Source organism: Triturus cristatus, chromosome 2_1 (assembly GCF_964204655.1).
Source record: "Triturus cristatus chromosome 2_1, aTriCri1.1, whole genome shotgun sequence".
In the NCBI taxonomy this organism is placed as follows: Eukaryota; Metazoa; Chordata; class Amphibia; order Caudata; family Salamandridae; genus Triturus; species Triturus cristatus.
In genome coordinates this window covers 1,186,715,317-1,187,700,220 of record NC_140581.1, presented here as the reverse complement: position 1 = coordinate 1,187,700,220, position 984,904 = coordinate 1,186,715,317, and the positions used below count along the sequence as shown (strand labels likewise).

The 984,904-nt window shown below is 45.7% G+C and overlaps 1 protein-coding gene across 1 annotated transcript; it reads left to right on the top strand.

Moving 5' to 3' along the window:
* Positions 1 to 90,186: 90,186 nt before the first annotated feature.
* CHRNB3 (cholinergic receptor nicotinic beta 3 subunit) lies at positions 90,187 to 954,572 on the top strand. The gene is made up of 6 exons (XM_085636631.1): positions 90,187 to 90,351; positions 377,697 to 377,848; positions 474,485 to 474,529; positions 741,176 to 741,285; positions 767,889 to 768,771; positions 945,916 to 954,572. The coding sequence occupies exons 1-6, from the start codon at positions 90,294 to 90,296 to the stop codon at positions 946,051 to 946,053; spliced, it is 1,386 nt and encodes a 461-aa protein (XP_085492757.1). The 5' UTR covers positions 90,187 to 90,293; the 3' UTR covers positions 946,054 to 954,572.
* Positions 954,573 to 984,904: the final 30,332 nt, after the last annotated feature.

Here is a 984,904-nt window from a genome sequence, read left to right as displayed (position 1 = left end):
AAAGATTGTTTTATTTAAAAGTAATCAAAGACATGGTGGTTTGCTGACCCCAGCAGGCCACCGTCCTTGTGATGACAGAGACTTGTAGTAGGTTGGAACTTATGACCTACCTTAATGCATACTAATTAGGTAGGTCATATTGCGATCCCCTACGATTCGGAATTGTGCGCATCAATAGTTTGAACATATGTCATTTCGCAAAAACCCCAGTGCAAGTGATTAAAGTGTGTGTGCTAATGGCGACCACTTTAACCGAATGCATTGCCCGAACATAAGGCCTCTAAACGTTTGAAATGTACTATGTTTATTAAAAGTGCTGGAGGTGGCGTTGCCCTTTTGCGACTGCATCACATCAACAATATAAGAGGAATGCATGCTGTGTGTACTTGAGGCCCAGCATGACCTTGGACCCATGCACACGATACTATTATAAATAATGCACTGTAAGTTTGTCTACTGGCACCAACCTTCTCAAATAAATAATGAGACTGATGTAACCCAATATCTTGTTCAACTCCACCACGTGCTTAGTTGTAGTTCTGAGGTTTACGGGCATTCAAACGTTTAATTTCAGCCAAATTTAATGGCACAGTAAAGTGTTTGCACCACTTTCACTGCAGCCTTATTACAAACCGACTGAAAGCATTGCCACAGCCGAACCGGCAAGTAGGGATGATCTAAGAGACCCATTGTTAGCGAGGTCACCCCTTACATTTACAGAAGTGAATGACTCCCATACACAACAGAGATTTATGTATACAGAGGAACTTCAAATGGATGATCAGCAATGAGAGTAAAGTGCCAGCTGTCGGTGTTGAAATAGGAACCCCAACATAGAAAACAATTTAAAGTGATGGACCCAACTGTATGCTACATTTTTATTATAATATCCCCATTGCTTTTTTCCCTTCCCCTCTTTGAAACAACAACATTGAACTGCTGTAGAGTCAAGGAGTCCACATACAATATTGCAGGTGTTTCCTACGTCTGCTCCTCCTTCTCTTATTGCTACCTCTAACCTACAATGGCTCAGCATGTAGATATATATATATATATATATTATCTACTGGCGGTCGCCAGTAGATAGTTATAGTTACAACCTAGTTTCCATAGGAAATCTCAAAATTCTATTTTGAATAACTTTGGCGCCGGTTGACGAATCCTCGCGAAATTTTCAAAACTAATGGGGCGCTCCGTTCAGCTCCTACTCTGAAAGTCTTGGGGTGATTCGTCAAGCAGGGGCTGAGAAAAAAGGGGGGTCCCAAAACATGTTTTCCCCATGCATTTTTCCATAGGACCTTTAGACACAGCTACAGCCCGAACGGCTTAACAGAATTACTTGACATTTGGCAGAGAGGTAGCCATAAGGTCAAGGAAGTGCCTTTTGCAGGTCTGGTGTAAATCTGTTCAGTATTTCCTGAGAAAATAGCATTTAAAAGCATATATATATGTGGGCGGAGCCTAACCACACATCTCATCCTGAGATCTGATTGGCTGTCAGCACTTCATCCAAGAAGTGTTGGCAGCCATCTTGGGACCAATATACATGATAGCACCTCATTAAAAAGCATTGCAGTTAATAGAAGGTTGTAAGACTTTAGTTACATTATAAATCATTTGTTGATGGTACCATACTCATTTTAGGAATTGTGGTATGTTCTAAGGTGATTTCACCATGTGAAAAAGCCTTCTGCTGGGATATCATGATTGAGAGAAAAATATTTTCTCATGCTTTTACCACAGAGGTTTGGAAGGTGATCTATAAGCTAAACGGAGAGCTTATTTTCTGTAAATTCACATTATCTTTCTCAGTCATGTGAGAATGAAGTCTGACATTCTCAGTAAAACATGTACATCCAACAAGGGCAGAGACTGTCAGTTGATTCCTTTGTGTTCTACTGCAGCTTCCCAGAGTGTTCCAAAGAACTACTAGAGCGCTAACAGTCCTACTTATGATAAGCGTATGGCACACCTGAAGCCATCTTGCTTGGATTAAAGTGGTAACTCTTAAAACATTTAATTTAAAAAGGAACAAAATGAGGGGGTTCATTTTTCCATAAAAAGTATGATTAGTGCTGCAGAAAGAAAAATTAGGGCACATTTTGAGTGACTTCTCAAATCCTCTTCTATTTCATGAAAAAATTCTGACATGCAGACTTTCAATACCAGCAGCAGTTTTCCCTGGTGAGCAGTAGCTTTACTACAGTGATCTAATGAGCAAAAAGAGTGCTAACATTCTGAATTTATGGCAAATGTGTGACACATCTGAATGCCTTCTTGATGGAATCAAAGTAAAAAACTGAAAGTATTTCCTACTGAGGAGACTGCAGTAAATGAGGAAATTAGGAAACTTCATAACAAATAAGTCTCCCAAGATGGCCACCAGAGACAAAAGAGCCCAAATGTAGCCCAAATATTACCCAGATGTAGCCCAAGTATAGCCCAATGACAGAATGTCCCAGAATGTTCTTAAAAACAACTAGAGCGCTTACTGTCTTCATTATGACAAAAGTATGGCACACCTGAAGCCATCTTGATTGGAATAAACTGGTAACACTTAAAACATTTAATTTAAAAAGGAACACAATGAGGGGGTTCATTTTGCCATAGAAATTATGATTAATGCTGAAGAAAGAAAATGAGGGCACATTTTGAGTGACTTCTCAAATCCTCTTCTATTTCATTAAAATATTCTGACATGCAGACTGAAACATGCACTTTTAATACCAGGAGCAGACTTCCATGGTGAACAGTAGTTTTACTACAGTGATCTAATGAGCAACTAGAGTGCTAACATTCAGAATTTATGGCAAATGTGTCACATATCTGAATACCTTTATGATGGAATCAAAGTAAAAAACTGAAAGCATTTCCTACTGAGGAGACTGCAGTACATGAGGAAATTAGGAAACTTCATAACAAATAAATCTCCCAAGATGGCCACCGGAGACAAAAGAGCCCAAATGTAGCCCAAAATCACCCAGATGTAGCCCAAATATAGCCCAATGACAGAAGTGTGCAAAACACTTATTATTTTGTGTTTTTGCAGTGTTATATAGTGCAGACTTGTCAGGTATTGGAGTGCTTTACATGAGCATTGGTTACATCACACAAGAACAAATTCATTTTGGTTGTAGACATGGGGAGACTAAGTGATTTGACCAGAATCACAGAATGTCGAGCTGAAGCAGAAACTTCAACCTGGTTCCCCAGTTGCAAAGTCTGCAGTTCTGGAAGTAACACCACATCCTCTCCCCTAAGTGCAACATTTAATCAAGTGGTCAACTGGATAAAAAAACATAAAGATAACAAATAATTTAAAAGTGCTTTGTCGCTATTTGAAAACTCAGAAAATATGTCCTTATTTTAGTCTTTTAGAGCACTAACCATAATTTTGATGCCAATAAGACCCTCTCATATATGTAATTTCTAAAGGAAATGCTCTAGGTATTAGTTTTGATTACATCAAGATGATGTCAGGCGTTCCACACTTTTGTAATAAATATAGAATGTTAGCAAACTAGTTGTTCATTAGGATACTGTTGAGAGGCAGAGGCCAGGGGCACGGACTCTGAAAATTGAAGGCAGGTAGGAGGGTGCAAAGGCAACAATTTAACCACACTGAGCAGGCAGGAAGGGCCGTGGAAGCACAACAGACTATGGAGGGCAGTGGAAAGGGGGGCAGGGGCAACAAACCAACAATACAGGACTTGCAAGAGAGGCTGTGGCAATGTAATAGACCATTGTGGGCAGAGGGAAGAGGCAATGGTAGTACAACCATACATGCCAACAGACCCTATTCAGCCAGGAAACGTCCAATGTTTTTAAGCTCAAATGGGCTTTATTTAATCTGTCTCCTGTCTACAATCTCCTCTTTTCCAATGTAACTCAAAGGGGAAAATCAATACCTCAGTTTTTTTTTCAAAATCTCCCTCTTACCAAGTTCAAAATGTTCGCAAGTATGGTACATTGGATCATGGAAGGAAATGGGATAGGGACATGGACTTGGATAACAGAGGACAGGAGGGACATGAAGAGGTGCACCAAACTGACCCTGCAGGGCAGGCATCAGGGTTTGCAGCAGCACAATACACCACACAGGGCATGCAGGACGGGAGTGCAGCACAACAATCCATAGAAAGCAAGAGGGAGGGGACAGGACCATGCACATGGACAACAGAGAACAGAGGGGCAAGAGGCAATGGTAGCTAGCTGACCATAATGGAAAGACAGGGGAGAAAGCTGCAGCATAACAGACCATAAAGGGCAGGAGGGACGGATCAGGGGCATTACAATGGAACAGACAAGCCAGGAGGGAGGGAGTAGGGGTATGCACATGTAAACAGAGGGCTGGGGGCAAGGGGGCAGGGCAGGAGCAGCAAGATAGCCATGGAGGTCAGGCAGGATTGGCACTAGAAGCAAGACACACCATGAAGAGCAACAGTGAGACTGTGATGGCATACACACAGACCATGGAGGGAAGGTGGGAGGGGGTCAGGGGCAGCTAACTGACCACACAGGGAAGGTGGGAGGGGCCATGGCAGCACAGAAGACCATGCATGGCAAGTGGGAGGGTTAGTGGCAGCACAATGACTATGATGGGCAAGAAGGAGGGTGCAGGGGCATGCACAAAGGACGATGGAGGATAGAAGGGAGGGTCAGGACCTGTGCACAGACAAGAAAGTTCAGGGGAAGGGGCCTCACAACAGACCACACGGGGCAGGCAGGAGGAGCAGTTGCAGCACAACAGGCCAGGGAGGGCAGAAGGGTGTGGCAGTACAATGGACCATGTAGGATAGGAGGAAGAGGATAGGGGCATGGCATGTGGACAGGCAGGGTGGAGGTGGCAGGGACAGGTTACAGTCATCTGACAATGCTAGGCAGGTGGGAGGGGAGTGGCAGCTCAACAGAACACTCAGAGTAGATAGGAGTGGCAGGTCCATGGGACATGGTGGGCAAAAAGGATGGAGCAGGGGCATGCACAAAGACATCGGAGGGCAGGGGGAAGGAGAATAGGGGCAGCAAGCTAAGCACAGAGTTTAAGCAGGAGGTCAATGATGGGGCATAGAATTGGGCAATGGAGGGCAGGAGAAGTGGACTGGTACATCATACTAAATTGAGGGCAGTGGCAGCACATCAGACCATGCATGGCAGGAGGGAGGAGGCTAGTCCATGGATTCACACAACAGAGGATAGGGAGGAGGGGGATGGGACAGCAAGCTAACTGTTCAGAGAAGGCGGGTATTAGGAACTTTATTGTTTTTAAAACATTGTGTCTGTGCGAACTACTTAATATATGAACAAGTATGCAGCATAATCTCACTTTTATTCAGGAAGAAGAGGACGTTTGTGACTGTGACTCCGGGCTCACTTGGCAGAAACACCCCCTGACCCTCCACCCCCTATCGCAAAATGTAATGCCCATGAAAAGGGTAGGTGAACACAGTGTTATATAGAACATAGTCCTGAGAGCACGATTGAAAATGAAAACTAGATATAGTATATGGTATAAACTATGCACCAAAAAGTGTGATATAAGATGAACCGGGCGTGAAATATAATATGCAATACATTGTGCGCAATGACAGATTCATTGGAGAGCGCGAGATAGCACAGGCACTAGCGCGTGCTATGCGATATGCGCCTTGGAGTGTAATATGCACAGGGCAGTGTTGTGTAACCTAACTAGTCTCTAAAGTTGTAATATAAAATATGTGCTGGGGAGTGTAACGTTGCATATGCACTGTGACAAAGATATGGATCCCAGATTGTAATATGTATGGCATAGCACTGTGTGTTATAACATAGGCATCGAGGAAGGTACGTTAGATGGGGCAATATAACCCGTGCGAAGACAAGTGTGGCATGACATATTCACGGGGTGGTGTTACAGTGCACATGGGCTAGAGAGTGTCATAGCATATGCACTAGCTAGTGGAATACAACACAGAGGTGTGTGGCACTCGGCAGGCAATGGTGGGTGTAACACAGCATTGGGCTCTGTCAGGAGCGCGCTGTGACTCTCAAGTGATGTTCGTCCCCTTTCCAGAGAGTAAAATAAAAAGTATTACACATCCGGCAGTGGATGTGTGTTTTATTAATCGTGAGGGGGGTTTCTTGCATAGTTTTGGTCGAATTTTTGTCGAATCCCCTTTGAATGGCTTGGTGTGCATGTGTATTAAATGTGCCCGTCAATAGCTACCCATGTTTGTATAAATAAACGACAAGGGTGTCTACCGGGATTAGGCACGGTAGGGCATCAGACATGTCAGACCTTCACTAGTGGTGTAAATACATTCCACGTGGATTCATTGCATGCATAGTCGCCTTTTAATGAATATCACGCAAATCGTCATGGTGATAGGTGCGTACGGTTTGTCCAGCATGTCCTAGGTGTGTCTATAAATATATATTTTTTAAAAATAATAAAAAACAGTGGCCGGCCCTGGGGATTGGGGTAAAAAAAATATAATTAGGAGACAGGCCCTGGGGGATGGGGTCATCAGGGCCAATAAATTAGAATAAGAAGGGGAACCACACAGCCCCCCTTCTTAAAAAATTAAAATAAATAAAAGACTGGCATCGTGCCGGAGGCCATGCCCCCTCCGTGCAGCACTCTGCAAACGTGCCCCCAACAGGCATCTCCAGTATGCGCCAGGGAGCTGCGCTGCAGACAGGTGTTCTGAGGCCAAGCCCCTTTTTACACCTCTCTGCAACGCAGCTCTGTGGCGCTTACTGGAGGTACCTAGTGGTCTAGTTTGACCCTAGGGACCCTTAGGATTCAAGGGGACTTAATCTCTCAACTTAGAACAGCCACAGGGTGCGTTTACACAGTGGTGAAGGGAGGGGACGGGGCCTGAGGTGACGTGTGCAAACACGCACTATGGCACGTTTTAAATTGGGGATATCATTTCCCTTCAATACTGAGGGCCCCTGGGGGCTAACTAGCCCACCAAGTGCTTCCAGTAAGCGCCACTGAGCTGCATTGCAGAGAGGTGGTCCAGGCCGTGCCACTTTTTACACCTCTCTGCAACGCAGCTCTGTGGCACTTACTGGAGGTACCTAGTGGGCTAGTTGGACCCTAGGGACCCTCAGGATTCAAATGAACCTAATCTCCCAACTAAAAACGGACACAGGGCGTGTTTACACAGTGGTGAAGGGAGGGGACGGGGCCTGAGTTAACTTGTGCAAAAATGCCCTGTGGCCTGTTTTAAGAGGTAGTTTTAATCCCCATGCCCTATTATATACTAGGGGCTTACAGAGGAGATCATGCTAATCACAGGGGGACCCCAACGCATAATGTTCCCTAGTGTATGTAGGTGTTTTCACTGTATTCTAAGTGTCTTTTAACATAGCACTGGCTCTAGGACTGGTTAGTCAGACTCAGTTACCACCAGTATCCGTCTGAAAAAGTTGAGGGTACAGGATGATTTTGCAACAAGGCTTCTTTCTGCTCTTCTTTTTGTTCTTTCTGCACGTTATCCTTCTTCCTGCACTTATCTTCGTATTTGAGGACTTCTGTTGCTTCTTTCTGCACTTCTTTTGTTTCTTTCTGTGCATTTTTTCTTCTTTCTTCACATGTCCTATCTCTGTAGGCATAGTTAGAAATTAGCATTTAAAAAACCTTTGAAATTCACAGAAAAAACCATAGGTTTCAGGCACGTTATAGTTAGGAATTAGCATTTAAAAAACCTCAGAAATTCACTGAAAAAACCATAGGTTTCAGGGGTGTTATAGTTAGCTGGACTTTTCACTTGTACAAAACCATTGAAATTCCCCCGTTATAGTTAGTTCAGCTAACTATAACTCGCGCGCCCGCAATGCACTGCTGATGACGTCACATATTACATCACTCATGACATGGCCAGTGACATCACTCATGACATCACTGATGACATCTCAAATGACATCACTGATGACATCACTGATGACATCATCCTTGTGATAGAGTGGCAGACCTCCTCTCACCCTAATATAACCTTTGATACACACATTCAAAAATAGAGACTAAAATGTTCAAAACAATGGACATACCAATCCCAGTTACAACAACCTCTTCAGTAATTCTAAGATCCACATACACATCCACTCATTCACCAACAGTCCTATACAGTCACTCATACATGTACTCACTCATCATATGTGCTCATACACCTAGACATCCTGTTACACAATGCCACTCATCCATAGAGTTACTCACACACATAGTCACTTATGCTAATAAAGAATCAAACATACATTTACTTGCATATACAGTCATACACACACCACCGCACTTACTTCTACGGAAACTTACACATACTTAGTCTTTTAAACAATCACTTATAGAAACACATACTTATTCATACAGGAACTCTTTCAATCTCTCACTCTCACATATACTCACATATATACACCAACAGTCACATATACTAGTTTAAAACATATGTAGGTACTCATAAAGACACTATTGAGACAGTTATTCACTCACTAACACACCCATACCTACACTCATCCACCCATACACTCCTGCACACATGCTGTGTTCAACACATACAAACAGTGAGTCACTCATTCATGCACCTATGCACTACGTAATACCCCCCACCGAACCATGCAGACACTCAGACTGATACTCAAAAAAACAACTAATAACCTATATAGACACCCATGTAGCTACTCACCAACCCATGCAGCCACTTATACACAAAGTGAGAGACTGATACAGATATTTACATATTTAAACATTACTGACTAAGCCATGTATTCACTATGATACACTTAATCAGTCAGTTACACAATCAAATTTTCAAAAACAAATCATCCATATAGACACTTATATACCCATTTATTCTTCCATCGACCTTGAGATATACATATATAAAACATATTTAATTTTCAGAAAAACACACATTCACTGGATGATGTCATCAGTGATGTCATCAGTGATGTCATTTGAGATGTCATCAGTGATGTTATGAGTGATGTCACTGACCATGTCATGAGTGATGTAATATGTGACGTCATCAGCAGTGCATTGCTTGCGGGCGCGCGAGTTATAGTTAGCTGAACTAACTATAACGGGGGAATTTCAATGGTTTTGTACAAGTGAAAAGTCCAGCTAACTATAACACCCCTGAAACCTATGGTTTTTTCAGTGAATATATATATATATATATATATATATATATATATATATATATATATATATATATATATATATATATATATATATATATAACTGTTCTTACCCTTCTTGCTCCTCTTTCTTTCTCTTGACATTTTTTTTCTCCTACCTGATACCCTGTACCCTCAATTATTAATGGCAGTATAGAGGGCCGGCTTTAAGGCAGTGCAACCGGTGCGGCAGCACTGGGCACTGACTTGAAGGGGGGTACTGACCTCAGGGGGCCGCTGTGTTTAGCAATAACATACGATTTAAAAGCACCTGCTGCAGAATTCCTTGTGCGTTCAGCTTTCAGGCACCAATAAAAATGTCATGATAACTCTTGTGACTAATGTCCCCGATAGAGAGAGAGATTAGAGTTGTGTCTAGTGGCAGTTTTGACTTGTCATAAAGTAGCGCAGAGGGTTAATATGCTTGCTGCATAGAACAGATGTGTATTTTAAGTGGATAGCTGAGTGGTTTAATAAAACCAGCCTTTACCAGCGCTTTAAAACCAATGAAATGTATTTGAGAGAGGGGCTATGGAGAGATAAGGGGCACCTTTGCCAGGTGATAGTGAGGCAATACGTAGGAGAGGGTGCAAAAAAAGATTGTCGCACCAGGCACCACCAGCGCTAAGGCCGGCCCTGACAATATATCTTGTGCTTTGTCACTGTCAGGTTGGGCATACTTTGTCATACTTCCCTCCAAAGAAAAAACTAAAATACAGCTTTAGTTTACACTCTCTTTGAGAGAAATGGCTGTCTAATTGAGACAATTAAATGTGCAGCCAACTGAAGTGGGGCTGAGACCAAATGCAGCTCAGCTTCTGGGGCTGCTGCCTTCTGTGTTGCTCCTCATCTCATCTCCAAATAACAGAAAAACAGGAAGCAACAGGACTGAGCCAAACATAATATCAGCTCCACTGGACCGCTGCATGTTGTGCTTACCACTCTATTACAAGAGGGAGAGAGAGAAGAATACACATGGCAGCATCTCAGCCAAGCTTAACCACTACTTGCATGCACCTATCTGCTTACTCCCTCCACTGCACCCGATGGACCTTAAGAAACGAGAAGGGCAATGGTGGGCTGCAGGTACAAGCAGTGATGTCAATTGTCTCTGAAGGAGATGCTACTGGAAAGCCATTGCTTATTTCACCTCCTCTCCCAGCCCCTCCTCTACCTCCACTTCGTTCTGGATGAACCTCTAGGTCAACAATGTGGAGGGAGAGAGACTCAAAAGGCAAATCACGGGGTCCCACATATCTCTGATGGAGATTCAGAATGAGTCATGAAGACATGCAGCCATCTGAAAATCCTTCTTTTATCCAGAGATTTTGGATGCAGTTGGATTTTTTGGGGATAAGTGGCAAGGAATTTCAGTCACCAATGAAAGGGGCACGAGTGGTGGTCATTACAAAGGCTTGATGGGTCAAATTAACCATCACTAGCAATGGCATAGTAAAGTGTAAACGAACATAACTATGGTGCTCCATACTCTTTCATGAACACTAATTTTAATTTGCATGATCCTTATTATTTTCTACACGCGGAAGTCTGAATGGACTCTGTTTTAAAGATTGTCATTTCTATTGCACATATATTTTGGATATCATCACAATTTAAATAAAACTGTTAAAAATCTTTTTTTTTACCACCTATTGATTGGCTTTGTAATGGTTATTGCAACATTTCAAGAGGTTAAACCATTTGTGGGAGACATGCTAACAAAGTAGTTTAAATCTGGTCATCAGAAGGCCTGAAGATTTTATTGCAATGAATCTAGATATCAAAATTGTTAGAAGTGAGTTGTTAAACATTAAAGTCTGCCCTTATCCTTTTGTAGGTTATGGAATTTGTTAGTAAGTATAGTACTCTAGATGTTAACATGATTTCAAATCAAGTATTAAAATCAGAGTCCGGCCCCGTTCAATAATAGGGCCTATATTTTCTGCTGTCAGCATGTTCTAGGTCTCAACATATTTACTGAAAGACATGCTAAAAATAAGAGGCTGACAGTAATCCAAGTTGAGGCCTCCAACTTCCAAGGCCAGAGTCTGTTTAACCCTATCTGGGAATGTCCCTGTGGTTTTCTGCCATCAGGCATGGTTTCTTATGTGCTTCCTTCATTTGAAATGTTTAGGGATGTAGACGTCATCCCATATTATGACAGGAGTGAGGGGTTTGGGTGTTTAAGGATTTGCTTGGAAATAGTAGCATGCTAGTCTTCAGTACTTGATCCAAAGGCCCGGTTGTGCTGACACTGCTGCCGTGAGGGGAACGGCCAACTTTGCTCAAACACACGCTGTGAGGGGAACGGCCAACATCGTTAATTGCACACCGTGAGGGGAACGGCCAAACTACATCCCCTAGCAGCCTTGCGCCCCTGACGCTGCCCCTGACGCTGCACTGGTGCCCGAAGGTGCGATAAGAGCACCGTCGACCTCCCGCAGCGCGTGACGCCCAAAGGTCCGGTTGCGCTGACACTGCTGCCGTGAGGGGAACAGCCAACTTTGCTCAAACGCACGCCGTGAGGGGAACAGCCAACATCGTTAATTGCACCCCATGATGGGAATGGCCAAACTACATACCCCAGCAGCCCCACGCCCCTGACGCTGCCCCTGACGCTGCACTCACGCCCAGAGGCGCGATAAGAGCACCATCGACCTCCCGCAGCGTGGGATGCGCGGACATGCCCGGGCCAAGAGCGGGCCCGTCCGCGCCAGACCGTGGAAGGGCAGGGCCACCCCATTTGGCCTCTCTAAACCTTTGAGACTTGGCGGGTTTGGAACTGGATACCAGCGGGATAATCAACTGAAGAGTGAATTGAGCGGTGGTTGAGCTACTCCCTCGACAACTTTGAGGAGCAGAAAGGCGATGAGATACCTAAGGAAGTAAGACATCCCTCCCCAACTGGCAGCCTGATCCTTTTAATATAGACTGAGACATTTTTTGGATTTTCTATTTTTAATTCGGGATGATTCAGTAAGCTAGTCGATAAACAGACCTAGTTAGCCTTGTGTAGCGGATTGCATTTTATTGTTCATGTATTGTATTGTTTGTTAATGATATACATTTTTAGATATTTAGCATGAATTGTTAGGTCTTTTAATCGGTTTTTATGCTCATTGGTACTTAGCCCTTTTTATCATTCCTGATTTCGCGGACCCAGCATTTGTATTTGCACTTTGCACCTTTTTCTGGCACCCCATGCACTTTACATCGCTTGCACTCTGCGTTTTTGCACTTTGCAGTTTTGCACCTTGCAGTTTTGCATCTTGCAATTTTGCGCCTTGCGATTTTTGCACATTGCGGGCTGTGTATCGGGCCTCTGTTGCAATTTGTTTTGCATATGCTTTTGGTATCTCCTTGGCCCCTTCCTCTCTAAAGAAACGGTGATACCGCAGTAATTATCAGGATGTTGAAACGCAAACTACAAAAAACCCAAAAAGCTGCTGTTGACCCCTCATGTTCAACCATTGATTCCTACTTCGTACGGGCGGTTAGCGCTATTAATGATGAAACAGATAGGGCAGAACGCCGCCTTTCCCTGGGTACAGGTACGGTGATCAAAGAAATAACGAGGTTGGAAAGTGGGACCCAACAGAATGAAGTAGAGATTGCTCCAAGTAACGAGCAAGAAATTACCCCCGTAGAGAGTATTGGGAACCCTGATCCAGATGTACTTATACTGCCTGAAGCACCACAATTGCATTCACCTAGTGGCTCACCCACACCGAAAAGGAAAAGGGGTTGTAGAATGAGCCAAGTGAAAACAGGGACCATTAATAAAAGCAAAAAAAGCCCATTCCCAAGTACTACTGACAAGGCACCGGTAAAATCCCCATATCAAGGGCCTCTGCAGGATGTGCAGATTAATCATATTATAACTCAAAAACTGGAAACTACGATTAAGCCACTTTACGACAGATTAGACAAACTTAACGGAGAAGTTGTTAAACTTAGCAGTCCATTGAAACTCATCAGTGAAAACCAAAGAGTTAATGTGAATGGTACACAGGGGGGTCCACGTGAGCGACCAAAACAGGGTACAAATACCGTGAATGCACTCATTAGTACACTAAGCTCTACTGACAGGGCTAATAGGGACTGCGGGGCCCAAGGAAGTAATTCAGAAGCACCCAATAAAGGTGCTAACATGCCCCAATCTGGCTCCAAACAGAAAGTGATTTTTAGCACCCACCCTGCTCCAGTATAGAGGGCAGGAGTGAAAGGGCAGAGATGACCCAGGCCCCTTCGAAACCAAGGGAGAAAGGGGCATCAGAGGGAAGAATTGGTATGACAATAAACCTACCCCGAAAATGCGGCCCTTATGTGGCAGTCTTGGTAAATGTACCCCAACTTGAGCCCGTCTTAAAGGAAACATATTAAGCCCTAAAAAATAAAGTGGTGCATTGGTTAAATAGGAATTGTGGCTACCCAGTGGGCCATGTCGATCAGATACTCTTCACCTGAAGAGTAAACTGGATCGGTCCTTCCAGAAAGACCTCGCAAGGTGATTGCGTAGTTATCAACTTCAGGAATCCTAACTGGGCCCGGACTTCCCTGAAAAGAGCGCCTGCAATTCCACATAATGTTTATAATGTATCACTTTGACCTCTAGCCTTTTTTATAGACACCTAAGACCTACCCCGTACTAGGGAGGAGGCCAGGAGCTACGTAGAATTAAACGGACAGTGCCACCGCAACCACATTACGCATTACCTACATTTAATAGATTTCAATCACTCAGCACTCTCGAAGATAATGATTGACAGAGTACTGCCCGTCCACCCATAGAGGAACTGGGATCTGAGGGTACCGGGTCGACGGGGGTAGGGTCGACTGTGAAAAGTTCACTTAAAGCGGTTGAACCTAAACAAATCATGCCCCAACTTTTTCCTAAGGCTATAAAGCCGTCTGTTTCATACTCACCATGTAGGGAAAATGAGGTCACCTTAGGGACCCATAGTGAAGGAAATAAAGTGAAACCCTTGGAAAGAATTACAATCCTGCTCGTATTGTATTCCCTTATCAGTGAGGGAGAAGTCAGTATGTGCTTAAATGATCAAATCACTGATAATACAGGAAATACGATAGTTAATGGTTACACTATTGTTACCTGGAATATTGCCAGACTGGCAAGTAAAAAGGATACGTTGAGTTGGGCGGATTTTATAAATAAACATGACATTGTCTGTTTACAAGAAACTTGGAGTACTGACAATGTTCACCTTGAAGGGTTTACCTCTTATGACCTTTCAGCTACACACTCAATGGCTGGTAGAGCGAAGGGCGGCTGTTAATCCTTCTGGCAAATAAAGTAGGATGCCACTCACAGATCTTGTGGTTACACCAAAAAGACGGAAGGGATGTTTTATTGATCAATTTTTATAATAATATCTTTGATTCAACCTGTCACAATGTAGTGATTGAATTGGAGAAGGAAATAGATAATTTGGTAACAGCAGTTAATATAAACTTTGCTATTATATGGGTCAGAGATTTTAACATTTCAAATTCAGGATGGGATTGGATGGCTCTGTTTTAGAATGGTTTAGGTCCCTCCTCCATAACCGATCACAGAGATTCCTAATTAACGGCAACTTATCTGCTCCCTCCCCGGTCACGGTTGGAGTCCCTCAAAGATCAACCCTGTCCCCCACCCTCTTCAACCTCTACCTAGAGCCGCTTGCTGAGGTACTACGCACCGCTAATATCTCTTACCATATGTACGCTGATGACACTCAAATATACATCAAAACTTCATCTCTCGAGGAGATTCTCTCCCTGAATGAGGCCCTGAAACTGACTGTCTGTAGGAGAGTGGCATCGACTGCATAGTTGCCCCCAACTTTTTGCTGATGTTTTGACTGTTTTATGACTCTAGCCAGGCTGTCACCCTGCTATCCAGGACCCCAGCCTATCTGCTTCCTCTCTTAAACGATGTGAGTACCCTAGGTACAAACCAATTGGATACTGAGGATACCCTGGCAGTCCCTTGTAGATGGTACCCTAGGTACCCAGGGCATGGGTCCCTCAGAGGCCTACCAGGGCTGCAGCACTTATTGTGCCACCCTGGGACAGCCATACAAACTGACACCACCAGACCACTACTGTAGTCTGGGTAAGGTGGTGCTATATATCCCACCCTATTACAACACATATACTCTCATAGGTCACCCCTATAGCAGGCCTTGGTAATCCTACAAGGCAGGGTGCTGAGGTATGTGTAAGGGGGGACCCCTACCTGAGTAGGGCCCCTCTGCAACCTTCATAAAATCATTGCTGGGTTGTTTGTAGTGTAGCAATACCATATACTCTTAACCGCATTATAAGTCTATCGCGACAGCGTGATAACTTGAGAATGGCTACACAGAACCATATCGTGTTTGGTGTCAAACATGTAGGAATCATACCCCCAGTCCAGCCATGGGCATGAGGGCACGATTCCCCCCTGCTAGAGGGGCGATATGGGAAAAGCGGCAGAATTTAGACACCAATTTAAAAGTGCACACGTAGTACAAAATGGATGCTACCAGCCACCCACACGACTCTGGCTGCCTGTTGCTGGGGAAAATCCCAGCCTCGGCAGCTGGACAATAGGGATCCTGTTGCAGGGAGGTGCCAACACCTCCCCAGACAGACTATGTGGATTGGAACTGGGTGGGTGCACCTTAGGATGCCTTTCAGAGTTGCACGTAGGCTGCTACAGCGCCTACATTCTGCATACACCGCCTGGAACCGGTTCAGGGGCATCCTGCCCCTCGCCCAGGCGGGAAACACACAAAGGGGAGTGGGTGTAGCCACCCTTTCCCGCCTCAACGCTCATTGGTAGGCTCTGATCTGGACCCTCCCCTAATCTTCTGGATAAAGGTGAATAATGTGGCCCACGAGCCCCAGATTAATCTTGGACTTCACAGACTTGACCTTCGACGAGCTGTTGCCCAGCTGACTGAAGAAATCTCCCTTGGGGTAAAGGAGTTACCCCCATGCTTGGCAGGCACCTGAAACATTGCAAGTGACCCGGTTGGAACTTCGCTGCTACTATGGACTTCGTCGACTCCCAGCAACCTTGAGGTGGGTTTCCTAAGCATCCCAGAGGCCAGTGAGTGTGCACAGCGAGTCTGAGAACCGTGGACCGCATGGGTGCCGAGATCCCCAATACCCCAGGACACCAGCCACTTCTTGCATAGCATACAACCCTGACCAGTGGGGAAGTTGTGCTTTGGCCCAAAGTTGAGCCAACCTCTCTGCAGCAACTGTGCCAAAGATCAGCACCCTAGCTCACTCCGGTGGCCCGTGGGCCTCCTTTTACGCACGCCAAATGGCTGCCTTCTGCAGTCCCTTGTCTCTCAACTCGTGGGCCCTAGCAGAGGTCAATCTTTACTTTTAAGAGTTCCCCTGGTTGCTCCAGGCCTGCTCTACAGTCTCCTTGAAGGAGACCTCTCACAGACCTCGTGGGTCTGCACCAGTAGCTGATTTGTTTATCATGCGTGCATTGCGGTTGCCAAGGCTTAGTGGATCCAATCCGGACACTAACACCGCAGCGACCCTCATCCGACATGGGACACTTGCCCTCCAGAATCTGGCTTTCCTTGAAGCCTCCTGGAGCCCGTGGCTGCAGATCCAAGCTACACCTCTTTCCACTTGAAGCACCCAACATTGAAGGTCTCTTTCCTTTGAGCTCCCTGGTCACTGTGCCGTGACCCAGACTCTGTCCCCTCTGCTTTCAGGTTCTTCTCTACAAGATCTACCACTTCAATCTTCACGGCATCATCGACGCTTTTGGCTAGCAGCAGTTTTGTACATTTTCCCATTGAAAATCAGTCCGCGACCCGACATCGAAAACGACCTATGCACCCGGCTTCCCTGGTGCAGGTAACAGTGGTATCTCGGTACTCTCGTGGTGGTGGGCTCCTTAAAAGCTTAACTCTAAGTCCTTAACTTTGAACTCCTGCTAGAAGTGTCTTTAATGTTTTAAAATCAAACCATGGGCTATAATAGAGATCCCGATAGCAGCTACTTGCACTGCACGCGTCTCCCGTGGGTCCCCTTCCTCATAACCTGGGGTGGATTCTTAAGGGGCCAGCAATCCTAAATGCCCTAGGCATTGTCTGTAGAATTGTCGTGGTTCTTATACCACTTTTTTAATATATGGTTTGGTCCCCCCCGGGGCCCTGTGATTCCAGTGCTATTTATTGTATCTATCAATGCTTGTTTGAATTGTAACTTTGCCTCTAGCCTCATAAAGAGACTTGTGGGATTCTGTTTAGAATAAATACATATATTTTATACCTGTGTGGACTACTCTTTCATTTGGACATTCAAGAGGTTATCTATGGTAAAACAATAAGCTTAACACTCCTTCAAGACTGAGCCTGAAAGCTGCTCTCCACAGCTACCACTAGGATAGCTTTCTTTAAAGGTTGTCTTTACCTATCACCATAAGAGTCGAATTGGGCTGGTGCAAGGTGTCCCCTATAACTAGAGGACAGCATACTTCTCACACTGTCCAATGGCTCGCTTCCAACCAACTCAAACTCAACGCAAAGAAAACAGAATTTCTCCTAATTTCCCCTACAAAAACCAACCCAGAGATTCAGATATGGATCAATGCCATAACAGCCTTAAATTGCCCACCGACCATCGTGGATCTCTGGGAATAATCCTTGACTCAATGGACAAATCAGCCAGGTTCCACCTGAGCTACCTAATGAAGCTGAAACCCTTCATCGAAGCTCCCGACCTAAAAATGGCGGTCCAGGTATTGGTCATCTCTAGACTGGAATATGGCTGTTCCACCCTCTCGGGTCTACCCAAGATCTCCCTCCCACCTTTGAAAGCCTGCCTCAACGTGGCCGCCAGACTCACATCTCTCCACATCTGAAAGCTTTGAACTGGCTGCCCCTCGAGGCCAGAATACAGTTGAAACTGGCATGCATCACACACAAGACTTTATACGCAAACTTCCCTGCTTATCTGGCACAGAAACTAGTGGTATCTGGAGGAATCAGAAACTCCCGGTCCGCCAGAGACCTCTTGCTCCAACCTGCCGGTTTTTGGAAGAAACAAAACGTACAATCGGGCTTTCTCTGGGGCCGTACCAATAATATGGAACTCGCTCCCACCCGCAAGCAGAAGAACCCCTTCTCTGGCACGCTTCAAAAATGATGCCAAAACATTCCTCATGGGTAAATTCCTCACCTAATTTCTGCCTTCAACCACCACAGAGATCCTGATTAACTTACGACTATCGCCTTTCCCTCGGACTGCATATTCACTCCACCAAGAAATTGGGGGGCCTTGTCTTGAGTATCTGCAAATGTAAATTGTACATATGTGTCCCCGTATCCCCTATGTACCCTGCACCCCTGCCCCTCTCCAACAGTTTGTATACTCTGTGTCTCTAAGCCTATTTGTACAACTCTATGAACCTTGTAAAGCGCTCTGATACCCTAACGGGTCAAGTTTGCACTCTATAAAACACTTAATAAATAAATAAATAAATAAATTGCACTCAGTCTATGACTATAGTTTGTGGGTTTAGGAGTAATAAAGGGGATGATTATTTACACTTCCCGCACAACATCTATGGAGACACCTTAAACACAGTTTTGGCGAAATATGACCTTGACTTAATGCAATGTGTCCAGGATGTGCATGGGAGGGAGATACCAACCTTCACTGGAAGAAAGGCCAATACTACGATTGACCATATACTAGTATCCACAAACATTGCACTTCTATGTTCTACTCCATGGATTGTCGAGTTGTTACTTAGTGACAGTGGCGTAGCTAGAGCATGTGGCGCCCGGGGCTATCCCTCAGATTGCCGCCCCCCTTCAAAGAGGTCCGAGAGACCCGTAGTATCGCCGCTAATAGTTGCCTTGATCATGCAACTTACATGCACATACTTGACACGGTCCAAGGCTACACAGTTGAATACAGCGGTGACTGGCAGTACAAAAGAGAACACACAGACTGCATGATCTATCTGGGGGCTCAGAAAAACCGCATGTGACATCCATCAGAGAGCTGCGTGAACAATTACCTGGTAATCCCCTCAACACAATGCAAACATGCACATACATGACACTGTTCATGTAACCTTCATCTACAGCTGACATTAAATGACCATACATCATGGTCCCCCCCCATTAAAGCAGTGGGGACCTGCACAAACGTGATGTGCTCTGTGGACCCAAAACCAACTTAACAGTGTTGAAGCCTGTGATTCTTTATCTTTCAAAAACAGAATATTAATTATTCACAGGGAATGACTCACTGTGTGCCCTTAAAACTAAACGCAGCACAAAGGGGTCAGTCAGCTCCACCTTGCCAACACAGACCGGATACAAAGCCAACTCTGGTGGCCCAAAGGCAACAACCAGGGGTCGCTCCCTGTCATTACTTACAAGCAGCAGCACAACCAACTCCCTGGGAATGAAAAGACATGTGCTCTTGGTACCCAAAAACAACTTGTAATAGTGCATCTCTCCTTCACAGCAGCCTCAGCACACACATGGTGCACAGCCTGCCTGGGGGCCCAAAGCTAAAATACAGGGAGGGGCGACACATTATGATCACAATCCTTAAACACAGTTGTGGGGGCCATGGGAACTTGTTCAAATCTATCCAAGACCCGGGACAAACTGTTCCGGCCCCTGCGGCACTCCTTGAATATTCAGAAGAAACAAGAAAAATAGGACCAGTAAAACTCACTCTTTTCCAAATCTCTTTCTAAATATTATCACTTTCCATGTAATGTTCCTTTGATGGGAAGAGGAGGTTTCTGAGGTGGGAGTATCAGGCAAGGGATACAACTCAAGCTCCATCTGTTCGAGCCTTCATGGAGGAACCCTCTTCATTACTACCTCCACCTGACCCCGGACTCTGCAACGCACTCCCTTACAGGCTTCCTCTGTGCGAGCCTTCAGGGAGAATCCCTCTTCATTACTACCTCTACCTGACTCAGGACTCTGCAACGCACTCCCTTACAGGCTCCCTCTGTGCGAGCCTTCAGGGAGAATCCCTCTTCATTACTACCTCCACCTGACCCCGGACTCGGCAACGCTCTCCCTTACAGGCTTGATTATCCACTACTCCTCTCTCTCCAGTGCACCTTATCTCACAGCTGACCTTGGGCCCCAGCCCCATATCAGGCACCATCGGGCTCCACTTTGCTTTTTCCCGGTAAAAACATTAGTAAAATCACCTTCAAACCTAAAACATTGAATATAGCAGTAAATATAATTAGCATGCACTTTAAAGTATGTTCCACAGTAGCCCTTATGACCCGACTGCTAATTAAATAAACAAAAACAGAAAGGCCATGACGGGGTCGGCTTTAGCGCTGATGCGAAAGTCTTTTTTGGCGCCACACTAATAACCTCTTTCTCCGTAAATACCTTTACTACCACCTTCCAACAGTGCCCCTCATCCCTCCATGGCCCCCCTAGTGACCTCCTCCTCAGATTGCCTCACGCCACAAGTGCCCCTCATCTCCCCATAGCCCCTCCCCCTCATGACCTCCTCCTTGGACTCCCTCACTGCCACCATCCACCAGTGCCCCTTATCTCTCTGTAGCCTCTCCCCCTCATGACCTCCTCCTCAGACTCCCTCACTACCACCCTCCACCAGTGCTCCTCATCTCACCCTAGCTCCCCCTCCACACCATGACCTCTTCCTCGGATTCCCTCACTGTCACCCAGGGCACAAGTCCTAAAAAAAGAAGTGGGGGGACGCTGACGTCACAACAGCAAGTGATGTCACGAAAGGTGGCTTGCACCATCAGACTCATTGCCTCCCCTCGCTCACCCCTTAGATGCCATTGCATCAGAGAAGCCAGCGCGTGAGCAGCGTTCTGAATGAGTTCCGATCTCGCCCCAGAGAGGCCAAAAAGTAAATGTGTGGCTCCATTTGCTCCAGTAATCGAGCTCTCGTTAAAATAAGTGAGGGGACGCCATCCACCCGCCTGGTACCCCGACTCGAGCCCTGCAGTCACCCTCCACCAGTGCCCCTCATCGCTCCGTAGCCCCTCTCTCATATACATTTGTTGTTTAGCGCTACTCATATCAGTGTAGTGTGTCAGCACTTTACACCACGCACACATTATACAGAGACAATGAATCATACAAGTATGTAAATCAGTCTACAGGGAATGTCACATAAGCCAATGAGGATTACAAGGTGTAGGAATCACATGTCATCCATACTGGTGGGCAGTATATTTTGAGAGGGTTTGGTCTGGGGAAACACAACCTTAGGATTTAAAAGAGTATTCCATGGGGGTCAGCTTTACTGACAAAAATGTATCTCTGCCCAAACAAACACTCATTTTAGCAACATTAGAATGATGAAAGACTGAGGAAGTTCTAACTATATCACAAAACAAATCTATACCATTCAGGTTTGCATGCAGCTCTTTGGTGACAGTTCATTGGTCACTGTCCTATGTTAGGATTGTAACTTCTGAACTGCAAGTAACACAAGGATCTCTGTGGCAAAGGCAGTAACCCTCGGAGCTTCCACACAAAATACAGTTCATCTGCATTTAAAAACTACTAACAGACAAATAATTGCTCTCCAGCGGGATCATTAATCACCAGCGTTATTGGGGCATCTTTTATTGTCTTATTGTTGTCCTGCATCGGCCATGATAATGATAAAAACTATTTAAATGATGAAGCGCACACGAAGTACGTGTCCTGATGGACCTGCGCATATTTTTTTTAAAGAAAAGAAACACATTCTCTTACCTACCACTAACTGCACTAAAAAACGAATTATCCACGGACGCAGCAGAGCAGACTTCCCCAGGCCACAAGGTCCTCACGAGAGTGCGTAGTGGTGAAACGCGTGACGCGTCACCGCTACGTTCTCATCGCGAGGGCCGGGCAAAAATGTAGCCCAGGGCCGTCATTGGTAGCGCTGGCGCTCGCTATTCAAGATTGACGGCACTGGAGCAGGCGGCGCCGCGCGGGCAGATTAACGGTCATCATGGCAATTGCAGCAGCAGGCGCTGACGCACTGGCGCACTCAGCACTACAACCAAGTAGGTCAGTTAAAATACATGTCAGCAGCGTGGTCGCTGTCTCTTTAAGGAGAGAGCTCCAGAAGGAAGCACAAGGGAGAGGGGAAGCAGGGATCAGTGAGGGAATAAAAACAATGTCATGCTGCCTGCTGCCCACTCCCCTGATCCTCCCACTGCTAGAAGCCGCGCCGGGGCGGGCAAGGGGCGGCTCTTTGGGGACGAGCCCCTGAACACAGGGCAAGACAAGGGAAACACCCATTTGTGGGGTGGGGTTGAGGGTGTGCCCCTTTCTGAACCTGCCCTCAGACGGACGGCCCCTTTGCCAGATCACCGTCAGCTGAGTGGTGATTGTAAATGCTGACCCACAAAATGACCAAAATCCTCCCTCAGACTGGATGACAGCCAGTGCCTGTGACGTCAGACATGTATTTCTCCCTCAGCACCAGTATTCTTGTGTAATTAACTGGTGCTCATATAAAGTGCTCCAATACCTTCTTGTCGAGTACGCGGTATTAAAACTTCAAAGAAAAGAAACACGCTGCAAACCCTGGCAGACGCGTGACAGTTATTGTAATAGCAAAGGTGTGCATGTAAACTTCGTAGTGTTTTGTGCTGCCGATCCTCCTTCCTGTAGCATTTATTGATGGATCAATTACGACATAACTGTTGCTCTTCAGCAAAGTAACATAAGTATCATCTCCTTAACCCCCCCCCTTCACTGCAGACTCCGCTTCGATTTTATAAGGTGCCCAGGTTAGCCGAAGGGACATTAAAAGCTCTTTGACCGTGATAACATCCTGGAGTGACTTAATGATATCAAGGAAAGTAAGTGTTTTTGCCGATTTATACAGCGCAAATTCGACACGAAGGTATCAGAGTGCTTTACATGACCACCATTTCTGGGGGCACATTTATTTTTGGTTGGCGCGGAGAGATTAAGGGGTTTGCCCAGAATCACAGGATGATGAGCCGGACACGAACCCGGCTCATCAGCTCCAAAGTCGGTAGCTCTGGCCGTAAGGCTACATCCCCTCCTGTGTACTCTAACTGGAACGTGGTCTCTAACGCTGGCGTTATCGTGGAAGGTATTATTACTATAAACACTTCATGCAAAATTACGAAGATGAAAGCATGCCTTGCTGCCTCTATATCAATTAGGAAGCTCCCATTTTGTGCCAGGCCTCTCTGCCAACTGAGAGTGCACTGAAGGAAAAGCAGAACCAGCGCGGTGCTCATGAAAGGGCGCCGCGGTGATAACCAGCACTGTAAAATACAAGTAGGGGGTGGGGGTGGGGGGGGGGGGGGGGGAGTGCGGCTGAGAGCAGGCAGCGTTTTCCTTGCGGGAGCGAGCGCAATAATTGCTAACATATGGTACCGCTCGATCCCGCAAGGAAATCGCCAAAAGTGCATGCGTTGCATTGAAAGCAATGCAACACGTGCACGTTTTTGCCTGCACAGCTGAATCGATTTCAAGAGGTATCTTTCCTATGCAGCACATGCGTGCTGCGTAGGTGAGACCTAAAAAGGGTCTACCTTCAGTTCCTATTCCAGCTTCTGATAGTAGAATCTCATGGAACTGTCTCTGGTGTGCTTCCGGAGGTAGGAGACAGTAGAAGGAGAAATCGCCAAGCAGTTTAAAAGCATGCAAGTTCTTTTTGAAATGGGCTCTCCAAAGTAAGTGTCATTTTCAGCAGTGTGTGTGTATGTGTGTGTGTATGTAAATGCGTGTGTCTGCGTGTTGTGGACTGGGAAGTTGTTATAGCAGGGCCATGTATTTGCTCACATTAAGACCCATAAAAAGAGGCCACATGGCACACACTCTTACACAATCCTGAAGAAACTACTTTGTAAAACTAGGTACAGAAAAGCAGCAATTAGTAATGAGCAGATGCTTACTGAAAATGAACACGGGCGTATTTCTTTAGGGGTGTATTTTTACATCGCACCCACACTCGATTCACTCTTCTGAAATAATTTGTTACCACATTGACAAATAGCTCTAAATTATATTTTAATTTGTAGTAACCACATTGCTGATAGAAGCAAGGCATGCTAACTTTCAAAAGCTATCTGTGATCAGAAAACAAACATTTCTCAGGGGTCAATCCGGATTTATATAGTGTGGCAAATCACCCGGGAGGGTCTCAAGGCAGTGGAGTAGGTAGCTGCTTCACAGAGAAAGCAGTGAAAAACTAAGCAAAAGCAGGAGAAAGCACTCAGAAAAATGGGGTAAAATAAAGAAAAAAACAGTAAAAAAATGAGGCAAGAGCAGGAGAAAGCACTCCGAAAAACAAGCACTGGCATAGCCAATAGGTTTCGCCTTAGGGACCTTATGAGTGTCAGCTGCTGATCGTGCGCTTCCTCTAAAAAGCAATTATGTAACACAAACACTCGGGTGCACTGCAGCAGCGCAAGCACTAGTGCCCACAGAGAATGACACACACACACACAGTCTGTCACACACACACACAGTCCCTCTCTCTCACACACAACCTTTCTCTCTAACGGGCTGAGTGCCGACCCCTGGGGGACACCACACCAAAGGCGTTTTGGCTTAGAGGAGAAGGTGCCCAGTGCCACTTTCTGAGAGCGGTCTGTGAGATAAGAGTGAAGCCAGCTCAATGCCTTGTCTTCCAGACCCATGTCCTTCATCCTTCGCAGCAATCTGCTGTCATCCACTGTATCAAATGCGGCAGATAGATCCAGGAGCACCAGCATAGCTGATGCTCCTGAATCTAAGGACCACCTGATCGACTCAGCAACCTCGATTAGGGCCGTCTCGGTGCTGAAGCCGGACCTGAAACCTGACTGTGTTTCATGTAGAGTTCCTTTTTTTTTGATAAAGCTGTTCAGTTGACGTTGAATCAGCTTTTCGAGCATTTTTCCTGGGGCTGCTAGTAGGGAGATGGGACGGAGATTACTCAGGTCAACGGGAGCACCATTTGGCTTTTTTTTCAAAGGGAGAAGTGTAGCATGTTTCCAACAATCAGGAAACGTGCCGGTCTCGATGGACGTGTTCCAGATATGTAGGAGTGGTGCTGCAATTGCGTCTGACATCATTTTCCAGGTTTAGGTGGACATGGGTCATCAGGGGCCCCAGATTTGCATTTTTGTAGTTCTCTCAGTGCCTCAGCGAAAGTAATAGGGTGAAATTGAGTTAGGGAAGGGGGGGGCAGCTCAGTTTTAACAAAGTCCGCCATAACTGTAGGCTCAGGGCTCGTGAAGGAGTCATAAACCTTCATGATTTTTTTGTCAAAGAAATCAGAGATGTCTTCACAGAGTCTTGCGGACGGGATAATTTCCGTCTCGATAGCCCTCGGTTTAAAAAAGGATTGAACAATCTTAAAAACTTCTTTGCTAGATTGCTCCGCTTGGTGAATGGAGGACACAATGAATAATTTTTTGGCTTTTTTTATGGATCGATGTAGCCCGTGTAGGGCTTTTTTGTAGCAGATTTTTGCTGATTCAGAGTAGTTTACGTGCCAGAGGTGCTCTAGCCTTTTGCATTTGCTTTTTTCAGCCATCAGTTCTGTAGAGAACCAAGGGGCGGAGGGGGATTCTCTGCGTGACGTGGCGACTTTAGCAGGAGCAATAGATTCCACTGTGTTGCCTATCCAGTGATTCAGCAGCACTGCATCAGAATCCACGTCTAAAGTCAGTAGTGGGGGGGCAGCTGCGAGAGCGGGGCAAAGGGTCTCTGCTGATAGGTTATCCCATTTTCTCCGCACATAAGAACGTTTCCCTGTTGTCTGAGAGTGGGATGGGAATGAGATTAAAAATGGGATTAGGAAGTGATCCGTCCATAACAATGGTAACGGGAATTTAGCTGAAGTATCCAATATTTTGGAAAAAATGAAGTCTAGCATATGGCCTGCCTGATGAGTTGGTCCAGAAGTAATTTGAGTTAGATTAGCGGCTTGTAGCGTGGTGATGAGTTGGGTGTCCTGAGGGCAATCAGGCCTGTCTGCATGAACATTGAAATCACCAACTACAATGTAATGTGGATGGGCTAGAGAGCTTGAGCCATGTTTCTGTAAGAAATAATGCGTCCCACTCCGAATCCGCTATTAGCAGATAGATATCGTCAGCATGCTTAGGGAGGGATCTACAGTTCAGTAAACCAGCTCTAAAAAGAGTGGTAGAGGTGTTAGCTGTCAGACGGTTTGATCTTTTTGTATTTATTTGATGTGAAACATCACAAAGTGGTTTATTACACAGCGAGCAGGAGGGTGGTAGATCAAGATTAGTTAAATCGAGCCTGGACGCTAGACATGGTTTAGCTGTATTCAGCGCCAGTAGTTCAGCGCTGGTCCAAACTATCCTACTTATGTGCAGCTGCTCACTGGCAGCATGGCAGGCGCTGGGCGCGGTCCGGGAGCAGACAGGCTTGCCTTAGGCACGCCTTCGGCGCGCAAACGGCGCGCCCGCTGCGCTCGTCCGCTGCGCTTCCGGGGGATACACATTTTTATGGTGTGAAGGGGGCATGGCCAGAGGGGGATGGGCGTGGCCGCAGTGATTCCACTCTGCTGGCGGCAAATGTGGGTGGTTTCCCTAGTCAGCGCTGAGGTCCGCTGCGCAGGGAGTGCACGTAGGAGAAGTGGTAGGTAGTTTTAAAAACAATATATCACACAACAAAGTTTAAAATCCTTAGCGATTCCACCGGCTTCCGCCTCAGGAGCTTGCAGTTCTCTAGTCGCGCTAGCAGTTCAGCGCGCGTTAAGTACTGGATGCAAGGGGGCGTGGCCAGAGGGGGATGGGCGTGGCCGCAATGATTCCACTCTGCTGGCGGCAAATGTGGGTGGTTTCCCTCGTCAGCGCTGAGGTCCGCTGCACAGGGAGTGCACGTAGGGGAAGTGGTAGGTAGTTTTAAAAACAATATATCACACAACAAAGTTTAAAATCCTTAGCGATTCTCCCGGCTTCCGCCTCAGGAATTTGCAGTTCTCTAGTCGCGCTAGCAGTTCAGCGCGCGTTAAGTACTGGATGCAAGGGGGTGTGGCCAGAGGGGGATGGGCGTGGCCGCAATGATTCCACTCTGCTGGCGGCAAATGTGGGTGGTTTCCCTCGTCAGCGCTGAGGTCCGCTGCGCAGGGAGTGCACGTTGGAGCACCTCCTGAGACACAGAACGGACTACGTCAGCCAGGCCCTTACAGTAGTTGAGAATCAAATCATCAGTGATGTTAATCAAAGCAGTGGCAGGTATCGCTAGCATTCGCATCGCTCTCCCCATGAGTAACTCATGCGGCGACAACCCAGTCCTCCTATCGGGAACACTACGGAGGCTCATGAGATCTAAGGGTAGTGCGTCAGGCCATTTCAAGGAGGTCGAAGAACACACTTTTGCCATCCGTGCTTTCAAAGTCCCATTAACTTGTTCCACAATCCCAGAAGCCTCTGGTCGATAACTGCAATGCAACCTCTGATCCACATTTAAGGCAGAACAGAGCAATTTCATGATCTCACTATGGAAGTGTGTCCCTCTATCCGACTCCAAGGAGGTCGGGAAACCGAACCTCGGGATAAGCTCTCTCAGTAACAGTTTAGCTACAGTGAGTGTGTCACATCTACGTGTTGGGTAAGCCTCCACCCATCTTGAAAAGACACATACCACAACCAAAATGTACCTCAACCCATTGCACTTTGGCATCTCAATGAAATCCAACAGCATCCTATTGAAAGGCCCTCCTGACCTCCCGATGTGGCTCAAAGTCACAGCAGTTCTCTTCCCTGAACTCATCTGCTGACATGTAACACACCTCTGACACACAGCTTCGGCTACTGCACGAAACTTTGGATTGTACCATGTCTGTCGAAACACTCGCATCATCGCATCTCTACCAAGATGTACAGCACCATGTATTAATCTTGCCATTGGGCTCAACAGACATTCAGGCAGCACAGCTCGTCCATCACTCAAAATCCACACATCTACATCTCCCTTCTCACATCCAGCTCGTATCCAACTATCCCGTTCTTGATCAGAAACTTCATCCTGCAACCGTTTTAGTTCTTCCCATGTATCAGCCATGGCCAACATCATGCTGAGATCGGTTCTTTCTTGGCTTTCTCCAGTATGCCCTTCAGTAAATATGCATCACTGTTCTGCACAAAACCGGGCAACTTCATCCGCATAGCTGTTTCCCTGCAACACGAAATCATTCCCCTTGCTGTGCGCAGAACATTTGACAACTGCGATTTCCTCTGGACATTGCAATGCTTCCCACAACTGCCTCACATATTCCCCATTTCTGATGGGTGAACCAGAAGATGTCGTGAACCCTCTCTGTGACCATAACTGTCCAAAATCATGAACGACGCCAAACCCGTACTGACTATCGGTATAAATCGTTATCCGAATCTTGCCAGCAGCCAAACAGGCACGAGTCAAAGCAATGAGTTCAGCCACTTGTGCGGAGTATACTCCTTCTAAACAAGCAGCTTCAACCACTCCAGTGATGGTACATACAGCAAACGCTGCTCTCAGTCGACCAGCACTTTCTCTTAGAAATGAACCGTCCACAAAGAAAATTTCATCATGATCAAGGAGCGGCTCATCAACAATGTCTGGTCTCGGTTTGGTGCACAATTCAGTCACATCAAGACAGTCATGATCCTCACAATCTTCATCATCTACATTTGGAATAGGCAACAATGTGGCAGGATTTAAAACAGAACACCTCTTCAACGTCACATTCTCTGCAGCAAGAATGACTTGCTCATAACGTGTCAACCTGTTATTCGTGAGGTGCTGTGTTTTAGTCCTTGTCATCAACAATTCAACAGAATGCGGTGCATAGACCGTAAGCGGATGACCCATTACAATGCTCTCACATCTTTCAATACTCACACCTGTTGCAGCAACGGATTTGAGACATCCGGGCAGCGCAGAACCTACTGGATCTAAAGTAGCTGAAAAGTAAGCAACTGGTCTACTGACACCTCCATGATTCTGAGTCAGAACTGCCAATGCGCAACCGTGTCTTTCGCAGCAGAATAGTATGAATGCCTTGTTGTAATCAGGCATTTCCAAAGCTGGAGCACAACACAAAGCTTCTCTCAGCCTCAAAAATGACATTAAACAATCGTCGTCCCATGGTACCGGATCACTCACATCCTTCCGCGTCAGCCGCTGTAAAGGCTTCGCTTCAAAGGAGATGTTTGGGATCCATTGGCGACAATAGCCAACCATTCCCAAGAACATTCTAATTTCTCTCTGAGTGGTAGACACAGGCATATTCATAATAGCCTCAATGCGATCTGGTGACACCTTTCTCCTGCCCTTCTCAATTCTGTGACCCAAATACTGTACTTCGCTCAAACAATACTGCAGTTTGTTCGGAGACACCTTATGTCCATTCTCTGCCAGATAATTCAGCAAGGCGATGGTATCGATCCTGCAAGCGTCTTCACTTTCTGACGCTACAAGCAGATGGTCAATGTATTGCACCGGAACAGAGTTCTGTGGCAACACAAGACCTTCAAGATTCTTCTTCAAAATCTGATTAAAGATAGATGGGCTCTCCGTATACCCCTGTGGGATACGACACCACGTTAACACACGATTCTCCAGCCGAAATGCAAAAAGAAATTGGCTCTCCTCATGCAGAGGAATCGAGAAGAATGCTTGACACAAGTCAATCACTGTGAACCATTCAGCTTCACATTGTTACATGCTCCTCCACTTGCGCAGTATTCACACTTCCCTCCTTCACACTACAACTCCCATAATGCACCATTAGGGCTCCAGGTTGTGTACCTTCCCACTTCCTCAGCGAACGAGCTCATTGGTTGAGGAGGTGTTTAAATCCAAGCTCCTCCTTGTGTTCAGTGCTTGGCTTTCGAAGCTCTTGTGAACCGCGATGAAAACCTTGCCTCACCTGTAATTGGATGCCTTGGATTCCACGGACTTTGGACTCCGCCGCACTGAAGTAATTGCCTGCTTCCCTGCACGTCTCGTTTCCTTTGGAGTTAATCCTCAACCTTGTCTCAAGGATCGCGCCCGCAACTGTGGGTCCTCTTTCTTTTTTCACGTCCTCTGGAACTCTGCCGTGACGCCTGCTGGGACATCGTCAGTTTCATTTTCCTGTTTCACACCAGCTGGGAACATTGCCCGTTTCCTTCCTCTTCCCCGTTCTACCTAGGGGTTGTGAGGATTTCTCATCCGTCGCTGAACTCCAGCTGATTGAGAAGCCAGCTCCAGCCTCAGGAAGGCATGCCGACGCTTCGGTAAGCTGGCGTTTCTGATATTCTATACGCGCGGCGCGCGTGCAGTTGTAAGGAGTTGCTCGTTGCCCTGACTCTGTTCATGACCTGTATCTGCAGACATATTGGGATAGAGAGATTTCTTAAAACCCTGTCAGACGGCAGAGACCATTGTGGAGTGTACGTTTTTTGTTTATTTATTTTTTGCAACAAAACTATTGACTCTGCAAGTTTTGTGTTTTCAACAAAACTTTATTGACTCTGCCAGTACACACTGCCCTGCCACTGCTTCCTATTGGGAGTGAACAGCTCTGGATTGATCTACTCCACTTATTTGTTCAACCCTACGGAATACGAAGGTACACAACCACTCTCGCTCATCCCCAAACACAATACCTATAGGGGGTAGACGAAGGCGTCTTACTAGTACCTTCCCAGTCCTAACTCCTCCCTTCTCTTGTTTTTCTTGTTTCCCTGTTTATTGTTTTATCTGCTGCAGTTCTTCTGAAGCATTCACCGAGAGCTATCTACCTCCCTGTTGATCTACACTGCGATCCTTTTATGTTCCCTGCTCTTCCCTGAGGTGTCACTTCTTTCTCAGTTTATGTGATATTACTGAGGGTAGTGATACATTAGGGGAGAGTGGTAATTCTATTCTGCGCTCATCGCTCCCGTGGATGCTGGCTATCACACCTTAGGATTCTCCAAGTAAGTCAAGTAACAAGAGTGACAGAAAGCCAAGCCCACGATATATACATCCCCCGAGCGAAGATGGACGCTACCCAGTCCAGTACAAATTCTGAAATCACCATGCACGAATTAGCCTCAGCAGTAGTTAATCTCCAGACCGAACTAAGTCTATTACGCTCAGAGAATCACAGACTAGTTGCTGAATTAGAGCTTTGTAAAACCCAAGGAAAGGGGGGGGCGAGTGTAGAGGAAGTAGTTACCCGACCCAAGAAGCCTTACATCCGGCCTGCTACCTTCCCTGGTCCTTCGCATACCCCTGCCTCGTAGGGACAGAGCGAATGCACCCGTTAATGTTACCGTCCTAACTCCGTCACCTACCCCCTTAGCCATGCCTGAACGATTTAATGGAGACAGTAGCAAGTATGGGGTATTTATAAATCAATGCCATCTCCAGTTTTTCTGTCGAGCCTCCTCTTTCCCTAATGATGCCACCAAAGTGGCGTTTATTATCTCGTATTTATCAGGTAATGCAGCTTTATGGGCTGTGCCTCTGGTTGAAAATAACGATCCCATCTTATACGATTTAAACCTCTTCAAAGACAAGATGAAAAACCTTTTCGCTCGGCATTCATACATGCAAGCCAGCGATAATGAATTACTAGGATTGAAACAGGGTTCTAAAGATCTCTTAACCTACATCACTACATTCAATAGATTGGTCACTGAAACGAATTGGCCTGAGGACAAGAGGACTTCCTTGTTTTATAGAGGTCTTAGGGATGAATTGAAAGACATCCTCTCCCAGATTGTAAATCCCCCTGAGGACTGTTCCTCATTCATTGATCTAGTAGTGAAATTGGATCACCGACTAAGTGAAAGAAGAGGTGAAAAGATCAAACCCGAGGGTCCACGTCTTTTCTTAGGGAAAAGCGAGAAGAAAGATCTCGGTGAGCCAATGCAAATAGGAGGTATCAGAGGTCCGCTATCTAGTGCTGAGCGGGACAAAAGAAGAAAGCTCAATTTATGTTTATATTGCGGAAAAGGAGGTCACTATGCGAGAGAATGTCCTATAAAACCAAAGAACCCTGTGAAACCTCCTCCTGTTCTGAGCGGTATTGCTAATACCTCGGAAAACTGATGGACTTGGGGGATTCAGGGGTCGACCCTTCAAGTCTTTCGGTAATGCAGACCTCTCATGTATTGGCAAATTCAGTTCCCCTGGTACCCAAGCATTTCAACTTCACAGTGGTGTTAATTTTACCCTCTTGATATAAACAAAACATGCCTATACTTCTTGATTGTGGAGCTACCGGGAATTTTTTTGATATCACATTGGCCAAGTCCTTAGGGATAGAATTCGTGCCCAAGACTCACCCTGAGAAAATTAGCGCAGTGGATGGGACTGCCTTGTCTTCTGGGTTGCTTCCCTTTCAAACACCGAAAATGACTATGGTATGTGATAACGGTCACTCAGAAACAATCCAGTTCGATTTAATTGATACAACCAACTTTGGGGCAATCTTAGGGGTGCCCTGGTTACAGGTCCATAACCCTCATATAGATTGGGTAGCCCGCACGGTCACACTAAGGTCTCATTATTGTCTCATGCATTGTTATCAAGAGTCCCCCACTTGGCACACATCTTTATGTTGTGCTATGGAATCTTCTGTTACCCCTGAATTACCCTCTGAATATACGTCATATAAAGATGTCTTTGATGACGTTAAAGCTGTCGCTTTGCCCCCACATAGGGCTTATGATTGCCGTATTGATTTGATCCCAGGGGCTATCCTGCCTGTAAGCAGAATATACGCTCTCACAGAGCCAGAAAACAAGTATCTGTATGACTATTTACAGGACATGCTACAAAAGGGCTTTATCCGGCATGCTACCTCACCGGTCTCTTCTCCCATTTTTTTTATTCCCAAGCGGGAAGGGGGATTAAGAGCATGTCTGGATTATAGAGCTCTCAATAAAGTCACAGTCAAAAACAAATACCCTCTTCCTCTCATCTCCACTCTTCTTGATCAGGTTAGGAACGCTAAGATCTTCACCAAGCTAGACCTACGGGGTGCCTATCATTTAATTCGTGTAAGACAAGGAGATGAGTGGAAGACGGCTTTTCGCACAAAATTTGGACTGTTTGAATATTGCGTAATGCCGTTTGGCTTATGCAATGCCCCTGCTGCATTTCAGTTTTTTATTAATGAAATATTACGAGAATACTTAGACGTCTTTGTGATCGTCTATATTGATGACATCCTGGTGTTCTCGCAAACCAAAGAAGACCATGTACAACATGTACGCTTGATCCTGCAAAAGCTACAAGAGAACCATCTCTTTGCCAAACTCGACAAATGCCTGTTTCATACCACCAAGGTGGATTTTCTGGGATTCGTTATCTCTCCTGAAGGCATCCACATGGATTCCTCAAAGGTGGAAGCCATAATCAACTGGTCCAGTCCCAGTTCAGTAAAAGAGATACAGTCGTTTTTAGGATTCGCCAATTTTTACAGGCGATTTATCGAACATTTCTCAGACCTCATTGCTCCCATCACCAGACTTCTCAAGAAAGGAGTAGTATTTCACTGGGATGACAAGGCTGAACAAGCCTTTCAAGCACTCAAGCAAAAGTTCATAACAGCTCCTGTTATCAGACATCCTGACACTTCACAACCTTTTTACTTGGAAGCGGACGCTTCCCAATATGCGGTGGGTGGAGTTCTCTCACAGAGACACCCCCAACATGGCACGTTGCATCCGGTGGCCTATTTCTCCAAAACCCTCTCTAATGCCGAACAAAATTACACCATAGGTGAGAGAGAGTTATTGGCCATTAAATTGGCGTTTCAAGAATGTAGACATTATCTTTTAGGATCACCACATGTTATTACCATATACTCTGACCATCGTAATTTACAGTTTTTTAAATCAGCCAAAGCTCTAACGCCAAGGCAGATGAGGTGGGTGTCCTTTTTTAGTGAATAAGACTTTGTAATACATTTCCAACCTGGGTCAAAACACGGTAAAGCCGATGCGCTATCAAGAATTGGGAAAGAAAACAAACCCACTGAAGACAGTCCCCCTCTTATCATATCAGAACATAAGATTGTGGCGCTAGGAGAAACAGGAGTGGAATGTCCCTTTATGACTCAACTCGCCTCTGAGTATTCCACATTGACACCAGACGACTGGTTACGTAATCCCATGAATTCCATCAACAATGGATTATTTTATCACAAGGGACGTTTATTTGTTCCCTCTCACAAACTAAAAAGGTTGATTATCGACTGGTGTCATTCGTCCCCTTTGGCAGGTCATCCTGGGGGGGATAAGACAATACACGCCTGCCAACGTTGGTTTTGGTGGAAGGGAATGACACAGGACATACAGGATTATGTAAAGGCTTGTCCCACGTGTGCGAGACAAAAAGCCCTTCATTGTGCTCCCGCTGGGTTGTTACAACCCTTGCCTATCCCACACACTCCCTGGTCATCCATTAGTATGGATTTCATTACTGATTTACCTGTTAGCAAAGGCTATCATACCATCCTCGTTGTAGTGGATATGTTATCCAAGATGGCTCACTTTATACCTCTTAAGAAAATACCATCGTCTAAAGAACTTGTTCACATATTCATACAACATATTGTGCGATTACACGGATTGCCTTCTATCATAGTCTCAGACAGAGGCCCCCAATTTATTTCCAAGTTTTGGCAAGGACTGTGTGCAGCTCTACATATCGATCACCGGCTGTCCTCAGCCTATCATCCTCAAACAGATGGACAGACAGAAAGGACAAATCAAACCTTAGAACAGTATTTACGATGTTTGTTAGGGACAGTCACCAGTGATTGGGTACAAGCTCTACCACTAGCAGAGTTTGCTTACAACAACACTTGTCATGCGGCCACTCAGGTTTCCCCTTTTTATTTTGTAGCTGGTCACCATCCACATTGTTTACCTGTACACCTCCCTTCCTCCCTGACAGACATCCCTGCGGTAGATGAACATCATGCACATTTGTCGGCCATCTGGGACACAGCGAAACAAAGACTACAAGAAGCCAAACACCACATGAAAGAACAAGCAGACAAACATAGACGCCCTGCTCCCAGTTATCTAGTGGGGGATCAAGTGTGGTTGGCTACAAAAAATCTTAGATTAGCTGGTCCAAGGAAACTCCAACCTCGATATGTAGGACCCTTCACTGTCTCCCGCATCATCAACCCTGTAGCCCTCAAACATGACTTGCCACCTGAGTATCAAATACATCCTGTTTTTCATGTTTCCTTACTAAAGAAATATGAACCCCCTTCTTGCCCGGAACCCCCTCCTCCTCCCATTTCTGTGGAAGGACAACTGGAGTACGAAGTAAAACGGATACTCGATTCCCGAAGGGAACAAGGTCGACTCCAGTACTTGGTGGATTGGGTGGGATACACACCAGAAGATAGGTCATGGGAACCTGCAGAACATGTTCATGCCCCCCGTCTAGTAAGAAGATTTCATGCTTTATTTCCGGACAAACCTCGACCTATAAATAGGCCTTTGGCAGGGAGAACTGTTACACGCTCCTCCACTTGCGCAGTATTCACACTTCCCTCCTTCACACTACAACTCCCATAATGCACCATTAGGGCTCCAGGTTGTGTACCTTCCCACTTCCTCAGCGAACGAGCTCATTGGTTGAGGAGGTGTTTAAATCCAAGCTCCTCCGTGTGTTCAGTGCTTGGCTTTCGAAGCTCTTGTGAACCGCAATGAAAACCTTGCCTCACCTGTAATTGGATGCCTTGGATTCCACGGACTTCGGACTCCGCCGCACTGAAGTAATTGCCTGCTTCCCTGCACGTCTCGTTTCCTTTGGAGTTAATCCTCAACCTTGTCTCAAGGATCGCGCCCGCAACTGTGGGTCCTCTTTCTTTTTCCACGGCCTCCGGAACTCTGCCGTGACGCCTGCTGGGACATCGTCAGTTTCATTTTCCTGTTTCACACCAGCTGGGAACATTGCCCGTTTCCTTCCTCTTCCCCGTTCTACCTAGGGGTTGTGAGGATTTCTCATCCGTCGCTGAACTCCAGCTGATTGAGAAGCCAGCTCCAGCCTCAGGAAGGCATGCCGACGCTTCGGTAAGCTGGCGTTTCTGATATTCTATACGCGCGGCACGCGTGCAGTTGTAAGGAGTTGCTCGTTGCCCTGACTCTGTTCATGACCTGTATCTGCGGACATATTGGGATAGAGAGATTTCTTAAAACCCTGTCACAGACGGCAGAGACCATTGTGGAGTGTACGTTTTTTGTTTATTTATTTTTTGCAACAAAACTATTGACTCTGCAAGTTTTGTGTTTTCAACAAAACTTTATTGACTCTGCCAGTACACACTGCCCTGCCACTGCTTCATATTGGGAGTGAACAGCTCTGGATTGATCTACTCCGCTTATTTGTTCAACCCTACGGAATACGAAGGTACACAACCACTCTCGCTCATCCCCAAACACAATACCTATAGGGGGTAGACGAAGGTGTCTTACTAGTACCTTCCCAGCCCTAACTCCTCCCTTCTCTTGTTTTTCTTGTTTCCCTGTTTATTGTTTTAACTGCTGCAGTTCTTCTGAAGCATTCACCGAGAGCTATCTACCTCCCTGTTGATCTACACTGCGATCCTTTTATGTTCCCTGCTCTTCCCTGAGGTGTCACTTCTTTCTCAGTTTATGTGATATTACTGAGGGTAGTGATACATTAGGGGAGAGTGGTAATTCTATTCTGCGCTCTTCGCTCCCGTGGATGCTGGCTATCACACCTTAGGATTCTCCAAGTAAGTCAAGTAACAAGAGTGACACACATGGGATCTGAAACAGGATCACAGACGGATTCAGTACCACTGGACAACATGGAACAACTATCTCAATAATTTTTCGCAGATCTTGTACGATCCTGAACTTCCCACTTGGTTTCTGTAGTCCCATGATAGGTGAATTGCATGGGCTACCCATGATCTCCTTCAAAATTCCCTGCTTGATCATAGACTCGATTACAGGCTGGATCCCTACAATCGTTTCAGGTGACAAATTATACTGGGGCGTCCTAGGGAACTCCACATTTAGCTTAACCTGGATTTTCACTGGGTCTACACCTTTGACCAATCCGATCTCCTCTCCACTAAGGTCCCACACGTCAATTGACACGGAATCCCTCAGATCGAGTGGAAGTTCCTCCACCGTCAGCGCTGGATACATCTCTATGCACACACGCTGATTCACAACCTTAAAGGTCGCATCATCATCCCTCGTCTGTACTTCCATTCCCTTCGGGGTACAGTAAATGGTGCAATTCAGTTTGCACAACAGATCTCTACCTAACAGACAAACCGGACTTGAGTGGCACACCACAAACTGGTGTCGATCTCTGAAATTTCCTATCTTCACCGGAATTGGCTCTGTCAATGGGCTAGTCAGTTTCTTATTCGCTACACCAACAACTTGGATTGATTGTCCCGAGAGGGGTAGGTCAGGAAATACTGCAGATCGTACAGTAGACCGGGTAGCATCAATAACAACCAAAAAGGTTGTAGGGTGACCATCAATGTCTGCTTCCACAAATGGTCCCCTCTGATCTACCTCTAAGACTGCTCCAAGCGCGCAGTCCTCTTCCCCTCTCAAGCACGGTCGTGCCAACGGGTCTGGGCCGAATTCCTCACTCCCCTCAAACATGGGCATCTGCAGGTAAGTTCGGACTGCCTGTTGCATATTCTGTATCCTAGGTGGTTGAGGAACCTGCACCTGCAGAACACCAGGCCCCCCTTTGACCATCTTAGGTCGAGTCACTGTAGGAACCATTTCAGATACAGAAACCTAAACTATCTCTCCTTCCTGCTGTATCTGATTTAATGGGTTCAAAGAACACTCGCGTTTCCAGTGTCCAACCTGGTGACAAAGATGACATGCTGTGGTCTTTTTCAATGTCGCCACATCCACCCCTGTCTTCGGATCAATTGATTTTGGTCTTCCCTGACCTTGAGCATTCTGGTTTCCTCCTCGGTTGTTTCCCTGTTTTCTTCCTAACGTCCCTCCATTAGGCTGTCCCTGAGCTGTTTGCATCTGAACAAGCATCAATTTGTCTTTCAACTTCCTGTGCTTCGATTCTATCTCATCACTACAGTACCTAGCATACCGTAAAATCTCATCTACAGGCTTATTCTGCCAACAAATCAAATGCTGCTGTATCGTGAGACTAACCTCTGGTCTCAATCCCAACACAAACTTCAAAACAAACTGTCCCATGTCTTTTGTATCCAACACATCTAGTCCACTGTACTGCTTAAAAGCCTGCAAAATTCATGCACCGTCTCCTTTGGCTCTTGCACCGTCCTATCTGTCTTCACCCAATCAATGTCCTGAGGTGAAATTTTTGACTTCAACCATGTAATCACCTGTTCGAACTTTTTCATCACTATGGGCGACGGACCATTCGGGATTGGGTCCCTGTCAGGCTCTGAGGTTGGCCACTCTACAGCAATTTTACATGCCGACCACAAGTCACTCGGAACCACAATGTCAAACAATGTGTTCAAATCAACCCACAACACTTTCGAGATTTTGACAAAGCGATCAACTTGCTTGTACCATTCCACGGGCTTTTCCCTTAATAGGGGAAAATCATTGGTAAAGGCAGCCAAATCACCCCTACTCCAAGGCACATGCACGTATCCTCCATTCTGTACCTCTCGTAAAGGGTAATTCCCTACCTCTGTCATCCCCCCACCTAAAGGTGGCGTCTCTCCTATTGTTCTCTTAGAACTTTTCTTCTTGGACTATCTTTCTTCCCACTTATCAAGCATGATCCATGCACGCATGACTATGATCAGATCTTTGATATGGGCTCTCAATCCCTGACCACTATACTGCAATCTATGACTTCCTTGCAATGATTTCGTTTTGGACAAATCCACATCATACTTTTTGGCCAATTCTGACAACTTCTCATGTGTAGTTCGTGCTTTGCGAGTCACATCCTTCGCTACAAAGAGTAACTCATCTTGTTCATACATATAGGTCCTCTCAAGAGGCAAATTTCCACTTATTATCTCATCTACTTCTGCCTTTAACCTCACAACATCTAACATTTTCCCTTTCAGGTCTGCCTTCAGTACTTCCCGACAAGCTGCACCATCCCTTTCATCATAATCGCATTCCCGTTCCTGAGACCTACTCTCTTCTGACATACTCCTAGGAACTGAACGATTCACTATTGTGCCTCATTCGCTTTCTGCTGTTCTCACACTCTGATTCTGATTTCTCACCGGTGGTGCCCACATCCGCAAGTCTGATCTTGACTCGGCCAAAGACCTTGGTCTCACTGGTCTCGACTCTCCCTGTCCCCTAGAAGAGTCTGCTGTAGCTGGTAATGGCGTACTCCATTCTATAGGCTTTGGAGTTTGCTCCATTCCACTCACTGATCCATTTCCCTCTACCTCACTCCTCGCTCCCACAACTGACTGCACTGAACTCCCAACCTTCTCTTGGTCTGGATCATAAACAGAAACAATGGGTCCAATGGTAACTGGTACTTTTAAAGTATCCGGTAACCTCACTCCTCTTCCAACATCTGTGCTAGCTACAGGCTGATTCCTAGTACCCTCAGCTCCTGTCGAGATCTTCCCTTCTACTCTCACTTCTGACTAAGTTGGTACTCCACTAGTCCCTTCTGTTTGAGCTGACCTTCCTTCATAGGGATCTGGATTGTATGGAGGTGGTCTCTCAGACAACAACCTCTCTAATAGGCTATCGTCTGTATCACTGTCATCATCATCATCCATACTTTTTATCTTCGAGCCATCAGTCTTTACCAATAAGGGATATAACCTGTCTCCTTCTATTGTTTGTACTCTCCATCTTTTCTCTTCTGCATCCTATCTCTCATCCTGAAATGCCTTAATCGACTTTTTCACCCTTTCCTGATTTCTGTCATGCGCTGCTCTATTCCACGCATGCAACGCCTCGAACTGTGTTGGTCTCGGCAAAGGTCGCAAAGCCGCCATCACAGACTTCAACTGATACAACACTTCCAACCTGAATGAACCATATCGTGGGAAAGCTAATTCTCCTTCACTCTGGGTCATCTTATGCCAATTTTTAAGCCAAATTATGGAATGCAATCCCACATTTCTTGCCATGTAATGTGCCGGAGTATCCTCGGGAGGGGCCTCTTCTCCTCCATGAGTAACCACATGTCTGTCACCTCTACATAATTCTCGGAAAACTTTAAAACATTTCATGATGAACAAATTTCAATCGCACACAATGTTTTCGTCTACTTCCTGATGTCAAACCCACCAATAACAGGGTGACTCACACCAACCGGCCTATCGCAGCGTGGCACCTTCTGACGTCACTCCTACTCCACTCGCAGCAGTTCCCCTCCTTCACAACTCACGTCTCACCCTTACATTCGTCCCATTCATACGCTGAAATAACTGTTTATCCCAAACAAGTTACTTCTCTGACTGTCCGTCCACTGTCTCTTGAAGTTGTCGACCTCGGGTGGCAACTGTCTGTCCACGTCCGACCAGAAAAATCACCTCTGATAGGTAATAAATACTCAAATTCCACATACGACAACCCACGACCAGCGTCGGTTATTCACACACTCACTCACACATTCGCTCCCCCTATCTCGGTCCAGGTGATCAATGACGTCTCACGATCTCCTTTCGGTGGTCAACAAAATCTACCTTGGGTGTCTTCTACACCACAATCGCTTAAGCTACTCGTCGAGCCTAAGACTTTCCCGGGCTGCGCGCACTCACAGCCTGATCTCACAATCACTCAACACTCACACCAACTCCGCAAGACATCACACAACAAATCAACACCGCAATCTACAAACATCTCACCCTATTCACCTATTCATACTCACTCCTCCTCGAACTGCTGCTTTCCACCGCACCGCTACTCTCCCTCAATCTCCATCAGCCGCAGTCGTCCACTGCTCGCCATCCGATGAGTCACCATCACTTGACTTCTATGGGCCTCAAAATCTCTTATCCTAATCTAGATCTCCCCTCACTATTGGAGAAAACCATCCTACTCTGCTACCAACTGATAGGGCCGGATTCTTGCCTACCTGGTTATCTCCAAGAATCCTCACAGGTCGCCAAGATATTTTTATCTGCCAGATAGCGTAGAGGGGATGAACACAATTATCAAAATATATCTACCACAATTAGACTTCATTTGGAATGGACCACTGACTCCGAATCTAAAATTTGTAGGATTTTATTACAATCAAAAGTAACTGAACATACAAACACCTCAGTATAAGGTGCAAAAGGTAAATAGGCACTAGAACAAAAGCAAGTCTACGCAGGATTCTCATCCGACTCAAGACAAAAAGAATTACAGATTCCAAAAGCATCAGGAATATAATAGTCAGGCTGATATCTCATTTAGGAATCATTAGTCAAAGAAGAACATTTCTATCCCTACACTGTCTCTAAGGTGACATCCCTACTTAGCATTCCCATCCCAGGGAAGAGAATCAAGAAAAAGGTGTCAGAAGTGACGACTTCCTAAGAAGTACATTCACTTAGTCAGAGCTCGATCTAAGATGCTCCTTCTAGCATCCCGCCTAAACCTCATCTGCTCAAACCATGGGACACTGTCCCTAATACAAAACCCCAAAATCGTAGAACACGCCCTTCGGCACACCTCTTCAGCCAGGTCTTCTTTTGGTAGTTTTCCATCAGAAATTGTCTGCCGTCCAACGTCCGTTAGCTTGACTTTGGGTCCCAGGCACCTTCCTCGCTAGAAGTATCTTCTTCACATTCCAATGCACTCCCCTGTTGGCTTCTCACAGCATCCTAACTCCTTAAACAAAGACCTATTCTCACTAACGAGCTAAATGTCCTTGCACCTGCAACAGAAACATGGGAACGAGAAAAATATTTCACATCTTTAAGATTTAACATTTCCCTGCAACCCTAAGCCTTTACCAAGGGAACCATTTTCGGCCATATGACATTAGCTAACATAAGAAAATGAGCAGGCCCTTCTCTTCTAACATAAATGTAATCAGGCCTCTACAAGATTAAACACACTATTAAATCATACTCTAAGCATTAGTTCATTATTCTCATGTGCACAAATAAGCAACCTACACGTGTAACTTTAACATGGCATGCGTTTAACCTAATACATTACATTACACGAAAACTAATCATCATGAATTTTACTAAACACTTTCATAATAACTTGCAACATAAATCTTCATAAAGTATTATTAAGTTTCTATCACTTCTATGTTAAACGATTACAGCAAATACATTTCTATGACGCTTCTAAACATACATCGATTAATATGCGGGTGCTGACTAACGGTGAATATGATGCACCCCTACAAATTTCAGAATCTCATGACGCTCTATCAAATGCTTAATGAGTGCCTTTTCAGAGCGCAGGATGAGCAATGTGCCACTGTGAATTCAGTGAGCATGTATGAATGCAAGGTGAGCAGTGTAACTGTATGAGTTCCGGTTGTGCAGTGTGCCTGTGAGTGGAGGGTAAGTGTTGTGTCTGTGAGAGAGCAGAGTGAGCATTGTGCCTTTGTGAGTGCAGGGTGAGTGGTGCCGAAGTAAATGATGTGGCTTTGTAAATGCAAGGTAAGCTGTGTCAGTACAGGGTGAGCTGTGTGTCTGCGTGAGCGCAGTGTAAGCTAGGTAAGTGTGGAGAATGCAGTGTTGCTGTGTGAAATTACAGTGAGCTTTGCACCTGAATGAGGGCAGAGAGAGGTGTGTGTATGACTGAGGGCAGTGTGAGGTTTGGATCAGTGTGTGCTGAGTGGAGAAGTGTAAGCTTTTGTAAAAAAAATTTAGGTTTTCTTGAAATGTATTAGGAAAAATATACAATTTGTATCTAGGTGAGAAATAAAACACCTCTTTCACCTCCTCTTTCAACTCAGGCTTGCTTGCTGCATTAACTCGCACGTTAGACTAGGGTTAAACCATTTTGCCTCACAACTTTTGAAGTCTACTAGCCGCCACTGCATTTAGGTTTTGTTTTTGTGGCAAATGCTTGCAATAAAATGTAAAAAAGAGAGGTAACCATTGCACACTCATGCCGCCGACAGTCCTATTTAAACAATAACAATGGTTCTGTTGGGAATTACAAATAATTTGAAAACCTGTAATTAATACATATCAATGGACATATCCCTTTGAAGGATAACAGGAGACACACACTACCGTATATGGTTCTAAAAGGTCAATCTTTAGTATAAACCTTGTTATGAATCAATCGACAAATTATAAGAAGCCGTCAAAAACAATGAGACAGAAAGACTGTGTAGACATTTAGGGCCTCATGTAGGTAGCCAAATACCGGTCGGTAACGGCCGATTTTCGGTAAATATGCCGTTACCGACCGGTATTCAGACAAGTGAGATGTAGGAGTCCAAAAACCACTTTTCGGTAAATATGAGGCGGTAAATACCGATTCATATTTACCGAATTCCAAAATACCGAATCAGAGTTACCGAATACATAATTAACGAATCGGTAAATATGAAGTGGTAAATATGAAGTGGTAAAAATGAAAATGACATGTAGGAGCACTCGGTAATTAAGAAATCCAAGAAAATCGGTAAATAAGAGTCGGTAATTAACACGGATTGAAAGCAGGTGGTAACCATCAACAGTGCAGATAAGCAATCCCAAAATGCAACAGCGTGGACAACATGCCCGCTATGTACGTCATTGCAAGGCGCCTACATCTACAGGCAGCAGGACTGAGGGTTTGGCGACGGGAGGAACGCATCTACAGACAGCGCATCACACTATTCCAGCTGACTGATGCAGAGATACATGAGAGGTACAGGCTACACCCCGAAACCATCATGGCCTTAATCAGGGACCTGCACCCACTCCTGGACCAGGCAATAAGAAGGGCGCACGCCATACCCCCACATGTGCAGGTGCTCTGCAGCCCACATCTGTTGGCATCCGGCAGTTATCAGGTGGTGACAGCTGCGGTGGGTGGTGTATCCCAGAGTTGCCTGTCCCGTTCCTTCAGGAATTTCCTGGATGCCATGATGCAGAGAATGCACCACTACATCAGCTTCCACAACACACAGGCTGCACTGCAGTAAACAACAACAGACATTTCTCACATGGCACAGTTCCCCCATTCCATTGGCTGCATTGATGGTACACACATCCCAATCTGTCCACCAGCTGACACAGAGCACATCTACAGGATCAGGAAGTCCACCCACTCCATCAATGTGCATACCGAATTGAATGATTTTGTGAATGGTCCTGTGGGTGGCACAACCAAAAGGTGGGCGTATGCTATTTACAACGAAGTCTGCAAGTTGTCGCACAGTGAGGCGGCTTCCAGATTGAGAGCTATTGACCAAGCAAACATGGAGAAGGCTTTAGCCGTTATAGATAATAGCTTTAGCACTCTCTCTTCTAGGATTCATACATGTAACAATAGGCACATGCAAGTACACGGCGCATGCAATGTACAAGCCCCGAATTTGGCGTGCGTCCTACGAGGTATCCCAGTGCCTGTGATTACACCTCCTTTCACTCTGCTTGCAAACGGTATTTATATAATGTTGAATAATGGAGCTTGCTGCGGGATGTGAGTGGGAATCCCGTACATAACTGTCTCGCATAAAGTTGTCTGCTGCAATACTGTTCTTCTTCCACCCCCGCATGTGCGGCTGGATGTTTCCATCTGGCCTTCGATTCCAACCTTGAAAGCAGAGTTCAACAAGTTGAGCAGAATAGAGCGCTATTGTCCCACAAAGAGGTGCCTTTGACTTCCTCTCGTGAAACATTTGTCCTTCACGTTGCTAATACGCGCACTGAGGTACAGGCGCCTCTGAATACTGACCTCCCCCTGCATTTCGGCTCTTTGATCCAAACTATTTTCAATGCCTCGTCCACGACCGGCCTGGCTCTTTTTTTTACACATGTGGGCTCGGGTCTCGTGACCTCTTTCCAACCTATTTTTGGTGTAATTCCTGCATTTGTTCATTCACTGTTCTCGAGCATCTTTGGAGGTGTCCCGCTGCTCCTGGCGCTAGTGGCAGGTGTGCTGCTTTTCCTTTTCATACTCCGGAATGGCTGCTCCTTCTGTGCCACACGAGCACCTGTCCCGTCTGCATCTTCTTCGTGATCGGATGCTTGACTTTTATGGTACTCTGCCATTGGCGACTTTGAGCCTGGCTTATGGATTATCCTTCAGGTATTCCTACTTCACCTGCGTACAACCTGTATTACACTGCCTGGATTGTCCCTTTGAATGGCCTCTGGATTTGTGCTTGACCAACATGGTGTCTCCGGTGCCGGATTTCGATCGACTGATGAGGCCCTTAGTGTCTCACGAGTTGTCCTGTTCTGGTGTCCGGATCATGGCGTGTGGTGCGGCGCATGGTATCCTGGGTAATTGGGACATCTCAGCGGCAGCCTACGACTTCTTGTCCATGAGCTATTTGGAGGAACATTCCGGGTGCCCTCTGATTGTGCTAGAGGCTCCGTTGGTTGGAGAACACGTATGTTCCTTTTCTTTACTTAATTGGATGGCTGAGACTTTTGTTGGAAGCCGTGGCCACATATGCTGCCTATACATTCATGGATTAACTGGATTGTCGTCCATTGCGCCTGTGCTACTGGACAGCACCCTGGCGCAACATTTATTTCTTTTATTTCTCTTTTTTCTCTTCCTGATGGTCGGCTTGAGTTTTTTACTATACTTGCATTGTTTTTTTTGGAATTTTATGCTGCAATTAATTGGACTTTAGGACTTTGGCGCTGCATTGGTTACGCCTTGTTCTGCTCTGACGAAACTGAACTCTGCGTTCTCTCTTTTCTTGCCTATTAAATATTGCTTCGCTCAAGGGGGCGTGTAGTGAGTTCTCCCTGAATACGTACATACATTGTTCAGTTAGCATAACCACGTTGAATGTTATGTAGCCATCTTTTTGTCTTTGCACACGACACTGCGTTTACATGTTCTTTCTTGAATAAACTGCTGACTCGAGACTTCCTTCAGACGAGTGCATTCTGTTGTTCCCTTCCCAAGCTCTGCGCAGCGACCTTGGTCTGTACATGCTGTGACACACAGTCTGGAATTTTACACAATGCATGTTTTCCACTCTAGGTTGTTCGACCCACTATTTAGCCATGACACACGCGCAGCTGCAAATACCTGACAGTTGGTGCTTTTCATATCACAGACATCATGTTTATTATTCAGACCGAAGACGAGCCTTCCTGCGAGACGGCTCCTGATGCTCCTGTGATGTGATTTCACTGAGCTGATTTTTGAGGTATGGGGTCCCCTATTCAAGCCTAAGAGACCTTCTATTATAACATAATTATGATATTAGCTACTTAGTTAAGGGAAGGTGGTAGTATCCTCGGTATTTTCCGAATCGCTAAATACCACCTCGGTATTTTCCGATTCAGTAAATACCACCTCGGTATTTACCGATTCGGTAAATTCCACCTCGGTATTTACCGATTCGGTGAATTCCGATTCGTGATTACCGAATGTTACCGAATCGGTAACTGTTACCGAATTTTTACCTACATATAACTTACCGATTCTAATTTACCGATTCGGTACGGCTCGGTATTTAAGAACCGGTAAAATTTATTTACCTACATGAGGCCCTTAGTGATTTGTTGTGACTGGTGACATGGTGCTGTACAAAGATACAACAAATGACATATATTCATACATATAGACAAAACATTAGGTCATGGATGTCCACTTTTGAATACAATTGTCACAACAGGATGAAATATTCCCTTGTTTTTGTTGGGACTTTGTGTGGACGGATACACGTAAAGAACGTCGACATTTCGACCCTATATCTTAGTGCAGACTCATATGCATCTGTGTCGGGTCTTCATCAGGACTCAAGGAGGCGGTAGGACAGCCTGTGAATGTAAAACAGGGGGTGGGGTCAGAACTGTGTGTGTGTCAGGGATAGACTTTGTAGCGAAAGGGACCCAATGAGGCTCACCTGAATGAACGAAAGAAGCGTGTTTACTTTCTTCAGTGGGTCCTTTTGGGTGGGAGAATGTCAGCCGACAAACTCGGAAACCATTCTTGGAGTAGTGAATTCTAGAAAGCAAGTAAGGCATAAATAAGGACTCTACTAAGAATCTCTGGTATTGTTTTACCTAAATACATGCGCGGTTAGGGAGACTCATACCTTGTATGCTTATTTATGCCTTACTTGCTTTCTAGAATTCACTACTCCAAGAATGGTTACTGAGCCCAAAAGGACCCACTGAAGAAAGTAAACACGCTTCTTTCGTTCATTCAGGTGAGCCTCATTGGGTCCCTTTCACTACAAAGTCTATCCCTGACACACACACAGTTCTGACCCCCCTCCCCGTTTTACATTCACAGGCTGTCCTACCCCCTCCTTGAGTGCTGATGAAGACCCGACACAGATGCATATGAGTCTGCACTAAGATATAGGGTCGAAACATAGACGTTCTTTACGTGTATCCATCCACACAAAGTCCCAACAAAAACAAGGGAATACTTCATCCGATTGTGACAATTGTTTTCAAAAGTGGACATCCATGACCCAATGTTTTGTCTATATGTATGAATATATGTCATTTGTTTTATCTTTGTACAGCACCATGTCACCAGTCACGACCAATCACTAAATGTCTACACAGTCTTTGTGTCTCTTTGTTTTGGACAGCTACTTATATAATTTGTGATTGATTCATAACAAGGTTTATACTAAAGATTGATCTTTTAGAACCGTATACGGTAGTGTGTGTCTCCTTATATCCTTCAAAGGGATATGTCCATTGATATGTATTAATTACAGGTTTTCAAATTATTTGTAATTCCAGACAGAACCATTGTTATTCTTTAGCTTTCACACTCAGGTTCTGAGGGTTACTAGGTTACCACATTACTAATAATGGCTGACAGTCCTATTGGCTTTGCCAATATTTTTTTTATTGGGTGATTTATCTTGTGTGGCCCCAGCTCAGAAATAAATGAAGAACGTTACATAGAGCATGGTGTCAGGTACCATTATATGCTTTTCAGAGATGACTGGAAGATATTATTTATAATAGTTGACAAACACACCACCTTTATTTGACCTTTACAATAATCTTATATTGATAGAATCATCGAAGAATTAGAATATTGCAGTAGTTTATGGGGTCCTAAAATTCTGATGAGCCATTTGTCACATACTTCACCCAGATAGGTTATTTGCCTATGTGGGCAGTTCGGGATATAGGAAAAGAAGATTGTTCCAGAGGGTGGTTGCCAAGGAAGAAGTGGCTTGATTCCTCTTTTTTTTTAGGTTGAAGCCTACTAGACAGCGAAGATGTTTGGTTGTGAAAAGATGTCTTGTGGACATTCTGGAAACTGCTCTGGGAATGCCTTCCACCCATTGTTACCATTGGAATTGAAGTTTGTAAAATCACATTTTCTGTCTTTCTTTTTGCTGGCTTTATTTAGTTTAGACTGTCCAACATGTCTTTGTAGGTCTCGTGGAGCAAACCTTGTTCACTATTACTCCTTGTGTTCCTCCACGAGGCCTCGCCTTCTGTAAACATTTCTTGAAGTTTTGTTCTTGTCATATAAGCTGTGTATTCAAGACAGACGTCAAATGTCAGTCTCCGTCATCGGAGGGAGCTCAGTGTTTACTTTTCTTTCTCCGACTGCAAAGTAAGAGGATTTATATAACATTCTTGTGGTACTGGAAAAGAAAAAGGGTTTTTCTAACACACAGCAAAATTTAAATGTCTGTAAATTAACTGCAAATATTTCAGACTGTATCAGAATTATGAAAGCGCAAATGAAGCACTTTTTTTGGTAAATCGGATGTGTGGTGCGAAAAATATTTAAATTACTATCAAATCAGTCATTACACTAGGTAATGTCATTTCCACACATTATTGTGTGCGCTGATTAGTTTTATCAGTAGAACTTGTCAAATGTACTCTACTTTACGCTATTTTACAACACTCCACTCTACTCTTTGACATGTTATTCCACTGTACGCCCCTTCACTGAACGCCCCTCCACTCTACTCCACATTCCACTCCACCCTTCGCTACTCTACTCCACTCATCGCCACTCCACTCTATGCCACTCCGCTCTACACCACTAACTTTTAGTCATGGTAAATAGCACCCACGCTGGTGTATGTATACCATGGATAAACCACATTGGTAAAGCCAATACCTTTTGCATAGGAAAGACCCATTGGCTTTGACAAGGCTTGGTATTTCTTTGGCTTGTTGCAAATCGACACCTCCATAAGGGAGGGAGTCCTGCTGACCGGCAGGGATTAACGGTAATGAACTGTAAGAAACCATGAATAAACCCCGCAGGGTTGAGACCAGAAGCATTATTCAAGGGATGCTCATTCGACAGAAATAGCAAATGCACACAACAGATGAAATACAGCAAACAAGAGTGCTAAGTTAGCCTCAAATCGTGCCTTAGGCAGGTATCTTTCCACGCCTCGTCCGGGGTAGTAAGCGCTACATATATGAAATTAATATAAACACTTTAGGCAGAACAAGATAATTTAAAGTTAGAAAAAACCTTCTAAAATACAGGCAGCCATGGGACAATCTATTTCGTGAAAAAAGCACTTTGGAAACCAAAATAGATTATATTCTGCATGACTGAAAATAAATGTGCGTGTGTGTGTCTTTCTCGGAGGCCTGTTTAACAGCCCGGCATTAATTCGAAGTGACTAAGTGCTGTTCTAAAAGATGCTGCGTTTACGTGCTCACATACCCAGTTCTGCATGAGATGTCATTTCCGTCCAGCATTCAAAGCCGTAATTGACTAATGGGACATCAAAAGTCTCTATCCGCACCACAGTGCATTAGAACAAATCACTAATTGCAGACACACGATTCCTTTTGTTTGCTCCTAACCACTGAGCCGCAGCTCGATTTAACTAACATGATTACAAATGCATTTTTATATTAAATAATAACATTACCTTAATTCAAAAAATAAATACACAAAGTAAGTCGCCGAATAAAATCGTTGCTTTAGTTTTATAAAACTGACACACAAATTTCTCTTCTGGAAAACTGGTGTGCTGCCAGTGCTTATAAATTGAAGGGCAGGGTTGCAGCTTTTATAGCTATCAACATCTTATCTGAAGTCTTTATTTGCTGACCCCCTTTTATATATTTCACGCACATCCTTGCTAGTAGTATAAGAAATGGCGTGCAAAATGCTTTGCAACTTATTGGGCCCGATTTAGAGTTGAGTGGCGGGTGAAAAGCCTTCGGTTTGTGGAGGAAGTGCTAAAGCTAGAGAAGAATACACGAGCACAATTGTATTCACTTTGAAGATAGTACTGTGGAATCTGTTCACCATAGAATTCTACACCGTATTTTACTTTTCCTCCAGCAAACCAGAGAATATTCTCTTTACCGCCCAATTCTTAATCAGGCCCCTAGTCTCATAGGAAAGCTTAGAGGCGCGATGCAGTGGGTAAAGAACCATCCTGTCATCAGTTCAAATTCTCTGTTACTCTCCAGGAAGCCCTCTCTAGGCTATTTTGTTCCTGGGTGAGCAGAGATTGCCGAGCAAAGTAACTGGAAAAGATACAGGAGGTGCTTCAGCCTTTACGGAATGCACTCATTTATGAGAATGTATTTATTTATCCTCGCTGATGAAACATGGAGTATATTGTCTGGACCTAGAACTTTGAGGCTAGAGTCAACACCCTGTACCAGAGAAGGTAGGACTTGATTGCCTAAATGAAATCTGCAACTCGAGCATAGGGTCCAGAACCTCTGAGCTAGGGCCACACATAGCTCCTGGGGTCATACTACAGACATTTTGCAGGTGAGTAATACCAGCTCATATTCATTTGCACCCTTTTGCCTTAGTTTTGCTTTACATGGAATGGAGCAAACTTTATTTGCATCATGGCAAAAATAACACAATAAGGCTTTACTGTGTTTCTGTAGGGCTTACATAATACAACATGCAAAACATACGCTCCTCACATTTTGGAAGATGATATGTTTCAGGTAAATTAATTCTATTCGATATCTTGCATAAATAACAAAGTTCCTGCCAAATAACTTTGGTTTATATTTCTAAAAATGGCGATTCAATGATTAGTATTTCTTGGTTAAAATATGCTGCTACTCATTTTAAATTCTCCTAGAACGAGAAAAGTCTTTGTGCCATCGCGGTCATTTTGTCTTTGTCCCTGAAAGTTCCCACAAATTTGACTCCCATCCAGTAGTGATTAGGAGCTAACCACTCTTAACCCCCTCTACACTAACCTTCATTCTGCAATACTTACCTTGGTCATCATAAAATGCTTTGCAAACACAATTAGTTCACTTTTTATTAAGGTAATCTGTATCTGTTCATTTATTTTTGTGCAAATAATTACAAAATGGAGGATTGTAGATACGCAAACAGGACAAGCACACCCCACACTTCCTCCTCTCTGCTTTTGTTTGTTTGCTTGGCTTTCTGGAGGACTTACACGAAAGTTTGCTTCAGAGGAGTTCTGTGAAAGGTGTAACTTTCCATCTGAACATAGTCAGTGACCATTACTTTGAGTTGTGAGGAGAGGGCCTTCTAAAATTCCTCCCTGTGTTCTGTCCTGATTGGCTTTATCGTTTGAACACTTCTTGTGTATTCACGATCTGTTTGCTAGAAAACACAGTTTTGTCCTACCATAATAGTCTCTACCCTCAGAGCCCAAGTTTAGTGTGGCTAAAGAATTTCACCATCTTGAACAAGCCCAAAGTGGATAGAATTGGGCATCCCGTTGGTTAGGGAATGCCCAGGAGCCATTCCCACCCAGTAGCTCCTGCAAGGCATAAATGTAGCACCTCCAGCCACCCACTTCAGAACACCCTTGGACCTGAGGAAGAACAGAAGAGAACTGGACCTGCCGTCTGTGACTTGAGAAGAATCCTCCGGGACTGGACCTGCTCTCTCTCTTCTACCTAGGTAAAAAAATTGGACTGAAAGGGTCATACAGCAAGGCACATTCAAGTGGATTGCCTCCTTTCTTACAGGACAAACACAGAGCATCCAACTGACTCCATTCATTTCCGCATCCAAAGGCAACATATGCAGCCTAACACAAGGATCATCCTTCAGCCCCACCCTGTTCAATATCTACTTGATCCCCTTGCAGACGTCTTCAGATCCCATGGACTCAACATAATCTCTTACACAGATGACACTCAACTGATTCTCTCACTCACCGAGGACCCCTCCAATGCCAAAACCAACTTCCACGACGCCTTGACCATCATAGTCAAATGGATGAGAGACAACTGCCTCCAACTCACCTCTGACAAAACTGAAGTATTAATCTTCGGGAAGAGCACCTCCGCATGGGACCACAGCTGGTGACTTGCAGAACTCGGCCATACACCCACACCAACCGACCATGCACGTACATTCTGCATCATCCTCGCCATCCAACTAACCATGAAACGACAAGTCAACGCAGTCGCCTCCTCCTGCTTCCACACACTCTGCAGACTCTTCAGATGGATTCCAACCAACACCAGAAAGGCTGTCACTCAGGCCCTTGTCACCATCCCCCTCGACTACGGCAACACCTTCTATGCCAGCATCTTCACCCAGCTCCTCAGAAGACTCCAGACCATACAGAATGCTGCGGTCAGATTCATTCTGGACATCCCCAAACGGCCCCACATCAGGCCCCACATCACCCCCCACCTGAGAGACCTTCACTGGCTCCCCATCCAGAAAGAGATGCCAGTTCAACATGTTCACGCATGCCTACAAAGCCCTCCATGACCTAGGACCTTTCTACATCAACCATTGATTGAACTGCCACCATCTCTCTAGACACCTGCGCTCCTCTTCACCCGCCCTCGCACACACACCCCACATCTTTTGCAGCAATGGTCGCTCCATTTTCTACATCACTGCCAAGACCTGGAACTACCTTCCTCTCCAGCTCCGTTCAGCCCCCTCACTGGCAGTCTTTAGAAAGAGACTCAAGACCTGGCTCTTTGACTGAGACACAGTGCCCAGATACCCCTCGGAAGTGAAAGTGTTGCGGTTTAAAAATGCTGTTTGATTGATTGAATGGTCATAAGGCTGACCTCCTGTTCAAGCTACAGGGATACAACAAGCTGCAAGAGGCCTTTCCTTCAACTGCCCCACTCATCAGTAGCACTTTATGCTTCTTGGTGATATTTCCACTTAACACTTTACAATTTCACATCCCCGGTTCCCCTTATTTGATTTGTCATTTTTAATTTAGTTTTTTTTATTGTTTTACATTTTGACTTCATTACTGTTTTGGTACTGCATAAATACTTCACACATTTCCGTAAGTTAAAGCTTGTTTGCTCCATGCTGTAGCTACAAGGAAGTTGAGTTCAGGCTAATTTAGTGACTTTGAGGGTTTGATGGAGCGGATAGTACAACATTTTGTATACCCCCCCTATTCTGCATGAATATGCTAGTTGAATAATCTATTAATTATAATATTACTAAATGAGTTTGCATGTGTATTAATCAACCTTATTAATATACAAAATATACGTGGGATTTGAATTTTGCATGGCTAAATAATTTTATGACTAAAACCCATACGCATACTAACTGTAGTATATGTATTAAATAGAATAATTGCATGATATATGTGGCTTTTGTGATGTCTGTGTAATGTTGCCCGAGATGACAACAAATGGGTGAATATGTACGCTATAAGTGTCGCTATACGCTATATAAATACATACACATAGAGGGATTAGTAAAGGGGTTAACATTAGATTAATTATTTCAATGTATTAATTACTCTTTTGTGTTTGTTTCGCTTAAGTTATCCTTTGGGCCTAAAAATCAAAATGGACGCTGACGCGACACGACGTGATGGCCACTGTTCCACGAGGTTTCGGGTGAAGTGCACCTGTGCGACATTTTGTTCCTGTGGCCTCGTCATGACCTGTGCCTTAGTGTTCCCGAACAAGGTGACGGTGAGACAACAGCCAAGTGGCAGGACAATAGATTTCCTAAAATATTCCCCATGTCATTTCGCAAAGCCAGATCTGGCAGTGAAGCCCCATGACTGAGCGGTCTTGCTTTCATCCAGTTATTCGCAATACTTTTATTAGTCAGCATTGTGGATCGCTCTTTTGTTAGCAGCATCTTAGGCATCTTCGTTAATAGTGCCAAAAGGGGCGGGGCCACAGAACTGATGATCAGCTTATCCCAAAATTCAGCTGCTCCCAAAAAGGTACAATTTGGGCACTTTTGGACTATATTCAGGATGTTTCCGATGTAAGGAATTTATAATGAATTAACTGAAACCTGACATAAAGAGACATTCTGGGGCATATTTACAAGAAAGTGTAGGAGCGCTGGTTAGCTCCAATATTGCTAGCGCCGCGCTCCGTCACTTTAGAAATGCAGGGATGCGCCATATTTGCAATAATACGGCACACCCCTGCATTTCTCCCTGCGCTGGCGTTAGATTCACCTGCCTCGTGCCAACACAGGCACCCTTGCACTATAGTGCACGGGTGCCTGCGTTGAGGGAATGATTGTTAGTGTTCAGGAAGATGTCCCTTCCTGCACATAAAACAATCAATAATGGCAATATGTAACATCTATGTGTGCTGCATTGTGCAGTACACACAGAAGTAGCAAATCATAATTTTTTAATGATTGTTTATGTGCAGGGTTTATGTGCAGCAAGGGACACCTTCCTGCACATAAACAATCATTCATGGCAATTTGCTGAGTCTATGTGTGCTGCTAAATTCAGCACACATGGAAGCAGCAAAAACTAGGAGAAATAAAGCATTTCTCCTTGTTTCACCATGTTAAGACCAGGTTTTCCCTGATCTTTAATTTTGGCGCTGCCTCCTATGTACGTCATCCTTATAAATAGGGTGCAGTGTCATCAAAATCAATGGGTGTTGCGGCGGAACTCCCATCGCAACACTCATTGCCAACCCCTTTCACGCTAAGTGTAGCGATAGGGGCTTATAAATATGTCCCTCTGTCTCTTTTCACATTTTCCATTAACCCCTTCGCTGCTAGGCCTTTTATTTTTATTTTATATTTATTTTATAACACTTGTAAGGCGCGCAGCTACCCACAAAGGGTTTACCGGCGCCAGATCAGCGTAACGTACAAACATCCACTGGACAAGGAGCAAACTTGAAACACATTATTTATCAAACAACCAGGTCTTTATGCTTTTTCTAAAGCTCATGAAATTTTCCTCCTTACGTATATGGATGGGCAAGGTGTTCCACAGAGTTGGGCCCAAATAGGAAAACGATCTTCCGCCTATTCTAGCCCGCTTGAACCTAGGTACCACAAAATTCGCAGCAGTGCCTGAACGGAGGCTGCGATTGGGAAGATAGAGTTTAGCAAGGTCCTGTAGATAATTAGGGGCAATACCAGCTTTGATTTTAAATAGGTAAATCAGGGTTTTAAACCGAATCCGGTTTTTGACCCTGAGCCAGTGCAGGTCCCTAAAATGCTTGGTGATCCCAACGGATCTGGGGATTCTGCAAAGCAGTCTGGCAGCGGCGTTTTGCACCAGTTGCAGCCGTCTTATTACCACTTTGTTTGAACCCAGGTACAAGATGTTTCCGTAGTCAAGCCGAGATGTCACTAAGGCATTGACTACGATCTTCTGGGTGGAAGGGGGTAACATCCAGGCAATTTTTTCCCCCTGTGCTAAGCCTTTTTTCGGCTATTTGGGGTAGTTCACGTTAAGGCCCCTGTAATTGTTTGACCACATAGAGTATCCACGCCAAATTTGTGTCCTTTTCTTCCAACATCATGGGGATTCTGAAAGTACCCAGGGTTTGTGGATTCTCCTCAAGGGGGCCCAGAAATACTGCTAAATTTAGTTTTCAGGGGGAAAAATGGGAAAAAAGTGCTGCAGAACCTGGTGAGAGCCAGACAAGTCACCCCATCCTGGATTCCCCTGGGTGTCTAGTTTTCAAAAATGTATAGGTTTGCTAGGTTTACATAGGTGCCATCAGAGCTATGGTTCAAAATCTAAAGCTAGGCACTTTGTAAAAAAAGGGTCAGTTTTCACTGTAAAAATGTGGTGTGTCGACGTTGCGTTTTGGGCCGTTTCCTGTCCCGGGCACTATGCCTACCCACACAAGTGAGGTATCATTTTTATCGGAAGACTTTGGGGAATGCAGGGTGGGTGGAATTTTGTGGATCTGTGCAGATTCCAGAATTTTCCATCACAGAAATGTGAGTAAAATGTGTTTTTTTTTTTACAAAGTTTGAGGTTTGCAAGGGATTCCGGGTTACAGAACTGAGTGGGAGCCAAACAAGTCATCATATCCTGAATTCCCCTGGGCGTCTAGTTTTCAAAAATTGATAGGTTTGCTAGGTTTCCTTGGGTGCAAGCTGCGCTAGGACCCAAAATCCACAGGTAGGCACATTCCGAAAAAAGGTCTGTGCCTAGTGGGCTTTCTGCCGCCCTGGGAAGGGGGGAAATTGGGAGCTATTGCCCTGATATGCCCCCAAGGGTGGCAGAAAGACTGTGGCTATTTTTTGGGTGGATGGGGACATTGGGATGCCCATTGTGGGCAACCCCCACCCCTACGTATAAAAAAGTCAGCATAATCGCTGGTGCCTCGTGGGCTCTCTGCCTCCCCCGGGCGGCAGATCAGGGGCTACTGTCCCCATCTGCCTCCTGAGGGGACAGAAAGACTGTGGCATCTTTTTTTTTGGGGGGGCATTGGCATACCCATTCTGGGCAGGCCCCACTCCTGAAGTTTGTTCTACCCTTGGTGCCTAGTGGGCTTTCGGCTCCGATGGGGGCAGATAAGGGGCTATTGCCCCCATCTGCCTCCCGGGGGGGGCATAAAGACCGTGGGAATTGTTTGGGAGTGGGGGCATTAGCATGCCCATTCTGGGCAGTCCCCCCTATGTTTAAAAAAACAAATCCCTGGTGCCTAGTGGGCTTTCTGCCCCCCGAGAGGCAGATCAGGGGCTACTGCCCCAATCTGCCTCCTGGGGGGCATAAAGACTGTGGCATTTTTTTTTGGGGGGGGGGTGGGGGCATTGACGCCCATTCTGGGAAGCCCCCACCTGAACTTTTGGGGGAAAATCCCTGGTGCCTAGGGGACTTTCTGCCCCCCCGGGTGGGGCAGATAAGGGGCTATTGACCCCAACTGCCTCCTTGGGGGGGGCAGAAAGTCTCATGCCTTCTTTGGGGGGGGGGGGGTAGGGCCTATAAAAGAAATCCCTGGTGTCTAGGGTTCTTTCTGCCCCCCCTGGGGGGTCAGATTGGGGGTTACTGCCCCATCTGCCAACCCAGGGGTGCAGAAAGGCTGTCTGGCAAAATTTAATGGGGGAGCAAAGGCCCTTGCCCAAGGGTCTGCTCCCCCCTCCCTGGTGGCTAGTGGATGAATCCCTGCTTGGGGATTGCCCTCCTGGGGCGATACCCAAGCAGAGATCCACTAGTGAAGGGTACCATTGGAAAGGGGAGATTCTCCCCTTTCCAACGATACCTCTACCAAGTGTTTTGGTGCTCGGGCTGAGATTGCCCCACGAGCACCGAAACATTGAAACTGAAACTAAGTTTCAGTTTCGTTTTCCATGTAATGACGACAGCGTGCCATGCGCGTGATCGTCATTGCATTGAAAATCATCAAAGGGCCTCTGGAGGATGGGGAGCTCTTCACCACCTCCTAGGCCCCCCCCAAAAAATGGAAATCCTTCTGCTGTTTGCAGCAGAGGGATTTAGTGCCCCGTCCTCATGACTGAACCATTCCATCATGAGCGCCGAAAGGGTTATCTATTGACCTACTACTTCTTTGCCAATATCTGCATCCAATTTGGGCTTGGATGGAATGTGAGACATTTCCATGTTACATACACATTTTTATTGCCCAGATTCAAACATCATAGAGCATACTGAAGTTGCACCATCACAAAATAGCCAACCAAATCCAGGACTGTGAGTCCACATTTATCACAGTCTCTGGTAAAAGTCTCCATAATTACCCTTGGTGTAGCTGCATTGCAAATTACTTTGGGTCAAATGTACAAACATTTTTGAGGTCACACGAATCAGGCCATTTGTGACCTCAAAAATGTTGTTTTTAATGTACAAACCTCAAACTGTGATTCAGTAACAAGTTACTGAATTACTTTTTCGGTGTGCAACCCAATACCAATTCAATATTTAGAAGGGACCTGTATAGGATTTCTTCCAACTACTGATTGATAGTGCAATGTATTAATGTTTTGCAACCAAAATCCGGTTGCAAAACATAATTTTTTTACCACCTCTTCAAAGGAGGTGGAAACCCATTTACACAATGGGAAGAGGTCCCATGGGACCCCTTCCCCTTTGAGAATGTAAAAAATATTGTTTTTTAGGAGCAGGCAGTGCCCCAGAAACAGCTGCCTACTCTTAAAAAATGAAAGTTAAATGTTTAATTTTTTTGTTTTTGAAATGTATAAAAAAGTAAAATAAGATTGCTTTATTTAAAAGCAACCACAAACATGGCTGCTGACACCATCAACAAACAAAAAGAAGCAGCCCTGCCAAGTACCATGCATCAGGGGTTACACTAACGCATTTTTGGGCTGGTCTCTGCATCACCGCACTAAAATGCATTAGTCAAGCATTACTGGCCCTCTAAAAACGTGGGTTTAAATGCGCCGCAGAATTAATAATAAAACAGCGCAGGAGTGCTGTCTGGATGCTTACTGTGCTGCCTGCTCAATCAATGCATTTACTTGGCCGCTGTCCTACTCGTTTCCACCACATGAACTATAAAACTAATATGCTCTCTCGCTCTGTGACAGCAGTGGATTGGTTGAAGTCTTGCCATGGGGTTGTCTGAGAACTTCTCACAATTGGGTGCTGGAGTTCGGAGACTCTACAGTTGCTTGAGATTGGCCAAGGGAAAGCTGTACGGTTGTTTATTAGCTGCTCTGTGATGTCACTGGGAGTGCACATGCCACAGCACACAAAGAGTGTGCTATGCTGTTCGGAAATGGATGGAGCTCCGCGGCTCCTTTCTGAGTGATGGTGGCCGTCCCACTTAGTTGTGCCAATTCGAAGACTGTTGTGCTCCTCAGGATCGATGCGGGTGAAGCGATTCTTGTCAAGGCAATGTGCGTTTGTAATACTCTGACAACACCAGCACAATATTTTCTCAAGCTGAGGCCAAAACGAGGGCGGTGAGTTTGAAATCCTTTGCTGTTCCTCCGCACCTAGCGCTGCAAGATGGGGCTACCATCAAAGCTCATGGTTAAAACCCCTTCAGAAATCATTGCACAATCACATTTTATTCACTATAGTGCTCTTTGTGCATTCTCCCACCCATATCAGTTCAAATAACTTTAATCCGTATTTGACATCATGTTATAATTAGTTTGGTTTAGTTTTCTGACCTGTACGTATCTATTTTAAATGCCAATATCTGGGAAGTGTCTTAGGTTGTACCCGAGGCATGGCATTGACTTGTAACAGGCTCTGTGATTTTTAGGTAGGCAGTGAGGCCGTGCATTTTGTTGAAGTTCCTTTGTGGCACTGAGCTGCACACCCCGAATTGTGCACCTCCCTACTCAGCCCTCTTGCTTCCCTCGGGGCTGGTTTTCACAAACACATCGGCCCCACAGCACAGCAGACATTATTTTCCTTCCTTACATACTAGGACTTTTTCACTTTTTCCCATATTAAAAGTGACGCACCAGTGGCGCAAGGGCCTTGTAAATAACCCTCTGTATGTTTTATGATACAATAAAATTCCATATACATTCAGATATGGCATGCCGTCAGAGATATTTGAAAAATACAGCATGCATGTGTGTTGGTAGCTGCATTCGATTGCTGTGTTTTCACATTTTGAGTGATCAATTGTGACGAAGGACACGCTCAAGCTGCTCCGCTGCCTCACTCAGCTTGCAGCTGACACTCCCGGGAGGATGCACTTCTGGACACACAATCAAGTGAGTGAGTCCAGCTCTGATTTTGTTAATGACAATGTAATATGCTTCTTCTCGGTTTTCTTGACTCCTGGGAAAAGCACTGCTTCTTCTCTAAAACACGGGGCTGCTATTGCACTAATATGGTTCACATTTAAGGATTCTAAATATTATGGCTCACTCTTTGTAGCAATTTCCAGCTTTATGCATGTTGAAAAGACAAGCCTTTAGCTAGCTTGAAATATGAAATGGTGCTCCTCGGTTGTCCTTCCTATAACGATTATCTCCGAAAGGAGCAGTAGGTTAGTGACCTTACAATTCAGGGTTTTTTGCACCAGTTTCAAAGTCTTTTCAGAGCTTATTAATGGTTAAAATGGGTCAATTTCTGATATGTATCTCTTTCCATGGACTTAATTGCTGGGTTTCAGTCGGGGAAAAATGCCACTCTTTAATGTCACACATTTGGCAGAAAAATGCCACTTATTAGTACCCTGAAACCTTAAAAACTGTCATGCAATGTGAAAACTTGGCAGCTATATTTTAAGATCTTAGAGTTTCTAGTTGCTCAAACGGATATAATTTCTGATATCTATATGTTTTCCTCGTCTTCATTTCTTGATTTTGCTTGTGAGAAAGTGTCACTCATGGTTGTTGAATGTCACTCATAATTACACTGAAATTATGAAAATGTCACACGTAAGCAATCTGAAACCTTGGCAGCAATGCTGTATATGTATTAAGTACAGCAATGAAAGTTATTCCAAAGTTTCACAGACCCACACCTTGATTTTCTGCCTCCAAACATCGACACTGTGAAAAAATATGTTTTGAAAACCCAAACAACGGGGGCGTGGTCTCGGCGCCGATCAAGATGGCCGCCTGAGACGGGAGCTCTGCCGCAACGGGACGGCTTTTTCTTCGCCGCTCCTGGCCTGGGTCATTAAACTTCCCTAATTGGATTAGTTCCGCCAACCGGAACACAGCGCGACGCCGGTGAGAGCTTTTGCGGCATGAATTGAGCCGTTTTTGGTCCTTTTCTCGTCGAGGATACATTCTCCTCACGAAGCTTTTTTTCTTTAACATGGCGTGATACGCTGGTGCCATCTGCTGGCCTCTTCATGCAACTGCGCCCTTTGTGGAGAATGTTTTCCTTCATTAAGCCTTCTGCTTTAAGTTAATATGCCCACAATTAGCCTCTGTGATGTTCCTGGCTTCGGGTGGCATGCTCATTGGCTTCTTCCATCCTTTTACCTGTGAGACTGAAGGTTTTTTTTTTTTATATATATAACATTTCAATTGTCATGGTGCTTGGCATGTATTTATTTTGACAACTTCATCCAAATGTCAGTTTTTTGATGGCGCCGTTTTCCACCACTTTCAGTTTTTTAAAGGCCTGAAATATATCCTTCACTGGCGAGATACATATTGGGAGCTGTTTTTTTTTTTTTTTCTGTCAAGTCATCGTTGTCTACCTAGATACCACCCTTGAGGTTTCACTAGTCCCGGTATTGCCTTGGTTGGACCTCCATCTCTTCACGTCAAGCGGTTTGCGCATAGTTCATTTCTCTGGAAGAGAGTCTATGGGCAAACTGCGCAAACCCAAATTTATTTTTGTTCCGTCGAGGGGCACCTCTGTTACGATTCCACCAGCCTCTTCTCTACAATCTACTCCCTCTTCACCTGCAGGTCACATGGCTGGGGCTGCTCCTCATCGTCTCCCCTCTACACAGTCGTCTTCGACTAAACCTGCTTCTTCTTCTTCATCTACAAACCGACAAAAGCAAGACTCACCGCAGCCTTCTACCTCTCCGTCCTCTATTTCAATGGAGTTATTGTTAGAGGAGACTCGCGCTCTGCGTCCTTTTGTTGAAGAGACCAATACCAAGATGCAACAGTTTGAGGAGAAATGGCTGGCTTTGGATAGTAGATTGTCATCGGTTGAGCAGCAAATCTCCGAAACAAATACCCATTCTCAACGTATTTCCTGTTTGGAAAAATCTGTTCTTGCCCTTCAGCGGCACACTGAAGATTTGGAAAATAGAAATAGGAGGAATAACCTTCGTATTTATGGTCTGCCGGAGTCCCTTGAGGGAGATGACCCTGTGACTTTCTTTACTTCCTTCCTTCCGAAGCTTTTGGATATGTCACCTTCTACGTCCCTTACCATCCAAAGGGCTCATCGTTTGGGTCCCCGCCCTGATGCAGCGGTTAAGCCAAGAGGTGTCATTATTCTGTTTCTGAAGTTCACTGATCATTTATCTGTTCTTTCAGCAGCAAGATCTAAGCGTCAAATAACATGGCAGGGTCAGAGAGTATTTCTTTCACAGGATGTTTCCAATGCTACGGCCTCCAGACGGAAAGAATTCTTAAATCTTCGTGCGCCTCTTCGAGCTCTTGGGGCGAGATATGGCTTGTTTCACCCCTGCCTGTTTAAAGTTACTCATCAAAATCGCACCTGGTCCTTTCATGATCCTGCTGAACTTAAAAATTTTATTCATATCCAGAATAATAGCGGCATGGATACCTCAGCTACTCCTAATGGTTGACTGTTTACTGCTTTTTTGCCTAACTTTTTCTCCTCACAGGTTTTATGATAAGTGCGTCATAGTGTTTTTTCATCTCTTTTACTGCTTACTGCTTTATGCCTAACTTTTTCTCCTCACAGGTTTTATGATAAGTGCGTCATAGTATTTTTATCTCTTTTTGAAGCTTTTGTTTTTGTTGGTTCTCCATTTCTTGTTGTTAATTTCTTTCTGTACACTCTTTTCTCATTTATGTAGATCAATTCGTTGTATTTCCCTCCGTTATATTTGGCTCTATTCCCTTACTTCTCCCGTCCTGGGGTCGCTGGATTCCCCGGTCTTTGGCTGGCTCGTCTTGTTGCGTGTCGCCATTGCCCCACCGTTCTTCATTCTGTTCCCCTCAGATATGTTTCCCTCAGTCGTCCTGTTGGACATGTACTGTCTCTTCTTGTTTCTCTATCTTCTGTTTTTCCTCTTCCTTTTTTCCACTTTCCTTTCCTTCCCATTCTCTTCTAGTTCTCCCACCTTTCCGTATTGTTTTTATTTTTCTTCTATCATCCTCCTTATACGATCTTATTTATCTTCTTTCTCTTCATACTTTGTTGATTTTTGTTACTATGCTCTTTTTCTTTATTACCTGCCCTTATTTCTTATCCTTTGTACTTTTCATACGATTTTTGGTATATTTATATTTTTGAGTGTTAATGTGATCCTTGTTCTTATTGATTTATACTGTTTGCAATTTCAGAGTTATTTCCTGGAACGTAAAAGGTTTTGTTAGCCCAGTTAAACGACAGAGAGTCCTATCTCACTTAGCATCTTATAACCCTGATTTAGTTCTTTTGCAAGAAACTCACCTTACAGAAGCTGAGTCACTTGAACTTAAAAGGAACTGGGTGGGTACGGTCTTGTTTTCCCCTGCTGCTCACAAAAAAAACGGGGTTGCTATATTATGTCACAAACGCTTGAAATGTAAAATTCTGTCTCAAGAAAATGATACTGATGGTCGATGGATCCTTGCTAAGTTATTGATTAATTCTGTTTCTTTGACTGTTTTCAATGTTTATGGCCCCACGCAACCTGATTTCCTTTTTTGGCCCTCTATTACAGAAAAATGTATTCAATACCAAGATGAATTTTTTATTTTAGGTGGAGATTGTAATCAGATTGTTGTTCCGTTTCTTGACCGTAAATCTGCAGTACGCTTTCTTCCCCACAAATCTCATAAACAATTCCTTGACACTCTTTTCCAATCTCACTTTGTGGACTCTTGGCGGCTATCCCACCCTGACACTCTAGACTATTCCTTTTTCTCTCCGCCTCACTTTTCTTTCTCTCGTCTTGATTACATCTTTCTTTCTCAACCTTTATCTCAATCCTTACTATCTTCTTCTATTGAGCCCATAGTTATCTCGGATCATGCACCTGTTGTGACAGATCTTGAATTACTCTCTCCTTCTCCTAAATCTTCTAGGTGGCGTTTTAATGCTTCCCTTCTTACTGACCCTCTTTTTTCCTCCTCATTCCGTGCCTTTACTCGCGACTTCTTTTTAATTAACTGTGACCCTAGCATCTCCCCTCATATTTTATGGGATTCCTTTAAGGCTACTGCTAGAGGTTTTATAATTGATTTTGTCTCCAAGAAAAAGAAACAACGTCTCCAAATAAAAAAGTCTACATTAGTTGCTATCAAGGCATTAGAACATAAATTTTATACATCTTCGGACAAATTGATTCCTCCGGACCTTTTGCGTGCTAAATTGGAGTTCAATAAATGTACCACGGACAATGCCTCATCTATTCTTCTCCGTAGTAGTGCCCGTTTCTACGGTGGTCGCAATAAATCAGGGAAACTTTTAGCGAATTATCTTAAGGCGCGGAAGGATCGTACTACTATAGACTCTATTTTTTCTTCAGACAATACTCTTTTACATAAGGATGGTGAAATTCTCGACCAATTTCTTTCCTTTTATCAGCAACTCTATACTCCAGAATCCCCTCCTACCCCTACTCTTAACAAGACTTATTTGGAGGCAATCCCTAGACCCATTACTTCTCACCTCAATTTTCCAGATCTAGAAACTGATCTCTCATTGCATGAACTCTCCACCGCCTTGAATACTCTCACTAAGGGGAAAACTCCTGGTCCAGATGGTTTTTCGGTTGAGTTTTATTTGCATTTTTCTGACCTTTTGCTTCTTGTTCTTTTTCAATCCTTTTATGCTTCTGGTAAGTCAGATGGCACATTTCAGGACGCTACTATTTGCCTTATTCCTAAAGAGGGTCGGGATCCTCAATTTTGCAAAAATTACCGCCCGATCTCGCTAGTTAACGTGGATTATAAGTTACTGGCTAAAGTACTTGCTCTGCGTCTGGAATCCTTTATGCCGCACCTCATTGGCAAAGAGCAATGTGGCTTTGTCAAAGGTAGGCTTACTTCTGATAATTCCCGTATTTTTCTAAATGTTTTAAATAAAGCTTCCTCTCTTTCTATCCCCTTAGCAGCCATCTCTGTTGACGCAGAGAAGGCTTTCGATAGAGTTGACTGGTCTTTTCTGTTTGCTTCTTTACGTTGGCATGGTTTTGGACCCAATTTTATTTCTCTTATTTCCTTACTTTATTCTGCTCCCAAAGCTTCTGTTCTTGTCAATGGTCAGATCTCTTCTTCTTTTATGCTCCATCGAGGGGTTCGTCAGGGATGTCCTTTATCTCCGCTTCTTTTTGTTCTTGCTCTTGAGCCCTTTTTATCTTCTATTCGCAATAATGACTCTATATCCGGTTTCCCATATGGTGATAACCAGTTAAAGCTATCTGCTTATGCTGATGACATTCTCTTATTCATATCTGATCCAACTTCTTCTATTCCTTCTTTACTATCTGAATTCACCTCTTTTTCTTTAGTCTCGGGGTATAAAATCAATGCTGACAAAACTGAGATCCTCCCCCTTACGTCTGTTTGTCTTCCTCATCTCTTCTCTTCTACAGGTTTTGCATGGAATAAATCAAAAATTAAATATTTAGGAATTTGGTTCTCTTCTTCTATTGCCCCTTCCGTTAAATTAAATATGTCTGCCGTTCAATCTCGTATTGAAAAACTGTTTACTACTTGGAACCCTCTTTTTCTCTCCTGGTGGGGTCGATTGGATTCCATAAAAATGATGATAGCTCCTGTCTTGATTTACACTTTCTCTATGTTACCTGTTCACATTCCTCTTCTCTATTTTAAACGAATTGACTCATGTCTCTCAAAATTTCTCTGGAAGGGCAAAAAATCTAGAATCTCTTTACTTAACCTTCGAAAGCCTAAGTCTAATGGAGGAGTCAATTTTCCAGACTTCCGTCTATATCATAAATCTTTCTCTCTCCGCCAGGCATCCAGATGGCTTGCATCAGGCTCCTCTCCTTTTACTCCTCTTTGGCTCCTGATCGAACAATCGTTGTTGTTACCCTTCTCTTTTCCCGAAATCCTACGCTTTTCCGCCAACTCACCATATACTCTTCCACCCTTATTTAAACATACTTCTTCTCTTTTGCGTCCCCTATTTCTCCTTTCCAACATGACGCGTGAGTCTTTTTTAAATTCGCCTCTTTGGTATAATTCACTCATTCTTCTCAAAAACAGACCTATCTGTTGGAAGTCTTGGCGTTCAAAAGGTATGATATGGGTTAATCAGCTTTTTGATGGCTTAGTACCTTGCTCTTTCCCTAAATTTCAACTTCTGTTTCATTGTCCCCGTTCCTTTTTACAAAAGTTTTCTATCCTTATGACGATTGTTCTTGACCGTTTCTATTCTCTCCCCTCTTCCATATCCACTTCTACTCCTCCCCCTCTCCATCCAATTCTTCTTACTTTGCCCAAGGCTTCTCTTATCTATAAATTATTTTCTTCCCCCAATCCTGCACGTAATAAAACTAAATTAGAACTCTCTTGGGAATGGGATTTGGGTTCTTCCTGGTCTGTTGCTCTTTGGGATAAAATTTGGGCCAGATCTTTAAAAATTTCTCGTTCTGCTTCTCTTACTCAATCCCTATTTTATTTTTATCATCGCCTTTACCGTTCTCCTCTCTCTCTATCTCGTTTTTCTCCATCTATTCCTAATGCTAACTGCTGGACCTGTGCTTCGCCTATGGCTGATACTTTTCATCTCTTTTTTTTATGTCCTTCTGTTTTAAAATTTTGGGATAAAGTTTGGTCATATATCACCCATATTTTTGATCTTTCCTGTCCATATTCTATCCCCCTCCTTTTTCTTGGCAGCCTTTCTGACTTGCTTGATATTCCTCCACACTCTCATGGTCTCTACGACCTCATGATTGCTCTTGCCTTCCAACACATTTCCTCGAACTGGAAATCCCTCACCAGCATCTCTATTCAAGCTTGGTGGAACGCACTATGCCACACTCATAGACTTGATGTTTCTTTTGCCTCTTCCTGTAAGCCACCTCGTAATGTGGATCTTTTCTGGTTACCTCTCACTTCATATTTAGATCTTTTGGCCACGAAGAAGGTTTCACAAACTAATTCGGAGAACTTTAAACCACCTTGAAATATTTATTTATTTATTTATTTTTCTTTTCTTTTTTTGACTCTCTTCTTTTCTGCCGCCTTTTGCTTACTCCTCTGGTTTATTATTATCTATATTGTATTACATTTTATATTTTATGTACTGATCGTGGATCACTCCTGTTTTGCATTCCTTAATGATTATTGTTGACATGTTTTAGCATTAAGTATTATTTTCCCTTCTTCTTCTTCCCTTTTTTCCCACTTTCTTTCCCCTCCCTCCCTCTTCCCTCTTTTTCCCCTTAAAAGTTTATAAAAGAAGCTTTTTCGGTTTTTAAAATGATATCAGCTATGTTCATATCTTGTGCTACTTGTTCACTATTTTATGTTTTCTCTTGCTGATATTTTCCTGTATAATATTATTTCAATAAATCTTTTTCAAACATAAAAAAAAAGAAAACCCAAACAACAAAAAACAAACACCCACGAATCAATTTGCAATGAAAACTAGAGCTAGACAAAGCACGTAAGCAGTTTAAGTCATGAGTGAACATTAAAATGAGGTCACAAAGAATTCAGTAGAACATTGTGCTGAGACACTCTTTCGATCGATCACACACACACACACACACACACACACACACACACACACACACACACACCCACGCACGCACGCACGCACGCACGCACGCACCCCCCCCATTCCAAGGATTCATCACAAAAAACAAAATCACCGACTCCCACCCAAACACTCCTGCGTAGGGAAACACCATACATCAGGTTTATAAAGTACATTGTATCCCAAACAGGATTTCCCAGGGCAACATTCCAGTTCACAGGGAGCGTCTTCCACATACCAGATAAAACAGAGCTAAAGTAACCAAGTTTTCATTTGTTTCTGAAAATATATTTTGATGAGATGAGGCAGCAAACTGTTATGCAGTTTCAGAGCCAAGTATCTGAAAGATCGACCACCATTCCTGGTCTTCTCAGAACAGTAGCTAACTAACATTTGAAAAGCTGAAGAGATCTAAAGGGATTGTAGGGAGGAATTAGCTGCAGGATACAAAGAGCCTATGTTTCGAAATGGCGGATAGGTATAGGTAAAACAAAGGGTCTAGATTTGGATTCATTTGGCGACTGGTAGCTAGCACAGATTTTTGAGGTTCATACAGATGGGACAGTGCCTCAAATCAAATTGGAGCAGGCCAGCTGCCATGTTTTGAATAATTTGGAGATGCCTCACAAGAGTCTGAGAAATGCCCAGGTACAGGACAGTTCCATAATCCAGACAAGAACGGTTCAGCAGTTTTCTGTGCCAAAAGGGGGAGAGATGATAGTACACTTTTTAGGCACTTTAAAAGTCCAAAACAGTGGGCTGAGACATGGAAGAGGGGTAAGGTCCTAGGAAGTCCATCCACTAAATAGTGGTCCAGAAGTTAGAGTTGTTTCCAATCAGCATGACTTCATTTTTACTATTGAGCTTTACTGCGGAGCTGCAAAGGTTTAGTACTCGACTCTTGAGCTAGTGAGATGACAAGTTGTTTGTTGTCAGTATAAGTCATAAAATCAAAGCCAAATGACTCAATAATGTCATCTAGAGGATGCAAGTAAATGTTGAATAGTGTCAGACTCAAGGGCAAGTCCTGAGGTACGCTGCAGAAGATCTGGAAACTAGCATAGAATCACAGCTTAATTAAGACTTAATGAAAATTGAAGAGAGTGATCTGTGAGGAAAGAAATAAGCCATTTCAAAGCTTTCTTATACATCCGACAATTAAACAATCAAATAGCCTCGGCATTAAAGAGTTGTGGGAGACAGTATCGAAGACTTCACTGGGATCAAGCAAAATGAGCCCAGCACAGCCTCCTTGATCTAGGGTCTCATGTAAGATCTCAGTCGCTGCAAGGAGGGCAGATTCGGTTCAGCGTAGGAGGTCAAATCCATACAATGCAGAGGGAAGCAGTTTGTGGATTTCAAAGGAGCTAGCTCTTGATAGGCTTTTCCAGCCAACTACTTTGAAGTTAGAAATGTAAGGGCATAAGGCAATATGACTTCCAGTAAATTGGTGGAAAATGTATGCTTTGACCCTGGATGGCGATATAGGAGGGCACCTGAGAAGGAGAAGTTATTCGTTAATTTTAGCTTTCAGAAGCAATAGGTCAGCTCTTGCGCAATTAAGATGTGACTTAAACACGATGGCTAGGCCACCACCATTTTTCATGGGGTGTTTTTGCTCAAGAATGGTGTAACCATCAGGAAGGGCTTGCTCTACATCGAGCATAGAGGCTTTATGAATTCAGGTTTCAGTTGTGAACCATGTGTCAGGGCACCAACTCCAAATAAAGTTAAAATTAATGCTAAATAATAGATGATTACCTTCGGCAATTGCTTTGAGTACCTCATTCATAGGGGTAGCTGTGTTAATCTGATAAATGAAGTGAGGGCAGCTGACCAAACTGTTACAGAGTTTCAATTCATGATGATAAGCCAACTCGGAAGGTGGACAAAGGGCAATGAGTTCTGAGGTTGAACATTTATTAGAGGAGTTCATAAAAATACCACTGTTCCTAGCCCCGAGCTCCGTCTGGGTGCAGTTGGACAAAGATGGATCTGCCTTTGGCAATACCACTGTACGGACTGGCTATGCCCACTTGAAAAAAGCACGTCATATGAAAGTGGCATGGCTACGAGCAGGACGCAATCGTATTTAAACAAGTGGGTAAAATACAATTTACCTGGAGCTCAGCAATTCCTCAACCCAATGGAAGACGTCCCTTTCAGTGGGAAGTATTGGTAGCAGAAAGTTTAACCCAACTAAAGCGTGAGAAAACAATACATAAAATAATTCAAATAGGCAAAGTATGCCGCTAAAAGATAGCGACTGTGGTGTGAGATGGAGGCAAGCACCTCCAACCAGCCAAGCCAACAAAAGTAAATCAAAATGGGTCTATGAGCTGAGTTGACCAAGTTCCTACAGAAAACACACGTAAGTAAAATCCCCCTGCGGGAGCAGAATCCGGCACAGCAGCACTATGCCCGCTTGAAATAAACCAAGCATGTGAAAGCTTCATAGCTCCGAGCAGGATGCAATTGCATCAAAATTAATGGGTTACATACTATCCTCCAACTGTAGCCCAGAAATTTCCCAGCTTACTGGAAGACTTCCCTGTTAGTGGGAAGTGCTGGTAACAGAAAGTTGAAACATGAGAAACTAAAGCACGAGGAAGGAAAATATTAAATAATTAGAATGTCAAAGTATGCTGTTAAAAGATGGTGACCGTGGTGCGTATATGGAGCCAGGCACCTCCTGCTGAACAAGGCGGTAAACTGAAATCAAAAAGGGTCACTGAGCAGAGTTAAACAAGTTCCTATAGAAGCACAGGTAATTACAAGACCCCTGCAGTAGCAGAATCCAAGGTGGAAGTGCTATGCTTGCTATAAAAAAGCCAAATGTATGAAGTGGATGTGGCTTCACACAACGCGGTTGCGTCAAAACAAGTGGGTAAAACAAAAATCCAAATGAAGCCCAGAAACTCCCAACCCACTGGAAGGCTTCTCCAAAAAGGAGGGGGTTATAATCACTTTGTGATCAGGAAAAATTGATTATCTTTAATTCATTCAACTGAAAGACCAGAGAAATTCCACAACTCATCCAAACTCTCCATAAATATTCTATCATATATTACAATATTTATAATATACCATATAGACGATTTAAAAAATTGATTTGACACACCTGATTCTACATCAGGTTTAGGTATCCTACAAATGTTGCTGAAAATATGGTATAGCAGTTTAGATGGTTTCCTAGTTAATGTAAGAATCTTTTAAAAGGAAACAGGCAAAATTGCAGCTTTCTCTATTTAGATGCAAAGTGAACAAGTGCTATGGTCAAAATCCCTGAACCAAGATTGAGCTTAATTTAAGGAAAATGACAAGTGAGACAAATAAACATTTGGAAGGTGAACGTCACTGTGTTTGAGATTATACAATTCAATTGCAGGTTTTATTCCCTTTCGAAGAAATTTAGATGGACTTTAATTGTCAACATAGTCCTTGAATACAGTATAACTAGGAGACACATCATTTTAATAGTATTTAAAAGATCCGCCCATGGAAAAACAAAGGAGACCAACTTGAGATGCATAAATCTTTTTTTAGTAAAATTTACATTTAATGTAACTGTATTTTTAATATTAATGATAATAAACAGGAACATGAACCAAGATATTCCAAATTAACCTAAACCTAATAGGCATATCCTTAACACAATATTTACTTAAGGGATTGTTTTCCGATTTATCCTTATTAAGCTTATAAAGCCATACTTTAGAAAATAGATCTGTTTCTTGAGTAATGTGAAAAAAGGAATATTTCATATTATTTAAATAAGCACATCATCTGCATAAGCAGCATATTTAACTTGCTGCTTTCTGTACATAAAAGCTTCAGTAAAAGGATTCTGATTCAATTTGGTCAGAAAGGGCTCAAGGACTAAAATAAAAAGTAATGGAGAAAGAGGTTATCCTTGTCTGGTACCTTTGTCTGACTATGTCTGATGAGAAAAGGGGATAGATTCTTTATTAAGTCTTAGTTACAGGTTGGTATCCATGTAGAGCAGCCCCACCAGGAGCAGCCTGCCTGCTGCTCAGCCCATCTTCAACTATCACACTGCACCACACAGGCACCCAAAGATTCCAATCATCTCCATCACACCAACATTCCACTCAGAACACTCACACTGGCTGAACAGCTAGGAGCCAGATAACATAGGAGAAACATTAATACCTAAGCAGGATATAACATATCCTCCCCTTTGAAACGGAAACTAAAACTAAAAAATACAAAGTTGGAAAAACTATACACAAAAATGTACACACAAAGAAAATAGTTCAGAACCCAGGGATGCAAGGTAAAATACAACATCACAAGAGGAAATGAACACTTAAGAAACGACAGTGGATGAATAAATAGATATATAAGAAATATCACCCTTCCTCCTCCATTATAGAAACATATTAAAATGAAGAAACAAAGTCAGATAAAATGTCACAAGAAACTAGACAGCTGACTAGGAAAAACTCAAATGTAGTAAATGTGAAACCGATACACAACAAGACATGTAAAAACACAGAAGACATGGGTGTGAAGCACATGACCATACATCACACACAGGGCAAAGAAATGTAACGTGTAGCCACAGGTGACACGCACCCCAGAACTCTATCCCTAAAGTTAGAGAAATGAGAAAGAAGAACAAATAGACATGGGTGAACTGCACCCCCTGTAGAGATCCTTCGAGTAAGGAATGGATAAGTAAACTGTGAAATTGGGATTAAACCCATCTTGAAACCCCTCATGTAAAGGTCAATAAATTGCAGAAATGGGATTATAACCCATAAAGACATCACTTGTGTAAGGGTTTGAAGAGTAAACTGTGCAAATGGGACTAAAACCCATCATGATACCCTTCATGTAAGGGTCAATAAATTGAAGAAATGGGACTACAACACATAAAGACATCCCTTGTGTAAGGGCTTTTAATGTAAACTGTGTAAATGGGACTGACACCTATTTAGCCACCCCTCATGTAAGGGTCATGTGATGGACAGCATAGAAATGGAACTAAGACCCATTCGCGTCCCTCATGTAAGGGAGTGTAACGTGCAATGCAAATATTGGCAAATTCCACCCATAAAACGATCCCTCACGTAAGGGTGTGTAAAAACAAACCAAGACATGGGTGAACACCACCCACTAAAACATTAGGTCCTCCCTTATATAAGGGTACCTAAGCAAACAAATAAAATAGGCAAACCAAGCCCATAAAGCAATCCCAAATGTAAGGGATATGTATAGTACAATGCAGATGTGTAGCAATAGACGTAGTGCGATACGTCAAAACGAAAAAAAAAAATAGTGCAATTTGTGGGAATGTAACCATACCACAAACCAACCAGAGGTGAGCGACTAAACAACGCACATGAAAAAGAGGCTTGCAAACTAGGATAGCACACCATCTGTCTGTCACACTTAAAGCACAGCTAGAATGTAAAATACACAAAAGTAATGCACAACTAGAAAAAACACACACACAGAAGTTGCCTCACGTGACACTACCTGTAGAACATGGATTTGTCGGCTTGCTGTTCCTCCATAAACTTTGACGTAAAACAAATGTAGTTGATTGGCATCACAAAGTAAATCAACATGCAACTGTTGAACATTACTCCAACATGAACACTAAATCAGGCAAACTCTTTTTCTTTCTCTTGTTTTAAAAAAAAAAACTAACCAATCCAGACCCAGCAAGATCTGCTGTGAGCGAAATCTCACACAAATTGACAAACACTCTCTCTATGGTTCCCCCCAAAAAACTGGATGCATGCCAATCTGAATTCTGGGCATCCGTAGGAGATAAGAAAAAGCTAAACTTGTCATGTAGCACCCTCTCGCACTGGCAGCTGATAGATGGAGTCTGACACGGTAATATATTCGGGACTTGGCAACCACAGACAAGATGCTGATGCAGTACACTGTGAGCCTGCTACACAGAATGTACTCACGTAATTCACCGACACCTGCACCATGCGTCTGCTTTAGAAACTTGTTCTTGCCCCTCGAATGTGCCTGGGTTCTATCGTAAACATGCACACGACAAACTTGGAGGTGAATATCTGTAGTTTCCTTGCCCTCCACCTCATAGAACAAAGATGATGGCAAGTACATGATGCTGCACCGGATAGCTCCCAGAAGTTGCATGAACCAAGCGTAGCCACACAGCGTGCATTTACTAAACATCCTGAGGGGAGCAGTCCAGTTGCTTATTCTGGTGCCTTGGACATGGCAGAACTCCATCGTGAATGACAACATGCACGGGTTGAAAGGTAAGATACACTTGAGCATAGCTTGAGCCGCAGTAACAGTGAATTTTTTAAGTTGAAGACCAACGGCATACCCATTGAACAAAAGCAAAGCACTCACAGTATTTTCCACCATGCTTAAGATGTAATATGAACCTAATGACAACATTCACAGCAGTCACAACAAATTTGAACGCTGGTTTCAAAGCTAAGAAACACAGAGTTTTCTCATCCGTAAAACACGCTGCCTTTATAAGTTGCAGACGAATCATGGTCAAACATGGCACACTATAGCTGCAGCATGTACCAAGAGCTAGCCAGTGACCAATTGTTTGAATCCTATACCACCCTGTTGCAGACTGATGTAACTGCATGACTTCCATAAACTGTTGAAACACGCCTTGGTTGGGGCCGTCCGTTTGATCAGGACACTGGTGGGGCTGCAGGGCATTTTGTTGCTGTCTTGACTTGACTTGTTTCTTGAGTCCTTGGTGAATTACTCTTGTATCCTCATGTTACAAAGTTTATGTAAGTTTCTTCAGTGGCACAATCTTCTTTTCTGGGTCATCTTCATCTTCAGTAAGACTATTTGTCACGCATGGGTCTGTTTCCAGATTGTCACCAAAATTATGTTGTGATGTAAGACAGATAGCCGAGGAGTAACTTTGAATATTCTTTATTAAGTCTCAGTTACAGGTTAGTATTCATGTATAGTACCCCCACCAGGAGCAGCCTGCCTGCTGCTCAGCCCATCTTCAACTGTCAAACCTCACCACACAGGCACCCAAAGATTCCAATCATCTCCATCACACCAACATTCCACTCAGAACACTCACACTGGGTGAGCAGCTAGGAGTCAGGTAACATAGGAGAAACAATAATACCTAAGCAGGATATAACAGATCCACCAATCAAACTACGTGCATGTCAGATGAGGAAGATATGGCAAGCAAACTGACTAAGCCTATACCTGTACGTAGGAGAGTTTGACAAGCTCGTGCCCACACTATTTTTCCTTTATTTTAACAGGGTTGTTGGTTATCTCAACTCTGGGAGTATCGATGCCCCAAAGTTGAGTGGAAATAAGATCTCCACGCTCCTCTTCATGGATGACACCCTTCTACTCTCTAGAACCCCGTCTAGTCTACAAAATCTCCTGAACATTTTGAGGAACTCTGTCATGCCAGGGGCCTTGAAATCAACACACAGAAGACCAAATTTATGGAATTCAGAACTCATAAAATTACAAGAGCAAATTTACCTTAGGAAATATTGCTCTACAGTTGGTTAAATTCTTTGACTATCTTCGGGGTAAGGATCGCCAATTCACTCTCCTGGTCCTCCCAGATCCTCAAAAACAACTTGATTACTCTACACACTGCGGTCGGCGTTCTAAAAATGCATGGAACCTCCCAACTCCATTCGATTTCTCCAGCATTTAAAGTCTGTAGGGCCAAAACCCAGACAGCAGCGTGTTGTATTTTAACTTTCAGAACTGTTCACTCTATTTTGGTGGGATGCAGCACAACACTCTATGGCGCAGAGATATGGGGAACATCCAATCTCAGCCCATTGAGGGTTAAGGAACTTGTTTATTAAACCATTACCTATACTACCACTGAGCGCACTGTTCATACCTATAATCATCGATACTGTTCTCAAAGGAAATGAACATCTTGCTGCCCTCAAACCCTTTTTATGCTGGGCTAGGATTTGGTCTTACCATGAACTAGATCAGTACAGGAGGGATCTTTTGTAAGTCAAAAATCTTGATTTGGGCAACAAAATCAAGTAGCTCTTGCACTTAAATTAATGTTTATCAAAACTAGGACTCAGGACAATATACACACTGAGACCCTAAGACCCAACAGGGAAGCACTTATTATTAAAACGTATTGGGACTTATTTGGGGCCCAATAGCACCACTCCATCAACTTAGATCTCTATCTAATTATTTTTGACTCACAAACAGCTACCTATATTAGAAGCTTTTCTGGAAAAGATCTCCCCCACTCTTGAGGAAAGCCTCTTAATCAAATTTCGCTTTGGCATACTACCTCTAACTGCTTTTACTAACAAATGGTCTTCCGGCTCTTCCCCTTTGGCTGAGTCTAGCATGTGTGGGCATAAAATCGAGGACCCTGATCCTTTTCTATTCTTCGGCCCTTGTTACACTGAGCCCAGGCACAAATGGATTCACCCTTTGTGCGTTAACTTGGGCCTTAATAGTTTTCTGACTGCCCACAGGATTTTCATCTCTGCCTCTTTCAGTAGTGAAGTGTTCTCTTAGCAAATATTTGTTTGCCACATGGATCCTACCTTCCAGATCCCCCAAACTTAATTCTGGTGCACTTTATTTCTGTTTAATGAGATAGTATTGCTTTTAACTATATAGTTATGATTGTACATTATGGCTGCGAATTACACGAGAAAGATCTCCCTCTAGGAACTCAGATTTACTATTAGCTATTTGTAACTCCTACTAGGATGCACCATGTTACAGAATTCCCTACATCTATGATGTTTCTTTACTATGCAGTTTACTTGATTACTAAAAGCTGCTCTTCATGCACTTTATATGTATCTTTTGGGTCCTTGATTCCTGTTATTGCACTTTATGCCCATGTTTTGAAATATAGTATATCTATACCATGATGGCAAGGTTTTCCTTGGGAAAATAAGGCCCCTGAATAATAATCAAACGTTTTTAACACGTTTTTTCTTGACAGGAGCCTTAAAGTTCCCTGTGCCACACCATCTTGTTTTATACTTGTTTTTTTGCGGATTTACTTTGTTCTTTGTATAAGAAACTATAACTGCCTAAAAACCTGTTTTCTCTGTTTACTATTGGTCTCAATAACTCTTTTGCTGAACGTTGTTCATTTTTACCTGTTCACATGTTACCTTACATGCTCAGGCCATGTATTATACTCCCTGGGCGATGTTGAACAAGACCTTGTGTACCAGGAAAATGTACTGTCATTTAATAATAACAATATGGTTTCACTTATTGTACTGCTTTCTGCTCTTTAGATATGGCTGTCTTTTTTATTTGTTTCAAAGATTGTGGACTATGGATTTTTCAATTCACTTATATGGTCTTTTGGCCTAAATAAAGTTTATTATATATCTATCTACTATGAAATGACATACCTACATACACACTTCAAGCATTAAAAAACACAATCAAGCAGAGACTTTTTCTATTGTGAATGGGTTCTGGGTGGGCCCTGTGTTGTGCCTGTTCCTCCCGCCTCCTCCTTAGAACAGGTCTGCCCCGTAGAGGAGGAGGAGTACACATGGACATCTATCTACTACTTGCATATTTCTTCGTGTCTACCTGTGGGATTTTTGTAAGCCTCCACAACGTTACAAATCTACTTAATTCCTAAAGGTATCGATAAATTCCACTCCATAATGTGACTCACAAAACAGTGGACTAAAATGTTTGCGTTGTGAAGCTGGGCTAAATAAGCATTTTTTTTATTCTGCAAATCAGAATTAACATCATTCTTTGATTGATATGCACGTGAGGCAGAAACAGTTTGCAACAGTCTAACCAAAGCATGGTGCCTACACTGTAAAAGGCCTGGGCCAGGCATTTACACTTGAGTGGCAACCACATAACATGCAATGCCTTTCTCCAAAAATTAGTGCTCATGGGCCCCACTGCCAACCATTGGCTAAAATTAAGCACTGGGGCCCTACGACCAGCAGGCATCCTATATAACCCTGGGCGTAGGACTACGCTACGCTACTCTTGCGTAGTTTGCGCAACTACGCGAATTGCATGTAGCACAGTGCACAAATGACAATAGGGTGTTATCCAACCTCCAATACGGTTTTAGGTCAGGAAGAGGTACCATGGACCAGTGCCTCAACTTACATCTACTGGCTGGCAAATATACGATAGCTAAAAAAGATTCCCTGTTAATGACCTTTATGGACCTCAGCTCGGCATTTGATCTGGTCAACAGATCGAAGCTGTGGTCCATTTTACTTGATATGGGTATTGATTCGTGCCTGGTTCATTTTTTAGCAGATCTACATCAGGATCTCTCAGCGGTAGTTAGAGTTACCCGGGATGGCAAATGCTCCAGACCTTTTAAATCGGATAGAGGAGTCCGACAGGGGTGCATCATGGCGCCGTTACTTTTCACTCTTTATATTAATGCCCTAGATAAATCCCTGGACAAGGCTAGTTTGGACGTTCCTCATATGGGGAACAAGTCTGTCCCGGTCCTCCTCTATGCGGATGACGCTGTGCTATTATCACGGACCGTCATAGGGCTACAGAGACTTTTGGATGCATTTGGGGCCCATATAAAATCTTTGGACTTGGTGGTGAACATGTCCAAATCACACGTTATGATAATGGGTCAAAGACCCAGAAAAGCCAGAACCTTTTTTTGTAACGGGGCAGAGGTCTCCAAAGTGTCCTCTTTTACGTATCTGGGGGTTTTGTTCAATGAAAGATGCTCCTTGGTCCCCCAATTTAAAGCTAAGAAAAACGCAGTAGTTAGGTCAACCTCAGCATTATTGGGGTTTTCAAAGAGGTTGGGAGCCAGACCCTTTGAAGCCATTCTCGCTATTTATCGCTCTAAATGTCTGGCCATTGCCACATATGGTGCTGCTATCTGGGACAACAAACTTGCGATAGGGGTGCAGTCGGCGGAAAATAACTTTTTACGTACGCTTTTGTCTGTGCCCCAATCATCCCCTACATTCTCTATCCACCAGGAACTAGGGTTGTGGTATGTGACTGACCAACTGAGATTGGCCCCATTAGTTTGTTGGATGAAAACCTGGCTAAACCCAGAGTTGACCTTAAATCACGAGATCTTGCGGGATTGTGTTGCTCTGGATAATGCTAGTAGTATCCCATGGCTTTCCTATGTTAAGTGCATGTTTGATAAACTAGGGCGTCCTGATGTCTACAATACCCCAGCAGGGATAAAAAAAGAAGATGTAAACTGGGTGAAAACACATTTTTTAACCTCAGTAAGGTTGGCCCGGGAGCAATTAGAGTTACAAAAACCCATGGTCAAGGCCCATTATCTAACCATTTCCTCTCCATTGATTGAGCCCTATTTAAGTATTGTGACCAAACCTTACCATCGCTGGCTCCTGACTAGATTTAGTTTTAACTTAATTCACCCCGTGTTGGGTAATTATTCTGGTTGGTGTAAAATAGAGGAGATGGGCCCGTGCCAGTGCGACAACTTTTCATCACAGGACACCTTACACTTTATCATGTTTTGCGACTCTTATAACGACCTACGGAGGAGGTTTTTAGTCCCTCTTCTGGAGGAAAAGGGCTTTATTCAGGTTAGACCAGCCCTATTACATCTTCAACTGCTGGATGATGTTAGGACCATTTTTTGTGTGGCTAGTTTTCTTGTTGCTGCTGTCCGCCGCAGAAACAGAACATTGCCCTTGGTCAACTCTGATTGAACTCTAATTGGTTTTGTATTTTAACTAGGATTGTGACATCTTGCTGTAGACTGGATTATTTATGTTATTTTAACCTTCTATTTATGTATTGTACTTTTATGATTTTAATTAATCGAATAAAGTGGCTTTGTCTGTCTGTCTGTCTGCGTAGCGTAGCGGGCATTTTTTGCTTGCTCGCGGTCCTCAACGTCAAGTTGGCGACCGCGAGCGAGCAAAATAACATCCCGGTGAGACTTTTTCCTCGTTCGCGATCAGCAACTTCAAGTTGCCGATCGCGAGTGTGGAAAATAAACCTCCCGGCGAGATTCTCAACGCAGGGAGGTGAGGTTTCTCATTGCGAGTGGTCGCGAATGTTCGCAACCGCTCGCGATAAGAAACTACCAGTCCGCGTTGAGAAAGCTGCCGCTCGAGTACAAATCTACTCGAGCGGCAGAAAATGACCGCTTGCACTGTGCAAGATGCAGTTTGCAATGATTGCACAGTGCTGACATGCATCCGGCACTGTGCAATCATTGCGAACAGCATTTTGCACAGTGCACTACGCAGTTCGTGTAGCTACACGTAGCTTGCGAAGTGCACTTCACGTAGCTACGCGTAGCGCTACTATGCAAACTACGCCCATGGTTTTACCATATTCAATTTTTTTCTTTTTTGGAACAAATTTTATTGGGTTTTACAAACTATGTGATATTATGTAATTGATACATAGATCGCAGAGAGAATAACAGTATATGACGCTTGATATTGTCATGCAGTACAGTTGCAGTTATTACAGTATGCAGGTGTAAGTCCGTACTAAGTACGGCAGTAATATGACTCGTGCAATTAACGTCTGTCCATTTTCAATTGAATCTGAGTTTACAACCCTGTTTAATAAAGTAGCATATAACTATGAGTACCAACCCCCCCTGCCCTCAATTGACAGGCAAAGCAAACAGTCATCGACTCAATAAGGGACCTGTTATGGTTCTATAACACAATCACTTGTGTTTTGCATGGGCAACCACACTGTCGCTGCATAGGCGGGTTATCAGTATCCATCGCAGTTGGACTGTCACGTATATTGGTAGTAAGAGTGAAGGAGCATGTAGCTTAAGTACCCATGGTAAGCCTTGTCCCCGTCTATTGTAGTCATGGTCATTTGAGAGCTGGCAGTGGTGGACTATGGAGCTGTGAAAGTATCCTAAGCTTTGAATTACTCCAGTAGAAGGTACCAGCTCACTGATATGGGTCTTTTCCGCAATCCATGGTATTCTTTCCTACGTAGAGAGCCACTGTCCGATAGACCCCCATATACCATATTAGATTATGCCATATTAAAAGAGAGTCACCATTTTCAACCGATTTCCAGACTTTTTAATGTGTCCAGTGCATTCAGAGCCGGATGTAAAGCAGCATATTATCAGAGATGGGAGGCAGCATTTTGAGCAACCCTATTCACCAACACAAATAGATTACCAGCCTGTTCCCAATCATTAGCTAACTCCCAAAATACCAGTTAGACACCGCTTCCACCCTCCCCGTGATCCAATTCACTGACACAATATTGTTGATAAAAATATTGTTAGTACAAAAACTGTGTCAAAAATATTGTTTACCACAATATCGTGCTCTATACTTATAATGGTGAGTCCAAAAATATCAGGAAAAAATATAGTTGACACTAATATTGAACAAAAATAGACAAAAAATCGATTGTTTAATATAGAGTTTAAAGTAGTAAATGTTATTGATATTTTACATATATTACTATGAATGTAAATTGCATATAAATATAATATAATTAATAAAAATATTTACATTACCTTATAATTTTTTTATATTTTAAATTGATTAATATGACTACATCATGGAAAATGGATTGTCCGTATACCTACCATGACGGAGGAGGGAAAGGGCAACAAGAGAGGTCACAAACCTCTTCTTGGTAAGGACTGGACACTTTGCATGATTTTAGATGTTTCATGGCAACAAATATGTGACTTCACTAAGCGAATTATGGATTTTATGAATGCTTGAGACATGCCATATTCATGACCCAACTATTAACAAGTGGTACTGCGAGTACAGATGGCCATCAGGCATAATGGATATTATCTTGCAGCTCCAAGATTACTATGGGAAATGTAGTTTATATTGTGAGTGAAATGTTCAAGAGAGTATTTAAACACCTGCAGTTTGTGAAGCAATTCCTATGATTAAGGCATTTACACCAAAACGCGTCAAGAGCTTGCATGTTTGGAATCTGCAATCTTTCAATAAATGCTCTGTGAAGTCTGGAACTGGGCTGTGGCACTTCAGTTTGATATATATCTATATCCACCAAAGATGTTCCCCCCTTGACCGGGAGCAGACTTGGTGGAAAATTAAAATGCAGCACAGAAAGAATTACCGTTGAATGGCGATTCTTTCTGTGCTGTGTATATATATATATATATATATATATATATATATATATACACATACACGCATATAGATATATGTGTGTGTGTATAGAAAATACAGACAGAACAAAACCATAAAAAATATAAACAGTTGATAAAGAAAAAATATATTAATGTAGATAAGAAATAAAATATTGATTGAAAAATACAAAAAACAATTACTAAAAATACTACGAATATTAACCCCTTTGCTGCTAGGCCTCCCATGTGCTAAGCCTTTTTTTTTTAGCTTTTTGCCACATAGGGTATCCACGGTTTGTGGATTCCCCTAGAGGGAACCGAGAAATTGGCCAAAATACAGCTAATTTGGGGTTTTCCTTTAGGAAAAATGGGACAAAAGTGCTGCAGAAGAAAGTGTCAGGTTTTTTCCCTTCAAAAGGTATCAACAAAGGGTTTGTGGTGCTAAAATCACCATCTTCCCAGCTTTCAGGAACAGGCATACCTTTGTCAGAAAACCAACATTTCCTACACACTTTTGCCATTTTACTGTGCCTATTGCTTCACTTGTGTGGGTAGGCCCAGTACTCGGGACAGGAAAAGGCCGAAAACGCAATGTCGACATCAAATCTTTCCAATAAAAAAGGACCCTTTTCTCACAAAGTGCCTAGTTGTGGATTTTGGACCCTAGCTCTGCCGGCACTTCAGGAAACCTAGCAAACCTATACATTTTTTAAAACTATACACCCAGGGGAATCTAGGATGGGGTGACTTATGTGGCTCTCACCAGGTTCTGTTACCCAGAATCCCTTGCAAACCTCAAACATTTGTCAAGAAAATACATTGTTCTCACATTTCTGTGATGGAAAGTTCTGGAATCTTTATGGAGCCACAAACTTCCATACACCCAGCATTTCCCCAAGTTTCCTGATACAAAATGGTACCTCACTTGGGTAGGTAGTCCTAGTACCCACAATAAGAAACAGCCCAAAAAGCATCTTGGACACGTCACATTTTTCCAGTGAAAACTGCCCCTTTTTTCACAATGTGCCTAGCTGTGGATTTTGGACCCTAGCTCTGCCGGCACCTTAGGAAACCTAGCAAACCTATACATGTTTGGAAACTAGACATCCAGGAAAATCCAGGATGGGGTGACTTGTGTGGCCCTCACCAGGTTCTGTTACACAGAATCCCTTGCAAAGCCCAAACTTTGTAAAAAAAAAAACAACACATTTTCCTCACATTTCGTTGTGGGAAAGTTGTGCGATCACTGGGCTGACACAAAGTTCCTGCCACCCAGTGTTCCCCCAGGTCTCCCGATAAAAATGGTACCTCCCTTGTGTGGGTGGGCCAAATACCTGTGACAGGGAAGGGCCCAAAACGTATTGTGGAGACATAAAAATGATCGATCACAAAATGCCCTGGTTTGCAAGGGGGGCACCTGCGGTTTTTGTCCCGGCTCAGCGGCCATCTAGGGAATTCTACCAAACTCTCACATTTCTGAAAACTAGACACCAGGGGCATGGAGGTGTGACTTGCGTGGATCCCCCAACATTTTCTTACCCAGAATCCCCTGCAAACCTAAAATTTAGCTGAAAACAAATCACATTTTTCTCACATTTCTGTGTGGGAAAGTTGTGGGATCACTGGGCTGACACAAATTTCGTACCATCCAGCGTTCCCCCAGGTTTCCTGATAAAAATTATACCTCACTTGTGTGGGTGGGCCAAGTACCTGTGGCAGGGAAGGGCCCAAAACATATTGTGGAGACATCAAAATTATCTATCACAAAGAGACCTGGTTTTGCAAGGGGGCCACCTGTGTTTTTGGTCTTGTGCTCCACGCCCATCTAGGAAAACCTACTAAACCCAGACATTTCTGAAAACTAGACAGCCGGGGGAGTTCAGAGAAGTATGGCTCACGTGAATTCCCCAATGTTCTCCCCAGAATCCCCTGCAAACCTCAAATTTAGCTAAACAAATCACATTTTCCTCACATTTCTGTCTGAGAACACCGCGCCGGCACAATGATACCTCTCCCGTGTGTTTCGGTGCTCGGGGGCTGAGATAGCCCCACGAGCACCGAAACAGTGAAACTGAAACTAAGTTTCAGTTTCATTTTCAATGTAATGACGTCAGCGTACCATGAGTACGGTCGTCATTACATTGGAAATTTAAAAACAGCCTTGGGAGGTTGGGGAAGCTCTTCTCTGCCTCCCGAGGACAAAAAAAAGTAAATCCCTCTGCTGTTTGCAGTGGAGAGATTTAGTGCTCATGTGCACATGACGGAATGGTTCCGTCATGAGCACACGAGCACGGATGATCATGATGGTACCATTCCATCGTGAGCACCAAAGGGGTTATAATAAATGTAAAAATACATACAAATAATATAAAAAATTAAAAAATTAAATAATGAATGCTATCAAATCTATTTAACCAATATTATGACAACGTTAGGAGTCTAAGAATATTAAATATACTATTCACACTCTAGTTTATGCAACAGTAGGGGAAGTACTGGACTTTGGAGCAGTTGAATTTACTATTTCTACTCCAGTCACTGCAATATTAGGGAAAGATCTGGACTTCGGAGGAGTTAGATTGATCTTTCCCACTCCAATTTAAGCAACAGTAGGTAAAGCGTTGGACTTCGAAGGGTGAAGTTTACTATTTCCACTGCAGTCTAAACAACAGTATGGAAAGTGTTGGACTTCGGAGGGGTTATATTTTTCTATTCCAACTCCAAACACCTCAACAGTAGGGAAAGTGTTGGACAGCCACCGCGAGTACGGCGGTCATAGGACCGCCATACTCATAAAAAGGTCCTAAGTCACAATTTGAATATATTTAAACTTAGAAAGCACTCTTTTTGTTATAGTCTGTAGATATTTCCATGAATGGGTTCCAGTTCTCTGACTATCAGTGATGACAAAGGAGTCATGGCCAATGAAGGAGACAAATTTCATCCCACTTCACTACATTTTGTAGCAGAAAAACTCCAGAAAGTTATTTCCTACTCCCACAGAGTACTTTCTCATGTTCAATAAGATTGACAAGCTTCAGAACTAAAATACAGAACTATTATGCTGCCTCCTTTCTGTGGATTCCTTTGCTCATTCAAAGTGGTAAAGAGTAACGGAAGCCTGATTTTTCCTCATGGCCATTTTGAACTCCTCAGCCATGGTAAATCGGAGAAGGGCATTTCCATAGGTCAGGTGGGATTGGGTTAAGAAGTGGGAAGTGTCTTTTCAAGTAGTTGCAATATCCTCGGGTTCAATATTTATTTGGAAAGATGGAAGTATATTTTGTCCAATGCTGGTTCATATTGTCTGGCAAAATGATGGGCAATTTCTCCTAGAATTGCACAATTCATGGTGAATTAAGGTACAAAATGTATTGCCATTGAGGGCTCAATTCACCGTAGGTATTAAAATCTTCCATCGAGATTTGTTGGCAATTCCCGTTGCTGTTAATGATTAACGTGGTGCATGTCATAGGCAACTTCAAGTACACTAGGTGACTCTCTTCAGATATTTACCATACCAAAAGCTTTAAATCTGCAATGATGTGCTCTTTTGTGCAAAACATTTCATGCAGACCTCCAAACCCCCATAAATAACCCCCCTACCACTTAACATTTGACCAATATGCCATGAGAGAAGCAAATAACTTAACATGTTTATTTTTCCTTTCTTTTCAAAACTTGTTAAAATGTCTTTGAAGAGACCCCTCTCCTTGCCAAAATTGTATGATAGTTATTTCCCTAGCTTTCTGCAACAGGAAACCTAACTATCACGCACATCTTCACTGTTTAATAACTTCAACTCCTTCGCACTCTAGAACAATTACCTAGATTTCTACATCTGACATCCTTTGCTCTAACCTTTTACAACATTGACAAAACACCCCAAAAATCCTAGACTCTAAATTCTACATCACCGATTCTGGACTATGTTAGACCCTTAAATCTTTTCTAGTGATTGAGTGCCAACAGCGACTCCAACCCATGGACTCTTTCAGTCATTACTGACATAAACATATCCACTTTATTTATGATGGTAAAAATGGGTCCAGCACCATCAACCCAAAATTGCTTACCAAAAGTGAAAGTTAGCCATATGTTACAATTATATGGCAGTTCCTCTCTGTATTCTGGAGAAGTGTCATGAAGGCTTTTAGAAGCAATTTGTTCCATTGATAAATCCAAATGAGCCTGGAACCAAATTTTACCTGGCTCTTTGTACATAACCATACGGACATTAGACAGACCTTGTTCACATTCTAAAGGCTATTTTGGAACGCAGGTTTCAGTCTTTGCAGTGTACTCTGCTACATAATCACTTGCTTTTGGGGGAGAAGGGGTCTGTAGCGTAGTTCACTGACATAATAGCGATGTCAAAAATATAGAAGTAAAAAATATTGATGAAAAAATATAGAATGCAAAAATATTGACTCCCTATACTTAAACAGGTAAGTCCAAAAATATCGGAAAAAAATACTGATGTAAAAAATGTAGTTGTACAAAATATCGATTTATATATATATATAAAATGAAATAATAAATATTAAATATGTTACATAATAAAATTCATATAAAAAAGAAAGTAGATTTAATATCGATTTTAACAAAAACTTAATAAAAAAAGTTACACATATACATAATAATTAATATATATATATACTTTAAAACAATTAAGTATAATGTATTTTATAATTTTAAAATTATATAAACATTTACAAATATATATATATATATTTCCAATACGAGTGCTCAGCACTTGAGGGTGCACTCGAGAAACCGCAATCTATTATGTAGGGCAATGCCGGCACTTCAACCTCTCAGTTTATCCTGACGCGTTTCGTATGATTCCTTAATCATAGGCCCACTCCACAATTTGCATAGCAGCTGACACTTTATTTAAAATTTCTCCAACTTTTGCAGGCCTTACTATGTAATGTGATTCTAGAATATTTAGCCCGCAGTGTATGCTGCGCCGAGCCCTCTATGACCACTAACAAAATGTCTGGGATAGTATAACATACGTGTCTCTGACACTGTGTCTCTCTCCCTCTGGTGCTATATGTGATATGAAAAGAACAATGTGAATCATGAAGCTCAACAATATTGTTAACCCTGGTGTCTTTGGATTCTAGCTAAGGTGCTCTACAATTTATGTCTGTGATATAATCAACATGTTCATCAAGCTTCTCATCAAACATGCAAGGACTATATGAATCTAAGAAAAGCTTTTTTGCGTTACGTAGATACTTGCATTTTTGCCTTTTTTACATTTGTCTATGGCGATGAGAGTATTTTAATCTCAATGTTGCTTCCTCAGGGTAGGTCCTTTATAGCTGTTCTTGGCGTATCTCAGTCTGTGGAAGGGAGACCATCTTTGAGGTGCAGACTCCGATTTGTTCACTTCCAACTTATAACTCCTCCCACAGAATACTGAAGGATGTCATCGAGTTGCTTGTTTTACAGGAGTCTTTCACCCAGAATGCATGTGCTTTTCTCTCATCCTTTTCTTAAGGTTGTCTTCACATTCTGACAGAGATTAAAAATCATATATTTTTTGTACAAAGACCTTGTTCTTTAAGAAAGCACTTTTTTGAATATTTAATATACAGAAAATGTTCGCCAATAAAAATGTCATTACCTTTGCAGAGCCATCCATCAATTTTCCCAAAAGTCAGAAGACCTCTAAGAAATCTACAGGCTAGCAGTTTTATGATAAACGTCAGTGAGTGGGGATAATGAGGCCCATTCTGCATTGAACCTCGAGGGTCCAGAAATTAGGAATTACTGAGGGGAAAGGGTTGATTCCACCTCCAACACCCCAGTGAATTCCTTAGTTTGGGACGGAGTTTTCACCTGCTTTAAGGAGGGCCGGTAACTGCTGCTATCTGCTCCATCGGAATTAAGAGACTACGCCTAATGATGGCCAAGGTGTTCCAAGATTTCACTGCTTTACTATTCCTTTTCAAAACGTTTCAGAGGAATTTTCAAACTCCAAAAAATAACCTTTCTGCCTAAGATCTGACCTCTTAGACCCAATATGCATATTTATTTATTTCGCTTTTGTATAGTGTATTCGTGACTGTGAGCAAGTGTGCGTGATTGCTCCACATATTGGATAGACACATATAAAAATATACATAACATATTAGAAATAACAGGAGATATCTACAAAGGGCAAGTGGGGCTTCACTTCAACATGCTTTTTTTTCAACATTTCTCAAAATGTATTTTAATGGTGAGTTATCTTCCTTTGAATTTCAAATCTTATTGGTTTTTGCAAAATATATTTTGGGGTGTATGGCTCAAGCACGTTTCCTGAATCACTAAATATTAGTTATTCTTATTGTGTTTTTTACTAACAATTGGTGGAAAAGGTGGAATGGAGATTAAAGACATGAAATGTTTGTGTAGTCTATTTCCATTTTATTTCAATAATGTACAACCTTGATGCCTCTCTTGCTGGGTTAGAGACGCTAGACACTTGCAGTGTAACAGTATGCAAAGGATGTGACTGTAAACACCCAGCACATTATAAACTACAGTGTGAAAGAAACATTTTCTCAAGAATGAAAGCAACAGGCGTTGGCCTCCACATGTTCCCATTTATTAGCTTCAACCCTAAGTTCAAATCACCACCTTATTCTAAGGTAGTGCTTCTTTGAGCGCAGCCCTCATAAGTCCAAGAAGGAACCACCTAATATCTCTTATTATATATGCTTTTCTGGAGTCAAAATGTTTGACCAAAAAACAGGAATTGGTTGTTAAAGGTGAAGGGGGTATATTGAAGTAGTGATGAGCTGGGGGGATAAAGTGTGGCAAGAGAGTCAGGGCCATTGCTGCATTAAGGTCACGGTAGGCAGCTGCCTTATGGTGCTACCACAATAGGCCACAAAAGGGTGCCAGATTGCCATGTTCCCTATAGGAGAAATGGTGTGTAAATACTATACTACCATTCTGCCTATGGACCTTAAATCCTTCTATGTGGTGGTGCTTAAATCCTTATATCTGTGAATCGTTCTACCTTGTGCAAATGTTGTGCTCCATAAAGCGATATCTGATGATTCGAAATTCAGAACTGAGGCTCATCAACAAATGTATACACTCAAAAAAACATAAAGCACATTAGGCTCCACAATAAGGTTTCAAACCATAGAGGTGTAATAAAGGTTAAAAGTTGACAAACGACAAAATTAAATTAGTATTGATTAATCAAATATGAATGCATCAATTATTATGTCGTTCAAACCAAGATCATAAGAAAGAGGACTAACCAGCATGGAGTCTAGCAAAAGGGAAGGTTTGAGTAAAGTCAGTTTTTCCATAAATTCCCTAAATCTCCTACTCTGCTCTAAACTGCATCAAAACGCAGTCTGTCTCCAATCTACGTTACACTAGCTCATATCGCACAATTCTATGTAATCAGGTTAGAGTTACAATGATGTGCTTATTAGCTTAAATCACACATTTCTAACAGGCAATAAATACACTTACACATAGTTCTCATTAAACAATCTAATCAGGCTAGAGCGAAATATACCACTTGTGTGCTCAATAGCTTCTCAAGACCTTCCACAACACAGCTCTTATTTACATCCTTCAAACTTACATTATCTGCAACAAAATGAGATACAGGGACCAGCCTGTACTCTGCAGGTGACTTCGTGAATATGTTTATAACGTTCCATGATTATCACAAAGGAAAGAAAGCAAAAGAAGATTGCATTCAATAATTAGAACTCCAGCCTCACTTGGAAATGAAATGTTAAGAGTCACAAACTAAGATGGCAGTCAACGTTAGCCATTTTATAATGCAAGCCTACATTAGCTATGGTCAATCTCAATATGAATAAACATGCATTCTCTTCTACAATTTACGTTTGCTTCTTTGCACTAATGTCGATTTAATGTTGCAACATTTAATATAACAATCTAAATGTCAGGGTTATGTAGAGAAAAGTCCTATCTGTATCATTCCAGCAGTAAAACGAAGCTATATGATCTTGTGTGCGAATACATGAAATAAATAGAAAGAACCAAAATCAATAACCTGGCTAATAAATGGATTTTTGCATGATTTTGGCCAGACACACTGACATACGCAAGAAAGAGTACATATGGGCCCAATTATTTATTTTTAATATGAATGTTGGTCCCTCGAGAAGTACATCAAACGTTCTCAGGGTAAATGTGCAGTTCTTATGTAACTGATGCTTTCTTGCGTATGTGACGCGTATTTAACGGTCCCTGCTATGCGCATCGAACTCAGCTGAGTTTAGGACCCAGGGAAGCTGACCAGGCGTATGGGCTGCGATAGCCAACGGAGGCATTGTAAAGTACACTTCATTGATTTTCATACTGATGGAGGCGACGGCGTGATATCTGTTCCTCTTTCCAGCGTCTCTAATCCTGCTCTGAAGAGAGGCAGCTGTGGTAACCAAATGTACCGCTAACATACATAGAGCACGGGTGCAGCCACAGAAACAGCCAGGATGCCGCGGCGGTGGGGTTTTCGCACAACGTTCCTATGTGTGACCCTTATTAACTCAGGTAAATGACGTGAATTAACTCCGAAAAATCATGGCGCTTTACCAGTTACAAGTTATGTTTGCGTGGTTCCTGCTAAGTATAGAGCTTCATTTTACATGGCACGCGTAACTTCTAAAACAAATACTTTCTAACGGGGTCCTTCTTTTCACAGTTCTTCTTATGTTTAAAGTTGAATGTATAGCATATAAGGAAGGATTGGAAATGCAGTGCGCACAACAGAGCGATAGTGTTTTTGAAACAGAAATAACAGCATTGATGCTAACATTACCGATTCCTTTGCACTAAACAATGCTGTGTTCTCAGTAATTTTCTGCCTAACATTAGGTATGTTGTCAGTTGTTCTCCCCCGGGCGCCTCGTGCTTTCGTATCGCGTTTGTGCAAAGCATTTCCAAACAAGTTTTGGCACTTTCTGGAAAGCACTGTAACGAACCCAATGTTAAATTGTCAAATCCGAACTGACGTGTTGGCTCAGGTTCCCCACTACATTAAGAGGCGCGGTGAGTAAGCGCACCGCCCTAAACGCTAGTGATGAAGCGCGGAGAGCAACAGCACGGCGACCGCAGGGGTTAATTATTTTTTTACAGGTAAAGAGAAATAACATAGAATAAGGGGCGTTAATATGACTAAAAAATACGTCCTTTCAATAATGAAAGCATTCAAATATTCTTCAAAGAGGTGTCTCAGCACAGGAGATGAGTACTTAAAAAAGCCAGTAACTTGCTTGCCTACGTTGTCATGTATTCAGTTTTTTTGGGGTCAACTGTAATTTGAAACAAGCATTGACGAAGCAAAAACCATCAGCACTATGCGAATGTAACCGCTTTGCGTTGTTTGTTGAATATGTGTGACAGCGATGTTGTGTAAGTGCGTGATATTGATCTGCACGCCATACAGGGTTATTATGAGATATCGTGGAGGCAAGACATTGCTTATCTGTAATGTCCTGGTTGTAAACTGGTAATCCTCCTTATTCCGAGTTCCAGACTTCCTCATTCTCGCATCTAGCTGCCTCGGGAGGAGGGTAATTAACGTGAATGCATACATAAGTAATGGAGACCACAGGCCTGAAATGGAATCTAAAGCCGCCCTGGCAACAATATTTTAAAAGCTCCTCATTGCAATAAGCGAGATTGTGCAGCAAAAGCGTACCGCACAATCTCTCGATAATCCACTTTTTTTTTAAATTGCTCCACCTCTAAGGTGATTTTCAGTCACATCTTAACCATGGCAATTTATCTGGACAGTTTCGGATGAGAAAATTAAAGGTTATACAGATCCGACAACCCCAATCAGTGGTGCTATAGCTTATGGTAGAGATCTTTCAGGTTGAGACGCAAACAGTTACATCAATTTTACAGTTCAAGTCTCAGAAAGCAGTAGTGATTTTGGCACAATAGTTTTATCAATATGGATGATGAAATCACTTCATGAGTTAGGAAGCAGCAACTGTAACAGCAAACACTCTCTGGCATCAAGCAAACAACATTTGCCAACAGTTTTCTTGAACTCATTGTGAATTGTCTCTAAGTATCAACTTTTAATAGTTTAAAATAGAAAAATGATGTTTCAAAACATTAGCATGCCATTTTATGAAATAAATACACTTTTTTTTGTAAGTGTTTAATTAAGCAAAAATAAACGAAATTCACCAAAATAAATGCTTGCCCTGCTCATGAAATACAATGTTTGTCCCGGAATGGCAGTTTTTAATTCAACTGCTGTTAGGCCTGGACCTTTTTTGGCTATTTGGGGTAGTTCGCGCTTAGGCCCCTGTAACTTTTTGTCCACATAAGGCAGTGGTTCCCCAACTTTTTTGACCCGAGACTCCCTTGACCTAATTGGCAGTTGGCCGTGGCTCCCTACCATTTTTTTTACCGGGGTGCCGCGGCGCACACTTTGGGAACCACTGGTCGACATGAAGAATCAAGCCTAGACGTGATGAAGGATTCAGAGAGTAGCTATCACCATCATAAAACTTTATTTGCAATCACAAAGATCTTATAAAGTACATCTCAATGCATACAACACCATCATAGAGTAGCATAAAGCACTCCCACTAAAAGTAACCAGGCTAGAGAAAGGCTCCAGGAGCTCTGTGGCGTTACAAGACGTTTATGTGGTGTGGGCTCTGATGAACCCAAGATGGCTCACCAGATCCCATCTACCCAGTGTTTTAAGTGGGCTGGGTCCTGCCGGTGCAGTTCTAAAAAGCAGGTGTCAAGATGGGTCCCTATCAGGCTCTCCATTTTTGCCTTCAGCCTCAGGATGAAAAAAAAAAAATCTTAACTCTGTAGCAGTCACTTCACTGCCTTTGAGGTAACTCCAAAGAGACTCGTTTTAGTTCTTTCACAGTCTCATCATTTCAGAACTGAATCATTTTCAATATTATATACAACAAAGCCATAGTTGTTGCTTATTTGTGTTATGCCACTAAGAATCATTGGCACAGCCAATAGTCCTGGCTTGTTGTAGGTGTAAAGTTGCTTGCTGTGTTATATATCTGGATGCAATGACAGAAGCAGCAAATTACCAGTCAGGCAGCACACTATGCTAACCACAGATTAAGCCACGCCCTTTATTACATTGGCAACGCCATTTTTTCCATCCCACTTAAAGCCCTGCATTTACATAAATGTAGGAGTACTTCACCCGTCATACTAGCTGCATGAGTGTTGGCTCATTCGCTTCAAAGTCGTATTTTTCCTCCCACCCCACACCCCCCTTTTCGCCCTCAAATTCTTGGTGTAATGAATATTCACTAACAATTTGGCAAAATAACTTCCAAGTGTAATTGTGCTTGAACTGTAATGGGAAACCAGAGCTACAGGGTCCCTTTGAAACAGCAGCACGGCCTAAAACAGATTGATGTGGTGCAACGCGCACAACAGTCAGAATTAATTTAAAGACCCTCCCGCTGTTCTCCAAACATTGCAGCCTTTTATTGCATTTCTTAAACAAGAAAAACTGATTGGACGTATAGTTTACTACATTTCTTTAAAAAGACCCTTCTTTTGAATAAATAAGCAGGGCTTGGTGTTTTCATTTCACCTTTTTAACTTTTCACATAATTTTTTAACATACAAAAAGACATTAAATTCATGTCATATAGAAAGAACAGACATATCCATTCAACATTACATCAAAGAATAAACAAATAATTGACATTTAGAAGTTACATGACAAAAAACATTAATGATGACGAATAAACAGAAATGACCAGTCCTTGAGTTGGAAAAAGCAAGAATGTAACGGTGCAGACCAATTTACAATTTAAGTTGCTGACACCTGCTACACACAGCTAGTCGATAAACAGAATACAACTGGCATACTGCCTTGTTTGTTCACTGTATCAATCAGTGCCATACTAATTATTTTGTCCAGATGTGAGGGTCGACGCGTTTCGGAACCCTATTGTCATTGGAGGGTTCTCATCAGGACCAGGACTCGGTCGAACTCTAAAATGTAATGAGAACGATACACTAGTATGAATAGGGCTGTGCGACTTATTTACCTTATTTTTGGATGCGCCACTGTAGCACATAGTCTTACCTTTTATCTAAAAAGTTGAGGAATGCCCAAGCTGCTGGTAATTGGGTTCGGATTGTGTCAGACTATTCAGAGGATTTGTCTGAAAAAAGTGATGTAAATGGCTCTATGTTAGGGTGCACTCACATGAGACCAGCCACAAGATGACATTAATTGAGAAGAGTTCATGAAAAAGAGCCCATGACATTGTACTCTATGAATAAACTATGCACGGACTTGCCTGTGTTCTTTCGCAACTGTTGCCGGCGTGGCACCACTTTCTGCAATGTGCATGGTATTACAGGGACCAATTAAATCAGCGTGTGCGTTGTTGCACTGCCTGACAAAATGTAGAACAAGCATTTACAATGCAATGGTCTCGGCATTGGTAAAGTTAGAGCTATTGGCATTGCTCATGACATTATTTTTGTTTATGTTTTTGTTTTTAAAACATTTAACCCCTTCGGTGCTCATGATGGAACGGTTCCGTCATGAGCCACGGTTGAGCTGTGCTCATGACGGAACCGTTCCGTCATGACCACGCCCGCGCAAGAAACCGTCAGCACAGCGGCGGAATTTGCGCAGCATGGAAGGGGTTAAAGAAACGGCATTGTTATTTACAATGTCAATAGCTTAATCTGTGTGTGGGTGCAAATGCAATAGGTCTCGCATTTGAGAGTGATTAAGCTATTGACATTGTAAATAACAATGCCGTTTCTTTAAATGTTTTAAAAGCAAAAACATAAACAAAAATAATGTCATGAGCAACGCCAATAGCTCTAACTTTACCAATGCCGAGACCATTGCATTGTAAATGCTTGTTGAGCTGAGTAAGTGATGTCTATGTTTTAGGTTTAATATCCTGTATTTTTTCTTATTAAATTATTCTTCATATTGTGTCTTTCGTCTTTCGTGTTAGTTTATGATTTAAGCTATGGGTTATCTTCCACGTGTTGAAGTATGCGTTAGAGTACCTCCATTCACCAGTGCCGTTCTGTGTGAGAATAGCGCTTGTTGTAATCAGAGCCGTGGTGAAAGACGGGGAAACGAGTTTGCTGGTGCACAGGGCACTTTTTGCTCGTCCTTGTGCACAATGCACCGCTGACGCGGGCACCATTAAGTGGTGCCCCCTTGCTGCTCAAGTCAGATGCTGGCTCTGAGGAGGGCCCGAGTCCAGTAAGGGGCCAGCCTCGGGCAGACACTTCCTGATATTAGCAAGGCCTGAAATGATGGATTTGCCGCCTCTGCCTTTGAACGCAGCCCTGCTTGGACTGGTCTTTGATGGGAACTCATTTCTGTCTGTGATTGATGGCTGCGCCCTGGAGCTGTACTCTGAAGGCATTTCACTGGGTGTGGGGGGAGTGCTCCCCGGGAGGGCTTACTGCCTCCAAGTGGTAAATTGAGGGGAGGGGTTGGAGTGTGAGGAGGTGGGTGGGGTGAATAGGAGGGGGCTCGGGTTGGCTCAGCCCGTAAAGCGTTGCGCCAAATGATCACAAAGAGGAGGGGTCAGGCCCACGTGATCAACTGGTTGGGGTGCAAGGGGGTCTGTTTGCTGTTACTGCAACACAGACCACCCCACAGAACTGCAGCAGAGGGACACTGGCAGGCAGCGCTCGGGACGGGCCAGACCCTAATCTCATTACACTGTTTATCATCTGGAGCAGCGCGCGCTGGCTGTGTACTGTCCGACGGCTCGCAGCACAGGCCACATGAGAGAGTCTGAAGGGGCTCCCAGGCCGAAACACTCTAGTTTCAGCACGGGGGGGCCTGGCGCGACGTGATGCCATCATCATCATAATAATAATATACTTATAACAATAACATCAATAACGAAACAGTAATAATATCAATCACGAAACAGTAATAATATTAATCTCCAAACAAAAACAACAGTGACTATTATCGTTGTGAGTATGAATCATTTGCTCCGGGTACGCGTATGCACTAAAGCGCTAAAGATGTCAAAGTACACACCCACTTTGCACTCAGACTGGGTGGGAGCTGCTGCCTTTGGAGAGTGTTAGTGTTAAAGCACCTGGAAAGTGAGGGCGTGGAAGCGCTGCAGAAGATGAGTGGTTCAGGGCATGTCACCTCCCTACTGTTATCCGTCTGGACTCCTGACGCGATAACGTATCCTCTCCCACAGCAGTGATTAGTGTTAGACTATATATTTTATGAGGCGATGCATGTATTAAATAAGGAACCTCTCCCCCTCCTGCTGGAGCAGTGAGGGGGGCTTCTTGCGGCCTGCAGACGAGGGAGTGGCAATATTGCATTTACATAGCGCTTTCTAACCCTGGCGAGGCACATACAGATACCCCTGACACAAGGTGGGAGGAGACAGGGCGATGGCGGGGAGAAGAAAGGTGGGGGGCCTTGTGAAAGAAATAAACAATGGGAAGCCCTCTTGGTCTCTGTGCTGCGCGCTGCACGCCGAGAGCCCTGCTTGTCTGCCTCTGCCAGTCCCCGCTTTGACTTTGCTGCTGGGCAGGGTGAATTCTCACAGGTCATCTGTTCCTGTTGGATTAATTTGATTCAGCGTTTAGAAAACGAGGGCTGGGTGTCGAGCCTGCTAATAGCTCTCTGCTGATGACGTTGTGGTTGGTCAGTGGTTCGTTTCGTTCTCTCCTTAATAAATGAGACACAAGCCGGCGCCATCCTGCCACCAAAGTGCTATAATCTTAAAATATTTTTTAAATGACTTCATTTTCTCTAACTTAAAAAAACAAGCCGAGGGCACCGGAAGACACCACCGCCTTTCTCCGAGGCACAGCAGAAAATGCCTCGGAGAAACGCCACGTCCTTTTCGGATTTGGGGGCGCGTTTTGCTGTTGTCTCCTCCCTGAGACTTCTCGCAAAAAACACGCCCCCCGATCCGAAAAGGACGGGGCTTCAACGGAGTGACTGGACCTCTTCTCCAGTGGCTGGCCAGCATTTAAGAGGCCAGCCAATGGAGAACAGGAGAGAAGAGGGGCGGGTGCAAGCCCCTCTTCTCAAAGTCACTCAAACTCATTAAATCTCGGAGCGAGACTGCGCAAGCGCAGCCTTTCGCAGCCGAGACCTAAAAATGATACGGGTTACAATCGTACCCATTATTGTTTATTTAAACCCATTTGAAATTGCGCTAAACCGAAAAAGAAGAAGAGACGAAACCACTTACTTTGGCGGTTTTTTAATTTAAATCGCCGTCAGTCAAATAATCAAGGCATCTCACTCTCTGGTATGCCACGACTCCTATCGGGTCAAAATGATAATCGGGTGTGAGTCATTGTGAGCTAGATGTCAGTATTTTGTGAAGCTCGCGCTCGGCTGGAAAACTTGCCTGCATAAGTAGTTTACGGTTCACTTCTTCCCAGCAACGATCTTCAGCATCCACTGAATGCGGAAGTGAAAACCAGCCTGGTCCGAGCTTGGTTAGTAGAATCCCGTTCACAGTGCGGGTCACGTGATGTACATTAAGAATTCTGGTTACTGTAGTTCTGTGTATGTGATGATTCGTTGAATTAAATTTAAAAGTGAAAATAATGCGGAATGGACCCTCAGTGCATAACGTTTTAAAGAGTGATGATAAAAAATGTCATTTCACAATTTGGCTAATATTAGACAGAGCGAAATGAACTTGCAATTCAGACACTTTGACATGTAATAATCGTGTCAATTCACAGTCTATTTATTTCAGACATCTCATTCAGTCCACTGATAGCCGTGTTGAAGCGCATGATCAAATATGCCTCTCTTTGTAATAGTGTCCTTTCAAGGTCACCTCCTCTGGGATTCGGTTTGATAACACTTAGGACTGTCCATGTGACATCTTTTTCTGGATGTTTGAGTGCCGCGGGAGACCGCAACAAAGGCTTTTGCACATAGCACTTTACTCCGAGCCCCTGCCCAGACTCGAAAGCACCCTGCACTTTGTGGCTGGTCCCTGGATGGACAAATAAATCGACGGCGGCGGTCCCGCTTCGCGGGAGACCGCAACAAAGGCTTTTGCACATAGCACTTTACTCCGAGCCCCTGCCCAGACTCGAAAGCACCCTGCACTTTGTGGCTGGTCCCTGGAGGGACGAATAAATCGACGGCGACGGTCCCGCTTCGCGGGAGACCGCAACAAAGGCTTTTGCACATAGCACTTTACTCCGAGCCCCTGCCCAGACTCGAAAGCACCCTGCACTTTGTGGCTGGTCCCTGGAGGGACAAATAAATCGACGGCGGCGGTCCCGCTTCGCGGGAGACCGCAACAAAGGGTTTTGCACATAGTACTTTACTCCGAGCCCCTGCCCAGACTCGAAAGCACCCTGCACTTTGTGGCTGGTCCCTGGAGGGACAAATAAATCGACGGCGGCGGTCCCGCTTCGCGGGAGATTGCAACAAAGGCTTTTGCACATAGCACTTTACTCCGAGCCCCTGCCCAGACTCGAAAGCACCCTGCACTTTGTGGCTGGTCCCTGGAGGGACGAATAAATCGACGGCGGCGGTCCCGCTTTGCGGGAGACCGCAACAAAGGCTTTTGCACATAGCACTTTACTCCGAGCCCCTGCCCAGACTCGAAAGCACCCTGCACTTTGTGGCTGGTCCCTGGAGGGACGAATAAATCGACGGCGGCGTTCCCGCTTCGCCCGGGCGAAGACCGGGCCAAGATGGGCCCATCATAGCCCGAAGTAGACTGGACTGGGCCACGGCTGTTGAGCCTGTAAGGTACCGTGGTAGGGGGCTACAGCTGATATCGTCTACTGATGTTGAGCTCTTTATTCTTTACGATTTGATTGTAAACGGATCTTTAGTTGTACCAAATATCCACGGAAGTAGGCCCACACCACTCAGGTTAAATTGTGCTAATTATGGGCAAAAGAGAGGCACAAACCGCTCCTCTAAATAGCAATAGGCAGTCTAATACACAAATGCGCTCACACCAGACACTACTCACTTATCTAACAGGGGCTGTGGGAGTAATCGAGCAGCAGATTCTAACGGTAGAGGAGTCATTGGGCATGGCTAATTTAGAGTCTGCTACTAATCCAACAGCTGACAACATCATACAGGGGAGCCTTGATGTACCAATTGAAAGTTCTTTATTAAATACTAATGGGTGCAGTGTGGATATATCAGGCCATATTACAGGAAGTGATTATGATCAGGAAGGCCAACCACCCCCCAAGCGAGCTAGAAACCCTGTTAGCATTACCAAAACAACGGGGAACTTAGGTACATCACCGGCGATATCCCAATTGAAAACACGGAAAAAGGTATACAAAAAGGGTTCACTGCAAGTATCGCAGAAACCAGGGGACAGGGGAAAGCAAACAGGCACCCCGAACACTCATATTGAAAAGGTGGTGATCAAGACAAATGATAAACTGGATTCCCTGGATACTTACATTAGAGCAATACTAGATAACCTAACAAGCAGAATTGGGAAGCTGGAAGATTTAGTACTTACTAGTCTCAGTAAAACACAGCAACTCGTCCAGGATTTATTAGATGTGCATAAGTGTAAGAATGTATCAAGTGATAACAGAGAGAACTGTCAACCTACCGTTATAATACCTACCAGTAACAATGAACAGAGTAGAGGATTACTATGTAGACTAGAGAAAAATTCTATTTCCAATCAAGAGGCTCACCCTAATATCCACTCTTTAGCCCCTGCCATACCCATAAAGCCGCCTGGCCCTAATCTTAATACTATTAATAATGGGCAGGGTAATGAAGGTGAACAGCGTAACAACAACCCGGACCTACCGCCCGCAGCCACCCCCTATGTAGTTGTGTTAACAAACGTACCGAGCTTACAGAAGGGGAGTCCGGAATCATGGGAGAATCTAAGAAACAAATCACTAAACTGGCTAGGCTCTAGGATAGGACTTACAGAAAGGCTGTATGGTGAATTTAAGATGGCCAGAAGGGCATCGTGGATCGGCAAAGGCCGGAAGATCATGAGTGGGGACTGTGTGATACTGACATTTTTAAATCTCCAAAATTAGTCCGTGAAATACTGAACAGAGCTGGGTCTCGTACCATCATCAACCAGGGAATTAATTTGGTACCATTAGGCTTCTTCTACCACCCAGACAGTATCAACAAATTTACTCACTCTAGGGAAGTACCAACCCCGGGTCCTACGAGTCAGTTTAACGTCCCTGTTCACAATCGGTTTGAAACCTTCTCTAACCTTGATTTAGTTGATTGACAACAAATGGGGGAGTCTTGCTGTACAGCTACACTTAACATCATGGATCGGGCATCTAGTACAAGTCACCCTGACTTGCCATCTACTAGCATATTAGACGAGTTACCCGTCCCTAATGATTTGGAAAGTACTGGCCCAGAGCGTAATATAGTGGGCACTAGTATGCTGGAGGGAATCCCTTGCCCAACACAAAACATCTGTTATACTCAGCCTTACATTGAAAATACCGTGATAAACGACACTGGAAGAGTCTTAGAGGATAGGAGCCAAATACTATTCTGGAACATAGCAGGGTTAAAATCCAAGGAAGATAATACTCTGTGGATTGAGTTCATTAACAATTTTAACATTATCAATGTACAAGAGACATGGGTGAAAGATCCTGTACATATCAGTGGATATAAAACATTCCACACACCAGCTATTGCAACTACATCTGGCAGAGCTAAGGGGGGCCTGTGCACATATGTTTCAAATTATCTTATTGTAGGAAAAATTGAATTTATAACCACTGAACCCCATTACCACATAGTGATCCTTCATGTGGATAGAACTTTCTGCTTGACAATTGTGAACTTCTACAACAATTTGACACCCGCTTTAGTAATAGACACTCTGAGATTACTGAGTTGTTCTATACACACTTTAATTACCCGCCTAAAGAAGGAGGTCATTGTGATCTGGGGTGGGGATTTTAATTCCCCCGTCTGTAAACATACTGGTGAAGATGTTTGTGGGTTAACGTACGGAAATGGTGAAAGCTTTGTTCATTTCCCGCATACACTATATGGGGACTCTTTGAATGATATAATGTTTACTTTTGATTTAGGGTTTACTAATAGTCTATGTTCCCCTATGATTCCCTTTACCCCTACTTTTAACGCTCGAGGCTCAACATCCACAATAGATTTTATTTTATCTTCATGTAGATACTCCTCCTGTATTAATAATTTTATGACACATGAGATAGCCTTAAGTGATCACTTTCCCCTTAGCGTAGACGTGACTATGCTCAAACAGAGCTTAAATGCTAGAGTAATAGCCGCTGACAATGTCAAACATATTGCTGGGATTAGGCAAAATGGTTTTGCACTAAAATGGGCCAACGTAGATACTGATGAACTCATTTTACAAATTGTTCTTAACTGTAAAAGCATGCTTTTGACATGCTTAGACGATAACACACCTAGCAATGAGATCAGGGAAAACTTTTTGGCTATCTCAAAATACATAAAAGAGACACTAGGACCTCGACAAGAAATCAAGGCTGGTTTAATGCTGAATGCACAAAAGCATATACTAACCTTAAAAACTGTATTCATGCCCCCGCTAAAACGTTAAAAATATTGAACACATCAGGGAGGCAAGACGTAAGTATAAAATTGTTCTTAAAGATAGTAAGTCTACCTTTAGACAAAATATATGGCGGGCTCAACGCGATGCTGCAGACAGCCGCGATTTTCCTGCCTTTTGGAAGGCGGTAAATTCCCCTTTCATGTTAAATAAATGGAAACGGCAGTTATGGAGATTGCCATTCCGAACCTGAATGGGTAAAACATTATTCTAATTTATATAAAAATCCAATTCTAGAGGACCAAGACTGCACACTCAATACCTTGGGTGTAGTACATGATCTTAGAATGAACTTTACCCTAAACAAGATTACCGTAGCAATCAACTCTAGTCCTGCCGGTAAAGCCCCAGGTCCAGATGGTATTCCTGTGGATCTTTTCAAAGCAAATGTAGCATTATGGGGCCCACTCTTAACTCAGGCCACAAATGCATGCACCGATAGTGGCTTCCTACCATCATGGTACGAATCTGTGATCGTACCAATTTTTAAGAAGGGAGACAGGTTGAACCTAGCTTGTTACCACCCGATTTCGCTGCTGGATTCTACTGCTAAGATTATCGGGCGGGTTTTACTGAATAGATTGCAGACCTGGGCCGATGAACAAGATATCATTAGCGACCTTCAATACGGGTTCCGTGAGGGTCTGGGCACAGTTGAACAGGGTCTAAATCTGCATATTTTAATGGACAAGTACATCAGGGCAAAAAAGGGCAGACTTTTTATGACTTTTGTGGATTTGACGGCAGCCTTCGACTGTGTTATCCATGATAAGTTGTGGGTGATTTTAGAAGGGCTAGGTGTAGACCTATTAATTATTACGTTTTTAAGGGAACTTTATTCTGGAGCAAGGGCTAAGGTGCGATATGGGAGAGGTGGAGAATGCACGAGTCACTTTGGAATTGGGAGAGGTGTGCGGCAGGGCTGTGTCCTTGCCCCATTTCTCTTTACATTGTATATAAACGGTTTGGAATCTATTTTAATCAAAGAGTGCAGGGACCTACCCAAGGTGGGCAAGCGATTAATACCTGCACTCCTGTATGCAGATGATGCAGTTTTAATGGCCCGCACTACTTTTGCACTTCAAGGGGTCGTTAACTCATTTACTAGTTTTATGTCCAATTTGGGACTTTCAATAAACTGCTCTAAAACGTACAAAATGAACTGTGGGGCAGGGACAAACAAGAGTGTCAAAACCATACATATTAACGCCAGTCCAATAGAGCAGACTAAAACATTTTCTTATTTAGGGATTTTATGCGATAGGACAGGGAGATGGATTGAGGCGATTAAAACTAGGCGCCTGCTGTTTGCTAGGGCATTAGCGGCCCTGTCAAACTTCAGCCGCAAACTAGGTAAACGCCGACCGGCTGAACTTTTATACATCTATAAGGCCAAATGAGTGTCTATTGCTACATATGGAGCGGGTGTATGGGGCTATGCAGACTTAAAGGTCTTGCAGACCGCGGAAAATATGTTTCTCAAGTTTCTTTTGGCAGTGCCCCAAAGCAGTTCAAACTATATATGCCATATGGAACTGGGTATTCCATATTTAGAAGACATCATTAAGACTCAACCTGTTCTTCTTTGGCACAGAATCTGGCTGTCAGACGAAACTGGTTTTAACCGTTATTTATTGACTGACGCTCTGAAGTCTGATGGTGTTAAACTTATTAGGTGGCTGGAGTACGTGAAAAGGTTTTTGTCAGATATAGGTCATCTGGAATACTACACAAACCCCTGCTTGATGCATAGTATATCCAGGAAAGAACTCAAGGCTTGTTGTATGGACTATTTGGGCGAAAACAGAACAGCTATAGAGTTGAGAAGACCCACGGTCCAAGCCCATTATCTAACCCTGCCTTCACCTACTATCCAGCTATATTTATCTTTAACTGTGTATGACTTTGATCGTCTCTTGCTGACCCGTTTTAGACTTAATATTTTATTTAGATTCCTAAGTTTTCCAGTGATGAATGACTGGACTAGAGACCTGTGTAAATGCCCCTACGATGACGTTTCATTACAATCCACCATCCACATTATGTTTTTTTTGTAAATTTTACGATGTATCAAGAAAGAGATGGATTGTCCCAGTCTTAAAGAGCTTTGGTTTGAGACGTTGCCGCCCGGCTCTTCTAGCATTGCAATTTTTAGAGAATGAATTTGTTATTGCATCTGTCACTGCATTTCTTAAAAATGTTTTTAGATGTTGGAAATCAATGATAATGTGACTTGCAAATTAGTATTGTGCTGACTAGGAATTTACTGTTTTAAAAAACTTTTTAATATTGTGCTTTGATGGTTATTGTATACTATAACCGAATAAAGTTATTATGATGATGATGATGAGTGCCACGAAATGGGCAACCAAAGGTGCATGAAGCACATTGTTCTTGATTCTAGATCGATGTTGGCTTATTCTGGATCTGATCTCTTGTGTCGTCTTGCCTATGTAAATTAAAGGACAGGGGCAGCAGATGGCATACATTACATTCTTGGTTTTACAGTTCGAAAAATCATTGTGTATCCACTTATCATTCACATTGGTAAATTCTGTTCCTTCTATGGTGGAGCTACAGGCTTGACAATTTCCACATTTGTGGTGACCCAATACCGGTGGTAAGTTCAAAAGGGAACACAATGTGCCACGTTTTTTGGGGGGGGGGGGGTCATCTGATGATTTGCTGGCCAATACTTGCATTCTTTTTAAGTGCAAATAATGGAATCTGGAGGTCCTTATCCAAGTCTTTGATCAAATGCCAGTTCTGGCGTACAATTTTCTTGAATGAGTTTGTGTATGGGCCATATGTAGAGACACAAACCAAACGTTCCTTTGGTTTTTTGAGACGTCTGCAAGAGTGCTTGAGTAGTTTATGTGGATACCCTTTTTCTTTTAGTTTCGCTGTTAAGTTACTTGAATGAATTTTATAGTCTTCTTTTCGAGTGCAGTTCCTTCGGATTCGTAAATACTGGCCATATGGTAGATTCTCTTTAAGGCTTTTTGGGTGATGGCTCCTGAAGTTTAAGGCCGTATTCTTATCTTTTGGTTTCGTAAATAGTGTTGAAATCAATCCGGATTCTGTAGGTCGTATTTCCACATCTAAGAATGTGAGACTCATGGTGCTGTGGTTCATGCTGAATGGGATATCTGGATTTCTTTCATTCAACCACCTGTGAAATCGCAGAAGATCTTCCGCTGTACCTGTCCAAATACACCAGATATCATCTATGTATCGGTACCACTGGGCCACCCAATGGCCAAAGGGGTTGTTGTTATACACATGCCGTTCTTCATACCTGGCCATGTAAAGGACCGCCATTTCCGGCGCGAATGGACATCCCATGGCGGTACCTTTAACTTGAATAAAGAAATCAGATTCAAACTTGAAGTAATTTCTTTTAAGGGCCAATGAGGCAAGAAATATTATTAATTGCGTGGGGACACGATGTGGACGTTCCCTTCCTTCCAGGTACGATTCCAAAACATCCAATGCATCATCCTGGGGAATTTGCGTGTACAAAGACACAACATCCAAAGAAAGTAGTCTGTGCTGGTCCGGATTGAAATCAAAGCCTTCGACCTTATTGATAAAGTCGGTTGAATCTCTCAGGTATGATGTGACGTTGGGCAGAAATTCTTTCAAGAATACATCTATGTATTTGGAAATAGGTTCCAACACTGAGTCGCACCCTGAAACTATGGGGCGACCAGGTGGAACAGTGGCGTTCTTATGAACCTTCGGAAGGAAGTAGATGACCGGTGTCCTGGGATGTTTTTATGTGAGATATTCATGTTCTTTAGGACCCAGAATGCCCAACTCAAGACCTTCACTCACAATGTTCTGAATTTCAGTCTGAATCTGTTTGACAGGATCCAGTTGGATCTTTCTGTACCAAGTTGGATTATGCACATGTTTGTGCCCCTCCTCCAGATATAATTCTCTTGCCCAAACTACCGTGGCTCCGCCTTTATCGGCGGGTTTAATCACCACTTCTTTGTCCTCCTTGAGTTCTTTGCATTTCCAGCACACTCGCTGTCCAAGTTAATGCTTCAGGACGCACCGCTCTTTCTCCCAGCCAAATTCACTGTGATGCGATAGATAGAGAGCAGGAAGTTGACAGAAAACACTCTGCCCAATGTCTTAAAGCACGTACGACGCGTGTTGCGCTGCGGCTGCAATTTCCACGACCCACATCTTGCGCGGTGCCCCTGGCTTCTCATCACGGCGCACCGGGGAGCCGCGGCGCACACTTTGGGAACCACTGACATAAGGTATCCAAGTCAAATTTGCTTCCTTCTTTCCCAACACCATGAGGATTCTAAAGGTACCCAGGGTTTGTGGATTCCCCTGGAGGAGACCCAGAAATTAGCCAAAATACAGCCACATTTTGGTGATTATTTGGAAAACCGCAAAAAAGTGGTGCAGAAGAAAGTGTCAGTTTTTTTTCCCTGCAAATCGTATCAACAAAGGGTTTGTGGTGCTGAAATCACCCTCTTCTCAGCTTTCAGGAACAGGCAGACGTTTGCCAGAAACCCAACATTTCTACACAGTTTTGGCATTTTACTGGGACATGCTGCCTATTTTTGCAATTATTTTATGCTTCCAACATCCTTCCAGTTAGTAGTAGAAATGGGTGTGAAAAGTAGAAAAAAATTCATATTTTAGCAAGGGGTCATTTGTGTAGATACTTCAAGGTTTTTTTTTAATAGAAACTAACAGTTGAATATCTGCTGGACCCTTCTGGTTGCGGGGATATAGAAGAGTCACACCTCCCTGGGCTCCCCTGGGTGTCTAGTTTTCAGAAATATGTGGGTTAGGTAGGTTTCCCTAGATGGCCGCCAAGCTCGGGACCTAAAACGCAGCTTCCCCCCTTGCAAAACAAGGTCATTTTGTGGTCGATTATTTTTAAGTTTCCACAATACTTTTTGGCCCTTCCCACCACGGGTACTTGGCCCACCCGCAAAAGTGAGGTACCATTTTTATTGGGAGACCTATGGGAACACTGGGTGGTAGGAAATTTGTGTCAGCCCAGTGATATCACAACCTTCCCACACAGAAATGTGAGAAAAATGTGATTTTTTTTTCAGCTAAATTTGAGGTTTGCAGGGGATTTGGGGTAGGAAAACTTTGGGGGATCCACGCAAGTCACACCTCCCTTGACTACCCATAGTGTCTAGTTTTCAGAAATGTGTGAGTTTGGTAGGTTTCCCTAGATGGCAACCGAGCCCTGGACCAAAAACGCAGGTGCCCCCTTGCAAAACCAGGTTGTTTTATGATAGATCATTTTGATGTTTTCACAATAAGTTTTAGACCCTTCCCTGCCATGTGTAATTGGTCCACCGCACAGGTGAGGTACCATTTTTTATCGGGAGACCTGGGGAAACACTGGGTGGTAGGAAATTTGTGTTAGCCCGGTGATCCCACAACTTTCCCACACAGAAATGTGAGAAAAATGCGATTTTTTTTCAGTTAAATTTGAGGTTTGCAGGGGATACTGGGAAGAAAATTGTTGGGAGATCTACACTAGCCACACCTCCCTGGACTCCCCCAGGGGGCATAAAGACGATGGTAATTTTGTTTTGGGTGGGGGCAATGGCATGCCCATTCTGGGCAGACCCCACCCCCTATGTATAAAACAAAATAAATAATCCCTAGTGCCTACTAGTGGGCTTTCTGCGCCCCCCCCCCCCCCCCCCCCATAGGGTGCAGATCAGGGGCTGCTGCCCCCATCTGCCTCCTGGAGGTAGCAGGAAGACTGTGGCATTTTTTGGGGGGGGTGGGGCAGCAGCATGCCCTTTCTGGGCAGCCCCCCACACCTACGTATAAAATTAATATTAATAATCCCTGGTGCTTGGTGGCCTTTCTGCTCCCCTGGGGGAGATCAGGAACTATTGCCCCTGTCTGCCTCCTGGGGGGGGGGGGCAGAAAGACTGTGACATTTTTTGGAGGGTGGGGGCTTTGGCATGCCCATCTGTTCAGCCCCCACCCATGAACTATGAAAAATAGAATCCCTGGTGCCTAGTGGGCTTTCTGCCCCCCCCCCCCCAGGGGGGCAGATAAGGGGCTATTTCTCCTATTTGCCTCTCAGGGGGAAGAAAGACTGCCATTTGTTTGGGGTGGGTCATTGGCATATTGGCATTCCCATTCTGGGCAGCCCCCACCACTACATATACAAAAAAGCCTAATCCCTGGTGCCTAGTGGGCTTTCTGCCCCCATGGGGGAGATCAGGAGCTATTGCCCCATCTGCCTCCTGGGGGGGGGGCAGAAAGTCTTTGGCATTTGTTTTGGGGGGAGGGTGGGGGAATTGGCATGCCCATTCCGGACAGCCCTCAACCCTGATCTAAAAAAAGAATCCCTGGTGTCTAGGGGGCTTTCTGCCCCCCGGGGGAGGCAGAATGACTCAATGTGCCCATTTGGGATGGGGGACCAAAGGCCCATGGCCAAGGGGCCGCTGCACCCCTCCTTGGTGGCCAGTGGGTGGATCCCTGCTTTGGGATTGCCCTCCTGGTGTGATCTGCAAGCAGGGTTCCACTAGGTAGGGGTACCATTGGGAAGGGGAGATGCTCCCCTTTCCAATGATACCTCTCCCATGTGTTTTGGTGCTCGGGGGCTGAGATAGCCGTACGATCATCGAAACAGTGAAAATGTAATGACGTTATCACGCCATGCACGCAATCGTCATTACATTGAAGAAGAAAAATGCTTCAGGAGGTTGGGGAAGCTCTTCCCCACCTCCTGAGTCAAAAAAAAAGAATTCCTTCTGCTGTTTGCAGCAGAGGGATTCAGCGCGCTTGTGCAGAGGACGGTGTGGTTCCGTCATGAGCACAGGAGCACTGGTGCTCATAACAGAACCATTCCGTCATGAGCACAGAAAAGGTAAAAGTAAATAAATATATGGATTGCGCCTATTTAGTCCCCCTGGATTTTTAGCATTCGACTGCATGTTTTTTGGACTTTTACTGTGAGCAAGTCTCATCTCCTTAGTCTTACTCACTATAAATTCATGGTAAATGGACTGCGAGTGCTAACCGCTAGTGTCTTCCCTTTAAGATAAGGCTGCTGCTGCGCAGCTAGTGTAAGAGGCTGTGGGCTAGTTACATGTAAAAACATGAGCTCACGCATGTGTGCGGCTGCCATTTTGTGATGCCTGCTATATGCACACAGTTAGCTTTTTGCAGAAGGGACTCTTCAAGGACTGCTACTGACCTGGGGTAGGGCTTATAATGTGATTGGGCATTCATTGTGTAGGTCTGTAGTGCCTATTGAAGGTCGGTGGAGCTTACAGTGTATTACACATTGTTGGCGAAATCTGCACTAAGGTACAGTTTTGCCCCTCTTAGGCCTACAGGTTCCAGCGAGGTATCAATCTAGGATAAACATGCACCCCCAGTGTAGATTTACAGTCTCTAACATCATACCTACACTCCTTATGGCACTTGATCAATTGTCATATGCAGGGCTACAAGTGGGAGGAAAAACCTGGGGGGGTTTCTCAAAGGTGCGTGATCTATGTAATTAAGGGCAAAGCTTAAACAGAAAGTAAAAATCTGTGCTTAGCATAATGTGTCACCGCACTGATATTTTTTGCCTCATTCTGTTATAGCATCCAGATACAATAAAACAACTGACATTACACCTAAAAGAAGCAAGGATTATTGACTTTGGCAATAGTTGTTGGTTGTATAAGATAAATACGTAACAATGTGTTGTATACAATATTGAAAATGATTCAATTCTAAAATAAGACTGTAATAACTATATTGAATCTCTTTGAATTTATATCAATGGGCATTAAAGAGTGCTATTGCTGCTGAGTTAAGATATTTTTTTCGCTCGAAGGTTGAGGGCAAAAATGTAGAGCCCAATAGGGAGCGATCACAGCACCTGGTTTTTAGAACTGCTGGTGCTGAGCACCAACAGGACCCGGCCAACTTATAGCCTTGTTCAAATGTCCCTGGCTCAGGTCAAAACCAGATTCAAGGCCGTTGTCCCTTCTACTCCGCCAAGTTACTTTCCAGCAAAAGGATAAAAGTCCTCCCCAATCAATAGAGCCATTGTTTTTTTTTTCTTTGTCCCATTTCTATAGTGCTTACTACCCGTATATGGGGTGCTGAAAGCACTTCCCTACATGGTTTGCATGCTACACTGTGTAGTTTGTGTGGTTGGAAGGATGTTGTTCTTGCTTTGAACCTATGTGGGAAGTATTGCCATGTCATGCATGATAACAGCTGAAGTGCTAGTATCTTGTGATAGAACGCAATGTTTAGCCGTGTGATGGTTGAGATAGTGGTGCACAGATTATGGTATTCAGTAAGTTGGCTGCCCTACATGTCCCTTCATGGTATTTCTTATTTTCATCGTCCACTTAACTGGTTACTGCACTGTTTTGTCCATTCAGAGATATCTTGTTTAAAGTTCAAAGTTTATGGTCATGAGCAGCCATAGGTTGGAGAAAGACATGGATCAAAGATCTGCTGGGATGGAGTCTGTTACTACCATCTCATAACTAATTACCACTGTGAGATGTCAGAACCTGCCATGGTATGTAGCTAGTTGGGACCTACAGTGATGGAGTAAACTAAAGTACTCCATTGGCCAACAGCACATGGCAGATCTCTACATTTCCTCCATGCATCAACAGTTTATGATATGTGGTTTATTGCTGTGGACTTGCTCGGTACTGGGTGATGAACATGAACCATAGTGGTTTTGTGTCTTATGTGAGTGAAAGAATGTAAGCAATATAAGGAAATTATTCTGTATGAGCTGCAATTGACTGCCCAACCGCTGAGTGTTATGGAATTATTATTAGCATGAGGCAGGAGGGTTATATATTGTAATATAATTGCATTTTTATAGCCTTTATTACCCATGAACAGGTATTGCAGCATTTTACGCCGAGCAGCACACTGCCCCAGAACCAAGGGCTAGTATTATTATTATTATTACTACTACTGTTACTACTATTACTTTGGTTTTTTGTCACCAGTTCCTGAAAAGAAAGAGGTAGGGAGAAAATCTGCATCTGTTAATTAGCTGGTCATGCTGCACCTGGGCTGAAACAGCTCAAGCCTCCAGAAATAAAGAAGAAGAGCCTGACCTCTGGAGCCAAACGCAAATGGGACTCATCTTTGAAGGTTTGGTGGGAAGGGATCAGGAAGCTGTGTCCGCTCGGGTGGAACCGAGACTCTCAAGGATGCTCTTTCCACAGGCAACTTGAAATCGTCATATTGTATTGTTCCAAAATACTGTGCAGGCGGGTTGGGACAATGGTGGAGTGATGATTTGGCACCCTAGGACTGGCTTCTAGAAATGTACAGCACCACTTATGCTCTGTGTACAGCATACACAGAGTCTGGCAGTGAAGATGGCAACAGCAGTCCTTTGAGTACTCGGTGGAGGATTCCCTTCATTTATCATAAAGAACTTGGAACAAGAACAAAGTTGGGTGGTTTGGTTTCCATTTTTATACACATTTTCCAGACAGGGAATTTTGATCCACGGTGAAAGGTTTCAGAACAAATTTGGATTAGATTTCTTTACAATATCGTTGTAGTAACTTTATTTCGGTCGAACGACCATTAAAAGTACAGATACATACAAAAAGAGAATAAAAAAACATTTAAAACAATTAATTAAAACAATTCTGCCTAATACGCCACATATACAGCAAATAACGGGAAACAGCAAACACAATGGGAGGGTGGGTGTCATAGGTCAATATCCTACAAGCATGTGTGTAATGCAAAAACCCCAAAATCCTACAAATAGGAATCAACCAGCGTTTTCTAGGTACAGAATAAGCGGGACAAAAAAACAAAACGTGGGAAATATTCTCAGTATGGTAAGTACATACAGGGCAAGCTAAAATATTTGATTTAGTCCACTTAGAAGTGAAAGATCTAATAGGAAGAGTGCCATAACGCTGCTGAACATACAGCTTACGGGCAGCTGGGGGTTCAATTAAGTCCATAAAAACCTCGGCCCTAGGCTCTGTTTTTATTAGAAGGAACTCAGATGATAACCTCCCCACGGAGGGTGAACTCATCAGCGTCTGAAGATTTGACATGTAAATATGTAAATATCATTTCCTGGATGTTTCTCAGACACAATCTTTGTGCAAGGTAATGGCTGTCACACAAGATAGCAATGATGCTGACTCCAAGCAAGAGAATCCAAAACAACACTCCACAGAAGCAACCACGTTCAACAATCACACAAGATGACCTATGCCAAACCGCAAGTATTGAAGAACACGCACACACAAAAGCACACATACAACAGATACAATTCCACTATTATTTATAACCCTAGCACACCGATCCTCACTTTATTGGCATGTGCATACCAGAACCATGCAGCAACCTTCAGTCCAGGCAGCACAGAGTACTGCTGCAAAAACGTATTGCAGACAGCTTAGAGTCATGCCACACACACAGCTCAAAACCAAATGCGCAAATGGAATCCAATGCATTTCATTCTGAAGATGAAACCTCTCACCGTTCCCAGTGCCTGAATTGGAAATATAGAAGTGCAGGTACTCAATATTTAGAGTACCTGTTTGCTCCTGTGAAGGGCCAGTATGCTCCCATTAAATGTATTACAGCAGTACTAAGAAGTGACAGAACTCTTCCTTTCAAATTAAAGAAGTTCAGGTACTCCGTACCGGACAGTACCTGCACATTTAAAATACTGCCTTTTTCTGCCCCAATAAGCTCCTCTTTGCAGTTTCAAATGTTAGTATGTGTGTGGAACAACACCCAGTGGATCAACCGGAGTTGGTTTCAGCTGATAATAGGATGTAAGTCAAATTGCATCAAAATGTTGGATAAGGCTTTCCAGTGGAATTGCCAACAAGTATATTTAGACACTGTAAGCCAAGGTTTTGCTTTCTGTTTCACCAAAGCAAACCATACTTTAGATAACGCATCGGTAATGTTTTGGTTTCTCTTTGGCTCCTCCTTTGGGAGAGTAGATCAGCCACATTTAAATCTTCCATTAGCACTTGAGAACCGCTTCAGAGGACGGAAAATGTGATGGTGCAACAAATAGTAAAGTGATAGAGAAAAGAAGGTAGAAAAGAGACATCTGTAGATCGAGAGGCACTGAGTGGAGACAAAAGAGATACATTGAGAGAACAACAAATAGAGTGGAAGGCAGGCACAGAAATCGGGAAAGACCAATACAAAGAGATGTAAAAAAGAGAAACAGAGAGAGAAAGGCGTGTATAGAGCGATAGAGAGCTCATGATGAGTGTGTGGAAGACAAAGAAGGTGTAGAGAGAGAAATCATTCAAATCGAGAAAGAGATACCAAGATTAAGGGGGAGAAAAGTTAGGCACAGAGAGAGAGAGTGTGAAAGAGGGAGAGAGAGGGCTGCATCGAGGCAGAGAGAATTAGGATCATCAGGCACCCCTACACCCTCAAATACCAGTGGACACTACAAACCTGCTAACACACCAGATGCCATCTATGCCGCCTATGTTCACTCAGTGATGAGCTGAACTCATTTGATGGAAAATAACATGCGCTAGAAACCCCTATGCAGAATGGGTTTCCAGCTCATGTGATGAGGCTATGTTGGGTACAACTGATGACCATGGGGGTTTTGCAACCTCTCCAGGACATCACCAACAGTCTCAGAAGCATATTTTTGTATGGGTGGGGGTGCTTGGCAAAAAGCCCCATCACCTGATGCCTTATGAGAGTAATGGTTCTCTCACATGATAAGCTCTGGCCTAATATACTTAAAAGGCTCTAAAATGGTTCTCATTCGGGATGCCGTATCGCTGTTTTGTGTGTTTCTTTGCTGTGGGCACAGAAAAAGAGGATAGAGTCATGTGCCTGTCCAGAACCCGTTATGCTTTGCAATCGATGTAAATTACGTGCCCTCAAGCATGCATGTTATAGTGTTTAATGAACTAGAATTTCGCATCCCGAATGAGAGCCATTTTAGAGCCTTTTTGGAAAATAGATTCCAGACAGCAGGTATTGCCACAGCACATGGCTGCAGAACAAGTATATCGACCGTCCAATTTAACGGGCTGGGCAGGTACATGACACTATTCCTTCTTTATGTCCACAGTAAGAAAACAGATATAGCAGCGACATCGGTATCCAGATTGAGAGCTATTTCAGAGCCCAATCGAATACAGACCCTAAAATAACAGCAGTTAATGAGTAAGGCACATGGTTGTTGTTTAAAAGTTAGTGTTTAACAAAGAACACTAGTCTAACTGCTCTTTCACTATACCTCACTTGTAGTGTCCTACAAATAAAAAAATCCCAGCCCTGAGGAAGACCTTCTTTGAATTCTTCCGGCCCACACACGAATGTCGAAACGCGTCGCCACACCTTTCACTCACCCCCTTACTTCACAAGGTCAAGAGCACTGCTTCAGCCGAATTGAAAACAAACGTTAAGAATTGAACACGTTTAACCAATAAATAGTGGTGTAAACACTGACAAGACATCCAAAAGCGTTCTCTGACCTACATCACTTTTTCTTTGGACCATGATTCAGTATCGAGGACAAGTAGACAACATCCCGATAAATGGACACCTTGTAGTAGGACCCGTTGATTTTTCACACATCGTTAATGTATAAGTATTTTTGATCTATGCACTGTATATAGCTATTGCACCTCTTTTTTTATGTAAAAGAATATGTAAGGTATAAATTCATGTACTCCAATTGAGATACTTATGTACATAAAAAACAAAAAAATATTAAATATTCATGAAGTTTCAATGAATTGTTTAAATTGAATATTGATTATCTTTCAAATTGAGTGTATTTTTTATTTGCTTGTTGACCCACAAAATAGAGTGGTTATAAGGAGTCCAGTTCATTAGTTGAACAACAAAGTGGGTAAGAAGTTCTCCCTTCTTTTGGAAGAAACTTTTGAATTTATGGTCATAGAGGTACTCTGTCATATTTAATAGTAACTACCAACGGTTGCATTAAAACTAAGAAATTGTTTTAGTACAAAATCAAACAGCTATACCGTACAAAACATGAGGTTAACATCCCCTTAAAAGATTATCAGTACTTAAAACATGAGAAAATATAAAACGCTCCTTTCACTGGACGGCTCTCTAGAATGAATTTCCAGACTCCTCTAGCCCTTGCCACCAGTAGCCCAAGTTACGCATAAACAAGCGCCCTGCACCAAACATCGCTATTTAACAGCACCGATTGCTTTCTCGATTTTAGGCAGGTGTGGCCTGCCTTGAGCTGATGATGCAACCATTGGCCTGAAGGCAGCAGGACCTGTGGCGCAGAAGTCACACTCCACCTTTCATCCCGTACACCTAAAACACATTAGCCAACAACTGTTTCCATGGTGTAAATTTTTTATGAACACGTTAAATAATGGCCTTATGCGGAATGTGTACCGTCACTCAGCAGAGATAAATTCTGACTGGCTAAATTTATGTCACTTAAAGGGAGAGCAGGATATTGTCTGGATATCAGCTGGGAAGGAGGCCTTGGTTGAGGTAAAAATATATCAGCCATGTGGCTTTCTTTCATCAACACTTCATGAAACATAAAACACCCATGTCGTCGCTTTCCTTGTGCCACCAGCCCATGCCTTCTCTGCAGTTACCTGGGGTGAGGCGCTGCTCCCCTATGAAAGGCAGAGGTGGTGGTATTCCCTGAGGCTGCTCCTCGCTGTAGCAAGATGGAATGTAAACTAAGCAGCCATGCCCCTCCACCCCCCAGCGTCGGTAGGGAAAGAAGATGCCCTTTAGTGCAGCATCCCTGAAGCGGGTGCCCTGCTGATTAAATGAAAGCAGCGCAACATTCGCAATCATATAAATAAACAACGTTTGTGCAATTCAAACATACTACACACACTTCCTTCTTCTTATAAAAAAAAAAGTAATTTTAAAAAGGGCTCACAAACACACCCTCACATTAGAACTATGCCTGTAGGCTGCCAAAAGCACAAAACTAATAAAAAGAAAAATGAAAGCAGCGCAATGACAAGATTTACAGGCCTGTTTTAGGCAGCGGTGGCTCCTCCGCTATGGCAGAGGAGGGCCCCCCCCCTTTCTGCATCTAAAGAAAAAAAAATTAAACCATAATAAACTGTGGTTTATTATCTTTTCACTTTGTGTCCCAGAGTGTTCGGGGCAGGGCCAGGGGAATAACAGGCACCCACAGGGAATGGTTTGGACTGTTATCAGTGCCCATGACAGTTTTGCTGGCCGTCTCAGGCCGGCGAAACCGTCATGCGCACTTTGCATGTTCTCCACACAGGCTGCATTACAGCCTGGGTAGAGCACATGCCCAGGCTCATAGTCTCTGGCTGAGTGCCGCACCACAGCGCTCAGAACAATAACAATGATGCACTGCAGTGTTGTGATTGGCCTAAGGGAGCCTGGGTGCGTTGTGCTTCCGGCCGGAGCAGAGCGACAGCAAAAGGGACAAGGCAGCAGCGGTAAGGCGGTAAAAAATGTTTACTTTTTTTTACTATGTGCCTATTGCCCCACCCCCACCCTGATCCGTGCCAGCCGCCAATGGTTTTCAGTCACGCTGTAAATCAAAAGGCATGGGGAGCAGCTGTGCAACAGCAGGCCAACAAATAAAAGAGTGCTCTCAAAGTATCCTAGATAAACTGAAATGTAAGAGCACATATAACAGAGGCAGTCTTCATGGGAGGATACAATAGTCCAAAGGAGGGACTACTAAATATATTCACCAAACAAAAACCTGCATTTACAAAGGACAGTAAGAAGAACCAATGAAAAAGATGGGCGGTGCTTAAAGCCCATACTGTCGATACAGCATGTCTCGAAGAGACAGCGTGTCTGTGCTGCATATGCGAGAATAAAAAGGTATGGTCACATTACTGATTCACAATAATTCTGTACTCTGCCACCATCGTTTTATGTGAATTACCCAGGGCAAGGACATTAATCCTATGCCTGCATAGGGGCATGCTCTGCGCGCTTCTCCAGGTCACAGAATAGGTTTTGGACCTTGCATTACCAGGGACAGGACTAGATCTCTGTGCACACACTAGATTAGCAATATGCAGGGCCAATTAAAAAGTCAGGCTGTCAGTTTCACAAGCTGGTGGGGACTCAGGGCGGGAGTACAGACCCTTTCACCATACAGGGGAAATTGCTATCCTAAAAGGCATCATCATGTCAAAAATGGTCACAATATATCAAGAATACCAGGACAAGTATAATTCCAAGTATAGACTCTATGATGTCAATTATGTTTACAATATGCCCAGAATAGACCCCTTCATACCATTATACCACTCATGCAAAGATGGCCCTTTATCCAGTGAAGGGGGGCTGCATATCAGTTTGCCTCCAAGGAAGGTCACTGTCAGGGACACCACACCAGACATTAAGAATTCAAACTCACTAGCACAAATGCAAACACACATAGCCAAACATGAACCAGACCCCAATTTGCCTAAACCATTGTGACCTTTTTATTTTTATTTATCCATCTCCTCTGCTCCACAGTGGTACACTTATTTGTGCTTGAGTTTTTCTTCAGAGACTCCCGTAACCAGACACATGACTCCTTTGCTCATTGATCCTCCTGAAAATCAGGGTCTCCTTGATCCCAAACCTTATAGAACCCCAAGCCTTCATTACCCCCCATCCTCCAGTTTCCCCAAGGCTCCTTTTAGTGGCTGACTCTCTTGTGAGGAAACGCTTTCTGTGATCGCGAGCTTCCTGTGATCTTATAGTCCCTGTAAACCCAAGCATCCTTTCAGCCATTAAATCCCCAGGCCACAGACCTATCTGACATTAAGGATACTGTGACCTGATAGCTTTTTTCAGCCGTTGGACTTACTGTGATACTAATCCTTATTTGGTTCCAGTCCTTCTGTGGCCATGGGCTTCCTAAGGTACCTTTCAGCCTCTGAGTGCTGTGCAACACCAAGCATCTTGAAAAGGTCGCTTGAGACATGGTCTTCATTGATTCTCAAGGTTCCCTTGAACTTCTGACTTTTTGTTTAGGTATGCCTCTAATAAATGTATGGCTCCCTCATACTTCATGGAAAACACTTTGCCATCAATGACACTGTGTCCACCTGAACTGGTCTCTTACTTTTGGAAGAGGGTTGGACTAAACCAATGAATTAGCAAAACTGGAAGAAAATCATATTACTAAATGTATGCTTGAAGTCCTCGTGCCTCATTTTGTCCTCCTTATATGCATGAACAATAGCCTCTAATGGAGTATTTTAAACAAACTATAATCGGAACCAAATGGTACTTTAATATACAAATAAAAGGAAAAATGCAAAAAGCGAAAAAAAAGGTTATAAATGATGAAGTGGGTGCTAGTGACAAGCATGTTCTTTGAAGTGTGATACACATATGTCATCAATATACTCAAAATCATTATCAAAGCAGTAAAGAGAAGCACAGGGCATGAATTATAATATTTAATGGAATGGGCGTTCTTCATCTGTTTATTACATTTTTTGGTTTTTGATTTTTTTGCATTTTATTCATATATTAAATTACCATTTTGCTTTGAATATAGTTTGTTTGAATTACTCCATTAGGGACCTTTCATTCAATAATCCCTAGTGAGACTCTGGATTCTCCTGTATGCTTGTAACTACTCATTTCGTCTCATTTAAACTGCTGGTATTCTGCCCAGCCCTGGGCTGCATTGCTTTCAGTATATGCTTCCACATTTAAGGTATGCTCTTGTGCGACTTTTCCCATTTTATATGTGACACTTTGACTGCCACTTAATTGCTCATAGTAATCTTCCTAAAGTTTCTTGCATACATCCTATAAGCATCTTGATTCCAGTTTATCTCAGTTCGTGAATGTAATTCCCAGTACTCACTTGAATAGTCTTGAGCAATCAAGATTCAAGCACTTCAATGAGAAGCTTGGGTGCGGAGACCTGCAGCTCCCAAATAATCAGAACAACAGAGGCTTAACTGTAACCCAATTTATAGCCTCTGGTTTAATAAATTCAACAGAGGCAGGCTTTTCACACTCTGCAAAGCCTGTGTAAGCACATATACACTCAACTCTTTATCAGCAAACTGCCTTCTCGTACTCAAAATACTAACAGTGACAAAACTACTGCAGTTCTTCAAACAGTGCAAGGCAGGGTTGTCTTCCCCAAAACAAGCCTGTCACTTTTCACACCAGCTCCTTAAACATAGTATAAGCAGACTTTCAATTCCTATCTTTAATCTATGATTTATGAAACTTTCAACAAGCCTTAGCTTTTTAGTTAAACATACTTTATATTCCACACCGTGTAGATCTATACCTGTAATGAGAGAACCTATATTTCACATGCTAGAATATAACGTTTTGTTACCTTAACAGTTACACCAGATGGCATGTTTCAAAGATTATAGATTCATTAATCAATTAAATCAGGAGATCAGTGACAAACTCCTCCAAAAACGTTAATTCTTCATACATAGGGGATGATTACGATCCTGCCTGGAAAGCTTTCCGGACGACTCTGATCAGAGGTGTCCGACCGAGCGATTTGGATGCATCCGGATACGATTCGGTCGGACTCCCATTGACTTCAATGGTAGCCTGTGTTTTGAACGTGAACACAGGCTCCCTTTGAAGAAAGGAGTGGCTGGGGAAAATCGTGCACCCTGTGGCAGGCACCACATGTTGCCTGCCACACTGTGCATGGTCTGAAAGGGGGGACCCACGGGTACCCCTTCAGGCCCCATTTGGAAGACCCAGGGTGACGAGGGGCCTGCTACGGGCCCCCAAAGACCAATCCCGATAGCCATTTTGTTCTAGGCAAACCGAATCGGAACGACTGTCCGAATCTGTCATTGTAATTGCTCACTCGAAAACCGTGTCCATAGAGCCGTACGTATCGGCTCCGAAAGGCTCGACCTGTATGAATGCCTTTCGGAACAGATTCGGTCAGCCCTAACTGTTTCCAGGCATCGTAATGGTTTGTTTGGAACTGGGTATGATTTGGTCGGAAGCAAGGGCACCGTGTCGAATTCGGCGAACACGAATCTGATTCGGAACCCTTCCGAATGGGATCGTAATTGACCCCTCAGCATGTAACAGTTTGTCGCTAATCAGAATGAGTACACATCGGTAAACAATGCCTGATATGAATAGTGAAAGACAAAGAGTAAGCAAATACCTCTTTGAAAGGAAATAGTTTAGGAAGACTGTTATAAAGGTCACAATTAAAAATTTTGTTATCCTTTTAGCAAGTTGTCCATACCTTTTCCCCATTTCTTCTTTCACATGGTAGGCAAATGAACACACACTCACTGCCTTGGTCTTCAAGTTGCAACAGACCTGATAAAATCATGGCAATGATGCCTACTGTCTGAGTGGACCTTGCTGCTCTACACTCTGATAGACGGATGACATGATTACCATAGACCAGTCGGGCAGAAGGCTGCATACAATTCAGAATATTGAGCCTGAGAAACACTGAATGCTAAAAACAGAGAGACTCATCAGGGACTGGCTGCAGGCAGTAAAAATGAACTCTGTGGTGTTAAGCTGCCCAGATCATTGTCCATCATCATGATTAAAGTGATCAAGAACTAGTCTGTAGAGTTTATCAGTAGCTTCAGAGATCAAATGTATGCGCCTATTGTGATTTACGCTGATCGCATATACACAGAATTAACCTCTCTCCCTTAACCACTGAACGCCAGGCAATTCTGTTTACATACCAACCTGTGATTCAAAGGCCTCCGCTATTGATGGTCAGCCTCACCAAGCTCAGCTGTGAGCTGAGCAGCAATCTGGTACCTGTAGCTCATCTCATGGAGGACTTCGAGCCACAGTACAGCTCAGAAAATCAAATTAGAAGGTTATGTCTGTGCTTTAACTCTCTGGAGAGGACACATCCTAGGTTCTCAAAACTTCTGAATCATAATGACTCTCTGCAGTCAGTCTTTGTGGAAATGAGGGTTGAAAGCAGTAGGAGATTTAGCTGCCATCTCACCACAACTGTCATTTCCATATCATTGCTGAGTCACTTTCTCCTAATTTGTAGGGGCTGCCAGGGTGGAGTCAAACTGGTCTCTGACACTATTTAATCCATGGTTCCAAGCGTTCTGGTCCTTGGAGGCTTCTGGTTATTCTTGCATGAGAGACCCTCTCACATGTGTCGTACAAGTCCTTGGGATCTTGTAGAGCATCTCTTGCTAATATTCTTTCCACTAATGCAGGCTTTATAGGAATGCTCTTAGCACCTGCATGACTACAGGACACTCCGATTGTCATAGCCCCAGTGAGTAAGATGGGGGGAATGAAACTGGGAAACATCAAGCCTCCTTGCAAAATGGGGGAAGGAGTGTATTGGCATGGGACACACCAGATGGATGGATGCATAAGTGAGTGAGTGAAAAGATAAATGGATGAGTAAAAGGGTGGATGAATAAATGGCTGGGATGAAGGATGGATGGATAGCTGAGTGAAAGACTGGCTGTATGGATGAGTGAAAGGGTTAATGGATGGGTGAGTGAAAAGGTGTATGGGAATGGATGACTGAGAGGGTGGATGAGGAATGGATGACAGGAGGATTGAGGGATAGATGAATGGATGGACTGGTGAGAGGAAGAACAACAAGACCGTACCTTTTTAAGTTCACCCCACTTCCGCATTGACTGATACACCACCATTTAAAAAGAACTCACTGTAAAAATATCACAGTTGTGTGGGTGTATGAGAGCAGCTGAATTCCACCACTTCTGGTGTCATGGGTTCTACAATCAACTGACATCAAACAATCACATAATCTCAGTTCTGCCCACAATAACTGTTAGTCTGTCCCACAACTTTGCTTCTAGGAAAACGCTGCAACAGTAAAAGTGGTTTAGCAAGCGGTTTTTTCAACAAAAGTTGGCATAATATATGCAGTTCTACATTTCTCCAAAGGTTATCGGAATTTTGATAGAGTTGAGTAAAGATTTTCCTCCCACTCTGTATATGTCACTCTAAGAAACTGAGAGATTTGACTACAAGACAGTCGCTCAGCAAGGCTGGGGGGGGGCTAGAGGAAATTTAGTCATGCCACCCATAGGACTGTGAATATTGTACCCTTCGTGTCCTCTCAGGTTCCTATGCCTAAACCCAAGCCCTAACACCCATTCTAAAGCTAAGGCCTGGCATGCCCTGGCCCTAACGGCCTTTCAATAGTACACGTTTCTCGTAAAACCTCATGAAACATCTAAATGGAATGTATAAAGAATTAGCTAATACTCTGAGGACCGTCAAGACTGTAATGCAACATTTACAGTAGTTTGCCATTTTTCTGGAAATGCTTTTTATACCGCTATGTTTATGTAATGTGATGGAGGACTGTATTTCTCTTTTCCTATAACCTCACAGGATGTTGTCAACCTCACATAACATGTCATTGTGAGAACAGTGGAAATGCCACTGACGTGTATACTTCCATGTAACATACCAAAATATTGAGGGACACTGCATCTAAGCACGCCTAATCTCACTTACCCACCTTTAAGAATAGCTATGTAGGCATTGAAAGGGCCCGGCGCATATGTTTTAGGTGTGTTCTAGAGTCACAATCTGATTGGTTTTTTTTGCAGCATGTAAGTCTAGAGGGGAGAAAATCGTTAGCAAGTTAATCAAATCAATAAGAAATTCTCTGAACACATAGTAACCACAGACCACTATGTAAGGTTAGTTAATTTATTACAAAGCCAAAAATCACTGGACATAAAGACACCTCAAGATGAGAGTGTAGAAATACATTGGAATCAACATAAAGCAAAATCTGCAAATAAAGCTGAGTCAGTGCAACATGCACAAAACAATTCAAGAAATAGGATGCAGAGGATCAAAAAGCATGAGTACAAATTTCCCTGCCTCAAGGGTTGATGAATATAAAGCATCAATCTATCCCTACACTAATGCTAATGTGGCATCCCTACTTATGCATCCTTCAGTGAAAGAGATAGAAAGTGTCAGCATGTAGAGTCTTCCTAAGAAGTCTCTACCACCTGGAGGATACAGAAGTCGGAATAGCATACAACTATTGAGACAGAGCTCGTTCTGAGACGCTCTCTCTCTCTCAAGGCAGAGAAGTGGGGTGCTTTCCAATATTACAGATATCTTCCTAAGGTTCCTTGCTGGTCACGTCCTCCACACTGATCACGTTCTCATAGGTACTTTTCCACAGGACGGCAATATTCCTGTACAACAACATGGTGACCTTGATTCCCAGGGCTTTTCTGGTGTGAAAATACAACAGTTCTCCTTATCGGCCGCAGCTCATGATGTATCCTTTTCTCTCCTTGCCTAACTCCTAAAACAAAGACATTATTCTAACAAGGGCGCTTCCTCCATCTGCAACACAAACGTGAGCAAGAGCAAAATCCACAGCTCACGAGAAATTTAATCTGTTAATTCTAAAGCGAGAGCTCCCAGGGAAATTTCATTTCAGGCCTACAAGATTCAGCTAACATAACATAAATGGATTAGACAACCAGAGGAGGCAATCCCAGTACCCCTGGAGATGCTGGCCTCCTTTGGTGCTACCTCTGGTCTCTATATCAATCATCGTAAATCGATACTGTTCCTGCTGGCTGCTCTCGTGAGGGGAACACCCCTGGACCTTCCTGAGGTGGGACTGACTTGGGAGACGGATCATTTTAGATATCTGGGCATTCAGGTAGCACATCTGCTTGATACGAGCTAAATATGGGTAGGTTCCTTGTGGGACTTAAAAAGCCGATACAATTCTGGAACAAGCTCCCACTGTCTGTTATGGGAAGGGTGGCTGTATCAAAAACTGGTGATGCTACCTCCTTGTCTTTATGTCTTGCAGAATTCTTTCTGCAGTATCCCGAAGTCCACATTTGACTCGCTTAATAGACTAATGATTTCCCATGGTGTGGGCAGGGGGAAGAAGTAGAGTTAAGTTAGAAACGCTCAAGCTGGACATGGACTCCGGGGGCTTGGGTTGACCTGATTTTAGGTTATATTATATGGCAGGATTGTTACAGTATGCAGCGCAGTGGTGTATGGAAGGTCGCACAACGGACAAAGAGTTACTGAGGGACTGAGACTATGGGTGTAGGTTACATAGATTTTTAATGATGGGATCAAAGGTCCCCAGGGATTGCCCCCACATAGTGAGGCAAGTAGCTGTGGCCTGGGAACAAGCAGTCACTTTGGTACTTCACAAGGCACCTTACACTGTAGCGCTCCAATGGCCACGGGGATTCCAGAGTATCCAGGCATCTATGGATATTTCAAAGTGGTATGAGGGAGGATGCATATCAGCAGGGGATCTGTACCAAAATGGAAGCTTTCTGACCTTTGATGAGGCTCGGGATTGCTTCCAGGTACCAGCAGGGCAATTTTTACAGTATGTCAAAATTTCACGTATGGTCCGTGAGATATGGACCACCTTCCCGGAGGAACCACAGGAGTCGTGCATATGGCATCACTGTTAGACCCAGGTTCTAGTAGGGCCCTAATTTCGTGTTTATACAAAGCCCTGAAGGAAGACCGTACAGCCGATTTATCAGTAGTCAGGGGGAAATGGGATGAATACTTACCCCTGCCATTGACAGACGGGGAATGGAAAAGAGCTATGGCTCAGGTGGCTGAAGCAACAAGTAATGCCAGATTCAAGCTCATCCAGTTCCTTTATTTGCATCGCACGTACCTGACCCCGCCACGCGCGATTTACCCTAGGGCTGGTTCCATCCTGTCCTCGATGCGGCACAGAGCCTGCCACATTCCTCCAGAAGACATGGACTTGGATACGATTGCAGCAGTATTGGAATCAAGTGGTACAGACAGAACAACAGTTCGAATAGAAGTCGCTATAAAGAGCAGTGTCTGTTGGGTGTATTCCCAACCCCGAAGAAGGGGACACGTATAAGGCTTAAATTTGCATTGTTACGATTGGTTCTGGCAAAAAGACCAATTGCAATAAACTGGATCCGTTCAGCTCTCCCTACACTAGATAAATGGTGCCCAGATATGGGGTGTGGCGGAAGAATGTCACCTTAGGGCTGTGAGATTCGATGAGAATGAATGGGGACAGATGCTTATAGAAATGCCCAAGACGATAGCTCAGGGCCATGACACCACTGCACCTACACAATCGCTCACCCACGACACGCTAACATCTAGCGTAGACAATGCGAATGCCTCCTCCTCGCCTATACAATATTAATAATGCCAGTTCGCCTGTCAATCCAGATAAGTGTTATTACTGCTGTCCGGAAGGGGGGAGGTAGATAGGGTTTAATCTTGTTGTAGTTTTTATATTAGGTTTGATATGTATAAAGAACTAAAACACATTGCAATGTACAGTGCACCACGGGGTGAGTGGTGCTGATGTTGGTTAGCATGGACACAGCTATCACAGAAGTATGATGGTTATCCATGTAAAATGTATATGCTACATGTCTAAAATGTGATATGATGTAACGTGGCTAATAAAAAACAAGTTATAAAAAAATGGGAGAAATGGAGCATGAGCTTTACGAAATTGCATAGGAAGTAAAGCATGTTCAGTTAATAATCCTGCCTATGTATAAAATGACACGATTAATAAACACATTTAATAAAAAATGGTTGTCAGTTGCACCACACGAACTCTTCACGTTAATATTTTCTGCTCGTTACATTTGGTTTCCACATTAACTCTTAACGTTTACTATTCATAACCTAAATACTTCACGTTTTATGTTATTACATTTTAATTTCCTAACACTTTATGTTAACATGGCAAAGGATTCTATGCAGGTGCTCTCTACATGTGAGTATAATGCACCCCTACAATTGAAAATTAATTTTCCGCTACAACAGTCCCCCTCCGATGACCTGTGTCATCACAACTCTCTAATTCCCTGTAGAGTAAACCGATCTAAACCGATGTCGTAGCTGGTCTCCTCTGTCTGAACTTCTACAACTGATTAAGATTCTCATAGTGACTGCCCTGCAGTCTTTCCACCCTTCTTTCTGTCTCTCTAATGAAATTCTCCAATTGCCTCGACTTATGCTATTTGTAGGCCCTTACCATACCTAACAAGTTGATAACACAGACCACAACAATTACTATTGGCTTCAAGATATATCCAAGGATTCCCTTTCCAAAGTTAGCAAACCAACTTCGAACTGTTCCAAATCGTTTTCCAATCTTATTCCAAATTCCCTCAGTTGCCAAGTCATGTACCTCATGGTGTATCTCAGTGATGTTACTTATATATTTTCTCAGATCTTTACTGTTGTCAGGTAAGTGCAACACTGTTGGACCTTCAGCATCTTACAGACTCTGCCCTCTTTTGCTAGTAACACATCTAAAGCAAGACAGTTCTGCATCACCATAGCCCTTATCAAAACCTTCTCTCCATCTACGAGCAACAGTGACTGAGCTGTGTTAACCGACAACTTATCCTCAATGGTAGATAACCTTCTAATCTTGATGTCATTCAATACTAACCCCAAACTAGGTATCTTCGCTCCAAATATGTCTCTCACAATTTCACCAGCACTCAGTCCTCGTTTTTCTCTATAGTTTGACTTTCCCTCCAAGCTTTCCAAATCTTCCACTTGGTAGATCTTTGGAAACACAACAGCTACGTAGCAAGTACCTTACCATTTATTTAGAAGCGGAACATATGCATTCTTCCCACACGCAAGGTGTACTCCTGGTACCACTTTGAAGAAATATCAATTAAAAAGATATGATCGCACGCACTCTGTCCCACGAAAATAGTGTCATAATGTGTCTGTACTTGTCGAATGCAAAGCTTGCCTCGTTGTTCCCAGTCTAGAGCTAGAGGACCATAGCGTCTCTTAGCCTTGTGAGCCAATTCCTTCTTGGTCCATTCAAAGGTTTCTTTCCTACTATTAAGCTTAACAGTTAGGCCTCTATGTCTAGCTTATACTTGATCTACAAAGTTCTTCTTTATGTCTGTTAATGTGTAAGTTACATTGTGTCTATGCGCATAAGCAGTATATACTGTTACTGTGGCTACAAACGACTTTCCCATTCTCTCTTCCTGCTTGTAATAATCATATTTGTTCAGATTTTTGTAGACTGGAACTTCTGAAAGTATCAGGTCATAATTTGAGAAATAGTTCTCGTAGTGACCCTTTCCATAAAACATGCTAAGGAGGAAACTGCAACTGATACCATACTTCAAGGGGAGGTGGTTGTACCGGATACCCTCCTTGACCGAAGCAGGCAATTGCATACACAAGTAACAGTATCTCACATCCATAATATTCACGTATTCACACAGCAATTTTTCATAAGCATTCAGCGTGTAATCACCTTTAAACAAATCTATATGCAACAAGCGACTAGTTTGCGCTATTAAGTCTCTGTCAGATCCTAATGTACCCTCTTTTGAGGCACTAGAGTTAAGTGTGGATGTCCCAGGTACCCCCACTCCCTGTACCACAGTTTTGTGTGTGCTTAAAATGGACTGAGTAATGATCACAGCTGTCACTATGATTACTCCTACAATCAGTGTACCTAAATTACATTTGTGCCTACAATTCCAATTTCCAGACCCCATTTTCAAAGTGGCTCGGATTAAAGCTATAAGAGCATCAACACACGGTCTCTAAAGGGTAATCCCAAATGTAACTCTTCGTCTACTTGGGCCTAGACTATCTTCCTTTAAGAACGTTTTATTTACAGTTCAAAGATCAAAATACATCCCTAATGAGATCAGAGCCAATCTCATCGATGACTCGCTGTAACAATTCAGCTCTGCATGCTGCAATCTCCTGAGGAGGTGGTTGATTTCTAAAGCTCAGGAATTCGATGTCTTCCAAGATCAGAGTCAGTAAACCACTCAACCTAGGTGGATAAGGCACAGTCAATGACAAGATTGCATTAGCCACTATTCCAGGCACTCTCAGCAGGATCTCAAAAACCAGTATTGAAGTTCAGACCTCACTCTCCCAGGCATTTGTAGATGGATAAGTCTACTCGGGAGAGGAGTATCTCAGACATGGCACTCTTGCTCTCCTTGATCTCCTCACACTCCTTGGACTTGTTCATACTCACTCTGAAGAGATTCAGATAAGTCACTTATTGGTGCAAGTTCTTTCCCAGATGTGAGTCTCAAGTTTCTTCTTTTCTGTCTCACAGGCCACGACTCATTTGCAACCTCTTTGTTCCTCAACAGTACACAACCAGTGTCCACATCAGTCTCTGCTGCTGAGCCAGACTCTCTACCACTTGCAACGTTACCGGCTCGCTCAGAGTCTGTATCTTAGTTGTGTGTAGCTTGACCCCCCTCAGCTCAACCTGGTGAGTATCCAGCCTCTTCAGGAACCCCTACAACTTGGCTTGTCCTCTCCAGTGACCTCGCGATCACAGCTGGAATCCCTTCTGGGAGAGGAGCTGTTTCTTCAGAGTGCCCTGAGACTCGTCGGATATGTGAAGCGTGTATCAAGTTCGGCAGTCTTCCACACTTCACAGCAGTATTCGTCACTAATATCACCTGGTACAGTCCACGCCATCACGAGTCAAGACAGTTCTTTCTTATGTGCTTTCAAACAAGCACCCAGTCTCCATGGCTCAGGCCGTGACAGAGGTCTTTCGATGTCGGTGCAGTTGTGGCTTCAACCTGGTGAGACAAAGAACAAACCACATCAGCCAATCCTTTGCAGTAATCAAGGACCAAAACATCTGTGACGTTTATCAATGATGTAGACGGCACTGCAGGTGAGCGCATCACCCTACCCATGAGGATCTTGTGCGGAAATTGCCCAGTTCTCCTTTCAGAAATGCTGCACAAGCTCATTAGAACCAAAGGTAACGCATCAGGCCATTCCAAAGACTTTGAAGCACACGCTTTAGCCAGCCTCGCCTTTAGCGTCCCATTGATCTGCTCCACAATGCCGGATGCCTCTGGCCTGTAACTGCAATGCAGTCTCTGATCCACATTTAAGGTAGTACACAACAGCTTCATAATCTCGCTGTGAAAGTACATTCCTCTCTCCGACTTCAGTGTAGTTGGAAATCTGAAGCATGGTATAAGCTCCCTCAACAATAACTTTGCTACTGTGAGGCTTTCACACCTAGTTGGATAAGCTTCCACCTACCGTGAAAAGATGCACACAACAACAAAAATGTATCTCAATCCATCATATACAAGCCTTTTCAATAAAGTCCAGCTGAATCCAATTGAAAGGACCCCCCCGATCTCCCAATGTTATTTAAGACAACCACAGCTTTTTTTTCAGCATTCATTTGTTGACATGTAACACACCAATGGCACATTGCATGACCAATCACACAGAATCTCAGATTAAACCAGGTCTGTCTGAACAAATCACCATTGCATCGCTTCCTATATGAGCTGCTCCATGAATCTGTCTTGCCATTGGATTTCAGCAAACAATCTGTAATACTGCTCTTCCATCAGTTAAAACCCAAATGTTGTCTTCTCCCTTTTCACATCCTGCTCTGATCCAACCCACTTGTTCCTGATCTGTTGCTTCCAATTGTAGCCGCCTAACTTCGTCCCACGTGTCTGCAATAGCTAGCATCATGCTGAGTTCGGTCTTCTCTGTACTTTCGCCAACATACTCCCCATTAAAGATGCATGTGTGTGTGTGGCACAAAAATCAGCGCACTGGTTTCCTACAGTGACAAAATCATCTTCCTTCTCATAAGCATTGCACCTCACAACTGCCATTTGCTTTGGTAACTGCAAGGCTTCCAACAACTGTCTCACATATTCACTGATCCTGATGGGAGTTCCTGATGACGTTAGGAACCCTCTCTGTGACCATAGCTGTCTGAAGTCATGAACAACACTGAAACCGTACTGGCTATCGGTATAGATGGTGACTGCGATCTGCTCAGAGACAAGCCATGCACCGGTCAATGCAACGATCTGGGCCACTTGTGCGGAATGTACTCCCTGTAAACAAGCAGCTTCCACAACTCCAGAGAGGGTACAGACAGCATACGATGCTCTCAGATTACCTTCATTGTCCCTTAGACATGAACCATCAACAAAAAGGACTTGATCAGGATCAGACAATGGTTTATCGACAATGTCAGGTCTCGGTTTGGTGCAAAGCTCAGTAATATCCAGACAGTCATGGTCTTCACAATCTTCCCCATCAACATTTGGAACAGGTAACAAGATAGATGGGTTTAACACTGAACAGTGCTTTAAGGTCACATTTTCTGCTGCAAGCAGAATTTGACAGTATCTTGTCAATCTGCTATTAGTCAAATGCTGTGTTTTTGTCCTTGACATCAGGAATTCGACTGAGTGTGGTATGAATACAGTAAGTGGATGACCCATCACAATGCTTTCACACCTTTCAATACTGACACTGGTTGAAGAAACGGATTTGAGACATCCGGGCAACGCTGAAGCTACAGGATCTTATGTAGCCGAGAAATCGGCCACTGGTCTACTGGCACCTCCATGTGTCTGGGTGAGCACAGAGGGAGCACAGCGTTCCCTTTCATGAAAGAACAGCAAAAACGTTGGTGTGCATCTCACTACTTTATTGATGTTCACAAAATGACGCTGTCCGTTTTGTGAGTTTGCACCCTGGAATAAATCAGAAGAAATGAAGGAAAATGAAGTAATTATTGATGGGACTGAAAACAAGACATTGAACGTAGGAGCTGGCTTCCGGCCACTAAAGAAGTTGCATTTAGATCTCAAACGAAATTATTTTGGGTTTAGCGCATTAACAGCAAACATAATTCATATAATTGTGATATTGTTAGCATAATTTACTATTTGACACGTGTGACAAGCACTAATGATTTTCGCTGGCAAAACACAGGCTGGCAAAATGTAACTAAAGATCTTAGGTGGGAGGTTATGGGATGTGTAGTTTAATCTCACACCACTAGTGAGGGTCTGAAAAGCTAAATACCAGCAGTCTGTTTTCATTGTCGGGCCGTGTTTTAAATTGGTCTACACGTGACTATGCACCTGGGGAGAACAAGATAGGTGGGCTTAAGACTGCATGAGCCATTAGCAGTTTATTTTGGGCCAATGCTAAAGGAGATTGACGTTGTGGCGTCTCCTCGAGAGATTTCAGGAAGCATGGCTTGTTGGAGCGAGCATGCATTATTTTAAACATGGGATTTTCCTTGTGCCACGGTAAGCGTATGTTTACACGTTATAGAGAAAGGCCTATTAAAGTGTTTGTGTAAAAATAATTAACGCATAATATGGTTGATATTTCAAACTTTTCTAAGGAATGTCATGTTTAACAGAGAAATCATTTTAGTGTTGTGATGATTAAGTCAGATAGTTAGATGCAATGGGTAGCTGTAATGGGGGTGCAGATGATAATCTTGTTTTATTGACTAAATTAGTAATGATGGAGTTAATTTTCACTTATACACATAAATTTTGCATTTTAGATACCCCTGACGAAGGGATTTGGTTCCCGAAATGCATTGGGTGATTTTAATAAATAAGTGGCATGTGGAATCCAGTAGGCCTCGGAGTACTCCCCAGGTCTCGTCAGGTGCCTGGAGACTCACCCCCATACCTGCTCCTTGGAGAGTAACTCCTCCGGGATGGCTTGTGCCGGCTAGCCTATTCCCTTTCTGGATCAAGTCTCTACGGCCCGGTTGGCTGAGTTGGTTTCGAATTTTTCTGGGCTCTTAGTATTGTTTTCTTATGACTCTGTCCTTCTGTTTCCTTTCTCTTTCGGCCGGGAGAGTGGCACTTTGCGGCACTGGATCATGCCTATATGCGCTAGGATGGCTTCTCTCTTCATTCTCCTCCCCCACCTCCTGTTGCCTCTCCAGCTGCCACCTGCGCCTGACCTCACCTCTCACTGGTCATGACCAACACACCCTCCTTGAAATTTCTGTCCCTTAATGTGAAGGGGCTTAATTCCCCTAATAAGCGGCGTCAGGTTTGGCGCTATCTTCTACAGCAGAATCCTGATGTAATTTTTCTCCAAGAGACTCATCTTGTCAAGGCGGTTGTGGCCCACATGGCCCACCATCGCTTTCTACTCCAAATTTGGGCGTCTGCCCCTTCTAAAGTTGCTGGAGTGGCAATCCTGTGTCGAGCTGGCTTTCAACAGGGGGAACCCAAAGTACTTCGCACACCAGATGGCAGGATTCTCAAAGTGGCAGTCGGAATTGGTCGTAGGACCCTCACTCTTTGTAATGTTTACACTCCCAATCAGGCTCAAGGCCTTTACCTCTGGGAGACGCTGCGGGAACGAGTTTCGTGTACGGACTCCTCTCATCATAGGGGGTGATTTTAACTTGGTGTGGGACGCTAGCGTGGACCGTAGTGATAGCAGTTTTGGTGAGATGCTGAAAAAACGTGCATTCTCCAGCAGTAGGGCTGCGGTATCGCCAAATATCTGTCAGTTCCGCCTCCCCCAGCCTCTAGCATGGAATCTGAGAGGGAGCCTGTGTTGCCCACTCACGCTACTGACCTATCAATCTGTGAGGCCGGTGCTATGTTTAAGTTCCCCCTATCACCAAATCCTCATCCTGAGTGTCTATAATAACATTGAATGAGTCCCGAAGAAAGGCTCCCTGATGTTCGTTGGGGCTATACATAGAGGCTATGGTGTATATGTGGGATCCTATCCTAACACGTATTGCCAACACCCTGCCTAGTATTTCCACATGTATGCCTTTTACCTTCCCCGAAAGAATGTGAAGCTATTAATATGGCCACCCCAGCCTTCTTCCCGATGATTGAGGAAAAATATTGCCGATCATACCATTTTGAACGAAGGCTTTTCCAGTCTGCATGCAGCAAATGGGTCTCTTGCACTAAACCTATATCGCAGCGGACTTCTCTAAGCAGTGTGAGGAGTGCTCGACTCTTAACAGGAGTACTGAGTTCCCGTACGTTGAAGCTCATTAACTTGACCTCAATTGTGGACATATGGGTGATTAGAGAAATGCGTGGGAAGTCCCTCCGGAGTAGCATATTGTGAGATTTGCGTGCCTAGGCCCAAGCGTCCCCACCCCACCCTGATGCCGACAGCTCCCACCCGTGTCACCCCCCATTTTGTTACCTAGTACTAGGACTCCCCACCTGCAGCTTTGTCGAGTACGTGCCCCATGTCTCGTGGAATAATAAGAGGAAAAGAGAAGGACAGAAGAGTTGAACAGGAAAATGAAGAGTGCCGACCATTCGGCTTTAATCGCACTATCGTGCATGGGTCCATGTGTCCGGTGTTCAGTCATCTCATCGACTGGGTGGAGCCTGACCCAACGGGAGTGGTTTTCTTCATCACTGGACAGTTCTTGTGGGTTCTATTTCCAAGAGAAGAGTGTATCTGTAGATTCTGCTCTCAGGTGTCAGGGTTATCTCCAGCCCCTACACGGTTCTGGAGCTGTCGAAGTAGCGCCTCTCTTTCTTTCTGGCTTTCGGTGGCAGTGGGTTTAGAAGGTTTCCCACGTCTGTTCCCTCTTAGTTCTCCGGAGTATTTTGGAGTCTCGTATAGCAGTGTCCTCCACGGTGGATCCCTGAGTGTCACCTTCCTCCAGCTCCAGGCCAAGCACCTCCTGTGCCTCCTTCAGCGAACGTACAGAGCGTGTCTCTTTGTCCCAAAGGATAGTCGGAAGGGGTGCCTCCACCGATAGCAAATTCCCTCGTCCCGCAGAAAAGATGTAGCCGGCTTCAGAGCTTTAAATCTTTGGAGAGTGAGCGGGGACAGGTCCTTTTAAATTCCAACCTGGAGACCCTCGTAGGCAATAGTCGCTTTTTCCATGGTGGCCGCCATAATAGTCTCCTTCTGCTGAAATGAGTGGAGGCATGTGAGGATATCCTGTTGTTGTCCCGGGTCCCTGGCGGATGTTTGGCACGGTGTGTGCGGTCTAGGACAATTTCTTTGTCCCCCAGTGTCGGCACAACATGCCTGAAGAACCTGATCACCCAGTCTTCCAGCTTACCACTGCCTGCGAGAAGAGGTACTCTCTTAATGCAGATGTTGGAGCTCCAAGAGCGGTTTTCTAGGTCTTCGAGGCGAAGGTGCAACTTTTTGTGTCGGTCTTTGAGTTCCAACAACTCTTGGGTTTGCTCGGTGATCTCCTCCTCCCGTCGGTCTCCATTCCATTCCAGGGAGTCCACTCTGTCCCCAAGTTCCTGCATCTCAACTCTAATCTGCTTGATGTCCGAGGTGACATCCTGTCTCAGGCCTGCAAAATCCTCTCTGAGGGTCCCGAATAGCTGCTCCAAAAATCTGTGGGCAATTGGCTCTTCTGACTGCTCTCCCGGGGAGCCATATCTTTCTCCTGCAGCTGGGTCCCCTGCTGCTCTGCTTTTTTGGTGCCCGGTTTCTGTAGGAGGTCCTAAATTGTTGGATCCTTTTTCCCCCGGTGCGCGGTCATCTTTGGAGGAACTCGTCTCTTCTGTCTGCAGTATCGCACTCAAGACCGTCATCTGTAGTTCACTAGCTCACTGAGGGGTCCGCGGCCTTATGACCTTATGACCACTTGTCGAGGGCCCCCCACACACCTCCCTCATGAGTTGTCGCTCTGTAGCGCAGTGTCGCCATGGGCTCAGCCTATGGTATCCTGCTCTGGCTTGATTTACAGCGTTCCTTCCAAGGTGGGGCTAGTTTATGCTATTGTCCGATTTCCAGTTGCTATAGGGTGACACTGATCCCTCTTCTCTCAGTCAATGCCGGCCACCCTCTGTCATTCCAGGCCCAGTCACAACTCTCACCTGCTCAATGCCCCTTACTGTCTGGGAGCCCTCCGCTGCTCTGGTCCGCTACTGTGGATGTTGGATGGTGACCTCGGGATCCGTTGTCTGCCTGCCGGCCTGACTACAGCGTGTCCTTTCTGTCACGCACTGCCCGTGTAATCCATCGCGGTCCCGCTGCGAGGAGTAGACCGCTCTCTTTCCCGCCACACTCCGTGCTGACAGCCGGATCCGGAACCGCTATAGATGCACTGTTGTCCGATTCATTTAGGCTGTGGGGTGCTCCAGATCTCTCTCGTTCCGCTGCAGGGGAGTTTGGATGGTGATGCTGGGGCCCGGTATCTGCCTGCCGGCCCGGCAGCAATGCGGCTCTCCCTCTCGCCGCGGCCCAGTGGTGGAGAGTAGGCAGCTCCCTGACTCGCTACCCTCTACGGAGTCGTCTATCCCCTGGCTCCCACCTTATAGGCAAGATGCCTGGGCTCATGCTTGTTTTCTCTGTCGGCCGGGCTACTGTGCAGCTTCCCACAGGCGCGGCCCGCACAGCTCGTCTCACCTCTGCTCAACTAGGGGGCCGTTTCATCCCCGGCTCAGCCCGGATGTTGCAGAGTCCTCCTCTGCGGTCCCCAGTCTCTCCGGGTCTCTGAGTGAGACCACTTCCGAAGCGCTGCGTCGGGCGTTCCAGTGCCCTAGCTTGGCTCCCAGACAGGCTGTACCTCACTCTCCGCCTGCAGCCTGCTGGTCCAGTGCTTCTCCGGCACACTCCAGCTGTAGTTCATGGGTCGCAGTAGGTTCCCTGGATAGTATTTTCTACCTACTTCAAAGGAAATGTTTCCAGCTGCGTGGGTGGTCCAGGATCGAGATTGGATGCTGATTTACCAGTCACAGCGAGCGGAGCTCCAAAGGAATGCTGCTACTCTGCTGCCATCTTGGCCACGCCCCCCCAATTAGAAGCTTTTATACTTCAAATATGTGACTCTTTATTGTAGGGTGGCTAAATGAATTTGAGATATTCGTCATGATGGTCTGGTAGTAGCTTCGAGTTCAGAGGTTCAGACAGAAGTGAAGAAACTCAGGCTCAGACTTACTGAGGCTTTTCCATCGGCTCACTGAGATGGGAAGCAGCATATGCATATGCTATTTACTATTCAGCTCAAAAAGTGTTTTGTGCTGGAAAGGTTTCTATTTTTCTCAGTGCAAATACTGCTTTGCGCCGCTTTGTGTAAGGGGTTGCTACTGGGTAGATCAGCACAAACACCCATAGGTTTTGATGCAATGTCCAATCTACTAAGATGACAAGACCAGTACCAAAACCTACCAACTATTCGAAGCAGGTGCCAAGAAGGGGATATGTGTGCATGTCTCAAACACTGCTGCATTGCATGGCGCCTCATGAGGGGTAGTAAGCGCTATATAAATGCAATTACAATACAATACAGCCAATAGGTGGGAAAAACTCAGGGTTTTTCTATGTATAACAATTTGTACTGTAGGGTATGCTTAGAGTACAAAATCTATTCCTGAAAGTGCACTCTGACCTCTGCACCTTGGTGAGAGACTGTGTGCAAGGCCTGGCCGTACTGGTCAATGGGGATTTCCCCAGGCGAATAGAAGGGTTGAGAGCCGATTTGGTTACTGAGGGATGGTTTTTTAGGAGTGCAATAGTTTTCAAAGTACCCCCTGCAGAGTGCCGTTTATATCCAGTAGTTTTCAGGCAACAATAAAAGTGTCAAGATAATTCTGGGTATTGATGTATCTGCTGGGAGAGTTTTGTCTAGAGGCAGTTTTGACTCATCTAAGGTAGAACAGAGGGTTGCTATGCCTGCTGCAAAGGACGTGCATCATGCAGATCACAGAACAGTATTTTATGTGCATAGCTTAGTGGGTTACTGCTTTTGTCACAGAGACCCTTTTGTTACTGTGCAGTTCATAAGTTACAATTGTAATCTAACTCAGTGAGCTATGAAATATCATCAAATAGCTGCATGTAAATGACATGGTACAGGATGGAAAGTTATGTTTTTTTCTGATTCTTTCATTATCCTAATGTTGCTAAAAAGGGTTTGTTTGGGTAGAAATAAATTCTTATTAGTAAAGCCAACCCTAACCACTTGAGAAGTTCTGAATCATGGCTGTGTGCTTCCCCAGACCAAGCACTCTAAAAAAACATGCTTACCAGTATGAATGGCATGAATCCTACAGCTTGCAGTACCCTTTGTCTTGTGTAACCTTTCTATACACTGATTCACACAAGTATGATTCATTGTATCTGTATTTGTGTGTGATTTAAAGTGCTCCAACACCCTCCACTGGTATGATAGCCGATATAAAACAAATGAAATGCTGGTGAGAGAGGGGCCATGACAAGATGAGGGGCACTGTTGGAGGGTGAAAGTGAGGGAATCATTGCAGATCCCCAGCATAGATTATGGAATCCTGGTGTACTATCAGGTCATCATTTACTGTGATTTAAAAGCTAATACAATTGAATATATAATGAAAAATGTGTTGTAGAATGCACCATTTTTGCCCATATTTTCTTGGGGGGAGAACTCCACAAAACCCCATTGTAGTGGCCAGACTCACTCACTGTGCTCGCTGGCTATGCGCCACCAGGGGCTATCACGACAAAATTTGCTAGGGATGCTTTGGTTTGCCCGTCCGGCCATTACTGTGCGTCGCGCAAGGCAATTTTGTTTGAACACCAGCAGAGGTGAGGACACAAGCAACATGCCAATCTTGGTAAATCTGGATCCACACTGAGTTTTCTCCCTTGCGCAAATTTGCATGCTGCACTGTCTCACAAATGAGGAAATCTGGGCCTCAGTGTAAACCTTTGAATCCTTTCACTCCCTGGATCTGAACGAGCAATAATTGGAGTGCTTCCTCGCACTCTGTATGCAGCTTTGAGCCACCGTTACAATAAAGTTGTATCAATTACAAAGCACTTAATTAAACTCTTTCCTTTTGCCTCCTGAATAAGTCATAACAGTTATGAAAAAAGATAAAGCAACTGCGTTTTCATGATAAGCGCACACTCACCCCTTCCTATTCTCGTGAAGATCCTTTAAAATAATGTAAAGGGAGCTGCAGAGCAATGATAGCATTCAGGGCGCTGTTATCAGACAAGAGCAGAAACACCAAGAAAGAAATTACGATAAACAAGATAAAAACGATTTATTTCGATAGTTCACTGTCACATTTTAGAAAACCCGGCTTTGTAAAAGCTTAAGCTCTGATCAAAGTAAGGAATTTCTCCCCATGATATGTTCTGTTTTTATCTTCCCCTTGCACCTTCTTACGTTGCAAAATACTAAAATGTTTGAGACATTTTTCAAACGCTACGTGTATTTTTAAACCTACACAACTTTTTTTTAAAAAAAAGACACTACACTTGCTGATAAACCGGTCAGTTTCAAAAGCTAGTGTTGTTCAAATAGTTTAGACATATTATGAATTGGTGGTCTAATTTGTAGAATCTTCATAATTATGTGCTTCAATTAAATATTTACAAATATATTAATTTGTAAAAGTGCACGCAACCCTACAAAACTTTCATCGCCTGCTTGATAATGATTTTCATCAGTTTCTGATATAGCGCTCAAACCTATTAAGAACCTAGCGCTTGCAGAAGCTGGAAGAAAACGTCACACTAGGGAAATAATTAGTACTCAAGCATATCCAGAATGTGAGGAAGTATGTTGTTACCCGCAGATAGCCTGACATTTCAATCCACATCGACTGTGCCTGGCTTGATATGGAAAAGCCATCCAACCACCCCTTACCCGTAAATGTGAAAACAACAGCTCTTATCGATGGAACAAAGGTTTAGACCAGAATGTTGTAATGTAATGTTTTATTTTATATATGGTCTGAGGCATTGCCATGGAGTACTCCGCGCATCAAAGTCAATATCTTGAGCTTCATTCTGTACTCCACAGGCAGCCAGTGTGCACTGGTGGGTGGGGTAGTCTGTCAATATGGCACTGCCAGATGGTGCAGTTGAAAGCCCAAGTATGTGGGCTGTTGTTTTTGGTCTGGTCACGGCTCGCTGGGCCTAATATATCAAGCATTGACAAAGCCCATAGGTCTCGCCTATGGGTAAGCTGTTAATTCACCATTTGGATAGAGATGGTCGAATAGTCAACGGGACATTAACCAATGAAATAAAGCACTATAAAGCAGGCAGAACTTTTTTCCTTTGGCAGTTGGGTTGGTGGCAATGAGCAACATGGACAAGGAGTGGAAGAAGCAGCAACACAAACAGGGGTTTGGGTGGGAAAGAAGCCATGCGAACGGGGCTGGAGGGGAAGAAGCAACACAGACAGGGTAGGAGGGGGAAGAAAGAAAACGGAGAGGAGGGTAGGAGTGTAAGAAGCCACCTGGACGGGAGTTGGTGGAAAAGGCAAAACAGGGGAAGGGAGGAGAAGAAGCAACACAGACTGGGAAAGCGAAGGGAAGTAGCAAGAAACAAACAAAAAAAAATGCCTCAATCGCAGCAGCGGAAGGACCCTAATCTACACGAAGCAATCAGTACTTGAGTAAAAGAAGAGGAAGTGAAGCCAGCTTGTGTTGCCCAATTAGAACGCAGCTAACAAGAGTGACAATGAAGCACACAAATACAAGCCCCTTGAAGAACACAATATCTCTTGCAGACAAGAGTGAATGAGCTGGCACATGAGAGAACCCTAAAGACCCACAAACTGGGTGTTTCCAGCGGACCAACCTGGCAATGCCAGACTCTCTAAAAGCTCATCCCGAGACTGCCAGTGTAGAAACAGACTGACCGCCAAGACATGGCACCACTCACACCACTGCATTCCAAATCACCTGGACTTTTGTAATGTCCAAACATTGCAGGAGACCATGTTTGCTCCTTATTAACCCCTTCGCTACTAGGCCTCCCCCCCCCACGTGCTAAGCTTTTTTTTGGCTATTTGGGGTAGTTCGCACTTAGGCCCCTGTAACTTTTTGACCACATAAGGTATCCACGCCAAATTTGCGTCCTTTTTTTCCAACATTATGGGGATTCTCATGGTACCCAGGGTTTGTGGATTCTCCTGGAGGGGACCCAGAAATTAGACAAAATACCGCTACATTTTGTATTTTTGGGGGGAAAATGGGAGAAAAGTGCTACAGATGAAAGAGTCTGTTTGTTCCCTGCGAATGGTATCAAAAAAGAGGTTGTGGTGCTGAAATCACCATCTTCCCAGCTTTCAGGGACAAGCAGACTTTTGTCGGAAAACCAAAATATTTTACACAGTTTTGGCATTTTTCTGGGACATAGCCTATTTTTGCTATTTTTTTGTGCTTTCAACCTCTTTCCAGTTAATGGTAGAAATGGATATGGAAGCAATAATGGATTCTGGAAAGCTATACATTTGAGAAAAGTAGACAAATTTCTGAATTTAGCATGGGGTCATTTGTGTAGATCCTTCAAGGTTTCTTTATAGAAACTAACCGTTGAATATAGGAAAAATTGAAAATTAGTTGAAAAAACAGCCATTTGTGTCAACGTTTTAACCTGTAACTTCTTCCAATTATGACAGCTGTTTGACAGCAATATACCGTTACATCCGTTGGACCTTTCTGGTTGTGGGGATATATAGGACTTGTAGGTTCACCAAGAACCCGACGAACCCAGAGCCAATAACTGAGCAGCGACTTGCAATGTTTTTTTATTATGTACCGGGTATATAGCATTTATTCTGGGAAAATGTATACATGGAAAAATCGGTATGAAAGACACCTATGTATTTCTGAAATGGGAACAAAATATAGAGTTTAGAAACAGTAGATTTTTGCACATTTCCGAAATTGGGAATACCCATACTAGCATGAGAAATATAGGTCATTTTTCAAAATGACTTATTTTTTACACATTGTCTTTCATTTGGAAGGCAGAAATGCATTGAAAGTCAATTGGTGATAACAGTTGCTCTACAATTCTGTGTTACCCTAAGTCTCCCGATAAAAATGGTACCTCACTTGTGTAGGTAGGCCTAGTGCCCACAACAGGAAATGGCTCAAAACGCAACGTGGACACAACAAATTTTCTCATTAAAAAACTACCCTTTTTTTTGCAAAGTGCTTAGCTGTAGTTTTTGAACCCTAGCTCTGCCAGGACCTAGGGAAACCTAGCAAACCTATACATTTTTTAAAAATAGACCCCAGGGGAATCTAGGAGGGGGTGACTTGACTGGCTCTCACCAGGTTCTGTTACACAGAATCCATTGCAAACCTAAAACATTGTCCAAAAAAACACATTTTCCTCACATTTCTGTGGTGGAAAGCTCTGGAATCTGCGTTGATCCACAAAATTCCACACACCCTACGTTCCGAACGTCTTCCGAGAAAAATGATACCTCACTTGTGTGGGTAGGTCAAGTGCCCGCGACAGGAAACAGCGCAAAACGCAATGTGGACACACCACATTTTCACAGTGAAAAATGACCCTTTTTTTGGAAAGTGCCTAGCTGTAGTTTTTGAACCCTAGCTCTGCCAGCACCTAGGGAAACCTATCAAACCTATACATTTTTGAAAACTAGACACCCAGGGGGAATCCAAGATGGGGTGACTTGACTGGCTTTCACCAGGTTTTGTTACCCAGATTCCCTTTCAAACCTAAAGAGTTGTCAAAAAGAAACATTTTACTCACATTTCTGTGGTGGAAAGTTCTGGAATCTGCGTGGATCCACATAATTCCACGCACACCCCATTCCCCAAAGTGTTTCAAGAAAAATGGTATCTTACTTGCGTGGGTGGGTCAAGGACCCGCGACAGGCAAGTGCCCAAAACCTATTGAGGCGACATCAAAATTACCTATCACAAACCAACCTGGTTTTGCAAGTGGGGTCCCATGAGTTTTTGGCCCGGGCCTCGGCGGCCATCTAGGGAAACCTACCAAACCCACACATTGCTGGAAACTAGACACCCGGGGGAGTCTAGTGAGATATGGTTTGCGTGGGTCAGCCAACATTCTCCTGCCCAGAATCCCCTGCAAACCTCAAATTTTTGTGTGGGAAAGTTCTGGAATCTGGGTGGATCCACAAATTTCCTACTGCCCAGCGTTCCCCCAGGTCTCCCAATAAAAATGATACCTCACTCGAATGGGTGGGTGAAGTACCCGCGAAAGACAAGCGCCCAAAACATATTGAGGAGACATCCAAATGGCCTATCACAAAACAACCTGGTTTTGCAAGAGGGGTCACCTGGGTTTTTGGCCCCGGGCTCGGCGGTCATCTTGAAAAACTACCAAACCCACACATTTCTGAAAACTAGACACCCGGGGGTGTCCAGCGAGGTATGGCTTGCGTGGATCCCCCAAAGTTTTCCTACCTAGAATGCCCTGCCAACCTAACATTTAGCTGAAAAAACACATTTTCCGCATATTTTTAGGAGGAATCACTGTGCCAGCACAAATGTCCTACCGCACAGCATTCCCCCCCCCCAGTTTCCCGAGTAAAATGATACCTCACTTGTGTGGGTGGGGCAACGGCCTGTGACTGGGAAGAGCCCAAAACATAGGGAATAAGGGTATAGCACTGAGAATTGTAAGCGCTACATTTTTAAAAAAATACGTTTTTAGCCAATTCTGCATTTGACACCCACACAAGTGAGGTATCATTTTACTCGGGACACTAAGGAGAACACTGTGGGGTAGGACATTTGTGCCGCCCGCCATGGTGATTCCACACAACAATATGTGGAAAATGTGTTTTTTCAGCTAAATTTGAGGTTTGCAGGGGATTCTGGGTAGGGAAACGTTGGGGGATCCACGCAAGTCATACCTCATTGGACTCCCCAGGATATCTAGTTTTCAGAAATGTGTAGGCTTGGTAAGTTTCCCTAGATGACAGCGAACCCGGGCCCAAAACCCCAGGTGCCCCCCCCCCCCCCCCCCCCAAAACCAGGTAGTTTTGTTTTAGGTAATTTTGAAGTCTCCACAGTATGATTTGGGCCATTTCCTGTTGCAGCCACTATGCCTACCCACACAAGTGAGGTACCATTTTTAATCGGGAGACCTAGGGGGACGCTGGGTGGCTAGAAATTTGCGTCAGCCCGGTGAACCTACAACTTTCTCATACAGAAATGTGAGAATAAATTGATTTTTTCAAAAGAAATTAAGGTTTGCAGTGGATTCTGGGTAGGGAAATGTTGGGGGACCCATGCAAGCCATACCTTGCTAGACTCCCCCGGGTGTGTAGTTTTCAGAATGTGTGGGTTTGGTAGGTTTCCGTAGGTGGCCGCCGAGCCTGCGGCTCAAAACTCATGGGATCCCCCTTGCAAAACCAGGTTGTTTTGTGATACGTAATTTTAATGTCACCTCAATAGGTTTTGGGCCCTGCCTGGGATCACTTTTTAATGCTGTGGGCAATGTTAAATAACTACCCCTGAATGATGTGTACTACTCTATGTGCCAGATAGCATGATGTAGGAGCATGTTACTATATGTTCTAAGGAGGCCCACATATCCAATCCTCTAGTTTATTCAATTAAAACGCTATTAACTTCGCAAGCTGGCAGCTTTCAACTGTTCCTTTTTATCTGCATACCCCTGTAGTATATGGGGAAGTTCCTCATATCTTGACCTGCCAGGGATTGATGAAGCAGTAGTATATCCCAATTAGGGTGAGTCTCGTGCTCGTTCTGCAGTTTTTGGTTTTTAATACACAGATTTGGTCACTACACACGAGCAATAATGTGACCACTTCAATATTTGGCACCTGGTGTTTATATGCCTGTAAACCCTCACCACTGTGTGCTGTGATTTAGACACACAGGGAATAGGACAGCAGTGTTTCATACTTGTGATATTTGTTTGACATCATACATTAATATGTTATTTTCTCTCCATAATAGATAGAACAAGTACTACCAGCCATTAGACAGAGTAAGTCATGGTGGCTTAAATCCTAAGCATTAATTCATTGTTTTCCATTCCACCTTAGTGTAGATAGTTTTTTTAACTTTAGGTCCTGACGAATCGCCTCTAGACTTGTAGAATTGTGAAGAAACTTGTTGACTAACCACACGGAAGAGCGCCACACCTAAGACATTAGCTTAGCATTGCGCCTTTCCTCTTTATTTTAATCAGGGTAGGAGACCCCACAATTAAAGTTATTTTTGCTGGTACTCCCAACCCTGTTTTGACTCACATAAATCACACACCACTTATTCATCCTCACTCACTAAATCTCTCACCCCCACGGCACCAAACAGCTATTTGGAAAAAGTTCTCCGCCAAAGTGCCCCTCATCGGGAGCCCGTCGGGCATTGCAGCGCCGGCCAGACGAGGAACAGCCCGTTGATGAAGCATGACACCCAACTGGGTGTGTGAGGGCATTACATTCCAAAGAAATGGATTCCCATCTCTTTGACTCTGTAGCCTACTGTCCTTTGTATATTGCTGAATTTTAGATCATTCAGGAACAGCACAACTTTAATTTTCATATTGCATTTGGGCAACTGTGCTGGACCTCATGTATAAAAGCCCTTTTTCCCTCTATTTGTGAATAATTCTGGGTAACAGAACCTGGTGAGAGCCAGACAAGTCACCCCATCCTGGATTTCCCTGGGTGCTCAGTTTTCAAAAATTTATAGGTTTGCTAGGTTTCCCTAGGTGCCGGCAGAGCTAGGGTTCAAAATCTACAGCTAAGGACTTTGCAAACAAGCATTTGCAATGCAATAGGTCTCGTATTATTTAGGTTTGAGCTATTGGCATTGCTAAATATTGCAACACAAATAGCTCAAACTACCAATAGCTTAAACTCGGTTAAATGCGAGACCTATTGCATTGCAAATGCGTGTTTCAAATTGCTTGACGGCAGGCATCTTGGAGGGATTAAAACGTGTAGGGGTAGATGGCTTCTGCCTCGTCCCTCACCAACAATTTTTAACTAGGGAGTAAAGGCCTAGAAAACTAAACCCCTGTAGCAGACCTAGGGGCATATTTACGAGCACCTTTGTGTCACTATTCCATTATACAACGTGGTGCAAGAGGGACACAAATGAGATTTATGCAGCCACGTAAGGTCACCTTGCATGGTCCTGAGTGACTTCTTAAATCTCGAGTAAAGATTACTCTATGCCAGTGAGGCATTTTCATGGGTGTTTTGTGATTGTTCCCATGCAACATCCATGGATTTTGACACATTCCCAGATTTACCAGAAGTGGTAGACCTGGGATTGCGTCAAAAACCTTCATCTCCCCAGGTGAGGCGTAACAAGGAAAAATATCTTTATTTCTCCTCCTTTTTTCCTCTTTCTATATAGACTACATTCTGTGGCACATATAAAGAGGAAAACGCCTCAGGGGATTGTTTTTGCACAGGAAGATGACCTTTTCTGCAAAAAACAATCCTCCTTCCAATGCAGGCACCTTTGCACCATTGTCCAGGGGTGGCCTGCATTGGCTCTAGGCAGAGAAAAAGGTGCCAGTCCCTGGGAAAAGACAGGAAGGCACCGTATTGCCTTAAATCCACCACATTCCTACCCCTTCCCTGTTGCGCAGCGCAGAAAGGTGACTTTCTGCGCTGCATCACTTGGCCCCATCAGGGAGATTTGTTCTATAAACCAGTGATTTGTTTGCATTCCCAAAGTTTGAAAGGCTAGGAGCAGGGCCGCCTGTAGGGCGGAGCAATGGTTGTCACCACACCGGACGCTGACTTCAGAGGGTGCTGTGTTGTCAAATATATCGTGTATTTAAAAGCACCTGTTGCAGCATCCCTTGCCTCCAGCAGTTTTCAGGCAACAATAAAAATGTCAAGACAACAATGGTGATTAATGGACCTGCTGGAAAGAGATCAAGTTTTGTGTAGTGGAAGTTTTGACTCATCATAAAGTAGCACAGAGGGTTAATATGCCTGCTGCAAAGCATGGGTTCCATGCTGATCACAGAAGTGAGTATATTCTAAATAGCTCAGTGGGTTGCTGCTTTTGTCTGAGAGATTATTTTCTTACTTGCAATTTATAAATGAAATCCTAATATAGAACATTTGGGTAGAAATCAATTCTTATTAAAGAGAAACCACCAACCACGGTGGTACGTTTTAGATTCTGAGTTTGTGCTTCTCCAGATTAAGCACTGCTAAACTATACTGCCTACTAGTATGGATGATGTGACTCCTACACCTTAGTCTCCTTTCTGATGTAACATTTCCTATACACTGATTTACACATGTGTGATTCATTCTCTGTGTAGCTTGTGTGTTATGAAAAGTACTTTGACTCCCTATACAGGCGTGAGTAGTGCTATAAACCAAAAGAAGAGCAGGTGAGAGAGTGGTTATGGAGATATGTGAGGGTCACTGTTGAAGGGTGGTAGTGAGGGAACTCATGAAGAGGAGGTTTTTGGGGGGTGTCGACAAACATAGTCACACCGGGCGCCACCAGTGCTGAAGCAGGCCCTGGCAGGAGGGGCGCCCGCCCGCCCCGTCTCTCCTCTGGCAGCCATGCTGTAGAACGATCTGCCGAAGGAACTGAGAGACATTAAACCAGATGCCCTCTTTAAGAAAGGTCTGGAGACCTGCTGTTTAGGGAAGCTTAGTTTTCGCAATGGACGCCTCCTTGGCAGCAACTGTCACACTACAAATGGTAGTTAATTCATTCATTCATTCTCTGTGCTTCATTTTGGTGTTTTGTATAGTGCTTTTTTCTCTTCATCCTGCATCAGAGTGCTTCCTGGCAGGCAGTGAGAGGCAACTACGCTATGTAAAGCTGTGTTATGCGTATGCTATGCTGAGTGATAATATACTATGTTTTGTTATGTAATACTATGCCATTTCGTGTCATGCTATACCACTGTATGTTATGCTGTAATGCCTCTCATCTATATTATGTTATTCATTGGCATGTGACATATCCCCTGCTTTATTTTGTTATGCCAGGGTAGGCCGTGCTATAATATACTAGGCTGTTTTGTCATGCCTTAGCATGTCATGTTACGCTGTCCTATGTTATGCCATGTTGAGCTCTAAAAGACTATGATATATTGCTTTATCATTGCATGCTACGCAATTTTTTTTATTACTGACCTTTATATAGTTCGAACAAGCACCAGTTGTTACACAATGACACATTCATTTGTGTTAGGCACGGGGAGACTAAGTAATTTGTCCAGAATCACAGGATGTTGCGCGTCACTGCTGAGACTCTAACTCGGTTCCCCAGATTTTAGGCCGACCGCCCTAGCCGTTAGGCCACATCCTCTCCCCTATGCTACGTTATTTCATCACACACAGTCGATCGCTCACACACACATATGACACGTGCACACACCCAGACGAGAGAGCACACATACACCATACACACATGCAAACACAGACATGCACGCACACACACACACATATGTATATCCATCTATCCCCTGTAGTGGACATTCTCCAGACGCGAACAAGGGAGCAGGGGGAGGCGGGGTGAATGAGAAATGATGGGGTGCCCCTGATAGAGCTGCACAGTTCCCCTTGGCCTTACACACCCAGTTAGCTCAGTAGTACCTGCCTCTACCGGGGTGATTCTAAATACAGCAATAACGAGGCACCTGGAAACATTTGAGGAAAGAGAATATGGAGGCTCTTACTGAGCGATTCCATGGCCAAATAGCCGAAGAATGGAGCCCTGGCCGGGGCTTGTATTTGGCAGCAGTGCACGCCTCTCTTGCAAGGAGAGGAGGAGGTGGTTATCGTCCGACAGGCCTGAAAAGAGAGACGCCGGCCGCCTGGCAGGAGTCTCTCGATGGGGGTTCTCGCTCTTGGAAGCAACACGCGTCTCGTAAAAGATTCCCAGCTTGGCGGGAGCCGCCGTGCCCAGGGAGGGGGCATTGTGGAACACCAGCCTGCCGTTGGCATCACCCCGGGCACAGCTTAGAGCCCGCACAGCCACCGTGCGGCGTTTTGGAGCTAAGACAGCTGTAGCTTCATGTACATTAGTGCACGTGCAGAAATACAAGCTTGTCGAAATGTGGAGAAATATGTTTTTTTTCCTCTATGTAACTGCTTAAAAATAAAAGAAAAGGTGAATTTGTGGAGGGGGTGCACAGGAAAGAAGCAATATACGTTGGCTCCTTTTGTAGAAAAAAAACAGAACCATGATGCCAATATGTTTTGCTCTTGGTTCTATAAATGTAATATTATAGGCTAAAACATCTCTGTATACAAATACCTTACATGTTCCAATGCGGATGTTTCCATCACGTGTGACGAATATTCTCACTAGCCTTGGCAGGACTGTTTGTGTTCCTTTTATCCTTCGTATTTTTTTACTGCCCTTTTCTCCTCATTGTGAAATAAACTAAAAAAAACTAGACTCCTACTGAGAAACTGGGTTCATAATCCCGCATCCCCTGTGGTGTGGGTAGCGGGGTTGCAGTTATTTGGGGTGGAGAGGAAGTTCCTTCGTAAGCTCTGTCATGACCTGAATGACTGAAGGCTCATAGGTAGCAAACAGCAGTCAGACCAGACTGTGGCTCACATTTCAAAAGCCCCGCCCCAAATTCTGAAGGGGTGGGAGAGAGGGTACCCTACTACACCTACATGGCGCTATACTGCTTTCATGCGTCACAAAGGGTGATCTCTTGAAAGATGGGAGGGAGTCTGGAAAAACGAAGAGGTGTAGGGGTCGAGGGATGGGAGACAGTAGATGGGAGTGAAGACAGGACCATCTGTGAATCTTCCAGTGCCGGTGCCGTTTGCAGATCGGCCCGTGCCGCCCAACCCCTGGCACTATGGGGGATAGCGCTTTAGGGCCATTCACTCTACAGCAATCTTGGTCCGTGGGCAACCAACTAGAGGGGCTCTGTAATGCCTGGCCTTCGTTATGGGGGTACCATGGGGTGGGAAACATTAATCTGAAGAAAAATGATAAAAGGACCCATATACTGATGTGGGTGCAGAAAGCTGTTTCACGTGGGTTTCGTACACACTGGGACATTGCGTGTAAGTATGGATGAGACTCCAGTTCACTGGCATAAACATGAATATATTTAGAGCGAAAACAGAAAATTACGCATAAGCTATGGCCCCCTATGTTGCAAATTTGATTCTCAGTGTTGTTGAAGGCATAACTAGGAAGGCGAATTTCACAACAAACAAGCAATGGCCGCACGGCCGTGAAAGTGATACGGCCGCGCGGTGCGAAAGTGAAAGGAAACCAGTGGTGCGCGTGCACCACAGAGGAGCGGGGGGCGAGGGAGCGCGGCAGCGAGGCAAACGCGCATTGCTGCGCGTGCTAGACACGGATGGGAATGGGCGGAGCAAAGGCGGGACATGCGCCCGCCTTTGCCCAATTGCGTGCCTTTCTTTTAAAAAAAAAAAACCACGCAAAACCCAATGGCTGCCGGCAAAAGCAAAACAACACGCACGAGCATGTGGTCTGCTTCCAAAACCCCCTACATAAGGTCTCGCGCTGCGCGAGCAGTGCTACACACTGCAACGCTAGGCGCGAGACCTAAAAAAGGGTCAGGTTTCACTGTGAAAATGTGTTGTGTCCATGTTGCGTGAGGTACCATTTTTCTCGGGAGACTTTGGGGAATGCGGGGTGGGTGGAATTTTGTGGATCCACGCAGATTCCAGAACTTTACACCAGAGAAATGTGAGGAAAATTTGGTTTTTTTGGACAATTTTTGAGGTTTGAGCCAGACAAGTCACCCCATCCTGGATTCCCCTGGGTGTCTAGTTTTAAAAAATGTATAGGTTTGCTAAGTTTCCCTAGGTGCCGGCAGAGCTTGGGTTCAACATTGACAGCTAGGCACTTTGGAAAAAAAGGGTCAGTTTTCACTAAGAAAATGTGGTGTGTCCACGTTGCGTTTTGGGCCATTTCCTGTCACGGGCACAAGGCCTACCACACAAGTGAGGTACCATTTTTCTCGGAAGACTTTGGGTAATGCGGGGTGGGTGGAATTTTGTGGATCCACGTAGATTCCAAAACTTTCCATCACAGAATTGTGAGGAAAAAGAGCTTTTTTTTTAACTAAGTTTGAGGTTTGCAAGGGATTCTGGGTAACAGAACCTGGTGAGTGGCACACAAGTCACCCTATCCTGGATTCCCCTTCGTGTCTAGTTTTCAAAAATGTACAGGTTTGCTAGGTTTCCCTATGTGCCGGCTGCGCTAGGGCACAAAATCCACAGGTATGCACACTGTCATGCCCTTTTTGGGCAGCCCCCGCCCCCAACATCAATAAAAAATAATAATCCTGGTTTCTAGTGGGCTTTCTGCCCCCCCCCGGGGGGCAGATTGGGGCTACTGCCCTCGTCTGCCCACTGGGAGGGCAGAAAGACTGATATTTCTCCTTTGTAGGGGGCATTGGCATGCCTTTTTGGGCAGCCCCCACCCCAACGTCAATAAAATACCAGTTTTTTAGTGGGCTTTCTGCCTCCCTCCCCCACCCCCCCACCCCCCCCCCCCCCCCGGGATGGCAGATTGGGAGCTACTGGGGGCAGAAAGACTGACATTTATGTGGGGGGGCATTGCCAAGCTCTTTTTGGGCAGCCCCCACCCCAACAAAAAAATATCCCTGGTGTCTCATGGGCTTTCTGCCCCTCCGAGGGGGGGCAGAAAGACTGTTGTGCCCAAAAGAAAATGGTGGGAGAAAAGGACCTTGCCCAAGGGCCGCTCCCCCCCTCCCTGGTGCTAGTGGGTGGATCCCTGCTTGGGGATCACCCTCCTGGGGTGATCCCCAAGCAGGGATCCACTAGGGAAGGGTATCATTGGAAAGGGGAGATTCTCCCCTTTCCAACGATACCTATGCCATCTTTTTGGTGCTCGGGGGGCTGAAATAGCCCGACAAGCACCAAATCGGAGAAACTGAAACTAAGTTTCAGTTTCGATTTAATTGCAATGACGATCACGTGCCATGCACGCAATCATCATTTCAATGAAATACAAAAATCGGCCTGGGAAGGTTGGGGAAGCTCTTCCCCACCTCCCCAGGCAAAAAAAAAAGGCAATCCCTCTGCTGTCTGCAGCAGAGGGATTTCCTGAGCATGCGCTCATGACGGAATGGTTCCGTCATGAGCACACTAGAACTTGTGCTCATGACGGAACCATTCCGTCATGAGCACTGAAGGGGTTGAAAATGTTTTTTGTCACAATTGCCATTTCAGGCTGCTTGAAAAAAAGACACCTTCCACCAAGAAGCTTGATGCGGTTAGAGGAGGCTGCAACAATTGCTGCAATGTTACACTCCAAAGAAGTTTAACTGATTGATGCATTTCCTTTATCTTCTCCCTGAAAAAAGAAACTCATTTTTCACTATTATTTAAACTGATCCTGGTTTGCAGTATCCATTTATGCATGGTGTCAAGGATGGAACTCAGTAAGTGCTGACCCGCTTCCATGTCTGCGGACATAATAATCTAAATATTGTCCACTTAATTATGGAACAATACCTCAATATCCAGGACTGGCTTTAGCGCTGGTGGCGCCCAGTGCGACGATCTTCTTTGGTGCCATCCCACCTCCAATGGCCGCCTCCTCCATGGATTCCCTCACTACCACCCTCTAACAGTTTTTCTCATCTCTCCATAGCCCCTCTCTCACATAAATTTGATTTGTTTTATTGCGCTACTCATAACAGTTTAGGGTGTCAGAGCACATTACATCACACACACATATACATATATAACGAATCATGTTTGTGAATCAGCCAGTAGGAAATAGTACATAAGTCAATGAGGATTACTAGGTGTAGTAATGACGTGTCATCCATCCTAGAGTGTTTGTTCTGGGGAAGCACAAAATCAGGATTCAAATTGTACCACAGTGGTTGGGGTTGGCTTTACTAATAGGAATGTATTTCTACCCAAATGAACCCCTTTTAGCAAAATTAGGAAAATGGGAAAAAAAACGAACTTTCTAACCTATACCATACAGTTAGCAAGCAGCTCTTTGGTGACAGTTCATTGGTCACTGTGCTATATTAGGATTGTAATTTATGAATTGCAAGTAATAAAAGGACCTATGTGACTAAAGCAGTAACCCACTGAGCTGTCCACATAAAATACAGATCTGTGAGCTGCATGGTACACACTGTAGGCATATTTACCTTCTGCGCTACTTTACGATGAGTCGAAACTGCCACTAGAAAAAACTCCATTCACTCTGCAGCAGGACATTATTCACCAGAGTTATCTTGACATTTTGATTATTGCCTCCAAAACAGCTGTATTACTAGACACACAAGGAACTCTGCAGCAGGAGGCTGCGAGCCCATAAATTATTTCTAAACACGGGTCCCAACACTCATACTCTTCCCCCCCCCCCCCGGACTCAGCGCCAGGTGCAGCTGCATTGGTCAAAGTCGGCCCTCTCAATAACCTTCATTAATGCATGTAAAGGCAGAACATACAGATTAAATAGTAGGGGAGAGAGAAATAACTTTTATGGGTTATAACAGCCTTGATTTAGGACACTGGTTCTCTATATAGTGTGCTAAAATGAAGTACACTGTGCAGAGAGTCCTGCGCATCCCAGATTGGTATAAAGAGGCAAAAGTAGATAATACTAAAGCTCTATTTGTGGTAGTGTGGGCAGTTGATGATGCTGAAGTGTTCTTTGCATTGTTGGAGATTCTGTCTTGGATGGCCTTCTTCCTTGTTTTGATGAGGGGGTGTGCAGTGGTAGCTGCTTTAAAGGTGCTGTGGGCTTCTGCGGTATTGTTGTTCCTCCAGGTCTTCTCAAGCCGTCTACAGGTGTGTCTGGACTCTTGAAGCACGGGGTGACCCAGCTTGCTTTCTTGATGTATTTGTTTGCCAGTGGCTTTCTTGAGGGGGGGGGGCAAGAGTGTTGGTGCAGTTTGTGATCCATTGGTAGAGGTTGCTTGCTGTGGTGTTGATGTCTGAGGAGGTCAGTGGTGATGTGTTGTTGAGGAAGGTGGTGAGCTGATCTTCTGTTACTCTGTACCAGCTTCTGCGGGGTAACAGTGGGTGTGCTGGTGTGCGATGGGTTTGCTGAAAGAGAAGTGGATGCAATGGTGGTCGGTCCAAAGGAGTTCGCTGGTTTGGCTGTAGGAGATGCTGTTTACTGCGGAAAAGATGGGGTCGAGTGTGTGGCCTGTTGTGTGCGCATCAGAGGGGACTAGCTGTTTAAGTCCTACATTGGCGATGTTCTCAAGGAGGGAGGAGGGAGGAGGTGTTGGTTATCGAGGTGGAAGTTGAGGTCTCCTAGTAGGATGCAGACGGTGGATGCGAAGGCCTGGTGTGCGATGAAGTCGATGATGGCGCCTGTGAAAGAGGCATGGGGACAGGGTGGTCTGTAGAAGAGGGTGCCGCGGAGGGTTTTCGGGTTGGTCTGAATCTGGAAGTGGAAATGTTCCATGTGAGTCATTGATTTGTCTGAGTGGGTGGTCAGCTGGAGGGATCTTTTGTGGATGAGGGCATCTGGCCGGATGGGACAGTCCTTGCAGATTATCTTGTAGCCATCGTGGATGGCGGTGGCGATGTCTGGATCTGAGCTGGAGTTCGTCCAGGTTTCTGTCAGGAAGACGATGTCAGGCGAGGCGGCGTATCGGAGGTTCCAGATCTCTGTGGCATGTTTGTGGAGGGTTCATACATTAACGAGGATGCACTTGAGAGACTTGGGTGCGATGAGGGTCGGTAGGTTGGGGTACGGAGGTGGGTGAAGGTGAGACAGCAGTGAAAGTATGAGAGTGGGTCGTGGGTGTTGGTCAGCATCGAGAGCTGACAGTTGTTGCGTCCAGGGTTGAGATCATGGAGGATGCTGGCGTCGGAGGAACCTGGTCCCTGGCGCTGGGTGCGGTTGCGGACGGACACAGAAGGGCTTGCCGTTGGTGCACCTTTGGCTTGCCAGCAACACAGCCGCGCCTTTGCCGCCATTAAGTAGTGTGAGGGGGAGGGATGTCACCTGGGAGGCGTGAAGCAGGGAGAGGGAAAAACGGCATGCTGGAGGGAGGAAGGGCCATGGGAGTCAGCAGCAGCGGGAAAACGCTTGAGGCCAAGAAAAGGAGGCAACAAGAATAAAGAGGCAAAAAGAAAAAGGCAAGAAGAGGAAAAAAAGACACAAAGAGCAGGAGGAAAAGAGAGCAAAGAAAAGACAGAAGCAGTAGAGTGACAGAGGGCAGAACAGCAGAATGGTCTCCCACTGGACCACCAGGGAGGAGGTACGATTGGCAGAAGCCTGCGGGTGGAGGAGGGCCTCGAGCAGCCGACCAAGAGGGTCAGAGCGCTCTCAGGGGGCAGCTACTTAGTGGTGGAGCTGTGTGGGGGAGAGCAGCGACACTGACCAGGTCGATGGAGCAACAACTAACTTTATGGTGGCTCCCACTGACATCTGGGGGCACCGACTGGAGTCTGCACTTGCAATGGCCCAGTCGGTGCAGCAGTCACTTCCTCACACCTAGGGAAACACTCTTGGGATTCCACCACTGTACTTCGCTCCTTATAAGCGCTCTCTTTTTTCCCTCACAGGGCATACTGGTCTTGGGTAGTAGGCAGGCACTGGTTCTTCTTTTCACGTGGTGGGATCGTGATAAACTCCTGCATAATGGATTGGGAAGGGCTGTGTGGGTCTTCCTGTTGCTCCTCTTCATTGCCCAAATGGAGCTCTTGGTCTTCTCCTCCTGATGCTATTTTTTGGGGGGGTTGAAACCCTCCACAAATCAACCCCCCCACCCCCCAAAAAAAGGCAGCAGACACTGGACTGCATTTGTGTAGTGTAAACTGCATCGCCCTATTAATAGTAAGAGGATGGGAACGTCCTGCCTATACAGCAAACTAATGACATTGGCCAAAGAGATTGTATTTCTGTCACAGGTACAGCGGTACCATTTTCAAGTACAGCAGTACTATGACACCTAAAAATGCAGAAATATCACTAGAACCTTTGTTTCTTATTTGGGCATATGAGGAAACTTCTAACTTTAATAAAGCTACTTAATAGTGAACACAACTTTTTTATAAGTTCCAGATCCCGTGGTACTCCTGCGGAACCCGTAATAGGAAGTAAACCCATGTGGGATTCCTGTTGGACCCTCTCTTTGGTTCGTTGGGTCCCTTGGGAGCACTTCAGTACCTTATAGGAGGTCAAAAAAATATATTAAAAAATTAATGCAGGCATTAGATTGGCCCCTCAGAAAGACAATGTTAAAAAAAGCCCATTCTCTTTAGAAACAACCTCAAATTATTTTAAAAGAAACAGTATGCAGTAAATGTAATCTGAATAGATCATGGCCTTCGGCGAAATTGTAGACCAGCAAATACCAAGCGCATCAAACACCACTCCAATGTAATGTACACCATCTGAAGATGATACAAAGTCAGTGTTCTGCCAAGAACTTCCGCAGCACCACTACAAGCAAGGCCATCGAAAGAATCACTAGGGTGGCAGAAAAAAAAAATAAGTGCACAGGAGGTTACGTGCACTTTGTGCCAGAAGGTGCTGCATAGAGAGAAGAGTGGCCTGTATTCAATGGGAACCAGTGGAATGTGGAAACATCTGAGGGTTTATGCACTCAAACAGCATAGCATGTGCCGAAAAGCAGAAAAAACGAGTGGTAGAAAGAGAACCAACTGTTGTGCTGGAAAAAGAAGAGGCAAACATTTATGACAACGTAGTATTTCAGCATATATTGCCGGCACTGCCATAAAGTTGTGGCCTATGGTGAACTAAATAAAATAATATATAATAATAATATAATAATCCACATTTGAAAAGCGCGAACAATCACCCGTAAGGGTCTCTAGGCGCTGGGGGCCGTCGGGAAGATTAAGCAAGCTATTGCCCAGAGTCACACGGTGCTGGGTTAATCTGCCGCCGGCGATCGAACCGTGATCCCCAGGTTCTAGAGTCAGTCGCCCTGGCCGCGGCGCCACACCTCTTCTCTCCATTACTATTGAATAGCATCCGTAAACGGAGCACAAATATTTGTGTAAAAATGAAAGAAATAATAAAATATGTTAAAAAGATTAAAACGATATAAAAAAATCTACAAACAGTAGCTAAAACTGTAATAAAAATAAAAAAACAAAAATGGTTACAATGATATAAAAATTACAAAAGCAGTAGTTGAAAACTGTAAACAAATATGAAAAGCAAGGAAAATGTGAAAAACAACATCAAGTAAGCGCAAAAATAAAATAGCATTCACTCACTTGTACTCAAGGGGTTGGGTGCTCCTAGGGGGTAGCACATTGGGCCAGGGATAGGCCCTGTGCCCAACATTTCACTATGCATGACTAAAGGCTGTGCATGGAAGAGGGTTGACCAGCTGCAGGGGGTTAGATATAGCCAGGCCCTGTGACTAACCCCTTCCTGCGCACAGCCAAAAGCTGTTTTCAGTTGGGAAGTTGGGTGACTATGATCAAACCCCCCAGAAATGAAAATGATGTTATAGCTAGGTATAGTAATAAGATCTTATTGTACTGTAAAAAAAAAAAAAAAAAATTACTGGAAAACAAAAATGTTTGATGGTATAGTTAGGTATGGTAATAAGGTGGTAGCTTACGTTACAAAAAATTTAAATTCTCTAAGCCTAAGGTAAGTTACATATATTTTGTTTTACTATTCTACTAAGTGTTTTTCTAGAATTTGAGTTGTCAACAGTGCACCTTCCCCAAGATTTTTCGATTAATCTCTGTGATACAAATGGCTGTGTTGTGTTAAAACGTTGCCAGAGTTCACATTATGTATGATTGTGTAACTAATCACCCAGAGTTTCCCTTTCACTCTTTTTTCACTTCGGTAATAGCCACACCTTCTCTTCAGCTACCAGTTTCTGTGTACAGTGAACATTCTTATTCACCACGAGTGATGCCAAGTTCCAAATACTGAACATCAGAAAGACTCAGCCACATTTTTCTGTTCAAAGCACTTCACCGATCAGACTACAAACTCCAGACCCACACCAACTTCTTACTGCAACCAGCTTGGTTGGCTATCGCCTCAGTACAGCACATCCTAATAATTCGAGTCTGTATAGGGCGCTTCCCCACCCCTCACCTTCCCACCTCTCACAGAATCGCTCACGTTGTGTCAGTAAAGATCTAAATTCAACAAGCCCTATCTTTATTTTTGTCCTCAGACCCGTCATTTGCACTAAGTTTAAGTTCTGTGATCTGCTGGTATGCGTCCCCCCTATTACCTACCTTCTCTCTAGTATGCCTGGAGACCATTAGATAGGTTTATACAAATATATTGTTCTTTGTTTTGCACAGTCTCGTGCAATGCTTCAAGTCCATGATTCAAAAACACGATGTAGCCCCAAGAAGCTTTCTAATGACGGGGGATGTACCATGTACAGAGTAAAGAGGAAACGAGGCTTGAGTTGTGGTGTAATGTGCGCACATATATTATTCCAAAATAACAAGAAAAGGCCATTTGTAATGCCTATCTTATGTGTTGATTCTTTCTGATACGCCACTTACTTGCCAAGGTCATTACTCAGATTGTGACTATGGTGATAAAAAAAAGGAATCAGACACCCAGAAGTGAGTCTAAACACCCGAGTGCATTGAAGCATAATTTGTGACATCAGGTTTATCTTGTGTGGTGAAATGGTGATGGTGCCGAAATGTATGCGATATGTTCATACATGCCACGAAAACAACCTTGGGGGTCCCATAAGACGCGATTCTTCATTGTATCTGCCTTGTCGTCTTTGCAGAGCGGCGAACCCAACCAAACAGCAGGAGGGCTAATATATTAATGGGTTCACCGCCATAACACTGTTCTAGTTTCACAGCTGCTAGTGGGAAAAGAGCAACAGTATCTTCACTTCGGGTGAGCAACACAGTGGGTGACTTACCTGAGAATTGTGAGTTTTTGTGCGCATAACAATAATGTGTGATCCTTTACTTGCGGTGCTTTTTAGGTCTCGGCCTGACGCAAGCAGCGTATGCGCTTCTCTCGTTTTACGAGGCTTCTTGGAATCGATACGATTCCAGAAGCCTCGTCCCAGCTCCGCCTTCAGTTGTGATTCGTGCGCGTCGTTTGGCGTCACAAATTATGCCAAAGGCAGTGCAATGATTGCACTGAAGGTATGTCACTCACTGTTTGTTGCCACCCTGGCTCCTTAGATCCACGCCCAGCGCGATTGGAGCCCTTACCGGCGGCAGTACACACAGTCCTTAATTAGGTGGTGTGCACTTTTTTCTTCACTTTTTTGCGCTAACAAGCCGCGGAGCACTGAAGCAGCTTTGTCCCCAGGCATCGTGCCTTACTTTTTCCAAGTTCCAAGGCAGCGGAGGCAGCTGCGGTGGAACCCAGGCTCCTCGCCGTCTTCTGTTCCCGAGGAGTTCCACTTTTAAAACAACACCCGTGGTGGCTGCTGTGTGCGCCCGAGAACCCGGGGAACCCACCAACCACCCCCAAAAATGTAAACAGAGCAAAGATCGGCATGCTGATGTCTGCTTCTGTCGCCGGTGCCCCCACAGCACAACAGGTCAGGGTGCGTAGCAAGAATCGGAGGGCTCGACTCACCGCGCCGCGCAGAGGACCAGTTGCTCGGAGTGAGTCTGTTTCAGGTCTGTCCCCGGCCTTACGTGCCGCCTGCAGTATGTTCCAAACTCGCCCGGCAGTGAAAGCTTGACAAGCAGAGAAGCCTCTCTCTTTCAATGAGCCGGCTTACACTTTGCTAAAGTTGCCATAGAAATTTCCATAAGCTCCCTGCTGTTCGACTAGGCAATTTGTTCATTCAGGTCAACAGGCTGTGTGTGTTAGTGTACATAACGTTATAACCTCTGCTGTCTCTAGAGTTCACTGTGAACCAAGCATCCAGAATGAACTGCAGAAAGTGAAACTACGGTTGAATATAAATAGCAGAAGGCATAGGCTGGGTTCTAAATGTATTTAAAAGGCTGCTATGGAGTCGCCTAATATAACCTGCATTTGTAACGGGCGTAGCTACGGTTGGTGCAGCAGGTGCAGTGGTTACTGATTACCCAAGATTATTTTGACACTTTTATTGTTGCTGAAAACAGCTGGATGTCAGTCAACAAATCTTTATTCGATTGTTACATCATGAAAGATACAATACAATGAAAATAAAAAAAAGATGTACATAAAACAAATACAACAAAACCCTCCAAATGGGACCAGCCCAAGAGGTCATACTAAAAGCATGTAAAAAGTAGAGATCTTTCATTGTCTAATAAAAGAAATAAAAAGAACTAGGTATAACAGGACTAGGTGAATCTAGAATTCTAAAACTGAAAACGATAAGGGATCGTTCCTGTTAACCTGGACCCTACGTATGGCCCAAGACCAGCTGAGGAACTTGGCTAGAGCAACAACTATGTCCTCTCGAGTGTTAGTTCTCAGAAGACGCATAGCCATTTTATGTGATCTGGTGCCTAAGTTAGAACAGATCGGCTTTAGCCATATCTTCCTGGGGAGAGCAAAGGCTGGGCACACAAACAAGACATGGGCGATAGACTCAACCTGTGTTTTGCAGATAGGACAAAATCTATCTGTTCCGCCCTTCCACTTGTAGCTGAAAGAATTGAGTGGGAGAGACCCCACTCTAAACTGATGGTATAGTTTACGGTCCCCTACTTTGGAAATGAAGTTCCAGTAGGGTTCAAAGCTACCTAAAAGTTTATGATCCAGGAAGAGATTGGATAATGAGCTACTGTACGTATCAGACCACAGTTTTCTTATCCTAAATTCCCAATATAAAGTTTTGAACTCAAGCTTGCTGGGGAACTGATTACCCCTAGGATCCACCCACAAATGGCTCAACCCCATTTCAGTCAAGCCCTTTTTAATATTTTGGAGCCAGGCAATTCTCTTTTGTGTGTCGAGATTCTTAATATACCAAATTGCATTGGCATACGACAGCAACTCGGGGGTGGTCCACAGTCTTCTCCAGTAGGAGAGAGGTCTATACTCGGCTTCCTCATTAAATGCCCTACACCCCAAGTCTAACAATAAGGGCAGTATGGGGGTGGATTGTGGGAGGGACGTAAGTGAACGCAAGAACTTGTTTTGTGCTTTAACTAGAGGCAATAGGTTGTCAAAGCCCCAAATCTCCGCCCCGTATATGATTGATGCTCTAACTTTCCCCTTATGTAGAGCAATTGCAGGTCCCACTGATTTTGTATAGGAAGCTCAGAATTCTTTCAGAATGGCTCCAGCGAGCTGGTTGTGTTTCAGAACAAATAAATCTATCTGTGGCTTCCAGGATAACTTTCTATTCATTGTAATGCCCAAATATGGGAATGTATCGGTCTGTTCTAGAGGAGTGCCATCCAGTGACACTTGACTCTTGATTTTTTTATGTTTATGCATCACCATGTACTTAGTCTTTTCAACATTAATTACCAAGTCATGGTCATTGCAAAACACCATGAATCGATCCAGGGCCCTCTGCAGACCAGATTGAGTTTTTGATAAAATGAGCGTATCGTCTGCAAACATAAGAAGCGGAACCCTGGAACCATCTAAGGGAGGGGCGTCGGTTAGATGATTTGTATAGTAGGATATAACCCTATTTATATAAAGGGAAAACAGGGTTGGAGCTAAAACGCATCCCTGCCTGACGCCTCTATTTACAGGGAATTTATCAGTTGTTTCACCCTGTTGACCCCATCGAACTTGGGCAAAGTTCGAAGTATGGAGTCTAATTATAAAGAGTAAGAGAGGGGTCGGCATACCGGCTTCCTTAAGGGAATCCCAAAGTTTGTTGCGGGGGACTAAGTCGAAGGCAGATTTTAAGTCAACAAATGCTGCATACAGAGTCCCCCCTGATAAAATGACCGTACGCCAGTAAATCATAATGAATCTAAATACCTGATCGATGGTGCTTACATGTGACCTAAAGCCAGCTTGGTAGTCAGATAACGCCCTAGACTCATCTAACCATTCTTGAACCCTCACTAATATAGTCCTGGCCACTATTTTTTAGAGTGAGTCAATTAAACTAATGGGTCTGTAATTGCCGGGACAGGAACGATCTCCTTTTTTAAAAATTGGAACAATTTCTGCGCCTAGCCAGGAGGCAGGTAAAGGGGCGCCCCGAGCTATAGCATTAATGAGAATACAAATATACCTAGCCCAATTAATTCTATCACGTTTAAAAAGATCCGAAGGGATACAATCCGGACCAGGTGCCCTACCTACTGGTGCCGAATCTATTGAGGCCTCAATTTCCGATAGGCCAAAAGTTAAAACCTCCGAAGTTGCTAGTTCACTATAGCCAGATACAGAGCTTAGTGGGCAAGTAAACTGAGCTTGATAATGGGAAACCCATTTGTCAGGAGGGACATTATTATGTGGGGTGGCAACTTCCACTCCGCTGCTCCATTTAATTAAGTGCCAAAAATGTGTCCAATTCTTCTCATACGAGGCCTTCGTCAGGTCCTCCCATCTATCTTCATCAAAGCGTTTTTTGCTTTAAAAAGAGCCTTTTTATACTCAGTCCTTACAGTTTTTATTAGCTCAATATCTTTGGACTTAATGGCCATCGAAAGGCGGTTAAAGGCTGCAGAGCACTCTTTATCATACCATTTGGCAGCCTTCCGTACGAAAGATATATTTTTCTGTTTTTTCCCAGTTAATAAGAGCTTCACCTTGGCAAAAAGAGCCTCATGTTCACTCGTTAGACTTTGAGAGGATTCGTCTAGGGGGTTAAGGGCTGAAAGTTTGGATAGAGTTTCCTCAATTAGCATACAAAGTTTACTTAGGATACTATCATTGCCTGATATAAGAGCCCACTTCAAACGACGAGAATCGTTTGATACTACCAGATCACCAGTTAGCGTCTCACGCTCAGAATTGTTATACGCTAAGATTGTTAAGGCCAGCCTCACTGATAAGGGATCATGGTCACTTTCTGGTCTGGGAATGACCGTCATGTCCAATACAATGGGCCATAAGTCCAGGCTAACAAAGATGTAATCTATCCTGCTGCCACTCCTCCCATTTGAGAAAGTGTGACTACCATTCGAATCAGAAGAGGTTCTACCATTTAGAGCCCTCAAACCCCGCCCCAGGGAAAAACCTTTAAGTTGAAGGGCCGCCTCACTCCACTTATTAATGGGAGTAAGAGATAAAGATGGAACACCCCAAATTGAGTCCTCTTCTGCACTTAAGCTGCCATCTTCATAGCCCAAGGGCTCAAAGGTGCAATTAAAATCACCCATTATCACCATGGATTTGGGGCAAATTAAATCATCACAGTGGGAGTCCAAATACTGTATAGTAGGTGACTGTCTACCCCCCGGTTGACCTCGTGAATAAATGTTAATCAAGGTAAACAGCACCAAGCCATCCCTCAAGATTTTAAGAGCCAAGATGTCTCCGCTATTCGTTGGTATTTCTCTAATCTGAAAGGATGAGTGCTGCTTAACCCAAATCAATAACCCACCACTAGGACGTCCTAGCTTTTTAGTGTTTGCTGCTTTAGCAAAAGCCAGATAGCCCGGGCGGTGGATTATAGTCGTTGACCAAGTCTCTTGGAATGCAATGAAATCGTGGCTATCTACCAAATCCGACCATTCAATTGAACAAAGTTTAGAAGATAGCCCAGCAATGTTCCCAAGACATCAGGACAGGAGAGTTTGGGCCTGAGAACATCTCACAGGGAACCTGATGCTCTATAATGGGAAGGGTCGGTGACACGCACGGGGAATCCCGACCTTGGGCTATTGATTGAGCTGCTAAGAGGGGTGAGGAGTAATTAGGGCCTTTATCACACTCCTCTATATGGTCCCTACATGGCGATTTAATTATTGGCGGTCAATCGCAAGCTTCTAGGTCGGATAGTGGGGCAAACCTATTTTGTACAGGGATCTCTCCAAGTCTACGGTCACACCTCGGGGTTGCTCTAAGGAGCCCAGGTTCGTTAGTAGGGAACCATGGGAAAGATGGATGTGGACCCTGGTCATAAAAAAAACCCAGAGGTAAAACTAGTATTGAGTCAGTTTTAAGCCTAGAGGCTCCACCCAAGATGTTGAGTATCAGTCTGGGAGAATAAATATTATCAAAATTAATTGTCACACAGTCTCCTTTCGAATCCTTGTAGCGGGGACCAACCCATGAGCTGCGTCTAGCCATAATCATGTGGTTAAGAATGTCCTCATTCCAATAACCTGCTCCCTTAAGTTTAGTGCTAAGCCAGTGTCTTGTTTTGTACAGCAGTTGCCCCGTGGATTCGGGGCGTCTACTCTGACTTTGGGGCACATTACTCAAGATGACCACTAAGGGTGCAGCTTCCGGCGGTAAATGGAGAAAGTCCCTAGTCAGCCTAGATCCTTGCATGGACTTATCCAACTTCGTATCGAGGTGAAGTGAGGGACTTAACCTATATGGGTTTTTGCTGATAGTGTCACTGCTGCTAGCAAGAGGGGGACCATTTGGCTTGCTGAAATCAATGTGTGCTCTTGAGAGGAGGGCAGAGGTGTTTGAGCAAATTCTCTTGAAGTATTGCCCAAGTCGGCCAAAATCGCAAGCTGAGGCAGCAGCTTATGAGTTGGAGAGGAGGATTTAACAGCACCCGACCCAATAGCATTAGAAACCCCAGAAGGTTGACTTAGAAGATCGACTATAGGCTGGGGTGGAAGAAAGGTGTCAGGCCTAATATTTATTGGATTGAAAGGGGGCAGTACAGAAAGAGATTGACTTTCGGAGGCAGGGAGATCCTTATGTGTAAAATTACCTGGTATGAGGAGTTTAGATAAATTATCCTCAATTTTTTGTAGCCTATAGGTAATAGGAGTTATTAAAGTAGACATAAGGTTCTCTAACCTGCGCCACATGTCTTCACCACCTGGGAGGCTGAAATCAGCATTATCTATTAGGTTAGAAAAAATGGTTGAAGTAGTAGGGGGGCTGACTCAGTAACCTGGCCGGAGATCAACGACTTTGCTTGAGTGTTTAGTCTCGGCAATTTGGCGGAATGAGGTCTTTGTGGCTCACCCCCCCTTTTCCTTTTAGTGGAAGGATCAGTTGTAGCAATGGTAGATTTGAGCCTGTTTGCCACAGCAGCTCTAGTAGTAGCTCTTTTCTTTTTACTGCGAACAGCTACATGCACAGGAGAAAGAGCAATAACAGAATTGACAAGTTCACTGCCAGAGCTAAGAGGTTGAGGGGACAGGGGATCGATAACCCTCGTCTGCATGACCGTAGGAGCAGATTGAATGGGTGAGTGAGCTGTGGCTAGCGGGCCCAAGAAAGATCTTTTGTTCATCATAGGTTCTAGTGAGAGCCGACGCTCTGTATTGGCAATCTCTTTCTCCAAGACAGAAGCCGCTCTAGTGATGAATTGGTCCAGGGTGCCCATTACTCCACCCCAATAGCAGTTTTTTTTATTTTCCCTCCTACTCATTTTTTTTTAAGACAAAGACCACAACTGTATAACAAACAGAATACAAAACAAGCAAGATTAAAAATGAATAGCTTCCCAAAAAAGGAGAAGAGAAAAGGGAAGAAATCAACGACCTGTGTAAAAACAATGGGGGTAGTAGCCCAGACCGGTTTTCTGCAACCCACAGATGAATATCAACTCATATGCTGCGTGACCTGTGCCTCAGGACGAAAATGTATGGCCAAGTCCAAGAGAGTCAATTAGCACAAATCCCAAAAGAATGGCTTGAGCAGCTGATAGTCAAATGAGGCTAATTTAATAAATATACTCCAGTAACCAGCAAGGACAAGCAGGCAAATCCCAATTCCAAACATCCACACCACAACACTTACAGTTCGAAGATCCAGCAACAAATGTTAATGGGGTTGCCAGCCCAGCCTCCTCCGGACCCCGACGGGCAAGGACGGGCCCGCCCTTGGCCCGGGCGCTGCCCGCGCGCGTCCCGCGCCGCGGGGCACTCGAGAGGCTTAAATGCAGCCCGGGCGCTGCGATGACGTCAGCAGTGAGCGCCCGGGACCAGGGACACTGGGAATTGAAGTTTCCAAGAGCCGTTTCCCTCACGGCGATGATGACGGTATGTCAGCGAATGTAGATGGCAAACAGGTAAGCCCGTGAATCAAGCCGTTCCCCTCACGGCGAGCTTGGAGGTAGAGCTTTTGCACCAGGGCTGGAAGAGCGTCCCGCGCCGCGGGGCACTCGAGAGGCTTAAATGCAGCCCGGGCGCTGCGATGACGTCAGCAGTGAGCGCCCGGGACCAGGGACACTGGGAATTGAAGTTTCCAAGAGCCGTTTCCCTCACGGCGATGATGACGGTATGTCAGCGAATGTAGATGGCAAACAGGTAAGCCCGTGAATCAAGCCGTTCCCCTCACGGCGAGCTTGGAGGTAGAGCTTTTGCACCAGGGCTGGAAGAAGATTATTTTATCAATATTGTATTTTGAGTGATTAAAGTTCATTATGTATTGAGAATATTAACACTCCTAATCCACAATTTCGCTTTCAGAAGGTCTTTCTACATCAACACTCCTTGCGAATGACACAAGCTTGGTCAATGGGCAAAGGACTTGGAGCAGCCACTTAACATGTTTAGTGTTTTGGGGCACATAACTACATAAATACTATAGTCAGGACATTTGCCATTCAATTCTATTTAATGTTGCTTTGATTTGTGAAGTCACAACATAGTCAGAAGTTGTAAAAGGGCCATATACTTCAGGTTTTGAGTTTAGATAGAGCATTTGTTCTAGCTAAGTAACAAACTGCACACATTATGAAGATATTATGTAGACAACATTTGTCCCTATTTATATATTTCCTGTCCTCTTCTTTATCGTGCCAGATAGTTTGCAGAGCTTTTTACCGTAAAAAGGCATAGTGAACGGATTGGGATGTGTGAGTCCCAAACTTTGATGGCCTTAGATATCGAATTGCAAGTAACCCACAGAGGAACATCCACACTAGAAATCCATACAGGACAAGATTCATTTACAAACCATGAAGGTTTGTTTAAAATGTAGACATCATTACAGCAAGCAAAAAGGCAAATGGTTAGTCAATTCAATTTATCCTCAGTCAATAGTAAAATAATTATAAAATCATAAAGACTGCCTCTAACAATGCTCTGAAATTATTAGAACTATAAATCACTATAAAGATCGTTATGAAGCCTGCCTTCAATGAATATGGTAAGCATTCTCCTACAATATTAGTACGGAGAAAATACACAGATTAACGTGGTCTGCTCTCTAAGTACACCCAAGAAGGTCTTGGTTTCATCTCAAATACAGTGCATTATATATCTTTGCAAACACAGGAAGCATACTGTCAACGTGCTGTGATACACAATTCCAATGGTATAACAGAAAACACATCATGTGAAAAAGGACGTTTGCTCAATTACTAATGAATAATCCTGTATTATGTATGGAAGGGAAAAGAATGGCACATTTAAAATTATGTACACAAACTCAGGTAGGCAAGAGGAAATGGCTTTGTAAAGATACATTCGAGCTGTTTGTTCTCCAGGAACATCTCAATCACCAACAAGCATTGAAAATGCAATAGGTATCGCCTTTAATTAAGTTAATGCCATTTGCTTTGCTATACAATACCATTAGCAAAGCAAATGGCTTTAACTTAATCAAAGGCGAGACCAATTGCATTTTCAATGCTTGTTTGTTACTGCTGTGTGTAAAGAGCGCCATGCTCTTTCTGAGCCCTAATTACGCTGCGGGTGGGCACTGCGGCTGAGCGCAATAACGGAACACCACACACATGAACAGTTGGGCGCCGAGTGACCTCGTGTGGTCACTCCCCCCCCCTTTATTCAACGCGCTCCGCCTTCCCGGCGTGAGCGCCTGGGTTGTAACATTTCCGGGTGGGCCGGGGCAGTCAACTAGACCGCTGACTCATTACACTGTGTAGGGCCCCTGCTGGATACTGCATATTCTTTTTAGAGAGACCACTTGAATAGGTCACTGAACATATATCCTTATGTCAGTGCAATCAGTGTTCCAATTTCAATCCTAACTATGAAAGAAAAGAAAAAACAAGCCTCAGTACAAATCTGTGAATTCATTGTTTTATGAAAAGAATTCACAATCTGCTTATTAGCATTTTTGCTTCATAACTTTTTTTGTTTTATTAAGTTTTTGTAGTGTAATAGACAAATATTAGCATAACATTGAAAGAAAAAATAGCCACGTACATTGTAATTGACATATGTGCATTACTTCTAGATAGAATTTCGCAGGGCCGGACTAGCTGCAGCGGGCACCAGGCATTTCCCTGGTGGGCTTCCGTGGCTGGGGTCGGTTTTGGGCCCCTGGGGGGGGGCCGATTTTGTCACAGGGCCGTTTTTGCAGCACAGCTGCAATATCGTCCGCTGTAACAAAATCGTCCGAAACCGGCCCTGGCAAACTGCTTGGCCGCACCCCCCAACCCCACGAGGGTGGGCCGAGCACTTTGACAGGGCCAGTTTTGGTTCCCAGTCCGGCCCTGGTTATATGCATGTTTTAGTTCAACAGTTTGACCGGTCGGACCAACAAAACATACACCTCCATGTCTAATAACGACGTCCACTCTCCAGCAGGTCCTCCCAGTGCTGCCTGCAGTAATTTCGAAATGACTTCCAAATATCTTTGGACTTATTACAGTTGGTGTAGGAGGCTGGCTTAGTATATGGTGCTCACCTTCAGGAGTGATGCACCTTGCACTAATTCAGTCAAACATTACAGTGATTTTAGTGGTCTTAGACAACCATAGAAAGCTCACAAAGTAGTAGCTGTGGAGAGCAGCCTTCAGGCTTATCTTGAAGGAGTGTAAGGCAGCTTGTTTTACCACATTTAATGGACAGTGTAGATTAGATGAAAAAGAACCATACCGTGTTTATAAAAATAAGTCTGTTCATTACAGAACACAATCAGTAACACATTGGTATAGCTCCTACCCGGAGATATCAACAATACACACAAGAATACTTAACAATAATCAGATAAGTAGCACCAATATACACTGGTCTCTGGGGTAGACCAAACCATATACTAAGAAATTGGAATGCGAACTGCAAAGGAGAACATGACTTGGACCAGCAGACTCAGAGGAGCTGGGGAAACCAGGAACCGCCAAAGGTAAGTACCCCGAAACCCCATGGAGGCTGTGTGCAGAGTGAAAACACAGCCGCGTGCCCAATGGAAGTGTATGGAGAAGGGGGGCATGGCTACGCAGCAATGGAGACGGACATGCTCGGTTAGAGCTCCATCGGCGGTTCCCCTCTCCAGCTGCATATCTCCGTCTATGTGCATCCGCTGGGACCAGGTGCCTTTCTGTTATCGCCTGGAGTGCACCCGATGCCCTGGTGAAGGTTGAGGTGGCGGCGGATGAAAATTTCCGCGCAGCGCTCCATGAGCTCCGGGGATGCCCAGCAGATCACTGCCTCCTCGGGGAAGACCATCACGCGAGCCCGCAGGCAGGCCCCATCCACTAGGCCTCGCACAGTGGTGCAGATTGCAGCAGCGGCGCCGAAATTTTCTGCCGCCGCCGAACCTGGTCACACTTCATCTGCCACCGATCGGAGGGCTCCCCACGGTGCGGTGTTTCTGTGTTGCGGACCATTGCTTTAAATTATCTGCATGCCTGCACAGTCACACGCCAGCCGGCGTGTTACAGCTTCATCGCTCTTTCCTCACGCACCGCTTGGGCCGAGCGGCTCAGGAAAGTTGCCCTTCCCTGCAAGCAGGCGTTACCTTACCTGCCTGGCGACATGGGACGAGAGAAGTGACATCGCCCACGACTGGTCACGAGGTGTGGTGGCAATTCTACAAGAAGGGAGGGGGCGCCTGATGGTGGAAGGCATCGGCAATGGTGACAATGAAGTGACAGGAATAGAGCGCCCCGCAGGAGGGGCCACCCGTGGACTAGCACAGAACCATGTACTGCCACCCTGAGGCCATAGGGGCCTCACGTACACGCAGCAGGCCACAGTGGTAGGGAGGCCTAGGAATCACTGGAGCAGCGGCCTCCACCTACATGTCTGGTGTTCAACATGGACACAACAGTCTGCCCGCGACACTCACGGCGCTGCCCTGCCTGTTACTGGACCTCCTGCTAGGGCGTCCTGGAACTCATGTCGCGCGGAGGCCACTTGAAGTCTGGTACTGGGCGCACACCAGCCCCATCCCCATCCAGGCAGACTCGAGCCCAAGCAGACAAGATGGCGGAGGCGGGATCGCCTGACCCGATGTCCAGCTGGCGGCGGTGGAGAAACTGGGTGAAATGCTGAACCAAACCCGCACTTCTCTGGAAGACAAGGTTGACAAGGTGGCCACTGACCTAACCTTACTCCACGCAGATCATCAAAAGCTCACGGATCGAAGGCCGAAGACGCCGAAGGCCGGGCCCAGCGGAACAACGTTTGAGTGGTGGGCTTAACAGAGGGGACGGAATGTAGAGACCCAGTGGCCCATGTCGAGTCCTGGCTTTGCACGCTGCTGCCCGAGGAGGCACCTTCTCTGCATTTCATCGTCGAAAGAGCAAAAGAGCGCACAGAGTGCCGGCAAGGTCCCCGACTCTGGGCTCCAACCCAAGACCGCTCCTAATCCGCTTGCTGAACTATAGAGACAGGGATACTGTACTCCAGGAAAGAAGGACATTTCAAGACATATAGGTTGACAATAATAAAGTCATGTTTTTCCCAGATTACACGCTACAAGTACAGAAGCAACGGTACTAGTACATGGCGGTGAAGAGGCGGCTTCCACAGTACAATCTCAAGTATTCCTTGATGTTCCCTGTGAAATTGAGAGTCGTGGCGAGCGGAAAGGCTCACTTCTTTAATACTTCAGAGGAGTCGGAGGACTGGCTTGACACGTATGACTCCATCGGCACCAGAGCCAAGACTGCTGGCACAAGGGACGTTGCCCCCGGCGCCTCTTCGGGCCTCCGTCGCAGGGAGAAGAAATGGAAACACCTCCAAGCCTCTCAAGCACTCGGGCCAGATCCGGAGCAGATCCTAAGTGACCATCGCGAGCATCAGCAGGACACAAGAAGATGAAACCGCCTTGACTTCTTGCCACCATGGACAGGCCAGTGACGAAAAACTCTCAGTTGGTTTCCCGGCCTCCCAGGACTCATGCGAACTGCCTCAGGTCACCTCACAGACCTCTGATGACATTGTTTAGTCCTGCTTTCTTTCTCTCTCTTTCTTCTGGACTTCCCTGTCTGGCAATGTTAGAACTGAGATGTCACGCAAGTAAATATCACATGTTTGCTTTAGGCCACCTTGTATAATTATTTGCTCACAGTTGTAGACATGTTGTACCGCAGCTGAAGAGACCGACAGAGGCTGGAGGCGCAGCCAAAATGAATCTAAGTGTTAGCATATGGGGGGGACCTGCTTTCTTTTTCCCCCCAAAACAGAACATCATATTTGAATTTAGCAATGAGACCCTGATTCACACCTACCTAGCTGGATGTGGGACGCTGCTGAGGCACAATCCCTATAGCCCGATACTTACAGCTTGTTGCGTACAGTAACCCCCCTAGACATTGGTTAAATGTTGCTTCCACTAAATGTTTGGACGATTGCCTGTGGTACACTCACCCTTTTGGTATTCTTGTATACAGTTTGTTTGTTCTGCTATCACTCACAAGCTGGGATGTATTAGCTGGAGACTTAGCTCGATGGAGGTGCGGCGACCACAACCCTCTTCAGCCGCAACGCTCCAACTTTCCACGGCTGTTCGCTCGATACAGCCTTACACAATAATAGCAACCGAATACCATGGCCCCAATTAGAATAGGAACTTGGAATGTGTGAGGTATAATTAGCCCCTCGCGCAGGTATCTCATCTATTCCTACCTTAAAAGACATCACATACAAATAGCCCTCCTCCAAGAGACACACTTGCCTAAGTCAGAGGTGATGCAGCTGCAAAGGAGATGAAGAGGGCAGCTATATGCCACTGGCTACTCAGCGTTTGCTAGAGGAGTCTTGATATGGGTGCGGCCTGGGACTCCCTTTCGAATCTTGGACTCCTCAATAGATGCAGAGGGTCCATATATGGTAGTGAAAAGCATATTGGATGGCAGACCGGTGGTCATAGTGTCATTATATGCGCCAAATTCCGACCAGGCCTCCTTTGTCGAAATCATGTCCCACAAGCTAGCCGCATGGCACGAGACCCCCATGGTGCTGGGAGGCGACTACAATAGCGTCCTTGACCGTTCCTTCCCCCCACTACCAGGCACGTCCACACATGCAGCGATGAAATCGCAAAATAACTGGGCAACGCAAAGGCATTTGACAGATGCAGGGTGACATACAAATCCACAAGATAGAAGGTACTCCTACTATTCGGGAGCACACAGCCTGCATGTACGATCAGATTGATTCATGGTCTCTGATGACCTGTTAGCGAATGTCTCCGCGTCGCAATATTTGGGACGGACACAATCGGACCACAATCCGCACGTGCTGGAATCAGAATGGGTGGGCGGCACACCACCGATCCCCATCTGGCGCCTTCAACCTGACACCCTGCTTGACGCACCATTCCGTGACCTATTGGCGACTACAATAGCACAGTACTTTGAGGAAAACACAGACACGGCTTTGACGCCATTAGTAGAGTGGGACGCTTTCAAGGTGACACTGCTTGGGAGCACAGGCAGGAATGCGAGTACATCTAGCAAAAGATCTCACCACCCTAGAGAAGAAATTGGCGGCTAGTGAAAGGGAGGCGGTCGAGGGCTCCACTGAATTGCTTACACGGTATAGGGAGGAACATGCTCGATTATTAGAATGGCTCCGATGCCTCAACTATGCAGCACACTCAGCACAGACGCACCACATGGGAGACAAAGCAGGCATATTACTGACGTAGTTAATACGCCAGGATGAGGTGACATCGTCGGTGACATCGCTACACACTCCACAGGGTATTACAGTATACTCATAGCAGAACCTACACCGCAAGTTCACATTACATTACATGGCATTACACAAATCTCACATGCAGGCCCCTTCAACTGACGTGCAGGCCTATCTCGCAGAGATTGCCCTACCACACCCTACTCGTGAACAGAGAGCGGAATTAAATGATTCTATTCTTCTTGAGGAAGTTAGAGAGAGTATATTTTTGTTGTCGAACGGTAAGACGCCGGGACCTGACGGCCTACCGGCTGAGTTCTATAAGGCCTATGCACATGTACTAGCACCACAGTTGCTGAAGATATATGAGGCTGCTGTAGACGACTCCACTCTTACTGACGCACAAAACGCAGTGCTGCTGATCTCTCTCCCCAAACCTGGCAGAGATCCTATCGTCCACTCGCCCTCTTAAACACCGAATATAACGTTTTCGCGTCAATACTAGCCAAACTCCTATCCCCGTTGGTAAAAACGCTGGTTCACCCGGACCAGAATGGTTTCGTCCCCACTAGAACTACTTCCCTCAATATCCGCAGGTTTTTCAGGGCACAGAAATACGCACTGCATGGATGGCCGTGATCTGGCTGGCGAGTGCTAGATATGGAAAAGGCTTTTGATTCCCTGGAATGGCCTTACCTGGCAGCGGTGTTAAGTAAATACGAGTTAGGAGATCACTACATGAGTATGATTCAATTGCTCTATTGACGCCCCACTGTCAGAGTCCGGACAGGACAGCTTATTTCAGACACAGTTCAGGTGTGAAGGGGCACGCGTCAGGGTTGCCCCCTGTCCCCATTACTTTTCTCCCTAGCCATGGAGGCACTAGCGATGCTACTTCGACAGGCTGGTGAAGAATGGGGTATACGATTGGGAGACGGAAGACATGCTGTCTCTTTATATGCAGATGACTTACTGTTGCACATACAAGACCTACACGCCATCCCCACGTCCATAGCAGATACCCTCAGAGACTTTGAGAAAATGTCAGGGCTCCGGGTAAACTGGGCTAAATCGGGAGCTTGCACGTTTAGCGAAATTACGGTGGAAATAAAAGTGTGTATAAATAACTCCACCCTTGCCTGGTACCCAACCACATTCTGTTACCCGGGCATCTTCATGTATCGGTCCCCCACTGACATATTGGAAGGAAACCTAATTAGAGCAATCTCAGCGGTTAGAGCTCAGGTACACTTTTGGAACACTCTGCCGTTAAGTGTCATGGGCCGCTTAACACTGACAAAAATGATAATACTACCAAAACTGCTGTACTATTTTTCTAACCTCCTGGTCTATGTCCCGGCCAAAATATTTTGAGAATTGGAAAGCCTGTTTCGTGACCTAATCTGGAATATAAGGGCACAACCCGAGTTGCGTTGTGGATACTATATGCCCCCGCCAGCCATGGAGGGCTGGCAGTTCCAAATATGGAACTGTATTATCTAGCGGCCCAGCTACAGTGGGTAACGAGATGGTTAAACGGGACGGGGTTGGATGACACGGCTGGCACGCAGCAGATCTGGTCTAAATCTCAGGTCTACCACTTGTTTCACCCCACTGCTCGTCTCCCACGCCCACCCCAGATATACCTGGCACTGGCACACAGGTGTTATAGGAGAGGTCTATACCTTACCCGGAGCGTGACCCCCTGTGCCCCACTGATACCGCTCACGGGGACACCCAGGGGGAGGACGGGCACTTCAGACTGGGCACTCGAGCACTGGCACGGGGCAGTCCTAGAGATACTAGGTGACCTTTACGCTGACGGCTCCCTGCTCTCTTTCGAGGCGTTGACGGTGGACTATGAGTTACAGGCAGGACAATTTCTTCTACATAACTCTATTGTGAGGTCCTTGACAGCAGCGTGTGGAGACATAACGACGGAGCCAGAAACACACTTGCTGCTGCAGTACTTGCATATCATGGGCGCAGGCTCACATATAGTGCACTGGTTAGTAGAAGCTCTACTCACACATACACTCAAACCCATGTCGAGCCTCCAGGAGAGGTGGGAAACAGACAGAGGGCAACCATGGACAGAGAAGGAATGGGGCATAATACTCACCAGTCCCTCATACATACCAAGGAGCTCGAAATTTAAACTCATACAAACATACATAATACAGAGGGCGTATCTCTCGCCGGACAAAATAAATAGGTATTTTAATACTGCCATTTCTGCGTGCCTGAGGTGTCAACACATAAATGCAGATCACCTACATATGCTATGGTCCTGCACCTTTCTTAACGCCTACTGGTCTTCGGTAACGCAGCGCTAACGCAATGCACAGATGTACCACTGGCATACTCATTGGAGGTCTGTATATTGGCCCTGTATACTAGATCCAAGAAAAACAGGGTCACCACGAGATTCCGAGATTTGGGATTGATTGTGGCTAAGTGCCTCATTACAAAGAGATGGAACCATAGCGCCCCCCCCAGTAATAGACTGCTGGGTGAAATCCCTCACGGCATGGGCACAAGCAGAGAGCCCAAAACTGCATCGGGAAGAGACTGCAGGACTACGCAAGTACCCGATGTCGCAGTCCTGGGACACCATCCTCACAGCGTTTACACAAGGAGACAGAGTAGACAGCATTGCCTCTTCACAGGAAGCTAATGAGAATACTGCGGCCATAGACCCGTAGATGTATTGTATCTCATGCACCAGCTGTGACCTATATTTATACCAGGGCACAGCCTGCACTCACCGACACGAGAAACATCCATGGTAATAATTGCGCACCTGCTGATCTAGGTCTCTGGCTGCGCGCACAAGCAGACACGTCACCCCATCGAGCTACTGGATAGTAATGTGCATAAATCACACGTACCTCGACCCAGCTGTGATAAGTTCTTGATGGCAGTTTTAGTTGAGTTAATAGTTTGATAGATCAGAATACATATATCTTATTCCCACAATCCATAGACCCCTTGGTTGCAAATAGAGGTGACCCTTTACGAGCCGCCCCAATGTTATATACAACTGAGCATTGACCACTGTAACTGGCCACAGCCGTGCTTTTAACGACTGTGTGGCACATAGGCGACATTACCCATGGCTACAGAAGTGACATGTGTTGCAAAGGACGTGGAACGCAACTGTTCTCTTTATGATGTTATATGCAGAAAGAAAGAAATGTGCCTTGGATTTGTAATTGTTTTGCGAACCACAACTGTGTGTACCATTTAACACTGTGTGTCCATATATGACTAAATGCATTTCTGAATAACCTGTGCATGATTGTATAACCAAGTACAAAAAAAAGAAATACAATAAAGATATATATTTTTTTTAATGGAAGTCAATGGAGAAGTTGCAGTTTTAAAGAAGGACCCTCCCCAGAGGATCCCGAAGAAACCCTTTGGAGGACAGGATTTTGGAGAGCCACACCACCCGTGGATGCCCCAGAAACCAGGTTACCTGCACCAGAGAAGCCGGGTGCATAAAGGTGAAGTGATGTCCGAGCTTGCTGTAGACGACAATGGAAGACTTCGAAGAAGATGCCTCTGAAGAAGCCTCTGAAGGAGTCCGGGGGAAACCAAGAGTGGATTCTTGAAGAGAACAACCTGCAAGCAGAGTCTAAGCCACTCAGAGGTGACCAGGAGGTTCAGAAGTGAAGACGGTGACCTTGTCGCTCCAGCTGTGAGGCCCAGGCAAAGCTGAGGAAGACCAGGAGCTGTGCACGAGCTGTCCCATGTCAGATGTAGGTGTCTAGGCAGTTGGTGTCCAGCGGGAGCACCAACAAGTCTCGGGAGCTGCAAATGGCGGGGAAACCGAAAAAATGCAGATATTGGGACCAGCATGGTCCAAGGGGCTCACCAAGTGTAGGAGAGTCAGAGCAGGCCCCGAGGAAACAGGGGAGCTCACTGAAGCAAAGGAAGACCCTCAAGCGGACCCACAGGCTGGGGGCACAGGAGTCACAAGAGGACCTCAGGCAGCTCAACAAAGATGGAGGCCCACGGTGCAGAGGATGCAGTGAGGATGCTGATCTTCAAGGGGTGAGGTGCTGGAGCTTTTTTTAGCCCGAAGATCTCTTGAGTTGCAGAACCAACAAGCCTTGGTAAAGGCAAGTCGATGCATTCCACAGGGATTTGATCACAGTGGCTCCGACGGAAGATACTGTCTTCAAAATTCCTGAGAAGACAGGTCACACCTCTAGAGAGCTGCAGAACCACCACCTGTGATGCTTGGCCTCAAGAAGTCCGTAGGATGACAGGAGCAGCAGACCGGTCAGCTTCATTTTGGTACATGCAGATGCAAGGGAGTGACTCCTTCACTCCAAGAGAGATTTTGTTGGATGTCCTTAATGCCCACAGGCCTTCTAGAGAACCTGGATGAAGCAAAGACACAGACGACGCTGAAGACTTGAAGAACAGTGAGACCAGGAGCAGCAGGAGTCTTTGTTGATGCAGTCTCGGTTCCAGTCGAAGTCCAAGTGTCTAGACGGTCGAAGAATGTCTTAATTTTAGAGGCGAGTCTTGGATGTCAAATTCAAAAGACCTCTCTCCACACCATTTCACAAAAGTGGACCACCTAGAGGAATAAATAGACTTGGTGGAGTATCTCCTGGATGATAAAATAACATCCACCACATCCGGTGGGAGAGATAAAGAACTCAGATTGCCCCGTTCAATCTCCAAGCATGAAGGTGCAGGCTCTGGAGGTGGGGGTGTAGAACCTGCCCCTGCAAGAGGAGGTCTGCCCTGAGAGGGAGATGGAGCGGAGGGTGCGGAGAGAGGTATAGAAGATCTGTGTACCACACCCTTCATGGCCAATCGGAGCGATCAATATGACTTGGGCCCGGTCTTGGCGAACCTTTCTCAGAACCCGAAGAATCATGGAGATGGGAGGAAACGCGTAAAGGAGTTGTGAGCTCCAATTCACTTGAAACGGGTACCCCAATGCTCCCTGCATTGGATACTGCAGAACGACGGGCAGTGCACGTTCTCTCGAGTGGCAAACAGGTCCGCCGAGGAGACCCCCACAACCTGAAGATGCGGCAAAACACCTGTGGGTGAAGCCTCCACTCATGGTCGGCTGAGTATTGCAGTCAGACTGTCCTTACGCACATTTAGCACCCCGGACAGATGATTTGCAAACACACAAATCTGATGGCTCTGAGCCCAGGACCAGAGTCGCAGAGCCTCTCTTCAGAGACAAGACAATACGACCCTACTCCTCCCTTCTTGTTTATGTCGCAGTAGTGTTGTCCGTCAGGACTTGAATCGACTGACCACGAAGGGAGGGAAGAAAGGCCTCGAGAGCCAAACGTATTGCCCGCAATTCCAGAAGGTTGATTTGAAACGATCTTTCCTCCAGGGACCAAAGACCTTTGATCTCCAGACCCCCAAATGAGCACTCCACCCTAGAGTGGAGGCATCCGGGATTACTGTGACCACCAGTGGAGGATGTTGAAAAGGCCTTCCTTGAGAAAGGTTGCCTGAAATACTCCACCATAACAGATCCGCTGCAGTGCCTCTGGAGATTCTGACCACCTCCATGAGATCTCCGTTGTGCTGAAACCACTGCCTGCGGAGGCACCGCTGGAGTGCCCTCAGGTGCCAACATGCATGGTTGACCAACAATATGCAGTAGGTGAACAGACCGAGCAGGCGAAGGACCTTCAGGAATGGAACACCCGCTCCGTCGTAAAACATAGAAATCAGCTCCTGAATGTCGATAATCCTCTGCGAAGGCGGAAATGCTTGACATACAGTAGTATCCAGTACTGCCCCTATGAACAGGCTGCGCTGAGAGGGCACCACATGACATTTGGATAGATTTATCGAGAAGCCCAAGTTGAACAACAGTTGCGTTGTTACCTGCAAGTGATGCAGCACCATCTCTGTCGACCTTGCTTTGAGCAGTCAGTTTTCCAAATAAGGAAAAACCGGAATCCCTGACCTTCTGAGATGTGCTGTCAACACAGCCATCACCCTTGTAAAGACCTGAGGTGGGGAAGTGAGACCAAATGGAAGGATCGCGAACTAGTAGTGATGAGATTCTACCGTAACCTGGAGTTACTTCTGATGTGACTTGAAAATAGGGATGTGAAAATACGCATCGTGCAAGTTGATCAACACCATCCAGTCTTCCTGTTGTAGCGCTAGAAGAACCTGAGGTAGGGTCAGCATCTTGAATTTCTCCTGCTTGAGGTAAAAATTAAAAACCCAGAGGTCCAGGATCGGTCTCAACCGACCGTCCTTCTTGGGGATCAGGAAATACCGGGAGATGCATCCCTGACCCCTTTCCTGCTCCGGAACCACCTCTATCGCACCTTTCTGTAGTAATGCAAGAACCTCCTGCTGCAAGAGCAGCAGATGGTCCTCTGAACACCATCCCTAGTGAGGAGGGTAAGGAGGTGGAAACTCTTGAAAAGGTAGGGCATACCCATTTTGCACAAGATTCAAAGTAACCGATTTCCATTCTTGTAGAAAAAGGGACACCCAGCCCTCTACAGGACCAGCATGCTCCAAGATGGGGGATCTAGACCTGCTTTCCTGCGGTACCGGTGGTGGGGACAGGAGAGCAGGAGGAGGGGGAGGAAAACTGAAGTTGAGAAGCTCCTCACATGCGGCCTCTACCCTTCCCTCTGTATGACTTGTACAGAGGATTCTGCTGTTGTTGCTGCTGTGACTGTTGACGGCCTCGAAAGGAAGCCACCTTCCCAAAGCCTTGATAACTTATGTAACCATAGCCCCTAGGCTGGGAATGCAGGCCACAGGATCTTGCAGTAGCTCTACTGTCTTTAAAATGCTGCAGCGCAGAATCCGCCTTTGATCCAACGAAGGGTAGATCGAGCAAAGTAGCCTGTACATCAGGAGAGAAAGCTGAAGACCTAAGCCATGCATGTCTCCTGGTAGCCACCGAAGAGCCCATTACCCAGGCGACCAAATCCCCCGTGTCCCGACTGAATAACTTGACGGGCCGCCGCTTGGGTGTCTGATAGTGCCTCCAAAAAGTGAACACCATCATCATCAGACAACTTAGGAGCTACTTGCTTGACAGTATCCATCAGTGCATGAATGTACCTCCCTAGTAAACATGTGGCGTTCGCAGACTTAAGAGCCATACTTGCTGAGAACACCTTTTTGGTCGACTGTTCAAGTATCTTTGAGTCTCTATCCCCCGGGGTTGTAGGGGACGACCCAGCAGACTGTTTGGAACAGGAAGCCTGAACTACCAAGCTTTCTGGAGAAAGATGGGCAGAAAGAAAGGCTGGATCACCAGGAGCAGACTTGTAACGCCTTGCCACTGACCTCGAAACTGCAGGGGCAGACAAGGGCTTCTGCCACACCTCCATAATCGGCACTGTCAACGCCTCATTAACAGGCAGCAGAGGTTCAACAGTAGAGGAGGGAGAATGCAACACCTCAGTCAATATGTTCGACCTCACCTCAGCTGAGGGTAACTGAAAGTTCAACAGATCAGCAGCCTTCCTGATGACTGTGTGGTAAGGGGCAACATCTTGAGCAGGCAAGGACTTTGGAGAGGAAAGCTCCCATTCAGGGTAAGTATCCAAGCCACTGGCCTCCTGCAGACCTTCTAAGTCGTCTACGGAGACAAGGATCTCCCCTCCCTCATGCTCTTGCTGGTACTCCTCTTCCTCAAAGCAGTCTCTGCGCTTCCCTCCTAGAACTCTGCTTCGGGATCGGCGCTGGCCGTGGCGCCGGTGACAACATCACAGGTGTCGAAGAAGGCCCTTATGAAGCAGGCAACGGTGCCGATCAAATCCGGGATGACATCGATCCAACTCAGATGGCGCCGGTGACTGAGGTATTGGAGTGGAAAACCACAGCGCTCTGAAACTGCAGTGATGGAGCCGTTGGCATAAAAGGCACAAAAGGCCCCTGGGCATACTGCTTGGGGATGCCCAAATTAAAGGCAAGCGGACCCACGGGGCCAGACAGGTAAGATGCCGTGACAAACAGGCCAAACATCGCATTGAGGAAATGCAATGGATCCGCTCCAGGTCCTGGAAAAGAACGATAAGAATCCGGCGCCCCTTGGTCCTTTTACACATGAGACCTTACAGGAGGCTGAGGCTGCTGCGCCGGAGACACAAGAGCTGGCACAGGCGAAGCCGCAGGAACCAGAGAAGACTCTCTTGGAGCTGGAGAAACTCTGGGCGCCAGCGAATTCCCCGACGCCGGAGTATGGGCCGGAGTCGCCTGTGGAGAAGGTGACAGCGAGACGGCATCCTTCTCATGATGCCGCTTCACTGGCGAGGTCGATCTCGCTGACCTGCCCTTCGAAGACCGACGTCAAGATCTATGTCTTCTCTTTTTCTTTTGCTTCTTCGACTTCGAAGCATGCGAATTCAACGACTTCGGACTCTTGGGACCTCTCTTCTCTTTTTTCGCACGAGCCATGAAGAGTTTTGCCTCTCGCTTCTTCAACGCCTTCAAGTTCATCTTCCGACTGCACGAACACTCTTCGATGTCATGGTCCGAAGAGAGACACCGCAGACAGTCTTCATTGGGATCTGTGATAGACATATGACCCCCATACTCTCTGCAGGGCTTGAAACCTGATCTCTTGGAAGTAGACATTTTCAGTGCAACATGAAGAAAGCTATTAACAAAGTTAAACCAAGTAAAATGGAGAGTCCTTGAAATAAACGTTTCGTGTCAATGGCACGGAAAAAAGGGAACCGACATTAGCACGCTGACGAGGGTTTCTTATGGCTCTGGTGACGTCCTACGGAGTTGCGAGTGGAGCCCTGCTAATGTGGCGTCCTCATCAACGTGGGAGAGCTAAGAAAAGAATTTCCATGGAATGCTGGTGCTGGGGTAATTCAAAAGGTGAGGAATCCACAGGCAGATGTATCCATCAAAATAAATAAATCTACAGTATTGCATAGCAGTGCAAATTGCTGCCTTGCATTACCCTGCCCAAGGGAGGTGTTCCATGGGTGGAGTGTGGGTTTTACCATGCCTTTACCCATGGATTTTGGAGCATTTCCAGATTTACCATTAGTTGGAATGTGTCAAAATATTATGCCTCCCAAGTGAGGATTAACCAAGAGAAATATAATTTAGTCTAATTTTTTGCCTCCTATAATGCAGGCACCCTTGAACCATGACACAAGGGTGCTTACATTGGCGCTAGGCAGCTAAAAGTTTGCCAATGCTAGGAAAGGACAGATATGTGCTGTATAATAATAAATACTTCACGTTCCTGCCCTTCCAAGCAGCACAGTGCAGCAAGGTGGCTTGCTGCGTTGCACTGTGAGAATATATGATCAATAAGGGTCTAGATGTATAAAACCTGCTTGTGGCAGTCTGTATACTCTCTGAAGAAATGTATAATATATGAACCGATTCCTGTAATTGGACCACACCCAAGCGGTCTGCGCACATCAATATGTCCACTTATCCTTTGGCCATTGATCAACAACATCCAGTGCCAATTTCTCTATGGCCGATATTCTTCAAACTGCCCTGTTGTCCGCAAACCACTTCTACACTTTCATCACCCAGCCTTGCACTTCCTCTAATCTAGTAATATGTGTAAGCGGGGTAATTTCTACTGGTTCATAGGGAAAAGAAGGCTATTTAGCTTTAGCCACATTTCGTAGCCTATTATATATGAAACCATCTAATGGGCTTCTTGGACCAAGTTCAGTAAACTGCTCCTATGTAAATAATGGAGACTTTCAGAAAGAGTCACACAACCTGGTTAGACTGTGCTTTTTAGCCATGGCGGCTGGTTACATCCAAAAGTGGTGGGCACAAAAGTACTGAATGAGTGTTCCACAGCAAGTGAGCACATCGATTGTGGCCGACCATGACAAGAGCGGTCCAAGGCAGCTCTCCACCTGAGAAAATTCTGGGGGAAAAAAATGGCCAAATGGTGCATTCTCAAGCAGATCCAAGAAAGCAAGAACATCCATTAAGCAATCCCCAAATCAATAGGCCATCCAGCCATCCACCCACCTACATGAAAACCCAGAGACACTTCAAGGCAATTGGACTGTCACTCCACACAAGCCCATCCATGTACCCATAAGAGGAGAGTCCGCCACTCAACACAGCCACTCCACAAAAGTTCATTAATTCAGTTACTCGTCGACCCCTCCACAAGAGGACCAGGGACCATACCGACATGACTCTGCAACAGACCAATGCTCCATATTCCCACTCACAAGAGAGCCCCCGGGTACCCAAGGTGAACAGAGCCATCGGCCTATTCATCCATACAGAAGAGAGACAAAAGGCAGCTTGACGCCACTCAAAAAACAGGACCCCTCCCCACAAGTCTGTTCACCCAGCCATCTATCCACAAGTGAACCCGTAGGAGCCCTGGGGCAACCACTTTGGTAGAGTCAATGTCTGGAACCCTACCCATTCCCCAAGCTATTCATGAATTCACACACAACCAAACTGAGCCGGCCTCTCACGGACTCCTTTTGCACCCATGTCTGAACACCACTCTGCAGCCAAACCCCTTCTCTACAATCCTCCACACCCTGTGCATCCAGTGTTGCCATCACCTACCTCGGAATCAGAGCCTCATCAGGGTAGTAAATACAATTTAAATTTAAGTCATGGCTGCCCCACAACTGAGCAAAGCTGTGTGATCCTGTGAAGATCAATGTAAATCAGTGGGGAGGTGGGTGGTACCCAGAATACAACCATCACCACTAAGTGGCACCCCCATTCCAGTACCCTAGCAACACTAATTCAGAGTTCAGAGTTCGGAAACAGGCCAAATGCTGGTGCAAGGCACTATAAAAAGGACACCCGACCCGTTCCCAGCTACATCAGGGCATTGCAGACGCCCACCATCGGCACAGTCACAAGGCAAACCCAAGAAGTGCACACAAAGCATGCATAGAAATGAACAAGGAGACGAGAATCGCATACCAGACTTCCCTGTCCGAAGCCCGTCAATCCCAGGAAATTCAGGCCCTCCCTCTCTCAGACTGCGTTCCACACTGGAAGGACACAGGTATTCTGGAAGAGCCGGCGACAGGAGGCAAAACAGCAGCACCCGTAGCAGCACCCACTCATGCGAGTCCCCCCGAAGTCCTCACCACGATCCAGCCTGAAAGATGTGTCCCTCACCACGATCCACCCTAAAGGACGTGTCCCCACTGGCTCGGCCATGCCCACTCCGCTGATGCCACACTCAAACCCCCGGGCATGAAGAGTTCTTTTCTCCCCAAGTCAACAGACAGACATGGCACACCAAAAGAGAGAACACAGAGATGGTGGAGAGAGGAAGAGAAAAACGCAGAGAAACAGACGACTGCACTCCCGCCCCTGCCTTCCATCCACAAAGGACCCGCCCCAAAGCTGCACCCCCTCCATATCACCCCAAATCTGCACTCTCTCCGCACCACCCCAAACCTCCACTCTCTCCATAGACTCCCCAGGGCAGCAAGGCTCGAAAGTGTATCTGTCCTCCTGGAAAGTCGTGCTCCCGGGTGCGTCACATATGTAGGGAAAAACACAAAAGTGTCTGCCTGCCTGTAAATCAGGGATGCGTAATAATAATGTGCTTTTATGTCTTGAACTACAACATTGCAGCCTCTTGGGCCTCTCAGTCCTGCCTGCCAGTGAGACTCTCCAGAGCTCCGGGCCTCTCAGCTCTGCCTACGACCCTTCAGATCTCCGGGCCTCTCCATGCTGGCCACAACCGTCTGGAGTTCCAGGCCTCTTGCACCTCTCAGCGCCGCCTATGACCCTTCGGAGCTTCAGGCCTTTTGGATTTACAGTCTGTCAGTGTACCCTGTACCTTGCTAGAGGCAGGGGCTGGTGGATGGGGTTAGCCTCTGCAGGGTTCAGAAGCCGAAGCTCTCCTCCCTCGAGGAGCTCCAGTGGCAGGCAGCCCTGCAGCCCGCCTCACCCACACTCACTGCTCCCTGCTACCGAAGGCTCACCCAAGGGGGACTCCAAGCCGCGGGCCCGTGGCCCTAGCAAACACATGTTGTGCGGGCACAGCTCGTCACGAAGTACAGAGCTGTGACCCTGTGCACGACAAGGCCAAGCACACCTTCCTGGTAACTGGGAAATCATGCACGCCAAATAAACAACAAACAAAAGTATGGGGTTGTGGCCAGGCAAGATGGCTGGGTGGACGTGATCCACACCGGCTCCGCAGCCATGTAGCGGTCTTTAACAGAATTTGAGGGTGAATTTAGGTGCAATTAGCCACAATCTGGTCCTGACACCAGGGACAGCCGGCTGAGGTCAAGACTGGTGTCCGATTGCGGGGGATTCAGTGCAGGATAACAAGACCTGAGAGCAGCGGAGTTTCTCAAAATGGCTCTGCTGGCCCTCGAGACCGCCGGAAGATAGACCTGGACCGTGGCTCGCCTCTAGTGGAGCCCACAAAGAGTCTGCAGCGACTGTAGGCTCACTGTACCATCGGCAGGAGTGGTGGAGAGCCGGAGCAATCATCGGCTGGCAGTCACCCCGGGAGAACTTCAGAAACGGCTCCAGCGGCGAGGGAAGTACCGGCAGCACATCACAGTACACTGCGGGTGCCCAGAGGCGGTGAGTGAGAGGGCCGCTCGGGTTCCCTGCAGATCACACGGGAGGCCAGGGGCCCGGGGACGAACCAAAAGCAAAACAGAATAGCACATTAAAGGTCAGAAACTCAAAGCAGACCGCGCCTGACCTCAAAATGGCAGCCAAAATGCGACGTTCATTGGAGAGGGGAGGTACAGGCCCAGGGGCCAGACCAATCAAAGTGACCTGAGGCTCGACCTATGAAAGTTGCCTGACCCTAAGGTGATGGCCATCATCTAAGTCCCTTGTAAAAGAGTGGATGTGGGGAGTTTCTCCAGCAGAAGCCAACTAATCCTCGAGTGGAAACTGTGGACACACTTTCTCTGGCGAAGTTCAAGGTACTGTAGTGAGGGGACGGAGACCCCCAGAGGTCAGGGGGCGAGCCACGCCCACGAATGAGGGGAGACATTTGACCGCACATATGCCACCAAAAAAATCCTCAAGCAAAGTCTCTAGTTTTTTTTACTCTGATACAGGCATGGCACTCATCAAAGCCAATCTGATGCCCCCCCCCCCCCTTAGGAATTTAAGGCTGAACTGCGCACAGAACTTACGATGGGTATGAAGGCCTCAATGGAGCAACTCAAAGCTGGCCTAACGGAGCATATGACCTCCCTCCAACAAGATGTAGACTCCATCGGCACATGAGTATTAGAGGCGGAGGCTCAAACACAGGATCTTGACAAGCGAGTAACGGATACCCTCCACAAGGTGCAAGTCCCCACATTCAATTGCAACAGACCTTACTGAAAAATGAGGACTTGGAAAATAGACCGAGGAGAGAAAACATTAGAATTAGAGACTTGGAGGAAGGAGTGGAGGGGCCCGACTTGTAGGCCTTCATCGAGGGACTCTTCGCGAAGGTTCTGGGACCACACCAAAATAGAGAGGGTCCATTGAGTGGGTCGTCAAACGCCCGGAGAACAAAGACGTACCCATGACATTCTGGTCAAGCTACACTCATTTATGGTCAAGGAGGCCAAATTACAAGCGACCAGGAAGAAAGACTCAATATCATTTCAGGGCTTCACATGCACGTTGTTTCAAGACCTGGCACAGTCCACCCTGCAACAAAGACAACAATTCAGACCAATAACGGAAACGTTGCGAGTGGACCACATCAAATATCGCTGGACTTATTCATTTGGGTTGGCCTTTGAACTCAATAACAAAGCATGACACATCACAGAATTGGAGGAAGGCCTGGTGGTCTTGGGACTATCGAATCCGGAGGAGGCAACCACTCAAACTTCCACGAAAGGGAAAGTTACATTGCGTGGTAAACCTTTTCAGTGGTGTACTCTGCCCAAAGCATGACAGTCAAAGACCTAAAGTGGGAAGAAGACAACCTATCATCTATAGTCAAGGTTCAGAGGGAAGAGACTGGGGTGAAGCTGGCCATATGGACTTGGCGGAAAATAGAGGAACCAGAGGAAACAACAGGTAAAGTCATAGGGGAATGTCTGTGGTTCCATGGAATTAAACCGTTCCGACTGACCACAATCTAGAGGAAAAAGAGAGGACACAATACATTTCTTACTACAAAGTGACAGCTTGGGCGGGGGCCCTAGACCAAGACTCCTGCGACATACCCTTTTCCTCGTTTGATATCGTTTCTGGGGGTATGTGGTCTCCATAGCTAATGTTCAGTTATGATACCAGTTCCAAAGGTTTGAGGGGGTGTTAATTGATATGGGAGGGTGGTGGGGTTACAATGGGAGTAGACAGGCAATACGATACTTCAGCAATAGGTGGAGGCAGGTCACAGGGAGGGGGGCGGGGGGACTGACGTGTCGAGGGAGATGTGGTAGGGCAACAAATCAAGCAGGGCAGGGCCAATAGGGGGGCAAGATATGGGTTAGGATGATTACAGTAGCATCGTAGAACGTGAAAGGACAGAATTCTCCTCTCAAGCACCACAAAGTTTGGAAGTACATGGTTGATCACCAATTCGATATTGTAGCGCTCCAAGAGACATCTTAAGCAGTCTGAGGAGCTCAGGATACAACATAAAAGTTATCCCCTAATATATAGATCTTCTGCTGGAACAAAACAGAAAGGGGTAGCGTTACTGTTTCAAAGCGCCACAAAATTCTAACCAGAAGGAATAAAAACGGACAGAGAGGGAAGAGTGGTTATGGTGAAAGGGAGATTGAGGGGAAGACTCTGTACTTTTGTTTAAGCATATGCACCTAACACGGGTCACTTGGCCTTTATAACTACTCTACTAAATATGATGGGCAGATTCGCAGATGGCCAGATAGTTCTCATGGGGGATTTAAATCTCACATGGCGTTTGTAAGTAGCTAGTACACCCCCCCAAAGAGCCTCCATGGGAAGCTTCTCCAACGGCGCAAAACAGTCCATTCAGAATATGGGTCTCAGGGATGCATGGAGGACTCTAAACCCCACTGCAAGAGACTACACCTTCTTCTCAAATGTACATCAAACATATTCCCGCCTAGACTATGTATTCCTTCGTCAAGGACTCTTAGGGTTCCTACAAGCTGCAATGATCAGGTTCACACAGCGCTCCCCTTCAGACTAGGATCCCGTGCTTGCAGTCTGCCGGCCCTCACCCAGCTAATACATAGGTAAGGGCTGCAGTGCACATGTCGGGCCGGCCGTTGCAAGACCGCCGGACAATCTGACATACCCACATTAGGAAAATAATTCCTGCTGCCAATCAGCAGTAGGAATGGCCCCACCCCCAAGAGGAGACAGTGAGTGCGGGTCATCAAATCAAATTGCCGCAGCTACTGCACTCACAGCAGGCGGGGCGATGCTCCTCCACCCTGCATGAGGAACCGCTGCTGTCTGCTTCATTCCGTCTGACACCACAAAGGGTAAAAAGTTTATATCTGGACCTTGTACTGAAAAAAGCAACACAAGGAGCTACATCTTACAAGCTCAGACTTTTTTCCTAGAAGCTTTTGAGTAGTACCAGAGTGGCACCATTTAGATCTACGTAATGGGGACAGATTTTGCCACAGAATTCAAATAGTTGTATTTGGGTTACACTTTGTGTGCTTGTCATTATACTTTTGATTGCTCCTATTAAATTCAGAGTGGAGTACCCTTGATTTCCAAGGAGTAGCACAGAAAGTGGTGTTGGCGTATGCATTCAGCCCACGGGCTGCTCTGGGTTTGCCTTTATTATACTGTAATCACCAGTTGGCAATGGCAGTGCCCGCCCTGCTCTACACTAAGCCAGGTTGTGTCGCATTGTATGAGGCCAGGTAGTAACACAACTTTCCAGGTGTGTGAAACCCCGGGGAGTCATCCAAACGGGTTAGACTCCGGACAACACATCAGCACCCCTCACAGGGAAATCCGACTAAATCCGTCTACTCGAAAGTGAGCAAACATCACAAACACAATATCGTAGTTCAAACTGTAGGCCGCATGGAGACGGGGGAGAGGCATGGATAGCTCACTAATGTAAGAGAACGAGCACGAAAGAGCAAGAAATAGGGCAAAGAAGTGCCAACTAAAGGCACTCAACACTGGAATAACCTCCACCTTTGGGTACTTGGAGTAGTCATCAATTAATACGAAAGTGTGTCTTCCGTCTGGTAACCTCCCAAAGTCTAGGCTAATGCAGGCCCAAAGGTGCTGCGGTTCCTTCTCAGTGATTACAGGGGAGGGTCGACTGGCCTCACCAGCAGCCTGGCACCACTGACAGGCTCGGACCACCTCCTCCACCTTCATGTCCATGAGGAGGAAACGCACCTCGTTTCTCAGTCGATTTTTCATCTTCTCCATGCCTTGGTGTCCCGCATGGGCTAATTGGATCACTCGATCGGTAAGGGCAGTAGGCATGACCAGGCGATGTCCTCTCAACAAACATCCTGTCGAATCAGCACTCAGTTCCTAGCAGACATGATATAGGCTCTCCATGATCCTTCTCGCTTCAGGAGTGAGCAGACTCCATTCCTTCTTCATCCTCTGCCACTGGTTGCTCTTCGTGGCATAGAGTGCTCTCTGGAGACATTCATCGTAACAAGTCTCCTCATACAGCACCTCCATGGATAGGGGAAGGGGCACAATTGATCCGCCACATAGCGAACATACTCCTCCGTTTCATCTGCCTCGGCTTCCTCTTCCGGTGTCGCTTCACGAGGATGGCACGACAGGTAATCAGCCGGGTTCTGAGATCCTGGATGATATTCTGCTTGACAGTTATACTCCTGCAGTTGGACCATCCACTTCTCAATTCACGGAGGCAGCTTGGCAGTCGTGCCAGCAAACAGAGGAATGAGTGCCTTATGATTGGTTGCCACTATAAAGGGGTGTCCGTACACTTACAGATGAAAGTGACGGCATCCCCAATGTATTGCAATTGCTTCTCAATTTGGGAATATTTCTGTTAGTCAATCCTCCTGCGCGGCACATCGCTGCATCAAGACAGCACCCAATCCCTTTGGGCCAGCATCAACAGCTATCACAGGGTTCATCCGGGGATCAAAATATGCCAGTGTGGTCTTGGCTGAAAGAGCATCTTTGGTTGCTTGAAATGCAGCTTCTTGCTTAGGTCCCTGGACCAAGGAACTGACCCCCTTGGTGAGCTCATGCAGAGGTTGTGTGAGCGTGGTGAGGTCCCTGATAAAGGGACACAATAGTTAATAATTTCTAAAAAAAACTGTGACTGTGACCAGAGCTGGTGCTTCTTTGATGTCTTTAACCTTTTCGGGATCTGGCGTTACTCTTGCTGTTGAGAAGACATATCCGAAGAAGGCCAGTCTATGCGGCAAGAATTCACATTTGTTTTGGTGAAGTGTCAAGCCTGACGGGGGGCATGGCTTGCTTGACTCGAAGATGGCCATAGCCTGAGGGAGCTCCGGCAGCCGCCCAAAGGAGCCTACATTTATTCGTGCCATCTGGTCAGCTGATGGCATAACAAGTAGTAAATGACGTGACACAGGTGGTGGTGTGCGGTCCGTGGCAGTCCGGTGGTGCTCGGCATCAGTTGTGCCATGTGACGCAGCAGCGATATTGTGGAGGCCTGCAGTGTCCATTTGTACCATCGGCCACGTTGCGGGACCTCCTGCCCTGACCCTGGGCCCCACTGCTTGGAGACGTGCAGCAGCAGATCCTGGCTGGCCCCACTTGGCAGTGTGTGTCGCAGCGGACCACGGAGTGAAAGAGACATTGAAGGAGATAAGGCTCCCATAAGCCTGTGCGTGTGCTGCGGCATGTGCGGGCCGGCCTGCCAGAGTGTATTCAGCTGCCTCGCTTTGAGTGCACGGCGCACCCGACTCATCTCGCGCTGGTCCGGCATGCGGGGGGAGTTGCTTCTGTGTTCCTCCTTGATACAGAACTTTCCTGGAGCACATATGCACTTAACCTCCTCTGGGACTGCGGAGGACAGAGGTCTTCCCCTGCGCCTTCCCCACACGGCCCTAGACTTGTTGCGAACACTAGAGGCCTACTGCTGATCCACCTGGCGACCCGGGCAGCTGTGGATGGGGCGTGTGTCTTGGGGGTCCTGGCACATAGGATTTTACTAAGATACGTCCATTATCCCCTGTGGATCACACCTGACAAAACTGCTGCATCTGGTCTATCCTGTGTTACATGCAGGGAGGGTTTCCGCCCCTCTTCCTCCCGGCGCTGCGGGGGCCATGCACCGGCATGCACCCTCTCCTTTGCTGACTGGTGCTGCGCGACCGGGCCTGTGATTAGTGACAACTCCTCTATGCCTCAGGCACTGCTGGGGGGATAATCTTTAGGAGCTCCGACTGGGCCTCATAGAGTGGCCCATGCTGTGCACCTGATCGGACCTTGCCGCTACAAGGATCATTACCGTTGGGCCTGCTGTGCACTCCCACACTGTGGTGTAATAACTAGCTGTGGGCAAACAATCATACGGAACTTGCTAATTTATTGACAGCAGCTGGGGCATATAGACCTGATTCCCATTCAATTGGTGTCTACCTGAGGCGGGAGACATAAGTAAAAGCAATAAAACGCAGTGGAAACTAGTTTGAACAGCGCAAATCATCCAGGTACAGAGACGAGGATCCTAACCCCACAATGGCAGAGCAGGATGAGGACCCTGCAGCACCTGATGGGGACATACGGCAAATACTAGGGGCAATGCAGTGGAACCTGTCGTCCATAGATGGCAAGATAGACGCTTTGGCTTACCGCATGGATCGAATGTCTGAGAGGGTTCACAAACACGCCGGAAGGCTAGATATGAAAAAGCGCAGATCTCAGAAGCCGAAGACGCCCAAACTGAAATGGGGTCAAGACAAAAACAAATGGCGAAGTTACTGGCAGCAATGAAGGACCAGGCTGAAGATCTGGAAGCACGCTCCCGGTGCAACAACGTGTGCATACTAGGACTGGCAGAGACCACAGCTTCTGGTAACATGGAAACATTTGTGGAACAACAGCTGGTGCAACTACTGGGCCGTGAAACCTTCTCTGAGGTCTTAGTCGTCGAGCGGGCATACCGCACAATGGGCTCCAGACCTCCAGCGAGTGCGGCGCCTCGTCCCCGGATTGCCAGACAGGGATGCTGCACTGAGGCGTGCAAGAGATTTGAAAGTGTTCAAATATGAAGGTTTTTCCCAAACTTTAAACCACACGTTCAAGAGGCACGTAAGAAATTTGAGCCTGCAAAGCGCATATTAGGGCAACTTCAACTGGACTATGCAATGTTTTACCCAGTTCGGCTCCGGGTTAATTTCGAAGGCAAATCCAAAATCTATGCGGACCCCAGCCAGTTGTAGCAGGACCTCAAAAAGTATAGCGCAGAAAAAAGGAGTAAGTCTACATGGACAACGCTGGCGGTGATAGATGTTCCATCAGGGGAAGCTGCGCAAGAGAGCCTACCGGGGTCGAGTACACCGGCTTTGTAAGTGTATCGGGGACACTGGACTATGCTTAACGTATCTTTTTTTTTTTTTTAAACCTTTATTTCTTCAAGAATTGGACACAGCTATTCAGCCGACAACCCGGAGGTTCGGCAGCTTAATTAGGAGAGTATAGAGAATCGTCCACAGTACATTGAAGGAGCAGTGAGAAGGTTCCATTTTTAATAGTTACAAACACACAACAAACCCCAGCAAGGCAACAACACTGAATGCCCACGGTGGTAGCCCCCCAGGGGGAGCCGGACCCCAATCGTCTAACGGTCACAGTACTATAGTAAGAGGAAAAAGGGGGAAAAGCAGAGGCCCAAGAAGTCAATCAACCATCACATCTACATACGGAGCTGGAAAGAAGGTCAAGAAGAAAGCTGTTCCTCGGGGGGATCCAGATCAGGGGCAAGACATATTCCCCCCCTGTATTGGTTCCACCGCCCCCAGATGGCATGCCACCTCCGAGGGCGGCCTCTGGCGCAATATACTGTCTTCTCCCTTAGCATACTCCAGTCCATATTTTCTTTCCACGCAGTTAACGTGGGGGGCCCCCCGGAACCCCACAAGCGCGCGATGTCCCTCTTAGCAACCATGTTACCCAGGGTCACCCACTGGGTCTGTGCCTCATCATGGTCAGTGGGCCCCCAGACATTCAGGAGACAACACCGCGCCTCCGGCTGCATAGCAATGCCCGTCACCTCCCCCATCACCGCATGAACTCGCCTCCAAAATTCCGTGATGACACCACATTCCCAGATGATATGCAGGAAAGTACCCACCATACCGCATCCCCTCCTACATAGGCCTTCCTCAGAGAATCCCATATGAACCAGTCGCGGCCCCGTCACATACACTCGATGCAGGATCTTAAGCTGCACCAGCCTCAGACGCGACGGGATCGCAACCTCCTTAGGAGAGGAAACAGCAGACTGCCAGTCCTCATCGTCCAACTCGAGTCCGTCCCTAGTCCACTGGTCCCGCAGCCTCAGTAGCACATCAGCACGAACATTTATCAGTTTCTTGTAGATGAGCGAGATCGTGCTCTCCGGCATATGGCCATCAAGGATCCGGTCCTCCAAAGGAGAGGACTCAGGCACCTTCTCACCCTCCACAAGGACTGACCGCAGGGCATGACGCACCTGAACATATCGGAAAAACTCAGACGCCCCCAACTCATACTCCTTCTGCAACTCTTCAAAGGACTTCACCCTACCCTTAATCAGCATATCTCCAACCCTGGAAATGCCGATCAAATCCCATTTATCAAACCCTTTCGTATGCCAAAGCCTACCCAACCTTTCAGATTCAAACAACGGGGCAGCTAAGGTGAGCCTATCCTTCCAGCCCAGAGAGTCAGTCGCCATCTTCCATACACGCACCGCCACCCCAGTGGGCCCCGTGAGGGATGAGTCGAGGGACCGCGAATACAACGCCCTAAGATAGTTCCCACCGCGCAACAACCATCTGTCCATGGCATAACCAGGGCTGAGGGCCGGGCCATAGAAACCGTGGTTAATCGCGGACAACTGGGTGGCCCAGTAATAGCGTCGGATGTCTGGAAGCGCGATACCCCCGTCATACCATGGAAGCGTCAATTTAGCAATCGCTATCCGCGGCCTCCCATCCAACAACAGCGTCCGTTGGAGGCTTTCGACCTCCCGAAAGTACTTGGCCGGCACCCAATCTAGAGTGTTTTGCAATGCGTAGAGGAACCGAGGAAGGGACATCATTTTGAACAAGGCAGCGCGCCCGACGAGGGAGAGCGGCAGCCTCCGCCAGCCCTCAACATCCCGCCGCAGGCGCTCCAGGGGGGGAGCAGGTTTCTCTCATACCGCAAAGCGGGGTCCATGGAGATAAAGATCCCCAGATACACGAAGCCCTGCTGAGCAATCTGGATCGAGCAAGTTCGCGGGACAGGCGGAACCTCACCACTCAGGACGTATAAATACGATTTACTCCAGTTGATGACGAGACCCGAATTCCTACCGAAGGATGTAAGAACGTCACAGACCACTATGAGTGAGTTCTTGGGCGAGGCAAGATACAACAAGATGTCATCAGCGTATAGCGAAATGCGGTCCTCGTGTTCGGGCGACCACCGAAGGCCACGTATATCCGGGTGCCAGCGTATCCACGCCGCCAGAGGTTCAAGAGCAAGGGCGAACAACAGAGGCGACAGGGGGCAGCCCTGCCGAGTCCCCCTCCCAAGCCGGAACGGAGTCGATGCCCGACCATTTACCACCACGCTCGCAAGGGGTCCCTCATACAGCAACCTCACCCAGCTCACAAAACCAGGGCCAAAGCCGAACTTGGCTAGCACAGCCCACAAATACTTCCATTCCACCGTATCGAAGACCATCGTGGCATCAAGAGACGCCACAATAGCCGGTTATCGCAGCGTGCCAGCCCTGGCGATCACCCCATGAAGGCGCCGAAGGTTCAACGCGGTGTTGCGATGCGGAATAAAACCGGATTGATCCGGGTGAATCAAGTCTCCAAGTACCCTGACCAATCTGCCCGCCAGGATTTTAGCCAGGATCTTCGGCTCGGCGTTGAGGAGTGATATGGGCCTATATGAGGCACACTTATCTCGGGGTTTACCATCTTTATGTATCACAACAATTGCCGCCAGCCTCTGGTCCAACGGGAGGGTCCCACTCCCCCGCGCCTCCACAAACATGGCGCGCAGGTGAGGGGCCACCCTATCCGGGAACAATTTATACAGGTCAATCGGCAAGCCATTCGGGCCCGAGGCCTTGCCCGAGTTCAGCGCGCGAATAGCTCCCGCCACCTCATCGACCGTTAAGTCTCCATCAAGATCATCTCTATCTACATCAGAAAGACAGGGCAGAGCGATATCCCGCAAGAGGTCACACGAGTCCCCGGGCGGCCTATCCGACACTGAGGCATAAACCTTACGGAAATAGTCCGAGAAACACTGGACAATCCCCTCAGGTTCCACAATCGCCTCTCCCCCCTCTCCCGTCAGCTCCGGCACTACTCTATTAACCCGTTCTTTTTTATCCAGCCAAGCTAGGAGCTTCCCGGCCTTGTCACCAACATCATACAGGCGGCCCTGCTGCTCCCTACTGAGGGTCTCAGCGGCATTTGTCACAAGGTCCTTATACTCGGCTTGCTTCAAGCTCAGCTCATGCAGTGAGGCCGCTGTTACCTCCTCCTCTAGCGCTCCCTCCAAAGCCATGATCTCCTCCTCCACCTGCATAACCTCGCAATCTCTCCGCCGCTTGGCCGCCACTACAAGTGAGAGGGCCTCCCCTCGCAGAACAGTCTTAAATGCTTCCCAGAGCGACACTGCCGAGTCCACGGACCCCTGATTATCCTTGAAAAAATTATCAACTGTCTTCACTAGTGCGCTGCGCATCTTGGAATCTCGAAAGTACCAGGGGTTAATAGGAGCCACCCTGCCCCCTCCCTCTCGGCCGACATCTAGCCTGACCCACACTGGCGAATGGTCCGATATGCCACGCGCCATGTGCCTGGCCTCAGAAACCAAAGGGGCGTGCACAGCCAAAGTGAGCAGATAGTCAATCCTAGAAAGGCTACCATGCGCCCCGGAGTGGAAGGTGTATTGACGCTGTGTGGGGTGTCGGAGCCTCCAGCAGTCTATCAGGCCAAGTGTGTCTAGGAAGTCTGGAAGCCACTTCTGAGCCCCCCCTGTGTCTCTGGGCGGGTGCCTATCCAGCAGCCCAGAGCCGACAGCATTGAAGTCCCCCCCTACCACTAACATACCCCCCGGGAGATCCAGCAAGGCCCTACCCAGATCCACAAACGTGGAGGCCTGCAGGGCTGGAGGGACATAAACCGAAACTAAAACCAAAGTTCTACCTTCCCACCTCCCCGCCACCGCCACAAACCTCCCCCTATCGTCAACAACGGTGGAGTCCACCTCAAATGGCAGCGAGGCCCTGACAAGGATGCCCACACCCCTAGACCCGGAGGAGAATCCCGAATGAGCTATGAATTTATAACCCTTCCTATTAAGAGCATAGCACGTGTTACCTATAAGGTGTGTCTCCTGCAGTAGGGCAACATCTGGCATTGACCGTTTCAAGTGTTGCAAAACTATCCCGCGCTTAATGCGATCCCCCAAACCATTAACATTCCAGCTAATAACACTTAAACCTCTACCCCCATCCCCAAACACAAAGAGGCCCACCCCCCCCCGAAGAGCCACCATGGGACAATACAGAAGATGATCACTACGCCTTGCAGAAACAGACCCCCCAACAACAACCCCAAAATCCCAACCATCCCCCCCACCCTGCACCCCTGCTGCAGCTTACAAAGCCCCCCCAACTTGCAGTGTGCCTGTCGCCCTACAAAACCCAACATCTACAAAAAGCACCCTAAGGGAGGAAAGAGCTCCCCTCGTCCTCCCGCAACCCTCCGCATTTACTGCACTCTAATCAAGTCATCAAATAAAGTCAAATCGAGTCAGACCGGCTCCGAGAAATCAGCCCTGCCCATCCCGGCCACTGTCCCCATCCGCGGCAGTCTCCTCTCCCGTCCGCCGCCGGGGCAAAGCGTCCAGCCATTCATCGGCCATAACAGGAGACTCAAAGAAGAATGTCCGATCTTCGTACACCACACGTAGTCTGGCAGGGAAGAGCATGGCATACTTCAGATCCCTCTCCCGAAGTCGCCTCTTCACCCCCAGAAAGCCCTGTCTCTGCCTCTGCACCTGCTGGGTGAAGTCCGGATAGAAATTCACCGACGCGTTCTGGAAGGGGACCGGGCCCGTCACCCTCGATGCTTGCAGGATAGCGTCCCGATCTCGAAAATGAAAGAGCCGGGCGACAATCGGCCTCGGTGGGGCTCCCACCCTCGGCCTCCCACCCGGCACTCTATGGGCCCTTTCAACCGCAAAGAACTTCCCAAGACCCTTAGGCCGCAGATGGTTAAGCACCAAGTCCTCGACGAGCAGGTCAACCGAAGCCTCATCCGAGGACTCCGGGACCCCGATAACGCGCACGTTGTTGCGCCTGGCCCGGCTCTCAAAGTCCTCCAGCCTGCGGGCGGCGAGATCACTCTCGGTCCTCAGCTTACGAACCTCGGTCTGCAGTTCCGCGACATCATCGGCGAGGCCCGTGGTCTTGAGGTCCAGGGTTTTAACCCGTTCATTCGTTTTGCCCAAGTCCGCACGGATCAGGTTGACATCCACCAAGATGGCATCCACCTTATGCGCCAGGGCATCAAACTGCCTCCCAATCGAAGTCTGCATCCCTTCAAGCGCGCCCATGACATCCTGCAGCGAGAGCTCCGGGGCCAAGGGCGAGGCCTCCTTCTGGGTATCTGGCGACTGGCTCGACCCACTCGGTGATCCCTTCTGCAGAGCATAGCGGTCCATATTATTGACCTGAGTATAGGCACCCCGCCTGGTAGATTTAGGCTTCAGCCGATCCACCTCTGCTTTGCCCGACATGGTTGGCACCAAGCAGGTCGGTTCAGATAAGACGGCCCTCCCTCAAAGAGAGGAATCAGGAGTGATCAGTTCTGCAATGGGCCGCCAGAGTAGCAGGTAGAGCGTCCAAAGGATAATGAAGCCACCAAGAGCTCTCCAGGGGCAGGGCAGACAAAGGGAGAGAAAGCGAAAGTGAAAGGACGGGGACCTCCATCCGACAGTTCACACCTCGCCTGGCCGTTGTTGTTCAACTAGAAGTCGGGCGTCCTGCCAACTGTAGCCCCTGGCATTCCTCGGTGATAGGCCGCAATCTTCCGCCATGCATAACTCCGGTTCCCGGTGGGCGATCCGACCGCGGGTAGCATCAATCGCCTCCCTGGCAGGTCATCTACACGATGCCATGCATACAGACAGGATTAGAGACAGGATAGTCGACGGAGGGCGCGAGGGTCTCGGGAGCTCAGAGCTCACGCGGCCATCTTGGTCAAGCGCTAGGCTCCTCCCCCCTGCTTAACGTATCTTGGACACACAATACTCTGTATTTCCTGTGTCGTAGACGGCATGTTGTACTCACATTGTAATGTACAGTTTGTGGCACAACCACTACATAGTTATGCGGTATAGATATTCGGACGCCTAGATGGTAATATTGTGGGTGGGCAGCCGCTGGCTATCTAATAACACCACAGGTCTGGCTGCCACCGCCTTTGTGTGTATTACACCTGGGTAATCTTTGTAGGGGATTTGTTTTCCAGTGGGTGGGTAGACTTCAGGGTGGGTGGGTGGGTGTTTAGTTGGGGGGGAGTTCTACAACTGCCATGTCTTTTTCTTTTGATATGGTGTGGGTGGGATTTGGGGAGTTATTTCTATGCAGCACTCCGGTTATTCTGCTTGTGTCAGCAGGAAAAATACACTGTGAAACGCTATGTTGCATGTACATGGTATTCTATGTCAGTTTGGATAAGTAAGATGACATATGTCGCAGCCCCTTAAGAACCATGCTACTATGAGATTTCTGTCCTGGAACGTCAGAGGTCTCAATGACCAGAGAAAAATACGTAAAGTGGTGGCATATTTGTATAGACACAGTATAGATGTTGCTATTCTGCAAGAAACGCACCTTACCCCAAAAACTGGGTTGTTATCTCAAAGAAGAATGAAGGGAACGTGAGTTTCCTCTGGGTTTACTTCGCATGCTAGGGGGGTACTCATCTGGGTTCACAGAAACTCAGGCATACAGATACAGGCTGTGGAGGCTGATGCAGGCAGCAGGTATGATTTAGCCAAGTGTCGCAAAGAGAACTTCAGCTAGTGGGGGTCTATGGGCCAAACCATGACAACCTCTAATTTTATTACACTTTGCAATATAAGATGATGAGGTACTCCCATATGTCTATACTTTGGGGTGGCGACTTCAATTGTGTACAGAACCCTGAATTGGATGGGTGAAAAAGACACCCTAGACCTCCATTGTGAGCTGCTAGAGATATAGCCAGTATTGCTGAGACTGAGGGGCGGTGGGATGTCTGGCGTCATCAGGCCCCTCTAAGTAGGGAGTACACGTACTACTAGTCAGTTCATGATGTCCATACCAGGATAGACTGTTAGTACGCTTCCAGTGCGTTATTTTCCTCAATACAAGACTGCTTACACATGGCACGTACTCTGTTGGACCATTCCCCTGTACTCTTACAGATAGGACTGAATGACTCGCGCATCAAAAGGCAAGCTTGGCGTTTTCCTCAATACTCTTTATTAGACACAGTTTTCTGCACAGAGCTTGGCACTGCGATTGACGACTTCTTCATTACAAACCTGGGCAGCGTCTCGACTATAGGTTCCATATGGGAAGCTTTTAAACTCTATATAAGGGGAGTCACGATGATATCTAAACATGCAGGGGTTCTCAAATCCATACGCACCCAATTACGGATATACTGGAAGATAAACTCCAAGAAACAGGTAACCCGCTGACACTTGCACAAATTAGGGAAATATGCTGAGGCCTGGACATACTCGGAGGGTGACAGACCTAACGCTACCTTGGACGTGACAGTTAGATCTCCCAGAGGCGATAGCTACATCACAAATGTTTACAATGCTAAGAACGAGCTGGTGGACAGCACACCAAATATCTTGGAGTATTATACAAGTCTGTACGCCTCTAAGGGGGCTATTGCCTTGGAATCGGACGAGGAATAACTAGCTCATATAGCAGTGATATGGTTGGAAAATAGTGATAGGGAAAAACTTATAGGCCCCTTGAAACCTACAGAAATATTAGCCGCATTAAAAGAAATGCCTAACGAACAAGCCCCTGGCGCAGACGGTTTGACAGTCGCTTTCTACAAGGCATACCAAGATAAATTAATTCCCCACATTGTTAATTTATTTGAAGAGATGGCCAAAATGGGCAAAAAGCCACCATCTATGAGGGAAGCTACTCTGGTTACCCTACTCAAGCCCGGGAAGCCTCCAGAACATTGTTCTTCCAACAGACCTTTATCATTGCTCAACCCAGATACCAAATTGTTTGCAAAGGTGTTGGCAAACAGGTTAGCACCCCTGTTACCCAAGTTAGTGGGGCCAGAACAGACGGGGTTTGTCCCTGGACAGTCATTAACCAGTAATTTGCGCACCCTATTCGGAACCATTGCTCAAATCCACCCACAGGTTAAAGCAGCAGCCCTATTTATAGATATTGAGAATATTGAGAAAACGTTTGACTAGGTAGGTTTTATATGCACAACCGGTGGCGCAAGTCAGGATCAACGGGACACTATCTCGGCCAATAGTGATAACTAGGGGAACAAGGCAGGGGTGCCCTCTTCCTCCAGCTTCTGTATGCTTTGGGGGCGGAGCCACTAGTGGGCGCAATGCGTGAATATCATGCATACCGTGGTATCCGTTCCCTGAACTACAACCTCACTATTGCTGCATACGCGGACAATACTTTAATATATATGCTGCCTACCGTCCGTTGGGGGTAGCTTCGCGCAATATAAGCTCCAAAAATAAATAAATAAATATATTCGTAACTCGGAGCAAAACTTTGTTCCGATGCTGCAAGAAGTGGAGCGTTTTGAGGGCTATACATCAATTGGCATAAGTCAATTATGTTCCCGTTAACTGCCGTTACTACCCCAATGCAGACCACCTAGCCCTTAGAATGAACCACAGACCAGGTAAGGTGCTTGGGCATAAACATACACACTGATCCGGTAGTCGTACTGTCTGAGAATTACGGATATGCGTTACAAAGATTATCAGAGGTCATTGATAAATGGATCAAGCTCCCGTTGACGCTGGTAGGTTGTGTCGCCCTGGCGAAAAGGGTGGTGCTTCCTAGGTTTCTATTTCTCTTCGCAAATATTCCCATTAGTCTGCCCCAGGCCTTTTTCCACAGATTGCGTACACTGCAGACTCGCCTCGTTTGTGCTGGTAGGCAGCCTCGTGTGAAGTGGGATACCCTAATAAAGCCATACTCGGAAGGCGGGTTAAACACCCCCGATATGGAAAGATATTACAGAGCTGCTCAGACTCTGCATGCACATGGCTGGATACATGACCCTAATAATTTGCGGCATCACCTCATAGAGTATAATATGGTTTCCCCAGTCCCACTGCCATAACGGTTGACCGGTGATTCGTGAAAAACGTCGCACATGATAGACCCTGTTAATTACACTGGATACCAGTTATCTAAGATAGCTAGCAAGCATCAGCTAAGGCTAATATACTCTCCCAAGTTGCCTGTGCAATGGTGTGATTGAGTTCCACTCAGTGATGATGGAGCAACAATGCAAACTCTAGTTAAACTGGACATAACACACATGAGAGACATGTTTCACGAAGGAATTGTTAAAATATGGGATCAAGTAAACTCACAGGTAGGGGGGGTGGGGGTCACCGCGCTGGACGCGTTTCAGTATTACAGGGTCTGTAGGGCACTGCACGCGCTGTTGGGTCCAGCTAAGCAAGAACCGCAAGAACTTAAACCACTTACATACTTGCTGCAAGCTAACTCTCCACAACGTGGTATTACAATACTTTACACACTTTTCAAAGAGCAGGATGTGCGGGTTAAACTGAAATGGGAGGAAGAACGTGGGATAGAAATTACAATGGCGCAGTGGTCTTCGTGCTTCAGTAACGAATGGTCGGCACAGACTGCTTCATTTTAAATACCTTCATAAAACCCATTATATGCCAGCACGGCTATTTAGATACGGGCTGAGGGAGGACGATAGATGCGTGAGATGTGCTGCAATAGATGCTCACTTTAAACACTTAACGTGGGAGTGTACCGGAATACGTGCATTTTGGGGGTGAGGTATTCACCGTCCTGTCCAAAATGCTAGATCAGGTACTACCAGAACGCCACTGGTTGCTCTACTGGGGTTTGATAAAAATATACACAAAGACGTGCGTAGACTAGCTGCCCTTGGTTTTCTGCTGGCCAAACGCAGGGTTGCAATGAGATGGATGCAGGGTCCTTTGCCTATTATAAAGGAATGGCACACTGATTTAGCATACTGTTACACGCAATCTGAAAACCACAATGCGTTGATGCCTGTTTAATGTAAACCTAAAGATATTTGGGGACCATATCGGCAATACCTACTGGAAAAAGCTGTAGAGTATGAAGCCCAAGCAGAATATGCTTTTACTGTGGTGGGTTGAGCAATATACCGATGTGGGGAACACATGTGAAATTGGTTGTCTATACTACAACAGATTGTTTACGCATTTAGTAATATATTGATGTTTCAGGGAAGCATAGTAATTCCTTTTGTCGTTATGCTAATGGATTGCAGACTAGGTCCTAAATAGGTTGGCCTATTGATGTTGTTTAGTTGGTGGCCCTGCAATATACGGCCAGCTGGCAAAGGTTTTGCGGTTGCAGAAAGAGAATTTATTATTGGAAACTAAGATATCCAGGACAGCGATTGGTCTGAAGCATTTGGTATCCAAACTTGTCATATTTATGGAGCTGCATGGACAAAAAAAAAGGTAGCAAAAACCAATACTATGTAAATTGGCAGAAAACGTGATAATAAAGACTTTTAAAGTCAAAGATGCAAAGCTCTTCCAACATCCCTGCAGCTCCAACCTGTCAGATAAATTGCAGCAGCTGAAGGTAATAGTCTTAATCCACTAGAATGTTCTTAACCAAGGGGAATGTTGTGAGTGCCTGACATCAATATGAAGCATTCACTGAATCACTTTTTTTTTTAACTTACAATATGAACAACAACCCTATCTTTCCACACTGCAAGGCCCGTAAACTTTGCCTTAGCAAGCGTGACATTGCTGGACAGTAATAATGACCCATATTTGTAAAGCACGCACATATCATCACCCCATAAGTGTTCAAGGCACTGGGGGCCGTTGGGGAGATTAGGTGAACTATTGCCCAGCGTCACATGATGCTGAGCTGCCGCCGGCAAAGGGGGTTGAACTGTGAGTCCCATGCTCCAGAGTCAGCCGCTCTGGCCGCTGCGCCACACCGCTCACCATAAAGAACCTAAGCATGGATGTATCCGTGAATATCAGGTTTAATGCCACTGTAATGGAAATCACATCTCTAAGGGGACCACTTACCAAAGATAACACAGAACATAAACTTGTCCCAAGGGAAGCACCTATAAAGGATTTAGCAGTGAGAGGATGATTGCTGGAAGAGATTAGAAAAATGTGACATGGGATAACATGAGAAAAAGAAAAAGCAAACAGATGACGATTAGATGAGAATCTTATGAAATGATAAAGCACTCCTATCATAAAGTCATGACTTAAAGACATTCACCTTTAATTATTCCACTGAGTTTCTCTTTTTTTCACTGGGTGTCTCATTCAATCTTGTATGGCTCACCCTCCAAGGGAAATTAAAGGATATTATATGGTAAGGAGACCACAATGATCTGGAGTATGCCCCCATGGTTAACTTTTGCCCCACTAAAAGTATTTTAGGACACTATACTCCATGCACGTCATCGTGGAGGGCTTGAAACTTTTATATAAATCTACAGTCAGTGTACTCAAAATTCTGCCATATATTTTCACTTCTGTTCTCCTAATATCACCGGGCTTCTGTTTTTCACATGTGCTCTGCTTAAGAGAAAATGTTTTAAAATTCTGCATGGTAAGTTCTGGGTAACGGAATGCTAAGTAAAAATTGAAAAAGATACCTGCGTTGGAGCTGTAAGAAAGTTGGGTTCAGATGCCTTGCACCTTTATGGATTGAGCACTACCTAGTCAGCCACTGGTGGGTCTACACACTAGATAAAGAGTGCCTCAACCTAGGTACTAAGAGGTCAAGGAGTGAGTGGGAGTACCCTAGTGACAGTTGGGCCACTTGTCCTATTAGACCAACTACATAGGCTAAAAATCAATAAAGCAACTAACTCCAGCCGGATCTGCTATAGACATATTCTTGATGATGGCTGGATGAGTTGTACGGAATACCTGTACCTTTTTTACTGCTTCTAAAGCTGGGAGTTTTTCTTGGCACAGCTTTAGAATGAATGGATCACACCGCTCTTCAAGTAGCAACTCATTATATACACTTGAACTGATCATGGAATAGGGAGGGCACATAGATAACAAATGAAGATCTCCTTCCAGTGCCGAAAGGAAACAAAGAGTATAGGTGACATGGATGAGGAAGCTGAAGGTATGAAGGCAGGAATAATCTCTACTTATGCCCAAGCAGACATCAAGGCAATGCTCACTGAAGTGAAAGTGGGGATTGAGGGCATTAGTTTGAAGTCAGATGCCTCGAAATGTAAAGTGTATCACCTGCACCTGTAACTCAACAGCCATGGTGGCAGAATTGATCAAGCTTAGCAGAGAATATCCACACCTGAAGAGGAAGTGGATGGTTTGTGGAACATCTGCTCCTGTCTTTGTCTGAGGATTCTTTTTGTCCTGGGGAGAGTGTGTAGGTCAATGCATGTGCCAGGAAGACCTCTAAGATCAACAATAGCGTCCGAGACAGAGATGCAGTGCTCTGCCATGACTAGCAAATAGGTGGTATAATACATGAGGGTTCCAAAAGGAAGATAGGCCATATTTTACTACATTGGCACAGTCTGTTCACAAATCATGATGAACCACTGTTGTTTCAGGTCTGAACTGCACCACAGTTGCAATCAATGCATCCCAACACATATTAAATACAAGGCATTGGTGTACAGAACTAATCAAATGCTACAGCTAAAAAATATTTCCTGTAATGCTAGGGTGTCAATCAATTTACTAAGTTTAAGAAAGAAACCGCATGCTTGAGAAGTCATGGCAATGATATAGCCATGTTGCATGAAAGTCACCTATCGAGCTGGGGCCTAGCTGGGGTTGGTTAAAAATACATGAGGTACTACTCAACAATGAAACAATGCTCATAAAGACTCCGAGTTGTTATAATCATAGTAGGTGAAGAAGCGGTATCTAATAATGTATGGCACAATAATTTACATAGATATGGTTTAAACATTGATGACCTTTAGAACGTTCTGGGCCACTCTTTCCAAATTGATTCTGGATCGTTTCAGTAGCCTGAGAGGAAAAGGAGTTAACAACAATTTAAAGCTTAAGGTTCAGTGTAATCATTAAGACCACACAATAAAAGTCTGAGTCAGTAACATGAAGATTATCAAAGGAAGACCAAAGCGCCATACAATATTGGTCTTCAACAGCAAAAAGCATATAAGGGTCTCTGTTGCAGCTATGTAAAACATAAGAAAAAGGATTTGATGACCAGACAAATGGTTTTGATCCTTCTCCCCATATATGGAAAAGATTCACAGCATACACTAATCCCTACGCTAGACTAAAGATAGGAGAAACCCTACTGAATCGATGAAGTAAGAAAGGTGTCAGCATCAGAACATCTGTAAAAGTTAGATAGGTAAGGAGTCATGTATAGCATGAAGCCACACAATCAGAGATGACAAGAGAGGTCTGTACCTCTCCAAGTCTAAAGGGATTCTGACTAACCCCAAAGTGGGTTCACTAATAAAAATGCACAAAGAACATTAGAGAAATATGACCTCGTACATATCACAGTATGTTTCCAGTTCCTAGAAAAGAACTTGGCTCCTTGAACAGTACTCTCATATTCCAGTCTCTGGTTCCAAAGCATCCTTGTTTCCTCCCTTCGTCTGATAGTACCAACTGGAAACACACACTTTGTTTTTCATTAAAATGATTTGACCTTGCCAGTTCTTCCTCGCCTCACCATCTCTGAAATACAATGTGCTTTTCACTAACTAACGAATGCCTTTAGTCTGCAGCTGCAGAGGAGTAAACATGCAGAAAAACAACTTTCACATTAGTACTAAATGTCTCAACTGTAAGCTTAAGGCGTACAATCACACTAACTTAACAGTTCTCTCTAAATGCATGTTAGTTCTACAGCCTACATATAATCCCATAAATAATCTTAAAAAAAGGAGTCAAACTACTTTCTACTCTACTCCTTTAGGTGGCACAGTAAATTAATACATGTGTTATTAAGCAAAAACACCAACTTGTCAAATACATTGAACACACATGTGAGTCATTCTCGCTAATCCTTGGTGAATGGACAGTATTAAATGCATTTTAGGGCACCACCTTACAATCTAAACCTATAGAAAATTAGTATCAGCAATCCAGATGTTTCTGAAAAGGAAAAACATTAATATGCACACACACACATATATGTCAAAACACACAATAGATGCGCTTTCTATACCTCTGGTGCACCATATATCATTAGTATTACTGCATCACACCAGTAAATAAGGCCAAACATAAATATATATGGCCTAGCTAGACCAATCCCCCTCTGATGGCATCAAGCGATCACAGATTATAATTAGATAATCATATTAGGCCAATCAAAACCTAGTGGTCTTGAGCATTTTGTTTTGTTTTCTAGACTCCTCTAGATGCTTCAAATCTTCATAATATCTGCTCTGAACTTCTTCTAACTCTACATCTGCTCTCTTCTTCTTGACTCCCTACATGTCCCGTCTAACTAGTTCATGCTGATATCCCTTAACAATCAAGAATAGGAATATAGTACAAGGGAAGATTATCAAAAGAGGTTTTAAAGTGGCGCCCATAATTCTACTTCCCAAGCTTCCAAACCATCGACCTATCAAAGCAAACCCATTTCCAATAGCTTCCCAAGCACCTGTTACTTCCAGCTCTTTCAAATTCTTTGTCAAACTGGATATATTCTTAATGTATTACTTTTATCTGGAACATAAGTACAGTATTGCTGAACTCTCAACATCTGACAGACTCCGCCCTCTTTTGCGAGCAAAAGTTCTAACGCAAGTCTGTTCTGCAAGACCATAGACCTTGTTGCAATCATCTCAGTATTTAAAATTTAATATGGAATTTGCAGTACTCGTAGGCAACTTGTCCCCTATTGTAGACAGCTTTCAAATTTTCAAATCATTTAAAATTATTTCCACAGATTGGATTATAGCACCAACAATATCTCCTACTACTTCTGCTGCACAAACACCTCATTTAGTTCTGGATTTCTCTTCCCAGACAGGATCATTAAAATGCACCACATAATAAATCTTCGGGAAAACTATGCCAAGATAACAGGTACCATGCCATTCATGTGTCAATCTGAAATATGCATTTTGTTCATAAAATGAAATAGACTCCAGGAATCACAGGATCCTATCCTTCCAGGAAGCCAGAATGTTTCCCTTGTTTCAAACGTATGTTCACATTTGCTCCCCCTTCGAAATAATGGATCTATATAACTCTGATCAACATGTATACACAACTTTCCTTTGTGTTTCCAATCTCAAACTAAGTCGGGGAAATTTCATTTTTCCTGATGTTTAATTTCTTCATTACTCCACTTGTGATTTTTAAGATTCTGATCCATTTCAATTTGAGACTTTAAGTCTTGCCATCTATCCTCCACCAAATTCAAAAATGTATTTTCCACATCTTTCGTCAAACAAGTCAAAATATGATCCTGTGCGCAGTATCTAATGACTTGAGAGATACAAAATATTTGCCTGTAATCGATGCACCTTCAAAATATGGATTCTTATTTAAATGTTTGATAAGGGGAACTTTTGGGAGAACTACATCATAATTCGAAAATTAATACTGAAAACTAGATTCTCCATAAAATATACTTAATAGTAGACTACAAGAAATACCATATGTCAGAGGGGAATGATGATAGGTAATTCCCTCGTAAGCAGAATCAAGTAACTGAGACAAACATAGCAACTTCTAGCATTCATCTTGTCTACGTACTCATAAAGCAGTCTAAAATAAACATTCAAAGTATAATCTCCTCTTGATACATCTGTGTGTCATTTCTGAACCCCCCACAACTTCATGTTACTATGAGAAGAATGTGGCATGGTAGGGGCAATATTACTAGCACAGGAAACTCGTTTGCATCTAAAAAGAGAAATTCAGTTACATCTAAGTTAAGATGTCTCAAGGCACTTAGTCTGGTCAACAAAGCAAGTTCAAAGAAAGTTAGATCAAACTGCAGATCAAGTTCCCGAAATGTCAACTGAACTTTCACTGAATCCTCTATATCCTTTAGTATATCTGGGAGATCACTTTCTGAGTATGGGACCAATCTCCCTCTCACCTGCCTTCTCGGCCAACGTTCTTCTGCTGCCCCTTGCGGTTCTCTATCACTAGGCCCTTCATCAGAGTATGAGTTTATCTCTGTTACGACCACTGTTTTAGACTCTTCTTCACCAGTTTTGTCATTCAACTACCTAGAACCCTCCTCAGGCAGATCAAGTGCCCTTTCATTTTCTGACTGTCCCTCTACAGCGTGACTAACCTGCTCCCGTGATCTCTCGAACACCAATTGCTCTTCTGGGAGAAGTGCTGTTATTTTCTAAAGGGGACATTGAACTCTGCTAGTATGGGCAGCATTGATCCAATTGAAGAGACCTCCGCAGTTCACAGCAGTTGTAGTTACGAGTATGGCTTGGCATGGCCCTTGCCAATGAGGCCCCAAGCAGGTACTGCTCCTGGTGTGGCGGGGCTGTAGCAGCTTCAACCTAATGAAACACAGAATGAGCCTTGTCAGCCAATCCTTTGCAGTAGTCTAGCATCAGATCATCAGTAATGTTCACATGCGCATTTGCAGGGACAGTCGGCAATCACATGGCCCTTCCCATGATTATCTCATGAGGACAGAGTCCTGTCCTACGAGCAGGCATGCCGTGCAGACTCATCAACACCAATGGCAAAGCATCTGGACATTTCAAAGACGTAGAAGCACACACTTTGGCAAGTCTTGATTTCAGTGTCCCAGTGACTTACTTCACCAGACCTGAATCCTCAAGTAGGTAATTACAATTCAGTCTCTGTTCAACCTGCAAGGCAGCACACAGCATCCTCAGCACTTTGTTATTGAAGTGCGTGCCTCAGGGAATTGCAAAGAAGTCAGAAGCCGAAACGTGGTATCAACTCCCTCAAAAACAGCTTTGCTGTGGTGAGACTATCATTCCTTCTGATGGGGTATGCCTCAACCCATTGTGAAAAGACTCACTCAACAATCAGGCCAGATCTCAACCTGTTGCACACAGGCATCTCAGTGAAATCTATCTGCATCCTGTTGAAGGGACCACCTGACCTCCCTATGTGACTCAATGTCACTGCAGTTCTTTTCCGTACATTCTTCTGTTGGCACACAACACATCTTTGACATAACACTTCCCCCATCAACCTGAACCTGGGATTAAATCATGTTTGGTGAAACAATCTAACCATGGCATGCCTCCCCCCAAACTATTTGGCAACACATGTCTGCCATCTCCTGAAACCCATATTTCATCCTCATCTCTTTTAACACAACCTGCTTTTACTCAGCTCTGCTGTTTTGCTTCTGACACCTCTTCCTGTAACCTCTAAATTTTCTCCTGCGTATCAGCTGCTGTGAGCAAAAGGTTGTAATTTGTCTCCTCTGTTCCTTCATTTACATACTAACCATTAAATGTACAATCATTGTAAGCACAGTACCTTGTGACCTCGCCGGCATTTCTGTTGCTGACTGTCACAGTCATTTCCCTTGCAATGTTCAGAGCATTATACAGCTGCAACTTGCGCAGGCAATTGAAAAGCCTCTAACAGTTTCCTCACCTGCCCACCGTTATGGATAGAGGTTTCTGATGACATCATGAATCCCCTCTGGAATCATAACTGTATAAGGTCGTGCACCACACCATAGCTGTACCGACTATGTGCAGATATAGCCACCTGTAATCTATCTCAAACGTAGCATGCTCAGGTAAAAGCAATCAATTCAGCCACTTGTGTGGAGACTACTCCTTGAAGCCAAGCAGCTTCCACTACTCCTGAAATGGTACAGACTTCATAAGCAACTTAAAATGTCCTTTGTAATCTCGTGAACACGAGCCATCCACAAAAAATACGTAATCATATTGAGGTAGTGGTTCATCTATATCTGGTCTCGGTTTGGTGCATAGATCACAGACATCAAGACATTCATGCTCCACTTTACCATCATCATTCTTAGGAAGGAGCAGCAAAGGGTCAGGATTCAAAACAGAACACCTTTTTAGGGACACATTCTCAACCGTTAGTATGATTTGCTTATACTGGGCCAGGCGACTGTTCATGAGGTGCTGTGTCCTCGTTCTAGTTAAACTCTCAACCGAATGTGGAACATACACAGTCAAGGAATGACTTATTAATATACGTTCGCACCTTACGATGCTGACACAGTTTGCTGACACCCCTTTAAGGCAGCCAGGCAGCGCTGTAGTCACTGGATCTAACTTGGCTGAGAAATAGGCAAGTGGTCGTCGGGCACCTCCCTGATTCTGTGTTAACACATAAAAGAGCACAGCCCTCTCACTGCAGAAAAGAGAAAACCCTTTGTGTAATCAGGCATTCCTAGTGCTAGGGTGCGGCAGAGACTCTCTCAACTCTAGGAAAGCAACCAAACAATCATTATCCCAAGGCACAGGATCTGACAAATTTTTGTGTGTCAGCCTCGTTAAATATTGGCCACTAGGGAAAAGTTGGGTATCCACGGACGACAGTAGCACACCATTCCCCAACACATCCCGACTTCTTTTTGTGTTTTTGTCGGATTCACGTGCATGATCGCTGAAATTCTTTTTTATGACACTCTTCTTGCTCCTTTCTCAGTGTGTTGACCAAGATATAAGACTTCTTTCAAACAGTACTAAAACTTATTCTGGGACACGTTATGTCCCTTTTCAGCCAAGTGGTTGAGCAATGCAACAGGGTCCTTTTTGCATGATTCACGAGTATTTGACGCAACCAGCAGGTCGTCAATATATTGGACCGAAACAGAGTTACAAGGTAGACAAGAGTCTCCAAATTCTTCTTAAGGATCTGGTTAAAAAGGGAAAGGGCTCTACGTATACCATTGTGGGACTCAGCACCATGCTAAAACGCGGTTGGTGAGCCTCAATGCAAAGAGGAACTTACTGGCCTCATGCAAAGGTATGGAGAAGAAAGCCTGGCTCAAATGAATGACAGTAAACCACTCATCCTCACATGGAAGTTATCAGGTTATTACAGCAGGATTCTGTACCATGGGACAACAAAGGACCATGATATTAGTGATCCTCCGAAGGTCCTGCACTATGCAGTACTCATCGTCACATGGACCCCCTATAGTCTCCTTCAGTATACCTTGTTGAATCATTGTCTTGATCACTGGGGATATTCCAGCTCTCGTTTCAGGCCTCAAATTGTACTGTGGTGTTCTGAGATATTCTGCATTCAGGTTTATCTGTATACAGACAGGCTCAACTCCTTTAACAAGTCCAATGTTACGGACGCGCTGAACAGAGACCGAGCAGATTTATTTTGACACAGCGAGGAGCAGGAGCGCCTGGTAAAGGGCTCCCATTCTTTGCACCGCTTTTAAAAAAAAACATTTATGTACTGCTTTTAACTCTGCTTTTTAAAACAAATAAGAATTGTCACGCTTCACCATATTTTAACTTGTTGAGCTCACCTTCTTTCTGTGCCCATTCCCCTGTCCACCGCCGATTAGCGGATTGAGTAGAGGGAATTCGGATCCACAGAAAGACACTCCGGAAGTAATTACTACTTCCGGGTCACCGGGAGTGTCAGCTGACTAGCAGCTGAGCTCGCCCCTTTATAAACGGGATGCCTCTCTCCATGCGCAGCGGACGCGTGCAGCAGACGCGGCAAAGGCAAGCCCGTCTGCGCCCGTCCGCGGCCGGCCGGGGCCATGACCCCAGCTCGTTCTACCACCCATGTCAGGAGATGCAGCCCCAACTGTCTACATAAACTAAGAGGAAAGGTCTCACCCCTATGCCTCTCCACATGTAACCCAGCAGAACAAGGCTCAATCTGCCCACATTGCGGATTTCGACCTCTCCCCGACCTCCCATTGAAAAGCACCCAGCGAAGCATGTACCTCCTGAACTGCAGATCTCTCCCTAAACACACCACAGAGATATCCCTGCTTTTAGATGAATTAAACCCAGATGCCCTCTTTCTGACAGAAACCTGGCTCCAATCTGAATCAGAACCTGATATCATCCAGGCCCTACCTAGAGCATACCAAATTTTACGCGTAGACCGCTCAACAGGGAGAGGAGGTGGCTTAGCAATTATCTACAAAGATTGCTACGGCTGCCGCAGTTCCCCAAACCCAGTACCCAACTGCGAAAGTCTCGCCTTCTCTCTTGACTTCTCCCCCACTAGCACCTTCTTGGGGATGCTTGTATATCGTCCACCCGGGACCCTGGGACAATTTCTAAACTCCCTGCCTTCCTCTATAGCCAACCTAGCATGTAGCTCAGCAAACTACACACTCCTAGGGGATTTTAATTTTTTTATGACACCACGGACCACAATGCCCCAGACATGACTCGCCGCACTACAACTTCAACAACTAGTGCTGAAATCAACCCACTCCAAGGGTCATCTCTTTGATCCCATTTTTTGCGATTGTACATATCTCCTAGTGGGAAATCCCTCCCCCCTGCCATGGACGGACCACTTCCTGATCCCTGTCTTCTGGGTCACTCCATATACCCACCCTTCCTCCGCTATAGTTACTCGGAAGGAACGCAACTGGTCAAAACTCCCCCAGGCTGAATGGGCATCGACCCTCGAAACTTCTAGACCACCTTGTAACTCTGACCCCACCCTAGCCAACAAACACTATAATAGATGGATCTCAAACTCACTAGATTCTGTACTCCCCATAAAACACACTGAATCCAAGCGCAGCACTAAGAATGCCCCCTGGTATTCCCAAGATTTACGAGAAAGGAAACGTCAATGCAAAAAACTGGAGAGGAAGTGGCATCTGGACTACTCACACCCCAGAAAAATCGCATATAGAGCTGCGATAAAATCATATAAAAATGAAATTAAAATCTTGCAAGCGGCCTTTTACGAAAACAAGATCAATGCAGCTGCCCCCAGGCCTAAGGAAAGTTATCAAATTGCAAAAACCATTCTCAAACTCCCAGAAAAACCTAAAAATCCCCTTAATGCCCAATCTCGATGCAATGACCTGGTAGAGTTCTTTTACAATAAAATACAAACCATCTATACCTCCTTTCCCCACACTCAGATCCCTACATCGCCCGCCAAACCTCCTGAGATAGAGCTCCACTCCCCAGCAACACTCGATAACCTTCCCTTTCGTGACTCTTCCACGCTACAATCTATCATGCTTCAGGTTAAATCCGGCTCCCCTAATGACCCAGCACCCCCACACTCTCTGCTGACAGTCACCACACACATCCTACCCACCATTCTTGAATTGCTCAATGCCTCTCTAGCCACCGGGACCGTCCCGCTCCCCTGGAAATGGGCTATGGTCAAAGCCCTCCTTAAAAAACCCAACTTAGATCCAAACAACCCTGGGAACTACCGACCAATCTCCCTACTACCCTGGCTTAGCAAGATTATAGAGAAACACGTCAACAAGACACTAACAGAGTTCCTAGAGATCAACCACTTGCTCGACCCTTCCCAGACAGGATTCCGACCCATGCATGGGATTGAGACCGCCCTCGTCGCCGTGACAGATGAGGCAAGTAAGCTCATGGATCAAGGAGGCACCGCAGCCATTTTCCTCCTTGACCTAAGTGCCGCCTTTGACACTGTAAATCATAACATCTTACTGCAAAGACTTACTAATCTAGGAGTCTCAACGAAAGCACTCACATGGTTTGAGTCCTTCCTGTCTGATCGATCCTTCCAAGTCTTTGAGGGCGACGTCACCTCCCCAGCAAACCTCTCGGATGTGGTGTGCCGCAGGGCTCTTCTTTGAGCCCGACGCTCTTTAATATCTACATGAGCCCCCTTGCTGAGATTGTCCGCCCTTTCGGGATAAAAATTATTACCTATGCGAACGATACTCAGCTAGTGGTGGCCCTTAACCAACTTCACACCGGGCCCAACAACTTGAGGGATTGCTTAGAAGCGGTGACCTCATGGATGACATCATCTTGTCTCAAACTAAATGGAGACAAGACTGAGCTGATGCTCCTAGGCAATTCCCCTAACAACATCATTAACTCCCTCTGGCCGGCGTGTCTCGGACCCGCCCCCACTCCCAAGGACACAATTAAGAGCCTGGGCATCTGGCTAGATAAATCTTTTAATTGTAACCACCAAGCAGCCAAACTTTCAGCCACCTGCTTTGGTATACTTAGGCTCACCCGAAAAATTCTTCCCCTACTACCCTTTAAGGCCAGACAAATCATGATCCAGGGTCTCATTTTGTCTCGTATGGACTTCGGGAATGCCCTTTACCTAGGGGCCCCCCAGGCCACCCTAAACAAGCTCCAGGTCATCCAGAACTGTGCAGCACGAACCCTCATTCAGATCCCTCGTCGCCTCTCTGTCAAGTCCAAATTGAGGAAACTTCATTGGCTCCCAATCAGGGAAAGAATCCTATTCAAGAGCCTGTGTATTGCTCACCGAGTCTTTTGGAAAACGGGCGCCATCATTAACCATTCTCTGATCACCCCCTACCAACCCAATAGACAGCTCAGATCAGCCTCTACCTTTCTTGTCACAGTGTCCAAGATCAAGAGAGACAGATGTGGGGGCAGTTCGTTCTCCCACAACTCGGCTAAACTCTGGAACTCTCTTCCCCTCCACCTGCGCTCAGAGCCCAATCATCTGCCTTTTCGAAAAAAGCTAAAAACCCTGCTGTTCAACAAATCAGACTAGGTCCCCTCCGTTCCTTCACACGCGTTTGTCCGCAGCGCTAGGACGCCTCAGGGTAGCTATCGCGCTTTACAAATGATCTTTTCATTTCATTTCATTCATTTTCATTTCATTTCAATGTTGTTTCCTGAAAAGTCACAAACTTCTGGTCTCACTGAATCTCTGAGATCTAAATGCACATCATCTGTCATCATCATCGGATACATTCCAGAAATTAAATTCTGAGTTGCCAACTTAAAGGCAATGTCCTCATCATAAGTTTGTAGCTCTATTCCATTCAGGGTACAATATATGGTGCAGTTTAGTTTGCAAAACAAATCGCCTCCTAACAATCTCACAGGACTCGAATCACAAACCACAAATTGATGATTATCCTCAAAACTTTGGACAACCTCAGTAATAGGGTTTTTCCATTTGTTGATTAGCAACTCCAACAACTTGGGTAGTTCTTGCCGAGAGGGGTAGGTTTGGGACTTCCACTGATCTCACAGTAGAACAGGGAGAACCGGTATCAACCAAAAATGATACGTCTCAGCCATTTATCTTAGCATCTATAAATGGGCAAGTCTGGTCTACCTCCAAGACTGCGCTAACCACGCAATCTTCCTTTCTCCTCAGGCACCGGTCAGGAAGACCGATCGACCCCAAAATTTTCATCTGCATCACTGGGGCTTGTGGCAAATTAAAATTCTGAGAAGGTTTGGGTACATTCTGTTGCAGCATGGAATTACTATTCTGAGGTGGTATGAATCCTTTATTTTGACCCGGATTAGCGGGATTAAGACAACATTCTCACTTCCCCAGCCTATTGCAGTAATGGCATGAATTAGATTTCTTCGATGTAGCTACATCAATTCTAGGACTCGGATCAATAGGGACACCACAAACTCTAACTTGTGACTAAAATCCACCTCCATCCTACATTACTGGAGCTTCCTGTTGATATACTTCCTGCATTGGAGGGACATTCCTCTCTGAGCAGCCTTCATTTGTACCACCATCAATTTATCCTTGAACTTCTTTAGCCTCATTTCAATCTCCTCATTACAGTCTTTAGTATATAGCAAAATCTCATCAGGCAACTTATTCTGCCAACAAATCATATGGTGTTAAATAATCATACTAATCTTAGGTGCCAATCCTGTCACAAGCCTAGACTCAAAATGTCTCATACCCTTAGGCTCCAATGTTTCCATTCCACTATACTGTTTAAGTGCCTGTGATAATCTCTCATAGTATGCATGAATCGCCTCTTTTTCGGTTCCAGTGTCGTCCAATCAATTTTGACTCAGTCAATATCTTGGGGTGGCACCTTAGACTGCAACCACGTCATCATCTGATCATTCTTCCTCATCGCTATAACTGAAGGGCCATTAGTCACAGGATCTCTTGGTGGCTTTCACTCTGGCCACTCCACAGCTATTTTGCATGTCATCTGCAAATCACTTTGTACCACAATATCAAACAAGGTATTTAAATCAGTCCATAGAACATTAGAGATTTTCACAAACATGCTCAACTTGTGTGTATTACTCCACAGGCTTCTCTCTTCATTTAGGGAATTCATTTGTGAATGATGCAAGATCACTCCTACTCCAAGGTACATAGATGTAACCTCCACTAGGGATCTCCCATTAAGGAAAGCTTGTAGCACCCATCTCCCCCAGTCCGGGAGGAGGCAGCTTTCCCGTTGTTCTCTAGGGAGTTGTTCTGTTTGACCATTTAACTTCTCACTTCTCTATTCATTCCGAATTTGGATGCTATGGATTAATTCCTATCAACTTCCCTGTTATTTTCAAATGTTCTATGTCCTGATCACTAAAAAAAAGTAGGTGGCTTTTCTCTAAAGCTTTAGTCCGCTCTAACCCTACCTCATATTTCTGAGCTAATTCAAATAATTTCTCATGGGCTTGTCTTGCTCTCCTAGTAGCATCCTTACTCATGTACAAAAGTTCACTCTGCAGATACGTTTCTATTACATCCAATGCAAGACAACCACTTATCACTTCATCCAATTCCAACTTCAATCTTCCCACATTTACTTTTAAAGTTGATTGAAGAGTTCCCTGACTCACTTCTGTACTCCCACTCTCATTCGCTGTACCATTAAGGACTTTCAAGAAGTCTTCCAGTTCCTGGACATTAAGACCAGGATGTACCTTAGGAGCTTTAGATACTGCCTTTACTTCAGGTTTGCTTCTCTACACATTTAAAGATGGTTCCCAGGTAAGTAATCCCAGATTGGGAAACACAGAAATGATCTTAAAGGTCCAAATCCAGTCTGATGCACAGATGGGTCTGCACTTGCACCACAAGGAGAACTTGAAATAATCAGACTTAAAGGAACAAATTCTCCTACCCTCTGACTCATGCGTGAAATTTCTGATGCTTGTTATTGAGCAGGGACAGCTCAGTTTTGAATCCCATTCCTCCCAGAACCAGGTTGATATATAAAAAACACTGGTCCAATGGTAACAGGAACTGTAAGTGCATCTGAGACTGTACAAGCAGTGGAGGACCCGGTAACACAAGTCCCTGCATTTCCTCCTATCATGTTTTGATTCCCTGTCATAATCCCCAGCACACTCTGGTCCGTCTGCACAGGACAAATCTGTATCATACCAGGGCCCTTACTTACTGGTGTAGTAGGCAATCCAGTATTCTCACCTGCAGCCTCGCGCCCCCCTCCCTCTTTTCAAATTTTATTATACGGAGTTGGTAGCTCAGACATTAATACATGTAAAAGACTATCAGTAGTATCACTATCTTCATTTTTCTCTCCGGCCTTTCTTGTCTTATCCTTCTTTCTTTTTTCGGTCCCTCTTTCCACTTCTCTGCTTTGCAATAATGGGTATAATTTTGCTCCTTCTTTCATGTAAGTTCTCCACCTTTTCTGCTCTGCATACCACCTCGAATCTGCATAAGTACACACTGCCTTTTTCACTCGTCCCTGATATCTCTTTTTCTCTAGCATGAGGTACATGCTCCCAAGCATTAAGCACTTCAAATTGCGTGGGTCTAGGTTGTGGTTTCATCTCATGTAGAATTCTCCTCAAATTTCCAATTATTCTCAGATTAAGTGTACCTTAAAATGGAAACACCAGTACACCTTCTTTCTCAGTGATCTTTTGTCATTGTTTTAGCCAGATAAATGTGTGCAACCCTACATTTACCGCCAGATAAGGACCAGCGGTATCTTCGGGCAGGGCTTCTTCCCTCTTCTAAGAGGTATCTGAACATACCCTCTAAACAAATCTGGTACAACTTCAAAAATTTCATTTTCAATTAGAATTTGTTTGTTTCAACACAAAAATCAATATTTTACTGAAATATCTTATCCCAAATCATCAACCAATAACAGCGCAGCACCTCCTGACGTGGACAGCCAATAATGCAAAAAGAACAATTGATGGACAGGATGTTGATCAATGTCAAACATTCACCCCAGTACAGAGATCTGGGCCTAACCCCATTGGTTTTTGCTCTCCATGCCATTCCAGTTCAAACCCAGCCATATGCAAATCAGCCTTGACCCTGTTCCCCACAAGGAACAGTCTAGCCCGAACTGCCAGGCTGAAAACAAGCATCCCGGGACCGGTTTCGGGGCATCACCCCTCATCAGCCAGGCTAGCTTGACTCCAGTGGCATGGAGAGCATGGGGCCCACGTCTAGGCATACCCGTCCCACTAGGGGTGACAAATGCAAAAATAACAATTGATGGACAGAATGCTGATCAATGTCAAATATTCACCCCAGTACAGAGACCTGGGCCTAAATCCATCATTTCTTTGTTCCCCATGCCATTCCAGTTTAAACCTGTTCAAGGCAAGACCGATTTGCATATGGCTGGGTCTGAACTGGGGTGGCGAAGTGAGCTAAAGAACGATGATAGATTAATCACAGGTCTGTGACTGGGGGTGAGTGTCTGAAAAGGTTCAGTGCCCCATCTATCATCTCCTTGTATTTGCTTTGTTCGCCCTAAGTGGACAGGGTATGCCCAGACGTGGGTCCCTTGCTTGGATTCAAGCTAGCCTTGATGATGAGGGGTGAATCCCCGAAACCGGTCCCAGGAAGCTTGTTTCCGGTCCACGGAAGACCTGGCTTGGCAGTTCGGGCTGGACTGTTCCCATGAGGGACAGGGTCAAGACTGATTTGCATATGGCTGGGTCTGAACTGGGGTGGCGAAGTAAGCTAAAGAATGATGATGGATTAAACCCAGATCCATGACTGGGGCGAGTGTCTGAAAAGTTTCAGTGCTCCGTCCATCTCCTTGTGTTTGCTGTGGACAGCCAATTATACCACAGCTTCACACCAACTGACCTATCCCAGCAAGGCACGCTGTGACAACAATCTCACTCCTTGAGCTGCTCACCCTCCTTTACAGTTTTCACAAACTCACTGTTTTCAGCAAAACGTTTGCAACTAAATACAATGCAATAACAACAAAACAATTGTCTGCTTTACTAAAGAATCAACGGAAATCAATCATACAAAAACAACACAAACAAACATTCAAATGAAACCTCGACCTGCGGAGAATCACTCTGATCAGTGCTGGTCTCTTCTGACAAACAAGTCTGCCACACTAATCATACCTCACTATTACACAAAAGATAAACATCCCTATCTCGATTGAGCGGTCGACGAAGTCTCAAAACAAACCCCACAAAACCTCAGCAGAAAATTACAATACAGTGTTGTTGGAAACAGCCCACCCCCACTCCGCAGGGTGGTGGAGGGCCTTCCCGACACAATGGGGTAGCTTGGCTCGAGTGGTCAGGAAACAGGCGCAGTGCTAAGCATACAATATACCCATACAATAACCATGCGTGCATCCGTTCCAAAAACGACTCTACACCGTAAAAATTATGAAAATATTCTTCTTTATCTTTTTCTCTTAGTTGCTGATTGGGAAAATAAATAACAATCACAATATACAAATTCTTAAATAGAGCAGGTCAAATAAATATTGGCTGTTTGCTGAAATAAATAGGGGTGATCATAAATAACAGGACATAAATACAAGTGCAATATATACAGACAATTAAATACTTTGAGGTAATAAATACTGTACCAATAAATACTGTACCAATAAATACTGTACACCAACAAGTCCTGTGGACCTATAAATACAGTGCAGCAATAAATAGATAAGAACTTAATAAATACAGTATCCCCAATAAATAATTAGAAGTATACAGCAACACTCATGAATCAGATGACACTTCAATTCTGAAGGGCTGATTTGGCCCAGGCACAGCTTGTAGGGTTGTGGTAGGCTTGAGGGGTACTACTCCCTGGCTGAGGCAAAGGCTGAGGCCTAAACTGAGGTAGATCAAAAGGGGGGGAAATTCCAATGCCCTGGCTTCCCTCTCCACACAACCTCTCTAGGTTAGTCCCAGTTCACCCCAGGCACAGTCAGGTGGGATTCAGCACCTCCCTAGCCCCTTAGAGTAGTCTCTCAGGTCTCCACAGGGCCTTAGGCGCCCTCTACTCCACTTACTGCCCTTTTCTGATGTTCCGACGCCGCTGGAGTCGTGTCGACGCCGTGAGGCGGTTCCGGTTCGGTCTCGGCGGCCTCGGCACAATGTCAGTTCTTTGACGACGCCGGCAGGCGGTTCCGGTCCGATGTCGGTGGCCTCGGTTCGACCTCTACCTTCGATTCGACGGCGTCGGGCAGTCTCCACACGATGTCGACTTCGGGCGGCTCCGGTCCGATGGCGCTCTCGGCTCCGATGACGTCGGCCGGCCTGGCCTCGCTGTCGACTTCCGGCGACTCCGGGGTGCGATCCTCACCCCCGACCTCCGGTGCTCCTCCTCACAGGTTCCGGGCGACTCCGGAGTGCGATCCTCACTCCCGACCTCCGGTGCTCCTCTACCTCGGTCTCCGACGACTCCGGAGGGCGGACTTCACCCTTCCGATGACGCCGCTCACTCGACCTCGGTTCACTTCCTTCTCGACCCTTGGTATTCCTCTCGACCTCCGTCGGCGCCCTCTTACGACCTCAGGCGGCTCCGGGTACGACGTCTGCTACCTCAGTCAGCGCCGCTTCTCCACCTCGGGCTCCAGGTCTTCGGCTACTCGACGCCAGACTCCAGGGAAACCAGTTCTCAGGTCAGAATCTTGCTGCTTTCTTGGTTCTAAGGCCTGTTCCTGCTGTCCAGGTCCTTAGGATGGTTTTCTTCTGGCTTCTTCCCACACAGGGCTATAGGCTGGGATCCATCAGTAGGGACAAGTATCAAGGGTGGGTTTATGGACCCCACTCCAGGCACAAGTTTCCACCCCTGCTGCTTCACTCCTTCCTCCTTCACTGTTGTGCTCCTCTCTCTTCACCAGTCAGGTGCCAACTGCCAGCTCCAACTGCCAACTGCCTCTCTTATCCTCCCAACATTCTAAACGGTTTCCAACTGTCACACAGTTCTGGAATCTCCTGGAATGTTCTGGAAGGTGCTGGTAGGTTCCAGTGGATGCTGGTGATGTCACAGGAGGCCACCATTTTGTGCTTCAGGCCCTCAGACAGAAGTTTCAGGGGTAGCTAAAATGGTTCCCTGAATCTGTAGCAACACGAAAAAGTCTGGTGGTTCCCAAAAAGGAAAAATTCAAACAGGGTTTGAGGCAAAAGTGGGACAAAATAAATAATGATGAGGAGGGACCACCCAAAGGGCTGACAGGTCTAACACGCGTCCCCCCCAGCTGAAAGTGGGGAGAGCTACCCAACCCCTTGGGAGTTCTCATCACTAAGGCGGAAGTACCTTGAGAGACCGTCTGCATTGGCGTGGTCCACTCCAGGCCGATGTTCCACCTGAAAGTCCATCCCCTGTAGGGAAATAGACCACCTCAACAACTTGGGATTCTCCCCCTTCATTTGCATCAGCCAACGAAGGGGTCGGTGGTCGGTCTGAACCAGGAAGTGCGAGCCAAACAGGTATGGCCGCAACTTCTTCAGAGCCCATACCACTGCAAAGGCTTCACGCTCTATTGCACTCCACTTCTGTTCCCTGGGAAGTAGTCTCCTGGATAGGAAGACCACGGGTTGATCCAGACCCTCTTCGTTGAGTTGCGATAACACTGCCCCAATGCCATGTTCTGATGCATCTGTCTGGACAATGAACTCCTTGGAAAAGTCTGGGGCCCTTAAGACCGGGGCCTCGCACATGGCTTTCTTCAATCTCTCAAAGGCTTGCTGACAAGCCTCCGTCCAGACTACCCGTCGAGGTTGTTTCTTGGACGTGAGCTCCGTGAGAGGGGCTACGATGGTACCGTACCCCTTCACGAAGCGGCGATAGTATCCCGTGAGGCCCAAAAATGCTCGGACCTCAGTCTGTGTCTTGGGGGGTTCCCAGGCCATGATGGCCTCGATCTTCGCCTGGAGGGGTTGCACCGTTCCCCTACCCACCAAGTGTCCAAGGTACACTACCGACCCCTGCCCGATCTGGCACTTGCTGGCCTTGATCGTCAATCCAGCTTGTCTCAGGGCCTGGAGAACAGCTTGCAGGTGACGCAAGTGATCCTCCCAGCTGTTACTGAAGACGGCTATGTCATCCAGATAAGCAGCAGAGAAACTCTCCATTCCGGTGAGGATCTGGTTTACCAGGCGCTGAAACGTGGCAGGTGCGTTCTTGAGCCCAAAGGGCATCACACAGAACTGGTAGTGGCCATTGGGCGTGGAGAAGGCTGACCTTTCCCTTGCTCCATCAGTCAAAGAGATCTGCCAGTACCCAGAAGTAAGGTCAAAGGTACTTAGATATTGGGCAGCTCCCAGCCGGTCAATCAATTCATCCGCCCTAGGGATCGGATGAGCATCAGTCTTTGTCACTGAATTCAGTCCCCGGTAGTCCACACAGAACCTCAGTTCTGGTTGGGCACCCGGTGGTGCAGCTTTCGGTACTAACACCACCGGACTGGACCAGGGGCTGCTAGAAGGTTCAATCACTCCTAGCTCCAGCATCTTAGTGACTTCACTATGAATGCTGGCCTTCACCTTGTCTGACATCCGGTAGATCTTGGACTTCACAGGTGGGCTGTCTCCTGTGTCCACGTCATGGACGCACAGGTGAGTCCTACCCGGGACAAGGGAGAACAACGCAGAGTACTGCCCCAGGACCTGGCGACAGTCCTCCTGCTGTTCAGGAGTTAGAGATGGGGAGAGAATCACTCCCTCCTCCGACCCATCCTTTTCTTGAGACGCAAACAGATCAGGGAGAGGCTCGCTTTCCACGTCCTCTCCTCCGTCAGTCACCATCATCAAGATGACTTCGGGCCTCTCGTGGTGGGGTTTGAGGCGGTTGGCATGCAGCACCCGCAGGGGCTGACGAGGGGTCTTCAGGTCCACCAAGTAGGTAGCCTTACCCTTCTTCTCCAACACCTCAAAGGGTCCTGACCAGCGATCCTGGAGGGCACTAAGCTCTCCCGGTTCGATCACCCACACCTTCTGGCCAGGCTCCAACTCCACCGGGTGAGCGTTATGGTCATACCACGCCTTCATTACTGCTTGGCTGGCTTCCAAGTTGTCAGAAGCTTGCTTCCACAACTTAGCCATTTGGCTCCGGAAGGCCAGCATGTAGCTCACCACATCCTGGGGGAGCTTTCTGGGAGTTCTTTCCCATCCGTCTCTCACCAGGTTAAGAGGTCCACGTACAGGGTGCCCATACAGAAGCTCGAAGGGGCTGAAGCCCACTCCCTTCTGTGGCACTTCCCTGTAAGAAAAAAGTAAACAGGGTAGGAGGACGTCCCATTTCCTCCGCAGGCTTTCAGGCAGACTTCGGATCATGCCCTTCAAGGTTTTGTTAAACCTCTCCACCAGACCATTGGTCTGGGGGTGGTAAGGAGTTGTGAACCGGTAGGTCACTCCACACTCCTTCCACATTGCCCGCATATATGCCGACATGAAGTTGGTCCCCCTGTCGGACACAACTTCCTTGGGAAAACCCACTCGGGTAAAGATTCCCATCAGGGCCCTAGCCACAACAGGTGCTGTTATGGTCCTCAGAGGTATTGCCTCTGGGTACCGTGTGGCATGATCCACCAGAACCAGGATAAACCTGTGACCAGCTGATGTTGGCGGATCTAACGGACCCACAATGTCGATGCCCACCCTTTCAAAGGGGGTGCTAACGACAGGAAGTGGTTCCAGGGGAGCTTTCAGCTTCACCCCTGTTTTCCCACTGGCTTGGCAAGACACACATGTCCGGCAGTAGGTATCGGACGACACTTTCATCTGAGGCCAATAAAAGTGTGGGACAAGACGGGCGAAGGTCTTGTCTTGCCCCAGGTGTCCTGCCAATGGTATCTCGTGAGCCAACTCTAAAAGGAAGGCTCGATAACGTTGAGGGACTACCAAGGCTCGTGACGATCCATGTAGGGGTGCCTTGGGTTCACTGTAGAGGAGGCCATCCTCCCAGTAAACACTGTAGTTCCCTTCAACGTTCCCTGCTGCCTGGGCTTCGGCCTGTCGCCTCAGCCCCTCAAGGGTAGGGCACTCCCTCTGGCCCTGGCAGAATTCCTCCCTGGACGGGCCTCCCTCCACGTGCCACTCGGCCGGGATGGGTAGGTCCTCCAGGTTGGTAACGTCCCCCTCCGCAGACTCCTGGTCCACCACCTCCGGTGGCCTATCCGTCCTACGGGGTGGAGACGCCAAGGCAGGCTCCTCCTGTCCTCGGTTCTTCCCTTGACTGGCAGCTGGCTGGGCCTTTGTTCCAGGCTCCAGCCGGAATGAACTCCCTCTTCGGGTAGTCACGGACCTTGTGCTAACACAGGCCCAGTCAGGTGTACCCAGCATCTCGGTATGAGTCCGGTATTCCACCTCCTTCCAAGCGTTGTGCTCCATGTCATTGCCCAGCAGACAATCGACTGGCACGGCAGGGCTTACGGCAACTCGAAGTGAACCTGCAACCCCCCCCCATTCAAAGGGAACCTCAGCCACGGGATAGTGGCCGGTTCTGCCGTCAGCCATCGCGGCTGGGTGGAGTACATCGGGAATGACTTGCTCTGGAGACACCAGTTGGCTACGTACCATAGTCATACTGGCTCCTGTGTCTCTCAGAGCCTCCCCTCTTTGGCCGTTGATGGTGACCCACTGCCCATACTTTACGGTATTTGCGGGCACCTGGATCTTAGGAACCATCTCCCGTTCTCCCAGGGACACTAAAGTGACACCCGCCCACTCCCTTCCCTTAGTTAAGGGCATCTCCTCCCCGAGCACTACACTAGCTACTCCGGGGGGCTTTCCTCCAGTGGGAGGGGGTGAGCGTTTCTGACACTTCGGATCTCCTTTATAGTGTCCAACGCCACCGCACTCGTAGCAATGGACAACCCTTGGCTGCTGACTCTGGCCAGGATTAGGGTTTCTGGGAGGGTTAGCCTTAGAGGTGAATCCTGTTCCCTTCCCTTGGAAGTTATTTTGGGGGCCTTTGGAGAACTCCTTTTTCTTTTCCCCTCCTTCTTTCTTCTGGGGGGCGCCCTGTCCGGTCTTTTGAGTATCCCCTCCAGTCCCCCTGGTGGACACCCGGGTACTAGCCCAAATGTCCGCCTCCTCAGCAAGCTTCCGGGGACTGGTCAGCTTGCTATCCACCAGGTGTTGCCGCAGTTCAGGGAAACATTTCTCGAGTAGGTGTTCCTTCAACACTAGGTCAAACAGCTCCTCGTAGTTCCTTACTTCACTGCCCTGAATCCAACCTTCCAGTGCCTTCTTTGCATAGTCCAGGAAGTCCACCCAATTCTGTGTGCCCAGTTTGTGACTACCCCTGAACTTCTGTCTGTACTTTTCCGGAGTAAGTCCAAACTTCCTGATGAGCGCCAGTTTCATGGTGGGATAGTGGGTTTGCTCATCCTCTTCGAGGGCCAATAAAGCATCCCTACCAGCTGGAGGCATGTATTTATACAGTCCCCCTCCCCAATACTTCGCTGGAACCCCATGGGCCCTCAATGAGACCTCATAGGCTGCTAGCCACTTGGCGATGTCGTCACCCGCCCCATAGCTTGCTACAATGTCCTTTGGCAGGTAAGGTTTGGATTCCCTAGTGGACTCTTGGTTTTGGCTGCCACCATTAGGAACAGGTTGTGCCCCGATTCTCAAAATCTGAAGATCTATTTCTTTCAGTCGCAATTCATGGGCCATCCTCTGCTCCTCTTTCTCCTTTTCCAGCCTTGCTAAGTCCCATGTGAGCTGTCTCTTCTCTCTCCGATCTGCTAACTCCACTTCGGATAAGCCCCCACTAGAGACAGTGCTGCCCTTCCTAGAAAGTGTCCTGGGCCCTGCTGACAGGTTCCCCACCTCAGGTTGGTACATCTCAGCCCCCTCGGGGTCAGGCTCTCCATCCCTGTCTTCCTCCTCAGCCTTGCTTTCCCTGCGTGCCTCCCCCCAAGCCCTTAAGCTGGTTTGAAGTGCACCCTTCTTTGCTCCTGGGGGACAGTACACCCCCTCTCGCTGGCAAAACTCCCTGAGTTGGGCCACAGTGTACGTGTCTAGATTTTCAAGAACAAACTCCATCTTGCCCACTCAGGTTAGAGGACAGGTTTTGTGCAGTAACAATGCAGGGGGGTACCTTTAATAATACCTCCTCCCACCACCAGAGTAAATTTGGAAAAAAACAAAAACCCACAATTAGGAAGGCCGCTGTGAGAAAACTCCCGGTGTAGGCCTATGGACTACCCACAGTTATTGTTGAGTATATGTAGGCACAGCTCTATCCCACCGCTGAACACCAATTTATGTTGGAAACAGCCCACCCCCACTCCGCAGGGTGGTGGAGGGCCTTCCCGACACAATGGGGTAGCTTGGCTCGAGTGGTCAGGAAACAGGCGCAGTGCTAAGCATACAATATACCCATACAATAACCATGCGTGCATCCGTTCCAAAAACGACTCTACACCGTAAAAATTATGAAAATATTCTTCTTTATCTTTTTCTCTTAGTTGCTGATTGGGAAAATAAATAACAATCACAATATACAAATTCTTAAATAGAGCAGGTCAAATAAATATTGGCTGTTTGCTGAAATAAATAGGGGTGATCATAAATAACAGGACATAAATACAAGTGCAATATATACAGACAATTAAATACTTTGAGGTAATAAATACTGTACCAATAAATACTGTACCAATAAATACTGTACACCAACAAGTCCTGTGGACCTATAAATACAGTGCAGCAATAAATAGATAAGAACTTAATAAATACAGTATCCCCAATAAATAATTAGAAGTATACAGCAACACTCATGAATCAGATGACACTTCAATTCTGAAGGGCTGATTTGGCCCAGGCACAGCTTGTAGGGTTGTGGTAGGCTTGAGGGGTACTACTCCCTGGCTGAGGCAAAGGCTGAGGCCTAAACTGAGGTAGATCAAAAGGGGGGGAAATTCCAATGCCCTGGCTTCCCTCTCCACACAACCTCTCTAGGTTAGTCCCAGTTCACCCCAGGCACAGTCAGGTGGGATTCAGCACCTCCCTAGCCCCTTAGAGTAGTCTCTCAGGTCTCCACAGGGCCTTAGGCGCCCTCTACTCCACTTACTGCCCTTTTCTGATGTTCCGACGCCGCTGGAGTCGTGTCGACGCCGTGAGGCGGTTCCGGTTCGGTCTCGGCGGCCTCGGCACAATGTCAGTTCTTTGACGACGCCGGCAGGCGGTTCCGGTCCGATGTCGGTGGCCTCGGTTCGACCTCTACCTTCGATTCGACGGCGTCGGGCAGTCTCCACACGATGTCGACTTCGGGCGGCTCCGGTCCGATGGCGCTCTCGGCTCCGATGACGTCGGCCGGCCTGGCCTCGCTGTCGACTTCCGGCGACTCCGGGGTGCGATCCTCACCCCCGACCTCCGGTGCTCCTCCTCACAGGTTCCGGGCGACTCCGGAGTGCGATCCTCACTCCCGACCTCCGGTGCTCCTCTACCTCGGTCTCCGACGACTCCGGAGGGCGGACTTCACCCTTCCGATGACGCCGCTCACTCGACCTCGGTTCACTTCCTTCTCGACCCTTGGTATTCCTCTCGACCTCCGTCGGCGCCCTCTTACGACCTCAGGCGGCTCCGGGTACGACGTCTGCTACCTCAGTCAGCGCCGCTTCTCCACCTCGGGCTCCAGGTCTTCGGCTACTCGACGCCAGACTCCAGGGAAACCAGTTCTCAGGTCAGAATCTTGCTGCTTTCTTGGTTCTAAGGCCTGTTCCTGCTGTCCAGGTCCTTAGGATGGTTTTCTTCTGGCTTCTTCCCACACAGGGCTATAGGCTGGGATCCATCAGTAGGGACAAGTATCAAGGGTGGGTTTATGGACCCCACTCCAGGCACAAGTTTCCACCCCTGCTGCTTCACTCCTTCCTCCTTCACTGTTGTGCTCCTCTCTCTTCACCAGTCAGGTGCCAACTGCCAGCTCCAACTGCCAACTGCCTCTCTTATCCTCCCAACATTCTAAACGGTTTCCAACTGTCACACAGTTCTGGAATCTCCTGGAATGTTCTGGAAGGTGCTGGTAGGTTCCAGTGGATGCTGGTGATGTCACAGGAGGCCACCATTTTGTGCTTCAGGCCCTCAGACAGAAGTTTCAGGGGTAGCTAAAATGGTTCCCTGAATCTGTAGCAACACGAAAAAGTCTGGTGGTTCCCAAAAAGGAAAAATTCAAACAGGGTTTGAGGCAAAAGTGGGACAAAATAAATAATGATGAGGAGGGACCACCCAAAGGGCTGACAGGTCTAACAAGTGTCTTCTACAAATTTTGATATAATCGCAGGATCTTAGGCCACATCTGACCCGATATCAACTTCTACAAACTCGCTCTAGAACAACTGGAACATCACTGATTCTCCAAGTCGAAACATGGGCACTACGGAGTGATTATATCTGGTATAATCTAATATAGCAGTTTTCTAACCCCTCTACTTCAGGTACTAACCATCCTCAATATGCTACCATCTGAGAACGCTCTGGGCTGTCCCTTCCCATTTGATTCTGGTCAATAGACTTTTTTAGTAGCTGGGAGGAAAAGGGGTTAACAACAATTTAAATCTTATGGTACAGTATGATCGTGATCATTAAGATCACACAATAAAAGTCTAAGTTAGTAACTTGAAGTTAAAAAATGTATTACAAACTCAAAGCCAGACCCCTATAAATTAATCTCAAGAGAATACTATAAAAATATAAGATTATCAAAGGAAGACCAAAGCTGCATACAATATTGATCCTCAACAGCAAAGAGCATATAAGGATCTTTGTTGCAGCTATGCGAAAAATAGGAAAAATGATTCAATGACTAGACAAATGATTCCAATACTTATCCCCATACATGGAAAAGATTAGCAATAGCCACTAATCCCAACACTCGACTAAAGATAAGGGAAATCCTATTGAATCCAAGAAGCAAGATAGGTGTCCGCATCAGAACCTCTGTAGAATTTCTACAGGTCAGGAGTCATGCATAGCATGAAGACACACAATTAGAGATTACAAGAGGTCTGTGCCTCTCGAAGACTAAAGGAAATCTGACTAACCCCAAGGTGGGTTTACTAATTAAAATGCACAAAGCACATTTGAAAAATATGAACTCTCAATCACAGTATGTTTCCATTTCTCAGAAAACAACTTGGCGCCTTGAACTCTACTCCCATTTTCCAGTCTCTCCTCCCAAATTATCCTTGGTTCCTCCCTTCTTCTGATAGTACCAACTGGTAACACTCCCTTTGTTCTTCATTGAAATTATTTAACCTTGCCAATTCTTCCTTATCTCACTATCTCTGAAATGCAATGTGCTTTTCACTAAATAGCAAATGCCTTTGGTCTGCACCTGCAGAGGAGAAAACATGCAGAATAACAACTTTCACATTTGTATTAAATGTCTAGATTCTAAGCTTAAGGCCCACAATCACGCCAACTTAACAGTTTTCTTTAAATACATATTAGTTCTATAACCTACATATAATCCAATAAATGAAATCTTTAACAAAGGAGTCAAACTATATTATACTGTACTCTTATATGTGGCACAATAAACGAATACATGTATTATTAAGCAAAAACGACAACTGGTCACAATTTATAAAGAAAACATTGAGCACACATGATTCATCCTCACTAATCCCTGGCGAATGCACTACATTGGATGCACTTTAGGACACCACCTTACAATCTAAATCTATAGAAAATGTGTATCAGCAATCCAGATGTTTCTGAAAAGGAAAAAAGTTAATATGCACACACATATATGTCATAACACACTATAGATGGACTTTCTATGCCGTTGGTGCATCATATTTCATTAGTATTATTGCGTCACACAAGTACATAAGGCCAAAGGTAAATATACATATGGCTTAGTTAAACGTAGAAGGATGTAGCCAAAATGATGCTACTCCAACCGTAATCTTTACAAAAAAGTCACTGTGAAATGCATTAGTGCTAAAGACATACATTGTATCTATGCAGGTCACCTCAGCACTATTAAGGACCTAGAGTAGAGGTGGACATATCGACCATAAGAGTGAAATATGTTGCACATTCTGCCAAAATCCTGCTGTAGTTTTATGACCCGTTTTGGTGTGGAGATGTCTGACATCAGTTGCACCTAACAGTGCTGGACACATCCTCAAGAATGGACTGCATACTTTTGCATCCCATACTGATGCTGGATGTGTAGTAGGCTGCAGTGCTTAATACAACATTGTCAGATCACTCACCTATCCTCCTAAAAAAGTCTCTTATATTAAACTACAGTTGGGACCTTGGGACAGATTCTGTCAGCTTTAGCACGTAGCACAACATTCACTGAAATGAATACGATCCTTGTCTCAGCCTAATCTACGGTGATGGAGGTGTTTAATGCCTTCATCAGAGGGTTATGAATTGCTAAGAAAAGTCGAATACTGAAATCCATATAGGGTAGTTTAACAATTTAGAAACTCAATTGGAGAAACTGGACTCTCAATGGGAGCACTTGGAGAAAATTAAAACCTGTACTGTGTGTAATGTGTTGAAGAAGGAAAATGCAATGGCGAGAGGGAGAGGCCTACTGGTGCAGTTTTATGGCTATTAAAAAGTGAATAACACATGTGGCATATCAGGTGTTAGAGATGACAGAGAGTACCTGGTAATGAAGGAGTTGGGCATCGAGGGACAGATTCACAATCGTATTTATAAGTACCAGAGATAGTACTACAAGAGTATTCTTTAACAGACTCTTGCATGCCTTTGTGATTCTGCCCAAAATATCCAGCTCCCTATTAGTAAAAGTGCAAACAGAGCAGGGTCCTTTCAATTACAATCGTACATGAATGGTTTCTGGATATTCATATTTTATTTTCATTTTAGATGTTTTGAGGCCAAATCACAAGGGCATACAGGAGCATGTTAAAGAGTACTAAAGGAGTACTCCAAAATCCCCTTGTGAATAGGCCACTCACTCTTTCTCGAAGGATGCCATAGAAACATTTATTCATGACAACACAAGTGAACCTCCTTCAATCTAATGCTAAAATCAAGGCTGTACTAGCCAAGTTAGTGCCCTGATTATGACTTGGCAGGTCTTCGTTCAGAGATATTGATGGGCCAGAATTTAAATTACTGGTCAGTATCTCCGTACTGAAGTCCAACCATTATGAGTTTTAAAAATGGGGAATAAATGCTGGGAAACAAAGCTGTCATATTCCGTCTGTGTTGAGCGGACCTAAAGTGTCAGCAGGAGCAATGGAGTGAGGCTGGGGGACAAGGATCCATGGTATGCCGGCGCCTCTCTGGGGAGAGCACTATCTGCTTCCCCTACAACTATTGAAGGGGGTAGGAAGAGGCTGGGCAATGCAGCTGCCTGCATCCTCTGCCCTGCAGCATTTTTGGTAGGTCTGGTGTCACTGGGCCTGGAATTTTCCTAATAATTATGGGCTCAGAGACACTAAGAATTGCTACCTTTGTATTATACCTAGAGTCATCACACTAGGTGAAATAGCAGACGCGCAGGCAAGTAGTGGCACCTCTCCTGCCTCTTTTAACAAATTTTATACTCTTTCACTTTTGAACGTGCATTTTTAAATGTGTACAATGTACATTTTAGCCGGCACTCTATCAATCTGCCCTGAGACTCGCCCGCTCTAAGTTTCACCATGGTGGTTGCCGTTTGAGTGGAGAGAGCGAGAAAGCCTAGCATTTCCGGGTGGAGGAGTCAGCAGTCTAGCTGCTCTCTCGACCCTTATTTAAAGAGCATGTCACCGCTGACGCGCAGCACTCTATCAATCTGCCCTGACCGTACTCTTTGCACCCGGACCGTAAGCACCGCACCCGCAGCGTACTCTCCGGCTAGGGCCGTACTCTCAGGCTAGGGCCAGATAAAGTGTAATCAATGGGCTGGAATGCAATTTTTACAAAAAGGAACATTAGGAATGTGTGATAAATGGTAGAGGAGGTCATGGAAAATAGTCTGGGCAGGGAAAAGGGTATGGCCAGACACTACATCATAACCCCAAAAAGTTTGCTCCTTTGCATCATGGTACATGCAGTGCACAATTTGCGCTCCTCTCAGTGTTCACTGCGGTGTCAACACTACAGTCAACACTAATCCCCTTAGGCTCGCCTAGTCCAGAATATGCCAGCCAGAACTGCCTCTCTCCTCCTCATGCGCTCACTACATTGGATTCCTATACGCATGAGAATCATGTTCAAGATCTGTTGTATAGTACATAAGTCACTGAATCGCAGAGGACCAAGTTATCGGACAGGACAACTTATCCCGTACCGGCTGAGCAGATCTCTGCGATCTGGGGAGAAATCTCTCCTCATCATTCCTCATTTTAGGAAAACACGCTCCGGAGGCAAAGCCTTCTCCTACCTGGTCCCCCCTTTACTGGAACCACTTACCCTCCCACCTTCGGAAGTGCACAGATCATCTTCACTTTAGAAAGTTTCTCAAAATTGAGCTTTTCAGTAACTAACACTACCTGCCTGTGATTTCACAGTAGCGCGGAGATACCCCTTCGGGGGTGATTCAGGCGCTTTACAAATTATAGTAACATAACATAAATCCTAATAAGGGTCTAGAAGTGAAGAATGCCTTTGGCTTGCTCAAATGGGCATGTTTGCTAGAGGGTGAGAAGAATATGAGTGGGTGGGTGTTTAGATTTACGGTTCAGGTACTGTATAAGTAACCCCTATCTAAAGTACAAACCAAAGCAACCACATCTGAGTGTATTCTTCTCTCTTGTGGAACAAGGCAGGATGCCAGCTCTCTCCATTATTTGTGGTGGTGGTGAAACCAGCAGAATTTCTCTTAGGGGAAAATATCAACATAGAAGAATCACTGTTTACAGCTACCTTACCCTGTTGAATGTGTATGCAGATTATATCCATTTATGTGTTAAGAACCCAACAGTAACTCTACACCCCATTGTGGTGGGATGTAGTGGGAACTCAGTACTTAACAGAAAACTTGGCTAAATCTAAACTGCTACAGCTAACTGATTGCACCAGTATAGTGTGGCAAAATATATATTTCCAGTAGAAGAGTAATATAAACTAATACTTAGGAATCATTATTAGCAGGATTGAAGACAGTAAGGCAAAGAGCAATTTTGGAAAGACAATATATATATTTACAGCCTAGCTAAGGAAACAGTACAAAATCCCACTGTCAATAATGGGATGTCTTTCTCTCCTAATGCTGCTTTTTTAGGTCTCTGCTCTAGACAGCGCTCATGCACTGCCTCAAATAGAGACTTGTTGTATGTACTTTGAAGGCTTCAGCCAGCCCATAGGCTTCCAATTTGCTGGCTTCCTCGTCGCTCATTATTCGTTCTCCCTATTTGTCCACCTCATACATGCGCCATGCCTCTACTAGGGTTTAGCCCTCCCCGAGAACAGTGACCAATTATTATTAAACATATGCAGCAGCCATTTTAAGGCAATTTTTTCGGGACTACTTTTTTATTTCTTTATAAGGCATCCTCACGAGCGCTACTGTTTTTACTCACACCATGTGTAATGCTACTCACCATCCTTTGTTTCTTGCTCGTGCCACCATATGCCGCCTCGCCTCAGCTTGCCATGCGGGTTCAAGTCATGTTCTAGTGCTCAGGGTCCGCTACCCCGCTAATGTTTTATTTAATGCAGTTTTATATAGAGTCAACAACACCAAGTGTATTGTGAGAGCACTTTATGTGAACACCAGGTACTTTATACAAGGATACTTATTTTTGTATGAACAGTGAGATTAAGTGATTTGCCCAAGATGCTGTGCCGACGCCGAGAGAGTGCTTTACATGAGTGCCAGTTACTTTACACAAGGACACGTTTGGTTTTGCAGGACCATGTAGATTAAGTTATTTGCCCAAGATCACAGGATGTTGTGCCAATGCCAAAACTCGAACTCGGTTTCCCAGCTCCATAATCGGCAGCTCTGGCCATAAAGCCACAAATTCTTCTCCTGTCCTGAACCTCTGACTGCAAGGGCTGTTTGCACTTTAACAATGTTTTTTAAACCTATCACTTTGAACAAGTACCTCTCAGTGCCGTACCACAATGTGCCGTATTGATATCAAAGTTTCCACATGTTAAAGAAATACACTCTTTTAGTATTTTATAAACTCTATCACTAGCTCGGACTCCTGTTTTTTTTTTTAAAATGCAGTTTTATATAGCATGAACACCACCTAAATGTATTATTAGAGCACTTTACACGAGCACCAGTTACTTGATACAAGGACCCATTTGGTTTTGTAGGAACAGGCAGATTAAGTGACTCGCCCAAGATCACAGGATGTCGCGCAGACACCGACACTTGAACCCGGTTTCCCAACTCCATAGTCGACAGCTCTGGCCTAATGCCACATTCTCTCCTATCCTGAACCTCTGACTGCAAGGGCTATTCACACTTTTTAAAAAACATTTAAAAACTATCACTTTGAACAAGTACCTCTCAGTGCCATGCCATATTGTGCTGTATTAACATCAAAGTTTCCACATGTTAAAGAAATACACTCGGAGTATTTTATAAACCTTATCATATTTTGCATGATGTGTATTGCATGATCTACACTGCAAACACTTTCAGAGCTTTGCCCGGGCTGTTTGCTCGCCAATCTCTAACCACAGTAGTTACAGCTACAGCGGTTTAGAGCCCCTATCTTTGCAGTAACTGGTCTTAGCTAGGCCAATAGAAGGAGTGGTCAGCGGCATACCGGGCATCTGTTTCCCCACTGGGTAAGGCAGTGCAAGGGGATCAGGAGTGATCAGCCACTGATTATGAATTCAGGAGCTGGGAATTGGGTTTCGGCAAGCATCATTAACTGCGACAGAGAACATTATTATGCAAGAATTTGAGGAATTCTTTCCCCCTGGATATGTTTACCAGCAGCAGGCAGCGAAGGCACTGGCTGGCCTGCCTATTATATGGGCTGATGGCATTTGATACAAGCCTTATTTATTCATTTATTTGAAATTCCAAAATGAGCTGGATTATGCGAAGCATCAAGTGTTGACACTGAGCTGGTTAATCCAAGCCACTACCTTCCCTAGATGGGCTGCTCTAAGGGTTGCCAAGCAATGCTTGCGCCTGTCTTTGTGAAACTTGACAGTCTCTGAAGTTTTCGGCTTTGTTTGGGCTCTTGTAAAGAGCTTCAGTAACTGAAGAGCACTAAACTAAATGAGCCATTGCCGTGGCCTTGTTTAAACTTGCAATTAGCCATTTTTTCCCTAATTGTCTGATTGTCAGCCAACTGTGGTGAAGCAGTTCCCATTTTGTTTTAATAATGTTCCACATGAACTGCAGTCTGTGAAACACATTTCAACCTTCCCTCCATTCAAACACGTGCCTCTTCCCTGTTTTGCCATTTTTGCGACTGGCTGTAGGCGAGGGCATGTAATCAACAAAAGCAGGCCATAATTGTTGTTTAGCATTCCCTGTAAAGCCAATCTCACATTCACAACACTGGCCATAAGAGTTCTATGGCGCCAAGTGGCACTCAGCCTCCCCTCGGCCAGAAAGAAACCTCTAAACCTTTCACAACAAAGCATTACATCAATCTCGACTGGTACAGATCAGCATTTTTCCCCCTTTACAGAGTAGTTTCACTAGAGATTGAAAATGGCAGGTGCCGTTCTTGTGCAGCTCACCATTCTACAACTGGTCTCGCTATTCGGCAAAACATTATGAAACTGTGTATTGGAATTTTACAAAATGCTCTAGTAAAAAAAAAAAAGCAACAAATTCCAATAACAAGCTACAAGCTTTAGAATTTAAAGCCTTTTGAAATGTTTTTCAACTCCACATAATTACACTGTACTCAATACCACATAAATACACCCCACATAAATGCCACATAGCAACAATCAACATAAATACATTCCACACCATGCCACACAATTCCTTTCAACATAATTTCGCTCAATGCTGCAGTTCTCTGCCACACAATGCAACTCCACACATTTTCATTCCACACCACATAATTCCACAACAAATGACATAATTCCACTCCACAACACATTTCCCCTACACACCACATACATCCAATCCACAAAGCAGAATTCCTCATTATGCCACAAAATTCAACACCACACAATTCCACCCCACTACATGCCATTGTACAACACACAATACCAGTCCACATAATTACCCACCATGACACATAATACCACACCACATAATTCTAGTACACTCAGTACTACATAATTACTAGCCACATATTTTCATTGCACACCATGCCACATAATTCCACTACATACAGCTCCAGACAACACCACACAATTCCACAACAAACAAATCCAATCCACATAATTCCACTCCACACCACATACATCCACTCCATAACACATGGCTAAAATACATTGTCATTGACAACGCCAACAGCTCTCAGATTGCCAAGACCTATTAACTTTGCCAATGCTTGTTAAATGTCTTTGGCGAAGTTCAAATAAGCTCGCATTAGGCTTGTCTAGGTAGTCCCACAACCAGGGCTCAGCCGGGAGAAAACGGTGCACCCCCAAAAATGGTGAATCAAATTATCTTGCGGCTCAAAACCAATACCTTTCTTATTAAATCTTGGCATTGCGACCCCTGACCCTGCAAACATACAGAATGTGGCATGTTAGTCTCTGTAAGTATTGTAGGTGTTATAATAGGGAAAATGCTTATACGCCGGATGCATATTAACATGTGGTGCATGACTGGTTTTGCCATTGAAGCGTCTGGAAAAATAGAGCAGAACTAAAATAGCATATTCTTCACAGCTACTCTGTGATTGTATTCCTGGAATCCCAATTATGTTTGAGAGCAGATATAAGCTGCTCCGGTTTACGAACAATGGTTTGTAGCTAGGGGAGTTGTATCTGTTTGAGAACAATACTATTGAAACCAGAGGAGATCAAAGTTATGAATGCCCGGTCCTTTCTTTTCACTGAACCATTTTCTTTCGTTATGGTGCTTCCCAGAGCGATCACATTTTCTCACTTACAGCAAATGTGTTGTGATAACTGTGTGAATGGATGCCATGTAAGATGAGAGCAGACTCCTAGGTGGATTGAGTAAATGAGGAAAGCTTAGCTCTCAGGTTCACTTGTACCACTTGGTGCTTGTTGGATTCAGCAGGGATAACGCTCAATTGTCACCTTTTCTCGTCTGGTCACTCACTTGCGCCATCTCGGATGGGTCCTTTACCCTTTTGGGCCTTCTTGAGTGGCCATCTGGTTCCTTGGCACTCTAGTTGTGGCTGACGAATGGAAAAGTGCAGCTCCACCAATCCCTGTTTAGGGACAGTTGCTGCATGCCCGGGCTGCGGATGATTGCAGCTGTCACACCTCAGGAGTGCCTAGGCAAGCCTTTCTCCATGCATCTGCACCTGTATGGCTGTGAGAAGTTGGCCTGGCATATGCTGTTCCTAGTTATAGGGACACCTTGCACCAGTCCAATTCGACTCTTATTGATGATAGGTTTAAGACAACCTTTAAAGAAATCTATCCTAGTGGTAGCTGTGGAGAGCAGCCTTCAGGCTAAGTCTTGAAGGAGTGTTAAGCTTATTGTTTTACCATAATAACCTCTTGAATAACCAAATGAAAGAGTAGCCCACACAGGTATATATATAAAATATATGTATTTATTCTAGACAGAATCCCACAGTCGCTTTATGTGACTAGTGGCAAAGTTACACTTCAAACAAGCATTTATAAACACAATAAATAGCACAGAAATCAATGGGCCCAAGGGGGGGACCAAACCATATACTAAAATAGTGGTATAAGAACCACGACAATTCTACAGGCAATGCCTAGGGCATTCAGGATCGCTTGCCCCTTCAGAATCCACCCACAGTTATGAGGAAGGGGACCCACGGGAGACGCGTGCAGTGCAAAGAGCTGCTATCGGGATCTCAATGTTAGCCTACGGAGAATGTCGCGGTTTGAAATAAACAGATTAAAAATACTTCTAGCAGTAGTACAAAGTTAAAACTTTGGAGTTAAGCTTTTGAAGAGCCCACCACCTCGAGAGTACCGTAGTACCACTGTTACCTGCCCCAGGGAAGCCGGTTGCATAGGTCGATTCTGGTATCGGGTCGCGGGCTGATTTTCAATAGGAAAATAGTCAAAAGTTCTGCTAGCCAAAAGCGTTGATGATGCCGTGAAGATCAAAGATGTGAAGATTGTAGAGAAGAACCTGAAAGCAGAGGGGACAGAGTCTGGGTCACGGCACAGTGACCAGGAGGCTCAAAGCAAGGAGCCCTTCGATGTAGGGTGCTTCAGGTGAGAGGTGCTGTTGCTTGGATCTGCAGCCACGGGCTCCGGGAGGCTTCAAGGAAGGCCAGCTTCCGGAGGGGGACTGTCCCACGTCGGATGAGGGTTGCTGCGGTGTTAGTGTCCGGATTGGATCCACTAAGCCTTGGCAACCGCAACCCACGAAGAATAAACAAATCAGCTACCTACAGTGCAGACCCACGAGGTCTGGGAGAAGTCTCCTTTGGAGAGAATGTAGAGCAGGCCTGGAGCAACCAGGGGAACTCTTGTTTGTCGAGATAGATCTCCGCTAGGGCCCACAAGTCGAGAGACAAGGGACCGCGGGAGGCGGCAATTTGGCGTGCGTAAAAGGGCACCCACGGGCCACCGGAGGGGGCTAGGGCGCTGGTCTTTTGCACAATTGCTGTAGAGTGGTTGGCTCGTAAACGGGCCAAAGCACAACTTCCCCACTGGTCAGGGTCGTGTGCTATGCAAGAGGTGGCCGGTGTCCTGGGGTATTGGGGATCTTGGCACCCACCTGGTCCACGGTACCCAAACTCCTTGAGCACAATCACTAGCCTCTGGGATGCACTGGAAACCCACCTCAAGGTTGCTGGAAGTCGTCGAAGTCCGTTGGAGCAGCGAAGTTCCAACCGGGTCACTTGCAGTGTTTCAGGTGCCTGCCAAGCAGGGGGATAACTCCTTTATCCCAAGGGAGATTTCTTCAGTCAGCTGGGCAGCAGCTTGTCGAAGGTCGGTTCTGTGAAGTTCCAAATTAATCTGAGGCTCTGGGGCCACATTATTCACCTTTATCCCCAAGATTAGGGGAGTGTCCAGAGTAGTGTCCACCAATGAGTGGTGAGGCGGGAAAGGGTGGCTACACCCTCTCCCCTTTGTGTGTTTCCCACCTGGGCGAGGGGCAGGATGCCCCTGAACCGGTTCCAAGCGGTGTATGCAGAATTAGGTCTCTGCAGCTGCCTACGTGCAACTCTGAAAGGACATTTGGTGCACCCACCCTGTTCCAATCCACATTATCCTGTCTGGGGAGATGCTAGCACCTCCCTGCCACAGGAGCCCTATTGTCCAGCTGGCGAGGCTGGGGTTTTCCCCAGCAAAAGCCAGCCAGGGTCGTGTAGGTGGCGGGCAGTAGCCATTTTGTGAAACTTGTGCACATTTAAATTGGTGTCTAAATTCTACCGCTTTTCCCATATCGCCCTTCTAGCAAGGGGGAATCGTACCCTCATGCCCATGGCTGGGCTGGGGGTATGATTCCTACATGTTTGACACCAAACACGATATGGTTCTGTGTAGCCATTCTCAAGTTATCGCGGTGACGCGATAGACTTATAATGCGGTTAAGAGTATATGGTATGGCTACACTACAAACAACCCAGTAACGATTTTACGAAGGTTGCAGAGGGGCCCTACTCATGTAGGGGTCCCCCCTCACACATACCTCAGCACCCTGCCCTGTAGGATTAGCAAGGCCTGCTATAGGGGTGACCTATGAGAGTACATGTGTTGTACTGGGGTGGGATATAGGGCACCTATAGCCCTGTAAGGGGTGCTAGCACCAACGTACCCAGACTACAGTAGTGGTCTGGTGGTGTCAGTTTGTATGGCTGTTCCAGGGTGGCACAATAAGTGCTGCAGCCCTGGTAGGCCTACTGGGGGACCCATGCCCTGGGTACCTAGGGTACCATCTACAAGGGACTGGTAGGGCATGCCCAGCATCCAATTAGGTTTGTACCTAGAGTACTCACATCAGTTTTAGGGAGAAAGCAGATAGGCTGGGGTCCTGGATAGCAGGATCCCAGCCAGACTAGTCAAAAACCACTCAAATACCAGGCAAAAAGTTGGGGGCAACCATTAGTCAGATTCCACTCTCCTACATAACCCCCCCAAACGAAAGGAGATAAGGCTAACCTTGTCCAGATAAGCCTTTATTTCCTGAGTGGCCATATAAGGAAGAACCTGCACTAGCATGGTTGCTCCCTGTCTCATGGTCCACTTGGGAAATTCTACCCCAATGGGTTCTAGAGTTTCTCCAAAGTCTAGGGAAATTACCTGTATTGGTTTTTGGGTCAGAGGTGGGCTGGTGGGGTGTCTGAGTCTGGAAGTGAGGCCCTACTTGGGTTGGTCTCAACCTCCTCAGATCACTGGCCACTATGGAAGCCTTTCTGCCCATGACTGTGTCACATCCGGCCCTAAGGGTCAACCTCTGACTGCCTACAGCTGGGGGTTGGATCCCTTTGGCTGGAATAGTGGAGGGCACTGGAAGGTTTGGGGCAACTATGCCCCAGGTTTCCCTGTGCTCAACATCATCCATTTGAGGGGTACCTATACCTAGGGGTAAGGGGGATCCCTCAGTTTGTAGAGGAATATTCACCTGGCTGAAACTACTCTGCTGGGTGTCCCTAATCTGCTGATGAGGGGGTTCCTCTGGGCAGGGGCCCATTAAGGGTCCACTGACCTCCCTGACCTCTGCAGCCCTGGGCTGACTGAGGCAGGGTAGAGAGGGGCAGGATACCTGCTCCAGACTGGGTACCACCTTGGAAGGGTCCCCTGCCATCAGAGAGGTGGGCAGGCCAGGCCTGTCCACTTCTGGGGCAGTTACTTCACAAGGGGCAGGATCAGTTCCCTGAGAAACTTGACCCTTACCTGCAGTCTGGTGGGGGGAGGACTGTTCCTCTTCCCCTATGCTCTCTGTTTGGGTAGAGTGATCCATAGTTTCAGGCTTCACCCTTTCTACTTTCTCCTGGGGTGGAGGTGAGGCCCTCAGGGTCTCATCCACTCTCTCAGGGATTCCTACCATTTTCAAATGGGCCTTGTGGTCAACCTCAGCCCAGGCTGAGATTTCCAGATCATTCCCCAGTAGACAATCTACAGGCAAGTTTGGGGACACTGCCACTCTCTTTGGGCCAGTGACCCCTCCCCAGCTGAGATTTACCACTGCCATGGGATGGTCTGTTCTGATTCCATCTATGTTGGTCACCTGGTAGCTAAACCCAGGTAAAAGCTGTTCTAGGGGCACTAGCCTCTTGGTCACCATGGTGACACTGGCCCCTGTGTCCTTATAGGCCACAGCCTTCTGACCATTGATCATGGGCTCTTGTCTGTACCTGCCCAGGATACTGGGGCTCATGGTAAAGTTGGCAAACCCCATGCCACCATCACAGACTAGAGTTGCTTGTGCAGGGGACCTGGTTAGCCTAGGGTCCACCTGCGTTCCCCAAGAAAACCCAACTAAGTTTTTGGGTGCACTCCCACCACCTGGGGGATTACTACTAGTAGCAACAGGAGGTGTTGGAGCTGCAACTGGAGGAACATTTTCTTTATTGCCATACTTTGGACAACTGGAGTCAGTTTTCCAGTGGCCAGGTTTCTGACACACATGGCAATATGGTTTCTTTTTAGAAGAGGAAGGATTTTGGGACCCACCCCCAGCACTGGGTTTTTGTGGCTCTTCAGGGGACTTTTCTGCTTTGTTATCCCCACCTTTCTCTTTGGGCTTGGTAGAATCTTTCTTCTTGGGCCTGATCCTGGTTCTGACCCATTTGTCTGCCTTCTTTCCCAATTCTTGGGGAGAGGTCAGATCAGAGTCCACCAGGTGCTGGTGTAAGAGTTGGTTATGACAATTATTAAGAATCTGCTCCCTCATTATGAGATTATACAATCCTTTATAATCATTAACTTTACTGCCATTTAACCAACCTTCCAATGCCTTGGTAGCACAATCAACAAAGTCTACCCGATCCTGATCCTGTGCTTTTTGGGTGTCTCTGAACTTAAGTCTGTATTGATCAGTGGTTAAGCCAAACCCATCTATTAAAGCATCTCTCAGGATATAGTAATCATCAGCATCCTCTTCTCTTACAGAGAGGAGCTTGTCTTTTCCTTTGTCTGCAAAGGAGAGCCACAGGATTGCTGCGAACTGCTCTACTGGGACCCTCTGTACCTTACAGGCCCTCTCAAGAGCAGAGATCCATTTGTGGATGTCATCCCCTGTCTTATAGGGGGGCACAATCTTGTGGAGGTTCCTATTGTCAGGGACTTTCTCTCTAACTCTAGGGGTTTCATTACTGCCACCAGGGGTCTCTAGAACCCACTTTCTTGAAGCTTTCTGAAGCTCCAGGGCTTCCCTGTCCAATGCTAACTGTTCTCTCTTGAGCTGTAGCTTAGCCTGCTCAAATTTGATCAGTCTGCATTTCCTCTCATGAGAGGATTCTCTTCTCTGAGAAGAGGCAGAGGTCCCTTTGGATCTCCCAGAATGGTTGGATCCCACTGAGGGGGATCTGTTCCTTCTTGGATCCACCACTCTCCCTTTAGGGGTGGAGGGAGTGCCTCCTGGGCCATCACCTCCATGTTGTGAGTGGTTTGTTTCTCCCAGGTCAGGATCTTCATCCTCTTCCTGGTCCTCATCAAAGTCCACTATGGGAGTGTCCTCTTCTGATGGATGCCCACCCAACCTGTCTACCCCACCAGACCCTAAAGTCTGCATAAAGTCTGCTATGAGCAGGATTTCCCTGAGACGTTGGGTATTGGCAACTTTGTTTGTCTTCAGTTTCCTAAGGGTGCACATCTCCCTGAGATCAGCAAAGGAGAGATGATCATACTTGTCGACTGGGACCCTTTGGGGTCCTTCCAGAGCCTTAGGGGCACCTGTACCTGAAGACATTTCTAGTGTAGTGATAGTGGTCTATCTACCTACACTAAGTGTGGCCTACTGAACCCCCTCTTGAGTTGTAGTCAAGGTGTGCTAAACCCTCTACACACAACTCTAAGTTCAGTAGAACTTATTGTATTCTAGCTTGAATTTATATGTACCTTTGGTACCAAGTGGCTTTCACTTTAGAAATTCAATTTGTTATCTGGTAAAACAATGGCAAGCTTGAATCCAACCGCTGCACACCAATGTGAGAAGTTGTCCTGGCATATGCTATTCCTAGTTATAGGGACACCTTGCACCAGTCCAATTCGACTCTTATTGATGATAGGTTTAAGACAACCTTTAAAGAAAGCTATCCTAGTGGTAGCTGTGGAGAGCAGCCTTCAGGCTAAGTCTTGAAGGAGTGTTAAGCTTATTGTTTGACCATAATAACCTCTTGAATAACCAAATGAAAGAGTAGCCCACACAGGTATATATATAAAATATATGTATTTATTCTAGACAGAATCCCACAGTCGCTTTATGTGACTAGTGGCAAAGTTACACTTCAAACAAGCATTTATAAACACAATAAATAGCACAGAAATCAATGGGCCCAAGGGGGGGACCAAACCATATACTACAATAGTGGTATAAGAACCACGACAATTCTACAGGCAATGCCTAGGGCATTCAGGATCGCTTGCCCCTTCAGAATCCACCCACAGTTATGAGGAAGGGGACCCACGGGAGACGCGTGCAGTGCAAAGAGCTGCTATCGGGATCTCAATGTTAGCCTATGGAGAATGTCGCGGTTTGAAATAAACAGATTACAAATATTTCTAGCAGTAGTACAAAGTTAAAACTTTGGAGTTAAGCTTTTGAAGAGCCCACCACCTCGAGAGTACCGTAGTACCACTGTTACCTGCCCCAGGGAAGCCGGGTGCATAGGTCGATTCTGGTATCGGGTCGCGGGCTGATTTTCAATAGGAAAAAAGTTCTGCTAGCCAAAGCGTTGATGATGCCGTGAAGATCAAAGATGTGAAGATTGTAGAGAAGAACCTGAAAGCAGAGGGGACAGAGTCTGGGTCACGGCACAGTGACCAGGAGGCTCAAAGCAAGGAGCCCTTCGATGTCGGGTACTTCAGGTGAGAGGTGCTGTTGCTTGGATCTGCAGCCACGGGCTCCGGGAGGCTTCAAGGAAGGCCAGCTTCCGTAGGGCGACTGTCCCACGTCGGATGAGGGTCGCTGCAGTGTTAGTGTCCGGATTGGATCCACTAAGCCTTGGCAACCGCAACCCACAAAGAATAAACAAATCAGCTACAGTGCAGACCCACGAGGTCTGGGAGAGGTCTCCTTTGGAGAGACTGTAGAGCAGGCCTAGAGCAACCAGGGGAACTCTTGTTTGTTGAGATAGACCTCCGCTAGGGCCCACAAGTCGAGAGACAAGGGACCGCGGGAGGCGGCAATTTGGCATGCGTAAAAGGGCACCCACGGGCCACCGGAGGGGGCTAGGACGCTGGTCTTTGGCACAATTGCTGTAGAGTGGTTGGCTCGTAAACGGGCCAAAGCACAACTTCCCCACTGGTCAGGGTCGTGTGCTATGCAAGAGGTGGCCGGTGTCCTGGGGTATTGGGGATCTTGGCACCCACGCGGTCCACGGTGCCCAAACTCGTTGAGCACACTCACTGGCCTCTGGGATGCGCTGGAAACCCACCTCAAGGTTGCTGGAAGTCGTCGAAGTCCGTTGGAGCAGCAAAGTTCTAACCAGGTCACTTGCAGTGTTTCAGGTGCCTGCCAAGCAGGGGGATAACTCCTTTATCCCAAGGGAGATTTCTTCAGTCAGCTGGGCAGCAGCTCGTCGAAGGTCGGTTCTGTGAAGTTCCAAATTAATCTGAGGCTCTGGGGCCACATTATTCACCTTTATCCCCAAGATTAGGGGAGTGTCCAGATTAGTGTCCACCAATGAGTGGTGAGGCGGGAAAGGGTGGCTACACCCTCTCCCCTTTGTGTGTTTCCCGCCTGGGCGAGGGGCAGGATGCCCCTGAACCGGTTCCAAGCGGTGTATGCAGAATTAGGTCTCTGCAGCTGCCTACGTGCAACTCTGAAAGGACATTTGGTGCACCCACCCTGTTTCAATCCACATTATCCTGTCTGGGGAGATGCTAGCACCTCCCTGCCACAGGAGCCCTATTGTCCAGCTGGTGAGGCTGGGGTTTTCCCCAGGAACAGCCAGCCAGGGTCGTGTAGGTGGCGGGCAGTAGCCATTTTGTGAAACTTGTGCACTTTTAAATTGGTGTCTAAATTCTACCGCTTTTCCCATATCGCCCTTCTAGCAATGGGGAATCGTACCCTCATGCCCATGGCTAGGCTGGGGGTATGATTCCTACATGTTTGACACCAAACACGATATGGTTATGTGTAGCCATTCTCAAGTTATCGCGGTGACGCGATAGACTTATAATGCGGTTAAGAGTATATGGTATGGCTACACTACAAACAACCCAGTAACGATTTTACGAAGGTTGCAGAGGGGCCCTACTCATGTAGGGGTCCCCCCTCACACATACCTCAGCACCCTGCCCTGTAGTATTAGCAAGGCCTGCTATAGGGGTGATCTATGAGAGTACATGTGTTGTACTGGGGTGGGATATAGGGCACCTATATCCCTGTAAGGGGTGCTAGCACCACCTTACCCAGACTACAGTAGTGGTCTGGTGGTGTCAGTTTGTATGGCTGTTCCAGGGTGGCACAATAAGTGCTGCAGCCCTGGTAGGCCTACTGGGGGACCCATGCCCTGGGTACCTAGGGTACCATCTACAAGGGACTGGTAGGGCATGCCCAGCATCCAATTAGGTTTGTACCTAGAGTACTCACATCAGTTTTAGGGAGAAAGCAGATAGGCTGGGGTCCTGGATAGCAGGATCCCAGCCAGACTAGTCAAAAACCACTCAAATACCAGGCAAAAAGTTGGGGGCAACCATTAGTCAGATTCCACTCTCCTACAATGGCGTTTTTTGCTACTTGAGAGAAACTAGTGAAGCTAAACAAAGATGGCAAATATATTTTGTGACACGGCCTAAGGCAAGAGAACCCTGCGGCTGCAACAATATGTCTCCGCAGGATATGCTGCATTTTACCATGTTTTGTTTTTGCTATTTATAGCTGGCCGAGAATGTAATTTTTTATCCCTTTGCTGAAATCCCTGGATTTTAATCAAGTTAGGCCTGTCTTGATGTATCGACAGATGCTTCCAACAGATCTTGTTATCTTCACTGTCCTATCCTTTTAATAAGCAGCATCGGTGTCTAGAAGATCGAGATTTGATTAATTGCCCCATTACTCACTATTTATTATGTAATTTTATTTGTGTTTTTATTGTCTTTGGGCCCAATTCACAGAACTAACTTAAGACAAAATCCTAAACTTACTGCCATTTTGGTATTCACAGAAGGTACTTACTCATTGATGAGTAAGTGCCTTCTGTGAATACCAAAATGAGTAAATGGTAGTAAGTTTAGGATTTTGTCTTAAGTTAGTTCTGTAAATCGGGCCCTCAAAGTTTAGATAGTGAAGTTATGGTTTGCGCTCTTTCCCTTTATGGTGATTGCATCACTTAAATAAAGACTTTATAATGTCCTCAACGCCTCAAAATTAGGCACCTTATTAACCTGAATTCATCATAGAGTCATTAAAAGTTTGTTTACATAGAGTGGTCTTGTAATGTATATGCACTTTATGAAGGTTAGTTATTGCAGCTGGGTACAGTTTCTTATTGATTTTAATGGATTTTACTTGTATTTTTATTTCCTTGTCTTTATAGAGGATGTGATAGTATCATACTACAATGTAATGGATTATGTATTTTATATGATGTTTATGTGTGATGTTTTATGGCCAAAATTGACCGACTAAACATATTTATCTATCTTACTTGTTACTAGCTTCTCTTAGTGACCTGCCAAGTAAGACAATTTGGAATGAGACTGGAGAATCTACCAGCACAATTGCCCCCTCCACTCTTAGATTCGCCATCCTGAATACGAGATTGCTTTCAAAGTGCAGATGAGAAATATTTATGCTTGTTCATATGTTAAAAATGGTAATGTGCGATATTTAAGGTTGTCTAACTATCGCTATTTCAACAGGTTTAAAGATTTTAACCAGTGCCAGAATAGGGAAGTGTGTAGGATGGTGTGAAAATTATTTTCAGGGAACATTTGACGTTAACCAAACTGAACCCTAGGTTCCCTGCTCAGCTTAATAGACTCTCTGCACTAGACACAGCAAATTGATGTGTGGTAAAGGAAGGCTGGTTTTCCCCCTTTAGGAAGACGCCATAGCAGGATCATATCCACCGGACTTGAGTAGGTAATCATGGCAATAAACCTCTGTTACTATTTTGTTGGATGATCACAGGACTCGTATGTCACATCAGACCTACAGCATATCATACAATTAGAGGCACAAATAGCTGCAATTTAAATTCATACATCAGGTATACACCGTCCCCTCCCAAGAAAGTGATGCCAGTATTTCCCAACTCCTCAGGAAGGTGTGGAAAATATGGTGAGACTGAATACTACATCTTTTGTGTTGCTGTCCTGAAATACACAATGTTTGGCAAAGGATTGGTTACTTGATTAAATGATTCACAGGCTTTATCATTCCCCAAGAATCAGTGATTATGCTAGCCAGCATGACTAGGTCTATACCGAAGGCACCTAGGAAATTTGTTTGGGCTGCATTACTAGTAGCTAAGTAAAAAAATTGTGAGAGACGCTCAGAATTTCACTCCATCAGCTGAGCACTAGCAAATGAACTTGGCTAAGTGCTGTGATCCACACGACACATACTTAAACTATTACCCACAAGCCACTAGACAGTGTAATATATGGTCTTTAAACAGAGCAGTTCTGCTTGCACCTGAAACTACTGAGACGATAGATGATTAATAGCAAAAAATGTGTTGCCATATTGCTGAGTGAATTGGTAAGTAATTCTGATGCTGATTCGTTATATCGATGTGGGTAGTTTAGGTGTTAAGGGTTATGTTGATAAGGGAAAGGTCGGAGCTATGTTGCAAAGAAATGGAAAACATTTAAGAATATCTATTCTGTGGTAATTACATGCCATTAGAATATGTCAGATGAATATCCTGATCAGTGTGTATTTGCTGCAGCGTAGAAATTAAGTACAAAAATAAGATCTGCTCCCCCTTAACTCTATGTACATGTTTTTATTAAGTCCTTAGGGGGACCTCACCTAAATGATATTTGAAGATATTGGATTTGAAAATCTGTCTGTTTCATCATGTAAAACAATCAGTGGGGTAAATAGGCTGTGAGGATTTAATTACCGAAATGTGATGTTGCCCTTCAGTAGAATACAATTGCAGCTTATCATCCGACTGCTGCATAGGATAGGGAAATTATGGATTTGGAAATTCCACATTCAGGGTTCCTGATATCAAGACCTGTATAGAAATAGAACAATACTTAAGTGAGGTTTGTAATCTACTGAAAATAAATATTTTTGATTTGGACCATATAAATTGGGCTGTTTATGCCCCTGTAATTTGATTTCAAGTCAGTCAGTCAATTAACTTAATTCGACCTTGTATAAAAGGACCATAAAAGTGCAATAATTCATGAAAAACTAATTTTGTGACATAATACATTCCTATACAATTCAGTCGTTAGCCAAGAATATATATCTCTTCAAAACAAAATCAACGTTTAAAATAATGCAAAGCCTCTCCTTCTTCTCGATAATACAGCCCTCAGAAACCTTGCTAATGCCACACATGTAAACAGGTTAGGAAGTAATTGCAAATATAAAAATGCCGGTCAGCATTGCTTAAAATTTTAAGATTTCAAAATAGGAACGATAAAAGATCTCCTCAGATCAGTATATAGTTTAAAAAAGAACAAAATGTTGATTGTTGATTGTTTGGACATATTGTCACAAGGACATAGCATTAAGTCCTTTGACCAATTGTTAACACTTGGAAATGGCGTCAGGCGATAATAAATATCTAATCTAAAACGCGTTAAAACAAATCTGTCTTGTGCATTAAAAACATTAAAAAGATACGGGACTGGCTGTATACTTATCAGGTCGGTTAGATATTTAGTACCCAGTTCAGAGTGGCACACAAAATTTGAACAGCTAGACGGGAGTGCCAAGAGATGTTTTAAAAAAGCATTTTCAATCACCTGAAGTGGTTCCAAATTCGTATAACGCCACAACTCCGAGCCATACATGGCGCCAGTTCTACATTTTGCACTGTATATCTTTAACATTTCTCTTGGCTGTTTACAACCTATTTTCCTTGCAAAATTACACAAAGCCACAGTGGATCTGAAAAATTCAAATTTTTTGGCCTTAATGGCGCTTTTCCAATTCCCCTTGCAGTCAAATAAAATACCCTAATAGGTAAATGTAGGAGTTAGAGGGATTTTTTTTTGCCCTACATAGATATTGCGCATTTTGGGTAAGCTTCTTCCTACCTTTATGGCATAAGTTTTACTGATATTAAGTCTCAGCCCCAGATGATCCATAAAGTGTACAAAATTGTCAAGAAGTTGCTGTAGGGCCAGTGGGGTACGCGCCATAAGGACCGCGTCGTCTGCATAAAGCAGGATCCGGATTGGACGCTGTTTAATTTGTGGCAAATCCAAACGTAAGTTGGCAAGGGTTATTAATGTATGGATTAAACAAAAATGGTGCAAGAACGCACCCATGGCAAATTCCTTTTTCGATATTGAAACTACGGGTGCATTCGCCCTTAATACCAAAGCGGACCCTGGCACGGCTTGTGGATTATAGGTGTCTCAGAAAGCTAATGATTGCTTGGTCAAATCCCAAAAAGGTCCTAACAGACCAGAGTTTATTGTGAATTACTGCATCAAAAGCAGTCGAGAGATCTACAAAAATGAAAAACAAATTACCTCCTTTAATGTAGGCATATTTGCTAATGATCAGGTTTAAGTTGATGGCTTGGTCTATGGTCCCTGAACCTTTTCGAAAGCCATATTGTAAGTCAGAAAATAAGTTGTTAGCATCCCCCCAACTTTGGAGTCTACTTAAAATTATACGGCCCACCACCTTAACCAGAGAATCTAGCAAGGAGATGGGCCTGTAATTAGCAGGCGAATCACTGTCTCCTTTTTTATATATTGGTACTATATGGGACTCTGACCATGAGGAAGGAAACCCTATACTCTAACATGATTTAAAAACAATGGTCAAAGTAGGGCCCCAAAGCTCCAAATTAGCTTTAAACAAATTGATAGGAACCCCGTCAGGTCCCGGGGCTTTACCCCACTTACTCGAGCTCAAGGCCAGGGTAACTTCCTCCAAAGAGAAGTTGAAATCTGGCCAATCATGTTCCTTGCTGAGAGAAGTACTACCTGTCAATGGGGCCTCTTTTATCTTATTACCAGCACACTTGGTAGGGTCTGAGTATAGTTAAGAAAAATGTGATAACCAGTCCTCTTCTTTCACTGCCACCTCTGCTTTAGGCTTATTATTCTTACTAAGAAAAGGTGAGTTAACTACACGCCAGAATGCGATAGGGTCATTATTGCAACTGGCCTCATGTAATTTGTCACAAACCTCCGTTTTTAGGCTCCTGTTGCGATTTACTATTGCAAAGTTGTACAGCCGTCTCTTGCATTGGACCTCCAAGGGATTCCTGGTATACTCTTAAACTCCAGTTTTAAGTTTTTATGTGCCCCTGAACATGCATGATCAAACCAGAGTTTCCTGTTTACTTTACTACCCTTGTGGTGTACCAATAGGCCTGTCTTAATTGCTTTAGTAATTTTATCGAATGATTCCATAATGGCGACAGGCTCTGATGAATCATCCAGACACTCAAAGGTATTTTTTTGTTGGTAGATTAAATTCTTTAGATAACCATTGGGATTGACCATGGACCACCTTAATGCATAACCGTTTGTACGTGATAATTCTATATTCTCTACAGACATGGTAGGATGACATGCCCCTTGTTGTATTAAGCTACCAGAGTTTAACATGATGCTCTGAGGGAAATGATCACTGATTGCTAAGTCATGAATTTTTAAATCTATTACTAGACCCGTATAGCGATAGGGGAACAGAATAAAAATCGATAACACTTTGACCCATACCTCCATTGTAGGTACAATGTACCGTAGTTGGACTTGTCCCAAATTCGTTACTGAAACCATGGTTGTGTTTAAAAATGAGATCGTTGAGTTTTTTCTCCATAATCAGAGTGTGAGAAATGTGTGAGGTCATCGTTTATTGGAGAAATAAGGCCACATACTTTGCTCGATAACAATTTACACAATTTGATATTAAAATCCCCCTCCCACATCAACAATTTGTCCCCATTCCCCTTGTTTAGTATTACTTCAAGGTCAGCATTAAATAAATTTAAAATATACAATATATCGAATTCACAAGCATTATTGTAAAAGTTAATTATAATCAAAAAAGTAGAACCTGAGAGTTCGATGGAAACCATTTAATAGAAATTGTTTGGATTTTTTGCAATTACCGTTGAGGAGGTCAAATCTTTTGACACATATATGCATGTACCCCCTTTAGCTCTGCCATGACTCGAGGGAACTGCTGATAAACTAAACGTTTTGTACCCATTAAAATGGATTGGTTCCACGACCCAAGTTTCATGAAGGCAGAAAATATTAAAACCAGTTATAAATTCTAGCCAATCAGGTAAATTGGATTTACTGCGGAGCCCCGCAACATTCCAACTTAAAACACTAATCATATTTGGGTCCAGAATTAAACAGTCCAGACTGCTCTCATCCCTCCGCATGGGCTGAACTTCAGGTGGTAGAACCTCCAATACAACCCTCTCAGACGGTAGACAGTTAGCAGTCACCAGGGGGGGAAGGAGAATCCTTAACTACAGGTTCACCCACCACTACGTCCGTTTGAAGTCAATCTACTCCAGTAAGACTAGAAAGACAGTCATATCTAGTGGATGTAGGGATGGAATATATTGGGTGAATTAGATTATTCGAATTTGGACCTAGTAGTGGAAGACCTGGTTGTCGTAGGGAGGATCGTTGTGTCTTAAAAGACAGCTGATTTGACAATAGTGGCGGTGGCCTTGGCCTATAAAAGAATCCAAGTGTTAGAACTATTATCTGGTTAGAGGGTAGCGACTTTAGATTTTTATTTTCTAAAATCACTCTAACTAGTGCTGGGGTTTTAAAGGAGAGCACCACACAGTCACCATGGAACTTCTTGGGGGCCCTGCTAACCCACTGTACTCGTCTCACCATCTTAAAGTTGTCAAAAAGGGCCCCCCCCCCCATCCTGATCCTGGAGTTTAGCCAGTTAAGAGACTTGTTTCTTAGTGAGTCCCCTTTTTCTAGTATGCGAGTACCTATGGTCGGGACGCTGGCAAGCATTACCATATATGGAGTAGCAGTAGGGGAAGCTCTAAACAATCATTCATATGAAGGAGGTTGTTATTATGGGTAGAGTGAGTAGTGGAAGGCCCCATCAAGGGGATGTTAAACGTGGGGACTACTAGAGGTTCCTTATTAATGTGACTGTCAGCATTGACCCCTTGCGCTGTATAGGGCTGTTGTGGAATATTAGGCATTTGTTGAGTAGAAGTCTCAAGATTCTCTATACCAGATTGTTGTTGCAGGAGAGGTACATGAAAGTTGGAGATACTGCTCATAGTGTTTACCCTGGTAGAGGCATTTTGACCCGCTTTGGAAGTTAACTGCACCTAGTCGCTCAATGCAAGCTAACATAGCACTTTCAATAGCTTTCAGTCTGTCAGTGAGACTGCAAACTGCAGTTTAGATTAGGTCGGTTAAAGCTTGTACAGATGATACCAATAACGGGCAGTCCTGTGTTGCAGTGGGTGTTTGTTTTTTGGTCGCTCTCGATGGTTTGGAGATATCTACTGACTTTTGTACTAGAGGCTTCTTCTTAGTTAGAGTTGACCCGCCGGATAAGACCACTGCAGGGTTTGTGGAGCAGATCTTTGAAGACTTTTGACGTTTGGAAGGGGATGACCGTTCGAAAGGATCAAAGTACCCATTAAAGATGAATTATGTGCAAGCTAATTTCTGTCTTTAGATGAAATGCCAGGATCCTCAGGCAGAGATTCAATCATTTGAACAGCATTATTAGTAATTAACTAATGTTGCCAGTTCAGGGACACTCTCAGAACAACTTAAAGTTTCTTCTACAGTTAGGATTTGCTTTTCTATCGCCCCTATTGCCCGAGTTATGTAGTTGATAATAGACTGAATTGACTTAGATGGCGGCTTTGTAAAAGCTGTGCTCGGATGTTTTCTTTTCCCCATTATCTGGCTGTACTTGTGTCTCTATGTGGGGCCAAATTAAATCTTAAAGACCAGAAAATTGTGAGAATTTGCAAGAGAAAATAAAACAGACTCTGCTAATGAGTGAAAAGGTTACAGTACCATTGGTGGCTCCTCCGTAGAGACGTGATGGCTGGCGATGATAAGACCTCCCCGGGGCGTAGGACCAAGAGGGGGGGCCCATCCCTGCCTCCTCCTGGCTCTGACAGGTGCAAACAAGCCTGCCCGGGCACGGCCCAGGCACGCTTGTGCGTGTCCCACGCTGCGGGAGCCGCGATGCTGCTTTAAGCGCCTCCAGGTGCGAAGAGTGCAGCATTGGTGCCTCCTGGTGCGAAGAGATATGGCGCCTGTAGTCCCCCCCGAAAGGCTGTCTGGCAGTATGTGGCTATCAACTCACTTGTGTATGAACTTTTACCTTTTTTGTAAATATTATGAAAATCCAAAGTGGAAGTTCTTAAATTCATCACTGGTGTCAATTGGCTATCACATCCACAGATGGGCCCTCTTAAATCTTTTGATGATGAATTTTCAGTCAGTCATTCATCTTTATTTGATTATTAAAAATAATCATAAAAGAACAATTATCATAAAACTTAGACTAAAACATCAGATAAATTGTATGCATGGAATAACGTTTAAATATTCATAAAATTATGCCAACGTAATGCATGTTTTAAATGCTCCCACAGAAGAGCATACAACATGATTAGATAACGGACAAAGATAATAAAATGCGGGTCTACATTGCCAAAACCGCAGGGCTTTTAAAACGGGTAATACACATCTACGCCTAAAGGGTTCATAATATTTACAGAAAAGGTAAAGTGCATTAGTGGCTGAGGGGAGGTACCATCACAGGGGCACACAAGGATACATTTTGTATCATATTGTCCCGTAGGGAAACAGAGATTGTATCTGATAGTGTCAAGCCGGAACCTGGTCAAAGGTGATCTTTTCCATGCATTGATGACCTGTGAGAGATAAGGTCCAGTACACTGACATGTCTTATACATTATATAAACTCTCTGCCTGCAAAGATTGTGCACAAAAAAATTAACATAGGGTTTATTTCTGATTTTATAAGTACTTTCCCTGTAATGTTATGGTTATCTGCATGATTACAAAGTGAATTAAACCTAAGCAGAATGATCCTGAAGAATTATTTAGGACTAGATTACTCCTATCGAATTCCTTGGTTACATTACGAAAAAGGGTGTTAGACCGGAACGGTTTACTAACCCAGAACTAATTTATAAATAGGATGTTACATGGAATAAGTAAGCATTTAGTTTACCTGTGCAAGATAAAAGGGAGTTCCGTTTTAGACTGTAAATCTCGGAGCAGACACCATGTAATGGTCAAAACTCCAGGCCAAACGGAACTGTATCTAACTTTGAATACGCATATTTTGCACAGACGTCAGACTTCTTTTACCGTATTTCCATCTAAATCAGTTCCCACTATCTGGCACAAGTTGTCAGAACCTGCTATTTGCACATGTGATATGGTTGCAGCACTTCAATTTTTAGACAATTGTACTGTTTGTTTTTATGTATATAGAATTTTAGCTGGGGTGTTTCATTCTACTCCCTGAAAAACGGTTGTCCTATTCTTGCGACCTTTATGAATTTTGTATTTTACTTGCTTTTATGATTTACTGTGATAAATTAATCAAGTGACCTTGACTTGATATAAACTCTCAAAGATGTTTTCTAGAGTTCCTTTGCCTCTCTAGCAGCAGAAACAAGTTTCATAAACTCCTTCTTAGCCAAGCCGGCCTCCCTTTTATTCAGCAAGGGGGGTGATGAGAATATCTACGGCCTTCCCAGAATTATAGCACTGCTCCTGATATAGCTTAGTCAAGGGATTTTGTCAGTGGCGGCCAGCAGGGATTGGGGAGGGGGAGCGGAGGTAAAAATAAAACAAAAACATACCTGATTACCGGGTCTCTCCTCTGCCATCCCTCCGTTGTCTCTCCAGCTGGAACAGGGAAGCAGGAAGCACCCGGCTCGTAGGCTCCCCAGAGTCAATCACAACGTTGTTGCAGCGTTGTGATTGGTCTGAGCGCTGTGGATCAGTGCTCAGCCACGGAATGGGAATATGGGCATGTTCTCAATGCAGGCCGTAATGCAGCCTGCATTTAGAACAAGGAAAGAGCGCATGAAAGTTTGACTCGCACGAGAGGGCCGGCCAAAAATTCATGCGCAGGTTGGGAGTCCAAACCACTCATCCCCTCTCCTAAAAATGTAAACAGAGCAGCCCCACCCGCCCACAAATCTGCTGCAACAGGGAAACCTAAAATGATAATAACTCGTTGTTATTATCATTTTATGTTTTCTTCATTTCACTGCTACAAGTAGTTGGGCAATGCTCCTCCGCCTTAGTGGAGGAGCCGCCACTGGATTTTGTGCCCCAGATCACATGCCAAACAGTAAGAGATGAATCTTCATTTAATACGCATTGTTGAAATAAGATTCATTAGAATAGCTCTCGAAGTGAGGGCCAGTCTAGGAGAAAAACAGAAGGATAAAAGTTTCTCTTATAACCTGATAAATTGTTATAAAGGTAAGGGGTTTTCGTTATTATTGTGAAAACGAATGTTGTGTATGTTCTGTGAGTGTAAAAAACGGATGCTTTTTGTGTATTTGTGTTGTTATGGCGTTTTTGACCGAAATAAGGAATTTGAATGAAAAACAATTTTTGTTGGATTAAATATTACTTTAAATGCTTGCCAACTGTAACCTAGTCAAAGGCCATTTCACTCCTATAAAGTGAAACTGACTAGAGTCTTCATCTTTTAGCAACTCTTACCTTAACAAATAGACGTTGCTGCAGGTCCTGACAGAGGTATTGGGAAACGGCCTTAACAACGCGGGCTCAGCCACTCATGCGGTTTCTCCGTAAGCCGAACCGCGCTTGCCTTAACCACACATATGCCTTAACGCATATGCATGGTTGAGGCAATGCGAGGTCTTGATGCCGAGCGGATGTGCGGGAGAGGAAGGACGACTGCAAGAGGACACAGTAAGGTAAGTGGGGCTGGGGCCGGGTCTTGGGGAAGTAGTTTTAGGGGTGGGGAACGTTTTAGGACTCAGGAGAGGGTTGAGTTGTTTGTAGGGCAGGGATCACTTTTAGTGCTCAGGACATGTACTTAGCAGGCGTAGGGGGCAGTTTTTAGGGCTCAGGGCGTGGGGCTGGGGTCAGGGTAGTTTTATGGTGGGGGATAGTTGTTAGGACTAAGGGCTGGGCGGGGAAAAGGTACAGTTTACAGGGCAGGAGACAGTTTTAGGCCTCTGGGCGGGTGGGATGGGTCTGGGTACTTTAGGGATGTTGGAGATAGGGCTCAGGGCAGGAGGGGCTGGGTTTGGGGTAGCTTTTGGGCCGTGGGTCTAATTTTTAGGGCTCCGGGCAGTGGGAAAAGGGAGAGTTTACAGGGCAGAGGTATGATCTTTAGCATGCATGTCCCTTTACCGATCATGTCTTTACCACAAAATTGCATGACAAAGGCATGTGTGGTAAAGATGGGGTCGTGGTAGAGACCGTGTGGTACAGGCAGGCATTGTTCAGGCAGGCATTTTACCATCATACAACCTTTTGGGAATCAAAGGAAAAGCGTGCCATGTTCAGAACTAGCATACATAAAAACTATTTGCTTCGAGGAACTACCTCCAGGGCGATCGGTGAACCCCATTGCATTTATTTGTTCACTATACCACATTACAAAGCCTTTGATGTGACCAGAAGAAAATTGCACATCAAACAGTTCAGTCTTCAAAGTTGTGTCATTCGGCCAGGAATTTTGCTAACTTTAGATCCTTTCCTACAATGACTTGAAATAGTGAGTTAAAATGAAATATATTACATTATTATCCAGGATAGAGCACAGCTAAATTAAGAATGTTTCTGCATCTGTGGGCATAGACAGCTAGCTGATCTTCGTAATTGCTGGTGCTGGGGAAATAGTTTTGTTCATGCAACAGCTCTGCTAAGGGACAGTAGTAGGTCCTGGGACTGGTTTCGGAGTATCATCAACCTAGATCTGTGACTGGGGTGAATTTCTGATTTGTTCAACATTCCATCCATCAACTGTTATTTTTACAATTGTTGCCCTAAGCGGAAAGGGTATGCCCAGATGTGGGTCCTGTGCTTGCTATGCCACCATATTAAGGCTTGCCTGGCTGGTGAGGGGCGATACCCCGAAACCGGTCCCAGGATGCTTGCTTTCGGTCCAGGGAGGACCTGGCTTGGCAGTTCGGACTGGACTCCTCCCATGGGCAGCAGGGTCAAGACTGATTTGAATATGGCTGGGTCCAAACTGGACTGGCGTGGGGTGCAAAAAAAACAATAGATTTGACCCAGATCTGTGAATGGGGGTGAACATTTCATTTGTTCAGCATTCTGTCCATCGTCTGTTCTTTTTGCCTTTGTTGCCCTAAGTGGGAAAGCTATGCCCAGATGTAGGTCCTGTGCTCACTATGCCACTAGATTCAAGCTAGCCTAGCTGATGAGGGGTAATAACCCAAAACCGATCCCAGGATGCTTGTTTCGGTTCAGGGAATACCTGGCCCGGGAGTGCATGCTGGACTGTTCTCCTGGGGAGCAGGGTCAAGACTCATTTGCATATGGTTGGGTTCAAACTGGAATGTTGTGGCAAGCAAACAAATGATGGATTTAACCCAGATGTGTGACTGGGTGTGAATGTTTGATATGTTCAGCATTCTGGCCATCATCTGTTCTTTTTGTATCTGATATATCTACAGCATCTCTGAGGTAGGCCTCCTCAGCCCAGGAGGCATGATACAGTGGCGTCATTAGGGGGTTGCGGGGGGTGCGGACCGCACCTGGTGACACCATCACATGGGTTGACACTGTGACACCATCGGGGGACTGGGGGCGTGCTTCCTGGATGGTGCCCCAAGCTCGGAAGATGCGGATCATCTGGGGTGCGGAGACCGATGCAACCCCCGGGTCAGGTAAGAAAAGAACCTTAGGCAACCCCATGCCTCCGGTAACTCACCTGCCTTTAGCCATTCAAGCTTCTCTTGTGAGCCGTGCGGTGCACGCCAAGTCACCAAAGAGCGGGAGACGTCAAGTAGAAGAGAGGGCCTCGGGGAAGGAGAGGGGAGGGTAATTGAGGGGAGGAGGAGGAGGGGGAGGTGTGGCATGCCGGGAGTGATGGAGGGAGCAAGACTTCCCTTCACCTCTGACAGCCGCACCCTGGGCCGGGCCTTCATCTGTGAGACACGTCGCAGGGCCCTGGAGCCAGTCAGGAGAGCTGTCAGCCCCCTCCAGCCTCCCGCAGGCGCACAGACCCACTGTGCTACCGGCTGGCACTGCCTGTCCGAAGAGGCTGCCGAGGTGCGCCTTGAAGTCACCGAGACTCCATCCATTGCCCTAGAGCCCCGCCCCCATGCGCCTCGAAGATTGAAGCGCCTGCGCTGCGGAGAGGACGGGGCGCCATACGGTTCCCTTCAGCCTCCCGCAGCAGCAGGAGCATAGACCCATCGTGCTACGGTGCCTTTTCCAAAGAGGCTGACGAGGTGCGACATAAAGCCACCAAGACTCCATCCCGCCCCAGAGCCCCTAGCCCCGCCCCCATGCGCATCGAAGCAGCAGCGTCAATAGGGGGGTGCGGGGATGCGGACCGCACGGGTGACACCATGAGTTGCGCACTGGGTGACACTAACCCTAGTGATGCCACTGGCATGACGCATGGTGCATTATATTAAAGGGGTGGACCTATAAGTGCAAGCCTATACGTCTGTATAGTAGCATTACCCATTGGACACTACTATATGTGTTAGCAGTTCATGGGACACATTGGATGACAATCGGGCACTTTTCAGATTGGCAGCTCCATTATGGTACCACTAAAATATGTCATATTTGGTATCAAACAACATGCTTTCTCACCCCGACACAATTCCCATGCCCTGGGCGATGTGGTATGCACCCAGGTGGCACCTTAGAGGATGCCCACCTGGTTGCCCCAGCTTTACTGTGCTCTAGCTGACCAGACTGTGCTTTCCCGCACCTGCTGCTGCCAAGACAGGATTCTGAGCTCCTGCCAGGCAGGAACAAAGGCTAGACAGGAAGGAGGTTAACACCTCCCTCCTTCCCTAGCAGGCTAATGAATTGACATATCAGTGTGGTGAGCAGCCTGATGTGTACACCTAAAATCGAATTCTTCCACCATTGGGAGGGCAGAAAAAGTGTGTTGCCGACAACAGGACTTTGTTCACAGCATAAAGCAAAAGAGGGATTCCTTGTCTCTAAGGCCACAGATTTGGAACTGTGTGAACAAGTCTCGTCCTTGGCTAATATTCGACAATCCCGAAGAGAAGCACTCTGTGTCTCCTGGACTAGTGGCTCTAGTCCCCTGCAAACTGCAGGTAAAAACACTCACCTGATCCAAAGAATCTCTGGCCATCGGGCCCTCCAGGATATCACCCAAATCCATGTGGTCCAGTGCATTGTGGGAGTCTAGACTCACCTGCCCTGAAGTTTCAGATCGCTACGTTACTCCCCTGGGCCCAGTGAAGTTCCAGATGCTTTTTGCAGTGCTTACCGCTGCCAAGGCTTGTTGGTCATCAACCCGGTAACAGACCCCCACACTCAACGCTGTATCTAAAGAAAACACTATGCAAACATCACCCGACGTCAGCAGCGGTGTGACTGTTATGTTTTTGCATTTTGCTCCTTGCAGCACCAGGTAAGCGGTAAAAACAGCACCACGTGTGGCTCCTGTTTAGCATCAAGGACAGCCAGAACAACTCTGCACCCGGACTCCACGCGCTAGGTACAATTGATCTGACTGTTGTGGCCTGGTCCTGGGGCCCGCATGGCTTTACCCCTACAAGGGTTTCAAGTAATTCGACCTGCAGGTGACCGACTGTCTACGTGTTTTACTGCATTGATTTCATATTGCTTCAAAAATCTATAACTCCAGTTAAATATACTCTGTTCCGTTCATTTTGGTGTCTAAATTAAGATAAAAATACACTCAGTTTTTAAAAATTGATGTTGGACTTCTATTGAGTCGTGTCAAATACTTATCATCCATGTTGGTACTCTGAAATGCTTAACACGTGATCCTCTACTAAAGACTTACTGCTTTCTGCCACTCTACCAGGACTGATCTAAGGATTTATTAGCGTGAATCCAAGGATCATCTTTGGGGAATTGTGATAATATTGAATGGCAAGGCTTCCCAGCCATACCACATAATAATCCACTTTTCTACAGATTCAAAATCCAATTTAATGGTGGAATTTTGACTCACTATGTTGGAAAAGGAACTTCTAGAAACACTACCTCTCTTTGCCTAAACCCCCTTCGGCCTTTCTGCCACCATTCAACTGTCACCTGACTGTCAATAGCTTATCTGAAGTGAAATGTGTATTGCTTCCCGACATTGGACAAAAGGATTGGGTGTGGGGCGGTGTTAGTATTCCTTTGATAGGATGGCCTGGGGGCTGTGTTCAAGGACTAGTGACACTTCAAAGAGGCCTACCTTGTCACAAGCTGATTAATTTGCCACCAGGCCTGCCTACTTTCTATATCCCACAAGTTAGCTTGGCTCCAAACCCAGTGGGAGGGAAAGCTACCCCAGGACTGGTTTGGAGTGACCACAAGGGAGGGTTAGCCCATTATCATAGCAACGCCTATGGGTGTGCCCAGGGACCTCTGACCAAGGGAAGAAAGGCCCTGCCTCCTTTGATTTAGGAAGAGAGGGGAATTGTGAGATAGTTTGCTGTAAAACACATTGGAAGTACTGTAAAAATGGATAGTCACCTCTGGGAACTCATTGGCTAGGGTGTGACAGTGGTTGCACCCACACCCCACAGGCTGCCAATGAGCATACATGTACCCTCCTCAAAACATACCTGGGTCAGAGAAGAATCAGAAAAAGGACTGTCCTACTGTTTTCAGAGCCTGAAGGAAGACTGGACCTGCTTGCCTTGAACCCAGGACTACAGAAGTGACTGCAAGGGTCAGGTGACTGATCTCCCTTTGAGCACTAGGGTAAGAACTAGCTTCCATAGGCCTTTTTCTGATTTTTAGCTGACCATCCCAACTGGAACAGACCTTGTCTCTTCTGCTGGCCTTTGTGGGTGTCTCTGTCTCTTAAGGTCCTGAACCTCTGGCTGTGGTCGATGTACTCCTGCATGCCTTCACCAGACTAGACACCAAGAACTGATGCCAAAAGCCTTTGTCAACTGGTTCACTGGATTGGAGGCCAAGCAGCACCCGATCGATGGCTTCAGCAGACTTAACATCGAGCAACATTCAAGCAATGCTGGCAACCTTTGTTGACGACTTCACTAAGCCAGAAACTGAACCACCCCTGATCGACTTCATGACCTGGAGCAACGCTTCCCCGTTGTTGTCGAATCCTTCCTCGGATCAAGTTGGCTGCCTGGCTCCACAGAAGACTTTCGACTTACAAAAAAGTTTCTAAGTGAGGAGGTAACTTTGTGACCAGGGTAAACCTGGACCTTTTGTCCGACCCACGTTTCATTGCTGTTGGTCCCAAATCTTACCTTCGTCCTCGTCCAGTGCAATCAGTTGTAACTAGTTTTGATATTATTTTTAAATACAAACTTTTAAAATGTATAACTCCTGTTCTACTAATTAGATTTTTATAATTTTGGTGTCATTTTATTTATTAAAACGTACTCTATTGTTTTAATTTAATTTGCAATTTTTCTTTTGTTGTATTTTCACGTTATTACTGTTTGAGTACTATATGAATACTTTACATATTGACTATAAGTTAAGCCTAGATGCTTTGTGCCATAGCTACCAGAGGGTAGAGCACAGGTTTATTTTGTGACTTTTGTAATTCACTGTTGGACCTGGCCCCTTCTCCATGGTCACCCCCAAACCTTTTGCCTTCCTTCTCCCCTTTTTGCTGATTTCGTATTTGCTGGGCACTGTACTACTGCTAACCAGTACTAAAGTGCATGTGCTCATCCCCTATAACATGGTAACATTAGCATATCCACAACTGACATATTTATTGTATTTATAAGTCCCAAGTAAAGTGCACTACATGTGCCCAGGGCCTGTAAATTAAATGCTACTAGTGGCCCGCAGCACTCATTCTGTGCCACCCACTCAAGTAGGCCTGTAAACAATGTCTCAGGCCTGTCACTGCAGTGCCTGTGTGTGAAGTTTTAAACTGCCATTTCGACCTGGCAAGTTAACATTCTTGCTAAAACCACACCTTACTTTTTAATACATATAAGCCACCCCTAAGTTAGGCCCTGGACAGCCCCAAGGGCAGGGCGCAGTTTAATTAAAAAGTTGGACATGTACTATTATGTTTTTAAATGCCCGAGTAGTAAAAAACTCAAATTCGTTTTTTAACTAATGCAAGGCCCATCTCTCCCATAGGTTAACATAGGGACTACCTTATTACATTTTATAAGTGTAATTTCCAATTGGGAAAGAATAGATATTTTGAGTTTGTTGTCTCTGGACTCAAAATTTAAATCGCAACCTATAGTAAAGTTGTACTTTAAGTTGCAAGTCTGAAAATGCCACTTTTAGAAAGCTATGCACAAACATAATGGGTTGGGCCAATTGAAAAGTCAGCAAGGCTAGGCCATTGAAAACTCATAACAAACAGGTGCCAATACTGACTGCACTTTCGAACAAACTTAGTTACCTCCATGATCACACAATTCAACTATTGTGATCACCATTTACTATTGCTTTGTCAACAAACCACTCATTAATTTTTTGTTATGCAAATAGTAGTAAACAGAAGAAACATGACATATAATTAACATAATTTTTTCATATATATCACCCACAAAGCATCATGGCAGAACAAAATCAGATCAATTTCACAAATTTACAATCACATTTTATAAACATGAAACCTAAATGCATCCCAGTCCTGGAATCAACTGCCCTAAAGGAGCCTATATCTTTAACCACCCATCCAAGCTCCTACCTATTGGCCCAAAAATCAAACAGTGCCATGTTGGTTACTACCAGGGGTATATCTATGCCATCATATGTTCAATTCATTTCCTGAAAGCCAGAAATAAGTCTTTTGAATGCACTTGTTTGATATAAAATCAGTTGACGCGTTTCAGACCATCCATCATTTCCAGGTTCTCCTCAGAACTATTGCACAATACGATACAAACGCATTTACGTGTGACATAGAGTGGGCTTAAAATACATCCAACCATGCCATCCACTTGTTACGTCATTGTCCACTTCCAACTTGAAACTTCCAGCCTCAACGGGGAATTCAGTTTCACACTTTTAGATGCATCTAAAAGAACACATACATAGACTAATTACTGTCATGAATTCATATATCGGGGCAAACATCCTTTGTGTACTAATAAACACACTGATTTCAAAGTGAGTTTCTGTGGCTGATGAATTGAGATGTCTATCGCATTTTAAAATACTTAAAGAAAACTCAGAACTGCACTGAAAATCTTTTCTTTTGGTGTGTGTCTGCGATGCAGAAGCCAACCTGTTTAACAGGCTCACAACATTTTATCTTGTTGTGCGGCTTTGTTGTGTGCCCGACTAATCTAACCATTTCTATGAACAACACTTGCAGTTACAATATGTTCATATAAATATTATGTGTCCCACAGAGAAACACTTACTTAGATGCTTTGAAGCATATCCTTCGCAGGAACCATCACTTGATTTTGGAACGCCAACTAACTCTGCGGTTGATCCGATTGTTGATTTTTTTTTTTAAAGAGTGTCGAAGCCCGCCCCTCCTAGAACAATCCATAGCAATTGGTCAGAGACCAAAGAGAGTAATCTCAACTTGCAGCTTTCCTTTGCACAGCACTGGGTGTCCACTAAAAGCTTTCTGGGGCCTGTAGTTAACAGCAGAGGGTTCGTTCCAGGTTTCAGCATAATTATATTAGTCATATTCACAAGTTCTCTGAGCAGTTGAACAACACTTCTTTTAGCGAAATCTATAAGGGGCATAGCCCCACATTTACAGATTTTGAAGTTCTGTCATTTCATTTAACCCGTTTGTCACTATATTAAAGTGTAAAAGCCTCTTTTTTTTTTAATCAGCAGTCTCTCAAAATTCCCTCCTCTTTGATCTGGTTGCACCACTGCAAGCACTGTTCACCGGAAGTCAATTTCAGAATGATCTTTCTCTATACAATGGTTGACCAGCGGGCCGCAGTCACTTTGCATCATACCCAGGATTTGTGCTGGGTGATCCTTTGGCAAACCTTTAGGTTCGTCTTACCAATATAGAGTTTCTCCCAGGTACAGCTAATCGACCACATTTTTAGGTCTCGCCTGACCCAGCGCATGCGCTGGTCTGGCGAGACTTGTTGAGAGGGCTCCAAAAAGTGCTACCAGGACAGCCTAGAGCTACAGTGCATGTGCGCGGGCGTGCGCGCCGCGTTTGACCGCGATTACTTTCACTTTCGGCCGCTTTGATGTTTGATCGCGATTGCGATCACTTTCACCTTCGCGGCCGCATGGCCGCTTTGCATAGCCAGTAGGTCTCGCTTTTGGGACCTTACAAGTATTTAGTTACGCAACTGTTGCATGGCTAAACACTTATAAGGTCCCAAGGCGAGACCTATTGGCTATGCCAATGCTTGTTAGTTTTACAATTTGAAAAGGTTTTGTGTTTCCATTTAATATTTGTGTGTGCAAACTCTGATCCTTCAATTGTTTGATTGCAACATGTGCATGTACCACATTTATGAAGTCCTTCTACAGGTGTCAAATTCCATAATTGTCTCAAATTATTTTTCATTTCATTTAACTTCATTTCAGCCTCCAGGGCCATAAAAGTACTAATACAAACAGTCATAACTAAAATTCATAAATCTAACAAACCTACGCTAATTAGTTTATGGAGCTTGATCTCAAGAGTAATGATTAATAGCTGAAAGAAAGGAAAAATATCCATGTCTAACATGTACGTAAAACCATCATATGATAAGATCTTTCAAAATTAAGTAGACTAATAATTTCCTGCATTTAACCACATTGCCCCCCAAAATTTGGCAAGGGAAATAGCGTACAAGAGAGTGAAATCTGTCTTCAGTATTGCACAGGACGACTCGATTGCTGTGCGGAGATAGTTGTTTGCAAATTAGAACTAGGCAAAGCTTGCGTGGTCTAGCGCAAGCTGGGCAGGCAAAGAGAACATGCGCAAGACTCTCTACCTGAGTCTGGCTTGGAGGGCAGGTATCGATAGCCTCAGCTGCCCAGCTCTTCATGAAAGATCTCAGAAGGAGTGTGCCTACTCTAAATTGAAAGTACAGTTTCCTGTTGAAGGGAGCGGTAACCTGATCCCAATAGAGCTCATATCTGAATGTAGACCTAAAATCAAGAAATTGTAATGATCGTGCAGGAAGAACTACTCTTGCAGCTGCTTTACCATCTACCGCTGACTAGTACAACTTCTTGAGGACTTTTTTTGGAGGGAAGGTTATGGTAGCTGCTTTGGTCCACAATTTAGGAGAAACTCTAGCATCTCTTTGATGAACCTGAGCCAAGGAATTCTCACTGAGTGAGCTGCTCAGATAACGTCATGGAGAGCTGATGGATAGTATTTGAGTTCTGGAGTAGACCACAGAAGCCTTCAATATAACAATGGCCGTAATCTGGTTGTGTCCTGGAGGTTCCTTAGGCCCAGTTCCATACATAATGGGACCAAACGTGTGCCAACAGGAAGTGACACAAATTTGCGGAGAAATGTGTTCTTAGTCACTGCAAGAGTGTTTGTGTTAGTATGGGCGCAAAGCTCTTCCCCATACAGGACTGACCCTATGGTCCTGTATTAGAAATGGATGTCTCTAGTTGGCAATGGTTTGCACCTTTTCCAAGTAAAGACCCTTCCTTCTTGTAGCATCGCGCTACAAATAATCACAGACACTACTTGTAGTTACAACTGGAGCTTTATTCTCTGCATCCAGCCTCAGCCCTGTCCCTACTCTAACTGCCCTCATCCTGTCCTGACCCCTCCTCTTCCCCTCCACCCAACTCGCTCCGCCCCCCCCAACTACTAGACTGCTAACTTCATTACATCTCCCCTTTTCTTAATAAAACAAACAAACAGTGCTTCAGTCCATCTCTACAATGAGTCTCTTTGGTGGATGGATATCACGACGTGGCTGCAATGACATGTTCCCAGTGGACACACTCGGCACGGGCTCACTCTGCTGACCTCTGCCTTCTGTATCACCAAGGTCAGTTTCTTCAAGTGCGGGAGTGCCAGTCGGGCTCATCCCAGGTCCTTTTATGTCTCGCGGACACCTCTTGAAGTGGGAGATGTTCCTGGTGATTCTGCGTTGTTCAGATTCCGCCGTCAACATAGTGCCCTTCTGTTGGGTAACTAACAGTGGCTCGTCACGGAATCGGGAATCAGTCTTTCTCTGCTGCTCCTGTTTGATGAAGACATGATCCCCTTCATGCAAGGATGGAGACCTCGCTCTCCTTTTGGCATCGGCATACGATTTAATTCTGTCCTTGTTATGCTTGTCAGTCACAGCCTTTTCCTGGTGAATGTGATTTGGCGATACCGCTTGCAAGGCACCTTCCCATGTCGGGATGCGATTTCTCATTGGCCGCCCTAGCATGAGGGTTGCAGGGCATTGTCCGGTGGTTGAGTGGGTAGTTGTCCTGTAAGCTCTGAGAACTTCATTCAGAGCTGCCTGCAGTTCTCTCTTCTCAGCAGTGGCTTGCTGAAATGTCTTTTTGATCGTAGCCATAAATCTTTCAATGGTGCCATTTGCTTGTGGCCAGAGTGGTGTGACTTTTCTGTGCCTGAAGTCCATGTGTTTCGCAAAGGCACTGAATTCGTGTCCATTGAATGGGGGCCCATTGTCCGTTTTGACTTCTTTGGGGACACCCCATGTTGCAAATACCTCATCTAGCACCTTGAGAGTGCAGGAGGCGCTTGTAGACGATATTATTTGTGCGATGGGAAATCGTGAATATTCGTCAATTATGGCAACCACATATTTTCCAGACTGCAGCGGTCCATAAAAGTCCATGGCAATTTCTTGCCACACTCCACTGGGTAGGGTGGTCATTTGTAGTGGTGCCGGTGGATTGCTTTTGCTGGTCAACTGACAGAGGTGGCAATCCTTTAGTGTAGACTCCACCATTTGATCCAGAAAGGGGAACCAGACGCGTTCCCGTAGAGCTCGCTTCGCAGATACTACTCCTCTGTGGCCTTCATGGGCCAGATTGATAACTCCCTGCCGTAGTTGACTGGGGATGACAAGTCGTTGACCTCTTAGGATGACTCCATCGGTGGTGACCGACAGTTCATCGCAGACGTGCCGGAATGCTTGTATCTCTTTCCGGATTGTAGAGTCTGTGTCTTCTTCTTGCGGGTTATATCTCCATCTATTAGTTTGGATCCGGTGGAGTACCATTTGCAAGATAGTGTCTTGGGCGGTGACCTCCCGAATGACGTCCATGGGAATGGCAGGTGGCAATGCTTGGTCAGCCACGAAGTGGATATACTCCTCAGCAATCGATGGTTTGGATTCTGAAGATGGCTGAGGGTGGCGGACATGTAGTCAGCCGGGTTCTCCGCCTTCCCCGGTTTATGAACAATAGTGAAAGTGTACTCCTGAAGTCTGAGACCCCATCTCTCAATTCTCGGAGGCATGTTGGATTTCGGGTTGCCGTGGAGGGTGATCAACGCCTGATTATCAGTGATCAGGGTAAAGTGCTTGCCATATATGAAGACATGGAAGTGTTCGCATGCCCAGACTACAGCAAGACTTTCCTTCTCTGGCTGCGAGTACTTCTTCTCTGGATCAGACAGGCTGCGGCTGGCATAGGTAACGATCCGCCTCTGGTCAGAGTCATTATCATATTGAGCCAAGATGGCCCCCAATCCAACGGGGCTGGCGTAGACGGTGATCTCAGTCTTCCGTTGAGGGTTGAAGTATGAGAGGCTGTCGGCCGACTCTACAGCGCGCTTGATGTCCTTGAACGCCCGCTCACACTCAGGGGTCCAGTCAAACGGTTGACCAAGCTTGGTAAGAATCCGAAGGGGGAGACTGATGGTCGCCTAGTCACGGATGTAGCGGGCACAGTAGCTGGCCATCCCTAAGAAGGACCTCAAGTCATTGACATCCTGCGGGCTCTTGGTAGTATTCAAGGTCGTGATCTTGTCCGGGTCAGGCTTCATGCCCTCGTCTGAGAAAATGTGGCCAAAGATTTTCAAAGTGGCCTGGTGAAACTCACATTTCTCCTTGTTCAGCGTCAAATTCGCATCCAGCAGGGCATGGCAAACGCGATCAAGAGCGATGTCGTGCTCACGAACATCAGACCCATAGATCAGGATGTCGTCGCTGTAGTTTAAGGTGTTGGGGATGTGTTGAATGATTTGACGGATTGCCTCCTGAAAGATTTCCGCGGCAGACGAGACACCAAAGCTCAGCCGCTTGTACCTAAAAAGTCCTAGGTGAGTTGCAAACGTGGTGATGTAGCGAGATTTGGTGTCTAATTCTAGCTGGTGATAACCTTTGTTCAGGTCTAGCTTCGAGAAGACCCTTGCGCCATTCAGTACAGCAATCATATCGCTCAGATGCGGTCCAGGGTGTCGCTCCCTTTCAATTGCGGTGTTGGGTAGGCGAATGTCAACGCACAGTCTCACCTTGTTGGGAGTCCCTTTTTTAGGTACGATGACCACCGGCGACACCCAAGGGGTCGGGCCATCCGTGCGCTCAATGATGTCTGCGGATAGAAGTTCCTGAAGTTCGTCCTCGACGGCACTTTGAAGATGAAATGGAACACGTCGTGGGTGCTGCGCAAAGGGTTTGATCTGTTCGTTAATGTGCAGCCGAATTTGACAACCTTTCAGCTTGCCTAAGCCTCAAAATAATTTGGGAAACTTGCTGACACAGTTCTGATTGTCGTTGACTTTGAATAAGATTTCCACCAGACGAAGACGCTCTGCAGTGGGGAGGCTAAGTAGGCAGTCGGCTTCAGGCCCTTTGATGACATGTATGACCGCCTGTATGGTGATGTCGTCATGGGTGAGTGTTGTGTGGAATTTACCCAGGCAGGGGAGTGGTTTTTTGGCCATCCACGTGAAGACGCGGACCGGTGCAAAAGTTAGTGGGGGTTTCGGGACCATTTTCTCATGTTCCGTAACTGGAATATAGTTCAGCGAGGCTCCCCTGTCCATTACAAATTTGGTGTCGTGATTCCCCACTCTAATGTCTAGGCGTGGATGTCAAGATTCCGTTCCCCAGATCAACTCTCCTCAGGATTCTGGCGATGCAATAAGGGTTCCACCTCTCGACACCCCCAACTCCTGCACTGATGGCACGGAAGGTTAGGGTGATCAAGCGAGGGAAGGGAAGGAAGGGGACAGCAGGGAGTAGAACCTGTAAAGCAATAAACACATATACCTACAAAACAATAGCAAAACAATGTCAGAATAGACTACTCTCGTATATTCTCACTAATCGCACTACTCTTGCATATTCTCACTACAAAACAACTCCCTTCAAGGAATAAACCTCCTTCACATCACCTTAATAAAGTAATAACACTCACCAGTATTTTCTTTCCGATATACATATATACACAACACCGCACACACCCCGCTTCCTCACACTCATTCATTCATGGCATGACTATTTTGAAGGGAAAGACCAGAGCCCCTTTTCATGTGTGTACAGGTAGAAACAGAGCTGCCTGAAAGAACTTAGGAGAAATGGGTTGCTGTGTTCATTGGCCTCACACAGCGTATCCTGCAACGGTTCAGAGAAAACCCTATTCCCTAGAATTATGGTTTCCACACTATAAGTCTTCTAAACACGGTTACGTCACCGCGTGAGGAAAGCAATTCCAAAAGATACGAAAGAAAACGTAGCCCACACTCTTCCTGGATTAATGTCTCTGACCAGGCGTGACAGTATGTACAGTTCAACTACACACCATGGGACCAACGGGCCACCGGGATCCTCCAGAAATGAAAAGGAAATAAACGAGACACTCCCCCGCCTCATGCGAGGACCACACTTATCTGATAGTTCCCCTCGGAAGTCTCCTGGAACTCTAGAGACCTGACGTCGTCCGAAACAGGAACGTGGACCGACACCAGGACGTGCACCTGAAAAGCAGCCGAGACTGGAACCAGCGTAGTCTCTCCCCGCCTTGAAGAAACACAGACGAACTCTCCTCTCCACCGAAATCCGGAACGAACTCTCAAGCCGGAATTACGCACAACGTCCCGTGCGAACGTCGCTCCTTATGACTGCGCGACTCCTCCCCTTTTCAGTCCCTGAGCATTCTGGGGCTTGTAGGCCATGCAGGCGCGCACGACCCGATCCTTACAGTGGATACTTTTTCAGTAGATCAGGGTCCGCAATCATGTTCAAGTATTCCATGGTGTCGGTCGAGTCTTTGGAGGAAGATGATCTCGAGTCCCGAGATGGGCATCTGCGTTCCCATCGTGACCTGCGTGATTCCCGGCTGGAATGTGATGAGCCTGGGGACCGCATGAACTCTCCTTGAACAGCTCGTATGTGATGTTTCCTTGCGTCTGAGCGGGACGATCTCGTTGTTTCACCTCGCCTTTCCTTGTGATAGTCCCCGCACATTGCTTCGAAGTGGTTGGATCGCCCACATTTCCTGCATCGCTGACCCATGGCCGGACAGGTGTCTATATGAGGATAGTCATATCCACACCGATAACATCGTTTAGTCCTTTCTGGCTTTCGGTCCCTTCGCCCTGGTTCTCTTCTCCTGTACTCCGGGCGTCGTTGGCGAGACGACGGACTAGGTCTCCATTTATTCTCCTGCGAATACTTCCTTCTGCTACGAGGTTGTTCTTGAACGCGGTGTGCTTGCTCGTGACTGACGTTGTGTCCTGTTTCAATGGTGGCGGCGTGTTCCTCCGCTTGGTCGTATATACGAGTCATTTCTTCAATCTCTTCCAATTCGTGGGGTTTCCTCAGTAGCCGTCTCCTGAGTGTTTCTGAGTGACAGCCAGCTATGATTTGCGATTTGATGACAGCGTCAGGCGAGAAGGTTTCAAACTCACAGTGTCTCGACAGCCGTCGTAACCGGGTGATGAATGCACTCATTGCTTCCTCTTTCCCTTGATGTGCTTGGTGAAATGCGTGGCGCTCATAGTCCACGTTTCTTTTATGGAGAAACTTCTTGTTCAGTGCCTCACGCACTTTGTCATAGGTTCCAGTATCTGCAGGCGAAAGATCCTTGATGATTTTGCTTACTTCCCGGCCTGCTAGGTTGCGGAGGGCAATTAACTTCTCTTTGTCTTCCGTCACTTTGTATCCCTCGATATAATCTACGAAGTCTTCTAACCATTCTTGCCACTCGGGGCCCATACTCCCTCTCGTGGTCACGGTCAGAGGTTCCGGAGCTCGCAGGTGTGATCCTCCCGCAACAAGGGGCTTCCGCTGTGGTGAGGTGTTGGGGGTCACTATTGTGTCATTGTTTTCTTTACACCCTTTTGTTGGTGCCTGTTTCTTTATTTATTCTCGCCAATGCTTGTTTATTTACACTTGACAATGCTTGTTTACTTCTTCTCGCCAGTGCTTGTTTCTTTGCTCTTGTCAATGCTTGTTTATTTCTTCTCGCCAATGCTTGTTTCTGTTGCTGTATGCCTGACTTCAAAATGGCCACTCTACAACAATCAAGGGGTCTGTCTTGAAAAGTGCCTGACTCCAAGATGGCCGCTGTCACTGCATGCACACGAGGCTTTCTCTCATGGCTCACTCGGTCCTCTTTCACTCTGGACTCACCGGCGGGCAGCTTCAGAGGGTAGCACACATCAGGACCTGCTTCTCCCCAACGGCGGCTACTACCAGGTGAGGTTGGGGTGGGCTCCCGCCTTATTCTTCAGATTCCCGCGTTTCTTCTTGCGACAGCGTGCCAAGACTCACGCATCGGGCGTGAGATCTTCCGACATCGACGGGCACTCAAACCCGGACTTCAAGGCGCTCGGCGGCGCTCGCCAGCGGGCCTTCAGGGACGGCGTCCTCTACGCTGGGGCACTTCTCTTTCGCTCTCGGGTGCGAGGCAGGGTCGAGGTGGGCTCCTGACTTCTGCGCTTACCAGCCTCACCCAAGGCACACGTTTCTGGCGTGAGTCGCGCTTCGGCGCGATCGGCTTGATTCTTTTCGAGCGAGTCAGCGTTTGTTCTTGCGGCCGCTCTCGGCTCACTCACGGTCTCTGGGGGGGTCAAGGTCCCCTGCTGCTGGCCTCTTCTCCTCAGGCGGCAGCTCAACTTTACTTGGCAGCGTTCTCCTCGACAGGGTGTCTTCGTGGGGTTCTGTGAGCGGTGGGGCTTGGTCATCCCACCCTCGTCGCCAGTTGTAGCATTGCGCTACAAATAATCACAGACACTACTTGTAGTTACAACTGGAGCTTTATTCTCTGCATCCAGCCTCAGCCCTGTCCCTACTCTAACTGCCCTCATCCTGTCCTGACCCCTCCTCTTCCCCTCCACCCAACTCGCTCCGCCCCCCCAACTACTAGACTGCTAACTTTATTACACTTCTAGTCAGGATAAGGGAGTTACACTCCTAAAATAACCCCTGCTCACCCCCTTGTTAGCTTGGCATGAGCAGTCAGGCGTATCTTAGAGGCAGTGTGTAAAGCTTTTGCACATAACCGTAATACAGTGTAAGCACTATAAAAAAGCACTTGCACATAACCGTAATACAGTGTAAGCACTACAAAAGGACACCTCACCAGTATACAAAAATATACAATATTTTTATATACTCAAGACAAGACCAAAAACGATTAAAATCCATAATACAGTTCATAGAAATCTTCAGTTATCAAAATGAACTTGAAATAAAGTTCCTTGAAGTCGATAGCTGTGTCTGGGGCTATCACTGCATCGTGAACAACAAATTCCAAACAGTTCTGGCTGACCGTGGCGTCGCGGGCTTAGCTACGGTGTCGGAAAGACCCGCAAAACAGTACCTTTAGAAATGCAGGGTGTTGGCGACATCTTGTTGAGCTCCAAAGGCACGGCGCCTGGAGGTTGGTGCAGGAGTCGTTGGGCCCTTGAAGTCACACGTGTTGCAGATCGAACTCCTCGTGGTTGAAGTCGTGAGCGCTGGCATCGGCAGACATAGGGTGCTGTAGTGTGAAGTGCAGCGGTGCGGCGTGTGGTGCCCTCAGGTCGCGGTGCAGGCAGTGGCTCGGTGACGGTCATCCAGCGGCATCGGTGAGACCAGGGCTGCGGTGTGAAGTGATGCGGTGCTCGTCGCGGTGCTGGCAGGTCATGGTGCAAGCAGCGGTGTTGTCGTTGCTGAAGCGCTGTCGTCGGCTGACGAACTGGAGTCGATGGCGCCGGCGTCGGAATGCCAAGGCTGCAGTGCGGGATGAGGGCCATGCGTTGTGCAACTTATGAGTGGTGCCCTCGAACCAGAGTGCAAGCAGCGACGTCGATGTCGGCGTGAAGCGGCGTTATCGGGGATGCCAGGTCGACGGTGTGAAGTGAGGCGGTGCAGAATGCGGTGCCCACAGGTCATGGTGCAAGCAGCGTCTCGATAGCGGCATCAGTGAGACCATGGCAGCTAGCTGACCATAATGGACAGATAGCAGAGAAAGCTGCAGCATAACGGACCATAAAGGGCAGGAGGGAGGGATCAGGGGCATTACAATGGAACGGACAAGCCAGGAGGGGAGGAATAGGGGTCTGCACATGGAAAACAGAGGGAAGGGGGCATGGCCGGAGCAGCAAGCTGACCATGGAGGTCAGGTAGGATGGGCACTAGAAACAAGACACACCATGGAGAGCAACAGTGAGACTATAATGGCATACACACAGACCATGGAGGGACGTTGGAAAGGGTCATGAGCAGCTAGCTGACCACACAAGTAAGGTGGGAGGGGTCGGGGCAGCACAGAAGACCATGTATGGCAAGCGGGAGGGTTAGTGGCAGCACAATGGTCATGATAGGCAAGAAGGAGGGGGCAGGGGCATGCACAAATAACCATGGAGGATAGAACAGAGGGGTAGGAACTGGGCACAGACAAGAGAGTTCAGGGGAAAGGGCCTCACAACAGACCGCACAGGGCAGACAGGAGGAGCAGTTGCAGCACAACAGACCAGGGAGGGCAGAAGGTTGTGGCAGTAAAATGGACCATGGAGGACAGGAGTAAGGGGATAGGGGCATGAAATGTGGACAGGCAGGGTGGAGGTGGCAGGGACAGGTTACAGTCATCTGACAATGCTAGTCAGGTAGGAGAGGAGTGGCAGCTCAACAGAACACTCAGAGTATATAGGAGGGGCAGGTCCATGGAACATGGTGGGCAAAAAGGATGGAGCAGGGGCATGCAAACACACAGAGGGCAGGGGGAAGGACAATAGGGGTAGCAGGCTAAGCACAGAGGCTAAGCAGGAGGACAATGATGGGGCTTAGAATTGTGCAATGGAGGGCAGGAGGAGTGGACTGGGACATCATGCTAAATGGAGGGCAGTGGCAGCACATCAGACCATGCATGGCAGGAGGGAGGAGGCTAGTGCATGGATTCAGACAACCGAGGATAGGGAGGAGGTGGATGGGGCAGCAAGCTAACTGTTCAGAGAAGGCGGGAAGGCCAGTGGCAGAACAACGGCCACACAGGGCTGTAAAAAGGGGACATGGACTTGGACAATGGATGGCTAGGAGGAGGGGAGGCAGGAGCCGCAAGCTTGGGTGGGGGCAGCACAATTCCAGGCCATGCCCTGCTTCCAACCCCCCACCATCCATTGTGATAGGCATCTTTCTTAACGTTAAAAAAACCTAGAAATTTGCTGAAAAAAACAAAGATTACAGGGACGTTATACTCAGATTTCACTCATGCACAACAAGTGAAATTCAGCAGTTATAGTTACCTGAGATACCTATAACTTACGCCCCGCAATGTTCTGCTAATGACCTCAGACATTACATAATTCATGACATGGTCAGTTACATCACTCATGACATCACTCATGACATCTCAAATGAGCTGTGAATGGAATGGAACTATAATCGCTAGAACTTTATTTAGGGATAGTGTGTGTATATTAACACCCCTTTTTTTCTTTTCTTTCGTTAAGAACCATTATAATAGGCAACGTGCCCAGATTAATATGGCCGATAGTCTTTCACTTTAAAGTAATATGTAGTCTTTTGTTTATGTTAATGTTTGCAATTCTAAATATGTTTATTATGAATAGGCCACGTTGACGAACATACAGGTATGGCGGTCACAGGGCAAGATATGCTGAAATTACATTGTGTGCATATTAACACTTGTTTTCTTTTCTCTATTGTATCAATTCCTGAATTTTCACATCGTGACCAAGCCAATATGGCCGCCAGCTTTTTGGATTAAAGTAATATGTAGCCCTTTGTTAATGTTGGCAACTAGAGGCATTTGTACATTTCAATAAGGAAGCTACAATGACGTCTTGTATCATTATCAATGATCGGGCGAGCCGAAACACGTGGATTGCGTCCTTTGCAGATAAATACTCCCAAACTACAACCTGAGTGCCGATTCCTTCCTTGTAAGAGTGAGAGGAGATTAAATACATATATATATAAAATTCACTGAAAAAAACACAAGTTTCAGGGACGTTATAGTTAGAAATTAGCATTTAAAAAACCTTAGATATTCACTGAAAAACCACAAGTTTCACGGACGTTATAGTTAGTCTGACATTACACTCGTACAAAACCAGAGAAATTCAGCTGTTCTAGTTAGCGGAGCTAACTATAACTCACACCCCCCACAATGCACTGCTGATGACGTCACATATTACATCACTCACGACATGGCCAGTGACATCATTGATGACATCTCAAATGACAATGCTGATGATATCACTAATGACATCATCCAGTGACTGTAAGTGTTTCTAAAAAGTTTAAGAATGTAATATATATATATGATGATTCAGTCAGTGTGTGACTGACTGTATAAGTGAGGGATTATACGAGTCTGGGTAAATGTATGGGTGAGTGAATAAGCTGTGTGAATGTCTGTATCAGTCTGTCAGTTGGTGTGTAAGTCGCTGCATGGGTTGGTGAATAGGTACATGAGTGTCTATGGGTTATTGATTGATTGTCTGAATACCTGTATGGGTGCTGGAGTGTATATGTGTTGTGTGACTACCTGCATGGATGTGTGAGTGGGTGATTTACTGGCTGTATGGGTTCATGAGTGCATCTGCAAGGGGCTGTATGGGTGAGTGAGTGTGCATATAGCTGTGTTGGTGAGTGAATGGATGCCTCAGTGGTATATGTGTGAGTAACTGCATATGTGAATTGCAGTATATGTGAGTGTTGGAATATATAAGTGACTGTATGTGAAAGTGAGTGATTGTGAGAGTGGATGTATGGATGAGTGTGTGCTTGTGTCAGTGATTGTATAAGAGTAAGTATGTGTTCGTATCTGTGAATAAGTGAGGTGGTGTGTGTATAACTGAGTAAATGGCATTGTGATCGACTCTTTGGGTGACTGATTAGGTGTGTGCGTAACTCTATGGGTGAGTGGCGATGTGTGAGTGTCTGTATGGGTGCATATAATGGCTGTATTTATGAGTGACTGCATGTATGAGTGAGTGTATGGGTGAGTGAGTGGCTGTGTGTGTGTGTAGACCTATGAATCAGTGAGTGGGTATGTACTAATTGGTATTAGTGTGTCTATGGTTTCGAGAATGGTAGTCTGTATTTTAGAGTGAGTGTATAAAAGGTTATATTAGGGTGTGAGTAGGTGCATCAGAGATTAAGTGGATGAGGTCATCAGTGATGTCATCAGTGATGTCACTGACCAGGCCATGAGTGATGTAATATGTGAATATGTGATGTCATCAGCAGTGCATCGCTGGGGCGTGAGTTATATATTTATTTTGTTGGTGGGAACCAGATATGCTATTGGTAACATTATACATAACCAGTCTTTACACCAGTATCGAACATCAGAGGGAACTAGAAGCGACACAGTTCTTTCTGAAGAAAAGAAATTTGAGATATTGGGAACATAACAAGTTACTAATGGAACTAATTTCATTTTGTCTCAAAAATAAAAAAATTTGTTCGCAGGTGAATTATTCTTTCAAAAACAGGGGACTGCAGTTGGCATGTGCTTCACCCACAGTTATGCAAATTTATTCGTAGGCTGGTGGGAGAAGCACGTGGCCTGGGCAGGAAAAAATGAAGTGGCTGTACAGGATTGTCCTTTGGTCCCGTTATATTGACGACCTATTCATTATATGGAGGGGGTCAATAGATGAAGCAAAAGAATATGTAACAATCCTAAATGAAAACAATCTGAATTTGAGATTTACTGAATGTATGAGTAAAACAAATGTACCATACTTAGATCTAATGGTATACATCACAGACAACAAGATTGAAACAACGCTCTATAGAAAGCCCACAGCGGGGAACAACACATTACATGCTGCAAGTTTTCACCCGAGGAGTGTCATCAGTGGGGTTGCCTATGAGGAATTAATAAGATTAAGGCGTAACTGTTCAATAGATGGAGATTTCAAGAAGGAATGTCAGGAGGCAGTGGGCAGATTTGAGAAAAGAGTATACAGAAGGGAGACATTACAAAATGCTTTAAAAATGATAGAAAAAATACAGATAAAGGATCTCCTATTAACAACTGGGGAGGGACAAAGTTCAACTGTCAAAAAGAAAGGAACAGTTAGAATGATAACTGAGTACACTATAAGTTCCACTGAAGTGTTTCAGATTTTTCAGAAGAACTGGAGGTTACTTCGAACTGATACTATCATAGGGTCAACGATACTTCTGAGTCCTCTGATTACGTATAGAAGGGATCTGGCATTGAAAGATCAGTTAGTAAGAAGTCACCTTACTAAGGGACCAAGTAAAAAAGATCAAATCAGAGGGTTCCATCCATGCATGAACTGCAAAGCCTGCAAAAACAGCCTGAAAAGAAAAGAGTTTCAGGTACCGGGAAGACAAACTAAACGCAGAATAGGGACACTTATGAATTGTAACGCAGAATTTACCGTGTATTATCTAACCTGTCCCTGAACTTTAAATTATGTTGGAAGTACAATACATCCCGCAAAGAAAAGGATCCTCGAACATATGCAGGCCATAAAAAAAAATTCGGGATTTAACTTACCCCGTGGCACGTCATTTCAAGGCAGAACATAAGTCGAATCAAAATCTTTAAAAAACATTCTGTCTGGATCAGGTTTTAAAATCAGAAAGAGGTGGGGATAGAACTATGAAACTGAGGAAGTTAGAATGGAGGTATATTGCTGATCTGCAGACCGAGACACCTAGAGGGCTCAACAACGAGGAAGAACTTTGGGTTCATGTTTAAATTGCTAGACAGAGCCTTGACTCAGAATAAAAGATTGATTGTATAATAGATTATAGAGACATGAAAACCAGAATTGTTTTTTAGGTTATTTGGTTGTGTTTTTGGTTTTTAGTTCCATGGAGCAATGGTACTAGGTATGAGAACGGCCTAAGGTGCAAGTTGTCAGTAAAAATATCATGTGCTAACGTGATATATACATAGCCCATTCAGGGCACAAATGTGAAAACTAGGCGGAGTATGCTTTGTGAATGATGAACAAATCAGTATGCCTATTCAGGTGTGATGAGTATAAAATGATTATAATTTGATCTATACTAGAAAAGCCCCACTGTGTGTTACAATGAAAGAAACGTTTCAATATAAAATGAATTGATTACAAAATAACATGCCAATTTAAAAATTGTGTGTAGGGCAATGAATGAATTGTATCCGTTTACAAATGGCCGCTACAATTGTACCAACGTGGACTACAGCTGCATTTGTGGTCCCTTTTCTAAGGCAATGAATTGATTGGAATTTTTCCTCTCTCTATGTTTATGGTAAATATATTTTAAAAATGACGAGAGTTTTGGTGCCCACTGACATTGAGGAAGTCGTGCAAGCCGAAACGCGTCTGTCCGAGTAAGTCGTGTGGTGTAATAAATATTTAAAAAGTAATTTCTCTAGTGTGTGCCTCGATTTGTGACCAAGTGCAGTGGAGGTCACGTTTGGGAATATATATATATATATATATATATATATATATATATATATACACACACACTACTCTTCATCTCAAACTTGGGAACTAGCCCGGGTTGCCTCCTCTTTTCTTCTTTTTTTTAAAAATAATTTGTCATACACTAAGCCTTAAAGGGCATTTATTATATATAGAATGCCCCTTTTATGGCTCAATACATTAAACATGTAAATATTAAGTGAAGACAGCCCATGGTTTAGCTAATTGTGATATGCGACGATGAAGTCAACTCTACCCCATGTTTTGTGCAATAACTTATTGACATGTTAGGCACAAACTCCCTCTTTAACTAACGAAGCGACTATCCAATTTTTATTTCCCCCTGTATTTCCGACCCCTTGTACTACTCCGTGGATACTGCTTTCACTATTCTGTGGATGTTGTTCTTCATTTAAAGTGTTTACTTTATTTTACTTTATTTTCCCCCAAACTCGCGGTATTTTCGACCGCACCTAAACTCACGGATTTTCCCCGAGCTGCCCCCTTCGTTGGCACGAACCGTGTGATACGTATCACATGGCAATACACCTACATTATCGGCGCATCGTCTCACGCCGCACCCCAGAAGCTGCTCGGAGGGACGTTATATCTACTAGTATACCATTCAGTTCCATAGAACCCTTCGTATGCTAAGATTGTTAATCATTTCGAAGAAACCATGGCCTACATATATTTGTAACTATATAGCTATTATGCACAGTAATAACTGCTGCATTCTTTTCGTGGCTGAAGCAAAAAAATATCCCACAGTCAGCATGTGTGGGGAACAGAAAGCACACCATGCCTGCATCAAAGAAGCAGAAGGCGAAAGAAACACCCACACTTTTTGCCGTCGAATTTTTTTTTCAACAGGGGCTTTTAATTATTTTCGATAAAGTTTTGTATTCTACAGGGTGTGCATTTGGTGTTTTACACACAACTCGTTCATTCTTTGCAAAATATACATGTGTTTTTTCTAGCTTTCGGTTGTTTTTCTTTCTGCCTGTCTTTTTCTTTATTTCTAAGAGTGTTTTTTGTTATTCGCTTTCCACCGGTCTTTCTGTTATCATCTCAGTCTGGTTTCACTCCATTTCCCTTTTATGCTAGTATCTGTCCTTCTGCCATCCACTAGCTGCAAACGTTTTTCAATCTATGTATTTTTCTATATGCCCTCCCCTCTATCTAGAAGTATGTCTTCTGCTTTTTAAGTCTTTCAACCGATCTATCTTCCCCCTTTTATCATCCGCTGCACATCAGTAGCGCTTGTCTTTGACATTTTCTATCTGCTTTTCTTGTTTTCTCTCTGTCTGCCCGACTCTCCTATGTTCAAGCTGTGCATGGCTGCCCGAATGTGTGGTTGCCATTTTCTGTCTGAGTTTCCATCCGCTTGTCATTCCATTTGTCTTTTGCCAAATTTCTTTTTTACCCTTTTGCGTCTGTGTGCCATTTGCCTATTCTCTGTCCTACTGCTTAACGGTTATTTTACTTTTCAGTCTATCTTTCGTAAAAAATGTTATTTGTCTGCCTGGTTAAACCTATTTTATGGCTTTTTTTAACTGCTTGTTTTTTGAAAAATATTTTTGTATCTGTCCCTTATCCTGCCTTTCTTCATTTTCCCCTCTTGGTTTACTTGTGTGTATCCCTTCTTTAACTGTCTGCCTCCCTTGTTGTCATTCTCTGTTTGCTTTTACTTTTTCCATAGCTAGCTTCTCTCCACCTTTTATCTGCCTTCCTGTGTCTCTTTGCTGCGTGGCACCTGTCCGTCTGAATATTCGTTCATCCTTTTGCCTTTTTTTCTATCTGCCTGCCTCCGCTTTAGCTATAGCTCACTGTAACTGTTTCTTTGTTGTGATTTAAAAAATTTTATCTGCGTGTTTCCCTTGTTACCTTTGTTTCTGTCTGTCTTTTCTCATTTTCTATCAATCTTAATCTTTTCTGCCTGCCTTTTGTGACAGTTGACCACTCTGTCTCTTTTCCCCTCCTGCCCCTCTTTTCACATTTTCGATGTGTGCATCTTCTCTACTTTACTTGCCTTTTTTAAACACTCCGTCAGCCTCCTCACGCCCCTTGCCTTTTCTATATGTTCCTGTTTTATTCTCATTATATATATATTTTTTTTCTAATTCTCCCGCTTGTTTTGTACCTAACTCTAAACATTTGTGAAGTCATGCCATCTTGTCCCCGAGCTCTTTGGTACAATGCATTTAGATGCTTAGCAAGTCACAGTACCGCAGGACAGGCTTCTGCAATGGTTTACAAGGCTCACGTCATGGATCAGAGGGACCTGAACAGACCGGCATTTCACAGCGCATATGTGCCCACACAGCGTACCTCTCCACTCCCTGCAGCAAGCACGCCAGTGGTGAACCCTAAGATTCTAGAGAATCAAATGGCACTGCATGGATCAATATATCATAAGCCTCTTTTTGCACCTCTGTTGGTTCTTTCTGCCCCCCTCTTGCCTCTTTCAGCACCTCTGTCACTTCTTTCTGCACTTCTCTTGCTTCTTTCTGCACCCTTCTTGCCTCTTTCTGTATCCCTCTTGCCTCTTTTTGCACCGCTCCTATCTCTTTCTGCACCCCTCTTGACTCTTTTTGCACCTCTGTTGGTTCTTTCTGCACTGCTCTTGCTTCTTTCTGCACATCTCTTGCCTTTTTCTGCAGTTCTCTTGTCTCTTTCTGCACCTCTGTTGCTTCTTTCTGCACTTCTTGCCTCTTTCTGCACCCCTGTTGCTTCATTCTGCACTTCTCATGCTTCTTTCTGCACCCTTCTTGCCTCTTTCTGTATCCCTCTTGCCTCTTTTTGCACCGCTCCTATCCCTTTCTGCCCCCTCTTGCCTCTTTTTGCACCTCTGTCGGTTCTTTCTGCACTGCTCTTGCGTCTTTCTGCACCTCTCTTGCCTTTTTCTGCAGTTCTCTTGCCTCCTTCTGTGCCTCTGTTGCTTCTTTCTGCACTTCTTGCCTCTTTCTGCACCCCTGTTGCTTCATTCTGCACTTCTCATGCTTCTTTCTGCACCCCTGTTGTCTTTCTGCACTCGACTTCCCTCTTTCTGCACCTCTCTTGCATCTTTCTGCACCTCACTTGCCTCTTTCTGCACTTCTCTTGCTTCTTTCTACACCTCTGTTGCTTCTTTCAGCAATTCCCTTGCCTCTTTCTGCACTTCTCTTGACAGTTTTTGCACCTCTCTTGCCTCTTGCTGTACCTCTCCTACCTTTCTGCACCTCACGTGCTTCTTTCTGCACTGCTCTTGCCTTTTCTGCACCCCTCTTCCCTCTTTGTGCACCACTGTTGTCTCTTTCTGTACCTCTGTTGCTTCTTTCTGCACTTCTCTTGCCTCTTTCTACACCCTTCATGCCTCTTTCAGCACCTCTTTTGCTGCACTTTTCTTCCTTCATTCTGCACCCCTCCTGCCTCTTTCTGCACCCCTCTTGCCTCTTTTTGCACCTCTCCTATCCCTTTCTGAACCCCTCTTGCCTCTTTTTGCACCTCTGTTGGTTCTTTCTGCACTGCTCTTGCTTCTTTCTGCACCTCTGTTACAAATTTCTGCACCCCTCTGCCTTCGTTCTGCACCTCTCTTGCCTCAGTCTGCCCACTTGTTCCCAGTTTCTGTACCCCCTTTGCCTGTTTCTGCAACTCTCTTCCCTCTGTCTGCAGTTCTCTTGCATCCTTCCGCACCTCTGTTGCTTCTTTCTGCACCTCTTGCATATTTTGGCACACCTCTTTCTGCACCACACTTGCCTCCTTTTGCACCTCTGTTGGTTCTTTCTGCACTGCTCTTGCTTCTTTCTGCACCTCTTTTGCCTGTTTCTGTACTTCTCTTGCCTGTTTCTGTACTTCTCTTGCCTCCTTCTGTCCTCAGATGGGAAATGCAAGCTGTCAAGTTTAAAGGTCTGGTGCTCTCGTGACTGAGGTATATGTCTACTTGTATATGTATTCTTACATTTGTTATGCATCTGCAAGATTGCAGCTTAAACAGCGGGTAACTTCTCCAATAGGTGGTCAAATGTTCTCAGTTCTGCTTTGTCATTCGGTTTCACAGGCAGACATGTCTTATGCATATGTGTTATAGCCCCTCAAATAAACTATTGACTACCCATGTGCCCTGTATTGAGCAGAAAGAAATGCATACACCTTCTTTTACACAAATTTACAGAGTATGCTGGCTGAAACACAGGTATTCAAGTGTGTGTATGTTTATTTTAATTTAACATGTCACTAGGTAAAAGCATAGACACACATGCATACCTTCACAAACTTGGTCAGACTTACAACAGTGATATGCTTAGGATTGCTGTTTTATATTTGGTATGCCTAACATTCTGAGCAGTCAATTAATAGTGAACCTTGAAGAGAAAAGTGAGGTTTAAGACATCTTCAGAGAATGATTAGAGATTAGGGTACTTTGTATGAGTCCGTTGTAAGGTACAGTCAAAGTAGGCCTCTTTCTGCACCTCTGTTGGTACTTTCTGCGCCTTTCTTCATCTTTCTGCACATCCTACCTATGTAGGCATACTCAAAAATTAGCATTTAAAAAGCCTTACAAATTCATCAGTGATGTCACTGACCATGTCATGAGTGATGTAATATGTGACGTCATCAGCAGTGCATTGCGGGGGCGCGAGTTATAGTTATCCCAACTAACTATAACGGCTGTATTTCTCTGGTTTTGTATGAGTGAAATGTCCAACTAACTATAACGTCCCTGAAACCTGTGTTTTTTTCAGTATATATATATACAGAGAAAAGAAAGAAAAAGAGAAATATATTTTACAGTCACACACATATTTACAAGGCTCCGAAAAAAACGGGACAGGCCAGATATAAAAGTGAGACAAAGGGTTTTAGTCCTACTTTTATGTCTGACCTGTCCCGGTTTTTGCTTCTAAAAATCTGACCGCCCTAACCACAGAGCTACTGAAAAATCTTCACAATACAGAGAGTTGTTGTCTTTGATTGCAATATCTGTTTATGACCAATGGGTCGTTTAAAAAGGTGACCTGTACTAAATGGGCTGCTATTGTACATATATTTACCTTTTCGTTTTACGGGTATGTTGTCTTATGCAGCTATAAATAAAACAGAGGCTTTTGCACCAATGCCAGAGGCCCGTTGACCACAGTTTATAGTTCCACATTTAAATGGTGTAGTTTTCAAATAGGCTTTGCCAATTAAGTTCGAGTCTTGGCATGTCGTTTTCAAATAGGCTTTGTCAATTAAGTTCGAGTCTCGGCGTGAGTTCACAAGCATGCTTGAAATGGGTGCCCAAAAAGTTTAAATAAAATATGAGATAAAAGCATGCAGCTAGGATTATCAGTTATGAAAAGTAGAGGGCGTTAAGAAAAAAGTGTGCATTAAAAAAAATTCCCCAACAGCAGAAAGAAAAGACTTTTGTGCTGGGAAACTGATAAGAGAAGCACGCAAGGAAGGAACAAGCATTGGTAAATGCAGGGAACTATGCTACAGCCAATAGAAATAAGTAATAAGCACCGGAACCAAGGAAAAGCAATGGGGCGGGATGTTGCCCCCTTTTAAGATTATTTTGAATACAATAGATTTGTCAAGCACCCAGGCAAAACCTAAAAACAAGCTTACATACGCGTCTTTTACTAAAGACGTCATGCACTTCAAGCAAGAGAACAACTGCCGCTTCTCCTCTGTCCCTCCTGCAATTGTTTGTTGTCTTCCACAACCCGAAAGGAGAAACACGCAGACGTGACTGCCTCATCTCCTCACTGTGGCAGCGACTCATGAGGCTCACTGATGCACACCAGCCTATCCCTCAGACCCTTTGTTTACTCAGTATAAGGAATTTGCCGCTTCCGCCCAGCCATACATAGGCAAAACAATGTGGCATCAAGACTAAAGTATGGAACCATAATTTTAACAGGTTCAATGCCAAAGAGTAGTATTTTTATTTTTATTTGACAAACGGTGGTAACAGATTGGTAACAATTACAACCTAAAAAGGGAGGTAAAAACATAGTTATAATTAGAAATAAAATAAGAACAACAAACCTGAGCAAATGCCTTTCCGAGGACAGACAACTAAAATAAGATGTTCTCTGGGTGGGTATGACTTTTATCCACCAGGAGAACGTTGGGGTATTTTAAAGCTTTCTTCTATGTTTATTCACCAGACAAAGGACAACAGAATCTCTGTTAGAGAAGGTGGGCGCTCCTCAACTAAGTCATGACTGGAACAAGGAAGAGGACAAGAAGTCAATATATCTCGATTTTAATTATGTTTCCTGTGTTTAGGTAACCACGAGCAGAGCTCAACAAATCTTTCCCATCATTCTTAACTGGAATTCGCTTTCTGTTTGGTAATATTGCATTTTAATACACAACTTAGTGTGCCATTAGGGACCTAAAAGCGGTTTTTTTCCTCACATAGCCACAATGTTTAACTGTCTACCTGTGGATCTGTTCTGTTGTGCTTGTTTGTGTTGATGTAGTTCTAGTCATGCCTTCAGAGACTCACTCTGACCTGGCTGGAGGTTGATTCAGGTCCCTCCTTCCTGGGCCCTGGTGTCTGGTCCATGTGGAAGGACTGAAGATGGTCTGATACCAGGGCCTGGCCTACTAGCTCCTAATGGTGGGAGCAGTTCCACTACGCTGTTATTCGGGAGACTTAATCATGGCATCAGGTGTAGAAGGTTGAAGTTTGTACTGCAACATGATCTCAAATGGAATGACTATGGGATTAGTGACCAGCTTGGACTTGGAATGAGTTCTTTGTTGCTGTGTTATCTATGAGACCGTGGAGTTCTTTTAATATCCGTATGGTGAGCAGCTCACAGACTTTCATTTGTGGCTATGTCTCATGTACTGGATGAGACTGGTACTGGGGCAATGCAACTTGGCTCTCCGAACAGAGCTGTCTGGGGCTTCTGTTAATTTAACTAAGGAGTGCAGGCCCCTAGGGTAGGTCTCCTCTAGTGTTGTATGGTTGCCATTGGATTTCCTCCTGAACGTAATGTGTGCTGATTTTGATATTGCTGGGGAACTCCATACTGGTACTGGCCCTACTATTTCTACAGTTTGGGTTTGCCTGGAATCTTTTTTTACCACCAAATTTGAAGATCCTGTTGACAGCGGTCATGCCTTATTGTTATATAATTTTATATAGCGCAAACAAATGCACGGAGGCAGAGCATTTCGAAAAGACAGGAGGTCCGTGTGAGATTTACTATGCGGAGGCAGAGAGTTCCACAGTTTTGAGGCCCCCGTCACAAAGCTCCCACCGCCCCAGGAGGCATGCTTGAATTTTGGAATCACAATATATTTGGCCACACTTAAACGGAGATACCATTTAAACCTGTCTTTAAGGTAGTTTGGTTGTGCAGAGACCTGAAGGTGATACACAGTGCTTTAAAACTGACTCCGATAGGGAGTCAATGAAGCTTCCGTAGAGCTGGTTTGACAGACTGAAACTTGGGAATTCTGGACAGAAGCCTAGCGGCCACATTCTGGTCTGCAGCTTGTTTACAAACTGCGCTTGCATGTTAAGATAAGGCCTTTTGCAGTAATTCTGGTTTGATATTACCAATGCTGTCACCACTGTTTTCTGCAGAGACAGAGGGATGTAAGGAAGAATCTTTTTCACTCACTTAAGTGTGTAGGAGGTAGCAGAGATAGCAGCGTCAACCTAGTCTCCAAAGGCAATCTTGTTGTCCATGAGACACCCAAGGTTCCTAACCTTCTTAGCTGGTGATGGTAGCAGTCCTAGATTCTGTGGCCAGAAGGAGTTATCTTTGCCAAAAGGGAGGACCTCTGTTTTGTTGGAATTTAATTTAAGACCATTTTTGTCTATCCAATCGTCTATAGCAAGCATGCAGCCGTGAAATCTATGAACAGTGCTATCAGAGGAGTCAGAGATGGAAACCACAATCTGGGTATCATCGGCATATGATACCAGAAAGAAGGCAAATTATCTAATCAGAGCAGCGAGGGACGTAACATAGGCATTAAATAGTGTTGGGCTCAATGAGCACCCCTGCGGCACTCCGCAGGGTAGTGAAAAGGACTTGAATTTGAACTCTTAAGGACATGTCTGTTCACGTTCACTCAAAAAACAATTTTTAAAACCTAGGCAAGGATATGGTGGCTGTGGTGTCATTCAATTGTAGGATACACTGGAGGTTCTCTCTCAGGGCCGGACTGGCCGTACCGGGCACCTGGCGTTTTCCTTTGGGCCAGAAAGGGGGGTCTGGATTTTGAGTGATAGGGGCTGTTTTTGTTACTGGGGGCGGTTTTGCAGCAGTGCTGCTATATATTATACCCCCATAACGAAAGAAAAGGGAAATAAAGCAGCAGCAGTGTTTCTTAGCAGCAGACCCCACCCACCCCCCTTCCCTAGGCCAGTTCAACTGAATTGCCAGGGCAGGTTTGTGTTCCCAGTCCAGCCCTGTTCTCTCTGGTGGGTCTGGTGCTCTGTTGCACATTCCTGGGTTTGTCATTAGTCCTGCTTGCCCTACAATCTCCTCCTTTGAGCTTCTGGCAGAGGTCTTACTGTAGCTGGTGTCCATTTTGCTCATCTTTCTGTCACTCTCACCTTTGCAGGAGTTTGGGGTTTCTGATGTCCAAGGCCCCCAGCATAAGAGTTTTTCATGATCTTATGGAACTAAGGTAGGTCTTGGGTACCCTGTTTAGGAGGTTTTTTGGATTCCTCTAAATCTGGAATTGGATTACATTCTGGCAACTAGCTGCCTTGCATTTCCAGGATGGGTGCAGGGTTGTCAGCATATCTGGACAAAGGCTAGTTCTTCTGATGTTGTGCCGTTTTGTGCTACTCTTTCGTATTTTCAGGGCTTATTTTTACTATACTACTTTGGGGGGGGGGGGCATTATTAATTAGACAAAATCAGCGGCAATATACCTAGAGTCATATATATATACCAAATAAAGGGCCTAATTTAGAGTTTGGCAGATGGGTTCTCCACCTCAAACGTAACGGATAACCCATCTGCCTTCTTACAAGTGCATTAGGGTATGATGCACTTGTAACACGGTTTGTGGCCCGTTCACCGAACCCTAAATCATGTCCCTAGTGTTCACTTGATTTATTTTACATGTTTCTAAAACGTATGAATATTTAGATTAAATAGAGCTAGAGTCTGAAACAGTAGAATAATATGTATTCCTCCTATTATTATTTTTCCGTTTTAGTTGACACCAACATATTCTGCATAATTTATTATTTAGTCCCAGTCCTGGTTGCCCAAATAGGTCCTATACTAATTTATTTGTATTCTTTTTCTGTACATGGTTTATGCCATAGTATTTTTTGTAAAAAGAACAATTGATGGACAGAATGCAGAACAATGTCATACATTCACCCCACTGGAACGGCATGGTGAGAAAAACAAGCATTTACAATGCAACAGGTCTCGCATTTGTAAATTTTAGAGCTATCGTACACTAAAACTACGGACCCAAATCACTCCATTCCAATGCTCGCAAGACTCCAAGATTACATCAGGTGTGATAATGTAATGTTAGCACGTATTTGTTATCTTAGCTCATCCTGCTATCCTTACACACTTGGAATATATTATGACATTTATTCAGAATTAATAAGGGCAGAAGTTACAACTAAAAAAACTGCCTGCAGCACTGAGCCCATATACACTATAAGACGAGCATATTTTCAAATACAAATGCTGAGTTTTAAGCACGACGGCGTGCTTGTCTACAAAATCAGGAATTTTCACGCTCGCTGCTAACATTAGCTGCAATAGTAATTACGACCCAAATCACTCCATTCCAATGCTCGCAAAACTCGCAGATTACATCAGGTGTGATAGTATAATGTCAGCACGTAATTGTTATCTCAGCTCATCCTGCTATCCTTACACACTTGGAATATAATGTGACATTTATTGAGAATTAATAAGGGCACAAGTTACAACTAAAAAAACTGCCTGCAGCACTGAGCCCATATACACTATAAGACAAACATATTTTCAAATACAAATGCTGAGTTTTAAGCACGACGGCGTGCTTGTCTACAAAATCAGAAATTTTCACGCTCGCTGCTAACATCAGCTGCGATAGTAATTACGAGCCAAATCACTCCATTCCAATGCCGCAAAATAAAGACAGCTAAACCCTTCTAGTAAAATAAATACAACGACCTAAATAGCAGTACAACTCTTCCCGAAAAATAAATTAAAACAAAATAAATAGCAGAAATGGACCATCGTACACTAAAACTACGGACCCAAATAACTATATTCCAATGCTCGCAAAACTCGCAGATTACATCAGGTGTGATAGTATAATGTCAGCACGTAATTGTTATCTCAGCTCATCCTGCTATCCATACACACTTGGAATATAATGTGACATTTATTGAGAATTAATAAGGGCAGAAGTTACAACTAAAAAAACTGCCTGCAGCACTGAGCCCATATACACTATAAGACGAGCATATTTTCAAATACAAATGCTGAGTTTTAAGCACGACGGCGTGCTTGCCTACAAAATCATGAATTTTCACGCTCGCTGCTAACATCAGCTGCGATAGTAATTACGACCCAAATCACTCCATTCCAATGCTCGCAAAACTCGCAGATTACATCAGGTGTGATAGTATAATGTCAGCACGTAATTGTTATCTCAGCTCATCCTGCTATCCTTACACACTTGGAATATAATGTGACATTTATTGAGAATTAATAAGGGCAGAAGTTACAACTAAAAAAAATGCCTGCAGCACTGAGCCCATATACACTATAAGACAAGCATAGTTTCAAATACAAATGTTTAGTTTTATGCACGACGGCGTGCTTGTCTACAAAATGATGAATTTTCACGCTCACTGCTAACATCAGCTGCGATAGTATAGTTACAGCACGAAATTGTAACATGAAATCATCCTGCCGTCTTTACATACTTAGAACATGGGATGAGATTCGAGAGGGATTAATAAAGTTAGAGCTTGCAAGTATAAAACACCCGAAAACAGTGAGCCCATGTGGTTACAACAACAAAACAGCACCAAAGGCTAAAGTGATGTTCCTTATAACACAAGCACAGTTGTAAATAAGAAACGTTTGTTTTGGGCAAATGTATACCATTTTACACATCAACACGCTTCACGCTCGCTGCTGATATCAAGTATGATCGTATATTTACGGGACTTCATTCACACATCAAATCATCCTGCTATCCTTACGAAGTCAGTACATGGTGTGCCATTTGTTATATATTCATAAAGGCACAAGGGACAATTATAAAAGAGCCTGAAGCATTGCGCCCATGTACACTATTATTCAAGGGTTTCCTACCCGCATCCACGCTACGCGCACACAGCCACTTCGCAGTGCCCTTCAATTGGGAATAATGTGTGAAAAGGGTAAAAAAAATCGGAAGACAGAAAGTCTGGTATGGTGTGAAGTGTCAGCTTGTTTGTGGCAGCTAAAAAACGAAAGAAACCAGGCCAAGATAATTAAGTACATTGAGATGGGCAGTATAGATTGTAATCTCTTCGTTCCCAGCTTCAAAGACATGCAAATGAAGACACAGAGTGATGTGAAAGGTCTTTTCCATTCCAATGCCGCAAAGTGAAGACAGCCAAACTCCCGGGAAAATAAATAAAAATAAGCCCAAAAGCAGAAACGGACCATCGTACACTAAAATTACGACCCAAATCACTCCATTCCAATGCCGCAAAATAAAGACAGCTAAACCCTTCCAGTAAAATAAATACAACGACCTGAATAGCAGTACAACTCTTCCGGAAAAATAAATTAAAACAAAATAAATAGCAGAAACGGACCATCGCACACTAAAACTACGGACCCAAATCACTCCATTCCAATGCTCGCAAGACTCGCAGATTACAGCAGGTGTGATAGTGTAATGTCAGCACGTAATTGTGATCTCAGCTCATCCTGCTATCCTTACACACTTGGAATATAATGTGACATTTATTTCAAATTAATAAGAGCACAAGTTACAACTAAAAAAACTGCCTGCAGCACTGAGCCCATATACACTATAAGACGAGCATATTTTCAAATACAAATGCTGAGTTTTAAGCACGACGGCGTGCTTGCTTACAAAATCAGGAATTTTCACGCTCGCTGCTAACATCAGCTGCGATAGTAATTACGACCCAAATCACTCCATTCCAATGCTCGCAAAACTCCCAGATTACATCAGGTGTGATAGTATAATGTCAGCACGTAATTGTTATCTCAGCTCATCCTGCTATCCTTACACACTTGGAATATAATGTGACATTTATTGAGAATTAATAAGGGCAGAAGTTACAACTAAAAAAACTGCCTGCAGCACTGAGCACATATACACTATAAGACGAGCATATTTTCAAATACAAATGCTGAGTTTTAAGCACGACGGCGTGCTTGTCTACAAAATCACGAATTTTCACGCTCGCTGCTAACATCAGCTGCGATGGTAATTACGACCCAAATCACTCCATTCCAATGCTCGCAAAACTCGCAGATTACATCAGGTGTGATAGTATAATGTCAGCACGTAATTGTTATCTCAGCTCATCCTGCTATCCTTACACACTTGGAATATAATGTGAAATTTATTGAGAATTAATAAGGGCAGAAGTTACAACTAAAAAAAAATGCCTGCAGCACTGAGCCCATATACACTATAAGACAAGCATAGTTTCAAATACAAATGTTTAGTTTTATGCACGACGGCGTGCTTGTCTACAAAATGATGAATTTTCACGCTCACTGCTAACATCAGCTGCGATAGTATAGTTACAGCACGAAATTGTAACATGAAATCATCCTGCCGTCTTTACATACTTAGAACATGGGATGAGATTCGAGAGGGATTGATAAAGTTAGAGCTTGCAAGTATAAAACACCCGAAAACAGTGAGCCCATGTGGTTACAACAACAAAACAGCACCAAAGGCTAAAGTGATGTTCCTTATAACACAAGCACAGTTGTAAATAAGAAACGTTTGTTTTGGGCAAATGTATACCATTTTACACATCAACACGCTTCACGCTCGCTGCTGATATCAAGTATGATCGTATATTTACGGGACTTCATTCACACATCAAATCATCCTGCTATCCTTACGAAGTCAGTACATGGTGTGCCATTTGCTATATATTCATAAAGGCACAAGGGACAACTATAAAAGAGCCTGAAGCAGTGCGCCCATGTACACTATTATTCAAGGGTTTCCTACCCGCATCCACGCTACGCGCACACAGCCACTTCGCAGTCCCCTTCAATTGGGAATAATGTGTGAAAAGGGTAAAAAAATCGGAAGACAGAAAGTCTGGTATGGTGTGAAGTGTCAGCTTGTTTGTGACAGCTGAGAACCGAAACCAGGCCAAGATAATTAAGTACATTGAGATGGGCAGTATAGATTATAATCTCTTCGTTCCCAGCTTCAAAGACATGCAAATGAAGACACAGAGTGATGCGAAAGGTCTTTTCCATTCTAATGCCGCAAAGTAAAAACAGCCAAACTCCCGGGAAAATAAATAAAAATAAGCCCAAAAGCAGAAACGGACCATCGTACACTAAAATTACGACCCAAATCACTCCATTCCAATGCCGCAAAATAAAGACAGCTAAACCCTTCCAGTAAAATAAATACAACGACCTGAATAGCAGTACAACTCTTCCGGAAAAATAAATTAAAACAAAATAAATAGCAGAAACGGACCATCGCACACTAAAACTACGGACCCAAATGACTCCATTCCAATGCTCGCAAGACTCGCAGATTACAGCAGGTGTGATAGTGTAATGTCAGCACGTAATTGTGATCTCAGCTCATCCTGCTATCCTTACACGCTTGGAATATAATGTGTCATTTATTTCAAATTAATAAGAGCACAAGTTACAACTAAAGAAACTGCCTGCAGCATTGAGCCCATATACACTATAAGACGAGCATATTTTCAAATACAAATGCTGAGTTTTAAGCACGACGGCGTGCTTGTCTACAAAATCAGGAATTTTCACGCTCGCTGCTAACATCAGCTGCGATAGTAATTACTACCCAAATCACTCCATTCCAATGCTCGCAAAACTCGCAGATTACATCAGATGTGATAGTATAATGTCAGCACGTAATTGTTATCTCAGCTCATCCTGCTATCCTTACACACTTGGAATATAATGTGTCATTTATTTCAAATTAATAAGGGCAGAAGTTACAACTAAAAAAACTGCCTGCAGCACTGAGCCCATATACACTATAAGACGAGCATATTTTCAAATACAAATGCTGAGTTTTAAGTACGACGGCGTGCTTGTCTACAAAATCAGGAATTTTCACGCTCGCTGCTAACATCAGCTGCGATAGTAATTACGAGCCAAATCACTCCAATCCAATGCCGCAAAATAAAGACAGCTAAACCCTTCTAGTAAAATAAATACAACGACCTAAATAGCAGTACAACTCTTCCGGAAAAATAAATTAAAACAAAATAAATAGCAGAAATGGACCATCGTACACTAAAACTACGGACCCAAATCACTCCATTCCAATGCTCGCAAGACTCCAAGATTACATCAGGTGTGATAATGTAATGTCAGCACGTATTTGTTATCTTAGCTCATCCTGCTATCCTTACACACTTGGAATATAATGTGACATTTAATAAGGGCAGAAGTTACAACTAAAAACACTGCCTGCAGCACTGAGCACATATACACTATAAGATGAGCATATTTTCAAATACAAATGCTGAGTTTTAAGCATGACGGCGTGCTTGTCTACAAAATCAGGAAATTTCACGCTCGCTGCTAACATCAGCTGCAATAGTAATTACGACCCAAATCACTCCATTCCAATGCTCGCAAAACTCCCAGATTACATCAGGTGTGATAGTATAATGTCAGCACGTAATTGTTATCTCAGCTCATCCTGCTATCCTTACACACTTGGAATATAATGTGACATTTATTGAGAATTAATAAGGGCACAAGTTACAACTAAAAAAGCTGCCTGCAGCAGTGAGCCCATATACACTATAAGACGAGCATATTTTCAAATACAAATGCTGAGTTTTAAGCACGACGGCGTGCTTCTCTACAAAATCAGGAATTTTCACGCTCGCTGCTAACATCAGCTGCGATAGTAATTACGAGCCAAATCACTCCATTCCAATGCCGCAAAATGAAGACAGCTAAACCCTTCTAGTAAAATAAATACAACGACCTAAATAGCAGTACAACTCTTCCGAAAAAATAAATTAAAACAAAATAAATAGCAGAAATGGACCATCGTACACTAAAACTACGGACCCAAATCACTCCATTCCAATGCTCGCAAAACTCCAAGATTACATCAGGTGTGATAGTGTAATGTCAGCACGTATTTGTTATCTTAGCTCATCCTGCTATGCTTACACACTTGGAGTATAATGTGACATTTATTCAGAATTAATACGGGCAGAAGTTAGAACTAAAAAAACTGCCTGCAGCACTGAGCCCATATACACTATAAGACGAGCATATTCCCAAATACAAATGCTGAGTTTTAAGCACGACGCCGTGCTTGTCTACAAAATCAGGAATTTTCACGCTCGCCGCTAACATCAGCTGCGATAGTAATTCTGACCCAAATCACTCCATCCCAATGCTCGCAAAACTCGCAGATTACATCAGGTGTGATAGTATAATGTCAGCACGTAATTGTTATCTCAGCTCATCCTGCCATCCTTACACACTTGGAATATAATGTGACATTTATTGATAATTAATAAGGGCAGAAGTTACAACTAAAAAAAACTGCCTGCAGCACTGAGCCCATATACACTATAAGACAAGCATATTTTCAAATACAAATGCTGAGTTTTAAGCACGACGGCGTGCTTGTCTACAAAATCAGGAAATTTCACGCTCGCTGCTAACATCAGCTGCAATAGTAAATACGACCCAAATCACTCCATTCCAATGCTCGCAAAACTCCCAGATTACATCAGGTGTGATAGTATAATGTCAGCACGTAATTGTTATCTCAGCTCATCCTGCTATCCTTACACACTTGGAATATAATGTGACATTTATTGAGAATTAATAAGGGCACAAGTTACAACTAAAAAAACTGCCTGCAGCAGTGAGCCCATATACACTATAAGACGAGCATATTTTCAAATACAAATGCTGAGTTTTAAGCACGACGGCGTGCTTCTCTACAAAATCAGGAATTTTCACGCTCGCTGCTAACATCAGCTGCGATAGTAATTACGAGCCAAATCACTCCATTCCAATGCCGCAAAATGAAGACAGCTAAACCCTTCTAGTAAAATAAATACAACGACCTAAATAGCAGTACAACTCTTCCGGAAAAATAAATTAAAACAAAATAAATAGCAGAAATGGACCATCGTACACTAAAACTACGGACCCAAATCACTCCATTCCAATGCTCTCAAAACTCCAAGATTACATCAGGTGTGATAGTGTAATGTCAGCACGTACTTGTTATCTTAGCTCATCCTGCTATACTTACACACTTGGAATATAATGTGACATTTATTCAGAATTAATACGGGCAGAAGTTACAACTAAAAAAACTGCCTGCAGCACTGAGCCCATATACACTATAAGACGAGCATATTCCCAAATACAAATGCTGAGTTTTAAGCACGACGCCGTGCTTGTCTACAAAATCAGGAATTTTCACGCTCGCTGCTAACATCAGCTGCAATAGTAATTACGACCCAAATCACTCCATTCCAATGCTCGCAAAACTCCCAGATTACATCAGGTGTGATAGTATAATGTCAGCACGTAATTGTTATCTCAGCTCATCCTGCTATCCTTACACACTTGGAATATAATGTGACATTTATTGAGAATTAATAAGGGCACAAGTTACAACTAAAAAAACTGCCTGCAGCAGTGAGCCCATATACACTATAAGACGAGCATATTTTCAAATACAAATGCTGAGTTTTAAGCACGACGGCGTGCTTCTCTACAAAATCAGGAATTTTCACGCTCGCTGCTAACATCAGCTGCGATAGTAATTACGAGCCAAATCACTCCATTCCAATGCCGCAAAATGAAGACAGCTAAACCCTTCTAGTAAAATAAATACAACGACCTAAATAGCAGTACAACTCTTCCGGAAAAATAAATTAAAACAAAATAAATAGCAGAAATGGACCATCGTACACTAAAACTACGGACCCAAATCACTCCATTCCAATGCTCGCAAAACTCCAAGATTACATCAGGTGTGATAGTGTAATGTCAGCACGTACTTGTTATCTTAGCTCATCCTGCTATACTTACACACTTGGAATATAATGTGACATTTATTCAGAATTAATACGGGCAGAAGTTACAACTAAAAAAACTGCCTGCAGCACTGAGCCCATATACACTATAAGACGAGCATATTCCCAAATACAAATGCTGAGTTTTAAGCACGACGCCGTGCTTGTCTACAAAATCAGGAATTTTCACGCTCGCTGCTAACATCAGCTGCGATAGTAATTCTGACCCAAATCACTCCATTCCAATGCACGCAAAACTCGCAGATTACATCAGGTGTGATAGTATAATGTCAGCACGTAATTGTTATCTCAGCTCATCCTGCTATCCTTACACACTTGGAATATAATGTGACATTTATTGAGAATTAATAAGGGCAGAAGTTACAACTAAAAAAACTGCCTGCAGCACTGAGCCCATATACACTATAAGACGAGCATATTTGCAAATACAAATGCTGAGTTTTAAGCACGACGGCGTGCTTGTCTACAAAATCAGGAATTTTCACGCTCGCTGCTAACATCAGCTGCGATAGTAATTACGACCCAAATCACTCCATTCCAATGCTCGCAAAACTCGCAGATTACATCAGGTGTGATAGTATAATGTCAGCACGTAATTGTTATCTCAGCTCATCCTGCTATCCTTACACACTTGGAATATAATGTGACATTTATTGAGAATTAATAAGGGCACAAGTTACAACTAAAAAAACTGCCTGCAGCAGTGAGCACATATACACAATAAGACGAGCATATTTTCAAATACAAATGCTGAGTTTTAAGCACAACGGCGTGCTTGTCTACAAAATCAGGAATTTTCACGCTCGCTGCTAACATCAGCTGCGATAGTAATTACGAGCCAAATCACTCCATTCCAATGCTCGCAAAACTGGCAGATTACAGCAGGTGTGATAGTATAATGTCAGCACGTAATTGTTATCTCAGCTCATCCTGCTATCCTTACACACTCGGAATATAATGTGACATTTATTGTGAATTAATAAGGGCAGAAGTTACAACTAAAAAAAATGCCTGCAGCACTGAGCCCATATACACTATAAAACAAGCATAGTTTCAAATACAAATGTTTAGTTTTATGCACGACGGCGTGCTTGTCTACAAAATGATGAATTTTCACGCTCACTGCTAACATCAGCTGCGATAGTATAGTTACAGCACGAAATTGTAACATGAAATCATCCTGCCGTCTTTACACACTTAGAACATGGGATGAGATTCGAGAGGGATTAATAAAGTTAGAGCTTGCAAGTATAAAACACCCGAAAACAGTGAGCCCATGTGGTTACAACAACAAAATAGCACCAAAGGCTAAACTGATGTTCCTTATAACACGAGCACAGTTGTAAATAAGAAACGTTTGTTTTGGGCAAATGTATACCATTTTACACATCAACACGCTTCACGCTCGCTGCTGATATCAAGTATGATCGTATATTTACGGGACTTCATTCACACATCAAATCATCCTGCTATCCTTACGAAGTCAGTACATGGTGTGCCATTTGCTATATATTCATAAAGGCACAAGGGACAATTATAAAAGAGCCTGAAGCATTGCGCCCATGTACACTATTATTCAAGGGTTTCCTACCCGCATCCACGCTACGCGCACACAGCCACTTCGCAGTGCCCTTCAATTGGGAATAATGTGTGAAAAGGGTAAAAAAATCGGAAGACAGAAAGTCTGGTATGGTGTGAAGCGTCAACTTGTTTGTGACAGCTGAGAACCGAAACCAGGCCAAGATAATGAAGTACATTAAAATGGGCAGTATAGATTGTAATCTCTTCGTTCCCAGCCTCAAAGAGATGCAAATGAAGACACAGAGTGATGCGAAAGGTCTTTTCCATTCAAATGCCACAAAGTAAAGACAGCCAAACTCCCGGGAAAATAAATCAAAACGCGCTAAATAGCAATGCAACTCTCCCGGGAAAATAAATAAACATAAGCAAAAAAGCAGAAAAAGGAACATCGTACACTAAAATTACGAGCCAAATCACTCCATTCCAATGCAGCAAAATAACACAGCTAAACCCTTCTAGTTACATAAGTAAAACGCGCTAAATAACAGTGTAATTGTTCTGAAAAAAAAAATGAAAACAAAATAAATAGCAGAAACGGACCATCGTACACTAAAAGTACGGAACCAATTCACTCCATTCCAATGCCTCAAAGAAAACACAGCTAATAAAACACGCTATGGACCCAATTCAAAGTAAACACAGCTATAATAATAAAACACGCTACTGACCCAATTCACTTCATTCCAATGCCTCAAACTAAACACAGCTAAACTCTTTCAGCAATAGCCACGAAAAGAAACAAAAGAGTTCCAACTGAAACACTTCATGCCACATAAAGCATGTTTACTGTAGTTAGGCGGTGCTGCGTGGGCGTTCTTAAAAAAGTAAAGGCTGATCGACAAAGGGCATTAGCCTGTCAGAAACCAACACACTAAAACAGACAAGCTCAGGAACCAATTACTGACAAAGAGCTGCAGTAGGCGGAGATTCAACACATTTACAAATTACTTAATGCCTCGGAGAGGCAGCGCATGCGCTGCCCTATGCGAGACCTAAAAACGATGGATTTAGGCCCCGATCTCTGTACTGGGGTGAATGTATGACATTGTTCTGCATTCTGTCCATCAACTGTTGTTTTTGCATTTGTCACCCCGGGTGGGAAGGGTATGCCCAGACGTGGGTCCCTTGCTCTCCATGCCACTGGAATCAAGCTATCCTGGCTGAAGAGGGGTGAAACCCCGAAACCGGTCCTAGGATGCTTGTTTCCAGTCCAGGGAGGACCTAGCTTGGCAGTTCGGGCTGGACTGTTCCCATGAGGCACAGGGTCTAGACTGATTTGCATATGGCTGGGTTCAAACTGGAACGGCATGGTGAGCAAAAAAACAATGGATTTAGGCCCAGATCGTACTGGGGTGAATGTATGACATTGTTCTGCATTCTGTCCATTAACTGTTGTTTTTGCATACATTTACCCCAGTACAGAGATCTGGGCCTAAATCCTTCTTTTTTTTGCTCCTCATGCCATTCTAGTTTGGACTTAGCCATATGCAAATCAGTCTTGACCCTGTGCCCAATGGGAACAGTCTAGCCCAAACTGCATAATATCTTTTGCATAGTATTTTTTGTGGCATGGTAATTATAAAAATAATTGAAGAAAACCATTTCAATCGAGAAAATAAAATGCGTTTTTTCTTTTGATTGTGCATGAAAGCTTAGGATCCGATTTAGAGTTTGGTGGACGGGTTACTCTGTCACAAACTTAACAGGTTTCTAGTCCACCTTGTTGAAAGTGCATTATATCCTATGGCACTTGTATTAAGGCTGACCCTTTATCTTTCGCATTTGTGATAGAGTACTTGTATGCCAAACTCTAAATCAAGCACTTAGTCATTAGTCATTTTACCTTTGTTCAAATGGTTCTCTTTCCCTACACAGAGGCACGCACATTCGCTGTGAATCTAGTTGATCATCACATTAAAATGTGTATTGTCCAGATATTTTTAATTTCAGTACTTTTAGTTAGCGGTTGCATCTCAGTGTTATTTTTAGCATGCCTCTCACCCTGTTTCTCCTGCCTTACTCATTAATCAATTATGTTTTAACACTGATATTCAGGCGTAAATTGATGCCTGGTAAATCGAGTCTAATGACATAACAAGTCACCAGCCACTTCGCATAATAATGAGAGATGCTCGCCCTGATCAGGTTCCAGTGAAACAATGTATAATTAAACGTCCTCCTCATTTCTTATTCAAATTGCCTTGTGGGTAATTTTATATCATGCCTATCTTTCACAAGCTTTAGAAGTTTTAAAAGTGCAAACGATTCGTGGTCAATTCATACTTTAGAGAGACGAGCTACGGGGAAAGAATAATTGGGATTTGACCTAGAGACAGTTTTTAGCCGTTAGCCAAATTCGTATAAAAAGGAAAAAAAACATTCATACATAAAACATTACATAGAGGGGTTTTGTGTCAGCGCCCTTCAGTCATTGCTCTGTTGAAGTGTCATTCATATTTTGGATCAGCTGTACATAGTGTGAGGGCCTTCAGACATTATTTTTGGCAGTATGTTTTTGATCAGCACAATCAATAACTGTAGTGCCAGTCATGTTGAGTGACAGTATTTTTCCTGTTTATTGCAGTTTAATATTTGACTGGGCCTTAATCTAGGGAGTGGCGGACTCTTCCTCTAAATGTTTGGTTTTATCAAGGCTTGTTTTTAATGCATTTATTCTTCTTAAAATGAATGCGCGTTTCCTGAGCAGAAGAATGTTTTTTTTTTGTTTTGAATGTTTTTTTCAGTTTTGAATTGTCACAGCTAATAATGTAAAGTAAAAGTATAAAAGACACCTTGCTAAGTATTTGAAAGCCTCCACTGCACCAATAATTCCAAACATTAAGAAACAGTAGAGTTAAAAAAAATATATTTGCGGATTTGATTTGGGTAAAAATAGTATTGGAATAAGACATATATGCATATACTGTCACCCAAACCTTATTCGCGCACTTTTCTGTTGCAGTTGGCATACAGTTGTAACTCTCCCAGAGCATCCTTCTTTGCCTCAGTTTAACCTGGATGAAGCCACAATCCAATCCAGGAACCCCTGATACAGGAGATGGCTTGAATAGGGCAGACAAATGCTCATTTTCTGTCTTTGTGGGAGTGGCTTTTGAAGAACTAGGACCAGGGCCAAGCAATTTCCATTTTTGGCAGCGCCCACTCTAGTGAAGGTCGGGTCTGGAGTACACAACATTAAGTGATCCTGGGAAAAGGTGCTGGCACTGGGGTTGCTCTAGGCAACTATATGTGTAATGCCTAGAGAGGAAGCCACGTGGATATCGTTTATTCTGGGCAACAGAAATAAGCACTGGAAAAGCCAATAGGTTTGGGCTTTTTTTAAGTTAATGTGTTATATCTGTTGCGAGGTGGCAGAACAGCTGCAAATATCACGAGACTGGGAGGAAGGAGGCAGTGACGGGCCTAAAAGGATGGTGTCCACTAAAGAGTAAGTAGGCATTTTGATGTAATGCTCATAAAGTTTGTGATAAGTTGAGGGTATCAGATCGGCTTTACAGCCCCAGGCATCCAAAGCCAGTGATGAAAAGATGGACACCCTGCAGAAAAGTGCAAAAGGGCCATCTAACTGCTGTGCGCCAAATCACCACATGAAGTTTACTTACCTGCCAAGCCTGATGCAGTTTTAGCCACACTCAGGATAAACAACCTACTTCCTTACGAGGACGAACTTGGAACGTGAGGGAAGACTGAATCGATGGCAATAACATTTTGCCTTTCACACAGTGTAGGGAAAGGACGGGAGCATAAGCAATAGGAGGAGCTGGTGTGGGAAAAAGAACTGCCTCTTCCTACCTATGCCTCAGTCATAAGCAAGTATTGAGGGTCACAAAAAAGGGTGCCAACGCATGACAATCCTGCCCGGCAGCAACACTTACTAGGTCAGCACCAGAAACCTAAACACTGCTCTGTTCATGATTCTCACTGCTGCTACCAACCCCAATGCTATGTCAGTAGCAGAACATTCCCACATCATGGAATTCAGCTGTTCCAGTTGTACCTTGAAAGGTCAGATGGAGACATAGGGAGCCTTGTTTATACCTGTAATCGGACGCCATGAAAAGGTGCTCCAAGTAGGTCACTGCTCAACAGGAGTGTGTGCCCACCTTCTTTCTATGCGACCCGCCTCACTATCCAAAACAATCATATCCATCTCCTTTACACTTTCCTGGAACGTTAATTTCAAGTGAAAGCAACAGTGATGACAATCGCCCAACAATGGCTTTACTTCCACGTTGTCACAAAGAAAAGTCTCCACTTCAATGCAAATTAATGGAAAAATCAATTACCTGTCCCCTTTTTCCCTAACTTTCCCTTTTCTCTATTGCCAGTGGTTCGCATGTATGCCAACACACACACACGGCCTGGGAGAAAGGCGGCGACGTTATGCCCTGTGTGGAAGAAAGATGGCCAGAGCTGCAATAACAGAGCTTCCAAAGGCCCTGTCAGAGGCAAACCTAGTGAAAAGAATCGGTGCGAATAAGGCATCTCTTAAAGTAAAATAAATGAAGGTATTTCTGCTAGAATCGTGAAAAGCGTTACCAACCACTACCCTATATGGTTTTATGAGCAGGTAGCTCAATAAAGTACATATATTATTATTCGTTACAAGATTAGAAATAAATAAATTTTCATGCACTGCAAAAAGTCCAGAGTTGACGGACCTTGCTTACAAAACCTAACAAATGAATTAGACCCGGTTTCTGAATACATAAATATAAACAGTAACTGCATTTGACAATCTCCTATTCCAAGAGCAATTTTTTTATTAGTGACAAAAAGCCTTAAAAGGAGACGGAGAAAAGTATTTATATAACAACTATAAAGAAAAAACCGCATTTAAAGAAATTGCTGATCTCGCCTTTTTCGGCTGACCCTGATCTCCTAAAACAAAACCAATCAGATAAATCTGGATTTCAGATTTCAGTAAGCTGGTAGCTTTGAACAGCTTTGATCATAGTCCAGTTACAAAGTTATTGCACTGGGTTGGGTTGTCCATTCTGAGATATTTGTTTTTTTACGTTTATGGTCTTGAGTGGTCACAGTTTAGAGGGAGAAAGGGTGGAGGGATCTGCTAGGATAAACTTTGGTAATATCTTCCCATATCCGATTGTCATTCTGATCTGTCAAAAAGCAGTCACAGTATTTAGCTTGTTGGGACCGGCAGTGGTGGACCAAATTAAAGTCTTCCTTTATCCATTGGCTTGTGGCAGATTCCTTTAGTTACTCCATGCTTGTTCAGTTGGTGAAGGGTGCCTTATTGCTGCGGATTGGTACAGTACTGGGTGATGATTATGACCTGGTGCAGTTTTATCTTTGTGAGCCTAAGTCTCAATCAGTATAAGCAAATTATTATGCAGCCTGTATGATCTACAAACAACTGCCAGACCGCTGAGAATTATAGTATTATGTGTGCCAAGAGGTGTATATATTGTATTGTAATTGCATTTGTATAGTGCTTACTACCCCAGACGATCCATTGAAGCAGTTTATGCTATGTGGCACACAGGTTTTTTTTCCCAGTGGGTATTTTTAGTTAATGACTTCTAAAAGGTGTTTTTGATCTTTGACAAGTAGGTGTGGGCAGTTTGCAGAAATATAATAATAGGGAGTATGGCAAACATGCACATGACTTAGGGAATACTGCCCTCAGAGAGACGAGTCATGCCAAGGGTGGAAAATAAAGACATTTCCATTTGGAAGAAAAGGAGAGGCAAACATTCACATTTTTAAGTTAAGGTACATTTTGTGGGAATGCAGAAGAGGTTTTTCTGAGAATCTGTGCAACAATCTTAGGATACAAAACTGTAAGCAGTGGAATCGGGCAAACAGTCTATCCCCAAAAAATGCTATAATTTAGATGACCGCTTTAGCAAGAACAGCTGTTCAGGTCTAGGACTGGACACATCTTTTCAGTGCGCACCTGACTGGAGGGCATTACGTGAGGAGGATCGAGAAAGCAGCTGTCTGGCAACAGTGATGTGGGGAGCAATGTACAAGTAGCAGAACATTGATGTTATTTTAATGTTCGTATTAGAGGTCAATACTTTTTTCTGGCCTGTTCACAGTAAGGATGTGTCTAATGTAAAGCTGTATCTCTGTCAAGAGGGGAATCACAGCTGGCACAGAGAGAATACACTTCTTTGTTTTTCAGCTTAAAACTTCCCTCTTTACACACATAAGTACAAATTTAGAAAGAATGACAATGGAAAAAAAACACTGCCTGAGAGCGGTAAGACCCATTGCCCTCCTGGTGTATTGTAACTGTGGGCTGAACGAGAATGTGAAAGACACAGCAGAAGAACAATGGCTGCAGGGAGATAACCCGAAGCCCCATTCTACATGTTGCATCCTCCCCTACTCGAGAGCACATAAATGAAACCCGTCACACACGAAGCTCTGTAACAGACGGATTTATTCTTCAGCATACAATCGCACAATCCCTTAAACACCTCCTAGCAGCTTACATAATTCCTGTTTGGAGTCCTCGCAGAACCACAAGGGTCCTAATGCTCATAACATCAAGACTTTACATCTCCATCTTTCTTAAATAAAAAGTACAAATAAAAATCAACATCATATTTCCTCAGTGAGTCTACGAGGCACTTGCACTGGTCTGCCAGATCGAGTAGTATGAGGTAGTTGAGTGGTACATGGACTATTTGCTGATGATATAGGCTCAGATGTTTGATCTGGACGTTCAGGCGGATTTACCTCACTCACGCTCTAAGGAGCTAACAAAGTGTTACAAGTCCCTTGCAATGGACTTTCCGGGATGACGTGTAGTCACCATGTGTCATTTGGTCTTTACAACTCAGTGGGTCAACAGCAAACGGAATGTCCGTTTTAAGCTTCCTTTTCCATCTGATGAGTACCCAGCCCCCCCCTTGTTGAAGACTGTTTCCTGGGAGCGCCGATCAGCATAGGTTTTCATTTTGCACTTTCGTGAAGTGTCCGTGACACAAACCGTGTCAGCCTTTGTTGATCAATCTGAAGTCCACTGTGGTAGCTTGGTATCTATGGCTCTCCCAGATAGCAATGTGTCAGAACTCTTACCAGTGGTTGAGTGAGGAGATGTCTGATAGGCCCGGAGAACTTGACACATGGCTTGTTTTGGATCAATTTTCTCCAACAATGCTAGCTGAAATATTCTTTTGAGGGTGCCCATTTACAGTTCAACAACACTGCTGGCCTGGAGCCAGAGCACTGTGCTCTTTTGATACTTGATGTTGAGTTGACTCAGAAACTTTTCGAACTCCTTGCTGTAAAAAAACAGCCTTGTTGTGAGGATAGTCGGTATACCCTATGCTGCAAAGATGTTATCAAGGTGCTGGATGACTTTGTCATGGGTTGTTAATGAAAAGTGAGTATTCATCAATGATCACCATGAGATGATGTCCATTTACCAGGGGTCCAAATAAATCAACTGTCCCTCTCTCCCAGGCATGTGAAGGAAGGTCAGACATAGTCAATGGATGCTGTGTAACTTTAGGAGATAAGCAGTTACACAGATGGCACACTTTCAGTTCTTAGGCAACTCGTTCTTCGAGGCGAGGTAACCACATGCGATCCCTCAGGGCTCTTTTGGTGGCTGGAATGCCATGATGTCCTTTATGAGCGAGTTCAATAACTTGCTGTCTCAGGCTCTCAGGTATGACTATTATCGAGCCTCTCAATTCAATCCCTTCGCGAGTGATAGATAATTCATCTTGTACATGTTTAAATTTCTGAAATTCATCATCAGCAAATGGTCGAACACTTTTCTTCAGCGAGTGAGTTGTAATTATGTCTTGAGTATGAGCATGTTCTTATCTGTGTTGGTAACAGCCATAATCTGTTCAAGTGATAAAGCTGCTGGTGTACTAGACCTCACAATAAAGTTTGCATACCCCTCAGCCACTTTGGATGGCACGATAGAGGCACTCGTGAAAAGTAATCAACAGGGTTATGATCTCTGCCCGGCTTGTGTACAATTTTGTAATCATATTCTTGCAGTCGCAATTCCCATCTCTCAATGTGAGGAGGCATCTTTGCCTTTGGGTTTCCAAAGAAGGTGAGCAATGCCTGATGATCTCTGATAATGGTGAAATGATTTTCATACAGAAATACATGAAAATATTCGCAGGCCCACACCACAGCCAGACTCTTCTTCTCCGGCTGAGAATAGGCATGTTCAGTTTCAGATAGACTTCGACTAGCATAGGCCATGATGTGTCTCTGAGCATTCGGATGACCATTGTGTTGAGTAAGAATAGCTCCCAGCCCCGTCGGGCTCGTATCTACGGTGATCTCAGTATGTAATTTGGGGTCAAAGTTGGTCATTTCATTGCCATTTTCAATCGCATATTTTATTATTTTGAAACTTTGATCACATTCAGGGCTACATTGGAATGTGACACTTCACTTTGTCAAGTCTCTCAATGGGGCACTCACTGAAACAAAGTCACAAATATACCTTAAGCAATAACTGCCCATGCCTAAGAAGGATCGCAGTATGGTTACGTCTTGTGGGGGACAACTAGATGACAATGCTAGCACATTATCCAGGTCAGCAGTCATTCCCCCGACGAAAATATGTCCCTAAAGAAGTTAAGTTTGTTGTTATGAAACTCACACTTTGCTGCATTCAGAGTGAAACCTGCATCAGCAAGTAATTGGCACACTTGTGTAAGAGCTTTGTCGTGTTCCTTTTTTGTTTATCTGTAATTAAAGCATGTGTGACAGCTTGAATCATTCAGCATATAACATCTTGAAATATTACTGCAGCCGAAGATATACAAAATGTAGTCTTTTGTACCTTAACAAACCAATATGAGTTGAAAAAGTAGTAAATTTATCTACAATTCTCTTCAAGCTCGAGTTGATGGTATACCTTGTTCAAATCGCAATGGAGAAGACTTTGGCGCCATTCAGTTGCATGATCATGTCTGCTATGTGAGGACCAGAATGTTTTTCTTGCTCAATTGATTTATTGGCCTGGCGCATAACAACTCAAATGTGCACGGCACCTCCACTATCCTTTTTTGGCACTACCACTTTTGGCGAAACCCCTGGCGTATGATCGGTTGAGTGTTCAATGATGTCATGTTTCAACAGTGTCTCTAGTTCTTTCTCGACAACTTCTTGCAAATGAAAGATGATTCTGCGATGTGGTTGAGCAACAGGGTGAATGTTCTCATTGATATGAAGTTACACTTTCATTGTCTTGAGTCTTCCTAAACCATAAAACAACGATGGGAACTTGGGAAATTGCAATCTCAGACTGGATGTGAAGGTTGTAATTGAGTGAAATCAGTCCCATGTCAGTAGCAGTGGCAAAACTACTAAGCAGACAGGCACTGGATGAAGTACATGGATTGGCGCTTGTACCTACATCGTTTTATGTTGCATGGTTGCGATGAATAAGCCTTGGATTTGCAGTGGTTCAGAAGCAGCCCACGTGTACACCTTTGTGCCTGATGGAGTGATGCATGACAGAGGAGATAGGCTGTTAAACCTTTCCACAGGCATGATGGTAATTGAAGCATCACTCTCTGTGATGAAAATTACCAGTTGATAATTCACTTTCCGTGTGATTTTGTGACAGCACCCACATTGAGTGCGTCACTTCCTTTGGTGAGTTTCTTTTGAATTGTGGTCTTCTTTGAAAGCCGCTATTCCTACATGCACACGTCATTCCTTGGTAGTTACCATTAACACACACCCATCTTCTTCATTACCACTCGACAGTGATGTTGAAAAACCTCTGCATGATGGTCTTGTTTGCATTTGTCATAGCTAATGCTGCTTTTCGGTTTTGTGGGCATGGCGAGAATACTACTGGAACGTTCGGCAATCCATTTTGCCCTTCCCTTGTGACACATTTAACTTTTCTTTTGCTCTGCAGACCATTATGAAGCGATTTTCTTTCCTGCAAACTTTACGTGTCTGTCCCATGGATGGACGTCTACCCTTTGTAAGGGAATGAAAATCCACATCAAAAGCATAATTTTGACTGTTTTAAAGATGTTGAATTGCACCTTGTTGTCGCTGATTCTTGCTTTTCACTGTCAGGGCTGATTCATGTTGGGCTGCTCCCGCTTTCATTTCAGCAGCTTGTCAATCTGCTTGCTCTTCTGCTCTCACAGCCATTTTCTTGTCTTCTTCTAGCGCATCTAAGAAGTCATCAAATGTTTCGATCCATGCAGCCGATCTGGCACCAATGTTCTGTTTCTTAGCTGTGTTTAATGGCTCAGGTGGTTTCAGGAATGCAGCAGCTGTATATTTTGTGTTCCCTTTTGATGACATTGTGCTGGCATGTGCCATTCAGGCGATCATATTGAGGGTGCCACTTGCAGCTTCTGCATACATAACCCATGTGTTTGAGCATGGGTCTCCACACCCGATTGGAGGTCGTATGACCTTTCACTCGCTTGTGCTGGTGAGTAAATATGTACTTTTGTTCTTGGTTGTCACTGTCTTTGCAATGGCTTTGAATGGATGATTGTTTTGTCCAAAACTCATCGAGGATGCTCGTTTCCGGTCCAGGGAGGACCAGGCCTGGCAGTTTGGGCTGGACTGTTCCCATGAAGAACCGGGTCAAGACTCATTTGCATATGGCTGGGTCCAAACTGGGGTGGCATAGTGAGCAAAAGAACGATGGATTAAACCCAGATCTGTGACTGGGGTGAGTGGTTTCAACACTCCATCCATCATCTTGCTGTGATATGGTGCAGCGTAGTATCTTTTCTTTTGGCCTTACCAGCAGATTCTGGGGGCTTTTCTAATGTGCTCCTTTGTCAGGCCTTCAACTTCTCCAAGGGCTGTGCATAAGGTGGGGTAGTGCGTTGACTCCACACACACTGACTTCAGACTGCTGTGCATCAATCTGGGGTTGCACGTGGATTGCACAAGCCGTTTGCTATACTGTTGCAAACTCTCAAGGAGAGCGGTTCTGCTCCTTCAGGCATGTATCCCCTATTCGTTGCCAGTTGTCATGTCCTCCCCAGTCTCTGGAGCACGTAAATTAAACACACCACACACGTAGCTCTATAACTGACATCTTTATTCTTCAGCTTACAATCAAACACTCCCCTAATGGTACGCATTATGTCATGATTCTGATAACCACACGTTAACACCTCCCAGCAGAGTGCGTAATGTCTGGTTGAAGTCCTCTCAGGACTGCGAGGGTTCTAATGCGCATAACATCAAGACCCTACACTACGTATGTATTATTATTTGTGTTGCTTATTGATTGCATGGCTTATTAATTGCATGAGTCTAGAGAGACAGCTAAAGTGGTCTGTAGCTCAAACCTAAAAATTAAATCATTAGCAAAGTATTTCTTTGTTCATAAAAACGTTGAATGTCAAGACCTCATTGGTCAAGCTTTTTCAGATGCTTATGAACTGGCAGAAGAAAGGAGCCTCTCATACGATATTGATGACGTAGTTCTTCACTCTGGTCAGGCATAACAATTTAACTAAAACCATGTACAAAATGCATAAAAAACTCACACCTTTTAGATTCTGTTTATTTTTTTTAGAAGTATAGTATAAATCTCTAGTCATCTGTTTTGTTAATTTTTGCAGGTTATCAGACGTTTGTGAGTCAAGGTTAATAGTCATTACTTCCTTCTTCCTGCTAATTTCAACCCTTGTCTCTCTCTGTGTCTGTTCATTGTCTGTGCCCTGCACTTCTATGCACCATTCTCCCCATTTTCCTCTGTTCCTTGGCTATTACCGCCCACTCTCTTGGCCACCTCTTTCGTGTCTCTCCTTTCTCATTGTCTCCTTTTTCTGTCATCTTTCCTTGTCCTTTCACAATTCTACTCTGCTTGCCCATACTCTCTATTCATGCTCTAGGCCCCATCCTTCTTCCTTATCTCCTGAACACTTGTCCCCTTCTCGCCTCTCTTCTAGCCCCTTGCCCCTTTTATGCCTCATCCGTGGCTCCTCTATCTGCTCTACTTCTCCCATGCTACATCTCATTGTGCCTCATCTCTACCTTTATTCTTTTTACCAATTGTCCCATCTTTGGCTAATCTATGATTAGGTGTTCATCTCTTTGTCTGTTTTCTTCAGTCTTATCACCCCTTCAATGTATCTGTCTGTTTTACCATCACACAATATAAACCATGAATCATCAGACACTACAGGTAGGATTAAAGTGAGTTAAGTCTCACTGAATCTAGCTTACCTCGTTAGACTCACATTACACTCACAGCACCACACTATCACACTGACACCATCACAACCATTGCCGCTACATCGCTTTCACCACACCCCACTCATGATGACACATATCATCGCACTTACTACCATCACACGGACTCATCACACTCACTGCCATTACAATTATATCGTAACACTGATTGTTGTGCTCACTGCATTGCACTAGCTACATCACACTGACACCATATCACTGACAGCTATCACACTCACAGCATCACATTCATACCATCACAGTCACAAACCATTCTCCAACCCTTAGTGACTCAGGCTGCAGTGTATTTCTCTTTATCTGTGAGGGTTTGTGAGCGTGAAACAACTAGCACCAAGGCTAGACACCCTTCTGTACTGGCTGGTGCACCGCACACGAGTCACGTATTCTGTCCAGTAGGAAAATTATGAAGTCACATTTGGAATGAATGTAGTTCATTAGTTACAAAAATGATGAAATTTAAGAACTTATTGGTAAAGCAATGTAGTAAATGGTTTTCATATGCTTAAGAACTGACCAAAGGAAACTAGCAATGGGAGCTATTTGATGATGTAACATATGACTCTGTTTAAGAACGATATGTCAACTAAAACCGTTTAGGTCTCTCATGCCTTGCACATCTCCAGTGTGTAGGACATGGAATGTGGGGAGATGAGAGGAAGTTGGCGGGGTGGCAGTTTGCCATGGCCAGCTAAGGAAACAGGTCCGCTCCTACCTGTGTCCAAGAATACAAATTCTCTTTATTCTCAACCAACGTCTTTGTGGAGTTTATTACACAACAATTTTGGCGACGATCTTGGCCGGTGTTGCGAAAGGTTGAAGGAACGAGAGGTGTGCCACAGCGAGAGGCAGCAGCAGTATTATTTAGGAGCAGAGAAGCAGAACCCATGACGGTTGAGGAATCCCTGCGGTGTTTAGAATAAGCTACGTCACAGGAAGCGACGTACTTGGAGGGGCTGGAGCTGAGCTCTCCACCCGGTGACGTCAGCGCAATGAGGAAGAGGCTTAATGCTACATTAGCGGCAGTACGCACCCTAGTGGTAGCTGTTATTCGATGAACAACTTTTTTTTCTGTTTTTTTTTGTTCAAATTTTTTTTATTAATTTAAGAGAGAGAGAGAATATAAATAATTAAGGTACTACAACATGTAATACATACAAAAAAAACATCTTGAACAATAAATAATTTATAAAAAGAATAAATATGAGAAATAATATATATAATGGATAAACTCTAATAAAAACAGATAGATAAGAACCTAATAATGTCATTTCATTTGTATTACATTTAAGTAAGAATAATTGATCACAGAAAGGATAAATAAAAAGATCCACAAGAAAAAAGAAAAACGAATAGAGAAAGAAGAAGAGAAAAAGGAAAGAAAAGAATAAGAAGAAAGAGAGAGAAAGAAGAAGAGAAAAAGAGAAAGGTATTCCAGCCTTACTAAAAGAAAAGGGAAAATCAATCAGCAGTGATAAAAGGATATTGAGTCACCATACCCTGAGAGTCTAAATGGATATATTTATCAAGCGATCTCCAGACACCAGAAGAGATAAAAGGGGTATATTGTCCCTCCTCCACCGAAGTGTGAGCACCACGGAGAAACGATACCCATGCCCACCACGTGTGATACGATAAGGAATTAAAGGATTTCCATTCTGACAATATAATCTTAACAGCTATTGATAACAATAGATCTAGAAGTTTTAAATCTAACTCATCTAAAGGAAGTGGAGATGAAGCTGCCCAAGGACCCAACAAAACTAGAGGAAAGGAAAGCTCAAACTGGATATTAAAAATTTGTAATAAATGGTTGTGGGTTAACTCCCAAAACGTTTGGAGAAGGGAGCACTCAAAAAACATATGCTGAAAGGTACCAGCAGCACTTTTAAAGTTCCAGCAAAAATCATCATCTTTAAGTTTGAGTGTATACAGAAGAGCTGGGGTCCAATGTAGAAGATTGATGGTGAAAAACTTTGATTGAATCAGAGAAGGAGCAATTTTATTACCTAGGGAACATTTCCCAATGGTTTTCCAAGTGTCCAGTGTAATATGTTTGAATACATCAGAATCAAAGTGGTGTATCCATTTAAGCTGTGTAACCGTAGAAAGTGATGGCGGAGTGATAAACAAAAACTTATATATCCTAGAAGCACCATGTCCTGCCTTACCCCAAAGCTGTAGGAGAGAAACAGTATTTGAGTCCAGATGAAAAGTACTTTTGGACAAAGCTACATTAATTTTAAGGAATGAATAGAAATCAATATTATTGAGACTATATATTGAGGCCAACAAAGAGAAAGGTAAAGGATCATTGTTAACATCATAGAAGTGCTTGACCAATGTAATGCCTTTGTTGGCCCAGTGTAACCTTGTCTCCGCATCCACCTGAATCTTAATCCTGGGATTGTGCCACAAAGAGGACCATCTAGAGTTTTGAATGTGTAAGGACACTCTCCTATCAGTCTTTTTCAATGCCAAAACGGTGTCCGATATGATACGTCCAGAGAAGGGGAAAGTCAATGTAGACGCAGTCATCAAAGCAGGGGTAGGTAAGGGAGAACACAAATGTTGTTCAATATACAGCCATGGCGGAATATGCCTAGTATCAGAAGAAAACCATAGAGTCTCCTGAGAGGCTAAGAACGCCGACTGATATAAGTTCCAATCTGGGAAATTACAACCACCCATATTGTAAGATTTCCTCAATTGTTTGTACGCGATCCTAGCACGTTTGTCATTCCAGAGACAATTAGAGGTGATCACATCCATTTCATGAAAAAAAGAAGAGGAGAGATTGATAGGGAGCATCGATGACACAAAGTTGACAATGGAAGTTATCATCATTTTCAATGTCTGGAGACGTCCCCACCATGAGATGAACTTAGGCAACCAGGCCTCCAACAGCTTTTTCACTTTATCTAATACCAGAGATTCATTATAAGAGACGGTATCCGACAAAGTCGCACAAAACCAAATCCCTAAGTATTTAAGCCGCTCAGACTGCCACTTGTATCCCGCATCTCCCATGTGAGAAGAAAAGCATAATCGATTATGAGGAAACATTTCAGTTTTGTCTTTGTTTAGAGTATACCACGAAACGAGAAAATTATTTGATAATGCGAGAAATAGCAGAAATTGCTCTTTCTATATCTTATGAGAAGATAAGAACATTAAATGCGAAACGTTGTATGTGAAGGATTCACGGACATCTCTTCTGTGAGCGTTTTAGTTTGTGGAGTTATCACATCAGAAGGCACTTTCATTTTCCGGTGCATTTTGAGTTACACAACGGTTCCCCTGCTGCACCCTTTTGCCTGCCATTTCGCCGCCGCAGCCCTCACGCCACTCTGCCTGCCTGTAAGCCCGCAACGTGAGGGGGAAAAAGGGACTGGCCGGGCTTCGCTCGTCGGAGCCGGAGACTACAAGCCCCAGGATTCCCTGTGCTAGGGCGCCAGGTCGTGAGGTCCCCACACGCCAGGAGGCGCATAAACGGCAGCCCTGTGCGGAGCCACCTGTTCCCCTGCTGCACCCTTTTGCCTGCCATTTCGCCGCAGCAGCCCTCACGCCACTCTGCCTGCCTGTCAGCCCGCAACGCGAGGGGGAAGAAGGGACTGGCCGGGCTTCGCTCGTCGGAGCCGGAGACTACAAGCCCCAGGATTCCCTGTGCTAGGGCGCCATGTCGTGAGGTCACCACGCCCGGTCCCTCGCCCCGCGAGGACACGCGCGGGACGCGCCGGTAGAAGCCCGGGACAAGGGCGGGACCGTCTGTGGCCATCAGGGGCAGACAGAGGCTGGGCTGGGCCACCCCCTTATTGACCGAGGTAGGACACCTCTTGTCTGGTGCCACTGACTTTCTGCTGACTGGGGCGGTTTGTCCTGTCAAGGACCTATATGAGTTAGATAGTCGTGGAGAAGCGCATGTGGCGCCATGAAGGTGCTTATTGCCATGCCAGTATCTGCACGTGCTATTGAGGCGGCACTTGCCCTGGTTTTTCGCTACGTCAATTTAGGTTGTGGGTGATTGGGGGGTGTTGTTTACGCTGCGAGTTTTCATCGTTTTGCAAGGTGTTAAATCTTTAAGTTTTGAGTATTGTTTTTGTTCTTGTCACGGCTAAAAATAACAGTAAGTGTTCTGTAATGGGGGGTACTGGGACATTAGATGCTGTTTTGAAAAAGGCTGAAACTGTTGTTTCTAGAGAAATTGAAATGGTGGAAAGGAGGCTATCGTTGGAGCCATTATCCCAGCCTAATTTTGTGACACGACCATGTGACCCTATTTTAGGTTCAAGTATTTCACAGGCTGGTTGTCATTTTTCCGTGAGTCTGTGGCTGAGCCTAGCTCGGTTATTCCTCCAGGCTCCGTGAATATTTGTAGTCCTCTTCTCTCACCCCCAGCCACACGTACTAGGCAGTCACGTGCCCTCCCTGTTGCTTCTACTACTAAAATAGTTAAGGTCAAAAGAAAAGCGAATAAGGGCCCTAAAGGCATACGTCAACAAGTTAAACAACCCAGGATCCTAGATTCCGCTTATGGGTTGGTTTCTCAGGAAAGTTCTGCGGCCACTTTGTCCTCGGTTGACAAGAGTCATGGGATTAATGAGAATGTCGATCAGGGGGAAACAACTACTACGGGAGAGAAGATGGTTGATTTATTACAGATTGTGGACGAGCGATTGAGAGCTATTTTACTGCCAGTTATGGACAGACTTAATAAAATTGATGACAGACTCGCTCTCATCGAACGTCACATAGTGAACCAGGAGGTTTTACTGCCAAGGTTAAATCCATCTGAGAGGCTCCCCTTAAGTGGAGTAGCAAATAGAGTTTCTTAGCTTGTTGAGCCTATGACGACTATTGCTATAGCTCCCACTAATTCAATATCAGCCGCTTTGGGATCTGACGGTGGTGCCAATTTGAGGCATAGGGACATGATAGGGAGAACAAGCCCGCGTCCTGTGCAGCCATCTAGGGAACGATCTTTGCATTTGCCGCCGGAGGCCTGCCCGTATACTATTATTTTGGCAAATGTTCCGAAACCTAGCGATGGGAGGGAAGAGCATTGGTCGTCCTTAAAAAATAAAGCCCTCCATTTTTTGGCAGGCAAGATAGTTCTGGGGAGCCGTCTTTTTGATAGTTTTAAGATGGTTAGAAGGGTCCCATCGGTTGGAAAGTCTAATAAGTCATTGAGGGGTGACTGTGTTGTAGTGAGCTTTAGTTCTCCTGATTTAGTAGCAAACATCCTAAAACAGGCAGGGTCGTTTAGATTACATCAGGATTATGTTAATATTCTCCCGTTGTTTTTTTTTTACCCACCCCACACTCTGGGGACCATTGGAAATAGTGGACAGATCTCTCATTCAGTCCCTGCGAGTAGGACTTTGGCCCTTAGCAACAGATATGAGGTCCTCAACACTTTAGATGTCAATGATTGACTCAGTGTAGCTAACACTCAGGCCCTCCATAATGATCCTAGTCTGGCTTTTCTTGAAGAACCTGGGACAGTGCTGACTGTGGAATATAATACGGACCTTAATGGTCTTGGTGTTAGTATTTTACCCTTAAAAGCAGTCTATGGTGAAGGAACTAGTCAGAGAACCTCCGAGGTGGTTCAAGTAGACGTGAGTGAAATAGTTCCTCCTGTTACAATTGGTAATGCGACTGTCACGGTTCTCATAAATAATGAGGTTGGTGATTCTCAAACCCGTTTATTAAATCCAGTGAACTTTGAGCCACAAGAGAGGGGGTTGGGGGGGGGGAAACCTCATCAACAAATAAAATCATGACTTTGTCATGGAATATTGCCTGTCTGAGAACGAAAAGAGGTGATACAAATTGGGAGGCTTTTCTTTCTACCTATCATATAATTGCCCTGCAAGAGATGTGGGAGGCTAAAGATCCTTATTATTTGGATGGGTATCAGTCTTTCACTAAAAACGCTGTGCCCTCCTCGATGGGGAGACCTCGGGGGGGGTCTCCTGTTACTGTTCAGCCTCAAGTTATTGTATAGCACAGAACTATTAGTGACGAGTTCTCCAAACATACTGGCGGTTAAACTTGAAGGTGCCAATCTCCCGTCATTATTAGTGGTGAATTTTTATAACTCATTTACTAGGTCGGATGAATTGGAGCACCTAAAAGCATTGTTTACATTTTTGGATGAGTTTGATGCAAGTAATGTTACACCTTACTCCTTTTTACTTTTTGGCGATTTTAATATTCATGTATGTCATCTCAATTGTTTTGAAAATTTTAATTATGACTATTGCCCTCATGAGATAAATCACTTTGAACACTCTAAGGGTGGGATGTACCTAGAGCATATTGTATCTGCCCTTCATTTACTTGCTCCCGTACAAGATTCTTTATCTCCTGTCCCTACATTCACTGGACAGGGCCATCATAGTATTATTGATTACATTTTTATTTCTTGTCTTTTGAAGGACCTCATAGGTTCTTTTTGTGTCACTCAAAATGCCTTAAGTGATCATAATCCTCTGAGTACGGAAATTAATATAAATGCTGTGTCTAGGTCAAACCCTCTGCCTGTGATTGCTAATTTGAACTTAGTCCCCACTCATCAGGGTAGACGCTTGAGATGGGATGTTATTACCCCAACTGATTTCCTCGGGAATCTGTACAATAGTAACATGGTGGATCTGAGTATATGTTTATCAATAGAGTCACAACCAGTTGAAATCCTTGGTGCTTTCGAGAGAATAACTAAACAAGTAGCGGGTAACTTAACCTACCATGGGAGACCAAGGCCTAAGAAATTTAAAAACTGGTTTGATCAAGCATGTTCTAGTGCGCATTTTGTACTTCTAGCGGCATTAAAAGAGAGTGGGAAAGACACAAGGAAGATTGTGGAGGCAAGAAGGACCTACAAAAAAGCAATAAAGGCAAGGAAAATTCAGTTAAAGAATATGGCCTGGTAGGAATTGTCAGAAGCAAGTGTTTTAAAAAATAGTACTCAATTTTGGAAAGTAATTAATAGCCCACTTTTTAATGAGTCGGAGAACACAATCAAAGACTGTCTGATTCCACCAGATAAATGGGTGGCTCATTTTAGTGGGCTCTATTCTGAAATTCTTCAACTAAACCCAGTGAATTATGGGGACATAAACTTGACTTCGAAAATTCATTTCAATGAAGAAGAAGTCCAGGAGGCAATTGAGTCAATGGCAAAAAGTAAAGCCCCAGGTCCGGATGGTGTTCCCGTGGACCTCTATAGGGCAGATTCAAGGTATTAGGCGAAGCTTTTAACTTCTGTTTTTAATGCAGTTTCTAAGGCGGGTGCTCCGAGTTCTTGGGGTAAAGCAGTCATAGTACCTTTATTTAAAAAAGGTTCAAGAGAGGATCCGGCATGTTATCGGCCTATCTCTCTCTTGGACTCTGCTATGAAGATAATGGGTAAAGTAGTCCTCGCGAGATTAACAAATTGGCTGGAGGATAAATCCATTATCTCAGATTTACAATATGGATTTAGACAAGGAAAGGGCACGGTGGGTCAATGCCTCAATCTACATCTTATCATTGGGAAGTACACGGTCGCTAAGCAGGGGGATTTACATTTAGCGTTTATGGATTTGTCCACTGCTTTCAATCTTGTAAATCGCCAAAAATTGTGGGCCTCCCTAGTGGTATTGGGGCTGGACCCGGTGTTGATTGCCTTTCTGGCACTCATTCACGAGGACACCACCGCTGTCGTCCGCTACAGTGATGACGGGAGTCTGTCAGAAGCTTGGCAGGTGAAGCGAGGGGTAAGACAAGGGTGCATTCTTACTCCCTTGCTCTTCTCGCTCTACATTAACAATCTGGGTGATGCTTTAATTTCGACCACCAAGGATATCCCCAGAGCCGGCACTAAATTGATCCCCGCATTATTGTATGCGGACGACACTGTTCTGCTGGCAAGAACCGCGAGGGGCCTACAAGCCCTTTTAAATGGATTTAACGATTTTATGGTTTCTTTAGACCTATTAATACATTTTAAAAAATCTCATTCCATGTCAATCGGGTGTGGGGGGGCGAAAAGGGTCAAATTCTACTGTAATGGGCAAGAGCTCACAAAAGTGCAGACCTTCCCATATTTGGGGATCTTCTTTGATGATAGGAGAACTTGGGTCATGCAACGTGCCCAGAAAAAGAATATTCTTGCTAGGGCTACAGGAGCCCTGTTGGGCTTTGCAAAACGTTTGGGTTGTAAACCCCTGCCCGCGGTCATGAAGATATATAGCGCCAAGTGTGTTCCCATGGCCCTATATGGCAGCGAGGTATGGGGTTACAAGGCCTCGACAGAGATCCAATCAGTAGAAAGCGCCTTTTTTCGGAAGTGGCTGTCACTCCCCTCATCTGCCCCTATTTTTAATATTCATGAAGACCTGGGGGTAGGTTACCTCGCTGATCAAATTTCTGTGGCCCCATTATTAGGCTGGCTAAGAGTTTGGGCTCAGCAACCTCCGAACCTAAATCAACATATTATTCAAGATTGCTTGTCTCTTGATAAAGCCATGTGTATTCCTTGGTTGCGATATATCAAATCTAATTTGGAGTCACTTGGTTACCTCGACCTATTTGATAAACCAAGCGTGATGAGTAAAATAGAAATAAAGACCATCAAGACTCAGTTTATGAGTAGAGCAATGTCGCTGAGGGAAGGAGGGGAATTGGGTAAGGTGACAGTCAGGAGATTTGTCATGTTAAGTACAGGCAGTGAGATTCAGCCATACCTGACATATATAAGCAAACCATTCCATCTGTTTTTGTTAATAAGGTTCAAGCATGGCATGCTTCCCTGGCTGTTAGCTTACCCGAAGGGTTTTTTCAAAGAGGGTACCCTGGGGCCCTGTTCTTGTGATGGCACCTCAGAACAAAATACGCTGCACATGGTTTTCTTTTGTAAATTTTACACTTTGCAGCGCAAGAAATTTATCTGCCCCATTCTTAAGAACTGTAATTTTGAGCAAGTGAGGCCCGCATTGGTTTATTTGCAAATGTTAGGGTCACCACTGGTATGTTTCGGGGTAGCCAGTTACATCATAGGGGCCATTAGGTGTAGAAATCGGGTGTAGTCCTTTGGGCACCTCCCTCACTACTAGTTTTGTCTGATAATTGGAGAACGTGGATTAATTAATTAGATTTGGTTTTATGGAGATGCAAAAATTGTAGAATCACTGGGTTGACATACTTTTTAATGTGTTGTTTGCCAATTATACTGTATTATTCATTATTTATGAAACTTTGTTAATTGTGTTTATTTTGGTATTGTATTTATGGATTTATCAGATTACTGTAATTGTAACTATTTGCAATATGAAATATCGTCGTATGCTTTGATGGTTTTAAAATTTTTAACCGAATAAAGCTATTGTTGACTGACTGACTGAGTTACACAACGGTGATGAGCACACCTAGTAAGAGGACTCTTTGTGCACTCACATTAACAGGGGTGATTTGGACACCTTAAAAACAATTATAAGAGGGGTTTGACATTTATTTTTGAAATACGTTCTGGTGGTGACTCTGTAATATTCTTGTACCCATTTTAGTGTGTGAGGTGGGAATCTCCTGGCTTATCATTCAAAGTGTTTGAGTCCTAGTTTAGTGCCTGATAACTTTCCTCAAACTGCAAAGTTGTTATAGTCTTCCCACATACATTGTTCTGAATTTCCATTTGTTATATTCATCTACCTGTTTTAGTAGTACCTAACTCTTATTGACCATGGAGGCATCTGGGGATAGTCATTCTGTGATACTAGACACGAGAGCAGGGTCAGAGCTTAAAGAGGTCCAGCACCAAGCATTGCTAAATAATTGGCCTATCAAGTCAACATTAAGTCTTGGTGCAATAGGTTAAGGATGTGACCCACATACACCCTAAAAAGGTGATAGAAAACCACTGTTATCCAAAACCCTTCACCCAAGCGAAATATTTTCTTGTTGATATAGCTGTCATAATACAACTTGTTCTGGTGAATAAACACAATATATAAACAGATGAATAGCTTTCCCGAGCAAAAAGTCACACAGTCATTTATCTTGATTGTAGTTGTAGAAAATCTTTTATTATAAAGCTCATATTCCGTTATTTATTAAAATCACCACACAAATGCTTTGCCAACGCGATTCATCCTTTAAATATTCTTCGGAGCAATATATATATTTTCTACTTTTAATGCACATTTAAATATTCTTCAGAGCACATTATTATTGTATAGTCATATATTATTAATTATAACATCTAACGTAGTTCTCTTAGTTGTTTGTTCAATGATCCTACTTGATTAGATCTACAATTGAGACTCACTAAGTCTCGCAGGTAAGAAAATTATCCTAAAGTCACATACTGATTTAGTTAGTGATACATATTTTTTACTAAGTGGATTTGTGTTACCATAAACATATGTAACCCCTAGGGACAGTAAAAATCTGTTTAGATTTAGTCCTACTGTTTATTGTGGACGCAATGATATATATCAGCTTAACTCACTAGTAGCGATCTTTGAGTAGACGTTATTGGGTAACGATATTAATCTCAGAGGGCAAGGACAGTCGATCCTATATTAACATAGTTTCAGGAATACCCATACTATCATTAATACACTTGCTATAAAAGCCCAAAGGGACAGACTGAATTACACTGCCATCTATTGTGTGTGGATATATTAATCTCATTCAATCAATCCACAACAGATCAATAATCCATCAAATATTTGAGGATCTGAATTTACTTACTGGTGAGATATCAAGGTATGGACAAGAGGGCTAATATACTATTATTCCTCTTGATTACTATTTACTAATGATATATCTTATTAAATGATGCACTGATGCGTTCTGCTTCCTCCCATGTCAGTTAGAATACTAATATGTGAATATCGTGTACATTGTAGAATGGCTTCCCAATGTTTAAATTATGTAAAAAGATAATACATCATTCTGTGATACTACCTACGCCTGCCAAACCACATGTCTCTGTAATTCCACCACCTTGCTTTCTGATGCAGTCTGGCACCCCACCCATGCCTTGGATTGACTGGATTTTAATGTTTTACAATTACTTGGAAGCATTCGATGGCGAGGAGTTGAAGCCATCGCGTAAGAAAGACTTACTATTGTGTGCTTTGGGTAAAGAGGACTGTTGGAAATGGCCCTTTTTGAAGGGTTATCCCCAAAATGTTTGCTTCTTCCTCCTACATTTTCCTGACCTGTGTTTGTTGGCTATAGGACTCTTGGCACTTTAACACTGCTGATAAGTGCTAAAGTGCATATGCTCTCTGTGCAAATTGTTATTGTGATTGGTTATCCATGATTTGCATATTTGATTTACCAGTAGGTCCCTAGCAGAGTGTGCCAGGGCTGGTAAATCAAATGCTACTAGTGGGCTTGCAGCACGGATTGAGCCACCCACATGAGTAGCCCTGAAAAGATGTCTCAGGCCTGCCACCGCGGTGCATGTGCGCAGTTTGTTAACTGCCATGTCGGCTTGGCAAGTGCGCCCACTTGCCAGGACCTAGCCTTCCCTTTTCTTACATATAGGGCACCCCTATGGTGGGTCCATGGTACACCTCTAGGCAGGGTGCATTGTATGTGAAAGGTAGTGACAAGGGTTGGGGAGGTGCAGTGGCACCAGGAGTCTGGATGAGTCAGGACTAGGCTGAATAGGCCTGATCTGCATTTGGAGTGGTGGGAGGAGTAGCACCTGTACCTGAATAGGGCTGTGCCTACCTTCCACAATGCTGGCTCCGCCCCCTGTAGTGTGTCTGGAGCCCAGGCTCACACTGACATTCGATGTTGTTGTGCACTTGCAGAGTGCCCCCCCAGAACTGGTTTGAACTGGGCTCAGAGCCCCTTGCACAAAGAACAAAGACATTTTGAAATATAAGTATCAGACCCAAAACCCCAGACTTTAGATCATTCATGGAATTCAAGAGGAACCTGTGCCAAGGAGAAGAGCTGGAGAGACTGAGGAGAAGTACTGCCCTTGCTGTGTGTCTAGGGTTGGCCCGCAGTTGCTGTTTCTGCCAAGGAAAGGAGAAGGACTTTGCTGTGTTCTGTGTCCCCTGCTTGAAGGAGATCTCCAGGGGCCTTAAGTGTGCTGGTCTCCTGGGACACCCCAGCTCCCCTGAACTCTGCTACTGTGAGTTCTGACCTGCCAAGAGGTGCCAGTGCCAGTTTTGGACCTCTGGAGGTTGTTGCTGCTGTTTGGGAACTGGAAGAAAGAAGAAACTCAAATGACTACAGAAATTGACGCATCGCTCTTCTTGCAGCTGTTTTCTCAATGCATCTCCACGGCGCGAGAAGAATTTCCACGCATCACCGTGCCGCTGCATAAACCGTTGCAGCGCATGTCGCCGCAGCAAGACTCGAGTTATCGTGGTTGAAGAGGACCAACGCAGCACCGCTCGACGCCGCATCGATCACCGATGTATCCCGGATTTCCACGCATCATACCTGTGCTGCACGTTTTCCTGACGCATCCCCTGCAAACCGGAACCGTCACGAAGGACCGACGCATCACTCCCCATTCAGACCGGATTTGCCGCAACTCGTCCTCTGAATGTCGCAGAACTGTTGCATCGTCACCCCAAGGTCTCAAGAGTGTTGCATCTCTTTGTTTTACGACTCTGCGGCTGTTTGGCTTTTGGAACTTTGTCGCATCTACAGGTACTTTGGTGAAAAATCACGCATCCATAGTTTTTAAAGTTGTATATTTAACTGTGTATCTTTTTTTTTGTCATTTTGGTTTTGTTTAGTTTAAAGATATTTAATTTTTCGAAATTGGTGTGGTGTCCCTTTGTGGCGTTTTCACTGTGTTACTGTGATGGTTGGTCCAAATACTTTACACATTGCCTTTGGGATAAGCCTGTCTGCTCGTACCAATCTACCAAGGGGGTGAGCAGGAGTTATCTAAAGTGTGTTTCCCCTTACCCTGACTAGAAGCAAGGGCCCCTACTCGGACAAAGGTACCTACTTCTGCCAAATAGAGACCCCCTTTTCTAACAGGGGCAGAGAGAATTTAGGTATCTGCCACCAGCTGTAGGAGGTAATGGCTAAATTATTCAGGATGTGTATACTGAAGCCAGGTGCAGATTAGAGATTCACTATGCCAAAGAAGAAAATTTGGTTATGACCAGGTATAAGTTTTACACGCAACATCAAAGTTGAGGAGAGTATTGATGAATTTGTAGCTAGACTTCAAGAGCTATCCACCAAGTGTTCTTTTGGAGTAATAACAAAAAAATTCATTAGGGATCAACTTATTGTAGTGTTCTAACAACATATTTCAAGAGAGATTGTGGGCAGCCAAAATTCCCACCTTAAGTGAGGCTATAGGAATAGCCATGGTCTTAGAGCAGTCAGACTTTTGTATGGAGGAACTAGAGAAGAAAGAACAGAAAGCTGGTATTTCGGAAATTGGAGCTTTAAATAAGTTAGCTCATGTTACCTCCTCTTTGTAGGAAAGTAGTATCTGCTTCTTATGGTTACCCCCACTTTTTGCACACTGTTTTTGGACTAGTCTGACTGGGATCCTGCTATTCAGGACCCAGTCTATCTGCTTTCTCCCTTAAATTGATATGCATGTACATTAGGTACACTCCAGATTGGATTCTGGGGTACCCTTATCAGTCCCTAGTATATGGTACACCATGTACCCAGGGCATAGGTACCCCAGAGGCCTCCCATGGGCTGAAGCATGTATTATGCCACCCCTGAGAGGCCATCCAAATTGACACGACAAGCCTGCTACAGCAGACTGTGTAAGCTGGTGCTTGCACCACTTAAGATATAGGTTCACTATATATATCTAAATCACTGCACTTAAATACCTATCAGTCACCCCTATGGCAGGCCTTAACAATCCTGAAGGAAGGGTGCTGGGTTTTACATGAGAGGGTGCCCCTGCGTGAGCAGAGCCCCTCTGCAGCCTTTGGAGACCATTCTCCGGGGTTGTCTGTGATGCAGCCTGACATATATGTTTAAGTGTATTATAACCTCACGGTAAATGCTAACTTTAAAACGGCTGCTTAGAAACATGTTGTGTTTGGTGTCAAACACCTTTGAATCATACCTCCACATCAGTAACTGGTGTGGGAGGTACGATTCTACCCTTCCAAGAAGACATATGTGGGTCACCGGTCTACCCGGTACCAGCTTTCGCGACATGGGCAGCACAAAATGGATGCTGCCAGCCACATACACAATTCTACTCTCCTGCTTCTGAGCCAAGCTCGAGCAGAGGAAGGCATGACAATAGGCAACCTGACCACCTCCCAGACAGGGTTTAGAGTATTGGGGCTGGGTGGGTGCACTCTGAGAGTGCCAGTAAGTCTGCACTGGGGGCACATTTGGTCTCCATGTGCAAAACTGGACAAAGGACATGGGTGTAGCCATGGGTGTAGCCACCCCCTGTCCTGCCCCTCCCCTCGGAAGGTCCACAGAATCTTTCCAACCCCTTCCCATGGGGGTATAAAGTGGGTTACCTGACTGCAAGACTTTAGATTTTACCTGGACAAGATTCTGCTAAGAAGAAACCAAGTACTTTGACTGCCTGCACGATGCTGGACGACTGAAGAATCTCCCTTGGAGTAAAGGAGTTACTCCCCTGCAAAAGCAGGCACCTAAAAGCATCTGACCGGTTTGCTTCTCCCAAGCTCCTGAGGACTCTGAAGATTTTAGCAACACAGGAGGTGGGGTCCAGAAGGTCCCTGAGGTTGATCTGCCCTCTCAGCGATTCTGAGACCAATATCCTTCATAGGGACCGTGCAACCCGACACCCTGTGCACCGTGTACTTTTGCAGTTGCATATGCTTAGTGATGATTCCCGAGCTTGTGCATTGGACTCTGTGTAGTCCTGACCCCGAGCAGTATTTGCACCGAAGATTTCCGGTCTCCACTCCACGAGTGTTCTGTTGGCTGGTACTTTGCAAACTTGCTTGAGGTCTCCTCGCGATCCCTGGTCCATTGGCCTGTGGGTCCTGGCGAGGGTCACCTTGTTCGTTCTTGGCTTACCTGGTTGCTCCAGATTTGCCCTGATTCTCCATTGCTTGGACAGTCTCCTGGACCTTGCTGGTCGACACCGTAACCTGTTTCCGCTGACCACGTGGGTTGCATTTGCCAAGGCTTGTTAGTGCTCCAGCCGGACATCGACCCCTCAGCACACGACATCCTTTGTGGGACAGCTCACCTCCGGAGCTTGGTTCTCCTCGACATATCCTGATCCCCGTGGCTGCAGAGTCAAGCAACCCTTCTTCACTCCTGAAGCACTCTACATCGGTGAGCATTTGACTACCGAGCCCCTGGTCACCTGAAGTGACCCAGACTCTGTCTCCTCTGCTTTCAGTTTCTTCTCACCTCGAATCCAGGCTTGGATTCCAATGGACACTCTACGCCCTCCTGCCAGCAGTACTTCTTTGCAACTCTCCATTGAAAACGACGAAGGTTTCCGACACCAATTGACCTTGTGCACCTGGCTCCTCTGGGATAGGTAACACAGGTACTTCGGTACTCACTGGTGGGCTGGCCTTAGAACCTCCTAAGTTCCAAAGGCTTGCCTCGAAGTCCACTTAGAAGTGTCCTTAACTTGTAAATTTGCAATCACGAATTTCCCATAGAGTTGTACAGTTGTGCGGAGCACACGTCTGTTTCCTCACTGCACCCGTCCTCTGTGGGCTCCCTGTGTCACTCCTCTGGGTGGTTCCTTAGGGTCCCAGCGATTCTGCGTGTTCTAGGCACTGCGTCTAGTCAAGTCGTTGTTATACCATTTTGTTTAGTTATATGGTTTGGTCTCCCCTTGGAGCCCGCTGTGTATTTTGCTATTTTTGAATGCTCTATTGATTCAGTATTGTGTGCTTTGTGCCCTAGTCTCGTATAGAGACTAGTAGAGTGTTATATTATTAAATACATATTTTTATATAAACCCTGTGTGGTTCTACTTTTATTTAGTTATTTACAAGGTGATATTGTGGTAAAACAAGCTGCTTTACATTCCTTCAAGATTAAGCCTGAAGGCTGCTCTCCATAGCTACCACTAGGATAGCTTTCAATAAGGTTATCTTTGACCTCACACATCATAAGGGTCGTGTGGACTGGTACAGGGTGCCAACTTTAATTAGTGGACAGCATATACCAGGCCACCTTCTCACACTCTTCTTCTAAACAATTAGTTCAAAAGGGGAGAACATTTGCCTCTTCTGCACTAGTTAAGAGTTGCAATCATTGTGGCAGTACAAACCACAGTTCTGACTCTAAGTTCTGTTTTGCCCAAAACAGAGAATGCAAAAGATGTGGTCATCTAGGACATTTTATGAAGGTATGTAGATTATCACGGAAGGGGATGGTAGCTTGTGTCATTTAGGAGACGTCGCAGCAGATTGAATCCTCTGATAGGATTTTAAGCGTTGACGGTGGTGATGATATGGAAAACAAGGGATGCAGACTAAACAGACCAAAAGTGATGTTTAAGGTTAATGATTGTGGGGTGCTGCTTATGGTTGACACTGGTTCTAAATACACAATTGTGTCCAAATCTGTATTTATGCATTTGTGGGAGGAACAGTGTTAAAACCCAAGGACAATACACCTACAGGTTATCAAGGTAAGACAATGAAAATTGTTCCCAACTCTCGTGTAGGAAAGTTTCAATTCTATTAAGGACATGGCGGTGAGGATTATGCCCATCTTTCTTCGCTTTATTTAACAGCAGCCTTTTAAAAAAAAAAAAAACAATTCTTCAATCTTCGACTTAAAACGAAGAAAAATCTAACAGTCACAAGAGTCTCTGGGAATAACACAACAAAAGCAACCAATGGGAGTCCAACAGTAGTCCACATCCAAGACCAATCAGGGTCCAGATGAGGGTGTAATAGTCCTCTCTCCGCTCTGATCTCCCCCTTTTTTCGCACAAGTCATGCCACAGTGAGTTTGTTATTGGTCCGACTTGGCTCCATCCGAACCTGGGAACAAAAGAGACGGATCAGGGATAACCTATGTATGTAACATGCTGCACAGACAACAATCTACAGAATAGCATTAATGCAACTTCGTCAATTTGTAGGCCCAGTCATACTAAAAGCATTACTTCCGTCTTAGGGTAGGTCTTTTATTAAAGAGAAACTCACTTCTTGCCAAGTGGGATAATCCTCGCCTCTGTGTCCTTAATAGAAGTGAAACTTTCCTACACAAGAGTTAGGAATAATTTTCATTCTATGTCAGGACCATAGGCGAAGATTATGCCGGTTCAAAGCTTGCTCACTACCAAATGAGCCACATCCAGCACCAGCTTGAAGTAAAACCTCTTAAACTTGGAATCTGACGACCAATCTGTGGGATTCATGATGTCCTCCAACCTTGCCACCAGGGAGAACACCTTAGATGCCATTGCTCCCCTGGTAGAATGGGCTCCGAGCATGGTCAAGTCAATGCCTGCTTTCTGCATGATCCACCTAACCTATCTTGCAATCGTGGGTGAGGAGACTGCCAGGTGCGGTTTCTTCAAAGCAACTAGTAGTTGTTTTTCGCTCGGAGGGCGGTATTCCTCAGACATAAGCTCATGTCATGTCATATAGTACTGGACTACACAGAGTTTCGGGGAAATCCGGGAAAGATGGGTATTCTATAACCCTGGCATTAGACTTGGTTCTTCTCAACACCGTAAAAGACACTTGAGACAGTGAAAAAATCCTGCCCGTTATATCCAGGGCCCGTATGTCAGAAACCCTTCTATAGGAAATCAAGCTTAGTAACATTGCCAATTTGGCAGACAACGCTTTACGCGACAAGAATCGGTTTGGTTGTCAAGAAAGGAAGAGATTTAGTACTCTATTAACATCCCAAAGCTCTGAATACCTCGGTGACCGTGGCAGTGAAAGCCTGATTCCCCGAAGGTGCCTACAAACGAGGACATGCTCCCCACTGGAACCCGGTCCACTGGGTTATGTCTAGTGAATATCGCTGAGCCAAAAGTGTCTATGGGCCGGTATGTGAGGCCTTCTGTTGCCAGTTCTGCCAAGAAATTGAGCACCTGCTCTAATTCAACGACCAAGGGATCAAAACTCAGTCGCAGACACCATCGAGCCCACGCTGACCTGTACCTCTTGACTGTGCTGTCTGCCCAGGCCTGGTCAATGAGGTCCTGAGCCGGATGCGAAAGTCCAGGGACCGACCATCATCCCCTGTAATCCGCCATGCCATCAGAGTGAGTGCCCCGTCCAGGACTAACTGGTGGGAAATCCATCTGGATTGAGAAGGAGATGAGGAAACTGGGGAGTTGGATTGGAGAATCCCAGGAAAGTTCCAGTAGAACCGGAAACCACAGGAGACCTCCAAATTGGGGTGATCCAAACCACATCTGCCCGTTAGCGCCTGATCTGAGACTTTGTCCGGGTGATCATGGCGAACAGGGGAAAGGCATATCCCTGCTCCTGAGCTCAATCCTGTAGAAAAGCATCTGTCACGGTCGGCAGCGGGTTAGATCTTTAGCTGAAGAAACGGGGAAGCTGGTGATCCAAGCGTGATGCAGACAGGTCCACTGAGAAAGGACACCATCTCGCATGCAACTGCACAAAAACTCCTGGGTCCAGCTTCCACAAGCTTGAGTCTCAGGTGGCGGTGTGGAAATGTACCTTTTTAGGGGTACACTGGTGCAGGGTCACCCTTCTGTCCACAGGGTCAAAGACCAACAAAATAGAGATCAGCACTGGAGTTGGAAATAAATAACAAGTTTATGAATCACTCAAGAGTGGGACCACATCCACACAGCACTCTCGTGCTGCCTGAGGTATACACTGAATTCACAGAACACAGCACTTTTTATACAGGTTTTCTGCAGTGTAAGCATGTGAATAGAAATAGGAAGAACAAGTTTTAGAAATAGTTTTCAGCAAAAAAGGACAGATGAAAAACAACATGGTCAGCAAAGTGGGAGGGGGAGCAGGAGTGCTTATGGCAGCAGTAAATGGTTGACAGTTAACATCTGAGACCAGGTGTTCTGGCAGCTACATACTCTCAGCACGTACATTGCTTTTAGTCAACTAAAATAGATTGCACAGGCAGAAAAAGACGAGCAGCAGAGGACGGGAGAATTACAAAGGAAATGAAATGGACATCGCAGCCAAAATGGCTGTTGCTTATGCCAAGTAAAGTATTACACGTTTTCCACAGGCGGCCCTTTTGGCATAAGCTAAGACATTTTCTTATGCTTCTAAAGGGGTACAATAAATGTCATATCTCAATTAACATTATGTTACTGACTTCTTGATCTATTGCTAAACTAGCATTTACATTTTAGACATTTGTTTTAGATGGTAGACAAGTAGTACAAGTGGAAATACAGAGGTAACAAAGCATTGACACGCATTGGATACATAAACAACAAGAGAAGAGAATAGCTATAATTATGAACAAGGCCGATAGTATTTTCAATCCCCATACAGAAAATACGCTCCAGAACCATCCAGCCCAAGTCCATGTTCCTGAATCTTGATGCACCTCAGTGGCTATTTTATGCATTTTGGAAATAGTATCATAAACAGAAGGGGCGTGGTCAGGGATAAAGACACAACAACTACTACCGATAATGCGACATGCTCCACCACGATCAGCTGGAACCACGTCTAGCACCATTCGGTTTTGTAATGTTACAATTCTCGTAATTTGGAGTTCTTCAGTAATATTTCCAAGCGCCATTGCTGTTTGATTAGTCACAGCCTCTACTACACGGGTTAAGCGCCTGATTTTCCTGCTATTTAAAGCCACACCAACAAAGAAAGAGAGTCCCAAATTAAAGTCTACATATTGCTGTAAGGCAGTGTCCGTTTGATCCACTTCATCATTATTTATAGTTCTTTTGAATTGGTTCAAGGAAATCTAATTAAACCGTTTTTGATCTTTATGATAAGATGCAGGTGCTAGGAACACAGGAGGAAGCAAAAAGGACACGTAGCATGTTCCAGACCATCCGATTGGTAGATGATAGTAGCCTTTACTCCGACAAATGAAATAAGTGTTGTGTGAGGATAGAAAACTGCTATTGTTCGTTCCAGTAATGTTCAATACTGTGGTGCAGTCACTTTTTCCCACTGGGATACTACCAAAACTGCTCACACAAATATTTGCTCGGGCTCTAGTAACAGCGATGACAAAAGGCCTGTTATCCCTGGCCGTTCGAATGTTGGGGAAAACATAACGTGTGGAGGAATTTAGTTTGCGATACTCCTCCATTTCCCATACAGTTCCTTTGGCTTGTAGGTCCCCTTCCTCATCTGGGTAACAAACTTTAGTAAGCTTTGCATTAAGTCCTCCTACATCAGCTAGAGTGATATTAGCAATTTTAGAGGCCCACAACAGTGCAAGCCAGGTTCTTCAGGAGCCATTATGCGAGAATGGCAAAGGAATGTAAGGTGTTCCTCCCTTCTTCTAATGTGCTGGCATCATTCCACATACCCAGCAGTTGGTAGTGTTCGTAGCATTATGAGTATGATGCAACATTTGTATGAAAGTGTTATTGAGATACAACATTGTGTACTTTTATTCATGATAGGGAAGAGTAATATAATAATGTTCGGTGGGGACAGGAGTAGTAGCAGTCAGTAAGTTTCGAGCCAGAGCTACTTCCTCTACAACCCACATTATGACAGCAATGATGACGACAGTCAAAGTTAGTCCAATAGCGAACATCATATTTTTACTACAGACTTTTGCAACATTCGATTTCTTCTCCGGCATGTTCATTTCGTCGGTAAACAACAAAACAGATGGTGCTCTAAGGTCCTGGGCAGACGTTGGTTTCTTCACTAACATTGAGACGAGTAGTTACTAATAGGCTACTCCCCTTTGTAGTCAGTCTTTAACCACCCAGGACAGTCGCTCAAACAGTCTCTTTCTGTGCTGAAATGTCTTTCTTCCTGGATCGAAGAAGATATCTATTGACCGGGGATCGTATGGTCCGGGAAGACTTCCTCAGGTCTTTCAGGTGACATAGCTCGTCCTTTCTCGGTGACCAGGATGTCGCGGTGATCTGTCAATGCAGCTGGGCTCACGAGGGCATGCAGAATTTTACGACAGTGGGTAGCATGCACCCAATTCTTCCGGTTGGTCACTATTACCGCAGTTCTGGTAGCCAAGAGGACTTCCTCCGGTCCACGCCAAACAGGGTGCCTGGGAACTGGTTAATTGAAACGACTTTGTCAAGACAAAGTCGCCAGGCCACAGATCATGGCCATCACCCTGCGACCTGTCTGGAAGGGCTTCCCGTACCTGCTGATCAATAGAAGACAAGCCGTCTGTTAACTGAGACAAATAGTCACTCATCAACACATGGGGTACATCATGTATAGGGCGAGGTTTAGGGATTCCCCAAATATTCATGGGCCTGCCAAACGCAACCTCATATGGCGTAAGGCCAGAACGTGTATGTGGTATTGATCTGATAGAGAGTAGTGCTAGGGGCAGGGCATCAGGCCATTTCAAAGACGTGGAAGCCTGTATTTTAGCCAATTTCAATTTCAGGGTGGAGTTGTAACGCTCCACCAAGCCTGCTGATTGTGGGTGAAAAGCGGCTTGAAATTTCTGCTTAATCCCTAACCCCTTCATGACATATTCAACAACTTGCCCAATGAAATGAGGTCCGTTGTCATTCCATAAGACCCGACAAATGCCGAATCGAGGAAAGAACTCCTTCAGGAGGACTTTCTCTGTCGTGATAGCTGTATTATCCTTCGTAGCACACGCCTCCACCCATTTACTGAAGGCACAAACCACTACTAGGACATATTTTAAGTAATTACAACACTCAAACTGACTGTAGTCCATTTGCAGGACCTCAAAAGGTGCAGTTGGTGTTGCAAACCCTCCTGTTGGGTTCCAGGTTTATACTGGAGACAGACCAGACAAGACTGGACCATCTTTTTAGCAGTGCCGGCAATATCAGGATGATCCCAAACTTGCATAAGTTGTTTTGCCATTGAGGATGCACCAACATGTGCCGGCCCATGTGCCATGTGAAACAAGGGATATAAGTAAGCTGTGGGTAACTTCCATTTGGTCATATCTTTATTCCTCGAGCAGCCCTCATCATCCAGTGCTCCCTCCTTAGACCATTGGTCTAGTTCATCAGCGGAAGCAGATTGTTGCATGTCCACCACCTCTTGCCTGGCATCATGCCAACGTTCAGCTTGTGACTTCACTACATACATAGATGTGGTACCTCGCTGCATTGCGGTTTCACGTGCTGTGTGATCTGCAAAAGCATTACTTGCTCCTATTTTATCAGTCACTTTCTTGTGTGCACTACACTTAACAATTGCCACTTTCTTAGGATAGGTTAGGGCAGCAAGAAGATTATGTACTAATTCTCCATGCACTATCTGTGTCCCATATGAGGTGAGAAAGCCCCTTTCTTTCCATAAGTGGCCAAAACCGTGTGCCACCCGGTAAGCGTACTGGCTGTCGGTAAAAATATTAACAAGCAAATCTGTACTAAGCTCACACGCTCTCATTAGTGGAATCAATTCGGCCGCTTGGGCTGACTTCTGTGGGATGCGAGCTGTTTCCACTATTGTCTGAAGTGTTGTAATCGCATAGGCAGCAAATGTTGTGCCATCAGGCAATTTTAAACACGAGCCGTCAACCCATAACTCCCCATCAACACTGGAGAGAGGTGTATCTTGTAGGTCAACGCGGCCTTTTATTTGCTCTTCAGTAAGGAATATGCAATCATGCGACTCTTGAGACTGTGGCTGAGTAGATGGAAATGGCAACAATGTAGCAGGGTTTAGTGTCAAACATTTTTTCAGTGTAATATGAGGGGCCAAAAGTGTCAATTCATATCCTGTCAAGCAAGCACTGGTCAAATGCTGTGTTTTCGTTTGATTTAGCAAAGCATCAACAGAATGGGGTACTAACACAAGCAGTTTAAGTGACAAAACTATTCCTTCACTCTGATGTATTGATACAGCCATTACCGCCACCGCTCAGAAACATCCAGGCAGCGCACGGGCGACTGGGTCAAGGACAGCTGAGAAATATGCACAAGGACGTTGCTTATCACCGTGTGTCTGTGTTAAAACCGAGAGGGCACAACCTTCCCTCTCGTGGACATAGAGTGTGAAAGTCTTACCGTAGTCTGAAGTTCCGAATACTGGTGCAGAGCAAAGAGCTTGGCGTAACTGTTGGAAGGCATTCTGACATTCAGTAGTCCATGGGAAGGGCATCAGAGTGTCTTTAGTCAAAAGGGCCAACAAAGGTTTAATAATGTGTGAAAAACTAGGGATCCACTGCCTACAAAAAGAAGTGAGGCCAATCAGTGCACGGACATCCTCTGAGTACGGGGCACGGGAGTATCTAAAATGGTCAAAATGTGATCTGGTGTGAGTGCACGTCCCTCCTTAGACAGGAGGTGACCTAAATAGGTAACCTGCTGTCTACAAAATTGCAATTCCTTACGCGAGACTTTGTGATTGTGAGAGGCAAGAAATTATAACAATAACAGTGTTCCTTCTTCACACTGCTCAGGGGTATCTGCAGCTAACAAGATGTCATCAACGTATTGGATAAGAGCCACCCCTTTGGGTACAGGAAAATAATCAAGCTGCCTTTTCAATGCATGAATGTAAATGCTGGGACTCTGTATAGCCCTGTGGAGCTCTACAGAACCAATATGATCTATTTTTCAGGGTGAACCAGAACAAATAACGGCTGTCGGGGTGAATGGGTATTGAGAAGAAGGCATTCTTCAAATCGATCACCGAAAATGTAGTTGCAGTTGGAGGGACCATAGTGAGAAGTGTAGTGAAACTACTGGATATTGGGGCACTACAATTTGTTGAACTTCTTGCAAATCAATAATGAATCTGTAGATTTTAGTGTCAGTGTCATTTTTCAAAATAGGAAGGATAGGGCTATTGCAAGTGTTATAGGGAACTTCTTCCACTACCCCCCACTTTAATCAAATCCTGAACAATATGTGTTAATGTCTCATCACCTTCTCAGGATATTTTGTATTGGGGCAGTCGAGGCAATGAGACACCCTCCTTTACTTGAATATGTACAGGTGGAATAACTATTTGACCCACATCAGTATCTGATTTAGTCCACAAAGTACTGGGTAAGGATGCCAGAGTGACATCCTCATTGATAAGACAAGATCTCTCAACCATTGGATAAAGCAAAAATGGACATGCTGCAGGGAATTTATCAAGTCTGAATTTAAGTGGCTGTGAAAGTGGGCTAGGTGTAGGTGTCCCATCGAATCCTATTGATGTTATCATTGTGCCGGACAGGGGAGCCCTAGGAACCAGTTTTTTAGACAGAGCACTACAAGTAGCCCTTGTATCAACGAGAAACCGATCAGTATATCCCAAGACGTTGAAGTCAACATAAGGACCCATTTGATCTTCTGGCACCTCAACCGGTTCCTTACCCCGTCCTATGCGTAATCGGAATCAACAAGGGCATCAGCAGAATAATCAGACAGTTGATATTGATTTTGTCTATCAAAAGTAGTGGAGTAACTTGGTCCTTGTTCAACTGCCTCAAACCTGGAACGAGCTCCTGTATCTCCCCTGTTTCCTGAATTCCCTGGAAGTCCTCTCATACTTCCCCCTTCCCGGCTTATACTGCTGACCTCGCAAAAGAGGGCACTCAGAACGCCAATGCCCAGTCTCTTTACAATAAGCACAATAATAATAATAAGTTCCTGAGAAATTTGTCTATAATCAAATATTAGCTCCCAAACTAATTTTTCTACAAAATAAAATTGCTCTGCACTGTTCCACTGTTGAGCCATAGTTACAATGAGCGATGCCGCGTGAGACCGACGAGCCTCCTTCCTAGCAGCAGTTTTTAATGTATCTTTTTCTGCTTTAGTCAACGTAGAGCGAGTCTGTCGCCCATCTTGTTTATATTGTTCTTTATCGTCTGAGGACAAGTGCAGATCAGTTGACTGGGGGTGAGTGCTTGCAATGTTCAACACTCCGTCCATCATTTCCTTTGGTTTTTGCTGAGGACAAGTGCTTGTCATCAGAAGTCTCATTAGGGGCACTTGGAGTGGGAAATTTATACGGGGTGGGGGACTTTCTAATAGGATGCAATCATCCTTAGATGTATCAAGTAGAGAATAGAAAGGGCGCCTAATAGGATACTGGCCATTTATCTCTAATCAACGTTTTCTATCTTCTTTTTCTGTTCATTCCTTCTTTTCTTTATTTTTTTTAATTCTAGCGCTTTTTGATATATCGTTTTTCGTTGTTCTTTTTCTGCTATAGCTTCTGCTCTTTTCGCTCTCTCTCGCACTTTTTCTCCCACATACACAGACAATCAAACATATCCTGTCTACTTTTTCTTTTAAATAAACTCTGCTCTACATATTGAACCTTTTTTAAATGAAATGAACCATTCACTGGCCATTGTAGATCAGAATCTTTTTTTGTATATTTGTTCCACAGTGGACCGTACATTATGGAAGAAATACCATATTTGACATACATACCTCGATTAGGCGTCCCCTCTGGGGGAGCCGGCTGACTTCGTTCTAAACTAGTTTTGGTACCACAAGAGCAGCAACACCATTTACGGAGTGTGCTGAGAACAGGCATGTTTCATAAATATATGTAAAATATTACTACTCAAAATACTTCAAAAGGAGAAACACCTCCACATTACCTGCCTTCAATTTTTTCAAAAATTAAACAAATTCAAACAAAAAGCACAGGCTTAACAAGTCAAGAGTGCCACTTTAGTGACCTTACCAAACAGAACACTTCAACTCCCACCTGCTGATCTCCGGTCGACCTAATGGTCACTTCGAAATTGCGCTAAAGAAAACCCCGGTTGAGACCGGCCACCACATTGTGGGTCAAATCGGGAAAACAGGAAAAGTGACATTGGCCAGCAAAGACAAAGGTCTCCTCGTGCAGTGCCCTTCCTCAGCAATATTTTGCTCCACTGTCAAGACCACTCCTTTGGACGGCCTCGTCTCCAATGGGGCCCACACGTCGGGCGCTGTTAGAAATGGGATTTCTGGCTGGCTAAGGCGTGCGCCTAAGCCAGGCAGAAACCACCACTCTAGTCAGGGCAAGGAAATTACACGCCAAAGATTACCCCTGCTCACCCCCTTGGTAGCTTGGCACGAGCAGTCAGGCTTATCCCGGAGGCAATGTGTAAAGCATTTGCGCACGCACACAGCAACAACATCCCAGGCCCACCACAAAAGAAACTCCACACAAGGTTGTATATAAAAATAGCCTTTGTATTATCATAACACATTAGAATAGTAATCACACAATATACACTGTGCCAACTGGCACTGGGCAATATTTACAAGGGATTATGTACACATGACAGGGCCACATGGACCACTGTCAGAACCATCACAAAGTGAACTTAGTAAATGTAGCACTTATCATAAGCAGAGAACACAACCAGTAACTACTGGTAACCACTGTACTTAGCATCAGCCTGTAACATAAACCACATTATGCACAGTATCACATTAGGCGCCAAACGCATTGTACACCAACCTCATCAGCATAAACACATTATGCAATTCTCTCACAAGTCTAAACCCATTAGGCCCTAACCTCTTAAGCATGTCTTCATTAGGGAATAACTCTCACTAGCATCAACCATCATATGCGAACCAACCTCATAATCATAACGCACATTTAGAGGTATAACACAGGGTGCGTAAAACATACTACATGAATTACATTTCCTATCACCACACTCACATTAGCACATATCACATTAGGACCTGGCACCCTATAAATCTTAACAATCGCAACAGTCCTCCTGGCCAACTGGCCATCGCAACAAGGCTCAAATGCCCGGTGTCCCAAAAGTCAGGGCGTGCTGCTAGAGCAGAGAAAGTCAAGGGTGTGCACTTTAGCGCAGACCTAAACGTTGCAGCTGCCCGCTACTTGCTGGGCAGCTGAGAATATTAAATGAGGGCCTAAACGGTGTAGCTGGCAATAATTGCTGTGCAGCTGTAAATAATGTGAAAGGTCTGGCACCTCGGTGCCTTGAAGATAAATGCGCCCACACAAGAAAAGCATGGGCCCCACTGGGCCGGCCAAAGACAATTATGGCCTTCGATGGAGCCACGCACAGGCTCTAGAAATAAACATGCCCCCAAACGTTGGCGCCATCTGGCTCTGAAACCAACCATGCCCATGGGTGCAGCGGCCTGCAACGGCGGGGCCGCTGTGAAGCCACATAACGAACTGGCACCATTGTGCCTGGGGGACCCCGCCCGGGAGCCCCTTCAATCGAGTTAGCCCATCGCTAGAGCCACACGGGCTCTCAATACAAAGGAGTCTGCGCCGTCGGAGCGGCCTGCAACTGTGTTCCCACTCACCAAATCGGCCCTGTGCGACACGTGTGGCCTCCCCCCCAGCCGCCTCAACTTACCGGCTCTTGGTGGGGGGGAAGGCTCTTCAGAGTGGATGCGGCGGGGGCAGACACCGGCAATGTGCCTCGCGCCCCCTCCGCAGGTGACAGGCTGTGGCGCTTGCGGGGCTCTCTCTCCTCATGGTAACCCTGCCTTCCTCATACGCCATACTTCACCCGGTCCCCCGTCTCGGGACCGGGACTTCTTAGTGTGGAGCCAGCGAGGCTCCAGGCTGCTGCCTCCTTCTTCCGGCCGGATTTCAGGCCCCGCCCCAGTCCCGGGCAAAGGGCGCCTGACTTCCGGTTCGGCCCCTCGGCGGAAAATAAGGGGTAGGCTCCCTCGAGATTAAAAATATGCAGCGGGTGGGCACCCAGCGAAAGGCTCAAATAAGCGGGGTGGGCACCCGCATCGGTTATAAAAATAAAAACGAAGACGCAGGGTGGGCACCTGCGCAATGAAAGATAGCAATAAGCGGGGTGGGCTCCCGCCTCTCTCCCCTCCAGCAGGGGGGAATGCCACGTCGGGGTTCCCCCAGGAAAGGTTGCAGCGCCACGCTGCGGAGCCCTCGTGCTCCCTCTTAGCTGGGCAAATCACCAAATAGCAAGCGCTCCTCCTCAGGATCGCACAAGCTTCATCAAGTCTTGGCAAAGGAAAGGCAACTCTAAAAATGAAAGATCCAAAAAGTCCTGGGCATCAGGGATGGAGCGCAACAGCTCCCAGCAAAGGAAAGTCCTCCAGGCATGCAGGGCAGGGCCTAGGGAGGCAAGCCTTCCCCTGAGCCCCAGCAGCAGCACGCCCCTGGTAGATTCAAGTCCACAAACAAGAACATCTTCATGGGGTCACAGCCCCTTCTTTTATACTACATTTTCCTTTGTCTCAAAGTGTAGGCAATGGGAGAACCAGATACAACTGGTTCAGAAGCACTTTGTTTTGCTCAGCTCTCCTCTCTATTCACAGGACAGGCCAGGGACATCAGACGCACCACAGGAGGTGGATCCAGCATTGTGAAGGGAAGGCCCAGCCCCATTCAGGTCCCAGGTAAAACTCCTCCCTCCCATCTACATGCATATCTCTCCATTCACCACGGGCAGACTCACCCTGGCTCATAGAATTCCCCAGCCCCCTCAGCTCCTGTCAATCACAAGCCAGACAGGCAATTCACATCACACAGCACACAGACATGCCAACTTCTAGAAGTGGCACTTCCCCACCAGTCACCATAAATCTGCGCACATCATTGCGCAGCATTTATTCCCATGAGTTCGCACATACCAAACTCGCTCCTGCACTCCTCTCACCTCAGGAACTACCATGGACACACATATCCCCCATGCATTCCTATGGGAGGGCAGGCCAGTCTCACTACATGTAACACAGAGCGCGCGCACTTTACACTGGGACACAGTGCTAAAGTGCCTATAGGCCTAAAACTACTAACACTACATAGGGGAAAAGGCCAGGATAAATGCAAAAGGTTTGGGGGTGAACCTGCCAAAAGGGCCAGGTCCAACAGGCGCCAACTGTGGAAATGTACCTTTTTAGGGGTACACTGGTGCAGGGTCACCCTTTTATCCACAGGTTCAAAGACCAACAAAATAGCACTGGAGTTGGAAATAAATAAGTTTATTAATCACTCTTGAGTGGGACCACATCCACACAGCACTCTCAAGTGCTGCCTGAGGTAGTACACTGAATTCACAGAACACAGCTCTTTTTATACAGGTTTTCTGCAGTGTAAGCATGTGAACAGAAATAGGAAGAACAAGTTTTAGAAATAGTTTTCAGCAAACAAGGACAGTTGAAAAACAACATGGTTAGCAAAGTGGGAGGGGGAACAGGAGTACTTATGGCAGCAGTAAATGATTGACAGTTAACATCTGAGACCAGGTGTTCTGACAGCTACAAACTCTCAGCACGTACATTGCTTTTAGTCAACTAAAATAGATAGCACAGGCAGAAAAAGACGAGCAGCAGAGGACGGGAGGATTACAAAGGAAACAAGATGGACATCGCAGCCAAAATGGCTGTTGCTTATGCCAAGTAAAATATTACACGTTTTCCACAGCGGGAGTGCTAATCCGCTAATTGGTTCTTCTGACCCGTGAGGTATTCCACTGTCAGGGAAACCTGATGATCTAGGCAGTACGGCCAAAACCTGGTCACTAGATCCGATAGAACTTTGGAACGTGTACCCCCAAGGTGATTGATGTACCTGCCAGCAGATACATTGTCCATCTTGAGTAGCACAGCACGCAGGATTATGCTTTGTCTCTGGTCCAACATCGGACTACAAAGGAGCCTGCCAGATGCTCTAAGCAGTTAATGTGCAAAGTTTGTTCTTGAGGAGACCAAGATCCTCCAGTGGAGAATTCGCCACACCGAGTGCCCCATCCGGATCTCCTGGCGTCTGATTCTATGACCAGATCTGGTGCGGAACTTTAGATTGCTCTTCCATTCCAAACCTCCATGTGTGAGAGCCACCATGAGATTTCTTTCCTCACCTCGTCCATTAGGTCAAACATCTGGGAATAGGTGAGACCCTTCCAGAGATGGGTCGCCTTGAGTCGCTGCAGGCCCGGTAGTGTAAAGGCCTCGGAAAGATGGCCTGAATTGAGGAGGAGAGGAGGCCTATGAATCAGGCGATTTGCCGTAGCGAAGTGCAGGGCATGGCCAATGTACGGCATAGCTCGTGTCTTATTTTCGTCATCTTCCGAGAAGGCAGACTGAGGGTGGCAGTTACGGAGTTGATCATGAAACCCAAGAAGACCGCTGATTGGGACAGAACCAGGAGGAACTTCCATTGCTTATCACAAACCCCAAACTCTCCAAAAGATCTACTGCAGTCTGCAGGTGTAGTGACAGTTGAGATGGAGACTGTGCCATGATAAGCATGTCATCGAGATATACGATAAGACGTATTCCTTGTGCTCGAAGGTGTTCCACCACAGGTTGGAGAACCTTGGTGAAACACCAGGGAGCTGAGGACAGTCCGAAGGGAAGGCTTGAAAATTAGAACGCCTGCTGGCACCACAGAAACTGCAGAAAGCACCGATGTGGAGGAAAAATGGGTATCACCAGGTACGCATCCTTGAGATCGAGATGCGCCATTCAATTTGATGGACGCAGGCCATCCCGCAGGAGGTGAATCCCTTCCATTTTGAAATGCAGATATACCAACCACTCATTGAATTCCTTTAAATTTAATACGAGTGGTCGACCCCCCATCGGCCTTGTCCACTAGGAAAATATTGCTGACAAAACCCGTGGGTTAACGGTTGTGTGCTAAATTGCGTGTTTGGACAGCAAATCCTGAATCTCTACATCTATAAGAGTGATGTCCTCCACAGAGAAATGAATTAGCCTCGGCCTGGTCTTTTGATATGGGGCCCCATAAAATTCTATCTCAAATCCTTGCTTCGTTTGTAAGACCCAGGCGTCCGACGTTAAGCTGTGCCAGTGTCTGGTGAAGTAGGCTAGCCGACCACCCACTTGGACCCCCGTAGAAGGTTGTACTCTCACCGGCATTATGATTGGTTGATTTTCTCTTCTGACTTCTTCCTCGGCAGCGCTGACCTCTGGTGGGGTAGAAGTTTGCGATTCACGCTTGGGCTTGGTAACCCTTACCATGCCTGGAGCCTTGCCCTCTGGAGTAGGGTTGGGAGACCACACGGCCGGCCGAGCGGCACCTGCCACAGCTGGCCCCCTGGAAAACCAGTGGGGAGAAATCTTTTTTATTGAGGTCTGTGCCTTATCCAGTGAGGTAAAGGTATTAACAAACTTCCCAAGTTCCTTAATAAAAGGATCTCCAAACAGACCGCCCTGGACAACTGCCCCTGCCTCTGCCTCTGAGATGGCTAGGTCACCAAGTTTCGGGTCCACCTTGATGAGCAATGACCATCTGCGCTCCACGGACAGTGCGCAGTTGGCATTTCCCAAGAAAATAATTGCCCTCTGCGCCCATCCTGAGAGAGCTTCCGGGTAGATCATGGCGCCCGAGGCCTTGGCGTCCTCAGCCATATCGAGGATTTCGGTTGAGGAAATATGAATTTTCATGGTCAATTGTGTCCCCTATCTTAGACCCCAACGGCTCCATGTACATGCTATAAGTACATGTATGTTCCCTCCAGTTCTAGCTATGAAGACGCAAATACATGTGCGTCCAACGTCAACATGCCCTCTTTCAGATCCGCCATGAATGGGTCGAATATTCTATTCCTAAGTATGATTGGCCACCGACTTTATATGGTTCACTTTTCTAGTTTTACAGTTCAGGCGAGTAGGCCCTGAATTCTGCCATCAAGCCTTTTTCTGCTTCTGCCTCTGAAATGCTCCAGCTTGGACCTGCATCCGTGTCCATGAACTTTGTCTTACTCCCTGCGCGGCTAACGGTGCCTGACGCGGCCTGTTGCCTGCCAAAAACTGTATTCAGCCTTCAAGTTATCTGCTCCGCTCCTCATCCAATGCATTCCTGTCTAGTAGTTTAGGTAAACATCCTTCCAGCTACCGAGCAAAGGGCCCGGCCTCGCTGTCTTTTTGCAAGTAATTCATAGCCCCTGTTACTATGGAAGATTCCTGCCCCCTCGCATCGCATGTAGACACATAGACGCTTGTACACGCACTAACAGTCAGTATAGAATAGGATCTGTCCGAGAAGACCTTTCCTTCCAGATAATATAGTTCCTTAAACACAAGATATTAGATATGATTTAGGACCAGGTTGTCCTGACACCACAGACTTCTGTCTCCACATGTAGGGCTAAATGTCAAGTTCCCTTCACCCTCTAGTTGCTCGTCAATCACACGTCATGCGGCTGCGCGCGCATCTCTGCCAAATATTTCTGCTGACACTGCAGGATTCTCTTATGGATCCACCCACTTGTGACATCATTTTAAATGACGTTTCTAGTATACGCCTGTATTTACGCCTATTTTCATTACGTATGTGTATTCTTATCTGTATTATCAGCTGTTACGCCTCCTGCATCTGTCTTAATACAATGCTTCTCATATATATATGGTTACTTGTCAATAATGTATTGCCTATCCCTTCCTGAACCTTCGTGGTGATGGAATAAGATTGCCTAGTTCGAACTATAATTCCTTTGTAAGGAATAAAGTCCTTTTTAGAACCTCTAATACCACGGATTCTGCCTCTTATTTTGACTGAGTTATTCTTACTAGACTTTACCGCATAAAAAATAGTACAGGTAATTTAAATATTTACCACATAAATTGGCGCCCGAACAGGGACACTTTCTCATCTCACGCGCCGGAGGTGCGTTGCAGGCCCGGTCTCCTGCCACAGCTGGATGGACAAAAACGCGTACCCGCAGGATTTCCTGTATCTCCCTCCGGCCAAGCGGGGGTGACTGAGGCTGCGATCAACACCCAGACGAGGCGGTGAGAAGTGCGAAGTATCCCGACCAGAGCCTAGCTGAGAGAGCAAGATCCGAGGTATACAGAGGCCCACCAGGTTCCGAAGTTCCGAGTCGAGTCCAGTCCGGTCCAGTTCAGTTCAGTTCCGAGGCTTTCCGTTCCGTGCTACCCGGTGAGTACCGTTGCTGGGGAGGCAGTTAGACGTGCACATTAATTCGTGCCGGTCCTGACGGGTTTGGGTACACAGATCCGGTCTGCACTGTTTTAGCAGTGTATCTGTACTGTTTAGCAGTATATCCAGTATGTTCATGTATATAATTCAATATCATCTAGTATTAGTATTATGTCAGTAACTAGTTTTCTTCTAATTATCATTGTTCGTTAAAAGTTAAATGTTAAATGTTTTACTGTATTCAAAAATTGTGGTATGAATGAGTGTTCATTATTGTGTTTATCGTATTAATTGTGTTCAAGTCCAGTTCGAGTAAGAATCAAGTAGCAAGTTTTAAAGATGCCGTTCTTTTCAAAATTAAGACAGATCAAAACTAGAAAGGGAGTACTCGAAGAAGCTGTTCCCATTCCACCTAGGGACACTCCAGGGTATTTTATGTATCATAAACATGGCCTAGATGCCGTATTATATCTTGACTTATGGGTGGACTACACCAAGGATCTGGCAGAAAGTCAGAGGTGGCCCGCAGCTGGGACATGGGATGCAGATTGCATCATGAGAGTAGAAGAAGAATTATGGAAAAAGAAAGCCAGACAGTCACAGAAAGATGCTATTGAGTTATGGCGTAAAGAATCACATAGGCGCACAGAGAAAGCGCTCAGACTGGAAGAGAAAAGTAGGGAGAACTCAAACAGAGCCCGAGAAAACGTATTAGTTGAGGAAGGTATCCGAGTAAAAACAGAACAAGTAGACAGACAACGAAACACTCTTATGAATGGTATGTATCCTCTTTTAGCCGAAGGTTTACCTAAGGCCACCCCGGAAGTACCGAAAGATTTGCCAACCCCATTACTCCCGATTAAAGCACATCCCAAGACCGCAAAAGATATTTTCCTTTCCTCCTATTTAGACGATGTAGCTCCAGAATATGTTAATGATCCACCACACACGCCACCTGTCGATGGTGCTCAACGCCGAGATCCACCGCCCCCACATCCGCAACAACAAACTCCTCCGCACAATCCCACAGGTCCATCTGTTTCCACCGCTTTTCCTGCATCCACAGTCTCTACCTTACACCCCACAAATCCTTTTGTGCCTAGCACCTCAGAAGGTGCGACAGCAATTTTTGCCACGCCACCATCACGAAGTAAATCGTCTCTTAGAGATTTAGCAAACCAACGTACACCCCAAATAGCAACGTCCGACATGTTTAAAGAACATCTTGTAGATTGTAGATATGATCCAGTACCCGGTAAAAATGATAGAATGCTGCTATCATCACTACGAATACGACGGGCTTCACTATATTTAACGACGCTACCAGGAATGATTAAACATTTAGACAATATATATCGCTTTGTCCAAACAGGGCAAGGCCCTGAAAGTATTGACGAAGCCATGGAATACCAGAAAGCGGATATACAGAGACAACTGTTACGTTTCTTCATAAACTGCTTGATCAGAGACAGAGATAGGTCCGAGGTAGACCAGGATGAAATGCAAGTACTTACCCGATGGGGTCAGAATATATCCGAGGGAAAACATGATAAACAGACATGTATAGCAGCTATGTGCCGAAAGATCCGCAAAGAAGTGGAACGAACACATAAAGCCAGAATGGAGGCAGACAAAACTGAATCAGAGGGAGAGGAGGAGGAAGAATCAGAAATGCCCACAGGACAATTAGAAACGATAGCCTATGTAGGTAGGGGAAGACTTTGTAACAATACCAGATACTTTAATGACCCGACACGTCCGATACGTCCAGAATATAACAGACATTTTCAAGCCCCTATGTTAAATACTAAGTCCCCTGAACACTTATTCCAGGCTGCTGATAAATTACTCCGAGATCGAAGGGGGTATCATATGCTCGATTCTATGGATGAACAAGAATTAGCCAGGTCAGCGGTACAATGGGCTGACAGTTCTGAAAAATACAGTGATGATGCGTTGGCACACACGTTTTTGAATCTTACCCCAGACGAACAGCGTTTAGCTGGTATATACATGATACAACACCTCCTTATATTATATAGAAGCCAACACTCCGATCCTGGTCCCCTACCTGATATACTGATAGAATTACTCACGAATAAATGGAGAGGTTCAGGTACTGATTTAATTAAAGAAATTCTAGAATATCGACATCAGTACATTGTCTTCGTATGCCCAGAACATGTTTTAGTTTCCCCCAAGTTGGAAAGAAAAACGTATCACATAGACAGACAGAATCCCTTACGCGAAGTACACCCAATAAGAGGTGAGGACAATAATTTTAAACGCGTGTTTGTGTACGCACCCATAACTAAAATTGAATTATTAGAAATGAAGAAAGTAGTACCTAGCCATGACAAAGACCCAGCAGGTTTCCACCGTGAGATAAAAGACATGTTACTCATGGGAGAGTATACTTACCCTGACATTATGAAAATATTAAAAGTCCTATTACCCGCCGGTATTTACGAGAAACTCAAAGAAAAGGAATGGGAGGTGGGAGACCAAAAGATAGATTGGACAGCATTAGAAAACGAAGAAAAGGCCCGAGCTGCAGGTTCAGGGCTTGGGGAAAGGACTACAGCATTACCAGGATTATTAGTGCAGGTACTACCACGTTTATTAACTACGAAAAAGGAAGATTGGGGTGCAATCTCAGCCTGTAAACAAAAACAAGATGAAGATACTAGTGATTTCTATTCCCGATTTGAAAAATGTTTTGGTATTAATAGTGGCATAAAAGCAAGTAGTGAGTCGTATCCACATCTGTTTGTGACAAAATTAGTTGAAAATTCCCTGCCCCAAGTTAAGAGTAGAGTATTAAAATTCGAGAGTACTTGGCAAGGTAACACACCGTCACAGATGTTACAAATGTTACAATATCATCACAATAGAATTAGAGAAGAACAAGAACATGAACAAAAACGTATGAAAGACACGAAAATGAAAATGCTTGTTGCTCAGTCAGTTCCAGCTGACGGTCATAAAAAGGGTATGACACAGTCCAATGATTCAGTAGGTCCTGTTAGAGGGACATGCAACTATTGTAAACAGCCAGGTCATTATATACACGATTGCGCAGTTTTAAAACATAATATCTCTACGGGTATAACAAAAGCGAGACCACGTCCGCCTAGACAGGATCAGATCCAACAACAAGTACCTCAGAATATACAGCCTTTGCCAGCTGCACAACAGACCGAACCACAACAACAGCCACAGCCTATTGCTGCAATACAAAACACGACACAACAAATGTACCAGTATGCACAAAATGACTATCCAGAGTATCAACGCTACACATGAAATAGCCTAGAGAGGGAAGTTGGCCTACCCCTTATCGAGGTTCCCGTAGATCAAGAGGGTCCTTACGTACAGAGTCAAGTATTAGGGAAAGACAGAAAGTTTCTACTCGATACAGGGGCAAGCAGAACCACTATCAGTCACAGCGAAGTCCCAGGGGCACCCCTCTCAGGCTCACAAAATATTTCCCTTGGTTTTTCAGGAAAGCCTACTATTAACGAAGTATCGCAACCACTTGCATTTACAGTCGGTCCATTAACACGGACTACAGATCTATTGCTTACGAAATCATGTCCAGAAAACTTGTTAGGTATAAAAACATTGAAGGCTCTAGGAGCTGTAATATGTTGTTCTCCGGAAGGAGTGCGACTCTTTTTGCGTGACTTTAAGGGTCACTACGTGTCTAGAGACATGGATCACCGGTTACAGAATCTACCTGCACATTTATGGGCACAAGGCCCCACTGATGTAGGTTGTATGCACATTACACCATATCGAGTCACACTCAAAACAGGAGTGGTACTACCACGAATGCGACAATACAAATTACCGCCAGATGCTGTTGTGGCTTTACTGCAAATCATTGATGAGCTCATCGCACAAGGAGTGGTTGTAGAAACCGACTCCAATGTATGTAATTCCCCGATAATTCCGATTCTTAAACGAACTGATCCAAAAGCACCACCAGTATATCGATTAGTTATTGATCTGCGGGAATTAAATAAATGCATTGTACCACAATACCCCGTGGTCCCAGATATCTCTTCATTATTAACGGCCATAGATTCAGAAGCAACGTTCTTTACTGTAATTGATCTCAAGAACGCTTTCTTTAGCGTCCCAATCGATCCGGAAAGCCAATATTTGTTCGGATTCAGTTTAAATGGACGAAGTTTTAAATTCACACGCGCACCTCAAGGATTCACAGAAAGCCCCAGCATCTATAGCCAAGCACTGAAAAGAGAACTTGACAGTATTCACATGCCAGCTAACACTGCCCTGCTTCAATACGTCGATGATCTGCTGATCACCGCACGAAGCGAACCTGAATGTGAAAAAGCATCACTGACGGTTTTACATTTCTTAGCCGACAAGGGGCACAAAGTGTCCCCTTCGAAACTACAATTCTGTGTCCAGCAAGTTGTGTACCTAGGGCACTTGCTGTCCAAATGGGGGAGACAGCTCACACCTGATCGCATCCAGTTAATTGTAAACATGCCACCACCCAAGACACAAAAGGAGGTACGGGCCTTCATAGGCCTCACTTCGTACTGTAGGCAGTGGATCCCCCAATATGCATTTTTAGCTAAACCACTCATTCAGTTGACAACACAGGAGGCAGCGACACCGACTGTCCTCCCTTGGACCCAGGAACATACACAAGCTTTTGAAAACTTAAAGAAAGCTTTATGCCAAGCACCTGTTTTAGCAACGCCATGTTACAGCAAACGTTTTACACTTTTTGTTACAGAACGTGAAGGTACTGCTTTGTCAGTACTCACGCAGGAACAAGCAGGATCACACAAGCCATGTGCTTATTTTTCTAGTACATTAGATCCCGTAGCTCAGGCTCTTCCTGCGTGCCTGAAATCAGTCGCAGCAACAGCTTTAGCAATCAGACAAAGCGACGCCATAGTGTTAGGACATCAATTGACAGTACAAGTACCACACGCAGTAGAGGTTCTCCTGAACCGGACCCAAACACAACACTTGACTATAGCAAGACTGACGGGTTACGAATTAACATTATTCCAGCCACACATAGAAATCAGACGTTGTAGTACATTAAATCCTGCCACACTTTTGCCATTAAATGGAACAGACCCATTGGCACATGATTGCATTGAAGTTATTACTATTACGACGAAACCCAGACAAGACTTGACAGATATCCCATTATCAGATCCAGACCTGACATTATATGTAGATGGTTCATGCATGAGAACAAATACAGGAGAGTTAGTGGCCGCTTATGCAGTCACAACAGATACTGAAATTATTGAAACAAATTGTATCAATACCTTGTCAGCTCAAGCAGCAGAGCTCATCGCTCTGACACAAGCCTGTATTCAAGCCAAAAATAAGAAAGTCAATATATACACAGATTCACGTTATGCATTCGGAGTCGTCCATGACTTCGGCGTACTTTGGCGAGAAAGAGGTTATTTAACTTCTCACGGTGCCCACATCCAGCACGGTCCCCTTATTCAAGCTCTGTTAGATGCAATACATCTGCCTACTTCAATATCTATCATGAAGTGCAAAGCCCATACGAAAGTGACGGACATTATTTCTCAGGGTAACGACCTAGCTGACAGAACAGCTAAACAGACTGCTCAGAATCAGACTCATCCAACTGACACGACAAAGACAATAGTTCCGACACCAACACACTGCATGACAGTTAAGGATCCCACCCTTGATGTAATTGACATACAGACACATGCTACACCAGAAGAAATAAAGAGATGGACTGAATTAGGAGGGATCCAAACGGATCAAGGATGGATGATGAAGGGAAAATCTATATGGTTTCTCCCCGACTCAATGGTTCAGGTCATCATTAACACAATACATAGTCCAGCACACCTAGGAGAGAAAGCTATGCTAGACAGTATTCAACACATTTGGTTCAATAAACACTTGCGAGCAGCAGCTAAACAGAAAGTACGTACCTGTATGATTTGTTGTCAGTTCAATCCAGGAAAAGGCGTACCTGTAGACCAGGGTGGATTTCAACCCCCCGATCACCCTTTTGAAGTCCTCCAGATGGATTATATCCAGATGGAACGTTGTCGAGGATTCAAATATGTCCTCGTAGTTGTATGCGCTCTTTCCCGGTGGACAGAGGCGTATCCCGTCTCAGATTACACTGCCCCGACTACTGCCAAACAGTTAGTTCGAGAATTCTTCCCACGGTATGGTTTGCCCCGTATCGTGTACTCAGATAATGGCCAACCGTTCTCATCCGAGCTAATGAAACATGTTTCACTTCTGTTAGGCTACCAATGGAAATTCCACTGTGTCCGACATCCCGAGGCAGCAGGTCTAGTGGAACGACATAATCAAACTCTGAAAATTAGACTGTCCAAAGTATGTAGAGAAAAAGGTGTCGACTGGATAGTAGCCTTACCAGTTGCGCTCTTTTACATGAGAATGGTAGCACATTCTCGAACAGGGCTATCCCCGTATGAGGTGGTCTTCGGCAGACCACCAAATATGTGGGGGACGCCTATACCTCGTAAAATCACTGATGTTGACTGTAATATGCTGACAGATTACCTGGCTTCCTTGATGTCTGCACTACAATCTTGTCGTTCACAGGTAGCTGCAGCTTTTCCCGACAACACTGAGGTGAAGCCCCACGACGTGGTTCCGGGGGACCTCGTGTTTGTGAGGAATTTTGACAGGAGGAGCCAGCTGGAGCCTCGGTGGCAGTCGCCGAAGCTCGTCTTATTGACCACAAGGACAGCCGTGAAGATTGAGGGACGTAAAGGGTGGTTGCACTCGAGCCACATCAAAAAATTTTATGGACTACCGTCCGATGTGAACCCTCAGCCCTGCATTCCCTCACAGACTGATTCAAAACTACCCCTGGTTGAAAAAACCAAGAGTGAAAACTATAAACTGAAACTAAGGTCTAGCAAGTCAGACAATTTGATTGTTTAAGTCCTCTCCAAGGTGAATCGGTTGAATTTGTCTCTGACATGTATCCTCTAGACCGAAATAGAGAGAGAAATAGACAGAAACATGCGTACTGTAAATCACTTCGTAGTCACTGCATAGTGACATTGTTAATTATGTTTTTTCTAAGTCTTCTGATTATTATTTCTAGTATATTATTACACATGTATTACCCTATTTCCAAGCGTGCTTTCAATGCTACTGCCGAACATTCTTTTAGCGAATTACCCCCGCATGAGTTGTCCTATAGATTTGCGCTGCGCAACAACACCTTCATTAGTATGTTACATCATTCTCATCAGATCAGCAATGCTACAAATTGTTGGATATGTGGCCGACTTCCTCCCTATCAGAAATACAAGGGAGTTCTGCCCCTCTTTCCGTATCCATTCACACACAATGGCTCCTGTGGAGCATGGTTTAGTTTGATTAATTCCCTAGATTCAAATACAGTAGTTTATCAAGACAACTGGGTATGGGGAAACCTGAACCTAGTTTTACTTAAAGTCTGCTACCCTAACAAGGAGGGACTTCCCAAAAGAACAGGAACTGATCTAGAAAACGAAGTATATGGATTAGGTAACTTTACACTTAATCTCATGATCCTGAATGTTGAATCCGAAGCTACACCAATCTTGCCCGCTATGTCAGTATTTCCAGTTAGAGGCGAATTATGTGTAAGAAAGAATGGTTCAATACACATGGGCCATAGTAAATGTACCACTGTAATAGAATTCAGTGATAAAGGCAAATCTACATTTAGAGCTTCTCGTCACTCCTACTTCATCTGTGGTCACACCGCATACATACGCCTACCCCTAGATTGGGATGGTACCTGTTACATTGCATTCCTTCTGCCACCTGTTTTCCTAGCCCCGCCTGATTATCATAGGAACACCCATTTAGTACACAATGGACAGCAGAGAGATCTCCCGATTGTCGATTACACTGAAACAGCATGGGAGAAATACACAGATTTCAATAAAGGTTTCTTTCCCTACATAGGTACAGTCACTAATAGTAAGCTGATACGTAGATTAACTAGAACCCTTGAAGCAGTAGTAAATGAAACTACTTCCGCCTTAGGCAACTTAACAGAGGAGCAGTCTGCGATGCGGATTGTTGTTCTTCAAAATCGTCTTGTCCTTGACGTCATTCTGGCCGATAGGGGCGGAGCCTGTAGGGTCATCGGATCAAGTTGCTGTGTTTTCATACCAGAAAACGCACCGTCAGTGTATAAAGCCATAACTCGACTTCATAAGATCGTAAGCCAGATACACCAGAATCCAGGCACCTGGACTTGGTCCGGTTGGTTCTGGAGCGTGTTGTCAGCCTGGGGATGGAGGATCCTATCCTTCCTAGGTATTGGCTTTCCCATACTATTCAGTTGCTGCTTGTGTCTACAATGTGGGCCAGCGATTTGTGGTCTATGTGCCACATCGTGTATCCCACCTTCAAATTTTCATTCGAGATCCCGGAAGAAGAAAGAAGAACAAATGATGCTATACGAACAGATTGATGGATTGATGAAGATGGATATTTCATGAGGGTCCGTAGGGGACAAGGAGGGAATGAGGAAATATGAATTTTCATGGTCAATTGTGTCCCCTATCTTAGACCCCAACGGCTCCATGTACATGCTATAAGTACATGTATGTTCCCTCCAGTTCTAGCTATGAAGACGCAAATACATGTGCGTCCAACGTCAACATGCCCTCTTTCAGATCCGCCATGAATGGGTCGAATATTCTATTCCTAAGTATGATTGGCCACCGACTTTATATGGTTCACTTTTCTAGTTTTACAGTTCAGGCGAGTAGGCCCTGAATTCTGCCATCAAGCCTTTTTCTGCTTCTGCCTCTGAAATGCTCCAGCTTGGACCTGCATCCGTGTCCATGAACTTTGTCTTACTCCCTGCGCGGCTAACGGTGCCTGACGCGGCCTGTTGAATGCCAAAAACTGTATTCAGCCTTCAAGTTATCTGCTCCGCTCCTCATCCAATGCATTCCTGTCTAGTAGTTTAGGTAAACATCCTTCCAGCTACCGAGCAAAGGGCCCGGCCTCGCTGTCTTTTTGCAAGTAATTCATAGCCCCTGTTACTATGGAAGATTCCTGCCCCCTCGCATCGCATGTAGACACATAGACGCTTGTACACGCACTAACAGTCAGTATAGAATAGGATCTGTCCGAGAAGACCTTTCCTTCCAGATAATATAGTTCCTTAAACACAAGATATTAGATATGATTTAGGACCAGGTTGTCCTGACACCACAGACTTCTGTCTCCACATGTAGGGCTAAATGTCAAGTTCCCTTCACCCTCTAGTTGCACGTCAATCACACGTCATGCGGCTGCGCGCGCATCTCTGCCAAATATTTCTGCTGACACTGCAGGATTCTCTTATGGATCCACCCACTTGTGACATCATTTTAAATGACGTTTCTAGTATACGCCTGTATTTACGCCTATTTTCATTACGTATGTGTATTCTTATCTGTATTATCAGCTGTTACGCCTCCTGCATCTGTCTTAATACAATGCTTCTCATATATATATGGTTACTTGTCAATAATGTATTGCCTATCCCTTCCTGAACCTTCGTGGTGGTGGTGATGGAATGAGATTGCCTAGTTCGAACTATAATTCCTTTGTAAGGAATAAAGTCCTTTTTAGAACCTCTAATACCACGGATTCTGCCTCTTATTTTGACTGAGTTATTCTTACTAGACTTTACCGCATAAAAAATAGTACAGGTAATTTAAATATTTACCACATAGCACCTACCGTGTCCAGAAACTTATCCTGGCAAGCCCGCCAGGACTGATCCATTCCTTTTTTCAGATCCTTTATGAACTTTGCCAGTAAAGTGGCCATTTTTGGATCTATATTCGGTGTTTGCGCCACTTTCCCTTCCAAAGAAGGCCTTGGGCATTCCGCTCCTAGGCAGCTACGAGCTTTTTATAGTGGTATGCGCAGGCAGTTAGCCACATATTGCGCCACTTTATCACATGGGACCCATTCCGCCGAGCGTGGATGCAGGATCTGATCAGGGTCCGACATATCTGATTGCGCAGCCTCCACTGGTACCTCAGTATGGGAGGGGGAAGGTCACCATGGCCTAGATGAACCCGCTTCCTCATCCGAGGGATCCTCGTCCTGGAAGTCTGGGGAAGGCGGGGGAGGACCCTCTGCCTGGGGATCTGGATTTGGGGGTGGCCCGTAGGTATGCTCTTTGCCATAAAAGCTTGCCTTAAAAGCTCAAACAGGTCAACATCCACCCCATCTTCCCTAGGGCATTTTGCTGGGGTTGTCAGTAACTACTGGAGGTTAAGTGGCGAGGGGTGGGACAGGCGCAATAAGTGCTGCTTGGCATCTTTTGGCGCACTCACGGGCGATGAGTTGGGCAAGACGCTCCTCCATGGGGGCCATGGCTTCATCTACGGCGCGGTAAATGGAGCCATCCACTGCACCGTAGAAGTCGTCATCCCATACGAGACAATCCAAAGGATCCTCATAACCCCCTTCTGAGGCTTCCATACTTTAACGGTTCTGGGAAAACAAAAGCCAGAAACTGCCCAATTAATGCCTCAATAGCTACTCATGAAGAAAAAAATGACAGACGGAAGCTGCAATTTTTTAAAACTGGGTCTCAGTCAGGTTCAACACGTGGGCAGAGCCGCACAGAGGGGTAGCAACCCTAGGAACAAGTCTCCCCTGGTGCTAATTTATTATGGGGAAGCTTACCCGGGGACTTGTGTTCTTTCACGACCTTCGCAGTCATGCAGATCATGTAAATTGGCACATTCGGGCTTAGGTAAAATACAGACCCCCTTGGAGGGCGTTCAACTTTCAAATACAGGCCCCTGTCACCGGTGTCCACAGTTCAGAATACAGACCCCTTCACGGGGTGTCTGTCTCCCAGGCTCGCAGTGGTATCGGCTCCCAATGCGCACTCAGTCCTGTCAGTTGAAACTGACAGGAATCTCACATCAGGGGAACCGAGAACCGCTGGAGCACAGCGCCACCTAGCGGACGGAGGACCGTCACCGCGGCACAGCACCCAAGCAAAGGAGCGAGAAACGCTCCTGCGACAAAAAACAAAGGAAGCGGTATACGTTAAACAGTGAGATTTAACAAAATAAACAAGCAATCACAGGCTACATATAGAAAAAAAGAAGAAAACTTACACACTTGCAAGCCCAAGTAAGAAACAAAGAATTCAGGGCACTTAACTGGGATGCGAGCAGCGAAGAAAGAGGGGGATCAGAGCAGAGAGAGGACTGTTGCACCCTCTAGTGGACCCCGATTGGTCGTGGATGTGTACTACTGTTGGACTCCCATTGGTTGCTTTTGTTGTGTCATTCCCAGAGACTCCTGGTACTGTTACTTTTTGCTTTGCTTTAAGTTGAAGTTTGAAGAAATGTTTTGTGTTAAAATAAGGCTGCTGTTAAATAAAGCGAAGAGAGATAAGCATAATCCTCACCTCTGGTCTTGACATAGAATTAACTTTGTAGGGTTTATGAAATCTAAAAGAGAGTTCGGGATAAGGTCTGTGCCAGTGCTTAATTTGTAAAATATTAAGTGCCAGGGCTCTGACTAGGAGGCCACTGCTGCTTGCACCACACACTGCCCGTGTCATCTCTGCCAAAACAACTACTAACCATCTCTCTCGCATGTAAATGCGACAGTTCAGATTATTCCAGGTCCCTACAGCTAAAGGAATGGCTGGGGAGGCAGGTATTCACACTATTTTAATGTATACTACATTACTAAACAACTGTTGTTCTGGTCATCTCTAAATTAAAGGAGCAGCGCCATCATTTGGTAGACTGTCAACACCATACTTAGCACAGTTAGGTGCTGGTGCCGAGCATCGGAAACCAATTAAGTGGCAGTGCTGAGCTCCGGAAAGCACCGGTTCAAATTAAACACTGGTCTGTGCTAGAAAAGGATTAGGTGTCTGAAGATGGACCTGCTATTTTAGGTTGGGTTCAACAATACGATTTACACAATCATTGATCCCAGGGCACCAATGCAAGTAATGGCTGTAGAGGATGAATCTATTAATTATATTTTGGACTCTATGAAACATGTTTTTGATGGTAAATTAGGCATGCTCAAAGGTTATGTGCACAAGATTATGCTTTGAAAAGGAGCAATCCCAGTGCAACATAAACTCAGAAGAGTCCCTGTCATTGTCAGGGAGGGAGTGAAAGAATTGTTAAGAGGACATGTTACATTATTGGGATCATCGAACCGGTGGAGGCTTCTGATTTTGTTTCGCCAGTGGTCATCACATGGAAATCGGATGGCCACCTGAGATTCTGTGTGGACTTGGGGTCACTCAATCAGAACATTATAGCCGATACTTATCATTTACCGTAAATCAATGAACTAATACTGATGTTAAAAGGAGGAAAATTATTTTCCAAGTTAAATCTCAAGAACGCATACCACCAGATCAAGCTGCGCTCAGACTCTATGACTCTCACCGCCTTTATCGCTTTAGAGGGAACCTTTCAGTTTACACACATGCCATTTAGCCTCTCTTTTGCGGCGAGCGTATTCCAACATATTATGTCTGAAGTTTTTAGAGGAATGGATCATGTTCTCTACTTTCAGGACGATATATTGGTCTTTGGCGAGACAGTTCAAGAACACAACTCAGTGTTAAAGCAGACCCTACAAAAAGTTGCCAATGTGAGGATTACTTTGCGTAGAGAAAAGCATTCCTTTCACATAGAAAGTGTTGAATATTTTGGTTATACTCGGTCTGCCAATGGAGTCAAGCCCTAGGAAAGCTTACTTAAAGCTATTGAACAATACCAAGACCTGTGGATTAAGATCAATTAAGATCTTTCATGGGTCTCATAGAATGCTATGCTAAGTTTGTTCAGTGTTTTGCAGACAAAACAGAAGCACTCAATGCCTTGTTGAGGCAGAGACCGAGATTTGTCTGGTGGCCTTAACAACAGGAATGTTTCAATACCATTAGGAAGGAAATTTGCGGTGCAGGTATCTTACTTCCTTTTGATGTCAAGTTAAAGTCTGTAATAACTGTTGATGCGAGTGCAACAGGATTGGGTGCTGTTCTTGCAACAACAAAAAAAATGGTTATGCTGAAAAGACAGTAGCGTTTGCATCTTGAACTTTGACTTGCACTGAAAGTATCTACTTAGTCATCGAGAGAGAAGCCTTGGCCGCTGCATGGGGTGTGGAATACTACCGCACATATGTGTGGGGCACAGAATTCTTCTTACATTCAGACCTTAAACCACTGCTTAAGATTCACCTGGGGTAGCTGGCAAGAGAACTGTATGATTAGCCAGGTAGGCAGACAAAATGCAAGAATTTTGATATATTTTAGAATACATTCCAGGTTGGAAAAAATTGCAAGCGGACTGTTTATCCAGGTTAGCACTAGATTATCTACAAACAGATGATACTGTTATATCTGAGAGACAAGATGAACCAGTAGCATCAGTTGAAGATGTGGTGAGCCAGGGGGTGGGCGCATTTTCCTTGGAAGAGTGGTGCGTAGAAATAGCAAAAGACAATACCCTCCTTGAGGTGATGCGTATGGTGGCTACTGAAAGCAGGAGAGAGAGTTGTGCTGCTGTGTCTGTACAACCTTTTCTCAAGATTTTAGATGAGCTTTCTACATGTGGTGGAAAAGTGTTAATGAGAGGTGAAAGATTTGTACCTCCGTTAGGAGTAAGGGTGAGAATGATCATAATGGCATATGAAGGTCAACTTGGCCAGGGTTTGACTCAACGTCATGTCAAAACTCTATTTTGATGGCCAGGCATGGATAATCAGATTTTGGAGTGAATTGTTGAATATAAGATTTGTACAGAGGTAGAAAAGAGGCTCAAAGTGAGCAAGTAAGTGATCATGGGACACATCTACAATCCAGGTAAAGCTTGGCACAGTGTTTGCATCAACTTTATTGGTCCTATGTCGAAGTTGAATGATGAGTGCAAGTTTGCCTTGGTAGTGGTTGATGTGTTTTCCAGGTGGCTCTCTGCGTCATTCATGAATACAAATTACCACCATATCCACCATTGTAGCACTTCATACATTTTTATGGAAGGAGGGTCTCCCTCTATTCTAATCACTGATAATGGGACTCAATTAGTGTCTCAGGACATGGAATACTTTCTTACAAACAATGGCATTACTCATCATTGTACATCATTTTACAAACAACAAGGTAATGGCATAATTGAAAGGGCAAACAGGATGGTGAAGGGGGGGTGATCCAAATGGCTGTTGCTGCAGAGTTAGATGTCAAGAAGGCAGTGCAAGATTTGATTTGGGCCTTTCGCACTACGGAACAAGAAACCACATCAAAATCTCCTTTTGAAATCAGGAGAGGAAGACTTCCTGGTAGCAATATGGTACCCTTTTGGATGAGAGAGTGGGTGACTAGAGGGGGTGCCCGGGTTTCTGAGTTGACAGATGATTTGTTTTCCAATGGAAGGATCATTGAAGGTGACTGGGTCAAGATTAGGTCTGGCCGCACTGTGAAGGGGCTTTAAATTGAAAGGCCCTTATAAAGTTTTGCCCACATTTGATTTCTATGTCATTCTGTTTAATGGTGAACGTTGAAATCGATGCAGAGTGCTTTATATCAAAAGGGAGGAGAGTGTGTTGTGAAGAAGAAGGAGAGGTGTGATAGCTTCAAGTTAGAGAAAGCACTTTACCCATGGAGAGTGCTGCGGAGAGTGCCGCAGTCAGGGAACTCAATAGTGGTGTAAGTGCTAGAGTTGTCAGAGTTCGCAGACCACCTGTGTATTTAAAAGATGTTGTTTCTTAAACAAAGCTCCTTTTTACCATCTGGTTGTTTATCATCATTGAGCAGTGTTGTGGTTATTGTGATCAATGAAAATATGCATAACCTCATTTCTTTTTCAGTTTTTACCTGCAGTGGATACCTTGTTTTACTGTTCCCTTCACTCAATATTTACCAGAGACCCAATGCTCCTCGCCTTTGTCCCTGGAAATTGTCATGGTTTGTTTCCAAACTCTGTTTTGATGAACGAAAGGAGATGTGTTATATGTGGCTCATGCCTTGCACACCTCCACATGTAGGACACACGCCCTGCATGTCTCGTGCAGGTTAGAGCGCTTGGAATGTGGGGATATTCGAGACGAGAGGGCGGTTGGCGGAGTGGCAGTTTACGCTGTCCGCTCCTATCCGTGTCCAAGAATAAACTTTATCTTTATTCTCAACCAACCTATTCATGGAGTTTATTACACAACAAACTGAATAAAGGAAATTAACATTGTGAGCTATTTGATGACGTAACATTTGACTCTGTTTAAGCATGACATTTCAACTAAAACCTTTTACAATATACAAAATATGTAAAAATTGCCCACAACCTATATTGTGCATTTTCTTTAGAAATGGAAGTCCCTACTACTCAATTTTCTTCAATTTTCTTCAGATTTGCAGCTTTACAGAATTTTCTGAGTCTTGGCCTATGGTTATAATTTTTCTCCTGCTCACTCTCCTCAACCTGTGTTTCTTACGTTTCTACTCTGATCACCCTTGTCATCTTCGTCTGTACACTATCCCTCCCTATTTGCCACTCTTCCCTGTCTGCACTTGTCTCTTGCCAACCACACATGCCCCCTTCCTCTCCACTTCTCTGCTTACCCTCTTTATCCTACATACCCTCTTTCTGTCACCTCTCCTTGCTTTTTGTCCTTTCTCTGTTCTACTCTTCATGTCCAATCTTTCTGCTTGTGCTCCTCACCTTTTACCTCCTTCTCTCTGAACTTCTGGTGTTTTTCCCTCCATTCGCCTCACCACTTATTCACTCTGTGTCCCCTGTCTCTGCTATAAAACTCCACAGTCTATTCCATAAGCTCTCACCACACACTGTGCTTTTTACCCCTGTCCACTTTCTCTCAGCTTGGTACCTCTGGATACTACCTAATCTCCCTGTGCACTCCTGTGTCCTGTCACCGCCGTTTACTCTCCTTGCCCACTGTGTCTTACCACTGTACTCTATCCCTATCAGGCCTCTGCTCTCATAAGGTCTTGTACTGTCTCAGAGTCCTCTCTCCTCATACCCTGCCCTTTCCCTCTCCGATCTACCTTCACACATATTAGAAAACCAGACATCATCAGACAAAACACAGGTAAGTCTAAAGTGAGTGATGCCTTTTTACTCACAGAGTGTCATAGAACTCAATCTCCTTCTTACTGACAAGCCCTAAGCTGGTCGAAGTGGTCTGGATGTGCTTGTTTCCCATCTGGAAGGGGACCTGGCTTGTTTAAGGTGTGATCAGCAAACAGTTTTAATTTTGGGGCACCCGGAAATGGAGGCCAAATCTTTGGATCTTGTCTAAGGGCCATCGGCAGAGGTTCTACAAAAGGGAGAAACAGCAACGACAACATTAGACAGTCTTGTCTTGTACCTCTGTGTATAGGGATAAGTCCTGCGGCTTGGGAATTAATCATAATTTTGGCCTCTGCCTTAGCGTATAGGTCATTCAGCAGCACTACTAATTTAGAAGGGAATCTGTAGGAATCTGGCTCTGTATATACTCTACCATAGTAAGGTAGAGTGTGCATAGAGTCCTGGGGGCCCCAGAGGTATAGTAGAGGCTAAATTAAGTAAGTACTAGCAGCTCACTTTGTGGTAGTCTGAGCAAGCAGTTAGGCTTGTCCAGAGGGTGTGTTAAGCATTTATTGTATTCACTCAATCAAGACTGAAGGCACACACTCAGACTGATTCTAGACCAATTGGGTAAGTATAAAAAAGGTATACATATGTTTTATTTTTAGAACCAAGCAGGACTTCACACAGGTAAGTAAAACATACTCTCAAATGCAGGACTGCACAAGGAAACGCAGTTCTGGTTGAATTTGCAATGTTACAAGTTGGTATGGACTCAGAAAGCAGTTTACTGTATACAATAATTACTTTTAGAAAAGGTTGGCTCTCGAGTTACACCATCAGTGGCACTGGGGCAGCCTGGTGCAGAGTGCAGAGGCCCAATGTTAGCAAATGGGGCCTTCGGTCAGGGACTGCTTATGAGCAGTGGACCCAGGTGTGGGAGTAAAACTCCTGGGGTTAAGGTCAGCACTGCACGGGCCAAAAATTAGCACAGGAGCTGCACCTCCAGCGGCTCTTGGGCGCCAGGGTGCCAAGGAGACATTGGGGACCCTATGCTTCTCAATGGAGACCTTCGGGTCAGCAAAGTTGCTGCAGGCTCGGATAGGGAAACTTCCTGAAGGTGACCATTGGCTGGAGAAGTAAGTTAGACTCTTGGGGGATGCCTGGACTCCTTCGGTCGGGCCACCCAGGGCCATGGGGCATCTGGCGCAGGGGTGTCTTCCGGCGTCCAATTTTCTTACCAGCTCTGGTCGCAGTAAGGGGGGATCCTTCAGGTTGAGGCTCCAGGCTTCGTCTTGAGGCTTAAAGGAGTTCGGGGTCACCAGATCCCAGGTCAGGGTCACTGGGGAGACCTCCTCATGGTGTTGGGCCACTCAAACTCAGGGTGTGGGCTTTGGGTGCAGAGTGGTGCAGAACTGCAGTCTCCGGGATCCGGATTCTGGTCTTGGAGTCTTTGTGGAGCAAATTCGGTGCTCATGGGAGACACTCTGTAAGGTGAGTGTAAAGTCTGTAAGGTTATTGCAGGGCAGGTTGTCCGGGTTCTGGGGGGATGTTAGACACGCTGGGTTCTTCGCTGTAGACATGTCGGAGGCGGGTCTTGCCAGTAGGTCAATGGCGGGTCAGGCCGGTAGGGCTGGGGGCCAAAGAAGTAGGTGTCCTCTTCTTCCTGGCTCAGCATAGCTCATCATTTGTCCTTCTTTCTTTCTTTCTTGTATCTGCAGAGGTACGGTTCAGGGTGGGTCCTAAATACTAGATTTAGAGACGTTAAAAGGAGTGTGCAGGTCGGGAACAATGCGTCCCTTCCTTGGGATGGGTACATCCCCTGTTATGCCACCCTATAGTGGGAGGGGGGCCTGGCCTCTCCCTAATTGGACTGAGATGTGTGCTTCACCTCGCCTCCCCCACCTGATGTGTCATGTTGGCAAAGGTGGGCACATCTCTATTCCTAGCTTGGTTTTCCCGCCAATTCTCCTGCCCAATGTGGGTGGCAGAACCAGTTGGAGCCAGTTGCTGGGGGCAGCAAAAGGCAGGTACATCTTTCAAAGGCAGCAGGCCTTTGAAGCTTCTCCTTCGTGGACCCAGCCCATCTTGGGGATGGAGGCATGAAACCTCTGTCTAGGATTGGTTTTGTTTCTGGACCCAGAGAGCGGAGGCTTTCTACCCAGCGGTCCAGAAGCCTGTCTGGTGGTGGCAAATGGCAAGCAGCCATTCAGGAATCACACCAGGGATGATCGTTTTTCAGGGGGCATCTCGAAGATTCTCACGGAGTGCATTTTACATTAAATCCCACACTGACATCAGTTAGGGTTTAATGTGCTGAGAAGCTTGCTACCAAACTTCCCAGGTTTTAGTAAAGCCATTATGGGGCTGTGGAATTCATAATGAACAACTCCCAGGCTATATACTCTTTATGGCTTTACTACACTTACAATGTCTAAGAATGGACTTAAACACTGTAGGGGTACAGGTCTCATGGTACTGTACCCTCACATGAGGGCTAGTGCACCCTGATAGAGGGGTGGCTTACCTAGGCCCCAGGCAGTGGGTTGTAAGCATGCCACACAGGGATGTGTGCCATGCCGACTCTTCACTTTTCTCTGCACCAAAACACACAGCCTGCATTGGCAGGGTGTGGGTGTTAAGGTACAGGGCCTCCATGGATGGCACAGTAGGTGCTGCAGCCCTTAGAGGCATTCTCTGGTCACAGTCACCTTGGTACCCATGGTACCTTTTACAAGGGGCTTACCTGTGGTCAAAGATTGCCAATTCTGGGTACAAAGGTACAGTTTTGGGAAAGAACACAGGCTCTGTGAACCTGATTGGCAGGGACCCTCTGCACATCAAGTCAGGTTGCGTCAGATCTTAGGCAAAATGTGGGGGGTAACCATGCGAAAAGTGGCACTTTGCTACAGAATACAAAGCACAATAAGATTGTGAACAGGACCTTTCACTGTTCGCGAGCAAAAGCCTTCTCAGCCTTGAGCATAATTATTGCGACCTCTACCTTATTGGTTGAATAATAATAGATTGCTTGAAGATTAAAGTTTGTATTCAATGACATTCATTTCCCGGGCAAAAAGCCATTTGGGTTGCCATTTACTACAAATGATGGGATTTCACCTCCATCCAGGTTTTCATTAAATAGTAGAACTAGGAAATTCATCAGCTTTGCAAAGAATCCTTTATAATATTTGGATAATAGACTGTCATTGCCACATGGTTTAGCATTAGGCAGGAGCTTACTAGCATCTTTAATCTCGGTGTCAAATTAAAAGAACACGACGGCGGACCTTCCAATCTGCACCTCATGCTAATTTCATTTATCCAAGAGTCCTGCACACAATTAACTCCAGCACCTGCCATTGTGCGGTGGCCCTGTGATACAGATCCTTAGACAATAAAGCAAAAGGAGGTGCACCAGGTAAGGTAGTCCAGTCTCGTTTTAAAAAAAAAACTCTTTTCACTTTTTTCATCAGTTATAGTTCTTTATTAACACATACTGCTCAGCCAACGTGTTTCGTTCCATAAACATTAGCAACTTCGTCAGGGCTGAAAACCAATCAACACAGAAAAATAAATCAAACATAAAAAGGAGACACCAAAAATTTTACACAACACCAAAATTTGAAACAAACGGCACAGGACATGTATATAACAACCATATATGCAGTTCCCAATTCAGAACACATCTCCACCCTTGGCCGTTTAGATCCCCCGAGTGGTGATACAGAGAGCTGAAACTGAATCTGCTTAAAAAACTGGTCCACTCTATTTGGCCATATCTGGTTCAGCAAATGCACGTTAAAAATGCAAGAAAGACACAAATGTCAACATCAACAGAAATGCATGTGTGAATAAGTGAAAAAAGGGGATATACAGCATAATGATAAACACAAAATATGAATGTGCAACATACTAAACAATAAACAACTGTGGTTGCTAAGTCTTCATAGTAAAACACAGACACCCAATCTCATCCAACCAGTGGCACCCCGTGCATGGGCTAGTACAGAGCATGAGATAGCAAATCAATAGTTGTGTTGTGGGAAACCTCTGCAAAGAAAATGTGACATTAACCATAGCGCTAGGTGACTGACAGTAGATAGAGGGGGGTAAAAAGACAGGGGGGAGGATGAAGAGTACAGCGTGCGCATAGCGACAAGGAAACACAATCCGAAACCATGGTTTCGCAATAAATGCACACTCACGTTCTAATATCTCACCTTGGTCATCTATGATAATAAAAATAATCTCCACTGAGAGCTCAATATTCTTGTTCCAGCTCAGTGTGCTGGCAGATTTATGAGATATTTCCTAGGCATCACCGTGCTCATTAACGGCTACCTATTATATATATATTTATTTATTTATTTACAAAGCTTTATATAGCACTGGCTAGACCCGGAGGTATCAGAGTGCTTTACATGAGGATCAGTGATTTACATGTTGCATAATTACATCAATTACAGTAGCCAAGTATGGATATAGGAGAAAAACATGAGATTACACAATAATATGGGTAATTAGCGCGTATTATAGCCAAGACACGGGGAAGAGGTGGGGGAGGGAAGGAAACACAGCGGGGAGACGAGGAAAACAATGTCAGATGTCCGGCTGGGTAGGTGACGGCTAAGAGGGTGAACCAGAGCCAAACTCCTATATGGCTGCATAGGACAGCTCCACCGGGCATCGGCCAAGGTTGCTCGGGTTACGTGGTAAGTACGAACAGTTGAGGTATCCGCCCAGGGGGCATTGTCATAGTTCCATCAAAAGCACTGGTCCTGGTGTTACTGGGAAGCGCCGTCCGCTTCGTCCTCCAGCTCGCCCCCAGGTCAAGAGTGGGGAGAGAAAAGAGGTGCCAGGGACAGTTCCAAAGTCTGCAGAATTGTGGGGCAACCCATCGTTTTTGCCTTCAGTCCTCTTGGCGGGAGTGAAACTGAAGGGGAGTTGTGCATAGAAAGCTGATCCTCATCAGAATGAGTTCCCTAAAGGCCCCCTTATTGCCATTCCAGATATTGTTCTGGGTGCCATTTTAGAGTCAGGCAAGCCCGGGCCTGATCTTTCCTTGAATTAGCAGGTCTCACTATACCCCCGGTATAGAGCGCTGATTATAGGGATCTGTTGATCCCCGTGACTCTGCAGCTTGTCTTGCCTCTAGTTCTGTGATTCTTTTACTCTGCTATGCCTTTTATCCAGTTTATACATCAGGACCCAAATGATGGATCATCCTCCCTCTCTGGTGGTATTTCCCTGGCGGGCACCATTTTGGGGTCAGACGCAGTGTATCCCGCTTTAAAATATTAGCAACGTTTTTATGGGGGTTTAATTCAGGCACCCTCTGGTCCTCTAAACTCCCATTTGGATCCCCTGAGGCTTTCTCCGCTCCTCTACTCACTGCCTCTCAGCCCCTGCAGCGCGTCCGCTGCAAAGGCGGCGCTGAGTAGAAGCCAGTTTTGGAGAGAGTCTGTGTTAGGAATAGGGTTGGGATTAAAGTTATTGTGCACCCTCTAGTACAACTAGTATAAGTGCTCTAGTATAAGTGACACCAAATAAAAAATTGAAATGGTCAGTACCTAATGTATGTCTTAATTCTAAGAGAATTGCTAAAACGTTAGTCCCTTAATATAAGAAAGTCACGGGTCATCATCCATGTACGTTATCACTCAATCATTCATGATTAGAAGCTGTGAGAAATGTAGATATCCCAATAAGTCTCTCTGATATCTAAGTGTAGGTCATCAGAGCCCCTAGTGTAAGGTGAATAAAATTGAGTCTAAATAGTGCCCCCGATTGAGAGTGGCTCACGATTGGCAAACCAACAGTGTTAAACGGCACATGTGTGTGGATGTTAACACTATCCATATATCCCTTGCTGTAGATGCAACCCAGGGAAGCCCTGTGCTTACATGGATATAATTGAGCAAAGACAAATCAGAAAGTAAATAGAGTGAGGACACCCCCAGTCCATGTCTACCTAGCTATGTGTCCTTCTACTGTTATAGATGTCTTTAAAGTGTAATGGGCATGTGATGAAAATAAAGATTTGAAAAGGGCCAGATTAAAGAGACACCACTCATACGTGGAAATCCGTCAACCAATCAACGTTGAGGCGCACCCATGACGCTAATGCAGGTGTGAGAGATAGAGTGTGCCAGTTCCTCCGCAGCACTGGTGTTCGCTAATAAATTGCCATAACTAAATGAGCGTTCGTGCCCGAACAGAGCTAGTTTATAGTCTGTTGATGTGCTGTTGGGACCATATTGCTAACGCAGACCTCACCCACGCTTCCGGAATGTATATCCTTTCTTAAGTCAAGTATATCCCAAGCCCACAAATCAACCTGCCCAGGGGGGCATATATTAGCCTCACAAAGTCTCAAAAGTATAGAACGTGTGCCCGTAACGCATGACCCGAATTCGTAATTAACCCACCAAGGAGAGCCCGTTAAAAAAAAGCAGCACATGTAGTGTCAGCCACACGATTAAGTTTGATATTAATAATATCACTCAAGCAGCTTAGAGAAAACACAGGCTGTTCCGTGCCTGCACTCACCCTGATAAGTATCCCGCTCCTTCCTGAAGTTTGTCGGTGTATTGTAAGCGCATATTCAACCCTATTTTTTAAAGAGTCCCACTTCTCAATCTGGAGCTGACAATCCAATAAGTAAATCGGGGATTCCTATGATGCTCCTGTTAACGTCACCGCCCATATGTATTCGATCTACCAGTACTCTAGAAAAAACACATTGCCGCCATCTTAGAGTGTCCTTCGTGACTCGAGGGTGCCTCATGATTGGAACAGAGTGTGCGTGTTAGCACAAGAAGATTGAGTTGCTACAAAAGCGTATAAAGAAATGTCCCATGTAGAACCACCGGACACTTATCTCAAATAGCCCCTGATCAATCCATGCCTCAGATTTGACTCATGAATCAGTGAGACATCAAAAATAACCCATTCCCTTAATCATCACCAAGAGATAATACAGATATAAATATTTAAAAAACGCACATGTTTTCTCTGAAAAGAAGTAATCACGAACTAGAGGGAAGTAGAGAGTGATAACGTGGGGAGTCACCGCCCGGGAATATGCCAGCAACCGGACCCCTAAGGATTCCCAAGGGGCGGCCACTTTTAACTGTAACACAAGATCAAGAATGTGTTCATAATGAGGAGCACAAGGTGTGTAATCAACACCCTGTGTAAAAATATCTCACAAATTGTATCCCCTCAACTCAACCTTGCAAATGGCCGCGATTGCCAATATCACACAACAAAAATAAAATAAAATCCAAAGGCAACAGGAATACAGCAGAGAGTCACCACAAATTCAGTTCGCTCACAAGGTAAGCACTCCATCTCCCATATAGCAAGGAGATAGAGGCGTAGATGGAGCCCATCAGCATCATAAGTAAATGAGAGGGAAAAGGAGAGGGAAAAAAGGGGTGTATTAGGACGGAAACAGGTGCATGTGGGGGCCAAGGGTGGGAGGGGGAGTGGGGGAGAGAAAGAGTGGGGGATTTTCCGGGGAGAGGTTGTAAATAGAGAAGATTTCATTTAAACAAATTTAATCTGTAGAGAATTTGTATTCAACAAATTTACAAGAAGGGCTTATTGGAAAGAGGCATGTAAGCATATTCACTTACAAACTTTCCTTTACAACCCAAAGCAGTTTATCACGCAGGGGGTATAAACATGCAGTAATCATAGAGATATCCAATATTTCTTCGAGCAGAAAGCGGTACAAAGTGTTAGTCACCTAACGCCAGTTCAAGAGAGGCCAACTAACCTTGTAAGAAGGCATTTCTGGGGCGGGGCACCAGCCCACACAGTACAAATCAACTAAGAAAATAGTGCATTTCATTGTCTGTGTTATGACCTAGATCGATTGCATGTAGCTGAAATATCCATTTCGCCTCACATTGCCTCAAACGTAGTTCTCTATAGCCCTCCCCCCCCTTTGCACCAGCATCCACTCGATCTATCCTGTGGAACCAGAAACTTAAGTCCCCTGGATGCATTTTAATGTAATGTTCCGCCATTGGATATCTCAAATCACCATTAATAATGGCCCTCCGATGCTCCTGGATGCTCAATTTAAGACTTCCGTTGGTGCTGCCCACGTAGATCTTATTACAGCCACAACCCAATACATAACCAGCAAATGTGGTGTTGCAATTGATAAACTGATTAATCTTGTATTTGCATGGACTGTTGTACCCAAACTCCTGTGTCTTGTGAACCCTATTCGCACATATGTTGCAGCCACTGCAAGTATAAGCAGACTCAGGTTCAGCTCTCTGTATAACCACTCGGGGATCTAAATGGCCAAGGGTGGAGCTATGTTCTGACCACGCACCACTGCACCCGACAGATCCCCCGCCGCTGCTGGAGCAAAATAACAGAAGACCAGCTACACACCGCCCTCGCCCGAAGCCCACCCACAGACCCCACCGACCCCGACGCCGCCGCCAGCAACCTCAGACGCTGGATCAACGACTGCGCCAACATCCTCACCCGATCAAGAATCCCTCTAACACACGCACCAACAAGACTGCCAGCTGGTTCACGGCGGACCTCCGGACCTCCAAGCAAAACTGCTGAAAACTGGGAGAAGAAATGGCGCCACGAACATACACCGGAGAACCAAGCAGCCCACAAGCACGCCATGCGCCAACACCATCACCTCATTAGATCCGCCAAAAAGACCTCCTTCAAGGACCACCTCAACAACAACGCACACAAAAGCAAAGAGCTCTTCAACATTGTAAAGGAACTCTCCAACCCCAGCGCCAACACCAATGACATCCCACCATTGCAAGACCTGTGCAACTCCCTGGCCTCCTTCTTCTACCGTAAGATCGCAGACATCCACGACCGCTTCGACAACCAGTCCACCACGGCAGCCAACGACACCTCAGACCCCACGGCCACCACCAACGGCGACCCCCTACTCACCTGGACAAACATCAATGATGACGACACCATCACAGTCGTGAGCACCATCCACTCCAGCTCCCCGTCAGACCTGTGCCCTCACCACATCTTCAACAAAGCCAGCGCCACCATCGCACACCACCTCCGCAAGGCCATCAACATCTCCTTCGAGACTGCAACCTTCCCGGAGAGCTGAAAGCACGCCGAGATCAACGCACTGCTCAAGAAACCCAAGGCAGACCTGAGGGACGTCAAGAACTTCCAGCCCATCTCTCTGCTCCCGTTCCCGGCGAAGGTCATCGAGAAAACTGTCAACAAACAGCTGACCAGCTACCTCAAGGAAAACAACATCCTGGACCTGTCCCAGTCCGGGTTCCGCAGCAACCACAGTACCGAAACGGCCCTCATCGCCACCACCGATGACATCAGGGCCCTGCTGGACAACGGCAAGACTGCAGCCCTCATCCTTCTGGACCTATCAGCCGTGTTCAACACGGTCTGCCACCACATCCTACGCACTCACCTCCACGACGCAGGAATCCGAGGCAAAGCACTGGACTGGACCACCTCCTTCCTCTCCGGCAGAACCAGAGCGTCCACCTCCCTCCCTTCCGATCTGAAGCCTCCAAGATCATCTGCGGCGTACCCCAAGGATCCTCCCTCAGCCCAACGCTGTTCAACATCTACATGGCCCTGCTCGCCCAGGTCGCCAGACGACACAACCTCAACATCATCTCCTACGCTGACGACACACAACTGATCCTCTCCCTCAACAAGGACCCTCTCACCGCCAAAACCAACCTCCACGAAGGAATGAAAGCTGTCGTCGAATGGATGAAGAACAGCCGTCTGAAGCTGAACTCGGACAAGACGGAGGTCCTCATCCTCGGCTCCACCCAATCTGCCTTGGACGACTCCCGGTGGCCAATGGCCCTGGGAGCAGCACCGACACTCACCGACCACGCACGCAACCTGGGATTCATCCTCGATTCAACACTCTCCATGACCAAGCAAGTCAACGCCATCTCATCTTCCTGTTTCAACACCCTCCGCATGCTCCAAAAGATCTACAGATGGATCCCCAACGACACTAGAAGAACGATCACCCAGGTCCTCGTCAGCAGCAGACTGGACTACGGAAACGCCCTATACGCGGGAGCCCTGGCCTAACTACTGAAACGACTGCATCGCATACAGAACGCCTCTGCACGCCTGATCCTCGACATTCCTCGCCACAGCCAGATCTCACCCCACCTGAGAGACCTACACTGGCTTCCCGTCAACAAGAGGATCAACTTCAAGCTCCCCACCCACGCACACAAGGCACTTCACAACACCAAACCAGCATACATCAACAAATGATTCACCTTCTACACCCCGAACCGCTAGCTCCGCTCCACCGACCTCGCCCTCGCCACTGTCCCCTGCATTCGAAGAGCGCCCAACGGCGGCAGATTGTTCTCCCACCTCGCCGCCAAGACCTGAAACACCCTCCCCATCCTCCTACGGCAGACCGAAGACCTACTAACTTTCAGGAGGCTACTCAAGACCTGACTGTTCGAGCAGTAGCAGCACCCCAACCCCCCCCCCCCCAGCGCCTTGAGACCCTCATGGGTGAGTAGCACGCTTTACAAATGTCTTGATTGATTGATTGATTTGGGAACTGCATATATGGTTGTTATATACATGTCCTGTGCCATCTGTTTAAAATTTTGGTTTTGTCAAATTTTTGGTGTTGTCTCCTTTTTAGGTTTGATTTGGTTTTCTTCTGTATTGATTATTTTTCAGCCCAGACAAAGTTTCTAATGTTTATGGAACGAAACGCGTTGGCTGAGCAGTATGTGATAATAAAGAATTATAACCGCTGAAAAAATTGAAAATAAAGCTTTTTTGAAAAAACGAGATTGACTGACTACCTTAGCTGGCGCACCTCTTTTTGCTTTATTATCTTTAATCTCAGTGATCGTAATGGGAGCCCCCGCCATTTCTCGAAATTTGCTATTCAGTGAGGGAAGTTTCATCAGATGCAAGAAGGCTTCAATTGCCATAGGCAAGGGGTTGCTAGTAGAAGCATAAAGATCTGCATAATGATCTAAAAATACCCTGCCAATCTGATCGTTGTTCGTTACAGTGTGGTTCTGTTTTTCATCAAAAATTGCTTCAATGGCCCCAGGGTTACGTTTCTTTTTAATGTAGCATGCCAAAAAGCAGCCAGCATGCTCACTTTCTTCGTAGAGTTGCTGAAACCAGGAGTTCTGATTGACCAACTCTCTGGAAGTAAAAAAGTTTTTAAGTCTCTGACTTGCCAATGCCAGATTAGCATTGGATGCAGCAGTGTGTAAACGAAGGTCACCCCTATGAGCTTGCTCCAAGTCTTGTCTCAGGGCGGCAATTTCCTCCCGTCTTGCTTTATTGACTTGAATTGTATAGGAGATCGCTTAGCCCTGAATGAAGGCTTTACATGCCCCCCCCAAACAGAAAACCTGGAGGTCGTACCAATGTTTCTCTGAAAAAACTCCTCCAGCGCTACATGCATGGCTGTGATCTATCCCTCTTGCGTCAATAAAGATTTGTCCAATGACCACTGTGGTCGCTCTTTTGAAACTTTACTGATTTTGAGACTATAAAAGGGACAGAGTGGTCAGAGAATGGGTTTGAGAGTATATCTGATCTGCTTCGTGCCCAACCATGCAATACTAAGAAATAACTGATGCGAAACGCGGAATTGAAGCGTTTGGAAGAACAAGTATACTCTCATTCCATAGGGTGGTCAGCTCATCAGGGATCAACCAAAGCAAGATTGTGCCCCAGATGCGCCAAAAACTGAGCCGATTCTTGTTTTTTTTGGCAGGAGTGGTCACATTTTACAGCCTGGATGACACGGAAATCTTCCCTGATTAGCACTAGTCCTGTCAGTGGGGCTAGAACACTGTAGACTTCTTCTAACGGAGTCACGTCATCCTCTATAGGCCAATAAGAGCTAACTATGTTAATAATTTGGTTGTAAGCCTGCAGGTTGACCAAAATCCACCGGACGTTGGGATCCTGTACAACACCCATAACACTTCCCCAATAAAATTATGGGTTAGTGGAATGGCCACCCCCCTAACGGCAGCATTTACGGATGCATTAAATGCCTGATATATAGATTGACGTAGTTGGTTGCTTGGCAGAAGCTTTAAAATGTGTCTCTTGGAGCAGTATTATTTGGGTAGCGGCTGATTTAAGCCAAGATAAAATACATCTGAACTTGGTATGATTTTTAATTCCATTGGTGTTACAGTACACAACCCTAATGTTTTCTGTTTTAGACCCTAGGGTAAGCATAGTGATTTCTTCCATTTAGCTGCTCTAACGCCAGAGTCTAGTACTGAACCAATAACCCCAAATTTACAGCAGACCTGTCCCTGGTGTGCCTGTACCAGATGTGCTGTACTCCCAAAATTCCTAGATTCTTGTGATAGTGTAAACATCCATAGCACTACACCTACATGGAGTTTTTTGGCCTAATTATCGATTTGAAGCTAGACCACTACCCGAAACCACTCCCCCCAGTGTTCCACTCTCTCTCTTGAGCTCCCTCCATCTCTGGAGCCCACCCCACCTGGGGCTCACCTAGGAACTTCCCCATTCCCTCTGTGCAACCCCTCCCCCCTCATTTCCCCTAGCCTCCCCCGTCTCCCCTGGTGCCTTGACGTGGTGCCTAGAGGCTGCCTAAGGCTGCTGAGTGCATCGGGGAGAGGATCCAAAAATAAGCCAGATAACATTGCAGAAGATTCCAAAAACAACCAATAGGCGTGAAAAAGCCAAACATTTCACGCTGCTTCAGATTCAAAGTTACTTGTCCGATTCTGTTCTCTCTATCCCCCATCTGTATTGCTGGATAGAATACAATAAGTCTCGGGCTTGTTTTACTGACTGGAAGATGTGGGCCCACTGTTGAACTATGGAGAAGAAAAGAAAGTCCACCCTTCATTCACGAAAATAGGTGAACTTCCAGTGATTGCTTTTAGTATGTTAAAGAAAACAAAGAGTTTTCTCAAAATAACCCTCACCCACCAAAAGGTCCCATGGTGGCATGCTTCAGCATTGGGTTCTTCCCGTCCCGCTGCGGGATGGGGCGTGCTACGACCGACGGAGACGTGGGAGAGTGGAAGGGTCAGAAAAAATGTGAGTTAAAAAAATACCTGGCTACGTGGAAACTATACTTTAATAATTCCTGTGGCTGGTATTGTTAAAAAAGGAGGGGGGGAAATGTACACTATGAGTGGTTTTTTACTTGGTCTACATGTTTCAAGCCTTCCCCGAGGCTTTTCTTCAGGACCAAAGCGATTGATCCTGTCACCACTCTTTTGTTAAGAAACAATTAAATTCTCTTGAAACTACTGAAATAAACTCTATTCATTGAATAGAATCAACTCTGTATATCTCATGCATTCAGACTTCCACACAGCTCAAATGGAACACTAAAGATTTGAACCCAAAAACCAATTGTGATATACACAAGGATAAGGAGCTTTTACTCAATATTTCAAAAAAGACAAAATTATTCAAATATTTTGCTTCAATAAAATACAGTGTAAAAACATAACATTTATACAAATAAATAAAACGTAATTCAAAAAATATAAAAACAATCAAAGAGAGACAGACAAAAAGTGAACAGTTCAAATCATCATATTGAACATAAACACTGTGCCATTACCAAAACACGCTGCACAACCACCAGGTTACGATGGTCCGTCCCGCTGACCGACAATCTTGATCTGCGACTGCGGCTTGCGGCTTTACGACAGGGGACATGCCATCTGATCGTTTCAAAGTGGTCCGTTTGGCTTCTCGTGTTGCATCGCGTCTTGAGATTAGAGACCCTTCAAAGGATGAGGCACAACAAGTAAGGCAGCAGCAGGGCAAGTGAGGGAGCAGATTGTACAACGCTGGAGAAAATTCAGGCCTCAAAGGCTAGAGCAAGGTGCAGCACATTACACGCCCACCATCTTGGATGCCGTCGGCACACTGGAAACCGAGTCAACCACGGAGCATGGCGGGTACTCTATGTGGTAGTAAACAACACAATTCTTGGTCAAATTGACAATATTAAGAACATTTATAAGGTTATGGTTACATTTTTCCAGTTGATTGCAGGGTTGCAATGACAGAGCAAAGGAATTCCCAATATCTAACAGAAGCCTAGGACCTGTGGAGAATCACCCAGCCTCTCCCCTACATTGTGTCTGCAGACACCCCTCGTCACCGGACTCGGCTGAGGGTATAAATAAAAGGGCTAGGGTCGCACGTGACCACTAGCCGAGCAACCACCAAGTGTTGTGTGCGTTTGTGCTGCTCGCCGCCAGGTAGGCCTGTGATCACTGCAAGGCCTGGCCTCTCACACTGGCAACTAGGCAGACACGGACCCTCGCCCTCTCTCCTGCCTCCACACTCACCCGGAGCTGCTCCGCCCAGCTGTCAGGCTGCCGCCCCCACCATTGTGGCAGCTTCTGAGGCCCTCGCTCCGGCAGCCACATTGCTCTCCTGTCTGGGGGTGTGCGCCTGCTGTCTGTGGCCCGCCTCATCCCTGCACACCGCTGCTGGTGCCCCGCTGTGGCAGTGTGACGACAGCAGCGTCTGCGAGCCAGCCTCCAGCTGCGGCCTGTTCCTGGGCCTGCGTAGGCAACGCAGTGGAGGGGCATGGCTTCCTGCCACCATTGCGGTCGGCACACCGCCTGGGCGATCTGTGGCCTCGCAGGGCAGTGACCCCGCCTGGAGGCGAAAGAGAAAAAAAAACATTTAAACACACGCACATCATTGAAGAGAAGCCGACAATCAGCCCCTTGGGCCCTTTATCAGCTCTATCACGAGCATACAGAGCCCGCAGGATGAAGGGGGATCACGCTCTGGATTGCTTGTGGATGAAGGGAAGGAGAAATCTCCATCACATTCCAAGTCAGTCATTAGCTAAGCAAACAGCTGTGCAATAGCGGCATTTTACCTGCACTTGGGACCCCTTACACCACACTTTACCCACAGAGTACACGGATCCATAGTTCTGCTGGACATGGGAGACCCACCACCCCCACATCAACCAGTGCCCGTGCAGGGGCCACCGGAGCCTTTCTCACATGCCTCAGTCATGCCAATACCCCCCTTCAACCAGCTCGCTGACCCTGCCACAGCAGCGCCCAGGTGGGAGCTATGGTTGGGACCCCTCAACCCCTATTTCAGAGGCACAAGAGAGACCGATGAGGCGGTGAAGTGCTCTCTGCTGATGCACTTCGGGGTGATGAACTCTACAAACTTTTTGAGATGCTACAAGATACCAGGGATGAAAATGACTACGACGTGGCAGTCGTTGCCCTCAACAGGCATTTAGACCCCCAAATGAACCCAGACTATGAAAGGTTCAAGCTGCGGCAAGCCAGGCAAATTGAGGTAGAGACTGTGGACATGTTCGATGCCAGGCTAGGGAGGCTTGCACGCACATGCACGAATATCGACCTACTGGAGGAGATCCGCGTGCAAATAATACAGGGGTACAAGTCTGTCACAGTGACACAGCAGATACTCCGCCAACCAGGGATGTCCCTCAACAAGATCCTCGTCATGGCATGCTCCCATGAGCTGTCCGACAGCCGGGCAGAAGAAATGGAGTTTGAAGTAATTACGCTAACCCATAACCAAGTGCCATCCCCATCAAAGAAGAGAAAGTGGATGAGGTGCAACGGCTCTCCAGACCAGCACAAATGCAGACCCCGCCCAGCAGATTCGCGGGGAACTGCGGATACTGTGGTTTTGACCATAAGTCGCAGGCATGATGCCCGGCAATAGGGCAGACTTGCTCCAAGTGCGGCAAGATCAATCACTATGCTAGTGTCTGCAGCGGACAAGGAGGGCAGTCCAGAGGAGGCATATCAAGAGGTCGTACCACAACCTTACACCACCTGACTCTGGAGGACTCCACCCCCAGCGACAAATCCTAGGTGCGAGGAGCTGCTGTCCACATGAAGAGGATGACAACGTCTTTGTAATCTCATTTTCCGGACGGTCTGGTCGCAAGAAACGTCCTCCACCCATGTGCACCGTGCAGGTTAATGACGCCACAGTTCAAGCCCCGATAGACACAGGAGCGTCCGTGAATGTGATGGATTCAAGCCAGTACGAGAAACTGTCCCCTCAACCACCCCTCACTCCCTACTAGGCCAGGATATACACCTACAGCTATACCGTACCCCTACCGCTCATGGGAATGATCAAAGTCAACGTCACCAGTGCTGAACACTCCATCAAAACCAAGTTCCACATCACGGAAGGCCAGAAGGGGACGCTGCTCAGATGCCATACCTCTGAATATCATGAGTTGGTATTCTCCGTAAAGCAAGTCCACGACATGCACGCAGAAGACATACTAAATGAGTTTCCGCAACTATTCCAGGAGCTGAGAAATCTCAAGACCACAAGGTGACTCTCCACATCAACAAGTCCATCAAGCCAACGGCACTCAGGCACAGGCGCATCCCATTTCATTTTCACCCCCTCGTGGAGAAGGAGCTGCAGGACCTAGAAAACCAAGGCGTCATCGAGAAGGTGTCGGTCCCACCCCCTGGGTCTCCCCGCTGGTCATCGCACCGAAGCCCAAACAGCCGGGGCCATCAGGCTATGCGTCGATATGAGGCTCCCCAACCAGGCCATCCGGAGAGAGAGACACACGATCCAGACGATGGACGACATCGTAGCAGACTTAAATGGCACCCAGTGGTTTTCAAAACTATTCCTGAACTCAGGATACCACCAGCTGGAGTTGGCCCCGGAAAGTCGCTACAACCTTCTCCATGCACGTGGGTCTCAGGTGGTACACCCGGCTCAGCTTTGGCGTTTCCTCAGCGGCCTTGGTGTTCCAGAATGTGATCAAGGAGACTCTTTTGGGCCTGACATTCTCATATACTCCCAGAGCCTTGAGGAGAAACATGTCCAACTGCGAGCCACGCTCCAACGCCTTGCGGACAGCGGCCTTACCCTGCACTGAAAAAAATGCTTGGTCTACCAGAGGTCAATCGCTTTCTTTGGCTACGTTTTTTCACGAGAAGGACTCCAAGTCAATCCACGGAAGGCAGAAGCCATCCGCAATGCCCCGGTCCCCAGAACCTGACAGAGATACATAGCTTCCTTGGCATGGTAACATATTGCGAGAGATTCATCCCCGGTCTGGCCACGTTGTCAGAACCCCCGCGCCAGCTCACGAAAACCAGCGTACCATGGATATGGGGCCCTATGGAGGAAGTTTTGTTCAACAGCATGAAGAAAGCACTGCTGGACCAAACCACCATGGCTTACTTCCATCCCAGGAAGAGAATTGAACTGGTCCTGGATGCCAACCCTGTAGGACTGAGGGCAGTACAAGAATGCAAAAGTGGCCTGTGTTCCGGTCGCATTTGCCAGTCGGGCACTATATGCTACGAAAACCAGCTTCACACAGATAGAGCGGGAGGCCCTGGCCATCAGGTGGGCATGCCAACACTTCCACCTTTACCTCTGCCCATCAATTTCGAGTGGTGACCAACCACAAACCGCTGCCACCTCTGTTCAATGGGTCATCTCACCTGGCACCACCAAGTATAGAGAGATGGGCTGTACAGCTCCAGGTGTACTCTTTCCAGCTCATCTAGAGACCGGGGGCTGACAATCTTGCCGATTTCTTGTCAAAACAGCAGTCACTAGGCCACCCAGGAAGAAATACAATGGACGAAGAGCACACGGAATGCTTCATAAACATGGTGGAGGTCAACGCCTGCCCGGTAGCAGTCACAGAAGACATAGGAAGTGCCATGGATGTGGACGACACCTAGTAAAAGTGAAGGAGACTGACTCGAGGTCAATGGCACTGGTTCTTTGGTGGATCCAAATCATTAGTGTCCGATGAACAGAATGTGCGCCACCAGCTCTGGAGGGTGCTGCACAAATTGAGCACCAGTGGATCCAGCCTGGCTCTACGAGCTCAAAGGATAGCCGTCCAAAAAATCCTCCACAGTCGGATGGTCGCGCTCGCTCATTAGGGTCACCAAGGAGCTACGAAGACCAAGGCAAGACTCTGCGCAAAAGTGTGGTTTCCTGGCGTGGATGAACTGGTGGACAAAGAGACCAGACGCTATCATCCCTGTACAATCACCAGCAGCGATCCCGCTCTTGCGCCCGTGCTGACGGAAGAGCCGTGTTTGACTCCATGGACAATAGTCAGTATAGGTTTTGGGAGCTTCCCGGATGGGCAAAACCTATAGTAGATTTGGTGCCATCCACCGCTTTTGTCCACGTGCAGCCCATACTTGAAAAAACATTTGCACAGCTCGGACTCCCAGAAGAGATCAAGTCAGACAAAGGACTCCCATTCCCGGAGCAGGACTTTGATGATTTTTTTAGTGCAAGGGGCAATCAAAAACAGTTGAAACACCTCCCAATGGCCCCAAGCCAATGAGGAGGTGGAGCGATTCATGAGGACATTGAATCGAGCCCTCCAGATTGGAGTGGATCAACGACAAGACGCTGAAGAGTGCCTGCATCAATTCCTACTAGCATACAGACAAACCCTTCACTCCATGACCGGATGCGCCCCTGCCACTCTGCTGCTCAAATGGCCACCGATGGACATCATCCCAGAGAACATTGAGTGGGTGCCGCTCAGTCTAGATATAGAAAAGGCACAAAAGGAATGACAAGCAACAAATGAGAAAGCTACCAAAGATCAGCTAGCGAGGACTCAGACGCTTCATGCAGGGACTAACGTTTTGCTTGAAGATCGCCACCCAGGGTGGAAGTTTCACACTGCCTATAAGCCAGAGGTGTGGATGGTGACACAGGTGGATGGCACGATGATAAATGTCCAGCATGGTCGGCATACGGTGGTGAGGAATGTGTCCTGGTTCAAAGCCATACCTGTTAATGCTGCCCACGCAAGCACCCCACGACGAGAAGAAAGTGGGCTGAAAAGTGGCGATGAGTTTTGAACATGGTGGACAGCCAGGGCCGGACGCCTCCTCCACAGTCAACATGAGGAGTGACACCAGCATGCAGCAGGAAAGATGGAGTGTCCCCAGAGCTCCACGGTGGACACTTGGGAAGCACTCCAGATGCCAGTCTCCATGGTGAACGTGATCCAGTCGGAGAGCCTAGAAGTCAACATTACCTGTTGCGGCCAGAGATTGAGCGACTATGTGTTGACATTTTGATACCAGTTTTCTTTATTGTTGTTGTCTGTTTCTTTGATAACTAAAAGAAGGGAGGGATGTAGAGAGCCACCCAGCCTTTCCACTACTTTGTGTCAGCAGACACCTCACGGCTAGGCTCGGACCCAGGGTATAAATGAAAGGGCTATGGCCGCATGTGACCACTAGCCGAGCAGCCACCAAGTGTTGTGTGCATTTGTGCTGCTCGCCGCCAGGTAGGTCTGTGATCACCCCCAGGGCTGGCCTCTCACAGGACCCAGATAACACTGAAGGCAGTTATCTGATGACAGCCGCAGGTCATCAGAAAAGCAGGAAAGAACTGTGTAATGGTTCCCATTGAAAGAGGGGTCCCATCCAAAGCACTGATGTTTTCTGCGATTTCATTTGCTTCAAGTCTTGCAGTTTGTGGTTCTTTAGTAGATAGGTGACGTTCATGTAGTAACCAAACGTACCAGAATCTATCATGTCAGATGGGTCGTTGATGGGAAACATATGTTATTTCGACATTAATTCTGATGCCCTGAAGAGGTTTACTTGGAAGTGCGTTTGTTGCCTTTTTTTGTTATAAACCTGATAAAGATTTCAGTTCATAGTGAAGAAATCACGGCACTACTTGATTAATTTTCCAAGGCAATAATGACTCACTGTGCACTGTGCAAATACCAATTAATAATACCAGTTACAATAAAGACAACAGTGGCTGATGTTTCTGAAGGTGTCTTTCATTCGTTTTATTAAAGTCAGACTCTAGTTTTAGTGTTTCAATCACAAGGAATGCTGTCATTTGTCGTGAATTATTTCAATGAGCTGGAATCTTGCCTCACTCTCTCTGTTCTTTCCTCTCTAGCTTTCGCTGGATTCCGTTCGATTGCAGAAACAGAAGATGCCCTCCTAAGGAACTTGTTCAGAGGTTACCAGAAATGGGTCCGACCTGTGCCTAACTCCAACAACACAATCAAAGTACATTTTGGATTAAAAATAACCCAGCTTGTCGATGTGGTAAGACGATGTTAATATCATTTGCCAACAAGAAGTTACATTTATGTATCTATTTACTCATCTGCTGTTTTTGTAAAGTGCTACCAACCACCAATGATGGCCTCAAAGTGTAATGGAGAAGGGCACACATAAAAAGATGCTGGTTGCAGAATAATGATTCGCAGAAATCAGTGATGAGAACTGCAAAGTGCCAGGTATCCAGTAAGTGAGGGGTGCACTCTATGTGTAAACTTTCAAATACGTTCTCTAAAAATGACAAAGTCTTAAAAGAACAGAGGAGGCAATTGAGAGATTGGCAGGGCAGTGGTCCTTCTGTCTGACCATCAGAGTTGCCATATTGCATTGGCGGTAGCCCAGCCATAATACAGGTGAACCTACCACCACTGATAGTTCCTCGCCAGGAGTGTCATGTGAGGCCTGGAAGTTCCAGGAAGAAAAATATTAAAATGGGCCTTTTGTGATGCGAGAAAACTCATTGAAATTTTCGGTTTGCATTTCAGTCTTTTCAGTTTGTTGCTGATAAGCAAAAGAGGATGCTAAGTGGGACAAGGGAACATGGCATCAGCTGCACTGGCAAATGCACTTTCATTACAGACATCGCCAGCAAGTGGATGGGGATTTGTAAATACAAAGGGTGGCTCCCCTCTGGGAGGCTGATGGGAGGGCCTCCACCAACTGAGCAGGCCAGCTTTCAAACAGTAAATGAGGCCCAAAGTCATGAGAAACAATGGAAAAGGTTACAGGTTGGACTTCGTCATCTGACCACCATGCTCACAAAGTTCAACTGAGAGATCCTGAAGGGAAAATGACTGGATGAAACAGATGCTAGGGAGAATAGGCAAAGCCATTCTCGAGTCTCACGTAGTGGTGAGGAATTCCGAATGGATGATGAGCTCATACCGTGAAGTGTTCAACCACCAAATCTCTTGTATCTAGTCAAGAGACATCTGTTGGTGAACCAGAGCCTTCTGGTCAGTAGGCAAAGTATGAACAGCTTTGAAATGTACTTTGGTTATCAAACATGGTGTGTCTTCTGACCCAGCCCAGACTTTTGAAGGCCTTTCTATTTAACAATGCAGTGTCTTCTGACCCAGTCCGGACTTTTGAAGGCCACTCTGAAGTACTGGGTTATTTAGGAACCCAGCGGTGCCAGGGGTAGCACCATATGACTTCGAGTTCTTCCTGTCTTGGACCACAGAAACACAGAGTCTTGCGGTGGCATCAAAGATCGTTTTATTATTGACTGCAGCCAGTAACAGCAATCCTAGAAGTACACACAGGTATGTTCTCAGGAGACTGCTCCAACTTACAAAACCAGTCTTCTCCTTATATACAAAATATCATGCTTCAGGCACACATTCCTCGTTTTACGATATGGTCATTCATATGTATTCATTACAAACGAAAAGGCAGAGTCATGATGACCATCCCACATTTCTGTTCAGCCAGCCCACAATTATTTACCCAGCGAGGCTCAGATCCCTCATCAGATATCAGCAGACCCCAATAAACACGGGCACTTCCTGCTCGTAAAACAAGCCATAAAGCAGGAAGAGTCAGGTGTGAAAGAGATTAGCCGGAGGCTTGTGTGGGATGAAAAGGCTTTATGGTGTGTCAAACCCTGATGCTAATCACAGGTGGCCGTAGGAAGGGGAGCTCGTGGGACCGGACTGACCTCGGGCAGTGGAGCCGAATCGCACAGGTCACAGAGAAGTCAAATAGAAGGCACATGTGTTCTGAAGGCCTGTGCATGTCCTTATTGTGCAGCCTATGTGAGGGCAACCATAAGATGGCTACCGCTCTAAAATGGAACCCACGAAGTCAATGTGTAATATCGTATACAAAGTGAATTTATCGATGAAACGTTATGCAAAACACTTGTACATACTGCATTGGCCATTCACGGTTCGCTGATACTGAGATAGGCAAGGTAGGGCCCATGCCTCCTACGTGGTCCCAAAATTTAAAGTACCACAACTCTATTTCACAGAGAGCTAACTAACGGAGGTGAATTCCATTACTGGGCCAAAGGTATGTGGTTGTGTCATTTCAAGCAAAGGATTGAGCCATCTGCATAACTTTGTAGGCTGTGACCTTTGTGAGCGATACGTGGGGCAGGCCTTTGTATCAGCTGTTTCAGTAATCCAGATAGAACATAACCAGAGCAAGGTTTAGCAAGATTTTCTTGTAGTGGCGCAACTGCTGGACCCCCCCTTAGCGGACAAAGATGGGGGAATATACAGCTTCAATTGGGGAAGAGTGTGTTAATGATCAATCACGTTCGAAGAATGCTCCTAAATATACGTTTGCGCTGCGTGAAAGAGATGAGAGCCTATTTCTTCAGGTCAAGATAAAAGGAAGAGTAAGCAGATCCAGGAGTAAGACTTTAGTTGTAGCTTAGGTAGAGCCCGATATTCTTCAGTCAATAGTGAACTCAAGAAAGGCAGAATGACAGGTTGTTGAGGTTGCCAAACTCAACATCAGCTTGAGATGGAGCTATGTGGTATTGGAATACAAATGCTACCCTACCTTGTAGAAGTCTCAGGTGACAGCAAGGGGGCATGCAGACATTGAATACCACTAGAGAAAAAGCAGAGTGCTCAGAAGTGCCACGTTTGATGTTGACTATTCTTGAGAGGAGTTTGCTCAATTTAACTGTTAAGGAGCATTTTTCAAGGAATGACACAATCCATGACAGTGCAGGACTTCATACCTGCAGTAGACAGTCTTTGGAGTATCACCTGCAGGTCGATGGTGTTGCCAACAGGAGAGCCAACAGGAGATGTGTTGTAGTCTCTGTATCACGATATAATCAGAAACCCGATTAAAGGCCACTCAAGAGAGTGGACAAATGGTGGGTAAGGAGTGCTTCAAGTGCTGTTTTGAGTGCCTTTCTCACACAACGTGTATCAGAGAAAGGTCCAGTTATAAAGGTTAATTGGATCTGGGGTTGGTCTTGTTAGGATAGAGGTGATGATTGCAGGTTTAAGGCCCTGACCAATGGCTCTTCTGGAGGAGTGATTTACTAGACTGTCATCACCAAGAGTGTAGCACTCAATGTTCTCGCCCTGTCTCACTTATCAAAAGAAGATCTCATTCTGTCCATTCACCGGGAATGAGAGTAAGTCATTGTGTGCTACATTCCTGCGTTGCCTTTGGCTGGTTCTCCTACTGTTGTGCTGGAAGTGGAGTTGTGGACTTTGCTAGACTCTTTTGGACATTCCAGTACAGTCCCATTTTTTTCTAGAGGTTGAGTCTTCTCAAGAGACTACACACATTCTTCCTTGTTGTTGTTACAGGTGTTTGTGAGACTAAACAATTGTGGACTGAAACTCTATGTGTTTTTTGAGTGACTATAACACTCTCCACTCATCATTTTCTGTGACTACCACCTAAAAGACTATGAATGCATGTGTGACAATCCAGAAGGCAGAAGATGTTCCCATGGGGCTCAGTATGATTTTACTGAAATACCAATTCGTTCACAAAACCATTCAACACACTAGAAGTTGATACCTTACACATCTTGGTAAAACGTTAATCAATCAATCAGTATTTGTATAGCATGGCTTTTCACCCTAGAGGGTATCCAGGCGCTGAGCTGCCAGTATCAGTTGAAAAGCCAGGACTTGAGTCCCTTCCTGAAGTGGGTCAGCGAGGGTGCAATGTGGAGATGAAGGGGGAGGGTGTTCCAGGCTTTAACGGCGAGATGAGAGAAGGGTCATCCTCCGGAGTGGCAGATATGTGGTATCTGTGCTAAGGCGAGGTCTGCAGAGCGGAAATTCCTAGTAGGTTGGTGGAAAAGTAGGCGGCGGTTCATGTAGGCAAGTCCTTAGTCTTGGAGGGCTTTGTAGGCTTGGGTCAGAAGCTTGAAATGGCATCTCTTCAGGACAGGGAGCCAATGAAGGTCCTTCAGGTGCTGGGTGATGTGTGTCCTCTTGGGCAGGTTGAGGATCAGTCTGGCAGCTGCGTTCTGATTCATCTGGAGTATTTGCATGAGTTCTGTGGTGGTGCCATAGGCCCCTGTAATTTGTTTTATTAGTTATTGAATTTAAAGAAATAATTAAAAAAAGAAAACAATGCAACAATGAAGAACAGGAATAAAAACATAGTATTACAATAAAAAAAAGGCACAAGTTGCATACCTAATACCAAAATGTAAGACACCCACAGTGACATCACATTTTGGTGAGGCATCTAGTCACCCCAACTTTCCTCAGCGTCATCTTGATTATGTACTGAATACACATCCCAACGTTAAACCACACGAAAAAGTAAATGGTCAGGGTTATACATCAAGGGCCCATAATTTCTGGTATTCCCAAGCAGGGCTACGTAGTTGGAACGGTAGATATGGCAGCAGTAGCCCCCAAATGTCTTTAGGTGTGAATTGAATTGGCTGAAGGGCAGAATATGTTTTAAAGTGGTCACTACACAACATTATATCTTTGATCCAACCTGTGCATGATGTGGGCGCAGGACCTTTCAACCATGTCATTGCGACCTTCCTTTTTGCTATAAGCATGGTCAATGCCATGAGCGTTGTACAAGATTTTTTATAGGCTGTACATAGCCAAGCAAAGCCAATAGAGGTGGCCAGCAATACCCCAACCATTCATTACATAACATTGAAAACATCCATCTGGAATGTATACACGTGTGGGTATCTCCACACTAGGTACAGAATGTCAGCATGTGGTACTCTGCATCTCTCACACGTGGCTAAACTCATCTCATGGCCCCTCCTATGCTGCTTAGGAAAATAATACACTTGATGAAAATGTTAAAAATGGATGAGTCTGTGCCTGTACTTCACAGAAACTTTAGCATTTTGTTCACATCCATATAGCCAGCATTTCACATCAAGCACTGTATTCAGATCCCTTTCCGGAGTCACTCCGGCTACGCACAGTTGCATCCTGCCTCTCCTTACGCAGTATGTTATATAAACTGGATAACCAGCATTTCTACTCTGGTGACATGACGAAGGTTTAAATTCTTGGGGTTTAACTGTTGTTTGCATCAAATGACGGGACCAGTAATACGTAAAGACATTTGATGCAGTGGCTTGTGCATCATTTTTGTACTGTCCAAGGGATATAAATTGACCTTATTTGTATACTTGCCCAATTTGCTGTATACCCACTTTCTGCAGAGTGAATAACAAGTCTCCTCAGTGAGGGGTAAGAACGTATTATGTAACCCAGGAATGGCTGTGGAATAGACCATAGCTAAGCCTGTGTACTGACAGATCCATCTCCAAGGCAAACAGGTTACTGCCTCCGTCTGTACCTCCCATTGTGGTGCAGCAGGCACAGTGACAGCTGTGTAATAAATGCCTGTCTCAATATATTCACTCCAATAGCAGATGTGGCAAGGCCTGAGTGGAGGGAAAGAAGTATTGAAGTTAAAGGCCCTGTGTAGCGAAACCGTATGATTCCATGTCAAGGACATCGAAGCGACCTGTTCATAGTGCAAAATAAGTGCCTTCCTCTACACTCTGGGTTGCCGTACCAATCTAAGCAACCAGGATCTAAGGACCATATGTATCAACCAAATTTGTGATCACAAATGGCCCGTTTGCGAATGCCAAAAAGGCTTTTTACATGTATCAAAACCCATTTTGCTTTTCGATAACCTGGTACTGAATTGCAAAATGAGTTCCCATTTGATCCACCTACTTCAAGTAGGTGGTCACCTACTCGCAAATGGGAAGGGGTCCCCACAGACCCTTTTCCCTTTGGGAATGGTTGTGAAAACGTTTTCTAAGACCAGGAAGTGGTCCCACGGACCACTGCCTGCTCTTAAAAAATGAAAAGAAAACTTCTTTTTTTTGTTTTTACACAACCCGTTTTCCTTGAAGGAGAGCAAGCTGGATTTAAAAAAAAAGATTTCTAAATTTAAAAGCAATCACGGACATAGTGATCTGCTGACCCCAGTAGGCCACCATCCCCATGATTTTATTGATTCCTAGGGGCAAATTGCGATCTACCTCATTAATATTAATGAGGTAAGTCGATTTGTGACCCCCTAGGAATCGGTATATGAAACTCTTGGAGTTTCATACATTGAAATTGCGATTACCTCATTGCGATTCTCAGAAACTCGCAATTAGGTAATCCCAATTTCCAATTTTGATACATGTGGCAGTAAGAGTTTTACAAAATTGATTATTGAGGGGAACGGGTATGTTGACTAAGTGATACAATAACTGGGGAAAGGAATCACATGAGCGCACAAAACAAAAGGCCGCTGCTTGATCGATCTCTGAGAAGTCCCCTTTATCGAGGATATAAACGTTGCATCCTATTTGGCGAGTTTACCTGCTTGTTATTTCTCCTGACTGCCTTTCAGGGTGTTTCCCTGCTTCCTCCTTTCACCAGTCAGGTAAGGGAACTGCTGCTGAAGTTTTCTCTCAGAAGAGCGGAGTTACTTAAAGGAAAGGGCGCGGCTGAGGCCTAAACCACACACACACTTGGTTTTAGCTGCTGCACAGCATCTTTTTTCAGAGATTGTCATTTATTTCCTCGCATATCATCATTTTAAGCTGCTTTTATCATTATTGCAAACACAACAAGCTGATGGACGGAGTGCTGAAACCTTTCAACCACTCACCCCCAGTCAAGAGATCTGGGTTTAATCCATTGTTACTTTGCTCACCATGCCACCCCAGTTTGGAACCAGCCATATGCAAATCATTCTTGACCCTGCTCCTTAAGGGAACAGTGTAGCCCAAACTGCCAGACCAGGTCCATCCTGGACCAGAAACAAGCATCCTGGGACCTGTTTCGGGGTATCACCCCCTCATCAGCCAGGCTAGCTTGAATCCGGTGGCACAGCGAGCAAGGGGCCCACGTCTAGGCATACCCATCCCACTTAGGGCAAAAAGTGCAGCAGCAACAAATGACCGAATGATTTAACTCCAATCTCTTTACTGGGAGTGATTCATTCAGCATTCTGTCCATCATTTGTTGCTGCTGCACTTTATCATTATTGCAACAGAATTATGGAAATGGAACAGAAAATGTGCATGTTGTATCTAACAAATGTAAACAAAATATTTCTTCTCCTCCAGTCAAGTTAAAAATTGTGAAGTCTGAGGAACCTTCTTTATCCAGGTTATTAGAGGGATTACAAGCAGTTTGTTCGAATACAGAAAATACTGCGCCAGAAATTAAAAATATACACAAAGCTATGGCAGCTCTTTCCATGAAGGTTTCTGACAATGCAATTAAAATTTAGGATAACAAATCCCAAATTGATGATTTGATGCCTATTACAGCAAAAATACTGCAGATGAGTAGTTTATTGCTTGATATAGAAAATCGCAATAGACTGTGCAACCTGCAGATTTTTAATTTGCTAGTGGATGTTGAAGGGAGTAACTGCAGACAATGTTTAGAAAAATTGTTACTGGGTCTTTTACACCTCACATTTACAGAATAAAATTTAAATTGATTATTCCTTCACATTGTAATCCAAGTCATAACAAACCTCGTCAAATGATCTGCTAGGTTTTGTGTCATCAATCTGGTGATGATCCAAAAAGAAGCAAGAGAGATCCCATCTTTGATGGTCAGTGGTCATAACATTTTTGTTCACCAAGACATTGCTAAAGAAACTTTTAAAATATTCAAGGAGTTCTCGGACCTCAGACCATAAATAAGTAGCTATGGTTTCAAATACAGCCTTTTTGATCCATTTACTATGAGAATAAGGAACAATAGTTTTTCCAAGTCTTTTCCGCGCCCGAGGATCTTCGTCTCTTCCTGGATCAGCAGTTACCATTCTCAATGGAAAGAAATGTGTCTGACACTTTTTTCCGATGTTATACATTTTTCATGTTAACTCGCCTACTTTTCTAAGTTCTTCTACAAGGGCTTTATTTATACAGGTCTGTCTCGCATATGCATGTGTACAATTCTGGGCTAATTTTTATGTTTTTATGTTGTGTTTATGTTTGTCTATGTTGTCTTTTTAGTGTTTGCCTGCAAATTTCCTTTTCTTCCTTTCACTTCATGTTGGAGCTACTTTTTATTCTCTTAATCTACCTGTTTTTTCTGCTTTACTGACCTTGCTGTCCTTTAAAAATGGACAATATTAAAGGTATTAAAAATGGTTTTTTTAAAGTTAAAGTTTTATGACACCCTGTGTACAAACTAAGGTTCTAGAATCTTTAGCTCGACATAAAGCTGCTATTTGTTTACTTCAGGAGACACATATAGATGATACAGTTTTAGCGAATATGAACAAAAAATGTGTTAGTAATATTATTTGTTCTTTCTGAGCTTAACAAGAAAAATGGAGTTGCCATTCTATTTGCAAACAAATTTCTTCTTCAAATTATGAACAAATGTTCGGATTCAGAAGATCGTTGCATCATTGCTAAAATTAAATTTGATAATACCATTTTGCACCTAGTTAACATGTTTGTTCCAACATATGATGACCCTAATTTTGCGTCTCTTTTCTTGTCAAAAATACTAAAATTAGGTAATATCCCTCTTTTTATTAGAGGCAATTTCAATCTTATATGCGACTTCTTATTGGATAGAACATCTCAAACCAAATAACGTCCTTCCAAGGGTTTTTTTTCGCCAAAATCAATTTTCTGATCTACCAAATTAGTAGACATTTGGCGCCTACATCATCCACAGGGAAACAATTTACTTTTTTTTTCTAATCCTCATAATTCCTACTCTCTTATAGAATATATATTAATATCCTGTCAATTAATCCCTTCAGTTTTTGCATCCTACGGTTCATAATATTGATATTTCTGATCATGCACTAATTTCATGTGTTTTACGACCAAGCTCCGATCAGCAGTCTCACGGTCGATGGCTTATGAACACCAATGTCCTCTGAAAAAAATAAGACAAAGCTTTTGTCTGCACTAAGTGATAATTTTTCGTTTAACCCTTTAGGTTCTACTGCACTTTTATAGATGGGATGCATTTAAGGCGTATATTAGAGGGGCGTCAATTTCTATTATGGCTTATAACAGCAAATCTTTAAATTCCAAAGTTAAAGAATTAGATAAATTGATAGTAATGTATGACAGTCTCTTTATTACATCTAATGACATCAAATATAAATTGCTACTACAAAAGCTGCGTTATGAATAAAACTCAACATTAAGCAATAGAGCCGGAATACAAATTTCTAATAGCAAAGCTAGATTTTGTTTCAATGCTAATCAAATCTGGAAAACATTTGGCAAATTAGATCTGTATTAGGAGAGATAAAACTCAAATTAATGCAATTCATAATTCTTATGGTCAAATTGTTTAATCTCATAAAGAAATGGTACAAGTTATGAAATATTATTGAACTTTATATAATAAGCCTTCATCTGTGATATATTACATATTGATAACTTTTTAGATATTTGTGGTTTACCTAAGGTTACTCAGTCAGTTAAAAATAAATAGGATCTACCGATTACATTAGAAGAAGAGCAATCAGCCATTATATCCCTTAAATTGCTTAAATCTCCTAGTCCAGATGGTATTCCTGCTGAATTTCATAAAGAATTATCTCCTCACCTCTCACCTAATTTACTTAAATTGTTTACTCATTTCTGTAGTATAGGTTCAAACGCTGGGACCTTTACTGTGGCTTTAATCGTAGTTCTCCCAAAACAAGGATCCTACCATTGTCTCAAATTATCAACCTATTTCTTTAATTAATCAGGATTGTAAACTTTATTCAAAGATTTTAGCAACCAGATTAGTCTCTTGGCTTGATACCATTGTTTATATTGACCAATCCAGTTTCATGAGAAATAGAAATTCAGTAAATAATGTAAGATTACTATTGCATTCCATTGAAACTGGTCCATCTTTACAGATGCCATCTGGTGTTTTAGCATGAGATGCGGAAAAGGCATTTGATAAAGTCCATTTGCAATATCTTTTCCGTACCTTATCTGCTTTTAACTTTGGCAGCTAGTTTATTAATATGATCTGCGCTCTTTACTCTGGTCCTTCAGCCAAACCTTTCATTAATGGTCATATTTCTAATACGTTTTCCTTTTTAGGGGTACCAGACATGATTGCCCCCATCACCTTTGCTTTTTCTTCTTGCTATTGAACCTCTACATATTAACATCAGAAATTCTATGGAAATTGAAGGTCTCCTCATAAATAATGTTCCTATTGCTGATGATGTACTCATATATTGGTATTCCTGAATTTTCCATTCTAGCTCTATTAAATCTAATTCACGAGTACTCTCAGAGTTCTGGATACCATCTGAATACTAATAAAATAGATTTCTCTCCTTTGAATGTTTGTTGTGTCCCTGATATGCTTCCAAACCAAGAAATAATATGGCAAAAGGAAAAACTTAAATATCTAGCTATTTTATTTTCTCATACCATTAAACAATCAATTACATTAAATTGTGGTTACATTGTCAATTAAATAAAAGACACGTGTCATAAATGGTCCACCTTACATTTATCTCAGTGGGGAAAAGTTGATTCTATTAAAATGGTTATTGCTCCAATAATGTTTTATCTTCTTTCTATGATACCTATTCAATTTACTCTTCAGTTTTATAAAAATAAACTGATTTCTAGATATAAATCTCCTCTTATAAGTTATAATAAATAAAAAATGGCTAAGAACAATGGGGGCTTGGTTTACCAGACTTCCTTAATTATCATAAAGCGGTTATTTTAAAATAAAGTTACTTATGGTTCCAGTACCCACAGCTTTCTAATTTGCCTTCATGGCTTCTTGTAGAACAAAGTTTGATTTTATAATTTCTGTTGCCTCCTTTAATTACTATGGTTAACTCATCTGCCCTACTTATAAGATCAGTCATATTAAAGTCTACAAAGCTTGTATTACATGATTTGGATTTGATTTTCCAATCCTCATTTTCACATTCTTTAAATGTATCGTTATGGTATAATCCTCTGATAAAGCTAGCTAGACATCCTAAATTCTGGCAATTTTGGTTTAAGGCTGGTATTTTTTATTTAAAAGAAACTTATCATAGTAATGCTTTTTTGACTTTTGATGAATTACAGCAAAAATTTGCTTTGCAAACATCAGATATTTTTATGAGTTAATGTATAATTCAATCCTTGATTCATTTCCAAATAATTTTCCTCTAACGAATGCTTCAGATTTAGAAATGTTCATGCTTCATCATCAGATACAGTTTCTTTGTTTTGCAAAAAAATGTTTAATTCAAAAGGGGACAATATTTACATTTTTTCAGCATTTTGGAACAATGAATTACATTTATCAATATCTCACAACACATGGAAGAAAATGTGCATATATAGTATATCTAGATGGTTTTCGTCTCTCTATATCAAATGAATTCCTTTATACCATTTAATTTTTTTATAATCACCTTTAAGATTATTTAATGCAAAACTTACAGATTCTCCTAATTGGTGGAATTGTAATCAGAATGCAGGCTCCTTACGTTTTATGCTTTATGAATGTAATATTGTCCTTACATTTTGGAATGAGGTTTGGAAGATCATTAGAAAAATATTTTATATAAAGTCTCCTTGACTCCACTAAAAGGTGGCGGTAGCATAGGACTCCGCAAGCAGTCCTTTCTCCACTCTATGTGAGAGTGAATAAAGAATGGGCTACCTTAACAGAGTAAAACATGGCGCAGTGACAACACCAGCCAAATCGGAGATGGGATTTATCCCGATGAAACAGGTAGGACGGGACCTCCGAGAAAACTGTGATCAAAATTAAAGTTGTGTCAGTCAATATAACCTTGCTGTATTTACACATAGCCACAATACTCACAAAGCATACACAGCATAACTTCACTGTAATTTTACAAGGCGATATAATTCACGACGCCTATGCGGCATAGTTCATCCATACTGCTGCGCAATTGAATGAGGGAATATTGAATTCTAGGACTAAATACTGCCATGTGGGGCTAGGCTGATTAGATAATGGTACATGTTGGACAGCTGAGGCTCAAAGCCTAAACATGTAGGTATCACCCCGGCTCAATCATGGTGAGCAGGCATTGATGGGGAGGTCCGCATACACAAAGAGAACATATGCCTAGCCCGCCTAAATGGCCTTTAATGGAAAGCGCTTTGTAATTCATGTGGCTTATGCGCCACTAAATGTAATTACTCAAGCTACATCTTTACCGTCACGCTGACAAGCTGCATGAGCACGCCCTCTGCCCCTTAGGTCAATCAGGATAATGTGTATAATACTGAGATTGGAAAAACCTATGATTCACTTTACTGAAATAATGAATACAGCAAGAACATTGCATTCAATGACATGCATTTGTTTACAGATATATATATAACTGTGATACAACAATGACTCAAGGAATGAAGTGACTAATCTGTGTAAAATTGAAAGGTATGCCCGGCCAGAAATGCTTTGGTATATGTCTACTATCCTCTGTCTGACTGAATGATACACTAAGAGCACTTACCTAAGAAACTAAGAATGAATATTGCTGCCAAACGAAGCTTTAAAGTATGTAATGTACTAAGCACTGACACGAACTGAGCCCCTGACCAAACCTTTCTCACAACCCACTTGATTTAAGATACACATGGCATTGTTTAATGATCCAGTAAGAGACCCACCTTAAGTCACTCCTTTTAACCGTTAATCTCACTCTGACTTTCCCTCACTAAAATTACAATCACATCTTTGTGGAAGGCTTATAGCCATCCTTAGTGTATTCACAGCTAAGGCGTAATGTTAACTTTGCGCACAACACAAAATCTTCTTTTCTTACTTTCACTTTGGTGATGGTTCTGCACTAAAACAGAATCGAGAACTAACTTTTTTTTCTATTCATTTATTTTCTTCTACTGATACAGCCTTGAGAAAGCCCCAGGCTCAATAGCCCCATGAGGTGAAACACCTGTCGGCTGTCCCTGGAAATGGATCCAATATTTTGATAATAAAAGTGGAGATATGAACATACTGGCATGGATTTCTGATTTCTAATGGGAAAACACTCCTATGCTTTGTTGAATGGTCATTTGACTTAGTAATTTATAAATCATCTTTACTTAAAACAAAGATGTCAGTTATCAAGTAGCAAACTTCTGGATCTTTTAATTTCTGCAACTTTAAAATCAAATACTACCAATTGGAAAAATGCTTCATAGTTATCTGTACATGCATGGTGGTCCTGGATAATATTTGCCAGGAATGGAGCTTAATTGACTTTGTCAGGTGTCACTCATAATACTCCCAATTATCATTTGTTTTGGAAGCCTATTGATAATTATATGGATTAACATTTTTGATTAACTTTCAATGACATCATATAAAACTGTTTCACGATTAGATTAGTTGGTTCAATTTAGTAGCTCTATTAAGTTAGAATTTAATTTTTTCTTCAATGTATTCCTTTTTCAGTTACTTTTTCTTTTATTAATATTATCCCATTTGAGAATGTATGGGTACTTTATTGGCTTGCTTTTAAACTTACAATTGATATTGTTATTAGCGTAGTTATTATATTAATGTACAATTCTATGTACCTTTTTCCAGTGCTCTTTCTTCTATGGTCTTTTGATTCAACCTAAAATTCTTTAAAACATTTTTAACCAAAAAAAAAAAAAAAAAACACAGTAACTGGGGAAAGATTGTCATTTTAATCAGCAATATCCTCCGTGCTATGGACAGGTATAACTTGAGCCATCTATCAATTATGTTTATTCCACAGTGTAGCATTAGTTTAAACCAATCATTTCTTCACAATATATGTGTGTGTGTGTGTAATATATATATATATATAACGCAGCAAACGATTTCGAATATGAAATCACACGGACACCCAGGAGATTTGCAGTTCAGATTGATTTATTGACTGCAAACATATATATATTTATATTCACTGAAAAAACCATAGGTTTCAGGGGCATTATAGTTAGGAATTGGCATTTAAAAAACCTTTGAAATTCACTGAACAAACCATAGGTTTCAGGTATGTTATAGTTAGGAATTAGCATTTAAAAAAACCTTAAAAATTCACTGAAAAATACCATAGGTTTTAGGGGTGTTATAGTTAGTTGGACATTTTACTCGTACAAAACCATTGAAATTCCTCCGTTATAGTTAGTTCTGCTAACTATAACTCGCACGCCCGCAATCCACTGCTGATGATGTCACATATTACATCATTTATGACATGGTCAGTGACATCACTGATGACATCTCAAATGACATCACTGATAACATCACTGATGACATCATCCAGTGAATGTGGTTTGGTTCGTTATTTAAATATGTATTATATATATCGCAATCTGCATTGAAGAATGAGTGGATATATAAACATCTTGATGGAGGATTTAGTAGCAGTGTGATTGACTGTTTACTTGACTAATTTATAGTGTCTCACTAAATATATTGGATAGTGACTAAACTGTGTGAATATCTTTATCACTTTGTCAGTTGTTGTGTAAACTGCTGCATCAGTTGGTTACTAGCTACGTGAAAGTCTATATTAGTTATTGATTAGTTAACAGAGTATTTGTATGGGAGAGTGAATGTGTGTGTGGTTCGGTGGGGGGGGTGTGACTGCCCAAAGATGTGTGAATAGTTGATTCAGTAGGTATGTGAGGTTAAGACTACATGTTATAACAGTTGTTTGGGTGAGTGAATATCTTTATGGGTGTGGTGATGAGCAAATATATCTCTCAATGGTACATGTCCAACAAACTAGAAAAATAAAAGGCAGTGTATGTGACAGTTGTATATAAATAAGTATACATAAGACTCAGTGATTGTATGAGTGACTGTATGGATAACTGTATACTTGTAATAGTGATTTTATAACACACTAAGTATGAGTTACTATCTATATGAATAAATGAAGTGGTGTTTTTATAAGTGTGCAGCTGACTAAATGTAAGTATGATCCATTGTTTGCATAAGTGAATAGGTTGACTGTATAAGTGAATAGGATGTGTGCTGGTGTGTAATGTCAATATAGGTGTGTAAGTATATTTGATAGTGTTCTATTGATCATTGACAGCATGTATGAGTGAATCTATAGGTAAGTGATTAGATGTGTGTGTAGATCTAGGAATCACTGAGTGAAAACTTGTATTGGTGTGTCAATGGATTCAAATATGGTACTCTGTATTTTACAGTGAGTGATGAAAGGTTATACTAGTGTATGATGAGGTGTATGTGATGTCAATTGAGATGTCATGAGTGATGTCACTGACCATGTCATGAATGATGTAATATGTGACATCATCAGCAGTGGATTGCGGGCGCGCGAGTTATAGTTAGCAGAACTAACTATATCGGAGGAATTTCAATGGTTTTGTACGAGCGAAATGTCCAGCTAACTATAACACCCCTAAAACCTATGGTTTTTTCAGTGAATTTCAAAGGTTTTTTAAATGCTAATTCCTAACTATAAGAGACCTGAAACCTATGTTTTTTGCAGTGAATTTCAAAAGGTTTTTTAAATTCTAATTCCTAAATATAACGCCCCTGAAACCTATGGTTTTTTCAGTGAATTTCAAAGGTTTTTTAAATGCTAATTCCTAACTATAACATTTCTGTAACCTATGTTTTTTTCACTGAATTTCAAAGGTTTTTTAAATCATAATTTTTAAATATATTAATTGTTATATTTAGTTTTTTGATACTGTTTTTCTATATTTTTTAAACTTCTTTTACATATTTTTATTTTTTTAATTACATTACATATTTTTAATGTAAATAAAAAAAATGTTTTTAAAAATATTGAAACTAATATTTCTTATTTTATTTTATATTTTTTAAAGTATATGTATAATATTTTTTTTCCCCAAATTTTTTTTTAAGTCGCACACCCAGTGCGTACCATTCTCGATCACTGCGCGGAACCTAGCCGCCACTTTACGATTGTTGTGAAGGATCCGCGTAGGATGTGCGATGGGTGCGTATTTTCATGCGCGATCATTATGCGACCGGTACGCGACTCCAGGCGCATACGCGACACATACGCATTACTTCACGCAACGCTCGCGCGATTGCACGTGATGTCATATATGTGTTCGACGCGTTAGGAGTCGCGCACCCAGTGCGTGCACACCAGGGGGCAGCGCTGTGCGCCCCGCTTGGTGCACGACTCCTAATTTGCCCGTAAAAAAATAAATTAGCACCCATCACTAATTTCTATTCTCCCCGGGGACCTCATCACTCGGGGCTAAATACAACGTTGGGAACCATGGAGGGAGCCCCAATGCCCCCACGGTCCGAGCCGGCTCCCCACGTCCTTCGGGAGCCGGCATTGCTTTTCCACATGGGGAGCTGCTAACATGCAGCTCCATGGGGAGCTGCTAACATGCGGCTCCATGGGGAGCTGCTAACATGCAGCTCCCCATGTGAAAAAGCAATATGGTTTGGATTTTGAAAGAGAGAGCAGGTTTCCTGCTCTCTTTCAAAATCCAAACAAAGTTTGCTATGACAGGGTGGGAGCCTCGGCTCACGCCCTGCCATAGCAAACAGCAGTGTCCCGGGGGTGGGCACCCCGAGACACTGCAGCAGCCCGCCCTGGGGGGTGGCGGTCCCCAGGGCCATTGACTGCCACAGGAGGGGGGCCACGTGACCCCCCTCCCACAATATAAAAAGCCCCGGGGGTGGGGGTCCCCGGGGCTTGGGGGCCTTTGAGCTCCCCCCACACATTTATTTTTAAAGCCCCGGGGGTAGCGGTCCCCGGGGCTGGGGGGCCCCTTTGCTCCCCCCATTATTAAAGAAGCGTGGAACCCTGTGCTTCGTTTTATTTTTTTTTACGCCTGGATCCGCGCACCCAGCATTTTGCCGTTTTTTACTCTGTCCCCTTTATACGTTTTGCACACTTGATCCACTGATTTCTTGAGCCTCGCTTCTACCGAGGCACAAAATGGCTGCCAACACTTCCTGGTTTGGAGTGTTTACAGCCAGTTGAAAGCCAATTAGCATGCAGCTTGTGATAGGGAGGGTGTGCGCTAGGTGCGCATAGGGTGCGCGGATCCTCCAAGGCCGTAGAAATATCTATGATTTTAGTTTTGATTTTCTCAGCAACTACTGAACAGATTTACACCAAAAGGCACGAGTGTGAACCAAGAGCTACCTCTTTGCCAAATTGGGTTTAATTCCATTCAGCAGTTCGGGCTGCAGCTGTGATTAAAGGTTCCTAGAGAATATTGCATAGGGAAAACAGGTTTTGGGACCCCCTTTTTTCTCGGTCCCCGCTTGATGAATCACCCCGAGACTTTCAGGATAGGAGCGGACCGGAGCGCCCAGCCAGTTTTGAAAATTTCACTAAGATTCGTCGACCGGCGCCAAAGTTATTCCCAAATAGAATGCTGTGGATTTCCTATGGATAATAGGTCCTAACTATAACTACCTAGGTAATTATATATATTTATACAAAAGACCCATTTCAGATACAGAGACTCTGCTACTAAAAAGGGGGATACATTTCTGCCCTACAAGTAAAATGGACTTAGCACAAGTAAGAATCGATTTGTACCTATACATTCGTAAGATCAAACTAGCCAAATTCTTTGGAGAGAAAACATTATGGTAAAATTAAAACATCGTAAGAAAAAACAACTAGTGTACAAGTAAAGGATACAGAAGGTTTCTTGACACTATTACATTTGAATGTAATGGAGGGAGAGGAAATCCCATTAAGCATGGCAGTTACACAAGGAGGAGCAGGTCTAAGTGGGATGAAATCGAAGTCCAAATTTTATCCTCAATTAACACCAGGAAACAAAATAGATTTGTTTCAAGAAGCGGTTATCCAAGACCTATACAAAATAAAGAGACCAGCATTTACCGACAATTTAACCAAGATGGAACGGGAAGCCCTACGGAATTTGACAATGGATGATCAGATTGAAATCAAAATGGCAGATAAGGGGGGAAACATAGTAATAATGGACAAAACAGCATATGTAGCGGAAGCACACCGCCAGCTAAGAAACATAAATTACTATGAAAAATTGAAAAAGAATCCCACCCTAGAAATAAAAGAAAAAGTTGATAACAAGCTTCAAGAATGGGCGGGACGAGAATTAATAAATGAAGAAGAATGTAAATATCTAACAGTACCCCATCCAATCACAGCCACAATTTATTTCTTGCCAAAACTCCATAAGGATCACAAAAAACCACCGGGCAGACCTATCCTGTCAGCGAAAGGTTCATTGTTAGAACCAATGGCAAATTATATTGACTTCTTCTTAAACCCCTACGTAACCCAACTCAGCTCCTATATACAGGACACAACAGACCTGTTAAGGCTACTGCAAAACACTCCCTGGCAGGACACATACCAACTAGTCACAATGGATGTCATATCCTTATACACAAACATTGAAAATGAAATGGGCCTTGAGGCATGTGACTATTTTTTGAAGGAACGTAACATTGAATACAGTGAACACAACAAAATGCTCCTTGATATGTTATCAATATGCTTGAACAAAAATATCTTTGTTTTCGGAGATGAGGTGTATCGCCAGAGCAATGGGACTGCAATGGGATTTTCTTTTAGTCCCAGTTATGCCTGTTTAGCGATGGGATATTGGGAGAAAGAGGTTGCATGGTGCGAAAGTAATGACAGAATGGTGAATAAGGTCGTCAGTTGGAAACGGTTCATTGATGACCTATTCATCATCTGGGATGGCACGGAAATGGAATTCAAGGAATACTTCGAGATATTAAATAACAGCAAAACAAACATAAAATTTACATATGAGATCAGTAATGAAAGAGTGGTATTCCTTGACACGGAAATATACATCAAAAATGGCCACATACAAACAACTTTACACAGAAAAAGTACAGCAACCAATGCCACCCTGGAAGCGACAAGCTTCCACCAAAAAACCCTAATCTCAAGTATCCCTTATGGGGAGTTCTTGAGAATTCGGCGAATATGCAGTGAAGAAGATGAATGGCGGATACACGGTCAAAATACAATGGAAAGATTAAAAAAAAAGAAAATATAACACCAATATAGTAAAAAAATGTTGGGAAACAGCAAACAGCAAAACGAGAGAGGATTGTCTATCCAGAAAATCAAAGAAAACAGAATCTGAGACCATCCGGTTAATAATGGATTACTCATTGGAAAGTAAACAAATAGTGAGTATCTTGAGAAAAAACTGGAAGATACTACAGTTGGATCCGACTGTTAAGGAAATAGTGGGAAAGCATCCAACGGTAACATACAGGAGAGCGAAGAATTTGAAGGACCATCTAATTCATAGCCATTTCAAAGGAAAAGAAAAGGAATCCACATGGCTGAAGACAAAAGGTTTCATAAAATGTCACATGTGTAAAGCCTGTCAAATTGCCCAACAGACAAAAAATATAAAGATGGCAAACAATAAAATCTGGGAGATTCGCCAATTAATAACGTGCAAAACGCAATATGTGATTTATGTGTTGGAATGTCCCTGCCCATTGAAGTATGTGGGGAGTACCATCTTTGAATTGAAAAAAAGAATATTGGAAAACATAAGAGCCACAATACATAAGGATAAATCAAATGCGGTGGCAAAACATATGGAACAAGCCCATCAAGGAGACTGGAAAAAATTGAAATACTATGGAATTGAGACCATTCCAAGGAAAGAACGTGGGGGAGATCGAGAAAGGCAATTACGACAGAAGGAGTCACGGTACATTTTAAAATTACGAACATTATATCCGCACGGCCTTAATCAGTCAGAAGAGCTCTACATACATCTATAATAAAAGAAGAAATGAACATGAAAACTGTAAAATGTAAGAAAATGCAGTCAAGGGATGAAAACATCGAAGAGCAAATCGAAAAAATGGCAACTAATGATCCAAAAGGACTCATCACGCATAAGACTAAACTCCACCAGAGGAGACAAAGAGAAAAGATAAGCGTTCATGAACGATAATGTCGACTGAACTTTTCTTACCAAAAACAAAACATTATAGTGTAAATAAATAAGAAAGACAGACATAACACAAAGAAACAATGGGTTTCAAAACTACATTCTCCAGAATGCAAAGGGGTGTTTGAAAACCGCCAGGAAATGATGTAATTTCAATTGAACTTAAAGAGGGCGGGATCAAACAAACAGTTGATCGTGAGCAAGGTATCAGGAATACCGAAACGCGTAGATCAGCCATTGCCTGTACCCCATGCAGTGAATTTATAAAGAAAATAAAGCGCATAAAAGGTTGTAAAGAGTGCATCCCGTTTTCTTTCCGGCTGGAGGGATTTTGGTGGATATTTATACATATATATATATAAAGATCCATCATCAGGGTCCCGATGTATAAACTGGATAAAAGGTGTAGCAGAGTAAAAGAATCACAGAACTAGAGGCAAGACCAGCTGCAGAGTCACGGGGTCAACAGATCCCTATAGTCAGCGGTCTATACCGGGGGTATAGTGAGACCTGCTAATTCATGGAAAGGTCAGGCCGGGCTTGCTGGACTCTAAAATGGCGCCCAGAACAATATCTGCAATGGGGGCCTATAGTGGACTAATTCTGATGAGGATCAGGTTTCTATGCACAACTCCTCTTCAGTTTCACTCCCGCCAAGAGGACTGAAGGCAAAAGCAGGGGTTGTCCTACAATTCTGCAGACTTTTGAACTGTCCCTTGCACCTCTTCTCTCTCCACGCTTGACCTGGGGGCGAGCTGGAGGATGAGGCGGACGACGCTTACCAGTAACACCAGGACCTGTGCTTTTGATGAAACTATGATGATGGACCTGGGCGGACACTGTTCGTACTTACCTCGGAACCCGAGCAACCTTGGCTTATGCCCGGTGGAGCTGTACTATGCAGGTATAGAGGAGTTTGGCTCTGGTATGCTGCTATCATTGATTGTTTATTCAAACAAATGTAAAAAAACAATTTTCAGCTTTGCAGTAATTTGGAAGGGCTTGGATGTATATATATTTTTTTAGTGGTCATGATTTTACATTTATGTAATTATCAATGAGCATTTCGATATATTTAACATGGCAGTGTTTTCACTATGTCCATGATTATGCCATTGCACTTTAAAAAGCGTGGTAAATAGCCAAAGAGTTGTCATGTGATCAAGGTCGGGATCGCCCGAAACGCGTAATGTCGGAGTTGGCTGAATAAAATTTGCACAAGAACTTCTGGGTCCACGCTCGTTTGTTCTCAAGAAAGGAGGAGTGAAGGCGAGTTGTAGCAGAGTGTGCCGGATTGACTTCCTCCGGTTCGGTGTTTCCTGAACGGAAAGAAGCGAGGCCCCCTGCGAGCTATAATTGGGTGTGTATGTACACGAATTGACTGCGACTGACGGCGGTGGTTTCTTCCCTACTCCGGTGAGACTCTGTGATGTTACATCGGCGGGGGAGTGAGTGCAGCTAGTCGACGTTGGAAATTCAATCAAGGTACGACACGTAACGGCATCCGGCAGGTGGGAAGGTGTGCGTTACGGTGCTAGAGTCTCTAAGTATGCACTAATAGAGTTACCAGCACTGCAACAGAATAATAAAACATTTCGATAGCCACAAAAATATCCGCGAACACACTCAAGGATCGCGAATTGGCAGCTGAGGGGATGTTTTCTGATTCCCCGGAAGACAAACAGGGGGCCAGTAAGGTGACTAATGAAGAACCCAGCAAAGGCAAAGGGCTCAGGGACAGCTTCCGTGGGCTCGAGAAACTGAAGCGCCAGGAGCAAGCAAAGTGGTGGGAGGCGCAATCCCTTCAAAGATATTTGGATGTTGGGAGGATACTAAGGGGTCTCCGCATTATGATTGCCCCCAGTTATGAATCTCCAAATCCACTTTTGATGGCAGAATGGGGGGAAATGCAATTTAAAATCTTCAAGATGGCTTGTTCAAATATTAGTGAAATATGCTGATATTGATAGAGGTGCGCTTCAGGAGAAAATAGAGCTTTTGGAGAAAGAGATTGAGCCACAAGGAGATCCACAGTTCAAACAGAAAATGGTGGAGGAGATGAACGTTTGTCTCAAAAAAGAGGAGGAAAAAAAGAAAAAAAATCGCAAAACATATCAGTTCAGACGTGACCGTGATGACTATGTGAACGGACAGATATTCACGTTCGCGAGAAGGTATGATTCAATGCGGGTAGATACGGCCAACAAACGCATGGGTGATGTGGAGAACAGAAGAAATCACAAAGTGAATGCATCCCCCTCAGCCTCGGACTTGAGTTCAGCCGTGGAAAGCGCTCTGAATCAGACAATTTAGGAACAAGGTCAGAGGCTAGCAATATTAAACTAACGTTGGGGGAAGAGTTGGAGATTTTAAAACGCAGTCGGAGAGAGACATTAAGGCCGCGCATCAAAGTGCCCGCCAGAACTGGGCAATCCGGAGAAGAAGGGGGCGTAGGCAAGCAAGGAGAAGGCGCCAAGAAGCGCGGGAGGGGCAGAGCCCGCAGATAGGGGCTGGTATAGGTGATACAACATTGGGAGGCGAAAATGTTGATCCTGTTGCCTCAGACAATAATACCATCATTAACCTTGCGGGAATTGATCTCTCGGCAGCGGAAAAGCAGCTTTTCTCTTTGGGGTTATCTTATTGTCCGGAATCGAATTTTAATTATATCCAGACCCAGGCAGACATATACAGGTTCATTCGAAAATTAAAATTGAAAAAGTTTCATCACAAGCGTAGCGCTGGGGGGGGGGGGGGGGGGGGCAGAAGAGGCCGAAATGGCACCACAAACCTCTGGGATACAAGGACTGCTGGGATCAGATTATGAACTATTGTGTGACCTGCAGAGCCTAGAAAGAGGAGATACAGTGACAAATGGTATCCCTAATCAGCCCCATGAGATAACTGAAATAGTAGGCAGGGACATACAGCTGTCACAAATACCTGGGACTAATGTCAAGCCACGGACTCCATTCAAACAAAAATTTAAATTTGTACCTATCATGGCGAGAGACTCCATAGATGTTTTTAATGAACAAATAGTTGCACAAATAAAGAGACTCAACATTGCTACCAATAATGCCAATAAAAAAATTACCAACCATGAGAGGAGATATTGGCAACTCATAAAGAAGATGAAAGAAAATCATCAGATTTTTATTCGCAATTCAGATAAAGGAGGCAATTTGGTATAATGGCCCTTAAAGGAATATTTGGAGGAGGCGCATAGCCAACTTAATAACATGGAGTGCTATAGAAAGGTTTCGCCGACAAACTTTAAGGACATCCAGGAGGCATTGTTTTCACAATTACTAGCTTGGAGGAGTACAGGACTGTTAAGCTGGGATGAATTCAAATACCTCAACAAAAAAAAACAAACAAAAAAAAAAAAAAAACATGCTATCATCCCGGTGATTTATTTTATACCTAAAGTTCATAAAAATATGAATAAACCACCGGGGCGTCCTATAATTGCTGCTTGTGATGGGCTAGTAGAGAACCTTTCTAGATATATTTACTTTTTCCTGCAGGAGTTTGTAAAACATTTAAAATCATATGTGCAGGATACCTGTGTGACTTCCTGAGAAAGATACAAAGTTTAACATGGAAGCCCACATATTTAATGATAGCACTAGCTGTGTCCTCTCTGTATACCTGTATTAAGAGTAAGGATGGTATGAGGGCGGTTGAGTATTTTTTGATGAACAGACCAATTGGTTTCTCTCAGCATACCAATATGCTTCTCTAAATGCTATTATTCTGCCTGGAAAATAATCTGTTTCTGTTTGATGGAAGATGTACCAGCAGATACAGGGAGTTGCTATGGGGGCCAGCTTCTCTCCCAGTTACGCCTGTCTGTTTATGGGGTGGTGGGAGGAGCTGGTCCTCATGCAACAACATGAGCAGATTTTTAATATGAGAGTGGTAACCTGGCTCCGCTATATTGATGACTTGTTTATAGTGTGGGACGGTGATGTTGAGAGTGCGACAGCTTTTATTGAGTTATTGAATAACAACACGATTAATCTTCATTTTACATCTGATATTAGTAAGGAGATGGTCACATTCTTGGATGTGCGAGTCCAGATATTGAATAACAGGTTATCTACTACCCTCTATAGAAAACCTTTGGCAGGCAATACATTACTCCATGCCTCCAGTGCACATCCGCCTCATCTTATCAAAAGCATCCCATATGGGGAGATACTTCACATCAGACGGATATGCAGTGAGGAGGATGATTGCAATATAAAACAGAAGGAAAGCCGAGCCAGGTTTCTAGATAGGGGATATAGCTTTGATGTGATTGAGTCAGCAATTGCCAAGTCCAAGTCTTTGGCTAGACAGGATTTGTTAAAATACAAGAATATACAAGCTGGCCAAGATGGAGGAGAGGAAGCCATAAGGTTGATTCTTGGATTTTCACGCCAGGAAAAACAAATAAGGACAATAGTGAGGAAGAACTGGCCCATTTTCAAGGATGACCCGGTAATTGGGGGGCTATTACCCAATAATCCATCAGTCACCTTTAGGAAAACAAATAGTATGGGCATGTCCTTAGTTAACAACAACCTTGAGATGAAAGGAAAGGGTTCATGGCTCTCGGCAAGGAAGGGGTTCTTTAAATGCTCATCATGCAAGGCATGCCAGTATGGAATTAACACCAAGACCTACATAACAGCATTTGGCTCTAAAAGATGCGAAATAGGGCAACATCTTACATGCAAATCTGACTTTGCGGTGTATGTGCTTACCTGCAGTTGCAATTTGAAATATGTAGGAAGCACAAAATTGCCTGTGCGCAAAAGAATCCTTCAACATATCCGGGCTATTTGCAACAATGACGAGAATTACCCTGTTGCAAGACATTTTAAGATCAACCACAATAGTGACCCAAAGTTTTTAAAGTATTATGTTATAGATACTGTAACCCCCCAGAAAAGAGGTGGTGATAGGGAATCAAAATTGAGGAGGTTGGAAACAACCTATATCCTGCAATTTGATTCCAAATATCCCAGGGGTTTAAATAACAGTGAAGATTTATATACCTTCTTATGATGACAGTGATTTTCATGAACAATATAGATGGAGCCTTTTGCAATATGAGATAGTACAGTCAATTTACATTTATGTTTCCCGACTATTGACAAGATGTTCGTTACTAACCTCCACCGTACATGAATTTTTCGATGGCAAATTTTAGGATAGTATTTATATATTTATGATGTTTTAGGATTGATTTTAGGAATCAGTACTGGAAAGTATATTTTTATGCCTCCGTATATATCGTATGATTTCTTGTTGGATCTACCTATTATATTAATCATATTTATTGTTGTCCTGAAAACTTTTGCGCTTTAGTAATTCATGCTGTTTGCACAACCTTTAGACTCACAGTGGAGATGGAACTCACCACACATGCTGCTTTGATGTAATAATTGTAGCATTTTGAGATTAAACATGTGAGTTTTGAGTAGGAGTGTAGATTTCAGGGGGTCACCTTGCTGGAATCCGGAACTGGTATGTGTTTATACAATTCTTTTTCCATTGTATAAGGTTTATTAGAAACAATATTTTTTTAATTTTGTTAAGCACTTTATAAGGTTTCACTGTAGGAGCATAGTGAGGAACAAAATTGATTTATGCATTTATGCTGCTATCATTGATTGTTTATTCAAACGAATGTAAAAAAAACAATTTTCAGCCTTGCAGTAATTTGGAAGGGCTTGGATGTATATATATATTTTTTAGTGGTCATGATTTTACACTTATGTAATTATCAATGAGCATTTCGATATATTTAATATGGCAGTGTTTTCACTATGTCCATGATTATGCCATTGCACTTGCACTTTAAAAAGCGTGGTAAATAGCCAAAGAGTTGTCATGTGATCAAGGCCGGGATCGCCCGAAACACGCAATGGCGGAGTTGGCTGAATAAAATTTGCACAAGAACTTCTGGGTCCATGCTCGTTTGTTCTCAAGAAAGGAGGAGTGAAGGCGAGTTGTAGCAGCATATATATATATATATATATATATATATATATATATATATATATATATATATTTAGAGATCCATAATCGGGGTCCCGATGTATAAACTGGATAAAAGGTGTAGCAGAGTAAAAGAATCACAGAACTAGAGGCAAGACCAGCTGCAGAGTCACGGGGCTCAACAGATCCCTATAGTCAGCGGTCTATACCGGGGGCACTAGTGAGACCTGCTAATTCAAGGAAAGGTCAGACCCGGGCTTGCTGGACTCTAAAATGGCGCCCAGAACATTATCTGCAATGGGGGCCTATAGTGGACTCAATCTGATGAGGATCAGGTTTCTATGCACAACTCCTCTTCAGTTTCACTCCCGCCAAGAGGACTGAAGGCAAAAGAAGGGATTGTCCCACAATTCTGTAGACTTTGGAACTGTCCCTTGCACCTCTTCTCTCCCCACGCTGGACCTGGGGGCGAGCTGGAGGATGAGGCGGACGACGCTTACCAGTAACACCAGGACCTGTGCTTTTGATGGAACTATGATGATGGACCTGGGCGGACACTGTTCGTACTTACCTCGGAACCCGAGTAACCTTGGCTTATGCCCGGTGGAGCTGTCCTATACAGCTATAGAGGAGTTTGGCTCTGGTTCACCCCCTCAGCCGTCACCTACCCAGCCGGACATCTGACAATGTTTTCCTCGTCTCCATGCTGTACTTCCTTCCCTCCCCAGCCTCTTCCCTGTGTCTTGGCAATACTACGCACTAATTGTCTATGTCTCCTGTAATTGATGTAATTATGCAACATGTAAATCGCTGATCCTCATGTAAAGCACTCTGATACCTCCGTGTATAGCCAGCGTTATATAAAACTTTGCAAATAAATAATTAAAAATATATATATAAGCGAACAACATGGCAAAAACAAACAGCCTAGAAGAGAAGCTGGATTTTTTATCGTTTGATCGCCAACAGACCCTGAGACCCCGAAATCAAAAGAAACAAACAGGAAACGAAGGAATGCAAGGAGAAGAGCAAGGCGGAAAAAGAGGAATTCCAAAAACCAAAAAAGCACAATGGCGCAGGAAATAGAAATGCATGACAATACGATTATCAATCTGTCGACCAGGACATTAACTGAAGCAGAACAGCAATAATTAACGCTGGGACTTACTCTCAGCCCAGAAAGGTATTTCAATTACGGACATACCAGGGTGGATATCTTTTGTTTTATACGCAAATTAGAGCTGATTACATTTTTCACTATCAAGGAAGGAACAGAACAAGCAAAGGTGCCAAACAAACCATTAATACAGATAGAGAATCGCTTAGAGCATCGGATGTTCCAACCCTGCTAACCCTCCATGACTTAAGCAATGAAACCAACATGATCAGACTGGATACCATGAACACTGGGTCAACCCAAGAAATATTACAAGATATGAATATAGCTCAGCAAAGTGTAGGCAAAAGCCCTTTTAAGCCAAAATCAACATTCCTTCCAGTCATGTCAAAAGATGCTATTGACGTCTTCCATGAGAGGATAATGGAAGACATTAAAAAAACTATACTATGAAGTACAACACAAAAAACACATGAAACACTACAAAGAGATACAATATGCAAATCTGATCAAAAACCTAAGGAACAATCAAGAAGTGGTTATAAACAAGTCCGACAAGGGCAGAAATATAGTGATATGGCCCAAAACAGAACACCTACTAGAAGCCCATCGTCAATCAAATGATCTGGAATGCTATGAAAGAACTAATATAAAAGAATACAACAAAGCAAAAGAATCACTATAAAAAGACCTATATCATTGGAAAAGAGGGATTAACATCAAGTGAGGAATTCAAGTTCCTATACAACGATCATCCAGTAATCCCTACTATTTACTTTGTACCCAAAGTCCACAAAAACACCTATACCGGGTAGACCGATAATCTCAGCCATAAACAGTGTGGGCGAACACTGTTCGTACTTACCTTGGAACAGTTAATTACTGTACCTGAATGCAACTGAACAACTTTGAAAATGATGGAAGATACATTAATAGTCGCCATAATGAAAAGCGAGTTGTCATCTGTGTACATCGAGAATAATATACGACGCGTTTTGAAGTGCAAGCCAAGTGCCATATACTGTCTGTGGAGCCAGCAAGCAAGCATCTCCATCGCAATTCCAAAAAACAAACAAACATAGGCAACAGATGGCTCCTAAACGAGACCATTTACTCATATTCTTGCTAATGGGTGAGAACATAGCAGGGATGTCAATTTAAGCATCTCTGCACCCAGGTCTAATCTCTGCAGAGCTATATAAGGAAGTTCCACTCAACAGAGTCAAAGAATTTTTCAGCATCTAAAAATGTAGTAACTGCTTTAAGATCTAGGCTTAATTGGTGCTGAAATGCAAAGAGTGTTTGCAGATTGATCGATGAAGAGCAGCTAGGATGTAAGTTGCTGGATCTGGCTAAACAATGCCTGGCATCAGCGAGGCTCGTCTGATTGTTATTAGCCTGGCAAATATTGTATTGTCCATAATTATCAACAGTGACCGATATGACCGCATCAAGAGGGATCTCCGCCAGGTTTCAGAAGGACAAAAATGATATCCTCACGCATGGACGCCTTTTGTGAGAGCTTCTTTTTATGTTTTGAGTAGGTGCAGGCAAATAAATATTTGAACGTTTTATAAAATTCTGCAGTGAACCATCTGCTTCAGGAGCCTTGCAACCCACCATGGTTTTTATAGCCAGCATTATTTCAGCCACCATGAGTGGTTGTCCCAGTATTTGTCTACGAAGATTTTCAAGCCAAGGCATCGCAATGCCATTCACATATGTTGCTATTGTCCCATCATCCGTGTTTTTCTTTTTATAGGGAATAACTGGATATAGTAATTTTAAAAAATATTTTGCCATCTCAATGTTTGATGTAGCCATCCCGCCATCACCCATACCCTTTGTAACTTGTGAGATTGTGTCACATGATGTATACCTTCTCACCAACAAGGGATGTATTTAAACCAGCCTGTCCATTTGCCGTTTTCCCTTGCAAGGGCCAATTTTTCCTAAAACTGCACTGTATCTCTGAATTCTTTAAGCTTAATGTTTATTTCAGCTAAATTTGTACTAATATTAGTATTCAGGTATTGAGATTTTAACTTCTTCATGTCAAGCTCCAGTTTATGGGGTTGATGGCATCTATCTCTAATATAGGACTTAAAGGCCTGTCATAATGTGGCATAGCCAGTGTCTGCATATTAAGAAGGAACAATTATATAATTGCCACTAACATTTCACTCATAAATACTGCATAAAGCTCAGTTTCTGACTTTTATATATCAGGGCTCATTAGATGGAACAATTTGAGTTAGGAGGACCGGGAATGATCCAAAAGCGCACTATGTTGATATATCTGTTCAGAAGCCCACAGGATGATTTCCCTTGACACAAACCGATATTCTAACCACTAAGATATATCATGGACTATGCTGTTGAGTAATACGAATAAGCCTTTTGAGACTTTCTTTCATTGTCCAGATGGCCTCTGGTTGTAAAGTGGCCTTCAACGTTTACCTGGACTGAGTGGGATAGCCCAAGTCTGGTCTGGATCTGTGTAGTTGTGAATCCAGGGTGGTATTCCTATCCCCACCGCATATAATAATATTTGCGCCTTTTCTAGTAAATCTCCGATGTTCTTCATTGGCTGCTGTGCGTGTGCATTGTTTTGAAAATCTCTAGGAAGCTTTAGGATCTGAAAAAGATCGGTGCTCATTCTTGATCTCCATGCGTAGGCTCTCATGGTATTGCATGGAATATTTAAATCCCGAGTGCAGAAGTTTTTTAATGTCCAGAAATTTTCGTTGGGCATCATATACAGCTGCAGCAAAATCTAGGAAGAAAGCAATGTTGGATCCTTGATATTGCAGGGGGCTTTTCCAGCAGCGGCCCATGCAGGTCAGAGCAGTGGGGGAGGTGGGGCCGGGTGGGGGGGGGGGGGATTTCGACAGACCATGAGGGAAAATAAAATAAATAAAACATTTTCCCTTATGGTCTGTCGAAACCCAACCCGGTCCCACCACTCTTACCTGCACGGGCTGCTGCTGGGCTTTTCTCCCTGGTGATTAGCAGAAAAGTATCCCTATCACAATAGTTGAGCATACGGATAATGATAGGCCATTGCACAGCTCCGTGCACCCGTACTGGTGGCAGAGAGCGTTGTGCTCCTTCAGCAACAAATAAAATCAGAAAGCACGATCATGCTGCCAATGGCTTTTCTATTGCAAGAAAATGTACTGGTACTGGCAGTGCAGTTGTCTTTGAGATCTAAAAACATCGCACCATCCAGGCAAGTATTCTGTCTGTCCACCGTAGCTGTGGAAGTTTGACCTCCCTACCCTCCAGGAAAGTATCACCACGTTATAGGCATAGTGCAGTACCTCCTCGTCCCTCTCACTTAGATTCCTCACCTTATGAGGCCTCCGTGCCTCTTCTGACTCTTTCTCAAATCATAAAAGCCCCCCACCTTACTTCCTTTTTGTTTTTGTCATCTCCCTGTGCCATGTGGGCAGGTTTGGTGCGTTCGCTCCAGCGTGCGGTTCCATCGAGGATTCTGCACCCGCCAGGATGGGGGTGTGATCCCTTTGCAGGTGGTGTAAGACTCTGCGTTTGTGCCACCTGCTGTAGGTGGGGGCAGACATCTGGGTATTGGAGCAACTGTCTGGACTAAGGGAGTGCATGGATAGGTATGCCGGGCCTCTACTGTGTGCCTGCATGGGCAGTGCGAAGCCTCTCCCAGGGTTGTTTCTGCGGTGCACTTCTCTGCTAAGCGGTCCTGCAGGTAAGAAAGGGGACTTTTATAAATCTATAGCCGGACTCTAGTTTTAAGTGGTTGGTTTCCTTTTTTCTCCTACTCACATAGGGACAACTAAGTCATGCGGGGGGGGGTACCTAGGGTCCCAAACAGACCAAAACTTTATTGTCTTCCCGGGGAATCCAATAATATTGGAGTAGATGCCGCACTCACTTATGGCGACATGCTTCATCATCGGCACCTATCCACACCCTGGTAGGGTAGTACCACCAGGGAGGACTCAACAAGAAGACATTCATTAGGAGTTCTTAGATAAAATAAAACTGGATAATGCAGGAATCCAGAGGAAAGTGGTGAGCATTAAAAAATACCTCACAGTATATCCCAAGATCATTTCTTTGTTAGTAGGCTGGCTACCAGGGGTAGGGTTAAAAATATCTATGGAACAAGATTATAGTTGAGTGTTACTACTGACTGAGCCTTTATTAATAGGGTGCCAACATGTTTCGGCCCTCGCAATGAGTCCAAATGGATCTGGGGGCCCATTCAGGGCTAAACTTGTATCCCTGTGTAAAAGTTTCTACACATTCATTCTATGTGCGTGAAAGAGACCAATAGCTCTCACCTGGGATTATATTCCGTCAGTGAATGATACCTAAGGACAGAGAAAAAAACATATGGTCAGAGACTACTCAATTTCCCCTACTGCAGTGAGGGTCTTTCTCTACCAGCCCGACCGTCCCTAAAATGGCCGCCATGAGTGGGCCCCACGCAAAGCACTCCTTCTCCCCTTGTTGGGGAGAGATCTTGCATTTATGCCCTGGAGTTTCAGAGACCCCTCTGAGAGTGACCAAAGCGACAAGGGAGTCACACATAGTGGAGGATTGGGAATTATCCCATTACCACTCGGAGCACAGCACCATACACCGTGTCCGGCCCTCACGATTAAACATTTTGATGATGCCCTCCCTTGCGCAAACTAGAACATTCTATATGGACTGCTATGTCGGAGCAACCGACTGGTGGAGCTGTCCTATGCAGCTATTGGAGAGTCAGGCTCTGGTTCACCCCTCAGCCGTCACCTACCCAGCCGGACATCGGACACTGTTTTTACTCATCTACCCGTTGTGTTTCCTACCCCCTCCCACACCTCTTCTCTCCATTACTCTTTGTCTACCTCCCTTGTTTCCTTCACTTTCTCCCCCGAATTTCTCTCCTCTTGCCTGTTTCCCCCTTATATCTATGCTATGCTTTTGTAACTCATGTAACACTTGTAACTACGCTTTAGCAACTGATGTAACTTTGTAACTACGTTCTGAAACAATTTTCTTCCTCGTGTAAAGCGCTCTGATACCTCCGGGTCTAGCCAGCGCTATATAAAACTTTTCAAATAAACAAATAAAGAAAGAAAATACCTTGTGTACCTATACCTGTGGTGATTTTTTATATATTTCGCAAAAATGGTGGGCCTGTTACATCCTACTATAGGACATGTGACTCTTTAGTATGACAGTGACTACCTATACTGCTAGGTCATGTGATGTGAAAAAACATTCCTTATCCATAAGCCAACGCACACCGTCCAAAATTGACATGAAGAAAAAGGTGTTTTTTTAAAAAGGGATGTTGTTCATGCATTGATTGGTAGTCAATAAATCAATCAATTACCTGCTTTATTCGATAGTAATAGTCATGAAAGCGTTCAATAAAAACCAGAAAGTCATAAAATGCAATGTATATAAAACATAGTAATACAAATCGATAAAGATAAAAATGGCATATCACTATAAAAATGCCATTTAATTGAGAGACGAATAAAATAAATTGTGAGAAAATTGTTAAGAACACTACACCTGCGATTTGCTAGAAAATTCACAGTAAAGCACAAAGATCAACACTAAAAGGGCAAAATACAATTTTAGACCTAATAACAATGACCCATCCTTAAAAATCCAAATTACATTTATACAAGATTGACAATAATCACCACACATGAATTCATAATGAGTAAACATAGACAATAGGTGCAATAATTGCTTATACAGTCGGGGAGAAGTTAATAGAGTTAAGTGATAGCTGTCAATGCCTTTGCGCGTACAACCCACATTTTGACCAGAAACATAGCAACTGCCCATACATATGCCTGGTTTGGATCCAATCTAAGTATTCTGAGGGCTACCTGACTACAATGTGTCCCCATCAACCTACATATAGCTTTAATCCATGCACGGCGAATACCAGCATACCCATGGCAAGCGAATGAAACGTGTCCAACAGATTTGGATGCATCATTACATGCTGGGCACACTATCTTTATCAGGGACCCATCTAGCAGTAAAAAGTCTTGAGGGGCAATGTACCTATCCTAAATTGAAAATATAATTTTCTGTCTAAGGGTGCAGAGATTCTATCAACGTATGTTTCTAAAAAAGTGTAGATTTAAAATCATAAAAACTTCTGATCGGGGATGACCAATGCTCGCTATTACTGCGTTTTCATCAACCCACTGCCAGTAATGTTCCTTCACCAACCTAACAGCAATAGGAGGACTTAAGAAAGGGTTGATCCAATAATCCCCAAAGCCAATAGCTAAGAACTGCTTATAAAACTGTCTTAGCCATGGTATTTTATAAAATGTATCAACAGCCATCACGTCCCTTAGTGTATCACCATATTGTGCCAGTTCGGGCTTGAACCACAATCTCCTCCAGAACAGCAAGGGGCGTAATTAAACTCTATCTGCCAGAGTGCATTGACCCAAATCCATCATCAAGGGTTTCAAGGGGGTACTTTGTGGTAAATTGACCAAATTCCTCAAGAAACGCTTTTCTGATCTGGTCAGTGGAGAAATATTGAAAAAGCCCCATAGCTCTGAACCATAAAGAAAATCACTAATAGCTTTGAAAACATACATTTGTAAAGTTGGTCCAATGGGTTTCGTAAGGGAGTTGTTATGTTCTCTTGCTATAGCCCCTGTTATTTGCCTATGTATAAGGGTTAAAGGGTCGCTGATTGGTAATGAGGGAACACAAACCTACTTCTTATCCTGAGTCTGGGCTATTTTGAAATCATGCTGTTACAATCTGGTTTAAGGGGAGGGAATATCAATGGTAGAAAACAGTTTTTGCCAATCTCTGAAACCCCATAGTGGTCTTTATCATTGGTGAACTATTTTCTTGGAGTACCGGGTGTGAAACGTCTTTTGACTATTCCTGCCAAGATTAAAACCACAAACCAGCTGAGATGCATATAGAATATAACTAGAGTTATTTTCTCCATTATCTCCACAGCTTGGATCACATGGTTGTTAGGATGTTTTGACAGCTCCCATCAGGGTTAAAAACACGGGACTCGCTCCAGTGTTTCTGTGGTCTCAAAGTGGTTAATGGATCTTTCTCTCTCGACTGTTTGTATCGAGTACTCTTTGAATGTAGTGAAATGACCGCTCCCGCCAAGCCTCTGTGATCATACAAGGTCTTCCTCAACTGTCGAGAGGTATACAGTATAATCATTCTAGACGGCTGGGCTGCACCTGTACTGAAAGTATCTACTGGTGGTGCCTGTGGCCACTCGTACTTGGAAAAATCCATTTATGAGGTCCCCTGCCCCTCCGTGTCGGTGATTCTTTTGTTAGAGACTAACTCCTACTGCCATATTTAATGTTTAAAGGTATTTGAAATATCAACCCGGTGTGGCCGTCGTGTAGTGTTGGTTTGGGTGTGTATATGCGGGCGGGGATCAGCCCCATCAAGAAGAGGGATTTAAACTGAAATCACATATCCTGTACGTCACAGTCTCACGCATACTTGTGCGCTGGCAACGAAGTGCCATTACTTACTGCGTCAAGGTTCTAGCACCGCCCATATGCCTATATGGTTACCTCTGCTCAGATTGCAGCCAAACGCCCAACAAGTCATCGGCGTGGCCATCCTTCCGAGAGGCTGTGTCATGCTCGAGTTACGCGAGTTGTTGAGTGGCTCCTAGCGTGTTGGAATTCTGGGAACCGTAGTCCTTCCGCGTCTTTGTATGTTTTGATGTGGAACTTCTTTAGAGCAGAACTATTTGTGGTCAGATCAAGCGAAAAAAGTCTGAAATATAGTTTACAATGTATGAAACCGGTGTAATAATATAGTGTTAATTATTTTTTGAGTTTCACATAGCTGTGTATACTTTCTTGTGGGTAGTAATGGATGATGAGGGGAGCCGTTATGTAATAAAAAATAAAGAAAAGGCACATCTGATGGCAATACATTTATCATGGTGGATTTTCTACAGAAATGCCGCCGAGCGCGGGCCCCGCAGGGGGCCACTATAACGGTCGGCGCCCTAGTACCGTCGGGGCACCGGTCACGCCTCCCCACCCCCTCCCAAGGGGCGGGGACGCCGACCGATGTCCCCCCTCTCCTCGTGCTGGCCGGATGTGACGCCCAAGCGTCTGGCCCCTGTGGGGAAGGGGAGGCTATTTAGCCTTCCCCCACCCTCCTGGCGACCTCTTTGTCGCCCACCACGCTGCATAGGATGCAGCATCGCCGTCGTGTCGTCTATAGGACGGTGAGTCTTGCTGCACCCTACTCAGCCCCGGCCCTGTCCTGTCCCTGGACAGTACCAGGTCGACGGGGCCCTGTGGCACGGATTGCCACGGGCGGAGGGGGGCAAGATCAATAGCTGGCGGCGAACAGAGAGGGCTGCCATTCTCCGTGTACTGCGGTCCAATACCTCAATACCTTTGGGTGAGTCGCACTGTGACCCGGGGCAAATCTCTTAAATCTCGAGTTTGCTGTACTGCGGTCCAATACCTTCGGGTTGAGTCGCGCTGTGACCCTGGGCAAATCTCTTAATTCGAGTTCGCTATGTACTGTGGTCCAATACCTTCGGGTTGAATCGCGCTGTGACTCTGGGCAAATCACTTCATTTTGAGTTCGCGCTGGGAGTCTGGGCAAATTACTTGGTCTCCGCGTGCCCGAATGTGTATATAGATATGGTACTCAGGTACGGCGCTCCAATACCTTCCGGTCGAGTTGCGCTGTGACTCTGTGCAAATGACTTAATCTCCCTGTGCCCGGATATGTGTGTAAATACGGTGCTCATGTACTGCGCTCCAATGCCTTCGGGTCGAGTCGCGCGGTGAATATGGGCAAATGACTTAATGTCGCGTTCGCGCTGTGACTCTGGGCAAATCACTTGGTCTCCCCGTGCACGAACGCGTGGATAGATATGGTGCTCATGTACGGCACTCCAATACCTTTTGGGGCGAGTCACTCTGGGACTCGGGGCAAATCATTTAAGCTTGAGTTTGCGCTGTGACTCTCGGCAAATCACTAATCCGCCGTGCCCGAATATGTATGTAAATACGGGGCTCATGTACTGCGAATATGTATGTGAGCTGCTGGACCTGGTCTGCCTGGGTCCCCGAGGGTCGTGGACCTTGGCGGCTCATGATCTCACTTCCGTGCCCGAATATGTATGTAAATACGGGGCTCATGTACTGCACTCCAATACCTTCGGGCGAGTCGCGCTGTGACTCTGGGCAGGTCACTTAATCTCCCCGTGCCCGATTATGTATGTAAATACGGTGCTCATGAACTGCGCGCCAATACCTTCGGATCGAGTTCGCGCTGTGATTGTGACTCTGGGCAAATCACTGAATCTCCCCGTGCCCGAATATGTATGCGAGCTGCTGGACCTGGTCTGCCTGGGTCCCGAGGGTCGCGGACCTTGGCGGCTCATGATCTCACTTCCGTGCCCAAATATGTGTGTAAATACGGTGCTCATGCACAGCGCTGCAATACCATCGGGTCGAGTCCGCGCAATTTAAAAGAGCTATTTACAGCAGGGGTCGCGCAGTCCGATCCTGACTGCACGTGACGCTTTGTAACCTGCATCTCGATCCACCCTACCGCAGGAACTGCACGCGGTGAGTGTGTGCATGCATAGTTACTGCCTTTGCAGCTCATGCAACATACAACCATTGACAAGCCAATAGTGCTGACTTGCTGTAGGTCCGACGTTACGTTTATCATATATCTGGATGCAATGGCAAAAACAGCATAATACAAGTCGGTCTGCTCACTATGCTAGGCACATATCCGAGCTTTGGGCCAAATTGGGTATTTGAGGCACTACCGTTATCATTTTACATACAAGCCATATTTACTGCTTATTTAGCTTTGCAACGTACAACCATTTACAAGCCAATAGTGCTGACTTCTTGTAGGTACGATGTTACGTGTATCATATAGCTGGATGCAATGACAGAAACAGCATTATACAAGTCGGCCTGCTCCCTATGGTTTGGGCCTAATGGGGTAGTTGGAAAATCACGTAGGCATTTTACTGCTTCTATCCAGATGTCGGAAGGAACAGCGACATACAGGTCAGGAGGCCTACCACTCTAAACTAAGTAAGCCAGCACGTGTGTTAAGCCTCGTCCTTATTTATTTTGCCCACGCCCCCCCTCTCTCATCCGACTCGAGGCCCGGGGCGGCACATATACAGCTTTAACATCGCAAGCTTGTGGTTGCTGAGCTTGCAGAACGGACACTGCCGTCTGTGACCTCGAGCGGGCCTGTGCCGGGCCTGCACGTCTCCTCGAGTGGCAAGTGCAGGCAGAGCCCGATGATTGTTTGGCAGCCGGGAGATAAATATGTGTGAGTAACTGAACTGGTGCTTATGCGTGGCACCCAATATCTCCAGCCGATAGTGCGCCAAAGGAAAAAAAAATTATATATAGATTATATATTAGCGCCGATGCCACATCTTTGCCTAGCAAGCGCGACTTTGGTGCAGGAAACCAGGGTAGAGCCTCAGGGTTGCGTCCTGTGATTTTGAGAAAATCTCTTAATCTCCCCGTGCCTGAATATGTAATGAAAATACTGTCCTCATGTGCAGCCGCCGACTTTAGTGCAGGAAACCAGGGTTAGGGCCTCGAGGTCGCGTCCTGTGATCCCGGGGAAATCACTTATCTTCCCGTGCCTGCATATGTAATATAAATACGGTACTCATGTGCAGCCATCTACTCTGGTGCAGGAAACCAGGGTTCGAGCCTCGAGGTCGTGTCCTGTGATTTTGGGCAAATCACTTAATCTCCCCCTGTGCCTGAATATGTAATGTAAAGGCAGTACTCATGTACAGCGCTCCAATACCTTCGGGTCGAGTCCGCGCGCCTTGCTGACTGAATGTCTAATCTAGAATGTGTTGCTTCTAGTACATAAGACAGTCACCAGTTCTAGGCTTGCCCATGTGGCAAATGGTACGCCACCGGTTGGCACTGTGGCTATGTTGTACCATCAGTAACAACAGGACAACATCGGGGGAGGTCCAAGGGAAAGATTTTAAAGACCTGCAGGTTGTGTATCCCTTAATTATGAACACTATAAACACTAAATCAACCCGGGTCTAGTGCTGTATCAACAAAAAGAAGGAGAAAGTATACTTGACTGTTCCGACATCTCTTGTTAATAGAGAACCCTTCTAGGAACAGAACCCATCAATCACAGAGGAGTAGTGTATTTGTCATCATTTGGGTCTGTATATCTCGATACAACGTACCAAGTCCTGATGGAACGACCTGGTGACGTGTAAAGAGAGATGGCATACAAGGGTTGCTGTCAGATCTCCAGTGATAACAAGAATGTGATGAGTCCTCAAATATGTGAATGGGGTCCTAAAAGTGCAGCACTAAATCATAAAGGTGACAAATAAAAATGGCTAGTGGAACTCAAATGTGCTTTAATTAGTAGAGTGCCTCTGCCACTGTTAAAGAGCAATATGGCAATTTAGCATAAATAATTTGTCATTATGCTCAATATCCATAGTAATCCGGTCGACATGTTTCTGCCCATATAGATCTACACAGTATCAGGGGCATTCATCAGGACCTCAAAATGCTGCTACTATGTGAAAAAAGTGAATCAACTGAAAATGAAAAAATTCACAGACAATCCTACCGCACCGGTCAACTCTATACAGATATCGAAACCGGATACCCAAACATTTTGGGTGATACCCTCACCTCAACCTGGTCTGTGCTCAGGGAAAGGGGCCCCGCTCTATCCGTCGGTACCCCGAGGCGGTCTTTGAGTCAAGACCAGAGGTCTCAAAGACCGCCTCGGGGTACCGAAATATGTCGACCGGATTACTATGGATATTGAGCATAATGACAAATTATTTATGCTAAATTGCCATATTGCTTTTTAACAGTGGCAGAGGCACTCTACTAATTAAAGCACATTTGAGTTCCACTAGCCATTTTTATTTGTCACCTTTATGATTTAGTGCTGCACTTTTAGGACCCCATTCACATATTTGAGGACTCATCACAATCTTGTTATCACTGGAGATCTGACAGCAACCCTTGTATGCCATCTCTCTTTACACGTCACCAGGTCGTTCCATCAGGACTTGGTACGTTGTATCGAGATATACAGACCCAAATGATGACAAATACACTACTCCTCTGTGATTGATGGGTTCTGTTCCTAGAAGGGTTCTCTATTAACAAGAGATGTCGGAACAGTCAAGTATACTTTCTCCTTCTTTTTGTTGATACAGCACCAAACCCGGGTTGATTTAGTGTTTATTATGTTGTACCATCGCTAAGCCTGAAAGAAGTGGTATAAGGAGGAGATATGATGGAATTAATTTCCGTTGTCGTGTGCTGCACTGTTTGACTAATATTATCCATAGATGAGCATGTCTATTTAACAACAGTATCGATGTCAGCACAGTTTACTGCACGTGTTTGAGCAGCTACGACATGAACCATGCTTCGCAGACGCCCTCACACATGCACACAATTTGAAAGAATTCGTTATAGGACCACTCAATGCAAATACAGTTAGGGGTACAGACCAAGTGGGAGTTCTTTCCAAGTATGGGGTTGACTGTTGGAGCTACCGAAAGAATTCGACCTATACCGGCAGATTGCATCACAGGTCTGCTGCCCTAACCTTTTGCTGAAAGGTGCATGGGTAGGCTGTTATTGTTATTGTTTCTTGACATCCAAACTCCCATTGCTTAAGGCCTCACGCTCTCAATTGCTTTAGCCTTGGGCAGGGCGGACCATAGTGGGGATAGTCCTAACGGAGAACGGTCATTGGGCTATGTTAGGAAACAGTTAAAGATGGAACGCTGCCTACAGTCTAAAAGAGGTTTGCTATAAGTCCGCAACTCTGCCCCTCCAACGTGCTTATGTTGGCCTTTATCCGAGCTCGGTGTTAAGATGGGATGGACACGTAAATGAGCAATTTACAGCTGTGGGGCTAATGCTAGCCAGGCCTATCAGTAACGGTCACCATTGTCCAACTAGTCAGAGCTACGAATTGTATGGCCTAGAGACTACCGTACACGGGTATGTTTGTGTAATTACTGATATCAATAGGCCTGCTGCATCTGCATGGTTGGTTTTGCTTACAAGAAAGTGCCAGTCATAGGCCGTTAACTGTCACTCATAGTTGCACAGATATGGTATGAATCACACAGAGCAAACTGAAACCTAGCCACCCAGGTGGGTGGCTAGCTCTTGGAGGGCAACACAACCGAGATAGAATGGTGGTTTATTATCTAATGCGAATGGAAGCATTGATTAGGCCAAAAGATGGGTGTAGCTTAGTGCCCCAATCGTATTGAATACAGGGATGCATTGACATAGCGGCAAAAGACTAAGTGGTCACGACATAGCGCCCACTAGGGCCAAAATCACAGCACAAAGTTTACCAGTGGAATTTGAACAAGTGGTTGCTGGTGCGTCGCACGCGAGCGAATTGCAAACAGGCGCTGGGGACAGTCTGCCACAAGTTGGTGCTGTCTGCATATTGTAGAGACGACCCAAGAGGCATGAATCAATGCAGTTGGTATTAAAATCACTGGTGCCAGCTGAACAAGCCATTCGGATAGTTTTGGAGGGCTTGGAACAGGCGCAAGTATCATGCCTGCACGAGTATCAAGGTGGGTTGTGGTATTACTATGATGGACAGCACAGCAGGAGCAAGGTGGAGGCGATAGGAAGTGGCCGCCTGCCATGAGACCTGGCATGTAGTCGCACAATTGTCAGGAGTTCCGTAGAACTGTCTTGCGGCAGGAAGCGCGCGCGTATGCCAATTTCTAGTTTGCGCAATTAGGTTCTCTAGGTACAATTGCCGTGAATAGCCCTAGGTCGGAGATTGTGTGTCACTCTGCCTACAGTTGGCATTGTGGTACGTCTGCCTTGGTGGTAACTGGACAGGGTATTTGTCCCTTGACTTTGAGGAGCGATTCATTCAATGCTTTTCTTCAAAGAACTATTCTCACCGTTGTTATTTCAGTGTTTTGGAGGGTACCTCTGTATCCTACCCATCAATAGTTCATTGTTAATCCGATGACTTGCTGTCCACCGGTCCTTCTTCAAGACTGCCTCATTGCGCCCGAGTTAAATCATGGACCATTAGGTTTCAATTGCTCAGTTCTGTCTGGGCAATCAACCCGATCGGGTCGCAAGTGATCACTCAGCTGGTTCATTTTTACCAGAACCCCCACCCCAGCATCCGTGCAGGTCAGTGGGAACAAGAGGGGCTTCTAGAGAGGTACACTTCCTCTTCAGTTGTGTGGGTTTTCGGGGGTCGGCCGTGCAGACGGTCCATGCGCGGGCAACAAATTTGCCTACAGCCTCGTTATCATTAGAGGGCCCCCATTCCCACACTTGGTAGTGGAAGCGGAATCGACCGAACACCAGATTAACAGGGAATCCAAGTATCACTGCATGCGAAAAGGGGTCTTGCGGTGAGGAGCAGTGGGAACTGCGTGACTAACTTCTGTCTAGGATGCGGCCTGGAATTCTAGAAGGCACAACATTGCACAGTGTAGGCTGTAAGCACAGCGCCCTGTGGGGTGTCAGGCAGAGAACATTAGCATGGGACTACCTACATGCCACGTTATTTAGTATAACGTCGGTCGCATGGCGACGCAGTGCCCGCTGCATAAGCCATGGGCGAGCTTGCTATTCACTGAAGGGAGACACCTAAGGCTTATTCAACACAGAAAGGTGACAGTCCTGCCATGTCAGAATGGAAGCAATTTTGAAATGCTAAGCGGCGAAGCCAGAATTGTGGCTTCGGTCATCTCCTACAACTAACAAGCCTTGTTAAGCCATCGGCACTGGGGTGGTGTAGTTGTCATACAACAAGTGTGCGGTGGTTCAAAAGTTTGGTAAACACTACGTTAGGGCCTTATGGCGACAGGGCATTATTGAGCATTCAGCATTCTCAACATTCAGGATAGGGCCGGTAATTGCACTGAAGGTTCCTGCTGGTTCCCACAGACTTGTCTGCCCCCAGGGTTATCCATCTATGGGTCAGAACCTGAGACTTGAGGGGGCACCTCCTGCTCCGGCGTCCCAAATATGTCGATAGTCTACGCTGGGGTGGAGGTACCATGAAGGTCCTGACTACTACTGGGTTTCCCCTAAGCGATGGGATCAATCTAGGTGGGACCACAAAGTCTACAGTTCTTGGGAAGCATCCAGCAGTAGGGCAGTCAGCGACAGATAAAGTATCAGCGAGTGGGTAACAGACACCAGCTCTACAGCAACACCGTGCCCTGGGAGCACACGCGCAGCGCAAACACAGAGCTCCAGCCATAAGGGTGCCGAGTAGCAAAATACAAGTAAATAGGTTTAATAAGGCGGGCCTCTGGCCTTACAGCTGTGTGAAATCACTATCCTTCAGAGGTAGGCCCAGGTGAGAATGGGGCATTTCTTAATGTCCGGAGGACCATCGCGGTTGGTGGTATCTCCCAGCGGTGCCACTGGTCGTGTACGCAGCGGCAGGAAACTGGGACCCTGGGATACGGACACTTTTACCGCTTAGGGGATGCGGTCAGCCAACATATTGTGCTGCCGTCCCAATAACTAGGGTATCAGCGGGTCAAACACTAGGGGACATTATGTCAATACAACATTTGGCACTCCCAGGGTGTAACTAAAACTCAACGTCAACGGAGTAGGAATTTGGCACCGCTGTGGATGCTCCGGATTGGCGGTGGGCACCCCCCTGCCACCCTTCCACCTGGGAGCATGCTAGGAGGGGGGAAGTAGGACTTAGCAATCCTTAATGCTTGAACCATACCGCAGACAGTGCGCACTGTTTAAACCAGACAGATTCCCGAAGCTGGGATGCCTAGGGGGTTTCACCACAGAGAGATCTGAAGGGGCATAATTCCCATAAGGAATAAGGGATGCATGGCAAAGGCAAGAGGGCCCCTTGCCCATGATCACGCGCTGTCAGCTATGAACACTCCTGTGCGTCAGGATTTAGCAAATAAAGGGGGCTGTCCAAAGGTTAAGTAAAACCCTTCTCGCCACAATAGCCAAAGCAGGCAGGCGGGTGGGGGAGTGGTCACCTAGCAAGTGGGCTGCTGTCCCAGAGATGGGCACACAGGTTCAGGCACACTCGGTGCTAGGAGGACGGCAGCTAGGTGAGATCATCAAATTGATGGGGCTTTGTGAGCCTGGGTGCCAGCATCCACCCGCCCAGATTAGTGAAGCGGTGCAACTTTCCCGCATGGGGGTGAATAGTTCTTGGCACAACTTCACAGGCCTAACGGGTCCTTGGTTTCAGCAGACACTATCTGACCCAGGATAGCGTCTAGGGCTTTGGGATATAGATGGGGCCATCTATAACCAGCAGGGATGGTTCTATGCCATCTAGTTGCAGGAAGCTCTAGACAGGAGAGGTTGCAGGTAAGACTATAGCGGTTCTGGTGGGGGGCCCTGGCGACAACGGTGAGCCGCCTCCAGGGCTGTGGCGGAGTTACAGGGCGATCTGGAAGCAGGCCGGTACAAATGGTACCTCTGCGCAGCACCATAGGGGGTGCCTGAGCCAAAACCGAGGAGCCTCAGGGGAGGGTCCCGGAAGCCGTGTCGGCGCCCCACTAGTCCTGCGGGCGGTTGTGGGCCTGAACAACCGGGTTTGCTATGCGACTCTCCGCCCCGAGAGGGGGTCGTGAGTAGAAGTTACCAACGGCACGTGATCCTAGAAAAGAATCACCTGGATGGCAGCGAAGGCGGGGTTCGCTCCCACGCTGCCTGGCTCATCAGGCGGGCAGGCGGCCCTGTTGGTTGCCTGCCCTTGGATCGCCCGTAAGATAACCCACCCATTACATATTGTAATATGTAATAAACCTGCAGCAAATTTTACCCAACTCAACAGTCTGTGTGTGTTATTTGGGTATGCATTTTGGGGGAGCGGGGACAGAGGGGTGCCCCTGGCGGTGCTATGAGTATGTTTTGGTACTGCACTAACGAAATTATTTTGAAGCACATCCTCATGTAGCTTTGCTATGATTGTAACAAGATTGCTATCTCCTGTCATCAGTGTGGTGATAAAGTGCCGTTCTCTGCAGAGTTCTCAGTGATGTGTGTCTTTTAACTCGTGGTTCTTTACGTGGATGATAATTGGTTCCATGGGATGTCCTCATTAAACCCCGCGGATAAGCTATCTAACCGATAGACCCATCTCTGTTCGTATCTTAGTAGGGTTTGTTTGTTGGCAGTTGAGGATAGTTTTTCCAGGATATACCATTTAAAGTAATTTCCGGAGTGTCCAGAGAACTCAAAATTGCGCATCTGTTTGGTGATGGTTTTTCTCAACTACAAGGTACTGCAGTGCTCATTGATGTGTGTTTTTACTCTTCTGGTGGTCATGCCTACGTACTTCAAATCACATTTGCAAATCAAGATATATACCACATTGAAGCTATTGCAATTTGCGTGTTTCTTTAAAAGCCATGGTGTATGTAAGCCTAGGTCAAGTTCCTTTTTGACCTTGGTGAGAGGGTAGATGATGCACTGTCCGCAGGGTGATGACCCTGTATGCTGGGAAGATTCCACATAGTTGATAAAGTTTGAGCTGTAGTTTCTTTTCTCTTCGGTCTGGTATGTCGCAGAAGGTCTCTCAGGGATCTTCCCCTTTTGAAAGTGAACATTGATTGAGCGGAGTCCAAACAACCTGATGTTAATGTTCTCTGTTTCAGAACCAGTTTCTTCATTTGTTTCGAGTGGGTGCCATAAGTGGTGACACCAGTGGTCGAAGTGGGGGAAAAAAAGTAGGGGCACTGTGGGCGAAGAATCATAGGGCGGGAATAACCCAAGGATTGGATCAGTGGGCGGAGCAAACGTGTGGCCAGAATGCGCAGACATCCCAATTTTTAGTATTTGTTTGTCATTTCACTGCCCAGTTTAATCAGCCAATGGATACACATGGTTATTTAAGGTTATAATGAGTTATTGTGCAAGACACTGTGGGTGGACAGTTCCTCTGTTATGGCATTTGTGTGGAAGGTGTCACTGTATGCCAGAAATGTTTGTCGATTAGAGATCTGATTTTCAGATCATAATGCCCTTACACACCTGTTTAGGGTGTCATGCTTCATCATAGGGAGCTCCTCATCGGACCTGCGCTGCAATGTCCAACGGGCCTGGTGGCTGCTTTGGCGGAGTTCTTTTGATCTGCAATCGCCGTATGTGAAGGGTGTTTTTGGGCTACTCACTTCCTTTGAGCCCGAGCCTGCGCCGACCCTTTGACTCCATTAACGAACATCCGATCACTATTCTGTGACGAAAGGTGTTCCATTTACTAACGGGAACAGGCTTATGACCTAGTATGCTACTCACCTTCCGGAACCTTCTCTTGGGGCGTTAACACACACTGCTGTTCTATACAAACATGTATTACCCGCCTTTGCCTTTTTCTCTCCTTGTTATTTCAGTTGGCTATCTTTTAATGTTTTGGGCCGACTCCCTCCTTCCATGTAGTATCACTCTCCGCCGACTCAAGGTAAGACCTGGTATTACTATTACTTTTTCACATGTGTTCATGCCCCTTACGGCACTGGGACAGTATCTATGATTGGGCTGATTGAGGTGTTAGTCAATGCATATAAATTTTTAACGATTACTTTTAAAATGAACTCCTTTATTTTTTGTATCCCCTTACATGACTAACCTAGCCTGTGATGGGGATTAGATCATCTAACACTGTTTTAGACCAAAACCATCACGATTGTGGAGAGTTTCACACAACGAACTCCTTGGTTGAACTATATCATCTTATGTCGCCTCCTATATCCTCCCCCCCACCAATATTTCCCTTATGTCTCCCACTTTACTTAGGTGGAAAGGTTAGGTGAAGTCCCTATTGGGGATTCACTTGTGATCCAACTACATCCTCCGATTTAGGAGGTTCCTTTTGTTTGATGTTCTCCATTGGGGTTCATCATTACCTACCATAGGTCCTGAAGAAGTGTCGCTCGATTTCGGAGCTTCCATGACACGAAACATGTCGACCTTATAAACCCACATGCCACCTAGGTACCTTAAGTCCTGCTGTTGGCACCACTGTTTTTACTTAGACCCAGTTCTAGCATTGAATTAAAAATATTTTTAGACCTGGAGCCTATTTTAAAATCACCCACTCACGTTATTATACACATAGCACTGACTGCCCAAAAACACCATTCACATACGGCGATTGCAGATCAAAAGAACTCCACCAAAGCAGCCACCAGGCCCATTGGACATTGCAGCGCCGGTCCGACGAGGAGCGCCCTATGATGAAGCATGACACCCTAAACAGGTGTGTGAGGACATTATGATCTGAAAATCAGATCTCCCAGCGACAAATATTTCTGGCATACAGTGACACCTTCCACACAAATGCCATAACAGAGGAACTGTCCACCCTCTGTGTCTTGCTTATGCACATTGAGGAGCACGGGTACAGGACCTCTATAAATATTAGCTCTTTAATCCCCCCTATTGATTATAATATATAATGAGTTATTGACATTAAAACACATCCACAAAGTGGGATATGCTTCTAATCACAGAATGTCCCAAATACGATAAAATGTGGAAGCACAAGCCATTTGTCTCCGAGCCATTGAGTTTCTGTCATCAGCACTTCTCCCTTTTTTCATAACATCATTTCAAACATGAATGGCAAAATATCCTAGTTTGTAAATATTTTCTATATAATTATGGCTCTGCCATATTTGCCTCATAATGCAAGATCTGCTGCATGATCTGACCATTTAAACTAATAAATTGTTTATAGCTCAAACGTATCAAAAGTTAATAAAAAATGTGACTTGTGTTGCTGCGGAGTGGATGGCTTATTGCAAAGGTTGACTGATCACCTTTCTCACTGCTGCATTTGTATGTTAATACTGAAAACAATGTTGTCTGTGTGCACTCGTGACTCAATTGGTTGAACTTAGTTGTGCAGAAGTTGAACACAATATTGCATGCATCCACGCCTGGTGCCTGGTCCCCGTGCACCTATTGAATAACTATGTACAAGACTGTGGGAGGAGCACCTTCCCACTGGCTGGAGCACGGCTGCAAAAAGCAATAGTCAGTTGCTTTCCTCCGGCTAATCAACACTTATATGTTAAATAAATCCAATTCAATGAGAATGCATATTCATTGATCTCCAAGGATTTGTATTCTTATCCTTCTTTCCTTGTTCATAGAAAATGAAGCAATTTCCGTTCCATAAACATTCATTCATGTAATGGTCTACAACCCAATGCGTTTCGGGTCAATACAGCGACCCTTCATCAGGGATCCTGTGTGATTTCAAAAAAATCAAAAAGGAACAAGAGTTTGGACACTACATTGTATATCACAAACACAAAATCAACCATAAGAGTGCATATAACACCATGTTGTGCCCGCAATTGCATGCTTAAGTTGTGAGCGCCCCCCGTGGGCGCACGAGAAGACTGTTGCCATGCTGAAGAACTAACGGGAGAATTCACGGGGTGTACCTCTATGTCGCAAATAAAAATGAAAATGAATATAAACACAGCTTGTTTCAACAGCGCATCCGGTGATGCAGTGCCTAATACGGACTGTGCCAAACAAATAAAAACAAGCTCTCGTGCTATCGGGTGCAAGTGATGACGACTCAATAAAACCACAGTGGACCTGTATAGTGCAAAAAGACACCCTAGTGCTCACAAATTAAAATCACCGTGACACACACCAAGCGTTTATTCTTGGGTTTTTTAAAGTTTTGCAGAAGTAATTCTCTATAGTTATTTCTTGCTTGTTTCCTTGACTTTTGTATTAAATGTTGTGGCTAGAGCTTGGCTTGAAGTTTGCTTGAGTGGAGGTTCCACATGTTCATCATAAGTGGTTCTTTCTGTGCAATTTCTGCATAGTCTTATGAACTGTCCCACCGGTAAGTTATCACTTATTTATTTAGGGTGAAAGCTATCATATAGTAGGAAATTATTCACAGCGGTGGGTTTGTAGTGGACCTCTGATTTCAAAAGGTTTTTTTCTGACCGCATCCTTCGGTCCAGAAATGTGATGGATTCAGTACTTGTTGTGATGGTGAATCTGTGGAAATTATCCCTTGAGTTGAGCTAATCTGCAGATTCCATCACTTTTTGTTCTCCCCCTTGCCAGACGACTAATATGTCATCAATAAACCATTTCCACAGTTTGTTGTCTGGGAAAAGCAGATTCAAGTTACTGTAGATGTTTTTTTGCTCAAACTCATGGACATAAAGGAAATCAATACTTGTGGAAATGGTACTGCCCATTGATATCCTGTGTGTCTGTAAATAGAAGCTTTCCTCAAATTGGAAGAAATTCCACGTAAGTGCCATGTGTGCACAGTCCATAACGAAATCCTTGGGTGTAATGGAATTCCACGCTGTTTCACTCAGCAGGGCATCCAGGACCTCGAGGGAGGCTACTTGAGGTGTACTTGTATATAAAGCCTCCACAGCAAGTGTAATAAAAATATCTGTCTCTTGGTCAAATGCCAGGTCCAGTATTATTCTCAGTACGTCCGTGGTGTCCTTCACGTAGGAAGGCATCATACTCACCAAGGGTCTCAGGAAGTGATTTGTAAACTTAGATAGGGGTTCTAATAGTGAAACAATCCCTGAGAAGATAGGTCTTCCTGGGGGAGGGATTCTCCCCTTATGAATATTCAAGAGTATGTAGAAGTATGGTTCTCTTGGGTTCTTCTCTTGCCTGGCTTTATTAGAGACTTTTGTCTGGCTTGCCGATAGGGCTGTGTGGTGTTCTCCAAGAAGTATTTAAGGACTGCCTATTTCTTTTTTTTATTTTGACATAGAGGGAAAAAGGTGTGATTAGCGGCAGGGTTCTCCCTCTCCTTCTTCTGAGGGTGAATGTCAGGGTTGTCAGGTTGTTAGTAGCACAAGACAAAGAAGTACGCCACTAACCTATTCGTACCGGCCAGCAGGAACGATGTTCTGACGAGTATCCTCCCTCCTTCCCGGAATGCTATCCCCCACAATGTAAGTACACACACTATGGAGGCGAGCACCCCGGGGAAAAGGGAAGGGGATAAAATAAGAAAAGAAGCGCTGTGGGTTTTCCTGTGCTTCCAAGGTCTGGTCAGGGGCGTACTGCGCCTATCTCCCTCTAGCAGCGCTGCAGAAGAATAGAGAAGAAATGTGGGAAGGGTAGTACGAAACACACGACAATGTGCATATTACGATCAACAGCCTACACACCCACTTACAGAGAGCCCACAGCACTTGGCCTTCTATAGGGGGAGGGTCCAGACCTCCGAGATGCGTAGAAGAATCGCGGGTAACAAAAACAGTGAAAGTGTGGTTGGCAAACGGAGATATCTTGAAGCAACACCTTCATTAGTAGTGCATGCCTTCCCTGCTGTTGATCCTCACAGCACGGGTTCGGCATACGGGCGCCTAGGCAGGGACAAGTCTCTAAGGCGCTCTGTGGGAACAAGAACATGCCCTTAGGATGGAACGACACACACACACACACCCCAGATACGCGCTAAATTCGGTGTAGTCTGTGCGTGGTTATTCCTAGTCCAAGCGTGGCAGCTGGAGCGGAGAGGGCGTCAGCACGTCGCTCTCTGCTCGCAAATACCTGCAACTTCCGGGCCGAGAGTTGTGCTTCTTAATTCGAACAAGGTACGAGTCTGAGCACGCATGTGCTCCGCGGCTCCTACGGAAGGTCTCCAGTCAGACGGCAGTGTCTCCGTGTCGTCTCCGATGGTGGTGCTCCAGCGGGGAGTACCATTCGCTTTCTTTCCGATCAAAGATTGTCAAGCACCGATTTCCGGCAAGGGCGGTGTTTATAAAGGCAAGGGCTGCGATTGGACGCTCCTGGGCTGCGTCCCGTTACCGCGCCCCATAGCCTCTTGGGAGTTGTAGTGCGGTGGTTCTTGTAACCAGCAATGCTGCGTAGAACTGTATGCAGAGGGGGTGAGTGGTGCGCATTTACTCTCTCATCCCTCCTTTCTTGTCTGTGGCATGCGGTCATGACAGTGAAGATGGAGAGTTGCTTTGTGGCATTGGGGTATTTCTCCTGATGATTCTTAGAGGCTGATAGCTCGGCAGGTTTAGGCCATAGTTGATGATACCTTGTCAAAGGCCTTGCCTTCCAATTCTCCAACTCCGAAGACACTGGCATTGGCACAGATGTATGTGGACTCTGATACAGAGAGTGACTCATTGTCTGGGAGACCCGGTGTGTCTGGGGGCAAATTCAGTTCCAGATTGGATTTAGGCACTATTTTATTGCATATCTGGATCAACCTAAGTTTGGATCCACCACCTGCTGTTGATGAGGCTTGGGGACTATGTCCCCAGTATGCGAAGCTTCCTGTGATGTCTCTTCCTCTTCACCCCAAGATTAAAGACATTATTTTTCGGGCTTGGGAATAGCTGGATCAATTTCATATTCATAGATTACTGCAAAGGTTCTATGCTTAGGAGGTGGATGTTTTCCCTCTTGCCATTAGAGTGGATTTGATCTTGGCTCCTATGATTGGCAAGTCATTCTAGAACCGTGGATAAAAAAGGGGACTCTGACTTGAAGCAATGTTTTGAGGCTACACATCTGGTGTTGAGGGCAGAATCCTATGTGGGTCTTACTTCTCAGTCCTTGGTCATCGATTTCGACTCTCTTGCTGAAGTAATGCAGGGGGGGATTGATGAATCTGGCATTTTGGTTCTGATGGAGAAACAATCTAAGCTACTGAGTGACGTTTCTTCAGATATCATCAAAGTTGCTTCTGTGGCCTCCAGCTCTGTGGTGATGGCCCAGAGGAATTTATGGCTACGGGATTGGAAGGTTGACTTCTCAGAAAAAGCCTCCTTCCTGAAGCTCCCATTTAAGGGTCACAAACTCTACATGTATTTGTTGGATGACATAATGAGGAAATCTATCAAAGATAAGAAGCATTCCTGGTCCTATCAGTCGTCATCTTGCAAGAATTTCAGATCCTAGATTCAGGAGGATAGGGACTATCCCAAGACATACTTTAGGTCTTATTCTGACACCGTTGCAGGTACCTGCTGCGTAAACATGGGAAGGCACTAGACTGATCCAATGAGGCAGAACAATCCAATCGGCGATCCTGACTACTCCAGCCCTAGGACAAAGTGGGAAGAAGGCTCATGGATTTTGTCCACTTTGGGACCCTTTGGTCTCGGATCGATGGGTTCTGGACAGTGTTTAAAACAGGTACCCTATAAACTTTCTCTCTATGCCTCCAGACTTGGGGTGCATCTGTACTCCCGCCCCCAAGGACCCTGTGAAGAAGGAGGCCCTGTGGGATGGCGTCTCTGCCTTACTGTTAAAAAACATAGTGATACCCTTACCTCCAGATGAATCGGGGCAGGAGGTGTATTCCATCCTCTTTTTGGTCCGGAAAGTGTCAGGAGGCTATGGGCCGAGGCTCGATCTCAAGAGGCTCAATCGATGGATCAGAACGAATCTTTTTCACATGGTTACCCTGCAAAGCATCCTTTCACTAGTCTCTGTACAAGACTTTCTGGCAACCATCGATTTGCAGGACACATATTTGCATATGCTTATCTGGCAAGGCAATCAGTGGTTTCTTTGATTCCAGGTGGGAGGTTTCCAATTCCAGTCCTGTGTTCTCCCGTTCGGGTTGAAATCCGCCCCAGGGTTTCCATGAAGGTTCTGGCTCCATTGATGCCACATCTTCATCTCGATGATTGTCTTGTGTTGGCCAAGTCTGCCCCTCATGCAACGGCACATGTTCAGCTGGTGGTCCATACATTGACATCTCAGGAATTTCTCATAAACTCAGCGAAGTCTCAGTTGATCATGGCACATGATCTGTTCTTTATGGGGCCAGATTCTGCACAGACCAAGGGATGGTTAGCCTTCTGGACAGCAAGATTCAGTCTCATGTTCTGCATCTCCTGATGACTTACTCTGCTAGAGTATTGGATTGGATGAAAGGTCAAAGAGACTTTACAGCCACTGTGTATTTGGCTCTGTGGGCTCAGTTCCCCATCAAAAAGTTGAATCATTTCCTCCTTCAGCACTGGGATCCTGCCTGTCAAAGGTGGAGGTGTCCAGTGGTGGACCTTTTTGAGTCTTCCCTTAGCGCTCTTCTACCCCACTTTTGCCCCAGGATGAGGGAGGCTGCGGCTTGGGGGATAGATGCTATGTCCTGTCCTTGGCCGCAGGGGCTTCTGTTTGCTTTCCCTCCTTTTCATTTAATCCAGAGGTTTCTGATCAGGGTGAGATGGGAGGGAGCTCAAGTGATTCTGGTGGCTCTAGCATAGGCCAGCTCTTTCTGATTTCCTCTTCAAAGACAATGAATAGGGGCCAGGAGTGGCTGTTACACATGGTTCCTTCTCCTCTGGTGTACCCCGTTCTCCAGGAGGAGTCCCTGGTTCATCTCAAATTGGCTGTTTGGAGGCTGACCTGGCAGGTTTGTACTTCAGGGTTGCTCAGTTGCTGTCTCCTCATCTATTCAGGCTTCTCAGAGGCCGTCCACTAAGACTTCCCATGCCCGTCATTCGGTGTCCTCTGGGAAATGGTGTGAAAGACTGTAGTTATTGGCTCTTTTGGTTTTTCTTCCTCAGGGGTTGCAATTTCGTCCTTTGGCTTTGAAGTTGCAATGAGCAGCTATTTGGGTGTTTCAGGCTCTATTGGGCACTGTGGCAGACCCCCAGGAGCTGGTGCCTAAGTTACTGCCAGGGTTTTCTAATCTTTTCCCTAAAGTGTCTCCAGTTTGTCCGACCCGTGATTTGTCTTTGGTTTTGCGGGCCTTGTGTTATTCCCCATTTGAGCCTTTCCATTCCATTAATAGCCGAATTCTCACATTGAAAGTGGTCTTTCTGGTGACCATTACCTCGGCAAGGAGTTCGGGGGAGCTGGGTTCACTTTCTTATAGGACTACGTTTCTGAAAGTCTTTGAGGATCGGGTTGCCTTGCGCCCAGGGCCTGGTTTTATTCCCAAGGTGAACTCTTCCTTTCATGCCCGACAGGAGGTTATTTTGCCTGTTTTCTGTCCAGATCCTCAGACTGTTTTCCCTGGATGTCCAGAGAGCGGTTATGGTTTATCTGGAGAGGGTGGAGGCCTTCAGGCAGGACTGCTCTTATTTGCCAATTTTGGGCCTGCCCGGCGTGGCCGGAACCTGCCACCCAAACTTTGAGCAGATGGATTTGATCTCTGAGTTCCTTGGCCTAATCCCAGTTTGGTGTTCCCCTCTCTTTAGGGATACGGGGTCGGTCAACACGAGCATTATCAGCTTCCCTTTCCGAGTGTCAGGAAGCATCTTTTACTGACATTTGCAGGGCTGCCACTTGGGAGCTCCCCGCTACCTTTATCAAATATTACCGGATCGTTCAGCGTCCTGCTGTTGAGGATCTAGTTGGGTCCAGTGTTCTGTTTCCAGTGTTGTAACTAATGTTACTTTTTTGGTAATAAAGTGGGGTGCGTCTGCATTTTGCTCAGTTGTCCTGGCTTTTCTTTGGCTTGGATACATCTCTTAGGGGGAGGAATTTAATTGAGAGGGATGAGGAGGTAATGCTTCAATTACTTAATGTTAATTGCATTACTCCAAGTCCTTCTCTCGCTTAGATTCCTACCTTTCCCCTCTCAGCCCTGTTAGTCCAGTCCAACTTAGTTTTCAGGGGCTTGATGAATAAAGAAACCGGAAGTAAGGGTGGGGAGGGGCTTTTATGCTTTGGGAAAGGATCGGGAGAGGCGAGGCCGCATGGTGTGAGAAATCTATGTGAGAGAGCACTTGAAGCAATGCAATTACCGGTAAGTAGTCAAAGCATTTGACTGGTCTCTTGTAGTTTTGTGCTGCTCAACAGACAGCTTACTTTGCCATTGATAAGATTTCCCCATTCTTCACAGATCTATAGTAGTACATACAGATTTAACTGTGCACCATATAACGTAGTATGCCGACAAAATAAAAGGGCACCAGGTGTGCTTAAGAAAGATGGCCAATCCGCACAGCTTATTGTCTCGAATGCCCAACATTTATTCCATCTATGCGGGTGCTATGCGTGTGTCATGATTATTGTAGTGCTGCAATTTTGTTATTAATAAAAAGTTATTTAAAAAAAAAAAAAAAAGATGGCCAATATTAATGTCACCGTTCAAAGTGGAGCGGAACTGCACTCCAGATCCAGGTGCACAGCTGAATGTCACATGATGAATGACTTTTAACATTTCTTTACCGTTTAATCCAAAATTAATCCATGTACTCCAAAGTTTTTAATTTCATTTCATTTTATTTCCTTTGATCTTTCCACACGTGATTAGCATTTACGTTCTTTTTATATAAAAGCTTCTCATGCCGTGGATATGCACATCCATGCCTTTTTCCAGGCACGCCAAAAGACGTAAAACATCCTCAATTGCTAGTGAATATATTTCCCAATGCATTTCGGGCTTAGCAGATGCCCTTCCTCAGGGGTTCACTAAGAAATAAAAGAACGTGGCTGTTACAATTTAGTTTCAAACCTCTATACATAACATGCCTACACTGTGCTGTATATCAAATCAACCCATAAATGGCGCTTGCCCTCTAAAACAGTAGCTACGATACTGCCATGATTAAACATGAAGAACTCATTAAGCTACCCTTTTTACCGCACGTTTTAAACCCACCTTCACTTTACATAACTACCCCACTGCTTCATCGTTATTCTACTATTTTCTCTGCTTACACATTCCCTCTGGTCTCCCCCAAACAAGCCTACACTCAGTGTCATACCTTTGCAACTGCATTTTCGTTTTCTCACTCTTCACCACGTTTCCCTCTGAATGGCAGCGTTGTAATGCGCGCCATCTTTTTCACCTGATTTAACTATTCTCGAGTTGCCACACCTCCTGAGCTTAGCCTATTATTACCGCTCAATCAACCCTGATGTAATCCCTCCTACCTACAACCCCCATAATACATCTCTTCACAAATCGTCAATCCCGGTAATGGTGTTCGATCCCCATCTCATTAATCCAATCTGTTGTATCCCAATTGTATTCATGGTACCCCGGGGGGTTCAAAAATATGCCCCGTCCACCCTAAAGATGTTCTCTATTGCACCATAACATTGATGTCTCCATTCGTCTAGAATATTCATTATGGGTTTTGTGTTATACATTACAGCATCTAAACTCCTATAAACATGACGACGATAGTAATGTCAATAAACTCGTTGAAACCAAACAATATATACACAGAACTTTCTTTTTCTATTTTGGACGTGCTTTTCACGTGCGTTCTCAAATCCATTGAAGTCAATTGTTCGTAATATCCGTTGGGTGCTACTTGCAGTGGGCCAGTTCACGTGCACGAGTGCTTACTGCTAGTATTTAGAACAGGGACCTTGGGAATAAAACCAGGCCCTGGGCGCAAGGCAACCCGATCCTCAAAGACTTTCAGAAACGTAGTCCTATAAGAAAGTGAACCCAGCTCCCCCGACCTCCTTGCCGAGGTAATGGTCACCAGAAAGACCACTTTCAATGTGAGAATTCGGCTATTAATGGAATGGAAAGGCTCAAATGGGGAATAACACAAGGCCCGCAAAACCAAAGAAAAATCACGGGTCGGACAAACTGGAGACACTTTAGGGAAAAGATTAGAATAGCCTGGCAGTAACTTAGGCACCAGCTCCTGGGGGTCTGCCACAGTGCCCAATGGAGCCTGAAACACCCAAATAGGCAGAGTCTCTCACTGTATGTAGTGCAGCTAAATTCGCAGGCAGGACCAAGTCATTTAGGTGGCTCTTGGTACATCGCCATCGCTCACATCCTGGATGGCGAGATTCTTCCAGATCCCAGGAGCTGCCGACTGGGCTACAGTAGCAGTATATCCTCTGCAGCAGCACATCGTATAAGTGCCTATCTCAGCAGGAGCTTAGCAGGTGGGGCCTCAGGCTTTCTAAGGGCCCTGTCACTGCCGGGCCTCTGAGGCAGAAGTCCGGCTACAGACCGGAGAATCTTGACAGCCACTTACAATGATCACTGCATTCAGTGGTCAGCCACTCGCTGCCCACCACACTCTTGCATTTCAGGCGGCTCCAAGATAGAAAGTATTTGCCTTGGTTTACCTCCTCCTCAAAGGAGGCTCAATGTGGCTATACGGAATTGGGAGTTGTTTGGCGACTTGACTGCCTCCCCTCTGCGAAACTGAAGCATAAAAAAGCCCTCAAGAGTTGTAAGAGAATGATACTTTTAGCTAAAGACGATTTCTGTGCCCAAAAGTTGCCGGCCACTCAAAGTTCCTTGAAAGAAATGTTTACAGTAGTTCAGCCCCTATTTCTCAGAACTTGTCAAACCTTAGCTTGATGTTCTTTAATTACTGCTTGGGTTCCTGAGGATTGGAAAAAGGCATTGATTTCCCCATTTCCAAAGAGCACACTTATCGACCAAGCAGCCCTTTCCAACTTTCAGACGATGTCAGTGCTGACCTCTGCAGCAAAAATCCTTGAGAAGTATATGTTCGGTGGCTGATTTCAGATTTTTTGGAACGTCAGAGCCTGGAACCTGTACAGTCTGGTTTGGTCTGGCACTCAATACAGACACATAACTGTTGCCGCTCTTTCATGACCTCTTTGATGCATTAGGCAGCATTAATGCTACTCGATTCACTATTCAGCGTCACATAGCATCCTTTTATCTAAGCTGCTAGGGGTCGGGACCTGTGGGTCAGCACGCCACGTAAATCGTATCTGATGGGCAGATGACAGGCAGCTTTCCTGCCTCTTATTTTTCAGATTTCAAGGCACTGAACCAGGGAGTGCCTCAGGGGTCGGCATTCCGTCCGTTGGAGAAATTGGCAAAATCATTCCGTCTTAATTGCATGAATTATGTGGATGATACTCAACTATATTAGCCATGAGCAGACAGGGTTCGATCCCCTTCCCCCCAGACCCTTTCACCAGTGCATGTAATTTTCCACTTCCTGGTTGAAGCATAACATCCTGAAATTTGATTCTAACAAAACTGAGATTTTATGAGTAATCCTTACTCATCTATCCAACCTTTCCCTTCCTACTTTTGGCCTCCATCTGATCTGACCCTCCTGGGCCTACTAAAATGGTGAAAAATCTGGGCTTCAATTTGTACTCAGATCTGTGCCTTAAAAAACAGGTTAACCACATGTACTCCATGTAAGACCTGGGGTCTCCAGGCCCTAAGGGGGTAACGTGACACGAGCGGCTGGGCACCCAAAGGCTTGTGTGTAAAGCGACCATACAACACACGCATCCTCTGAAGCAAGAAACGCACACAATAAGGGACGCCACACTGTAGAGATTTATGCAAATAACTCAAGTTTATCCAAGCAGTTCGAGATAAATGCAGTTCATGAGATAACGAAGCAATTCATAAGATATACATGCACTTCCTGAGATATAGATGCAGTTAATGAGATGACAATGGCAAGCTTCACTTATATTAGCATTGGGTTCGCCAGCACCATATTCACCAGCATGATATTCACCAGTAGGATATTCACCAGTATGATGCCTGAAGGCTCTAGGCCACCCTCATGTTTCTCACTCCCCGTGGTAGGAATTGGGGAGCGCAGCGCCACTCCTGGGGGCGTGCAGGGACCCAGGGCAGACCTCGCGGGCCTACCGCTACCTGTAGCGCCTCAGTGGCGATTACCGCGTTATACGCGCTAAGCGGTGAATACCTCAGAACGAAGCATCTAGACTAAAGCGCTACTCGTAATCAATAGCACTGAACACTTCACAACGGAGCATTTGAAATAGAGCGCTACTCGTAATCAATAGCACTGAACACTTTACAACGGAACATTTGGAATAAAGCGCTACTCGTAATCATTAGCACTGAACACTTCACAACGGAGCAGTTGGAATAAAGCGCTACTCGTAAGCAATAGCACTGAGCACTTCACAACGGAGCATTTGGAATAAAGCGCTACTCGTAATCATTAGCACTGAGCACTTTACAACGGAGCATTTGGAATAAAGCGCTACTCGTAATCATTGGCAATGCACATTTCAGACCGGAGCAGTCCACGGAGCACATCGAGTCTTACGGAGCGAGTCTCTCGTACTCCGGTGCAGTTCGGGGGCACCACGCTCCTTAACAGTCACGGGGGAAAAAGGGGCGAATCCCTCGGCGGGGTCTCTCAGTCGAGGTGACCGGGGGACTCCCACGGAGAGGGAACCCGGGCTCAGGGTGCGGTGTGGCTCCCAGCCAACAGGGGGCGCACCGGGACCAGTCCCAAGCCTCCGGGCTTACCTTGCTCGATGTCGGGAGGCGTCCTCACCGGCTCCGCAGTCCGCAGGCGATCCTGTTGCGACGGAGGGGCCGGTCACAGCCTCGCACGCCTTCACCACAGCTGCGACGGCAGCGGCGGGGCCCCGGGCTTCTCTTCGGGCCTCGCGACGACGGGGGGCACTCTTCCGGCCTCCGGGCCGCAGTGGTGAGCGCGCTTCAGCCTCCACAACACAGGGGGGGCTCAAATTAAGCAGTAGGACTCCGCACTCAACGGAGCACGCTGCCGGGGATCCCAGGCCAGGTCGGGGAGCGCAGGGGTCACAGCGCTAAGACCTGGTTGATCCTCAGCGATTCCACCATCAGTTTGGCATTTAGGGTCAATGTTCAGTCTGGACACGCAGTCTCAGCATTCAGTTCCTGCAATAAGTTGCTCTAGCAAATCTTGATGGCGCAGATGTATCTGGCGCCCTTAAGGGGTTCTGTTACAGGGGGGTAGGGAGTGAGTTGGCGACTAGGTCCTTCCTAGTCAGGCTGGGCAGAGGTGTCCTGGGTCCTCCTACTGCTGGGCAAGATCAGTGGGTTTCACAGGGTCCCTCACTCACTTAAGAGGCAGCACCTAAATCCTGTCACTCTCAGAGGCATAAGTCCCTGGCTAGGCCCTACCGCCTACACTCCTGCGTGGATTCTCCAACTCTGCTTCACCCCACTGGCCAACTAACTAGAAAAAGTTCCGTCCCTCACTTAAGTAGCCCTAGGTCAGGTGACCTCTAGCCAAGGCGGCAAAAGTAAAACCACACCTCCCTTCTAGAAGGTTTCAGCACATTCCAGGAGCTTCCCCATTCTACCTATGGGACAAAAAAAGGCGGGCTGGTGTCGCAACATTGTTGTGGGGTTCCAGCCAGCTCCTGGCAGCTAGGGTGCTACTAATAAAGACCACTCTGCAGTAGCAGGGGCCTGTAGCAGCCATCTTGGAAGAAGTAAAAAAAACGAAAAAACTCAGGGAAAAGGGCCAAGTCCAACACAACCCCCTTCCAGCCACAAGCCAGGGTAGACCGATCAATGCCTTGATGGTCTTCCCTGCTTGGGGCGAGAAAAGGTGGACGCAGGCCCGCAACTGCAGGAGCACCCGCAGGTTCTCCTCCACTCTGGAACCCGATGGTTCCCTTTCAATCCTCCCTGGACCAACGAAACCACCCCACTGGGGCTCCCTAGCTGGTTGTGGCCAGGACCGGCCCCTGGGCCACCCAGATGTCTCTGGCCCGTGTGGTCTCGCATAGTGGGGGGCAGTAGCCCCAGGCCTGTAGTGCCCGTTGACCACTCCTCTCCTCCTCCTTGCAGTCCCAAACTGCCACTGGTCCTTCCACCTGGGGTCCGCACCCTCAGGCTGACCAGCCTTCAGGGGCGAGGCTCTCCTCCCTGTACCTCTCCTTCGGGGGTTCCTCACCCTCCTCCTATGCGAGGCACCCTCAGACCACCACACTCTACCCAGTCCAGGGCCTTTACCCTTCAACTGGTTCCCCAACCTAGGGTCTAAACCCTCAGGCTGTGCCGGTGCCCGAGGCGAGACCTTCCTCCCTCTGCACCCCCTTCCAGAGTTCCGCACCCCCCCACCTGGAAAGGTACCCCTAGAAGTCAATTCTGGGGGGACACTGTTAACAGACGTCCCACCCGCCAGGTCAGGCAACCCCTGAACCCGGCATCCCAGCCCAGGATCTAAACCCTGCGACTGGGCCAACCGCAGAACCTCAGGAGCTCTGCTGACAGATGCCCCGGGTCCTCCTGACACTAGGGGCTCCCCTTCCCTGGACGGCACATCAGGACAGCCTAGGCTCCCAACCTGGGGCTCACTTACGGAACTCTCCAGGCCCTGAGACTGCGGTTGGTGCACCTCGGGACACCTCCCCGTCTCACGCCTTCCTATAGATAGGTCGTGAGGCCCTACAACCCTCTCACTTTCCTGGGACCTAGCTGGGCTATCCACCACCTCTCCCACCTCACTGGGTTGGAAGGTCCCTGCACCACCTCCTTCAGGGTCACCGACCAATGCCTCCTCAGACACCCTGGCGATATCATCCTTGGGTAACTTTGGCTCCTGGGGATCTTTTGGTATGCTGCCACCATTGTCCTTATTGGACGCATTCATCTGGAGGGTACGCAGCTCCAACTCCTTCAGCCGAAGCTCGTGCGCCATCCTCTTTTCCTCCATTGCCCATCTCTGGTTTTCTCTTTCTCTCTCTCTCCTGTTCCAATTTCGCTAGCTCCCACTTTAATTGCCTCTCTTCCCTCCTGTCCTCGTACTCCTCTGGAGACGCGCTCCTCCTAGACCCTGTCCTACTACTGGCCCCAGAACGTCTTCCTGGGGGCACATTTTCAGACTCGTCTATATTTAGTACCTCTAGTACTTCCTGGGCGCTCTCCTCCTGAGGTGCATCTGGCGCTTCCTGTCCCTCATCCCCACTCCTTTCTGGGTGGGCCTCTACCCATGCCCTAATGGCGGTGCAGAGTTCCGGTCCTTTGGCCTTCCGCACCCCAGGCACCCCCATCCCCTGCCCGAACTCTCTCAGTTGCTTCAACGAGTACCCCTCGAGGTCAGCTAACCGGAATTCCATCTTGACAGGTGGGGACCTAGATACTAAGGAAGAAATTCCTAGGATATGTGTGACAGTTACCAGCTAACCAGGATTCTTTTACACTCTCAGCCTGGACAGTGGAATCAATAAATACAGAAAATAATAGTTGCAGAGCTTTGAAACAACAGGCGTTTAATTGTGGCGCCCTCCGCTTCACAGAAGGGTGCTGTATGGTCACAGGTCCTAATATCCCACCGCTGCCACCAATGTAAGACCTGGGGTCTCCAGGCCCTAAGGGGGTAACCTGACATGAGCGGCTGGGCACCCAAAGGCTTGTGTGTAAAGCGACCATACAACACACCCATCCTCTGAAGCAAAGAACGCACACAATAAGGGACGCCACACTGTAGAGATTTCTGCAAATAACTCAAGTTTATCCAAGCAGTTCGAGATAAATGTAGTTCATGAGATAACGAAGCAATTCATAAGATATACATGCACTTCCTGAGATATAGATGCAGTTAATGAGATGACAATGGCAAGCTTCACTTATATTAGCATTGGGTTCGCCAGCACCATATTCACCAGCATGATATTCACCAGTAGGATATTCACCAGTATGATGCCTGAAGGCTCTAGGCCACCCTCGTGTTTCTCACTCCCCGTGGTAGGGTTTGGGGAGCGCAGCGCCACTCCTGGGGGCGTGCAGGGAGCCAGGGCAGACCTCGCGGGCCTACCGCTACCTGTAGCGCCTCAGTGGCGATTACCGCGTTATATGCGCTAAGCGGTGAATACCTCAGAACGAAGCATCTAGACTAAAGCGCTACTCCTAATCAATAGCACTGAACACTTCACAACGGAACATTTGGAATAAAGCGCTACTCGTAATCATTAGCACTGAACACTTCACAACGGAGCAGTTGGAATAAAGCGCTACTCGTAAGCAATAGCACTGAGCACTTCACAACGGAGCATTTGGAATAAAGCGCTACTCGTAATCATTAGCACTGAGCACTTCACAACGGAGCATTTGGAATAAAGCGCTACTCGTAATCATTGGCAATGCACATTTCAGACCGGAGCAGTCCACGGAGCACATCGAGTCTTACGGAGCGAGTCTCTCGTACTCCGGTGCAGTTCGTGGGGCACCACGCTCCTTAACAGTCACGGGGGAAAAAGGGGCGAATCCCTTGGCGGGGTCTCTCAGTCGAGGTGACCGGGGGACTCCCACAGAGAGGGAACCCGGGCTCAGGGTGCGGTGTGGCTCCCAGCCAACAGGGGGTGCACCGGGACCAGTCCCAAGCCTCCGGGCTTACCTTGCTCGACGTCGGGAGGCGTCCTCACCGGCTCCGCAGTCCGCAGGCGATCCTGTTGCGACGGAGGGGCCGGTCACAGCCTCGCACGCCTTCACCACAGCTGCGACGGCAGCGGCGGGGCCCCGGGCTTCTCTTCGGGCCTCGCGACGACGGGGGGCACTCTTCCCGCCTCCGGGCCGCAGCGGTGAGCGCGCTTCAGCCTCCACAACACAGTGAGGGCTCAAATTAAGCAGTAGGACTCCGCACTCAACGGAGCACGCTGCCGGGGATCCCAGGCCAGGTCGGGGAGCGCAGGGGTCACAGCGCTAAGACCTGGTTGATCCTCAGCGATTCCACCATCAGCTTGGCATTTAGGGTCAATGTTCAGTCTGGACACGCAGTCTCAGCATTCAGTTCCTGCAATAAGTTGCTCTAGCAGATCTTGATGGCGCAGATGTATCTGGCGCCCTTAAGGGGTTCTGTTACGGGGGGGTAGGGAGTGAGTTGGCGACTAGGTCCTTCCTAGTCAGGCTGGGCAGAGGTGTCCTGGGTCCTCCTACTGCTGGGCAAGATCAGTGGGTTTCACAGGGTCCCTCACTCACTTAAGAGGCAGCACTTAAATCCTGTCACTCTCAGAGGCATAAGCCCCTGGCTAGGCCCTACCGCCTACACTCCTGCGTGGATTCTCCAACTCTGCTTCACGCCACTGGCCAACTAACTAGAAAAAGTACCCTCCCTCACTTAAGTAGCCCTAGGTCAGGTGACCTCTAGCCAAGGCGGCAAAAGTAAAACCACACCTCCCTTCTAGAAGGTTCCAGCACATTCCAGGAGCTTCCCCATTCTACCTATGGGACAAAAAAAGGCGGGCTGGTGTCGCAACATTGTTGTGGGGTTCCAGCCAGCTCCTGGCAGCTAGGGTGCTACTAATAAAGACCGCTCTGCAGTAGCAGGGGCCTGTAGCAGCCATCTTGGGAGAAGTAAAAAAAACGAAAAAACTCAGGGAAAAGGGCCAAGTCCAACACAACCCCCTTCCAGCCACAAGCCAGGGTAGACCGATCAATGCCTTGATGGTCTTCCCTGCTTGGGGCGAGAAAAGGTGGACGCAGGCCCGCAACTGCAGGAGCACCCGCAGGTTCTCCTCCACTCTGGAACCCGATGGTTCCCTTTCAATCCTCCCTGGACCAACGAAACCACCCCACTGGGGCTCCCTAGCTGGTTGTGGCCAGGACCGGCCCCTGGGCCACCCAGATGTCTCTGGCCCGTGTGGTCTCGCAGAGTGGGGGGCAGTAGTCCCAGGCCTGTAGTGCCCGTTGACCACTCCTCTCCTCCTCCTTGCAGTCCCAAACTGCCACTGGTCCTTCCACCTGGGGTCCGCACCCTCAGGCTGACCAGCCTTCAGGGGCGAGGCTCTCCTCCCTCTACCTCTCCTTCTGGGGTTCCTCACCCTCCTCCTATGCGAGGCACCCTCAGACCACCACACTCTACCCAGTCCAGGGCCTTTACCTTTTAACTGGTTCCCCAACCTAGGGTCTAAACCCTCAGGCTGTGCCGGTGCCCGAGGCGAGACCTTCCTCCCTCTGCACCCCCTTCCAGAGTTCCGCACCCCCCCACCTGAAAAGGTACCCCTGGAAGTCAATTCTGGGGGGACACTGTTAACAGACGTCCCACCCACCAGGTCAGGCAACCCCTGAACCCGGCATCCCAGCCCAGGATCTAAACCCTGCGACTGGGCCAACCGCAGAACCTCAGGAGCTCTGCTGACAGATGCCCCGGGTCCTCCTGACACTAGGGGCTCCCCTTCCCTGGACGGCACATCAGGACAGCCTAGGCTCCCAACCTGGGGCTCACTTACGGAACTCTCCAGGCCCTGAGACTGCGGTTGGGGCACCTCGGGACACCTCCCCGTCTCACGCCTTCCTATAGATAGGTCGTGAGGCCCTACAACCCTCTCACTTTCCTGGGACCTAGCTGGGCTATCCACCACCTCTCCCACCTCACTGGGTTGGAAGATCCCTGCACCACCTCCTTCAGGGTCACCCACCAATGCCTCCTCAGACACCCTGGCGATATCATCCTTGGGTAACTTTGGCTCCTGGGGATCTTTTGGTATGCTGCCACCATTGTCCTTATTGGACGCATTCATCTGGAGGGTACGCAGCTCCAACTCCTTCAGCCGAAGCTCGTGCGCCATCCTCTTTTCCTCCATTGCCCATCTCTGGTTTTCTCTTTCTCTCTCTCTCTCATGTTCCAATTTCGCTAGCTCCCACTTTAATTGCCTCTCTTCCATCCTGTCCTCGTACTCCTCTGGAGACGCGCTCCTCCTAGACCCTGTCCTACTACTGGCCCCAGAACATCTTCCTGGGGGCACATTTTCAGACTCGTCTATATTTAGTACCTCTAGTACTTCCTGGGCGCTCTCCTCCTGAGGTGCATCTGGCGCTTCCTGTCCCTCATCCCCTCTCCCTTCTGGGTGGGCCTCTACCCATGCCCTAATGGCGGTGCAGAGTTCCGGTCCTTTGGCCTTCCGCACCCCAGGCACCCCCATCCCCTGCCCGAACTCTCTCAGTTGCTTCACCGAGTACCCCTCGAGGTCAGCTAACCGGAATTCCATCTTGACAGGTGGGGACCTAGATACTAAGGAAGAAATTCCTAGGATATGTGTGACAGTTACCAGCTAACCAGGATTCTTTTACACTCTCAGCCTAAACAGTGGAATCAATAAATACAGCAAATAATAGTTGCAGAGCTTTGAAACAACAGGCGTTTAATTGTGGCGCCCTCCGCTTCACGGAAGGGTGCTGTATGGTCACAGGTCCTAATATCCCACCGCTGCCACCAATGTAAGACCTGGGGTCTCCAGGCCCTAAGGGGGTAACGTGACACGAGCGGCTGGGCACCCAAAGGCTTGTGTGTAAAGCGACCATACAACACACGCATCCTCTGAAGCAAAGAACGCACACAATAAGGGACGCCACACTGTAGAGATTTATGCAAATAACTCAAGTTTATCCAAGCAGTTCGAGATAAATGTAGTTCATGAGATAACGAAGCAATTCATAAGATATACATGCACTTCCTGAGATATAGATGCAGTTAATGAGATGACAATGGCAAGCTTCACTTATATTAGCATTGGGTTCGCCAGCACCATATTCACCAGCATGATATTCACCAGTAGGATATTCACCAGTATGATGCCTGAAGGCTCTAGGCCACCCTCGTGTTTCTCACTCCCCGTGGTAGGGTTTGGGGAGCGCAGCGCCACTCCTGGGGGCGTGCAGGGACCCAGGGCAGACTTCGCAGGCCTACCGCTACCTGTAGCGCCTCAGTGGCCATTACCGCGTTATACGCGCTAAGCGGTGAATACCTCAGAACGGAGCATCTAGACTAAAGTGCTACTCGTAATCAATAGCACTGAACACTTCACAACGGAGCATTTGAAATAGAGCGCTACTCGTAATCAATAGCACTGAACACTTTACAACGGAACATTTGGAATAAAGCGCTACTCGTAATCATTAGCACTGAACACTTCACAACGGAGCAGTTGGAATAAAGCGCTACTCGTAAGCAATAGCACTGAGCACTTCACAACGGAGCATTTGGAATAAAGCACTACTCGTAATCATTAGCACTGAGCACTTCACAACGGAGCATTTGGAATAAAGCGCTACTCGTAATCATTGGCAATGCACATTTCAGACCGGAGCAGTCCACGGAGCACATCGAGTCTTACAGAGCGAGTCTCTCGTACTCCGGTGCAGTTCGTGGGGCACCACGCTCCTTAACAGTCACGGGGGAAAAAGGGGCGAATCCCTCGGCGGGGTCTCTCAGTCGAGGTGACCGGGGGACTCCCACGGAGAGGGAACCCGGGCTCAGGGTGCGGTGTGGCTCCCAGCCAACAGGGGGCGCACCGGGACCAGTCCCAAGCCTCCGGGCTTACCTTGCTCGACGTCGGGAGGCGTCCTCACCGGCTCCGCAGTCCGCAGGCGATCCTGTTGCGACGGAGGGGCCGGTCACAGCCTCGCACGCCTTCACCACAGCTGCGACGGCAGCGGCGGGGCCCCGGGCTTCTCTTCGGGCCTCGCGACGACGGAGGGCACTCTTCCGGCCTCCGGGCCACAGCGGTGAGCGCGCTTCAGCCTCCACAACACAGGGGGGGCTCAAATTAAGCAGTGGGACTCCGCACTCAATGGAGCACGCTGCCGGGGATCCCAGGCCAGGTCGGGGAGCGCAGGGGTCACAGCACTAAGACCTGGTTGATCCTCAGCGATTCCACCATCAGCTTGGCATTTAGGGTCAATGTTCAGTCTGGACACGCAGTCTCAGCATTCAGTTCCTGCAATAAGTTGCTCTAGCAAATCAGGCTGGGCATAGGTGTCCTGGGTCCTCCTACTGCTGGGCAAGATCAGTGGGTTTCACAGGGTCCCTCACTCACTTAAGAGGCAGCACCTAAATCCTGTCACTCTCAGAGGCATAAGTCCCTGGCTAGGCCCTACCGCCTACACTCCTGCGTGGATTCTCCAACTCTGCTTCACCCCACTGGCCAACTAACTAGAAAAAGTTCCCTCCCTCACTTAAGTAGCCCTAGGTCAGGTGACCTCTAGCCAAGGCGGCAAAAGTAAAACCACACCTCCCTTCTAGAAGGTTCCAGCACATTCCAGGAGCTTCCCCATTCTACCTATGGGACAAAAAAAGGCTGGCTGGTGCCGCAACATTGTTGTGGGGTTCCAGCCAGCTCCTGGCAGCTAGGGTGCTACTAATAAAGACCACTCAGCAGTAGCAGGGGCCTGTAGCAGCCATCTTGGGAGAAGTAAAAAAAACGAAAAAACTCAGGGAAAATGCCAAGTCCAACACTCCACCTGTTACCTTTTGCTTCACGTTCTGGGTAAAATTGTGCCACTTCGTCCTCTCTTTGCACTATAGGTATGTCTGGTGGTTGTTAAGGCCTCCATTCTGAGTCACCTGAACAATTATAATTCTCTCTTTCTGGGAGCCTATAGCACATTCAAATTTCTGCAACTAAACTGGTCCTTGGCTTACCTTGATATGTGTCCACTTTGGATCCCCTTCATCGGCTCCCGTTGGCTAAGAGAACTACTTTTAAATTCCTTTGTCATGTTCACAGAGCTTTCAATTCTCAGGCCTTTCTACCTTAGGAGAAAGTTCACTTCATATGTTCCCTGCCATACTCTTTGCTCCATTGATGCCTCACTTCTTGTAACACCAAATTGAACCGGAGGTAGGTCCTTTTCACTATCAGCTGCCAAATTGTGGTATACCCTTCCGTTAACACTTCGCAGGATGCATGAACTATTGCACATTTGGAAGACCTTGAAGACCTGATTTTGTGGGCAGTAAAGTTCCCTCTGCTCCTTCTGATTTCAGTGCTGTGTTCCCCTCAGCGTTACGACACATTTATAGGCATTTGTGCACTGAGTACAACTATTAACATAACAAAACATAACATAGTGTAGGCCACCTATTGGGGCTCCACAGTTAAGCAGCCATCTTAGCGAGCAGCCAAACCACGCCCTATTCATTGCCCCCTGTAGATTTAGAGGAGCCACCCTAGAATTATGTCTTGCTTGCTTTATTCTTGGATTCAAAGCCTACAGATTCTGTTCTTCACATTCAGTGAGCTTGCAAATGTTATGTTGTGTTAAGATTATTTGCTATAGCGCGCGAATCACCCTGGGGCATCTCGACGCTGCTGCGGATCAGACCAGGAGAGACGTGCCTGATGGTTCAGAATAGATAGGCTTTGAGTTGTTTCCTTAATTTACAGTATTTGGGAATGGATCGCAAGGGCAAGGGAAGTTTGTTACAGTACCTTGGGGCAAGATAGGAGAAGGCTTTACCCCCGGTGCGCGTTTGGTGGATGCTGGGAACACACAGTAAGGCTTTATCACCGGATCTGAGATTGTGACTAGAAGAGTATGCTGGGTTTTTTTTTTCGGAGATATAAAGGACCTTTGCTTTTTAAGGCGTTGTACGTAAGGCAACAGATCTTGAGGTAGGAGCGCTTCTTCACTGGCAGTCAGTGCAGTTCCTTCAGCAAGGGAGCTGAGAAAGTTCCGGACGGGCGATTCAGAATAAGCCTGGCCGCAGTGTTTTGGACCACCTGGAGCTTGGAGAGTAGTGATTCACTAGCCTCTGCCAAAAGGGCATTACCATAGTCCAGTCTGCTTATCATCATGGCCTGGACCAACATTCTATGGGCCGTGGTAGGGAGGAAGGGAAATATTCGACGTAAAAGGCGCAGATTGTATTAGCATGCACACATAGTTGTCGCAATGTGATCTTTCATTGTTAAAGCTTGGTCCAGTTTTATCCCCAGATTTTTTACTGTATGTTTGGGCACTGGAGTAGCACCCATTTGGTTGGGCCACCAGTCATCTGACCAGATGGAGGGTGCTTTGCCGAGCAGCATGATCTCCGTCTTTTCTGCGTTTAGCTGGAGACAGTTCTCGGTCATCCAGTTGGAGATTGCTAGCATGCTTGATGCAAAACTTTGTTTTGTTGTGTTATCAGGTCTTGGTCTAGAGTAAACATCAGCTGGGTGTCTTCGGCGTATGATATTATCTCAAAGCCGAAATGCTCTGCAATCTTTGCTAGCGGGCCATATAGATATTGAACAAGTTGGGGCTCAGACGTGAGTCCTACGGGACACTCTTCTCTAAGGTCATTTTATCTGATGAGTGCGGGTCCAGGATGACAGTTTGCTGTCTGTCTATCAGGAAATGCTGTAGCCACTTGAGTGCCAGACCCTGTAAACCAATTTCTTGCAGCCTTTCCAATAGCCTTGGATGAGAGATGGTATCAAAGGCTGCAGAGAGATCTAATAATACCAGTATCACTGGCTTCCCTGCATCCACCCCCAGTCTCAATGAATTTGTCACAGCCAGAAGCGCCATCTCTGTGCTGTATCCTGGGCGAAAGCCAGATTATGAGGGATCAAGGATATGGTTGAGTTCAAGATAGGATCCCAGCTGTTTGTTTATTAGGCCTTCGAGCTGTTTGCCCAGTAGAGGTAGCAGGATACTGGGCGATAATTGCTGAGAGTTTTTTGGACCAGCGTTGCTTTTTTTAGTATGGGCCATACCCATGCTGCCTTCCACTCTGTCGGAATGATGCCTGTTTTTATTGAGCAATTAAAGATCTCGTGGATCATTGGAGCACAGCAGGTAGCTAGCAGGGACATTATTTTAGGTGGGCAGAGATCCCAGGGGGACCCAGACTTGGCTGCAATCAGGGAACTGTGTGATTCCTCTAGAATACTAGGCTGAGAACTGTCTAGAGCATGGAGGGTTGCTTTTGACTGCTCTTTTTGGACTTGTTTCCTGGGGTTCCAGGGACAAGAGTTAACAATTGCTACAAGAATTACCAAGTTTCCTTTAAGTTTTTGTGTTTACTAATCATCAAAGAACAGAACTGACCCAGTTACTTAGCCATTTGTCTTAACTCAATTTCTTTTTACTATAAACATGGCCTCCATGCAGGAGCGGCCCGTGCAGGTAAGAGCGGTGGGGGGATGGGACGGGGTGGAGGAGGGAGTCAACAGACTATAAATAAATTACATTTAAAAAAAGAAAACCCCTTAACTTGCACTCGCCGCATCGCCAAAGCAGTGAGCGCAAGGTATATGGTTTTCTTTTTCCTGTAAGTGGTTTTCTTTTTTAAATTTAATTTTGCCTCGTTGTCATCTGTTGACTCCACCCCCACCCCGCCCCACCGTTCTTACCTGCACGAACTGCTCTAGGCTCCGTGTACAGACTAGCTGCTGTATATCAGCTTTCTACTTTTCTGGGCAGTTGCTCCTGACATAAAATTATCCTTTGTCAGCAATTTAGCACAATAGTGTAGACTGCTTAACATTAATGTTTCTTGCTTTGGGGGACTGTCAGCAAGAGAGTAGCCAGAAAACTGAAATGCCCCTACTTTGAACCAAATCTCTGTTGCAACCAAGAAAGTGCGCGCTGCCCTCCTTATAAGAGCTTCCTTGTCTCTTCAATCAGACATCTATCCATGTATTAACCATTTCACCTTTACTTTCTGTCATCCATTCATTCTTTCATCCATCTGTCTTTCAGCATTCCATCCATCCACCCTTACACCCACCCATTCAGCCATCCATCCTTTTGCCCATCCTTTCATCCATCCACTCTTTCACCCATCTTTTCACCAATCCACTCACCCAATCATCCTTCCATCCACCCACGCATCTTTTCACCCAGCCACCCACTCACACATCCTTTCACCCATTCATCCTGTTACCTGTTCACCCACCCATCCCTTCACCCTTACTTTCACCCCTGTATCCTGTCACCCACCCACCCACCCTTTCACTCACTGATTAATCCCTTAACCCATCTACCCTTTCACCTATTCTTACACCTATCCAAGCATCCTTTCACTCATCCACCCATCTTTTCCATCACCCATGTATCCTTTCACCCATCTACCCTGTCACCCTTCCTTTTACCCATGCATCCTTTCACATATCCACGCGTTCACCTATCCTTTAACCATCTACCCATTCACCCACATTTTCACTCACCCAATGCATGCTTTCACCCATCTGCCGTTTCACCCATCCTTTCACCCACAGACGCATTCTTTCACCCATCCTTTCTCCCGCTCACAAATCCTTTCAGCCATCCACACTTTCACCCCTCCTTTCACTCAGCCACACATCCTTTCACCCACCCACTGTTTCACCAGTGCTTAGGCCACCACATATGAATCCTTACACCCATCCTTTCTCCCACCCATAAGTCTTTTCATCCACCACACTTTCACTCAGCATTGTACCCACCCATGCAGCCTTTCACTCATCCTTCTTTCCTTTCCTGTCCTTCCCTTTCCTTTCAACACATCTTTTTCTGGTTAATTAGGAGCTTTTGTCTGCCGAGTTGCTGTAGCTGGTAAAACGGGATGTTCAGGACTCCCCTGACTGTGAGGCTGAACTCTATTACTTCGAGATCTACTTCTCCATCACAGGATGAGTGCCTTGCAACAAGATGGCTATGATGGGTACTCACATGTTCTTCCTAGACACTAGACAGTTGCCTATTGCTTGGCCAAAGATCTCTGGCATAAACAGTTCACCTGAGTAGGTTTTCCCTTGGGTGAACATGTCACCAGCTGAAACATTCCTGTGCTGTGATGCTCTACAGTAAATCGCTGTACCTCACTTGATTTATTTTCTGCTGATATCTATATGACAGCATTGTAGCAGCGTGACATATGTAACACGTAATAAAAACTCCACTGAACATGCCACTTCATTTGTTAAGCTGTAAAATCGGGTTCCATTCTCTTCTTAGTACCACACTACCAGTTCTAATATAGCAGGTGAGCACCACGGTGGTTACGTGATGAATGTATTCGTTCAAATTAGGTAGCCAGCCTCAGAAAAAATGGACCTAGGCCATTACACATTGCAATTTTGACAAACTTTATTCATGTACATTATTCCTCTTAAACCCTTTTTGAGACGTAGTTGCTTTATGCAGGCATTTATTGGCAAAAGGCACCGGGTTGGCTATTGAGGACAAAAGAGAAAAGTGGTTGGTGATGGTATTTGGGACTGAGTGTTATGAATGGTTACCAAGTGTAAAACGGATTGTGTTTTTGCCTAGTCGGGGCACTGCCATCCTCACCCCTCCTTCTTCTTCCACTTAGTCTCCCTCTCTTCTGTTGTCTGTACCCTAAATAAATGTGTTGAGGGATCACTTGGAGTAAAGCAAGACTCCACTGTTCTCGGATCCGGAGTCCAAGAATGTCACCTTCTTCCGTGCATATGGAGTGATAGGCCCTGTTGTATAGTGATCAGCTTCTGAGGTCTGGGTATACCAGCTCGGCGATAACTTATACATTGTGCCAATGTGCCTACTAAGTGACTGATGTTGCATTACAGATGGATTGACGTCTTCGTCTGTGACAACTCTTATTTATTTATTTAAGCAACTTGTAGAGCGCGCAAATACCCTTGGGTGTCTCGGCGCTATGGACGATTGGGCAGGTGGAGGCTAAGAACGGGTGACTTATTGGTTGAAAAGCCAGGTCTTTAATTGTTTCCGGAAGGTAAGCAGGGTGGGGCTGGTCTTAATGTGAAGGGGGAGTGTGTTCCATAGTCTGGTAGTGGCGACAGTGAATCTTCTGTCGCCCCAAGAGGCTTTCTTGGTTCTGGGGACAATCAGCAGGTTTGCTGCTGATGAGCACAAGGGTCTACTGGGCATATAGGAACAGAGAGTCTTCTTCAGGAACTCAGGTCCTGTGTTGTGGATTGCCTTGTATGCAAAGCATAGAGCCTTGAACTTGGTTCTACTCCTGATGGGTAACCAATGAAACTGTCGCACCACCTTGGATATAGGTTTAAACTTGGGGGTGCCTGACAGAATCCTTGCCGCTGCATTTTGCACCAGTTGTAACTTATTTAGGACTCTTTCCTGGGCATTGATAAGTAGACCATTACAATAGTCTACCTTTGACATAACCAATATACTGATAAGAGTCCTGCCGGCGCTAGGTGGGAGAAAAGGTAGCAGTTTTTTTATCATCCTGATGACATGGAAGGATGAAGAGACAACTGCGTTGGCATGGTGTAAGAATGACAACTTGTCGTCGAACATAACACCCAAGTTTCTGACATTTGTGTCGGGGGACGGAGGTGAGCCTAACTTAGCTGGCCACCAAGTGGGGGACCAGCTAGGGGAGAGATTACCAAAGATCATCACCTCTGTCTTATCTGAATTTAGCTTGAGGCAGTTGTGTGCCATTCATGTGCTAATTGCTAGCATTCCCTCTTGAAAGTTTGCCGCAACTGCCCCTCCGTCATTATAAACCGCTAGCACCAGTTGTGTATCGTCGGCGTACGAGGTTAGTCGCATATCGCAGGATTTGATAATCCTCGCCAAGTCCGACACGTATATATTAAACAAGGTCGGACTCAGTGATGATCCCTGCGGCACACCACACAGGAGTGCATATGATGGGGAATTGAAGTCACCAAGAGTCACTGGTTGAGTGCGATTAGATAGAAAGGAGGCCAGGAGGGCCTTGGCTTTGTCTCGGATGCCGATGGCTGAGACACGGTCGATCAGGGTTGCGTGGTCGACCGTGTCGAATGCTGCTGAAAGATCCAGCAGCACCAGGACTGCGGCACCCCCACAATCAAGTATCATCCTGATTTCATCGGATGCCTTAATGAGGGCTGTTTCAGTGCCGTGGCCTTTTCTAAAGCCAAATTGAGGGTTATCTAGAAGGTTATTTTCATTGATGAAATTGGCCAGCTGAGTGTTCACCTTTTCAAAAACTTTTGCGGGGAATGGGAGACATGCAATTGGTCTATAGCTTTTGGTCTCTGTGGGGTCTAGGTTGTTCTTCTTTAGTTCTTAGAGCCGCTACATTACATTTGCCACCTATATTTGGAGTGTGCTCCAGTAGTAGATAACCTGTTACTGGAGTTGCTGTGTGAGAACGCGAATACCCAGGATATGCTCACTTTTCTCTTTTGACCCGGTTCTTTATCTAGGTAACTATTGTCCTGATGAGAGTCGATAATTGATTACAGGAAGAAACGTCAACACATTCTCTTTGAATTGTTTTTTGTGCAGGGACTGTATGTGGATTGGGAAAACCCCTCTAAAACAAGTGTATAATCATAAACTTTGTACTTTTTACAGTGTCTATTGTAGTTGTTGTTTGTATACTCGCTTTTGTCTAGGACTGCGTCATCTGCACATATTGCACCTTCATGGGATTTGAAAAGTAACTAAAAACTCGAACAAAATGAAAAAGTGACTTTAATTGATTTTTTATTTAATGTTTACTGGTATACAGTGCATTGAGACATGGGAGAAATACACACAGGCATAATCTTTTAATCATAAACAAGGTATTATGCTGAACGAGTCCCATGGGACACCTGTTTGGCTTACATAGTATTACCCTGATCCTTGTCGTCATTGTGGCCATACAGGGTTGTCCTTGTTGTATACTCGCTATTGTATGTACAAGGTCTTGTGAATACCAAAAAGGTTACTGCTTATGGGGTTGTTCACAGATAGCTCTCTTGTGGGACACTCACTTTTTACAATCATTTAGATATTTGTAATGTCACTCCAGTGACGTAACTGGAGTGCCGGACTGTAACACTATGTGTCAAGCAGAGGTCATCGGTAAGCACACCCCTCGATATCCACGGAGAGTGGAACATACCCCAGGGTCATATGAGAGAAGTAATAAAAGGCAGCGGGGCTCCTAGGCGTGGCTATTGTAGAAGTAGCAGAGGAAGCCAGCCGGAACAACCCTCCCTTTGTTTCCATTATATTGGATGTTACCATCATAATTTCTAGGCCTCAGGCAGCAGTGCTCAAATACCCAACACCTAATTGTTGTCACTCACGTCCAGCAACACTACACTGGCGATGAGGGAGGTTCGTGCACCGCACCTTGTCTTGCTGCGTCAGCGGCTTTGTGTTTTCACACGCAGCGCCCATGCTGCACACGCTGCACCTGGTGCACCGTTAAGCGAGATAGCAGTGACCTGAGCCCACCCGGACTGCTTCATAACTGGCACCCTGCTGTCCCTCCTCCCGCTGGCTCCAGAGCACGGACCGAGTCACCAGCCCTGTGCCTCACGGAAGCAGAACGCTGCATGCTGCTAGGCTCCCTCACAGGATGACGCTCCCAGTCCTTGTGCTACCCAAGCAACCCTTACCAGGTAGGAGCACACCGGCCCATTTCCCAGGTGCTGGACTGGTCTGCTTCCCATGTACTCAGCGGAACACGCACACATGCAGGCTGCCAACACCCTGCAAGGCCGCTCTCCCGCACAACGCACCTGAGGCGAGGACTTCTCCTGACTGCTTTCTCTCCTTTTGTGCGGCAATGTGCGCCACTTCCTGGTGACTGAAAAGAAACAACACAACACCAATAAAGCTACCAAAAATAAAAAACATTCAGGAAGAAAGTCCAACTTCAAAACTCAGGTGCAGGTGATTGTTCTGCCTTTAACACCATGGCTGGCATACCCACAATTTGAAGCTTTCACCATTGAAGGTGCACTCTCAGCTCAAGCACCCAGATGGAAAGACTAGGTTGAGCACCTATTATTATTATTATTCTTAAATTAAATTTATAAGGCGCACAGCTACCCGGAGGTTTCCCAGTGCACGGACGGTTTGCAGATAAGACGGAAGGGCTGTTTTACTGGCTGAAAAAACAGGTTTTCAGCATTTTACGGAAGCTTTTATGGCAGATTTCGTGGTGGAGTGGGGCAGGTAGTGAGTTCCACAGCACGGGGGCCAGGTACGAGAAAGAGCGTCCACCCATGCGAGAAAGCTTGAATCTAGGAACCGTGAAGTTTACTTGGGATGAGGAGCGAAGAAGGCGGGGCGGGAGATAAAGCTGGGCTAGGGAGCAAAGGTAATGGGGAGCTGTGCCCAGCTTGATCTTATGCATGTAACACAAGGCCTTAAATTGTGTACGTTGCTCAATCCTTAGCCAATGGAGATCACGCAAAGTGTCTGAAATGGAGGATGTTTTAGGTACTTGGCAGAGTATTAATTCCTTACTTGCCCTCGATAGAGGATGTTGCCGTAATCAAGCCCAGATGTAATTAGGGCCTGGATGACTGTTCTTTGGGTGGATTCAGGCAGCATCCATAATATCTTACGGAGCCATTTGAGAACAGTGAAGCAGATGGAGGTGGTCTTGGCTACTTGCTGTTTCATGGTCAGCTGATCGTCAATCACTATGCCTAAATTGCGAGCTGTTTGTACTGGTTTAGGGAGTTCACCCATTTCAGGAGGCCAGTGGCGTGGGCCCCAAAGGTCTTTAGCTTTCCCCATGATCAAAACTTCCGTCTTGCCACCGTTTAGCTTTAACCAGTTAGTGTGCATCCAGTTGGCGATTTTAAGCAACCCTAGCTGTAGGGATGAGACGCTGGATTTGTCATTGACGGATGAAGAAAAAAGAAGCTGGGTGTCATCAGCATAGGAGAAGATTGACAGCCCAGCCTCTTCTGCGATGGTAGCTAAGGGGCTGACGTAAAGATTAAAAAGCATAGGACTAAGTATCAATCCCTTGGACACTCCATAGGGAGAAGCATAGGTCTTTGAGCAAGCCGAAGGAGAGGAGACCTGAAAAGTCCTGTCGGTGAGGACATTTTTGATCCACTCTAATGCGGGTCCAACAATTCCCAGAGACTGGAGTGCTTTAAGGAGGGTAGGATGGGATACCCTATCAAAGGCGGCACTCAGATCAAGTAGAATGAGTGCCACCGTTCCCCCTTTATCCAGAAGCCTGCATATTGTTTCAGTGACTCCTAAGAGAGTGGACTCTGTGGAGTAGCCGGCTCTGAAGCCAGATTGGGACTCGTGTAAAATGTTATTGGATTCCACGAACCGTGCGAGCTGTTGATTCACGTGTTTTCAAAGACTTTAGAGAGAGCAGGGAGGAGGGAAATTGGGCGGAAGTTGGAGGGCTCCGCTGGATCTGCATTTGGTTTCTTCAAAATGGAAGAACCATTGCGTGCTTCCATTCTGCCGGTAGGATGGCTTCCCTCAGTGAGGACTTAAGTAGCTCCATGATGATTCTTAAAGAAGGGGAGTTGAGTTTTTGAAGGATATTGACTGGCAGTGGGTCATTAGAAGAGCCTGATTTAAGACTATTTAGGATAGAGCTGAAGGACAAGGGGTCTAAAGGTTGCCAATTAGTTATTTCCCTGGTAGACCATGGAGCTGCTAGCCCTGCTGAGCTGTTACATTTAGGCGTGTCCGATGTATTTATTAAGTGCTGTTCTGTTTTGGGAGTGGAAGACTCAAGTTCAGCGTAGATCTTTTCTACTTTTTCAATGAAGAATTTAACCACAATTTCACAATGTGCTTCATCAAGTGACGGGGTGCCGGTTGGCAGTTAGCTCCTGAGAGATTCCCAACTAGTTTGAACAGGACTTTATCATTATTTTGTGCTGATGTGATAGTTTTATTCACATATTCCGCACGCGCGATTTTGCACAGGGCATTATATTCTCTCTTTGCAGCTATATAGTAATGCTTGGATTCTAAGGCATAGTCCTTCCTCCAACGTCTTTCTAAAGCCTTGCATTTTGTTTTTTCGCTTTTTAATTTTTCAGTGAACCATGGGGCAGGTGGACGGTGATTGTTTGATTTCTTAAGTGATAAGGGAAGGCAGGTGTTCACAGATGCCGTTAACCAAGTGTGGATGGAGGCTGTGTCGGAGATTTGAATGGGTGATAAATCAGGGGCACTGTTCACTAGGTGTTGATTTAAAGCTTCAATATCAAGTTTCTTCCTACTTCTGCTCCTTATTTTGGGTAACGAGATAGCCGGTGACGGAGAGTCAAGTACTAACCTAAAATTGACTAAAAAGTGGTCAGACCAGAGAAGAGGCAACGCTTTTTGATTATGAAAGTTGGGTAAGTTTGAGAATATGGGGTCGAGCAGGTGGCCGTCCCTGTGCGTGGGACCTGAATTACTGAGTGGTATGTGCATGGCCTCAAGATCGGCGATCAAGCTGGAGCCTATCTTGCAAGTAGGATCATCGAAGTGAATATTTAGGTCGCCCACGATGCTATTTTTTGAGGCTACCAAATTCGACGGCGACAAGAAAAGAGCCATGCTCATTCATCTTGTGGGGAAAGAAATACACAGAATATCCAAGACCCTCACAGAAGCTGCTCCTAAAACACTCCTTCCTCTCATAGCAGGTTTAAATGTACATTTTGAGCTGATGGCTAAAAAAGCTTACAAGCGAATCATGTTTTACCAAGCCAGACAACACACGAAGAATCCATCGACACCTTCCACAGCCGACTAAAAGAACTGTCCAGCACATGCGGTTTTGCTAATGAGACAGAAGAAATACATGACCAAGTCAGCCAAGCTTCGCAAACGCATCCTGAAGGAGTCTGGAAGGTCGCTAGCAGACATCCTAACAATGGGCTGCATGAAAACTCTTGAAAGCACGTGCTTCCCACATGGAAGCTGTCCTTAACGCACCCCTGAAGGCTGAACCAGTTAATGCTATTGCCTCGTCACCCAGCACGAGCAGACCCAAGAAAGACTGTATGACTCCCAGAACCTGTGGCTTCTGTGTAGGCCCAGTATACAGACCATCCGAATGTCCGGCCTGAGGAAAGAAATGTTCCGGATGTGGAAATTTAGCGTGCAAACTGAACATTATCTGCGCCATCTTGCCTCTCCCCAGCGCCACGCACAACGAATGCACGGCCGCCATTTTAGGCACCCCGCTCTCTCCCCGCTCACTCTCGACCGCCAGCGTTTTCCCTTGGCGCTGCAAGCATCCCCCGCGCGCCGGCCACCCCCGCTCTCTCATACAGGCCATAAACCCTCTCCTTCTGCGCGACCCTGCTACGGAACCACTTCCAACCGACAACCCATACATGGTCATGCCTCTCCTTTGATAACCCCCTTCCTCTGCGCCCCATTGTCTGAACTGGTCCCAGGCCATCACCTAGCCCTGCGGATGCAGTTTACTGCCCCTACTGTAAGGGAAACACCCCACATCAAAGGGATTACAGTAGATCAAAGCCCCTACCCCCTGAGACCCGGCCAGTTGCACACACCCCCGGGAATTAGCGGAATTCCCTACTGCGCGATAGCCATCTCCCACTGCGGGTAGGGTGGGAACTTCTACTGTAGCTATGTGTGGGATCGGATCTGAGCCGGGGCTTCAGGGGATGTTCTTTCAGGCATCAAGGGAATCTCAAGAATGTACTATGTGTAATAAAGCAATAAACCAGTGTATAAGAGACCAGGTCTCAGAGATGCAGTTAGAGCACCTCGTGACGATACCTTGCTGTCTGATCTGATGTGTTCTGCTCCGACGGAATAAAACTTTGTTTCCTGCCTTCCAGTCTCCGGCGCCTGCCTCTTTTATTGGTAAATTATCGAGTGGTATGAGAGGCGATTACCGCCGGGCAAATACTTGAAAGATTATCAACTGAAACTGCCGCTACCATTTAACAATTGGCGTCCCAAACGTGGGGCCCATCAGCGACACGTGGATCCAGTGGGAGAGGTCCCGACGACAGAGTGAACGACTGCAACGATCGGGAGAGCTCCTGCCCAATAGACCCTCGTCTGGCAGCCGATCATCCGAACTTCACTGGTTCCGAGCAGACCTCTCTCGAGTGATCTACGGTCCTGACTGGGAACCATCAGGAGTGCCGCGGCAAATACGGAGAATAGAGGACGATCGGGCGCTGGAGGCGGAAGACGAGAAACTGTCCACGCGGTCCGGGTAAGGTCGTGAAATACGACAAAAGTGCGAAATAATTGATTGATTGTTTGAATACTAGTATTGCTCATTGATTGTTCTTTTTGAGATATTCGCTGTCTACAAACGGGGAGGAGTAGGAATACTCTCTCTCTCTCCCTTTGCAGATAGTGAAGGGTAGGTAACGCAGACTTTTGTCCCCGTTGAAACCCGTCGTGCCTATCTTTATCTCCCCATTGATTGATTGTCCGAACATTGATTGTTTTGAAGAATAGTACTTTTTGAGATATTCTCTGTTTGCAAATAACGTAGAATAGGAATATTCTGTCTAGTCTTTGCAAATAGTGAAGGGTAGGTAACGCAGACTTTTGTCCCCGTTGAAACCCGTCGTGCCTATCTTTATCTCCACATTGATTAATTGATTGATTGTCCGAACACTAGTTGTTCGATATTGGTTCTTTGGAGGTATTCTCTGCTTACAAATAACGAGGAATAGAGATATTCTGTCTAGTCTTTGCAAGCAGTGAAAAGATAGGTAGTGCTGACTTTTGTCCCCGTTGAAACCCGTCATGCCTATCTTCTCCCCACTGATTGGTAGTTGGTTCTGCCCGGACCGCTTATTAGAGGTGAACCACCCGGCTCCACTGGAAGGCACCCCTAATAAGGACATGTTCACTAAATATGGACTAGTCGCCGTAGCTTATAGCAAGCTGTGGCATAAATATACCAAGAAGGACCCCGAAAGTCAGTGGCCACTGATGGGATCCTTCGACGACCGCAAGATAGAAGCGCTAGAAGTAGCTCTGCGTAGCAATAAGACGACGCCTACTATGCTTGACAGTATTGGCATGTGGCGCAAAGAAGCGACGCAACGGAAAAAGAGGGAAGAAGTAAAAGCAGAAAAGGAATTACGAAAGGCAGCTCACCTAGCCGCTAAAAAGTTAGAAGAAGACATAAAGGAGAGAAGGGAAACTAAACTAAGACAGGAGCCCGAAACCTCAGGCCAGTACGCTGTTAGGACCCCTTCTTTGCTCTACCCTGTATTGTCCTCCAAGCAGCAAACGAATGACGAATTACTGTTAGGTCCCCCGACCATTTACATGCCCCCTCCGTATGCACCCTCCCAATCGGTAGTGCAACACCCACAACCCCCGAACACGAACGAAAGCAGTACAGGGGCCTCGGCCCTCACGGCCTCCGCGCCGGCTGAGCCTCTTGTACTGAACCTAACGTCGACTACAACGCTAGACGACCATGAGATAGGAAAGAAAGAGTCCACCAGAATGAATCGGTTAACTAAAGATGAACGAGCAGGAATTGACAAGATAGTAGGGACGCTGGTGGAGCGAAAAGAAAGTGAGGAGTATATAACGGACGTGTATAAATCGTATGCCGACGGCCGCAGACGACACTTCGTCGTACGGCTCTGTTATCACACCCTGAATACATATGAGGATAGGTACCACGATAAAGGTCCCGAAGGCCTAGCGGCCCTATATAGGAAGGTAGACATTGGGGAAGAAAGAGAGGGCGATGTAACGAACCTCTTCACTCGTACACTCGAGGTCTACCGACACCTTAAAGAACATGGACAGACAACCAAAACAGAAACCCCCATAGCAACTAAGCCTCAGGGAGGAAGGGCCGATGCCATGATGCCCATTAAAGAAGCTGCCCCCTATTGGGTCCCCCCACGGGGTCAGGGAACGCACGACGACATCAACCACCAAGATGCGAAGGGAAGGGTTGTATATAACTGGGTCTACCAGCCGTGGGACCGGCAAGATATTTTGACCTTTAGAAAGACCCTACCCGACTTGAGAAAGAACCCGACTGCCTTCTACACTGAATTAGGCACAGCCTTAGGCTCAACGATAATGACGTTAGCAGATATCGACTTGTTCTTTGGGCTATGTCTGCCGGCTGATGTGTGGAAACAAATCCGGAAAGTTGACCACGCTGAGCCGTTCGGATATACCTGGGTACAACTCGATACCATAGATAAACAGCGAGAACCTGGACAAAAACCCCCGAAAGCCATCTTAGAGCTCCCAGACAAGATTGTACAAAAGCTGAAGACTTTAATCCCAGAAAGAAAGGTAGACTGGTCGATAGTGACGGCTTGCCGCCAGAAACCCCAGGAGGATGTGTCTGAATACTTCTCCCGATTCGAGACTGTGTTTTCCGATTACAGTGGCCAAGACATGACCACCGCAACCGGACACCACCTCTTTGTCCAGAATTATGTAAAGGGTCTGTCTCAAGAAGTCTCCCAGAAGCTACAGACCAGCGAGAGTAGCTGGGCAGCCTCCAAACCCGCAGCAATTCTCCAGATGGCCCAATACTACGAAAATCAGAAGAACGAGAACGATAGGGCGTCAGAGAAGAAGAAAAAGGAATTAAAGGAGAGGGTGATGATAGCACAGTTGCAAGGGGTGACCATAGGAAGGGAACCCCCAAAAGAGAATTACCAACCAACCGCCCTTAGAAAGCTACCCCCTAGAGACCATACACCTACACCCTACAACGGACGGAGAGACTTAGATGGAAATCAATGTGCGTTCTGTAGAGGGTTCGGACACTGGAAATCCCAGTGCCCGGTCCTTCTGGAAATAAACAAGAATAGGGACCCCAGAGACGCAGCATACGACCACAGAAATAGAGGACAGGGACGAGGGCACACGAACAACACCATCAACGACAGGCCAGGCAGACCAAACACCTTTGATCGCCCCCGCCAAAACCAGTGTCAGCAGTCCGACTATGAGAGCACTCATGACTTCGCATAGGACCGCCAGGGGCAAGGGAGGGATCCAGTCGAACTCCGTGTTGACCAGCAAGGTCCTTACGTCACCGCTAAGGTCTTGGGCACAAAATCTCCATTCCTGGTAGATACTGGGGCGACACGTAGTGCGTTATCTAAACGACTGATTCCTAGGGCACCCTTGTCTGGCTCACACGTAACCTCAATAGGCTTTGACGGAACGCCCTCCACTAACCCCTTATCAGCACCAATCTCCTTTGACTTAGAAGATAACACCACTGACACGGCCTTTCTGCTCTCCTCCAACACCCCCGATGCTATTATGGGACTTGATTTGCTAAAACATTTTCGAGCCACTATCAGATGCTCCCCAGACGGAGTTCGAGTCATCCTACACGATAACCCAGATCTGTCCAGACCCTGTCACACTCGGCGTATGCTCTCTATAACCGATGCTGATATGTCCCTACTCGACACATTACCTTCACATCTATGGGCTAAAACCGACTCAGATGTAGGGCGCATGGTGATCGACCCGGTACACATAACCGTCCGACCGGACGCAGTGCTCCCAAAGCTTCCACAGTATCGGATATCACCCGAAGGCGAGAGGGCATTGGTGGAAATCATCGAGTCCCTGGTCGAGGCAGGAGTGGTAGAAGAAGTAGTGAGTAATGTTTGCAACAGCCCTATCCTACCCATTGTAAAGAAGCAAGGCGAGGGGGATGAGAAAGCCTACCGTTTCATTGTTGACTTGCGAGAGGTTAACAAAGTAGTCATACCCCAGTACCCCGTAGTCTCAGACATCACCACCATCCTCACCCTGATTCCATCCACCGCCACCATCTTTACTGTTATTGACCTCAAGAACGCATTCTTTTCCATCCCCATCCACCCAGACAGCCGCTACCTGTTCGGCTTCACTTTAAAAGCCCGTTCGTACAGATTCTGCAGGGCACCCCCGGGGCTACACTGAGAGTCCCAGTATTTACAGCCAAGCCCTCAAGAGGCAACTGGATGCAGTCCAACTGCCCGATGGAGTGGTATTGATACAGTACGTCGATGACATTCTTTTGGCGGCCGACACCACTCCTCTTGCCGTCACAGCCACCATTCACCTCCTCCGCTTCCTTGCGGAGAACGGTCACAAGGTCTCCAGAAAGAAATTGCAATTCTGCCAGCCCCAGGTAACTTATCTAGGCCACCTACTATCCAAAGACGGGAGGAAACTTACCCCTGACCGAATTCAAACCATCCTAGAAACCCCTGTTCCCAAAACTCAGAAGCAAGTACGATCCCTAGTGGGCCTCACTTCCTTTTGTCGACAGTGGTTGCCAAACTTCAGTCTCACCATAAAGCCTCTGCTTTCCCTGCTGGCTAAGGATGTCCCCTTCCCCCTCCCCTGGACACCCGAATGCCAATCCTCCTTCAAAGAATTACGAGACGCCCTCTGCTCGGCCCCAGTCCTAGGAACCCCAGACTACACTAAACCTTTCTCCCTCTACACCCACGAAAGGGAGGGATGTGCGTTGTCTGTCCTAACCCAGTCCATAGGCCCTAAGCAACGCCCTTGTGCCTACTTCTCTGCCACTCTCGACCCCGTAGCCAGAGCCTTGCCCGCCTGCCTTCGAGCAGTAGCCGCCGCTGCTGTCTCTATCCGACAAAGTGAGGGGATCGTGCTCTCGAACCCCCTCACAGTATTGGTACCCCATGCTGTTGATACCCTCCTGAACCAAACCAAGACTCAACACCTGACTAGCGCACGACTGACTGGGTATGAACTGACTCTGCTTGCACCCCATATCACATTGAAACGATGCACCACTCTGAATCCAGCTACTCTACTACCTCTCCCTGACGCTGACCCCAATGCATCCCCTATACATGACTGCGTGACCCTCACCGACGAACAAACCAAGAGTAGGGTTGACCTCCGGCATACTGCCTTCCCGGACCCTGACGGAGAACTGTGGGTGGATGGCTCATGCATCAAGCTCCCTGATGGCACCACCTCAGCTGCCTATGCAGTCACCACAGCTCGAACAGTTGTTGAGACAGCCCGCATCACACAGCGATCCGCACAGGCGGCTGAACTAATTGCCCTCACACGAGCCTGCATCCTGGCAGCAGGGACAACCGCAAACATTTACACAGACAGTCAGTATGCCTTTGGGGTAGTTCACCACTTCGGGCTCTTATGGAAAGAGAGGGGATTCTTGACTTCTCATGGCACACCCATCCTGCATGGAGACCTAGTCTCTGCCCTGACCGAAGCAGTCCTCCTCCCCACACGGTTAGCTGTGATCAAATGCCAGGCACACAAGAAGGTGACAGACATTATAGGTCAGGGAAATGCACTAGCTGACATTACTGCCCGAACCACAGCCGAGAATAGGTCCACGACCCATATGTACGTGACCAGGTCACAAACTGAGAAATGGAAGGATGCTAGGGAAACGATTAGGGATATCCAACTAGCCAGCACACCACACGAATTAACTGAATGGGCCCGGGTAGGATTGAAGGACGATGACGGTTGTTGGCGAACTAAAGACTCGAACAAATGGCTGCTACCCGACTCATACTTGATCCCCATGCTGACCATGGCACACTCCCCCGCACACATAGGGTCTGCCCCCATGATCGAACTCATCTCCAAAGTCTGGCACAACGACAGAATACCAGACTCAGCCAAACGTCTGGTCCAACAATGCCTAGTATGCCTCCAACACAACCCTGGGAAAGGAACTGCTGTACCCCGGGGAGGGTTTGGGGTCCCCAATCACCCCTTTGAAGTCCTACAAATGGACTACGTCCAGCTAGAAAGGTGCCAAGGTTTAAAGTATGTGCTTGTCGTTGTATGTGCCTTCAGCAAGTGGGTGGAAGCCTACCCGACCCATGATAACACCGCTATGACTACCGCAAAAGTACTACTGAAGGAATTCTTCCCCCGATACGGCCTTTGTCGAATTTTGTGGAGCGACAATGGCCCCCACTTCGTAGCCGAAGTTATCCAACTCATCTTAAAAGGGTTGGGTGTAAAACAGAAGTTCCATGCGGTCTTCCATCCCCAATCTGCAGGCCTGGTTGAGCGACACAATGCCACATTGAAGCTTAAGATAGCAAAAATAGTCGCCACCACAGGACTAAGATGGCCAGACGCTCTCCCACTAGCATTGCTATCAATGCGTTCCACCCCCACCAAACACCACTTAACCCCCTACGAGGTCGTCTTTGGGCGGCCCATGAACCTTTGGACTGCACCAAAACCATCATCCATCCACGACGTCCCGGACGTCCTCATGTCTGACTATTTGTATAACCTAACTAAGACGTTGTCTGTTATCCACCAGCAGGTGCTGCACGCCATTCCCGATGTTTCCAGGGGCCCGGGACACGACATCCAACCCGGTGACTTCGTCTTAGTGCGTAACTTCCAGCGCACCAAGAGTCTGGAGCCCCGGTGGACGGGCCCCCTGCAAGTCCTGATCACCACCCGAACAGCTCTTCGAGTGGAGGGGAAACGCAATTGGCTGCATGCACACCACTGCAAGAAGGTATCACCGACCCTGACAACCACGGACAACATCACCACCCAAGAGGAACTACTGGACAAAGACCGACCATCCCTGAACCGCTGCCCGGATACAGAGACACTTGAGTTGATTGAATATCCCGATCCCACTGTGCCATCCAAAGAAGGGTATAACTTGCGACGAAAGGAGAGAACTTCGGCTAAGCAGACCACAGGCTAAGTGGAAATCTCAGAACGGTAGCCTAGTCACCTAAAAGGCCACCAGGAGAGAAACTAAAACAAAGTCTGTGGTTCTGCCCGCTACCGAGTCTCTTGAAGGTGATGGAAGCGCCCGACATGAAGATGATGGAAGCAACCGGACGTCCGAAGATCCACTACAGAAACCCAAAGACTGACCGAATGCACAGCTTAAAGACTATTGCACTTTTCATTACCCTTCTCTTTTGCCTTCTCCTCGTGGTCACCTTCTGGATCATGGAGGAGAGCACACCCGCTCATAAGACATTACTGACCACCGTTCAACCTACCACCACGAAAGAACATTATCTGATCTCGCTTTCACCCCAACTCCGAGAAAGGCGTAAGGAGTTCTGGAATAACTCTTTTGTGCAGTTGCTCCACCAACACAATCTTGCTACCAACGCCACTAATTGCTGGATCTGTGGACTGCTACCACATGCCACTGGACACTCTATCCCTTTCATCCCTTCACCTTTTTCTGTCCATGGTTCCTGCCTCGCCTGGCTAATCCTCCTGCAAGAAAGCTACAAGGACAATGCCACTTCCGGCAGAACCATGTCACACTTTTACCATGGGTTCTGGCTGAACAAAACTGGAAGAACTTCTGCCCTCTTCTGCCCTCTGAGATCGAACACTTCCTTTCACATGGACATCCCTGCCAAAGAACGAGTTGAAATGCAAGTGTTCAACAATCCAGCCAGACCCACCTTCTCTTACCTCCGGAAACGGACGGCCGCCACCCTAACAGTGGCCCTGTCCGTCATCAACATCACTGGGTCTGTATGCCTCGAAGGCCTGGGGGCACAGCTGGTGGGCCACAGCTCCTGCCTCATCACCCGAACATTGGACTCAGTTGACCCACCCTCCTTTGTTGCCTCCCCGAATATGTACTTCGTCTGTGGTACTAAGGCCTACACCTGGCTTCCGAAAGGTTGGGGAGGCACCTGCTACATCGCCTTTGTCCTTCCTCCGACGTATGTGGCTCCAGCAAACCATCACCGACAGAAACGGGCCAAAGACATTGTGCAGGCCGACTCCACCGGAGCACAGTTCATGGACGCAGTCAAAGGCCTTGTTCCACTCTGGGGTCCGATGGCAAACAGCCGTGCCATCCGCCACTTAACCCAGGCAGTCGAAACGGCAATGAACATTACAGCTGGCGCCCTCGCCAACAACACCGCTGAGCTTCAGGCCGTCCGCCTGGTGGCTCTCCAGAACCGCCTTGTTCTAGACGTGGTTCTGGCAGATCGTGGAGGAGCATGCCGCATCATTGGGTCCAGCTGTTGTACCTACGTACCGGATAACTCACCCTCAGTCTACAAAGCAATTGAACATCTCCACAGACTGTCCGCAGAGGTTCATCAAGAACAAGAAGAATGGTCACTGGGGAGTTGGTTTTGGGACACTATTAAAGGTTGGGGATGGAGGCTGTTTTCATTTATCCTGATACCGATTGTGTTACTATGTGGATGTTGCTTGGGGATTCAGTGTCTGCCACCTTTATGTTCGCTTTTTATGAACTGCATCTGCCCTAAGACTTTGGACTTTGAAACTGAACGGATGAAAGCTCTGAACGAGGTGGAGGTACGGGGTATTATGGGGATAGATCCAAACTAGGCAAGCTGGCGAGACATGTTAAAAGGGAGGACTGTGGAAATTTAGCGTGCAAACTGAACATTATCTGCGCCATCTTGCCTCTCCCCAGCGCCACGCACAACGAATGCACGGCCGCCATTTTAGGCACCCCGCTCTCTCCCCGCTCACTCTCGACCGCCAGCGTTTTCCCTTGGCGCTGCAAGCATCCCCCGCGCGCCGGCCACCCCCGCTCTCTCATACAGGCCATAAACCCTCTCCTTCTGCGCGACCCTGCTACGGAACCACTTCCAACCGACAACCCATACATGGTCATGCCTCTCCTTTGATAACCCCCTTCCTCTGCGCCCCATTGTCTGAACTGGTCCCAGGCCATCACCTAGCCCTGCGGATGCAGTTTACTGCCCCTACTGTAAGGGAAACACCCCACATCAAAGGGATTACAGTAGATCAAAGCCCCTACCCCCTGAGACCCGGCCAGTTGCACACACCCCCGGGAATTAGCGGAATTCCCTACTGCGCGATAGCCATCTCCCACTGCGGGTAGGGTGGGAACTTCTACTGTAGCTATGTGTGGGATCGGATCTGAGCCGGGGCTTCAGGGGATGTTCTTTCAGGCATCAAGGGAATCTCAAGAATGTACTATGTGTAATAAAGCAATAAACCAGTGTATAAGAGACCAGGTCTCAGAGATGCAGTTAGAGCACCTCGTGACGATACCTTGCTGTCTGATCTGATGTGTTCTGCTCCGACGGAATAAAACTTTGTTTCCTGCCTTCCAGTCTCCGGCGCCTGCCTCTTTTATTGGTAAATTATCGAGTGGTATGAGAGGCGATTACCGCCGGGCAAATACTTGAAAGATTATCAACTGAAACTGCCGCTACCATTTAACACGGATACGGAAAGCTCAAGCACTTCATCAAAGTGTATCGATCTAGCAGAGGACGATCCCCGCTTACCACAATCAATGCCGTACCATATGACCAAGAAAGGAGCAGCGACATGGATGATGACGACAGTGAAGAACACACAATCCACTCCATCTTTGCTTTAGGCACGGCCTCTCATGGAGAGCGCCAGCTTCCCTGATGCCAAGTCCTCATCAGGAGCCACCCACTAACCTCAGTGGTAGAAATGGGTGCATCAATCAATATTATGTCCTCTAAAATGTACAACACAATGCGTCCACCTCCGCAACTATGTCAGACAACAATCAAAGTATTTGCTTACGGCCAAGGCATGCCACTAAACATAAGAGAAAAGTTCCAAACAACAGTAGCCTATGGATCGCAATGGATAAACGTGCCGATCTATGTTGCTTCTGAAGGCCATGGACTGCTACTGGGATGCCAGGCTCCAGAAGCGCAAGGAATTGTTCGTTTCGCATTTGGCATACACCAAGAATCAATCACTCACATCCTAAATGAATTCCCCACCGTGTTCAATGGGATCGGATGTTTGAGAGACATGGTCACATTACACATTGAGACTTCTGTGCAACCCATAGCACTCCACCACCAACGGGTTGCATTCCACCTACGACCATTGGTGGAAAAAGAACTGGAGAAACTGGAAAAGGCCGGCATAATCGAAAAAGTGATTGGGCCCACCCCGTGGGTATCTGTTGTGTCTTGAATAAGTTGATTCACACAGGAGTAAGGTCAATCAAATAGGTTTATTCTTCAAGGAAGAAAGACCGCACCAAGGACCCTCGCAAAGCAGCTCCCATCACCAGCCCACAGCAGTAACTGACTATCCTGGAGCTTCAAAGAAGCTGGCATTGTAATCACCTTGGTAACAAGTGAGGCTGTGATGCAACATGCACTAAGAGCAGGAAACATAACGTAGAAAACATAGGAACATAAGGATATAACAGTATCACCAAACGTTGTCACCATAAAACTTAAACAGCCCTGCGAGGTCAGGATATGTGTGGACATGTGCATACCCAATGTGGCAATCAAAAGAGAGCACCATCTTACCCCGACAATAGATGTCCTCTACTTGAGAACTCAGCGGAGCCTGCTGGGTCTCCAAACTGAACTTACAATCAGGATACCACCAGCTGGTCCTTGCTTAGGAATCCTGTTACATCACAACCTTTTCAACCCATGTAGGACTACTGCATTCTAGATGACTGAACTTCAGAATATCCAGCACTGCTGAGGTATTCCAGAATGTGATACAAGAACTCTTAGCTGATCTCCCCAGGGTTGTTAATGTCAGTGACGACATACTCATTTATGCGATGACCATACCCGAACCTAATCAGCAACTATAGCAGTTACTCCAACAGATACTAGAATCTGGGCTCAGTTTACACCGAAGCCAGTTTTAATTCCTAAGACAAAAACTGCAGTTCTTCGGATATGTATTTTCGGCTGAAGGAGTGGTACCTGACCCTGACAAGGTGCAAGATATTAAAGAGGCCCTACCGCCAACCAAAGTGACAGAACTGCGCAGTTTCCTAGGCATGGTAAATTACTGTGGCTGCTTCATCAAGAACCTCACTGAGCTCACCCGACCGCCCAGGGATCTTACAAAGGCCGCAAACCCCTGGTCGTAGAGCTGTGAACAGGAACACGCTTTTCAGGCTACTAAAGAAGCCCTGTCAGCAGACACAACCTTAATCTATTTTGACCCTTGGAAGAAAACAACCATAGCAGTAGACGCAGGGCTGAAAAGTATAGGAGCTTTATTGTTGCAACGAGAAGAAGGAGTGTGGACCCCAGTGGCTTTTGCCAGTTGATCCCTCACGGCAATGGAACAACGATATTCACAAATCAAGAAGGAGGCAATCACCATACACTGGGGTTACCGACATTTCTATCTATACATCTATGGCCATCCGTTCACCATGACAACAGACCACAAACCCCTCATACTGCTGTTCAAAGGCCCGGCCTCCAAACCGCTGCAAGAAATGAGAAGTGGATGCATAACCTCCAAGTTAACATCTGCAGAGTGGAATACCGCCCTGGTTCCCAAAATCCTGCTGACTATTTTTCGAGACATCCTCGAGCAGCTACGCTTCAAGAAGAAGACGAGGCAGATGAAACGGAGGAATATGTGCAATACGTGTCTGACCTGTCGCACCCCCTCCCACTCTCCCTTGAAACAATTCAGAGAGCAACACACAAGGATGAGTGTTTGCAAAAAACATTCAATGCTGTAAGAGCCGCCCAGTGGGCGACTTTCAAGAAACAATGGATGCACCTCATCCCGGAAGGCCGCCGCATCATGGAAAGTCTGTACCATGTGTGACTAGAGCTAAATGCTGACCCTGATGGATGCCTTCTGAGAGGACATCTGTTAGTCATCCCTGAAAGCCTCATGGACCAAGTAGTTCAATTAGCCCACGCTGGTTACCAAGCAATGATCAAAACCAAGAACTGCCCGCCATCCCCAGTCGTCACTGAAAAAGGACCGAAACAACCATGGGTGAGTGCGAGCCTTGATTTCGGGAGCCTACCCGATGGAAGACACACTAGTGTCATAATTGATGATTAGTCACACTATACCAAAGTAGAGATAATTTCTTCACTAAGTGCGAGTGAAATGATACCTAAACAGGAAAAGATCATGGCCACTCATTGACTTGTCAAAGTGCTCAGGACTGATAATGGACCGTCGTTACAAGTTCAAGAGATAGCGGCCTACCTCCAGTCACTAAACATATCCCACAGAAGAATCACACCCCACTGGCCTCAAGCAAACTGGGAAGTAGAGAGATTCATGCAGACCCTAAATAAGGTAATCCGAATTTCTCTGGCCAATTAGCAAATATCTGATCTTGCCATCTTCTCGTTCTTGTGAAACTACAGTCAAACCCCACACTCCACAACTGTATACCATGATTGTGATTAATCGTTTTTGCGAGTTGTCCGTTTGTTTTGTTTTGGAGAGGAATATAATGTCACTCCAGTGACGTTACTGTAGCGCCGGACTGTAACACTATGTGTCTAGCAGAGGTCATCAGTAAAAACACCCCTCAATATCCACGGAGACTGGAACATACCCCAGGGTCATGTGAGAGAAGTAATAAAAGACAGGGGGGCTGCTAGGCGTGACGATTGGAGAAGTAGCGGAGCAAGCCAGCCGAAACAGCCCTCCTTGTGTTTCCATTATATTGGCTGTTGCCGTCATCATTTCTTGGTCTTAAGTTGCAGTGCTCAAATACCCGACACCTAAGTGCTGCCACTCACGGCCAGCAACACTACAATATTGTGTGAAAAATGTACTTATATGTTGCATATATTCATAGCAAATAGAATCCATTAAAATGCACACATTGTCATTTCATTTATTTTTCTGGTTAATACACACTTTATGCATGCATGTATACATGGCAGATTCTTCAAAGCATGGGTCTAAGCTTCCAGTGTCACCATCCAGAATTGCCAGGACTGAACCTGTATAGACCAGTCCTATATTTGTATGCCATGAGTACAGTTTTCACACAGTGAAAGACAGCATCACACATTTCTACCTCTTGAAGGATGGCTTCAGTCCAGGGATTCTCACAAGCAGTAAATGCTCTATGGATGGGATGTATGTGCACCCTAAGGCTGCTGCTTTGAAAACTGGTTAGTAGTATGTATGTTATACCTGGAGATTAATAGACGAATGTCTGAATAAACATATTCATATCTCTGTATCTCTCTCTCTGATTAGTAGGTCTTGCCGAAAGCTTGCTAATTGTAGTGTAGGAAGTCAGGCTTGATAGAATGTATCTTTTCAAGCAAATTGGTTCTGTCGGGTAACAAAACAGTTATTTCATACGCGCAAACAATGTCGCAAAACCAAAATATTCATAAAACATTGATATCGCCAGAGCCTATACACATGTATACATTAATCATAAATGATCACAAGAAACAAATCAAATGTATATCTATTTTCCTTTTATCCAAATTAAATTCATTCAAATAAGTTTCTTTTCTGAGATACACATTTTTGCTGTAAATGGTGCTCAAGTGACATATGTGCTCAAGTGAAAGAACAATTTTGTGCCTTATATACAAAGTGGTACAGGGTTAATATACAGGGGGTAGGACACGGTTCTTTGATGGCCAGCCTTATAACCAAACACCCTGATTGCTGTCAATGCTCCTTTTATAGTACAGGGCTATGGTTGGTCTGGGCCTTGGTATATCGTCGACGTTTCAACCCTAGAGGTGCTCCTTTCGGTAGTCACTGCGTGTCTTCATCAGGACTGTGTGCGGGAGGGGGGGTTTGGAGTTGTGTATTTACAGCCTAGTCTGGAGAAAAGTTCATGCTGCAAGTGTCCCTAAGTGGCACATGTCATGAATTCAGCAGCATCCGAATGGCTGGAGTCAAAGGGGATAAGCTGGGTGAATCGGCATTTACAGCGCAGGCTTCCGTCCTGCTACTGCTCAGGAGCTTCCCCCTGCCACTGGCGAGTAAATCCCACTTGGTGAGGGCTGATAAGGCCCTGTAGATACTGTTCTAGTCGGTTAGCTAGTGTTTTAGTAAAGAGCTTGGCATCTGTGTTGAGTAAAGCTATTGGGCGGTAAGAGGAGCACTAGGCTGGGTCTTTGCCCGCTTTGAGTATGAGATATCTTGGCAGCAGCCATTGTGGGTGTAAGGCCCGTGTCCTGTGAGATGTTAAAAAGATGCAGGAGATTGTCTTGAAGTTGAGGTAAGAATATCTGGTAAAAAAGCACAGGTAGCCCATCCGGGCAAAGGTGTTTTACCCAAAGGGAGGGCCCAGACTGCAGTGCGCAGCTCTTCTGCCGTAACGGGGCTGCCCGAAAGGGTGGCATGGTGTGGGTGTAGGGGTTCCCAGTTACACTCGGTGAGATAGGAGTAAAGCCGCGAGGGGGAAGGGTCACCTGGGAGTACAACTGTTGGTAGTAGTCCCGGAAGGCCTCTAGTTTATCCCTCTCCGCAGTCGTCCATCCTAAACTACCAAGCTGGATTTTAGCGATATGGGTCCTGGCGCGCTTGTGTCACAGCATACGGGCCAAGAGTCTACCCACTTTAGCTCTGCCCTCGTAGTACCTCTGCTGAAAAGCCAGGAGTGCACGCTTTGCCTTGCCTGTTCAGTTGCTGCACAACTCTCCTCGTAAAATAGCTAGTTGTAGCTTGGTCCTTCGAGATGGAGCTGTTTTTTCCAAATGCTCCAGTTGGTTGATCTCTGCTTACAGTTTAGACTCTACCAATCTCGCCTCTCTACCCCACACAATAGCAGTGGTCGTTATTTTTCCCTTAATAGTAGCTAACAGGGTCCAACCAAGTGCTCTAAACCCTCTGGATGCGTCACTCTCTGCAAGAGACAGTCTGTGGGGGGCTGCCATCAGGAGCCCAACAGAGGTGTTGAAATCCAATCGTCATAGCTCCTCTCCATCCCAGCAGGTCTGGGAGAGGGGCATACAGCAGCAGTTCTGCCTTCTGGAAACGTGGTCATGCCTGACCTCCTTTGGAAACATAGGGAGTCAGCAGTTGAGTGAGCAGGAGAAGCTGCTCCACTGAGACTCAGAAGGTGCTGGATAATGTCTTGGTTTGTGTCTTGTGTGGACGACTCCACCTGCCGTTTATCTGGCCGTCGCTGAGGAACCGTGGTCCATTTGAGCCAGAGGTCTCATCCTGAGGGGCCTAGAGGCAGGGGGTCATCCTCTTTCTGAGAATCTATTGGGAGCCCCAACAGTGTTCTTGCTTCCGCCAGAGATCGCAGTGAGCAGCGCTTGTTTTCCCATTGAAACAAGAAGGCAAAGGGGTGACCCCACAGGTAGAGAATTCCCAGAGTGCATAGCTTACCACTGAAAGGTTTGAAGTTGCGGCGCTTTCTCAGGGTGATAGTCGAGAGATCTTGATAGAGTTGTATCATGTGGCCTTGAAACGTAAGCTCCATCTTGCCCCTAGCTGCTTGCATGATTTCTTCCTTCTCTGTGAAGAAATGGAGTCTGGTCAGGCTATCTGGGATGTTTTCCGTGCGACCATTTGCAGTGGCAACCCTATCTAAAGCAGGTGGTGAGGCATCCTCGTCATCATGAACTGCCTGTCGCAGCACCGCCATGAAGGACATGATCTCAGTGCCTTCTGAGCCCTGGGGCCCCCCGTATGCGGATGTTGTTCCAGCGGCTCCTATTTTCTAGGTCTTCTTGCTTGGTTTGGAAGTCGACGTGTTGATCTTCCAGCTCTGTTACCTGGCGTCACAGCATCTCCTGGTCCTCTTGTCTGGCATCAACAGTCCGTTGCAGGTCATCCGCCCTGTCCCCTATTTCGTAAGCATCCCTCTGAATTTCGTGCAAGCAGTATTTAAACTCTTCTTTGAGTGTGGAGATATCCATTCAAATTTCCTGTAAAAAACGGTCCATGTATCCCTGAGTGATCGGGGCAGAGGACTTGTTTGCCGTCGCCGCTGGACCGCAGCATCTGACTATGGGGCCTTATTCCAGAGAGACAGCACCGAATCGTCTTTGGCTGCTTTAGAACGCGGCATAGTGAGGTGCCTAGTTCGATAGAGCACAGGAGTTCACCTTCCTCCAGTCTAGCTGCTTTCGAGAAATCGTGTGCTGGTAGTGACTTTATCCGCAGCAGTAACCCACAGCGCCCATCCTCTCTAGGGGCACTGTTGCATGGCCCACCGCTTATAGTCCCTGCCTGTGTGGGATGCCTGAGGTCGCCGCAAGCAGTTTATTGAGTACAGTCCCCCCCACTCGTGGTGCTCAGCCCAAGGTCCCTACGTAGAGGTATGTGGGGATTGATTACTCTCCAGTTGCTACACCAGTTGCCAGCAAGCTGTCCACCATGTCAAACTGGATCACATGAGGTCAGCCTGGTTAGCCCAAAACTTTCCCCAGTTGAGCACAGGAGAGTGAGTGACCTCCCCAAGCGAAAGAACCTCTCTCTAGCCGGGTATCTCTGTTTTTAACTGTACTGGCTGATGAATTAGCCTTCAGACTGCACCTTAACTGGGTGAAGGGTTATTAGTTGTCGTAGGGTGTAGGGAGCGGGAACACTGTCACATTCTCTCTATAACCCAGAGAACACGCGCATGCAAACAATTAGGCGTGAAATGTAAATAATGTAGGGGTTACTCTCTTTCTTTTACATATTACTTTGTGTATTGCAGATTACATTTGCTGGTGTTTTCTGTTACATTCTTTCGCTGTATTGCTTCACTTTCTTGAAGCTTTTATTCTGCCCTTCCCACTGGCCTAGGAGTGAGCACAGACTGGATTTGGTCCCTTTCGTTGAGAACCATTGTTTCAGATATCTTGGTTTGGTAGGAACAAAACAAGTTTATTTTCACTGATTATTCCCACACTTTTCTCGTTGGTATCTGGTTGCTGGCATTATGGAGCCCATGCTGAGGACCCCGGAGTTTGGCTCCGTAACTCCTCCCCCGTAGTAAATGATACAGGGGACATTAGAATCCCCTTCAATGGATACTCTGAGTGGTCCCCGAGGGCACTCTTAGAAATGAGGAATTTACAGGGACTCTGTAATTCCAGATCTGATTCTTCAGTTGATTCCTCAGTTGGCCCTGTATTTCTCCCATGGAGTCTCCAGCTAAAAGATGCCAGATCTGTGGAGTTCTAAGTAGCGGTGGGCGGAATTCGTGTAATCGCGTTACGCAAATCTCAGCGAAACGGTAAAAAATCTCCGCGAACACGCAGAAATTCCGCGAACACGCGGAATTGCTTGTTCGCGATACTTTTTTCCTGTTCGCGATCGCTGTTTGCGTGCTCGGGGAGAAATATCTTGCGAACACGCTTATTGAGAACGCGAACAAGCAAAAAATTTCGCGAAGTCGCGGAACGCAGATTTTTGGGCAATTTCGCGTTCTCCGCGGAACGCGAAATTACCCAAATTCCGCAAATTCCGCGAACGGAACGGAATTTACCGCCCAGGCCTAGTTCTAAGAGAACTCTTAATTCCATCGGTGTCGGTAATTTTGCTACCGGTCCTATCGGAAATAAGAGGCACTCTTAAAATCGGGAAACAGTAAGTAGCATAAACTGTAGAGCTGGCCTCTAACTGATTACCAGCTTAATTCGAATTTAAAGTGTTTGTGGTATTTTGTGGAATAACAATACAGAGATGCAATTTTAGGGCTGCGACTGTATACACCATTAATTAATTTGCTTTTATATTTTCTAAGGATGAAAAAAAGCAATTAATGACGACCAACGTGTGGCTGAGACAGGTAAGATTTTGAAAACCAAGCCTTGAGTGTACCAAAACATGAAAATTAATTTAAAAATATGTTTTCATTTGTTACAGGCACAGCTTTATGGGTAATTTGTGGTTTGCACATGTTATTAACGTATTTTTTTCTGTGGAGTATTTTGAGTTGTATTTGTTCGTGTGTAACCAGTCACTTAACTAATGAAAATATTCAAACAGAAAACATTTCAAAGTATATGCCCGAGGTCCGTATTCTGACATACCACTGGTCACTCTGACATCTCAGTGGTACTGTATATAACCTTGAGAAACCTCTGTGTGGACACAGCAGCTTGATACAAACTGAGTGCCCCTCCCTGAAAATATAGTGGAGTTCCACAGGAGATGACAACGATGATTGGCCAGGGCTGTTTCATAGAACCATAAAACCTGTAACAGCCACAAGAACTGTTTTCACCCCACCACATAAAGTTAATTGGAAAACACCGGAAGGCACTATTTTGTTTAACATATTTTATTATTTTAATCTTAAAAAGAAACAATACTGATTGTGCAATACAGCGAAAACCTCATTGTTGCACAAGTACAAGTACAGACCTGCCTACTCACCCAGTGCCACCGTGTGTCATACTATATTTGCTCCCTTCGCACGGTCACACGGTGAGGAGTCGAAATCACACGTTAGCAGTCAACGTGAACTGGAAACCACTGCATACTATGGTTTTCCAGCTGGTCTTTAAAGGCTGTAAGCCATTAAGGAGTGTGAAAACACCCTAGGACATCGGCGACAGCCTCAGCAATGGTTTATTTCTGCTTTTGCCCCACCCCCTCCTCACACAGTGAAATTTATTTGCAAGTTGGCAGGCATGCAACTGAAGGCATGTAGATGTTAAACAATATATATAAAACAACAGGGGCCGTATTATACAATGTGGCACATGTTCCTTGTTTGCACCAGGCAAGGAGACTGTGCTGTGCCTCAAGGGCAGCCGCAAACTCACACTGCCCTGAGGCAGCTCATTCTAGTGAAATATGCAGCGGTTTTGAAGCAGCTGCTTCATGTTTTACTGTGTGGGCGGCAACCCGCCTGCACATTTAAGAGGGGTGAGAGATCCCCTTGCAGGCGGGTGCAGTGAGTGACTGCACCCGCCTTCAAGGGGATGTCTAGGACGCCCTTTACCCCCTGCAGAGGGCTGCCTTCTGGGGGGCACTGACAGTGTGCCACCTTTTAGGTGGTGCACTGTCAGTGTGCCTCCTGACAGCTGCTTTATTATGGCGCTGCACAGAGGCAAAGAAATTCCCATATGTGCATGGGGCCACGCCCCCATGAAAATGAGGGAATGCCCATGCGTATTAAAGAAGGGGGCCGCACAAGCGTCTGCGGCGCCTTCTGCAAAACCAAAGTGCCCCAGTGGCGCGCAAAGCGGGCTCAAACACACTTTGTGCCCCCAGGGTACTTGTATAATACGGACCCAGCGTGGTGAACATTGTGAGCTGCCAGTGCAAGGAAAAAAGCATCCGATCTACATATTGGATTGCCCCATGGAGTCTACACCATCACCCAACTTAGAGCATTAAGCCTCTGCCCCTTTACGTACTTTGCGTAAGCCGCTCCTAATGAGGCACAGGCCTTTGGAATGCAGCGTTTGTCCAACAGGATCAGCAAGTCTGCAAATCTGAGTCTGGGTTTCACTACCCAGGGCCTACGAAACATGCCCAACTGACCTCCATTCAAAAATGGGACACTTCAACCATCCACAAAATCCCATGGTCTTGATGGACTGTCCAGCCAATCAATGGCAAAGAAAGTAAATCCCATGAAAGCAAACAGCTGTTATTCTATGTATCAGTATATCCTTTTGGGTATCATCATCAAGAGGTAAATCCTACACATGTTTCATGACTTTCACTGTGGTACAGTTTCTTATTAGTCTGTGCTTTCGCTATGCATCGATGTATTCATTGTTTTGTTGGTGCTTAAATGTATGGCTGGTAATTATGTTTTTATATGTGTTGTAATGAATGTTATTTTATTAGATGTATAAAATCGCCCTCATTTAGAGTTCTAGACAAATCTTTTTCCTGTTAGTCTACTTCTGTCTGGGTTGTTTCATCATACAGATTAATGCTACAGAAAAACAGTCCATGTTGTCATAGAATTTTGTATTAAGAAGGCTGTTTGACGTTTAATGAATCAGTCCAGGAGAGGTATTTGATTATGGCGATCTAATCCTCTGATATGAGACTCTTTAAAATATTTTTGAAATTATAGAATTTTTACAGATAAGTTCACAAAATTTTACACGTTCTTAAGGGTTTTAATATGCATTTATTTTAGAGTTTTTTCCTCAGCGGAGTAAAATCCAACTGTCTATCTTAACAAGTTATTATTGTACTTTTTAAAGTATTCGTGGCATGAGGTTTTCCTCTGCAAAAGACATAATAACTCAAGATGACTGTGGGTTTAACCCAGTGTCAAATTTCAGATAATACTTTGGTTCGGCAGTGAGACACAGCCATAAAACTATATTTCAAACATAAATAGCATTGTTGAAAATACATCTCATGATCACCTCAATAAAACAAATCTAAAAGCAACACATAAAATAATTTAAAAAAACAAAGAGTCCCCCTCAAGCAAGTTAATCTTGGCATGGGCACAATGCCCCACGGTCATCATATGAACAGATCAAACTGGCAGGACCAGGCTGTCAAAATAACATTTGTTTTCTCCTGGCAATAGCACCCTTTAAAAAAGGAACAAATAGAGATGCAAAGTGTAGGAGAGTTTAACCCTTGCAAGTAGAGGAAGGGCTTGGCTCATCTTCTAATACCGTAAACTCGAATTAGAGGAATTAAAAACCTTTTGGAGAATACCAAGACTCGTCACAAGGACAGATTAAAACCATATTGGGGTCGAACTGGCGCACAATAAAACTAAAATGCCATCCTATAATACCGAATCTAACCTGGTTAAAAGAACTCTGTCCCAGGTGGCATCCACCTAAAACAGGAATGGCTTCATATTGGGGGTGATCTGCAGAGACCCATACTCCCTTACTGAGGTTTTGGCTAGTTCCTCCGCCTCTCTAAGCCTTATTTTCCTGGTTAGAAATGTGTTTTTTTAACCAGGTAATGTCAGCCTTGATAATAGCAGAGGGAGAAGAAATAGTTCTGGTCTCCCCAGGATGGACAATTCCTGCCTAATATAATGTGATCAGGGTATGGCCAGACAATTAGAACTCACCTTCCTATTAAAACCTGCATGCAAATTCGTCCATATAGTACACCATGACACAAGGGGGGAAGTTTAACACGGTCTTCAACATACTCAACCCCCAACTCCAGGTGTACAATGTAAGAGGCACAAGCTGGGGGTATGCCTAAGATACATCGCACGATCCTATTCTCTTCTGTCTGAAGGGCGGTAGTGTTAGAAAATCCACAGATACCAGCCCCATAGGTGAGAATGGGTAGACATTTGCTTGTAAAGACCTCCTGAAGGGGAGCCACAGGTCTTGTACCATTGTGTGAGGCTAAGTTGTAAATATAGCCAGCAGCGGTGGAAAATCTTAGTGAGGTTTTATATCTGCAGGGGCCCCAACTTCCCCTAGCATCAAAAACCATACCCAAATAGGAAACGTCCTGTATAGGAGCAACAGGGTGGCCCTGCAGAAACACACTGTTCATCTTCACGGATTTGGGGCTGCATAACATAGTGAACGTTTTAGAGCAATTTGTGGCTAACCCCAAAGATTCCATGAAGTTAACAAATGCCTGGAAAAGGGTATTGAGGCTCTTATGTGTTCTCTCAAGTAAAACGGCATCATCCGCATAGAGTAACGCCGGAGCTTTTTTCTTACCCAATTATGGTACATCTGCATTACAGGTAGATAACACACCCTCTAGGCCATTTATGTACAATAAAAATAGTATAGGGGCCAATACGCAGACACATCCTTGGTGTTCACCTTTCTCCAGCGGTAAGCTGCTAGTGCATTCCCCAGCAGGGTCAAAACTTACAGATGCTGTAAGATCGAACTGCAGGGCCCACAAGAACTGAACAAGCCGTGAATCCACCCCCATACCGTCCAGCAAGGTCTCCAGGTTAGATCTTACCACGCTGTTGAACGCGATCGACAGTTCCATGAAGGCTAGGCAGAGGGAGCCCTGCTTTGCGATGGTATATTTGCTAATAAGCAAATGATAATTTAAGCATTGCTCCATAGAGCTGAGCTCCTCCTGGATCCCTTATTGCTCCTCCGACAGCATGTTCATCTCCCTAACCCAGGACATCGAACGCTCCTACATCACACTCCCTGCAGTTTGTACAGCAGAGTCCAACAGGAAGATCGGGCAATAATAACTAGGAGACTGCAAATCACCCTTTTTAAAGTTAGGCATGATGGTAGCAGTGTGCCACGAGTCGGGGAGGCCAGTGATAGTAAAGGCATTGAAACAGTTACATAATAATGGGGCCCGTAATTCTGGGACTGATTTGTATATGTGGATAGGGACCCTGTCTGGCCCTGGAGCCTTACTAGATGGGGACTTCATGATGGCATCCCAGATCTCTTCCAGTGAGAAGCTAATAGTAGTTAGCAATTCTACGATTGCCTCCTGACCAATACGAGAAAAGCCAGAGCTATATATGGCACTAAAATGAGCCACCTAAGCCTCTGAGCTAATGTTGGTAATAACAGCATCAACACTTGAGCCCAGGGAGCCAATGTCCTTGACCACCTTCCAGAAACTTCTGGCATCCTTCAACCTACAAGACTGTTCCAGTATCCCCAATACTCAATTTTGATATCTTTTTCTCTCCTACTCAAGGACCATTTATACTCCGTTCTAAACTCTTGGATCTTATGGCTGTCTCTAGGAGACTCCTTCAAAGCCCTATACAGAGTGGAAGGGGCCTTCCTATAGAAGAGATCAAACCACCTGGCCCCTGGGATATCAGGTCTAATTGGCTTCATGAGAAGATTTTTATGGCCAGCCTTAAACGGGCAAACCAATCATTCTCATCTTGCAAATTAACCATGGGGTTTAGACAATGAAGGAGTGGATCAAGATGGTTAGCACACAAAATCAGCTTTCCTCCAGACCAAGCAAGCCCCCTCGGACCTAACTATTTGAGCTGAGGCAGGGCTGTCCTTGACCATACTTTAACCCCAACCACAAAGGATTTTGGCCGCTCAATACCGTTACAATGGTCCCACCCGCCCGAACCTTCACCATAAGGCTCCGGGATACAGAAATATAACCCCTTATTGACTCATAATCCCCCCTTACAAAAGTGGTATTCAACAAGTAAGCAGGATTAACCTTAGCACAGGCATTAAGGAGATCAAACGTGTTAACCATTTTTAATAGAGCCTTAGTTTTCGGGTCCTCCTAGAGGGGTACCCCCCTTTGACATACTTTTTTCAAAATTAAAGAATAATTAGATTGAGTCAAGTCAGCAAGCTTATCATTAAGTAACCACAATATGAAATCCTGAGGTCAAATAAACTAATTCAATATCCAGGCCCAAGGAAAAATCAACAATGTGTTTATATTAGCACATGTCTCCGAGCCAAAATACCCATTATAAAAATTAATATAAACAATGTTAAAGCCACTAAGCCACGTCAAAAGAAGGGGCTGCACAGTGGAACTTCCAGTACAGATCAAACTGATTTTGCACTCCAGGGTGACTCGAGTGTATGCAATTAGACCACCCTTGACTCTCCCAGAGGAAGAAGGAGTCGCCAGAACCACATAGGCAACAAACCCATTCAAGTTTATAGCTTCTATGGCCGAAGTCTCTTGCAGGAATATCAAATCATAGTTAAGGCAGCCCAATAGTCATCATCCATCGTATTGGATAACCCAGCAACGTTCCAGTAAAGTATTTTCAGCTAATGAATAGAATCCCCAGGATTCGTCATGTTAGAGGCATCATTAACAACATTATCAATGGGCGCAAAGCTGGAATAAGATGAAGTTGCAGGACCTCACCTCGTGCAAAGGGCATGGAGATGCGGGCAGTGGACTGGCCCGTCGAGTCTCAGACCCTGCTCTGCAAAATCCCTGGCCTTGCCATAATCACCACCCTCTGGGGGCACAAGCAGGCCTACAAGAGCCATTACTCATTCAATCCACATCTGTCATGCTTCCCAGTGCCTCAAACCGGTTCTGTACCTGAATATTAAAGGGATGTGGGTGGAGTTGTTTGGAACCCTGGGCATCCACCAAGCTAGCTGGTTTAAGATGTAAATTAACCATGAAACTGTTGAAATATCCAAGGAGTAAGAGCTTAACTTTGCTCTCCTTGTGCCGACCCTGTAAGAAGGCATCTAACAGATTCCCTGCAACTCTTGAATTATAAAACGTGATGATGACGGCCTTTTGGGAGTTCCTAAAGCTGCTTCCCTTCCCAGCCCACCATTCTGGCCATCAGAACTTCGTTAAAAAGCTTGTCTTGCACCCAGTATCGTCATGCAGCCAGTGTGTTGATTTCTGGATTGAATCCACTGTCGACTCTTCAACCCCTGATCGAAGAGTTGACACATCAACAAGCACGATGACGTAGGGGCAGGCTGCAGGTGGCAGGTCTCACCGTGAAGTAGAACTAGTGGCTAGCCCCAGGCGGCAGCTAAAAGTAACAGTATTACGACAGGCAGGGGGATGCTCCACTCGGGACACCTGCCCCATAAGGCTTGAAGCTGTACCAATAGCAGATAGTACCCCAACACCCCTGTTGGAGAGGTGTGGCTCACTGGTTAGAGGCGGCAGACCTGTAAGCAGAGAATTGGCCAGGGACCAGGGTTCAATTCCCGACGCGGCAGGGTCGTGGACCAGGGTCAAAACGGACTCGATAATTCTCGCCTCGGTACCCACTCTAACCAGGAACACACTCGGCAACTCTGGGCATTAAGCTTGCCTCATCTCTACAACGGCCCCCCACAGACGCCGGGGATGCCTGGTTTCACCTTGGAGATACCCAGAAAGGGACCATCTCACAGGGGTAGACAGGACAGGTTCCCCAGCGGTCTACAGCGCCGGGACGCTGTGCGTTCTACAAGTCTACAACATTAACAACATTAACCCCTACCATCACCAAGGCCAAGACGGGAACAATATTGCTGAAGATTAATTGTGGCAATATTAGCAGACATGGGAGTTAGTCTGCTACCCTCAGCTATCTGCTTGTAAGTGAGGCTAGAGAGTTTCACCTCCGTAGACTCCAGCCGGTCTAGCAGGACTTTCAATTTAATATCAAGGATAGATTTCATCATCTTATTCAGGGAATCAACCAGACCCTCGACGCTGAACACACAAGACCCAACACTGGTTGCAGGCTCGCTCCCCTTCACGACTTCCGAGTAATGCCCTTTTTGGACTTAAGGTTAGGCGGTTTTGCTGACTTATTTATTTATTTATTGATATATTGCATTTGAGGTGTTCACCATAGGTCTCAAAGGCACAGATGTCTGGGTGGCTGGAGGGAGTAGGTTGAAGGACACGTACATCATCAAAGTTGTCACCATGAGTTGTTGGGACAAGAGAGAGCCTTCTTCCAACATTCAAAATTTCACCCACAACCTTTTCGATATAACTATCAAGGGTGTTGGGCTTTCTCTTTGCCAATTTGTCCAAGGAGTCCCCCACTTTAGAATCAAGCTTCCGTTTGAACTTCATCCTTTAAACTAAGACACATCTTGTGTGGCTGAAAGTACTTAAAGAACTCCCTCCACCTTGGAATCCGCATTAGACTGACAAACTCCCAGTATGGCAATGGCAAAACAAGTTATGGGTATGTCATGACGAGGAGGAAGAATAAACTGAGAAGATGCTTACCCCCCCAAGCAGGCGATTTTAGAGGGGCGGCGCAGACCAGCCTTGCCAGGCCGCAAATAGACCAGTCATCTGCCACTTGTATGCTTTTCAAAAATTTATTTCTTTGATATCTTTTCAATTTTTTCAGCTTTAGCAGAAAACAGGTGCCTTGAGAGTGCAAGAGATCTGCACTAGCACAGATCTGTTGTGAGCTGGTCCTACAATGGATTTACACATTTCAGACAGTCATAGGTGCTCATTTCTTGAAGTATATTGATGCGTGCACTCACTTCTATATTTGAGACCGGTGGATGTGAGGAACTCCACTGACAACACAAACCTGGGGGAATATGTATAAGCAAGTAGTGGAGATCGGGTTAGCTCCAAAATTGCTAACGCCGTGCTCCGTCACTTTAGAAACGCAGGGATGCGCCACATTTATAATATTACGGTGCACCCCTGCATTTCTCCTTGCGCTGGCGCCAAATTCAGCTGCCTAGTGACAACGCAGGCACCCTTGCACCATAGTGCAAGGGTGCCTGCGTTGAGGGAATGATTGTTTATGTGCAGAAAGGTGCCCCTTCCTCAACATAAACAATCCAGTATGGCGATTTGTTTCTTCCATGTGTGCTGCATTGTGCAGCACACATAGAAGTTTAAAATCGTAATTTTTTAAATGATTGTTTGTGTGCAGGAAGGTACTCTTTCCTGCACATAAACATTAATTCATGGCAATTTGCTGTTTCTATGTGTGCTGTACAATGCAGCACACATAGAAACAGCAAAAGCATAGAGAAATAAAGCATTTGTCCTCATTTCGCGATGTTAAGACCAGGCTCCTATTTATGCCACCCTTGTAAATAGCAGACAGCATCAAAATCAATGGGTTTTGCAGCGTAACGCTCACCACAACACCCATTGCACGCCCCTTTCACGCTAAGTGTAATGTGAAAGGGGACCTTATTTACAAGGTGGCGTTACGTGGCTTAACGCCCCCTTGTAAATAAGGCGAAGGGTTTATCGCCATAGGAACGCCACTTAAAGTGACATTCCTGTGGTGAAAGGTGCTTGTAAATATGCCCCAAGTTTGTTTTTAAAAAAAAAAAAACATAACTGGTCAAACAGGGTTCACCATCCCATAAATCATAGAATATATATTTGTATCTCTTTGATAGGGTAAAAATATATTATCCCTTCATATAGTGAAGTACGGAGGATTTGCCATTCAAGGCCAACCCTCACAATATGGTTTGACCTCAGAGTTTCCACTCTGTACCACTAAAGTCTGAGAGTCTCTGTGTCTGAGGTGGAAGTCAATCAATAGTTATGCGGGCTTTGATCTGTGCCCAGGCATATTTATAGAGGTCTGGCTCCAAGGTCATGTCCCATTGCTAAATACAGAACAGGGTCATTCTACATCCAATACACAATCCGTCTTGTGGAAAAAAGTGAAATGGTTATATTTTCATTATAATTAAGAGTGAAATTATTTAGTCGTAGAATTACTATACTTATTTTCTATCGTTATTGTGGTTTTACAAAACCTCTTGTGTATTGTACTCAAACATCCATTACCATTCTCAATACGTGAAGTGCAAAAATAACTCTAATGTGCTACAAATACTCTTCTTGAAATCTTCTCATTTTTTTGTTAAAATACCAGCAGTAATGTCACACATTCCTGTAAAGCACGAGTTCACTTATAAACGTTCTTATCTTTCATACTTTCTTAAGAAAATCAATAACATGAAAGTCACCAACTAACTTCTTGCTCAGTTTATCAACAGTCTTTTATATTGATTGCCATACACAGTGATTTTAGAAAGCAGTGGAGTTCAATCATTACATATCGTGTCCTGTGGCCTTCCTAAGGACTATATCCAATTTATTGAAATCCTAATATGTTTGAGACCAACCTTCATTCCTCTCTATTTTTCACATGTTTATTCTGTTGATCAATGTTTCCTTTTGCATATCATCATCAAGTGGTAAAACCTTCATGTGCTCCATACCTTTAGCCGGCGGCTATTTCCAAATTGGTCTGTCCATTCACTATTCATTCCTGTATTCATCATGTTGTTAGTGCTCAAATGTATGTCAGACACTAATATGTTTTCTAATTTGTTATTAGCTATATTATTTTATTAATTTTACATAATCATTTTCCTTTAGAGTTCTACATTAATCTTCTCCCTGTTATTCTACTTCTCTCAGTTGTTGCTTCATCATACAGGGTGATGTTACAGGATAGCATCCATTATTTTCACAGAATTTTATTTCAGGAACGCTGTTTTACTTTTAGGAAAGCCATCTTGGAGTGATGTTTGATTAAGGTGATTAAATCCTTTGATACTGGACTTCCTAAAGTATTTATAGGTCGAGCATTCAAGACCTCTTGTATATACTTTAGTATACACTTATTATGCTTTCTACTGAGAGACTTTCTTTGTTTTCATTTTTCTGGCAACTGTCTCTATTTAACTTTCTTGATAGAAAACGACCAGCAGAGGTCCGTAAAATACCAAAATCACTTTAGCATTCTCTAGATTCCAGTCCATAGAAATTGTCTTCCACGAGCACCCGTAGACAATAATATGTTTTTCAAATCTTGTATTTTCAGTGGTATGACCACCGAAGGCTCTGATTTTATATTAAAAACAGAGCTTTGGACTATACTATTTCCCACTGGAAGGCAATATTTCTCTCCATGTGTTCCCATACCTGGCGTGTCACACAGTTTGTTGCTTACTTTCCCTCCATGTTAAAGAAAAGTAGATGTTTCAGCACCCAGGCTAATGTGCTGCATAGCTAAATACATATAAGGTCCTAAAGGCGAGACGGATTGCATTGCAAAAGCTTGTTGGGAATTACTTGACAGCACATAAGTTCAGACAACCGTACACATCCATGAAAGTTCTTCAGTATTTATTTCAATGTTTTCTTTTCTCAGCAGAGGGCAAGCCATGCCTGTGGTGGGCCTGAGTCACCTGTTGGTTACCGAGTTCAAAGATTTCCTCTGTGTTCATTTTATGCTGTTCAGGACCTTGTCTTTTTGGAAGGCTGGTAGTTCGAGTAAGCTTTGTTGTGGGTTGAAAAATGTACCTTGAGTTGTCAGGTTTTCATTTTGTTCTTGAACACAACCACATTGCAAAGGATACTGAGTTATTGAGTTCAAGGTACAATGCATTCAAGTGTTAAATTCCCAGCAAGCAGACTGATCTCCCTAAATGTTTTTGCAAATATATCTGGCTTGTACTGTCATATTTGCCTTAATAAATCTCAAGTTGTGGCAGGAAAAAGTTCTGTAAATATGTAGGGCTGTGACTTTTGCTTGGTTTGAAGATGGTGCATTAAAGTTTGAATTTTATTCTTTTTGCTACCAAAGGACAGTGATGTTTTTTAGGGCCAGTGATATTGTTAGAATAAAAATGTCTTAGCTGTGCTGCTTATGTATTGTAGGACTTAAGTTAGCATTCGCGGCACCATTTAATGTTTGGTGTCCATTTTGAGCCATGATCAAAACTAATTTCTCTCTGTCTCTGCTGAAAGCATCTGTGGTAGTTTTCGTTTCTCCAAGGTTGGGCCTTGCTGTATTAATGAATACACTATTCTTATTAGCGCATACCTTTCCCACTAGATAGAGGCCTGCTCCCACTAGTCCAGTGGTGGGCACAGGCAGGACGACCTTGGCATAGAGACAGCGTGTGGCCCGTCACAGGATCAAAACTAATTATTCTATACTTTCTTTGTCTAGCTGCCTCCAACTGGAAATTTCCAGTCTGGGCGTGCCTTCATTGGTTCTGAATCATACATAATGTATCACCATATCTGATAGAGACTACTAGCCACAGATTCCTTTACGTAGAATTATCCCCGGGCGTGAGATTGGATCCGGAAACTTTTTGCCACAGCATCCCTGCGTGCCGGGGTGACAGCACGCGACTCTACCCAGGCGACATCCGCGTACGTGACGTCAGCGAGGTCACATAATACCTGCCCTGGCGCGCCCACATCAGTTTTTTCCTTTTCCGCGTGCAACGCAGATCTGTTCCTTGCTACGGGCCTGTTTAGGGCCCCCTTTCTTCCATTCTTTTTGGTGGAACAGTGTGCGAATGTCTTCAGGCTTTAAAACGTGCACGTTTTGTGAGAGTCTTATGTCGGCGACGGACCCTCACCTCATTTGCATGTGGTGTTTGGGGGAGGATCACGGCACCACAGATTGTGTGGTGTGCCAAAAGTTGAAGCCGAAGTCGCGGCGGGAGTGCCGAATGAAACTTCTCTCGGTGTGTCTCTCCAGGTCGACGTCCTCCCCTCGGTCTGCTTCGGCAGACGGCTTCAGGTCCGGCTGTTCGTCGTCCTCGCCTTTCTCCGATGTCACGTGAGCGTCGCTCCCCGATGGGTAAGTGTCGCAGTTCGTCCCCGGGGGCTGATATCCTGCCTACCGGGGGCATGGACTCTCGGCAGGTGATGCGGCCCCGCATGTCGTCCTATCTACCGTTTCCCGATGTTGGAGCATTGAGAGTCCAGATGGAGACTTACGCAGAGGCTTTGCAGGCTTAGCTAGCGTCTCCTCCTCCTCCTTCCCCTCCTGGAGCGTCGGCTGATCCCTCGCCCTGCGCAGGGCCCTCCACGGCACCGCCGGTTGCTCCAGCGCCGACTGGGTCAGATCCAGGCTTGGAGGATGTGGTGCTGTTTGGGTGCGGCTCCTCTGGGGCACCTCCTTCAGGCCACGGCATCTCTGCCTCACCACAAACTCCTGCGGGGGTCGCGGGAGGTCGACGGGGCTCAGGTCGCATCCCCTAGCCCCTCTTGGTCCCTTGGCAGGGTGGTCCTGTCTAAGGCCGAGGTGACGCCGCTACGGTGCTGGCAGCAGCTGGACAGTGCGGAGCCACATGGTTCGGTGGACTCTCCTCGTCCCGCTCCGGGTTGAGCCCGAGGGCGGACCCCTCGTCCCTCTCCGGGCTCCTCTCGTACCTCCTCACAGGCGGCTGCCTCGTTGGAGGGCGAGTCGGAGGTTGTATCGTCCCTGGCGCCGCCACAGGGGTTGCCAGGTGACCTTTGCCTCCTTCTGGTCCGCGGCCGGCGGAGGGCTTTGGGCCCCTCCCCGGGCCCGTCCCGTTCCCCCACGCTGGTGGTTGCCTCGGCGGGGGTCGGGTCGGCACCATCCCAGGCGCCACTCCGGGGCCGGTGCGGCTCTAGTTCTACTCCGGTCCCCGCTCCGGTCTCCGGTGTGGGGTGACTTGGCGGTCCCTTGCCCGGTGACGATAGATGGTGCCGGTGTCCTGCCTCAAGCTGCGGACTCTACGGCTCCGTGCAGGGGTCGTACCACAGATTTGTCTTCGGACGCTCCTTCTCCCGAGGCAGGCTCCATATTGGTATCGTCCTCCCTGGAGACTGGTCGCCATGTGGTGTCCTTTTCACCGGCGTCGAAGGGCGCTCCCCGCCCTTCCTGAGGCAGAGGTGTTCGTTGGAAGAGCGGCAGGTCCCTCATTCTTCAGCTCGTCCTGACTTCCAGGTCTGGCCCTTGCCCGCCCCGCTTGGCCTCGGGGACGGCCGCCTTAGTTTACAGCCGTTGCCCACAGAGGAGCTGCTTTCTCCACCACGGGGCCCTACGGATGCGGGTGTGGCCTTCGCTCATGCAGTGTCCACGGCTGTGGGCATCCTATGCATGGGTGACCCGGTGGCTCACTTTCCGGCGGACCATCTGTTGGAGGTCCTCCACCAGGGCTCTGGTGGAAGGGAAATCTTGCTTCCCTTTGAAGGTTCGCTCCTTTCTGCCTTGACGGAAGCTTGGAGGCGTCCTGCCTCTGGGGACCCGGTGCTTCCGCTTCTTCTGCATCTGCATCTTCTGATGCCACGTGATCTGGTGTGCCTGTCCATTCACCCCTCAGCCACCAGCCCCCTTTTGTGGACTGCTTTTCCCTCCCTGCTGCCCCTTTTGGCTCCGCCGTCCAGAGAGGCCCGCTGGCTGGACACTTGGGGATGCAACATTTTCGCCTCGACCAGCGCGACCCTGCGGGCCCTTAACACCCTGTGTGTGCTGGCTCGGACCTCCTCCTGTTTGTGGGACTCAGCTGAGTCTCTGGGGTCTGCAGCGTCCCAGGAGTCTGCGCAGGTGGATTTGCGGCATCATGCCTTGGATGGCCGGGTGCTTGCGGCGTTTATTCTCTGCTCCGCTCTGGACGTCTCTGAGACGCTGGGCCCGGCCATTGCTTCCTCAGTCCCTCTCCGTCTACCCCGAAAATATTCGGGAGAGTCTCATTGATCTCCCATTTGATGGCAGTCTGTTGTTCCATGCCCCGGCCGACTCCGCCATCCAGAGGCTCTTTACAGGGCTCCGTCCTCCGCCTCCGCCTTGTCCTCCTCCGTCCCCTCCTCAGTGACTTCTGAGTTTGGGTTGCTTCTGGGCCTTCTTAGGCCGGCTGTTATGGTTGTGGAGTATGTTTTTCTGGCCGTTTGCGTCCTTCCTTGGGACTTTGGCATTGTTGGCTTCTGGACGGCCCTTTTGTTGTTGTGTGTGAGTTCTGCAGGAGTTGTTGCGCAGACTTGGCCCTGAGATTGGGCCTTCTGCTTTGCTTGGGCTGCTGTCAAGCCTGCAGCGGAGGTGCTTTTTTTCCCCGTGGTTCTTTTGGTTCTTCCTTTGCTGCGGAAGTTCTTCCAAAGAGGGTTCCCATATCTTGGGACTTCACGTGCCCTATGTGGGGCTATGGTGGCTGTCATATGGCTTGCGCTCTGCTGGAGGGTTCTGGTCGCCTTCGGGTACCAGTTCTCCATGGTGTTTACGTAGGTTGTTTTTGCTTCCTGAGGTTCTGTGCGCGGCCACTCATGGTAGTGGCCTGGGCTTCTCCTCCTCTCCCTGCTCCCGTTCTGCGGTCTGGGATGTCCCTGTGTTCTCCCTTACCAGGCGTCGCCTGCTCGGTCTCCCTGGGGCCTCGGGCTGTTCTTCTTGCTTCTGGCCTTGACTGGCGGCATGGTTCTGGCTGGCAGGCTGCTCTCCATCTGGAGTGGGCTCGCCTTCTTCTCCCTAGTCTCCTTGGGCTCTCTAGGCTTCTTCTTCTTCTTTCGTCTTCCTGTCTTGGCATTCGGCGGAAGCTATGTTGGCTTGTGGGGGAATGGGGTGCTTCGGCCTCTCCGTCCTTGCCCTTGGTTCCTCTGCTGTGAGTGTACGAGTCTCTTCAGCCTTTTTTCCCTCCTACATCTCCTTGGGGTCAGTGGGGTTCTGCTTGTGGGGTTCCCTTGGCCTAGCAGGGGCGAGGTTCTACGTGGTCCACAGATCTGGTCCTCTGTGGGGCCCTCTGTTCTGCATTGGCTGTTTGGGTCCTTTCGCAGACCCTCCTTCCCAGGGGGTATTGCTAGGGTATCTGTTCTACGTGAAGGAATCTGCGGCTAGTAGTCTCTATCAGATGTGCGAGTTACTTACCTTCGGTAACGATGTATCTGGTAGAGACGATTCTACCTGCAGATTCCTTCACAGCCCGCCCTTCCTCCCCTATCCTGCGAGGACCCTTGGGTTGGTCTTCAGTACTCGCCTCCCGGTGGGGGGCTGTGTCTCCTGTGAGTGCCTTCCTTGTTCTTGATGGATGGCTCCATCTGGAGGCGGTTCATTCCTCCCTTGTGTCTTTGGAGGATGGGGTTTCGGTGCACTGGTGCCCTGCTGCTCTGGCTACTTCAGGTTTGGGGGGGATTGCTTCTATCCTTGTCCTCCCTCCCCTCCCTTCCTTCCATTGCTATCCTCTGGTTTGAGGGTCCTGTGGCCATGTCTTGCCCTTGTCCTTGTGGGTGGTTGCCCTCTAGGTTGGGGTGACTTGGAAGTTTGTTGTCCCTGTCTGTCTTGGGACTGGTCCCATTCCTTGCTCAGGAGGGATGGGTGGGTTGCCTATGTGTGCCATGACTTTTACGTATGCGCTTGCCTCCGGGGCACAGGGTTGGGAGGTTGTCTGTGCTGGCAGGGTGGCTGTGCAGGTTCCTGCTTCTTCTTTCTTCTTTCCCTGCCCTTGGGTTCTGCGGTGTTGGCACTACTCTGGTGGTGTTGTTTTTTCACTGTTTCTTTTTTTTTGTGGATATGGTACCATTTTGTTTTGTATTTGACACGGTCTGAGGACCGATTTTGGTACAAAGTGTTTGTGAACACTTTGCCATGCAACATAACGAATTTGGTTTACTTTTGAAAATGCCTGGGTTTAGCAGATTCTTGTTGTCGTTGTTACTCTGCAGATGCTCGATTGAAAGAAAGTCAGCCAGTGCCTCCAGAAGGCATTCCGAACTTTGATATGTATGTGAAGCATGGCCATGGCCCTATTATGTTTAGTACGCAATGGCACAAATATACAAGGGACAATGCCGAGTTGCAGTGGACGTTGAAGGGCACTTTTGATGAACAAAACAAATGGGTTTTTACAGGAGAAGTTGTTTGCAAGAAGTAGTAGACAGTCTATTTTTGATTGAATATTGATAAATCTTATGTGGCCCGAGAAGAAAATTATACATTTGTGGAACAATTGCTAGATACTCGACCCCCACCCCCATATGCCCCGCAGAGGATATATCCCGCCCTTCCCTCACAGGCTCAGCTACCCGGTTCTTCTGTCTCTGCTGTCACTGCTTCTGTTACTGTTGATATGACTGCCTTGGCCAGTGCACCTCCTCTCCTCTCTTTGCCCTCGCCATCTGTGGCTGGCAACCATGACTATTAGTACTCCTGTAACACCTATTGCTTCGGTGTCTCTTCCGCCAGCTCTTACACCTGCGACTCAGCCGGCAGCAACATTAGTGCCTGCTACTTCTGTTGCTACTCCTACTGTGTTCTTCTATCCTCAGGCATTACTGTGTAGAGGGACACCAGTACGTGGATCAGAGTATAGAGACTGTATGAAATTTAAGGAACGTATGGGGCGGACGTTAGTCCGATCTGATATGGGAGATGAGAAGAAAAGGGTAGTAGCTAATCAGGCTGCCCAGTGGGCTCAGAATCCCATTTACGGTGTGGAAGATGTGTGGAGTGTGATGAAAGATTATGAGCCTTTTGTACAACAGCATGCCCTTAAGCATATGTCAGCTACTTTAATCGGTCTTTGGGAGCAGTGCTTCAATGATACAGCACCGCAAATCCTATATGACATTAAGGATCATGTATATGTTACTGATATGGTGCCTGGTCACGTTTTTAGTAATGTTGCGATGGTGGTTGCTTACAGTTTGCGGGAGGTTCCTCCTATCTATCATCCCGAAATACTAGAACTAAGGGATCAGCATGATATCGTTACTAGACCAGGGGTAGCTGCCCATTTCCATGAACAATGGGTTTATACTCCGTGGAAAAGGAGTGAAATCTTGTCTCTTAAGACTCAGTTACATGATCCTAGCAAGAATGCGAATGCTTATTATAAAGAATTGACTGAAGAAGCCTCTTTAACAGTAATGACGCTTGCTGATATTGAAATGTTTTTTGGTTTACTAGTTCCGGTTGATATTTGGCGACAAGTACACCCACAGGATCATGTTGCGGAATTGGGTGGTACATGGGACCAAATTAAGATATGGGATTAGGAATGGAAGCCAGGTGATAAGCCTAGAGCGGAGATACTTGCTTTGCCCGGCCGTATCATTACGTATATGCATTCCCTTATCCCACCAAGGAAGGTTGATTGGGAAGTTATCGGCTTGCTGTCAGAAGAAAGATGAGTGTGTCTGATTTTTTCACTCGGTTTGAGGGGGTGTTTCTAGATTATAGTGGACAGGATTTGTCAAATGAAGGCGGTGGGCGACTGTTTGTCAATAGATTTGTTTCCAATTTGCTTCCTGAGATTGCAACACGATTGCAGGCTTCCAAGAGCACCTGGTCCACCTCTACCCCTTCTGTTATTTTGAATATGGCGCAGTATTATGAGCACAAGGGAAACGAGGATAAGGAGAGGTCAGAGAAGAAGCACAAGGATTTAAATACAAAAGTGTTGTAGCAGCAGGCTTCGAAGGGGAATGGTAAAGGACGTGGTGGTTTGACGCGACAGCTTCCATGCACTAGCAGGCCTACAAATACCACGCCTTTAGGGCCGAATCAGTATGCATTTGGTAAAGAGGAGGGACACTGGTGTAGCGAGTGTCCGGTGCTTTTGCAGAAAGTGGCGGTCCTGAGAGGACTAGGTTCTCGTGGACGAGGTCGTGGAGCTGGTGGACAGGACAGGGCTCAGAATGCTGTGGCCCCTCAGGGTTTTTCTGATCAGAAGTATTTTGATGACCTCTGGGGAGGGCAGTATTACCATGATGATTATGATACAGATGAGGTAACAGGGATGTCTTACAGCTAGGACAGCCAGGGAGAGAGTGTGGGACCAGTTCCGATACCTGTAGATCAACGTGGTCCGCAAGTTAGTGCAGATGTGCATGGTTTGGCTAAGGAGTTTTTGATAGATACAGGTGCGACAAATAGTTCTATTTCTCGTTCCTTGGTCCCTGGGGTGGCTCTGTCTAGCCATAATAATGTTTCGGTAGGTTTTTCTGGAGTACCGGTTGTTAGCCCCATTTTAAAACCTCTTGCGTTGACTATTGGTCCTTTCACTGTAGATTCGCTGTTCTTGTTGACGTCTAATTGTGGAGAAAATTTGATGGGTTTGGACCTATTGAAAAAATTCCATGCCACGATTTATTGCTCCCCAGCAGGTTTTTACATGATGATGGGTCCGGGTGTAGTGCATCGTACGCAGTGTCTGTCCAAAGACGCACCTATTCCTGCAGAGTGTAAAGACGTGCAGCCAACTCTTTAGGCGACAGGTGACACAGATGTGGGATTGTTACCGATACCGCCATTTTCCATCCGAGTTAAAGACAATGCTTTTGTACCTCGCACCCCTCAATATAAAATACCTCAGGCAGGTGAGCGAGCTTTATTGCAAAGTGTGCAGGACTTGATTGAGAAAGGAGTGGTTGAGGAGACAACTGCTCATGTTTGTAGTAGCCCTATTCTTCCCATCCTCAAAAGGACACCTTCGGGCTCCTCTGATGATCATGCAGATGTTTATTGCTTTGTGATTGACTTGCAGGAAGTTAATAAAATAGTGATATCCCAGTTTCTGGTGGTCCCTGACATTACGACTCTTGACAATGATTCCTTCCTCTGCTACATACTTTTCTGTCATTGACTTGAAAACCGCATTCTTCAGTATTCCCATTCATCCTGAAAGCAGGTATCTGTTTGGGTTCACCCTAGCTGGTAGAAGCTTTAGATTCTGTTGCGCTCCTCAAGTCTATACAATGAGTCCGAGTATCTATAGTCAGGCATTGAAAGGTCAACTGGATTCCTTGTCGCTCCCTACAGGTAATGTATTGCTTCAGTATGTCAATGACTTGCTCATCACCTTGGATACAGAACAAGGTTGCAGAGACAGTATGGTTAAATGGTTGTTACATTTAGCTCAACATGGCCATAAAGTATCCCTATCCAAATTTCAGTATTGACGACCGAAGGTTACCTACTTAGGTCACCTACTGTTGAAGGAGGTTAGGAGATTGACCCCTGAATGCATCAGTACCATTGTTAAAATGCCCATTCCGCAAACTCAGAAAGATGTGCATGCTTTCATAGGAATCACTTCCTATTGTAGGCAGTGGATACCTGGGGTCAGCAGACCACCACGTCTGGGAAAAAAAAATGCAGCCTGTTTTCCTTAGAGGAAAACGGAATGCATTTAAAAAAGAAAAAATAAACTTTTCAGTGTCATTTTTTAAAGGGCACCAGGGACCACTGCCTGATCTTAAAAATATTTTCACACATTCTCACAAATGAGAAGGGGTCCTCTGGGAACCCTTCACGTTTGCAAGTGGTTTACCACCAACTTGAAGTAGGTGGTAAACTGTGAGTATTTTGAGGCCGCAAATGCGGTCGCAAAACAATTGTACATGGCATGGTGACTCGTTATTAGGAAGGGACGGCCCTTCCTAATAGCAGGAGTCGCAAATGCTATTTTGGAGTCAGTGACTCGCAAAATAGCATTTGTACAATCCATTACCCTTTTTTGCGGTTGCATACGGTAGGATCTCCCGTTGGCGGCTGCAAAAAAGTGTCGTACATCTGGCCCTTCGAGTGAAGTGAAACAAAAATGTAGAATTGATGTGAAGAAGTGGAGTTATAGAAAGTGAAAGATAGCTGTAGGGTAACCACGTTCTTCCAGGTCAATTCCGGCACTGTTTCCAGTCCTGGACTTTTGTGTGATAGCCTAATGCACTCCGGCTGTATTCTTGTTTTGCTTCCTTTGAAATCATTAACTATCACACCTGAAATCAGTTATTTATAGGTGAAACATTCAGGGCTACAGAGAGTGTTCATAATGTCTTGAAGAGAGGTAGTTACCTTACAAATAACTAGGGATAAAAGGAGACTCTGAAATAGGTTAATGATAGCACTGAAGAAAATAATTATTTGTAAGATAAAAGAGAAAAAATTATTTAAGTACTTTTCAAATAGGAGTATTTTCAGTTTTTTTCCTGAAGACCCACAAGGACTCAGCAAATATGATTTTGACTCGTAAGGTATTCCGTATAGCAGGTGCTGTCCTCAACAAGGTTTGAGTTGCAGCTTTCTGTGTTGTTGAATTGATATCAACTGCACACACGTAAAATGTAATATGGTGCTGACCTAATAGTAGGATCAGTGGACTCAAGTTAATATTGAACAGAAAGGATGCCATTGAGGATCCCTAATGCACTATGCATGACTTCTATAGTCGAGGAAGAGCCAATTACATTTAGTTAATGCCTATTTTACAAAAATGATCGTAATCTTTCAAGGAGTTTGCTGGTGATCCCGGGCAAATTTTCACAATGTTCCAGCATCACGGTATAATCCATCATCGCGTATGCTGCCAATAGGTTGAGATGGATCAGGTTTTCCACTTGTCTTACATCAAAGGAGGCGATCAGTTGTTCTCTATAGTCTGCAAATGCAGTCTCCATTCTTCTACTCAGCATACAAACTGACTGTTTTGGAGAATGTTATTTGTTTCAATAAAATCTTGCGATAGGTGGTATTAACACAGAATCAATCTCAGCCATTAGACACATTTAACTTAAATGAATTGTAAGATGATTTTGTTATATTACAAGGTGCTGTGCATATCTCATTTTTAACACAGGGCAAATAAATATTTTTTTTCCAGATATTTAAACAGTTGATTATCTTCAGTGAGTTTAGGACTTCATGTATTTATCTGGTATGCGTAATGTAGAGATGGCCTTGCATCAGGGGGAACAAAGCTTAAAGCAAAATGCACATGACACGCACACTTTAGTTTCTAGTTGGGCCGGAAGTCCTGTGTGACCTCCGCCCGTTTATTTAAGCTCTCTCTGGCCACGCCTGGCCAGAGAATGTTACAATGTGTAGTTGCCCTTCCGGGCTATGGTTCCCTTACACTAAAAGACTAGACCGTTACACGTAACATGATAGGTAGTTTGCTGTAAAGCATCTGGTTCAAGAATAATGGACTAACTGTTTATGACATTTCTAAGTTGTTAGTCTTGAGATGGAACACTTGCTTTTGGCAACACATTATTATTTTCTACTGACTTTATATGTATGCATATCATTTTTGAGGCGATAGACGCAAGATATATAAACAAGTGATTGATGGTCGTACGGCATATTTTAGAACCAGCTATATAGAGAATTAAAACTTGCACAGGAAAACAAACGCAGGAAGTCTCATCTTTTGCAATATATGCAGCACCGTCCTTGGTATCTGCTACCATAAAACTAACATGGGCTCGGAAAGCATGTTTTTTTTAATAGAACATTGGCAGAGAGGTCACCCAACGAGATGCCGACATTTAGTATTTTTAACAATAAATACTTGAATCAAAAGTCAATTCTGCACAAAAAAACATAATCCTTTGCACCTATTCATTTACTTTTACATTTTAACACACCTATGAATTTATAGAAAACACTTTTATTCAATGTGCTAGTAGAAAAATACATCATGATTCTGAGCTAGACACCAGGGACAACAAGGTAAGATAAACAATAATGCCAATGGAAGTAAATGTCTTATAAGAAGTTTTCTTTAAATATAAACAATGAAGTTGGTAATCGAATAACAGGTAGCTCATTTGAAAGCCAACGACCAAGTAAAGTAAAAGACCTAAACTGATGTTTACGGCCAGTGACCCATTCCACCGCAATTTATTTTTCTAATAACTAGGTGTTCATTATTTTAGTTTAATTTAAGTAAGCTATTCAGATATGAGACTGCAATAGGATACTGGGGATTCAGCAAGAATCTGATGCGTGTGAATGCATATATAAGAAAAGCAACTATAAGTTCTAGGATATTTTCTATAAAAATATGGAAGAAAAGGTCAGAATTAAGCTGCTGAAGAGTTAAACTGTATGCGGAGTAGATTTCTGACGTGGTCTGGATTCCAGAGGTGGCTCCTCCACAATGGCAGAGGAGCGCCAACCCACTGCCTGGCGCAGAGCCAGCAAACGAAAAATAAAACGATGCTCTAGCATCGTTTTAATTTTCCTTTGCCAGCTTGTGCTTGGAGATTGGCAGGGTGGAGGAGGAGTGATCATGAATGTTTGGCCGGCCATCTCAGGCCGACCAAAAAACACATGTGCCCTTAGGTTTGCCCAGCCAGGCTACATTTAGCAGCTGGGCTGGAGAAACCCCCACAGACTCTCTGGTCTAAACAAGGCATCTATTCAGTTTGCTCAGACCAGTTCCTACGCTGCAGTACAGGGATTGGCCAGGAGTCTGTCCCAGGGGCTGCTGGGACCCAGGAGGTGGCCAGCAGGAGCAGCGCGATGTGCGAGGCTGCCTGCGGCGTCAGGTAACGTTTTAAAATTATTATTACCCCCCTTGATCCCCCGTGCTCGCTCTCCATCGCACCGCGCTCCCCCCACCCTTTGTTAATGGGGGCCGCCACTGCTGGATTCATGCAGAGCCTTCGGATAACTGCCTGAAATATATGGCTGTCATTGTGTTTTGGTACTCACATGCAACATTTAGGCAAAAGAATTTTCACCAGTTACATTTGTTAATTTTTATTTACACAGGGAAAATACGTTCCTCAGTGGAGGAGAATCTTCTTCAGCCCCCAATTAAATATTGAGATGTTCCACTCCATCCTCCTATCCTCCGATAAAGCTATAAACACACTCTTACCTTTGAAAGGAGTGCATTTGTGGGTGTTTCTAGTATCAGAACCGTTCCTGCAAGTGGCATGCAATTACCCATAAACCTACACCTTTGAGGGTCTTTACCTACTTTTACAGGTAGAAGCACACTGAATTGCTTACATCTCCAACTCTAATCCTTTGTTTGCAATTGTGGAAATTCCACTCTGCAAGAGGGATTTCCTTATTCTCAAAAGCCCTTTGAAAAATTCTGCCAATATCAATTCTGTGAATCAGGATTTGGAAATGACCGTTGCAAATGGATTTGTATCCACTCCAGAACAGGTGCGCAAATATGTTTTATCATCTGGTTGATAGAAAACATGGACTACGGCAGACCCTAGACAATATAACAGTTAATATTATGCAAACTTATTTTGTGCGCTTAATTTGCAATTATTAGACACAGTACCAAACAATATTAAAGTGACACATTTCTAGGCACAGCACAAATGCAGTGAAATGGTATAAACCTGCGTTGTGTGCTGGCATTGAATATTAAAAAGCTTAAGTAGACTTTCACTTCAGTATTTAGGGGCAAATTTTCAAACCCCTGTTGCCTCAAAAACATTACTTTTAACGATGTTCCTGTGACGATAGGGGCTTTGCCTTATTTAGAAGAAGGTTTTAAGCCACTTAAGGTGGCTTAACGCTGCATTGTAAATAAGTCACCCTTTCACGCTTTACTTAGTGTTAAAGGGGTGGGCAATGGGTGTTGCGGTGGGCGTTCCACCACTACACCCTTTGATTTTGTCGATTCCCCCTATTTACAAGGGCGGCGTAAACAGGAGGCAGCACCAAAATTAAGATCAGGGAAAACCTGGTCTTAACATGGCGAAACGAGGAGACATGCTTTGTTTCTCCTCTGTTTTGCTGTTTCTTTGTGCGCTGTATTTTACAGCACACATAGACACAGCAAATTGCCATGAATTATTGTTTACGTGCAGGAATGTTTCCCTAGGATGTAACTTATTTCAAAATGATAATTAATAAGCATAGGCGCCTGTAGAGGTTATACAGGACAATCTATAAACATATCGTAGTGAAATGAAAAAGTATTCTCCGATAAGTACAGTGATGCATAATGTGGATAACAGATTAACAATCCAGTTTTTCATACAATATGTTCATAGATAAATCAAAATAGTTAAGCATCGGTTTATAGAATCTGAAATGTTAGTCATTGAATATTGACTTCTCTGTTTTTGGGTTGGGTCTTAGAAAAACAGTGTAACCAAACAAACTGACTATTTGCAATGTTTTAGTACATTAGTTTACATTTATTTTGACTTATTTTGTCGTATATTTTCGTATGAAAACGTTTTCAAACCCTTCTTCTGTTAGTATGGGAATTAGTCGTCACGCAGTTTTAAATACGTTTGTTTTTAATTCCACAATGTCTTCCCTATTCACGATGAATGTTGTGAAATTACATTTTTCCAGGTATCTTTAACATGTTGGTCAAAGTAACAGCATTTGTAGTAAAACCTCGCCCAGAAATCAGTACTTTCTGTATTATAGTCAGTATTTTGCCATGCTGATTTTGTAGGGTATGCTGAAACTCATTGCAATTCAGGCCAGAAGTCCTAAGAAAAATAGTAAGGGACAAAGTAGTACATGTAATATCACAATTACGTCACAGGAAGTGCCCTTACAATACGTTGTGTCATGCCCTTTTCATTTTCCCCACATATAAAGTGGAAAGGGCTTAGTTTACAACAACAACTCCTGAATAGAATCATGCAAAAACGAGAAAAAAGAAGATATTTTGGTTATTTTTGGTAGTTCTGCCTTTTATAAATGAAATTTATATTTTCCACATTTCAGAATGAAATTGAACTCAGAAATTGCTGATAGGGTCACTGTTTTTCAACAAACATTTGCATCTCGGGGTCATATTTTAAACTGCATTTAGAGAGTAAACAAAACGTGCTTAGTGTTGTTTTTTTAAAGTGTCAAACTTGATATTCATGCATGTTTACTTTCTGCTGGTTTTCTTTGTCCAGCTTCAGAGCACAAAAGCATTATACTTCCTTAGGCCAGTGTTTCATAAATTGTGGGTTGGGACCCACTAGTGGGTGATTTTTGGTGGGCTGTGAAAGTCCAGGAAATAAAAAAGGTGCCTTTAAATTCTGTATTTATCATGCCACATTTGCTGCACTTGAAAGACAGAGGTCAATTGTCAATGCCTTCTGATAAATTGCTGCTCATTTTTAGGTCGAACTTCCATTGACCTGTTATATCTCTTCTGTGGGGTTTGGCAAAACCACTGATTGCCATTGGTTACTACATGTGGCATTTACAAATGCTGGCTTGTTATTGGTGCATTTGTGTAAATGTCCCTCCTTTGTGTGCTTAGTTCAGTCCCTGGAGATTTCACTCAGAGAAAGTTTTGATTGGCCTTTACACTGTACAGCGTGTGATGGCCCCTCCTCCATGTTTTTGGTTTTCATTCCTCAGCTAGTTTCATTTTGCTGGTGGCTCCAGACGGTTTCACATCGCTTGATTGTACCTTGTTCTTATCGCAGCAAATCTTTCAAACATCCCGAGTAATGCTGCAGTAAAACAAAACATGGCCAGGTGATAGCTTAATATGCATTTTTTTCAGTGGTTATCTCCTTTGGGACAAACACAGGGGGCATAAGGATTGCGTCAGAGGCTCAGAGCAAAGATTGAGGGGAGAGCAGCCGAATATTGAGCAGGCCACTGGCAGAAGGATGCCGTCTGCTGTCCATGGATGAGTATTCTCAAGAAGACGAGTTGTGGACAGTATCAAGATGTTGTTCATTTGTGTAGCGCTTTATGCTACTCAGTGGGGGCCTAAAAGCACTCAGGGGGACAGGAGGAATGCAAAAAGAAATAAGATAGTGAGAGGGAAGTCAGTGGATGGAGATATGCCCCCAAAACACTACCATGTCACTGGACCCAGCAGTGCAAATCCCTCTTTCATTATGAAGTTCTTTTGAAACAGGACGGTCTTCATTACTTCAACAAAGGGATGGCACTACTTTAAGGCAGCTGTCATTTGCCCTGACTCCGAAAAGGGCCATAAAAGATTGCATATTATATTAAATTACTTAAAAATGGCCTCGTTTCTGGAGAATGGGAACGCGCAAAAGGCAAAATATAATTTTGCCAGTATCTCAGAACATCCCTGCAGCAGAGCCAATGGCCATTGTTTAGGTCGAGCCTAGCCAGCGCACAAGCGCTGCTTAAGAGATGACCTCTTGGAATTGGTCAGTACTTTTTTTGAAAACTCATGCATGTGCTGCACTGTTTCCAATGAGTACTCCTGCATGTACAGCATCCACCATGCGGGAGCGAGCAGCTGTGCCATCTGTTTCCAATTATCGTGCCCGCGCTTGTTTACATTTGCCTGTCTTGCGGTCGTATTAATTGGAAACAGATGGCGGTCGCGTTCACTTTTGCGGCTGCTTGTTCACCCTGGGAACCAAGCCTCTCCTGCCGTTGACAGGTGAACCACGCACTTGTGCATTTGTGGGTGCTGCGGTTGACTCACAAATAAAATAACATCACACTGGAGTGAAAATTTCCGTTTCTTCAATAGAAAACATGACTTTACATTCGTACAAAATGCCATTTGTTTCTCTAAATTCAACTAAGGCGTATTTCCCGCTTTGGAAAACGGGCTCAATACTCATTCTCATTCTGAAAGTTCAGTCGCCATAAATGTTTGTCTGCGCGGATGTGGAAGTCGCCACAATTGTTTGCTTTGAGGCTGTATAGCACGTCTCTGCTGCCTTCCTGCAGCACTGTCCTTCCCTGTGGGAGAAGCAACGGCGCACTGTCTGCAGCTCAAACCTGCTGGAAACACCTCGCCCCCCGGCATCACTGTGGAACAAGGGGCGGCACTTTCCACCAGCCGAAGGTTGCTGGGAGCTGTCGGGATCGACTCATTAACCCCTGCAGCGTCCATGGCTGCAAACATTTCAATGCATTTAAGACTCCTCGTGTGTTATAGATCTTATAGCACAGTGCTGGGAAGAGAAACATTTTAATTCGCTGATCCATAGGGATTGGAGCTCAAAAATGGATGCATTGGATTTGCGAATGGTTACGTTGTGACAGGCTTTCTTTTGAAAAACTTTGCATCCAAAGATATTGGAAGCATGGAAAAAATACGAGATAAAGGTATTCTGGTTTACTTAATTCATCAGACTGCATTTTACGAGAGTTAAGGGTGTAGGGATAACCTTTGTTCTAATAGCGCCCTAAGTAGACAAACAATTGGTGCCCTCTATGAGTCCCGCCCCCCCCCCCCCCCACCCCCCCTTCCTAAACTCAACTTCGTCCAAACCTGCTTTAATGTCTGGCTGGACAGAATATTTGTCGCCAGACATTATGCGATCAACCTAAAAAAAGGCTTCGACCAGTACTGCTCCGCCCACGTGTTGGTAGTAAGGAGTACAGGTTTTCATTGGGAAGAGTTGTGAGCTTCCACAAAAAAGTCCTTGCTGTCTATGAAGATGTGATCATTTTGTTTATTTAACCAGATGCTTGAGTTTTCATTGGCACACTTGACACTGTAATGCTATTAAAGTGTCTTGTACATCTTATGTAATTTATGGTGATTTCTCTGGCAGCAGCACAGATGGGATGAGAGCCGTTGTTACCTTTAGACTGTAGCAGGGACAGTTTCCTCATAGGAGCATAAGGGCGTTGACCCCCTGTCCCCACTGGGTGCCACTACATTCCTGATTCTTTGTTTAGAAAAAATAAAGTCCAAATTAAAATACTTTACCCTTACTGCACAACAATCATTGCTTTCTTAATGGAGAAAAGGCTACCACGGAGCTGTCTCTCCCGGCAGTAGGCATTGGACAGGTGACAGCTGAGACTGTGTATCTGAACTGAACATGTCAGAGTGGCCGATATTTTGCTGCGGCCAAACTGCCATGCACAGTTCAGGCCTCCACAGTCCGCACTGTAAGGGAGCTTGGGAAGCAGAGACACAGTCACATCGGTCTAGGATTGAGCACTGTGTTCGCCTTCCCAGCCAATCCTGGCACTGCTCTTATGCTGTTTACTATCACAGACAGCATGAGAGCAGTGCTTGGATTGGCTGGGAGGGTGTGTGGCACTTAGATTGGCCTTGCGTGCTCTCCATTACAGCCAGGCATCGAGGGGGGTGGGGGGGGGTGTATTTTCGTAGCTTCTGTCCTCGGGTGTATAATATTTCAAAGAAGATCATCGAGGTAAGATTATTTTTTAATTCCAAGCATTGGCATAGCTAATAGGTCTCACCTTTGGGACCTTATAAGTGTTTAGCCATGCAACAGTTGATGTTGTTGCACCAAGGATATTGTACTGCATAACTAAATACTTATAAGGTCCCAAAGGCGAGACCTATTGGCTATGCCAATGCTTGTTTCGTTTATTTATTAAACAAAACAGAGTTCAAGTCCTGGCCACGGCTGCACAAGCTGTGTATGGGCAATGTACTTGTACCTGCCTATAACTCAATTGTCATTTCAACAAATAAAGACATTTCGAGTTTCCAAAAGTTACAGACGAAAATGGTCTGACAATTTGGACAAAAGTGTGACAGTTTTTTTGTGCGGAACCATCTGGCTCTTCAGGCATTACTCAAGCTTTGGCCATCAGAAGCAGTCGGTAGCGGGAACGTAAACTTGCCCTACACATCTGACTGGAGCTGTGTACAGAAGGTTATCCAATAGAGATAGCTGAGTGGGTAAATACCAAGTGATGTGATGCCAGTTCTGACATTATATGAAGATAGATCATTTTTGCTGAGTCTCTAATTGCTGTCAGGACAGCTCGGTGGGTTAATCGCACTGCTGTATAGATCGGTACGAAACCCGAGGTCGGATATCCTATAGACACATGATTACCATTAAATATTTACTGTACATAAAAGCGCAGGACATGAGTATATTCCAGGTGGATGTCGCGCAAGACAAGACGTTGTCATAAAATGAGTTTTGCATGGGACCCTGTGAAACTGCCCCAGTGGACACTATGGATGGTACGATGACTCATGTTTGAAATGTTGATGCTACAATTGCAGTCTTCTCTGTTGAAAGCGCTCGACTGCTTCTCGGAGCTACGTCGTTATATCAATTGCAAAAAAAAAAAAAAACATTACCACGAAAGAGTCTGATAATTAACCCCAGGACAGTGGCCCTTTAGTAGGACTCGTTAAAGCGGCAAAATATTGTAAAGGCTCATGATGTCACTGATTGTGATTGCACAAGTCTCTCTTCTAGTCCAAATTGCCCCATTTGACCTAATTGTAGTATCAAGGGTAAATCACTTACCGTCATTGGCTCCTCAGATCCCATATCTGACAGTTTTTTAGCTACACCTTGTTTAAAGATGCTCATTTTGTCAACCTCTGGAAGATGATAGACCGAGCTGGTGCAGCTAGGATTTAAACATGTGAGCTCTGCAAACCCCCCCATAGGGATGAAACAAGGAGGCGAGCTCAGTCTGGGTTCAAGTTGGTGACCTGAATGTTACACACAAACGTCGTTTGCAGGTGTATTAAGCCACTGAGCTATCCCACCAGCTACTTTTGGTTTTTAAGACCAAGAACCAGTACTCACCATTTGTGGAGGAGGTTGGGCCAGTCTCCGATGATGGCCACCCAGATGAGCTTGATGCCCACCGCCTGGCAGAGGTGGTACCAGATGTGGAAGAAACTCTTGTAAATGCGAGACCGATTGCATTGCAAATGCTTGTTAACATATGGGGATTGGTGCCTCCAAACTCCTCTCACTTTGTGGTCAGACAAAGAAATATAGTGAATTATATGACAATATACCTGCGGTATAGGGAGTGTGAAACGAAAGGTTGTAGGATGTAATTTTGCTTATAACACAAATTGTATATACCAGTAAATAAATTGTACACATTCAGCAGTTGGGGAGGAAGAAATTAAGCACATTTTTTGTAATTCTGGTAATTCTGAAGTGTGATGGAAACACATCATGACTCTTACTTTGTGATGCACAAATGTTAAATATTCTAGCAAACCCGATTTCCACATATCATTTGTGTGCAGTATAGTTTTGATGCAGTGCTAAAATACACAAGGCGACATCTTTTGGTTTCCTTTGGCCTCAGGTATGAAGAATGGTCCCCTCTCTAAAAATAACACGGGGGACTCTTTAAAACCCGCTTCCACTCCCACCTTGTGTCCTGTAACAATTGTTGTAGATAATTGTTAGACCTGGCACCATTGGCGTGGGTCTCCCTTCCATTTTTTGCTGTTGCCTCCTGTGTTTTTGCTATGTTTCTGCTGGTCTAGATGCTTTGGGCACTTTGCCACTGCTGTTCAGTGCCAAGTGCAAGTGCTCCCTGTTGTAATTTGTTGTAATGGATTAATGACTCCATGATTGGCTTACTTGATTTACTTGTCAGACTGTAGTACAGTACACCATGTGTGCCCAGGGCCTGTAAATCAAATGCTGCAGGTGTGGTTGCAGCACTGATTGTGCCACCCAGAGAAGCAGCTTGTAAAGTGTGGCTCAGGCCTGCCATTGCATAACCTGTGTGCAGTCTGGGACTGCCATGTCAACTTGGCAATTGCACCCACTTGCCAGTCCCTAAACCTTCTCTTTTCTACATGTTAGTCACCCCTAAGGGTAGGGTGCATTGTATGTGAAAGGTAGGACATGTCCTGATAGTGAATTACAGCCAATTTTGTTTTTCACTATTGCAAGGCTACCTGTTCCCATAGGCCAGAATGGGCAGTTTGATTATAACATCTTATAATACTAACTGACCCAGGGAACAAGGAATTATAGCCAATTTTGTTTTTCACTATTGCAAGGCTACCTGTTCCCATAGGCCAGAATGGGCAGTTTGATTATAACATCTTATAATGCTAACTGACCCAGGGAACAAGGCAGAAAAACCAGTTTAGTATGCCTGAACTCGGAAAGGTAAAATACATCTTTTAGTGTGGGTGATTTTTACATTCGGTGTATGAAAATACCACTTTTAGAAAGTAGGTATTTTCTTGCCCCCAGTATGCCTCTGCTAGGGTTGTGTATTCCATGTCTGGTTTGTGAGTGACAGGGGGCTGAAGAGGGCTCTGGCTCCAATAGTCTGAGTCAGGACTGGGCTGAATAGGACCTGCATTGAATAGAGAGTAGGAAGAGGAGATTTCCTTTCACTTGTCTGAGCCTACATAGAATAGAGAGTAGGGGGAGGAGATTTCCTTTCAGATACCTGGGCCAGGTCTGCTTTCAACAATGCTGTCTCCACCTCCTGCCAGGAAGCTGAACCAGGGAGGACAGAACTGGTTTTGACTAGGTACAGACACTCTGGCTTCAGAGAACAAAGGATTTAGTAGAGTAAATAGTGGGGCCCAAAACTTTAGATCACTGCTGGGAATCAAAACGAACATTTGCCAAGGAGAGAAACCAAGGAAGCTGAAGGAGGAGACTGCCCCTGTGCTGTGTGCTCTTTGGGGTTGGCCTGCAGTGGTTACTTATTGCCAAGGAAAGGAGAAAAGGAACTTTGTGTGTACTTTGTCATCTTGAGGAAGATCTCCAAGGGCTTGAAGCTGAGCTTGCCTCCTGTTCTGATGTCTCAGGGACAAAAGACTTCACCACCAGCTCCCCTGAATTTCCTTGCTGGGAATTCTACCTGCAGAGAGGGGCCTGCTTCTTATTTTGGGACCTCTAGAGACTGCATGCCGCTGGGAGCTGGAAGCGTGACGCAACAAGGAAGAAGCATGTCGCCGCCCCAGCTGTTGCCATCACATCGCCGAAGAAGCATGCTGCCGCCGCAGCCATTTATTGACGCATCACTGAAGAAGCGTGTCGTATCACCGGAGAGATTTGTCGCCGCCGCAGAGGTTGCCATCGCATCACCTGAGAAGCGTGTCGCAGAGCCTGACGCAGCTCAAGAGTTCACTGACTTCGCCGCATGGCCGTCAGGTGTGCACGCATGGCATCCAAAGTTGTCGCATCGCATCAAAGACACAATTTTGTCGCATCGCACCGGATTATCGCATCGCATTGAGGCGCTATCTTGTCGCATCGCAACCGGAATGCAGTAAGAAACAGACGCATCGCCTCCTCTCCAGTAAGGAAAAGAAGCATCGCCTTCCCTGCGCCGCAGTAAGGAACAGGTGCGCCGCCTCCCCCGAAGCAAGGAATTGATGCATCGCCTTCCCTGCGACCCTTTTGTTTGTTTTGCATGACACATCGAAGGTACTTTGAGAGTAAACTGCCGCATTTACCATCTACATTGAACTAAGCTATTTCTACCATTTTAAAGTCATATTCTTGATATTGTATTCTGGATTTTTGTCGTTTGGTCTTGTGTTAAGTCTAGTAAAGATGACTTATTTTTCTAAACTGATGTGGTGTCCATTTGTAGTGTTTTCACTGTATTACTGTACGTGTTCACAAATGCTTTACACACTGCCTCTGAGATAAGCCTGTCTGCTCGTGCCAAGCTACTAAGGGGGTGAGCAGGGGTTATTTTAGGAGTGTATCCCCCTTTACTTGACTAGAAGCAAGGGTCCCTATTTGGACAAAGGTGCAAACCAATGCCATCTAGAGACCCCCATTTCTAACATTGGTGGTCAGCGGTGAGTATTTGGACTTGCATTTGTGATTCATATACAGTGATTGGTGTACACTACTAGTGAGTGCAGACCATAACGCGACCACATACATTTTTGGTAGAATTTTTTCCTTGGGACTTCTATTTTTGCTCAAAACTGCCAGTCCTTGTTACCATGAACAAAGCAGCATCCACCGCATCTTTGGATCTACAATTTGAAGAAGAGAGGATTGATACCTACACTGTGACACAGCTTAACACCCTCTGTAAAAGATTTAAAGTCTCTGTGAAAGGCCTCACCGAGAAGAAGGAGTTCCAAAAGGCGCTGAGGGTCTGGTTGGAAGCTAGAAATGCTCCTTGTAGGATCTGCTTCACATGGGTACCCCCACTTTTAGCTGGTGTTTCACTGTTTTTCGACCTTAGTCTGGCTGTGGCCCTGCTAATCAGGACCACAGCCTAGCTGCTTCCTCTCTAAAATGGTTTGCATGTACATTAGGTACATATCTAATTGGATTCTGGAGTGCCTTATAAGCCCCTAGTATATGGTATACTATGTACCCAGGGCATAGGTACCTCAGAGGCCTACCAGGGGCTGAAGCATGTATTATGCCACCCCTGGGAAGCACTCCAAAATGGCACCACAGGTCTGCTACTGCAGCCTGGGTAAGGGTGTGCTTGCACCCCTTACTGTGGCTGTGGTATAGGCTACCTATATCACTACCATTGCACACACATATAAAACCTGTAAGTCACTCCTATTGCAGGCCTTAACAATCGTGAAGGCAGAGTGCTTGGTTTTTATGTGAGAGGGTGCCCCTGCATGAGCAGAGCCCCTCTGCAGCATTCAGAGTACCTCCTCTGATGCTGTTTGTGATGCAGCCTGACCATATAGTGCATTATAACCTCATGGTAAATGCTAACTTTGGGATGGCTGCAAGGAAACATGTCGTGTTTGGTGTCAAACTCTTTGGAATACTACCCCCTCGCCAGTTCTGGCGGCGGGGGTAGCATTCCACCCTTCTAGCGGGAGAGACATGTTCACGCTGGTCTAACCCGGGAGGACTTTCTTGAGCCCTGGCATCACAAAATGGATGCCTCTGCCACAGACACAGGTCTGGCCTCCTGCTGCTGACCGAAACTCCGGCAGGGGAGGCCTGGACAATAGGTTTCCTGTCCCAGGGAGGTGTAACAACCTCCCCAGACAGGCAGATGTGTATTGGGGCTGGGCAGGAGCATCTCTGGTGCTTTGAAGTCCTGCACTGGGGGCACACTTGGTGTCCCTGTGCATAGTCCAGTTCAAACCGGTTGCAGAGGCTACCTGCCCCTGCTCTGGCGCGAAACTGGACAAAGGAAATGGGTGTAACCACCCCTCTTTCCAAACCCTCCCATAGGTGGGTCCCTAGAGTATGTCCAACCCCCAAACTTAGTATAAGTATGAGAACCCAGTCCTTGCGACTTTAGATTACCCTGGACGAAACTGTGCAACATATATCCTGGACCTTCGACGTTCTACTTTGACTAGAAGACTGAAGAAATCTCCCTTGGGGTCAAGGAGTGACTCCCCTGCTTGGCAGGCACCAAAGAAGCAACTGACTGGTTTGCATCGCTGAAGCTCCCGCCGGACGCTGAAGCCTTTGCACCACCAGAAGTGAATTTCCAGACTTCCCCGAGGCTACCCTGAGTCCACAGCAAAGCTGATGCCCGTGGCTGTCTTGGGTGACGTGGAACCATGACCCCTGGACCCCGTGAACTTTTGAAGCAACACTATCTTCCTTGTCTTCCTCGAAGTTGTGCTTTAGGCTCTGAGTAGCCCCAGCCTTGAGCACCTCCTGCACCGAAGATTGTTGGCCTCCACTCCACGAGTGACCCGTGGGCCAGTTTCAAGTGCAACCGCTTGAGGCTCCTTCGCGATAGCTAGCCCATTGGCTAGTAGGTCCCCATGAAGGCAACTCCTCTTCTACTTGGGCTTTCCTGGTTGCTCCAGACGTGCCCTGACTTAGCCTTTCTCTGATTTCCAGTGACTTGCTGTTGCCAAAGCTTGTTGGGTCCATTCTGGTCGCCGACACTGCAGCACTCGACAAACTTCTTGGGCCAGCTCGAATCCGGCTCGTGGACTCTGTCAACGCCTCCTGGACCTCGTGGCTGAAGAGTCAAGACACCCATCAACTCACCTGAAGCACCCGACATCTGTGGGCATTGGTCCATCCTGCCCTCGGTCACTGGCTAGTGACCCAGATTCTGTCCCCTCTGCTTTCAGGTTCCTTCCAGCCTAGATCCAGGCTTGGATCTCTTCGGACACTTCTCCTCTTCACGGCAGCAGCAGTTCTTTGCCAGCTTCCATTGCAATCGACAACGCGACCCGACATCAAAAGACACCTATGCACCCGGCTTCCCTGGGTAAGGTAACTCGAGTACTCCGGTGCTCCCGTGGGTGCTAGCCCTAGAACTTCTTAATTCCGAAAGGGTTTGGCCCTGACTCGATTCTACGTGTCCCTAATCTTTAAATTTCCAACCGCGACCTTGCCCATAGAAACTAACAGGAACCCGCGGTTGTGTTTACACACTGCACACGGCCCCCGTGGGTCCCCTGTGTCCCTACCTTGGGTGGTTACTTGGAGTCCCAGCGATTCTACAGACTCTAGGCCTTGTGTCTAGTTCAGTCGTTGTTCTTATACCACTTTTTTGGTATATGGTTTAGTACACCCCTAGGGCCCAAACGTGTATTTGTGCTATTACTGTTGATTGCTAACTTGTAAATTAAGTACTTCGAACTCCAGTCTCATAAAGAGACTAGAGGGGTGTGTTTTATCCTAAATACATATATTTTGAATATATACCTGGTGTGGTTGTCCTTTCATTTGATCATTCAAGAGATTATAGACTGGTAAAACAAGCTGCTTTAGATTCCTTCAAGAGTTAGCCTGAAGGCTGCACTCCATAGCTACCACTAGGATAGTTTCAATAAAGGTTGTCTTTAATCAATTCACCATAAGGGGTTGTTTGGACTGATACAAGGTGCCCACTAGAACTAGTGGATAGCATATATCAGGCCACCTTCTCACGCTCCTGAGCATCTTGAAGAACCTAGGGAGGAGGCAAAGACTACAGATGGGCAGCTAGATGGGCCATTGGGCCTGACCAGGGAGAAAGTACCAGGGCGGGCAGCAGTGTTTCTTCAAAGGGCCTGTCCCCAGGAGAGCTGGAGCACAGGGAGAGGGATAGAAAGCATAAGATGGAGATAGCCAAGCTCAAAATGGGTGGTCAGATGGAATTAGAAAGAAAGAAGTTAGCCTTGGAAGAAAAGCAAATGCATTTAGAGCATGAGAGAATGTTGAGGGAATTGGAGCTGAAAGCCAAGAGCTTAGAAATTACTCCCTCTAGTGGCAGCACACCATCCGTGCCTGTAGAAGCAAGAGCATTTATCCCCAAAGATGTAATTAAGGAGTTCCACAAACATGAAGATATTGGGCAATGGTTTAAGGCCTATGAAGTGGCCATGTCCTCCCACCGGGTACATGAGAAGGATTGGTGAGCGGGGTTGTGGGGGCGGTTTCTCAGTGATGGCCGGGACATCTTGTTAGACTTGCTACCTGAGGACCAAAATTCCTATGTCCACATGGAGGAAGCCTTAATGACCAGGTATGGGTTGACCCCAGAGCTTTATAGACAAAGGTTTAGAAATTATAAGAAGCTGGAGTCAAGTACTTGGGTGGAATATGTGTCTTTTTTTAACAGAGCATTGGATGGTTGGGTGAAGGGTAGCAAAGTGAATGATTTTGAAGCGCTCTATGATTTGATTGCATGGGAGCACCTGTCCAGTAATTGTTTTCCAGAGCTACACCAGCACCTGATTGAAAGTAAGCTGACTAACCCTAGGAAGCTTGCTGAGGAGGTTGACCGCTGGGTTAGTACCCGGGTCCACAAGGGTCATGTGGGAAGACTTTGCCAAAGGTGGGCAGGGTCCCCAGCAGAAGAGTAGGCGAGACAAGGGTAATCAGAGGGAGTTCCAGAAAGGGCCCCAAAGTAATCCCCAAGGGAACCAAGGGAAGGGTTCCCAGCCTTCCCCTGAGAATAAGTCAGGGGCCCGACAGATAAGTCTGTTCAGAAGGGGCCCAGGACATGTTATAATTGTGGTAAGCTAGTCCAATGCTCCTGGGATCCTAAGTGTCCCCTGAAAGCGAATGCAGCACTCACTGGTGCACCGCCCTGGCAGATGGCTAGTGTAGCCCTGGGGGAGGAGTTGGGTGCCCAAGGTGGGTGGGGTCCCGCAGAGATGTCCCTATTCTCTTTAGGAGACAGTTAGATGGTCCTTAGAAATATAGTCCGTGGGTGACCATCAATGGCCATAGGGTGGAGGCTCTGAGAGACACCGGAGCAAGTGTGAGAGCTGTCAGTTGTCGGCTGGTGTCTGAAGAGCAGGTGATCCCCCATGCATTTTACCCAATAGTTGATGCTGACAACTCAGAGAGCCACTGCAAGGTGAACCAGGTTCCCTTTGAGTGGGGGGGGGTCACAGGTACCTTTCAAGTAGCTGTGAGGCCAGCCATGCCTGTTGACTGTCTGCTAGGCAGTGATTTGGAAAGCTCCCCTTGGGTTAAGGTGGAGAGAAGGTCTCATTTGGAGATGTTGGGTCTGCCAGAGTGGGTGTGTGTGACCACTCGGTCAATGGCAGCCAGTAAGGGTATTCAAAAGGACCTGGGGCCTGAAATAGTGGCCCAGGTGCCTGGCTTAAAGAGAAGAGGCAGGGGGCGTGGGAAAGCGGCCCCCGAAGTTTCCACGGTCCAGGAGGAGGCAGACCTTGAGGGGATGCCCTGGAACTTACAGGGGAGCAAGTAACTGAACTGGGGGACCTACCTGAGCTGACACATTGGCAGCAGGAAGGAGGACCCTCCAGGGAAGAGTTCTGTGAGGAGCAGAAGAAGTACCCTTCTCGTGTGGGTTTGTGGCAACAGGCCACAAACCAGGTAGCAGGTGATCAGTCTGGATCACATTGGATTTACTGGGAGAATGGTCTCCTGTATAGTGAGCCCAAGGTTGCTGAGCCTGGGTCAGCCTGTGTGCTGGTGGTACCTCAGCGCTTCAGAGCCTTCCTACTGGGTCTGTCTCATGATGTGCCTTTAGCAGGACATTTGGGGCAAGACAAGACCTTTGAACGGCTTGTCACCCACTTTTATTGGCCCCAAATGCTCAAGAGTTCAGATACTTATTACAGGACCTGTCAGACTTGCCAGGCAAGTGGTAAGAGTGGGAGGAACCACAAGGCTCCTCTCCAGCCTTTACCTGTGGGTCAGCACCCCCTTTGAAAGGGTGGGCATTGACATTGTGGGGCCTTTGGATCCCAAGACAGCCATGGGCAACAGGTTCATCCTGGTCTTGGTGGACCATGCCACCTGGTACCCGTAAGCCATCCCTCTCCGGTCTGTGATGGTACTCCGTGGTGGGACGTGCATTGATGGGGATTTTCTCCCATTTGGGGTTCCCCAGAGAGGTGGTGTCAGACCGTGATACCAACTTCATATCCAAGTATATGAAGTCCCTGTGGCAGGAGTGTGGTGTAACCTACAAGTTCACCACTCCTTATCACCCCCAAGGTAATGGGCTGGTTGAGAGATTCAACCGGACCCTAAAAGGCATGATTATGGGTCTTGAGGAACCTATGAGATGTATGTGGGAGGCCCCCTTGCCATACCTTCTGTTTGCTTACAGAGAGGTTATGAAACAACAAAGTCAGTGTGATAAGAAACAGCACTGTGTATCAAGAGAGCACTAGTCCACAGGTTCAGAACAAACAAATATGTTGTTTAGAAAGACGTAGACCTACACAGGTAATACCCGTTATGTATAAAGCCCTCACTCGCCAACCTGGTTGGTGACATGCTTCATCATCGGGCTCCACTGGGTATGACCGAATGTCATCCCAGTGTGCTGCAACGCCAGGTTACTGCGGAGCGGGGTTCATGTGAAGTGACAGTGAATTTAAAATTTCCAATTGAGTCAAAAAATGAAATTTATTAGTTTTGCTAATTGGGAAAATTAAAAGGGAGTGAAGGTCAAAAAATAGAAGACCTGTTTCACTCCGTGGCGGTCAACATGTTTCTGCCTAAATGAATGTTCAGCAGGCATTCGTCAGGACCAGAGTGGAGGTGCAGAGTCCCGGAGGTATGAGCGCGCTAAGGTTCACCCTTCCGTGGACTACTGTGTGAAAAATAGCATGTCACCAACCAGGTTGGCGAGTGAGGGCTTTATACATAACGGGTATTACCTGTGTAGGTCTACGTCTTTCTAAACAACATATTTGTTTGTTCTGAACCTGTGGACTAGTGCTCTCTTGATACACAGTGCTGTTTCTTATCACACTGACTTTGTTGTTTCATAGTCTTTCCCTGAGGGGAGTAGCCTTGTTGTTCCCTTCCTCTCTTGTTGTTTATTTGTGCTTACAGAGAAGTGCCACAGAAGTCCTTAGGGTTCAGTCCCTTTGAACTGCTGTATGGTCACCCTGTAAGAGGACCTCTGAGTTTGGTAAAAGAAGGCTGGGAGAAAGCTCCCAGTAAACCTCCTCAGGATGTATAAAGCTACAGGCTGGCCTTCAGAAACCATAGTAGGTGTTTCAGACAACTCGCTCAGGCGAACCTGGAAGCCAGCCAGGAGGAGATGAAATGGTGGTATGATCAGAATGCCACTCTGATCGAGTTTCAGCCTGGACAGAAAGTGTGGGTCATGGCCCCGTGGAGCCTTGTGCGCTCCAGGATAAGTGGACCGGACCATTTGAGGTGGTGGAGCACAAGAGTAATGTCACCTACTTGGTGGACTTGCGGTCTCTTAGGAACCCTTTGCGGGTCCTGCATGTAAACCACCTCAAGCCCCACTTGGAGAGGTCCGAAGTGGGCATGATCCTAGCAGCAGATGATGGAATGGAGGAGGAGATTGAGCCTCTTCCTGACCTCCTGTCTGCAAAAGAGCAAGATGGGTCAGTGGACGGTGTGAACCTCTCGCCCGCTCTGACCCCTGAGCAGCAAGATGACTGTCGCCAACTGTTGGGACAGTTTCCTGATCTGTTCTCCCTGACTCCCGGTGTCACTGAGTGGTACGTCCATGATGTGGACACTGGGGACAGTCCTCCTGAAAAACACAAAACTTACAGAGTGACTGACAGGGTGAGATCTTGCATCAAGGAGGAGGTCTCCAAGATGTTTGCATTAGCAGTGATTGAGTCCTCAAACAAGAACTCCGGTTCTTTGTGGATGCCGAGGGCTCAATTCAGTCACCAGGACTGAGGCGCACCCCATCTCCAGAGCTGATGAGCTCATTGATCGGTTAGGGGCTGCGCGGTGCCTCAGTACGTTTGATTTAACGTCTGGGTACTGCCAGATCGCCTAAACTGATGGGGCAAAAGAGAGGTCAGCATTCTCCACCCCAGATGGGCACTACTAATTCCAGGTTATGCTGTTTGGGATGAAGAATGCCCCTGCCACCTTTCAGAGGTTAGTCAACCAGGTGTTGACTGGACTGGAGGATTTCAGTGCCGCCTACCTGGATGACATCAAAGTGTTTAGCCCCAGTTGGGGAGAACATCTGCACCATCTCTGAGAAGTGTTGATGGCGCTGCGGAGGGCGGGCCTCACGATCAAGGCGAGTAAATGCAGATCGGGAAGGGTTCCGTGGTGTACTTGGGACACCAGGTTGGGAGCGGCCAGGTGGCGCCCCTACAGCCCAAGATTGATACCATCCTGGCTTGGGAAACCCCCAAGACAGAGACGGGGATGAGAGCCTTTTTAGGGCTCACAGGGTACTACAGGAGGTTTGTCAAGGGGTATGGCAGCATTGTTGCACCCTTGACAGAGCTGACTTCTAGGAAGCAGCCCAAGAAAGTGAACTGGACTGACACCTGTCAAAAAGCTTTTGATGCCCTGAAGGCTGCCATGTGCACGGCGCCCGTGCTTCAGGTGCCCAACTTTTCAAAGGAATTCATTGTGCAGACATACACTTCAGAGCATGGTGTGGGGGCTGTACTTTCACAGATGAATGAGGAGGGCCTAGACAAACCTGTAGCCTTCATTAGTAGGAGGTTACTTCCACGGGAACAGATGTGGAGTACAATTGAGCGTGAGGCATTTGCTGTGGTCTGGGCCCTGAAGAAGTTGAGACCATACTTGTTTGGAACTCACTTCCGGGTTTAGACAGACCACAGGCCCCTCAGATGGTTGATGCAGATGAGGGGTGAGAATCCAAAGCTGTTGAGGTGGTCCATTTCCCTACAGGGGATGGCTTCACGGTGGAACACCGCCCGGGTACAGAACACACCAATGCTGATGGTCTGGCCAGATTTTTCCTCCTTAGTGAACAGAACTCCCAAGAGGGTAGGTAGTTCTCCCCACATTTCAGCTGGAGAGGACACGTGTTAGACCTGGCACCATTGGCGTGGGTCTCCCTTCCATTTCTTGCTGTTACCTCCTGTGTTTTTTGCTATGTTTTTGCTGGTCTAGATGCTTTGGGCACTTTGCCACTGCTGTTCAGTGCCATGTTCATGCTCAAACCATGTACTCCTCTCTGGCTGCTGCTGCAGCAGCCCCTGGAAATCATGGTTTCGCCAGTCCTTCAGGCCTCTGTTGCGGCTGGCACAGGCCGATGCACGAGCACTCTTGTCTCAGACACTCCTGTCCTCCAGCCCTTATGAAAGTTCAGCAGCCTCCGCACATCTAAGACAGACACAGTGACAGTCACTGACTGTCACTGAAAGGCTTTGGTGGTCGGTACAGGCTGCGGCAGCAGGATGTTTCCAGACCGAGCCACTAGGAATTGCTGCTGCCGCCGGAGGAATTACAGTAAGGAACAGCCATAACCTTCTTGACATGTGCTGCCCTGAGTGCCCTCCTGCTTTTGGAAGTTTGCTGGCGGATATGCCAGTCACTGTGAGAGCTGGCGTTGAGTGTCTAAAGACCGAGTCACAGCTCTGAAGACAGCGTACCACGCCATACCCTCTCACAGTACCTTAAATCTATAGCTGTATATTAGATGCCAAGCAGTACAGTACTATCTACAGAGAAGAGAGCCAGCATCATCTCTTTCACTGCGGCAGGCTGCCCTCTATGACCGGTAACTGACTCCTGTATCCAGTACATCATCATGGCATTCAGAGCAGCTGTCTGCAGTGAGGGACACCACAAACTACAGCTACATCGACCATCCCCAGGCAGCAGGCATTATTTACCCACCACTGTCAGTGGCTCCTCTGGGTAAGTCAAAGATAGCGTGGTGATTAATGTTCCTGCTGGAGAGGGATTAGAGTTTTGTGTAGTCCAAGTTTTAACTCACCAGTAGTACAGAGGGTTAACATGCCTGCTGCAAAGAATCTGTATTTTGCAAGTCACAGAACTGTATTTTATGTGGATAGTTCACTGGGTTTTCTGCTTTTTAACAGAGATCCTTTGGTTACTTATAATTAATAAATTACAGTCCTATTCCACACAGTGGCCTAAAAACTGTCATTAGTTAGTTTGGGTAAAAAATGCATTCTAATTAGTAAAGACAACCCCAATTACTGTGGTACATTTTAAACCCTGAGTTTGTGCTTTTCCAGACCACTCTTAAAATATAATGCCTACCTAATTATAGATGACGTGATCCTACACCTTGTAATCCTCATTTTTTTAAAACATTTCCTAGGATGATTCATTGTTTCTGTACAATGTGTCTATGGTATTAAATGCTCTAGCACCATGCACTGTTATGAACCGCGCTATAAAAACAAATGAAATGTTTGTGAGAGAAGAACTGAACTATGGAGAGATAAGGGGCACTAATGAAGAGTGGTAGTAAGGGAATCCATAAAGAAGGAGGTCATTGGACAGGGGCACCAAAAAAGTTTGTTGCACTGGGCACCACCAGTGCTAATGCCAGCTCTTAAAGAGTGAGTCAGTGATGTTTGTCTAATTGGGAATGTGTTGCACTTGGTCAGTCAAAGGAGGTAGTAGGTGGAACGGGCTGAGGGAGTGGGTGTGGCCTCCTAAAAAAATTGAGCACCTGCACTTAATATTTCACAAATTAAGCATTGGCTTCTCATCATTATGCAGGCCCCCCCCCCCATCATTTTGCATTACGAGGAAATAAACCACTTTTCATCAACAAGCGAAACCTCTATATAGGTGTGTAAATTGAGTGTAAGAAAGTTATTGACAGGATAGTGGGGGGGAATATATGACAAAAGCTCTCAAATTCCGTTATTTGGAAGATAATTGAGCCCAGAACCATATACACAGACGCACGAACCAACAAGCAGAATTCAAAATAGGTTACAGCAAAATACATTATTTCCAGACAGAGGTTCTTGAGAAAATATTGATACACGTTGGTGTTGAGAATAGTGCAAATCAGGTGCAAACCATGCTAAAATGTTTGTTTACGGATTCACAAACAACCAGGGCAGTTAAAAAATGTTCTGAAATTTCTAAGTGACTTTATTTACCTTTTTGGTGGGAATTAAATCTAGGACTGTGCCAGGAAGAACCAGCTGAAGAAAGGTTTTATGGGAATGTTTTCACTCACGCAGGGTTACATCTCAGGCGGATGTATGACGTTACAACGCACACTTTTACAACGCATGCACTTACAACGCATTTTTTACAACGCATAATCCATTACAACGCATGACATTACAACGCATGACACTACAACGCATTTTTAAAAAATACCTTTACAACGCATTACCATTACAACGCATACTACCTTTACAACGCATACCATTACAACGCATAATATTAAATTACATTTAAGGTAAGTATTAGATAGTATAGGGGTAAAAATTACTATTCTAACTCCAGGGGGTGCAACAGTAGGGTAAGTGTTGGATAGTGTAGGGGTAAAAATTACTATTCTAACTCCAGGGGGTGCAACAGTAGGGTAAGTGTTGGATAGTGTAGGGGTAAAAATTACTATTCTAACTCCAGGGGGTGCAACAGTAGGGTAAGTGTTGGATAGTATAGGGGTAAAAATTACTATTCTAACTCCAGGGGGTGCAACAGTAGGGTAAGTGTTGGATAGTATAGGGGTAAAAATTACTATTCTAACTCCAGGGGGTGCAACAGTAGGGTAAGTGTTGGATAGTATTGGGGTAAAAATTACTATTCTAACTCCAGGGGGTGCATCAGTAGGGTAAGTGTTGGATAGTATAGGGGTAAAAATTACTATTCTAACTCCAGGGGGTGCAACAGTAGGGTAAGTGTTGGATAGTATAGGGGTAAAAATTACTATTCTAACTCCAGGGGGTGCATCAGTAGGGTAAGTGTTGGATAGTATAGGGGTAAAAATTACTATTCTAACTCCAGGGGGTGCATCAGTAGGGTAAGTGTTGGATAGTATAGGGGTAAAAATTACTATTCTAACTCCAGGGGGTGCATCAGTAGGGTAAGTGTTGGATAGTATAGGGGTAAAAATTACTATTCTAACTCCAGGGGGTGCATCAGTAGGGTAAGTGTTGGATAGTATAGGGGTAAAAATTACTATTCTAACTCCAGGGGGTGCATCAGTAGGGTAAGTGTTGGATAGTATAGGGGTAAAAATTACTATACTAACTCCAGGGGGTGCATCAGTAGGGTAAGTGTTGGATAGTATAGTGTAATATTATGCGTTGTAATGGTATGCGTTGTAATGGTAGTATGCGTTGTAATGGAATGCGTTGTAAAGGTAGTTTTTAAAAATACGTTGTAGTGTCATGCGTTGTAATGTCATGCGTTGTAATGGATTATGCGTTGTAAAAAATGCGTTGTAATGGTAGTGCGTTGTAAAAGTTGCGTTGTAAAGGTTGTTCCCCATCTCAGGCAGTGTGTGAAGATGGTTCGGTTGCCTTACATCTTTCTTGCCCTAAAAAAAGTCTTGAAGTAATGAAAAAAAAAGCTTTAAACAGTAGATGATGGATTCAGAGGCCAAATCAGGATGCAAGTCTCTTTGGAAGCCCACTATGGTCAATCCCGTTTATTTTGCTTGATGACTGTCCATTTGAGGCAATGTTTTTTCACGGCATTGCTGAATGTCATTAAATTTTTGAACCATCATGATGATGACCTCAATAAAAACACGGATAAACTGATTACTCCATGCATAGCTTCTTTTGATCCACAGTTTATCACAGACTGAGCCAAACTGTGCTAATTGCTTCGATATCAGTACCACGGGTCTCCTGTGTTTTCTGGACAAACTGGCCAATTAGGGTTTGGGGGGCTGTATTCCTTTCTGCCTGGTCAGCGGAGACATACACTCCCCTGCTCTCATGGTCTACAAGGCACCATATTTAGAAGGTGAATGACATAAATATCGGATTAAAATGTGACATGAATATTGTGTTACAACAAACAAATGATGGACAGAATGCAAATCAGTCTTGACCCTGTGCCCCATGGGAACAGTCCAGACCGAACTGCCAGGCCAGATCCTCCCTGGACCGGCAACAAGCATCCTGGGACCGGTTTCAGGGTATGTCACCCTTCTTCAGCCAGGCAAGCTTGAATCCAGTGGCAAATTGAGCAAGGGACCCACGTCTGGGCATACCAATCCCACTTAGGGCGAAAAGTGTTACAACAAACAAATGATGGATGGAATGCTGACAATGCAAACATTCTCCCCCAGTCAAAACATCTGGGTTAAATCCATTGTTCTTTTGCCCACTACGCCTCCCCAGTTTGGACCCAGCCATATGCAAATCAGTCTTGACCCTGTGCCCCATGGGAACAGTCCAGACCGAACTGCCAGGTAGGTCCTCCCTGGACCGAAAACAAGCATCCTGGGACCGGTTTCAGGGTATGTCACCCTTCTTCAACCAGGCTAGCTTGAATCCAGTGGCACAGTGAGCAAGGGATCCACGTCTGGGCATACCCATCCCCCTTAGGGCGAAAAGTGTTACAACAAACAAATGATGGACGGCATGTTGACAATGCAAACATTCTCCCCCAGTCAAAAGATCTGGGTTAAATCCATTGTGTCAAAAATGTTGTGCCTACCAAGATATTGTGGAACCGATTATCTAAGGTAAGAATATTCGGGGGGTTTTGGTATCTACTATCGTTTTTAACACTATCTTATTTAATAATGTTTACATTATTTTGTTGTAATACATATTGTTTTTAATTAACTTAAATTATAGTATTTAATTTAAATGTGTATTTTTTATTATTTACTTTGTTATTTATAATGTGACAGGTTATTAGATGTGTTGGGGAATAGGGTGGGAAGCGAATTAAATTATATTTAATTTGTCTAATGGTATTTGTTTTCTCATGTTAATTAAATATTTATTTTAATATTAATTATGTAAATTATATATTATATTTATTGTGAATACTGAAAGCCTTAAAATTAGGATTTTTCTCAGTTTAGTAGTAGTATAGTTAGGACTCCTAACTTTAGGACTCCTAAATGCCTTCTGTGAATACCGAAACTGAGAAAAATCCTAATTTTAAGACTTTCGGTATTCACAGAAGGCATTTAGGAGTCCTAAAGTTAGGGGTCCTAAATTTAGGACTACTAAATTGAGAAAAATCCTAATTTTAAGACTTTCGGTATTCACAGAAGGCCTTTAGGAGTCCTAAAGTTAGGAGTCCTAACTATACTACTACTAAACTGAGAAAAATCCTAATTTTAAGACTTTCGGTATTCACAGAAGGCATTTAGGAGTCCTAAAGTTAGGACTCCTAACTTCTGTGAATACCAAAATGATTAAGTGCCTTCTGTGAATACCAAAATGAGTAAGTGCCTTCTGTGAATACCAAAATGGTAGTAAGTTTAGGATTTTGTCTTAAGTTAGTTCTGTGAATCGGGCCCTAGGGATCTAGTGTGCGACATCACTGGGTTAAGTTATGTGGCTACCCCCCTTTTTAACTATGTATTGTGATGGTGAAATAGTTGTCTATTTACGTTTTATTTTGTCTATTTACGTTGGTCCTTGCTATGTTAATGGCCTTTGTGTATATGAAGTATTGTCAATGGAGTATTGTCAATGTAAAGTGATCTCCTTGTGTTACTAAAATGCAATTATTTGTAATATTTTCTATATTCTATTCATTTCCTTGGCATCCATGCCTTCATTTAATTAGAGACACCGGGAGAGTCTTTCCTCCCTTTCTCTCCCCTCACACCGATCACGTACAACCTTACGTTGACGGTAACTTTTTAACGCGTCCACGCGTCGACCGTTTCTCGCTAGGTATTGCTTTCAAGCCTGGAGACGGCCGCGTACGGTTTGACGCGTCTGCTGCCAAATAACCCCCGGAGACCCTTGGAAATATTAATGCTGGTAAGTGGATCCAGCGAATTCCGAAAGCTTAGGGTTGCTATTCGATTATCTCATTTTACGGAATCTGACATCCAATAGAGTGAATTGCCCAACGCTCCGACATCATTGTACTCTGACACGACTGCATATTACCTACGGTCGTTTTATACCCTCTTTAGTAATATAAACAGTCTCTATGCTTGTAATTTTTGTGGTTAACTTAAGCCCTTTGTGAACCCGTTTCTGACCCGGTTATACCAGCAGTCCAACTCCCCTTTGAAGCAGCGTTTTTTTATGTTGTGAATTTATTCAATAATATGCAAAATCGTAATATATTTTTGATTAACTCAATCTAAATATAGGTCTAGGACCACTGTTTTTTGTATCATACATTACCCAGGTCCTTGATTACTTTGGGTTACCCCGTTCTTTGTAATGTAGGAAAGAATAGCTGGTAAATGACCCAACGTATTCAGCTTCGGATCAGCCATAACCGCCAGGTTAGAAATGCCACATAATTTGCCGAAGACAGATTGCCAATACAAGTGTAATGCAAAGCAAGATGCAAAAACATGAACCACATTTGCTCCTGCAAGCCCACAATGAAAATAATGATCATCCAACTGTAGCTTCAAAATGAAGAAACAATGTGGGATATAATACCAATCATTAATACATTTGAGATGATGTTCCTTAACACGAGATATATTCAGAGCTCAATGAAACTACACATTGCTACACCGGAAGTCAGCATCCATTACTTCTGTACCGAGCTGAACACTCAAATTACTAGCCCTCAGCTTGAACAGATCATCTACATGGTTATGAGATGACAAGTAGATTAACTTATAGACCAGGCCAATATTTCTCTTAAGTGGAATTTTCCTAATAAGGTCCCAGCAGGGGTTATCAGTACAGCTCAAGTCCTCTTCCTTAAGACTTGAGTTAAATGATGAATCTGCAAAGTGTAGACAGATGAGGAACCTGTTGCTGTAAATTGCAGAATGAGGACAAGATATCACCCTCGAAAAGTTGGTCTAAAGTCAGGAGATTAACCTTTCCCCAGATATCCTGGAAACCTTCATGGATACCATTAGGAACGTTGGGATTATAACCAGAATGTGTGAGCTCATTGAACAGGGTGATGCCAGGAAATATTCTCTTGAAGGAACCCCAGATATGGTGGAAAGCGTTTACCGTCTTGAAGGGAGTTCGCTTAAAATATATTGTGTCCGAATTAGGGACTATTGATTCGACCAGCGGAAAAAGTCTCTGTAAACATGCATCCCAGTGGCCATGGCCCCCACCCCAGTACCAGCCCGAATCATGAGAAGAATGAGGCCAGATAATAAAACTTGAGAATCAGAAGCAAGACCCCACTATCTTCCTTAAACTGCTGAAAAGACTGGATCTTACACCAAGGTTAACAGGACCAGACAAACTTCTGCTATCGTGCCTCAACTATAGAAAAAAAAAACACTGAAAGAAAATGTGGGATACAATGGAAAAAATAAAGATAAGGGAGAATAATCATCTTAGTAATATTGCAGTGACCAGTATGTCCCAGATGCAAATAGTTCAATTTAAGAAAAATTTCAGCTGAGTGTTGATACAACTTCCCATAGTTATTCTCCAGAATCACAGGAATATTGATTATTAAGAGGACCCTGAGATGAACCCAAGGACTGTACCCACCTCTGATCCTGGCCAGAAGGAGCCACATTGAATAGGATCTGGGTCTTGTCCGAGTTTAACTTGTAACTGGTGACTTCTCCAAATGATTGGGCTGCTACCACAACAGAACATAGACCCCTAATCGGAGCAGGGGACAGGACAATTATGTCATCTACATACGTGAGGATTTTTACTTCATTTTGGTTCAGTCTCAGAGATTGTATCTCATCAATCCATTTAAGAGATTGGATAAATGGTTCAATAGTGAGAGCTAAAATTCAGGAGAAAGATTGCACCGTGGAGAATAGAAATAGGATCAGATAATAGAACCGGGCAGTGTATCCTTGCCTTAAGGACATAGTAGAGGCGCCTGACCCTAGAGACGAAGACAGAACCTAAGCCAGCGGGTTCCATGACCCCCCAAAGGAAGAGCCAGGAGACCCTATCAAAAGTCTTCCTCGCATCCAAACAAATCATACCAACTGTACTCCCTCCAGTAGGAGGCCACCTCCAAGGCCGTGATTGACATATTGTCATGCAATGTTGTACCCTGGCCAGGTATGAAACCTTCTGGTTTGAGACCACCAATTCCAAAATAATTACAGACAGCGGATTAGCAAGAACGCATGAATAGGTCTTAGAATCTGCGTTAGTTAAGGAGATTGGGCGGGATGACCCACAGAGTGTAGGATACTTCCCCTTTTTTGGAAAGATAACAATGTTTGTCTCCCTCCAAGATTCAGGAACACTATCTGACAGATCAAAAGAATTAAACAGATCCCTTAATACCAGCACCAGAATCTGCGAGAAGGTGGCATAAAGCTCTAATTGTATCTGGTCTGGTCCCGAGGCCTTTCCACCGGTCAGGGAACTAATGGCATCTTTAACTTCGACGTAGACCACTGGCTTAAGGATGCCTTATGATCTAGGTGTTGCCACATAAATTGACAAATGTCCTCGGTGGAAGAAAAACAGTCCTTACTATAGATGTCTTGGTAGAACCAGTGAAAGACCTCACAGACTAAAGCTGGATTGGCAACTAGAGAACCGTTCTCATCCCTGATCTGCTGGATACTATTTAACTCCTTAACCACGGCGCCAATTTCGCCGCGGTGCGGGAGTTCTAAAGAGTGGGTGGGGCTGCATCGGCCAACGGTCGTGCGCAGCACTGGGTAGGTAGTGCTCACATCGGCCGTTGGTCGACGCGAGCACTGTATGGGTTAAGCTAGATTTGCCCTTACCCTAAATGATAACATTCACCCCATATCTTCACTGTTCACTAAGAGATGAGCCTTTGTGTTAGTTTGAATTATAGGGAGAAAAGTGAATTTAATTTAATTTTTATTTTTATTATTTCAATTTTGTAACTTTTTAAAAGTTTATATTGTTTGCATTATTGTATAAAATATGATTTTAAAATGTATTTTTATTTGGTATGTGAACGTTTTCTATAAAAATAATTATGAGTTCGAATGGTGTATGTAATTCTAATGAAGTTCAACACTTTCTCTACTGTTGCATTCATTTGCGTGGTAATAGTAAATAAAACTCCTCTTTAGTCCCATATTTTCCCTACTGTTGCTTAGAGGTGAGTGGGAATACCAAATGTAACCTCGCCGAAGTCCAGCGCTTTCACTACTGTTGCTTAGTCTAGAGTGGGAATAGTAAATCTAACCCTCCCACCCTTTCCTACTGGTGCTTAGACGGGAGCCGGAATAGTGAATTCAACCCCTGCGAAGTCCAACACTTTCACTACGGTTTGGTTAGACTGGAGTGGCAATAGAAAATCTAACCTTTCAGAAGTCAAGTGCTTTCCCTGCTGTTGTTTAGAAGAGAGAATAATAAATGTAACACTGCCAAAGTCCAACACTTTCTCAGCTGTTACTTAGACTGGAGTGGGAATAGTAGATCTGATCCCGCCGAAGTCCAATACCTAACCTACTGTTGAATAAACTAGAGTGGGAATAGTAAATCAAACACCTCCGAACTCCAACAGTTTCCCGAACGATGGGTAGAGTGAAATATAAGTTATTTTTATTATTGTTGTTTAATTGTATTTTTTTTTAAATATTTTGTCCTTTTAAATGTTTATATAATTAAATTAAATTACATATTTCTGTTTTTTTTAAATGTTTGCTAATTTTCAGTTTATTTAACTACTGATATTTTAAATTAAATGTATTCTAAAAAGTGTTTCTTGCTATATTTTCCCAAATATATATATATATATATATATATATATATATATATATATATATATATATATATATATATATATATGTTCCCACAACAAACCAATGATGCGCTCTCAGTAACCAAAGAAGGCAAAATCCGGGGTAGTGCAAAAAGAGGTGTTTATTCCTCACAACGCGTTTCAACTCGTTGCAGAGTCTTGTTCACGTGAACAACACTCTGCAACGAGTTGAAACGCGTTGTGAGGAATAAACACCTCTTTTTGCACTACCCCGGATTTTGCCTTCTTTGGTTACTGAGAGCGCATCATTGGTTTGTTGTGGGAACATTACGAGTCGGCGTGCTCCGCCGACATTTGCGCCACCTCTCATGGGTCAAGCGGTCCAGAAGGAGCGATTGTGGATTTATATATATATATATATATATATATATATATATATATTACCTACTGGCGGTCGCCAGTAGGTAGTTATAGTTAGGACCACGTTTCCATAGGAAAACCTCAACATTCTATTTTGAATAACTTTGGCGCCGGTCGACGAATCCTCGCGAATTTCTCAAAATAGGTGGGGCGCTACGCTCCGCTCCTACCCTGAAAGTCTCGGGGGGATCCGTCAAGCGGGGGCTGAGATAAAAGGGGGGTCCCAAAACGCGTTTTTCCCATGCATTTTTCCATAGGACCTTTAGAACGAGCTACAGCCCGAATGGCTGAACAGAATTACTCAAAATTTGGCAGAGAGGTAGTCCCTAGGTCAAGGAAGTGCCTTTTGTAGGTTTGGTGTAAATCTGTTCAGTAGATTCTGAGAAAATAGCCTTTGAATCAATATATATATCTGTAAGCGCGCAGAGTGTGCGCTGGGTGCGCGCACCTTGCCGTGCGCGAGCGCAATTCTGATTGGTTGTTAGATCTTAGTAAACATTCGAATCGGTGGAAGTCAGGAAGCGGCGGCCGCCATTTTGTCTATCGCATAAAGAGGGGGTGATAAACAAAGGGGGAGCACTTGAAAAGGGGGCAGAGTGGGTAGAAATAGACCCAGTAGGCATTGTAAGGGGGTCAAAGTAGGACCTTGTAGGGCAAAAAAAAGAATAATATTTTGTTAAAAAATATCGCCGAGTGCGCACACCCTGCGCGCACCCGGAAAAAAAAAAAAAAAAAAAAAAAATTAAAAAAAAATTGCATTTAAGTGTTTAGATATAAGGTGGCACTAAAAAGAGCCCTTGTGTTTATTGTTTGTTTTTCGGTACCTACAAGTAAGTACCGACGCAGAGTCTGAGGTTCAAGAGGAAGACTCTGTTCCCTTCATCATTGAAGTGCACACCATCTCCTCTATAAATGTCTTGCATGTCGTAACGCAAGTTGTTGTGGTAAATGGAACCCATACCATAGTCTCTGAGGAAAGCAGAAATAGATTTGTTGACGTGCTTCCTTGCTTTGTCAATCTGCGGTCAAAATTGTTTGGACCAGTTCCACTTTTGCCTTTGGCATATGTTAGAATATACAAAGGCAGTTTGTGGAAAAAGCGACATCAATTGCACAAAGGTGTCCTTAATAAGCATTTCCAAACCTACCCCAGTTAAAGTGCCTAGATCATTACCACCACAGTGCACAATAATAAGGTTAGGCTGTGGGAGATGTTGAAAGGTTTTCACCAAAGGCATTAATTGGTGCCACTTTAACCCTCTCTGACCAATCCACTTGATGTCTACATTTGGCAAAGCAAGGTCTCTCACCATACCTCTTTTCTCTGCAAATTTTTCACTCCAGAAGACATAGCTGTGTCCTACAATCCACACTGTGAACATCTTCAAAGGAGATCTGGATGCACTCAGGAGGTGTAATTCAGTAGAATGGTAAAAAGAAATGAAAGACAGTTTGGAAATGGAGGCATACATATTTTTTATTTAAAAAAAAAGAACTGATTGGCTGTTTCATACCATTCTACACTAAAAACTAGGCTGTATGTGTAAAATAATAGAAGCGTGTTTTGTATTGGTTCAGAAAAATGTGTTACCAAAGAACAGTACTATGGATTTGCTGTAAGGTTTGAAAAGTCAAGCACTCTTGCTCTGTGGAATTGAAACATTGTGTGGCGAACTTCTGACCTAACTCCACACAGCAGTGTTCCATGAGCTGTTGCTATGGTAGCAGGCAGAAGTCAAGTTGGGGGAAGGGAACTAGGCAGAAGTGAAGTAGGGGGAAGGGTACTTTTGGAAAAGGGTTGGTTTTCAAGCAATAGAAATGTGTGATTACATTTGAAAAAAAGGGGGAAGCAGTGAGATTTGAAATTAACATGTATATGTGTGGAAAAATAGAGGGAAAGATTGCCATTATCTGGTTCTGCTGAGTGGAGAGAGGTGTAGAGAACAGAGGTCCTGGCTCTGATAATGTGCTGTGGGGTTTTGAGGTTTCAGTCTGTAATGCAAATACATTCAGCATCACTAAGGCTGGTTGCCCTTGCTGGAGTGTAGGCAGTCACCCAGCATACACATGGTTTGTGGTCTGAAAAAGCAGTCTGGACATGTGCATTTAAAAAAATCTGAAAAGTGGATTCATAATGTGTCAGTCTGTAAAAGTGATTTTCACTTGCCAACAAAAAAGAGCAGTAAGTGTGCATTCAAATTGGCAAAGATTTTTCGTTTTGTGACTAATGTGAAAACATGACTCTGTGTGCAAATAGGAATTATAGGCAGAGATTTATTGCGTATTGCTCTGGTGATTTCACAGTTGCATAAGATGGAAAGGGGGAGTCTCTCAAAAAAAAAAACAAAAAAAAAAAACAAACCCTTGGGTGCGCGCAGGGTGCGCGCACCTCAAAAAATTTTCAAAAAAATTTTTCAAAAAAAAAATTTGTTTGGTTAAGTTTATAAGTGGCTCTTAAAAGAGCCCTTGAGTTAATGGAGGGAAACAGGAAGAGAAAAACGCAAAAAAAGAAAAAACATCTATGGCCTAGTGCATGAATGCGCATCAAATTTTCTCTGAAGGAGATCAAGACTGGTCTCCCCCACAGAAATAAGAGAACCGCAATCAGTGCACCGTGTAGACAACCTCGCCAAACAAGGTGGACCAACAAGAGGTAAAGAAACAGGTGAAGGCACCATCGCAGCTGAAGTGCTCCCCTGAGCTGCCGAAGATGTGCTCGGCTGAGCTGCTGCTGATGTCGTCGGCTGAGCAGGTGGAGGGTTTTCTCCAGAAGCTCGACGATAAGATGCTGGGTGCATTTTGTAAACATGTCTCAACATAGTGTGAATGCTAAAAGAATATTTCTTGTTAGGATTCCCACAAGATAAGACTTTTTTACAAAGTACACATGTAACTTTTGGTGCATTTACCTTTTTCTCATTCTCAGGAAAAGTAAAAAACTGCCATACAAAGCTGTCTTTCTGCTTCCTGTTCCTCTGCCTCTCAAGAGTGTCCTGGTCACTGTCTGAAGTAGGTTGCTGTTCAGCCATTGTCTCTCAACAACAGAATAGCTCCTTCTCCAAAGGAATCAGAACTAATAATGAGGGGAGTAGGTGTGGTTTGGGAAGAATCTGGAACAGAAAGTACTTCAAACCAATCATAAGTGATGATTCTTGATCACATGACTTGCCATGAGGGGATTGGGTGTGGTATTGAAACAATTAGAAACTGAAAGTAATGATAACCAATAAGAAATGTTGTTTTATTATGTATAAACCCGAGGTGCGCGCACTGCGCAAGCTCCGTGCGCGCACCCCGTGATGACGTATGCACGAACGCGTAAACGCGCAGGTGCATACGTCATATACGCGCACCTACCGCGCATACGTTTAACACGCGTATACGCGACCGTTATTGCGCGTAATTTTAGCGTATGCGGAAGTAAACCGCGTCGAGGGCGTAGGACGCATGCGTACGTACGTACGCATACGTACTGGGTGCGCGCTCCCAGCGCGCACCAATAAGTATATTTGCGTACGTAAATAACGTACGCCGGAATTCATAAAAAACATACGAAATAGTACTAGGTGCGCGCTCAGAGCGCGCACCCCAAGAATTTATAAATAAAAAAAAAATAAAAAAAAGAGGACATTAAATAATTAAAAAAATAATAAAAAAAAATATCCAAATTGAATTATTTAAAAAAATAATTTATAAAAAAATACAGATAATATATAAATGAATATAAAGTAATTTTATTTAAATAAAAAAAATATCTTTAATTAAAAATACATAACTTAGCATATAAAAAACCATACAAATTTTCAGAAAAAAACATAGGTTTCAAAAACGAAATATTTAGGGATTAGCATTTAAAAAACCTTGCAAATTCACTGAAAAAACCATAGGTTTCACACACGTTATAGTTAGGAATTAGCATTTAAAAAACCTTGCAAATTCACTGAAAAAACCATGGGTTTCACACACGTTATAGTTAGGAATTAGCATTTAAAAAACCTTAGAAATTCAGTGAAAAAACCATAGGTTTCACACATGTTATAGTTAGCTGGACATTTTACTCGTAAAAAACCAATGAAATTGCCCCGTTATAGTTAGTTCAGCTAACTATAACTCGCACGCGCCCGCAATGCACTGCTGATGACGTCACATATTACATCACTCATGACATGGTCAGTGACATCACTCATGACATCACTGATGACATCTCAAATGACATCACTGATGACATCATCCTTGTGATAGAGTGGCAGACCTCCTCTCACCCTAATATAACCTTTGATACACACATTCAATAATAGAGACTAAAATTTTTAAAACAATGGACATACCAATACCAGTTACAACAACCTCTTCAGTAATTCTAAGATTCACATACACATTCACTCATTCACCAACAGTCCTATACAGTCACTCATACATGTATTCACTCATCATATGTACTCATACATCCTGTTACACAACGCCACTCATCCATAGAGTTACTCACACACATAGTCACTCATGCTAATAAAGAAACAAACATACATTTATTTGCATATACAGTTATACACACACCACCACACTTACTTCTACGGAAACTTACACATACTTAGTCTTTTAAACAATCACTTATAGAAACACATACTTATTCATACAGGAACTCTTTCAATCTCTCACTCTCACATATACTCACTTATATACACCAATAGTCACATATACTAGTTTAAAACATATGTAGTTACTCATAAAGACACTATTGAGACAGTCATTCACTCACTAACACACCCATACACACACTCATCCACCCATACAGTCCTGCACACATGCTGTCTTCAACACATACAAACAGTGAGTGACTCATTCATGCACCTATGCACTACATAATACCCCCCACCGAACCATGCAGACACTCAGACTGACACTCAAAAAACCAACTAATAACCTATATAGACACCCATGTAGCTACTCACCAACCCATGCAGCCACTTATACACAAAGTGAGAGACTGATACAGATATTTACATATTTAAACATTACTCACTAAGCCATGTATTCACTATGATACACTTAATCAGTCAGTTACACAATCAATTTTTCAAAAACAAATCATCCATTTAGACACTTATATACCCATTTATTCTTCCATCGACCTTGAGATATACATATATAAAACATATTTAATTTTCAGAAAAACACACATTCACTGGATGATGTTATCAGTGATGTCATTTGAGATGTCATCAGTGATGTCATGAGTGATGTCACTGACCATGTCATGAGTGATGTAATATGTGACGTCATCAGCAGTGCATTGCGGGCGCGTGCGAGTTATAGTTAGCTGAACTAACTATAACAGGGCAATTTCATTGGTTTTTTACGAGTAAAATGTCCAGCTAACTATAACATGTGTGAAACCTATGGTTTTTTCACTGAATATATATATATATACAACCAATCCTGCTGTAGAGATTCAAAACAGGCGTAGACTCCGTGAGGATAGAGCATAAAGGAATTTATTTTCGTCAAGAGACCATAGACGCGTTTCGACGGCAATCCGCCTTTGTCAATATCACAAGTAACACCAATGGCAACCATTAAGTACTGTGTGTCATAGAAAAATCGTCATGGCAACGATATACAATTGACATAGAAAACAAAAACTGATGTAGTCTCAGCCCCAGAATTAAAAGACAGACTATTTTGGTTAGCATATAAGTTCCTTACTGCTGAAAAATTGTTACAATTAAATTCACAATTATGTAAAAGTTTAAGCAGTGTAAATTCAACAGAAAACGGAACATAAGCCAAATAAATTAATTATAGAGCCCCAGTGGGCCTAAATTGTAAAACCTCCCTAAACAGTCCTTGAATTTATTATCTTGTTAGACAGAAAATAGCCTAATAGCTACATATTTCTGAACCATCTGGACTGAAGGGAAGAGAAAGGCTAAACTGAACTCATACTGGGTTCACAAAAAGCATATTGTCTGTCGTCCTGGGCTGGGGATAATAGCAGTCCAGACACATAGTTCAAAGAAGACTAAAAGTACAATTGGGTGAACCTGGGATAAAAAAACGGAGTTTGGGTACGGTTAGAGACAGGCAGAATAAATTCATAAATGTACGTATAAAGCCTCATCCATATTTAATCCAATAGGTATTTTGGTGTTGAACAGAATGATGTACTTGGATTCTAGTCTACGCAATGTTTGCTGTCTATTTCCTCCTCTTGGGTTCTTAGGCACAGTATCAATAACGCAGTAGGAAAGGTCAAAAGATCTTCCACTGTGGCATTGATTAATGTGTCTGGCCACCAGGTAATTGGGGTCATCATTGTTGATTGCCCGCAAATGCTGCAGTATACGTACATGAACAGGGTGAATGGTAGACCCTATATAACGTTTATTACATGTGCATTGTAACATGTATACTGCAAAATCACTTTTACATGTGAAACTTCCCCTATAATAAAGGGAGAGTGTCTAAGTGGGGAACTGATTTCTTTCACATTAATACCATGGCGGCAGGCCTTACATTTGGTACATTTCCTAAAGCCATTGTTGGTTTTGAGCCACTCAGAACCCTTGTTGACACTAGGTGCATTATTGACTAACTCCTGTCTCATGGATTTTGCACGTCTAAATGTTAAGGATGGTGTCCTTGGCGTTTTTGGACCTAGAACAGGGTCATTGCGCACAATCTGCCAATGTTTATACAGTGTCTTTCTCAAAACGTCATGATAGGTATTGTATCCAGTTATGAATCTAGGTATTCCTGATATAGAATTTTTATTTTTGTTCTTTAATTTTTCTGGATTGGGGAAAAGAAGTTCCTTTCTGGTGACATTTTGGACTTTGGCATTAGCTTTATTTAAAGTGTCTGCATTGTAACCTCTTAGATCTAGTCTATCAAACAGGGTGTTGGTGGCTTTGACAAGGCTACTCTCTGTGCTGCAGTTTCTCTTCATACGGAGACATTCTGCGTATGGGATGCTTTGTTTTAAAGAGGTGGGGTGGAAGCTACTATAGTGGAGAATGGAATTTCCTGATGTAGGTTTCCTATAGGTTCTAGTCTCTATTTTGGAATTCTCCACAAAAACCTCTAAATCCAAGAATTGAATAGACGACTTGTTGATGTTACATGTGAAAGATAAATTGAGAGAGTTCTCATTGAGTGCTTTAGCAAAGTTAAGAGCAGATTCTTCTGTACCTTGCCAAAGGAAAAACAAGTCGTCTATGTATCGAACGTACAGCACCACATTTTCAGTCATTGCCTGCTCATGATCAACCATGAGTACCCGCTCCTCCCACCAGCCCATATGCAAATTAGCATAGCTGGGGGCGAAGCAGGTACCCATGGCCGTCCCGCGCAACTGTTTGTAAAATAATTTGTCAAATACAAACACATTGTTGTCTAGACACCATTCAGATATCTTTAGCAACATGAGAGTATGAGTATATAATTCAATAGATCTTTTGCCCAAGTAGTATTTTAGGGCATTAAGTCCATCTCTGTGTTTAATACTCGTATACAGAGTATTGACATCAAGTGTCATCAGTAAAGAATTTTCATCACAATGTAGGTCATAGATCTTTGTCAGAAAGTCCCCCGTATCTTTAATAAAAGACGGGAGAGTCTGAACGTATGGCTGTAAAAAAGAGTCAATAAATTTAGAAGTGTTCTCAAAAAGACCTCCTATAGCAGATATAATTGGTCTTCCAGGTGGATATGTGGCGCTTTTGTGGATCTTTGGTATTAGATACAACTGTGGAACAATAGGATAGTCTGTTTTGAGAAAGTCAAATTCATGTTTAGAGATCAGGTTGGAACATCTCCACTGGTATAGGTCTGCGTGATATCTTTCTTTTGTACTGGCTAGAGATGTGGGGCTTACCCGACAGTAACATTCAGGGTCTTGGAGTTGTTGATGCGCTTCCAGATTGTATTGATCTAATGGCCAAAGGACGACATTCCCACCTTTATCCGACCATCTCACCACAATGTCTTGGCGTGTTTTGATTTTACTTATGAGATTCTCGTACTCAAGTCTCTGATTATAATTGGTACAGATGAACCTTGTACTAGATAAGGTGGATAGATTTTTAAGGTCTTTGATCATATTTTCAGCGAAAATATCGATGTTGTCTCTTGGCATAATTGGAAAAAAGACTGATTTCGGTTTGTACGGAGTAGTTTTCCTCCCGTAGATATCCAATCCCATGCTATCTACCACTTGTTTTAAGGGAGTGTCTTCACCAGATTCCAAAGCTGCCATATCTTGTAACAACTCCATGTCAGCCACTTTCAGGTTGCCCACTGGCGTATTAACATCCATTTGATTCAATACTGAAATTTCTGATTTATTAGTGGAACTAAAGTATTTTTGCAATTTAAGTTTCCTTACAAAGTGAAAGAGATCTATGCGAGTTTGAACATAATCAAAGTTGGTAGGTGCGCACCATGATAAACCTAATGTCAATATTACTTGTTCTTTTTCCGTCAAAATCATGTTGGTGAGATTTATGACTGTGTTGTCCATGGTGGTATTAAATGTTACTTTCTCTTTGTTCGTCTGTTTGTTGTTTTGGATGAACTTTTTTCTCCCTCCCCATCTTCGGTCTTTCCGCCTTCTCGTCTTTGATTTTTTGTCTTGTTTGCTTGTTCGTATCGAGGCGGGCGGGGTCTCAAATGCATGGAACGTTCTAGCCGTAAAAAATCAAGCTCTTGAATTACGGATGGCGTAGTACCAGATACGATTTCTTCGATGTCTGATTCGACCTCCGAGCTAAGTTCCAAACCGCTGGGCTCTGTTGATTTCTTTTGAGAGATATTGGCTGAAGATAATTGTTGTCTTCGAATATTGTCGAATTTTTTCGAAAACGTATATATTCTGCCATTGAGGTAATCTCGTTTGTCTCTCTGAAATTTCGTTGCTTTTCGTTCCTTGATTGATTGCTCATGCTTTGCCAGTCTCTTTTTCATCTCGATTTGAGCTTTACTCAGTTCTTCTTTGTCAGAGAATTTTTCCAATTCCTTGTATAACTCATCTTTTTTAAACAGAATTTTTTCTCGGTCACTGATCGCGTACTTTATCAGGATTTCTAACATACGCCGTGATGAAGTAGCGCTGTTCTCAGCCCACTCTTTCAGCATATTTGGGTCTGGATTTTCGTAAGTTGGTGCAACGAGAACTCGTAGTCCTCTCGGTATGCGACCTACATCCAAGTACCTCTGTAGTGATTTGCACTCCCACCATTTGGATATTTCCAACTTGCGTAGTTTCTCCAAGTCATACATAGTCTGTTTTAAATCTTTGTTTTTGTTCGTAGCCTCAATGCTATTTGTTGGCTGTGTCTGAAAATCCGTTAATATATAATATATATATACATATTACCTACTGGCGGTTGCCAGTAGGTAGTTATAGTTAGGACCTATTTTCCATAGGAAATCCGCAACATTCTATTCCCAATAACTTTGGCGCCGGTTGACGAATCTTCGCGAACTTTTCAAAACTTTTGGCCACCTCCGGTTCGCTCCTATCCTGAAAGTCTCGGGGTGATTCGTCAAGCGGGGGCCGCGAAAAAAGGGGGGGTCCCAAAACGTGTTTTCCCCATGCAATTTTCCATATGAACCTTTAGTCGCAGCTACAGTCCGAACTGCTGAATGGAATTACACCAAATTTGGCAAAAAGGTAACCCCTGGTTCAGAGTCATGCCTTTTCGTTAAATGGTGTAAATCCGTTCAGTAGTTCCTGAGAAAATCAAAAGTAAAATCACATATATATCTGGGCGGAGCCTAACCACACATCTCATCGTGAGATCTGATTGGCTGTCAGCACTTCATCCAAGATATGTTGGCAGCCATCTTGGGACCAATATATATGATAGCACCTCATTAAAAAGCATTGCAGTTAATAGAAGGTTTTGAGACTTTAGTTACATTAGAAATCATTTGTTGATGATACCATACTCATTTTAGGAATTGTGGTGTGTTCTAAGGTGATTTTACCATGTGAAAAAGCCTTCTGCTGGGATATCATGAATCATGTTTGAGAGAAAACTATTTTCTCATGCTTTTCCCACAGAGGTTTGGAAGGTGATCTATACGCTAAACTGAGAGCATATTTTCTGTAAATTCACATTATCTTTCTCAGTCATGTGAGAATGAAGTCTGACATTCTTAGTAAAACATGTACATCCAACAAGGGCAGAGACTGACAGTTGATTCCTTTGTGTTCTACTGCAGCTTCCCAGATTGTTCTAAAGAACAACTAGAGCGCTAACAGTCCTACTTATGACAAACGTATTGCACCCTGAAGCCATCTTGATTGGAATAAAGTGGTAACTCTTAAAACATTTAATTTAGGAACGACATGAGGGGGTTCATTTTGCCATAGAAAGTATGATTAGTGCTGCAGAAAGAACGATTGGGGCACATTTTGAGTGACTTCTCAAATCCTCTTCTATTTCATTAAAAAATTATGACATGCAGACTGAAACATGCACTTTCAATACCAGCAGCAGACTTCCCTGGTGAGCAGTAGCTTTACTACAGTGATCTAATGAGCAACTAGAGTGCTAACATTCAGAATTTATGGCAAATGTGTGACATATTTGAATACCTTCTTGATGGAATCAAAGTAAAAAACTGAAAGCATTTCCTACTGAGGAGACTGCAGTAAATGAGGAAATTAGAAAACTTATATATATATATATATATATATATAACAAATAAATCTCCCAAGATGGCCACCAGAGACAAAAGAGCCCAAATGCAGCACAAATATCACCCACATGTAGCCCACATGTAGCCCAGTGACAGAAGTGTGCAAAACACTTTTTATTTTTTGTGTTTTTGCAGTTTTGTATAGTGCAGACTTGTCAGGTATTGGAGTGCTTTACATGAGCATTGGTTACATCACACAAGAACAAATTCATTTTGGTTGTAGACATGGGGAGATTAAGTGATTTGACCAGAATCACAAAATGTCGAGCTGAAGTAGAAACTCCAACCTGGTTCCCCAGTTGCAAAGTCTGCCGCTCTGGAAGTAACACCACATCCTCTCCCCTAAGTGCAACATTTAATCAAGTGGCCAACTGGATAAAAAAACATAAAGATAACAAATAATTTAAAAGTGCTTTGTCGCTATTTGAAAACTCAGAAAATATGTCCTCATTTTAGTTTTTTAGAGCACTAACCATAATTTTGATGCAAATAGGACCCTCCCATATATGTAATTTCTAAAGGAAATGCTCTAGGTATTACAGTTTTGATTACATCAAGATGAAGTCAGGCATTCCACACTTTTGTAATAAATATAGAATGTTAGCAATCTAGTTGTTCATTAGGATACTGTTGAGAGGCAGAGGCAGAGGCCAGGGGCACAGACTCTGAAAATTGAAGGCAGGTAGGAGAGTGCAGAGGCAACAATTTGACCACACTGGGTAGGCAGGAAGGGCAGTGGCAGCACAACAGACTATGGAGGGCAGTGGAAAGGGGGGCAGGGGCAACAAACCAACAATACAGGACAGGCAAGAGAGGCTGTGGCGATATAATAGGCCATTGTGGGCAGAAGGAAGAGGCAGTGGTAGTACAACCATACATGCCAACAGACCCGATTCAGCCAGGAAACGTCCAATGTTTTTAAGCTCAAATGGGCTTTATTTGATTTGTCTCCTGTCTACAATCTCCTCTTTTTCAATGTAACTCAAAGGGGAAAATCAATACCCCAGTTTTTTTCCAAATCTCGCTCTTACCAAGTTCAAAATGTTCGCAAGTATGGTATGGTACATTGTATCATGGAAGGCAGGAGGAATTGGGGTAGGGACATGGACTCGGATAACAGAGGACAGGAGGGACATGAGTAGGTGCACCAAACTGACCCTACAGGGCAGGCATCAGGGTTTGCAGCAGCACAATACACTACACAGGGCATGCAGGACGGGAGTGCAGCACAACAATCCATAGACAGCAATAGGGAGGGGACAGGACCATGCACATGGACAACAGAGAACAGAGGGGAAAGAGGCAATGGTAGCTAGCTGACCATAATGGACAGACAGGAGAGAAAGCTGCAGCATAACAGATCATAAAGGGCAGGAGGGACGGATCAGGGGCATTACAATGGAACAGACAAGCCAGGAGGGAGGGAATAGGGGTCTGCACATGGAAACAGAGGGCTGGGGGCAGGGCAGGAGAAGCAAGATGACCATGGAGGTCAGGCAGGATGGGCACTAGAAGCAAGACACACCATGGTGAGAAACAGTGACACTATGATGGCATACACACAGACCATGGAGGGAAGGTGGGAGGGGGTCAGGGGCAGCTAGCTAACCACACAGGGAAGGTAGGAGGGGCTGTGGCAGCACAGAAGACAATGCATGGCAAGTGGGAGGGTTAGTGGCAGCACAATGGCTACGATGGGCAAGAAGGAGGGTGCAGGGCCATGCACAAAGGACCATGGAGGATAGAAGGGAGGGTCAGGACCTGGGCACAGACAAGAGAGTTCAGGGGAAGGGGCCTCACAACAGACCACGCGGGGCAGGCAGGAGGAGCAGTTGCAGCACAACAGACCAGGAAGGACAGTAGGGTGTGGCAGTAAAATGGACCATGGAGGACAGGAGGAAGGGGATAGGGGCATGGAATGTGGACAGGCAGGTTGAAGGTGGCAGGGACAGGTTACAGTAATCTGACAATGCTAGGCAGGTGGGAGGGGAGTGGCAGCTCAACAGAACACTCAGTGTAGATAGGAGTGGCAGGTCCATGGAACATGGTGGGCAAAAAGGATGGATCAGGGGCATGCACAAAGACATCGGAGGGCAGGGGGAAGGAGAATAGGGGCAGCAAGCTAAGCACAGAGGCTAAGCAGGAGGTCAATGATGGGGCATAGAATTGGGCAATAGAGGACAGGAGGAGTGGACTGGTACACCATGCTAAATGGAAGGCAGTGGCAATACATCAGACCTTGCATGGCAGGTGGAAGGAGGATAGTCCATGGATTCAGACAACAGAGGATAGGGAGGAGGTGGATGGGGCAGCAAGCTAACTGTTCAGAGAAGGCGGGAAGGCCAGTGGCAGAACAACGGCCACACAGGGCTGTTAAAAGGGAGCAGGGACATGGACTTGGACAATGGATGGCTAGGAAGAGGGAAGGTAGGAGCAGCAAGCTTGGGTGGGGGCAGCACAATGCCAGGCCCTGCTTCCAACCCCCCACCATCCATTGTGATATGCATCTTACTTAACGTTAAAAAAAAACTAGAAATTTGCTGAAAAAAACAAAGATTACAGGGACGGTATAGTTAGACTCAGATTTCACTCATACAAAACCAGAGAAATTTAGCAGTTATAGTTTGCTGAGCTAACTATAACTCGCACCCCCACAATGTAGTGCTTATGACCTCACATATTACATCACTCATGACATGGTCAGTGACATCACTCATGACTTCACTCACGACATCTTAAATGACATCACTGATGATATCATCCAGTGACTGTGAGTGTTTATGAATGTTAAATATATATCCAAGGTGTATTGATAAATCAGTGGGTGTATGAGTGCCTGTATATATGTTTCATTGGGTGCATGACTGACAGCATAACTAGTGATTAGGTGTCTCAGTGAATGTTTTGGTGAGTGTCTAGGTTGTGTGAATGTCTGTATCAGTCTGTCAGGTGATGTCTAAGTGGCTGTATGGGTTGGTGAGTGGCTATATGGGTGATTGATTGGTTGTCTGAGTACCTGTATGGGTGTATGAATGTCTGTGAGGGTGGGTGAGGGTGTGTGTGACTGCCTGCATGGATGAGTGAGTGGGTGAGTCAGTGGCTGTATGGGTTTGTGAATGCATCTGTGAAGGGTTGTATGGGTGACTGAGTATGTGTATGGCTGTGTCAGTCAGTGAATGGATATGTCAGAGGTATATGGGTGAGCGATTGTATATGTGGAAGGCAGTATCGGTGAATGTTGGAGTATATGAGTGACTGTATATGTGTGAGTGAGTGTGAGAGTGGCTGTATGGGTGAGTGTGTGCTTGTGTCACTGACAGTATAGGTGAGTGAGTATGTATTAGTATCTGTATGAATAAGTGAGTGTGTATGTGTATAACTGTATAGGTTAGGAAGTGGCTGTGTGATTGACTCTATTGGTGAATGAGTAGGTGTGTGAGTAACTCTATGGGTGACTGACAGTATAGGAGTGGCTGTATGGGTGTATGTATGGATATATCAGTGACTAAGTGGATGTGTGTATAGACCCACAGATCAGTGAGTGGGTCTCTATGTACTTGTATTTGTGTGTCTATGGTTTTGAGAATGGTGTGGAAGTTGGAGTGAGTGTATGAAAGGTTATATTGTAGTGTGAATGGGTGTGTCAGAGATTCTGTGGAAGATGTCATCAGTAATGTCATTTGAGATGTCCTCAGTGATGTCATGAGTGATGTCACTGACCATGTCATGAGTGATGTAATATGTGAGGTCATAAGCAGTGCATTGGGGGGCATGAGTTATAGCTAACTATAACCGCAGAATTTCTCTGGTTTTGTAGGAGTGATATGCCTGCCTAACTATAACGTCCCTGTAACCTTTGTTTTTTCCAGTGAATTTCTAAGGTTTTTTAAATGCTAATTCCTAACAATAACATCCCTGTAACATTTGTTTTTTTCTGTGAATTTCTAAGGTTTTTAAAAATTCTATATCTTAATTGTATCAACGATTTTTCTTTTTAAGTGAGCCTCGAAGATTTTCGTATTTTTGCTCTATAATTTTACTCTTATATTTTGATTTGATATGAGTTCATCAAAAAGTTCATTAATAACTTGTTTTATTTTTAGGAATTTTTTGAGTTGGCACAACATTGTCACATTTACTGTGGAGAATCTGTGATCAGCAAATGCTTTTCACATACTGAAAAATAAACTTAAGGGCATTATTTAAATCAGTGTCACCCAAGAGGTCAAAATTTTGTTCATTTTCTTGTCAAATAGTTTTTTAAAATGTTTAAACTCTGCAACGCCGTTGCGATGATCACGATCACTTCGCAAAAGGACAATACAAATGCAGACATTCAATAGCCATCACCACATTCTAAACTTATAACTGCATAATGAATTATAACCAACACACTAAACACATTACTATCTAAACAACTGAATAATAGCATGTACATCTCCCTTAGTATCTCTATAACACAGTAGATACCTTTTTCAGTGTAATCTATGACTGCATGCATCACTGTATGACTAAGTCTCTCATTCACTGTATAAGTATTTGAGGGGATCTGTGAAACGATGCATCGGTCTGTCAATACTTCTGTTACAAAATGCATGACTTCCTCAGTACATCTATGAGTGGGTGTATGAGTGCCTTTGTGCATTTGTAAGTAAGTATAGGGCAGTCTGACTGGATCTGTGAGTGGATACATGAATGCCCAAGTGGGTGTCTGAATTGGTAAGTGAGTGCATGAGTCTCTTAGTGGATTTATGACTGGTTGCGTGATAGTCTGAGTGGTTCTTTTAGTGGGTGTGTGGGTCTGTGAGTACAACTGTGATTGGGTATATGAGTCTCTGAATGTATAACTAAATGGGTGCATAAGTCTCTGAGTGGGTCTGTGAGAGACTGTATGGGTGTGTGAGTGTCTGAGTGGGTCCATGAGTGGATGTATGAGTGTTTGAGTGGATCTTTGAGTGGGTGTATGAGTGTCTCAAATGGTCTCTGAGTGAGAGCATAAGTCTCTGAGTAGGTGAGTGAATGGGTGCATGCATCAGTGTCTGAGTGGGTCTTTCATTGGAAGGGTGAGTGTCTGGGTGGGTCTGTGAGTGGATGCATGAGCCTTGACTTGGGTGAGTGAATGGGTGCATGTATATCTGATTAAGTCAGTGAGTAGGTGTGTAAATCTTTGAGTGTATGACTGATTGCATAAGTCTCTGAGAGGTGCTGTGACGGAGTGTGGGAGTGACTGTATGGATGTGTGAGTGGGTGTATGGCTGTCTGAGTGGATCTGTAAGTGGGTGTATGAGTCTCTGAGTGGGTCTGTACATGTGTACATGAGTCTCCGAGTGAGTCTGGTAGTGGGTACATGAGTATCTGGGTGGGTCTGCGAGTGGGTACATGACTGCCCAGGAGAGTCTGTGAGTGGGCATAAGAGTCTCTAAGTGGGTATGAGATTGTACACATGAGTTTATGAGTGGGTCTCTAAGTAGGTGCATGAGCCTGAGTGGGTCTGTACATGGGTGTATCACTCTCTGAGTGAGTTTGTAAGTGGGTGCATGAGTATCTGAAAGGGTATGTGAGTGGGTATGTTATTGAATGTATAAGTGTATGAGTGGGTATGTGAATGGCTGTATAAGTGTCTGAGTGAGTTTTTTTAAATTTGTTTATTGAGTTTCCACAATACAGCAAAACAGACAGCCAGTAGACTAGTTCAATCTATAGATAGATACATGCGCGACATCAACATCGGAAAGTCAAGGCAATATAGTACAGAGTCCATTCAAAAAGATCGGCAAGGGACTTCATACATCAGTGGCATCATGCAACATAACAGTTCTATGCAGTCAAATATATGTGCATAACATGCTAGCAACCTGGGATCAAGTCATGGAATGCATTGTGTGTGGAGAACGTAGATTATGGTCAGCCTCAATAGGATGTTCCAGGAGATACATCTTAAGTGGATCCCCAATATCCCTAGGGCGGGAGGTTAGGGGGAGGAGGTCAGAATACGCATATGTGTGGTCTTGCCAAAATACCATGTCATTAATCCACTCCTTAAATTTAGGTGCTCTCCCTCAACCCTATCTACATGCCACTCGTCTCCTGGCCAACAATAGGCTGAAGGAAACAAATATGCGATGTGCTACTGCTAAATACTCTGTGTAGCCAAGAAGAGAGAGAAGGGGAAATGTGGAAAGTGTTAAGGATGTCATCAGTTCAAGTGCGGCGATCACCTGCTGCCAGTAGGCCAGAACAGAGCTGCATTCCCAGGCAAGATGTAGGAAGTCGGCAGCATCAGCCCCACATCTGTCACATTTATCAGTGTCACATATGTGTATTTGTGAAGCTTAACCGGGGTATAGTATAAACGGTGGAGGAACTTATAATGGATAGTACGTAGCCGACTACTAGAGAAGACTTGTTCAGTCTGCTTACAGCAATTTACCCACTGTTGGTCAGTGACTTCTTGCACCACCTCAGAGGACCACTTGTCCCGGGCAGTGCAAGGGGTGTAAATGACGTCAGTAGATAAGCTGTGAAATAGTGTAGATACTAAGTGTGAGGCACTGGCAGTACGTAGAATATGGCGCAAAGGTGCGATGTCTGGGGGCTCAAGGGGGTATTCTTCGCGATCGGTGGTGACATGTACCCCCAGGTATTTTAAGTCTGTGTTACACCATTCAATGGGAAAATTGGTGACAAATGGCACTACAGAAGTAGTAAATGGGAAAAGCTGAGATTTTGCCCAGTTGATATGGATACCCGGAGAGGCCACCAAAACGAACAAATTTGCGCATTAGTTGATTAAGATTTTGCGATGGCTCCTTGACATAAAGGGTAATATTGTCTGCGTACAGGGAGATGAGGATTGGATGAAGGAAGCAACGAAGAGCCTTATCTTGATGGTGCTGCCTAATCCTGGCAGCCAGGGGTTCTATAGCAAGGGCGAAGAGAAGTGGAGAAAGCGGGCAGCGCTGTCGCGTGCCTCGGGTAATAGCAAAGGGGGGGAGGTATGTCCATTGATTAAGACTCTTGCTAATGGAGAGGCATATAAGAGGCGTATCCAGGCTAAAAAGCCTTTGGGAAGGCCCATGCACTGAAGAATGGTGAACAGGTAGTCCCACTCCACAGAATTGAAAGCCTTTGTGGCGTCTAAAAAGACCGCCACTAGTGCCAGCTGGAGATCGACATTCAGGGATTAAACCAGCCTGATCTGGCAAGACCAGCTTGTCCATCAGGAGACTGAGTCGGTTAGAAAGCATCTTGGCAAGAATCTTTGTGTCCGTATTAATCAGAGAGAGGAGGCGGTACGAGTCACAGAGATCTGCTGGTTTGCCTGGTTTCAGTAGAGAGGTGATGAGAGCTTCTCTCATGGAACCAGGAAGGGCATGTAGTTCTTGGGCCTCCATATAATCCTCCTTCAATACAGGATGCAAGTGGTCAAGATAAGCTTTGTAGAAATCTATTGGGAGCCCGTCTGAGCCCGGGGCTTTCCCCGATTTCATCTGCATGATTGCAGCCTGCAGCTCGTCATCTTCAAATGGCGCCACCAAAAATTATCTTTGGTTATCCCAGAGCCACCCCAGTGCAACATCCTCAAGATAGTGAGAGAGATCGGGGGTTCAGACCTTCGAGTGCTGTATAGATCAGCGCAAAATGTAGTGAAAGTGTGCAGGATTTCGAGACTATCCCTGTGTCACACTCCAGTACTGTCCACTATGTCCATGATATAGTTGGAAATGCGAGGAAGGCGAATTGCCATCGCAAGGGCCTTGCCAGGGCTTTCCCCCTCCCCGTATTTACGGGCAGTGAAATATTTGCCACGGAAGCGAGTCTCTCGCTCTGCCGTGGCCTTGTACTCAGTGAGCTTGTCTCGTAATGTGACTCTTTGAGCCCCAGTTAAGTCGTGCCATATGTCTGTTTCCAGTTGTTTCAGTTTCCATTCAAATTCATACATCCTGATGAGGGAGAGGGTTAGACCTATCAATTTCGGGACATAAGGCAGTGTCAAAGTAACCCCCCCAATGACGTGTGTGGATCCCCCAAAGAGTAGTGAAGAAGTCCGGATCATCAATATTCGGTCCGAAACAGCAGATGAGTGTGACCAACTGCATGCCTAGAGTACTCCAGAGCATACACCTCCTACCAGAGAAGTCACTATAAGTCCCGCCTATTAGGAAGGGAGTGTTTTTTTTAACTAGTATCAGCGTCCCCCTTGAATAGGTAGAATAGTAGGAGAATACACAGTAGACGGCCCATTTGCTACCAAAGTGAGTGGGGCGACGGGGGTCAATGTGCGTCTCCTGAAGCATAGCAATGTGTATTTGGTGTCGATCGAGATATGTGAGGATTTGTCTGCATTTACGTGTATCACCAAGGCCTCTAACATTCCATGTAAGCAAATTTATGCATAATGCCTCAGCGTGTGGGGACATTGCTAGGGAATGGGCAAAATTACCGGTATTTCATGTATGAAAGCAGTTGCGCAATTATTATAATGTCTACCGGCATGTCCATCTTCTGTTGAGTCATAAAAGTTACATTAAGAGATAACAACAAAACTCAAACCACCACCACCCACAACAGCACCCCAATTGTGCTGGCAGTACAAATCCCACTGGTGGGCCACAAGAAACCTCCTATCTCTCAGAGCTGCAGAGCAGTTTCCCCGATGAAGAGGGGATGGGGGGGAGAGACGGGAGGGTGCTTGGCATAATTCAGGAAGAAGTCAAATATTACATTAAGCCCTCTGCACTGGAGTATGGTGCACTGTATGTGCCAAGAACACTTATCTATCACCAGTGAGCTGCATATAGTCCAAACCACCAAGAGAAGTTTGAATGCTCCCCATGGCGTATGTAGGCTAGAATTTACATCGTAATATGGAACATGAATATGTAGACAGAAAAGTGCGTGAGAATCTCAGTGCATGGATCACATGGCAAAAGTGTCTACTTTGTGTGACCATCTGCAATGGGGGATGAAGATCTGGAGTCACAGTCATTGGAGTCTTCTCGAGGCGAACAGCGTTTAACAGTCTTGAGGAAGTCTTCAACCTGCTGCGGATTCCTGAAGATGGAAGTTTTGCCTTGATATTTGCCTTCCGGAGCATCTGTTTAACTGCTAGAAACTTGCGTCGCGCCTCCTGAACAGCAACGGTGAAGTCTGGATAGATGGTGTATTTCGTACCTTCAAAGAGCAATGATTTATTCTCACGGGCCAGCTTGAGTGCAGCGTCTCGGTCACGATAATTGAGGAGACGGGCCACAATGAGTCGCGGAACGGCGCCTGGGAAGGCCTGGGACCCAAGGAGTGGTGTGCTCGTTCCACTATGAGCTGGGAAAAGAAGGCGTCCTTTCCAAATGTTTCTCTCAAGAGGTGTTCGTCGAAGTCCTCCATGCGGCCAGTATTGGTGCTTTCCGGGATACCTATGACGCGGATGTTATTGCGGTGACTGCAAGCCTTAAGATCCTCGTTCTTGGCTGCGATGACTTTAAGAAGCTTGTCCATTTGCATCATTTGTTGTTGCATCTGAGACGTGGTGTCTTCATTGTCCGAGATGCATCTTTCAGCCTCTTTGATCTGCTCATCGTGCTTATCCACCTTCAGGACCAGGAAATCAAGGCGACTATTCATGGTGTCCATTTTACCAGATAGAGCCGTGAGGCTATGCTGCCTAGCCAGAAGCAGCGTTTTGCCTTTGTTGTCCTGGGCCAATGTTTGTGTCTGCGTCGGCTCTGCATTGGACTGTACAGGATCCTCCGAGCACAAACGTGTAACAGTCTTTTTTGCGTTGAGTTCAGGCTGTCGGCCATCTGGTTTCCCCATCGTAGCCGAGATAGGGCGAGGCGCACATGATAATTCCAAAAGGAGTGGATGTCGACCCTACACCAGTCCACGAGACCAACAGGATCAAGTACCTACCCCAGAAGCCAGAGATGTGAAACGTCAACCACTGTGACAAAGGAGTGAACAGGGGAGTATTGTTGGCGCAGCCGTTGGCTCTAGATCAACAGATGGCGTGTCTTAGTGGTGCGCCAGTCACATGCCAAGTACCACGTTCAGCATCGGCTAGTATTAATGCAGAGGGTGGGGAGAGGCAGGATAGTGAGCTGCACAATGACGATGTATAAAGGCCAGTAATCTTAGGAGATTGTGTTATTGTACATGCAGGTCAGTATCATGCAGGAGACCCAGGCACGTCTAAGGCTGCAGCACTGCAAATTAAAACTACGCACAGCGGCACCCGAGTAGGTCCAGAAAGTGGTGCCCAGTTGAGGGTAGGTGCAGAGTCGGTCGAGCATTGATGATGAGGAGATCTCCGTAGCCTGACCCCACAGGGGGTGTACAGTTTGCCACATGTGTCTTTGCCGCTATGGAAAGATGGCCAGGAAAGTGGCAGGAACGCGGCGTGCAGCACCGCAAGTCTCTTCATGCACTGGCCATCGCAGTCCGGGCAGCATAGGGTGCAGGAGACGCCTGAGACGCTGTATGTGATGCGATGCTGGGCCCCTAGAGTGTCCCTCCAGAAAGGACAATCTCCGGGTTTGGGGCCGGAGGATGTGTGGGCGCATGCAGGCCGTTATGGTCGTGGGGGTCCAATGATAATGGCAGGCATGGCAACAGCGCTGTCCCTACCGCTCGAGACGGGGGCACACAGCAGGCAGTCAACGCTCTCACCCACTCACCTCCGCTATCTCCACGCGAGAGCTAGTGAAGAGACCTCTGGGGTGACCGGAGTAGCCACCACTAGGCGAGCGACAGGATCAGTCGAGGGACCATGGCCGCACCGCAACCCGCCACGGGACCCAGCGCAACGTGGAATCCTCAGGAGTCACATAGCAGCCGTGGCCACACACCACCCGTCTCCTGCTGCCACCGAGTCTCTGTCCGGATGATGTCGCCTGAGGTCCGGGAGCTCTGATTTTTTCTCCGGGGCCAGATATCATGTGCTGCAGCTATCGGTGGGCATTAGAACCAGGATTCATGAGGTAAAGGGAGGATAAATGAAGGATTTTGGTACCAAGCATCCAGAGCCTCAGGGGTGTGCGGCCATCTTGGTTGCGCTCCCCATCTGAGTGAGTTTTTGAGTGCATACATGAGTGTGTGACAGTGACCAGCAGGTGTGTACAAATATATATATATTTTTTTAATATATTATCACCAGCATTCATAATGACGTTGCGATGTCCCCACGATGGTGCACAGGGGTGGTGCTGGCGATCGCGGTGTTGCCGCAAAAATTGCACTAGATAAATAAAATCAATTTTGGACACATAACTTGTCTCTCGTGTCACTAACACACCCATTTCTCAAACATGGGGTCAGAGTATCTCCATCCTGACCCCTTATGTGGGCTTTCACACAACTTTTGAGCCTCAAAACCATTCCCATATGATAAAATGGCTGCGTCCAGCCAATCAGAGCATTCCTGTTGGCACACGCATTCGCGATTCATTGCGAAACCACCGCAAACTATCCATGGCCAGAGATATATCTATAATTTTCAGCTTAAATTTCTCAAAAACTATTGGACAGATTTGCACCAAATAACTAAAAGCACAATATGTGTAACAACATCTACCTTTCTCCCAAATTTGGTGTAATTCCATCCAGCGGTTCGGGCTGTAGGTTTGACAATGCGTTTCTATGGGAAATAACATTACAAACGCACCCTTTTTTCATTCCCCGATTTCTCAGTCCCCACTGCATGGATCACCTCCAAACTTTCCATGACAAGAAGAACCTACTTTGATATTTTGGGGGGAAAATGTCCTGAAGATTGGTCAAACAACACCAAAGTTATAGCCAAGTCAAAAAAATGCTTTTCCTATGGAATCTAAGTCTTAACTATAACTACCTACTGGTAACTTCCAGTGGGTAATATTCACACACAAATATATGATCAAACCTCCTTAAAAATAGGAAAAGTACACACATGTCAATGTGCCTTAGTGTGATTTATTGCAGCAGTACACTTCATCGGGTTTAGGCGAAACCTCACCTTGATCACAGGATTAAACAGAACAGTAGTTAGAACAAAAATTGTGCCCGTGATCAAAAATAAAGAAAGGAGTCTAGTCGCACAGACTCCATTATTAGATTGCCAATACCATACCATCTTAGAAATGGAAAAACAACCTAAAAAACATTTTAAACATATAAAACTTCTCACATGTCTGTGGTATATAATCTTGTAATACTGTCATATTCAACAATCCAATCAATGTTTTTTTTCCTCCTGAATAACTTTGTAATTGCTTTTGAAAAACAATATATTGACATCAGTTTGTCCAATTCAAAATTTTAAAAACATTACATTGTCACCATGGATAATACATAATGTTTTCGTACATATTGAGGTAGGATGTTGTTTATTTCATCCATTTGCAAGTAAAGAAATTGAATTTGAAATTATAAATGGAATAGATTGCCAATGCCCACTTGGGTGGTATACATATGTTTAAATTGGACCAACTGATGTCATTATATGGTTTTTCAAAAGCAGTTTCAACAGAGTTATATATGTATAACATATACACACGTGTATATATAGTGTAAAAAATATATGCTTACAAATATATATAAAATATATATAAATGATTAAAGCTATTTATTTAATGTTATATTATATTAAACTAATTATCTATTTGGAATAAATTACTTTGAAGTCAATATTTATCTTGAAAAATCATATTCTTACATGTTTCTGTTCAAAATTCCCTTCCACAATATTTTTGACACAAAATTGTGGTTGTTCCCAATAAAAGTATATGGGCATGATATTGTGTACAACAATATTTTTGACATGATACTTGTCTCTCGATATTTTTGACAATGTTATTTTGTCAGACAACCATTTAGAGCTTTCTGCCTTTCTGGCATAGTTCTCTATGCCTCGAGAGGAGCAGCCACCACAGCAGCTGCTCTGAAGGCACTTGGGGGCTCATTACGATAGCGGGAGGACCGCCACCCTCAGGCCGTCGGTGGTGGTCCCCCGCCAGTCGTAAAGGCTGGTCAGACACATTACAATGGCAGTCGGATCGTTGGTGATTGGAAAATCCGACTGCGTCGGATCCAACAGTCGGATTGAATCCGACCGCATAGCACAGAATGGCGGGGGTGCCTGTTAGGCACCGCCGGTCAGATTAGGATGTCAATTCACGCTAGCCTTTCCATGGCAGTTCAACGGCCATCAAAAGGCTGGTGGGGGTGAACATTGGGGGCCCTGGACATTGGGGGCATGATGCCTGTCACATAGTACAGGGATGTGTACAACATCCCTTTTTAACATTGCGGTGGGTGCTGCAGCCAGCAGCACCGCCGCAATGTTAAAGGTGGGTGATGTGACCGCCAGAGTGGCGGTTGCATCCTAATTCCTACTGTGGGAGTGCTGCATGGTTGGTGGGCGGTCCCAGTTAGGAGAGGATGGCAGATGGATGGAAGTTCATCCGTCATCGTAATGAGGTCCTAAGTTTGCTGAGCAGCTACCAAGTTTCATGGAATCACTTAGCAATTTGTTTTTGTTTTTTGCAAAGATGCTCCCAAAGCGGGTGTTTGTTTTTGAAAGACCAAAATCTCATGGACCTGACACCCTGGGACCTTTCTCCCAAGGTGTGCTGGGTCATTTTTATTTTTTCTCATATGGACTGCTTGGCTTTTTCTGACATTACTTAACAGGGAAAAAAAGTATGTCCGATCAGCTACCCCAAATAGGGAGGACAGTCTGCGGTACTTAAATTGGCAGCCCAATGTCTGTTAGGCGTTTGGTCTAAGGTTTCCTCCAGCAGGAACATGGTGGTTGGTCTGACTCAAAATAGAGTGGGTACACTATTTATTTGGCAGACAGAGTACTCCAACAAGTTAGTGCCCTTTCTGACAAACTGAAATATCCCCCAAAAGTCCTGCACAGTACAAAGTGGATAGGGCCATCCTGATAATTCTTATGTAATATCAGAACAGCATCTTGGGCCAACATCTCATAGTTTCCAGGGGGCCCTCTGCTGATCACTGTTTGAGCTGCTAAACAAATGTATATGACGAGTATGAGAAGCGTTGGATGTATGACAGCTGTCGGGCACTCCTTCACAGGACTTGCAGCCATGTGACTAACAGCAGTCAGACCCATCCAGCAAATTCAGCAAAGAAGCAGATGGATCTAATAGGGCTTAATCATGAGTCAAAGAGTCAGACCCTCTCTGTAGATATCTGTACATAATACAATTAAAGAACACATTCATATTTCCTTGGTTATAGAACATACTTGAAATTCCAAAATTGAAAATGAATTAGATCCTTTGGTAACATGGCTTTAGATCTGTATTTCAGAGGGTAAATAATGTTCTGCTGGTCCTCAATCACGCCACAGACAGTTGTCTGAGGCTGTCTTGGGCTTTCTCAAATAGATAAATACACCAGTACAATCCCTATTGCTGAGTATCAATAAATATGTGGAGTCCTGGTCCCTGAATACTTTCCTGATTCGTTCAAACATCAGAGTGGTGATGCTAAAATTAATTTAATCCACTGGTAATCCCTTGAGCCATGTTCCAGCCCATTTACACCTTCTGTTCAATTCTAGGTAAAGATCAGCCCTACAGGAATCCCTCTTTGTTTGCCTACTTACGCCTCATCAGTGGAGTATACCTTGGCTCCAATCGTATGCTGCGCAAGTGACTCACTTCTGGGCATACCTGTTGCACTCAGGATGTCTACTGCAACAATGTGCTAGAAGGAGCACTTCATTTAATCTTAGCCAAAGCAACCGGGAATGCTTGTTCCCTGTTCATGCTAAACTATTCCTAATGGAGCAACATTCAGCCTAATTTGTATGAGAGTGGTTCTAGTCTGGAGTAGCAGATTGGATAAAAATGCTGTTTGCTGATGCAGTTGATTTCTCTGGCATAAGTGTGTAGAAATCTGCAGCAGTAAATCCCACTCAGGGAAGTGGGTGTTACAAAGCATAGTTTGCAAACTCCCACATTCATGTTCGTTTGTGGGCATTAACAAACTTAGACCCGACCTCTTTGGGCCCTGCAAGTGGCCAGAAATTAACTTTAGTCAAGTCCTAGGATAATTTCCTTTCCAGGACCCGAAGGAGAACGGAACACCCCCATGTATGGTGGAGATTAGCTTTCATCAATGAAAAAAATACTTTTTCCTGAAAGAAAGACAAAAAAAAAAAAGTGGGTTTGCACAGGCAGCTCCATTCCTCCTGTGCTTAAATACATGCTGTTGAGATTTCCACACTGGTGGAATAAGGAACTGCATGAGATGTCACATGGCACTTAAAGCCGCACTCCTGAAAAGCTTCAACTGGGAGCTGGTGCCCGGTGCTGTTTCCAGACTTAGGACCTGATTACGATGACGTTGAGACTGCCACCGACAGCCTGTCGGTGGCGGTCTCACCACCATCGTAAGCATGTTTTCTCCCCTCCATATTACAATGGCGGGCAGCAATATAGCGGGCAGAAAGCCTGACCCCCTCAAAACTGATGTGCTCAAGGAGCCCATCGGTGCATCAGAGGCAGCCATAATCCCTACAATGGTGGCGGTGCCTGCCAGGCACCGCCATAGGGATTATTATGTCCCTCCCCGCCAGCTGTTTCATGGCGGTTTACCCGTCATGAAAAGGCTGTCGGAAAGGGACATTAGGGACCCCTGGTGGGTCCCCCTTACTGCCAGACACAGGACCTGGGGGGCACCTATGATGCCCCCCTACTTATCCCAGCACCATGTGGAAGGCACCGCATGGTGCCTGCCACATAGTGCAGGGATATGCAAAATGTGAATTTTTTGGGCTGCGGCGTGTGCTTCAGCCCGCAGCACACTCATAATGAAAGCCCTGAAGCTTCTACGATGCCTAAGTCTCCAGAAACACAAAAAAGTTAACAAGGAAAACCACTCAAACAATAACTTGTCATGTTGTGTACGGAAATAAGGACAAATGTATCAAAAAAGGAACTTATGATGTTTTTAAAATGAGTCAGAACTTAGAAAAAATGGGAGATTGTTAAAACATCCATTTGTTAAGTCGAGCCTATAGCGGCAGTGCGCATGCGCTGCTCGCTCTGCGAGGCATGCAGTAATGGAGTATGCAGGGGAAGCTCTGCCCATGTTTTTAATTGGTTTGTGTCATTGTCTTTTGTAAATGCCGCCTTCTGATTGATTATGAGGCTCGTTAGTCCCTCCTTATTATGGCCATGTCGTCATTTGTACCCTCCCATGGCTACTGGCCCCTTTACTTTGAGTGTTACACTGTACGGTACATGTTATTTAGACTGTGAGCACTACTTTGTCCGTGCCTTTCTCGCCCCCTTCTCCCCCCTTCCACCCGCCCGCACTCCCGTTGTCCAAGCTCCCACGGTTGTCTGTGTTGCAATGCAATAGGTCTTGCGTAAATATGAGTCCTATTGCATTGCAAATGCCTGTTTTTCCCTTGAAATCGATGCCCTATTGAATATGGCACCAATCATGCTACCCGTCCCCTCTTTGATGCAGGGACAGCTGCAACTGGAACGGTAGTCCAAATTAATGTTTATTTTAAACAAAAGTATTTGACGACTGCTGATTTACAGGGCATTGTCTAGCAGTGAATGTGAGCAGGAGTGCAGTCAAAAGTAAATTCATATTTTCATAGAATTAGTTATTTAGTGTTATTGTGCAGGAGTAAATGTACATTTACTGAGAGAGTGGCAACCTACATGGTGGAGACACGGCTAGAAAAAGATTAAAAGAGAGGAGGGCCCGAACACAGGGTTCACAAGGCCATCAGACCCGTGCAATCCATTCAAGATCCGAAAATTTACAAGGAAAGGTTAACTTCTTTGGATACTTTCTGGTCAGAGCACTATTTTTGCAGATGACGGGCACAGGGACTTATTTTCATTGTTGACCTTAAGCAAGTCTGAAAGGAGAGAATGGAGCTAGATGGACGAAGAGAAAGGTCTGAAAACAGTGGAAAAGCAAGCAAGGATGACAAAGAAGCAGCAAGAGTGAGATAAGAGGGGAGGGGAGGGGAGGGGCGTAGAGGGAGGTGCAGGGTGTTGGTAGGAGGGAGTGAGGTGAGGCGGGGGTGAAGGCTGGAGGAAGAAAGGAGTGAAGTGTTGAATCAAGACTAGGCAGCCCTGGGATTATTACAGTAACCTTGATGTTTAGGTGCATGAGCTCTTAAGAAAAATCCCTGGATTACAAAGGTGAGCATTGGGCACAGCTGGTGAGAGGTTGGACCCAGTTGCAGGAATATATGTCTATCCTAGAACCTCAGACTGGACTACCAGGGTGTGTAAGTATAAAGGGACGGTCCGGGGACGTACAGCGCATGCCACCTGACCCCTGACCCCTTCTTTGCCCTCTAACTCCCTTTTTTCCCCAACCTACCCCATCATGTCTCTGCTCTGCCCTTTCCTGTTTGGAAGGGGGCTCCCCACTTCCCCTACTATCATGTTCTATTACATATCCCCTGCCCGGGGTCACTGAAGATCTTCCCTTAAATTTGGAAGGAATCAGCCTTTTATTCTAACGCCCCTTGGCCGCCGTTCTTCCCACTTCACAATTAGGTGACTGGGCTCCCAAAATGGGTGAGCTCATTGTCACAGACCGTCAACGCCCGTAATCTGAGCTAAAGAGTAACTGTTCCTTTACAGACGCCGTGTGTTCGTATTTCAAGAGGCCTTGAGTTTGTCCCATTGGCTTTGCCAGTGCTTGAAAAAAGTAGCCAAAAAGGGTTGCTTTCAGCAGAGAATGCATGAAATATATACAGAATTGAAAGTGACAAACAGCATGATGAATATATGATGTAAAATAGCCCCTCATGTTCCAAATGGAGCACTTCCTGGAAGGCAGAATTACAAACCAGATAGCCAACAGAACGGGGTGGAGCCTAAGCACAATCTTTGTACATTCTAAAGAATCTGCAACAATGCATCTTGCAGACAGCTGCGCTATCAACACAGACTTACTTTACAACAAGCATTTGCAATGCAATAGGTCTCGCATTTAGGTGAGTTTGAGCTATTGGCATTTTACATGACAATGCCTTTTATTTATGTTTTTATAAACCAAGACATAAATAAAAGGCATTGTCATTTACAATGCCAATAGCTCAAACTCGCCTAAATGCGAGACCTATTGCATTTCAGATGCTTGTGTTTTTATAGTCTTCAATATACAACGGTCTCGAAAGCTATTTTGAATCAAGACCTCGTAATGCAGATATAATTCCGGAAACCTCAAAGCTTTCAGAGTTGAAATGGATACAGACATAAAATAAATCTAGGCACTGCCCTTTTTGATTACATAAGGAGGATTGTACACTGCTCACTTATTGGAGGGCAGTCTTAGGGTTAATGGAGCCCAATAGATTGCCTATATTGGAATGTAAATTGATCCGCGAGAAACTGGAGGTGAGCAAGGGCACTTCATGTAAAGCGAGGTCACAGGTGTGTCTTGAATCAGTTTTAGCAAGAATGAATCACCTATTGATGATGTGTCACCTGTATTTGTACCAGCGTGAAACTGACACCTAATCAATCCAAAGAATGAAATATACAGGAGCAGGATAATTAGTAGAGTGAAATCACGTATTCAAACACGCATATATGGGAAGGAAACATTGCTAAATGGTTAAGCTTATGAATATATTCTGCAGTTAAAAATGAATACTACTGTACAGAATGACTTTCTGATAGTTCATAATACATTTTGTCTTGCTGCTCATTGTAGGGTTGAAACGTGGTACACAGTATCTATTTGCCCTAGTTCACAACACGGAAGCTCAGGCCTGGGCACAAATGTCACCATCTGCCCATATCTTCTCTGAGTTAGGCAGGGACAGGGAGTGCGATAGGAGTTTTCAATGAAGATCAGTTCATGGACGTCATTTAAGGGTCGCTAGAGGATTAGCAGTCACCCCAAGGAAAGGTGCCATTTAATGCACCTGATAAATCTGAATCTCTAAGGTTAAAAATGTATCTGGTGCACATATTTCAAGATTTTGGTTAATGACATGCAGATTTCGGCACTAACCGCATTTGTTCACTCTCTCTCTTTTAAATCTCTTGTTTGCCTCTTACTGTGATTTCTCAATAGATTTCTTGTTGATTTACACATTAGGGTAAACAATACATAATGATAGTTTGTGGTTCATATAATGTAAGCTCCCAGTGCTATTCTGTGTTTTGTGGCATTATATCCTCTTCAAGCACATAATGTTTCATGCAATACATAGAGTAATTGCCACTTGGGATATCATGTCATCACATCAAAAATAGGTGGTATACAAAATAGACATTTATGTGTGTTGTGTGGTTATAGTAATCATTCAATTATTAGGGGATTTCAAGTCAATTACCGTGATGCCATCAGGAGACAGACTATTTGGTAGGAGAGGCAGTGCAAACAGGAGCATCTCACTGTAGCGTCTCACTGAGGGAAACCAACGATCTGTTAATTCTATTGGTGTCCATATTGGGAGGTCCTCATGGGCAGCACAAATGCACAAAAAGGGAACCAGTAACATTTCCACCCCCAAAACAACATCAATAGATCTGATGCTCCAGAGGGCGATTAGGATCATAGCTGCGGAAAACTGGATAACTGAGATGAGACTCTCTATGGGCCCTCAAGAGTCAACAAGTTCACTGTGTGGTCGGAGTGGGGCTACCCCAATTAGCAGCACCCCTGGAAGTACCGCTGTGGTAGAGATAGTCCCTAGTGTGCCTAGTGCACCTAGCGTGCTGAGTGAGGGCCCTGACCAAATACATGATAACTTGACATTGACGCCATCTCTGGGGGGGACCACAGGATGAGCACCAGGAGGGGGAGCACCAGCAAGCTGCCAAAAGAGTAAAAAGGGTTGTCAGGGGAAAACAAGTGAAGAATAGTACTCTTGTCAACACGTCACTTTCTTCCCTTGCACAGGTAAACTTTGTGGATTATACAGTCCATAATGCAAAACCAATCTGGGTGGCGAACTTGGTAGAAGAACTAGCTGGTAGGGTCGAAGGGATTTTGAAAATAGAACATATACCCTTCTTGCCAAAGCGGTTCGCAATTGAACAAGCACTTTAGGAGATTACGAAACCCTTGCCACCGCCTCCCCCCCTCAGATCACTGACATTGCGTTTTCCCAGCTATCGGAAGATATAAGGCAAGAAACAGGGCATGACATGAGGGCGAAGAAAACCAATGTGAATGCACCTGGTAGTATCTTGAGGGCAGCCATCAGCATAAGCCCAAAAAAACAGGGAAGCCAGGGGATAACCCAGTGGTGGGACTAAGTCCAATGATAATCAGCCAACGGGGGTGAAGGGCAGTGGGGGCGCCATGGGGTGAAATGGGGGTGTTGCACCACCACAAGAGACCAGGAACCTCCTGTTATCAACCTACCCCCAGGAGCGTGACCAAATGTAGCAATATTAACAAGAGTATCTGGCCTGGGCGAGGAGCAAAAAGAAACACATGACAATCTGGCCAATAAGTGTCTGAACTGGCTCACGAAGAACAATCATTTTTCTACTGCACTGGCCCACGATATATTCTTTACTCATAGAGTACGGTGGCTGGGATGGAGCAGAAAAGCTTGCCTGGGGGACTGTGTTATAGTCAACTTCAAAGATCCCAAGCTGGTTCAAAAACTGATATCTGATGCAGAGCAGATGCAAGAGAGGTGAACTAACATCGGTCTTTTCCCTCTGGGGTATTTTTACAAACCACCATATGGCATAGGCAGGGTTGCTCATATTCTTCTCCCGTCACAACATCTCATACGCCCTTGTGCTCCTGACCATGGTGCACTATGGCCGGTTGGACCTTATAGTGTCCCTGTGTATAACCGGTATGATGCCCTTGATCAGGTAGATTGACTAGCTAACTAAGAGGTCTCACAGTATCTAAGCTGTATCAAGAATGTCATAGATGGGATCAGACCCCACCTCATAAAGGGAATTTGATCACGCCTCTGGTGCTGTGGAGGGCAGGGCCACTTTTAAGGCCTGTAATAGCCCAGACCCTGGTGCGAATACTTCCTACTCATTAGACTCATCGAATCAAGTGGTCTCCACGCAATCTGAGGAAAATCATTCTCCCTGTTTTTGGGTCAATTTGGCCCTACACAAATGTCAGATCCAACAGCCAAGAAGGGAGAAGCCTCACATGCTCATAGTATGGGAAGCTCAGATTTGAAGGCAGAGTCAACAAGAAATGTAAAATCCTGTCTGGAGGGGATGACAGTGTCTACTTGGAACATTGCAGGTGCCTGCCACAAGTTAATGAATCCAGACTGGCAAAATATGGTTGAGTCCTTTGACATTTTTGTGCTCAAGAAACTTGGATGCTTGACCCCTTTTAGGGAAAAAAGTACTCCTTCATTCCAATCAACACTGGCTTCTCTAGCAGAAAGGGCAAGAGGGGGTCTTGCCACCTTTATTTCCGTTAAAATCCCTAATGTACATGTCGTCCCCAAATGGTCTTCTCCACAGTTTTTGGTATCACTGATTTCGCTGATAGAAGAATATGACATTTTGTTGATAAATTTCTACAATACTTTTCTTAATCATAAACTTGATAAGAGAATTAGTGATTTAGATGAATTTGTAGACCTTTTTTGCCCAATTGACAAAAAATGTAATCCTAATATGGCAGGGGGGATTTTAATGTCACACTGTGTCCAATTAGCAATAATCCTGTATGTGGTCTTTTAGCAGATGAATGTGAGGACAGGGTACATTTTAGACATACTAGGTTGGGGTACACTCTGAACATGCTATCCCTGAAAGATGATTCAATAATTATGAGTGAGGCCCAAATAACACATTGAGCGGATTTCACAATTACAGGGTGGGCCACAGGGAGTATCCTAGATTTCATATTAATATCCGCAGTTGCTGTGCCCCTAGTCACAAATTTAAAAACTTTGATTAATTGCCTCAGCGACCATAACCCAGCATGCTTTACTTTGGAGATAACAATCCATAAAAATCCTGCAGCTAAGGAGTGCAATATGGATCTCACTAATAATAAAGGTCTCCGGATTAAATGGGCGAAAGTGAATCCTCTTACCTTTGCTCAGAAAATTGTCCATAATAATATGGAGTCTATTATTTCATGCCTGGATGATAATCGCACCCATCTTCCATTTTATCAGAATTTAAAAGTTTATGCAAGGCTATTTCAGATAGTTTGATTACTCATAGTCCCTTTTCTGGGATTGTTGAAAATCAATGATTTAATGCCGCCTGTACTTTGGCTCACGGACATTTTTAAAGAGGTACTTAAGATTTCAACGATGTCAAAAAGGCTAAGCGAGAGTACCAGTCTGCTGTGGAGAAAAGGAAAAGGGCAATAAGGGAAGAGTTGACCCTGGCCTCATCATTAAGGGATAGTGTGAGGTTCTTGGTCATTATAAATCATTATAAATCATTCTTTCTTCTCTGAGTGTGACAATCCTAAACTGGAAGTCCCATTCCCAGAAGCCTAGTGTACTACCCATTTCACAGGCGTATTTCAACCTACAGAAAGTGAGCCGCTTTAAAATGGGGTTTTAAATTGCTTCCCTCAGTCAGACCCAGCCCAAGCGCCCCTTGAAATCCCGATTGAGATTACCGAGATACTTTCTGCGTTAGATAAATCTGTCCCTGGAAAAGCTCCATACCTTCATGGGGTCCCAGTTTACATTTTTAAATCAGATACAGATTTATGGGGTCCAGTACTAACACATGTCTTAAGAAGCACTGTTGTGGGGGAAATCCCTGAGTAATGGAGATTGGCCATCCTTGTCCCCATCTTCAACAAGCATTTGCAATGCAATAGGTCTCGCATTTACTCGAGTGTGAGCTATTGGCATTGTAAAGGAAAATGCCTTTTTTATGCTTTATTTTTTAAAACATAAATAAAAGGCATTGTCATTTACAATGCCAATAGCTCAGACTCGCATAAATGCGAGACCTATTGCATTGCAAATGCTTTTTTTCTCTGGCAAAACTCCATAGTAAATGCGTGGCTGTCGGTCGCCTTTCTGGAATGTGTTAGGAAGACTTATATCTGGAGTGATCTTTCTCAGTCCATGGAGTGGGCTATAAAGCTGCACACCACAGGCCTCAGCGTGGGCAACACAACTGCACATTGCATAACCAGTAGTAGGCAACCAAGAGGCAAAACGCAGGGAGACGAGTGAGCTGCAAAGCCGCACATTGAGTAGGAGTGCGCTACAAAGCAGCATATTGCTGAAAAGGTGTGATCTATAAAGCAGATCTTCACAGGCCCAGGAGTAGGCTACACATCTACACACCCAGCCCAAAGTATTCTACGAAGCTGCACATTGTATGCTGAAGTGTGTGGTCCAAAATCTACTATTCCTTCTGTGAGCGTGGCATGAAGTGGCACAGTGAAGGCATGGAGTTAGGTACAAAGCTTCTCATTGCAGGCATGGCTTGTAGTAGAAGTAGATTTAGGGCCACACATGCTGGGCCCTGGCTGCCAGGTGATCACTTTGTCCATATTAAGACACCGACCATTGCGGTGGGTCCCTGGCAGTGCTGATGGGACACTGATTAAGGTAAGAAGCCCGTGACAATGTCCATGTGGCCCTGGCGCAGACACCGAGACCTTCCTGGTGAGGCTTGCATAAGCAATGAGCATGCCTAGCCAGGTAAATACTTTTCTTTGTAGATCATGCAGCTCTTGACATAACACGTTCTGAATGAACACATTGAAATTACACAGTGCTTCCATCATGCTGTGTCTTTCCACAGCTTTTTAAAGCATCTTGCTTTTTCAGATACTTTTCCAGTATTGGAATTGGACCTGGTACCATCGTAATTTTACACACTTGTATGCATACATTAGGTATCAACCTCATCTGGAGTTGTATAAACTAGTTACTGTGTGGGAAGTGTGCACACAAGTCGAGTGTTGTGACAACCCGAACTGGCTCAGTTAATAAGATCATGAATATGCACACTTGGGGGTGCTTTAATAGGTCCATGATCTGCAAACAGACGTTTGGTACAGTGGGTTGTGCACACTTCTATAGTGCTCCGCGTCTTGGGTGCAGTTCTTAGTTTAGTGCGATGCATTAGGAATGTACACACAACTCTAGTGCAATGTATCCACGCCAGGGTCAAATAACTAGTGCACGTGTCTGGAGCTGCCGTAAGACATCTGTGGCAGTGACACCCAAGATAATCTCTGAGAGTGGATGGGGGTGGGGTAATAGAGGGAGACGAGAGGAAGGGAGAGATTAAAACAAAGATAAGGAGAGACAGCACAAGTGTGAAAGTGCCCCCCACCGCGCGCATCCTCGCCCATGCAGGGTAAGACGAGACAGCAGAACAGAGAGAGAGAGAGGGGGGTGGGAGGGCTAGGCAACAGAGAGCACGTCTGGAAACACACGCCAGATTACTCACAATGGATAGGTAAGCGTAGGTGTACTACTGGTTCTGCAAGCTCTACAGATGCAATACACATCTTAAATAGATAGGAGAGAGCAAGTGTATTTATGTTAACAGAAGTGTCGAGGTGTGCGTGTGGCCCATCCTCGGTGCTGGACACACAACCAAACACACACAAGCACAACCCGCGGGTTGTTCCTGTGACCCCATCCATGGTGCTGAATGTCGGCATCGAAATACATTTATTGCAGAATATAGTCACAGTTCTGAGATCCATACAAGCCGGATTATTCTTTGCCATGGCTGTTAAAGGCTGACTCCCAACTGCACAAAGAGCTACATCAGCTTCTAACATTCTGGAGATACATCAGTGTGTGAGGTGAGGAGTGTGAAGAGCAGAGCCACGGTGTTGTCGTCATAGGGTCACTGCACAACCTGCTGGCCAGACAGACAAAAGACCGGCGGCCATTGCCACAAGTTTGCATGGCTTTCATACATGTGGAAAATGACATTATAGCATGTTGACCCACTGACTCGCTATAGTATTCAATAAAGACATTTTGGCACGCCCCTGCCCCCTACACCCAGGGCGATATGATGAATTTCTCAATATGAGTTTCTCTCTTGCCCCCACCTGCCCCTTCTTTGATTCACCATATATCCCCCCTAAGTGATCCATCTGTTGAAAGTCAACGAGCAGTAAATGGTTTTCTCTTAACAAAATGGGGCAATGTAGAGGTATGTTCAAGTCATCTAGTATGGCTATCGATAAAGACTGTAATACATGAATAAGTACATCTATTACCTCCAGGAGTCTATCTATTTATTCAAACATTTCCATTCTGTTGTGTTGCTTTTTAGGTCTCGCCTGACCAGCGCTTTAGCGCTGGCTCTGGCGAGACTTATAGTAAGCGCGTTTTGGAAGTGCAAACAGTGGCTTTGCAGGCCTCCAACTACAGTGCTTGTGACCCGTCCGGGCGCGCGCACCATTTGGAGTCCTGCAACCACTTGTTTGCTTTCACTTTAGCCGTGATTCATCGCACCATTTGGCAGCCTGCGTGCCCGCCCCCACTCCCCCTCCCACTCCGTCAGCTTCAGTGCGCGCTTGTTTACTTTAAACTTGTTATTTTGAGAGGGCGAGTACCGGTGTTCCGTCGCTTCCATCTCAGTTTCATGTTTCCATCTCAAGCACTGGAGTAGCCTTGATGGTGAAGCGGAAGAAGTTCAGCAATTTCTTGGTTAGAGGCACGAGCTGCTGTTGATTTCACAGATTGGTAGCACCCCCAATTGCTTGGAGTTATTCTCTATATTGAAAATGAATAAACGTTGATTCTTAAAAATAAAACGAGGAAAGGCTTGTTACCCTCGCGCTAATCCACGGCCTGATTCTCTCTCGTTACCTAGCAACGGACTGACATAACGTGCCTGGTTCTAATTTTGAATTAAGTGCAAAAACACAGATGCGAATTTACATTTTTGAAACTATGGAAAATCCTAATCAATTCGGGTTCGTTCCCATAGAAAATAAAATCTATGCTGAGCTGGAGCCATGCCCCAGCTGATATTGATTATTTGAGCAAATGAAGGGAAGATGCAACGCTGCCTCCTCGCCAGGCTGGGGGAAAGTCACCCATCCCCGTCCAGGAGCATGTGATCTGAGCTGTGTGCTGCCAGGGCCTGGGGGGAGCCTGGAACGTGTTGGCAGCTCAATGCTGAAGGAATTAAACAGCGCTGGAGGGCTTCTTGGAAGTCCAATCGCAAAAAGCCAACATTTATTCAATACAGATGTCGAAAATGTCTTCTGATAAAGCAGCAATCACAAGGCTGCTGCAGATGACAGCGGTAACTATGCCCGGACATTATTTTTTTTTTTAATGAATGGTGGATTAGGGGAGACATAGTGAAGCTGTACACTGAAACAATAAGCATTTGCAATGCAATAGGTCTCGCAGCTGTTAAGAGTTTGAGCTATTGGCACTGTAAATGGCAATGCCTTTTATTTATGTGTGGGTTTTTAAAACATAAATAAAAGGCATTGTCATTTACAATGCCAATAGCTCAAACTCGTATAAATGCGAGACCTATTGCATTGCAAATGCTTGTTATTTAGGACTTCTGTGCAGAAAACGGTTAGTGTTGTTCCAAACTACACTTGATTAAAACACTTGCCAGTGAAAAGTGTACCCACTTCGAATCGAGCTGCAGAATGTCAAGTAGCACTGCTTTTTTCGGTACATCACTGCGTGCATGCACTGTTTTAAAATTGCCGTTTCTTGTTCTTCTGTTTGCAGCTCTCTAAACTCTACATTATTATTTTACACCAGTTTTTGGTGCTCTTTCCTCCTCCTGTTTAATGCGGATCCTAGTTTTTTTCCTGACTGTGAGCAAGCACTCTACCAATCAGGAAGCAAATGTTGGGCAAGAAAAGCTTTTCTCCACAGAACAAAACATGATATGTTAATTGTGAAGACAGCTACTGTAACAAAACTCGCACACACATCCCTCAAAAGCACTGGCAAACCACAGACCATATGACCATATCCAGCCAGGCACAAATCAAGGCACACATATCCACGGATGAAAGGACAAAGACTTACAGAAACAGAGGCATACCCACACATCAAAAGACGTGAACGATAATACAAAGACTTCGACACAAGCTTAACAAGCATTGGCATAGCCAAGAGGTCTCGCCTTTGGGACCTTATAAGTGTTTAGCTAGAGATATTGACTTTGCCTGTGTCTTTAAGCTGTGCTGTCAGAAGTCTGCATCATGCTGAAAAGTTATAATAAAGAAGTGTCAAAAGCATTTTAGTTACCTTGATTATGACCAAGAAAGCATTATGTACAACTGAATGACCATATTAAAAAAGTATTAACAATAAATAATGTCTTGAGGTTGTTTTTTGTCCTGTCAATGCTGGCAACTTCTATCTGCCTGTCCCAGTGTTGGAATGTCTACATTTAAAAAGTTTGTGATCGGGTGATCAGGCAAAAACATGTCATACAATGTACGGGCAACCTTTATATTTGTACGTGACACTAAGATGAGTAGACGAGCCTTCTCAGGGTAACGCCAACACCGAGTTAAAGGCAATGCAGTGGAAAAGGGTGAGTGAGACACATTTGTGGCTATTCACAAACATCCGGCCTGCTTTTCCAGCACTTACCTGCACTTCTACGGGTATACCTTTACAATCCAGGCAAGAGTAATAATATTCAATACTGCCACAAGGTGGCAGCAGGAAGGGAATACATTTAAATAAGAGTACTCTATGAAGAGAAAAGGGAATACAAATGTGAAATATATTTTACTAATTACGGACATAGAACGTTTACAATTAGAACACTGCATAAGCGTGCAAAGTGAATTTTACTTCTCTCACAATAGTCACTAGTGTGTGCATCAAATCATCACAAGTGATTAAAAAGGCAGCCTCACCAGATTATTCCATGTCAGGGGCCTTTACCGAATAAGCAATGCATTCTGGGAGTGAGATGCACCTTTCTTGACTTGTTACACAAAGTGTTCTGCACCTGACAGCCAGTTAATCCAAGGAGTTAAAACGCTCACTGCTGAAATCGGCGTATCATGAGTTCCAGTCTTGGCAAGACACTCTCAGCCTTCCAAGGATGGCAAACCCAGAGTTAGTTACGAATCTGCAACCCACAGCTGAACGGCCCCGCTACCCTTGGCTGAACCCTCGTGCATTGAATTCCATGAATTCTGAAATAACCTGAGATTTGTGCACGAGGTGGAAGACTGTCTGCTGCTGTGCGATTAGCAGCTTGTGAACAGTGAGAGCTAATTACACAGAATGTCAGAAAAAGAAGCCTGTAACTAGAAATCAATTTTTTTCAAGCCATAAAAAGTCGCTCTCATAATTCTGTTTTTATAACATACTTTGAAAAAGCTCGGCACTGCAGTTGGATTTGTGTTTATGCATTCTTGCAATGTTTTCTAAGCTGTCCATACCTGACCTCTGCAGTGGCCTAGCAGCCTACTTTCACTTCAAAGACTTCAAGACTACCAAAATACCATAACTGTACATGTACAAAACATGCATTCATATACAGCGGAGTTTGACGCTGAGGAGCATGGCAGCAACGTGTTATAGCTCCTTTGCAGCCAGCAGGCTACCTGTGGATAACTGGACCGGAGAATGGTTCAAACAAACAGTAGAAGTAAAAACAGGAGTCAGAAACAGGCGCAGAGGTCCTCACACGCCAAGGCATTGTTATGAAGAAGACTGTGCGTAATGATCTCCCGCCACCCACTGTGTCTGTGTATGTTTGGAAGCATTTGGAAGCATTGCTTAAGTAATATTACACTAGCAAAACACAACGCTCCGCTTAATGCTCAACAAACACATGCTTTTCGCGATGAGTACAAACTCGTGCTTCAGTAATTGTCAGTGGTTCTTGCAGCTGACTCAGCAGCACTAAGCACAGTATATATTCATTTTAACATGCAACACAAAAGTTTTGGCAAGGAATTCCGAAATGGTTGAAGTAGGTATAATATGCATTTGTGTGACAATGTTGATTTGTCAACCTCTCCTATACAGTTTATAAAGTTTTATATAGCGCGAACATGATCCTAGAGGGTATCAGAGTGCTTTGCATTACACCGTTCAGAAACGTTAGATGGTTGGGGGGTAATATACATACATTCAATAATCGACATTCAATACAAAAAGAGGTAGACAGTGGTAGATAGGATTATGTTGCTAACAGTCACGTATGATTTAAAGTCTTAGGATGTGAATTTGTTAATTAGATGCATTTTTACTTCTTTTTTGAAGGAGGCTCATGTCTGGGCTTCGAGTTGTATGCAGGATAGATAGACTTGCATCGCCTAATTGCTAATTTAGGAGGTTGCGGTGGACGTTTCGTGCACGTCACCTCGCGCAGGGCTGACAGAGCAACTCTTGTGATTGGTGACTTTATCAGGGACAGGAGGAAGAGTTAAGTGGTTGCCTTGAGTCCCAGACAGGCCTGCTATACAAGGTGTCCTGGCTGCAGACTGCGCACGGCTCTTGTCTGTTCCTCCCGCTGCTCTGCAGCAGAGGCCTGCAAATCTCCAGTCCTTTGTAGCATCGTCTGCAGAGAAGAGAGGGGATTTTACAATCTGCCGTTTTGTAGAGTTCAGTGATGGTAGAAGGGAGGAAGGGTTTCTAGATCACCGAGAAGGGATACTACTGTTTGTTTGTGTAGGAGTTACATAAAGCGCTGCTCGCCGCCTGTGTATCTTAGGCGCTCTGATTAATGTTCATATATAATTCAAAACACTTCAATGACATTTACGTTTAAACCCGAAATTCAAAAGTATAAAAAAATAATCTTTTAAGGTTTTGAATTGAGCTTTGTTATCTGTTGCTCCCCTTATGACCTTCGCAAATGCTGTCACAAATAGCGTCATAGGAACCTCCCTGAGGGTATTCCATGCATGGCTGGCCTTCCATTGCAGGGGAGCTGTTCCACCCATGAGTGGACTCTTAGAACTCACAAGCGTGCTGTCTGAGACCCATGATCGCTTTTTGCTTCGTCGACACACCGTAATACCACAAGGCCTGCAGCAGCCATGTAACCTCCACATATTGTGATGCGCATGTACCCTTCAAGCATGCCTCAGACCCAACAGTGAATACTTTGCGTTTGTACTTCGAGATGATTGTGGTCTTAAAACACACACGTGGTGCCAACGTAACTTAACCGCATAATCTTACACCAGTGGGCCTGCCACATACTCCGGAACGTCCATTGTCTTTGTGCACTTATGTTTTCCGTGGTCTCTTACAAGCACACGCCCGCCCCTCCCCCTTACACGGTGGCGACCAGCCACTGACTTCTATTAAGGGCTAATTTACTGTTCGATCTCCAAGTTTACTTGGATCAGCACAAAAGTTATAAAATTAGAGCAAAATAAATGTTCCTGCCTTTAAGCACAAGTCGTCATCCACTCGAATATCTGGAGTTTCTTCGTCCCACTAGTAGAACCTGTAATTTGGTATCCGACTCTGACCTGAAGGCGAATCCAAGCCATTCTCGCTCAGATTGAAGCCAGTATCAAGCACAGGACTTCGTTGTAAGTTCTCGCTTATAACCTTTGTGAGAGGGCCCTGTCCCATCAGGACTGCGAGACCCCCATGGAAAAACAGCAAAGCTTTTCGAACTGGTCACATTGTGTCATTTTTTTTTCTGCATCTTTTATATAGCGCGAACTTGACCCGAAGGTATTGGAGCACTGTACATGAGCACCTTATTTACATTACATATTCAGGCATGGGGAGATGAAGTGATTTGCCCAGAATCACAGGATGTGGACGCGACCCCGAGGCTCGAACCCTGGTTTCCTGCACCAAAGTCGGCAGCGCAGCCGGGAGCGTTCTGGCCCAGGCCAAAGACCAATTAATAGTGATTTACATGCTAATGGAACCTCAGTCCTTGCGAGGTAGGTAAAAAGTGGGTCATAAATATACCCAGTATTTACAGTGCCTAGAACGCGTAGTAGTTTCCTATTAAGCGGTAAACAAAACCCCGCTATTATAAGTAGCAGCGAATGAGTAATTATGTGGTCTCAAACGGCTAAGGTAAGGACGTACGCTCTCCTCGGCGGTTCAAAAAAATATATGTTTAAGACGTGCCGAAAAGCTACGCGCGCAAAGCAAACACAGTTAAAACTATGGTATTTTTTTAGAGTCTCTTTTCTAACCTGGACCTGGCGATAGCGGCGGATGGCGGGTCTTGATATAAAGTCACCGTGAAGACAAATTTAAACCTGATTATATTTTTTTGTCGGTGATGCTCTAATCCACGACTCGGTGAAGGAGAGGGAAGCAGACAATAACACTACCACTGGAGCCAGAATTGAAAGTCTGTGCCGGAGCCTAGTGCGCCCCGCAAAGTACGTCAGGCGAGGCACCATGGAGGGGAGGGGCCCACTGATGGGGGGGGACTCGACTCCCAGTGGAGCAGAATTTCCCAATACGTGTTACATGAAACAGAATGAACAAGCATTGGCCGCGCAAAACGCGATGGGGGCGGGGAGAATGAACAAGCATTGGACGCGCGAGACGCGATGGTGGGGGGGTGGGGGAGAGAAGCGGGAGTTCTGATAAACTGGTGTGAAATAGCAGCAGGGAAGGGGGCGGAGAGGGGCTACGAGGTAGAGCGACGTAAAGCCATATAGCTGCTTTGCGCGCGTGCACGCCTTGTGCACTGTAGCTCTATGCCAGGGGAAGCACTTTGAAAACCCACTTACAAAATGTCTCAAAGAGACAGCTTTCGCTGTCTCAGTGAGACCTAAAAAGGCACACTACAGCACTCATACGGACATCGATACACACAACATGTGCATGCAGACACAGACGTTTGCACAGTGTCATGAGTCATGCTAGTAAGGCTTGTGTAGTAAGGGACGTTTTTTTTTATTCGTCCTCGATCTTGTTTGCACGCTGGACTTCCTTGTAATCCGTCATGTTCCTGTACATGAGAAACTGCTTTGAGACTTTAAACTCAGAGTGAATTTAGTCTCCACAGAATTATCCCTTCGCATGTACTAGGACAGGCAGTATCACCCGAGAGCGGGCAGTATGTATCTTCTGCCATCCCTCAGGTGCATCGTACATTCGATCCGTGGGTACGGCCAGGGGGGTATCTCCGATCCCAGGCGGCTCCTGCTTGGAACGTAGGTTGTCAGTGACGTACTAGTGGGGGACAGATGGGGCCTGTTCCCCAGCTTTGTTAGTCACGGCCTCACCTTGTTCCCCACCACCGCACATTTTGAACGTGCCAAGAGGCAACACAGAAAATTCTCACACACTGCAACGTGCCCCACATATTGACTTGTTCATCAGTCTTTCTCTGCAAAGCAGTTTTTGCAGCAATACACCAGCCTATGTTTGTGCTTAGAGTTCAATTCTGACTTTCTACTTCTGTCTGTATATGTGTGTGGCATAGAGAAGGATATGTACTCATATCCATACAAGAAAGATGTTAATATTTTGAGCAAACATGCATACACGCGTGCGCACGCTCTGTAACGTTTGCTCTTTGCAGGTGGCCCCACCGGTTCTATCCCTGGACCGGCGCGCGACCCCTCCTAGAGCTGTCTCCGCCGGCTGCGCTCCACTGAGATATGTAAATCCGGTTTCCTAGCAGGCCCTGTTTTACATATTTGCGGAGGTGAGAAATTGAAGCAGACAGTTTTGACGAGCGGTAGATAAAGTGATTATGAGGGCGCTTGCATATGATGCAGTTTCAATCCTGTTATCCTGTGCTTCCCGTTTTATTAAAACCCTCAGGTGCCGGGGCGAGGGGATTGAATGCGTTAACCCTGCGCTGACCTCTTGTCTCGGGGGCAGGATCGGCTTCTGAGGGATTTACTGTGGAGAGGCGGGAAGAGGAGGACACGGATTGGCAGGCAGTGAAGGGAGGCTCTGTATAGCTACTTTTATACTGCACTTCCATGCCTTTGTTCATAGGACACCCAGCTTAAACCAGTGGTGCGTGCGCACCACAGAGGAGCGCGGGTAGGGAGCGCGGCAGCGAGGCGAACGCGCGCTGCTGCGCGTGCTAGACACGGTCGGGAATGGGCGTTGCAAAGGCAGGACATGCGCCCGCCTTTGCCCAATCACGTGCATTTAAAAAAAATAAAAAATCACGCGAAAGCCAATGCCTGCCGGCGAAAGCCTGATCACACGCACAAGCGTGTGGTCAGCTTTCAAAACCCCATGCAAAAGGGCTCTCGCTGCACGAGCAGTGCTCCGCACTGCAACGCAGGCGCGAGCCCTAAAAAGTGAGACAAAATATGGCCAGCTTGTTATAGGCCAATTTTCTTAATAGACGTAACTGCAAAAATTCTGGGATGAATGATCCTCGCCCGACTTGATACATGAGCAGAAGAGAACAAGGTAAGAACGCCTGTACAATATGGGTTCATACCAGGTATAGGGACTGTAGAACAAACATTACATTTAAACCTGATCACCAATAAATACGTGAGGACAAAGGGAATGCCATTCACATGGCGTTCATTGACCTGTCAAATGCTTTTGATTTAGTCAACAGGAACAAATTATGGGAGGCTATGCAGAAAATGGGGATGAAACAGAATCTACTCATTCTAATAAAATGCTTACACCTTGGTCTTAAAGTTTCCGTCTAATATGGCCCACAAGGGAAATTATCGTCTCAAGTAAAATCTATGAGGGTCATTATTCAGGTATGTAGTTTAGCACCTTTTTTGTTTTTGGTATATATCAATGGTATCACAGAACATTTATCATGGGCAGGTGTGGATATACCAAGGATAGGGGATCAATCTGTGACGATATTTTTATACGCTGATGATGCAGTCCTTATGTCACTCACCCCAAACACACTGCAGAAGCTGATAGATCTTTTTACTGAGTACATGGAAGGCCTAGACCTGAAAGTGAATTATCTAAATTCATACACCATGGCATGTGGGCCACTATGCACGAAATCCATGCACTTTAAAATGTGGGGCACTTTCCTAAAACAAACAAATGATTATAGCTGCTTGGGTTTTGTTTTTAGTTCATCCTTATGTTGGAAAAAAATACCTCCTCTATGAAAGCACAACACATTGGGAGGAATGTGGAGGCTATTTTTTGCTTTGCAAGGTCATTAGGACACAAACCTTTGGCAGAGATGATAACCCTGTAGAAAGCCAAAGGCATTGCTGCCGCCGCCACCACATATGGAGCATGGGTATGCGGTTATCAAAAAGCTGACAAACCTCAATATATTGAAAATGGTTTTACACACAGGTTGCTTGCAGTTCCAAAAAATACCGCACATTTTATATGTCATAAGGAATTGGGCCTTCCCTATATAGACAAACAGATACAAAGTTCACCACTTCTTTTGTGGATGAAATGTTGACAAAAACCTAGAGGCATTTTTGCTTAGAGCTTCCATGTGAGACTGTTTATCCTTAGATAATGTGAATAAGATACCTTGGTTGATGTATGTAAAATCAGGTCCTCACAAATTGGGCCTAAAAGAAATGTTCAAATCCCCTACTCATCTCCCACTGAATGCTAAGATGATTGTGAAATTCAAGTATGCCAAACATTGTTTGGAGGAAAGGTTATGAGGCACTCTGGGTATGAAAACGGTTGAATATTACTTGCAAATCTCTAAGTCAAATTAATTAAACCATATATGGGATGGGTCGAGAATGTACATCACTGGCTCCTTTTAATATACTTCAGATTTAATTTAATTCACTTTAAAGTGGCTTTTCCTTTACAATGCGCTTGGCAGTGGGAATTACCCCCATGTCATTGTGAAAATGCCTTCAAACAAAGCACATGTCACATTACCTTATGTAGGAGAGTAGGATCTGCACTTATGTTGCCCCCACTTTTTTTCTGATGTATACACTGGTTTCTCGCTATAGTCTGGCTGGGTCTCTGTTCTCTCTAAACGACTTGGTGTGCATATTAGATGCACTAGTGATTGGATACTGTGGTATCTTATGAGCCCCTAGTATATGGTACCTTAGGTACCTAGGGCATAGGTACTTCACAGGCCTACCAGGGGCTGCAGTATGTATTATGCCACCCCTGGGAAGCAGACTCAATCTGACACCACAGGCCTGCTACTGCAGCCTGTGTGAGGTAGTGTTAGCACTCCTCACAGAGATATAGGTTCCTATACCTCACCATGCACAGACATATAAACCTATCAGCCACCCCTATGGCAGGCCCTATCAACCCTGAGGGCAGGGTGCGTAGTTTACAATGTGAGGGGGTACCTCTGCCTGAGCAGGGCCCCTCTGCAGCTACCAGAGTCTATTCTAGAGTCTAAGTGCATTAAAATGCTAACTTTGGAATGACTGCATCAAAACATGTTGTGTTTGGTGTCAAACAACTTGGAATCATACACCCACATCAGTCCATGATGTGGGAGCAAGATCCCACCCTTCTAGAGGGGACGACATGTAAAACGATAGAAATCCTATAGAGCCCTGGCATCACAAAATGGATGCCACCAGCACAGACACTGGGCTGCCCTCCTGCTGCTGACTGAAACACGCAGTGGAGGATGCCCAACAAAAGGCATCCTGTCACAGGGAGGTGTCACCACCTTCCAGACAGGATTTAGTGTATTGGGGTTGGGTGGGTACACTCCTAGAGTGCTTTGAAGTCCTGCACTGGGGGAGCAGTAGGCTCCTCTGTGCATATGCCAGCTCAAACCGGTTCAGGGGCTACCTGTCCCTGCTCTGGCACGAAACTGGACAAAGGGAAGTGGGTGTAACCACCCCCTTCCCTGATCCTCCTAGAGGAGTGGTCATAGAGCTAGCCCCTCCCCTATCTTCACTATAAGTTAGCAAGCATTGCCAATGCAATTTGGATAACCCTGGACGACGCTCTACAAAGAAGAATCCTGGCCCTTCGACGTTCCACTACCTTTGGAAGACAGAAGAATCTCCATTGGAGTCAAGAAGTGACTCCCCTGCTTGGCAGGCACCAAAATCCTTAATCAATGGTTGCAAACTTTCCCGCTCCCGCCGAAGTTCGAAGTCCCTGCTGCCCCGCAAGTAGATTTCCTGACTTCTCAACGGCCATTGTGAGTCCCCAGCGGAGCTGTGGCAAGTGGACCCCACGAGTGACGAGGAACAGCAATACCCGGGGACCGTGCACTATTGTCGAGTGCAATCCCTTAACAATGTTCTACAAACTTGTGCTTTGGACCATTTGTGGCCCAAGCCTCCAGCAGATTTTGCAGCAAAAATCAATGGCCTACCCCGTCCCGAGTGACCGTGGGCTCCTGTGAAGCATTTCCTGAGGAGGCGTCTTCACGATCCCTTGCCCGTTGGCTAGTGGGTCCCCCGAAGACTTTCTTAATGACTCAAAGGGCTCCCCTGGTTGCCCAGGCCTGCCCTAAAACATCCTCACTGGGTGAGTCCCTCAAACCTTGCTGGTCTGCACCATCGACTTTCTTCAGTCTACACAAGACTTGCAGTTGGCAAGGCTTGTTGGTGCCAATCCGGTTGCTGACACCGCCATCAGCTGCAGACGTCATGGGACACTCCAAATCCAGCTGCTGGTCATTGTCGATCCCTCCTGGACCTCGTGAGCAAAGAGTCAAATCACCATCGACGACCTGATTCGACGCGACATCTGTGGTCATCCATCTTGCTGGCCACCGGTCACTGGCAAAAGACCTTAATCACTGTCCCTTCAATTTTCAGGTCTTCCGCATCTTGAATCCACCTTTGGATTCCTCCGGACACTTCTTCAGTCGACGCAAGCAGCAAGTCTTCTTTGGTCTCCATAGAAAACAGCGACGCGACCCGACACCAAGGCACCTATGCACCCGGCTTCCCTGGGTGAGGTAACTCGTGCACTTCGGTGCCCTAGTGTGTGTTGGCCCTCGAATTACTTACCTTGTAAGTGGCTTGCTTGTAGACTTCCTCGAAGTACCCTAAAACTTTAAAAATCGAACCGCGACTTGCACCATTATAATCAATAGGGAGCCCGCGGCTGTGTTCACACACTGCACGCGTCTCCCGTGGGCCTGTTACTTACCTGCTAACACTGCAGTAGTGAATCCCCAGCGATTCCCCAGGCCCTAGGCCTTGTCATTTTGCAAGTCGACATCCTTATACCACTTTCTTAGTATATGGTCTTGTACGCCCCTAGGGCTCCACCCATATTTGTGCTTAATTTATTGTGAAACGTTGACATTTGAATGTGTACCTGGCTTCTAATCTCATAAAGAGATTAGTAGAGTGTGTCTAGTAACAAATACATATATATTTGATATATAGATACCTGTGTGGTGCACTTTCATTTGGTAATTCAAGAGATTATAAGGTAAAACAAGCTGCTCTACATTCCTCTGAGACTTAGCCTGAAGGCTGCTCTCCACAGCTACCACTAGGATAGCTTTCTTTAAAAGGTTGTCTTAAACCTACCTACCATAAGAGTCGAATTGGACTGGTGCAAGGTGGCCACTATAACTAGTGACCAGCAGATGCCAGGCCAACTTCTCACACCTTATATTGCCCACTTTATGCAGGCCCAAGGAGCACCTTTCTGATGTATTTGTTACACCAGATAGAAATTTGGCAATATCAGCCAGCATTGGAATTTTTGCAAAAACTAATCACAATAGACATACAGTGCTAACTTTTATTAGGAGCGTGGTCCGGATTAGAAACCGCTATGAGCTTGTACATTTTAATTGAGGCCTTGTTTTGAATGAGAATTATAATCTTTCAGAATTTTAGAGCTATTATTTAATGTAATATTTTATGTGTTTTAATGATCATTACTGTCTTTATATTGAATTTTATTCATGTTGTGTCACATGCCCTTTATGCCATTTTGCCGAAAGAAAGATGCAGTGACTGACACTTCCTGTGGTGCGATTGAGGTCAAAGAGTGTGTGATATCAATTCTGCTACCCCTAGCATTGTAGTGAATTGAGGACCATGAATCAGTTGTTTCCATGTGATTTAAAATAATCAATATACTCTCCTTTTCCTTGTCCTACAGCCACACAAAAATAGAGTGACTTTTGATTTTAAATTAACAGCCCTACTGCAAGCTGGTTTTATTCTTGTCAATAGGAGTGCTGAGCACCAGTTTATTTCTTTATATATAAAGAGGCTATTGTGGATCACAACAGCTTATCATTAGAAGGTTGGTGAAGTAGGAAGAAATGGGGGAGATCCAAGCATTGAGAGAGAGAGCAGTTTCTAGGGCTGGCATTAAAGTCCTCATCAAGTCAGGCAAGTGATTGAAAATCTCCCTGGGAGGTGACTGACTATTGACCCTGGAGCTATCCAGTAAGGTGGGTCAGTTAGGGTATGTACCAGCATTCTGTACCCCAAAGTATTGTCCAACAGTAATATTATGGTCTAAGTATCATTTACAAATGTATCACCTCGTTAGAGCTAATACTAGAACAACTACACTCAAGTGAGCAACATTTGTCTACAATATTTAGAAAAAATATTTCTGAAAGATTATATTTTTGCTGAAAATATTCAGAAATACTACTATAAGCTAGGACTTGCAGTTAAAACTACTAGGATACAGAATCACAGATTTGCTAGTATAAGCAGATTTATTTTATCAAGAATAGTGAAATCCAATTTTAATTAATGTAGGCTTCTTTTAAGGTACAGAAATTAGTTTGGGTGGAGGCTAGGGGGTAGACGGAACTATAAATTATAGTAGACAAGAATTGTTTATTATAACACAACAGATGGGTCTGTGTGTGTGCTATCAACCTCTTTCTTCTAGTGGTTATTCCAATTAGGATTTTACCCATGGCAGAGCTTGAGGTTCGACTTTTGGGTGGTGATGGAACAGTCTCCGAATTCTGAAACAAGCGCTAAATATGATATTCTTGATTATCTTGCTTTGAATATATCATTCTAAAATAGTTTTGTAGCTAGAATATTGACTTACACTAACGCAAATCTCACAATTTATAGATACATTTATATTCACTATTCTTAACTCCATAAATATATACCTATATATATATTCACTGAAAAAACCATAGGTTTCATACACGTTATAGTTAGGAATTAGCATTTAAAAAACCTTGCAAATTCACTTAAAAAACCATAGGTTTCACACATGTTATAGTTAGGTGGATATTTCACTCGTAAAAAACCAATGAAATTCCCCCGTTATAGTTAGTTCAGATAACGGGGGAAAATAAAATATTGTGAAAAGATATATCTTTTCACATTATTTTATTTTCATTTTATTTTATTTTCTTTCACGAGCACAACACATTGTTCACAAGTTAGACCGCGCACTATATGTCACATACAATGTTCCTAGTATTATTTGCGGGTCCTGTATTGGTCCAGCTATGCAAGTAGATAAGCTGTACACTGTCAAGCACTTGCCAACAGGGCTTTGCAAGCTGTTGTTTGGACATCGTTCAGATAATTGTTTGGTACAACATTGACACTTGACACTTGTCATTAGTAAACAGGTGTGGCCTACTTATGAATGGGATCCTGTGTTATATTCCTTAGACCAAGATGCTACATGACTCAATAAACACATAAAAGTCTCACTTCGCAACCTAGTCATGATTGGATTTTGGGTATTCGCTTGTGTATTTGTACACGCGATCTCAACACTATGTTGACATTAATATCTGTAATTGAACAATATTTCTAAACAGATCGCGTTTGTTTTGCGGAGTTATGTGGTGGACATGCGCAGCACGCTGTCGTTTACATTCTACATGATTTAGCTTGCATATGAGACTACTGACGGCAACAAGACAGAACTTTATTGAGGGGTGGTAGCGAACAATTCATCCACTAGGAGGCTTTACTACCTGTGCTTTGTGGTCCTTTGTTGCTGTTCATCATTCAAAAACATGACATGATAACATGATTTTGAAAGAGACAAGGTAACAAACACACTGTGTACCCAACAGAATTATTGATTTATATTGCAAACTTTAGAGAGATGTGATTATGTTATTCACGATGTCCTCTTTTCACCGTGCGCGCGCCGTGAAAAAGTTTTGTTTAAAAAAATATATTAATAAATACATAACTTAGCATTTAAAAAACCGTACAAATTCACTGAAAAAACCATAGGTTTCACACACGTTATAGTTAGGAATTAGCATTTAAAAAACCTTGCAAATTCACTTAAAAAACCATAGGTTTCACACATGTTATAGTTAGCTGGGCATTAAATAAGTGTCTAAATACAGTGATGTAATATCTGACGTCATCAGCAGAGGATTGCGGTCGCGTGAGATATAGTTGCCTGCACTAACTATAACAGGGGAATTTCATTGGTTTTTTACGAGGGAAATGCCCAGCTAACTATAACATGTGTGAAACCTATGGTTTTTTAAGTGAATATATATATATATATATATATATATATATATATATATATATATATATATATATATATATATATATATATATATAATCTACTGGCGGTTATAGTTAGGACCGTGTTTCCATAGGAAATCCGCAACATTCTATTTGGAATAACTTTGGCGCCGGTTGACGAATCCTCGCGAAATTTTCAAAATAGGTGGGGCGCTCCGCTCCGCTCCTACCCTATAAGTCTCGGGGGGATTCGTCAAGCGGGGGCTGAGAAAAAAGCGGGTTCCCAAAACGCGTTTTCCCCATGCAATTTTCCATAGGGACCTTTAGTCCAAGGTACAGCCCGAACGGCTGAACAGAATTACTTGAAATTTGGCAAAGAGGTAGTCCTCAGGTCAGGGATGTGCCTTTTGCAGGTCTGGTGTCAATCTGTTCAGTAGTTCCTGAGAAATCAAAAGTAAAATCATATATATATGTGGGCGGAGCCTAACCACACATCTCATCCTGAGATCTGATTGGCTGTCAGCACTTCATCCAAGAAGTGTTGGCAGCCATCTTGGGACCAATATACATGATAGCACCTCATTAAAAAGCATTGCAGTTAATAGAAGGTTTTAAGACTTTAGTTACATTTTAAATCATTTGTTGATGGTACCATACTCATTTTAGGAATTGTGGTATGTTCTAAGGTGATTTCACCATGTGAAAAAGCCTTCTGCTGGGATATCATGATTGAGAGAAAAATATTTTCTCATGCTTTTCCCACAGAGGTTTGGAAGGTGATCTATAAGCTAACTGAGAGCTTATTTTCTGTAAATTCACATTATCTTTCTCAGTCATGTGAGAATGAAGTCTGACATTCTCAGTAAAACATGTACATCCAACAAGGGCAGAGACTGTCAGTTGATTCCTTTGTGTTCTACTGCAGCTTCCCAGAGTGTTCCAAAGAACAACTAGAGCGCTAACAGTCCTACTTATGATAAACGTATGGCACACCTGAAGCCATCTTGCTTGGATTAAAGTGGTAACTCTTAAAACATTTAATTTAAAAAGGAACAAAATGAGGGGGTTCATTTTTCCATAAAAAGTATGATTAGTGCTGCAGAAAGAAAAATTAGGGCACATTTTAAGTGACTTCTCAAATCCTCTTCTATTTCATTAAAAAATTCGGACATGAAGACTGAAACATGCACTTTCAATACCAGCAGCAGTTTTCCCTGGTGAGCAGTAGCTTTACTACAGTGATCTAATGAGCAAAAAGAGTGCTAACATTCTGAATTCATGGCAAATGTGTGACACATCTGAATGCCTTTGGAAACAAAGTAAAAAACTGAAAGTATTTCCTACTGAGGAGACTGCAGTAAATGAGGAAATTAGGAAACTTCATAACAAATAAGTCTGCCAAGATGGCCACCAGAGACAAAAGAGCCCAAATGTAGCCCAAATATCACCCAGATGTAGCCCAAGTATAGCCCAATGACAGAATGTCCCAGAGTGTTCTTAAAAACAACTAGAGCTCTTACTGTCTTCATTATGACAAAAGTATGGCACACCTGAAGCCATCTTGATTGGAATAAACTGGTAACACTTAAAACATTTAATTTAAAAAGGAACACAATGAGGGGGTTCATTTTGCCATAGAAATTATGATTAATGCTGAAGAAAGAAAATGAGGGCACATTTTGAGTGACTTCTCAAATCCTCTTCTATTTCATTAAAAAATTCTGACATGCAGACTGAAACATGCACTTTTAATACCAGGAGCAGACTTCCATGGTGAACAGTAGTTACTACAGTGATCTAATGAGCAACTAGAGTGCTAACATTCAGAATTTATGGCAAATGTGTGACATATCTGAATACCTTCATGATGGAATCAAAGTAAAAAACTGAAAGCATTTCCTACTGAGGAGACTGCAGTACATGAGGAAATTAGGAAACTTCATAAACAAATAAATCTCCCAATATGGCCACCGGAGACAAAAGAGCCCAAATGTAGCCCAAAATCACCCAGATGTAGCCCAAATATAGCCCAATGACAGAAGTGTGCAAAACACTTATTATTTTGTGTTTTTGCAGTGTTATATAGTGCAGACTTGTCAGGTTTTGGAGTCATTTACATGAGCATTGGTTACATCACACAAGAACAAATTCATTTTGGTTGTAGACATGGGGAGACTAAGTGATTTGACCAGAATCACAGAATGTCGAGCTGAAGCAGAAACTCCAACCTGGTTCCCCAGTTGCAAAGTCTGCAGTTCTGGAAGTAACACCACATCCTCTCCCCTAAGTGCAACATTTAATCAAGTGGTCAACTGGATAAAAAAACATAAAGGTAACAAATAATTTAAAAGTGCTTTCTCGCTATTTGAAAACTCAGAAAATATGTCCTTATTTTAGTCTTTTAGAGCACTAACCATAATTTTGATGCCAATAAGACCCTCTCATATATGTAATTTCTAAAGGAAATGCTCTAGGTATTACAGTTTTGATTACATCAAGATGACGTCAGGCGTTCCACACTTTTGTAATAAATATAGAATGTTAGCAATCTAGTTGTTCATTAGGATACTGTTGAGAGGCAGAGGCCAGGGGCATGGACTCTGAAAATTGAAGGCAGGTAGGAGGGTGCAAAGGCAACAATTTAACCACACTGAGCAGGCAGGAAGGGCCGTGGCAGCACAACAGACTATGGAGGGCAGTGGAAAGGGGGGCAGGGGCAACAAACCAACAATACAGGACTTGCAAGAGAGGCTGTGGCAATGTAATAGACCATTGTGGGCAGAAGGAAGAGGCAATGGTAGTACAACCATACATGCCAACAGACCCGATTCAGCCAGGAAACGTCCAATGTTTTTAAGCTCAAATGGGCTTTATTTTATCTGTCTCCTGTCTACAATCTCCTCTTTTTCAATGTAACTCAAAGGGGAAAATCAATACCCCAGTTTTTTTTCAAAACCTCCCTCTTACCAAGTTCAAAATGTTCGCAAGTATGGTACATTGGATCATGGAAGGAAATGGGGTAGGGACATAGACTTGGATAACAGAGGACAGGAGGGACATGGAGAGGTGCACCAAACTGACCCTGCAGGGCAGGCATCAGGGTTTGCAGCAGCACAATACATCACACAGGGCATGCGGGATGGGAGTGCAGCACAACAATCCATAGAAAGCAAGAGGGAGGGGACAGGACCATGCACATGGACAACAGAGAACAGAGGGGCAAGAGGCAGGACCATAATGGACAGACAGGAGAGAAAGCTGCAGCATAACAGACCATAAACGGCAGGAGGGATGGATCAGGGGCATTACAATGGAACAGATGAGCCAGGAGGGAGGGAGTAGGGGTCTGCACATGTAAACAGAGGGCTGGGGGCAAGGGGGCAGGGCAAGAGCAGCAAGATAGCCATGGAGGTCAGGCAGGATGGGCACTAGAAGTAAGACACACCATGAAGAGCAACAGTGAGACTGTGATGGCATACACACAGACCATGGAGGGAAGGTGGGAGGGGTTAAGGGGCAGCTAACTGACCACACAGGGAAGGTGGGAGGGGCCATGGCAGCACAGAAGACCATGCATGGCAAGTGGGAGGGTTAGTGGTAGCACAATGGCTATGATGGGCAAGAAGGAGGGTGCAGGGGCATGCACAAAGGACGATGGAGGATAAAAGGGAGGGTCAGGACCTGTGCACAGACAAGAAAGTTCAGGGGAAGGGGCCTCACAACAGACCGCACGGGGCAGGCAGGAGGAGCAGTTGCAGCACAACAGACCAGGGAGGGCAGAAGGGTGTGGCAGTACAATGGACCATGTAGGACAGGAGGAAGAGGATAGGGGCATGGCATGTGGACAGGCAGGGTGGAGGTGGCAGGGACAGGTTACAGTCATCTGACAATGCTAGGCAGGTGGGAGGGGAGTGGCAGCTCAACAGAACACTCAGAGTAGATAGGAGTGGCAGGTCCATGGAACATGGTAGGCAAAAAGGATGGAGCAGGGGCATACACAAAGACATCGGAGGGCAGGGGGAAGGAGAATAGGGGCAGCAAGCTAAGCACAGAGTTTAAGCAGGAGATCAATGATGGGGCATAGAGTTGGGCAATGGAGGGCAGGAGGAGTGGACTGGTACATCATACTAAATTGAGGGCAGTGGCAGCACATCAGACCATGCATGGCAGGAGGGAGGAGGCAAGTCCATGGATTCACACAACAGAGGATAGGGAGGAGGGGGATGGGGCAGCAAGCTAACTGTTCAGAGAAGGCGGGTATTAGGAACTTTATTGTTTTTAAAACGTGTGTCTGTGCGAACTACTTAAAATATGAACAAGTATGCAGCATAATCTCACTTTTATTCAGGAAGAAGAGGACGTTTGTGACTGTGACTCCGGGCTCACTTGGCAGAAACACCCCCTGACCCTCCACCCCTATCGCAAAATGTAATGCCCGTGAAAAGGGTAGGTGAACACAGTGTTATATAGAACATAGTCCTGAGAGCACGATTGAAAATGAAAACTAGATATAGTGTATGGTATAAACTATGCACCAAAAAGTGTGATATAAGATGAACCGGGCATGAAATATAATATGCAATACATTGTGCGCAATGACAGATTCATTGGAGAGCGCGAGATAGCACAGGCACTAGCGCGTGCTATGCGATATGCGCCTTGGAGTGTAATATGCACAGGGCAGTGTTGTGTAACCTAACTAGTCTCTAAAGTTGTAATATAAAATATGTGCTGGGGAGTGTAACGTTGCATATGTACTGTGACAAAGATATGGATCCCAGATTATAATATGTATGGCATAGCACTGTGCGTTATAACATAGGCATCGAGGAAGGCACGTTAGATGGGGCAATGTAACCCGTGCGAAGACAAGTGTGGCATGACATATTCACGGGGTGGTGTTACAGTGCACATGGGCTAGAGAGTGTCATAGCATATGCACTAGCTAGTGGAATACAACACAGAGGTGTGTAGCACTCAGCAGGCAATGGTGGGTGTAACACAGCATTGGGCTCTGCCAGGAGCGCGCTGTGACTCTCAAGTGATGTTCGTCCCCTTTCCAGAGAGTAAAATAAAAAGTATTACACATCCGGCAGTGGATGTGTGTTTTATTAACCGTGAGGGGGGTTTCTTGCATAGTTTTGGTCGAATTTTTGTCGAATCCCCTTTGAATGGCTTGGTGTGCATGTGTATTAAATGTGCCCGTCAATAGCTACCCATGTTTGTATAAATAAACGACAAGGGTGTCTACCGGGATTAGGCACGGTAGGGCTTCAGACATGTCAGAGCTTCACTAGTGGTGTAAATACATTCCACATGGATTCATTGTATGCATAGTCGCCTTTTAATGAATATCACGCAAATCATCATGGTGATAGGTACATACGGTTTGTCCAGCATGTCCTAGGTGTGTCTATAAATATATATTTTTTAAAAATAATAAAAAACAGTGGCCGGCCCTGGGGATTGGGGTCAAAAAAATATAATTAGGAGACAGGCCCTGGGGGATGGGGTCATCAGGGCCAATAAATTAGAATAAGAAGGGGAACCACACAGCCCCCCTTCTTAAAAAATTGAAATAAATAAAAGACTGGCAACATGCCGGAGGCCACCTCCCCTCCTTGCAGCACTCTGCAAACGCGCCCCCTGGCGAGTTGTAAGTTGGGGAATTAATTCCTCTTCAATACTGAGGGTCCCTGAGGGCCAACTAGCCCAACAGGCATCTCCAGTATGCACCAGGGAGCTGCGCTGCAGACAGGTGTTCTGAGGCCAAGCCCCTTTTTACACCTCTCTGCAACGCAGCTCTGTGGCGCTTACTGGAGGTACCTAGTGGTCTAGTTTGACCCTAGGGACCCTTAGGATTCAAGGGGACTTAATCTCTCAACTTAGAACAGCCACAGGGCGCGTTTACACAGTGGTGAAGGGAGGGGACGGGGCCTGAGGTGACGTGTGCAAACACGCACTATGGCACGTTTTAAATTGGGGATATAATTTTCCTTCAATACTGAGGGCCCCTAGGGGCTAACTAGCCCACCAAGTGCTTCCAGTAAGCGCCACTGAGCTGCATTGCAGAGAGGTGGTCCAGGCCGTGCCACTTTTTACACCTCTCTGCAACGCAGCTCTGTGGCACTTACTGGAGGTACCTAGTGGGCTAGTTGGACCCTAAGGACTCTCAGGATTCAAATGAACTTAATCTCCCAACTAAAAACGGACACAGGGCGTGTTTACACAGTGGTGAAGGGAGGGGACGGGGCCTGAGTTAACGTGTGCAAAAACGCCCTGTGGCCTGTTTTAAGAGGTAGTTTTAATCCCCCTGCCCTATTATATACTAGGGGCTTACAGAGGAGGTCATGCTAATCACAGGGGGACCCCAACGCATAATGTTCCCTAGTGTATGTAGGTGTTTTCACTGTATTCTAAGTGTCTTTTAACATAGCACTGGCTCTAGGACTGGTTACTCAGACTCAGTTACCACCAGTATCCGTCTGAAAAAGTTGAGGGTACAGGATGATTTTGCAACAAGGCTTCTTTCTGCTCTTCTTTTTGTTCTTTCTGCACGTTATCCTTCTTCCTGCACTTTTCTTCGTCTTTGAGGACTTCTGTTGCTTCTTTCTGCACTTGTTTTTTTTCTTTCTGTGCATTTTTTCTTCTTTCTTCACATGTCCTATCTCTGTAGGCATAGTTAGAAATTAGCATTTAAAAAACCTTTGAAATGCACAGAAAAAACCATAGGTTTCAGGCACGTTATAGTTAGGAATTAGCATTTAAAAAACCTCAGAAATTCACTGAAAAAACAATGTGTGTATCAAAGGTTATATTAGGGTGAGAGGAGGTCTGCCACTCTATCACAAGGATGATGTCATCAGTGATGTCATTTGAGATGTCATCAGTGATGTCATGAGTGATGTCACTGACCATGTCATGAGTGATGTAATATGTGACGTCATCAGCAGTGCATTGCGGGCGCGCGAGTTATAGTTAGCTGAACTAACTATTACGGGGGAATTTCAAAGGTTTTGTACGAGTGAAATGTCCAGCTAACTATAACATGTGTGAAACCTATGGTTTTTTCAGTGAGTATATATATATATATATATATATATATATATATATATATATATATATGTATATATATATATATCCAAAATATAAATCACCAGTCAATGCGCTCTCAGTAATGCAGAACTCAGCAATCAAATTTACAAGAGGTGTTTATTACGACGCGTCGTAATAAACACCTCTTGTAAATTTGATTGCTGAGTTCTGCATTACTGAGAGCGCATTGACTGGTGATTTATATTTTGGAGATTTCAGCCGGCTGGCTCCGCCGGCATATGCGCCACCTTGGGTCCCAGACGATTGGAAGGAGCGATATTTTGTAAATTTATATATCTATCTCCACACGAAAACACTCCTTTGCAGGAAACGTGGCCCGAGGCAGTTGACGCGGTATGTCGGCAGAGCAAGCTGACGAGTTCAATTGCGCACAAAAAGAAAATTGTCCGTGCACTCAGAAAGGTCCCAGCTTGTAAAGGTCCCAGCTTGTGATTTATTCCACACACGTAACGGGTTTCAACAGCCGAGGCTGTCTTGCTCACACACTGTGAACAAGACAGCCTCGGCTGTTGAAATGCGTTACGTGTGTGGAATAAATCACAAGCTGGGCCCTTTCTGAGTCCACGGACAATTTTCTTTTTTGTGCTCAATATATATATATATATATCTACAAAACGACGTTCTAATCGTACTCTCAGGTCTTCAGCAAGTAACCGAACAGGACACACAGTTTAGATATGGGGGTTTAATAACATCATAAACCCTCCGTGACGCGTTTCGACTCACAATTCAGTTCAACAATGTTGGTGTAATTGGTGTAAGACAATTATAGCACCCAATAGCTCCATTGCACCCCACAGGTTAGTGCTGATACCGCTATGCAGATCATTATGAAACACGTTCGAGACTTGCACCTTCACAACTACAGTAACCAGCATGCCCCACAACGGATTTTCCGCGTACCTTTTTCACGTATTGTATACCGTGGATAAACTGTTTGAATTGGCTTATCTAGTGATGAAATGTACATATAGGACGTAGTACTGTCCACTTGATTCGCATGTAAGACTTACACCAACATTGTTGAATTGAATTGTGTGAGAAGTTGGCCTGGCATATGCTGGTCACTAGTTATAGTGGCCACCTTGCACCAGTCCAATTCGACTCTTAAGGTGATAGGTTTAAAAGACAACATTTAAAGAAATCTATCCCAGTGGTAGCTGTGAAAAGCAGCCTTCAGGCTAAGTCTTGAAGGAGTGTTAAGCTTATTGTTTTACCATAGATAACCTCTTGAATGACCAAATGAAAGAGTAGTCCACACAGGTATGTATATAAAATATATGTATTTATTCTAAACAGAATCCCACAAGTCTCTTTATGAGGCTAGAGGTAAAGTTACAATTCAAACAAGCATTTATAGATACAATAAATAGCACTGGAATCACAGGGCCCAAGGGGGGGACCAAACCATATATTAAAAAAGTGGTATAAGAACCACGACAATTCTACAGACAATACCTATGGCATTTAGGATTGCTGGCCCCTTGAGAATCCACCCCAGGTGATGAGGAAGGGGAGTGGTAATATCTGCTATCGGGGTCTCTATTAAAACCTATGGAGAATGTCGCGGTTTGATTTAAACAGATTAAAGACACTTCTAGCAGGAGTTCAAAGTTAAAAACTTAGAGTTAAGCTTTTGAGGAGCCCACTACCACGAGAGTACCGAGGTACCACTGTTACCTGCCCCAGGGAAGCCGGGTGCATAGGTTGTTTTCGATGTCGGGTCGCGGGCTGGTTTTCAATGGGAAAATGTACAAAACTGCTGCTAGCCAAAAGCGTTGATGATGCCGTGAAGAATGAAGTTGTAGATCTTGTAGAGGAGAACCTGAAAGCAGAGGGGACAGAGTCTGGGTCACGGCACAGGGACCAGGGAGCTCAAGGAAAAGAGCCCTTCAATGTCGGGTGCTTCAAGTGGAAAAGGTGTAGCTTGGATCTGCAGCCACGGGCTCCGGGAGGCTTCAAGGAAGGCCAGCTTCTGGAGGGCGACTGTCCCATGAAGGATGAGGGTCGCGGCGGTGTTAGTGTCCGGATTGGATCCACTAATCCTTGGCAACCGCAACCCACGCAAGATGAACAAATCAGCTACTGGTGCAGACCCACGAGGTCTGAGCGGGGTCTCCTTCGAGGAGACTGTAGAGCAGGCCTGGAGCAACCAGGGGAATTCTTAAAAGTAAAGATTGACCTCCGATAGGGCCCACAAGTTGAGAGACAAGGGACCGCGGAAGGCAGCAATCTGGAGTGCGTAAAAGGGTGCACACCGGAGTGGGCTAGGGCGCTGATCTTTGGCACAGTTGCTGCTGAGAGGTTGGCTCAATATTGGGCCAAAGCACAACTTCCCCACTGGTCAGGGGCGTGTGCTACGCAAGAGGTGGCCGGTGTCCTGGGGTATTGGGGATCTCGGCACCCACGCGGTCCACGGTGCTCAGCCTTGCTGGGCACACTCACTGGCCTCTGGGATGCTAGGAAACCCACCTCAAGGTTGAGAGGAGTCGTCGATGTCCGAAGGAGCAGCGAAGTTCCAACCGGGTCACTTGCAGCGTTTCAGGTGCCTGCCAAGCAGGGGGGTAACTCCTTTACCCCAAGGGAGATTTCTTCAGTCAGCTGGGCAGCAGCTCGTGGAAGGTCAAGTCTGTGAAGTCCAAGATAAATCTGAGGCTCTGGGGACAAAGTATTCACCTTTATCCAAGAGATTAGGGGAGGGTCCAGATCAGAGCCCACCAATGAGAATTGAGGCGGGAAAGGGTGGCTACACCCTCTCCCCTTTGTGTGTTTCCCGCCTGGGAGAGGGGCAGGATGCCCCTGAACAGGTTCCAGGCGGTGTATGCAGAATGTAGGCGCTGTAGCAGCCTACGTGCAACTCTGAAAGGCATCCTATGGTGCACCCACCCAGTTCCAATCCACATAGCCTGTCTGGGAAGGTGCTGGCACCTCCCTGCAACAGGATCTCTATTGTCCGGCTGCCGAGGTTGGGGTTTTGCCCAGCAACAGGCAGCCAGAGTCGTGTGGGTGGCGAGTAGCATCCATTTTGTGTTACTTGTGCACTTTTAAATTGGTGTCTAAATTCTGCCGCTTTTCCCATATCGCCCCTCTAGCAGGGGGGAATCATGTCCATGACTGGACTGGGGGTATGATTCCTACATGTTTGACACCAAACACGATATGGTTCAGTGTAGCCATTCTCAAGTTATCACGCTATCGCGATATACTTATAATGCGGTTAAGAGTATATGGTATGGCTACACTACAAACAACCCAGCAATGGTTTTTACGAGGGTTGCAGAGGGGCCCTTCTCAGGTAGGGGTCCCCCCTCACACATATCCCAGCACCCTGCCTTGTAGGATTAGCAAGGCCTGCTTGAGGGGTGACCAATGAGAATACATGTGTTGTACAAAGGTGGGATACAGGGTACCTGTATCCCTGTAAGGGGGTGCAAGCACCACCTTACCCAGACTACAATAGTGGTCTGGTGGTGTCATTTGGTATGGCTGTCCCAGGGTGGCACAATAAGTGCTGCAGCCCTGGTAGGCCTCTGAGGGACCCATGCCCTGGGTACCTAGGGTACCATCTACAAGGGCTGACAGGGTATCCTCAGCATCCAATTGGGTTGTACCTAGGGTACTCAAACCAGTTTAGAGAAGAAGCAGATAGGCTGGGGTCCTGGATAGCAGGGCCACAGCGTGGCTAGAGTCATAAAACAGTCAAAACATCAGCAAAAAGTTGGGGGCAACTATGCAGTCGATGCCACTCTCCTACAAATTGTGATTAGACCAAGATGGCGATCATCTGTAAAGACGTAGACTCTGATAATCTGTATTATGTCCGTTGTCTATGTCTCCACATACAGAAAGTGTATGAAAGTGAGTGCAACCCGCTACTCCTTTGTGTGATCAAGACTTTTCGGAGTCGAAACGCATCACGGAGGGTTTATGATGTTAATAAACCCCCATATCTAAACTTTGTGTCCTGTTGGGTTACTTGCTCAAGACCTGAGAGCATGATTGGAACTTCGTTTTGGATTTATAGTGATTCACTGGTTCTCTCCGCCAGCGTCACGCCACCCCTCTACGGGCCAAGGATATCCGGAAGTAGTGACTTTTCTTTGGATATATATATGTGATCAAGGCCGTTGTACCGGCCGAAACGCGTCATGGCAGGCAGTAGAGAGAAATAAAAATATTCCTTTTTGCCACTAAGAGGAGTTCGCTCGTTCCTTTTCATTACATCAGGAGGTTCAGGAATGTTTTGAATTAATATATGTGTGTATATATATATATATATTCACTGAAAAAACCATAGGTTTCACACACGTTATAGTTACGAATTAGCATTTAAAAAACCTTGCAAATTCACTTAAAAAACCATAGGTTTCACACGTTATAGTTAGCTGGACATTTCACTCGTAAAAAACCAATAAAATTCCCCCGTTATAGTTAGTGCAGGCAACTATAACTCACGCGACTGCAATCCTCTGCTGATGACGTCAGATATTACATCACTGTATTTAGACACTTATTTACCCATGTCTTCTTCCATTAATCTTTAGCTATACATATATTACAAATATTTATTTTTCATAAAGACACATATGTCATCAGTGATGTAATATCTGACGTCATCAGCAGAGGATTGCGGTCGCGTGAGTTATAGTTGCCTGCACTAACTATAACGGGGGAATTTCATTGGTTTTTTACGAGTGAAATGTCCAGCTAACTATAACATGTGTGAAACCTATGGTTTTTTAAGTGAATTTGCAAGGTTTTTTTAAATGCTAAGTTATGTATTTATTAAATTTTTTTTTTTCAGTTTTTTCACCGTGCGATCACTATGGGTGCTCGGTGCGCTTCGCCCACGTTTCGGAGTGCGTGCCGTGCACGCACGGTGTGCGCACCTCGCGATTTCTTATAAAAAAAATAATTGTTTTTTTCTCCCTTGGGGGTCCTTCTGTGACCCCCTGACCAAGGCTAGGGGGTCAGGAACTGTCCACTCTGCCCCCTTTTCACGTTCTCCACCTTTTTTTTTCACCCCCTCAGACTGCTAGAGACCAAATGGCGGCCGACACTTCCTGGTTTCGACCGATTCGAATGTTTACCGACATCTAACAACCATTCAGAATTGCGCTCGCGCACGGCAGGGTGCGCGCACTGTGCGCGCACGGTGCGCGCGTATAGATATTGATATGCTTTTAAATGCTATTTTCTCAGGAAATACTGAACAGATTTACACCAGACCTGCAAAAGGCACTTCCTTGACCTTATGGCTACCTCTCTGCCAAACTTCACGTAATTCTGTTCAGCGGTTCGGGCCGTAGCTGCGACTAAAGGTCCTATGGAAAAATGCATGGGGAAAACGCGTTATGGGACCCCCCCTTTTTCTCGGCCCCCGCTTGACGAATCACCCCGAGACTTTCAGGGTAGGAGCTGAACGGAGCGCCCCGTTAGTTTTGAAAATTTCGCGAGGATTTGTCAACCGGCGCCAAATTTATTCAAAATAGAATTTTGAGATTTCCTATGGAAACTAGGTTGTAACTATAACTATCTACTGGCGACTGCCAGTAGATAATACATATACATATACATATATACATTACTTCGATTCCAATTCGGTGACAATACTCCGCCGAACAAAACAGGACACAGACCCAAAGTAAGTGCTCAATTTGTTTGTTTACTCCTTCATCGCCATGACGCGTTTCAGCTCGTCAAAGCCTTGTTCACATGACATGTCGGAGCCAATCCGTGTAAGTTATTTAAAGTGCAAATACAATTACGTAGCCACATCACATGATTTGAAAGCCATGGAAATAGAAACAGTAAAATTGCCAAAATAGAGCCTCAAAACCAACTTGCGACTAAAATGTAAAAAAAAAAATACACATTTTGATATCAAACCTTCTGTTGCTCATGAATAATTGTAAAATACGTATTATCTGCAACCAGACAGGTATAGCTGGCTATGAGGAAATTAAATGCAGAAAGTTACTCACATGATCTAATAAAATGCCTAATATAAATAGTATGCAAATGCATATACATAAAATACTGAGATTTTCAAAAGGTATAGAAGGCAGTATAACAAATAGGTACCTAGTTGGAATAGACATTTTGCAGGCATTACTGCGTGGGCTTAGAAAGTGGATGGGCTTCCGTGTGGAATGGAAAGTGCCAACACCAATAAAAGGGGACAAAAATAATATTAAAAATAACAAGATTAATGAAAAGAAATTGCTCGCGATGTGTAACAAAGTACGAATCTAATGGCTAAGGTATATTATGTTAAACTCCAAGTTGAAATAACTGAGTTAGCCCATACGTAAGTTTGGCAAAGTGAATAAGGTGCGAAAAGTGCACAGTGCCAGAAAGGGATAATGTAAAGATGCATTGACGGACCAAAGAGTGGAAATTAATGATAGTCCGTTGGCATAAATGACGAAATTTAGATTATGCGGGAGGACAGGACAGAGTCACCTCCAAAAATATATATTGATCTGAGACAAAGTTTTAGCAGCAACAAGCACAGATTACCTCGAAAGACAATTAAAAATGTGCAATTTGTAGTATAAAAAGGTGTGAATAAAGTACCTGGTGTCAACAAAAGACGAAGTCTCTTGGAGAAACGGAGTTAGGAGGGTAAGGCAATGGGAGGTGCAAATGATTAGCAAAAGATAAAATATGTATAAAATATGTATAAATATGTGCAAAATAGCAATTGTAAACAATTTTCCATTTAACAATAAATATACATATCTTGATAATAAATAGTCATAAATATGAATAAATAAATACATAAAATCTTTACATCCCTGATCTGCCTCTCCTAAAACAGTTCCAGGACCAGATATTTGACCATGAATGAATTATATACAAATGTACATTGATTAACTGCATCTAAATCGTAACCCCCATGAAAATGCTTAGGTCAAGCATTAAGAGAGAATGTCATACACCACTTGAGTCTTATAAAAAATCCTTATCATAGTTACAGACATGTGTAAAGATCTTCCGTGGCATTCAAACCCCCTGGTGACTTGGTATCAAGCTGAATAATATATCTAGTCTCCAGTTGTCTCAATTTCTGGTCCCTGTCACCACCCCGTCTGCTGGGGGGTATACTGTCAATCACATAGTAGCTCAAGTTTTTGATGTCTGATTGATGGAATTCTTTAAAATGCCGAGCTACCGGATATGTATTGTCCTGATGAGTTATTGCTCGTAGATGTTGTAAAACTCTTTTGTGAACCTGAAGTTTGGTACTTACAATGTATCTTAGGTCACAAGGGCACGTAAGAACATAAATAGCATATTCGGTTTTACATGTGAGTAATTTTTGTATTTTGTACTCTTTGTCACAAAATGGGGTGGTGTAGGTCTTGGTGTTTTTGCCATAAATACATGCTTTGCACGTTTTACATTTAAAAAAGCCTTTGTGAGTCTGTAGCCATGTAGTACTCTCAATAATTTCAGGGTTAGTGGTGACTAAACTATCCCTCATGGATGGTGCTTTGCTGTACGTAATGGACACACGTTGCGGCAGCAAGGGTCCTATTACTGGATCGTTAAGTACCAGTGGCCAGTTATTTTGTACTATCTTTTGAATGGCTTTATGTTGGCGACTGTAACCTAAAATCAAACGAAATTCTGGGGCTACAGGGCAGGTGGCAGACATGGAAAGGGAAGCTGGGGGTGTCTGTTTGTCTTTTAGCAGGCTGTCCCGAGAGCAACTCATGGATTTGGAGATCGCCTGTGAGACAATTTTGGGAGCATACCCTCGAGCGAGGAATCTCTCTTTGCTCTCCAATTGGGCTTTATGTAAATCCACCTCATTGCTACATATGCGTCTTAAACGAAGCATCTCACCGTAAGGTATGCTATTTATCAAGTGCTTAGGGTGAGAGCTCTGGGCATGCAAGGTGGAATTGCCAGCTGTCTTTTTTCTGTGAAGGCGTGTCTCTAATGCATTATCATGAATATAGATTTGGGTGTCTAGAAATTCAACCTCAATTTCACTGATGGTGGCAGTAAATTTTAAATTCAAAAGATTGTGATTAATACCCGACACAAAATTAGAGGCTTGTTCTTTGGTACCCCGCCAGATAACAAAAAGATCATCAATGTAGCGAAGCCATTTGATGATATGGCTTTCAACAATGTACTTGTGTTCAGTTTTGAGTACCAGCTCCTCCCACCACCCCATGTGAAGGCATGCGTAGCTGGGGGAGAAGCTGGCACCCATCGCTACACCCTGAATTTGCTGGTACAGTAAGTTATTAAACATAAAGATGTTATTGTACAGACAATATTCCATCATTGATATAATCATATCGCTATGTTGCAGATCATATGTAGGATTTTTTGCCAAGTAGTACTGGACTGCATTGATGCCATCAGTGTGTTGGATGCTGGTATAGAGCGAAGATTCATCTAGAGTCATTAGTAAATAATCTTGTTGCCACTTTACATCCTTTGTTTTCCTAATGAAGTCTCCTGTGTCACGCACGTATGACTCTAGATTTTTGACATGGTCTTGTAAAAAATAGTCTACATAGATAGATGTATTTTCCAGTAATCCATCCTTGGCTGTAATGATCGGACGACCTGGCGGTTTGTCTCTATTTTTATGAATTTTAGCAATAAAATAGATAGATGGAGTTGTAGGATTGTCTTTCTTGAGGAATCTATATTCATCTTCGCTGATAAGGTCTTTTCCTTTCCAAATTGCCAATTTTTTGTAAAATTTAGAGTAAGTGTCTTTAAGAAGTGCTGTGCTGCTGCGACTATAGCATTGTCGATCATTTAGCTGGCTGAATGCCTCTTTTTTGTATTCCTCCTGGGGCCAAAGGACGATATTGCCACCCTTGTCGCTGTTGCGTATAACAATATTTTTATTTTTTTGAAGTTTTTGAATCAAGTTCGAATACTGCTGGTCTTGTTTGTTATATTTTTTCTTAGTATTCAACATTGATTTATTAAGTTTTTTGATGTTTGCCGTGACTGTTTCATGGAACACGTCTATTGCATCTCGTGGGGCAATCGGATTGAATTTGGAGGTTGGTTTAAAGGGAGTCCGGATTTTTTGGTTTCCTTGTGATGGAATTTTCTTGACAGAAGGGAGGTTCCCAAGTTCTTGTGTGATGTTACATTCCCATAGGTCAGTGAGTTCATTGAATAATGGCACATCTGACTGGGTTAGTCTAGATTGGAAATTGTCATCAACTTCAGAGATGTTATGTTTGTTCCGAGAGTTGTCATTCTGAAGTAGGAAATATTTTTTTAATTTTAGTTTTCTCACCCCTTTGTAAATATCCATCCTGGTTGATACATAATTGAAATCATTTTTTGGGCAGTAAGAAAGACCCAGACTTAAAGTACGGATTTCTTCAGAAGTAAGCTCCAGTTGAGAGAGGTTGATTACTGTGTTATCGTTGAGGGTTGTAGGGTTTATCGTTTCCTCCAGTACCCCCGACCTCTTTTTTTGTTGTTGAAGGCGGCGTTTCCCTGCCTTCCGTCTCTGTTTTCGCCTGTAGTTTGCAGTTGTGCGGCGTGCTCTCTTTGTGGCCTCGGGCGAAGAGTCTGTCTTCTTTCTTCGCATAAAAAATTTAATTCTTCTCCAGGAGATGGTTTAACCTTTTGTTGTTCTCCCTGAGGCTGCCGCATTTCAGATTCTGATTCACTTCCTCCCGTTGAGCTGAGGTCAGAAAAGGTGGTATCATTGGTAGTTCCTACTCTTTTTGTTGGATTGGGTACAGTATTCTGTTTGTTGTGGGATTTGTTGATCTTAGAAGCCCGAAGTGAATCATACTTTCTGGCAAATGTAAAGATTTGTCCAAGTTCGTAATCCGTTTTGTCTCTGAGAAATTTAAAAGCTTTACGTTCTTTTATTTTTTCCTCTTCTTTTTTAAGTCTGGATATCATGTCTGTACGAAGTTTGATAACCTCCTCTGTTTCCCCGAATTTGTTGATTTCTTCATTGAGTTCATCAATTTCTTTCAAAAGCCTTGCCCGGTCTATATCAGCATATTTAATTAAGATTAGGACGAGTTTGCGTGAGGATTCCAGATTACATTCCGCCCACTCCCGCATGAGGTCAGGATTGGGATCTTCATACGTGGGGGCAGTCAGTATACGGAGGCCACGGGGGATACGTTCCACATCAATGTATCTTTGCAAAGATCTAGATTCCCACCATTTACTTTGCTCCATACGCATCTTTTTTTCAAGTATTTTGAATTTTTGTTTTGCCGAATTAGATTCGTTACTGTCAGTGTATTCAACTGTTGTGGCACTGCGAGAAGCCGCCGGGGCGTCCGAAAACATTTCCATGGCGGCTGCTTCTCTCTCTCGCATTGTGTCAGCCGACATCGTGAAGGAGTTGAGTTTAATAAATACAATATCACTTGACGCTTGCTCTGCACGTAAGATACGGCTTGCTGAGCGTGTGATGCACTCTCCACCACCCCAGAATACCCAGCGTCCTACCTGATTCGGTCCGTAAACACCCGAGTCCTCCGACTTGCGTATCACCGACTATACAGGTTTTCTGGATATAACGGGTTCTGGGGGGGTCCGACGCGTGATTCCTTTCTCGGACAAAGATGGCTCCAGGAAAACCTGGAACGGTGTTCTACTGTGCGCGTCGAGCGTGCAGCCAGTGGAGGGGTCCGTGGGTGACCGTGTAGAACGGAAACGGTCAATCACATTACTTCGATTCCAATTCGGTGACAATACTCTGCCGAACAAAACAGGACACAGACCCAAAGTAAGTGCTCAATTTGTTTGTTTACTCCTTCATCGCCATGACGCGTTTCAGCTCGTCAAAGCCTTGTTCACATGACATGTCGGAGCCAATCCGTGTAAGTTATTTAAAGTGCAAATACAATTACGTAGCCACATCACATGATTTGAAAGCCATGGAAATAGAAACAGTAAAATTGCCAAAATAGAGCCTCAAAACCAACTTGAGACTAAAATGTAAAAAAAAAAAATACACATTTTGATATCAAACCTTCTGTTGCTCATGAATAATTGTAAAATACGTATTATCTGCAACCAGACAGGTATAGCTGGCTATGAGGAAATTAAATGCAGAAAGTTACTCACATGATCTAATAAAATGCCTAATATAAATAGTATGCAAATGCATATACATAAAATACTGAGATTTTCAAAAGGTATAGAAGGCAGTATAACAAATAGGTACCTAGTTGGAATAGACATTTTGCAGGCATTACTGCGTGGGCTTAGAAAGTGGATGGGCTTCCGAGTGGAATGGAAAGTGCCAACACCAATAAAAGGGGACAAAAATAATATTAAAAATAACAAGATTAATGAAAAGAAATTGCTCGCGATGTGTAACAAAGTACGAATCTAATGGCTAAGGTATATTATGTTAAACTCCAAGTTGAAATAACTGAGTTAGCCCATACGTAAGTTTGGCAAAGTGAATAAGGTGTGAAAAGTGCACAGTGCCAGAAAGGGAGAATGTAAAGATGCATTGACGGACCAAAGAGTGGAAATTAATGATAGTCCGTTGGCATAAATGACGAAATTTAGAATATGCAGGAGGACAGGACAGAGTCACCTCCAAAAATATATATTGATCTGAGACAAAGTTTTAGCAGCAACAAGCACAGATTACCTCGAAAGACAATTAAAAATGTGCAATTTGTAGTATAAAAAGGTGTGAATAAAGTGCCTGGTGTCAACAAAAGACGAAGTCTCTTGGAGAAACGGAGTTAGGAGGGTAAGGCAATGGGAGGTGCAAATGATTAGCAAAAGATAAAATATGTATAAATATGTGCAAAATAGCAATTGTAAACAATTTTCCATTTAACAATAAATATACATATCTTGATAATAAATAGTCATAAATATGAATAAATAAATACATAAAATCTTTACATCCCTGATCTGCCTCTCCTAAAACAGCTCCAGGACCAGATATTTGACCATGAATGAATTATATACAAATGTACATTGATTAACTGCATCTAAATCGTAACCCCATGAAAATGCTTAGGTCAAGCATTAAGAGAGAATGTCATACACCACTTGAGTCTTATAAAAAATCCTTATCATAGTTACAGACATGTGTAAAGATCTTCCGTGGCATTCAAACCCCCTGGTGACTTGGTATCAAGCTGAATAATATATCTAGTCTCCAGTTGTCTCAATTTCTGGTCCCTGTCACCACCCCGTCTGCTGGGGGGTATACTGTCAATCACATAGTAGCTCAAGTTTTTGATGTCTGATTGATGGAATTCTTTAAAATGCCGAGCTACCGGATATGTATTGTCCTGATGAGTTATTGCTCGTAGATGTTGTAAAACTCTTTTGTGAACCTGAAGTTTGGTACTTCCAATGTATCTTAGGTCACAAGGGAACGTAAGAACATAAATAGCATATTCGGTTTTACATGTGAGTAATTTTTGTATTTTGTACTCTTTGTCACAAAATGGGGTGGTGTAGGTCTTGGTGTTTTTGCCATAAATACATGCTTTGCACGTTTTACATTTAAAAAAGCCTTTGTGAGTCTGTAGCCATGTAGTACTCTCAATAATTTCAGGGTTAGTGGTGACTAAACTATCCCTCATGGATGGTGCTTTGCTGTACGTAATGGACACACGTTGCGGCAGCAAGGGTCCTATTACTGGATCGTTAAGTACCAGTGGCCAGTTATTTTGTACTATCTTTTGAATGGCTTTATGTTGGCGACTGTAACCTAAAATCAAACGAAATTCTGGGGCTACAGGGCAGGTGGCAGACATGGAAAGGGAAGCTGGGGGTGTCTGTTTGTCTTTTAGCAGGCTGTCCCGAGAGCAACTCATGGATTTGGAGATCGCCTGTGAGACAATGTTGGGAGCATACCCTCGAGCGAGGAATCTCTCTTTGCTCTCCAATTGGGCTTTATGTAAATCCACCTCATTGCTACATATGCGTCTTAAACGAAGCATCTCACCGTAAGGTATGCTATTTATCAAGTGCTTAGGGTGAGAGCTCTGGGCATGCAAGGTGGAATTGCCAGCTGTCTTTTTTCTGTGAAGGCGTGTCTCTAATGCATTATCATGAATATAGATTTGGGTGTCTAGAAATTCAACCTCAATTTCACTGATGGTGGCAGTAAATTTTAAATTCAAAAGATTGTGATTAATACCCGACACAAAATTAGAGGCTTGTTCTTTGGTACCCCGCCAGATAACAAAAAGATCATCAATGTAGCGAAGCCATTTGATGATATGGCTTTCAACAATGTACTTGTGTTCAGTTTTGAGTACCAGCTCCTCCCACCACCCCATGTGAAGGCATGCGTAGCTGGGGGAGAAGCTGGCACCCATCGCTACACCCTGAATTTGCTGGTACAGTAAGTTATTAAACATAAAGATGTTATTGTACAGACAATATTCCATCATTGATATAATCATATCGCTATGTTGCAGATCATATGTAGGATTTTTTGCCAAGTAGTACTGGACTGCATTGATGCCATCAGTGTGTTGGATGCTGGTATAGAGCGAAGATTCATCTAGAGTCATTAGTAAATAATCTTGTTGCCACTTTACATCCTTTGTTTTCCTAATGAAGTCTCCTGTGTCACGCACGTATGACTCTAGATTTTTGACATGGTCTTGTAAAAAATAGTCTACATAGATAGATGTATTTTCCAGTAATCCATCCTTGGCTGTAATGATCGGACGACCTGGCGGTTTGTCTCTATTTTTATGAATTTTAGCAATAAAATAGATAGATGGAGTTGTAGGATTGTCTTTCTTGAGGAATCTATATTCATCTTCGCTGATAAGGTCTTTTCCTTTCCAAATTGCCAATTTTTTGTAAAATTTAGAGTAAGTGTCTTTAAGAAGTGCTGTGCTGCTGCGACTATAGCATTGTCGATCATTTAGCTGGCTGAATGCCTCTTTTTTGTATTCCTCCTGGGGCCAAAGGACGATATTGCCAACCTTGTCGCTGTTGCGTATAACAATATGTTTATTTTTTTGAAGTTTTTGAATCAAGTTCGAATACTGCTGGTCTTGTTTGTTATATTTTTTCTTAGTATTCAACATTGATTTATTAAGTTTTTTGATGTTTGCCGTGACTGTTTCATGGAACACGTCTATTGCATCTCGTGGGGCAATCGGATTGAATTTGGAGGTTGGTTTAAAGGGAGTCCGGATTTTTTGGTTTCCTTGTGATGGAATTTCCTTGACAGAAGGGAGGTTCCCAAGTTCTTGTGTGATGTTACATTCCCATAGGTCAGTGAGTTCATTGAATAATGGCACATCTGACTGGGTTAGTCTAGATTGGAAATTGTCATCAACTTCAGAGATGTTATGTTTGTTCCGAGAGTTGTCATTCTGAAGTAGGAAATATTTTTTTAATTTTAGTTTTCTCACCCCTTTGTAAATATCCATCCTGGTTGATACATAATTGAAATCATTTTTTGGGCAGTAAGAAAGACCCAGACTTAAAGTACGGATTTCTTCAGAAGTCAGCTCCAGTTGAGAGAGGTTGATTACTGTGTTACATATACATATACATATATACATATATACATATGGTCGCCAGTAGGTAGTTATAGTTAGGACCTATTTTCCATAGGAAATCCGCAACATTCTATTCCCAATAACTTTGGCGCCGGTTGACGAATCTTCATGAAGTTTTCAAAACTTTTGGCCAGCTCCGGTCCGCTCCTATCCTGAAAGTCTTGGGGTGATTCGTCAAAACTGTTTTCTCATGCTTTTCCCACAGAGGTTTGGAAGGTGATTTATAAGCTAAACTGAGAGCATATTTTCTGTAAATTCACAATACCTTTCTCAGTCATGTGAGAATGAAGTCTGACATTCTCAGTAAAACATGTACATCCAACAAGGGCAAAGACTGTCAGTTGGATCCTTTGTGTTCTACTGCAGCTTCCCAGAGTGTTCTAAAGAACAACTAGAGCGCGAACAGTCCTACTTATGACAAACGTATTGCACACCTGAAGCCATCTTGATTGGAATAAAGTGGTAACTCTTAAAACATTTAATTTAAAAAGGAACACAATGAGGGGGTTCATTTTGCCATAGAAATTATGATTAGTGCTGAAGAACGAAAAATTAGAGCACATTTTGAGTGACTTCTCAAATCCTCTTCAATTTCATTAAAAAATTCTGTCATGCAGACGGAAACATGCACTTTCAATACCAGCAGCAGACGTCCGTGGTGAGCAGTAGCTTTACTACAGTGATCTAATGAGCAACTAGAGTGCTAACATTCAGAATTTATGGCATATGTTTGACATATCTGAATACCTTCTTGATGGAATCAAAGTAAAAAACTGAAAGCATTTCTTACTGAGGAGACTGCAGTAAATGAGGAAATTAGTAAACTTCACAACAAATAAATCTCCCAAGATGGCCACCAGAGACAAAAGAGCCCAAATGAAGCACAAATATCTCCCAAATGTAGCCCACATGTAGCCCAATGACAGAAGTGTGCAAAACACTTTTTATTTTTTGTGTTTTTGCAGTTTTATATAGTGCAGGCTTGTCAGGTATTGGAGTGCTTTACATGAGCATTGGTTACATCACACAAGAACAAATTCATTTTGGTTGTAGATATGGGGAGATTAAGTGATTTGACCTGAATCACAGAATGTCGAGCTGGAGCAGAAACTCCAACCTGGTTCCCCAGTTGCAAAGTCTGCAGCTCTGGAAGTAACACCACATCCTCTCCCCTAAGTGCAACATTTAATCAAGTGGTCAACTGGATAAAAAAACATAAAGATAACAAATAATTTAAAAGTGTCAAGAATTCCTGTCATGCGAGGGGAGGAAAACGGTAACCAGCGAAAACGGACTACATCTCCCAGGATGCTTAGCGGTTGAGAGGTTATGTAAACAGGAGAGCTGTTACATAACTCAAGGAAAACACGCCCTTATGTAAACAGGAGAGCTGTTACATAACTCAAGGAAAACACGCCCTTATGTAAACAGGAGAGCTGTTACATAACTCAAGGAAAACACGCCCTTATGTAAACAGGAGAGCTGTTACATAACTCAAGGAAAACACGCCCTATAAAGGGAGGAACCGGGAGGTACAACGCTGTCGGATATTGTGTTTACACTGACGTACCTGCTTAGTGAAGAGCAGTGTTCCGGAGTGGTGCTCCAGTAAGGCAAGAACGGAGGTAGGTCGAGTCGTTACTCCCTGGGCCGTGTCTTGCCCCATCGTCACCTGTGAAGGACCCGGAAGCTCTACCGGATAACCATTGAGCTTCGCCTTTTGACTCGGCTGAGTCAAAGCGCAGTGGCGCTTTTGCTGGTTGGAGTCGTAACTCCCAGCCCGACCAGAGATACAGGGACTGCCTGCTGTAACGCACACCAGGAGGTGTTTGCCGCGTTACAGACTCGGAAGTCCACGGGATCGATCGAGCGGCTGCTCTCGGTTCAGTCTTCTTTGCTTGTGATTGGGGTATCGGTGACGCATCACCAGGAGGTGACTCCGCGTCCCGGTGCAGTCTGAGGAAGAGGTTGAGCGGCTGCTCCCTTCAGGTAGAGACCCCGGCTGGGTGTTTCCCTGACTCCTCGATTCTCCCCAACACTCTTCGTGCCCCTCACAGCCTACCGATTGGCATTGTCGGCCATTTCATTTCTGCCCTCTGTTGGCATACGCCGGGATCGGCGTATATGCAGAGGACGGTTAGGACCATCCGTGCTGTGGGCTGGTAACGTACTTAGCCTGGAGGATTCCAGTGACTATAACCTTTGTTTATTCCTTGTATTGTTTTTGCCTTCATTAAAATAACTAAACCTTCACAAGTGGTTGCGTTCTCATTATCGTGTCTGTTAAACGATCCTGAGACGTTCAGGGCGTTACAAAATATCCGACCTTAATAACACTAACTGTCTCCCGGTCGATAACAGACATGGCAACACTTGATGATGTGCTGGCTGCTTTAGAGACCGTGCAAATTGAATTGGCTGCCTCCAGGCAAGAAACAGCCGATGTAAAAGCCAGACTGGATGCTATCCAATTGGACCCGCTCACGCCCAGCACCTCCCTCACGAACCAGACCCCTGCGGTAGTAGTAGAAATGCCGGTAGCCGTTCCCTTGGCAACACCAGAGAGGTACAGTGGGGATCCTAACACAGTGCAGGTATTCCTCACACAAGTGGCGCTACATTTATCGTGCAAACCAAGGGCGTTCTCCACGAGTCAGGCTCGTGTGGCTTTCCTTATATCCTATTTGGCTGGAAACGCGGCACAATGGGCCGTACCTCTGGTGAGTAGGGACGACCCCATCTTATGTGATTGGGGTGCTTTTCGCGAGGAATTCCTGAAGGTCTTCGACAGAAGGGCTGACTCGTACACGGCGGACCGTGAAATGCTTGAGTTGAGACAGGGATCCAACGACCTGGTGCAGTATCTCAACGCGTTCCGAAGTCTGGTTGCGGAAACCAAGTGGCCTGTTGCTAAACAGACGGCGCTCTTCCATCACGGGCTGTGCGATGAGCTCAAGGACGCCGTGGCTCATATTGACCCACAACCCAAGACATGTGAGGGCCTTATCAACCTGGTATTACGGCTGGAACATAGGCTAAGTGAAAGAAAGGGGGATCATGGGAGAAAAGGAAAATCCCTTCCATCCTATGTGACAGTGGGAAGTCCTGAAACTGCCACCGCATCCAAGGGAGAACCCATGGACATCGGCGCAATACGAGCGAGCCTCACAGCCACGGAGAAAGAGTCACGCCGTAAACAAGGATTGTGCCTATATTGTGGCAAAAAAGGCCACTACGTACGTGAATGCCCTGCCAAACCGAAGACGTCACGTTATCGGGCCAACCGGTCGGTAACAGCCGTGGTGGACGTACCGGCGGAAAACTAGAGGACTCCCAGACCAAAGAAGGGGCATCTCGGAGTCACTCATCCATCCCTTCACTTTCCAACTCGGTCACTAAGGGACAACGACACCTGTTTCTCACGGTGCACGTGGGAGTGCATGACCAGTGGATACCCGTTGTGGCCATGGTGGATTCAGGGGCCACTGGCATGTTTATGGACCACAACGAGGCATGCAGGCTAGGGCTAGTGCTTCTTCCCAAAGCTGTACCCGAAGACGTCTATGCTGTAGACGGAAGGCGATTGGTGACGGGGCCCATCGGGCAGCACACGGGGGTCCTTCCGATGAGATGTGGGAGGAACCATTTGGAACAAATCGATTTTAACATCATCCGAGCGCCCCAATATGGCGTCATATTGGGATTGCCGTGGCTACAGAAACACAACCCCTCTGTGGATTGGCCAACACATCGCATCGAACTGACGTCACCGTATTGCATCCTGCATTGTGGAATAAGAACGGAATCCCTTGACGCAGATGAGAGCGGGAGTCAGACGGTGGCTACAGCGGCAGAAAAAGATGTGGCTCTCCCCCAGGCTTATCACAGTTTTGAGGATGTATTTGATGAGGTGAAGGCGGAAGTGCTACCACCACATAGACAGTTTGACTGCCAGATCGACCTGGTGCCAGGGGCCAGCGTTCCCAGCGGCAGGCTGTATGCCCTGACGGAGCCTGAAAACGTGCATCTCCGGGGGTACCTGGATAAACTCCTCAAGCTAGGATTCATCCGCCCGTCCAAGTCTCCGGCCGCCTCGCCACTCTTCTTCATCCCGAAGGCTAATGGGGAGCTGAGAGCCTGTGTGGACTTTAGGGCATTGAATGCGATAACCGTAAAGAATCGGTACCCCTTGCCTCTCATCAGTGTACTTCTGGAACAGGTCAAGAAAGCTCGTATCTACACCAAGTTGGATTTGAAAGGGGCATACCATCTGGTGCGCATGAGGGACGGAGACGAGTGGAAGACCGCCTTTAAGACCAGGTTCGGCCTTTTTGAGTACCTCGTCATGCCGTTCGGTCTGTGCAACGCCCCGGCAGCCTTTCAGTACTTTTTGAATGAGGTATTCAGAGAGGAGTTGGATATCTACGTGGTCGTATATATCGACGACATCCTCATCTATTCGTCCCGTGTGGAGGAGCACGTACACCACGTCAAAGCTGTGCTCCAAAAGCTGAGGGAAAACATGCTGTTTTGTAAACTCAGCAAGTGTGACTTCCACGTCACATCCGTGGAATTCCTCGGAGTGATGCTGAGTCCAGAGGGACAGGAGATGGCAGAACGAAAGATCAAGGCGGTGAAAGAATGGCCGGTGCCCCAAAGCGTGAAGGACGTCCAAAGTTTCATTGGCTTCGCCAACTTTTACAGGCGGTTTATAGATGGATTTTCAGGATTGGTGGCCCCAATCACACAGCTACTGAGGAAGTCCAAGGAGTTTGTCTGGTCCCGTGAAGCGAACACAGCCTTTGAGGCCCTGAAAAGCGCCTTTGGTAAGGCGCCGGTGTTGGCTCACCCCGATCCGGATCTCCCCTACGTGGTGGAAGCGGACGCATCGGATGTGGCGCTGGGGGCTATCTTGTCCCAACGCAACCACGACACAGGGGTGCTTCATCCCGTTGCGTACATGTCCCGCAAACTCAACGACGCCGAACGCAACTACCATATTGCGGAGAAGGAGCTTCTCGCAATCAAGGACGCCTTCACCGAATGGAGGCATTGGTTGATGGGGGCAAGACATGTGGTATCGGTGTACACGGACCATCGGAACCTACAGTTCATGACGGCCACAAGACACCTTTCTCCCAGACAGCTGCGGTGGATGATCTTCTTTGCGGTGTTCAACTTCCGCATCACATATCGGCCGGGGACGGAAAACCGGAAGGCGGACGCCCTGTCCCGTCAATCTTCAGTTAAGGAACCATTGCCTGCGACCGAGCATTCCATCATTTCCCCGAGGATGGTATTGGGGGTTATCCAACCGGATACTTTCCTGAGGGGAATAAAGAGAGGGATCAGGTCATTCGCATGGCGGAGGTGGCTCCTCAGTCACAGAGAATGGCAGCTGAAGGACGGGATACCCCTGAAGGGCAGGTGCCTATTGATACCCACGCCTAGGCTAAGGAAACAAGCATTCATCTGGTGCCATGACTCTCCATGCGCAGGTCATTTGGTCTTTGAAAAAACGGTGGCTAGCATGGGACGGCATTTCTGGTGGCCAACCATGAGAGTGGATGTCAGGAGGTGGGGACAGGAGTGTCCTACGTGTGCTACCATGAAGGCCGACCATGGCCGAACCCAAGGGCTCTTACATCCACTTCCGACCCCGGATAGACCATGGGATAGCATATCACTGGACTTCGTGGTGGGCCTACCGGTAGACCAGGGGATGACGGCAATACTGGTGGTGGTGGATTACTTGACGAAAATGGGGCACTTCATCCCCTGCAAGAGAGTCCCTACGGCCGGGGAATTGGCGTCACTACTCCTAAAGAATGTGGTACGACTGCATGGATTACCTGGGGTGATCGTGTCGGACCGGGGGTCGCAGTTTACTGCGCAATTCTGGAAGACTTGGTGCACTGCGCTGCATGTTAAGACCGCCCTGTCCACCAGCTACCACCCTCAAACGGACGGCCAAACCGAGCGCCTGAACCAAACGCTCAAACAGTATCTGCGATGTTTTGTGGACCAGGGCAGGGAAGAATGGGTCGACTTGCTATGGGTTGCAGAGATAGCCTATAACAACGCCACTCACAGCTCCACACAGTCATCTCCGTTCTATAGCAACTATGGCCAACATCCCAGGTTCTTGCCATTTCTACATCCGTTCAGAGAGGACAGGATTCCCGCCACAGCGGACAGGGTGGCACACATAAAAGACACGTTGATGCGCTCAAGGGCTGTCCTAATAGAGGCCAAGAGAAGATACAAGGCTGCGGCAGACAGGAAGAGAAGGCCCGGGCCACTGTACCGCACTGGAGACTACGTCTGGATATCCACAAGAAACATGAGGTTTCGAAAGAACAGTGTGTTCCATCCCAAGTACATGGGCCCCTATCGAATTACCAAGTGTATGGGTCCCGTGAATGTGAAGGTGTGCTTGCCCCAGTCATTGCGGATACACCCTGTCTTTCATGTATCATTGCTCAAACCAGCACCCTCCAAGCCGTCTGGGACACCTAGGCCGGTATGCGTGGAGTCGGAGGTGGAGTATGAAGTGTCGGGCATACAGGCGTCCAAATGGCGCAGGGGGAAGCTGTGGTACCTGGTTGCGTGGAAAGGCTATGGCCCGGAGGAGCAGTCATGGGAACCGGCTGAAGGGGTTCATGCTCCGCGCTTGGTCTCCTTGTTCCATCGGCGTTTTCCTGCCAGCGCTGGACCCGTGGGGAGCCGCTGAGAGGGAGGATGTACTGTCAAGAATTCCTGTCATGCGAGGGGAGGAAAACGGTAACCAGCGAAAACGGACTACATCTCCCAGGATGCTTAGCGGTTGAGAGGTTATGTAAACAGGAGAGCTGTTACATAACTCAAGGAAAACACGCCCTTATGTAAACAGGAGAGCTGTTACATAACTCAAGGAAAACACGCCCTTATGTAAACAGGAGAGCTGTTACATAACTCAAGGAAAACACGCCCTATAAAGGGAGGAACCGGGAGGTACAACGCTGTCGGATATTGTGTTTACACCGACGTACCTGCTTAGTGAAGAGCAGTGTTCCGGAGTGGTGCTCCAGTAAGGCAAGAACGGAGGTAGGTCGAGTCGTTACTCCCTGGGCCGTGTCTTGCCCCATCGTCACCTGTGAAGGACCCGGAAGCTCTGCCGGATAACCATTGAGCTTCGCCTTTTGACTCGGCTGAGTCAAAGCGCAGTGGCGCTTTTGCTGGTTGGAGTCGTAACTCCCAGCCCGACCAGAGATACAGGGACTGCCTGCTGTAACGCACACCAGGAGGTGTTTGCCGCGTTACAGACTCGGAAGTCCACGGGATCGATTGAGCGGCTGCTCTCGGTTCAGTCTTCTTTGCTTGTGATTGGGGTATCGGTGACGCATCACCAGGAGGTGACTCCGCGTCCCGGTGCAGTCTGAGGAAGAGGTTGAGCGGCTGCTCCCTTCAGGTAGAGACCCCGGCTGGGTGTTTCCCTGACTCCTCGATTCTCCCCAACACTCTTCGTGCCCCTCACAGCCTACCGATTGGCATTGTCGGCCATTTCATTTCTGCCCTCTGTTGGCATACGCCGGGATCGGCGTATATGCAGAGGACGGTTAGGACCATCCGTGCTGTGGGCTGGTAACGTACTTAGCCTGGAGGATTCCAGTGACTATAACCTTTGTTTATTCCTTGTATTGTTTTTGCCTTCATTAAAATAACTAAACCTTCACAAGTGGTTGCGTTCTCATTATCGTGTCTGTTAAACGATCCTGAGACGTTCAGGGCGTTACAAAAAGTGCTTTGTCGCTATTTGAAAACTCAGAAAATATGTCCTCGTTTTAGTTTTTTAGAGCACTAACCATAATGTTGATGCAAATAATACCCTCTCATATATGTAATTTCTAAAGGAAATGCTCTAGGTATTACAATTTTGATTACATCAAGATGACGTCAGGCGTTCCACACCTTTGTAATAAATATAGAATGTTAGCAATCTAGTTGTTCATTAGGATACTGTTGAGAGGCAGAGGCCAGGGGCACGGACTCTGAAAATTGAAGGCAGGTAGGAGGGTGCAGAGGCAACAATTTGACCACACTGGGTAGGCAGGAAGGGCAGTGGCAGCAGAACAGATTATCGAGGGCAGTGGAAAGGGGGCAGGGGCAACAAACCAACAATACAGGACTGGCAAGAGAGGCGGTGGCAATATAATAGACCATTGTGGGCAGAAGGAAGAAGCAGTGGTAGTACAACCATACATGCCAACAGACACGATTCAGCCAGGAAACGTCCAATGTTTTTAAACTCAAATGGGCTTTATTTGATTTGTCTCCTGTCTACAATCTCCTCTTTTTCAATGTAACTCAAAGGGGAAAATCAATACCCCCGTTTTTTTTCTCAAAATCTCCCTCTTACCAAGTTCAAAATGTTCGCAAGTATGGTACATTGGATCATAGAAGGCAGGAGGAATTGGGGTAGGGACATGGACTCGGATAACAGAGGACAGGAGGGACATGGAGAGGTGCACCAAACTGACCCTACAGGGCAGGCATCAGAGTTTGTAGCAGCACAATACACCACACAGGGCATGCGGGACAAAGTGCAGCACAACAATCCGTAGAAAGCAATAGGGAGGGGACAGGAACATGCACATGGACAACAGAGAACAGAGGGGAAAGAGGCAATGGCAGCTAGCTGACCATAATGGACAGACAGGAGAGAAAGCTGCAGCATAACAGACCATAAAGGGCAGGAGGGACGGATCAGGGGCATTACAATGGAACAGACAAGCCAGGAGGGAGGGAATAGGGGTCTGCACATGGAAACAGAGGGCTGGGGGCAAGGGGGCAGGGCAGGAGCAACAAGATGACCATGGAGGTCAGGCAGGATAGGCACTAGAAGCAAGACACACCATGGAGAGCAACAGTGAGACTATGATGGCATACACACAGACCATGGAGGGAAGGTGGGAGGGGGTCAGGGGCAGCTAGCTGACCACACAGGGAAGGTGGGAGGGGCCGTGGCAGCACAGAAGACCATGCATGGCAAGCAGGAGGGTTAGTGGCAGCACAATGGCTATGATGGGCAAGAAGGAGGGTGCAGGGGCATGCACAAAGGACCATGGAGGATAGAAGGGAGGATCAGGACCTGGGCACAGAAAAGAGAGTTCAGGGGAAGGGGCCTCACAACAGACCACGTGGGGCAGGCAGGAGGAGCAGTTGCAGCACAACAGACCAGGGAGGGCAGAAGGGTGTGGCAGTAAAATGGACCATGGAGGACAGGAGGAAGGGGATAGGGGCATGGAATGTGGACAGGCAGGGTGGAGGTGGCAGGGACAGGTTACAGTCATCTGACAATGCTAGGCAGGTGGGAGGGGAGTGGCAGCTCAACAGAACACTCAGAGTAGATAGGAGTGGCAGGTCCATGGAACATGGTGGGCAAAAAGGATGGAGCAGGGGCATGCACAAAGACATCAGAGGGCAGGGGTAAGGAGAATAGAGGCAGCAAACTAAGCACAGAGGCTAAGCAGGAGGTCAATGATGGGGCATAGAATTGGGCAATGGAGGGCAGGAGGAGTGGACTGGTCCACCATGCTAAATGGAGGGCAGTGGCAGCACATCAGACCATGCATGGCAGGAGGGAGGAGGCTAGTCCATGGATTCAGACAACAGAGGATAGGGAGGCGGTGGATGGGGCAGCAAGCTAACTGTTCAGAGAAGGCGGGAAGGCCAGTGGCAGAACAACGGCCACACAGGGCTGTAATAAGGGAGCAGGGACATGGACTTGGACAATGGATGGCTAGGAAGAGGGAAGGTAGGAGCAGCAAGCTTGGGTGGGGGCAGCACAATGCCAGGCCCTGCTTCCAACCCCCCACCATCCATTGTGATATGCATCATAATTGACAGAAATTTGCTGAAAAAAACAAAGATTACAGGGACGGTATAGTGAGACTCAGATTTCACTCACACACAACCAGTGAAATTCAGCAGTTATAGTTACCTGAGCTAACTATAACTTGCTTCCCTGCAATGTACTGCTAATGACCTCAGACATTACATCATTCATGACATGGTCAGTTACATCTCTAATGAGCTGTGAATGGAATGGAACTATAATCGCTAGAACTTTATTTAGGGATAGTGTGTGTATATTAACACCCCTTTTTTTCCTTTTCTTTCGTGTAAGAACCATTATAATACGCAACGTGCCCAGATTAATATGGCCGATAGCCTTTCACTTTAAAGTAATGTGTAGTCCATTGTTTATGTTGATGTTTGCAATTCTAAGTATGTTTATTATGAATAAGTCACGTTGACGAACATACAGGTATGGCAGTCACGGGGCAAGATATGCTGAAATGACATTGTGTGCATATTAACATTTGTTTTCTTTTCTTTATTGTATCAATTCCTGAATTTTCACATCGTGACCAGGCCAATATGGCTGCCAGCTTTTTGGATTAAAGTAATGCACTGCTGATGACATCACATATGACATCAATCATGACATGGTCAGTGACATCACCGATGACATCTCAAATTACATCACTGATGACATCATCTACGTGATCATCTGATGCACCTCCTCGCACCCTAAAATACAGACTACCATTCTCGAAACCATAGACACACCAGTACTAGTTCAGCTACAATATTCTGTGCACTATGCATGCAGACCTATGATCAGCTACATAGCTTTGATACAGTCTTTTACATTCTCAGTTAGTACCTATGCAGTCTAGGAATCCTTCTGTCTGTCCCATGCACTTCTCCATTCAACCATCAAGCACTATCTACGTATCCTATCACTCTGGCAACACCTAAGCATTAATAAATGTAGAATGCACTCTCTTTGCAGCACTGAAATTACTCCAGTTATTAGTCATATACTTAAGGAATGGCCTAGCCACTAACACAAGTGCAGGTACAATATTTTGTACACTATGCATGCAGACCTCTAACCAGCTACATACTATTGATACACTCTTCTAAATACCCAGTTAGTACCTATGCAGTCTAGGAATCCATCTGTCTGTCCCATGCACTTCTCCATTCACCCATCCAGCACTATCTACGTATCCTATCGCTCCACCAATACCTAAGCACTTATAAATTCAGCACGCACTTTCTTTGCAACACTGAAATTACTCCAGTTATTAGTCGTATACTTAAGGAATGGCGTAGTCAAAAACACAAGTACAAGTACAATATTTTGTACACTATGCATGCACACCTGTAACCAGCTTCAAACTATTGATATGCTCTTCTAAATACCCAGTTAGTACCTATGCAGTGTAGGAATCCTCCTGTCTGTCCCATGCATTTCTCCAACCACCCATCCAGCACTATCTACATATCCTATCACTCCACCAATACCTAAGAACTTATAAATTCAGCACACACTTTCTTTGCAACACTGAAATTACTCCAGTTATTAGTCGTATACTTAAGGAATGGCGTAGTCAAAAACACAAGTGCAGGTACAATATTTTGTACACTATGCATGCACACCTGTAACCAGCTTCAAACTATTGATATGCTCTTCTAAATACCCAGTTAGTACCTATGCAGTGTAGGAATCCTCCTGTCTGTCCCATCACCCATCCAGCACTATCTACTTATCATATTACTCCACCAATACCTAAGCACTTATAAATTCACTATACACTCTGTTGGTAATACTGTAATTATTCTAGTTACTAGTCATGAACTTATGGAATGGCCTAGCTACTAACACAAGTACATCTATAATATTGTGTGCACTATCCAAGCAGACCTCTAACTAGCTACATACTATTGATACACTCTTCTAAATACCCAGTTAGTACTCATGCAGTGTAGGAATCGTCCAGTCTGTCCCATGCACTTCTTTAATCACTTATCTACCACTATCTACTTATCCTATCACTCCACCAATACGTAAGCACTTATAAATTAAGTGTTCACTCTGTTTGAAGCACTGTCATCATTCCAGTTACTAGTGGTATTCTTATAAAATGACCTAGGCACCAACACAAGTACACATAAAATATTCTGTGCATAATCCTTACAAATCTCTAAGCAGATATATACTATTGGTCCACTCCATTAAATACTGAAGTAGTACCCATGCAGCGTATGATACCTCCTGTCAGTCTCATGCAATTCTTCAATCACCCATCCAGCACTATGTTCTTATTGTATCAGTCTGCCAATACCTAAGTACTTATAGGGCAAATTTACAAGCACCCTGCGCCGCCAGTACGTCAGTTTTTGTAACGTAGTGATGGCACCAGGCACTCCTTCATATTTACAAGGAGAGGAAAAGCCATCCTGCGTGGTTTTTCCTCTCCTTGTAAATACAACCCCTTCATACACAGAACTTTGCGTTGAAGGGGCGTCCCATAGGTGTTGCTGTGGGTGTTCCACGCAACACCCATAGAACAAGACACATCTCCAGATTCATGAGAAATCGTAAATCTGGAGATGTGTGTGAATGCTGCGCCATCCTAGAGTTGGTGTAGCAAGCGCAACGAGGAGAATTGTTTTCATTTCTCCTGATTTTTTCCTCTTTCAATGCATGCTGCATTCCCCAGCATACATTGAAAGAGGAAAATGCCTTTACTGATTGTTTATGTGCAGGAAGGTGTCCCTTCCTGCACAAAAACAATCTCCACACGACACAGACATCCTTGCACCATGGTGCAAGGGTGCCTGTGTCACCGCATGGCTGCAGATTGTGCAGTAGTGCAGAGGGAAGCCCAGAGTTGCAACATATTCATGTACATATGTCGCATCCCTGTGCTTCAGAAGTGCCACAGTGCAGTGCAGCTAAAGAGCTTGCAGTGTCACGCTGCAGTACTTCCTCTTCACCTATAAATTCACCATACACTACTAATGCATTCTTTCAGTCAATCATGCTGCATACATATATTCAACCAAACTTTCACATATTACCTTGCAATTATAGTTCTTTCTTTAACCAGATAAGGTAGTTCTGATAAGAACTTTTTTTTTCTTCTTTTGTATTTCTTTTTTATTTTGTTGAACAATTTTGTATTTTGTTTGTTTTTTTCAAAAAATGAACAAAAAAAGAACAAATAAAACAGGAAACATTTGGAATTACTTATCGTTCCAAAAACAAAAAAACAAAAAAATGAACAACGATGGTTGCGTTGCGCAGCACAAACTGCATCCACCGACTGCTCACCGAAGCATATAAGTTTCTTACACTTCACGCAGTGTTGCTCGAGAAAGGTGAATTCTGGCCTAATGTCCATTGCAGGTGTTCCTGAGGACGCTCCAGATGTACTTGCCACAGCAGATGAGGGGTTCAAAGCAGCTCACCTCATTTCCTCCCGGAATCTCAGGCAAGATGTTATTTATTAACGACCATCTTCTCACAAAATGAAGCGTTTTCGGCTAAAAAGCCGTTGTTCACATGCGGAACTCAGCCTGGCTAGATGCTTTTAAACATAGCAAAGTGCACACCCATCTCCTCAAGTTCCGTGTCACATGATCCTAGGCATGGAAAGGAGACTACACATGTTGCGAGCTAGGTATGGAGTTTAAATAAAAACGTATACTTCTAACTGCTCGAAAATAAAAACATACCTATTATACTTATTGTTGTCAACATAAAAACATTTCTGTATATATATATATATTTGAAAAAAGACGCACCCACATGGCTGGCACTCTGGGCAGATCGAGTAAGTCTCTTGTCAGGCACGATGCTCCATACAAACGCCCCCTCCAGCTGGTCCGACGCATTTCGGGAATCTCTCCGTTCCTCATGGACCCTTTTAATAACAAAGCGGCAGGCAACTGGCTGTATTCAAGCCTTCTTTTATTTTGATTTTACACAGGAAGTCTGTATTCCTTCAGGAAATCTGTAGCAAATGCCAAAAAGTGCATTATGGGGCATGCAGTCCATGGAACAATAATCCCCATGTGGGGTGCCCACCGCTGAGTTTGTTGAAGCAAAAAAGTTCTTAAAAAACAATGAAGGGGTGAAAAAACAGCGCTAACAGCCCTCCACAAGCAGCCTCCAGGCTACCAAAACCGCAAGCCTGCCGAGTGTAACAGGCGTGGTATCCGCAAAGGTATTGCAGCGGTGCCATGCCGTGGCAGTTATGAGGCCCCACCTGTGGGCAATAAAAGGTACTTGTGACATCATTTCCGAGTCTTTTGCCAGTTTTATTTGGTGTTACTTATGCCTGTGAGTGGAGTGTCTGAAACGCGTTAGGCGAAATATTGAACTCGTGTATTTGTGGACTGTGCAGCAGCCTTATTGAACAGAGTTTCACGGATGGTGAGTGTGTCCTAAAAGCTTTCGGGCACTTGTGAGACAGTATATATATATATATATATAAATATATATATATATATATATTATTTTTTTTTCACTAAAAAAAACTAAATGTTACAGGGGCATTATAGTTAGGAAATAGAATTTAAAAAAACGTAAAAATTCACCGAAAAAAACAAAGGTTACAGGGACGCTATAGTTAGGCTGAGATTTCACTCATACAAAACCAGAGAAATTTAGCAGTTATAGTTTGCTGAGCTAACTATAACTCGCACCCCCACAATGCACTGCTTATGACCTCACATATTACATCACTCATGACTTGGTCAGTGACATCACTGATGACATCACTCATGACATCTTAAATGATATTACTGATGATATCATCCAGTGACTGTGAGTGTTTATGAATGTTAAATATATATATATCCAAGGTGTATTGATAAATCAGTGGGTGTATGAGTGCCTGTATATCTGTTTCATTGGGTGCATGACTGACAGCATAACTCAGTGATTAGGTGTCTCAGTGAATGTATGGGTGAGTGACTAGGTTGTGTGAATGTCTGTATCAGTCTGCCAGTTGGTGTCTAAGTGGCTGTATGGGTTGGTGAGTGGGTATGTGAATGGTTGTATGGGTGATTGATTGGTTGTCTGAGTACCTGTATGGGTGTATGAATGTCTGTGAGGGTGTGTGTGACTGCCTGCATGGATGAGGGAGTGGGTGAGTCAGTGGCTGTATGGGTTTGTGAATGCATCTGTGAAGGGTTGTATGGGTGACTGAGTATGTGTATGGCTGTGTCACTGAGTGAATGGATATGTCAGTGGTATATGGGTGAGCAATTGTATATGTGGAAGGTAGTATCGGTGAATGTTGGAGTATATGAGTGACTGTGTGTGAGTGAGTGTGAGAGTGGCTGTATGGGTGAGTGTGTGCTTGTGTCACTGACAGTATAGGTGAGTGAGTATGTATTAGTATCTGTATGAATAAGTGAGTAGGTATGTGTATAACTGTATAGGTTAGTAAGTGGCTGTGTGATTGACTCTATTGGTGAATGAGTAGGTGTGTGAGTAGCTCTATGGGTGACTGACAGTATGGGAGTGGCTGTATGAGTGTATGCATGGATATATCAGTGACTGAGTGGATGTGTGTATAGACCCATAGATCAGTGAGTGGGTGTGTAAGCACTAGTGATAGTAAGATTGTTCTGGTTGCGAGGGGAATAGTTCACTCACGCAAATGTTCAGGAAAATATTCAAACAATAACATCGTGTGTTAGGTTTTCTGAGTAAGCGAAAACTATATCTATTCTGAGAGGAAGCCTTTCGCTTAACTAGGAAGTGTTAACAGCCGGCCAAGCGCTATTGAGGGCAAACATAATTGTATAAAAAAGACAGCAGAGCTGAGTAGTCAAGACCATCAGCACGCATAGGCTCAATTCAAAAGAAACATAAGATAAGAGGTCCGAGAGCGGTGCTTGAAGTTAATGAATCGAGAATCACCTTAAGACAAGTAAATACATGCTTCTCTTCAGTGTGTGACTTAAAAAACAGAAAAGGTGTAAATGTTAAGGGCATAGCATCATTCAATTAAAGTAGAAGAGTAGAGTTGCTAAGCTACAACATTAAAGAAAGGCGTACATGCAGGACAAAGACAATTAGCAAGATAAAAGAAAACAGAAGATAACGAGACTAGACAGGATTATACAACTACTTACCTTACCAGAATCCATGTAGAGGCAGCACATCACAGTGTCTTGGGTGAGAACACTAGAGAAAGATAGTTAAGAAAGATTAGAAGCCGAGTGGGTTTAGGAGTTAAATAATTCTGTTAATGTCTAGTTCGCAGCACATAGAAGACACCACCAAATAAACAACAAGAAAACAAGGAGAGAGGCATTGGCCACTTCTGACAGGGTAGGTACACTGTAAAACTAGAGTAGAACACAGTGAGTGAAACAGGAGAGAGGTTAGACAGTGATTTAATTAATGTGACAACTTCTTTTACAGTACACACTCACCTGCACAGCGAAAGTAAGAAAAAGCTAGAAGCAAACGGGTGAAAAACCAGAAGACGAAAGAAGACGTGAAGTGACTGTCTCTTCTCTGTCCCATCCCCTTTCCCCCTTGGGTTTCTGGGGCGTACTTGCGTGAAAACAAGTGAGTCGCCCGGAAGGCTTGGTGAGGAATTGGGAACTTGCGGCATTCTGATCCTGAGCGTAGAGAAGAGCATGATAGGTTTAAGATATCCAGCATTTTCAGAAGGGAATCCAAGTGACACTTCAGTTCCCCAATCAAAGGTTACTACTCAAGTAATACATTCCTTATCTCCCGTAATCCCCTTGGCTCCCCCTGAACGTTTCAGTGGAGATCCTCAGAAGGCACCAGTGTTTCTAGCACAATGCACATTACACTTTGTGTCGCCCGGCACTTTTCCCAGATGCGCAATCCGAGTGGCATTTATTTTGTCGTACTTAAGTGTAGATGCAGCGTCGTGGTCAACGCCCTTGGTGACTAGCAATGCTTCAATATTATATGATTTGGATGAATTTAAGAAGGAATTTCTTCGAATCTTTGACAGGAGAAATGTTTCGCAGGCTACCGAAAATGAATTATTAGAAATAAAACAGGGCAATCGACACCTGGTAGCTTGTTTGGCCCAGTTCAATAAATTGGTGGTTGAAACTGAATGGCCGGAAAACAAGAGAGCAGCTGTGTTCTATAGAGTATTAAGAGCCGAATTAAAGGATGCATTGGCGCAAGTACCAAATAGACCTACAGAGATATCTGCATTAATTGATCTCGTGTTAGAAATCGACTTTCGACAAAGCGAGAGAAGAGGAGAGAAGAAGCGAGATTATCGACCTAGTGTTCCCAGATTTGATTGAGTAAGGTCCGAAGGAAGTAAGGAAAATGACTCCGCGCGTGGGGGAGAGCCCATGCAAATCAGAACGATCCGAGGGCCGCTTTTCAAAGAAGAGAGAGAAAAACGGCGAATGAACAAACAATGCCTTTATTGTGGCACTGTTGGGCATTTCGTTCGGAATTGTCCTAAGAAACCAAAGCAGAAGCCGTCGGAAAACGCCTTGCACCACCAGTAAGCAGAGTTGGACTGGTGGATGCGGATTCTAAAAACAACTCCAGACGCACATACCTTGGCAAATACCTTGCAGTCAGCAGCTCCACATTTGGTGATGATGATGAAACTAAGATTCGGAGGAAGACTATTAAAGCAAATCACCGTAATGATTGACTCAGGAGCAACAGGCAATTTTTGTGATTTAAAGTTTGCTGAGAAGATAGGTCTGAAGGCAATCAAGAAAGAAAAGAGTGAGGCTGTACGAGCAGTTGATGGAACCAACCTTTCGTCAGGACCCATTGTGAGTCATACGGAGTCAGTGGAGTTGGAGTCAGGAGAAGGGCATCAAGAAATCTTACAATTCAACTTGATAGATGCCCCACAGTTCCAATTGATATTGGGATTGCCGTGGTTTACTGAGCATAATCCAACTATAGATTGGGGAGCTCGTTCAGTAAATTTGAACTCAGATTATTGCAAGGAATATTGTTATAAAGAATGTCACAATGCTTCAGAAAAGACACTGCCCTTTCATTTGAGTGAAGGTGAATCAACAATTTGTGTGATAAATACCACCGAACTGCCGAAGGAGTATGCGGAATATCAGGACGTCTTTAGTGAAATGGAGACGGAGAGGCTTCCATCACATAGGAATTTTGATTGTAAAATCGATTTGGAACCTGGATCTAATCTCCCATGCAGTAGAATCTATGCACTGACTGAAAAAGAGGATGAACACTTGAAGGAGTATATACAAAAGTATCTTGAGAATGGTTTTATAAGGCCATCTCAGTCCCCTGTCTCTTCTCGACTTTTTTTTCATTCCGAAGAAAAGTGGAGTATTGAGAACTTGCATAGACTATAGGGCCATAAATTGGATAACTGTAAAAAATCGATACCCTTTACCTTTAATCTCAGTATTATTGGATCAGGTGAAAGAGGCAAAAATTTATACCAAATTAGATTTGAGAGGCGCATACCATTTAGTCCGAATTCGAGAAGGGGATGAATGGAAGACGGCTTTTAGGACTAAGCATGGACTATTTGAATATCAAGTCATGCCGTATGGTTTGTGCAATGCCCCAGCCGCCTTTCAACATTTCATCAATCATGTGCTAAAAGAATTCATAGATCGGAATGCAATTGTGTACATAGACGACATATTAATCTACTCAAACTCCGTAGAAGAGCATGAAGAACATGTTAAGAAGATCCTGCAGAAACTGCGATCGAACAGTTTATTTGTAAAATTGGAGAAATGTGCGTTTAGTGTCTCTTCAGTGGAGTTTTTGGGTTTTGTGCTGGCTCCTAGTGGAGTAACCATGGATAAAAACAAAATCCAGGCAGTTTTGGAATGGGCATCTCCTAAGTCAGTGAAAGAACTTCAAAGTTTCATTGGATTCGCTAATTTCTATAGGAGATTTATCCAAAATGTCTCCCAAAAGTTGATTCCGATGACTAGATTGCTCAAAAACTGAGTTAAGTTTGAATGGACTTCGGAAGCAGAGGAATGCATCTGTGAAGGGTTGTATGGGTGACTGAGTATGTGTATGGCTGTGTCACTGAGTGAATGGATATGTCAGTGGTATATGGGTGAGCAATTGTATATGTGGAAGGTAGTATCGGTGAATGTTGGAGTATATGAGTGACTGTGTGTGAGTGAGTGTGAGAGTGGCTGTATGGGTGAGTGTGTGCTTGTGTCACTGACAGTATAGGTGAGTGAGTATGTATTAGTATCTGTATGAATAAGTGAGTGGGTATGTGTATAACTGTATAGGTTAGTAAGTGGCTGTGTGATTGACTCTATTGGTGAATGAGTAGGTGTGTGAGTAGCTCTATGGGTGACTGACAGTATGGGAGTGGCTGTATGAGTGTATGCGTGGATATATCAGTGACTGAGTGGATGTGTGTATAGACCCATAGATCAGTGAGTGGGTGTGTAAACACTAGTATGGGTGTGTCAATGGTTTTGAGAATGGTGTGGAAGTTGGAGTGAGTGTATGAAAGGTTATATTGTAGTGTGAATGGGTGTGTCAGAGATTCTGTGGAAGATGTCATCAGTGATGTCATTTGAGATGTTGTCAGGACTGTCAGGCCACATTCAAGAACAACATTCACAGTAAGAACGAAAGGCCTAAGATTAAATAATTCACTGAGGAAGCGTAATATGCAGAGCCAGTATGAGAACAGATCCAAATCTAAAATGGCCGCTAGGTTAGGTACAGAAGAGCGGCAGGTTAGCGTTCTAGTGTCCAACAGCAATCTCCAAGATCCAGGTGTCCAGCCGTTGGAGGGGCGCACTTCACCGCGTTTCTGAGGAGAGAAGGACTCAGAGAATTCGTCGCGTAGTTAGTGAGGGAAATACTACGTCGCGAGTAACTTAAGGTTCAAGTTTATGGTTCGAGCTGAGGAGGAGGAATTCACAAGTAAGATTGTTCTGGTTGCGAGGGCAATAGTTCACTCACGCAAATGTTCAGGAAAATATTCAAACAATAACATCGTGTGTTAGGTTTTCTGAGTAAGCGAAAACTATATTTATTCTGAGAGGAAGCCTTTCGCTTAACTAGGAAGTGTTAACAGCCGGCCAAGCGCTATTGAGGGCAAACATAATTGTATAAAAAAGACAGCAGAGCTGAGTAGTCAAGACCTTCAGCACGCATAGGCTCAATTCAAAAGAAACATAAGATAAGAGGTCCGAGAGCGGCGCTTGAAGTTAATGAATCGAGAATCACCTTAAGACAAGTAAATACATGCTTCTCTTCAGTGTGTGACTTAAAAAACAGAAAAGGTGTAAATATTAAGGGCATAGCATCATTCAATTAAAGTAGAAGAGTAGAGTTGCTAAGCTACAACATTAAAGAAAGGCGTACACGCAGGACAAAGACAATTAGCAAGATAAAAGAAAACAGAAGATAACTAGACTAGACAGGATCATACAACTACTTACCTTACCGGAATCCATGTAGAGGCAGCACATCACAGTGTCTTGGGTGAGAACATTAGAGAAAGATAGTTAAGAAAGATTAGAAGCCGAGTGGGTTTAGGAGTTAAATAATTCTGTTAATGTCTAGATCGCAGCACATACCACCAAATAAACAACAAGAAAACAAGGAGAGAGGCATTGGTCACTGCTGACAGGGTAGGTACACTGTAAAACTAGAGTAGAACACAGTGAGTGAAACAGGAGAGAGGTTAGACAGTGATTTAATTAATGTGACAACTTCTTTTACAGAACACACTCACCTGCACAGCGAAAGTAAGAAAAAGCTAGAAGCAGAAGGGTGAAAAACCAGAAGACGAAAGAAGACGTGAAGTGACTGTCTCTTCTCTGTCCCATCCCCTTTCCCCCTTGGGTTTCTGGGGCGTACTTGCGTGAAAACAAGTGAGTCGCCCGGAAGGCTTGGTGAGGAATTGGGAACTTGCGGCATTCTGCTCCTGAGCGTAGAGAAGAGCATGATACTCTGACAGATGTCGTCAGTGATGTCATGAGTGATGTCACTGACCATGTCATGAGTGATGTAATATGTGAGGTCATAAGCAGTGCATTGGGGGGCATGAGTTATAGCTAACTATAACCGCTGAATTTCTCTGGTTTTGTAGGAGTGATATGTCTGCCAAACTATAACGTCCCTGTAACCTTTGTTTTTCCCAGTGAATATATATATATATATATATATATATATATATATATATATATATTTGTATATACGGTAACCACAATCCTGTAATCGATTCCTCCTTCAGCAATCAAACAGGTACGGACCACGGTGTGGAGATAAATCCTTTTTATTGCAGTTTACAGTTGCAAGTGCATAAATGCATGAAAGCAAGTGCCCAGCCTGACGCGTTTTGACCGTGTAACTGCGATCTTGTTCACACACATATATATCCATATGAACTGCTCAAATCCTGAAGGAGCCACACACAAACGTGTTGAATCCTTCTTTTTTTGGCAGGTTTGCAGGGGGACCAACAACACTTGAAACAGCCAAAGCGTTCTCCAAACATGTTTCTGGCTACCAAGCCCTTGTTCACTGGAGTCCATGGGGGGCAAGGCTGCATCTGGTTTCAGGCTGCACTCGCAGCAATGAATTGTAGTCCCGCCCTGTGGGCGTGCCTCCCAGCTACATTGTGGTCATCGTAGTGTGGCAAAATTACTCCAAAGTGGGATTCAGCCCAGCCTTCCCATTTTCTTATAATCCTTTAGTAGGTTGCTGTTAAAAGAGACACTTGGGTCTCTGCTCGTATATCCTGCCAACACTGTCACGTTGTTCCAATTTGCGCTGCAGTATTCACAGAGCGCTGGAGCTGCTTTTCAGTAGCGGGCCTCCTCGTGATCCTGAGCAAGGCCGCTACATATCCATATGAACTGCTCAAAACTTGAGGCGCCACACACAAACGTGTTGAATCCTTCTTTATTGGCAGGTTTGCAAAGATACCAAAATAACTTGAAACAGCCAAAGTGTTCTCAGTGTTTTTCAGTGAATTTGTACGGTGTTTTTAAATGCTAATTTATTTATGTATTATTATTTTTTTATATATATTTATTTTACAATAAACTACGTATAAATTATTATTTTTTTTCTTGGTTTTTCACCGTGCGCGCACGGTGCGCGCACCCCCGCGATTTAAAAAAAAAAAAAAATTCTGCCTTCGGGGTCCTTCAGGGACCCCCTGACAAAGGCTAGGGGGTCAGGAACTCTCTACCCTGCCCCCTTTTCACGTTCGCCACCTTCCTTTTTCACTCTCGCACTGAAAACAAACAAAATGGCGGCCGACACCTCCTGATTTCGACCGATTCGAACGTTGACTAACATGTAACCACCAATCAGAATTACGCTCGCGCACGTTAGGGTGCTCGCACGGTGCGCGCACGGTGTGCGCTTATAGATATTTATATGCTTTTAAATGCTATTTTCTCAGGAACTACTGAACAGATTGACACCAGACCTGCAAAAGGCACTTCCCTGACCTGAGGACTACCTCTCTGCCAAATTTCAAGTAATTCTGTTCAGCCGTTTGGGCTGTACCTTCGACTAAAGGTCCTATGGAAAAATGCATGGGGAAAACGCGTTTTGGCACCCCCTTTTTTCTCGGCCCCCGCTTGACGAATCACCCCGAGACTTTCAGGATAGGAGCTGAACGGAGCGCCCCATTAGTTTTGAAAATTTCGCAAGGATTCGTCAACCGGCGCCAAAGTTATTCAAAATAGAATTTTCAGATTTCCTATGGAAACTCTAACTATCTACTGGCGACCGCCAGTAGATAATATTACCTACTGGCGGTCACGAGTAGGTAGTTATAGTTAGAGCCTAGTTTCCATAGGAAAAGCATTTTTTGATTTGCTAATAACTTTGGCATTGTTTGATAAATCTTTGCGGAACCTTCCAAAAAAAAAAAGTCTATCCAGGTCCTATCCTGAAAGTTTGGGGGTGATTTATCAACCGCAGGCTGAGAAAAAAGGGGGGTCCCAAAACGCGTTTTCTCCATGTTAATTTCTATAGGAAATTTTGAGACAGGCTACAGCCCGAACTGCTAAACGGAATTACCCCAAATTTGGCAAAAAGGTAGAGACTGGTTCAGAAAGCGACCTTTTTTTTAAATGGGGTAAATCCGTTTGAGAAATTCAAAAAATAAGAGTCAAAAAATCAATTTTCCATAGGAAACTTTGGGCAAGGCTACATCCGAAACTGCTGAACGGAATTACCCCAAATTTGGCAAAAAGGTAGTGCTTGGTTCAGAAAGCGACCTTTGCTCTGAGCAGGTGTAAAGTCGGACTACAACCTGCAACATGAAAGGGAGCCCAGCCCAGAGCCACACCTGAATGACAACAGATTCAATGGAGCCTATGATCATGCAGCTCAGACACCCAACACTGCTCCGACACCCCCCACCACCAGTTCCTGGTCCGCCATCCCCCTCACCACCACCCCACACAAACAAATATGAGAGCAACCTTAGAAAATCTGGAACGTAACAAATTGGCTGATGTCGCACAATTAGAATTAAGAACATGCATGTGAGCTTGGACAATAAGAATCTCAGCCATCTATGGATTTACATAAAAAACATTTTATTTAAACAAAACAACAAAATAAAAGTAGGTACAGGCATGGCGTGTCATTCCTTGACAATTTGTGAATCACAGCCTGCAAGACAAAAAGAAAGATAAGATTGTGCGTCATGCGTCCATCAAAGGAGAGAGAGAGAAAGAGAAGAAAGAGTGAGAGAGAAGATGAAAGAGAGAAAGAAAGAAAGAGTGAGAGAGGAAAACAGAGAAAGAGAGAAAGAGTGAGAGAGAAAGGAAGAGAGAGAAAGAGTGAGATACAAGGAAGAGAGAGAGAAAGAGATAAACAGTGTGAGAGAGAGGAAGAGAGAGAGAGGAAGAGAGTGAAAGAAAGAATGAGAGAGTGAGGAAGAGACAGAGAAAGAGTGTGAGAGAGACAAAGGAAGAGATAGAGAGTGAGAGAGAGAAAGAGTGTGAGTGACAGAAAGGAAGAGAGGGAGAGTGAGTGTTGACACTGTGGAGAAAATCCTCACAGCTCACCTTTCTGCCACCGGTGTGTCTCCAACCACGTGCCAGGACATAGTGCAGCCCTCAAGTTTAGTCATCTGAAACATAGTATAGAATCAGTAATGGCAGAGAACATCCAACTGCACACGTGTAATTCTCTGTTTCGCCCTTGCGCACTGTTCTGCTTGGGTTTTCGGATCGGGTGGAACCCGCTTTACAGAGCCCTTCTGACCCAAAACAGAACGTTACCCCCCCCTAGGGTCTTTTTACACCCAAATAACCACATATATACGTACCACCTAAGGACAGGGAATTCCTATTATATATATATATCAAGACCTCACAGCCTCGCAATCTCAGCAACCACAGTCTCGCGGCCTTAGGCAGACCCAGAATCTCCTACCCATTCGGCAGCGACACACACACGATCTTGCGACCTCAGTCAGGTCCAGAATCTCCTACCCATTCGGCAGCGACACACACGATCTCGCGACCTCAGTCAGGTCCAGAATCTCCTACCCATTCGGCAGCGACACACAAAGTCTCGCGACCTGGGTCAGGTCCAGAATCTCCTACCCATTCGGCAGCGACACACTCACGATCTCGCGGCCTCAGTCAGACCCAGAATCTCCTACCCATCCGGTAGCAACACACAAAGTCTCGCGACCTAGGTCAGGTCCAGAATCTCCTACCCATTCGGTAGCAACACACAAAGTCTCGCGACCTGGGTCAGGTCCAGAATCTCCTACCCATTCGGCAGCGACACACTCACGATCTCGCGGCCTCAGTCAGACCCAGAATCTCCTACCCATTCGGTAGCAACACACAAAGTCTCGCGACCTGGGTCAGGTCCAGAATCTCCTACCCATTCGGCAGCGACACACTCACGATCTCGCGGCCTCAGTCAGACCCAGAATCTCCTACCCATTCGGTAGCAACACACAAAGTCTCGCGACCTAGGTCAGGTCCAGAATCTCCTACCCATTCGGCAGCGACACACACACGATCTCGCGGCCTCAGTCAGACCCAGAATCTCCTACCTACACGGCAGCCTTAGCACGAGCTCATCCTATTAGTACACGACAGGGGAATTGGGACTATATATCAGATCACACAAAGACTATTAGTTGAGCACAACCTGTTCTCTAGTTCGAGGGGCTTGTTTTCCCCCTCATCCAGTTACCACTTACCTGACCAGGATTAACCTCTGTTCATTTCTAAGGCAACTCTGACTAAAGAATAGGCTATCCTCCTATACAAAAGTACACAACACATGCTAACGTACAATAAGCTAAATACTTTATTTAAATGCCACATGCACATTTACGGAACACATCATACATATATAACCTGCAAGGAAAGTAAAAGATTAAGTTATACACTTCAAAGAAAAAGGGATCGACTTCACCTTGAGGGTACGTCGCCTGTACTCAATGGTCATCTAGGTTCCCTTCTCGTCTATGCCTCGGCTTAGCCTGGAAGTCACCCCTCTGCAGTTGTGGGTCTGCTCCCTTCTCCCTCTCCGAGTCCCTGGAACCTCGTCCTTATCGGCTACTCTCTCCTCTTTGGATTCAAGCTCATCATCAGTCTTCCCTGGAATAAGTAATAGCTCTTCTGCTAACGGCCAGATGCCGCCTATGGTCTAGAAGCAAGTGCCCTTATCTCACTCAGACTTTCACTAATATAGAAGTGCATTCCCTCATGGAAATTTCCAGCTCGAAACCTGCTGCCCACCAAATTCCTGTACCTCCCCGTACCAAGGACACTTTCCCAGCCGGCCGGCCTGATGTAGTGTCTTCGGCATGAAGAAAAATACAATCCTTCGATAAGGGCCGGCCTGAACCGGTTCTCTCCGAGCGAATAACACCTCATAACTAAAACATCCCCCTCCCTCTGGAAAGGTCCCGGGCTGCCGGAGCAGAAAGAAAGATGGAGTCTCTCCCGTTTGAGGCCTATCAGGCCTGAATTCAACACAGCTCCATGAAACAACCTCACTATAGGGCAAATTATCCTCAAGGCTAACGAATCTATCCCCTAGGCTATGTGTGTAGGCCCTGAGCTAAGGGTAGGAGTACGGGATGGTGTCACAAATGTCTAATAGATAGGCCCTACTCACTACTCCAGTCCTTAGACTCGGATGGAAAGAGACTGAAGTCATATGGATTGCTCTGCAACACCGGAAGGCCGGGAAAATCGAGCAGTACATTCCACCCTTGACTTCAGTCTATTATATATATATACTAAACGGGACTAACATCTGTGGAAGAATAATATGAAACAAAACTAACTGATCTATGTCTAGTACCAGATGTGCAGAATTGAAGCAGTGAAGGGATACACTGAATAAAACAACAGATAGAAATTAAAACAACAAGAGCAATCAAAATGCCACCTAATGTGTGGCGTAGCATATTCATGTCTGGCAACCAGTTAAAGAGCCAGTCAAACCAGCTCTGATCAATGTGTTTCCTAACTTCATTAGTTAGGTCATGCAATTTATCTATGTGTGCACGAATGGATTGTGTATGATCAGATAAGTTAAAACAGCAGAGACCTTCGAAATCTGAACAACCATGTCCATGTTTAAGCAAAAGATAATCAATGGCTGCTCTATTTTGCAAAATGGCCCTACGTTCACCCTGGGCGTCTAATAGCAAGTCAGACAAGACTGTAGAAGTATGATTAATAGATTTGACCATCCAGCAAGCCATTTTCCCAATGGATTTAGCATTATAAACCGCCAAAGCAGGGACACCAATAATTGAAACAGCTAGACTAAGGTATTCAGACTTGGAATATAAATGCAAAGATGAGTCACAATCCTCCTGTAACGTAGTTGTATCTCGGAGCACACGAGAGTTGGCATTTGGATGTGATGAGAACATAAGTAAACTGAGTCTAGTAATGGCACACGGGCCTCCGGAAATGTTCGCAGGGACATAGGGCCAGGAAGTATTACCACATGAGAAAAGCCATCCGGCAGGTAGCAATATTGCACGATAGTGACTGGGAGTAACTACCAAACTATTGCAAGTCATATTGTTCTGGACTGAAGCACATGTGGTCGGTGTCCTCTGGAAACACAGAGTTCGTTCATGAGATGTGAGAACAGTGGCGCCTCTTAACTTGAGACGTAGACATTCAGAAATTGCATTAGGATTACATGTGAGGAAAAAGCATAGATCACCTTGTGTAATGTTATACGTAGTAAATTTTGGGATTTGATGGGAAGTTGCTCATTCGGCAGTTCAGTACATAGAGGACAATATGCATGGGTAGCAAAATCACCCAGAATAATATTCGGACGAGCCTTTGAAACGTTAAAGATGCTTATTAACGTCTCCAGCGAAGCGGGGACAGCAACTAGGCACGTCGCTAAGATATCGTGCACAGATCTCATCGGTGTCAAACAGAAGTGAGGGGCATCAGTTACTCTTTTCGCCAGCAGTGTCCAAAAGTTCGATGACGAGTCCCACGCATTGAAGGAACGCAACACTCTGGTTCCCAATTCATCCCGGGTTAATGGGATCCCTTCTCTCTCTCCGAAGTAGACCGAACGGTGTCCAGTATCGACACATCCTGCAGCAACAATACAAAGAATGATCTGAAAAAGAACCAAACACAGGCATTAATCATTCTCGTAAATAACATTTATCAGCTGGGACAGCTTCCCAGCTATCTTTCCCTGGCCTCATAACCAAAATGGTATTATCCTGACCGGTGGCAATAACCTCTGCTTGTTCAGGGGGATTCTTAGGCGATTGCACCCAAATCTTGGCTCCAGGGTTATCCGTAGAGCCAAAGCCTTTCTGGCCTCGTACAGTTAGCAAAGTTGGGGCAGTGCCTTTCATTATTTCACCACTGAAAACAGGCATAATGAGTAATTGAGCCACTCGGTCGGTGCGGTGTATCAGCAAGTCATTCTCACTGCTATTTAGCAGAAGTACCTTAATCTCTCCCTGATAGTCGCTGTCAATTACCCCTCCAAGTACCTGGATGCCTTTTACAGCCAGCCCCGATCTAGGGGCGATCAATCCAAAATTCCCCGGTGGTATATGAATACCAACACCGGTAGCAATGATGACCCGATTTTTGCTTTCCAGAACGGTGTCATCCATAGCATGCAAATCTAAGCCTGCCGACCCTGGGGTCGCTCTGCATGGAGCCAGAGCTCCGGAAGTAATTTCCCAATACATCACAGTTTCATTAATTACATTAGGCATAGTCTCAACCTTTGGGGGGAACAAACGCATAAGTGGAGATTCAGCATTTAAAAAAGGACGATTATTCAGGATTAATAGTGCTTGGGGTAAAAAGTCTCGCCAATTTTTATACTTGTCATCTGTTAATTTACGTAGTTGATCCTTTAACAGGCCATTCAATCTCTCCACCAGGCCCGAGGCCTGCGGGTAGTAAGGTATATGAAAGATCCACTCAATATTGTTTTCCACACAGAATTCCTGTACCAATCTTCCACGAAAATGGGATGCATTATCAGATTGAATTTGGAATGGCACACCATAATACATCATAATCAATTCTAATGTTTTAATGGTATTCAATTGGGTGGCTTGCTTACATGGAAAAGCTACCAGCAAACCACTATATGTATCGACAATTGTGCAAACATATTGACAATTTCTGCTCATGGGAAGGGGTCCGATGTAATCAATCTGCCAGATTTGAGCGGGCAATTTCCCGCGATGTAAATGACCTCTAACAATTTGGGGTACTTTACGCTGTCTGATATGCTGACAGACGGGACAATGTAGAATAACATTTTTGATTAGGTCCAGGGGAATATAAATTCCTCTATCAGCAGCCCACCTGCTAGTGGCCTTCTCTCCAAAGTGTCCTGCCTTCTGGTGTGCCCATTTCGCCAATCCCGCAATATCAGGATCTTGTCTGTCCACCACTGCCTCAGCAATTTTAGATTTCTCATCTGCAATGTTATGAAAAAATTTGTCAAGAGAATCTATGGGGGTGTGAGCATCCACATGGAAGATGGTAACAGTACTCTGTGGGAGCATTTCCCAAATCTCTTGCCATAACTCTTTTCCCCATAACTCTTTGGAGTGTAACCTCCAATTATGGGAATGCCAGGTCGGTAACCAAACGGCCAGTCCATTGGCAGTGGACCAGGAGTCGGTGAAAATATGGCATACACCAGGTAACTCCTGTTTCAAAACTTGATAAACGGCATAGAGCTCTGCGAACTGACTACTCTTCCCTTCACCAGTTGTGCTCAACAGTTTCTGTGTGATCGGATTATAAGACACCGCCTTCCAGTGCCGTGTAGTTCCAATAAATTTTGCTGACCCATCTGTGAACCACACATGGTTCCTGTCCTCGACGGACAAATCATCAAAAGGTTTACCCCACTTGACAGGAGACTCCTGTTCTAAAGGTACAGAACACTCACTCTCAGTCTCAGTCGATGGTGCTTGCGCCACTTGCTCATGTAAAGACGCAACTCCTTTCGGACCCACACGTGCCCTGTCTTGTATGTACCATTTCCATTTAATCACACTCGCCTCCTGAGCATGCCCAATTCGATGAGTTTTTGGTGAACTCAAAACCCACTGCATAATAGGAATTTCAGGGCGCAAGAATATGTCATGTCCCAATGTTAATTGCTCGGTATCCACCAAAGCCCAATAACAAGCAAGTAGCTGTTTCTCAAAGGGTGTATAACGCTCACCAGCATCAGGTAGCTTTTTGGTCCAAAACCCTAATGGTACTTTGCACCTGCCTTGTTTCTGCCACAGACTCCAGTTTGCATAAGGGCCTTGCACAGACACATTCAAATCCACATCACCATCACGTACAGGCCAAAGATCCATAGCATGTTGAATTGCCTCTTTTGCTAGACTAAATGCATCTTGTTGTTGCTTACCCCATTCAAATGCATTCTTTTTACGTGTAACACGGTACAACGGGGCCAATATTTGACTCAAATGAGGAATATGCTGGCGCCAAAAACCGAATAAACCAATGAATCTTTGGGCTTCCTTCCTATTCCTCGGAACTGAAAAATCAAGAATTTTCTGTTTAACTTGAGGGATCACCTCGCGGTGTCCCTCATGCCAATTAATACCTAAAAATTTTACAGCTTGAGACGGACCTTGTAATTTGTCCGGATTGATCTCCCAACCTTTCCCACGCAGACACTCAATGACTCTATCTAATTGTGTCTGAACATCCTCTTGTGTTTCGCCTTGGATCAAAACATCATCAATATAATGACATATCTGAATTTTGGGATGAACTGGTACCTCAGTCAAGTGTTCTGCCACCAGCCGGTGACAGATCGTAGGGCTATGCACATAGCCCTGAGGAAGACTTCTGAACGTCATCTGACGCCCGTTCCACGTAAAACTGAACTGTTCCTGACACTCAGGGGCAATTGGAATAGAAAAGAAAGCATTAGCAATATCGATGGACGCATACCATGTACCTGGATGTGTTTGGATTCTTTCAATCAGGGTGATAACATCCGGTACTGCAGCAGTCAAAGAGGGCGTGTGTTTGTTCAACTCTCGATAATCAACAGTCATGCGCCAAGAATTATCACTTTTACGCACCGGCCAAACAGGATTATTCCAAGCAGAAGTAACTGGAGTTATAACGCCTGCATCAACCAACTCCTGAATGGTGGTACTAATCTCTTCATGACCACCCGGAATACGATACTGCTTCTGACAAACCACTTTGGTCGCCTGGGGAACTTGTATGGGGGGCATCCTTAAACGACCAACCCGTATAGGTCTGGACGAGATATAATGCGTCGTTCCAAATTGGTAACACCCATCATCAAGATGCAATGTCATTCCCTTCAAAATATCAATTCCAATTATGAATTCTAGAAGTGGCACCACTAATACAGAATATTCCTTTCTAGGGATTCTACCTATTCTCATTTCAAGCAAAGTTTGAACTGCAGGGGTTTCCTTTCCTCCTAATCCGGTAATAGTGAAAGGCTGCCCTGTAAATTTCTTTGATTTTCCATGAATAAGAGTGGCCTCCGCTCCTGTATCAACTAATGCTCGGGCCCTTTGGATATTACGATGTCTCCAAAAAATATCAATATCTACATAGGGTCTATTATCTCTGTGAGCCCATCTGTGTACCGGAGCTTGACCTATTTCCTAGTCATTCTTACTGCATTCTGTGTACCAGGACAAATCAGGATAAAGACTCTCACGTTTTTTAGGTATCGGTACTTCCTGTTCATATCCATCTCTATTACGAAATGGATTCCTGTCCTCTGCATTGCACTGCGAGTTTCGATCGGCCAAACTATATCTATCCTCCCTCCTTCTCAGCTCAGGGGATTGATCCCTATCATCTCTACGTCCGCTGTAAGCATGATCATTTCTCCCCCTTTCCTTTTCCCCCTCTCTCTCCCTGTCCCGCTCACGACGGGGGGACAGATCACGTACAGGACGCCGATCATCACGACGATCAGAGCGCCGACGGCGGTCATCATCACCGCTATCATCAGAACAACCACGATCACACTCAGTCGTTCGAACACGCCGGGCACCCTCCTTCCGATCTAAGCCCCGTTTGCGAAACATCTCCCACAAACGAGCAGTAGTCTCACCATCAATGTCCTCCCGACGCACACCATCAGCCAAAAGACCAGTAAAGATATCACGTCTAGTAAATTTATATTCACCAGGAGTACGGGTGTCAGGCCGGGACTGACGTTCAGGTTTAAACCACTCACCCAACTCACCGAGTTGGCGTACCGACTCCAACACCGTAGATAGTACATTACCAGTCTGGTTAATCAACAAAGTCATCATGACCTGCTTGTAGGCAACAGGAGAAGAGCGAATGATACGATTCCGCACAGAAGAAGTCAACATCCCATCAAGCAATCTGTCAGCAGTGCCCAGAAAAATAGCCGTTTTCATCACTTCCTCCTTAAGACGTTGCGCAGCATCACGCAAGGTATACCACGGCTTGTCATTGACAGGCCAGTCAGATTCAGTAGGATACTTCAAATTACAACCCTCAGTCGCCAATTGGAGCAAAGAAATCTGACCACCACCATTATAATTACGGAAATGATCTTGCACAGTAGAATCCAAACTCAAAGAACAAAACTTCAAACAATCGCCAGTATCCAACATAATACCAGCAGCGCCTAGTTCATAAAGGCGCACCATCCACGTGAGCAAAGCCTCACCAGTCCGCTGCCGAAAGCGTTGCAAAATATCACTAATTTCTTGCTGGGTAAAATCTTCCAAACAATCCAAAGAAATACCCTGCGGAGCATTGGGAGACTGCTGCAACTTCCGACGAAAAACCGGATGCGCAGAAACCACGGGACGAGCATCACAAGGAGCCCGAGCAGTACTAGTAGAGGGACAATCAGTGTAAGAAGTATCGATCCCGCCCGAAGAACGAGCGCAATCACGGGGTGCACCATCAGAGGTGCGAGAAGTAGACTTACTTCCATGACGGGAACGAGAAAACTCATGCATAACACATTCCTCACCCGAGGAACAAGACGTAGTCGAGTCCCAGATATTACCATCCCATTCATCAGGATTCCAATCCAGTCCAGCCGTCGCCACGGCCAGGCGCACCTTACGCGACGAAACCCGACCACGCCTGTTCTTGTACTTGTAACGAGCAATCCGCACAGCCGCCCTTTCAGCAACCGTTTGGTAAGTGTCAAGTTTGTCGGAAAGCAACTTGTTTTGACAGCGCAATAAAGTATTGGAATTCTGAACCTCAACAAAGTGCGATTCCGCATCCTTAAGAGAGATCTGCAATTTCAGCAACCTCTCATGCAAAATCCGATACGCAGATAGAACAACCCAACCTCTGCGCCCCAAAGCGGGAACTTCCTCACCCTTCAAGACAGGTGCCGTCTGTAAACAAGTAATCACGTCCGCCGGTTCCGCCGACTCCAAAGAAGAGTTCCAATTTTCACTCAAACCAGTAGAGTCAGCCCACTCTCGGGCCAAGGCACCATAAGGCGTTGAATCCCATCCGGGAATATCAACGGACAATTTAAGAGCAGATTTAGATTTCCTAGAAAACATCGCGAAAAAGAAAGAAAAAGAAACGCAGAGAAAAGAAAGGAAGAGAGAAAGAAAGAGAAAGAAAAAGTATAAACGCAAATGTACAAAAAAAGAAAATCACGCACACACCGAAAGCAAACACAAGACAACCACAACGCACACAGGTTACGTAAACAGTTCGTGACGCCAAATGTTCTGCTTGGGTTTTCGGATCGGGTGGAACCCGCTTTACAGAGCCCTTCTGACCCAAAACAGAACGTTACCCCCCCCCTAGGGTCTTTTTACACCCAAATAACCACATATATACGTACCACCTAAGGACAGGGAATTCCTATTATATATATATATCAAGACCTCACAGCCTCGCAATCTCAGCAACCACAGTCTCGCGGCCTTAGGCAGACCCAGAATCTCCTACCCATTCGGCAGCGACACACACACGATCTCGCGACCTCAGTCAGGTCCAGAATCTCCTACCCATTCGGCAGCGACACACACGATCTCGCGACCTCAGTCAGGTCCAGAATCTCCTACCCATTCGGCAGCGACACACAAAGTCTCGCGACCTGGGTCAGGTCCAGAATCTCCTACCCATTCAGCAGCGACACACTCACGATCTCGCGGCCTCAGTCAGACCCAGAATCTCCTACCCATCTGGTAGCAACACACAAAGTCTCGCGACCTAGGTCAGGTCCAGAATCTCCTACCCATTCGGTAGCAACACACAAAGTCTCGCGACCTGGGTCAGGTCCAGAATCTCCTACCCATTCGGCAGCGACACACTCACGATCTCGCGGCCTCAGTCAGACCCAGAATCTCCTACCCATTCGGTAGCAACACACAAAGTCTCGCGACCTGGGTCAGGTCCAGAATCTCCTACCCATTCGGCAGCGACACACTCACGATCTCGCGGCCTCAGTCAGACCCAGAATCTCCTACCCATTCGGTAGCAACACACAAAGTCTCGCGACCTAGGTCAGGTCCAGAATCTCCTACCCATTCGGCAGCGACACACACACGATCTCGCGGCCTCAGTCAGACCCAGAATCTCCTACCTACACGGCAGCCTTAGCACGAGCTCATCCTATTAGTACACGACAGGGGAATTGGGACTATATATCAGATCACACAAAGACTATTAGTTGAGCACAACCTGTTCTCTAGTTCGAGGGGCTTGTTTTCCCCCTCATCCAGTTACCACTTACCTGACCAGGATTAACCTCTGTTCATTTCTAAGGCAACTCTGACTAAAGAATAGGCTATCCTCCTATACAAAAGTACACAACACATGCTAACGTACAATAAGCTAAATACTTTATTTAAATGCCACATGCACATTTACGGAACACATCATACATATATAACCTGCAAGGAAAGTAAAAGATTAAGTTATACACTTCAAAGAAAAAGGGATCGACTTCACCTTGAGGGTACGTCGCCTGTACTCAATGGTCATCTAGGTTCCCTTCTCGTCTATGCCTCGGCTTAGCCTGGAAGTCACCCCTCTGCAGTTGTGGGTCTGCTCCCTTCTCCCTCTCCGAGTCCCTGGAACCTCGTCCTTATCGGCTACTCTCTCCTCTTTGGATTCAAGCTCATCATCAGTCTTCCCTGGAATAAGTAATAGCTCTTCTGCTAACGGCCAGATGCCGCCTATGGTCTAGAAGCAAGTGCCCTTATCTCACTCAGACTTTCACTAATATAGAAGTGCATTCCCTCATGGAAATTTCCAGCTCGAAACCTGCCGCCCACCAAATTCCTGTACCTCCCCGTACCAAGGACACTTTCCCAGCCGGCCGGCCTGATGTAGTGTCTTCGGCATGAAGAAAAATACAATCCTTCGATAAGGGCCGGCCTGAACCGGTTCTCTCCGAGCGAATAACACCTCATAACTAAAACATCCCCCTCCCTCTGGAAAGGTCCCGGGCTGCCGGAGCAGAAAGAAAGATGGAGTCTCTCCCGTTTGAGGCCTATCAGGCCTGAATTCAACACAGCTCCATGAAACAACCTCACTATAGGGCAAATTATCCTCAAGGCTAACGAATCTATCCCCTAGGCTATGTGTGTAGGCCCTGAGCTAAGGGTAGGAGTACGGGATGGTGTCACAAATGTCTAATAGATAGGCCCTACTCACTACTCCAGTCCTTAGACTCGGATGGAAAGAGACTGAAGTCATATGGATTGCTCTGCAACACCGGAAGGCCGGGAAAATCGAGCAGTACACGCACCCAGGCTGCTGCACCCCATCGACTCCTGCCGACCAAAGGTGTCTGCCCGCCTCTGCGCACCCAGGCTGCTGTACCCCATCCACTCCCACTGCCCAGAGGTGTCTGCCCGCTGCTGTGCACCCAGGCTGCTGCACCCAATCCACTCCCAGTGCCAGGAGGTGACTACCCGCACTTGCGCACCCAGGTCCCACTGCTCACCTTTCCACACCCAGACTGCTGCACCCCATCCACTCACACTGCCTAGAGGTGTCTGCCCGCTCCTGTGCACCCAGGCTGCTGCACTCCATCCACTACCACTGCTCGGAGGTGTCTGCCCGCTCTTGTGCACCCAGGCTGCTTCACACTATCCACTCCCACTGCCCAGAGGTGACTGCCCGCTCTTGTGCACCCAGGCTGCTTCACACTATCCACTCCCACTGCCCAGAGGTGACTGCCCCCTGCTTCGGAAACAAGCCTCTCTGCTCACCTTCAGCCACCGGGAGAGAGAGAGAAAGAAAGAAAGTGTGAGAGGAAGACAGAGATAAAGAGTGAGAGAGAGAAGAAGAGAGAGAGAAAGAGAGAAACAGTGTGAGAAAGAGGAAGAGAGAAACAGAGGAAGAGTGAGAGAGAGAGAAAGAGAGAAAGAAAGAGTGAGAGAGAAAGAGAGAAACTGTGTGAGAGAGAGGAAGAGAGAGAGAAAGAGTGTGAGGGAGAGAAAGGAAGAGATGGAGAGGGACAGTGAGTGCCCACACTGTGGGCAAAACCCTCACAGCTCACCTTTCTGCTACCTGTGTGTCTCCAACCACGTGCCGGGACATAGTGGAGCCCTCAAGCTCACTCATCTGAAACATAGTACAGAATCAGTAATGGCAGAGTACATAGGACTGTGCACGCCTAAATCACTGTCCCGCCTTTGTGCATCCAGGCTGCTACTGCCCCATCCACTTCTACTGCCCAGAGGTGTCTGCCCGCCGCTGTGCACCCAGGCTGCTGCACCCCATCCACTCCCTCCACCCAGAGGTGTCTGCCCGCACTTGCGCACCCAGGTCCCACTGCTCACCTTTCCGCAGACAGGGCACCCTCCGCATCATGCAGCCCTGCTCCGCAGGCCACCAGGTCTCACATTTGGTGCTGCGTCTTGATTTTACCATGGCAGAGGACATACCAGTGCACCCGCCATCATCGCAGGTTGCACACCCGCTCAGCCCTTGCGGTGCCACTAACTCTGTGACCAGTGAGACCACGCCACGTGGCGGTTGGCCCCCGCTGGTCGATGGCTCAGGCCTACACTGCGGTCCAGCAGGTCACACAAAACCTCTCCTGTCCGGACCACCGGGACAGGACATCATCGCAGGCTGCACACCCGCTCAGCACTTACAGTGCCCCAACCTCAGGGCACCGAAAGTCACCATCCCGTGGCGGTGTGCCTGTGCCTGCCGCAGTGCATCCGGTGCGCCAAGTCTGAAATGGAAATGGCGTGGAGCACGTGCACCCGTTCTTTTTTATTGGCAGGGTCAAGTGTCCTGTGATGCCTGTGCTTGATGGGTGTGGTGTGGGTGTAAACCAGCCATCAGGGAGTGGCTGTGGCGTACTGACAACTAGACCTGAGAGCAGGAGATCACTACAATGAAAATCTGGGCCATGTAGCGTTGTTGTCCCTCCGTGAATGAGTAAGCGGATTGGGCTGGCTTGGCGTATCCCAGTCCTGCGTGAGGCTGTGAACAATGACTCCGGAGCTCTGGGCGTGGTTCTGTCCTGGGCTGTATGAGGAATCAACTGATGCGTGTGTCCCTGTTGTATTGCTGCCGCCTCCAGGGCCGCAAGCGCCAATGTGTCACCCCGTGACCCAAGTCCTAAAACATGGCCAACATGGAAGGTAGGGGAAATCACTGACCCTACATTCATCCATATTTCCACACATGAAAGATCGGGCACATGACACATCGGTGTGGATATGAATGTTTATTGCACATTCAGTGGATTTTTGCAGCTGTAGCAATAGAGGGCCATGCAAAGCCCAAATTTCCGTTTTTGGCACATGGAGGGCAACCAATTAGAGCCAAGCTCGTGCTCTGGGGTTAGGCTCCGCCAACATATGTACATATCCAATCACTCCGCCAATTCCAATGCACTAAATAAATTCACTATACACTCTACTTGCAGTACTCTAATGATCCAGTCTCTACCTATGTCCTTATACAATGACCGAGACAAAGTTACATAACCGACGTTTTCCCCACTGACAGAGGTAACATGGTTGCGAGCACTGTCCACAGTAGAATGTAATGTGGTAGGGTCCAGAGGTAGCATCATGCATACATAATGAACACACGGACACAGTTAGATAGATAGTGGAACTGGGTACGGGCGCTCTGCCCCTTTTTATTACCAGGGTCACATGTCCAGTGACGTCTGTGCTGGATGCGTGTGGGGTGAGTGTAAGCCAGCCCTCAGGGAATGGTTGGTGCTGGCAACAAGTACAACAGTAATCATCGGATCACACACAGAGATTCAATCATAAAGGGTCCATGACTTCTGCTGCACTAAGTTAGCGGCACCAGATGTGAAATAATACACAAAAGATTCTATCGTAAAGGGTTCATGACTTGTGGTACACTGAAGTAGGGGCAGCAGATCTGAAATCATACACAAAAGATTCTATCAATCAAATAGCTTTATTTCGATATAAATATCATAAAAGCATCACATTCAGCAATATTACAAAAGAGAAAAAGAAGATGCAATTTGCTACATTAAGGTTGTTGAAATATGACAGTATGGTACGGTCAAATGGTTAAAATATAGAGCTATTTCCTGCATATAAAAAGATTTCATTTTGAATAGTACGAATTAAGACAATAAAACATGATTAAAATGAGATGTATAATAATCCTTGCGTGGGACAAAGTGTAACATTGCAAATACAATTGTCCTGTATACATGCTCGTAGGCGTTCTGGGTCAATTTTGGGTCGCCCTGCATATAGCCCTGCACCTAATTAGCCAGGCTCGGCCCAGAAACGTAGCAACTCCGCAAACATAAGTTGTTCTTGGATCTGTTCTCAGTATACGTAAGGCGACTCGATGATCAAGAGTGCCTAGTTGTTTGCAGATTGTTGTAAGCCAACAGGACTTAGCACTTACATAAGCAGGGCAAACGAACATGAGATGCGCAATACTTTCTTTTGTGGTCCCGCAAGATGGGCACTCTTCAGTAGTCTGACTGGGGGAAAACCACTTTGCAGTGAATTCATGAACTGGAAGTGAGCCAAGTCTGAATTGTGTATATCATGTCCTGTCCCTAGGGGTCTGGATTATATCCAAATACGGTTCAAGGCCTCTAGATTGCTTGTGTTGGAAGAATTCTTCCTTGAGCCTTCCTAAGTTTGGGTTGCTTAGGTCTCTGGCATCTATCTAGTCCCAATAGATGCGTTTGAGTTCCGCTTTACTTGTTGGACTTTGAGCATCCCATGATTCTTTACGACCAAGGGTTTTCATTAGTGCCTTGACATTTGTGATCCATTTTATCCTCTTACAGGTGTCCAGCCCCATTACTTCTTTAAAAGTCTCTGCATAATTAGCAAGATCGGGAGTGCTCCTTAGGCAGACCCAGTAGAGCAGTTGGCAAAGTTTGGCCAGGTCTTTGATATGGCGCCTACCTAGGTCATATATCAAGGGGGTTAAAGGGGTGCCCTTTGGTAACACGATCAGATCCCTAAAAGATTCTATCATAAAGGGTCCATGAGTTGTGGTGCACTGTGGTAGGGGCATCAGAAGCATCCCACGCGTGCACAGCTAGCGATGATGCGTGGTGCAAGAGGGCCGCACTGGTAGCAATGTCTGTTGCCTACTGGACTGCGTCATCTGCAATCGCAACTCGATCTGAATTGTGAGCCCTGCAGTCCGCAATGTAGATGGAAGGCAGTAGTCAGCTCAGACATCGAGGAATGCTTTTTCTCACTTCCTCTTGACAAAATCCGAGGACATAGAGTACAATTCTGTCTGCAATTAATAAATCATGTCTCAATGTAAATTGTGAGCTCTGCTGACCGCAGTGTAGGTAACAAAAGATTAAAATATGTATGGAATACATTGCCGAAATGTGTAGGTTTCGGGGACATTATAGTTAGTTGCCTACTGGACTCTGAAATTAATGAATCAAGACTGAATTCGAACTGTGAGCTCTGCTGGCCACAGTGTAGACTGCCATTCAGTGTTCCTTTGGACTTGCAAGATGAATTTGGTCATTGTACTAAAGCTATAATTGATATAAAAAAAGTTCACGAAGCAAGGCTACCAAAAGGATATTGTGTAGGTTTCAGGGATGTTGTAGTTAGTTGCCTACTCGACTCAGTAATTAACGAATCAAGACTCAATTTTAATTGTGAGCCGTGCTGACCACAGTGTAGGCCAAAGGCAGCGGTCAGCAAGGGCCCACAGCCACGTGGCGTTGAGCTGAGCTGCACAGTTAGTGGCATCAGAAGTATTCAGCGTGTGCGGAGTCTGCGATGATGCATGGTCCGGGCTGGCCGCACTGATAGCAATGCCTTTTGTCTAATGTCAGTCAGTCAGTCAAAACACTTTATTCGATTAAATTGAAATCATAAAAGTACAAATTACATACAATAGGTAAAAACAAACAAAAAACATGATGTATACCGACAATATTTACAACATATCCACAAAGTTAAAAAATGCCATACCTAGAGACAATCACTAAAAGGTCAGTCAGGATTACACAAGCTAGGAGGACTTTTTGGTTTGGAACGAACGGCTGCGACCAAGAAGTTTGCCACACTAAAAACAGTACGGGTGCTGCTCAGCTGCTAAAGGAATAACAAAGCAGGACTAACTTGTAAAAAGCCGTCTTCCTTCAGAATTGGGAGCAAATATTTTTTCCGGCTAGCAGAATAAAACTCACAAAACATGATAAAGTGCAGTGTGTCTTGGGATGAAAAATTATCACATTGGCACGGCCTACTACATTCAAGTTTGCCCCAGGACGGATAAAAACTGAATAATGAATCAGGTTAAATCTAAATCTCAGCAGTGAAAATCTATGGTGTGGATTAGAAACAATGCTTAAATAGGGTTCCAGCGAGGAAGATAAGAGAAGCATAAAATGCGCTCTAACACGTGGTTTTATAAGTTCCCTTTCTTCGCGGTCCAATTTTGCCCTGTCTATAAAAGACTGCTTAATCCATACTACATCTGCCTTAACAATATGTAATGGGGATGACAAAAGCTCAGGACGCCCAAGACGGGAGAACGCCGCTCTAACGTACTCCAGCCAGGGTATTCTTTTAACATTGTCCATAGCTAAAATATCATTAAGAATCATATGGTTGAGAGTGATTTCCTGATTTAACCATGTTTTCGCCCAACACAATAATGGGGCCATCTTCAGTTTATCCGTAACATAACCCAGGCCAACCTCCGAGTGAATAGAAAAAATTGGGGTAGATTGGGGAACTGAGAGCAAATGTCTCAAAAATCTATTTTCTACCACTTGAATCGGGTCCTGGGCAGCATAACCCCACAATGCGGCACCATAAGTGGCGATAGCCATGCATTTCGAGATGTAGACTTTCAGCAGGGCCTCTATCAGCCTTGCCCCCACAGTCTATTGGCAAAGCTCAACAGCGCTGAGGTAGACCTGGCTACCGAGTTACTTTTAAGCTTTATTTGCGGGCCCCAAGTGCCTCTCTCGTCAAAAAGGACCCCCAAATAACAGAAAACCTTTACTCTCGAAATCTCTTCCCCATTACAGAAAAAAGACCTAGATTGAAGCTTTTTGCTCTGTTTCCCCACTACCATAAAATTAGATTTCTTTATATTCACCTTAAGGTCTAAGGCAGCCATAAAGGCGCCAAAGACATGCAGGAGTCTCTGAAGCCCCACACCAGTGCGAGCCAGCAGGACAGCGTCGTCCGCGTATAGGAGAACCTGTATAACTAAATCCCCTACACGCGGCGCGTCCGCCCTCGGGATCTCCAGGGACTTTTCCAGGCCGTTAATATAAATAGTAAAGAGGAGTGGGGTCAGGATACACCCTTGCCTCATCCCTCTCTCTGACCTAAAGTGCTTAGTGCATTTCCCGTCCTGAGTGACCCTTGCTGAGGCAGAAAGATCCTAGTGGAGTGTAGCTAAAAAACTCACTGGGGGGGGGGGGGGGTCAATACCTAATTCCAGCAAAATAGGCCATAACTTCGACCGATTAACTAAATCAAAAGCAGACGACAGGTCCATAAAAGCCATAAAAAGGTACCCGTCCTTCGCCACCGTATATTTACTAATTAAAAGCTGGAGATTTAAACATTGGTCCAAAGTTCCCCTATTTGCTCTAAACCCATATTGCAGATTGGACAAGATACCCCGACTATCTAAGGCATCCCTAAGTTTGAGGAGTAAGACCCTACCCAAGATCTTCACTGCCAAATCTAACAGGGAAATGGGTCTATAGCAAGAGGGGTCTCCACGCTGACCCTTTTTAAAAATTGGAATGATAACCACGGTAGCCCACGATGCGGGGAACCTATAGCCAGAGACGGCATTAAAAACATTTGTTAAAATCCTTGCCCATAGTTTAGGAGAGGAGCCATATAAGTCCGCCGGCACACCATCGGGGCCCGGTGCCTTGTTTCTAGAGGTTTCCTTTATGGCTCTCTCCACATCCAAAAAATCAAAAAGTAAGCAAGGCAAAGAATGGGGTTCTAGAGAAGTACTGCTGCTTGAGGGACTTGAACCACCCGCACCATACATGTTACTAAAATACTCGAACCATTGCTCATCCGGGATTACGAAATCCAGGTCTGAGCCCTCGATGCCCGAAAAGAATGGGTGATTAATTGTTGCCCAGAACTTACCACTGTCCCGTAGGACGTCAATAGATAGGAGATTATCCCAAGCCTCCGATTTTATCGCCTTTTTCCGTTTGGCGATAGCCTCTTTATAAGCCCCTCTCGCTACGGCAATTGCCGCCTTGTCCCTAGGACTGCTTTTTAGCGCCTGGTGCAAGACCCTATGGGCCCTAGAGCAACTTCCATCAAACCATTTTAGGGGATTACTACATCTGCGGGTATTGGTGGAAGTCAGGCCCCCAGTGATCTGTGAACAGATTGCCTCAAAAGCACTGACTACCTCCACAGCGGGCGAATTTTCATTGAGGCAAATAGCCCAAGGCCCTTCAACCTTTGCACAAAGCACCTCCAGAAAAGTCGCAGGGACCACCTTGGCCCATTTGATCCTACGACCCTGATCTTTCGTGATCAGGGGAAGGTCAATTTGGCAAGCATAGCGCGAATCGCCCGAACTCTCCACCATATCCAACTCCAAGTACACCGGATTATGGTCGCTGAAGGCAGACGGGACGGCTTTGTAAGCTCTTGCCCTCGCTAAGGCGCCAGAGGACATAAAAATATAGTCTATCACTGTCCCCGAGTTAATGCCTTTATATGTGGTAACCCTGCCCCCTAACTCTACAAAATTGGACTCAAAGATGTTAATAGTGGCGAGAAATTCCTCAAGGGCCTCACCCTGCCTGGAGTGCTCAAAATGGGAGGCAGCAGCACCTATTGGCCCCTCATGAGCTTCGTAGACCCTTGCATGACACTCAGCATCACATGGATGAACATTAAAATCGCCCATAAGGACGATCTCGAAACCAGTGTTTTGTTTTTGACTGTACTCTAAAATGAAACATTGCAAAGCGGCCACATGTTGATTAAAGTCAACACAGTCCCTACAATTATAAAAATTAATCATTAGAATTTTTAGAGAATGGGAGACGGACCATTCAACACAAAGAAAGTTATTCGAGTCAGAAACCAGACGAATAAATGTGCCCTTCAATTGTAGTGCAAAAAGAAATATTAAACCCCCTTTCGCTCGTCCCGCCCCACCCATGACTGCCGGTACCGCAAAGCTAGAATAGCCATCCAGACAAAAGTTGCTTGAGGGGTCCCATGATTCCTGCATGGCAATAATATCGTATTTACCTAAAAAATCAAGCCAAATTGGATCCGCTCTCTTGGATCTAATCCCAGCAACATTCCAACGAATTAATTTACAACTAACCCCTGCAGCAGGGGTTACGTGACAAGGTACGGGTGGCTGATCCGACACTGTCAGTCAATCGTTTGCCTCCAGATTAGACAATGGGGAATAGTAATTGTTCAATGTCAAATTAGTAGGATGGGGCAAAGAAACATTAGTAGGTAGCTGCCAGTCTCCAAGCCTTGGCATCTCCCCAGAACTTTGACACCCCGCTATGGTTGGCTGTCTGTGAGAAGGTTGTAGCCTAAGGGGTGGGGGGAGAGTGTTTTTAACAGCACAAACTTCATTGGAATGACTGTGTGTGCCACATGCCATTTTTATTGGGAGTGGGTAGAAGAACCCTAGGGGGACTGGTCTAATTCCCTTTAACACTACCTCTGACCCATCCCAAAACAATCTATCAGCTATGTCAGGGCTGTTAAAGTTAACTATTACACAATCACCCTCAAGACGCTTTGGCCACCGCCCAAATCACCCCACCCTTCTCGCCATGATGATATTGGAGGAGATGTCCAGTCCCCCACAGCTGAAGGCTGTGCACCAAGATCTAGTCACCCTCAACAGATCATGAGTAGATTCCAACACTCCCACACGGAGCCGTGGGACCCCTACAAATACAGCCACCAATGGGGCCGCTTCCGGGGGAAGGTCAAGGGTAACCGGACAGGCCCTTGCCTGCCTCACACTTCGACCCAAGGGCTTGACCACATCGTGGCTAGCCAAACGTGGCGTGATACCAGAGGTGTGCCTGCCTAATAGCGGCTGGACAGCAGAGGGGGCTGGACCCATGCTCCTCACCCTGCCTGGGGTACTGCAATTCACACGAGGACATGGCTGGTTCGTTGGTCCCAAAGGCACTCCCATGCCCCCCTCAGGCCTTTGTGGGCTATGCGTAGCGTGACTAACCCCCATTTGTTGTGAACTAACTCTTTAATGGAGGCAACAATTTTGGAACATTTGTTAAGCAAGTCAGCAACACAAGCGTTCAACGTCTCAACAATATCTTTTGCAATGCCCACAAGTAGCGGTTCCAATCGTTAAGTAATTATATCTTCCAGTAGTTCCACCGAAAGGTTCCCTATTGGGCCCTCAATAGTCTGCGGAGCTTTAGGGGGTTTGGACCGTTTAGCGTTCTTCGTCTTACGGGGCTTTTCAGGCCCTACATTATCCTGGACATGTTGCCCCAATTGAACCGCAACAACCTGGGTAGTGCTAGCAAAATCACTCACGGTGGGTGGATTAGACACAACCACCACAGGCTCCAGGGGTATGCTAGGCACTGCCACACAGTCAGTAGGTTCGCAGGGCAAAGAGGGAGGTACCAAACCAAGTTCCTGCTCTGCGTTGGCAATTTATTTCGATAAGACTCCAACTGCAACCTTCCCTTTCTTCCCTTCCGCCTCCAACGTAACTTGTTTGCGCTTACCCATTGCAGAGCTTTGGGAGGGTAGCCTGGCCCGGCCTCCGACAGCCGCAGACGGCCCGCCCTATGCCCGGGCTTCGCCCGGCGCCGCCCGCGCGTCCCGCAGGCCGGAGGAAGGAACTGGAAATATCCGGAATGAGGGGGCGTGGCCGGGTAGCGCTCATGCCTCTCGCGCTGCTTCCTGCTCTGGTTGGCTGGTCCTGAGCCTGGGCGCTGCATCTAATGTCTTTTGTCTAATGAATTCTGCCTTAATAAGGCTACGTAGCGATGACTTGTGGTGCAGCGAGTTAGTGGCACCTGAAGCAACCAGTGTGTGCACACCCTGCGATGATGCGTGGTCCCGGCGGGCCACACTGGTAGCAATGTCTTTTGTCTAATGAATTCTGCCTCAGTAAGGCCACGTAACAGTGACTTGTGGTGCACTGAGTTAATGGCACCTGAAGCACTCAGCGTGTGCGCACCCTGCGACGATGCGTGGTCTGGGCGGGCCGCATTGGTAGCAATGTCTTTTTCTAATGAATTTCGCCTTAATAAGGCCATGTGGCATTGACTTGTGGTGCACTGAGTTGGTGGTACCTCTGGCGCTTAGCTTGTACGCAGCCTGCGATGATGCGTGGTCTGGGCGGGCCGCACTGGGAGCAATGTGTCTTGCCTACTGGACTGCGTCATCTGAAATCGCGACTCCATCTGAATTGTGAGCCCTGCTGTCCGCAGTGTAGATCGAAGGCAGTAGTGTGTACAGACACAACTCTGCGGTGTTGTGCAACTGTGTTCGCAGGGGGCCTGTGTCGAGAAGGCCCGCGGTCATGGCAGTAGATCGGCGATCTTTAAGATGGTGGCACTTCCTCGGCTATTGTACCAACTTCAGAACCACCCATATACGATCGTGCCCAGCTGGTTCCGTACGGTGAATTCAGTGCTCGGCCAGTTTCTGTGGGGACAGGGGGCGGTACGTGTGGCGTTGCATATCAGGCATCACACCTACTGGTCCTTAATGAGTGGTGGTATGGCGACCGAGGGGACCCGGCATACGCTCTTGAGCGACACTTGATGGGGCGGCATTCTCTCCATACGATCCTTTATTCGCCGGCGCTGCGGGGCTCGCTGCCGCCGGTTTCCAGAGTAGTCTTTCAGATCTGGCAGCAGTCCTTAAAGAGAATTGGGTGGTGGAACACGTTAACGGGGGAAACGCCGCTATGGCATAATGGGCGGCTACCGGAGTTGGCGGCGCTACAGGGGTTCGGCGGCTGGGACGACATTGGTATCTCTACTTTGGGTGACGTGACGAGGAATGGATCCCTTAAATCGTTTCGGGACTTGCAGGAGGAATTTGATATGCCACGGACGCAGTTCTTTCGATTCCTCCAGCTACGCCATGCACTTGCTCCTAGCCTGGAGGGCCTGACAGACATTCCCGAATTTAGTCCGGTGGAGGCGAAAGTCTTCATGGGCGATCTCGCAACCAAAAAGATCTCGCCGATATATCAGTCTTTGGTCATCCATAGTGCGCCCTTGCAGGATAGGTTACGGACGGCGTGGAAAGACGATGTAGGCTCGTTGGAGGAAGAGGATTGGAGGGAGGCCCTAGCCGCCCCGCGGGGCGCGACCGTTGCGATGCACCTCCGTCTGGTCCAGTTCAAATATCTACACCGGGTATATTTCACTCGGGTGCGCCTGTATAGAGCGGGCTTGATCGCCTCACCAGTGTGCCTCAGGTGTGGTGGGGCGGAGGGTTCCTTCTTGTATACGGTTTGGCACTGTTCGTCATTGGATCGATTCTGGAGGGGTTTCTTTTCGTGTATGTCTGAGGTCCTGGGGTGGCAGCTCCAGCGTACGCCGCAGCTGGTGTTGCTTCAAGTCATGGATGGCATTGGGGGTAATATCTATAAACGGCATGTCATGTTGCTTGGTCTTACCTTGGCGAAGCGAGACATTGCCAGGCAGTGGAAGGATGAGCGTGCCCTCTCGGTGGCCGCCTGGAAAAATGGTCTGGACTTCTGTATGGGCCTGGAACAACCTATTTTTGTGGCTCGGGGCTGCCCATGCAAGCATTACAAGATTTGGAAGCGGTGGGCGGATTATCGGGGCCTGTGGCTGGAGCCCCCTGCTGTGACTGACGATATCCCAGTGGGAGTAGGGTAGGACTAGAGTGATGGGGGCTGTTCTTTGGGGAGTCGGGTGCCATAGGGGTGCGGGGGCGGCCTGGGTGAGTCGGGTCTCTACCAGGGTGGATAGGCCGTGGTCCTTACTCTCTTTCTGTGGTTACCGGGTGCGGGTGGGTGAGCGATTTTCAGTGAGCGAAGCGCAACTTGGGGGGGTGGTGGGAGGGGGGGTGGAGGTCCGAGACTATACTATAGATCAAAGAATGTAATTGCTTGGTTTGTTTTCGGTGTTCTGTTTTTCTTTTCCAAAAAACACAAAATGAAAATTGTCGGAGGAGAAGCCTAGCGCGCAACCAAGATGGCCGCGTAGGTGCGAGGCTCCCGAGGACCTCCGCGACCTCCTATCACTATCTTGAACATATCCTGTCCCAGATGAGGGGACTGTGTTGGTGAGCCCGAGCTGAGGTGGCGCCCGTTTTCCGCTTCCAAATCGGACCTCGGACACCGACTTTAACACCGATTGAGGTTTGCGGCCTTCTCCTAGCCGAACCCCGGATTTGCGTTGTGGGGCGATCCAGTGACGAAGTGAATAACAGCGGCGGGCAGGGCTTGGTGGCTTGCGTAACCCGCACTTTCACTTTCGCTTTCGTACCCTCCTTGCTGTCTATGCGAGGTTGGGTCACGGGGCTTGGTGTGTTGGTGTGGCCTCGCTGGGGGACCCTGCCTGCCCGCCGGCTGTGATCCGCCCCGCAGATCTGGGGTGGCACCCCCCCGGAGCCCGTGGACCGGCTTGCCTGCCCTTCACGACGTGGCTGGTGCGATCGGGAGACTGAGACCATGGCCACGAAACAAGATGGCGATCGGGCAAAGGTAAAATCGACCCGGCGTGGTGCAGCCCATCAGTCCAACAGCATGGATCGCTATACCCTCCAGAAGGGATCTCCTGAGGTGCCACGCAAGTCCCCTGAGGACCCTACTGATGCCCCCGACCTGCCCACGGATCTGACTCTGCGGGATGTCATGGGCGCCATCGCCGAGATGAAGGCCTCTGTGGGCCAGCGTTTTGACACTCTGGCGCAGAAGATCGACTCGGTCCTCGTAGATGTTGGCCTGATAAGGGCCGATCTCTCCAAGACCAACGACCGAGTCGATTCTTTGTCCCACACCGCATCGGGCCTTACGACAGATGTGGCGGCCCTGCAAACGGAGGTGCGCCGGCTTGCTCGGGCGAGTGCGCTGATGGATCATCGCCTGGAGGACTCCGAGAGTCGGGCCCGGCGTAATAACATCCGTATCATCGGGGTGCCTGAGGGACGTGAGGAAGCGGCGGCGGACCTTTTCGTGGAAGACCTGATCGCTACCCATCTCCAGCCACGGGGGCTGAGTAAATTCTTTGCTGTGGAGAGGGCCCACAGGGTTCCCGGGGGAAGGCCTAAGGTCGGAGCCGCTCCGAGACCTCTCATCGCCCGGATTTTTAATTTTCGGGACAGAGACGCTATCCTGCAATCCTCCAGACTACAGGGACCGATTAGACTTGATAATATGGACATTAATTTCTATCCTGATTTCACCCCTGCGGTCCAGAAGCAGAGACTGAGCTTCCTTGGTGTCAAGCGCCGTCTTCGGGACCTAAATCTCAAATATGCCATGCTCTTCCCAGCTAAGCTGCGAGTGGAGGTGGAAGGTCGCACACACTTTTTTGATCGTCCCGAAGCGGCTGGGGACTGGCTGGATACTCTGTCTGGAGATCGGGATCGGGGTGGCGGGGGGGGGAGCGGCCGGGGGAGAGGGCTCGCCGGATCAAGACTGAGGGACTAATATTAGGCCTCGCTCGGGACAAAAATGATGCCACTTTTGACTATACGTCGGATTGCTTAAGTTCCCCTCCTATGGAGGTTGTGTGGGGTCTCTTGGGGGTTCTCCGTCCTCCTCTGGGGGTCTAGTTAGTTTAACTATCTATGGGGCGACAGGCACACTGCACGTTGGGGGGGCTGTCTGGGCTCATGCAGGGGTGCAGGGAGGGGGGAGTTTTGTTGGGGTGGGTGGGCAGGGATGGGGCGTTGTTCGTTATTATCACAAGGCAACCCTTTTTTTGTGTAGGCTCTACTGTGCTCTCGGGGGGACGAATGATGGTTTTTGTGTATGATGGGGGGTAGGGAATTAACTTTGTTGTCTTGGAACGTCAATGGACTGGGGGACAGGATCAAACGAGGTGTGGTCCTACAGTATCTGAAGCGACTCTCGCCTGATGTCGTCTTCCTGCAGGATTTATCACAAGGTTTGTGCAGGAGACACACCTTATTGGCAATTCCTTCTGCGCCATGAATCGGCGTGGCTACCGCCTCGTGGCCCATTCGGGCTTCACGTCAGGCTCGAGGGGTGTGGGTATCATGGTAAAGAACTCGCTCCCGTTAGAAATTGATGAGGTGCTCCACGACGACAGGGGACGTTACACTGTCTTGGTGGGGAGAATGGAGGGCAAAGTGGTTGTCTTTGTGTCAGTGTACGTCCCTCCGGGGGTGCAGTCGACCACCTTTGCAGATCTGGGGCGCCTCCTCCTTGGCCTTCCGGGGGGGCTTCTGGTGGTGGGGGGGGATTTCAACGCGGTGGTTTCTGGGACTGTGGATCGTCACCCCCCTAGGGACCTCCCCCGGGCACAGGCGTGGCTATCCGGCCTCTTGGATACACTGGGATTGGTGGACTGCTGGCGCTTAAAACATCCCACGCAGCTGCAATACACTTTCCACTCGGGGGCCCATGGTAGTCTCTCACGGCTTGATTATGTCCTTGTCCCGGCTGCCCATGTCGGGAGGGTGGGGGAGGTGCGCCATTTGGCACGGGGTATCTCGGACCACTCCCCGCTATTGTTGCATTTTGATGTCTTTCCGAGGGCCGAGAGCAGGGTGGTCCCAATCAATTCCTGGTACCTGCGCGACCCCACCATTCGCGCTGACTTGATTAAATCCCTCCATTTTGAGGAGAATGTGGGGTCAGTGCCTTCAGCTATCTCCCTGTGGGAGGCCTTCAAAACAGTACTTAGAGGGGAGGCCCTATCCCTTATTTCCCACGCCCGGAGGCGCGAGCGGGAGGAGGTAACCCGGGTGGAGGCTGAAATAGCTGAGCTGGAGGGTAATCTAGATGATGGGGTGACGGATGCTGCATTACATGTCCTTCAGCTCAAGCAGGCGGCTTATAGGGCCCTCGTTACGGAGGCAGCCAGGGGCCTCAGTAGAGAGCAACAGGGGCGTCTGTATGATGTGGGGGATAAGGCTGGTAAACTGATAGCATGGTTGGATAAAAAGGAGAGAGCGAATCGTGTGGTCCCGCTGATTGAGAAAACGAATGGTGTGTGTGTAACTGAGCCAGAAGAAATTGTCTCCTGTTTCGCGGAGTATTTCCGCGAGGTGTATTCCCCGGTCTCTTCTTGCTCGGAAGAGGATCCCCTGCTCTGCTCAGGGATATCGCGCTGCCTTCCCTGTCTGGGGAGGACAGGGTGTCGCTGGACGCCGCTCCCACCTCCGATGAAATCGCCCTCGCCATACGCTCGGTCGCTTCTGGCAAGGCCATGGGCCCGAATGGTATCCCTATCGAGCTGTATAAGCTGCGACCGGATACATTGGCGCCTCACCTCCGCGCAATGTTCCTGGCGGCCCACTCGCTGGGTTCCCTCCCGCTTGACCAGCGTCTTGCTACAATCGTGGTGATCCACAAGGAGGGGAGGCCTCGGGACCGGGTTACTTCCTATCGGCCTATCTCACTACTGAATGCGGAGCCCAAAATTCTCGCCAAGGTACTGGCCAATCGGCTGGTCGGTGTGGTGGGCGATCTGGTTCATCAGGACCAGTCCGGCTTTATTCCCCATCGCAACACAGCCCTTAACCTGCGGCGTCTGCATGGGGTGCTCGCGCGCGTCCCATTTATACGGGAACCGGCCATTTTGGCGTCCTTAGACGCCACCATGGCGTTTGACACGCTTGAGTGGCCATACATCTGGGCGATGCTTGCTAAGTTCGGGTTTGGCCCAGGATTCATCAGTTGGGTCAAATTGTTGTATGCGGGCCCATTGGCACAGGTGGTCGTGAACGGAAGAGTATCGGCCCCGTTTGAGCTGGGCCGGGGCACGCGGCAGGGCTGCCCCCTGTCGCCGCTTCTTTTTGCGCTTGCCTTGGAGCCCCTGGCGGAGTGGCTGCGGTGGGAGCCTTCCATCCGTGGTCTCCGTTGGACCCCCGAGTATGAGGACCGCGTATCCCTATACGCTGATGACATCCTCCTGTACCTAGCCTCCCCACGTAAATCACTTATAGTCCTAGTTGATGTTTTACACTCGTTTGGTCGTAACTCCGGTCTCGTCATCAACTGGGCTAAATCGTGTGTGTATGTCCTCTCTGGGGAGGCTCCTATTCTCCCGCGGGGCTGTCCGATCCAGATCGCCCCGCAGGGATTTCGGTACCTGGGTGTCTTCATTACTCTGGACCCGGAGGCCCGGTATGAACGGAATCTGCTTCCCCCCCTCCAGCGTTTGCGGGTAGATGTCGCACGCTGGCGGCGCCTGCCGCTTTCGCCGCTCGGCCGGGCGGCACTGTTCAAGATGATGTCTCTGCCGCGTTTTCTGTACGCTCTGCAGAACACTATGGACTTGGTCCCGGCGCGCTACTTCCGTGAGGTGGAGAGTCTGCAACGCCGCCTGTTCTGGGACGGGAGGCCGCGTATTGCTCTGGCTAAGCTGACGCTCCCATGGTTTGACGGGGGGATTGCCCTCCCGGATATTAAACGGTACTATTGGGCCTCCCAGCTCGCTGCCATTAACCATGGCCTCTACGGGCCCGCCTTAAACCCGGCATTTGAAATGGACAAGATGCTCCTGCCAGGTGGCGATTACAATCGAGCGCTCTACTCTAGAGCGCCCGACGCTCGTCTGACGGGCCCCACGCGTGTCATGGTGCAAGTCTGGCACGCGGCCAATGCAGCTATGGGGTGGAAGGACCGTTTGACCCGGGCGTCACCACTATATGCGTCTGAGCGGTTAGGTCCCTTGTGGACCTCTAAGGGCTTCGAGAAGTGGGACATAATAGGTATCAGTAAAGTGGGGGATCTTTGGACGAGGGGAGGATTTAAAACGTTCAATATGCTGCAGACGGAGTTCCAGTTGCAGGGCGGTGAATACTTCCGGTATTTGCAGGTCCGTCATGCGCTGGGCTCCGTCTTCTCGGACGTTGCCTCCATCCCGGAATATTCCCCCCTGGAAGATAGAGTGCTGGATGGGCACGTCCCGGACAGCACGATCTCACTTATATACAAAAAGCTGATAAACGACCGCTCGGGCCTGTTGACTGCCCTTCGTGCGGCTTGGGTTGCCGACGGGCTGGAGTTGGACGACGAGGACTGGACCTCCGCGGTGGCCTCCCCGAAGGAGGTGGCCATACCGGCTCGCCTTCGCTTCGTCCAGCTCAAGATACTCCACCGGGTCTACATGACGGGGCCAAAGCTTCTGCGTATGGGCTATGCCGGAGATGGGTTGTGTAAGCGTGGGTGTGGTGCTTTGGGGACCTTTATGCATATTTTGTGGGAGTGCCCGGAGGTTGAGGGGTTCTGGCGTGGTGTACATGAGGTGCTGCGACTGGTTACGCATGTGGCGCTGTTGCCTGAAGCGAGGAGATGCCTGTTGAATGTGTGGGAACCGACTGATTACTCAGCGCCGCAGACGTGGTGGGTGACTCTGGGATATATGGTAGCCAAGCGTGATATTGCTCAACTGTGGGGATCCCAGAGGCCCCCGACGGTCTCGGCCTGGAAAGAACACATGGACTGGTGCATGTTTCGCGAAAAAGTGGTGTATGTGGCGAGGGGTAAGCCTGGGACAAGGGTGAAAGTATGGGGCCCCTGGAACGCCTACCGAGGGGGTATCTGCGTGCCACCGCTGCTGCCTGATCCCTCGCCAGCCCCATCCCCATAACCGACTCATTCCCCCGCTGCCGGGCATTGGGTTCCCCCAGTCCTTGCTTTGCTCTCTTCCCCCTCTTCACACTTCTGTGTATAGTTGGGATCCCCCCTCTTGGGGAGCACGTGCTGCTATTTTTGATTGTGGGTTGCCTTGTGGGTGTGGTTTTAATTTTCGTTGTTCTTAATTTAAAATGAAACCGCATAATGGGGCCTGGATGATGTGGTTTTTGACATTGTTATCTACTGAGAAATGCGCCTCCTGGACTACCACGTGTTCCGTAAATGTATGTCGTATATTCCTACCATTGCTAGCGGCCGGCCGGAAGGTTGTGGGCCCATACTTGTATACTTTTAAGACCTGTAATAAACGGTTTCAAAAAAAAAAAAAAAGAAAATTGTCCTTAGCGTTGTATCTCCATGTAACTCTGTGCGGTAGTGGCTTCCGGGGTTACAGAGCCCTGCCTCTTATGTGCAAATGACAAATAAAATCTGTTGTTAATAAAAAATGGAGACTAGCTGCTGAACGCACATTCCTGGAGAATTCAAGCACTATGGGAAATGAGAGTACACCTTATACTGTCAGCAGAACACTAACTCAATTGGTGAGGGATTTGGAGAGACCGAGAAGAACAGAAGCTAAACAGTGGTGGGAGATGACGTCTCTTATCAAGTTCTTGGAATGTAAAAGAATTCGAGAGGATTAAGGATCATGTTATTACCAACATATGAAGACATGGATGAAGATCTGATAAATTAATGTTGTGAAAACACAGAAGAAAGTTCAGTAAGATTATTAAGAACCTTGACAAAACATGCTAAAAGAAAAATGGAATTGCAAACAGCAGAGATTGAAATGATCAATAAGGAGCAGGAGAAATATAAAGATGATGTAATTGTAAAAGACAACAGCACAAATGTAAAAATTGTTGCGAGAATATGATGAGGATATCATGGAACCTTAAGCAAGAATGTTTAGAAGGGATAGATTAGATTATCAATGTGGCCATGTCTATACCTTTGCCAAAAAGTTTGATAGTTTGAGGGCAAAAGAAAAAGAGAAAATCATATGCACTAGCGAAACCTATTCCAAGTGAAAGTGAAATGAGCTCTGATGCAGGATCTACTGTGGATGCAGCACCAACAGAGAAGGCAGATTTTCACAAGGAGCTGCGTTTATTATGAATGACTACGCAATAAGGGGGTAGGGACAGACTACAACAGAACTTTGGAAATAAAACTGTAGGACAAGGATGGGCAAGAAGAAGGGCACATGGAAACAACTGGGGCCCCACAGATAACAACAATGGAATTGGATGAGACATTGAAAGATAAGACCATGGTAGTGAATATATCATCAACTACATTAAATAGCAATCAGGAAAGACTATTTGACTTGGGCCAAACATTTTGTCCATCGGCACGTCCTGATTCAACAGATTCAAGAATTGAGATTTACAAGTACATAAGAAAATAAAACTTCATAAATGCCATCAAATGAAACCTAAGAAAACTAATATCATGGCTACAACACAATCTGCACTCTCTTTGTTCAAAATCTCAGATGTTCCTGACCTCATCAACATTCAGGAATTAGCAATGAAACACTCAATGGATATCCCTAATAACAATGGGGGGGGGTCTTAAAAGTGGGGGGGATCTATAAACATGATTGAGATATCAGAAGTTTATGAATTGGAAGATGTAAGACATGGGAATATCTTGAAAGAAATGGGATTTAAAACAGATCACAATTTGTGGAGTGGTCTTAAGACATGGAGTAGGTTTTGTCCCCAATTGCCTCCAGGAAATCAGATGGATTTATTTCAGGAATTTATCGTGGATGACCTGAATTAGCTCCGTAAAAAGTGGCAGAACAATCCCAACAAGAGCAACTTCTCCCAAAGGTATTTGAAAGACATCAATTATTTGAAAAACAATCTATCATTAATTAAAAAAAGCCCTCGGACAAGGGTAGTAGCATCGTCCTGATGGATTGAAAAAACGTACTTGTTGGAGATTAGAAGACAACTGAACAATGCAACACACTATGTCCGTCTGGATGGGCACCCAATGAAAAAATTAGAGAACGAGTACCATTTGAAGTTGAAATCATGGCATGACTCGAACCTCTTGGAATAGGAGGAATATCAATATCTAAAAGTGGAGTATGCAAAGATTGACACCATTTATCTTCTCCCGAAGATACATAAGAACTTACAGAATCCACCGGGGAGACCCATTATAAGTTCAATTGGATAATTATTAGAAAACAGTTCCAGATATTTGGATTTGTTTTAATGGAGTACTTAGTCAATCCTCCATCGTAGTTAAAGGTCAGCACGGATTTCTTATGTAAGGTGAATCATACACCATGGAAACAAGATTACATAATGGTGAAGCTAGATGTAATTTCATTATATACATACATTGATCAAAATTGGCACCTCCTTCACCCCACCTACGCAAATGTATTCATGGGGTGGTGGGGGAAGGAGATGGCATGGACCGAAGAGAATGAGAATTTTACTCAGAAGATTGCACTTTGGACTCGGTTCATAGATGATTTATTCATTTTGTTTGAAGGAACTGAATTAAATTGAAAATTTTCGAGGAAAAGCTTAACTGTAATGATCTTAACTTACTCTTCACGAACATGCAGAGCCATTCACACTGTGAATATTTGGATGTGGAACTGGAAGTAGTTGGGGACTCAGTAACAGCTAGGATTCACAGAAAGCCAACTGCTACCAATTCCTTATTACATGCAAATAGTGTTCATCCAGGTGCCCTCAAATGGAACATTCCATGCTAAGGGCCAAAAGAATATGCTCCACAGAAGAACTATACAATAAAGAGCTATGTGACAGACATGGTTGAGCGCTTTCATAGAAGGGGATACCCAAGAAACGTGTTAGAGGATGCTAAAAGAGAGCCAGTGAAAAACACAGGATCAGCTGTTGTATGTACAAGGCAACGACTCAAATGAAAAAGACCATGAGGTGAAATTACTGTTATTGGACTTCAACATGGCACAATCAAGTATTAAAAAGATCCTACAAAATAATTGGCACCATCTGAAAAAGGATGAACATATTGAATATGTTGTGCAAATGGGTCCACGGATAACTTCAAAAAAAGTTGGATCTTTGGGAGATATATTAATATCCAGTCATTATGACCCTAAGAAGGGTGAAACAAATTGGCTCTCTGTGACCATGGGAGGTTTCAAAAAATGCAACTCTTGCAAGACATGCAAATATGGATTGAATTGCAAGAGTTATCAAACCTTTGAGGGCCATATGGTAACAATCAATGACAGAATCACTTGCAATACGGACCGCGTTGTTTATGTCCTCAGATGTGGTTGTAATAAGTTTTATGTGGGCAGCACCATTGATAAGTTAAAACTGAGGATCTTATAGCACATAAGAGCGATAAAGAAAGACTTATCCAATGGCATCCCATTTTGAAGAATGTCACAGTCGATTGTGGAATCACATATGTCAGGACTCAGTCAAGAGGGGGAAACCAAGAAAAAGAACTCAGAAAGCAGGGGACTCTCTAATGCACCTTATTTCCTTTTTATGTACTTCTCCTTGTACTTCATCTCCCTGTACCTCTGCACTTTATATTCCCCGTTTCCCTATACCCATGACCAATAACATTTATTAAGGTTTTATGGAGTACCATGAGCCATGAAGGATATTTGAACAAAAACTATGCTGCTAATACTTATGTAGACACTGTGCATGGGTTAAAAGCATTATGCACTTTACATAAAGTTGGGTTGTACAATTAGGCGTTATGCTCCTTAATATCTTGAAGGATCTGGAGCCATGTGACTCATGGAGAATCGGTGTTTTATTATGCATTTGGTATATTTATGGATCCATGTGCAATTAGGCAGCATGCACTTTATGAATGCTATCATTACCTATGTTATTGAGTAGGTTACATATCTTCCTGAAAGAGCTGGAATTGTGAGGGTTGATTATAATTCCACAATGAACTTTATGAACATTATGCATTCCAGACAATTGAATTAGGTAGTGTGCACTTTATGGTAACCTTGTATGCAATATGGACTCATAATAAATGTCTTAAAAAGGATACAACACCTTGCAGGGACATTGGAGGATCTAGAATTGTGAAGTTTGTATGCAGCTGCGCGGTGCACTTAGTGAATAGTAAGCACTTTATGTAATTGAATTACGCAGTATGCATTTTGAAGTGGCTTGGTGCACAATCAAATATTATAATAAATGTTTTTAGAAACATAGGCACCCTGAAGGAAGGATACTGGAAATATGTTTATAAAAACGAAAAACGACATCATTTTTCGAATCCAAGAATTGTGAAAGCTATTTATAAATTGCACTGTGCAATTTAGGAACACCATATATATATTCCATATAATTGAATTAGGCAGTATGCACTGCATAGCAGCTTTTTGTGCAATTGATTTTTAGATTAACATTTCTTGAGGAAAATAGGTACCTAATAACATAAATGCTATAAATGTATTTATAAAATAATAAGCAAAAAATTGTATATATACCACATATATGTTAATGTCTAAAACCTTGACATTTTCAATGATTGTATAACATAGGGCATTATTTTCAATAACTATGCTTAGATAGGAATTGCCATCTATGATATTTGGACCTGGATGTGTATGTATAAAACAACATGGAGGACAAAAACATCTGACAAAGAATGGTCAAAATGATGTTCTAGTGCTTGAGGGCCACTGTGGTGCAAGAAGTACTATGGTTAAAAGATTGTACACCACAGAGTCTGTAAGACCCGGTCGAAGGCATCAGCCAAAACGCTTCAGTCATTCCATTACCTTTCAATTGGTTTGTGCCAAGGGAAAATTTGGTATTCACTTAGTAAAATTAAACTTCACATTACCTGCCTGCCGAGAATCTGTATGTTATGTTATGTTAATGAGATTTTGTAGAACGCACGTTCACCAACAGGTTTCTTGGTGCTGGGAGATACCTTATTTTATCCTTGGAGACAACGCACTAGAAGGTCGGGTCTAATTGTAAGCTTGCGAAAAAAGCCAGGTCTTCAGCTTTTTCCTGAAGCACAGATGGTCAGTTTCTAGTCTCAATGACAAGGGCAGGGCGTTCCAGAACTTGGGTCCATGAAAGGAGAAGCACGATCCTCCCATGCGTTTACGTCTTGAACCCGGAACCACCAGTAGATTCTTGTGCATGGATCTTAGCGTGCGCATAGGATAGTATCTGTGAATTTTAGAGGAAATTAACTCAGGGCCAGTACCATGAATGGCTTTAAACAGGATATAGCCTGTTTTAAACATGGAGCGCTGCTCCACAGGGAGCCAATGCAATTCCCTCAGCAGCAGTTTAATATGGCAGCGTCTGCCTCGTTGATAGATGATTCTTGCTGCCTGGTTTTGTATCAGCTGTAAGCAGTGTATCTGATTACGCTGGAGGTCTAGGTATATTGCATTTGCATAATCAATTTTGGATAGGATCAAGGCGATGATGATTTGGATGCTGGCTTCCCTGCTGAAAAACGTTCTGATTTTACGCAGTTTCCTGAGTTGGAAGAAGCAAGCAGAGATGATAGCCCTGATCTGCGAGTTCAAAGTGAGTTCAGAGTCAATATGATTACCTAGGCTCTTAATCAAGGTCTTAGGGGTGGGTGCCGGTCCCATTTCTTCGGGCCAGTGAGTAGGGGTCCAATGCTGAAGTTTATTGTTTAGGAAAAATGATATTGGTTTTATCCGAATTAAGTTTTAGCTGATTTTTGTTCATCCAGTTCCTGATAAAAAGCATGGTGTTCTTGAGGAACTCCTTGAATTGTATGAAGTCATCTATAGAGAAAATCAGCTGTATATCATCCGGATAGTTATATATCCGTACCCCCATCTGACGGAGTGTGGTTATGAAGGGTCGGATATATACATTGAAGAGGTGCGGCGACAGTGAAGAACCCTATGGAACTCCACAATTGAGGTTGCAAGTGTCGGATTTATAAGGCGATAGCCACACTGATTGTCTTTGAATTACTAAGAAGGATTGAAACCATTTTAGGGCTACTTCTGCTGTAGCAAGACGTTCCATCAATTTTGCGTGATTATGTGCCACTGTATGGTGGTTTGGGAGGAGAGCTCCATAGGAGAAACAAATAATAATAATAATAATAATTATATATCTAGAGGATACTCCAGCACAGGGCCATTTCAAGCAAAGATCAGGCTGATCCTGTCCCTATACATTTTGAACAGATGCATGATGGTAATCCGAATTTTCTTCACTATTATGTGATTGATACGGTGTTACCAATGAAACGTGGAGGCAATCGGGAGGCGAAATTGCGCCTATTGGAAACACGTTATATCTTGGAGCTAGATACAAAAAATCCAGCGGGATTAAATGCTAGTGAGGATTTCCATACTTGTTTATAGTCTCCCTTATAGTAATATTCGGGGCAGGCCAATGTGGGCTCACATTGGAAATGTACAAGGAATATAGCTGCTTTGTAAATAATCCAGTTACATATATCAAAATTGTTTTTTATAAAAATCTTTAAAAGTTTTTAAAAAAACAGAGGGGAAAAAAAGAGAAGAAATAACAAATATAAAAACTTGACTTATCTTGTTGTAACATTAAGGAACAATTAAACATATATTTAGAAAGAATGGTTATTAGGCACACTCTCTTTGCGGGAAACAAATTGGGAAAAGGAGTACCTGCACCAGGTCTCCCTATCCACTGTGTTTTTTCATATATCTTTGCACTATTTTGCACTTATTCTTTGTAGCAATATTTTTAGGGTAAAATTCCAGGACATTATATGATGGGCATTGATTATATAAGCCCACTTGGGCACAAGTTGATATACTTATGAGCTGAATTGTGAATACCAATGAATGTACTGTATTGAGGAAATTCTCTTTAGAAATCCCAGAGGCGCATAATTAAGTATGGCATTGTCTTCAAACTATATTAGCATTTGGCTACGTATTTTGACAGTGTTGTTTTTAATTTGCATAGATATATATATTTATTGATATTTATATTCATATTTATATTTACATAAGTATTTATTTATATATTTATGTATATCGATTGAATGATACTTTCAATATGTGCACAGTACTTCTTTTTTAGGGTGTAGAGAGTAACTCATTGCTTTCTATGCCCAATTTGTTATTGTGATACCTTTAAATGCCGCTTATTCCCATGGCAACGCGTCATGTGATCAAGACCCGAGTGGGGGTCGAAACGCGTTATGGCGGTCAGGCTGGGCAAGTAATCAAATAAAAATATTCTGATTGGCTCCATCTTCTGGGTCCGCTCTTCGTCATTTTCTGCCTGAGTGAGGCAGTGGCAAGCGGCGATTTGCATGCATATATATATATGTATGCATGTATATATATATATATATATATATATATATATATTTATTACCTACTGCGGTCGCCAGAAGGTAGTTATAGTTAGGACCATAGTTTCTATAGGAAAAGCGTTTTTTTTGTTTTGCCCAGCGTGACATATATCCTGAAAATTTTCACGAAACCTCCCCTTTTTGGTTCAGCTGCTGTTAAACATTTTGGGGTGATCCGTCAAGAAAAGCCGAGAAAAAAGGGGGGGGGGGTCCCAAAACGCGTTTCCCCCATTTTAAGTCTATGGGGATTTATCATTTTTGAACACGACTACAGCCCGAACTGCTGAATGGAATTACACAAAATTTGGCAGAAAGCTAGTTTTTTTTGCAGAGAGTGTGCTTTTTGTGATTTGGTGTAAATCCATTCAGTAGTTTCAGAGAAATGAAAGTTTAAAAAATATAGATATCTGGGGATGCGAGCACTTGCAGTGGACTCGTTCATCCTACTAAAATTTGATTGGCTGCCAACATTTCAACGAGGAAATGTTGGCAGCCAGCTTGATGCTGAGTCTCAGAAAAAAAGAAAAAATATAGAAAAAAGTTCAAGCTAGTAATACCTTGACCCCCCAGATATGGTGGTGGGGAGTTCCCACAGGGACCCCACTGTGCTTTAAAAGTATTTTTTTTTTTTATGTTGCTACAGACTTGCGGGTGGATCCACAAATCTGTGGAAAAATTTAAAAAACAAGACATGCGGCCTCCTGCGTGTCTTTTTTTAAAGCCCTTGGGAGGACCAAATGCCGGAGGCATAAAGGAGGGGGGCTCATAGGGCCCCACTCTTGGGCTTAGGCAAAACCCCGGAGACCACCACCTCTCTGGGCCTGTAAACAACAAAAATACGGAGGGCCCGCTCATCCCCCCTGGAGCCCTGGGGACCGCCACCTCCCTGGGGCAATGAATACTCAAAATACAGGGGGACCAATTTGGCCCCCGCTGCCCTGGGGACCGCCTCCACCCCAGGGCTAGATGTGACAAATGCCCCTCCTGTTACCTCCAGTAAGTCCCACACAGCGGAATTGCTAAGAGGTTGCCTTCTTTCTCCACCACTTTGCAAATGCGCATCCTGGCACACTACTAGTTGGGGGCTCTTGAGGGTCCTTGGGGGCCAACTAGCCCTCTTGTTACCTCCAGTAAGACCCACACAGCTGGATTGCTGAGAGGTGGTCAAAGGCCACGCTCCCTTTCTCCACCACTCAGCAAATGTGCCTCCTGGCGCACTGCTGATTGAGGGATGAAGTCCACTTTAATCCTGAGGGACCTTGGGGGCCAAGAAGCCCTCCTGGTATCTCCTGTAAGTCCTACACAGCAGGATTCCTGAGAGCTAGTCAGAGGTCCAGCCCACTTTCTCCACCACTCTGCAAACGTGACTACTAGTTAAAAAAAACACACAAATTCACTGAAAAAAACAAAGGTTACAGAGACGTTATAGTTAGAAATCAGGATTGAAAAAAAAACATAGAAATTGACTGAACAAACCAAAGGTTACAGAGACGTTATAGTTGGGCTCAGGTGTCACTTGTACAAAACCAGAGAAATTCAGCCATTATAGTTAGTGAGCTAACTATAACTGACGCCCCCACAATGCACTGCTTATGACCTTATATATTACATCACTCATGACATGATCAGTGACATCACTGATGACATCATCCGGTGACTGTGAGTGTTTTTAAAACGTTGTCAAATTATATACCAAGATGTATTGGTGACTCAGTGGGTGTTTGAGTGCCTGATTGGATGATTCAGTGGGTGCATGACTAACTGGATAAGTAAGTGATTTGGTGTCTCAGTGAATGTATGGGTGAGTGAGTGGTTATGTGAATGTCTGTATCTGTCTGTCAGTTGGTGTCTAAGTGGCTGTATGGGTGAGTGATTGGTTGTCTGCATACCTCTATGGGTATCTGAGTGTCTGTGTAGACTGGTGATGAGTGAGTGGGTGAGTCAGTGGCTGTATGGGTTAGTGAGTGCATTTGTGTGGGGCTAGATGGGTCCAGAGGAGAATTCACAATGGAATTTTCTACACCATACTGTTACTTACCCATTATCCACTATCATCTAGTTCTGAATCCACACCCCAGTGTCCCTACTGTTGCACTAACTGGAGTGGGAATAGTACTAAATACACAAAATTCAAATTACAAAAATTAATACATTTAATATAATTAAATTACTTCCCACCCTATTCCCCTATAAACCCACAACCAGCTACGGAACTAAAAGCGCAAAATAAATAAATTAATTACTACTAAAAATGTATCACATATAGTAAAAATAAAAACAATTCTTATTCAAAAAAACATACATCACATACATATAAAATATATACTAAAATATATAACAATAAGGGTCCGATTCCGATTCTGGCCGCAAATCGTACCGACCGACACTGACCCCGGACCGAATACCGACAGACACGGACCAGCGCCGTACGACCCGTGCAGTACGATGCAACGTGAGTGAATTACAACCGACACGTACAAAATACAAGCAGTATGACCGAGCCTTAGGGAAAATAGTGATCCGGCCGGAAAACCGACGCGAATTTCACCGACCGAGACGAACCCGGAATGAACCTGACCGACCCGTACCCGCGATGTCCGAACCGCGCAGTACGATGCAATGCGTGTAAAACCAGACCGACTCGCACGGAGACCAAGCCGCACGACCGACACGCACAGAAAACCGGGCACACAAGCAATAGAGACCTTCGAGACCGACGCGTATCAATCACAGAAGATAGGCAGCGTGAACGAGGCGGAGAAGCCAGCACGAGATAACAGCAGCATCCGTTTCAGTCACATGAACGTCTCCTTCATGCCTGCAAAACAAAGGAAAAAAGACAAAAAAAGGACCAGACAAGCAATGACAAAGCCAATAAATACCACAAAAAAAAAATGAGTCAAAGACACATCCACAACTCCAACTATATAAAGGACTACAATCCCTACCATCATCCCTTGCAAACAGGGGACACAGACAGCAGCAAACACCAGTACACAGCAACCACAGACACACTCACAACTCCCCCATCACACAACTCACATACCATCAGCACCTCATACAAAAGCACACACACATACACCCAGCAAAACCAACACCAACCCGCCCTCACTTGCACCCTCAGAAACACATCCCTCACCACCACCACCCATCACCATGCCCCCAAAGAAGAATCCAAAGTTCACAGATACTGAGTTAGAAGTGCTGGTAGACGAGATCATCAGAGTAGAGCCACATTTGTTTGGTACATTGGTCCAAAGGTTCCCCATGTCACAGAAAACCAAGATGTGGGCGATGATTGTGGACAAGGTGAACGCTCAAGCACCAGCAAGGCACACAAAGGACAATATCCAGAACAGGTGGTATGAAGTGCGCAGGAGGGTCAAGAAACTCATCGAAAAAGATCACGCCCTGAGTCAGTGCACCGGCGGTGGCCCTCCTGCCAAACCAGTCTACTTCAGGACCTGGGAGGAGAAGGTGCGGAACATCCTACCACCAGAGAGCGTCCATGGCCTAACAGACATCCCAGAGCCTGGTGAGTACACAAACAACATACCCAAGATTGTGTGGCAAGGGGACAGTGAAACCATGCACCGCAAGCAAAGCTACAGTAACCAATAGATAATCAGCCCAAGATGTGTATGCCAGTCAGACAAACACAATACCTGCCATCTCATAGTGACTTGGAACTGTGTCATGACATGCACCAACCTACAAACAAATAGAGAAAACCAGTGGCACAAAGCTAATTAGACACTGCCAGACAGTTTGCCACCACAAACACACTACCTCACAGTGCAGCTGACTGACAGGAAGGAATTGTGGGGATGCAGGTGAAGTGAGTGTATGCAAAAGCATGATGGGGCCTGTAGTCACAAATAATGCTCCCCCTCCTGATTGGCCCATCAAGACCTCACTGAAACATGCCCACATCACAGGGAGTGGAAAATGACTGACAAGATGGCTGACACTGGGTTCTGCTGTGGGGAGCACAAGGCCCTACTAGGGGTTGTGTGCAAATCAGAAGCAGGACACCACTGACTGACATCCTGAAAGACAACTTGCATGCCCTACAATGGAAGCACGTTTCATGATGGGAAGGAGGACTGACAGCCCTGACCATACTTACCAGCATGTGGAGACACCCCCCCAACACAAACTCCACACAACTCTCCGGGTAGAATGCATTGACACACACCGCATTGAAATATCAGCAAAAGATACCCCATACTGTGTGCTACTGTGTGAAGCACTGGAGCTCTCTTTGGACTTGTAGCCAAACAAACACTAGGGGCCCGATTCACAGAACTAACTTAGGACAAAATCCTAAACTTACTACTATTTTGGTATTCACAGAAGGCACTTACTCATTTCGGTATTCACAGAAGTTAGGAGTCCTAACTTTAGGACTCCTAAACGCCTTCTGTGAATACCGAAAGTCTTAAAATTAGGATTTTTCTCAGTTTAGTAGTAGTAAAGTTAGGACTCCTAACTTTAGGACTCCTAAATGCCTTCTGTGAATACCGAAAGCCTTAAAATTAGGATATTTCTCAGTTTAGTAGTAGTATAGTTAGGACTCCTAACTTTAGGACTCCTAAATGCCTTCTGTGAATACCGAAAGTCTTAAAATTAGGATTTTTCTCAATTTAGTAGTAGTAAAGTTAGGACTCCTAACTTTAGGACTCCTAAATGCCTTCTGTGAATACCGAAAGCCTTAAAATTAGGATTTTTCTCAGTTTAGGAGTAGTAAAGTTAGGACTCCTAAACTGAGAAAAATCCTAACTTTAAGACTTTCGGTATTCACAGAAGGCATTTAGGAGTCCTAAAGTTAGGACTCCTAACTTCTGTGAATACCGAAATGAGTAAGTGCCTTCTGTGAATACCAAAATGAGTAAGTGCCTTCTGTGAATACTAAAATGGTAGTAAGTTTAGGATTTTGTCTTAAGTTAGTTCTGTGAATCGGGCCCTAGGATTTCACAGTCAGCCATCTTGCCATTGTTGTCACACCCCCTCACAGGGAAGCAGAGTCAAGAGGAAGGAAGTATGTGGATGCTGGGAAGGGGGGTGTAGCCAAGAGTATGATGGGAGTCGCAGTCACAGACAATCTACACCCACCCACATGGCCCAGCAAACTCACACTGAACCATACTCTCCTCACAGGGAGTGAGACGGGACTCACAAGATGTCTGACACTGGGCTCTGTTGTGGGGAGAACAAGGCCATGCTGGGAAAAGGTCAAACACAAACACCAGGACTTCACAGTCAGCCATCTTGCCATTGCTGTCACACCCCCTCACAGGGAAGCAGAGTCAAGAGGAAGGAAGTATGTGCATGCTGGGAAGAGGGGTGTAGCCAAGAGTATGATGGGAGTCGCAGTCACAGACAATCTGCACCCACATGGCCCAGCAAGCTCACACTGAACCATACTTGCCTCACAGGGAGAGGGAAGGGACGAACAAGATGTCTGACACTGGGCTCTGTTGTGGGGTGCATAAGGCCATGCTGGGAAATGGCCAACAACAATATCAAACTCTGTCCGTGACAAGCTGGGAAAAAGCAGTGTACAGGCAGGCATCTGTTAGAAAAGTAGAAAATGTCATGTTTGTGAACCATCGATGCATGTAGAAACATAACTCCCATTGTGTGTCTCTTCCAAACACAGGTGTGCTGGGCAACCAGCACCAAATGAAGAGGATTCTGGCAGACACCGAGCTCTCTGGTCTGACTCTCTCTCTGTCCTCTTCGGATGACGACAACCAACCTGGCCCCTCCGGTTTGAGCCATCATGCAGTACCAGCAGCATCAACATCTGCACCCCCTGTACCCATGCCTCCAGCATCTGGACACCACAGGGCACCCCCGCCAACACAGACAGACCAAGGCCAATTAAAACCCACAGCACAGGGACACAGGACCCCCGGAAGCTACAGCAAACACCACCAGCAACACCACCCAAGGGGTCCCAGTGTCACCTGTGCGTCCCACTGCTGGTCCTGGCCGTGTACATATCGGTGCTGGACTGCATGATGACCCCCACCTGGCACGCATCATAGATGCGTACCAGGATTGCACCGGAGGATTTGGCCAGGTAGTAGGGATCCTCAAGGACATGCAACATGAGCAGGTCGCCCACCATGCCCGCATGGAGGCCAAGTGGGATGCCCTTACTGCGGTGCATCGGGACATACTCCAATGCCTCTGCCAGATCAACACCAACCTGTCCACACCTCCCTGTGTGGCCACAACATCTGTCGCAACACCATCTGCCAGCGCCACAGGGAGGGAGGAGGACTCTGGCGGAGAGTCTCCTGGAACCGCAGAGGCCTGCACCTGAGGATCCCCCCCCCCCCCGAAAGAAGAGGGGTCGTCCGAAGAAGGACATGAGAGAGGCAGATGTCCCAGCACATCCCCCAGGGACTCTAAACTTGTTCTGGACAATGTTCTTTGTGCGCAACCCGTTCACATTGTCCAATCGCACACAACTCGCCCACATGACATAGAGGGTTCATGTTGGGCCAATGTGGCAGATGACTGTGAACTTTACTCTGGACATTTCATCTACCAGCAATTCCAACTCTAATGTGAACTTTGGATTCCCAAAACAATGTACAGCACCCACCATTCTGGGCACTTCCCTCACACATGTTTGAAAATAAACTCACCAGTACACCATACTTGCCTCTTTTGTGATTGCAACTTGTCATGTTCAGGGAGATGTCGATCTGCTACACAACACAGTGCATGCCAAATACTGGAACAATGTGACCAACGTAAGGTGAGTCATGGTGATGTGACACATGTGAGGGAAACACACCACTATGGCACCACAACACATACTCACCATGGCCATGTTACTCATCCCACACAATGATGTTGACCTGAAACACATTGGCATGCACAGACACAACACCAACCCCAGTCAGTGGTAACAAGTCCACAGGTGAGGTAAGCAGATGTCACTCAGATGTGGGAAGACAGACAACGCACATAACAAAGCGTAGCACAGGTTCATTACACATCAGCAACACGTTTATTCCACAATAGTTGCACCGTAATACTACGGAACAGTGGACACACGCTCACAAAGTGTTGGAGAATTGAAGTCCAGGGCTGTGTGGTACATCAGTTGATGGGAATTGACAACTTCCACACTGGTGTTGGCTTCTGGGTGTTGGGGGGCAGTGTTGACCAAACAACAGGCAAAGTACCCTGGGAAGGACAGACACAAGACACAGTCAAAAGCACAGCAGAACAGGAGAGAAATGCAATACACATGCACAAAACATGTCGCAAGAAACCTACACAAAAACAAGTTAGCAGTACTACCCTATTGTGGAGTACACACCACCTGAATGGACACATCACTGCACGTATCCAGTCAAGTGGCACACAGGTACACTCAGACAGCAACAGAGCTGCCACAACACATTCCAGGCTACCTTAATACATTGACATAACAACCCTGGAAACTCACATTCAGGTTAAGAAGTTGTTGATGAGCTGTGAGCGGACGTCACCCTCATCCTCATCCTCACTGGCATCTTGGACCAGGCTGGGAGCCTCCACAGGTGCCAGAGGTTGGTCATCGTCATCCTGGATGAGAGGCACCTCCTTCCGCACTGCCATGTTGTGTAGCATGCAGCATACAAGGATTATTTTGCACACCTTTGCAGGCTCATATGGGAGGGCCCCTCCGGTCTTGTCCAGGCAACGAAAGCGGCTTTTCAGGAGGCCGAATGTCCGGTCAATCACCCTCCTGCTCCGACCATGTGCCTCATTGTAGCGCAGCCAGCACAGCTGGTGTCACAGGGTACCTGAGGGGTGTCAGCAACCACGGCATGTTGGGGTATCCGGAGTCACCTACACACACAAAAATGAACAAGTAGCTGAGTTTTGTAGGAGTGCAGAATACAACATTGACAAAGACACACAATGAGAAACAGTCAGTACACACCGACAAGCCAGGCATGCTGAGCTGGCATCTGTGACATCAGCGTTGCAATGCGACTACTCCTCATAATGTAGGCATCGTGTGCAGAACCAGGGAACCGTGCACACACATGAGTGATAGACATGTCAGCAAGACATACCACCTGTGCATTGATGGAGTGGTAGTGCTTCCTGTTCCGGTATTTCTGCTCATGTGCCTGTGGTGGTATCAGGGCCACATGTGTCCCATCAATAGATCCTATGACGTTCGGCATCCTCCCCAGTGTATAAAAGGTATCCTTTATCTCAGGGAGTTCAGCTGGGCTAGGGAACTTGATGTACAGGTCTAGGAAATGCAACTTCCCCTCCAAGAAATCGCGTAGCACCCGACTAAACATCGTTTGCGACATACCACCAGCAGTAGCCACAGTGTACTGGAAGGTACCAGTAGCAAAGAAGTGCAGGGCTGCCATCACCTTCACCTCTGGGGTCAGTGCTGTAGGGTATGTCCGGCCAGGTAGCAGATGTGGCGCCAACTGCTCCGCCAACTCCTCAATCAGTGGCCTGGTGAAGCGGTACCGTCTGATGCAGTTGCGTTTCTGCATGGTTGCAAGGTCTGGGAATGGTCGATAGACAACTGGTGTCCTGCAATACCCTTATCAACATCAGGCGTGCCCCCACTCTGCACACCTTCAGGAAGAGCCTCAAGACCTGGATCTTCGATTGACCTGGAGCTGTACCTCCTCACCCCCCCTAGCACCAGACCCTCACGGGTGAGTGGTGTGCTTCACAATTCCCTGATTGATTGAGTGAACTTTCAGAGACACACACATGACATGGTAATGCTATTAAAGTGTCTTAGATAACTAGATAATTTACTGTGTTTTGCCTTGGCAGCAGCACAGATAGGCAATCATTACTCTGTATTAAAACCTACCTGTAGGTGTTTTTGTTGCGTGGAATCCAGCAGATAACTGTAGTAAGCGAAGACGTAGAGCACCAACTCTGACAAACCGGGGGGTCCTTTTGTTATAGTCCCGAGTTAGGCCAATGTAGCGAAGCAGCTTATTTCTTACATTGTTCTATTTCTCAGCAGTAACCTTTTGGAAATATTTGTGTGCGTGACAATGTTGGATTAATTTCCCTGAAACTAAACTTGTTTACACATCTAGCTACGCACAACATTAGCACAATGCCCTGAACATCATGTACAAGGTCTCTTTCTCACTATGTACAAATGTCATCTCTATCTTTATCCATGGGGCGACAGGGCTATCTACATATCCATAAGATTTCTAATCTATACACACATCGCAAGGCTGCTTTCTATTATAAAAGATGAGCTTCCTGATAGATAAGCTGAGGAGGCACTTCAGCTGACACCGAAGGTCCGTGCATGCTGAGAATTCACCACCCAGCAGTCTGACATCTCGTGAGGGGTGTTCAGTTCATTACCAAGACGGGGTCCTTCATTCTCTTCCACCAGGTAATGGGGTTAGATCGTCCCTTGGGGAGATTCTTGGCTCTACTCCTACACACACTCTAGGTATACTTAGAGTTGGGTTCGCATAGCATGAATACTTTTGATTACTGCCTTGTTTTATATGTCAGCATATATACATTGTTTTAGCACCATGGTAGAACTATATCTACTATTCACGCTTTTGGTGCTTGTAATCACTTTTATCTGCTTCTGTTTACTAATCATTGCAGCACATGTATTCTATACAAGAATAACGTTGGTTCAATACATATATTGAAAATGTCCCACTGTGTATTCTCTGTATGCTTACTTCTCTGAGAACAAGTGAGCACGAATGACAGAGCGAAAGGTTCTGTACTGTTTCCATGATTACTGCGGGTTCATGGTTGTCAGAAACTATTAGTTCCCTGGTAGGTTAGGAGGGCTTACGGTGGCACTATGAGGTAGCTGGTCTAATAGGCCAACATATCCTGCGGGTTGTCCGGAATCAGTCTTGGCACCAAGCCCCTAGTTTATGTTTTCCAAATAATGCGCAGATCCTACGGATTAGTAGGACCTACACAACACTTTCACTTTCATGATTCCTTTTAGGCCCTGTTGCGAGTTGTACTTTATTTTAAAACCTGTATTTTCAACATGTTTGTAATTTTACAACTGTATGCAACATGGTTGCCAGTTTATGTGCTCTTAAATATTCCGGTAATAAGTAAGTGTAAAGACAATATTATATGGTAAAGGCCAGTTTATTTGGAAAAGTATGCCAGATTCCATAGGTTTAATCTGTTTATTACGTTTTGTAAAGTCAATAGGCCTGAGCTACTTATTGTGAAAAGCATGTGTTAAAGACAATAGGCTTTTGTGGATGGACTGTTATTATACTGTGCTAAAGCCTGTAGGCAGGTACTTTGTTATATGGAATTTCACAGATTACAGTAATAGGCAAAGAGTTTTGGAGTTGGTTATCTACCCAAACAAACTGTGGGAATAGAAGTTAAGCACTACAATAATACTTATTGTAAGATCCCGTAGGAAAGATAGTATTATGCTTTGCCAACTGTGTAATTTTGTATAGATGTTTACTTTTATGACTGTATGCCGAATGGTTGCCTTGCGGAAAGCTTATACTTAGTACAATGGGCTTACATTGGTTATGGTGACAAGACAACGATAAAGGCTATATTCCTGATTGTTTATCATAAAACTTTACGTTAAGGGCCGCAAGCCTGACATATTGATTGTGAAAAGCATACGTTAAAGTCAAAAGGCATTTAAGGATGGATTGTTATTACTCCGAATTAGATATGTTTTTCCTTACATGGCATCTCATTGATTACATTAATAGGCAAGTGTTCTGGTGTTGGTTACCCACCTCTGACAAATCATTGCTAAGCCCTGTTAATAGAGAAATTGTTTTACTGTGCCAAATCATGGGGATAGAGAAGTTGCTCTATGGTAATCCTTATCATTCTCTACTAGTAGTGATTTGTATTGTTTGACAACTGTATTTTGTACATATTTGTAATTATATCAGTTATACCTGATGGTTACCCTGTGAGAAGGCTTATGAATCAGCACAGTAGGTCTGATGTTGCTTATGGTGACAAGCTCGGTATTAAGGTTATAGGCTTGATTGTTTATAATAAAAAGCAGCCCAGACACATTGATAGTGAACAGCATGTGTTAAAGCCAATAGGCATTTAAAGGTAGATTGTTGGGGGCGTGGTCTCGCCGAGAAGCAAGATGGCCACTCCATGAGCGAACTCTGCCAGCCAAGCTTCTAATCCATCACAATCCGGCATGCTTGTGGTGCCCCCATTGGTGTGACTACTAAGGGGTATCACCTGAGCCTGCACTGTCCTCTGTTCTAAAGAGATCGGGCCTTGAGACTCCCTCCGGCCATGCCACAGGTTCCCCCAGGGTTGCGCTGCTTTTACAGCCTGTCCGGGGGTGGCACCGGAGCTGCATCGAGACCTGTGGTTCGGCCTGGGCTGGATGGGGCCTGGACTCCATCTCTGGTAGACGGAGCTGGCTCTGTGTCAACACCCCTGTGATTGCAGACGCGGCTGCCAGGAGATGCTGGTGTGTAGAGGGGGAAAGATTGGTGCAGGGCGGCGGTGCTAGGCCTCTATCCCGTGGCACCCACCCCAGCGGCGTCACTATGGGGGTGCGGGGGTGCGGACCGCACCGGGTGACACTCTCACATGGGGTAACACCAACAGAGACGGTGTGCGCAGAGCAACCTAACCTTTTAGGAGGAGGACGTGCCTGTGCGCAGTGCGCACTGTCTTCTCTCCTTTCTTTTATTTCCTTCCCTGTGAAATGGATCCAAAAAAGAAAATCACTTTTGCTGGAAATCAACGTCGTATTTTTCTGACATTTAATTCCAAAATGCAGCATCGGGAATAAAAGTTTAAAAATATGAAAAATAAATAACTAAATAAAGTAAGACCGAGTGGTAGCAAACTGTCCAGATTGATTTTATTCACACCCAAACACATTAGCGCCACTTTTACAGAGTTTGCCAGTGAAGCGCTATTTTTGTTGTCTTGGCTTTGTTTTCCCTGGGCTTGGAACTAGTGCACCAATCCTGGAGGTACTGCAATGTGAGGATTGAAAAACAAAATTTGTACTGCTGCTCTATATCTAGGGATGTTGTCTTTTTTTACCATACTGCTAAGGTTTGGAAGGATATAAGCAATGGACATTGAAATGGGTCCATTCAGGGCCCTGTTGTCATGTCCTTAACGTTTCAGGCAAAAGCACTCACTGATTTCTGAACAGTGAGTGTAAAAGCGTTAAGGTAACCATGTTGTTCCTGCTTACATTTCACATGGTTTACAAAATTTTGCATTCCCTATCATGGTTTGCTTTTTCCAGGATGCTGTCACTTTTTTTTGTAGGCCACATATTGCTCTTGCCCAGTGTGTAATTTAAATTGAGCCGTTGCCAGGTGTTTATAGCTGGCAACAATTGGGTTGTAGTTGAAGGCAGTCTGAGTTTTTCTCAGTGGGGCAGTATGGTGTTCAGTGGGGGAGAGGATGTGGCTTTATGGCCAGAGCTGCAAAATTTGTAACTGGGGAACCAGGTTCAGCCTTAATAACCAGTCCGCCAGACCACGCTCCTGAGAGAGCACTATCTCATGCTAGATCTTAGAAGGCATCGCAAGACATTAGAAGCCCCGGTGTCGTAGCACCAGCAGGTGGACCCTAGCATGACAATTGTAGGTTAACCTTCAAGGCTTGTCCACCACTATTCATACTGAAGTTCACCTCCAGTCTTGCGGGCAGGCCTATGAAGCAGTGCACCCTAGAACAGTGACCCTGTCACTGAGATCACAGGACCCTTGAGAAGGGCCAGTTCTAGGTTGGTGCAACCGGTGTGACCGCACCAGGTGCTCACTTTAGGTGGAGGCATCATTATTGCAAGTATATTATGGTTTTAAAAGCGCTTGCTGCCTCCTTCCTGGCCTCCAGTAATTTTCGGTAACAATAAAAATGTCATGATGACTCTGGTGATTAATGTTCTTCCTAGAGAGAGATCGGAATTTTGTCTAATGGAAGATTTAACTCATGGAAAGGTAGCTCAGAGGGTTAATGTACCTGCTGAAAAGAACATGTACCATGCAGATCACAAAGTGCACATAATGTAAATAGGCCAGTGGGCTACTGCTTTTGTCAGCGAGATCCTTTTGTTACTTGCAGTTTATAAGTTAAAATCCTAAAATAGAACAGTGAGCTATTAACTGTCATCTACTCCGCAGCAACACAAGTCACATTTTTTATTAACTCTTGATACGTTTGAGCAACAAACAATTTATTAGTTTAAATGGTCAGATCTTGCTGCAGATCTTACATTATGAGGCAAATATGGAAGAGCCATTATTATTTAGAAAACATTTGCAAACTAGGATTTTTAGCCATTCATGTTTGAACTGCGGTTTTGGAAAAGGGAGAAGTGCTGATGACAGAAACTCCATGGCTCGGAGACAAATGGCTTGTGCTTCCACATTTTATCGTATTTGGGGACATTCTGTGATTTGAAGCATATCCCACTTTGTGAACACATTTTACTGTCAATAACTCATTATAACCTTAAATAATCATGTGTATCCATTGGTTGATAAAACTGGGCAGTGAAACCAAACAAATACAAAAAATTGGGATGTTTGCGCATTCTGGCCACGCCTCTGGCTCTGCCCACTGATCCAATCCTTGGGTTATTCCCGCCCTCTGATTCTCTGCCCACAGTTCCCCTACTTTTTTCCCCCCACTTCGACCACTGATATATCGTGTTGCTGGATAGTGGGAACACCACACCAGTAAAAAGTACCATACCTATTGTTGTATATATATAAATCATATTGTTAGTGTAGCGTGACCTTCACGAGCGGGTGGTTGGTGCTCGTGGAGATCACGCGGGGTTGTGTTGTTTCAAGAATGGAGGGTTGGTAGTGTAAACGTTAGAATCGGTTGGGGGGCATTCATGAGATGCACTTGAAGAGTGAAGACTGGGAATAAACTCCGCTGCTTCTACAACCAAGTAGTCCCGTGTTGTTTGTGTACGTGAGTGGATGACAAGATACTTCTCTACACTGGCGACGAACGGGGAAGAACCGGACCAATTTCGGAAGGTTTTCGAAATAATAAAGTTACATTTGAAAAAAAGAGAAGAAGGGATTTGTATATCCACTCATCGGTGTGATGCGTTATCAAGCTGTAAGGGTGAAATGGAGTAAGCGAAGACGGCAACACTGAAATTGTGAATTATTACGGAAAAAAAAAGAAAATTCACTGGTTTAAACCTGGAAAAGACTTGGAGCGGAGAATAAAGGGAAATTAGTTACAAAGGAAAATACAGCCGCAGTTCATACAACGTTTACCGTAAAGGAATAGAACTCAGCTGCAGCCTGTATACATTTGAATGCGGTGATCGGAGTCCTTGGCGGCCTTCGGTGATTTTTCTGCTACGTAAGGGTATTGTGGTCACGTGAGGTAACGCGAAGACGTCATCCCGCGTTACCATTACAACACGCTGCAAACATCACCCGTGATTGGAGAGCCTGTATTTTTACGTGATTGGAGAGCCTGTATTTTTACGTCCTTTGGTGAGTTTCTAACGCGCTAGTGTCATCTCGCGTTATCATCTCAACGTTGTGCAAATATTTTCTTTGATCCGCTGCACATGAAATAATATACGCGGAGGGAAAGAAGGAAACTACCGATTTGCATGAGGACAGGCAAAAACGCGGAGCAACTCTTTTTCTCCCAGAAAACGAGGTAAAATAAAACCGATTTGATTGTGAAGTTAAAAGGCACCTTATATTGCTTGTGTGAGGGAGAAAAGTGACTTGCCTTCTTTTAAGATACTGTTCCTTTTGATGTAAAAAAAAAAAAGAAAAAAAAAATGTCAGGAATTGTTCCGCATCCTTCTTTTCTTTCATCATCAGGTGACCCCCCCATGCCGTGGGAGGTCTGGGAACCTGTGTTCTTGGCTTATGTGGAGGTTCTTGAAGGGGATGATTGTGAACCAGAAAGTAAATTATCATTATTGAAACATTGTCTTGGGGGTTTTGGCCTAAAGGAATTTACCACACTTCCTGCTTTAATCAATCCTGGCAGAATAAACGCATACCAGTATGCTTCATCTCAATTGAATATTCGTTTTGGAAAAAAAAAGAATGTAGTAATGGAAAGATTCATCTTTTATTCACGGAAACAACGTCCAGATGAGTCAATTGAAGATTACGTCTCTGCTTTAAGGTCATTGGCAAGCTCATGTGCTTTTGAACGAATCTCATATGAACAAGTTTTGAGAGACCAAATACTCATGCGAACCAATAGTAAGAAGGTCCAAGAGAAGTTATGGTCCACCTCTGACTTATCGTTGAATGCTGCCATCGACATTGCAAAATCTATAGAACACTCAGAAGAATTCGTAAAAGAGATCAGAGGTAACGAGAAAGGAGATGTATTCAGCATCAACAAAGATCAAAAGGAACACGTCAAACAAAAAAAAAATATAAGTCAGAGAACTGATCATACAAATAAATATGAGAACAAAAATAAGAGTCAAAGCACCGGTCCAGATAAACGGAATTACTCTTTACAATGTTTTAGGTGTGGGAGTTCAAATCACTTAGCGAATTTTAAGGGTTGTCCAGCCTTTGATAAAGTGTGTTCAAAATGTAATAAGAAGGGACACTTCAGCAAATATTGCAAAACTGTCATGAAGAAAGTAAACCACATACAGTGGTTAGATGATGAGTATAATAGCAATGATGAAAATGAAAATGAGATCAATACGGTGATCAATATGTGTAGTGAGGTTGGGAAATCAAAATTTCCATCGGGTATAATTAATGTTGATGGAAAAAATTTGAAATTTCTTGTGGACTCATGTGCTCTGTATTCTATTATCTCAGCGAGAGTTTTCAATGAGAATTGGCCCAATAGACCACTAATTCATCCTGATGTATCTCCAGGGGGTTATACTGGTCATAAAATTGATCTAATAGGCTACTTCAATGCAGACATAACGTTTTCTGGCCAAGGTACTGTTGGAAAAATTTATGTAGCAAAGTCAGGAGAATCCTTATTAGGGTGGCCACATCAATATGAATTGGGCATTAGACTTGACCCGAGAGTAAACCCTCCTGTGTTTGCAATAGATTCTGGTTCCCGGCACGGGTCAAACTTAGTAGATAAGTTGATTAGTGAATTTCCAGGTGTCTTTAGCGGGAAACTGGGGAAATACGTGGGTTTTGAACACGTGATCAAACTTCATGAGAACACAGTTCCCATTCGACATAAAGTAAGGAATGTGCCCCTTTCTTACAGGAACAAATTGAGTGACATGTTGAAAAATGTATGTAATGATGGTATCATAGAACCCATAGAGTCCTCCCCATGGGTTTCTCCCAGAGTCATTTCGTTAAAATCTTCAGGGGAACTCCGTTTGTGTGTTGACTTACGCAGTCTGAATCGCGTAATCTGGGTAGACGCTCATCCTCTTCCCAATTTACACGAAATGGTATCCAGTTTAGGTAATGCACAAGTCTTTTCATGCATTGACTTGGCGAGCGCTTACCATCAGGTAGTTCTTTCAGAGGACTCTAAGAATTTCACAGCTTTTATAACCCCGGATGGGTTATTTAGATACTGTCGCATGCCATTTGGATTGGCTAGTGCAGCCTCTGTTTTCCAGAGATTAATGAAGGAAACCTTGGAGGGACTATCTGGAGCAATAGCTTTTCAGGATGATATCCTGGTTTATGGGAAGAATGATGAGGAGCATGATAGAAATCTTTACAATGTGATAGCAGCACTAGCTAGGAAGGGTCTTACTCTGCGATTGGACAAATGCAAATTGAAAGCCAGGGAAGTAGAGTATTTAGGACACACGATTAGCGGTAAAGGGATTAAACCGAAGCAGAAACATATTCAAAGCATTGTTAATGCTCCAGTACCGTCATCAAAAGAACAGTTAGTTGCCTTTCTGGGACTCACCGAATTTTATGCCAAATTTATTCCAAATTATTCAGTTAAGGTTGATCCTTTTAGATGCTTACTGAAAAAGAATGCAAAATTCATATGGTCAGAAAACATGACTCAGGCATTTGAGAATCTAAAAGAATTCATAGTAAATGCACCCTGTTTGAAACCGTTTGTTCCAGGGGCCAAGTGCATAGTCATGGTAGATGCAAGCAATCTGGGATTAGGGGGCGTTTTGATACAAAAGGACAATTGCAATGAGTGGATCGTAGCCTATGCATCTAGAGCATTAAGAGATGCAGAAAAAAACTATTCGGTGATTGAGAGAGAACTTCTTGCCTGTGTATGGGGTGCAGAACATTTCAGAAGTTTTCTATGGGGGAACGAATTTATTATCAAAACTGACCATAAACCTCTTGTGTTTTTAATGTCTCCTGGGGGTGGGAGATCAATGTCAGCACGATTAGCAAGATTATCATCAAGATTACAATAATTTCGGTTCAGTATTGAGTATGTTCAAGGTAAAGCAAATATGCATGCGGACTGTATGTCAAGGCTACCCATTGTTGGTGAGGAACATTACCAATATGATGACTGTGAGGTGGCTTTCACTACTCATGATTTGAATTTAATACATGGTATGGGGAAGAATTTAAGAGAGGAGGATTGGATGTTGGAAATGGAAAAAGACAATGAATTGAAAGTGGTAAAGGAATACATTGTGCAAGGTTGGCCAGAGATAAGGAAGGTGTCGGGTGACATGATGAGTTTTGCGAAAATTCAAGAAGAATTAGCACTTGAAAATGGATTGGTTATGAGGGGGGACAAAATAGTTCCACCTTTTGGTCTTAGGAATACAATTATGGAGATCGCTCATGAGGGTCATCTTGGAATTTCATTCACTAGAAGAAGGGTTAGGGAAGCATTTTGGTGGCCTGGAATAGATTCATCCATTGAGCAATTTGTGAGTAAATGCAGTAGTTGTTCCAGTAGTGATAAATCTGCTGTACCTTTACGGGCGGAATTCCATCCTGTTCCTTATCCCAGTGGTCCGTGGAGGAAATTGGGCATTGATATCATTGGTCCTTTTCAAGTGTTGCCAAAGGATAAATGTTTTGGTATTGTACCCATTGATTACTTTTCGAAGTGGCCAGAAGTTAAGATGGTTAAAGAAGTCACTTCACAGAGTGTCATTGAATTTTTAGATGAGACATTTTGTCGGGAAGGCATTCCGCAGGAAATAGTCACAGACAATGGGCCTCAATTTATCAGTAAGGAGATGGAGGCATTTTTCGAGAAATGTAATGTAAAACACAGGAGGATAGCTGTTTTCCATCCAGAAGCAAATGGTCAGGTGGAACGATTTAATCGTGTTGTGAAGGAAGCAATACAGTTGTCCCTTAAAGGGGGGTTGAATTGGAGCAATGCATTGCAATCTATGCTATTGTCTTACAGGACGTCTCCAAATTCGGTAACTCTTGCTAGTCCATTCGAATTGTTGAGGGGACGTAAACCAAGTACTAGTTTGGTACCATGGTGGTTAAAAAAAAATTGGAATGATAAGGAATTTAATGCTATTGATTATGAAGTTGTTAAGCAAAGAGTTAGTGAGCAGAAAGGAAAAATGAAATCTATGATGGATAAGAAAAGAGGTACTTGTAGCAAAGTAAAGGTTATTGTTGGCGATTTTGTTCGGGTGAAGAGGAAGGAAAGTGTTCCTAAAGGTTCACAGTGTTGGTCAGATCCTAAGAGGGTAATGGAAGTGTTAAACAGTGCTGTACGTATTGAGGGAGGAAGTGTCTGGAATTTGAACAGGATTTCATTGTTTAAGGGTGTCTCTCATTTAGATAAAAGTGTTGGGGTGAGCCCAGATTCAATTGAGGATCACAATGAACAGCAACCTCATTGTTCAAAATGGGGTGGTGAATCAAGGGGAAAACGTGAACATCGTTACCCAGGAAGATTCAAGGACTATGCCATGTGCTAATAAAAAAAAAAAATAAAAAAAAAAAAAAAAAGGGGGAAGATGTGTTGTATATATATAAATCATATTGTTAGTGTAGCGTGACCTTCACGAGCGGGTGGTTGGTGCTCGTGGAGATCACGCGGGGTTGTGTCAAGAATGGAGGGTTGGTAGTGTAAACGTTAGAATCGGTTGGGGGGCATTCATGAGATGCACTTGAAGAGTGAAGACTAGGAATAAACTCCGCTGCTTCTACAACCAAGTAGTCCCGTGTTGTTTGTGTACGTGAGTGGATGACAAGATACTTCTCTACACCTATGATATTATAAATTCCAATACACTGTTGACTAGCAGGTAGCTCACTGTACAACCTGATTAATGAATCATTATCACACTGTTGTTAACAGGCACATTTTGTAAATATAGGACCTACATTTACAAACGTTACTAAGGATTCTGTATGGTCTTGTTATTTGCCAACTGTGTCCACTGGCGGACTCGGGCGGAGGAGGTCCATGTGATAAGTCGTGAGGGGGTGACACCATGAGTTACCCGCACCAGGTGACACCAACCCTAGTGATGCCACTGGCACGCCCTTGCTGCCCTGCCGGCCCTCTGTTTACCGATCTCTGCTGCCTGTCAGGCAGGCTGGCGGCGGGTGTGCTGCTTGCTGTGATTTGCGCCCGTGCGCCCCCCTCCTGAATACTATCCTCGGGCATTCGGCTTTAAGGATGCGGCTGCTGTGTACTCCAGGACCTCACAGATGTGGTAACCTGCCTGGTGTGACCCTATGAACCTGAGGAGCTGCCTTTTGCTGGCCCCCGGCAGAATGGGGGGGGAGGGGGGGTGCCATCCCTGCCCCAATGCCTACTTGCCTGCAGTTGGGGGACATTCTGAGCCTGGGCCTGCTAGTGCCCCTCCAAAGGGACTAGTTCCGGAGGAGTGGGGTGCCGGAAACGGGACCCGGGTGACGGCTGTCCATCCTCTTACGCTACAACCCGGGATGAACGTCACACCTGCAAATTCACGTCGACTAGTGGACTCATGTCTCTGACAACACCACATGGATAGATGTATTGGCTTCTCCTCCTGAGGTTCCATAATTTTGCAACATGCAGGCGATCTTACCCTGTACATGATCAATCCCCAGACTAACCTAATCCCACTGATACTCGAAGTAGCGATATTTGGAGGCTACTCTGGTGTAGAACTGAGCCAAATCGGACCTTTTTCCCCTTGACCAACTGTACTATACCCTTCCACCAGAATTTTCATTAATATGGGCCACAGGCCCAACCAAATACTTAGGTATTTGGATCAGCAGAGACCAGAGGAGCTTATGTTGATTGGCCAGAAGATCAGATCCTGATGTGATCCAGATTGCCTCTGTCACTGGCAGGCCATATTGCCCCGGCCAAGATGATTGTATTACCCACATTCCTTTACTTATTTATGAATATTCCAGTTCTCCTCACTGTTTGTTTCTTTAAGCGCCAATGCTCCGACCTAATCTCATTGAAATGGGCTAGTCATGAATCCTGGGTTACCTATGTATCACTTACGCTACCACAATAGCAAGGGGGAATGAGGGGCCCAGACATGCAACTGAAAGGCACTAAACAGCCTTCCATCTGGTCACATTGTGGTGGCCAGAAGAACTAGGACCAACCCCGAAGCCCAAACCAAAGATAAAATATTTGGGAGTCTGGTTTGATAACACCTTATCTTTCACAGAACAGATAGCAACTCTGGCAGGCACGTGTTGTGGCCTTCTAAGAATGTTACACTTTTTTTTGGATTTTCTTCCTCTAGATGCCAAAAAGACCTTTGTGCAGGCCCTGGTTACATCTCGCTTAGACTACTGCAACATCCTCTATTTAGGGGTCACAAAAAGCAATCTGAATATGCTGCAGAAAGTTCAAAATGCAGCTGCCCGGATGATATTGAACATCCCGAGGCGTACCCCGGTGAGAGCGGCCCTGAGGGAGCTACACTGGCTACCAGTGTAGGCCAGAGTACTTTTAAGGCTCTGTGTTTCTGCCATAGGATTCTCAATGAGAGAAGGCCTAGGTATCTCCGCCCCTTACTTACCCCTTACAGACCTACTTGGAATCTTAGGTCCGCTGGCATGGCTAAGTTGGTAGTGCCAAAAATCCAAAAGGCACGTTTGGGAGGTTGGTCTTTTGGCTTTTTATTGGCCAAAGCATGGAATAAACTGCCTTTGGAGCTGGGGATGCAGCCTTTTTATTATATGTCGGAGAAAACTTAAGACTTGGTTCTTTCAGTCATCGCTGCGGGACTGGTGTTAATCTCTGTCTTTTTCTGAGATAGGTCTTTTTTGCCAGTCTTTTTCTCAGATAGGTCTTTTTAGCTAGGACTACAGGTTGGTTGATAGGGTTCAGCTGTTTAAGGACTAGGATGTCTTAGCGTGGGGACACTCTGTTGGAGTAACCAAGCGCTCTATAAACTTTAATCTAATCTAATCTGGGCGCCCAAGCCCAATACCTATATTATTGGGTACATCCCACATCTTTCCAACTACACACAGCAATTGAGCTAGACAAGGCCTTCCCTCGGCCTCTCACCGCTGCTTTATTCCTGCCTTATAAACCACCAGGGCCCGCAATAGACACCACGCAATGTTTACAACAGGCATGGACCGGGCTTGGTAAACGTGCTGGCACCCAACTACTGTATGCCCACTCTGTCCCTACTGCTAAGCACCCCTTGCTACCACCTTTACATGATAAAGACGCGACAGGACGTGTAAGCAAACTTGCCATTCATACTTTTGGAGATCTATAACTTGATCATCACTTTCTCCCCCCCTACAGCTAACACTACATCAACCCCTGCACTATTGGATACTCTGCTATATTTCCAGCTGCGAGCCACACCACCTTTCCCACTCTGCCACAGACACTCACAGCACTGGAATATGTTTACACTGTTACATCCTAACACAAGCTGATAACGCACCTATATACCCACACACAACAGTCCATGTCCGGGCCAACCATGAAAACTTGAGCAGCTTGGAGCGCTGACTTTGACTGTCCCGTGATTGAAGCCCAGTTAGCTTTCTGCTGTAGCCTACTTGAATCACTAGCCCACAATCACCGACTCCGCCTCATACACTTCAAGTTCCTGCATCGCTTCTACCGCACGCCACTACAGCTATCACGGTTGGGACTGATCTCTAACTCTCACTGTCAGTGCCTTCATGTATCCCATGCCAATTTCGTGCACATATCTTGGTACTGTCCCAAGATTGCTGCCTTCTGGTCTGAGATTTCCCACATGCTAGGGGCGTCACTGGCACACCGACCTCTCCTACTCCACTCCTTGGGTTGCTTGGCTATGTCAAAGACATGCCACCTGCTACCCGCAGATTGGGTGCTATTATGCTACTCATGGACAAACGCAGAGTAACAATACACTGGGTCAGGTCAATAGTTCCTACAGTTCAAACCTGGCTCACCGACCTTGCTGACTGTCACAAGCAATTAACAACAGGACCCCATGACATCTGGGATCCCTTTACTTCTTTTCGCATAAATTTGACCCCACACCACCTCAGAGAGACACTCCCCACCTAGTCACCGGTGTTTAATGAGTACAGGGCTAGAGAGTACGACTGTCAACTTTTTAAATACAAAATGCATCCCATAAATAAGATTGACTAGATCGTCTAAATTGTTTTCCGCAATGTGTGCTCACTATACCATTGTCCTCGTTGTGTACGTTTTTCTGCTATTTGGAACCATGTCATTTCTGTCTGTGTTGCCAACTGTTAAAATAAAATAATTAAAAAAAATATTTTAAAAAGGGTAGATTGTTATTACTCTGTATTAATGGTAGAGATAGGTATTTTCCTACATGGAATCTCACAGAATACCATAGTAGGCAAGCATTTTGATGTTGGTTACCCCCACTGACAAACCAGGAAAATGTGTGTATATAAGATTTGTATTGTAAGAATCCTTGTTAGACCCAATTAGGAAAGACAGTGTTTTGTTTTTCCAACTGTAATTTTACTACTAAGTAATTTTATGACTGTGTTCCTGTTGATTGCCTTGTAGGAAAGCTTATGCTCAGTACAGGAGGTCCCAGTTAGGTACGGTGATAAACCTAACAGGTCTGATTGGTTCATCAGGAACACATATTCATGTTGCCATTGGTCTGCTCTGTTTATTATAAAAGGTTATGATAAACAAATTAAGCTTGAAGTATTGATTGTGAAAAGAATATGTTAAATATGTTAAAATCAACAGGCAGTTAAAGGTGGATTGTTATTTCTCTGTATTAAAGCCTACAGATAGGTGCTGTGTTACACAAAATGTTGGATTAACTGTGTAGGAAATAATTTTGGTATTGGTAACTGCCTCTGACAAACCCCAGGGGGAGAAGATTGAACTGTAGGTTCTCTTATTAGAGATCTGCCCAAACAAATATTAAATAATACCTACATCCATATATATGAATATTTATCAATATGGATACGTAGAGGGTCTTTCGGTCCATTCTGTTCTGCCATTGGTCTGTCTGAGTGTCATTTACACTCTGCTTCCATCCATGACAGCGAAAAGCATGGGGTAATGATTCAGTCTGCAAAAAGTGTTGGCTCTTTTGTGTGTGGATCATGGCATTTTCTGATTGCGTGTGCACATCAGCCTTAAAATATGTGTGCATCGGTATCAGGGCTGGTTGACCAGTCCTTTAGTTTTGAATTTTCTCTAATTAAAGTTCCCCATTCATTACTTTGCTTCTCCTCTTTATTTTTTGTTTTTTGAGATGATACTACAGCTCTACAGGCAGAGCTAACTGGTTTTCTTGTTATTGATGCTCATTTCATTTGTAGTACACCACATTCCAAATGACCAATCCCTCTAAGCCAGGAGATCATTATGGAATGATGTTGTCCATAGTGTATTATTGTTTTACCATTCCAGGATAGCCATCATGTTGGTTCTAAACGTGGGTCAAAGTCCCCCCGACGACCTCAATATTTTGTCATGTTGTGGGTGCCCTAAGCCGGCAGCAGGGCATCCAAAAATAGTAAGAAAATTAAATTACATAAAAAGAATAATAAATGAGCGGCAGGAGCTGGCTTATATATTATTCACTGCTCCGTGCAAGGAGCACCCTCTAATGCCCTGCAAGGGCTTTTTAATATTTTATTTTACTTTGGTGGTGCCACTAGAAGAGCAAGGGGTACCACCAAGCAGTTTTGTTAATGTTCTGGAAGACTGCTGGGAACACAGCAACACCCCAGCAACATTAAAATAAAAACACAGGAAGCCTCCTGGGTAATTGAATTTATGATCCCAGGAAAGCATACCATATTTTTTATAAGCTGGAGCTGTATAGTTTCAGCGGTAGTGCAGGGACCTCTTGTGGCTGGTTGTATGGCTGCTCTTTGTGGCCTGAAAATTAAAAAAAAGTCTCAAAGACATATTTAATGTTTTATTTTAAATAATGCTTTTTTGAAATATAAGAATTATTATAAAACATTGCAATGTATCAATTTATGAAATATACATTTGATTATAGTTATTGGTGACTTTTTTGACAACGTCAATAAGCCTGTTTATATATGTATAGTTGTGCTGACCCCTTAATAAAGCCAAAAAGCCTGCTGATCCTTTGACAAAGCCAATAGGTCTGCCTTTCTAAAAATGACGCCCTTTATTTTACCACATGACACGGTAAGCCATGTACAGCCAGGGTGGGTGCCCACAGGGGCCAATCTCTGCATGCAAGCCCATGGGGAGGTTGGGTTCAGGGTCTGGTAGCTGGCTAGATCCTGCAAATCATACCCCCACCACGCACAGCCAAAGGCAATGCACTGCGGAAGGCTAGAAAGCTAGGGAGAATGGGCACTGGGCCTGCCACATGCCAGACCTGCGCCCAACCCCCTGCCAAGCACAGTGATAGGCATCGTACCTTATGTAAAAAAAACATAGAAATTAGCTAGAAAAAACAAAGGTTAAAGCAACGTTATAGTTAGAAACTGTAATAATATCTTACGTTACATTAATCCAAATAATCTTAGCAATACACTGAAAAAACCTAAGGTTAAAGGAACGTAATAAGTATGTGAGAATGTCTGATAAAACATACTGTTTTAAACAAACAAAAACACTGAAATTTACCAGTTATAGTTATCTCAAGTAACTATTACTTGTGCCATAAAGTAACTATAAGTCGTGTCCTCGCCATGCGCTCATAATTGCTTCCCATATTACATCACTCATAACATGCTCTATGACATCATTGATAAAAACACTGTGCAGGGAGAGGCAATTTGTAAAGAAGGAACATTTTGTGAAATAAAATGATTCCCAAGAAGCTGTTTAGAAAGAAAATAATAATAATATAACAGAATGCTGGCCCTGTTTTACCCTACCTTTTCATGAAGGCGGGGTACCAGAATATAGTTGTCAAAATACTTTCCCAGATTAGTAGTTTGTCATTTTAATTGTCTACAAAAACATCGCCTCATTGGAGTTAATAACAGAAAAATGAATCCCAAGGTTGACAACATTTTTGTAGATGACAGTAAGGACACAGTATTTATCCCAGACAATATATCTGTATAAGATATTCATAAAAACTGCCCATAATATTAAGCTGATGCAGATTCGTAACATTAGGTTTTATAAAACCCCTATACACGATAATATCATTTCCAAAGAAACTATACGATTGAAATTGCAGTTGGTCGCATGGTAAACAGTGTTACATATAAGCACATCTAGAGGTAACCCTTATTCAGATAGGCAGGCCTCATTTTACTTGGAGAACAATATAATTTCTAATCAAATTATTTATATTTTCTTGTAATAAATAACAACCAGTCCAATGCAAGATCTATTTTGAACCAGAATTGCACTGTCAGAGCCAACTTTTCATCCTGTAAATGCTTGTCTGAATGAGTGGTATATTATATGGAGTCTCTTCAAATATAATCAGGAGGAGTAAGAAGGGTCACAAATACTAGAAGAGAAAAAGAGTGACATGGGCCGGAAGAGAAACAGTGTTTAGAGCCATCAGTAGGGACTAGGCTGGAACAGGAAACAAGGAGCCACAGACATTGGAAGCAAGCAAGGCTGCAAGGGGTGCAACAGAGGATGGAACTATTGGAAGATGCAAGGTGTGTGTGAGCAGGTAGCCTTGAGTGGGCCACACCTAATTTAGCATGCAGTAGGGTGGGATTTTTTAACATGGGGAGCTTTCATGTTTGGAAATCCTGAAAGTTCATTAGGATTAGCTACAGCATGAGCAACTGTAAATGTGTCAGCAATACATTTCAATGCAAGTGATCCAACACTTTCTGTAGGATATATTGATATCTTGCTCTTACAACACAGTTTGGCTTGTACGTTAGCGGTGATCTGGTTTGGTTAATTTGTACATAAGCAAGGATGCATATCCCTTAACAACAACATTACACCACCACGTAAACCCCCCTAATATGGGCTGGCACATGGCATAGCCACTAGTGAGGTGGCAATTCTGTCATCAGATCACCAGGTCAACTATATGCCTAGAGTTTCTTCTGCTCGAGGTGCTAAGGAGTAGATCTAGAGTATGTGTTTAAATGCTGCAAAGAAGTATAGGCAACAGCTGGCTAGGGTTGGTGTATTACAGAATGTACAGCATTTACTAGTACATAGTAGAATGCTTGGGATACTTACCAGTACTCCTCAGCACTCTGATGATTACCTCTTTACTCATCACAGTACATACTAAATTAGTGAATATACCCATTCACTATATACTGCTCACTAATTCCCAAGCTGTTTTCTATGTCTATCTGTAGTATGAGTATTTACCCATAAATACTCTCCCTTCTCACAATGCTTCCTGCTCTCTACCAAGCAAGGGTGGTGGAAGTAGGGGTGCGGGAGGTGCTGCAGCACCCGAGGATAGTCCTGCACAGGTTCAGAAGGGGAATGAGCAACAAAGAGGCCTGAAGTCTTAGTTTTTATCTAACCACATTTGCTGCAAGTTCAAAGACAGAGGCCAAGAGTCAGGCAATACTGCTGCTTATTTAATATGGAGGTCGGTGTGAGAAATTGAGTTGTTGGTTGAGGTCGGTGAAACACTACTCAAGCAACAGCCACAATCCTTACCAGGGTGGACCACAATAAGTCACTAAATTAACCTGTGCTTACCCCTCTGGTAGCTTGGCACACAAGCAGTGAATTTAACTTAGAGGCAATGTGCAAATATTTATGCAGCTCACCAACAGTAGTAATAACGTGAAAACACAACAAAAGAAAAATCCCTCACCAATTTAGAAAAATTTAGCAAAGTTTATTAAATAATTTGTGAGTAAAATGACAAAAATCAAATCAATAGAACTTAGATAAGCAATTTCAAAGTTTTAAGTTAAGCATAAGCACATAAAGTCACAAAGTTCAACCTGTGTTTATCTGGACGCATTCTACCAAGACAAAGTCACAGGTTCAGGCCGACCACAATGGTGTGCAGGCTGGATACAGGCACCAGATTAGTCTTAACAAGGATTGTACCTTATGTCTTCTATGTGGGGTCTGCGTGCAGTGCTTTGCTAGGCTTCACATTGTCCGGTGTTAGTTCTGAGGAGTGGCAAAAGCTGCGATGTGAGGTCCAGTGTCCAGTTGTGTCGCACTGCACCTGTTCTGATAAGGAGGTATGAGGTCCTGTGTTGAGTTGTGTTGTGCTGCATCAGTTCCGATTAAACAGTTTGGCGAGGCTTTGTGGGGCTTTACACTGCTCAGCGTCGATTCTAATGAAGATAGATGGTGGGGGTGGACGTGGTTCTTTGCAGGGGTCTTGCATCGTTCAGCATCAGTTCTGATAAAGGTTGCAGCTATGTGACAGGGTTTTGGGGGGGTTTGCAGTGCATCCTAACTACATCAAGAAGATGGATTAAAGAGTCTTCTCTGGTGTCATCTACTGGAAAAGAAGAACAGTATTTTGACTCCTATGGAAGTTAGTAATAACCTTAGGAAGAAGTTAAAGGACTAGGAATATGACATCATGAACTTCAAAAATTAAAAAGTATGGATGTTGAGATATCAAAGCACCCAACTCACCTAAACGTCTAGTTGAGGTGATGATGAATGAAAAAAGAAGTGGTTTGAAGAGTAAGGAACTACACAGATAAAGACTCCAGTGTTTCAAAAGGTACATTTTGCAGAAAGGGCAAACTCAAGGGAATATCCCAGGCTAGAAGTGAGTTACAAACAATAGGTCTTAGGGGATCAAAACCCCTAAAGAGTTTTGATAATAGGGGTTCAATTGAGGATAAGTCTGTCCATGGGGATCTTATTCCCCCTATTGCCGACCACTGCAATCTAAGGGTGGAGACCACTATCCCCTTATCAAAGCTGTCCTGTAGAAACTGGAAAATATTAGAGACTGAGGACTGAACTTGAGAGAAAGACCCCTCTGTGCACCAAGAATAGAAGGAGCCCCAATTGTTGCTATACACTTTATTTTTGGACTTCATTCTGGAAGCCTGCAATGATTTAGACACAGAAAGAGAGAGACCCTTGCTCAAGAACCTCTCCTTCTCAACCTCTCGACCAAATGGTAGAATACATTCCTGTTCCAACAAAAAAAGTTGCAGGAATGAAAACCATGGTCTCTTTGTCCAGAAAAGAAGGACAAGGATCATTTCTGCTCCCTCTCTGGAGCCTTGCCAGAATCCTTGGTATTAGTGGAATGTAGTGAAAGGCATAAAGAAGCTGTTCCAGTAAATGACTGTTCAGAGCATTTATCCCTACTGCTTGCTGATCCTGCAACCTTGTTTTTCAACTGTAGGTGCTGAGAGTTTTGGTAGATGTCGAACAGGTCTATTATAGGAATACTCCATCACCTGCATATCTCTCAAAGATTGCTGACCTGAGGACAAATTCCTGGTAGTCCGGAAAAGCCCTACTGAAAGAGTTTACATGAGTGTTCTGGGACCCCTTAATGTAAATAGACCTGATGTGCAATAGACTGATTTCAGCACAAGAACAGATCTGCTACACAATATGATTCAGAGAAGTGGAGCCCGTTCCGAACTAATAATTTAGGCAAGACACTGTTACCATATTAACGGTATATACTACTAAAGCCCTTCCCCTTACCACCTGCAAGAAAACTTGAATTGCGCTCCAGATTTCCATTAATTCCTTTCAGTTGGAAGATCTCCCACTTTCTGATCTGTCCAAGAGACCCTGTGCAATTTGATCTGCAAGTACTACACTCCAACAATTGCTGCTGGCGTCCGTTGGCAGAACAATTGGATTTGGCCAAGTCCCTCCTAGCAAAATTCTCCTGAATTGCAGAAGTCATAGGGATAACATCCTTGCAGTTCTCTTGAAGAGGTAACCAATAATAAGGATATAAAGTGCCACCGGTGCAGTCGTGACTAGTGGATGATGCTCAGAGTTGTTGCCTGCTAAGCCAAATAAAAACGAGAGGCAACTCTCCTTAGTTGATGAGTTGGGGATCAAAAACATATCCAGAAAAATCAAAACAATTCCATATTCCCCTGAACTCAATCAAAGCCATTCTCTTGCTGATGCTACGGATCTCAATAGAAGGTTCCGTAAGAGGCTTCTGAAGTTGATCTTCCTGGACTCTAGAAGTAATACTAGACTCAGTCATGTCAAATATGCCCCCTATGTACTCCAACCTCTGAGATGGACTGAAGTGTAACTTCTGCCAGTTCAAAAGAAACTCAGACATCTGAAGGGTCTGGAATGTTGCTATTGAATGTTCCAGTGATTGGCTGAGAGAGGAAGAATGGATAAGGCGATCGTCCAGGTATGGATAGACTACTACCCCCTGGGTATGGGAAAGGGCCACAACTGGATTTATAACTTTGGTGTACACTCTAGGGGAAGTCTTCAACCCAAAATATAGCACTTGGAATTGCCGGTGATGATTCCCTACAACATAGCTCAGAAATATCTGTTGTAGTAGAGCTATCAGTGTCGATCTTGGTATGGAAATCCCCAGTGGAGATGAGAGGGATGAACTGCTGTAAATTGTTCATAATGAAATGAGTCATGGGGATATACCTGCTCATAATTATTCAATAATTGCCTGAGGCCCTCCAATCCAGAGCAACAGGAAGGATGGTTTCCTTGACAGGAAAATACTTTCCCACAGAGCTTCCTTCTCACTCTATTCTCGGGCCATGAGGTGTTAACAAATGCAGTTCTGGAACCTCTGGTGACACCTCTATGAAATAGCCTTGAGAAATGGTTTGCTAGACCCATCTGTCTAAAATCGAGTCTCTCCAAATCAGGGAGAAAAGCCGTAGACGACTCCCAACTGGACCAGAAGAGGAACTAGGATTGTCAGGATCCTTGTTTTGAAATGCCACTTCCATCTGGCTGAGAGGAGGAACCAGGATGAGATCACCAGGATGCAATACTTTAGGGTGAAAGTGACTTTTATTCTAAAAAAGTCCGCACTTTTCCTCCTATAGTAGTCTGACTTCTAGCCACCCTCCCAGAGTTTTTGTTTGTGGTAAAAAACCTTCTCCAGTTCTTCACCAAAGAGCTTAGTGCATGAGAAGGGAATTCTCAACAAAAGAAATTCTGGGCAGCCTTCATCTTCCACCCAGGTGTAAATGTTGTTTGGCAGCAACCGCATCAGCAGACACCATTGCCAATGCCTTGTGATTTTCAAACATCATGTCTGATAAAACTTAAGCTTGGATCTCCATTCTGCCGAGTAGTTGAGAATAGGATAGAGGATAGAATCTGAAAATCTTTGAGCAAAGATTTAGAAGCATACGCTTCATGGATCTTTGCTCTCAGTACTAGATCAAGTCCAGCACGTGTTCTTTTTAGGGCACTATCAACCTTCTTGTCCACCGGATCTAAAAGAGCAATATCTTTGGAAAGAAGGGAAGGTTTACCCATTAAATTTGCAAGGAATAGATTTACTGCACATGACTGAGGCAATTCAGTCTCTCCCTTTTGCGGGGAATAAAGCCTCCCCGTGATTCTAGGAACTGAAACTCTTTCGGGGTCCCTACATTATCTCTTCAAGAGATTTTGAATAGCCAGAACATCAGGTACTTTAGAAACAGGTGTTTTTTTAAAGTGCCTAACCCATTATCCGCTCATACTGGAATCTGCCTCTATAGGTAACTGGAGGCTAGAAGAGGGGTTCATCACAATAGGTTTAAGGTATTCCTTCAAAATGTATTTCCCTTTAGGAGCAACAGGGTGATGCTCCGTCCATCACCCCCCCTTTTGTACCGCTTTGTTCGCCATAAGTTGGCAGGGTATGCTCAGACGTTGAGTCCCTTGCTCACTTTGCCACTGGATTCAAGCAAGCCTGGCTGAAGACGGCTGAACTGCCAGAAACCGGTCCTAGGAAGCTTGTTTCCGGTCCAGGGAAGGCACAGGGTCAGACTGATTTGCATATGGCCATGTCTGAACTGGGGTGGCAGAGTGGGCTAAAGAACGGTGAAGGATCAAATCCAGATTTGTTGACTGGGTGTGAGTGTTTGATTGGTTCTGATGCTCCGTCCATCACCACCCCCTTTTGTACCTATACAAATCACGGCCCGTTAAACAAAAATAAATTGCATAGTTTTGAAGTGAAATATTGAGTATAGCAGGCATGTAGTCACAGTTTGCATGTATGCTTTATTGTTAGTTACATTCACATAGTAATCAGACCAAATGTTAAAAAAACATGTATATGAATCTTGCATCTTCATGCACCAAGCAAACAAAGGTCGCTGACTTCGGGTGAGGGCGTCGTGTTTGCAAGTGCATTATGGTTTGAAAAGTACCTACTGCTGCCTTCCTGGTCTCCAGCAATTTTCAGGCAACAATAAAAATGTGAAGATAACTTTGGTGATTAATGTTCTTTATTGAGAGAGCTCATAGGTTTGACTAGTGGAAGTTTTGACTCATGGTAAGGTAGCCACAGTATGTTAATATGCCTGCTGCAAAGAACGTCTACCACGCAGATCACAAAATGCATAAAATGTGGAAGGGCTGCAGCTCTCTAAAATAACGTAGAATTAACAAACTAAATGCTACAGCACTGAGAGGCGTATATCTTAAGCGTATACAATTTTATTCAAAATGGCTAATTTATAAGACTCCTTCCTTCCCACACAATATCTATCCACAAATTGAAGACAGATGTTTCCACTACGCTAAAGAGAACGGTGGCACCTGGTCACATATTGTTTGGTAGTGTCCGATAATCAGCAGCTTATGGGAAGAAATTGAAAACTATCTCAGAGCCACCATAGATCTCTCCACTTCCATCGATATATTTACTGCATTTTGGGTTGCTCTCCCAATAGGAGGCTAAGCAACACACAAGAAGAGTGCCTATATATTGCAGCATTAGTAGCAAGATCTTTAATCTTACAAAGCTGGCGAACTGATAAGATACCCTCCTGTCAAGCCTGGAGAGCGAAACTAAGCAAAATAAAAGAATTTGAAAGAAAATATGCATTAAGATCAGGGTCATCAAGGAAGTTTGAGAAACGCTGGAGCACCTTGGGGAACTAGTCCAGGACCAATGGAAAATGACTCTGTTGGTTTAAAATGTGGTAAGGAAGTGGTGGGTTTTGGATTGAATAGCCAAGCCTGGGATAGCCTGACTTTTCCAGCTTAACCTCCGAAACTATTGTTATTCTATGGTACGCACCTATGCACTTTATGTATCTCTTACCTTTTGCCAAGCTTTTACTTATTACTCATCTCGGTTCTTTTTTGGAAAGTGTCTGTTCCTTCTCTGCAACATGGTTATTTGTAAGTCAGCTTGAGTACGTGTACCCTTAATGTTTCGCACTTTGCACTTTATTCTGCAGAGCTGTACCATTGTATCTTTTTTCTGTTCTGTGTTTAATTGTAAGGCAGCTCGAGTACCTATACTCTGATAATCTCACACTATGCACTTTATCTTGCTGTTCTGTATCACTGTGTCTTCTTGAACTCTCAATAAAGTTTTTTTTTAAATGCATATAATGTAAATTGGTCAGTGGGTTACTGCTTTTGTCTGAGAGATTATTTTGCTATTTGCAGTTTATAGGTCAAAATCCTAACATTGAACAGTGAGCTATTAGCCATCATCAAAGAGCTGCATGAAAACTGCAAGGTATAGATTAGAACGTTATGATTTTTTTCCAATCTTTCATTATCCAAATGTTGGAAAATGGGTTAATTAGGATGAAAATCAATTCTGATTATTAAAGAGAACCTCCAACCATGATGTTATGTTTTAAATTCTGAGTTTGTGCTTCTCTAGTGTTGCAAAGCCATCCTGTGCCCTGGGCACTCCTCAACTTTTTGCTGACTGGTACTGGTGGTACCTGACTGACTGACCCTGGGCTCTGCCTAACCAGGCCCAGGGCCAGTGCTATGCTGAAAGAGACAATTAAAAATACAGTAAAAACACCTACATACACTAGGGTGCACTATGGGTTAGGGTACCCCTATGATTGGTATGACCTCTCCTATAAGACCCTAGTACATAATAGGGCATAGGGATTGAAACTACCTTTAAGTACCTAGTATATATTAGGGCATGGCAGTTTAGAGGCCAGCAGCCCTTCCTGCGCTTGCATGTGTGCACTGCTGAAGCCGGAGGTCAGTTTAAAAGACGTCCTGTGTAGCAGGACTGCTTTTAAAATACAAATTGTGCCCAAACTTGACTTTTGCGTTTGGGGCACTTACAAATTGATAAACTACAATGTTGGGGCATATTAGGTATCCCCAGGGTTTCCCCTAGGTGTCCCAGCGGTGGGGGTCAGGTATCTACAAGGAAGACCATTATAAAATGAGTTGTATATGCCCTAGGTTTAGTGAATTTGCACATTTTACTGCCTACATTGTAGTGAAGTGCTTCCCAAAATCGGCTTTTGTGCTAAGAGCACTATGAAGTGAGGATCTGCAATATTTTGGTATAATCTGAACCCCTAAAGTCTTTCCTAAGTATTCTAGGTGTGGGGGGTCCTGTAGGTATAAGCGCGGTCCTTATATATGCCCTGGTATTGGAGAAATTGGCCACTTCATTTTTCCATTGCAGATACCCAGCCCATAGGTTAACATTGCAAGAGGTTATTAATTAATGACTGGAGAAAGGAAAGCCATAAAACTAGGGTTAAATGACTCAGAAGAATATTAATGATAAATGCAACAATGTGGTATTGTTGAATTTATTCTAAAATGTACAGACAAGAAGTTGTAAACTTTCTTGTCTGTAAGCCACAATTCAGCCCTCTAGTGCTCTGCCTTGATTAGTGAGAGGTAAATGGATTAGCCTGGCTGTTTGAAGAGGTGATAAATGACCCCTGGAGTTAGGCAGCCTTTGTGGGAGGAGAAGTTGCTGGGCATGGGAATGCCAGAGCCAGGGGGAGGGGTAGTAAACAATGCTCTTCAAGGGATAGAGGAGACAAACTGGAGAAATCACTATCATTTACACCTCTCCCCCCTGCCCCACAGCCGGATGGGAAGGATTAAGGAGGAATTCCCAGATGTAAGGGGAGGGGACCTAGGTAGATTAAGCCATCCTGTAGGCTGATTTGGTTAGTTCTGCTCCCTCTGCTGGAAAATCAGCCATGATGAATTTTAGAGAAATTGTGCTCTCTGTGAGAAAATAATGCCACACTTTAGAGGATGTGGCCATACCCTGGAGCGTTGCCCTGCACCTCATTGGACAGGAATGACCTCCTTCTTGACCCAGAGAAATTGGAATAAGTATCTGAGAGGGACAGAGCCTCTCAGATGATGCTGCTTCAAACTTGGGAGAAGAAGGGTCCTTGCTGAGGAGTTTGATTTGCACCAAACAGGCCCTGGACTCTGAAGATTGTGCCTGTTGCACAATCTGGAATTACAGCTATGTTGGCTACCTTGCTTCAAAAGGACTAAAGAGTGGAAGATTAACAGAGCTTACTTGGACCACCACCACCAAGAATCCCCAGCCTGGAGTACTACCAGTGAATTTGTAAGGGTTTTTTTCCAAGTGGATTGTGGGAACAAAAGTCCCTTTCAAGGACCATCTTGGAGATTTCAGACCCTTGGAGTAAGTTTTGGACACTTTGAGACCCTTTGGAAAACTTCAGGAAGACGTTTCGGAAGTTTGGAGCAACTTTGGAAAAAAGCTCCATAAGTGGATCGACTCGCCCTGGCCAGCCAAGCCGGCAACCATCAACCATGAGTTCGCCTGCCGTCCAGGTTCCTCCTGCTGAAAAGCTAGAGGGGTCCGACTTCCAGAGTTTGATCGAGCATAGGCAGAAACCCTAGCCGGCGAACCATCACCGAATCCGGCATAGTGAAAAGCATTATGGGGCCCCGCAAGAAAATGCTCTGTAAAAGTTTCTAATTCCGAACGTTGAAAAGGTGACCGGAACCAACCACGAGAGCCAAGCCACCCACCATCAACTGAGTGCCAGCCTGGATCCCTGGCTCGTACCGCTGGAAAGCTCCAGAGGTTGGACTTCCATAAGTTTGACCAGGAGATTGTCGCAAGGCAAGCCGGCGAACCCTCACCGAATCAGGGCTGTCTGAGAGCTTCGAGGGACCCCGGGAAGAAAAGCTCCAGAAACGTTTCTATGTCAGAAGGTAAAAACTTTGACCGAGACCTACCGCAAGGAGTAGCTGTGCAGGGCTTCATCGCGGTCGACCTGAAACTTTGACTCTGAGCAGGTCTGCCGTGGCCAGATGAACCAAAAGGGGCTATACGTTTCTATGTGCTATATAGTGCTAAATCTTTAAAAAGTCATATCCCCGGTTCCCTACTTTGAATTCTTTTCATTTTAAAGAGAAAAATATTTCCTTTTTTTATAAATTGGTGTTGGGTTTCTATTGTGTGTTGTTTCTTAATTATTTACTGAATTGGTGTTTTTAAATGTTTTACATACCTGTCTTTGAAGTTAAGCCGGCCTGCTCACAGCCAAGTTACCAAGGTTTGAGCATGGGAATAATTTTCGAAGACCAGTACTGAGCCATATATTGAGGTAGTTGCCTTATTGCCGGGGACAGATATACATTTGCCCCTACTATTAACCCACTTTCCAACATCCAGAACAAGCACTCTTAAACAATACTGTCTACAAGTATAAATGACATGTGACTCCTACACCCTGTAGTTTTATGTAACATTTCCTATACACAGATTTACACACCTATGATTGACTGCCTCTGTGTAGTGTGAGCGATGTAAAGTGCTGACACCCTGCACTGATATGAGTGGCGCTATATAACTAATTAAATGCATCTGAGAGAGAGTGGTTATGGAGACTTGAGCAGCACTATTAAAGGGTGGTATTGAGGGAATTTGTGGCGGAGCTGGGTTGTTGAACACCAAGGCTGTCTATTTGATTTCAGCTCCTGCCTCCTTCATCTACCAACCTACTCTCCCTCCCCATTATCTCACTTTTCCAGGTTCTTTCTCATCTTTGCTTTCTCCATTTTCTCTGTTTTCCATATTTCCCTTCCTTCTTCTGCCCACACCCCTTGATGCCTTTCTCTCTCTTGTTCGGTTTTACAGTCTGATGGTTTAAAAAATGTACCAGTCTCTAACAAAGAATGCAGATGGGCCTCACCTGTAGACACCAACTTAAATTAAGCATCATTAGCTTGCAGCCTACAAAGGAAATGCCAGAGTGGCAGTCTGCCCCTTTCTGCATTGTATATCCTTCCTGAAGAGCAGATACACCCTTTTCTCTCCTTTCTGCAATACACAAGGACCCTAGCCTTCTCTCTTCCCCATTACGTAGCACAGAAACATTACATATGACCAAAAATAAGGCCCACATGGTCAACCTCATCTCAAAGTCCCTGCCCCCTTTCTACCCAAAACAGTCTCCTAGGTTAACTATTCTTACTCAGCACAACTGACTCTGGTGTAAATCTGAGTCCATTTTAATGAATCTTTTCCAATCCTTGTTACTTCTGCTGGGGTACTAACATTACTATTTCCATCAGAGTGAATGCTGCTTCAGAGCATCACCAGCTACCAGTCTCTTGTCTGTAATTGTGGGAGGGTTCCACTACTAAAGAATGCTTGCCAGCTGCACTGTGTACAGCGACTGCTATTTCTCATTCATGCCTCCCCCACGTACCCTCCCACAGTATGTAAGAATATAGAGCCTCCACAGGCAGGACTTGTTGCTTGAACCCCATGCCATCATATTCACATTCAGCCGCGGCACATGCAGGCAAGAGCGAGGGGGCCAGGTTGGGGGTGGGGGGTTTTGATAGACATCCACAAGGGAAAATTAAATAAATTATTAATTTTCCCTCATCGTCTGTTAAAATCTCCCCCCTCCTACCCGGCCCCTCTGCTCTTACCTGTACAGGCAGCGGCTGTTCTCATTAACTGTATTTGTAAAGTACACACGTAGTTGAAAAGCAATGGAGTGCTTTACATGGTCAAAGGCAGAGATCCAACCAGAAAGTGAATCTGGGTGGGAGGTCTTGGGTTTCTGCGATGGGAGGTGGACTCTTTACTGTGACGTAGTATTCTTTAAAGATATGCATCTCAGCTCCTTCCTAACTTGAAGCATACTTGGGGTGGTCCTAATTGATACAGGGATGTAAGTTCAGATCCTGAGTGTGTGGATGGGGTAGGCCTGTTTCCTCGTTGTTTTATTGGTTCTTGAACGTCTGTGTCCCCCTGAATGAAGGTGTCTGAATATGTCCCTGACTGGTCCGTTGATAATTTTGAATTGTTTGTTAGATATGACCTGCAAGACTAGACCTAATACTGTAGATGAGGCCTCACCAGTGATGTGTACAGAACGTACAACTGTCTGCTGAGTTTGCACACCAATATCCAACCCAGAAGTATTCATACTGGCCCCACGTTGTTGACAAGTGAATTCCACAGATTGCATTATTTTAGAGCCATCATCCATCTGTTATCCTGGACCCAGATTCATACCTAGAGTTGTTACGCTCCTAGCTGCCAATTGGCCATATGTCAAATGTAGGCCATTCTGGATTTTTGTCCCACTGTACTTTGCATGCCTAGATTTCAAAGTCTGTGCCTACAGTAGAAAATGTAAAACTACAAGTACCAGTATGCAAAGGGCTGCTGGCTAAAGAGCCACGACTGGCTGATGACCTCATCGGTGATTCAGGTCCACTTGGAGCTTTAAAATGTTAAGTTACTGTGCTGAAAATCTAATTTGTACAGTATTCAAAAGAATATTTTCTTAATGAAAGCCCACTTAAGTGTCCCTAATTCAAGAAGACCCACCGCTGTCACAGTCAAACACAAAGAGACAGCACAGAGGGCATGTGGTGCTAAAGCACTTGGCACATGTGTTATTGAGTATTTCAAGAATATGCCCTCGCAGGCCTGGAAATTCTAAAGGTAGACGGAGAGCCAACTGGCACAGTGGGGTCATAAGAGCAACTCACATTTCGATTGTTGGCGCAATACCGTGAGTAAATCTCTTGCACTTTTTGTGAATCACAAGCACAACAGGCCTACGTGGGAAAATTAAGTTTTAAATTAGTAACATTGTCAGGCCGTTAATGGTACAGACTCGATAAAGGGGTAACTTGGTTTACACTTTGTGTGCCTGCAAAAAGAGCCCTCATATTTCTATCCGTGTTCAGAGTGGTACTGCCTGAATAAGTGTGGCTTACCTTTAATGTTACCAGAGGACTCCATTATATCAGAGACACAGTGGACAAGTCATGGGCTTTCCCTTTACTGACATTGCTCTCAGCGTATTAATCCACTTGGTTTAATGCAAGACTATCCCAGAAAGCATTATTGTGTTTAAGGAAAGTCGGGGACTGCAAAATAGCGTTTTTCCTGATACATTGTCATCTGGTACCTTTACTAGGCTTCTTAGTGAAGTGGGAAGGCACAGGGAAAGTGCCCTATGCAGTCTGTGATTCCAAATTTCAAGCCCCAGCTCCCACATGAGCCAACTGTGATCTGAGACTGCAGAGCTTAACCCCACAGTCAGGCTCTCATAATACTTCAGTTCGAAAGGGCTCGACATTCAAAACACAATAGGCAGGAAGCAGTGGTCGAAGTGGAGAAAAAAAGTAGTAGAACTGTGGGTGGGGAATCAGAGGGCGAGAATAACCTGAGATTTGGTTCTGTGGGCTGAGTCAGAGGTGTGGCCAGAAAGAGCAAAACTTCTCTATTTTTAGTATTTATTTGGCATTTCACTGCCCAGTTAATTCAACCAATAGATACACATGTTAATTTAAGGTTTAGTATGAGTTATTGACATTAAAATGCATTCACAAAGAGGGATATGTTTTCAATCACAGAATGTGCCTAATACGCTTAAAAGTGAAATCACAAGCCATTTGTCTCCAAGCCATGCAGTTTCTGTCATCAGCACTCCTACTCACTTATTCCACAAGTGCAGTTCAAATATGAATGGTAAAATATCCTAGTTTAAAAAGAAAATTCCACTTAATTATGGCTGTACCGTATTTGCCACATTATACATCATCTGCTGCATAATCTAACAATTTCTCCCAAAACAATTTTGTAGCCCAAACGGGTAAAAAATTACTAAAGGAAATGTGACTTACGTTGCTGTGAAGTGTAGGGCCCTTTGCGAAGGTTGACTGGTCACCTTTCTCACTGCTGCATTTGTATGTTACACAGGTACTAATGAGGCAAAAGCTTAGCAGAGGCCATTAGTATGTATAAAAATGTCAAAATAATAAAGTCTCATAAAATGTAACGCATTATGCTGCAGCCTTATTTTTGCTGCATAATTTAGTCAACACTGCGACATAATTTTGGCCTCCATTGCTGCATAACTCCAGTGGCTCGAAAGCATGCTGCACATGTTAAAAGTGTTTGTGCACGAAGCAGAGACCCTGATATTTGCGAACTTATGGACTGATTACGATGGCAGGCGGACCTCAGTCTGTCTGCTATCCAATTGGGGAATGGACAGCTCGCCTGCAAAGCGGCGGCCCCGCGATAGGCATTACAATGCGGCGCCACTAGGGCATTCATAATGCCTATCTTTTACATTGCGGCGGGTGCTGCTGGCTAAATCACCCTCCACAATGTAAATAAGGGACATGTTACATATATCACTGCACTACGTGGCAGTGCCACATAGGGCAGTGATATGTAGGGGGCACCATAGGTGCCCCCAGGTCCTATGTCTTGTGGCTGGGGGTAAAGGGGCCTGCTACGGGCCCCCAATGTCCCTTTCCGCAAGCTTTTCTATGGCGAGTGAACCGCCATGGATAGGCTAGCGGGTAAGGGACATCGTAATCCCTACTGAGGTGCCTGGTAATGACTATCAGCATTGTAGGAACTACAAGCCCCTCTGCCGCACAGGGGGGCTCAAGGAGCCTGTCGGTGCGTGGCGATCGGTCTTACTGACTGCCAGGGATCCGCCCGCCATTGTAATATGGCGGGCAGTGATGCAGTCACCGATGGCGGTGAGACCGTCACCGATGGGGTGATGTGGCAGTCCCACCGCCATTTTAATCACTGCCTAAGTTTGGTGTGCATGCAAATCCTACATTGCCAACCCCTGGTAAGTTGCACTAGTAGTGCTGAAAAAGGCCAATGGAGGTACCCATGGGTGAGGTGGACTGGCCTCAAGGGTCTTGTGACCTCAATGACAGAGACACTGTCGCTCTAGGGAGTGCTTCTTCGTATGCCTGCCTGCAAGACTGGAGGTGAACTGCATGGATTGTGGTGGACAGGCCTTCAAGGTTAACTCACACTTGCCACTGTTAGGGTCAACCTGCTGGTGCTAAGACACCAGGGCTTTTAAGGTCTATCGGGCCTTCTAAGGTATAGCATCAGAATGTGTTCTGTCAGGAGAGTGGTCTGGTGGACTGGTCATGAAGGCTGAACATGGTTCTCCAGTTCCAAATTCGGCAGCTCTGGCCAGAGTGCTGCATCCTCTCCCACACTGAACACCATACTGCCCCACTGGGAGAAACTCACACTGTGTTCAGCTACAACCCAATTGTGCTGCGACTCAATTCAAAATATACATTAGACAAGAGTAAAATGCTGCCTGAAAAAAAGTAATAACACCATGAAAAAAAAACACTCATAGGGAATGCAAGGATAAGCAAAGCATGTGAAATGTAAGCAGGAACAACATGGTTACCTTAACGATTTTAAAATCATTATTCAGAAATCAGTAAGTGATTTTCCCTTTACAGTTCAGGACATGACTACAGGACCAGGAAGGGACCCGTGTCAATGTCCATTGCTTATATCCTTACAAAATGTAAGTAGTTTAGTTTAAAAAAGACCACATCCCTAAACACAGAGCTGCGGTACACATTTTATAAGCTAAAATAATTAAAACAGTTGAAAACGATCATATTAAACGTTTTCCACTCCATCAACCAGGTATTGTAGTCTCTTTAGGAATAGTGCACTTCCCCACCCTGGGAAAACAATGTTGTTCAAAGAAAGAAGATAAAAAGAAAGTAGGGCTTCACTGGCAAACTCTGTAAAGCGGCGCTAAGGTGCGTGGGTGTAAATAACAATCTGGCCTGTCTGCTGACCACTCTGTATTGCTTTATTTGGTTATTTAATTATTTTTCATATTTTGATACTTTATTCTCTCCGCCCCGAGGTTGTACTTTGGAATAGAAAACAGTCAGAAAATGAGGACATTTCCAGCCAAAGTGTTCTGCTCGTTTTTGGATCCATTTCACAGGGAAACAAATAAAGAAAAGGAGAGGCAAGAGAGAGTGCTTAATAGCTGTCTCTTGAAATCAGCACTTGAGGAGCGAGACAGAGACAGAAAGAGATGGAGGAATAAAGAGAGAAAGGAGGAGGGCAGGTGCCAGAGGCAGAGCAGGAGAAGCAGACACTGTCCTTGCCTTCTCTGGGTATGAAGGAAAAGAGACAAGAGTTTTTTTTCCTTCTCTGCCCGTCCCTGACGGGCCAAGCCTTATTGCAGCATAAAAAAGGAAAAAGAGGGCGGGTGACCTCTTTACCTGCAGGCAGGTCACAGGTCAAGTGCTGGCCATTAGGTAGCGCTTTCGCGCGCTAATTGCCCTGCGAATTACAGAAGGGAGAGGGGAAATTCTTTTGTCCCCTCGTCCCCCATACCCTTGCCCCCCGTGTCCCACACACTCCAAAATCTGGGGGGATATATCCCCCGCGTCGCCCACACTTCCTACGCCCATGTATACTTGGTTATACGGTTAAAAGCTTCAGACAAGGACCTCGCCATCTTCTGTAGATCCCTGTCTGAGACTGAAGAAGACTTTGAACTAAGTCCTCTGCTTCTGACTTCATGAAGATATTTTTCCAAGAAAAGAATGGCGCGATTTCTTTGTGTGCTTTCCCATATTAACATCAAACAGTAACGAAAAGAATCATGATTTACAAAGAACTAGAACTCCCCTAAATACCCATATGGGTCCTGAGTTGTGATGCCCTTCAGTTGCCTGATTTCACACTCCCAGGATCAGGCAAAGGCTTAGACAGCTAAACAGTGTTTAAAAGTAATTTAAAACATGGCCTCTGTAAAGTCCCCAAAGGTGAGGGACTTGACCGGTAGTAACTGGCCAACATTAGTGCAAGAGGACCAGTAGCTCCACTATGTATCAACCTGAATCAGGTTAATTATCAGCAGAGGCTTTTCTTTATTAACCAGAAATGCTCTTAAAAATATGTGCAGAAAATTAGATGCCCACTGCAACCACAGGTAACACGGTGTACAAGTCAGCCATGATTATTATTGGGAAACAGTAGGGTGTGTCACCAGTGCAGCCGTGAGCGCCTTCACCAAGAAGCCGACTTAAAATCTAAGAAGGCAGTGCGTTTAGCAGCTGCGTGGACTGCTTAAATCTCATCACATGAAGTCTAGAGTGGCGCCAGTGGCAGCTGCATGATTCGGGAAGCAACTCTCAACAGTCACATACCACATAAATCTATTTATCAAAGACACTGCCCCAATGCAGTCACACCCATATGTTTAACTTACTGAGCCGCGCTGCATGCAGCCTCCAGGAAGGAAAACAAAATGGGCACAATAACGCACCCGATTTCAAGACAAGGCAAGAGTTCACCAAGACGTTTACACACTTATGTTAAAATAATTGAAATCTCCTACCTCAATCAAGCATGGTTCTTAGTCCAGTGGGGTCTCAGCACCCAAGAAAAAATAGAAGTAGCCCCAGCACATTCCTAACAATCCTCAGGAAGTGACAAGAACACACAAAAAAGTAACAGGAAGTATTGTGAGGTGGGAGAGAATAAATGGGTAAAGCTCCATACAAAGGATAGCGATCTAAAGCAGCTTGGGAAGTGGGAAGCAGAATGTAGCGAATGGGAACATTCACTCATTTAGTAAGGCATGGGCCGAAGGGGGGGGGGGGGGGGGTATTGTTTTAGATGCCAAGCTCACTGGCAAGATACAGGACATTGGATTAATGGTGACTTATGATCAGCTAAGAGTCATCCCTGGTCACAAGCTTCATATTCAATAGAAAGGAGGGACTTTTTCATACTGTGTGTCAGGAGTATACACTTGTCAGGTACCATACCAAGTGAGGAGGTTTTTTGTTGTTCATTGGGAGCTGTGCAAGCAGGGAGAGATGCCAGAGAGGAGTGAAATATGTTTTCACAGATCTTCAGTTGCTTGTGACTGGCTGTGATTTGAACTAAAATATCATGCTTTGCTTCCTGACATTTTTCACGGCATGGTTGTGCTCTGAATGCAAATGTTGAATTTCAGATTTCTGTTCGGCGTCCCCTGCTGGAAAAGACAGGCCAGGTTGTTATAATGCTGTGCAGATCAGGGAGGGCCACCAAGGGCAGAGATGGCGTGGGGATTCTCAAATCTCAAACGTCCGATGTAATTATCATACAAACCCTGCCAGTGGTCAGATGGACCTTTCTTTATCCACGTGGAGCGAGATCTAAGAGCAATCATGTGCATACATTTCCATGATGGTGAAGACCAATGGGGCTTCACAGGAAACAACAAAGAAAATTGTAGTAAGTTTGAAAGTATTTATTGACAAATTGTGTTAAATCTGGGTCATTACTTCATTAAGTATTCAGATTTTAAGCATCATTATTGCAAGTTTAAATGGTCCAAGAGCCCATATATTCAAAATAATGTGGAAAAACAGAACGTTAACAAGAACTTCATAAAAGATACAAAATCCAAAAAGTGTGTTCTGTAAAGGAACCTCCCCCCCAATCAAAAATTAAGCAGGTATAGGTCGGGAAAGGGCATTCCATTAGGCACATAAAGTAAGATGTCAACTTCAGAAAACCAAATAAAGGTTTCTGATGAGAGAATAACAATGCTTATGCATAAAACCTTTGCACAAAGGCAGTGGAGATCAGCTAAGCTAAGAAGTGTTTTCTCAGTGAGCATCTCCTCTCTAGTATAAGTAACACACACTATTATTATTCAACAAGGCACTAGCTTGCAACATTACAGCTTGTTCTCACTGTTGGGAGCTGTAGGAGAGTAGGGTCTGCTATCCTATGGTCACCCCAAATTTTTGCTTTTTGCTTCACTGGTTTTTGACATATTGAGGCTGTGGGCCTGCCAATCAGACCCCCAGCCTGCTGTTCTCTCTACTAAATTAAAACTATGCACCCTAGGTGCATAACCAATTGGAAGTGGATCACCCTGTCAGCCCCTGTACCAGTGTACACTAGGTACCCAGGGCATTGGTGTACCCAAGGCCTGCCAGGGGCTGCAGCATGTATTATGCCACCCCAGGCTTGGCCTAACAATTTGACACAACTGGCTGATCACTCAGCTGGGGTAAGTTGGTGTAATCACCTCTTACTTAGGTATAGTATACCTATACCTAACCTTAAATGGGACACCTGGTAACCTATAAGTCACTCCTATGGCAGGCCTTAACAATCCTGAAGGCAGAGTGCTTGGTTCCATGTGAGATGGTGCTCTGGCATGAGCTGAGCCTGTCTGCAGTGGTCGGAACAACTTCCTTCTACGGTTTCCAGATATCGTCATACCATATACTCTTAAGTGCATTATGAACCTCGCGGTTAAATGCTATCTTTGGTTTGGCTTTATCAAAACATGTCGAGTAAGGTGTCATACGAATTGGAATACTAACCCCTCGCCAATTCTGGCGACGGGGTTAGCATTCCACCCTTCTAGAGGGACACGACATGTACAGTACCTGAAACCCGGGTAAAATCAGACATAGCCTCAGCTCCACAAAATGGATGCTGCCACCACAGACACAAGTCTGCCCTCCTGCTGCTGGGAGTCCTTCCAGCTTGGGAGGTGTGGACAAAGGGTTTCCTGCCAGGGGAGGTGCGTGCACCACCCCAGACAGGATTTTGTGTATTGGTCAGGTAGGGCTTGAAAGAAACCAGACATGCCTGTGGCTCACAAGGAGCCTCGGTGCATATGCCAGTTCAAACCGGTCCTGGGGCACACCAGTCCCGGGCCTGGGGCGAGCTGGACAAAGGATTGGGGGTGTAACCACCCCCCTTCCTGGTCCCACCCATAGGGAGGGACCTAGCAGGTAGTCCGGCCCCTAGAATCCGCTTAAAGGTAGGAGCTGTGTCCTAAGACTTCAGACATCCTGAAATCAACTTAACGCTAAGAAGAAGACGGGAACTTCGACGCTCTGCTGCACAGAGGACTGAAGCCAATCTCCCCTGTGGTCAGGGAGTGACCACCTTGCTAACGCAAGCACCATCCAGCGAATCAACGTCTGCTTTGCCGCCGCCTCCCGCCGGAGCCCGAGCCCAGAGACTGACAAGACCTGGACCTCCAGACCTCTCACCGCCCGATCCACAGTCCCTGAAAAGAGGAGACCCGTGGAGGCACCGAGACACGTGGAGCCAGCCATCTTGGATCGACTACGACAAGCTGACAAGTGCAACAACCGAGGCTCCCTCCAAGTTGTGCTTTGGGATCTGAGAAGCCCAACTCTCGAGCAGCATTTGCACCAAAGGTGAGCCCTCCAGCATCTCCACGATCTGCGTGGGGCCCTTCTGCATTTTGCCACTCGACGCGCCTAACCGGTTGCTGGCCCGCTGGCTAGTGGCCATCTTGGCGACGAACTCTACGAAAAACACCGCTGGTCTGGTTGCTCCAGACTGGCCCTTGCTCCTCTCCAAAGGAGCAATCCCTCTGACCTTGCTGGTCAGAACCAACAGCTGATTTCCGAATCCTCCTACAATTGCTTTTGCCAAGGCTTGTTTGCTTCGACCAAGTCGCCGACACCGCCGACAGCGAGAGCCTGCGTGGGACAGCTCGTGAGCCGACTCCTGGACGTCGTCGACCTTCAGGGACCACGTGGCTGCGGAGACAAGCTACCCCTCATCACCTGTTTGCACCCGACATCGCCTGGTACCTACCTGGTGCCACGCCGGTCACTGGCTAGTGACTGTGAACACTGTCCCCTCTGCTTTCAGGTCTTCTGCAACTCCGATCCACCCTTGGATCCACCGCATCTCTCCCGGACCGACCGCCTGCAGCATCTTTGTCCCAGGCTCAACGGAACAGATAGAAGAAACCCGACGCACTTTGAGGCCTATGCACCCGCTTCCTGTGGGTGAGGTAAAGCTGGCACACCTGTGCCCAAGTGTAGTATTACATCTCTAGTGCCTGTGTTCCAAATCTTGAGTTCCTAGTCCATCCGGAAGATCCTCTTTGCAGTAACTTTGTACTTTTTACGTACCCATTGAAACCTATGGGAGCACGCATGTGACTATTTGCTCTGCACACGCCACCCGTGGACCTCCTGGTCACTAACTGACGTTAGCTCCTTGTAGGCCCAGCGATTCTAGAGGCCCTAGGCCTTTTCCCTTTTCTGTTTGTGGTACTTATACCACTATTTTAGTATATGGTTCGAGTGGCCACCAGGGCCTATCCATATAAAGTGCAACTTCTGTGTATTCTGTGATAATCTTGTTTGACGATTTGTGCTCCTGTGCTCATAAAGAGACTAGGGGTTACTTTGAGAAATAAATACATATATATTTTGAATATATATCTGTGTGGTGTCCTTTCATTGGTATAAAAGGGGGTTACATTTGGTAAAACAGCTGGCTTAACACGCTTCACGAGTTTAGCCTCAAAGACTGCTTAGCCTACGCTACCACTAGGGCAGCTAGTCCGAAAAGGTTGACTTACAACCACACCGTAAGGGTTGCTTGGCATGGTACAAGGTGATCACTTTAACTAGTGAGCATCATATACCAGGCCAACTTCTCACATTGGTGAGCAGCGGTTGGATTTGAGCTTGCTGTGTTTTACCATTGTAATCTCTTGGTTACCAATTGAAAGATCACATAGGTACCTGTAGGTACATATAAAACAAGATTAGATATACATAAGTTCTACTGAACTTAGTTGTTGTAGAGCAAAGGGAGTAGCACACCCTGACTACAACTACTAGATAGGTTTAGTAGGTAAACCCAAGTGTAGGTAGATTGCAACACATCCACCCACACTTAAGAGCAATGGCCGGGGCAGAGGGGTCCACTGTACCCATCTCTGTTGAGAGTGACCCCCAGAGGGCACCATCCAGTTTTGCTACCCTTAACCAGAATGAGCTCAGGCATTTGGCAACTCTTAAAGGCCTTAAACAGCCCAAGAACCCTACCTCTGCTGAGCTCGGAGAACTCTTACAGAATGATGAGAATCAGAGAGAACTCAAAAAAGCTTCCCAGTTAGCCCCCTTAGGGTCAGGAACAGGAGGCCCCCCTTCTGAAGATGCTACAGAGGTACCCAGTACCAATAGCCATCCCTTAGATGAGAATCATACTACAGGGGAGGAAAGTGGTGAGGATACAGAAAGTAGTGATGATGAAGGGAGAACTAGCCCAGTGCCAAGTATTATACTTGGCCCAGCTAAACTAAGGCTATTGGGGACTGACAATGGGTTCACCCCATTGGATCTCCCCAGTGGACTTAACACAGGGCTTGGGAGGCAAAGGAATCGCTCAGGTGACTCCAATGCTTCTCATGGCTCTAGAGGCTCTCAAGGTCACTCCAGGAAAAGGATGACCACCCCTCAGAGGAGGGAACATGAGGCCAGAATGCAGGAAGCCCAGCTGAGGATCAGGAAACAGGAGCTAGAAGTAGCCCTGATGGAAGAAAAACTGAACAAGGCTAGGCAACCTAGAGAGAGTGGGTCTATACCCACTGGTGGCAGCATTGTCCCTAAGGACAAAGATAGGGTCTTTGATAATAGGAACCTGTCTAAGGTTGTGCCCCCCTACAAAAGTGGGGATGACATCCACAAATGGATAACTGCTCTTGAGAGAGCCTGCAAAGTGCAGCAGGTTCCTGAAGACCAGTGGGCAGCAATCCTCTGGCTCTCCTTTGAAGGAAGAGGCAGAGACAGACTCCTCACTGTTAGAGAAGAGGATGTCAGAAATTACAGAGTCCTGAAGAGTGTTCTGGTAGATGGGTTAGGCTTAACCACTGAACAGTACAGGTTAATGTTCAGAGACACCCAAAAGACACAGACTCAGGACTGGTCTGAATATGTTGAATGTGCCACTAAGGCTTTGGAGGGTTGGTTGCTGGGAAGTAAGGTATCTGATTTTACAGGATTGTATAATTTGATGATGAGAGAACAGATTTTAAATAACTGTCAAAACCAGCAACTGCATCAACACTTGGTTGACTCTGATCTGACCTCTCCCCAAGAATTGGGAAAGAAGGCAGACAAATGGGTCAGAACCATGGTTAAGCAAAAAAACCAGAACCAGGGCCAAGGGGGTGATCAGAAGAAAACAGACCAAAAGGGTGGAGATCAGAAACCTAAAGACCAGAAGTCTTCAACAGGGCCCCAAACTACTGCTAAGGAGGGTGGGTCCCACAACAGTCCAAAAAGAAGAAAGAAGGTCAAAAGAAACCCTGGTGCAATCATTGCAAAAATACAACTCACTGGACTAGTGATTGCAAAAAGGGTGGAGCCCCCAACACTGTTGCCCCTAAGGCACCTGCTCCCAGTACTACTGTTAGCAGTGTTGGTCCCCAGACAAAGGGTGTAGTGGGAATCACTATGGGAACTGAAGGAGATTCTGACTTAGACAGAACCCTGACACAGGCAGTCTTGATCTGTGATGGGGACATTGATTTGTCCCTGACTGTGAGCCCCAGTAACCTGGGCAAGTACAGACAGACTCCTTTAATTAATGACAAAGTGGCTCAAGCCTACAGGGACACATGTGCCAGTGTCACTATGGTGACACCAGGCTTTGTGGACCCTGGACAGTACATACCAGGTGAGAACTACCTGGTGACCAATGCCAGCAATGCCACTACTTCACATAGTGTGGCAGTTGTTAACTTCTCATGGGGAGGGGTAACTGGCCTCAAAAGGGTTGTGGTTAGTGCAGACCTCCCAGTAGAATGTTTGTTGGGCAATGACCTAGAGAGTTCTCTATGGTCAGAAGTGGAGTACAGGACTCATGCAGAGATGTTAGGTATATCATCACATGTCCTTGCTGTGACCAGGTCACAGGCCAAAAAGTGCCTCACTGAACCTCAGGTCTTGGATCCTGGAACAATGGACCAAGCACCTACCAAGAAGAAGAACAGGAGGGTCAAGGCTGTGCCTTCCCCCCTGCCTCAGAGTGATGATCAGCCTTCCCAGGAAGCTGATTTAGAGGACCCTGAAGGAACTGTCCCTGAAGAGCTTGAACCTGATCAGGTTGAGTTTCTGGGGACAGGGGGACCTTCAAGGGCTGACTTGGGGCAGGCTCAGTTATCCTGTCCCTCTCTTGAACCCCTCAGACAGCTGGCTGCTGCTGAGGCTGCTGGGAATGCTCAAGGTACCCATAAAGTGTATTGGGATGAAGGGCTCCTTTATTCAGAGGCTAGAGACCCCAAGCCTGGTGCTACCAGGAGGTTGGTTATACCTCTGCAATTTAGGGGCTTCCTTCTTACCTTGGCCCATGACATTCCTTTAGCAGGACACTTAGGCCAGAACAAGACTTGGGACAGACTTGTCCCTCACTTTCACTGGCCTCACATGAATGAAGATACAAAGGAGTTTTGTCGCTCCTGTGTTACCTGCCAAGCCAGTGGCAAATCAGGTGGCACAACAAAGGCCCCCCTAATACCACTACCTGTGGTGGGGGTCCCCTTTGAAAGAGTGGGAATAGACATAGTGGGTCCCATGGATCCTCCCACTGCATCTGGGCACAGATTTATACTGGTGGTAGTGGATCATGCCACCAGGTATCCAGAGGCAATTCCCCTTAGGACCACTACAGCACCTGTTGTGGCCAGGGCCCTGCTGGGAGTATTCTCCAGAGTGGGGTTTCCTAAGGAGGTAGTATCTGACAGAGGTACCAACTTTATGTCAGGATACTTGACAGCTATGTGGAAGGAATGTGGTGTCAACTACAAGTTCACCACCCCTTATCACCCACAATGCAATGGGCTTGTTGAGAGATTCAACAAGACCCTAAAGGGTATGATCAAAGGATTACCTGAAAAGCTCAGGCGAAGATGGGACATCCTTCTACCCTGCCTTCTGTTTGCTTACAGAGAGGTCCCACAAAAAGGAGTTGGCTACAGCCCCTTTGAATTGTTGTTTGGGCACCCTGTGAGAGGCCCACTGTGTTTGGTGAAGGAAGGATGGGAGTTACCTCTCAAAAAGCCTAAGCTAGACATAGTGGACTATGTACTTGGTCTCCGCTCCAGGATGGCTGAGTATATGGAGAAGGCATCCAAAAACCTTGAGGCAAGCCAGGCCTTACAGAAAGCTTGGCATGACCAAAAGGCTGTCTTGGTTGAGTTTCAGCCAGGACAGAAGGTATGGGTGTTGGAGCCAGTGGCCCCAGCAGCACTCCAAGACAAATGGTCTGGACCCCATACAATCCTGGAAAAGAAGGGAGAGGTCACCTACTTGGTCGACCTAGGAACTCCCAGGAGTCCCCACAGGGTACTCCATGTTAACAGGCTTAAAGCATATGTTGACAGGGCAGACATGGGCTTGCTCATGGCTACAGATGAGGGACAGGAGGAAGAGAGTGACCCTCTCCCAGACCTGTTGTCTCAGAACCCTGAAGATGGCTCAGTTGAAGGAGTGACCCTTGGAGGCAACCTCACTGCCCATCAGCAGACTGAATGTAGACAGGTTCTACAATCATTTTCGCATATGTTTTCCTTGATACCTAGTCAAACTGACTGGTGTACCCATGTGGTGGACACTGGTGACAGTCTGCCTGTAAAGAACAAGCTTTACAGACAACCTGACCACGTCAGGGACTGTATAAAGGCTGAGGTACATAAAATGCTGGAATTAGGTGTCATTGAACCCTCAGAGAGCCCCTGGGCTAGCCCAGTGGTTCTGGTCCCCAAACCTCACACCAAAGATGGCAAGAGAGAGATGAGGTTCTGTGTGGATTACAGAGGACTCAATGCTGTCACCAGGACAGATGCACACCCTATTCCAAGGGCAGATGAGCTCATAGACAAACTAGCTTCTGCAAAGTTTTTGAGCACATTTGACTTAACAGCTGGCTATTGGCAAATCAGATTAGCTGAGGAGTCTAAGGCCAAAACAGCATTCTCAACCCCAGGTGGGCACTACCAGTTTGTGGTGATGCCCTTTGGTCTGAAGAATGCACCTGCCACCTTCCAAAGCCTGGTGAACCAAGTCCTTACTGGGTTGGATGACTTTTGCGCAGCATATCTTGATGACATTGCTGTCTTTAGCTCCACCTGGGAGGATCACCTGATCCACCTGAAGAAGGCTCTTGAGGCTCTGCAAAGGGCAGGCCTCACTATCAAGGCTACAAAGTGCCAGATAGGGCAGAGTAAGGTTGTATATTTGGGCCACCTTGTAGGTGGAGGCCAAGTTCAACCACTGGAGAGTAAGATACAATCCATCAAGGACTGGTCCCCTCCAACCACCCAGACTCAAGTTCGAGCTTTCTTGGGCTTGACTGGGTACTACAGGAAGTTTGTTAAGAACTATGGGTCCATTGTGACTCCTCTTAATGATCTGACATCCAAGAAGATGCCCAAAAAGGTTCAGTGGACAGTAAGCTGTCAAAAGGCATTTGATGACCTGAAGGAGGCCATGTGCTCTGCACCTATCCTGAAAAGTCCTGACTACTCCAAAGAGTTTATTGTCCAAACAGATGCTTCTGAGTTGGGTGTGGGAGCTGTGCTGTCACAACTTAATGTAGATGGTCAAGACCAACCCATTGCTTTTATTAGCAGAAGGTTGACCCCCAGAGAGAAGAATTGGTCAGCTATTGAGAGGGAGGCCTTTGCTGTGGTGTGGGCCCTGAAGAAGCTGAGGCCATACTTGTTTGGCACTCACTTCAAGATTCAGACCGACCATAAGCCCCTCTTGTGGCTAAATCAGATGAAGGGTGAAAACCCCAAACTGCTTAGGTGGTCCATTTCCCTACAGGGGATGGACTTTACAGTGGAGCACCGGCCAGGTACTGACCATGGGAATGCAGATGGTCTCTCCAGGTACTTCCACTTAGGACATGAAGACGAGACTGGTCAAGGCTAGTTTAATGTCCCAGCGTTTGGGGGGGGGTTGTGTAGGAGAGTAGGGTCTGCTATCCTATGGTCACCCCATATTTTTGCTTTTTGCTTCACTGGTTTTTGACATATTGAGGCTGTGGGCCTGCCAATCAGACCCCCAGCCTGCTGTTCTCTCTACTAAATTAAAACTATGCACCCTAGGTGCATAACCAATTGGAAGTGGATCACCCTGTCAGCCCCTGTACCAGTGTACACTAGGTACCCAGGGCATTGGTGTACCCAAGGCCTGCCAGGGGCTGCAGCATGTATTATGCCACTCCAGGCTTGGCCTAACAATTTGACACAACTGGCTGATCACTCAGCTGGGGTAAGTTGGTGTAATCACCTCTTACTTAGGTATAGTATACCTATACCTAACCTTAAATGGGACACCTGGTAACCTATAAGTCACTCCTATGGCAGGCCTTAACAATCCTGAAGGCAGAGTGCTTGGTTCCATGTGAGATGGTGCTCTGGCATGAGCTGAGCCTGTCTGCAGTGGTCGGAACAACTTCCTTCTACTGTTTCCAGATATCGTCATACCATATACTCTTAAGTGCATTATGAACCTCGCGGTTAAATGCTATCTTTGGTTTGGCTTTATCAAAACATGTCGAGTAAGGTGTCATACAAATTGGAATACTAACCCCTCGCCAATTCTGGCGACGGGGTTAGCATTCCACCCTTCTAGAGGGACACGACATGTACAGTACCTGAAACCCGGGTAAAATCAGACATAGCCTCAGCTCCACAAAATGGATGCTGCCACCACAGACACAAGTCTGCCCTCCTGCTGCTGGGAGTCCTTCCAGCTTGGGAGGTGTGGACAAAGGGTTTCCTGCCAGGGGAGGTGCGTGCACCACCCCAGACAGGATTTTGTGTATTGGTCAGGTAGGGCTTGAAAGAAACCAGACATGCCTGTGGCTCACAAGGAGCCTCGGTGCATATGCCAGTTCAAACCGGTCCTGGGGCACACCAGTCCCGGGCCTGGGGCGAGCTGGACAAAGGATTGGGGGTGTAACCACCCCCCTTCCTGGTCCCACCCATAGGGAGGGACCTAGCAGGTAGTCCGGCCCCTAGAATCCGCTTAAAGGTAGGAGCTGTGTCCTAAGACTTCAGACATCCTGAAATCAACTTAACACTAAGAAGAAGACGGGAACTCTCTGCTGCACAGAGGACTGAAGCCAATCTCCCCTGTGGTCAGGGAGTGACCACCTTGCTAACGCAAGCACCATCCAGCGAATCAACGTCTGCTTTGCCGCCGCCTCCCGCCGGAGCCCGAGCCCAGAGACTGACAAGACCTGGACCTCCAGACCTCTCACCGCCCGATCCACAGTCCCTGAAAAGAGGAGACCCGTGGAGGCACCGAGACACGTGGAGCCAGCCATCTTGGATCGACTACGACAAGCTGACAAGTGCAACAACCGAGGCTCCCTCCAAGTTGTGCTTTGGGATCTGAAAAGCCCAACTCTCGAGCAGCATTTGCACCAAAGGTGAGCCCTCCAGCATCTCCACGATCTGCGTGGGGCCCTTCTGCATTTTGCCACTCGACGCGCCTAACCGGTTGCTGGCCCGCTGGCTAGTGGCCATCTTGGCGACGAACTCTACGAAAAACACCACTGGTCTGGTTGCTCCAGACTGGCCCTTGCTCCTCTCCAAAGGAGCAATCCCTCTGACCTTGCTGGTCAGAACCAACAGCTGATTTCCGAATCCTCCTACAATTGCTTTTGCCAAGGCTTGTTTGCTTCGACCAAGTCGCCGACACCGCCGACAGCGAGAGCCTGCGTGGGACAGCTCGTGAGCCGACTCCTGGATGTCGTCGACCTTCAGGGACCACGTGGCTGCGGAGACAAGCTACCCCTCATCACCTGTTTGCACCCGACATCGCCTGGTACCTACCTGGTGCCACGCCGGTCACTGGCTAGTGACTGTGAACACTGTCCCCTCTGCTTTCAGGTCTTCTGCAACTCCGATCCACCCTTGGATCCACCGCATCTCTCCCGGACCGACCGCCTGCAGCATCTTTGTCCCAGGCTCAACGGAACAGATAGAAGAAACCCGACGCACTTTGAGGCCTATGCACCCGCTTCCTGTGGGTGAGGTAAAGCTGGCACACCTGTGCCCAAGTGTAGTATTACATCGCTAGTGCCTGTGTTCCAAATCTTGAGTTCCTAGTCCATCCGGAAGATCCTCTTTGCAGTAACTTTGTACTTTTTACGCACCCATTGAAACCTATGGGAGCACGCGTGTGACTATTTGCTCTGCACACGCCACCCGTGGACCTCCTGGTCACTAACTGACGTTAGCTCCTTGTAGGCCCAGCGATTCTAGAGGCCCTAGGCCTTTTCCCTTTTCTGTTTGTGGTACTTATACCACTATTTTAGTATATGGTTCGAGTGGCCACCAGGGCCTATCCATATAAAGTGCAACTTCTGTGTATTCTGTGATAATCTTGTTTGACGATTTGTGCTCCTGTGCTCATAAAGAGACTAGGGGTTACTTTGAGAAATAAATACATATATATTTTGAATATATATCTGTGTGGTGTCCTTTCATTGGTATAAAAGGGGGTTACATTTGGTAAAACAGCTGGCTTAACACGCTTCACGAGTTTAGCCTCAAAGACTGCTTAGCCTACGCTACCACTAGGGCAGCTAGTCCGAAAAGGTTGACTTACAACCACACCATAAGGGTTGCTTGGCATGGTACAAGGTGATCACTTTAACTAGTGAGCATCATATACCAGGCCAACTTCTCACAGGAGCCAATCATTTTACTCCAGATTCTGGTAGATGTAAATCTCCCTTTTTCTCAAGGCAACACCATGGCTATTTCCTTTAATTGTTACACTGGACAGACACTCTTCACATGAGTCGCTCTCACATCCTGGCACCTTCTTCTTTCGATGAGAACCTTACTCTCAGTCATCTAATACATAACAATAAACTAATCTCTAGATAGCAAAATAAATCTGGAAAAACACAGGATTTGCAGTGGAAAAACACATAAAATGCAAACTAAAGGAAAATGAAATGTGCAAGCCTCTTAGCCTTAAACTTGTAAAATATGATATTAAAAATTACAATAAAATATGGCTCACTTAAGCCGCATAGCATGTTAACTCAGGTGCTGTTTATAACAGCTAAATGCGGTCACTTAATACAATTATATGATTAATATGCACAGATTATTTAATAATGTGAATCACACTTTGCTAATAAATGTTTTAATTATGGGAATGTAAAATTGCGCTCCTCTAGCTGTAAATGTCCTGCTTTGGAGGGCAGGCCCCCACAGGGCAGTGAGGGATCCACCCCACCCTCAGGAACCAAATATTCTCTCCATTACATATGTGACTGGAGTAGGATAGGCAGTACTAATGATGTAACAGAAAGATTATCGTACCTAATTCTGCCCACTTAACGAAAATTACAGCCACATTTTCTCTCAACCAAACCTATAGGTCGACCTGAGGTTGTCTCAGGAAAGTCTAAACACTATATTGCCACACTAATGACAGTTTTATACTAAACAAACGACAGATACCATAGCCCATAGTGCATATCTGCCAAGTTTCCCAGGACCATGCAGGAAGTGCTGCTCTAGTCCAGTGTTTTTTTTTTTAATTCTGTAATTTGTAATCTTGTTTTAAATTCAAATAAACAAGACTACAAGTCCCAGAATTCACAGGAAAAAATGGGCTGAAGCAGCACATCAGGCATGGACCTAGGAAACCTAATGTAGTTGATAGTGACTCTCCTTCTAAAATTATAGTAGTTTGATTTTTGACAATATAGATGGCCCTGAACTTCCCTCTCCCCATAGACTATTTTATCTATTGGAAAGGTTAATCTGCCCTACAGGTGCTTGCCCTACCTAAAAGGCAATAGAAATGTTTGCATTATTCTGGAGGGATTTGCCTCCCCCACAAGGTATTTATAGATAATAGTATGCCCGTTGGGCAGTTCGACCTCACCTTTATGTCAATTTCAAATAATATTAACATATGCACTGCTGTGTGGATTCCTGCCCTCTCCTATAGGGTACTTTAAAAATAAAGCTATATGTGATCTGTGGGGCCCAGATTTCCCCACAGACCACTCAAAGAAGGCCAAAGGCCACAGATGATTTCAGCATGTCAAATGTATGAAATGTTTTGCGGAACTATCCAATGACTATGCAACTGCATATTTCTGTGGTTAGAGGTTTCTGTAAAGGAGTTCACAATGGTCTAGAGTGAACCCTCTTCACAATGAATCACAAAAGAATGAAGTATCTGCATTGCCTATTCCAAGAATGAGTCCTTTACACCACAAAAACAAAAGATTCATCTAGCACTACTGGCCCTACTGGAAACAAGGAAAACGGACCTCATTACTCCCATGTTGAGTAATAAAAGACCGCTATTATGAGGATGCGGTGGCCTCTTACATTCCTGGACCCCAGTTACCTACCTCTCATTTAAATGAAGTCTAGAGAGGAAATAGATACTCATATGGAGAATGGAAAAAGGAAGTGATGAGAAGTACCATATAACTTTAAGTTTGTAAACCTACAATTATCAAGGTGCAGCAGATTATTTATTTTACTAGGATGCCAGCAGACTGGTGAGAGGACAAAATGTGAGACATGTGTATTATTAATATATGGCCACTGTGTCAGTAAATATAGCACATCATCCAGCAACTGAGGTTTCTTATTTCATTGCTAATCACTGAAGTAGTAGTGGAGGATACCAAACCACTACTGAACAGTAATGCAAAGAATAATAAACAACAATATTAAAAACTTTGCGTCTTGTACGAACCTCTTCATGAGCACTCACAAAATTACCTTCTAAAGCCTAAGGCCTGCCAACCATTTTTTAATGTTGACCTAACTGTTCAGATACAGGAGGACAACGGTCACCATTTCCACATGCAGGGCTCTTCTTTGTGGAAGTCCCAACCTTCCCAAAGAGGCTGGAAAATGGAGGCTCCCTAAGAGCTTGCCTCTTTACCCTGGGATTTGGGTAATTACTCAGTATCCTACGTTCTGGCTGATCAGATGCCTAAAACGGGCTTCACCTCTTCACCAGGTGTGAGGCCTCTTGCTCTTTCAAGACTTTCTCATGTAGATCGGGCCATATTCAACAGCAGGGTACCTCCAGGCAATGTCCATCGCTGCTGGACAATGGACTGGTTGTCCATATAGCAAGATAGTTGTTACCTTATAGGATGTGTAATCTTGATCCCATCTGGAGATAATGTCGGAATGCATCATACTCACGCTTAGTCAGCACTCAAATATACTCAGTCGTCACTAATGTACTAAAAGCAGCGGAGTATTTTATACTAAAGGTATTTTATTCGAAATATATGTGTTTAGACTGAGATTAATAAAACTATGTGACAAATTTACATATTAATATGACAGGAGAAACTAAGGTGAATTGTCTTAGAGCGAGATACTTAACCAGGATGTGTGCAATGAATATTTGACTATAAACACATATAACCTGGATTAGTCATGTGTAGGTAAAATTATAACGACCCTTTCATAGTTCATTGCCTCATATTTGTGCCTAATAGAAGTTGAAGTTATTTAATTTTGTAGAAAAGTACATATTTGTAGTCCAGTGCATTAGCCAAAGTCGATAACTAATTTGCGGCCTAATGCGTGTATTAGCCTAACTCCATGTGTAATAGAATCTTAGTCTAACGTTCTCTGTTTCAGTACAATCTCACATTGTAATCTCATGTTTGTCTATGTTCAACTTTCGCTGTGGAATGTATTGTGTCATTTTGTTTCCACTGCAGATGTGGAGAAGCTTCATTAGTTAGAATAAAGGAGTTTTGTCTTAGTAGATAACAATTAAAGATAATGGGGTAACCCAGTGTCAAGAATTCCTGTCATGCGAGGGGAGGAAAACGGTAACCAGCGAAAACGGACTACATCTCCCAGGATGCTTAGCGGTTGAGAGGTTATGTAAACAGGAGAGCTGTTACATAACTCAAGGAAAACACGCCCTTATGTAAAACAGGAGAGCTGTTACATAACTCAAGGAAAACACGCCCTTATGTAAACAGGAGAGCTGTTACATAACTCAAGGAAAACACGCCCTTATGTAAACAGGAGAGCTGTTACATAACTCAAGGAAAACACGCCCTTATGTAAACAGGAGAGCTGTTACATAACTCAAGGAAAACACGCCCTTATGTAAACAGGAGAGCTGTTACATAACTCAAGGAAAACAACGCCCTATAAAGGGAGGAACCGGGAGGTACAACGCTGTCGGATATTGTGTTTACAACCGACGTACCTGCTTAGTGAAGAGCAGTGTTCCGGAGTGGTGCTCCAGTAAGGCAAGAACGGAGGTAGGTCGAGTCGTTACTCCCTGGGCCGTGTCTTGCCCCATCGTCACCTGTGAAGGACCCGGAAGCTCTACCGGATAACCATTGAGCTTCGCTTTTTGACTCGGCTGAGTCAAAGCGCAGTGGCGCTTTTGCTGGTTGGAGTCGTAACTCCCAGCCCGACCAGAGATACAGGGACTGCCAGCTGTAACGCACACCAGGAGGTGTTTGCCGCGTTACAGACTCGGAAGTCCATAGGATCGATCGAGCGGCTGCTCTCGGTTCAGTCTTCTTTGCTTGTGATTGGGGTATCGGTGACGCATCACCAGGAGGTGACTCCGCGTCCCGGTGCAGTCTGAGGAAGAGGTTGAGCGGCTGCTCCCTTCAGGTAGAGACCCCGGCTGGGTGTTTCCCTGACTCCTCGATTCTCCCCAACACTCTTCGTGCCCCTCACAGCCTACCGATTGGCATTGTCGGCCATTTCATTTCTGCCCTCTGTTGGCATACGCAGGGATCGGCGTATATGCAGAGGACGGTTAGGACCATCCGTGCTGTGGGCTGGTAACGTACTTAGCCTGGAGGATTCCAGTGACTATAACCTTTGTTTATTCCTTGTATTATTTTTGCCTTCATTAAAATAACTAAACCTTCACAAGTGGTTGCGTTCTCATTATCGTGTCTGTTAAACGATCCTGAGACGTTCAGGGCGTTACACCCAGTAACCCTCAGAACTTGGGTATGATTGCAAAACAAAAAGCAGGATATAGAATTTCCTTATTAAAGTTGTGGGGTTGCAAGGACAAATTGAAGTAAGAATGTCGACGTTTCGACCCTATGGTGTAGTGCAGATTTGTAAGCATCTATTGTCTGTAGTAATTGGCTTCCTTGTATTCTACTTATGGAGGTGTCAGCCAACACCATCCATTTATTTCAAAGGTCGTTTATTCTATTGCGATTATTTAATCTTTGTGAATCCTGCCGGTTGCTTGAAGGAGTAGGGCCCCACCATAGCGATCACCAAGGATTGGGAGAGCAGCGTGAGACGTCCTCGTCCAACTAGCGCTTGTAAAGAACGACCTTTGAAATAAATGGATGGTGTCGGCTGACACCTCCATAAGTAGAATACAAGGAAGCCAATTTCGACCCCATGGTGTAGTGCAGATTTGTAAGCATCTATTGCGGGTCTTCATCAGGACAGAGGAGTATCAGACAGCCTGGTAGCATGGAAATTTAGTAATTGGCTTCCTTGTATTCTACTTATGGAGGTGTCACCCGACACCATCCATTTATTTCAAAGGTCGTTCTTTACAACTTGCAACTCCACAACTTTAATAAGGAAATTCTGTATCCTGCTGTGGGCTATGTATTCAATTTTGGACACTTGTACATATTTTTGTTGTGTAAATATGTGTTATATATGTTATCTTGTGTACAGCACCTTATCACTGAACACAATAAGTCACTATTTGTCTCACCGTGCCTGGTTTGTGGACAGCCTTATATTATAATTTGTTCAAGTAATTCAAAGAGTAAAAAAGGATTTCATTCACAGAACTTTTTCTCTTATCGATTATTAATGATGTGTGTTTGTGTATTTTACCCTCATTTAATGACTAATGTAACATTTGCGTAATGTATTAAGTACAATAGAAACTCAGGCTACGTGATTCCCGACAGAACTGCTTTTTGTTTAGTAGATAACAAAGCATGAGAAAGAAGAGTCAGCAGAGGAAATCGCAGTAACAAGCAAGGAGAGGAGTTTTCATGGGAGAGGAATGACAAAGGACGAGAAAAGATAATGTGCTATCTAGCTAGGGAAGGTGCTGAATGTGTCCAGTTATGCCAAAGCTATGAAAATTTACCAAGGAGAAGTCACATGACAGTGTTACATCGATGGCAGATGATATAAATGTGCGTGTTTAGTTAGGGAGAGAGTCCATCTTGGGGTTCCTACGCTCTGCTTGCGTGGCTTTAAGCCTACTTGACCCATTATCGGAGGGTTTCTACTGAAGACTCTGATGGCTGACACCATCCTTCTTTTGTTATTTGACTACATCCTTACTCAAATGCTTTTAGTTTAGGGTTGCCCTTTTCAAGGTAGTGTAAGGAAAGTTAGGTTACTCATGTTCATTAAAGAGAATTATTTGATGCAATTTAGCCTTCATTTCTTCCACCTGATATACCTGTGTCATTATTTTAGAGTTAGTCATTTGCTTTGTACTCTGCAGGGTACATCTCTTAAGGGGATTTAGACTTACTCTGATATTTTTGTAGTTTTATATGATGTTACTGAGATTGGTCTACATTACTTTGTTTCTAAATGTATAATTAAACCTATTAAACTCAGAGGAAAGAGTGGAGTGGGATAATGTGCAGCCACATTGGATGCACTCTATTGGGATGATAACCAGTGACTTGTTTCCTTTCACTGCTCACTCTCCTAGAAAGACCTATCCCCCCTGGAGAGAATTGTGTAAATGGGCCTAGATTTTAACACCTGCAACAGCAAACGATGTATTTTTGATGACTTTCTTTGATGAGATATGGAAATATATGTCCTGCAGTTAAAATAAGGTAATAAAGTTTCCTGGGCGAACCACTGGAATGACCTCTTGGAGACTCTTGATTAAAAAATGTAGAGATTTTACATACATATTGTTGTACCTCAAGTCTATTATGGCAGGGTATTCTCCTGACAGCTTTGGAACCAGGAACAGAATTGAGTAAACTCATTGTCCTCTCTTTTATGAAGATACTGGTCATATTGCTTTCTTTTGTAATAGCTTGTGAATTCCCATCATTTAGAACAACCTCTTTAAAGGGTCTGTAGTTAGGTGGATTGTTTGAAATTTTGGAGGATTGAACTCTAGAAAAAGCTTTATTCTACAGCCTCTAGCACCCAACTGTCGGATGTGTCTTTATTCAATATTTTGTGGAAATATTTGGAACGTTATATCTCTAAAAGGTAGGCACAATCTACACCCCTCTCCAAAGCAGAAATTAAGTTTTAAAAGTTGTTTATTAAAGAAAACCAGGCTGATGTTTTAAAGTATGTTTAACCCTGGTATCAATATCATCTGAAGGGTTGTGGCTTCTCGAGCAATGATTGAACAACCAGAAAAACCAGATAAACAAGGAAAATGAGAGCCTCTCATAAGTGTATCCGGAAACACCTGGTCACCAGCTTGTAATTGATACAATTTATTCCACTACCTGGTAACTGAGACTTTTTGGGGTTCAAATGATGGCTTAAATGAGTATATCTTGAAGCTGAATTGGGGCGACATTATACAAAGTCAAGTATACAATTAAACAATATATGAAATTGCCAGAGAATGGCTTGATCTCCAGAAATGAAGACGCTCTTCCTTCCCCACAATTTGATCCAAAGCGGAAATAAAGTTGAAAGACCGATCCAGGGCAGGCAGTCAGAGAACAGAGCAGCCATAGAATGTATGTGCATTGGAGAAGGTCTTACTCTCCAACACTGATAGTAGTACATTAAGGTTTATGTGTTTTTTTACATGGCAGCTTCCTAAAGAAACCAAATGTATAACTTACCTATGTAAAACTCAAGGGACCAAGGTTGATGCACTTGAAAAAAACGGACTTCCTGTTCCTATTGGGTCATTATATACTTGCAGGAAAAAGAAATCTTAACGGTCCACAAAAGGTTATTACTTTTAAAAGAGACCTGTCAAGAGGGCTGGAAGATGGACAATGCGGTAATAGCACTTTGCTAATAACACAAGGGAAGTTTGTAGCTATGAGAAGTTGGCCTGGCATATGCTGTTCACTAGTTATAGGGGACACCTTGCACCAGTCCAATTCGACTCTTAAGGTGATGGGTTAAAAGACAACCTTTAAAGAAAGCTATCCTAGTGGTAGCTGTGAAGAGCAGCCTTCAGGCTAAGTCTTGAAGGAGTGTTAAGCTTATTGTTTTACCATAGGTAACCTCTTGAATGACCAAATGAAAGAGTAGTCCACACAGGTATATTCAAAATATATGTATTTATTCTAAGAACAAATTCCACTAGTCTCTTTATGAGGCTGGAGGTAAAGATACAATTCAAACAAGCATTAATAGTTACAATAAATAGCACTGGAATCATAGGGCCCGGGGGGGGGGGACCAAACCATATATTAAAAAAGTGGTATAAGAACCATGACATTTCTACAGACAATGCCTAGGGCATTTAGGGTCGCTGGCCCCTTGTAAAACCACCCAAGGTAGTGAGGAAGGGGACCCACGGGAAACGCGTGCAATGGTATAAGCTTATGTCGGGATCTCTATTAAAGCCTATGGAGAATGTCGCGGTTGAAATTTACAAGTTTTAAAACACTTCTAGCAGGAGTTCAAGTTCAAGAGTTTAGAGTTAAGCTTTTGAAGGGCCCACGCCCACGAGAGTACTGAGGTACCACTGTTACCTGCCCCAGGGAAGCCAGGTGCATAGGTCGTTGTCGATGTCGGGTCGCGGGCTGATTTTCAATGGAAAAAGTCGAAGTTCAAGTCTGTAAAGTCCAAGAATAATCTGAGACTCTGGGGACCCTGCACCCACCTTTATCCAGATGTATAGGGGGGTGGCTAAATCAAAGCTCACCAATGAGAGTTCAGGCTACACCCTCTCCCTTTTGTGTGTTTCTCACCAGGGCAGGGGACAGGATGCCCCTGAACCGGTTCCAGGCGGTGTATGCAGAAGCAGGCACTGGAGAAGCCTACGTGCAACTCTGAAAGGCATCCTATGGTGCACCCACCCAGTTCCAATCCACATAGTCTGTCTGGGGAGGTGGGAACACCTCAGTGCAACAAGATCCCTATTGTCCAGCTTCCGTGGCTGGAGTTCTGCCCAGCAACAGGCAGCCAGAGTCATGTGGGTGGCAGGTAGCATCCATTTTGTACTACATGTGCACTTTTAAATTGGTGTCTGAATTCTGCCGCTTTTCCCATATCGCCCCTCTAGCAAGGGGGGAATCATGCCCTCACTCCCATGGCTGGATTGGGGGTATGATTCCTACATGTTTGACACCAAACACGACATGGTTCTGTGTAGCCATCCTCAAGTTATCACGCTATCGCGATTACTTATAATGCGGTAAAGAGTATATGGTATGGCTGCACTACAAACAACCTCGCACTAGTTTTAACGAAGGCTGCAGAGGGGCCCTACTCAGGTAGGGGTTCCCCCTCACACATATCTCGGCACCCTGCCTTGTAGGATTAGCAAGGCCTGCCTTAGGGGTGACCTATGAGGATACATGTGTTGTATTTAACTGGGATACAGGGTACCTATATCCCTGCAAGGGGTGCAAGCACCACCTTACCCAGACTACAGTAGTGGTCTGGTGGTGTCAGTTTGTATGGCTATCCCTTGGGTGGCACAATAAGTGCTGCAGCCCCTGGTAGGCCTCTGAGGGACCCATGCCCTGGGTACCTAGGGTACCATCTACAAGGGCCTCATTGGGTGTCCTCAGTATCCAATTGGTATGTACCTAGGGTACTCACACTAGTTTAGAGAGGAAGCAGATAGGCTGGGGTCCTGGATAGCAGGGCCACAGCCTGGCTAGAGTCATAAAACAGTCAAAACATCAGCAACAAGTTGGGGGCAACTATGCAGTCAATGCCACTCTCCTACATAACCCCCCCCCCCCCCAAACGCAGGGACATTAAACTAACCTTGACCAGTTGAGTCTTCATGTTCTTAGTGGAAATATCTGGAGAGGCCATCTGCATTGGCATGGTTGCTCCCAGGTTTATGTTCCACTGTATAGTCCATCCCCTGTAGGGAAATGGACCACCTGAGTAGTTTGGGGTTTTCAACCTTCATCTGTTTTAGCAATAGGAGGGGCTTATGGTCTGTTTGAACAAGGAAGTGAGTGCCAAACAAGTATGGCCTCAGCTTCTTCAAGGCCCAGACCACAGCAAAGGACTCCCTCTCTATAGCTGACCAACGTTTCTCTCTGGGGGTCAACCTTCTGCTAATAAACGCTACTGGTTGATCCTGGCCCTCTTCATTCAGTTGTGATAATACAGCACCTACCCCCACCTCAGATGCATCAGTTTGAACTATGAATTCTTTGGAGTAGTTGGGGCTTTGGAGCACTGGAGTAGAGCACATTGCCTGTTTTAGGTCATCAAAAGCTTTCTGACAGCTGACAGTCCACTGTGTCAGGTCTATGGGGTGTCTCCACCACAAGCCATCCACAGGAGCGAAGATAAGGTCCCACCTCTCCCCTAGGGTACAGTCAGCCTCTACTCATAGAGAAACAGGAAGGGGTACGCGTACCCCTAGGGAGCGGAGAGCCAGCTTAGAACCTCCAGGGGGAAGGCACAACGTTGTTCTGTCTCAGGAAGGGGACTCGGGTGCAGAGGCTGCAGGGTAGAAAGGAGAGAGATAGAAGGTAAACAAGAAGATAAGACTACCATAATTCAATGTGTGCAAACTAATCATGAAAAACTCATGTATCTCTGATTGTGTGTGGTCTCACACTCACCTTAAATTGAGAAAGGGTTCGCTTCCATGAGAAGTCGCCATCCAAACGTAGGAAGAAGCGAACACTCTTGTTGGAGACTCTCTGTCTCAGTATGATTGAAAAAGTACTTAAAGAAACAGCAGCAGCTTCCGTACAAGACGTTCTCTATCAGCACATCCAGATAATAGTCCGCTTTTTATGGCTGACTCTGAGTATCCACAACAAACAGGGAAGTCTCCTTATTTCTTCACCATAAGGAATTATGACAGTTAGGTAGCTCTTCCTAGCGCAAATGAAAGAAAAACAAATTAAGGTTTGTCGTGCAAAGCTATTCTGAAGGTCAGGCGCCTTCACGTAATGGAGCGGATTTAATTGAAACCAGCAGGGAGGCTAGTTTTTCCGAGACGCAGACGCTTTTAACAAGTTCAGGGGAACGCGCATTTTGACAAGGACAATTAGCGTTCTCTCCGCAACAAGCTGCGTTCCCTGGTAGAGAAGGAAACAACTTCCAAACAAAAGCTCAATAGTTGCGCAAATGGAGGTTCGTCAAATCACGGAAGCCAAAATGCAGAGGCAATGAATATATCCCAACGAGAGTACTGCTCAGCGCCGGCGGTCAGAGGGTCTCGAGTAATCAGGGTAGGCAGGTTCCAACGGTTGTAAGAAGCCAAGCAATTAGTGGTAGGGGCGGGTCTCATTTAAACACAGGGTCAGCTGACACATTCCTCAGGCAGCATGGGATCACACACAATCTGTTCACCCACCCAGATGCATTGTGGTACTTGTAGTGTAGGGGGCTGTGAACCTAAGACTAGATGCAAGAAACTACTCCCCCACACAGATGTATTGTGGTATTTGTAGTGTAGGGGGCTGTGAGTCTAAGACTAGATGCAAGAATTTAGGCATGTAACAGTTCTCCCCCTAAAGGTCGCCTAACCGCGTGTGGTTTCTCGGGGTGTAAGGCATGAAATCTTCGTATTAACAAAGGAGCATGTCTACAACAACCAGTATTGTGGTATAGCCTCTTGTGGCTGGCATGTCAGTGATGAAATCAAGACTGATAGAAAATCAGGGGGCTGGCGGAACGGGTAGCGGTTGCAATCATCCTGCAGGTGCACAATGTAACGGTTTTTGGCGGGCACACGTGGGACAGGCCCCCACAAACGTGTGTATATCGTGCGCCATTCCCTTCCACCAAAACCACCTCTTACACATTTGAAGGGTCTTGTCCTTCCCTGGATGTCCTGCTAAAGGTAGGGTATGACACCATTGTATGATGAGGTTACGGAGTTCCTCTGAAGGTACAAATATACAGTTATCATGGTAATACAGATCGTTCACGATTTTATTAAGGGGGCCAGATAACCAGTCCTCTGGTGATAATATCGAGTAGGCTACAGAGAGTTTTTCAAAAAACGAATCAGACACCCTTTTCTCCAGGTCTCCTATCGCAACTGTTTTACTGTCAGGGATCATAGGTAAGGGGGTGTCCACTGTGTTTTTCTGTTCTTTACCCAACCGAGATAAGGCATCAGCCTTCCCATGCTTAGCTCCAGGACGAAATGAGATGACGAAATCATATTCACAAAAGAAAGAAACCCATCGCATCTGTCTTGGAGTAAGGGCTCTAGCTGATCTGAAGAATTGTAAGTTCCGATGATCGGAGTAGATTGTGATTACATGAGGGGAACCATGGAGATAATGACGCCACTCTTGAAAGGCCAATTTAATGGCCAGGAGTTCTCTTTCCCCGATAGTGTAGTTCTGTTCTGCTGGCAGAAGAGTCTTTGAGAAGTACGCTATGGGGTGAAGCGTTCCAGTCTTTGGATCTCTTTGAGACAACACCCCTCCCACTGCGTATTGGGAGGCGTCTGCTTCAATGAAATAAGGTTGTGTTTCGTCAGCATGGCGTATAATGGGGGCTGAAGTAAATTTGCTTTTCAATGTTTGAAAGGCCTGTTCTGCCGCATCGTCCCACACAAAAGATACGTCCTTCTTAAGGAGCCTAGTGATAGGACTGATGAGGTCGGAGAAGTGATCAATGAACCTCCTATAGAAATTGGAGAATCCTAAGAAGGACTGTACTTCTCTCACAGTTTGAGGACTCGACCAATTGGTTATGGCTGACACTTTGGACGGATCCATTTGTATCCCTTCAGGGGAGATGACGAACCCTAGAAACTCCACTCTTGTGGTGTGGAATAGACATTTGTCTAATTTGGCAAACAAATGGTTGTCTTGTAAACATCGGAGAACTGTTGTTACATGCTGGATATGTTCATGTTCAGTTTGAGAGTAGATCAGGATATCGTCGATGTACACAATTACGAATACATCTAGGTAATCCCGCAAGTCTTCGTTTATCAAAAACTGAAAGGCGGCTGGGGCATTGCATAAGCCGAAGGGCATTACGAAGTATTCATATAGGCCAAACTTGGTACGGAATGCTGTCTTCCACTCATCTCCTACCCGAATGCGAATCAAATGATACGCACCTCTAAGGTCCAGTTTCGTAAAGATTCTGGCCTTACGCACTTGATCTAAGAGGTTGGAGATGAGTGGAAGAGGATACCTATTCTTTATCGTCCCCTTGTTTAAGGCGCAATAGTCCAGGCATGCTCTTAGGCCTCCTTCCCTTTTAGGGATGAAAAAGATGGGCGAGGATACCGGTGAGGAGGAATGACTAATGAACCCTTTCTTTAGCATCTCTTGAAGATACTCATATAGATATTTTGTTTCGTGTTCCGTAAAAGCATAGACTTGATTAACAGGTAGTTCAGCCCCAGGAACCAAGTCTATCCTGCAATCATATGTTCTATGCGGGGGCAAAGCCACCGCTTTCACTTCATCGAACACATCTGCATAGGTTCGATATTCTACAGGAAGCAGAAGGGGTGTCGTGGTTACCGCGCAATCCAAGGGAATTTGCATTTGGATTATGTCTTGATAACAATGTTCCATACAATACGAAGACCTTAACTTGATTTTCCTGGTAACCCAATCTATAACGGGATTATGTTGCTGTAACCAAGGTACCCCTAATATGGCTCCAAAGTTTGGGGTGTCAATCAAGTCAAAAATGATCTTTTCAGTGTGTCCATTATCACAAGTCATGATTATTTCAGGGGTATGGTAGGTCACCAGACCTGAGGATAGTTCTGATCCATCCACTGCTTGGACTTTTTCAGGTTGGGCTTTGGGTATAAAATCAATACCACAAGACTTAGCTAGGTTTATGTCTAGGAAGTTTCCTGTAGCTCCTGAATCCACCAGTATAGACAAAGACTTTCTATGTTGCGAGGACAAGAGGAGCACCACAGAGATGGTTAGATGTTTTGGGACTGGAGAGAAGGAATTGGCCAAGAACTGTGAGACCTGAAAGAGAGAGGGACTTGGAAGAGTGGTCTCGAAGTCTTCCAAGTCCGTCAGTTTTCCGCCTGCAACACCGAGATAGTTTTACTTATGGCCGGTTTTTGCCCTGTTTTAGGTTTGACAGGACACTCTTTGGCATACTGCCCACTTTTTCCACAATACAGACAAAGATTCAGTTTTCTACGTTTGTCTCGTTCTTCTTGTGTCAATGGCCCTCGAATCCCTCCTATCTGCATTGGCTCGCTAGTAACTTTTATTTCTTTCTTTTCCATCCTTGGTACTGGGAGACGGGGATAATCTACCTTTATCTTTTCCCCTTTTCGTTCTTGTAAACGATGTTCTAGTTTTACCACCAGATCTATGAAAGACGAACAGTCCTCCGGAGGGTCGACTATTTGAGACAAAATATCTTTTAATTCGTCTCTTAAACCTCTGTAAAACAGAGACGTTCTCTTGGCTTCTGGCCATTTTGTTTCGGTTACAAGTCTATTAAACGTAGTTATGTATGTTAATAAATCCTTTGACCCTTGTTTGAGCCCTAAAAGCTCATTGTCACTGGCCTGCATATACGAATACCGAGCAAACAGACGTTTCATACTGTCTTTAAACTGCGCTAAATCGTAAAGCATGGGGTCGTCGTTTTCTACTAAGGAAACAGCCGTCATGGCTGCATTACCTGTCAAATATGATATTATAAATGCCACCTTAGCAGCATCATCAGAAAAAGAGCCTGCTCGGCTCAAGAACTGTAGATGACACTGGTTCATGAATACAGCATATTTGTTGCTGTCTCCAGAGAACCTCTCTGGCATGGCTAATGGGGTTTGCGGTGGTGTTACCACTGTGACATTCACAGGGGTAGACGTAGGGTTCTCTACAGAAGAAGGGCCCGCAAAGGAGGGGACATGAAAGCGGGCAGGTTGTATATAGCTCTTTTTATATATGGGACTACCTCCTGGTTCTAATTGTTTCTGACTTTGTAAGATATCCATTTCTAAGACCAAGCGTTGGTTTTACGTCATCACTTCTCTAAGTTCTGCCTGTAGACTAACTACCGCAGCAGCGAGTTCTGCCATGGAAGGTTCCGAAGTCAAAGGGCTGCAGCACCTTGTAAAAGTGCATCAAGAGAAGCGCCCCTGTCCATCTTCGCTCGCGGGATATAGTATATGCGGGCTTGGCTTTCTGTCAGGTCTATGGGGTGTCTCCACCACAAGCCATCCACAGGAGCGAAGATAAGGTCCCACCTCTCCCCTAGGGTACAGTCAGCCTCTACTCATAGAGAAACAGAAAGGCGTACGCGTAGCCCTAGGGAGCGGAGAGCCAGCTTAGAACCTCCAGGGGGAAGGCACAACGTTGTTCTGTCTCAGGAAGGGGACTCAGGTGCAGAGGCTGCAGGGTAGAAAGGAGAGAGATAGAAGGTAAACAAGAAGATAAGACTACCGTAATTCAATGTGTGCAAACTAATCATGAAAGACTCGTGTATCTCTGATTGTGTGTGGTCCCACCCTCACCTTAAATTGAGAAAGGGTTCGCTTCCATGAGAAGTCGCCATCCAAACGTAGGAAGAAGCGAACACTCTTGTTGGAGACTCTCTGTCTCAGTATAATTGGAAAGTACTTAAAGAAACAGCAGCAGCTTCCGTACAAGACGTTCTCTATCAGCACATCCAGATAATAGTCCGCTTTTTATGGCTGACTCTGAGTATCCACAACAAACAGGGAAGTCTCCTTATTTCTTCACCATAAGGAATTATGACAGTTAGGTAGCGCTTCCTAGCGCAAATGAAAGAAAAACAAATGAAGGTTTGTCGTGCGAAGCTATTCTGAAGGTCAGGCGCCTTCACGTAATGGAGCGGGTTTAATTGAAACCAGCAGGGAGGCTAGTTTTTCCGAGAGGCAGAAGCTTTTAACAAGTTCAGGGGAACGCGCATTTTGACAAGGGCAATTAGCGTTCTCTCCGCAACAAGCTGGCGCGTTCCCTGGTAGAGAAGGAAACAACTTCAAAACAAAAGTTCAATAGTTGCGCAAATGGAGGTTCGTCAAATCACGGAAGCCGAAATGCAGAGGCGATGAATATATCCCAACGAGAGTACTGCTCAGCGCCGAGGATCAGAAGGTCAGAGGGTCTCGAGTAATCAGGGTAGGCAGGTTCCAACGGTTGTAAGAAGCCAAGCAATTAGTGGTAGGGGCGGGTCTCATTTAAACACAGGGTCAGCTGACACATTCCTCAAGCAGCATGGGATCATACACAATCTGTTCACCAACCCAGATGCATTGTGGTACTTGTAGTGTGGGGGCTGTGAACCTAAGACTAGATGCAAGAAACTACTACCCCACCCAGATGTATTGTGGTATTCGTAGTGTAGGGGGCTGTGAGTCTAAGACTAGATGCAAGAATTTAGGCGTGTAACACACTGAACTTTCTTGGGCATCCTCTTAGAGGTTAAGTCATTTAAGGGGGTCACAATGGAACCATATCCCTTTACAAATCTTCTGTAATAACCAGTCAGGCCTAAGAAAGCTCGGACCTGAGTCTGGGTGGTTGGAGCAACCCAGTCCATGATGGTCTGGATTTTGCTCTGAAGTGGTTGAACCTGGCCTCCACCTACAAGGTGACCCAGGTACACAACCTGACTCTGCCCTATCTGGCACTTAGTAACCTTGATAGTGAGTCCTGCCTTTTGCAGGGCTTCCAAAACTTTCCTCAGGTGGATCAGGTGATCCTCCCAGGTGGAGCTAAAGACAGCAATATCATCTAGATATGCTGCACTAAAGTCATCCAGGCCTGAGAGGACTTGGTTCACCAACCTTTGAAAAGTGGCAGGTGCATTTGTCTAACCAAAGGGCATTACAATAAATTGATAGTGCCCACCAGAGGTTGAAAATGCTGTTTTGGCTTTCGCAGATTCAGCTAACCTTATCTGCCAGTAGCCAGCTGTCAGATCAAATGTGGTCAGATATTTGGCTGAGGCCAACTTATCTATGAGCTCATCTGCTCTGGGAATGGGGTGTGCATCAGTCCTAGTGACTGCATTGAGTCCTCTGTAGTCTACACATAACCTCATCTCTCTCTTGCCATCTTGGGTGTGAGGTTTGGGTACCAGGACTACTGGACTAGCCCAAGGGCTATCTGAGGGCTCAATAATTCCCAATTCCAACATCTTTTGGACTTCTGTCCTTATGCAGTCCCTGACATGGTCAGGTTGCCTATAGATCTTATTCTTCACAGGCAGACTGTCCCCAGTGTCCACTTCATGAGTGCACCAGGTGGTCTGACTTGGAGTCAGTGAAAACATATGTCTGAATGACTGGAGAACTTGCCTGCAGTCAGACGGTTGCTGGGCAGTGAGGCTGCCTGCCAAGGCTACACCATCTACTGACCCATCATCAGGGTTGAGAGAGAGCAGGTCTGGGAGAGGGTCACTCTCTTCCTCCTGTCCTTCATCCGTTGCCATGAGCAGGCCCATGTCAGCCCTGTCCACATATGGTGTCAGTCTGTTTACATGAAGTACCCTGTTGGGACTTCTGGGAGTGCCAAGGTCCACCAAATAGGTGACCTCTCCCTTCTTTTCCAATATGGTATGGGGTCCACTCCATTTATCTTGGAGAGCTGCTGGGGCCACTGGCTCCAGCAACCATACCTTCTGTCCTGGCTGGTACACCACCAGTACAGCCTTTTGGTCATGCCAGGCTTTCTGTAATTCCTGACTTGCCTCAAGGTTTTTTGTCACCTTCTTCATATACTCAGCCATCCGGGAGCGGAGACCAAGTACATAGTCCACAATATCCTGGGGGTTTGAGAGGTAACTCCCATCCCTCTTTCACTAGACCGAGTGGCCCTCTGACAGGGTGGCCAAACAAAAGTTCAAAAGGGCTGTAACCAACCCCCTTCTGTGGCACCTCCCTGTAGGCAAAGAGAAGGCAGGGCAGAAGAACATCCCATTTTTGCCTAAGCTTTTGTGGGAGCCCTTTGATCATACCCTTTAGGGTCTTGTTAAATCTCTCAACAAGCCCATTGCATTGAGGATGATAAGGGGTGGTGAACCTATAGTTAACACCACACTCCTTCCACATTGCCTTGAGGTAACTACTCATAAAGTTGGTACCTCTGTCAGACAATACCTCCTTAGGGAAACCCACCCTGGAAAAGATTCTCAGGAGGGCTCTTGCCACCACAGGTGCTGTGATGGTTCTAAGGGGAATAGCTTCTGGGTATCTGGTGGCATAATCCTCTACCACCAGAATAAACCTGTGCCCAAATGCTGTTGGTGGGTAAAGGGGACCAACAATGTCAATCCCTACCCGTTCAAAGGGAACCCCCACCACAGGTAGTTGTATCAGGGGGGCCTTTGTGGACTTACCTGCCTTGTCACTGGCCTGACAGGTAATGCAAGAGCTACAAAAACTCTTACAGTCCTCACTCATTTGAGGCCAATGAAAGTGAGGGACAAGTCTGTCCCAGGTCTTATTTTGGCCTAGGTGTCCTGCTAAGGGAATATCATGGGCCAGTGTGAGTAGGAAACCCCTAAACTTCTGAGGTATGACCAACCTCCTGGCTGCACCAGGCTTGGGGTCTCGACCCTCAGAGTAAAGGAGTCCATCATCCCAATATATCTTATGGGTTCCACCAGCATTCCCAGCAGCCTCAGCAGCAGCCTGCTGTCTGAGGGGTTCAAGAGTGGGGCAGCTCCGCTGCTCCAGGCTCAAGTCTGCCCTAGAAGGTCCCCCTGTCCCCAAGAACTCAACCTGATCAGGCTCAAGTTCATCTGGGACAGTTCCTTCTTCAGGTGTCAGATCCTCTTCTACTATAAGAGTCTCTTCAGACTGATCCTGGGGGGAAGGCACTGCCTTACCCATGCTACTCTTCCTCTTGGAAGGCCCTTGGTCCATTTTTCCAGGATCCAAGGCCAGTTCAGTTTCTGTCAAATTAGCTTTTGACCTTGTCAGGGCAAACACTTCTGCAGGGATGCCCAGCATTGCTGCATGGGTAGTCAGCTCCACCTCAGCCCATGCTGAGGTCTCCAAATCATTACCTAGCAAACATTCAACTGGTAGGTCAACACTCACCGCAACCTTCTTTAGGCCAGTTACCCCTCCACAAGAGAAGTTAACAACTGCCAGAGCATGGTTAGTACTGACATTGCTTGCATTGGTCACTTGGTAAGTTTCCCCAAGTATGATCTGGCTAGGGTCCACAAGGTCCTTAGTCACCATTGTGACACTAGCCCCTGTGTCCCTGTAAGCTAGAGACTCCCTTCCATTTATTCTAGGCTGTTGTTTGTATTTGCCCAGACCACTGGGACTCACAAATAGGGACAGGTCCCCATCACAAACTAACACAGCCTGAGTAGGCATTCTGACTAGGCCAGAGTCCTCTCCAGATCCCAGGGTTAACCCTACTAATCCCTTGTTCTGTGTACCACCACCTATAGCTGGACTAGGGGGAACAGATGCCTTAGGGGCAGGTGTAGTGGTACTTGTGGAGTCTTTGGCCTTGTTACAGTCTGAAGTCCAATGGGTTTTCTGCTTACAGATTTTACACCATGGCTTCCTTGGCTGTTTAGCTTTGTTGGATTGGGAATTATCAGATGCTGATTTTTGGGGGCCTGTTGAAGACTGCTGGTCTTTTCCCTTTTCCCCACCCTTCTCAGAGTTCCCGGCATCTTCCTTTTTAGTTGCACCCCCCAAGGGCTGAACCTTTTGCTTGATCCTGGTTCTGACCCACTTGTCTGCCTTCTTTCCCAATTCTTGGGGAGAGGTCAGATCTGAGTCCACCAGGTGCTGATGCAATAGCTGATTCTGACAATTATTAAGGATCTGCTCCCTCATGATGAGATTGTATAATCCTTGGTAATCATTTACTTTACTGCCAGTTAACCAACCTTCCAGAGCCTTGGTAGCACAATCTACAAAGTCTACCCAATCGTGATTCTGTGCTTTCTGGGTATCTCTGAACTTTAACCTGTATTGATCAGTGGTTAGACCAAACCCATCTATCAAGGCATCTCTCAAGATATAATAATCATCTGCATCCTCTTCCCTAACAGAGAGGAGCTTGTCTCTTCCTTTGTCTGCAAAGGAGAGCCATAAGATGGCTGCCCACTGCTCTACTGGGATCCTCTGAACTTTACAGGCCCTCTCCAGTGCAGTGATTCATTTATGGATGTCATCCCCTGTCTGATAGGGGGGCACAATCTTATGCAGGTTCCTATTGTCAGGAGCCTTCTCTCTAACTCTAGGGGTATTATTACTGCCACCAGGGGTCGCTAGACCCCATTTCCTTGAAGCTTTCTGAAGCTCCAGGGACTCCCTGTCTAATGCTAACTGTTCTCTTCTGAGCTGAAGCTTGGCTTGCTCAAACTGGATCAGTCTACATTTCCTCTCTTGGGAGGATTCTCTTCTCTGAGAAGAGGCAGAGGTACTTTTGGATCCCCCAGAATGGTTAGACTCCTCTGAGGGGGATCTGTTCCTTCTGTTTGGATCCACCACTCTCCCATTAGGGATGGAGGGAGTGCCTCTTGGGCCATCACCTCCATGTTGTGAGTGGTCTGGTTCATCCAGGTCAAGTTCAACTTCCTCTTCCCGGTCCTCATCAGAGTTCACTATCTGAGTGTCCTCTTCTGTGGGATGCCCACCCAACCTGTCTACCCCCTCAGACACTAGAGTCTGTTTGAAGTCTGCAATGAGCAGGATTTCCCTGAGACGTTGAGTGTTGGCACCTTTGGTTGTCTTCAGTTGTCTAGTAGTGCACATCTCCCTAAGCTCAGCAAAAGAGAGGTTGTCATACTTGTTGACTGGGACCCTCTGTGGTCCTTCCAGGGCCTTATGGGCTCCTGATCCTAAAGACATTTCTAGTTTAGTGGTACTGGTGTATCTACCTACACTAGGTGTGGCCTACTGAACCCTTTCTTGAGTTGTAGTCAAAGTGTGCTAAGCCCTCTACACACAACTCCTAAGTTCAGTAGAACTTATTGTATTCTAAGCTTAAATTTATATGTAGCTTTAGTACCAAGTGGCTTTCACTTTAGAAATTCAATTTGTTATCTGGTAAAACAATGGCAAGCTTGAATCCAACCGCTGCACACCAATGTGAGAAGTTGGCCTGGCATATGCTGTCCACTAGTTATAGGGGACACCTTGCACCAGTCCAATTCGACTCTTAAGGTGATAGGTTAAAAGACAACCTTTAAAGAAAGCTATCCTAGTGGTAGCTGTGGAGAACAGCCTTCAGGCTAAGTCTTGAAGGAGTGTTAAGCTTATTGTTTTACCATAGATAACCTCTTGAATGACCAAATGAAAGAGTAGTCCACACAGGTATATATTCAAAATATATGTATTTATTCTAAGAAGGAATCCCACTAGTCTCTTTATGAGGCTGGAGGTAAAGATACAATTCAAACAAGCATTGATAGTTACAATAAATAGCACTGGAATCATAGGGCCCCAAGGGGGGACCAAACCATATATTAAAAAAGTGGTACAAGAACTACAACAATTCTACAGACCATGTCTAGGGTATTTAGGGTCGCTGGCCCCTTGTGAAACCACCCAAGGTAGTGAGGAAGGGGACCCACGAGAGACGCGGGCACTGGTATAAGCTACTGTCGGGATCTCTATTAAAGCCTATGGAGAATGTCGCGGATGAAATTTTCAAGTTTTAAAACACTTCTAGCAGGAGTTCAAGTTCAACAGTTTAGAGTTAAGCTTTTGAAGGGCCCACACCCACGAGAGTACCGAGGTACCACTGTTACCTGCCCCAGGGAAGCCGGGTGCATAGGTCGTTTTCGATGTCGGGTCGCGGGCTGATTTTCAATGGAAAAACGTGAAGAACTGCTGCTAGCAAGAAGCGTTGTTGATGTCGTGAAGATTGAAGATGTAGATCTTGAAGAGAAGGACCTGAAAGCAGAGGGGACAGAGTATGGGTCACGACACAGTGACCAGGGGGCTCAGCAGAAAGAGCCCTTCAATGTCGGGTGCTTCCAGGTGGAAGATGGGTAGCTTGGATCAGCAGCCACGGGCTCCAGGAGGCTTCAAGGAAAGCCAGCTTCTAGAGTGCAACTGTCCCACGAAGGATGAGGGTCGCTGCGGTGTTAGTGTCCGGATTGGATCCACTAAACCTTGGCAAACGCAACCCACGCAAGAATCACAAAACAGCTACTGGTGCAGACTCACAAGGTCTGAGCGAGGTCTCCAGCGAGGAGACTGAAGAGCAGGCCTGGAGCAACCAGGGAACTCTTGAAAGTAAAGATTGACCTCCGCCAGGGCCCACCAGTCGAGAGACAAGGGACCGCAGGAGGCAGCAATTTGGCGTGCGTAAAGATGCGCCCACGGGTCGCCGGAGCGGGCTAGGGCGTCGATCTTTGGCACAGATGATGCTGAGAGGTTGGCTCAATAATGGGCCAAGGCACAACTTCCCCACTCGTCGGGTTCGTGTGCTATGCAAGAGGTGGGCGGTGTCCTGGGGTATTGAGGATCTCGGCACCCACGGGGTCCACGGTGCTCAGCCTCGCTGTGCACACTAACTGGCCTCTGGGATGCTCGGAAACCCACCTCAGAGTAGGTAGGAGTCGTCGATGTCCGTAGGAGCTGCGAAGTTCCAACCGGGTCACTTGCAGTGTTTCAGGTGCCTGCCATGCAGGTGGGTAACTCCTTTACCCCAAGGGAGATTTCTTCATTCAGCTGTGCAGCAGCAAGTCGAAGTTCAAGTCTGTAAAGTCCAAGAATAATCTGAGGGTCTGGGGACGCTGCACCCACCTTTATCCAGAGGTATAGGGGGTGGCTAAATCAGAGCTCACCAATGAGAGTTCAGGCGGGAAAGGGTGGCTACACCCTCTCCCCTTTGTGTGTTTCCCGCCAGGGCAGGGGACAGGATGCCCCTGAACGGTTCCAGGCGGTGTATGCAAAAGCAGGCACTGGAGAAGCCTACGTGCAACTCTGAAAGGCATCCTATGGTGCACCCACCCAGTTCCAATCCACATAGTCTGTCTGGGGAGGTGGGAACACCTCCCTGCAACAAGATCCCTATTGTCCAGCTGCCGTGGCTGGAGTTCTGCCCAGCAACCGGCAGCCAGAGTCGTGTGGGTGGCGGGTAGCATCCATTTTGTACTACGTGTGCACTTTTAAATTGGTGTCTAAATTCTGCCGCTTTTCCCATATCGCCCCTGTAGCAGGGGGGAATCATACCCTCACTCCCATGGCTGGATTGGGGGTATGATTCCTACATGTTTGACACCAAACAGATCATGGTTCTGTGCAGCTATTCTCAAGTTATCACGCTATCACGATTACTTATAATGCGGTTAAGAGTATATGGTATGGCTGCACTACAAACAACCTCGCACTAGTTTTAACGAAGGCTGCAGAGGGGCCCTACTCAGGTAGGGGTTCCCCCTCACACATATCTCAGCACCCTGCCTTGTAGGAGTAGCAAGGCCTGCCTTAGGGGTGACCTATGAGGATACATGTGTTGTATTTAACTGGGATACAGGGTACCTATATCCCTGCAAGGAGTGCAAGCACCACCTTACCCAGTCTACAGTAGTGGTCTGGTGGTGTTAATTTGTATGGCTGTCCCAGGGGTGGCACAATAAGTGCTGCAGCCCCTGGTAGGCCTCTGAGGGACCCATGCCCTGGGTACCTAGGGTACCATCTACAAGGGCCTCATAGGGTGTCCTCCGTATCCAATTGGTATGTACCTAGGGTACTCACACTAGTTTAGAGAGGAAGCAGATAGGCTGGGGTCCTGGATAGCAGGGCCACAGCCTGGCTAGAGTCATAAAACAGTAAAAACATCAGCAAAAAGTTGGGGGCAACTATGCAGTCGATGCCACTCTCCTACAGTAGCCCTCTATAAAAACTTCAAAAAAAAATAATATAAAAACATATTAGAATAGGATTTAACCCTTTTGGGAGCAGTTTGATAGCTCTATTGAGTAAAGTAGTGTGGTGCTTACATTACAACTGACATAATGACCACAGCAGCAGCCAAATTGTCCAGGTTCACACAATGCAGCCCGGTGGAGGAGCAGAGAAGATAACTCAGGTCTCTTGGTTTCAAAACTGGCAAGTTAAGCACAAGACCACTTTAACCCTGTCTGAGGCTCTGGGACTGACATGTAGAGAACCCACGCATCCTGTTGCTGACTCACACGTGGAGCTCAGAGTGCTTTATAACTTTTCTGATATTTTGATTTTGTGGCTCTATAAGTAAATATATAGTTGCTTTATGAGCTTTGGATTGAGTGATGAGGTGTGAGGGTCTTGTATAGGAGAGTGGAGGGTATGCTTTAAAAAGCTGGTCCTTTTGCCCCACCAAATATTGGTGCCCATGCCTCAATTTAAAGGTGGGGTGGATGCAGCTGGTTTATCAGTAGTGAAGTCTTAGCTGGCTCCATCGAAAGTAAACACTGACATGCTGGTCCGTCTGCCAGAGGACAACTGGCCTATATTTAAGGCAGGGTGACCATCACTTTTTTCCCTGCCCATGTTCATCACGCAAACTTGGCAGACACAGGGATGGAAAATTCAATAGAATGACCTGGATACACAGGGAAATGATTCTTGTGCGTCAGGGACATTAGTTTATTTTCATTTATAGAAGAGAGACTCTGCTTTAGAGAGTTTGTTTTGTCTAAACAAAAAGGTTTGCCATGCACGCACTTTAAACATGGCTCCTGCTTAATAAACGAAACCTTCCTTAGCTGCAAAGAGATCCTCATAAGATAGGCAAGAAGTTCTAAATAGGGTACAGTTGTCTACAGGGTGGCGTAGGCCATGGCCTCGGTATTCGAGGTGGAGTAGTGACCGTCCATCAAAATCTAAATGATCCCTCATATTACATGGAGTGGCAACTACAGCCTCCCTCATAGAAGTGTACACACACTGAGATTCAGATTCAAGGAATTAATTAAAAGTGCTGTGGGCAGCTAAGGCTTTAATCCTTTCAAGCCCTTCTGATACTGATACGAGCCCTGACACCACCTGAGGTCCTTGCCTGATGCCATTACCAAATTGCTTTCAATAAGATGTGTAATTACATTAGTTAAACTGGTTTACATCTAGGAGGGGCTCTACAGAAACTTCTATCTGTTGGCAGCTCTCTTTCTCAGGTTCATTAAAAAGAACCGTCAATGTCTTTCCGTCATAGTTGTGACATTCAGTCAGTTCTTTTTAGGTCTAAGGTTTGCTAACAATATCTTGGGGACATTCATTCCTCCCATTGCTTACCATTGTCTTTGTGAATAGTAATTCACATTTGCTCGCTTTTTATTTGCTAGCTTTATTTGTTTTAGGCTGTCCAGCTGGACTCTGCATCACTCCACTCACTCTAATCTACTCAGCACCACTGTACTCCACTGCGCTCAATCCCACTCTACTCTACGCCACACTAATCTACACCTCTATACTCTACCCTACACCACTCCACTGTACCCTACACAACTCCACTATACTTCTCTCTACTCTGAAACAATCTACTCTGTGCAACTCCACTCTGCGCCACTGCACTCTACACTGCTGCACTCCACTTGACGCCACTCTACTTTGTGTCACTGTCCTCTACGCCAATGCGCTCTACAACACTTTATTCAAAACCAAGGTACTCTGTGCTACTGCACTCTATTCCAGTCTACTCTGTACTTTACGCCATTTCACTTTAGGCCACTTTACTTCACTCTACAACACTGCACTCTATGACACTCCACTCCACGACGCTCTACTGCATTAAACTCTACTCCACGCTATACCACTCCACAACACTCTATGCCACTCTACAACACTACTCCACTATACAATGCTCTACACAACTCCCTGTACGCTACTCCATGCTACTTTACTCTATTCTATGACACACTACTCCACTACACTACTCCACTCTAGGTCCATATTTATAATGGAAAAGGCCCAGTATAAATGTTGCTTCTTTGTTAATTACAAGAACTAGTTAATCATCTCCCTCATTACACAGGGCCAGTTGGTTATCCTGATTGCTGGGCCAGAAATCAAGAGTTTCACCACTACCCACTGCATCATTCACGGATTCCTAGACTGATAGTCTGTAAGAAGCTGATGTAAGCTATCTTCCTCGTGGAGCGTCCAGAGCATAGAGGTAAAATTAGAAACTTCTGTATCCCTTGAAGCATCAGGCTGTTTGCAGGTTACAAACATTTTAATTAAAGGATTATGTATTCATAAGAAAGATAAATAGAACCAGAAAAAATACACCAATTCGCAGATTAATGTTGAATCAAGAAATTTCTCTGACAGTGAAATATGGATTGCTAGCTTTCTTTGAATTCATAAGTCAAGATCCTTTAGGCACTGAACCCTCCAGCTGTTTAGTATCTTCTGCCCTATCTGTACGTCTTTCCTGTCCACTCTTCTTCCTGTGTCCCTTGTAGACTCTTCTTAAAGAGCCTTCACAAATCATCTCCAGCACCTTGTACCATTCAGCATCTAGGTGGAGGGTAGAAAGGCACAGCTGGTTGAGGTCCGGATATGGGATGTCATGGTGAGAAAAGGTCACAGTCTTGGATAGGGTAGCATGTCTGAGCATGCTCATGAAGTTCCCCCGAGCGATTGGTTGACCTAGTAACGGTACGTTTGAGCACCAGATTGACGAAAAGGTGCTAATTACAGTAGGGATGTGTTTGAGTTCAGTAAAGTTAGCAACAGCTGTTTTGCCTTCTCATCTTAATTGTTTTTTCCTGTATTCAGGACCCGCTGTGTTGCCCTCAGTTTCCGCTGTTGCCTTTGCTAGCAACAGACAGAAAGGAGAGACTTACATGCTGTTGATAGTCAAGTAACATGTGCGCCAGCCATCTTTGGATGAGAGAGCCGAGGCATAGAAAGAAACATGGAACTATGGTAAATACAGTGACATGAACACCTTGGGGTGTGACAGTCCAGAAAAAGCAATTGGCAACTTGCAAAGGCACAGTTCTGTTTTGTTTAAATCTGAGTGTCTGGCCACTTGGTTCTGTGCCACAGCCTAGTACGACTCCCCTCCCTCTTTTTCGTAAATGTGCATGGCTAGAGCTCTCTTTGTTTTCTTCGGCCAAAACTGTTGTTCTTCTTCACTAGTCATTGCTGGAGGCTGATTAGACTGAAGGAGCCCAAAGATACACCCCACAGAAGTAAGCTAAGGGGCCTGAGCTTTGAAGAGGAAAGGACAGTACCAAAGGGCCATAAATAGTCCATTGTGAATGGTTAGTGAGTGTGACGTTGGAGGCTGGGCCGTTCACTCGGCAAGACTCCTGAAAGAATGGAATTAGAGGAAGGAGGAGCAGCAGCAGCAGTGGTTGACAATGTGCCATGCATGACACTGACATTTTTTCCTGAATAAATTTTTCAGCTTGGCAGGATTCATTTTTCAGGAAAGAGCCGACATAATGTTTGCCAATAAGGGTTCTTTGTTCTATTAACCTCAAGTCTAAAACTTACTCTTATCACATAAGTACAGGTACGTAATCCCTAATCAACTTGGAAGCTCTCTGCTGCATTACTAGCCAGAGAACTTGCAATTAAAGGACATTGTGAACAGGAAGATACTACAAAGTATTATAATATTGGAATATTGAGAGCACCGCTGAAGACAGTGGAGTGGCAGAGGAGTATCAACATTACAAAGCCCTAAGCTGCATCCTCTGACTCCCTCTCTTTTTTTCCTGCCTCTCCAGGATATGTGGATTGTATTGCTAAGGTGAATGAAAAAGGCAGAGGCTGTGAGCAAGGAAAAGCAGTAAGGCTTCCCCATCCTCCATGACTTACAGTGGCAATGGAGCACCAGGAGAAGGGAGTGAATTCCCAGCAGCTCTTGCATCTCCCTAGGCCTTGGCAAATGAGGAAAAGCAGAGATGACAGATAACTAGGGGCTGTAAAGACGTCACAGCTCCTTGTGTCAATGTGTGATGTTTGCTGGTTAATACTGTGGCTGTGTGCATAGCAGGAATTGTCAAACATTCAAATCCTGAGCTGTGAAAGGAAGTAGGGTTGTTATGGTTGCAGTATTGGTCCAGTAGGGGGGTGTAAAATGTCATTGGAGCCCGCTTTGTTGGGATATACGGCTATAATAATGCATAATGAATCATTAATGTCAGGGCGCTGTAGGGAAGTTAAGATCACTTTCTAGAGAGTAGCAAAAGGATTTGCTTTGAATGATTTTGGGCTGTATGTACCAGGTGAAGTCTCATACGTTTTATTCTGTGCTCTAAATATTTGTTGGTGCTCTTATAGGACAAAAATAAGTTAATCCACAACCTTCTAATCTATGCCCTTAATAAAATCATGATTTTCATATGAGAATCTGGGCAAATATGCCTAAATATGCGCCTTAAAAACAGTCAGTGCCATGTTTTTTAAGGGTCCATATTCGGGTAGTAATGATTGCTTATCTATTACAGGAATGGATGGATCTCAAACTTCGCTGGAATCCTGAAGACTATGGTGGAATTACTTCCATAAGAGTTCCATCTGAATCCCTTTGGCTTCCGGACATTGTATTGTTTGAAAAGTAGGTATACCTTTAGTGAAAGCAGCAGATGTGTGAATCATGCATAAGTAACAGAGTCACTCTAATAAACTGTCAGTGTACCTTCCTAGGTACTTTATAAAATAATATATTTTTTCAAATATTAAGTGCATGGTCTGATGGCTGGGGGTCAGGTCCCTGATTCTTGGAAAGGTGCAATACTAGAACTGATCCATAAAAAGGGAGATAAAGCTATTCTGAGCAACTATTGCCCCACAAGCTTAATTGACAATATTTTAAGAAATTCTAGTTCCCAGATACTCAATAGGTTATGGGATTGGATTGTGCAAGATAAGGCACTATACCACTTGCAGGCTGGTCTCAGGCATAACATTACACTGTTTAGCCATCAAGTGGAGGACTGTAGATCTGGAAAATGGGAAGTTATTTGTGGCCTTTGTGGATCTTCAATCCACGTTTGACCTCTTTCAAGGCCGAAGCTGTGGGAAACCATGCGTAGGATAAGAGTCCCAAGAGGCCTGTGGACCCTAATCCAGACTCCATACACAGACAATTTTGACCAGGTCAGGTGGGGAACTGCAGGAGAACTGACACATAAAATACCAATTCTGAGAGGTGTGCGCCAAGGATGATTACTGGCCCCCATACTCTTCCTCTTATACATCAATGAGTGCTTTCCATACCTTTTTAGCTGTGAGAACGATTCTCCTAAGATCAAAGATACAAAGACACCATGATTATTATTTGCTGATGACACCCTTTTATTGTCTAAAAGTCCCCGGGGCTAATCCATATTGCTTGAGAGGTTTTCCCTATACTTTAGGGACTACGGGTTAGAAATCAGTAATAACAAAACCAAGTATATGGTGTTTGGAGATCGCAAGGGCAAAATAAGAAGAACTAGATTATTAGATGGGGAAGGCCTTGAGAGGGTCCTTGAGTTTGATTTTCTGGGTGTTCGTTTGGGAGACTCACATTGGTGGCCAGCTCAGTTTAGGAAGAGCACCCTCTCCCTAAAACAGTCCGTAGGGTCTATTATAAGGTTAGCGAATAGCTCTTCTCCTTTTTCTATTTATCCTTCTTTGGAAATCTATAGAAGCCAAGCTTGTGGGGTGGCCCTTTACGGATTAGACATCTGGGGCCACTGTAACTTGGAGATGATGGAAATTCCAGAGAATAGTTTTCTCAAATTGCTGCTAAAAATTCCCCCGAGCACTCCCACACTCCCCATTCATATGGATCTAAATCTGAGACCCATTTCTGATATTTCAATATTGAGACCGATCCAGTATTGGTTAAGGGTGTAAGCCACAGAAGAACTAGATCCATTTAGGGAATGGCTACAAAGCTTATTTGAGGGTTCATGTGTCAATAGGATCCCTTGGTGTACTTACATTAAGACCTGGTTACATAAGCTTGGACTAGGGTATTTTTGGTTAAACCCCCAAGATTTACCATGCACTGCCATTGAGAAGTTCAAAGTGGCCTACTGGGACTATGTCCTGGGAGAAAACATTTCCAAGACTGCTTCGGCTAGCCTGTCTGATGCTTTTCTCTCATTTAAATGTGGCTCTGAGTTTGATATGTATTTAGATATGGTTACCAAACCCTTTACGCAAGCACTTTTTATCAAGTTTAGAATGTGAACACTACTGATAGCTGCCTTCACCTGTCTTTGGAAGGAAGGGTCAGGCATATCAAACATGTGTCCCATGGGATGTGAGGCTCCAGAGTCCATTGAACATGTCTTATTCTTCTGCACTGCATACAAAAAGCAACGCACGTGCTGGATCAGACCTCTGTGCAAATGGATGGGCTTTAATGACCGAATAACAGCACTGAAAATATGCAGAACAAATACGAGTGGTCCGGTTGTCTTTTTAATCGGTAAATTTCTAACAGCTATATGGTATCTGAGTTCCAAGAAAATTATTTTCCAAGAAAGGACCTTAGGGATATTTTACATTCCTCACATCTCTGTCAACTGGGCTGTAACTTGTTTTAGCATTTTGTAATCTATAGTGTTTTATATGTACATATATGTATTCACCTTTAGTATGTTTTATTCATATATTATTGCATATTGTTGTCTTTTATGTTTTTTTTACAAACCCAAAACAAGGCAATGAATGAATGAAATATATATAATTATAAGCATTATGTAGCTCATCATATGTTCAGTTCAGTTCAAAAATAATGTTTATTTAGACCAGCTCATCATATGATTACTTACAAGCAACTAGCTGATTGTAGTTACTGTGCATATATTGTTAATTGTTAAATAGGGTTAGCTAATATGCATTTATTTATTTCTGGTGTTTATGTAGCGCTGTGTTTTCTTCTATTTTTGATATTAAAGTTTTCATTCATCTTTATGCTTCTTTCCTACTCTCGATCTCTACCTAACCATTTACACTGTGGGTCATTCACAAAGGCTTTTTATGCCTAAATCGAGCCTATGTACTCAAACATATAACTTTGCTAATATAAAATCCTCATCCTGTTTAAAAGAACGAGGATTAGTAGAATCTTAATCTTATATCTGCAATGTGCAACTGTGAATGTAAATAAACCATCAGTAGGTGGAAATTAGCATGTTTTCCATTTTAGTGCATGTGCAGGAATGGGAACTCGTTAAGGCGATATGTCGTCTATTTTCAGAAAAAATACATATGCACAATTTAGGGTACATGGTGAACATTCAAAATAATTCTAGGAGGTCAAGGGGATGTGCCAAGATATTATTTTGGTACTAACACTTTTTAACATATTTTAAACTTATGAAAACATAACTGTAGTGCAGTGCAATGCAAAAAACGTAAGCATACCTGTGAGGTAATACTACACCTTATTTACACTGACTATGTGGCAGAGTCAGAAGAACAGAAATGTCCTTCATAAATTACTTATTGTTTTTTTTTTTTAACTATTGCTAGAGAAAATAAATCCTAGACCAAATTAAAAAAAAAGTGTAAAACATTTTTGGTGTCGAAACCACCCCCTTTAGAATGATCATTTAAGCTTAACGATGTAGTTCTTGAGCCTCCTCACAATTTTGTCCATCTTTACTTCAGACTCAATAAGAGCGGATCATAGTCCTACCAGCTAAGTAAAAGTAAATCAGTTTTAATATTTCTTATGTCCCGATAATCTTATTTTACTTAGCCAATCTACCTGTTAATATCCCTAAATCTTGCTTCAAAAAAATCTATGGTATTTTATCAAAATTTTTATGGCAAAATAAACATCCTCGGATGTCTCTCTCCAAACTTAAGCAACCTAAGCATATGGGTGGAGTCAATTTCCCTGACTTTTCTTCCTATCACACATCGTTTTTTCTCAAACACTCTGCGTTTCTACTATCTACAGATCTGGACACTTTTAATCCTCGTCCCTTATGGGTAGAATTAGAATCTTCCTTTTTCCATCCATTTTCCTTTGAAGAATTTTTGTCCTTAACTCACATCCCATTGAAAATGTCACTCCCTATTCTTAAGAATGCCCGAAAAACTTTTCAGCCTCTTTTGTTTGGAGGTCTTGATGAGCGTTCCCGTTTTCTAAATTCCCCAATTTGGTACAATAAACATATTAAAATCAAAAATAGGACCCTTTTTTGGAAGGATTGGCTAGCACTTGACCTTAAGTGGACCCATCAACTATTTCAAGAAGATGCTTGTATTCCCTTCTCTGTACTTTGCACCCGCTTTTCTCTTCCCCCTTCCTATCTATCGAAATACCGACTGTTGACTTCTACTGCTTTAAATTCTTTCAATATTTTATCCTCAGTCCCTATCCATACAACAGCTTCACCTCTCACACTTTCTTCTCTACGTATCCCATCCTCGGCATCCACTATTTATAAAAAATTAAGATCTACATCTCTTTCCCGTACTAAGTCTACAACGGAATGCAGTTGGGAGGTAGATTTGGGTATATCTTTTTCAGTTTTAACATGGGAAAAGATCTGGAATAAAATAAGGAAGTCGTCAAGAGCAGCTAATACCACACAAACTTTATTTTTTCTTTACAATAGACTCCTAATTACCCCGACCAAATTACATCGTATAGATCCTAATGTTCCTTCTACTTGCTGGTCATGCCCTGCCCCCAATGCAGAACTATACCACATGCTCTTTACTTGCCCTCCTGTTCATGCCTTTTGGATCAGAGTTTGGCAGCAAATCAACAAACTCTTTCACACACATATCCCTTTTTCTTATGCTCATATTTTCCTAGGTAGTGTCTCAGAGGAATGGTCTTCTCTCGGAACCTCCACCTCTATTGTGGACTTACTTTTAGCCGTTGCATTTCAACAAATTACAAAATCGTGGAAAAATGCCTCTAACATTTCATTCCAAGCCTGGTGGTATGGCGTCTGCTATAATCACAGATTAGACCGAGCTTATGTTTATCCAATTGCTTTGGCCATTAAGCGAGATCTGTTGTGGTTACCAGTCACCAATTTCCTAAATGCCTCTGCTCGTGCTATACCTTTACATACTCCTTGTAATGAAGAAGTACCCAAGCCTCCATGAATTTAATCAGAAAATTTACTTTATCTAATGTTAATATTTTAATGTATAATGCACGTTTGTTACTCATACTACTCTTATCATTCGCCGAAATGTTTACATGCTGTAATCTAGTTACGATATCGCTGTCTATCTTCTGATCGTCTCTCTCTCTCCCACTTTTCCCTTTCTATCTTTCCTTTCTTTCTCTCCTTTTCTTTCTTTCATCTCTCTTGTTCTACAACCAATTTTGGATTTATATTATGGTATATGATGTATTTTGAATTGTTATATTTCTTATTTATATCCAATAAACTTTTCTTTAAACTAAAAAAGAAAAAAAAAAAAAAAATATTTCTTATGCTTCATACTATCCTTTTATACTGGGTTAGGTCCTTCTCTCTGTCGCAATTAAGACTTTCCCATCAAACCTGAGATCTGACGTTCTGTACAGGGCACAAACTTGATTGGGGTGGGAATTTGGTGGCATTACTTTTGAAGTCTTAGGATCTTTCAGAAAACCACTTGAGCCAATTACCTACATCTACAGTCTAATGCCTCTGCACCTTGAGCAATGTGTCAATCATTGTACTTACATCCACAATAAAGCTTGAATTTTTGTGGATGAGATTATTCCACAGGGTTCATTCTGAGATCTGTTGAGCCACAATTGGGCCCTTAGATTAGCCTGGTTCGATCATGGAAGAAGAATTGTAATCTTTCTTAAAGTTAGGAACAATCTGAACCAAACCTATGAAACACAAGCAAAATCTCAGTGATTAAGAGAAAATATTGCAGTTTTGTTGACACTGATTAGATGAGAGATATCTAAAAATAAGTAATGGCAAAGCCAATAGGTCTCACGTTTTTCAAGAGCACAGTCAGGCAGACACAGGTACTTGCTGTAGCAGGCTGCAGTACCTTATCTTAGGGCTTTCTAAGGGCCCTGGAGTCAAACACAAGTGCGTTCTGCAGTAGACTGGAGTACCTTAAGCTGTTATTGGAAGTCCGTTGAGTCAGACACAAATTGTGCTGTAGCAGGCTGCAGTACCTTAAGCCATGTGCTCCCGTCACTGTCCACGCAAACCCAGAGTAATAGAGAATTGGAAACAAACCAGATGCCCTTGAATGACCTCTTTTGTTGAAAGTAGAATGGCAAATAGCCTCTACTGCGCTTTTATTTTGAGCTCAACAAATCATGTTGAGAGTGCAGCTTCAACATATAACTTTGCAGAATCACTTTTGTAAGTGATACGATTTGGGCTTGTTTTCTATGGCCTAAATGAATGCCCCATTGCTAAAAGATGATGGTGATAGAAATTTTGTAGGTCCTGAGTTTCTGAAGATGTCATCCTAACATAGGATGTACTAGTAGTCACTTGTATATGCAAACTACCTGTGCACTTCACAAGGCACAGCTCTAGCTCTTTCTCGCAGTGAGCTGACACCATAATGAGTAAAGGACAAGACAGAGGTGAACAGAGGGGTAGAGGAATCGATACAGGGGAATGAAAACTAAAATGACAGAGGGAAAGTGAGGGGATGGGGAGCTAGGCATGACAGAGGCAAAGGCCCATTTTTTTAGACACAGCACTTGCTGTAGAAGGCTGCAGTATGTTCAGCTGCCTCCACATGTCCACTGAGCCAGACCCAAATTCAGCTTGTGGCATGACAATATAAGCTGTAATGAGAGGCCCGTAAGGCTTCCACCACTGCTTCCTCAAACTTGAGATGGCAGGTAATTGTGACTAGAGGCGATCCCATGTCTGAGAAAGGAACAATGGCCAATTTATCTTGACTGTGCTTTTACATTGAGAACAGAAAATCAAGGACAGAGCCTGGCTTTAACATATTAATATAAATACAATTCCGCCCACAGACGTCACGGAGCCCCAGGATAAGCTGGATCTAATCCTTACAGAGGTCTGTGAATCCAGGAAAGCTATCGAGCATCAGATAGGTTCCCTTACTACCGGCTTGACACTGTTCAAGGCAGATCATGCCAAACTGGCCACCAGGGTGAAGGATCATACCTCTGTATTGGATGATTTAGTGCCACAGCAGAAAGAGAACACAAAGCAACTGCAGGCTCTCCAAAAGCAGGTCGCTGGATTGATGGACAGGGTTGAAGACGTGGAGAGCAGAGCACAACTCAATATCATTCACGTCATTGGTCTCCAGCAATGCAGTGAGGGGACGGAGGCAACAACGTACATGGAACAATGGTTCCGCAAACACGTGGCCCCTGAGGGCCTCTTGGACTTCTTCTGTATTGAAAGAGTGCACCGTATCCCCACAGGAAAACCGAGAGTGGGTGCTCCGCCGCGACCCCTGATAGTGAAAGTTCTCAACTACAGAGACCGGGACGTGCTACTCCAAAAAGCACAGGAAAAAACACAGATCCAATTTGAGAATTGCCAGATATCACTGTATCCGGACCATACGTTAATGGTGCAGCATCGAAGATCCGCATTCCAGGCATTAAAGCGGAAGCTGCGAACCATGAACCTCAAATATGCTCTGCTTTTCCCTGCACGTCTAAGGATAATGTACTATCAAAAGACGTATTTCTTTGAGAGTCCGGAGGACGTAGAGGAGTGGCTGGAGGTCATGGACCCCACACAGCTTTCTGGTCAGTCTCATCGAAACCGCCGCGCAGTCAGGAGCATATGAGCAGATGACGCTCACAATGAGTGCCTGGACCCATGGGTTCAGCGCTATTTCCTGGACCCACGAAGAAGCAGGTACAGAAAGGCAAGGAGGCGGCCCTAGTGACTGCACACACTTTTAGGGACAATTCCTCCCGCCGAGACTCCGAAACGTCTGACCACAGCACGGTGCAATCAGACTCAGACACTAGTCTAGCACTCTTTCTTAAAGTATCTCCACAAACGGCGGATGACCTGATGGGGTCGTAATATTTGTTAATTTGCCATAATGATGGAGATCGCTGTGGATGAGGGCTTTAACGGCGCGTCTCCTCCAGAACTCATGTATCCTTTTGCTCTGGTTCTTTATACGCATATATGTTGATTGTATTGTTATATGTTATTTGATCGGGCTCAGAGGAGCTCCTATTGATTGATATGACCTTTCACATGATGGCTATGGCTACAAAATTCTCACTAAGGTCTTGGCAAATAGGATACAGCCATATCTTAATAAATTGATCCACATTGACCAATGTGGATTTATCCCAGCCAGGAGCACCTCACTGATCAGATTATGTCAATGGATTTTACATGTCACCACAGTGCCGGCTGCATATTATTAGACATGAGGCAGGCATTTGACACATTATCGTGGGAATATATGTTCAAAGCCATTGGACGATTCGGCTTACCCCCTGAATATCTTAAATGGATAAAGCTATTATACGCCGCTCCAACGGCAAGAGTCCGATCTGGAAAACTAATCTCTAACGAATATGACATACACAGAGGCACATGGCAGGGATGCCCCCTGTCTCCAATATTATTTGTCCTAGCGTTAGAACCATTGGCACTCCGTCTCCGATTGGAGGCTACACAATGCGGTCTAGCTATAGGCACTGCGACACACCTGGTGTCGGCGTATGCTGACGACATAATACTATATGCGTCGGACATACTGGAGGGCCTGGGCCCAGTCCTTCGTATTTTTGCCAACTTTGAATTAATATCAGGTTTAGCCATCAATGAATCCAAATCAAACGCTTTCTTTTTCCACAATCGCGTGAACCCGGACAATATCCAATTTGGGAGACTCACATTGCCGACGGCCCCACACACCTTTAAATATTCGGGTCTTAATATATACCGTTTGCAGGCGAACATGTTGGAGGGTAACCTCTAGAAGGCTGTACGGAGTATCCGATCCCAGGTGGATTTCTGGGTTACGCTTCCCTTATCAGTTATTGGACACGTGGCGTTATCCAAAATGGTGGCGCTCCCTCGCCTTTTATATTATTTTACGAACCTACCTTTGGTGGTACCACCGATTATTTTTAGCACACTAGATACCATTTTACTAGATCACCGCAGAATCAGTCTTAAGAAACTCCAGTTGGACACGCGGGGGCAGCGGCCTAGGAGCGCCTGACTTTCGGGCATATTATTATGCATACCACTTATCAGTGGTTATCCTACTGGACGGCGGGACATAATTTGCAAGAAATATATTACACTGCTAAACATATCGAGCAAGGAGTGTACAACACTTTGCTTCTGCCACACGGCAAGCCTCCACTGACATTACCACCTCTGCTGCACACTGCTTTACAATGCTGGAAGAAAGATCTGAAATACACCTCCACCGGTGGGTTTTATGCAGAAAATATCCTGATAGTGGGTATACCACTGGCGAGTGGCAGATTAACGCAACAGGCACTCAGACCCTGGTTGGATGCTGGGGTGGAGTCTGTTGGGGCGTTATTCAATGGTGGGACACTGATGGACCATGACGCATTTACAAGAGGAACGGGGGTACCTAACACGTTGTACATGACACATGCCGCTCGTTTGCATTATATCAAAAAACACTGGGCTCCTCAGCGGGAAGAACCCCAAGTGAATGGATTATTTAGGTCTCTGTATTATATGGGACACTGCAGTCATCTTATTAAGTGGTTGTACACTAGTGCCCGCACACATGCTAGAGTCCCCTTAGACACGCTCCGAGTACAATGGGAGGCGGATATGGAGCGAGAGGTCACAGACAAGATATGGGCAGATATTTTGGAATACTCACGGAAAATACCTCGTAACGCCAAGTTTAAGTTTATTCAATGCTTGATTTTGCATAGAGCTTATTTGACCCCAGGTAAATTACAGAGAATATACCCGGCTACTGCCCATCACCGCCCTCAATGCAAATTACCAGCAGCAGACCTCCTGCATATGCTATGGGCGTGCCCGAGCCTTGGTGAATTTTGAGCAGGGGTTATGAGCTTGATAGAGGAAACTACTCACCTCTCAATAGGTGGGGCGGTATTGAAATGTTTACTAGGCACCCGTAAGCGCAGAAGGGCCCACAAGGTTCAATTACGCTTTCTGGACTTGGCGCTCCATCACTATGCGTTGGAAATCGATCAATGCCCCCACGGTGGGCATGTGGCATAGTGAGCTGACTAGGTGGGCAGGGGCTGAAAGCCAGGCACAACGTAGAGAGGTGGCCCGTGGCCTGCAGAAAACCCCAATTTCTTTGGAATGGGACGCAATGGTGGAAACCCATAAAAGTGCCAATCCTGATGATGCCCCCAACGCTCCACATACACAACAATAGACAGAAGCATGGATTTCCCTCGTAGTCATGTGTGGATAGGTCAGAACGCAATGGTGCGGTTATAGCTGAACAGTTTTGTACATACGCATGCTTTACGACCTAGCTGATGGAAGTTAGGATATGGGGGGATATCCGCTGTTTCTTCTCGTTTGTAATGCATGTTTTCACAGTTCTCCGACTATGAATATTGATGAACATGCTGCTCCTTGTATGGAGACCTAACAGGAGGACTTGTATACTCTAATGTGTCACGTAAGCATGTGAACAAAATGAAGAAGAAAAAAACAAAACCCAATAAAGCTTGTTTAAAAAAAAAAACCATTAATTTGCATATTCTCTGTGCAGGTCTCATTATTGTTGCTTGTTTTCCGTGGCCTAAATATATATCCAATTAGTGGGTAATGTTGGTGAAACTATCCTAATTTTATTAGGTTTGTATTAGTCGCTTGTATTTAGAAACTATCAATATACTCTGAAAAGGAACAGATGTTTATGTATTTTGTAGACTTTGCTAGCACCTGCTCCGGGTATAAAAGGAGAACACTGAAAGGCAGGAATGAGCGGATCCTAAAGGAGCTAGAGTTTATGGAGGTGGAGACAGGGATTAGTAAAGATGATGTGAGCACAGGCAGTTGGAAAAGGTAGGCACGAGGATGAAAATGATAGGTATGTGTGAAGAGTTGGGGGATGAACATTGGTTCAAGGATTAGGATGATAATGCGTAAAAGCAAGTGAGTAGGAAAGAGAGACGGATGCAAACAAGTTGTTGGGCGACACAGGGTGAAGTCTACTTAAAGTCCTGTATCACCAAAACCAAATGTGATTTGTAACATTATAATGTAACCTTCCTTGAAAAACAGCCCATCCAGCCAATGGCAAACTTTAAAAACTACATGAAAGTCAATAGAATGTGCTGACTCAAAGTCCACTCTCTGTGTGCAACACTGGTTAACTCATAACTAACACAGGGTCACCCAGACAGATAAAGGTTTGAGTAGTGGGATCAAGAAAGCAATACGTCTCTGTAAAGATTACTAGTAAAAGGTTAGGGTATTTAGATGGTATTCATGTTATTAATTTATGTGCTTTTTATTTACATTTTTGAACGGGAATTTTGCCTTTTAGATCTCTTACTATAAAATGGAGAACCATCCATTTAGCATAAACCTTTGTGATAGTACAACCATTGAAGATGAGACACTTGCTGTGCGCTTTTTACTCACCTCCCAGACTGAGAAGTGAGGTGAAGGAGTAATGCCCTGCATTTACTGCAAACAAACAGATGAAATACAAACACAGTTTTACCCTGCAAATCGTACATTAATAGTTTAGATGCACAGGAAGACTATTTATAAAGGGAATCTGAATTGGGCATCGCTATTATATATTGTGAGCCTGCATTGCTGTAAAGCAGTCGTTTTTGTCTAGATTTAGGTCTACATAAATCACTAGCAATTCTTGTATGGTTTACCAGAATTGCATCTTAGCCTTAATGTGGGTAATGTGGAAGAGTGGTGTATATTATGGAATTGATGTATGTACAATGTTGTTAGTTTGTAATATATGAGAGTGGGGCATAAAGTTGGTTTTTGACTTAGGGGCTAATCATGAGTGGCTTGGTAATTGATGGGAGATAACTCTGCCTCCAGAATAACCTTTACTATGTGGTATCTCCCCACATCTACCGTACATTATCAGATATTAACCCAAGAATAACGTTCAGGTGCGGACTTACCGTACCTAGTTATAGATGTAATAATAATAAACAATTTATAAAGTGCATGCCTACTTTGACAGGAGTGTCCCAATGCTGATAAAGTCTAGCTACCTAGGTAAGCAGAAGGCCTAAGAAGAAGGCTGGAACTGCCTGAATAGCCAAGTTTTAAGATTTTTCCAAAAAGAAAGCTCTGTGTTAGCTTGCTGGAGACTCAGCAGAAGAGAGTTCCATAATTTGGAGGCAAGAAAACTAAAAGAGCTACCCCCAATGTGAACTTTCCTGAATGTGGGAATCTCTGCCAACAAAGACCCGAAGTATTCAAACAACCTGAAGGAAGGTCGGGTTTGATAAATCGATGGCTATAGCTGGCACCATCTTTGTTAAAGGGTCAGTAGACATACCAGAGAAGCTTGAAAGACAAGCGCTTCTTGATCGGAAGCCAGTGCAATTTATGCTGGGCAGAGCCCATCGAAGCCCGTCTGGGAAGGTTCAGCAATAGTCGAAGAGTGAAATTCTGTACGTGTTGGAGCCTCATACGTCGTGATTTCAACATTACAGGGATATTTTTCAGCCCCTAGTCATACCTTTATTTGGCAGGTGGTACTTGCCTCAGTTTCATTGCACCCTGTATTTCCAAGGCATTGAAACCAAGGGACTCGGAATCTGACTGAGTGTTACTTCTCATGGAGATTCCACCCACCTGACATGTGATTAGGCCCTTGGAATGTTATATAAACCTTATGGTTAACTATGTGCCATCTGGACGCATGGGTTGAGTCCCAATTTTTACATCATTGAAATCATAAATTTGCATAGACATTTTTACAAATGTGAAATACCAGAAGTATAATGCTTGTTTCCTGAGTTATACCTGTAGCAAACAAAATGATGATGATGTACTGTACATCCACAAATTCGTAGCTTTATGTATGTTTGCATAAGTCCTACGTTGGAAGTGCTTCTGCATCCGACAGTAGCAATTGTATATATAAGTGCTTGCCCAGATTATGAAGGAAACACTAAATGAATGATGTTACATTGCAGACGGATTGACATCTTTGTGTGGTGACTACTCTTAGAGCCCCCACGTTTTCCATGCCAATTTGGTGAGTACATGACTGGTAGACAATCAGTGACCGGAGTTTTAATGTGACATTGAGAATACTCAGAATTACCCCACTTTTCTCATTTATCATAGTTGCTTTAGTCAGATGACTATTGTCCTAATGAGACCCAATAATTGATTTGGGGTCGAAGTGTCAACACGCTGCCCTTGGTTTTTCATTTCTTTCTTTCACATGGAGGGAATGTATGTTGAAATGGGACAGTCCCCTGAAAACCAGTATAAACTTCAAAAACATTGGACTTTGTACTGTGCTTATTTGTTCTTTTTATATATATGCTCACTTTCATCTAGCATTGCGTTGTCTGCACTAATTTTAACTGCACACATTGCACCCTTATGTGACTTGACAAATAACTAAAACTTGGAACAAAAAGAAAAGTTGTTTTGATTGATTTTTGGGAATGTTTTCTGGAATACAATGTATTAAGACATGATGGGAATACTAAAACACACAATTTAATTAGCTCTTAATCAAAAGCAAGGCATTGATCTGAATAAGTTCCATAGGACAATTGTTCGCCTAACGTTCACAGAGAAAAAGCAGAAAGATTGGTATTGGGGTGCAGGCTGCTTTATGAGAGCAGGAACAGAGGTTGTAGTTCTCAGCAACCAAACTCTGGGGAATAGTATCTTTAATTTCTGCTCCACATAACAGGATATGATGTTATAATGCTGTTAGACCTGTCAGCCTTAAGGTGGGCTTCCCTCAAACCTTTAGCCTCCCTCCTCCATTTTTGTTGATCTCGTTTTTGCTGGCCTTAGAACTCTGCACACTTTACCACTGCTAACCAGTGTTAAAGTGTGTGTGCTCACTCCTTAAAACATTGGCTTAGCCCCAATTTTCATATCTTATTAATTTGTAAGGCTACAGGCCTCCCATTGCAGCCTGTGTATGCAGTTTTTAACTGCCATTTCAACCTGGAAAAATAAACTTTATGCCACCAGTGTATTTAAAAGGTTGAACTTGTACTTTTAAGTTTTACACTTCCAGGTAGTGAAAAACTGAAATTAGTTTTTCACTACTGAAAGGCCTATCTTTCCCATAGGTTAACATTGGGATTATTTTATGGCCTTTTATAATTGGAATTTCCAATTGGGGAAAGATAGATATTTCGAGTTTGGTGTTGCTGGACTAAAAATGAAAATGCCACTTTTTGAAAGTTTGCATTTACTTCTATACCCATTCTGTGCCTCTGGCTGCTTCTGAATACACATCTAAGGTGGATAACAGCTGGGCTTTGTGCATTCCCTCAAGACAGACGCACACAAAGAGAGCTTAGGTGTGCCTGATGTGCCATATACATCCTGGTGGGCCATCAGCAGGCTGATGGAGCATCCTGGGCAGGATGGGAGGGAAGTGGTGACAACTGTACCTGAATACGGCTGTGCCTGTCCCCACACAAATAGCCTCATTCTCTTCTGTAGTGAGTCTGGAGCCAGGGCAGGGACTGTGTGCACTTCAAAGACCTCTCTTAGAAGTTTCCCCCACTTCAGAAGCACAACTGGGTATAAGTACTGGATCCCTACCAACAACTCAGTTCACTTCTGGACCTGAGGACATTCTGCCAGAAAAGAAGACTGCTGTGCTGCTTAAAGGATTGCCACTCTGCTGTAATCTGCTGGACTTTGCTGGACTCCTGCTTTGCTGTGCCGTACTGCCTGCTGCCCTCCTTGCCTGGTAGTGAGAAGGACTGCACCTGCATCTCTAAATCTCCAGAACCAAAGTGACTTTAAGGGCTTGCTGGCTCGCCTCCTGTTCTGAAGTTTCAGGGACATCAAAGATTTCCAACAACCCTGCTACAACCTCTGGACTCTGCCAACTATGAGTCTTTCCCTGCCAAGTGGTGCCAATCCAGTCCTAAGGCCTTGGAAGCAGGTATTATGGCTTTTTGTGGGCAAAATCCATGCTCACCGTTGTTCCAGTAGTCAGAACTGACGCATCTCCCATCAACGTTGATGCATCGCCGCTGAAGACAAAGACATTTGATCGCTGGCTGCACGGCTCGGCAACAATGCATTGCCTTCATCACAAAGGGTTAGCCGTCAACACATCTCCGACAGCACAGATCGAAACTGACGTGCATCGCCTACATCCAGCTGGATCAATAACGACACATCATCTCCTCTGCTCCTGGCATCAGGCCTTCCCAACCACGCATACTCCATCCAAAGGTACTTTTTCAGTGGGACAAGGTTGGTCCTTGTATCTGACCTGCACTCCATCATGGTTGGCCTGAATGTTTAGATATACCCGGGTCAAGTGCAACCAGATGGCCATGGTTGGCGCTTTATGCTTTTAAGGACTATATATCAATTTAATCTTTAGAAACTCATAACTCCCGGTCGACTTATTGGATGTTTGTCATATTGGTCTTGTTTTATTCTTGCATTACGCTCTGTTTTCTAACCAGGTGTGGATTATTCTTGTGTGTTGTTTTCATTGTATTACTGTATTAAGTTTAGCGCAAATACTTACACATTGCCTCTTAAGTTTAGCCTGACTGCTCTGTCCCAAGCTATCAGAGGGTGAGCCCTGGCTATTTTAGGATGTGTATCTGACTTACTCTGACTAGGATTGTGGTCTCTACTTGGACAGGGTGCATACCTCTTCCAACTAGAGACCCAATTTCTCACAAGCAGGTAATCAGTTCATGTTTGGCGTCTTGGGAACTGTAATGAAAAATCCTTACTGATGGTGTAGTCGGATTTTAAATTACAATTTTGAAAATGTAACTTTTAGAAAGTTGTCATTTTCCTGCCATTTAGGGCCTGTAGCCTGTACTTGGGTCCTGCAGCGGCCCGTCCTTAGGGGTGAAGGGGTCACACCAGGCACTTTTTGTAGCTAAAGAGTGTCTGTCAGGCTAAGCAAAGGTCAGCCTGACAGTCACTTTGTATTTTCAGGTCAGGCAGCGAGGAACTAGCCAGGAGCTAAATGCACAGGCTCCTGGCTGCCTGACTTGATCTTTGCTGTGCTAAGGATGTCACAGCTCCCGTGGGCGTGACCTCCTTAGCTCAGCAAAGGTCTTACAGACCTTTCCCCTCATAATGAGGGAGAGCATTTGTGCAGCCTCATATCTGAGTGCTTCATTTTTTTTTTTTTTTTTTTTTTTTTTTGAAACCGTTTATTGCAATCTCAAATAGTTACAGGTATGGGCCTACAACCGTCTGGCCGGCCGCTAGAGTGGCAGAAGCATATGACATATATACAGAAAAATCTCTTGGCGGTGCAAAAAGGTAAATCAGGAGATATCAGTAGTGCAGGCCACATAACTCCAAACCCACAATACGGTTTCCTTTTGTCGAAACACAACAACACAAAAAACCACACCCGCAAGGCAACCCGCAATCCCAAGTGACAGCACGCGCTCCTTAAGTGGGGGACCCCAACCAATCGCCAAACTCTGAAGAGGGGAATGAGAACAGATCAGGGACTGGGGAACCACGTGCCCGTGGCTGGGGGAGGGGGTCGGCTAGGGGGACGGAGCTGGTGAGGCAGCCGGCAGCAGTGGCGGCTCGCAAATACCCCCGCGATAGGCGTTCCAGGGGCCCCAGATTTTCACCCACGCCCCAGGCTTACCCCTCGCAACATACACCACCTTTTCACGAAACATACACCAATCCATGTGTTCTTTCCAGGCCGACACCGCCGGGGGCCTCTGGGATCCCCACAATTGAGCAATGTCACGCTTAGCTATCATGTATCCCAGAGTCACCCACCGCGTCTGCGGAACCGAGTAGTCAGTTGGCTCCCACACATTCAGCAAGCATCTCCTCGCTTCAGGCAACAGCGCGACACGCGTAACCACTCGCAGGACCTCGTGCACACCACGCCAGAATCGCTCCACCTTTGGGCATTCCCACAGAATATGCAAGAAAGTTGCCAAAGCACCACAGCCACGCTTACACAGTCCATCCTCAGCAAAGCCCATACGTAGAAGCCTTGGCCCCGTCACGTAAACCCGGTGGAGGATCTTAAGCTGGACGAAGCGAAGGCGAGCCGGGATGGCCACCTCCTTCGGAGAGGCCACCGCGGAAATCCAGTCCTCGTCGTCCAATTCCAGCCCATCGGCAACCCAGGCCTCGCGGAGGCCAGTCAGCAGGCCCGATCGGTCGTTGATCAGTTTTTTATATATAAGGGAGATCGTGCTGTCTGGGACATGGCCATCCAGCACTCTGTCCTCCAGGGGGGAAGACTCCGGAATGGACGCGACATCCGGGAAGACGGAGCCCAGCGCGTGGCGGACTTGTAAGTACCGAAAGTACTCACTGCCTTGCAACTGAAACTCCGTCTGCAGCGTCTCGAAAGTTTTGAATCCTCCCCTCGTCCAGAGATCTCCCACTGTGCTGATGCCGATCGTGTCCCACTTCTCGAAGCCCTTCGAGGTCCACAGGGAGCCCAACCTCGCAGACGCATATAGCGGTGACGCCCGGGTCAAACGGTCCTTTCACCCCATAGCTGCGTTAGCCGCGTGCCATACACGCACCATAACACGCGTCGGTCCCGTCAGGCGAGGGTCCGGCGCGCCAGAGTAGAGCGCTCGATTGTAGTCGCCACCGGGCAGGAGCATCTTGTCCATTTCGAATGCCGGGTTCAGGGCGGGCCCGTAAAGGCCATGATTAATCGCAGGTAGCTGGGAGGCCCAGTAATACCGTTTAATATCCGGGAGGGCAACCCCCCCATCGTACCACGGGAGCGTCAATTTAGCCAAGGCAATACGTGGCCTCCCGTCCCAGAACAGGCGACGCTGCAAACTCTCCACCTCACGGAAGTAGCGCGCCGGGACCAAGTCCATAGTGTTCTGGAGAGCGTACAGAAAGCGCGGCAACGACATCATTTTAAACAAGGCCGCTCGGCCGAGCGGCGAAAGCGGCAGACGCCGCCAACGCACCACGTCCTCCTTCAAGCGCTGGAGGGGGGGCAGCAAATTCCGCTCGTAGCGGGCCTCCGGGTCCAGAGTAATATATATACCCAGGTACCGAAACCCCTGGGAGGCAATCTGGATCGGACAGTCCCGTGGTAGGACCGGAGCCTCCCCGGCAAGCACATATACACAGGATTTCGCCCAGTTGATGACGAGGCCTGAGTTGCGACCGAATGAGCGCAAAACATCAACTAGGACGATCAGTGATTTACGCGGGGAGGCGAGATATAGAAGGATATCATCAGCGTAGAGGGACACACGGTCCTCATGCTCGGGGGTCCAGCGGAGACCACGGATGGAAGGGTGCCACCGCAGCCACTCCGCCAGGGGCTCCAGGGCCAGTGCAAACAGGAGAGGCGACAGGGGGCAACCCTGTCGCGTGCCCCGTCCCAGTGCGAATGGGGCCGAAACTCGTCCATTCACCACCACCTGCGCCAATGGGCCGGAATACAACAACTTCACCCAGCTGATGAAGCCCGGTCCGAAGCCAAACTTCGCCAGCATCGCCCAAATGTATGGCCACTCGAGCGTATCAAACGCCATGGTGGCGTCCAAGGACGCCAAGATGGCCGGTTCCCGCACGAACGGGACACGCGCGAGCACCCCGTGCAAGCGTCGCAGATTAAGGGCCGTGTTGCGATGGGGTATGAAGCCGGACTGGTCTTGGTGGACAAAATCGCCCACCACGCCGACCAGCCGGTTGGCCAGCACCTTGGCGAGGATTTTGGGCTCCGCATTCAAGAGCGAGATAGGCCTATAGGATGTGACCCGCTCACGGGGTCTCCCCTCCTTGTGGATCACCACGATCGTGGCCAGACGCTGGTCCGGCGGAAGGGAACCCCGCGAGCGGGCCGCCAGGAACATCGCGCGCAGGTGGGGCGCCAGTACATCCGGTCGCAGCTTATACAGCTCGATAGGGATGCCATTGGGGCCCATGGCCTTGCCAGATGCGACCGAGCGGATAGCAAGGGCAATTTCGTCCGAGGTGGGAGGAGCGTCCAGCGAATCCCTGTCCTCCACCGAAAGGGAGGGCAGCGCAATGTCCCGAAGCAGGGCATGGGAATCCTCCTCCGAGCAGGGAGAAACCGGGGAATACACCTCGCGGAAATAATCCGCGAAGCAGGAGACAATGGCGTCCGGCTCGGTGACACACACACCATCCATCCTCTCGATCAACGGAACCACACGACTCGCTCTCTCCTTTTTGTCCAACCACGCAATCAATTTACCAGCCTTATCACCCACATCATACAGTCGCCCCTGTTGCTCTCTACTGAGGCCCCTGGCCGCCTCCGTGACGAGGGCCCTATAGGCCGCCTGCTTGAGGTGTAGAACATGCAATGTGGCATCCGTCACCCCGCTCCCCAGGTCACCCTCTAGTTCAGTAATTTCGGCCTCCACCCGGGTTACCTCCTCCCGCTCGCGCCTCCGGGCATGGGAGATAAAGGAGAGGGCCTCCCCTCTGAGAACTACCTTAAAAGCCTCCCACAGGGAGATAGCCGAAGGGACAGACCCCACATTCTCCTCAAAGTACCGCTGCAAGGATTTGATCAATTCGGCTCGAATAGTGGGGTCGCGCAGGTACCAGGCATTGATTGGGGCTACCCTGCCCTCCCCCCTTTGGGAAGACATCAAAGTGCAACAGTAGTGGGGAGTGATCTGAAATACCCCGCGCCAAATGGCGCACCTCTCCCACTCTCCCAGCATAGGCCGCAGGGACAAGGACATAATCAAGCCGCGAGAGGCTACCATGGGCACCCGAGTGGAAGGTGTATTGCAGCTGCGCGGGATGCTTTAGTCGCCAGCAATCCACCAATCCTAGTGTATCTAAAAGGCCGGACAGCCACGCCTGTGCCCGGGGGAGGTCCCTGGGGGGATGACGATCCATAGACCCAGAAGCCACCGCATTGAAGTCCCCCCCAACTACCAGAAGCCCACCCGGGAGGTCAAGGAGGAGGCGCCCCAGGTCCGCAAACGTGGTAGATTGCAACCCCGGCGGAACGTACACTGATACAAAAACGACCACTCTGCCCTCCATTCTACCCACCAAGACAGTGTAACGTCCCCTCTCATCATGGCGCACCTCATCAATCTCCAATGGGAGCGAGTTCTTAATCATGATGCCCATCCCCCGCGAGCCCGAAGTGAAGCCCGAATGGGCCACCAAGCGATAGCCTCGCCGATTCATGGCATGAAAGGAATTACCTATAAGGTGTGTCTCCTGCAGGAAGACCACATCTGGTGAAATTCGTTTCAGATACTGCAGGACCACACCACGCTTAATCCTATCCCCCAGTCCATTAACGTTCCATGATAACACAGTCAAATCCCTACCCCCCATCATACATGGAAGCCATCAGTCGTCCCCCAAAGAGCATCTCGAAAACAACAATACAGTAAAGGGTTCGCCTTGCGGTGCAAACAAACAACACTCCACCCCCGCCCACCCATCCCAACAGAACTCCCCCCTCCCTGCACCCCTGCATGAGCCCAGACAGCCCCCCCAAAGTGCAGTGTGCCTGTCGCCCCATAGACGAAAAACTAACTAGTCCCCCAGAGGAGGAGGGAAAGCCCCCAATGGACCCCGTACGACCTCCATAGGAGGGGAACATACATGATCAGTGAATGGTAACCGTAATGTTGTCCAGAGCAAGGCCTACTATTCACCCCTCAGTTCTGATCCGGCGAGCCCTCCCCGCCAACCGCACCCCCCCCACCCCCCCGGCCCCGATCCCCAGGCAGAGTATCCAACCAGTCCCCAGCCGCCTCGGGACGGTCAAAAAAGTGCGTGCGACCATCCACCTCCACCCTCAGCTTAGCTGGAAAAAGCATTGAGTACTTAAGGTTCAGGTCCCGTAGGCGACGTTTAACTCCGAGAAAACTCAGTCTCTGCTTTTGGACCGTCGGAGTAAAGTCAGGGTAGAAATTCACGTCCATATTATCGAGCTTGACCGGTCCCTGTAGCCTGGAAGTCTGCAGGATAGCGTCTCTGTCCCGAAAGTTAAAAATCCGGGCAATGAGAGGCCGCGGCGGGGCTCCGGCCTTAGGTCTTCCTCCGGGGACCCTGTGAGCACGTTCCACCGCAAAAAGTTTACTCAGCCCCCGGGGCTGGAGACGGGTGAGGATCAGGTCTTCCACAAACAAATCTGCCGCCTCCTCCTCCCGTCCCTCCGGCACCCCGACAATGCGAACGTTGTTCCTCCGGGCCCGACCCTCGGAGTCCTCCAATCGACGGTCCATCAGGGCGCTCGCCTGGCCAAGCCGGTGCACCTCCTTTTGAAGGGCCGCCACGTCTGTAGTGAGACTCGAGGTAGTGTGGGCCAGGGAATCGACCCGGTCATTTGTTTTAGACAAGTCGGCTCTCACCAGGCCCACATCCACCAGGGCCGAGTCTATCTTCTGCGCCAGAGTATCAAAGCGCTGGTCCACCGAGGCCTTCATCTCGGCAATGGCGCCCATGACGTCCCGGAGGGTCAGATCCGCGGGCTGAGCAGACGCCTCAGTCGGGCCCGCGGGGGATGTACGCGGTGCCTCTGGAGATCCCTTCTGGAGGGTGTAGCGGTCCATGCTGTTAGACTGATGTGCCGGGCCACGGCGGGTCGATTTCACCTTTGCCCGGTCGCCATCTTGCTTTGTGGACATGTCGCACTCCCAAAGTCGTGCCAATCTCCTCGAAAGGGCCGATAAACCAGTTCACGGGTTCCGGGGGGGGGTGACCACTGGACCGCAGGACAACTCACAGCCGGCGGGTCAGCCGGGCACCGGGACAAGGCCACACCACCGCACCCCGCTCCGCAACCCTACCTCGCTTGAGGGCAAGGAGGGCGCAAAAGCGAAAGTGAAAGCGCGGGGTACGCGAGTCGCCCAGCCCTGCCCGCCGCTGTTGTTCGCTTTGTCCCCGGATCGCCCCACAACTCCAATCCGGGGGGCCGGCGCGGAGAAGGCCGCAATCTTCGATCGGTGCTCCCACCGGTGTCCGGGGTCCGATTCGAAAACGGAAAACGGGTGCCGCCTCAGCTCGGGTACACAGACACAGTCCCCTCATCAAAGACAGGATATAATCAGGATTAATTCAGGAGGTCGCGGAGGTCCTCGGGAGCTTCGCACCTACGCGGCCATCTTGGTTGCGCGCTAGGCTCCTCCCCCCAGTGCTTCATTTTTAAGCCCTGAAGTGCCCAGGGCCGAGTGTCTTCCACTGACACCTCGTCACAGAGTGGGCAGGGTCAACAGTCTCTCTGACCCCGTCATACTCTGTGACAAGGTAGGCACTTCTGTTGGCCTTAGGTGGAGGGGAGGCAGAAGTCACAACCCTCCTGGCACCACTGAGGCTTCCCTCCCTCAGAGCTGCAGCAGCTAAGTGTTGTTTTTTTATAGACTGTTTTGTGCATGCGTGTATATATGAATGTATGTGTATTTGTGAGTGAGTGTTGTGAATGAGTAGTGTGCGCCTGCATGTCAATGCATGTGTGTGTGAGCACACACGGACCCCCTATCAGTTGTACTTACCTGCTGCCACTGCTACTGCCTGAGTCACATGACTGGGTGTATCTGACAGTTGAGCATTGTGTATTTCTCCTAGACAGCCACACACAATAGGGAGCTTGGAGGAGTCATCACTGGCAAGATAGGAGGGAGGAGCAAGGCACGGCCCCACTTACACTGTTGGCCTCCAAACCAATTTGTCTATGGTCCCATGCTCCCAGCATCGATTTGTTTTAACTGGGTTGTGGGTGGGTATTTTACACTTATTAGTTGCCTTTCCTGTGGTATTGTCCCATGCCGATGTGATGGTAAATCTAAGCAAAGCACAAATCACTTTATTGTATTTAATAGTTTTTATGACGGGCTGCGGGGTTACCATCTGAAACCACTTTTTTTATTGCAAATAATGTGTGCTGATAGACCCAGTACTATGGTTTAATATTGCCTCATTCATATGGGGTGCAGTTTGTGTTAGGAAAGTATCATTTTGTAGTATCATAATATGGATTATATGCACTTTCATACATTTTTAAAGTTTTTATTATAAGTCATAGGAATGTTACCTGGAACTGCCCCTTTTAGGAAATATGAGGCAGAGTTATTGTATTCTTCCAGTTTGTTGTGTACTCAATTGAGTGTTTTCATGTTTTTACAATGTTTTATATTTTTAGACCGTGGCTGCATCGGGGAATGTATTCTATTTCTTGCCTATGACATTGTGGAGCATGGATTCTTTTTACAGACACTGTTTTAAAGAATGTTTATTTGTTTTGATTTGATTTTACATTTTAGGTTTGGCTGTTTTTAAACTATTGATGTTGTATTTTTTGCTCATTTTTTTCAATTTGTTTGAACCAAATAAAGACTTTGAACTGAACTGATATCATGTGACACACTGTCAAACACGGCAGACAAATCAAGAAGGATTAAAACATCATTATTACCACTATCAAGAGTGATTGTTATGGACTCAGAAACTTTAAGAACAGCTGATTATGGAGTGCTGTGGTGGAACTGAAGAAGCTTGAACCTCTCCCACTAATTATGAGTTAACTAGCTTTCCCTACATTTTAGCTGGAGCAGGAAGCAAGGAAATAGGTCTTAAATTGGTCAGGATCTTGGAGTCCGCTGTTGGTTTCTTTAACAGGGTTTTAACAATTGGCAACTTCCACCTGTCAGGTACTAAAGCCAATTTTAATGCCAGGTTTAAAATGGAATTTAAAATGGGATCTATGTCAATAGCTTTCTTGAGAATTGGTAAAGGGCAGGGATCAGTGTGCAAGCCTGCCGTACAAAACTGGAAATCAGATTCTGATTGCTGCAACATTATCAGGTTGAACTCAGCAAATGCAAACTTAGAGCTCAAGGGGATAACGACTTAAGGCCCTATTATGTTGTTGGTTGGTGAGGTACCTGCCACATGGTGCAGGGTTTAACAAAAACTCCCATTTCTCTATGGGAGCTTGTGCTACGGTTAGGTTATGGCCACAGCACAAGCTCCCATAGAGAAATGGGAGTATGTGACCGCACCAATTGCGATCACATTGTAAAAGTGGTGTCCGGACTGCCGGTCGGAGGTCGTTCGGTCCCGAGACTGCAAGGGTGTCTCCCCACATCGTAATGAAGCCCTAAGAGTTCCAGCAGCCCACCAGGACTTGAATTGTTATTATGGAAACCGTACTTGAATAACTTCAGTCTTTCTTTTCCGAAAACTACAGAGTGTTTCATAGGTCTTGGGAGGGCTGAATATTGGTGAACAGGCTTTGGGATGAAGAAATCCCTATGCAATCTGAAAAATCTTCAGTGAAGCACTTTTAACCAATTCTATTTTACTAGTAAAATACTGCTTTTTTGCTTCCTTGATAAGTTTATGATATCTTTTAATGGCTATTTTATAAGTGGCCCTATCGTCCAGGAGATAATGGGATCTCTATTTCCTTTCCAGCCTTTTAGTGGCTAATCTTTCCTTGGCTGGAGAGGAAGGAAACCAAGGGGCAGATGAATCCTGGTGCTTCTGGCTGTGATAAATTCACCAGTTTTAGCATACTGAGCTAACTAGAATTTGCGCTCCCACAATGCCCAGTGTTGTCATCAATTATGTCATTTGTCATCAATTTTGTCATTTGAGATGTTATCAGTTATGTAATCAATGATGTAATTGAACATGTCATGAGTGATGCAATCTGTGAGGTCATAAGCAGAGCATGGAGGTGGCACAATTTATAGTTAGCTGGTCATTAGAGTCACTGCATCATAATACTTGAGACTAACAAAAAAATGAAGTGCAGGAAACACTGGAATCATAATGAGTTGGGTAGACCTTATAAGCGTAACCTGTAAGGGACTATGTTAAAATGGGTGAGGGAGGATCAACTTCCTGATGGTGAACACGGCCACGGGTGGAATTCCGTTTGGTGTGGGCAGAACTTTCTGTCTCATTATTGTCTGACTGGCAGAGAATACCTAGCCCACTGTGAGTGCTGAACTCTAAAAGCCTGCTGGAGCAAGCTCAGACCGGTGTGTGTTTGGACACACCCTACGCCAATCCCCAGAGTAGCACGTAAGGGTGAAGGAGGTACTCAACTATCATTTGCCTAGACTTGGAACACAGCAGCACATCTCCGGTCAATCCAACTTTCAGATAGGCCCGGCTACCAGGGAATATGCACACCAAAATGCTGCTTTGCACCGGAGAAACACATGTTGTCTCCACCCCCACAGCTACAGGTAGCTGATGACCATGGGCAGTGAGTTCTGCATTTATGCATGGTGACTAGTCATTGAAGGCCACACCATGTTCATAGAGACCACACACCATATGCAGTGGAATCTGGGGCCTATTACAGCCCCATTGCACTCTGTAAAGACGAAGGCTGAGCACTGCCAATTCTGAAGGTATCAGTATACCAGGGACTTGCCCAAAGACTATACAATGCACCAAGAGCCTGCTGCACATGACAAAAAGCTGTGCACAACAGGTTCTGGGGCATGCACGCGTGCACAGATGATTAGGGACTACAGCCTATGCCCAGATCCCACTGTGCATGGCTAAATGCCACTAATATCTAGTTGTTCCTTTGTCCAAGGGCCATAGTATGTCAATAAAAGACAAAACATAACCATTATTTAATGCAAAAGAACGGTTCCGTATTGAAAGCAGAAACAAAATATTAAAATTAGATAGATATATATACAAAGTGCTGTGGGCATCATTTAGTAGGTAGGACTCAATTGAGTAACTCATGAGTCCCACAATCAATGTAATTACTTAAACACTTGAGAGAATTAATTTCAGTTCATGATAAGCAATAACATAGTCTGACATGGGTTTCATTCAAAATGTGCATTTATCCAAATTCTCTGTAATTATAAAAGTGACATTTCTATACAGAGTGCAAATGATGCAATGCTCTAGTGAGTGTGCAATCATATACAACATAAATATAAGGCACTGTGTCACCAAGGTTCAATCAACAATCATAAATTCGGAGAGATAGCCTATCATTGCATATATTTCTTAATCACAATAGATATATTAAACCAAGGGGAAGATGTCCACGTTTTGACCCAGGATAATTTGGTTAGACTCCCGGTCCGTGAAAACAATAAGATCCAAGAGTAGTGGTGAAGTACGCAACTGTAACTCCGCCGAATGACCTGCTCGTGACTTCACGGATTATTGGTGGCATCAGGGGTGACAGCGTTTATCACATCACCATTGACCTAATCCAGGAAGTGAATGAAACTGCAATTGGGCACAGGGGCAAAAAGCAGTTTCTGGCAAAATGCCAGGTCCTTTGCCCAAATTCTAGTGGGCATAAGAAAGGACGAGCCCCCTGGGTCAAGGGGTGCTGATTGTTATATTCATGATCATCACTCTGGTGTTTTAGCGTTACCAGGGATGCATGACCTGATTCCACATATCTATGGTTCGAATGGTGGTGCGTCCAAACTAAGCTGCAACTTTGCATTTTTATTGCATTCCTGCCCACTGAGTCACAAAAAGTAGCTAAATCTTGCGGTAAAGGGAACATTTTTTTGTAGTCACCATGGTTCTTACTGTAACAATTTTCAGGTTGTTCAACAATGTACTGCTTTTTTATGGATGCTGGAAAAAAAGATTCATAAACAATGGTTTTTCCCACGCTGATTGCATAAACCGTCATCTTCTGATGGTCCAGTTCAAGAAAAGTTTACAGTCTTCTTAAGAAACTTCGTGTTGTAATTTCCTGATTGATCGTCCTTTTCGTTTTTGAGATTGACAACTGCTCCTAATTCAAATCATAAGTCTTTTGTCAGATGCCTGACAGCAGCATGTTCGCTTTGGAATCATTAGAGCTGTCACTTACAATCAATCTAGTTTTCAATTGCTCAGCGCTTGTGTAAAGGTGTTCATTACCAACAGTGGCCTATCCTTCGGCTATATATAGGTATAAATAAATAGAGTGCGTGACCCTCTCATATAGTTCTTTACTTATCCACATGTGCAAAATTAAATGTGGGGTGGGAGATCAATTAAATACTGTACAAGGAAAATGTATGTTAATGTATCCATGAATGATGTTTGTAAGATGTGATATCAAGATCTTGCCCCTTCCTTTCAGTGCTGATGGGCGTTTTGAAGGCTCGCTGATGACAAAGGCTGTAATAAAGCACAACGGGACAGTCATATGGACACCACCAGCCAGTTATAAAAGCTCATGTACGATGGACGTGACCTTTTTCCCATTTGATCGGCAGAACTGCTCTATGAAATTCGGGTCCTGGACCTATGACGGGAGCATGGTGGACCTCATTCTAATAGACCAAAATGTGGATCGGAAAGACTTTTTTGACAACGGAGAATGGGAAATCATCAATGCTTCTGGAATGAAAGGGAAGAGGAAGGATGGAATTTATTCCTATCCATTTATCACCTATTCCTTTGTCTTGAGGCGCCTTCCATTATTTTACACCCTTTTTCTGATAGTCCCTTGCCTTGGATTGTCATTTTTGACCGTGCTTGTATTTTACTTGCCTTCTGACGAAGGGGAAAAGCTTTCATTGTCCACCTCAGTCCTGGTGTCCCTCACAGTGTTTCTTCTGGTCATAGAAGAAATTATCCCTTCCTCTTCCAAGGTGATCCCGCTGATTGGGGAATATCTGCTATTCATCATGATCTTCGTCACCCTCTCCATCATTGTCACAGTTTTTGTGATCAATGTTCACCACCGATCATCAGCAACATATCATCCGATGGCTCCCTGGGTGAAAGCGCTATTCCTGCAAAAACTGCCCAAACTGTTGTGCATGAAAGGGCACATGGATCGCTATTGTTTATCTGACACTGAAGAAAATATTACTGCAATAAAGGCAAAGTCATCAGGAAAACAGAAGCTTGTTAAAATGAGAGATGGAGAAAAAGTCTTAATTTCCTTTTTGGAAAAAGCTGCGGATTCGATAAGGTACATCTCCGGGCACGTGAAAAAGGAGCATTTTATCAGACAGGTAAGTGACAGCAGAATTACCATTCGTATTTTTCAGTACTCACAGTAAACTTCTGTATTGTTTCCTGAATGTTTTATGGTTACTATCAAATCTCTATTGTATTTCTTTATGAGCTTCAGAAGCCATTACATATTCATCACTTTCTGCTCTTCTGTTAGATACCAAGGAGGCTACATAGGTGGGAAATAGGCTTTCTATAGATCATGCCTCAAATCAAGGCCATATGCTATTGAATGCATAAGACGCCTTGGCACCACTTTAATTTCTATTCTCAGTAGTGTGGCATGGCCAGTTTCTTGCTCGCAGACTCCTTCATGTGGGCATGTTTGCAGAATTTCACCATGAATATGAAGTCAAATGACTTGTGATTTTTTTTTGGCTGTCATAAATACACCTTATATTAATTGATATAGCGTTCAGTTCGCTGAAGAACAATGATTCATTTAATTCGCTAAGAGTAGTAGGGGCCAGAGACATCTTGAGGATTTGTGGGGCCTAGGGCAAGATATATATTTTGGGGCTCCTAGTTTGGAACAACTTTGGCCCTTAGTAGGATGTCGATTAGGATTCCGCTCAATACCCTCGGTTTGAATTCTGACCGCCGTATTATGATTACAGCGCTTGGAATTCAAACCAGCCATTCATTTCGGCTGGATTCCAGTCGGAACTGCCACGTAATCCCTTAAGGACAGCGTTTCCACTGTCAGGATTACGAGTTCAATTTTTGACAGGCTTTTCATGTCGGGCTTTCCGACATGAAAAGTCTGTTAGAAAGCAGCTATTTTGGGGGCCCCTAGCAGGACCCCTCATGCGGTGCAAGTATTAACAAAAACGTCCATTTCTCTACGGGAGCTTGTGCTGCAGCCGGTTTCTTACTTGAACACAGACTCCCATAGAGAAATGGGAGCTTGCAACCACACCATGTGCGGTCTCATCATAATTTTGGTGTTGGGACCGCCGACTAGAGGTTGGTCGGTCCTGAAACTGCGGCGATGTCGGTCGGAGGCAACTTCGACTGACATCTTAAGGATGCCCTTTTATACTTATTACCTCCTTTGGCTCCTTCAAGCTTTCATAATGTCAAACAATATTGAATTATATGTTAAACATTCAGAAACAGGTACACACAGAAACAGCCGAATGTTGAAGCTGCCTGGTGTCTGCCACCCATATAGTAGCAAAATACATTCTGAGAAAGCTCTGAGGAAGCCATTCCTTTTTAGTTGTGTTCTAGGTTTTTATACTTGCAACAAAAACTTTTTATGTGGAATTCGGAGTCTAACCATCTTGTTACTCCCATTGTAGGTAAACGTGCTAAAGGTGACTTGGTAGATGTTTAGTGGACAAGTGCATCTTTTTAAAATAAGACATTTGCACATGGCACTAGAAATTGTAGCTTCAGTTGGCAAACTAGTCACACATATAACTATCTTCACTACTCCCTTTTCGCTAAAAGAGTGAATATCAAAGCACTGGTATGAGGATTTTCACTATTCCATTGGTTAAAGTCTAATAACCTTCTACTAATTTCTCCTATCATTGCTTGCTACTCATCTCTTCTTTATATGTGTGCACTTCTACAGCTAGTCACCTGTAACCTTGTTTGGTAAGAGAAATGGGATGGGACAGGTTAAAAAAGAAGGACAGAGTATTAAAGATATGTGAAGTAAAGGAAGTAGGGGTAGAGATAGTAATTATGTAGAAATATCTGTGTGGTAGTGAGAGAAGTAAAGTTAATAGAGAAGGGTGCAGTAGCCTAAAGAAAGTAGAAATAGGAAGGTGTAGTTAGAGAAATAGGTAATGTTTTAGAGTGTGGTAGAGAGAGAGAGACATAGGGAGAAGGAAATGTAGAGAGAGGCAGAGGAGTACAGTACTCCAAGGGGTGAGGTAGAAAGAGGTAATGTAGAAAAAGAGGTGCATTAGAGAGAGCTAAAGGCAGCATGAGGTAGACAGAGGTAAACAAGGCCAAATAAAGGGATACTAGGGTGAGAGAGAGAGAGATAGAGGGGGAGAGAAACAACGAGAAGTATAGAACAACAGGTGTTGGACCATGACCTCTCTGTAGGGTCACTCACTAACGTTTTTCCTTTTACATTCCACTTTTTGTTGAATCCGTTTTGTTGGCCTCAGGACTCTTTTCTACAGCTAATGAGTTTTAAAGTGCTAGTGCTCACTCCCCTAAAACATGGTTAGATTAGTTTATACCCAATTGGAATTTTTAATTTACTTATAAGTCTCTTGTGGAGTGGTATATAATATACCCAAGGACTGTACATTAAATGCTACTAGTGGGCCTGTAGCACTTATTGTGCCACCCACTTAAGTAGCACCTTGCAACATGTCCCTGACCTGCCACTGCAGCTTAAATGCAGTTTTAAACTACCATTGCGACTTCGAACTTAAACCCCCTTGCCAAGCCGTAAACTCCACTTGAATTACATGTAAGTCACCCCTAAGTTAGGCCCAAGGTAGCCCATAAGGCCGGGTGCTATGTAATTACAAGTTTGAATATGAATTAGGCTGAGCTCAAAATTAAAACACCTTTAGAAAGTGGATATAGGGCCGGCGAAAGGACGTAGATTAACGTCTAGACCAGGTCCAGGTCCAGGTTTGAATATGTAATTTTAAGTTTTACATGCCCTGGCAGTGAAGAACTCCTAAATTCATTTTTCGCTACAGTGAGGCCTACCCCTCCCATAGGAAACATTGGGGATTCCTTATTATATTTAGTAAGCTGTATTTGATGTTGAGACAAAATATCAAGCTGGAAATATCGACTTGCAGAAATAATGATTCAAAAATATCATGCCATGGAAATATCGTCAGCAAGAATACCGTTGTCAAGAATATTGATTTTACGGTAATTAATATTGATTTTTAAAATATTGAAGTCAGTATTATTGATCACAAAATTATAGTTGTTTATGATATCGTTTTTTAATTAATATGTTTTATTTTGGTATATATTTTAAATATTTAGAACGTAATTGTTTGTATAATTATTGTTTATGTTTTTTAATCCATTTGTAAAAATGTTTGCAGTTATTAAATTGAATGTAAGACATTTTTGTTATTTTTAGTACTGTGGCGGGTTGTAGGTGTTTTGGGGCACAGGGTGGAAAGTAATTTAATTATAATAAATTAATGATTAATTTTTAATTAATATTGTTTTTCTAATTAATAATTAACTGTTAATAGTGTAACTAATTTTATTACATTTAAATTTTATGTGCAGGTTGTGGGCTTTATAGGGTGGGAAGTAATTTAATGTTATTATCACACGGTATTATAGGTCACTGTAAACACGTTGCATGATAGAATACCAATTTTGGTGTACCTAGGACTTGGTCTGTTTTCCTTCTTGTCCGGTTTTGGTGCAGTTAATTGGCTTTTTCACTGCCTATAGGGCAATTACACCATTATCAATCAGGGGGTTTAAAGCACACTACTCTCCCATGAGGGTCTCAAGGCGCGGGGGGGGGGGCGGTTCAGCTGTTTATCGGCATGTTTATATCACATATATCAAGCTTTACCTTAGTACAACTGCATTCTCTTGCTCAAAATGGTACATATGTCTGAAATCTGCTTTTTCTATTTTCCTCCTTTTTTTCTTCCCAATTTCTTCCACATGTGTTGTTAATTATTCATAAGAAGACATTTATTATTTGTACATAAATAAATGTAATCAGGCATTTATTTTGAAGTCCTGATGATGATCCTGCATTAATCACAGATCGAAACGTCGTCGACCTTAAAAACACCGACCCATTTAAATATGTGTATATGACTTCTGGGTGCAGTAGTGTTCTCCTTGATGTAAATAAGTGACCCCCATTGTTGATGCAACTGATGGTCAATTAATGTCTCGTGCCTGTTTGTTTTCATGTTTTTAACACTCGTTGAGGATTACCCCAATGGGGTTAACCTTCCACACATATATATATATATATGTTTGATTAAAAGTGTACCACATATCCATTTTTGATTACTCTTGGACATTATTTTTGTCTCCAGAGCATTGTTTTCTATTCATTCACTGTAGGGACCTTTGTTCCTGAAAATAATATTCTGTGAAAGCTACCTTTATTATGGGTCCCATTTTAAGGCTCGCTGACCAAAACCTACTATATTTTGTGGAGACTGATGCAGCTTCCTTCAACTTTGGAGCAATCCTCTCATAATGACATCTGAAGCTGTGCATTCTCTAGCTTTCTTGTCGAATCATTTACCTCAGCAGAGTAGAATTACACAATTTATAATAAGAAATTATTGGCAATCAAAAACGCTTTTGCTCTCTGGTGAAATCACCTATAGAGGGCATCATATCCAGTAACAGTATGGACAGATCATAAGAATTTAGAGTTCTTGAAGTTCATAAAATATACCAACGTGTATGTTGCTTTTCTCAAGGTTTCAATATGAAATCACCACTCAATTAGGCCCAATAACTGGATGGTGAGCAGCCGGGAGGGTGGAGATGTAACAGGGTGGCGGACAATGATATAATAGCCCAAGGATAGGTGAAGTCCACCACCACCAACTAGTGGCCACTGGAGTCCAACTTGGTGGATGCTGTTGTGTAGTCAGAGATCTCCATGGCACTCCCCTCACCCTCTAGGCCATTAGATTCATCTGGATTGGTGTCCCGACTGGACCCACATGGGCCAGCTGCGTCTCCAATGCCCTGGGCCGTGCCTCCTCCGTTTGGCTGGGTAGATGCTGAGAGGGCAAAGGCGCTTGGTCAAAACCAGCAGTGTCAACACACATGAGGAAGAGCTCAGGACACATAGCACAACAATTTTACTGTTATCACACATACTACCAGGATGGCTTGATTGACTAACACCTTAGCAGTAGCATGTGCATGTTTGCAACATGAGTCTGAAACAGTTGCATACAATGATGTCTGGACTGCAGTCTGCCACTATTGCAAGAATCACCTTGTCACAACTCAATCTTTATGTTTGTGGCATGGCATGACTTCACCCTGTATACTTTGGCCCTTTTTACATACTGCAGTGACCATGTGACCTCACCTAGCATGGCCATGCTTACAGCACTCCTACCCATTCCACACAGGGACCTGCTACAGCCACCAATTTGTTCTGAAACCCACTTCCCTATGCACTGATGTGAGCCTGATACAGGTATCTCACAAAAATATGCGTGATACCAGGGAGAATGTGTCTAAGAAAGTGCCCAGTCCACACTGTTCTCACAACCACGTTCACACTTCTTCATATGCCCTCTGTCACAACACGTCTAAATTTTGTATGAAAGGCTAGGAATAGTTATGTATCATGTGTCTCACACCAAACTATCCTGGAGGCAATGTGGCTCAACATTGGTTGAGTTGTCATCACATAAAGCCATATGACCTGACATCACATAGGCCTTGGGACATTCCCAGTCTAGTTTACTATGCTCACCAAAAGCATTTCCCAATAGCATATTGTACAGCTTTTACAACAGGTAAGAGTGATAAGACACTGGGAATGTCCTGTCCATGTAGTGTACGTTACACTTGTAGACAATAGGCAAGGGACATCACAGCACAAAACGTTTTTCACATACAAATATTCCAATATGTTGCTGACTCACAAATGACCCCAACAAGTCTGATTGACAACACCTGCTGCATGTCAGCAGGTAGTTACAGTTCTTCCACAATTCCACATGTGAGTGTTACATAAATGTCTCCTGACACCTCACCAGCATGTGACATCACATTGTGAGACAGTTCGGTCAGTTCTCATTCCATGTATCTAATAGCATCAACATTAGCATCTGATGTGTTTGACTAAACTATGTAAATGGGTATGACCCACCCACCCATGTCCACACACCCTGTCTGTGATGAGACATGACATGTATGCACATCACCAGACACAAGTCCTTGACACCTTGGCTTACATATTCAATTGTGATGGACACATATGTCATACTTTGTAGAGCAATCAATGTTATAGTAAACACTTTTGCATATGATAGTACAACACAGATATGTTACCAATTCCAACCAGGCCTACACATGCAAATAGTCTTCTATATGGTTTAGCATTAGTCAAGCTCTAGGTTTATGTGACTGCAGGTGCCTGTAACAATGAAGAGATGTTTAGCCAGTACTCAGATTAGGCAGCACAATACTCACCCCCACCTTGCTGCTGTTGGGTTATCAACTGCCCATCAAGCACTGGGTAGGTCACCTCCAGGATGCGTGCTATTTGGAGAGTCAGGGTACAGCGTGCACCCCTACAACATTGTGAGGACTTCCTGGGCTCAACTTCTGCGATGTTCTTGGTCCGGTGTCTCAGGTCCTCCCACCTCTTTCTGCAGTGGACGCTGTGCCGGTGATAGACGCCCACAGTCTGCACTTTCCAGGCGATGGCTTTCCAATGTCTTTGCTTGAGATGAGCATTGACCTGGATGGATGCAATAGATGAGAAGACTGAGTGGACATGAAAGACAGAAGTCATCTGTATAGCAGATCAACAATTTGTTGACACCTAGCATGTCCAAGTAGAACTTGTCAAGACCACAAATGTGTGGTCTTCCTTGATGCACATGCACACTGAAAAGAGCCAATGTTAAACTTATCATCTGACTACTATACCAAAATCTGGTTGGGTTGTCTATGGCCTATCCTAACTTAGCTACAACACTTAGGCCAGGGCCATGACACATGTCCTGTTGATTTAGACAGTGTGTACCACTAGACGCCATTGGGAGCACATGACATCTGGGGAATATCTGCATGACTGTACAGACACTTTGACAGGCCAGATGTGTGACGCCGTACATGCTGTTCCCAACATGATTGTTAGCACACAGTGTGATACATCTAAAAAACTAGCCTCAATATGGAAAGTTTGGAATTTGTCATACTTTGTGCCCACAAATCTACACAGTATTGTTCCTGTGTACGTTTCCAGGTAAAAAGACGTAGAACTGATTGAGCGTGAGGCCAATGTCCTGGAAGCAGAGCATTTAGTACGTTCAGCCACTGTTACATGGAAAACATCAACATTCTATGTTACAAATGGTGCATTAGCTTCATGTGACACACCTGGTGATGCAGTAATAGACCTGACTGCTGTACTCACTAACTATTTGCATCTACCCAATGAGAGCACAAATCATGGGCCTGTTGCCACACACTTGTGGTAGTGAGGGGCCTGTCCTAAGGCAGTGTAACACAGTGACAATGAGAATACATGACAAGTACACTCATGTCTGTGCCTCCTGTCAGGTATAATCTCATAGGTGGCTTTACTAAAATGTGTTAGGTCCACCAATTGTCCTTGTACACTGTTTCTGACACTATCTCTGGATCTGCAGATCTCCTTGAAGAGGACACTGTGCTGCAATGCTATGTCACATATACCTCAGCTAAACTTGGGCAGAGTGTGTAGAAATCATTGGCAGGATTAGCCTTCTGCATGCTTACCATAGTGAACCCACAATGACATCATATTTGAAAGTTGCCAATAGGTCTGTGTAAAAGTAAAGGTCATGCTATACAGGCCAACAATGTTGTATTGTTAACTTAACGTGTTTATCGTGTTCTGTCAGTTCCAGACAAAAAGTTGGTGCACTCTGATATGGGCTGAGAGATCTGGGGGACCATACTCATACCTGAATGTAACTACTGCAGCACCATACATGTACCTCCACCAGACATGCACAGCTACATTATCACTGTTTGGCAGATTGAAGAATATCTAAATGTGAAGCCCATATTACTCCCCATCACACTCTGCATGCAGTTGTTATAGCATGGCATGGAGTTAGGGTATAGTGTGACTGCAACATCATTATGGATAGTGTTTGCAGCCAATGTACAGAGCACCACCATCCATTACAGCTCTGACCTACATTGTGAGAATACATCCAAAGAAATCTGTCTGTGCTTTCACTTTGGAATTCATAGGCACATAGATGAACATGGACATGTCAAGGTAGCGACATCAGTATCCTTCATACATCATGCAAAACTTACCTGCTACTCTGGTGTGCAGTAGAGCTGGCCATACAGGGGAATTACCTCTCTGACCAGCATCTCCAGCTCTTCTGTTGTGAAGGCAAGGGACCTCTCACCTCCATGACCTGGCATAGTTGATTTCAGAATTTGCACACAGCAGCTGATGGCAAGTAGGTGTTAATGGCAAGTGAGTGTATTTTCAAACCGCGAGGTACATGTACGTCGCTTACGATTCATGAGCATAGATGCACACAGCCATTGGCCAGCCATGATCACATTGCCCCAATGTTACCCTATGGCAGAGACCGCCGTGCAAGTGAACGCCAAATGCACAGTTATCGACCGCTGGCCAGAGAACCCACTATTTCTCGTATTAGCGCTATCAGGAATCCTCCATGGTCACAGTCATTTTCACAGTGTTGCAAAGGGCATGTTCCAATTTGGAGACACTGTATTTGACGCACTGAAGTGCACCACCACCACATATGAGTGCTAAGACCTTGACAATAGAAAAAAATTATTCCCAAATCATGTCCTGTACATCACTTCCTCTTTGAAGTGCATTGCTGTGAACATATGTACAATGTGCTCTGCGCTATGTTTAACGCATTAGCCGATTATTAATTTCCTGGCAGGCTCATTATTGTGCTGTTTCTTTACTTTGAATTGATGGTGTGCATAGTAATGTGTCAGCTCTGTGTATGGCAGCTTGTGTATGACTGGTGGGCAAGTCAGATTGTACAGTCATGAAGCTATATGTGTAGGGCTTCTTGAAGCATAAATGTACAAACTATTGACCTTGACATTACAGGTCGCATATATGTTAGTTTGCAAACAGAGACCAAAATGTGTGTTACATTTTATTTTCACCTATGTACCCTGGGAGAAGGAGGAGATGCCAGCCTCCACTGTTCAGTCCATTCCCGGACCTACATACCATGCAAGAGCGCCACATAATTCAGAAGTTCAGATTGAATCGTCAAGCTATCCTGGATCTCAGTCATCAGTTGGAGCCTGACCTCCCACCTCACTTCAAAAACCCTAACTCTTTAACACCACTAGTTAAACTCATGTCAGTTTTGCATTTTCTGGACACTGGCTTATTTCAATTCACTGTTGCGTTTCAGGTGGAATGTCACAACCAATGTTCAGTCATGTCGTCACAGAGGTGCATGCTGCAGTATTGAAACACTTGGGCAGCTACATTCAGTTCCCCAGACATAAGAATTTAGCCACTGTGAAGGCAGATTTCTATGGTTTTGGTCATATCCCACATGTAATTGGATTGATTGATGGCACCCATATTGGCTTGGCATCACCACACAATAGGGAGCAAGTGTACCGGAACTGGAAGCACTTCCAATCTATCAACGTGCAAGTTGTCTGCTTGACTGATTTGTACATCTCCAATGTATATGCCCAGTTCCCAGGGTTTGCACATGATGGCTTTGTACTGCAGAACAGCACTCTACCTCAGCTGATGTCGTAACTCCTCCTGGAGAGGGCCTAGCTTGTAGTGTGGGGTATTTTAGCTCCGTTTGGGGAAAAAAGAGGTAGTGGGATTTGATTGTGTGTAATTCCATGCTGCCCTTCTATCTATCTCCCATATATGAGTCCGCATTAGAGTTGGCCGCACCCCTCCTATGGCAGACATCAAAAGGAAAGGGCTGTAGGGAAAGGAACCAGCGCATAACGCGTGAGTTATTGCATTTGTTTCGGCTCATCCACACCAGAGGGGCATGATCCATGTATAACAGAAACCGTTTACCCTCCAGATAGTACTGTAGCTTTTCTATGGCCCATTTTACCGCCAGACATTCCTTCTCGATAACCGGATACCTCTCCTCTCGGGGAAACAGTTTCCGGCTAACGAAGAGGATGGGCTTCTCGGAACCATCTGGTGTCATTTGGGATAGAATCACAAAAAAAGGTTCAAAGCCGGGGGGTCCTATGGAAAACTTTAAAGACCGCACAGGGTCTATTCCCCAACGTTCAGATCAAAAAACAGTACGAAACCCTGAGGTCTAATAATACAAAAAACTATACAAAAAGAAGAAGGGTGAAGTGTAAACACAGACTAAGCCCGAAGGATACTACCTGGGGCAATCCCTTTTTAGGACGTAATCCTTCACTCACCCGAAGGTGACATGCTTCATCATTTGGGATTCTCCTCCCAGAGGAAAAACCTAGTTCCTCTGGGGGCTACAACCCCCTCTCTGAGAGGGAGGAGCTCAGGGATGTTTTGAAGGAGGATAGACTAAATCCACAAATGATGAGCTAATAGTGTGAGTGAGGAGTGCAGTGCTGAGAAGAAAACATTTAAGTGAAAAAGGTGTAATAAAACTAGTTCAAGGACGGTGAACACAGAAACAAGGTAGTCATTAACAGCCGTGCATGACCAGGATTAAAATAGTGTACGCCACCAGTCCAAAGGTCATAGACTGTGGTGAATTACTAACAAATATTGGTCGACATGTTTCAGCCACAACGCCTACCAGGAGGCTAGGCTTTCTTCAGGACGATTCAAGCTACTGCCAAAACATACGTGTGAAAACCACACACATAAAGAATACAGAAGACACATGAAATCACATGGCATGTGTCCGTCACTGGTGTGTTACACCTTCACCTAAACAGAAAATATATGAAGATTACTAGGTATTCATACAGCAAAGATAATGATGCATAAAACCAGAATCATAAACCACACACATGTGCTCAAGTAAATGCAAAAAACTCACCCGTCAAGACTGGGTGAGTCACCAACCTCCGCCTGGCAACCGCTCAGGAAAGGAACACCGCTCTACAAAAGTACGGTGAAAAACGCTGATGAAGACAAACATAAAAACTGCATAGTGCAAAGGAGCTTAGCATAAAAACTCTGCTGAACACTCCTAACAAAGCAGGTTAAAGACCAACTAAATCTGAGGGGGAGACTAACAACTAACTTCGCCACGAAGCTACAAAGGATCAACGAGCATATTTAGCTCAGCACAGAGAGTAGAAAGGGTCAGAACCGTGTGCTCACACAGGCTGAAAGTGAACTCCACAAGACCCTGTGAAAACTGTAAAAATGTAACAAAAGAAAAGGGAATTATCCACGAAGGGAATACTTTGTTGAACAGAGGAAATCAAACTCTCAATGGGTGTAAATGTAAATCAGGTAATAGCGCCACATCAATCTCAAAACTGAGATAATGAAATCATAATAAGTATCTAAACTGCCTAGTGCATAACTGAACTGAAGAATAAAGATAAATGTAACTAGCAAAAGCCAAAAATCCCAGAAACGAGATGCCTACCTCTCCGTCGGTGAACCGGCTTTGCTATGAGCCTGAAGCCGGAGGTCCCGCGGTAGAGACAGATTCTCGTATAAAAAGCCTACAAGCGGAGGCATCAGCCAATCTGAATGCTTCATTCAAAAGGGGCCAATCAGGGAAGCCATGTGACACGGGCACGATACACCCCTTAGCTGCGGGCGAAAAAAATGCAAAAAAGTGTAAAGAAACCCTAAGTTGTGTATCATAGGCCAACGTTGAGCCTATCTTCTACCTAAAGCTACAAGGGAAAAGAATAAAGAATAAATCTAACGAGGCCGTCTGTACTTCGTCCGTGCCTCGATTCGTCTCTACATGCCCTGTAGCTCATGCGCATGCGTCCTAGCAAGACGCTGCATCCTCAGCAAACCCTGCATACCGGGCATGCCTTGTGATCAATGCGCATGTGTGACAACAGAACACTGCGTCCTCATCAACCCAGTGTTGCCGGGAAAATGTCTGCTAATAAATGAAAATTTAAAATTATATATAGAAACAACCGCCACCTATAAGTCTGTGCGGCCGCAACAAAAAGAACAAAGTAAACAAATCATATTATCCTCTTGTCCTGAATGGAAGCATCCGGTTTGGGGAAAAGAGGTTTTTATGGGGAATGAAGAGGTCTAACAGTTCTGTGAGTTTTTTATCGGGAAGGTCCTCATTCACTACCAGGTCTTCCAAGGTACAGGGCTGTTCTTCCTCTGGGAGGGATACCTGGATGTTCCGTGGAGGGGCTCCTAGCCATTTTTTAGGAGGTTGATGTGATAGGTCTGGGTCTTATGCTGACTTATTTGAAGGCGATAGGTGGGCAAGGTCTCGCAGTTTACCGATTCAAGATTTTAAATGGAGGGAGTATTCCAAGAGGCTCTGGGAGTTGTTTTCTTCCTTTTCCCAGGTCTCTTTCGTCATCTCTAGCAGAGTTCGTAGTTGTCGGCCATAGAGGCGTTCGAATGAAGAACACCCCAAACTGCTCTGCGTCTGCCCTCGGATGACGAAGAGGGCCAGGGGAAGGAGGCGGTCCCAGTCCTTCCCTTCACTCACCAGCATTTTCTTGAGGGTCAGTTTTAAGGAGTCGTTGTACCTTTCAACTAAGCCATGTCTGTGGGTGATAAACTGAAGTCTTAATGTGTTTAACACCCAACAGTTTACACACTTGGGACATCAACTTGGAGACAAATGGGGTACCTTGGTCGGTCAATATCTGTTGGGGAAAACTAACCCTGGAGAAATACTCCAGTAGTTTGTCTGCAATGACAGGTCGTAGGGGTCCTGATGGGGAATGCCTTGGGGAAGCGGGTACAATAATCCACTAATACCAATACGTGTTGTGTCCTTTTGAGGATCGAGGTAGGGGTCCTATGAGATCCATGCCTACGCGTTCAAAGGGTTGGCCTATGATGGGCATTGGTTGTAAAGGAACTGGTGGGGGACGATAGAGGTTTTTCAATTGACAGACGAAACATTTGTGACAATACTTTTTTATCTGCGCATATATACCAGGCCAGTAGAAGTACCTCAGAATGTTCTCAGTTGTTTTCTGGGAGCCCACATGACCGGCTAACAGGTGGGAATGAGCAAGGAATAGGACCTGTTCCCTGAAATCCCTGGGTACTAGAAGCTGGGGGGATATTGTAGGGCTAGCGGTTCTATACAGGAGGCCATTCTGTATCGTGAAGGCGGGATTGGTCAGGTTTTGGCCTGGGAGGGTGTTCTTGGCTTCCTGCCAGGCATGAGAAAGGGTAGTATCGTTTGTTTGAGCCCAGCGGAAGTTTTTGTCTATTTTCCAGGGTTCCTGAGTCAATAGGTCAGGGATACTGTCCTTATTATTTGAAGTACGCACGGTGTTCAGGAAGAGGGAAAGAAAGTTGGAATTGTCGGTCCCTAGTATGATGTCCTCAGGGAGGGCAGGCATGAGCCCTACAGTAACAGTGGATGGGCTCCCTTTTCCTTGGCACTGAATGGGTACCCTAGCTGTGGGATAGAGTCGAACGTCTCCGTGGACGCATCGTATTGCTACCTGTTCCCCGGGAATCCTCTGTTCTGGCCTGATCAAGTATCTTCTGATCATTGATTGCCAACATCCTGAATCTAACAGGGCGGTGACAGAGTGGGCGTTGATAGTGACACTTACGTAGAAACAGGTCCCCATTTCAGCAGTGTACATGAGGTTGTGTGGCACGTAGTTAACGTTCATGGGTTCATCTGATTTCCTTCGGGGACAAACCCTGGCAATGTGGCCCCAGTCACCACACTCGAAGCACTGGGGTTGTCGTGGGATGAGTGGTTCTGGTTTGGTAGCTCTGACCTTCTCTGGGGGCAAGATGGCCGCTGACTGATTGCAGGAGTCAGTCGCCTCAAACCACCCTCCTCAAAACTGCCTAAAATCGGCGAAAATATCGAGTAACTTAGAAGAATGTCGGTATGAATAGTAAAATAGATCTCTCTTACCTGAACGTTGAGATACTAGCACTCCGATGGATCGCCAAGACTAGAGCACTACTTGGTAGTGGACTGTTTTCTTACCAACGTAAAAATTCTTTGGAAAGCCTCGATAGAACTAGAACTAAGTGTACTATGCCTCCCAAGGCGTCAAAGCCACTGAGAGATGCAGCGACGACTAAACGAACGCAACCCCCAGCAATGGATATTAAAGAAAACTCTGTCGGCCGGACGGCGTCTCTGCAGCGCAAGGGAATGAAGCCGGCAGAAGCAGGACATAATAATGGTGGGGAAATTGATGGAGTTCAGGAGATCGCCGTATCAAAGGGAAATGCGGCAGGAAAGGACCCGACTCTTAGACAGCCTTCTGTCAAAGAGTCGTTTGCAGTAAAGATTCCGGAATCTCTGGACCTCCCGGCACCGCAGAGAGTAACAGCGCCGATAGGCTCCGAGTCAGGCTCCGAGTCAAGCCGGAAGCAGCGGCAGAGGCAGAACAAGCAGGGGGCCGCTGAGACAGATACAGTTTGTTTGAGCGAAGAGCTGGGCGCAGAGTTACGGAGTGAACTTCCCGACGGAGTACAACTACAAGGACCAAGTAAGATGGCACAAAAGACGCCGCCACAGGTGGCTGCAGGTGGAGATGATGATGGTACATTGGCTGGGGGCGCTAAAAAGGGAGGCATAGCAACTATAAGGAAAATAATTAGCATGGCAGGCATTCCTGCAACACCTGATGGGGAGTGCTTTTTTTCCGTGAATGAGGACTCCGGATCAGAGTCTTATCTTTCTAGCGAGCCTGGTGATGTAAGTCAAGATGTAAGCTCTGCCTCCGATTCTGATTTTGATACCGCCACTAAATCCTCCATTCAGAAAGCACCACCAGGGCATGCAAACCCTCAGAGAAGTAAAAGGCGAGCTAAAACAGATCCCTCAAACAGCCCCCAACCTCAACCCAATGATTCGAAACTTTGTTGGGATTATTCTGCAACGGCCTCACTATATCAGGAGGAAGAGGCTGAGGGGGGAGTTAAAGAGGTAGTTAGTGAGGATACACCAACACCCTCATTGGGTCTATTGTACGAGACTCTTATCCAGATGCAGGTTGAGGCCAGAAATGAGAGTCGGAGAGCTAAGGTGGCGACAAAAAAGATACAGAGTTCCATGAGGAAAATGAATAAATTATATGAGGAAATGGTGGACAGAGTATCACATGTGGAGGAGCGTACAGCTAGGTTAGAAGACGACGTTTCTCGTTGGCAGGCCTTCAGGGATTCGCAAGAGAAGATGTCAGAGGATATAAGATGGAAACTGGAGGACTATGAAAATCGACAGCGTCAGAACAACATTAGACTACTGGGGGTCGCTGAAGGAGTGGAGGGAGAGAATATAAGGACCTATGTAGTAAATTTGTTAAAGGGGGCTTTCCCAGATATCACCAAATGGAATTGGGAGAACGAGGTGCAGAGGGTGCACCGGTTTCCATTGCTACAAAGAAGGGCATATGGGGAGTCGCAGACTCTGAAACCTAGAGCTATCCTTATATACATTGGAAATTTTTTAGGCAGGCAAGATGTTTTGGATAAAGCAAGACCAAAGGCTAGGCGTAGTTATGAGGGGGCTACATTTTTCGCAAGACCAGATTTTTGTCACGCCACGGTGGAGAGGAGGTGGCGCCTTAGGCAATTGATAGCCCCAGTACAGAAGTTAGGTTATGAAGCGTTTTTACTATATCCAGCGAGACTCAAGGTTATTGTCAATGGAAATGTCAAAATGTTCACCTCTGAGATAAAAGCCCAGTTATATATTGATGAGCTCAAGGGAGAGAAGGCGGGATAGACGATTTGCAGATACTATATTTTTAGTTAGGAATTCTAGAGTTGGTAACGCTATTAGGTCTTAAGCTAGGTCTTCTCCACCCGAGTCATTGTTTTTCACATAAAGGATGAGCATTATCATTATTGGTGGGGGGTGAGAGAGAGTAAATAGGTTAATATTCTATGAAGGGGGGGGGTGACACGACTGCTGCTTTCAAAAGCTACCACACATAGGTCACGGCACGGCTGACCTATTTGCCTGTGGATGGGGGTGGGGGTGGGGGTGGGGGGGAGGGAGGGAAATGGGTGCTCGAGCAGTTCGAGTAAGGAAGGGAGGGTCAAGAGGGGGGGAGGGGGAGGGTGGATGGTTTCGTAAGTTATGCATTATTCACAGCATATATTGTCTTGCATGTCTGTTAATACTTTTCAATGTTTATTTAAGTTACCTTAAGGTATTGGCCTTTCTAAGCTGGGGTACACTTGATGTTCTTTAATGTCATGTAGAATTGCATCAATTAATATATGTGGGCTAAATGATATTAACAAAAGACTGAGAGCGGCTGCTCTAATCAAAACACTCCGGGTAGACATTCTGTGTCTTCAAGAAACACATATTGAAGGAAGGAAGGGATATCTCCTGGAGCAATTGGGCTTTTATCTGCTAGCATTTTCAAAGCAGGGGATAAGGAGAAGGGGAGTCGCAATTCTAGCAAAGGACAGGGGCGTTGTAGTAAATAGAAAAAAAGAGGATCAATGGGGGAGGTGGGTACTGGTGGAAATAATATATAAGGGAGAAAAGTGCACGGTGGTTACACTATATGGATCCACCGAGGACGATCCGGAGGTCTTTCAATTTCTAGATACTGAACTGGCTCACTGGCCAGAACCCATAATATGCTGTGGTGATTTTAATATACATGATCCGTGTAGCTCATTTGCGCAAGAAGGGGGGAATTATACTGGTAGAAAGAAGAAGATGTACAGGGCCTTGTCTGCTATGGTACACCATAATTCTCTCATTGATCCATGGATTAAGCTGTATCCCCATAGGGAAGGTAGTACTTTTTTTTCCGCACCGCACAAAGTCACGGTTAGACTTGATTATTTTTTAATTTCTAGCACTCTCACTACAGGATTATTGATGAAAAAGCAACCTAGGATCATTTCAGATCATAATCCCCTGATTCTAGTAGTGAATTTAGGGCAGACTCAAAGGAAAATATCACAGTGGACATTTGAGAGAGCACTATTAAAAGACGAAGGATATAGAGAGCATATGAGCACATGGATAAAGAGGTTTTGGGATATGAATAGAGGAACAGCATCCCCAGGAATGGTATGGGATGCTTTCAAAGCCGGTATTAGGGGAGAAACTCTAAGTTATACTGGTTACAAACGTAAGATGGATAAGACTAGATTGGATGATCTGATTAAGGAGTTGGGGAAGGCGGAAAATGATGTGGTGCAGGGAATTCGACTAAAACTACCTTTAGAGAATCTTCTGCTTAAAATTATGGTGATTAAAAACAAAACTGTGGAGAGTATTGCTACAAAAGCAGCAGTTAGTTATCTATTAAGAAAAGAGAATTCATATGAGCTAAGTGAGAGAGTGGGGCATATACTAGCGGTTCGCACAAGACAGAAAACAGCAGCGGCAGATATCAGGGAAGTTACAGATGGACAGGGTAACTTGATTTCAGATTCTGATACTATTAGAGAAGTTTTTAGACAATTTTATTCTGATTTGTATTCCCGAGAGAGTGGAACTTATGTAAATGATGTTGAAGGGTATACTAATAATATAGCCTCACCAAATCTCCCACAGGAAGAGAAAACATCCTTAGATTTAGCAATACAGTTGGAGGAAGTTAAAACAGCACTGAATAGTCTCCCCTCAGGCAAAGCGTCTGGCCCTGACCAGATCCCACTCGAGTTCTATAAGGTCTTTCAAGATATTCTCATTCAAGACTTCTTTGATATTCTCAGTCTAGCACAGACAGGGGAATCAATTCATAATTCATGGGGGGGAGCAGACATTGTAATAATTTTGAAGAAAGGAAAGTCCCCGATACTCCCCGGATCTTATAGACCAATCACGTTAATAAATGCAGATGTTAAAGTATTCTCTAAAATTCTGGCTAAAAGACTGGGTAGAGTTATCGAGAGTATGGTTAGTCCATCACAGCATGGATTTATTCCGGGGAAAGACACCACCCATCATATTAGACGGTTAGTGACATTATTTGATACAACGGAAGTCCTGGGAAGCCCTATGGCAGCCTTATTTTTAGACGCAGAGAAGGCGTTCGATAGGGTTTCCTGGGATTACCTCTGGGCAATTATGAGATGGTTCGATATAGGGGAGGGATATATACGAGCAATTCAGACACTATATAGGAACCCTATAGCCAGGATAAGGGTCAATAGAGGGTACTCCTCAACATTCAGGATAAGCAGAGGGACTAGACAGGGGTGCCCGTCGTCCCCATTACTATTTGCCCTCTTTACAGATCCATATTTACGTAACCTAGAGGCCAACGTTAAGATACCTGCAGTTATGATTAATGGAAGAACGTGTAAAATACTGGCATACGCGGATGATGTAGCCATTATAACAACTAATCCATCTGAGGCTCTTAGTGAGGTGGAATATGAAGCACTCCGTTTTGGACGCTTGTCAGGATATAAAATTAATAGCACTAAGACACAGATTGTTAAAAATAGGTATATGTGCTGTACTGACAACCGAGTTGTTAGCTCAGCAGTATATCTTGGTGTTCAGCTTTCCGCAGAGGTGGAGAATGTGGTAGAGCAGAATATGGCCCCGCTCATAGCAACTGTACGATTAGATCTGGAAAGAATGAATAACCTTCATTTGTCTTTGGTTGGGTGTACCAATGTAATCAAAATGTTAATACTTCCGAAATTTCTTTATTTTTTTAGATCTATTCCTCTGTTTTTTGAGGCTAAGTGGTTTCAAGCATTAGAGTTAATTTTGAACAGATTTATTTGGGCTCAGGGGAAAACACGTAGGGCTTATAAATGTATTTCTCTTTCTAGAGAAAGGGGGGGGGGGGGTGCACCGGACTTCAGAATGTATTATTGGGCCGCTGCGTTACAACATATGCAGGGTTTAATTGGGGGGGGGGGGGCACACGATTGCTGGGACATCAATATCTCCCTGGAGGTATATGCAGTGGTTTTTGGTGAAGAAGTCGGAAACTGTTTTTTGAATTGTATTGATTTTTCATATTTCAAGAGGACTAGGTTTAAGACAGTCAGTGCAGTTGTTAAGATCTGGATTGCATTTAGAAAAAAATATGGAATTGGTAGGATTAACAGATATACTCGACTATATCGGAATAAATCATTCCCTGAACTGATCTTTGCGGATAATGTTATGGCAGAATGGGCAAGTAAAGGGATAGAGCAAATAGGGGACATGATGAGCCAAGAGGGTGTAGTGCAGTTTGCGGACCTAAGAACTAAGTATCAGCTGGATGCTTTAAGTTTTTTTAAATACCTTCAAATTAGGAGCTTTTTGAATACTAAGAAAGGGGGGCCCGCTGGGTTTGGGAATAATGTAATCTTGGACAAAATAGGTAGGGGGCAGGGCTGTACAATACGAGGTTTCTATGCAACATTAGTAGAAGCTAAAATGGATGATATTTCTAAGTTTGATAATAAATGGATGGAGAAGCTATCCATAGAGTCGGGATTTTTTCAGGAATCATTGGCTCTTGGATATACTGTTTTGTGTTCAGCCCCACTTCAGGCCCAGCATTACAAAACAATATATGCTCTGTACTATACTCCGGCTAGAATTGTACAATGGGGGGGTACCAGGGGGACGAGTTGTCCAAGATGCAACTATATAGGAGCTGATATCATTCATATATTTGATTCTTGTCCCCAGTTATATACATTAAAACAGGATTTGGAAATGTTCTTAGCCACACACTTAGGTATTCGGGTCGTGTTGTCACCAACTTTAGTATTACTCGGGATCAGTACAGACCCATCGGTTCCACATCGGGAATTTTTGTTTATAGCAATGGCAGTATATAGATTAATGATTGCCAGGGCTTGGCTGGACACAAGACCTCCGGACATGCATCAGTGGCTGGCAAGTTTATTGGGTGCCTATAATCTGGAAAAAGCTATTTATGCACGTAAGGGTAAAAAAAAGAGGCAACTTGGGTTGAAAATCTGGGAGCCTGTAAGGATATGGAAGGAGGGAATGGTTTAGTTTAAGGATCTTGGTTTGTCTGCTTATATATTCTTTGGTATAGTTGTTTATATACCCATTTTTTTATTTTTTTTTGTAATGGTTCTTATGGTTGTGAAGTAATGACCAAAAAACATCAATGAGGTATATTTAAGGAGTTAAAAGTAACGTGATGTCTAAATTAATTGAGTTAATGTTGTATATAGGATTATTTTTTTTAAATGTAATAATGCTGTGATAATGATGTATTAATGATGGAATATAAGGAGAATTGGGAAGAAAATCAATAAAAATAATAAAAAAAAAAAAAAAAAGGAAGAGGGAAAGAAAGTTGGAATTGTCGGTCCCTAGTATGATGTCCTCAGGGAGGGCAGGCATGAGCCCTACAGTAACAGTGGATGGGCTCCCTTTTCCTTGGCACTGAATGGGTACCCTAGCTGTGGGATAGAGTCGAACGTCTCCGTGGACGCATCATATTGCTACCTGTCCCCCGGGAATCCTCTGTTCTGGCCTGATCAAGTATCTTCTGATCATTGATTGCCAACATCCTGAATCTAACAGGGCGGTGACAGAGTGGGCGTTGATAGTGACACTTACGTAGAAACAGGTCCCCATTTCAGCAGTGTACATGAGGTTGTGTGGCACGTAGTTAACGTTCATGGGTTCATCTGATTTCCTTCGGGGACAAACCCTGGCAATGTGGCCCCAGTCACCACACTCGAAGCACTGGGGTTGTCGTGGGATGAGTGGTTCTGGTTTGGTAGCTCTGACCTTCTCTGGTTCCTTAATGGGTCGGTGCGGTCTCCTTGGTAGGGGGTTGGTTCTTATCCCCTTCTCGGGCTCCCAGGGAGTGGTGCGGGGTTGGGCCCTAACAAAGGATGTAGCCATCTCAACAGCCTTCTACATGGTCAGGCCGGCGTGTTGTCTAAGCCATCTTTGTGTGACATACAGGAGAGCTTCCAAGAACTGTTCCAAGATAATGGAGCTCATGATGTCCTCTTTTGTTTGTTCCCCGGGTTTCAACCATTTCTCAGCGGCTAACTTTAGTTTAAAGTACAGTGTCTTAGGACTGTTGCCGGGAGCTCCCTTTTCCCAGCGGAATCTCAGGCGATAGGCCTCCGCATCCATGCCTAAATGGTCGAGAATTACCGCCTTCGCTTCTTCGTAGGGGGTCACCCCGCCCACATTAGCCACCTGGTAGGGGACTTGGGCTTCCCCTGATAAGAGGGGGGCCCAAAAAAAAGGCCATTTTGACACAGGCCAACCTGAGGCTCGTGCTAATCGCTCAAAGTTTAGTAAGAAGGCATCCGGGTCTTCACCCGGGAGGTACTTTTGCAGGGATACCGTGGGTGTGGTCCCAGAGGACCTCATTAGCCTAGGTGTAACCCCGGATGTAGGAGACTCCTCAGCAACGCTTAGGAGGGTGTCCAACTGTGCCTTCATTTGGTCCTTGAAGGTATCCCTGTCTGCTTGGGCGCTATTGAGCTGGCGCTCCACGGCCCACTCCAACTTTTTCTGTCCCTCCACCAGATGCTGTATTAGTGCCTCCATTTGTGTGCCTCAATGGAGCCTTATGCCCGCATTCTCCACCACGTGTAGCGGGGTAAGTGAATGCACGAGGCAGATGTTTGTAATGCAGGGGGCTTTATTTACTTAGCAATGTCCCAAATTATGCACACCAATATCCAAATCGCCACAGTTTACGGTTTCTCCACTGGGGAATTGGCTCCTCGCTCCTCTGGGGTCGCGTTGTTCCTCACGGACTCTCCCAAGCAGCGGTATGCAAAAAAAGAAAGGAAAACACAGCCTTACTGTCAGGCGGTCTTGTTATAGCGGGGGAAGGGATAGTGAGGGAGCACCAGTATGGCGGGGACGTGAAGGGAGAACCAACACCAAGATGCAGGGATGTGCCGACACGCAAGGCTATGGATCCCGCCCACGTTAATTGCCACCCTGGAATGAGGTAACCGCCCGTCTCCCAGGCCCCCGGAGCCGATCACGCACCGGTTGGAGCCACGAACCTCCAGGTCCGTGGCTGGGCGCTTGGTGGGAAATGCTTCCTGGCTCCTTGCTGTCTTGTCCGATGTTGGGAATCCGGTCTGCAGCAGTCGTCCTTCTTCCTCTGAGATCCGCTCCTCCTGGACTCTCCTGAACTTCTTCTTCTCTGCCTTTCTCCCCCTGCTTCCTGGTCAGAGGTCCAGCCTCTTAAAAGGGGCGAATCCTTTCCGGCGTTTTCTTCGGGGGCGGGGCCTTGACACAGATCAGTTCCGGAGTTAAAGGGCCAACAGCCCGGGATGTCCGGAGTTCCAGGGTCGCTAATGGCAACCTCCGCTCCTGGAAGCTGTAAACAAGAAGAGGAGCATGCGAATGGTGAGTCCCTGGATTGTTCCACGGGGTGGGAAGGGACGAATCCTGACACCCAGCTGGCATGGTTGATGGCACGGCTGAGGATTCCTACAACGGCAGAGGAAGTTCACTTCAATGACGGCCGTGGAAGAACACTGCAGCCAGTAAAGCGTGCTTTTGGACTCCTGAACGCCAGATTTCGATGCCAGGACAGGACTGGGGAGGCCTTCCTCTACTCACCGGGAAGGTGTACCAGATCACCGTGGCCTGCTGCATCCTCCACAACATTGCCCTGCAACGGAACATCCATTACATCACAGAGGTTGCAGGTCATGAAGACTTACCATGTGAGGATCATGAAATGCTAAATGAAGATGATGATAATGGTGAAGAAGATGGAGCAGGTTTGTGTCAGGATCTCATCCAGACCTACTTCTCATGACGGTAAGTATGGAGTGAGATGTGATGAATGAACAATCTCGGCAATATTGTAGTTGTCTGTGGCTGATTTCGAAGCTAGTACTGGGACTATGTAGGTTCTGGCAGCATCTTGGGGGAAAGGTGTAGGTTTTGGTTGTTTAGCTTTATTCAGATGTAAATGTTGTTTAGGACTGTATTCTGTAGGACATGACAATGTGGTGTGTGTCATATGTTTTTTTAGCACAGCTAATCTCTCTGTTTATCTGTTTTGGGTATCTTCACCATGTCATCTTTATTTGGACATTTCAGAGTAGTGACATCAGCAGGTATATGTTGCTGTTCATTACGAAAAAATAAAAAAAGGAAAAGAAGAGAATCCTACAAAGGTGCAGACAGACAGTGATTTAAAACTGACTATGAGATATCGTCATAATAGTTGTATTCCTAGATTCCCTAGTCAGATATAATAAAGGGTATTTAGGTACCCTCGGATGGTGGTGGTGTGAGTGGATAATGAACTCACCACCCCTCCGTTCTGCATTAGAGGTCAACATGTTTCTGCCGGGTTCCGATTCTTTAACCAGCATTCGTCAGGACAAACAGGATCCCTATGCTACTTCTTCAATTAAAAGATGCCCTCTAGTATACATACTGTACTAGGTATTACTCCACCTGTGAGTCTGGAGCATTTGAGTACACTACTCATCAGATGGTAACTGTAAATGCAAAGTATAAAAAACAGTGAAAGCATTCTGTACAATGATGAATCAGTATATACAAAAGATAAAGTGAACGATTTATGCTCACAGTGCTAAACTACATAAAAACAATCCATTAGGTGCATCTAGGGTGTTTCAAAATTCACAAATAAGACACCCTAAGCAAAGGGCAAGCAACGGCCCTCTCTATCGTATGTATCATAATCACAAATTGCGAGTGACATACTTTCAAACTATAGCGTGCTTAAAATAGTCATGCTGTAAGAGGAGCACATCCGTAAACAAACAAATGTGGAGGCACCATGCCCCACATCGTACTCATAGTTGTAGGTGTATCATTAAGTGTGGTCTCCCTGGGGCAAATATGTCCCTTCACTCGGCACACCTTACCAATTTCATTATTATGAGCACTAGAACTGGCACTGGAGTAGAGGGCGACCTCCTGTCGTCACACTCTGGGAGGGAAAATGGTTGTCAAGTAAGTATTCAAACCTCCAAGGTATATGTAATTCTGGGGCACCATTCCCCAAAATTATGTCAATAATCAGTGGTGCTAAAGCTCAGCAGTACAGGGTAAATGCCACCATATAAGCGGAAGCGAGATTAACTACTCATGTACCCAAGCGTGGTGCAAATGCACCCAACTCCCCTTATATCAAAGGGTTTCAGCCCCCCATTTTGTTCCTTACTTCATCAAGGGTAGTTCACCACAGCCTCGTCGGTCTCTCCGGGTGCCGTGAAGATACAACGCCAGTACCAATACAGCTTGCACAGCAAAAGGATGGCAGTTACTTGACTTCCCTTGAACTTTTTTCTTGTTGTGCGTTGATCCTAATGCAATATGTGTGCTATCATGTGTTCCAGCAAACTGTAGTTTTATGTAGGCCTGGGCGAAGCACTACGCTACGCTTGCGTAGTTTGCGAAGTTCGCGCTACTTCGCACTACGCGAACTGCACATAGCACAGTGCGAACACGCGTAGCGTAGTGTTGCGTAGTGCTGCGGTCATTTTTTGCTTGCTCGCGGTCCTCAACGTCAAGTTGGCGACCGCGAGCAAGCAAAATGACATCCCGGCGAGACTTTTTCCTTGTTCGCGATCGCGAGCATGGAAAATAAACCTCCCGGCGAGATTCCCAATGCGAGGAGGTCAGGTTTCTCATTGCGAGGGGTGGCGTATGCTCGCGACCGCTCGCGATGAGAAACTACCAGTTCGCGTTGGGAAAGCAGCCGCTCGAGTAAAAATCTACTCGAGCAGCAGAAAACTACAGCTCGCACTGTGCAAGATGCCATTTTCAATGATTGCACAGTGCCGGTTGCTTGTCTGCACTGTGCAATCATTGAAAACAACATCTTGCACAGTGCGAACATGTTACTACGCAGTTCGCGTAGTGCTACGCGTAGCTCGCGTAGTGCGAACTTCACTTTGCGTAGCTTCGCGAAGTGCTACTTCGCGAACTACGCCCACCCTTAGTTTTATGGACAAATCATGCTATCTTGCTTTCACACTATCTGATTCCTCATTGTCAACCGACTAGATGTGGGTGTTCTTGTGTTCCTAATTGTTGGATCAAATGGCATGATACACATCACTGACATTTGTTTGTGACATTCCACCAGAAGCATGCTATCCTGTTTTGAAAAGACCCTGTGGTCAGAAACTGGGGTATTGACATGTGTATGTGTACTAATTTATTTGTGGTAGAATTCCTTCTGTGTGGTTTTCAACATGCCTGAAACTGATGATGTATATCTAAATTGTTATTGGCTATTGTGCGGGGTGTTGTCAGATATCTTCATACTTGTTGTGTAGTTTGTTGGAGATGACGTGATAATTGACCCAGTATCACTTAATCATGTAAATATGTTTACATGTCTCTGACATCATGTCAGCCTATGATTTGACCAATGTAATAAAGATGTTAACCCATAGACTTGTGTGTATGCCTTGTTGTGACATGGTAGCATTTCCGATGTATTACTATTTTTAACAGACAACATATCCATGCTTCCAGTTGCCCCAATGTTTGACATTGCATAGTTCACATGTTTGTACTTTCATATAGTCATATGTGAGAATGACAACAGTAGACAATGCTTAGGTGCCATGAGTTTTTTATTGAGTGAACAGTGCAAAATAATCAAATGAAACATAATGAGTGGAAAATAATTGTGACAAAGTGAGAGTGGCAGTCATGGTGTAAGAAGACATTGGAGTAGAGTCCATTAATTCTAGAGTCCAAAGTCTAAAATACCCCTCCCATCAGAAATGGAAATGTAGACCAGACACCAGCCACCTCTTTGCAGTGGTCCACAACCTCAGCGGAGATGCCGCCGACTTCCACCTGTATTCTGTCTACCTCCTGGTATATGCCTTCGGGCAGCTCTTTCTTGTCCCCCATTTCTATGATGAACTGGCCCAACACACTGTGGGAGTCCTGTTAGAGTCCCAAGACTTGTGTGATGGCAGCCTGGAGGTCTGTACAGTGGCCTCCCTCTAGGGGGCCCACATTTACCCTCCCACGATGGCTCGCCCCATGGCCCTGTACCCTACTCACAGACTGCACCCTCCCACTGGGTCCTGGCTCCGAACTGACTGGGATGGTGGTGGTGGCCACCTGAGAGGCCTGGAATGGGGGGCAGTGGATGTTATGCACAGTGCTAGGTGCACTGGTTGTGGGGCCAGTGATTAGATGTGATGTTTCCGCTATGGTGGGCGGTGTGGGCTTAGTAAGCCAAACTGTAGGTGTCTGCCCAGGTTGACCAGATGGGCCAGGATGGTCGTCAACGTCAACCAGTTCAGGAGCATTGACATCACTGAGAGCTTTATGTTGTTCCTGGGTTAGAGAGGGACCCTGGTGCCTTTCCTGCCTCTGCTCAGATGCAGTGGTGGATTCACCTGTTCAGAACCGAGAAACATAATCACTGTTCGAATGGAGGTACGTAGATGAAATTATTTTGTGCCTAGTTACTTGTGGAGCTAGAAGGGGCAAGGAGTAATGAGTTATTACTTCAGGCAGCAATTTATAGTTAGTTTCATTTGGTTACTAGACATTAGGTAACACACAATCTATGTATATGATTTCATCAGCTAATTGGATGTGACGGCACTTGTCCTTTGGGATATTGGGGATAGATGCAACATCTTCAACACTCAGCTACACACACAATGTCGTCATATTGACGAAGCAAGGTTTCGTGGAAAAGAGACTTGCTCGTATGCAATCCACTTGTTTAACTTACTAACCAAGATATTAACAAAGTGTTGTGAATAACTAATACACATCACATGAACAAACAGGTTAGTGAAGTTTGCGTATGTGTGTACTAATGCGGATAACAATGAAGACGGACTAATACCGCTTTAAATGGGGAACTGTTGAGCGCATGCGTCAACTCCATCTACATAGTATGACGTATTAATGCTTGGAGGGAAATTCTGGCGCATGAGCAGAAGACACTAAAATGGAGTCTTGAAGACTGGCCTGCATGGCATCTGCTTACTTGAAGCAAAAACAAGCTATTTTACTAATGCTAATGCGGGAAAGTATTAATAATTAAGGGGAACAGAGCAGAGTTGGGTGGTATACAGTGCAACCACTTTATTTGTGAAAATAATATTTGTCTTTCTGACTTTATCACTAGTGCGTATTTGGGCCTCTCTCGCATAAGTGAATTAAGCTGAGTGACCGAAGTCCGCTCATGCCCACTGAGTGTAGCTATGAAGGCCATGACGGTGCATTTGAAAGGGAGCCAAGATTGAGTGTCACAGCATGGGAACAGATGGTGAAGAGTTCAACGATGAAGACTCTCATTCAAAATGTTATTATATTGCTTCAAAGTGAAATGTGAAAGTGAATGAAAATCAAATTAATGAAAACAAATTGAGGGGATGGGTTTGCAAACAATAGTTGTACTGATGTTAATGACATGTAAGCATGGTGTGATAGAGATTCCCACCTTGCCTGACCAATCATATTTCGTATTTTTATGATATTGAAACTTTAGTGGGTGGAACATGAAGAAACTAAAGGTATAATTAAGATAGCCTTTGTTAGATAGTTAGAAGAGGAGAGCGGGAAATGCTGTTGCTGGGAGAGATGCTGTGAAATGCTGATGAAGAACCAAATGCAGAACCTGGAGCAGAACCTTCTATCCTAATTTAATTGGGTTAGATCAGAAGATCGCGGTAGAATTTTGAGGAGGAAGAGAGTGTCAGAGAGGGGTGGGGCGCAATCGTCGGTATTCCAGAGAGGTCATCTATCCTGTCCTGAATCCTGTCCTGAAGTCTTTGTCTCCTTACCTATCCCGGGTGACCCTTACCAACCCTTTGGCAGGGGGTTGGTCTTTCACACCATCCTTGGTAAATATAATTTCTTGTTATATGTTGATGTTCTTTTCTCTCTGTCCTCTCCCTTTCTGAGCATTGATTATGGTATGAGTCCGAAGTTTATGCTTGGTGTTTATGAATTGAATTTCTCTCCTATGAATGTCGGTGACTGCACTGTATTTTGGAATGATTCACATACATTTATTTTAGATAAAGTTTTAAAACTTCCTGAGTCTGTGGTTATTTACTTTTAAATAAAAGTTAAGGTTTTGTTAATTATCACCATCAACTAGTTCAACTAATGGTCCATCGACCAGAGGAAAGAACGTGTAGATCTGTAAAAGGGTTAGTTAAGTGATGAATGAGAGTATTGAATAAACTAATCCTAAACAGTTTGTGAAAATTAAAAGGAAACCCCCTTAACCGACCAGCGGTTTTTACCACTTGTGAGTTTCTGGGCCCAGGTGAGTATATGGTAGTGGAGTATCTGTTGTTGGTGAACCGCTGGATCAGTATCATGTGTATTTGTCGATTTCAAGGCATATTTTGGTCGAAATCAGACAAACAGTGAGCTTGGTTGTATGAGTGGCATTGTTCATCTTGTTTGGAATCTATGGACAAGTGGTCACCTGGCATTGTAAATGAGTTGTGTGTTTTTCATGGCTGATATATCTTTGGGGTACTCAGTAGTCATCAGGCCAACAATAGTTTGAGTTGATGTGTTTTGGTAACCATCAAGCAAAGTGTTCCAGATGTGTCTTTGCGAAGAACATTGTCTGTACTTTACACATTTCATGACAAGTGTAAATGAGTAATAAGATGGTCTATAGCTGAGATTGGGCACAAGCAGTCTAGCATCTTGATTAGAGTTGGAGTGAGAAGGCCGCATGGTAGTTGGGGTACCTTTTCTATGTCTTCTTAGCAACACTTGAGAAATGGTAACCAGCATGACTAGGCTTGAGGAGTAGTAAGACCGCCGACAAGTGAGAAGGGGCACAAGCAGTCTAGTATCTTGGTTAGAGTTGGAGTGACAAGGCCTTATGGTAGCTGTAGTCAGTTCTATGTCAATGTTGATACAGTTGATGAATGTTAAGTGTACCATAGTTGTTGACAACATGCATTTGTGAAGGACTATCCATTTCCATTTTGCCACATGTTATGGGTCATGGGCTGTTATGTCGAGGATGCTGCACTTGCAGATGCCAATACTGATAATCAATTAGTTATTATTTAGAAGGCCCATAGAAATGAATTTACGACAGCTAAATGGTTTTGAATGGAGGTTATTGAATGTGAGAAGTAGATGATGAAGTCAGTATGGTGTCTGTAGATTGAAAGTTGATTGAGATTTTTTATATTGCAATTATTTAAAAGTTTGTCCTGAATTGAAAAAAAGTTTCACTAAGTCAAAGAAAAAAGAATTTTGAAATAAATTGAAGAGTTTAATTATGACTTTAGGCTGTCGTAGATTCCTTCTAAATAATAACTAATTGTTTATCAGTATTGGCATTGTTGTTTGGTTTGGTTATAAGGGCTCAGCCTTACTGATTGGAGCCAAGGCCCTTTGTTGTTTATTTGCACTTACAGATAGCATTGCAACATGTGGCAGGACAAAGGTTTGTAGGTATGTGGTGTCATATGCACCAATACTCATTGCCACAGACCAGCAGACATCTCAGATACTTTCTATGTTGCATGTTATGAGAGTAATGTTTGCATGGCAGCAATTACAAACAGCTCCGCTGACACAGAAGAAATTGCTGCCATGCAAATAAACGAATGAAGGCATAGCGTGAGTGGCATCTTCAATTGTGGGGTCTTGCGATTGGAATATGTGATGGCCTTCCCAGGTCGCGAAGATGCCCCCCTGCAGACGAGTGGATCCCGGCAGATGGAACGGCGTGTCAATTTGTGTGGGTTCCAAACAGCATGACAACAGCACTGGGAAGCACAGAAACCCACTGTGGCATTCGAATTTGAGTGAAGGAAAATGAGCAGCGGCTTCCACTAAGGCTTTCATTACCATAAGACTTTATCTACCACAATGCACGGGCCGTTACGCCCACTGGGCGGGACATATAAACACACCACGAGTGCAATTACTTTTCACTGCTGCCTTCCATCTGAGCTATTCCTGAGATTAAGGGTGGAAGGATGCCCGAAACACGTATGGAACATTGGCTAATTTCTTCTCTGTCAGCGGAGCTGTTTGTAATTGCTGCCATGCAAATAAACGAATGAAGGCACAACGTGAGTGGCATCTTCAATTGTGGGGTCTTGCCATTGGAATATGTGGCGGCCTTCCCAGGTCGCGAAGATCCCCCCCTGCAGACGAGCGGGTCCTGGCGTTGTCACGTATAAAACGCGGATGGAGTGGCGTGTCAATTTGTGTGGGTTCCAAACAGCATGACAACAGCACTGTGAAGCACAGAAACCCACTGTGGCATTCAAATTTGAGTAAAGGAAAATGAGCAGCGGCTTCCACTATGGCTTTCATTACCATAAGACTTTATCTACCACAATGCACGGGCCGTTACGCCCACTGATATGATGATATGATAAAATTATTTATTGAGCGCACGTTCACCAGTGGTTTCTTGGCGCTAAACGGAGAGCGAGGACAGATGCAGTAGGAATTAATTAGTTGAAGGCCTGGCAAAAGAGCCAAGTTTTGAGGGATTTCCTGAACTGAGGGTAAGAGGGAACTTGACGTAATTCACCGGGGGAGGGTGTTCCAGAACTGAGGGGCCAGGGTTGAGAATTTTAGACCGCCATGTTTTTTTCGCTTAAATGAGCTGGGGGTCAGGTGATTCAGGCTAGAGGAACGAAGCTCACGAGAGGGGGCATAGCGCTGGATCCTGGTGGCAATGAAGACAGGTCCCTCGGACGACAAGGCCCTGTGGATCAGGCAGCCAAGTTTGAAGAGACAGCGTTGGGTCACTGGGAGCCAGTGGAGACTCCTAAGCAGGGGTTTCACGTGGTGAGATTTTGGCTGACCATAGACAAGCCTGGCAGCTTGGTTCTGTACCAATTGTAGCCGGTAGGATTGGTATGCAGGAATTCCGGCGTATAATGAGTTGGCGTAGTCGATACGCGACATTACTAAGGCCAGTGTAAATTGGATAAGGGCTTCTGAGGAAAGGAATCTGCTAATTTTCCGAATTCTACGTAAGTGGAAGAAGCAGGAGGAGACCACCGCGTTAATCTGGGCCTTCATGGTGAGATCACTGCTAACTGTGATACCTAGACTTTTAACCGAGCTGACTGGGGAGGGTGGGTATCCCAGGGAATGGGGCCAGAAGTTCGAGTTCCAAAGGTTGGCTGAGGTCCCTGTGAGAACCACTCCGTCTTATCAGGGTTAAGCTTTAACTGATTGGAGTTCATCCAATTGCTGATGAAGTTCATGGTCGATTGGAAATTCTCCATAGAGGAGGGTGACGAGTCTATGGTGAAGACAAGCTGGAGGTCGTCAGCGTAATTAAATGTAACTACTTCTCTCTTCCAGAGATCTGAGATCAGGGGGAAAATATATAGATTAAATAGGAGAGGGGAGAGAGAGGAGCCCTCGGGAACCCCACAGGTCAGTCTTTTTTGCTCAGAGGAGAAATTGGGGAGACGAACCGCTTGGTAGCGGTCGTTGAGGAAGGAGATGATCCATTTTAGCGGGAGCCCCCGGATGCCGGCGCACTCGACACGGTCAACCAATAAATTGTGGTCGACGGTGTCGAAAGCCGCCACTGGGCGGGACATATAAACATACCACGAGTGCAATTACTTTTCACTGCTGCCTTCCATCTGAGCCATTCCTGAGATCTAGGGCGAAAGGACGCCCGAAACACGTATGGAACATTGGCTAATTTCTTCTGTGTCAGCGTAGCTGTTTGTAATTGCTGCCATGCAAATATACGAATGAAGGCGCAACATGAGTGGCATCTTCAATTGTGGGGTCTTGCGATTGGAATATATATATATATATATATATATATACATATATATATATATTCACTTAAAAAACCATAGGTTTCACACAAGTTATAGTTAGCTGTACATTTCACTCGTAAAAAACCAATGAAATTCCACGTTATAGTTAGATCAGGTAACTATAACTTGCGCGCCCACAATAAACTGCTGATGACGTCACATATTACATCACTCATGACATGGTCAGTGACATCACTCATCACATCAATGATGACATCTCAAATGACACATTGTGGATTGCGGTCGCGCAAGTTATAGTTACCTAATCTAACTATAACGTGGAATTTCATTGGTTTTTTACGAGTGAAATGTACAGCTAACTATAACTTGTGTGAAACCTATGGTTTTTTAAGTGAATTTGCAAGGTTTTTTAAATGCTAATTCCTAACTATAACGTGTGTGAAACCTATAGTTTTTTCAGTGAATTTGTACGTTTTTTTAAATGCTAAGTTATCTATTTATTGTTAATTTTTGCGCGCACGGTGCGCTTCGCGCACCGTGCATTTCGTACCATGCACGCCACGCCATTTTTTTACAAAATATCATTTGTTTTTTTCTCCCTTGGGGGTCCTTAGATTTATATATTAAATGTGATTGTTAATTTGTTTTTTTTTTTTTTTTTTTTTACCGTACGCGTACGGTAAGCTTACCGTACGCGCAATCCCCGATTTTTTTTAAAAAGTATTAAATTTATTTTTCATACTTTTTGGTCCTTTGTGAACCCCCTGACGAACGCTAGGGGGTCTGCAACTCTCTTCGTTGCCCCCTTTTCATGTTATCAACCTTTGTTTTTCAGTGCGAGAGACAGAAAATGGCGGCCGATACTTCCTGGTTTCGACCGATTCGAATGTTTACTTTGATCTAACAACCAATCAGAATCGCGCTCGCGCACGTCACCGTACGCGTACGGTAAGCTTACCGTAAGCGCACGGAGCGCGCTTACAGATATATATATTGATTTAAATGCTATTTTCTCAGAAACTACTGAACAGATTTACACCAGACCTACAAAAGGCACTTCCTTGACCTAAGGACTACCTCTCTGCCAAATTACAAGTAATTCTGTTCAGCCGTTCGGGCAGTAGCTGTGTCTAAAGGTCCTATGGAAAAATGCATGGGGAAAATGCGTTTTGGGACCCCCTTTTTTTCTCAGCCCCTGCTTGACGAATCACCCCGAGACTTTCAGGGTAGGAGCGAAGCGTAGCGCCCCATTAGTTTTGAAAAATTCGCGAGGATTCGTCGACCGGCGCCAAAGTTATTCCACATAGAATGTTGCGGATTTCCTATGGAAACAGGGTCCTAACTATAACTATCTACTGGCGACCGCCAGTAGATAATATATATATATATATATATGTATTTACTGAAAAAAACATAGGTTTCAGGCACGTTATAGTTAGAAATTAGCATTTAAAAAACCTTTGAAATTCACTGAAAAAAACCATAGGTTTCAGGCACATTATAGTTAGAACTTAGCATTTAAAAAACCTTAGCAATTCACTTAAAAAACCATAGGTTTTAGGGAAGTTATAGTTAGTTGGACATTGCACTCCTATGTCACTGACCATGTCATGAGTGATGTAATATGTGACGTCATCAGCAGTGCATTGCGGGGGCGCGAGTTTTAGTTAGGGGAATTTCACGGGTTTTGTACGAGTGCAATGTCCAACTAACTATAACTTTCCCCCGCTTAAAATTAATGAAAGCTCCGGGGGTGGCAGTCCCCGTGGCTTTGGGGGGGCCTTAGAGGCCCCCCCACACATTTAAAAATGTGTCCCGGGGGTGGCTGTCCCCGGCGGTGCAGGGGTGCTGCGTGCCCCCCCTCGCCTATTTCATCAAGCCCCGAGGAGGTGGCGGTCCCTGGGGCAAGTGTGGGGGGAATTGGGGCCCCCACACACTTTTTTTTCAACTGCCCCCGGGACCTGGCCCACCCGGGGGTTTTATTAACACGAATTGCGGGAGCCCGCGCTTCGTTTTTATTTACATTTCGGCCGGATCCGCGAATCCCGCAATTTCCTTCTGGGACCCCTGAGCAGGCCTGTTTTGCGCATTTGTTTTCCTCTTTTCTTGTGCCTCTAGGTTCTAGTCCGCTCCATACCTTAGAATGAGTGAGATTGGAATCTCTTTCCGAGTCTCGATCTCTAACACCCCGAATGGGGAGTCAGAAACACCGGAGCTGGATTCTCTGCGAGGAGGATGACAGCGTCTGGCTAGTGCGTCAGGCGGGGACTTGAATTCCTTCCGAACTTGCTGTGGCGAGCGGCGTCGTGCAAGTAGGCAGCCGAACCATGGTTTGCCATGGTAAGTGAAGGTATACCTTGAAGGTGTTTAGGAATGCCAGTATTGACGTAAAAGTCGGGCAGAAGAACGTCATGAATGAACCCCTAAGAAATAGATGTTCATGCATAATAAATGAGTTCTTGGAGAAATCAATATCCAAGCAAGGGGAAGTCCTAAAGGCTTAAGAGTCTGGTTTTCCAAGAACTCGTTGTGACGTAGATGAACGGCTGTAGGTGGCCATGCCTGTATTTGGTTAGCATGGATAATGCCTAAATAAGGGCAGGATTTCTATGTCTAAATATGGGCAATGTGAATTGTGCCTATATAAGGACATATATCGGGAAACCTATATACGGTGTCTAAATCGACACACAACAGTAGAATTATGAAAAAGAAGTGCCACCCCCGCTCTTTGGTGCTAGCTGAGGATCTATAGATAAGGGAGTAATGTTTGTGGCGGAGCCAAAACTCCTCAGAGTGATTTAAATGCGTCTCTTGGAGTGCCACGATTTCGAAATGATGGTCAGTCAGGTACTTCCAGATTTTATGTCTCTTAAGTGGTGAATTTACCTCTTTCACATTCCAGGACGCTATGGAAATCACCATGACTCTGTGTTCACGCCCCCCTGCTCACATGTGTCCCTTGAAAGAAATGACTGAGTCCCACCTCTCAGATCCGTTGCCAGGAGCCCACTCTGTCTCTCACCCTTCATTATAGCCACATGGGCCAATGTGTACACCAAGCAAGTGTTCCCCGCTAACCGCCACCAATTCCCCTGAAGCCCCCCAACAGAACAAACAACATTACCAACAAAAACCTGTGCCAAATGGCCCCTAGGCCTCCGGCTGTGTAGTTTGACATGCTGGATCATGTTGGCCGTCCCTTCTGCTTGATATGATCGCCAGCTGGTGGTGTTGCCCCTTAAAGGTCCAACATGTTCTACTGCATACTGTGTCTTGTCAGCCAATGTTCCTCATGACTTTGTTGCCAATCTCACCTTTGGATGACCCTGTCCCTGGGGCACTGTCCTCAGGAGTCCTGTATTAGCTCACTTCTTGTATTCCCATTTATTGTACGATCTGGGGCGTCAACCCTTGGCGATTGTGCCCCATTGGGTTCCCTTATTGCTGTCGCAGTCCGCCCCCTTGACGCGCCTTGTTTGCACTTGTTGTCCAGAGGGGAGAGTCCCATTATTCTCTAACTTTCTTCGAATTCTGTAATATGGCCCATTTTATTGTTGTATTCAAAGCTCAAACCGAATGGGTATGTCCACCTGTATTGGATTTTGTCTGTTCTGAGCTTCGTGGTGATGGGCCTAAATTGCTGTCTCCGCGCCAGTGTGGCTGGTGCTAGATCGTGATATAAGCTGCACCGGAACCCTTGAAAAGCTATGCCATCCTTCTTCCTGGTTGCCTGCAGGATAAAGGAGTGGAGCTTGATGAGGATGTCATGCGTACGTCGACGTCCTCTAGCTGCTTGATTTCTGACGTGGTGCGCTCTTTCGATCCTGATCTTCAGCTGGCGCGGGCCCAGAATCCCTGCAAATAGGCCCTCAAGGAAGGCCTCCAAGTCTGGTCCCTCCGTCCCTTCCTCCACATCTCTAATTTGAATGTTGTCTCTACAAGACCTATTTTCTAAATCTTCCGTCTTCAACAGGGTCATATGCAGTTGATTTTTGAGGTCTTGTTTTTTTTCTTGCTCGGTCGTGGCCTGCTTGTCTAGATCGTGAGCCTATGTTTCCACCTTCATTACTTTGGTGCCCACCGAGTCCACATCGTGTTGGAGGGTGGACATACGTTCATTCAGATCAGCTTTGAGTTGGACGCTCTGATGTCCTGATTCATCTCAGAGCGGAGTTCCACCTTGAACTGCCTCAGAAAGGCTACCAAGTCCTCTTTCGTGAGTGCCATAGTGGTGGGCACTTCACCTTGTTTTATTTTATTTATTTATTTTACAGTTTTATATAGCGCGAACCAGACCCGTGAGGGTATCAGAGCGCTTTACAGGATTGAGGGGGGAGTAAGACGTAGGGACGGGAGGGATCACACTGGGAGAGAAAGGGATACAGGGGGAGATTCAATTTCAAGTTCAAGCTACCTGAGGGAGAAAAATTAAAGTATGCAGAGTAACAATACAATACATAGTTTCCAATCCACAAGGTGCATCCTAGCTGCAGTTGACGCTACAAATGGGATAAAAAGTTTAAGCAGGCACTTATAGGGCACAAGCGGCAAGTCTGATTGTAAGGAGTTCGCTAGATGAGGTATTTTCCCATTAAGAAAGTTTTGGTCTCCCTCTTAAAGTGTGCCAAGGACGGGAGTCTTCTAACGGAGGGTGGGAGAGGGTTCCAGATTCTTGGAGCGGCTCCAGAGAAGGCTCGATTGTAGGTTTTTTTCTTCCGGAATTTTGCTGGCTGCAACAGCAGGTTTTTGGCAGATCGGGAATTTCTGGCCTGTCCGGATATCACGAGTTTTTGTGCAAGAAATGTCGGTGAGTTCGCGTGTAGAGCTTTGTGAGTTATGCAGGCCAGTTTAAATTGTATTCTGGCCTCCAGGGGCAGCCAGTTCAGAGCTTTGAGGTGGGGAGAGATGTGGTCAAATTTTTTTGAGCCCGTTATGAGTCTGGCAGCGGAGTTGAGGCAGGCTTTCAGTGGGGCCAGAGAGTTCTTGGGTAACCCTGCGAGAGTAGAGCATCCATATTCAAGCCTGGAGATGACGAGGGCCTGGGTAGCCATTTTAAGGTCGAACCTCTCGAGGAAGGGTTTTAGGTTTCTTAGGTAGCTCAGGTGGAATCTAGCCGTTTTGGCCATCGCGTTTATATGGCTGTGCATATTCAAGCTGCCGTCAAGGGTTATTCCCAGGGATTTTGCCGAGTCAACAATGATAGGCGGGCAGTTTAGTGCCGTGATTGTCTTGATCCATTCCTGGATGTCTGGATTAGGTTTGGGTGGGGAGATCAGAAGGAATTCGGTTTTGTTGGCGTTGAGTTTAAGCTGGTTGGCAGTGAGCCAATGGACTGTTAGCTTCAGTGCCATGTTTAGGGAGAGAATGTCCTCGGGGGGGAAGAGATTTTAATGTAGACCTAAGTATCGTCGGCGTACATAAGGTATGAGATGTTGGCGGCACGCAGAATCTCGTGAGAGGTTCGAGATAAAGGTTGAAAAGGGTAGGGGATAGGGTTGATCCTTGGGGGACTCCCACGGAAACTGGAGATGGGGCGGATAGATCGCCATTGATAAGGACTCTTTGTGAGCGGTTTTGGAGGAAAGATCTAAACCATTCAAGGACGGTGCCCTCCAGCCCCATCCTGGATTTGAGGCGTTCAAGGAGAATTTCGTGGTTCACCGTATCGAAGGCAGAAGAGAGGTCTAGAAGGATTAGGAGACAGGTTTTGCCTAGATCTAGGGCTTGGAGAGCGTCGTCAACAATGTGGAGGAGGGTGGTTTCTGTGCTGTGTCCCGGTCTGAAGCCTGATTGAAAGTCATCGAGCAGGTGAAAGTTGTTGATGTGATGGCTTAGCTGCTGTTGCACACATTTTTCCAGAACTTTGGCAAGGAGTGGGATGTTGGAAATGGGTCTATAGTTCTCAGCGGAGGCAGGGTCCAGCGTAGGTGTTTTTAGGATGGGGACAACTTGACCCGCCTTGAGCGAGTCAGGAATTGAGCCCTGTAGGAGGGAGGCGTTGATTATTGAGGTCCAGGAAGGGATGATGGCCTTGGAGGCGGCAGCTAGGCAGTTAGAGGGGAGAGGATCGTTAAAATGATTGTTCGGTTTAAGGGAGGCAAGAATTTTAGAGACAGATTGATCGTCATATAGATTAAAATTGGACCAGTGTGCTAGGTTTTTGGGTGAGGTTTGGGTGGACAACACAGAGAAAGAAGGTGGATCTGGCTGATTTTGATTTTGGTGGAGGGTTGCAGATTTAAGCTAATTTCTTAGGGCCGAGATTTTTTCACAGAAGAAGGAAGAGAATTCCTCACTTGATATTAAGGGTTTCGGTATTTCTTTGGCAGTTTTCACTAGTTTGTTGGATTGGTGTTTGACCAGGTTGAACAGCTTGCGGGGCATATTTTTCGCATTTTCCAGTTCAGTTCTGAAGAATTCTTTTTTTGTGTTGAGTATTTTCTTGTTGTAGGCATTTCTGGCCTGGCGAAGGAGATTTAGATGTGCCGCAGATGGGTGTTTTTTCCAGATTCGTTCAGACTGTCGCAGGGATCTCCTCTCCTTGTTGAGGGATCCACTGAACCAGGGGTTTCTGTCTTTGATCTGTGTTCTTTTTAGTTTTAGCGGTGCCAGGTCATCAAGAATGTCGGATATGGTGGAGGAGTAGTGGTCCGCCAGGTTTGAGACCGTTGTGCACTGTGGAGGGGGGGGAGGTCAGATTCACAACGGGCTGCCAGTTTCTCGTGGTCAAGGTTCTTGGTGTCTCTGACCCATCGTTTGGGAATCGCAGGTTGGGGGGCCCATGGTTTGCGAGTGTTGGGCAGGAGGAAGGTGATGGCGTGGTGGTCAGATCAATCACAAGGATCAATGGAGATAAGTTTGACCGCTGATTTCTTAGCAATGATCCAGTCGAGGGTGGCACCTTTCGCGTGAGTGGGGAGGGTGCAAGCTTGGGTAAGGGCTAGATCGGCTAAGAGGACTCTGATTGCATTGACCTGAGGATTTTTAGGGTCGTTCCAATGCAAGTTAAAGTCACCAAGAAAAATGTCATTAGAGCTTGGGGACACCTTAGCAGTGAGTATTTCCATGAGGAGGTCCGTAAAGCAGTCATTTTTGCCAGGGGGGTGGTAAAAAATTTGCAATTTGCACAGCTGCGAGGTGTTGTTGGAGATGGCGAGTGCGAGGTATTCACAAGAGTCCGTGGGGTCCACCGGCAGTTCTGTCACAAGGAGGTTGGAGCGGTAGATACAGGCAATGCCGCCCCCCTTTTTCTTTGAGTGTCTGTCCAACCTTACAATGCTATAGTTGGGTGGGACCAAGAGGTCAAGGTAGGGTGATGAGGAATCCTTGAGCCAAGATTCAGTCAGGATTGCAAGATCCGATTTGTGTTTCATGATGAGGTCGGCGACATCGGATGCATGCTTTACAGCTGATCGGCAGTTTATTAGGAGGCCGGCTAGGGAGGGGTAGGAGTGGGTGTCGACCGTAGCGGCAGAGGTAGGAACTATGGTTAGGTTGCTATTTACCACCCCTCGGACGCGGCGGGTAGCAGCTCTGTTAGGGTTGGTTGCAACCGAGCAGATAGGGTGTTCTCCCTCTGGGTCTAATGGGCATGGGGCTATGAAGGCAGAGTCGTAGCTACGTAGGAGGTCAGCTACTTCTTCCTCCGTGTTCTGGGGGCTATCGCTTCTCAGAAGGAGTAAACAAAATTGAGACCTTGTTTGTGGCATAGATGCGAGCTGGGTGTCCTCTTCTTTTTATGCGCGTGAGGTCCTCTGCGTACCGTACAGGAGCCTTCCTCCGCAACGCCTTTCGGAGCCGCTAGCCATTGGTTCTACCGGTGCATCCCCTTTCCCCGGGGGGCTTAGTTCCTTGTGGTGTAATATCCTCACCCCAGGGGTACGTTGCATTGTTCATTGTGCTGCCAAAGGATGTCTCCCCCGCAGTTACATTCTACAGGGTTTCCTCCTTTCTTGTTGCGATGTTCGGCGCACCCGCTGTAGTGCCTGAGGCCTGGGAGATCTACTTAAGGAAGGCCCTAATTGTCACGAGGGCGGCCGCCATTTTGAAGTCAGGCACAGCCAGGTCAGGCACCCAGGGAGGAATCATTCATCCGGCTGGCTATCTTGGTGCCCGAGGTGCCGCTTCTCCCGCTCTGCCCGCCGCCTCACTCCTGGATCAGGTCCTCCCCCCTCTCACCATCAGGTATGCGCTGCCCTGCTCGGGCGCCTCTGCGGTCTCGCCAGTCGAGGGGATCGGGGGTCTTCGAATGCTGCCAAGAGCTCATCCGTATTCTCTGCGGAGGATGGGGGGGGAGTCAGGAGATTCAGGACCCCTTGGCTTTCCCCAACATATTCGGTGTCAGCATCTCTAGAAATCGGGTCCGTCCTTGACTGCCGCCATTTTGAGAGGCTTCGACGCCGTTCCCTTGCGGTTACTCCGGGGTCTATAACTTCTGTTTCCGCATCTCAATGGGCTTCAAACCTGACATTCCCTTGGTCGTGGCCACCTAATCTGCATCAGGAAAGTTTTGGGCGATCTCTAATGTGGGTTTAAATAGTAGGACAGCTACTTGGATTTGGAGCCAAGGTGAATCACGTCCACCCAGCCATCTTGCCTGGCCATATATTTTAACTAGAGTTACTCTGTCAGAGGGAGAGTGAAACTGATGGGTTGTATAGCTGTTTTGTTCAATAGTCATGGTGTCTTGGCATACCAGATCCTCCGTTGGATATTCTACCCCGCTGGCGAAGGGGAAAACCAGAGGGAAGCAGATGGGGCGACTCCCAGACCACAAGGACACGGCACCTGACCAGGTGCACAAAGAGTCAGAAAGTGAGCTCTCAGACGTCCCTGTCCAACAGCAGTTGGCTAAAATACTAGCAGCCATTGCTGATACCAAGGCGACGCTGCACCAGGACATCAGCACTGTGACAGTGGGTGTGGGCCTGTTGAGGATGGATCATGCAAAGCTGGCAGACAGGGTCAAGAAGACCGAATCCTCCCTGGCAGTCATTACCCTGGCGCACCAGTCCTTGGCTAATCAGATTGGGGAATTGTCCAACCGAGTTGCTGTTCTGGAGCGGAGGGCTGAGGACACAGAGGGGCGGAACTGAAGGAATAATGTAAGAGTCCTGGGTTTGCCGGAAGGGGTGGAAGGTAACTAGGGATGGCTCCGCGAGGTGGTTGCACCGGAGGGCTTGTCACAGTTTTACACCTTGGAGAGGGTGCACCGCGTTCCGGCAGGCCGCCGGCCCCGGGGAGGCCCCCGCGCCCAATAATGGCGAGACTGCTCCACTTCAAAGACAGAGATGCGCTATTGCAGAAAGCGCACACGGAGGGACCATTTGTGGTTGACAATAGCAAAGTGTCCTTGTTCCCTGACTACACATTGGAGGTTCAGAGGAGGCCCACCTCCTTCCTTGAGGTCAAAAGGGCTCTGCGCGAAGAGGAGATCCAATACTCCTTGTTCCCGGCCCGACTGCGGATAGTGCTGGACGAGAAAACGCACTTTTGTGATGATCCCAAGGCAGGTTGGGAGTGGCTGGAAGCCTATAAAACGGAAGGCCAGCCCGGGACACCATCAAAGGTGGCTCAGAATGGGGTCAGGGAGCCCGGGAAGAGGCTGTGGAGACGTCAGCGGTGGGGGAGCACGAGGAAACCGAGTCCGTCACAAACTGAAAAGGAAAGAGCGGAGGCATTACAGGCGGTGGCAGACATGATGCAGGGTCGGCGATCATCGTTGGATGGAGGCACAGGTTCGAAGAAAGGGACTGATGAATCGGACTCTGATGCGTCGTGCAGTGACAGTGTTAAGCTACCAGTTGTGACCCCGAACACAGCCGACGATATTATTTAAACTGTGGTACGTTGTTTCAGGTTATCATTTAGTTTTTCGTGGACCTTCTTCCTTCCTGGTACTGGCTCCCCCCCCCTGTTTTTTACTACTGTGCCTGCTTCCATTGCATGGGGTCTTGAGGACGGTGGTGAAGGTGGTCGGGTGCGCTCCTGGGTGTGGGCTGGACCAGCCTATCAAGGCTGGAGCATCCTGGGTGATTACTGGTGCTTTTATTGGGCACCTGTAGTGACTGCCACGCTCCCCTCAGGTCCTAGCTCTGCAGCTCTGGGCATTCTCTTGTTGATGCTGTTTTGTCTATGGTTTGGGCATATGATCGTTCTAGACCGCCCTCTGGTCGGGGAGTTGTCCTATTGGGATATGTGTTTTTGTTTCCTGTTTTATGCATGCGGAGGGGGGTGGAAGTGCGAAGACTGGAGTGTTGATAATTGGGGGTGCAGATGGGTTGGGTGGTGGGGGATGTGGAACCATTCTAAGCAATGCATACTCCATTCAAATTCATTACCTGGAACATACGGGGAATGGGGTCTATGGCCAAAAGCTGTAAGATTTATGCGCATTTGAAAAGGAGAGATGTGCATGTGGCTCTTTTGCAAGAAACCCATTTGACTAGTGGGGAAGTGGCTAACCTACACAGGAGATGGATAGGTCGGATTTATGCCACTACTTACTCTGCTTTTGGTCGGGGAGTATTGATATGGGTAAGGCCTGGGGATCCCTTTGAACACACCCGCAATAAGGTTGACAGTGAAGACAGGTATGTTCTGGTAACCGGAAGGTTGGCTGGGAGGGAGGTGATGTTTAGGAGTGTGTATGCACCAAATGTAGAACAGTTGGTATTCCTCGCCACCCTTTCGGCTCAGTTGGGTGACTATGTTGGGGGACACACTGTCAGTGGTGATTTTAATTGTGTGGCGGATACTGAGGCGGACAGATCCCATCCACCAGTGCTGGGGTCTCAGACGCACTGGGTTGCAGCGGGGTTTCGGAGCTGGATTAGTCACTGGGGCCTGGAGAATATTTGGAGCCTACAGCATGCAACGGGCAGGGAATACTCGGATTTCTCCCCTATGGACACCTTCTTGTGCACACCACGCTTCAGCACGTCTGTCACATACACACGGAGTATCTGGGTAGGACCCTTTCAGATCATAGTCCCCTGTTGCTGACATATCAGCCCCTGTGGAGGCGGCCTCCGATCCCGTTGTGAAGACTGAACCCGCTTGCGTTGGAGGATGCGCACTTCCGGGATTCCCTGAAGGCCCTTGTTGAGACATATTTTTCAGTTAATGCTGGATCGGTGTCCTCCGTATTAGTGGAAGGGGAGGCATTTAAGGTGGTGGTGCGAGGCCAATGCCTGGGGTAATCAATCAGTGCGCAGCGGGAAATTAAGCAAGAATTATTAGATATTGAATCTCGGATTCGGTAACTGGACAATGCTCAGGGGCTGGAGGCTAATGCTGCTGAGCACCTGCAAGAGGCTCACGCTAGCTACAGCGAAGCGTTAGAAAGAATCTGAAAGAAACACGTTAGTTAGATTCCTCACCTTAGAATATCCCCAGGCGTCAGACTTGATCCGGAAGATATTTCGTCAGCAATACCCCTTGCGCGTCGCTAGGCGTCGTCTGCGGCTCCGCGTCCGTCGTCGGCGTCGTGCGCTGGAATGACATCGTCGGAGTACTTAGACGCCGCCCTCGCACGCTGACGTCAGTTCTTCTTTTTTCCGTACCAGTAAGCGCCGATCCGGGAGAGCTACCCCTGTCAATTTTTGACTAACTTTTTCGACTCTTTTTGGTCACTTCTCGACTCTGGTGCCGGTAGGATGCCTGGTTTCAAGGCCTGCGACGACTGTCACCGACTGATGTCAGTGACCGATCATCACCGCCGGTGCCTGTACTGCTTGGGCCTCGACCACGACGCGGAGTCGTGCTCCGATTGTATGGCCCTGACCTCGAAAGCTAGGCGGGAGCGGTCCCGCAAGCTTCTCGAGCTTTGCCACTCGGCTCCGCGCCCCTCACGATCCCGGTCCAGGAGGAGGTCCAAGGATCGGTCGCGGAGCCGCACTCGACATCGTTGCTCGTCTGGCTCGAAGTCTTCGGGTAAGTCGAAGCACTCCAAGAAGTCCAAGTGGCGACACCGCTCTTCGGACTCCCCTCGCCGGTCGCGCGACTCGGCCGAGGGTCCGAGTGGTTCCGGCTCCGCAGGAGCCACAGGCGCCGCGCAAGTCCCCATACCCGCCGGTCCCTGGGACTGACGCGACGCCGGCAGAGGTCAGTGCCTTCCTCTCGGCCATGAGGAGCCTGGCCCCGCCGTCGACGCCCGCTGGCGCGCCTTCGGACCCCGCGGACTGGACTGGGCGACCTCGCGTGCCGGCGGCTCCGGCGCCGTTGGAGGCTCCGGCCCTGGCGCCGCAGGTCCCCGAGGGGCCCGAGCCTGGGCCCCCGTCGATGCCAGTCGACCTCGTTACGCCTCCTCCGCCGGCGCCGACACCGGTACCACCCCCGACTCCGGTCGACGTCGATCCCCGGTTCAGCCCCTGTCCGGTCCCGACGCCGATTCCGCTAGAGACACATATTGTCTATCGACCGGCTCCGATCATTCCTCCTGTTTACCAGGAATCGGATGACGGGGGCGAATGGGAGGGGTCTGAGGACCCTATGGCCCTTCAGGGGCAACTTTCTCAGGACTGGGCAGATGAACTGGGGGAGGCCAGTGGATTGGATACCTCACCGGACACTGGATTCATCTCTCCTCCGACTGTGGCTTCGGAGGAGGGTGCAGCTTTTTCTGTGGTGCTGCGCAAGGCGGCCGCGGCCCTTGGGCATGTGCTGCCTGCCGTGGCTGTGAGGACTAACATCCTCACTGAGGTGCTTCAGTCTGCCGCATGCTCCACTGAGCCTCTGCTGCAATTCAATGAGGCCCTCACTGACGTTCTGCAGGGCACCTGGTCCAAGCCCTCCACAGTCCCTCCTGTGGATAGGAACGTTGCCAGGCGCCACCGCCCTGCTCCGGGCGACCCCAGTTTTCTGTCCCAACACCCCACCCCTGAGAGTCTGGTTATCCAGGCCTCTACCTCCCAATCCTCCTTCCCGTCCGCTCCTCCGGAGAGGGATTCCAAGAGACTGGAACAGTTCGGTAAGAAGCTGTTCTCCTCGCTCAGTTTGGGCCTGCGGTCTTTGAACACCGCCTGTCTCTTGGACCGTTATTCCCACTCTCTGTGGGATACGGTGGAGGACGTGCTGCCACTGTGCCCGGAGGAGGCTCGGGCGCGGCTTTCCTCGGCTCTGGCCGATGGGAGAGATGCAGCACGCCATGCAATCTGATGTGGACTCGACACTACGGACTCGCTGGGTAGGGCGATTTCTACCACGGGGGCGCGTCGACGTCACGCCTGGCTGCGGTCCACGTCCTTTTCAGGGGATGTCCAGAGCACACTCATGGACATGCCTTTTGATGCTCGCCTTTTTGGTGAGAAAGCGGACAGTGCGCTGGCTTGCTTCAAGGACTCCCGGGCTACGGCCACGTCCTTGGGCCTCTCGGCCCCGCGGCCACAAACTTCCGCTTTTCGCTCCTTTCGTGGCCAAGGAAGGGGCACCTCCTCACGTCCGCCTAGCCACCGGCCGCAGAACCAGCAGCAGAACCAGCAGCAGAACCGCGGTCGCGGACGTGGTTTCCGCCGAGGCGGTACTGGAGGACGACGCGGTCAGTCCACATCCACCCCGGCAGCATCCGCCTCAAAGCCTTCCTAGTCCGAGCTTTCAGGCCCATTCCTCGCCAGTGGGAGGCCGGGTTCGCCATCACCTGCTCCACTGGCGTACCATTACTTCGGACAGGTTGGTGCTGCAAATCGTCTGAAGGGGCTACTCCCTCCCCTTCGAGACGACCCCTCCAGCCAAGCCACCGCAGCACCACCGTATCTCGGAGGATCATTTGAATCTTCTACAAGAGGAAGTTTCGGCCCTCTTGGCCAAGGAGGCCGTCGAGCGCGTTCCGAGCCCAGAAGTAGGTCGTGGTTGTTATTCCCACTACTTTCTGGTTCCCAAGAAGGGCAAAGGAGGCCTACGCCCTATCTTGGACCTCAGGAACGTCAATGCCTTCCTCAGGAAGGAACGGTTCAAAATGTTGACTTTGGCTCAGGTTCTAGCTGCCCTAGACTCTGGAGACTGGATGGTAGCGTTGGACTTGCAGGACGCATATTTCCATATCCCCGTCCGGCCGGCCCACCGGCGTTACCTGCGGTTCACGGTGGGTCAGGAGCACTTTCAGTTCACCGTGCTCCCCTTCGGCCTTACCAGTGCCCCTCGGGTGTTCACGAAAGTGATGGCGGTGGTCGCAGCTCATCTGCGCAGATCAGGGGTTCCAGTCTTTCCCTATCTCGACGACTGGTTGTTGAAGGTGGGCTCGCCCGAGACAGTTGTCTCCCACCTCCAGACTCCGGCGGATCTCCTGCATTTGCTAGGGTTTTCCATCAACGTGCCGAAGTCACACCTGAGCCCCTCTCAGAAGCTCCTCTTCATCGGAGCGGTTCTCGATTCGGCGCAGTTCCGGGTTCATCCACCGGAACAGCGGGTCCGGGATATACAGGCCCTGATTCCCATCTTTCGGCCTCTATCCTGGGTTTCGGTCAGGCTAGTGTTGCGGCTTCAAGGGCTGATGGCCTCCTGCATCCTACTAGTGCATCACGCCAGGCGGCGCATGCGGGCTCTGCAATAGGACCTGGAGTTTCAGTGGGCCCAGCATCACGGCAACCTGTCCGACCATGTCTTGATCTCGGAGGGCACTGCACAGCAGTTGCAGTGGTGGCTCACGGACTGCGATTGGGTCACGGGCAGGAGCCTCTCCCTACCCCTACCGGAGCATGTCGTAGTGACGGATGCGTCCCTCCTGGGATGGGGTGGCCATATGGGAGAGGCGGAGATCAGAGGCCTCTGGTCTCCGGCGGAGTCTCGCCTCCACATCAACTTGTTGGAGCTGAGAGCAATCTGACTTGCACTGAAAGCCTTCCTTCCCTCTGTCCGGGGAAGTGTCGTGCAGGTGTTCACGGACAACACCACCGCCATGTGGTATTGCAACAAACAGGGCGGGGTGGGGTCGTGGACCCTTTGTCAGGAGGCTCTGCGCCTCTGGACATGGCTGGAACACCAGGGCATCACCCTGGTGGTTCAACATCTGGCGGGCTCTCTGAACGCCAGAGCAGACGAACTCAGCCGCCTGTGCATGATGGATCACGAATGGCGTCTGAACTCTGAGGTGGCGCAAGGTCTCTTACAGCAGTGGGGAGAGCCTTGGTTAGGTCTATTCGCCACCGACGAGAACGCGCAATGTCAGCAGTTCTGTGCGTTGGAATTTCCAAGGCGGCACTCGCTCGGCGACGCTTTTCGTCGCGAGTGGAGTTGCGGTCTGTTGTACGCCTTTCCGCCTATACCACTTCTGCCCAGAGTGCTGAAGAAGATCAGGCGCGACCGGGCCCAAGTCATCTTGGTGGCTCCGGATTGGGCACGAAGATACTGGTATCCCGAGCTACTCAGTATGTTGACCGATCCTCCGATACGGCTGCCCCTTCGGGTGGATCTTCTGTCGCAGCAGCAGGGGACGGTCCTCCACCCGAACCTGTCCAGCCTCCACCTCCATGCGTGGAGATTGAGCGGCGGCAGTTGATGCCATTTGGCTTGCCTCCTGAAGTCTGTGATATCATTCTGGCAGCCAGGCGTCCCTCCATGAAGACGGTATACGCCTGCCGGTGGAACAAATTTGTGGCATGGAGCACAGCAAAGGCTGTGGATCCCCTTTCCGCCCCTCTTTCTGAGGTTCTCCTCTTTCTTCTTTCTTTGGCCCGGCAGGGCTCTGCCCTGGGCACCTTGAAAGGTTATCTTGCTGCCCTCTCTGCCTTCTTACGGCTTCCTGATCAGCCCTCTCTTTTCAAGTCCCCTGTAGTGTCACGCTTTCTTAAAGGCATTACTCACACATTCCCTCCTGTCCCTTTCGTAATGCCTCAGTGGGACTTGAATCTTGTCTTGACATTCCTGATGTGCGCTCCCTTTGAGCCTCTTCACAATTGTCCTCTTCGTCTTCTGACTCTTAAGACTGCTTTCCTGGAAGCCATCACCTCGGCTAGACGGGTGAGTGAGCTCCAGGCTCTATCGTCCAAGCCTCCTTTTCTATCTGTTCATCCGGACAAGGTTGTCCTTCGGCCTCGTCCTTCCTTTCTACCGAAAGTGGTGACCCCCTTTCATCTTGGGCAATCTGTCACCTTGCCCACTTTCTTTCCGCCTCCGCATCCTTTCAAAGAGGAAGAGCGGCTCCACCGTCTGGACCCAAAACGTGCGCTCTCCTTTTATTTGGACCGCACAAAACAGTTCCGAGTGGACGACCAGCTTTTCGTTGGCTACGTGGGTGCAAAGAAGGGAAAAGCTGTGCACAAACGGACCATCTCCCGGTGGGTCGTTTTGTGTATAAAAATCTGTTATTCCTTGGCAAAAAAGGACCCTCCTGTTGGGCTGCGAGCTCATTCTACTCGGGCCACGGCGGCTACTACTGCTTTGGGACGGGGAGTCCCTTTGCAGGACATCTGTCAGGCGGCGACGTGGGCTTCGCTGCACACGTTTGCCAGGCATTATTGCCTAGACAGCCAAGTCCGGAGGGATGGCTTCTTTGGCCGTTCTGTCCTCCAGGACTTTCTGGTGTGATCTTGGTTCGCAGACCCACCACCGGGGTTGGTATTGCTTGGGTATCTATTCTAAGGTGAGGAATCTAACTAACGTGTTTCTTTCAGATGAACAAGTTACTTACCTTCGGTAACGATGTATCTGTAAGAAACATTAGTTAGTTAGATTCCTCACCGACCCACCCATCCTCCCCGTTCTGCGAACTGACATCTAGGGTTAAGGCTATCCCTTTCAGGGCCCTAGATTTTTTGGCACCAGTGTCGGTCTCTTGCATGGCTCTGCGTTCCTGGCGCGGAAAGCTATGTACAAGAACTGACGTCAGCGCGCGAGGGTGGCGTCTAAGTACTCCGACGTCATTCTGGCGCACGACGCCGATGACGGACGCGGAGCCGGAGACGACGCCTAGCGACGCGCAAGGGGTATTGCTGACGAAAAATCTTCCGGATCCAGTCTGACGCCTGGGGATATTCTAAGGTGAGGAATCTAACTAACTAATGTTTCTTACAGATACATCGTTACCGAAGGTAAGTAACTTGTTCATTAGGTGCCACAGTTACCGAGAGTATCTTGACAGGGTGTAGAGGGAGGAGGGGAGGGCTGGCCGACTCTTAGCATGGTTGATTAAGCCCGAAAGCAGGGGAGCACCGATCACGCAGGTTCAGACAGATGCTGGTGTGTTGCTCCATGACCCCGATGCCGTTAACACCCAGTTTAGAACTTTCTATGAGAAGTTATATTCTAGCCCAGGGCGGGTCTCTCGCTTAGCCATTCTGGAATTTCTGGAGGCACTGCCATTGGAGACTCTGGACGAGCAGGTGCTAGAGGACTTGAGGAGCACAATGACTCTACATGAGGTTATAGCAGCTATCGCGGCCATGGCAAAGGGGAAGACATCGGGTCCGGATGGACTTCCGGCAGAGTTTTACGCTGCCTACGTAGATCAGTTGGCGCCCAGAATGGTGATCCTATATGCAGAATCTTTGCACCAGGGGTGCCCTCCCTGAATCGACCCAGAGCGTGTTGGTAATACCGATCCCCAAGTCTAAGGAGGCTAACGCTCCAGTGACAGAGTACAGACCACTCTCAATGCTCAATGCTGAATCTCGATTTCAAGGTCCTTAGTAAAAATTGGAAGTCCAGTTGCTCCCGCATATGCACACCATCATCCATATAGATCAGAACGACATACTTGTTTCCTTTAGTGGGTCCGACACCTTGGCCAGCGTGTCTACCAGCTGACATCAATTGGGCACCCCGCTCATTCAAATATCTTGGGATTCATATCTTTAATTCCCTGGAAGACCTGAGGGGAGGGAACTTGGATAGGGCGCTGCAGTCTCTCAGGGCACTCGTGCACTTTTGGCGCACCCTGCCGCTGCCTATGATGGCGAGAGTTTCATTACTAAAGATGATGCCAGGGGAAGGTTCAGTCCTTTGAATGCCCTTGTGAGGGGATGATAAATGCTGCGTTTCCCTGCAGACGTTACAATGCTCAATGGAACAAGGAAGCCTGGGAGTGCCCGATTTCGAACTGTATATTTTGGCTGCCCAGTTGCAATGGCTGGCGCAGTGGATGGAAGATGTGAATGCGGAGGGGACCTGGCTAATGGAACTCGACGGTGACCCGGCTCTTTTGCTGGCCAAACTATTGAGACAGGCAATTAGTGTCCCATACAAGTCGGTGTTGCAGCTTACAGCCATACACACATGGAAACGCTGCATGCGTAGGCTGGGTGGGGCCTGGTGGTATTCCCCCACGTTGCCCTTGGTTGGGCTACCCAAAGGGGACCCGCTGACAGTGTTCACGGCGGAACAGCTGCAGGCGTGGACGGAGGCGGGTTTGGACTCAGTGGGCGATTGTTATCAGGATGGGTCCCTGGTCCCTTTTGCAGACCTGATGGATGCCTATGGCCTCTCTCCCAGCCGGTTCCTGCAGTATTAAGCTTTGGTCCGCACCTTTGGACAGTAATGGGGGTGGGGGGGTGAGCCTGTGACCCATCCAGTACTGCATGCGTTGAATACATTGGGCTCGGCGGGGCACCAAGTGAGATGGCACCATGAAGCATTGGTTGCCGCAGCCACTGGCCCCATGACAGATCTCTGGAGTAAGTGGGAAAGAGCGATAAACAGGGAATTTACAGATGGTGAATGGGGTAAGGTACTGAGATCCCACAAGAAAAACTCGAGGAACACCAGACTTAAATATACTCAATTCAACTATATTCACATGGTGTATATGACGCCTCATTGATTAAATGTTACATACGGGGTGAGATGCGGAAATGCCCGAGGTGTGCTTATGTGGATGCTGACTTCATACATATGACATGGAGTTGTGGTGAAGTACGTTTGTACAGTGAGGGAGTCCTAGCCAAGATTAAGGATGAATAGGGAAGGGACCTGGCGCTGTCTATAGAAGCTTGTTTGTTGGGGCTCTTCCCACATCCTCCTAAGCGGAAAGTGGGAAATTGGTTTATAGACCTGCCTCTGGGCTTAGCTAAGAAGCATATTGCACTGGTGTGGAAATCTCCTATGGGACCGCAGTGAGGTCATTAGTTGGATCAGAGGCCAGAGCCTTGAATTGGGAGGAGGCGAGAGGCATCCGGAGAAGGCCGATAGTCTTTGCGAAAAGGGACAGGTATGTGAAACATAAAGTGAACTAAGTTCCCTTTTCAGCTCAATGAGAAAGCAGAACAGTAATTCTAAAATCAAATTTTACACATTAACACATCAACACTCTATATGTGGGAACACAGAAATAAAAAAAAGTATACCACTAAAAATTATACCATAGAAATGATATAACCGACTATGCAATTCATAAAACCATTTTATTCAGATATTTGTATATTAAAAAAATCATAAGCACAAAATTAAAACCATATATATGATCTGATAAGATACCAAAATGTTTAATACAACAGTTAGGAATACAACGTTCATACAATACTGAAACAATGATTCCGAGGAAACTGTTGACACAGCGTTTTGGTGAGTGCCAAACAGGTATGACCTCAACTTCTTCAGAGCCCAAACCACAGCAACGGCTTCCCTCTCAATAGTTGACCAATGTTTCTCTCTGGGGGTCAGTCTTCCGCGTATGAACACGACTGGCTGATCCTGATCCTCTTCATTCAGTTGTGATATTACAGTCTCTACCCCCAACTCAGATGCATCAGTTTGAACAATGAATTGTTTGGAATAGTCAGAACTTTGCAGAATGGGAGCAGTGCACATGGCCTACCTTCAGGTCATCAAATGCCTTTTGACAGCCAACTGCCCACTGAACTTTCTTAGGCATTCTTTTAGAGGTCAGATCCATATCCCCTGACAAACCTCCTGTAGTACCCAGTCAGGCCCAAGAAAGCTCTGACCTGAGTCTGGGTAGTTGGAGAAACCCAGTCCATTATGGTCTGGAGTTTGCTCTGTTATGGTTGAACCGGTCTTCCACCCACAAGGTAGCCTAGGTACACAACCTTACTCTGCCCTATGTGGCACTAAGTGGCCTTGATAGTGAGGCCTGCTTTTTGCAGAGCCGCCAAAACATTACTCAGGTGGACCAAGTGATCCTCCCAGGTGGAGCTAAAGACAGCAATATCATCAAGATAAGCTGCACTATAGGCTTCCAGGCCTGTGAAAACTTTATTCACCAACCTTTGAAAAGTGGCAGGCACATTCTTCAAACCAAAGGGCAGCACCACAAATTGATAATGCCCACTAGGGGTTGAGAATGCTGTTTTGACCTTAACATTCTCAGCTAGTCTGATTTACCAGTAGCCAGCTGCGAGGTCAAATGTACTCAGAAACTTGGCTGAGGTCAAGGTATCTAAAAGTTCATCTGCCCTGGGAATAGGATGAGCATCAGTCCTAGTGACTGCATTGAGCCCCCTGTAGTCTACACAAAACCTCATCTCTCTATTATCACTCTGAGCGTGAGGTTTGGGTACCAGGACTACTGGACCAGCCCAATGGCTATCTGAGGGTTCAATCACTCCCAATTCAAACATCTTTTGGACCTCAGTCCTGATGCAGTCCCTGACATGGTCAGGTTGCCTGTAAATGTTGTTCTTTGCAGGTAAGCTCTCCCCTGTGTCCACTTCATGGGTACACCAGGTGCTCTGACTGGGAGTTAGTGAGAACATGTGTCTGTACTGATTGAGGACTTTCCTGCAATCAGTCTGTTGCTGCTCAGTGAGGCTGCCTGCCAAGGCTACACCATCTACTGAACCATCATCAGGGTTCTGTGAAAGGAGGTTAGGGAGTGGGTCACTCTCTCCCCCCTGTCCCTCATCAGTAGCCTGAGCAAGCCCATGGCTGCCCTGTCAACATATGGCCTGAGTCTGTTCACATGGAGCACCCTGTGGGGGGCTCCTGGGAGTTCCAAGGTCCACCAGGTAGGTGACCTCTCCCTTCTGGTCAAGTATGGTATGTGGTCCACTCCATTTGTCCTGCTGGGGCCACAGGCTCCAACACCCATACTTTCTGTCCTGGCTGGTACACAGTCAGAACAGCCTTTTGGTCATGCCATGCATTCTGTAATTCTTGGCTAGCCTCTAGGTTTTTGGATGCCTTCTTCATGTACTCAGCCATCCTGGAGCGGAGACCAAGTACATAGTCCACTATGTCTTGTTTAGGTGGTTTGAGAGGTAAATCCCATCTCTCCTTCACTAGACACAAGGGACCCCTAACTGGATGTCCAAACAGAAGTTCAAAAGGGCTGTAACCCTCCCCCTTCTGAGGAACCTCTCTGTGGCAAAGAGAAGGCAGGGCAACAGAACATGTAATTTTTGCCTAAGCTTTTCTGGGAGGCCCATGATCATTCCCTTTAGGGTTTTGTTGAATCTCTCAACTAACGCATTGCATTGTAGGTGATAGGGTGTGGTGATTTGTAATTCACTGCACACTCCTTCCACAAAGCAGTTATGTAACTTGACATGAAGTTTGCACCTGTCAGTTGAGACCTCCTTAGGGAAACCCACTCTGGAAAAAATTCCCAGGAGGGGCCTAGCCACCACAGGAGCTGTGGTGGTTCTAAGGGGTATTGCCTTTGAATACCTAGTGGCATGGTCCACCACCCCTAGTATGAATCTGTGCCCAGATGCAGTTGGATGATCCATGGGAACAACAATGTCAATCCCAACCCTCTCAAAGGGAACCCCCACCACAAGTAGTGGTATCAGAGGGGCCTTTGTAGTTCCACCTGCCTTACCACTGGCTTGACAGGTAGTACAGGAGCGAAAGAACTGCTTTGTGTCCTCTGATATGTGAGGCCAGTGAAACAGGGGGACATGCCTGTCCCAAGTCTTACTTTTGCCAAAGTGTCCTGCTAAAGGGATGTCATGTGCCAGTGTCAGTAGGAAGCCCCTAAACTTCAGAGGTATAACCAACCTCCTGGTAGCACCAGACTTAGGGTCTCTACCCTCTGAGTAAAGGAGTTCATCATCCCAGTAGATCCTGTGGGACCCACTGGCACTCCCAACAGCCTCAGCAGCAGCTTGATGTCTGAGGGGTTCAAGAGAGGGGCAGTTGTGCTGCTCCTGACTAAGCTTTGTCCTGGAAGGGCCACCTGTCCCCAAGAACTCCACCTGATCAGACTCAAGTTCCTCTGAGACAGTTTCTTCACAGGGACTGGGATCCTCTTCCTCAGGAGACTAATCCTCACTCTGAGGCTGGGGGGAAGACACTGCCTTACCCCTACTGCCCCTGCTCTTGGAAGGCACCTGGTCCATTTTTCCTGGATCCAGGGCCTGTTCAGTGAAAGACATTTTTGCTTGTGACCTGGTCACAGCAAACACCTCTGCAGAGATGCCCAACATTGCTGCATGTGTCTTGAGTTCCATCTCGGCCCAGGCTGAAGTTTCCAAATCATTACCCAAGAAGAATGCCACAGGGAGGTCTGACCTAACCACAACCTTCTTAGGGTAAGTTACCCTTCCCCAGCTGAAATTCATAACTGCCAAGGAATGGTCTGTCCTGACATTGCTAGCATTGGTCACTTGGTACATTTCACCAAGTTTGATGTTGTCAGGGCTCACAAGGTCCTTAGTCACCATTGTGACACTGGCTCCTGTGTCCCTATATTCCATGGCCTCCTTACCAATGATCAAAGGCTATTGTCTGTATTTGCCCAGATTACTGAGGCTGACAAATAGGGAGGCAACATCCATGCCTCCATCACAGACTAGAACAGCCTGAGCTGGAGTTCTGACTAGGCCAGAACCCATCTCCGATTCCAGGGTTAACCCTACTAAACCCTTGTTTCCAGTAGCACCACTAGAAGCTGCAATAGGGGGAAAAGTTGCCTTAGGGGCAGTACGGTTGGTAGGAGGATCCTTGGCTTTGGCACAATTGGCATCCCTAGGCCAATGTGTCTTTTCCTTGGATAGGAAACACCAAGGCTTTGTTCTGCCTTTACCCTTGTTGGATTGTGACCCACCCTCAGATGCAGGTTTTTGATGCTCTAAAGAAGACTTCTGATCTTTATCTGTCTTCCCACCCTTATCTGCAGGGTTAGCATCAGGCTTCTTTTGGTCACCACCTCGGTTCTGATTTTTCTGCTTCACCCTGGTTCTGACCCATCTATCTGCCTTCTTTCCCAATTCTTGGGGAGAAGTCAGATCAGAGCCAACCAAGTACTGATGCAACAACTGGTTTTGGCAATTATTAAGGATCTGCTCCCTCATAATCATATTGTACAATCCCTTGAAATCATTCACTTTGCTGCCCAGCAACCAGCCTTCCAGAACCTTAGTAGCACAATCTACAAAGTCCACCCAGTTTTGAGTCTGTGATCTACAAAGTCTACCCAGTTTTGAGTCTGTGCTTTCTGGGTGTCTCTGAACTTAATCCTGTATTGTTAAGTGGTTAAGCCAAACCCATCAATGAGAGCACTCTTCAGGACTGAGTAATTGTCAGCATCCTCTTCTCTGACAGTGAGAAGCTTATCTCTTCCTTTGTCAGCAAAGGAGAGCCACAAGATAGCTTCACACTGCTCTTGATGGACCCTCTGTACTTTACAGTCCCTCTTTAAAGCAGGTATCCATTTGTGGATGTCATCCCCACCATGGTAATGTAAGGCGGGACTATCTTGTTCAGGTTCCTGTAGTCATAAGTATACACCTTAACCCTAGGGACACTGTTGCTGCCACCATGGGACTCTAGTCCCAATCTCTTTCTAGCTCTCTGGAGCTCTAAGGATTCCTTATCTAGTGCCAATTGCTCTTGCTTGAGCCTAAGCTCGACTTTCTAAAACTCTGGAAATTGGTACTGTCTATCATAAGAGGAATCCCTCTTATTGGATATGGAAGTCCCTTCAGAGGTTCCTGAGTGTTGCGATTCTACAAAGGGAGATCTAGATCTCCTCGGTAAAGTCTGTACTCTTCCTGGTGGAGTAAAGAGAGGGCCACTGGAGCCTTCTTCCCCACCTAATGGAAGATCTATGAAGTCCTGGTTGGAATCATCTTGATCCCCCCTGCCAGGGTTTGAATCCAGGCCAAAGAAGGTTTCACTTCCTGGCCTTTCTTCAATTCCTGCCCCCCCCCCCCAATCCCGCTACTTCATCAGACCCTGGGGTCTTTTTAAGGTCATCTAGGAGTAACACCTCAATGAGGCGTTGGGTGTTTGCATTTCTCCCTGTCCTTAACTTCTTAGACACACATATGGCTTTCAATTCCTGGAATGAGAGGCCATTGTTCCTATTTGGCAGAGAGCCACTGGCTTCTCCTCTAGAAGACATACTAGTGTTATGTGGTGTAGGCACCTACCTAAACTAGTGGAGACTAAACTCTCTGGAGAAAGGGTGTGCTAGACCCTTGACTTACCCAGCTCCAAGTTCAGCAGAACTTATTTATTTTAATCTTGAAGTTTAATATGTGCCTAGTACTTTAGTGGTTTTCAGTTAATCAATCAATGAGATTTATCTGGTGAAACAATAGCAAGCTTGAATCCCAACCGCTGCACACCAATGTGAAAAGGTGACTTGGTATATGCTGTCCACTAGTTAAAGTGGGCACCTTGTACTAATCCACACGACCCTTATGATGTTTGAGGTCAAAGATAACCTTATTGAAAGCTATCCTAGTGGTAGCTATGGAGAGTAGCCTTCAGGCTTAATCTTGAAGGAATGTAAAGCAGCTTGTTTTACCAAAACATCACCTCCTGAATGACTAAATGAAGGAGAATCACACAGTAGTTATATAAAAATATGGATTTATTAATATAACACTCTCTACTATCCTCTACATGAGGATAGAACACAAAGCACACAATACGAATTCAATAGAACAGGTGTAAGTAGCACAATACACAGTGGGCTTCAGCGGGAGACCAAACCATATACTAAAATAGTGGTGTAACAATCACGACTTGACTAAACACAGTGCCTAGAGCACATAGAATCGCTGGGACCCCAACGAACCACCCAAGGTGATGACGCAGGACACCCACGGAGCAAGGGTGCAGTGAGGAAACACGACCGCGTGCTCCGTACAACTCTTTGGGAAAGTCGTGGTTGCAAAGTTAAAGTTTAAAGACCCTTCGAGGAGGACTTCGAACAAACCCTTCGGAAGTTAAGAGTTTAAAGAGCCACCCCACCCGTGGATTCCCTAGTACCCGAGTTACCTAACCCAGGGAAGCTCGGTGCAAAGGTCTGAAGTGGCGTCGGAAACCCGCGTCGTTCTCAATGGAAGGAAGAGAAGAAGTACTGCTGCTGTGAAGGTAAAAAGGGTCCGGTGGAATACAAGCCTGGATTCTGGATGGAAGGAACCTGAAAGCAGAGTGGACAGAGTCTGGTTCACTTCAGAGTGACTAGTGGCTCGGGAGACGAATGCCCACCGATTTCAGGTGCGAAGAAGGGAAGCTTGACTCTGCAGCCACCAGGACCAGGAGACGTCGAGGACAACCAGGAGCCGGAGGTGAGCTGTCCTACAAAGGATGTCGAGTGCTGATGTGTTGGTGTCCATCAGGAGCACCAACCAACCTTGGCAAAAGCAACCGACGCAGGAAGGTCAAACAGGTTACGGAGTGGACCAGCAAGGCCCAAGAGACTCACTGAGCAATGGGGAGTCAGGGCACGTCTGGAGCAACCAGGAAAGCCCAAGAACAATCAAGATGACCCTCAGGAGGACCCACAGGCCGAATCACCATGAGTCACGGGGGGACCTCTAGCAAGATTGCAAAGTACCAGCCCACGGAGTAAACGGTGCGAGGAGGCCGGAGTTCTTTGGTGCAAATACTGCTCAGGGTGAGGACTACACTGAGTCCAATGCACAAGCTCAGGAGTCGCCAAGAAGCTTATGCACTTACAAATGGAAGCGGTGCACAGGATTTCGGGTTACGCGGCCCCCATTAGAGATACTGGCCTCAATCTCGGTTAGAGGGCAGATCAACCTCAGGGACCTTCAGGAACCCACCTCCTGTGTTGCTGAAATCTTCGGAATTGGCAAGAGCAGCAGACCGGTCAGTTGCGCTTTAGGTGCCTGCGAAGCAGGGGAGTGACTCTCTCACTCCAAGGGAGATTCTTTGGTTCTCTTAAGTGCACCACAGGTCCTACATGGATCCTGTATGGAGCAAAGGCACAAACTAAGCTTCAGACGGAAAGGGGGATGAAGTCGAGCCCAGTTGAGGTCCAGCGAAGTCAAAGTGTCCAGACGGTCGAAGGTCAGTTGTTTCTCCTTTTGTAGAATCTTGTCCATGTAAAATCCAATGTCCTGTAGCCAGGTAACCCATTTTATACCCACAGGAAAGGGTTGGACAGATTCAGGGGACCATCTTAGCCCTGAATCCTTTGTCCAGATTTGCGCCAGAGCAGGAGCCAATGGCTCCCAGAACTGGTTTCAGCTGGACTATGCACAGGGATACCAAATGTGGCCCTACTGCAGACTTTCAGGCACTCTCAGAGTGCACCCACCCGAGGGGCGTGGCTGAGCAGGCGACTAAGATGGCCGCCTAACTTGAGAGCTCCGGAGCCTTTGCAGCATCTAATTCACCTGACTGCTTTAATATGCGAGGTGAGATGCCTTAAACCGCATGTTGAATGCCCTGGTGCTAGCAAACAACGTTCACTCCCAACAACGAAGTCTGGAGGTGCCCGGGGAGCTGAGATCAACGTGCTGCACTGCCCGACCTGACGCGGCCCTCGGAGGCCCCGAGTAAACAGGGGACTCGGGAGAGCCTGAGGGCGGGGCTCGGAGCGCACTAGCGTGCCGCAACGCTTGCCCTGGTGGCACTTTCCCTCCATCCTGCGGGCCCCAGCGGACCACCGGCTGCTCTTTTGCCGACTTTGGGGATTCTACCCGATCCATCCCATGAGCGCACGTGTGCTCTGGCAGCAAAATGACGGTGAACCTCACCGGAACACTAATGAAGGTAAGGACACATGCCGCGAAGGGGTGACCCCCTGCTTCCGATCTCGATCTGCTGGCACTTCCACACAGCGGGGCACCTATGGGATTGGCTCTTTTTGCCCAGAGTGGTGGTGAACGCATACTAAAGCATATACAAACAAATACCACAGGTTTCTTCTTCCTGAGTTGCAACCCCAGTACTTTCACTCTATTGCTTACCCTCCTTTCTTTGCTGTGGCTCAAAACTTAATCGTCACGTGGGAGCTCTCTTTCTCTCGGTACCTGTAAGAGGGACTTTTTCCTCATTTTGTTCTTTACCGTGGCATCTTCTTGCAACCAGATGGTCCTCTTCTCATGTTTGCAGACACTTAATTCTCAGGAACGACCTAATATTCCCCAACTTTCTTCCTTAGGTCCTGCATTGTCCTTTACCTGCAAGCTAACACCCACTTCTGGTTGGTATCTAGGCACCCCGCAGGTCAAGTATTGTGGTAGGCAGACAAGATTTTGGTCTAAGTAACATACCACTGAAACAGACCCATTTTTAATACCAGCTCCGAATGGCTGATCTGGACTACGATGGGGGCAGGCCCTTACAGTCAGGGCCGGCTTTAGGGCGGTGCGACCGGTACCACTGCACCGGGTGCTGGCTTCCTGGGGGCGCTGTGTTTGCAAGTTTATGTTGTTTTTGAAGCATCTGCTGCAGCGTTTCTTTCCTCCGGCAATTACCAGGCCTCACAAAAATGTCAAGTTAACTCCTGTGATTAATGGTTACTGCTTTCAAAAGAGACATCCTTTTGTTACTTACAATTTATAAACTTAAAGTCCTAATATTCAACAGTGAGCTATTAACTTTCATCATAGAACGGCATACACACTGCAAAGCATACATTAGAACATTGATGTTGCATAAAGGGTTAATTTGACTAGAAATCGATTCTTATTATTAAAGAAAACTCCCAACTATGCTGTTTCTTTTTCGAGTGTGTGCTTCTCCACACCAAGCACTCTTAAACTACATTGCCTACCAGTATGGATGACATGTGTCTCCTACACTTTTAGTCCTTTGGCTTATGTAAACATTTCCTATACTCTGATTTAACCCCTTCGCCGCGGCAGGAATTCCGCCGCGGCGCTGGGGGGGGTTTGGGGGCAGCGCGGTGGCGCTGTGCTTGTGACGGAACCGCTCCGTCACGAGCCACGGTTGAGCTGTGGTCATGACGGAGTGGTTCCGTCACGTCTCCGCCCACTGCGCTAATCGCCCGCACAGGCGGGGAATTAGCGCCGCGTCAGCCAACGGCCGCAGCATGACAGAACCACTCCGTCATGAGCACAGCGCAACCGTGGCTCATGACGGAGTGGTTCCGTCATGAGCAGGGAAGGGGTTAAAACACGTATGATTGAGTGTCTCTGTGTAATGTGTGTGTGATGCAAAGTGCTCTGACACCGTACACTGGTATGAGTGGCGCTATATAACTAATTCAATGTATCTGAGAGAGTGTGGTTATGCAGACTGTTAAAGGGTGCTAGTGAGAGAATCCGTGGTGGAGGTGGACAGTTGGGGGGGGGGGGGCGCCAACAAACACACCAGCGCTAAAGCCGGCCCTGCATGCGGTAGAAGATGCAAGCCTGATTTACTTTTATCAAAAGCTATGCTTTAGAAGTGCTGCTTCTGAGCAATTTGTCCTGATCCGGCAGTAATGTTTGATCAGATTCAGTGTTGCTGCTTTTATCATGTACTTAATACTTTCTATTTTGGAGCAGCGCTTCATGCCAAGTCTTTTAAGTGAAACGCCCTAACTGGATCAGCATCAATTATCTTTCTTTTATGCACACTGTGTAAGTAGCATAACCTACTGGAGCCGTATAATCACACCCCGCTGGTGTACCCAATTTGATTATATTGTTTATTATGTCAACACACTGGCTTACTTTTCTTGCCGGGTAATTTTTAAACTGTAGCCTGGTTATTATAAGGTGTGCAGGCAGTTTCTACGGGTATTTGATAAGGTGGGAACGAGGGCGTGCGAGATATGCATCATTGGCACTGTAAGCTACTCTCTATTTATCATATAGAAATGGCTATGTATAGGCTTAAGGGGATAAGGAAAAAAAGGCAAGGATCAAAAATTTGTGATCCAGTCACCAAATGGATTTAAGATGCTTCCCCTATTTCTGTATTTTTGTTATATTATGCTGGCTTTTTTCTATATTGCTCAATGTATGACTGTTTGTTGAAGCAAAACTTTAAATAAATAAAATTAAAAAAAAGAGATATGCATTTTCTGAAAATACATTTTGCACTTCTACATGCCACTGGACCTTGTATTATCTGAGATACGGAAATGGCTTAGCCCTACGCAGGAAGTAATGATTTACCGAGGTGGAAAACACTCTTGATACAAGAAGGGTCTAGAGCAGGCTCGGAAAACACATCTAATGTTACTTTGGGTTGTTTGGGGTTTTTGTAAAGCTCTATAAATAATAAAATGGTAGCCACAGGGCGCGATTTGGGTAATCGTAGGAGAAGATACCAACTATACATTGGCCCGAACTTGGAATGCAAACTCAACTACGTGATATCCACGAATCCTTTCAAGCAATAATTTAACTGAGCTCAACAGAGAACAGGGCTCACGACTGGATGCATTCAGAGACTCAGTGGGGTCTAATTCCGCACCACAATGCTCCATTCCATCACACCTGTGTCCAACACTGTGAAGTGACAGACAATAAACACCTACCACTTTGAAAAACTCACTACTAAAAATATAAAGACGCTAGGCTGAATAGAAATGTTTTTAGCAATTTAAAAAATCATTCTCATCTCCTGTTAAGGGGAGAGTCAGGGGACAGCCAGGCACCGTCCAAACCTCATTATTATCAAATGAACAGCAAGATGAAAATGTTAGTATTTATTCTGCCACAGTTCAGGATGGTAGGACAATGTGTACTGGACACACTTATAATAAATAAAAAAAACTCTTGCAGAGGTTGAGAATAAAATAACTGCATTTAATATATCTTCTGCAATTGTGCAGACGGTCTCTCAGCACTCGCTCCTTGCCAAACAGGTGGAGAAACTGCAGAAAGTTGTGTTTTACATTCTAGCTTCTATCTATCCCAGTATAGCATAGCTCAGGGGGGTACTGGCTAACATCTATTTTTTGTTGCACCTCTGTAAATATGTATATTTTTTTTATCTGGATCGTCCATTAGGTACAGCATTGTACCTAAATAGCAGCCTCCGCCAATGATACCCATACAACTGGCAAAATTAATCCACACTTAAATTTAATGTCAGCCACACTAATCCATCGTTCTATGCAGCACCTTCCTTCATTTGTACAATTGTTGGGAAGGGAATGTCTCATGCATAGTAAGCAGATGTTTACACCTGCACTAGGTGCCAGACTGCGTGTGAAACTGGTATCCTGACTTATATTTTGGCCTAGCATGATGTTGATTTAGAATGTGAGCCAGGTCTAGGCCTGTCCCTGGTGATACGAGGTCCAGAACCTGTTGTATGACCTGGAGGTATGCACTATACGTGCCCTTGTAGTGGGCAGTTGACTGCTGTCGATGGTCTGGGTGCATCACATAAAGCGGTGGTAGCAGCATACAGTGTTTTGTGAATCAGTTGAGTGGCCCAAACTTTTTCTCTGTGACAAGTAAAGTTCGCTGTTATGTGAACCCCCCACCCCATAACCTTACACTTACATTCCAAGAGCATGTAAAGGGCATATATGTGCAGTGAGGGAGTAGCACAAGTATGGCAGTAGGACTCTGCGTGTTGCATGAACCTCAGTCCCGGGATGAGTGGGATCCATTTTGGATGCCCCTTGTAAAGATGGAGGATGAGAACAGCTTTCCCAGACAATGAAATTGTTTTGCCAGTATTCCTGTGGCTGGATGGGGAGAGCCAGACAGTGAAGTGAGGAAGATGGAGATAGGGCTACCTATAGAAATACAATGAGAACCTTGCTCTGCGGGCTGCAGTTTCTGTTGTTCAAGGGGAAGACGTTACTAGGCAAGGCCTGCTGATTTTTTTTTCTTCTCCAGATTACTACTTCAGGAAGGCTGATGACAGCCAGGTGTAGAGAAGCTCATGCTTCATTGTGCCTTTGTTTTGGAGGCTGCAATAGCCAACAAGCATTGGCATAGCCAATAGGTCTCGCCTTTGGGACCTTATAAGTGTTTAGTTATCCAGCACAATATCCTTGGTGCAACATCATCAACTGTTGCATGGCTAAACACTTATAAGGTCCCAAAGGTGAGACCTATTGGCTATGCCAATGCTTGTTATAATAGCCATGGACCCGATAGCCCGGCACATTCAGGAACGACATCTGCACCGCGGATTGCAACTACATACTGGACTACTCATTGCATCGTTCTATGCGGATGATGTGATGCTATTTGTACGCAAGCCCGCGGAAAATCTACCCCCTCTTCTGCGAGAGGTGGTCTGCTTTGGTGTCTACTCGGGGCTGGTTATTAACTGGACCAAATCCGACATATTCCCACTGACCTCTGACACAATCCAGATCGACATAGAATTCCCTCTGAAGTGGTGTGCTGAACTGCCTCAATATCTTGGTGTTTATTTACATTGTAAAGCATCGGAGGTCATCCGCCTAAATTTCGGCCCAGCGATCGACCGGCTCGAGAAACAAATCGACAAATGGACGAAGCTCCCGCTCTCTGTGGTGGGCAGGAAAGCCATCATTAAAATGGTAGTGTTACCTCGTTTTTTTACCTTTTCTTAAATATTCCTGTTAACGTTGAGCTTTTTTACCACACTCTGGTCGCTTTTGATACGATTAGTATGGGCGGGTAGGCAACCGCGAGTGAATTGGGCCACCTTGACCATGCCATTTGAACGAGTCCCGGACTTCTAGTTATATTTAATTTGTGGCCTAATTCCATTTCACATATCTTTGGTTTCACCCTGAAGCCCAGCTTCAATATCTTAAACCCAATGGCTCGCAGGCGTATCCCCAATCACTATCTATCTTACTGCACCTGGGCCTTCCACAATGCCCTGCAGAAATTCAAACTGTCCCCGCGACATGTTGGGCGTGGTCAAAATTACGTAAATACCTAAAATACACGTCTTTCTATTCACCACATTTGCCACTGGCTGACAACCTGTGGAGACCCCCTGCAATGGAAACTCTCACTAAACGAACGATATCTACGCACAGACTGTCCAAATTGGGCGACTTTTTTCATGACTCTAAACCATGCTCGACTACTGTCCTGACCACGAGGGGACCTGCTACGCACATGGACAGCTTCTTGCTCCATAGAACACGAAGCTCCCTATTGAAAACCCTCCCCGACTCCACAGCTGAACCAGTTGATTTTCCACCACTCACGATTCTCATTAACTCCCCGGAACGTACACATTTAGTGTCACGCCTGTATTATTTATCGCTTACACTTTGCTCATCTGTAGGCTGTAGAGTACGTGCATCCTGGGAGCAAGATTTAGATGTTACTACCACTGACGACATTTGGAAATACTGCTGTTCCCAGATACGCTAGGTCTCGGGTAACTATAGACATAAATTACTACATTTTAAGTAACTCCACAGAGCATACATGACTCCCAAGCTATTGGCAAAGATGAACCCTACAACCTCTAGCATGTGCCTGCGTTGTGGTGCATCTGGAGCTGACTTTATGCATTTAGCATGGCAGTGCGCATCGGTGAACACGTACTGGGAGGATGTTTTTCGGCAGCTGTCGATTATGGTAGAACACTCCATACCCCCCACTCCCTTGACTACTTCCTTGATGGCCCTTTTAGGATATGTCAAACCGTTGAAGGGGAGCATTAGGAGATTTTCAGCAATGGCCTTATTGATAGCTAAATGTCAGGTGTCATTACAGTGGGACAGACAGCAATCACCGTTAGTAAAGACTTGGATTCAGGATCTTACCTATTGTGATATTATGTGTGACATGTATGCCACACTTTTACCTGTCACATCACATCCCTGTGACATTTGGCAACCGCTGAACAGTTACCTACAGTCCCATTCCATGGATCCCTAGGGGAACAAATACACCCACACACTGCTGGTATGTTGTTCACTTGTAGACCGAGAATTGTGTTCAACCTTAGATATTCCTTATGAGTAAAATTTGCGACTCTGTACCAGAAATACTGCTTTGATTGTACTTAGTGAGATTGCTGCATTTTACCTGTTGTTCTTTTTGCTTGAGAAGTATGTAAAATATGCTCCTTTGTAATAGTTTCTCTTTTGGTGTTGTTTGTATGAAGACACTTCTATCTAACATGCCGGCGACTGTTAGCACAGCCGGTATGGACCACTGACTTGTTAAATTCCTCGACTGGTTGTAATGTCTCTTGGAAATATCAATAAAAATATATATACAAAAAAAAGGAGTGCACCCTCCCAGCCCCAATACACTAAATCCTGTCTGGGAGGTGGTCACACCTCACTGTGACAGGATGTCTATTATGCTGCCTTCCTCTGCTCGAGCTTGGTTCAGCAGCAGGAGGGCAGGAATGTGTCTCTGGTCGGCAGCATCCATTTTGTGCTGTCCGGGTCGATAAGGCTGGCACCGGCAAGACCAGTGACCCCACGAAGCTCACTTCAGCACGGTGGAATCATACCTCCCACATCAGCTACTGGTGTGGAGGTATGATTCCGCGCGTGCCCCCCCAGACCTGGACCGCCGTCTGGACCTCGAGCGGTGAAACTTCTTTCCCCGGCCACCAGGCCCGCCACCGGCCACCCCACTTGAGGAAGAGTCAGAATCCTTTCCCAGTGGAGAGTGAGGACGCAGTCGCACAGTCTCATCCATCCAAGTGAACGCCTCCTCCGGAGAGTCAAAGAAGAGCGTGCGGGAGCGGTAGGCGACCCGCAGCCGGGCCGGATACAGCAAAGCATAGGGAAGCTTGAGCTCCCGCAGACGGGCCTTGGCCGCGAGGAAAGACTGCCGCAGTTGCTGAGTTTGTTTAGTATAGTCCGGGAATATGAGGATACGGGCGTTATTAAACTGCAAAGGTTCGTGGGCTCTGGCTTGTTTAAGGATCACGTCCCGATCATGATAGTTGAGCAGTTTCGCTATCACCGGTCGCGGCCTGGATCCAGGAGGGGGCTTCTGCATCAGGGCTCTATGCACCCTCTCTACCACGAAGCAGGTGGACAGGGAGCCGGCGGGTAGCCAACCCTCCAACCACCGCGCGAGAAATTCCTCCATATTCCCAGACTCGCAGCCCTCTGGAAAGCCAATGAAGCGGAGGTTGTTGCGTCGGGCCCGACCTTCTGCATCCTCAACCCTAGATGCCAGGCCCCTCTGGGAAGTCTCCAGGGCCGCCACTCGTTGCTGCAGGGCAGTCACCACGTCCTCTACCCCGGAGACCCGGGTCTCGGCCTCGGTAATACGTGCCACGGCATTGCACAGGTCCTGGCGCAACAGCATGACATCGGAGCACACCACTCCTATCTTGGCGTCCAGGGCATCTCTGGACTGGGTGATGGCTGCCAGGATGGCTGCAGTGTCCTGGACGGCACCCGGGGCCCCGGCCACCGCCCCGGCCGAGCCCCCCGGGCAGGCGTATTTCTCTAGCGTGCTCTGTTTAGAAGGCCCTCCGCCAGGTTTGTCTCTCGTCATGGTGTGGAAGGCGTCTCCCCACAATCCTTCGTCCCTCTAGAGGCGCCGCTCCCGCGTCCCTCGCCGGCCCCGTGCACGATGCGGTCCAATCCCACAAACCAAATCCGGGCCTTGCAGCTCGATTTAACTGCCGAGGTGGCCGTATGGGGGTCCCAGCCAAGTAGCACCGGTCAGCACGGATCCCGTGGCCCCACTCCTCGTCACGCAGCCACTCCAAGACTCACGGGGCACCCCAGAGTCACCACGCTGATCCCTGTTCCACCACGCCGCCCGGGCCTCGGACGCCACCAGAGCCCACGCCGGGTCCAATGTGTACGTCAGAGGGACAGGCTGGATATGTCTCGAGGCTATCCCCGAAACGCTGCGGGCCTCCCGGCCACCCCCCTGCACCCCCACGTGGGCCGACAGCACCGCCGAACCCCCAGATGAGTAGAAGTCAGTGAGATGGGGGGGGGAGAGCCCAGATACCCCAGCCACCGGGGGCGAGACACTCACCCTGCAGCTCCTCCACGAGCGCCGCAGCCCGACTCAGCTGCCGTCCCCAGGCGCAGTCTCCAGGCGGCCAGATGCGCCGGTCGAGGGTCCACCCGCCAAGTCCACCGTCCGCCCGTCGTCAGGTGCCAGGCCCTCCTGGATCAACTCCGCTGCACGCAGGGGCCACGACCCGCAGCCCTCAACCCCCACGTGGGCTCAAGGACTCTCCCGGCGTGGGCCCAAGATGGCGACCTCCTTCACAGCACTGGTGCGCCCCACAGCGTCCGTCGTTCCGCGGACCTATTCTCCAATCTCACCCCGGTGGGGGAGGGGGCCGTCGACCAGGATCACAGGCGGCCGCTGCTACGCGGGGAACATCTGTCGCGCCCCCGTCAGGGCGCTCTCAGCCCCTCCGCGGCCGCTGCCAAGCACTGAAGTCGCCTGACGGCCCGCAATCGAGGCCGCGGCTCCCGCGTCGCCTCCAGGCCCCAACTTCGCACCAACCCGTCTCTGCTGTCAGGCGCCGCTTTCGGTCCCGGAGCACGGGAAACAGGAGCGCCGCGATCCCCGAGCCTCTGCCGTGTCAGGCGCTATGGAACACGGCCAGGGGAGCAGGATAATTACAGGATATGTGGCGGGCTAGCCGGAGCTCAGCTAAAAGCCGTCCGCCATGCTGGCTCGTCAAGCCACGCCCCCGCTTGCATTTTGTATTTTGATCGCCGCTTTGCTCTGTGCCCCCTGCCCCCCGCTCTGCTCTGTGCCCCTTGTATTCTGTATTTTGATCGCCGCTTTGCTCTGTGCCCCCCGCTCGCCGCTCTGCTCTATGCCCCTTGTATGTTTTATTCTGTATTCTGATCGCCGCTTTGCTCTGTGCCCCATTGTATTTTGTACACCTCTCGCTCCTCTGTGCCCCGCGCCGGTCTCCCGTCCTCCGTCCCCGCCGCTGCCTCCCCTGCGGCCCCGCCCCCTCCACGCCCATTCACCACACCCGTCCCTCGCCTCCCAGCTGCTCCTCCCTCCCCACCTCCCCATATATGGCGGCCGCTGTGCGGCCACGCCGCTGGCGCGCCAAAGGTGCACCTAAGGCAGGCCCATCTGCGCCCGTCCGCACCTGGAGCGCGCCCAGCACCAGAACACCTTGCCCCCACACCAGCCACGAGGACTGCCGCCTCCGCTACGACGCCAAGACCCTCATCGCTCTCAACCCAGGAAGAACTCACACCTGCTGCAAGGCCGCCCCGAGGCGCACCCACGGCCCTTCACCTGCCGGAACTGCAGCTTCTCCTGCCATGAAAGCGCCAAGACACCCACCACAACAGAAGCCAACCAGCTTAGATACATCCTGATCAACACCCGCTCCGCACACAAACACACCGTCGAACTCTGGGACCTACTCGACAGCACATCACCGGACGTCGCCTTCCTGACCGAGACCTGGATGAACGAAGCCTCCTCGCCAGACATCGCCATAGCCATCCCAGACGGGTACAAGATCACCCGCAGAGACCGCACCAACAGGGCCGGAGGAGGAATTGCCATCGTCCACAAAAACACCATCAAGATCTCAACAAACACCAACGACACCCTCAGCACCGCCGAACACATGCACTTCCAGATCCACACGAACCCAAAGACCACCCTAAGAGGCACCCTCGTCTACAGACCTCCAGGACCCCGGCCTCAATTCTGCGACTCCATCGCCGACCTCATCAGCACCCACGCGCTGACATCCACCGACTACATCCTCCTCGGAGACCTGAACTTTCACCTGGAGAACAACAACGACAGCAACTCCTCCACCCTGATCGACAACCTCGCCAACCTCAGACTGAAACAGCTCGTCACGATGCCAACCCACAGCCCCAGCCACCCGCTAGATGTCATCTTCTCCTCAAGCCCCCACGTCACCTTCAGCCACGCCTCCGAACTCACCTGGACAGACCACCACTGCATCCACTTCTCCTTCCGAAAACCACCCACACACCACCGCACCCTACAGACCCCCCGCCGCCGCTGGGGCAAAATCACTGAAGAACAACTACAGACAAACCTTGCACTCAACCACCCGACGACCCAAACCAACCCGGATGAAGGTGCACTCGCCCTCGAATGCTGGATGAACGACTGCGCCAACACCGTCGCTCCACTGAAAAACCCCACCAACACAGACACCAGCAGAAGAGTCAGCTGGTTCACCCCGGAACTCCTCAACTCCAAACACACCTGCCAGAAACTGGAAAACATATGGCACAACGACAAGACGCCAGACAGCCGCACTGCCCACAAAGACGCCATCCGCAACCACCACCACCTCATCAGGACCGCCAAAAGATCCTCCTTCACAGACCGCCTTGACAACAACGCACACAACAGCAAGGAGCTCTTCACCATCGTGAAGGAACTCTCCAACCCCAACTTCAACGCCAACGACATCCCACCATCGAAAGCCCTGTGCGTCTCCCTCGCCACCTTCTTCCACCGGAAAATCACCGACATCCACGACAGCTTCAGACCCCGGACGACCCCTGCCGACCACACCGCACCGAACCCACCGCACCCCACCGCCCACGACACCCTGACAACCTGGGCCAACGTGAGCATCGAGGACACAATCAAGACCATGGGAACAATTCACTCCGGATCCCCATCTGACCCTCTCCCGCACCACATCTTCAACAAAGCCAGCAAGTCCATCGCTCCCCACCTGCTCAAAATCATCAACCTCTCCTTCGAGACTGCCACCTTCCCTGAGAGCTGGAAGCACGCAGAGATCAACGCCCTACTGAAGAAACCCAAGGTGGACCCGAGCGACCTCAAGAACTTCCGGCCCATCTCCTTGCTTCCGTTCCCAGCAAAGGTCATCGAGAAGATAGTAAACACCCAGCTCACCCGGCACCTCGAAGACAACAACATCCTAGACCCGTCCCAATCAGGATTCCACAGCAACCACAGCACCGAGCCCGCCCTCATCGCCGCCACAGACGACATCAGGATCCTGCTGGACAATGGCGAGACGGTGGCCCTCATCCTCCTGGACCTCTCTGCCGCCTTCGACACCGTCTGCCACCGCACACAACGCACACGCCTCCACGACGATCCGTAACAAAGCCCTGGACTGGACCACCTTCTTCCTCTCCGGCAGAACTCAGAGAGTCCGCCTCCCCCCGTTCCGATCCAAGGCCTCCAAGATCATCTGTGGTGTCCCTCAAGGATCCTCCCTCAGCCCGACACTGTTCAACGTCTACATTGCACCACTAGCACGCATCACCCGACAGCACGACCTCAACATAATCTCCTATGCCAATGACACTCAGCTGATCCTCTTCCTCACAAAGGACCCCCCTCACCGCCAAATCCAACCTCCACCAGGGAATGAAGGCTGTCGCCGACTGGATGGAGGACAGCCGCCTCAAACTGAACACAGACAAGACGGAAATCCTCGGATCCTCGGATCCAACCCCTCCACATGGGATGACTCTTGGTGGGCCTCATCACTGGGATCCCCCCCGGCCTCCACCGACCACGCACGCAACCTGGGAGTCATCCTCGACTCAAAACTCTCCATGACCAAACAAGTCAACGCAGTCTCCTCTACCTGTTTCAACACCCTCTGCATGCTCCGCAAGATCTACAGATGGATTTCGACTAACACGAGGAAAACAGTCACCCAGGCCCTAGTCAGCAGCAGACTCGACTACGGAAACGCCCTCTACGCCGGAGCCCCGTCCAAGCTCATCAGCAGACTACAGAGAGTCCAGAATGCCTCCGCTCGCCTGATACTCGACGTCCCGTGACCACATCACCCCCCACCTGAGGAACCTGCACTGGCTCCCCGTCGTCAAAAGAATCTCCTTCAAGCTCCTAATCCACGCACACAAGGCACTCCACAAAACCGGCCCAGCCTATCTCAACAGTCGACTCTCCTTCTACGTAGCCAACAGAAATCTCCACTCCGCTGACCATGCCCTGGCCACGGTCCCACGCATCCGGAGAACCACTTCCGGAGGCAGGTCCTTCTCCCATCGCGCCGCCAAGACCTGGAACACCCTCTCCCTCGACCTGCGACAAACCAAAGACCTGCTGACTTTCAGGAGACAACTCAAGACCTGGCTCTTTGACCAGTAACAGCACCACCCCCCCCACACCCCCACCCAGCGCCTTGAAACCCTACTGGGTATGTAGTGCGCTTTACAAATTATGTGATTGATTGATGATACATGCTTAAGCCCATGGGAGGCCTCTTGGGTACCTATGCGCTGGGTACATTTGTTCTAAGGACTGATAAGGGTACCCCAGTATCCAATCTGTAGTGTACCAAAGTACATGTATGTCAATATAAGGGAGAAAGCAGATAGACTGGGGTCCTGATTAGCAGCATACCAGTCAGACTAGTCAAAAACAGTGAGACATCCAGCAAAAAGTGGGGGTTACCATAAGAAGCAGATGCTTCTTTCCTACAAATAACACTGGCATAGTCATGGTCTAATTCACCATCAGCCTCTCCTTCTGGTGTCAGCAACAGAGAAGCAGCGTTTAGTGTGTTATATGTCCTGATGGAAACACTTTTGACAGTATTGTAATTACGCAGGAGAGACCTTATGCCCGTTCACAGCCAAATGGTTGAGCAGAGCAATCATGTTTGCTTGCATGATTTCCTGGTCATCGATACAATTCAGAGATCATTGATGATTGTGTTAAGGTTGAATTACATGGTAGCTGCAGAGGTTCTAGATTCTTTTTAAGTATCTGATTGAAGTAGTATGGGCTTTCAGTATACCCTTGTGGGCGCAACACCACACGCGGGTCTTCTCTTGGAACCAGAACACAAAGAGAAACTGCCTCTCTTCATGTAAGGGAACTGAGAAGAAGGCTTGGCAGAGGTCAATGACTGTTAACCGCTCAGCCTCAAGGGTAATTTGGAACAAAATTACAGAAAGGGTACAGTACCACAGGATATCATGAAATGATAATTTGGTTAATATTCTGAAGATCCTGAACTATCCTTCACTTTTTGTTGACTTTTTGTAAAGCCATGATTGGTGAATTACATGGTCCCCTGATGACTTATTTTAGAGTGCCTTGCTCTGTCATGTGTTCAATGATAGGGGTGATCCCTGCAATGGCTTCTGGGGTCAATTTATAAGGGCGGGTCTTTGGAAAAATGGCATTCGGTTGCAGGGGAATCTTTAGGGATTTGGCACCTTTGATCAATGTAATTTCTCTCCTTATGAAGTCCCAGACATCCTCTCTAACTGTCTCTCTCAAATCGATTAGTAGGTCCTCTTTTGTAATAACTGGGTATAACCTGACAACAGGATCTGACAATTATAAGTTGAATTCAGCTTGGGCTGCTTGGGTTTCAATTCTGACTCCATCCTACATGCAGCAGATGACGCAGTTGAGTGTACAAAGAAGGTCTCTTTCTAACAAGTTTACAGGAATAGAATCACAGATCACAAACGAATGTTGCTCCTTGATGTTGCATACCTTTACCAGAACAGGAGCAGTAATTTGATTGGTACACTGCTGATTAGTAAGACCTACAACTTGGGCCTCCACTCCTGAGAGGGGTAGGTTAAGGATTCACCTGTTCTAACCGTTGAAGAAGTGGCTCCTGTGTCTTATCAGGATAGATACAGGTGTCCATTAACCTCTCCATTTACATATACAGTCCACTCTGGTCCACTTCCAGGACTGCACCAAGTACGCACTCCTCCTCCCCCCTCAGGCACCATCATTGGTCCTTATCCAAATCTGTTGAAGTCTCAAACATCATGGGGATTTGGCCATTTTGAGACATCATCAGGTTTTGGGGTACTCTGTTGCTCAGCTGGGAATGTAAAATACCTCCCTGTATCTACATCGGTTAAAGGTATTCAGCAGAATACCAGGCTTAGGAGCCTTTGAAGCTGACATCTGGGTCTAGGTATTGGGGGACACTCTTCCTGCCCCACAGGACTTGCGGCTTGTATGTCGGTCATGATTTGGTTTGGATTGTAACAACATTTTGAATTGTGTGGGCCTAGGCTGTAGTTTTAAGTCAATCATTCTCCTTCTAAAATTCTCTATCCAACGGATATGGAAGGTTCTTTTAAATGGGAACCGTAGCTCCCCATCCTTGGATCTGTATTTATGCCATTGGCTAAGCCACATGCACGCGTGTAACCCTTTCTTGGCTGTTATCTCTCTAGCTTGGGAACCTTTGGGGGTAAACATTTGCTCCTTACTTACATCCTACCTTTTTGACAAGAGGTTCCCAGTGCTTGTTATCTGTGTCTGACTTTGATTGGTGACTCAGCATAATCCCCCACAATTGCTTAGTAAAGCATCATGCTGGTATTCTGTGGAACATTCCTACTGAGATGTTAGTCTGAGCCTCTAAACCATGGTTACTCATAGTATGGCCCGCGGGCCGCCAGCGGCCCGGCAAGCCTTCCTTGGTGGCCCGCGGACCTTGCAGACATCCTACCTGTGTTTTAAACAAAAAAATTAATTGTGTTAGCAAACACTGCCGGTTGCAGCAACCCAGACTCTGCTCTGTAGGGGCCGGGGAATTCCAGTGATTGTCAAAGTGGAGATGCAGGGGCCTAAGAGATGAAATACAACAAAGTTTTATTAACATGTAAATGGTCTTTTAAAGACCTGTGAAGTACTCGGGTGCGGCTGTGTGCGTGTGCTTGGAAGCTGTCTCAGTGCGGCTGTGTGTGCGTGCTGGGAAGCTGTCTCAGCTCGGGCTGAGGGCTGACAAACACACGGGATGAGGTGAGGTGAGGGAGGGAGGGAGAGGGAGACAGAGGGAGACAGAGGTTGACAGAGGGAGACAGAGGCGCAGTCTGGGGGAGACAGAGAGAGGGAGACAGAGAGAGAGGGAAAGGAAGGGAGACAGAGAGGGAGGCAGAGAGGGAGACAGAGGGAGGGAGATGGAGACAGAGGGAGACAGAGGGAGGGGAGAGAGACAGAGGGAGGGGGAGAGAGACAGAGGGAGAGGGAGGGAGACAGGGAGGGTGGCGGAGGGTGACAGAGGGAGGGAGGGAGACAGAGGGATGGAGGGAGACAGAGGGAGGGAGAGAGACAGGGAGAGATAGAGGGAGGGAGACAGAGGGAGGGAGAGGGAGGGAGGGAGACGGAGGGAGACAGAGGGAGGGAGGGAGAGAGGGAGGGAGGGAGACAGGGAGGGAGGGAGGGAGACAGAGGGAGGGAGACAGAGACAGGGAGGGAGACGGAGACAGGGAGGGAGACAGAGAGGGAGACAGAGACAGGGAGGGAGACGTAGACAAGGAGGGAGAATGAGGGAGATGGAGGGAGGGAGGGAGACGGAGAGAGGGAGACGGAGAGAGGGAGATGGAGAGAGGGAGACAGATGGAGAGAGGTAGACAGATGCAGGAGGGCGACGGAGGGAGGGCAACGGGGGAGGGCGACGGAGGGAGGGCGACTGGGGAGGGCGACGGGAAGGGCGACGGGGGAGAAAGACAGGGAGAGAGAGAGAGAGAGAGAGAGAGAGAGAGAGAGAGAGAGAGAGAGAGAGAGAGAGAGAGAGAGAGAGAGAGAGAGGGAGGGAGAGGGAGGGGGAGAGGGAAAGAGAGAGAGAGGGATGTGTGTATGCCGGGCCTGGTGGCTCAGTGGACGAAGCCGGCTGCTGCAGGGACCTGTGTTCAACCTCATGGTCACAATTTTTGTTTGCTTTAGCCCCGCCCCTCCCCCTCTGACCCCGCCCCCACTGGTGCGGCCCTCGGCCACAAACCACACTGTAAATTTGGCCCCCAAGAGAAAGTTTGTGAGTACCCATGCTCTAAACTAATATCACTGACCTCTGTATGGCTATGGATATGGTACTAAATGAAAAGCTAAGTGTGCCTTAGTGCACGTGATAAGAGAGACAGGACCTACAGCAATAGGGAAGCTTTAATCTGGAGTGATGATGGGCACCACACAAAAGACTAGAGGCAGAACTATGCATGTTGAGTTTGGAGAGGTTGCCTCCATCCATGAAGCAGGTATTTGCAGCAGTGGCTTCTGCGCTATGTCGGTGTAGCGGCGCCCGCCCTGCCAGCAGCCCCAAAACTCTAAAAAATAAAATGATAATAACACAGGTTTATTATCATTTTATTTTTAGCACAAATAAGTCTTAGGGCGGGCAGACGGTGACAAGCTGTAGGGAGACTGTTGGGCAGCACTGCTGTCAGTAGCCATGTCCGTTTGGTCGGCTTCTCAAGATGGCCAAACTGACATGCACACTGAAGTTGTCTACATCCCAGCTGCATTGTTGGGTTGGCGACTGCAAGCACAGGCTCCCAGTATCCCTTAGAGCGCAAATTCATAGTGCTCTGACCAATCCTGATGCTGCTTTCAAACATGAGAGCAGTGTTAGGATTGGCTGCCTGGGAGCCTGTACAGTGCAGCAGCAGAAGAGCACAGAGTCTGCGATGTGGCGAGAAGCAGGTAAGTGTTTTTTGTTTTTTTATTATTATTTTTTCGTCCATTACCCTCATCACCACTCTGCCCTGATACCAGCCACCACTGGGTATTTGCCTGAGTAGCTCTGCCTGCTGAAACAGCAAAAAAGAGACTCAGATAGAGACACATGCTACCAGTGAAGAGTAGGGAAAGCATGAACTGCTTAGGTGAAAAAAAAACAGACGGGTAAAGCAGGAACCACTATAAAAGCAACTGACAGGATTTGTGATATATTTCTAAACCAAGAATGGCTGAGAATAGTATGGCATACAAATTAAAATTTGAAATAGAAGAACCATTTATGTATAGGCCTTAGAAGAGGTTTTCTGAGGTGAGTGTTAGAGAGGTATGTAGTTTATTTTCTGTCTTATGGATTTCTAGGGGATTCAGATTGACTCAGGATTTGTTACCAGTAGGAAAAATGTTATTACGGGTCACATTATATTAGACTAAGCAAGTCTCCACAGAGATAAAATGTCTCTGCTTCCTATGGTAGGACCTGGAGAATTTAATTATTTTTAAAGAGTAAGTTTACTACTTTTAGCAGTTTACCAACATTGCATGTGGTATGTCTGGAAAGCTGTAGCAAGCACTTTTGTCAAGGCTCTTTTTCTGGAAATGTCATGTGACATAAACCACTGGTTTCTATTCTCCCATGCATAGGCCCAATCGGCTGAGATTTAGTGCGATATTTATTGCACCGGAAAACAATCTGACTTTGTGGGGGTCAGAATTTAGGTGCGATAAACAGCATCTATTACTAGTTTTGGGGGGAAAAAGATGGATTGTGATGCTTACCACACCAAAATCCACATATTCCTGTAATTTTGTGGCATTTGTTCCCTGGCGAATTTTGGAATGTATAACCTGCAGAAATGTACTTGGGAAAAATTGTGAGTGTGTGGTAATGGTTTCAAAATGTATAATTCTGGTTTGTGCCATTACAAGAATTATTACACATACTGGAATTTTAGGGTCCACTTGTAGTGAGGGCCATAGCATAGAATTTTGCACAGGGTGAATGATGCCTCCTGTGCTAATGCACATTTTTCCCAATGCTTTATCCTGCACCTGCCAGCAAACCTGGGGTGATCTGTTCCTCTTCCCATCCTGGAAGTGGCGTTCCTCCAGCCTTTAGAGGAGTGAAACTCCAACCACTCCCAGGGTGGGAGGGCATTGGATCGGAGTTTGGGAAGCCCATAAACTTCCAAAGTAGATGTCCTCTGCCTACATGATAAGTGGAAGTTGAGTTGTAGATTTCTCAATTCTTTTGGTGGAGAAATTTTCAGGCCGTTCCGATTACCAAACAGGCAAATTAGGCACAGGCCTATGGGCCCAACACCTTTTAGGGACCCGCGACAATGGCTTAAAATATTATTGATTTGATCTTGAAAGAAAATTACAATCAAGCTTTCTTAAATATTATTTCCAAAAGATCGGAAAAAACGAATCCACTCAAAGAAACGAACACTTTACATTAAAGGCTCTATGGAGAAAATACTGTATTCATGTAATGAATCCATTAACAACTTAAAGTATATAAACCAGAGACATCAGATCACTGCATGTTCCGTCGCAACACCCATTGATTTTGAGGCTGCCCCCTATTTACAAGGGGGGTGTAAATAGGAGGCATCGCCAAAATTAACCCCAGGAAAAACCTGGTGTTAATATGACAAAATGAGTAAAAATGCTTTATTTCTCCTAGTTTTTGCAATTTCTATGTGTGCTGCATTGTGTGGCACACAAAGAAACAGCAAATTTCCATGATTGATTGTTTATGTGCAGGAAGGTGTCCCTTAGTGCACTTAAACAATCAGTTAAAAAATGACGATTTGCAACTTCGAGCACACAAAGAAGTTTTAAACATCATTCTGGAACGTTTATGTGCAGGGAGGGACTCCTTCCTGCACATAATCATTCCCTCAACGCTTGCACCCTTGCACTATGGTGCAAAGATGCCTGCATTGGTGCTAGGCAGCATAATTTAGCGCCATCGCAAGGAGAAACTCAGGAGTGCACCAAATTATTGTATTGTATTTTAAATAGAGCGCGACGTGAGCTGTTTTGGAGCTAATCCACGGTTCGCCACTTTATTGTAAATAGGCCCCTAGATCTTCTAATGGGAGGGAGATCATGGGCCCTGTTTTAGAGAAGGTCCTATGGGCAATACGGAGTGATCTGAATTTAATCCACTCTGCGACAGGGAGCCAATGAAGGATTTTGAGGCTTTGGCGAAAGTGGTGTCTCGCAACATTGTGAAGAATTCGTGCGGCTGATTTTTTTCATCACTTGCAGACAATCGGCAGACCTCGAAACAATCGACAGACCCGATCCCAGAGGGCGTTTGAGACACATAGAAGACAGTAAGACATTAGAAAATGCGTGTCATATCTGTGGTCTCAAAGGATGACAACGCTTAGCCTGGTCTGTCTCGATAAAGTGGGCAATACGTTAGGATTGTCACTGCGCTGGGATGCCGCAATCAGAAATCAATATACTACTACTCATGTGCTGACAGAGCAGCAGACATCATTATATTTTATCCTTGAGAGCTCTGCGTGGCAATAAACTTTGTCCTCCCCTTAAACCAGGAGACACTGTTTGAATTCGAAATGCTTTCGTCCTGTTCATAGATGCATCACTGGTTGTAACGTCTAGTGAAGAAGCTATTCAGAAGTTACACATTTTACCACCTGATGGCAGCATTGGGATGTTTTTAAAATGTGTTAAACGTTTATACTTTCGTAACAAGAATACCAAATGTGTTAAACTGCATTTGACGAAATTGGTTCCTTTGGGCGCCAACATCTATGGGGCACGGGGGCGCAGACCTGTGAAATATTTGAGCTTATGGGCCCCTAAAATAGGCATCTAAACTTGGACTCTTCATGGGAACAAAGCACTAGTAGAGCCTTTCCCTTCATTTCTCAATTTAGGGCCCTCTCAGTTGCTGCTAGCATGACCACGGAAGGGCTGGGGTTACTGCGTGTGATGGTATGACCAGGGCCTACTACACACAGGGGCTTTCACATAGTGATGGGCAGTAAAGCTTTTAGCGAGCGCCATTGGTTTAAAAGAGCATGCATAATTTGCCTAATAACTCGGGAACACAAACATGTGCACATGAAAAGCAATCTACACTATTACATTATTTCTGTGAAAAACCTATGCTTCCAAGAATAACAAGCATTTGCAATGCAATAGGTCTCGCATTTGCGAGAGTTTAAGCTATTGGCATTGTAAATGACAATGCCTTTTATTTATCTGTTTTGTTAATTAACACCTAAATAAAAGGCATTGTCATTTACAATGCCAATAATTCAAATTCTTGTAAATGTGAGACCTAGTCAAAGAAGTGGCTGCCATTGTCCCGGCTGCTGGGAAAGTGAAAGCACACATGGCGCACTGAATGTTGCAGGAAAGCATGTTGTGCCTACAGTAGGAGACACTCATTAAAGAAAATAGTGCTTACGGAGTAAATAAGACAGAGCGTGTAACAACTGAAGTAAAAGGGCCAGTCCTCATGGGAGGTTACAAATGAAAATAAGGCGTTACTTAAGAGGGTCTAACAAGCCTATTAACGAATCAGAAGCCAGCATTTAAGAAGGACAATGACACAAGCCAATGACAAATATGGACGGGCCTTCTATTCCATACTCCAACACAGCATGGCTTGCAGAGCAGAGTATGTGCTGCCCAGGCTCGATCTAAAACGAAAGTCTTGGGTAAACCACTACAAAAAGCCAGGATCACAAATGCACATTTGCCTAAAAAGAAGTGAACTTCTATACAAGGGCTCGTGGGTCATGCTATACTTAGCTGGAGTGTTTTTACCCTTATTTTTTCTTTTTCTTTTTTTTGGTGCTCATTGTGTGTTTGAGCTATGCCTTCAGGCCCCAATAATTAAAAGCCAGTAATATGCTTTCTTCGTGCAGGTAAGTATCTTGTTTTCTTGTGATGTGCATTAGAGCTAAAAAAAAGGCTTCTATACCTGTTCTAGTGAGATCTGCCTGCTCAGAAAGACCTGCACTGTTCTATTAAAAGTATATGCGACAGATTAAAAAAAAAATAATAATAATTTCAATTATATGGCTATCGTATTTAGGCATTGCAATTTTTTCCCTTTTGCCTCAGCTGTGCAGAAATCATCTTCCCAGGTCCTTCCAAGTGAGAGACTGCTGAAAGATGGGGGGCCCAACAAGCAGGTAACATACACATAAGCGTCAGTGACAAGAACGTGTAAAGGTGGACAGGTGGGGCAAGAGAGAGTTAAAGCGCAGAAGAACAAGGTGGCGCAAATGAAGGGAAAGAAGACAAGTTTGGAAAAAAGAGTTAAGGGCAAAGGGGTGGTTGTTCACGGAGGCTAAAGCAGGTGTACCAAGCAGCGATGGACCAGAAGTGGTCGTATGTGGTGAGGAGTTGGGACATGGGGCCTGTTAGAAATGGGATTTCTGGTTGGCTAGGGCATGCACCTAAGCCAGGCAGAAACAACCACTCTAGTCAGGGCACGGGAGTTACACTCCGAAGATAACCCCTGCTCACCCCCTTGGTAGCTTGGCAGAGCAGTCAGGCTTATCCCAAAGGCAATATGTAAAGTGTTTGCGCAACACACTCACACAACAGTGACACACTAGGAACACCACAAAAGAAACTTCACACAAGGTTATATAGAAAATAGCTTTTGTATTACTCATAAAACACATTAGAGCTAAATCACATGTGTACACTGTGCCACCTGTCACTAGGTATCATTTTAACTGGGGATTATATACATTACAAGGCCAATCGGGCCACTGTCATCACCATTAGAACACACAAGCAGTGAAAACAAAAACAACCAGTATCTACTGGCAAGAGGGACTTAGTATAAACGCATTATGCATAAATCATGAGGCATACACATCCTAGCGTACATCCTAAATCAATAGTGCACCACAGTAACCTAGTCACCTAAGGGCCTTATGCCGAACCAAAACATGGAGGCGATCTCCAGGCTGTCTGGCCTTTTCCTGGGGGGCCCTTCTTGGGCTTCTCCGCAATGCCCTCTGTCCCACAAAGTCAGGGCTCTTCTAGCTCTGTGTGTCCCTTCCTTCTGGACACGGGGCTTCCACTAGCCCCCAGGCGACAGATGAAGCCGAAACAATGCCCCCAAAGGATCCACAAAACGATCAGGGGGGGTGGGATGCAACTCACCCTAGATTCAAGGCTGGAGTGCCCCCATGTTGCAGCTGCCCGCGATGTAGCAGTGCAGCTGTGGAAAACTGGCACCAACAGTGTGCCTTTTCAAGCCCCACTCACCGGGGCTTCTCTCCCTTTCTAGGGCCAACCGGAAATGAGGAAGGATGCAGTTGCCGGGAGCCCGGGAGGCTCCAGTCCTCTCTCACGGGGTCCAGTGAGCCTAAGAGGCTCCGTCTTGGTCTGCCCCAACACGCTGGGCTTTCCTCTGCCTCCCCTGACTTTGGCGGATACGCGGGGCTCTCCTCTTCCACACGGGGAGCCCCGCCCACGGTCAGGCACCGTCACACCTGGCTTCTAAGGCCTGCGAGGTTCCGTCCCTTCTGCTGGTCATGCCCCAGGTCAGGCTTCATTCCTGCCTGACTTCCTGCACAGTCACGGTGCTCGCTAGGAGCGGAGTTGGAGCCCCTTCCTCGGACTCTTGGAAAAGGGAGATCTATTAGCAGAGCGCTGATCATGCTCTCTTGATGGGTGGAACAGCGCTGAATGGCACAAAAGCTCACAAAACGCTCCTCACACCACCGGTGGCCACTCGCTCACACCACCAGTGGCCCCTTGCTTACGCTGGTTAGGGAGCAGAGCCGAAAGTGCTCCTCCCAAGCTTCTGGAGACTCTGCTTAGAGTCCAAAAAACACCCCCACAGGGCAGAGCAGGGCCCAGGCAGGCCATCTGACAGGGCCCTCCAGCAGAGGTAAAGTTTTTTTTGGCGGTTCCTCCTGGGGCACAGCAGTCCTCTCTTCCAGATCCAAGTAAGCACCAATAGCTCAAGAAAACATGGGGTCACAGCCCCAATACTTATACCAGTGCAAGTCTTTGTTCTGCCCAGGCAGAGGGCACTGGACCTAGTCCAAACCAGTTCTGGGGGGCACTTAACAAGTGCAAGACAGTCCCCATTGTCAGCGTAGGCTCTGGCCCCAGACACACCTTGGGGGCGGAGCCAGCATTGTGTAAGGCAGGCACAGTCCTATTCAGGTCCAGGTGCTACTCCTTCCACTACTCCAAATGCAGATCAGCCTATTCAGCCTAGTGCTGACTCACCCAGCCCCTCTGGAGCCACTACAGCACCCAGCCCCTGTCATCCAGAGCCAGACATGCAATAACAGCAGGCAGGCACAAAGACACTTAGCACTCAGAAATGCCCACTCCTAAAAGGGCATTTCTAAAATAGTGATAATAAATCTACGAACACCATTGTGCAACATTTATTACCGATGTTCCAAACATACCAAACTTGATCATGCTACTCCTCTCATGTCAGGAATTACCACTGAAGCACATATCAGGGAATCCCCAATGCATTCCTATGAGAGGGCAGCCTCACAGTAGTGAGAAACCAAAATGGCGGTTTGTCACTACTAGGACATGTTACACAGTTATGGCACATGTCCTACCTTTTTCCTACAGTGCACCCTGCCCATAGGGCTAGCTAGGGCCTACCTTAGGAGTGATTGATATGTAGTAAAAGGAGAGTCACAGACGTGGCAACCACTTCATGTGCCACGTCACAGCGGCAGTAAACTGCGCACGCAGGCCCTGCAATGGCAGAGGCCTGAGACAGGTTTGAAAGGCTACTTTGGTGGGTGGCGCAAGCAGCGCTGCAAGCCCACTAGTAGCATTTAATTTACTGGCCCCGGGTATATGAGATACCACTTTATAAGGGACTGATAGGTAAATTAAATACGCCAAACAGGTGTAGACCATTCTTATCACTTTTACCATAGAGAGCACATGCACTTTAACGCTGGACAGTAGTTAAAAAGTTCTCAGAGTCCTAAAACCAGAAACACCAGGTCAGAAAATATACCAGGAGGAAGGCAAAAAGTTCAGGGATGAACCTGCAAAAAGGGCCAAATCTAACACAACCCCCTTCCAGCCTAAAGCCAGAATAGACCAATCAATACCTTGATGGACTTGCCTGCTTGGGGCAATAGAACACAGACATGGGCCCGCAACTGCAGGGGCACACTCCAGTTCTACGCCAATCTCAACCCATGTGGTTCCCTCTGTCAAAGCTCCCAGGACCAACTAAGCTACCCCACTGGGACTCCCTAGTTGTCCGCGGCAAGGACCAGGCCCAGACCCTAGGCCATCCAGATGTCTCAGGTTCTTGCCATCTTACAGAGTGAGGGGCGGTAGCCCCAGGTACATAGTATCCATTCTCCACTCTACCTCTCATCAGTGCAGTCCTATACTGCCACTGATCCCTCAACCCAGAGTCTGCACTCCCAGGCTGATCAGGTGTCACGTGTTAGGCTCTCCTCCCTCTACCCCTCCTTCTGGGGTTCCGCACTCTCCTCCTAGGAGAGGCACCCTCAGAACACCAAACTGTCAGGGCGATGGAATCAACCCTCCCACACAATTCTCCCACCAGTTCAGGCCCTCTCTCCTGCAACTGGTCTCCAAACCTAGGGTCTGCACCCCCTTCCAGAGTTCTGCACCCTCCCACCTGGAGTGGTACCCCCAAAAGACAAAATGGTAGGTGCACTGCTTACAGATGTCCTTCCCTCCAGGTCAGGCAGAACCTGAACCTGGCCACCCAATCCAGGGACTACACCCTGCGGTTGAGCACCTGCCTGGCACACCAGGACTTCCTGGGGAGCACGCATGCCCCCCCCAAGGGTAACACATAACTCATGTTTTGTGTGACAGTCTGCCTGGTGCTGATCTTCTGACCGATGTCTATCGGATAGGGCACGAAAAAACCCCAGGACAGAAGTGGGTCACCATGGTCACTCCTTGGAGGCGCAGCTCTTGTGGCTGGCCCCTGACCCACTGGTTCTCCCACTGGGGAACGCATCCCCCTTATTAGAATTTGGCACTTTATGTACTTACATGGACTCATTTTACATTATGTTAGCATTTAGAAGGCTATGATTAACAGTAGCCGCTGAACTTAAAATGTACCCCACTGAGCTATCTTCATAATACGAGCTTATGTTATTATTTACGTCTCCATTTTGTAGTTCATAGGCCACGTTAGGTGATAACTGATTCAAGCCCCTCTATCTGTATTTCTTGCCTCAGCAAAAGACTGTGATCAGCTATTTTTTTCTCTTGTGTTCAAGGTTGGATTCCGACTCACTAATGAATAGGCCATTTTGCCTCTGCATGCCTATCCTTCTTCGTAGCCCTGCTCCCACGTTAGCAGGAGACGAGTTCCGCAATAGTGATAGTGTGTACCCACCGCGCAGGTGGCTGTCCATCTTTCTGTGCCTTCTTTGTCCATGTACGGCTCAAGCCGGTAACTTTCCACTTGGGGCGTGGTTGGGGGTGTCAGATGAATGATTATGCGTTCCCAAGTGTTGGGAAACCAGTCCCCTTGACAGCCATTTCTGGGTGCTGGTCAGATTGGGCTCCGCTGCAGCGTATTTTACCAATAAATGATTGTTTGTATTCTCTGCTGTCTGACCGAATTTTCACTTGTTTGGAAGGCTATGAGGTGGTAGTAAGTGACCCGGGTGGCCCTCATCGGGTCACTTCCTTCAGTTGGCGCCCGAACAGGCACTCCTCCATCGGGTGTCCCTTCCTCGCCCGTAATTGGGTGTAAGGAGTACAGGGTTACGTCTGGTCGGGTGGGCGGATCAGGGTACCCTGCACGATAGAGCCTTGCACTCGCTGCTGCCCGCCTGTCTGATCAGGCGGCTCCACGTCTAGTGGTCACCCTGCTGGGGTCCTGAGAAGGCGAAACCCTTGAATTTGACCTTTTGGTCTGAAGAGTCGGCAGTAGGGAATAACTTGGCTTGACCTGTGTGCTCCAGGTGAGTTTATCTTGTCTTGTGATGAATATGGCACCATTTTGAATTCTAGTTTGTTCGAACTTGGCGGGTCTGCGGACCCTTGGGTTACAGAGTGTTTGTGAACGCTCTGCCAGGCCATTTGGAAATTCGGTCTACTCTTGAAAAGGCCTGGGTTGAGAGCCTAACCTCTTGTCTTGGTGCAGTCTTCGGACTGTCTGGTACAGTCTATGGACTGCCTGGTACGGTTTTCGGACCGTCTTGATTTGTGTTGTTTGATATGATATTTGTTCAGTGTGGACGGTGAACGTGTCTTATATTAAGATGCCTTGTTTGAGTAAATTGGGGTGTTTTGGATGTAGGTGTTGTTCTACCGAAGCCCGAATGGAGGAGAGGCAACCTGGGCTCCAGAAGGTACTCCAAATTTCAACGTATACGTCAAGTACGGTATTGGCCCTATTATGTTTAGCACACTCTGGCATAAGTATACAAGGGATAATGCCGATTTGCAGTGGCCACTTACCGGTAAAGTCGATGAATGAAATTTGAATTTCCTGCAGGATAAATTAATTGCTAAACGAAGTAGACAGCCGATGTTTGACAATCTTCAGGTGTAGCAGAAGGAAGCAAAGCAGCGACGTATGAGGGCAGAGAAGGAGGCCTGAAGGGGCAAGATACAGACAGTGACGCAGAAAGCCATGGCTTATGAGAGAGAGAAAACAGAGAAGGGTATAGAATGTGCAGATAGGAAGTTTCGTTTACAGAGTTATAAATGTTATGTTGCTCAGGAAGAAGGTGATGTTTTTGTGGAGGAGCTATCAGATACCCGACCCCTACCTCCTTATGCCCCGCAGAGGGTGTACCCTGCTGTTCCGGCATCTCAGCCTCCGGATCCTGCGCTTGCAACTGCTGGTCTTCCTGTCGCTGGCTCGACTGCTTCGGCCTCGGCCCCGCCTGCTTTCTCTCTGTCTCTGTCTGCTCTAGGTGCGGTGATCGCTAGATCCCCTGTCCGATCTGATGCCCCTACGCCTGTTGTCTCTCCTTCTCTCACCCCTTCTTCGGAGTCGTTGTTAACGTTGATACCTGCTTCTTCATCTGTTCTGTCTCCCTCAAATGTGTTGACTCCAGTGCTGCTGAGCGTTGGAACGCCTGCACAGGGAGAGGTTGGGGTAAATTGGGCAGCAGCGAGAGAGAGAATGGGAATGGCATTGATGAGATTTGATGTTGGAAATGAGGAGAAAAGAATGGTGGCTGACCAGGCTGCGCAGTGGGCCCGCAACCCAATTTACAGTGTGGAAGACATGTGGAGTGTGATGAAAGATTATTGTGAGAAGTTGGCCTGGCATATGCTGTCTCCTAGTTATAGGGACACCTTGCACCAGTCCAATTCGACTCTTATTGATGATAGGTTTAAGACAACCTTTAAAGAAAGCTATCCTAGTGGTAGCTGTGGAGAGCAGCCATCAGGCTAAGTCTTGAAGGAGTGTTAAGCTTATTGTTTTACCATAATAACCTCTTAAAATAACCAAATGAAAGAGTAGCCCACACAGGTATATATATAAAATATATGTATTTATTCTAGACAGAATCCCACACTCTCTTTATGAAGCTATGGCAAAGTTACAATATCAAACAAGCATTGATAGACACAATAAATAGCACTATTAACATTGGGCCCCAGGGGGGGGACCAAACCATATACTAAAATAGTGGTATAAGAACCACGACAATTCTACAGGCAATGCCTAGGGCATTCAGGATCGCTGGCCCCTTAAGAATCCACTCCAGGTTATGAGGAAGGGGACCCACAGGAGGCGCATGCAGTGGAAGTAGCTGCTATCGGGATCTCTATTACAGCCTATGGAGAATGTCGCGGTTGGAAATAAACAGTTTAAAAATACTTCTAGCAGGAGTACAAAGTTAAAACTTTAGACTTAAGCTTTTGAGGAGCCCACTACCACGAGAGTACCGAGGTACCACTGTTACCTGCCCCAGGGAAGCCGGGTGCATAGGTCGATTCTGGTGTCGGGTCGCGGGCTGATTTTCTATAGGAAAATGTTCAAAAGTTCTGCTAGCCAAAAGCGTTGATGATGCCGTGAAGATCAAAGATGTGAAGATTGCAGAGAAGAACCTGAAAGCAGAGGGGACAGAGTCTGGGTCACAGCAAAGTGACCAGGAGGCTGAAAGCAAAGAGCCCTTCTCTGTCGGGTGCTTCAAGTGGAAAGAGGTGTAGCTTGGATCTGCAGCCACGGGCTCCGGGAGGCTTCGAGGAAGGCCAGCTTCAGGAGGGCGACTGTCTCACGTCGGATGAGGGTCGCTGCGGTGTTAGTGTCCGGATTGGATCCACTAAGCCTTGGCAACCGCAACCCACGCAAGATAAACAAATCAGCTAGTGGTGCAGACCCACGAGGTCTGTGAGAGGTCTCCTTCAAGAAGACGCGAGAGCAGGCCTGGAGCAACCAGGAGAACTCTTAAAGTTGAAGATTGTCCTCCGCCAGGGCCCACAAGTCGAGAGACAAGGGACCGCGGAAGGCAGCAATTTGGCGTGCGTAAAAGGGAGCCCACGGGCCACCGGGGCGAGCTAGGGTGCTGGTCTTTGGCACAATTGCTGCTTAAAGGTTGGCTCAAATTTGGGCCAAAGCACGACTTCCCCACTTGTCAGGGTCGTGTGCTATGCAAGAGGTGGCCGGTGTCCTGGGGTATTGGGAATCTCGGCACCCACGCGGTCCACGGTGCTCAGCTCGGCTGGACACACTCACTGGCCTCTGGGATGCTTAGGAAACCCACCTCAGGGTGCTGGGAGTCGACAAAGTCCAAAGGAGCGGCGAAGATCCAACCGGGTGACTTGCAGTGTTTCAGGTGCCTGCCAAGCAGGGGGGTAACTCCTTTACCCCAAGGGAGATTTCTTCCATCAGCTGGGCAGCAGCAAGTCGAAGATCAAGACTGTAAAGTTCAAGAGTAATCTGAGGCTCTGGGGCCACGTTATTCACCTTTATCCCCAAGATTAGGGGAGTGTCCAGAGTAGTGTCCACCAATGGCTGGTGAGGCGGGAAAGGATGGCTGCACCCTCTCCCCTTTGTGTGTTTCCCGCCTGGGCGAGGGGCAGGATGCCCCTGAACCGGTTCCAAGCGGTGTATGCAGAATGAGGCTTCTGTAGCTGCCTACGTGCAACTCTGAAAGGACATTTGGTGCACCCACCCTGTTCCAATCCACATTATCCTGTCTGGGGAGATGCTAGCACCGCCCTGCCACAGGAGCCCTATTGTCCAGCTGGCGAGGCTGGGGTTTTCCCCTGCAACAGCCAGCCAGGGTCGTGTAGGTGGCGGGCAGTAGCCATTTTGTGTTACATGTGCACTTTTAAATTGGTGTCCAAATACTACCGCTTTTCCCATATCGCCCCTCTAGCAGGGGGGAATCGTACCCTCATGCCCATAGCTGGACTGGGGGTATGATTCCTACATGTTTGACACCAAACACGATATGGTTCTGTGTAGCCATTCTCAAGTTATCGCGATAGACTTATAATGCGGTTAAGAGTATATGGTATGGCTACACTACAAACAACCCAGCAATGATTTTACGAAGGTTGCAGAGAGGCCCTACTCATGTAGGGGGCCCCCCTCACACATACCTCAGCACCCTGCCTTGTAGGATTACCAAGGCCTGCCATAGGGGTGACCTATGAGAGTATATGTGTTGTAATGGGGTGGGATATAGGGTACCTATATCCCTGTAAGGGGTGCTAGCACCACCTTACCCAGACTACAGTAGTGGTCTGGTCGTGTCAGTTTGTATGGCTGTCCCAGGGTGGCACAATAAGTGCTGCAGCCCTGGTAGGCCTACTGAGGGACCCATGCCCTGGGTACCTAGGGTACCATCTACAAGGGACTGTCAGGGCATCCTCAGCATCCAATTGGGTTGTACCTAGGGTACTTCACATTAGTTTTAGGGAGAAAGCAGATAGGCTGGGGTCCTGGATAGCAGGATCCCAGCCAGACTAGTCAAAAACCACTCAAATACCAGGCAAAAAGTTGGGGGCAACCATTAGTCAGATTCCACCTTCCTACATAACCCCCCCCCCCCCCAAACGAAAGGAGATAAGGCTAACCTTGTCCAGATAAGCCTTTATTTCCTGAGTGGCCATATAAGGAAGAACCTGCACTAGCATGGTTCCTCCTTGTCTCATGGTCCACTTGGGAAATCCTACCCCAAGGGGTTCTAGAGTTTCTTCAAAGTCTAGGGGAATTAACTGTATTGGTTTTTGGTACAGAGGTGGGCTGGTGGGGTGTCTGAGTCTGGAAGTGAGGCCCTGTTAGAAGGGCGCTCTCCGGGGAGTCAGAGGGTGTCGGACGGACCACCCCGAGAGCCACCGTTCCGTAGGAAAGTAGCCGAGCGCCGCTGAGAAGCCTCCGGGGCGAGGTCCTTCTCTTATGATCATACCAGCCAAGCACTCCCACCCCCACAAAGGGACACAACAAGGGTATCAATTCTCACAAGTCTTTATCGGTAGTAAAAGACAGGTTTCTGTGGCAGTCTTTACAGGCGGATCGAGGGATCCCAGAAGAGTCTCGGGGTCGTTCAGGGACGGGGTAGCGGGACAGTCTCAGTACCAGCCTGGTACGGGAACACCCTGCGCTCAGCTCTCAATCCTCGAGCTGGGTGGTTTCCGGGAGCCGGGACGTCGTCCGCAGGCTCGGATGGTCACTTCTGCGAGGTCGAGCCGCGACGAGGTCAGCAGGGCTCCGATGGTTATTTCTGCGAGGTCGAGCCGCGACGAGGTCAGCAGGGCTCCGATGGTTACTTCTTCGAGGTCGAGCCGCGACGAGGTCAGCAGGGCTCCGATGGTTACTTCTGCGAGGTTGAGCCGCGACGAGGTCAGCAGGGCTCCAATGGTTCCGTGAGGGTCTTCTTCTCAGCAAGGGGGAGCCGCGACGCAGTCAGCAGGGCTCAAGTTCCAAGTTCCAGGCAATGAGTCTCTCTCCGTAGGGTCGGCCGCGATCTGATCAGCAGGGCTCTCGACTCCAGGATACAACTAACGTTCTGGTTTTGGGCTGCCCCAGATATAGGTCTGGAGCCCTTTGATGTCCGGACCCTCGCGCCTGGGGAGGTCGGAGGGGCCGGGAGAAGAGCGTCCAGACACCCAGCGGGGGGTGGAGCCAGCGCCTAGGGAGGCCGGAGGGCGATCGCAACCAGGCGTCGGGGGACGGTTGGAGGCCCCATCGAAACTCTCCTCCTCCGGAATCTGTGGAGTGGCCACTCGACCCCCTCCGGTCAGGTCTTGGCGCCTTGAGGTCAGGGCTTTGCGGGGACCGAGGCCGGGGGCGGGTTGCGTTGCGACGGCTGGAGGGTAGCGGGGTACAATCCAGGGGGACCCCGAAGGGTTTGGGTAGCCCCCGGTGAGTCTGGTAGGAGGGTTCGGGACCACGCCACGAGGCCGGGTCCAACAGGCCCTATTTGGGGTGGTCTCAACCTCCTCAGGTCACTGGTCACCATGGAAGCCTTTCTGCCCATGACTGTGTCATATCTGGCCCTAAGGGTCAACCTCTGGCTGCCTACAGCTGGGAGTTGGATCCCTTTGGTTGGAATAGTGGAGGGCACTGAAAGGTTTGGGGCAACTATGCCCCAGGTTTCCCTGTGCCCAACAACATCCATTTGAGGGGCACCTATACCTAGGGGTAAGGGGGATCCCTCAGTTTGTAGAGGAATATTCACCTGGCTAAAACTATTCTGCTGGGTGTCCCTAATCTGCTGATGAGGGGGTTCCTCTGGGCAGGGGCCCATTAAGGGTCCACTGACCTCCCTGACCTCTTCAGCCCTGGGCTGACTGAGGCAGGGTAGAGAGGGGCAGGATACCTGCTCCAGACTGGGTACCACCTTGGAAGGATCCCCTGCCATCAGAGAGGTGGCAGGCCAGGCCTGTCCACTTCTGGGGCAGTTACTTCACAAGGGGCAGGATCAGTTCCCTGAGAAACTTGACCCTTACCTTTAATCTGGTGGGGGGAGGGCTGTTCCTCACCCCCTATGCTCTCTGTTTGTGTGGAGTGATCCATAGTTTCAGGCTTCATTCCCTTTATTTTCTCCTGGGGTGGAGGTGAGGCCCTCAGGGTCTCATCCACTCTCTCAGGGATTCCTACCATTTTCAAATGGGCCTTGTGGTCTACCTCAGCCCAGGCTGAGATTTCCAGATCATTTCCCAGTAGACAATCTACAGGCAAGGTGGGGGACACTGCCACTCTTTTTGGGCCAGTGACCCCTCCCCAGCTGAGATTTACTACTGCCATGGGATGGTCTGTCCTAACTCCATCAACGTTGGTCACCTGGTAGTTAAACCCAGGTAAAAGCTGTTCTAGGGGCACTAGTCTCTTGGTCACCATGGTGACACTGGCCCCTGTGTCCTTGTAGGCCACAGCCTTCTGACCATTGATCATGGGCTCTTGTCTGTACCTGCCCAGGATACTGGGACTCATGGTAAAGTTGGCAAACCCCATGCCACCATCACAGACTAGAGTTGCTTGTGTAGGGGACCTGGTTAGGCCAGAGTCCACCTGCGTTCCCCAAGAAAACCCAACTATGTTTTTGGGTGCACTCCCACCACCTGGGGGATTACTACTAGAAGCAACAGGAGGTGCTGGAGCTGCAATGGGAGGAACATTTTCTTTATTGCCATTCTTTGGACAACTGGAGTCAGTTTTCCAGTGGCCAGGTTGCTTACACACATGGCAATATGGTTTCTTGTTAGAAGAGGAAGGATTTTGGGACCCACCCCCAGCACTGGGTTTTTGGGGCCCTTCAGAGGACTTTTCTGTTTTATTATCCCCACCTTTCTCTTTGGGCTTGGTAGAATCTTTCTTCTGGCCACCACCTTGGTTTTTGGGCCTGATCCTGGTTCTGACCCATTTGTCTGCCTTCTTTCCCAATTCTTGGGGAGAGGTCAGATCAGAGTCCACCAGGTGCTGGTGTAAGAGTTGGTTTTGACAATTATTAAGAATCTGCTCCCTCATGATGAGATTATACAATCCTTGATAATTATTCACTTTACTGCCATTTAACCAACCTTCCAATGCCTTGGTAGCACAATCCACAAAGTCTACCCAATCTTGATCCTGTGCTTTTTGGGTGTCTCTGAACTTAAGTCTGTATTGATCAGTGGTTAAGCCAAACCCATCTATTAAAGCATCTCTCAAGATATAATAATCATCAGCATCCTCTTCTCTTACAGAGAGGAGCTTGTCTCTACCTTTGTCTGCAAAGGAGAGCCACAGGATTGCTGCCCACTGCTCTACTGGGACCCTTTGTACTTTACAGGCCCTCTCAAGAGCAGAGATCCATTTGTGGATATCATCCCCTGTCTTATAGGGGGGCACAATCTTGTGGAGGTTCCTATTGTCAGGGACTTTCTTTCTAACTCTAGGGGTTTCATTACTGCCACCAGGGGTCTCTAGACCCCACTTTCTTGAAGCTTTCTGAAGCTCCAGGGACTCCCTGTCCAATGCTAACTGCTCTCTCCTGAGTTGTAGCTTTGCCTGCTCAAACTGGAGCAATCTGCATTTACTCTCTTGGGAGGATTCTCTCCTCTGAGGAGAGGCAGAGGTCCTTTTGGATCTCCTAGAATGGTTGGACCCCACTGAGGGGGATCTGTTCCTTCTTGGAACCACCACTCTCCCTTTAGGGATGGAGAGAGTGCCTTTTGGGCCATCACCTCCATGTTGTGAGTGGTCTGGTTCTTCCAGGTCAGGATCTTCATCCTCTTCCTGGTCCTCATCAGAGTCCTCTCTAGGAGGGTCCTCTTCTGATGGATGCCCCCCCAACCTGTCTACCCTATCAGACCCTAAAGTCTGCTTAAAGTCTGCTATGAGCAGGATTTCCCTGAGACGTTGGGTATTGGCACCTTTGTTTGTCTTAAGTTTCCTAAAGGTGCACATCTCCCTAAGATCAGCAAAGGAGAGATGATCATGTTTGTCGACTGGGACCCTTTGGGGTCCTTCCAGAGCCTTATGGGCACCTGAACCTAAAGACATTTCTAGTGTAGTGATAGTGGTGTATCTACCTACAGTAAGTGTGGCCTACTGAACCCTTTCTTGAGTTGTAGTCAAGGTGTGCTAAACCCTCTACATACAACTCCTAAGTTCAGTAGAACTTATTGTATTCTAAGCTTGAATTTATATGTACCTTTGGTACCAAGTGGCTTTCACTTTAGAAATTCAATTTGTTATCTGGTTAAACAATGGCAAGCTTGAATCCAACCACTGCACACCAATGTCAGAAGTTGGCCTGGCATATGCTGTCTCCTAGTTATAGGGACACCTTGCACCAGTCCAATTCGACTCTTATTGATGATAAGTTTAAGACAACCTTTAAAGAAAGCTATCCTAGTGGTAGCTGTGGAGAGCAGCCTTCAGGCTAAGTCTTGAAGGAGTGTTAAGCTTATTGTTTTACCATAATAACCTCTTGAATAACCAAATGAAAGAGTAGCCCACACAGGTATATATATAAAATATATGTATTTATTCTAGACAGAATCCCACAGTCTCTTTATGAAGCTGTGGCAAAGTTACAATATCAAACAAGCATTGATAGACACAATAAATAGCACTATTAACATTGGGCCCCAGGGGGGGACCAAACCATATATTAAAATAGTGGTATAAGAACCACGACAATTCTACAGGCAATGCCTAGGGCATTCAGGATCGCTGGCCCCTTAAGAATCTACCCCAGGTTATGAGGAAGGGGACCCACGGGAGGCGCGTGCAGTGGAAGTAGCTGCTATCTGGATCTCTATTACAGCCTATGGAGAATGTGGCGGTTGGAAATAAACAGTTTAAAAATACTTCTAGCAGGAGTACAAAGTTAAAACTTTAGACTTAAGCTTTTGAGGAGCCCACTACCACGAGAGTACCGAGGTACCACTGTTACCTGCCCCAGGGAAGCCGGGTGCATAGGTCGATTCTGGTGTCGGGTCGCGGGCTGATTTTCTATAGGAAAATGTTCAAAAGTTCTGCTAGCCAAAAGCGTCGATGATGCCGTGAAGATCAAAGATGTGAAGATTGCAGAGAAGAACCTGAAAGCAGAGGGGACAGAGTCTGGGTCACGGCAAAGTGACCAGGAGGCTCAAAGCAAAGAGCCCTTCGATGTCGGGTGCTTCAAGTGGAAAGAGGTGTAGCTTGGATCTGCAGCCACGGGCTCCGGGAGGCTTCAAGGAAGGCCAGCTTCGGGAGGGCAACTGTCCCGCGTCGGATGAGGGTCGCTGCGGTGTTAGTGTCCGGATTGGATCCACTAAGCCTTGGCAACCGCAACCCACGCAAGATGAACAAATCAGCTACTGGTGCAGACCCACGAGGTCTGTGAGAGGTCTCCTTCAAGGCGAAGGGAGAGCAGGCCTGGAGCAGCCAGGTGAACTCTTAAAGTTGAAGATTGTCCTACGCCAGGGCCCACAAGTCGAGAGACAAGGGACCGCGGAAGGCAGCAATTTGACGTGCGTAAAAGGGAGCCCACGGGCCACCGGGGCGAGCTAGGGCGCTGGTGTTTGGCACAATTGCTGCTTAAAGGTTGGCTCAAGTTTGGGCCAAAGCACGACTTCCCCACTGGTCAGGGTCGTGTGCTATGCAAGAGGTGGCCGGTGTCCTGGGGTATTGGGGATCTCGGCACCCACGCGGTCCACGGTACTCAGCTCGGCTGGGCACACTCACTGGCCTCTGGGCACACTCACTGGCCTCTGGGATGCTTAGAAAACCCACCTAAGGGTGCTGGGAGTCGACAAAGTCCGAAGGAGCAGCGAAGTTCCAACCGGGTCACTTGCAGTGTTTCAGGTGCCTGCCAAGCAGGGGGGTAACTCCTTTACCCCAAGGGACATTTCTTCCGTCAGCTGGGCAGCAGCAAGTCGAAGATCAAGACTGTAAAGTTCAAGAGTAATCTGAGGCTCTGGGGCCACGTTATTCACCTTTATCCCCAAGATTAGGGGAGTGTCCAGAGTAGTGTCCACCAATGGCTGGTGAGGCGGGAAAGGGTGACTACACCCTCTCCCCTTTGTGTGTTTCCCGCCTGGGCGAGGGGCAGGATGCCCCTGAACCAGTTCCAAGCGGTGTATGCAGAATGAGGCTTCTGCAGCTGCCTACTTGCAACTCTGAAAGGACATTTGGTGCACCCACCCTGTTCCAATCCACATTATCCTGTCTGGGGAGATGCTAGCACCTCCCTGCCACAGGAACCCTATTGTCCAGCTGGCGAGGCTGGGGTTTTCCCCAGCAACAGCCAGCCAGGTTCGTGTAGGTGGCGGGCAGTAGCCATTTTGTGTTACTTGTGCACTTTTAAATTGGTGTCCAAATTCTACCGCTTTTCCCATATCGCCCCTCTAGGAGGGGGGAATCGTACCCTCATGCCCATAGCTGGACTGGGGGTATGATTCCACATGTTTGACACCAAACACAATATGGTTCTGTGTAGCCATTCTCAAGTTATCGCGTTATCGCTATAGACTTATAACGCGGTTAAGAGTATATGTTATGGCTACACTACAAACAACCCAGCAATGATTTTACGAAGGTTGCAGAGAGGCCCTACTCATGTAGGGGTCCCCCCTCACACATACCTCAGCACCCTGCCTTGTAGGATTACCAAGGCCTGCCATAGGGGTGACCAATGAGAGTATATGTGTTGTAATGGGATGGGATATAGGGTACCTATATCCCTGTAAGGGGTGCTAGCACCACCTTACCCAGACTACAGTAGTGGTCTGGTCGTGTCAGTTTGTATGGCTGTCCCAGGGTGGCACAATAAGTGCTGCAGCCCTGGTAGGCCTACTGAGGGACCCATGCCCTGGGTACCTAGGGTACCATCTACAAGGGACTGTCAGGGCATCCTCAGCATCCAATTGGGTTGTACCTAGGGTACTTCACATTAGTTTTAGGGAGAAAGCAGATAGGCTGGGGTCCTGGATAGCAGGATCCCATCCAGACTAGTCAAAAACCACTCAAATACCAGGCAAAATGTTGGGGGGAAACCATTAGTCAGATTCCACCTTCCTACAATTATGAGCCATTTGTGCAGCAGCATGCCCTTAAGCAAATTTGTTACAAGGGATCAATGCAGCTGACCAAGGTTCAGCACTTCAATTTCAAAGTAAGAAAAGTCCTTTATCTGTGCACGCCCGTCCGGAGCTTGCCGCACTTCTGCTCCACTGAGAATCAGACAAAATCGTGAGGGTGAGGACGGTGCACCAGAAACGAAGTCAAAGGAAAAACTCTAGTTTATCCAAAATGTCCTTTATTCTATAAGTTAATTTTTAAAATTCAACCACAGCCAACTCGTTTCGTTCCACTGGAACTTCGTCAGGGCTGAAAAAACACAAAAATAAACGTACTAAGTACATGGACGCAGCAAACAGACTAATACAAATAAACATATTACATATATAAAATCACAAATTATAACAAAACGACAACAAGAAACATATATAACCAAATATAGAGTAAACAAAAATGACACTTCTTAATGCATTTCAAATACAAAAAGGGGCAAAAACCACTATATGACTGATAAATACACACAAATATACCAGAAATTATACAATGGCCAATGATAAAATATACATAAATAAACTGCTTTGTAGAAATACAAAATGTACATATTGTAACCTACATAGAGAATACTGAAAAGTGCAAAACAAGAGAGATAAAGAAAAAAAAATGAAAAAATAAAAAATGAATAAGCGAATAAATGAATAAATAAATGAAAAAAGGAAAAGAGAGAAACAGAGACATACTGCCGGCCGATCAGTACCATTTAGTTTTAAACAAACTTTTCTAAGGAGCGATAGTCATTGATTTGTACATCACTCCAACAAACACCAATATTTCTCACCTCCAAAAAGTCTCACGAGGGCTCAAAACAGTCCTATGCCCATAGAAACAAGATCATAAGACACCTAGTAGTAAATTGCAAAAGAATATGTGTCACGTTTTCATTTATGGAAAGATTACTTTGTATACTCATACATATACAATTCTTAATTATAAACAGATATTCAAAACAGTCAAGTACGAAAGGGAAGAAGTAAACTGAACTTCCACTCCATCTCTAGCTTAGTCACACTCTATATAAGCCAGTTGGTGAATGGAAAAAAGCTTATATGTATAAATAATATGGCAAGAGTCAATAGGTCCCACTGAATAAAAATAATCCCATACCTGTAATACAAAACAACAATCCATGTGTCACCTCTGTAACGGCAAAAAACGGAATCATGCAGCAAATCCCCGCATAAAAGCAAAATATCAAATGGCGTAAATATCGGCTCACATTCCTATTTAAAAAACAACAGCAAAGTATTATAAGGCAACTAACAATGACAAAAAGAACACTGTAGATCAATAGATACTACATCAAGATCTTAGACTTACCTCCATCCAATACTGGAGGTTTATTCAGATCACCCCAGCCTATACTTGTGAGTGACTGGACCAATATTGCAACCTCTTGTCCTAGTGATGGAGGATGAGAGAGAATAGGTATATATTCGCCTATATCCCATTAATAGCTGATAGCACCCTAATCTATATCATGGGTTAATTAACCATCAACATGTACCACAAGCAGTTGGAACATACATCCCACTCATATTCGCAGTCATAATAAAGTGTGCTGTATCACGTTGACTATACATTATCCCCCACACGCAATTTCACAGAGCCGATCACGAAATGGTAAGAAAGATAAGAATCTTACCTCCATAAATATCCGGAGTTTTAGTCCTAAGGAAAGTAGTTACCCCAAGTAAATGTTGGGAAACGAGTGGGCCAATGTAGTGGCCTACCGTCGTAGACTAAAAAAGTTCCAAGTATGTATAAAAAAGTATAAAAAGACCCCCTAATATCCATCATACATTTGATTTTGAATTACAAAAATTGATAAATAATAAATAAGCGAGGGCATCAGCCTCTCAACAGCCACCACATAATCACATTCCAAATCAAAAATGTAAAATTTAATATGATGTATCATCAGGAACATATCAACTTCCTTGATATTCAATTTTACATTAAGCATGGGAAGATTCACAGTACCCTTTTCAGGAAGGAAACTTCCTGTAATGCCGTACTTCATGCGACGAGCGCACACCCTCGATCGGTAAAGGACAATATCCCGTTTGGTGAAATGATGAGAATTAGGCGCAATTACAGCGAAGAGGACATATTCAAAACTCATATCAGGGACTCCAAAAGCAGATTCACCAAAAGGGGATATGGACAAGCAGTTTTGGATAAGGCGGAACGACTACGAAAACAAGAACTTAGTAGATGGTGGGACGGAGGGACCTTAGAACAGTATATGAAAAACTGCAAAATACCACGTGGATTACGGATACTGATCTTTCTCACTTTCGAAGATCTGAGTAGTGACCTATTGAAGGAATGGGAATGTAACTTAGAAGGGGCTTCTACCATCATGATGCAGATTTTGATTAAACATGCTTCAGAATAAGGAGAAAAATTACAATTGGAGATAGAATTACTTGAAAAGGAAATCAATAACATGCCACAAAAGGAGTTGATTGAAAAAAATGATGCAGTGTTAAAACAGGTGATGATAAACCATCAGATATATTTGAAAAATAAAAAACTTAGCAAGATAAAAAGGGATGACAAAGACGATCGAGATGGCAGGGTATATACCTTTGCTAAAACATTTGATGGGATACAAGGTATGGAGGATGGTAAGAAAAAGAGAACCAGAGAAAATAGAGGAGAAAGCGATGAGACAGGTTCTAATAGCAATCTATCTTTGTCATCAGTCGGCAGTTCTGCCTCAAACATGACAGTGCCTAATGTCCCTTTAGAGGAAGGGGCCTCTTCCTTTCAAAAGGAATTGGCCAAATTAAGGATAAGCAACCGCCTACAACAAAAAAGAGATCTTTCAAAACAAGTCGGGGAGGGAGGAGGGCAAAGGGCAGATACAAGAGGAACTCCTGTGAACAAACTCAATCTGGGTGCGAAACCGAAGAAATAACTACCTTGCTCCCATGTAATGTCTCTGATCCTATGTCATGTAAAAATGCAAATACTGATCTCAAGATTGTTAATCTATCAAATAAAGTTATGGATATTGATGAAGTGAATATCTTGAGTAAAGGACTTAATTTCTGCCCTACACAAGAGGGTGATTTTTCTAACACGCATGTCGACCTTTTTAAGTTTATTAGGGTATTGAAACTTAAGGATTATTTCTCCAATAGACCACACGATTCAGCAGGTTTAACTGTTGTCCCTAGTACTGGAACACACACAATACGAGAGATCCGTGATGTACATTGTCTGTTGACTCTCAATGATGAGGAGGATTTGGATATTCCCTCATTGCTCAGAGATCTCAACATACCCCAAGATATGAGTAAGGACAGCGGACTACACCTTAGGTCAAAGTTCATACCCACACATTTTTACCATCATAACATCGATATCTTTCATGACCGGGTCAGAGAAGATCTATATGACCTAGAAGTTCCAAAAAGGTTTACATCGAAAACCACATATAACATCATGGCGGCTGAAAAATTGGCTCTCAAAAGACTAAATAGTGACCCTAACATCGTAATACGAAAAGCTGACAAGGGAGGGAATATTGTAGTAATGAACCAGGTCGATTATATGCAGGAAATAACTAGACAACTCAGCAATAACCTGCATTATCGGGGGATCAAAAACAACCCTATTCCGAACAGTACTAGCATGATAAATGCCAAGTTAATCGAATGGAAGGAAATAGGCCTACTTAATGAAGATGAGTGTAGGTACCTCTGGGTGGAGTGCCCATCCTTTCCTTGTATCTATGTGCTACCCACGATACATAAGGGCGGGCAATTTCCACCTGGTAGGCCTATAATTTTCGGGATGGGATCACCTACGGAAAAACTATCACAATTTGTGGATCTGAAACTTCAGAAATATGTCCCTAACCTACCATCTTATGTTAGGGAAAGTAAAGACATCCTTATGAAGTTCAGGGACTTTGAATGGTTGGAAGACTTGTTGTTTGTCACACTCGATGTAGAAAGTCTCTACACGTGTATAGACAAGGAAATAGGAATTAGAGCAGTACAATCTTTTCTTGATAGAGATGATGCATGATTATATGATTATAATGAAATTATTGTCTCTATGATTGATATCATTCTTACAAACAATTTCTTTCTTTTTGAGAATCGATGGTTTCAGCAGATATATGGAACCGCGATGGGCTTCAAGTTTGCTCCCTCTTACGCCTGCCTCTTCATGGGGTGGTTTGAGAGGGAGCATGCTTGGGGCAGAGGTGCCTCCCCTTGGATTAATAACATTGTGTATTGGGGGAGGTACATCGATGATGTCATTTGTTAGTGGTCTGGGTCAGTAGAACAACTACAACAATATGTGATCTTCCTAAATGATAATATCTGCAATGTAAAATTTACTATGATGTATCATCAGGAACATATCAACTTCCTTGATATTCAATTTTACATTAAGCATGGGAAGATTCACAGTACCCTTTCCAGGAATGAAACTTCCTGTAATGCCGTACTTCATGCGACGAGCGCACACCCTCGATCGGTGAAGGACAATATCCCGTTTGGTGAAATGATGAGAATTAGGCACAATTGCAGCGAGGAGGACATATTCAAAACTCATATTGGGGACTCCAAAAGCAGATTCACCAAAAGGGGATATGGACAAGCAGTTTTGGATAAGGCGGAATCTAGGATTAACAATTTGAGCAGGGATGTTACATTGCAGGAGAAACCAACTAGGGATGTAACGAACAAAAATGCAAGGTTTATAACCCAATATACATCACATAGTGGTGCCATTTTTAACATCTTTCGCAAACATTGGCACCTGTTGACTGAAGTTCCGGGACTGAAAGACTCGGTTGAAAATAGACCTCTGATTACATATAGGAGAGGGGTAGCGCTGAAAAACACCCTTTGTCCTAGTTATGTGACAACCCCGAAGACAATACAGACTTGGTTACCACCAAAGCTGAAAGTTTTTATATGTGGGACGTGTAGCATCTGCCCCCTAGGCAAGAATAAAACCCTGGAATTTGGTTATAACACCCCTAAGAGATATAAAATAGGTAATTTCTTGAATTGTAATACCACCCATGTGGTTTATATTCTGGGTTGTAGATGTGGTACTATATATGTGGGTAGTACTATCCGTTGTCTGAAGTTAAGGATACAGGAACACCGACGAGCCATCAAAACCAAGGATGACAGGTACCCAATAACAAATCATTATATTAGGGAACATCCGGAAGATCTATCCTTTTGGTTCCATGCCATTGATCACGTCCCGGTGCCAAACAGAGGTGGCAATAGAGAATTGCTCCTACGACAGAAGGAATCTAGATGCATTTGTCGCCTGAGGGCTACCAGTCTAGGACACAATACAGAAGGAGAGATGCATTATTTCTTATGATCATATAAAGAATCTGTTTTGTTGGTAATACTGAGCCTGAGAAAAGTATGGAATTCATACTATTTGAATATGTAATTTAAATTGCTGCTATGCTGGATACAAATATGGTACCCACTGGATTGGATTACTGAACTAGATTTGATAGCTTAACTGTATTCTGCCGCTAATATAGTGGTGTTCTTTTATATATATGTTTGTTGTATCTCCTTATTGTTTCTTATGCTGTCTTATTTCTTCTTTCTTCCCCCCCTTTTTATTCTTTCTTCTTTTTACCCTATTGACATACTACTGTGGTTGGTGGTGAACTTTTCCCAGTGATCCCGAATTTGATATAGAAAAATTGTGCCTGACTTCGTTTAATGTTACTATTTTTTAATGGAATCTAATCCCTATCTACCATATGAATAAGTTAATGACTTTAAAATCTTATAGCAAATGAAGGCAATTACTCCACTCTGATCCCGGACTCGATATAGAAAAATAGTGCCTGACTTGGTTTAATGTTACTATTTTTGAATGGAATTGAACCCCTATTTACCTTATGAATAAGCTAAGGACTTTAAAATCTTATAGCATATGAAGGCAATTACTCCACTTTAATTTGGTGATGACAGGGAGTGCAGAAATATACATGATCGTGTTTATCCATGTGAACGCTTGGAACGTTATTCCGAAATAGAAAAATAGTGCCTGACCCAGTACATTATAACTAATGTTACAAAGAATCTTAAAAGATAAGGACAATGCTTTGGAAGTGAACAGTTATTGTATTTACTTCCATAGCCTACAATAAATGATCGTTAGTATTAATACGAACACATGGGGTGTATGTTCGAACGCGCGTCCGCCATATAAACACTGATATAACATGGCGCGATTTTTTTCTGAACCCGAGTTCGATATATAACAATAGTGCCGGATTCGTCGTATTACAATCAATTAAATGTAACATAAAGATCACGAGTAAATACCGTCCCTTATATTAATATCTATGGTATTTACTTCTCAAGTCCATTATTAACAATGTAAGTCACTCCAATTCAATATGGCTCCGGCTGGGAGTGTGTGAAAAAACATGTGATCGTGATTGCTAACACAGATATAACATGGCGCGATGTTTTTCTGAACGCGAGTCCGATATATAACAGTATTGCCTGATCCGATGTCTTACAATTAATTAAATATAACTTAAAGGATTACGAGTTAATACCGTCCTTTATATAAATATTTATGGTATTTACTCTTTATCCCATAATTAATAGTGCAAGTCACTCCACTTTAATATGGCGTTGGCTGGGAGTGTGAAAAAACACGTGATCGTGCCTTCCAAAACGAACGCACGGGACGCACGATAGAACACAAGTTTGCTATACAAATACAGAGAAACATGGCGCCCGGTTTGAATATAACACCGAGGAGCGCGCTTCCATTGAAAAGGTAATCAGGCCTCTCTCTCGTTAGATTCTTGCTTTGTTTGTTAGCGCGTCTTGTACCTGTGGCCGTTAAATGTGGCGCACCCTGTGGCAAGGGATACTCGTATTTGGCTGGCCACATATCCTATCTAAGGTGTGTACGCATGGTATTATTCCCGGGCAGACTGTCTAAGTGTATGGGCTGTATGCCGGACAGGGCTTTAGACTATCTACGATTGTGATCATTATTCTTGTTGTTTGTCTTTAGTTTTTTGATTTGATATTGTCCTTTACCGATCGATCGAGGGTGTGCGCTCGTCGCATGAAGTACGGCATTACAGGAAGTTTCCTTCCTGAAAAGGGTACTGTGAATCTTCCCATGCTTAATGTAAAATTGAATATCAAGGAAGTTGATATGTTCCTGATGATACATCATAGTAAATTTTACATTTTTGATTTGGAATGTGATTATGTGGTGGCTGTTGAGAGGCTGATGCCCTCGCTTATTTATTATTTATCAATTTTTGTAATTCAAAATCAAATGTATGATAGATATTAGGGGGTCTTTTTATACTTTTTATTACATACTTGGAACTTTTTTATTCTAGGACGGTAGGCCACTACATTGGCCCACTTGTTTCCCAACATTTACTTGGGGTGAATACTTTCCTTAGGACTAAACCTCCAGATATTTATGGAGGTAAGATTCTTATCTTTCTTACCATTTTCTGATGGGCTCTGTGAAATTGTGTGTGGGGGATAATGTATCGTCAACGTGATACAGCACACTTTATTATGATCGCGAATATGAGTGGGATGTATGTTCCAACTGCTTGTGGTACACGTTGATGGTTAATTAACCCATGATATAGATTAGGGTGCTATCAGCTTTTAATGGGATATAGACAAATATATACCTATTCTCTCTCATCCTCCATCACTAAGACAAGAGGTTGCAATATTGGTCCAGTCACTCACAAGTATAGGCTGGGGTGATCTGAATAAACCTCCAGTATTGGATGGAGGTAAGTCTAAGATCTTGATGTAGTATCTATTGATCTACAGTGTTCTCTTTGTCATTGTTAGTTGCCTTATAAAAGTTTGCTGTTGTTTTTTAAATAGGAATGTGAGCCGATTTTTACGCAATTTGATATTTTGCTTTTATGCGGGGATTTGTTGCATGATTCCGTGTTTTGCCGTTACAGAGGTGAAACATGGATTGTTGTTTTGTAATACAGGTATGGGATTATTTTTATTCAGTGGGACCTTTTGACTGTTGCCATATTATCTATACATATAAGCTTTTTTCCATTCACCAACTGGCTTATATAGAGTGTGACTAAGCTAGAGATGGAGTGGAAGTTCAGTTTACTTCTTCTCTTTCATACTTGACTGCTTTGAATATCTGTTTATAATTAAGAATTGTATATGTATGTGTATACAAAGTAATCTTTCCATAAATGAAAACGTGACACATATTCTTTTGCATACCCTTAAGTGCATGTCGGCTACGCTAATAGGATTGTGGGAACAGTGTTTCAATGGGGTTGTACCACAGATCATATATGATATTCGGGATCATGTGTATGCGACTGATTAAGCCTCTAATTATGTTTTTAGTAATGTTGCGACCTTGATTGGTTATCATTGCAGATTGCACCAGAAGACCCCAACTTTGGGTGCCCGGTTCCCTATGAGGGCAGTGCATCCGATTTACCATCCCGAGATCCCAGAGGAGCATAATGCATCGAACGTTGTGATTCAACAACGGGTGGAGGCTTATTTACAGGAACAGTGGGTTTACACTCCTTGGAAGAGGAGTGAGGTACTATCCCTTAAAAGCCAGTTGCCAAACCCTAGGAAGAATCCAACTGCGTACTATAAGGAACTGATGGAGGTGGCTTCCTCTACGGTAATGACGCTAGCTGATATTGAGTTGTTTTTCGGATTATTGGTATTGGTGGATATATGGAGTCAGGTGCATACGCAGGATCATGACGTGGATCTAGGGGTGACTTGAAATGAGATAAGGGCCGCAAGCCTGGCGAGAAGCAGAGGGCTGAAATATTAGCTTTGCCGGTTCGTATCATTACTTATATGCACTCCCTTATTCCACCTAGACAAGTAGGTTGGGACAAGTTAGCAGCGTGTCGTCAATAGAAAGATGAAAGTGTGTCTGATTTCTTTTCTAGGTTTGAAGGTGTGTTCTTGGATTTAATTGGCCAAGACTTGTCAGTAGAGGGTGGTGTCTGATTGTTTGTAAACAGATTTGTTACGAACCTGCTTCCGAGATAGCGGCTGGGTTGCAGGCTTCGAAGAGTACTTGGACTACTTCCTCCCCATCTGTAATATTGAGCATGGCACAGTATTATGAGCACACAGAGAATGAGGAGAAGGAGAAAGCTGAGAAAAAGATGAAGGATCTGAAGATGAAAGTGTTAATGCAGCAAGCAACAAGGGGCAATGGAAGGGGGAGAGGTGGTTCGGGATCGGTCCAGCAGTTGCCTTGGACAAATAGGAATAGTACTGCGGGTACACTTGTTGGACTGAATCAGTGTGCGTATTGTAGCAAGGAGGGGCATTGGAGAAGTGAGTGTCCGGAGCTGTTACACAAAGTTGCTGCCCCGTGAAGGCGGGGTTATAGCAGACGTGGTCATGAGGGAGGTTGCCGTGATGAAACATAGAAGAAGAATTTGTCTTTTGATCCTCAGAATAAGAACTATTTTGATGATGCTCGAGGAGGACAATATTATCATGATGATTATGACATGGACAAGGTGACCGGAATGTCCTACAGCTAGGATTGCCAGGGACAGGGTGTGGGCCTGTTTCGATGCCTGTAAATCAGCGTAGACCTTATGTCACCGCGGACATACATGGCAGGGCCAAGACATTTCTAATCGATACGGGTGCTATGAATAGCTCTGTTTCTCGTTCGCTGGTCCCAGGGGCAGCTCTGTCTGGCAAATGAAATGTTTCGGTAAGTTTCTCAGGCGTGCCGGTTGTGAGCCCCATTTCCAAGCCCCTTGCTTTGACTATTGGCCCTTTTACGGTTGACGCCCCATTTTTATTGACAACGCATTGTGGGCAGAATTTGATGGGATTATATTTGTTGAAGAAGCTACATGCAACCATATTCTGTTTACCAGATGATGTTTACATGATCATTGGCCCGAAGGTGATTAGTACAAAACAGTGTTTTACTAAAGACACCCCCCTGCCGAGTTTCAGGATCTGCCACGTACTTTATGGGTAACAGGAGATACGGAGTGGGATTGTTACGGATCTCACCGGTTTAAATCAAGATCAAAGATAATACTGTATTACCGCGTATTCCCCAGTATAAGATACCACAGGCAGGGAAGAAAGCCCTTCTGCAAATTTTTAAGGACTTAATAAGGACAGGGGTGGTCAAGGAAACAGTAGCAAATATCTGCAATAGCCTTATATGCCCTATACTTCCTATCCTTAAGAAGGCACCCTCTGATGCCTCTGATGCGCACCCCGATGTTTATCGTTTCATGATTATCTAGCTCTATTAGTGAATGAGAAAATGCAGATTATGATTATTCTTTCCTGCTTAGAATTGTACAGACCCTTACCTGATAGCACTAATAAAGTTAGCCTTCTATATACTAAAAGAAGGGTCTGTTAGAATTTTATGTACTCACATGGACTCATTTTACGTTATGTTAGCATTTAGAAGATTTAGATTGATAAACAGTAGCCGCTACGCTTAAAATGTACCCCACCGAGCTATCTTCATAATACGAGCTTAAGTTAGCATTTGCGGCTCCATTTTGTAGATCGTAGGACGTTAGGTGATGACTGATTCAAGCCCCTCTATCTGTATTTCTTGCCTCAGCAAAAGACTGTGTTCAGCTATTTCTTTCTCTTGTGTTCAAGGTTGGATTCCGACTCACTAATGAATAGGCCAATTCTGCCTCTGCATGCCTACCCTTCTTCGTAGCCCTGCTCCCATGTTAGGAGGAGCCAAGCGCCGCAAGGCAACCTTGAGATAGTGATAGTGTGTACACACTGCGCAGGTGGCAGCCCATCCATCTGTGCCTTCTTTGTTCATGTACGGCTCAAGCCGGTAACTTTCCACTGGGGGCGTGGTTAGGGTTGTCAGAAGAATGATTATGCATTCACAAGAGTTGGGGAACCAGTCCCCTCGACAGCCATCTCCAGGTGCTGGTAATTTCTGTTTATTGGCATTTCTGTAAAGAGTACAGTACATTCAAATCAACAGTACATGGTGGGCTTTTGGATTACAGTGCAAACATTAGAACTTGTGGACACGGTATGCAGTGAATAACAAAGAGATGCTGATCTTTGAATATGAGGTTCAATACATTTGGCATGGTGTTAACGTGTGAGGCACGTACATTTACATAACATTCTTCCTAGAAAGCCTCCGCACTGGTCTAGGATTCTTCGATTCCCTCCTGGCCATCAGGCTGTGCAGATACCACAGTGGCGCCGGTGTCCCCCCCGGGCCTTTCAGTAAGTATGATAGAAGAGGTGCCCATATGTCACGGGGTCTCGATCAGGTAGGGAGAAGTTCTGCGTATATGGCATTTTGCTCCTGGCAATAGGCGAGGTCAGCTAACCAGTCCTTAAATTTGGGCGTCCTGCCCCTAACCCATGCAACTTTACACATAGCAAGTAGGAGGCCCAGTGCCAAGAAGCATTTAGTGTTGCCTTTGTGTCCAGGGTGGTATCCCAGGAGACCTATTTTGGGTGTAAGTTCGAGCACCCCTCCAATCATTTCTCCCAGGGCTGCCTCCACCTCGGACCAATAGTGTGCCACGGACCTACACTCCCATGCAACATGCAGGAACCCCTCTCCCCCACAGCGGTCACATTTATTGTTGTCCCGCAATTGAAGTTTGTACACCCTTGCAGGAGTATAATATATGCGATGGAGACATTTGAAGTGTATAATCCGGAACCGGCTAGTAGCTGTGATGCGCAGAGTCTGCTCACAACAGTAAGCCCAGGCTTCGTCAGTAAGTGGATGACCTAGTTCTATTTCCCATCCCTGCCTCGCTTTCGAGGGTCCCGTTAGCCCTGCCCCTATGGTGGCTTTGTATATGCGTGATACAGCGTGTGGTGCCCCAGCGTGCAGTGTCAGATGTAGCGGAAGCAGTGTGGGAGGCTCCTCTGGAAACGCTGGTGTAGTGGCCATGGCGTCCTGTCGGATGCGTATATATAGGAAGCGGTCCATGGTTGTGGGATATGTGTCACCAAAGAGTTCCTCTGCATTTTTGAATCGCCCCTCCTGGTACAGATCCCCCCACGTGTGTATCCCAAACCGCAGGAACATGTGCTTACATATGCCTTCTTACATGACGGGTAGGGTAGGCTAATCTCAAATAGGGAGCAGCGGAGAGTATTGCACAGGTGTTTGGGATCATTTGGCTATGGCCCACCATGCATTATTGGTGCTCGCTACTGTGGATCGTGAACCGCCAGCCATTTTGTTATCTACGCCTAATAGGTCTGCGAGGGAGGCGGACTCCCCAAGCCCCTGCTCAACCGCCAGGTGAGTCATGAAGGGCGGAGGAGCTAGCCAATAAGCTGCGTAGTGCGCCTGGGCACTGAGGTAGTAGAGTTCCGGTGCAGGTGCCTCAAAGCCACCCTGGGCGAATGGCAACGTCAGGGTGCTCCACTGGACCCGAGGCTGCTTTCCTCCCCACGCCAACCGGATAAGTTGACTCATCAGCCTGGTGAAGAAGTGGCGGCCCGGCGGAAAGGGGATGTGTATGAACAAGTAAAGGAATTTGGGTAAAACAACCATTTTCATTAAGGCCACCCGGCCTGCAAGGGAGATCGGAAGAGCTATCCATCTAGTGATCAAGCTCTCCACTTTATCGAGAACTACTCCATTGTTTGCCCTCATTCACGCATCTTTATCTTTATTGACAGTGATGCCAAGATATCGGACCTATTCGTCGCACCATTGCAGCGGGTACTCCATTGGGAACTGAGCGGTGCTATTAGTGAGCGGCAGGACTTGGGACTGCCCCAATTTATGGTGATGCCCGAGTAGGCCCCAAATTTTATTATTTCACGTATTATAGCGTTTGATCCATTGCTAGGCTCCCGCACATATAACGTGATATCATCCGCATAGAGCGAAATAAGGACGGGTCGGTGGGATAGTCTAATGCATATCGTTTGTGATGCTGTCGCAGCATGGCAGCCAACGGTTCCATTGCAAGTGCGAACAGCAGGGGTGAAAGAGGACACCCCTGACGCGTGCCTCAGGATATAGCGAAGACTGGAGACCGTTCACCATTCAAGAGCAGAGTGGCTTTGGGTAGATGGTATAGCAACTTAATCCAGTTAAGTAACCCAGGCGGGAATCCCATATGGGTCATAATCGCAAACAAATATCCCCATTCCAGGGGGTCTAATGCTTTGGTGGTGTCTAAAACGACTGCCACCGCTTGTTCCTCCTGGTCTATTCCGTGCATGATCGAGAACAGAGTACGTAGATTATGAGAGGTAGAACGGCCTGGTATAAAGACGGCTTGGTCCGGTCTGATGAGATTGTCCATCAGAAGGGAGAGCCTCTTGGCCAGTACTTTTGCCAGTATTTTGACATCGCAGTTTATCAAAGACAGTGGGCGATACGAATCTGGAGAGTCCAGGGGCTTCCCGGGTTTCAAGAGGGAGACTAGTGTAGCTTCACGCATCGTGGGTGGGAGCGATCCCGATCGATCGCCTCTTCTGATAGCGCCTTGAGAAAGGGAGCCAGCGTGTCCATGTACGTTTTGTAAAATTCGATGCCTAGGCCATCGGACACTGGTGCCTTCCTGTTCGCGATTTGCATTATGGCTTTCCCGAATTTTGTCCAGTTGGAACTCGGTCGCCAGGGACTCCCTCTGCATGTTACTAAGCCAGGCCAATTCTATCTGCTCAAGGTATTGAGGGGTGTCCCTCTTGTCGCGCTGCGCATGTCGTGTAGAGCGGTAGTGTGCGACGAATATTCTCATAATGTCCGATGTGTCACGGTAGAGTGTCCCATCCCCATGTCTAATCACTAATACGTGATTCACTGTTCTCGGTAGCCTAATAGTTTCCGCTAGCGCCCTGCCAGGCTGCTCGCCCTCCCCGTATCTGCGTGCTGTATGATATTTTCCGCGGAAACTGCACTCTCTCTCCGCCTCCGCTTGATATTCCGTGAGGAGCTCCGGATCTTGGCTAGGGCGGGGCCGTCATGCGCCCCAGGGGCGCTGGGTTCCAGCTGCCGGAGCTGGCGGTCCAGACTGGTTATGCAAATATCTCTGAGGATACCCCCTGCAATGACCTCTAACTGTAACCTTCAATGCTTCCCATACTGTGGTCAGGGAGGGGACTGAGTCTATGTTGAGCTTAAGGAATTCCTCAAGCATTTCACCCAGCTCCGACTGGACGCCTGATCGAGCAGCATTGTAGGGAGGAGGAGGCGAGCGGAGAGGGTGTGTACTGCCATGCCCTGTGATACGACCCACATGTCTAGTCTAGACCAGGTATTATGTACAGTCGAATAAAATGTGCCTTCCCGTAGTGCGGGGTGGAGGTGATGCCAGATATCTACCAGCAGGTTGTCTGTTAATATTTGCTGGAGTTGTCATTGGTCCTTGGTATAGTGGTGTGGTAGTGGATGGGAGCTGTCCCAAGATGGTTGCAATGTTAGGTTGAAATCACCTCCCCATATGAGGTGAGTCGAGGCAACGTTCACTATGCGCGCTGTTAGACTTGGGGCTCTAGTTGGCACAGGTATGCACTTGTGACAAATAGGGACCCTCGCCTCTAGTCAGGGTAAGGGGGTACACTCCAAAAAAAAAACCCTGATCACCCCCTTGGTAGCTTGGCACGAGCAGACAGGCTTATCTCAGAGGCAGTGTGTAAAGCATTTGTGAACACATACAGTAATCAAGTGACAACACTACAGATGGACACCACACAGGTTTTATATCAAAAATAAGTATTCGTTATATAGATTTACCACAAGACCATTAAACGACAAAAATACACAATACTGTTACTTTAGATGGTAGAATTTTGCTTAGTTCTCTTTAGTTCTTAAATGCAACACTTTAAGTCAATGTACCTTTTAGATGCGACATGCAGGGCAACAAGAGTGTTGCAACGATGTTGATGCAATGAAAGTTTTGGTGCAAAGAAATAAAGACGTGAAAATCTTCCAGATGCGGCACGCTTCTCCGATGTTGTGAGAAGACTCAATTCGATGCGTCAGCTACAGCGGTGACACACTTTACGCGATGCGACAACAGCGGCCTTGGCAGCGACACTCTTCACCGACGTTGCGAGACGCTTCCGCTCGATGCGATGCTGCAGCGGCGACACACCTTTACGTGATGCAACGACAACAGCTCCGACTGCGGCACGCTTCTCCGTGGATGCGAGGCGTTTTTCTTGATGCGGTGCAATGCAACAACTACAGTGGCTGCGATGGCGACACGCTTCTTCCTCAATGCGAGACTCTTCTCTTGATGCGGTGCAATGCGTCAGCTACGATGGCTGCGATGGTGACACGCTTCTTCGGCGTTGCGAGACACTTCCTGGATGATGCGACAGCTACAGCGGCACACACTTTACGCGATGCGACAACAACCACTCCGCCAGCAGCACGCTTCTCCTTCTCGAGTCGCGCTTCCAGCTCCTTGCGACACGCAGTCCCTCAGAAGGCACAACAGCAGCAGCAGGCACTTCCAAAGAACTCTAGGGAACTGGGGGGTGAAGTCTGTTGTTCCTGAGACTTCAGCAGGAGGCAAGCTCTTTTCCAAGCCCTTGGAGATCCTTCACAAGTTGATCAAAAGTACACACAAAGTTCCTTTCTCCTCTCTTTGCCAGTAGGCAACCCCTGCAGGCCAATCCCCCAGTTTCAGGGATAGTCTCTCCTCAGTTTCTTCTTGGTTCCTCTCCTCAGCAGAGTTTCTTCTAGTTTCCCAAAGTGATCTAAATTCTTGGGATCAGGGTCCCAATACTTATACCCCAAAATCCTTTGTCCTCTGAGAGCAGAGGGGCCTTTGCCTTGTTCAAACCGGTTTTGGTCAGTCCTGGAGCACTTTGTTTACCTGACTCCTTCTTTCCTTTTAGAGTTCAGGGCAGAAACATCAGATGCACCACAGGAGGTGGAGCCAGCATTGTGGAGGGAAGGCACAGCCCCATTCAGGTCCCAGGTGGAACTCCTCCCACCCATCTAGATGAAGATCTCTCTATTCACCACTGGGACACCTCACCCTGTCTCCTGGAATTCCCCAGCTCTTTCACTCAAACTCCAGACAAGAAATACCCAGCCTAGCAGAGGCAGGTTTGAATGGTTAGACAAGAAAATGCCTACTTTCTAAAAGTGACATTTTCAAACACAGAATGTTAAACCCAACTTCACTAAAAGATGTATTTTATCATTCTGAGTTCAGGCATACTAAATTCGAATTTCTACCATGTTCCCTGAGTCAGTTAGGATTATAAAATGTAATAACCAAACTGCCCATTCTGGCCTATGGAGAACATGTAGCCTTGCAATAGTGAAAAACGAAAATGGCTGTAATTCACTATTAGAACATGCCACACACACCAGGGCATGTCCTACCTTATCCTTACAATGCACCCTGCCCTTGGGCCTACCATGGGGGTGTCTGATATGAAGAAAAGGGAAGGTTTAGGGACTGGCAAGTGGGTGCACTTGCCCAGTCAGCAGGACAGTACCAGACTGCACGCAGGCTCTGCAATGGCAGTCCTTAGACACATTTTTACAGGCTGCTTCTGTGGGTGGCACAACCAGTGCTGCAAGCCCACCAGCAGCATTTGGATTCACAAGCCCCGGGCACTCCTGGTGCACTGTACTTGGGTCTGACAGGTAAACCAAACCAACCAATCATGGAATCACAAATCATACATCAATTTACAATAGGGAGCACTTGCACTGTGGCACTGGACAGCAGTGGCACAGTGCCCTGAGCAACTAACACCAGCAAAAACACATGAGGCAACAGCGAAAAATGGAAGGGAGACCCACGCCAATGTGCCAGGTCTAACACGCGCCCACAGGGTAATGTAGTAGTCCTCATCGTCTGTGTTGGGTCCGTAGCTGCAGACCAGCGTGACTGACTCGGACGCTAGCCTCCCCCATGTCATGCAGTATCACCCCTGCTGGTTAAGCACAAACCCATCTTCTGTGTAGGGAACCATTCTCTTAATAAGTATAGCAGTGCCCCGCAAATACGCTGAGTACGAGGAGAAGTATCTGTGAGAGGCCCATCTGGAGGCAAACTGATGCTGTTTAGGGACTGTGTGCGTTTCCTGCAGCATGGCCACAGATAAGCCAGGAGGTGTCGTCTTTTCCTGCGCTCGAATGTATCATGTTAAAACGCCTATGCGTGCCTGTGCGTGGGCTTGGTGTCCCTCACCCGCCATTCCCTAGGGTGTCGTGTGTAAATGTAAAGAAAGCCCAAGCAGCCATCTCTGAGTGCGTGTGATTCATACATGTACCGTTGTCCATTATGTAAGTTACAATGCCCACCCGAAATCCCATCTGCTCCTCCCACAACGGCGACCCCAACTTGCCATGCACAGCCCCCACACTTAGCCCCTCCCAACACCTTTATAGAAACTTGGGCTCCCTGCTCCACCAATGCCCCGGGTGATCTCTGCGCCAACAGTGCTATAACATTGCACGACATGTGTGCTCTTGCTACGTTCTGATGCAGCCACATATAAGCACTGGCAGTCAGGGCAACGGTCAGTGTTCGGGTCTCAGGGTTACCAATAACTTTTCCTTAGCTTGCACTCAACAAAGAACAACAAAAGCAACAGCATAACAGAACAACCCTCAATGAGGAGAAGAAGGGGAGCACCCAAAGAGACGTTCGCCCTAAGGGGCGTGACCGCACCCCGGAATGCGTATTATGAGTTCTTGCGGGGTGCATACTGTCCATATTCACCAGAGTAGTGGGGTATGAGGTTATACAGGGACAAATAGTAAGCATTACCTGCTGATCCTTGTCCACACTCGCGTCAACAATGTCCACAATTATACCTGCAGGGAGGTGTGTCCCTAGTGCCCAAGTGGTATTGTCAGTCTTCGTCTTGTTGCGCAGATTCCTCCCTGTTGTCGGGGACAGGACGGTCCGCATTCTTCGCAGCCAGCTCTGGTTTTTTTTAAGAAGTCTGCCGCGTGCTGCGGTATGTTGCATACATGGTGTTTGCCATCGTAAGTAAGTCTGAGGCACCATGGGAACATGCAGCCACCCCATACCTCCTACTGTGCATGCTAGTAATTGTAGTTTCCCTTTTTCCAGTATTAGCTCGGGCCTATACGAGTTAGCATGCAGAGTGCTGTTGGTTAAAAAAGCGCCTGTAGGTTAACAGAATTGGTGCCTATTAGAGGCCCTATAGGTCCGGGTAGGTTCAGTCACCTATGCAAATAGTACAATTGGATTGGAACTTGCTTCTCTTTTAAGCTCTAATGTGTTCATTACTATAACGTTTTCTAGTGAAACATGTTCATAATAAAGATGAAATGTACCACTGCTGAAACTAATGTGGTTATTCAAAGGGGTTTGTTGTACAACAAATGTGTGTTTACAGCAAATGTCCATAGCCAAACTTGATGTGCCATTGCTGAGGGAGTCTCATGAAAGTGGCACGTTCAGAAGATTAAACACTGGGAATATCAGCTCAGTAAGCGTTATATTTTTCTGTGCCCTGATGAACTGAAATTGTTCCCATATTAAAAAAGCATGAATATAAGGAAAAAAATAATCGTTTAACGTTTTCTAAACATATGAATCAAGCTCATTTTATCCTAATTTCTGTGATTTGAAGATACTACGGTCCTCATGAGTGACACATAAATTAGAATGAGTACGAGAGTCCCTCATCAGAGTTATGAGCTCAAATCTCCATGTGAAACTCTTGGGAAACTTTATGAAACACTATTCCCCGCACAGACTGTAAACAATGCTGCAATACCAGTCTCAAAGAGAAGATAACTATATCATGTCACTTCATCTTTTCAAAAGAATATTTTAGATCTTTCTCCAAATAGTGTGTGTGTCTATGTTTAATCTAGGTGGTGTAATATATCTGATTAGCACCTCTCATCTCTCCTCACACTCCCACCGACCCTGTTGTCTTTCACTCCCAATCCCACTGCCCTTCTCTTATCTCTTCCTCACACTTCCACCAAACCTGTCATCTCTCTCAAACACCTTCACTTCCCCTTTCATCTCTCTGTCACACTGCCATTGCTCCTCCCATCTTGCACTCCCACTGTCCCCTCTCATCCCTCCCTCACACTCTCTGTCCTCTCTCTGAACTGCCTGTTCACACATGCGGCCTTCCTGTACCTCTTCGCACTCGTCCACCTTTCACCCTCACCTCTGGGTGTCCCTCCCACTCATCTTGGTGTTGCTCTCCCTTATACTTCGAAACTGGAAGAAGTGCACAGCACCTCTCTCTCCTTGCTCTCTCTGTTGGCTCACAAGTCTCTTTTGGTTCGGTGGCCATCCTCAGTGCCCTGCCGTCAGCTTCTGGGTGATCCTTGCTTCTCTGAACACCTGCCTTACTTTCAGGTTAATAAAGTTTCTTTGGGAGGAGCAACTAGTCTCTCTCTCTCTTTCTTTTACTCTCTTTTACCCCTCTCTCTCTCAATCTCACACACACTCTTCCTGACTTTCACGTGGTTAACTTCAGGTCTTCAAGCACAGTTTCTTTCCCGTGCCTTTTCAAGTTTTCCGTCCCTCAATCCCACACTCTCCTCCTCTTCTTGGGGTGTCTTCTCCATACACAGATGCTCCCTCTCTATGCATCTATCACCTGCTCTTCCCTGTCTGGAGTTCATTCAGCATTCTGTGCAGCTCTCAACCCTAGCTATCCACCATGTCACATAGTTCCATTTACACAAATCCACTCCACACCACACAATTCCACAACTAACAATTCCAATCTAACCCACATAATTGCACTCCACACCACATACATCCTCTCCACTCCAAACCAAAACACATGGGTAAAAGACATTGCCAAAGACAAAACGAGAGCTCTAACTCTCGTTTACTTTTGTAACCGCCCCATAAGGACTGCTCCTCTTATATGCGGTGTTACTCGTCATGGTATTTATCAGTGTCTGAGCTCCATCCTTGGCTACAGCTGCTTTGGACATCACGCTTTATCGGCCGCTTTATATTTACAAAAAGCGCATGCCACACACGCTCGCTCCCCCTCCTTGGCTACAGCTGCTTTGGACGTTGTGCTTTATCGGACGGTTTATATTTACAAAAAGTGCTCCCCGCACACACTCGCTCCCCTTCCTTGGCTACAGCTGTTTTGGACCTCGTGCTTTATCAGCTGCTTTATATATACAAAAAGCGCTTGTCACACGCCGCAACATCTTGCTTTAACTTAAAATACAGTGGCAGCTTCTCTTCTGTGCCACCTAATATTTACAAAAAGAGCATGCCACCATGTCTCGCTTTAACTTTAAATATTATGTTTTTTTTCAATGCGCCACACCGCGCTTCAGATTTAACATGACGGCCAAGCACATTTCTTTTATGCTGCGCTGCTCACCTAAATCAACTTTTAAAATGTCTTATTTCTTTCGACAGCGAGCCATGCTGCGCTTTAACATTAAAAATGGCGCCTGTGTGCCTATTGTCAGCAGCTCGCTGTCCCTTTAACATGAATGCTATCCTCCCGGCCCGCTCCTCCAACTGACTACTGCCTGCACCTTTAAATCCTGTCTTACGCCCTTCTGCAAAGACCACCCACATCACATACCCAATGGCTTTCCAGCATTTTCAACTCCAGAAGCTCTAACTTTGGCAAATGCAAGACCTATTGCATTGCAATTACTTGTATTTGTAGTCACCGATCCAACACGGATTGGTAACCAAAGTAAAACAAGCATTTGCAATGCAATTGGTCTAGCATTCGTGAAATCTTAACATAGCAGCCGCCCGCATTTACTTTCTATTTATTAACTTTCATAGCATTGACGGCACACCACGCTTTAGCTTTAAACATATAAAGTTAATGAACTGCATACCGCAAAAGGCTACAAAATAAAAAAATGCTTGCTCTCTTGCTTGTGTAATTCTTTCCCCCCGCACTCTGTTATTCTGTCACCCATCTGCTTTGCCCTGATTTCTATCTTGCGCTTGTCCGTCTAGTGACCACACCGTCATCCGCTCCACTCAACACGCATGCACAGACGTCACCCAAGGATTACACTGACACTTTCATTGTGGGTGAAGAACTGCTGCAGGTTTATTTCATACAACATAAGTATGACGATAAATGGGTTATCTTACGGGCGATCCAGGGCAAGCAGCCCCTCGCTGCTCCGCCCGCCTGGTGAGCCAGTACGCACGGTGGGTCGATGCCCGGCAGTGCGGCACATGTTTATTTTCAGATCATCCACTGGGTCACATGATCTGTCTCCTACTCCCGCCCCTTTTGACAGGGGCGGAGCGTGTTGTGGCACACCCCCGGTTGGTCAGGCCCCCCAACCGCCCGAAGGACTAACGGGGCGCCGTCGCGGTCTTCCCAGAACCCCCTTCGGCTCCTGGACCTTGGCTCGGGCACCCTTACTGTGCCGGACAGGGGTACCCTTACTGTACCGCCTGTCGCAGAGGTACCCTTACTGTACCCTTCTGCCTCCAGATCGCCCTGTAACTCCGCCTGCAACGCAAAAGAGAAACATTAAAACATTCCAATAACTATGGATTGGTTCGGCCGTGCGATGGGTGGGGGGGGGGGAGGGGAGGGAGTGTTCACTGTTTTTTAATCGAGGGGGCGGTTCTTGTTTTGCACGCCTCTTCTGTAATTGTTATTAGGTACTTTATGAGAAACTTGTCAGAGCTGATATGTTGTTTCTTGATACGATGGAAGTCTCTGGGCTACAGAGCTTCGCGACATGTGTATTTGACAAATAAAAATTTGTTTACAAAAAAACATTCCAATAACGCGCTGTCTCCGCCACGCAGGGTAAGCGGAAAGGGTGGGAATTCGCGTGTCCAGGCAGGAGCGGCGCGCAGGAAGCAGAGGAGGAACTGGGAGAGAGAGACGCCTAAGTAGGGGGGGTCTAGCCTCACCCCCCCCTATCGGCCCCTCCTACCGGCACACTCATTGGGAGCTCCCCTCCCTGGGCGCGGCCTCGCTCGCGAGGCGGAACAGGGGGGGGGATGGAAGGCTGCGACGGGCGGCCACTAGAAAGCTGCCCTGCTGATGTCCCACTGCGTGGGACGCGGGCAGCGGCATAGTGACCACACCGTCATCCGCTCCACTCAACACGCATGCACAGACGTCACCCAAGGATTACACTGACACTTTCATTGTGGGTGAAGAACTGCTGTAGGTTTATTTCATACAACATAAGTATGACGATAAATGGGTTATCTTACGGGCGATCCAGGGCAAGCAGCCCCTCGCTGCTCCACCCACCTGGTGAGCCAGTACGCACGGTGGGTCGATGCCCGGCAGTGCGGCACATGTTTATTTTCAGAACATCCACTGGGTCACGTGATCTGTCTCCTACTCCCGCCCCTTTTGACAGGGGCGGAGCGTGTTGTGGCACACCCCCGGTTGGTCAGGCCCCCCAACCGCCCGAAGGACTAACGGGGCGCCGTCGCGGTCTTCCCAGAACCCCCTTCGGCTCCTGGACCTTGGCTCGGGCACCCTTACTGTGCCAGACAGGGGTACCCTTACTGTACCGCCTGTCGCAGAGGTACCCTTACTGTACCCTTCTGCCTCCAGATCGCCCTGTAACTCCGCCACAGCTCTGGGGAGGCTACCGTCGCTGCCAGAGCCCCCCTCCCTCCATAGCTGCTACTGATGCCCTGCCCTTGCTAGCGCCTCTTGCACGTCCAGCAGGAACATGTCCATCCCTAACCTGGACAGGTGCACCCCATCCGTCTCGTAGTACCCCTCCACCCTCTCTTGGATCAATGCATGTCTGATGAAGCCCATGCCCCTGCGCTCCATGAATTTCTGCATGGACCTATTGACCCTTCTGCGTGACCGCTCTACTGCTGCCGGGGACCTGGCCCCCCTCCAAATCCTGCGTGGTACAATCTCCGACCACCACACTTCGCATGACCCCCCAACCTGGCTAATGGCTGACAGGTCCGTTTGCATGGACATGAGCAGGGCCCTCCTTCCCCTGGAAACAAGGTCATTTCCCCCAAGGTGTAAGATGATAATCGAGGGCTGTACGCCCCCAACAGCCAAACGCTGTTCAATTGTGGCCCGTGCTTCACTCCATTTCATCCCCGGGGAGCCCAACCACACGAACTGTGTGTTAGCAAAATTCTGCGACCAGTTCCTGTGTGCTGCCCAGCGTTCCAACCTCGTGATGTAGGAGTGTCCCATCAACCAAACCTGGTGACCTGTCAATGAAACGATGAAGCAGCTTTTAGGTAGTTGTATCTTTATTTGCACACCAAATTAGATATGTTCATCCGAAAAGGAAAAAACTAGGGTGGGAAAACTCAGAACTGCACATGCAGCATCAAGGTCGAACATATCTCTTAAAACAATCGGACTCCCAGCGCCCCACCCCCTTCACACCCTCTGGGCCCAGGCCGGCTTTAGCCGCTGAAGTGGCAGCGCCAATTCGGAAGGAGTGCGAGGAGAATCTGCGCCCACACCCTGACAAGCCCGCCTTGTCAAGGGTGGCACCCAGAATGCGGTCAAACTGAAACCTGGTGAGGGGGGACCCATCTGCATGAATCAGGAAGGGGCCCGGGGCCGCTGGGCGTAAGGCCAGGTATTCCCTGACCATGTGGACCGGGCAGTACCTGTTGTCCCCCAAGGCTTGTAGAACAACTGTCTTCCCCCTCCCTGCCTGGTCTGTCTTGGATTTTCAAATGCGGAGCTCCAAGGATACATCAAGGGCCACATCCGCGATACCCAGCGCTGTGCCAGACAGGTCAACCTTCGATTTTGCCACTAGCTCGCTAACCCTAAAAGCGCCAAAGAATGCCAGGCAGAATGCCGTTGAAAAGAGCCTTGCTTCGAACAGGGAGAAAGGGGTACAGTGTCCAGGATGAGCTGTAAGTCCAAGAATTCAATGGGGGCCCTGGTGTCTGGTTGTCTAACCTCCTCCCTGGCCCAGCCCTTCAGGGCCGCCCTAATCTTGGATGACCCCGTTGGGTCGACACCCCCATCTAGCTTGGCGTCATGGCGCACGGCTGCCAGGTGACCACATGTCCATGAGTGGGATCTGCCGTTCTCCTTGGCCCACACCACAAAGGTCTCTACCTGATCCTCGCTTCCCAAGGCTAAGCCATCCTGCGCCTCCACTACTGCTCTGAACGTTGCTAACTGTGAGCCGTACTTCCTCCGCGTCGCCGGCGCCAGGGACCTCTCCCCCATCCTCCTCAGTCTTTCCCCCACTGAAGCAGGCGCCAGAGGTGGTCTGGGAATGGTGTCATCTCCGCCCTTGCCCGCGGCCAGGCCTCTCGAAACCGGAGCCACTGAAAGCGAGAAAGAGCGTCAGCTGCCACATTCCGTACACCCGCGATGTGCCGCGCCCTAAACTCAATATTGCTGCGCAGACCCTCTTTCACTAACCCCCTCAGCAGACTTAGGACTAGCGGGCACGAGGCAGTAAGGCCATTGATGGCGTGCACCACCACCATGTTGTCTGACCAGAAGACTACCTTCATGTTGCTTAGGGTGGCCCGCCATAGGTGCAGCGCTACAAGAATAGGAAAGAGTTCCAACACTGCAATGTTCTTTGTCACCTGCTTTCTACGCCATGCATTAGGCCACCTCATAGCGCACCACTCTTCACCCAGGATCACGCCAAAGCCTTCCCTTCCAGACGCATCAGAGAACAAGCAAAGCTCCTGGCTGGCTATCCACGGGGCCCTCCAAATCACAGTCCCATTGAAACTCATGAGGAATTCTGCCCACATTGCTAGATCCGCCTTCAAGCCGGCGGTAAATCGTACAAAATGGTGCTTCTGTATTACATTTGCCGTGGCCCCTGCCAGCCTCCTTGAGAATACCCTGCCCGCTGGAATCACCCTGGCTGCAAAGTTCAATTTGCCAACCAGGCTCTGGACAGCCCCTAGGGTCGCTTTGTCCTTGCCCAGCAGCGCCTGGATGTCCTGCAACAAGCCCTGAACCTTCTCGGCGGGGAGCCTCGATTCGCCTCTCACCGTGTCTAGCTCCACACCTAAAAAGGTCAAGACCTGAGCCGGCCCCTCGGTCTTACCTGGGGCAAGGGGAACTCCTAGAAACTCTGCCAGCTCCTCAAAGCGACTCAGGCCTGCCGCACACTCATTTGTCCCATCCGGGCCAAAGAACAAGAAGTCATCCAGGTAGTGGGTCACCTGCGTGATCCCGTGAAGGTCCCCCAAGGCCCACTGAAGGAACGAACTGAAGGCTTCGAAGTAGGCGCAGGAGACTGCGCAACCCATTGGCATGCAGCAATCATAGAAGAACTGCCCCGCCCACTTGAAGCCTAGCAGATGCTGACTAGCTGGATGCTCCGGCAGCAGGCGGAATGCGGACTCAATGTCCGCCTTCGCCAGCCACGCCCCCTTCCCTACTCTCCGGACCATGTCAATGGCCATGTCCAGGGAGCAGTATGCCACAGAACAAATCCCCTCGTCCAGCCAGTGGTTCACAGAATTCCTCTCGGGGTACGATAGGTGGTGGATTAAGCGATAGGCACCCTGCTGTTTTTTAGGTACCACTCCCAGCGGTGACACCAAGAAATGGTCCAGGGGCGGGCTGCTGAACGGCCCCGCAACCCTCCCTGCTGACAACTCCTTTCGTACCTTTTGGTCCACCAAACCGGGCATATCCCTTGCTGACTTCAGGTTCAGTGCGTCCCTGGACTCCAACGGTCCCTTGTAGGGAATCCTAAAGCCATCAAGGAACCCACCCGCCAGTAGGGCCCTGTCCTGCACCAATGGATAGCGCCTAATGAGCGGGATGAAATTTTCCAGGATGATGGGGGAAGGGCCCTTCGCGGGGCTGGGGCGCTGTGCAGTGTGCCCAGGAACACAGGGGGCGGTGGCGTTGGTGGGGGGGCCTGGCGAGGGGGGTGGTACACTTGTGGTCTCATTGGCGTTGTGAGTCTGTCCTGTTGGGTGTGGCAGGCTGTGGCGCGCCCTGGCTGGGGGGGCAAGCAGTAGCAGGGTGTTGTGCGCCGCACTTGCTGCAGCTGTGTGAGAATTTGCATGACCTTCCCCAAGTGCAGTTGCCCCCATTGTAAAGGCGGCATGTGCCTGAATTGAAGCGCTTGGAGCCCTGCCTCTGCCCCCACCCCCTGCCCCCACGAAAAGACTGCTTGAAGGGGCGCCTGGGAAACTGATCCTTTTTCCTGTCGTCTGCCTCCCCTTGCCCCTTATATGCCTGATCCTTCCTATCCCGTGTGGGTCGGCTCATGTGTTCTACCCAAAGTTGAATCTCCTTCTGATCCCACCCCAGGTCCGGGCATATGGCCATTCTTTTCCTGAAATCCTGGTCGTAATAGAACCAGCCCAACCCCCAGAGAGCCTCGCCTCCTCTTGGATCTTGCTGGCATATTGCATTAGGGCCTCGCTCTGTTCAGGAAATTTCTGCACTACTACCGCCGCCAATATGTTGAATGCTGACGTCCAATTCTCGATTGTCTTGTCAGGCCATCGCTGATATCTGACCCTTTCCTCTTCCTTACGCCCCATCTTTCTTGAGTCCACCCCTGCCAACCCGTGCATCAGTAGTGTTATTATGTCTATGTACTCTCGCCTCCATATCCCTTCCTTAGCGGCCTGCGGCACCAACCATGCCAGGGAGCAGCGGCCTGATGCCAATGGCGCTTGGGTGACAAGGGGTCTGGGAACCTGGCCCATGCCCTCCCCTACTGACACAGCACACCCTGGTGCTGCGGTGGGCGTAGGCTCAGCAGCAACGGAGGTGGTGGGCGTACCATTCGCAGGTGGGGGTGGTAGGGAAGCCAACGCGCCAGACGTGAATGTACTCGCTGCAATACTTGCGGGTGGACCAGCATTCCCTGAGAGTGATAACCCCGGGGCTTCCCCAGGCTCACCATTGCGCTGTTCCACGGCCCAGACTTGGAGCACGGGTGCCTGGGCTGGCGCGGGCACCGTCGCTGGGGGCACCTGTGGCGGTGCAGATAAAGCGTCCAAGCGGCTCTGAAAGACGGACATGAGGCTAAGCATGTGGTCCATGGCTTTGCCCATTTGGGCCATGTCCGTGATTCCTGTGGCAGAGTCGTGCACCGGCGGTGGTGCAACTGCCGGTAGGACGGTACGTGGTGCGGTCGCTTGTCGTTTCCTGGCCGGTGGGGCCTCGGGCATGTCTTTAGATGTGGGCTTACGCACCCGGGTGGACCTCCAGGGCTCTAACCCCGAAGGGCCTTGGACGCCCTCGGATGGGGGGGGGTTACGACCACGCCCGAATCTTCTTGCCTGCGACCCTCAAGGAAACCTTGGGCCCACGCCGTGCCCTTCTCACGGGCGAACGCCATAAAGTCCGCCCACACCCCTTCTTGCGGTGCGCTCAACTGCGTCTCCACGATCGACGTCTCCTGGGAGAACAGTGGACCCGGTGTCCCGATATCCTCCATGGCGGGTGGGCTACTCTGAGGTCACTGCTAGCGCGCGTCCCCCTTGCGCCTTCCCCTCGGTCCCTGCCCTACGTTTGCGGGCTGTCCCTCAGCGGCTCTGTAGGTGGGGAAAGGAACGGAGTTAGAATGATGGGAAAAACAGTGCGACTAAATATACCATCAACCACATAGACGCTATCCCAACACACTTATGCGCAGTCTGGCCGTTATCCATCGAGTTTGTAGTCTGCCGTAGGATGCAGAAACACGCGCATGCAGACACAGCCCCCAGCCGCCCATGGTCAGTGCTCACCGAGCGGCGCACGTCAATATTGCCCCCGACACAGCCCGCCCCCCGCTGCCCTTCTAACCTTGTGGGCGCATGCCCGCGCTCAAGTTTGCGGCGTAGGTGCGAGGGGGGGGGGGGCTGGGGTTGGATGTGCGGAGCTAAGGCAAGACTGACAGGTCTGTCGGCGTGCCACATCGTACGATGGCCGTACTGTATACACAATGCTCTTTTTATCACGTGAATGATAAACAGGATACGTGAACCTTGAATCGGGTACATGCTCAGCTGTACTACATACTATTCTCTTCGTCCCAGTAGGATGAGGAACTTGACTTCACTGTGAGCATATTGAACCCAATTTAATTACACATTATTCAGCTGGATACACAGCGCGAACTCAACCCGCCGGCACTGGAGCGCCCCGCACGATCACCGCACCTACACCACACATTCAGGTACGGGGGAGGGCCAAGCCATTGCCCAGAATGACCGGATGTGGACGCGACGTCCAAACAGACACACAACCCCCGAGGTCTGCCAACGCGCCCCCATCGCTCGATGGCCCGTGCAGACCCAGCGGGAAAAGAGAGCATTCCCATCCTGTTGCGCATTGATATCTATCGCGAACTAAACCCGCCGGTATTGGAGCGCTTTACACGATCACCGTATTTACATAACACATTCAGGTACGGGGGAGGGTTGAGTTAATGCCCAGAATAACAGGATGTGGACGCGACGTCCAAACGGATACACAACCCCCCCGAGGTCTGTTGACGCGCCACATCGTTCGATGGCCCGTGCAGATTCAGCGGGAAAAGAGAGCCTTCCCCTTTTGTTGCGCACTGATATATAGCGCGAACTCACCCCACCGGCACCGGAGCGCCCCGCACGACCACCGCACCCACATTACACATTCAGGAACGGGGCGACGCGACGTCCAAACAGACACACAGCCCCCCGAGGTCTGCTAAGGCGCCCCATCGCTCGATGGCCCGTGCAGATCCAGCGGGAAAAGAGAGCATTCCCATCTTGTCGCGTACTGACACATAGCGCGAACCCAACCCGCCGGCATCGGAGCGGCCCCACACGATCACCGTATTTACATTAGACATTCAGGTACGTGGGGGGTTAAGTTATTTGCCCAGAATCACAGGGTGTGGGGACGACGCCAAAAAGATACACACCATTCAAATGCGATGCGATAACTGGGAACCCGCCCGAGTGATCGGCGCTAACTATTGCGCGTCGGCGAACCCCAAGGCAAGATGGCCGCGCGGGATGGGGGGGTCGTTTCTAACACCCGTACAACGGCATGGGAAACGCACGTGGCCGCTACAACACACTCGCAACCCGCCGCCCGATCCGACACTGGACCTCCCCGATAGCCTGCACCCCGCAGTCGCACCATGAGATGCCCCCCCAGCACCACCTGCATCGCCCCGCAGGGACGCGAGGCACTGCTTGCGCCCCCCACACCCATGGCCATCCGGGCCACCGGGCCCCGTCCACCTGGTCATGCCCAGGGACAGGGCCGGGGTGGGAGAGGTTAGCAAGACTCACCGAAAGTGGATGGTATCCCGAAGAGCACGACGACGCTGAGGGGGGGGCCCGATCGTAGTAGCGTGGTGCAGACGGCAGGTAATTCGCGTGTCCAGGCAGGAGCGGCGCGCAGGAAGCAGAGGAGGAACTGGGAGAGAGAGACGCCTAAGTAGGGGGGGGTCTATCCTCACCCCCCTCTATCGGCCCCTCCTACCGGCACACTCATTGGGAGCTCCCCTCCCTGGGCGCGGCCTCGCTCGCGAGGCAGAACAGGGGGGGGATGGAAGGCTGCGACGGGCGGCCACTAGAAAGCTGCCCTGCTGATGTCCCACTGCGTGGGACGCGGGCAGCGGCATTCTGAATTCACTGCGTCTACCACCCGCGCCCTTCGTGCTGCTTTACCTATTACCTTGTTGCTTCCGTATTCCCTTCAATTTCCCCCATTGTTGCTTCTGCATTCTCCTGCCCTCCAACATGGTACTCCCCACACGTTCCCCCTCAGAATCACCTGTCCACTTTTAAAATAAAAGAAAACGCTCTCACACATTTTCTTTTATTTTTAGTCACTGATCCAACAGGAACCGGTAACTAAATAAACAAGCATTTTCTATTACTTATGCTACTTCTGGGATCTTTTTAAACAAACAAAAAACATTAGCATATTTGACGCCAATAACTCAAAGTTTCACTAATGAGAGACTTATTGCCTTGCAAAAGCTTGTTTAACATAGTAAATAGGGGCTACTGGCTAAAAGGTCTAGAATAGCAGTGGAGTCCTGCATTACATAAAATCACTCGGACATTAAGGACCTGATTTAGAGTTCGCGAATGGATTACTCCATCACAAACGTAGCAGTTATCCCATCCAATTTATTAAAAGCGCATTATACATTTGAGACGGAGTACTCCGTCCGCCACACCTATGTTATTTAACTTTTACAAAGTGAATTTGTCTATTTTCACTGCTATTACCAATTTATCTGTGTGAAAAAAACAAAAACCATTGCATCTGTTTTATGGTGCATTATCCCTTCAAAATCTTGAAAATAAGCATTGACCGTGTCAATTGTTTTTCAACTTTTGAATAGGATTTAGACCAAAGGTTTACCACGCCTCACTGATAGGAGAGGGACGGGAAGAGCTGCAGCAGTGCAAGCTTTTCTAACGCAACTCAAGCAGACTAGAAAATGGATGTGTGAGTGATGCAGTGCCACTGAGTATATGTGAGTGTGTGTGTGTGTGTGAGAAGGGCAATCTGTATGTTTTTTTGTTATGCTTGCACATGTGCTGCTGGCCCTAACATATTGGAGGTTATTTCTGACCCGTGGCATAAGGGTGGGGGTGGTCAAATGCAGTTCCTGGAATATTGGAAGTAGTTCTTGGCCTATGGGGTAACCATGACAAAATGCTGTGCTGTCATATTAAAGGTTATTATTGGCATGATAGAGGTCACCCAGGGCATGAGGGCATCCATGATAAAATGCTTACCCCTTGCATATCAGAAGTATTTTTTTACATCTGGGGGCATCCATAATATATGAGGGCTTCCATGGCAAATTTACAGGTAATCTGTATGTGAGTGAATCCCAAACTTTTTCAAACCACAACCCACTTTTTAGAGCAACAAACTTTCATGACCCACCTAGCTTTAATCACCAGAAGGTAGGCAGTTTTTTAATTTAACTATACCCTGTGTGATAGCGCACTGTCTTTTACAGAAAGCGCATTCTCCATTGAAATGGATACTAAATTTGCACAGACATTTTACTGATAAAACTATATTGCATACGGGAGTACCGCAATTTAGACTTCATCCCTTACACGTCTTCATTGCTCCATTTGCATCTAAATTTTGACATTATATCTACTGTGTGCCTTAATAATATTATTGTTTGTGAACATTTAAACACATTAATTAAATGTATTTACTGTAAAAACTAGTTTATTAAACGTGTGCACTAATGCTTAGTTTAACATGAAGACATAGATCTGTATTCACGTTTGCATTTACACCTTAAATCACAGTTGCATATATTCTGAAAGTCCTATTTGAAAGTGTAATCATATATGCTTTTACTCATGTTTGCAATTATTATTGAGTTATATGTGCACATGTACACCCATGTATTTGAAAATGATCATTTTGGGGCCGATTCCCATCCGGGTCGGAAAGCTCTCTGACCGAGCCGGATCTGGAGTGTTTTCCGACCGAGCCGGAGTCCTGCAGTCCGACCGAGCGAGTACGATGCGGCCGTATGCTGCCGGACTCGGTTCGGTCAGACTCCCATAGAAGTCAATGGAAGCCGGTCGGTACGACGCGTACATGGGCTCCCATTGACTGAATGGGTACGTCTCACACAAGGGCGCCCCCTACAGTGGGTACGCGTCGGTGCCATCCGCACCGTACATGCCTGTGTTGGGGAGACCCTTGGGTCTCCCCATGTGTCGGAGTCCTAGGGCCGCGGGTGACAGTGGGTCCGATGTGGACCCCCAAAAGCAACTTCCTGGACGTTTTGCGAGCCGGACACTCCGACTCGCACCGGCTGTCCGACGCGTACATCATACTGGCTCGGTCGTAAATCGCTTCCATTGCACGCCACGGTTAGCTTACGGCTGAGCCGTACGGAGCGGTTCGGACCCGGAAACGACTCGGTCGGTGAATTTCACGTAGCTCGCATTGTACTTGCTCGCTCGTACAGCTGTACGAGTCAGGCGGAAAACACGCGTACTGCTCGTAGTTTTTCCGGCCGGATCGCGTTCGGTGCCCTTCCGACCTGGATCGGAATCGGCCCCTAAATGTTTAGTTAAAGTTAGCCTGACTAAAGGCCTTTAATCCTGAAATGTACTTTGCTTGGTCAGAGTGTTCTTTCTTTTGCAAGTGCGTTCTCAAGGTTTTATTAGCTAGAAAAAGGAGTATTGTTGTTTGCAATAATTTCTTGATAATAAGGTGTAGGAAGGTATGATCCTTCTAGCATGGTTGCCACCATGTTTTGCTGGTGTCAGTATGTTTTTTGTCTAGTCTGGCTGGGCTCCTGCTAACCAGGACCTCAGCCACTGTGCTTCCTTCCTAAATTTGACATGGTAAGTACTTTGGCACCTCCACAATTGGCTACTAGTGTACCCTTGTAAGTCCCGAGTATATGGTACTAAGGTAACCAGGGCATAGGTACACCAGGGGTCTCCCATGGGCTGCAGCATGTATTGTGCCACCCATGAGAGACCACTCAAACTGTGACTACAGGCCTGCCATTGCAGCCTGTGTAAGCTGGTGCTAGCACCACTTACAACAGATATACGTTTCCTCATATCTGAGGTCACTACACTTTTTTTGTTAACAGAGTTTTATATAGCGCAAACTTGACTCGAAGGTATGGGGTATCAGAGCGCTTTACACAAGCACCTGTTAGGTTACATGAGGACACATTCATTTTTGTTAGGCACGGGTAGATTGAATGCTTTGCCCAGAATCACAGGATGTTGCGCGTCCTTGCCGAGACTCGAACCTGGTTCCCCAGATGTGAGGTCGACCGCCCTAGTAGTTAGGCTAACTCCTCTCACTTAAAACCTATAAGTCAACCGTAAGGCAGGCCTTTCAATCCTGTATGCAAGGTGCTGGATTATAAGTGTGAGGGTGCCCCTGCATGAGCAGGACACCCCGTACAAACCCCGGAGTCGATTCTCCAGGCTTTGTGAGTGCGGTCAGCCATTTTGATACATATAGTGGCCACGCGTCATTATGCGATGACTAACTATATAGTGGCTGTGCTGAACCTGGGCATGTATGGTATCAAACATGTTGGAATCATACCCCAACACAGTTACTGGCATTGGAGGTATGATTCCTTGCACTAGGAAGCTTCTCCGAGAATCCTCCAGTACTCCCGGTAACAGCCTTTCAGGGTCTGCTAGCAAGCTAATGCTGATGCCAACCACAGACACGATTCTGCCCTCTTGCTGCTGAGCTGAGCTCAAGCAGGGAAGGGTAGAACAATATGTTTCCTATCACAGGGAGGTGTGACCACTGCTTAGACAGGACTTAATGTATTGGGCTGAGGAGGGGGCGTTTGCCAGCGCCACTAGACTGCTTTGAAGGGCACATTTAGTGCCCTCCTTGCATACTCTGCTTTTGAGCCAATTCAGGGAGCCCTTGGCTGCCGCTGTGGCGTGAAACTGGACAAAGGGCGTGGGAGTATCCTCACCTCTGTCCAGCTCCTCCTCTGGGAGGGACCCTGAGTCATTCTAACCCTTTTCTTGGGGTATAAAAAGGGCTTACCTGTGGGTGGGTCCTCCAATTCGTTGGTGGGACAAGACTCTAGCCTGAAACCACGTCACTCTTCGACCGCCTGGACACTTGGACTTGGCTGGACTTTTCCTGGAACTGAGACTGCATCAAGGGAGACTCCTGGTGCTCCTGGTCTTGCTGTTCTGCAAGTCTTCTTCGCCGTCTGTATCTTTGATTCATCCAGGATCATCAAAAGACCTGTGGCCATTAAGGAAACCCGAAGTAATCTCCCTTGGGTGAAGGAATCACCCCCTTGCATCTGCAGGCACTGCAATGAAGCTGACCGTTCTGCTGCTCCTGAAGTCCAACTGAGTTCGAAAGGCCCAGAAACACAGATGGTGGTTCTGCAACTCCCTTGTGGCCTGACCTGTCCTCTCAGCCAGTTTGAGGCCAGTATCCCTCGTCAGAACCTCTGGGACCGAACCCCTGTGCACTGCGTCGACTTGCCATTGCCAAGGCTTGTTGGCTCTATACTCCAAAGATCTTTGGGCTACAAGAAGCTCCTGCCTCCAGTATCACTTCCTGCCAAGATGTCTGTCCTCACTGCATCCTCTGCACCGTGGGACTTCATTTTTGGTGAGCTGCTCGAGGTCCTCTTGCGACTCCTGGGCCTTTGGCCTGAGGGTCCTCTCGAGGGTCTTCTCTTGCTTCAGTGTACTACTCTGCTTGCTTGGGGCCTGCTCTGACTCTCCTGCACTAGGTGAGTCCCTTGAACCTTGCTGGTCCCAACGTTGCTCCTTCAACGTTTTCCCCGTCTGTTACTGCTGCCAATGTTTGTTGGTGCTCCCGCTGGGTACCGACCTCCTGGTTCTCGACTTCTGATGCAGGACAGCTCGAGAACGGCTCCTAGTCTGTCTCAGCTTAAGCTGGTCCCCACAGCTGCAGCAACAAGGTCACCGTCATAATTCCTGCAACTTCCGTCATCGTTGGTCATTGCTCTTTCGTCCCTCCTGGTCATCTCCGAGTGGCATAGACTCTGTCCCCTCTGCCTGCAGGTTCGTCTCTTTAAGAATCCACCCTTGGATTCCACAGGACTCTTGCACAGTCTTCACCAGCGGCATCTTTTCTGAAGGCCTTCATTGTGGTCTACAGCGGTTTCCAACGTCACTTCACACCTATGCACTCAGCGTCACTGGTGTATGTATCCTGGTTCTTGGGATATCCACAACCTTCTGTCTTATACAGGGTTTCTTCAGGATCCACTGGGAAGAGTCCTTCTACTTTAAAACTGCAACCACAACTTTCCCATTGACTAGTATTGAGTATGCAGCTGTGTTTCTGCTTTGCACACAGAATCTGTGGAGTTCCTGTGCACTTACCTTGGGTGGGTCCTTGTGTCCCCAGCTTTTCTAAATCTCCTGGTCCAAGTCCGGACTTGATCGCAGTTCGCAATCCACTTTCTTAGTATATGGTTTGGTCTTCCCCTGGAAAACACTGTGTACCGTGCTTACTTACCTGTTTGCAATTGAAGGATTGTGTGTAATTGTGTTAATATTCCCGGGTAGGAGATATACCAATGTGTTAGTGAGTGTTGTATAATAAGTAGACTTATTTTTATTAATACACTGTGTGGTTCTTTTTTATTTAACCTACACTACATGATTAGATCTGGTAACACAAGCTGCTTAATACTCCTTCTGACTAAGCCTGAAGGCTGCTCTCCAGAGCTACCACTTAGAGAGCTTTCTAAGTTTGTCTAAGACCACTAAAATTATTACAAGGGTTGTCTGGATTAGTGCAAGGTGCTTCACTTAAATAAGTGTGCAACATATACTAAGCGAGTCTCCCACATAAGGTCTGAGAAGAGAAATCTTGGCAAGAAAAGTGAAGATCTAATGAGAAGAGGAAGCCTCCTATTCATCGCGTATCAGAAATGAGGAATGCTCAAGGTTGCAGTAACTGTAGTGCTTAATTTGAGCTAGTGGTTTCCGGTGCTCTGCACTGGCACTTATCGTCTACATCAACCCAAATGCTTTTCATGAGCACCAGTTAAGGACACATTTGTTTCTGGTAGGCACTGGGAGATTAAGTAATTTACCCAGAATCACAGGATGTTGAGCATACACTGAGACTCGAAACTGGTTCCACAGCTTCAAAGTTGGTATCTCTAGCCTTTACACTTCATCCTCTCCTCATATTCAGGGTTTCATAGTTAGTAGTTGGTTCTGTTATAGGCGGCACTAAAGGAAGAAATGGGCTGGTGCAAGCTGCCTCCTGACAAGAGCCTCAGCTCTTATTTCTTCACAAATTAACCAGGAACTGTCCAAGTTCTGTGGGATGGGAACTTCTGGTAATGTTGCAAATGCACAACACAAGAAAAGAAATGATTGGTTTCCGGTCCGGTGGGAACAGATTCCTTTAGACTTTTAGGGGTACAGATGTCCCTGTTTCCTTTTATTCTTGCAAGTGTGAAGCTTCATGCTAAACACGTATTCCAATTCTGGAAGGCTTTTATTGAAGTCTTAACTAACCTGACACCTTCTTGCACTCCCAAATTTCCTTGAGACCGTGTACTATGAGCTATCCTTATTCTAAACTTGGAGCCATGATTAGATGAACTTTTTAACGTATTCATGTTCAGGAGAGAGTATCAGAGTTTCTTTAAGGAACACCTATTTCCAATTCCCACTTTCTGTATTGTTGTGACTGGGATTGATTTGTATCTTATCATATTGAGACTGAACCAATTGTGATATTTCAGCTTGCCAGCTGCAATACAATATTATTTTAATATTTCCCTGAAATGCATATGTATTAGATTGACTATTAATTGGAAATAAATGTCCTTAACTTCAATCACTGATTCTTGGTCCTTATTGTGTAGCCAAAGGGGCTTCATGAAGATTGAATTGTTTTATTATTGCTAACACCTTGGCGTCTCAATCAACAGAAAAAAGGATCCATCAGATGGGAGATTGTAAATCACTCACCTGTACTCTGTCAGATGGCAACTTGTCAGATGGTTTAGTTATTGAGACAGAGGGAGTTACTGTATCCATGTGAGAGCCCAGTCTTGTCCAAGGACAGTCCTGATCCCAAAACCCATGCCCAGTTTGGAGGAGCAGCGGTATTCTAGTAATTCTGAATGAAGTTGTAACATTGGAGGAGCAAGTATTAATAGGGTCCCACGTTGCAATTGCTTATGTCTAACTTGCAATGTTTTACTGATATTGTGTGGTGTGATGCAGTGTGGTGTGATGCAGTGATGTTTTAAATTGGTGTGTGGATGTGAAAGCACTTAATGTAAAGAAGTTGAAGTGGTTATCGGGCTCGACTTAGCCTAAGATCCTGAAATAGTAATAGGTTATCAGTGTAGAAAGCGCTGTGTTGTAATTGTCTGCTAAGTTTGGTGGTGCTAGTTGTCAGACATCATTGATGCCACAATTGAGATAGGGATAATTATCTTTGGTGGGAGAGTAAGGCGTGGATGGTGTGGTGGAACATTTTGCACAGGGGTAAGGCTACACTAATCTGGGTGATTCCCTGCGGGTTGAGGTTTCACTCGAGTGTGAGTAAGAGTAGGCAAGAAAATGTCGCTCTGGACCATTTCTTCTGCGATTGAATACTATTGAATCTTTAGTGGAGCAGACAGAATTGTTTAATTTGCTTTGTGTGCTTGTTGCTGTGCTTGTATTGCAGTGCTCAAGAAAAATTGTAAAGAAGGGTGAGCCGCTGCAAGGAGTGAGAAAGACATCACAGTGTGTTCAGTTGAGATTGGATAGTTGCCGTTAGTGCTGCATTGTTCTTGGTTGATACTTCATGGAATGCGGCACTGTTACTAGTTGTTAACATCAGACGAGAATTACAGACAAAAATTAATTATTTTCTGTTTTAAATTAAGTCCAATTGTGATTCTTTACATTAATATTGGAAAACTAAATTCTTTAAGGCTATACGAAATCTAATAAGGGGAGATGTGAGAATACTGCTCCAGAGGGGGAAGAGGCACCACCCAAAGGGACGCCATATCATAGGTCGTCATATGGCCATAAATGTCGGCCTTCACACATGTATTTGGCTGAGTCAGTGGCATAGGGTCACTGAGAAAGAATGTGCATTGATGTTTCCACTCTATGGCACATTAAGTTTGAGAATCATTGGAAATTTGAGTATTGTACGAAATGAAGTCTCCTCCTAAGCCTGCACAGTTCGAAGCACTTAATGCTTGGGAGCGTGCAGCTCATCTTAGGAAAAGGGAAAAATATCAGGGAAAAGTCCAAAAGGCAGTGCGTAGCTATGCCACTGCTAGATGGGATGCATAACAACAATGATGGAGAACTGATATAAAAGAGGAACAAGATTGTACCCTGCAATTACAAGTGAGGAACCAGAGAAAAAAAAAGAAGGAGGAAAACCTAGAGTACAGGCGAAGATAGTAATAATGATCCTAGCAATGATTTCCTAGATATGTTGTTATCAAAATGACTACCTCATCGTGGTTCTATATCGAATAGCATTAGGGACCTCCACTGGTTGCCTGTTCAGTATAGGGTAGAATTCAAGGACTTTTGCATTGTACACAAGGCACTGCATTGATTTGGACCTCTTATCTTTCAGAAAATCTTTGCTTGGCATGTCCCTCGATAGGACTTAAGATTTTCCACTGCTCAACTGGTGGTTATTCCTAGGGTAAAGAAGGCTAAGTGGGGTGGCAGAAGTATTTTCTACTTGGCTTTCAAGCTATGGAATTCTATGTCTTTCTCCCTGAGGTCTCAAAGGTACAGGCTGTGTTTCAGAAAACCTCTGAAGACTTGTTTCTTTGTTTCCAGTGTTGAGTACGTTTTCTCTCCTACCAGATTAGTGGTAGCATGTTAGCGCTAAGACACCTCAGCATTCATGTGCTTTAGAAAAATATAACTTACCTACTTACCTCCATATAAGGTGGCCCATCCTGAAGGAAGGACTAGTGCAGTTACTGGTAGAAGCTCTGGAGTAGCCACTGCATCAGTAAATACGAGTCAGAGTCTGATGGTAGAGAGTTCAGGGATCAGTGCCCTCTTTTAACGCCACCGTTCATAACACCCCAGATGCAATCAATGTTCCGGTCACTATTGGTCCCATAGTTCCTTTGTACCAACCAGAGTCGGCAGGAACCATGACACATAATTTATGATCCCTACTGGAGTAGATGTATCCACTAGTGCTCCTGTGGTCCCAGGAATAGGAATAGGAAGTGCTCCTTTAGTCCTGACACAGGTGAATACCCCTTTTGTTGCTACTACAGCATTAACCATGAATCAGACAGGATGTAATCCTATAGGAGACTCCACTCATAGATCACAAAATTCTATCACATCTATTTGGAATTCATCTCAGATTGTGATCAACACTAATCCCAGATGAAGCATAGCATCAGATTCCTCTGTAATACAGAATGGTCTTAACTCCCAAGAAGTAGATGATTTTATTAGGCTTCTAAATGGGTCCACAAGAGAAAGTGAAAGTTCAGAATTAGGCAAAGAAATAATTCAGACTCCGTTGAGGGAAAATGCAGTGTGTGTGTTCAAATTAAAGTTAGAACTGGATGAGATGATATTAGGAACCCTTGATCTTTCCCGATTAGATACCTACCAAGAGAACAAACTTGTATTCATGTGTAAACATGCCACTAAACTATCAAGAGACACTCATGATAAATTGTCTGAATTAGCCCAAACTTATGATGTCGATTTAAGCCAAACCAAGTAATTGCAGAATTGTTATTGTGTATTAGATGAGATTGGCATTTGCAATATGAGAACACCAGGAATGAAAATGCAAATTAAGGAATTAATTAGTTGCATTCCAAAATGGAGTGAGCTAGATAAGTGGGAAGGCAGATGCGCAAAGGAGAGAGATCAAAAGAAAACGAAAGGAAAGCTCCCTCCGTCTTTAGTGGATGGAGAAGGTGCTTCAAATTTTCCATTGAGGAAAGTGCCTGGTGAAGGTTATGTTCATGTGCCTTGGAGTAGCAGTGATCTTGTGTCATTCACCAATGATTTCCCAAAATTGAGAGAAAAACCAGTGGAATTCTATACACAGGTTGAGCGATTTGTGAAGATTTCACAAGTCTTGTAGGTAAATACCTGCTTCGACACTGTGGTACCAAGTGATTTGTGGGCAGATGTAAAGTGGCTATAGAGTGGCCGGAGAACAAACCCCAGAGAAAACCGATATCACATGCGCCATCACCATTAGTGATGAAAAAGTATGAACAGGTAAAAAGGAAAGGAAAGATACCAGCTAAAGACATTGATTGGGTCAAGAATGACAGGATGATTCAAGAGTCAGTTCAAAGAGTCAGATCATGCCTATTATGACAAATGGTTGCAGGTGTTTTAGCATTACAGTGGAATAGAGACTCTCAAAGCTACATTTTGTGTCTTGGTTTGTGACAGAATTAAGACCTGAGATTAGCTTGATGATTCAGTAGCATTTGATTAGTTGGCAGAATAAATCGGTTGATGTGATCTTGAGATATGTGAAATATTGTAGTGATGAATTGGAAATGAAGCTGAAGCAATCGAAGGAGAAATTGATAGAGGCACAGATGAAAGTAGCACAACGCAGAAGTCAGAGTCAACCTTTTGTAGGGAATGTTGGTTTTAATCAAGGGTGTGTTTCAGCAAGGGACTCGTATGATGCAAGGTGTAAATGGGTTCCCGCAACAAGGTAGAGGTTGTAGGGTTCCAATTGATCGGTGTACTGGGATTGATGTGGCAGCTTTGAGGAGATCGAATCCTTGTCACTATTGCAATAAGGACATTAGAAGCAGGAATGTTGTCTTAATCCCAACAAAGTGATGAATGAGAACCAGGTTCAGAATTCAGGGTTTCCAAGCCCCAGAGTAATAACGCTGTGCAGTCACAGAATGAACAGAGAATGCAAAATTCTAATGTACCCCAAGCTCCAGTGATGCATATTTCACAAGCCCAGTGCAGCAGCAAAATGCAGATGGTCCACGATTTAATCCAAATCAGTCCCAAATTTCAATCCGAATTCCTTCCAAAACCTGAATGCGTTTCAGCAATTTCCTACGTTTGATCTGCTTCAGGGCTATGGCTCTGATTAGTCACAATGACAGTGCCTTAGGGGGGAGGTTGATTGCGTACTTGGCGCAGTCTTGGAGGTTGGCCAGAGTGGTCCATTTGTAGAAGGTGAGGTGAACGGCCAACCCGTATCATTCTTGAGCAATACTGGTGCTACTCGTTCTACTGTTAGAACTGTTAAATGGTAGCGGCAGTTTCAGTCGATAACCTTTCAAGTATTTGCCCGGCGGTAATCGCCTCTCATACCACTCGATAATTTACCAATGAAAGAGGCAGGCGCCGGAGACTGGAAGGCAGGAAACAAAGTTTTATTCCGTCGGAGCAGAACACATCAGATCAGACAGCAAGGTATCGTCACGAGGTGCTCTAACTGCATCTCTGAGACCTGGTCTCTTATACACCGGTTTATTACTTTATTACACATAGTACATTCTTGAGATTCCCTTGAAGCATGAGAGAACATCCCCTGAAGCCCCGGCTCAGATCCGATCCCACACATAGTTACAGTAGAGGTTCCCACCTTACCCGCAGTGGGAGATGGCTATCGCGCAGCAGGGAATTCCGCCAATTCCCGGGGGTGTGTGCGACCGGCCGGGTCTCAGGGGGTAGGGGCTTTGATCCACTGTAATCCCTTTGATGTGGGGTGTTTCCCTTACAGTAGGGGCAATAAACTGCATCCGCAGGGCTAGGTGATGGCCTGGGACCAGTTCGGACAATGGGGCGCAGAGGAAGGGGGTTATCAAAGGAGCGGCATGACCATGTATGGGATGTCGGTCGGATGTGGTTCCGTAGCAGGGTCGCGCTGAAGGAGAGGGTTTATGGCCCGTGTATGAGAGAGCGGGGGTGGCCGGCGCGCGGGGGATGTTCGCAGCGCCATGGGAAAGCGCTGGTGATCGAGAATGAGCGGGGAGAGAGTGGGGTGCCTAAAATGGCGGCCGTGCATTCGCTGTGCGTGGCGCTGGGGAGAGGCAAGATGGCGCAGATAATGTTCAGTTTGCAAGCTAAATTTCCACAGTCCTCCCTTTTAACATATCTCGCCAGCTTGCCTAGTTCGGATCTAACCCCATAATACCCCGTACTTCCACCTCATACAGAGCTTTCATTCGCTCTGTTTCAAAGTCCAAAGTCTTAGGGCAGATGCAGTTCATAAAAAGCGAACATAAAGGAGGCAGACACTGAATCCCCAAGCAACATCCACATAGTATCACAATTGGTATGAGGATAAATGAAAACAGCCTCCATCCCCAACTTTTAATAGTGTCCCAAAACCAACTCCCCAGTGACCATTCTTCTTGCTCTTGATGGACCTCTGTGGACAGTCTGTGGAGGTGTTCAATTGCTTTGTAGACTGAGGGTGAGTTATCCGGTACGTAGGTACAACAGCTGGACCCAATGATGCGGCATGCTCCTCCACGATCAGCCAGAACCACATCTAGAACGAGGCGGTTCTGAAGAGCCACCAGGCGGACGGCCTGAAGCTCAGCGGTGTTGTTGGCGAGGGCGCCAGCTGTAATGTTCATCGCCGTCTCGACTGCCTGGTGTTGGACAGGCCATACGAAGGGCTTGCTCCCTCCCCGCACGACAGGGCCCGCGCTCCGGCCCACCAGGCATAATCCACGAAAAGCACCTGTACCCCGTCTCCCGACGGATCTTCTGCCCTCGGACCTCTACTCATCACGGGGCCCAGCCCCACCGGCTCCCCCGGCCGGTTCAAGCCGCCATCTTGGGCCCTGCACCACGAGGCCGCATGGCCTCGCCCCGACCCTAACCCCGGGCCTGGCCGGCCCCGACATCCCGGCACCACCATCCACCCGGGAGGTGAGCGGACCACTTGGCAGGTCAATAGGAGGACGAAGTGTCAAGAGCTCTTCCCCCGCCAGGTGCTGATCGCCTCCAGCCCCCCCAGGCGCTGGCTCCACCCCCTGCTGGGTGTCTGGACACCTTCATCCCGGGCCCTCCGACCTCCAAGTGCGAGGGTCCGGACATCAAAGGGCGCCTGCCCTATAACTGGGGCAACTCCGGAGCAGGAAGGCAGTTGTATCCTGGAGTCGAGAGACACCGAGAGAACTCAGCCTTGACGGACTACTGGCGCTGCCATAGCCCGCTCTTGTGAACCATCATCCTGCCTGCTGGCGCTGCCGCGGCCTTCTACAACATCCATCCTCGTCGGGACCTGCTGGCGCTGCCGCGGCCCGTTGTAACGACCATCCTCACCGGGACCTGCTGGCGCTGCCGCGGACCGTACATCGACCATCTTTCCGGGACCTGCTGGCGCTGCCGCGGCCCGTACCAACTAAGCTCGAGGATTGTGAGCTAATCATCCTCTCATCCAACCTACCTGACTGGTAGACAGACTGTCCCGCTACCCCTTACCCTGCTTTGAGAGACTTGAATCAAGGGGACCCCGGAGTCCAGACCTCCTTGTACCATTCAACCGTACCTTAAGAAGTGCTTATAAAGAACACTGAACCTTATCCGTGTGTGGTATCTGTCTGTGGGGGGGAAGTTACTTGTCTGTACGATCGCTGGAGACGGCTCTCCCCGGAGACCTCTCCTCCTGACCCCGGCCGACCCTCCCGGTCCGTCTATCCTTTCTAACACCTGGGTTAAGTGGCGGATGGCACGGCTGTTTGCCATTGGACCCCAGAGTGGAATAAGGCCTTTCACTGCGTCCATGAACTGTGCTCCGGCGGAGTCGGCTTGCACAATGTCTTTGGCCCGCTTCTGTCGGTGGTGGTTTGCTGGAGCCACATATGTCGGAGGAAGGACAAAGGCGATGTAGCAGGTGCCTCCCCAACCTTTCGGAAGCCAGGTGTAGGCCTTAGTACCACAGACGAAGTACATATTCGGGGAGGCAACAAAGGAGGGTGGGTCAACTGAGTCCAATGTTCGGGTGATGAGGCAGGAGCTGTGGCCCACCAGCTGCGCCCCCAGGCCTTCGAGGCACACAAATCCAGTGATGTTGATGACGGACAGGGCCACTGTTAGGGTGGCGGCCGTCCGTTTCCGGAGGTAAGAGAAGGTGGGTCTGGCTGGGTTGTTGAACACTTGCATTTCAACTCGTTCCTTGGCAGGGATGTCCATGTGAAAGGAAGTGTTCGATCTCAGAGGGCAGAAGAGGGCAGAAGTTCTTCCAGTTTTGTTCAGCCAGAACCCATGGTAGAAGTGTGACATGGTTCTGCCGGAAGTGGCATTGTCCTTGTAGCTTTCTTGCAGGAGGATTAGCCAGGTGAGGCAGGAACCATGGACAGAAAAAGGTGAAGGGATGAAAGGGATAGAGTGTCCAGTGGCATGTGGCAGCAATCCACAGATCCAGCAATTGGTGGCGTTGGCAGCAAGATTGTGTTGGTGGAGCAACTGCACAAAAGAGTTATTCCAGAACTCCTTACGCCTTTCTCGGAGTTGGGGTGAAAGTGAGATCAGATGGTGTTCTTTCGTGGTGGTAGGTTGAACGGTGGTCAGCAATATCTTATGAGCGGGTGTGCCCTCCTCCATGATCCAGAAGGTGACCACGAGGAGAAGGCAAAAGAGAAGGGTAATGAAAAGTGCGATAGTCTTGAAGCTGTGCATTCGGTCAGTCTTTGGGTTTTTGTAGTGGATCTTCGGACGTCCGGTTGCTTCCATCATCTTCATGTCGGGCGCTTCCATCACCTTCAAGAGACTCGGTAGCGGGCAGAACCACAGACTTCGCTTAGTTTCTCTCCCGGTGGCCTTTGAGGTGACTAGGCTACCGCTCTGAGATTTCCACTTAGCCTGTGGTCTGCTTAGCCGAAGTTCTCTCCTTTCGTCGCAAGTTATACCCTTCCTTGGATGGCACGGTGGGATCAGGATATCTTACTAACTCGAGTGTCTCTGTATCTGGGCAGCGGCTCAGGGGTGGTCGGTCTTTGTCCAGAAGTTCTTCTTGGGCGGTGATGTTGTCCGTGGTTGTCAGGGTCGGTGATACCTTCTTGCAGTGGTGTGCATGCAACCAATTGCGTTTCCCCTCCACTCGAAGAGCTGTTCGGGTGGTGATCAGGACTTGCAGGGGGCCCGTCCACCGGGGCTCCAGACTCTTGGTGCGCTGGAAGTTACGCACTAAGACGAAGTCACTGGGTTGGATGTCGTGTCCGGGGCCCCTGGAAACATCGGGAATGGCGTGCAGCACCTGCTGATGGATAACAGACAACGTTTTAGTTAGGTTATACAAATAGTCAGACATGAGGACGTCCGGGACGTCGTGGATGGATGTTGGTTTTGGTGCAGTCCAAAGGTTCATGGGCCGCCCAAAGACGACCTCGTAGGGGGTTAAGTGGTGTTTGGTGGGGGTGGAACGCATTGATAGCAATGCTAGTGGGAGAGCGTCTGGCCATCTTAGTCCTGTGGTGGCGACTATTTTTGCTATCTTAAGCTTCAATGTGGCATTGTGTCGCTCAACCAGGCCTGCAGATTGGGGATGGAAGACCGCATGGAATTTTTGTTTTACACCCAACCCTTTTAAGATGAGTTGGATAACTTCGGCTACGAAGTGGGGGCCGTTGTCGCTCCACAAAATTCGACAAAGGCCGTATCGGGGGAAGAATTCCTTCAGTAGTACCTTTGCAGTAGTCATAGCGGTGTTGTCGTGGGTTGGATAGGCTTCCACCCACTTGCTGAAGGCACATACAACGACAAGTACGTACTTCAAACCTTGGCACCTTTCTAACTGGACATAGTCCATTTGTAGGACTTCAAAAGGGTGATTGGGGACCCCGAACCCTCCCCGGGGTACAGCAGTTCCTTTCCCAGGGTTGTGTTGGAGGCATACTAGGCATTGTTGGACCAGACGTTTGGCTGAGTCTGGGATCTTGTCGTTGTGCCAGACTTTGGAGACGAGTTCGATCATGGGGGCAGACCCTATGTGTGCGGGGGAGTGTGCCATGGTCAGCATGGGGATCAAGTATGAGTCTGGTAGCAACCATTTGTTCGAGTCTTTAGTCCGCCAGCAACCATCATCGTCCTTCAATCCCACCCGTGCCCATTCAGTTAACTCGTGTGGTGTACTGGCTAATTGGATGTCCCTAATCGTTTCCCCAGCATCCTTCCATTTCTCAGCTTGTGACCTGGTCACGTACATACGGGTTGTGGACCTATTCTCGGCTGTGGTTCGGGCAGTAATGTCAGCTAGTGCATTTCCCTGTCCTATAATGTCTGTCACTTTCTTGTGTGCTTGGCATTTGATCACAGCCAGCCGTGTGGGGAGGAGGACCGCTTCGGTCAGGGCAGAGACTAGATCTCCATGCAGGATGGGTGTGCCATGAGAAGTCAAGAATCCCCTCTCTTTCCATAAGAGCCCAAAGTGGTGAACTACCCCGAAGGCGTACTGACTGTCTGTGTAGATGTTTGCGGTTGTCCCTGCTGCCAGGATGCAGGCTCGTGTGAGAGCAATTAGTTCCGCCGCCTGTGCGGATCGCTGTGTGATGCGGGCTGTCTCAACAACTGTTCGGGCTGTGGTGACTGCATAGGCAGCTGAGGTGGTGCCATCGGGGAGCTTGATGCATGAGCCATCCACCCACAGTTCTCCGTCAGGGTCCGGGAAGGCAGTATCTCGGAGGTCGACCCTACTCTTGGTCTGTTCGTCGGTGAGGGTCACACAGTCGTGTATAGGGGACGCATTGGGATCAGTGTCAGGGAGAGGTAGTAGGGTAGCTGGATTCAGAGTGGTGCATCGTTTCAATGTGATGTGGGGGGCAAGCAGAGTCAGTTCGTAACCGGTCAGTCGTGCGCTAGTCAGGTGTTGAGTCTTGGTCTGGTTCAGGAGGGTGTCAACCGCATGGGGTACCAGTACCGTGAGGGGGTTTGAGAGTACGATCCCCTCGCTTTGCCGGATAGAGATAGCCGCGACGGCTACTGCTCGAAGGCATGCGGGCAAAGCTCTGGCTACAGGGTCAAGAGTGGCAGAGAAGTAGGCACAAGGGCGTTGTTTAGGGCCTATGGACTGGGTTAGGACAGACAACGCACATCCCTCCCTTTCGTGGGTGTAGAGGGAGAAAGGTTTAGTGTAGTCTGGGGTTCCTAGGACTGGGGCCGAACAGAGGGCGTCTCGTAATTCTTTGAAGGAGGATTGACATTCGGGTGTCCAGGGGAGGGGGAAGGGGACATCTTTAGCCAGCAGGGAAAGCAGAGGTTTTACGATAAGACTGAAGTTTGGCAACCACTGTCGACAAAAGGAGGTGAGGCCTACTAGGGACCGTACTTGCTTCTGAGTTTTGGGAACAGGGGTTTCTAGGATGGTCTGAATTCGGTCAGGGGTAAGTTTCCTCCCGTCTTTGGATAGTAGGTGGCCTAGATACGTTACTTGGGGCTGGCAGAATTGCAATTTCTTTCTGGAGACCTTGTGACCGTTCTCCGCAAGGAAGCGGAGGAGGTGAATGGTGGCTGTGACGGCAAGTGGAGTGGTGTCGGCCGCCAAAAGAATGTCATCGACGTACTGTATCAACACCACTCCATCGGGTAGTTGGACTGCATCTAGCTGTCTCTTGAGGGCTTGGCTATAAATGCTGGGACTCTCAGTGTAGCCTTGGGGTGCCCTACAGAATCTGTATGAACGGGCTTTTAGGGTGAAGCCGAAGAGGTAACGGCTGTCTGGGTGGATGGGGATGGAGAAGAATGCGTTTTTGAGATCAATAACAGTAAAGGTGGTGGCAGTGGATGGAATCAGGGTGAGGATGGTGGTGATGTCTGAGACCATGGGGTACTGGGGTATGACTACTTTGTTAACCTCTCGCAAATCAACAATGAAACGGTAGGCTTTCTCATCTCCCTCGCCTTGCTTCTTTACAATGGGTAGGATAGGGCTGTTGCAAACATTACTGACTACTTCTTCTACCACTCCTGCCGCGACTAGGGACTCGATGATTTCCACCAATGCCTTCTCGCCTTCGGGTGATATCCGATACTGTGGAAGCTTTGGGAGCACTGCGTCCGGTCGGACGGTTATGTGTACTGGGTCAATCACCATGCGCCCTACATCTGAGTCGGTTTTAGCCCATAGATGTGAAGGTAATGTATCGAGTAGGGACATGTCAGCATCGGTTATAGAGAGCATACGCCGTGTGTGACAGGGTCTGGACAGATCTGGGTTATCGTGTAGGATGACTCGAACTCCGTCTGGGGAGCATCTGATGGTAGCTCGAAAATGTTTTAGCAAATCAAGTCCCATAATAGCATCGGGGGTGTTGGAGGAGAGCAGAAAGGTCGTGTCAGTCGTGTTATCTTCTAAGTCAAAGGAGATTGGTGCTGATAAGGGGTTAGTGGAGGGCGTTCCATCGAAGCCTATTGAGGTTACATGTGAGCCAGACAAGGGTGCCCTAGGGATCAGTCGTTTGGATAACGCACTACGTGTCGCCCCAGTGTCTACCAGGAATGGAGATTTTGTGCCCAAGACCTTAGCAGTGACGTAAGGACCTTGCTGGTCAACACGGAGTTCGACTGGATCCCTCCCTTGCCCCTGGCGGTCCTATGCGAAGTCATGGGTGCTTTCGTAGTCGGACTGCTGACACTGGTTTTGTCGGGGGCGATCAAAGGTGTTTGGTCTGCCTGGCCTGACGTTGATTGCGTCGTTCGTGTGCCCTCGTCCCTGTCCTCTATTTCTGGGGTCATATGCTGTGTCTCTGGGATCCCTATTTTTGTTCAGTTCCAGAAGGACCGGGCACTGGGATTTCCAGTGTCCGAACCCTCTACAGAACGCACATTGGTTCCCATCTAAGTCTCTCCGTCCGTTGTAGGGTGCAGGTGTATGGTCTCTAGGGGGTAGCTTTCTAGGGGCGGTTGGTTGGTATTTCTCTTTAGGGGGTTCCCTTCCTATGGTCACCCCTTGCAACTGTGCTATCATCACCCTCTCCTTTAGTTCCTTTTTCTTCTTCTCTGACGCCCTATCGTTCTCGTTTTTCTGGTTTTCGTAGTATTGGGCCATCTGGAGAATTGCTGCGGGTTTGGAGGCTGCCCAACTACTCTCGCTGGTCTGTAGTTTCTGGGAAACTTCTTGTGACAGACCCTTCACATAATTCTGGACAAAGAGGTGATGTCCGGTTGCGGTGGTCATGTCTTGGCCACTGTAATCGGAAAACTAAGTCTCGAATCGGGAGAAGTATTCAGACACATCCTCCTGGGGTTTCTGGCGACAAGCCGTCACTATTGACCAATCTACCTTTCTTTCCGGGATTAGAGTCTTCAACTTAAGTACAATCTTGTCTGGGAGCTCTAATATGGCTTTCGGGGGTTTCTGTCCTGGTTCTTGCTGCTTATCTATGGTATCGAGTTGTACCCAGGTATATCCGAACGGCTCAGCGTGGTCAACTTTCCGGATTTGTTTCCACACATCAGCCGGCAGACATAGCCCAAAGAACAAGTCGATATCTGCTAAAGTCATAATCGTAGAACCTAAGGCTGTACCCAGTTCAGTGTAGAAGGCAGTCGGGTTCTTTCTCAAGTCGGGTAGAGTTTTTCTAAAGGTCAAAATATCTTGCCGGTCCCACGGCTGGTAGACCCAATTATATACAACCCTTCCCTTCGCATCTTGGTGGTTGATGTCGTCATGTGTTCCCTGACCTCGTGGGGGGACCCAGTAGGGGGCAGCCTCTTTGATGGGCATCATGGTATCAGCCCTTCCTTCCTGGGGCTTAGTCGCTATGGGGGTTTCTGCTTTGGTGGTCTGCCTGTGTTCTCTAAGGTGTCGATAGACCTCGAGTGTACGAGTGAAGAGGTTTGTTACATCGCCCTCTCCTTCTTCCCCAATATCTACCTTCCTATATAGGGTCGCTAAGCCTTCGGGACCTTTATCGCGGTACCTATCCTCATATGCATTTAGGGCATGATAACAAAGTCGTACGACAAAGTGTCGTTTGCGGCTGTCTGCATACGAGTTATATACGTCTGTTATATACTCCTCACTTTCCTTACGCTCCACTAGAGTCTTTACTATTTTGTCGATTCCTGCTCGTTCATCCTTCGTTAGTCGATTCATTCTGGTGGAATCTTTCTTTCCCATCTCATGGTCATCTAGCGTTATTGCCGACGTTGTGTTCAGCACAGGAGGCTCGGCCGGCGCGGAGGCCGTGAGGACCGAGGCCCCTGTACTGCTTTCGCTCGTGTTCGGGGGTTGTGGGTGTTGCACTACTGACTGGGAGGATGCATATGGAGGGGGCATGTAAATGATCGGGGGACCTAACAGTAATTCGTCATTCGTTCGCTGCTTAGAGGACAACTCAGGGTAGAGCAAAGAAGGGGTCCTAACAGCGTACTGGCCTGATGTTTCGGGCTCCTGTCTTAGTTTAGTTTCCCTTCTCTCCTTTATTTCTTCTTCTAACTTTCTAGCGGCAAGGTGAGCTGCCTTTCGTAATTCCTTTTCTGCTTTTACTTCTTCCCTCTTTTTCCGTTGCGTTGCTTCTTTGCGCCACATGCCAACACTGTCAAGCATAGTAGGCGTTGTCTTATTGCTACGCAGAGCTATTTCTAGCACTTCTATCTTATGGTCGTCGAAGGATCCCATCAGTGGCCACTGACTCTCGGGGTCCTTCTTTGTATATTTATGCCATAGCTTGGTATAAGCTACGGCGACTAGTCCATATTTAGTGAACATGTCCTTATTAGGGGTGCCCTCCAGTGGAGCCGGATGGTTCACCTCTAATAAGCGGTCCGGGCAGAACCAACTACCAATCAGTGGGGAGAAGATAGGCATGACGGGTTTCAACGGGGACAAAAGTCAGCACTACCTATCTTTTCACTGCTTGCAAAGACTAGACAGAATATCTCTATTCTTCGTTATTTGTAAGCAGAGAATACCTCCAAAGAACCAATATCGAACAACTAGTGTTCGGACAATCAATCAATCAATCAATCAATGGGAGATAAAGATAGGCATGACGGGTTTCAACGGGGACAAAAGTCAGCATTACCTACCCTTCACTATTTGCAAAGACTAGACAGAATATTTCTATTCTACGTTATTTGCAAACAGAGAATATCTCAAAGAGCACTATTCTTCAAAACAATCAATGTTCGGACAATCAATCAGTGGGGAGATAAAGATAGGCACGACGGGTTTCAACGGGGACAAAAGTCTGCGTTACCTACCCTTCACTATCTGCAAAGGGAGAGAGAGAGAGTATTTCTACTCCTCCCCGTTTGTAGACAGCGAATATCTCAAAGAGAACAATCAATGAGCACAATCAATGAGCAATACTAGTATTCCAAAGCTTCGGACAATCAATCAATTATTTCGCAATTTGTCGTGTATCACGACCTTACCCGGACCGCGTGGACAGTTTCTCGTCTTCCGCCTCCAGCGCCCGATCGTCGTCTACTCTCCGTATTTGCCGCGGCACTCCTGATGGTTCCCAGTCAGGACCGTAGATCACTCGAGAGAGGTCTGCTCGGAACCAGTGAAGTTCGGATGATCGGCTGCCAGACGAGGGTCTATTGGGCAGGAGCTCTCCCGATCGTTGCAGTCGTTCACTCTGTCGTCGGGACCTCTCCCACTGGATCCACGTGTCGCTGATGGGCCCCACGTTTGGGACGCCAATTGTTAAATGGTAGCGGCAGTTTCAGTCGATAACCTTTCAAGTATTTTCCCGGCGGTAATCGCCTCTCATACCACTCGATAATTTACCAATGAAAGAGGCAGGCGCCGGAGACTGGAAGGCAGGAAACAAAGTTTTATTCCGTCGGAGCAGAACACATCAGATCAGACAGCAAGGTATCGTCACGAGGTGCTCTAACTGCATCTCTGAGACCTGGTCTCTTATACACCGGTTTATTACTTTATTACACATAGTACATTCTTGAGATTCCCTTGAAGCATGAGAGAACATCCCCTGAAGCCCCGGCTCAGATCCGATCCCACACATAGTTACAGTAGAGGTTCCCACCTTACCCGCAGTGGGAGATGGCTATCGTGCAGCAGGGAATTCCGCCAATTCCCGGGGGGGTGTGCGACCGGCCGGGTCTCAGGGGGTAGGGGCTTTGATCCACTGTAATCCCTTTGATGTGGGGTGTTTCCCTTACAGTAGGGGCAATAAACTGCATCCGCAGGGCTAGGTGATGGCCTGGGACCAGTTCGGACAATGGGGCGCAGAGGAAGGGGGTTATCAAAGGAGCGGCATGACCATGTATGGGATGTCGGTCGGATGTGGTTCCGTAGCAGGGTCGCGCTGAAGGAGAGGGTTTATGGCCCGTGTATGAGAGAGCGGGGGTGGCCGGCACGCGGGGGATGTTCGCAGCGCCAGGGGAAAGCGCTGGTGATCGAGAATGAGCGGGGAGAGAGTGGGGTGCCTAAAATGGCGGCCGTGCATTCGCTGTGCGTGGCGCTGGGGAGAGGCAAGATGGCGCAGATAATGTTCAGTTTGCAAGCTAAATTTCCACAGAACAGTGAGAGTGCCAAACCTACCCCCTTGGGAAAAATAATCCAAGTTGTAGGAGTTGCAAATAAGCAAATTATAAACCTGGTAACAGAAGAAGTACTTGTTAAAATATGGTCCTTTGAGGAGAATTACCAGTTTGTGGTGTGTGTGATTCGAGTTCTGTGAGTTTACTAGGACGTGATCTATTGTACAAATTACATTGCACTATCAAATCACTTTATTTTATCCGCCAGGGCCATAAAAGTACAAACATATTAAAATACTTATAATGAGTAAAACATACTTAAGAAATTCTCCAACTAGACAAATAAGGTAAAAGTAGTTACAATATAAAAAATATTGTGTAAAAAAGAAAAAGTATGTTAATTCATAGTTAAATTCCTTAACTGTCTAAGAAGAATACAAATGTACACAGTTTCCCATAGTAAAAGAGGGTACCATCATATCAAGCAATTATCAAAACAATAAAACACGTGTACACTGACAATACACTTAAACAAAGTCAGGTAATAGGTCTACAAAGAGCTTTACTACGGAGCACCCACATGGCAACCAGGAATTTAGAGATCGACACGCCATTACTGGGCGGGAATCCGATCTAAGAATGCAAAGGGCATCCTGATGGGTAAGTATTCCTAATAGCCTGCATACAGGTGCAAGCCAAGTTCGATGAGGGGAAATATAACCTGGGCACACAAATAAAAACATGGGGAATATTCTCTTCTGAGAAGTTACAAGTAGGCCAGCAGGTGTCTCCTCTACCAGTCCATCCAGAGGTGACCACTCTCAGAGGTAGAGTGTCTATTTCAAACTGCAAGTATAATTTTTTGTGTTTTGGAACTGACACAAGATCCCAATATGACTCAAACCCATGAGTTGGCTTCCTATCAACAAAGTCATCGGCCAGTTTGAGATTAGCTGCTCGCCGAGATTCCTCAGTCTCCATCAATGTTCAATATTGCTTTATCGGTAGGACCTTGGATGGAAAAACAGTGGAGGCTGGGTGATCCCACAAATTGTTCAACCCTAGCGAGTACAATGCTGATTTCGTATTCAAGAGCCAGGGAATTTTATTAAATTGGCCAACCATCATAAGTCCTTTAGACTTTCCACATAGTGGACAAGTTCGGTAGAGGTCCATAGGCATTTCCAGTACAATAGGGGCTGTAAACGGATTTTACCTGCTGCCCTTTGACTCCTAGGTCACTAAACAGTGGATGTAACGGGGTAATAAATGAAAGGAAGCAAGATCTCTAAGGAATTTATTCTCTGTTCTAATAGGATCCTCATGTTTGGAAAAACCCCATAGTTCAGCCCCATATAAGCTGAACCCAAAGACTTAGCCTTTTAAATCTTAAGTGCCGGTGAAATAGTTTTAGTGTGTGACATAGAAAATTCCTTAAGTATTGCATCCAAAATCTGTTTAAGTTCAGTAGTTGTCTCATTGATTTGAAGGTGCCAGCTCATACCCTCTGCGAATGTAACGCAAGGGAGTCAACCCTCTCGAGGGAACTTCCCCATGAGGATAGGCTTCCCTTAAAGGATTTGTGTTGGTTGAAGAACATCACCTATGTTTTGGAAGCATTGATCTCCAAGCCATGTGCGGCACAGAACTCAATAAAGATAGTCAGAAGTTCCTGAAGCCAGCAAGGGGTCTTGGACATCAACAAGGTGTCACCCGAAAAAAGAAGAATTTGAGTTTTAACACATGCCGGAGTTGGGGCGTCTGCTTCCACTTGTGACAAAAAGGGAACAATGTCATTAATAAAAAAGTGAAAACAGCATGGGAGCCAGGACACAGCCTTGGCGAACACCTTTACAAACGGGTACCCTTTCTGCAAACTGGGCCTGATCCCCCCCCGTGAATAGCTCATAATTATTCTTGTGCAACTGAATTAGAAAGTGATAAAATATGAGGGTGCATTGCCAAATCAGCCAGGGCACTCCAAAGACTTAGTCGGAAAACCAACTCAAAAGCCAAATTTAAGTCAACGAAGGCGATATAAAGGCTTCCCCTACCAATCAAAACAATTCTCCAGTAAATTAGCACAAAAAGGAAAACTTGGCCAATGGTTGAAACCCTATGACGGAAGCCTGCTTGGACTAAGAACGCCGCTTTCCACCGTCCAATCCTGGATTTTCTTAAGGAGACAACAATTAAATATTTTTTTAATGAAGTCTATAAAACTTACTGGCCTGTAATTTGAAGGTGAAGAGCGGTCGCCAATTTTGTGTATAGGTAATACTATAGCACCTTTCCACGAACCAGGAATGGGTGCCCCTGCAGCAATTGCATTGGTCAGGACTAGAAAATAGCGTGACCAGGTCTCTATAGCAGATTAAAATATATCTACTGGGATACCATCAGGATAGGCCTCTTGTTAACGCAAAACAGTGTTAAGGGTTTGGACAATATCAGCAATATCAAACAAAGGCATAACGTTAGTGTTTGTCCAGCAATCAATAGTGGCTATTGCCTCTGTTGAATTAATAGAATCATTAGAATAGAGATTATGAAAATAGTCAACCTAGACAGAATTTGCAACATTGTTTGCGGGATCCGATACAGCTTTACAACATCCCTATGCGACCGATGACCACAATTTTGAAAGATTGCTGACTAAACATGTATGCAGAATGGCCTTCCATGTCTGTTCATCCCAATCTCTTTTGGCATTGGAAATAGCCTTTTTGTAATCCTTCTTATCAGCAGAATACGGGCCAAATCTTTGGCTTTTATGGTATTTGCTAAAGAATAATTAGGTATGTAACATTCTTTGTTATACCAAGATCAAGGTTTACCAGCATTTTTCAGATTACATATATTTGGAATGATAAAAAAGATAAAATACGCTCAAAGAATGCGCTGTGCATAAGCAACAGTTTACTAGGAGAGCTGGCTTGAACCTCCGCGACATGGATAAGGACTAAATTAAGGTCCTCATGCATAGCGACCAAAATTTCAGGACGAGCAACAATCTGCTGCCACTTCAGGTGATGTTTGTCTGCTGTCAAGATAGTATCCCTAGCATAAGAGAACAGACGTAAATCTGAGGGGATAGTCTAACAGAAAGCGTTAAGGATTGAGGATTGAGGATTATGGTCACTTTCAGTTCTTTCTAACACAGTCATGTCAATGACTGCTGGACATAATCGCAAATCAACAAGAATATAATCTATCCAGCTTGTATGGAAGAGTTTATTAAAAGTGTGGACGCCGTTAAGGTCAGATTTACTACGGCCATTAAGAGCCCTTGAACCATACTTGACTGTGAGTGCCTTTAGATGAACTGCAGAACGAGTCCAGCTACGGATTGGTGGAATATCTAGAAGGGGAACTGTCCAATACAAATAACCAAAACCCCTGAGGCTCTTCCCCTTGGGCTGGGAATATCAAGAACAAAAACGTTCAGGTATCCTGGCCTGTGGATAGAGTCCAGAGACAGGTTTCTTGAAGAAGGCAAAAGTCATATTTGTCCATTAAGCTATTCCAGTCTGGAAAGGAAATATTTTGGATCGGGGACCAGCTCTGTTCCATGAAATACGACACAGTTCAGTTGGGTCAGAAGATGCATGGCGCTCTAGAGAAGTTGTGGACACCAGCAGAACAGGCAGGATACTACTGGATGCTACATACATTGAAAGGATGCCTACATTAGAAATAGACTCATTAATGTACAAAAGGTCAGAACCAGAAGCACTCAAAGACAGCTCACAGGAGACCCTGGATGGATTAAATGATTAGTCGCCCCACCAGCCAGTGAAGGGCCTGTTAGGATGGAATTTGTTGGCTGCAAAGGAGATGGATCAGAAGGTAGAACAATCACTCTCTAATTCAGTCTATATAACTAAGCCTTGTGGTAGAAACATCAGGCATCATTCCGATAGCCATAGTTGTATGCTGGTATGGACGGGGTATTTGAATTGAATGCTTGATTGGCCAGGGAGATAGTCCTAACATCCAGGGCCACCAGTTTGTCAGCTAGGGCCTTGGACGTAAGAGTTAATTCTAACGTATGAGAAATAGAATTAGACGAGATGGTCCTTTTGGCACTAATGATGTCATGACGAATAAAAGAACAACAGCCCCTAACGTGGTGTATCCAATGGGTCACTTTATTCTTCCACAAATGTTCCCCTTCATGCTTCCCTGTCATGGTCAGGTTGGGAACATTTGTCATAAAAATACAATTGGCACTACAAGTATCAATTTGTGAGTTATGTAGGTTGGTGTTAAAGACAGAACTATGATTATTCTTGTTGGGAATGGGTAAGAGAAGAACTAATCAGATGTTTTTCCTGGCCTGCCACCGCAGGAAGAAGGTGTTACCAGGTCTGGGCGAGGAGCTTTAGCTGTTGCATGCTTAGAAAAACACTGCTCTCGATCTGTGGTTACAATAATACACGGACGTTGAGAGGGGGCCCTTGTTCACTAATCCCACTACCTTGACACTTGCACTCACCATAGAGGAAGTAGACTGCCTATATATAGCTTGTTGTTGGCTAAAGGCTAGAAGCTAAGTCAGAGTCCATCAAGGATAAATCCATGGATTTAAGCACCCCAACTTCAGCATTCAAATCGAGAATAAGAGTAGCATGCTGGGCCTGATCTCTTTGTGTGCTAGAGGAATCTACCTGTGCTGTAGAAATGCACAGAGAATCATTGGTGATATAATGCTGGCTCACACTCATTTCTGCCAAAGGTTACTACACACTAAGACCCCCTCTTGTAAAGACGGTGAATCTTGTGCAGAGTCAGAGGATACTAAGGCTTTGGCTGGTAGAGATTGGACTGTGACCTCAGTGAGTTGCACCTGGGCTCACTTACTGCAATCCCTAAACAGACCAGGTATACTCTTTTGTTGCAAAGAATGGTCAGAAGCTATAGGGGCTATGGTGCTAAAAAAAAAAGGAGAGAACATGGCAGCGGGGGCTAGAATCTCTTCACATTCATCCAGGAGGTCAGCAATTTGGTCTGGCACGCATTTCTTAGCCGCTTGTTCTTTTTTTTTTTTAAATAAAAAATTCTTTTTTTTAACAAACCCGCCCCCCTTCCATAGCTTTCCTTTTTCCCATTTAATCCAAAAGTGCGATGTTAATGAATTTCACAAAAGCCAAATACAACTTTGAAAAGCAAAGCACAACATTAGGGAAGAGACAGTCATAGATTAGGCATGAAACAGTATATTTTGAATCTGGAAGCTACCTGTTAGAGGGGTGGCCCAGAACCAGCCTCCCCTGGAGAGAGAATCAGAGTTTCTTTAAGGAACATCTATTTCTAATTCTCAGTTTCTGTATGGCTGTGGCTGTGATGAATTTGTACCTTATCCTAGTGAAACTGAATCATCGATATTTCAGCTTGCCAGCTGTAATACTGTATATTTTTAATATTCCCCTGATATGCATATATATTGGATTGACTATCATTTGGAAATAAAACTCCTTAACTTCTATTACTGATTCTTCGTTATAATTGTGTGGCCAAATCAGCTTCACGGAGATTGAATTGTTTTATTATTGCTAACTTCCTTGGTGTCATCAAAGTACTGGTTTTATGAAGAATTGCACTCAATGTACTAGTGGGCATGCCCATAAAGTGACACTTGCTTTAACTGTTGAAGAAAGCAGGGTACTAAGTGCCTGCAGCTGTTGGGAATGCAATTCATGAATTGTATGATTTATGGACAGTTCTTATATCTGTGCCTTCTTATGTGTCTTGCCTTTTGGTTTGTGTACAGCATAGCAGCATACTACCATGATACATTTGCAGTAGACAGTGAAGCATGGGTAACTGTGAGAAATTGGGTTATTGGTTGGGGAGACGTGAGACCTTCTCAAGCAGCAACCACAATCGCTTTTGAGGTGAAACATAAAACATCACTAATTTAACCTGTGCTTAACCTTCTGGTAGCGTGGCTTAAACCAGTCCGATTCCACAAAAATTTTGAAAAATAGAGTAAAATGTAATAAACTGTTTGATACCAAAACGACACAAATCCAATCAGATTCAGAGATATGCAATTATAAAGTTGTAGGTAGAAATAGTGCTTAAAAGCTCAAAGCACCAACTGTGCTTATCTGGTTTCACCGGACTGGGACAAAATTGCAAGTTCAGGCCGACTGTGATGGTGCGCTGACTGGATACAGGGATCAGGTTAGGCACTCTGAGTTTTGTACCTTATGTCTCTGATGCAGGGCGTTGCGCTGAACACCGGGCGATTCAGATGAGTGATGCGGAGTACTTATTTCAAGTTACGTTGTGCTGTGTTGGTTCCGACGATGAGCTGCGAAGGCATTGATGCGAGGTCCACGCTGAGTTGCATCACGCTATGTCGGGGGAATTGTGCTATGTCGATTCTGATGGGGGCCACACTAGGCAGCCAGAGCACCTTTATCCCGAATTCCAAGGGTCCAGGACTGGGGAGGCACCCCTTGGATGGTTAGGATTCATGGTGGGCAGAGTCCAGGTGCAGGGTTATAGGATGTTGGAACCCTTGGAGTCAAGTCTATGTAAATATGGGATTGCGTAAACATCAAGGAGTGGATGTGTGGGAATGCTCATACTCCAAACATGGATTGCCTCCCTGGGGTAAGATAATGCAAGGTAGCGCTATGCGCTGTGTTACTTTTTTTTATAAAGCCACAAAAGAGGGCACATATCACCCTTTGCAAAGCTTTCTAAATCCCAGTTAAGGACCTACATTTCCTTGTGACGACCTTCTTAACACTAGGACAACACAAGTCCTTAGTAAATCTGGGCCTGTATTTAAAGGCTTGTATATCACTTGTGGTTGTAGTAAATAAAGTGATGGACCACATGCATTTTAATGGTGAAGTGGGTCATCAGGTTGATATGTGGTGAGGCAGAATACATTTTTTTATATAATTCTGTCTTGCGTTATCTCTTTTCTCGTTACTTGTAAGAGAGAACAAGTTGCCAGTTGGTCTTTGTCATGCAAGTTTGCTGGGCAGGCGGTTCATTGAAACATGTCAAGTTTCTGCCTAGAAGGAACATGACATAAGGTATCAGGGCACGTAACAATTCTGCATATGTGGCCTTGCATGCCCCCTTTTTGAGCTTTTGAAATGAAATGTTATGTAGAGTATGTTCCTGGTGCTTGATGATATCTTTGCACACACCCCGCAAATAAAGTCCTGCACTGCTTTACTGTTTTTGAATACACTTCCTCTCTGTTTTTCCTTCTTTACCTAGCATGGCTCATAAGGAGGTCTTCCACTTGTAGTTCCAGGACGATGTTATGCAGTTTGTGTGAGAGGATGCCATCTTCGCTGGCTCCATTGTGCGTAGTGATCTCTCTATGTGATCATTTGATTATGGATGTGTGTGTGCGTCTGTGCATGTGTGTGGGTGCACATGCATGAAATGCACAATGCTGTTGTTTCTTTTAGTATGGTAGCAGTTGTACATACGTGTTGAAGGGTTTCGATGTCTGAAGAATGAATTTCATCTTCAGTTAATTAGTTTGTTGTGTCTTTTCACATATTCTGTTGTTCAGATTTTTTATTTGAAGTAAACGCACACATTTGCCATATCCATATATCTTGTGTTTGTTGTATGAGTTGTACACAAGACTGGCCTGTAAGGCAAACTGTAAGTGCAAGAATAGCTTGGGACGCATCGTTTATGGGGGACTTCATTCCTCAGAGGGCACCACTTGATAACTCCCGCCAAGAGGTGGAGTGACTGCACCTGACCGGCCCCCCAGCCCTCAATAGGGCCTCTATTTTCCCACAGCGCGGGACGCAGCGTTTGTCGGGTGACTCCATTCTCCAGAGGGCACCACTTGATTTCTCCTGCCAGGAGGCAGATTGGCTGCACCTGACCAGCCCCGCCAGCCCTAAAGGGCTTTCATTCTACCGCAGCGGGGGATGCAGGCTTGTCGGGGGACTCCATTCCCTAGAGGGCACCACTTGATTTCTCTCATCAGGAGGTGGATTGACTGCATCTGACTGGCCCCACCACCCCTCAAACAGGCTTCCATTCTCCCGCAGAGCAGCACACGGGCGGACATGCCCGTGCCTAGGTAGGGCCCATCCAAGCCCGTCAAAGCCAAGATAAGACAGGGTTGGGATTTTTGCTTAAGCTTTTTCAGTTCATCCACGAGTTTCAACCTATGTGGATGTTAAAGGTTCTGTAATCCACGTTTCCTCTCCTTATTACATTCAGCTAATCGATAAAAGGGCTAATCCCTCATTTGTTCAATTTTCTATTTCTTTGCTGCATGTGTTTTGTTTACTGTGGAGAAAAGGAAAGCTGCGACTAACCTTTTGAGTAGCTCAGCCCAACCAAATCGTCCCAAGCAACCTAAGCACATGGTCACTAACTGTGCATCTAATGATATTGACATTTTAATCGAAGAAGTTGAAAGTCTGCTGAAAACCAATGTCCTGGAAAAAATACATAACTCCGAAAGGGGGGAAGGTGACCGATATCTTCAAGAGGAAACGCACAACATATTCTGCTTGTAACAATCCGACTTCCTCCTGTTATCTCTCTCTCCCGATGGAACATATTTCCACCCCTGCGTAGAAAACTAGCTTAAAATCACCAAAGGGCCTGGAGGGTGTGTCTGAGCAAATTATTTCTAATGTTGGGTGCTCCAATATGGTTGAGCTTCTACACCTACTTTCTTCCACCCCTCATGCCTCTTACAAAGATCTGGAGGCAAGCGGGAATATGCTGCGACCAATCGGCTTAAGCAAGAAGTTAGTTCATGACAAGAGTCTCCTGGATTTCGCCTCCCATGGAGAATCCTAAACAAAAGTCAGGTGCTCGAGAGGATAGCACCTCATTAGAGAACAAGTTCCTACATTGGATATGAGACAACAGACAGTGTTACTCGATCGTCTATTCTGAAATTGTACAAGTGTGGCGCTTTTCATCGCAGGGGGAGCAGTGGGATTTTATTGAGATTAAGCTTGTAACACATGATTTTGCGGAGGGCTTGATTTCACTTGATTTTTGTACCCCCCTACAGCAGGGTCTGAAATTCATTTTAAGTTGAGGCCCCCTGGTGACACGTCCAGAGGGATAGAAACTTTACCCAATTCACTCCCAAGATCTTGTATGGTTCCTAGCCCTAGCCTCCTCCCTATTCCGTGCTCTGTTAATGATAGCGGTCTGACAGAGATTGACTGACTATGCAATTCTATTCACCCCCCTGATGGGTCCTTCACAACTTTTGATCCTGGCTTGTAAACCGTTCCCAGGCCCAGTGAGGACATCCTTTCCTTTATCTGTGGGGAGACTTTGATATCCAATCCTGCCATGCTCAAGGTGCAGGAAACCTCCTTGGCCTGATAAACTCCTACCCAAAGTTCTAGTTCCCCTATGTAACAATTACCATCAAGTTTACAGATGGTTAATTGGAACAAATCAGAACTTAAATCTAAATTGCCTGACCCTGAGTTGGGAGATTTTATTGAAAATTTCAGATTTGTCTCGTTCAAGAGACCTGGGTGATAGATTTGCTCCTTAGGCAGGGCTTTAATTCTTTTGGAACTGAAGCTTTGCCTTCAACAGCTTGTCTGCCCTCGGGAGGTCTTATCACATGGGTTAAAATGTCTCTTGACTGTTCAATAAAGATAGTTGACACCAACTGTACTGATCTTTATGAGCTCCAACTGACACCAAAAATAAGGACCCCTTACCTGCTGCTCAATGTTTATAATTAGGGCTCCCGGTTTTATGGTATTTTCTTTTTTTTTTTTTTTACATTTCCGTCTGTATTTATCCATATTTATTTTTTGGCCATCTTATTGGTATTTATCCATATTTATTTTGTGTTTTGAGAATAAATGGAGCCGTAAAATGGTGTATTTATACTGTTATTTAACCATTGAACGTGCACTCATACATGGATGCTTGTCACGATTTAGCAAATTAAGCAGCCATGTATAACACAACACTGCACTCACTTAGTGTTGTACTACAAATATATGTTAGCATATGCCTGTAATTAAGGAAATCTCAACCTGTTTTTCAACTCTCCATGCTGTCTATCTGCTCAGCTGTTGCCTGGAATTCATGAAAGAGAGCATGGGGAGTCTCTTATAAAAAAATCAGTATTTTTCCGCTTTTAAAAATAAATACAGACAGGAAACGCATTGTTTTCTGACTGTATTTATCTGTAAAAATGGAAAACCGGAAGCCTTATTTATAATAGATCATCCCCCTTTAACAAAACCTCAGAAACCTTAAAATCGCTATCTGCATTCTTAGAAGTATTTGGAATTTGCCACCTTTTGGTCAGTGCAGGTGACTTTAATACTTCCTTTGAGCCCTATCCCCCTTAATTGGAGCTGCGGAAGGAAGAGGATGAAGGTTGGGGGATACCAGCCTATTCTGGCCTTAGGAAACAAAAGAGGATGAGATCAGCTGCCTTACAGATAGCAGAAAAAGTTATGGCTCATGGCGTAAGAGCATATAATGGGCACACTCCGTCGGATTTGAGAGCCAATCGAAACTTCAAAAGGGGGATTACAGGAGTCATATAGATTATGTACTACTAGATGTTAGGGCTTGGAATGAGATGGCATATATGGAAGTTAGTCTTCACCAGGAAAGCGACTATTTCCCTCTACTACTCACTCTGGTGGGTTCCTACATAACAGACTTTCTTTCCCTGTGATAGTGTCTTCCATTGAAATTGCCTTAACTAACAACATGTGTAACCTGAGATGGGTGGGCATTTGTAATGTACAACATATCCAGGAATATATTTATTTAAGAAATAGTGGGGTCCTGGCAGCTTTAGTTGATTACAACTGGACACCCTCCCACATTCTGGCTGCACATAGTGATCTGTTTTCTAGTCTGAAAATCTTTTTGAAAAAGAGGCTAAACCCTGGAAGAAATCCCCCAAACTACATGAGTGGCAAAATCCAGCTTGATGAGAGCCCTAAAAAGTAATATAAGGTATGACATTTCAATTGCGAGGAAGACCTATGCTGCAATCATTAAATCCAGCAAGACCTGGTGGGAAGCTGGGATTAAGGAGGATATGCTGGAAGCAGCAGTAGTGGAGGATAGTAGACTATTCTGGCAGCTAGTGACGCACAGGAGATCTAGGGATTATGCTCGCCCTGAATGCCTTATCTCTGCAGGGGGATGGGTTGGATAGTAGACCACCCTCTATGCTGTGCTGGAGCGGGTAGAACAACATTTTGTATACCCCCCATTCTGCATGTTTATATTAATCTGAATAGTTAACTAATAGTAATCTTATTAATTGGTTTGCAGTGAAATACTTATCAATCATATTAACAAAAGAATTACACGTGGGAATTGCACTTTGCATGGCTATATTAATTGTAAACTAACATGTGTACGCATATTAATAGTAGAAAATTAGTATATTGCATGATATATGTTGCTTTGGTGATGTATTTGTGATTTGTGCTTTATTAAGTGAGTATAAACCACTTTGAGTGTTGCTTTCTGCTAGATAAGTACACACACATATGGGTATTAGCGAAGGGATAACATTTTATTAGCCATTTCTATGTTTTAATTACGTTTTTGTGTTTCTTTTGCTTAAGTTGACCATTTCGGCCTAGACAAGATGGCTGAACGAGACGTTGAACGTGACTGCCCGGACAACACGAGGTTCAGGTTGAAGTGCGCAGGCATCACTGCCAGCAGCAGTGGCCTGGACCTGACCCCGGGAGGACATGTACTCTTCAAGGTCTCTCCGGGAACTTAGCCAGCACCAAAAACAATGAACGATTTAAAAACCGGAACCAGCAAGTGCGATAAGTTCATCACACGGACACCCTGAGAACTTCACCCCGCGACCCCAAGTCGACCAATCAGGACTTTCTAAACCCGATCTTGATACTTTGTGACATTATTTTCATTATAAAAGTAGGTAGGGAATTGAACTAAAAAACTCGCTCTTCTTTGACGAACTCGATTTCCTGACGTTATGCTGACGGAGAGGACGGTGACACTGCGGGACAGCTGTTATCCTGAATCTTTGAGAGACTGAATTGCGGCCTAACTTTGCTGAATAAAGAATTTTCCCCGACCTGACTGACTTAGAGGACGACTTTTAGCCAGATTAGGTAAATATGATTTCTAATGATTCTTGCAATATTTGTTAGATAAAGAATATTTGATTAATTGACAAATGTGTTGTGTCGATTATTTGGAGAAGAGAAACTAAGATAAAGAAGTAGTGTGTAGATAGATGAGTTTAATTACTAAAATCATAGATAACAACTAAATGATTCATCTCCTTATGGGAGGAATATCTTAGGGTTGAAGTCAATGTATTTAGTAGAATTGTTGTTATCCTGTAGGTACACAGTAGAAAACGTGTGACGATTGAAGTTGCACGACGCATTGTCTGGGTTCGATTCGGTGACATTGCCGTGTGTTGCCATTAGAGACATTTTCTGTGTGAGAGAAGTGTGTATGATAGCGAAGGTTACCTGTGAAATTCTGGTCTTAGGTACCAGGGATCCAAATGGCATTCCGATAACGCTTATCACTGGAAAGGTAATAGGTATTCTCTGAGCTTGTTAGAAGGACAAAGGAGAGGGAAGCGCTGCTTTGTTAACGTATGTCATAATTCTGTAGTAGGACAGACTGTTCGCTGTTCTCGGGAAAGACAGGATTCTGTGTGAATGTACTACTTTTTCTGGTGTGAAAGTGCGTGAATGTAAAGGCATTCGGGTTAATTGTGAAACTCTAGTTTTAATTCTCAGGAGCATTGGGTCTCCAACTATGTGTCTTAATTCTGGAGAAACGGTTAGCTAATGCTTGATAGAAGGGTAAGGTAGAGGAATGTGCTACTTTATCAACGGAAGTAACGATTCCGTAGTAGGGCAGAGGTAAGCGCTGCTCTCGAGAAGGACGGAATTCTCGTGAGAAAGATCTATTGCTATTCCTTGGTTAGCGAAGCGGACAATGGTGGCGTTTTTATGTTGTTACTAACAGAATTGTAGAAATTGAAACAAAAACTTACTGAGCGGGTTTTGTGAAGGAGGGGTAGACAGGAGCAGGAGCTGCCGCAGCGGCTGGTGACGTCAGAACGACCGCGCTGGGACTGGACAGTCGGTCAGAACTGTAAAACGCCCCCGATTGGTGCGTTAGTGTGCGCCGCGCTAGGAGTGGAGAAATACAGGGTGACGTAAACGCTCCCTATTGGTGCGTTAGTGAGAGTCGCGCTGGGATTGGAGAATTGTAAAAGTGACATAAATGCCACGGATTGGTGCGTTAGTGTGAATTGCGCTACGATTGGACAGAAAAGCGATACAGTTGTAAGAAAAGCTAGTGAGACACGAAAGAAGGGAAAATGTATTACGATCCGCCAGAAAAGGAGAAAAAGTCATGGTTTGGTAGAATTAAGAAGTGGTTTAAGAAGGACAAACCGATTGTAACTAGAGAAGGACAATTACTTCCTCCACCGAAAACCCCTGCATCCTTTATGGTTGCAAAATATGGATATCACACTTGTATTTGGTTACATAATTGGGTCAAGTATACCGAGAAGAACGGAGTGTTGGCTTTTCCGGAACATGGTTCATTTAATTTGGCTGTTTTGAGAAATTTGAGAGAGAAAATGATGAATTTAGAACCAAGCCCTAGACCGACTCAGTTTGAGGCTTTGACGGAGTGGGAAGACGAGATGCATGACCGAGAAAGACAGAGAAATGGTAGAGGATATAGGTACCTGTTTGGCAGATCATACGGACATGAGACGCATGATGATCGAATGAGAAGGTGGCGGAATGCGAGTATGACTGAGGGTTTGTTTCCCGTAAGAACTGCAGGAGAGAATGAAGGACGAAAGTGTGTAAAAAAGAGGCATAATGTGGAATCGAGAGGGTATGGAATGAATGAATCAGAGGATGATGTTCTTGATGACATGTTCTATAAGACTCCACCTCCATATCGACCAGAACCAGAAATATTAACCCCAAGTGCGTCAATGAAAGAAACAGTACGAATCATAAAATCTGAACCAGAGTTCCAAGATTTAGGAAGAAACAATTCCATTAGAGAGGTAGAAAAGAAGTCTGGAGGAAAATTAGATGGAGAAAATTCTGCAGAACTAGCAAAAACGACCCTAGAATTAACTAAGAAAATAAGAGAATTGACTAAGAATCTAGAAGCGGTAACTGTTCCAGTAACGATAGGTCCAGTAATGCCTATTTTTGATAAGCAGTAAGATAGCGAACATTGATTGACAGTCCCTTATAAAAGTAGTAAACCGGTTGAACAACCAAGAATGAGTCAGAGTGAGAATCCATGGAGACAGACTATGAGTATGATTGAACCAAATTTTTCAAATAACCCGTTTTTAGGTCAAAACTGTGCAGTAAAGCATATGACGATAATAGAGACAATGTCAGAGACTCAAAAAGATTTTGGACAAGGAAATGTAGAAAAGCCAGTAGGACCATCAACAGAGGAGTTGAGTGAATGGTTGAGAAGCTTGCAAAAGAAAGACAAAGAATCCCAATCAATAGATGTGGCCAAATTACGAATGGTACTGAAAGAATTAATAGTAGGAACTATCCCGACAGAAAAGTAAAAAGCTTACCAAGATGAGGAGTTGTTATTTCTGTGAAAAAGCGTAACATGGAAAGCAAAAAGTCTTCATGAAAGATTAGAAGAAGTGGCAAATGAAATGGGTATTGATATTGAAAAGGTAAAAGCACTACAGAAACCCTATCGTGTAGATTTCACCGAAAAATACATTGAAAACATGAATACCACAGGACGAATAGGTCAGATTAAAGAAATAATAATTTTGTTGAGAAAATGGGGAGATGTGGACAAATGGAAAAGTAGATGGTATCGTAAACGAGACGAAGTTTCAGACAAAACGTTTTCAGCTTATCCTGTGAGAGAAAAAGAGAAGGTTGTGACAGAATGCCCTATGAGAGAGATTCCAGGAGGAGGATATGTACATGTCCCATGGACTAGACAGGATATTTTGTCATTTACGAATGACTTCCCTCGACTGCGTGAAAAACCCGTTGAGTGGTATAGACAGGTGGACAGATTTGTGAAATTATCCAAAGTATTGTGAATTGATCTGAATAGCTTGTTTGACATAATAGTACTAGCAGATCTATGGACAGAATGTGAAATAGTAATAGATTGGCCGACACAGGAATACCCAGGGGATCCAAAAACAGGAGCTCCAGACCCCGAGGTAATGAAGAAATATGAACAGGTTATGGCATTTTTGAAAAACAAGGTACCCCCTAAAGAGACGGATTGGGTGAAAATTGACAGAACACATCAGGAAAGCAAAGAGTCAGTACATGCCTATTATGAGAGGTTCATTTTAGCCTTTAAACAATTCAGTGGAGATGAAAATTTGATTGGCAAGGACTTGAGTCATTTCGTATACAGATTTGTATATGGTCTTCGTCCATGAAATTAGTGAAATGATAAAACAGCATACGGTAGATTGGCAGAATAAGAAAATGGACAAAGTATTGAGACATGCTAAATATTTCAGTGATGAAATTGAAGCAAAACAGCGAAAACTGAAAGAGAAGGCTATGTGGGCACAGGTAAAAATAGCAGAAAGACAGGAAGCACAATTAGCAGAACAAGCTGGATCGAAACAAAAATTTAATCCTGGGAAAAATAAAGGGAATATTGAGGAAGCTAAAAATAAATTTCCGTGTCATAATTGCGGTAGGATAGGGCATTGGAAATCCGAGTGTAAATTTCCTCCAAGTACTGACAATGAAAATCCATCATTGAATCCACAGGTGCAGAATGAGGTGAGTGGTCAACAGCAACGACAACAGCAGGGTGTAACACAACGGAATCAGGTGCCAAAACCACCTTTTCCACAGAACTAAAATTGCCAGAAGTATAGTAAGGAGAATGGATTCTACAACGAAGAACAGGTAAATAAACCGCAACGCGCTAGCGCTGCTTCGCAGTATTGGCTGCAACGCGATGAAAGCGATTCAGAAGAGGGTTATTGACGGTGCTGAAGGGAGGAAGAAGAGTGCGTACTTGGCGCAACTCTAGAAGTAGACCAGACAGGCCCATTTGTAGATGGAAAAGTTAATAATGAAAATATTACTCTCCTAGTTGATACTGGTGCTACTCGATCAACTGTTAGATCAGCTGATGTCAAGAATCTTACTCTCTCGGATGAAACGATCCAAGTAGTTGGTGTATCTAACAGACAGATTAAAACTTACCTTACAGAACCAGTGAAAGTTAGTATAGGGACATTTTCTGAAATGCACCGATTCGTAGTGTGCGATACCAGTCCTGTGAACCTGTTAGGTAGAGATTTATTGTGCAAGATGAACTGCACCATATTTTGTACTCCAGATGGAATAGCCTTTGAAACACCAGAGGATGATGTGCTGTATAAAATGACAATGGCAAACAGGGAGAAAGAGGTTACAGGAACCTATGCTGTATTTAACCCTGACGAATTACCAAAAGAATTAAAACAATCTGTAAAAGCAGAAGTTTGGGACTTCACAGGAGAAGACGTAGGATTGATGAGAAATGTAGATCCAGTAAAAATAACTGTAAAAGAAGGAGTATGTTATCCAAATGTCCCACAATATAAATTGACACCTGAAATAATCGAATCCTGTGATTGAGAAAATGATAAAACAAGGAATTTTGAGAGAAATAATGAGTAGCCCATGTAATTCACCAATAATGGGACTGAAAAAGCCTAGTGGGAAGTTCAGGATAGTACAAGATCTGAGAAAGATAAACCAAATTGTTGTACCATGTTGTCCCATTGTACCGAGAAATGCCTAAGAACTCAGTACTAGTACAATATATCGATGACATGTTTGTGGCATCGAAAACTTGTGAAGCTTGTGAGGTAGACACAGTAGCCTTGCTAAATCATTTGGCAGATGGAGGACAAAAAGTGTCACCATCGAAATTACAATTTTGTAAGAAAGAGGTCCAATATTTGGGACACAGCATTGAGAAAGGACACAGGAAAATAACCATAGACAGAATCAGGATCATAAAAAGAATGAGTCCACCAATGACCCAAAGAGAGGTAAGAATGTTTCTGGGAATGGTTGGATATTGTCGTCAGTGGATAGGCAACTTTTCATTGATTGCAAAACCTTTGGTACGATTGACAAGAAGTGATGTGAGAGATCCAATTGATTTGAACAAAGAGGAGTTGCAGCATTCAAGAGATTGAGAGAAGGATTGTGTGAAGCGCCTGCATTAGGAATGCCTGACTATGACAAGGAGTTTGAGTTGTATTGCGGTGAGAGAAATGGATGTGCACTCTCTGTTCTAGTACAGACGCATGGAAAACTGAGGAAACCAATGGCGTATTTTTCATCCATGTTGGACCCAGTAGCCCTTCCTGGGTGTTTGAAAGCAGTAGCTGCTACATGTCGAAGTTTAGAACAGAGTGAGGGAATTGTGATGGGATATCCTGTGAAAGTGTTTGTACCTCATGATGTGGCGATTCTTTTAACAAGGAGTCGTACTCAGTATATGACGCACAGCCGACTGACTAAGTATGAAAAGATCATTTTGGGTGCAACAAATGTGAGTCTTGTGAGATGTGTGAATGTGAATCCTTCAATGCTGTTGCCAGACGTAGAGCATGTGGAGGTAAGAGATGAAGCAGATCATGATTGTTTGGATGTACTTGATTTCTGTACAAAACCAAGACCTGACATAAAAGATGAACCCTTGCCAGAAAGTGATTATGTCATGTTTGTTGATGTATCTTGTTTGAGAACAGATGATGGAGTGCTGAGTGCGGCATATGTGGTATGTACAGTTGCAGCAGTGATGGAAGCATCCTATTTGAAAGGAGTAAGATCAGCCCAAGTAGCTGAACTTGTTGCCCTGACCAGAGCATGTAAGATTGGGAAAAGTGTGAGAGTGACTGTGATAACTGATAGCCAGTATGGCTATGGGGTGGTCCATGATTTTGGCCAAATTTGGCTGCACAGAGGTTTCCTAACCTCAAGTGGAACTCCCATTAAGAATGCTGAAGTGGTTGAAAAGTTGCTTGAGGCAATACAGCTGCCTAGGCAATTGGCCGTGGTAAAATGTGCTGCCCATAGTCGCAGTGGTGATTACATTGCCACTGGACACAAATTCACCAATGATATGGCGCAATATTGTGCACGAAATCAGAATTCAGTCAATCGGGCAAAGGAAAGAGAATTGATTTCTTGTTTCCCAATGTTTACTAACACTGTGGGAACATGGGAAGAGGTAAGACAATTGCAGGAGAGGAAGAAGTAAAACAGGGGGTAAAAGCAGGATGTGCACCAAGAGAGAAAGACCATGTGTGGGTCTATCGAGTTGGAAGACCAGTTATGCCTGATAGCATGATGTCTGCCATGGCACGGATGTATCATGGACAGGGACATATAGAGAGAGACGCTATGATTAGGTCTTTTAAGCAAACTTGGTATAATGCTAAGTTCAGGCTTGTAGCAGAAAGTATTTGTCAAAGATGTCTAATTTGTCAGCAATACAATCCAGGAAGAAAGACAGTAGTGAGTCTAGGAACAATAGGTCGAGAGGGAGGGCCTTTTACCAGAATGCAAGTGGATTTCATTGAGATGCCTCCTTGTAACAGGTTGAGGTATGTTTTGGTAATGGTATGCCTATTCTCCAGGTGGGTAGAGGTGTTTCCAACAAGAAGAAATGATGGAATGACAGTGGCAAAATTACTGTTGAGGGAATTTATACCTAGATTTGGGTTCCCAGTAACAATTGAATCAGACAGAGGAGGACATTTTCATAATGAAATTAAAAAACTGATTTGTGAAGCATTGAATGTATGACAAAAACTGCATTGTGCCTACCGACCAGAGGCTTCTGGTGTAGTAGAACAAATGAATGGTACTATCAAAAACAGAATAGGGAAAATGTGTTTAGCCACAGGTATGAAATGGCCCGATGTCTTGCCTCTAGTACTCATGACTATTAGATCAATTCCAGACAGAACTACTGGTTTGAGTCCGCATGAGATCCTCATGGGACGTGCCATGCGACATGTGTTTATACCAGTCAACAAGCTGATGACTATAACTGATTACATGGTGTTGGAATACTGTAAAAGCCTGGCTGACGCAGTTCATTCTGTGTTTCATCAGGTTGGAGCGGATGCCACTACTCTTGAAAAGAAGCAAGCCCATGATCTAAGCCCAGGGGACTGGGTAAGGATAAAAGTACACAGAAGAAGAAACTGTTTGGTTCCCAGGTGGGGAAAACCAAGGCAAGTCATCTTGACCACAACAACAGCTGTGAAGTGTGCTGGATTGAAGAACTGGATCCATGCAAGTCATACTTTGAGAATTCCAAATCCAGTTGACTGTAAGGAAAAGGAGTATTTTGATGAATCAGAATCCAGTACTGAGTCGGAAGACGGAGAGCCAAAAGACAAAGAAAGAGAAAACCCTGAAAGGGGGTAGACAGAGCCAAGTTTAACTTTGGTCCCCAGAAGTAATTCCCTGAGGAGAAGGTTACAGATTTCTGATGCCAGTTCAGACTCAGAGACAGAACAAGAGCACACTCTTCCAGGAAAGAACAAGGGAAGAACAAAGAAAAGGACAGTGGAGAGACAATAAAAGAAATCCAAGAGAAGGAAGTGCCAGATGAAAGATTGAGAGAAATTCCACCTGAAACAACACCTTTAGATGGACAGGTGCCAGATACAGAGAGAGAGGGAAAGATTATTGCGGAAGACCCCCAAGGAGGTGTAGGGAACTCCAACATCCAGTTAGAAGCAGGGACAAGTAGTCAGCAGGAAGATTGCGTGACGGAGATTCGAGGAGGGACAGAAGTAGGAAAACAAAAGAAGTGGTGGAAAAAGAAATCGTTGAAGGTAAAAAGCAAGTTGAAACAGAGTCTGAGGAAAGCGAAGATGAAATACCTGAAGGCCAAGTTCTGAGAAAGAGAGCTTGGAGAACTGAAAAAAATGATAAAGGGAGTAAATTGAAAAGAGCGGCAAAGGACGAGGTGTGGCCAAGCAAAATAAAGAGACTGAGATATCGACTGACACGTGTGAATTCGCTAAGAGCTGAACAGGTGAATGAAGTAACGAGTCAGGAGAAATCGAAAGGAGAAGAACAAACAGTAGTCAAAGAAGGCAAAGGAACAAGGAAACCTAACCAGAAGTATAAATCACCGGAATGGACATATGTGGCCCTGCCTGAAGTAAAAGAAGAGGCGGATAGCCAAGGAGATCCAGAGGTGGTTGTACCGAAAGTGGTTGAGGAAGACGAAGAATCGGAAATCCTGAGAGTTATCTTGTCCAATATTGGAGAAGAAGCAGATGTTCAGGACAACCTGTATGTTGAGAACGAAGGGAAGGTGAAAGATGATGAGATGCCAAACTGAATGAGACAAGAAAATTACTGATGGAAAGACAATAAAACACTGAAAAAGACAAAAACTGGTAGAACCACGTAGGTGCTTAGAAGCCTTGGGTTAGAAACTAGTTGTGTAGTAGAAGAGGCTAAGCAAAAGACACGGCTCATTTTAGAAAAGATGGCAAACATAGAAAGTTGCAAAAGTAGATGTAACTTCCTTAGAAGTTGGTGCAAAATGTGTTGTTGTTGTACAGGATTATTAATGCTTCTTTGGAGTATTCTCGCTCTACTAATTTCATTTAAAGTTACTGTTGATACATTAGAAGGACATAGTGATAAAATAACTAATATAGGGAAAGTTCAAAAGGTAGTTCCAACTAGAATAGATAAAATCTATTTACATAAAGACAGGTCAATAACAGATTTTTCTAACAATGTGTTTTCAAAATTGTTGTATGAATATGTAAAAACAATGGACGTAAGGGATTGCTATGTTTGTATGCAATTACCTGCATCTGTATCTGAAGGAGTGACTTATCACCTTCCAGTAACATATGGAATAACATGTAGTGTAATAGCTAGTTTATTTTAGCAAACAGGTAAATTAGAGTATTATTTCTCAGATGTAGATACTATATTTTCACAAGTACCAGCAATTAATAAACTAAACAAGGTAAAACCTGCAAAGGTATTAGGTGAATTTTTCTAAGAGACTAAAGAACTATCATTAGAATATATATTTAGAAATAACTTGACTTGCAGTTTAAAGAAAGAAGAGAAGACATTTTTGGATATGGTTGAAGAAAGGAGATTGAAAATGCAAAGAAAGGCTTCAGAAGGGAAAGTGGAGAAAACAGTTTGGGATGTAGAAATGGAGAAACACTTGAAAGGGGAAACGAGTCCAACTATGGCTTTAGATTGGCCTCAGAAAGGGAAATTGTGTATAAGAAGGAATCAGACGGCGTATGACAATTATTTTCTAGGGAATAGTGAGTGCCATGATACATGCCGAATCATGGGAGGATGGGGATTTAAAGGTGGAAGAGATCCAGTCTTTCCAGGAGAAAGAGAGAATCTTGGACTGAAATTGTTGGTGACATTTTTGGAGCACTGATACCCGCAGTGGGAATATCTCTGAATGCAAACAAAATTAGAAAACTTTCAACAGTAGTGGATCGCTTGTCGACAAGCACCGCTGGAGGATTTTTATTGGTAAATACTGAAATGGTTGCCATGCGTGCTATGGTAATGCAAAATCGACTTGCCCTTGATATTTTATTGGAAAAAGAGGGTGGAGTCTGTGGAATGCTGAAGGTTCAACATTGTTGTACTTACATTCCTGACGAAAGTAGAGATTTGAAAATTTATATTAAGAATATTACAGAATTGCATGACAAAATTGTACCACTGGAGGTTGAAGGTGTCTGGGAGAAGATTGGTAAGAAAATATCAGCTATTAAAGACTTTGTAGTAAAATTAGGTAGTACATTTATAGGTAAGATATTATTTCCATTAACATGTGTGATTACCTTAGTATTAATAATTAGACTAGGTTGTATTTGTTGTAGAAAGAATAAAAACCAGAAAAGAATAAAAAGAGAAAACTTAAGGAGAAGGGATAAGAAACAAGAAAGAGAATTTGAAGAAATAGAACTAGAAGAGATAAAGGATAGCATGTATAAAACAGCAAAAAGAGAAGAAACAGGGGAAACTGAAATATGAATGAAACAAGAAATCAATTTAAAATTTCGTAAAAGGGATACAAAATGTTTGCTTGGTGTGGTGATATAATCACCAAAGGGGGGATTGCTGGAGCGGGTAGAACAAAATTTTGTATACCCCCCCCATTCTGCATGTTTATATTAATCTGAATAATTAACTAATAGTAATCTTATTAATTGGTTTGCAGTGAAATACTTATCAATCATATTAACAAAAAAATTACACGTGGGAATTGCACTTTGCATGGCTATATTAATTGTAAACTAACATGTGTACGCATATTAATAGTAGAAAATTAGTATATTGCATGATATATGTTGCTTTGGTGATGTATTTGTGATTTGTGCTTTATTAAGTGAGTATAAACCGCTTTGAGTGTTGCTTTCTGCTAGATAAGTACAAACACATATGGGTATTAGCGAAGGGATAACATTTTATTAGCCGTTTCTATGTTTTAATTACGTTTTTGTGTTTCTTTTGCTTAAGTTTACCATTTCGGCTTAGACAAGATGGCTGAACGAGAAGTTGAACGTGACTGCCCGGACAACACGACGTTCTGGGTGAAGTGCGCAGGGGTCACCGTCAGCAGCAGTGGCCTGGACCTGACCCCGGGAGGACATGTACTCTTCAAGTTCTCTCCGGGAACTTAGCCAGCACCAAAAACAATGAACGATTTAAAAACTGGAACCAGCAAGTGCAATGAGTTCATCACACGGACACCCTGAGAACTTCACCCCGCGACCCCAAGTCGACCAATCAGGACTTTCTAAACCCCGATCTTGATACTTTTCGACATTATTTTCATTATAAAAGTAGGTAGGGAATTGAACTAAAAAACTTGCTCTTCTTTGACGAACTCGATTTCCTGACGTTATGCTGACGGAGAGGGCGGTGACACTGCTGGACAGCTGTTATCCTGAATCTTTGAGAGACTGAATTGCGGCCTAACTTTGCTGAATAAAGAATTTTCCCCGACCTGACTGACTTAGAGGACAACTTTTAGCCAGATTAGGTAAATATGATGCTCTGAAATGCTGATGATGATTTCTAACGATTCTTGCAATATTTCTTAGATAAAGAATATTTGATTAATTGAAAAATGTGTTGTGTCGATTATTTGGAGAAGAGAAATGAAGATAAAGAAGTAGTGTGTAGATAGATGAGTTTAATCACTAAAATCATAGATAACAACTAAATGATTCATCTCCTTATGAGAGGAATATCGTAGGGTTGAAGTCAATGTATTTAGAGTAAGGTAAAGGTATTCCTTTCATGTCAGCGTTTGGAAGCTTATTTCCCTAGGGAAGCAGATCAACTGAGTGTGAGTATTGGTGTTATGGGCCCCACCAATGAATGTATATGAGTGAATTTGCTGTTGAGGTATTTGGTCTGTGACAAAAGGGGAATTTGATGTTCCACGCTGCAACAGCTGAGCTTCAGCTTCCTGACAACTCTCACAATCCTTTAACTGTTCCGCTGGTAGAGGAAGGGGACCCTGTTGCTTTTACACTGGAGAAAACGCTTAGTGCACTCTCAGCACAGAAGATGGAAAAGGCTCCTGGTTTCAATAAGATCCCCGTTGAGCTATTTAGATCTGAACACTTAACATGGAGTCCCTATATCAGTTCTTTGTCCAACGCAGTTGCGGCAGATGCTCCCATACTGGGCTCTTGGAGAGGGGCAAAAATCATACCTATCCCATCTTCAAGAAGGGAGCTAGGCAAGACCCAAGGAACTATTGTCCCATAAGCCATATAGATAATGTACACAAATTCCATAGCAAACAAATATTGATTAAGCTTTGGGACTAGATATGTTCAAATAATGCCCTGTCGCACTTCCAGGCTGGGTTTAAACCTAGTATTGGCACATTGGATCAGGTCCTCTGGTTTCTTACTGTGAAGTGGAAATCAGTTGACTTTGAACTAGGGGTCTCTATTTGTTGCATTTGTCGACCTGTGGACGGCATTTCCCCTTGTTTTCAAGAGGAAATTGTGGGTGGTTCTTGGGAAAATTGGGGTTCCACATGGCTTACTGTCCCTGATCCAACAACTCTATACAAGGAATTTTGCTAGGGTAAGATGAGGTCCTGGTGGTGAAACAACCACTGACATCCCTATTTGGTGTGGCGTCCACCAGAGGTGTATATCGGCACCCACCTCATTTTTACTCTTTATTGATGGGTGCATCCCTTACCCAGCAAACTGCCAAAATGATTCCCCCAAAATGTCAGGGACTAAAGTGCTATGTCTGCTTTTTGCAGACGACACACTCCTCCTCTCGAAAACCCTGTCTGTATTAAACATCCTTTGGGGAAGCTCATTTCTTTCTGTAGGGATTATGGTCTGGAACTTAATTGTAACAAAACCATGTTTATAGTTTTTAGGACCGGATGTATGAAGGTCCTGTTTTGCGATTTCCTAATTGCAAATCTTTGCGATTCGGAATTAGGAATTCACAAAACGAAATGCATGAAAATGTGTTTAACACTTTTAGCGATTCCTAGGGGATCCCAAATGACCTACCTCATGAATATTGATGAGTTAGGTCGCAATTTGAAACCACCTTGGAATCGCAGAAATCACAGGGATTGTGGCCTGCTGGGCTCAGCAGACCACCATGTATGTGATTGCTTCTAAATAAAGCAATTCTTTTTTTTAAATGCAGCCCATTTTCCTTAAAGGAAAACAGGATGTGTTTTAAAAACATAGATTAAACAGTTTTCTTCTCATTTTTTAGGAGCAGGCAGTGGTCCATGGGACCACTGCCTGCTCTTAAACAATGATTTTACTAACATTCACAAAGGGTTACCACCTACGTGAAGTAGGTGGTGAAATACAAATGTTTTGCAACCGCATTCACGGTCACAAAACATGAATGCATACCATTAGGATTCGCTATTTGGCAGGGAATCCCTTAACACGCCCCTTCCAGATAGTGAATCGCAAACCCATTTTGCGATTCGGCAACAGGTTACCGAATCGCAAAATTGGGTTTGCTGCATCGGAAATTCATTTTTGCTATCGCAAACGGGCCAATTCTGCGATTCACTCCGTTTGCGAAGAGCATTTTGCTTGATAGATCTGGCCCCTAGTCACCACAAAAAATCCTGTGGACCTGGCCCTAGAGGGCGCTAACATAGAAAGGGTCGATGATTTCGATTACCTGGGTGGTAAATTGAGTGTCTTCCACAAATGTCTGGCCCAGATTAGAAAATGTGCATTATTTCTCAAGCATAAAACTGAGTTATTATTAAGACTTGTTAACAAGGCAGCTTCATATCCTATTTCCCCAGCGGTAGAAATGTATAAGGCTCATGCCTGTGGGGCAGGGGTATATGGGGCTGACATGTGGGGTTATTGTAACCTCGATTCATTAGACACAGGTGAAAATCATTTTATTAAATCACTCTTAAGATTACCAAAAAGCACCCCATCACTTCCTCTGAGGTTTGTCAGATATCTCTCTGACATTGCTTGTCTGAAACCTATCTTATACTGGACAAGACTCTGGTTGACAAAGGAACTGGTCCTTATAGAGACTTGCACTTATGATCCCCTGGGTATCCCACATAAAAACCTGGCTGCTCAAGCTTGCCCTCTCTGAATGCTGGCAGAATCCTTCTTCTATGACCAAGATTGCCTGAGAAATTGCTAAAGCGAGCTAATGGAACATTGTTTTTTGCCATAGAATTTTGACTTTTCTCTCGGGCAGTTTGTCTGATTTGTATTCATCTTCAAAGTGTGATTCCCGCTTTGAAGATTTCATGGACTAAGGGACACATGCATCATTGTTTTTTGTGCTCGCAAAGGGGCAGATTCTGCGAATCTGCCCCTTTGCGACCACAATTTTTGCATTTGGGATGCATTATCCCAAATGCAAAAATCGCTATTTAAGTAATCTCACAATTTGCAATTACTTACATTGTGATTGCATTTAGGTAATCGCAAATTGCGATTCCCTAAATGCAATGCAACAAAAAAATTGCGTTTTGTATTTTAAGAAACGCAAATTGCCATCAACTTAAAGTTGATGTTAATTTGCGAAAACTTGGATAAATGCAAAAAAGTGCATTTTTCAAAGTCACATTTTAAACACACTCATGCCCTTGGGGCATGTGTGTGCGCAACATGTGTGAAAATTGGAATTTCAGGGGTGCAACAGGGTAACCTTTTGGAACCCTTGCACCCTTGAAATTGCATGCACAATTTGCGAGTACCTATGGGGTTCCTACGTGAATTGCATTTTGCGCTTTCTAAATAGCGAATCTGTAAAATGTGCTATTTAGAAAACGCAAAATGCGGGCTTGATGCATGTGCCCCTAAATGAGTACTCCTTTGGAGAGGTGCCTGTTTATTAAGTTTAGGGTTGGCACTCTCCTGTTGGCTGCTTTCACTGGCAAATGGGGTAAAAACTTTGCCACGTCCAACAAGCTATGCCCTATGGGATGCCCGAGTGTTGAAAATTTAGAACATGTTTTATATTTCTGCCCTGCCTATGCAAAACAGTGTTTACTTTGGATAGGTCATCTTTGTCAGCTCCTTCATCTAGAGAATTGACATTTAGCTCTGAAGACCGGTAAGTCAGACTGTATACTAAGTCTCCAACTTTTTACGCTCATTTTGGTGTATCAAACAAAAAGCAGTTGGGGTAAGCTCCCTTTAGAGGTATGACCCATATGGTATTTAAACCGTTCCCCGCTGGCCTGTGGTTGTAGGCGGGTGCATTGTTGTCTTTCATGACAAAATTCAATAAAATTATTTAAACCATAAACCACATTGGTTTAACTTTTATTCTTTCTTTGCATTGTTAGAGGTTTTTGTCCATTCATAACACTAGTTGATTGAGGGGTTATCCCTGTGTGTTCCTTTTTATTGAGTGCAAAGTTTGTGCTCTTAACAACATTTTAATGCATGGTCTTTGTAATTTTACTGACTTCAGAAATTTGGTTGAGAATGTTGGCTGCTTGAGATGAAGTTCCCGGTCTTTCAAAGGCTCGGGGCACCTTACTAGATTTTACTTAGGCTTATTCTAACTCAACAATTGTAATTGCCATTCATACTGTTGAGAATTGTATATTTTCACCATTTGTTTATTTTATCTTTTCATATTTATATATTGTCTTTTTTTTATCTGATGCTACTATGCACTTGTATATATCTTTTGAACCGAGATAAAGTTAGTTGATGATGATGGCTTGTCTGACAGGTCAGTGTGTGGACTGTTAGTTTTGGCTATTTGTGGGCCTGTTTTAGAGTCTGGTGGGCCGCTTTTTACTGAGGATTTCCCTAATATTAGTGCAAACATTGCTTGCAGCAAGGACAAATCTTTTTAGCTGTACAGTTCGCAAAAGCAAGGCACTTTTATTTTGTCACCTGGGCCTATTGACTGTCCCAGTCTGACCGTTTATAAAATATAAGGTGTTGAGAGGACTAGTGGAATGGTGAATGTACTTCTTGGTGCGATTTATATTTTGTATTCTTGCTTTATATGAGTGTGTGTAAGTGTGCTTTATCTGTCTGTGCCGTACAAGATGAAATGCCACTGGGGGCTGGAAGGCATCTAGCTGTTCTTTCTTGCAGTGATGCATTCCAAAATGAGAGCAATTGTGTAAAATGTGACTGCTGGATTTTGCTCTAGTTTATAGCTTTATCTATCCCAAATTGCCACGGAGTGCAACCCTTATTTGTTGATTCTTTCACACTCGGTGCTTGTCCCTCATAGACCCAAGACCCATGATTAGTTCCTCATCTGGCTAAGTATGTGGAGGATTGTCTCTTAAGATCTGTTGAAAAAGATTTTACATCTGTATTACAAACCAACATCTATATGTGAAGAGCTCCACCCACTCAGATTTCTGCTTACGCATAGGCAGATATTTCTACCCAAATTGTATTCAAATCTGGGTGGAAATCTAGTAGCAGGATTTATAAGTCCACACTCCGTTATACAAGGTGTTGGCACCTCATAAGTTTGAAATTATGACTATATTGTAAATGTACCATTAGATTTCCACAATATGCTTACTATGCCTGTTGGTGGAGTTTTCTGCCGCCAGCTGAGGAGATCTCTGCGGGCTGAGCAGAAATTTCTACCACCCAGGCAGAGAACCTTGACTGGAAGGCAATAGAGAAACAACCAACACGTCACCCAAATCACAAATACCTGGCACACAATAACACTCCAAAGACATAAGTCTTTCAACTTTTCCCTGTTTCTCTTGTTCTTCTTAGCTAACAGAATGCCACACAACACCTGCAGTTTGCAAATGTAGGCTGCCACACTCAAGAGGAACTTCCAAGAGGAAGAGCTGGACATTAACTTTGTTGTTGATCATTATAAGTAACTACATGGTCTGCCTTCATACACCTTCATTGGAATGGAGAAGGCAGCCACATGAAAGGAGTTGACAAATTATGTCAATGCATTGATAGTGAATGCATGGGCATTGTGGGATATCAAGACAAACTGGCAGGATGAGAAGAGGCGGATGAATGAGAACTTCTCTGGGACACAAGTGTTAAATGCTGTTTCTGGAAGCCTACTTAGATCTCATCTGGAGCTCTTATCACCATGCACCCTGGCCTGTATATGGCCTGCCTGTTGTAGAAAACCGCAGCATAAGGCAAGGTAGAAAGTTATTACCACTCTCTCACAAGTAGTTCTTGTAGCACTACTCATGCCTGTCTATCCTCACCCCAACCTTCACATTTAAGCATACATCACAAACATATATGATTATGTAACAGTTTATTACACTTAATAACAAACTACATTAAGATTACATAGATTGCTCCTAACCAATCTACGTAGTAACACACATGTGAATCTGTGATTAATGTTACTTGTTTTTAGATATCCTGTTTACTTTTAAGAAATTACATTGAATAATAAAAAATGTAAATGATAAAATAACATTTCTGGCATTCAAAAATATTTTTCAATTATTTTCCTAATTTTCCTTATGTGTTGTTATTCTCATTCCTTACTAATATTGATTTCAATGACATTGTGTTGCATTACCAGTGACTGACTGATTAATGTTACTTTTTTTTAGATATCCTGTTTACTTTTAAGAAATTACATTGAATAATAAAAAATGTAAATGATAAAAAAAAATTTTGGGCATTCAAAAATATTTTTCAATTATTTTCCTAATTTTCCTTATGTGTTGTTATTCTCATTCCTTAATAATATTGATTTCAATGACATTGTGTTGCAGTACCAGTGACTGGCCATGTGTGGTACTTGACTTACTCCAACACAAGGCTGGAGTGCACCTGAGCCTCTTTTAGCACTAGTACTACTGTGGAAGATTTAGGTTTAACTTTTGTGAATAGCGAAAGTCTTACTCTTTTGCGGGTGTGTTTTATTATTTGTTGTATAATTTTTTGTTAAAACGCTGGAACCCCGAGTGGGTAGCTGTTGCGCTATATAAGCTTTTAATCTAATCTAACCTAATCATATTCCTCCCTAAACCCCTCCTTAAATTTTTCTAAACTCCACACAATTAGTGTTAAATATTCCTCATTTTCCAGCCACTTTCCCTTCTCCAATCCACTTTACTACCAAATATATTGATCTGTGTGAGGATATCTCCACACTCTGGCAAAGATCTCTGCGAATAAAAGATAAGGCAGGCGGACTCAAAGATTAGTGAATAGCATTTATGAGAACAGAAGCACTAGACCTTCTATTTAAAATCGCAGTCTATTTGCTATTGAATGTTGTGATAGGAGTAAATCAGGGCATTTAATTGGGCATTCAAAGGGTGTATGACATTCTGGCATTTTGATGAATTGATGTGCATGTCAGAGAAGGAGAAAGCAAGGGACATTCACTTTAAAACAGGTGAAAAAGAGGAATAGAAAGAAAAAAAACAACTGTGCACACATATTCTCCCCTTCAAATTGACCCCATGTTCTTTGCTACATACTACTACCCTTGTTTCTTTGGTGTGTTCCTAGCAATTGTTTATAAGTACTCCTCGCAACTTAAATCCTAAAATGTCTGACCAGAATGCAGTGCAGGGCTTGGCATTGTAGGTTTGTCCCCCAAATATGGGGGAAGAGTTTCTCCTATTTATTAAGTCAATATTTACTCTTTTTGTATACCTTTAATTCTTTTAAATGTACATTAACTACAGTGAAACGGAAACTGATTGAAATATTCTTTTTTCTTGCAGGTAGTACAAGATTGGAAATTTGTTGCTCAAGTCCTCGATCGAATCTTCCTGTGGTTATTTTTGATTGTGTCAGTGAGTGGTTCTGTTCTGATATTTACACCTGCTTTGCACCTGTGGTTACACAGCAGCAATGTATAAAAGGTTGAACTTTATGATACATCTAATTTTAAACACAAAGAGACATTGAAACTGCACAGGAAAAATATTGTTTGTGGAAAAGTAACCTTTTGCAATTGTGTACAAAAATCACAGAAATTATTTTATAATTGTTCATAGGAATACTACTTAATTTTATAAATCTTCATAGGAACATTACTTGATTATTTTGTTAGAAAGAAACAGTGTCTTTGTTACAGTAAAATTAAGCCTCAAAGCCAGGGTCTCGAAGGTCAGGTAACATGGAGCCTTAGTGAACGGTGTCCTCGGAGACAAACAACTCAAACGTGGCATGGAGACAAAAGTACCAAGACAGTGACTTGGGCCGCGAAATACCAGACACGTGGATAAAATAGCAAGACTTGACACAAATTGAAACAGAGTAAGCAGATGACAGATCTCTCCCATCTGCAGTGAGGCAGAGCCTCAAGAAACCTAGGACACATTGTGCCTTTTACATCCTAGATCTAGAACAATATGCTCCATAAAGAAAGAGAAACAGGACAGGAGGAGGTCTATAAAATTTGCATTGAGAAAGCTGTATAATCAATGACCGAATACACAGCAGAGATAATGCTCATTCACTCGGGTTAAGTTGGAGGTTCATAACTTACGTCATCTCATAATGAGACACCACCATAGGGGAAAAGCTCACTTCTCAGACTCATTCACCCAATGTTACCCATGCCACCGAAAGTTTGAATCTCCTCCCCCACCTAAAATACTCCACTGCGTGAATTCACCACTGAGGACGTCAGTCTATCTTTGAGATTCTAAAGAGGCAAGAGGACAAGGAATTTGCTTATATAATATACAAAAACCATGAAACAACATAACATAACCTGATACGATATAACCTAGATGTTGTTTCGTCATGCCTGCCAGTGTGAGAGTGTTTACTTCTACTCGGGTATATTTAGAGTTTCATAGCATTGTGAAGTTACTTCTTGTGGAGAAAGTAGGCCGGTGGAGCAGATCACAAACTCGGGACACACTGTTGTACTCCTCTATAACCAAAGTATTTCTCCCATGTCACCCATTTAACGCATAAAGTCTGCTTATTGATCAGCGTCTTTAACCACTTATTCTTAATATGCCTGCCCTGTAACTCCATCATCAATGATGTTATATTCATTTTTTAAAGATAAGTGATTGCTAGCCCTGGCAACTAACACCCTCTTTTATTTTTACTGCCACTTTGACTTCTATTGGGCGGGAGCAACAGGCTTTTCTTTGAGGTGCATCTCAATACTATTTCAGTGTCTTTGTGTCCTAGACATAACTTACACTAAAGGTAATTATTACCAAATGCTTGATATTTGAAGTATTAGTTATGTAATTGTTTTAATTTAGGATTCAAGTGACTAGTCGACTCAATGGAAATGTTGAAGCTGGTCGCACCTAATTCTCCAAGGAGATGCTTGAGGGATAAGGGCAGATGAATCCAGGGCAGCTCACAAGCTCAGTATTTCTACATTTGGCATTAGCCGAGCCCTTTTGTTTTTCTGAAATATCCTTAAAAAATAAATGCATTTACATACTGACATACACAAGCTTTTAGTCAACCCTCTTCATCCATTGGTCTCTTGTGGTGGCATTCACATTTTGCTTTCACCCACCACACGCACAGCATGGGGCAATGGGGCAGTTCATTTCAGCCATTGGTTCCTGTAAGAGGCTAGCATAGTATGTGGTGCACACTTATTAAGTGGAGCACCTTGCACTAATTCAGACAACCTTTATGGTGATTTTAGTGGTCTTAGACGACCTTAGAAAACTATCTAAGTAGTAGCTGTGGAGAACAGCTTGTTTACCAGTACTAATCATATAGTGTAGGTTAAGTTAAAGAGAACCACACAGTGTAGTTATAAACATATGTATTTATTATAAACATTCACTAACACATTGCAATATCTCCTCCCCGGAGACATAATCACAATACACACAATAATTCAGTAATAGAACACGTAAGTAGCCAAATACACAGTGGTCTCCAGATGGAGACCAAACCATATGCTAAGAAAGTGGAATGCAGCCGAAGGCCTAAGTCGAGACTGGACACAGAAGACTTAGAAGAGCCGAGGACCCAAAGAACCACCAAAGGTAAGCACCCAGGAACCCTGCGGAAGCCGTTTGCAGAGTGGGAACACGGCATGGGGAAGTCACGGTTGCAGTTTTCAAAAAGAAGGACCCTTCCCAGAGGACCTTGAAAAACCCTGTGGAAGAGGGAAGGTTAGAGACCCCACCTATGGATACCCTGGGAACCAGGATACCTACACCAGGGAAGCCGGGTGCATAGGTGAGAAGGGACGTCGGAAACTGCAGTAGAATACAATGGAGGACTTCAGTAAAGATGCAGCTGGTGAAGAAGGTGAAAGAGTCCGGTAAAATCCAAGGGTGGATTCAGGATAAGAGGTGCCTGCAAGCAGAGGGGACAGAGTTGATGCTACTCAAGAGTGACCAAGAGGCACGGAAGACGAATGCCCACCAATGTCGGAAGATGCAGGAGTTGACGGTGACCTTAATGCTGTAGCTGTGCTAACCATGCGATGCGGTGGAGACCAGAACCTGTACCATGTCGGATGTCAAGATCAAGGTGGATGGTGTCCAGTGCGAGCACCAACAAGCCTTGGCAGCTGCAACAAACTTGGTAGATGAAAAAGGTGCAGTGTCGAGACCAGCAAGGTGAAAGGGACTCATCAAGTGCAGGTAAGTCAGAGCTGACAGGGGAGCCTACTGAAGCCAAAGAAGACCCTCAAGAGGACCCACAGGCTGAAGGCACAGGAGTCGCAAGAGGTGATCGAGCAGCTCACCAATGATACAGGCCCACAGTGCAGAGGATGCAATGAGGACAAAGATCTTAGTAGAAGAGATGCTTGAGGCTGGAGCTTCTTAGAGCCTGAAGATGTCTGGAGAAAAGAGTCAACAAGCCTTGGCAATGGCAAGTCGACGCTTTGCATAGGGGCACTGCTCCAGCGGTTCCAACGAGGGATACTGACTTCAAACTTGCCTCGAGGGAGTTGTAGAACCACCACCTGTGTTTCTGGACCTTTCGGAGTCTGTGGGAGCTCAGTAACAGCGGACCGGTCAGCTTTGTTGCGGTGCCTGCAGAAGCATGGGAGTGACTCCTTAACTCCAAGGGAGATTTCCTCTGGTGTTTTGTATGTCCACAAGCCTGGAGAAGAACCTGTATGGCACACAGGCACAGATGAAGCCAAAGACTGACTGGACGATGAGACCAGAAGCAGCAGGAGTCTTCTCGGTGCAGTATCGGTTCCCAAAGCAAAGTCCAACAAAGTCCAGAGTGCCCAGACGGTTTTAGGATGAAGTGGTTTTGGATATGAATCTTGTCGCACAATGAATATAAAGAACCACTCAGAGGTAAGCCCTTAAGTACCCTTAAGAAAGGGTTGGGACGATTCAGGGGCTCCCTCCCAGAGGAGGGGCTGGCAGTGGGGAGGATACTCCCATGTCCTTTGTCCAGTTTCGCGCCAGAGCAGGAACCATCGGCTCCCTGAACTGGTTCCATCTGGAGTATGCAAGGAGGGCACCAAATGTGTCCTTCAAAGCAGTCTAGTGGCACTGGCAAGCAACCCCACCCTGGCCCAATACAGTAAGTCCTGTCTGGGAGGTGGTCACACCTCCTTATTTTCCTGCCTTCCCCTGCTTGAGCTTGGCTCAGCAGCAGGAGGGCAGAATCGCGTCTGTGGTTGGTAGCAGCCATAGCTTGCTGTCAGACTCTGAAAGACTGGTACCAGGATCAATGAGTGGGCCCACAGTGCATGGAATCATACCTACAGCACAGTTTACAGTGTTGGGGTATGATTCCAACATGTTTGATACCAAACACGCCAGGGTTCATTACAGCCAGTTTAGAGTTAGCCATCGCGTAATGACCCATGGCCACTCTTTTTATCGTAATGGCTGATGCACTTACAACCCTGGAGAATGGACTCCGAGGATTGTAGGGGTGTCCTGCTCATACAGGGGCAACCTCACACTTAGAACGAAGCACCCTGCCTTCAGGATTGAAAGGCCTGCCTTAAGGGTGACTTAAAGGTTAAGTGTAGTGACCTCAGATATATGAAAACGTATATCTGTCGTAAGTGATGCTAGCACCAGCTTACATAGGCTACAATGGCAGACCTGTAGTCACAATTTAAGTGTTCTCTCATGGGTGGCATAATACATGCTTCAGCCCATGGGGGGGGGGTAGTGTACCTATGCCCTGGGTACCTTACTACCATACACTAGGGACTTACAAGGGTACACAAGTAACCAATCTGGGGGGTACCCAAGTACTCACCAAGGTCCAGTTTAGGGAGGATGCACAGACAGATACTGGGGTCCTGATTAACGGGATCCCAGTCAGATTAGTCAGAGAAACAGAATGACACCAGCAAAAGTGGGGGTTTCCATGAAAGCAGATCCTTCTTTCCTACAGTTCCCTTTTGAATGTGTCAGGAATCCGGTTCAGAACAAACAGATGTTGAAGCATATTGCTATCGGGGGTTAAAGACTTTTGAGAACAGGACAATGGAAACTGAAGAGGCTTAGCACACTAGACCACTAACTGTCTGACTCACTAACATACTCACTTCCTTATTATTGATATACTTCCAGGGTGTTATGGGTAAAGCCAACATCTCATTTATATCTGATGTGTGCACTCCAGCTTATACTATATACTTACCTTTGGTCCTCTGTTTCCCCTACAACCAGTTCAATGACCTTCCATTACTCCAGCACCAAGGTTATTCTGTGCCATCCTGAGGAAAATATGGAAATTATGGAGCAGTATTCACCTACAGAGCAGTTTGTAATAAAACATTACCACATTTGATAGCGAAGTAGATTAGCCTTGTGAAACTGTCTTATTGACGCACCTAAATTCCCCACAATCCTGGGAACAACATGGCAAAGGACAGCACAATCATCAAATGAATAGATACTCAGACTATTATATAATACATCTCCCACCTAAGAGGAAGCAATAATTGAAGATAATTCTATACCACCGTCTTGTATGGTTTTCTTGAACATCTTCAGGAAGAATGGAGCTGATATGCTGTTTCACCATAGGGAATATGACTGTATGATAGACTTAGTCACAGGGGAACCTATTCCACATGGAAGCATATGTGTTGATGGTGAAAGAAGATGCAATATTGCGCCAATACCTAAAAGAAGAGCAGGAGAAGGGTTTTATCCAATCTACTCAGCTGGAGCTGTAATCTTCTTTGTGGTCAAGTGAATGGGAATATTGACCCACGTATTTATTGTTGAGCACTGAACAATATTAGCATCCAGAACCATTATGCTCTCCCTCTAATCACAGTCCTCTTAGATAAGGTCAAGAGAGCAAAGCTCTTCGCTAAACTTGATCTGTGAGGAGGACACAACCTGGCTAGAATACGCAGTGAAAGTGACCTTCAATACTCAGGACGTTCATTTCCAGTAAATACTGATGTCCTTCAGAATTTCCAATGCTCCTGCTGCCTTCCAGCACTTTCCTAATTACACCTTCTGTGATCTCTTGGATATTTACATAGTTGTCTACTTATATGACATCATATTATGTTCAGACATATTACAGCAATATTGGCTCCAAGTCTGAGAAATTCTTCGCCAACTGAGGAAATATTCATTATATGCTAAAGCAGAAAAATCCTTGTTTGAAGTCTCCAACATCACCTTCTCAGTTGTGAAATCTTAGGTCAAAGAATCAGGATGGATCCTTCCAAAATAAAAGCATGCTTGGAATGACCAACTAGTCGTTCCATCAAGAAGGTACAAAGGTTCATCTGGATTGCTGATTGCCTTCAACAGATCATACAAGACTTCTCAACCATCATTTAGCGTCCAGATGACCAAGAAATAATTTTCTTTTTGTTGAGGTGAAGGACTGAAGCAAGCCTTTCAAAAACATAGGAATTAATTTACATCAACACTGAGGCATCCGGATGATCTCCTGCCATCTGTAGTAGAAACTGATGTCTCATCATTTGCAATAGTAGAGGTGTTAACTCATTGAGAAACTCGAGACTATGGACTTGCATTCTTTAGCCTATTATTCATGAACTTTTCCAGAACCTGAAAGGAATTATATGATCCAAGACAGTGAATTATTAACAATCAAAGAATCCTTATCTCATTGGAGACATTATCTGAAAGGCGCACAAAATAAGGGGCAAAAAATAAGATCACAGTGTGGACAGATTATTAAAGACTAGTATGTCTTACTTCCATGAAATTTGCTTATATGAGACATGCATGATGGACTTCAATCTTCCCCATGTGGCCTAAAGGCTAGAGCAGTCGACCTCAAAGCTGTGAATCTGGGCAAATCACTTAATCTCCTTCTGCCTAACATAATGAATGTGTCCGTGTGGTGCTCACGTAAAGCGCTCTGATACATTTGGGTAGAATTTGCGCTATTTAAAACAAACCAGAAAAAATCGAAAATTCACTTACACTTTACCATAAATAGTAAATATAAAACAATAAGAAAGTCAGGGAACCTTGTTAGATGCCTTTACAGAAAGGATTGATATACAAAGGAGAAGACCTATTTCTTGCCTGAAGAGGACTCAACTAGCAGACATGAAATGGTGTCATGTTCTCTTCCAGCTGATCACCCGAGAAGGATTTTGAAGTTAACTGATACCTCCGGTGGCCCTATCTCATGGCATTGATAAAGGGGGCCCATCATTATACTCAAGAACCTCCCCATTGCAATATAACCAGATGGTAGCTTCATCTTTCACATCCGCCATTTGCAAGGTCTTCAAGAAACTATCATCACTGCTAGAGGATCTCAATTAATTGATCTATTGGAAAGAACAGATGAGAAGAGTGGGTACCAGGCATTTCAAATCTGCTAGCCATGGTCTTTAAACCAGTGAGCAAACAGAGCATCTAAATCAATCCAGAGAACAACATATGTGATGTTTCACGATTTCTCATCAAAATGCCTGGTACCAATGGATTACATTGGCAGAGTTTGCATACAATGATAATCTACACTCTTCGTTATGAAAATCTCCCTTCTTCTGTTCCTATGGTTTCCATCTGAAGATATGGCCTAAAGAGTTCACAAGCTCCATAGGTCCCTTTGTGACCATACTTCTGCAACAAATTCTGACAATCCAGAAGACTGCACATCAACACCTGTTCCGAGTCAAAGCACAATACAAATGTTTTGCAGACAGACCCAATAAAACACCTGTATACCCAAAAGGGAACAGAGTTTGGTTGCCTGCTAAGTACCTATCAATTTCAGGGTCTCATTGTAAGTTCATGCCTCAATCTGTAGATCCTTTTTTCATTACAGGGAAGGTGAGCTCTTCTGGCTATCACTCCCGTCAAACTGGCACATGCACCACATATTCCTGGTATCCCGAGTTAAGGCTGTCATCTTAGATGTAGTAACCACTCCTTCAGTCTTGCTGAATGGATCTAAGATAAAAGGTGGAAGAGATTGTAGACAAAAGTATTCATTAACGCGAATTCAAATAACTAATGCCTCCTGAAAGATCATGGGAGCCTGCAGATATTGTTAGTTCAGTATCAAACAAAGTCAGGGAGTACTCCCAATTGACAGAAAACTGTCTATAGGGTATTGGCACATAGAGCAAGTGAAGAAATAATCTTTCTTAAGAAGACCCCTCACTCACCAACCTAGTTGGTGACATGCTTCATCATCGAGGTCCCACCCAGACAGCCGTGTGCCATCCGGGTGTGCTGCGACACCTGACTACAGTGGAGCTGGTTTTTTGGATGAAGGTGAATAGTGAATTTAGATTAAAAATTGGACAGATTTAACCCAATTGAAAGTATTTTATTCCAGGGTAATTTGGACAATGGTTAAAAAGTAGTGAAGATACCAAAGAAGGTTAAATTGACCTAAGGTATCTTATAATAAAAAAGCAGGTGAAAAAATATTTAAGGTCTACATGTTTCAACCATCAGTTGCTATTGCTAGGTTTTCGTCAGGACCAAAGAACGTGACCCGGGTGGTGCACACTCACTAAGGTGTGCCCTGCCCTCGGTCAGTGTTTGAAACCTAACCCGCTACTCACGGTTAGGAAAACCTTTCTTCAAGTCGTCGAAAGGGAAAATTTAGAGAGCGGTATTTGCGCACCTCATGGGAGACAGGATCACGCGATTTGTAACTTCAAGATTCAGAGATACAAATCAGTCCGCGCTTATGCCTAGTGGTGATCTGCCATGAGAGAATCTCCCATTATTCCTAACTCACAGGTAGAACCCTGTTAGCTGCTTTCATCTCCTATCCTTTTTGCGCTCTATAGAAGCGAAAAAATTATATGCTTGTGCCCCTTTAAGCCTAACTTTTAACTTCACCTGTCTGCTTTACCTTAGTTTTCTAAAACCCTTATGAATTGTGGGTATTTTGGAAACAATATTTTCCTAGAAACACATCTCTCCTTTCATGAGTCAGCCTACTTTCTATACTGCAGCTATACGTCTATCGCTTTTGTTAGGCACATAAAATATCATATATATATATATATATATATATATATATATATATATATATATATATATATATATATATATATTACTTCTTTCTAATATTTACAACCATTTCTACATGGAACTTGATATTTTTCTTGCTATTTACCACCCCCCCTCCAATATCAGATGCCACTGCCTTATAGACAGGGCTCAACGATCAATAAGAAGATACTCCTGAGGACCATGGAAGTGTTTTGGATAGGCTTTTCCTGGTTGAGGCTGCAGGTTCTCGTAGGCAACTGTTAGAGATTTTAGTAAAATATTAGTATTCCTCTACCTTGTAATTTTAAGGGTAACCAGCAGGCAAAGAAGAATATATTGCAACGTGTATTCACATATGCTTGAAACTTTATAGAAATTGAATTACATTCCTGCTCTACTCATCCTCTGTGAAGAACAAAACAAATCCCTTAAACCTGAGAAATCATGGTGGGCTAGATGTACTAAGATGCTGGTCACAAAAAATGGTTGCAAATTATGACTAGACTTTTTGCAGCCAGTATCTAATTTTGAAAGCTGACCTATCGCTCGAAAAAATAAGTAATTGAAAGGGGTCTTAGAACGACTGCCTAGAGAATATTAATTAGGACATAGGGCAGCTTTAATAAAAAAGGTCTCAAATTGGAAAAACATCAGTGAGAATTAGCAGTGAACCTCTGGACCACTGCTTTTTTCACCTAAGGTTGCCATCCTGATTCCCAAAGAGTAATGAGTCCAAAGGAAGTCTTTTACCCTTTTTGAATATATTACTGCCCCAGCTTGTGAGTCGGTAACTGTTTAATGGTTTGCAACCGGAATTACAGTTGATAATTATGGTACAGAGTCACAATTTGGAAGGAACGTCCAAACATTTTACAAGTTGCTTAAAATTTATTCTGTAAATGAGAAGAGATTTTGCAGACACAAACCCTATGATTTTGTGAATTGCAGGGTTGCGACTGCAAAATCCCTCTGTTTATATGGCCCTATATTCCATAACTCTTGAGGGATCTGTGGATATCTGAATCCCTGACCATTGGGATGGGATCAAGACTAAGCCCCACTGAAACGTGTTCTCCAAAAAGGTGGTAGACGTTTCTCAGCAAGACCTCCTTGATGAAGAGTAAGCACCAACCTCCTCACTCTTACAAGTGGACAGCTCCAAAAACCCATTCAGACTGGCTGGTTACGCAATACCAATTTCTGCATCTAGCTTCTTTAGGGGTACTAAACTAGGTGAACCAGACAAAAAGACCAAATGCAGTGCTGACAGTAACTTTATCTTGAAACTTTGCTTTCCTTTAGAAATCAGTTTCACATTGTTCCTTCCTTGGAGACCTGAACCAAAATATGACACACCTTTCAACTCAGATGGTGACAGGCTTTCATACTTTCACTGTTTTGCTTGACACACACACCACCTTTACAAACTAGGCGAATGCTGAACTGGTGACCATGTTACATACTCGTATGTTGTCACCCTCAAATACCTCATTCATTGAGGGATCAAGGTTGGCCATACACACCTTCCACCAAGTTGCATACTTTATCCAGTTATGGCACATCTGACATTACATTCCTACTTCTAAATCCCACTGCAAGAAAAATGTCCTGCAGCATTCACCCTGTGGTACTCAAGCCTACTGTGCACAGACCCTGAGTTTTACATGGCTATGCACTTTTGCAATGTGTCTATCCATCTGCCTATAGAGGAAAAAGACTATAATAGCCTCACTGTACATTGGCATAGCTTTGAAACTCCCCAAAGGCAAAAAATTATAATATATTTTCACACAGAGTCGCATTGTACCCCTAATTTTTTTTGTTTTGCTCAATCTTCTTTACATCTTAGTCACACTTTTTTGTATCTGTACAATTTATTTAAAAATTGCTGCCACTTATCATCCTATACATCTCTAAAACTATCTTCATTGACTGATAGTCTAACAAGATTGGGCTGTGTAAGCTTTGCAACCCCTCCCGTGTTTTTCACGTCATATAAGACTTATATGTAATTATTGCATTTGTGTAATGTACATATTTTAAGCATCCCTTTTTTCTTCATTTCTAACATGTTTAGTTGTATGTAACAATTAGCGATCCTGTGCAAAATTTGTGCTGCCATAAGATGAAGATAATATGGCAAATCATATCCTGTATGTATTTGAATGATATCTTGGTACTGCCGGAGACTCTGAATTATCATTTCTGCAGAAGTTGTTTTTGCTCAATATTGTAAAACGTGTGATTACAAGCAATACAAATGGTTTTTTGCAATCTATAATACTTGCATTGATTCTATCTCGATGGTTGGTTGTTTCTGAACCTATCTATGTTTTTTAAATTAAAGTGATAGAAAAACAAGGAGTTCAAATGAGAAATAATTCATAAAGAGTTTAGAAAACATCCAGCACCCGTCTCTTACTCTTGCATACTTTTGGTGACAGACAATGTTATGTGTTCAAAGAGAAATATAATCTTGCCTTATCCTTATCTGTATGAGATTTGTTCCTAACTATCACTGCTTTACCACAAAATATCTACTTGTCTTACTGTTGTTGCTAATGGTTTATTTCAGGCGTGCTCATGGTAAACTCTGGAGTGTGGATCCATTACAGGCTCCCAAGACAGCCACTGCTAAATACGTTTCAATTAGACTAATTATATAGAAATCGTTTCTGTTAAACCTAAACGTGATCATGGATTCATCCCATTTGGACCTCTCTAAGTCACTGAACACCAATGGTTTATTTCATCATCCTATTGCTTTAAATTTGAATCCATAAAAGCTCCTGAGCTATAGTATTGTATTTTCTTGTGTCTGTGTCTGCCACATTTACCTAAAGATCCTTGTATATGTAAAGTAATAAGCCCTGATTTCGTTGTAATTTCATTTTTTCTGTCAGCGTGGATGTCTAAATGATTCATCCTGCCCTCTGTGCTATGTGTCCTATTCTAATCTATTTAATGTGGTCATTCAATCTCTTTTGCGATGGCTGTGCCACATTTCGCTTCTTTGTATATTATGAATTAATCATGAATAAAATTAACACCAATATGTTGTGTTTGGAATGATCATTTGTGTAGTTCACGGTGAACTTGGAAAGATTGGTCTATTTCAAGATACAGTATCGAGTCAGACTTGAGACAGTTCGGGAGCTTGGTGTTATTTTGCAGTTGTCTCACTTATACTCTTTGGGTGTTGAACAGAAGATATAACCTAGTGCCACCAAACTTGGTTCTGCACATCAGACCATCCCAATTGGATCTCCCATTGCCAAGGCTGAACCTGTGCATAGCAATCAAAGGGTCTAAGGTTAAAACCACACAAAAGAAGGAAAATTGTGAAATATAAAAAAGGGGTGATGCAAAAAAATCGAAGATAAGAAATGAAAGTCGTTTGAAGACAAATGAATGTTATGATAATGAATATGGGCAATGCAGAAGCTGCAAAGTCAAGAAACACATTAAGTAAAAAGGTACTGGCTTGATTCCAGGATAAATGTGGTTTAGTCTACAGATTAATTATTTGTCTCTTTCAAGACGGAATTCAACTATACAGAGTGGACGTGTACTCTTCCTCTCCCCCACATCCACATGGAATCACCAAAGCATGGTTAAACCCTTTTAATTCTGTCTTTACTGATGGGCAGCAAAAATTAATCAATCAGTGAAACACCAAGGTGCCGATCACAATCCGGTAAAAACCGGGTACGAACCGTCGGACGGAGCATATTCTCCGTCCGACGCGTACCCGGTCGTCAAAATATACAAACATGGAATTACGATTCGCACGGGTACACCATTACCGTACGAATCGTAAAAAAGACCGACCGAACAAAAAACACCTACCAATGCGATCCGGGAAAGCGCCGACCTGACGTCGGGACGCACGCAGCCAGCCATTCACGACCCAGGAATCACGATTCGCACCGACGTCACCCCGCACGGTGAATATTTTGCGGCAGCCAAAAACTGCCGGGAAATCAGGACGACGCGAACAAGGACCACCAGTACGCGACGGACAGACGGCGACGCGAACAAGGAGGACCAGTACGTGACGGACACACAGGACGACGCCACCAAGGAGGACCCGTACGCGACAGGACGACGCGATCAAGGAGGACCCGTACGCGACAGGACGACGCGAGCAAGGAGTACCAGTACGCGACGGACAGACATGGACCCGAACCTACGAGTCATCCCTGCCCTCATAGCAGTACACCTCCTCTACAGGTTACGACGCAGACGCCGCAGAAGGTCAGAATAACTAAGGGAGGGGGGAAAGTGGGGTGGGGTGGGGGTGGCACGACCAGGGCAGGCCACAAAACAACCACATGAGTGACACACTACACATGGCCTGGACATACCTGACTCCCATGCCCTGGTCACCACGAGGGGGTGGGGGCGTGTCCTGATAATCCAGCGACCGCCACAACGGAAGTCCGTCACCACGCGAACCGGCAACACAACCAGACAGGTACGTCCCGTACCCACGCCTGAAGAGCGTGGGTACGAGTCGGACCACGCCCACACACGTCACCCCAACAATGGCGGGACGGATCGCACCCACGTGGCAAAGGCCTGGGTACGGGCCGCACAAACATCACATAGCGTGGGGACGGATATGTACGGACCCTACCCCCACCCCGTATGCAAGGAGCGTACCCCCCAGCCCAACAGTGCAAGTACGACCCGTACCCCCACCCGCGGACGTACGGAGCGTACCCCCAGCCCAACAGTGTAAGTACGACCCGTACCCCCACCCGCGGACGTACGGAGCGTACCCCCAGCCCAACAGTGTAAGTACGACCCGTACCCCCACCCGCGGACGCACGGAGCGTACCCCCAGCCCAACAGTGTAAGTACGACCCGTACCCCCACCCGCGGACGTACGGAGCGTACCCCCAGCCCAACAGTGTAAGTACGACCCGTACCCCCACCCGCGGACGCACGGAGCGTACCCCCAGCCCAACAGTGTAAGTACGACCCGTACCCCCACCCGCGGACGTACGGAGCGTACCCCCAGCCCAACAGTGTAAGTACGACCCGTACCCCCACCCGCGGACGTACGGAGCGTACCCCCAGCCCAACAGTGTAAGTACGACCCGTACCCCCACCCGCGAATGCAAGGAGCGTACCCCCCTGCCCAACAGTGTAAGTACGACCCGTACCCCCACCCGCGTATGCATGGAGCGTACCCCCCATGCCAACAGTGTAAGTACGACTCGAACCCCCACCCACGAATGCAAGGAGCGTACCCCCCTGCCCAACAGTGTAAGTACGACCCGTACCCACACCCGCGGACGTACGGAGCGTACCCCCAGCCCAACAGTGTAAGTACGACCCGTACCCCCACCCGCGGACGCACGGAGCGTACCCCCAGCCCAACAGTGTAAGTACGACCCGTACCCCCACCCGCGGACGTACGGAGCGTACCCCCAGCCCAACAGTGTAAGTACGACCCGTACCCCCACCCGCGAATGCAAGGAGCGTACCCCCCTGCCCAACAGTGTAAGTACGACCCGTAACCCCACCCGCGTATGCATGGAGCGTACCCCCCATGCCAACAGTGAAAGTACGACTCGAACCCCCACCCACGAATGCAAGGAGCGTACCCCCCTGCCCAACAGTGTAAGTACGACCCGTACCCACACCCGCGGACGTACGGAGCGTACCCCCAGCCCAACAGTGTAAGTACGACCCGTACCCCCACCCGCGGACGTACGGAGCGTACCCCCAGCCCAACAGTGTAAGTACGACCCGTACCCCCACCCGCGGACGTACGGAGCGTACCCCCAGCCCAACAGTGTAAGTACGACCCGTACCCCCACCCGCGGACGCACGGAGCGTACCCCCAGCCCAACAGTGTAAGTACGACCCGTACCCCCACCCGCGGACGTACGGAGCGTACCCCCAGCCCAACAGTGTAAGTACGACCCGTACCCCCACCCGCGAATGCAAGGAGCGTACCCCCCTGCCCAACAGTGTAAGTACGACCCGTAACCCCACCCGCGTATGCATGGAGCGTACCCCCCATGCCAACAGTGTAAGTACGACTCGAACCCCCACCCACGAATGCAAGGAGCGTACCCCCCTGCCCAACAGTGTAAGTACGACCCGTACCCACACCCGCGGACGTACGGAGCGTACCCCCACCACACCAGTGTCAGTAGACACGTACCCTCACCTCTAATGCAGTGTGCGTAACCCCACCGTGTATGTGCCAAGCGCACATATCCAGAAATCGGAGGTGTGTGTGCAGAGTCCACCCAGCAGTGCCCTGAGACAGGAGTGGTGGGTGTGGAGTCCTCCCAGCAGTGCCCTGAGACAGGAGGGGTGGGTGCCCATCACTCCCAGCAGTGCCCAGAGACAGGAGGGGTGTGTGCAGAGTCCTCCCAGCAGTGCCCTGAGACAGGAGGGGTGGGTGCAGAGTCCTCCCAGCAGTGCCCTGAGACAGGAGGGGTGGGTGCCCATCACTCCCAGCAGTGCCCAGAGACAGGAGGGGTGTGTGCAGAGTCCTCCCAGCAGTGCCCAGACACAGGAGGGGTGGGTGTGGAGTCCTCCCAGCAGTGCCCTGACACAGGAGGGGTGGGTGCAGAGTCCTCCCAGCAGTGTCCAGACCCAGGAGGGGTGGGTGCAGAGACCTCCCAGCAGTGCCCTGAGACAGGAGGGGTGGGTGTGGAGTCCTCCCAGCAGTGCCCTGACACAGGAGGGGTGGGTGCAGAGTCCTCCCAGCAGTGCCCTGACACAGGAGGGGTGGGTGCAGAGTCCTCCCAGCAGTGCCCTGAGACAGGAGGGGTGGGTGCAGAGACCTCCCAGCAGTGCCCTGAGACAGGAGGGGTGTGTGCAGAGTCCTCCCAGCAGTGTCCAGACCCAGGAGGGGTGTGTGCAGAGTCCTCCCAGCAGTGTCCAGACCCAGGAGGGGTGGGTGCAGAGTCCTCCCAGCAGTGCCCAGAGACAGGAGGGGTGTGTGCAGAGTCCTCCCAGCAGTGTCCAGACCCAGGAGGGGTGGGTGCAGAGTCCTCCCAGCAGTGCCCAGACACAGGAGGGGTGTGTGCAGAGTCCTCCCAGCAGTGTCCAGACCCAGGAGGGGTGTGTGCAGAGTCCTCCCAGCAGTGTCCAGACCCAGGAGGGGTGTGTGCAGAGTCCTCCCAGCAGTGCCCAGACACAGGAGGGGTGGGTGTGGAGTCCTCCCAGCAGTGCCCTGACACAGGAGGGGTGGGTGCAGAGTCCTCCCAGCAGTGTCCAGACCCAGGAGGGGTGGGTGAAGAGACCTCCCAGCAGTGCCCTGAGACAGGAGGGGTGGGTGCCCATCACTCCCAGCAGTGCCCAGAGACAGGAGGGGTGTGTGCAGAGTCCTCCCAGCAGTGCCCTGAGACAGGAGGGGTGGGTGCAGAGTCCTCCCAGCAGTGCCCTGAGACAGGAGGGGTGGGTGCCCATCACTCCCAGCAGTGCCCAGAGACAGGAGGGGTGTGTGCAGAGTCCTCCCAGCAGTGCCCAGACACAGGAGGGGTGGGTGTGGAGTCCTCCCAGCAGTGCCCTGACACAGGAGGGGTGGGTGCAGAGTCCTCCCAGCAGTGTCCAGACCCAGGAGGGGTGTGTGCAGAGTCCTCCCAGCAGTGTCCAGACCCAGGAGGGGTGGGTGCAGAGTCCTCCCAGCAGTGTCCACACCCAGGAGGGGTGTAACACATGTGTGTGATGCCACAATTACCCACATCCATACTGCCTACAAGGGAACATGTCCCCATGAACTCATGTCAACTGACTCCACACACAAGTACAGTGATCACCAAGGATGCCACGATTGTTGCAGGTGGAGACATGGCCATGCATGCATGGCCAAAGTAGAAGGGCTCCGTCACACACACAGCTCATGTACACACAGCTCTGCGCTAAACATTGGGAACACCCTGCAGGGAAGAAACTGGGTACACAGAGGAAGGAATACACCCTGGGACAATTGAACCATGCAGTAACTGCTGACATGACCTAAGGAAGTTAGCCAACACCTTGTGATGGCACACAGATCCTAGGGTGGCCCCAAAGAGCAGAACACTACTACAAATCCCACACACCCAAAGCCTTAAACACCACCCAAAACAATGTAGCAGCCCCACCAACACCAATACCACCATAGCAGGAGTGTGATAATGAAAAAAAAAATAAGCTTTAATCAGCATGAGCACAATGTACGTGGATCAACGGCAGTTCAAAGTCAACAAAGGCCATAGGGCAGTCAATTATTCCCAGCTGCATGGGGGACACAGTGGGATGTGTGTCCCCTACCTTGCCTGCACAGTCAAATGCCATCGTCTTCCATACTGGTGAGGGCATCAGGGGGGGGGGAAGCAACAGGCACCGCAGGGACATCAGGGCAAAGGGGCGGCGTTGTGGGTGCAGGGATGGAGGACTCAACCACAGGGGGTGTGTCATGGCCAAAGGCGGAGGCCAGGATGGCACTACACACCTTAGCAAGGTCCTCCAGGGAGTCCCCTGCACCCGAAGTTACCTCAGGCCCCAAGGAGGGGGGGGGGTTCAGAGGGATGGGTTGCAGCGCCACCGGGGGAGGGTGGAGACAGGGGGGGAGACTCAACCACCCTGACCGAGGACTTCCTTGACCGCTTGCGTGGTGGCGTAACTGTGGGGCTCAGGGACAGAGCGGCCATGAAGGAGTCCTTGGGGGAGATGTGGCCAGGAGAGCTGAGGGGAGGGGATTTGGAGGGAGTGGATTGTGTGGAATGCGGACTCCCACTCTGGCTGCGTGTCACACGTTTGCCCCCCGACCCAGTGGGTGTGCCTATCTCACCCTGTGTGTGCGTGTCAGGAGGAGTGCGGTGGACCTTCCCTGCTGGTGTGGTGCCTGTGTCTGTTGTGGTGGGTGCATGCTGACGTCTGGGTGTACGTGGGACAGGCATGGAAGTGGGAAGTGTGGATGGGGCAGGGGTAGGTGGGGGGAGGTCGCGCTGCAGGAGACCCACTGCTGCAGTCAGTGTGGAGTCTAGGGACCTCAGCAAGTTGCGTTGGTCAGCCTGCAAAGAATGAATGCCCTCCAAGAATGCCTCGATGTTGGTGAGGGTTTTCCCGTGGGAATGGAGGACATTCAGGATCGCAGCCTGACCAACCTGCATTTGCCGCTGGATGTCCATAGACTCAGCATTGGCGGCAGCAGTGGAGACAGGGGCAGGGGGTGCGGTGCCTGGCAGGAAGGAGACATGCGGTGAACGGGCACGCTGGGAAGGGACACGAGCAAGTGGGAGGCGGTTGGTGGGAACTGAGGGGGCGGTGGCAGGTGTTGTTCCACTGTCAGCTGCTGGTGCAGCCTCCGCCAACCCTGAGACATCCTCCTCGGACCTGTCAGCTTCGTAGTCTGATGTGCCAGTCGACAGGTCCTCGGCCACACTATCCTCCGCCTCTGTCCCACTCGATGTGCCAGCCCCGATGTCACGGCTGCCACTGGTGCTCGGTCCCTCCGCCTGGTCCGTGTCCATGTCTCCCTCTGTGTCCCCCGACGATGCTGTGGGCAGGGTGGAGAGACAGAAATTAATCAGACACCTGTACACATCTGTCACATGAGTCCAATCTACATAGTCAACATTGCATAGCCTGAAGAGGCAGATCCCTAACATCTGCAAAACAAGGTACCGATGTAGGGCATGAAACACAGTTGGTTGAGCCACCATGCCACTGAAATACCATGGAGAGCATGAGACAATAGCTGATGACAGGAAACGGAGTCTGACATAGCACCCAGGCCCTGGGGACAATCCTGCACTGCCTCTGCACCACACAGCGTTTGTGAAAATACCTATGACCAGGGACAATATCCATGAACTTGAGACACATGCTGCATAGGTAATGCTGCAAACATGCCCAACATAACTCGGTCACTGCACCTTGCGTGTGTGTCCAGTAACATCACACACTGTCCAGACCCAGCAATTAGGAATCAGGATTTGACACATAGGCATTGCCCGCCCCAAGCAACCCCCACACGATGCTAATTGCTGAGACACAGGTGGCACCAACATCTCATAGTCTGGGTGATAAACACAGTGGCAGGCAAAAGGCAAGATTGGACGCAAAACAGCAAAGGTGCGCCTGTACAAATAATGAGGTACCAGTGCCCATCCTCAGATGAGTATAACAAGACACACAGGCACTGGCAACTGTGAGTATGAAGAGGGACAATCAGGTCAGGCTGCACAGTGGACACCTGTACATAATAGCACGTCTATATACATGGTGACAGGGGACAATGGCACAGAGCACAACCTACGCTGTAGACAGTGAGAGTGTCCACGTTGATGATGACACAAACAACACTGAGGATAAGGTGCCCCAGGGGACAGTATTGGGCACGCAACTACATGCTACTGAATGGCTGAATGGGAATGACTGCTACACACGTCACCATCCCTGCACTATGCGTAGCGCACACTCATGCACATCATGTCACAGGCCACTACATAGGACATGCGCGCTGTAAGGCATGACACATGAGAGACCAACTCCCATGTCTGGAGCCAGCATCAGTGCCAACTGACATGGAACCCACATGCAGTGAACTTGACAGTTCACAGGCAAGGTCCCACAACCTGTTACCCACCACCACCACCCATGATGCTACAGTCATTGTTCTCGTGGACAAAGCGCCAGCCTACATTACCTTGTGAAGGAGTGACTACACACAGACCAGGGAACACATTGCAAGGAGGGGAAGGGTGGCAGGGGCGCAGCGCTACACTTGGGCAAACTGGATGGGCACAGCACCTTTAAACCCTGCCAGTGAATTAATGCCACTGTGCCCTTACAAATGCCGGTGACACACAACAAACGCACATGTACCTACCCCCTTCCGCCTGCTGCATCGCCTGTAAGCGCCTCTCCAGGTCTGGAAAGACCACCGGCAGCACACGCCTGTGGAGGTGGGTCAGACGGCGGCGGCCGCGGTTCTTGTGGCTCTCAGGTGAGTCCCCCAGCAGGAGCCGTGCAATCCTCCGCGTCCAGCACCGGATATCCTGCCAGCGTTTCCTCACCTGGGACAGGCTCCGCCTCCGACCATCCACACGCCTCACGGCACTGACGGCGGTCAGCCAGATCTGCTCCTTGGCAGAGGCGCCTACCTGTGAGGAAGTACAAGTGACACCACATCAATACACCAGCCACATGTCACAGAGAGACATATGTGAACATAATAGCTGGTTACTACATGGCATGTAATGCAGCCAACGCATTGCACCTCTGTCATAGGGACATCATCCTCTGGTGAGGGAAAAGGCAGTACGTGCCATAGTGGGTACTCAGGTGGAATGATGGCAATGTCACAATCAATGATCAAGGCTCACACTGTGCATCACACCCACCCCTCCTGTCTCAGGGCACTGCTGGGAGGACTCCACACCCACCCCTCCTGTCTCAGGGCACTGCTGTTAGTGATAGGTCCCCACCCCTCCTGTCTCAGGGCACTGCTGGGAGACATCAGGCACCCCCCCCCTGGTACCCCCCCGACAGTACATGGCATGTGTGTCACACCGGGTCACAATGCCTGAAGACACAGTCACAACATAGGGACAGTCTGTGGCAGTGGCCTATGCACTCACCTGATACCCTGGTCGCCCATACAGCATGGGGTACTGTGGGAGGATCACATCCAGCAGAGCCATGTTCTCCTCCAGGGTGAATGGCTGTGTCCTCTCCACAGCCCTTGACATGGTTCCAGGGAATCAGTAGCAGCAGCTTGGTCGACAAATGCAAAGATGTGCAGGCAAGTAATCCCTCATGGGACCTGGCTGCCTTATATGTGGCCTTCTGCCCAGTCTCATGCACAGGAGTACAGAGTGATTGGTCACTCACATTTGCATCCTATGTTTCCACCAATCCCTTCAAACCTAGCAGTCTGTGGGTTCTCTATCGGTTTCATTCTCCTGCATGATGTCAGCCCCACAAACACATTGCAACAAAGTAGAAGAATTCCAACTGACTTCTGCTGTGCACCTTCCAGAACAAAATCGAAATTTGAACCTGGTCGCCATGACAACCAGCATGCATGTAGGCCTTAATACTTGTCCCCTATGTAATTTGGAGCATCACACACAGGTACGGTGCGTTTCGGGGCCCTAGGGCACCCCAAATGCATGGCAACGGCCCGTACATGCATGCCTACGTTCAAAATCACTATGGGTCTGCACGCGTATGCGTACACGTAGTGGTACGGACCGTACACACGCATGTACGCTCACTATCACTATGGGTCTGCACGCGTATGCGTACACGTAGTGGTACGGACCGTACACTCGCATGTACGCTCACTATCACTACGGGTACACAGACCCATAGTGATAGTGAGCGTACAGGCATTTGTACGGTCCGTACCACTACGTGTACGCATACGCGTGCAGACCCATAGTGATAGTGAGCGTACATGCGAGTGTACGGTCCGTACCACTACGTGTACGCATACGCGTGCAGAACCATAGTGATAGTGAGCGTACAGGCATTTGTACGGTCCGTACCACAACGAGTACGCATACGCGTGCAGACCCATAGTGAGAGGGCCGTACACTCGCATGTACGCTCACTATCACTATGGGTCTGCACGCGTATGCGTACTCGTTGTGGTACGGACCGTACAAATGCCTGTACGCTCACTATCACTATGGGTCTGTGTACCCGTAGTGATAGTGAGCGTACATGCGAGTGTACGGTCCGTACCACTACGTGTACGCATACGCGTGCAGAACCATAGTGATAGTGAGCGTACAGGCATTTGTACGGTCCGTACCACAACGAGTACGCATACGCGTGCAGAACCATAGTGATAGTGAGCGTACAGGCATTTGTACGGTCCGTACCACAACGAGTACGCATACGCGTGCAGACCCATAGTGAGAGGGCCGTACACTCGCATGTACGCTCACTATCACTATGGGTCTGCACGCGTATGCGTACTCGTTGTGGTACGGACCGTACAAATGCCTGTACGCTCGCCATCACGATGGGTACACATACGGCAGCACTCCCACAGTGATTGGGGAACATACACAGGCCCTCTTAGCAGCAGTACGCCGGTTTGTACACATCACTGTGGTGATAGTCGACACACAGGTAGGAATAGGGCGGACATACTTGTCCATGGATGGACATACTTGTCCAGGAATGGACATCAAGGCATCGTCTGTGCATTACTACATGTGTGGGGCACAGGTGTGACAGGCTGTGATGTGGAACATGCCTCCTGAGTGGAGGAGGCACCAGATGTATGATGAGATGTGTACAGGTGTACTGTGTGAGGGTGCAATGTGTGCCAGGCATGCCCTTGACTCCTTTGACATGTGTGCATGTCGTACTGCGCACTTGGGGTGAGCGTCACTGGCATGGCACGGACACCAACACACGGAAGTGTCCCATGATGCCCGGTACAGGGGTCATGACACCTGACTTGTCACTACCCACAGTGCACAATGTGACTATGTCATTTATGTGTCCGGGATTTACATCAGGTTGATGTTGTAGCACCCTCAAAAGCTGCAGCCGTTGCAGCAACCAACATGTGTCTGTGTGTAGATTATCATTGCACACTGTTCCGCACACCATGCCACATGTGGTATCTGATGTGAGGTGCACATGTATGCATGGGACACGGAGTAGCGTGACAAGGCCATGTCAGCATCCTCACAAGGAATGTGTGGTGAGTCATGACATGTGCACCTTCATGGCAAGGTGTGTGGGCAGGCCTAGTGTAATGTCATGTGACCTGTGGCTCCGGTGTTCCGCTACCAGTCTCTACAATCGGCATCCTACTTCTGCTGATGTGTGGGTGTATGTCACTTCTGTCTTGCGTCGGGCTGTTCACTTGCACTGGGACACAGCTATTCCCATGGCGTGGCATGGGGAGGTTCTCAATCACCGTGTGTGGCTGGGTCTTGGAAGGAGTGTCACCTTGCATCCATACGTGTCCTGGGCATGTAGCACATGCCTGACTCCCTATGTGGCATGTGTGTATTGGCAGATTTACATGTGCTCAGTAGACATGCGTTGTTCTCGTAGTGCACTCACTCTTCCTTGTCACTTCCAAATTACTGCAGAGCGCCTCCTGTTGCCCGAAGAATTCCAGACTTGGCCACCATGCAGGAGAATGACAGGATCCGGCTCTACCGCTTCACCCAACCGTTGATTCTGGAGCTGACGGCGAGACTGGCACCACACCTGCAACCGCAGCACAGGTATCCTACGGCACTGACACCCCAGCTGAAGGTAATGGCTGCCCTACATTTCCTTGCCACGGGTACCTTCCAATATACCATAGCTCATGTTGGTGGCATGTCCCAGAGCATGTTCAGCGGTGTGCTGCATGATTTCTTGGAGGCCATGTTGATTCACCTGGATGACTTCATCAAGTTCCCAACCCCTGAACAGATGACTGAGGTCAAACGTGGTTTCTATGCCCTGGGAGGGATGCCCCATGTCATTGGGTCCATAGATGGGACACATGTAGGTTTGGTACCACCACACGCACGGGAGGTGGCGTACCGCAATCGGAAGCACTACCACTCCATCAATGCCCTTGTGGTGTGTCTGTCCAACATGGTGATTTCACATGTCTGTGCTCGTTTTCCAGGATCAGCACACGATGCCTACATCATGAGGCGTAGCGGGATGCCTGATATGATGATGCAGCTGCGCAACGAACGTGCATGTGTTGTTGGTGGGTACAGTCTGTCTGTCCTGTATTCTGTTTGGCCGAGCAGCACTACCGCTTCGCCTGTTCTAACGATATCCATGTGCTTTCCATTTAGGGGACGCTGGCTATCCCAACATGCCTTGGCTGCTGACACCTCTCCGCAACCCCATCACGCCGGCCCAGCTCCGCTACAACACCGCCCATGGCCGGACAAGGCGAGTGATAGAGAGGACGTTTGGCATGCTGAAGAGCCGATTCCGGTGCCTCCACAAGACCGGCGGCGCACTCCCATATGCCCCGGCGAAGGTCTGCAAGATCTTCATGGTCTGCTGCATGCTGCACAACATGGCAGTTGAAAGAGCTGTGCCCCTCATCCTGGATCAAGATGACGAGGACCATCCACCCGTGGAGGACGAAGGGCTTGGCAATGGGGCTAGTGATGTGGAGGATGTGGAGCCGCAAGAGGACATCCGGACTCGGCTCATACGCGACTTCTTTGCTTAGTGGTGAGTACCAGGGTCTGAGTGTGCACGCATTGGTCCCCGTGTGGCATGCGTTGTGATGTGTGTCTCCACCTGCATGTATGGCACGTGGGTCAGAGGTGTGTGTGGGTGTGTCACTGGAGTGATGGTGGCAGTGATGGTAGTATTTCCCCAGACATAATTGTGACCTAGCATGTTGTCATACATACATGTGTCGAGTACATGCACATGCAAGTGGCTGTGCTTCTTGTGGCTGACTTCTTGTGTGTCTCTCTTCCCCAGGTACCTGCGCATGCCGTTTGCTGGTTGCATTGTTGTGGCACTGCTATTCCTCATGGACATGGCATCGTGGGCTGACTCAGCGTTACAGGCACGGACACGTTTGGAAGTCTCCATGGGGTAAGGGATGCATCTGGGGTGTATTGGGTGTGGCAGTTGTTCACGATGTGTGCACACTGCCCCGGTCGGGGTTTGGGTCCTCTGCAGACATGTGGCATCCCCATGGGACACGACATGCAGCTGGGTACACCTGAATAGATGGGCTGCCTGGTTGTCAGTCATCAGTGATGGGATGGTGGATTGTGATGAAGGCATCAATGTGTGTGACACTGCCCTCGGACACATACGGTTAACATTGTCTTGACATGGCGTGGGACTTCCACATCAGCGGATGTATGGTGTATGGCAGGCTCTCCGTGAGCAGCTGTGGGTATTTAGCTATTATCCGACACTTGTGTGCCAGTTCCATGGCTATCACGCATTTGTGCTGCAGAAGGGGGGTGCCAGTGTTGGAGCCACATGTTACTCCACATGATGTGTTCATGTGTACTTCAAGTTGCCTCTGCAATCCCAAACACATGACTATTAAAGGTGTCCCTATGCCTCCAAGGTGCCTCTTCTCAGTCAATGCTGGTGTGTTGGCACGGTGCATCCTGCATGTCTGGCATGGTATTCCCTGATTGTGGCTATGTGTCAATGTGTCGAGTGGCAAGATGCAAGCTGTGTGTGTGTGCTGAGACTGTGTAATGGGCATGATGTCCATGACTGTGTGGGTATTGTGACATGTGCCATCCCCATGCATCCAACGTTGTCCATGACCCCATTCTCTGCATCCACCGGACTCAAGCTTGCAGGACATGGTTCTGCCACCTGTCTACACGTACCTGGGTGCCCCCCAGGACACGGGCCAGGATCCCTGACCTCTGCGCATGACTGTTGCTGTACTCAATGTGTCTGTCAGCACGGTTGTTCGGCCACCCCCTCAGCTGGTTCTGACCATCACGGGTGTGTATGGTGCTCCATGTCTGTCTTGCCTAGAAAACTGTGACCCATGTGTCCTGTGCCAGACTCAGGCCCCAGGGTGTGGATGGTTGAAGTGAACAGATGACTCAGGCATGTTTAGACTGTACAAGACACATGTTAGGTAATAATGCTACCAGCAGGCATCTACTCTTAATAGTGTGATTTATTATTGGGGGGGGGGGCCAAGTGAGGGCCTTTCCGGGATTAGGGAATCCAAAGTTCAGTAGGGGAGTTGGTGTCCTTGCCATTGGAAATCCTCAGAGTCCATGCCACAGTCTTTGTCAACATTGGTCAGCCAGTGACCAGCAGGGCCATGTGGCAGAGAATGTCTCTTGATGCTGTGATGCTGTTGCTCCAGTGGGCCAGGTGCCAGGCCAGGTGTCCTGGGAGATGGTGATGTAGCAGCCACCCTCACGGTCCTTTCCGTGGACGACCCGGCTTCCTGCGGGGAACCTCAGCAGCAGGCCGTGACGACGTCTGGGATGCTCCGTCGGATGTTTCCTCCTCCTCCTCATGATCCCTCCCTGTGGGTGGTGATGTTCTCCGCCTTCTGGCACAGGGAGGGTCGGCCATGGTGTCGGCCATCCGACGGAGTTCAGCGTGAATCCCCTGGGACGCCGTCACTTGCTCAGCCTGTCTGTCCTCCATCCTCCGTTGGTGTAGCTGTAGACAGGCTATTAGCTCCGCATGTTGCTGGGCCTGCTGGACCTTGATCCCCTCGAGGACGGACACAACCTGGGCCATGCCCGTGGTGTCCTGCCGGTATGAGTCCAGGATGTTACGGACATGGGAAAATACCGGATCCCCAGCCAACTGGTCAGGCTCGCGCCTCCGCCGCTCTCCACTCCCACCACCCCTGCCCACTTGCGTCTGGCCTGCACTTGTGGGCACATCGGGTCTCCGGGACCCCTGAGGGGTGGCATTGGCGTTGTCGCCTGCCTCCTCCTGGGTGCCCGGGACACCGTGTCCCTCCTGGCGAGCCTGGCTGCATTGTGGTGTTGGGGCAGGGATCCTGGGTGTCTCCTGGGATGTGGCAGGAGTGGGGGTGGTGGTTGGCACGGTTGTACCTGACGCAGGTGCTGCAGGTGGTTGGACACCAGAGGGGCCAGGTCGGTCGGGGTCGTCCGCAGAGTGGTGAGAGTGGTCGCTGCCGGTGGGATCGGTCTCCTGCAGATCCGGGTCCTGTGAGTGTTCCCCCCCAGTGTTGGGGGGTGCAGCACGACGTTGACCTGTGTGTGAGAGAGACAATGTTACTTTTGATCCATGCAACATCCATGTTGCATCCGTTACAAAGTTGGCACATTTCCTCTTGGAATTAGGATCTGTCTTGCATTCCACTCACAGTGCACTTGTGCATGTGTGTGTCCCTTGGGCACCAAGTTGGCCCCTTTAACTATGTGTGGCACAGTCTTACTTGCTGCGTCAAGTGTGACTGCAGTCAGCAGTGGAGTGTGCATGTGTGCCGAGCTATGCGTTTGCGCCTTCCTTGTAGCACTGTACATGTGCACATGGAGTGGATCCACACACTCATATGATGCAGGTGGCTGTCCTTGTGCTCGTGTACAGGTTGTAACATGGCCCTGCGTTTTGCCATGATGAAGAGGGGGGGTTCTGGCACTGGGCACCCTTGTCTACATGCACGCAGTCCACCTGCTGACGAGCAGACATTCCCACACACCAAAGGACTGATTTGCTCTCCCTGTGTCTCCCTCCTTCTCTGTCCCCCTCTCCCTCCCTCTCTGTCCCCCTCTCCCTCCCTCTGTGTCCCCCTCTCCCTCCCTCTGTGTCCCCCTCTCCCTCCCTCTGTGTCCCCCTCTCCCTCCCTCTGTGTGTCAGCCTCCTCCCTCTGTCCATCTTCCTGTGTCTCCCTCCCTCTGTGTCCCCCTCTCCCTCCCTCTGTGTGTCAGCCTCCTCCCTCTGTCCATCTTCCTGTGTCTCCCTCCCTCTCTGTCCCCCTCTCCCTCCCTCTGTGTCCCCCTCTCCCTCCCTCCGTGTGTCACCCTCTGTCACCTTGGCCCAGCTTCCTGGGCACACACTGTTAGCAGATCTTTGAGTGGCCCTTGGCCTGTTGATGTGAGTTTGTTTCTGATCTCCAGGCACCCATTTTGTCTGCTGTGTGTCTGTGCGCTGCTGCTGTGGTGGTGTGTGCTGCCACTCTTTCACACTGTTGGCTGTTCATTAGCTGCTGGCATGTGCAAAACAGTGCCTTCACCCCCATGTGTTGATGCAAGGCATCCGCCATTTGCTGGCAAGTCATTCCTGTGTTGGGACACAGTGTTTGTCTGGCTGTGACCTAGGCCATATGGGCAGAGGGCATTGTTGTCTGCTTTGGAGTCGCACTATGTGATTCTTGGTGCCCACACTCCCGCCATCCGGGTTACCGTGTCATGTGTTGTTGTCTTCTGTGGCCTGTGACTTGACATTGTCCAGCTGGGTGCATGGGGCATGGTGGCAGCAGTGGCATGTGCCTGCTCATGGAGTGTGGTTGAGTAATGCGATGGCTTGTGGTGGTTGCGTGCCTGTTAGTAATTTTGTTTGTGGTTGCAGTTCCCCCCATGTGAGGTGCGTTGTTTGTGTACTCACCCGGGTCTCGGAGTCCTTCTACTCCTTCAACTGCCTCCACCGGCAGTATGGCCATCACCCTCTCCTCCCAGGGATGGTACTGTACGGGTCTGCGGGAGGGCCCTCCTCCGGTGGCGTTGGCCTGGTCGTGTTCCTCCTGTCTCTTGGCTCTGACCCTCCTCCGCAGATCGTACCACCTGTTCTGGCAATCCTGCTTGGTCCTCCTGGTGTCCGCAACAGCATTCACAGCATCGACGATGGTCTGCCACATGGCTGTTTTGGCTGCTTGGCTGGTGCTTCTGACCAATGTTCCAAAGATCTGTGGCTCGACTCTGAGGATTTGATCAACAAGGACCTCCAACTCTCGGTGACTGAACTTTGGATTCTTGGTAGTGGGCATGGTGAGGGGTGTGGGTGGGGATGGTGTGGGTGTGGGGGGTGTGTGGATGTTGGGGGGGGTGTGGATGGTTGTGTGTGTGTGTGAATGTGATGAGAGGGTGTTTGTGAGGGTGGTCGTGTGAAGGTGTGCAAGTGTAAGATGTGGTGTCGCTTGTAGTCTGGTTCTGTGGTGTCTGGCAGCAGTGGGTCTGTAGCAAAGGCTCATGGTTTGTGTGTGTGGGCCCTTTTTATTGGTCCATGGGTGGGTGTGGCAGTGTTTGAATTTTGGGTGGGTGTGTTATAAGGAGTGGTGGTGTATTGGGCCTCTGTTTGTTTTTGACAGTTGCAGGTCAGTGATTGTGTTATTTTAGTGGTTGTTGGCCATGTTTAGTGGCTGTGTGCCTTTCGAATGGTGTATTGTTGAGTTGTTTTGTTTTGTCCTTGTTGTGTACGTGCGTTTTGAGCGTGTGTACGGTGTGTACATGGGCCATTTGGTTGTACGATTTGGTCCTTGTGTGTGGCTTTGTACGACTCGTACATGCGGTTGTGATGTTGGGGCATGGGGTGCGCTCCGTACTTAGGAGGTTGTGTTGGGGGTGCGCCAGGAACGTACTGGGGTGGGGGTATGACTGGAACGTACTGGGGTGTACATAGACGGTGGTACGACACGTACAGGGGTGGGGGGGTGTACATTGACGGTGGTACGACACGTACTGGGGTGTGGGTACGACTGGAACGTACTGGGGTGTACATGGACGGTGGTACGACACGTACAGGGGTGGGGGGGTGTACATTGACGGTGGTACGACACGTACAGGGGTGGGGGGGTGTACATTGACGGTGGTACGACACGTACTGGGGTGGGGGTACGACTGGAACGTACTGGGGTGTACATAGACGGTGGTACGACACGTACAGGGGTGGGGGGGTGTACATTGACGGTGGTACGACACGTACTGGGGTGGGGGGGTGTACATTGACGGTGGTACGACACGTACTGGGGTGGGGGTACGACTGGAACGTACTGGGGTGTAGGTAGACGGGGCTGTGACACGTACTGGGGTGGGGGTGTGGCTCGAACGTACTGGGGTGTAGGTACACGGGGGTACGACACGTACTGGGGTGGGGGTGCGACTGGAACGTACTGGGGTGTACATGGACGGTGGTACGACACGTACAGGGGTGGGGGGGTTTACATTGACGGTGGTACGACACGTACTGGGGTGGGGGGGTGTACATTGACGGTGGTACGACACGTACAGGGGTGGGGGGGTGTACATTGACGGTGGTACGACACGTACTGGGGTGGGGGTACGACTGGAACGTACTGGGGTGTACATGGACGGTGGTACGACACGTACAGGGGTGGGGGGTGTACATAGACGGTGGTACGACACGTACAGGGGTGGGGGGGTTTACATTGACGGTGGTACGACACGTACTGGGGTGGGGGTACGACTGGAACGTACTGGGGTGTAGGTAGACGGGGCTGTGACACGTACTGGGGTGGGGGTGTGGCTCGAACGTACTGGGGTGTAGGTACACGGGGGTACGACACGTACTGGGGTGGGGGTGCGACTGGAACGTACTGGGGTGTACATGGACGGTGGTACGACACGTACAGGGGTGGGGGGGTTTACATTGACGGTGGTACGACACGTACTGGGGTGGGGGGGTGTACATTGACGGTGGTACGACACGTACAGGGGTGGGGGGGTGTACATTGACGGTGGTACGACACGTACTGGGGTGGGGGTACGACTGGAACGTACTGGGGTGTACATGGACGGTGGTACGACACGTACAGGGGTGGGGGGTGTACATAGACGGTGGTACGACACGTACAGGGGTGGGGGGGTTTACATTGACGGTGGTACGACACGTACTGGGGTGGGGGTACGACTGGAACGTACTGGGGTGTAGGTAGACGGGGCTGTGACACGTACTGGGGTGGGGGTGTGGCTCGAACGTACTGGGGTGTAGGTACACGGGGGTACGACACGTACTGGGGTGGGGGTGCGACTGGAACGTACTGGGGTGTACATGGACGGTGGTACGACACGTACAGGGGTGGGGGGGGTTTACATTGACGGTGGTACGACACGTACTGGGGTGGGGGGGTGTACATTGACGGTGGTACGACACGTACAGGGGTGGGGGGGTGTACATTGACGGTGGTACGACACGTACTGGGGTGGGGGTACGACTGGAACGTACTTGGGTGTAGGTACACGGGGGGTACGACACGTACTGGGGTGGGGGGGTGTACATTGACGGTGGTACGACACGTACTGGGGTGGGGGTACGACTGGAACGTACTGGGGTGTACATAGACGGGTGGGGGTATACATATACTGGGGGTACGTGTCGGACGTACGGGGGCTGGGGGGAGTGTTGGGCGCGTATGCGGGCACATGTCTCCATGGTTGCTATTGGTGTTCGGTGCGGACGGTGTTTTTTCCATACGGTTGTAGGCTCGGACGCACGGGATGGATCGTGATTCCTCGGTCGGACTTGGATTTTTACGTTTGTAAGGTAAATCGTCCGAGGACGTGTCGGACACATTTTCCGACCCGAGGACGTGTGGGGAATGATTCCCGGTGCGGGTCGTATGGACTTTTTACCATGCGAATCGTGATTGCCAGTTCGTACGGCACTTGGACGATTCGTACGGTAAAAAGACCCGATACGAGTCGCACGGGGGAATTTTTTACCGGATCGTGATCGGCACCCAAGACTGCAAGTGGGCAGACTAGAAAGCCGATCAAACTAAAGAGAATAAACATATTTGTCTGTTTTGCTTCCCTGTTCCTTCTAGTTTTCCCTAAGATTATGTTATTTTGATGGACTTCATAACAATTGTTATTTTTTTTCCCCAAAATTCCTATTTGATTTTGATCAGGGTTTTTTTTTTTTTAAATTGAAGTACCTCTGAAGTATTTCTTTTTTCTTGTTTTCCTCATTGATGCACCAAAGGCACCAATAAAAACATTAGGAGTGCATATTTCAGTAGTATTCAGAGACATTAAGGTGTGATTCCCACATGGCTTATCATTTTTAGAAACATGACTGCTTGTATCCACTTCTTTGAGTCCGTCTGGATGTACCAGCCATTGCCTTTAAATTGTTCCATTCGGCTTACGGGAGGTCACTAAACTATGAGGTTATGGTAGGAGGCTGGAGGTAATTGGCAGGTCCAGTCTGTACATTTAGCATTTTGTTACGTTTCCTTTTTAGGTTGAGCCTATAGCAGCAGTGTGCATGCGCTGCTTTCTTTGCGAGTCATGCAGTATTCAGTATGGAGTGGAAGCGCCGTGGAAGCCACACCCACTACCCCACCCACTTTTTCATTGGCTTGTGTGTTTGTCCTTTCTAAATGCAGCCTTCCGATTGGTTTATAGGCTGTTAATCCCTCCTTATGATGACCAAGTCGTCATTTGTATCCTTCCATGGTTACTGGCTCCTTTACTTAATTTTGCATGAGCACTATTTCTTCTCGTGTCCCCCTCCCGCTCTCCGTGCCTTAACTCCCGTTTTTCGTGCTTTCCCGCCCTGCCACACACCCGTTTTCAATGCAATAGGTCTCGCGTGAATGCGAGTCCTATTGCACTGCAAATGCTTGTTTGTCCTCTTCCCAGACAGACCCCAGGCGGTTAATAGCCGCTCGACACTGGTCATTTAAGTAAGACTGGGGTTACGGCTGGAGACTGAGGTTTATTCACGTGGTGTTGGAGGACGTTTAACTTGACTTGAAGGGTCAGTGTTGTTGTTTCGTGGCACTAAAAGCGCATTCCGATGGAAGCCAGGATCACAGGAGGGGGCGTTAGGATATGATGCTCATCTGTGAAAAGAATCGGTGGGTGGACCCGCCAGTGCACAGCTCGCATTCAGAGTGCCAGTAATCTGCGATTAAGTTAGTCAGCACCATGTTGTACGAGCCAGAGTAGATGTTTTTAAAACGTTCTAGAGGCCAAGCAGGAATCAAACTAAAGTTGCGATGTTATGCAATGTGCTTTACATATTGGCAGAGTGCAGAGGACTGAACACGATACGTGTTTTTGTCTGTTTTTGTACCCTCTTGCGCTTATATGGAAGAAGGCGTTGATGCATGAGGCCTAATTCATGTGCTTCTAATTGCCATTTTTGAAGAGACTATTGGGGGGTGCGTTTGTGTCGCCATTGAAGTGCTTAAAATAGTAATGGGAACTGTGATCCTGAGTGCATTGGGGCGGGGACAGCGAGCGTGCAACAGTCAGAGACGTGGCTAAAAAGAACAAAATAGTCTACAGTTTTGTTGTAAACATTTTACCTTCTGTAAAATGTATATAAACTATGGCGCATGCACCTTAAATAAAATAAATAAATGTATGTCAAAGTAATTGGGAGCAAATGCGCTGTGTTACTTTATGAAAGTTTGGCTGGATAATGCGATTATTACGCTTGTCGGTGTGTAACCAGACTGATTTGAAATTATAATCGTTGCTTTGGGGAAAAGTCATGTGTATTTCTAATGCTACGAAGTCCCCGAATGCAAACGAAAGCACTGTGTCAACATGGAATTCACTATTTAAAATTGTGTTAAAACATTATCAAAGAGGCTCCCACAAAATGTTAAAGAAAAAAACAAGTGCTTTCAAACTATCTTTTTGGTAATATGCAAACAAACTGCACCTAGGTCAAAACTTTTTTAGACGTTTCCATGATATTGACGCACTCCAAAACTCTTTGGGAACCCCCTTACTTTACCTCTCCAAAAGAATATTTATGACTGTGAAGCCTTATTTGACTCCATCAATTAAAGTAACAACACGGCTCCCAAGCAGACTTTAGAAAGTCTGATTAATCAATTGCACACCTTTACTTTTCATTCAGGTAGCAGGTGGAGAGAAGGCGTGTTTCTTTTTTCCTGCCTCTCCCTTGGTGTAACAGTGCAGGAGACGTCTTCACTTTGTCTCAAGCCATCAAGTCAGGGTTGCATTATTGTACAGGAAAGGAGCAGTTGTGTTGTGTTTTTAGGTCGAGCCTAGCGGCTGCGTGCATGCTCTGCTCACTCTGCTAGGCATGCAGTATTTGAGTATGCTGTAGAAGCCTCGCCTTCTCCCTAGCTGGCTTCCGATTGATAATGTGGCTTGTTAGCACCTCCTTGTTACCGCCCTGCCGCCATTTGTTACCTCCCATGAGGACTGGATCTTTTACTTGTGGCGTTACACGTCTCCTTCATAAGTTGGTAATTACTATTTTGTTTTTGCATTAATTTATTAATTTGCCACGCGGGTCGAAAGGGAGCATTTCTACTCACTAATGTAACAAGCATTTGCAATGCCATTGGTCACACATTTACGTGAGTTTGAGCAATTAACATTGCAAATAACAATGTCTTTTATTTTTTGTTTTAGTTTTTTAAAACATAAATAAAAGGCATTGTCATTTACAATGCCAATAGCTTAAACTTGCGTAAATGCGAGACCTATTGCATTGCAAATGCTTGTTTTTTTGCTTGGCTACTCAGATTGTACGTTCCTTTCTTAACATCATCCAAGGAATCGTTGATACAAAACAAAAGATTGACCTACTGCAGTAAACAGTGCCAATAGCATTTGCGTACACAGAGCTGTTTGATGAGACTAAGAACCAATTAAAAACACTACTGTAGGATACCTTCATCAATGACGATTTCTAAGGCATCCTTGTAAATGTAGTTTTCTCTATCCTGGAACCTACATTTTTGGCCATATGTCACTGCATCAGAATGTGCAACATACAAGGGATGGGTCTTTGCTGGTAAGATAGCTCAGTGAGTTAATGCTGAGTGTATGGACATTTGCAGTAATCTGAAGGTTGTAAATCTAAATCCGGACAATAAAGCATTTCATCCCGGCAAGGTTGGTTAATTGAGTACCATCAAACAGGGTATTAGTAAGATTTGTGTTTTACAGTGCTTGGAAGGAAATTGGTATGAAGTGCTATATGACAACACGTTAATATTATTGTTGTGCTCACTTGTCGTACAGTGTGGCTCACCAAGTGTTTTTATACTCTATAAATACAGCTCGGGTCATTAACGCATATTTTATATAAGGAAAATGTTCATCTTAGTGGAAATACTGTATCTATTACTTTTGCGGGAGGTAAAGCTCTGACACGGAAACTGGCAATTACAATCCATAAAGTAACAATCGTTTATCACAGTAATTCTGTTGCACTGATAAGGATCCAAGGTACCGATTTTCCCAAGCCCAACACTTGTGGTAGCTTCTCTGTATCTATCTGTAATAGGCAAGAATACTTTTTTTTTTTTTTTTGGTTTGTATAGCGCCAACTCACCTACAGGTCTCTAGGCGCTTAGAACCTCTAGCCAACAACTATAATTCAAGCATGAAAAGCGAGGGAGATACCCTGCAAGAAACTATTTAAGTAGGCCAAAAGCCTCTTTAAAAAGGAGCGTTTTTAGCTGCTTCCTAAAACATAAGAGGTTTCCTTCTCTCCGGAGTGATTCCAGTAGTCTGTTCCATAATTGTGGGACCAGTACCGAGAAGGATCTGCCTCCTTTAGTTGACAGCTTGTATCGAGGACAAACCAGCAACTGAGCATTCCCAGATCTGAGAGCTCGTTTGGGCCTGTAGAGCTCCAAACGTTCCTTGATATATACAGGAGCCTGTCCATAAATTGCCTTATGAGCCGTGCAAAGGCTCTTAAACTCCACTCTCTGCACGATGGGAAGCCAATGTAATTTATGCAATAAGGATGAGGCTTGAGTTCTTCTAGGGAGTCTAAAGATCAGTCGTGCAGCATCGTTCAACACAACCTGCAGTCTGTTGGTCAAAGACTTAGGTAGGCCTAAATAGAGGGCGTTCCCATAATCCAGCCTTGATATTATTGTAGCAGAAACAACTGTACAAAGCATAGAAAAAGAAAAAAAAGGGACAAGTTTGCGCAGCTGTCTAATCATGCCAGTACAGGTCCCTGCAACAGCGGAGATCTGACTGGCCATTGACAGCTCATTGTCAATCTTGATCCCAAGGCTTTTTACTTTGTTGCTTTCTAGTCCCAAGCAAATAACCGAGTGACAAGTTGCTGACTTTTCTGCCAAATTGTTTTTTTGTTTTAAATTGCACTACCCTTAGCACTTTGCTCACCCAATGCTCCATGTAAAAAACACGAAAGGTTTTTAAAAAGTGGCCCTGAAATATACAATATTTCTCTCTATTTCGATACAACAAAATTACATTTTGAGTACTTTGTAATGTTCTACTTTACATGATATAACCAAACTTCCCTGTTGGGTTTCGTGTGTTGCCCTTGTCTGTTACTTACATCATCTGGCGTCATTACATTTCAATGGGTGTAATACTACCTGCTACATTTTAAAATTGCTTGCATTGTACCTGAAGGTGCTAGACTGTATCAATATGTCAGCCTGCCTGCGTCTTGTTGTATATATCTGCATGTGTGGAACTGCATGTATGGGTGTGCCTTTATATGTTTGTGTGGTACAATATTTTTGGACCCTATGAATGGAATGAGGTGTGGGTTGCTAGTATTAGCATCGTAACTTCCTGCCCAAATTGGTCATTATTGCTAATGTTGCCTGAAGTAAATTATTTATGTTCCTGCCTGGTAGCCCTCATTATGAATCCTGGTTGATGTCTGTCCTCATTCTAATTCTGCGTTGTTAATTATGCTGAGAGTAATTATTGCTAGTATTTGCCTCATATGATCGTTATTACACATACTTTTATGATTAAGTAACTGATATATTCAAACTTCCTTTCTGATATGATGCATATTGCTAGTTTATATCTTATTATCATTAATGCTACTTCATTGAAGGGGGGTCAATGTATACGCGTTTAACCATGTCAGGCGAGTTCCAGGGTACAAAGAATGAGGGGAGTCAAAATTAAACGTTCTTTAATATAGCAAAGCCATTGCACAGGCCCTGGTTATTTGCTTATTTGTATCATTAAGAACCAACTACAAGTAACCCTAGCTTACTACCGATTAGTAATCTACCCAACCCCAGCAAATCATGGAATAGGAAGTTACGAAGCACCTTCAAGCACATGCTGGACTAAATCATGTTTATGGCCATCAGTTAAGATTTAGGCTTATAAGGAGCACTGACACTAACATCACAAATTTCAAGAATAGTTTTTTCTCATCTTGGTTAAAGACAAGAAAACCCTGTTGATTCTCATCAATTGTGCAGTACCTTGCAGCAAAGGGGTCAATGGCATTCTTCTTGGAAGGCTACAAGAATAGAGGACTGTTTTAGGTCCTCTGTGGATTGTATCTAATCCTTCATATCCACTGCGGTCAACACGTTTGAAATCAGTCAGCCGAGTCAACCTCATGGTGGAATGCATTATATACAAGGTGAGTTTGGCCACAATAGAAATGTTTTAATATTGGGCTGAATTATATAAACTCCACAGTGTTGACTAGCAACATTTTGTCAAAGTAGATACATATAATGTTAAAAATGGCACCATATGCCTTTTTTTGACGATAGGTTGGTAGTCAATATAATAGAGCTAATATTTGTGCAGGTCGATGTTACTGTCCCCAACATTGTAACATACAACCCCAAGGATTAATACCTCTACTGTCTACTGTTCAACATCTGTGTTTAGCCACAAGTGCAGCACTTAGACCAGAGCAGAATGAGGTTTGAAGAGTGCAATGATGACACAAACTCAATTTCAATGTATTAATTACATTTGGGGTCCAAGCCCACATCGGTTCATGCCCAACATGAGTGTGGCTGCACGAGGAAGAAATCAGTGAGAACCGCGATTCTCTTGCTTGCTGCAGTCGGGTTAGAGCCACCACATTGCTTTCGGTGCCCAACTCAAGGCTTGTCTCCTTCTACTTTATGTGAAATTTAGGATCCTGGGAGTAATTTTCAGTCAAAACCCCTATTCATTTATTAAGTGAAGGAGGTCATGGAATAGCACATTATAGAAACACACAAAATGTTATTAAAAAACAACAATCAAAAATAAATAACACTAGAAAAAGTGTTGGGCTTCAAAGGAGTTTTGTAACTCCAATTGCAGCAAATGTAGGAAAACTATTGGAGTTTGGAGGGGCTAGATTTAATATTCCCATAGCAATGTAAGCAAAAGCAGGGAAAGTGTTGGACTTTAGAGGGGTTACATTTGCTATTCACGTGCCGACATAAACGAAACCATAGAAGGTGTTGGATTTTGGAGGGGTCAGATTTATTATTCCCTCTTCAACATAATGATAAGCAGGGAACGTGTAGGTCATTTGATGGGCTAGATTAACTATTCCCACTCCAATCTAAGCAACAGGTGGGGAATTGTTGGACTTTGGAGGGGTTAGATTTACTATTCTTACTCCAATCTAAGCAACAATAGGGAGTCTGTTGGACTTTGGGGTGGTTAGATTTACTAATTCCACTCCACTCCAGTCTCAGCAACAGTAGGAAAAGTACTAGACTTTGAAGTTTATTTAATATTCCTACTCGCACATAGGCAAAATCAGGGAAAGTGTTGGACTTTGGAAAATTAGATTTACTATTCCAACTCCAATATAAACAACAGTAGGGAAAGTATTGGACTTTTGTGGGGTTATATTCACTATTCCCACATAAACAAGGTCAGGTAAAGTGTTAGACTTTGGTTGAGCTAGAATTGTTATCCCCACGCCAATCTAAATATAGGGAAATTTTTTGACTTTTAATGGTTTAAATATACTATTACCCCCAGGTCTCGCCAGTCCTCGTCCCATTCATTACGAAGTGGAGATGATCATCGCCCGACAGAAAAAAACAACAGAGGAATGCTGGGACCCTAACCCTAGCCCCTGCGAGTACATAAGCAGTACTTACCCAGCATTCTGCCTGTTCTTTTGTTCTGTCTGTCGACAGATTTGGGACAAGGTGCTGGTGCTGCTCCTGCTGGGCTGGAGTGGCGTTTTCTTCTCGGACTCCCCGCCTGGCTGGCTGGTTGTACAGGCGGGTTGTTAGCTGGTCTGCTTCACGGCCTGCTGGGCTTTCTTGGAGGCTTGGATGTTCCAGGTTGGCTCTTGCCGGTCGCCCTTTGCTGCTGGTGCGCCTGCCTCACGGTTCCTTTCGGGTTGCTGGGCTCATGTTCCTGTTGCCTGGTCGAGTAGAAGACGCGCCGCGATCGCTGGTTGTCATTGTCATCGTCTACGTTTGTCCACCGGCCTTATCATAACATTTCGGTAAGGACATCAAGTATTGAGGCTGTATGTACGTTTCTAAGCAACTGTGTGACTGTATGTGCACATTTTGTCTCGCTTTGAGTGCCTAACATTTGAATCACATTTCAGACAACTCCGATACCAATACTCTGAAAAACGGAAGGGCTTTATTGGTGGAGATACTTCACTACATAGATGACATGCTAGTTTTCTTTTTAAAGGTCAGGAACTGTGGACTGACTAGATAAAACTATTCCTTTTTTTTGCAATTTCTGCATTTCGATCAACGCAGGAATATCATCTATATCTCTTTTTACGTTCTTTAGACTTTTTATATCGGGAACTTTCTGCATTGCTGTAACTGAATATCTCTGCGCCACTCAGTTCGACAGCTTGATTCTTTGGTAAGCGACTTGTGTAATAGGACACAGTTTTGTTTCTTGGTTTCACTTTTCATTACTCTTTTTTCACATTAGAGTATTTCTGTCTTTACCAACACTATTTTCGGTGACAAAGCATCTAGCTTTACTTTCTAAAAATTTCTTAAGTCACTCTGACCTTTCCCATTCACGTTATTACGTTATTCGTTATGGGTAGGTTTTTACGTATCTATCCTTCGCTAAAACAGGTTCACTGTTGTCTGTTCACTTAATATGTTTTTAATAAGAATAAATCTGATATGACTTTTTGTATGATTTTTAACAGCCTTGAAGAAGCC

Bases quoted from the DNA above. Each gene is read 5' to 3' on its own strand.
- CHRNB3 (XM_085636631.1), top strand. From the start codon at position 90,294: ATGCCGCGGCGGTGGGGTTTTCGCACAACGTTCCTATGTGTGACCCTT. The intron at 377,849-474,484 runs GTAAGACGATGT...ATATTTTCTAAG, and splicing joins TAACCCAGCTTGTCGATGTG to GATGAAAAAAAGCAATTAAT. The intron at 768,772-945,915 runs GTAAGTGACAGC...TTTTTCTTGCAG, and splicing joins AGGAGCATTTTATCAGACAG to GTAGTACAAGATTGGAAATT.